The sequence below is a fragment of the Polypterus senegalus genome, chromosome 18 (genome assembly GCF_016835505.1).
Source record: "Polypterus senegalus isolate Bchr_013 chromosome 18, ASM1683550v1, whole genome shotgun sequence".
Taxonomy (NCBI): Eukaryota; Metazoa; Chordata; class Cladistia; order Polypteriformes; family Polypteridae; genus Polypterus; species Polypterus senegalus.
In genome coordinates, this window is record NC_053171.1 from 44,293,503 (window position 1) to 45,327,167 (window position 1,033,665).

The following is a 1,033,665-nucleotide window of genomic DNA, read 5'->3' on the forward strand; positions in this document are numbered from 1 at the left end:
GCTCCGATTCGTTGTTGTCATGTTGTAAATTCATGCGCGTCTCTGTCACTAATTAATCAAAGTAAATACTCCGCGCTGGAAATGCGCAGTGGATGGGTCGTCTTAGATACCGCTGCATGGCAGCTTATTGACCTTTGGAAAATTAAAAATGAAAGACTAGTTACCACTGAGTTTTACACGCGAAACCGTAACTGTATACTGTATAGCCTACTCACCGTCGTATATGGCACTTATGCGTTCATAATGCACATAGTGGCGCAGGCGCTTTACTGAGCCAACGTCTTGGGTACGAATAACGCGCCTGGGGATTCTCCATGTTCTTCCTGTGAGTTTTCCTCCGGATTGCACGAGTTTCTTTCCACATCCTCAAAGATGTAACCGGGATAACGTTACCTTGATGTTTGACTTTACAGATTCAGCAAATTTCTTCTTTTTTATTGGTTTGCTGTGTATGATAGTGAGTGGGCCCCGCTATGGACCGTAGCTGCCATTCCTTGTTTAGTGCCCAGTAATGCCAGGGCCGGGTTGGCGAACTAACGGACCGCTGCACGCACGCGCCAATAAACACACACAGTACATCAGTATCATGGGTTAAAAGCACACATTATTACCTCCTGCATGTATTTCATCCCACCATAGTGGCACACGTAGCATCTCCTAATATAAACGATAAAAAATGACTTTCGCACCTACTCGCTCCTGCACACCGTTACTTTATACCACCACACGGGAACAACAACGTACGCAAAAGTACACTCATTATGTCCGCCCACACACCTTACTTGACTGCACAGTCACCAGCTCACTTCCAGTGAATCAAGCGAACCACACGTGTCACATTATATTATACACATCCATCAATTGCCCAAACCCGCGTATCCTGAGCAGGATCGCGGAGAAGCACAGGGTTCAAGCCAGGAACAATCCCAGGACAGCCGGTGAACACACACACACACCAGTGGCCAATGAAGCACTTCAAATCCATTTAACCAGTATGTTGTTGGACCGTGGGAGGATGCCTGAGTACGCAGAACAACGCTACACGCACACGGGGAGATCATGCACGGAACACGCAGGGGGCAGCAACCTTTCCACTGCACCTTGGCCGTCCCGACGTTATATGCATGACGCACCATTGTTATTGTGATGTATAGAGGCTACGTGGCTCGAGGCGTCGTTTATCTTGGTAGGAATAAAAGAATGTGCGCAAACGTGGAAGATTTACCAAACAGGAAATGACAAAAAATAATAATGAAAGTGGCTTAGCGGTTTACTCTTCCTAAAAGAAGGCGAGGTGAAAAGTTCGAGTTCCTTCGGGGGGCGGGGCCTGCGAGCAGTTGTTCGTGACGTGTCAATGTAGCCTCCCTTTAAAGTATGAATTGGGAGCAAAGAAAAAGCGGCTTTGAAAGCATTTTATAGCTGCTGTAGCAAAGTAACAGCGAATTGTGCTGCGAAAGTCTAATAATAATAATAAAAATAATAATAATAATAGCGACAGAGCCAGTCTCTGAGCGTTGAGGACAGTCTGTTAATAGGATAATGTAGCCTCTTATTTATGACAACCGGTGTTTTTTTCCTCGGAACTTTTGTCGGGAACTATTGAAACTACAGTATTAACGAGAGAACATCAGAAAGTGAAGTTGACTGATCTTATTTCGAGGAAAATGCGACTGCAAGAAGAGTCTTAAGCCATGCAGGATCTATTTAGTCTACAAAGCGGTACGTTGTTTTTTGCATATACCCATGTGTAATGTTCTTATTAGATGGATAGACATGGGCAAACACAAAAGTTCTTTCCCTTTTGTTAAATATCAAATGTGCGGTTCATCACCGGTGTGTATCCCTTTTACAATTCTGACAATTGTTTTTCTTTGTGAAGTCAGAATGTGCTTCTCGAGTTTTCACGAGTTTCACTTCAGGACTTAAAAAAAGCATTACCTTGGACTGACCAAGAATGTGTATACCCTGTGAAACGCTGTGAAGTATTTTACTTTCCATCCAGGTATGGTTCCCGTTTCCCGTCCGTATAAACTCCGTTTTTTCGCGACCCAAACATGAATAACTCGGATTTAAAAAAAATCGAGGTTCAAATGAACCTGCGTTTTCTACTTAAACAGCCCTTGTAGTTGGCTTGTAAAAGACGCATGCATTACAATAAACCGTTGATACGTTAAGATTCCACGCAGTGTACCAAAATGGGAGAGACATGACCGTGAGCTTTATCCGCACACTCTTATGCATTTGATTTTTATGTATGTATGTATGTATGTACGTATGTATGTATGTATATATATATGTCTGCGTGTGTATGTATATACGTTTGATTAAGGATTCTCGGACCTCGCTTTCTCTGTCGATATTATGATCTGCTTTCATAGGTGACACAACTGATCCACGTTTTCTCCCTCGTGGATGCTGCTCTGCCTTTGTCGCGTCTGAAACTCGCTCGGCTGTCGCTGAAAGGCACATACAGTGAACGACCGACGGGGGGGAGACATCGCGGCACTCGTCCCATTGGGATGCACGGTGCATCAGATACAAATGTTAGGTTATACTGTTCTGCTGCTGTGACTACTAATAAAACTGAGATGGAATGGCGCCCCATCCATGTGTGGTTGCTGCCCTTTTTCTGATCCCAAAATTGGGCGGCATGGATTCAGAAAATGAATGGATGGACGCATAATCATCCACAGGATGGAGCTGAATCTTTCCAGTTCATCACTGCAGTTTTATATTGTCAAGTTGTTGTCTTAATTTCCCGTTTTTCTTACTATTTACAACCTTGGTTGTAACTGTAACTTTATTTTTACTGCGCACGTTTGCCATTCTTTATTTTGCATAGCAGTCTTAAGCCAGCGTAGTGTTATTTAGGGTCCCAGGGATTGAAGTCTAGCCAGGTGTACCCTGAACCGGGCGCTAGTCAATGGAAGTCTCATACTTGATCTCTTTATTTCATACTGTAATAATTTTATCCTGTTTGATGTTTTTGATTTTTATCATTATCAATATTATTGAGGTTTTATCCTTTTCCAAATTTTAGGTTTCTAAGAATTCTGTTTAATACTATTTTCAAGTGAATTTAGCGTATTTTTTTGCATGATGTCATGTGATTTTATACTGCTCTTTATTATCAGTAGTGCTGCAATGTTCTGTTTCTCAAAATCAAACAGAAAAAAAACACGCATGACATTGTTATAGTAAGTGATTTGGGGATGTTTCTTTTTGCAATTCCCATTCAAGAGAAGTGTTTTTCTTAAAATAGTCAGACATATCCTGTAAACTGGTTTAGACTGAAAAGGACCCCACTATTGGGAAATGTGCAGTTGTAGTGGGGCTGCCTCTGAGTGGGGGTCATTTGATGGCTTCCAAAGCAGAACTTATGAAATACTAATACATGATTTGTTTTTGAAAACCTCCATGTTTTGGCCATAAAATCTAAGTGTATTTGTTTAATTAAATATGCATTATGCTCCTTATTTACTGCAACAGAAACACAACAACTGGCAACCCCTGACACCGTAATCAAGACAGATCTCATTTGCTTTGCTGCTGCCTTATCACACATGGACAAAGTTAAGTTTTTTCAGACTCTTCTCATATCTGCAGCTGTTCTCTTTCTCCGTTTCCCTTCTACTCAGATATGATTTCACTTTAATGCTGCAGAGCACAAGGATGATTTTCTGCAGCATCTGTTTCAATACTCCTACAGACTTCTTTAGAATCCCAAGGACAAATCTGCATGAAATGTTGCTCAGGTTTTCCCATTAAAGGTACGTTTACTTTCTGATTAAAGGTATATCATAAGAAAGTAAACGATATGCACTGCAGAATAAAATAGCTAATTTATAATTGGCAGTGTATACAAATGCACACACAGAGACACTTATTCATCTTCCACATGCCAAACATATTTCCGTTAGACTGATTGGTTGTCTTTCACTGGACTGGCGTTTCATCCATTTGCAGCCACTGGTGCTGGGATACGTTTTGGCTGCGCTCGACTCTATAATCATACATTTTTATTAAGAAAATGAACAGTTGGATGTACCATACAGTGCATGAAATGTTAATGCCATGTACCAACATGACCCTGAATCAGTACATATGGATAATTTCTCCACCATTTTAAAATTAACAGTCTTTGTTTCCATATAATATTTCTCATAGCACAACGTTAAACCCCCACATCATTGCCAGCAACGCTCCAGTGCTGTTTTGTTGTGAGTGCTTATGTTACTAAATAAATTAAAAAGCCAATTACACATGCTGCCTCATTAAATCACCTGGCAAGCTTCAGCTTTAAGGTGCCACAGATTACAAATCCACAAGGTTCATACATTTAAAAAAGCTTAATGTTTCACTGTGTGTCTATGCAGCCATTATTATAACCTTGAATTGCACAAAACTAGATTGATTTGCCGCTGTCTTTCGCAATCGGCTCTACTGTGTTTGCTGGAGCTCTGCCGCCCTGACAACAGAGGGTCATATTTTAAAGCTAGAGTCATCTTTATTAGTTACAAGCCCTTGTATTAATTAAAAAAAAGAAAGAAAAAAAAAAACCACTAGCTGGAATACCAAACTCCAATGTAGATTTTTCCACTGCAGTGTGAGCCTTTGTGCCTTTTCTCTTGGTACCATCATTGGACACAGTCCTTCGGTGGAGAAAGCAAGAAATTTGTAGTAGGAGATTTTTTCAGTATTAAAAATAACGGCAGAAATGTTCTTCAGAGCAGTGCCATTTTTGTTCCCAAAATACCCATGCACATGAAGATTCCAGAAACAACCTTTATTCATTTAGATCTGTAACCAGCTCCTTCCAGTAATAAACATGAATATATGGTATGAGTATTTGTCATATACCAATGGATTATGATTCTAAAGGGTCTCTTGTTGCATATGTACAATAACACAGGCTAAGTCCAGGTTTTCATAATCTGTTGGTGTCCTGCTAGGTAGCCTACCATACATTAAAGATTTCAGGTGTCTTCAGAATATTAGGACGTTTTTCGAAGCACAAAGAACGAACTTTATAGACAAAGAATTCTTTCCAGAATGAGATGGTTCTTTGTCAAGCAGTAATTCTATGAGGAAGCACGCGACCCAGTAAGGAACCATATAGCGCCATTGGAGAACCGTAATTTTATTTAAGAGTGTGAGATGTTAGAAATGAGTTCCTGCAGAGCTTAGTTCAGAGGCCACTGCCACTCTTTAAAATTTATAAAAAAAGATTTAAACCAGGATATAAAAATCAGGTCTGCTAAAACTGCAGATTAATTTAAATTAGGTGGTTTAGCAGAAAGAGTCCCTGATCTTAACAGAATCCTGACTTGGGCTGATGTGTGGCAAATGACGTTTAATGTAAATGAATGCAAAGTTCGTCATGTTTTAAATGATAATAGTAAAGATGATTACAGATGGGGGTTCTGAAGCTTATTGTAATGTAACAGAGTAAGATACAGAGGGCAGAAAGATATGGAAAAAGTTAAGCTTCTGTGGTGAGCACTAATGGAAGCAACCAAAAGAAGATGAGGAAGAAGAATATAATATAATATAACAACATGTTCCCGGCGTGTGTCTCTGCCTTCCATGCAAAATACATAAGCGTTGAGCTTTCTCAAGGATGCCATTTGCGGGGTTTGCGTTTGTCTTTTGATGCAAGTCAAGCCAGCACAATAGATAATTGCAGCACAGGGGCATAACTAGTCAGCCCCACTGCAAAAAGTATTCTTAAATTCAGATTTCCTTTGGGAAGGTTTCTGAAAATATTCCAACAGGACTAGCAATTTGACATTCAAAAGAGTAGTCATGATGGAAAATCCTCTGCCCTTATCCACATTCATCATCTCGTTCATATTGTAATTAGGCTGACATCTAGCCAGTCAAACCTGGTATGTCCCAGTGTGACGGACCACTCAAAAACTTTATTCTTAGATCGTTTGCCTCACTCATGAGACACACCTGGGATATTGTGTGCAGTTTTGGTCTCCTTATTACTAGAAGGACATCACAGAAGTTTAATCTTTGAAGTCTGAAGAGACAGATTAAATGGTGACTTGACTGAAGTGTGCAGGCATGGCTGTGCAATGGTTAGAGACCAGTATTCAGATCTCTGTTCCGGCTATTGCCAACCATGGATTTTATCCCCATACTTCGGTTTATTTCTGCATTCTAAATATTTACGTACATAGTTAACTGGTGATGTAAAGTAGTCTATGAGTGTGTATGTGTGTGTGAGGCTGTCCTATGATGGATTGTGGCCTCATCCACTGTGGATTGCTATCATACGCCCACTGCTTTGAAGTACACTCGACCTCTTTGCAACCCCGTAAAGTTCAGAAAAATGAATTATTGGCATGAATATTAAAATAATTTTGAAGAATGTTTAAAATGACTGTCAGCTGTTACTTTGAATTAATTTCTTTTGCAAGAACAAATGGGCACAGAAGGAAGTTGGGTTGAGGTAAGTTTCACACAAATCTCTGAAAACTCTTTTTCACACTAACAACTGTAAATACATTCTGCAGAACCAGTTACCTTAGAGATGTAATTAATAGTGGCACCAAATGTCAGTTCAATAGCCAATTTTGGTAAGAGTGACAGACAAAGAGTAAAGCTTGTAATAAGTTCTATAGACTTAAATTTAACATTAGGTAGGCTGACCAGCTTTTAAACTGACAGGGCATTTCATATTGCGGTGAATGTATGAAATTAGATGTATCTGTATATTTAATATGCATGTTGTGTAGGGTGGCATGTTGGCACAGTGCTTGGAGATTACTGCTGCTTCCTACACACACCAGTAGCTGGGGCTGGAATCTCAGGCCTGGTCACTGACTATGTAGTGTGCACATGTTCCATGTTTCTCCTTAATTCCGAAGGTATGTGTGAGGATGATTGGCCTTGTCGGTGTACTCTGCAAGTGAATGTTGGCCTGTGCTAGTTTAATTTCTGCCTAGCAATAGATGCTCTTGGGGTAGATTGATAACAAACTGTATTTAACACTCACTGTTTATCCTCTATATGAAGTGTACATGTTCTCACCATGTCCACATTAGTTTTCTCCAGGCATTCCATTCTCACCACACCAGGGGTAATCAATGACTACGTTTTCCCAGTGTGAGGATGTAGGGTTACACATGATTATGTCATATGATGGACTTTACCCTCATCCACACTTAGTAGAAATGTTTTTGGACCTGATGCTGCCTAAACCGTTTTTTCTTCTCATTACACCAAAGCTCTATTCATGGGTTGTAGTTTGATTATTAACTTTCAAAAGTACTTACTGTCAGAATTCAAAATGTCAGCCTTTCTGTCAGTCACTACTGATGGGTAGCAGGCTGGCCTAAGGGACCAGACCTTCAGTATTCTAAACCAATGAAACCATGTATTTCTTTTTTTGGTCCTAGGGGCCTTGCACTTCAGTTCCAGTCTTTAAAAAGTGCAATGAATATCTGACCTCCTCCAATTGTCCTGTGCTATGAAGAAAGAATTTCCAACAGACAATGTCCAGAGCTTCACTGTAAATAAACCTTTTAATTAACATGTTTGATCTTTTAAAAGTGCTGTGAACCACTGGAGGGACAGAAAATATTTCTTTCCATAATTACACCGCAACATTGACAGGAAATTCTGAACAAATGAAAAGTACAGTAGGAGCTAAAGCAGCATTCGGGGGCTGGAGTTTGCTGCTGACAAACAAGAATTAGCTTTTTCAAGTTTGGCCTTTAACTTTAATATGGCAAAAGATGAATAACTGGAATAGTTTCTGTGCTTCATACCTCTTACATTATCGTGTTAGTAACTCCCAGGATTGCATTTTGTTTCTGCATATCTCTTCACAAGGAGCAAGCAGGTCCTTTGAGAGTGAGAACAAAGCTTAGTGCTAGCTAGAGAACATGCTTCTCTGTTTCTTATGAAATTGTACAAAAGAATCCCAGCAAACGGGAGATCCATTCTTCTTCCAGTTCCTTTACTTAGATGTTTCATAGGTGTGGAAGTGTGGTTATTGGTATATTTAGAAGTGTTATATTATATGCAGTTTTGTCAAAGCTTTAAAATAAATCCTTCAAATTAAGTAAGGTGCATGAACAAATGACTAGGGGCCATCTTAATTATAATTAAAATAAATACAAATTTCAAAATATAATGAGTAATACATAAATCTTTAGTTTTAGTTAAGAGTAAAGTTCTAAGCTGGGATGAACTTTGAGTAAGAATGATATGACATTATTTAGTTAAAATAAATATGGATAGACCTATCTTTTTGTATCGCTTATACTGTTAAGAAACTCCACAGTGAGGAAGACATGCTATGTTGTAACTATCTTATTATTATTGCACCTGCCTCATTATGGGATAGATGCATAGATTGAAACTATATTGCATAGGAAGAGAGAGACAGATTAACTCAATAAACAAATTATAAGGGACACTTCTACACCTGCTTATCAGTGCAATCAGCTAATCACGTGGCTGCAGTGCAATGCATTAAATCAGGCAGATGCAGGTCAGAAGCTTCATTTAACGTTCTTACCAGACACCAGAAAGGAGAAAACTGATCGCATCCTCGTGGCATGATTGTTGGTGCCAGGTGGTTTGGTTTGACTATTTCTGTAACTGCTGATCTCCTGCCATTTACTCTGACTGTTGCAAAAAGCAAAAAAAAAAAACAAAACATTGAGTGAGCAGCAGTTCTATGCACAGAAACACCTGCTTGATAAGAGAGATCAGAGGAGAATGGCCAGACTGGTTTGAGCTGACACAAAGGCTATGGTAACTCAACCACTCAGTACAACTATGGTGAGCAGAAAAGCATCTCAGAATGCACAGTGAATCAAACCTTGAGGCGTATGGGCCACAACAGCAGAAGACCATGTTGGGTTCCACTCCTGTCAGCCAAGAACAGAACTCTGAGGCTACGGTGGGAACAGGTTCACCAAAAGTGAGCAGCTGAAAACTGAAAAACCATAGCCTGGTCAGGTTAATCTTTATTTCTGCTGAGGCACAACGATGGCATGGTCAGAATTTGGCATCACCAGCATGAATCCTCATACCCAATCTGCCTTGTGTAAACAGTCCAGGCTGGTGGTGGAGGTGCAATGGTGTGGGGAATGCTTTCTTGCCACACTTTGGGGCCATTAATACCAATCAATCATTGCCCGAATGCTGCAGCCTATTTGAGTACTGTTGCTGACCATGCATAATCTTCATGGCTACTCTTTACCCATCTTATAATGGCTAGTTTAGCATAACAATGCATCATATCAAAAAGCAAAGTCATCTCAAAGTGGTTACATGAAGATGACAGTTCATTGTATTTCAGTGGCCTCTCCAATCACTGGATCTGAATCCAGTAGAGCACCTTTGGGTTGTGGTAGAACAGGAGATTCACAGCATGACTATGCAGCTGTCAAATCTGCAGAAACTGTGATGCAATCATGTCAACATGGACCAGAATCTCGAAGAAGTGTTGCGGAATCCATGCCACGAAGAGCTGAGGCAGATCTGAGAGCAAAAGAAGACCCAACCCAGAATTGGTATACTTTAGTGTTCCTAAGAATTTACTCAGTGAGTGTATAAAAGAAACTGTATTAGTAGTGAGAGTATTGTCAGGGGTACAGAGTATGTCTGCAAGGGGAGATCCTGTGCTTTCCTTCTCCAATTGTGCTCCTCTGTCTCAAATGGCTTTCCTATTTTGCTCTGGAGGCTTTGCGGTTAGGCCTGGGTTTGCTGGATAAACAAGATGGATAAGAGAACCTATATCTGTTTTATACACATAGCGCACATACATTATTTGAATAATTTCGAAACATAGTCCAGGGAACACTAAACAAAATGTGTTAGAAAAACAAAGCAATTTTTTTCTGGCTTTGCACTCTGAGCACTCTCCTTTGGCCTCCATTCTTGACAATCTGGGGTCATCTGAACTGAACTGGTAATCCTCCCGACAGTGCGATGGCTAGGATTCAGAGGAAGGCACGACATGTTATCGATTTCTGAGTGTTCAGCGTTCTTCCCGGAACTCGAGTACCTCTTAATTATTCACTAAGCAGAAAGCTGAATGGGTTTAAGGAAACAGAAAGTGTAACAGTAAACCACAAATGAATGACAGAAGTGTAGAATTCATTGCAAAGTCATGTACATCTTCTAAGTGCAAGGAAAACTGGTAAACAATAGTGAGTGCAAAACTTGTCAAAAATAATTCTTGGGGTGTGTTACCGTTACAGTTGAGCCTTTGTTGTAACATGGCATCTACTATGGGCTGAGGAATGTTTTGTAAAGTGATAAACATTACGTCTCTATGTGTTAGTTGGACTGTTAATATTTTGTTCTTTTAATAAAGTATCTGGGTCCTGTATGTATGACACTGTAGATTTTAATTAAAATAAAAAATCAGCTCATATATTAGCTTTGGTTAAAGCTTGCAGCTCTTTCCATTTGTCCATAAAGCAAGAGAAAACAATGTAAAGTTAAAAAATGACTCTCTTAGGTTATTAAGTTCATTGTTACTTTATGCGTTAGGCATGAGATCAAATTATTGATAAATTCATTGATGGTATTTGCTTCTCAATTCTAAATAGTAAATTGAAAAAAATGTGTTGCTATTCTGCTCAATTCCAGGCAGCTTTTTACCTTTTGAAACATGCTGGCTATGCACTTGACATCCAGCACACTCTCTTTTAACAGTTTTTTTGTAGGGGTTTAATGTATGACGAATTGTCTGATTAAATATCACCCATCTGTTGTGTCCTTTGAAACATGTCTTTCAGCTCACGGCCAAAATGTTTTTTAAAAACACACTGGACACTTCCATCACTCTTGTTTCTTGCAGTCTGCTGAATTTTCTTTTTCTTCATTGTACAAGCTGGATTTCTGTAATGCTTTCCCCACATGCTCTAATTAATCTTAACGCATATATTAGCTTTGCTTCTTCTTATGAAGTGACGAAATACTGTCACATACAGGTTCCAAGTTCTGTTGGTTGCATTATTTATTTTCACTACTAGGTGAAAGGAGACCACGGTCCTGCATGCAGTGTGCATGTTCTCCCTGTGTCTGTGTGGGTGTCCTCCGGTATCTTCCCACAGTCTAAAGATATCCAGATTAGATGGTTGGTGTTTGTCTGTCTGTGTGTTTGCCCTGTGATGGACTGGCACCCTGTTCTGGGTTTGTTCCTATCTTGTACCCAGTGCTAGCTGGGGTAGGCTTCAGCACTCCCCCCTCCCACAACCCCGTTCAGGACTAAGTGGGATAGAAAATGTCTGACTGACTCTTAGATCAGTTACTTCTTACTAATTTTGTGGTCGGGTCTGGTGGGTCTGCATTAGCTATATACTATTCTGTCTCGAGTCTTTTACACATTTCTTAACAATACAGTATTAATAAATGAACAAGAGAAAGGTGCCATAAACCCAGGAGAAAGAATTGCAAGCCCTCTATACCCGAGAGAACATTTAGTCCTTTTAGGCAACTTCTGTACAGTATGTCACTGCAATTATGGTCTATTATATTTTTAATAATCTTTTGTTCTGTTTTTCCCTCGTTACTCTAGTCACAGTCTGATGCCCTTTCACTGCAGTTTCTGCCTGTTTTGTGTAATGTGAAAAAACTTTGTAAAATATTGAATTTAATGTTCACAGTTGGGCAATCACTTTAAAGGTGCACATTGCAGGTCATTTGTTAGTGGCTAGAAATCAAATTTTATGTCCAAGTAGTGTTACTTTACATACAAATTAACTACGTGGAGGGTATTACATGTGCTGCGATTCCGTAACAGTACAAAAGCAGCTACTCACCTCCTGTAATTACATCGTGAATTGAGCTTTTGTCCTTCCAGAGCCTGATTCACTTATCAGTGGGTAATCAGATGTATTACACGACAAAAGGCACTGGAGGGTCCCAAACTTCAACTGATTTCTTCTTTCTGCGCAGTCCGCAACTCTGAAATGCTAGCACTGAACATTTGTCTCCTTTGCCCCTGATGTTTCATTAAACTTTAAAAATTTAGTTAAGCCTGTTTCTGCTTGAAGGTCTTCTACAGCAGCCCTTGGTAGGTAGTCCTTCATTAGTAGTTAGAATGTAACTGAAAATCACTGTTTACTTTGGCAGCTACTTCAGGAAAAAAAAGAAAAGAAAACGAAAAGGACTTTCTGTATGAGCCCTCTTTCAGGCCAGATCTAAGTGTACATACAGTAAAAAGTGGATGACGTTTTCTGAGTTTTACTTACATACTGATCTTTTGCAGAGTGCTGTGTTCCTTTCTTGTTTTTTTTTTACGTTGTTTCCAGTTTAACCAACCTTGTTGACTGGTGTATGCCACTAGGGGTGGTGGAAGACATTTCACACTAGGACATTTTCAGTCTTCTCCCAGTGTACTGACAGTGACAGTGGGTTGGTAGTGTGCCCCATAAACAAGTCAGCCTTCTTAATCGGCTAGCTGGCACAGTTGGCCACTCTTGAAGTGATGTTACCAGCCCAATGCACCACAGTGTAGAAAAACACACTGGCCGTCACAGGGTTGTAGAACATTTAAAGGATGTCCTAAAAGAAAAGAGCCTGCACGGCCCCATCTTGTATAGTTCCATTGCCTAATAAGACCAGTCTAGCCTATCTTTGATGGGAGCCTTCAAGAACAGAACAATGCACCACCTTCACATCCACCCCTGAATAGTGACCAGGCATGGAGGCTGTTTGGTGCATGGAAAGTCAATAAGCAGTTCCTTGATTTTGCTGATGTTAAGATGGAGTCTTTCTCAATCAAGAAACAAACTTCCCCTCCTGACTCCTATACTCCATCTTACCCCCCTCACCAATACACACCAAAAGATTACAATCATTAAGGGAATTTCTGCAAGTGACGTGACCTGGTGTTATATTTATAGGATGAATGATTGAAATTAAACCAAAATGTCCCGTGGCATCCTGGGCTTGTTTGAAGAAAAACAGCAAAAAAGCAATGTTAACGTCATGCCTGAGGAAATGTGCAATATATGGAGCTGCCAATTATTTGATGTTTTTCCTTGACTTAACTCACAGTTAAACTCATTCTCTGTAGATCTATTATTTGGAAAAGGACTTGTTAGCTAATTATGACTGTGATGACTGGAAAGTGAAGCATCTGTCACAGTGAATGGCACTATATGTAAATTGTATCAATATACAAGGCTTTCCCAATTATCCACTCCCTTGGCTCCTCCAAAGCCTTTACCTCACTTGGCCCGCTGTCTTATGCATTGGTGGGAGGTCCTCACAAAGCCCTCACTAGATCAATGGTTCCCAAACTTGGTCCTGTGGACCCCCTGGGGCTGCAGGTTTTAGTTCCAACCAACTTCTGTTTTTAATTGGACTCCTAGTTTAATTAAGTGAGCCATTATTTTACAGCTTTTGGCTTCAGTGAAGAAATTACAAAAGTAAGTGTGTTAATACATTTTAATAAAAATGAAGCCGTTCTATGTTAATTATTATTTATTTACTGGGGGCTTTGCCCCCTGCTTGCTTCGCTCGCCAACCCCTTTCCCCCCTGCCAGCAACCGCCTCTCCAAAACCCCTCTTAAATGGTGATACAATGGGAAACAAATACATTTAAAAAAAAAGGTGATACAATGGGAAACAAATAATTTTTTTTTAACTCCTCTTTGCTCGAGCAGCAGCTGGTGTCAGAGGTGTAGCTAGGGTTTTCAGCGCCCGGAAACAACTGAAGATTTCACACCCCCTCCTGTTTGCCAGAATGCAGTGTGGAAGGGAAAGAAATTTTTTAAAAATGTATTTAAAATAATAGTATGTTAAGAAAAAAAATTCATATAAGTCTCTGAATATGCTAACACCACCTCGTGTTCTTCAAAATCTAAATCCGTCATTAGTTTTTGTAAGAAAAAAATTTGTTTTCCGCATTTAAAAATGATTTTAAATAAAGTATATAGCAAATTATAAAGCAAAATCATTAAATATTTATAAAAACTGCATCACCTAAAATTTATTCGTACGAAAATATGATGGGGAAACATCTAGACTTTTACATCCATCTACTAGAATACTTCACCACAGCCCAATCAATTTTCTATCAAACACATAAACACAAATCACTTGGCGCACAGAAATGGCGTTTCCAACAACTTAGACAATGATACACTAATGCCTCCTGTCAGTCGCGCGACCTGTTTAATAACGTCAAAAATGTTTCTGGATGGGCGTCAAGCATGTTAGAGCAGTGGAGGGGATAAATTATTATCTGTTGGGTATATAGAACTAATACGTGCTTCGAAATCAGAAAGAGACAAAAAACATAGGAAAAAGATATCCTCATACTGATGGAGTGATGGACTGAGTATGGAAATGTTTTTTATTTACTTTTTAGTGCATTTAAGAATGGAAAACATTTCATTCTAAAATCTCGTAACATCAATTTGGCGCCCCCTGGACGCTGCGCCTGGGGACAGATGTCCCCCCTTGCCCCCTCCTAGCTACGCCAATGGCTGGTTTGCTGCTGCACCCTTCACGTATGATCAGCATTTCACTCGCCTACCCTTTTTTTTTTACAATAGAGAGATTACTTTTTATTTATGTTTGTCCTGGTTCCCATTCAGTCTTTCCATTATTGACTAATCAGAGAGGCAGATGCTGAAGCAGTTGCAGCCTTTCATCATTTCATGTTGTTTGCCTGGGTGTTTGCTTTCCTTGTTTTTAATTGTCACTATTAGGATACAATGAAGGGGGCAGACTCCACAGAATAGGGGAAAAATCATAGGAAAACATCAAAAAGAGTTCAGGATTTAAAGCTCTTGCAAAAAATATAAATATTTCTAAATGTCTTATAATGTAAAAATCACACTGCTGTACTTTTCCGAATGCAGAATATGAGAAAAGACAAAAAAGACCAGCTAACTAAATGAGATCAGTTATTATTAATTATAATCACTTACTGTGAATCTGGTTAGAACAAAAACCTGCAGCCATAGGGGGTCCACAGGACCAAGTTTGGGAACCATTGCACTAGATGATGTTGATGGCTATTATAAGAACCAGTGAGCTCCAAAATCAAGTGTTCTGTGACTCAGAGTGAGAGAGAGCGTGTGTGGTGGTTACCATGACAGTTTGTTTCTGACTTTTTTTACATGTTCTAATGTATTGTACGCGTGGTTGAGAGTGTGTCTATAGTGTATTTCTACAGAAAGGTACTGCAGTATAAAAGTTACCAAGACAGCATCTGCATCAGTCTGTTACTATTCAGGTGCTGAAGAGGATCTCTGTCTGTCTCAGGTACGGGGTTTGGGCAGGTGGTCCTCTGCCGCTGGGCACTGGTGATTTATTATGCGTCTGTCTGTTTTTGAACATGTGTGTGTTACTCTGTCACCGGTAAACACAAGCGCATGTGCCTGTGTGTCTTTTTAAATGTCTGTTTGGCCAGTGTCACAAGAAGCTGGTGAATTTTGCTGAAAAGTCTTCCTTGAACAGTAAAACAGAAAAAATGGTAATTTGCATATTCATTACCTGAAATGAAGTGCTCAGAACATAGTGTTCTCCGAGGAACAGCCAGTAAAGTTGGGAGGAGGTGCAGCCTGGAATGGCACTGAAGAACGAAGCTGTTTGTGAGCTGAGGGTACTGAAGAAAGCAAGACGTGGCTGTGTGGCTATGGGGGAGAGGTGAAACTTTCCTAATTCAACATCCAAGGGTGTGCATTGAGGCAGAGCCTGCGCCTGAAGATGTGGAACCTTAAAGAAGATCGCACTGCTCACATACATACCCACCTAGGACTGACTTTGTGCTCTCTAGGGACCAAGAGCTCTTGCAGCCTTATGCTTTTACTGTATAGCCTCACATTCTTTATAAAGAGAGGGTCAAGTGCCTTTGGCATTTGCTGGATTGCCTGTCTTTCTACATTAAAGAATAGCACATGCTTTACACCCAGGCTGCAGCACTCTGGTATTCCACTCTGTCGCTCAACTGGGGCAGCCAGCACTTATAAAGGGCATCACTCCATATTTTGTAAAATAGCTTAGAAGATAATCATGCCACTAATGGTGCTATGTAGACTGAACAGATACTGAGTGCCACTGCTTTTTCTATACAGACACCTGCTAGTGTTTAACTAAAGCAAAGTACTGGTAATGTGCTGTTGAAGACACTCTAGAAGACCACAGGGAGCCCTGCCTGTGCTGTCCATCCAATAGCTGGTATATGTGGCAGAAGTGCATCTGCATCTGAATATGTTCAACCATGAATGTTCAAATCCAAATCTTCTTTATCCATTACAGCAGGGGTCCCCAACTCCAGTCCTAGAGGGCCGCAGTGGCTGCAGATTTTCATTCTAAGCCTTTTCTTAATTGGTGACAATGTTTTTGCTTCTGATTAACATCTTTTGAATTATTTTTAATTGACTTGCTCTTGAAGACTCAGGTCCCTTAATTGTTTTTGTTCTTTAATTAGCATCCAAACAATAATGAGATACAAAATGATCCAAAACGTGACCACCAAACTGTGAACATCATATAGTCAAGTCAAGTCAAGTCAAGTTGGGGAGCATGCACTGGAACAGGATGTTACCGCACCCACTACATGACGAAACAACTCGAGATCCTGGTTGGGAACTCTCCAGGAAGACACACGGTTCAGTCCCACCCTCCAGAAATGACCCTCTATCTGCCGCAGCCAGGTGTTATGTGGGTGACCCCTTGGCCTGGACCAGCCACTCAGGTCCCTGAACAATGAGGATCTTACGAGCCGGATCACCCTCAGTGAAACACGTCACATGGCCGTAGTGCCATAACTGATACTCCCTAACAATGCAGGTAATGTGCTTCATTCGGAACTCCATGAGCAACCGCTCATTCGACACAAAGTCAAACCAATGGTACCCAAGGATTTTCCGGAGAGGCACAGTACCAAAGGAGTCCAGTCTTTGCCTCAGATCACTGGATAGCATCCATGTCTCGCAACCATATAGCAAGACAGGAAGTCTTGTCTTGTCTTCATGTCTCTGGTGACTCTTTCTATCATACAGTATATGGAAATAAAGAAAGATGAAGGTCTCAGGAATGTTGATCTACTCAGGTACCCAAAACATTTTAATTTTGCTCTTAGAAAAGAGAAAATCAACAATTTCAGAAATGTCTGCTAATGCACAATGAGAGCAGCAACAAGCCATGGAATTAAATAATGGGTTTCATTAACAACAAGAATCAGCGCCTAATTAAACAACTGGTTGGAGTTTGAGGCCCTAACTTAGTCGGCCTTCTGTTGGCTCCCTCACTTCACATTCCATTTCTGTTTGGGTGCTATTTAAGGAAATAAATGAAGCAATTTAGAGGAACGATGAAGAAATTCAGGGGAGCAAATTTTAAAAAACAAGTCAATTAAATGGAATGGAAAAGGGAGTTAATTAGCAAAAAAAAACTGGTCACCAATTAAGAAAAGGGTTGGAATCAAAACCTTCAGCCACTGCAGCCCTCCAGGACTGGCGTTGCATTAAAGGGTCATCTGGAGACAGAGTCTGTCCTGCAAGCTTTAGATGTCTCTGGATAAGACACACGACCTTTGCCTGGCACATTCGCACACACACATACTGTACTCACTTGGCCTATGTTGGAGATTAGGTAACTTGACATTTAGATTTTATTTGCCCTTTGAGAAAACCAAAGTACTTGAGCAAAACTTACAAGTCCATAGATATGTGAGTCCTTATTTAAAATGACTCCAAAGTATACATAAATGTATAAAGCATAAATGGGGGAAAAGGTCTTTTTTTTTTTAATGAGCCCCTGTTGACAAAACTAAATAGTTAATTAAATGGTAATGTAAATGGCTAAAAACCATGCTGAGTGACTTTTCTTTGTGTAAAAAAATTACACTAATTTAAGTGTAAAGTCAAAAACGTTAATTGTAGAGTATGTTCATCCTGTAATGTATGGGTTGAATTTGACTGTGCTGGGAACAGGGCTAGAACTTCCAGCTGCCTTCCAATTTAACATCAATAAGCAGACTCACGCAATGTGTGTGTGCAAGTAATTTATTAACACTGAATATGAAAAAGAGAATGAAAACCCATGGACACTCAGAGTGTGGTGTAATTGCAGAAAGCGCAGACAGGTGGCAGTACTGTGTCACAGAATGTGCGTTTCAGTTGCTGTCGGTTGATGTGCAGATTCCGTCTCCATAGGACATGCTGTTCCCTGCCCTGCTTTAACCCTACTGTGATCTCCCTGTAGAGTAAACTTACTGGAAGAGATGCACTAAATCTAAAACCCTAGCTTCACTGAGCCATTATTTGTCTAGTGTCTGCTGTCATGCAAAGCATTTTACAAGTAGCATGTGTACACTGGCAGATTAAATGACTTACACAGGTGAACACATCTTGTCAGGAGTGGGACTGACATCCTTTTTGTTTTACAGTGAATTCCTGTTGCCACTATGGAACAAGTCAGCCGGCATAACCTTTAAGATGATTTGATCACATTCAGTGTGCTGGTACACAACAGCTCCAGTAAAGCCCATCATCTGGACAATATTGCCATAAACAATGCATTCATTTTGAGTGGGGATGTGGACTAATTAATGATTTATATACTAGTGCAGGGGCCCCAGCCTAACCCTTTTCTTAATTAGTGGCCTGTTTTTGCTGCTAATTGACTTCTTTGGAATTAATTTGAATTGACTTTTTTTAAGATTTGTTCCCCTGAGTTTCTTCATCATTTCTCTGAATTCCATCATTTCTTTCCTTAAATGGCACCCAAAATGAAATGAAATGTGAAGTGAGTGAGCTAATAGAAGACCAACTAAGTCAGGGCCTCAGACTCCAACCACTTTCACTCCAACCAGTTGCTTAATTAAGTGCCAATACTTGTTAATTAAACCCGTTCTTTAATTCCGTGGCTTTTTGCTGCCCTCATTGTGCATTTCTGAAATTTTTGATTTTCTCTTTTCTAAAAGCTCTGTTAAAATGTTTTGGGGACCTGAACAGATTGACATTCCTGAGACCTTCATCTTTCTTTATTTTCAGATACTGTATGACGGTCAGAGTTCGCTGATCATGTGTTGGTTCATTTTGTATCTCATTATTGTTTGGCTGCTGATTAAGGGTAAAGAAACAATTAAGTGGTCTGAGTCTTCAATAGCAAATCAAATAAAATTAATTCAAAAGAAGTTAATTAGGAGCAAAAACAGGTCACCAATTAAGAAAAGGATTAGAATGAAAACCTGCAGCCACTGGGCCCTCCAGGACTGGGGTTGGGGACCCCTGTATGAATACACCTGAAGCCATATATGTATAATCAATTATCTGTGCACGCATTGAGAGCCTGCTTTATAATGTATGTCTGCCCAGTAGCAGCCAAAGTTTGTCAGCAAAGACCTGGTGGGTTGTGTCAAATCCAGTGTGACCCCTCAGTGTTACAGAGCAGCTACTAGTGGATCTCTACTCCAAAGACAAGTAGCTTGTTCCATTAGTGAGGGGGAAGTGTTCTTGGATTCAATTTGTATCTTTCACATTTTTGTGGTATCAACATTACCATATGTAGATGTGTACTTTTACACTAAAGCCAGGTATGGATGCACCTGATTGGCAATAATGTTCAGATTTTTTGCAGCATTGAGTATTTTCTCAGACTAGGGCATGATTTTTTTCAGTCCTCCACTCCAGTGTTCATGTTCTTTATTGCACTGTGCACTGAATGGAATTTGGTTAGGTCATTGGCATCTTTCACTAGATGCGTTGTAGTAATAGTGTATTATTGTTACATATACAGTGTTACCACCAGGGGGCACCTCCATGGACATGGTATATGCCAACATGTTTCTGGGATAAAATAAAAGGCATTTATTTATCCAACACTGTCACAATAAGCCCCATTCAAGATCAGTTCAATTAACAATAAATGAAACCATTTCTTACTCCTTTAAGAGATGCCTGCTGCCTCCCAACTCTGACTCATCCAATGTGAGGTGGTTCAAACCTGATCTGGGAATGCCACACCATGTCTTTGTGGAAGCACTTCCATGCCATATGGAAAGTAGGGAGGTCCACCAAACAGTGCCCTCTATCAGGACCCCGACAGGACTGCACTTCCAAACTTCAACTCCCAAGCATCACTGTAGGTGTCCTGACTAGGCTACTACCAGAGGACCACTGCCACGTGCTGTATGAGGGATAGAACTGCTCCCAACTCCCAGCTTCCACAGGTGGGTACCAAGTTATTGCCAACCCACCTGTCTTTCTGTTTTGGCCTTGTGTCCGTATAAGAAACTGTCCTCTTTCCAAGCCGGGATGCCTGTTCTCCTCCTACAGTAAAGTGAATTTCTTTCATGCTTGTCTGACCAACATATCTCTCTCTCTCTCTCTCTAGTAAGAAGCGAGCAGGGCAAACCAGATTTGCCTTTTCTCCATCCACAGGTCAACCGCTGGTTTTGAGTCAAATGTCTCTGTGGTCTTCTTTGACTGGTGGGTGTGCATTAGAGCCATGAGGCGAGCATGTGACAGACGAGATCTGTGCTTGTTTTTTATAATGTTAAGATTTGAGAATCCCCTGTCACAGGCCACACTGCTCAAAGGCAGTGTAAGAGACAGTTTAACCAATTTAACAATGTTGGAGTAAAAATCTGGATTGCTTGTATTTAATATCTGGACCAAGTCATACACAGAGGATGCTGCCAAGTGTTTCCCTGTTTGCTTTAAGCGCATCCATTCTGTGAATGTTGTGTCTTTGTCAAGACTCAGTGTGGCTTCATACTTCTGAAGAATGGTACAAACTGTTGTGTTGTCAAAACGATGTAAATCTTGTATTTCCTTAGGCCAAGTTGAAGGATCAAATACTAAGAAATGATCACATGACTTGAGAGTCATATCTGATTCCAAACTCCTCAATTAACCCCCTGAGTAAGTTTATCTTGTCCCTGTCAGCATCAGCATTAGAAACAGTATTTGCTCTGTAGTGGCCTTCAGTATCAAGCAAAAGTGAAAACTGTCATATGGCCACCATGAGTTCATCCTTACGTTCTCCAATGCTCAGCTTTTCCTTCTGAAACACAATGGATGTGGTCTTCAAAATCTTCCCAATGTCAAGCACGTTGCCCAGAAAACACTGAAACTGATCTGTGCAGATAAACTGCAAGTCACTGTTATCAATCGTGGCCAGTTGCATTTTAATGGCTGGCAATAATCTTGATATTTTTAGCAGTGTGTCATGCCACCATGCAGACCATATATTATGAAATTAACCCAATTTCACAAAGGAGATCCCGTTCTCTTCACACAACTATATGTGCACAGCCATAATTTTTGCTCCACCTTTTTGTAAATAAAACTGCAGCAGCCAGACCACGGAGCGATTAAAGGTCTCACAGTACGAAACGTTGCGATCCGCTGATTTTCCGCAGTTTTCTAGTGTGTGTGCGGTGCACAGAATGTGCGCAAGGGAGTCGCCTACTGCAGCCAATTGCCGTAGTTTTGGAACAATGCCGTTGTATATACCGACGTTAACAGCAGTCCCGTCTGTGCAGTTGTCCAAGCTTGCTTCCTGGTAAAGTTTAATGAGTCCGTCTGTTACAGCCTGCGCAGATCGATCAGCACCCAGTTCGATTAGGCCAAGGAACTCTGTGGTAAACTGCCCGATGTTGGACACAGACACAATGAAAACGATCTCCTGCTCGGTGTTACTGATGCCTTCCGATCCATCAAAAATCAGTCCCCAAAATTCAACAGATTCCAACTTTGCTTTCAACTCCGCGCTGATAGTACGCGCGATGGTCTGCATTATCCGTGTGGCCGCCTCACGTGAATGATACGCAGTTCCAACGTTTACTCCTGGCCGCTCCAGTAAAGGAATATCTACGGCATAGGAAGATGGGGGACGAGCATGTTTAGTTTTATGAAGGGCAAGGAGAAAAATATTACACAGAGCTTTACGTTGTGCTTAATTTACCTTTGTTCGCCATCTAGCTAGAGGGCGAGTGGAAATTTCTTCCTGACCAGTTTGTTTATTAGAAATAGCTTGTACTACATTCATGTGCTCCTTGCTCTTTTCATGTTTGTCAAATAACGGATGACTGAAATTCTTTGAGCCTGTGTAAAAGGCACTTGTTTTGTCTGCGATATGTGGATACGAGCGGCACAACTTACGCCACATTTCAGTGCACTCATCATTAGCTTCAAGCCACGGCACATCTTGAAGCCACTTTTCAGAAAAAAAAAAAACTTTTTTCTGCTCTGGCTTGGCTTGTTGTTTCTTTGCAAGTGGTGAAACGCCAAAGTAGCTGCTTAATGTCTGTTGAATTTTTAGACATAGTGGCAACACAAGATAATCAAAACCAAAAAGAAAACAACGTATATTAATAACATGAGGTGTCGATGCCCTCTCTGACGTCAGGTACGCACCGGCGCTGTAGGGACACAGATGACGTTCCGCATTTACAATTTTTTCGCGCATGCGTACCAGTTATGTGCACCCATAATGCATCATAAGAGCAGCAAGTTTTGCACCCCTACACACGTAAGCTGACATAATCGAAGAGGTATCAGAGAAGTGTGTGCTTCATGATATGTGTCTCCTTCTGCCTGTCATTTACAGAAGAGGTGTGGGAATTTCGCACAGAATTATAAAAACAAATGACAAATTTGTCAGTAATTAGTCAAATATTGGTGCTGATGGGGATGGTAACAATGTCTTTGCCATTCAATGCGTCCTGTGTTGAACCCCATTAACTGATTTCAGGTTGTCTGTCATATCTTGTATGATTGAGTGCAAGATGTTTCACATGATTCACAAATTCGACAACAAAATGTGCTGTTTTGTAGTAATGATCACTGACTGGGTGAAAATTATATAGCAGGCTCTGTTGTCCAACGTAAAAAAAGAGAACAATAAATGAATCAGCATATAGTAAGTACATGGGGAACAAAATATTGAAGTAGAGCCCAGCAGTTTAGCACTAAGGTTACTTGCAGAGACAGATGAAAACTAGCAAAACGACAGCTGATTGAACGTTGATGCGGTCACTGCAGTTATATTCTTTACTAGCCACGGCACCTATCGAAGACAGGTAACAGAACAATTGAAACATATTTACTTTCACTTGCTGTAGTGTACCTTCCACACCTTTCCTCTGTATTCTCTTGTGTCTGATCAGCTCTTCACTGGTGCTCCCTTCCTCAAGCGCGTTCTCCTAAAGCCTGCTTCTTAGACTTAATCATTATTTCCAAGGCACATTTCTCATGGTTTTTACACTTTAGATCTTTGGAGGCGACTCTCTCAGCATGTGCCTTTACTCCTACTCATGCTTCTCACTGTTGCACTTCTTTTTTCTTCATGTCACCAAAGCCAAACTGACCAATCAGATTGGTCTATCTAAGGGACTAGACACACACACACAGACTTTAGTCTTTTATTATGGAGTAGATAACCAAGGGCATCTTTTTAGGAGCTGCTGTTAGTGACATTCATTGTAGAGCTTCAGTATTCAGGTTCAAGATGTCGTTTTGTAGTCTGCTTAATCCAGACCAGGGTCTCATTTTGGGGGCTGGAGCTTATCTCAGCTAGCATAGGCTGCAAGGCAGGAGCAAACACTGGATAAAGAGCCAGTCCATCACAGGATGAGCTAGAAATGCCTGTATTATTTAGCATATCATAATCAATAGTCAACATCCTTTGATTAATAACCATTAAAAGAATAAATAAGGCAAACATAAATTTGGCAGAAATTGATGCATCATGCACGTAAACCTTATTTTGATGTTAAGTAAAAACGTTACACACTGTCTTCTTTACTCAAAAGTGTTTTGGGCATTTTTGTTTTAAGAATTGGAGTATATTGACTAGTGTATATTGTGTCAGTCAACTGGACTTCCCTGCAAAGGATGACAGCCTCTCAGACAGTTCTAATGTTCCCGATATGATCAGGTAGCCTCTCACCACGCCATTAAATCTGTCAGCGATGGCAACTTGCAGTGTACAAGTTAACTCTACTACCAAGCTATTAGTTGTAAGGTTCGCTGGAACATTTTGTGTTTGTAGTACCACTGGTTTCTATGTTGTGGCACATTTGCTGGTATAATTACTGGTTGTTACAGCAGTCCGAAAGTCAACCGAATGTGCAGGATTATTAGGTGCAGCTAGCCGACTTCAGCTCTTGTGCCTTCTTTCTGAAATGTAAGCATGCTGTAGAAGAAATGTGGTATCCGGGGTCAAGATGATTAATGACCTGCAGAAAGGTCAGTTTAAATACCATACAACCACAAACCACTGCAGCACCATTTTACTCTGCATGATGTATTTGTTTCATGCTACTGCCCAACCGTTATATTCAAATTCACAGACAATATTAATTAATGAAGCCTTGAATAACTTGATTGTTTTACAGCAGAATACTCAAGTCAATACATACATCACTGGACAATAAACAAGAGTAAGAGTTCTGGTTATGAAGTAAGAGTACATAGTATTCCATAGTTAAGTTAAAAATAGAATATGCAACCCTGCTTTGAAATTTCTACTTCAGGTGGGCCCATGTATTTCTGTATCCCAGAGGTTTTGAGCCTGTGTCACACTACATGACCGCAGGAACTTGATGAAAATGCTGTAACTCTTGGTGTCTATTTTGATATTCTTGTAGTGAACTGAAGATCATAAGGATGAGCTCTTGTGTCTGTAAGAGTTAACCTCCAGTGAGCTCAACTAGAAGTACAATACATACAGTGCCAAGAAACAGTGAAGAAGAGAAGAGAAGAGAAGAAAAGCAATAGTTGTGGACTATGCAAACAAACAAAAGGCTTGTTGAAATTTAGAGCTAGGACGGCTGTGTGGTTGATGTTTTGTGTTTAGTTGAACAGACTACAGCAAAGGCAGTGACTGCCTACACCTGCTCCATGTTGTTTGTTTAGTTTTATGCAGAGCTCCTCACCTTATTCTGGTCTGCATCATCTTGAGTGGCTTTCAAACTGAGGCAAGTCTCTGGTACTTTCTTGGTGCAGTCGAAGATCTGGAACAATGATGAACCGTAGTTGGATCTGCCCCATGGGTGAGCACTCACCTGAAGTCTGTCAATCTGGGGATATTTTCCCATCATTGCGTTATTTCCTGACAACCTCACATTCACTTTGGAAACTACTTAGGTCATAGGACCCCTTACAACCCCCTCATGCATGTACAATGATATGTCAAAGAACTGTCCAGTTACCGGTGCAGGTGCTTCTCTTAGAGTAAGGACCTTGTTGGGCCTGTCCTCTGTCATGTATGCTTCTTGGTTCCACTCTTTCCAGCAATTTATTGTAGGTCGGCATCTGCTTACATTATATCTACATTTCTGTACAAAAAAATACACAGTCATAGGGAAAGTATTCTGAAGCCCATACTTTTGTTTAAAATAAATCAGAACATTATTCTCCTCTTAAGTGAGTTTTAAAATTCCAAATAAATCTCCTACTGGTAGATTAAGTGCTTTCATTTTCAAAAGTACAGAAGCACAAATTCTAAAAATTGATAGTAGTGGCAACAACACTAAGTTGTTGTAGAATACAGTTTATTTACTTTACAAATGAAAAAAAAGTTAAATGCATTTTTTCTTTATTGACATCATCAGCTCTGTTTATTTATGATTTAATGTTCTCTTAAGAAATTCAATAACAGTCATAAAAAGACAGCATGAGCTCAAACTATCCCTTGTTTTGGAAAAACAATCTTGACAGTACGAGCACAGTGATGATGGAGTCGGGTTTGATGTTATGTGCTCATCTTGTGTTTTCAAACTATGCTATTAAAAAAAGAATCCTGCAGTGTATGGAGGATGAAACATGACATAGAAGTAAGCAAATTAATAAATAAATATATGCATTTATGGCAGAAACAAAGAAGTAAATTGTTGCAGAAATAAATACTGTACATCCTTACCATTAATAAATCTGTAAAATAAATAGGTTTCTAAACCTATTTTTTTTTCCCAATCAAATGATTTCCAGATTGATTGATTTAATGATTGATTTTTTGATTGATTTCCAGATTTATTTATTCCTGGATTTCTTCATCTCAATGAGGTGGGCAGCCCTAACCTTTTTCTAAAGCACTGTTGGTTGGGCAAACCAGGCGGACGCAACAGTAACTGATTGACTAGTTCTCCGCACTTCTCTCTAGTTGCACAATGATGTCCACAAGGAAACTGCTAGTGAAGGTGTGGGCACCCTGTTGAAGTCCAGCACTGTTGAATCTACATTTGTATCTAACTCTGCATTTAGCTGGGACAGATTATTCATGAATCCCTCCAAGCGAAATTGAACATAATGCTGTGGCGCTACATTTTCAACTTCAGTAGCTAAGGACCTTAGGTCAGGAGTGAGAATTTATAAAGCATTGTTTCAGTAATTGTTTTTTTTTTTTTTTTGTTAACTGTCATTAGCCAACAAAAAAGCCAGCTAGAATTTCTTCTCATCTGATCAAGGCCAAGGTAATGGAGCACAGATCAGTACAATCCACCTGGCCAATAGTGCGTTAGAAAAGGATTAGGGCTGCCCACCTCATTAACATAAAGATGAAGAAATCTGTAAATGAATCAGTCTGGAACTAAATAAATACATAAATTTGGAAATAAATAAGTCAATACATCTTTGGTGTGAATAAATAAATAAATCTTATTTATTTTAGCAATTATACTACAGATCAATGGATTTGTTTTATTTTTGGCAAGGATTTATTTCTTTATTTCTACTAACTATTTATTTCTTTCTTAAATTGTTTATGCCAAAGTTGTAAATATTTATGCATTTGCTTTTAAGTCCTGTTTTGTCCTCCATTACATCATTTTGCTCCAGGGTTTTCTTTCTGGAGGCTAATATGCCAGCATTAGAGGGCTGTTTCTCGTATTGAGGCAGTAAACAGAAGTGCAAAGAAAATGCACCCACTCTTTCAAACATACATTTTACGTGTTTTACAGTTTTTATCTTCAAATCCTCATTTTTTGATTTCAGTTTTGCTAAAGCATTTGCAAAAGAAAATTAAAAAGTCACAATAAGTATTGCATCCATGTTTATTTTAATCTAAGGATCAAATTCTCTTTAACAGTAGCAAGAATGTCAATAAGCCAAGGTTCAAAAGAAGGCTTTGGACTGAGTTTCTCCAGGCTCATTCATCGTTTGGTCCAAATAGCTGTAAACAAGAGAACAGAGCAATTATAAAGATTCGGGGAGTCCACCCTGTATGTTGTCACTACTAGCACACAACAGTAGAGCAATCACAAGAGACTGAGTCATGTATCGACTAATTTGTTGAGTGGTGGGTTTGTTCTTATACTTTCTTGGCAGTGTAAGGCTTCTAAACTGTTTTGGGACTCCCCCCAATGGGATGGCACACCGAAGAGCGTCTTGAAGCGCAATTGCCGCTTCTGTGGAAGACAGCTTATCAGTTGCTGGGGAAACCGCACGCTCCCAACAATGCAGCAGCTTGCTGCGAAAGCAAATCTGAAAAGATCGCAGTCGCATTATGAGCACCTGTCTTCGATGGGTGATGCAAGGAACATTATAAAGGCAGGGAAAACCTGGCCACGACCCTGCCTGACTGCTGTGTCTGTGTTTGGGAGAATGGTAGATCCCGCTACAATAAATAACTGTGCCGTTCCTGTTTCAAGATGAATAAAGTTGGTTTTGCAAAAGTACAGAGACTGAGACTCGTGTTTTGGGGTGCAAGACAGAGACTCACACGTCACAGCAGGAAGAAGCAGGATAGGATGGGAAGTGAGATCAGCAGAAGAGCCTGGTCTCAAACCCAAAGTAGGTGGAGTTTTAAATGGACTTCCTTTCTGAAGATCTAAGAAAGAGGGAGAAAAGTGCTGTTTGTCAACCCCAATCTCTGTTGATTATCTTAAGCTATGCCCTTAGACTGCCTCCCATGTGGATGTGTGTGACATAGTAAATGTTTCATGTTCCACTCCTCTCCTCCCCTGCCTCTCTGTTCTCTAGTGTTTGTGTGTGAAAATAATTCAGCTGTGTTAAAATTAAGAAAGCAAATGTTACCTCCACAAATCAGAACTGCAAATAGTCTGTGCTGAACATGAATCAAAAATGGTGAAAGGTGCAAGCAATAAGGAATTTAAAAGCCTACGAATTATTTTTAAGATTTCAGCTCTTTTAAAGTTGAAAAGTTTTAAAGACAGCAATAGAATCCTTAGGCAAGAAGAAATCAGGTCTTTGTGAATGTCACCTGTTAAGTACAAACATGATTCGGACATTTGTCAGTTAACAATATTAAACATTTCATCTGAAAGCTGATTACTCTGTGGTTTCCTCAATCAATACTGGATATGAATTACAGTGTACTCGTATATGCGTTATATAAGAAATGACCGGTGAGCCAAACACATGTATAGCAGAAGGCTTCTGTAAAAGCTGCTGAAGCAACTACATTGGCATATTAGTACGAGGGATGTTCAAAAAGTTTCCTCACTTTTTTTTAACTGTTTATTAAGAATTTCAAAAAATAGAATTTTTAAAATGCTGAAAGCAGCACAGAGGAGCAAGCATCTGTTCCCAGAGTGCACCAGAGATGCAAAGAGGAGGCGCAACGTCGCAATGACGACAAAGACAAGACCCTCGGGGAGTTTGATTCTGTCAAGTAATGCCGTCCAACATGAGAGCAATGGCACCATTCTGAATGAGTGACTGGACTCCCGACATAAACACATTTGTCTAAAATCTTCAAATCATAAAAAAGAACCTGTAAAGAATTTCAAAAACAAAGTACATCACTTTTCTACATAGTCACCTTCGTTTTTCGATGCAATTTTCCCAGCGTCTTACCAACTTTTTAATGCCCAATTACTACTCTTCCCACCTTCACCGTTTCCAATGAAAATACAAAAGTGCAGAAACTTTTTGAACGTCCCACGTACATTTCTGGGGAAAAATTTTAATTCTTTGCATCACGGCACCCCTTTTTTGAGGTGATGTCTGTATTTTTGAGAACTGACAAAAAACAAAAGAACACTGTGAGGGGCATCACTAGCTTTAGAACTTATGAGGGGCTTAGCCCCATAATCTGGTTGGGGTGGGTAGGCAGGGAGCTTGGTCCTTTATGGAGTATTTGCACAGTCATCTCTGCATGTCAGATTGCAGAATGGAAGGAAGAGTAGCTGGGCTCTCGAAGATCAGGGGCTGGAAGCCTAAGTCTATTGGAATGGGGAATGTGGGGTCTCTCAGAGATCAGGGGCTAGATGCCTGTGATCACTGACAACATCACTGCTCACAACTGAATTCTGCGTATATACGGTGTGTGACTTCAGCAACCTCCTCTTGGTTGCACATGTCACTGCAGTTAGTTTGGTTTAGGCCAAGTATGCTTTCATATACTCGGCATCCCTAATGCTTAATACCGGACTCAAGACAATCTTCCAGTAGTTCATGTAACTGAAAGAGAGTGGATCTGTCACTGGAAGCAAATTTATTTCTTAATAGTGTTCTATTACTGTAAAAAAGAAATACTAAATTCAATTGTTTATATTCTACTTACACTTGAAGCTTTTTGTCAGTTGTCTTTTGACTTCCTGCTTTAGTGTTATCATTTCATTAATCCAATTCTATTAGGTATGAAGTACTTGTTTTGTTATTTAGAATTATAAATGCTTTCCTGTAATTCTGGCCTATACAGCAAGAGTATAAAATGGCACCATGAGAGATGAAAAATAAAGAATTAGCAGTACATGGCTTGTAAGCTACTGAACATGCAGTACAGACTGGTAATGTCCATTAATGCTTTTTACATTAAATCTGCTAAGCACTTCAAACTGTTCATTTCCACAGGAGCTCATTCTCTGAACCTCACTTTCTACAAAGGGACAATTCAGCGTGTACTTTTAATAACCTGAAGTGCAATGTTAAATTTGCTTATTGGCATGAAGGATGAGAACAGCAGAGCAATGCTAAAGCTGGTTTCGTAATTTTCTGATCAAGTGCTGCTGGCTGAATATTCTGCATCTTGCTAACCCCTTCAGCACAGATTACAAAGTCATGTTGAAAAGTAACACTTTTGGGGCCACTCTCTGGACTTTTTCTAGTGTTGCTGTTTTTTTGAAGCCTAGAAACCAAAACTGCACACATTACTCCAGATGAGGCCTCATCAGTGTGTTATAAAGCTTGAGCAGAACCTCCTCAGACTTGTACTGTACACATCAGGGCGCTATATAACCTCACATTTTCTTAGCCTTCTTAATAGCTTCTCAACACTGTCTAGCAGTTGATAAGTCCACTATGACTCCTAAACCCTTCTCATTAGGTTTTGATTTTCAAACCTGCCATTGTGTATTCAAACCTAACATTTTTAATTCCTATGTGTAATACTTTACATTTACTTACATTAAATTTCATCTGCCACAAATCTGCCCATGCCTGTATGCTGTCCAAGTACCATTGTAACAATTCAATGGATTTGAGATTATCTGTCAGTCCAACTAGCTTGGTGTCATCTGCAAACTTAACCAGCTTGTTATTTATACCAGCAGCCCTAGCACTGATGCCTGTGGAACACCACTCTCAACATCAGCCAATTCTGATAAGGTCCCTCACATCATAACCCTCTGCTTCTTGTGTTTGAGCCAATTCTGCACTCATCTACACACAACACCCTGAACTCCCACTTATTTTAGATTGATGCCCAACCTCTCATGTGGCACCTTATCAAATGCTTTCTGAAAGTCAAGGTAAATAATATCATAAGCTCCACTTTGATCATATCCTTTTGTTGCTTCCTCAAAGAATTCCAGCATGTTAGTAAAACACAACGTCCTGCTTCTGAACCCATTGCTGACTGTTCAGAAAAACTCCTACTCTTGCAATGTGTTTCTCAGTCATTTCTTTAATAATTCCTTCCATTGAATTACCTGTGATGCTTGTTAAGCATACTGGCCTATAGTTGCTTGCCTCGTCACCCTTTTTATATATTTATATATATTTTACATTTTCCAAGCCTTCAGAATTTCCCCAGTGTGCAGTGACTTCCTAAAATATGAATCAAAGGTTTATATATGCATTCATTAACCCCCTTACGTGCTCAAAGATAAATATTATCTGGTCCTGGAGATTTGTTTAATTTCAAACTGTTTAATCTGAACAGCACTTCTCCCTCTATAATTTGTAAATCACTCAGTACCTCCTTAGTAGTCTCATTTACCACTGAGAGGTTATCCACTTCTTCACATGCGAAGACCTCAGAAAAATGCAAGTTTAGAACATCTGCTATGTCACTGTCTTGTTTTAAATTCCTCGTTACTATTCCTGATGCACTTCACCTCCACCTTGACTGTTCTTTTACTACTAAAATACTGAATGCATCGCTTAGGGTCATCTTTTGCCTTATCTGCTATATTTGTCTCTAACCTCCTTTAAGCCTCCCTAATATCTTTCTTAATGGTTGCCCTCATGTTCTCATACACTGTTCAATTCACATTGGAGTTAACAGTCTGATATGCCTTTTGCAGCTGTTTTTCCTTTCTTTATTAACATACTGTGGAGATTTAGTGTATGGTAGGCTACCTATCAGGACACTAACAGGTTATGTTAATCTGGACTTAGCCTGTGTTATTGTATGCAATAAGAGACCCATTAAAATTACGACCCACTGGTATTTCAGAAATCTGTTACTATCTGTTCATGGTTATTTACTGTATGGAGCCTGTTGTAGATTATAGATCAAAATAAACAAAGATGTTTTCTGGAACCTTCATGTGGATGGGTTTGTTGGGAACAAAAAATGGTTCCCCTCTGGCATCGCTCTGAAGAACCACTCTGGCACCTTTATTTAAGGGAGTGTGTCTTGCTTCTGTTGTGGCCTGTTTGAATAGCATGAAATAGCAAGAAATCCAACCAGTGAATGTCACTATAAAGCCAGAGCCACCATGCTGTGCTCTGACCACTTTCTCATTTTATGATGCCTAACAAGTAGCAAAAATAATGATACAATTGTTCTATGTATTTGGAATTTGTATTTTTTAATGAAAGCTCTGAATGAAGTAATTATTAATATACAGTCATATGAAAATGTTTGGGAACGCCTTGTAATTCTTTGGATTTTTATTAATCATTGGCTGAGCTTTCAAAGTAGCATCTTCCTTTTAATATATGACATGCCTTATGGAAACAGTAGTAGTTCAGCAGTGACATTATGTTTATTGGATTAACAGAAAATATGCATCATGACAAAATTAGACAAGTGTATAAATTTGGCCACCCCAACAGAGATATTACATCAATACTTAGTTGAGCCTCCTTTTGCAAAAATAGCAACCTCTAGAGACCTCCTACAACCTTTGATGAGTGTCTGGATTCTGGATGGAGGTATTTTTGGCCATTCTTCCATACAAAATCTCTCCAGTTCAGTTAAATTGGATGGCTGCCAAGCATGGACAGCCTGCTTCAAATCATCCCATAGATTATCGATGATATTCATGAACATTTGCCTACAACAAGCGACACTGTTTGTTGGGGTGTGTATAGAAAGGGCTTCTTTCTCATCACCCTGCCATACAGATGTTCTTTGTGAAAATTGCACTGAATTGTAGAATGATGTACAGATACACCATCTACAGCAAGATGTTCTTGCAGGTCTTTGGAGGTGATCTGTGGGTTGTCTGTAATCATTCTCACAATCCTGCGCATATGCCGCTCCTGTATTTTTCTTGGCCTGCCAGACCTGCTGGATTTAACAGCAACTGTGCCTGTGGCCTTCCATTTCCTGATTCCATTCCTTACAGTTGAAACTGACAGTTTAAACCTCTGAGATAGCTTTTTGTAGCCTTCCCCTAAACCAGGATACTGAACAATCTTTGTTTTCAGATCTTTTGACAGTTGCTTTGAGGATCCCATGCTGTCACTCTTCAGAGGAGAGTCAAAGGGAAGCACAACTTGCAACTGACCACCTTAAGTACCTTTTCTCATGATTGGACACACCTGTCTATAAAGTTCAAGGCTTAACAAGCTAATCCAATCAATTTGGTGTTGAAAGTAATCAGCATTGAGCAGTTACATGCATTCAAATAAGCAAAATTACAAGGGGACCCAAATTTTTGCACAGCCAGTTTTTCACATTTGATATAATTTCATACAACTAAATACTGCTTCACTACAAATCTTTGTTCGGTAAACACCCCAGTACTCAGATGTTCCTAGGAAATGAAAGGCATACCACTGTTACCTTTTTTGTTGAAAAAAAAAAACTCTTATTCTATGTTAATTAATGTTGACTTATTTTCTTTTCTTACTGTGTCTCTTATTTTTCTATTCTTCATTATGTAAAGCACTTTGAGCTACATTTTTTTGTATGAAAATGTGCTATATAAATAAATGTTGTTGTTGTTGTAGAGTAAATTATTATGCAGGCTGAGAAGGGTTCCCAAACTTTTTCATATGACTGTATTAATATAATCATGATGTCTTATTTACTCAGAAAAGAAAAATTAATGTAAATCTTTCAATGTTTTCTATGTGTTATGACTGGCAGACTTACACAAACTAAAAGTAGAAATACTGATCTGCACAAACCCAAGTGTCGACTTGCCTGAGAATTCAGCAGTGGCAGGCAGAAAAACCTTCAGAGTTATAAAGTCTCCGAGAAAGTCCATCACAAGCCTGCAAATTAGTCGACTGCAAAGGCCTTCTGGGTAAACTTACAAAGGTTTACATCACAGCTACCAAATGTTACCTTGCTCTTAAAAAGCAAAGAAAAACAAAGCTTGAAAAGGAAGTAAAATCAGATTGGAGCAAAAATATATAAATAGTACAAAAAAGTTCAAGAAGTGTAAATTTGTGACAGGATACTCTAAAAAAGAGCATCAAAACTGAACATGTAGATTGTGCCGCAGACGACTGGGGTCCTTGTCCAGCCGGGATGCCTCTTCACTAAGAGGACAAGGTGGAGCAAGTGTAGCCAGAGTCGGGAGGAAGAAGACGAAGCTTGCCGAAGGGAGAGTGGAGGAGCAAGAAAGAGAAAAGAAGGAAGACTTATTTTATTGTATTGTATTGTGCTGTGCATGTGCTGGACTCTGTTGAGATTGTGGGAACAGGGAAGGTGTTGCTCACAAGATGTAAAAGAAAATAAAAGCTCTGTGTGCTTTGAACTTGTGTCCTACGTCTATCTGTGTCAGGGCTGGCCATTACAATGGTCAAAAAGACAAAACCTGTCAAATCTAAAAAAGAGATCAATATTGATAATCAAGCCATTGTGCAAAGCTACATTTGTAGTGTTAGTCTGAGTGGTGACTAGGGCGCTACATACAGATGCTGGCCTTAGTTTGGTGATTTTTGGGATCTTTTAGGTGACACTCTGGGACAGAATGCATTTGCCTTGGGTTCATATAACATACACGTTATTAAAAATTGAACTTTTAATTAGGGAAGTTTCATTTGGACAATCTTTAGTATAAGAAATATAAGACAAAAAGTCATAAATAATGTCATTATCTGAATTTTCCAATTGTAATGTTTAATACATTTTATTTCCTCTTTGTTCCCACACATAAAGTCTTATTAGTTTTGCTAGTACCTTTTGAATATTTCAAGAAATGATAAAAGTACAGTAGGTTTTTCTTGGACATGGACCCTGTTCCCTTACTTGGCCAGTAGGCCAGAGCAGTGAATATTCAGAGGCAGGACATATGCTATCTTAGCCTGGGCTCACCTTGCCAACATGGATGGACAGGCATTCCAGTGGGATTCAACCAATGATTCTTGTCTGGCTGGGAGGCCAGAATAGTGGATGGACTTGGGGAGGTAGCATACCAAGGCTGCATGCATCTTCAATGCACTGGGTGGCGCCATTGCTGGGTTGGTATGCGCGGATCCACAACTGCAGAGCATACCAGGATTTATAGTGCCGTGGGGCAGTCCTGTAGTTTTCCATGGCGCCACCAAGAGGTGCTGCAGGGAATGGTTCTCCCAACTTTATGAGTCTTCCACCTGACCCAGTAGTGCTTCATACTGTAGGTGCAATGTGGCAGCACCAGGAGTACTCCTGGGTGTGGTGTAAAGGTGACCACCCCGTGGGAGGTAAGAGGCTTAGGCTTGCCTGGAGGACAGGGGAGGAGTTTCATTATTGTGGTTACTCATATGCTGGAAGGAAGAACCTGTGGAAGATTCATTTATGAAATAAAATTTCACATGATTTGAACCCTTGACTTTATACAGTATGTGCACTTGTGTCTGGGACTCTAGGGTACCCCTTTTTGATCAACCCATATTTATGTTAATTATGAATAATAACTAATACTTTATTTAGGTTTCCTTTGCTAGATTTTCTTGTGAGTCAATAATTATTTTCTTCACAATTTTAGTGGATAGAAACAACAGTGATGAGGTGCTGTTTTTTGTTCTGAAACGGGAACAGGAAAAAATCAGCACAGAGCAGACCTCTAGTCTGGAAATTAACTGTACAATAACAACAGCAGCATTCTGATAGAAATAATAGAATAGTCCTCTTATGAAAATCCCCAAAAGGGCCAAATACAAATCTTTGAGTGCTAGAATAGAACTGTTATAGGCATCATAGGAATACCAAATACAAAAATAGAGAAACATGAAATTATATTTAAAAAAAATCCACTCAGATAGCACTATAAGCTTCTGATTGAAGTTTAATTTTGGAAATGTATCCAGCTGCACCTTATACTACACTTTGTAATAAACAATGGCTCTAGAGCATTTTAATTACTTCATTTAATACTGTTTTAATTACTTAGTACTTGTTTCTTACCAAACCGTATGGTGTATGACACACAGCAACAAAGAATAAACACAGTACAAATCTTTAAAAAAAACGTATTGTTTACTAAGCAGCAATTTCAAACTTGTCTTTATCTTTTCTTTTTCCAATTGGAAATGTAAGCTAATGCATTTTAAACATGCTCACTGTCCAAACCCATGCGGTGTCCGTTGTAAAGGACAAAATAAAAAGGTCTGAATTCATTAAAGTAGCTTTTCTTGCCATTTGTTTAGCTGCACAGGCCGACTTCTCCAATCACTTTTTTTTCAATTTATTACTCCACTTTCTTTAATGTAAAAGCTAATATAGCAATCACCTCTTGTTCACTGATAACACAAGACTCTATTTGCTGCTCTTTGTTCACACTGCAGGAAGTTTGCTGCAAAAGGAAACAAAAAAAAAATTAAGCTGTGCGCTGCCTCAACTGACGTTAATTCCTTGTGTAAAGGAGCACTAACTAAATTACCGTAAATTCTAGAAAAGCAGTTTTTGTGATCAGCCATTTTACAGATCGAGTCTTTTTTTAGTGAATATCAGTGGCCGATCGATCAGAGCATCCCTAGCAAGCATATTAACATTTACAGACCTGTCAAAATTGGTTTCAGATATCTTGTATGTCCACACACACGTCTTGACCATACCCATCATTTCTTTTTTCCTGGCGAGTCCGGCATCTCAGTGCTTTTATTGGGTTGTCATTTTGAAGACAGTGGTGGTACTGGCCAATATTTTTTTGTATTTTTGGTGGTGGAGGCACTGGTCTCTAATATACTGTATATATTCACATTGTAGAAGGCAGGCCTCCTCCAGAGACCTTGTCCTCTTCCACCCGACTCTAGTCATTGTATGAAGGGAGGTGGCCCTTTTTATATCCACCCGGATGTGCTCCAGGTGTGTTCTGGCAATCTTCCACCGACACCCCCCAGTGTGCCGGCTGCATCCCCGGGTGTCCCTCCTCCTCTTCCTCCTGGCACTTCCGGGTGTGGCGGAAGTGGTGAGGTCCAGGGCTCCAAAGGCATAGGGGCGCCCCCTGACGGTGACCACGGGCCCATACAGGTTTGAGCTTCAAAGCTCTGTACCTGTGGTCCCCAAAGGTACCAGGGAGGTCGCCCCCACATGGTCTGGGGAAGGCGTGAGCCCTCCTCCGGTCCTCCTGGGTGTCTCGGCCGGGTCGCCCCCCCAACAGTCTCCAACAACATATAAGTTGGGTCTTGAAACTCGAAAAATCTGTCATAAAATCAGACCCCGACTTATGCGCCCGTTCAAAAATGCCTTGCCTCCTTCAATCTCGCATCAGTTCCTCAGGCGCATCGAATTTTGTTGCAGTTACCAATTTCTTTCGCTACTTCAATGACATTTAATTTAAAACCACCTTCATATTTTCTTCTGATCGAACACTCCATCATAGATAAGGGATGCTCTTTTGATAAAAGTGTATGAGGATGTGAGATGCAAAAAACACAAATCAGTGCAAACGTTGCTTCGGAATAGTTTGGGTATTACCATGTGGTCATGTAGGCACAATACATAGGAAAAAAAAGGCAGTGTGCTCCGTGGTTACTCTCTCAGGTGGGCATTAGCATATCATAATCTCTTGGACCAATAGCGTGAGTTTTCCGCATTCGACTTATACGACCAACATTATATAATACCAGAAATTATACATTAAAATCAATTCCCGACTTATCCGGAGGAGAACTTATCCGCGAGTATATACGGTAATCAGGTTTTTGTATTCTTCATCCTCTGAGTATTCTGAGTGTGGATTGGGATGCCCACCATTACCAATAAGCTGGAGAATCCAGCTTCTTGAGTACTGGCACTTCTGGTGTTGTTTTACTCTCATGAGAGAGACAGCCAGTCTGAGTCTGTTGCTCTTTCTAGAGAGTTTGGCAGCTTACATTCTGTGATGTTTGGTATTTTACTGTTGTTGTTTTACATATGAAAACGCTTGTAAGTTCAAAGAATGTTATACAAAAATAAACTAAAGTGAACTGAATTCAGTTACTTTTACAGGGGCCATTTGCAGATTTCTGCATTTTCTCACACACCACACCCAAAACCCGTAATAAAGAACCTTATGACTCGGATCCATTGTTTTTACAGGTAAGTCTGCTGAAAGCCAGTTTAGCACCCTTACTGGTGAGTGTGACTGCTCGGGCAGAGGGCTTGTGGTCTGCTGGCTTCTTCGTCTCAGCACCTGTTATTGGAGAAAGCTTTAGTCCTGTGCTGTTGCCAGAGATTCTGAGGGTTTGTGTCTCTTTTTGGCACAAATATAGAAGTCTGATACCAGACCAGACAGGATGCATTCTGGGGCCACTTCTGCCAGTCTAATGTTGGTTTCTCTTTCTTTCTTTGATAATATCTCACCTTTCGTAGTTGACTCTGTACTTTTTAGAGCACCACTCGTCTCACTATGAAGCGTGTTCCCTAGCTGCCTTGTACAGTACGTGTATGCTTTACTCCTTGACACTTTTGTTATGTTGAGACCCTGAAGTAATCTGGCTAGGTTTGATGGTTCCAGCATGGATGTTAGTGACAGTCTACCTGTACCTTGCTCTTGTCTGTAGGGAACACTTTATTTTCCATAACATTTTTTTCCTTCTTAGTGTGACACTTTAGTACAGCACCTTTTAACCCAGGCAGAAGCAGCAAGCTATACATAGAAACATTTAAAAATAGCAACAAGCTTGTGATGAGAGTAAAAATATCTATTGTCAGGTGGACTAAGGCTGCAGGCCATGTCATAAAAAGGCTCAGCAAAATATATGCGACTCAAAGTTTAAAAATAGGTAAGTTGTATAATGCAAGTGAGAACCAATGGGATCCATTGACATGGCTGACAGCCCACAGACACAGCTCATTCTAGCTGTCTTTTTTTTTTTTTTAAGAACGTCAATGAGACTTGGCACTGGAACAATTCAAGCCAACAGTGGGAGGCCTTAAGTGGGTCGGCCTGACGAGTCATCAAGAGCAAGATGTCTCATTTGTTCATTAGTTTGTTCATTTATTTACTTACTTTGGCTGCTTCTCAATGAGCAGTGGCCAGTGAAGTTTCAAAAGCCGTGCACATGTTGCCAGCGTTCAAAGGACACTCCAGTTTTGCAGTGGCCTCCTGTGTACTAGATAGAAGGGGAGCAGCTGTAGAGTGAAAGCCTGGGTCTGTCTGTATGGAGAGGAGGTGAGTACGAAGCCCCCAGTGTCACCTGCAAGGCATGCCTACAAGGAGTACCCAATGCTTCTGTGTGTTGAGTGCAGCAAATACGGCACCTCTGGTGTGCAGAGCGCTTGGCTTCATTTTTATTTATCTGTGTCTGTCTCTGCTGGCTGAATGCGTGTAATGGAGTTTTGGAAACGTGGCAGGCATCCCATAGTGGATTGAATTAAGGAAGTATCAGCAAATAGTGTAGCGGCGCACTGCAGTAAACAGGCAGGGCTTCTAAGGGTCTTCTGTTATAGTTCCAGGAACAGTTGTTTGACGCTCAACTGATGGAGATGAGTAACACCTGGCAGAGGGGCTTTCTGCTATCTTGGCATAGTCCAGATCAAGCTTGATAAGCAGCAATACTTTAGAACAAAGACCTTTGACCAGTCTGCTGAAGGTATAATTCACAGAACTTGTATTATTTAGAGGGACTGAGCATCCATGTGCTCTCTGCTTCTCATCTGGCAGGTTCTGCTCCATTTGTCCAGAATGCCAACAGCCTCCTCGTTATTCCAAAAACAGTTTTGTGAATTCCAGCCGGAGCAGCACACTACACAGATATCCAGCTTACTGAATGCAAGAGGTGCATGAGAAGGAAGAGCAGCCACCCTCACTGTCTGCTATACGGCAACTTTAATGGTTTCCTTTGCGGTTTATCAGCATCAACAGACTGCTGCAGGGGAGCGAGGTGAGAAAAGTAAGTGGTTGTTTGTATGGTGGAATGAGGGGCCACTAGGTTACTAGGGCAAAGGCAGTCAAAAGGTCAAGGCAGAGTGTGATAGGATTCTGAGTGAGAGACGAAAAAAAAGATGCTTGGCTTTGGAGCTAACCTTCATTGTTAGTCATCAAGTGTATATTTACCAGGTTAAAAGGTAAATAGAGAGAAAATGTGCAGAACTGAAGAGTAAATAGCAAGGAGAAAAATGTGACAATGGAGAAGAAGAACGAAAGAGAAAAATGGTAAAATGGTAGTGAGAAGGGGAAAAGGAGTACAAAACAAGCTGCAAATGAAAAGCAGCAGGAAGAGTAGCAGAGAGACGTAAAAAGGAAAAAATAAAGATGAAAAGAATGCTTTGTTAAAACATGATGAGTAGAGAGGAAGAATTCTAGAAACCAGGTGTCAAGAGGAAAGAAGGAATAAAGGGAGAGTGTAGGAAATAATGAAGTGGGGAGTGCAAAACACTATAAGGAGAATCCTAAAGAACGGCAAGCAAGGATAAGGAGGACAGGAGAAGGTGAATCGAGGTGGAGGGAATCTACAGAGAAAGTGTTAGAAGTATTGACAAGACGAAACAAAAAAGGAAAGAGTGAGTAATAAAAGAGAGAAGGTAGCATGCAGGAGTGGAGAGGGAAACACGAGAATGAGAGAGGAAGGTAAAACAACATTTTGAAACCTGCTTATTCTAATTAAGGGTCACAAAGGTCTGGAGCCTATCCCAGCAGCACTGCTCAAAATGCCGAAAACAGGCACCAGTCCTTCACAGGGCAGATTCATGCTTGCTCTGGAGCCAGTTTGTATTTGCCAGTTAATCTAATCATCTTCAGTTTGATGATATGGAAACCCATGCAGACACAGAGAGATCATGCAGGAGCAGCAGCTAGACATGGCATTCAAAAGCAGAACACTGAATTCATAAATCAGTACTGAGAAAAGAAGAGGAGGTATTGGAAACCAGAATGAAGAAGAAAGTCAGCTGACGAAAGGTGTGGAATGAAATGAGGGGTGGCCATATTCTGTTAAATATATACAGTACTCTGTATATAAAATGCTAAGGGTTGTCTGTCTGTCATGCAATAACTTATGAACCACTGGGCCTTGAACCTTGATCTCAATCTGTTTTTTTATTGTTAATTTTATTTGAAGAACAAAACAATGAAGTTGAACTTATACAACAAATGTCTTCATAGTCAAACTAGAAGTGGCAAGAAGCAAGACCCCCAAACTGGTGGTGCCGGTTGTCTCAGCCACGTAATTGTATTCTGCTTTGTGTGTTGTATTCACCCTATTTTTTGACACTCATTGCACACCCAACCCACCTTGGATTGGCCTTCCCAAGATTTCTTCCATTTTTCCTGCAAGATTTTAGGGAGTTTTTTCTTGCCTTCTTAAACAGTCAAATCAATTAAACAAAGGCTGTTAAAGCCCATTGAGGCTAATTTGATGCTAAATTGATGTTGTAGTTAGGCTTTGGGTCCTTCTCATAGCAAGCTTCAGTTCAGCCTTATGTAATGGCTTACAGGAAAAGTGGTGACATCAGCTGACAATAAATCAACTTGTAGGAGCTGATAACATAACAGGATGAAGAAGAATGACCGTCCTGCCTTCCATGCAACCTGCTGGTACTCACAAACTACTGGGGCTGGATCTACTGAGCATGAGGCAAATTGCAGAATCCATTTACCTGATAGGAAGAAGAGGGATGACAATTCCAACCTCTTTTTCTTAGATCAAGCTGCATAAGCAAAATGATCAAGAAGATGGCGTGGCTGCTGAGCATGAGGCAAATTGCAGAAGCTGATTACATGATAGGAAGAAGAATGACAGCTCCAGCATCCTCTGAACGTCAAGCACATGTGCACGTGTTAGCCTGCTGGCACTCGCACACTAGTGGGGTTGGAACCTTAGACTTGGGAGGACCAGACGTTGGCATGCTTTCTACTGCTCTTTATTCTCCTTCACTAATTCCTAAAAACTGCAAAGTTATTCATGTACAGCAAAATCTGTAAATGTTTAGTAGAATCACTTTAAAAGTGGTCAATATGTGTTCAGAGATGATTCAAACATATAAATCTGTTAAAAACTGGAAGTTGAAATGTTGATCCAGTCACAATTCATTTCTTATCTAATATATTATTATAATGAAGGGTAGTAGCAGTGAGTGGAGAATGAATGTACATGGGAATGAGGCTTAAGAGAAATGAGAGAAGAAAAGTGGTGAAAGGGTGAGGAGCAGCTGTAGGGCTGACAACTGAGAAGGTAAGAGGAAAATATCAGGCACACAGAGGAAAGAAAAGCATGAGCATGAGGAGAATTGTGGGAAAAAATGAACCGTGACAAAGAGTAAAAAAAAGCATAGTAGCAGATTAAAATGAGGAGAGCAGGTGGAGCACATCTTGAAAGAAAAAAGAAATGGTGAAGTATATAACAAAAATATGAAAAGGCAGGAGTGGAGGGGAGGAAGTCCAAAAAGATGAAATGCTAATTTGTAAGGAAAAAAATAAAACAGAGACCGAGGCTTATAGAAGAAATTAAAAGAAAAAGGAGATCTGGTGAGGAGTAAATGAGAGAAAAGATATGAGGAAAAAAGGATTTCGGGTAAGATGTGGGGAAATCAGTAAATTGAGGTGAGTACCGCTACCTGGTCTGTGCTGGGCTATTTTATGCAGGTTTAGAGTACTGTATATTCCAGTTTATGATGGACCCTAGTATGTGATGGTGCACAGGGGTGTGTGTTCGTTTACAATGCTTAATGTATGTATGTATGTAATGTATGTATGTTTTACCTCCTCGTTTATTCCTGTTTACTACATTTGGTGCTTAAGCCAGCTTATTACCTCTTCACAGAAATGTTGTGGCCTTCTGTGTTAAGGCTTTTGTCTTTGTGATGAGACTGAGTGATTGCCCGTCTTCTCTGGTGTTAAGCAAGAGGATTCATCAGATGCCAGCTAAGCTGATCATTTTTAAACCTGAGTCTTGACCAGCTTTTTCTTTTGCCCAACCCAGCTATCTCACTAGCTTTGTAAAAAGGATACATCTCACAACTTGGAATCTGTCCACTGAAATGTGTATTTCTGGTGTATTTTTTCCAGGATTGCATTGACGTCTGCTTTGCCATTATTAAGAGATAAAGATTTTTGAGGTGAATGATACTGTCTTTTAAAGTTTATTTTTAACAGAGGGAATTTAATTCTAGTTTAAGGAAGGCAGACTGCCATGAACCTTAAGCATTTTCATTGTAATTTTAGATTTTAAAATATGATAACTACAGTATGTTTATATATTTGTTCCTTGGGATGTAAAACGTTTCTGAAAGCCAATCACCTGAAAATGCTGTAAGCGTCACTTGTCATTAAATGTTTGTATGGCACAGATCGGGTAGCGCCACAAAATAATGTACTGTATCAAACTGTACTGTATCAAAGTTATGAAAGTGGTGTGCGTGTGCAGTGCAAATCGGGCAGAGGACACAGATTGGGTAGCCACATAGTTTAGTAACAGACATGAAAGTGCTGAATGTGAGCATCTTTAATATTACAGAGTCCTGCACCAAGCTCCCACTAAGTGCCAAACAGTGGCCCTGAACATGAAGCCAAGTCTGGTTTAACATCTATGGCAGAGGACTGAAGATGAGAATGAGAAGTGCAGCAGTGTGTGGGGAGAGAGAGGAGAGAGGGGGAAGGAGGGGATAACGTGAGACCAAGACCACCAGATATTTGGAGGAAGGGCATAACATAAAGAAACTGGGGGCAGTCGGATTCATGGTGGTAGTAGTCTGAGTAAAGTTAATGGGCCGAGTCTTTTCTCATTTATTCCTGTTTGCTACATTTGGTGCTTAAGCCACCTTTCTACGTCTTTGTAGGCATGTTGTGGTCTACTGTGTTAAGACGTTTGTCTTTGAGATGAAACTGAATGTTTAAAATTTGTAGTTTTCCTGTCTTCTCTGATGGTAGGTGAGAGGGTTCCTCAGATGCCAGATAATTTGATCATTTCAAAGCCAAGTCTTGAAAGGCTTTGTCTTATGATTGGTTGCCCAACCCAGCTAACTAACCAACTTTGTGAAAAGGACATCTCCCAGAACTTGAAATCTGTCTGTTTTGGCCATTGGGTTTGTAGCTTTTAACCGGGTGCTATTTTTATGAAATGTGTATTTTAGATGTTAACAGCACAGCACTGTTAGTTTGGTTTTGACAGATCCTGCTAAATCAGGCACTGTCAAGACTGTGCTACTGTCTGGCTCTTCGTTTGACTGAGAGGGTTACATTATTTTAGCGTGCATTTCCAAACTCCAAGGCTCTGAAACCGCAAGTGAAGTCCAATTCAACAGTTCACGGAAGACACTTAAAAGACCCGTGAGACGAAAGAAAATGGCCACGGACCGTCTTGCGGTGACATAGAACATGAGATTCTTGCAAGACATGCCCTACTTGCAACCAATATCAAATAAGACCACAGGCAGCAAAACACTCAGTCGTGTGAGTGTAAGGATTTGAGCACACACAGATCCAGTGCTCTCAGCGCATATAAAGCGTACAAGGACATTACGTTATAAATGAAACGTCGACGACTAAGCAAAGAAGAAAGCAGCGCGGAGAAAAGAGACTCAAAAGCGTTGGAGAGAAAAAAGTTCAAAAAAGAAAAAGAATAATCAAGGTAAGTAAAAGTAATTATCAACCCGGAACAAGTGGAATTGAAAAAAGCATGTCCAATCGGCCTTAGAATTAAAAGACAAAGTAAAACAGAAAGTAGAACTTCATAAAGACGTTCACAAACGTTGGCGCTATACACATGCAGAGCAGGTTGGAGATTATGAAAGCAGTAGAATTCGAAAGGCTCAAAAAAAAAAAATGTTGTGATACACATGTGGAGGAAGTATATGAATATGAAAATAGGAAAATTAAAAAGTATAAAAAAAGAAAGTAAAGATCACAGTAGTGCAAACAAACGGAAATTATTATTCAAAAAAGGGAAAATAATCAGCACAGACCAGGTGTCATTGAAAAAAAAAAGCAGGACAAAGCGAGGTCAGAAATTAAATTACAGAGTACAAAACAAAATAAAACGTCATAAAGAAAACAAGGGGGACAAACACATGCAGAGAATGTTAGAGATAATGAAAACTGGAATTTAAAAGACTTAAAAAAAAACATAGGTGCAAAATACATGCAGAGCACGATACAAAATATGAAAACAGAAAAAAATGACAGTTTCAATCAATCAATCAATCAATCAATCAACATTTATTTATATAGCACACTTTCATACAAAAAAAATGTAGCTCAAAGTGCTTTACAAAATGAAGAATAGAAAAATAGAAGACACAATAAAAAATAAACATATTTTCAGTTTCAAAAAAAAGAAAGTAAACATCGCATTAGCACAAAAAAAAGAGAAATTATTACTCAGAGAAATAACGAAAAGGCGAATAGAGATCGAATATATGGACACAGGTGATATGTCAGAAGTATGTAAATATTGTAAGGCTTTGAAGTTTAAGTCAGAGAATTTCAAAAACGTGGTTTACCTCACATGCATTTATTTACTTTGCAAAAAAAAATTATTAACTGCTGATGATGTCGATCGTTTTGTCTGTGCTAAAATTCCAAACAGAGAAACCTATCCTGAATTATGGCATAAAGTCATTAGGTCTCACTGACCTCATTAAAAAAGATTCAGCATATGGGGACTCCAAAGATTCCAAATATTGTTTTTACAGAAGTTCTGAAACATAAATGAAACTAATGAAATAGCAACAATTGAAAGAAAAAAAAAATCCTAAAAAGTGTGTATCCGGAAAAAGAAACACAGGGGTTGCCGAGTGAAGCCCTCTAGTGATACTAATTAAAGAAAAGAGCTAGCTTGAAAAATCACTCTCATCTAGTTATTTATGATCTTTCTTAGCAGTACCAACAAATGTGTCTAGGCCATTTTAGAATATCTTTGTATCACTTTCTTTAGTTACAATGTTATGAAAGTTAAATTAGAATTTGCTAGAATTAGAATTTTGTTTTAAACAAATGATGGCAGAAGTAGGCCAAGCCTGTCTCTATAGAAGCAGATGTATGTCAATACACGCTCCTAGATGAGATGGCCATCCAGTACACTTTACACTAACTTCTAACTAACAGCGTGAGTGTACAATGCTGAAGTCCCCAGGCAGATATACTCATATCCATGTCTGCTTTGTTCTTCCAAAGTTAATTAATTGTGTGCTTGGTTTCTTATGTTATTACCTGTCCCCAAAATCCTTGTGTCTAGAATGAATGAAATAGTTTCCATCCATCCATTGGTATTGTCTAGTTATTGATCTTAGGGCTGAGGGGTGCTGGAATCTAACCAAGCACTGGGGTGGATACTGTATATGTAAAGCGCAAATTTGTAACAGTTGCCAGTTTACCACAGAACACACACAGTCACAGTGAAAGCAAGTAGGAGATGGCAGTTGATCTCATTGAAGGTCATGGGACTGCAGGAGGAAAAACACTGAACAAAGGGAGAACATTCAAAACCCACACACGCAGGATCTGAACTGCAGTCAGAGTGCTGGGAGGCAGGAACTCTGCCTACTGTGCCAACTGTGAAAAGCAGAAGGTGTCCTTAACACCGCAAGTTTTTTTGTTGCTTTTGCTTTGCACCACAACCAAAACTCCCCTACCAAACCTATCGTCTATGGGGGCAGGAACAAAAGCTTTAGATTCATTAAAAATTTCAGTCTCTGGTTTGTGAAGGATCATGACGTTTTAGAGTCCCTTGATACTGAAAACATTGATATCTCAATGATGGCTGTGTTACTGTCTGCACAGTTTCATGAGGACAGTCTAGAGTTAAAACGACTGGATGGAAAAATACTAAGCTCAAAACTCAAGCCTGTTATAAGATGACAATGTACTGATTAGTTATTGAGCCAAATCGTGCAAGAGAAAGAAGCACTCAAGAGGAACCCTGAAATACTGTCATTTTGTAATTAATTATGAATACTTAATAATAATTCTTTACATAGCACTTTTCTCACTACTCAAAGCGCTCAGCAATTGCAGGTAGGCCCAACAAAGCAGAGTCCCTTTTGGCATTTATGGGATTCAAACCGGCAACCTTCCGATTGCCAGTGCAGATCCTTATCCTCAGAGCCACCACTCCACTTATTGTCAATTGTTATAATAATGACCTATTTTTATGATCAGAAAGATTAGCATCACAGTGGTAAATACTTACTGAAATGCTATATAATAATTCAAGGGTTCCTAGGATGCAAAGCCTACTGACACTTCCATCAAAAATTTTTTTTGTTCCTCACTTAGATACTGAAAGTGCACCTAGCAGTACTAGCTGTTTTTACAAGTCTTATTTCCCAGCTCTTCAATTTTTGACATTTGAACAGGAAAACATGAGAGTTGTAATATTCTTCCAAGCATTCTAAATGGTGCACTCCTCAGACACCATAAATGTTTATCTTGTACTGATTCAAAGTCTAGAGTGCACTTTGATTTCCTGCTATACAGTTGTTTTTTTAATTATTACAGTGTGTGACACAACACTAAAAGAAGTAGGGCAAATGAATGCCATCTTTTCACATGATCTTTAATTTAAACAGTACTGATGTTTAAAAGTGCAATATAAAAGTCAGGACTGAGTAACTGAAGTGTTGCGACTCGACAAAAGGACTTCACATCTTGTCTCTTGTCTTTCTCTCCCAGGATTTTTTTTTATAATAGAGAGATACTGTATGTCTTTAATCGTACAATCAGTCATTCAACCTATTTAAATGGAGAAAAGTAGGCACTCTGCTCTTCTGTATCATTGTGTGTCCCACAGTGAACATGAACCAGATGAAGTAACGGAGAGAGCTGTCAGAGGAGATTAGACTGAAAATTATAAACAAGCATGTTAAAGGCAACGGTTAGAAGACCATCTCCAAGCAGCTTGATGTTCCTGTGCCAACAGGTACAAATATTGTTAAGATGTTTACGGTCCATGGGACTGTAGACATTGTCCCTGCAAGAGGGAAAATCATTCTCAGAATGGGAGGAAGGATAATTAGAATGTCAGACAAGAAGCCAAGGATAACTTCCAAAGAGATGCTAGCTGATTTCCAAGGTCAGGGTCCATTAGTGTCTGATTTGTTGATTCTCAATGGAAAAAGACACAGGGGGAATCCACTGTTAAAAGAAAAATATAAAAAAGTCAGACTGGAATTTGGTAAAGAGTATATTGACAGTCCACAATGCTTATGGGAGAATGACCTTTGGACAGACAAGACAAAACTGGAGTTCTTTTTGGCAAGTCACATCAGCTATATGTCAACAGATGAAAAAAATGAAGTTTTAAAAGAAAAGAACGGGTGCTGTGAAACATGGAGGAGGCTCTGTTATGTTTTGATTCTGCTTTGCTGTGTCTGGCACAAGGTGCCTTGAGTCTGTGCAGGAACAATGAAAACTTAAGACTTTCGAGACATTCTGCAGCTAAATGTAATGCCCAGTGTTAAAAAGCTTTGTCTCAGTCACAGGTCATGGATCCTCCAACAGCACAGTAACCCATAACACACAGCTACACGCACCCAATACTGGCTAAGTATATGGACTGGAAGTATGGACTGTCTTCAAGTGACCATCAATTTGAATCTTATCAAACATCTATGAAAAGATCTGAAACGTGCAGTCTGGAGAAGACCCCTTCAAACTTGACACAGCTGGCGAAGTGTGCTCAGGAAGAGTGGGCCAAACTCCCTGTAGATAGGTGCTCTTTGAAAGCTTCGGGAATTGCTTGTTTGCAGTAATTGCCTCCAAAGGTTGTGGAATAAAAAATAGGTTAAGGGTCCTATCATTTTTGTCCATGCCATTTTCATTTATGTTATTACTAGACATTAAGCCCGTTACAATAACGAGCGCTAGAACAGTAGTGCATAAACATTTGTATGAACAGTCTATATTAAATGGCAAGGGACCTTGTATGTGGCTGTAATATGCGTCACTGTATTGTGTGCCTTTAATTTTCTCTCTCAGTAATACTGATTTGTATTTCCATAAAATGCCTGTAATTTTGTCTGACAGTAATACAGTGGAACCTCAGTTCATGACCATAAATCGTTCCAAAACTCTGGTTGAAACCCGATTTGGTTGTGAACCAAAGTAATTTCCCCAGTAGGATTGTATGCAAATACAATTAATTTGTTCCAGACCGTATGAACTGTATGTAAATATATATTTTTTTAAGTTTTTAAGCACAAATATAGTTAATTATACCATTGAATGCACAGCGTAATAGTAAACTAAATGTAAAAACATTGAATAACACTAAGAAAACCTTGAACAACAGAGAAAACTAACACTGGAAGAGTTTGCGCTATAGCCTTATGACCCACTCGCTAAAAACACTTTTTTTAATGAGTTTTAAGCACAGGGAAAAAAATCAACATTTGAAAAATCCGTAATTTAATAAACAACCAAGAAAAGTAACATTGCAACAATGCAAGCACGCGCCTGTGTGTGTGTGTGTCTCTCTCGCGGGCCTGCGTGTGTGTGTCTGTCTCTCACATGTGTGTGTCTCTCTTAAGCACGCACCTCTGTGCCTGTGTGTGTTGTGTGTCTGTCTGTCTCTCTCTCTCTCTCCGTGTGCGCTCCTGTGTGTGTGTGTGTCTGTCTGTCTGTCTGTCTGTCTCGCGCGCGCCTGTGTGTGTGTCTGTCTGTTTCACGCGCGTGTGTGTGTGTGTGTGTGTGTGTGTGTGTGTGTGTGTCTGTCGCGCGTGCGCCTGTGTGTCTGTCTTTGTGAGTGTGTCTGTCTCGTGCACGCCTGTGTGTGTGTGTCAGGGAATGCACAGGAAGAGACTGAACACATGCTGTGTGGCCCCGCGCATGCGCACTTCACCAGAAGACACACACACGGACACTTGGACGCACACAGGGGTTTTATTAAAAAGGATTTGGCAAAAACAATGATGGGTGCCACTTTCTTTTGTCAATTTTAAGTTCTTCAGAGACAAATGTTGGGTTCATCTTTAAACATTATTCAAAGTTATTGTCTGTTTTTACATGCATTTTTATTACTCTTTAATTTAGTTTTTTGTATCAGTATACTGCTACTGGATTATGTGAATTTCCCCTTGGGATTAATAAAGTATCTACCTACCTACCTACCTACCTACCTACCTACCTACCTACCTACCTATACCTACCTACCTACCTACCTACCTCCCTCCCTCCCACTGTAGATAGAAACATACCTGGATACACACTTAGAGCTTTATTTGTCGGGGTGGGGGAGGTATTTGACATTTTACTGATTGATAGATAGATAGATACTCTCTGCCAACTTGTATTGGAGATAGATAGAAAGAGAGAGAAAGACAGACAGACACATGTACACAGATACACACACTACACACACTGTGGTCTAAACACACCAGAATGACTAAAAAGGAAAACATTAAAAAGAAAGTAAACTTCTGACTTGAGAGTCACAGTGAGGCACTAATACTATATTTTAGAAATACAAATAAACAGCATGTGCATCTTTCAAAACCAGCACTGTTTCATGAAATCGGTTCTTATGCAGTATTGTACTCTTAGATGTCAGGCCTTGAAAATCATATTTTAAAATAGTAAAATGCTAACAAATGTTCAAAGACAGTAAGTAATTTGTCCCAATCTACGCTTGTACCATTTTTCCAGTGGCTTACTTTTTAATCCAGGCCAGGACACCCACACATGAGGAGAAAATTTACAGTGATTGACTCGGCTAACATGTGAGGGAAAATCTGGAGCACCATGGAAAAGGCAATGCAGACAGGGCAGGAGGTAGAAATTTCATTTGTAAAATTAAATTGTATTGTTGACCATGGAAGCTGGTGACTCAGAAGTTGGATGGTACAAATAAACAAGGTTGCTGCTTTAGTCCCCATTATTATGACCCTGAAGGACCTTTAGAACATGTCAAGCACGTGGAAGGACACTACAGAAAGGTGTTATGTAGAACGGAGCCTGACTGGCCACCACCTCATACCTGTTTTCTTATGAAAAGTAGCATAAAATGCTGAAGTTTTGCTGGTGGCCAGACTGATACTAGCAGTCACATGGGGTATTTAGATGTGTCTGATTTAACAGCTCCCACTACTAGAGTAGCCCATGTTGTTTTTGGTGAAGTCTTCAGCCTCGGCCGTCTTGAGTCACCGTCAAAAATGTCTCGCATGTTTAAATTTCATGTGAGTTCTAGTCAGTGTCCTTCAGACATTTTGATTTAATCTCCAAGTACAACGTATTGTTTGGTTGACTGAAATTGCTAAACTGGTTTGGTTTAGATGTAACTTGTGAATGTGATAACTTGGCATGTTCTTTTGCTGTTGCTTGCAATGCTCATGAGAATGTAATAAATACTAATGTAATTAACTTCATAATCAAGAGGCACTATTTGTAATTGTGCTGTGACCAAAGCCATTTTGAATGCAACTTGAAAGAGGGCAATGGTGTATCCTTTAGGAAGACTTTCATTTTCAAGCCCTTCCTATCTGGTGTAGTGATACTGTCCTGTATTCATAACAGATTTTTAATGTTTTCCAAAATCCTGCTGCAATGGCTAAATACCTTTGTATGAGCATATTTAGTTTTACCATGGACTAAAAAGTGTAAAATATAGAAATATTTACTTACATTAAGAAGCTATGTTAAGTATTACAATCCCGAGCAGGCATTGACAAAAAAGTTTTCATGTTTCTACTACTTTCTCTATTGTGAAATTTCCCACTGAAAACAGATATAAAAATAGTTAATTGCTAAGACACGTTCAACACATATACAATAATTGTTATATAAAAGTCATGCGAGCCACGCTGAAATCAGATGTCTACAGAATATAGTCGAGCATCATGGGTTCAAATTTGCAGATTTTCAAACCAAATGTGTGAAGTGAGTTTGAAGACGATGACTTTGGCGGACGCACAACTGCCAAAGCTGACACGTCTCCATAATAGGTGTGCGGTGTACCTGAGGTGTTACCACAGAAGGAAAGCGACAAAAGGGAGAAAAAAGGAAAGAAGCCTGAAGACGAACTTGAAAATATCTCAAGGCTACTTCCAAATATGGCTTTTATGTTTTTTAAAGTTTTCAAGTTACAAAGAGACTGAAAGTTTGAGATGAAATCCAAGTGAATGAAGAAAAAGAAGCGAAGATGCAAGGTATTGCAGGCTAATAGGGGGAGAGGGAAAATGACCAAGATGAGGTGAGTTTGTGGTTAAAGGAAACCAGGAGCCTAGGAGAAATCAGAGAGGGCAAGGAACTCGGCTCACCCTTGGAGAGAATGCCAGATCATCACACATACTGCCATGTCCACTCATAGAAGCTGTCAAACAACAAGGGTAGCAACTGGGGTGGCCTCAAAAAAGTTCTGATAATAGTTTTACCCTTTCACATGTGCATTTATAGTTATGTGCTGCTCAGAGAGCAACAACTATAGCCATATTAATAAAGAGACTGAAGCGTTTATTTTAGAGCAGCAAATGAGCTTGTTAAGCACTTGTCAGTAAAATCATTGGAAAAAAAGTAATAATGTAATTTTACTAAGGAACAGACAGTAGGGATATTCACAGAATCTGATGATCACAAGTAGGCCATAAAGGTATCAAGCCTTCCTTTGTTTGTGAAATCAGTAAGAGTTGGGTCTTCAGAAACTGGAGACCTTGTCAGTTATTCTTAGTGTGATGTTAAGACTGTTCCACATCCTGTCCTGCCAGGGATTTAAAGGGTTGCCGTTTCATGAAGAAAGACTAGCGGCACTGCCGGTGTACCATATACAGTCATAGCCAGGCAAGAGTGAGGTAACCATTGAATGGAGGCCAAGGCTATAGATCAGTGACACTCTGATGTGGTCTAATGCTATGGCCTGGAAGTCACTTGTGAAGGAGCAACAGGGTAAGAAGACTGAGATCTGTCATGACAGTCTTTTTAATTCTATGGGAAAGAAATCTGAAGATGTCTTGCTGAAGTCTTCCTAAAGTTATGTCGTGGACAGAGATAAAAAATTAAGATGGTAACTACAACAGATAGAAGCTGACACAATGCAATATATTCACAGTTGTTTATATGTTGTTCAAACACACACAGTATAGCACTGTGACATTAGTCTAGTTGAAGCCAAGGTCAAATGAACATGGGTTCTCCATTGTTGACCATTGTGCCATAGTGAGATTTCTTTCAGTAGAGAGAGAGAAACCTGTTGAAATTCACCGAAGGATGTTGGCTTATGCTGATCAGAAAGCCATTTGGGTACACAAAGTTTATGATACCCCAAATTATCATGCACTGTGGCACTTGCAAGTCCATAGCTGATATCCAAATGGAAGTGAAAAGATCATGACTCAACGAGAAGTTTATGAATGGTTATAAAGGTTTAAAGCAGGAGGGACAAGTGTAACCAATGAAGCTCAATCTGCTCCACTATCAACATTGTGCACATAAGCCCACCACATTGACATGGCGAATGCCTTCATAAGAGAAGGCTGATGAATTACATTGTCCGCTGTTGCTACACATTAGGATATTAACTGTGAATCTGCACACACCGTAGTGCATGAAGAATCGGGGTGCCGTAAAGTTTGACACCAGTTGTTGCTATGTGTACTTTAGAATCTAAAATCTTCTACAATCACCTCCCCTGATCTGCTGCTTCACCCATAACATCTGTTAACCAAGGTCATTTAAGTACATGCAAATAGGCAACAGTTGTGCTATCTGGAAATACTGAACACCTGTTTAAAAAGAATCCAGCAGGCCAAGTAAACATTTGAATATTTTACGCTTTGCTACTTGTAGTCTGTGTCACGTAAGGTGACTGTAATTTAAGATGGGGATTTTTCGTCTAGTCATTAGTACTCTCAAAACATGCAGCAGCCTGTCTGGTTTACAAACTGACATCATGTTCTTATTAAACTCATCCTAATCAGTTCTTACTGTCTGTCAGAAATTCAAATACTTACCAGTTCTGGGTACTTCCTGACCAGTAAAGAACCAGATGTGCAGTACTGGGCAGCCTCCAAGGAGTAGCAGCCATCAAGTTATGTCCCAATTCTTAGTTATAACACCACAGATTAGAACTATTCAATCCAATTACAGTCTTCCAAAAGTCAGCAAACCACCCAATTAAGACTTTGTGTATCCACTTACCTAATATAATATGGATCTTCTTGTTCTTTGACCCTATTGCAGAATCTATGAATCTCCATTGTAAATTTAACATGTTTTAACCTTCTCTATGATGTTTACTTAAGTTGTGGTCAGCCTTATAAAGTACAATTAAAGCAACAGATAGATGGATCTTAACTCTAGTCCCTGGGACCTACTGAGGCTGCTGGCTTTAAGTTATTATCTTTTTTGAATCAATTATCCAAACATTGGTTAAGAAACACTAAGCCATGACCTGCTCCAAAAGGAGAAAAGCAGGAGTCAAACATTCAATGGAATACTTGTTCACTGCTGGAGGCCCATACATACACACACTTGCATGTTATGGGACACATTAGCAGTGCCGATTAGCCTAAACTGATAAATGAGATACTAGCAGGATCTATAACCGGTGAATTTCCCAAATGAAAGAAACAGAACATAGAAATAGAACAAACAGTTTTCTGATTGACATTTTATTGTAAGTTCTTCCACTGTGGATTCTGTCTGCTGTGGCATTTCAGATGCCCTTGAAATAGACTTTCTTGTGGCATCTGAAGTGGACCTTCCAATTCCACATCTTTTTTTAGGTGGCATGGGTATATTAGCGAAAAGCAGGACAATTATAATGTGTTACATGGTATTACGTAAGGAATAAGCACCACAGTGAGATGAATTTACATTATTTACAATACGTCGGAAAGCGAACAAATAGCACCAGTCAGTCAGAAAGTGCAACACTGAAATTGTACTGTGAGTCGGAAAGTGAGGAAATATCACCATAAATATGGAAAGCCAGTGAGAAAGAATAGCACTAAAACCGTACTGGGAAAAATGGCGGGGAGAGGTGTTCTGTTTCTAAGGAGTGTCTGTGTTGAACCATGCTGCCATCTAATGAACGTTGGCGATGGTAACTACAGAGAGAAGTGACATACAGCCACTGGTGCGTGGGGAAAATGGGGGGTGGAGGATGCTGTCTTTTTAAGGTGAGTCTCTGTTCAAATGTACTGCCATATAACGGACGTTGACGAATGAAATATAGTACTATCAGTGCGGGTGGGTGTGTGATGTGCGGAAACACGGGTTTGTCAGCCGGTCACGCGCACTGGGTCGTTCACGTTTTACATCCATACGGCAGTTCCTGCTCACCCGATCAAAGCAGTCGGCCTTCTCATAGTTGGACACTTCCGCTATCTCTTGGCAATGTAAAGAAACACGGGTAAAGAGTGACGCACAGAGACCAAAGGTGCCGCTAGATGGCACCGCGGTGACCATCTGTTGCAACGTGTGGCCATCTTAGGAACAGGGATGTGTGCCAAACGGTGTGTTGGTGAAAAGGTGCCCTGTGGGTCACCACAAACATTTTTCCCAACCAACCATACCCTATGACCTTCTCCTGGTCACAAAGGAGCTCCATCCCGAGTTTGGTGCCGATCGGACACCCGGTGGTGATTTGTATGGCGGACAAACAAACATACACACATACATTGACTCTGCTTTATATATTAGAGAAGATAAGAGGTAATCTCTCAGTAAAACTGTTATGGACATGGTGGGAATATGTTTCCTCCATATAGACAATGACTGAGCTGAGGTTTGAACTTAGGCTAATGAAACTGTGAGCCAGCAATGCTAACCATGGTGGTGCCCAAATAACATTAATTTAATGTTAAACTTTAGATATGATAATAACCATGCTTCTAATGCCAAATGTGTATTTATTTAGAAATTATTAGAATAACAAATACATTCATTCATTTTAAATCTGATAGAGAATGCAAGAAACTTGGAAATTTCCAAAACTTCTTTGTATTAAAAATACACTATTAAATTAAAAAGTAATACCCTCTATTTGAATAAAAAAATCTTTAAATAGAAAAATACACATTCCTAAATTAATATGAAATTTATCTTCTACTTATAATTTCATTTACATAAAATAAATTTCCAGATCTAACCATGAAATTCTCTGCAGCTTAGCATAATTACACATTTTGATAATACGAACATCAGAAGGTTCAGTGAAATGGTTTACTTTGTGGAATAAAGATCTATCTATCTATCTATCTATCCGAGTCACCCCTCATCGGGCACAAGGCAGGAACTAGCGCTAGTCAGAGTACAAGCCAATCACCTGGTCAACTCACTCAAAACAATTGCCAGGTATCCTAAAACATGCATCTCTGATGATCTAAAAATTTAAAGTATATTTTAGTTACTCATACTTTTGTTACTCATTGTTGCTCATAGCTTTGAAGCATCTATGCAGAATCAATATAAATGTTAACAAATACACTTGAAAGAAGGAAAACAAACAAATGACATTTTGACAGTGGTTATCAAACCTATTTAACCCAATTGTTGATTGGCACGGGGCAGGAACCATTCCTGAATGGTGTGCCAGACCACATCCATCTACACTGACATTTGGACAAATTAAAATTACTGGTTAATTTAACAGGTTTTGATGCAAATGGACGATACATCAGAAAACTGAATTTTGCTCTGAAGACACACACAGTACAATCCCAAAAGACATGTCAAAGATAAAGAAAATCATAAAGACTGGAGAACGCTTCCAGCACTACAGTTGCATTACTAGATTGTTTTATATGAGAGGTTGCCTTATTTTATTTTATTTTTTTAACTGTGTCATTTGTATCAAATGTGAGTGTTCACTTATTGAGGGTGATGTTGAAAGGCACCTGACTGAAATCGCGCAGAACGGCTCCTGCTGCTTCTTGTCCTTATTTCTGTTCTAGCTTTGTTTGCATTTCTATTCTTCAAAATATTCCTTTATTTTTTATGGAGGCTGGTGATCTGTGATAATTATTATTTATTTTATTAATTTTGAAAATTTTTTTTATTGAATAGAATAAGTGCAATACAGAAAGAAACAATGAATGAAATTATGAGGTGATGAGATCAAACACCCCCAAATCACTACCACCACCAGCGAACACCCCAAATGCCAAACCTGAGAAGAACAAAATAAACAAAAAATGGAAAACTGCCTAAAGTGGAGCTGGTGTGGCTACTTCGAAAGGACAGCAATCCACAACCAGCCTGAACAAGAAAGGCGGCAAAAAAGATACACTAAATTCCCATCACCATTAGCCATGAGATATCCTTTCTCCCACAGGCTTGGTGACTAAAAGCCACTTGCTGATGTTAAAGCCAGATGTTCCACTTATCTTCATTGACGAGAGTTCTAGAAGAGTTAGATTATAGAAAGAAGATCTTCATGAATCTATACAGGCAGAACAGGGGGATTTCCATCGAGAGGCCAGTGCAGATATGGCAGTGATGGTACCTAGAAAGAGCAACTTCTGCTGGATTGCCTCTGAGAGAGAGTTTGAATGATGCAGGAGAAGTAAAATATGAGGTGAGAGGGAAATCCAAACTTAGGGCATTAAAGCGTGGGAATTCAAAATGACAAACCTATAGAGAGCAACACTGGGACAGTTCCAAGATATATGGAGGACATTCCTGGGGACATTTAAGGAGCAGAAGTGGAAAACGGGTCAGTTGATAAACCTTTTAGCAAATCAGTTAGGTGGGGTATGGTACAAGCAATGGACAAAATTAAACTGAGTAGGCTGATGATTGGGGATCCTGGAAGACAAATTGATATTCTTTCAGACAGTGCCAGTAACCAGTAATGCTTTACATGATCACATAGGCCAAGTCGGACCAACTTTTAGATCATCTATACCATCTTCAGTTTTGATCAAAGTCAATAATGCTTTCCACTCATTTTGTCTGCAAGCAGTATCCATTTTTGCTTATGCCTAACTATGGTATTTACTGCAGCGCTTAAGTTTATTTTTGCGGGGTTTCAGCTGCTTTAATGAAATGACTGAGTGTCTTTAAAGACCTACTGAACTTGCAATATGAAATGCTCTGATGTCTCTAATTAAAATGCCATGTTGATTTAATGTGAGGTTTATTTCCTGGTATTTACACACTAATCTAGTTCAGTTAGCCAGCAGCTTTTAACTTTTGAAACCAGTAATCTCAGTGGGGACATTCTGTACCGGAGTGACAGAGTGACAACATGACTCTTCATTCATGTCTGTAATTTAAATCTTAGTTTATCTGTTAAGCATCAAGCAGAGTATGCCCAATTTATCTTATATAGGACATACCGGAGGAAATTAAAATATTTCCCATTATTGCACACCATAAGATTTTGACACCTATTTCCATTTCAAGAGTGAAGTTGGTAAGACGTCTGTTTGAATGTCAGTGGACTTTCAATACCTGATGATTTTCATCTGCAGCTAGCAAGCAGGCACTAACCACTTTCTAAAGTTCAAAACAAGCAATTAGAAAGCAAACAGATCACAACAGCAGGAAAACATGGGCACCATAATTCAACCAGATGCACACTGCTGAATGAACACTAAAACATACCAACCAAGAAAGCTGCTAAAGTGTAGTGTTCACTGACTACTTTGATAGAAGGACTTGTTGCAAAGCCATCCTACATTTGCTCCTTGCTGCCTAAAACAATATTGCAGGCTTTATCCCATATTGTATTTGGAGTAAAACTTCACTGTGTACAAAAGATTTAATGCTTTCAAAGAACCCTAGCTTTCATTAAAGGTAGCACGCTGGAGGAGATGCCCAAAAACAGTCAAGTATTATCTTGTCTCTTGTATACTTTATATTATTCATATTGATATAAAAATTGGAAATATTTCAATTCTTGTTAAGAAAATTAAACTGGTGATTTATAATATTGCATCATAAGTCACAATTTTCTCATTGGCAGTGAGGAACCACAAAAACATAACATTTTCAAACTTTGCTGGACAAAGTTTGGTTTGGCGGCCACAGTATTGTCTCATGCACAATTTAGTGGCTTACACTGGAGACAGGGAGCATTATGTTTTCATCGCTCATCACAGACTTCGTCAGATGTGAATCCACATAGCTACACAGCACCACTATTAGCAAATATAACCATCCCACATGGAGTAGAACTTGGAACCAACCAATTGCCTAAACATACCTCATGAGCAGTCAAAGTTAAGCCTTCATTGCCAGAACCTGTTTAACATGAGTGACTATTAAGTAACTGGCGTACTTGGTCACAGTCTCACTCACTTGAGCCCTCCCACTTACGGAGCTCCTTAATAATGGCTCTTTATGTAAGATCCTGACACCTATGAGGTAGGTAGAATGCCATCATGGCTTTGTAACCCATTAGGAACAGGAATTGGATTGACTATGTAGTTGATGCTTTTTTTTGTTCCAAGCTTTGATTTCGTAGGAGTCTGGTAGTATGCACACCATCCTGACTTCAGTTTCTTCATTTGCATAAATATTTCCACTTACGTAAATTGTAGATTCGAAAAACCATTCAAGACTGCAGTGTCGACATGTAAGCACTGAAAATACTAGTGTCCTCTTGTGGATTTTGAACTACAACAGAAGGCAGAAATGTGAAAAATACAGATTTCAACACAGACTGTACAACAGACATTTCTAAACATTTCTGACCAAGGTCTACATGCTAATAATCATTATGCTGTACTTTCATTGGGAAGGACAGCTCTGTAGTTGACCTGTAATGTGTCATACTTAGGGACTGTGAGGACCTGAAAGTGTTTGGGTGGGTGAGTGTCATAAATGGTATGTGGAAGTTGAGACCCTCTTTTGGACACCTCAGAAACCAGGCAGAAGGAAGCTTCATCACAGAAATCTGTATTAATCTTCGAAGAGGGACCCCTTTGTACAGCAGCTTGCACCAAAAGACTCTTCTCTCACTTTGTTTCCTTGCAGTTTATAGAAGTTCCTCTTTACATAGCAAAGCATTGGCATTTAATATGATTGGTTCTGTAATATAGCATTGTACGTGACTATCAGCACATTCACCATCACACAACACAGCTTCCAGCATACTGGGTGTTATTCCTTAGCAGTCGGCCTGTTATCTGTCAACAAGCTTTGGGCAACATCGTACTAAAGAGTAGCTGCAGTTATCAGGAAGTTACCAAGCAGCCTAAAAACTTTAATGGTTTATACTCACAAGTCAGACTCCACAGGCATCAGTGGACAACAAAAAGTAGAAGAAAGTAAAGTATTCTTTTGAGAGGTAATGTAGACTCTTTCCTTGTTTAATTTTTTACTATGAAAATTAATCATCCCACCCCAATTATTATATACAGCAAATAGGCTTTTTTTAACTATATAGTAAACTGACAGATGGGCTGAACCTGTTAGGAAAAAGTAACAAGTAAGAGAAAAAAAGTAAGACAAAAGAAAACCAATAGTAAAAGAAATTTGACGTTTTATTAAAACTAGAATTTCCAAAGCCTACCAAAATACTCGTAATCCCAGTCCACCTTAAATCCTTTCGCACCACTCTGTCAGTGTCTTTTGTTTTATAAATGTGTCGATCTACACAAGCACCAAGCAGCCTGCTATATCATCCTCCCCAGCGCCACCGAATGGGCAGAAAGTTCTCTCAGCTCAAGTCTTTTTAACCTGCATGTGAGTTGCCTGGAGTTGTATAGGGTAAATAATAGATTCTTATTTGGAATTCATGTATTTCATGTGTCTTCCGTGTCTACAACAATCTATGTAAACACATTGTTAAAACAGAAACGTTTTTCATGTTTTAGTAATAATTGACAAAATGTAGACGTGTGTGTGTGTGTGTGCATGCCCTGTGGTGGGCTGGTGCACTGCCCGGGGTTTTTTTCCTGCCTTTCGCCCTGTGTTGGCAGGGATTGGCTCCAGCAGACCCCCGTGACCCTGTAGTTAGGATATAGCAGGTTGGATAATGGATGGATGGATAGACATGAAGTGCATTATGTATGAAGCCTGAAGTCTAAATATCCAACACTTTGACAAAAGGTACAAGTATAACAAAACAAGTGTGCTTTTTTTTTCAAGAATATAACTGCAGAAAAAGAACTCACGTTAGGGTGCAACATTGACACACGTATTTAATACGACCGCTTTGGTGGTGCAGCGGTAAGAACTGCTGACTCATAATCAACATATTCATGGTTCGATCCTGGACACTTCTGTTTTGAGTAACCTTTAACCTTTGATGAACAGACTGGTACAAACAGATAATTATTATTATGATGCACATAAGGAATGTATATTTTAGACACTGTTAAAGAATGGTGATGCAGCTCGGAAATTTTTCTGTTAGTAAGATTCATGCATTTGATGTGATCACTTGGGGGTTTGAAACGGATTGTTGGAACTGTAGATTTGTTGCAGCTATTTCTTGAACATGGAAAGACTGAGTTCATTAAGATGACTTGCCATTGTCTGTGCTACACTTAAGATTGTCTGGCTTCACCTCTCACTGCACATGTAGCATGTTTTCCTACTTGTTTTTATTGTCTTCTAGTCACTAACCACATGTTTTGTTTTTGGGGTTTTTTTACATCTAGAAAGAAGATTGCAAGATGGTATAGTGAATGCATCTCCACAGAGTTCAAGAATGACTTCGACACCCAAGAAAGAGGCTCAGGTTCGGCAGCTTGAGGTCATGAAGCCCCATTCCCCAGGCATGGACATGCAGCTTACCGGTAGTGGGACACTAACTGCTCCCACCATGGAGCCCAAAGCTGTCTGTATTCCTTCACCTTACATGGACAGCACCCATGACTACAATGCGCTGGCTTTCTATAGCCCAGCCATGCTTGGGTACAACAGTAACTCAAGCGGCTTCCCCAACAGTCCAGCAGTGCGCCAGACACTTAGCCCTTCAGTATTTTGGACCCAGCCAAATCACATTTCGTCCTTAGCTATTCACTGCCAACAAGCTTTAATGTATCCAGACTCTGAGAGGAGCCACTGGGGCGAGAGCCGGTCACGAGAGCTGATTCTGGCTGTGAACAGGTAGGACATCTGGGAAAAACTGAGAGTCATTCATAATAATATTATATATTTTATTTACAAACTTTGATACACCTAGTATTTTTTACTAGTGATCACCTTCACAACCTTAACAAGCATATAATACAAAGCATTATTTAAATCACTCAAAAGATATTGTACCAGAACAAAATAATTGTAAATTGCAGTTCTAGAGGTCATAATAGTGACTATGTTCCCTGTTCTCATGATGAACAATGATCAGGTGTGATCAGACACTTTTCTGGGATTTCTGAAATGCAAGCGATCTTCTGCACTTCCATGGGTCCCTTTTGTTGGCAGAGGGATGACTCCAAATCATTTACTTTACCACCTCTCATTTAGAAAGGTGGCATCAGCTTGGTAAGTGAAATGTGATGTCATTTCTCTTCCTTAGTTCTCTGTATAGAAGTCAATATAGGGCATTTTATGACATATTCATATTTGTTCATACATGTGCAAAAATTGTAGTGTATTTGTCTAAGGTCTTCTCCAAGTGCTTTCCCCCTACATTCCAAAACTGTATTACGGTTGGTTAATTTGACGACTGTCATTTGGCGCAAGTGTGTTTCTGCCTAGCACCTCATGCGTCTGGGTTTTTCACTCTGGTTTTTTAAGACCCTGTGAGAAAAAAACAGAAAATAATTTTGGTTTTTGTTTTTGTAATGTTTTTGTTCAGGCTTCTCCTCAAAAGTCTTCTTTATAAACCTCTGTCATTTCAGCAAAGAGAATAAGCAAAGGGAAGAAGAGCCAGGTTTGCTGAAGAGCTTCCATGATTCCAAGCAGGACATGCATTATTGTGCAGTCTGCCATGACTTTGCTTCTGGTTATCACTATGGAGTCTGGTCATGTGAAGGCTGTAAGGCCTTCTTCAAACGCAGCATTCAAGGTACATTTTCCTCATTTCTATAGCATTTTTAACCTTGGTATAATTATTGGCTCATTTGCAAAAGTTTGGCTCATTACTGTCATAACTTTGAGTTTCTACATTTAAAACACTGGTTATCTGATGTATTTTGGGTTCAGTTTCTCAATATGGAACGTTATCCATTCAACTAATTTTAGCCTCTGCCAACAAGCATGTAGAAGTGTGTGTTCCTGTCATTTTCAACCCTGATCTATCACCGTCAGTAACACTCAATCTGCAAATAGCTCTGTAATTCATTTCTTCACAAATTAATAATACCTTAAACTTTTGGGGGAATAGTGTCTTTAAATACATTATGGTAATCAGGTGTAAAGTAGGTGATAAGAGTGGTGCTACTCCAAAAAAACTGCTGAACAAAGTGCCATCTGTTAGTAAAAATTTTAACATAAATGTGCCATATGTTAAAAATGGAAAATAAGGTGAAGTTACCATTAGTGCTGTGTGTTAACAGATGTACAGAACAGCTTTCTAGTCCAAGAGCGCCCCTGGGTTCACACATGAAAAAGGCTGACAGAACACAGTCTTTGTTTTCTTTGTTTTCAATTTGTAGTGTAACTGGTAAAAATGATATTTTTAAGTGTGCCTGTGTGCTGGATGAGGAACCTTGTGAGTAGTCTTGACTTACATCGGCTTCTTTCTTAAGTGTTCAGTAGCACCTGAACAAAATGGAATATACTGCATTTACTGTATATATAATCCACTTTGCACAGTTAGTTCAAAAGTGTTAATTTAGCATTACCACCATTAAGAGAATGAGCCATCACAAAAGGTGTTACAAAGCTAACAAGTATATGTAATTAATTCAAACATTCCTTCACTTTCTGTACACTTTATTGCATTGTACAGTACATTTAATCTTAAGTGGATGTATTTTCCATTTTTGGCAATCAGTCCATTCTCAATCACCCATAAAGTGAAAACATGTTTTCAGAAAGGTTTGCCAATTTATTAAAAATCAAACACTTTATTTATAAAAGTATTCAGATTCTTTGCTCTGGCACTCCAGATTGTCAAGTGTATCCTGCTGGCTTTAATTCTTCTTGAGATGTGTCTTGACCTTCGTAGGAGTTCACATGTGGCAAATTGAATTTATTAGAGTACATCATTTAGAAGGGCACACACCTGTGTATATAAGGTCCCACAATTCACATTGCTTGTTAGGACAAAAACCAAGCCATGAGTCCTAGAAGCTCTCTGCAGACCTCTGTAATAAAACTGTAGTAAGGCATAGATCAGGGCAAGGGGATAAAAACATCTTGAAAGCGTTGAGTGTTCCCAGGAACACAGTTGCCTCATTAATTGTGAAACAAAAAAAGTTTGCAATCAGTAGGACTCTGCCTAGACTCCTAGAAATCAAACTGAATAACTGGGCAAGAAGGGCCTTGGTCAGAGAGGTGATCTAGAATGTAATGGTCACTCTAAAAGAGTTTTAGAAGTCCTCTGCTGAGATGAAGAACCCTAACTTTGTCAGAAGAACAGCCATCTCAGCACACTCCATCCATCAGACAGAAGCCACTCTTGAGTAAAAGGCAAATGACAGTCCACTGGATGTTTGTTAAATGACATTTAAAAGACTTTAATAGCCCAAGAAAAAGGATTATCTGATCTCTTGATTCAAAAATGTAACTCTTTAGGGAGAACTCCATGCTGTATATCTGGTGAAAGCCAGGCACTACTCATTACCTGCCATCCATACAGTGAAGCATGGTTCGTGGCTGCATCATGCTATGGGGGTGCTTCTCATCAGCAGGGACAGGGAGACTGGTCGTAATTGAGAGAAAGATGAAAGCAACTAAATACAGAGAGGTTGTTGAAGACAAACTGCTCAAGAGTGCATGCGACCTCAGACTGGAGCAACAGGGTGAACAAATGGGTAGTCCGGATGTCCTGGAATACCAGTTTTTAATTGTTGACAACCAAAAAACAAACTTGCAAAAGCCCAGTAGACTACAAGATGTTTTTGATCTATGGTCCATGCAGTATTTCTTAATTACAAACAATTTGATAAAAACAGAACACCAAATTCTTTCTGTATGATCTTAGCTTTGGCGAGTCTTTTCAGGACAGTTGCTTTTAGTGTTCCTGACTGCTGTAACCCCCATCTAATGCCTGTGAGGGCAACACAGCAAAAATAATGGTGTCACGGCCTAAGATTTTACTGCACACTGTGTCTGGAATGTTTTCTAACTACATAGTAGTATGGGCACCTTTTTTGGTCTTGTTTGTTTCAGGAGATGGACATCTGAGATGGAATTTTGTTAGCAGCTGTGTTACTTTACTTTTTTTTTTACTATCATCCTGAAGTATCTCATCCTGTATTTAACACAAACTTATACATAGATCACTGGCTATAGTCAACTAAAGGTATACGACACTGTAAAGGATACACTGCACCTCAAAATAGCCCTGAAGGTCAAACTGATGATGTTTTTGACAAAGTAATTGTTGGGGTCTAAATTGGGTCTGTAAACAAAATCTTGAGTATACAATATTATGCAGTATTTCAGTTAATTTCTGATAAAATATTTTAGTGTACATTGGAAAATGACCACACAGCAACATGACACAATCCCTTAAATATCCTCTGTTTGCTAGACTATTGTCTATTGTCCATAATGTCGATTGTGTTTATGTTGTGGCATCAGAGTAGTACACACTTGTGTACAACAAAACTTTACAAATAAACATTGCTGTAAAAACTTGCAGGTCACCCTTCACCTCGTATGTAACGTGGGGCTAGCAGAAAGCATACCTGGAGTACAAGGTTAACAAAGCTGGTAGCTCAGCAGACTCGCATATGCATTCATAATTTGTACACCCCTGCAAGACAATGCTGGAGTGGCTTTGGGAAACGTATCTGAGTGTCCTTGAGTAGTCCAGTCAAAACCCAGTCCTAAACCACATAGAACATTGAGGAGAGACCTGAAGTTAGCAGTTTACAGACACTTTACATCCAATTTAATGGAACCTGAGAGGATCTGCCAGGAAGAGTGGGATAAACTGGCCATATCCAGGTATGCTAAGCTTGTAGGGACTTAACCAGGAAGACTCAAAGCTGGTAGTGCCAAAGCGGCTTCTACAAAGTAATTAATTAAGGGAATATTAAGGAGAGATTTCAGTTTTGAGTTTTAATACATTTGCAAACCTTTCTGAAAATATATTTGTCATTTTGGGTTCTTAAATGTAGATTGATGAGCAAAAAATGGCATACTTATCTGTTTAAAATTAAAACTCCATTAGAATAAAGTGTGCAGAAAGTGAAAGGTTCTGAATGCTTTCTGAATCCACAATATATACTTGTTTTTAAATATGCAAAGTGTATTGGGATGTATTTTATAAATATTGAGTGTATAAACATAAACGTTCATTTTTAACCCACTTGAAGTTAAGAGAAAAGGAGTCCAAGTGGTTTTATCACTTTGGAAAATGGGCTTTGAAAATGGAAGGACAAGTTGATACTGTATATTGAACTGGATTTGTAGTACTAGAACTCCTTGTATTTGCCAGATGTGAAAATGTCAACAGCATATGCATTTAACACATTGAAGCAGAAGGTGATTCTTTAAAACATGTAATACTTTATTTTAATATGAAAGGCTACAATGTAATCAATTGTGCATACTTTACTGAATTTACTGAATAACATGCAAAGAAGAGAAAAGCAGATCTGTCAGCTTTGTTAATAATGTAAATTATAAAGAGTGGAAACATTACAAAGTATAGTACAGTATCTGATTTAAATGATACAGCACCACATCACAGCTGACACAATGCCATTTTGACTGAAATTAAGACTCACTTGGGGGGGTTAATTAAACCTCCTGTGCATTTTTAAAATAGGAAAAGTAAAGAACAAATATAGGATGCAAGCTTCCAATTAAAAAAAATAATGCACACAGTGGGAAACAGAGTTAGAATGTTTTGTAGTTAATTAAAGCTCTGCACATTCCCTTCATAATATGCAATGTTACAGCATGTTCTCCATTAGGCCCCCATCCCTCTTTTGTGATCTAGCGTTATTATGGTGGCATACTCCATCTGGCTAATACTAAAGGGGGCACATCAGTAGTTAATTTAAATAGCAAGTACTTAGTAAACAAACCTTTCACCCATTCAGCTACAGTATTTATTTTAAGCAGGGTTGCAGGGTTGCTGAAACCTTTCAACCATGAATACAAATTATAAATGCACTTTTTATTATATTTATTGTGGATTGCTGGGGCTTTTTCATTGACATCAGGTGCAAAACTGGAACCAAACACAGACTAAACTCCAGTCCATCACAGCAAACCCTCCTGGCAGATTTAACCAATTCACAACTACTAGCAGACCTAATATCAGGTCCTTCAGACGTGGAGAAAAAAATCTGAATCCCCAGAGCCCATTCAAACTAAGAGCGAGTGACCTGGCTACTGTGTCACTGTGAGGCAGCATCCCTACCCACTGTGCCACCCAATATCAGACATTAGCGATGAAATTCACAGTGCATAGTTACAGTTTCACATATGTTTAAGTATAATAATAATAATACCGGTATTACCATAAGAGAATCCTAATGTATAATCAAGCACAGATTTTCCTTAAATCCTGCTTTGTAAATTATAGCTGTCTCTAACTGTGCTGAATGGTTTTCAGATTGTTTAGTTTGTGCTTAGTGGTTTGTGTACTTTAAGGATTTCCACTTTAGTTTTTACTGTTATTGTTGGCTTTGATGTGTGTAATGTGGTGATTGAAGTGTAGTAATAACGGTCATAGCCTTCAGGCCTGGTGTGGTCAAATGCAGGAGGACCACCTCTTATTTCAGTGGAAGAGCTTCATACAGAAAAGGCTGGGAATGCTAGTGCTGGCTTTATGAAAAGTGTTGTGTAGAGAATTTAAAAAAACTAAGGGGCTTCACACCCTCCCGCCTGCGATACGCGCCAACCAGTTTGTGTCTCTGCCACTCGTGTTGTGAAGAGGGGTGCTGAACGCAGGAGCTGCCGTGCGGCATGATCTGCATTTCGCGAAGCGCACTTCTGTCATATCACCTATGTCCATATATTCAATCTCTTTTCGCTTTTACCTTTTCATCAATATTGCATTGAATTTTCATTCCGTGTTTGGTATTACATTGTGACAATGCAACGTCCGTGAGTGAATATTGATTCTTTCTCTCTACAAGAAATGTGTCTGACATAACCACACAGGACTTTTCCAAATCTCTTTGCATACGCTCTTGTTGTCTCGCGGGACATGAAAGTGTCTCTGAGAATATCGCTTCTCGTCTCCTTCCAAGATTTTTTTTTTATAATAGAGAGATATGAAACAGTGTCCAAGTCCTAATTAGTTTCAGGAGAATGTGATCACTCTGCTTATATAAATAAGGCTGACTGGTTTATAGCTCTGCTTACTGTTCCAGGGGTTTCACAGAACCCGGTCCAAGTTAGGCAACAAATGTATGGCATTCTACCAAAAGATCTTGCAGAACTTGTTTGTGCTGTACCACCACTACTTCCTTTGTATTGATGCTTGGATAGTATGTATCATTGTAATACTTACTAAATATTTCTGTATACGGTATATAGGCACACACACACATATTTCTTAAATTGTCATTTTTAGTTAAATATTTAAAATATTAGCCAATAAAGGGTTCAGTTCCATTCTGTTGAATGCATTTGCAGTGATACTGTTCATCATTTAGGAATTGCTTTATTCAACTATGTGTTTAAACCATTCCGTTTCTTTATGTGTGTGCAATTTGGTATTAGAAATTGGTATGGTGTGTTATTGTATTTTAACTGTGAAATGAAACTGAAGTAGCTTGACTGCCAGACGCCAGACTTGATTGTTGATAATGACTAGATAACTTCCTGATTCCAAAGTCTACTGTGTCTGTGTACCTACGGTGCCAGGGGCTTACATGGCAGGGCTAAAAATCAAAGGTGCTTAACAAGGTCAAGGTGTTGTAATAAATAAATAAAGAAACAGCTACTGCCAGGTGCTATACAGTAGGGCGAGACATTCATTAAGTTTGGGAAATTGAAACTGAGCAAATAGTTTACTTGTTAATTTTGAAAATAGAAGGAGGGGTTGAAAACCAGAATAATATGCAGCTTTAATATAAGCTAAAGAGTTTTCCCCTTCTACTTTGTGAATTTTTCTCAATTCCCGATATAACACGTTGAGCATAAAATCATCAGATAAAAATAATTAAAAAGCACATCGCTGAGTGTTTTTAAGACAATGCCTTGCACACTTGTGTTCTTTCTGACAAATATTTAAAATGTAACAGTAATGCATTAACTTGTGGGCTTAATCTTTGTGTTCCTTTACTTCAGTTAAGTTGTTCTTTTTTTTTGTTATTTAACTGACCACTAAAGGCTTGTCCTTCTTGTGGAACAGACATCCAACTGTCGCTCCTGATGTGCATGTTTATGAGTGCACTATAGAGCTGCAAATGTTTTTGAAGTAGTTTTAACTTGGCATCCCTAACATTCAGTGCTCTGCATATGCTGTGATCATAATGTTGTTTAACGATCTCTTGTTTTGAGAGTTGCCTTTGCTTTGCTATGGCAGTTGTCCATCTGGATCAAGCCTAGGACTCCTCAAATTGTGAGGATTACTGTAGCACTTCCAAAGCTGAGACCATTCCAAAAACTAAATCTGAACAGTACATAGTGACAAAAACATAAATACTTGCTGATCAACTGTATATCTTTCAAACTGGCTCCCTCAAAATGTTTTTTTTTTTGGTTACTGCTGAAAGTCTTACTTGTGCTTTAATTTTAAATACAGTATAAACTTGTATCCAGCTTATGCTGAGCTCTGAACTTTTCACTGAAAAATAGTTTAAGAAAAAATGCAAACTCTTGATAAGCAGAATATTTTTTAATCCTCATTTTCACTAAAAGAAACCTGTCTATTTTAAACATGACAAAATGATAAGGCAGCACACACACACCTGGGGCACCAATTTGTGTAAAGCAGAAAACTGAGAAACATCTTTCCAGACGCTAGTCCACCACAAGATTGTTGGCTAGCTGTAGACTTGGCCATTACTGTATATGGGTTCTTTTCCAGAAGGAGAGGGGTTTCGTGTGGAAGTGGGCGGGTCTTCATATACCATCGAGCCTTAGGGCCTCTCTTCTGTGCATAGCTTGAGTGGTATTGCAATCTTTATATAAACCCTGAGACTATTCCCTTACGTGTGTGTAACAACGTGTATGAAAATACACATTTTTTTGAATGGATGGGCTACAGAGTTAACACAGAAAACCCACTATCTTCATTTAGTACCCAACCAACTGCAGGTAGGAAATATGCCTGTTTTATTTATGCTTGTGTTAAGTAACAATCTTTCTTTCTTTCTTTCTTTTTTCTTTCTTCCAATTTAGGACACAATGACTACATTTGCCCTGCCACCAACCAGTGCACAATAGACAAGAATAGAAGGAAGAGCTGCCAGGCTTGCCGTCTGCGGAAGTGCTATGAAGTTGGAATGATGAAATGTGGTAAAGTGCTCTCTTTACAATTGTACGAGTACAGTGGAACCTTGGTTCACGAACGTCTCTGAACACATACAAATCGGGTTACGACCAAAATGTTTGCCAAACTTTTTCATCTGTTCACGACCACACACTCAGTTGACGAACAAGCCAGTTTCCCTTCCGGTTTGACCGCGCCGATGATTTCCGCACATGTTCGGTCTCTTCCTGTGCATTCACTATGAACACTTTGTGCTGTATTTCTTTTCCCTTCTGGTTCGTATGCGCCGAAGATTTCTGCAAGTGTTTAGTCTCTCCCTGTACTATACATTGTTCTCGGTTCATCACGCAGAGGGACTCTCCCTCAAAACTGTAACCTCCTCTCAACCCAGCTTCCTCCTGTGGTATAGCGGGTCCACAGCTTCCGTCAAAAAGGCCAGTTTTAATAAATAATCACCGCACTCACAGCTTAGCGATGGGGCGTGGTGGTGTGTGGCCGAAGCGGTTCCTGAGGAGTTCGTGATGTGGGCGTTTCTTACCTAAGTGCACAGGTGAGAAGTGGTCCACATCCGTAATTGTTCCCAGGAGCTGCTGATTGCCACGACTACCATGCCTCTTCATAAACAGAAGCGCGAGTCGGCTAAAGGGAAAAAGAAGAGAACAAAAAAGAACGGGAGGTTGCAGGAGAAGGCAGGAAGCAGGAGGAGAAAGCCGGTGCTGGAGAAAGCGAGCGAGCGTGAGAGAGAGAGAGCAAGCGTGGGAGCAAGCGCGAGAGAGAGAGAGCGAGAGCACGAGAGAGAGAGCGAGTGAGAGAGAGCGAGCGCACGAGAGAAAGTGAGAGCGAGCACAAGAGCGCGAGAGAGAGAGAGAGCGAGCGAGCGCAGGCCCGCGTGCATCTGAGAGTGAGCGAGCTGCTGAGCAGGGAGCCTGGGTGTTTGTCTTAGTGTTATTCAATATTTTTACATTTAGTTTACTATTCTGTGAATTTCCCCTTGGGATTAATAAAGTATCTATCTATCTATCTATCTATCTATCTATCTATCTATCTATCTATCTATCTATCTACAGTATCTATCTATCTATCTATCTATTTATCTATCTATTACACTGTGCATTCTATGGTATAATTAATTATTTTTTGTGCTTAAAAATCTTTAAAGAAAATATATTTACATACAGTTTGTACGGTCTGGAACGGATTAATTGTATTTACATACAATCCTATGGGAGAAATTACTTTGGGTCTCGACCAAATTGGGTTACGACCAGAGTTTTGGAATGAATTATGCTCGTGACCTGAGGTTCCACTGTACATGTTAAAAACTTGAAGGACCTGGTGAAGAGCTCTCATGTACATCTGTCCCTCCTTTTACTAGTTGGTGGGGTTGTGTTTTCAAACACTGATTACAGTGCAACACTGCATTTGTCAAATATTCATTCCATCCATATTCATAATTGCTTATTTGGTCTTTTTCTTTGATTAACTCTCTTATGTCCTTCAGTATTGAGACAGAGTCAGTAATTTAGGATTTACTCGGAGAAGAAACTTGCAAGTATTCATTTTCAATCGCTTTTAATGCTTTATTCTTTTAATTTTTTAGCAGTTCTATGTTAATTTTATCCAAATAATGAAAATGAACAAAATGTTGGGCATTTTAAAGAGTATCTACCACGTAATTGATACTTATACCCACTTATGTGCTTGTGATCAAGCAAGTGCTTAAATAGCAAAAACATTTCAAAATAAACAAAAGAGTGAAATCTTGACAGTTAAGACAATGAATAGTAATACATCAGTGTGCAAAAGAATTTCCTAAAAGAAACGCAAAGAGACTGTTGGGAATTTCTGGACTGACATGATAAGAAATATCATGAAAATGGAAATATCATGGAAATTACTTGATCTGCTTCCCTCTGTCCACACCATTTCTTTTTCCCTTTGTCACTACTTTCCAGCTTCCTTCTATTAAGGCACCTCTTCATGTATATGCTGTATACATACATTGACAAGGAGCTACCATTTTCTGCACACCTCACTGCTAGGATTTCTTTTGGCCAGGCCTATCCTAGAGTCACTTCTACAGTCCACTATGCCAGAACATTAGAAGAGTCTAGACGGGAACAGGCCATGTCAGCCCAAAAAAGCTTGCCAGGTCCATCCACTTAATTCTTCTAATAAAAACACCAAGTCAGGTTTTGAATGTCCCTAAAGTCTTACTGTCTACCATGCTACTTAGTAACTTATTCCAAGTGTCTGTGGTTCTCTGTGTAAAGAAAAATGTCCTTAACAAATTTCCAACTGTGTCCCTGTGTTCTTAATGAACTCATCTTAAACCACTGTACTAATTCTTTTTTTTAATAATTTTAATTATTTTATTGAAAATCTATGCATAATCTTCTTTTGCTTAAATTAAAATCTTAAATTAAAATTTTAATCTTTCCTCCAAATTAATCCCCTGTAGCTTTGGAATGAGCCTAGTCGATCTTCGCTGGACCTTTTCTAGTGCTGCTATGCCCTTTTCATAGCCCGGAGACCAAAACTGCACACAGTACTCAAGATGAGGCCTCACCAGTGCATTATAAAGGCTCAGCATAACCTCACCTTACATTCTGTTGACAGTTGATAATGTACTTTCAAGTTTCAGACTTCCCATTGTGTATTCAAACTAAACAATTTTACTTCCTGCATGTAATACTTTACATTTACTGACATTAAATTTCATCTGCCACAAATCTGCCCAAGCCTGTATGCTGTCCAAATCCTTCTGTAAAGATTCAACAGATTCAAGATTATCTACCAATCCTCCTTGCTTGGCATCATCTGCAAACCTAACCAGTTTGTTACTTTTATTCCTACCCAGATCATTTATGTATATTAAAAGCGGCACAGTGGCCCTACAACTGAATGTGTTGCAGTGTTTTTTCTTGGCCCCTAGTGGTGCCCATTTAGCTGCATATGTCTTAACTTGTGCCCTTTCCCTGTGTGATTCTAAACATCTGCCAAGTAACTTTTCTATTTCTGTATATAATTGGGCGTAGTAAAATCAAATGACTACAAAGTTTCCCAAAAATGAGGTGTTTATCAAGAAAATGAAAGTCTGGGCACAGAGCCTAATTCCAAGTACCAAAAGACCAAATGCAGTCTCTTCACAAGTCTATCATTCTCTTTGCCAAAGCTATAGCATCCATTCTCCTGTCTTGTTGTAAGCTGTTTGGTTCAGGTGGTTCTTGCACCACCTTTCATGGTTAAAGCATTACTGTGCCCTGGCTGCCCTAGAGTCCTTCTGAGAACAAATGTGGCTTCCCATTTTTAAAAGGCTTTCCCTGTCTTCCTCACTTTCTGTCTTTGGCATCACCATATACAGAGATCCAAAAAGAACTGAACACTTCCAAAATTGTATTACTCAGTAACTTCATCATATGAACATCATTTAGTCTAAACCAATTTGTAAAGAAACTGTAACACTTTTTAAACACATGTACCCCCATGTCACGTGGCACAAATCATTCCACACCATCAGTAGCATTTCACCATCAGTGATCAACAACGTTGCATTCCCTCATTTATTTAAGTACCAAAATATGTACAAAACTAAGGATAACTCTACAATTGATTCAAATTGTATATGTATATTTTATATGTAGTTACTGATCAATCAATTTTTGAAAATGTTCTGTTCTTTTTGCATCACTCTGCATTTATATAAATAAAATTGGGCATTATTAGTTAATGATAAGTAAGCATTTCATTAAATATAAAGCTTATTATTCATATGAAACAGGTACTGGCTGCCTTTTGGTTATATCTGCAGAGAATCCGTCACTTACTGGCGGCTGGTGATACTAGGATCACATAGTAGGATCTGTCATATGAGTGATTTACTTAACTGCCATCTTTGTTTTTGAGATAGTAGAAGAGGGTTTGATAGTGACAGGATGGTATTGAAGCAATTCATGCTGGGTGTAACATTATATTTAGTACTAAGCAGCTGTTTGCAGAAATTAAATTGTGCTGATTTAACGTCTCCAGAAATGGAGTAGAGTGAGTTGATGAAAATAATTTCTCTTTACTCATATTTCTTTGCTGCTTTCAATGCTTGGAGTCCATTTACTCATTTGTTCTAATACTGTAGGCTACTGTTTATTCTTTTAATAGGTACAAGGAGAGAACGCTGCAACTATCGCATTCTACGACACAAACGACTTTCACATGGGCAAGTACATCTTGAAAATAAAGCCTGCCGAATCAGAGAGACCTGCCCAACGTTTTTTAAAATGGCACACTTCACCTGTCAAGGCCCAGAGCAGCTTCTGATGTCAATAAAAGATGCAGAACCTCCCAGTATCCATATAATAGACTACACAACAAAGCCTTTCACTGAAGCAACCATGATGATGTCATTAACACACCTTGCAGACAAGGAACTTGTACACATGATCAACTGGGCCAAAAAGATTCCGGGTAAGTGATTTCTCTATTTTATGGGCTGACATCACATCGCATCTCATTCTTAGTTATCTGTGAGTGTGTGTCTTTGTCTTGGACAAGGTAGTTCATGCACAATGGTGAGAGCCTGCTGTCATGAACATCTTTGTACATGTCATAAAGGTGATAGATAGATAGATAGATAGATAGATAGATAGATAGATAGATAGATAGATAGATAGATAGATAGATAGATAGATAGATAGATAGATAGATAGATAGATAGATAGATAGATAGATAGATAGATAGATAGATAGATAGATAGATACTTTATTAATCCCAAGGGGTAATTCACATAATCCAGCAGCAGTATACTGATACAAAAAACAATATTAAATTAAATAGTAATAAAAATGCATGTAAAAGCAGAAAATAACTGTGAGTAATGTTAGCATTTACTCCCCCGGGTGGAATTGAAGAGTCGCATAGTGTGGGGGAGGAACGATCTCCTCAGTCTGTCACTGGAGCAGGACGGTGACAGCAGTCTGTCACTGAAGCTACTCCTTTGCCTGGAGATGATCCTGTTCAGTGGATGCAGTGGATTCTTCATGATTGACAGGAGTTTGCTCAGCGCCCGTCGCTCTGCTACAGATGTTAAACTGTCCAGCTTTATTACTACAATAGAGCCTGCAGTCTTAACAAGTTTGTCCAGGCGTGAGGCATCCTTCATCTTTATGCTGCCTCCCCAACACACCACCGCGTAGAAGAGGGCACTCGCCACAACCGTCTGGTAGAACATCTGCAGCATCTTATTGCAGATGTTGAAGGACGCCAACCTTCTAAGAAAGTATAGTCGGCTCTGACCTTTCTTACACAGAGCATCAGTATTGGCAGTCCACTCTAATTTGTCATCCAGCTGCACTCCCAGGTGTTTATAGGTCTGTACCCTCTGCACACAGTCTCCTTTGATGATCACGGGGTCCATGAGGGGCCTGGGCCTCCTAAAATCCACCACCAGCTCCTTGGTCTTGCTGGTGTTCAGGTGTAAGTGGTTTGAGTCGCACCATTTAACACTTTGATTAGCTTCCTGTACTCCTCCTCCTGCCCACTCCTGATGCAGCCCACAATAGCAGTGTCATCAGCGAACTTTTGCACATGGCAGGACTCCGAGTCATATTGGAAGTCTGATGTATATAGACTGAACAGGACCGGAGAAAGTACAGTCCCCTACGGTGCTCCTGTGTTGCTGACCACAATGTCAGACCTGCATTTCCCAAGACGCACATAGTGAGGTCTGTCTGTAAGATAGTCCACGATCCATGCCACCAGGTGTGAGTCTACTCCCATCTCAGTCGGCTTGTCCCTAAGGAGCAGAGGTTGGATGGTGTTGAAGGCGCTAGAGAAGTACAAAAACATAATTCTTACAGCACCACTGCCTCTGTCCAAGTGGGAGAGGGATCAGTGTAGCATATAGATGATGGCATCCTCCGCTCCCACGTTCTCCTGGCATGCGAACTGCAGAGGGTTGAGGGCGTGGCAGACCTGTGGCCTCAGATGGTGAAGCAGGAGCTGCTTCATGGTCTTCATCACATGTGACGTCAGAGCAACAGGCCGGAAGTCATTCAGCTCACTAGGACGTGATACCTTTGGGACTGGGGTGATACAAGATGTTTTCCAAAGCCTCGGGACTCTTCACTGTTCCAGGCTCAGTAATCTCCCAGTAGTTCACGTAGTCTGCTGTCATTTTTGTCTGTGTTGTGATGATGTAAGTAAAGGTACATTTGTTAAATTTCCAAGATGCAATGTGTCTCAAGTGAACTATAAGGCTTGTTAAATAACTTTTTGAACCAACTCTGTCCATTGTTAGGCCCAGACTTGACAGAATGTAGCACAAGCAGAGAAATACTCTTCCACACAGACAAGGACTGGATGAAAATAAAATAAAATAAAACCCCGGTCCTTGAAAGTGGTGACCCCTTCATGTACTACTTTCAGACCTATCATCAAGAAATGTTTCCTGGCTGCTTGTTCCAGTATGAGGGAATGTCTCATTTATAGCTGCACACCTTTATGAACCTTCTAGTATTGCTCCCTATTTAAAAAGTACAATTGTTCCCTTGGCATTTGTTTTAAAATCTGTCCCGCCCTGCACAGTCAGTCACCTAATGCAGTATTCTTGGCTGACTTAACATGTCTTTGTTAAAACTAATATACTTTCATAAATTCCCTGTTCCTCATATACAGCCATGACTCTCTCTGCATGCATGCATTGCCTGCCACAGAGAAGAATTTTAGGCCAATACCCAAAGTCATAAATCATCTACGGTATCATCTTCCAGTAGGGCCCCTATCTGTTTATGTTGGTTGTTCTTATTGTCTCACAAAGGATGAAGTTTTGAGATGATACTTGTTAAAAGAGGTAAGGACACTGTTGATTTTCTTGGATACACTCTCTTAAATAACCTAACAAATTTTTTTCTGTGGTGACCGGTATGCAAGTTCTCAATAGGAATAGACCTAAAGTACACATTCTTAGGCAAACTTTCTATAACTGAAGAGTGGAATGTTTAGGTGACAAGTTCAGGGTCACACAGTGAGTTGCATGTAACATTTTAGTACAATGTGTATAATCATACCTACAATGCCATACTTCCTAACTAACTACTGGGGAAACCATCCTAAAATAGAACTTTGCATTGGCTAACAATATGAAGATCAGCCAATAAATGATTCAAAGCCTATAATGCCCACCCAGCAGCCCTGAGGGTATAAAAAGGATGAATTACAGAAAGACACAGTCATGTACCACAGGGCACATCCTTTTCTAAGCCATGTATATTTGAGCTAACTTTGACTGTACAGCTGGATCAGACTAAAAATACCTAAATTTAAATGAAGCTACTTCCATTAGGAGCGGGCAATATACTGGGTGATTTAGTATACTATATGGAATTCGTGATTTTATAAAACCTCCTTTACCAGTATGCCAAAAATTATTGCAAAACATGCAAACACAATTAAACATACACAACAAAATGTCTAAATCTGCATATTCCAAAGGAAATGGGAAATGGGATTTTCCTCTTGGTGTATAAGTATCTTAAATGTAATGTCTGTGTACAGTATAGCATTTATAGCTCAGCCAGACTTCACCCAAAACTGGGACTCAGTTGCTGTTTTTATGTTAATTGTGTTCATTTTTAATATTAATAGTGCTGATTATTTTGTTTCTTTATGTCCTTGTGTATTCTGTTATGTTCCATATGTGTTGTGGGTAGTTCTCGAAGAAGCGGGCCAACCATCCATCACTGCAAGGGGCTGCTGAGGGAATCCCACAGGCCCTTGCAGTTCTTTCTAATTCATTTGGGCATTGGTGAGCGCTACTTATGGTTTTTCTTTGCTTTGGTGATTTATTGAATTTTTTTGACTTCATGCTTTGTTTTTGACTTCACTCTCTGGGTTCTGTTTTGGGACTTATTTGGTTTAGATTACCTATTTTTTTCAGGAGACCCCTTTGCCATTTTTCACTCCATGGAGCTTCTTTTGTACAACAGAGTTTTTGTAACAATAAACCATTTTATTTATAAAGGTTTCTTGTTGGACCCGGGTTCGCTTCCTGGGTCCTCCCTGCGTGGAGTTTGCATGTTCTCCCTGTGTCTGCATGGGTTTCCTCCGAGTGCTCCGGTTTCCTCCCAAGGTCCAAAGACATGCAGGTTAGGTGTATTGGCGATTCTTAATTGTCCCTAGTGTGTGGGTGTGTGTGTGCCCTGTGGTGGATTGGCGAACTGCCCTGGTTTTGTTTCCTGCCTTGCGCTTTGTGTTGGCTGAGATTCGCTCAGCAGACCCCTGTGACCCTGTAGTTAGGATATAGCGGGTTGGATAATGGATGGATGGATGGGTTTCTTGTTGCCTTTTTCGTGAGATGGTTTCCCTCTCTTGTGGGCATTTTGCAGTATTTTGGGAACTCTGTAGTTCACGACAATAGCCTTGTATGTTAGCCGTGGACAATAAGTGAGCCTGCCCTATTAAGTATATTACCCAGAGTGCTTTGATTGATGAGTTTATGCAGACAGGAATTTAGGAGAGGAAGAAACTCACATCTTGTTCTGTGTTTGCTTGGCAGCGGCAGTGTGAGCCCACAAACAAAATCTTTTATTGATTTGGAGAAACCTGTACTTTTATCAGTTTATGACAGACGAGCTCCTTTTTTGAATCTATTTGAGTAGCAGAGTGTTAACAAGTACTTCAAAGGATAAGACATGCACCAATGTGCAAAATGAATTAAAATAACTTTTGTTATTTATTAAAAAAATAGTCTGAAAAGTATATACAAAAATATTATACTGGCTACTTTTAAAATGTTCACTTATACCCTGATTTGAATTTTTGTGCACGTTGTCCTCGCCTAGGTTCCACCAGTGTTTTTTGAATGAATGTGATAGCTGTGGTTTAAGAGATTGTTACTGTCATGTCCTGCACTGCTTTTCATTGTGAGTCGCGAGTTTTTCTGAGCCTCCCTGCCTTTTGTAAGTTTATTGCAGCACACTTAAGGCTTCTATTGTGTATCTTCTAACTAGCCTGTGTTGCATAGCTGAGATGAACTGAAAAAAACAACAGGATAATGGTAGTATAGCAAAAGTGATCTTATTTTTTAATCTGATTGCTTGATTAGCCTTGAAATTTTAACATTTTATGGTTATCAATAGCATCATCACCTCATACACCTATAGGCTGCATGAATCTAAACAACAATCATTACCAGAAGGTAATAGGCAGACAGTTTTTTTTTTTTTTTTTAATAAAAACTAGTTTATAACTTTACTCAGTGTATATAGCAAATGCTGGAGTTGAACTAGTAACAATAACACTGTCCCTAAAGTGAGACGTGGAAAAGACCAGGAACAAAAAAGTGACTTTTGGCCTAAGCAATACAAGCAAATCAAGAACCTGCCAATGACTAGTTAACTATTAAAAGATTGCGGCAATTTACCTGTGTCAGCATCTGCTTTCTGCCTTGTGTTTAAAGGCGTTCGTGTAGGGATGTACTGAGCGCCCTTTACTCTCACTGGTCATGTGAACTATTGGCTGCTTTGAAGCATATTTCAGTATTCTGAATTTATTCATGCAGTTTTAAGTTTAAGGAAATTTACTGCAGCTGAAGAAAATTATTTGAAAAGTATAGACAGAAATGTTACTTTTTATCTGGAAACAGATTACATGATGACCTGAAATTATTCCCTGAAATATGTTTTATTTTAGAAAAATACCACCTTAATCTAGCAGCGATCTTTGCAGCAGGCCATTCCATCCTCTGATTGCCTTTTACAAATGAAAGAGACTTCTTTGCTTCACCGAGTGCCACTCATTTCCAGACCCCGCCAAGCTATTTCTCAGTGATTCCACATTATGCTCTTGAAAGTTTCAGTCACCTATTGGTGACAGTCTGAGATAAGATACCTCATTTTCACTTGGCAATCTCCTTAGCATCAGGTTGTTTTGCCAAAAAAAAAAAATCAGAGTTGGAAGAAATTGCTTCTGCCTCCCTAATCTTTTTTGGTTAGGAGAGTGGTAATTGGCTCCTGCCTTGTCTATTGTAACTGGCAGATTGGCTACCTTCACTTTGTCCTGTGCAGCATTGTTCGGTTAATTTTCATCTTCCTGAGAGTGCCTTTCACTCTGTCAGGTTTAGGAGGAATATTCACCTATTAAGAGGTCTAACAAAAAAAAAAAAGCCATGTTGACAGATTTCACAAAAAAAAGGAAACAAAAGTGGAAAATGTGAGCACTGCACAATTACAGATACTGTAAGTGTATTAAACATCCACTAATGTGCAAAATAGTTTTCATAATGGCATAGGAATGACTAAATATAGTGCCATTTTAGCACTTAACCCAGCACTCAAGAATACTTTCAAAAGCAGTTGCTAGTGAAGTTATAATCACTGTCAGTCCTTGCTATATTTGACTGATGGAGCACTCAATAAGAAGAAACCACCCAGAGCACCAAAAGGAGTTTTGAATGCAAGAAATGGCAGCATGAAACTGAACCTTTCCCCTCACCCCAGTGAACTCCACAATAAATGAATGAAGCAGACTAAATTGAATAAAAGTCTTTTTGGTTCTAATATGTTGGTTAGTTCTAACACATAAACAATAAGTAACAATAAAAATAAGTTGGGAGCATATGCTGATATCGCGTTGCCACACCCACCACAAGACGAACCATCTGGATTGGGTCCCAAGGGCAGCGGGTGACACCTCAGCACCACACTGCAACAGTGTGAGGTTTTTGATGGTGGCTGGAGTGCCAATCCTGCCAGCAATCCCCAAATTTTCTCTATAAGTTGGAGGACCAGCAGGACGAAGCAATTGCAGGTTTAGGGCCTTGCTCAAGGGCCCAATGGAGTAGTCAGTTCTGGCGTTTATTGGATTAAAACTGGCAACCTTCCCCTTGCTGGCACAGATTCCTAGCTTCAGAGCCACCACTCCTCCCTAACAATAAAAACACAACACGTATTAAGTTGTGAACATAAGAAATAATCACAGGAAGGGCCTCTGCTTGTAAAAAAAGATTTTAATTGTTATATTGGGTAAACCAGCAGCAGACTGATATCCTACACCCACTTCAGAACAGCAATTATGCTGTATACCAGGGGTGCCCAATGCGTCGATCACGATCGCAAAGGTAGTGCAGGTCGATTGCGTTGCATTCAAAAAAAATTTTTTTAAATGTTAGTCTATCTTATATCCTCCCTATGTCATTTGCCACTTGATTGACATACAGGGCGGCCAGTCTGAGATCTCTTTTCTTCTAACTCAATGGTCATCCCGCACGCACAATCACACGCGCAAGCTACTGCAAAACTCCGGCTGTGATCTAGTTAGCTTTCCAATTTGTATCGACTAAAGAAGGGATTTAAAAAAAAAATTGTTTTGGGAGGGTATGGGCTGGACGTGGAATTGGAAGAGGATTTTGTTCTCACAATGTCACAATCGTAGTGCGTTTGTCTAACGTCTGAGGTTCGATCCCTGATGAGGGGTGCAGTGGAGTGTGTACGCCTGATGAGCCCAAAATAGGGCGAAATACATGTCGCGTACTCTTTGCATTATTTGACAGTTAACTATGTAACACTCTATGATCTGCTTCTCGCAACTGAGAGGCCACTGGCGGATGTTTGCCGACTTGTAGACCAACCACACGCGTTACCTGGTAGGTAACCACCCATACTATCAGATTGTGACTCAGACTTTGAATGCTATATACATATATATATATATATATATATATATATATATATATATATATATATATATATATATATATATATATATATATATATATATATATATATATATATATATATATATATATACACACACATCATTTTTAATGCAGGTAGATCATTTCCACCTGGCCATTTTAAAAGTAGTTCGCAAGCCAAAAAAGTGTGGGCACCCCTGCTGTATACAGTAATGAACAAGTAAAACCAAATAGAAAGTCTAATGTGAGGAAACCAGATCAGAATGTGAAATATGAATAATGAGCACCAATTTCCATCTGGTATATAAACACTTTTAATAAGCAGAAATAGTTCATTTTTAGAACGGCTGGCCCACCACTTCCAAATTAGTTAAATATGAACGACCTCACCAGGTCTGAGGCATATCCCTCCAAAAATGGCATTGCCAGGTCAGCTGAGTAAACAAAAACAGGATGGTAATCTTGTAGAGCAGAACTTTACTTCATTCTGCCCCAGAAAGGACCCCACCAGCACAGTGTGCACCTGGCACTTCTGCTTCATCCTGTTATCAAAACATCAAAGGACATATGCATGTGAAATACATTTCTCATTGGCCACAGCCAGACAGTGTACAGAAGCAATCAAACGCGTCAACGGGAGGTTTTATGTTTTATGCTGTGTGGAGTACAAGACTTGTTAAGCAAAGATTGAGTTCCCATGCTAGTTTAAACTTCATTGAAAGTATGTATTATTTATTTAAATAAGACAGTAGAGCTTTTTCAGTGGGCTTGGTTTAAATTAAAGCTCAGAATGCCTTTTTTTAATCTTTTATTAAATTTATTTAAAGCATGGAACGTTCCATACAATCAAGTCAAACTTAACAAAACTAAATTTGATTCAACCCTCACCCATGAGAAAGAAAGGACGGCCAACAGCCAGAGTAAAACTTTGAGAGTAGTAAAGAGGGAAAGAAGTCCTTCTCCCCAATAGAAATACATACTCCAAAATGTTATTGATTAGATCCTGCCAGGTTTTAAATAGGTTTTGTACAGATCCTCTAAGTGAGAATTAGATTTTTTCCAATTTCAAATAGTATATAACATCAGTTACCCACTGACTTAAAAGAGGTGAGCTGGGATTCTTTCAGAGTGTGCTTTTTATGATCTGTTTCATTCATCTTCATTACAAGTACTGATAATTCTTGATTTACCTGTGGCTGCATGGTAAAGGTGGCCAAATCAGTGCTGAAATGGATGGTAAGAAATTATGACTGCCTTTTGCAGATCCTTTAAATGAGTCAAAAGGAAATCACTGTGCTCAGCAAAAGAAGCTGTGCTAATCCTAAGCTAGTGTTACAGAAAGAGGTCTGTTATGGTGGTACTGATCAGCTGAGCCACAGAATAAGAAATTGTGCCGATTGCCTTTGCTAATCATGTCTTCTAATTACTTATGCAGGATTTCTGGAGCTAAGCCTATATGATCAGGTGCGCCTACTAGAATGCAGCTGGCTAGAGGTCCTCATGGTGGGTTTGATTTGGAGGTCAATCGATCATCCTGGAAGGCTGAACTTTTCACCAAACTTGATTTTAGACAGGTAATGGTAAATCTCTCTTCTAAAATGTATGGCTTCCAAGATGATGAGCCTCTCCAGCATGACCTGCCATTTGTGCCAAGGCGGCTGTAATACTGGATGGGTACACAACTCTTATATTGTAGCTGTTAAGTACAATGAAAGATGAGAACATGAATAAATAACTTCTGTGTTTACATCAGGAGTGTCCAGTTCCCATCTTGGGTGCTGCCATGGCTGCAGGTTTTCATTTTAACCATTTTCTTAAATAGTGACCAGTTTTTTCTGCTAATTAACTCTTTGCTAACTTTCTTTTTAAGACTCGTGTTCCATTGTTTCTTCTTTTTCTTAACCAAAACAATACTGAGATACAAAATTAGTCAATATATAACAACCTAACCTGTGTCCACCATACAGTATCTTAAAATAAAAATAAAAGAAAGATAAAATAAAGAAAGGTGTGGGCCTTATTAATATTGATTTGCTCAGGTCCACAACACATGTTGATGGTGCTCTTAGAAAAAAAATTAACAGTTTTGGAAATGTCTGCTCTGGTAAAATGAGAGCATTAACAAGCCATGGAATTAAATAACGGGCTTAATTAACAACAAGAATTTTCTTCTAATTAAGAAACTGGTTGGATTTTAAGGCCTCAACTTGCCTGGTTTATCTATTGGCTCACCTCACATCTCATTTTTGCTTGGCAACCATTAAGGTAAAAAATATCAACTCAGAGGACTGAGTCTTTAAAAACACGGCAGTTAAAATGATGGGAAAAGAAGTCAATTAACTGCATGAATTGGTCACAAATAAAGAAGGTGGTAGATGGAAAACTTCCAACCACAGTGGAAAAAGGATTGAATTTATTGTACTTCACTGAATTGTGGTCCACATAAATTCATAAATATTAAAGTACTTCAATGTAATTTATGTTCATTTTGATAGGAACTCCTAAATGAAATAGTTACAGTATGTTTTGAAATATTGTATAGCATCAAGATGCAAACATGTTGGATGGTAAACCAGTCTTTTGTAGGGCACAGTCAGACAGCCAGTCAGTAAAGAGTGTGCTGCATGCAATCCAGTAACAGAAACCTATAAGTAAAGTGTCTGTTTAGTTTTCATCTGGGGAGGCTTGAATCCAATCACTCTGCCTCTGTCCATTAAAATGTCTGTACTAAACTTACTAAACTTTAGCCTGTTTAAAATTAAATTAAATAAATACCTATAACTTTTGTTCAGATCTTGTCACTTGATTAGCTATTTGTGTCCTTAATCTTTCCTGCAATAGCTGTCATTGAACAACCAAAGAGCTCTTGTGCACAACATTCCTGGCAGCAGCAGGCACTATCCTTGCTAAATAATGTGGAAATAAGCTGCTGTATGTTTGGCCTTTTATTGTATTAAAGTTTTTTTTTCTTTTATTATGAAAATATGTGGTTCATTTAGTGTATCATTATGGAAATACAGCGTATCTATTTTTTATTGAAATTTTTCTGATGGAATCAAAAGTTGATTATACTTTCTCATCTGTTTAACTTACTTATTTTTTATAAGTGCACATCAGATATTTAAACATTAAAATATTCTGTGAAAAAGTGCCCAATTAGCAAGAGGTTAGGTACGAGGGTACAAACAAGTTGGTAAAGGGCAATGGAAAATTCTACATCAGTTATTCACTAGGGAGAAAAAGATACATTGGCTGGAACACTACTGTATATGCCATCCCTGAATGGCAAGTGCCACTAGCAGTTAGTAGTCTTCATATACATGATGCCATGTAAGAATGGCGGCTTCATGCAATTGAGGATGTAATGGACAGACAGCCTAGCTGCTGTCAAGCATGCCTGACACTTTACTGATTATTGTGGATTTCATTAATGTTCTTATCCAAAACAACTTACAAAGTTAGGATATTGTATAATCATGTGTTTGTGTGTATATGTAGTCATGCACATGCATGTGGGAAACTCTGGTATTGGTAATTACCATTCAAACCAAGGGTTGGCACTGTGGTCAAGTGCTGTCTCTCTTCCTCCCTCTGCAGAACGGAATTAAACATCCATCCATCCATCCATCCTCTTCTGCTTATCCGAGGTCGGGTCGCAAGGCATTCCCAGGCCAGCCAGGAGGCATAGTCCCTTCAGCGTGTTCTGGGTCTTTCCCGGGGCCTCCTCCCGGTTGGACGTGCCCGGAACACCTCACCAGGGAAGCGTCCAGGAGGTATCCTGATCAGATGCCCGAGCCACCTCATCTGACTCCTCTCGATGCGGAGGAGCAGCGGATCTACTCTGAGCCCCTCCTGGATGACTGAGCTTCTCACCCTATCTTTAAGGGACAGCCCAGACACCCTGCGGAGGAAACTCATTTCAGCTGCTTGTATTCGCAATCTCATTCTTTCGGACACTACCCATAGCTCATGACCATAGGTGAGGGTAGGAACATAGATCGACTGGTAAATTGAGAGCTTTGCCTTACGGCTCAGCTCCTTTTTCACCACGACAGACCGATGCAGAGCCCGCATCACTGTAGACGCCGCACTGATCCGCCTGTCTTGTGAACAAGACCCCGAGATACTTGAACTCCTCCACTTGGGGCAGGATCTCTCCCCCAACGCTGAGAGGGCACTCCACCCTTTTCCGGCTGAGGACCATGGTCTCGGATTTGGAGGTCCTGATTCCCATCCCAGCTGCTTCACACTCTGCTGCGAACCAATTCAGAGAGAGCTGAAGATCACGGCCTGATGAAGCAAACAGGACAACATCATCTGCAAAATGCAGTGACCCAATCCTGAGTCCACCAAACCAGACCCCCTCAACACCCTGGCTGCACCTAGAAATTCTGTCAATCAATCAATCAATCAACATTTATTTATATAGCACATATTCATACAAAAAAATGTAGCTCAAAGTGCTTTACAAAATGAATAGAAAAATAGAAGACACAATAAAAAATAAACATAAGTCAACATTAATTAACATCGAATAAGTAAGGTCCGATGGCCAGGGTGGACAGAAAAAACAAAAAAAACTGGAGAAAAAAAATAAAATCTGTAGGGGTTCCAGACCACGAGACCGCCCAGTCCCCTCTGGGCGCAGGCCGCCACCACAAAGAAACTGGGAAAAGAAACAGAAGAGAGAGTTGGGGTCAGTACAGATTTTAGAGCCACTATGAATAGTTATTGTGATGAATTGAACATAAAAGTTATGAACAGAATCGGTGACAAAGGGCAGCCCTGGTGGAGTCCAACTCTCACTGGAAACGGGCTCGACTTACTGCCGGCAATGAGGACCAAGCTCTGACACCGGTTGTACAGGGACCGAACAGCTCTTATCAGGGGGTCCGGTACCCCATACTCCCGGAGCACTCCTCACAGGATTCCCCGAGAGACATGGTCGAACGCCTTTTCCAAGTCCACAAAACACATGTAGACTGGTTGGGCAAACTCCCATGCACCCTCCAGGATTCTGCTAAGGGTGTAGAGCTGGTCCACTGTTCTGCGACCAGGACGAAAACCACACTGTTCCTCCTGAATTCGAGGTTCGACTGTCCGACGGACCCTCCTCTCCAGAACCCCCGAATAGACTTTTCCAGGGAGGCTGAGGAGTGTGATCCCTCTGTAGTTGGAACACACCCTCCAGTCCCCTTTTTAAAAAAGGGGACCACCACTCCAGTCTGCCAATCCAGAAGCACTGTCCCCAATGTCCATGCGATGTTGCAGAGACATGTCAACCAAGACATCCCCCCACCATCGAAGCCAACTCACCACCAGGTGGTGATCAGTTGACAGCTCCTCCCCTCCCTTCACCCGAGTGTCCAAGACATGTGGCCGCAAGTCCGACGACACGAGCACAAAGTCGATCATCGAACTGAGGCCTAGGGTGTCCTGGTGCCAAGTGCACATATGAACACCCCTATGCTTGAACATGGTGTTCTTTATGGACAATTCATGACAAGCACAGAAGTCCAATAACAAAACACCACTCGGGTTCAGATCGGGGAGGCCATTCCTCCCAATCACGCCCTTCCAGGTCTCACTGTCATTGCCCACGTGAGCATTGAAGTCTCCCAGCAGTACGAGGGTGTCCCCAGAAGGTATGCCCTCTAGCACCCTCTCCGGGGACTCCAAAAAGAATGGGTACTCCAAACTGCTGTTCGGCTCATACGCACAAACAACAGTCAGGACCCGTCCCCCCACCCAAAGGCAGAGGGAGGCTACCCTCTCGTCCACCAAGGTAAACCCCAATGTACAGGCTCCAAGTTGGGGGGCAATAAGTATGCCCACACCTGCTCGGCGCCTCTCACCGGTGGCATCTCCAGAGTGGCAGAGAGTCCAGCCCCTCTCAAGGAGATTGGTTCCAGAGTCCAAGCTGTGCGTTGGGGTGAGCCCAACTATATCTAGCCGGAACCTCTCAACCTCGCACACTAGCTCAGGCTCCTTCCCCTTCAGAGAGGTGACATTCCATGTCCCAAGAGCTAGCTTCTGTAGCTGAGGATCGGACCGCCAAGGTTCCCGCTGTGAACTTTGACCCGGACACAGACAGATGGACATCATATTTTCACCCAACACACCGTTTATTGTACAACTATTTACAAAAGTCACGTGCTCACAAAACCCCAGTGCTTCCAGCACCGATCCCCCAAAGTCCAGGCTCACAGTCCTTTGTGCCTTTCTCCTGGCCGCCTCCAGTCCTCGCTCCAGCTCTGTCTACTACCGCCCGACATCCACTGCTGACTGGAAGGAGGCGGCCCCTTTTATAGGAACCCGGATGGGCTCCAGCTGCTTCCCGGCAATCTCCTGCGGACACACCCCCGTGTGGCAGAAGTGCCGGGCTCCTGGGATAATCAGGCACTGGGGCGCCGCCTGGCGGTGGCCACGGGTCCCTACAGGGCTGGGCTTCCAAGCCCTCTACCCGAGGCCTCCAGTATAACCAGGACGGACGCCCCCTCTCGGTCTGGAGGAGGCATAAGCCCTCCTCTGGTCCTCCTGGGCGTCGCCCGGCTGGGGACCACACGGGATATACCGGCATCGGGGCGCCGCCTGGTGGTGGCCACGGGTCCCTACAGGGCTGGGCTTCCAAGCCCTTTACCGAAGGCCCCCAACATAACCAGGACGGACGCCCCCCTCTCGGTCTGGAGGAGGCACAAGCGCTCCTCTGGTCCTCCTGGGCGTCCCGGCCGGGGACCACACCGCCTTCGGCCACCACCCAACTCACACTGCATCCAACCTCCTTGGCCCCTCCCATAGGTGGTGAGCCCATGAGAAGGGGGACCCATGTTGCCTCTTCGGGCTGTGCCCGGCCGAGTCCCATGGGTTAAACATGGGAATTACACATATTAAGATAAAATACAGTATAGATTCACACACAATAAATCACAAGAAAATAAAACTGAAAATATACTGACAATGAGTTAACAAAACACCAAAATCATGTTTAGCAAAGACACCATATACTGTTAAGTATAAGATATAGAACATGATTTTAGGAGTCATTTTTTAAAATGCAAGAACCGTATCGTTGAAGAATGACTTGAATGTCACCAATGACGGAGCTTCACGAACAGACCTTATTGAGCAAGTTTCAGAGAGCAGAAGAAAGAAAGCTAAATGAGTACTAGCTTAGAATATCCTGGGTTATTGAATAGAGAAAAGGTCCAAAGCAAGGTGACTGCAGGTATCCGGCAGGCTGATATGAGTCAAGCAGTGATGAAAAGAATGCAAAGCTACCTTTACAATGGCTACCATCTTCGATCTGGGGCTCATAAGGGATCCCACCCCCAAAGTAAGAGCTAGTGGACTTTAGTTGCAGTGTAATTTACTGTACTTAGACACAGTTTTAGGCATATTTATACAATCAAATTGAGATAACTGCAATACTGTATATTGGGGAACATAAGCAATTATTTCATTAGAGCTCTCAGTCGATGCCTATTTGGAGTCCCAGGCTGGTTTGACAGATGTCATCCCTCTTTGCCCATAGCAGGTAGTCAGTATTATTAGACTTCAACAAACTGCAGTTCCCCATTGGTGTCCAGGGCGCGTGCCCCTTCAATAGCACGAGCACGTGTCCCTTAGTGAATGGAGTGTGCTCACTTTTACTTTTATAAATGGCATCTAGCAGGTAACTGCACCCACTCAGTATCTTTAGAGTTTGACTCTACAGACACCTAGGTGTCCTCCTCACTGTCTGTAGCACACACTCCTTCAGCAACACTATCTGAGCCATTTTGTATGTACATACTGCAGACATTATTATTATACTTCTACGGTCCTTTCCCCTTGGTGTCTAGATTGCATGCACGGTTAACTTTCATAAATGGCGCCCCTCAGATGATGGCACCCTAAGTGGCCACCTTTGTCACCTCATGAATTGACCTGCTCTGGGGATCTGGTTAATTGTGAAAAGCACTGGTATAGCTTTGCTTGCAGTCTACATTTCTGAGTATAGGAAGCTCCGCTATGGAATTGTGTCAGGCTATGCTTTTGCGAGTGGTTATCCTTCATTTTGTGAACTAGGCCTAAAGTCTCAGTTATTACTTACAACCAGATTTAGCAAATTCCAATAAAACTGAAAATATAAATGAAAATTAAGAGCAGACAGCAGAGTAAATTTAGATGTCATCAAATGGATACTGAAGTGCCCAATAAAATGTAATGTTTCTCATTTTTTATGGCCTGTGGGATTGCCAAGCTTAAAACAGAAAACGTGCATCTCTTCAGCTCCAATCAGCAGGACTCAATAGAGACCCAATTCGGAGTTGGCAGGAGAAGTGTGTTTTTCAGCCAGAAATCTGCTTCTTAAGTAAAAGACAGTAGGGAAAGGGAAGTAAGGGTTTAAAGAGGACAAAAAAGCATGGATATGTAATGGAATATTGTAAAGATCTGCTAAAGCCTTTTATGGAGATTGTAACACAAGAGTGCACAGTTAGTAAGTTTAACTAAAACCTAGCACAATTTAAAATTTGTCATCTCATCCCAAGGTAAAGCAATGAACTGCTGTGGACAAGAGGCTGTCCTCAAAACTAAAATATAGTCCAGGAAGAAAAAGTCTAACAATACAGAGATCTTCATTGAAAATAAATACACAGGAGAGAGGAACATTCCATGTAGATTATATTATAAAACAAAGACAAAAAAGACAAAACCTTAAATACTTAGGCCACCAGTAGCACTAATTTTCTGGCCTCACTCACCTCCTGATTGCAAGCTCACTGAAATTCACCCATGGCGCTAACAGCAAGCAGACAAGTGAACAAGGAACGTATCCTTACCTTGAGAAGATAGTACCAAGAACCTGTGATAAAATGCACATTATTATTATTTCAAGTTTACTTTTGTTGTAACAAGCATGATTCAGAAAGTTGGAAGTTACGTCTTCTTAAATCTAATCCTTTGTTATTTTAAGGTGAATGTATTTGGTAAGTTTTAAGTCTCTTTCCATCCAGGAGTTTTATCATAAAGTGTAAGAGGAGACTACTTCCATCCATCCATCCATAACCCAACCCACTATATACTAACTACAGGGTCATGGGGTTCTGCTGAAACCAATCCCAGCCAACACAGGGCGCAAGACAGGAAACAAACCCAGGGCAGGGCACACACACACACCAAGCACACACTAGGGACAATTTAGGATCGCCAATCCACCTAACCTGCATGTCTTTGGACTGTGGGAGGAAACCGGAGCACCTGGAGGAAACCCACACAGACACGGGGAAAACCTGTAAACTCCACATAGGGAAGACCCGAGAAGCAAACCCGGGTCTCCTAACTGCGAGGCAGCAGCACTACCCTCTGCGCCACTGTGCCGCCCAGGAGACTACTTGGTTTTTTTTTTTATTTATAAGATACGCTTCAATTTAGAAGGCAGTTTTACTGTATGTGGCAAATTAGTACACACCTTGACTGTAAAGAAATAATTTAGATTTGAAAAATACCAAACTTATCCTTTAAGCCCTACATATCTTCCACACTTAGAGTCACCCTCGGAAAATCTTGGGACCTTGTCCCATTTGTCCCCTGACTCTTCCTATGTGTCCTTACAGTCTTGAGCCCCATGACAAACTGGAATAGGCCTGAGCAACACCTGTTGACTTATTAAATATTTCCCACTGCCCTATTTTAGGTCTATTCAAGGACACTCTCTAAAGCCTGTGTTCTACTTTCCTCATCTTTCTTGTATTCTATTGCCTGGAACGTTAGTCCCTTCCTGGCACATCTATAAACTGGATTTTTTTGAAGTCCAGATAAGTACACCTGATTCAGATTTCACTCAGTAGAAAAGTGGAGTGGGGTGTATCCTTGCTATCAAACAGTTTTACACAGGTACACAGTCTTTTGTCCTTCAGTCTGATATCAGTATTTCCCAAAGCCATGCTGCTCATACATTCTTATGTTTTATTTTATGTGTTTATCTAGCAGAATATAAAATTGTTTTGCAAGCAAATTAAAAGCTTACTTCAAAACTTTAAAAGTCTCAATTTCATGTAAGACACAGTAAGCAAGCTCAATTTTCTGTGTACAGCATTCCAAGAGGAATATGTGATCTTTTAAAGTCACATAGTGTTAGCTACATAACATATTTATCATTAAAATACCAGAAATCACCTGACCCCAGCATCCCAACACCAGACACTGTCCTCAGTTACATTTTTTCATCCTTACCAGTTCTAGCTTTAACAGCTTTAGCTTTATGACTGTACTGATAAGGGCAAGAACAAGTCAGATGTAATTAAGTGTGATTAATAAATATTTCATTTGTAACAGTAATTAGATCTAAATTTGTGATTGTGAGCATGACATTGACCTTCAACAATTTAGCAAAACGTTACCAAGTTCAGTAGGTGTGTAAAATATTTCCTAAAGGTGTCTATCCACATCTATGTGCGTATTAAGATTGAAAAGTGGCAGAAGAGGAGGAAAGTAGAGGAGACTGATACTTGTCCAAGTGCACCTGGGCCTTTGACTTTTTTCAGTTTTTGTTAACCTAAACTTTAAATTTAAACCTCCGGCAGTTTACGACTTACCTTTCCACCATTTTAGGTCATTCATTTGATTAAATTTGAAGAAAAACTATAAAAACTGATGTGTTCTAAATCTTTTGATGCGTGGAGTACAAGTCCAAGGAGGTTATGTTGAAGCTATATAACACACTGGTTAGACCTCTGCTGGAGTACTTTGTACAGTTTTGGTCTCCATATTACAAAAAAGACATAGAAGCAGTAAGTCCAGAGAAGAGCAACTAGACTGATTCCAGGACTACAGGGAATGAGTTATGAGGAAAATTTAAAACATCTGGGCCTTTTTAGTTTAAACAAAAAAAATGAAGAGGTAACATGATTGAAATGTTTAAAATCATGAAGGGAAATAGTGCATTGGATCGAGACTGTTAAGTTCAGCAAAAACACGAAGACACAGTTGGAGACTCGGTAAATTTCACACAAGTATTAGGACTTGTTTTTTTACACAGAAAACCATAAACACATGAAATAAGTTACCTAGTAGTAGTACTGGGCGATATGACGATATGTATTGTGGGGACGATAGAAAAGTGTCTATCGTCCTATTTCTCTTCTATCGTTTCTAACCTAATTTTATCAATTACTAAATAAAATATTGCATTAAATAGGCTATGACAAATGTATGATAATGTCTTGTCGCTATGCAATGCATACTCTACCCTTTATATAAGTGATAATCAAGAATAAAAATGAACTTTTTCGCAAAGAAACTCCGTCTTGTGGTTTTGCGACGAGACGCTTTACGTTGTTGCGACATGCTTTACGCTAGTTAACTCGTGAGTGCTTAAAGATGGAGACGCAAGAGTTTAAAGATGAATGCCCGGAGTCGCAACAAACTGAAACTGCTATGCAGGCAGCAGCCCAAGAAGTACTTTTACCGAAACGTGGGGGTACGTCAGTGATTTGGTTGCATTTTGGCTTCAAGAGCTCTGACACGGAGCAGAAGACAGTCATGTGCAAACTCCGCCAAAAGACTGTTTCCGCGCCCGACGCTAACACAACAAACCTCTTTTACCACTTGAAGAAGGTCCACAAAAAAGAATACGGGAGAATCGAAGAAATGCGACGTAAAGAAAGTTGTGAAACAGTCCGGGCAAGTGGCGATAAAAAATATAGCCAGCCTAAAATTAAAGAGTCTTTCATAAAAAGCACACCGTTTGAAAAAACGTCCCAGCGCCATAAAGAAATCACATTTGCCATCTTGCATTACATTTGTAAAGGGATGACCCCCGTGTATGCAGTTGAGAAGGGTAGCTTCGAGACCTCGTCAAAGTCCTTGACCCGAGGTACGTTATGCCCAGTCGTAAGCACTTCAGTAAAGTCGAGTTGCCTCGCTTATATAACGCATGCCGGGCCCAAGTAGAGAAGGATGTTCGCAGTGTGGTCCATTATGCTTTGACAACTGACCTGTGGACGAGCAGAGCCACGCAGCCCTACATGAGCGTAACCATCCATTACATCAGCAAAGACTGGATCCTCTGTGCTCGCTGTTTACAGACTGCGTACTTTCCAGATGACCACACGGGAGCCATGATAGCCCAAGGTGCTACTCGTGCAGTAATTTGTATGAGGTACTTTTAGTTTACTGTACTGTCATTTTACTGTAGTAATTCCGAGAAAGACCCCCTAATAAAGTATTTATCTATCTATAAATTTGACAGAGTCATTTTTTCTACTTTTACAAAGTAGCCTTTTATGTTTGCACTTTTATTCATGGCTAATGCCTTAAACAGTGTTATGTTCAACTCTGATATTTACTTTTGATACTTTATTTTGGTTTGCAAACTTTGCACTACAAGGTTGAAAAATGTTTTGTGTTTATTTTTTATAATTGAGTGCTTTTCTGCTCAGAAACTTGAAAGGGTTGTGCACTTTAATTTTTTTTAATAAAGTTTATTTTCATAATACTATTTAAATAACTATGATGTGGATAAAAAAATGTGAAGGCTACTGTAGCTCTACCTCCACCACATCTGTTGTCAGTTGATACATTTATATTGCTAAACTAAAATGTATTTTTCTCATTTGTGACAGTTCAGTTAAATGTCACTTCAAAATAAAGTTGCAAAAAAAAGTATGCAATGATATTTTTGTCAAACTTTTCAGAGAATAACTGAAAACGTACTTTATTGTGAGTGGTATATCGTGATATATATCGTTATTGTGATATAAAATAATCCATATCGTGATATATGATTTTTCCATATCGCCCAGCACTACCTAGTAGTGTGATAGACAGTGGGACTTCAGGGACCATGAAAACTATGTAGACTTGATGTTATTTTGAAGATTTAAGTGCATAGGACTGGTGAGCTTTGTTGGACTGAATGGCCCGTAATCATCTAGATATAAGAGTTATAATGCTACAATTTTTGCAGAAATCCAGGCCTCTTTCTAGAGCCATCTCCGGTATCTACGCAGGCTAAACACCAGGTCTCTAACTAGCATTGGAAGAAACACAGCCTACTCTAAGCTGAATCCACTCTAGCCAGATACAATTAAATGCTGACATTATTTCTTAGTTTGATGCCCATAGATGCAAAGTTCCTCATCGGTACCTCAGAATGCTTGGGAACTGGAAGGCTTTTCTGTTCTACGTTCTTCATAGTACCTCACTGACTGCCACTGTAAGCAGCTGAGGAATGCAGGTTATTTTTTGTTTTATTGTTTTTTTTTTATTTGTAAATTATACTTCATGAAATACTGTGCGTTTCTGGGGCAAATGAAAGACATGATGTTGACAAAAGAGTTCTAACTTCAAAAATGACAAATTTACCCTTTAACTATTCAACTCTTCCTGTCGGACGCTTAAACTATTTTATTTTTGGGGGAAAAAGCTAAGATAAACATATTCTATGAGAAGAAACATGAAAATATGCCCTAAACAGGCAGACATTTAAAATCAAGTCTACCCTATTCAGACTTAGCTTAAAGTGGCCATGTCCTCTTAATGCTGTACATGCTAGGTGTGCATAATTGATTGGACATTACTGCTGCATGATCCACCCAAGCCAGCTGCCCATTCAGTTCTGCCATCACTGCTGATCAACTCTCAGCTTAAATCACCTCCGTGTACATGTAATCAGTAGCTTGTATGAGTCTGTCGTGGCTCAAACTCCATCTTCCAGCAAGGTTTTACTAACGAATCTTTGTAGTTCTTCGGAAGAACTTCTTCCAGTCTTATTGTAAACCCACTATATCTGTAGACACCCCCTCTGGCAGTGTTTGTGCTCTGTACTTTCTTAAATTTGTAGTGTTTTATTGAATGGCATATGATTCATTCTTTCTGGTGCTTTTCCAGGGATGATGGAAGCTGTGTAGAAGGAATCCTTGAGATATTTGACATGCTCCTTGCCGTTACATCACGCTTTCGACAGCTGAAGCTCCAGCGTGAAGAATATCTGTGTTTGAAAGCCATGATCCTGCTCAATTCAAGTAAGCTTAATGAAATATTGACAAAATAATTATGTCCTGAGTACAATCTTTGTATCCTAAGGTGCTTTATAAAGAAAATTAACAAAATTAGCATGCTGGGTAAAACTATAAGGTTAAAAGCAACCAGGAATCCACACGGTTTATGAAATCAGTAGCATAGCGAAACACCCATCTATTGAAATGTTCTTAATGGTACTGTGGTAAGTCTGTCTGTTTTGATTGCACCACAAATTTACAAACCTAACTTCACCAGAAATGCCTGACATTCCTTTTTCTTTGTGAGCCCTTTTTAATGAGACATTCCAGCCCATAGGTTTCTCTTTCTTTGTGCTTCTTGTTGTTTTTCATTGTTTTTCATTGTTGTTGTTGTTGGACATTTCAGCCCTGTTGTGGACGCCAGATAACATGACACCTGGACACACATGGGATGGTTTACTATTTTACGCCGGAAAATTGCCTTTGTCCATCAGAAGTTCCCGCCTCATTGTGGACACTGGACAGGGTTGTCAGGTCCTTATAAAATGTATAGTCCAAAGACAGCTTAAAAATAGTGAATTTGCCCACATAAACAGCCCAATACCTGAAATAGACAAAATGACACACCAGAAAGCAGAGGGCTGTGTCAGAGCGACAGAGTTAGGTACATACCATCCGACCTCTCCAAAATATTTCAGAGGTGATAGAATGGGTATAGACGTACTACCATCATACAATGGTGTGGGAGTCCCCCTCAGAGATTTTATATACAGGGTGGTCCAGATCTAATTATGCAATTTTCATTACGCTATAACTTATTAAGTTTATTACATAGAGAACTCTCAACTGAATGGAGGATAGGTGGGACATTACCTGGAAGATCAGTGAATTAATTCAATGTAAGTCAATTTTCGTTTATTACAAGATATTCCAAACAATTCTTTTGTCTTGCATTGTTTCCCTGAATTGCATTAAAAGTTGCATAATTAGATTTGGACCACCCTATACAAATGCAAATAGCAGGGAAATGGGTACCAGATGAATGAAAAACATGATAAAAGTGCGGTGGACGGGGTGCTGAAAAATAGCCCAAAATTGTTTCTAACAAGTAGCACAAAAATCTGCAAACTGCCAAGCCCATTTTTCCTCCCACAGATGACAATCAAAAATAATCCAACTGGGCAGAAGAACCATAGACCTGGCAACACTGATGCTGAATATCATTACACCTGAACAAGGGCCTGGATGCCAAACAGATAGACGCCTTATCATTTTATATATTGAGAGATTACTAAGCTGCTATTATTTTAACTACAGGAATATTAAAACAGATATAAAGCTAAATGAAAACCTTGATCTCAGTGTGAATTAAATTGTTTGATATTTTATCAGGGTGATATTTAAACAAAATTCATGACTGCAAATTAAAATTAATATAATGTGAATCTATTAAGATTTTGTGTTGTTTAATAGTCCAGGCATGTCATACATGGCTGTTATTCAATATGGGGATCTTTACAACAAAGCATGAAAATTATGAAAGTAAGGTTTCACTTAAATAATTCATCTGGATGGGTTGGTTTGTCTGGAATTATTGGGGAATGAAGAATGAGCACTTCAGTGGCCTTAGTAGTTGTGCCTCAACTTAAAGATAAAACCAGGAGATGAATGTGACAACACAAGTGAGTGAGCAAGGCAGAGTTTTTTAAATTCTTAACACACAATGGAAGCATCAAGCAATTGTTCATTTTTTCTGTGATATGCTTATGGTGGTTGTTTGTTTTAAACAAGTCTTAGCTAACCTATAGAATATAACTAGGTATGTGATGAAGTTGAGCAGATCAGCAGTCACAGGAGACACTGGAAGAGCAAAATGGTTTACTCCCCTTACTCTAAATACTGATATTTTAATTTGCAATTCCAACTTTGTTTTTACATTGTTAGATTTTTTTGTTCTTAATTTAGATGACCACCTGATGGTCAGAACTTCAGCTTATATAGTACATTGTATTTATACCAATATATTGTAAAAAGAAGAAGGGTGGCATGGTGGCCCAGTGGTAGTGAGGCTGCATCCTCACAGTAAGGAGACCACCATTCATGTCCGAGGTCCTCTCTGCGTGGGTTTGCTCTTCTTTCTTCCCACTGCCTAAAGACATGCAGGTTGGGTAAATTGGCCTGTGTGTGTATCCCCTTTAATGGATTGGTGCCTTATGCTAGCTGGGATAGGCTCCAGTACCTGGATTAAGCTGGTTCAAAAATTATATGACATTTTGGAAGAATTAGCAGACATTTATTTTAGTTATATTTCTTTTTTTTTTCTTTTTTTTACTCATTGGATTTATTATTTATGTCTTGACTCCTTGAGCTTTGCCCTTAAAACATAGGTCAGAATGGCCAAATTCTTATTCCAACTCCCACAATTCAAAGCTTTCAACCATGTATTATTAATTCACTCTTTTTAGCATAATTTCACGAGTGAGGGAAGAATGGAGCGTGAGATCGACAGGCGGATCAGTGCGGCGTCCGCAGTGATGCGGGCTCTCCATTGGTCTGTCATGGTGAAAAAGGAGCTGAGCCATAAGGCAAAGCTCTCAATTTACCAGTCGATCTACGTTCCTACCCTCACCTATGGTCATGAGGTATGGGTAGTGACCGAAAGAACGAGATCGCAAATACAAGCGGCTGAAATGAGTTTCCTCCGCAGGGTGTCTGGGCTTTCCCTTAAAGATAGGGTGAGAAGCTCAGTCATCCAGGAGGTGCTCAGAGTAGAGCCGCTGCTCCTCCGCATGAAGAGGAGTCAGATGAGGTGGCTCAGGCATCTGATCAGGATGCCTCCTGGACGCCTCCCTGGTGAGGTGTTCTGGGCACGTCCAACCGGGAGCTGGCCCCGGGGAAGACCCAGAACACGCTGGAGGGACTATGTCTCCTGGCTGGCCTGGGAACGCCTTGGGATTCTCCCGGAAGAGCTGGAAGAATTGGCCAGGGAGAGGGAACTCTGGGCCTCTCTGCTTAAGCTGCTGCCCCTGCGACCCGACCTCGGATAAGCGGAAGAGGATGGATGGATGGATGGATGGATAGCATAATGTCCACCCTTTTACTTCTCTCAGAAGACTGGTACCCGAGGTGTGCCACTTTATAAATTCCAGACTTTCTTTAAGTGTGACAGGTTTGAAGAATCTGTCATTTATTTAGATTTACTCAGTCTTGTATTAAAGCATTGTTTCTTGAGTTTATTTGGAATATATAACACTTTGTATGTCACAGAGATATTTGCACATACAGACCAGTATGCTTCCTAATTAGCACAAACTGCTTTGCAAAAAGGGAATTTAAGTGCTTTGACAATTGAAAGGTGTGTGCATGCAATTGTAAATTTCAGGTTTGAATTATAATCTACTGTCATCTACAAATGCAATTTTTTCTTTTTATTGTATTCAAACATTGTACTTAAAGAACTTAGTTGGCCTTACACTCTTCAGTTAAGCCCAACATTTCTACAGACACTAGATTTGACATGTTATCATAAAATATATTCTTATGACCAATAAAAAATGTTTTTAAATTTGAAAGATTCCAGTGAAGGCTCTGCCAGAACAGCACAAGTGTGTCTTCTGGTATTAGCTGTTGTGAACAAGCCGCTGTGCAAATACAGAATGAATATGCAACTTCAGATAGCATTTGACCATAATATGATAGCCACTGGTCAGAGTTCCTCAGTGGTGAAGATGTACTTATTGAGACATGGGTGGAAATGAGTGTGTCTGCATCTCTCAGTCTAGAGGTTTACAGTGCTGTATCATGTGAGGCGTGTGGAATGATCAGCCTCGACCCTGACAGACACCAACTCACAATGTCCTTAAAGCACACACTTTAATTTTCTGCTTCTTTTGTACACACAGTGCACCAATCACCAACCACGCTCACAGTCCTTTCTTTAACTCTCTTTTCTTTATATTCTGTCACCTTCACTCCTCTCCCACAAGATCTGTCCTCTGCCTCCTGACTCCAGCTCCCTGAATGGAGTGAGGTGGCCCTTTTTATGGCACACCCGGATGTGCTCCAGGTGTTCGCTGATGATCTTCTTGTAGCACTTCTTGGTGTGGAGGAAATGCTGCATGGACATCCGGAAGCACTCCAGGTGTGGCTGGTTCCTCTCCTGGCAGCACTTCCTGATGTGGTGAAAGTGCTGCCATCCAGTGCTCTAGGATAGTCCAGGCGCCCCCTGGTGGTTGCCACGGACCCCAACAGGGTTGAGCTTCCAAGCTCCAAATCCATGGCCCTGATATAATCCAGGGGTGCTGCCCTCTTCTGCCCCAAGGAAGATATTGCCCCACTCCTGGTCCTTCCCTTCTCCAGCCTCCCAGTGGGGCAAGGTCCCTGGTCATCTGCCACAGGTGTTAAAGGACAACTGTTAAACCACAAACCGTGAAGACGTCAGCTTAGCACATGATAATTACATCCGTTTAGAATTTTGGACTCTTATTTAGCGGCTGATTTCTAAGTTAAGACAGCAGTTAAGATAAATTCTGAAGAAGCCAATTTAATCCAAATCACGTTTGTGCCCCAAACGCTGCATGCAGAACGAGGGGTCATTCAAAAGCACAGGCTTAGTTATTTGGCTGAATGGAGAAATTTTTTCATGTAACTAGCTGTCTTTTTTAAGAAATTAAACGCTTGACTGAGAGCACATTAGCCCTATTAGCACATATTTTGAAAGAAAGGGCACATTTAAAAACAAGCAGCGCCTCAGCATGTTTAGGTGTTTGTTGCCATGGTAGCCCTGTGTCTTAAAATTTAAAGGAAACAGTTGGCAAAGCGCTTTAACTCCATATCAGGGACTCGCACATATTGTAAACTGTGCTCTGTAATGTGATAATTAAGAGCTATCCCACCTCACCACTCATAAAATGCATTTTCTTACTTTATCGATCCATCCATCCATCCATATTTTAGCCTGCTTACCCTGTTCAAGGTCACGGGGAGTCGATGCTTCTCCCACCAGCACTTGTGAGGGCACCAGACCATCACAGAACACAATCACGCACACACCCACACACACACACACAGACTCACTTGTACAGGAGCAATTTAGAGATATTGCTTAACCCAAAACACACGTCGTTGGCATGAGGAGTACGCATGAGAGCAAAACCCACGGATGTATGAAGGAAAGATAGTGCCCAGACCTACTGTATATGTGAGCGCATGAAACATGGCTGCCTTTATTGTAATTTCAGTTATCAAAAATATTCAGCCTGGATGGACCGGTCTTCAGCTGAGCTTCCCACTTTAGAGTCTATGAATTGTATACTTTTGTGTTTTCAAAAACACCTTTCAAGGATCTGATATATGAAAGGTACTACATATCAAAGAATGATTATGAAAAACAGGGCTTTGAATAAGTCAGGACAACGAACAGGGAAGCCATGTAGCCTTGTGTCCATGTGGAGTTATGAGGCATCTAAAAGATTTGAGTGGCACTGCTGGCCTACCTTTTAAATCTGAACTAGTCATGAAAGATAAGAAAACTATTCCAAACCGTGACTTAATTCATTCAGATTCAGCACTTCAGTTCCTATTCGTTTTTATGATATTCCATTCCTTTATATGGCTGCATTCTCCTAACTCCATGTTTTATCTTAATCAATTATGATCACCATGCTTGTAGTTGTTGTAGTGGTAAAAGACTGTGCCATGTTTCAATGATGACTTAAACAGAAACATGGACACTACAGGTTATAAAAAATGAATCACTCACACAAAGGGGGAAACACAGACGAATATCACAAATTAAGGATATTTTACAGAGAGGTTTCTTGTAGCATATATTAGCAAGAACCATTTCAAAGGCATTGTTCTTTTACAGAAATCCTATGATCATGATGCCTTATCTTCGTAGTTGGCCTAAAAAAACACGCATTTGCCATGTTCAAGTTTCATGTGACATTGTGTGACTTATTGCAGTAGGTAGATTAAATACTTAGCTGGTAGACGATTTCAGGTGTTTCTTTAGTCAGTCTACTCCATTCACATTGCCTGCTGGCTTTTTCTACACAGCATGTAAAGTGTTCTGCTTTGCATTTGTGTACTTCCTATATTGATTTGCCTTGATTTGATTGATTTGGCCTTGATTTGCGAGCATAATTTGTTCTGGAAACGTGCTTGTAATCCAAAGCACTCGTACATCAAAGTGTATTTCCCCATAAGAAATAATGGAAACTCAGATGATTTGTTCTACAACCAAAAATATTCATATAAAAATTATTAATACAAAATATAAAGTAAAAATACATAAAACAAATTAACCTGCACTTTACCTTTTAAAAGAATCGTGGCTGGTGTGAGGGAGACGAGGGAGAGGAGAGGAGAGGAGTAGGAGGGTTATTGTATAGGACAACTTTCACCATAACTAATGGAATCACTGCTATCTGTTGGCACACTGGAATCTTTCATTTTTTGTGACTTTAACAAGGAAACCTATCCAATGACAGTTGCTTTACCTGAAGAGTCACTACACTTAGACACAAAATAAAAGAAATGCTTTATGCGCTGTAAGGTTTCTAGACTCTTTTGGAATTCCCCCCAGTGGGACGACACGCGGAAGACCGTCCCAAAGCAGCAGCAGGCTCCCAGCAATGTAGCAGTTCGCCGCAAAAGCGAATCTGAAAAGATTGTGGTCATGCTATAAGCTCCTGTCATTGATGGGTGATGCAAGGAACATTATAAATGTAAGGACACAGTATTACTTGGCCACTAACCTGGCCAGGACCCTGCCTGATTGCTGTGTCTGTGTATAGGAGAGTGGCAGATCCCGCTACAATAAAATAACTGTGCTGTCCCTGTTTCAAGCTAAATGAAAACTGGTTTTGTTGAAGTACTGAGGCTCAGCTTTGTGTTTTGGGGTGCAAGACAGGGACACGCACGTTACAGCACACACACGTGGTCACCATGCTATAGGAAACAGTATACGCTTGTACGGATGTTGACTGTATGAGTGAGGCATGGGAGATGATTACCCACAATCCCGCAGAGAGAGAAGAACCATCGGCTCAGTTGTGCTCACGTGACGCTCGGCAGACAAAGCATATACGTACTACTCGAATTGCAAGACCTCGTTTGTTTATCAAGTTAAAATTTATTAAAAATTTTAGCTTGTCTTGCAAAACACTCGCAGACCAAGTTACTCGCAATCCAAGGTTTTACTGTATATTCAACTATTTATTGTGATAACACTGAAATGAATAACATGATACACTGAATGTTTCAGATGAGACCACAACAACTTCGTTTTTCTCTTTTTCGTGACTGCTGTTAACGTTACCATAACCTTCACTGTTTGGGCCACCCAAACGATAAACCAGTAGGATTCCTGAAATCTCCTCTAACTCTTGGGACACTCTCTTTCTCTGACTATACATCCATCTTTCTCCTTTGTTCTGATCCTTAATCCTACTTACTTATTGGATCTACGGCAATCCTCTCAAGTCTGAAGCTTCACATGAAAACAGCTTCTTTTATCTGTGGACACTGAAATAAGGCTGTCAAGTGTAATGCTGTCTGAATCCCTGCTTGGTCACTGAATTCATGAATTGTATATGTTCTCCCTGTTTTCACTATGAGTTGTAATTTTATTTACTTTCCAAATCCCAAAATTATGCAGATAAACTGGCAGTATAAATGATTGTAGGTATGGCAGTGTGAGATGTCCTAAGGAAGATCTTTCGTTGATCCTGAAGCAGCCCAGAGTGTGTATGATTGTGTGTGTGTGTGTGTTTAGGTGGCACTGGCGTAGTAAAATGTTCTTCAAAATCATTGCGTTACTTAAGTCTATGGCATACCTTTGCTAGCCAGTGGTAACTGAACACACTTATTTACATACAATATTTTTATTCCCACTGTCTTTCAAACTCTAAATGATGCTTAGGCCCTAAAATCTAACCTCAGGCTTAACTGAGGCTGAGTAAACAACACCATTTTTTTCCTCAAAATCGAAAAGCAATAGGCTTTGGCCTACATAGACTATGAAGAGATCAAAGCCAAAAAAACAAACCAAAATTTTCAAAAAATATCAGAAAGCAAATTGAAACCGGAATACCTTTGTCCCACAATAACAAAACAAAGATTCTAATGTTTAAAGAATTTATTTAACTAAAGCAAACAATATCTAAAGAAAAAGGAAAATCAAAAGGGAGGTTGTGCCTAAAAGGGAAACATCAGAGCTAATCTGTCAGCAAAGTGGTAGATAAACATTTTGGGCACGACTGGAAAATGCATGTAGAAAAGCAAAAAATTGTCGAGAACAAAAGGACACTGAATATCAACATCTCAGAAAAGGAGTGGAAGGCAGCCATGCACAGAACTCACTGTAGCTCACAAAGCATACAATTATTCAACTTAAAATCTTTCATCGAGTACAGCTGTCTCATTTAAAACCGTCCAAAATGTTTCCAGGGCAGATCCAACCTGCGAACACTGCGATTAAGCTCCAGCCTCACTTAGGCCATATGCTTTGGGGAAATGCCAAATTAACACCAAAGTCTTTGCATGCCTATCAGACAACGTTGGTGTTACAATCTCTCCTAATCCATTAACAGCTGTGTTTGGTGGACTCCCAGATCTGCTCATGGTGGAGAAGGACACACAAACTGTAATTGCCTTTACTTCACTATTAGCACGTAGACTTGTCTTGCTCAACTGGAAGAATCCTAACTCACCTCTTTTAAGTCAGTGGGTAACTAATGTACTATTTGAAATTGGAAAAAATTCTCACTTAGAGGACCTGTTCAAAGCTTTTTTTAAAACCTAGCAGGATCTAATCAGTAACATTTTAGAATAAGCATTCATATTTCACCCTGCACTTTAACCTTTGTGCACAATTAACACGCTGCTTTCCTCACATGCCCTGATTTACCCCACGTGATCCGTCAGCCTGCCAGATCGTAGTTTCTCTTGACACAGGTTACACTCATTTATCATTTGCTCCATCTCTTAGCTACCGTGTGATAGAAATCTGTCATCTTGGGCAGTGTGGACCAGCACTATGAAATGAAAGTACAGGTATATCAAATTTAATATTGCAGTTTATGGAAACATAATTCATCTCTTGGCATCAACTAGTGCGTTTTGTGCCGTTCTGCATATATTGTTATCATTGTGCATGAATTTTCACTTTTTTTTAAGCATAGATTTGAATGTCTTCATTCAAAGGTCACTCATACAGACTTGTGTTTTTATCCTCTCTATTAATAAGTCAAAATGATGTGACAAACATGTTTTATTTAATGTTAGTAGTATGTCATAGACTTTGCTATATTTTTTATTGTCAAGAACCCTTTTGCTGCAACAACAGCTTTAATTCTGTTGGGGTAAGAATGTTTTGCACACTATTCAGGAGTGCTCTTCCCCATTTTTTCTTAGCAGAGTTTACAGAGATCTCCAAGGCTGGTGGGATGGCACCTGTGGACAACAGTTTTGAAATAGTGCCATAGATTCTCAGTAGGGTTAAGATCAATGCTTCCAAAACATTCACATTTCTGTTTCTGAGCCATTCCAGTGTTACTTTGATCTTATGCTTAGTCTTGTTGTCATACTGGAAGATGGATCTTATCCCGAGCCATAGGTTCATAGCAGACTGGAACAAGTTCTCCTGGTATATTGTGTAGTATTTGTGCTTATCCATTGTCTCTTCAACTCTGACAAGATTCCCAGTCCCAGCACATGAAAAGCATGATACTGCCCTCACCATATTTTACCGTAGGTATGGTGTTTCTTGAGGTACAGACAGTGTTAGTTTTATGCATCACATATCTCTTTGAAGTCTGGCCAAAAAGTTCAATTTTGGTCTCATCTGACCATGAAAATTTCTCCCACAACTTAACTGCACCTTTCTCATGGTTTGTAGCAAATGCCAAACATGCTTTTATATGGGCCTTCTTAAGGAATGGCTACTTGAAATTTTGGACCCTTGCACCTTCAGTCCAGTTTCAGCCAAAGAGCATTGCAGACTTCTGAGAGTCACAGCTGGATTTTTAATAACCCCTCTCACCAGTCGATGTCTAGCTGTGATTTTTAGTTTTGAAGGATGGTCTGCTCTAGTAAGAGTATGGGCACTGTGATGATCCTTTCACTCTCTGATGATGGATCCAACAATGCTTAATAGGACTTTCAAACTTTGATATTTTTTTGTAGTCATTTTCTGCTACCTTGTACATTTCAATGACTTTGCTTCTTACGTTAGCAGAATGTTCCTTTGTCTTCATTTTTCCAGTGATTTTCCAACAAAGACTATGGCCCTTGCTAAGGCTGCTTTTTATATCCAGGGAAATATAAAGGACTCACAAGTAGCACCTAATTATGTTTAGTTATAATCAAGTCACTGTCACTTTTGTGTTGTTTGCTATTAATTTGTCATTTTTGTAAATCTGGAGGTGCACCATTAAGAAGGCTAACAGAATGTTAGGTTATTTTGTGCCCTGATGTGTGGAGTAGAAGTCCAAGGAGGTTATGCTCAAGCTTTATAACACACTGGTAAGGCCTCGTCTCGAGTTCTATGTTGTTTTGGTCTCCAGACTACAGAAAGGACACAACAGCACTGGAAGAAGTCCAGAGAAGAACAACTGGGCTGATTCCAGGGCTGCAGGGGATGAATTCTGAAGAAGCAGTGTGGTAGACAGTAAGACTTTAGGGACTTTCAAAATTATCCTTGATGTTTTTTTCGAAGAAATAGATTGGCTCTGGCAAGCTTTGTTGGGCTGAATGGCCTATTCTCATCGAGATTGTTCTAATGTTGAAACACTTATACAAACACTAACTTCTGAGTTTTTATTCTTCCGTTACATTTCTACAGAAAATGATTTATTTGGAAATACATTGTTATAACATAACAGTTCACATTAAAAACACTGAATGGATAAATATGTGTCTTTTGTCCTGTAGGAAATTATGATTAATTTCAAATGATTGAATACTTTTGCATGGTACTGTATCTGTATAATGAGTGTACCTGCATGGCCTCACTGTAACGGTATGACTGAGTGTCTCCTACTTGAACAAAGAAGTGAAAGACAAAGAGCCTTAATTAAGTAACTAGTCTGAGGTAAAAAGTACTGCAAGTGTAGTAGATATGCCAGGTAGTGTTGGTCCTCAGCACCTGGGCTATCTGAGCTACCACTTAGGGACATTGTGTGCCCTGTTGCTGTGAAAGGTGCCCTTAGTAGTCAAAAGGGAACAGATGGGTGTAGTGGCTTTCTTTGGACAACAAAGGGGCGGTATCCTAACACACAATGGCAGGTATATAGCTCCTTGCTGCCTTGGAGAAAGAAGAGTATATTTAAAGCTGTCCAGAAAATATCAGCATTTTAAAGGGTACCCTGACCCTACAATTGATTCCATGACCTCACCAGATAAGGACCCCCAGTATGAGGTTTAAAGGACACAATAGACAACATGAATTTGGAATAGGAGGCAGAAAACAAAGTTCTCCAGTGACCGAAAGGCACTAATGAACGAAAGAACTGTATTTGACAGGGAGCAAGTGGTCAAAAATGGACAAAGAGAAATTTCAACATCTATTATGGTAGGCTGAAGTTGGGCAGATTGTATTCACTGCGCTATTGTGTTTTTCTTTTTCCATCTGTACACACATCCATAGTTTATTGGTGAAAGGGTATTGGTTTTTGTGGTCTGGCATTGTTTTAGGATATCACAAACATTGTTACTATGGATTCAAAAATATTCAGACTCTATTTAACTAACTATGCTTGTCACGGGCAATTGTATATGTATTAAGGTTTATCAGAGACAACACCACACATCTAATTGACAAAATATGATTGTTAGAGCTTGCTACTTTATGCTTCTTACTTTTAAATCATTTATTCTTAAATAAAAATACAGACAGGAATAAGATTTGCAATATTGTCTGTAATCTAGCATTTAGCTTTTAAAAATGATAGGAGTAAAGGGCGGCACGGTGGCACAGTGGTAGCGCTGCTGCCTTGCAGTTAGGAGACCCAGGTTCGCTTCCCGGGTCCTCCCTGCGTGGAGTTTGCATGTTCTCCCCGTGTCTGTGTGGGTTTCCTCCCACAGTCCAAATACATGCCAGTTAGGTGGATTGGCGATTCTAAATTGGCCGTTTGTGTGTGTCCTGCTGTGGGTTGGCACCCGGCCCAGGATTGATTCCTGCCTTGTGCCCTATGTTGGCTGGGATTGGCTCCAGCAGACCCCCGTGACCCTGTGTTCGGATTCAGTGGGTTGGAAAATGGATGGATGGAAGGAAATTATAGGAGTAGTTTTGCAAGGCACAGTATTCAGTGCATCCTAACATGCACCAGGTACCATGATAGATATGACCGCATAGCATGAGACGTCCTATTTGCCATTGATGCCGTTTTCTTTTTAAATTCTTTTACATGCTCTCTAAAATACTTGATAAATGTGCTTACTATCAATGGTTCTGTATAAAGTAAAAATTGTTTGAAAATACTGGGGTAGCCTTGACAACCGATATCTGTGAACACGATCAACTTGTGTTTACTTTTTTAATATGTTATGTGTCTGTTCCCTTAGATATCTTTCCTGACACCTCAGAGAAGTCAGAAGAGAATGAAAGCAGAAGTAAACTCTTTAAACTACTGGATGCAGTGACTGACTCACTGATTTGGGTAATTGCCAAAAAAGGCTTGACTTTTCAGCAGCAGTCAAACCGCCTGGCAAACCTCTTGACGCTGCTCTCCCATATCCGACACGCTAGGTAAGTGGATGTAAAATGAACTTTTGGTGTTGCGCGTGTTTTCCAGGATGTACAACCTTGCTGAGTGACAGTTTCTTCTATCTCACAACCTTTGCCACTTGGCTGTTCCTTCAAAAGGACACACCCCAGCTCAGGAGGACAAAACATTTGAACATTAGGAGAAACTTACACTTAGGTTGACTTTTAATACTAATTTACTACTGAAAACACAATCTCCTCAAGACAGAGAAAGACAGGGCATTACCAGAACAAAAGTTTCTGGGCCTAGAAGGGAGCAGGCCTATGAGCAGCTTCATCTATTGCCATGTTCTTGGCTCCTTAAAGTTAAGGCTGTGAAGCCTTCAGTAGATTTACGTCTGACTTTCTTTTCTTGCTTAACTGTGGGAATAGCCTTTACCTTTTCTGTTTTTATAAAAAGTGGTTCAATAAATGATTCAGTTACCCAGCATTACCTCTTCACCTTATTTCTTTGCATTCAGAACATTCCACCAAGTTGTTGGTTATATAAAAAACTCCTCACTTGATCTCTATCTTTATCTTGTATTATAGTTTGTCACTGGACATTTACATTTGAAATGGCCCGGTCTTAATGCCTAATAGTGATTATTTACTGGGTGCTTAATGCCTAATAGTGATTATTTACTGGGTGCTTTTAAAAGTATTGTGTGGTCGGGTGCAGGAATGACAGGTCTCCAAAGAAAATTTGGGGCACCAACCGTGTCATCGCATTTAATCAGGAAGAGAACGAGAAGACAATGTCAGTGTTGGTGCCTCCTGTTATCCCAGCAGGTTATTACATAATTCCTAAAGGAGATCCGCTGACACGCATGTGTGTGACAGTATACACATAGCATAAACGACATACAGTAATTTGTGCCTAATCATTTAAAGCATTAACCACTGCAACATCCAAATTCATAATTACATGGACAGCACATAAATTTTATTTTTCTTGTTAACTTTTTGCCCCCATGTTCTATTTTCCCAGCTGCTCCCATATGCTACTTGTTCAGATATTGGCTGTGTTCATGAGTTGTGTTTTAATATTCTACTTGTTATCGTTTGTCAGTTTGATCATGTATCATTTATTCATTTCCTTCTATTTTTTTTACTTGTGTACCTCAAGTTCTTATACTCTGGTTGTCTGTGTATTGCTGCTCTCCCCGTATTGCACTTAATATTTACGACTCAAGGTTGTTTTCATCCCATACCAGATTACTTTATGTACAAGTTTCCTCAGGTTCCTGTTTACGTGTCACTTTTCCTCATATTGCTTATGATTCTTTTCTTTTTTTTACATATCAGCTATCCTTATGTTCTTGTAATTTTACAGCTGTTATCATATTACCTTTATGGATGACTTGACAGTCACCACTACCTCAGTGCCTGGGTGCAGGTGGATTCTTCAGGGCCTGGTTAAGCTCATTTCTTGGACTAGGATGAGCTTCAAGCCAACAAAATCCAGGTCTATGGTACTGAAGAGAGGGAAAGTGGTGGACAAGTTTCGCTTCTCAGTGGATGGCGTAACAATACCATCAATTAATGAGAAACCAGTCACTAGCCTAGGTAAGGTTTTTGACTGTAGCATCAGAGATACTGCATCAGTCCAGACAACGATAAAGAAGCTGGAAGCTTGGTTGTCGGCAGTAGATAAGTCTGGTTTACCTGGCAGATTTAAGGCATGGATATACCAGCATGGCATCTTGCCACGGATTCTTTGGCCGCTGTTGGTGTACGAAGTGTCGATGTCTACAGTAGAGGCCATGGAGAGGAAGATCAGCTGTCATCTTCGAAGATGGCTTGGCCTGCCTCGCAGTCTAACGAGTGTAGCACTATATGGCACGAGTAATAAGCTTCAGCTTCCTATCAGCAGCCTGGAGGAGGAGTTCAGGGTTTCTTGTATAAGAGAGGCCCTATTCTACCAAGGCTCTGGAGATTCTAGAGTAACAGCAGCAGGTATTGAAGTGCGAACAGGAAGGAAGTGGAGAGCACAAGAGGGAATGGAGGTGGCAGAGTCTCGGCTTAGACACAAGGCACTTGTGGGCACAGTGGCAACGGGGCGAGCAGGACTGGGAGCAATCCCAAAGCCACAGTACAACAAGGCTCAGGGCAAGGCGAGACGAGGATTAGTCCCAGAGGAAGTCCGAGCAGGTGTTGAGGAGGTGAGGACCAGCAGGGCGGTGAGCATGCGGCAGCAAGGGGCATGGACGAGGTGGGAAGGAGCACTGGAGAGGAAGATCACCTGGAACGACATCTGGAAGGCAGAGCCACAGCGTATTAAGTTCCTGGTCCAAGCTGTGTACGACATGCTCCCCAGCCCAACGAACCTGCATGTTTGGGGTAAGAGTGAAGTTTCAACGTGTCCACTATGTCCTGGACGAGGATCCCTGGAGCATATTCTAAATAGCTGCCCATCTGCCCTTGGAGAGGGCCGATACCGTTGGCGACACGATCAGGTCCTAAAGTGTATAGCAGAGACCATTTCACATGCAGTGGCCAACAACAAATATGTTGGCAGTCAGAGAAGAATTGCCTTCATAAGGGCTGGTGAGCAGGCGCAAGCAAAGCAAAAATCATTCAGCCTCCTTTCATCTTCAGCAGACTGGGAGCTGCGGGTTGACCTGGGCAGGCAGCTCAAGTTCCCGAAATTTGTATCATTAACCTCATTGAGACCCGATATAGTTTTAACATCTGCATCGTCCAAGCAAGTCCTTTTGTTGGAACTGACAGTCTCATGGGAGGACCGCATGGAGGAGGCAAATGAGCGTAAGCGGCTCAAGTATCAGGAGCTCATTGAGGACTGCCGAAGGAAGGGCTGGAAGGCTTGCTGTGAGCCCATAGAAGTAGGGTGCAGAGGATTTGCCGCTCAATCCCTGTGTAAGATCTTTGCCAGGCTTGGAATCACAGGAGCTGCAAAGAGGAGAGCCATTAAGTCCATCACAGAAGCCGCAGAAAGAGCCTCGAGGTGGATTTGAATCAAGAAGTCCGCAAAGTGGGCCAGTGCTGCTGGGACACAAGTTGGGGCGTGATCAACCCCGGTTGGGTCACCTGAGAGAGGGTGTCTGATGTTGTGAGACCCGAAACACCCGATGATCTCAGGAAACATCACTGATGATGTGTCCCAGCGCATCCAGACATGTATCTAAATACAGTTTTTCTCTTATTCTTGTATATTTCAGTTGTTTTTGTGGGCCCATTTTTTGATGTGACAGGTGTCCTTATTTTCTAGTTGTCTTTGTATAGATCCCTTCAGTTTACGCTGTCCTTGCTTCCTCCTCAAGTGCCATTTTGTGTTAGTTATCCTTATCTTAAATTCCACTTATTATATATACAGTGCATCCAAAAAGTATTCACAGCGCCTCACTTTTTCCACATTTTGTTATGTTACAGTCTTATTCCAAAATGGATTAAATTCATTTTTTTCCTCAGAATTCTACACACAACACCCCATAATGACAACGTGAAAAAAGTTTACTTGAGGTTTTTGCAAATTTATTAAAAATAAAAAAAACTGAGAAATCACATGTACATAAGTATTCACAGCCTTTGCTCAATAATTTGTCGATGCACCTTTGGCAGCAATTACAGCCTCAAGTCTTTTTGAATATGATGCCACAAGCTTGGCACACCTATCCTTGGCCAGTTTCGCCCATTCCTTTTTGCAGCACCTCTCAAGCTCCATCAGGTTGGATGGGAAGCATCGGTGTACAGCCATTTTAAGATCTCTCCAGAGATGTTCAATGGGATTCAAGTCTGGGCCACTCAAGGACATTCACAGAGTTGTCCTGAAGTCACTCCTTTAATATCTTGGCTGTGTGCTTAGGGTCATTGTCCTGTTGAAAGATAAACCGTTGCCCCAGTCTGAGGTCAAGAGCGCTCTGGAGCAGGTTTTCATCCAGGATGTCTCTGTACATTATTGCAGTCATCTTTCCCTTTATCCTGACTAGTCTCCCAGTTCCTGCCGCTGAAAAACATCCCCACAGCATGATGCTGCCACCACCCTGCTTCACTGTAGGGATGGTATTGGCCTGGTGATGAGCGGTGCTTGGTTTCCTCCAAACATGACGCCTGGCATTCACACCAAATAGTTCAATCTTTGTCTCATCAGACCAGATAATTTTGTTTCTCATGGTCTGAGAGTCCTTCAGGTGCCTTTTGGCAAACTCCAGGTGGGCTGCCATGTGCCTTTTACTTAGGAGTGGCTTCCGTCTGGCCACTCTACCATACAGACCTGATTGGTAGATTGCTACAGAGATGGTTGTCCTTCTGGAAGGTTCTCCTCTCTCCACAGAGGACCTCTGGAGCTTTGACAGAGTGACCATCGGGTTCTTGGTCAACTCCCTGACTAAGGCCCTTCTCCCCCGATCGCTCAGTTTAGATGGCCGGCCAGCTGTAGGAAGAGTCCTGGTGGTTTCGAACTTCTTCCACTTATGGATGATGGAGGCCACTGTGCTCATTGGGACCTTCTGTAACCTTCCCCAGATTTGTGCCTCGAGGCAATCCTGTCTCGAAGGTCTACAGACAATTCCTTTGACTTCATGCTTGGTTTGTGCTCTGACATGAACTATCAACTGTGGGACCTTATATAGACAGGTGTATGCCTTTCCAAATCATGTCCAATCAACTGAATTTACCACAGGTGGACTCCAATTAAGCTGCAGAAACATCTCAAGGCTGATCAGGGGAAACAGGATGCACCTGAGCTCAATTTTGAGCTTCATGGCAAAGGCTGTGAATACTTACATACGTGTGATTTCTCAATTTTTTATTTTTAATAAATTTGCAAAAACCTCAAGTAAACTTTTTTCACATTGTCATTATGGGGTGTCGTGTGTACAATACTGAGGAAAAAAATGAATTTAATCCATTTTGGAATAAGGCTGTAACAAAATGTGGAAAAAGTGATGCGCTGAGAATACGTTCCGGATGCACTGTGTATATATATATATACACATATACAGGTAAAATTCCGTTATAACGAATATCTTTATAATGAAATTTTCATTACAATGAAGTATTTTTATGGTCCCAAAAGTTTCCCCATATGACGCGGGTCTATAGAAATCTCGTTACTACGAAGTACATTCAGCAGATACTTTCATTATAACGAAGTGCCCAAAAGACCTTGAAATGCCTGAATGAATCATCCACAGAGCAGTTAGTTCTGTGGCTGCAGCTTAGTTGTGCACAACGATCCCCAAACAGAAACACTGTCATTTTGTTTCTTTCTTCCAACTTTCCTCGTACTGTTTGTTTTTTTTTTTGCCCTTTTTGTTTCCTGTGGTTATCAGTGATACCTTTTGCTTATTGCTCGTCAAACATTTAAAAAACATCCATTGAAATTTAACTCATTGTCACCCTCCTATACAATATAATACAATAACATTTATTTTTGTATAGCCCAAAATAACACAGGAAGTGCCGCAATGGGCTTTAACAGGCCCTGCCTCTTGACAGCCCCCCAGCCTTGACTCTCTAAGAAGACAAGGAAAACTCCCAAAAAAAACCTTGTAGGGAAAAATGGAAGAAACCTCGGGAAAGGCAGTTCAAAGAGAGACCCATTTCCAGGTAGGTTGGGCGTGCAGTGGGTCTCAAAAGAAGGGGGTCAATACAATACAATACACAGAACAGAACAAATCCTCAATACGGTATAAAAATAAAAATTTTAGAAGCATGGAACAGAATTTAACAGTAGATGATATCACATAATAAGATGTGGATATTTTTAGAGTCCTGGAGACCTCATCCATCAAGCTGCCTCCCCCATTTGAGCATTTCACAGCTGAAACAGTGCTGGGCCAGCCAATCCGATGAAAAGTCCCCCTCTTTCCCATGATTCCTGTGATCCTCCATCAGGGATGACTTTACCTTAGGCAGGCAAAACAACTTGGCAGGTGTGCCGTGGCACCAAGTGCCACATTTGAGTACCAAGAAAAGAAACAGAACTGGTGAAGGTTAGTATCAAATTATCAAATTATAACTATCATGTTATTTATGTTTTAGCGCTAATGACTAACAACAGAGATGCAGTCTGTACAGTTAATCAGCAGCTCTAGTCAGGGTATGCTAAACTAAAGTAGTGAGTCTTCAGCCGAGATTTAAAACCTGGGACCGAAGGGGCATCTCTTATAGAAGCAGGCAGACCATTCCACAGTTTAGGAATTAAAGTTAAGACTTCCTGCTCAGTTACATGATTAAAATTATGAAAGTGCTGAATGCAATGTGAGACAGGGTCTGCTAAGCTAGTATTTGGTTTGTACTGTGATGCAGAGATCTGGGATCTTATATTTTTAATTTTCTCATTGAAGAAGTTCATAAAGTCTGTACTGCTAATATCTGTTGGTATTTTGCACTGTTGATCTGAATTCTCATTTGTTAATTTAGCCACTGTTCCAAACAGTGCCCGAGGATTTTTATTATTGCTATCTATTAATGTAGAATAGTATTCTGAGCAAGCTTTAAAGGGAGCTTTTTTATATTTATTAACACTCTCTGTCCATGCAATTTGAAAGACATGTAGCTTTGTTGTTCTCCAATCTGCGCTGCAGTTTTCAGCACTCTAATTTAAGAGCTCGAGTGTTTTCATTAAACCAGGGAGAGTTTCTATGTGCTTTGATCACTTTTGTTTTAAGGGGAGCCACTGTGTCCAGAGCATCTCTCAAGGTCACATTATAATGTGATGTTAGCTGATCTAAATTGTTTTCCACGTTTACATTTGATGTTAACTGATCTAAATGGTTTTCCACAATTACACTCGACTTACTCAAGGTATCTATAAATTTTGAAGCAGAATTACAATCTAGATGTCGCACTGTCTTTGTTTTAATCTGGAGTGTGTTGGCAGGGCAGAACTAAATCAAATGTAATTAAGTAGTGATCGGAAATAACTACATTTAATGGAGTAATATTTAAATTTTGAATTTCAACTTTGTAAGTTATAATTAAATCTAATGTGTGGTTATGATTATGAGTTGGACCTTTGACAATCTGACAAAATCCTACTGAATTTAACAAATAAGTAAAACATTTGCTAAAAGTGTCAGTTTCCACATCAATGTGTACATTAAAATCCCCCATCAGAACTACGTGATCATAATTTATAGCCAAATCAGATAGAAGGTTGCTAAATTCAGTCATGAACAATGAATATGGCCCTGGTGGTCTGTAGACTAGCACTATAATTGTGTTGGAATCTGTTTTAATATTTAAAATGAATGCCTCAAAGGATGTAAAGTTGCCTAAATTTTAGAGTGATTTGCATTTTGTTACAATGAATTATTCCAAGGCCTCCTCCTCGACCAGAATCTCTAGACTTATGAAGGAACGAGTATCCATCTGGTGACGCCTCAGCTAGGGAACAGTGTCACATTTACTAAGCCAGGTTTCAGTGAGAAGACACAGATCAGATTTTGTACTTAATATAATGTAATTTACCAAAACAGCTTTAGTGCCAAGAGAGCGAATGTTCAATAAACAGCATTTAAAACTGCATGGTTCTTTCTGAACTGGTGATATATTTTTTGTTTTAATTTGAAGTAAATTTCTATTACAGATGCCCCTGGTGGAGGTCTGGTTTTATCCCTTGGTCTAATTATACAGCTTATTTTTGGTTATCAATTCATTTAAGGTTTGTATCAAGACTAAATTTACTGGATGCCCCACAACAGGGATTATGGGTAACAGCTTCAGGAAAATAACAGGTGGGATAAACAACAGCCTGTGATTTAAGATCACATGACTGCGGCCTGGATGGTGCTCTAATCAGTCAACCAGGCAGTTTTGCTGCCATATTTTGGGATAATACATAAGATCCCCTCCAGTTAGGATGAAGACCATCTCTTCTGAAAAATCCAGGCCTTTCCCAAAAATCATCCCAATTGTTCACAAACGCTATGCTTTTATTTGCACACCAGGTTTCTAGCCAGCAGTGAAAGGGAATGCAATCTGCTATAAATCACATACCCTCTATATAATCTTGGTAAGGGGCCAGATACAATTAAATTCCGACATTTTCTTTTAGCTTTGGTGCATAGAGAGATGAAGTTCCTCTTTAATACCTCAGATTGCTGTAAATAAATATCATTAGTGCCGACATGCAGCAATAAGGTAGATACTTCATCATCGGCGACATGGTCCAATGCGGCCTCTATGCCAGAAATCTTGGCCCCTGCGAGGCACTTAACATTAACTGCTGGTTTAACATAGTTTGGAATTCTAACATTCCACACTATGGAATCGCCAATTATGAGCACTTTATTATTCTCAGTTTCCACAGGCGCTGCGGAGCTGAGAATCCTGTTCTGGGTCCAATTGGTGACCTGGGTGCTGGGGACTAAATTTTGGATTCTTAGACCCCGTCTTACTGTTACCCACTCGCCCTGTGGCTGAATTGGTGCTGCTGATTTCAGCCGCGCACTGACTACTGTGGGACCTGGAGAGACTGAAGCCGAATCAGAAGTAGCTGAATTGTCTAAACAAACTGAGTCGATCCAATTTTCGGTTTGCCTAATCGTTATCAGATTCCTAACGCAGTCCTCCAATTCGCGTATTTTCCCAACCAACTTTAAATTAACTAAACACTTTTGGCAGGTGAAGCTGTCTACACTGTCGGCTGGAAAACCTGAACTGTACATGCTGTAGGACACACAACATATAAACGGCAGACACGAAAAAACGATAACAGTTCATATTAGAAAAAAAACTTTACATTTTTGCAGCTGTCGAATACGGCAAAAAAAAAAAGGCACTGCCAGTGAATTCGGAATTTCGCCATCGACGCTGTCAACTTTCTTGAAAGACCAAGCAAAATAAGAAAAAAAATCTTGGGTTGCAAACGTATGTGAACTGCTGCATTTGAAGACGTCGAAAAAGCAGTTTTTATGTGGTTCAGAGATGCTCGTTCAAGAAACATTCCTATTAATGCAGCACTCAATCAAGAAAATGTGAGGTTTGTAAACTATCTTGGGACCTCCCCTAACTGGACGACACAGTCCGATCTCCGCGTCTATGGAAAACTGTTTATCTGTTGCCAGGGCAACAGCAGGCTCAAAGCTATGCTGTGTCTCTCCACCAAAGCAAACAGAAAAGATATCGATGGGTGATGCAGCCTGACTGCTGTGTCTGTGTATACCAAAGTGGCAGATCACGCTACAATAAATAAGTGTGTCATTCCTGTTTCAAACTGAATAAAGTTGGTTTTCCTAAAGTACTGAGACTCAGCCTCATGTTTTGGGGTGCAAGACAGGGACTTATAGCGTGACCCTGATCTTTTATGATTTGCTTCTGTGTCTCTTCGCTGCAGCGCTACGAGCCTGTTTTTGCTCTTCCCCGGCAACGGACAAACAATCTTCCACAGACTCTGCAATCGTGCTTCAGGAAAGTGTATTATCACAAGGAAATGCTGAGAAAAATTCTCGTCAGCATAACTTGTAGGCAGGAGGAGATTAAAATTTACACAAAAGAACCTACTGAAATGATTGCAAACGCCTGGGCGCAAGTTAAAGAAAGCACTATAGTAACAAATACAGAATCTCATTACAACGAAATTTTCGTTATAACGAAATATTTTTTAGATCCCTGGGAGTTCGTTGTAATGGAATTTTACCTGTATATAGAGAGAGATCCTAGACAAACAAAGTCCGGAGTAGAGCCAATTGCCAGCCACTCCACAATACTCCATATAGGGATGCTCTTAGGGACTCACAATTCATCGGCACTAACAAACATGCGGTTGTCATTGCAACATAACCGTTTTGGTTATATCCCACTTACCAACCACAACAATGTCTTCATTTTACTGCAGTTGTTCTAATAAATGTGGAGTTACCTCAATAGACTTGATAAACCCTGCTGACAAGAAAGCAGTAACTTCTCACGCTGGGTGACCGTGTTATTATTTCAATCACTCTAGATAGAAGACAAAGTAATAATAATAATAATTCTTTACATTTATATAGTGCTTTTCTCACTACTGCACATAGTGAGTGAGGAGCCACTTCAACCACCACTAATGTACAGCATCCATGATGTCAGCCATTTTACAAAACAGTACACTCACCACACATTAGCTGTTAGGTGGTGAAGGGGTGAGAAAAAATATAAAAGTAACATGGTGTTTTTTTAATGCACAACAATACCAAAAAGAAATAAATATAATATAAAATGAAATAGCAAAGTCTGGAAATCAGCAGTCTTAGAAAAGCTTACTAAAAACCAGAAATGTCAAGGAGTGGATGTTTTTGATTTAGCGATTGGTACTATTCATAGGTTACGTTTTCAACATCCAAATCAGATGGTCTCATATCTCCTAATCTCCGATGTTGTTGCATATGTCTTTTCCCTTCTGTCATCATCTCTTTGATTCCTTGGATGAGCCATATTTATAATTCACATGCGGGATTCCAGGACTTGTGACATTGTACACATTTGATTGGCTCTCTTGTCCTGATGACAAAAAACGTATGAAAGTGTTTGATCTTTTAAGCAACTCCAGACTTCTTCTTTTCTCAAGCTGTAAACTAATTGTGTAATTTCTAGTCCCATGGCGTCCATCTGTTCCCAGGTTATAACCTAATTAAATCATTGCCTTTGGCATCTGTGCTTATTTCCCATTCCCAGGTCATAAACTTATTGAAAAAGAAACTGACTCAAACAGATGCATAAATTACTTGTGCAATACAAAAGGATGCTTGTAATGAAAGTCCTATACATTCAGTTGATCCTGGTTTGTTTGAGCAAAATAGGTTTAACTGAATATAAACAGTTCAAAAACTTCCACTCCATGACACTTTCCTAATTGCCATCTGACCTCATGCTCCATATTCCCTTGTATTCTTGTTCCTGTGGATGGACCTGTTGTTTTAATTTGTCTATATGTTCATATCCCATACAAAAATCTTGCTTATGTATTTTTCTTTAATAAAATCAATGCAAGTAAAGACATTAAACTCGATCCTGTAGTGTGCAAAATACAAAATTGAATTTAGCAGAAGTTAATATGGATGCATATTCTTCCCCTTTAGTAACAAAGGCATGGAGCACCTGTACAATATGAAGTGCCGGAATATCGTGCCACTGTATGATTTGCTGCTCGAGATGCTGGATGCACATACACTAAGCTTCCCAAACTCATCGAAAGCTACCCGAAGCCTTGAGGATCCCAAGGAGCCAGTGACCTGTTGTAGCCGGCCAAACATCCTTTACCACGAAGAAGCTCTTTAAAATGGCTTGGTGTCCTAGAAATGGATGTAAGTAACTTCTGGCAGGAACTTGTTCAATTGGTCAAATCCTATCATGTGAAGCATGAAAATTCAGAGGTTTGATTTAGGAACATGTATGTTAGGTAGAATGCCTGGGGGTTACTGGGTGGCCTTTTGGCTTTGGAACCCCTGCAGATTTTGTGTTTTTTTTTTCTCCAGCCTAACTGGAGTTTTTTTTTTTTTCATTATCCCGGCCATCTGAGCTTACCTTGTTTTATTGTTATTTAGTCTTTAGTATATATTGCCTACTCTTAATTTTTTCCTCTACTTGTAACTTTCTTTTGTCATCTTGTAAAGCACTTTGAGCTACATTGTTGTATGAAAATGTGTTATATTAATAAATGTTGCTGTTGGTCAACAGCTAGTAAATTGCATAGTGGATGGTACACAGACAAGTATCTTCTGCTTCTGCTCATCTTTTTCAATTTATCAGATTTCTTTCAGTTTGATAATATAGCAAACTGTATACTGTATTTAGCAAGGTAGCCAAGTAGGCAAGTGGCTGGGAAAATGGAAAGCAATAAGTACTTTAATAACCAAATAAATAAATACAAGTAACTTTGATGGAACAATAGATAAAACAAGATCCCTAAGCCCTCCTATTGAGTACACAGTCATACAAGAGACAGCAGATCAAAAGTAAATGGTTAAAAGATAGGGACAACCAAGAACACAAGTTCTCCATCACATACCACTAGGCATCTCTTATTGCAGCTGGGTCACTTATTAATCCACAATGTCAATAGTTTGAGAAGCTCCGAGTTGTAAAATCACAAATTCAGTCAATTCACTTCAGGGTCTTTGTGACCAGAGTGCATCTCAACAGCATTAGGTGCCATCCCAGGAATGGGTGTTTGTAGATTGAGAGGCCCACACCTAAACTCATTTACATTTATATGTATTTGCTTGGAAGACGCTTTTATCCAAAGCAACTTACAAAAGAGGTCAACATAATCGAGTAACATTAGGCTAGGGCCTGTTTGTTCAGCAAGTTCATTAGAACAGGTAACAAAAGTTAATTGCCACAAGTGAAAAGTTGTAATAACTAATAATTTACAAATATACATTACAATTGATAAAGCAATTAAAAACTTAAAAACAAATTAACCAACAACATAAAAGATCACAAAGCATAGTTTTTTTTTTCTTCTTCAATCCATTAGACAGATATTCATTAGAGAGACGGGTCTTCAATTTCTTCTTAAATACACTGAGGGTGTCAGCAGTATGGATGGAGGTGGGCAGCTCGTTCCACCAACTAGGAACTACACAGGAAAAGAGTCTGGATTGAGACTTGTTACCACACAGAGGACTGCAGCACCAGATGCTGTTCACTGGCAGACCAGAGTGGGTGAGAAGGAGCATAACACCTCACCAGTCTCTCCATATACTCATGTGCTGACCCATTGACTACTCTGTGGGCAAACATCAGGGATTTGAACTATAAAGCATTTTGCTACAGGGAGCCAATGTAGCAACTTGAAGAGAGGAGTGACATGTGCTCGTCTCGGCTGGTTAAATACAAGATGGGCTGCTGCATTCTGGATCATCTGGCTTGATAGCACACTCACAAAGACTCATGTGGCATCCCAAATAGACCTGTCTCTCATGGTGTTGGGTAAAAAAAACTGGCCGAATATACAAAATGCACACAGACATCAAATGGGCAAAGCCTAGAATAGTGAAGAATCATCAGCAATAACTATACACCACAGTGCTAACAGGTTTTTAAAAACAAACTAAGTAAAACTCTTAAGGAGAGGCAAGTGCTAACATAGCAGCGAAGGTTCAGGGCTGTATTAACACTAAAAATGAGAGAAATACGTAGTGACAGGAGTATCAATGAAGAGGACCAAGAAAAAAAAGTATTACAAACAAAGAAGTCAGTCCAAAGCAAGTGGAAGAATGAGCCAGATGTATTTAAAGAGCAATGGTATGCATACTGTAAGATGTACCACAAACTTTGTGTTCTGTAGTAAACTGTCCCCAAGTGATTTCCTGTTAAGCAGATGAGTAATTTCACTAGTTTAAGTCTCTCGTGTGGGGCTTACGTTTTCTCCACTTGTCAGTTCAGTGATAACTTGTTTTTCTGTCTTCCTCCTCCTTTTAGACATTTCGCCCACGGCCTGGCAAGCAGGTCAAAGAGCCGGTGCACTCTTGCTTGGCCAATATAGCATTCCTTGTTTTGTTGTAATCGACAAGGGTCAAGCCGCTTACTGGGACTGAATGCTACGCGTACCACCTCCCAAGCCACTCATGAACAGTTCTGGTAAAGGAAATCTTCCCTTGAGGTTTACCAAAGCAGCTACTTCAGCATGGAGAAACCAACAGAAAAATTACCTTAATTGGGAGCTTCAGACAGCTGTGTTTTTAACAGCGACTGCTTTTTTTTTTATAATATTAAAACTTATTGAAACGTATTTTTATTTTCTGCAAGTCAATGATCATATAACAAAAAACAAATTTGTTGTGATCTGTTTTACTAATTAATATTTGCCTCTTTTATTATCAGTGTGGTGGGAATGGGAAATAATGGTACCTGACTTGGGGACAAATGATTACATGCTTGTATTCCACAGCAGTGTTTCTCAAAGTCATAGCTGTAAATAAAATAAAAATGATCTCTCTCGGTTAAGCTGTATTTAATATAGTGCCTTTTATAATTGTTTTTATGTTGAAGTGTCGTCATGCAAGCAATTTGTCAAAACAACAACACAACAGCTAAAATCTAATAACTGACTTGCCTTTACATTATATTGCTTTTCATTTAATCAGTCAGTTTAACCAAAGTAACAATATTAGAATTATGTAATTGACAGAGACACTAAATGAATGGCATCTCTCATTAGTGGTTTTGAAGATCAGAGATCACCTATCTGATCAAGTTATGGTCAACAGGCATTATGGGTAGTAATTTATAGCTACTTACCTCACACTTTTTTGAGAGGTTCTGAAATTACAACTAAACAAACTTAAGAAGTCAAATCTGACTGTACTGTAGTATAACTTTTTATGTTTAAGGGTCTCGTAACATTAAAATTTAAAGTGTGATGACCAAGACACAAAGAATAGCATCTTTTCTCAATATATTTATGACATGTCAGCTGTAGCCTATTCATTCATACTTAACTGTCATGATCAATTAGCACTGTGAGCTGCACATTTCAACTGCAGTCATACCCCAAAAAAATAAATATCAGCGCATACTAGAGCACGTTTCATAATGGTGACTATTTGAAAGACAGGAACAGTATTCAAGAGAAATGAACTGTTGTGCTAAAAGAATACACCCTGCCTGAGTACTTCTGTTGTAATCATGATGTATTTACTTATTTCAGATCAATGTGACACCATCATTAGTAACCATCAGGGTCAATAAGAGTAGAAAGCAGTAAATTACTCCAATGCTTCTCATTTGCTTTTCAAAATGTTCTCATTCAAATCTTAACTAAATGCATTGAAAATGTTTGTGTGTGATACTGAGAAGGTCCACGTCTACAATGCAAACAAAACAGTAACATGACAGCTAATGCAAAACTGTAAAAACTTTCCTTTTAATTGATCTCTTCTATTGTAAGGCACTTTAACACAGCTACAGTATTGTTTTAAATGGACTAATTCATACATTTTTAGTGCTGTCTGTTCCTAGCCTATACATTTCCCCTCAATTTATAAGTGATGGCTGCTGAAAGAATTACAATTCTATTTAAAAACTATTCTTTCTGTGTTATGGCACTGGCTCTTGGTTAATAAATTGTTGATCAGCTTCTTTTTTACCTCATGTCCTGTCTGATCTACCTTAAAGCATCTGTAATTAAAATTAGAGCAAGTTTACATTTTGACTCAAGTTTTATCAGATACAGTATACAGTAGTAAAATATAGGAAACTATTTTTCTTAGGAATCAAAATAATTTTAACACCAATGGACATTAAACACAATTCTCTAACATTCTATTACTAACTGTCATTGGTTTCACGCCCTCTGGGACATCCTGAGGGTTCATGGGACCCCTTGAGGTTGCTGCATATCATGGCTGGCCTGTACACTGGTACTGTGAGTGTTGTACAGAGTGGAGGCAGGACCTCTGCGTTTTTCCCAGTTGATTCTTGGGTTCGTCAGGGGTGTGTTCTTGCTCCTACTCTGTTCAATGCTTGTATGGACTGGGTTTTGGGTAAGGTCGTGGGGTCCAGCGGCTGTGGGACATCCATTGGTGAAGAAAGATTCACGGATCTTGACTTTGCTGATGATGCTGTGATCTTCGCAGAGTCAATGGAGGCTCTGATCGGGGGTCTCAAGAAACTGAGGAGTCTGAGTGTCTTGGTTTGTGAGTGTTCTGGATAAAAACCAAGATCCAGGCCTTTAATGACCTCTTGGGCACAGCCATCAGCAGTGTGTCTGTTTGTGGAGAGAGTGTCGACCTTGTCGAGAGGTTTACTTACCTTGGCAGTGACATTCATGTCTCTGGTGACTCTTCCTATGAAATCAGAAGACGTATTGGGAGAGCATGGGGGGTCATGAAGTCGCTGGAAAGGGGTGTGTGGCGCTCCTGATATCTATGCAAAAGGACCAAGGTTCAAGTCTTTAGATTCCTGGTGCTTCCTGTCTTGCTATATGGTTGCGAGACATGGACGCTATCCAGCGACCTGAGACGAAGACGGGACTCCTTTGGTACTCTCTCCGGAAAATCCTTGGGTACCGTTGGTTTGACTTTGTGTTGAATGAGAAGTTGCTCATGGAGTCCCAAATGAGGCACATTACCTGCATTGTGAGGGAGCGTCAGTTACGGCACTACGGCCATGAGGCGCATTTTCTGAGGGTGATCCAGCTCGTAGGATCCTCACTGTTGGGAACCCGAGTGGCTGGACCAGGCCAAGGGGTCGCCCACGCAACACCTGGCTGCGGCAAATAGAGGGTCATTTCCGGAGGGTGGGACTGAATCGCGTGTCTGCCTGGGATTTGCCAACCGGGATCCCGAGTTGTTTCGTCGTGTGGTGGGTGCAGCAATGCGCTGTACCAGTGCCTGCTCCCCAACTTGACTTCATTGGTTTCATGAATTTAAACCATACCATGAAAAAAATGAAATATACATTACACTTTATTCTTTTAAAAATCAAAAAATTAATTATACTTTTAGTTGGTGAGCAATAACAAACTTGAGTTCAAATACAATTAAAATATTTGCACAAGAGGCACTGAGAACAGGCCGAGTTCAACTTTGGATTAGCATTACCTCGAGCAATGTAATGCTATCAACAAACTGAGGTTGATGTAAATGCTCCTGTGGTACGTGGTGCTCACAAGTGGCCCAGATCTCATTTTTAACAAGAGCAGAGCTTCTTCTGCTACAGCCTAAAAGGTTCACACACATTCTGTTGTTTTTGAATCTATTTCTTGAGCACAGGGGACTGGAGCCAATTTCAATGTCAGCAGATTCAAAACAAAAACCATTACTTGTTCAGGAAGACATCCAAAGCAGACTACATTTACAGGTACGGATCAGACTGTGGGATTTCTTATGTAAGTTCCTCAGACTGACAATTTCTAAATGATACCATATCACCTGGGGCAATGCTTCATGTTTCATACCATACTTAACTTAGGGGTGCCCCCCATGGTGCATGGTACTCCATTCTATTCACAATTTCAAACCAGCCTGTACTTATATGAGAGGTTGACCATCAAACTAAAAGAAGTGGGAGTTCAGGGTGTTGAACGTTAATGGGTTCAAAATTGGCTCAGACACAGCAAGTGGAGGGTTATGGTGCCAGGAACTCGATCAGAATTAGCTGATGTTAAGAGTGGTGTCCCATAGAGGTCAGTACTAGGGCTGCTGCTGTTTTAAATATATTTAAATGCTTTAGATAGGAATATACTATAAGTAACAAGTTGGCTAACTTTGCAGATGATGCCAAGATAGGTGGATTGGCAGATAATCTTGAATATGTTGAATCTTTACAGAGGGACAGCATACAGGCCTGGGCAGATTTGTGGCAGATGAAATTCAATGTCAGTAAATGTAAAGTATTACACATAGGAAGTAAAAATGTTAGGTTTGAATACACAATGGGCGGTCGGAAAATCGAGAGTACATCTTATGAGAAGAATCATAGAGTCATAGTGGACTCTAAGCTATCAACTGCCAGAAAGTGTTGAGAAGCCATTAAAAATGCTAACAGAATAGAATGTGAGGTTATATAGCGCCATGATGTGTGGAGTACAAGTCACAGGAGGTTCAGCTCAAGCTTTATAACACACTGGTGAGGCCTCATCTGAAGTACTGTGTGCAGTTTTGGTCTCCAGGCTACAAAAAAGGACATAGCAGTACTAGAAAATGTCCACAGAAGAGCAACTGGGCTGAGCCCAGGGCTACAGGGGATGAAATGAAGAAAGATTAAAAGAGCCAAGCCTTTTCAGTTTAAGCAAAAGAAGATAAAGGGGTGACATGATTGAAGTGTTTAAATTTATAAAGGGAATTAGTACAGTGGATCAAGACTTTTATTTTTAAGTGAGTTCATAAAGAACAAAGGGCACAGTTAGAAACTTGTTAAGGGTAAATTTCACACAAACATTAGGAAATTTTTCTTTACACAGAGAACCACAGACACTTGGAATAAGCAACCAAGTAGCATGGTAGACAGTAGGAATTTAGGGACTTTCAAAACTCGACTTGGTTATTTTAGAAGAATGAATTGGATAGGAACGGCCACTTTGTTGGGCTGAATGGCCTGTTCTCATCTAGACTCCTCTAATATCCTTACATGTACAGAGAATAAAATGTGTGCCCGTTCAACTCTCATAATGACTGTGTTCGAACTTAGTACAGCTTTGGGTCATTTGATGTAAAATATTTGATTAATTCAAGGACTGTGATGCTGCAGAAATTATAGGATTAATTTAAATTAAATAAACTTGAAAACCAGCAAGGCAGGTACTTGAACAGACTATTAACAGTTGTCAGGGATGCCAGGGGCGACGACCCGGCCGGGACACCTTGAGGGACCGGAAGAGGCGTCGCCCATCTTGGATCACGTGGGGGCCGCCACCCCTGGTTGCTTTGGGGGCCACGGGTTGAGGGCATGGAAGCCCAACCCACCAGAGGGCGCCCCGATGCCTTGGAGACCCTGGACCTCAGTACTTCCGCCACACCAGGTTGACGGGTGATTGCCGGGGAGCACCTGGAGCATATCCAGGTGAGGATAAAAGGGGCCGCCTCCCTTCATTCGAGGCTGGAGTCGGGTGGAAGAAGGACTAAGCAGAGGAGAGTGGAGGCGGCCTGAAGAGTGAAGGCATTGTGTGTTGGCCAGGACTTTGGGGGACTTGGGGTTTGTGTGCACTGAGCTTTATTGTAAATAGTATAAATAAACGTGTGGTGGTGAATTTACAACATGTCTGCCTGTCTGTGCCTAGGTAACGTTCACACAATAAGTAAAGTAAGTAAAGCAGAGTTCTTGAAATACAAACCAAGGATCAATGTAAGGAGCAAAATAAAGAACTGAATCCTACAAGGAAACCTGAAACAAATCCTCTCGGCTGTCATCCGCCATAATGATTAGTGTGGAGTGCACAGTACATTAAGTACATACAGTAAGCTCTGAAATGAACAGGAAAACCTAACATGCAGCAAGGACTCTACCGGCGTGGCAGACACTGTGCACAGGAGTGAATGGGTGCTTGTAAACTGCAAAACTGCTGGAAGACCCCACACTACTGCCGATCCTCCAGTTGTAGAGCTATAATGTGCATTTCTGATTTTTAATGAAGGTGTTTGCTAAATAAATGTAAACATGTCTTCCATTGCTTACTGCCATTTGAGAACTTTGCAAGCAAGAAATCATTTCATCCATCAGACCAAATTCCTTCTGCTGAAGGTAGAGAACTCAATCTGATCAAGCCACTGCCAGAAAAGCCACTGCCAGATTTTTTTGTCCAGCAATGATGGTTTACTGTTTTTTGAAGTATTGTGATATTTTGGATCAGGGGTGTCATGTTCAGATCTTAGAGAGCTGCAATGTTTCCATTCTAGTGTCACCTTTGACAAATGTTATAAGAAACTTTAAAACAGCTCATTTTTTGGTCAGCTTGAGTTCATTTTCTTGCCATGGCAACTAATGGATTTGGGAAGCTCTTATTAAAAAAAATGTACACAAACTTCTACTATCTCAATTATCTTCACGTCCATGTTAAATCTGCCTTGCTACATAAATGATTTGTTAAAGATGCGGCTTTCAGAAATAAGATAAAAGCGAGCCTCCTCAGGTCTATGGCATTGGTAAAAAAAAGAGGTGCCCTGAAGACCCAGAGAGAAATGAACACACAAGGACAGGACCTTAGTTTGGCATGGGAGGTTGTGTTCTTAACTAAAGCATTTTGAAGAAAATTAATAAAAACAGAATGCTTGCTCTGGCAGTTCAAAATGGGGTCTTATAGGGAATCTGAGCTAACCTGAAAACAAAAAACACATCCATTTTTCAAGCCAAGAATTTTCTCAGTATCAATTCCTGTCTCAATACTGTACAAGTTTATTTTTCAGAAAAGAATCTATATTTTTGTGAGACTGTGACTTTTTTAAAAGGAGTCTAGCTGTGCTCTTCTCCTTATTGCTGGTTTCTGTACACGACAGGTTTTCTCACCTGAAAGGTGCAATTGTCGCAATGACTACAAGTAGACTAATTACTTCAGAATAATACGTGAGTAAAAACTACATGCAAAAATGGTGCCCAGTGGTGATGATACAGTACCTTATATATATATATATATATACACTAGCTGTACCCCGTGGCTTTGCCCACATAGTAAGAAACTTTAAAAATCAATAGGCGGCGCTGTATCTGATCGTGTTCAGCTCTGACGGGAAAGTGTTCCCCATGTGGGGAGAAAAGCACGTGGCCGGGATATCTCTGGCAATCAGCAGATACCCTCTAAAACACATGGAGCTCTGATCTCTCTCTCTCAAAAACGTCAAACGTTACTTCTTAACAATCTGTAGATGATCATGTCTGTTGAACAAACAGGTTTCACTAGCTAAGCGGAGGCAAGGTGCACTCCAACACATGGCGAGACGTAGACTAACTCGAACAGAGGCTGGCAAGTAAATGAGAAAGGCCCTGTCCCCCTGCTCTCAGCCTACAGCCACTCTGTTGGATTTGCATAAATATATCGGTACCACAAGCGAACTATGGTACTTAGCACAATGAGAGAAGTCACAAAATCAACAGGAAAGTTCAAGGAAATTATAGAAAACCATTAAATAATTCTCTCGTGAAAAGCAGGCAGACATACAGACAGAACGGGCTTGGACCGCGAAATTTTTAAAACTGCTTCTTAGCGAGCACCTATGGGCCAAGGGTAACCTACATTCCTAATTTTAAGTCTCAAGTCGTCATTTTTCAGGAGATTTTGTGACGAGTGAGTTAGTGGTATTTGGCTTTTACATATATATAGATTGTCACACACATGCACATGGGAGGCAGCTAAAGGGCTTGAATGTGGGTAATTCCGGGCCAGACCGGGATGTAGTAGAGTACACAGACTCTTTTTCTCAGTTTCTTCAAATCAAAGAACCCACAGAAAGGTTTGGGCAGCCACCCGTATATTATTCCCTGGCTGCACAAATGGTTTAAAGGTTTGTACTGATGTGTACAGATTGGAGTCCAGAAAAGAACTGAGGGGATAGGGGGAAATGACATCAGTGGGGCCGGAACCGGAAGGGTCTTCATCCATAGGCTCGGACCCAGAAGTGACATCAAATGGATCGGAACCAGAGTTGACGTCATCAGGGCCAGGTGGAATTTCCCATGAAGGGTATGCAGAAAAGCGAGAAAAAGAGCACACTCTACTACATCCCGGTCTGGCTTGGAATATGTATGTTGTGAACGGTCATTTGGCTTTACAGATATATAGCTGCATATCATCAACGTAACAGTGACAATTAATACCACAATGACAAATGATGTCACCAAGGGGGAGTATATAAATGGAAAAAAGCATAAGACCAAGTGTTGATCTCTGGTGTAAACCAAACTTTACTTCAGAAAATTCAGAGATTGTATTATTGTAACTTACGTGTTGAGTTCTTTTTGATAAATAAGAATGAAACAGTGTCAGTAGCAGGATCTGAGTCTTAGGTCAAGGTCTTAACCGCTACACCACACTGCCACATATAGGGTGGAGTGGTGGCTCTGAGACTAAGGATCTACGCTGGTATCCAGAAGGTTGCCGGTTCAAGTCACTGCCAAAAGAGATCCTACTCTGCTGGGCCTTTGACCTTCAATTGCTCCAGGGGTGCTATACAATGGCTGACCCTGCACTCTGACCCCAAGGGGTATGTAAAAACTAACAAATTCCTAATACAAGAAATTGTATTAGGTAAAATAAAGAACAAAAAAAAAACCAAATGACTATTTAATCACTACATTTGTGTCATTTGTTTTATTGAATGCAAAAATTTTCATTAAGTATACACCCTAAAATGTGACAAACGTATTAACCCACATATGTCATATATTTGAATGGCCAAGTTTAACTGCCGACGGATGACCTCAGTCCAGTTAATGTTCTAATTCTGGATTTCTGTCACAGGCTGAGCAATAACAAAGTCTGTTCAGTCATGTGCTGTTTTAAAGTAGCTTAAAACAAAGGCTGCTTGTACAAGAGTTCTAAAATAATAAAGTATTTGAAGATTGATTTCACATAGGGAGTTTAAGATTTTGGATAAAATGTAAAAGAAGCAAGGATATATTTGGACAATTAAAGCGCCAGGAGTTTGTGACATTTGAAATCTTAAAGAATTTGATTCCTCCATTTGATATTAGTCTTTAGTTTGTTTTCAACCAGCTAATGATGTAAGTATAAATTTTACAATACCAAATAATAAAAACCTAACCTGATTTTTTGACAAACCAGCTTTAAAAGCATATTGTTAGAAAAATAGCTTTATAGAGTTTGTTTATATTAAATCCTTAATTACCTTGCAGTTCACTAACTCCAACAGGACAGATAAAATAATGTTTGAATTTTTACTGATTTTAAGCAGTAGTTTTCTAGTTGCTGAGAAGAAAATGTCAGTGAGTAAATTTAAAATGTGCTCAAGGTGAGATAAATCAGCTAGTCTAGGATGATGCCCAGTGCCAGTTGAAGCCCAGTTGGAGCCTTTGGGTAGACTGTGCCTCTTGGTGTCTATAACGAGCAGTCTGTACTATTAGACTTAAACATCTACCCACCCCTTTGGTGTCCCTTCAGCAACAAAAACACAAACCTCTGTGTACATATCATGGAATTTATGAAGCACACACCCTTCGCTTTCATAAACGGCACTCCTCTGTGTACATACTGTGCACATTATGGAGCACAGCTCCTTTAACTGGCTTGGTTTTTCTTTTTTTGTTTTTTTTGGTTCAGGCACTCAGTGCTGCCCCCAACAAGATCCAACCAAGACTGCCTGTAACCAATTCCTAAATCCACCACTGATAATGCCATTCGTTATGTATAAAAAAATATGAAAAATTATCACCAAAACAAATAATAGCATTATACTTGCAAGATTTGATTGTAGGCAAGAAATTATTATCTATAAAGAAATAATCAGTTCTTTAGTAGTAGTGATGTACTGGTGGGAAGAAGGACTATGCTCTTAAGTGTGGATCTAGAAATCTCCATAATTCTGATAAGTTATGATCAGATAAAAACTGTGAGACTATTTTTACAGTATTAGATGTTATCGCCCCTGTAGCTGAAGACCTATTCTGGTCTGAATTTAAAACACCATTAAAGTACCTGTTATTATAATGTTATGAGTGTTCAAGTTAGGAATGGATGAAAATACGTTTTGGATTAAGTCTCTATCATCGATTTTGGGTGTGTAGATATTTATCAAAATCACTTTACAATTAAATAAATTGCCCATCACTGTCACATATTACATCTGATACTGCAAATAAAATAGTTCTATGAATTAAGATTCCCACACCTCTAGTTTTCTTTGTATAGCTGGGGTGGAATATTTGGCAAGTCCAGTCTCTTTGCAACCAAAACTGATCCTTGCTGATTAAGTGAGACTCCTTGGTGTTTAGACCTGTTAGGTGAGAGAATACTTTCTTCCTCTTTAATTCATGATTGAGACCTTTGACATTCCAGCTCATAAAGTTCACTGTTTGGTCATAAAGACATTGCTTCTGAACTTGTGTTTTCATTTTATAGTCTTAAATTAAGGTAGCACAGTACATTATTACGTTTGATTATTACATATGGGGCATAGTGATTTGAGCTCCATGATCGGAAGGTCATGATCAGAGATAACAATAGCAGAATTTCAAAAGATATCTGGACTTTTTCCAATGAATTCTCTATCAAACATTAAATTGGACACCTTCCCTTTAATCATTGCAGATCAGTTTAAATACCATGGGGTAATTATCACAAGTAAATTTAAAGCTCTTTTTCAACAAATTTTGTTGTCTTTTTGGAAAACAAGATGTGATAGATAGTCTACCCTCCATCTTAATTTAACAGGTAGAATTAAAACTATTAAGGTGAATAACCTCCCAAAGCTTCTGTTTCTATTTCAAAACATCCCCATATACATTAACAAATAATTTTTTAAGAAATTCGATTCAATAATAATTTATTTGGAATTCTTTTCAATTTTATTACTGGGCAGTAAATATACAAGCTATAAAAACCTGGACATTTACACAAATAGATGAGCACACAATAGAAATGAAATCTTGCAGTACTTCTTTATATTACTTGCTTTGTACACCAGGAAATAAAAGGTATCGTCAATATACTAACAACCCAATTGTCCTTCATTCACTCAGAATATGAAACCAATGTAACCAAAGTTAGAGCATATTTCATCTGTGGCACCTCTACATGATAACCACCTTTTTCCACCCTCTCAAACTAACACAGTTTTTAATGTTTGGAAAATGTAAGTGATTAAATTATTTAGAGATTTGTATGTAGGTAATGTCTTTGCATCCTACGGACAACTACACTCCAAATTTAGCTTCCCATCTACACAATTTTTCCACTATCTCCAAATTAGAAAATTTTCTAAACTAAATGTGCCCGATTTTCCTCACCTCCCACCTCTTTTTATTCCAGAAGAAATATTCATTAGACTTGAAGACTTGGACAACATTTCTATAATACAACCTCAATTCCAAAAAAGTTGGGATCCTGCATAAAATGTAAATAAAAGCAGAATGCATTGATTTACAAATCTCTCAAACCCATATATTATTCACAATAGAACATAGGAAACATATCAAACGTTGAAAGTGAGACAATTTACTATTTCATGAATAATATGAACTCATTTTGAATTTGATGGCCGCAACACGTCTCAAAAAAGTTGGGACAGGAACAACAAAAGGCTGGAAAAGTAAGTGGCCCTAAAAATACGTAGCTGGAGGAGCATTTTGCAATTAATTAGGTGAAATAGTAACAGGTCAGTAACATGATTGGGTATAAAAAGAACATCTTAGAGAGGTAGAGTCTCTCAGAAGTAAAGATAGGCAGAGGTTCACCAATGTGCAAAAAACTGCATCTACAAATTGTGGAACAATTTCAGAATACTGTAATGTTCCTCAACGTAAAATTGTGAAAACTTTGAATATCTCATCATCTACAGTATGTAATATCATCAAAAGATTCAGAGAATCTGGAAAAATCTCTGTGTGCACAGGACAAGACCGAACATCAATATTGGATGCCCATGATCTTCTTACCCTCAGGCTGCACTGCATTAAAACAGGGTAGGACTGTGTGAAGGAAATCACTGCATGGGCTCAGGAACACTTCCAGAAATCACTGTCTGTGAACACAGTTCACCATACCATCCACAAATGCAGGTTGAAGTTCTGTCATGCAAAGAAGAAGCCATACATGAACATGATCCAGAAACGCCGTTGTTCTCTCTGGGCAAAAGCTCAGTTAAAGTGGACTGAGGGAAAGTGTAAAACAGGTCTGTGGTCAGACGAACCGAAATTCTTTTTGTAAAACTTGGACACCGTGTCCTCTTTACTAAAGAGGAGAGGGACCATCCAGCTTGTTATCGCCGCTCAGTTCAGCCTGCATCTCTGATAGTATAGAGGTGCATTAGTACCTACGGAACTGGCAGCTTACACTTCTGGAAAGGCACCATCAATACTGAAAAGTATATATACACGTTATAGAACAACATATACTGCCATTCTGAAGATGTCCTTTTCAGAGAAGGTCTTGCATATTTCAGCAAGACAATGCTAAAGCGCATACTGCATCTATTACAACAGCATGGCTTTGTAGTAGAAAAGTCTGGTTGTTGAACTGACTTACCTTTCACCAAAACATTTGGTGCATCATAAAATGAAAAATATGACAAAGAAGCCCCAGGACTGTTGAGAAGCTAGAATCCTATATCAGACAAGAATAGGACAACATTCCTCTCCTAAAAGTCAAGCAATTGGTCTCCTCAGTTCCCAGACATTTATGGACTGTTCTGAAAAGAAGAAGAGATGCTACGCAGTGGTAAACATGGCCTTGTCTCAATTTTTGTGAGATGTGTTGCTGTCATCAAATTCAAATTGACCAATTTGTTTTCTTAACATGCCACATTTTCTCACTTTAAACATCTGATATGTTTTCTATGTTATATTGTGAATAAAACATGAGTTTATGAGATTTGCAAATCATTGCATTCAGTTTTTATTTACATTTTACACAGCATCCAAACTTTTTTGGAATTGGGGTTGTATATAAAACCATTTTAAAGTCTGTCACACATGTGCACATGGAAGGCAGTCTAAAGGCTGAGGTGAGCCAGGGGTTGACTAATTACACTAATCCTTTTTCTCCCTCTTCCACAGACCACCAGATGAAAAACCTGCATAGAACTCCTCCCACTTCTGTCACCAGAACCCGCCTCTTCCAACCCTCCACATATATAACCCAACCGTTCCTCTCATTTAGTCAGTCTCTTTTAGAACTCAGTCTTTGATAACTACTTGTTGAAAGGTTTTTATTTTATTTTATTTTTATTAATTTTATTGCAATCCATACAAAGCAATCAAGTGTGACGATGTGGGTTCTGGCTCCACGCTCCCATGGCTGTTTGGAAGCACATGAACCCAACACCGTCGATAATGTAACCGAGTGAGCTAGTCAGTGGAGGCAAATAAACACTTGAGCAAGGGGTGGTGCAAAAATGAGTAGTGCTTTTATTTAAAACCAACAAAAACAGTGTTCAAATAAATAGTGCAGTTCTTTCAAAGAGTCAATAAATAATCCATAAAAAGAACACGTGGAGGTTAAAAATCAATAAACAGAAAAACAAACACATCTTTAAAAACGAGAGGTTAAAATCTTTTAGGAAGCAGTCTTAAAAACCAACAACAAATCCGGTGCTCTTCTGTTAGCGTCTCACCTGCTTATCCCGTTTGGGCCAAGCAGCAGGCAAGACGCTCTCTGCAGCTGCCCTCCTACAACACACCCGAGACTGGAGACCTCCCGATCCCTGGCTTCGGTCTGGCACTCATCCCAGTCCCCGAGACTTGATTACCCCAATAGCCAGGACGCTCACATTGGGGACTCCACCACCAAGCCTCCCGACTTCCGCTGCCTTTCCACGGCCTTCTGCGGCTCGTCGCTTTACTCTAGGCACTCCCGCTACCTGCTCACTCAGCGGGAGCAACCTCAACTCAAACGTCTAGGTGTTGGCCTAACACCCAGCTTCCATACAGCTGCCCACGAGCGCTCGATTGCGCGCTCACCACATGCACGTTCCGCGTGTCTGTCTCTCTCCGGCACCGCCTGCTTTCACACTCGCTCCCTATCACCTCCGTCCTCTCTTTCCTTTCCTTTTTCTCTCCGATCGTTTTTACACCCCCCTAAAACCGACTCGCGCTTCTTTTTAAAATGACGAGGGCCACAGCAGCTGCAGCATTAGCCACGGGACAATCATGAATGTGGGCAGTTCCTCACCTGTGCACTAAGTGAGAAACGCCCACACCCTACGGATCGTCCCGCGGCCCACTATGGCCCAACGTCCCCTCACTAAGCCGCGAGCACATTGATTACTTATTTAAAAAATGGCCTTTACTCAACGAGCTGTGGACCCATAACACCACATCAAGTTTTTACAAAAAGAAAAATTGAGTTAAGAACGGATTGATTCCCACCCCTGAGAGAGAGAGAAAGCCAAACGGCGTAAAATTTAAAGCTTGTAAACATACCAAAATTAATAAATTCTCTGTACTTAATGAACTTATTTTAAAATATTACTGATTAGATCCTGCCATGTTTTGAAAAAAGTCTGTACGGATCCTCTAACTAAGTATTTGATTTTTTCCAATTTCAAATAATATAACACATCGGTTTCCCACTGACTTAAAAGAGGAGAGTTTGGGTTCTTCCAGTTTATCAGAATGAGTCTGCGTGCCAAAAGTGTAGTAAATGCAATCACAATTTGTTTTGTCTTTCTCCACTTTAAGCCCCTCTGGAAGAACCCCAAACACAGCTGTTAATGGGTTAGGAGGGATTGTGAGTCCAAGACTGTCTGAAAGGTAATTAAAAATTTTTGTCCAGATGTTGAAAGTTTTTTTTGTTGCAATATTTCAGTATACAGGGAGGATCCCCCACATCTTTACCTTGTCTTTGTCCCTCTTTTACAAGTTCCCTTCCTTTTAAAGAGCCCAGAATACAGTGGGAAAAGGATCTCTCACACAACCTTTCAGATAAAGAGTGGAAGGCAGCAATGCACAGAATTCACTTGAGCTCCATATGCGCAAAGCATTCAATTATTCAACCTAAAATGTTTTATTAAGCACATTTATCTCATTTAAAATTGTCCAAAAAGATCTAACCTGCGAACGCTACAATTAAGCTCCAACTTCACTAGGCCACATATTTTGGGCCTTCACCAAATTAACATTATTCTGTACACAAATCTTTAAATGCCTATCAGAGAGCCTTGGTGTCACAATCCCTCCTAACCCATTAACAGCTGTGTTTGGTGGACTCTCAGATTGGCTTAAAATGGAGGACAAACAAACTGTGATTGCCTTTACTTCACTATTAGCACGTAGACTTATCTTGCTCAACTGGAAGCATCCTAACTCACCTCTTTTAAGTCAGTGGGTAACTGATGTTATGTATTATTTGAAACTGGAAAAATCAAATTCTCGCTTAGAGTATCTGTTCACAACTTATTTAAAACCTGGCAGGATCTAATCAATAACATTTTAGAATAAACATTTATACTGAGGAGAAGGACTTCTTTTTCTCTTTTCTACTGTCAAAATTTTATTCTGGCTGTTGGCTTTCCATTCTTTCTCATGGGTGAGTTGAATTTAGTTTTTTTAAGTTTGACTTTATTGTATGAAACATTCCAATCTTTTAATAAATTCAATAAAAGAAAATATATAAATATATATATAAAGATAAAGATATATAAAGATCTGGTTGGGAGAATTTGTACAGGTGTCCAAGACATCATTTTCCACTCCCATCACCAAAACACCAAGCATATGAAGCTTTCATCAACAGAACTACATACTGTAGCTCTGGAACTGTAGCTCTGAACTTCGTCAATACCGTTATAAAGGTTTGGCAGCTGTACAGTTTGTTTGCTTGTCACTCCCCCTCTCCTTACGTATTGTATACCACTTCAACTCCATAATGCATAAAATAAAAAAAACTTTTTATGGACCAATTTATTATTTCTCTTGGTGGTAAAACTCTATGCTAAAGCTACATGCATCGAAATTTTAACAGCTACTATATTGCATTGATCACTAATATTTATCCATCTATTGTTAGTTTTATTAATTTAAATCATCCTATCTTTATTGCTCACTTTTTCTGCACTTCCAAATTCTAACTATTCTTTTTTATTTCCATATTGCACTCCTAGAACCTCTGCTCCTTGTTTTAACTAAAATTTTAAGATTCAGTTGTTGAACCCGGAATTTTACAAAAATGTTCTGTGCGCTTCAATATGTTCACTACTCTCCACCATACAGTGATTACAACGTCCACAAAACTTTGGCCTTGAAATGCCATTTTACACAATTTATGCTCTTTCTGTTCTGCTTTTTCCTTTTTTTTTCACCAGAGGTTTAACACCAAACAGACAGTGATCTCCCCTGCTTAGCCTTCTTACTCTATATGAAATTTTATTTTATATTTTATTAACTCCATTTTATTCCAAGCACACCTAAAGTAGGAGCTATTTTAATCTATACTAATAAAAGGCAAAGCCCTCACTCACTCACTCACTCACTCACTCACTCACTCACTCACTCACTCACTCACTCACTGACTCATCACTAATTCTCCAACTTCCCGTGTAGGTAGAAGGCTGAAATTTGGCAGGCTCATTCCTTACAGCTTACTTACAAAAGTTGGGCAGGTTTCATTTCGAAATTCTACGCCTAATGGTCATAACTGGAAGGTATTTTTCTCCATTAACTGTAATGAAGTTGAGCTGGAATGACGTGGGGGAGTTTCGTGTGACATCATCACGCCTCCACGTAATCACGTGAACTGACTGTCAACGCAGTGCGTAGAAAACCAGGAAGACCTCCAAAAAGCGCTTAAGAAAACATGCATTATATAATTGAGAAGGCAGCGAAACAATAAGAAGCGGCGAGTGACATATACTACCATATTCATGAGTGCTGCTACCTGGAAAGAAAGCAAGGTGTAAACCTAAACTTTAAATTAAGTTCATAGACAGGCTACGCTGGCGTTTCACATGCCCACAGGTAATGCGGGATACAAGTTTAATGAGAGGACGCAGGATATAAACGAGAGTTTTGATCACTTTGTAACTAAGTTAAAATTGTAGGTGAAGGGGTGTGCTTATGCAAATTCGAGACTGTGTTTGTGGGGATTGACAGTTAAAGGCGGGTGGGGAGTCACGTCATCATCTCCCTCCCATTCATCTCATTTGCTCTGAGCTGAGCTCTGCGCTAACGCCGTCTTCGAAGCAACCGTCAGACTGCCACCAAATACTCACAGAAAAATCCACAAGTTAATACACACGCTGTCTCTAGAGTTTCTACACACTGAATCCTCCAGGCACTACTTACAAAAGGTCACATTGACAATCGTGTTACGTTATTTTTAAAATCTTTCCTTTTCTTAGCACAAGCACAGCTGAGAAGCTTCATGCATGTGCTCCATAACGTTAAAAATAATGCATTTAATCACACTTTGCATTACAAGCAAAGGGAGCTTTTGTCAATGCATGATTTCCTGGTACACGATTACATTGATCAAGCGCATCCCGATTCATTTTACCCTCGCACCACCTTAGTTTGAGAAGTATGAAAAATATGAGGTTAACACAGAAAAACAGATCACCAATTCAAGCTTTATGAATAATCGATTAAGCCATCAATAATTGTTTTGGTAAAGCCATCCTCCTTCCATTTTATAATTTTTCCGCCACTAGCCATGATTAAATGAGCGGTAAAAAGTAAGAGCAAAGCGAGGGTGACTTATTTAGGCAGGCATATATATGACAGCAACACTCATGACAATGTCAATCATGTTACGTTATTATTAAAATGTTTCCTTTTCTTTTCATTACTTCTTTAACACACTACTTCTCGCTGCGAGCGGGTATTTTGCTATATATATATATGAATGACCTCCAAAGAGCGCTGAGACTTTTGATATCATGAGCGTGTCTGCAAAAACTGGGGTCTCCTGCCCAGCAAAAGTCGAGCAGCCAGCGCGCGTGCATAGCTGTGCCGGCCTTTGAGGCGCTGACTGCGCTTCTGCCTTAAGTCAAAGTGAGCACTTTTAATTTTTTTCATCCTCCCCCTGCGCTATAGCCCAGACAAGTGCAAACACGGGACCCCTTTTCTACACCACGGCAAAATAATATTAAGGCGATTCACACTTTCTTTTGCACGTATACGATTATGAGGTCCTCAGCTCGGATTATGAAGACACGCACAGTGGAGGACTGACAGTGCCATCACAGCCGATTAATGGCGGGGCGTCTCACCAGTCTACACAAGACCCACGCGACTGTCGATCATAACGTCAGCGAACACATCTCTCTATACTATATAAAAGAAAAAGGCAACTTTCCTTTCTTTACACCTTTTTTCCTTTTATCCCAAACCAAAGCCTTTCTCTCTTAACACTGCAGAGGACACAAAACTAATTTTCTTTAAATGCCGGTAAGGCACATTACCAGAGGCACAAATTTCGTTCACATAGAAAATGTAATTTCAATGTACCTGTACTTCTTAAAACGTTAATGTTTTACTGTTTAATAACTTATAGACTATAATTTATTATTTTTCCCTTGCACTCAGTGACCAAACCTATACACACACATATAGACACATACAAACATACACACAAGTATATGTATGTGTATATATATACACACACACACACACACACACATATATAATTTGTGTGTGTGTATGTATGTATGTGTGTGTATATATGATGTAGATAGGTATGTATGTATATATATATATATATGTGTGTATATGTAGATATGTATATAGATATGTAGATATGAAGATATGTATGTGTATATATGTATGTGTGTGTGTGTGTGTGTGTGTGTGTGTGTGTGTGTGTGTGTGTGTGTGTGTGTGTATATATATGACAGCAGCAATCCAAGCTGTGAGAAAACAGTAAAAAGGAGGCGGTCAGGCGTGGTGGTACATTTTCTGATGCAGCTACGAAAACAACTTGGACGCTGCCGCCAAATACACAAAACAATTACTTTGACAATCATGTTACATTATTTTTAAAATGTTACTTTTTCTTATTCATAACTTCTTTAACACATGACATCGCTGCGAAGCGCGGGTATTTTGCTCTGTATATATATCACAGCGACACTCATAACAGTGACAAAACAATTACATTGACAATCATGTTACGTTATTTTCAAAATGTTTCCTTTTCTTTCTCTTTCCTTCTTTAACACACTACTTCTCTGCTGCCAAGCGCGGGTATATATATATATATAGATAGATAGATATATATATATATAGATAGATATGAGAACAACACTCATATCAATGACAAAACAATTACATTAACAACCATGTTACGTTATTTTTAAAATTTTTCCTTTTCTTTGTGGTACCTTCTTTAACACACTACTTCTCCGCTGCGAAGCGCGGGTATTCTGCTAGTTATATGATATTGCTTTTCTACCTGTCTCAGTGATCACAGAATTCGGACTCATTTCCAGCATAACACAAAAGCACACGCTCTTGATCCAGTTTAACCAAATGTCCAATTACATACCCTCTGCCACCCTCCTAGATACAGTCATGCACCGATTTACGGCTGTCCAAGATGAGGCAACTCAGACTTATGTTTGAGAGCCATAAGGAAACAACAGGGTAATAATGTTCTAGAAACTGTCAAAACCAGCCCCAGTAATAAATCTGTCATCATAATCATTATTATTATTTCACACAGGGTCTCGCTTGTATTCTGACTCTTGGGGGGTATTTTCCGTACGTGGATTACTCGTTTAGCCGGATGTAATAGTTGACGATTTGGCCTGATCCTGGATCTGTCGGTTTTTTGAAACTCTTGCTGGATGTGTTGTCATAGCAGCACGTCCAAATCCTCAAACCTGCTCGGAGCAGGTCTGTTATATGTAAACAAGGATTAGCTCACACACTTGATCAGTATTCGTGCGTGGAATTGATTCAGTCGTAGCTTCGCCGTTCATGAATGAGCGACCAATCGGTACGCAAATTATAAGAAGAGAATTTCATATAGAGAGGGTTTTGCGCGATCAGCAAGATCCTTTATTGTTCCTGGAGGAAATTCTTTTAGAAAGATACCGCTTTAGCCGAGGGGGAATATTGTACCTTAAAGATTTATTAGCACCTTATATTCAAAGTCAAACTAAGCGAAGTCGGGCTCTCACAACCACACAGACAGTAGTAGGCTATGCATTGCTTTGAGGTTTTTTGCAAGCGGCACTTTTTTTATATATTGTAGGCGATGCGGAAAATCTGTCTAAAAGTGCGGTTTGCCGGGAAATTCGTAAACTCTGTTTGTCTCTGAAATATTTCCTTCGGGTTTTCATAGTGTTTGCTGGACACCTGCGTGTGCAGACAATAAAAGAGGCGTTTCATGCCATTGCAGATACACAGGCAAAAACACCCACAGCTCCATAAAGAATCTCACAATCAGCGTAACATTATCATTACTCAGGATTTCCAAATGTGATCGGGGCACATGGGACTGATCAGAGTGGAGTTTGATCAAACATTATTTGGAAAATGTACCTCTCCTCCTGATGAATAATCAGACACAGTGTCTTCATCAAATATTTGACCTTCGTCAATATCTCGTTGGTCAGACACAAGTTCTAGGGATATGACATTCACTGCAACTGACCCAACAAAAAAAGAGGGCAATATGGAACATGGCACACATTGAGGACAAATATATGCAGTGACCTTCCTTTACCTGAAATGAAGTGACCACTGCATCCTGCCACTGGTTCTGAGGAGGAGCTTCCCCCTGGAATGCCCTCAGAAACAGGGCGATGGGCATTTTGCTGGAGATCCAACTCTTCCGCAGGGGTTAGGTCTGGACAGCGTGGACTTCCACCTGTTTTTTGCTTCTTATTAGCTTTAAAATTAATGTTTTTTATATTATATATGACTCTTTATGGGTGGCGCAGTGGTAGCGCTGCTGCTTCGCAGTTAGGAGACCCGGGTTCGCGTTCCAGGTCCTCCCTGCGTGGAGTTTGCATGTTCTCCCCGTGTCTGCGTGGGTTTCCTCCGGGCGCTCCGGTTTTCTCCCACAGTCCAAAGACATGCAGGTTAGGTGGATTGGCGATTCTAAATTGGCCCTAGTGTGTGTTTGTGTGTGTCCTGCGGTGGGTTGGCACCCTGCCCAGGATTGGTTCCTGCCTTGTGCCCTGTGTTGGCTGGGATTGGCTCCAGCAGACCCCCGTGACCCTGTGTTCGGATTCAGTGGGTTGGAAGATGGATGGATGATTCTTTATGTCAACAATTCTTCAGTTATATACCAATATTTACCAATTTGAAGTATATTCTTGTACTTCACTTTAACCTGTTCCCATGTTCTCCTTGTGCTCACGTTTGATCTGGAATTATAACATATTAAATAATAATTAATCTGACACATAGGAAATTAAACGCTGCGTTCAGTAAGTACAATGCACACTACAGTATTTGGCGTTTAATTTGTCGGCCACTTTTTGCCAGCCGTCTTTTCTGGTTTGGACTGCTTTTGCAGTGTTACCCCTTGTGCATATTAAATCTTGAAATTTAAAGGTCCTGCTCCGCTTGTGTGAAAATATCTTTCATCGTTTTGTTGCAGCCTATCAAAGACTTGCTGATCATGTTTTCTAGACTCAATATATATGGGCTTTTCAATCAGCGCGGGCGCACCCATTCATCTCGGATGATTAGATTCAGCAACACTAATCTACTACAAGGCTACGTTTGAAAAACCGACTTATCCTGGATGAGTTTCACTGGCATTAACTCGTCCAAGATGAGGCATCTGATCTTAGATGATTTAAGCGACGTACGGAAAATACCCCCTTGGAGGGTCCTTTAATGTTTGTTTACATCAGTGCTGCTCCATGTGGTTAACTCTTGTGAATTTGGCACACACTGCCATTCGTACACCACTGTTTCTCAACTTCTATGCTCCAGTGACCCAGTTTTTCCTTTTTAAATTCATTAACAACCTACAAGCAACAACTACAAACTGTCCCTTTGGTGAAATAAGTGTGATCAGGGGTACCCTTTGCTGAATCGAGCTCATTTAGAAACGTGGAAACCTATCACACACCACTGCCAATTGCTTAGGCGACCCTCAGAGAGCCATCTAATTGTCCCTACTCAGTTTTAAGCAAAATTCACTCGTAGTTGTCTCCAGATGTACATGTTATACGTCATGGCTCAGAGAGACTACTGCCAACATGGCCTTTTTTATGAATGTTAACTGCAATAGACTGGTTACTTATCTCGGGGTTGTTTCCACCTTGTTCCCGTTAATGTATGCTTCAGCCCCTGAATTTAACTAACTGCTATAACTGCTATAATGTCAATTTCATATTCATGCTGAAGCATCTATGAGCTTCAAAAAAGGCAGCCTTGACTGCCACCTTGAAACTGAACTGTGGGTGAAAGAGACAAAGATATCATCCGAGACTGTGTATATGACCTGCACCCGAGGCTGTAGCCCTGTCTGAACGATTCAATTAAATAAGAGAGTAAGGCTGTTATATTTCAGCCGGGGTTGCCCCCCTGGCGGTGATTAAAATTCCTCTTTAATGTCTTTTTGGTTCATTTCTGATGATTCTTCTATGTCAATAATGTTTATTATTTAGTTTCTATATGTCTTTGTTTCTTTTACTATGTTCCATGTATTTTGGGGGTGGTTCCCCAAGAGGCGGGCCCACCTGCCCATCTCTGTCAAGAGATCTGCCCTTAGCCCTAAGAAGGCAGAAGAAAACCTCCAGTACATTGATGTCCATTGAATGTGCTAGCATTTGTGAATTCTCAGGTAATTTATTGCTTTATTTTTAACTAGCCAAATACCCGCGCTTCGCAGCGGAGAAGTAGTGTGTTAAAGAAGTTATGAAAAAGAAAAGGAAACATTTTAATAATAACGTAACATGATTGACATTGTAATTGTTTTGTCATTGTCATGAGTGTTGCTGGCATATATATATATATATATATATATATATATATATATATATATATATATATATATATATATATAAACTGCTCAAAAATTAAAGGAACACTTTGAAAACACATCAGATCTCAATGGGAAAAGAAATCCTCCTGGATATCTATACTGATATAGACTGGGTAATGTGTTAGGAACGAAAGGATGCCACATCGTTTGATGGAAATGAAAATGATCAACCTACAGAGCCCTGAATTCAAAGACGCCCCAAAAATCAGAGTGAAAAATTATGTGGCAGGCTAGTCCATTTTGCCAAAATTTAATTGCAGCAACTGAAAATTATACGCAGCACTTTGTATGGCCCCTGTGTTCTTGTATACATGCCTGACAACATCGGTGCATGCTTCTAATGAGACGACAGATGGTGTTGTGGGGATCTCCTCCCAGATCTGGACCAGGGCATCACTGAGCTCCTGGACAGTCTGAGGTGCAACCTGGTGGCATTGGATGGACCAAAACATAATGTCCCAGAGGTGTTCTATTGGATTTAGGTCAGGAAAGTGTGGTGGCCAGTCAATGGTATCAATTCCTTCATCCTCCAGGAACTGCCTGCATACTCTCACCACATGAGGCCAGGAATTGTCGTGCACCAGGAGCCACTGTACCAGCATAGGGTCTGACAATGGGTCCAAGGATTTCATCCTGATACATAATGGCAGCCAAGGTGCCTTTGTCAAGCCTGTAGCGGTCTGTGTGACCCTCCATGGAAATGCCTCCCCAGACAATCATTAACCCACCACCAAACTGCTCATGCTGAATGATGTTACAGGCAGCATAATGTTCTCCATGGCTTCTCCAGACCTTTTCACTTCTGTCACGTGCTCAGGGTGAACCTGCTCTCATCTGTAAAAAGCACAGGGTACCAGTGGTGCATCTGCCAATTCTGGTATTCTATGGCGAATGCCAATCGAGCTGCATGCTGCTGGGCAGTGAGCTCAGGGCCCATTAGAGGACATGGGGCCCTTGGGTCACCCTCATGAAGTCTTTCTGGTTGTTTGGTCAGAGACATTCACACCAGTGGCATGCTGGAGGTCATTTTGTAGGGCTCTGGCAGTGCTCATCCTGTTCCTCCTTGCCCAAAGGAGCAGATACTGGTCCTGCTGATGGGTTATGGACCTTCTATGGCCCTCTCCAGCTCTCCTAGAGTAACTGCTTGTCTCCTAGAATCTCCTCCATGCCCTTGAGACTGTGCAGGGAGACACAGCAAACCTTCTGGCAATGACACGTATTGATGTGCCATCCTGGAGAAGTTGGACTACCTGTGCAACCTCTGTAGGGTCCAGGTATCGCCTCATGCTACCAGTAGTGACACTGACTGTAGCCAAATGCAAAACTAGTGAAGAAACAGTCAGAAAAGATGAGGAGGGAAAAATGTCAGTGGCCTCCACCTGTTAAACCATTCCTGTTTTGGGGTCATCTCATTGTTGCCCCTCTAGTGCATCTGTTGTTAATTTCATTAACACCACAGCAGCTGAAACTGATTAACAACCCCCTCTGCTACTTAACTGACCAGATTAATATCCCATAAGTTTCATTGACTTTATGCTATACTCTGATTAAAAAGTGTTCCTTTAATTCTGTTGAGCAGTATATATATAGATATATATAGATAGAAAGATATAAGTGTATGTAAATGTGTGTCTGTATATATATATTATATATATATCTATATATATATACTGTATATATATCTATATGTATACAGTATGTCCATCTATCTATATATATATCTATATTTATATATATATCTCCTTTGGGGTGCGAGCAGCTGTTGCTGGGGGTGCCAGAATCCATTGAGGAAGAAAAATTAAAAACATTATTTGTACAAAATCTTAATTTATTTATCCATTCCTAAATAATAAAATGGGCAGGCTATTTCGCATCAGTGCAGTACGCTGCTTGTTAAAACGGATGACTCCCGCTTTTATGTGCAGTCTGCGTGGATATTATGAACTATCGTATTTGTTGAAGTTCTATTTAAATTTTAAATGTAAGTAAATTTATTTCGTCGACAGAAATATGTTTAGTAGAAATGAAAGTTAAATTTAATCATCATTACATAAATTTTTCTTCATAGAAATTTAAAGACTAAGTCCAACTGCCTGATGGGCTCATCAGGCAGTACACACTCACTGCACCCACTCTCGCGAATCGAACCTCAGACGTCAGCGCTAAAGGCGAAGATTCTCATGTTGCGCTAGGGTATGTGGTTCGTTTATTTGACAGTATGTAGATCGGGTGTGTATATATATATATAACGTTTGAGAATGCAACGTATAGTTTTGTCCAGGAGGAAAGCAATGTTGCCTCAAATCAATGGCAACCTTTTGTAGGGTGTGTCCCTGAGACTTATTGTCATCGTGAAGCAGAGCCTTACTGGAAATTGGAGGCATCTGAATTGAAATGGGAGATCAGAGGGTATAACGGTGATGCGAGGAATACATTGAGTGTGGAGAAACTCTAGAGACAGTGTGTGTATTAACTTGTGGATTTTTCTGTGAGTATTTGGTGGCAGTCTGACGAAGTTGCTTCGGAAGACGGCGTTAGCCGTGGAGCTCAGCTCAGAGCGAAATGAGGTGAATGGGAGGGGAGATGATGACGTGACTCCCCCACCCGCCTTAACTGTCAATCCCCCACAAACACAGTCTCTCAGAATTTGCCTAAGCACAGACCTTCACCTGCAATTTTAACTTAGTTACAAAGTGATCAAAACTCTCGTTTATATCCTGCGTCCTCTTATTAAACTTGTATCCCGCATTACCCGTGGGCATGACAAACACCAGCAGCAGCCTGTCTATGAACTTAATTTAAACTTTAGGTTTACACCGTGCTTTGTTTCCGAAGTAGCAGCACTCATGAATATGGTTGTAAATGTCAGTCGCTCGCTTCTTATTGTTTCGCTGCTTTCTCAATTATATAATGCATGTTTTCTTCAGTGCTTTTTGGAGCTCTTCCTGGTTTTGTACGTACTGCGTTGATAGTCAGTTCACGTGATTACGTGGGAGGCGTGATGATGTCACATGAAACTCCGCCCTCCCCACGGCTTTCGAGCTCAACTCCATTATAGTAAATGGAGAAAAATGGCTTCCAGTTATGACCATTACGCATAGAATTTCGAAATGAAACCTGCCCGACTTTTGTAAGTAAGCTGTAAGGAATGAGCCTGCCAAATTTCAGCCTTCTACCTACACGGGAAGTTGGAGAATTAGTGATGAGTCAGTGAGTGAGTGAGTCAGTCAGTCAGTCAGTCAGTGAGGGGTTTGCCTTTTATTAGTATAGATAATTGATTTTCTTGACTTTGACCACTGTGCTCTTTTTTTTTTTTGACAATTTGGGTATTGCAACTAGTTTGCCTGTGGATTTTCTTGTTGTTTCAGTCAACTCCTTTTGCCTTTGTGCTCCTCTGGGCTTGTCTTTGTGCCACAAAGCAGTTTGTGATAATAAGCCTTTGATTTATAAAGATCCTGTTTTTGCCCTTTTAGACTAGCCGGTGGGTTTATGGTTCCGCCTCTAATGGGCATTTTTGTGATATTCAGAGACGTTGTTTGTTTTCTTTAAAGGCCTAACACCATTTTGGCACATCTGAGTACAACAAAAGCACATTCTTTCTTCAAGATGGGAGCACCTAACCTCTACAATAGTGAACTAACACTGAACATCACCTGGGAAACTCAGTATCCTTTCCAGAGCCCAAGACAAGAGAGCACACCAGAGCTGCAGAAATACCACCATGGACAAAAACAAAGAACCACAGAGTCAAACCAGAGTTCAACCACAAGCACATTCTGGAGCACCCACCAAAATGATTAGCTGCAGTCTGGATTAGGGATCAGTCCACAGAATGTCAGACATCTCACTACACTAAAAGCAGTTAATCTGGGGGGCAAATACTGTAGTTCTTAATAGTCAATAAAAATTTCAGACAAAGTATTGCTGTTATTGGACCAGTATAAAAGTGCCCGGTAAAGTTTGAGCTGTAAGAAAGCTTTTGCATTCACAAATTTCTTTCTCACAGCACATTGCTCAATCCGTCTGATGTGTGTTTGAGCAACAAATTGTTTAATGTGTCTTTGATGTCTTGAGGAATACCCAAACCTCAAGAAAGCAGCTGAACTTTACATCTTGATATGAGTCATGCCATGCCTGGGCACATAAAAACATCCTTCTGCTTGTCTGGAAAAATTACAAAACCACCTAAAAGAAATTAGAGCAGCTATTCTGTGTAAAATGCTGAGTTTAAATATAAACCATTAGTCTTAAGTTCAGTGTGGTTTAGTTACTTTGAAGTTACAGTGAAAATGCCAATAAACAGAGAAACAAAAGGCATTAACGTAGTCTTATCAAAAGTCCAGGGATCTCATGTATAAATGTTGCGTACTCCCATTTTCATGCTCAAATCGAGATGTATAAAACCTAAACTTAGTGTAAAGCCATGCACATTTTCATGCTAACTCAAACCCTAGCATACGCAAATTCTCTGCTCGGTTTTGCAAACTGGCAGCACCCAGCGTCAAAGCAGTGTTTTTGTTCCAGTGTGGTTTCCCTTTCTTTTTAGATCCACATCCCTGGCGTGGTTTTATCAAATACACTGAAATTAACCGCATATTCTTTGTTAGTTTAAGGCATCTGCTTGTAATTAACCTGTAACAATATAATGGACCAGGGAATGGCCAAACTATTCTAAATACAATAGCTGCTTTAGCGTTGTTACTCTCACTGCACCTTCTTCTTCTTTCAGCTGCTCCCATTAGGGGTTGCCACAACGGATCATCTTTTTCCATATTACTCTCACTGCACCACTCGGAGTATTTATATAACTGCATCTAAGTGTGCAATCACAGATCTACAGCAGCTGATCGGAAAGAGAATTATTGGTATACAGCATCAAGCACACGCTGCCTCAGCCATGCTGTCTATTTGAACTGCTCTCACACGGCAAATGCTTCAGAGCCTTTCCTGTACTGTTTCATCCCAAAAACTATAAACGCACTCACTCAGTCCATCAAGTGCTCCTAGTAGAACTGTTTGTACTTATAAATACAATTACCTCACTGTAAACTTGCAATACAGTTATAATATTGCACAACCTGCGTCACTTAATAAAATGCGTATTTACATACAGATGACAACATAATTTTTAAAATGAAATGCAGCAAAATATGCTTATTACATTATACAGATAAAATGTTAACATCATTTAAATAATCTGTATTTTTAATAATTAAACATGTGAGGACACGGTGTCGCAGCGCTAGCAAGTAGCTGGCGCTCCGCTCACGGATTGTTCCTGCCTCGTGCTATATTCTTGCTGAGGCTGGCGTGACACTGGAAGGATAGATGGATAGAATAATTAAACACGTACTACGAAGATATTTCAATATTCCTTAAAAGTTTTGTAGAATCGGAGTTCTAAGCTTACAGATGGCTTAACGTCTATAACTGAGCTGATTGTGTGGCAATTGGGTACTTGGAGAAAGAAAAGTAAGGACAGGAACTGTGGGTTAGTACGTTTGAAGGCGACAGTACTGCTGCAATAAATTATTTCTTCGAAGGTCACGCACGGCGCAGCAAGCATCTTGCGTGAGGCAGGAACAATCTCTGGATGGGGAGCCAGTTTGTCACTATCACTGTGCCACCGTGTTCCCATGTTTAAGAACACACTTTAATTGATATGATATGAATAGCAAAATGATATCAAGTATACATCTCAGTATTTAAATTATTCAAAGAAATGTAATATCACGAATGTAATGGATTCTATGTCCTGTTGGAGGAAGAGAAGGCCCGTTTAAGAAGCACGTAGTGATTCACACAAATAGAGCACATAGAAGATCAAATACAAAACAAACATGCTAATTTAGTTATGATGAGATTTGAGAAACTAGTCAATTAAACGATTTTAAGATGAAGTTTATGATGTTCTACTTTAATGACAAAATAAACTACGTGATTAAAGTAGAAATTTCGAGATTAAAGTTGACATTTCAAACTTTTTTTCCCACTGTGTCCCTATTTTTTTTTTTCTCTGTACCCTAATAAGCTTTCATATGACACTCAGACGGTGGGCTACGGCTCGTCTTTTCACTGTGACTTTAATATCTGACAACTTCTTTATTTCGGGCACTGTGCAACTTTGTGAACTTGATCTTTCGAGTTTCTCCGACACTCTATGTCACTCGATCAGCTTCCTTTTGTTGTTTGTACCACTGTTTAAAACAAACAAATAGTAAGTTTTTTTCTTGCCTCCACTTGGTATTTGCTGAAACCCCTTGATTTTGCCATTGCCTTTTCACAGAACGCTGAGCTTAAGGGCTATTTATATTGATTTGTTTATTCAAAGAGGCGTAATTCTGGGAGGAGCTGGGGAGTGGCAGCAGGCGCATGCACGTGCATTACTTTTCACTATGACTGGGGTCTATGGAATGGAAGAACGTGGAAAATGGTGTTCACACGGATTTATGCATCTGGATTTTTGTGTGCGTACGCACATTTCTGCTTTTGTCTATACACTATGTTTTAGTGTGAATTCTACGCACAGCATTAAACATGAGGCCCCAGGTTATTGCTAGTGTGTCAAAAGTGAAGCTAATAGACAAATAGCAAAACTCTACTGCTTTCCAAGCAGTTCCTGTGGTTCTGAGGAGAATAACCCAAAAAAAAAGCAGCCAAAAAATCATACACAACCCAAGGAAATGCTATCCAACGCCCTGGTCATGGAGAGCAGGTTGTAAATGTAGCTAAAATTAGTTTTACATCACCAAAGTGCCCAATGGCCATGACTGTACCAGTAATGACAAAACTACATCCATTTATGTAAGGTTCCTTTAAGTGGAATTGCATCAAGACTTATCATCCACTGCGCCACCATGCTGCCCAAGCTAAGATATAAAAGTGCAAATCAAAGGTTGGAGCTGTACAACCCCAGTACATGTTTAAACTCATACTTGAGGCCCAGGACGGGTCTGCTGATGGCCAACAACTGACTACCAGTAAAATTTCAAAGTCCTCAGTTAGCAGTAGATCAGGACACAGGAGCTGACATAAGGAAAGATCTGAAGGTACATTAACATCATGTTACGGATTTGTGCGCCCCTAAACCCCCAGCTTTCCTCCCAGGTGTGCCCACTGCATGAGTTGAGCCGACACAATGAAGTGATTCTGTGATGGCCACCTCATCTGTCAGTGTGTAATAGTTCCAATGATGAAAGGCAATAAGTGCAGAGAGGAGTTTAGTGTGTTTTGTCATTTAAAGTTCTTCAGACCCTCCGTAAAGTACAATTTAGGAGACTAGTGAGGAAGTGTCTGCAGATAAAAAAGGTGTGTACTGTTTTTTTGAGTGCTTATCCCCTACGCTCTAAGTCGTAACCTTAGATCTTCTAGTGCTGGTCTGCTTTATAATTCCAAGAGCCCATCTTAGCTTAAAAGAAGTGGTGAGGCAGCCTTTGGCTGTTTTGCACCAGAAGTCTGGAATACTTTACTGATAGTATGCCAGACTAATACTGTGGAACATTTTACATAACACTTTTTCTTTGGCTTTTTTGTAACTACATTTTAGCTGTACTTTTAATAGGCTGTATATGCATGGAATTATCATATTCTTCAGGGATTTAGATAGATAGATAGATAGATAGATAGATAGATAGATAGATAGATAGATAGATAGATAGATAGATAGATAGATAGATACTTTATTAATCCCAAGGGGAATTTGCAATCTTTACTAATCTCAACTTTTCTCTGCTTTGTTTTTTTATCCAGTTCTTACGTGGTATTGTTTTGCACCACCACCAACTGACCGAGGCCCTGTGCAACCTCATATGATACTGGAATAAAGATGACTGAGTGCCCCAGCTGCTCTCAAGACTGACTGCATCAAATTCTTTGTGACTAAACCTGGAAACAATGGAGACTGATTTAAGCTCATTTGGGTAGAATGCCCAGTGGTTGCGGGCTGGTCTTTTGACCTAGGGAGCCTTGCAGATTTTGTTTTTTTCTCCAGCTTAACTGGAATTGCTTTTGTTGTTTCTGTCCTTCCAGCCATCTGATCATATTATTTTACTCATCTGTTGAAACTTAGAGTACAATATTCAATATAGGGATGCTATCTCTCTACTAATTATATACTCAGCAAAAAAAGAAACGTTCCTTTTTCCAGGACTGTGTATTTCAACAATAATGTTTTAAAAATCCAAATAACTTTACAGATCTTCATTGTAAAGGGTTTAAACAATGTTTTCCATGCATTTTCAATTAACCATAATCAATTAATTAACATGCACCTGTGGAATGGTCGTTAAGACCTTAACAGCTTACAGAAAGTAGGCATTTAAGGTCACAGTTCTAAAACGCAGGACACTAAAGAGACTTGTCTACCGACTGTGAAAAACACCCTAAGAAAGATGCCCAGGGTCCCTGCTCATCTGCGTGAACGTGCATTAGGCATGCTGCAGGGAGGCATGAGGACTGCTGATGTGGCTAGGGCAATAAATTGCCATGTCCGCACTGTGAGACGCCTAAGACAGCGCTACAGGGAGACAGGAAGGACAGCTGATCATCCTCGCAGTGGAAGACCACGTGTAACAACACCTGCACAGGATCGGTACATCCGAATATCACACCTGCGTGACAGGTATAGGATGGCCACAACAACTGCCTGAGTCACACCAGGTACACACAATCCCTCCATCAGTGCTCAGACTGTCCGCAATAGGCTGAGAGAGGCTGGACTGAGGGCTTGTAGGCCTGTTGTAAGGCAGGACCTTACCAGACATCACCAGCAACAACGCCGCCTATGGGCACAAACCCACCTTCGCTGGACAAGACAGGAGTGGCAAAAAGTGCTCTTCACTGATGAGTCACGGTTTTGTCTCACCAGGGGTGATGGACGGATTTGTGTTTATCGTCGAAGGAATGAGCGTTACACCGAGGCCTGTACCCTGGAGCGGGATCGATTTGGATCGATGGCTAGGGCCATTCCCCCCAGAAATGTCCAGAAACTTGCAGGTGCCTTGGTGGAATAGTGGGGTAACATCTCACAGCAAGAACTGACAAATCTGGTCCAGTCCATGAGGAGGAGATGCACTGCAGTACTTCAAGCAGCTGGTGGCCACACCAGATACTGACTGGTACTTTTGATTTTGAGCCTCCCTTCATTCAGGGACACATTGTGAAACATTTTTAGGTTATGTCTTATGGTGTTGACTCTTTTAGTGTTCATACAAATATTTACACATTAAGTTTACTGAAAGTAAAAACAGTTGAAAGTCAGAGGACGTTTCTTTTTATATATATATATATATTGATGGTTTATAAGGTCTACGGATGGTTACTTATTCATTATTATTCTTACCTAATCTTTTTAGGTTTCTCTTTTCTTTCAACCCTTGTGAAGCACTTTGAGCTACATTCTTTGTATGAAAATTAACCGGAAGTATGAAGTATGAAATATTTGAAGATGACCAGCGGCCCATCTTGTATTTAACCAGCCGAGACGGGCCCATGTCACTCCTCTCTTCAGGTCGCAACACTGGCTCCCTGTAGCAACACACGTTAAGTTCAGATCCCTGATGCTTGCGTACAGAGTAGTCAGTGGGTCAGCACTTGAGTATATGGAGACACTGGTGAGGTGCTCTACTCCTTCTCGTCCATTCAGGTCTGCTTCTGGTAATGCCACCACTGCATGGCATCAAGTCTCACACCAGACTCTTTTCCTTTGTAGCTCCTAGTTGGTGGAACGGGCTGCCCACCTCCATCCACACTGCTGACTCTCTCAACACATTCAAGAAGCAATTGAAAACCCACTAGTTCTGTGGATATCTGTAGAAATGATTGAAGACAAAGAAGAAGAAGAAAAAAACAACTTTACTCATTGACATTTTATTTTGTTGGTTAATTTGTTGTTACATGAAGCCTAATTGCTTTATCAATTGTAAGCTACGATTGTAAACTTATTAGTTACTAGCGACTGGGAGCCTGATCGAATCAGGCTACAAATTCTATGTTTGTGAAATCCATCTTTCTCTGCAAAGAATTATTTGGTTTTTTAAGTCCTGGAAATGATTTTGTTGTCATGGCACTGATTTGTGCTTAAAATAGACCTTTTTGGTCTATTTGTAATGAAGAGCTTCCTGTTTAAACGGGGCTGCGAGACGTGAACTCAGCTCTTTGGCGCACCTCATTTGATTTTTTCCGGTAAACAAATTTTCAAAACAAACCGTATTTTATGACTGTAATCAGAGTCGGAGTAATAATTATGTTGCCGTGGTCATTTTAGATCCGAGATCGGCTAAAATTTAACCAATGACCGTTGTTAATACCCAGCCATCATTACTCAGTTTGCCAATAGATGTCAGAAGGATGGACGCCAAAACCGAACTGTCCAAAGATAGATTTCGACATACTAAGCAAATGGCGATACCTTCTAAATTACTTACGGTTCCGGAGCTGTCGAAGGGTTTAAGTCAGTCGACGATGTTAGTCCTGAAGAGTACGCCCCACCAAACCAACGTTCCAAAAAACAGCCGAACTTACTGTTATCTGTTCGAACCAACACTGACTTACCACCTTACTATACTCGCCCATCCAGCGGTGTCACTGTAGCATTCAAACATTCTTAACCAATCATGCAATACTGTGTCCGCGTTTGCCACGTTATGTTCTAACTACAGAGGCAGAGTCCCATTGCATGGTTCTAACTTGTATTGAGTCGAGGTATTGACGCGAACACCATACATACGGGGTATTGATGTGAACACCATACATACGGAGTATTTATGCGAACACCATACACACGGATAGTATCAAATTATATATAAGGATTACATCTTTTCTCTTGTGGTAATCAACTTTTTGTTACTTGTCCTGTTACACTTGTTGAACAAACAGGCCCAAACCTAATGTTATTCGATTATGTTTTTTGTTAGCTGCTTTGGATAAAAGTATCTGCCAAGCAAATAAATGTAAATGTAAATGTGAACATGTGCTACAAACCAGCAAAAAGTGTGATGTTAAACCTGCATATATGTTGTTCCCTAAATGGATATTAAGCTATCATAGTGCAGCAAACAAGTAACTTCAACAATAAATGCATAAATGACAGCTGAGGTGAAAGAGGCAAAAACTTTTCAAAAATGTTGTTTCTAATAAGCCACACTTTAGTGTTACACTGAGGAAATCAACAAGACCTTACACAGCTAGTGAGGATTACTTTTAATTTTGTTCAGTATTTTTTCCCTAGTTTATAAAGTTGACTTTACTCTCACTGTAATGCTATTATATTAGTTTGTTAAGTGTTAATAATGATTTAAATAACAGTAATGTTAAGAACGACAAATATTACTGCCTATAAACTGTCAATCCACAGGTTAAGTATCCAGAAAAATGGAAAAGATTAAATGGCTCCTCTGAACTTGCTACCCAAACAATCTGCCATTTTTAAACATCCTACTAAAAGCAGCATGACTCCCCATTCAGGACTTGGCCCTGCCTTGAGCCTAGATAGATAGATAGATAGATAGATAGATAGATAGATAGATGGATAGATGGATAGATATATAGATAGATGGATGGATGGATAGATACTTTATTAATCCCAAGGGGTAATTCACATAATCCAGCAGCAGTATACTGATACAAAAAAACAATATTAAATTAATGTGGTTCCTTACGACTCTGTAAAAGAAAACAGGTTCAGAAACATTTGGAGCAGACATGTAAACTCGGAGGGTCATTATTGTCACGCGTACAGAGCACAGTGAAATTCTTACTTGCACATGCTAATCGACTCCTTGGCGACATGAACCATAGGAGAATTTTATTGTTCAAAGGTTGATCTTTGATGGCTCACGAGACTTGATAGAGATTCACATTTATGTTTCATTTAAAAATCAACTCTCCTAAAATTCCTTATGAGTTATAGCTTAAGACAAAAAGAAGACATGAGATACAGCCAAGGTAGAAGGAGTCAAAATTGAGAATTTGGTTGGAAAAGAATGTTAGATTTTTATTTATTATGACTGGTGGCTATATCCAATGTGACTTACCAAAACAGATACAATTTCATATGTTATGCTAATTGGAGCAGAGGCAGGCAAAGTGGCTTTCTCAGAGTCACATGGTGTCAGTAGTGGGATTTGAGCCCACAGCCAGAGGGTTTGAAGGCCAAAGTCTTAGCCACTATGCCGTACTGCCTGCCTTCTCTCCCCAACTAAGTAGGATCTATTTGGAGCACAGCAATATTGAGGACTACAGCTTTGTAATCAGAGTAAAGTGTTTCATTACCACAAATAACTGTCCTGTCCATACCTTTCACCGTATCTTATGGATACACAATGCAGATACTTTCAAACCACAATAATAAAATGTTAAGACACTACTTGGAAGACCTGAGCCCATCATGTGACTTTGATCTCTGCTAGAACTCAAAAAGAGACCCTTGTGAGGGTCTGAGGAGAAACATCAGAGAAGCAGGAGACAAATTAAACTCCATTGTGTTTCTTTGTGATCTTATTGTTGTCTAGGACAAACTAAAAAGATATTAAGGAGATCTCTTTTGAGATTTTTAATGTCTATGGGTAACAAGTACAACTTACCTGGAAACTTTTGTCTCTCTCACCTCCCATCATCAACAAATGTGATTGTCTGACCATTACCTTTACAATCTGAGGATAGAAAGATATTTATCATCCAGGCCGGGGTTAATTTTAATTTTGGGTCATGGGTTGCCATTGTTGGGCGGTGAGTTACTGTTGTATTTAAAATGAATGGGTCTTGGATGGTTCACAAAGTCTGTTGCCAGGGGTTAATCAAGCAATTGATATTGCTCTGAGAATCACCCTCAATTAATCCTCCCAACGATTGTCCATGATTCTCCAAGTGGGGCTTTCCCAGGCATTTAAAAAGGAAAGAGTCCCAAAGATGCTAAAAAGAGCAAGATTGAGTCACAACAAAAGAAAGTTTAATTTTTTAAAACCCACTTAAGTTTCTCTGACATCACCCCTCAATAGAACAATATAAATCATTAAAATAATTTAGGAAAAACTCATCTTCTTAAAGAAAACACTTAAACCTTCAGTGGTTTGAGAAGTGATGATGGCGACTATAACTTTGAGAGTGGGCTAATTCTTGGGGTGCGTTTCACTGGAGCAGCTTCAGTGGTGAAGGATAGCAATTTCCTGCTCCATTGTCACTGAAAGGCTTATTTCATTTTTATTTCTTTAATTAAATGAGTGTAGAAGACTTACTCATTTGTCTGCTTGTGAAACATTTATTATTTCTCTTTTGACATTTTTATTAATGTTGGCTTTTTCCCGAACTGCATTCCATACTCTCTCTTTCATTTCCATTTGTAATGTTTTAATTTTTTTTGTTAACTTTAATTTCTTTTCTTATTCATCATTCTTTTCCTGCCATAGGTTTGCAGTTCGCAAATGATGAAAGACGTGCCTTTCAACTCAAAGCTCAGTGTGCATGCAGCGGCCACTTCATCAGTGCACATTTCTCAGAAACAAATGATCCAGATGTCTTTTTCTCCTTTTCATAGCAGAGATAGAAGGCTGCCAAGTGGTTTCCTTTTTCTTTTTTTTTTCCCTTCATCCTTGTGGTTTTCCTCTCAGTGATTTTAATATGTTACCAAACTAAATACAGTTTTGCTTAACAAACCTTTTCAAATATTAAGCTCATTTTCCCATTTAGTATGAGACATCTTGGACTTTCTGTAATGGTAGACCTTACACTTGCTTTAAAATGCAATATTATACAGTAATACACTAATATTTAACAAATGTGCTTACAAAAAGTAGGAGTTTAACAAATCCATAAGGCATGGGTTTGTTAACTTGAAACATGAATAGTGGTAGCAATGGAGACTCAATTAGATATTCAGTTTTTAGCATCATCAGTCCAGTTCATGTTTACTTTGTATAGACTCTAATTTTGTTTTTCCTGTAACTTTTTATATTTTAAGTTGTATTGTAAGAAATGCACACACAAACATAAAGGGTTGGGGCACCAGTAGGTGATCCCTGTTTAATTCTTGGCCAAAAATACAAAAAGCAACTTGACAAAGAAGCGATAACATGTTTGCAGTCGTTGAGAGCCCAACGATGGTGGTGGAGCCATTTATGGTGCAGGTGAAGCAGAAGAGGTGGTCTTGGGTGACCAGAAACTGGAAGACACACCAGTCGTCATCCCACCATCGATCATTGGATCTGTAGATTGAATAAGAGGAGCAGCACTCAGTGATAGTGCCAACTCTCAATTCACAGTGGAATTACCTTTCGACAGACTCTGAAGTTGTCTCCCCAAGCGCATGTGTGTGACAACATACACAATTTACACAATTGTTGTTAACTTATAATGGTCTAAACCTAAGAACATACACTGCAAAACATATTATGGTTACTTTGGGGTCCATCTTTGTTCTATATAAAATTGTACAAAGCAAATTTGACTACAAAGTCTTTTATAAAGCAAACAATACTGCTAGTAAGGTTTAGATGAACTTGGAGATGTCTCCACCATCTATCTTCTGAAGTCTCTTATTCTATCACTCCATGAAGGAACCAGAGCCTAACTGAACATCAGGCACAACAGTGGAACTAACCCTGGACTGGACACCATTCCGCCACTCACACCAGGCTGCTTTAGGGTTACCAGACAACCTCACTTGAGCATCTTTGGGTATGGGAGAAAACAGGAGTGCCCAGAGAACATCCAAGCTGAAGCCATTTTAAATACACACAAATAAGTAACATTGTGAACAGACAAGCGTTACAAGTAGAACCTGGTCTCCTGCAGCTGTGAGGCTATACCATTAAACACTGAGCCACCTTCCTTACCCGTATAATATAACCTTTAATTGCAGCACATTTCAATTTACTGAGCAGCAGGAGCCTGCAGGGCAGGAGGCTCACTTGAAGTTTCTACTTAGACTTTACCAATGGCTTTGTGTTGCTCCAGATACAACATGCAGAGTAAGTTGGCTTTACATTATATATATATATATATATATATATATATATATATATATATATATATATAGTGACAAGTATAGAGGGTGTAGCAGCCACTCAATCCAACACAGACAGACTCACACTTTATATTTTCTTTCTTCTCTACACGCACAGTGCACCAACCACCACGATAAACTCAGTCCTTTCTCTCCTTCTCTCTCTATTGCCACCTCTACTCCACTCCTCGCAAGCTCCGTCCTCTTCCACCTGACCTGACGGCCCCTGATATAGGTCAACCAGAAGGGCTCCTGGTGCTCGTTGACCTACTTCCAGCAGCACTTCTGGGTGTAGTGGAAGAGCTGATCTCCAAGGATCAGCACCTCCAATCTCAGCTGCAGCACTCCCTGGCGGCGCCCACGGATCCCAACAGGGCAGCACCAAACTCCCATTCCTATGAAGCCCTGCGATATCGGAGGCACCACTGCAACCCATGTGGGCTGCCATCTAGCATTCCAGGGGAGGTAATGTTCTGGTCACACTTGTTATTGTGAAGCCGAGGAACTTACAGCCACCCTAACCTGACACACTTTTATTTTTAAGTGGGGAAGTGCTTTCTTCACTCCCCAGAGCACAGCACAGTACAGAGCACAATTCACTATCCTTCATTTCCAATCCACAGTCCTGCCTTCACTCCAGCCTCGCAAGCTTTGTCCTTCTTCCTCTGGACTCTGGCTCCTCGAATGGAGTGAGGCGGATCCTTTTGTTCAGCTCCTGAGAGTGCACCAGGTGGCTCAAGTTACCTGGAATCACTACCAGGTGTGGTGGAAGTCCACTATAGGGTTCTGCAGCTCCCCCTGGCAGCCCGCACAGAACCCATCAGACCTGTGCCAAACTCCAAGTCCCAGCATGCCCTGCGGGAATCCATGGTGCCACAGCCGCCCAGGAGGGCTTACTTCTAGCGCCCCAGGGGAGGAAGTGCCTTGGAGATGCTCTCTTCCCTGGTCCTTCCATCCTGCTGGCGTTCTGTCTGGGTAATGGCCGAGGCCTCCTGTTACTATATATAGGGGAGGAGAGGTGTGTGGCTTTTATAGGTGGTGTGCATGAAGAGGAGGGTCTGTGAGGGAGGTGGTGGAAGTGAGGTCAGTAGGAGGTTGTGGTCTGGACAGCGATGTGGAAGTTGTTGCCAGTTTAGCTGGGTTTCCCTTCTGATGATCTGTGAAAGAGGTTAGTGCACTTCATCAGCCCCTGACCCAACATCTTATCCTCAGTTAAGCCCCTTGACTGACTCCTATGTGCACGTGTGTGTGTGTCTCTCTCTCTCTCTCTCTCTATATATATATATATATATATATTGTGACGTCCCGTCAAATAAACACACTCAGGAGCCGCTTGTCCGGGGAAGTCTTCCAAATGCCGACTGGCTTTTTATTCAATATGCCGATATAAACGGTGCCCTACAACCGCCCATTGTCTGGGTCACGGGACACCTCCAAAATAACAAAGACTAATCACCTTTGTCCTATCTACCTCTCTTAAAAACAGTTACTTCCCTTCTTTACACCTTATGCTGTTCTCCTCACTTTCTCCAGCCTCTCCAACTCACCCTTCCGGCCACACCAACCCTTTTTATCACGCCCCATTAATTAACCCGGATCCCTGTCACTCATCTCTCTCTAGGGAGGTGCCCTTACAAACACGGTTCCCCCAAGACTCCACCCCAACACTGTTTCCCTTCCCTTCCCTATAGCCCATGCAATGGCAAGACACGTCACAATATATATATATATATATATATATATATATATATATATATATATATATATATATACACACAGTGGAACCTCGGTTCACAACCGAAGCAATTTCCCCCATAGGATTGTATGTAAATACAATTAATCCCTTACAAACTGTATGTAAATATATTATTTTTAAAGATTTTTAAGCACAAATATAGTTAACTATACCATATAATGTACATCGTAATAGTAAACTAAATGTAAAAACATTGAATAACACTGAGAAAACCTTGAACAACAGAGAAAACTAACACTGCAATAGTTTGCGCTATAGCCTTACGACCCGATTGCTGTAAGCCCTTTTTTTAAGCAGAGTTTTAAGCACAGGGAAAGAAAAGGAATATTTGAACAAATCTGAACTACAAGCAACCAAGAAAGTAACATTGCAGGAGTTCACGCTAATAGCCTTACAACCCGATCGCTGTAAGCACTTTTTTTAAATGAGTTTTAAGCACACGGGGAAAAAATGAATATTTGAAAAAAGAGAAAAGTAACATTGCAACAATTCACGCTACGAACTGAAAAATGAACATTTTTTCGGTCAGTAACACAAAAACTAACAATAAACCACCAAGAAACCTAACCTTGCATGAGTCGAGTTCTGGCATGAAGTGAGGAGGAACTGGGTGGAGAGGAGGTTACAGTTTTGAGAGTTTGGCTCCGCAATGGAGGGATGTTTTCCTTCAGGTGTTTTCTCTGTTGTGATTTCTTGGGTTTCTGTTTTTTTTAGCTGTTTAACTGGTGGATCAGACTTGGAGGGTGTGCCGGTGCATTGTCCATTAGAAGAAGGCATTTTTTAGGCAGGTTATTCTCTTCGAGATATCATTTCATGGCGGGAGTGAAAGCAACATGCAGCCATTCCAAAAACAAGGTCCTTGTGGACCCAACCCTTCGTGTTTGCCCTCCACATCACAGGCAGTCTGGCTTTGTTTACATTGTGCTGCTTGAAAGCACGAGGGTTCTCAAATTGGTTAACGAATAGCGGCTTGATTTTTACATCGCACACAGCAAAACGGTTAACCTGTCCTTCATTGGTTTATGACCGGGCATAGCCTTCTCTTCCTGGGTAATGTAGGTCCTCTTTGCCATCCTCTTCCAGAACAATCTGGTCTCGTCGCAGTTGAAGACTTGTTGTGGGGTGTAGCCTTCGTCCTCCACTAATTTTGTGAAATTTTTCACAAATTCTTTCGCAGCTTCAGCGTCAGAACTAGCAGCCTCTCCATGCCTTACCACACTATGAATGCCCCTTCTCTTGCGAAACTTTTCAAACCATCCTGTGCTGGCTTTAAATTCCTTACTTTCACCACTTGTAGAAGGATAGTTTTGCAGCAAATCGCCATGAATCTTCCTGGCTTTCTTGCATAACATCGCCTCTCTTACACTATCTCTGCAAGTTGCTTCTCGTTCAGCCACACTAGCAACAGTTTTTCCACCTCTTCCAGCACTTGAGGCTTCTGCCTGGTTAACGCTGTAACTCCTTTTGCAACATAAGCTGCTTTAATAGATTTTCTGCTTTAGAACAGTCGAAATTGTAGTACTCGGCGGCAAGATCAGTAACACGAACGCCACGCTCATACTTTTTAATACTTTCTTTATTTCGATTTCAATTTTCTTCAAAACTTTCTTCTCACCACTCTTCACTTGCTTAGAAGCCATGGCTAACTGCAAAAGCACACGAAATACTGTAGCGCACAAAGAGTTCACAGGTAAAGTACGCACGTCTGACTGAGAACAATGAACAGGGAGAGGCTGAACACGTGTTTAAATACAGTAATTGGCGTGTACAAACCTGAAGGGAAATGAAATAGAGCACAAAGAGTTCACAGCGAAAGCACGCATGCACGTGCAAGCACGCATGTCTGACCAAGAACAATGCAACACGTGCGGAAATCATCGGAGCGCACAAACCGATGAACTGGCTTGTTCATATACCGAATGTGTGGTCGTGAACCGAGGCAAAAGTTTGGCCAACTTTTTGGTCGTAAACTGAGTTGTACGTGTACCAAGACGTTCGTGAACCGAGTTTCCACTGTGTGTATATATATATATATATATATATATTGCCACGCACCCGTGAGTAGGGGGCCGCGGACAGACCTTAATACGATCGGGAAGACACATGCCAGGAGGGAGTGGCGGGATACTAACCTTTTTCTCTTTGTTTCCCACAGAAGAAAAGACACACCGCCGCCATGACTCTGCCTTCTATAGTTCCCGCACTGCATTACTTCCGCCCTTCCTCCGTTCTTCACCTATGATGTCATCGATCCCATCATCCACCATGGCTCCTTCCCAGCATTCCTCCACTTTCGGCCCCTCCTCCTTAAATACACCTCTGACGCCATTTTCTGTTGTCAGCTGTTTGAGTTTGGTTATCGACTTTGACCTTGGAATTCTGTGTTTAAACTGTGGATTATTTTTCAGTATACGGGGCTGGAAACCCCAAATCTTTATGTTTGTTGGTTCTTTCTTTACAATATATATATATATACAAAAGAATTAAAGGAACACTTTTTAATCAGAGTATAGCATAAAGTCAATGAAACTTATGGGATATTAATCTGGTCAGTTAAGTAGCAGAGGGGGTTGTTAATCAGTTTCAGCTGCTGTGGTGTTACTGAAATTAACAACAGATGCACTAGAGGGGCAACAATGAGATGACCCCCAAAACAGGAATGGTTTAACAGGTGGAGGCCACTGACATTTTTCCCTCCTCATCTTTTCTGACTGTTTCTTCACTAGTTTTGCATTTGGCTACAGTCAGTGTCACTACTGGTACCATGAGGTGATACCTGGACCCTACAGAGGTTGCACAGGTAGTCCAACTTCTCCAGGATGGCACATCAATACGTGTCATTGCCAGATGGTTTGCTGTGTCTCCCTGCACAGTCTCAAGGGCATGGAGGAGATTCTAGGAGACAAGCAGTTACTCTAGGAGAGCTGGAGAGGGCCATAGAAGGTCCATAACCCAACAGCAGGACCAGTATCTGCTCCGTTGGGCAAGAAGGAACAGGATGAGCACTGCCAGAGCCCTACAAAATGACCTCCAGCAGGCCACTGGTGTGAATGTCTCTGACCAAACAACCAGAAAGACTTCTTGAGGGTGACCCAAGGGCCCCATGTCCTCTAATGGGCCCTGAGCTCACTGCCCAGCAGCATGCAGCTCAATTGGCATTCGCCATAGAATACCAGAATTGGCAGATGCACCACTGGTGCCCTGTGCTTTTTCCAGATGAGAGCAGGTTCACCCTGAGCACGTGACAGAAGTGAAAGGGTCTGGAGAAGCCATGGAGAACATTATGCTGCCTGTAACATCATTCAGCATGAGCAGTTTGGTGGTGGGTTAATGATTGTCTGGGGAGGCATATCCATGGAGGGTCACACAGACCGCTACAGGCTTGACAAAGGCACCTTGGCTGCCATTAGGTATCAGGATGAAATCCTTGGACCCATTGTCAGACCCTATGCTGGTACAGTGGCTCCTGGTGCACGACAATTCCTGGCCTCATGTGGTGAGAGTATGCAGGCAGTTCCTGGAGGATGAAGGAATTGATACCATTGGCTGGCCACCACACTTTCCTGACCTAAATCCAATAGAACACCTCTGGGACATTATGTTTTGGTCCATCCAATGCCACCAGGTTGCACCTCAAAGACTGTCCAGGAGCTCAGTGATGCCCTGGTCCAGATCTGGGAGGAGATCCCCCACAACACCATCTGTCATCTCATTAGAAGCATGCACCGATGTTGTCAGGCATGTATACAAGAACACAGGGGCCATACAAAGTGCTGCATACAATTTTGAGTTGCTGCAATTAAATTTTGGCAAAATGGACTAGCCTGCCACATAATTTTTCACTCTGATTTTTGGGGCGTCTTTGAATTCAGGGCTCTGTAGGTTGATCATTTTCATTTCCATCAAACGATGTGGCATCCTTTCGTTCCTAACACATTACCCAGTCTATATCAGTATAGATATCCAGGAGGATTTCTTTTTCCCATTGAGATCTGATGTGTTTTCAAAGTGTTCCTTTAATTGTTTTGAGCATTATATATAATATATATATATAATATACAGTATATATAAGAGAGAGAGAGAGATATTGTAATAAGAATATAAGTTTGATGTTACTGTGCTCTGTACAAAAATTATTTTATAAATCCACACACGTATAGGCCAGGCCAAAGTTAGCACACAGGGGCTCTCAGCATTTAGAACTGCTAGGTAAGCATTTGAAGAGAGAAAGGTACAACTACAAAAATGGGCATTGTTCTATTTCTGTATGTTAGAGATGAAATTGAATCCTCTCCTTCCCGTGTTTGGAACCTAAAGTAAGGACCTGTACATGGAGAAACCAGTATAAAAGACTTGGACAGCAGCCAAACACTTTGAAGCCAACGGACGGATGGAAGATTATGTCATCCGTCCTGAAAATCCTTTCAATGCAGCGCCGAAAAAAACATACTATACACAAAGTGTTGTCATGGCTTCCTCATCTGTTATGCCGCGTACATCGACGTTAAAGAAAGCTAAGTTATTTTCTCTTATGTGATTTTTACCGCCGTATCACTATGGGAGGGATATCGCCTTTTTACATTATCTATATAGTTTTGAGTTACTTAAAACACAGCAATTACAAAAGAACTTATTCCAACTAGGGAGCTAGCTACCCCTATCGGAAAAAGATATATAGATAGTGTGAAAAAGGCGCTTTATAGCGCCCGACCCGGCACAGACCACGCAGAGGCATGTGTTCACACTCAATACTTTTATTTTTATTTTCTTTAGCCGTGGGCACACGTCTTCCCCGTGTCCCATAGGCCCAACACAGTCTAAGCACAAAAAACCCACACTTTCCTTCCTCCACCACTCCTCCCAGGCAACCTCGTCCTCTTCCTCCCGATTCTGGCCTCGATTGCTGGGAAGCAGGCCCTTTTATACCCCACCCAGAAGTGTTCCAGGTGCCTGACCAGCTGGTCTTAATTGCACCTCCAGGTGGGGCTGATAAACCATCCAGTGTGGTGGCTGGTTCTTTGCAGCACCCCATAGCGGCCACCCCATCTCCCAACCGGGCTGCTGTGGTGGACTCCATGTCCCATGGAGCCACGGGGGAGATTGAGGAGGGATCCACGGCCAGGGAGACTGCCCCCAAGCGCCCCGGGGGAGGTACTGCCATGTCCATGATGGCTCCCCCGGGACGTATGCAGCAGAGGCGTCCCGGCCGGGCATGGGACCCGGCTGTCCGTCACATGGCCCCTCCCTCAGATGAGGCTTGTGGGGCTCATCGGCCTGCCCCGCGAGGGCCGGTCTTCTCCAGGACGGGGAGTCGGCATTCCTGGTCCTGTGGCTGCGCCCTGTCAAAACAGAATAAGCAGGTCTGGGGGCGTTGCCCCGACGTTCCTCGGGACAACAACGCCAGACATGGCCACCGCGGCCACAGTTATAACACAGCTGACCCCCTCCAGTACGGCCCCAGTACATGTGGAAGCAGGCAGGAAACGCCTGCCCCTTCGCCCCCTCCGAGTAGGGCTTTTGACGGTTCCGCCCCTCTGCAGTGCAGCCCTTCTTCGGTCCCAAGCCGTCAGGCATACACTGCTCTATATACGGGGTTTCCGGTTTCCTCTTCCGGTTCCTCCTTTTCCTTTGGGACACACTGGCGGTCTGAGTCCCCCTATGAGAAAAGTCCCTTTGGACTGCCGCAAGACCGGCGCTGGCAGTCGGGGCGGGGTTGTTTGGCAGCCGGTTTCCACCTGCTGCCTCCCCGCACGCTAGTCCGCCTTGCTGTCAGTCATCACAGCAGCCTCTCGTGTGGTGGGCAGGTCCGCCTGATAGGCAGTACTGAGCAACTCCGCTGCCGTCGTGTCCCGCCCCCTTTTCTCTGCGGTGCCGGCTTCACTTACCTGCACCGCTCTGTCCTGCCGGTGGGAGGCTGGCCACCCGCCGTCACAAAGCCATTCAGACAGGGCCCCACACGGGATACCGAGCTTCTTCTCTAGCCCCTCCTTCGCTTCCCGCAGGACCTGAAAAACTTGCAAAAGGGACTGAAGGGCGAGGACAACAGATTTCACCACCCCTACAGCCCAGGAAATATTAACAGTGGCGGCCGGCGGTGGATTTGGGCTCTCCGTGTCGCCCTCCGCCGACCGCATCTCGGCCAGACCCTGTGGATCCCCCACGGGCCCCTTCGGGTAGTCTGGAGGAGAGGGAAGAGCGTCCGTCATCCCCGCCTGCCGATCCTCCTCGGCAGGTAATTGACACACGTTCCCCCATTTACCTGTCTCTGGAAGCTGCTCCGGCTCTCCTTGCCGGAACACCACGCTGGGAAGCTCGTCCGGGCTCTCCTCCCCCAGCCGCTGGATCAGGCCGAAAAGGAGACGCTGCTCTGCCTCGCTCTCTCCTGAGCTGGCGGCTCCAGCATGCCAAGGACACACGTCCCCCTGCCCGCATTGGGTGCTTCGCCCCTCGGCGTCCGGAAGGTAGGATGTCCCACATGTGGAATAACACACCCGCGGCCCTTTACCTACCTCCGGCTACAACCCGTGCGGCAGATTAGCGTGGTGGCGCCCGCCACTTGGCCTCTGTGTCTGCCCGGCTTTCTTCTTCCCCATTGCTGCAGTGCCTACAGCAGCTCCTTGGCGGCCTCAGTTGGTGTCTTGCACTGTGCGGCGCGTGCCGGCTGCGGCCCCTGCCGCGATCGCGGCGCTTCGGTGCGCTGTGCTGCTGTCTGTACTGCGTCGGGAGTGCGCTCTCCGCCGCTGCTGAGCCGAACGCGTGCCCCACGCTGTTGCGCTTCGCTATGCCGGGTCTTGCAACAATAATTAAAGCAGGTTCTGACCCAAATGGATGGGCCAGGATCCTGCTGACTACGCCAGTGTGAAAAAGGCGCTTTATATCGCCCGACCCGGCACAGACCACGCAGAGGCACGTGTTCACACTCAATACTTTTATTTTTATTTTCTTCAGCCGTGGGCACATGTCTTCCCCGTGTCCCTCAGGCCCAACACAGTCCAAGCACAAAAAACCCACACTTTCCTTCCTCCACCACTCCTCCCAGGCAACCTCGTCCTCTTCCTCCCGATTCTGGCCCTGATTGCTGGGAGGCGGGCCTTTTTATACCCCACCCAGAAGTGTTCCAGGTGCCAGCTGGTCTTAATTACACCTCCGGGTGGGGCTGATAAACCGTCCAGTGTGGTGGCTGGTTCTTTGCAGCACCCCCTAGCAGCCACCCCATCTCCCAACCGGGCTGCTGTGGTGGACTCCATGTCCCATGGAGCCACGGGGGAGATTGAGGAGGGATCCACGGCCAGGGAGACTGCCCCCAAGTGCCCCGGGGGAGGTACTGCCATGACCATGATGGCTCCCCCGGGACATATGCAGCAGAGGCGTCCCGGCCGGGCATGGGACCCGGCTGTCTGTCACAATAGATAGATATATATACTGCAGTGGTTCTCAACCTGTGGGGCTGGCCCCTAGGGGGGCGCGAAGATGTGAAAAAAAGAAAACAAGAATCAAAAATATGAAAAAAAATCTGTTGAAACCAAAATAAATTAACTTAAACTACATTCTGATACTACTTTGTAGAACAATAAATATAGAGTTAGATAAATGTTGATAAAAGTTAAGTAGGTATAATAAAATATGCATCTACATTTCAAAAAAATGTTGGGGGGCGATTAAAACTGTTATGAAAGCTCGGGTCGCAAATACTTAAAGGTTGAGAAACGCTGATATACTGTATATAAATATATAGATAGATATATATATTGTGGTAGCCGGCCCGGACATAGACAGGCAGACACGTCAATATCACCGAACACACGTTTATTTGCCATATTTACAAGTGCTCACAGTCCACAAGTCCCCAAAAGTCTTGGCCACAACACAACAATGCCTTCTCTCTCTTCAGGCCGCCTCCTGGTCTCCTCCCAGACCTCGTCCGTCTTCCACCTGACTCGTCATTGTATGAAAGGAGTCGGCCCCTTTTATACTCCCCCGGATGTGCTCCAGGTGTGTCTAGGCAATCTTCCACCGACAAGCCCCAGTGTGGCGGAAGTGCCGGCTGCATCCACGGAAGCACTCCGGGTGTCCCTGCTCCTCTTCCCTCCAGCGCTTCCGGGTGTGGCAGAAGTGCTGAGGTCCAGGGCTCCAAAGGCATAGGGGCACCCCTTCAAAGTTCTGTACCCGTGGCCCCCAAAGGTACCAGGGCGGTCGCCCCGACATGGTCTGGGGAAGGTGTAAGCCCTCCTCCGCTCCTCCCGGGTGTCCCAGCCGGGTCGCCTGCCCCCAGCCATCTCTGGCAATATATATATATATATACTAATAAAAGGCAAAGCCCTCACTCACTCACTCACTGACTCACTCACTCACTCACTGACTCATCACTAATTCTCCAAGTTCCCGTGTGGGTGGAAGGCTGAAATTTGGCAGGTTCATTCCTTACAGCTTCCTTACAAAAGTTGGGCAGGTTTTATATCGAAATTCTACGCGTAATGGTCATAACTGGAAGCAGTTTTTCTCCATTTACTGTAATGGAGATGAGCTTCAACGCCGTGGGAGCGGAGTTTCGTGTGACATCATCACGCCTCCAACGTAATCACGCAGTACATAGAAAACCAGGAAGACCTCAAAAAAGCGCTCAAGAAAACATGCATTATATAATTGAGAAGGCAGCGAAACAATAAGAAGCGAGCGAGTGACATATACAACCATATTCATGAGTTCTGCTACTTCGGAAACAAAGCATGATGTAAACCTACACTTTAAATTAAGTTCATAGACAGGCTGCCGCTGGCGTTTGTAATTTAGTGCCTGCCCATATAAGGCCGTCCGTCAGCGGCAATCCAATAGCAAACTGCCACGGGTGAAGGACTGTGCTTATGGAGAGGAAGATGAGATGGTCAGGGTGGTGTTTGACACAAACTCAGCGAAACTACGAGAGAAAGTTTTAAGTGCCAGGACTAAGGTAACATTAAATACAGCCATGGACATAGCACGAGATGGCACCAGCACAGCTGGGAACCTTCGATGCAAGTACACCGAGTGGCTCACGTGAACTGATGCAGTGCACAGATAAAAAGCAACAGTTCCAAAGAGCGCTGAACAAAAACCGAATTACACAATTGAAAAGGCAGCAAAAAATATGAAGCGTCTGACATATAAGCATATTCATAAATCCAGCTACTGTGGAAACAAAGCACACGGTGGAAAAAGTGAATGTCCCGCTAAAGGAAGACAGTGTAAAAAAAACCCGTGCATGCAGTGTGTCAGGTCTCAGATAAAGAAGAAGACGAGCTGTTTATTGATGCAGTAAGAAACGAATCGATGAATGAAACCTGTCATCTTTACAACGATTGACAAACACGGAATGTAACTTGAACACAACACATCCTACAAATACGAACCTGATTGAAAGAAATAATGATAATCAAATCCTTGATGACAGCAACACTCAGTAACACTCACAAAACAAATACTGTATATTGACAGTCATGTTACGTTATTTTTAAAATGTTCCCTTTTCTTTTTCTACCTTTTTTAACACACTACTTCTCCGCTGCGATACGCGGGTACATATATATGTATATATATATATATATATATATATATATCCCGCTCTACATACTCGAATAATGGATACTTTATTCGCCATCAATGATTGTTTTGGTAAAGCCATACTCAGTGTATTCATTAGATGAACGGTAAAAAAGTAAGAGCGAGGGGAGGATGACTCATTGAGGCATGTAGGCTGTAGTGCGCGTCAACTCTATCTGAATTGCGCGATCACATTTGAAAAAATATATCTTTTCAAGTTCTATTTAGTCCATATGTGTCAAACTCAAGGGCAGGGCCACATCCGCCCGGTGTAATTATATCCGCCCGAGATCATTTTATATACTGTATTATTGTTATTAAAGCCCGGGTATATGAAGCGCTGGTAACACAATAAACTACAGATCCCATAATGCAGTGCTTCAGCTGCCTTGCCGAACACTTACCGCTTACTACAGTTATTGCGCACTGAGTTTGCACGGCGCTTTGGTGACTTTGAAGAACAAAAAAAGTCCGTCTACATGCGGCTCGAACCTTGTGCATGTTTGGTAGCACATATCTGTGTGAGAAGCTCTTCTCAGTGATAAATATGGCGTTATTTCAGTGCCACTATTCTGAGCGCACGTAAAAAAATATTGCAAGTGCAAGTGTTGCATTTTGAGGAGAAATTTATTTTGAGCGTACAAAAGCTGAATTTGAGTGAACAAAATTCATTGCTGCGTGCATAAAATGTATTTCAGTGTTTGCACTTATCCATATACACACACACAATAGCACCCCCTCTCGCTCAGTTTTTTCATTTGCTTGCTCGCAATGTGTTGCTTGCTCACAACATTCTCTGCTGCAAGCTCAACTCTCTGTACACCGTTATAAGTGTGCCACAAAACCAACCAATCACAGACTTGGTTTAAAAAATTCTGATTGGCTCTTACGGTCTCCAATCAGCTCGCTAGCTGCTGCATTCCGGAAACAGTCCGAAATGTAGCTAAATCCAGCTAAACTCAATTAAACCCCAATTTGGATAATATCTTTAATTATTTTATTTTAAAATATATTATTTGTTAAGACTATCGTTGGTGTAGTATAATGTAGTTGCATTATACAACCATGCCAACTGACTCTCCAAATTATATTCTGATTGGAGACCGTAAGAGCCAATCAGAATTTTTGAAACCAAGTCTGTGATTGGTTGGTTTTGTGGCACACTTATAACGGTGTACAGAGAGTTGAGCGCTCGCAGCAGAGAATGTTGTGAGCGCAAGCAACACATTGCGAGCAAGCAAATGAAAAAACTGAGCGAGAGGGGTGCTATTGTGTGTGTATATGGATAAGCGCAAACACTGAAATACATTTTTTGCACGCAGCAATGAATTTTGTTCACTCAAATTCATTTTTTATACGCTCAAAATAAATTTCTCTTCAAAATGCAACACTTGCACTTGCAATCTTTTTTTACGTGCGCTCAATATTTTTTTACGTGTGCTCAGAATAGTGGCACTGAAATAACGCCATAGATAAAGACGAACAAAACAGCACACAGGAGTTGCCTCACTGATGAGCACCTGCAATCCATCCTGAGAATCTCCACAACACAGAACCTCACACCAAACAGAAACGAACTTGTGGCCAAAAAAGATGCCAGGCGTCCAGCTCTAAAATGACATATGAGCAAAGACAACTGAATGATTTGATTTGTTATTGCACGTAAGAGCGGAGTCAATCGTTTTAACAAACAGCGTATTGCACTGATACGAAATAGCTGTGTGTGTATATATGTAGATATGTATGTATATGTATATATATGTTTATATATGTGTGTGTGTGTGTATGTATATATATATATATATATGTATTTGTGTGTATATATGTGTGTGTATATATGTAGATATATATGTATGTATATATGTGTATATGTATAGATATGTATATATATATATGTTTATGTGTGTGTGTGTGTAAATATATATATATATATATATATATATGACAACAACACTCATCACTCACAACAGTGACAAAACAATTACTTAGACAATCAGGTTACGTTATTTTCAAAATGTTTTCTTTTCTTTTCATTGCTTCTTTAACACACTACTTCGCCGCTGCGAAGCACGGGTATTTTGCTAGTATATATATATATATATAAAGATAGATACATGCCCAGACTTACAGTAAATGACATAAGTTGCACTATTAGCTAAAAAGAAGAAGGGCTTCAAACTATATGTTTCAACTACATGCGCAATTACAAAGTTAAGATCCAGACTTATTAAAAACTTGTGTCTGCTAAGAACTTACACGGGACGAATGTGTGATTACATTAGGATTCTTTAAAAAGACAGAATTTCAGTAAGGAGTCATTAAACTTTATTCAGGGACAGGTGAATATGTTTCTAAACTTACTACTACAACAGCCCTGGACAAGATATATCAGTCATAGATGAGTCACCAAAAGTATGAGCTTGGCGCCAGTGCTGCAATGCATCATAACATGAGTCTGCTGGACATTTTACCTTGTAAAAAAGCAAATGTCTCCGTTTGAGCCAGAAAAACCGTCAATGCCAAACCGCTGCTTCATTGTAAGGGTCTTAATCTGTTTCCTCAGCTGGTGGATCTCTGCTCTGAGAGAGACATGTTTTCATTAAGCGCTAGGTCGACAACTGCTGGATCCAGTGTTGAAGCACAGTCATGGACCTTGAGGATTTTATCATCCTCCTCCTCCTCCTCTTCGCCTGGTGTGTTCTCATCCGTCGGTTGCTTTCTCCTCTCCAAGACCCCCAGTCTTGAAAGCGTAATGGAAAAATTGTTCCACTCAAACAACGCAGGAGCCTCTCCCTTCTTCAACAGTCTTCACTCTGTCTCAGACCCTGGCTGGTGAAAATCCTTTTTTTTTAAAACGCCGGGTACAAACTTGGGCATGGAGATTAACCATAAAAGTCTCTCTCCAGATAGAGATGATCCGTTTAGATTGGGTTTCTGCATCAGTGAGAAATGTATGAAAACTAAGTACCTTGTTGTACTTACTGGAAGCTTGACATAAAGGAACACAACAATGTTCAGCTGTAGAGCTACTGTATCTGTATGTTGAAACTTAAACTTCTTTTGTCTGACATTCTCGCCACTAAACAAAAATCACAACTTCAGTATGGACAACGGCAGTGACTGAGCTGGCTGAGATTTCACCGGAAGTGTGTCAGCACTGCCTTGTGCATATAAGAAAATAGATCTCCTTGTTTAATTATCTGTCCTTTTTATTTCTTGTCTTATTTTGCATTTAAAAAAGTGCATTAATGTTAGATTTACATTTGTCCATCCATCCATCCAGAGCAGGGTCACAGGGAAGCTGGAGTTTATCCCAGCAAGAATTGGAAGCAACGTAGAAACAATTTCTGTATAGCATGCTGTGTTAGATTTATATTTGTATTTGTATGATGTTTTTCCAAATCTTCAGATGCTCACACTGTCAATTTTCTTTTTAATTGCTTTCTTAGGTGTATCCAAACTTGCCAATGACAAGCATAGCAGGCACCATGTCAAGTAACACTACCTGCTAAAGAATAGCTATTTTAGTGCCTCCCATTTGTGTGCTAATAACCAGAAATTAAAAAGAACATAATGCTAAAAATAATTTTAATGCATTTAAATTCCTACTTCACTGAGCGTATCGTACGTAGCATTGCCAGTTTGTAATTTCTGAACGTAACTTAAGAACCACTGCCTTAGAGAACTGGCCCTTTAAGGACTACTCAGGGCCACTAGAGGGCGCTCCAGTGGATTCACTCAGCAGCCAAAGTCATCCTGGAAGTCGGGGCAGGATGGAGTTTCAAAGGCCACCCATTCCTGAGATAGTTAAGGTCTACAATCAGAAGGAGATTTGGAAACAAAGACCTAAAGGGTAGAACTGTGAGAGAGTTGAGATGAGGTGGAACTCAGGAAGTGGGCAAGGGGGGCAAACCACCACAAACAACAACCCTTAGAACAAAAGTTGTGAAGGAAGGCCCAAAGTGGCAGGAGAACTTCCTTTAATATTTCTTTTGATGAGTTGTGCTCTTTCTTTCTTGCATAATTTATTTAAAAAATAAGCACACTTTTTTTCAATACTATTTTGCATTTATTTTGGATGTGGACAAGCACCAGGTGTGTGCACTGGAAGTATCCAGCAGTGTATTCTGCACTTTTTTTTTCTAAACAGCTAACCGATGCTTAACACTAAACATTTTGAAGGGGTCACTTGATCTCCCATGCACATACTGCTGCTGCTAATGCCACACACTAAGACATCCAAGGGTAGGGTGCGTTGGTACGTGCAGGGGCATCTGCGCTCAGTTTAACATGGTGCTTATTAAAGCATAGCAAAGCAACTGTGGTAGGACGGAAGATAACATGCAGTTCATTGAAAAGTTTTTATACTGAAAAGTTTTTATACAGTAGTTATATAACACAATACTGTGAGGCTAAAGGAGCCACGTGATTTAACATCAAATACCCAAAATGAAATTCTATCCACCCTACCAGTGAACCCAGTTATTCAAAGAGTGTATTGCAGTAGCTTGTTCTGGCAGCATTAGGGGTGGCATTGCCCACATTTGGAAGTTCCTACCCCTGCTCACCAGAAAGGGCATCCCTAAATCACTAGGAGCTCCTCCCTCTGGACTGAGGAAGTCAAGTGTAGCCCCTCATACTAAAGGACCTGCTCAGGTGGTCCCCGACCGGAGGGAAAACCTTGAAAAACAGCATATATATATACAGTGGGATGCAAAAGTTTGGGCAACCTTGTTAATAGTCATTATTTTTCTGTATAAATCGTTGGTTGTTACGATAAAAAATGTCAGTTAAATATATCATATAGGAGACACACACAGTGATACTTGAGAAGTGAAATGAAGTTTATTGGATTTACAGAAAGTGTACAATAATTGTTCAAACAAAATCAGGCAGGTCCATAAATTTGGGCACCGTTGTCATTTTATTGATTCCAAAACTTTTAGAACTAATTATTGGAACTCAAATTGGCTTGGTAAGCTCAGTGACCCCTGACCTACACACACAGGTGAATCCTATAATGAGAAAGAGTATTTATGGGGGTCAGTTGTAAGTTTCCCTCCTCCTTTCATTTTCTCTGAAGAGTAGCAACATGGGGGTTACAAAACAACTCTCAAATGACCTGAAGACAAAGATTGTTCACCATCATGGTTTAGGGAAGGATACAGAAAGCTGTCCCAGAGATTTAAGCTGTCTGTTTCCACAGTTAGGAACATATTGAGGAAATGGAAGACCACAGGCTCAGTTCAAGTTAAGGCTCGAAGTGGCAGACCAAGAAAGATTTCGGATAGACAGAAGCGGCGAATGGTGAGAACAGTCAGAGTCAACCCACAGACCAGCACCAAAGACCTACAACATCATCTTGCAGCAGATGGAGTCACTGTGCATCGTTCAACCATTCGGCGCACTTTACACAAGGAGATGCTGTATGCGAGAGTGATGAAGAGGAAGCCTTTACTCCTCCCACAGTACAGACAGAGCTGCATTTGGACAAGCCAGCTTCATTTTGGAATAAGGTGCTGTGGACTGATGAAACTAAAATTGAGTTATTTGGGCACAACAAGGGGCGTTATGCATGGAGGAAAAAGAACACAGCATTCCAAGAAAAACACCTGCTACCTACAGTAAAATATGGTGGTGGTTCCATCATGCTGTGGGGCTGTGTGGCCAGTGCAGGGACTGGGAATCTTGTCAAAGTTGAGGGCCACATGGATTCCACTCAGTATCAGCAGATTCTGGAGACCAATGTCCAGGAATCAGTGACAAAGCTAAAGCTGCGCTGGGGCTGGATCTTTCAACAAGACAACGACCCGAAACACTGCTCAAAATCCACTAAGGCATTCATGCAGAGGAACAAGTACAACGTTCTGGAATGGCCATCTCAGTCCCCAGACCTGAATATAATTGAAAATCTGTGGTGTGAGTTAAAGAGAGCTGTCCATGCTCGGAAGCCATCAAACCTGAATGAACTAGAGATGTTTTGTAAAGAGGAATGGTCCAAAATACCTTCAACCACAATCCAGACTCTCATTGGAACCTACAGGAAGCGTTTAGAGGCTGTAATTTCTGCAAAAGGCGGATCTACTAAATATTGATTTCATTTCTTTTTTGTGGTGCCCAAATTTATGCACCTGCCTGATTTTGTTTGAACAATTATTGCACACTTTCTGTAAATCCAATAAACTTCATTTCACTTCTCAAGTATCACTGTGTGTGTCTCCTTTATGATATATTCAACTGACATTTTTTATCGTAACAACCAACGATTTATACAGGAAAATAATGACTATTAACAAGGTTGCCCAAACTTTTGCATCCCACTGTATATAGATCCACTAGAGCAGGGGTACTCAATCTCAGTCCTGAAGGACCACAGTGCCTGCAAGTTTTTGCTGCAACCCAATTGCTTAATAAGTAACACTTCTGCTTCACTTTAGTTGTCTCGCTCCTTAAGATATTGAACCCTTATTGCTTATCTTAGTCTTAAATAGCTGTACTCTTGGTTTTTAATTGCTCATTTTTAGCAATAAGATGCAAATGACAAAAGAAGCCAGCATTTCTCCATTTAGCTTGTTACCATTTACACCCGTGTGCATTTATCATGCACTATTGGGTTTAATTAAATACTTTGAAGGAAAGTGAAGAGAAAAAGTGAAGGACTGAGAATTACTCATCCATTTTAGCCTTCAAATCATTTGAATGATATCCTTAGAAAGGGGAAGAAAATCCAAGATATGAGAAGGTCCCGACATAGTAGAGTTAAAGCGCTAACAAGCCATGAAATTAAATATTGGCAAGAATTGCTTTCTAATTAAGCAACCGGGTTACAACAAAAACCTGCACCTCTGCAGCCCTCCAGGAGGGTATTTTCCGTACGTCGCTTAAATCATCTGAGATTAGATGCCTCATTTTAGATGAGTTAATGTCGGTGAAACTCATCCGGTATAAGTCGGCTTTTCAAACTCAGCTGTGTAGTAGATTAGTCTAACTGGGTCTAATCATCCGAGATGATTGCACGCGCCCGCCCATACTGTATATATTGAGTCTAGAAACATGATAGGCTGTAACAAAATGACGAAAGAACGGGCACATTTTTTTCGAATGATATCAAGAATTTCAAGATTTAATATGCACAAGGGGTAACACTGCAAAAGCAGCCCAAACTAGAAAAGACGGCTGGCAAAAAGTGGCTGACAAATTAAACGCTAAGTAGTGTGCATTGTACTTACTGAATGCAGCGTTTCATTTCCTATGTGTCAGATTAATTATTATTTAATATGTCATAATTCCAGATCAAACGTGAGCACAAGGAGAACATAGGAACAGGTTAAAGTGAAGTACAAGAATATACTTCAAACTGGTAAATATTGGTATATAACTATTTAAAGAATTGTTGACATTATGAATCATGTATAATATAAAAATCATTAATTTTAAAGCTAATAAGAGGGCAGACAAGCAAAAAACAGGTGGAGGCCCACACGGTCCAGACCTAACCCTGCATATATTTATCCTCAATGTGTGCCATAGGTATGTTCCATATTGCCCTCTTTTTGTGGGGTCAGTTGCAGTGAATGTCATATCCCTAGAACTTGTCTGACCAACGAGATATTGACGAAGGTCAAGTATTTGATGAAGACACTGTGTCTGATTATTCATCAGGAGGAGAGGTACATTTTCCAAATAATGTTTGATCAAACTCCACTCTGATCAGTCCCATGTGCCCCAATCACATTTGGAAATCCTGAGTAATGAGAATGTTACGCTGATCGTGAGATTCTTTATGGAGCTGTGGGTGTTTTTGCCTGTGTATCTGCAATGGCATGAAACGCCTCTTTTATTGTCTGCACACGCAGGTGTCCAGGAAACACAATGAAAACCCGAAGGAAATATTTCAGAGACAAGCAGAGTTTACAAATTGCCTGGCAAACTGCACTTTTAGACAGATTTTCCGCATCGCCTACAGTATATAAAAAAAGTGCCGCTTGCAAAAAACCTCAAAGCAATGCATACTGTCTGTGTGGTTGTGAGAGCCCGACTTTGTCGAGTTTGACTTTGAATATAAGGTGCTAATAAATCTTTAATGTACAATATTCACCCCCGGCTAAAGCGGTATCTTTCGAAAAGAATTTCCTCCGGAAGCAATAAAGGATCTTGCCGATCGCGCAAACCCCTCTCTACATGAAATTCTCTGCTTATAATTTGCGTACCGAAAACAAATGGTCGCTCATTCATGAACGGCGAAGCTACGACTGAATGAATTCCACGCACGAATACTAATCAAGTGTGTGAGCTAATCCTTGTTTACATATAACAGACCTGCTCCGAGCAGTTTGAGGATTTGGACGTGCTGCTATGACAACACATCCAGCAAGAGTTTCAAAAAACCGACAGATCCAGGATCAGGCCAAATCGTCAACTATTACATCCGGCTAAACGAGTAATCCACGTACGAAAAATACCCCCTCGAATGTGATTGAGGACCCCTAGAGCACAACATTGCACATGGTATGAGATGGATATTTGGCCAAACAACTAAAGCCGATTCCACATTACGTGACTTTGTGATGTGGACTACTGTATTTGCCGATTGTAGTTGCTGCATCACATCAGCCAAATGGGCACCGATTTTCCAGTACAGTCGTACTAGCCCCTTTTTCTGACAGCCAATAGCGTGCCGCCTGATGAAGCCACACATTTTGAATGTTTAATAATAGCTGTGCTGCATTCCGCCACAGTCTCAGCCCTTTTGTACTTTTTCCTATTCTGTTTTAGTACATAAAACACAAGACATCAGACAGACTGATTCTGTTCGAGTTTCAAAAGACATGTGTTCCTTCTTCCTCTTCACTATAGTCTATGCATTATACTGCTAGCTGAACACTCATTGGGGCTCAACTCTTGCACACAAAGAGCCTGCCCCTCCAACCAAAGACCTGTTAGATTTTATCCTAGCCAGTTACAGACTAGTTGGTCTCAGTTATTTGCCGTGCCACATTAAATGACTGCCTCTGACTGGCTACGATTATGTAAATAAAGGCTAAGACTGAAAATTGCTGGAAAAGTTGTGGGCTTAAAAACTAGAATTCACCTACCCCAACCCTGGAAAGGTCCCCAGACTGAAAAAAAAAATTACAGAGCACAGGTAGGTAATCATAAGGCATGGATGATGTGGAATGGATCATACACTTCTAGTGACCCAACCATCCTTCATCATATGGCAGAGAACCACTGGGGAGCTTTTCTACCTCCAAAAATGTACCCAGCCAATGCCTTCGTCAGAAGAAACAACTCCGTCCCAGCCTTCTAAGTATGCATCACGGTAAACCCAACTAGAAGAAGGCAGGGGGCAGGCAGTACTCTATCAGGAATCAGCAAATCTAGATGAGCTAAAGTAAATCCAAAAGGGTCTGTCTAAGAGAGGCAGGGAACTGTTAGGACCTAAGAGCCAGGAGATGAACATGCAGTATAGCTAGCCAGGAGAAAGAAAAAGGAGCAAGGACTGCAGGGATAATAACAGGCCAAGTCAAACCCAACCAACGTGTAAAGACCCTACTAAAACCCGGACCTTAACCAATAGAAACCTAATCCTAATCCTAGCAAAAAATACAAAACCTTTAAAAAAGTATCTAGATGTGCTATTGAGGGCAGCTTAGCTAGTATCTAAACAAACAAGCTTGATGGATTGAATCATTTCCTCTTGTTTGTTATATTTCTTATGTTCTTATCAGGTTTAAGGAAGGTTCCAACAATGGAAAGAATGCCAGTCTGACACAGGGCACACTACATCAAAGATGACCAGTTTAGAGTTGTCAGTTATGTTAAAGTGCACATTATTGTAACATAGGAAGGATACAATGATGTCCAGAGAACACTCTTGTACAGTAGGTATTGATAGAACATGCAAACATCACACAGAATGACCAAGCTGGGATTTAAACAAAGGACACTAGAGCTGTGAAGGGGCAACACAAAATACTCCCCCTCACCATGGTGCCACAAAATGGACGCCAAGTGTGTTTACATGCACTTTAATAACTCGGCTGTTCACAGAAACCTGGTTTCTAAAAAGCCATGTATCCCCTTATTCCAGTGAGAGACACCAACATATTGGTCCCTGATAAACCGGGTTAACACCCATATAGAGCTCTTCACAAGTAACCTGGTGATGTAGCCAGGTAAACCTTTAACTGGGCTGCAGGTAAGGATGTCACAGTCTGTACACGTCCTTGCACTCTGTCAACCTGTGCAAGTCCCACTGGTCTTTTCTTCACACACACACACCCAGTAGACACAGGTTCAAAATGGTGGAAGTGTTCACCAAGATCCATTTCTGGGTGATTGCATTATTCCTTCTCCTGGTTAAAATGATCTGTCTCAAAATTTCAGAAATCGCTATATTTATGTTACACTTATGGAAAAAGATGATCCGCTATGGCAACCCTAACGGGAGTGGCAGAAAGAAGAAGATGAAGTTAAATTTATGTCGTGCTGAACAGACCATCCTAGACTCGGCTACACAGTCTCAAGAGACACAGACTCCATGTCTGTTTTCGGACTCACATCAGCAGTTGAAAATGTTTAATCTTTTTGTTAGCACATCGGAGCCTTTTTCCCAAAGTGGGACTCCATAATAAAAATTTCATTTATTTTTGTATAGCCCAAAATCACACAAGAAATGCTGCAATGGGCTTTAACAGGCCCTGCCACTTGACAGCCCCCCAGCCTTGACTCTCTAGGAAGACAAGAAAAAACTCCCAAAAAAACCCCAGTAGGGAAAAGATAGAAGAAACCTTGGGAAAGACAGTTCAAAGAGAGACACCTTTCCAGGTAGGTTGGGCGTGCAGTGGGTGTCAAAAAAGAAGGGGATCAATATAATACAATACAATACACAGAACAGAACTCAAGTAATATTCAATACAATGTAATAGTAAAATAAAAATATTACAAGTATAGTGCAGAATTTAAAAGTGGATGATATCACATAATATGATTTGGATTTGTTCAGAGTCATGGAGACCCTCAGCCATCAAGCTGCCTTCCCCAATTGACCATTCAACAGCTGAGACTGTGCTGGGCCAGCCAATCCGATAAAAGGACCCTTCCACCTGATGATTCCTGCAATCCACCATCAGAGAAGACTTTACCTTAGGCAGTAGTGCAGAGAGACCAAGTGCCACATTTGAGTACCAAGAAGAGAAACAAAATCGGTGTGGGTTAGTAACAAATTCTAATATCTCATGTTACTTATGTTTTAGTGCTAATGACTAACAACAGAGATGCAGTCTGTACAGTTAATCAGCAGCTCTAGTCAGGGTGTGCTAAACTGAAGTTGTGAGTCTTCAGCCAGGATTTAAAAGCTGAGACTGAAGGGGCATCTCTTATAGTAGCAGGCAGACCATTCCACAGTTTAGGGGCCCTGTAACTAAAAGCTCGACCTCCCACTGCTATTTTATTAATCCTTGGAATCATAAGCAGACCGGCATCTTGAGATCTTAATGTGCGCTCAGGTTTGTAAGCCATGATAAGTTCAGACAAGAAAGCCGGACCTTGGCCATTTAAGACTTTATATTTTAAAATGAGGATTATGAATCTGCTCTAAACTTAACCAGGAGCCAGTGTAAGGATTTAAGAACTGAAGTTATGTATTTGTATTTTCTTGTTCTTGTACTCCATACGTGGGCTTGCACATGAAAACAGGATATTTTAAGAAACCTTACCCCAGTTCTATACCTTATCCCATTTTGTGTGTGCATGTAAACTCAGTGACTGACATGAAAACGGGGTCCACAGGGGGTACTGTAGGAGAATTTATGTTCAAGATATAACACCCTCAGCCTCGAGTCCGAACATCACACATTTGTAAGATTTTTTTTTGGTTTATTAACAAGTAAAAACGTTTACACTGTACATCCCATAAATAGTGTTTGTAAAATATAATCAAATACTGTACAATCCAATTTGTTCTATATGTACCCATGTATTGCATACATTGCAGTCATATGCGATTTAAAATTAATCTAGAATATTAAAATAATTTAAAGAGAAACATCCCCTCCCCACAGCACTGTGCAGGGCAGTGCACTTTTTACACATATTTTACAATTAAATGGAGGCCAGAAGTCAAATGCAGCACATGGCTTATGTGAGCGCAGTGCCGCCTGGGCTTTACAGACATGGCGTCTCACACCCAGACCCTCAAAGAGCGCAACAGAAATGACCACTCAGTAGGACTGGGCATCTATGCCCACACACAATTATCTCTTCTTATTATAATATAAAAAGAAGCCAATGATTAGAAAGAATTACAAACCCTGAAAATTACGTGTCCCACTTGATCAAGAAGTTTTTAAAAATCCTGAGACTAGAGAGTCTTTTTATTCCAAACGGTACTATATTTAATGTATTTAAACTCTTTTGTTCTTTAAAAAAGCAATTCTCGACATACGCTTTGTCTGATTTTCTGTATTTTCTACTGAAATAATGGTATATGAAAATAAAGTTTTTTTCTTTGATGTAGCTTAAATGAAGAAATCAGCAGCTGTCCCCGCTCCTCCCCTACCCTCACCATGAAAGCTATGAAATACCCTCCTCACTGCGGATCGCACACACCCGCTCTTAAATCACAGTATGTACAATGCCGGGTGGCACCCACAACATGAGGTGCCAGTCCCCAGTTGCCAGCGATGGTCCGTTCATGGCCTTTTTTTATCAAGTTGTACAATTCCTAGTTATAGTGCATCAAGGCATCTCCACTGGATCTGCTTTCTGTAGCCCATGCCAGGTTGTTCACGTGGGTGGGGGTCCATTGGTGTATCTGAGCATGGGGTAGAAAGACCGTGCAAAGTTATTAGACATGCTGCAGCTATAGTCCTCTTCTGAAAGTGGCACCAGGCAGGTGAGTATCAGCAGCAGCAAAAAAAGGAGCTGAAGAGGGAAAGCGGCACGGAAGACACGGTAGAAGAAGGAGCGCCTGGGTGGAGAATCGTGCATCTCGGCCCTGTAGAAAAGAAACAGAAAATAATTGAAGAGCCTGAGGAGTCACCAGTAGAACAGAGAAACAGAAGGCATCTATGAGCCTGACCTTTAACATTTAGTCATGGTTACAGTGTATGCCAGCCAACTGGCATCTTAATGAAAGTTAACAAATCTAACACAATTAGAAGAGGTCAACACAGTGTGGGTTCTTCAGTAAAGGCCATGGTATCTTGTCAACAGCATTCAAATCAATTAGATACACTTCTGCAAGTATGAGGCTGGCACGCTCAAAACGAAAAGTTCTCTTTTACGCTCACACTCTGTATGTAGGGAAGAGCTTTTTCAATGTTTCTCCATGACAACACCATAACTCCTTTTCTATCCCAGAATGCATTCTATACTCCTCTGCCAGTCTTTAGGTCTTTGTTAACGTCTAAGAATGAGCATTTCAAATGTGCTGTGTGTTTTTGGCCCAGCCATGGAACTTCATCCTGCGCACCCGTTCTAAGATAAAAATGTAACGATACATTATGCAAAAACAAAAAAAAAAAACTCACCATTATTTTTTATTGTCTATTTTTGATTAATAGACATGTTTTCACATGTTTTCCAAATCAGATTTTTCATTTGTGTGGGAAGCTAGCAGTTGCACAGATGAATGAACCTGGCCAGTCACTGGCTGCCCTTACCTATACTGGACCAATCAACCTAAAATGATACCCACTGAACACAAGTCGTGTGGCACAGTGGCACTGGGTCAAGCTGTCACTGTCTACCTGTATGTTCTCAAGTCGTTTGACTTCATGTCTAAAGACTATCATTACTAAATCAAGCGTGTAAATTAATGGATGTCTGTTAAACACAGCACGGTCAGTGTTCAAAAATCGAGGACCTTGCTGCAGATTTCACTATTTAAAGGCACAACTTTTGACAAAATGCAGTCAAAGTTACGAATGCTTTTACTGTTTATAAAACAAAAACAAGCGTTGTGTAACAAATCCAGTGAGTGAAATCGCCATGAAGACACAAAAGTTAAGAAATTCCATTCAACCCCATCCTTTTTTTTCCCCTATTATACCTGATTCCAGTTGCAGTTGTGGCAGGACGGCTTGATTCCACGCTGGCCTCCTAAATAGAAAAAGAAAGGAAAAGTTCAAGTCAAAATAACTTCAGAGATACAGAGCTTCAGCTATGATTAAAAATTGGGATTCTGGCTACTGTGTACACACCTTGTCAGTTAACTAAGAACGAGTTTAAATACTCGATCGACGGCTTCTGCTTTGAATGCCAAAGAGTCTTTGGAAATGCATTCCATTTTAGCTCACTGCCAGGCATTTTGTGTGTTTTGAAAGGTGCAGTCCATGCACTCGCCTTATGCCACGTGCACTTTAACTGCAAAATGTTAAAGATAAAGAAAGCACCCCCAATTCCCTAGAGCAAATATTGCTTCCTTTAAAATGTAAAGCTTGTTACCCTCACCCTCAGTCCTTTGAACAACAATGTCCTCCCCAATCCGATGCCAGATAATTTTTAAAACATTGCTGGTCGCGTGCTCTGCACCCAGCTAAATAACTTAACTTTAGTGACGGACATTTTGTTTCAATTCACTTGACTGATTCAATTCTCTTAACTACCCACTTAGGTGAATCGATTCATTTGATTCATCAATAAGTTTTGGGTGACAAGCAGCAAAAAAACAGAAAAGCAAACACTCGGAGAACATTCAAACTCCACATGGACAATTACTTGATGCTGGGCTCACACCACCGGGGACACAGGATTTGGCAGGCTACACCGTGTCATTTTTTACATAAATCTCACACAGTAAAACATAACATTTAATTTATCAAATTACTGTATGCCACCAAACTCATAACCAAGAATTTGTATTATGCTCTTTCTTACAGTAAAGATCCATTTTTGAAATACTAACCTTGGCTTGAGATACACCACATTGGTCTGTTTCATCAAGACATACAGAAGAAGAACATTTATCCTGGAAAAAAATGAATTGATAAAACACATCATGATCACTTTAATAAAATCAGCATCTCATCTATAATTAAGACTAAACTACTTGGGTTGTGGAGCTCATGAAAATATGGACCTTTCATCATGTCTGGTCTTACAGTCCAAAGAAACTAAACCGAACAGGCTAAAAAGGACAGGATATATATTTCTGGGCAAAACAGGACTAAAAGTCATAAAAGGAAAATGAAAACATTTACATCAGGTCCAGCTCGCCAGCTGTAATGATCTTAATGAAAGACCAAGCCTATACTATAGATCAAAATGGATTCAAACATAGGCCAAGACTTGCAGAACACATTCGGTTTGTATTACTGCCAAGACAATGGACCATTGACAAAAGCAAAATCATGGCAGATGCCTACCAGTTTCTCCTGAACAGTCTCGAGATCCTGGGAAACCTCCCGCAGCAGCATTTTCAGCTTGGTGGCAATGACGTGGACCTTCTCCTTGGCTTCAGTGTAGTCCTCCTCGTTGGCTTTCTCTAGGAGGTGGCTGGAGATATCCTGCAGAGAGTTCACATTCAACTGCTTCTCCAGAAGTTCACTTTCCAGTTGCTGCAAGAAAGCAACTGATGAGCCAACAGATTTAACGGCACCTTACATGGACCGAGAGAGGATGAACGGTAGGGTTGTACATGTCCAGTACTCTCTGGCCTCCGATACACAGATAATAAGGAAGTCATGCATTTATAACACTACAACATTTGACGAGATATTTAAATGCACCAAAAATCCAAAATATACCTGGATTATTAAAGAAAAAAGTCAAACCTGTTAAAAAAAATAAAGTAACTGGATTCAATGAGCACTTTAAAAGCGGATTGGAAGGGGAATAAAGTCAGAGGGACCAATTGTTTCTTCAATGGTTCCCAGTCTCTTCTTGTGTTAAATACATAATCCCATGGCTGACTTGTACAGCTTTACCTGGCCTGCCATTGGACTACATAAAGAAAATCCTGCATTGCCACACTCCGTTCCTCACATATTGTTCATCGTGTAATGCTTCCTGAGCAATGGAGCCTTCGGCTTTACTGCACCCAGACCTTGGGGTGGCTTCTCTAAAGTTACTGCGCCTGCCGAGTTTATTAACTCCTTTAATAGAGCCATTGGAGTAAGAAGACCCTTAGCACGCACAGACATTTTTACTTTCTCTGTCAGCTGAATCCCTCCAACCAGGTCCTGATGATGTAACTCTGTATTTGGGTCATGTTAATTTTTTTTCTATAATTGTGTCTTTTATTCCTGTTAATAGCTTTCTTGTGCTAATGATAAAGTTAATGGACAGCGATTGTTAATCACTGTGGAACTGCTTTGTCTTACGGTGTGTTTAAACAAACTTGTATCTTTATGCGTACGTGTCAATTAGTAATTTGTAAAGTTTGTAATTGCAGTTTACCTGTGAACTTGTTAGAGCACTTTGAGCCTGCAGTCAGCGAAGAGCACTGCACAAAAATAAACTGAACTCATTTAAATTTGCCATTTAACGTTTCTGTTGTTAGTCCCTATCTATTGCTATTTATTTGGCTTCTATTTTTTTTTGTGCCTTTTTGAGTAAAAGTGAAGGACTTTGAGCAAGAGAAAGGCACTGTATAAATAAACAGTATTAACATTACGAGTTTAAATATTAGCTTCTGCACTTTATGCTTTTTGAAGAGCCCCACGTAATAGAAACAGTCATTATTACCTTTAATGTTGTCTGATGTTTCAGGAGGATGGAGGATTCAATGTTAGGCTCACTGAGGTCCACAGTGAACCTTCTACTCTCAGCATGAGCAAGCCAGAGTAGCAGATTGTGCGTCGTTTCATGGAAATCCTGAAACATGAAGGACACTGTTAGATGCTACCAACTCTTTAAACCAGTGGTCCCAACAACTTCTGTTATTATTTTTCCACCTTGCCTAGTCTTATCATTAAACATATGTGCATAACCTTTGGAAAATGATTAAATATTGACCAAGTTCTGGCTTTCTTGAACTTCTCCCCTGACTGCCACTACCACTGTGGACTTCTCTTTCTTTGTGTGCAGAGTTTTCCTTCCTTATCTCTCTGCATCTCTTTGGAAACTAAGTCTTGCGCCATCGTGGTATGCATTTTATAAATCACGCATCTGGATACATTAAACATTGTGATGGACGGCTGGGGACATTTCCTGGCCAGGAGGCCATCGTAAAGGAAGGACCAGGGGAGCAGATATGCATGGGGCACTGCCTCCCCCCAGTGCACTAGATGGCAGCCCCCGTGGGTTGCAGCTATGCCTCGGATTCCATGGAAGTTGGAATTTAACCCTGTGGGGGCCGCCCGGGGGGGCTGCAGGGCCCTACTTTGTTGGGCCACCTTAGAGAACATTCCAGACCTCGCCAACAAGCCACCTGGAGAACTCACAGGTACAGCATACCTGCCTTCATTCGGGGAGCAGAGTCAAGAGGAAGAGGACGAAGCTTGCTGGAGGAGGAGTGGAGGCAGAAGAACTGAGAGAAAGAAGGCAAAGAAATTGCTGTTTTATTGTGATGTGCTTATTGCTATACTGTGCTTGGTGCAGCTGTGGGAATCGAAAGGAAAGCACTGCCCCATGAAAAAAAACATGTGTTGGTCTTGAACTTGTGTTTGGCGTCTGTCTGCGTCGGGTTTGGGGAGAAGATGTGCCCCCTGGTGGCCATGGCATTCTTCTGCTCTCCACCGACCTCTAAACTCTTTGTTATACTAAGTCAGCGACCTCGGGTGTTACATGCGGATTTAGCTTTAAAGATGGACTTACCTGGCACTGCATGAGCGCCACCTGCAGTCCGTCCTTCCAGTTCTCCAGCTTTTGAGTCACCTGTTTCCACGTCTGGTTTACAGACTTCAGCTGTTCTTGCACCCTGGCACTGTTGTCCTTGTTCAGGTTAATGGAGATTAGAAATGCCTTATAGTTGTCGTAGGCCTTCTGAATGTCCTGTGTTAGACAGCAGATAGAGTTAATGGTCTCGAGCAGAATGTCGGCACTAAAACCTATCTGACAAATAATGGGGACTCCAGATTTTGATGGCATGCGTCCACTTTTCTGTCAGCCTGGGAGTGATCAACTAAAACAAGACTGTAGGTTTAAGGGAGGAAATTAGAAAAACTAGATTGATGTTGGGAGACAAGCACATTCCACTTAGATAAAGTAAAATGTCGTAAATTAGTCAGAAGGTTTTTTGGTTTTAATTTCTGACAGTTCTTTTCAAAGAATAACTAAATTAAAAGTCTTTGTAGCAATGGTATCTTATCGTGGCAATTTGACTTTCAAGTTCAGATCATCCTGGTAAATCAGGATTCAAGTGTCTAGCCAAGTTCTAATAAAGTTGAAGTAAAGAATTTTTGAAACAGCATATGATTTACAACTGCCTATGCACTTCAATTCTACTTAACTGAGAGCCGATTCATATTCAGTTGCTCAGTTCTTGTCGGCCTGGCTTCTTGTTATATTGAATACATATCAGTGACCCACCTTGAGTTTATTGACATTGACCTCAGTGTCTTCAATGCATCTGAGTGAATCTAGCTTTTGCAGCTGGTCCAGCTCTAGGCCGACCTGGGACAGCCAAGAAGAGATTTCTTCCAGGTCACAATTTACTTGCTGCTCCTGCTGAAGATCTTGCTTCATTCTTAGCTCATTGCTGAGCTGTTGGGCTTGAATCAGTTCCCAGCGTTCTATGACTCCTGTAGTGAGATGAAGCGGAGAGATCAGTAAGGCAGTTAAATTAACAGCGGCATCTAGCTATGTGAAGAATCCTGGTGTAGATTATTGTTGAAGGGCTTTCAATGGTCACGACAAAACATCATGGCAGTTGTCAGTCAAGACACGACCCATGGGACTCCATAACAACCCACTTCCTATCCCCATGTACCGTGCTACGACTGGCAGTTTTGCCAGCTGTGTATTGTAAAGTTTAAAAGTCTTTAAGTTTTTATGTATTAATTATTGCAAATGTTTGATCTTTTTTTCAGAATGCCAAATCATTTAAATGACTGCACACGTGTGCATGGGAGGGAGCTAAACGGGTCGAATGAAGGTAATTCCATGCTGGATCAGGGAGTGGCAGAGTGCACTGACCCTTTCTTTCTTTCTTCTGCAGACCAACTATGGGAAATTCTGCCTGGGCCCGATGACATCACTTCCGGTTCCGGGTCCAATGATGTCACTTCCCCTATCTGGCTTTAAAAGCGCAATTTTGTCCATTACAGCTCTGGACTCAGCTCTGTAAAGAGATACTGCTGAATTTTTTCTTTGCTTATGGACAAATCTAAGTATACAGGGTGGCTACCCCAAAGCTTTTTGTTGTATCCTTCGCATTATTTCACACTGCACAATTACTACAGAAGTACAGATGTACAAAATCTACTAAACCTTCAAAATATACTATCAGTCAAATCATAGTTCCAGCAGGCATTGGGGCCAGGATGAATGAATGCTATCAGCCAAAAAAAAATAAAAGGGTAAGCAGAAGGAAAGCATGGTGGGCTCATTGCTGCCAGGAGGAGAATTGGGTTCAGCAGTTAATACAGCCTAAGAAGACTAGGTTAGCATAGGTGACCTGGGAGGACCAAATGAACATGTGGTGCTGCTCTCAGCACATAGTGACATCGAGACAAGTGACAAACTCACACTTGAGTAAACCTGTGATGGGCTCCTAAATAAATACAGTGGGTACGGAAAGTATTCAGACCCCCTTCAATTTTTCACTCTTTGTTATATTGCAGCCATTTGCTAAAATCATTTAAATTAATTTTTTCCCTCATTAATGTACACACAGCACCCCATATTGACAGACAAAAAAAAGAATTTTTGAAATTGTTGCAGATTTATTAAAAAAGAAAAACCGAAATATCACAATGTCCTAAGTATTCAGACCCTGTGCTCAGTATTTAGTAGAAGGACCCTTTTGAGCTAATACAGCAATGAGTCTTCTTGAGAAAGATGCAACAAGTTTTTCACACCTGGATTTGGGGATCCTCTGCCATTCCTCCTTGCAGATCCTCTCCAGTTCTGTCAGGTTGGATGGTAAACGTTGGTGGACAGCCATTTTTAGGTTTCTCCAGAGATGCTCAATTGGGTTTAAGTCAGGGCTCTGGCTGGGCCATTCAAGAACAGTCACAGAGTTGTTGTGAAGCCACTCCTTCGTTATTTTACCTGTGTGCTTAGGGTCATTGTCTTGTTGGAAGGTAAACCTCTGGCCCAGTCTGAGGTCCTTAGCACTCTAGAGAAGGTTTTTGTCCAGGATATCCCTGTACTTGGCCGCATTCGTCTTTCCCTCGATTGCAACCAGTCGTCCTGTCCCTGCGGCTGAAAAACACCCCCGCAACATGATGCTGCCACCGCTGTCCAGGACTGTATTGGACAAGTGATGAGCAGTGCCTGGTTGTCTCCACACATACCGCTTAGAATTAAGGCCAAAAAGTTCTATCTTGGAGTTCGCTAAAAGACACCTGAAGGACTCTGAGATGGTGAGAAATAAGATTCTCTGTTCTGATGAGACCAAGACAGAACTTTTTGGCCTTAATTCTAAGCGGTATGTGTGGAGACAACCAGGCACTGCTCATCACTTGTCCAATACAGTCCCCATAGTGAAGCATGGCGGTGGCAGCATCATGCTGTGGGGGTGTTTTTCAGCTGCAGGGACAGGACGACTGGTTACAATCGAGGGAAAGATGAATGCGGCCAAGTACAGGGATATTCTGGACAAAAACCTTCTCCAGAGTGCTAAGGACCTCAGACTGGGCCGAAGGTTTACCTTCCAACAAGACAATGACCCTAAGCACACAGCTAAAATAACGAAGGAGTGGCTTCACAACAACTCTGTGACTGTTCTTGAATGGCCCAGCCAGAGCCCTGACTTAAACCCAATTGAGCATCTCTGGAGAGACCTATAAATGGCTGTCCACCAACGTTTACCATCCAACCTGACAGAACTGGAGAGGATCTGCAAGAAGGAATGGCAGAGGATCCCCAAATCCAGGTGTGAAAAACTTGTTGCATCTTTCCCAAGAAGACTCATTGCTGAATTAGCTCAAAAGGGTGCTTCTACTAAATACTGAGCAAAGGGTCTAAATACTTAGGACATTGTGATATTTCAGTTTTTCTTTTTTAATAAATCTGCAACAATTTCAAAAATTCTTTTTTTTTGTCTGTTAATATGGGGTGCTGTGTGCACATTAAAGAGGGAAAAAATTAATTTAAATGATTTAGCAAATGGCTGCAATATAACAAAGAGTGAAAAATTGAAGGGGGTCTGAATACTTTCCGTACCCACTGTAAATCCATAGGGGGTATCCTGTTTACAATAAATAGTCATTTTCTAACTTGCTTTGTCCAGAACTGGGTCACAGGGGTCTACTGGAGCCTATCCCTAAGGCAGGCAACAAACCCTGGACGGGGTGCCAGTCCATCACAGGGCACACACACACCACACACACTAGAGCTAATTTAGGATCGCCAATTCACTGAACCAGCATGGCTTTGGATTGTGTGAGGAAACTGGAGTACACTGAGGAAACTCACACAGACATGGGGAGAACATGCAAACACCACAAAAGGAGGCTCTGGAACGTGAACCCTGGTCACCTCACTGCGAGGCAGCAGTGCTACCACTGTGCCACCGTGCTGCCCTACAATAAATAATACCATAACCAAATTTTATTTAGCAAGTGTTGTAGTGGTTAGTCTTACTACCTCTCAGCTCCAGAATCTATGGTTGACATGTCGGCCTAGCTGCTGCCTACATGGAGTTTTGCATGTTCATATAAATTTTTTTCACCATATACCAAAAATATGTAGTTTCAATGGATTGTGGAGTCTAATTTTGTTCAGTGTGTGTGAGTGAGCAGTGCAGTGGACTCATGTCCTGTCCAGCGGTGGTTCCCATCTTGCACATAATGCTGCCAAGATAAACACCAACATCCAGTAATACTAAGCTGGATAAATAGGTTAGAAGGTTTGGAGTTATATTATAAATGAAAATAAATGACAGATGGATGTGCTTAATAATCCATATATTTGTATTTCTCAAACGCAATTATTCCAATACAGGTTCAAAGGGCCCGAGCAAGCTGGCAAAACATACTTTACCAGGGTGCCAAGTCATACATACTGGGGTCAACCACAAATTGCCAGTCCCTACCTTTTGGGGATGTGGGAAGAAAATCTGATTATTCAGGGGGGAAAACACACAACAGACACTTGGAGAAGGTGCAGGCTTCACATGGAAGATTTGGTGCAGGACTCAAACGTAAGATGCTAGATCAGCAAGTGTTCCCGTAACCCTAACCACTACACCGCCCTACTCAAAATATACGGAAGTCTACAAATTGAATTGATACTCGCTCAACATTTTGGCAGATTAACCCTGAGGTAGGAGGCAAGAACCAGAGAGCCATAATGATCTGCAGACAAATGCATTAATCTCAAACCCAGTGAAGAATCCTGCCACAGTAACTGACAAATGTCAGCTCCAAGCTCATCTTGGCAATTTAAACAAGGATCCTGTATCTCCAAAGGCACAAGAAATCTGATCAGCGCTCACCCAAAATAAAAAGCCCCAAGTGAGAGATCAGGTGAACAATAGACGGCCATTAACATTTAAGTAGTCCTGGGGATCAGTTTGAAATTCTCCACACCTGAGAGCACAAGACTAGTGACCGGTTACTAGTTACCTGTTTGTTTGTCAGCAGCTCGGAGTCCAACAAGCCCCTGTTCGTCTGTCTGGGGCTCATCGTTGAGGATTAGCTTAACTCTTTTGACGGTGTCGATGGTGTCACTGCATTCAGACATCAGCTTGGCCTGAAAATGCAATAGAGAATTGTATTTACTCCTTTCCACCAAAGCAGGCTCACCACATTTATACGGATGCAGGTGCTGCAGCCCATAAGTAAAATTGACACAAAAGTAATCACTAGAAAAACTTCTACACCAGGACATAAAGCTCACAAAGAAGCCAAACACACATGTATTGTGGAGTATGTGTGGAGTACAAATCCAGGGAGGTTCTGCTCAACCTTTATAATGCACTGGTGAGGCCTCATCTTGAGTACTGTGTGCAGTTTTGGTCTCCAGGCTACAAAAAGGACATAGCAGTACTAGAAAATGTCCACAGAAGAGCAACTGGGCTGAGTCCAGGGCTACAGGGGTTGAATTATGAGGAAAGATTAAAAGAGCTGAGCCTTTACAGTTTAAGCAAAAGAAGATTAAGAGGTGACATGATTGAAGTGTTTAAAATTATGAAGAGAATTAGTACAGTGGATCGAGACTTGCATTTTAAAATGAGTTCATCAAGAACACGGGGACACAGTTGGAAACTTGTTAAGGGTAAATTTCACACAAACATTAAGAAGTTTTTCTTAACACAAAGAACAATAGACACTTGAAATAAGCTACCAAGTAGTGTAGTAGACAGTAAGACGTTAGGGACTTTCAAAACTCGACTTGATGTTTTCTTGGAAGAAATAAGTAGATAGGACTGGCGAGCTTTGTTGGGCTGAACGGTATGTTCTTGTCTAGATTGTTCTAATGTTTTCATTCATGTTTCAAGTTGCTAGTTGTACTACAGGGATGCCGACAGCTCCTCAGCAACCTTCAGCTCTACAGTAGATGGAGGAGCCAATCACCCATGACAGATCAGTGAAACCACAATAAGAGCAATAAACAACATGCTGTACAAAAACGTGTCTGTCCTTGAGATCACAATGAATCAGGTCATCAAATCTTTATGTCTCCCTAGCAAAACACCTCAGCAGAGGAATGCCGATGGTGTCCCTACTGGACGTAAAGCTGGAGGCTGCATTTCTGCAGAGACAGCAGCAAGTGACATGTCAAACTTCAAAGTATTGTTTGCTGAGCATTTACAGTATGTTGTCAATTTGTCAATCATGAAACTTTTCCTGTACAAAAATGGCTGCCGCTCATTCGGAGAGAGGAATAGGAATGACCCTTAGGCATGAGAACTGGGGTGTATGTGAAGATGCCTCCTTCATATGTGCTGTCAAGATGTTTTGTCAGTTTGCAGTTCCACTCTTGATTAATATTTCGAAACTGCCAAGACAGCACCCCCCACAACTGTCACCAGCAAGACTAGAACAGGGTGTAAAGTGAAGTGACACCCTCACTCCCAATCTTCAAAGGCAGTCATCAAGAGAACCCCAAGAGCATCTTTTCACACAACTGGACCATTCAGCCCACACTTCTAGTTTTAGAGTAACTAATAATTCTAGAGCAGGGCTATTCAATTGCGGCCCGCGGGCCACATGCGGCCCAGAATCAACCTCCGAGTGGCCCAGCCCGTGGTTCCGCCCATAGATAATAAATTAAAATATATTATTCATAAATTGTTATAATATAATATATATTATAATATAATATAATTTAATATATATATATATATTATATTACTATAAATATATAGTATATTAATATAAATATAAAGTATTTATTATGTCTATGGTCCCGCCAAAAACGCGCATTCCTACGTAAATTACGTAGCCTGCAACACGCAAACAATGCAGCGCGTGCCGGTAGTAGCTTAGATTACTATCAATATGTCTTTCTCAACACTGAAACGTAAAATTGCCAATGAAAACCGTAAGCTTAACCCTGCCTGGACTGACAAATACTTGTTTATTTTACCACCACATCCAAACGGCAAACCGATGTGTTTAATTTGTAATGACTGCGTTGGAGTATTTAAAGATTACAATGTGCGGAGGCATCATGTTGAGAAACACCACACTTTTCGCACCAATTTTCCAGAGGGATCTCAAGAGAAGGCTGCAAAAGTGCAGAGTTTGATTGCATCTTACAACCGGAGCAGTACTACCATGGTGCGGTCATTCACAGCCCAAGAGAGAGCTACTGCAGCTAGGGTTGCCACCCGTCCTTTAAAATACGGAATCGTCCCGTATTTGAGAATGAAATTGCGCTTGGCCCCCAAGGGATGTGGCCCCCGCTGCAGTATGCATCCCTTATTTCTTTGCATTAAAAGTGGTAACCCTAACTGCAGCATCCCTTCGTGTTTCCTGGATACTGGCAAAAAAGAAAAGGCCATTCACAGACTCTGAAACCGTGAAGGACTGTGTGCTGGCTGTCGTGGATGAGGTGATAAATGACAATAAAATTAAAATGAGCGTGGTATCTGCTATAAAAAACGTACCCCTGTCAGATACTTCAAACATTCGTAGGGTTGAAATTCTTGCTGCAGATGTGTATGAAACGCTGTTAGGAGACCTGATGAAAGCTGATACTATGTCTATAGCAGTAGATGAGTCCACAGACAAAACTGATACTGCTCAGTTGTGCATATATGTCCGTTTTTGATGGCAAATGCTTCCGAGAGGAGCTGCTCGGCCTACTGCCGTTAGAAGGACACACAACTGGCGATATAGTCTTTGGGAAAAATTTCCGCCTTTTTTAAAGACAGTGGTCTGGATATGAAGCGTGTGTGCATGCTTGTGACAGATGGGGCTCCGTCCATGACAGGGAAAGTGAATGGTTTGGCAGCACGTTGGTCCGCTGTTGCACCTCAGTTGATCTCCTTACACTGCATTGTGCATCAGGCGGTGTTGTGCGCAAAACTAAGCGGGCGCTCAAAACGACAATGGACAGCGTTATGGCTATAATTAATTTTATTCGCTCCACATCAAGCCTCCAACACCGCTTATTCCGCATGCTGCTGTCAGAAATGTCTGCTGAGCACCACGACCTTCTTTTGCACAATGACGTGAGATGGCTGTCCAAAGGCAAAGCACTGGAGTGTTTCTGCGGTCTCAGAGAAGAGATCATAACTTTCCTATGCGGCAGCAAGCAAAAAAAGGCAGAAACGCACTTGATTCGCATACTGGACGACAACTTCATGGCCGATGCCTGCTTTCTGAGCGACATATTCAAACACCTGAACGATCTCAATTTGGGACTACAAGGCAGAGACAAAACTGTCATCGACCTTGTGGAACAGATGCGCGCATTCCAAGTTAAACTGGACCTTTTCGCAAATGATTTGAGCACAGGCTAATGCTGCATTTTCCGACATTCCGCAAAGGCATCTTACCCCCCCGCACAAATCACGGATGTGATGACAGATTTCATTGCGATGTTGAAAAATAACTTTGCTGGTCGATTGGATGGACTTGATCTGCCCACAGAGTTGGCCGTTTTTGTCAGAGACCCGTTCACTGTTGCAATAGAAGGGACTTATCCGCCAGAGCTAAGAAACTGGTCCCTTCCATTGACGAGGGGAAATTCAAACTCGAACTTGTTGACATGCAGTCATCTGTAACCATGGCACAGGAGCTTTCCACTAACGGGCCTGCAATGTTTTGGACTGATGTCAACGCACATCAGTTCCCTAACATTAAGAAAGTAGCGATCGTCATGCTCACTCAGTATGTTTGGATCAACATATATATGTGAGTCAAGTTTTTCACACATGAACTCCATAAAAAGCAACTCGTTGCTCCCTGACTGACCATACTCTCCACCAATGCCTTCAATTGCATTGACAACTTACGAGCCTAAAGTCACTGCTCTCGTTCAAAACAAAAAATGTCACTTCTCCCACTAAGTCAGCAGGGTAACTGTAGCCTACAATACATCAATATAATGTGGGATGCGTAACAGAGGCATGCCTAATCACACATGGTGATTTAAAATATGTTCCCTCAGTGTTGTTATAGTTGTGAATACTGTGCACTTTTTATTTTATGCACTTTGAGATGTTCCTGGGTCAAATGTGTGCAAGTTGTTATTTCTAATAGCCTACTACTGTGCACTATTTTGTTTTATGCACTTTGTGATCAGATAGGTCAGATATGTAGCCTAGGTCAGTTTTTTTTTCTTTTGTAAGTGGAAAAAATAGGAGCTACCTCAGATTCTGTTAATTCAGCTCTTTTTGTATGCACCTTTTGCTCTGCAAACTGACCAAAGTTAAAAGAGAAACAACGAATAAACCTTATGTTTTTCAATAAATTTGTTTGTGTTGGTTTTAAAATGTGTCATTACGAGCTGCTTTGCCGCTAAAATGACTGGCCCAGCTAACCTGCTTGGTTTGACAATCTGGCCCAACTGAATTTGTAATTGAATAGCCCTGTTCTAGAGTATGAAGCACAGAACATGGTGCCTTGTGAGACAGAGTAGGCTATAGGCTAAAACACAAATAGCTTTTCACAGACTAATCATTCCACTTGTCACAAGATGGCAGAAGAAACAAGGAGTTACAGGACTCACATAGCCAGGTTTGAATGGTGTGCTTGTGTCTGGAAGGCTGGATGGGAGGCCTTCAAAGTCTTGGTGAAGCGGACGTTTCCGACCATTCTGATGCTGCGGAGAATGCCAACTGGGAGGCTCTGATCCTGAATTTCAATGAAAATCGGAAACACAAAAGCTTATTAACAAATCTGCAGGTGCAGACAGACAAATTGTTAGCTTATAATAATAATAACAGGTGCAGACATTATTATTAGCTTAAACACACTTTTAACACGGTCTAGGCTGAATTTCGAGAGCCACGACATTTGTGGCTGCACTCTCCCACCATTTCATGGCTTATTAGTGTTTTATTAAACTCATGAATTTTCATTTAAATTAAATGACAGTTCAGAAAGAACCTGTATCTGGGTTGGTGTCTGTAAATTTAAGTACAAGCGTAATCTGGGTAGCTCAAATTGTTATATCACTGTCTGGCTGAATCTAAAAGTGCTGCTGTTACCGATACAAGTCACTTCAAATAAAAGCATCAGCTAAATAAATAAATATACAATGGGATGTAAATGCATGAAAGAGATGTGTTGTTACAAGCTGAGAGGGCCTTACAGTATGAACGGGGTATACAATACATGACGGAATAGAATGTTACTGCGACCCAACCGCCGGGTGATCATGCCTTAGCTCAATGCCTACTGGGTATTTAAAGTTCATTAATTACAGAGACTTTATGTCCTTGGTTTATCAGTTCTTAGCTTTGGCCGGTGTTAAGCCACCTGATTAGTTAGAACTAACCAGGTCCTAGCATAAAGACCACAGCCCGGCTTTGCACTGAACCTCTATGTGTATCTTAATCTTTCTCTCTTTAGTTTATATGGTAAAAACTTGAATATGTCAAGAGACGTTATGCTCAGACTATATAATGCACTATAATGCAAAGCACTTTGAGCTACCATTTGTATGAAAATGTGCTATATAAATAAATGTTGTTGTTGTTGTAGCAGGACTGCATCTGGAGTATTGGGTGCAGTTCTGATCATCACGTTACAAGAAAGACATAGCAGCAATTGAAGCTGTGCAAAGGAGAACAACCAGGTGCATCCCAGGACTTAAGGACATGTCCTAATGTGAGAGACTCCGAGAATTAAACCTGGTTAACCTTGTGTGGGGACAAAATCTAGGTTTTCATATCCTCAAAGGCATTGATAAAGTAGATTTGGCAACATTCTTTTAACTTAATAATGAATCACAAACTTAGACAGCAATGGACATTAAGAGGACTGAAGCAAGGTGGTGCTTCTTTACGCAAAGAGTTTTGGGGATCTGGAACAAACTACCGAGACACCGAGAGTTGAAGACGAAACCTCAACAACCTTTAAGACGTTTCTGGACGAGATATTGGGACAACTTGGCTATCAGCTAAACAAACAACCCTAATGGACTGAATGTTCTCCTCTCATTTGTCAAACATCTTATATTCTCTTCAACATGAATGAAAAGAAAAAAAAAAAAAGAAACACACACTTGGATTTTATTTTGACGGAAGGATTACTCAGGGAAAGAAGCAAATGTATATGAATAAACTGAACAGTTGTATGTTAGTTCTGAGCAGCCGTAATCCGGGAGTTCTGCAGTTTCTCCGGGTTTTCATTCCAGCAAACACCTTAACCACACATCTCCTGCACTTGGTTTAATTAGTTCCTTTTTTCCATACTTTTAATGAGTCTCTAGTATGAAATACAGAAAACAAGGTGGCGTTTTGGTAATGGGTTCACATTTGTTTACTTGATATTCAATATTTTCATATTTTGCAATGCTCACAAGATTTCTTTGTAAATCAGTTTTATAAAGCTCCTACTCTTGGTATACTTTAAGAAAGGTAACATAATATTTTGAATCTCTCTTAATCCAGGAGGGGATTCACAGAGAACCAGAGCTGATCCCTGCAACTAAGGGTAGGGAACAGAATCAAGTCTAGGTGGGGAGCCAATCCACCGCAGGCTCCACTCACATGAGGCCAATTTAGAATATGTAATTTACCAAATTCATACAGTGCATCTTCGAGAATATGAAAAGAAAACCAGAATATCAGAGTAAATGTCACACAGGTACAAAAAACCATGCTGACAACAACGAGGAGCAGGAGTCAAAAACTGGGCATGCGGTCTGTGAAGCGGTAGTGCTTACAACAGCCCCACTGGACCACCGGTTTGACTGGCTGCTTACAATGAGCGGGCACAGATCTGAATACAACTCATTAACATGCTCTTTAACACCACAAGTCAAGACAAAAGCACAGGCTGATGAACTAAAAATTGCACTTTACCAATTTGATTTCAAAGGAAATGCAGGAGGGTATGAATCCAAATCCAAAGGAAAACTATTCTGCTTTAGGCAATCTAGCTGAAGGAAAAAATACACACAGACACCACAGCTGTCAAAGACCAAGGCTACCCATTACTTTGGAGGGTAATGAGAATGTACACTAGGGGGGAATGTGCTGGACAGTGAAAAAGCTGCTGCATGATGGGACATGGGCCGATTAAAATGGGTATATGGATATAGCACAATGAAAATGGTGATTGGAAATATATCCAATTATTATATTATATTATACTATATTATATGATATTATATACCAGTAACAGCACATTGCAGGATAACGTGCAGTGAATAAACTTGACTTGAGCATTCCTAGTTTTCATCCTCTGTCTCTGTACGTTTAGGATTTATTTGCTCAGAGGTTGATGCATTTGCTGCATCCTGAGCAGCTCTTCTTTTCTCCACCCTAGCGGCCCACTTCTTCTCTTCTTTCGTCGGCATCTTTTCACGTTAAAACTGATTAACTCGGTGTTTGTGTTGCAATTACTTAGTATGTTTTCCTTCATTTTTGCCACTTACGCTGGCACTTAAGTCATCAATCTGCCTCAAGAATGATTTAAGATATGAAGAGGTAGGGGAAGTGATGGCGAAGATGGCAGGGATGAGAACTGCGCCGCATGGCCGCCCTGCCGAGAGTTGAGGTCAATCATCACCCCGAAAGCGGATAGTAGACGTCACGTAGTATATAGGTACGAAATTTCGGGTCAATAGGTAAAACGGTTTGCGAGCTACAGCTGATTTAAAATCCTGGACAGACACACGAACAGCCACAGTAGCGTATTACATAGGAAGATTATATTATATTGAGCAGCCAAAAGAAGAAGAAGAAGATATTATATTATAATTCTCTAGGAACAGGACATGAAAGTGTGGGCTGGTCTGCTTGGCCTGCTGCCACAGCAACCTTTACTGGCAAAAGCGAAGAGAGATGTGCTGTAATTTAACAGTGGGCACTGACTAATTATAAATGTGAATAGGAAATGTGTGAAAATAAAGAATCATATTACAAATATAAACTGGAAATCGGAAGTAGAAAATGTACACGTTGGACACCAATGAATGAACATATAGTACACTGTGCAGATGTACTGATAAATAAACAGTACAGTACTTACATGGGGTACCATTTTGTTTAAAAGCATCACAAGCATAAAAAAAATAATCAGGTTATAATGCTAGAATTGTATTATTTAATTCATTTTATATGGAAAGCCAATATGGATATACAGTAACAAATGTGTAAAACACCAATGGCCACAAGGTTTAGTATATGAATGAATATGCACCTAAACTAGGTGTCAAAGGCACACTTTTTAAAGTATGTATTAAAAATTAAAATAAACTAAAACAGACAAATAAAAAGGACAAAAGCAAGTGACACACTTTCACTGCCAAAGCATTCACACCTTCACAAAGACGCACACAAAATGCATGAGAGTCTCCTTCCATCTGCCCATCTTTTTTCTAAGCCCCTTATCCTTTTCTAGGTATATCCTGGCACCATTTGGCACAAGGTGGAAATCACCCCGGATGGTTTAGTCATTTAAATGTGCCAGGTAATAGTATTATAATCCTACATGGACAACCCTCTACTAATAACTGAGCAAAATATGACATACAAGTAGCAACCTTCATCCCTAGAAAGCAACAGCAGCTATTTATTTTAGCACTAATAATAATAATAATAAATCCGACATCCACTTTGACTAGAAATTGTGTAATGTGACATCAGCTTTACAAGGAACCAAAAGTCTATTCTGACCACAATGGGTAGAAAGTGTTAGCAAGTCCTAGATGGGATTTTACTCCATTCCACTATTTCAGGATAATTAAGGAGCAGTCAAGGATTCATATAACATGGGATATAAAGCCCCCATGTGGAAGCATCAGTGAGTTAAAGACATATATATACATTCAAGGAGAGGCTATAATGCTGCCACATAGTTCAATACATACTGACATGGAGACAGAGGAGAACAATATAAACTATGAAAGGAACCCTTGTTAAAGAGAATCTCAAATGATATCCAGTAGATAATCAGATTCTTTAATACAGTAAGTGCAGGAGTAAACTTGGCCTCTTAATATAAGCTTGGCTGTAGTCACTCTGGCCACCAAGCCATCATACAGCTGTATTACCGGGTTTGTGGAATTAAAATAAAACCATTCAACTGTTGAAATGTTTTTTCTCGAAAGAAAAATAAAAATGTTGTAAACGCCAGCCTAAATGATATAAAACCCCCAGTGAAACTGAAATTAGGGTTGACGTCTTTAGGCGTTATGAATGTAAATCAGGTCATCCCTCCAGACCCACTCTTGTTACTGATGCTACCACCACCCTGATATCACACATGTTTCTAATGCACGTACATCTTGGTTCCATTCCCATACAGCCCCACATCAATATTCAGGCAACACTTTTAACATCTGCAGACCAGGGGAGAGTGCAAGTTAAGATTTGTTATCTGTAAAGGCATTAGTAAGAAAAACAGCCAGTAAAGGTCTTGCATAGAAACACCTTGGCCCCCACATTGCAGTGAGAATATTAATTCAAGGGCATGCATTATAAACTGAAAAATATACATCATGGTGAAACAAAAAAATGCAAGGGATGTGTGAGAGGAGGGGAAACACGGCCATGACCAGGTGACAACATGATGACACATGCAGAGGCAAGTGCCTACCAGAGGTGGCGCTCAGAGTTTGGGCAGTCACTTTAACAAAGGACTCGGGGTTTTCTGTGATTTGTACATCTGAAAGAAAAAAGTTTTAGGTGCGCCTTAAATCAGACACTAGACACTTTGAAATTCATGTATCTGGAGAGGGACCCATGTTAGCATACAGGAATGTTGTCATTTCCTCCATACTTGAAACTGCAAGTAGATACAGTAACAAGAAATGGAGAACAGTGGCTTTGCTTTACAAATGTCGTCCTATACCCTCCAATGAATTATGTCATATTTAAACAATAAAATTACCATTTGTGAGAACAAATCAATATTTAAATATAATGCATTAGCACCAACAGGATTCCTGGAAAGAGGCAATGCCTTAACTATTGTTTGCCTTTATGGCAACCGAATGATACTTTTATCGGAAATCAGACTGACCACAAACCATTAAGCAGGGAAAAGGAAGCATCAGTGTGATTCTAATTTGGCATAAAACGTAATAAAAGTCGAGATGAACAAGATCGACTGAGAGAGGTTTAAGGAACTGGCTACCTGAAATAAAAAAAACAACCAAAAACAATTGAACTACCTGTTCTGACAAATACTACAATCGAACAATCTCAAACCTCTCGATCAGGCAAATCACATTTTGATTGGACGGGGCTTCTGTCTGTTAAATCTCACATTTGACAGTCTTAGCCTTATAGGCAGGTTGTGCTAAGAAGCACAAAAACCTTTAAAAAAATGAAACTTTCCAGGCAACCTAGTGATTGGGGCACTTGATACTTTCTTGTCAGTAGACCCAATATCCAAGCAAGCTGAGAAAGGAATGGTGAGCCACCTGGCACACATTCAAATGTCTGGACAAATCCTAACCAGTGAGAATGCAGATGGCGAGGCACCCAATAGACTGAAAAAACCAATCAAGTCAGTTTCTCACCTGACAACGCACTATAGTATGGTGCATCTTCCTCATCTTCATGAGACGAGGATCCTCCCACATCTACAGTGTGGTCCCATTCCAACGGGATGGAATCTATGCTGACAGGCGTCTCTCGGCCTGACCTCTCATGACCCATAGGTGGAGGCATCAGGTGGCACAATGACTGCCTGCCCGGTGACACTTCAGCTCCCATCTTCTCCTGCCAGCCCAGAGTGGCCATGTCCCCTGAATCCTCCAGGTCTGTTTCTCTGTCAGATAGCTCTTTGTCCTCCATGACCTGCAAGAACAGAGAGGTGATCAGGAAAAGTTCTTTCCTTTGAAATGTAAAGAAAAATTAAATAATGACTAAGCAGTAAATACAGAAATGGAATAAAATAGCATGCAAAGCTTAAAGAAGGAAAGCACACCAGGATTATCAGTAAGCTGCTGCCTGGGAGACAATGGTAGAAGGACTGCCAAGGACATACCAAAGCTCAGTCCAAGGAGAAGAGTATATTAGATCAAATTACAGGTAAACATGAGGACTTACAGAACCCTTGTTGATGAGTCTATGATGGAAACGAGCCACCCTTCCAAACACCTCCTGGCAATAACTATGAAGCTCCTCAAGCTCATCTTCAATCAGGACAGCATCCAGGGGCTCGCACTTCTGAATCAAGTTCTCCCCAAAGACAATCAGCTGGTCGATCTTGTTTGTGTTCAGCGTGATCTCCTGCTGGAAACCCTGCAGAGAAGCCTTACACTTAACATTCATCTCAGAAGCCACCATTTTATTCCAATTCAAACAGGGTCACCTTTACATCAGTACTACTTGTCAGGTCTCCAATTCACTTAACCCTGTTCATTCTGAAACCCAAGCATATACTGTAACACCAGCACCTCATCAGATTGTTTCATGGATGCCAACAGCCTCCCTGAAACATGTTGAGAGGTTTGATCTTGTATGTTCAAATGTCTTTCCAAAGCAGAGGAATCAACACACATGTATGCTCACTGTCTTCCATGGGTAGAAGAACCAATTCCATAAGCACTGCCAAGAAGCTGGTGAGCCAATAAATAGAAAAAGAGGCATCTGGATATACAGTAACACTGGCTGCTGCTTGGTTGCTCTGTCTCATGGAAAGAACCTCAATAAAACAGGAGGGATGGTGAATAAGTTAAAACTTGAGTGGATTTCGCTACCTGTGTGACGCATTTACAATATATCACCAGCTCATTCCATCTGAACTTTGAGATTAAACATGAACATTAATAAAGACAATTAAAATGATCTTTTCCTTAATGTATAGTGCATAAAGTGTAACAGAAATTGCAGCCTGGTGGAAAAAAAACTGTTCACCTAAAAACTTCACGAGTAAGCATCATAAACCTGACAATAATCTAAAAATATATAAAAAGCTGAAACACGCCTTGAACTTGTAAACTGTTATTTATCTGCGTCATGCCCAACAACAACAGTTTGCAACATTCAGATTCCACACTATTTAATACCCCAAGCTCACCAACCAATATGACCCCAAATACTCACACAGGGGTAATTCTGAGTCAGTACTCAACCTAACCTACACATCTTTAGGATGTAATGGTGAATGGAAAGATCTAGAATATAAGAACAATATGCAAACTTCATTGAGACAGGTTCAATAATTAAAGCCCACAGAGATGATGGGCAGCCCAGTAGTAAAACTAATGAAATTAAGATTACTGATTGCTTTAGGAAAACAGTGTGGATCTGTCTCCTAGACATTTCCTTCTCTCTTCCAGCATTTGCCTACAACCCTCAACAAGACTTCCATGTGTCTGCAAGCCAACATTCAGTTCAGTCCTTGCAGCAGGCCCTGCCCAGGTCTTCCTCATTAGTTTGTACTTTGTAAACTTCAAATAGGAGACACACAGGAGACACCTTCACTAAAGTCCAAAAACATCTGTTTGTGGAGAAGTAGCACCTCCACTATGAGGACCTTATCCAGGCTCACAGTAGTAACAGATGACACCTATTATTATTATAATCATAATAAAAATAATAATATAGGTAGAAAGATTCTATCATTCTTTTGACCTTACAGATGGATTAAGTGGGCTCTGATGAAGGATGGATGGAGTAATATGTGTATTAGAGGTCTCAGATGTTATAATTATTGATTATTACATGGACTTTTATTGGTTAGCATTACAGTTTAATAGCAACTATTATTCTTTATAGTTATTATGTAGTACTAATAGGCTATGATGGGTCTCCCATAATAGGCTCCATCTGGGCATATAATAAACAAAGAATGAGGCCCTTATTATTATGAGCATTAACAATTATGATTAAAGACATAATTCCTTGTATGCCTTCATTTTATAAAGTTAATGTTACTTGCAGCAACAATAAAATAAAAAACATTATTATTATTATACAAAACAAGCATAGCATGTGTTGGAATCTGAAGAGCTATTTTATACCCTCAATCCATTTTCCCCAGTGTGTTCACTTCATTACAGAATCCATCCCTGTGGCATTTGGCAAAGGCCACAAACCCATCCTGGAGGACATTGTTCATTGATCACACGCACACACACACACACACACACACACACACATATTCACTTGTAAAAGGACAATTTGGAGTAACACATACTCTTCCAGTCAAAAGTTTGGACTCTACCCTTTTGTTAAGAGGCCATTAAATGGATAACAAAAACAGGCAAGACATTACTAGTGTTTCTAATGGCTATTATTGCTTGAAATATCTGGCTTGTGATTTATTACTCACATATGACTGCAAAGCCCCACTTTCAGCAGCTACTCCTTCGCCATCTCCCTTAGCTTATTCTAATTAGCCATGTGTAAATGCTGATTGATTATTAGAGAAGCCTTGCAATGGCATGAGCACAGCTGAAATCTCTTATATTTGTTCACTTAGGTTACAAGTTACTGGCATTCCTAAAGTTCAGTTCTTTGTTCAAAAATGGCCACAATGAAAAAGCTCCCTCAAGATATGTCTCAGTCTAATGCTTTTCTTCTTGAGAATGAAGTTTATTCCATGTGACAGATTATCAAGGCACTGAAGATTTTATACAGAGTTGTCCATTACTGTCTTGAGAGAAGAGGGCAAACTGGATCTGACCAGGATAGAAGAAGAAGGAGAAGGCCCAGACATCACAGTGTGAGGTCTGAGAAACAAAAGGCTTACTGGTCCCCAGCGGGCTTCTTCCTTAAATGTATGTCACATACCAGTGTCATCTCCAACAGTTACACCAGTAATGTCTTGTCTGTACTTTTAAATCAATTTAATGGTATCTTGATGAAAAAAGGTAGCAACTTCTATCAAAAACATGAACATTGTTGAGAGATTCCAAACTTTTGACAAGTACTATAAACATTATTGGAAGGCTGCAGAAAGCAGAGAGAGTGACCGAGTCAAGATGTGAGCCCAAGTCCATTCAGCTCAAAAGCAGCAATACTGCTAATTTCTGCACTGCTTTGATGCTGAGCTATTTTAAAAATAAATATACGTGAATTCTGAGATATTGCTGATTCAGTAAAAGACTAATTAGGAATAATAATGATATTAAAAGTCTAAATGAATAACACAGAACAACTATATAGATGAATATGAAACCGTCAGGGGGAGCAGTTATTCTATAATTTTCTACAAATTCTGAGGGTTTCTGTATGTTTTCTGTAGATTTCCTAACCGTCTTATCCAGTTTTGCTTTAAGTTTTTTATCCCCCTATAAGGAGGATTAAAAAGTACAACATGTAAACTGATTTGTGTTTTCTATAAATGAAAATGAATTTCTGAATTTGAATATTCCTCGTTTAGCCAAGAGTGACATGTTGCATGCTGGTTGCATATGCAAATAAGAATATCACTGTTCTGTGTACACATGACACTGTTAGCTAGTACTACTAACGCAACTACTTCTTCCACATTTGCTTTGTAATGGGTGCTATATAAATAAAATGTATTATTATTATTATTAATGGATAGGCTGACAACTAACTGGTGGACACACGCACATTAAGTTGCCGCATCTTATCTTCAATGTCGCTCTCAGAGAAGTGCTCCACATTGGTCAGCTGCAGGTCCATCTCTGTGAGCCACACAAGAATGTTATCTCTCGTGCCTTCAAACTCTTCCCGTTGAGACGTGAAATGCTGCCAAAGAGATGAGAAGGCATAGTCTGAGGGAATGACCTTACATTACATGTCCTCACTGGGAGACGATCTCTAAGGAGCCGAGCGCTCACCTTCAGCCTTCGCAGGATGGCGGCCACTCTCTTCTGCAAGTTATCCCACCTTTGATTTCCTTCATGCACCATCAGTTTCAGTTTGCTGGCTGAGTCGGTGCGGTTCTCGCGGGCAAGCCTGCGGTACTGCTTATTGACCAGTTCCAACTGGGTCAGCCTCTCGTGAACCTGCCTCTGGAACGCCTGTGTGACAAAGACAACTTTATTTAGACCCAGAGGATGAGACACAGAATGACAGAAGCATCTCTGAAAAGAACAGCAGATAATTATTAGAGTGTGGGACTTAGTATAACACCGTGCACAATAGCGTAGAAAAGTTTGCAACCTACATCTGCTGGCATCTACATCCACTTTCTGCTCTTATTTGCACCATTTTTAGCTATACAGTGTGGTGTATGGCTGGCCGTTCATCCCGGCCAATACCCCCAAGCCACCAGGTGGAGCCCTCCCTGAAGCATGGAGGTGCCCCGCAGACCAGCAGGGCATCATGGACACTGGAGTCTTTATACACAGCCCTGCTGGATACCATGGGGGCCGCTATGAGACAGTGCAGGGAGGAACGACGATTATTTGCTTTACGCCCCGGAAGTACGTCCGAGTCACATGGACAAAGGGAATGACATGCTTCCGGGGTGAAGAAAAGGACTTTTGATCTGACCCGGAAGAGATAGGAATCACATGGACTGGGGATTGGAACACATCTGGGTCAGGGACTATAAAAGGACTGTGGCTGAGTGGAAGGGTGGCAACGCGTCTGGGAGTGGTGGATTGTGATTATTGATTTATTATTGTAGTTATTAATGAGTATCGTGCGTAGACTTTTAATCCTGTAACCGAGCAGGAAGTCTTAACTTTAATTTCTAAAATGAAACCCACTACTTGTTCCCTAGATCCAGTGCCAACAAAACTAGTAAAACGTGCAATGGATGTTCTTGCAGTGCCTATTCTAAACATTATCCATAGTTCATTATTGCATGTCACAGTACCTGATGCACTAAAAGTGTCAGTCATTAAACCATTACTTAAAAAGTCAGACCTAAACCCACACATACTAAATAATTATAGGCCTATTTCAAGTCAAAGTTCAAGGAATGCATGGTCACTTAACCAACAAATATCAAAAGTTTGCAAACATCTGTACTACAGTCAGGTGCACAAGATCATGGCAACCTTAGAAAGATGCTATATGGATTAAAGTTTAACTGTCTGAATATCTTACATCTCAATACGGAGTCTCAACTAACCAGGAAATGCAAATTTGAATCCCCACAGTAAATGTTCTTTCCACCTTGAATAAGTGAGCCCCTACAGTAAGATCAGGTAGCTTGTAATGGAAAAGACCCACCACTTCCCACACCAAAAAAAAAAAACACACAGACAATGAGGTCTCCTTCCTCAAGTCAGGGGCTCCTGATATTTTATATTAATACCATAAACAATCAGTACCTCAAATTTCTTCAGCTCTTCTTTGGCATTAGTATACAAGACCTCCGACGAATTGGGAGCAGCAGCTGTGCGCTCAGCTGTCTTCAGCCAGTCCTCGAAGCGAGAGTAGTCTTCCAGGAACTTACACCAAAGTCGCCAGGTTTCCTCAATCCTGAAAGACAGCAGGACCACAAAAAAAATGGGAATTTTGAAAAGCCACAAAATGATCAGCTGGTAATCTGGGACAGGTGTAGGGTCATCTGATCTAATGTTAAACACTAGTGTGGTAGGTTTACTTACAGACATGGTGAGGTTAAAGGCTGTTGGACTAACATTTATTGAACCTCAGGGACACTTGAAGCTTGTGAGAGTTTTTACGTGAACTATCCATCCATCCATTTTCTAACCCGCTGAATCCGAATACAGGGTCACGGGGGTCTGCTGGAGCCAATCCCAGCCAACACAGGGCACAAGGCAGGAACCAATCCTGGGCAGGGTGCCAACCCACCGCAGGACACACACAAACACACCCACACACCAAGCACACACTAGGGCCAATTTAGAATCGCCAATCCACCTAACCTGCACGTCTTTGGATTGTGGGAGGAAACCGGAGCGCCCGGAGGAAACCCACGCAGACACGGGAGAACATGCAAACTCCACACAGGGAGGACCCGGGAAGCGAACCCGGGTCTCCTAACTGCGAGGCAGCAGCGCTACCACTGCGTGTACGTGAACTAAACCATTTTAAATCCAGGTAGGAATGTGCTTATCTATATGTTCACTGGAATAAACACCTAGTACTGTTTGAGATGAGAACTCCAGCTAAGCTCCGTCTGCTGGGGCCAAGCCAAAATCTTCTGGACCAAATTGGAGCCCCTGCAGAACCTTGCTCCCATGGTGCCATCCCAGCTCTACTTGACATCCATCTCAGCACCTTTTGAACTTGCACAACCAGGAGTCAAAATGGTGATTTTCTGAGGGACGTGGACTTTGCATGTTTTCCCCGTGTCTGCGTGGGTTTCCTCCGGGTGCTCTGGTTTCCTCCCATAGTCCAAAGACATGCAGGTTAGGTTTATTGGTGATTCTAAATTGTCCCTAGTGTGTGCTTGGTGTGTGGGTGTGTGTGTGTGCACACCATGTGGTGGGATGGCGCCCTGCCCGGGGTTTGATTCCTGCCTTGCGCCCTCTGTTGACTCGGATTGGCTCCAGCAGACCCCCATGACCTTGTAGTTAGGATATAGCGGGTTGGATAATGGATGGATGGATAATCTTGCTCCTTCCCAAACAACCCGCTGTTATGGTGTGTTGTAGCTCCTGTCCTAGAGTCTTGTTTTTTGCTGCTTTTCACTTTCTTGTATACAAAGTATTGTAATCGTCCAAAAATTAGATTTCAAGATTTGGATGAATCTCGACGTTTTAGACCTCCCTGAGTTCGAAAAATACGAGTTTTATGTCTGTGTGTATGTGTGTGTGTGCGTGTGTGTAAACACGATAACTTGAGTATGCTTTCACTTTGGCCAACCAAATTTTGCATGCAAGTATTAGGTACAAGACGTAGATTTCTATCAACTTTTTGGGCTATTTCCGCTAAATGTAAGTGGTACCTTTTTATTCATGCAGCTGCAGAGTTTTGATTTATTCAACTTTACTTTTATAATAACTGTTCAATATATTATTGATTTGATTTGATTTGTTGTTGATGGTTCTTTAATGTGCATAATATAAAAATCTAATCGTTGTCTTGCAGTTTACTCCATCCCCATATCGGAGTATACGAGAAAGTCTAGGGGAGACCACTCCGGATTTGTTTCAAATTTTGTGTTTTGCCTTGCTGCTTGTTTTATTTAGGTTGGTTTTTTAAATTGTTTTGAAATTTAAATGATCTTCCTTTGGTTAGTTTAATGTATCCCTTGACTTGTGCATATTTTGATGTTTATTGTATTATCACATTTGATGGTGAACGGCTGAGACCCCTCAACAAGTAAGGGGCGCCACCTGCTTTAAAATTTCTTTTCTGCACCGGGAGGATTACATAAGTTTCTTTCACCCAATGCATCTTTGAACTTTTAAGATTCATTTATTATTTTTTTCATTTTGTATATTTTGACCTTTTACATTTTTCACGTTTTTCTTATTTTAACTCATTTAGTTTCTTTTTGAATTGCTTTACTTGTTTAATACAAATGATCTAATTGTTATCATTTTTATTATGGCTGACATTTTTCATAATTTATCTTTCCTTATCTTCCATCCATTATCCCACCCGCTGTATCCTAACTACAGGTTCACGGGGGTCTGCTGGAGCCAATCCCAGCCAACACAGGGCGCAAGGCAGGAAACAAACCCCGGGCAGGGCGCCAACCCACCGCAGTCCCTTATCTTGTTATCATGATTTATCTTGGATGACATTCACCACAACAGCATTTTGAATTATGGGGAGGTGGGAGGTGTCCACACAAAGCTTGAATATATAGTCGAGAATAGATACAGTGAGATGCATTCACCACATACTTGAGCCTTCTCTCCATGGACAAGGCGCAGATATTCCTCCATCGGCGATCCAGGCTTCTCGTTGTCTGCTGGATGGAGTCGCACTCTGTTTCAGTGGTACAAGCATCCGAGTCGTGCAGGATGACATCACAGAGGTTCAGCACCGATGCTACACCGTCACTGTGCTGCTCGATGTCTCGCTGAAGATCCTGGAAGAGAAAACAAACATACAAAAAGGTTTGAATAGGAGATCAATACTGAAAGCAGTAACCTCATTATATCTGATCAGACCCAGAAGTGAGATACCACCAGTGCCTGAACTCGCCCCAACAAAGAGGATGCATTAATGAGCCAAAGTAGCTGACACAGGATGGAAGGATGGAAAAACAAAAAGCACAGTAGAGAGATTTCAAAGCTTAAGTAATATCTCTGATCCCCAGCTTTCAAATAAATAAGTGGAAGAAGCCAATTTTACCAAGAAAGATTTGCACGACGCTTTATAAAAGCCCTTGTCCATTATTCTTTTTTTTAAACTATAAAAATCAGACCAACTACTTCTCTCTTAATAAAATCCAAAGGCATTCTCTGGGTTGTCCCATTTCATCCACCTCACCGTGCCTAAAACTTTACAGTTTACTTGGCCAAGTCTGAAAATATCTCAACGAGAAAGTGCATCACACATGCGGTCACAGGAAGCTTCTGTTTTGACACATTCAAGTGAGCAGATAACAGCAGAGCTGCATGCAGTGGGTTTCATTCTCCCCATGTAAAGTGACACCTCATTGGCTAATAAGTGGGCTGGTCTAACAGAAATCACCTGGCAACAGCAGGCTCCTCTTTGACCAAGCCTAAAGGGATCATGGATGGACGAAGGAGGAGCTCACAGAACCAAATTCATGGGCTTTCTTCTCATAAATGGGAGTGTGGCTGAGTAGCACTTGCTTTGGGAGTTTCCTAGCTTGAAGAGTCTCTGAACGTAATATTAATATTTCATTATAAAGCTTCTTTCACAGTGAACACCATCCTAATATGCTTTATGAGCACATAGATGCATATAAATCGGCTACTTATTCAATCTGTGCCAGCAAACAGTGTCAACTAAAATGATAGATCATAAATACAGCACCAAGTTACCAATGCAGTTGCATTACAGAATCCCTGGTGACAACTTAAAATTTGAGTATAAAAATGACTTTGCAAGACATGACTGTGTGCAAAGAGCTTAAGAAATCATATGGATGAGGAGACCATTCAGTCCATCAAGTCAGTTTGGTTAGCTAATGGCTAAATTGACCCATTATCTTAAAAGCCATCTGGATCCTGGCTTCACAAGCATGACTAGTTTGTTACAGAGTACCAGGGCTTTGTGGGTTGCGTGTGAATAAGGGCTTTCTTTGCTACCAACTTTTAATTTTAACACATGTATCTGAGAAGGCAAATCACAAAATGTAACATTGTGCATGACTCTCTCCTAGATGCTTTCAAAGTCCTTGACTAGTTCACCATATTGCCATTTCTCATTCAAGACTAAAGAGTTTAAAAGCTCTCAGTATGTCACAACAGGTCATGTCCTTAACTCAGGGGTGTAATTTGTGGGTTTTCTCCAGGCTAATGCAAAAGTTACTATGTTTGTTACTATATGTATTAGGGTGGCCAGAACTTCACCGGAGACTAGAACAGTAAAAAAGAGCTTGGAGTACAATTTGCTACAACAGTGCATGAAATAAAAGCTATTAGTGTTATGCACTAGTAACAAAGCCTGCCAACGCTAATGAGGTTTTAAGTTTCATATATTAAAAAATAAACCACATTTCATAAGTGTGAACACTGGACTCCCACAAGTAACCAACTTTGAAACTTGGCAGCATTAATGACAGACCCTGACAGAGGCTTTGGTTAAATGGCTTGGCTGTCCCTGATCAACACAGTAACAGAAAGTCATGCCTGTGATCATCCCTTTCTGACTATATCAGATATGTTTTATTCTCACATTTGCTCATCTGAAATTTGAAGGGTTTTGAAACACAAACCTCCACCTGATGAGTTGATCAGTGGCTGGATTGTCAAAGGCTAATATATGCATCTTTGATACCCCTGGTAAGGCACACTTAGCCAGAGTCACTTGTGTGTCTCTGTATTTATCTGCACTGAACCCCATGCTGGGCGGCATGGTAGCACAGTAGTAGCGCTACTGCCTTGCAGTAAGGAGACCTGGGTTCGCTTCCTGGGTCTTCCCTGCGTGGAGTTTGCATGTTCTCTGTATGAGTTTCCTCCGGGTGCTCTGGTTTCCTCCCACTCTCCAAAGACGTGCAAGTTAGATGCAGTGGCGAGCCTAAATTGTGCTTGGTGTGTGTGCCCTGCCCGGGGATTTGTTCCTGCCTTGTCCCTGTGCTGGCTGGGATTGGCTCCAGCAAACCCCCATGACCCTGTGTTAGGATATAGTGGATTGGAAAATGACTGACTGACTGAACCCCATTCAGGATTACAGCACGACATTAAACTACATGCCACCCTCTGCGCATCCATTGGTGAATAAAGCAACATGAACTTTCTCGATGGTCTAGAGTCACCCATCTTCCATACCAAGGTGGAAGACTGAATAAAAGAATAGGGCAGGGATAGTAGATCAGAATGGAACAAGGCAAAAGGGAATGTTACAGTTTAGGTCAATGAAAAACAAGCAAGAACAAACCAGGACAAGTTAAGGCGTGGTAGAATGCAAAACATGAGATTACGATTAGAGCAGGACAGGCAATTTTAAGAGATGAAATAGCAGTATTGTGATATGGAATTTTGTATAAAAGTTGAAAAATATTTTGTATGTCTTTCTTTGTAACTTAGACAAAGCAATGTAAAATTAGTGTTACATTATAGATAATAACAGCAACGGTTTGATGATTTAAGAACCCCTTCCCTCCTTTTAGGAATGGGTCTCTTTGTAATTTTACAACAGGGTTGAGGGAAGTGCCTCAGACAAGTTTGGCTAATATCTCTCTGCAGGACTCCCAGTCAACCCCCACAGGAAAGCCAGGCTGCCTAACTGCCAATCATCACGGAGGTAGGTGTAAAGGTGTTCTATTCCCCCATTGGTCTGAAGTATGGCTGTTTGGAACTGGCTTGTATCAAAAGCCTTTAAGTACCATAACGCCCTATTGGCTCCAGGGGTTGGGCAGAAAGCCTATAAATTTGCTTGCTTTACCTCGCTCTCTCTCTCACCAAACTGATGAAAGACCATCTCACACAATGAACTGAAAAGGACAACACAATGAAGAGCACAGCTCAGCAGCCATATTGAGACAGGCATGAGGCCTGTTCTGAAGAAAGCTGACCACAAAATGACGTCTTAACTAGAGACTGAAACTACACATCAACATTTATCAGGTTGTACGGTTGCCATTATTCAAATGTACTTTGCATATTGTTATTATTTATGAATATTATCAATAACAATATTTAAATTGTAACTTAACTCCTGCTTGTCTTTTACTACACCTAATTGCCTGAGGTTATAGATGTGGAAGGGAAGATGGGGAGAAGTTATATACTATAATACCTTATAAACAGTAGTAAGTCTGTGAGGTTTGAAGCATTCTGACAAAGGCTACATATTAATAATACAAAAGGGGAAAGTAGAGCAATATAACACTCTACCAAGACAAAACAGGCGGTACTATGATAGACATGAGCAGTTCAGGTAAGGACATGGACAATCAGCACAGAGAAAAAGGACAAAAACGGATAAGGAAAGGACAGACTAGGACAAAACAAGAGAACATGTTGGGTTAGACAATGCCAGGACAAGACCAGATCATAAATGCCAGATTAAGGCACTTCAAGACAGAAACAGATTAGACTGGGACAGATCATCTCCGATTTCCACAAAAAAGAACAAAGTTGCACATGGTAGATTAGTGAAAGAGAGATCAGGACAACAGAAAACAGGCAAGGGCAATTCAACAGGTCAGGTCAGGTTGGGAAGCATGCACTGGTACAGCATGTTGCCACCCCCACCACACAACAAAACAGTTCGGGATCCTGGTTGACCCCCCCCAGGCAGACATGTGGTCCAGTCCCACCTCGTGGAAATGACCATCAATGTGCCGCAGCCAGGTTGTCATGTGGGTGCTCCCTTGGCCTGAGGATCCTGTTAGCCAGATCACCTTCGGGGAATTGCACCACATGGCTATAGTGCCGTAACTGACGTTACCTCACAATGGAGGTAATGTGCCTCATTCGGGACTCCGTAAGCAACCATTCATTTGACACAAAGTCAAACCAACGGTACCCAAGGATTCTCCAATAAGACACAGTACTAAAGGAGTCTCTAAATACATGGACCTTCATCCTTTTGCAGAGATCTCCGGAATGCCACACTCCCCTTTCCGGTGACCTCATGACCCCCCCATGCTCTCCCAATCCATCTACTGATATCATAGGAAGAGTCACCAGAGACAGGAATGTTGCTACCGAGGTAAGTGAACCTCTCAATGAGGTCGACACTCTCTCCGCAGACAGACACACTGCTGATAGCTGTGCCCAAGAGGTCATTAACAGCCTGGATCTTGGTTTTTATTCAGGACACTCACAAGCCCAGACACTCTGACTCCTCTTGAAAGCCCCAATCAAAGCCTCCATTGACTCCGCGAACACAATATCATTGGTAAAGTCAAGTTCAGTGAATCTTTCTTCACCAATAGATGCCCCACAGCTGTTGGACCCCACAACCTTGCCCAACACCCAGTCCATACATGCATTGAACAGAGTAGGAGCAAGAACACACATCTGACGAACCCCAGAATCAACTGGGAAAAACACAGAGGTTCTAGATCCACTCTGCACAGCACTCACAGTACCAGTGAACAGGCCGGCCATGATATCCAGCAACTTTGGGGAGGACCCCATGAAGTCTCAGTATGTCCCACAGGGCAGCTCGATCAACTGAGTCGAATGCTTTATAAAAACTGGCAAAGGCTGCAAAGAAACTCTGACGATATTTGCATTTGCTCTCTTTAGGAATCCACTGTGCTAGGATGCGGTCAATGGCAGACTTCTTAGGTGTAAAACCTGACTGCTCCGGTCACTAGTAGGTGAGCAAGTGATCATCGATCCTATTGAGGATGACCCCAGCAAGGACTTTACCCGGCCCCGATAGCAGTGTTAGCAGAGCAGTTCAACATTACAATATAACGATTAGTGCAGCGTGAAGAAATATCAGGGCACATGAGGACATTTCTATGATTGAGCACAGTAGATAAGCTAAAGGCAGGACAGACCACAGCAATTAAGCATAGCGGAAGAAAGAATCACTACATGACAGAACACAACGAAGCCAAAGAAAACATGGCTCGTCAGGACAAGATTTGAAAGACTAGATCTGGACAGTACAGGAAATGGAAGATTAGCACACAGAGGAGAGCAGAGCAAGACAGTCACAGAAAAACATCACAACATAAAAAAACAAGCCATAACAAGACAGAACATGCCTGGGCAGCACAGGACGGGGTAGATTAGCACACAGAGGAGAGTGGAGCAGAGCAGAGCAGATCACAACACATCAAGGCATGAAAGAACAGGCCAAGGCAAGACAGAGCATGCCTAGACAGGACAGGACATGGCAGGTTAGCAGAAATGTGGAGCAGTGACCAGCACAAGACAAGAGAAGACAATGCAAAACTAGCCGGGGCATGTTAGTACAAGGAAAGGGAAACTAGGAGATGAACAATTAGAACAACACGGACAAAGTCACCGTATATCAGGACACTTCTAGACCATAGTTCAACAGTTAATTAAGGGACAGATACTGCTGGGTTCGACTTATGTTAATCAGTTTCAAACTACAGTCATGTGCCAATTACAGTAGACAGTGGAGGCAAGTCGCACTTCCGGCCAAGGGCCAAAGGAAAACAATAGGACAGTAATTTTCTAGAAATTACTAAAACCAGACGCATTCACATATGTTTTATGACACTTGGTAGGCATTGTAAGTTTTGGCACCGCTCCATGTGGCTAATTCTTATTTATTTGGCCCACATTGCCTTCCTTCCACCAGTGTTTCTCAAATTTTATGGTCATGCAATCCATTTTTGCCTTTTTAAATTCATTGACAGCTCTCTAGCAGCAATTCTCACGTGCAATGAAAAAACCAAGTACCTGCCATTTTTTTTTCAAAATTGAATTTTTTTTAGTTTTTGAAGTTACTAGGTCTTTCCTGATGTTATAAGGTAGTGGTGACGACCAAATATGTCTTTATTGCATGATGGAGGAAGCTAGAATGTACGCAGTATTTTACATACAGTACTGCAGGACAAAAACCTAGCAAATCCACTGGCCAATGAGGAAAGACCGCCTACCAATGAACACGTCGGATTATGATCACGTGATTCAAATGCTGCGACTGTGCAATTTAAATGGCAGGTGTTGTTGATTCGTGAAAAATACAATATTGTGTACGTGAAGCTCAGGAAAAATGGAATCTAGATATCGTTAATTATAGGAGCGACACAATTTTCTCAATTTGCCAAAAACCTGAAAGATGTGACATACTAGGTTTTTCCATAATTGGTGAGAATTGCAAACCAAACACTGCCTTACACAAACAGGGTGTGTGCGGATACCAAGACTCAAAGACTGGTTTGTGCTACTCTGCACTGCGTACCGGTGACCCACACCAGAGCCGCAGAGCCTCAGTTGCAATGATCTGTACACTGTGGGATTGACATTCGGCCAACTTGACTCAAGGACAAATGGAGCCAAAAGACAATACATGATTGTACTTTGTTTTCCTGCATGCCTGTGTCTTTAATTAACTAGTACTACGGGGCTCAGCCCCCTGCTCATTTCGCTCGCCAACCACTGTGCGGGTCCTACATGCTAGTCATTTCCTGGATCACAAATTGTGCTGTGCTTTTGGATAAACACGAATATCAACTCTGTCTTTGATATCTCCGTCTTTTGAAACTATTATCACTGACAATTCCTCACATGTTGGTTTATTACATATGCGAGCATGATCTTTCGGATTCATATAGAAGAAAACTTTTTTGTCCGTGTTTTTCAGATACATTTCATGTAAAATGCGATACTTTTGGATGTGTGTATTTGTATACATTATTGGCTGTAGAATTTCTAATAAGTCCGATTGTTTAACTCTTTTGATTCTATGTTGCATCGCTTCTCCGTGATCATAAATATAAACCTGACCGAATTGTGGTTTCTTCGAAATGAAACTTATAGTAGCTCTGTCATATCACCTATGTCCATATATTTGATCTCTTTTCGCTGTTCCGATATTTCACAGAGTAATAATTTCTGTTTGTTAGTGCCAATGCAATCTTTACTATCAGTTGTTTGAGACTTTTAAATTTGAGTACTTTCATCATCTCTAACCTGCTCTGTTAGGTTTTCAATTCATCTCTTCACACAAAGTCTCGTCTCGCAGGACGTGAAATTATCTCTCTGAAAATGTCATGTCTCATCTCTATGAAAAAGTCTTGTCCCAAATTTTTTTTTATGTAATAGAGAGATTTGTAAAAATTATACTTGTATTTCATCTGAGAGCTTGTCACTGCATGCATTGAACAGTGTATACAAAAAAGAACGCGAATTTCAGGATAAGTAATTGTAGATTAGCTCAGTTAAAGATAATGCAGAGCAAATTAGCTCAGAGAAGAGGAAAGCAGCACGGATCAGGGCAAGAGAGACCATGATAAGACATTGGAGAACAGGCATGGCCAGCCTAGGAGAGTGAAGGGCGGCGAACAGAGTAGCCACAGCAGTACAGACAGAAGAAAACTGACTCATGGGAAAAACAAGTAACACATTATAATGGGGCAGTATTGTGAATGGTAAACAGCTTATGCCGGGGCAGAGCATATTAAAAATATCAACGTAGCAGACACCAAAAACAGACAGAACTGACTCGGTCAGCCCAAAGACAGTGTAGGGCATAGGCAGAACAAGAAAAGACATTAGAAAGATGAGTACAGCAATACATGACAAGACAAGGCACTGTAATGAAGGACAAATGGAAGAACAGGATAAGGCATAGTAAACGGATTAGAGCAGAGCTGAGAAGATTATGGCGGACAAGTGAGAGAGACATAAGGGTAGGAGCAAATAAGGCAGCACAGATCAAGACAGAACACAACTGATCAAACAATCTCAGAACAAGGCATGTCCAACCAGGCTTGGTCATCTCAGGCCAGATCAGCTCAGGACTGGGGAAGACAAGACAAGATGTGGAAGGTGTCACACACTTGCAATTGGGATGCAGCTAAAGGGCCTGAATAATAGTAGTACCATGACAGACCAGGGGGTGGTGAGCTGCACTGACTTTCTCTCTCAATTCCATGCAGACCATCCACGGGAAATCCTACTTTGTCCCAGGGCCATTGATGACATCACTTTTCCGGTCCTGGCACTATTAATGAAGTCACCCCTGGTCACTATGACATCACTTCTGGTTCCGGGGCCAATGATTTCACTTCCTGTACTGGCCTTTAAAGCCGCCGTATTTTCACCATCAAATCAGTTCTGTTTTGGACTCAAACCTGTGAATATTCCGCAAAATTATCCGTTTGCAGCCTGGCAATATTATACGGGTGGCTGCCCCAAATCTTTTTGATGTCTGGTGATTACTTTTGTGGCACAGGTTACAACAGAAGAGAAAAGACCAGGCCAAGGCAAAGGAGAAACGGCCTACTCAGGGCAGGACAGGAACAATCAGTAAATTAGAAGAGAGCTGTTAAAGATCAGAATAGAAATGACCTGAACATGACCACATATATTAATGAGGAGGAAAATAACAAATGGCAAAAATAAGAAAGGCTGAACAAATCAGAATGAAGATGGATGAAATATGTAGCAGGTCAAGCAAGACCTAGAAGACCGATTAGACAGTGAAAGGCAGGACACAACAGTCCCATGATGGCAGACCAGGACAGTACTGGGGTGGTTAATGAAGACCTTGCACTGGACTTCAACACATCTCTACTTCACTATAACACAAAAGATTTTTCTATGATGATTTAGGGACAAACCCCATCTGTACAGACATAAACAGCCCACAAACCTGCTGCTCGGCCAGCTTCCTCTGGATTTCGTCATTGTCACAGATGTCATAGATGACAGGCTTGGAAAGCTCTGACTCTATGCGGGATAGCCAGGTCCGCAGGTTGCTCATGTTTTTATCTAGCTGATGAACAGTCTGCAGTGTCTCCTTCAGCTTCTTCACCCTGATGGAGAGAGAAAACAGATCAGGTTAGAGTTTGCGAAGGGTGTTTGTCCAGGCTTGAGGTTTAAATCGGTGGATAAGTACAATGGCTGTTCTTCCCAGTGTTGTCAAGAGAAAGCCAAGTGACAGCATGGACTGTGATGTGCAACGAGTCTAAATATTCTGCTGAGAACAAATTATGGCCAAGCACTCCAGCCATGTGATATACCCTGAAGCCTATCCTTACCATTATTAAACACTGCCAAACAATGCCCATATAAAAAGCTCAACACTATGATATCCATCCTTAGTCTAATGCCATATAAGCAGGCAAGTGGCAAAGGGGTTCTAACCTGTGGATGAAGCGCACATTCTCCCCTTAACATGTCTTTGAACTTGCCAAGAACAAGCTGCCAAGGCTAACTAGAGAGACTACATGAGCACTGCCTTGTGTCCACTGTCTGGTCCAGTTGTGTGTGGTGGTGTTAGTTAGGGTCTCAAATACAGAACTGAATAGAAATGCGATGAATAGCCTTTCAAGTCGGCACCCCCACCCCCAAGTAAGACATTATAAACAGAGACTGAATGCGGATAGTAAGAAAGCCAAAGCATCTCCAACCAGAGTGGCCCCTTCTGCCTCCCCTTTTAAGCCTGCGAGCTGCTTTGCTATCAAGGGCAGACAGTCCTCTAGATCAGCGGCGGCATCCTGCGTGTTGTGGCCTGATTCACCACAAAAAACAGCCCACCTCCCTCGCTACCCCAGCACAGGCACTAGCCAGCAATCGTCAGCAAAAGGTTACTCTGTTTTTTCCTGATTCGGCCAGGGTATTGTAATGTCTTGATCCCGGTAGCCATTGCACGCACACAATGAGAATCTAAGCCTGCATCTGCAAAGGCTTTTAGCTAAATGAGGATGAAATTCACCTTCATGCATTACTCAAAATGGTGGATGAAAAAAGGAAAGAATAAATATAATAAGACTGAGAAGAAGAGCATCCCTTACATCCTGCCTCTTCACACAGCGTACATTTCTCTGCATCCTCGCCTGGGCACATGCTGACAAGGCGAATCCCTCCCCCCCTCCTCGGGTGACCCTTATCTAACGCACTCCCTTTCTGTCTGTCACATGTTAGCTGCTTCATATGCCTTTATTGAGCACACACACACACACACACACAAATGGACAGCGCAGGCCATACTCACCTAACGCCAAGCCAGATTCACCCATGCCACACGGAAGAGAAATCTCGTCCCTGACACATGGCTCCTCTAGTCAGCAGCAAAATCCCTCCCAGTGGCCAACACCCCCCCCCTTGTCCCACTCGCACGTCTGCCTATCACAATAGAAAGAGGCCTCCTTTACACACATCACAGAAGGAGGAAAAAAAAAAAAATGGAGGGAAAACATGAGGGTGCCCAAGTTTGAACCGCACAGCTAATTACCTCGCAGAGTGGGTTGTCATGACAACCCCAAAAACCTGCTAGCGAAAATGAGGATAAATCCTAAAGGACGGCTGGCCAATGGAGGCTTCAGAACCAGTCCACTTTCGAAATTGATTCTTGTAAGAATTAAAATCTATTCTGCCACATATAACATATGTTCATAGTGCATTTCACAACAAGGCTATTTTTTAAGGGTATTTTTTTTATCATTATGAAAACGGAACATGCCACAAAAATGAGTTACAAGAGTGTGGAGTTTGACCGTTCTCCCGCTGTTTCACATGCAATTCTTGCTAAACTGTGAATAAAAACATTTGTAACCCGCCTGAGCTCGAACCTGCTTTGAGTCTTTTGAACCATATTAGTTATGAAAAACAGGCGAAATTGTCGTAATCAGACATTGAAACATGAAGTATATGCATTGGATTCCAAAAGTAACCAGACCCCTTCAATTTCTGTACACTTTATTGTGTTGTAGATTTAATTTTAAAATGGGGGAAAAAAATAGTATCTCAATCTGGACAAAGTGAGGACATGTGTCCAGAAAGGTTTGAAAATGTATTAAAACTCAAAAACTGAAATCTCTCATTCATACGAGTATTCAGACCCTTTGCTTTGGCACTCCAAACTGCATTTGTCCTCACAAACATCTGCAGGTATACAGTGGAGTTCATCGTCATTGGCTACATGACATCCTGGTATGGCACCTGCTCGCCTCAAGACCATTAAGGGTGGTGAATATGGCACATAACATTACAGGTACCCAGCTGCCTTCTGTTCAGGACATACACAACACTCACTGCCTTAGAAAGTCAAACAGGATAATTAAAAACGTCAGCCATCCTCCACAGTTGTTTTCTTATTTGTCCCTTTTGGCAAATGGTACAGGACCATTGACACTTGCATCAGTAGAATCAGGGACAGTTGTTTAACAGTCAATCCTAAGAACAACTATTGTAACATAACACACAGGGTGTATATGTACAGTATATACATACATACACTATATACATTGGGAACAGTAGGGGGTGCTCCAGCCCCCAAAACACCCAACAGAAGCAGGCTCAGGATACAAGTTCAAAGCACAAAGTCTTTATTTGTGGCAAACTCTTCCCTATCAGCGTTTCCCACCAAAATCACAGCCACCAGTACAATAAAGCACAATAACACAATAAAAATCACTCTTTGTCTTCTCTCTCTCAGTCACTCACTGCCTCCACTACTCTTCCACCAGACTCTGGCTCATCAATGTCAGGCAGGCAGCTCCTTTTATCTAATCCCCTGGGAGTGCTTCAGGTGATATGATACTGCAGCTCTGAAGCACTTCCGGGTGAAGTTGGAGCTCCACGGAATAGGGATTTTCTAAATCCCGCAAATCCCCTATGCAGGGATCCAAGCTTGGGCTTGCTACCATCTAGCACTCCAGGGAAGATAATGCCCCAAGGACCTTCTCTCCCTAGATCCCCGTCCCACCCATTCCAAGGGTGTACAGGGTGGGCAAGGACCAAGGTCGCCCCTCACAACATGCATACACTGGTTACTCTACTCTGTACAGTTTCTAGTGTTGCCATAACCTTTCGGTGACGTGGTGTCAAGAGATGCACACAGTATTCAACATGCCATCTCACTGGCACATCTTTTGATTTATATTCAGCAGTTTTTATGATATATGCAAACATTTTATTTGTCATTTTTACTGCTTCGGCACACTACCCAGACAACGATGAATGTTCCATCAATATAAACCTCTAAATGTTCTTCAGAGGTTTCCCTCTGTAGGTAACACTATGTGAAATGACAGAATAAATGAGCCATGGGGGTGAGCAGGACACCAGAGTATCTTACATACCTAACAAAACTGAGATCCTTTACCTGTACCATTTTTTGTCGGGGTGCAACTCACTGATGCCAAGGTTAATATCAGGCCCAAACTCAAAGCAGGTCTCAAATAACATCTCATACCATTTCATTTATGGCTGTGGCAAACCATAAGCTATTCATTAATGTGAAAACAGGGAAGCCATACTTCTCTTCTGACAGGTTTCAGCTTGTAGATCTTTACTACCTGCCCCATAAATGTTGCCAAGCAGAAGATAAACACAAAGCAGCCTATAGGGTGACCACAGGGACAAATGGCAGCTAAAGCCCTACTCACTGTCTGGCCACTCACAATTAAGTAAATAATGCCTGGGAGGAAAAAAAAAAAACAACAAATAAAGAAACTCCAACACCATTTCTAAAAGTTCAACCATTTCTGTTTGTCAGTAACATTGTCTGTGTTCATCTACAATGCTGCAGAACTGCATTCCTACAGCAGTCGCAGAGAGACTACTGCTGCTCAGATTACAGAGCTTGGAGTATTAGCCATAACATGAGTGGCTGGGAGGCTAGGAAGTATTCTTCATCTGCCATGTTTTTGAAGATTCAAGGGTGCCATCATGAATGATTACCATCATGGGCATCTCCAGCGCTTCCCTGTTCTGGTTCTCCGATGAGAATGCTCTCCACATATATGAAACTACAGGCGGATTCACCTAATAATATAGCATTGAGGAAAAAAAAAACATCAAAATGCTCGGTGGGTCAAACTGTTTTCCTTCAGGCAACACACAAAAAAATAGGAACCCGACTATGCTTCATATACTTCATCACCATCCCAAGTAGTGCTGGTCTGGAACAGGCAACGTGATTCCAACACCTTTTAATCTTTGATCTGGCCCACAAACTGTTTTTAGAAACATACCACAGATAAAAGCAGTTCATTTTTTAAATATCGCAGTGATCTCTCTACTGGGGGAACGTCAATCATTATACATGAAATAATGCCCGTTCAGACCGATTAAGTTTTGGATAAGCTGCTTACCTGCAAGTCTTTTGGTATTCTAACAGGTGGCGCACAGAACCTGTTGCTTCTGACAGGCCTTGGTGAGATTTGTACATATAAAATATTGGTAGAACTTGTATGTGTACCACTGGGCCGAACTTCTTCACTTCCCATGATACAACGTAAAGTTAGTTGCATGGGTGAAAAGATACCAAGAAAAACCACAGGTTAGGAAAAGCTGCTCTACTATGTGCATATGTGGAGACCCAGCATAACTCCAAATATAAGTAGTGAGTTGCACCCTGCTAATTAACATACTTGGAGAAAAGGAAGTAACTTTATATACGGTAATGCCCTAAAGCAATTACCACATTGAGATACAAAACTGAGTGTTATTAAAAAACAAAAGTCTGCATGAAGCGTATTTCTTTACAAGGACACTATGTTATTGCGTATGTTGATTTATAGTTTTTGGCATAATGACCAGAGTCCTTGTAATAGTTAAGCTTCTCAAAGCACCCACATGACCATTGCAAAGGTTCATAGCACAGCTGTAAGTAGCAGTGAAAAACTCAGAGTACTGTATGAAATATGGCGTCTTGTAGAGTGGTAAATAATAACAAAACAATCTGTCTGTTGTCACAGGAGGCTGGGGGTTGTACCCAGCCGGGACGCCCAGAAGGACCAGAGGAGGTCTTACGCCTCCCCGAGACCACGTGGGGGCGACTGCCCTGGGGACTTTGGAGACCATGGGAACCGAGTTTGGAAGCTCAACCCTATAGGGGCCCGTGGTCACCGCCAGGGGGCGCCCCAATGCATGAGGAGCCCTGGGCCTCAGAGTTTCCGCCACACCCAGAAGTGCTGGGGGGAAGAAGGCCAGGGACACCTGAAGTGCTTCTGGGTGTGCAGCTGGTACTTCCGCCACACTGGTGAGTGCTGGCAGAAGATTATTGGGAGGCACCTGGAGCACGTCCGGGTAGGGGTAAAAGGGGCCGCCTCCCTCCATGTGATGGCTGGAGTCGGGTGGAAGTGGACAGAGCTCGGAGGAGAGGAGTGGAGGCGGACCAGAAGAGAGGCATTGTGTAAGGGCCTGGACTTTGGGGTGATTGGTGCTATGTGTTTCATTTGTACATAACTGTAAATATACGTGTGTGGTGCTATAAAATCATGTCTACCTGTCTGTGTCCGAGCTGTTCCCCACACTGTTAAAATTAACTTCCGCCGTTCATTTTGATTGCTACATCTAAAGCAGACGCCGAGGGTAGAATGAGATTGAACCCACATGATCCCAAATTGGTTTTGCATTGACAGGATCAGCAAAACTCAGTGCACCAGCCGTGCCATCCTGTGCCCATTCCAATAGCAAGACTGACAGGGTGAGGTGGGACGTACAAGGATGGGAGGTGAGATCTGCAAGATCTTGCAGACTGCACAGTCTGATACCCACATCTTCAATTACAGGAGTGAAATTCACAGTTAAACACAGGGTGGAAGACTCTTTATACCCAAGCTTGAGCGTCACTGCTATCTACGTTTTTAATTGGACTTTGGGGAAAACAAGGGAGCATTATCAGGGGTGCAGAACACAAGATGAAGGACCATCAAGAATCCAGCAGTAGGGCGGCCCTCAAGCAAGCTCTCAATGTCTAAATCTTCAGAGGGCAGCCCCTATCTATATCAGGGTGAGGTGAAAGTTGCATATCAAGATTAATTAATAAATCACCCAGCACTGCTATCTCACCATCTCCTCCTTTCCTCAAAGGTCAACAAACATGGACAATGCGATCTAAGAGCGTAGGTGTTAGAGGGTTACATTTGATTTCCATAATTTGATACAGTTTGAGGCTCATGAAGAAACTGTCAAGGCTGTTACACTACATTTAACACAGGAAGCCTGCTTAGCCATTCTAGGAAGTGCGAGGACATTTGCCAACCACTAAATCCTCAGGGGAGTATTCCATGAAGCACCTTTAAGAACCTGAAACTTGGCTCAGTAAACCTAGCTTGAATAAGTCTCATTTCCAATCAAGGCTTAGTCGCTTCAATGAACACAAAATGTTTCTCGTCAACTCAAGAAGGGCTTGGGCAACCCATGATTACGTGCACACTGGTGTGTGAGATTTAAGCAGCCCCAACAACAGATCACTGATAACATCTATCATAGTTTGGAAAGCACAGAGGAGAGGGCGAGATTTGAAAATTGTGTACCGGTGACCTTAAGCGTGAAACTGATGGGATACATGGTGTATTATGGGACAGGTTGGAAAAGTTTATAGAGTTTTAATTGTCATAAAATAGAAGACAAGAAAGCAAAAGGGGCTGCATGGCAATCCATAGTAGAGCGATGTCAGTACATTATGGATCTGAATCTGTACCTTGCACCACTAAATATTAATGGCATTATTTAACTTTTTAAAGTTTCCTTTGAATTGCCTCATTTGATTGTAAATGTACTGGTTAGTGAATAACATACTTAAAACAAGTAAAGTACCCAATAGCAATACAGAGTGCATTTGGCAGCAAATGAAAATTATATACAAGAACATAACTTACTTCACAATTATTACAATAAATTTAGTATATGCAAATGTATATTGCACATTTAGAAACCAAAAAGAAAGCTGCAGCTTCTGCCACTGGTGAGATGTTCCAAAATCACTCCTGCTGTAGGAGGTCAACTTCATCAGAATGTCTGATTGCACAATACGACTGGTCGGTGTCATTTAAAAGGGCACACCTGTGCACGGATACTATGAATCATTTGTATTTTACATACTCAGTCTCTAATGAGCTTGGCGTTGCCATTTATTTGCATAAGAAACATAAAACAATTTGATAAACGAGAGGAGCCCATTCAGTCCATCAAGCCCGTTTGTTTAGCTAATAGCTGAGCTGTCCCAACACCTCATCCAGATCCTTCTTAAAGGCTGTCAAGGCTTCTGCTTCAACTCCATGTCTCAGTAGTTAGTTCCAGATTCCCACAACTCTTTGCAAAAAGAAGTGCTTCCTGGCTTCAGTCCTAAATCTACTTCCACTTAATTTCCACTCATGTCCTCAAGTACATTTGCACACGTGTGTAGCCTATTGCACCTTTGACATTAGGGAAGCCTAATTAAGATTATTTATTGTCACCGATGCGATTTTGAAAACATACATTTTATAGAGACTTGCTTACCACACCTAACACTTTATGCATGGAATGTACCCACAAACACCTGTATGAAAATCACCGTCATGAGTACCAGACCATTCTTGGCTATTTGTATATTGAGCGTTTCTATTTTACTGGCATACCCTTGATTACAAAACATTTAATATTTGATGCACCAACATTGATGGACTGAAAGCCAGAAGTCTACGTGACCATCATCATCAGGTCCTTCCATGAAAACCCTAAATACAAAGAGGACTGTTTGACTAATGTTAGGTAGATTGCCTAGAGGGGACTGGGCGGTCTCGTGTTCTGGAACCCCTACAGATTTTATTTTTTTCTCCAGCCTTTGGAGTTTTTTTTTTGTTTTTTCTGTCCACCCTGGCCATCGGACCTTACTCTTATTCTATGTTAATTAATGTTGACTTATGTTTATTTTTTATTGTGTCTTCTATTTTTCTATTCATTTTGTAAAGCACTTTGAGCTACATTTTTTTTGTATGAATATGTGCTATATAAATAAATGTTGATTGATTGATTGAATGTACATACACATACCATGATGACCTCCACCAAAACTGACGAGGCCCTTTCTCTCTATTTGTTATTTGGCGGATGCTTCATAAGATCTGCGTAGTACGTGCGGTCCGGAGCACACCACAGCTGAAGGTCTTCAAGGGCAGGTTCTTTGTGTATTTTACTACTAGAAATTTCTTTGTATTAGTTTAGTGTTAGAGATTTACTGACTTAGATTTGGTACAATTATATCTGATGATTTTAACATTACAGAACAACGCCTTTTCAACCTTTTTTTATTACTGTATTCTTTCCTTATGTCTCTAGCTTAAAAAAAAGGAGAAATGCGGATTAATGTAATAATAAGTTAAATGTGATATAATTCATTTTTGTTGTTTTTCAGTAAACAGTGTAACTTTCTTGATAGTTTTCAATGAACATCAGATTGATTGTAATGATAGTGTAACTAAGAATGCAGTAACATTAAATAGATTACAAAATCCAGTCACTGAAAAAAAAAAATATCGGGAGTGGTCTCCCCTAAACTTTCTCGTATCCTCGGATATGGGGATGGATATTCGAGGAGTAAATCGCAAGACAATTATTTTATTATTATATTATATACATTAAAGAACCATCAACAACAAATCAAATCACATTAATAATATATTGAACAATTATTATAAAAATAAAGTTGAATAAATCGGACTCTGCAGCTGCATGAATAAAAGGTAAAGTACAACTTCCGGTTAGCAGAAATAATCCAAAGGCTGACAGAAATCTATGCTTTTGGACCTAATACTTGTATGCAAAATGTGGTTGACCTAAGCGAAAGTGTACTCAGGTTATCGTGTTTACACGCACAGACACATAGACATAATTCCAAAAATGGTATTTTCGGACACAGGGAAGTCTAAAACATTGAGATTCAGCAAAATCTCAAAATTGAATTTTTGGAGGATTCCAATACTGTCCCTACACTTCGTATATGAGAAAGTCAGGGAGGTCTAAAACGCCGAGATTCATCAAAATCTCGACATCGAATTTTTGGACGATTACAATACTTTCCCTATACTTCGTATACAAGTAAAAAGACGGTAACTAATGACATTATGTCAGTGTTATTTATTATCAATGGATAGTTTAAGTTTTTGAACTTTACCATTTTGTAATAAATATGTAAGATTAATTGAAATGAGAATTCAGCAGCATTCGAAATGTTAAAATAATCCCTAGAAGCTCTCCCTGAGATTTTGTTTCTCATCGATTGAGAATTTTCAAGATTTTTGTGAATTTCCCCTTGGGATTAATAAAGTATCTATCTATCTATCTAATCCATAACACCCAGCTAAGCTTCATCTTTAGCCTGGAGCGGAGCAGGCTAAGGCATAACGCTTAATTGCCTTGGTTTCCAATTGCGGCTTGCCTTGGCCTTTTTTACTAGAACTGAAACCCAGCTCAGATAAGCCTGGTGGTCTTGATTTAAGGGAAGTGTACTCACTAAATGTGCTCCATGGAATACCCCCACAGGTTTCAAACCTACAAAAACACACCTTAATAGCTAAGCACGTTATTGAATTGGCAGCTGCACCCTTAAATCATTCCTGAACTTGGTGACACCAGTCAAGGGTTTCTACCGGTCTTGTGAATCTCTCTTATCACCCATAGCTGCGGAACATTATACCAGTGTTACTTAAGAAAATTACAACTTAATGTTTGCAACCACAATGAAGGCCATGAAGCTACAAAACTCACCCACGCAGCTCCCGCACTCCCACCTTTATGCTTTTCAGCAGATACACCTGATGTACATCAAACCCTGAAATGTCAAAACTGCAGCCTTCAAACAAAACCTCTCGAGACACTCAAAGCAGTAAAGTGGGAGGGTCAGCCATGCCCCCTGCTGGCAAAGCTGAGCCTTTACAAAATGGGCTCTTTCAGCAGCAGGCCTTTTGGTATACAGTGCCATTCATGTTGAATACATCTGCAGAATTATCATGTAAAATACAAGAGGGGGTCCACTGCTGGCAACAAAAATTTATACATCGCTTCCCAGCAGTTAATCACACCAAATGTGAACACCTGTGTGTAAATGTCTCCTTTATTCTTGCACTCTGTGCAATAATGGAGTTAAATTAGATCAAAATTGGGGTTCAGGGTGGCATAGCAGAGTGGTTTTCAACTCAAGTCCTGGGGACCCCCTGCAGATGCAGGTTTTTGTTCCACCCAGTTTCTCCATCAGTCAGTCATTTTCTTACTAATTAATCTCATTGTTTAATGACTTGGCCTTCTTTTAATCCCCTATTCTGCATTTAGAAAAAAAACAGCCTTGTGTGATTTAGTAATACTTGTATTTTCCAAAGTTTTCAGTCCATTTTTTTTAGCAATATTTGTATTTTACCTTTTTTTTTTTTTTATTTTCCAAATAATCCAACTTTATCTCTGTCGTCTGTTTCCTAATAATGATAATGCATGTAATTGTCACAAGGCAAGTGAATCTAAATGATGAAGGGCTACAGCTGCTTCAGTATCGGGCCCACTAGCATGAGAACTAAGAAATAAAGGCTTAAAAAAAAATCAGAGCACCTAGACAGCGGACCACAAATTATAATGATGAAAACTCTAAACCTACTAAATTATCTCCATGTAACACGCATAAACGCTCTCTAAGTTTCAATAAAATTTTAAACTGTCTGCTGTCCAGAATTTCATCATTCAGTGTCATTTGCCACCATGTCTGCTTCACTTATTGTCACATATTTGGGATATAATTAAGGGTGAAAACTCCATAGGAAAAAAAGGCAATTCAATAAAAAAAACAACAACAAAATAATAATAATAATAATACACAGTATAAAAAAGGTAATTTCTGTGTGCTTTATAATAAAATATAAACCACACAAAAAAATGAAGTCATAATGTGAAAAAATGAATAAATAAATAACCATAATAAATCATTAAAGGCACATTGAACGAGACACATCTTCAGTTCCCATCTAAAACACTCAATGATGGCGCGGCCCATACAGACTCTGGTAGTTTGTTCCATAGATGCGGACCAGCAGAGCACAAGGCTCGTCACCCATTCTAGACAGCTTTGTCTGTGGGACAACCAGAGAATCAGAGCATGCAGACCGGAGAGAGACAGCAGAAGTGCATGAAGGTACGTGGGTGCAGCAGCAGTAAGGTCCTTGTATACGATGAGCAGAATTTTATCCATCTGCTCCACAAGGCTTATGGTCACCTGGACAAAGCTGGCAGTGCTGTGAGGATTATGCTTATTGATTTCTCCAGTGCCTTCAATACCACCCAGCCATCCTTGTTAAGAGGTAAACTTGGAGATATGCAGGTGGATGAGCCTGTGGTGTCCTGGATAATGGACTACTTGTCCAGCTGACCACAGTTTGTCTCTGATGTGGATGTGAGCAACACTGAACACCATGAGGAGCAGTCCCATCTCCTTTTCTCTTTATTCTGTACACCTCCGACTACAAATTTAACACCAGGTCATGTCACCTGCAGAAATTCTGAGATGGTTCTGCACTTACAGGGTGTGTTGATAAAGGGAAGACAAGAGTATGGAGTCAGGTGGAAAGATAATTGTTTGCATCTCAAAAACAAGGAACTGCTTATTGACTTTCACTTCGCCAAAGAGTCTCTATGTCCGATCACTTTTCAAGGAGTGGATGTACAGGTGGTCCATTCCTACAAGTACTTGGGACCCACATTAATGATGGGTTGGACTGGTCTCAGAAAACTGAGGAACTATATAGGAAAGGGCACAACAGGCTCATTTTCCCTGAGAGACTGAATTCCTTTAAAGTGCAAAGTGACATCCTTCCCATCTTCTACAACTCTGTGATGGTCAGTGCGATTTTTCTATGCTGTGGTGTGCTGGGCAGAAAACATCACTTCAAGAGATGCCCACTGAATTAACAAGCTAATTGAAAGGGCAGGCTCAGCTTTGGGATGCAACAAAGGAGAGAATTAAAACAAAACTGAGTGTCATTATGAGCAATTCAGCACATCCTCTCTCTGACACACTAACACTGAGGACTTTCAACCAAACAAACGTTCAGCAGAAGTGTGTGAAGAAACACTACGGGGGCTCCTTTATACCAACAGCAATACGTCTGCACAATGCCTCACTGGGACTGAGACTGCAATTTCTTTTTAATTTTTTTGCTTTATAGTCATTCTGGAATGAGTTCAGACCAAACTGTATGGGTATAGTTAGTTATTTATTTACTGATCTACCTATTTATAAATTGTTTATTTAAAGAGCTTCTGTAAAAAGCCAAGTTTCCCCTTGGGGACAAATAAAGTTCTATCTATCTATCTATGTAAAGAAGAAAAAGCACAGATATAAATATATCTGGAATACTTTAGTGTATTAGTAAGTGTACATGCAGCGCTATTTTGGAAGAGTCTTTTGGGAATACCAACAAGCAGAGTTGCAGTGTTCCTTATGGGATGATATGAAAGCATGGGCCAGCTTCTCAACATCTTGCATCGATAGTGATGACCTAAGCTTAGAGGTGATAGAAAGATGTCTTAGACACAGAGGGACTATGGCTATGGGAAGGAAGAATGGGCACAACAAAATATGTAAGAACATTAAACAATTAAAAAATATGAACATTTTTTATGAATATCAATCTTACACTATTGCTCTTTTGTAAATTACGAATAGGAAAGAAAAAAAAAATGACTCACTGATCATGAAACAGGCTTGAGCAGGGGTCCTCCAGAACTGAACTTTGAAATCTGTGCTTTAGCAGGTTTGCACTCTTCATGTGTTCCTCTTTTAGGTCCAATAGCCACCAGGCAATTCTATTATTATTTGTGGCATTTGCTTTTTTCCCCCTCCTCTTCTGTTGCCTCCCTGTGATCATCCCCAACCACGGTGTTTACTCCCAACAACAATGCAGTTTGCTAGTATGACACGCACATGATCCACGACTTCTGCACACACAATGCCACCTGATGACAACATTCACTGTGTAAGGTGCTATATAGCAAAGGAAGCGAACAGCTTGCCTCATTGTCCTTTCTGAGGTGAGCTTTTCTTCTCCGTTGACAATGTCGGTTAAAAATCTCTGGTGAGGCTGACAGCTCTCAGCACAGCTTTAATTAAAATATCACCCCTTCTTGCTTCTCCTCGGCCCCCAGAAGTCAAATTTAATTGGCTAGGACCCATAGCTCCCTTTTCAGAAGTTTAACTCACATGCGGAGGCTAAGAAGGACAGACAGCGTGCAAACATCTGCTCATTTGCAGCTACAAGCCGCACGCCGACTGAGGGAACTTTGCATTAGAATGGGGAAGCTTTGACCCGGCAGCTGCGGCGCCCAGGGCCAGACTACTTGTGCTCCAAGACAAAGAGGTGTGCTCAACAACCCGAGACACAGTGAGGCAGGCGTTTCAGAAGCTCTTCTTTCAGCCGCAGACTGCTATGGCACGCTTCACGCAAGGGGACAAAAAAAGAATTATATAAATAAACATAAGAGAAGCACTCTGCGGGTTTCAGAAGAGTGTGCAGTTCTCTGGATCACATTCACCCCAACGAAAAAAAGGTAACAAAAACTGGAGGGGCCAGCTGTCAGCAGGTGAAGTCTCCTGAGCACTCTGCATCTTTATAACCCTTGAACACTCGTAGTGCGTATGGCCCATAGAGGCCAAATATAAGGAAAATCAAATGAATTGTTGGGGCTGGCTCAGTCAGCGAGGGGTAGGCAGGTGTGAGGAGTCTGTGCTAAATTGCAGGGGGGGTCGCATCATACCAATCGCAGCACTTCTGCAGTTAGCTATGAGATGATGGTGAGGAGCAAAGTCTCTTTGTTAATGTGGAGTCCCACTGAGGCATAGGGGTGCTGATCAATAAAGAGTGGGAAATGCTAAGATGGCACCTATGGACATGCTGCATTTGAAACATCTAATAAATAGGAAGATGACATGACACGCCAGGTGGTTGTGTCTGAACATTTTCATTAATGTTGGATCTTCTGAGGAATGAAAAGGAACTAGATGCTTTATTGCATTAAAAGACAAAATTGGAAAGAGTGTGGGTGAGGGAAGGTGTATCATGTACCAAGGAGACTGAAAACCAGCAGGCAGTGCAGTCTGATCCCTAAAGTGTTAAAGACTCTAAAACACCATGTCACCCCAAGCCAGCCACTTAAGCTGCCAGTGCTACAAATATGGAAGCAACTGTACTTTACTATACCTGTGAAGTGACTGGAATGGTATCTTCCATTAAAGGCACTATATACCGTCCAATGCAAGTTTGATTTTTTGCAGACAGTGTGATTCACATTGTCTCCCAATGCTGCCGTTCTGAAGCCACAAGGTTTAAACAATCGTACCGTCAATGAAAAGCACACGGAGATGACGCTGCTGCTACAGAACAATCCTCCGTTGCTTGGACATTGGCCCTGTGAAGAACACTCGGAATTGTTTTAACATCCCATCCCACACCCTTTTATTAATATCCTAAATATTTTGCTTGTTTCACATTCCTGCATTGCAGAGTTGTGTTTGGGGCTCCCCCAGTGAGTGAGAAAGGCCCACACGTGCCAGCAATCGTGACCTAATCTTCATTATCTGGTCTGAAAATGCCTCAAGCTTTTTAAAGTGCAAAACGCAGCAAGCTTAGCGTCGGAATACAAATTTCAGGGAGGAAGACGGGTTCCAACACATGAAACTCCACCTTCCACGACAGCCAAACGCAGCCTCAGCTTGAACTTGAAGTTTTAGTTAGGGGGACTTCATATTTTCAAGTATGCTTAGTCCTGCCTAAGGGTGAAAGGTCAAGGCACAATTCATTTGAAGTTCACATCCAGATGGTTTTCGTTTCCAAGTCCCTTCCCCCAACTCACAGTGTGCCAAGGCCGCCCATTCTGGCGACTTTCCAGTCATTCCCGGGCACGCCACCCCCCACCCCAACTCCCCACTTTTTCTACCTCTTCACAGCAGCTGTGGCTGAAGACTAACAAGAGCCAAGTGCTTGCCTGCGATGTTTGGGGTCAGTATGAGCGCTGGCTGGCTGTCTAAGGGCCAGCATTTCCAGATGGGAAACCTCCAGATGGCTTTAATCCCTCAAACAAACAGCAATGACAAAACTGGAACAACCAGCCTGTGTTTGAGAGCAGCCAACGGGCTAAAGATGTAGGGCAAGTTAAAAATGGAAAATAAACACTCCATTTGTGCATAGACGCAGCACAACATCAGACTACTGAAATGCCAAGTGACGTATGGGAGAAAAGAAACTAACCCACGTGCCTGTTTCCACGCCCCAAAACCCGTGATGACCCAATTACCAAAAGACCCAAATAGCGGTCGAAAAACAAGGGCAGCAAAACCACTGTTTCCCTCAGATATCCCAAAACAAAGCGCCACAGAAAAAATCCATTACACCACTCCAATTAACACACACTCCCAAAATGGCTACCTCTCTTATTCAACACCTTAACAGTTCTGCTGCACACCTATAATCTCCTGACGATCCTCTTCTCCCGGGACTCTGGGTCCCACCGACTACACCATTGTAACTACACGGCCCTGAACAACTGGAGAGTATCAGTGAAGATGAAGGGATAATAGAAATAATGCATCCTCCTGCCATCATACAGCCCAGCGAATTGGGCTCTTTAAAGCAGCCTTCAATACACGTTATATATGGCCCATGATGACTATTAGTTTTCTCAAACACCTACTTAAATAAGTGTTCCATATAGGAATTGTATCCATAAACCATTTAATCATTACATTTAATTACATTTCATCTAATTACATTTAATCTTGTGTCTCTAGTGTTTGCTCACGTTTATAATTCTTATGAAAAGAATATGACAAGTAACGCTGCCACAAGGATATTTAGTGTTTTAGGATGATCCCACATATGAGGTACTCAAATGAAGGAAATAGCAGCTTGACTTCACACAAACCACTACTGCCACTCCAGTCACTTTTCAAAGCTGTCCAAGTCTCTGCATGTGCATGAGCTGACACCCCATAAACGCTCAACCCAGAAGAACAATGCATAGAGTGTGGCTAAAAGAATTAGGAATGCAGGCGTTTTGGACCTGACAAACCAAGGAAAGTCTCGTCTGTCTGATGTGCTGTGTACAAAAAATGGGAATGGGAAAAAAAAGGCTTGGGGTTGCAACTGAACTCGCCATATCTGAACAGCCTTCACTGGGCACTGGCTCTGTCATATTATTGATTATCAAAGAAAGGGGCAAGCTCGTGATACTTTGGAAAGGTGAACCAGTAGTGGAAAGTCGTCATGTAGTCATCTAATCTGACATACACTGCAATTTCTAGCCCCGTAATCTGACATGCTGTAGATCACGGGTGTCAAACTCCAGGCCTGGAGGGCCGCAGTGGGTGCAGGTTCTCTTTCTAACCCTTTTCCTAATCAGTGTTCAGTTTTCACTGGTAATTAACTTATTTTCCCTCTATTTTAATAACCCTGTTTTTAAGGATTAAGTCTTCTGAATGGATTCTTTTATTCATTAAGTGACAGCCAAACAGAAATGAGACATGAAACGAGCCAACAGATGACCAGCTAAATTGGGACTACAAACTCCAACCAGTTCCTTAATGAGAAGCTGATTCTTGCTGTTAATTAAACCCGTTATTCAATTCCATGGCCTGTTGTAGCTCTCTTTTTGCCACAGCAGACATTTCCAAAACTGTTGATATTCTTTTTTTTTTTCTAAGAACTCCTAAAATGTTTTGGTAACCTGAGGGATCAACCTTACTGAGGCCTTCATCTTTTATTTTCAGATTTTGTTTGATGGGTACAGGTGAGCTGGTCATGTCCTGCTTGTTTTACGTCTCATTACTGTCCGGCTGCTAATTAAGGAAAAAACAACTAAGGGGCCTGAGTCAAGCTAAGTAAAGCTAAGGCTAAAAAAGTTAATCAGCATCAAAAACTGGACACTAATTAAGAAGATGGTTAGAATGAAAACCTGCAGCCACTGCAACCTTCCAGGACTGGAGTTCGACACCCCTGCTGTAGATGATGTTTTGTATTTTGGCCCCAATTTATGTTAATTACTATGTATACAGTATACTGTATGTTATGTTTATGTATTTAATGTCCACAGTTTTGGTTTTATATCATTTATTGATATTAAGAAGAAGATTTAATTGAAACATTCTCATTTTGTTAAACTAAACTTAACTTAAGGGCTTCCAGAGATGAAGTGAAGATTTTATATTAAGAGCCTGAAACAGAAGTGGAGTGACGGTTAACAAAGTCAGGTGTACTACAGTATATATAGTAACGTAAGCCATGACAGTTGACTTGCTGCATAAAAGAAGGGAAACACTTTGAAAGATTCAATAAAACAAAATTCAGGGACATGGAATGCTTGGTAAATTGTTGGAAATATGCCAAGACAGCATCAAAATATGAAAATCAGAGAGTGATGATGAGCGGTTATAATGTTTTTATTGGTTTCTTTGCATGAACAATAATAAAGTATTTAATGCATTTATGGGTTTTGGAAACCAAGGATGCTGGAAAATACATTTATTTTTTTGTTTCAAGGCATTTTGAAAAAATGTGCATCATTTTGCCATGACACCATCTTCCTTTTGTTATAGGTACCACTATTTCAGAGCAAATAGATGGGAGTTTCCCTGACAACAGTACCCAGAATTCCCGTGGAACATGCAACACATCGGACATCATCAGGGCAATCGTATAAAGATTAAGGATAAATCCCTGTGTTACAAGCAAAAAAATAAAAATAAAAGCTCTTGATCATTTTAGGTTTAGAATTTACCTCAGCTTATAGGCACTTCAATTTTAGATTGGCAACGTAACCCGCATCATTTAAATAGTATACTGTCTCACTCCCAAGTCAGTAAACAGAAGGTATATGAAATTCTAAAGACCAAGGCTGTGATAAAGCACAATGCTCGAGCACAACCTGACGGGTGGGTGTGCTGTACTTTGGTTCTCCAACCTCCCATCACATGATTGCCACACAACTAGTGCTGCCTGGCAATGCAACTGGAGGAGTGGAGTCAGAACATGTGAAAGGCAGAGGTCCTGTCAATAAGGCCATATTTCTCTAGTCCAATCTGCAGTAATGGCAACGTCAATCGATGGGATAACTGAAGCCATTTTTGTGGTTAAACTTACAGCATTCTGACTAAGATGGAGTGCCAGCAGTGAGGTACAGATTTTATCTGGATTGTGACAACGTACTCAATGTACTTTTGTGCTATACCCTTTCACTTTTTACAGATTCTGTATCTGATAGTGTTTTTTGCATTTTATTTTACTCTGTTTAGGTTATTCCATTACCCCAAAGGTATATTCTGAACTTGGTTACTCCACCACTTTACATTTTTAATAATGACTTAATTTGTCAAATGAACCTAAATCAATTTTGCAGTTAATTAAGTTCATTAGTTGTTGCAGCCGTGATCATAAAACAGCATAATTCAGTACAATAATTGTTGGGTTAGACTCCAGCCCCCTGCGACCCTGTGGCCCTGCTCAGGATGAAGCGGACTTAGAAAATAATATAGTGTGGTATAATAACAACTCCAATTATGGTATTTATTGTGAATTGTATAATGCTCAAGTTTAAGGTCAGTCTGAAAGAACAGAATGTTGATTAAAATTCTTTTAAAACTGTCCTGTTATTCTGTAAGCTAACTTACCTTCCTGCTACAAGGGTGACAATTTACGACTTCCCAATCTGTACGTAACAGTTTAGACTTGACATTAACATTGTCACAAGGGTATCACAGGGGTGCAGTCTTTAGCACTGCTGACTCACAGCTCCAGGGGAGCGGGTTCAAATCGCAGATCTGGCTCCCTCGGTGTGGAGTTTGCAGGTTCTTTCTGGTCCATTTTGTCCAGGGGTTGTTTCCTGTCTTGTGCCTGATCTAGTCGAGATATAGCCACTTCTGCCAAAGACTGAATTTGTTCAAAATCATAGGGATCACAAAATGGAGAAATGGTCCTGGGCGACATGTCAGGCTGACATACCCATAACCCCTCATACAGGACAGACGTACGAGCTTTCAGTTAACCCAATGTGCATATTTGAGATATGAGAAAAAATAAAAAAAACACACAGAGAGACCGGGAGAACATGCAAACTCTACAAGGGCAGAAACTCGAATGGAACTCAAACCCTGGACGCTGGTGCAGCTGCCTCAAAGCTCCAACGTGAGCAGAGATATGGGTAGAGAGACCAATGAAATCCTCCAGAGCTGGGAGCTGGACTGGCCATTGCACACACATCACGTCTGATGTCTCATTAAAGATGACAGCAAGGAATGGTCTTTACAAACCAATATTGGGAATTGCCCATAAATTACCATAAAAGCAGCACCAAGTAGCTCAAATTTGTCATGCCCATTAAAAACAAACATCAAAAGCCATAAAAATACGACAAAGCATCTGTCTTAAGAATGAAAGGACCCTTATTTAATGGTCGTCAGTACTGGATAATTTGTGAAATGCAACACAATTACTAATTGGCTTTTACTTCCTTCAATAAATCATTGTGGACGCAGTGGTGAGCTGCCCATTTGACCCAGAGCCCTCCGGAGAGAGTTGAGAAAGACAATTCTCAGTACCCAAGGTGGATAGCAGGACAGTTTTCTTGAAGTACGTTTGAACAGTGCTAAGTAAAACAATTTTTAGAGTTGCTTCAAAAATAAACCAGAATACCTAAGACCAAAGGGCTTTTATTCTGGACTCTCTCATGTACAGCAACTACATTTAAAGAAGCCCACCAGATGATGAGCGGCAGGTGGGAAGGTTGGACATGGACGGGGCAGCGGTGCCATCTGCATTTGCTTTGCCACCTTTAGAACAGAAAAGAAGGTTAACTTCTGTAAAATAACAATACTGTACTGCTAACTTGTTATTCAGTGTAACTTTGGAATTCCACTTTTTATTTTATAGCACACCAATATAAATCAGACTGACTGATTTGAAATGTACTTGTTAAATCAGAAGGTTGCCAGTTCGAATCCCGTAAATGCCAAAAAGGACTGTGCTCTGTTGGGCCCTTGAGCAAGGCACTTAACCTGCAATTGCTGAGTGCTTTGAGTACTGAGAAATGCGCTATATAACTGCAAAGGATTATTATTATTATTAAATACTGTCTACTGTCTTTTGACATCAGGCCCAAACAAGAAACGCGTCCACCAATCATAAAATTCAACTGTGACCGTCAACCTCACGTACTCCACTGGGCCAAGCCATGCTGGTACGCATCACCAGTAAGCTGTAGAGGTGCGCCCCGAGTGCATATCTGCTCGTTGCATAGTAGTTATGAATTTACTGAAAACCTCAGCAGTGTTTTGTACGATGCAGTAGAACCCCCATATCCGTGGATTCAGTTTCTGTATTTTTGGCAATTTATGATTTAGCGTGGCAAGGAAATATTGCATGGAAAATTCTAGAAATAAGCAATTCTTCAGTTTCAAACTGCACAAAATACTGAGCATATGTTTTCATGACTTTGGATACATAATGTCACATCTGTATTACCACATTCCATATGCAGCACATTTGGAAAATCCAGTGCATGGTAGAAGTGTGCGGGGAGCACCTCCATGTCTGATGCCATTTTGGTGCACTGACAAACTCATATATGAGAGAGAGAGAGTACAATGTATTTTATTATTATTTAATCGTGGTAATGTCTTATTGTATGTAATTTATCAATTAAAATTCATCACAAGAATGAATATAAATGAGAAACAACCTACAGTGAGGTCCATAAATATTTGGACCGAGACAACCTTTTTTCTAATTTTGGTTCTGTACATTACCACAATGAATTTTAAATGAACCAACTCAGATGCAGTTGAAGTGCAGACTTTCAGCTTTAATTCAGTGGGTTGAACTAAAAGATTGCATAAAAATGTGAGGCAACTAAAGTATTTTTTAACACAATGTGTGTGTGGGGGGGTCTACTGTATACAGTATAGCAACAGAAAATGACACTCTCTCTTGTGTCTGCATGGCTTTTCTCTGGGTACTCTGGTTTAAGTCTCACATCCCTAAAGACAAGCAGGACAGATTTATCATCAGCCAACTTTCTGGAATTACCCAGTGTCGCATGCGGCTGGGGGTGGAGCTCAGCCGGGATGCCCGAGGGGACTGAAGGAGGGCTGGTGCCTCCTCCCGACCACGAGGGGGCGACCGCCCTGGTTTTGTTGGTGGCCTCGTTTAGGGGGCTTGGAAGCCCAACCCTGTAGGGGCCCATGGCCACCACCAGGCGGCACCCCGGTGCCTGAAGAACCCTGGAGTCCAGCACTTCCGCCACACCCGGAAGTGCTGGGAGGAAGAAGAATGGGGACACCCAGAGGGCTTCCGGGTGCGCAGCCGGCACTTCCACCACACGGGGGTGTGTCCACGGAGGAATACCGGGAAGCAGCTGGAGCTCATCCGGGGTGCTATAAAAGGGCCGCCTCCCAACAGTTGATAGTGGAAGTCGGGTGGAAGAGGACGGAGCTGGAGAGAGGACTGGAGGGGGCCAGAAGAAAGGCATTAGTGACTGTGTGAGAGGCCCGGACTTTGGGGGATCGGTGCTGGAGGCACTGGGTTTGTGCACTGGACTCTGTACATATTGTAAATAGTTTGTGTAAATAAACATGTGCTGGGTGGAACAAACGATGTCCATCTCTCTGTGTCCGAGGCAAGTTCCACACCAGTTTAGCCAGTTACCCCCAGATCTTTTTTCATTCACTCCCTATATGGTCCAGGACATCATCTGGGGAGAGTCCTATTCTATCCCAATGACCTGAAGGTTAGGTGGGTCTGTGATTTTAAACTTGGAGAATTTGCATGAGTAGACCATGCGAAGGACTGATGTCCCATCCAAGGCTGATTCCTACCTTGAACCTCTACCGCCAGGATGGGCTAAGCAACCCTAATTTGGATTAAGCAGGTCTGAGAATGTGTCAGTGCCGCAGGAGATAGACTGAGGTCCCAGAGGGTGATTCCTTACCTGGACAAGACACCATGATAAAAGTAAATGGAGGGATATGAATGTTTACCTGGGAGGGAGGCCAGTGTATTGGGAGAAGCAGGAGAGACACTAGAATCTGGGTACTATGTTCCCTGATGCACTCGAAGGTGCAGTGTCCCTTGGATTTGGGTCTTCTTCAGATACCTACAAGGCATCATGGGAGTTGGAGTTTCAGAATGCAGTCCTCTTGGGTTAAGGGGGTACGGTCCATACTTTGTGGGAGTCCCATCTGAGCCAGAAGTGCTTCCTAAGGACCATGTCCTGGCCCTGGAAGTATTGCCAGGTCAAAGATAAAAGGAAGTCCGTGTTATCTTGACCAGGCAGAGATGGTGAACAGAGCTTGATGGGAGGACTGTAAAGAGACAGGATTGTTTTCTGGGCTGTTTACTTTGGTTGTCTTTATTATACCTGTGAAGATAATGTTTATTAACCAAAGGGACTATATGTGAACTTGTGACTTGTTTGGGTGTGACTATTTCTGGGGTTCTGTGGTGCCCCCTACTGTTTACAATGTATATATGCTTGCAAAATCTGCATGCAAAATAGACTGTTTTCTGCAATCAAAGTAAATAAAAAAGGGAAATTAGTTGACCAGATTTATAGGCATGGTGTGGACAGACAACTCGATATGACAATAGGTTTATAGCTTTATAGTGTCATTAATAACATAAAGCCTTATTTTAATAAAATACTCTACACTACACTAATTGCATTAAAGTATTCCCAACTGTTATTCTGGTCTGGTAAGGTGCAACAGGCGGCAGACACGTGAAGAGCCGCTGCTAATAAAGTTTCAAAGAGTGAGGCCGAGATAATTAGCATTACTGACGGGATCACAGATGGGACGAGCGAATTCCTTCTTACTAAATCATGCCCCCCCTTCCCCCCGTCCCCCATGTTTGCACATCTCATTACTCCAGCCCATCCCCTAAATGCATTTTGACAACAAGCAGCACAGCGGCTCCCACCTTCACAGCCCTGACCAGATGGCAGAGCTGAGGCAAGCATCACCACAAAATCCGCCGCTGATCTCGCCACCCATCTGTCTTTCGGCTCTCGGGATGCTGTGGACGCTGCTTAAACTGCATTTTATCTTTAGCACGTCAAGCTCTACACTGCTTCCTGTGAAGAGGCCTCTGATTAACCCTGATTACCCCTACGCGAGGAATAAGGGCCCCCTCCATTCATCAACCAACAACAGGCGTCACTCTGCAGGCCTATTTGAAAGGGGCAGGCAGCCCTCTGTCCTGTCCCTGGCTCATTTCTAGGTCACTTTAACGAGCAGGACGGCTTCATTCCTTCCATTGTCAGCCTGCACACCGTAAATTACTTATCAGGGTCTAACAGTCTTTTTGGAGTCTCATTCCCACACAAGCAAACATCAAAACCATAGATTCGCTATCCCAGAATTCTGCTTTCTTCCAACAAGCCAGGTAAGCCTCTTCAACAGCAGAGACTCCCCAAAAAACTGTCAGGTCTGCAAATTGACCACTTTGTGCTTCTCACAAGTTCTCTCAGCTCTTTAGGTCCCTTCTCACTTCAGCACTACGTTTGACACCAATCTCCACATGAACATAAAAAAGCAAACAGATATTTCACCAAAAAAGGAGGTTTCTAAGAGGGCTGCATAATGGGAGAAATGACAAAAGTGAAACAGACAAGAAGAGTGAAGGCTACAGGCTAGAAGAAAAACAGCAAACTGGAAGAGTTAATGGGACCCTGACATACTGGGAGAGATGAGGAGAAAGAAAGACTGGGAGAGAAGACCACAGACTGGGAAAGACAGGAGGATATCTGGGACAGAGGGTGAGAGAGACAGAGAAGAGCGGCCTGTGAGGGCCACACACTGGCAAAAAGCACCAAAGACTGAAAGGTGAGAAGGGACGCTCTGATCAGGTTTTCTTTGGGTTGATGCTGGTCACCAATTTCATGTCACAGCTAAATGAAGACTCACACGCATACTGATACACATCATGGAGCCATTATAATATTGTTCAGTGATGTGACAAATATATTATACCTAAACAGTGACTATTATGACGTACAGACTGTGTTTTACTTCCCTTTAAGTTGACCAATGCTGCATATTTGTACTGAAGAACTGCTTTGGTTTCTCGTCAGTTTATATCGGCTACCTAGTGGTCACTCCTCAGGGAACTGGCCGACAGATCAAGGGTATCAGGCCTGCTGCGCTGGAAGTCACTAACCAACCAGTGAGGTGCTACGCCCAGTTTTTGCACAATGTGGTTGTACATACAAAAAAAATGAATGAATAAATAATTTACAGCAGTGTCCATTTTCTCACTTTACTGCACTCATATTTCTATAAGGGCACCTAGTGAGAATGAAGCTGCTTTTGTTAACTGCAAGCTATTTCTTTATATTAACACATAAGTCCCCTGTGATGGCAAGATGTGACTGGAAAACACTGCGTCTCAATGGCCAGGTTTAGCCCGTGATTTATTTATTTTGAGTCACAGTAGCTTTGACAGACAAGAAGGTGCCATACATGATGGCTGACCTATTGCTAAAGTAACTGGCTGACCCCTCTGTTTTTTATATGGCATTTACCATATATCGTTAAAGCAACCATGTCATGATATCTGTCAGGTAACAGCGGCCACCCGCTGAAACACTGGCACATTGCGCCTTTCCCTCACCCCCAGAACGCAGAGGAGAGGTGCTATAATGCTAAGCATGATCTTGCGCTATTAGTTGCAGAGCATAGCCAGATACTCTTGAATGCTGGGGTCTCATTGTAGCTGGTGGGATGCTGTGCTGCCAGCCAACTAAGTTCTGCAGCACATGCATGAGGTTGATTAGCATACTTCACATACGGAGGTTGCAGAGGTGCGTTCACGTACCCACATTTACAAAATGATTGTGACTTTTTAAAGTAAATTGTGTAGAAATATGAGTTTGCCAGGTTTTATATATGAGGGGGAACCCAAAAATAACCAGAATTTTGTTGTTGTTAGGTTGGTACTTGTAGTACATGGTTGGGCCGCTAGGGCGATCTAGTTACACTCCTCACAAGTCAGTCTGCCAAGTGCCATCAGTCTGGAAGGTTGTGCTTGTGTTCAGTGAATTTTGTAAAAGTAGTTTTGTGCAAGCGTCGTTTTTTATACGATGGCTGATTATCGTGAGCAAGGCGCGGCAGTGAAATTTTGTTTTCTTCTTGAAAAAAGTGTTACAGAAACTATTGTTATTGAAACGGTATGACAACCCTGAACCACCCACCCTACTCACCGGATTTAGCTCTGTGTTCCCTCGGATGAAAAAAGACTTGAAAGAAAGGCGTTTTGCTGACGTCGAAGAGGTAAAACAAGAAACGAACAGAGCATTAATGGGCTTTACTTCAGACAAATTTAAAAAATGTTTCGAACAATGGAACAAACGGTTAAATAAGTGTATTTCCGCCAATGGAGAGTACTTTGAAGGAGACTAATTGTAGTTTGTACAGAAAATTAAATTAAACACGTTTTAAAAATATTTCCGGTTATTTTTGGGTCCCCCCTCGTATATGACTGTTTGTTTTTCCTGTACACATATTCCTGCTTTTTTGGAGTGCGCATATTTTTACGCTGGAATCCAAAGTTTAACAAATGAGGCCCCAGGCCTGACAAAGAAGTACCTCTCTGTTGCAGGAGCTCCATTTGGTTGGCAAATACATCTGTCTTCCCAGTGCTCCTAAAATTCCCTTTTCTCAGTTTATCACTCCACTTTCCTTAATGCAAAAGGCAATATTCCAGTCTAACATCTCCCCTAAAGTCAGCCTGGCTGCTTTCGGTTTACATTAAGTTCTGACAGCTAAACTACATGTGTGTTTCATCACAGATAATATGCTGCATAAAGGAGCAATACAACTAAATTACCATAAATCTTAGAAAAGCAGAAGCTAAAAAAATGCCATTTGAGTTCAGCCAATTTACCAATCACAGATTAAGTAATTTGGAATAAAAATTGGGCGATTTAGATCAGCAGCCATTTGATCAGAGTATCACTATGGGAGAGCATTTGGCAAGGAAAGTTTAAGGCTAGAACAGCAACAGACTGGATGTCCAATATACTGGGAAAGAGAGGCACAGTCTGGGAGAAGACTGTGAAAGAAGGTGAAACCAGTTGAGAGGGTAGAAGGCTACCAGGATTGGTAATGCAATAACACTAGAAGAATATGAAGTGGGGTGACTGGGACAGAGTGAGAAAGACCAGGAAGACATCTGTGGACAGGGAGACACTGTGGTACACTGAAAGAGGGGCACAAGACATACGGTGAATGGCAGAAACAGCTGCCAGCTAAAAAATGCCATTAGGCACTATGACTGGTAAAGAGCAGTGTAAACTCTACATGTAAAAAGTCAGAAAACAGCACCTTGCTCCTCAGTAGAGCCTCAAAATGAAAGCACAAACCAGACTGGGAATAAATGGCACTTAACAGAAAGCCCAAGATGCTCTTACCTTGCATCAATGTGGTCAAACAGATGCTGCCAGCGGTCGTTGAGATCCTTGAGTTTCTCGTTGATCTCCACCTCCTTTGTTTTATCGCTGGCCTTGATCAACTGCTCGCCGAGCTGCTTTAGGTGGGTCTTGTTCTCACTGAAAAGATTAATTTCCTCCATGCAGTCCTGCAAATAAAGAGAAAGAGTCCTGAATGCCTGAGCCTATCCCATATTCACCTTGATAGACGCATTGCAAGTCGACACCTGCTCATCTTGCTGTCCCCCACGCAAGCAGAACTGGGCCTGGGGCACCATAGGCCTAAATCCCCTCCATACTCACTGCAGTCTTCTTGAATACTAAATTGTTTGCTCAATGAGCAATGCTTAAATGTTGGATGATCAAAGTTAAATTATAGTGCAATAAAATGCCAGGAAGAGCAGCGGCAGCTACGTCAGGGACAACCTGTACTAGGTAGCCATTGGAAAGAGAGAAGTACAGTAGGATTAGGAGCAGCAGCAACAACAAGAGAGCTAGAATGCTATGGATCACATTATAAATAACTGAAGTGACCTTTTAATGATTAACTTTATGAAATATTGTGTGTACTGCAACCATGGCCATAAAGAAACCAAAACTAGAACAGATGAGGAATAACACAGTTAAAGCACACGTGCCAAGGATGGGCAGGCCACAGAGGCTGCAGACTTCTAAGGCTTACCGTAACTGAAGCCTGGCAGTGAGCATATAATCCAGTGCTGTCCTGTTGCACCACTCAATAGACCACCACACAGATTACAAAGCTGTCAAATTCAAAAGGTGCCAAAATGAATGAAAAATAAATATATACATATAAACAATAATCACATCTGATGAAACTCGGTGGCAGAAAAGCTACACCCTGGCTTGAATACTACCTGGGCAGCACATTCTCCTTGTGCCCATGTGGATTTCCTGTGACATCCTAAACACAACAATGACAAAGCAGCGCAGCTGGCAAATGTTGGCAATGGCTGTGTGTGTGTGTGTGTGTGTGTGTGTGTGTGTATCCATGCCCTGTGATGGACTAGCATTTCATGAGGTTTTGGTAGGCCATCAGAACAGACGCTGGTTCATAAAGTCGATGGATGAATAGTACGACTTCATGGTGTCACACACGTGCACTTGGGAGGCAGTCGAAGGGGTCAAATCAGGGTGTTGATACGCCAGATCAGGGGTTGGCACGGACCACTAATGCCTTTCCTTTTCTTCCTGCAGACCTTCAGAAATAAAAAAACAACTAAACATCACACTTCCACTTGCTCCTGACCCCACTTCTGCCCCTTTCTGATGACCTCACAAGACTTTCTGCACTTTAAACCCACCCTTCCTGATCCTTGCTATAAAAGCAATCAGTCCACTCTTCCAAACTGTCCAGTATTGACCTCTCAATATCTACAATATATGGGGTGGATCCCCAAATCTTTATCTTGTGCTGTGATTTATTTTACAACAGTGTTACAAATTACACAAATATTAAGAGTACACACAATACAAAAATACTGAACTGATCAGAAGACACAACCCAACATGGATTTATTAGTGGCTCTGTCTGAAATGTTTTCTTGCTAATCTGTCTAGTGTTGTGGCTGCAGCAGCGAGATACTAGGGGTCCACCATCAGGCCTCACAGCACAGCACATACAGCATCCATTCAGCTGAAGTAACCCTTTAAGAAAAGGTTGGAAACCTTGTATATAATTTTACATTTTTCAAAAATGTGTTGTTATTTTAGGCTCTTAAAATAGATGAGTAAGTGCTTTCTAAACGCTTGTAAACATACAGTAAATCTGCTGGAAATGGAAAGAACAGAACACAACCATATAATCAAAAATGGTGGAAAAATGGAAAAACTATGTGCAGACAATTTCCAGAACAGCAGATTTTATACCATCACAGTCATTTTTAATACAAAAGCCGAAACAGGAAAAAAAATCAGCCAAGGTAGTAATTCAACACTAGCCAGAAATTAAAAGTCAGTTTAAGCCAAAAAACTGCAGCCACAAGTAAAGAACCAAGCACAAAAAAAAAAAAGGATATGCTACTTGGATGGAGAAAATGCTACTTTTAGATATTTGGCAGTACTGCTACTCTCCATCCATCTTCTGCCACTTATTTGGGTCTGGGTCACAGGGGCAGCAGTCTAAGCAAAGATGCTCAGACACCCTTTTCCCCACCACTTCCTCCAACTCCTTTTGGGTGGGTGGTCCGATATCGAGGCGTTCCCACACCAGCCAGGATGTCATAATCTCTTCAACGTGTCCCGGGTCTGCCCCGTGGTCTCCTCCGGGTTGGACATGCCTAAAACATTTCTTCAGGGTAGTGTCTAGTAGGCATCCTAATCAGATGCTCAAACCACCTCAACTGGCATCTTTCAATGTGGAGGTGCAATCACCCAACTTTGAGCTCCTCACCCAATCCCTAAGGCTGAGCCCCAATACCCTGCAAAGGAAACTCATTTCTGCCACTTGTACCCTTGATCTAGTTCTTTAGGTCACTACTCACAGCTCGTGACCCTAGGTGAGGGTATAAACGTAGATCGACCAGTAAATTGAGGGCTTTGCCCATCGGCTCAGCTCCCTCTTCACCAAGACTGATCGATACAACACCTGCATGACTGTCGACACCACTCTGATCTGCCTGTCGATCTCCTGTTACCTTTTAACCCCACTCATAAACAAGATCCCGAGACACTGTACATAAACTCCTCAGCGTGAAGCACTCCATCCCCAGCCCAGAAAAGGCCCTTCACCTTTTTCTGGCTGAGAACCAACTTCTCAGACTTGGAGGTGCTGATTGACACCCCAGCAAACTTCCCAGAGATGCAATTCTGAGGCCAACGAACTGGACACCCTGCACTCCACTCCTAACACGGCTACTAATATATTTGAATTTTAAGTGAATTTATGTTGGTTTGTATGATGATGGTCCCCCTGCAACAACTGAGCAGCACTGAGCTTTCATCAGAGATTAAAACTCCTTATCAAACTCAAAATAACAGTCTTAGACTTGTGTAATTGTTTTTAGGGCTGCAATGGGCCTGAACCTCTCTGGACAGCAGGGGGCACAAGGCAGCACAAAGTTTGACCACTGTTAAGCTGTTCTTGAAGCTGTTGTGCTGTGAGGTGCCCACCAGGCAAGCTGGTGACCCTCAGAAACTTGGGTTGTGACTTTGGGTCTACCAGATCTCTCTCCAGCAGAGTTTCTTGCAGTTTCCAATTGCCTTTGGATTGTGTAGGACACCACCAGAATCACTGACACTTTGAATGAAAGGCCTACACTTCCAAGGGTAATAATGCTCTGTCTCATTTCATTTGTTAATTGTCATTTTCTTGCCATTATCACCGGAATTTACAACGTTCTACATTGTAATATTGTCCAAGTAATACTTCAGAGGGTGTAGTAACAAAGTCGGTTCCATCTTAGAGATGCAGAGTCTCTCCAAAGTAAAGATGGGCAGAGGTTCACCAATCTGCAAAAAACAGTGTGTAGAAACTGTGGAACAATTTCAGAATAATGTTCCTCAACATAAAATTGTGACTTTGAATATTTCACCATCTACAGTACATACAATCATCAAAAGATTACTAGAATCTGCAGTAAGGCCGAAAAGTAATATTGGATGCCCATGATCTTCAGGCCCTCAGGTGCCACTGCATTAAAAACACGTCTGATTCTGTCATGGAAATCACTGCTTGGACTCAGGATCACTTCCAGAAATCATTGTCTGTGAACACAGTTCACCATGCCATCCACCAATGCAGGTTAAAGCTGTATCATATAAAGAAGAAGCCATATGTGAACATGACCCAGAAATGCCACCATCTTCTCTGGACCAAAGTTCATTTAAAATGGACTGAGGAAAAGTGAAAAACTGTGGTCAGACAAATCGAAATTTGAAATTCCTTTTGGAAATCATGGGTGCCGCATCCTCCAGACTAAAGAGGAGAGGGACCATCTGGCTTGTTATTATCACTCAGTTTAAAAGCCTGCATCTCTGATGGTACAGGGGTACATTAGTGCCTATGGAACTGGCATTTTGCACATCTGGAAAGGCACCATCAATGCTGAAGTTGCATAAAGGTTTTAGAGTAACATATGCTCCCGTCAAGACGACATCATTTTCAGGGAATGTCTTGCATATTTCAGCAACACAATGCTAAACCGCATACTGCATCAATTACAACAGCATTGCTTCGTAATAATAGAGCCTGGGTGCTGAACTGGCCTGTCTGCAGTCCAGACCTTTCACAAACTGAAAACACTTGGCGCATCATGAAACAAGAAAATATGACAAAGAAGACCCAGGACTGTTGAGCAGCTAGAATCCTATATCAGACAAGAATTGGGCAACATTCCTGTTATAAAAGTCCAGCAACTGGTCTCCTCAGCTCCCAGATGTTTATGGACTGCTGTTAACAGAAGAGGGGATGCTACACAGTGGTAAACATGGCCCTGTGCCAACTTTTTGGAGATGTGTTGCTGCCATCAAATTCAAAATGATCTCATTCTTCTCTTAAAATGGTACATTTTCTCAGTTTAAACATTTGATATTTTTTCTGTGTTCTATTGTGAATAAAACATGGGTTTATGAAATTTGCAATTCATTGCATTCCATTTTTATTTACATTTTAAACAGCATCCCAATGTTTTTGGAATTGGGGTTGTACATACATGCTGTACACATCGGCAAACCTCAGCTCTCTGCACTTTAGCGCCAATGTAAGGGATTGTCTAGGACAGTTCACCATCTAGTATGTGATTATCAGCTATATGAACTGTCTATGAATGTATGCCTCATGTAAGAATAAGTTCTTCTGTATTGTTAATTCATTTTATGATTCTTTAATAATAATAATTGTCTAAGAAAGACTGTAAACATTAATTCATTTATTTATTTTTAGAATCAACTTATCCCAATAAAGGGTCACAAGAAGGTCTGAGCCAATTCCAGCAGAATTAAACTCAAGGGGAGAAACCAACCCAGGTAGAGACAGGCCTACCATAAATGCATACATACAATAAACTGATGTTAATTATTTATAGAAAGAAGAAGTCACTCATTCTGTTAAACAGCAAACTTTGTGTCTATAGAGGTGCAGAATGCTGAATTCATAATGCATGCACTCTCCATTGTTATTGCCATCTGTCACCTATCAGAGGTTTTGCTCTAAATTTGGTACGGATGTACTGTATACATCATTCTGTGTATTCAGAAACCAAAGGAATGTAATGGCAACGAACTGCTCTACAGAAAGCACCTCCAGAGAGTTCTGATTAAATCTGCAGCCTCCTCAGGTGGACTACCAAGAAGAGTGAAATATAAAACAAATTGAACTCCGCAAATAGAAGAGGCAGAAGCACAGATCTGTGCTGAACAAAAGTCAAAAGGCAAAGGGGAGGCTGTGTGATTTTAGGCTGGTTCAGGCCGCGTTCCTAGCAGCAGGAACCTATTCTCCATTGTGCCCACAGCCAATGCTCATCATTGAGTTTCAAGCCCTGCCATTAATAGCAGTAGCTAAATTGGGTCTCCTCAGAGCTCCACTGGCACATTTCCAATGTCTTACAGGCACACACTTCATTGAGTAGTTACCACTAAGAGCCCCCTTGTCCCCATCCTACTGAAAAGATGGAGGCCATGTGGAGGGCAGAATTATGCGGTGATCTGATGCTGCACTTGCTGGCTCTTTGTGTCTTCTGGTTGCCTTTCTGTAAATGACAGGCGCACATCTTGCTCACAGTGCACCTCAAGATGGCACGATCCTCTCCAGTGAGATTACGGAATCTTTAAAGCAATTAAACAATTACAACAGCTTCACATTCTGGCAAGCCTGCACTTTGTCACCCGTGACTAGGGCTGGATGGATTAGCAGCTCCCTGAGCTGACTTTACCTTCTTCAGCTTTTCGACCATCTCCTCAATGCTGAGCTCGGAATTCTGTGAAACTTTGTTCTCCATCTGTGCCATCCAATCACAAAGCTCTTTACTCTTCTCATTGAAAATGATCCAGGCATTCAGTCTGTCTGTAATTTCCTGCTTCCGCAAGGATACCTGAGGGGTGAGGAAGAGCAGAGTCAGCGCTTGGCACGGCCTTACACATAGACCGGGTAAGATATTCATACAAAGGCCACACAAGAAAATGATCATCATTTATAATTACTAATTTAGCTGTAGTCTTCACCAAACCTCCAAATCTCACACACACTCAATACAGTTGTGTATCCATTCAGTTTTTGAAGTAACATCATTGTGGCACCACAGACTTTCTATTAGCATACCAATGATGCCAGCATGAGAGACATTACACCAGTGAGCTGCCAACATGGGCACAAATTTAGGTCTTTTAATCGTACTGTTATTAAAGGCTAACAGATATAAATATAGGGTACAAAAATATAATCACCAAAAGCCTGAGACCTGGCACCACATTGACCCAAGTACTGGCTAAGGAGCACAAGCACAGGTTTAAAATCAAAACTATTCAGCCATATGAGACGGTCAGTAGTGCCATCTTCATAACACCGAATGCAAGATGAACATGTAACAAGCAGTAATTAGTCTTTGTATTAATTACAGAACAACATCATCTGCCTAACTTTAATAAACATTATACAGATTATTGAAATTTATAACTTTAGTTACCAGTCCACAATTTTAACTTTTTTTATTTAATTTGTCATTTAAATAAAAAAAAATACTTTTAGCAAAATGAGCATTACAATAGTGCTGAACTCCTTTATGACCAAAATAATTTGGTTACAAAAATTACAAAATCGGACTATCGTGAGGTAATTTGCAATACAGTGTAGTTGGCATACGTGTGGGAATGCCTGCCAAAGTTGACCAGTGGGATTAAAAACGCTGGCAGTGAGTAAATTTTTGGCTTCTACCACCGCGACAGCCAAAATAATCAGTGCAAGGTGCTATTCAGAATATACATAGGTGGGGGTTTGGGTTTAAGGGGGGGCCTGCATTGGTAACAACACTGAACAGAGCTCAGTCTTGGAAATGGTGCCAGTCTAATGCAGCAGTACCATTTGTGGCGGGCGCCTGGAGACGGAAGGACCGGGAAAGGGGCAATATCTCTCCCGGGATGCAAGAGAGCAGCCCCCCCTGGATTACATTGGGGTCACGGGCTTGGAACTTGGAAGCTCAACCTTGTGGGAGCCAGCAGACACCACTCTGGGAGCCGGAGTCAGGCGAGCAGAGGACAGAGCTTGTGGGAGAGGAGTGGAGGCGGTGAAAGAATAGAGAAGAAGAAAGAAAGAAAAAGAAAAGGACTGAGCTGTATTGTGGCTGTTGGTGCACTGTGTCAGGTGCTGTATGAAGAAAAAGCAAATTAAATGTGCGTGTGTTTTTGGGACTTGCGAGTCTGTTTCTATGCCATATTTCTATCATGGCAGACTGGCAGGAGACCTTCATCTTTCTAGTTTATTACCACTAAGCCACGATTTTAAAAACTCTACACAATATAGCATGTTACATAAAAGCTAAGCAAAAAGTATTCAGTTGTTCTAATACACCGGTTTCCATAGTTGTACACTTGGGACAACAGCAGTTAAGTGACTCAAAGTCAATAGGAGGCAGAGATTAAAATGGCAAATGCCCTGGACACTACACTAGGCCATTCTGTATAATACGCTAAAAGGATTGTCTACAAAACATAAAACCAACCAGTTTACAGATTCCTATTACAGACACTTTCATAACAGAATGTTGGAAGACTAGCCCAATAAAACTTCATTATTTTTATCATAGCTGCTCTATTTATTAGCTAATTATTCTTATGATGTTTGTATTAGTGAAACACTCTGAGTTGATCTATCAAGAAATGTGCTATATAAAAGTAAATATAATGAAGGTATATACTGTTGTGGCAGACGACTGAGGAAATTGCCCCACCAGGATGTCTGGAGAAGGGAAGGACCAGGAGAGGGCCAACATCTTCCCCGGGGCACAAGAGGGCAGCCCCTCTGGATTACATCAGGGCCACGGATTGGGAGCTTGGAAGCTCAACCCTGTTGGGGTCTGTGGACTCTGCCAGTGGGAACCTGGATGATCCCGGAGCCCTGGATGGCAGCACTTATGCCACACAAGGAAGTGTTGCAGGAAGTTCATCAGGGCACACCTGGAGCACATCCGGCTGCGACATAAAAGGGGCCGCCTCACTCCATTCAGGGAGCCGGAGTCGGGTGGAAGAGGATGAACTTTGCGAGTGGAGGAGTGAGGGCGGCAAAGAAGAAGGAAAAAAAAGACAATGAGCAATAGTGCTGGTGGGTTGTGCACTGTGTGTGAGGTGCAAAGGACTGTGCAGTGAGAAAATTAAATAAACTGAGTGTGCTTTTAGGACATCTGGCTGTCTCAGTGTCTGTCTGCGTCCAGGCTTCTTTTACACTGTACATATTTGAGGAGACTGATGCCAGTGTGTGTAAGCACTAGACAAAAATAGAAGTTAAACCTAAAAAATGAACAATCAGCCCTTGGTTTGTTTGCCAGAATGAAGTCTGTGTATGCGTTCCGTCAGCGTGGACAGGCCCTGCTATGAACCGGCATCCAGTCCAAAGCGGAGTCATGAATTGCACTTCAGTCCTTATAGTGCAACAGACAGGCTCAGATTCATTCATTGAAAATGGTTCTTATACTTTCCGTCTGAGTTGTTTCATCTTGACAGAGTGATCGGAATTCTCTCAGACCTGCCAAATCCAGTTCAGGGTCATTAAGGGCCTGCGACTATCCTAACAGGCATGGGAGACTCGTGCACACAGCCACGGGGACAATTTGTAATCATCAGTTCACCCCTAATGGATACAGAATGTCTTCACATCACATCACTTCACTTCACTTCACTTTTGCTACACTTTACTATGTTGCAGCCTTGGTGCTAAAATTGTTTAAATTCAATCCTTTTCCATATCAAAGGACACTCAATACCCCAGAATAACAAAGCAGAAATGGGATTTTAGAAATTTTTGCAAATTTATTAAACATAAAAAAACTGAACCATCACATGGACACAAGTATTCAGACCCTTTGCTATGACACTTAATATATGGGTCATGTACAGTACATCCCATTCTATTGATCGTCATTGAAATGTTTGGAGATCACCTGCGGTCAGCTCAATTGATTGGACATGATTAAGAGAAACACACACCTCTCTATAGAAGGTCCCACAGCTGATGTGTATCTGAGCAAAATTCAAGCCATGAGGTCAAAAGAATTGCCTGCAGAGTTTAGAGACAGTACTATGACTACACAAAGACCTGGAGAAGATTACAAAAAACAAAGTCTGCAGCATTGAAGGTTCTCAAGAGCACAGCAGGCTCTGTAATTCTTAAATGGAAGACATTTGGAGCAATCTTGAGGCTTCCTAGAGTTAACCACCTGGCTAAACTGAGCAATCAGGGAAAACAGAGATGACCAAGAACCCAACGGTCACCCTGGCTGATTTGCTGAGAACCTCCGTGAAGATGGAGGAAACTTCCAGAAGGATAACCATCACTGCAACACTCCAACAAACTGGGCTTTATGGAAAGTGGCCAGACAGAAACAGAAACATGGAAGCTTGCAGTTGCAGTTTGCAAAAAGGTACCTAAAGGACTCTCAGAATAGGAGAAACAAGATTCTCTGATCGGACTAAACCAAGATTAGTGTCATGTCTGGAGGAAACCAGACACGGCTCATCATTTGTGCAATACCATTCCAACAGTGACAACATCATGCTATGAGGTTGAGACTGAGAGACTAGACAGGGCTGACAGAAAGCTGAATGGAGAAAAGTAGAGAGATATCCTCAGTGAAAACCTTCTCCAGAATGCCACTCTAGACCAAACGTTCACCCTCCAACAGGACACTGACCCTAAGCACAAAGCAAAGACACATGAGTGGCTTAGGGACAACTCAGGGAATGTCCTTGGGTTGCCCAGCTTCAGCCAAGACTTTAACCCAAATGAAAATCTCTATAGAAACCTGATAATAGCTGTCCACTGATGGTCTCCATCCAACCAGACCAAGCTTAGGAAGATCTGCAGAGAAGAATGGCAGAAAATAACCAATTCATGGTCTGAGAAGCCTGTCGCATTAGACTCAAGAAGATTCCAGGGCTGTAATTGTTGCCAAAGGGGCTTCAACTAAGGACTGAGCAAAGAATCTCAATATTTGCTTCAATGTGATATTTCAGTATTTTTTTTTTTTAATAAATTTGCAGAAATTTCAAAAGTTCTTTTTGCTTTATCATTCTGAGGTATTCAGTGTTACTTGGTGTTTGGGAAAACAAAATAGATTATTTAGCACATGGCTACAGCATAATAAAATGTGAAAAAGTGAAGGGGACTGAACACTTCATAGAATGAAATGCAGCGGTAATGGGTGGGGGGCACTCACACTGACACATGGGGCAAACAAAATTGCCAAATTCTTGGATTAGAGAGACAGCTAGGCAATGCACTGCCTATTTATATTTACCACACTTTTGGTATTTAATACATTTGATATGGTAATTGTAACGATTAGGCTTTACCCAATTGCTTTCAACTATCTACAATCCAACCCCAAGTTCAATTTACACCACAGTTCTTTTAGTAAATCACTGCCTGGTATGCTGATCCCGATTTTCTGTTTTGTAGGACTTGTCATTTTTGTGTGTAGACAAGTTGGTTCTTTGTTTAAAACATCAGCTTTGTGGAAGCATCGTACCGATATGCTGCACTTGCCGGCTTTTTGAGCTATATAAACCTCGGCTTGTTATTTCAAGTCCAGATTTTAAGAAAAATCGCTTTTATAAAAACACAGACAATGAAAATCTCCAATCCCAATTTGGTGCATTAGAGAGTGCGTCATATACAATGGCAATTTAGCGTAGCTATGGCAGACACCATGGGATTTTAAACGAGGGGAGTCGCGGGACTTTTAAAATTGTGCACTCTGACGCAGATGACGCGCCGTGGGCTCAATGATCTTCCTTAAAATACATCAGATTACACATTCATAACACGCCAAATTGATCTTATTTGAACATTTTTGGGGGAGATAAGCGACCCCTTTGCACGTTTTCCTAATTTTGTAGTGCTGTGTCGATCTCCCGAGCACAAAAAGATACAGCGGGCGTTTTTAACCCCATGTCTCATTTGCATATGATCACGCCCCCTTTAAAACGCTCCTGCACGTTGTCCTTGTTTTTCTGTACTTTGCTTCCGCAGAATAAGTAGCCAGCCAAAGAAGTAGCTGGGAGTAAGTGGCTATAACTTCGGCCTCTTGTGGATTTACTCTTTCGGTTCATTCGGAAAGCTAAATCAAATCGATGTACGAATGCACTCTATGACGGACCATGAGTGGTGCACTTATGCCTTACGATCGGATAACCATTTAGAAAATGAATAAAAAATGTAAACACCGTATCATTGAAATCCAAATACAATGGCGGTATCAGCAGACACATTCTGTCGGGATCAACTTTTATAGTTTTGTGCCGATTTTTTAAAAGCGATCACTGCCACGGCAAACCTGGCAGGTCAGTGGGCTGTTTTGCCTGCATTCTACCAGACAGGCAACCAGACCCCCTATCAGGACCATCAGTTTCGAATTCCGACCCCCGCCACTGCTGTACCGAAATCCGCATCCCTCTGCCTTGCGGTGAGGTTCCCAAACAGACACCCCGTTCACATTCCCACAAGCCGCAACGACCACTCATCTCACTGCCTCTGCAGCCCGGCGTGCCCGTATTCACAGCCCAAAGCACCGTCCTCGACGCCCACAACACCCGCAGCGGCCATACTTCTAGGAGAGATCCTGCCGAACGCAGAAGAACTGCTTGTTAAGCACATTTGAGATGCGCAGCCGTCCAAAACCTTACAAGCCTCTCTTCCGATCCCAAGACTTACTTTGTAACACAGGTCCTCCCACAGCGTGTGCAAACCCTCGATCTGCTCGTCCAGCACCAAAGTGTCCTCCGCGATGATGAAGCGGGGCAGCATGCTCTTCATCGCGTCCAGTTCCCAGGCCTCCTGCATGGCAAAAAGAACCAGCCCCCAAAAAATTAGTTCGTGCTCTATCAAATCCAGGGGATTACACGCGGCCTGCCCCTGGCTTGGGGGAGGAGGGACCGAGGGAATAATGCGCAGGGCAGAGCCACATGGACCGAGTAAAAACCCCGGAGCTGGGAGGAGGGGGGTAACAGAGTGTGAGTGTGTGAGAGAGAGAGAGAAAAAAACCAACAATTACTTAATCCCCGTCTAACAAACACATCAGCCATGTAGTTCGGCACCCTGGCAACTTCACCCCATGCTGCCTCGTTTTGTAATGACTTACTGCCCGGTTTGCCTTCCACCTTTTAGCTTAATTACAATTTTTACCCGCATAAATATTTTTGTACTCTGGACAGCAGTTCGTCTTATGTGTGTCTGTTTTACCTCAAGGAAATGTTCCATTTTCTGAAGATCTGTCTGGACTTCACGGGACTGACCCATCATTTCCATCTTGGCATTCTGGAGTTGACAACCACTTTCAGTTATTTTATTTTCACATCTCTTCCAGCTCTGCAAATAACAACAAACATTTGAGTTAAAATATGATAGCATCTCACAGTGTGCTAACATAACAATATAAGACATCTAGGAAGCTATAAGTGGTATGTACTTCTATTTAAAAACTATGAGTATGAATTGACACAAAATCTGTTCTAGTGTAGAAAAAGGTCGCAAATTATATTTATATTAACTCTCACATTTAAATTAAATTGTAGAACTCTAAATTGAGACATGGGCAATGCTGATAAAGAATAAGTTACCCTGAGTTTCTCTTCTGTTCTTAAACAAAATGTTTCGACAAGTCTGACTCCGCATTCTTATATTTAATTTTTATCTAAAGGGCCTTAGAAATCACAAGTACAGAGTGCAACTGTTTATACAATCCTAGAACCTGCAGGATAAACGACTCACCTATGTGTCAGTGGCAGCGACTCGAATGGCGCCTTGCAGTTTCAGTACCATAACTGGAATGTCAGCTACCTGATGTTATGTTACAGCCAGGGGTTCCTTCCTTGGCCGGGGTTCAAAAGCCATTTTTTGTCTATTTAATTCTTTTTAGATGTTTCTTTGTGCTTATGCATCTTTTCTTATGTTCCTTGTTTTGTGGGTGGACCCCTGAGAGGCCGGGCCATGCACCCAACACCACAAGGGACTGCCCTCAGCCCAATGCTGGTAGAGACCACCAGACCCTTGCAGTTCATGCGTATGTGCTTTGGAGTTGGTGAGTGTTTGTGATTTTGCTGTGCTTTTGTGACTTATTCGATTAGATCTTTCTGCTCTTGACCACTCTTTGAATTTCAGATTGGGACTTTGTTCCAGAGTGCTGCTAGCCTACTGCACTTATAGGGGTATAGGGGCATAGCCCCAATTCCCTGATGTCCCTTCCACTTGTCGGTAGCAATCATCAAAATGGTGAATGAGAGAAAACAGGGTTAGCCCATAGGAGGATCAGGGGCTACAGGTAAGTGTTGGGGGCAGCACTCTCAGAAATCGCATCATTACTCGAACCCCATCTATTCACCATATTACTCCGGTCTTGCAACAGATTCATTGGCTCCCAATTAAGTTTCAAATTGATTTTAAAATTCTGCTATTAACATTTAAGGCCATTCATAACCTCGGTCCTCCATATCTATCCAACATTCTTCATGTTGCCATTTCCTCCCGTAACCTTAGATCCTCTTCCTCCATCCATCTGACCGTCCCTCTCACCCATCTAACCACCATGGGCAGCAGAGCATTCAGCTGTTCTGCTCCCAAGCTCTGGAACTCACTAATATCAAATTATTTTCAACCTTCAAATGTAAACTTAAAACCTATCTTTTTAAAATGGCTTTTTCTCTATGATTACTGTGGCTTTGTTTGGTTTTAATTTTTATATTTTCTGATGTTTTAAGTTTTGTTTATAATGTGTTTTTTATTTTATGTTTGTTCGGTGCTTAGAAAGGCACCTTGTATAAATAAATGTATTATCGACCCATCCATTATCCAACCCGCTACATCCTAATTACAGGGTCACAAGGGTCTGCTGGAGCCAATCCCAGCCAACACAGGGCGCAAGGCAGGAAACAAACCCAGGGCAGGGCGCCAGCCCACCACAGATAAATGTATTATTATTATTATAAAGCCCAGTAAGGCCCCTCCAACGATACCACTGCTTTGTTCACCTTGGATCACCGTTGCCTTTTGTGCTTCACAGAGCTTGTTTTTCGTTCACAGCATTTGAGCTACCATGAATGGTGTTTTTCTTGTGTATTTTAGCATAAGGGGGACCAATACTTTTCATTGTATTGGAACACAAAATATAATCGAACCAACATTTCATATTTTGAATGCTTTAGATTTGAGAGCACATGTTCTCATTCTGGTGCAAATTAGGTACTGAAATTCCAACGATTAGGAGAAATTCCAATGTATGATTGGTGGATTCAGATATCGTGTATTAAAATAAAGGACACCACCATAATGTGTGACCAGATGACGTTACCATACAAACATGTATTAAAAAAAAAAACCTAAAAAAATTAATTGTAAGAGTTTGTTTTCAGTATACCATAAAGCTGTTGCTTTACTCGGTTCAAAAAGCAGAAACAGACAGCACCAGAACTGGGGGTGCCGGTCTGGAAATTCCTCCCACCCAACACACATTCCTACCAGTCTTTCCTTTGATTACAAATGAAGTCACTTCCTGTTTGCTTGTGATAAATACCCCAAGCTGGGAGGTTCACAACACACTGAATGAACTCTCTGCACAAGGCGCAGTCCTGTTTGTTTTGTCTACAATGAAGTCATTTGGTTTTCTCAGGCCCCATAGACGCTTGTCACTGTGCAAATTCTGTTACAGTCCAATGCCCGCCATCAATACAGTGCAAGGCAACAGGGCAGTAAAGAGCCATAGCTGACAGTCCAAGAACATGAGTACACCTCAAGAGACTAAATAAATAAAGGTTCTTTCAGGACCCTTCATATCAAAGTGTCTTATCAGAACCAGAAATGGTACCCTTGTGGCACTGCTCTGAAGAATCACTCTGGCACCTTTGTTTTTAAGAGTGCAGATAAGCTACTTTTGAAATATTATTCTTTCATATACTGTACTGTGGATTCAGATCCCTTCACTTTTTTGCATGTTTTGTGCTAAAATCATTTAAATGCTCATCAGGCAACATGTGATTCCCCAGAAGGACAAAGCTTATAGGCGGAGTGGTGGCTCCGAGGCTAGGGATCTGCACTGACAATCGGAAGGTTGCCGGTTTGAATCCCATAAATGTCAAAAGGGACTCTGCTCTGTTGGGCTCTTGAGCAAGGCCCTTAACCTGCAATTGCAGAGCGCTTTGAGTAGTGAGAAAAGCGCTATATAAATGCAAAGAATTATTATTATTAAACATTTTTTGCAAATTTATTAAAAATATAAAAATACTGCAATGTCACTCTGAGACAAGTGTTCAGACCCTTTATTTACTCAGTGCTTTGTTGAAGCTCCTATGGCAGCGATTACAGCCTGGAGTCTTCTTGGGGATGTCATGACAAGCTTCATACACCTGAATTGGAAGATTTTCTGCCTTTCTTCTCTGCTGATCTCAATCAGTGGACAGCTGTGTTCAGGTTTCTCCAGAGATGTTCAATTGGGTTCAATTCTGGATTGGCAACTCAAGGATATTTCCAAAGATGAGCCTAAGCCACTCCTGTGTGGTCTTTGCTTTGTGTTTAGGGTCATTGCCCTGTTGGAAGGTAAACATTTGGCCAGTCTGAGGTCTACAGCACTCTGGAGCAGGTTTTCATTCCTGACATCTCTGTACTTTGCCCTGTTCAGCTGTCCCTTGACCCCCTGTCTAGTCTACCAGTCCCTGCCACGGAATAACAACCCCTCAGCATGATGCTGCCACTACCACACTTTGGGCAGTTTTGCACAGGTGATGAGCCATGCCTGGTTTCCTCTGGACATGAAGCTAATCTTGGATTCATCCGTCCAGAGAATCTTGCTTATCACTGTCTGAGAGTCCTTTAGGTGCCTTCTTGTAAACTCTGTGTTTATTTTACTGAGGACAGGCTTCTCTTTGACTGCTGTGTCATAAAGCTTAGATCGGTGGAGAGTTCCAGTGATGTTGAGTTCCTCCCATACACAACTTCTCTGGAGCTCAGCCAGAGTGACCATCAGGTTCTCAGTCATCTCTCTTACTATTGGCCTCTCCTACAAGTGTTCAGTTTGGCTGAGTTGTTTCCATTTAACAATTATGGAGGCCACTGTGTTCTTGGGGATCACGAGGACTTCACAAATTTTTTATAACCTTCCCAAGATCTGTGCTTTGACACAATCCTTTCACTAAGCTCTGAGGGCAATTCCTTTGATCTAATGCGTTGTTTTTTGCTCTAATACACATTGTGAGCTGTGGAATCCTCTAGAGACTGGTGTGTGCCTTTCCTAATGCTCATCAATTGAAATGACCGCAGGTCGTTTCCAAAGAAGGGCAACTCAATGATGAACAGTAGAATGGGATGTACCCGAACCACATTTCAGGTGTTGCAGCAAAGGGTCTAAAAACTTTTAACACATTTGGTCAGAGTTCTAAAATCCTGTTTTCACTTTGTCCGTCTGAATTATTGAGTGTTGATAGATGAGAGAAAAATAAATTTAAATCAGTTTAGCAGAAGACTGCATCATAACAAAAAGTAAAGTCAAAGGGTCTGAATACTTTCTGAATCCTGTACATACACATACAAACACAGTATTATTTACACTTATTATAATTATGGCACATTGCTTGCCAATCCTTTTTAAATGTTATATTCTGTACATCTAATTATCGTTGTCAGTATTTGTGGGTTATCAGTCTGTCAGAATGTGTTTCTTGGGCTTTGCCAGGGGAAACGCTTAAAATATTCTTTGTTCTCAGAGTATTCTAGCAAAGAGGGGCAGACATTGATGAGTTTATTGTACCGAAACAATACTTTCTTAAAGTTACAGAGCATGACAGCATAGCCTGGCATTTGAGACTACGCAACTGCTCAGCCCTGAGACTTATGAATTACAGCCCACCATAACCCTCCAAAGTTCTGCACTTCAACTAACAGAGAAGGAGACAGTGAACCAATGCGGTTTTTACAGCAGCGACTAGCATGGATTGTAAGCTGAATGATTACAGTGATCCCTCCTCGATTGTGAGGGTTGGATTCCAGAACCCCCCGCGAAAGGTGAAAATCCACGAAGTAAAAACCATATGTTCATATGGTTATTTTTATATATTTTAAGCCCTTATAAACTCTCCCACACTTTTATAAACATTTCCCGCACAGTTATACAGCACAAACCCTTTGTATTCTCTTAGATATTAGGTAAGATTCGTTGAAATTATGTATGTAAACAAACTGTTTATATACAGTAAAACCAAAATATTATTTTAAAGATATCGAGCGTCTCCAATATCACATATGTTACGATAGACAGGCTACCAGCAATAAATACGTACAATGTAAGAAAAATTGTATACAGTAAAATCTGTGTACAGTGACACTAAACGTACGTACATGTACTAAGTACTGAACATAGAACATAGATTTGTCCGATTTTAACTTTGTCCGAGTTTAATTTTACTGCACAACAAAGGAGAGCGTTACATCATTTCTAAGTAGCATCACCGTTGTTCTTCTTCCGGCAGTCTTCAATCCAAATCCCTAAAGCAGATTCCATCCGGACTACCGCCTTATTATATACACTTACAACTCGTTTTGCACCCTGGTTAAAGGACACTGCAGCCGTAGATCTTATATTCTTTTCCTCCTTCTTAAATAAAAAGAATCGTGGACTCATTGATGCTGTAATGGCATCCTACAGCAGTGTAGCTGTTCCCTTCCTTCAACATATCAAAAACTTTTACCTTTTCGGCAATCGTTAACATCTTCCGTTTGCACTTGGGCACGGCCCCGAAGTAGTAGCAGGAGTAGATCGTTTTGGAGCCATAACGAAGGGCTTGACTACGCACAAAGATAAACACAAAAGAGCACAAAAGTTACCTCTTTACACAGTGAAACACGTTGATGCTGAATGAGCGAGATGAGACTTCCAGGTTAACGCAGCGGAATCGAAGTCGACGCTCCGTCGCTGAGCCAATCATCACATAGGAACTTAACTCCGTGCTCTGATTGTGTAGCTTCTCAGCCATCCGCCAATAGCGTCCCTTGTATGAAATCAACTGGGCAAACCAACTGAGGAAGCATGTACAGGAAGTAAAAAGACCCATTGTCCGCAGAACCCGCGAAGCAGCGAAAAATCTGCATTATATATTTAGATATGCTTACATATAAAATCCGCAATAAATTGAAGCCGCGAAAGTCGAAGCGCGATATAGCGAGGGATTACTGTACTTAATACAAGCTAAGTGAAAAGTTCACATTTGTACAGTGATAGTTTCTTGTTTCTATTTTGTCAATGTTGGGGGTATCAGATGGTCCTGTAAGCATTTCCCAACAGTCAACCTGGTTCATTTATGGAACTCCCTGCTGGAAAATTTTGATGACACCATGGTGGCAGGGGAAGGTCTCTTATGTCTAAAAGATAGATATGAGACCAACAATTATGGCAGGAAATGCTGGAAAATGTAGTTTTGTCAGTGAGTAGCAAAGATTTGATAATTAAGCAATATCAGACGTGAAGCCAGTGTAGTCAAGCCAGCCATGGTGTAACGTGAATGCAAGCAGGACTTTGGTGGCCGCTTGCTGTTCTGCTCTATTAATACAATTCTCCAAGAAGATACTGAAAAGAAAATAGCAATAATCCTATCAAGAAGTGACAAAGCACTTTCATATCACAGAAACAGTAAAAGAGTTAGGATTTAGCATGGCTTTATAAGTAATAGAAAGACACTTAGAGAGCAGCCAAGGTACTGGTAGGGAATAAAAACTAGACTGGTGACTGAGGACAAGAGAGTACATCCACTGGAGCTGCCAATCAGCAAGGACTCCCCTGGACAAACGTCACCAAATCAGGCAAATGAGCTGGCCTGTGGTGGAGTACAGACCTCTTTGACATCTAAAATACTATGGCTGTTCATAGAAGACTTGACAAGACTATGCTATCCTTGCTCAGTGAGAAAAAGTTTAGTGGTACTGGAACCCAGCATGAAAAATCACGATATATCCAATCCCCTGACCTTACCAGCCAAACTCATGACACAATAAATAATGTGGGGGCTTCTGTGAAATGACAACATAAAAATCAGAGATGGCAGGCTTAAACAATTTCACACAATCATACACAAAGAAGGTAATTCAGCAGGCATTTGACAGAATAATAAGCCGACACACAGCAGCATCCAGCTGAGAGGGTGGGAAGCAATGGGTTATGGAATTTTCAGAGATGAGACTCCAAGCAGGTAAAGCCGTAAGAAATTGCAGTCTTTCAGAGTTCAGCCTCAAGCTTAGCAATCGGTGTGGCAAGACCACATGGGACACAGGCTTCCGTTCCAGCCAGCCCCTTTATCCATAGGTAAAGTCCTTCCTTAAATGGAGTGACAAGAAAACAGCATTCTGTAAATTCTGTTTCAATATAAAGTGTAAAATCATGAATTACACTTTTTACTTCTATATGAAGTAGGTAATAAACCACAACAGCAATCATTTCCGTATTTCTGAAATGTGGACACTGGCAGATTACAGAGATAAGTGTGTGGGCACTGAACCAACCTTCATTTATTTTGCAGTCCATCACCTGAGCCACTGGGCACACTAGCGATCAGTGCTAATGGCTTCGGTCAGCTAGACCAAGACCAAGCACAAGTTAGGTGTGAACACAACTCTGGTGCCTTTTGACTCCATGAATGGTACCACTGAAAAGCAGGTGACCAAGCAATTTGACAGAAGAAGCCATTGAGAAGGAGATAGAGGTGTATGTGTGATGTCTAATGGATTGCTTGTGATGAAAAACTCCAGCCATTGCATAATTGCATAAGGGAGTAGATTCACACCTGGTGGCATGGATCGGAGACTTTCTTACAGACAGACCTCAGTATGTGCATCTCGGAAACTGCAAGTCTGACATTGTGGTCAGCAACACAGGAGCGCCGCAGGGGTATGTACTTTCTCCGGTCCTGTTCAGCCTATATACATCAGTCTTCCAATACAATTATCCTGCCATGTGCAAAAGTTCGCTGACGACACTGCTATTGTGGGCTGCATCAGGAGTGGGCAGGAGGAGGAGTACAGGAAACTAATCAAAGACTTTGTTAAATGGTGTGACTCAAACCACTTACACCTGAACACCAGCAAGACCAAGGAACTGGTGGTAGATTTTAGTAAGCCCAGGCCCCTCATGGACCCCGTGATCATCAGAGGTGACTGTGTGCAGAGGGTGCAGACCTATAAATACCTGGGAGTGCAGCTGGATGACAAATTGGACTGGACTGCCAATACTGATGCTCTATGTAAGAAAGGTCAGAGCCGACTATACTTCCTTAGAAGGTTGGCATCCTTCAACATCTGCAATAAGATGCTGCAGATGTTCTACCAGACGGTTGTGGTGAGTGCCCTCTTCTACGCGGTGGTGTGCTGTGGAGGCAGCATAGAGAAGAAGGACGTCTCACGTCTGGACAAACTTGTTAGGAAGGCAGGCTCTATTGTAGGAATGAAGCTGGATAGTTTAACATCTGCAGCAGTGACGGGCGCTAAGCAAACTCCTGTCAATCATGAAGAATCCACTGCATCCACTGAACAGGATCATCTCCAGACAGAGGAGCAGCTTCAGCGACAGACTGCTGTCACCGTCCTGCTCCACTGACAGACTGAGGAGATCGGTCCTCCCCCACACTATGTGACTCTTCAGTTCCACCCGAGGGCGTAAATGCTAACATTACTCAAAGTTATTGTCTGCTTTTACATGCATTTTTATTACTCTTTAATTTAATATTGTTTTTTGTATCAGTATACTGCTGTTGGATTATGTGAATTTCCCCTTGGGATTAATAAAGTATCTATCTAATTCTAAGGCTTCAGGCCAGAGTATTTCAGCTATAATTATGCCCTGAGATAGGAAAGGTAAAGGGTCATAATACCTGAGTGAGATAATGCTGGACGTGGACACATACCAGACACAGCAGAAATCTCTAGGCCTCATTCATTTAGCAAAGCTGATTAGTCGTGAGGGGCCTGAGCTAATCCTGGCAATGCCAAGACATCTACCCTGTTTTATGTGTTAGCCAGCATTTTCCATCTGAATTATGTTTGTTTTAGTCATCTGTGATAATTTTTAATTATTATGTTTCATGTGTGCATGGTTTTTAAGTAACTTTTGTTAATTTTGTTTTATTTAAATATTATTTAGCAGTTATGTTTTGCATATTAGTGTTTGTAAGCTACATTGCTTATATTTTGTGGGTGTAACCCAAAAGGCGTGGCCTCTGTGACATCACTACTTCTAGGACTGCCTACATATTCAAGTGAAGAAGTTGGTCTCACAAAGGTTCATTGAGAAGTTGTGGACTGTTTTCCATTGTGTAAGTACGCTTTGAACTTTTTGGGGTTTTGATTATTTTTGGCTTTATCTTTGGACTTGTTACACTTGGATTTCCTTTTAAGAAACCCTTTTGGATCATTTTTTTGCCTTTTTCCTGTTTATTTTTTATGCTTCTTTTTGTTATTTAATTAAATTACTTATTTTATAAAGAGTCTCCGTTTACTTTGTCTCTCGACACCAGAGGTTTGGCAGTTTTCCTCCCTCTTGAGATTTATTTTAAAGCACATTTTTGAACTTTAGAAGCATGTGTCCATATTTATGAAGAGTCTTAGAGTAGGAAGACAGTCCTAACTTGCTCAAACATTTCAGAGTGATGCAAATTTGGTCCTATTCTTAGGTGTAGCAGTAAAAACATTTTATTACTATTAATAAAAGTATTAACTACTGCAAAGTCCACCAGGATTTAGGGGAGCTTGTGAGCTGTCCAAACTCACTAGGAGTTGCCGGCAGATGTGCTCAGGTAGAGATCGGCATGCATTGTGGGAAAGGCATAATGTTTTAGAAATGCTGGACAACAATGAATTAAAAAAAAATATATATTGATCTGACACAGATGGAATAATTTTCGTAACAAATCTTGTATGTCATGTGGTCACACCACCTACATGAAGAAGCCACGTGCTGTCAGCCGAATTGAAAGTGTCGATAGTGTTACGTGTAGAATTCAGTTTTGCCATAGAGATGATCTGGGTATGTCATAACAAACCACTTCTGGAATTTTGCACCAAACTTTGAACGCCCTAACAATGCAGATTTTATAGATTTATTAATTTCCCCAACACTCTACATAGGGTGCCTTCTGTCTAGAGTCTGAATGGCCTCCACCTGGATTTTTTGGACACTCCTGTTTCTCAATATGGTCCAAAGATATGAAGTGACTCTAAATTGCCTGGGTTTGAGAAAGTTTGCCCCGTGCTGAACTGATATCCAGTTGGCGATGGATCCTTTTATCTGGCAGCACGGTGGCGCAGTGGGTAGCACTGCTGCCTCGCAGTTAGGAGACCCTTGTTCGCTTCCCGGGTCCTCCCTGCGTGGAGTTTGCATGTTCTCCCTGTGTCTGCATGGGTTTCCTCCGGGTCCTCTGGTTTCCCTCCCACAGTCCAAAGACATGTCGGTTAGGTGCATTGGCGATTCTAAATTGTCCCTAATGTGTGCTTGGTGTGTCTGTGTGCCCTGCGGTGGGCTGGCGCCCTGCCCAGGGTTTGTTTCCTGCCTTGTGCTCTGTGTTGGCTGGGATTGGCTCCAGCAGACCCCCGTGACACTGTGTTAAGATATAGCGGGTTAGATAATGGATGGATGGATCCTTTTATCCACTGCTATTGATTACATTGAAGCTCCTCACAAACCTGCCCCTTCCCGTGTCTGCGTGGGTTTCCTCCGGGTGCTCCGGTTTCCTCCCACAGTCCAAAGACATGCTGGTATGTACATTGGCGATCCTGAATTGTCCCTAGTGTGTGCTTGGTGTGTGGGGGTGTGTGTGTGTGCCCTGCAGTGGGTTGACGCCCTGCCCGGGGATTTGTTCCTGCATTGCACCCTGTATTGGCTGGGATTGGCTCCAGCAGACCCCTGTGTTAGGATATAGTGGGTTGGAGAATGGCTGACTAACAAACCTGCCCTGAACTAACAAGTTCATGGATGGATTTGTATAAATAATATAGCAACCAACACAAATAACCATTCATTTTCTCTTCTCATCCTGTAACTTCGACTGTTTATCAGAGCAGTACACGTGACGTCCCCTAGCTGGCCCAGACAGTAAGTGCACATGTCACAGCTTTTATTGGCAGTTTGTACTCCAAGCGGTAACAAGCTTTTTGCAATAAACAGCCACCAGCTGCCTGCAGGCAGGCCACTACTATTGCTGAACTGCCTTTAAATGAATTACCCTGTAAACAACACATTTCTTTTTCCGTCTGCTCTTGCTGTGACGTCAAAGCAAATTGGCTGCAGGAAGGCACTCATTTGCCATTGTGCCATGCTGCTGCTGCGCCTCCTTTAAGCGCCCCTAATCCTCTTTTCACAACGCTGCACAACTGCCTTTCTTCATTTTCTATGACAGAGGCGAGCTTAAGCTGACATGCTTACTTTCAGCAGAGCCGAAGAGTACAACCCCACACGTGCCACCTATGGCTCTCCTCTGCTGGCGTGGCTAGAATTTGATTCATTCAGGCCGCCCCATTTGCTGGGTTTAAAATCCTTTCTGCCAGAGATATTCATTAGTTACTTTTAAAAGAAGAAGCACAAACTGAAGGCTTCTAAATTGCACGGGGTCTTCTTTGCATAGGATGACCGGGATCAACATTCTGGCGACATGACACTCTGGAATTTCAGCAGATGTTTTATTTAATGTTTATTATAATGCAATTATAATAATACAAATATAACCCCAAGTCAGATCACTTGAAGAAATTCTCAGATGAGCCTGCACTTATGGGGTATACAGTAATCCCTCGCTATATCGCGCTTTGACTTTCGCGGTTTCACTCTATCGCGGATTTTAAATGTAAGCACATCTAAACATATATCACAGATTTTTCACTGGTTCGCCGCTTTCTGCGGACAATGGGTCTTTTAATTTAGGTTACATGCTTCCTCAGTTTGATTGCCCAGTTGATTTCATACAAGGGACGCTATTGGCGGATGGCTTAGAAGCTACCCAATCAGAGCATGTATTGCATATTAACTAAAACTCCTCAATGCTATAAGATATGCTTCCCGCGTGGCGCTTGTTTGCTTCACTCTATCTTTCTCGCTCTCTCTGCATGACGGAGGGGCTGTGAGCAGAGGGGCTGTTTGCACAGAGGACACTGACGCTCTTCTACAAAATGCCGCTTTATCGTGGTGCTTCTGTATACTTAAAAGCATGTATTGATTTTTTGATTGTTTGCTTTTCTTTGCGAGCGCTCTCTCTGACATTCTCTGCTCCTGACGCGCTCCTTTATGACGGCGCTCCTTTGAAGATAAGATATGTTTGCTTTCTTTTAATTGTGAGAAAGAACTGTCATCCCTGTCTTGTCATGGAGCACAGTTTAAACGTTTGACTAAAGGGTGTTATTTCATGTCTAGAGGGCTCTAATAATGTTAACAGGGTGGGAGAGTTTATAAGGGCTTAAAATATATAAAAATAACCACACAAACATATGGTTTCTACTTCGCGGATTTTCACCTATCGCGGGGGGGTCTGGAACGAGGAGGGATTACTGTATTGATAAAGGGGAAGAGTCAGAGTACAGTATAGGAGTCAGGTGGAGAACTGTGTTGGTGCAAAGAGAATTGTCTGTAACTTAACATTAGCAAAACCAAGGAACTGCTTATTGACTTTCTCCGCACCAAAGAGCCCCTCTGTCCAGTCACTACTCAAGGAGTGGATGTAGAGGTGGTCCACAATAATGAAAGGTTGGACTGGTCTCAGAACACAGAGGAGCTACTGTATATAAGAAAGGGCAGAGCAGGCCCCTTTACTGTGGGAGGTGACATCCTTCACATCTTCTATTACTCTGGGATGACGAGTGTGATTTGCTGTGCTGTGCTGAGCTGGTAACATCACTTCAAGAAAGGCCCACTGAATCAACAAGCTAATTAAAATGGCAGGCTCAGTTATGGGACAAACAAAGGAGAGAATGAACACAAAACTGCATGCCATTATAAGCAATGCTCCACATCCCCTCTCTGACACACTAAACACTGAGGACTTTCAGCCAACGAATTATTCAGCAGAAGTGTTTCAAAAAATGCTACTGGGGCTCCTTCATACCAACAGCAATACGTCTGCACAATGACTCACTGGGACTGGGACTGCCAAGTCAGAAGTTTTCTTTCTTTTTAATTTTCCTGCAGTATATTCATTCTCTGAGGTGGGCTGGCGCCCTGCCCAGGGTTTGTGTCCTGCCTTGCGCCCTGTGTTGGCTGGGATTGGCTCCAGCAGACCCCCGTGACCCTGTAGTTAGGATATAGCAGGTTGGATAATGGATGGATATATTCATTCTGGTGTGTGTTCAGAAAGAAAGAAAGATCAATATAATTAAAATGATTTTCACAAGACACTGTGCTGATTAAAATGGGGCTGAGTGGAATTTTGATCATCAGTCACTGCTGAGGAGGACAACCTTAACAAGGCCAAAGCCTTTCACAAGCTCCTTCCACTTTGTGGTTAAAGAAACCGGCAGTACAGTGCCCCTGTTTCAAAGAGGAGCCCAGTCCTGGTGCTTTGCGTTGGATAGGAAACACCTGACGGCTCAGTGGTTAGCGCACCTACTGGACACAAATCACATAGTCTTATTGTAGGATTTTTTGACAACAGTCTCCCTCTCCAACTCTACATCTTCCTAGTATGAACATGCAGTTACATCTGTGAGTGTGTCCTGAAACAGACAGACCTCATAAAACAGATTTAATAATGACTGACGGAGAACATTGGTGAGAACAACATGCAAAAACATCAGGTGGGCAGGGTTGTCACTGTAATATGAAGACTAATAACACTTCTCATTTTAAAGCACAATGAACTCAGACACTTTTGGTTAAATGTGATATTAATTCAGAATGAGTGCTCATTTGGTAAGTCTACTACAATACGTTTCATCTCGCTACTGTGATGCGTGTTACGCTGCGTCACTCACTCTTTTGAACGCTCATCCTATTTGCAGTACTCACTTCTACTGATTATCATTCGGCACAGCATTCTCATAAACACCTTTATTTCTAGCCTACATTATTCCTTTATTTAACTTTAAATGGAGGTGACTCTTAGTATGAATATATGTCTCTAGTTACCATCGTGTACAAAAAAGGTCAAACACATTTTAGTTTAATTACTTTTTTTACACGCTACACATGCAGCAGGCTGCCTGTGCTGTACTTATTCCTACTTAAACTTGAAATGCCGGACTGAACTGTTAACTTCATAATAACATTTTGTTACATCTTTAAATATATCTTCATTTTGGTATAAAGCACTTTCCTCTACTTTTTTAATTCCCACCACTTAGGTGTTCTTAGTCTGGAACTGGTGTGAGGAGCATTTGCAGGGCAAGATCACACTAAAATGGATCATTTTTAAATTTGGAAGTTATTAATTGTCCCTCCGTTGCACTTCCACCAGACATTACATGCTGCTCACAAAAAATGACTACTGTTAGGTGAAAATCAGCAATGAACACACACACACAATCTCCAAACATGTCCAACAAGGTCTTCAATGTGTCCTTGAACCCTGGTCTATTAAAACTGTCTTTCTCCAAACAGAAGGAGATATTTCTAAGGAAAACATTGGTTCTAGTTTAAGCGAATATATTTTTTGATGGTATGACGGTGCAGTGGTTAGCATAACTGACACACAGCTCCAGAGTAATGGGATCAAATCTTAGCCTTATCCCTAGAGTACGTCTGCAGAGCTTCTCCGTTATTGCTATACTTGTTTGACAGTTTCTTCAGGTATTCCAGTTTTTCTTCATGCATCCCCTAAACATGAGCATCAGGTTGAGCGAGTTTGGGTACGTGTGTACGTGAGTGCCCAGTGCACAGGCTCCCTGTTAGAATTTTGTGTCTGCCTTGTTTGTGATGCTACAGCACTCTGAACTGGATTTTCAAAATGGAGGGAGTTGCCATGTTCTTGATCCTCACATATAGTCCTTTCTGGTGGTTCAGAGTTTACTTTTATGATTCTCAATCACTGTAAGCTGTTAAGTCACTATTAATAAATCCCAAGTGTGAACCCCCCGTTTCCACCTTGGGCAGCCTGCAATTAGGGAGCTGAACTCTCTACAAGGCACAAATCAGGCAAACCTCACATCACAGCAGCTCCTGTAGAACTTGTGTAAAATACAGTCCAAGATTTGCCATCGCAAAACCCGTAGGGACACAAGATTAATGAGTTTGAGAGTGAGGATGAGTGACCAGGGGAAATGGCAGCATTCTTGAAGGAAGCATTTCTCAGATATGACTCTCACATTTGCCGGTGTTCTACTGAATTAGTTAATGGAACCAAAGCTAAAGGTCCTGAGATTTGCATTGGATGTGATGAGGATGGATAGGATTAGAAATGAGGACATTAGAGGGTCAGCTTAAGTTGGATGGTTTGGAGACAAAGTCAGAGAGGCGAGATTGTGTTGGTTTGGACATGTGCAGAGGAGAGATGCTGGGTATAATGGGAGAAGGATGCTAAGAATAGAGCTGCCAGGGAAGAGGAAAAGAGGAAGGCCTAAGAGGAGTTTTATGGATGTGGTGAGAGAGGACATGCAGGTGATGGGTGTAACAGAACAAGATGCAGAGAAGAGAAAGATATGGAAGAAGATAATCTGTTTTGCGACCCCTAATGGGAGCATCTGAAAGAAGAAGAGGCAGCACCCTTTAGGTAAAGAGGTGAGTGTGACTGTCGGAGCAGGGCCAGCAGATAAGCTTATGAAAGACAGGTAGGTCTGTGTTACCACTGTAAACTGCACCACCAAGTTTATGTGAGGTGTTTGGGCTGACATTGATGTTGAAGAACAAAACATACAATTAAGCTCACTTCCTTTACAGACTCCCGTCTGTGTGCACATCTTCTGTCCTTCCTTCAGACACATACCTCAACTGCGGACAGAATACGTCTCTTCTGGTCTGCTGTCAGTGACTCTACTTGTTCCCAGCTGTCCTGTAGCTCACAGAGCTCCTCTTGTAGCAATCTTTCTGTGGGGATGTCTGCCATAGAAAACAGGTGCCTTCCCGTCTCCATAGCCATTTGGTAACCACTACTCCAGCGGTGAAACAGAACTTGTGTGTGCTGCAGAACAGAAGAGTAACGGTAGACATAAATCTGACAGGCGAGCAACAGACCTTCTGATGACTACTGTCTCTTTTTATAAACTTTACAAGTACACACGTGTGTGTGTGTGCGTGTCTCACACACACACACTGAAACACATACAGTACATACCACTGTGTGCTTTTATGTATTCATACTGTACATATTTTTATACTGGCGCCCTCTTCTGGACTCGTCACAAAACAACAGACATAACTTTAGACCACAGAAATTAGCTCCTTGATCTATTCTGCAAATCAATTTGATGGCGGAGGTCTACACAGAGTTCTAGGGACTTCAAGGCTGGGGGGTTTTGGTCTTGACATGCAGTGTGAAATGTGGGACTTCTCAATGATGTCCAACCAATTCAATTTGCCACAGGCAGACTCTGATCAAGTTCTAGAAACATCTCAAGTGAGAATTAAAGCAAGCAGGATGTCTCTGTGCACAATTTGGAGTATCACAGCAAAAGGGTCTGAATACTTAAATAAATAAATGAGAGATTTCAATTTTTGATTTTTAATAAATTTGCAAACTTTCATGAAAACCTGCTTTCTCTTTGCAATTATGGGTTATTGAATGTGGCAAAAATGGCCAATCTATCCATTTAAAATTAAAACAGAATAAAGCATGCAGAAAAGTGAAGGGGGTCTGAATACTTTTTGAATCCACCATATGTGGACCCAAACACCCCCACATAATACTCATTCCTGTCCTCACACACATGCACTGTGTGTAGTATTTGCCTACTTTCAATTGTATTCTCACTTCCTACACCGCTATGTTGTATGTGTAGCTGTACTCCCACATACCTCACACTCCTGCAGTGCCAACACACACACACACATTTACACACACCTATTAGACCTTAGACACCTTCACACAATCCTCCGAACTGTCCTAATACCTCCTCCTTCTCCTGCCCTGTGCTACCCAAAACTGCATTTTCTGCCATTTCATCCTAGTTTCACAATGCCCACTCCCACTGACACATAAGGAGAGAGGAGGCACGCTTACCTTTATATCTTCCAAAGTCTGAAGTGCCTCTTTCATAGCCCAGGCCTCTGTCCCACTAGACGTAGCTGCAATCAGTTCTCTCGTGTCAGTGAGGAAGTTCTTGAGTCGTTTCACCGTGTCCTGGTAGTGGTGCCACTGTCTGACCAAACCATCCACAATGCCCTTCCTTTGGTGAACTCTGAGAATCACCCCACGCCAGCGATCCTTCAGCATGGACAGCTTGAGAAGAAATTCATTGCTATGGCAAGGGAAACACATATTTCTTTTAAAATCTTGTTTCAGAGGAGGTGGCAGCTCTGAACAGGACACTTTATTTTAAAAATCTTTTACTCTGCTCAGTATCTCCCGCAATGTTATAACAGCGTTTTCTGTAAAAAGCCCTCTGTATGATAATGAACAGTGGGGAGTTCTCAAAAGTCTTCCTTCTGCTTCAGCTGGACAGTTAACTTTCTTTGCTTCCAGGATGAATTTGAAATTTCACACAGGTATGAAACAAAGATAAAGAAGTAAAGAACTTTTAAGTCTTTCATGCATTATGGGAATTTTAATTTTATCGCACTAGTAAAAGAGGATTATGCCTGAACACTTGCATAATCTTGGGGCTGCCCAGTTGATAGTCTACAGACAGGCCTTGATCATATCTGACTTTCTGTCCACTGGTAGATGGAAGTATGAACCGGGATCATTCATATTCCCGTTTATGCAGTTCTCTTCAATTTTATGATGGCTTGGTAGAAATAAACTCAAATTCTGTTAACAGTCCTCCTCAGAGTGCTGCCCTCTAGTGGGGACCCAACTAGCTGTACCTAGTAGTAGACCCCAGCAGTTACTTCTTTTCAGCTTACCGGAGTCACGTTCAGAGGTTTCATTATACTGTGGACTACCAAGTCTGCTTCACAAGTGAAGAGGTGTTCTTTCTTCTCTTACATTGTGTGAGCTCTGCTAGCACACAGCTTTCACAGGACTCCGATTTTCTGTGCTGTTGCTAATTGAGACACCTCAGGTTATCACTCTTAGATAAGTCACAGCAGGTCTTTATCACTACAACAAAGCGACAACTAGTATTTCATGAGTAGCAAGGTCCTGTGGGAGTTCTGGTTTCATCTGCTAGGGGACCAGCCTAACCTTTAATTCCTCTTTAAAGTAAAATGTCCCTTCCAGTCAATCTGACATTCAATTCTTCGTATATACGACAGACTTCTATTTAAGAGTAATAAAATGTTGGGCAAAAATATCATGTAATAGGTACATAGAAATATATTCTGCACATTAGATTAAAAAATAGCTAAAAAACATAAGAATGTATCTGTTCATACCACATCAAAGCCACTTAATTCATCTCAAGATCATTAGGAATGAAATCTCAGAATGTCAGTAGCATTGGGTGCAAACCACGATCCATCCCAGTGCCAGTTCCTACTCATGCACCTACTTTCATGCCGTGGCCAGTTAGCCAGATATGCACGTATTTGGGATGTGGGAAGAAAATATAAACGATAAATTCATCTCTTAGTAATATGAGCGCAGTTAGATTGTCAGTATATAAGCCCATCATTGCCTATCGCTGTGGTGGCCTCTTTGTTCATGTGTTGTTTGTCTCTGGAATCAGCCTTCTGACTTGGCAACACCATGCAACAGTCACGTGATGAGTAGGTCAGTGGAAATAAAAAGGGAGTGTTGCATCTAGCAGTCAAGCTCAAAAGCCAAAACCGTCAAGTCCTGCACCTTCTTCAGTCTGAGGTTTATGCTTTATTGATGAAATAATTGATTTACTTCTTGCTTGCTATTTGAATTCTATTTTGTCTTCTGGTTTTGATTCATTTGTTAGTGTTTGCCAAGGTTTATTTAGACCTCCTCTACGTTACTGCTTACGATTCCAAGGATTAATACAATAACAGTGGGAGGTTGAACTTTTATGTACAGGGTCCCTAAACTGTGGAGTGGTCTGCCAGCTACTATAAGTGATGCCCCTTTGGTCTCAGCTTTCAAATCCAGGCTGAAGACTCACTACTTCAGTTTAGCATATCCTGACTAGAGCTGCTGATTAACTGTACAGACTGCATCTCTGTTGTTAGTCATTAGCACTAAAACATAAGTAACATGATAGTTATAATTTGTTACTAACCCTCACTATTCTGTTACTCTTCTCGTTACTCAAATGTGGCACTTGGTGCCACTGCCCTACTGCCAAGTTGTTTTGCCTGCCTAAAGTAAAGTCATCCCTGATGGAGGATCACAGGAATCGTGGGGTAGAGGGGTCCTTTCATTGGATTGGCTGGCCCAGCACTGTTTCAGCTGTGGAATGGCCTGCCTGCTACTATAAGAGATGCCCCTTTGGTCTCAGCTTTCAAATCCTGAAGGCTGAAGACTCACTACTTTAGTTTAGCATATCCTGACAAATGGGAGAGGCAGCTTGATGGCCGAGGTCTCCAGGACTCTAAACAAATCCAAATTGTATTATATGATATCATCTAGTGTTGGATTCTGCCCTGTACTTGTAATATTTCTATTGCACTATTATATTGTATTGAGACTTACTTGTGATCTGTTCTGTGTATTGTATTGTATTGACCCCCTTTTTTTGGCACCCACTGCAAGCCCAACGTACCCGGAAAGGGGTCTCTCTTTGAACTGCCTTTCCCAATGTTTATTCCATTTTTTTCCCTACTAGGGTTTTTTTGAGAGTTTTTCCTTGTCTTCTTAGAGAGTCAAGGCTGGGGGGCTGTCAAAAGGCAGGGCCTGTTAAAGCCCATTGCGGCACTTCTTGTATAATTTTGGGCTATACAAAAATAAATTGTATTGTATTGTATTGTAATTGTAAAATAGATAGATAGATAGATAGATAGATAGATAGATAGATAGATAGATAGATAGATAGATAGATAGATAGATAGGCTAACATTTACAAGCAGGGGGCAACTACAGGGCCATGATAAACAAGGCAATACCACTCCCAAGAGTGGGAGGGCGCTGTCGATAATACGTTCTCCTCTTTTGCCTCCAAGACAGACCAGACTCCACAATTCCGACATCACATCCACCAAAATCGGACTGGAAGTCCCGCCCCTTCGTCCCCAGACAGGAAATATGGAAAAACCATACTGGAAGTTGGATTTCAGCTTAGAATTTTAGAGGGACTGGGGAAGCTTTACTTAAACAGTGCTAAACTGACTGTGGAAGGCTAACAGGAATCTTGCAGAGTCTAAAAGTCATTAAATTCAGGCGAAGAATGAAGAACCACTTCTCCCACTTCCGACGGCTGTGAGTTAACCTCCTCCAATTAAACTGTAACCTCTTTTTAAATGGCTCTCCCTGATTACAATGACTATTTACCTGCAATGGAAGAAGGTGATGGAGAGGTGTGCAATAATGAGAGCCAACATTACCTCTTGCCTCCACGGAAAAACTCCGAGCCAACACAAAGCGGAGCTCATAAGAACACAGGGTTCTCTTAAATGAAAGCATAATTGTGCTGCTGTCTCCCTGATGGCAAGCAGATTCATATTTTTAATACTCTGCACTAATTATAGTACAACTGGAAAGGACAACGTTAAGAGCATAATTACACGTAACATCTGCACAAATAAAAAAAAAAAAAAAGCTCAGCGTGATAAACAATTACGAGTCGAACATGGAGATTTTATCATCTTTATGAAGCAATTTGTGTTTATTTTCAGTACAGGACCAATGCTTGGCATTGTCTCAAAGTAAAATAAATCTGGGTAAAAAGCCCAGATCAGATCCTGGCAGGTCAAAAGACAGACAAAGGTAGGAAGAAACATTAGCATTCAAAAGACAATTTACAAACTAAATCGTAAGGAACACTAGCACATAAATGTGGCAGAAATAAATTAATTTCTTTCCGACGAGAAACTCTCTAAAATAGAAGAGAGTACTGCAATTAAAAAAAATAAATAAATAAATAAAACAAAAGACACCATCATAGCACCTGCCACTTGTAAATGTTAAACTAGGTTAAAAAAATGAAAATGAAGGGATATGGTCTACTTTGGCACCGTAGAGTAATTTCTTAGAGTTGAATAGAGAAGAAGAAAACATCTTTTGACACACATACTTACAGGGATAGGTTTACTGAGGTATAGGTTTAAAATGTACAGTAAAATTCTTATTTGCAAGTGCTGATCAACATGCAGCTCTTATAAGGTATGATCAGAAAGACTGAGCACTTATTTTGAATGTCCAGTGTGTAGCCTTATAACAAAGGTATTGCACTACAGTCTGACTTAGTAACTTATGAATCACCGGCCTGCATGTCTAATTCATTATATTATACAGGGTGATTCAAAGCGATTCAACCGATTTCAAAGTGCCATATTATTACAACCGTGAGGCGCCCAGGAACCAATCACATACCAATTGAAAGAGGGGGTCATAGAGTTTCTGACTGTCACCGGAGAATAGAGAGCCACCTCATCGGTACCAGGGAGTTCGAGCATCTCTCAACAACGAGCTCCTTCATCACTGGATTGGCCGTTAAGGAGCCCACGATTTGGCACTCCGCTACTGGCCCTCAAGATCACCAGATCTCACGCCGTGTGACTTTTATTTTTTTGTGGGAGTACATTATCAAGCGGGGTCATTTTTGCTAAATCGCTTGTAATTTGACCTCACCAAATTAGAATCATTGCTGTTATTGAACTATCTGGAGTATAAACACATGTTTGGTCTCTTTGTAAAGGTAACATTCTCTAGTTTCACCCTTAGTAGTCAGAATCACTGTAGGTGTGACTGATCAAAAGTTATGTACATTAGAACTCAAAGAAAAAAAACAAATTTTTTTGTTCTCACCTAAGTTTTTTTGTGAAAATAAAGGCCTCTATAGCTGCAGTAGGTAGGTGGGGACAGAAACACACTATGTACCAACAGAATAACTTGTTGACTACTCACATTTCAAATTTGAAAAGAATACCTGTAAAAATGACATTTTTTACACCAGTTTTATGTGGGCATGTCCAGTGGCTTTTTAGAGGGACCTATGGTTTATCCATTATCCACATTTTGGAACGTATGGAAAAAGTGTAATAACTTTTGAATGCTTCAACCCACAGATATCAATGAGGGCTCTACTGAAAGCTTACACCTAAAGGAATCTATATCTACACACAGTGTCACTCTATTAGTTATGGAAATTCATATTCCATACTAAAAACAATAAAAAATACACATTTCAATATAAAAATAGTCAAAACAAGTCTTATGGGCCAAAAAAAAATCTATATTTTATTTTTTACTTTTTTTTTAATAAAATGCACACAAACTATATACATTTTTTTACAAACTGTTACAACACAGCTCAATGTTTTTCCATGTGCCACTGATTGTAGCAATCACTAGCAGGCAGAAAGCACAAGGGCGTGTCACATGTCGCTCTCTGCCATTAGACGTCTCCTGGTACGATAGATCACTGTCACGCCGCGTACATGCATCTATTACTTAATCGAGAGTGTATTTACGTATATCTGTACTTGTATCCATATTTAAAATGCGAAAAAACTTGGTGAAATCACAATAAACAACCAAGCACCAAGTCTGCAGACTGGCACAAATGCCAGCTTCGCAGCTCGATCGGTTTTGTTTACAAGTTAGCATGGCAAGTTACATATCAACGTGCTCAGCTGCTCATTGGCTGTAAGTTTGGAGTGTCACTCACAGCATCCAATCAAACTGGTAGATTCTACCAGGGTTTGGAGTTGTGCGTCATCGTTCAGCTGTCTGTGACACTCGTTGGCTATACGAGGTGCCAGTCACCCCCCAGACCCCTCGTAATTGGCCAACTTAGGTGTCAATCAGAAGCTAACACTTCCGTGTAACATGGTTAAGCATGGTTATTGCCGACAGAAACAAATTACGTCTGATATGACCAATAGAAATGAAAAAAAATGTCGGAGCTAGTCTCAAGTTAAGAAACGTTTTCTGGAGTTTTTGTTCCTTTGAGGATCTATCGTGTGTTTTGGACCTAATCGTTTTACTGGATTATATTCCCTGGAGCCTTACGGACAGAATGAGATCAATATTGCTCGGAAATATTGATGTTTGACTTGCAGAGAGCCTTCAAAGGTAGGAAAAGTCAACTCTTAAAAGTATTTTTATTTATTTACCTCTCTGTAAAAAAGGATTTAGTGTCAGTGCTGTGGTTGTTGTGTGTCAGAATGGTTTATATCATCGGAAAGACGAGACTCTGAATTTTCATTTGATGTGTAGTATGTCAAGGTGCATGACAGAGGGGCATGCACACATGGCTGTGACAGGATTGTGACGTCGTCCAATCGTCGTTATGTACCGGGACCGGTACGTGTGCATGTTAAGGGGTTAAGGATTCTGTTTATTTTCCACCACTCCCAACAACACTGGATGATCTCCAAAATCACATTGAAAGAGCTGTGAGTAGTGACACCCGACATGCTCAATCGAGTGTGGGATGAATTTGACTAGCGCGTTGATGTTGTCCATACAGCTGGAGGAGGTCATATTGAGCACTTGGAAAATTACATCATAAACTTTATGCTCACCTAAATCATTTACAATTTACTGCATTGTACTGTAATGATTTGTAAGTGAAATAAATAATTTTGAAACCCGATGAATCGTATTGAATCACCCTTTTATTATTAAATGTCAGAGAGTTAGCACATGAATCACAAGAAGTTCCCTGCAAAGTGCTGTGTTTCAGTTCATAGTAAATGAAGCAAAAAGAGACATTTGTGAGTTTTGTTTCACAAGCTTAATAATTTAGAATTCAACAAAAAACACTCAAAATATTATCACATCCTAGAACAGAGGTGGGCAATATCGGTCCTGGAGAGCTGAGGTGGCTACAGGTTTTCATTCCAACCCTACTGTTTAATTAGAAAGCAATCCTTGCCAGTCTCGCACCTTATTTAATTTTATGGCTTGTTAGTCTGCAATGTAACATTCTTATATCGTAGATTTTTTCCTCTCCAAGGATACCATCCAAATGATTTGAAGCCTAAAACAGATAATTTTCAGTCTGTCACATTTTCTATTACATGTTTTATTAAATCAGACAGTGCATGATGAACACACACAGATGTAAATGAAAACAGACTGGATGGAGAACTGCTGGCTGCTTTGTCATTTACATTTTATTGCTAATAAGGAGCCATTAAAACAGTGAATGCAGCTGTTTAAGATTGAAATAAGCAATCGAGGGTGGGAAACCTTAACAAGCGAGACCACTAAAATGAAGCATCAAAATGTCACCTGAGCAATAATTGACTTCTCATTAAGAAACAGGGTTGGCACAAAAACCTGCAGCCACTGAGGCCCTCAAGGACTGATGTTGCCTACCCCACCCCTGTCCTAAAATAAAGGCACAGCAGTCTGCTTAGATGATGATACCCTAATGAGACAGAATTTCAACTGACCTGTTGTCCACCTCTCCATGTTCCAGCAGTCGTGAGGCTTCAGTAATAACTGAGTGCAGAATCTGTTGACCTAAAGAGGCCTCTGCTTGAAAACACTAAAAAACAAGGTAAAGAACATTTCACGAAATGAAGCACAAGTATCGTCGTCATCAAATATTTACAGTTTACCACAGTCTCACATTATCTTCCTCATAGCTTGAGTTCTAAAGATCCTGCTTTATCATCTTTGACTGTGGGTCCAGCTTTTAACTGTCGTCTTATTGCATCAGCCTTTGTCCACATGTTCTCATTTCCACAAGTTCATCCACTCTGTTCAAAGTCTCTTAGAGGGGAGGATCATTTTGCTTCCCTGTTGCTTTTGTGGACACACACCTTCACAAAGCTGACCGCCTCTCCGCACTCCTCCAGCACATACCATATATGTACATGTATATTCAGAATCCATCTGCCTGTCATTTTGTTTCCCAAATACATTTTTAAAATAAAAGAAAAAAAATGAATGGAGTAATTTCCTATCCAGTGCAAACATATTGTTGAGCGATGTGATTTGTGGTCTTGTACTACGATGCCCACTTTGCCAACTATCCATCAATCGTGGTGACTGCAATCCTAAAGATGCGTCAGAGATACATTGGCGATTTTGGGTACATACATTAGCAGAGGATGTGCACAGAAAGGGCACCACGTTTGGTCACATAAGAGTACACAACATTGCATTGTTGGTTTAAGAAAGTTCACTCCCTTGCTTGCTCGTTCAGCGGTGGGACTTAATGGAGAGAGCTGTGGTCTCAGCAGACAGCGCAGGACTTTCTTCCTGATCAGCACTTCTGTATGTGTGCTTTTATTACAGTGGTGCACTGCATTACATTTTTGGATGCTGTCCGATTTGTACCTTGGATGTGTTTAATTTGTGATGGCAAGCAAAATTTCTTTTTAGTTTAGGATCTTAAAGAGTTTGAGTTTGTATTTATTGAAAAATAAATCTGTCAGATGTTACTCTGGAAACTGAGAACTTTTACGATGCATTGAAAGAGCATGGGGAGAATTTGACACCAGTTTAAGTATTAAGAGGAGCAAATCAAATCACTCCACGTGTCCATGAAGTTTACAATCAAATGCATAGCCAGGGTAACAGTCTGTGGCTCATATCAGGAAGCCCCCTTATATGATGAAGTGCACACCAGCGGTTACGAGAGAATGGCAATTAACTGGCTCTATGTTTGGAGAGTTTTCCTCCTCAACAAAATACACAAATCTGCAGGACAGGTGCATTTTCACATGTCGACTTTAATTTCATTGAAGTACTTTAAACGTAGCTATGTTGCAGAACGGCCCTATTTTAAAAAAAAATAGAGTTAGAGTGGAGTGGACTCTAAGTTAGACAATGTTTGTTTGAAAATTGATGATTTTTTTTTTTTATTAATACAGAGTACATAAAGAATTAAATTACAGATCTCATGTTGAGAAGCTTATTATAATTAATAAGCTGTTGTTATTTGAAATCAGTGGGCATCTGCAAAAGTGAAGCCAATTCCACTACACCTGCGTTTCTGTCTTTTCCTTTTCCGAATTCATTCTCACCTGCTTTTTCCACCCAGCTGACTCACCGCTGATCAGCTGTCTGCTTCTCCCTCCTTTACAGAGAGGTGTTGCAATAAAACCGTTGTTGGCCTCAAAAAATCAGGGATTTTCACTTCAGTTTAATTTTCCAAGTTTATTTAAAAAAGTTGTAAAGCTGTTGCATTCTTTAATTTACTTTCTTCAAAGCTGCTAAAACATTGGTGGAGGGGGTCCCCCCTGACATTAACACTTATTGTAAGTGGGGTGTTACTTTCAAACCTGCATTGTCTTTGTAAAATGATGGTGCAAAAATGAAGCAGCCCACAGACAGACAAAATAAAAGATGCTGGAGGGCCAAGGTGGTATCCGAGTAAGTTGCCTTATCACAGTGAACACTGCCAGCACCCCTTATGCACTCTGTGTGGACTTTAATTATTATTATTATTTATTTTTTGTGGTACACTGTATTAATCACCGAGGGGAAATGATCCTTTCGCAAAACATTTGGACGTTAGAGCACTGCGTCAGCCATTGTATAGCGTCCCTGGATTAAGTTTCAGGTTAAGGGCCCAACAAAGTAGAATCCTCTCTGGCAGTAACAGAATTTTAACCAGCAACCTTCCAGATACTCACACAGATCATTAGCCTCAGAGCCACCATTCTGCCTTAAAAGTCTTAAAAGTTAAAATTCAGAACAAAATAGTGAATGTGTCCCATTATTATCTTTCACTGTTACAATTTTCATAACACTACATTTTTTAGTTATCAGCACTTCAATTTTGATTGAAAATGAACTAACGTCTATCGGTCACTACAATGTTTCCTTTGTGGCGGACAGCCGGGATACCCCTTCGCTATATGTTCAGGGAGAGCAGCATGGACTGTGCAATACCTCTAGCTGGACGCTAGATGGCAGCCCCCCTGGGTTGGAGTGGTGCCTCGGTTTCCTGCAGAGCTCCATGGGAATTGGAGTTGGGTGCACCCCTGTTGGGTCCTGCAGGCTCCGCCAGGGGGTACTGCAGCTGGGACTCCTGAGCCCTTATGGACTATAAAAGGGGCCAGCAGCCATCACTCAACAGCCTGAGTTTGGAGGAGGAGGACTACGCTTGCCAGGAGGAGTGGTGGTGCAAAGGATACTGTGTGTTGGTACTTGTGTGTGCTTTGGGACTGTGTTGTGCCAGTGGGACACGGGGAAGACATGCCCCACAGGTGAAGAAACATAAAAGTTCTTTGTTTTTATACATGCCTCCGGTGTGAGTCTGTGTCAGGTCAGGTGCGTATATAGTGCCTTGCTACACCTTTCTATTATGCCCATTGTGTTAGTCTGGTCAATTCCAGACTCTACTCTGACACTAACCTTTGCAAAGTAACATCAACCTGAGAGGAAGCAGGCTGGTACTCACCTCATGAATCTTCTGCTGATCCCTCAGACCCTCATAGCTGCCGGCCACATCTACTGCTAAACAGTCCTCAGTCATTTTCAAGAACTTCATCCAGTCTTCACACTTCTGCACAAATGTCTGTTTCTGGAGCTCGTTCTCTTGTAACTCACTGAAAAAAAGGAGGCATGATGGGCATTGTTGTCCTCAGTAATAATAATGTGCAATGATTGAGCACTTTAGGATTGCTATCAACAGTCTTGGTGATCCCCATATCAAAAAAGTGGCAAGTTTTTCATGATGGCACCTCATCTTAATATAATATTTTATCCACATCTACAGCATCACCTGTGATAAGCTTTATGAAAGCCGGCATCCTTCAGATACTGGGGATGATAACACAAGGAGAATTATGCTGTTGTGTGAAGGGTGCTAAATAGGGGTCTGTGGCAGAGGGTGCTATCAAAGGAATGGGGGCTACTCACACAGCTCTACAGAAAGCAACAGGAACACACCGAGTGGGTACTGTGTGGGGAAAATGGAGGACTGAATAAGGGGTTCTGATGTGGATGCTGTGTGTGGGATACTAGACTAGGTAAGGGTGTGTTATAAGGATATTATACGGGGCCAAAGGTCAGGAGTGAGGACACTATGAATGGAGGACTAGGTATGGAAAAAGAGCACTAAAAGCATTAGGCACAACAGACAAGGACTAGGACAGTGCAAATGAATATGGACAAAAGGGGGAACTCTCGAAAGATACAGTGTAACGGAAAGCAAGGTTAATGCATTGTTGTGGTTTTGTTTCTGTACTCTGGGTGTAATTCTAATCTATTTTTATGGCATTTAGAATAATTTTACTATTGTAACAATAACATCAGTGTGGTATTATTTTGGATGATCGTCTTCCATGGTTGCTGCTGTTTTTTTTGTAGTAGCAATGATGTTCATAGCTAATCGTGTGTTCAGATGTTGTCACAGCGTTCAACATTATAAAAATATCCCTATTTAAGATGAAGACTAAGTAGCTTTGACCCTGATTGTTAGATTTTGTATTGTGGTTTGGCCGCTCATTTTTCTAGTACTTCTGCCTGTCTAGTGACTATTCTTCATCTCTACCTTGTTTAAAAAAGTTCCTCCATTTCTTATAATGGTTAGATTCCACTTCAGTTCTTCAACATGTAAGAGTAGAGGGCAGAGTTAAGAAGGGGACACTAGGACACTATATGTGGCATTGAAATTATAGATAGATGTAACCTTTAGTGATCTTCTGACTCAAAAATACACAAAATGCAAAATAAGGCCTAAATCTCTGAAACAGTTCCTCGAGCCTTCCCACCTGCACTCTCCAATGCCAAAATGAGGCCTTGCCTCCCAAATATAACAATCTCACTTTATAGGAGTTGTGTTTCCACATGTCTAATTTATGTTTATTATGTTCATTTTATGTTTATATTGTTGTTCATTTAGTTTCTTGTTGTCACAGCATCTTCTGCTATGTTCCTTGTGTTTTGTGAGTGGTCCCCAAGATGAGGGGCCACCTGCTCATCACTGTCAAGGGACTGTCCACAGCCCTATAAAGGCTGACGTAAACCCATAGTTCCTTGCAGTTCATTGAAAGCAATGCGTTGGTCAGTTTTGTTGGTATTTGTAATATGTGTTGAGCTTTTATTATTAATGGATTTTTGACTCCTTTCAGTCTGTTTTTTCAACCATTCTTTGAATTGTGTCCTGTTTGCTTCAAGATCGTTTTTATAGGCAACTGTTTATGCCACTTGTGCTCCTTGGAGATTAACTTTTGATACAAAGCATTTTTTTGTGCAAACAAATCCTTGTATTTATAAAGATTCTCTATTGCCTTCTTTGTGTCTAGCTGGGGTTTGACAATCCAACCAGCCTTCTTCCTAGTGGGCATTTTTGAGACTTTGTGGTTAGGTTCCTAACAATAGGAGCACTCAAAGGGAAGAAAGATTACCTAATTGAGAAGGTAGATGACACAAAGGCAAAAGGAGCACATTGCAGAGGACACACTGTAAGGGAATAAACAGTATCAATAAAGCACTATAAAAAAAAGTGACAAGCATTGTGTGGAGTGTAGGATACTGCCACAGATGACATGAGCACTGCATAGTGTGATTGCTGCACCAGAGAGAGAATGGATACCATGTAGGGACACTAAAACAGGAACATGGACATCACATAGGTGCAGTGCCGGTGCCAGGTTATTTTGTACCCTAGGCCAATCTGTTCGGTAGCTAACCCGTGCGACTGGGGTTTTCCACCTTATGATCTGTGCCCCAGGCGAATGCCTAATTCGTCTTAATAGTAGTAAGTACCAAGAGGAGGTTGGGGCAACAGAAAAGGTATGGAGGCTGCATCGGGGTATGGACACCAGCTCATTACCTGCAGCTTTGCACTGCCTGAGAGCAGATCTGTAGCCACTGCCTGTTCAATGTCTGCACGGCCTTGATCTGTGCGTCTTTCACAGGAGTCTTGTAAATGAGCTCATTTAGACTCTCCAGTTCAGGGGACAAAGAGTTCAGTCTCCGCAAGTGAGCCTGCCAAGAAAATCCAATTAAAATGTTACCGAAAAAAAAAAAAGAAGAATGAAGAATGATGACTCCCACACTGTTCTTCATCAACTTCCTTTAAGAACTGGCAAACTAAAGCAATGTTTTAAATACATTTCAATTACATTGTCAAAAGAAAGCTGAATATTTACAACACCACAAAGAAGCCAGAAAAAACAATACCGCTGTCAACCGGAAAGGTTTCTGAAAGACTAAGCTTTAATGAGAAACTTTTAAAAAATTATACTTTTTTGGAATTAATATTAGCACAAAATCAAGTGATAGCTAACAGCAGGTAGAGTGCAGTACTGTTACTAATATAGTGTCTTGCTGATGACATTACAGGTGACTGTACTACACCCCTGAGAAGTCTTTTAATGAATTTTTTAGGCTTTGTTTAGGAATCAAAGAGACATCAAGTTTAGACATTGCTGACCTTGGCTTCATTCAGACTGCATGGTCCTTCAACACTCTTCATCATGCCTTCGGTCTCTTTCAAGCGATTCTCCAAAGAAGCTAAGAAGGTGCCAAACTGTTCAATCTGGTCAATCTCTCCCTGTGTTAGAATCCAGTATGGATGTTAGATAATTGGTAATACAATTCACTTTCCTGCATGTTGTAACAGCCTACTTGTCCTTTCTTCCTTCCATCCTTCTCATCTAATCCAGAGCTTAGTGTGGGGACAACAGTCCTGCAGCCAAACTATAATATTATGGTTTTTATTGATATTGTGTTGTTTATTAATTGTATTATTATGTTTTATGTTAAGTGTATAGTTAGTGTTTCTTGTTCCTGGCCCTGCCTTTTGCATGTGAAGCTGAAGGAGGCAGCGACGCCTATTTAGGTAGATCGAACACTGGCATTACTTAAGCCAAAGCTGGAGATGGAATAATAGCTTCATTACTGTGCTTTGTGACTTTTGATTACCATTCTTGATTTTGTGCTTCATGCTTAGATTCTCATCCCTGTAATCACTATAAGGTGCTGTCTATTGGTTTCTGACTTGGATTTTGATTGCTTTGAGTTTTGCCTTTTCAGCAAATTCTGTTTTTTTACCTTTTAACTTGACTTAGCTTTTTGTTATTCCTTTTCTGTAAATACTATAAAGGCACCTTGTTTTGCTGTCCTTGTGATCAGAGCCCCCTACTCAGCATTCCTGGACATTTTGAACTTTTGACACCTTAGCCCCATTTTTGTGCCTGTGCAGGCAGGGAAGCTTGCCATTTGAGATTGGGGCTAGGCTGCCTAGGTGTGAGCAGGGCCATCTTAACAGCATTATAGGCCCGTGCGAAAAGCAGTGCACTGGGACCCCTACCTACACAACCACTCAGCAAGTCACAACATACATAGATTAGCATGGGGCCCCCTGGGCAACTGCCCAGCATGCCCATGCTTTAAGATGGCCCTGGGTGTGATGCCTATTTAGTTTAATCAGATCTAACTAAATGGGGGTAAAAATACATGGGAGAATGTTTTCTGAATATTTTGCTTGAGTATACATTTTTCGGCATACTTTCACTTTTACTTCACTACATTTTCAAACACAAATGGTTACTTTTACTCTGAAATATTTCATTAGATGTGTTTGTTGCTGCAATATTAAACGAGAAAACAATTGGGCTATGTAAACACATACAAAGCTTTACTCATTCAATTGTTTAAAATACAGGCTTCCCCTGCTTTATGAAAATTTGTATAACAGAAAAATCTAATCTGATGATCTATGCAGCCATTGCAGCCTCCAGAATGGGGCGGGGCTGGACGTTGGTGATGCGTAATCCCAGTCTCAGTTAATTCGTTCAAACACAGCCCTCACAGTAGCCTGCCAAACGGGTAGGGGCTGATCTGCAGACTACAATGAGGTGCACTTTTGCATTCCTCTGCTGGGGTTCACTCACCTTGTCACATGTGCTGCTCACCTGTCTTTCTGCATTACCTGGGCATTATATCTCCAAAAAAAGATGGAAGTAAAACCGAAAGGAAATTCCGTTAAATGTGAAATTAGAAATGTCCAGGTGAAGCGCATTATTTAATATTTTATAATGAAGGGCAATGCCTTAGTAGGGTTTGTATTGATGACCAATGTTGTTATTAAACTAATTCTGCCAATTTTCAAATAGTTCGGTGTTATTTGAACAAAAATGGGGGGTCATTCTTAGGACCAAACTAACGTATAAAAATGAATTCCATTTAAATTAATTGTATTTGGGTTATGAACATTCACTTTATGAGGGATTTTCAGAAATGGATTAGCTCCTTCTTAAAGTAGGGGAAGCCGCAAGCCTCTCCTATTAGTGGCTTCCTCACACAATCATTAAGATGTCTCCTCATGTTGCAGTCTTATGCTTTGGTGATTGTAATACAACTCACACACAAAGAGATGGCAGTCTGAATTATTTTACGTTTGTAAGAATTTTTTGACTATACTGTATATAAAACAGATAGAGAGAGAGAGAGAGCCCACATTTACGTGCACTTTTGATAGTTAAGTACAGGAGAGTAAAACTTGTACTTGAGTAGTTTGCTCGTGGACAACTTCTACTTTTACTCGAGTCATTTTTCCTCTGCTTTTATGGAAGTATGGCTCTCGGGTCCTTCATATAACACTGCTGGTTCACTTTATCCCCTTCCTGTTTAGGCCATCCCAGCCATTTCTGTTCGCTCTTTGCTCTGTACTCCTTATGGATTCTTTCACTCTTTGTACTATTGTGGTTTCTGCTTATATTATTCCATTTTTTACACCAGTTATTCTCGCTGTTTCAATTTGCACAACTACATCCTATTATTCCTTTCCCACTTATAAAGTGATTATTTTTCACTTTCACAAATGCAGCACTTAATTTATTAATTTTTCTGGATTCTCACATCACCTTCTGATCTCAATGTTATTGTCATGTTACCTGCAGCTCAGACAGCTTCTTTTGTAGGGACTTGTGCAGCAGCGCGACACGCTTAGAGAGATTTGCACTCTCAGATTTAATAAAGGTGTCAGCTTCAGAAGATTCTCTTTGTCTTGTAACGTCTTGCGACAGCTTTAGCTTGCCAGCCATATTGTTCTTCGTATCTTCTGTTCGGCTGAGGAGGTCCTAGAATTAAAAAAAGGCTTTAGGGCTGATGGTCTCCATAATGTCAAGGGCAATTTATAGCACTTTTAAAAATATACTCCTTGAGGAGACTCACACCCACCCGATGCCCCTTTCATGCCATTTGTCTACTGGAGCAGGGTGATGAGGTGAGCTCGTGCAAAGCCCTCTGTTAAGGCTCACTAAACCTATGCATGGCCTCACTGTTAATGGAGGTCCATTGTCTGTGAAGCTCCAAAGTCCACTCAGCCATGTATAGACACATGACCTTATCAAAAGTGACAGGAAAGACATGTTAGGGAGAAAGCTTGGCGCTTACAACTTCTCTTGCCATATATTTCTAGAGTTATGCGACCATATCTTTATCCAGGGAAGAGAAATATTGCGACCATCTGACTACTAAACGGTGATGCCCACCATGAGCTCAAAGGTTTGCTTTAGAAAATTTGCAATAAATTCTTTCTCTTTTTTTGAGTAATTAGTAAAACCCCTGAACTATTTGGCTCCATTTTTAGCACTGGAATGGTTACAGTGATGTGTCCGGTTGGTTAGTGCTGGCGCACTTAATTCTCTTATGGGGGTCTTATTACATGTTTAATCATGATCAGTGATAAAATGAGCCTGAGGAGTGTGGTGGCATGGTGGTAACATTAGTGCCTCACAACTCCTGAAGAATTCAGGCCCAGTCACTGTCTGTACAGAGTTAGCAAGTACTTCCCATGTCTGTGTGGGAATTCATATCTAAAAATGAAACAGACGAAACACTATAATTACCGCATATACTTGCGTTTAAGTTCTTCCATGGATAAGTCAGGCCTTGATTTTACCGTATAATTTCTGGTATTTTATAATGTCGGTCATATAAGTCGAATGCAGAAAATCTATGTATTGTGCCTACATGACCACACGGTAATACCCAAACTATTCCGAAGCGATGTTTGCATTGATTTGTGTTTTTTGTATCTCACACCCTCACACACCTTCACCGTTCAATCAGAAGAAAATATGAAGCTGGTTTTAATTTAAAAATCGTTAAAGTGCAAAAATATTCGATGTGTCTGAGAAACTGGTGTGAGACTGGAGGAAGCAAGAAGATGAATAAAAAAAAATGTTGTATTGTTGAACGGGTGTATAAGTCGGGGTCTGATTTTATGATCGATTTTTCATGTTTCAAGTCATCAACTTATACACAAGTATATATGGTAAATAGAAAAGATAGATTTGGATTATAATTGTAAATATGGTTAAGGAAACACTGTCATTCCTCTGAAGTACCTTTCCAAATCACTTCAATTCTCTGTTGGGTTTCCAAGTTTTGTTGTATTATGTGAGGGATATTTAAAGTGGGTATATAACTAGTTTGTGATAATACTTTGTTTTTACATATGTTGATTGAATTGTGTTTACTACTTTTATTGTAATCCTATGCAAGTGATTTTGAGAAGTTGTTTGCCTTATATATTAAAAAATTACTTTTGCTTTATTAAAAAAATCATATAGTGGAATTGTATACTTTGACAGTTTTTTCTTGTACATTCATTGATTATTCTGTAAATATAAGGTATCTTATTTTGGTTCCTGCTTACTCATTTTTCGGTTCCTTTCCCAGTAACCAGGTTTCATTACACCTTTCATTTTTCTGCTAATGATTGTTCTATTCTGTGTGGGGGTTTCTCCAACAAGTCCAATCCCCCCATCCCACCTTAGCTTTTTAACAAACTGACAGTTAGGGGGATTAACTGGGAACTTTGAATTAGCCAATGTGAGTAAGTGTGGGTATGTGGTGTGCTCAGTGATGGACAAGCACTCCACCCAGGATTGGTTCCTTGCCTTCTCAGTGACGCTGCCAGTGAAGGCTCATCAACCAGGGTTGTCTTAACAGCGCCATAGGCACCCAGGCAAAGTAGTGCTCTCGGGCCACAGTTTTGACAGCAAAACAAAAACATACACAGGCATCAGAAACTACGCTCCTGGGCCCCCCAGGCAGTGCCCATTGGGCCCATACATTAAGATGGCCCTGCCATCAACTCTCAGCTTCCATAAGATAGTTAAAAAATGGATGAATGATTTATTTTTCTGTGAATGAAAGGCACTATAAGCTATAATTTTCATTTAAACTTATCACCTTAACACTTTCCTGGCAATCAACACTGAGCAACAAAACCTCATTGGAAATACAGTACATCGGCAAAGAAAGCATGCCGCATTCACCTTTACGGCCTCAACTTTGCCTTGAAGGTCCAACATGGTGCTGTCCTGGCCAGCCTCAAAAGTCAGCACCTTCTGGCAGTCGTCCTCAAGCCTGCCGAGTTGGGCCTTGTGCTCTGCACACAACTCCTCGCACTTCTGCCTGAGCCGCAGCGACTCCTGAGTTCTGAACATCCGGTCCACAAGGTCATCATTGACTGCTGCCCATCTGGCAAAGGAATGAGAGACAAAGGAAGTTGCCAGTGTATCTGCCCAAAGAGCTTATTCATGTTATTTTAATAATAATAATAATAATAATAATAAGTTACATTTATTGGGTGCCTTTCACAAACCCACGGTTGCTTTACAGAGTAAAAAAAAAAAAAGATGACAAAAGTTCGTAGAAAAGGAAAGTTTTCAGTTGAGATTTAACAGTGTGCAGAAAGAGGAGCAATCTCGGAGAGACTGAGGAAGAGAGTTCCATAGTTTAGGGGCTATAGCACTGAAGACCTGCCTCCCAGGATGGAGAGTCTGGTGCATGGACAGTAAGGAGATTACTGCTCGAGGATCTGAGAGAGTGACAAGGAGTGTATGGAGCTAGGAGCTGAGTGAGGTAGAGAAGGGCAAGATTATGTAGAGCTTTGAAGGTGAGAAGCAGAATCTTGAATTTAATCCTTGATGGAACCGGTAACCAGTGAAGCTGGGAGAGAACAGGGGAGATGTGAACAAAACGCTTTGTGTGGGTGAGGACTCTGGCTGCAGAGTTCTGAATATACTGTAGCTTCTATATAGATTTTGCAGGGAGGCCAACGAAGAGGGAATTACAGTAATCAATACAAGACATTATAAAACAATGAGCTAGAGCTTGAGCATCACTAAAGGACAGAAATGGACGGAGGCTTGGCAGTGTTACAGAGATGATAGAATGAAATGTTGGAAAGAGACCTAATGTGTAGCTCAAAGTTAGGTGACGAATCAAACAAAACACCAAGATTTCTGCGAACAGGAGCAGGTTTGACAAGTGTACCATCAACAGAAACAGAGAAATTGGATGACTTAGAAAGCTGGGATTTTGGACCAACCAGTAACACTTCAGTTTTAGTGGAATAAAGTTTGAGAAAGTTATTTTCCGTCCATAGCTTAAGATCAGTGATGCAGTCAGTGAGTATGCTGGGAGATTTATCTGTAGGGGTGTCTGTACTAAGATATAAATGTATGTTGTCTGCATAACAGTGGAAGTTATGGCCATGCCTGCGAATAATCTGACCCAAAGGAAGGATATAAAGTAGAAAAAGTAATGGTCCAAGGGCTAAACCCTGAGGGACACCACGTGACACAGTAAGGTGGAGGATTTATATTGTCCGAGTGTGATAAACTGTTACCTATTAGAGAGATATGATGGGAGCCATTGAAGGGCTAAGCCAGAGATGCCTACAGCAGAGAGACATGACAGGAGGATTTTAGAATGATAATTAATCAAAATGGCACATGTTTTGGAAATTATCATCTATGGTTGCAGGCTGTGTCTCAGACAGATTGAGAAAAAGTAGAACCAAAGAACCATTTTGACAAGAACAGACTATTCAGCCTAACATAGTTCATCAAGTCTCTGTTCATCTAACTTTAGCAAAATATCACCCAGTCGAGTTTTAGATTATAAGGAAACCAATTTTAAAGTATTCAGACTTGTCACACCAGTAGTACTGGAGGGAAATTAGGGAAGAAATATCTCCTTGTCACTAAGAGACTGGAAACAATGTCTCCCATTCGTGCTCTTGCAGGACCTTGTAGTTTAAACATAAAGAGAAAAGAGGAGGAAATGATTCCTAGTTATACACTATTCAAATCTGCCATATCAGATTTATTAAAATACTGGAAAGAATGTCTCCAAGTAATACCCTGAATGGATTGGTAAGTTCATATATTCTATTCTATTCACTTTTACTCAAGGCAAATTGGCCCTCGCTGATATGGTGGGAAACTGCAGAAGGTGTATTCACCATTTATACTCTGAGGGGGGAAAAAAGTCGCACCCCCACTTCTGTCAAGCTGATCACCTGAGTTACACTGCGAAAATGAAGACAAAACATTTGCTATTCAAACTTCAGCAACAGTGGTGAGATAAACACAGCATAATACAAAATGGGCAGGGGAACCTCTTGGAGAGACTGGGCTGGTCTACCAAAATGTAATGTGAAAGCATATAAGAAACACTGGCCACTCATCTTAAATACACTGAGATCATGCTTTATTCCAACTTCCTTTCATGTTTGTCAGCTGATGATAACTGGAATGTCAGAGAAACAAAAAAAGTTGCAAATGTACCACAACTAACTCGGCTAAGTCAGTGGAACAAAGAAGACGACCAAAAGCCGTACACCATCAAACCAGTCACCTCACATGTACTGTCAAACTGAAATCAAGTGAGTCACTGGGATTGACCCTGAGGTGCTCAAGGAGGTTAGTGAGTGCTTAAATAAAACCTTGACACGTATTTTTCAAAAATCATTGAGAACTGGGGTTTTTGAAAAGCTGGCCAACTCAAGTAACAATGGAGTTTACCATGCATCAGGGGTAAATGGCAATGGAAGGACTTGAGTGCTCCCTTTTTACAAGCTTTGATGAATGCTTTGCTTGCTCTGATGGGTCCCCAGTTTACAGTTCAAGCAGATACTCCAAAATGGCCAAATAAAGGAGACTGACAGCAAACCTATGAGTAACTGCTATCCCATCTAGAGATGATTCTTGACAGTGCCCATTATTTCCAGGGTAGTCTCCAGGGCTGGGTGAACCCTGGGAAATGGAAGGAATTATGAAGGAAAAGATTGAGCAGCACATGTCAATAATTGGGATATCAGTGAGCAGTCAGCAAGGGTTTAGATGGGAGATCTCGTGTTTCACTAATAGGCTGAAATTCTATGAGTACGCAACAAAAGCAGATATTAAAGAGGTGTATATGAAATTATTTCACTTGATTTTCAGAAAGCTTTTGTTAATGTCCCATATGGGAGGCCACTGATCAAACTAAAACAAGTAGGAGTTCAAGTCACATCATGCAAAGGAATGGCAAGAGCACGGGGTTATGGGAAGTGGAACTTTAGATGACAGATAACGTGGTCTTCTACAAGGATCAGTCCTGGGACTTTCTAATCTAATCTATATATATAAAATCCTAAGCCTAAAAATGCAATGGTGATACTATATTTTTATGTCACATTTCTTGTCACGCTTTAAATCGGGCTTATTTTAAAAAACACATATACAGTATATGTTCGGTATCATTCTTTTCAGAATTTATCAAACTTTAATGTGATGTTGTTAGATTTTCCGATTCTTATTCCCTTTTTAAATTGTAAACTAAAAAATATCAAGAACCTACGTCTCACGAGATGGGACTTTAACCACGCCTGGGGCCGGAAATAAAACACAAAGAGTAGAACAGATGCTCTTCAGGCTTTTAAATGTTCGAAGTGCCGTGAGAGATGCAGATCATGCAACACGGCAGCAGCAGCAAGCCAGCAGCTGATCGAACAAAAAGGAGATAAAAAAAAGTATTTGTTTCCCATATTATCACCATTTAAGAGGGGGTTTTGGAGGAGCGACTGTGTCTCCTTGGGGTGCATTCAGCCCCCTTCTTCACAACATAAGTGGCAGAGATGCGAAGTGGCTGGCAAGCAAAGCGAGCAGGGGGGGAACCCCCTAGTATATATAAATTCATTTAATAACATAGACATAAAAAACTGGTTAAGCTGATGCTAAACTAGTTGGAAAGGCAGATAATCTAAAATCAGATTAATCATTATGGAAGGACCTGGACAAATTTGTCAATAAAAAGAGTTAACAATCAGAAGAATGAATATACAATTGGGGTCTTAAACCTGAAAGTACAACTTGTGAGAAGAATCAATGAATCATCATGGATTCGCTGCTATCTACATCCAGACATTGTACCGAAGCGATCAAGAAGGCTAATAGGATGTTAGGTTGTAGAGCACAATGTGTGGAGTGCAAATCAAAGGGGGTTATGCTTAACTTATACATCACACTGGTGAGGCCTCATCTGGAGTACTTTGTATAGTTTTGGTCTTTGGGCTACAAAAAAAAAAACCATAGCAGCAATAGAGAAAGTTCAGAGAAGAGCGACTAGAGATTGAGAAGTTTGAGCTATTAGGAAAGAACGAAGGAACTGAAATTATGAAGGAAATTAGTACAGTGGATCCCATTTGTCAGTTTAAACAAGCTCTTCACAAAATCCTGGAGGCAAAGATAGAAACCCATCAAGGGTAGTTTTCACACAAACATTGTAAAGTTTCTGTTCAAATATAAAACCATACTATGGACAAAAAGTATGTTACCAAGTTTTGTTGCAGACTGTAGCATTTTAGGGGACTTCAAAACTTGACTCAATGTTCTTTTGGAGAAACAGATACAGTATATGCAGCATTGACAAGACCTGATGCGAGGAACAGCCTGTTCTCATCAAAATGTTCTAACCACTCATATTCTACCTAAATTGGTGAGCTTAGATTTACTAAGAAACTCAAGAGAACATGTCACCCATTCATACCCCTGACAGTTCATACATGCAAAAAGAGAAAAAAGTGCCTAACCATATGCTGATTGGACCAGTCATGAAACAAACTCTAGAAAACAGAAGATGAAATATCCACCATTCCTAGTCCATGCGCTAGTTGGCGAGAAGCTGGACAGGCAATGTGTCCTTGATATGAGACTCATCCTAAGTGAATGTTGACCTCCATATCGCACACAATTCACGAGGATGCTTCCTTCATCACTATTGTTGATTCACAAAGGCACAAATCTATTTTTATATTAATTGTAAAAAGTTTATTTTTTAATAGTAAACAAAATCTTCACAACCCCACAGGGTTTGGGGTAGTTAATGTAGCATACAAAATGGGGGAACCCATTCTAGCTTTGGGGGTGGATGTCAATATCTTCTGCAAATTAAGTTCAATTCGGTTTATTTTTGTATAGCACTTGGCTGAGTGTTGTGACAATTTCACAGGTAGGTACAAGTACAAAATTTACAAATTACTGGTTACATAATGAGTACTCATAAAGACACAGATGTGTTTTAACAGAGTCATGGGCACCAAACATGGGTTTGATGTCCTGGCCGGGACGGTTCACGATTCCTTACCTGGTCGGGAGGTCAGCATACTGGAGAGACAAGGAGAAGCAACCTGTATCATCTATTTGCTCTGTCAACACAATAGGTGGCAGCCTCCCTAGGCTAAGTTATCTGCAGGGAAGTCTTGGAATTGAAGTTCCATAGGACAGTCCTTCTGGCACATGGGAGAGCTACAGGAGAATGCTGCCCCTACTTCAAGGGGCTTCTGTTTCATGTGGAAGTGCTTCCGTCAGGCAGTGCTCTGGCACTGGGAACACTTCTGGGTCTAAGATAAAAGAAGATGCCCAACTTGCCTCTCAGAGACGGAGTTGGGAGGAAGGGGGTAACACTCTATAAGGAGGTGTGTAAGGCATCAAGGTTCTATTATTCTCTACAGGTCTGGCTTATAGTATCAGTTAAGGCTGTATTGTGAAATAAAATAACTTTATTTTAATAAGGAACTGTGTCTGTGGGACTTGTGTGAGGTGTTCGGTACCCCCTGGTGGTCACAACATGCAGGAAAACAAACTGTTGGTATTTTGCACCTGATTAACATAAATCGAGTTCAGCAAAATCTGTCCATTAAAGAAATTATGAATTTTTATAAATTTCTGCCCCATTTTATTTCTATAACACTTAACATGCACACGTACCGGTCCCGGTACATAACTACGATTGGACGACGTCACAGCCATGTGTGCATGCCCCTCTGTCATGCACCTCGACATACTACACATCAAATGAAAATTCAGAGTCTCGTCTTTCCGATGATATAAACCATTTTGACACACAACAACCACAGCACTGACACTAAATCCTTTTTTACAGAGAAGTAAATACTTTTAAGAGTTGACTTTTCCTACCTTTGACTACCTTTGAAGTCTCTCTGCAAGTCAAACATCTATATTTCCGAGCAATATTGATCTCATTCTGTCTGTAAGGCTCCAGGGAATATAATTCAGTAAAACGATTAGGTCCAAAACACACGATAGATCCTCAAAGGGACAAAACTCCAGAAAACGTTTCTTAACTTGAGACTAGCTCCGACATTTTTTTTCATTTCTATTGGTCATATCAGACGTAATTTGTTTCTGTCGGCAATAACCATGCTAAAGCATGTTACACGGAAGTGTTAGCTTCTGATTGACACCTAAGTTGGCCAATTACGAGGGTGCTGGGGGGTGACTGGCACCTCGTATAGCCAACGAGTGTCACAGACAGCTGAACGATGACGCACAACTCCAAACCCTGGTAGAATCTACCAGTTTGATTGGACGCTGTGAGTGACACTCCAAACTTACAGCCAATGAGCAGCTGAGCACGCCGATATGTAACTTGCCATGCCAACTTGTAAACAAAACCGATCGGAGCTGCGTGAAGCTGGCATTTGTGCCAGTCTGCAGACTTGGTGCGTGGTTTTTATTGTGATTTCACCTAGTTTTTTCGCATTTTAAATATGGATAAAAGTACAGATATACGTAAATACACTCTCGATTAAGTAATAGAGGCATGTACGCGGCGGAAAGAGATCGTTCGTGCCAGGAGACGTCTAATGGCAGAGAGCGTCATGTGACACGCCCTTGTGCTTTCTGCCTGCTAGTGATTGCTACAATCAGTGGCACATGGAAAAACATTGAGCTGTGTTGTAACAGTTTGTAAAAAAATGTATATAGTTTGTGTTCATTTTATTAAAAAAGTAAAAATAAAATATATATATTTTTTGGCCCATAAGACTTGTTTTGACTATTTTTATATTGAAATGTGTATTTTTTATTGTTTTTAGTATGGAATATGAATTTCCATAACTAATAGTGTGACACTGTGTGTAGATATAGATTCCTTTAGGTGTAAGCTTTCAGTAGAGCCCTCATTGATATCTGTGGGTTGAAGCATTCAAAAGTTATTACACTTTTTCCATACGTTCCAAAATGTGGATAATGGATAAACCATAGGTCCCTCTAAAAAGCACCTGGACATGCCCACATAAAAACTGGTGTAAAAAATGTCATTTTTACAGGTATTCTTTTCAAATTTGAAATGTGAGTAGTCAACAAGTTATTCTGTTGGTACATAGTGTGTTTCTGTCCCCACCTACCTACTGCAGCTATAGAGGCCTTTATTTTCACAAAAAAACTTAGGCGAGAACAAAAAAATTCATTTTTTCTGTGAGTTCTAATGTGCATAACTTTTGATCAGTCACACCTACAGTGATTCTGACTACTAAGGGTGAAACTAGAGAATGTTACCTTTACAAAGAGACCAAACATGTGTTTATACTCCAGATAGTTCAATAACAGCAACGATTCTAATTTGGAGAGGTCAAATTACAAGCGATTTAGCAAAAATGACCCCGCTTGATAAGTTAATAATGAAACTTTAACCTTTTCATGCCACGTTTTGCATCGAAGGGTGCTTCCTTGATGCCTGAGATCACTTTTTACGCATCACCTTATAGCATATTGGAAGAAGCACACTTAAGATCGCAGGCTTTCAGTATAGATTTGTCTCTTCAAAAATAATTACTATGGAAAAAAAAATTGTTTCAGGACTGAAGGATTCAAACTAAGAATTCCAGAAGTATGGTTTTTGCCTTGATCTCCATTAAAAGTTTGCTTGATCGAGTTACCCTTTTCTGCTCTTAAGACTACAATTTCTGCTTAGTGTTTTCGAATGTCTGCCACCCAAGAGACACATAACAAGCCATTCGCTCTTTTCTACTTTTTTAACGACGCTCATGCTGGTCACACGATGATGTGATGAGCTTCTAAAGGTTATGCTAAAACCCAGTGAATTAAGACTAAGTTCACAATATTGAAATGACTTTTTCTGTTAAGTCTTTAATTAAGCTCAATATACACCGTTTTACCTCTATTGAGTATTTCTGAATTTATTACTTTTCTTTGATAATCTTTGTCTCTGGCTGAAGAATGTTATTACTTAAATCTATCTTTATTTTTAGCACAAAACAAAAAAAAAGTAAATGTCATCCAAAGAATGATTCAAAAGGTAAAAGAAACACTAAAATCCAGCAAAGCTTCTGAAATGACAGGCCCTCTGAATTGTTCGAGCAGCAATTGCTCTATTTTTGCCTTGACAGTTACATGACTCTCGTTTAAGATGTCAGAGACAGAGATCGACAACATAATGGAACCCAGAAACTTCAAAACGGGGGAAAAAGTCCAGAAAGTTCTTTTGAGTATTGTAATCAGCATGGAAGAAGTAGTTGAAAGGCCTTCTTACAGCCCCCTGGGGTGTGTATTTGGTGTAATGGACAACCTGAAGAGAGCGGCATCCCAACTGGGACTGAACAAGAACCCTAACCCCACTGGGAGGCCAGTACAATGGAAGGAATGGGGGAGATGAGTACTGATAAATATTTTCTCCACCAATACGCTAGGTGGTAGCCTCCCTGGATTTGGATTTCCACACGGATACCCTCAGGGCATGCTGGGAGCTGTAGTCCCGTGGGACAGTCCTGTTGGGTTTCATAGGGTCTGCCAGGGGGAGCTGATGGGATTCACAACCCATACTTTTTGGGACTTCCAAATGACCCGGAAGTACTTTCTGTGCCCTAACATGGGAAGCACTCCCAGGTCCAAGATAAAAGAGACCACTTGACCTCATCCAGGCGAGTAGTAGAAGGAAAAAGCTCGTCTGGAGGAGTAAAAAAACAGAGATTATGTTGGTTTATGGACTGCCTTTGAACAAGGTACTGTAATTGGTGTGAATAAACATTTAACTTATGCTGGAACTGGTGTTAATGACGTTGTGTCCAAGGTTCGCAGTGCTGCAACACCCCCTAGTGGTCACAGTGGGCACATAGGTCTGAATTATGAGGGTGTGAGCAGACTAAGTGGAAAGACTGATGATCAGATGATTGGGGGACAAGTGACGCCATTGGAAACAGAATGGCATGGAATGTGGGGAGCCAAGGAGCAGAGAATGGAAACACAGCAGAATGGCTAAAACTGGGAACGGAGCCCTAAAAAGTGGGAGAAAGATGAAGCTTGTAGTGGCAGTGAAGCACATATGAGCTTTTACCGTCTGCGTGCCACCTGGAGGTTTTCACTGAGAAGGGCAACTGCTGAAGGTCTGCAGTGGATGCTCAAGCGGGTAAACTGCTCGCTCAGATGGCTCCAGGATTCCTCGCTCTTCTCGGCCTCGGCCTGCAGGGACTGCAAAGAAGAAGGCAGTGAGTGTCAGCAAATGATGGACTGCAAGCAAATCCTTTACTGATCAGGTGAACCAGTTGTCTGTTTTTCCAGTGTGGTTCCTCTTTGATTTTTGGTGATTTATCCAGACCTGCTATTTGAGATTCGCTCAAGTATGACATACAGTATGAAAAAAGTAAAGCAAATGGGAGACATTGTCATGATAAAGTACCTGTAAAAAGAATCATGGAAGTTGGAAGTTTTCACATTTTATTGTTATACAACATGGAATCCCTGTTAATTTATTTTGGTTTTAATGGCACTAATCAACAGATTGGCTTGTTAATGTCAAAGTGAAAAGAGATCTCTGCAAAATGATCCAAATGAATATAAATATAAAATACAAAATAAGAGATCACATAAGTATTCACCCCATCGTGTCAAGTATTCAGTAGCCATGACACCCTTGTGTCTGTGTGCTCGGGTCTCTCTTTATCAGCTTTGTAAACCTGGACCCTGTTCCCCATTCTTCTTGGCAAAGCTGCTCAAGCTCTGTCGGGTTGCATGGGGATTGTGCGTCAATAGTCAATTATAAAGTCCATCCATAGATCTTCAGTTGGATTGAGATCCAGTTAATGTCACTGTTTTGAAGCTATTCCTGTGTAGCTTTTTCTTTCTGCATGGGGTTCTCGTCTTGCTGGAAGGCAAGTCTTCACCCAAGGCACAGGTTTCTTGCTGACCTCATCAGGTTTTCATCCAGGATTTCCCCTCTACTATCACAAGCCTCTCAGAGCCTGCTGCAGAGAAACATCCCCACAGCCTGATGCTGCCACCACCATTCTTCAAGGTGGGGATGGTGTGTTTTTGACATAGTGTAGTGTAATACAGCATTCAGTCTGATGGCCAAAAAGTTCAATTTTGGTCTCATCAGACCATAGAACCTTCTTCCAGTTGACTTCAGAGTTTCCCATGTACCTTCTACCAAATTCAATCTGAGATGTCATGTCTCTGTTTTTTCTCTTTGCAATCCTCCCAAAACGCTGTGACTGAAGAAGTACCTAGACAATAGTTGCTGTGTGAACAATCTCTTCAGTCTGGGCCTCTGTAGCTTGTAGCTCCTTTGGAGTTGTCAAATGACTCCTGGTGGCCTCCCTTACTGGTTTTTTTCTTCTTGGACAGTCGCTTGATGTTTGTGAATGGCCCGCTTTAACAGAATCACAGTTGTGCCACACTCTTTCTATTTTTCATGACTGATTTAACTGAACTCCAAGGGATATTCAGTGACTTGGAGGTTTGCTTGTGTCCAACCCCTGACTTGTGCTTTTCACGGAGTTGCTTGGAGTGTTCTTTTGTCTTCATTGCGTAGGTTAGACCACCATACTGACTGATCACAACTCAGACCTCCCAGATCAGGTGTACAGTATTTATACTTCAATCAATGGAAACTCCAGACCGGTGGTCTTCCACTGAATTAATTCTGTGACTTCTAAAACCAATTCACCACACCACTGATGATTTACGGATGTCATGTTTTATATTTCTAGTTAATTCAGATCACTTTGCAGAGATTTGTTTTCACTTTGACATTAGAAAGTATTTTTCGGTTCATTAGTGTGAAAAAAGCCAAGTGATTCAATGTTTCAAAACAATAAAGAGTGAAAACTTCCAAGGGGGTGAACCCTTTTAATAGGCACTGTAATCCCCATGACATTCAACATCATAGGTGCCTAAGACTCACACAGCCCTGTTGGCATTTGAGAACCCAGTGAACGTGTAGAAGGAGACTGATTAACAATGTTGAGCTCATTAGGGGTGTCTTATTCAGACAGAAAAAGAAGCAAGTCTGGGTGTCCCACATCAGTAAGATCTCCCGGTCTGCATATTTCCACCTGCGTAACGTTAATCGTATTCGCCCCTCCCTCACTCCCTACACCACTACTATCCTTGTTCATAGCCTTATCACCTTTGTTTGGATTATTGCAATTCAACTTTCTTTGGTCTTTCTCACAGATCTCTTTACTGTATAAGCTTCGACCGGTCCAGAATTAAGCTGCCCACGTCATTTCTGGAAACCCCTCTATTCACTATATCAATCCCATCTTTCAGCAGTTTCACTGGCTTCCGGTTAAGTTCCGCATTGACTTCAAAATTCTCCTACTAACTTTTAAGGCTATCCACAACCTCGCCCCTCCATATCTGTCCGACCTCCTCCATGTTTCCATTGCCTCCTGCACCCTTAGGTCCTCTTCATCCATCCACTTGACTGGCCCCTTCGTCCATCTTACCACCATGGGGAGCAAAGCATTCAGTTGCTCTGCTCCCCAGTTTTGAAACTCACCACCATCTGAGCTTAGAAATATTGATTCATTCTCACTTTTCAAGTCTACACTTAAAACTCATCTGTTTAAGAATGCTTTTTCTCTTTGATTCTAATTGCTCTGTCTGATACTAATTTTTGTATTTTTAGTTTTGTTTATAATGTGAGTTTTATCTATTGTTTGGTGTCCTTGAGTGTTTAGAAAGGTGCCTACAAAAAATAAAAAATGCATTATTAACTGTATAATTTAGGACAATACAACCATTAGACGGCTAGCATGAGAATCATATCAGCTAACAAGCTTGGCATCTATGCCAGCATGTAAGGCTAAGTTATGGGGCATTCATAGAGTAAAGGATAGAGGAGCGACTTTCCATCTGTTGATCCATGGATAGCCTCTTGGTTGGATTTTCTCCTAAAATGCACTTTCCTTGCATAGATGTGAGACCTGATTTACCACCCAGAGGATTTGAGACTTCAGGATCAACTTTAATTTCCAGGCCATTGCTAGCCATGGAGACACATAGACTTACAGACCTAGTGACTGCCCAGCTTACCTTTAACCTCTCCGCAGTTTGTTGCAAAGCTGTTCCAGAGACAAAGTCAGATGGAATGTAATCTAGAACGTAGCGCACCCGAATGATGTCCTGCTCAACAGTGTCATACATCTTGTCAAATGCGTCCCACATCTGTGCAGCTGACTGCAGTGAAGTCTTAATCTGGATAATCTGTCAAAAGCATTGAAACATCTGGTCAGAAAGAAACTACTGTTCTAGTGACAGTCATCAGATCCACATGGGAGTTGAACTTACTGCTACATGAATGCTCAGCACAGAGGAGACACAGTGCTACTAGTGAGAGTGGTCATGGGTGTACAATAGTGGGGGAACAGTCTCAGCAATCGGCCATTCTGCTTCTCTAAAGGCAATGTCATAGTAGACTCATTTTTCAGTGATCGTCTGCCATTATTTACATAATCTTAGCCAGTAAGAGACAGTTGTGTCGTGCAGCCATGAAGGCGAGTCATCTAAACTGACATACCCAGCAAGTCACTCCAACTAGTCCATGACTCATCCTGAAGAACTCTGCTTGCATGCATGACAGCTGAAAACCAATGAAAGCCCACCCAAAAGAACAATGCATATAAATACAGTGACAAGGAAAAGAATGTGGCTGTGTTATGGTTCAGACAGGGTTCCTCTCCTGACTGGGCTTCAAATTCCTCTTTTATGTCTGTGAGGTTCATTTTGCATTCTTTTGTTAATGTTATTATTGTTGATCATGTAGTCTCTATGTGTCTATGTATCATTTACTGTATGTAATGTGTTTGAGGGGTGGTTTCTCAAATGACATGGCCACCTGCCCATCACCATCAAGGCACAGCCCCACAATGGCTGAGAAAACCTGCAGTCCCTTGCGGTTCATTGACTGTGCTGGCACTGATGGATGTCATTGTTAATTCTCTTTGAGCTTGTATGAATTACATTTTTTCAGTTTTGACTATTCTTTGGATGTGTGTATTGGAATGTGTTCTCCTCTTTCCTCTTCTTTGCCTTTGTGCTCCTCTGATCTTATTTTGTCACACGGAGCATTTTTATAAAAATAAATCCACTTATTTATAAAGGTTTGATGTTAGACCTTTTTGTGACCAATTAAGGTTTGATGGTTGTATCCCCTCTAGTTGGCATTTTGAGACATTATTGGGACTAATAGTGTTCAGGAACCCCCATTTCCTACGGCTGTTTTGGACTACATAAAGCAGAAGAGAAGCTTGTTTGATTGATGTTACATATTTTACATAACATGACAGAATGGAAAAAAGAAAAAAAAAGGTCTGAGATTATGGCTGAACTTGCTGTATCTGTTTGCAGTTCTGTTTCCTGACACTAATTGTTACTTTTGTATTTTTTCTGTTTGTTCCAGCACTCACTGGTGCTATGTGCCACTTCCCTGGTCTAAGTATACTTCAGCCACCTGAAATACTGGCCTTGAAGAGGACTCCACAAGAGTATCCTGTTAATGGTGACATATTCATGGACTATGCAATGCCAAGGGGGGTCTGGGTGGTCTGTTGACCTTTGGAACCTCACAGGTTCATTTTCTTCAACATCCCAACATCCTCAACTCCAACTGGAGGTTTTATTTTCCTGTCCTCCCTGGCAATCTATCCATAGTTTGTAATTCATCTGGTTATTAAGATTCTCCACTATTATAAAGAACTGTTCTTTACTTTTTACTTTATTTTTGTGACTACACTTAGCTATTGATATTTGGAAGCACTTTCAGCTACTTCCATGTATGAAAATATCCATCCATCCATTATCCAACCCGCTATATCCCAGCTACAGGGTCACGGGGGTGTGCTGGAGCCAATCCCAGCCAACACAGGGTGTAAGGCAGGAAACAAACCCTGGGCAGGGTGCCAGCCCACCGCAGGTATGAAAATATAGTATATAAATAAATGTGTTTGTTACTGCACTTGCTAACCCTTCATACAGCACCAGCTCCATCAGGCAGCACACTATGGCCGTTGTGAAAAGGGGCAATCAGGACTGAGCAGAAAGGCTGGTATCCAGTTGCTAAATTTGACATGGCCAGCAATTTTCAATCATGTAAACAGACATGGTCAGTGATGAGATCAGCAGCAGCGGTCAGTAAGTGTGGAATACCCAACAACTAGAAGTCACATACTGTGACATCAGCTTCAGGATCCCTCGAGGTCAGTTCACTTAGTGGTATATACAGGTCACATTGAGCCTGACCAGGCCATGCTGCCTGCTGAGTCTCACGGCTGGTCAGCTCCTCTGTACACTCATGCTATTGGAACATATTCTGGACATTTTTACAATCTTCTAGGTCTCTTATTATTAGTCTAAAATGCCACTTTTATTTAAATTATCTGATGCCTTTGTGTTATTTTGCATTGTATTCTTAAGTGTTTTGAAGGTTACTTGCTATGAAAGGCACTATGAAAAAAATAAAGCTTAAATGAATGGTTACAATTTTTGTAATTGTGCATGCATAGCTCACCTTTGACCCATAAGCATTGAAGCCAAATTAATATATTCATATTTATATATTTCTAAGACAGTGGCAGGGTTCCCATCCTGGGTCCTACCTGTGTGGAATTTGCATGTTCTCCCTGTGTCTGCGTTTGTTGCCTCTGGGTGCTCTGGTTTCCTTGTACGGTCCAAAGATATTCAGGTTGAATCGGTGATGCTAAATTGGCCCTATTGTGTGATTGGTATGTGTGTCTGTGTGTGCGTGTGTGTGTGTTCACCCTGCAATGGACTGATACCCTGTCCAGGGTTTGATCCTGTCTTGCATCCTACCCTGGGTTAGGCTCCAGTGACCCTGGTCTTGATTAAGTGGGTGAGAAAATAACGTGACGTTTAGAGAACGCTAGTGAGGCCTTACTTCTAGTACAGTGTGCAGTTTTGGTCTCTATATTACAAAAAAAGACATAGCAGCATTACAGAGAATCCATAAGACAGCAACTAGGATGATTATTGGATTAAGAAGTATGAGTGATGAAGGAGTTGAACCTTTTCCGTTTAACCAAATTGAGATTAAGAGGTGACTTGACTGAAGTGTCCGCGGTGGGCTGGCGTCCTGCCCAGGTTTGTTTCCTGCCTTGCACCCTGTGTTGACTAGGATTGGCTCCAGCAGATCCCCGTGACCCTGTGTTTAGGATAATGGATGGATGGATGGATGGATGACTGGTGTCCAAAATTTATGGAGGGAATTAGTACATTTCTGTCTCTGAGGCTAGGGATCTGCGACGACAATCAGAAGGTTACCAGTTTGAATCCTGTAAACACCAGAAGTGACTTCACTCTGTTGGGCCCTTGAGTACGGCCCTTAACCTGCAGTTGCTTCATCATGAGTACGACGTCAATCCACACCCAACCCTGCAAGCAGGTCCACCAACTTACAGGGAAAACCTTGGGGCTGGTGGCAGGATTGGCACTCCAGCCACCATTAAAACTCTTACACTGTTCCAGTGTGGTGCTGAGGAGTCACTGGCTGCAGTCGGGTCCCAATCTGGGTGTTTCATCTTGCGGTGGGTGAGGCAATGCACTGTAATCCGCGCATGCTTCCAACCTCTCTCCTCTAAGTCCAGTGGATCAAGACTGACTTTAAAATGAGTCCAACAAGAACATGGGGACACAGTTGGAAACTTGTTAAGGGTTAATTTCACACAAACTTCAGGAAATTTTTCTTTACACAAAGTACCACAGACACATGAAATAAGGTACCAAGTAGCATGGTAGACAGTAGGAATTTAGGGACTTTCAAGACTCGACTTGATGTTGTTTCAGAAAAATTAAGTGGCTAGGACTGGAGGGCACGGTGGCGCAGTGGGTAGCGCTGCTGCCTCACAGTTAGGAGACCGGGGTTCGCTTCCCGGGTCCTCCCTGCGTGGAGTTTGCATGTCCTCCCCGTGTCTGCGTGGGTTTCCTCCGGGTGCTCCTGTTTCCTCCCACAGTCCAAAGACATGCAGGTTAGGTGGATTGGCGATTCTAAATTGGCCCTAGTGTGTGCTGTTTGTGTGTGTCCTGTGGTGGGTTGGCACCCTGCCCAGGATTGGTTCCTGCCCTGTGTTGACTAGGATTGGCTCCAGCAGACCCCCGTGACCCTGTGTTCGGATTCAGCGGGTTGGAAAATGGATGGAATGGAGGGTGTCGTTGGGCTGTATTGTAGCAATTTTAACCATGGTAAGAATCAAGAGTACAAGATAAGCAAACTCATCGGTATTGTTTATGAAGAATAACAATTATAATAACCCATTATTGAGGTGAGCAACCAAATATTAGCATTTTCATGGTGGCATTGATATCTAATACCCAACTTTGTACCCAACTATGTCAGAGATTTACTAAAAGTAAAAAAAATATGCACAGTGCACACAAGTATGCATATACGCACTGAAATATTTTATGTTTTTGTAAGAAATGAATACCTTTATGTCAAGAAACCAAGACATTACTAGTGTTGCGAATGGCTCTTACAGCTTAAAATGCCTGATTTTTAATTTATTATTCACAGATGAGTGCCATTTTCAGCAGTTACTCCTTCAGTGTCCTAATGGTCATCTTTCTTAGCTTACCGATAGTCATGTATAAATGCAGATTGATTATTAGAGAAACCTTATTTAATTGTATTAGCACCACTGAATTCTGTTATTCTGTTCACTTGGGTTGCAAAGTACTGGTATTCCTAATGTTCATTTCTGGGTACAAAAATGGCCAAAATGAAAGAGCATCCTCAATAAACATGCCAGTCTGTTGTCTTATGTGCAGAATGAAGATTATTCTATGCAGCTGATTGCCAAGACACTGAAGATTTCATCCAAAGGTGTTTTTTTACTGTCTTGAGAGAAAAAGCCAAACTGAATCTAACTAGGATAAAAAAAGATGAGGAAGGCTCAGATGGCAACTGTACAAGAGGACAAGGACATCAGAGTGTGTGGTCTGAGAAACAATCGCCTTACAGGTCCTCAGATGGCTTCTTCCTTAAATTCACACCCATCACAGTGTCACATGCAACACAGAAAAGACAACTCCAGGATGCAGGCCTAAGAAGGAGATATTTTAAACAGCCATATGTGAAAAGGGCAAATAAACATAAATGGTTAAAATTGGGCAAAAGAACAAAGACGCTGGATGGAAAGCGTATCGTGGTCAGCATCCTGGGGTCATCTTTTCTCTGCTGCAGTTACAGTATGTGGTTCTAGTAGATGGATGGTTAAACAAAAATGTGCTTCACATAGTAATGGGAAACAAGAATTTGCACAAAGAACACACCGCTTAGAAGGTTTTCAAATTGTTAAAGACAATAAAATATTAGTCATAATCAGGAGGAAGTAAGCTAGAAATAAGGTACATTTCTTTTTTTTTTCCTTTTTGGTGGATTCGGGTTTCCATAAAAAACAGAACCAATACAATACAGAACATAATTCTATATTTTTTGTCAATTTTAATGAATAAAAGACTTTGAGTTTTTAGCATCCAATTTCTAACTGGCTGGTTTCTATGGTGACATCTGTTCCAATGATTATCGGAAGCAGGATCTGAACATTTCAACGCAGCACTAACCTCAGACACTGCAGGACAGAAACACACCACTGAGGACTTTCATGCTCTGCACCCGTACACTCTGTTTCTGAGTGTGTTTAGGGTACTGCGGCCTATACCTGCAGCGTTGGGGGTAAAAGCAGGAACCCACCCTGGATTGGATGGCAGTCTGCTGTAGAACACACTCAAACCCACACTCACTCATCTCTGGAATGTCGGAGTACCCCAGAAAAACCCACGCAGACACAAAGAGAAACTGCCAACTCCTCAGAGGTAGCGATCAGGCTCACCAGGAGTCAAATGCTGATCCTGGAGAACTTTAAGTTGTAGTGCTGACCACTGCACCAGCATATCACCATCACTGAAGTCTATAAATCATTTCTGTTTAATAGGTGAGCAGAAAGTAGCAATAGTAGGAGGGACATTAAGGTGGCATAAGACAGATGACATGGCATTGCCAAAAGGTGTTGGGCCCTTGAGCAAGGCCCTTAACCTGCAATTGCTGAGCGCTTTGAGTAGTGGGAAAAGCGCTATATAAATGCAAAGAATTATTATTATTATTATTATCATCTGAGATAACGTACTCTAGAGCTAATATGGCTGAGCGGGGACCATCAGGAAGAGCAATGAAGATAAACTGGACCCACAGAGGAGTGTACAGCACCAGCATTATTCGACCAAATGACTAAAGCAGTTCAAAAAATTATGGAGATTTTGCTTCTAATAGGCACCACCGAATTTAGATATGTAACAGCAAAGCAAAACAGACTCTCTTTATGTGGTGCTTATTGTTTCTCCCTGTGATCATCCTTTCCTAATGGTTTCCAGTTTTGGGATTATCTGGCCATTTTGTTTCAGATCAGGGTGGCGCACAGCTTACAATTTGGGACTCCATTCTTCCTTTCTGCTGCATCTGCTCTCAGGCCCCCATCCATTTTCTGTAGTCGTGCTGACCACATAGTGTTAGAGGAGGACACACACCCACCCTCACAGATGAAAGTTTTAGTAGCAACTGAAATTGTGTGAATTTATGGAGCACCCCATTTGAGAAAGGAAATTACTAGCAGATTTCTAAATAGTTTGAAATTTTTGTGAAGAAAAAAGAAAAATGAATTAAGGCTGACTGGGGGGCACAGATGTAATTTGTAGTACTTTCACATAACATATGTCTAACATCTGCTTTTCTCAGAATGTGCCAGTGAGTATCCTGTGCATCACCCTGACAACTCAAAGAAAATTCTCTCTGCCAGTGTGAGGTGAAATAAAGACATTTTAAACCTGCTTCACTAGAATGGCTGCAGTGCCACCAACCGTCCTGTCAGCTAAGCGTTTGTCACAGCCAGCCTAGAAAAGTGACCAACAGTAAATGTAAGATGAAAGGCTAAAGGGGGAAAAAAAAGGAAAATGTCTGTCTTTGTCAGTTTTCTTAGATCCAAGGTGGATAGCTCATCCATTTATCTCATCGGTTTTTGACTCGGTTCACCAGTTCAGGAGCAAACCAGACCAGACCTGGACAGGGTTAGGGTTAGGATTAGATCAGACTGGGCTGTTTTAAGGACCCCAGTTAACACCAGAAGTACACGCCCAATGCCAATTGGTGTTGTGTTTTTAAATCTTTTAATATTTTGCCAGAGTGTGTTTCACACTCCTGTCCCTCCTTAAATTTTCCTAATTTGTGGCACAGCGAACACCCATTTTATTGTAACTCGGAAATTCTGCTCAGAAAAGATTTGTTGATATTTTTCTTTAACACAAATGCCCCCTCCAGTTGGTACCCAGTTGTGAATCGCTGTCTCTCTCCTCACTTCTGCATTTGCATGACTTTTTCACCTAAACTTAACTTAGCCATCTTTATTGAGGTTATTGGATGTTGCTACCAAAATTGCTGTTGATCACTCTTCTCTAGACAACTATACAAAAAAAGGAAAAAATATTCCTTATAATCACTCCTGTTTTTTCAGTACATGTGCTAAAAAAGAGAATTGGCTAAACTGAAAACTATTCATGTGCCAATTATTTCAGTTTGCTTAAAGAAAAAATAATTAAGAAAGGATATAAACTCACCTGAAATTGCATAACAATGTTTGCACAGAACGAGGAATGCAAAGTGCAGTCCCAGAATCAGCTTGACACAGGGAGAGATGAACACACTGAGGATGTAGTGAGCTGCAAGTGAAGCAGCTTGCTTTTGATGTGTTCATAGACACGGCAGACCGTGCGATCATGTACAGTTGCGTTTAGAATAATAGCGAAGTGTATTTAAAAAAGTGAATAAAGCTCAAAATCCTTATCATAGCTTTTATTTCCATACACTGTGTGCACAATTATTAGGCAAGTGAGTATTTTGACCATATCATCATTTTTAATGTGTATATTCCAACTCCAAGCTGTATTAACTTGAATGCTTATTGGATTTAAGCACGTCAGGTGATGTGTATTTGTGTAATGAGGGAGGGTGTGGCCTAAGGAGATCAACACCCTATATCAAGGTGTGCAGAATTATTAGGCAGCTAGTTTTCCTCGGGCAAAATGGGCCAAAAAAGAGATTTAACTGACTCTGAAAAGTCAAAAATTGTAAAAAGTCTTTCAGAGGGATGCAGCACTTTTGGAATTGCTAAGATATTGGTGTGTGATCACAGAACCATCAAACATTTTGTTGCAAATAGTCAACAGGGTCGCAAGAAACGTGTTGAGAACAAAAGACGCAAATTAGCTGCCAAAGATTTGAGAAGAATCAAACGTGAAGCTACCAGGAACCCATTATCCTCCAGTACTTTCATATTCCAGAGCTGCAACCTACCTGGAGTGCCCAGCAGTACAAGGTGTTCAGTGCTCAAAGACATGGCCAAGGTAAGGAGGGCTGAAACCCAACCACCACTGAACAACGTCAAAACTGGGCCAAGAAATATCTGAAGACAGATTTTTTTCAAAGGTTTTATGGACCGATGAGATGAGAGTGACTCTTGATGGACCAGATGGATGGACCTGTGGATCAGTAATGGGCACAGAGCTCCACTCCAACGTGGAGGTGGGGTACTGGTATGAGCTGGTATTTTTAAAGATGAGCTAGTTGGACCTTTTGCATTGAAGATGAACTCAAAATCAACTCCCAAACCTACTGCCAGTTTTTTGAAGACACTTTCTTCAAACAGTGATACAGGAAGAAGACCATGATTTTTATGCAGGCCAATGCTCCATCACTTGCATCGAAGTTCTCACTGCGTGGCCAGCCAGTAAAGGCCTTAAAGATGAAGGAATAATGACATGGCCCCTTCCTCATCTGACCTAAACCCTATCGAGAACTTGTGGGCACTTCTTAAACGCTAGATTTACGGGGGAGAAAAACAATACACCTCTCTGAAGAGTGTCTGGGAGGCTGTAGTCACTGCTCCACAAAAAGCTGATCGTCAACAGATCAAGAAACTGACAGACTCCATGAATGGAAAGGCTTATGACTGTTATTGGAAAGAAGGGTGGCTATATTGGTCATTGATTGATTGATTTATTTTTTTTGAAATGTCAGAGATGTTTATTTGTAAATTTTGAGGTGTTTGTTTATTATTCTCACTATAACAGATGAAAATAAACAAGTGAGATGGGAAAATTTTCATTTTTCCTTTAGTTGCATAATAAATCTGCACACTAATAGTTGCCTAATAATTGTGCACACATATGTATTCCCCTGATGATGTTCACACTCACATTTCCGTTGTGAAACATTCAGGTTTCAGGTTTATTAACATTTTGGATTGACTGATAGCACTGTGTTTGTTCCATATTAAAATTAATCCTCAAAAATACAACTTGCCTAATAATTGTGCACACAGTGTATATGCAAATGCATTGGGAACACTGCACTTTCTATTCCAAATCAAAACATGAAGAAAGATTTATCAAATTTGTGTTATTCCTTTTCAGAAAGTGAAGAAAAGGGAATATTAGGCTGTTCAAACTATAGCAGTGTCTGTATTCTTCTTTACAAACTCAGACATTCACTGTATAAATTGAAAAATGTTTCAAGATTTTGCTTTCCTCTGAATCACTGAACTAATATTTCGTTGTATAACCATTGTTTCTGAGCACTGCTGCACATCTGTGTTACATGGAGTCGACCAACTTCTGGCACCAGGTATTCCAGCCCAGGACAATTGGACTCCTTTCGACAATTCTTCTGCATTTCTTGGTTGTGCTTCAGAAACAGCATTTTTGATGTCACCCACCAAGTTTTCTATTGGATTACGGTCCAGGGATTGGGCTGGCCACTCCATAATGTCAATCTTGTTGGTCTGGAACCAAGATGTTGCTCATTTACTGGTGAGTTTGGTGTCGTCATCTTGTTGACACATCCATTTTAAGAGCATTTCCTCTTTGGCATAAGGCAACGTGACCTCTTCAACTGTTTTGAGGTATTCAGACTGATCCATGATCTCTGGTATGTGATGAACAGGCCCAACACCAAATTATTGAAAAACATCCCCATATCATGATACTTGCTTCACTGTCTTCACAGTGTACTGTGGCTTGAATTCAGTGTTTGGGGGTCATCTGACAAACTGTCTGCGGCCCCTAGACATAAAAAAGAACAATCTTGCTTTCATCAGTCCACAAGATGCTGAGCCATTTCTCTTTAGGCCAGTCAATGTGTTCTTTGGCAAACTGTAACCTCTTCAACACGCGTCAACAATGGGACTTTGCAGGGGCTTCTTGCAGATAGCTTGGCTTCACATAGGTCTCTTCTAATTATAACAGGTACTCACAGGTAACTTTAGACCTTCTTTGATCTTTCTGGAGCTGATCATTGGATGAGTCTGCCATTTTGGCTAGTCTTTGATCCATTCAAATGGTAGTTTTCCATTTTCTTCCACATCTGTCAGGTTTTGGTTGCCATTTTAAAGCATTTGTGATCATCTTAGCTGAGCAGCCTACCATTTTCTGCACTTCTTTATATGTTTTCTCCTCTACAATCACCTTTTTAATCAAAGTTCTTCTGGAGAATGTCTGGAATGACCCATTTTACTCATATTTTCAGAGAGAAATGCACTATAACCAGCATGTACAACATTTGCTGCCTAAATAAGGGACGCAATTGCCACCTGTTTTATTTCACAGAATGAATGACCTCACTAATTGAACTCCACACTGCTATTATTTTGAACAGCCTAATATTTCATTTTCTTCCCTTTCTGTAAAGGAATAACACAAATTTGATGCATTTTTCTTCATGTTTTGATTTGGAATAGAATGTGCAGTTTTCCCATTTGCATGTATGAAAGCTTTATTCACTTTTTTAAAACACACTGCTATTATTCTGAACACAACCGTATGTATGTGATTCAGTACATGTGCCATCATTTCAACATAATGGAACTCATATCTTATATTTGTTTTCTAAAAGGCGCCTCTCATTCATGGCCGAGTACCATATTGCATCGGTCCTTTACTCTTCACAACAAAAGCCTGCTGTTCATTCTCGCATGTGCCTACATCGCCGGGTCTGCCGTGTCTGTGAAATCTCTGAATGCAAGCTGCTTCACCCACAGCTCACTCTGCCCACTTTGCATGCTCTCCGTCCCACACATCAAATCAAAGCTGATGGTGCACTTTGAATTCCTAGTGTGCTAAAACATTGCAATGCAATTTCAATCGATTTGATATGATTTTCGAGGAACACACAGGCTGTGGACAGTTTTATAATTAGTTTCTCTGTCGAAGTCTTCTGTCAAACTTCATGAGTGCAGGGACTTAGAAGAGAAGGGGAAGTAGCAGTAGGGACTGAAGTTGCTGATCTCACCATTTCAGCCTTTCAATTTACACGACTAGCAACCCCAGGGTATGTTAAACAAGATGACTGTGTAATGAATTTTCAGCACAGGTTTACATTTCCAAAGTATTGCAAGCTCATCCCTTTTTTCTGATAGTCAATAATGTGCTGTCTGACAAATCTGGTGCATGTGTCAATCACTGACCATTTTTTCCCATTCAATTATGGAACACAAAACACACAACAAGAGAAAGCTTCTCTTCTGCTTATGAGGTTTAAAACACCTCATTGCTGCATTACTTGCACTCAATGTTGTTAGGTCTCATGCACACAGAGCTCATCCCTACAACTAAACACAAACTGAAACCTTATAATTGGTGCTGTAACTTTTTTCATTTTTGTGTAAAGTATATTGAACTGCAGTCGAGGAGTAAACTGTGCTTTTTTTATTATTATTATTATTATTATTACTGCTGCTACTAATGCTGTGTGTGTAGTTTGTTTTCTCTTATTTCTGAACATTAACTTTTCATTATCATTCTCCACATGTTTCATTTCAATTTTGTTCAATGAGAATCACTGCACCAGTCCGGTACGTGGTGTTGTCCCATTTGCACTTAAAAAGGCAGCAGTGAACAAAACAAAGCATCTGAACGTTACGTTCACGGTACTGGCCGTACTGAAATCAATCAGTGGTGGCACAAGAGTAATAGCTTTGTTACGTCTGAGCTATCTGGACAGTGTGCAGCATAATCCCTAAGCCCCAAATACTCGCACTGTTTCCAGACGATTCCTACAACAGATGCAGTGTCCCTCAGGTCCTACCTGGTGGCTCAAAGCACTCAAGGCGAGAGCCGTGTCCTCCGCTTGAGCTCTGAAGTCTGCATACATGTGGGCACTGTCCTGATCAGCCTGGCATTTCTGCCTGTCCTCTTCAAATTTTGCAGAGCGGATCTTCAGCTTTTCTTCGATGCCCTGTTATATGAGACATTAGAAAGTGTTAGATTTAGAAGTGGCCTATTCCTATGCACTGCTCCCTATGTTGAATTTATGGCTGCCTTCGCTTATTTGCAATGCATCATGGGACTCTAGTAAGATTATGACAGGTGCACTCTTTGGAGGTGACCAGTGCCAAATCCTGAATAGCACCAAGCACACACATGCATTTACCTGGCACTCCTTCAATGCATTTGCCACGGCATTCTGACTAGACAGCTTCTCAAGCTGGGCCAGCCTGGTCCTCTGTGACTCGCACCAGCTGCTAAGGAGCTGGGTCTTCCGTTCATTTTCTCTGCACGTCTCCAGCATGTCTTCCAGGCAACGAATCTGTGGGAAACAGATAATGCTTCAGAATGGCAGAAGATGGGAAATACGATTATACCACTCCAGCTCTTAGGCCTCCTCATCGTTAAAGTCCAGAATTGATTTCAAAATTTTCATTTATCTAAGTTTGGTTCCCTTTTTCCTGATCACATATCATCATAAGACAAGGACAGCTGTCAGAAGTAGCAACCTAAAGGCTCCCAGACCTTTGTTCTCCTAGTAATACTGCAATGTCCAGCATTCCTTCTTCTCACTATCCTAAGATGGCTCTGCTCCTCACGCTCCAAATGTCTTTACCATCAAGAGGCCTTCAACAATGCACTCACCTGAGTGTTCAAAGACCCTTGAAGAGTCTGCCACCGCAAGTTTGTGGCTCCCAGAAGTTCCGCAAAGTCTGTTCTCTCATAGCGACGATTGCAGATGTCGGGGCTGCTGATCTGGAGCACCGACTGGTTGACAAAATCTACTGTCAGCTGGAGGCAGTTCATGTCCACCTTGTATTCCTAAAACCAAAAGGAGTGATGTGTTAAGAGTGCTTGGTAGGAAGCTGGCAGCAGCACTCCCAATTAATATTGAATATTTACAGTGGATTAATTGATTGCGGTGACGCTTTTATCCATGATTGCTTACGGACCCACTAATTTCCATCTTTCTACAAAGGATGCACTAGCCAGTGAAGTAGTCAGTTCAGGGTCCCACAAGGAGTGCAGGCTTATGCTTTACAGACTGAACCACACTGCCAGCAATACAATTTGAGGACGCCTCTTGGATTTCTCCCAGGTAAACAACGTGTCCTGCCCAGCCCTGCACTTGTGCCACAAGCACACTTATTCCCAGTGAATGGTTTGCAGCACTGGCTTAATAAAAGAAGGCCATCCATGTTTTGGTATGACAGCAGCAGCCCTGCCTCCATAAGTCCCTCAAATGTATTACTCCATCCATCACCTTGTATTTGAGCAGACGCTCCTTTATAGCAGCAGCTCCAGACAACGATGTCAATGTCCGTTTATCTTCTGCCAGATGCTCACTAGTGTGGTCTATCCAGGTGTCTAGCTCGCCAATGCCTTGACAGGACGATATTTTTTCTATTTGCTGCTGTAGAAGGAAACACAACATGGGAGTAATAAAGAGATTTATTTAAGATACCCACGATGTTCACGTGTCACACATAGAAATGCATTTATTCAGGTTCTCCCATCATTTAATGTTTTAATGCTAAGCGCTGGTGATCAGAAAATAACATTCAGGTTTTGACATTTGCTATTATTATGGTTGTGACTTTGATGAACAATTAGGTACCTTCAGTGTTGACCACTCACTGCAAGAGACCCACCAGTCTTCCATTTGTTTATCATGGCTTATATCAACTAAGCTTCATCAAGTGGTGACCCAGCTCCTTGGGTATTCCACAGGTACACCCATTGGCATATACCAGGGATGGCCAACTCCAATCCTGGAGAGCCACGGTGGGTACAGGTTTTCATTCTAACCATTTTCTTGATTAGTGACTTGTTTTTGCTACTAATTAACTTCACTTAATTTATCATCTATTTAAGACTCAAACAATTTAAATCAGGGTTCAGCAACATTGGTCCAGGAAGGCTGCAGCGGCTTCAGGTTTTTGATCCAACCCAATTGCTTCATCAAAAAATATTCATTGCTGAAGAAGTACTTATTGCTCAAGTGGCATTTTTCTGCTTCATTTAGTTTAATTGCTTGTTTATGTCTTAAACAGCTGTATTCATTGTTTTAACTGCTCCTTATTAGCAATAAGATACAAATTACAAAGGAACCAGCAGTTCTACATCTAGCTTGTCTCAATTTCCACCTGTGTATTCATCATTCACTATTTGGTTTCATTTAGCACTCAGAAGGAAACTGAAGAAAAAGTAAAGAACTGAAAATTACTATTCTGTTTTAGGCTTCAAATCACATGGATGATACATGTATCATGTATAAAGAAACAAAATCTATGATTTAAGAATGAACTGACATGGTAGAGTTCAAACACTAACAAGCCATGAAATTAAATAAGATCTGTTATTGGTGAAGATTGGCTTCTAATTAAGCAACTGGATTAGAACAAAAATCTTCAGCCACCGCGGCTCTCCAGGATCAGAGTTAGCCATCCCAGCATATACTGTTCAATGACTTTTTACCAATACACACAAACACCGACTTCCCTTTGACTTTATACTTTACCCAAGTCAGCATATCATCTAGTGCCACCAAACAGCCAGTAGCAGACACCACTTGGTGAAACTCTTGTTGGTTTTCATTTCTTTACATGCCAAGGGTGAACATGTGGAAAGATGTTGACCACCCAGGAAAAGTGGCATTACTAGGATTATGAATATATTACAGAGACAGTGTCAAATTTGCCTTTCTTAGGCACACAGGCCTGTGCCCTCCTGGACTCAAAGTATGGAGGCATGACACAAGTTATAGGGGAGCCTATAAAATGGCAATTCAATTCTGCCATAGATTTCATTTTCCTTAAAAAATTGAATCTTTTCATTTTCTTTTCCCAGCCTTGCTGTTTGCAGCTTCAAACCCCAGAACTCTTCTTTTCTTGCGCTAACACAGCTATCCATAACAACCGACAAGAAGACTATTCCTTTGATGGGGGCTCCAACTTTAATCATATTTCCTTTTGTTACAGGCTCCCAGCATGCTTTGAAACAGCTGCTAACAGCTCATGAAGCATCTATTGGTGGAGCCGCAATGCCTTAATATTAGTGTAGGTTTAGGGCAGAACTGTGTATATGCAGGACAGAACCTTTTCACACATGGATAGAAAAGAAAACCTCAAACAGTGACTGCTTACTAAACCCTAACCATATCAGCCCCTAACTTTAATGTCGGTCCTAAAATTGTACTGACATTTTTTCTCGGTAGTTTGTTCGAGACTCCCGCTACTCTTTGTGTAAAGAAATGCTTCCTGGCTTCAGTCCTAAATGCACTTCTCCTTAATATGAATATGTGATTCACTGTTTAGTTCTGCTGGATCTACTTTATCAACGCCTTTGAGAATTTTGAAGAACTACATTATATCCCCCAGGGTTTCCTCTGCTCGAGAATAAGCAGGTTAAATTTTCTAAACCTATCAGAGTGGGACGTTTCCTTAAGGCCTGGAACGCTCCTGGGTGATCTCTTCTGTACAGCTTCAAGTGCTACTATGTTTTTCTTGTAGCGTGGTGACCAGAATTCCACACAGTATTTCAGATGTGGTCTCACTACTGGCATTACAGTGTATAGTCTGAGAATAATGTCCTAAAACTGAAGATCACAGCACTGCTCACACTAAACTCTACATTGTCCAACCCGTACCCTTACCTTAAAACTGTATCGAGCTCATGACGCTGTTACCTTAACCACACCAACCCCTAAATTTAATGTCCATCCTAAAAGTGTACTGATGTTATGTCTCCATAGTTTGTTCCAGACACTTACAACTCTCTGTGTAAAAAAAAGTGCACATTGGCTTCAATTCTAAATGCACATCCGCCTAATTTCACTGTCAAGTTGGATTAATTCTGATGGATTTACTTTATTAAAGCCTTTGAGAAATTTAAAGACCTGGATGAGGTCCCCACACAGTCTCCTCAGCTCGAGACTAAACAGGTTTATTCCTGTGAGTTTGCTGAACCTGAACATGTCCACTGCACATCTTCAAGTGCTGCTATTTCTTTCTTGTAGTATGGTGAGCAGAACTGCATGCAGTATTACAGATGTGGTTTCCCTAGTGCATTATATAGTCTGAGCATAACGTTCTAACGTCCTCATCATACCACTCACACTAAACCCTAACCAGTCCAACCTGAAATCTCACCCTCCATCCTAAAACTATACTGAGCTCAAGGTGTTGTTCCCACTAAATGCTAACCACACCAACCCCTAACTATACTGATGTCAGATGCACTGAGCTCATGGGTTCACACTCAGCCCTATCCAAGCCAACCCCTAACCTTACCTTCTGTCCAAAAACTGCACTGACATTTGGTCCTACCTAAAATCTGCACTGGTGTCATGGTGCTCCAGCACTGCAAATATAAGATACAGGCCAACTGCTCTGCTCAGATCGTGCTGAGGAGTAGATCAGATCTAAAAAAAGAAGTAGATTGAGAGACCTGGTGCAGCTTATCCTGGATTTCTGGAAGATGAGAAAGCAATTCCGCCCAAGCCTGTTCAAACTGGGCCATCTGGGTCTGGAGGCTGGCCGAGTCAGTGTCTTTTAACTGTAGCAGAAGGCTTCCAGAGCAGATCACGGAGGTTTTCAGTGCTGACTGGGCATCCGTCTCCTTCATAAACTCCTGTTATGATGGGAGGAAAAATAGAAACAAAAAAACGGTCATATCTGGGAGTTAGAGCAGATGAGCTCACAGTGAATACAAGTTCAAGAAGAAAAGAGGAGTTCAAAAAGATCACCTCAATGGCCTCAGGATGAAACCCACTACACTCTAGCATAGGATTAGGCAGCAGAGAAGCAGACAGAGGGGAGGAAAGGAGAACAGGAAGGATAGGAACGGGCTATTAGATAGACAGGAGGAGAAAGAGGAGGAGAAGATAAGAGACTGATAAAGAGAGAGAGATGTGCGAGCAGAAAGGGTGCCGTATTTTTATCTTCCATCAGTTGTAATTTATGAAGCAATTGCTTGGGCAAAATTACAGGCAGTTAGTCACGTCAATGATGCACATTCTGAATTTGGAAAAAAAACAACAAGAGGCATGGAGGGAGACAGACACAATTCATATGATTACAGTTTTTTGTACATTCAGCCCATAAAATGTCAGCCATATAATGTTTCATTTCAGCCCAATAAAAAATAACCCAGTTTTACAAACAGTTTGGAAACAAGCAAGCTGAGGGAAAAGATTCAAACGTGTGTGACGCAGAGTAGGTAAACGGAAAGTATGAAACTTATGGGGTTGGAGGTTCATTTCAGTCCGCGTCTGACACATTCACTTTAATTTCACCCTGTCTGTGAACTGAAGCTGTTATTCTTCTTCTCACCATATCCTTCTTAATAGTTTTACTTTCCAGTTTCCTTCATAAACCTTTCATTTTCTTGACTGTACTAGCCAAACAACAGGAAGCAATGACTCAGGGTAAATACTCTCCTCCCAGCCTCTGCTTTCAGAACTTTACGACTTTACTGCAGTTGCCTTGCCCCTCACGTTGCTCTCCTCTAGAGTCTTTCCTTGTGCTCTCAGATTTGGTGACAGTGGGGGGATCCAACTATATACAGTACAAGTAAACATACTGGATATTCATCTAACTGATAGAAAGTTTCCACTGGCACCAGTCAGGACACACACTGGGTCTATCAGATCAGATGTCACTAAATACTGTAAATTGAATTTGATTTGTGCAATTTGAAGACAAAAACTGACATTCTAATGTACATGAGTGATTGTTTGTTTTACCTTGCACTGATTTTGGTAATGTTTACTACAGACACGCTATACAAAATTGCACTTTTTTTGCACATCACTTCAGTTATGCCTGGATGAAACAGGCATGAAAGATTTTGATAAAAGTCTGAATTAGCGTAAGCTGTCCTAACTCAGGTTGTTTTTAAGAAATGTAATAACAACAACAACAACATTTATTTATATAGCACATTTTCATACAAAAAATGTAGCTCAAAGTGCTTTACATAATGAAGAATAGAAAAATAAAAGACAGTAAGAAAATAAAATAAGTCAACATTAATTAACATAGAATAAGAGTAAGGTCCGATGGCCAGGGTGGACAGAAAAAACAAAAAAACTCCAGACGGCTGGAGAAAAAAATAAAACCTGCAGGGATTCCAGACCATGAGATCGCCCAGTCCCCTCTGGGCAAAATGGTTAACTTCTTGATGTCCATTCATCCATTATCTAACTCGCTATATCCTAACTACAGGGTCACAGGGGTTTGCAGGAGCCAATCCCAGCCAACACAGGGCTCTAGGCAGAAAACAAACTCTGGGCAGGACACCAGCCCACCACAGGGCCCTTCATGATGTTAAAAGTCTAAATATTCTCATTTCTTATAGAAGCTTGTCATTTTAACCCTAATGGCTACATCCCTAGTAAAGGATCAAAAATAACATCATATTCATAATCACCGACCTTGAAATACAGTAATCCCTCCTTGATCGCGGGGGTTGCGTTCCAGTATATGTTTATATACAGTAAAACCTAAATATTATTTTAAAGATATCGAGTGTCTCCGATATCACATATGTTACAGCCATTATGATAGACAGGCCACCAGCAATAAATACGTACAACGCAATAAAAATAATATACAGTAAATGTGTGTACAGTGACACTAAACATACGTACATGTACTAAGTACTGTAAGTAGAAAATTAATTATGGTTACTCACCAACAATGACACGATGACTTGTCCCGATAACAATGAGTTTAATTTTACTGCACAACAAAGGAGAGCGTTACAGCTCTTCTAAAGGAGCCTCTTCAGGCAACTGTGTAGCACCACCGTTGTTCATCTAACCAGCAGTCTTCAATCCAAATCCCTAAAGCAGATTCCATCCAGACTACTGCCTTATTACATCCACTTACAACTCGTTTTGCACCCTGGGCCGTAGATCTTATATTCCTTTCCTACTTTTTAAATAAAAAGAATCGTAGCCTTCAACAAATCCAAAACGTTTACCTTTTCGGCAATCGTTAACATCTTCCGTTTGTGCTTGGGAACGGCCCCTGAAGCAGTAGCAGATCGTTTTGGAACCATAATGAAGGGCTTGACTATGCACAAAGATAAACACAAAAGAGCACAACTCTTTACACAGCGAAACACGTTGATGCTGAATGAGCGAGACGAGACTTCCTGGTTAACACTGCATTCAGCACGCAGGAACTTAACTGCGTGCTCTGATTGGTTAGCTTCTCAGTCAGGAGAACTTAACTGTGTGCTCTGATTGGTTAGCTTCTCAGTCATCCGCCAATAGCATCCCTTGTATGAAATCAACTGGGCAAACCAACTGAGGAAGCATGTACAGGAAGTAAAAAGACACATTGTCCAGAACCCGCGAAGCAGCGAAAAATCCGCGTTATATATTTAATTATGCTTTCATATAAAATCCGCGATAGAGTGAAGCCGCGGAAGTCGAAGCGCGATATAGCGAGGGATTACTGTACTCTAAAATGATACCCAACATACTAATGTTTGAAACTTGTCATTTTGAACCTTCTGGGAGTGGCTCTTAGAGGTCTAGGACCACCAGTAAAGAATCAATAATATTATCATATTCATTATCAGCAACCCTGAAATAGCATAAAACAACACTCCACATACTTACATTACCAATCTCCATTTTTCAAAGTTTTGTACAAAAAAAGTCACTTTGACCCCACATATCAAATTGGGGGTGAACCCCTGGGGCAAAGTGTTGAGGCACACACAACTTCAAACCCCTCGATCATTTTAAAGACACCTATTGGTTTGCTTTTTATCATAATTGCATAGTTACAGTCAAAAAATGGTCTAAAATTAGGTTTTTTTTTTTTACTCCAGAGGGCCAACAATAGGGGCAGCCCCAAAAATCTCGATGTCTAGCATCACTCGGCACCAAGATGAGCTGAATGGTATATCATATGCGGGGGGGGTTTCTTGTACTTGTGAGTCAGGAGGAACTGAACAAAAACAAATTAAGAGATTTCAAAGCGTTCAAAATTTTTCTAATGAAAACAAGACATCGAACCATAAACCATAAATGGTCTGAAAGTCAAAAGGATTAAGATGTGAAACCAGTTCAATAAATAAGAATCTCAGTCAAAACGCTACAAGCAGGAAATGTGGGAACTAAAAAGAGCAAAAACAATAGTGTGACAACCTCTTTATTCGCAAAGTTGGATGAAATGGCTGTTGAACTTCCCATAAAGGGTCACATGTGAGACATCCAAGTTCATGACCTCTGAAAACACACCCCCAACAACTGACTTGTGTATATCTAGCAACAGAAACACAAAATTGCGGCAACCCAGAAAAAAATGGATCAGTGATATAAAGAAATGAAAACATTGACAAAAATAAGAAATACAAAATAATAATAAGTAATCTTAGAGCATAATAAAATGTATTTTAAACAAAATTAAAAAAAAATTAAAATCACCCATGCCATAATGACTCCCAGCAGCTCTGTGTTTGTTTCCTGTTGTTTTTTATGGATAATTCGGAAAACTGAGAATGTCAGGAAGGGCTCACACTCACTTACATGTGATATGAACTGCTGGACGTGCGCCGTTTGTCTACTAGAACATCAGATCCAATCACCAGGCTGCCAGCAGTGCTACTATCTAGACACCGGGGAAAGAGAGGAGGAACAGGAGAAGAAGGCCCAGACCATATTGGCCTTCGATTATTATCATGGTCAATGTTAGATTGCTGGTGAAAAAACGGATGAGCTCTCAATGCTGATCAGGAGCCAAAGGTAATGCAAACCGTGAACAGTGTGCTTCACTGAGATGAAACACCAGACTCTGTGGTTGCATTGGATGAATTTAAAACTCATTCTGGATCACAGAGCGAAACTTGAGGTCATGCCGGAAACTGTTGTGGAAAAGAGGATGATGGTAAAATTGGATACCGTCATGAAAAATCCCCTCCAGGAGGTGATCTCTTGGTGCAGTTTTAGCCACAGGCTTATTCTACCATGGTGTGCTAAGAAGGAGGTCTTTTCTGTCCACTGCTATCAGGCAATTCAATTCTAAATTAAATTATATAAGCATATTGTGCAGTTGGCCCCCATTTGTGATTTCAAAAACATGAGATAAAGCAACTGGTTTTGGAAACATGAATTTAGTTTTAAGAATTTTGGATAAAACCAAACAGCTTTATACGATCGGTAAAAGAGCTGATCATCGTTAAAAAGAAGAGATGAGAGGATGAGGAGAGAGAAAGGAAAGGAGAAGAAGGGGGAAGTGAATCTAAGAAAGCTCTGACTTACTGCTAACACTTCAGCCAACACCAGAAATGAGAGGTCTGGACATGCTAAACATCTGCCAGTACCAGGTTGTATGGTGTTCACACTTTATTTTGCTTTTGTTTATGGTACTATCTATTTGGATTATGCTTAAAGATTAAAAATTATTAAAGCCTGCTTTCCTTTTGGCATATTTTCTCTATTTAAACCACCAGGAGCTGAGAGCCAAGTTCCTTTCCCAGCTAGATCAGTTAGGGTGGGAGCGAAAGTCCGCTACAAATATGGAAAACTGAAGTGACAGTCCTACTTGACAGAAGGTAGTCCTGGGTGCAGTGGCACTGAAACCGTGAACCGTATACATCCCTAAAGGTTGGTAAGTATTAAGAACAGGCAAACTAAAGTAGTGACTGACTAAAAAGAACCTGTGCATTTGATAAAGAGGATTTAGATTTTAAGGACAGCTCTTCCCAAAATCTTTCCCATGATAAAACGCCATGGAACTAACCATAGTATTCAGTTCTTGTTCTTTACTTAACATTTTTGTTTTTTTTTAACTTAGTAGTTTCCCAATAAAAAATCAAAGTCAATTTATAGACATTTATGTACATGGCTTTGAATAAAGGGGCTGGGAAATAAATAATGATAATCCAAAAATACAATATAACATTTAGTCTATTTAATTTAAATTGTAAAGCAGGTAAAAGGCTACAGTGCCTAAGTTTATATATAAAGAGAGGACATCTTCTAAGCCTCTAGGAGCAAATAGACATACAGTGTAGTTGGGAGAAAAAGATGAATAACTTCATGTTAATATGTTTGACCAATCACAAGTGAGTTTGTCTCCATACACCACAGACAGAAAGAGACAGGATGCTCGGCTCCATTTCCTCTTCATTTACATTAGACTCCATATTTTGTGAAGGGTTGCTGTATTTTCAAGTGACACATTCTTTACGGCTGCAAATTTCAACTGCATGATTTATGAGTCATATATACTGCACTTTACAAACACACTGAAAGCCAAAAAGCAAAAATATCGGTGATACAATAACCAAAAACAGTACAAACGTATGTGTCCAAGCAGAATTTTTATCTCCACTTTGTTCTGTCTACAAGACAGTTAGGGAATTTTGTTTTGTAAAGGGTCAAGGAAAAACCATAAATCAGAGATGTGAAAACCAGGAATTAAGCAGATGTGTTCATCTGAACAAGGTTGAAACAGAATCGTAATCGAGAATTCAGAAAAATAAGTCTTAAACCAGAAAAGCACTAAAGAAACGATCTAAAGAATCTGAAATATCTTTTTTTTTATGGTCACATCAATGACATCACAAGTGGAGCAACCTGGGACTCATCACCATGGTAACCACCTATACCATTGACAGAATAAGACGACGCCCACAAGAAAAACCAAACAGAGTCATGGAATAAAAGTAACAATAAATAACCTTCTTAGAAGACTTCGATCATAAAACAAATGTCCAAAATGAATTCCTTGGGGGTACTGAAACCCCCTCACCGATACATAAATTGGCCCAAACATTTGAAGGAGGCACTAGAAAAATTTAATAGAAAAACCAATCACTACACTTTTGAGTAGATGCTTATTTTTAATGTGACTAATCTGGCTAATTTCACAGCCCACCCTTTCTGCAGCCTATCAGAGCCCCCCAGGCCAGCTACAAGTGAAGACACAAGCCTCAGTGGCAGATCATGACATGCTACTCTACCTTGGCACACTTGTATTTTCATGCTTGCCTAACTAGAGGTATTCAGTTGCTACAACAGCAAGTCCATTAATAAAAAGATCTCAAGAGAAAAGAGCCGCACACTCAGAACAGTTGCAGCTGGTGGGTGTGTGTGAATAATTTCCAGTCTGTAATTTCCATTTAATTAGGCTTTGTTTCCTATAGCACCTTTCATGATTAGCGTCATCACAACGAGCTCACAAGACTAATAAGCATTAGAGGCACACCATTTTCTAAAAAGCATTTGGCATACTTGAGCCTATAAACCAGCGGCACAAGCTTTTACTCCCCATATAGAAAATTTAACTAAGCAGTTCATTTGGCCAGGTAAGCAGCTCCGAAACCAAAAAGCAGCAATAAGTGAGCTTTAACACAACTTTAAGCAAAATCAATAAAATCACATTTACAGACGACATTTCAACATGAAAGAAAGTGCACAGTGCCCCCTCTCTCCTGCACCATGACAGTTCATTTACTGTACGTACAAGAAACTGGGTGAGGTGCTCCCTGGCTGCATGTAGCTCCTGGGGGACACTCAGAGATTGTTGTTTCCAGCTCCGGATTCGCTCCATCGAAGACATCATCCAGTGGTTCAACAGGACAGAATCTGCACGGAAACTGCAGGAAAGAGCAAAACCACAACTGTGACCTTAAAAGAAGTGGAGGACTTGAGTGTTGAGGGGTGGCTTCATTTTTATGGTTTATCATCAAGGAATGAGTAATGTATCCTCTCTGTGCCTTGTCAGTAGAATATGTACTTGTCTGTAAATTGAATACCATGTGGACTTCTGCTTCATCTTTTCCCACTTCCATGTGGGATGATGTGCCTGATCAACTTTCGCCATACAGGTTGGTCCTGTACCACCTTGCCAGTCAAGCATTTTCCCTTCAGATCTTTTTCTAGTTTATCCATCCACCTCTGCTTTAGTCTCCCCCACTTTCTCTTTCCCAATACTTCAATTCCCATCACTCTTTTGCCCGCATTTTCATTGTTTGTACTCATCACTGGTACACTTTCTTAGATATCTCTCTCACTTTTGTTGTGTCTGTGATTGTCTCATTTTTAATTCTGTCCTTCCTCGTTACTTCCCATATTCATCTCAACGTTCTCAATTCTACCACAACCAGCTTCTTCTCCTTCACTCCTTTTACTGTCCGTGTGTCAGCTTTATACATCATTGCTGGTCTTAACACTGTCTTAAATACCTTGACTTTAACCTTCATCTTAATTCTTCAATCACAAAAATACTCCTGATACCTTCTTCCTTATACCTTCTTCCATACTGCACTTTAATGGGTTTTCTCTGCATCTAGTTTTCCCATCTTGGGCTACCACTGATCCTAGATATTTAAATGTATCCATTTTTCAGTAGTTCTACCTACTGGCTAACTTCTGACTCCTGCTCATCATTAAACCTGAAATATTCCATATCTTTCAAATGTATCTTCAATTCTCTATCCTCCAAAGCCTTTCTCCATTCTTCCAACTTCTTGTCCATTTCCTCCTCTCATGTTACACAACACAATGTCATCAACAAAAAACATTCACCAATGGGGATCAGTCTTTAATACACATCAATAATTAGATCAAAGAGGTAAGGACTTTGTATGTGCCAAGGTGGACAGACTGGCATCACGACCAGAAGTAGGGTGGTCCCTAACATAGACAGGAGGCCATAAATGAAGGTTATGCATGGACTGGCATCCCAGCAACCTTTCCTGGTCAGGATGATATAACAAAAGAGAACAGGGAAGGACTGCCTTTTGGAGACATGTAATCCCCCAGTACAGCAGGTGGCAGCATCCCTCAGGTAGAGCACCCATTTTTACATTTGCAAGGCACTTTGGGAATTGTAGTCCTGATGGACAGCCCTGTCAGGATTCGTGAGTGCTGCCAGAGGGAGCTTTTTAGGAGAGGACTCACACATGGTAAGGAGCTCCAGGCTAAACCGGAGGTGCTTCCAGGGTGTAATCATGTGGTAACAGAAGTACTGCTGGGCCTGGCATCTCTGGTGTAGACCTACTCTAACTAGGATCTCGCCTGTTACCCTGACACTACTGTAACCCGAGTCCTCACTCCTTCATGCATATCCTGGACAGTCGTTACACACTTCTCTGATATTCCTTTCTCTTTTATGCACCTCCATACCTCTTGACATGGCACGCTACCATAAGATTTCTCTAAATCAATAAACACCAAATCTAAATAAACACCATATGCAAACCTTTGTTTTCTTGAGGCTTTCTCTATGCAAAGACTGTATTAGTTGTTTCTCTCACTGGAATAAAACCAAACTGCTCCTCCCCTGTGGTGGTCTCTGTCCAAAGCATGGAAATTAAATACCATGCAGTGCAGATTTTAAAAACCCCTCACTTTTCTGGGTCATCTGCAAGCTTTACTGGATGCCGCAATACTGGCTCTTTTAACTGACTGTTGCTAGGCTGATGTGGAATGATATTGTCAAGACTTCCATTTATATTATTAAATGTCTATACTGCTTGATATAAAGATGTGGTTGTATCCATTAGCTGCTTAAAGATATCTTAAACATCTCCATACAATGATCTTATATCGCTAAACACACGTCTCATTTTGGGGTCGCTCATTTTAGCTATTTGAGTTTTCGCAATGCCTCAGAAGAAAAAGAGACAACTTTTAAGCATAAGACCAGAAAATAAGACATAGCCGAAATACATACAAGGATTGTAACCAGAAAATCAAGAATCATTTTCAACTGAACAAAAAATCAGTAAAAATTGAAATTAAAAAGGTACCAGCACAAGTCATTAACAAAAAGGGGATCAGAAGTTTACTAAACAATAAATAGGCTTAGCAAATATATCTACAAACTCAAACAGAAAATGGCAGAAAAAGCGACCCTTCATAATCAGCTCTGTGAAATGTGTTTGAGAAATGAAAAATGTTAAATAACAAGATGAAGAAAAATTAAAGAATGAAGCAACCTCACAACCTTGGCTTGCAGTTTAAAACGACAACGATAGCCCTTAATGTGAAAGCAGACAGGAAGCCTTTATGGGTGATTCCACTGAACTGACATTTCCATAAATTTTCTCCACTAACTCACTTATTGCCCCCCCATCATGCCATCTTTTCTTTCCTCCATAACTCTGGAGATAGTTTAAAAATCCCATGCGTAGTGTAGCTACAGATCATTCTGTGTCAGCTCCTAATGAGTCACTTCAGGCAGCAGGGACAATTTATGAGCATTACTTGAGGCAGCATCCATTTTTCCACCCCACGTACCCTGCACCCCTGCCTTCCATTAAAATGCTCACCTCGCCCACAGCTTCATAAGCATTTCTAAGCGCCGCTGTTCATCGCCCGTCCTGCTTGTCACCACCACCCATCTGTCCTCCAGCTCCTTGATTTGGGCCTCCAGGTCAAAGCAGTCCACAGCAGACAGTAATTTCCTCCCTTTAGCAAGAGTCTGCTGAAATCCACAGGAATTCTCTTCCAGGTCGGTTTCAATTTGCTGCCAGATGAAAAATGATAATTAGATTTGAGATGAACAGCTTAACCACTGTTGTAGGAGCAATGCCAACACCATAGTAACATCATCTTAACAACTAAACTTTTCAGTTCACCTTGAAGGCCCTGTTGAATGAGCAGTCTAAGAAGACTAGAAATAGTTGTGCACTGTCCACAGATAAACATTACCCCGATTGCTCTGTCCTTAATCTCGTAAAAATCATGGGCTTTCATATTGGTTTCTTATAAGGCTATACAGGGACAGCCACAAGGCCTCAGTTATCTAGGATCTGGTACCAGATAGGTGACTGGGCAGCATAAAGAATAAGTGACTGGCAACCTGGAAAGAGAGACTGCATCTTTGAAGAAATGAGGGTGGGTTATGCAAACTCACCCATACGGTGAGCATTACCTGCTCCCAGAATGGCAGCTACGTAGTTAGGACTTCACCTGAGCTTGATATCATCAGCGGCAATAGCCAAACTGGCATGAAGGGCAAAGATGATCTCAGCAATGATGAGTGTACATGTTCACTGACCCATGTGGGGTGAGACTGATGTTCCAAAAACGTTAGTGGCTCAGCCCATCCTGCTTATGACTTGTGCCAATTACATTTTTTGTTATGCCATTTAAAATCACAGCTGACACTGATTCCTTTATTTGTGTAATGCATTCACTCAAAATAACTTAGGCTGGGTTTATACTGCACGCGATGTGATGCATGCTGCAGCAGACGCTCCTGCTACGCAAGCGTTTTACTGTTTGTACTTGTGCGCATCCTTTACGTAAATCTGGAGGAATCCAGCAGGTGGCAGTGCGAGATATTGTCACAGTGAGAACAGGTTTTCTGTGTTGTGAATTGCCTGGAACACGCATTAAATTCCGATGACACCTTACCACAATATCTCTGAAAAGGATGTTTAATGATTAAATCCATCAATCCAGGGATGTATCCATTCCAGCAAGCATTGGGCACAAGGCTGAAACAATCCCTGGATGGGGCCTCAGATCATCGCAAGGTGAATACAAGCACACACATACACTGGAGTCACCAAATCTGCATATCTTTGGAAGGAAACCAGAGCACAGTGTGGAATCCAAGCATGGAATACCAGCGAAGTGACTCCCTGCAAGACAGCAGTGCTACCGCTCTGCTACCGTGTCACCCCCAAGTGTATAATTATTAACAGCATTCATTATTTAAATGAAATTAACGATTTATCTGTAAAATGTAACATACATAGTTTAATGCATTTCATCATGAAAGTGATATCAAGTATAAATCTAAAGATTCTAAATTTGCTCCTGCGGTGGGTTGGCACCCTGCCCGGGATTGGTTCCTGCCTTGTGCCCTGTGTTGGCTGAGATTGGCTCCAGCAGACACCCGTGACCCTGTGTTCGGATTCAGCGGGTTGGAAAATGGATGGATGGATGGATTCTAAATTTGCAGAGAATTGGAATATCATGCATTTAATGTGTTCTGTGTGGCGATCTATTGCTGCTTGCCGTATCGATTAAAAACTGGGATGACGATTACGACGGTCTGCTTTAATGATAAAGTAAACTATGAGGTTAAAGTGGACATTTTGAGATTAAAGCCAAAATTTCCACTTTAATCACAAAATACACATTTTCACCACGTCCTTAATTTTTTTCTCAGTGGCTCAAATACAGCGCTGTACATTATGTTGCTTTTGTGAAGTTGCAAAAAAAAAAAAAAGACAGCACAAAAGATGGTATGTGAGACTTTTAAAATGTATCGTGTTATTATGATCAGGAATATGCGACACTTGACTATAAATGTACCACGAATGTATCTGTATGTCGGCATTTTGCTTCACCACATTGAACCATTCATCAAACATTGAAGCACGCACATCGATCCCGTTGGATCGGCATAGAGGCTTTCTGTCACATGTATAGGGTGGTCCAGATCTAATTATGCAATTTTCATTACGCTATAACTTATTAAGTTTATTACATTGAAAACCACCCGAAAAATCCTGGACCATCGAGAAGTGTGCGAACTGACGACATGAAAAATCGTCTTTGCGCCGAACTGGAATCGTCCCTGCATAAATCAAAGTCATCCAGATGATCTGGATCTGCATAATTAGATCTGGACCACCCTGATAGTAAACAGAGACTCTGACATCACGTTCCGACTTTTAGCACATTGCGCCCCCCGACTTTTTGCTGGTATTGCAACTTGCGCACACGTCATGTTAATTTCTGAGGACCTGCTCAGAGGACGCGTCAAATGAACGCTGGGAACGCGTGGCAGCCATGATGCGGGCGCGTACATGTTCTGAGGGTGAAGTATAAACTATCCCTAACTCACATGACCACAATACAACTGCAATAATTGGGTTAGCTTCCACCTTGCACCCATTGCTGCTAGGGGAGGTTCTAAACTCAAGTTGCCCTAAACTACATTAGTTGGTTAGAGCATAGAGGGATGGGTGGACAATAAAATTCACTCTGCATTTATAAACTGAAGCCATAAACAGGTTAAATGATTTGCTTAGGGCCACAGCGCAACTCAGTATTTGAGGTAGACTACCAGTCTTGTGCTGTTCAGCTCAACACCTCAGTCACATTGCCTGTGATAGACGAATCTTACTTTAGACGTGTACGGCACTTCTCTGTAGTGCTCAGGAGGCAAGGCACTTTCATATTTATTTAAAAGGGGATCGCAATGGAGGAAGCGCAGTTGGACTACGTGTGGTGAAGCAAGTCTGACGAAGGGTGCTTTATTGTTAATTTATCTAATGGTTTTATTGATCCTAGCATAACCTGTCTGAAGCCGGAGTGAGGCACACAAGTGGAAGCATGAGCTGGTCTAATGAGATTATAACCAATAAAGCAGCAGCACAGCAATCAACAGGTGCCGGCTGGAGATGACTAAGTAATATGAAAGGGAGTGGGTCAGCACAAGAAATGAGGAGAAATGTGAAGCAATCCAATTAGATATCTGCATGTCCTTAAAGGAAGAAACTAACATAATAATGGACCACTTTACAGTTACAGTTTACATCATAGAGCCCAATGCTTATTTAGCATTTTATTAGATGTATTTTTGCTAGACATGATTGCTATGTGAACTTCAGTAAAAATAAAGTTCATTTGAGTGAAGATGTGAGAGGGGAACACTTTGGCACCTGCTGACTTGTTCTGCAAAGAATTCCTGTACAGACAGCTCATGAGAGTTTATCTATGCGGTGGTCGCATAATGTACATGAGTGTGACACAAGTACTAAATACCTCAATGATGACCTGTACTGTATTTGGAATCTTTTAAGAAGTAGCTGATAATTTAAAATGCCCTACTTACAGTTAAAAAAAAGACAAAGCTCTTATGTAACTGCATGGTTGTGATGCTACTGATAACAGGCCAGCAATTAATCACTAACATCAGATTATGGCAAACAAAGTCAATATAATAAGCATTTTTAACGTCTGTTTTCCCTTCCTTTCATGCTGTCTGTCTAATACCTTTCTTTATTTTCACTTAACTTAACTGCTTGGGGTTCAGAACTTTAAGTAGATTCTAATTAATGCCGCTGCACGTATCAAAATGGCAAAAGCCAAAAGCGCAGGAAGTTTTTAAATTTTAATGGTGTCAGAAGTGGGATAAGATATTGTACTTTGTATAATCTCTTGGGAATAGCCACATTTTGCCATGATTGTCTACAGCCCCAAACCTGATAAATGGCGAGTCTCTCCTTCAGTTTTTCATCCGATTCTTCCACCAGGCCTACAGATGGGATCCTGACCTCCAGATCTAGCAGATGCTTCAAGATCACTCCATAATTTTTGTCAAAGAGCTTCCAGGCCTGCAGAGGAAAAATATGGAAATAGATGTCTGTCAGCCACCTGAACCCATCTCTGTGGCCAGAATGCTTAATTATCGAACCTTAAGACGTCAGGACAATTTGAACATAAACACAGTAATGAGATGGTGGGGTGGGAAATTTAAAAAAGATACAAAAAATCATGATTAAAAAACTAAAAAGTGCCAACTAAATTGTATTTTGGCAGTGTATGCATTCTGCATTCAGTACAAGATTTGGGATTTTCTGTTTCAAACAATTAACGGATCGTTATCGTTGTGTGACAAAGCCGTTCATATTAGCTGCACACTGTGACTTGACAGCTGATCACTGACTCACGTAATGTGTGGTCACAAGCTCACCTCCATTTGCCTAATGTAGATGAACGCCCTGTCCAAATCAGGCTCTCCACCTCACTTTTGCCCCTTTGACTAATGTCTGTTGCTTTTATATCACATTTACTCACTGTTAGATCAATTTAATGTATATTCCTTTTGGCATCCTTAGACCCTCACATACACTTTGGACATGGTACATGTGTAAATGTCATACTGAAGTGTATGTGGGCATCTCTAGCTCACTTGTTTGGGAGGATAAAAGACGTTCTGTAAATGTATTTATGACCAGTGAATCCCACAAAGAAATTGTAATTTCAGCTGACATTCATTTCCACTCTTCTAACAATTGTCACATTTCAGAGGTGTTTTACTTGTAGTGCGCCTTGCAGTTGGATCCCATGCTGATGCGACTGCTCCAGGAGAGTGGCAGCATTTTGTGCCAGATCCGTCCAGGACTTTCCATACTTCATGGCCAAGCGTGGAGACACTTTGTGCGTGAAGTTTTCCAGTGTACTAAGGCGGTGACTGAGACTACAGAAGAAGCTCTATGGCAGAAAGAGAGACAGAAGGGGTGTCAAATGCAGCAATGGAAAACGGTCATGTTTAGGACAGGAGAGTCCATTAATTCTCAGACAATTCAAGGGAAGTTGTTCAGCAATGCAATGTCTGCTTTTAGCCCCTTCAGATGAATTATTGGGAAAGAACGAAGGGCAAAAAGCTGGTAATAAAACTGAAAGACATGGAAAATTGGGGCTGGTAGAACTGGGTTCCCAGGCTTCAACCAGTTTCCTTAGCACAAGCCACCCCTAATGACTGTTTTACTTTTGTCTTGAAAACTTTAAAGGTAATGCAGAGAAAGGAATTGCAGAGAAAGGTAAGGACTGAAAGAAGATAAGTAGGTAGGAGAGGAATGACAAAACAAATTCCACCCATTTTCCAAGCTAGTTTAATGCAATGCCATCGTAGCCCAGAATTGTTGGGAATCGACTGGGACTCCACTCCTAGTTTTTGGTTTATTTTATGTCTCTCACCACACTTTTTTGGCTGCCATTTTGCCTTGGCCCCTCCTGTCTTTGGCTGTTGGTGGACATCATCTGTTGTGTAGCAATCACACGACTGGGGGCAAACAATGAGAAGGTGAGAGGAGGAGGACTTCTGACATTTTTCTGCTTCCCTATCATAACTGGGTTGCTAAAAGCAAGGGAAGCAAAATGTGACAGTCATGGCAGACAGATCACACTTCCATTTTGATTTTGCTGCCACAAATAGTAATGGAAAACTCTTTGTGGCTATAAAACAGATTAGAAAAATAAAGAAAAAACTATTTCAAAGGCTGGTTTGAAATGTATATTAGTAAAAGACAATTATAGAACGACACATTGGAAATGTGATGAAAGTGATTCGTCTTTAAAGTACTGCAAACAAGAACAGCTTATATGGGTGTCAAATCTGACCGTTTTTGGCTCGTTGTTCTACTCAGTGTTTCCAAGTCTAGGATAACAATTATGTTAACTGAACAGTGATTTTCAGAGTCATCTAAAATAATTGTTTTCATTTTTACAGTTTTCTAGATCAGTAAAAAAAATTGGCAGGCTTTGTGGATCGTTATTTCCAACCGTAACAAAATGTGTTTACTGCCGAAAGGTAAGAACTGACAGAAATCCAGACTAATGTGAAATAACTGTTTTGTATGTTCTAATGTCTTAAAACAAAAGTGGCAAATTTTGGTACCCTTCAAATTTTTCTACTTTAAACTTTTTAAGTTATCTATTAGAAAAGTTAGAAAGTTTTTCTACATGCAAAAGAACCACAGACACATGAAATAAATTACCAAGAAGTGTGGTAGATAGTAACATTAATCAATGAAATTCGCACAGTAAGTTTGGTGTGTTCGCCGGTGATCTTGTTTGCCAAATATTTTCCTGGAAATTTGCGGCACGGCTGGTTTAGATTAATTTTTTTTAAAAGCATCCTATGATACTTTGCGTGGTCAGAGTGACATCACCAAGCTGTAGTAGTCAATATTGAATGGGACAGCCCCCCCGAGTATATAATGCTGATCCTAGCAGTGGGCTAAAAATGAGTAGAAGTCTTGTGAATACAACACAAAATTAGCATGAAGAAGGAAACTGAAAATCTTAAAGGTAATGTCTTTTTTTTATGGATTTGTATGTTAACTGTATGTACTACGTAAGCCTGCCCCTTTAATAGTACACACATTATCCAGAGTGCTATGTAGCTGATGCAAACATGAAGAAGTGAAGAATCTACAAGCGTTATTGTTGGGCTGCTGTTAGCCATGGCAATGAGTGTGCAAAATCGTCAGTAATTAATAAACTGTACTTTTCAGTTCAAGAGAGGTGAGTGCCTGCTGTCAAGTCTGTGAGGGGCAAGCCTTAGTGAATTCATACTCCCGTCTGTCGCTGTCTGCAAGAACTATTGCTGTTCTGATATTTAATTCTGTTAGTTTGATCTCATTGGCTCCAGCAGACCCCCGTGACCCTGTAGTTTGGATATAGCGGATTGGATAATGGAGGGATGGATGGATGAATGGATAGCTCATGGTGGCAAGATGGTAGCAACTGCTGCCTCACAGCTCAAGTCACATTTTTGGCCACAATAACCGGTCCAGTATGGTTGGCAGATGTTTCCCTAGTCCTAAGAAACACTTAAAAGACCATTATAAGTCATTCAAAACTAGTTCAGTTACTCCTTCTCCATTGATTTTAACTCATTTTCGTAACTTCACTGAGGATCCTGAAAATTTTTTGAACTTGAGGTAAAGCGAACTTAGTAGAAAGAAGGTCTCTAGGGACCTGTAAAATGCGACTTGATGTTATTTTAATAAAATTAGATAGACAGGATTGGAGAGCTTGTTGAGCTGAATGGCCTGTTTGTTTCAAAATTTTTTTGTAAAGTTCTAATATTTTAATCTTGAAAAGCTAATTTAGAGCAATTGGAAGGCCCAGATTCAAATCAAGGATCCCAGCCGGTGGCAAAAATCTTTTAACATGAAAGCTTTGGTATAGCCCTTACAGTTCAAATGTGTTCCGAAAGGGGGCCGGTGTCTTGTACTAATGAAAACACCGCTGACATCTTCCTGAGGAAGGACTGACACCAACTGTTCAGCAAAGATACTGCCTGCTTTTATTGAGAGCCAAGCACAAACAATGCTGGAAATAAACCAGCAGGGCAACTACGTGAGTGTGGTTACTTGCACGAGGACTCTGTCCCTGGCATGGCCGTTCTTATAGGGAAATGTGACTGGACTCGTAAAATTTTTTTAAGGAATACAACTGCCTGTGTTGCAGCAAATAGCTTAAAGTAGGTAGCAGTGGAGTGTATTGGGGATAAAAATTTAGTGTTTTTCAGTTTAATAGATAGTATTGAACTTGTTTTGTTTTAGGATAATTTAGATAAAATGTAGCCTTTTTGGCATAATGATGAGAGAGATGAAGGATATAGGCATCCCACTGGCCCTTGCTAAGGAATTCAAGCTGACATCTATTTAACTGAAATATCTAATACAAATAGAATAATATTCTGCACAAGAACACATTATTAATGGATTATTAAAGAAAAGTAGGAAATCGCTGATAGTAATTGTAACATCTAGTCTACAACCATTTTTCTCAAGGCACCTACACAATAACAAACAGTTTACACTGAAATACACAAATAAAATGTCAGGACAGTATGGAAATGAACAAGCCAAGTAGCAACAAGCTGTTTTACAACAGGGTAAGACTGCAGCAAGCATGGCATGTTATTCATAACATAAAGGGCGAACAATTTGGGAAAATTATACTTATAAGAGAATAAGAAGATGGCCAAGAGGTCTGATACACGCTAGGGTGGCATGGTGGTGCAGTGGGTAACGCTGCTGCCAAGTAGTTAGGAGACCTGGGTTCACTTCCTGGGTCCTCCCTGCGTGGAGTTTGCATGTTCTCCCCGTGTCTGCGTGGGTTTCCTCCGGGTATTCCGGCTTACTCCCACAGTCCAAAGACATGTAGGTTAGGTGCATTGGCGATTCTAGACTGTCCCGAGTGTGTGCTTGGTGTGTGGGTGTGTGTGTGTGTGTGCCCCGTGGTGGGCTGGTGCCCTGCCTGCAGTTTGATTCCTGCCTTGCAGACCCCTGTGACCCTGTAGTTAGAATATAGCGGGTTGGAAAATGGGTGGATGGATGATACACGCTATGTTATGTAAATGTGATTGCTACAAAGCGCATGGATTTCCCACATCCAATACAAATAGGACTCGAGAGCCTCAAGTGAATTGCCCCGACTGCACTGCTGTGTCCAGTAGCACCCCATTGACATTAAAAGAATAAAAATCAATGATTTAAAAGTCAGATGTAATTGTAATAACACAAAAGTTGCAAAGCTTGACTGTTAGAGGAGATGCAAACTTAAATGATAAAATATGCAAACCCTCCAGGAAACAACACTATACACTATACATACAAAAGGTGATAATACTGCTGACATCTTGTTAATTAAGTTGAGAAACAGCAGCAAACAATAAAGAAAAACATCAAACATATAAATCACAATGAGAAAATGTACCAAATTAACTTTTTGACCCTCATGTAATTCTGCTTCATGCATTATTCAGGTATTATGAGAATCTTATACAACAGAAAAAGCTACAAACGCATCCACAAACATGTAAACCACAATAGCAGAAGTACAATTTAATAACGTATGAGTGCTATTTTGGATGGATTGGCAGCCCGACAAGGACGGTGGCAGGTTCCTTTCCATGGCGGGAGGCCATAATGGAAGTATAAGAATGATTGAGTGTCCCAACCAGGATGGCTGCCAGTTCCTTGCCAGGAAAGGGAGGCCTGCTTGGCAGGACAGAAGGTGGCTGCTCTCAGGAGTTACGTTTTACCCCCTGTGCACACAATGGTAGCCTCCCACTGGTTGTACTCCCATATTGATACCCGCAGGACAGGCTGGGATTTGCATTCTCATGAAACAAGCCTGTTGGAGATCTTGGGTGCCACCAGGGGGAGCTGCAAGGAATTGTTATACCCTCTTTGAAGGGCTTCCGCCTGACCCAGAAGTGCTTCCAGCGAGCAATGTACTCCCAGGTCTGCCATAAAAGAAGCCGAGTTTCCTGCATGAGCAGTAAGAGTCGGGAGGAGAGTGGATGAGACTACGTGGGAGGTGTGGAAGTAGACAAGAGAACATATTGTGTTATACTGTTGAGAAGTAGGATTTGTGAAGGTATTGTAAAATAAAAAAATCTTCTATTTGAAACCAGGACGTGTCGTTTAGTGTGTCTTAGCGTTTAAGGACTAAGTGGTGACCCTGCTGGTCATAAACATCATATTGCTTGACAGAAATAGCATTGATTTAGAAGCCAAAATTGGAAAATCCAGCAAAGCTGGAAACTACTGGAAGTACAAAAAAAAAAAGCATCCAATCAGCAGAAGAAAAAGTTACAAACCCAAGCAATATTTAGTGATCGTGAAATTGCCTAACTAATAAATATGACTTGAACTTTGTACAGGTAGGCCGAGAAAGGTGCATTGGTTTGTTGAGCAAAAGAAAAAAACAACTTGATCTCTAGTTTCCTTCTGTTATTTATTATCTTTGTAATAAAACAGTTTTTGTCATTTTGTCCTCCTAGAAAGGATTTGGTTTTGACATCTGCTCTGCTTCTGTCCTGGAGTGTAAGTTGTGAAACAACAGCCAAAGGTTATCTTCTGTTTTTCAACATGGACTGCACTTAACGTTTTTGCTTTTCTTTTTTGCAGATGTGTGCTGATGCTGCCTTTTGCTGACTCCCATTAGGTCAGATACTGTATATAGTGTCATAAATAATGCAGTCTGTCTTCACCAGACGTTCGGTTTTATTGCTGTATTCGTTGATGACATTAGACATTAAATGTGGATGGTATACAACAGTAAACAGACACTGCAAATGAAGATGATTACAATGAGGAATGATTTCTTCATCTGCACACACACCGTACATACACACACATTTTTGCTTGCTGTTTTTATTGTGTGATTCTGTTATTTTATTATTTTCTGATATGATATGCATTTCGCTGACGCTCATACTAAATCTTAACAGGCTAATAAAATTCTTTTCAGGGTTCTGGATGGACAAAATGAACAAGAGAATAAAAATGTACAGAGACAGAGGAAAATACAAAAATGAAAGGCAAAAAGAAAAAACAATAAAGAGAAGATGAAAAGTGAACAAAATATGTAAATGGATGAGCAACACTAATGAAAGAAGGGAGGAGAAAGTAATAAGAGAAAGAAGGGAAGAAAGAAGGAGAGGACCAGAGCCTACCACTTTACCCTAGGGGAGTCATTTCTCACCTTGTGTTTTTTCAAATGGGTCTTCAATGCAGCCTGACTTGGCACTGTTAACCGCTGACTGGGCACCAGCTTGGCACGGCCCACTTCTACTAAGTCAGCCAGACCGTTTAACAGCCTCTCATACTGGTTCTCCACAGCAAGGCTCTCTTTCAGTTCTCCCTTCTTCGCTCTCAAAGTGATACACGTATGGTCCAATGCATCCTAAGCAGGTAAAGCAGACAGAAGGGGTCAAATAGTCAAAAAAATGATGGAGGTGTGCTCCACAGCAGTCTGATTAATGCTAGTTTGGCCAGAAGACATGGCTAATTTTTTTGAGCAAGCATCCTGTATGAGAAAGGCGGAAACACAGTTGTGGACAACAAGTGAGGAAATATGAGTTTGCATTAAAATATATTTGACACCACCACTAGTGCAGTAATGGTGGGAGTGCAGAGATTTGTTAGCAGGAGTAGCAGGCTATAATGGTACCCCGAGCACCATGCTATCTAGATATAATGATAACCAGAGCTGAAGCAGATGATCAAATATGTTCTTTTTTTACTGTGAGCACTGCATAAACACTGAGATGGTAAGGCACATAACAGAACTAACAAAACATGACCAGACAGCTAGTTAAAGTCATCATCAAAACCATTATCATGGTAAAAAGAAACATAGCAAAAACTAAGTTGGATCATTGCCCCTAACTCACACTGATATTTGTCTTTTGACGTTTTGTCTCCAGTTCAGTACTCGATAACAGACTGGTGAAGGGCACCATTTTAAAAAGGCAGAGAGAGGTGACCTCTGTGTCATACGATCAGCAAAAAAGAACAGCAACAGTACACATTATTACCGTGGCAATGCAGTGAATGACACAAATAGCAGTGATCATACCAAATAACATGGCGTTGTCAGAATAATAAAAAACAAAAACAAATGTAGAGAAATTCCAAAAATGGCACAAATCGACTCACAGATGTAGAAAACATGGATTTATAACAATAGCCTGCCATATTATTGTACCCTGTTTAGACCACACAGCAATGGGTTGCACACCTCACCAACTGGCTCTTCCTCGTGTATGGAGTGCCATCTAGTGGCTCCAACACTGAAAACAGACAATCTCTGAACCATATGGCAGAGGCCAATGTGAGACTTACAGAGCATAAGTACATTACCAGGAACCTTGGATGTACTTCCTGCGGAGAGACAGCCACCAAGTGGCCCCAGTGACCAATGAAGGATGTTGAACCTCACACTCCTGGTTCTTTACTTCGGCAGGAAAGTCTTACAATATCCATCACATTAAGTACAAAACATTAAAGACTTACTATTCATGGAGGATGGGAGAGCCTTCTAATGGAGTATAATTAAAAGTAAAGGTCATTTTTGATTTCTACCACTTCAGTATTTCAGAATAGAAATCTTGTGTTCCCAGCACCAAACTGATGGATTCCAGGCTTGCACCCCTAATTAGTGCTTTAGGGTTTTTATCTTTTGGTAGCTGTTTAGCAATTCCCTTGTTAAAATACATTTTTCAGATTTAGCCCTGTTGACCTCACACCAAGACTAAATGGTGCAGAGGCACTTCACTTGGGTGGTGGGTGAGAGACGTCTGGAAGAAGATGCCATGAACCAACATAGTCTAGGACAGGGGTGTCGAACTCCAGGCCTGGAGGGCTGCAGTGGCTGCAGGTTTTCATTCAAACCCTTTTCCTAATCAGTGATCAGTTTTCACTGCTAATTTACTTTTTCCCCATCACTTTAATAGGCCTTTTAGAAGAGTTCAGTCCTCTGAATTGATTCCTTTCTTCATTAAATGACAGCCAAACAGAAATGAGATGTGAAACAAGCCAATAGATGACCAGCTAAACTGGGATTTCAAACTCTGCCCAATCGCTTAATGAGAGGCTGATTCTTGCTGTTAATTAAGTCCGTTATTTAATTCCATGGCTTGTTGCTGCTCTCATTTTGCCTCAGCAGACATTTGCAAAACTGTTGATTTTTCTGTTTTTTCTAAGAACACTGCCAAAATGTGTTGGTGACCTGAAAGATCAACCTTACTGAGACCTTCACCTTTTCTTTATTTTAGGTATTGTGTGAGGGCACAGGTGAGCTGGTCATGTGGCGGCTCATTTTGTATCTCATTATTGTTTGGCTGCTAATTAAGGAAGAAAAGTCAACCAAAGGGCCTGAGTCAAGTTAAATAAAACTGAGGCAAAATAAGTTAATTAGCAGCAAAAACTGGTCACTAATGAAGAAGATGGTTAGAATGAAAACCTGCAGCCACTGCGGCCCTCCAGGACTGGAGTTCGACACCCAAGGTGTCACAGTAAGATGTAAACAAAATATGTCCTTTTAAAATATTCCAGATATACCTCATCTGACCAAATATTTAAAGTCCTTGTAGTCAAAACCCCAGATTTCATATATAGATTGCCAGCTATTTAATAGAAAGACATAAATAATTACTAAAAAAACAGGAACAATAACAATTAAAAGGGAAAAAAAGAAGAAAATGTAGAGACAAGCAGTGCTCAAGCTAAGCCTTGACTATTATGGGGGTTCTCAACTCTTTACTGGTAAAAGCGTGTCACTTATCTTCCTGTAAGCTCCACTGCGACTTGCCACCATGGCACAATGCTGTGCCTGTTCTTCAGAGTTGTGATATTCCATGGCTTCCAAAATTTACAATAAACGAAATGAAGCCTAAACCATGGGTAGAAGTCCAATGCACACACACACATACACACAGATTTTAAAGGAGTATGCTCTGCTACCTCCAAAAGTAAAATTTTGGGGATTCAAAAAGTTGAAGAAGAAGATGGCCACCACAGGGTGAACCCATGACTGCTTCATTACCTCCAGTTTGTAGATCTCATGCATGGCAGACACAGGCAGAAGCTGACTCTCTCCATTCTCTAGCAAGGCCATCACCTGCCTCTCCTGCTGTTCTAATGCAGACTGCAAGTGCTCAACTGCCTGAGGAGAAAGTGATACAAGAGAATGAGACCCTAAAAGAAATAAACAATTTGACACATAGGGTTGAGGGTTGCCGCCGCCCCCCAACACACACACCAGCTCCAAGGGGGTCATGTTAATTACCTCGAGTTGTTCAGCAAGGCCTTGCTCACAGACTTCATTTAGTTTGTGTTGTACAAGCGACTTGCAATCAAACAAGGAAGCATGCACTTGGCTTATCTCACTCTGTGGATGTAAAGTACAAAGCTGAAATTAGATTTCTGACCTTACAGAACGTGCAGCAGGCTTTTCACGTTGAGTATTCTATGTAAACAGAAGCAAATACAGAGCGTGAAGATGGGTGGTGCTGGTGCGGACATTGTTCCAATTATGAGTGTCAGGGTGCTTTATAAACACAGAATATACAACACAACAAGATATGTTAGTGTTGAGTACAAAGTGAACGACACAACCATGTTTTATTGTGGATGAGGAAATACGAGTGTGTATATGTGGACAACAAACAATTAGACTTTGGGATAGACGGCCAGCTGTTCAATCCGGCTGCGACATCCCAGAGCAAGAAGAATGGAGGAAGGCAGGCTTTTCTGGATGCTGCCTCCCCCGGGACACTAGGTGGCAGCTCCCCTGGATGGCAACAGTTCCCCGGATTCCCTCAGGGCATCCTGGGACATGGAGTCCATTTCCTCAGCCCTGCTGGGGGCCGTGGGTGCTGCCAGGGGGAGCTCACAAAGAACCTGGGGATTTATATTATTACTACATGCTGGAAGTAATTCAGGGTCACGAGGATGGAAGCCCGCAGTACTTCCGGGATATTTGAGAAATGAGGATGTGGCATTGACCCGGAAGAAGAGAAGGAGTACTTCCGGGTCATGGACTATTTAAAGAACTGGTCACGACCCAGCAAGGAGAGCCAGAGTTGGGAGGTTGGGTGACTAAGCTGCTGGGAGTGGAGGATTGTTTATTGTATTGTGATTATTGATTATTATTGGAGAATTGTGGAGTGTGCGGTGCTTTGTGCACTAGATTTGAAGAAAAATATTAAAGAAATATTCTTGGTGCTTTTAAACAGATGTCCTGGACGTCTATCTGGTGGGTTTAACGGGGCAACAGCGTCTCTAGAGTCCACAACTTATACAAAGATTGATGTTTACACAATATAAGGAACTGCAGTGTAATGCTGAAACTGAATTCCGTATATACTCGCGTTTAAGTTCTAATCACGCATAAGTCGGGACTTGATTTTACCGTATAATTTCTGGTATTTTATAATGTCGGTCATATAAGTCGAATGCAGAAAACTCACGCTATTGGTCCAAGAGATTATGATATGTTAACGCCCACCTAAGAGAGTAACCACAGAGCACACTGCCTTTTTTTTCTATGTATTGTGCCAACATGACCACACGGTAATACCTGAACTATTCCGAAGCGACAATTGCACTGTTTTGTGTTTTTTGTATCTCACACCTTCATACACCTTTATCTACGATGGAGCGTTCAATTAGAAGAAAATATGAAGCTGGCTTTAAATTAAAAGTCGTTGAAGTGGGAAAATAGCTAGGGAACTGCACTACTGCAACAAAATTCAATTCATAATTCAAGATTGGAGGAGACAAGAAGATGTAAAAAAAAAAAAAAAATGTAAGGGTCGCATTTTTGAACGGGCATAGACCGACCTGACTTATACGTGAGTATGTACGGCATGTGTCTGTGATCAATGTGAATTAAGGTTACATCCTCACTGCTATGTTTTCATTTAAAAACTGCTTTTAATCTAAAACAGCCTTTGTCCACACCATCACATCCTTTTTACAATGGTATCTCCATCCACACTAATGTGACTGAAAATACACCGGGTGTAGACTTTTGTCTACAATGGGCAAACATGCATTAAAAGGGGCTGCCTCTGTCCACTGGGTGGTCAGAGACGGGAGGAGATAATCAAGACAATGTGGGAGGTGTAGAAAGTGAAACTTATTGCTTGTTGTGTGCTCTAGAAGAAAGGAAACTGAAACCTGTGGAGGTATTTTCGGAAATAAATGCCTTTTAATTTAACTCTGGATTGTGTTGTGAAGTTGTGTCTGGGGATTTCGGGTGCTGCAAAGCCCCCTTCAAGTCATAATGTGTACGTCAGTGCTAGAAACAGAATGTCACATGCATTGCCATTTTACTGTGGATGTTAAATTAAAATACATCGCCATATCAATATCAGATTTATAATAATGAGTCAGTGGGGATGATGAACTTAACATACTGTACATAGTTAAAAAGGAAAAGACAGAGGAATGAAAACACGATGCCTAAAATAAAAAAAAAACTTCTAATATACATTAGTGGCAGTCGTGATAACAGAATAAAACATATACTTTAATATAAGTGTGGATAATAACCTCAAATATTTATCTGTATCATTGTACACTAAATGATGAGCTACATAAAAGTCGCTGTGTTTAAGCCACATGCATCCATCCAATTTCTGATTTCGATTATCCAGAGCAAGTTTACGAGCGAACTGAAGCCCATTATGTGCAAGGCAGGAACAATTCCTGGACAGAAAGCCAGACCATCGTAGTGATGTGGGTAACTTATTATGTGACATACTGATAAAATGAAATATAAAAATGGAGTGTACAATACTGTATATATAATCTTGCGAAAGTATGTGACACAATAAACATGTGCAATGTGTGACTGTGGACAACAGACTGAAGTGCCCTTTCGTGTCAGTTTGTTAAATTTAAAACACTGCAGACCCTAATTTGTCAGTTTGGCTTACACAATGAGATGCACAGTTGTGTGTCAGCAAAGGGAACAAAATTAAATATATAAACCCCACTGTGTTAGTGCCCACACCATACCCATACCCTAAAGTGGCAAGTCAAAGTGTGTCATTGTGTTAAATAAATTGCCAGTGCTGACAACAGAAGACAAAATTCCACTTTGTTAGTCCAGAGGGTAAATTCAAATACAGTACTTGCAGCCCAGCTGTGGCCTCCGCACACTCACACACACAAGCAGACACAATTCACCTGGTGCTCTGACATCTGCTGGAGACGTTCCTGTAGCAGCATGTTTCTGGAGGACACGGCAGAACGCAGCAGACTGGTGCACATCTGCAAGGAAGCCACACAGTCCGAGATGAGGGGGCCCAGTTCCTTCATTAGCCCCTCACACTTTACAACAGGATCCCTCAAGTTGTCGAGTTCCTGGTGCATTTCACTTAGATCTGAAGAGAACTTCTACAAAAATTACAAAATTGGATCAGTCGGAGCTTTTGAATTTTCCTCACCCACTGATGCTTTTAGTTAAGGGCCTATAGAATTAGATGAAGAAATTTCAACATTGTCCATCACATCCCCGATTCCTCTACTTTACAAGTCTGTGTAAAATGAGATTTTGAGGTCATGAGATGTTATCCTTACTTGAAAGAGTGAATTGGGAGAATCAATCATCAAGTGCAGCTACATGAATCAAATGCCTTTAAATCAGAAAAGCCCCCTTACACTACGACGTAATCTGTGTTCTCCTGGGTCAGCCGGGTAGCTTTGCACTCACATTCACTACAATACATTGAGATTTGTGAGAGGGGTAAGACAGCATGCAGGCCAAAAAACTGAAATCCCACCCCGGTTGGCATGTCTAGAACATTATGAGACTTGCACCAGGACACAATATGGGGTCTGAATGTAAGCTGTCATTTCAGAAAGCAAATTGACTCAATTATTTTCTGTTTATTATTCCATGCAGGCTATTAATACTAAGCATACATTTGTCAGAGGCACACAGGATTAACTATACAAAAAAAAAAAGAATACAATTTTAAGAGGAGGTCAAGTCCTTTTGTAAGTTCATGGACTAATGTTATAGTGCAGCAGTATATTTTATACCCTGTCAATAATGGACATAAGAATCTGCAGGGTATACAGGTAGATGATTCAGTAGAGCATTTATCCAATCACACAACCTAGATCTACAGTACATTACTTGGTAAGAAGGCTCATTTGGATCTCCATCATGAACATTTCCACTATGGCTCAGTTGACGTCAGTAATGTTACCCTTCAGCTCCACTTTTACCATTGTCAGTATGAGGTGAGAATCCAATTGATATGGATTTCTCTTCACTAGTCTGTTTTATCAGCCATTTGACCGATTGATCAGCCTGCTTTGGGTCACATGTTTTCACTTTCACATTGTATATGCACTGACCCTCCAGTTCTGTTCATCATTCCTCTCCGAAGCCCACACTACCACTATGAAGGGTTAGCTTCAGGTCTCCTGTCTCCCTGCTCCTTTGACATACCTCTAGTTCCCTCAGATGTTGTTCTGCAGCCCCTCTAGACAACTCTGAGGTCCACCATAGCATGTCTTCAGGGCGGCCTAGGCTCAGATGGACCCCTCCTAAGACATGGTGCAGCTTCTGTTCCAGTCTGGTGATGTCTTCTGTCGGAGGGCTTGCCTAAATCAGGACAATGATGAACAGGAGCCATTAGTAAACACAGCATAGAGCATTAACTTTAAAACAGGAGTGGTCCAGAAGTTTGACAGATGTAACAGTACACAACATGGTGGCCCCAGACAGGCAGGCAGAATGCAAGAAAAGGCTGGTAAAGGTGTCCTTTCAAAGAGAAAACCATAAGAGTAAGAGCTCTAAAGAACCTTCTAGACATGGAGAAGGTAAGAAGATGTCCTGAAAACTAGAAGTTGCAATGTGGGACCAGGCCCAGCAGGGACACTGTGCGATTAAAAACTGGGGAGTATTTTTAGACCCTTTTGTGCTCTGCTCTTACCAGGTCACTTTTTTTATGTTAATCAGTAGGTGTGTCCATAGTGGGGCTGACACAAAGTCCACAATGAAACTCGATGCTCTAGCAGAGAGGCAGTTCAGCCTGAGTTTTATGAGAAGAACAGGAGATAACAGATTTCACCAACCAGAGTATTTGCTGTAACCCATTATGGTGATAGTTAGGGGCAGGTGGGACAAATGTGCTCTCACTGGTTTATGTGTGATTTCTACTATTCTTTATAGCATTCTGGCAACAGTTATAGGCAACCTCAGAACTTCAGTGACCATAGTTCTATTTCTAGTTTGGGCACCGGCTGGGTGAAGTCTCCATGTATCTGTATATTATTCTTCGTGCCCTTTCCACATTCCAAAAGCATGCAGGTTAAGCCGATAGGAGGCTGTACGTTTCCCTTTGATCTAAATTTTAAATCACATATTAATCAAATTACTAGGACGTCATTTTTTCACTTAAGAAATATAGCAAAAGTTAGATCTCTTGTAACTTTGCAAGATGCTGAGAAATTAGTTCACGTTTTTGTTTTCAGCAGGCTAGATTACTGAAACGCATTCCTCTCAGGACTACCCAAAAAAGACATCAATCGATTGCAATGAGTGCAGAATGCAGCTGCCAGAATCTTAACTAGGAAAAGAAAATCCAAATACATCGCTCCAGTTTTGATGGCACTACATTGGTTATCTGTGCCATTTAGAATTGACTTTAAAATACTGCTGATGGTTTACAATGCCAATAATCTGCTCCATCCTATATTTCAGAATGCCTTTCACCTCACACTTCAAATCGTAACCTTAGATCTTCAAATGAGTGTCTGCTTATAATTCCAAGAGCTAAACTTAAAAGAAGTGGTGAGGCGGCCTTCTGCTGTTATGCACCTAAAATCTGGAATAGCTTACCGATAGAAATTCTCCAGGCTAATACGGTGGAGCATTTTAAAAAACTGTGAAAAACTCATTATTTTAATATGGCTTTCTCATAGTTTCATTTTAGTTTAATCCTGATACTCTGTATATGAATTTAATTATCATTATCCTTCATGGTGCCTCCACAATCCATACTAACTCCTACTTTCTCGGCTGTTCTTTTTTCGGTTTTCTGTGGTGCTGATCTGCGCCACCACCACCTGACCCAAGCACCGAGCAGTCCCTACATTGACGGACTGAAGGCCAGAGGTCCACATGACTGTTATTATCAAGTTCTTCCATGTGAAGCCTGAAAACCATGAGGACTGACTGAGATCATTTATGTTAGGTAGAATGCCTACAGGGGGCTGGGTGGTCTCACGGCCTGGAACCCCTGCAGATTTGTTTTTTTTTCTCTAGCTGTCTGGAGTTTTGTTTTGTTTTTTCTGTCCTCCCTGGCCATCGGACCTTACTTTTATTCTGTGTTAATTAGTATTTTCTAATTTTATTCTTATATGTTGTCTTTTTTTCTCTTTCTTCATCCTGTAAAGCACTTTGAGCTACATCACTTATATGAAAATGTGCTATAGAAATAAATGTTGTTGTTGTTTGTGAATGCCCATTAGGTGTGCGCCCTGCATTATAATGCCCTCCAGCCCAGGCCTTGTTCCTTCCTTGTGGGGAATGCTGCTGGAGTAAGCTTTCTCTGATAAAAATCCTAAAGTGAAATTATAAACTGAAGAAAATAGACCTAGACATAAGGATGGATGGTCTAGGATCATTTTGAGATACCAGGGCGTGTAACTCTCATAAAATATTCAAGGCATAAAGACACCATCAAACTGTTTGAATCATCCCAGATATAAAAGAAACACATGCCACAATGAGGCCTGCTTCTGTAAGTGCACAGCCTCACCTGTGAGAGGGTGAACGTGACATCCTGACTGGCGCCTCTCAGCTCAGAGACGTGTGTCTGTAAATCAAAGCTGCATGGGCCACTGCTGCAGATGGAAAACCGGTCAGAAATGGGGGAGCTGCTAACTGTGATCAGCACCTGGAAAAGAGGAGAAGTATTTGAGAAAGAAAAACAGTCAATGTGTACAGTCCATGGTGGTGGGCATTACACTAAACCCAACTCCAGACCTACCACACCATTACAATCCATAGATCTCCTTTCTGAAACTGCATATACCAGAGACTATCATGGTAAGACTGGACACAAGACCACTGCCAACCACTGATTGGGTGCCAGCCCATTGCAGAGCACGCTGGACCATTTAATAGGTCAGGTGGGCTTATCCTTGGGATTTGGGAGGAAAACTGGAGTACCAGAAGGAAAAGACAGTGATTGGGCCTGATCAGGCAGTAGTAGCACTGTGCTGTTCTGATCACAGACAAACCCCATTAAATCCACAAAGATTCAGTATTGACCCACAATAAACTGTGAAAACGTCCGAGACATACTGAATACATTTAACGTGACTATACACTAAACACTCCCGACTTGCTGAGGCATATGTGTTAGCCTCACAGATCTAATGTCCTGGGATCAGACCCTGTGCCTGGCCAATTGTTTGATTAATGTTCTTCCTTTGTTTATATGATTTTTTTCCCCCCACATCTCCAAAAATGTGCAAGTTATGTTAATTGATGACTGTTTTTTAATTTGTATTTATTCATCTTGGGCATTTATCCAAAGTAATATAAAAAGTGCATGGGACAGTAGTTTTCATATAATAGCAACAGAAGCACAGGCAGCTCATTTGACTCACTCAGAGTTACACAGTGTGGGGGAATTAAATGAGCCAACTGTGGCCCGTCACCTTTATAATTATTATTTTTCTTAAACATCATCATTATCAAGGTGGCGCACTGATTGTTACTGTTGTCACATAACTCCAGGGTCATGGGATTGAATCAAGCACACAGCCACTGTAGAAGTGCGGTTTGAATGTCCTTTCCATGTCTATCCGGATTTCTCCCGGGGTACCCAGGTTGTCCTCCATAGGTAAACTGATGATTCTAAATTGGTCCGGTGTGAGTGTTTGTGGATTTTTGAATGAGTATGCACTATGACAGAGGGGCACCACTTCCAATGTGGTTGCCCTTCTTGAATCCAGTGCTGCTGGGATGTTGTCCTATCTCCTATTACCTTAAACTGGATTGGGCAGATTGGAAAATAATAAGACATGGCATAGAATAACATTCTCCAAAAAATTCAATCCATTTAGAGTAATGGGGGCTGAAGCTTATCCAAGCACCCTCAAGTGTAATTTTGGAATCAGCTTGATATATGGTGTCAGCCCATCTGAGAGGGCTTGAGAATGTTCCATTATAATAATATTAATAACAATGCTTAACAAAGACTTGTATAAAAGAGGTTCTTAAAAAGGATGGAGGCTAATAGCAACAAAAATAAACACAGTAAATGGAGCATGATGGTAACACCAATTAATAGTGGTAGAAGTGGGACATTCAGAAGGGTGGTGGCTGTCAAGAGATAATCCCGCATGGCTAGGGTTAAGGGAATGGAGAAAGGCAAGTGGTATACATGATCCCTATAATATGGTTTCCTGAACAAAGTGCCAAAGCCGTACCATCAAGTACCCACAAGCCTCGGAACTTCATTGTACAGGCTGACTGCTGCATGAGAAGCAGATTTATGGAAACCTATCTAATCATTTTCTGCACCCAGTTATTTTAGCACAGGTTCATGAGGGGCCAAAGTCTATCCCAGCAGCATTAGACACAATGAAGGCTGCACTGGCCTTGCCATCTAGTGTTGCCAGGGTAGTTTCTGGATGCTTTGGGCTCCAGAGTGAAAACAGAAAGTTTGTTATATAGATGGACAAAGCAAATTAAGATTGTTGTGACAAGGGTCTGCTTTGGTGGAAATCCCCTTTGGCATAAAGGATAGCCAGCCAATCAAAGGTAAAGGCTACCAGGCCAACCAAGGGATCATGGCTGAAGAAATAATGATGGGGCAGGAGAAGCGTTAGGTCAGCAATGTTACACATTTAAGAAATATAAAGCTTCATTATCATCTTGAACTATCATTACAAGATCCCAGAAAATCAGACAAAATAATTAAAGTAAAGTAAAATCTCTGAAAAAGTTTTACTTTTATCAGAACTAAACTCTGACCTGTGACATCAGATCTGCTTGCAAGGTCTCCTCCAGTGTCTTGAGCTTTGAGGACAGCTTACTCTGCAGAAGCTTCCATTTGGCCGAGGTCTGTTCCTGAGTGGTGAGTGCTGCTTCCCGTTCCACTCTGGGGGATTCTGACAGTTCAGCAAAGATGTGCTCAGCACCTCTAAACAGTAAATAAAAATATTAACATTAATCAAATCATCTGGGAATGTAGCATTTGGGTCTTGTATCTTGAATGTTAATCTGATTGATGACCCCATGAAAGAAGTAGTATAAGATGGAACAGGGGCACATCCCACCTGCCCTAAGATGGCCACAGACACACAGTCCAAGATGGGTTAGTACCATTCTTTTTTGTGATGAGCACCCTGGGCATGCTTGGGGGTATCTTTCTTAATGAAATGTGGTATTGGAGAGTGGGTAATGATTTGAAGCAATCAACAGAGACCTGAAAGGCCCAGTGAAGTGAAGTCACTCTTTATGGACAGAAGATAGGCCAGTGTGAACTATGGGCTTCTTTGCAGTTGTTTGGCTTTTAACTTTCCAAACTTAAGCAGACTGACAGCAGAGTTAAATGACTGATACCTCGATGGAAGTCTTGGCCTAGCTGGGTCCTCCATTTGAGTGCTTTGCAGGCTCGCCTTCTCCCCTTGTTCAGCCAGGTATTTTGTCAGGGTCTTTTGTTCGGTCAGCTCCATCTCCAGCTCCTATAAAGCAGACCTTCATTTAATAGCTGTCATTGGTGCTCAGGCAGTAGCATTCTATCTATTTTGAGTGTCAGTTCTACACAAAAGTATCCCTAAACACATTCAGTCAGCATTCTTAGCTTCTGTCACATAACCCTTCTTAGATAGTAGACTTTGTTGGATTCATTCAAAATTTGTCCGGCTACATGGCCCAGGATTATTATAAATACACGGGACTAGCTGGTGGTGGTCTCCCAATGAGCAGCAGTGTAATTCAAAGACCCCATTCCAGTATTTAATAAATGATCTCAAGTTTTGGTTGGGGTTTAAATGCTGCCCATCAGTCTGAGACACCTGGGATCTGTTTCTTAGATTTCATACTCACATTTTGGTCAGCTCCCCATAAACATCTTACCATACCAGACATATGTTCTCCTCCTTACTTTGGAGTAATTAAGTAACATTTTAATTATCAGGAGCATACAGATCACCCTTTGGCTAATTTGAAATTATAGGTAAGGCATTAATCAAGACCTCCATTGTCATGTCCTCAATCTCAACAAGATCTTCCAATGTATTCACAATGATGTTACCATGTCACTCTGTACCTTTTGTTGTTGAAGACTATCCTGCCGCCTTAGAGTGGTCTTGGCTGAAGCCAGCATCTCCTGTACACTTGGTTGGCGCTGTAACTTGTTGTCTGATGGGACCCGAGTGCTGGAATGCTTGAAGTCCTGTAAACAAGACAATGAATTGGAGACTGATCTGAGGCAGACTGGGGCTTCATGACTATATGCAGCCAGGATTAAAGGGAATCATAGACCAGGAAGAAAACCCATGGGTCTCCATGTACAAAAATATGCATCTGCTTTCAGCAAATAGATGTACAGCAATTCTAAACAAGGAATTTAAATAAGCAGACTAACAACATGAAGTCTGAAACAGCAGGATCAGACTCAAAAACACTCAAATCTCTTGATAACTGAAATGAAATTCAGACATTAGACATGCAGAACAGAAACAATTAACAGAGCAAGCCTCCTAGAAGGTAAACGTCAGAGTAATGCTGCAGGATAATAAGATCTGATGGGATCAGTCAACAGGGAGCAACTATGCAGGATACTGTAGTTTGATAAGGAAGATTCCTTGGAAAGTAAAGCTGTGAGAAAAGGACAAGCGACAGGATCGAACTCAAAGCTCTCAAACTCTGAGATCTAACAGAGTTAAACTACAAAAAGGAAGATGCATGTTACTGCGGTCTATCAGGAACATTCACCTACAAGAAATTGAAATATGACTGGATTTGACATAAGGAATGTAAGGCTGTTGAGATCTGACAGGACCAGTCACCAGACTATGGGAAGGGAATGCTGAATAATGGTGGAGTAAAATGAGATGAAACCTAACGAAGTAAAACCAAAAAGACATGGACACTTGACAGGATCTTACTCAACGATGGTAAAGCTGCAGGATCCTGAAATCTTTAAAGTTAAAACTACAGGAAGATGATGCTTCACAATGCTACGCTCTAACCAGAGGAAGGAAGTGTGGAGGTTACAGAGGTATATCAATCTGTGGCTCCAGTGAATATTAAAGCTACAACAAATGGAAATGCAACTCTTGGAGGACTCCGTGGGATGCCAAGACTTAAAAGGAGCACACAATAGAGAAGATAATGCCAGATGATGCTGAGCTCAAACAAGATCCAATCACAGGAAACAAATATGCACATGACAGTGGGCTGGCATCAACCCTCGGTAAAAAGGAGGGCTTTTTTATCCTTGCGACGGTAGCTCAGGTATCACTACATCTACTATAAATAACAACAATAGCTTACTGGGATGTGACAGGGGGTAGAGATTAAAGGATACTTGTATGTGACAATGAGAGGAATTGACTACAGGAAGCAAAGTGAAGGGATACTTGGACAGCAGTGGATCAGACGACTAGAAGGTAATGCTGAGGTGTGACTTCAAAGAATCTACTGGGCTAAAAGTTACAGCAATAATAATAATACAAATCATTTTAAAATTTCGACAATGCCGCACACAGCACATTATTTTACAGAAGTGAATGAGAGTACAAAATCTCCTTCAAATGAAGCTGTTCTCAGATTGTAAAAATTTCTTGACTAAAGTAACATGGATTTCCCAGGGTCAATGGTAGAAGCCACTATGCTGCAGAATACAAAATAAATAAAGCTGTAATATTTTGAGGTCTGATTGATGCATAGCATGAACCTTGACCTAACAGGATCAGGGCCCTGAAATCTTATATCAGGGAGCTACAGAAGTAGACATTATCCTTCTTACATCCTACTTAGACTCAAAGGTGTACCTGCTCTTCAACTCGCTGGTCCTGCAACAGCACCTGGAAACTCAGCAGACTGGACCTGAGCAGCTCCAGCTTAGCAGACAATGCCTCTGCCTCCTCATGAGCGCCATCTGTCTGCTCATCCCGTTGGCTCACATCAGACAGCGACACAACCTTTCGCTCAATCTCCTGGAACATCTTCTGCAAAGGCAACAGACAAAGCAGTCTCACAATAACGCAGCCACCCTTGCTCTCACACTCAGCCGGTTCACACCTAATTTGACTGAATGGAGTTCTACCAGTGAGTGGTGCACCATGAGTTCATTGCTTTTTAACACTTTCTGGAAAGTCCTACAAGTGTCTCCTATCATAAATTACATTATGAAAGTAAAAAAAAAAGTTTTGAAATCAATGCAAAATAGTTATGGAAAAGCATCGATCAGGGGAAGGGTAGAAGAAAATTCTCAAAGCAAATTTAACTGAATTATAATTATAACAAATGGGGGAAATATCACTACACTGTGAATCTGTGAAGAGCAGAGTCTCCTCCATTCCTAAGTATCCTGGAAATTACAAAGGCCACCAAAAGGGCACTGGAGACCTAAAAGGAATGGCAGGCTTCCATAGTTGAGAAATTGAGTATACTTCCTAGTAGGGTGGGAAAACTAAACCTTTGGTGTAACAGGGTCATGGGACCCTCTATGGAAGGCATACGGGAGACTATGAAACCAGGTGGAAGAAGATTCAATGTTATTTACCACATGTAATTTGCAGTGATGGCCAAGAGAAAATTCTAATCATGTTTTAATGCAGAATGAAGATAACAAGGTGTTTTGATGTAATTTAGGTCTACAGTGAACAACACTGGACAACAGTTAATAATAGAAAAATCTAACCTTAGCCTGGTCACATAATTCACACGTTAAGAGATCCAGTCATATGCTCACAATGTCACAAACACATATATCTACCTTAATAAGAGGATAAGCATCTGTGTGTCTATGTACAGTCAAAGTAAAAAGTATATGAACACCTAGGAATTATTTATATTTATGTCTAATTCCCATATAAAACATGGCCGTATCTTCATGTCAGCCACAATAATGAACAAACACAGTCTCCTATAACTAAAGATACACAGATGTTCGGAGAATATTTGACCATATTTAATAAATCATTCAAACTGTGAAACTGAAGGTTGGAAAAAGTAAGTGAACGCTAAGCTAATAACTTTTTTAAAAGCTCATTGCAGTCAGAATTTAGCACACCTGGAGTCCATTTAATGAAAAGAGTTCAGAGGTGTGGCCTAGAATTACTGTGATTGATAAAAAACACTAAAGTTTGACTTTGAGCTTTTGACAAGAAGCATATCCAGATGGGAATCATGCCTCGCACAAAAGAGCTGTCTGAAGAGCTATGATCGAGAATTGTTAATCTACATAAGGCTGGAAAGAGTTACAAAGTCATTTTAGATATTCATCAGTCTACTGTTAGGCAAGTTGTCTATAAATGGAGACAATTTGGTATTGTGGCTTTTCTGCCTAGAAGTGGGCGCCCTGCCAAGATGACCCCAAGAGCACAACACAAAGTCAGCAATGACGTAAAGAAGAACCCTAGAGTGGCAGCAAAGGACCTGAAGAAGTCATTAGAACTGGCTAGCATCTCTGTTCATGAGTCAACTATACGCAAAACATTGAACAAGAAAGGAGTCCATGGCAGAACACCAAGAAGGAAGCCACTACTATCAAAAAAGAACATTGCTGAACGCCTGAAGTTTACGAAAGAGCACTTGGACACTCCACAACGGTACTGGGAAAAAGGTTTGCGGAGTGATGAAACCAAAATTGAACTATTTGGGAGGAACAAGCAGAACTTCATTTGGCGTAAAAAGGGCACTGCATATCAACATCAAAACATCATCCCTACAGTAAAGTATGGTGGAGGGAACATTATGATTTGGGCCTGCTTTGCTGCATCAGCGCCTGGACAGCTTGCCATCATTGAAGGGAAAATGAATTTACAAGTTCATCAACAAATTCTCCAGGATAATGTGGTGGTGTGTGTGTGTCCGTCAGCTTAAGCTCAGAAGAGGCTGGGTGATGCAACAGGACAATGACTCCAAACATCACAGCAAATCTACAGCACAATGGCTTCAGAAGAACAAACTCCACCTTTTAGAGTGGCCCAGTCAGAGCCCACATCTCAATGTAGCCATACACAGAAGACAACCAAAAAATATGGAAGAGTTAAGGCAGTTCTGCAGGGAAGAATAGGTTAAAATCCCCCAACAATGTTCAGGTCTGATCTGCAGTTACAAGAAGCGCCTGGTTGAGGTCATTGCTGCCAAATGAGCCTCAATCAGTTATTAAATTCCAAGGTTCATTTACTTTTTCCACTACCACTGTAAACGTTGAATGCATTTGTAAAATAAAGACATGAAGGAGTAGAATTTTTTGTATGTCATTGGCTTAAGCTCATTGTGTATATCAGTACCTGTGACTTCGATGAAGATCAGACCACTTTTTATGGCCAATTCATGCAGTAAACCAGATAATTCCAAAAGGGTTCACATACTTTTTACTTTGACTGTATCTGAGTGTCCGTCTGATTGTTTTGTCACTGTCATTACAACAGATGGCGCCTCACAAACATTAACACTGCTTTTATGAATCTGGTATCAGACGGAATTAACCAGACACATATGCCTTGCATTTGATATTTTGACAGTATTGCATTTCATTACTAAAAATGTTTTTGATGCACCATTTGTTGGAATGACAAATGCAAATGCATTTTTCAGGTTAAATTACTACATGCAATTCAAAATATGTTCCAATAGATGGTGCACTGCAAACATTAACTCTGAGGTCTAGGTTGAATACTCATATTTCAACCCATCTTAGATAGGTAGCACTGCAGAATTTTACTAAAATATTGTTATAAGCCACTTGCAAAAAATGCTTTCATGAATGTAAATGAAACACGCTCAGTTATGCTCGAGCATTTGAACTGAAGACCCACCTCCCCCTCGTTCATTGGTCCAGCACAGATGCAGCTTATTCATTGGCTAACATTGCTTGTTATGCGATACCAGCATTAAAAAGTGCACTGAGAGATGAGTACAACAAGATAAAAAGTTAAAGAAAAGCAAGTGGAGACATTATCAGGAAGAGAATATACCTCATATATGGTCTTATCTGAAACGCTTCAGCAAGCAGAACGTCAAATCGCCCGTGCAGTTTCACAGAATGCCACTAAATAATCCAGAAATATTCAAGTCGTGGGTATGAATATAAAAATAACAACGGGAGGCCGGTCTCCAATTCAACTCGAATACCATTTTTGTTCACTAGTGTGTTTTCTGGAGGTAATTTATTTGGTAATGATTAAGTAAAAATACGGGTGTTTAGAATGTTGTCAGCATACGGCTGGACAGTTTAACAAGTGGATTATGCAACACAAGTAACGTGAGATTTTTTTTTTTCATGGACTTGTCAATATTGTTTGCTGTTGTCCAGTGCTGAGACATGATCACAGTTAAAGTTTTGGTAGTAAGATATATACGCTTGGCCTTCTTGATGACAGCCAGTAATTATCGGTAATGGACCTAGTCTTTGGCCACAAGGCAGCATGTTGTGCGAGTTCACTTCTCTTTACTATTGTGCTAGAAGCCCTGATGAAACACGTCAGAATGGGTTTACTGTGGGAACTCCTCTATGCAGGTGACCTGGCGCTAGATGCAAAGAGTGAAGCAAAATTAAAAAAGGAAGCTAACCCAGTGGATGCACTGCCTTGAATAAAGAGGCATCAAAGGTAACAAAGCTAAGACCAAAATAATGTGCGACAAGGTTGCCAAAAGGCAGGGTACTGCAAGTATCCCAGTGGAGCGTGTTGAGGAGGTGATGGGGTGAACTCTATTTTATGCACCGGTTGTGACTTGCGGATCCATAGGTGATGTAGTGGTGATGGAAGCTCTTTTGGATAGCTGAACGCACCATTTGTATGCAAGATATGCTTAGGAGAGCTAAGTGACAATACAGCTTTCATTTTTCTTGAGGTCAAAGGCCATATGTTTGAAACATGTGACAATGTGAATTTCCTCTTGGGATTAATAATGTTTATTTAATCTAATCTAATTTCTGCTATCTTGGAGGTAAGATGAGTGCTGAAGGAGGTTTCTCCAGTGCAGTTGTCGCCAGGGTGAGAAGTGCGTGGAATAAGTTTAGGGATCTTTCTGGCAAAGGTGTTTCGTTGCGCATGAAGGGTATTGTGTACAAGTGCTGTGTTAGACCTGCTCTAGTGTATGCGAGTGAAACATGGGCTATGAAAGATGGAGAAATAAGCAGAATTCACCATACTGAGATACGAATGTTGAGATGGATAACTGGAGTGTCTTTACAAGAACGTAGAATTACCAAGGATATTCGCAACATGCTACTGTATGTGTTGAAGATGTTGCAGAGGTTATGTGATTTTGAAGACTCAGATGGTTTGGGCATTATCAGAGAAGAGAGAATGATGCGTGGATTAAAGATAATTCAAATTTTCAATATAAATGGAAAACATCCCAAGAACCAAGAAAACATGGGGTGAAGTTGTGCTCGCCGATATGAAGGTGAAAGGTATGAAAATCGAGGATGTTCAAGACAGAGCCAAGTAGAGGCAACTGATCCATAGTTGAGGCCTACCCCAGTTGACCGGGGAAACAGCCTTTAAATGTGATGAAGATGATGATGTCCAATGTTGAGACACCACAGACTACTGTTATATCATAAAGCTTTTTTCTCTCCACTCCATGTTAAAATGAGATTCGTTTTTTTTACTCGGCCACCCATCACTACAAACTACATGGGGTAAATAACAAATAAAAAAAAAATATATCATTTTTGGATGGAATATTCCTGTCGGCACCTTGGGGTGCAAGAACACCAGGGGCAACTAGAAGGAGCTTCTCTCATCCTGGCTGGGAAAGCCCAGAGCATAGACGGAGCACAATAGGAAGTGAGATAAAAGAGATGTGTGCAGTACAGGGGTCAGAAAAAGGACCATCCACTCCACTTGGTAGACTGGGACATCCAACAAGATGGTGGGGTATTTGTGCCCACCTGTTTGTTTTGCATTTCTATTATTCCTTTTCTTTTTTCATCCCTAAATATAATAAAGACAACCCTTTCCATTCATTTCTTTGACCTACCTGAACTTGGGTTTAAGGGGTGTTATAAAGGTGCCCCCTATCATTCAACCATTATATGATCTGCAGGTCACAAAAATCATGTTTACATTTTCTTATCATTTAAGGTTTTATCACAACCACCTATTTTTATTTTAATGCAATCACCTATTTTTCTCATTTCCATTAGTCAGCCATGCAAGGACCATCTCAGAGTGACATCAGCTGAATTCTCTCTGTGGCGGACCCCACCTTTTCTGCACAGCATCACCACTACACAGTGCAAATCCCAACCCCGTCACAAAGCTGAGCTCGCACCACAAAGCATCTCAATTCAAAGATTTGCACTGGAGTGAACTGCCAGTGGCCAGCCATGAACTTGCAGTGTCTGGCAGCAGGAGCTAAAATGGAGAGCCAGCCATGCAGACACGACTTCTGGGCACTGGGAGCAAAGTGCTTCCTGGTGACACCAGCTGATCTCTCTGTTTTAGCCTCCACCTTTTTTGTGAAACATCCCCACCACATTCCCACATTTTTACCAATAACCAAACAAGGGCTTTACCCCTTGTGTTCGTCTACTTTCTTTATGCCACCCAGAGACATGAATGGGAAGCTGGCACTACAGCTAGTGCTGCTGCTCTGGATCCTCACACCTTGAACTGGAAAGTGTGGTCAAACTGTGCTCCCTATGTAAAAGTTGATAATGTATGTCTTATTAAAAACTGCTCTATATAACAGGGGCTGGATTTTTAATCAGGTTTAATTACAAATGGATGCCACAATGGATTCTGGGATTGACAAGGAGCAGCCTGGTAATCAAACTGCCCAGGGCATCCTCTGGAAACTGCACTCTGCTTTGTAATGTATTTTCATTCCCTATTTTCTGTATGTCTTTATGTCACTCTCTTTTAATAATCCATACAATTATAGCATTACTTTTTGCTTAAAGTGAGAATGGTCGGCACGGCTCTATATATATATATATATATATATAAAGCTCTGGCCTCTTTGCTGACCCAACAAGGTGATGTGAGGACATGTCTGAGTATACCATACCATGTTTGATTTCCTGTAACTAAAACCTGTCTGGCCTGCTGGCTGATCGGATCTCAGTTCCTCCGCAGGAATAAAATCAACTAAATCGTTGGCTTCCAATGAACTCCTGCATTCTCCCAGAGGCAATCTTGTCACCCCACCAAGGTAGGCAGGGTGACAACCTGAGGGTCAAGAGCTCAGCTTAAAAAGCACAAATAAAAATGATGGCTCCCTAACTAAATGACAAATACTGTAAGTCTCTTCATGTTAAAGGATGTCACTTGTTATCAGGCCCTCTTTACATGCAAATCTACAGGTTTATATAAAATTAAAGGTCATTTGAAACATAGTGGTCATGCCAAGCACTCCAGACAGGGTGCGCGATGCACAGTTCCAGAACACCCAACAGACCCCCTGGTCATTTCCTTACAGCCTCACAAATGACTGCAGATTCTTGAGGTCAGAGCAGGAAGCCCTGGATTGATGTGTCACCCTTCCTGTTAGATTTTAACTGGAGTTGTGTCTTAGACCACAGGACCTCATGACAAAGTGAGTGTGAGGAAGGAGACATGGAGTCCTCATCAATTAGGCTGCTGAAGGTTTAATGTTACTCTGCTGCTATAGTTGTTTTTGCTTCTGGCAACAAATTTGCATTACTGAGGATCATTTGCAAAGACGTCCTGACCTACACCTCAACTTGGCAACTAAAACATCAGAGAGAGGAATTCAGTAGCCCCAGATGTCCCGCACAGTGGTCTGGCCTTTTACTAACAAAACCAGTTCTGGAAGGCCCAAATGTTAAAACCTTGACCCCGAGGGAGCTCACCAGGAGCTGGTGACATATTAACTGCCAGCAAACATCTCAATGGGGGTCTGCTTAAAAATTAAACAGGAGCCTTTAAATAATGCAGACACCCAGCAAAGGCCGGCCAGCATGGCTATTCCTGCTCAGCAACTTCACTAAGTTGTTACTTATGTCCTCCTACTTGACAATCTGATTAAACGTGTAGCGGACACACCAGTCTGCAGAGAGGTAAACACACACACACACACACAAGTGTCCAGCCGGGTGGCCAGATGACCTCTGCATTAACTTCTGTCTTCCACTCAGGTCTATCCTCAACCAGACGGCAGCTTCTGTCTTTCTGTGTCACTGATTACCTTTGTGTTTTTTTGTATCTGTGTAACACGCACTACCCAAATGATTGTGTTACACTTAAACAAAACTCCTAGTCAGAGCAAGCAAAACCAGTAAAGACAAGGTGGCAAAACGCCAATGGATACATCGTGTGGGACGGCAACCTTTGTGCATGTCCAAACATTCACACACACCTAGGATCACACAGAGGAGCATGCAAATGTGAGCACCTAACACAACTCACACATATTTACGCACACACATATACTTGATCACACTTTGTCAGACATTCTAGACGTAGGCACATAAATGCACACTCACACACAAAGCCCTGTACAGGTACAGTCACACTCACAAGCTCACTTTCTTCAACACTCCTGTTCACACACGTATAAGCCACATACATACAGTCTCTTTCACACAAATACACACACACACTCACTCTGTCTCTCTCTCCAACTTACCTGCACAAACATGAACAAAAATGCACACACAAAACCACACACATATTCATGTATACACTCATGAGCTCAATTTCTTAACCGCTCCTGTTCTCATACATAAGCACAAAAATGAACTCCCTGTCAGACACAATCACTTGCATGAGCCTGGCACATAAATGTGCACACACACTCCCACTCACACACAAGCAAACACCCCTGAACACACACATCCATGAGCTCAGTTTCTTAAACACTCCTGTTCACACACATTAACACAGAAATGCACTCACTCCCTGTCAGACACTCTCACATGCACAAGCCTGGCACATAAATTCACACTTGCAAACGTACATTCAGGCATACATACATACTTAATCACACTTTCTTCGGACACTCCTGTTTACACACGTATGCACATAAATGTGCTTCCTCTCAGAAACACTCACTTGCACAAGCCTGGCACATACAGTACAAGCACACACACACAAATATGAGCAAATTCTCTCCAACACATCAGGAACATAAATTCACGCCCTCTCACTGTGCACACTTTCTCCACGTATTTATAATGCACTCCCAAAGACACATCCAGTCCCTCTGACCCCTGATCCAGGCCCCCCACTTCTACAGACAGCTGGATATTCATAAGCTGGTAGGCACATCTGCCACATGTGTGCTGTGGTCCATCTGTTATTTGCTTTCTTTATCGCTGGATGGTAAACTTTCCATTTACTTTATCTTTATTTCCAGCTCCACCCCAGGTTTCCACTCACATGAAAAAACCTTTTTGGTTCTTTGGTTAAGGAAACGATACACCATAACCTGAGCCTGGGACGCTTGCCACATTCCCATCCTGATATCTTTGTGCAGACATTTCAGTTCAAACCCCTCCCACCCATTCAAAGTCAGCAGGCACCCGTCGGCTTCCCCGACTCAAGGCCCATGGGGCTTGACCTTTGACCCCTCCCAAAGCTCACCTGACATGTGAGGAGCTGCTGTTCCACGCTCTGCTGCATGGCTGGGTTGTGCATAGTTGCCTGCAGAGTCCGGGCCGCGCTCTCCAGCCAAACTTCGAGCTGTTCTGCCTGCTCCCAGCAGGCATGGAGGATGTGTTGGGGCAACGGCCCATCCGCTAAAGGTTCTGGGTTTTGGGCCTCTGTCTGCTAGACACAGCAAAGAAAAGTAAACAGACGGGCGGGACCTACAGCAGCACACTGAAAACTCGATAATCTACCTCGGTTGGCACCGCCCCCAAAGCCACTTAAAGTGACAATACCTGTGGCTGAGCTCACTCCCCGCCCCTCTGAGCTGAGCGGCTGTGTGCTGGCACTCTCGCCACTATGAAACTCAAACTTGCATGTCAAGTGCTCTGGAAGTGACTGAAATACTTACGAGTTCTTCAGGGCCGAGCTTCATGTGCCTCGGAACAGCCTGCACCTCGAAGACCTCATCAGACTGGGCTTGCCATGGCACAGCTCGCTCCTCAGCCATTTCCTCACCTTCCTGCAGTAAAAAGAAACTGGCAGTGACACGGTGGCAGCAGCTGCACATGACACATTCTAGTGGCCTTGGCTGTCACAAACAGCCATGTAGGAAAGGGAGATCTGAACAGCAGTGGGCATCCCGCTGAGGCCAGTGAGGTGGGCACACTCTCCAAGTACATGAGGCAGAGAGACTGGCTGACTGATCACCATGCAGGAGACCACACAGGGATAGCTCACCACAGAGGGCCTACTGCCTCTACATCCAGGACCCTCAAAGGTAGTCAAGGGAGACTGACGCTGCACACCCTCCACAGAAGGTGTGCGCACTGTGGACATGCACTGCGTAATCCTCAGTAATCCATTTAATCAGTGTTGTTCCAGCAGTAGAAATCCATATGGAAAAGCTGGACCAAAGTGCTCTGCAATGGAGAGATGTTTAAAAAAACAGTTTTTACCTTGGTGTTTGTAGGAACTTTCCCTGTCATGTGGCTGGGAATTGTGGGAGTTGTCTGGCCTCTATGTAGAGCATTTCTTAGCAGGATTAGGGTATTTGTCCTTCCCTGTGACATACAAGTCCATGTCCAGAGAAGATTCTCCAGGCTTCTGAAGGAAAAGTTCTCTGCGGCTGGATGTGTGACCTTAGAACTTTACTAGACAGCACAAGCAAGTTGCCTGCTGTTGACCTCCTAATTGAATGTGCTTCGGTTTATAATATACTGGAAATCACTTTGAGATGATGTCCAACATAAAATGCACTACAGAACTTGTTTCTGTTATTTTTAAATATAACAGTGGTGGAGACTGAGCAAGCAGCTTGGTGTCTGGAGAGTAATGGCTTAGCCACTAGACCATGACTTGATATTTAAAAACCTGAGATTAACCTGTCTAGCAGAAAGTGGTGTTCTTTACCTGCTCAACTCCAGTAGGACCACCTTATCAGTTGGCTCCTGGTTCACTGCCAACAACTCAAAATTCCATGAACTAAAAAGTCACAGGAGGGGCCAAAGGCTGCAATTAACTCCATTAGCTTGCACCACCTAGGAGAACCACTGGCCCATTCAGGTAACACTTCCAGGTGAACAAGGTGTCAGCAATGGGGCAACATCACGCACCGTGTTGAGCCTGTGTATAGGTTCAGGGCAAAGACCCCAAATCCTGCACCTTATATACAAGTCTTCTGTCCCACCAGGATTCCCTTGCATTACTGGGTCCCTCAGCACCCTGCCTTCAGCCCCGTTATGAGGAGCTAATCGCCGGCCATCAGCACAGATGCTTCTGAACAGAACAATGACTTCATGATATCTGGAGGGACAGGAGTTTCTGTAAACCTCATTATTAAGCCAATGGAAGAGCAGAGGGGTTTAACTATATCAACAGTTGAGGAATGGGGGTCTCACCTACTGAGCGTCCCATGGACATGGAGTATAGATAACAGTCGACAAGCTTGTGGTAAGTGACACCTCATCCATGGAAAGGTATTTACATGTGAAAATGCGGGTGCCACAAGTGATGCTGAGCTCAGAAAACTAGGAATTGAATATGGGTTACAAGATTGGGATGTAAATACAGAATTTTAAAGTCATATACAGCTGCCACTGCTACATGGGCGCAGGCCAAAGTGTGAAAAAGTGTTTTAAAAATGGTTTTATAGGTAGAGTCCCCTCTACTGCACCATTATAGTGTAACAACCTTCAAAAACAATTCTCCAAAATGTTCTTGTTTCCTGTCCAAAATATCACCAACCTATCACCCCGACTTCCCAGTACCCTCCACCAGCCGTACCTCCTGGATGCTGCCAGTCAGAGTTTCAGATGAAGAGGACTTGCTGCTGCCTCCATCGTCGGGGTCATCTTCATAGTCACCTTTCGCTGGGAACTGTTTCAGAGGGGCCGTAACATTTTCTAATTAATGGAACTTAATGAACATTTCCAAGTTTGGACTGATAAAATGCACCCATTACCAAAGCCAGATGCCTGCTCTTGCAGCATTTACCTCAGACAATATTTAGTGCCATAATGTGCCAGCCTGAAAGCCACCAGATATTTAGTTTAAGTATCACTTAACCAATAATTTCAGGCCATGGTGCAAGTGTGCAGGGAAGCTTACAAGAAAAGCAGAAAACCAAATGCCCTCTAAACCCAGTGCCCATTTTGAAAATATATCAGACTGAAGCATTAACCTGGTAATATTGACTCTTGCTTAATCCAACTGCTGGTTCTTTATCTTCTTGTGACCCACCCTCCAGTTGGCCAGGTATGTTGTGCGTTTGTGCCACCAAAGCCACCAGAGACTCCCCTAGGCTTGTGAGGAAGTCATCTTCATTGGCATCGAGGCCTCCCATGGATATCTCTTGATAACCACTACCCTGAAATGAGGTAGAGGAACAATTTATGAAAACGGTCAAACTGCAAACCAGGATCTGAATGAAGCCAACCGGCAAGTGAGTTCAGAATTTAAAGAACAAATTCCATTAGGATCAGGTTTAACAAATGTCTCTACCACCACTAGTAGGCCAGACCTAGACACATTCCATAAGGTTATTTAAAAAAAAAAAAACAAGTCACTTATCCTACTTTCAAAAGCTCAGATCTTTCCCTACACATTAAGACAAAAACATCCAAAGCCAAGATCACTTTCTTGTACTGGTTTAATTGGGCTCTGGAAACTGATGGATGGAAGAAGCAACCCCTCTCTGAGTACTTTTTTTGACACCAACCTTCGTTCATTTATTCATTCGTTTCCCATATGTAATTTTGGGGCAGCATCTAGAGAACATAAGGCCAGCCGTGAGCCAGTTCACCACAGGACACACTACTGTCAGTGACACAACTGCACTCTGTCACAGCCAACTAATTTACATGCAGAATATAAACAAGCTGTGCATGACAACAAGCTGGCACTGATTATTGGAAGGAGAAAGATGATACGGGCATCCTCAGATGGCTTTTTATTTTCTCATATCCATACTATAGAGAAAGTATAGGAATCGTGAAAAAATTCGACCTCGAAATTATGTCTGTCTGTGTGTCTGTGTGTAAACACGATAACTCGAAAGTGCTTTGACCTCGGTCAGTGATATTTTATTTTTTTATATCAAAAATAAGGAATCCTATCAACTTTTGGGCCACTTACGGCAACAGGAAAGGCTACTTTAACTGAATACTTTCTCAAATTTTCAAGTAAGCTATGATTATAATAACAGATAGATGATTCAAATTTTGATAAAATGATAAAAAGGAAACTGATATGAAATTTGAGAAACATTACTCAACCGGAAGTATATTTTATTTAACCAAACATGCACACGATATTAAAATATGTACTCTGTATTCTATATAACACATATTCTTTCAACAACTACTATTAATTTTATTTTCATTTATACATCATCAGTTTTAACAATAACGTGTAAACATTGAACATGCCATGTAAATATAAAAATGTAATGGGAACAATGAGCTGCTACATCCCCGTCGTGTTCCGGGTAATACATTTAATTTATATTTTTGTTTATTTCTGCCATCATTATCATAATTAAATGTAGCTAAATGCAGTTTTACCTATTGCAATTTATTGCAACAAACATTATATAATACTAACACTTTTCTACATTTTTAGGTGACTATAACTCTTTTTACTTTGCACGTAATCTAGGTAATGCATATGAAATCATGAAAAATTCCACCACAATTTTTGAACTCCCTAAGGGCGAAAATATTTTAATATAAAGTTTCATTATAAATAGAGATAAATGATTGTGTATCAATATTACCAATTAGTTATGATGAGAAACAAAGAGATATGATATTTGCGAAATACTGCACAACTGGAAGTGGTTCTGATGACCTTTTCCTCTGTCTCAGGTATACGAGAAAGTTGAGGGGAGCGAATTCACGATTTTTTGCTTATATCTTCTACTGTGCAGTCCTGGTACAAATGTCCATTGCAGGACATCCAGTGAGTATGGGGGGCTTGACTTAAGTAGACAGTAGGCATTTTTAGTAATAATCTGAACTGAACTGAACTGAACTCTAATAAGATGACACCAATCAAGGCGGGGAAACCAACAAGAAAAAGGCCCAAGGAAGCCAACAAAAGTGAACACTGACTACAACTACAGGTGGCAGTAGTGAGCTGATCTGTGCTTCACCCTACAGTACAGCTCTTTCATGGATGCCCACCTCTTGGGTGTGAAGTCCATCACTGGAGTCTTCCGACATGTGTTGGCCTGTCCCATCCTTCTGCTGTTTCTGCTGTAATGCCTGTAACGCAGTCTGAAATAAATAAATCATTAATTAAGATTTCATTCATGACACATTGAAGAAGTGTGCTGTTGCTCAACTGGAATAACGGATCTGGTGAAACTGCTTCCATTCAAATTTTCCTCTTTCCTCTCCACCCCAAGTCCCTTTTCCCAGACCTCTTGTTAGCCCACTACATGTCTGTAGATAGTCCTTCTCTGGAAGTTCCACTTCTACCTCTTCCTGCCTGTGAAGGTCACCATCCTATATGTCCCTGCTGTGCTGTTTCACCCATGGTGTCCCACCATTTGTTTCTTCTGATAAACCCCACTTAAATAACCCCATTTTATCTGTTTTTTCTTTAGCACAGGCAACTTGCATTTATTTATTTATTTCTAAGACTACTTTAGGAATTTCTGATGAGGATGCATGACATTTCTTGGTCCTAAAATGCTAACATGCAAATATGATGACAACATTTCTTTGGCAGTGCAATTTCCTCTTTCTCAGACAGGATGTAGGGACAAAATATTAAAATGACACCACTTGCATGCATGACGGTCAAGGACAGTGATCACAAACCTCAAGCAGTGCATTCTGCTGAAAAGTGACCTGCTCCAGGTCCTCCAAGGGCTGCAGGAGCTGCTCAGCCTTCTCAACAAGGTGCAGGGAAGAGACCATGTCTTCAAGCAAAGGCAAACTGGGCTGGAAGCTCTGAATGGCCGCTATGGTTCCCCTCATAGACTGGATATTCTCTAGAATGACCTGAAAGCACATTTCACATAAAACAAGGGGTATGTTATCCATATTTTAATTGGATCATTGAAAGCAGAAGAGATCCCATCTAACTTCTCAATCTATCTCATGAATTCATTCGTCTAATGCCTCGTCCATAACACTCACAAATCATTTCTACATCCCCCTAAATCTTTGAGGCCCATTCCCCTGCACCATTCCATTACAAAAAAACATCTCAGCCCCCCAGTCCATGCAATTCTGTGCCTTATAAGTGCACCTCACTCCAGATATCAGTTTTCCTCTTCCTCCTGTAATCAGACTCTCTGACAGTCAGTCAGCCTATCCCTACACCTTTAATGCATGGGTACATCTAACTCCACATTCTATCCCTTCAAACTGGTGTGTCCTTCTATCCAATTGCATATTTCTGCAGACACAAAATCAATTTTGTTTTGTATGAAAGCATCCCACTTCTGATCTCTGTTTGCTCTGCTCTCATCTACCAAACTCTATCCTGGGAGGTCAAATTATAACAAGCATCTAATTTCATGATAACTTTGCCATTCTGACTCCATATCCCGCTATCCACACCGTCTACTAAACCTATGACAGCATACTGCTGCATCTCTTCCAGTTCCATATGGATGCATCCCTTGTCTAAGTCCTATTTACTTACCCACTCTATCCCAGGAAATCAGCTCATTCCTGGATCTTAATTGAGCTCCATCTAATTCCATATTTCTCTGTCTTGGCCTGTCCTTGCAGCCAACTCCACACCCATGTAGACTGTTCCAAATCATTGCAGTGAAGCCCAAGACTTTACCAACATCTATCCTGACAAGATCCTATATCCAACTCTACTCTGTCCCAGAATATCATTCCATCTATTTCCATAATCCAGAAGTCAAACCCATTGGTCTGATGCCTTACACTCTTACCCCATTCCTCCTCTGTCTCATTAACAAACTGTCTGAGCATGTCACTCTATTCCACTCTGTAGCCCCACACTCCATACTTCACACTCAGTTCTTGTAGGTCAGTTCTGTATTCTACTTTATGTTTACTCCACACCCTGTTTCTCCCTCACCTTTTGAAGACCAGCAGCTCATTGTTTGTGGATTATCTGACTTGATGCAGTAACACCAGTTTCCACACACTGCTGGCAGGGTGTTACTTTTTTCTTTCTTTTGCTTTGCACTATTTCATTTAATCAACAAATACCAACACCCATGCGATTAATATCTACTACATATAAATAATTGTAAGAGTTGTTTAGAATTAGACATCTAGTGCCCTAAATTCAACCACGATGATGGCCAAGAAGAAAGATGAAGAACTGTTGCACTGCTCCATCAATCTGTGAGACAGATGTTACCTGCCGGTTCCTCAAATGCTCCTCTGGGAAGGTCTCACGCATGTTGCCTGATGATAAGATAATGCGAATCTTTTCAATGTTGATTTCTATCCGACTCAGTTCAGTCTCAACACTTTGCACTTCCTAAACACAATAGAAAGAAAAATATTGTGTATATTATAAGAGGTTACCTGGATAGCAAGGGTTTGCCAGGGGCGAAAGAAACAGGGGCAGGTGATGGCAGCTGCCAGTCCAGAGACTGACAGAACTGCACCATGACTGGGTGTTGCCAGGGTGCCTCAGCTGCTAGAGTGAAGTCAAGTGTTTGGAGGTGCAGCCCGCGTAGCCCATGGTGAACATGGGATTGGTGGGCCCAGCTCTTAGTTTGTGTCAGAGTGGCCAGCCCTAGTACCTCAGATTTTGAGCTCTCTGTGACCTGGCACCTCCAAACACACTCCAGGGAACCCAATATCTACATAAGATATTTGTTTTAAAATTTTTATAATGTTTAAATAAACAACTTTTATTACACGGTTTATTTAAACTTCATAAAGGTTGCTTAGTTGACATTATACATATCTGTTTTTTGATTGGCTGATGTGAAAAAGTAAAAAGTGTGGCAAAAACACTGAAAGGCTCACAAATCGACAAAAAAAGTACTGTTAGGTCAGGAAAGTGGCTCTGGCACAGCCGGGATATCTGCTGACATGGAACTTGAGAAATAAAAGGCAAAAGAGCAAAGCAGTGTGGATGAAGAAGCACGAGACAAGGTTGAGGAGAGTGAAATCTCCAAAAAACACTGTTGACAGCATAACAATTTAAGATTACAAGATATTCAAGTGAAATACTAATTAGGCATGTAAATAAATGAGTAAATAGCACCGATGTCACATATTTAGTTAGCAGATGATGCAATTGCTTTAACAGGGCTGTGCTCCAATGCCCAAATTGTTATTGACACCCCTGCATTCTACCCTTGAGCAGTCACCATGAGCTCCAGCACCTCCTCATTTACAAATGAATCACTGTGTAGGCCTCACCATACACACACAATACCACTCTCCCAGCTCTTGCTACCCTACAAGAGAAATTCATAAGAAGATGATGAATGGGTATCAAGTAGAGTCCAGGGACCAAGGTGTTGACCTGGGAGCACAGGGTGAGGGAGCTCTAGTTATTGCATGCCAAGATGAGATGGAGATGGGTGACCTCCACCTCTCATATTAAAGTGGAAAAACTATGCCTGTAATCATTTCTGTCATGCAGCAGCTAAAAACAAGTTTCTCCATATTTTCATCAGTGCTATAATACATTCTGGCGCCCTACCAAAGTTTGGTTTCCACGTTGTGTGGCTGGGAGAGACACTGAACTAGATAAGCTGGATGGGTCAGTGCATGGATGGGTGTAAATACATTTATAGAGAACATGGTAATACAATTCATGTTTTGTGGCCACCATAACTCCACTCTTATAAAAAAAACTGAAGGATTAATCCCACTTCACTCTTGTCAGCTTCAGGTAGTAATAGAACCATAAACCTCCCAACTGGGGTAACTGTCAAAAGAACATCTATTATATATCTGAAGATGCTTAATCCACTTAAGAGTTGACCAACAACACAACTCACTGCGGCCAGTTGCTGTAACTGGTTGAGATTATCCATGAGTGCCTGCTGCTGAGCCGATATGTTCTGTTCAGTTCTCCCCAGCTGCTTCTCAATATCTGTAGTGTCAAAGACCAGTGAGATTTCTCGAAGAAAGGGTGAAAAGCCACGCACTGCCTTCTGTCTCTGAACCGAATCATCCAACTTGACCTGAAGAAGGAAACACAGTACTGAGACACAAGAGCTGGTGGTGGGCTGTGTGGTTAGCATTAGAAACACAGACCAGAATGGCTTTACACATCTGACTCACCCACCTGAAACATATGAAGAACTTTATTCAGGGATTTGACAGAGTCAATTGTGATGGCAGTAGACAGCCAGCCTGACGTTTCCGCAAGCCATGCATTGTTGCTGTTGATCATTTCAGCATAATCTTGGAGCAGGACTGTGATCTGTGAGGGTAAAGAAGTAGGCAGGTTAGGTACCAGTCTAGTCAACTAATGGCTCAAACCTTAAACCCACAAGGTGTTTTCATCAAAGAAGACCAGAATTATAGGTAACCTTAATTCATCCATTAAACCCAGGCAGCTTTTGGGAGTTTACATCCTGAAGGGTGAAGGAATAGGAAGCAGGCCATATGGACAATATGAGGAGCAATCCTCACACTCACACATAGGTCAGGTCAGGTTGGGGAGCATGCACTGGTACTGCGTGTTGCTGCACCCACCAAATGACAATAGAGCTTGGCATCCAGGTTGGCAACCCATCAGGCAGACACGCCATCTAGTGCCACACTCCAGAAATTACCTTCTATCTGCTGCAGCCAGGTGTTACGTGGGCTTTCCCTTGGCTTGTTCCACCTGCTTGGGTCCTCAACAATGAGGATCCTATGAGATGGATCACCTTCAGGGAATTGCGTCACATGGCCGTAGTGCCATAACTGACACTCCGTCACAATGCAGGCAGTGTATCTCATTCGGGACTCCATGAGCAACCGCTCATTCAACACAAAGTCAAACCAGCAGTACCCAAGGGTTCTCCCAAGAGACACAGTACCGAAGGAGTCCAGTCTTCATTTCAAGTCAATGGAGAGCGTCCATGTCTCGCAACCATATAGCAAGACAGGAAGCACCTTCGTCCCTTTTCATAGATATTTGGAACACCACACACCCCTTTCCAGCAACCTTATGACTCCCCATGCTCTCCCAAACTATCTACTGACTTCATAGGAAGAGTCACCAGAGACAGGAATGTCTCTGCAAAGGTAAGTAAACCTCTCAACAAGGTTGACACTCTCTCCTCAGACAGACACACTGCTCATGTTTGTGCCCAAGAGGTCATTACAGGCCAGGATCTTGGTTTTTATGAAGGACACTAACAAGCCCAGACACTTAGACTCCCCACTCAGTCTCTCAAGAGCATCCGTTGACTCAGTGAAGATCACAGCATCATCAGCATAGTCAAGATCAGTTTATCTTTCTTTGCCAACAAATGCCCCACAGCTGATGGACCCCACAACCTTTCCCAACACCCAGTCTATGCAAGCATTGAAAAGAATAGGACCAAGAACACACTCCTGATGAACCCCAGAATCAACTAGGAAAAATGTACAGGTTCTGCCTCCACTCTGCTCAGCACTCACAGTACCAGTGTACAGGCCGGCCATGATATTCAGCAACCACTAGGGGTTCCCGCAAAGTCTCAGGATATCCCACAGGGCAGCTCGATCAACTGAATTGAACGCTTTATTAAAATCAACAAAGGCTACAAAGAAACTCTGCTGATATTGTGCTCCATGAGAACCCTAAGTGCTAGGATGCAGTCGATGGTAGACTTATTAGGTGTAAAACCAGACTGCTTTGGTCACTGGTATGTGAGCAAGTGATCACGGATACTATTGAGGACGACCCTAGCAAGGACCTTACCTGGCACAGAGACCAATGTTATCCTCCTGTAGTTGCTGTAATCCAGGCGATTACCCTTCCCTTTCCAGATAGGGATGACAAGTCCCGCTTTCCACTCAGTTGGGATGATGCCAGTCTCCCACATAGAAGCAAAGATTGCTGGCAAAGCCAGGGGGATAGCCTTACCACCAGCCTGGAGAAGTTCACCCTGAATACCACAGATCCCTGCAGCCTTCCCGACCCTCAGCTGGTTCACCATTTGTGCAATCTCAGTGAGATTTAGTGGTCCACAGCTAATTGGAGGATCAGCCTCAAGAATCTTTGACTTAATACAAGACAACCCTTTAACTACAACATTGAGGCGGCATCCCTCTTACCTTGGTTAAGACAGATGTTTTTTGCTCTGACTGCTTGGCCAACTCCTGATACAGCTTCAATGGCTCCATTAAACTGTCCATTAATGGCTGTGCCTGGTCTGGACTCTCTTCAGCCAAGTCCTGTAGCTCTGCCTCTACAGTAGTCAGCTTGGAGTGCCACATGTCCATGTCGTCCCACAAATACTGGAGGATGAAGGAGATGATCAACACATATAATTAAAAACTGTTTATCTCAATTGCAGCCAGTCATGTCACTCTTAAAACCCTCACTAGGTGGGTAGACAAGAGCTAGATGAGGAAACTTGGGTGAATGTGAAAGCCAGCAGCATCATGACAAACAGGGCTAAGTCAAGCCTAAGAGAATCAGTCTGTATGATTACACCCCACCAGAAGTGAGAAGGCAGCATGGCGCACTTGGGTTAGTGCGGAAGGAGCTTGATTTTGTGTGATGGCTTGCCCCGCTTCAGGCATGAAGTTGGCGCATTGTCTGTATGGCTCCCAGCAACATGTGGATTTGGTAAAATGGCTGCCTAAACTGGCTGGGTGTGGATGTACTGTGTTAGGGACTGAGATGTTGTCCAGGATTTACAGTCTTCATCCTTTTATGATTTTGTAATGAAAATGGATTTAGAAAATAGATGAAAAGGATAATGGGTATATGAATGTTCTAACAAAAGCCGATACTAGATATGTTATTAGAGATCATGGAATGAATATTTAAAATACCTATTCATTGCTTGATGTTACAGGTTAGCAAGCTGAGAGCAGATGTAAAGTACAATCTGCGAATTTGTATCATAACTTTGACAGGGTAACAAAATTAGAAATCAAGTCTGTAGGTATGTATCCAGTGAATGTGACAAGGGATTAAGTCAAGTGCAGTAATTAAACATGTATGTTTGTACCCAAGGCCTAGTTTGATATGATTCTTGTTTGGTTGCTCTGGTTTTGACCCCTGCATTTGTATTAAGGAACTGTCTTTTAAATAAAATTTAATTTTTGCCCCTTTAACTGCTGCCTTGTTTATTTTTTATATTGTTTAAATTAGAAAAAGGTGAAGATAAGAAACGCTTTGGTATATGTTGAATTAGACATTTTACTGTTTCTGTGCTCTATTTTTATGGACATGTTTGAGATTTTTATTATTTTAAAGCCTGAAAACCCCATTTTGGACCTGTGCAGGCAGAAGCCTGCCTTGTGAGTAGGGGTTAGCCTGCCTAAGGTGAGGCCTAATTACTGAGCCCAGACCTGAAAAAAGTGTAGTTTAAATTTACACTTATTCGTTTATCAGTCATTCTTACCATAGGTGACTTAAAAAAGAGGTAAACATAACAGTAAACATCAGTCTAAGGGACTGTTTAGGAGCAAGTGTTACTGGACAAGGTTACAAAATTGATCATCACAAGTGAACAGCTCAGAACAAAACACAAAAAATTACAATTCTTAAATTACAAAACCTAACAGCTAATATTAGATATAAATTCTCCAAACAACAGAGTCTTCAAACACTTCATAAACACATGGAGGGAGTCGACATTTTGAAAGCAAGTGGGTAGCTTGTTCCCCCAGCTTGGAGCTACACATAAAATGAGGCAGGGTCAAGATTTGATACCATGAGAGCTGGTATCACTAGATGTCGCTAACTAGCAGACCTGAGAGGTTGAGAAGGAGAATAGGGCCTTATAAGTAACTCCATGCAGTACATTTAGGTGCTGTCCCATAGAGTATCCTCTGGGCAACCATGAAGGATTTGAACTTAATACATACCACTACAATAAGTGATCCTCAAAAGAAGAGTGACATGTGATCACCTCAGCTGGCTGAACACCAGAAATGCCACTGTTTTTTTAATCATCTGCAGTGGTTTAGTAACACATGCTGGTACTCCTTCCATGGAGATTTGCAGTAGTCCAGATGTGACAAGACTAAAGCATGACCATGAGTTTGTGCTGGTCTGTACGGCAGGCCTGCTCCCCTTTTATGTGCTCCATTGTGGCAGATAGTTATACTCCATGAAGGTAACAGGGCAATGAGTCAAGGAAACATATTTAAGTTTTATAATTACACCAAATGTACCTAACATGACAAGACGGATGGAAGTTTGTTACCTACCATTTGGGACAGGAAAGTGAGCCAAGTTCAAAGAGTCTAGATGTACCTTGCAGAATGAGAGCAGGCAGCAAATGAATTTCAGACCTTTAGGCTTTATGTTTAAGATCAAGTAAATGTGACAGGACCACAACAGCTATGCTTGTTTGATTAAGTGGGGTTGAAAATACATGGAAAGATGGATCTTTCTGCATAGCAACGGTGCTGGGGGTCATGATTTCTACATTCTAAACCCCCAGGAATTTACTTTCACTTGTGATTTTCTTTTATTTAAACTTTCATTTTGATGTTGTGAAAATTATTTTTCATTTTGTGTAGGCTTTTTTAGCTTTTGCTTTAGGTCACACTTGGCATCTTTTTGTATTCTTTTCTACCAGCGATGGTGGATTTTTAAATTTTTTTTTGTGTGAAAAAGACACATCATTACTGTCACATGTTCATGTTAGATTTTGACCATTGCGTTACTGACTGCCTGACTCCATCCTCGGCCTGAACAATAACCGTTCTGTTTGTTTGTGCCCTTTTTGGTTACTCCATTTCCCAGTTCATGATTTTTCATTTGCCTACTCATAACAGCAAAGCATGTCACATTCAGAGAGGACAGATGTATTTTTTAAATTCCATTTAAAGTTAACAGGCAGAGAATAAAGCTCAGGGCTTCAAACAGTATTATTAAATCTAAATAAAGGAAAGAGGATAGCAAGTCAACTTGCAATATTTCGCTTATATATTTTTACTCCACTGACTGTGGTGTTGTTATGTTTCAATAAGGGTTTATTCCCAGGCTTGGGTGTATTTCCTGTTTTATCATTATTTTGGAATTATTTCTCATTTTTATATGTAATTTCTATTACATGATATCACACCCAAAGGACAACTCTTCATCTTTATATTCAGGTGGATGACACAGCTTCCCTCAGGTTGTCACTGAGTGATATTAGGAGTTTTATTGACGTTTTCTTTGATATTCGGTTTTTGTGAATTTTTAAATTCTTCTAGATTGCTTATTGGGACCAGTTAGATCTGTATTACATATTGTACCAATTGTTTCTATTATTGCCTTTTGGCTATTTTATCCTCTTTAATAAAACCCCTGTGTGCGTCCAGGTGTCCGTGTGTGTGAGTCTTCTGCTGAAGTGCACGTGTTCAGTCTCTTCCTGTGCATTCCCTGTGTGTGCAGAGAGAGAGAGCATACACAGGTGCGTGTGCGCGAGAGACAGACAGACACGCAGACCCGCCCGAGAGACAAACAGACAGACAGACAGACAGACACGCACGCACGCACGCACGCAGGCAGGCAGGCCTGCGCGAGAGACAGTCACGCACGCATGCGCACGTGTGCGCGCACACACACAAACGTACGCACGCACGCGCGAGAGAGAGACACACACCCACACACAGACACACACACAGGCAGGCCCGCATTGGGGACAGACACGCACGCACGCACACATGCACTCACGCACACACACACACGCAGGCCCGGGACAGAGTCAGACAAACACACATACACACACACATTGTTGCAATGTTACTTTTCTTGGTTGTTTATTAGATTACGGATTTTTCAAATGTTCATTTTTTTCCCTGTGCTTAAAACTCATTAAAAAAGGTGTTTTTAGCGAGTGGGTCGTAAGGCTATAGCGCAAACTCTTGTTAGTTTTCTCTGTTGTTCAAGGTTTTCTTAGTGTTATTCAATGTTTTTTACATTTAGTTTACTATTACGCTGTGCATTCAATGGTATAATTAACTATATTTGTGCTCAAAATCTTAAAAAAACATATATATTTACATACAGTTCATACGGTCTGGAACGGATTAATTGTATTTACATACAATCCTATGGGGGAAATTACTTCGATTCCACTGAGGTTCCACTGTATTACTGTCCGACAAAATTACAGGCATTTTACGGAAATACAAACCAGTATTACTGAGAGAGAAAATTAAAGGCACACAATACAGTGACGCATATTACAGCCACATACAAGGTCCCTTGCCACTTAATATAGACTGTTCCTATTAATGTTTATACACTACTATTCTAGCGCCCGTTATTGTAACGGGCTTAATGTCTAGTTTGTCAATAAAAAAATAAAAAATAAAAATAAAATCTTAATTCATAAAGATTCTTTATTTAGGTTGTATCAACAAGCCAGAGGTATAAGGTTACCTTCTACCTTGTAAGGCATTTTTGATATATTTTTTGAACATTTAAAGCCTTTTTGAACCTTTCATGAAGCTTCCTATTTTGAGCATGAGCAGGCCAAAGCCTGCATGTATGTAGTAGTTGGGGGCTAGCAGTCTGCTGTGTAATGGAGTGCATACATGGCACAAAGGTGTGCCAGGCCTCCAAAAAACCTGCATGAGTGCAAAAATCTCTACTACCCTGCCCAGAAAAGGCTCACCCAAACACAGACATGACTCAAATGCTACCTGCTGGCTTCAGCAAACATAGGCCCCAGAAAAGGTTTTGAAAGTTCAAAATATAGGGAAGGTTTCCCAATATGAAACACAATAAAGAAAAACTAGGAAACTATGGCTTATATAAAGACAGGTTCCAGATGAATCTTTATAAATAAAGATTTATTAACAAAAAACAGAAGATAAAGCAAAAAATCTCAGCAGCACAAAAAAGGCAAAACTATTTGCTGATAAAAGGCAAACCACAGCGCACAAGCCCCAATGCGTGATCTAGCAACAGTAATCCCAAATCAGAATCAAAAATCCAGAAACCAGAAGAAAAATGACAAGAAATGCAATAATCCCACAAAACTCCAACTGAAATTTAATGTTCCGCTGCTGAGCCTCTCTTTCCTGGCTGAATATAAAACCCAGTAGCAGTGATGTTAGGATGGCCCTGCCTCCTAGACCTTTACACACAAAATACATGGAATAGACATGTATTAATTAAATGACAAACAAATCTAGCCCTGACTGTAAATTAACAATGACCACTTCTGGGGAGGCCTGTGAAGGTCTCTGCCTGCTTTGTGGGTCTTCTTAGAGGCTTCACACCCCTTTTGCTGCGTTTGTGTCTTCAGTTCACAACTGTTGGCCAACGATTGACAATGTAGGGCACTAGATATTTCTTTAAAGTGTGCAGAATGTGACATCACATGAGTTTTTACGTTCATTCACTTCATGTGTCTGTGCTTTATTGAGTGTTAAAAGCTGATTTTAATGTATTTTTTACACATCAGTAAATATGAGGGGGAAGTAAGTCAAGCTCAGAGTTAGATGACTATTACGCCACGGCATTCGAGCAGATGACAAATGAATTTTACAAATTCAGAGAGCGCGACTTTACTCCACTGAATATGAAAGAACAGCGACTCAGCTTTAGAAAATGAGTTTGTGTGTCTGAAGTACTGAATAAAAGGGCTAAAGAGTGGCACATAAAGGAAATTATTATTAGCTTTTGGAGTGATACACAGCATGAAAATGAGAAAAGTACGGAAAAGATCTTAATCTCTTAGTTTGTAGTCGATTAAATGTGTTAATGTGAGTCAAGTTCCAGTTGGAAGAAGCTCTTCAAAGTCTGGCAACCCGGCTGTATGATTTTACCAAATTAAATGTGACAGACTCCTCCTTGAACCGTCACCTTATCGTGGTGGAGGGGTTTGCGTGTCCCAATGATCCTAGGAGCAATGTTGTCCGGGGCTTTATGCCTGGTAGAACCACCAAGGCAAACTGGTCCTAGGTGAGGGATGAGACAAAGAGCGTTCAATAAACCTCAATGAAGAATAAAACTTGGGCGTTTTTCCCTTGCCGGGCGCTGGTCACGGGCCCCTCTGGAGCCAGGCCTGGAGGTGGGGCTCGATGGCGGCGCCTGGTGGCGGGCCTGCACCCATGGGGCTCGGCTGGGCACAGCCCGAAGAGGTAACGTGGGTCCTCCTCCCCATGGGCTCACCACCTATGGGAGGGGCCAAGGAGGTTTGGTGCAGTGTGAGTTGGGTGGTGGCCGAAGGCGGGGACCTTGGCGGTCTGATCCTCGGCTACAGAAACTGGCTCTTGGGGCGTGGAATGTCACCTCTCTGAAGGGAAGGAGCCTGAGCTAGTGCTTGAGGTCGAGAGGTTCGGCTAGATATAGTGGACTCACCTCGACGCACAGCTTGGACTCTGGAACCAATCTCCTTGAGAGGGGCTGGACTCTCTACCACTCTGGAGTTGCCCCCGGTGAGAGGCGCCGAGCAGGTGTGGGCATACTTATTGCCCCGACTGGAGCCTGTGCATTGGGGTTTACCCGGTGGGCAGAGGGTGGCCTCCCTCCGCCGGGTGGGGAAGGGTCCTGACTGTTGTTTGTGCGTATGCAGTTTGGAGTATCCACCCTTTTGGAGTCTCTGGAGGGTTGCTAGAGGGCATACCTTCTGGGGATTCCCTCGTTTTGCTGGGAGACTTCAATGCTCCGTGGGCAATGACAGTGAGACCTGGAAGGCGTGATTGGGAGGAATGGCCCCGATCTGAACCCGGCGGTGTTTTGTTATTGGACTTCTGTGCTCGTCATGGATTGTCCATAACGAACACCATGTTCAAGCATAAGGGTGTTCATATGTGCACTTGGCACCAGGACACCCTAGGCCTCAGGTCGATGATCGACTTTGTGGTGTGTCGCCGGACTTGCGGCCATATGTCTTGGACACTTTCGGGTGAAGAGAGGGGCGAGCTGTCAACTGATCACCACCTGGTGGTGAGTTGGCCGATGGTGGGGAAGATGCGGTCAGACCTGGTAGGCCCAAGCGTGTTGTGAGGGTCTGCTGGGAGCGGCTGGCAGAGTCCCCTGTCAGAAGTAGCTTCAACTCCCACCTCCGGCAGAACTTCAACCCGTCCCGAGGGAGGTGGGGACATTGAGTCGAATGGGCCATGTTCCGTGCCTCTATTGTTGAGGCGGCTGACGGAGCTGTGGCCGCAAGGTGGTGGTGCCTGTCGTGGCGGCAATCCCGAACCCGTTGGTGGACACCGCGTGAGGATGCCGTCAAGCTGAAGAAGGAGTCCTATAGGACTTTTTTGTCCTGTGGGTCTCTGGAGGCAGCTGATAGGTACCGGCAGGCCAAGCGGACAGCGGCTTCGGTTGTTGCTGAGGCAAAACTTCGGGCATGGGAGGAGTTTGGAGAGCCATGGAGAGCGACTTTCGACGGCCGAGGAGATTCTGGTCCACCGTCCGGCGTCTCAGGAGGGAAGCAGTGCAGTGTCAACACCGTATATGGTGGGGATGGTGCGCTGCTGACCTGACTTCGGGCGTTGTGGGTGGTGGGAGGAGTACTTGAAGACCTCCTCAATCCCACTAACATGCCTTCCAATGAGGAAGCAGAGCCTGGGGACTCTGAGGTGGGCTCTCCCATCTCTGGGACTGAAGTCACCGAGGTGGTCAAAAACTCCTTGGTGGCAGGGCCCGGGGTGGATGAGATCGCCGGAGTTCCTTAAGGCTCTGGATGTTGTAGGACTGTCTTGGTTGACCGTCTCTGCAACATCGCATGGACATCGGGACAGTGCCTCTGGATTGGCAGACGGTCCCCTCTTTAAAAGGGGACGGAGGGTGTGTTCCAACTATAGAGGGATCACACTCCTCAGCCTCCCTGGAAAAGTCTATTCGGGGTTCTGGAGAGGAGGGTCCGTGGATAGTGAACCTCGGATTCAGGAGGAACAGTGTGGGTTTTAGTCCTGGTCGCGGAACAGTGGACCAGCTCTTCACCCTTAGCAGAGTCCTGGAGGGTGCATGGGAGTTTGCCCGACCGGTCTACATGTGTTTTGTGGACTTGGAAAGGCATTGACCGTGTCCCTCGGGAATCCTGTGGGGGTGCTCGGGAGTATGGGGTACGGACCCCTGATAAGAGCTGTTGGTCTCTGTACAACGGTGTCAGAGCTTGGTCCGCATTGCGGCAGTAAGTCGAGCCCGTTTCCAGTGAGAGTTGGACTCCGCCAGGGCTGCCCTTTGTCACCGATTCTGTTCATAACTTTTATGGACAGAATTTCTAGGCGCAACCAGGGTGTTGAAGGGGTCGGTTTGGTGGACTCAGGATTGGGTCACTGCTTTTGCAGATGATGTTGTCCTGTTTGCTTCATCAGGCCGTGATCTTCAGCTCTCTCTGGATCGGTTCGCAGCTGAGTGTGAAGCGGCTGGGATGAGAATCAGCACCTCCAAATCCGAGAGCATGGTCCTCAGCGGAAAGGGTGGAGTGCCCTCTCAGGGTTGGGGAGAGATCCTGCCCCAAGTGGAGGAGTTCAAGTATCTCGGGGTCTTGTTCACGAGTGAGGGAAGAATGGAGCGTGAGATCGACAGGCGGATCTGTGCGGCATCCGCAGTGATGCGGGCTCTGCATCGGTCTGTCGTGGTGAAAAAGGAGCTGAGCCGTAAAGCAAAGCTCTCAATTTACCAGTCGATCTACGCTCCTACCCTCACCTATGGTCATGAGCTATGGGTCGTGACGAAAGAGCGAGATCGCGAATACAAGCAGCTGAAATGAGTTTCCTCCGCAGGGTGTCTGGGCTTTCCCTTAAAGATAGGGTGAGAAGCTCAGTCATCCGGGAGGGCTCAAAGTAGAGCCGCTGCTCCTCTGCATCGAGAGGAGTCAGATGAGGTGGCTCGGGCATCTGATCAGGATGCCTCCTGTGCCTGGTTGTTCCGGGCACGTCCAACCGGGAGGAGGCCCCGGGGAAGACCCAGGACAGCTGGAGGGACTATGTCTCCCGGCTGGCCTGGGAGCATGGGATTCTCCGGAAGAGCTGGAAGAAGTGGCGGGGAGAGGGAAGTCTGGGCCTCTCTGCTTAAGCTGCTGCCCCCGCGACCCGACCTCGGATAAGCAGAAGAGGATGGATGGATGGATGGAATAAATGTGACAGAACAGCAAGTCGATTTTAAAGATACTAGTCAAACTAAAAGAAGTGGGAGTTCAGGGTGTTGTGATGTAACATAAGTTTAATATGTTACTGTCCTCTGTACAAGAATATTTTCTAAATCTACTTTTCTTTCCACTCACATGGACAGTGGACACATATTTAGCACACAGTCTCATCATTTAGAACTGCTAGGCAAGCATTAGAAGACAAGACATGGACAACTGCAACATGGGCATTGTATACTGTCAAAGTCAGCATGAAACTGTATCCCCTTTTCCTTGTTTAGAATGGCATGATTCACCAAAGTGGGGGCCTGTACATGAAGAAAGAGTAAAAAGCCTTGGAACATTGCCCGGCACACCTTTACAGCAGACTCTATACATCGGGCCCTCACTCCCGAAGGTCTTGTCATGGCTTCCTTCACCGGTTATATTGCGTAAACCATCATTAAAGAAAGCTAAGTTATTTCTCCTATGTGATTTCTTATCACTGTATCACTAAGGGAGGGGTATCGCCTTATTATATTATATCTATATTGTTTCGGGTTATGTAACATGCCTCAATTACAAAAGAACTTATTCCAACAAGGGAACTAGCGAACCCCTGCTGGATACATGTGAGTAGATGGGTGCAAAATTGATCAGACACAGGAAGCAGAGGTTGATGGTGGGAGAAATCTAATCTGAATTGGCTGATGTTAAGAGTGTTGTTCCACAGGGGTTAGTGCTAGGGCTGCTGCTGTTTTTAATGTATATACAATATATGACTTGGATAGGAATATAAATAACAAGATGGTTACGTTTGCAGATGATACCAAGATAGGTGGATTAGCAGATAATCTGGAATCTGTTAAATCTTTACAGAGGGACTTGGACAGCATACAGGTTTGGGCAGATCTGTGGCAGATGAAGTTTAATGACAGCAAATGTAAAGTATTACACATAGGAACTAAAAATGTTAGGTTGGAATACACAATGGGATGTCTTAAAATTGAAAGTACACCTTATGAGAAGGATTTAGGAGTCATAGTGGACTCTACGCTATCAACTGCCAGACAGTGTACAGAAGCCATTAAGAAGGCTAACAGAATGTCAGGTCATATAGCGCCCTGATGTGTGGAGTACAAGTCCAAGGAAATTATGCTCAACCTTTATTATGCACTGGTGAGGCCTCATCTGGAGTACTGTGTGCAGTTTTGGCCTCCAGGCTCCAAAAGGACATAGCAGCACTACAGAAAGTTCAGAGAAGAGCAACTAGGCTGATTCCAGGGCTACAGGGGATGAATTATGAAGAAAGTTTAAAACAGCTGAGCCTTTTCAGTTGAAGCAAAAGAAGATTAAGAGATTACATGATGGAAGTGTTTAAAATTATGAAGGGAATTATTACGGTGGATTGAGACTGTATTTTAAAATGAGCTCATCAAGAATATGGGGATAAAGCTGGAAACTTGTTTAGGATAAATTTTGCACAAACATTTCAATGATTTTCTTCACACAGAGAACATGAAACACATGGAATAAGTTGACAAACAGTGTGATAGACAGTAGGACTTTAGGAACTTTCAGAACTCAACCTAATGTTATTTTAGAAGAATTAAGTGGATACGACTGGTGAGCTTTGTTGGGCTGAATGACCTGTTCTCATCAAGATTATTCTAATATTCTAACATTTTAAACCATATAGAAAGTGAGCCAGCATCAGATCACTCTAGGATGCTAAGGCGCTATGATTATAGTTAAAACTGATGTGACAAGACAGCACTTCAAGCATCAGTGTTTAGTGTAAATGTTTATGTCCACTTGATCATGGGGGCCAGCAAGCTGGGATCAGACATATTAAACCTCTTGGAGTGAGCTGTCACCAAATCAAACTCAGAGGGCAAAAGGAATACGACAAAATAGCAAATCGATTTGTGATATTCATTTTAGTTGTTTTCTATCTCATTGAACATCCTGGCCAGAGGGTGAGCTCACTGATGCCAGGCATGTTTTTTTATAGCTCACATCTGTTTAATACATTCAGACTTGAACTCAAGATCCATTAAAGGACTACACTTTTGTAATAAATGCTTTTGACTGAGACATCATGGATCAAGATACCTTCTGTGCATCCTTGGCCTCATCGATGGTTTTGCTCTTCTGCCCCAGTACCTCCTGTACTCTCTGAAGGCCGCTTGATATTTCATCAATCTTGCATTGCAGTACATGAGTGGAGCTGCTTTGCTCTGTTGCTCTGTCCACCTTTAAGAGTCAAAAAGAAAAGTGTAGCGAGCTGGCACTGTGAATGTAAACAGCTGGACCTGAAACGGGCATGTTAACACTAAATAAGACAGCAGATAGGGTTGGCATCATGCATTGTATGTAACACATCGGTCTCCTTCTTGTTTATTTTAAGTGGAGATATGATAGCTCTGCTTGGCAAATGGCTTCCTTAATTTCACAATTCGCTGCCTGTTTTGCAATCAATTATGCCAGTCACCTTCAAAAACAATACAGTTCTTTAGAACTGCACAATCAGCTGGATATTATCAAGAGAGTGCCAGCTGCCACTTTCATGTCTTCATCTTTTTATGACTGTTGAGAGGGTGCCAGCTACCAACCATATGCCAATAAAGTGAGTGTTGACATCAAATCATTACATTTGCTCCATTGCAATGCCAGCTGCAATGCTCTATTAAGCATGCTTTTATTTAATGCTGACTGACTTTTGCTGGGCATCAAACCAGTGGGTTCTCCCAGAGCAGGCTTCATGGCCATCTTTTCCTGTTAAAACTGGTTTAGTACACTGGCATCTGGTATTCACAAGTAGGAATGGATCTGTATGGTGCCAGCTGAGATTTATTTAACATTAGATCACTCTGCATTCAATTTGGTACAAGTTAGTACAGACTGGCACAGCTTTGTACCCAAATTATTTGGATCGATTTAGTGTTCTTCAAGTTATAATTCACATTAAGAAACTATGAGTATAGTGCCAGCTAGGATTTACCAGATATCATGCCATTAAGCAGGCATTCTTAAACAAAACCACTAGATTTAGACTTGTTATGGCTTTGCCAGCTGGTGTTCCCAATGTATTAAGCATCTAAAAAGTTCTTTATCAGTGCCAGTGTACTGTCCAAATGAGCAGTACCAACTGTCAATTTCCTGCCATTGAGCTTGTTGAAATCCATTACCAGTCTGAAGGTATCCAACTTTCAGGTTTGCCCCAATTTAATGCTAGCTTGTACAGCATGTGCCACACACATTAACCAGTACATGTCACTAAACCAGTAAATACAGTATGTTAGATGTCCATTACAGTACCCATCAGCAGCATCCTATAAAAAAACTGCTTGGTTGGCACTGGTGTAATGCCTCACTTCCCCAATGGTGGCAACTTACAACATTCAAAAAATAAAATCTAAGCAAGTGAAAAGTATTTCTATCATTACATTAAATCCTGTTAACTTATCGTAAGAATTATTGACTTATCAAAAAATTTGTACTTACAATTATTTAGCTTATTTTAAGAAATGTTGTCAAGTAAATTTTGCTTACCCCATTGGCAGATTTGTTTTGCTAAATAAAAGCAAAGAAAGTTTTTTGTCTAGTTTTTGTATATGCATTTTATGCAGTGCCTTCACCAGTAGGACTACCTTGTGCCAATGGGCATTTGTGAATAATTAAACCCTTAAACTAGCTGAACTGCAGTGCCAGCTAGTGGTCTGCACCCATTAAACCACAAGTTCTGTAACACTGCAGCACCAGAACTGTATCACCTGGGTAGTGCCAATGAACATTTCTCAGACTATTACGCTACATGGTGTAGCGCCAGCTGGCAGTTATCTTCCACGAAAAGTGCAGTAACACCTTGGGCTCACTAGTTTTCAGATACTGTAATTGGGATTTGATCATCCTATAGTGCCAAAGGTGATTTGTTAGGTTCAGACTACTAAGTTGTCCCCAGTGCAGTGCCATCTGGCAGTCTGTGCCCACTAAATCATTAGTATGGTGACAGTGCACCTCAGCACTAAACCTTTACCTTTACTCTAATGGAATGGCAGCTAACAGATTCACAACAAAGCAGCAGGGTGCAACAGCGCAGTGATAGCTTATGTTCACCATTAAGGCTGCACCGTTCTGTGCAAGTGCAGATGGACAATTAGGCTACCGCAGGGCAGTGCCCACTGAACCACTAGTCCAGGAACTGTGCTAACTTTTGCACTGATGCAATGTCAACCTGCTGTCTAAGACCACTGCACATCAGGCAGTGCACATTTGGTATCAAAGCAATATTGTGTAATGCCAGCTAGCAAGGCCCTGCCAACTCATTGTTAGGCTTGCTTGAATGCAGTGGCAAAAAACTGGCAGGAAATAAGTGAAGGTTATTAAAAAATAAGTTCAGGCTTAATTAATGAACATTGTTAGGACAAGGCACCTTGCTGAGTAACAGACACAAAAGCTTTACAAAAGATGGCACAGCCAAAGTAAATGGCAGCAAGTAGTTATAGCACCCCAGCAGTCAAAGCTTCCTAACAGTCTTAGAATAAAGTAGTCTGAATACACACAAACACTCCTAATGCACTCTGCAGCCTGGCCATTGAGAGGTCAAGCTGCCGTAAGAATGGTGCCAGTTACCCTCATTTAGTTACCTCTTTCTGTACTTCCTTCAGGGTCCTACTGACGTCCTGGAGCTGTGTCTCTATCTCAACAGGAACAATGGTGTACATGTCCGAGTACTTGATGCGGAGCTGCTCCATGAGCTTCTTAATAAGTCCCTTCTGGTTGTCCACCTCCTCTTGGATCTCCTGAAGCGAGAGTGCAAATCCGATCACCCACTGCTCTCCATTAAGGCTGGGATTCCAAATGAAAGATAAGCATGTACTTCCTCTCAACAACACAGAAATTTCAGCTCTCCACCTGTGGGTAACCACTTGACCAAATAGTGCGGCCGTTACGCGTGAAGTGCCTGAGCCACAATTTGCTGCTCTGATCTCAAGAGGCTGGGAAGGTAAACTGGCAGAGGGGAATCTGCAACACCACTGTGAAAACAGCTCTTGTTGGCACAGCTTGGGAACGATACCTATTGCTGTGCCTCTCCCAGCGGCACAAAAACAAGAGGCCGGCACCTGGAGTATCCACTTACAGCACATTGTGCACAACAAAGTGGCACAGAGAGATCTGGCTGAGAGTGCCTCAGAAAACACACTGGACAAGGCACTCGGGCAACTGGAGACAATGGCCCTGAAAGGAATCCAGGAGGCCAAATTTAAATAAGAGCGGCACTGGGTTCACCCGCCATGTTTCTATAAACGACAGTACTTGGTACACATCCAAAAGAGGAAGAAAAATAAAAGCAAAATCAAGGAATCTGCACGTGAAGTACTGTGGTCGGCCCTGCCTATGACGGTTTGTGCTGCTGCTGCTGGACAATCGGAGCATTGTCTTCAAGGCAAAGTGGAGCAACTTCATCGCTCATTAATTCAGTATTACTCATGGATCAGCTGCTCCTGTCCGCAGAGCGGGACCGTGTTCCGGCCTAATTGGAATGAGCGAAGGGAGGGTCTGTGTCACAAATTCACATTTGACAAAATATAATAAGAGGCTTAATTTTCCTTCACTGTTATTTACTACTTTTTGTATCTTTCTCAGCTGAGTTCTACGCATCTCTCCAAATTTCTGTTAATTGTATCCTCGTTTGCTCCATAAAGTGTCCTGTGATGGCAAACACGGTTGTTAGTGCTACTTAATCATTCATTCTCTGCACTTATCTGTTCAAAAACAGGAAGCGATAATCTGTTCTAGGAGCTTTGGGTACAAAACAAGACCCAACCCTGAAGAGGATGACAATCCATTCTCAATACACTCACAATCACACAGCAGACCAATTTAGAATTGACAATTAACCTAACATACTGTGTTCTTCTAAGAGGTGGGGGAAGAAATAGGGGAAATGAAAGAAAATTCCAAGAGTTCCAGGAAGCATAGTCCCCACACACAAGGTGAGGCTGAGAGATGAAACGAGAAACCTTAAGTTGTGAGTTGCTAAGACCCTGTGCTGAGCTCCACTCTTCTTGTAACCTCTTCACCATCTGCAGTGAAGTTCAGATGATATTCAACATATCACCTGAGTATTTTACAGGCTTTAAACTCAAATAAATAACATGCTTATGGATTATTACTCTTCAATATATTATAGCGTATGTGTTGTTGCATGTAGAGGGCATAGCAGAGCCCCAAACCCCAGACACAACTAGACCAAAGAAAGTTATGGTTTCAAAAGGCTTGTTCATTTTTAATAAAATGATTTAGTACAGGTTGTGATTAACCACAAGCACAAATTTTCTTCTCCTTCCTTCTTTCCAACCTCCACTCCTTGCTGGGTAAGTGTTATTCTTTTACACTCCCGACTCTAACTCGCCTGAGTAATACAGAGTGGCAGCTTTTATGCTGGACCCAGGAGTCCTACATTTAGAAAGCACTTCTGTGTCAGATGGAATTACACTACAACAAGGCAGTCATCACCTGGTAGTGCCCCCCTGACTGCCAGTGAGGGACCTAACAGGGCTGCCTTGCAAAACTACAGGTCACTTACAGCCCTGCAGAGCCACACCAGGGGTACACCGCCACCTATCAGTCAAGAGGAATGTCTACCCTTGGAAGGCCAACTCCGGGCATTTCTGTTCTCCAACTGAGGGGCGTGGTAGCTCCTACCCTGAACAGGGCACCTATACATCCCTGGTAGCTTCCTTTAACATGGCAACTTGACCGGGCAAGGGAGAATAATATACTTTGGATGGGATATCTGCACATCCATCCATTACTTTCTACTTCCATACCAGGCTCCTGGCTGTGAGGAAGAACACTGGACCCCTGTGCCAGGACCTATTTTCTGCTGTCATTCCTCATTTTTATGTATTTGATCCATTTTCTCTTAATCTATTTCTATATATTGTGATGTATGGCCAGCTGTTCATCCCGGCCAATACCCCCACACCACCAGGTGGAGCCCTCCCTGCAGAATGGAGGTGCCCCGAAGACCAGCAGGGCATTATGGACATTGGAGTCTTTATTCACAGCCCTGCTGGATACCATAGGGGCCGCCAGGGGTCGCTGCAGGGAGGCCCAGAGACTATTTGCCTTACGCCCAGGAAGTACGTCATAGTCACATGGACAAAGGGAACGATGTGCTTCCTGGGTGAAGAAAAAAGGATTTTTTATTTGACCCAGAAGTGTTTCACCCTCTCTGTCCATGTGACCTGGAACACTTCCGGGTTGAGCAGTATAAAGGACTGTGGGAAATCCCAGACGGATGAGCTGAGTTGGGAGGCAGGGTGGCTAAGCGTCTGGGAGTGGAGGATTGGTTTATTGATTATTGTTATTGGTTTATTGGAGAATTGTGGAGAGGAGCGTGCTTTGTGCACTTTATTATTATAATAAATAATTATTTGGACTTTTATCTGGTGTCTGACGTGTGGTCCGAGGGTACAAGGGTGCGAGAAAACCCTAATTCTGTCACAATATATATATATATATATCTATATCTATATATCTATATATATATCTATATATACAGTATATATATCTATCTATATATATATATATCTATATATATATATATATATATATATATATATACACAGTATATATATCTATCTATATATCTAACAGGTGGAGGCCACTGACATTTTTCCCTCCTCATCTTTTCTGACTGTTTCTTCACTAGTTTTGCATTTGGCTACAGTCAGTGTCACTACTGGTAGCATGAGGCTGATACCTGGACCCTACAGAGGTTGCACAGGTAGTCCAACTTCTCCAGGATGGCACATCAATACGTGTCATTGCCAGGTTTGCTGTGTCTCCCTGCACAGTCTCAAGGGCATGGAGGAGATTCTAGGAGACAAGCAGTTACTCTAGGAGAGCTGGAGAGGGCCATAGAAGGTCCATAACCCATCAGCAGGACCAGTATCTGCTCCTTTGGGCAGGAGGAACAGGATGAGCACTGCCAGAGCCCTACAAAATGACCTCCAGCAGGCCACTGGTGTGAATGTCTCTGACCAAACAACCAGAAAGACTTCATGAGGGTGACCCAAGGGCCCCATGTCCTCTAATGGGCCCTGAGCTCACTGCCCAGCAGCATGCAGCTCGATTGGCATTCGCCATAGAATACCAGAATTGGCAGATGCACCACTGGTGCCCTGTGCTTTACAGATGAGAGCAGGTTCACCCTGAGCACGTGACAGAAGTGAAAGGGTCTGGAGAAGCCATGGAGAACATTATGCTGCCTGTAACATCATTCAGCATGAGCAGTTTGGTGGTGGGTTAATGATTGTCTGGGGAGGCATATCCATGGAGGGTCACACAGACCGCTACAGGCTTGACAAAGGCACCTTGGCTGCCATTAGGTATCAGGATGAAATCCTTGGACCCATTGTCAGACCCTATGCTGGTACAGTGGCTCCTGGTGCACGACAATTCCTGGCCTCATGTGGTGAGAGTATGCAGGCAGTTCCTGGAGCATGAAGGAATTGATACCATTGACTGGCTACCACACTTTTCCTGACCTAAATCCAATAGAACACCTCTGGGACATTATGTTTTGGTCCATCCAATGCCACCAGGTTGCACCTCAAAGACTGTCCAGGAGCTCAGTGATGCCCTGGTCCAGATCTGGGAGGAGATCCCCCACAACACCATCTGTCATCTCGTTAGAAGCATCCACCGATGTTGTCAGGCATGTATACAAGAACACAGGGGCCATACAAAGTGCTGCGTACAATTTTGAGTTGCTGCAATTAAATTTTGGCAAAATGGACTAGCCTGCCACATAATCTTTTCACTCTGATTTTTGGGGCGTCTTTGAATTCAGGGCTCTGTAGGTTGATCATTTTCATTTCCATCAAACGATGTGGCATCCTTTTGTTCCTAACACATTACCCAGTCTATATCAGTATAGATATCCAGGAGGATTTCTTTTTCCCATTGAGATCTGATGTGTTTTCAAAGTGTTCCTTTAATTTTTTTGAGCAGTTTATATACCTGTATATATTTCTATCTATATAATCTATTTTCCTAAAATACTTTTTCTCAAAACACTTTTTTTATTTGTAACTTACCCAAATTTTCAGTCTTCACTATTTTTAGTTCTTTATTATTTTTTTAACATAAAATTAGTCTCCATTCGATTCTCACGGAGGGGCCAGAGCCTCAGACCCTATCCTGGAAGTACAGGGTGCAAGGCAGGAACAACCCTGGACAGAGCGCCAGTCTAACCAAAGGGCCACTCACAGACATCAACACTCACATCAAGCCCCTTTAGAACTGCCAATAAATAACCCTACATGTCTGGAGACATGTCAGAGGAAAACCTGAGTATCTGTAAGAAAATGTTGCTTTGTTATGTTACTTTTCTTTTAAAATATATTTTCATTTCATCAGCTCCCCTTGTTATTTTTCTGTTACTATTTATTGCAGTTTTTCTATCACTTTCTAATCAGAACCACGTAATTTTTAATTCAATTGATTCATGTTCTGAGCCCATTTAATCCAGTGCAGTGTCCAGGGGAACCACAACCTCTCCTAGGAGCATCAGGCACAAGGCAGGTCCTACCAGGCCTCATTGGTCGCATATTCTTACATGGTGGCCCTAGAACAAAGGGAGTCCTACCAGGCATCATTGGTCACACATTCTTATATGGTGGATGCGGAACAAGGCAGGTCCTACTGGGTTGAATTGGTTATATGTTCTTATATGGTGGCCCTGGAATAAGGTGGGTCTTACCAGGCCTCATTTGCCACATGTTCTTATATAGTGGCCCTGAAACAAGGTAGGTCCTACCAGGCCTCATTGGTCGCATGTTCCTACATGGTGGCCCTGGAACAAATGGGTTCCTACCAGGTGTCATTGCCCACACATTCTTATATGGTGGACCTGGAACAAGGCGGGTCCTCATTGGTCATATGTTTTCACATAGTGGCCCTGGAACAAGGTGGGCCTTACCAGGCCTCATTAGACACACAATCTTATATGGTGGCCCTAGAACAAAATGGGTCCTAGCAGGTCCTACGGGGCTCATTGGTCATACGTTCTTATATGGTGGCCCTGGAACAAGGTGGGTCTCACCAGGCCTTATTAGACACACGTTCTTATATAATGGCCCTGAAACAAGGCAGGTCCCACCAGGCCTCATTGGCCACATATTATCAACTGTCTATAGTAGCCCTGACACAAGAGCAGTGAAGAGCACTGATGTGCTTGGCACTTGAAGTGGATTGGAGCTGATCGCTCAAATAAATCAACAACCTAATACAATAAACAAGCTAACTGTTAGTATATTGCTTTCATTATAATCACTTTCATAAAGCAACTTAGAATAAAATAATCAGTTTGACCACAAAAACTAATTCCAAACAATATTTCTGTGTGAATAACAATACAGAACTTTCATTAATAGAGAATCCATATTTCGCTCTGGAGCACCAGTAGTAAGGACATGCTCCACACAGCTCACAACCCCCAATTAGAGTCCCTCCAATAGCTTACCCTTAACTGAGTGGCTCTTGGTGTAGGCTTCATCTTCGACAGCAAGGACGAGCATGTCACAAGCCACTCTCGGACTCCCTCTATCTTGGCTTTCACAGCATCCCGCTCCTGCATGTCTGTCTGCAGCACCTGCCGGGCATTTGCCACTTTCTGCTTCAAACTTCCAAGGAATTTAGAACATCAGACAATCAAAATTGTGAACAGAAGCATGAATACAAAATACAGTCCAGCAACTTACACAATAGTACGGAGCTGCTACTCTGTGCGAGACCTCTCAGGAATGCAGCATGCTGTCAACTACCAGCATGTTTGCCAAAACTGACAAAATAATTGGGGTAAAAGACTCACCCATCTGACTGGGCCATGCAAGGAGGGCAGCCAGAGTTCACAGAAAACACCCAAACAACAGTCTGTTATAGCCCAGGACAAGTGTATGATGGGCACTAAAGTCAGGTTATAAGCTGGCACTGAGAATGACTTGCACTAAGCTGAGTTAAGGACAATTCACACTAACAGTTACCAATGAAAACTTTCAATGGCATGAACTTTGTCTTCTACAAGTAAGCCACATGCTAAAGATGAAAAACTGATGGAGTGATTTTAAACCTTTAGGTCAGTAGAGCTGACACCAAAATAAACCCCCAAAGTCTGCATTCACTCTTTCTAGTTCTAAACATTGGTAATATGAGAAAGCCTAAAAAACTCAGACATGGATGGCACTCCTCCAAGATCATCAGAGTGGACATGACTTTGTGCAGCTTTAACACCATAAAAGTGGATATATACTGCAAAAGGTGACGTGTCTGACACTCCTTAAAATCACAAGAGTGGATTAGAGTGGCACAAGTTTAAAAGTGAAAGATGGTTAAAGATGCAGATACTATAAGCCCTAAATACTTTCATGGCTGGCACTTCTTTATAATTCTAAATTTAGATATGATGGCTTCAAATTGCATTTATGCATATGGGCAATCGAAATCCCTAAAGCGTACCTGGCTGGCACCAAGGTTATTATCGTAAACTGAAGACTAAAAATATTAACAAAGAAACAATTTCATAAACTAAAATAAAATAATTAATAAAATCAGGATGAGAAACTAAAACAATAAGAAACTTTTTCAATAGCTGAAAAGATTAACTGAAATAAAACAATAAACTACATAAATGTTTTCAGTTTTTGTGATCTGATCTATAAGAACATGGCAGTATAAATTTTTGCATTTCTTGTAAAATTCGGGGCCTGCCATGTAGGTGGTGAAATTCACGACGAAATGTTTCTCTGACTAAGGCGGCATCTGCGATTAACAAGGCCGGTAGAAAACGTCAAAGTGCTGCATGGGAAATTTTTGGAATATAACAGCTGGCACATTTATATACACACACGTAACCGGGTTAAGAAGAATAGCCCGATTAAGGGTGAAATCTTATTTTTTAATAATCCGCGTTCACATGCACAAGTAATCTTCTTGAGTTCTCCATTGGCAAAGCACTCCAATGTCATTAAACAACAAAAAAAAAGAGTTAAATATCATCATCAGCCACCATGAATCAAAAAATAAGCACAAGGCCTGTGATATTTTTTTTTGTGTGTTTTATACAAATGTTTAAATAAAGTGATCCTTTATTAAGTTTCTTTTACTGGATCGCACGCTGCTGACTCTTTTCTGCTTGGCTGAGTGACTAAGCCCTGCAAAGGACCAAACCTGGTGCTACTGGAATAATAATAATAATAATAATAATAATAATAATAATGCAGGCATTTTTACTTCAGTACAATATGCGCTAGGTTACTCATTGCTTTAAAAAGTAATCAAACTACGTAACGCATGTCACTTTTAACATGTTACCCTACTTCTCTTGAGATTGTGTTGCTGAGTTTAGCATACTGTACGTTCAGTTCGTCAACACAAATTTAGCGAAATTTCCGAAATACTTAGATTATTACAGACAGGAGAAGGAATAATGTGATCACCCAACCATTTACCGCTGGAAATGTGTTTTATCGACACTTCTACGCCTGGCTGCTGGAAGCGTGTGTGAAGTAAATACAGGCGCAGGCTGACAGAGTGCAATGGGCACACGCAGACTACAAAATCCTTAAAAGTCACCTGATGAAGGAGCTGCATGGCCACATAAATGGAGAATTCGTGGAGAAATCGAAGTCTGTTAACCAGGTTTTTCAGAGGCCAATAACCCAAATTCTCTTTCAGATCGCATTTTAGAAATCAGATTTTTGTGAATACTCAGGTTATGAAAGCGGATGTAAGCGCACTATTTGAAAGTGACAGTACTAAATGCATGGTACATGTGTGCTGTGCAGATTAAGGGTAGAAATCCTACAAACCTTAAAGTTCACTTAAATAGCCATTACAAATTAGTCCACAACATCTGGGTAGAGAAACAGAAAAGTAAAAAAAGTGTGAACAAACTGAGCACACATGGAAGTTCAAGTCTGCAAAATGCAAGCCAGCAAACCTTAACGTCATGTTTGTAGACAGCAGCAGGTCGGGAAGCAAACTCAGTAAAACACCAAAAACTTGCAGAGGCCCAAGTAAACATGCGGATTGAAAATTGGAATTTCACATTGCAAATAAATTGGATACAGCAATGCAGCATATTAAAGAAACTACCAAACAAGTGTATACGAATGGAGTAAAAAGGGTCTGACGTTTTTGTTTTTGGGAATTCTCTGTGCGCAGCGTGCTTTGTTACATTTGTGTCAAAATGTCATCTGCATACAGGAGACGATTTGGCAAAGGCCATCGATTGAAGTTTGGATGTATGGGACATACCAAAGGTCAAGGTAATGATAATAGTGACAGAATATGAAGCAAACATAGTACAAGCTGTATACACGTCAGAAAGTACAGAAGTAAGTAGACTATTGTAATTGACAAATGAGATAAATATGTTCAACTGAGATTTAGAAATAGGAGTGAGAAGTGCAGACATCCAGGAGGAGCTCAAAGTAGAGCTGATGACCCTCCGCTTTTAAAGGAGCCAGTTTGGGTATGCTGCCTGGACGTCTCCCTGTAGGTGTTTTAGACGCTTGGAGGAGACCCCGGGGAAGACTCATGGCTTACTGAGAGGATTATATCTCCTAGATGACCTGGAAACACCTTGGGATCCCACAGAGTTGGCAAGTGTGGCTGGGGAAAAGGACGTATGGGCCGCACTACTAAGACTGTTGCCCCTGTGACGTGGCATCAGATAAGTGGTGGAAAATAAATGAATGTTATATTGACTACTTTATAGGTCAATCCTTTATATCACAAAATATGTGTGCATTTTTAATGTAAAATAAAAATAACCTCTGTATATAAAAGAGACGATCCTAATAAATTGCTTTCAAAATTCACATAGGTGTTTGGTTAGATCACGGGTGTTAAACCCCAGGCCTGGAGGGCTGCAGTGGCTGCAGGTTTTCATTCTAACCCTTCTCCTAATCAGTGACCTGTTTTCACTGCGAATTAATTTCTTTTCCCTTAATTTAATAACCCTGATTTTAAGGATTCAGTCCTCTAAATTGATTCCTTTCTTCAGTAAATGACAGCCAAACAGAAGAAACAGACGACAGATGACCAGCTAAATTGGGCCTTCCAATTTCAACCAATTTCACTCCAACCAATCTCTTAACGAGAAGCCAATTATTCTTGCTGTTAATTAAACCTGTTTTTTAATTCCTTGTTGCTGCTCTCATTCTGCCACAGCAGACATTTCCAAAACTGTTGATTTTCTGTTTTTCCTAAGAACACCATCAAAATGTTTTGGTGACCTGATGGATCAACCTTACTGAGACCTTCACCTTTCTTTATTTTCAGATATTGTGTGATGGGCACTGGTGAGCTGCTCATATGGCGACTCGTTTTGTGTCTCATTATTGTTTGGCTACTAATTACGGGGAAAAAAAAAAAAACAACAACTAAGGAGCTTGAGTCAAGTTAACTAAAACAAAGGCAAAAGAAGTTGATTAGAAGATGATTAGAATGAAAAACTGCAGCCACTGTGGCCCTCCAGGACCAAATTTCGACACCCATGGGTTAGATAGAAGAAGGATAGAATGTTCATTTTTCATAATCTATATGGCAAATGGAAGGTTTTATTTTTATTCTCTATAAATTGGCATGCTAATAAAATATTTTGCACACTGTTAAAAATTCTGATGTGTAAGGTACAAAAGTACAGAATCCCGAAATAATTTAAGGGACTTTATGAAGGAAGAGATAAAAACAGAGTGTTTTGCGTGAATTACTCGTTAGCCTGAGATATACTGCAATTACTGTCACTTTGCAAATGGTATAATTCCCGAGATTAAACAGAAAAGGAAGAAATGTACACATACCTGAGCAAATATTTTGTATGAGAAAATTGAAAATTGGAACACGGAGACTAGGTGTTTTTGATAATTTGACATTTTATTTCTAAACTAAATAGGGATTTAATGGGTCCCCTTAGACTGCCTGTGGCCACTTCTCATCTTTAAAGAAGAGTAAATATAGTGGAGAAATTTGTATTGACTGAAGTGGCACAGCACAACCTCACCATAACAGCTCCATAGATTATAGTAGCTTCAGCAAACACCACAGATGTTCACAAATAAAACTTCTTAGCAAAAAAAATAATTAAGCTAAACCAGCCTTGGCCATTTCAAAGTGCTCCAGGTCATTAGGCACAGTGTACAGTTTCAGAAACTGAAACACTTTGACCTTGCTTTAAGAAAGACGAACAATGGGCTGAACTAGCAGCAGGAGGAAGAACATAGTCACAGGGAGATCTTCAAACCATGAGACGTCTAAGTGACAGCATTCCATGAGCACAAGGGATGAGAAGATGATACTATTACACATTGGGTGCTTCGGCCAGCATGGTTCTTGACAGATGCTAAACATTTAGGTTGTATGGTGTGATTGTCATACTCATTTGCTTTGCTTCTGCTTTTGGCATATTAAGTGACATTAAAGTTTATAATGACTATATAAAGTACCTAAACCTGCATCCCTACTTGTTTTGTTGATCGTTAAAATAGGTGCCCCCTTGAGTAAAGAACTTAGAGTAACAGTTGGTGTGACCCGACATTTGCGCGATAGACATATGCGCGCCGACAAAATATCGCTGATTAAAACGTGCCGTCAAAATCGCGAAAGTTTCATTAAATATGAATTACTAGTTTAAAGCATATATAATAATGTTTATTTTAGAAGTCAATATTATGAGACGCGGCATGCCATCAGCACGGCATGCAGATAGTCCTTAAGATCACGCCCTGCATACGTAGAAAGAATTGCAGCAAGGGCGTCCCACTCTCTTGGCCTCTCTCGCGATTTTGTCGTGGCGATTTTGTCACCGCGCATTTGTCGAAAACCAGTTAGCGGGTTTGTCGGCGCTCATTTGTCGGTCGCGGTTTTGTCGGGGCGCATATGTCTATCGCGCTTTTGTCGGTGAACCACAGTTGGACCAAAGTCCCCGGTAGGAGTGCACTGCAACTGCAGGCTGTGACTACAGATAAAAAGGAGGGGGGCAATACTTCCTAGTGAAGGAAGAGTCAGAGTAGCAGTTAACTCTGGGTGAACTCTGACCATAATCCCAGGTGCAGGGGCATTCTGGCTGCAGGCTGTGTCTTCTTTTAAACTGGCAAGTGCAAGAATTGAGCATAGAGGGTGAGGAAGACAATATACAACTGTGGGCCTACTAAACCGAGAGAAGGAATTTTACACTTTCCACAACAAAACACATTGACACTATAGATACATGCCTAACACAAACAGCCTTACTTGGTATAGCGATCTTGCATTTCTTGCAGCTCCTTGAAGAGGCAACTAGATGGCAACTCTGCGCAGTTCTCAGAGATTCCAACAATCCCCTTCACCTGCCATATAAGTGTAGACAGGGCAGCCTGTCCGCTGCTGAGCTGGCTGTCATACTCATTCAGGTATGTGAGTAGGTCTAAGAGACCGGCTGTTGTGGTTTCTCCTGTTGGAGTCCCTGGAAGGTCATGTTGCAATGTGTCCAACAGCACAGAGGCTTTTTCAACCTGCAGAGTGAAAGGTATGGTATTGAACACAGTCTTGTAGACATGCAGACGTACACTGTTCTAACAGTTTGCTTTTTGTTGTATGGTCATGCAAGTCATTTGATCAGAACACAATGCTTGCTTCTGCTGACAGTTACAGTACATTCAAAGCATTGCCTCACTTCTGTTATGCTACACGGTGAACTCATTTATGCATTTTACAAAGGGACTTCCAAATTACTTTCAAATATTTCCATATTTCTTTACTTGGAATCCTTTCACGTCATGCAACTCATTTAGTGATCATTATGTAATGCACTATAAAAAATAAAATTGACTGAAATTTTGCTACTCTGAAGAATGGCAATGCAAATAAAAATGAAGCACACGACAAATACTGCTACATCTCTGATTAAAAAAACTTCCCCCATAAAAACCCTAATGTGTCCTGACAGCTCCCAGTGAGCCCTTTTGTTGGAGCCTCCTTACTGACCTTCTCGTTCACGGCTTTCCAGGCTTCAGTTTGCTCTTCGCAGAGGGCCAGCTGTTCCCTCACAGTCTGACTCAGCTGGATGTGCAAACATGAAAGAGTGCCCAACCCCTGTAAACATTCAGAGACACTCCATTCCTTCTGCAGCCCCTGGGCCAACTCTTTGAGGCACACCAAACCATCTTCAGCTTGGTCCACACTGTCTGACACAGACTTTGAAAACAAAAGAAGAAGGTGTTGAGGGGGGAAGCCTATCTGGGACTCATCCAAGGTTTCCAGCTCTCCACCCTCACATTCCCTACTTGAAGGTTTTCATGTTATCCCTCCCTGCTTCTCTTAATAATTTAAATCTGAGTCTCTGGTGTTCAACTTCAAGTCATTAGATTGGCTGCGCCATGTAAGGGAAATTTCATTACCTTTAGATCTGATGTCTTGCATGATTATGCTTATTGCATAGCCATAGCTGTGGTGTTAATGTACTGTGTGTGCATGGACAGCTGGCCTTTTTAGTGTCACGTATCAGTTTCAGTTATACGTATTTTGAGTTTTATTGTTGTTTTTGTTAATTTTGAATTAGTTCTCATGTCTTTATTTTATTTGTGATGTTATGATTATATTCCATTTCTTTAAATATACAGACATTCCATGTTCTTTGTGGGTGGAGTCCCAGGAGGCGGGGCCAACCTGATATCACCACTCCAGGGCCCTCCCTCAGGCTATTTATACTAAGTGCAAAGGCCTGGGTGTGGCAACTATTGTCATAGTCTAAGGAGTTTGTACGTTTTGTGTTTAATATCTTTGATTTGATATTTTAGTGAAATCAAGCCAAAGGTTGATAGTTACTCTTGCTAGTTCTTCACTTTTGGGCCTGTTCCAGCCGTCACCAACAGGTTGCATTGGGGCCTGAGTGAAGTTGATGTTGCCTCCGCTGGGCACATCAGGTAAGTTTCTGGCTTGCTTACCATCTTACTTTGAAAGCCTAGCACTAATTTTGCTCTGGAGAAAACTTCATGCAAAAAATTTAGAAGGATTACATTTTTTAATACAGGGATTGTCAAATTCGGTTCTGGGGGCCTACTGTGGCTGCAGGTTTTTGTTCCAACCAACTTTTTTTGTTCCAGCCTTTCATGATTCAGTGTTGTTTGCCTGTAAATGTTTCCTGCAGCGAGGTGGCACCACCATTATGATTGGTTGGTTCCTCTAGCTGTCCTGATGTCCTACTAGGATGCCCTTTTTTGTCATTAGCATGTGAACTCTAGTATTACCATTGTTTCATTCTTTGCATGGTATACCAACTCTGCCTGTCAAACCGACTTTTAAAACATGCAAGTTTGATCATGGGAAGCAGCACACAGACTCCCAGACAAGCTCTCAATTTCAGTACCTTTAATTTATCCAGGCATTGGAGGCACTCCTGATAGGACTCTGCTTGTGCAGACAAGGCACCTGCCAGAAGGCTCTGTGCTTCATGAAGCTGGGCAGACAGCTTGTCTTCTCCATGTTTGTACTGCTGGTATTCTTCTGCACACCTTTCCAAAAGCACAAAACAGAATATTAAACTTAAGTCTGTTCTACTTATTGTCCTTTTTCATCATTATTATATATAGATCAAAAATACAGCAGACTTTACAACAAAATAGTGCAGCAGAGATAAAGCGATACCAATACACATTGTAATAAATATGAATAAATATGCAACACTCTCAAAAATTTTACCAACGAAAAGTCATGTGACCCGTCTCTTAGCCAATTATCAACACCAATGGTAATCTTTTTTTTTATCACTAATTTTATTGTAATCATTCCATACAGATCGATCAATTTTTACAAAAAATAGGATTGAGAACAAGTCGACCCCCACCCCTGAGAGAGACAGCATGGCCAATGGGGTAAAGCTTAAGGCTTGTAAGCATACCTAAATTGATGAGTTTGATAGGCCAATAGAGATGAATGCAGAAGATAAAGAAATGTGGAAATAATTGCTTCCTCTGTGCTTTGTCAATGGTAATCTAATCAGTAATAAAACATGGAAGTTGGAAAGGTGGTGTGTGCACTGCACAGATCTGCTTAATTGACCTAGTGATCCTGTCTCTGAAGGACTAATAGCAGCTGCATGACTGGCCACCATTGATCCAAACAAGTCAACGGTCCAGGAGGTCACCAAATGCTTGAACAAACTGAAAAATGGCAAAGCTCCAGGCATTTGCAATACCATCTCTGATGATAATAAAAGCTGATAGCTGCTCAGCTAACTAAAATTTTTAAAAACAGCTAGAAATTGGGAAACATTCAGACATCTACAAGAGACAAGAAAACAGGCAGATGTGCAGGGACTACTGAGTCATCACAATTACCCTGCCCAGGTAAACTGCTGACACGAGTACTACATCCAGGACATTAGTACAACCATTCATTGACCTCAAGGCAGCATTTCATGCAGTGGACTGTGACACTTCAATATGGCTTTTGCTGAAAAGACTTGGGTTTCCAAAGAAAATTGTTGATCTAATGAAAGTTTTGTACCCTGGCATAAATCTGTTTATTCATAGATGCCCAGATATTGAACTGGTTTGAGGTCAAAAGCTGCATTCGAAATGGATGCACAAATGTCCTAAACTTAAGACAATTATTAATCGCTTCTTGAATGCACGGCTTACCCTGGGTGGCCAGGCTTGAAATGAAGACATCAAACCTTTAAAAACTTAGACTATGGAGGAATTCATGGTCAATATGGTGGAAGAGATTCTGATTTTGCTGGACGTTATACAGCATAAACCCAATCCACTGAGCTCAGAAATGAACTGTCCGAAGTTATAATCCAGGCCACAGAAACTAGCATATTCCATATTGTGATCAGAATGTGGAGCAGGTGGCTTTCCAGTGCATCACCTGAGACTACAATTTGTCTCTACACCATGTGGCGTGTCAGTAACTGGGGTCTCAGACGAATCATTTAAATATCATACGCATGACTCATAATGAACAAAGAAGTATGCAAAGGCAATCGACAACCAGAAGTCAGCACCATCATCAGAAACAGACGGCTGTGAACATTAAGGGACAATCCATTAGCTGATCACATATACAGTATTTGAAGACAGCCACAAGAATAAGAGCAGTCACGTAGAAGACCACGACACAAAATGCCACCTCAACATCAATAACTGCCTATGTCAACTTAAATTCAGACTCTTCGTCACCTGGAAAAAAAAGGTCCAGGACCAAAAGACTTGGCACAACTGTTATGTTATAGCCAGGGTGTGTTCCATGGCTTATGTTAATTTTCCTTTTTGGTGCCTTCTTTGTTTATTTTAAAGTATTATTTTTATATGTTTATTGTAATCATGTCATTTCTGTTTGTATTGTTCTGTTTATTTATTATTTACTATATATGCATTATGTGTTCTTCATTGTTCCTTGTGTTTTGTGAGTAGGACTCCAAGAGGTGGAGCCACGTTGATGTCACAGCTGAAGGACCACTCTCACCCAGTATATGTGGAGCAGGTCCTTCAGTGGTTCATTGTACTTGATTATGAGTATTTGGAGAAGGGCATTATCTCATCATTATCATCTTTTTCTGGCTTCTGTGTTGGTTTACTATTATTGAATTTCAGATAAAGATTTGATTGTTGTGGTTTGCATTTTTATGGCTTTTGCCATTTTTATTCTATTTTTTCATTGATTTCAAATAAATACTCTTTCTAGTAAGCATTGTTTCTGGACTAGTTCTTCAAGCCACATGATTTAAAGTTGTTCTTTCTCTTAAGAGGTATTTTTGTATATTTTGGGACATTTCAAGTATTTTGAACTTTATAAGCCTGTTCTCCATTTTTTGAGCCTGGATAGGCTGAAGCCTGCCATTAAAGTTTGAGATCAGGGTGCCTGTGGTGAGGCCTATCTTAAGCAGGCCTGGTTCTGTGAGTCCTTTAGAAGACTCACATCCTTTTGCTATCCTGAGTGCTCTCAATCCTAACAACAGTTTTGTGATATAAACATCTAGGAGGGGCAGCTACAGACAAAATGAGTACCACATTAAAAAATAATTACAGTGTCAAACATGCAGGCATGAGGACTGTTTTACTGGATCTTGTCAAAGGGATGATTGAGGATTTTACACAGTCTGTAACTCCTCTTTTGCAATGGCCTTGAGACTTGAAGAGAATGTCTTCAGGGATATAGGACATCGTTTCCACCCTGCCTCATCAAGATCTACATCAAAATTGATATCATAACATCACTTGAAATCAACTTTCATTGTCGGACCATCTTCCCAGAAGGATGGAACTTCTTTTTTTCAATGCGAAGCTCAGTGTTTGATTACAATATGGTGATTGAACATTATTTCTTTATTCCTTTTCTAACCTTTTCTTTGATCCCTCTGGGATCCCAAAACTTTATTTATTTTTCATCTTGTTTTTAGAACAAGTATAAAAATACAAATTCACCAGCATGACAGGAGCAACGAATAGATCTGTAGTACTTTTACAAGCATGGATGAATAGTACGTGTCCTTTTCTTTGTTTTCCATTCACTCTTAACAATCCAGTTATATAGAAGCACCAGTACTCACAGACATAAGGAGACACCTCAGAACTGCAGTCACACATCACTGTGCTGGTTCTATTCCAAGTTATACCCATTAAATACCAGATTTCTGACAATGATTCACCAAAACCACTAAAAGGCTCATCTCTTTTACGTATGATTATCAGTGATACACGTGAAGATCTGCATGGTTAAGATGCTTGAGGTATGTAGGGAAAGACGAACAATGAAGCATTGGGTGCTCAGAGGTGACACAGTATCCACCCAGCAAGTAGCAAACAGACCCAAGTTACCTTTGAAGAAGCTGCCGTCGGATCTCGAGTTGCCCTCCTAACACCACTTTTCTTGTTAACAGGTCACTGAGCACTTTGGCATGCTGCACCTTTGGGTCTGCGTTTGGCAAGGATTGTAGCAAAGAGGAGAAGTTCTGGATGTCATCAATACGGTGCTCAAAGTCATCTTCACTTGCCACAAGATCGTCCTCGATTTGTTGGAGGAGCTGTTCACAGTTGCCGGGATGAACAGGGGAAGACAGCAGTTTGGCTTCAGTCTCATCCAGCAAGACAAATGCTTCCTTGACAGCAGCATCATAGCGCCTGACCATTTCCTGGGCTTTCATGAGCATTTCCTGAATGAGAGAAACATAGAAAGAGAAAGGTGAAATGGAAATACAAAGCCCATAGACTGTGCTTGTGGTGGTCTTTTAAATGAGGCTATGGAAGAGTCTGGCATTCAGGATTTAACACCAGTCAGGCTTTCAGCCCTGACTAGCAAGTGCGCAAATGGTAAAGGAGCAAAGGAGAAATTCAAATGGAAGATCAAGAGGCGTACAACTCTAGAACCAAATTTGACTGAAATCCAAAAATACAAAGGGTGATGAAGGTACTGAATTCAGAGCCAACTAGATCTCCAGTTCATATGCTTTGCTTGGGGGTAATTGATTGCATTAAACGCAGGTGTCCCATCACACAGGTGCCCAAAGTGGTTGGTATCCTGTTGTTGGACATGCAATCCTTGATCATCCCAGCAGGAGCCACGATAAATGGATGACATAGGAAGTTTGGGTCTAAATTGTGAACAGTGTGCTTTGAAACCCAGAATTTTAAATTATGATTACAAGAAAACAGGGATATAGTGGGTTGGAAAATGACTGACAAAAAAGTATAGCAAGAATGGACCTTTAATCCAACATAACCCCAATACCACATTCACCTACAATGTGCAAGTCATGATTTGAGGGTTTCCAATGCCCTTAATGCACTTTGATCACACTTCTTGGCAAAACTTTTCCATCTACCTATGGTTTTATTATTGAAGAGATATATTCTTAACATTTGTGGACCAATAATCAGCTTTCTGCCCCAATGTTCTTGTTGAAGAACTCATTTTAATGTTAACAGCTGGGATCCACTCTACTAAGTCATTTCACATTTCTTTAAAACATGCATAATGTTTTCCACTCTATATAATCCAGTTCACATTTGTGAGGCTGAAATCCAATATGGAAGCATCGGAGGCAAGACAGGATGCAGCCCTATACAAGGTGCCAATCCAACATAAAGCCCACTTATATAACAGCCATTTAGAATCACCAATTAACTTACACGGCTACAGAAGGCCATGTTTGATTACTGTATGTGTGTCGTTAGCACCTTCATGTTCTGCGTAAGTTTTTCTCCTGTTGCTTTGGTTTCCTAACCAAATCTCAAAGATATGCAGGCTGAAATTCTGAAAGCTTGGTTATACTTTGTGTGTCTGTGTGATGTAAATTTCATCAGCAGTCGGCACATTAGTTACCGTGTGGTTCGCATGTCTGTGTGGTACTGAGCACTCCTGTACATGTCGATTGCACATGTGCTAGACAACAAAATATATGGACATTTTCAAACAAGGCCAGCGTGCATGCATGGAATGATTGTGATTCAACATAGTGTCATGCACACATGATTGTACTATAAACAGAATGGAGTGTGCATCCGCAGCGGTCTGTATCCAGTCAGTTTTAGAAAATATCGAGTGAGAGTGTGTACATGAATGTAGTGCTTGGGCCTAATGCTGTCAGGATAAACTCTGGCCTCTGTGACCCTAAGTTAAATTAGGAAGGTCAAAAAATGGACAGATGGTGGACAATTTTTCATACGCCATCAAACTACAAGTGTCTGATATCTACTGGCTTGAGCATGGGAAAGATGCCATATAAATAAAATATATTCATTTTTCTGCCACATATTAAACTAACTGGTCTGTAGTTACTAGTTCTGGTCTTTTAATCTTTACAGTAAAACAGAAAGACGTTTGCTAGCTTACCATCTTTAGCGATCTCCCTAATATTGTTGTGAACTTAAAAGTCCCAAAGCACATACATTCCAATAAGCTCCAAAAGCACTTCCAAATAATATCCACTAGAGGGGGATATCACCATCAAACCCTGGCTTGCTTTAAGGGCAAACACTGAATCTTTATAAAAATGATTTATGTCTCAAAATGTTTGGAAAATACATCAAGCTCTGTGGAGCACACTAGGCAACTAGGAAGGGCAATTCAAGGCGAACAAGTTCCAACACAGATATTCAAGGCAAAGTCAAAAACAAAGAAAACAGGCTGAAAATCCAGAAGTTCACAAAAGGCACAGAAAAGGGCACAAGAACTCACCAACCTCAGAGTGCATTCACAATGAACTGCCAGGACCTGAGAAACTAATTTATTTATAAAGTTATCCAAAGTTTATGTAAGAACGTTAAAAATAGCAAATACTTCACTGCCATTATCATTTTTTTTAGAAGTCACCATGCTTTTTATATGTTACTGTGTTTTAATATGCAGGGATGTGCAGTGTGAGACATCACCTGCGTGACACTTCAAAAGGTCAGTGTTGTGCACTTCTTGATTATTCCAGTTTGCAGATAAAAGCACAAAAAAAATATCTTCATTAGTGTGTGCTTTTCTAAAAAAAATTCTGATTTCAATCCTAATGCTTTGACTTTTCAACCAAAGGCCATGTCACATTAGATCATTTTTCCAGAGATTTTTAGTTGTAGCCTTCATATCAATAATTTTAGTGAGTTGGAGGCAGTCAGCGGCTCACTCCCGTGAAGCCATTAGCTAACTGTGACATGTCCAGTGACTCACTCAGCTAAACTAAATCAAACAGGTTTGAGTCATAGGGGTGGGCTCTGTGTGCATGAGAGATGACAGCCAGTGAATGCTCATTCCCAAATACAATGTATAGAATGCGGTGACAAGGAATAAGAAACACGGGGTTCTTTGAACTTCACAAACAGAAGAGAAGCTTATGTGTCTGATGCCTTATGTTTTACATACCATGACAGAATGGAAAGAAGAAAAAACAGGCCAAGATTGTGGCTGAACTCACCATTGATGTCAACCCTTTGTACAGCACCGGCGCCATCTGGCAGTGTTAGGGAATCCATTAATCGGGAGCCCAGGATTCCTGGACATTTTTCATTCTGGCATCCCCGGGAATGAGACTGCTGTAATTCCCGGGAAACCGGGAACGGCCAAGCTCGTATATATATAGCGTGTAAAAATGTAAAAATCGATCACGAAATAACAGAGTTATAGTTGAAAATAATTAAGTGGCATGGTTTTTTGGCCCACGGTGTAGTGTGTTGCCAATTAATTCAGTCAACAACAGACCAGCAGCAGTCGTCAGTCTCCTGGTTCCCACTAAAACTGAGCACAGTGGACTGTGAGGATTCTGCACTCTGCAGCTCACGAATGCCGGGACGGGGCAGACTTCATTGATGTCTGTCAGACAACAGCTTTGAACAGCAACTTGAAATTGCAATGCGTCAGTCTGTTGCATCCGCATTATCTGTGCCAAGAAACCTGCCATCACAGAATGATGACAAGAAACTGGATGCATCAGTAAAAGCTGAAATGGCGGTGTTTCAGAGCAACGGCAAGCGCGGGCGTTGTTTAGAACAAGTGTATCAGTATCTGATGACTGTGCCGCCTACTTCAGTGGAGGCAGAGTGTGCTTTCTCAGCGGCTGGCGTACTCTGCATGAATGTGTGCTCTCGCCTGGACGACCGCACACTGGACACGTTGTGCTTTCTACGCTCTTATTACCGCAACTAACTAGATACATGTACTTATATGACAGCATGAACTGCTTGTAGATAAGGTTAGTCTTTTATTGCTGTCAACATATTGCAGTAGTTTTATTAAAAAATAAGTGTCGGTTGTTCTAAAACCGTTCACATGTGAGATGCCAATGCCCTGTGTCATCCCTGGGTGATGCGGGATTCCCAAATTCCCGGGAATGGATAAACCCATCAGGGGATTGATTCCCTAGGCAGCGTGCTCTTAGCTGTCATAAAAAGGAGCGAACACAACTGTGCGGTAGAGTCAGCACATAGTTGGTGAATGTGACATGGGCAGCGATGTTCAGTCGTGCAAACTGATATGGGTCCAGGGGTGAGATCAGCAAGTGAATTTGGTAAATCTGACAAACCCAATAACTAGATGACACATAATGTGACATCATCTTAAGATTTCTGGTTAGTGTTTTGAGTTCAGAAGAAAGATGGGACTGATTTTTTGGTTTAGAACTTTGCCTAGCTATTGACTGCATCTATCTTTGGGACACTACTATTCTATTTAGCTGCCTCCTTAAGATGTTACAACAGTTTGGAAGTTTCAACGCTTTACAGATTTATTACATGAAATGAATACATCATTTTGTTTATTTGGTTCAAGACTGTTTGTGCTCCCTATCTCACTTGTAGTGATTTTGTAGGCCTCTGGACTTTTTGGAATGTTAACCTTAGGATTTCTTTGTATTTTCCAGGCCTTTTTTTTTTTTTGGAGGCCAAAATTCACAACACTCAGGAGCTCTATTAAGGTTCCTATGACATATAAATGATGCTCAAAATTAGCTTTGCATGAAAAAATACCTTAAATGTATCTCATATCACTGGAAAAGCTTTCACATGTGAAAGTATGGTATATCAGCATTTTCCATTCTAATATGGAACTCAACCGTTTCAGTTTTTACAAGTCTACCTGACCAAAACACAGTAAGCTATAATAACTGGATATTAATGGCTCAGCCATTCTTGCTCCTGCCTCCCTGTATGATGAACTGCGTTTGAATCAGAAGTTAACTGTGGCTTCTTGGGATTTTGTTGTCTAGGTCTGCAACACTGCTCAATTGATGACCTACCATGCGTAAGAGGCAGTCTTCCCTAATTTCTTCTTCCAATTCTTCCAGCTCAAAGACATTTTCATCTGGGGATGAGTCAACTTCAGGCCTGCGCTTCTTGATGCTCTGGGCTCTGGCGACGTACCCCAGACTGTCAAGTTGACTCTGTAGAGCTTCACACTTGTGAAGTTGCTGTTCGATCACAGAGGGGTCTAGTGATACACACAAAGGCTGCTGCATTTCCAGTTTCTTTTGCCTCAAGAAGTCCTGTGCCGCTTCCTGCACTTTTGGCACCTCGAGTGGGGTTGATAGCTGTTCTTCAAGCTCGGCGGACTCCTCCTGAAGGACTTGTACGCATCTATTACAGTCGTTCATCAAAGTCTCAAGTTTCATTTCAGTGGTCTTCTTTAAGGATAGGTCCAGCATTGAAGAGATCATCTTGAAATTCTCATTGGCTTGCTCACAGAGAGCCCTGCAGCGAGTGCTGTCTTGGAGGACACGCTGGAACTCGGCCAGCCTGCTTACTGGATCACAGCCTTCTTCTTTCAGAAGCAACATCTGCTCTTCCACACTACCCTGAAGAACTAATAAATTCAGCAGGGAGGCTTCAAAATTTTCATACTTTGTCACCTGCCCAAGTAACTTCTCCAGTTTTGCCTCCAAGTCTTCTAGCTTAGACTGGACTTGGCTGACCTTTACAGGCTGCTCAAAATGGCTCAACTTTAACTGTTCAAGCTGGGATCTCAGTTCTGATACCTTCAATGGCAAAGAACGACTGAGTGAGAGAGTCTGTTGAGTCAAGGTAGCTTCCTCTTCTTCTACAATATGCTGAGTCTTGCTAATGTCATCTTCTAAGCCTTTGAGCTGTGCGGTCATTCTCTGGTGTGCCTCCATTAACTCCTGAATTTTCAGAAGTCTTCTTTTCTGGCCTTGGGTTACACTTCCAATGCCTTTCTGGAGGCTCTTTAATCTTTCACTGAGGTAGTCGTTCTCAGTTACACTCAACTTGTCAGAGATCTCCTGGCTCTCACTTAAAAGAGAAGCCATGACCTTCTGTTTTTCATCTGCCTCTTGCAAGATACAGGTGGTCTCATTGACCTGGCCCTCAAAATCATAAGACATGCTTTCGCTACTAAATTCTTCAACAGGTAGACTCTTTTCACCATGCAAACGCAACCATAAGGCAAGAGACTCAATTCTTTCAAAGAGATCCTCCCGGGCCTTTAAGTCACCCTGCTGCTTCTGCAACTTCTCTGATGTCTTCATTTCAACTGTCTTTATCAAAGTGACAATGGTTTGCAACAAGGAAAGCAAACTGCTAACTTCTGCCTCTCCCATGGTAGCTGCCATTTCGTTTATCCTTAAGGTCACAGTGTCCATGTCAGGATGCATAGCAACAACCTCTGACAGTGTGGTAGATAGCTGCTTTATGGAGCTCCGGAGATCTTCAGGAAACAGAGCAATTTTGCTTTCACATGTGAGGTTGCTGTCCAGTGCCTTCAGCCTTTCAAAGTCTCTCTTCAACTTCTCTGCCATTTCAACAGTCGCAGGGCCTTCTGCTCTGCCAGTGCTCACAGGAACCTTCTCCTGTAGGAGCTCTAACTTTTGCTGTAAATCCATCAAGGAATTCTGACCGTCTTCCTCTCTCAGCGAGCTGTGCAGCAGCTCCTCAGAATGCTTCTTCAAGTGATCAAGTCTCTGACCGGTGGCTGAGACATCAGTGTGCAGTGTCGTACCACTCTCCAACTTATCTGGGGAGCTGCTTGCAAGGCTGCAGGAGTTCTGTAGGCTCTCTTGAAAGCTCTGCAGGTCCTGGCGTTCCTCCAAAACACAGCAAAGTTCCTGAGATCCCAGGGATATCTGCTCATTGGTGCCCTCCGCAATGGCCTCAAGCTGCTCCCACCTCTGCTCCAGCTCTTCAAATCGAACATGTGCAGTCTGTCTGTCAGTCTCAGGAAGCTCCTGCAACCTATTTCGTAACTCTCTCAGGAGAAACTTCTCTTTTTCGATGGTCCTAAGAAAATCTTGGATGTTTTCTGGGTGACCTTTACTGCTCCTGAAGGAACTCCTGGTGGCATAAAAGAAATAAAAGGTCATGAATCAAGAAAAAACTATTAAAATTAACCTTTTTTAAAGCTGTCAGTCATCACTTGTAAGAGTGATTGCCGCCAAAATCCTGGCAGTATTTCATTCCATCACAATGCTTATGATTGCATGGCACCGATCATCTGGGAAACAAGCCATCATTTCATGATTAATACTCCCCTTCAGGGTGATGGGTTTGCCAAGCCTTTGTTAACAGTACTCGTAATCAAGAAGTGGCACAACTGGGCAGAGTCAGTCAGCTAGCTAGACAAGTCATATTGTCTGATCCCCTTTGTCAAGTGTCCTTCTTTAAATGCCAGCAAGTTTAATACTGACAATTAAGTGACATAAAGGCTTACGTCTTTAAGGTCTTCCACTCCTCTGACAGCTCGGCCAGGACTCGCTGGACTGTTTTTTCTTTCTCTTCATACTCTTCAGCTATGACTGAGTTACTGGATGTCTGCATTAGATCACCATCATCCAGTGAAACAATGCAGGGGTCAGTAAAATTCTTTGACTCGAGCAACAGGCTAGTGCCCTAAAAACAAAATTGAGACAAAGGACTTTAGGAACCGCAATAAAAACCTTCAGCTCAATCAGAGAAGTGAAGCTTAGCAAGTTCATTTAGTCTGCCTTCAGATGTACTTACAAGGGGAAGAAAATAAAAACAAGTAAGTAAAATGTTTACCACATGGCAACAAAAGGCATAATTGCATCTTTGGCATGCAAATCTAAAAGAAACTCAGACCATTAAGGCAGGCATTGAAAACGCAATGATGTCAGAGGCATGTTTCCCAGACAAAAACACTTCCGCCCTTCAAGAACAAAGAACAACTTTTTTTTTAGTAACAAAACACTCAGTCAGGTGAGAAAGAAATGGATGTGGTCTCTTTGGACTCTTATTCCTGAAATGTGACTTGAGGGGCAAATGAAGAATCCAGTAGCAACTTGTGGCTTATTGGACTGTATGGTCCTATATTTATTTATTCACTTAGCAGATTTTTTTTTCTAAAGTGACTTACAAAAGAAGTTGACATAATCAAATGAACATCAGTCTGAAGAACTATTTAGGAATGTGTTACAGGACAAAGGTACAAAACTGCTCATCACAAGTGGAGAGCTCAGAATAAAAAACAAGAAAATTAGAATTCCTAAATTACAAAACCTAACAGCTAATATCAGTTGGACGGAAATTCACCAAATGAGTGTCTTCAAATGCTTCTTAAACACATTGAGGAAATCAGGAGTTTGAAAGGAGGGAGCTCATTCCATATGGCATCTGGATTGGGATTTGATACCATGTAGAGGTGACATCACCAGACACCATTCATCATAGACCTCCACATACATAGGTGCTGACTCAATGATCTTAATTTGTGCTGCTACAGGAGGCCAATATAGTAATCTGAAAATAGGAGAGACATGTTTCCCCCCCAGCTTGTTCAACACCAGTCATGCCACTGCATTTTGAATCATCTGCGGAGGCTTGGTAACACACATTGGTACCCCTGCTAGCAGACAGTTCCAGCAGTTCATACATGACAAGACTAAAGCCTGGATCAGGAGGAGTGCTGCATACTCTGTTATGTACGTTCTGATCTTGCAGAAGCTATAGAGAGTGAATCTGCAAGATCGAGAGGCCATTGCAGTAAAGGAGAGATGGTCATCAATCACCACTTCAGGGTGGCAACAGACTTGGTGTTTGTTCGTGATAATGAGCCAAGCTGAACCAAGATGGTGTGCTGAATACACAGTTGAGCTAATATAACAAGAAAGTCCTACTTTTTCAGTTTGAGCTGGAGATGTTGCTCCTTCATCCAAGGTTGCAATATCAATGAGACATGCAGAGATTCTAGCGGATACCGGGTGGTCATCAGCATAACAATGGTAAGAGAAACCATGGGAAGAATGATAGGGCCAAGTGAGGAGATGTATACAGAGAGGACATGACCAAGCACTGATCCTTGGGGAACCCCTGACATCTCTCTTCATCAGGACACACAGTAGGGTCTGCCAAATAGGTAGGACTCAAACCACGGGAGCACAGTCTCTATGATGCCAGGGTTAGCAAGGTGGATCTGGTTGTCTTGGTGGAATGGTCCCTCTTAAAGCCTGACTGATTTGGATCAAGCAGTCTGTTCTTAACATTGGCTGTAGGTTGCTTGCTCTGGTGCCACCATTGTGTGAGATGGCAGCACTCTTGCTTAATGCAGCATTGTAAAGCTCCATAAATTGTATTCTCTACAGAAAGTACAACCAAGTTCATTCATTACCTGAACAGTGATCTTGTAGTTAGTATAGAGAGGTCTGGAAGCCTGCATTTGGGGTCAATCAGGGGTTATACTACAAACAGAAACCCTAAAGAGACATTACCAAACAAGCCATATACTTTAAGCCATGCATTGTAACATTGGTCAATGCTGTGAAGTTGGGACCTTCCTTCAAGTCTACTAGCTCTTCTTTATCCTGATGGTTCCCTTTAGCTCAGCTAGGTAAGGATGTTTTTTCTGACTCAAAGGCCCCGACTTCATGGCCAGCCTCTCCATGTGAAGACGTGAAATAAAGTGGGACAGCGACTGGGCACTAGGGTGAGATTTCTCTCTAGTGATATCTGGTATCCCCTCAAGTCAAGTACCTGTATTGTACATACAGTAGGGCTGCAACTAATGATTATTTTGGTAGTCGACTAATCGTTCCATTTTTTTCCGATTAGTCACGATTATTTCATGCCTGACTATTTTGACCTGTGGTTGCACATCCCGTTCTGGGCTTCAGTGCATGTCTTACCTTATCTGCTCATGTCTGTCCACCTGTGAATGTCACCCTGATGTCTCTGCATTAACACGATTAAAATTAATAATAATCAAGTTAAAATAAAGTTAAAAAATAAAGTTAAAATAACAACCAGTGAAACATACGAATTTGAAAATAATCAGAATTTTTATATTAGTGTGACCATCACAATAAAAAATAAAGACATTTAACAATACAAACTAAAGTGCACATAGTCTTTAAACAAAAAAAAGTGCATTTAAATTAACCAAAAATGGCCACTGGTTTGTCTTAAAAGTCTAAAAATTTAAATAAAACTTCAATTCAAATAAAATAAAACAATAATGTACAGTTTATAAAAGATTCAGTTCATATATTCCTGATTGCAGTGCAAGAACATGAACATTTCGACGTGCTCTGGTGTGAGGCTGGCTCTCTTCTTTGAGACAATGTTCCCAGCTGCTGAGAACAGACACTCAGAGAGAGTAGAGGTAGCAGGAATACATAACAATGATTTTGCAGACAGAGAAAGATGTTTTAATCATCACACTCTGAAAGAAAAGTGTTGTAGTTTATCACATCATGTACTATATTATGCCAAAGTAAAAAAATAACAGACTAAAATACGTAACAAGGTAATTACTGCAAGCACACCGGAGCCGAGTATATTCGGAAAAGTACATTCGTTGAACACTGCAACCAGGCTAGAGTCGGTTTCCAGTGCAATTTGGAAGCACGCCAAAGCCGAGTATATGTGGCAATATATATTCAATAACATACATTCATTGAACTCCGCAACCGGCTAAAGTTGTTTCTCAGTGCAAGTTGCCAGCAAGCTGGAGTCGGGTGTATTCGGCGATGTACATATATTCATTGAATGCTGCAACCGGCTATAGTCGTGTGTCAGTGTAATTTGCCAGCATGCAGGGGGCAAGTATATTCAGCGACGTACATTAATTGAACCTCGCAACCGGCTATAATTGCTTCACAGAGCAATTTGCCAGCACGCCAGAGCTGATCAGTCAGTGGCGTATATTCATTGAGCAGCCAGTACACGACCACTGCCAGCCCCGGCAGCACTGCAGCACCACTATCCCTGGGATTCAGCCGCTGCACTAGACAAGCCTGCAATCATCAGCGTTTACCCCTGTGTGTTTGCATGCAGCCAGTTCAAGCGCAGTTGGCTCGATGATTTACCGAATTTCATCAATGACTTCAGTTGCATATTGAACATATAGTAATAGATTGTTGCAGTAGTTTTTTTTTATAGTTTTTACAGTTCATTTGCAGTGTGTAAAATGATCAGTGTTGCAGTAATTGTGATGCAAAAGTGTTCCATTAAAATTTCACATTTTCTTTGTGAATTGTGATGTTTACTTAAAAAGTGCAGCTGAAAAGTATTTGGTATCCAGGGGTGCATTAACCCCCAAGTATGTGTCGGTTTAAGGTGTTAACTATCATTGTCGAAACCTTGATATACACATTATAGTACAAACATCAATGTTAACACGTGGCACTAACTTTACTCGCTAAAACTTACCTCCCAAGAGTTGCCGGCACCACAGCTCCTGGATGCTTGCGTTGGTAGGACTGTGTGCGTCTTGACAAACAATAACAAACGATACTTCCCCCAGACGTTCATGTAGTGCATTGCAGTTACAAAAACCAATGTGGTTCTTTGTGACTGGAGCCTCTACTGAAGGTTCTGTTTATGATGCGTCGACAATAAAAAATCCGCATCAACGATTTTTTGTAGTCGATTACGTTGACTAATCGTTGCAGCCCTAACATACAGTATGCAGCCTCGGAGCACATCCACAGTCAACTTCCCCAACTGCTTCCCTTTTTTTCAATTTTACACCTTCTATGGCTGTTAATTGCTCTTCTTTTACTCTAATATCATAATAGAGGCCTCTGCATCTATGACTTTGTAGAAAAGCAAGAGGTCAACTTCATCATCAGGTTTATACTTGGCTTCATCAGTGATGATAATGAGGTTGCTTACAGGAAGAAGGTAAAAGACATGACTGTACAGTGCAATGAGAATAAACTCTCCCAGAACATTGACACAACAAAGGAGGTCATTGCTAACATTAGGAAGAACAAAGGCAGTCATGCTCCACTCCACATTAATGGCTCCACTGCACATACAGTTAGCAGCCTCGAGTTCCTGGGTGTCCAGATCACTGAATGTGTGTCAAGGTCTGTCAACATCACTTGTGTCCTCAAAAAAGCTCAGCAAAGGAGGCTAAAGAGATTTGGGGTGGAAACCATAATTCTGATGAACTTCTACTGCTGCAATATTATATGTATCTGGAGGAGTTGCATCATGGTGTAGTTTGGTAACCTGACTGCCCTACCTCTTCTAAAAGCATTATGGCTGACCTACAGCTTCATACCATGTACGCCACCCGATGTCTGATGAGGGCTCAATCCATCATCTCTGATGATAGCCATCCAGCTCATCTGCAGTTTTACTTCTGCCTTATGCTAAAGGCTACTGGATCCTCACAACACACTCCACCTGCTTCAGGGACAGCTTCATCCTCAGGGCATAAAGTTAATGAACTTCTGGTACGTAATCGTACCTGCCCTGTATTGTACCCACCTGCTGATTTATGTGTAATTATGCTGTATGTTACATACAGTATGTACAATGCTGCCTTTTGTCAAAAACTATAGGTCTGCATATTTCTGTTTTCAAGCAGGTGCATTAGACCATACTTTTATTTATTATACTTATTTATTTATATATCATCTTATTTGCCTGTATATACTTCCCTTAACTCCCCACCCCACTACCTCCCTGCAACTGTGGCACAGGAATTTCTCTGTACTCTTTCAGCGTATTTGACAATAAAGGTCTAATCGAATTCAATAGTCACTGTGCTTGTCTTCTCTGCACGAGGGTGCATTGGGTGTCCCAAGTCCCAGGCTGCACATGAATACAGTTTTTTATACATTCACAGCCCTCAGAAACCCTCAGAATGTTTTGCTTCAGGCCCTCGACATCAGAAGACCCAAAGCTCAGTTAAGCCTATGCAGACTTGTTAGAACCATAAATCATCTCCTTCATGACAGCTGCAGTACCTTGCATGTCACCCTGTAAAGTCACCTGCAGTCTGAGCCCTGTCACCACCTCTTCTTCACTTAAAAAAGGGCATCCCTCAGCAGTGTAATGGGCTTTGGGAGGCCACCAGCAAATACAGTCCACTCATGTGGGCAGTTACTCACCTCGGCCTCCAGCTGCTCTTCAGATTTCCACTCTGCCATCTCTAGTGGGGAGTTTCTGCTGGCCTCAAACAGCTCTTTAGACTCCTCAGGCTGCTCAACATGTTGGAGGTTCCTCTTTTCAAATGCCGGGTCAGGTTTCGGCACAGGAAGCCATGGAGATGAAGCGTTGACAAGTTCCTGTTAAAATAGCAGTGGGCTTGTTTCACTCTCGCTGGTTTCAGCACTCCCCCTGCCTCCATAAATAGCTCTTTATCTTTTTTACTACACAATCTTGAAAGCTCTCTGAAATGAAGGGCTACTTTAATTTCATTTCTCGTCATTCACACTGCTGCTTTAGCTTTACCAGAGGCTGATTATGAATCCCTGCTTGGTCACTGTGAGAAACATGCATGTTCTCCCCATGTCTGCAATGGCTTTACACAGGGCACTCTGGTTTACCTCCCACTTCCCAAAAACACCCACAAGACATGACGGTGAGGGTACAGGAGTGACTGAGCCTTGTACCTAATGCTCCTGGGAAAGGTCATTCCATTAATGTGACCCTGAATTGGCAGGACACTCACTGAACATGCAATTGCTTTCTCATGCAATTATCTAATCAGCCAATCATGTGGCAGCAGTGTAACCTTAATGCAATGAAGATACAGGTGAGGAACTTCAGATAATGTTGACGTCAAATACAGAGTGGGGAAAAAATATGAGCACAGTGATTTCGCCCATGGCATGATTGTTGGTTCCAAATGGGCTGCTCTGTGTATTTTTATATCTGCTGATCGCCTGGGATTTTCACACACAACAGTCTCTAGAGTTTAGTCAAAATGGTGCAAAAAAACAAAAAACATCCAGTTAGTGACACTTCTGCGGATGGAATCACTTTGTTGATGGCAGTGGTCAGAGGAGAATGGTCTGACTAGTTTGAGCTGACAGAAAGGCTATGATAACTCAGATATTCACTCTGCGGTTGGCAGAAATGTACCTCAGAATGCAGAACATTTGAAACTTTGAGGAGGATGGGCTACAACAGCAGAAGACCACGTCAGACCCACTTCTGTCAGCCAAGATCTAAAAGCTGAGGCTGCAGTGGACACAAGTTGACCAAAACTGGACAGTTGAAGGCTGGAAAAATGTAGCCTGGTCTGATTAATCTTCATTTGTGCTGAGGCACACAGATGGCAGGGTCACAATTTGACACCAAGAGCATGAATCCATGTACCCAACCTGCCTTGTGTCAACAGTCTAGGATGCTAGTGATGGTGTAATGGTATGGGGAGTGTTTTCTTGTCACACTTTGGGCCCATTAATACTAATCAATCATCACTTGAATGCCACGGCCTGTATGAGTGTTGTTGCTGACCATGTGCATCCATCCATGGCCACAATTTATTCATCAAATTTTCCCCTGGGAACAAATAAAATTAATTTGTTCACTCATTCATTCGTTCGTTCGATAGACACACAAGCAGACAGACAGATCAAACTATCTATCTGTCTTCTAATGGCTACTTCCAGCTTGATAATGCACCTTGTCACAAAGCAAAAGCCGTCTCAGACTGGTGTCATGAACATGACAGGGAGTTCAGTGTTCTTCAGTGGTCTTCTCAGTCACGTGATCTAAATCTAATAGGGCACCTTTAGGAGGTGACAGAACAGGGTATGACAAATCTGCAAGAATTGTGTGATGCAATCATGTCTACATAAGCCAGAATCTCAAAGGAGTGTTTCCAACATCTTGTGGAATCCATGCTATGACGAACTGGGGCAGTTTTGAGAGCAAAAGGTGGTCCTACCCAGTATTAGTATAGTGGTCTTAAGAATTTGCTCAGCGACTACACATGGCATCGATTGGGATTTGAATTCAGTTTTTTAGGACTGTGTAATCACTGCAACATATTTCCTGCCATTTTGGGTTATTACCAAGGTGTGAAATATCGGGATTCCTAGAAAGTCTAGGACACCCTAAATTAACATGCCAAGTTTTGTTAAAATCTGTAGTGATGAGGTCAAAAAGTGTAATGATTTGACATGGCATTACCCAAATAAAAATAGTTTATAAAAACATGTTAGGGTGTTTGTGTTAGTGGCCATTATTGAATATGTGAGAAAATACTGTGGCAGCTGGTACAGACTGGAAAGGGTTGGTGGACTGAGTGGCCGCTGCACATCTGGCCAGGAAGGGGAGAGCATCCTTTAAGTCAGGAGGGTTCAAGAAAGAGGATGAAGAATTCATAGGAAACAAATCGGTGCCCCAAACAGACATCAGTGATGATTAAGAGTGTGACAGCATTGCTGATGCCATGACACCTACAGGAACAGCATGAGGTGAGCGCCATCTTGTTCCCAATGTTTTGGTCACACAGGGTGATCGAGGAGTATTGTGATCACAAAAAAACAGGGAGATGATTAAGTAGCAAAATGCCAAGGTTAAAACAAGCAAGGATCAGATTACTAAGAGACAGAAACAAAGCCTAGCAACTGGGACTTGAAAGGGGAAAATGAAAATTAAAGTCAAATTCAGAGAAAGGTCATAACCAGAACACATATCCCACCACTAGGGATATTTGGTTTACGGCTAACTACCAATAGGAAGATCAAGGTTTTTTTTATCCTTTGAGGGAAAAGGCAGTATATGTTTGCTGCCATATTTATACTGTCAAGTCTGGTAACATCATCAGCTTGATAATGAACATCCAGCTCATTTATTTCACATAAATAATGAAATATTGTATAAGGTGGTATTTGAATGCAACTTTGTGAATTCACTGGATGTAATCAGAATAGAAGTTTAAGTATTTTAAATCTGCTTTTCCTTTCTAATCACATGTACAGCTAAAACAAAGCCAGATTTAGCACATAGGAGTTCACCTTATAAGAACTGCTAGGCAAGCTTTTTAAGACAAGACAAGTTAAGAACAACTGTGAAATGAGCATTGTACTATTTCAGTGTGTCAGAGTCAGCATGACATTGGATCTTCTTTAACTTGTTTGGAATGGCATGATTTAGCTAAGTGGGGGCCTTCACATGGAGAAAGGGTATAAAGCCTTGGAACATTGCCCGGCACACCTTTGAAGCCGACGGACGGATGGGAGATAACGTCATCCGATCCTGAAAATCCTTCCAGCGTAGTGGTGAAAATGGCAAACTCTACAAATCGGGCCCCAACTACCTGAAAGGTCTTGTCATGGCTTCCTACGTCTGTTATGCCGTGTAAACTGTCATAAAAGAAAGTTATTTCTCCTATGTGATTTCTTACCTCCATATTACTAAGGGAGGGGTATTGCTTTTTTATATCATATCTGTATAGTTTCGGGTTATGTAACATGCGGCAATTACAAAAGAACTTACTCCAACCCTGCGCCCCCTGCTGAATACACTGGAGAATATGAAAGAACCTTAGAAATCAAACCCTTACTTGTAAGAAACCAAATAGACCAACATACACATAAAGAATTGACAAAATACCACATAAACCCCCTACAAATGACAAGAACTCCAAATATGAACATCCGAATTGTTCGGAAAGCATTGATGAAGTAAGGCTAAAAGACGAGGAGCATGCACTCTACATCACACATCGGTACCCACAAGTGGTACTCAGGAGCATACTCGTCCACTTTGAAACTCCTTCCAAGAAAACAAAATTATTTGTATCTCAAACTTATGGTGCCCCTCCACCCGATTGGCAGTTTAGGGCACAAGAGGAATGTAGAGGCTTCAGCAGAGATGCATGAAATGAGGGGTATACTGTGAAATGAGCAGGAAAAGCCAGAGGACATGTAATCGGGCCTATAAGACTGATAAGGACAATGTCCTGTGGACTGAGTTTATAGGACAGCACTCTCAGGCAGGGGTCTCAACTCAGGAGCCATGCAAAATAGTATTAACAGTTACTTTTATGTATTTTTAATCAATAGAAAATTAAACTATAGGGTACAGTGATCCCTCGCTATATCGCACTTCGACTATCGCGGCTTTACTCCATCGCGGATTTTAAATGTAAGCATATCTAAATATATATCACAGATTTTTCGCTGGTTCGCGGATTTTTGTGGACAATGGGTCTTTTAATTTATGGCAAATGCTTTCTCAAATTGTTAGCCCAGTTGATTTCATACAAGGGATGCTATTGGCAGATGGCTGAGAAGCTACCCAATCAGAGCACGTATTAAATAAAACTCCTCAATGATATACGATATGCTTCCCGTGTGGTGCTTCGCACACTTCAACGCTCTAACAGCCCATATTGATTTTTGATTGTTTGCTTTTCTCTGCCTCTCTCACTCTCTCTGACACTCTCTGCTCCTGACGGAGGGGGTGTGAGCAGAGGGGCTGTTTGCACAGAGGCTGTTTGCTTAGAAGATACGGACGCTCCTGTAAAAAATGCTGAAAGACTACCTTCACATTGATCCCTTCATTGCGGCCGCTTTATTACGGGTGCTTTCGTATACTTAAAAGCCCAACAGACTTAATGATTTTTGATTGTTTACTTTTCTCTCTCTCTCTGACATTCTCCGCTTCTGACGCGCACTCCTTTGAAGAGGAAGATATGTTTGCATTCTTTTAATTGTGAGAAAGAACTGTCATCTCTGTCTTGTCATGGAGCACAGTTTAAACTTTTGACTAAAAGGTGTTATTTCATGTCTAGAGGGCTCTAATAATGTTAAAAAATGTATTTAGAAGGTCGTAAACAGGTTTTCTATGCTCTAACTGCAAAAATATTAGATTTATAAATAAAGAATACTACTTCGTGGAAATTCATTTATCTGTCTGGAGCGGATTAACCGCGATAAACGAGGGTTTACTGTATAACTGTGCGGGGAATATTTATAAACAGTGTGGGAGAGTTTCTAAGGGCTTAAAATATATAAAAATAACCATACAAACATATGGTTTCTACTTCGCGGATTTTCACCTATCGTGGGGGGTTCTGGAATGCAATCCCCACAATCGAGAAGGGATTACTGTATTATCAATTAATATAAAATGACATTTACACAGTAATATGTAAAATTCAGTTCTTTTATTAAGCATAATGAAACAGATGGCTTGAAGAATAAACTTGCCTCAGGCTGGCTCAGCTTTTTACTTGCTTTCTCAAACAATAACACGCTCAAAAGAAAAGTCAAGGACGCCATTTTGTAAAAAACCAAAAAAAAAACCACGCAGGCCATTGTTTCGGAAATTCAGCTGCTTAAAACTTCAACCTTGAGAGATGTTTGTACATCATGTAACTTTCTTTTCAGGAGCCTCGCATCCCATATATGGGTCTTCCTGGCTTCGGAATTGTGTAATTGACCGATAAATACTTTTTGGTAAAATGATGGGGACCGGGACAGGGTATGAAGTATTGATGGCCAGTTTCGGTCAAGTGATGGACATTAGGAAATAGTGGGAAGAACTGGAAGGAGAAGCATATTTGGCATAGATGATGAGAAACATAACATAAACTGATGCACTTCCTAGTTTAAGCACTTTCACCACATTTGTCAAGTCTCTTTGTTACATTGCTGTGTAATAACATTTTTTTATGGATTTTTAATCTGGACACAGAGACTGCCTTCTTTCAAAAGAAAGACTTTTTCTCCACGACAGTTCCTAAAAGCTACGGATTAAATGCCAACAAGGAAGTTGTCTTTCCCACAATGACGTGCATTTGAATTGAATATCTGCCTCTCCATCTCGTTCACTGGTGACGAAACATGTCTGTCATCCTAATGCAAAAACTGCACATATTTATTTTGCATGATTTGACCATACAAATGGATAGCAGACATGTGAATTATGCAACATGAATTACGTGAGGATCTTTTTTCTTTTTACGTGGGTGTTTTCACTTTGTCTGATACTATCCAGTGTTGATCCCCTATAGATGCTGCTGGGATATTTAATATTTAATTTCTCCACAAAAATATGAGATTAAAAATTTTTCTTACCAACCACTACAAGCAACATGGAGTAAGTAAGATATAAAAAATACCATTTTTGGGTGGAGTCAAATTCAGAAAAAGGTTATTACCAGATCACAAGTCCTAATGCTAGGCCTACTTGGCTTAAAGATAACTACCATTAAGAAGATCAAAGATCAGTATGCAATCAGCGCCATATTGATTCTATTATTTAAAACATCACATGATTGAGAAGATCACATGCATGTCATTGATTGCATAAACGTTGCATAAACAAAAAACAAATAAGACAAGAGATGAAATCAACTTTGTGAATTCACTTTAATCCTTGAATCAAACTTTAGAATTTGAATCCCCAAATTACACACAAACTGTATTATTGACTACACTCAGTGTGTATTTCTTGTTCCTTCTGGCCCATAAAAAAGAGAAATGGAAGTCATCAGCCTGGCTAGGTCCTTAAACCATGAAATTGCTCTGTACTGTTGTTCAATAAGCAAGCCAAGCCAACTTCTTCCTGAAAAATGAAGTCTACAGTGGCAGCACTGGCTGCAGGGCAGGAACCATCTTTGGACTGAGTGCCATGACTTTAGAGGGCATACTCATGAACACACCTATAATACTCCCTAATATCAGCCCAATCATCGGTTAATGTAACCTACACAAAATAGAAAGAGCGAGGAAAACCTGAGGACCGAGAGAAAACCCACAAACTCCACACGCATCGTGTCTGGGTTAGGATTTGACATCGCCACTCGCTTCCATTCTAGTGTTAGGAACAATGGATGCATTTCAGGATGGAAACTAGCTGACATTCATCATTTTAGTTAAACACGCATGCTGTTTTTTGTGGTCCCAGCCTTGCACTCAGTGCTGCCAATCCATGACTTAGTTCTGAATAAGTAAATGTGGAAAATGAATTAGTGAATTTTTGTGCTTTCCATTTATGATCTGACAAAAGTACAGGGAGAGAGACTTCCTCATGAAGCCGTATCCATCTCTTCCTTACCTGCCCCTGTGTGTCTGGCAGCTTATCCCTGGATAATGTTTCTGTCAGTGGCTTGGCTGGATGGAATTCACTTACTTCTTCAAGAGGCTAATGGTGAGAAAGAGAAGGAGGATGATGTGAAAACACCTCAGTTACAAATGCACTTTGGCAAGCAAATCTCTGTGGGAAAGCTAACCTCCATGACAGGAATGCTGCAGAGTGCCTGCATATGCACAGTGCAAAACTGCCCACCCAATCGTCAAGCACAGGACGAAGTTACCTACACACTGCATGGTGGGACAATCCACACAGACAGACAGACATGGCTGTCACACAAGCTAGCCTACTATCACATATGTGAAGGAGAACTTACTGTATACAAGACACATGCCTTCTCCCATCATGCTCCTTCTCAATTAGAATACATTAAAATGTCTTGAAGAAGATGTAATCTTTGTAAAAGACAAAACAAGTTGCATTTTACCTCTGAGATGTAGTCAGTAGGCGGAGGTGCTACAAAACTGAAGTCCATTGAGTCAGGCAGCGGTGGAGACAGGCTCATTTCCCAGGGTAATTCACTATTTTGAGGCTGAACAAGATCATCTGCAAATGAACTATAAGGAAAAATTAAGAAATGTTAACCACACCTTTGGAAGGATCTTAGAAAAATGGAGAACTTCAAAAACAGCAGAAGGAAAAGTCCTAATAAAGGAACCAAGGCAGTCAGCTAAAAAAGATAAGGAGTTTGATTGGTCACTTCCTCGACTTTAAGAATAACTTAGCTTATCAGTGCAAGGAGATGTATTCTCATCTACCTGTAGCCTGCTATGATTGTTTGCACTTACAGAACTCAAATGGCAGGCCTCAATTCTAAAGACTAGATTTGTATTCCCAAATAGTTCACTAAGTAGGCCTCACCAGCACTAAGTAAGCCTGACCCCCAAAACTCAAGAAACAGGCTTGGGGCCTACACAGATAAAAGAGAGGCAAAGCTTATAAATCACAGCATGGAGAGGGAAACCATGTAAAATGCCTGGCTCAAAAACAATAAAAACATTCACTTAAAAAATCAAAATGGCTAACTGTTAAGAAAATGTTGTCTAAAAGCAAATAGAATCAAGACAGATATTCAAAAACAAATACCCAAAGACAAAAGCAAAATTTCAAAAACACAGATGATCAAAAGGAAGGAAATCCAAAGTTGGGAAAGCTAAACAACAAAAGCTTGAAAGTACTGCTTAAGGGTCTTAGTGGACTCATCACTGTCAACCAGCAGACGGTGTTCAGAAGCCATTAAGAAGGCTAACGTGTTGGTTATATAGCGCCCTGATGTTGGAGTACAAGTCTAAGGAGGTTATGCTCAAGCTTTATAACACACTGGCGAGGCCCCATCTGGAGTACTCAGTACTGTGTGCAGTTTTGATCTCCAGGCTACAAAAAGGACACAGCAGCACTAGAAAAGGTCCAGAGAAGAGCGACGAGGCTGATTCCAGGGCTACAGGGGATGAGTTATGAGGAAAGATTAGAAGAGCTGAGCCTTTTTGGTTTGGGCAAAAGGAGATTAAGATGAGACATGATTAAAGTGTTTAAAATTATGAAGGGAATTAGTCCAGTGGATTGAGACTGTTAATTTAAAGTGAGTTAATCAAGGACATGGGGACACAGTTGGAAACTGTTCACATAAACATTAGGAAGTTTTTCTTCACCAAGGGAACTATGGACATATGGAATAAGATACCAAGTAGTATGGTAGATAGTAGGACCGTAACTCGACTTGATGTTATTTTGGAGAAATTAAACAAATAGCCTGTTCTCATCAACATTTTTTATGTTCTAATATGGTGGGCTGAGGCCACTGAGACTTTTATAAAGGCTGAGAATGGACCCCTATATACAAAGGACAGGACTGAGAACCACTTACTGCAAATTAAAAATACAAAAGGACAAAGAGAAGAAAATCACAAGATAGTTGACAAGTTAAACAAAAAATTTGAAAAACCAGTTTCATTATAAACTACATGTAAACAATACACAAACACGAGCAAAAGGAACAAAAAAGTATTTAAAAGACTAAAGCCGGGGATGAAATCATTACAGATGGGTACTGAGAGTCACGTTGGTCCAAACCCAAGGAGCCCAAGCTTAGCCAGGAATCAACATGAGAGCCTGGATGGGAGACCAGGCCATGGCAGAGACCCCCTCACACAAAGGCCAATTTGGTGTTCCCAATCAACCTGGCGTCTCTTTGGACTTTAGGAGAAAGCTTATCTGAACACAGAAAGAACAAGCAAACATCATATAAATACAAAACATGACCAAGACTGCACTCTTGGAAACTGCTCTGCATTCTGAAGTGCTAATGCAATAAATAATTGGGTAAGTTACAACTTTATGATATTCTAAATTAGGCCTCCCAGATTAGTGCTACTGGGGCAGGCTCAGTCTGTTTCTCCATGGATTGGGTTGGTTGGATTAAGCAGGTTCAGAAATGGATGGATATACAGTACTGTAATTGAAAAGCCAGAGTTGGGTGAGGCGCCGCTGAATATACTGCACTTCAGAAACAGAGAGACAGAGATAGACAGAAAGAGCATACTATTTAAAAGTAAAGAATGGCGCTCAGTGAGCCTCAGCCACCAACTAGGCAGCACTGATTAAATCCTGTTAGCAGCCATAATGAGGAGCTGTCCACAGCAGTCTGACAAGAGCACATGGCTTTACCTATTCACATCACTTGACTATTTGAGGAGAGGGAACAAAGAATATAGAGAGGAGGAGAACATTCATCAGCGGTGCTCCTCTTAGAGGTCTGTGTGATCGCTGTTACACTTCCTCCTTTCGGTTCACAATTTGGACTAATGATGCACAGTAATGAGTAACCTTGTGAAAATGTAGGTGACATAAAATCCAATACAGTGACCAAAATGCTACTCAAAAGTGCAATTTGGCATAGAGAAAGTGAGCCAGAGAAACATAAGAATTTTAAACTTCAAGTAAAAGCACAGAAACAACTAAGAGGTTGAAGAAAAAAGTAAACTGTGCCCTACAAAGAACAACAAATGTCTACAAATGTACACAGTTGTCGCACTTCCTTAGTTCCCAGTCAGCCGGGTGCATTGCAGCGCAATGATGAAAAATTACCTGTGTTGCCGCCGGGGGTCTTCTTGAATGTCCAAATTCAACCCAGAACATTTGTGATGAGTGCCGCTGGCATCCGATGTTGACTGAAGATTTTCCACTTGCACGTTTAGATTTTCCAAAGTTCTTCCTTTGTCCTGAAGCCAAATAAAAAAAAACAAAAAACAAGAAATTTGCTTTACTGATACTGTATGTGCAACTACATCTGCTTGAATTTGTCCTTCTAAGAGTCTGCCATCACTGTTATGGGCCATGACGACTGCAAAGCTAGCCGTTTAGCTGCTCAGAAAGGCGTCCACTAACATCAGATGAGTCCTTAAAGGGATACTCCACTTAGAAATGGTATTTTTTATATATGTTACTTACTCTATGCAGTTTGTAGTGGCAGATGAGAGTTTTCATCTCATTTTTTCATGGAAAATGGATCTAACAAAGTTTTTGACTCTACAGAACCCAATGGCGACCAATGCGAAACAACATCAAATAATATCACAAATGTCCATGTGAAAATGTCACATTATTCTTGTTGCATATTCCATATGTCAACAAGACTCTTGACCAATGAATGAAGGGGAGAGGTGGGTCTTCAATTCAAAAGCTCAATCCCATGTGAAGGGGCTTCCTGATTGTTGACAACTATCCTTTTCTGAGATTATTTAATTTAACAATATTTTAGCAAAAAGGACACACATTTTGCACGTTGTGAGCGTACAACTGGATGACTTGACGTGTGAATTTTGCGACACGAGTAACAAAAATTTTTGTTATGGTTAGCTGTTTTGCCACGTTGGTCACCATTGGGTCTATACAATCAGAAACTTTGTTATGTCCATTTACATAAAAACATGAGACTATTTTTTTTCTGCCATCTCTGCAAACTATATGAGTTAAGTAACATATAAAAAAATCATATCATTTTTGGGTAGAGTATTTTTTTACTGATTGACGGTTTATTCCATTTTACACATACTTGAGCTTAACAACAATATATAGATTTAGGTGTTTGGCTGACACTTTTTTTAATCCAAATCATTTTACAATTCCATAGTTTGGGTTAATTCTAAATAACTTTTATTACATTTAGTTACATTTGTGCTTCGAAATATAGGGTTTTTCAGATCATAGAAACCTATCTTTGGCATAAGCTTCCTGACTGAAAATCTTTTTCTAATAGTTATATATTTTTTTAATTCTTTTTCCGATGTCTTCTTTGTTTTTTCAAGCATCTCTATTTTGAGCACCTGTTGCTATGGCATTGCTATGCAACAACCCTCAGAGGTGCGTAGTGCTGATGCATCATTGTGATGGGGTAAATGGTCAACCCAGTGCACTTCCGGGTCATCCAAGTTTGATTCTCCGTGACGACCTTGTGGCTTGTAGTTTTGAGGCCTTTTCTCTCGGTCACCTCAATTATTCTAGAAAACTGCCCTTTCTTTTGGCAGACATACCAACAGATCAGGCGGGTGTAATTTAAGAGTGTATGCACTTTGACAGAACATTATATGACTCTCTTTGAGTGACCAGTGAGTCAGTGTTGAACTCATGCTGTAGCCACACGATTTACAGTTGAGAGAATAAACTTGCTATGCCTAACTTTTTAATCTCCTAGTAAGATGATAGTATTTCAAGTAAGTTGGAATTCTTTTTTAATTTCAAGAACAAGAGTCAGAAAGTCTTCAGGGGCCACAAATGGTCAGAAATAATTGACATGCTGCTCCTAACCTTCACTAAAAGAATTTAAAGGAGAGACAAAAGGAGAGACTATGAAGTTCATAGTCTAGGAGGTACCACGGCAGGGTGGCTGGAACTCCAGGGGCCTTGTCATTAAGTAGGAAAGAAGGCATTGGGATTGGGGAGTCATGGTCTGCCCCAGGAAATGAAGTCCTGAGAAACTAGCAGGGCCCAGGAAAGTTCCAGGGTGGATTGAGGGAATGCCTCTTCCAATGACACCCCTCACTGAGGCACATGAAGACAACAGATCATGAAAGATGGTGGCCCACCTGACCTTGTAACTAAGGTTAAAACTCTGCTTAAAATTATGTCTGTTTAAAGGTATTCCCCACGTACCCTCGTAATGAATAAAGGAACAGTCTTGTCAGACAAAAAGCAAGAAGTGTGACTGTGGTAACATTTGGTCCGCGTCTGTTTGGCATTTTAAATAGATAATCACTGCATTCACATCTTTGTGTAGAGGGCTGTGGTAGCATGGCGAGCGTTTCCTGTTCTCTGCAGTTAGTGCACAGGTGTAGGATCATCTGTGACCCCAATTGATGCCAGGAGCTGCTAATCAACACAGCTGTGGCAAGTCCCCATTTTAAAAGGGGAAGCGCGAGAGAAGGGAGAATCAAGAATCAAGAAAAGACGGAGGTTAAAAGGAGAAAGAAAGAAGGTAGGAGACGGAAGGAGCCGCTGAGGAAGTGAGCGAACTGAGGAGAGCAGGCTTGAGGGAGAGAAAGCAGGCAGCTGGGAAGTGAGCCCGAAGAGGAGTGTGTGGTCCACACTCGGGTGGGGGTGGTTGGAATGAGTCAATCCAGCTGAGCTACAATGAGGAGTGACCGAAGATTAAATGTGTGGAAGAGGGGGAAGGCAGCAGGGTCGAGGAGGCTTGGGAGGAGATCCCCAGTGTGAGCGCCCTGACCATTGGGGACCCAAGCCGAGGTCCAGAGAGGGAGCCTTTTCATAGCCATGGGACAGAAGGGACCCGGAACCTGAGGAAGGTCAGCTGCGTCTGCTGTTAGGGCAACTCCTCTGATGCAAGGCCAGCATGGGATAAGCAGAGGAGCTGCCAGAGAGAAAGAAAGAACTGGGCTTTTAAGTAAAGATAGCTTCCTGGTTTTTAATGGATTTATTGATTGTGATTTTAACCTCCATTGATACACCTTTTTATGGAGTATTTATTTATTATGGATATTGGAGCACTGCACTTTTGAACACTTTTGGATTGTTTTTAATAATAGCACTGAACATTTCTGCACCTTCCCCTTGCTTCATGTGGTGTCCTCATTTGTACAGCTCATCCCAGTCATGATTATCAACGGTGTTGGGTTTGAGAGGCTCTCAAATGAGAAGAAGGAGAATGGAGCCGGACCCACACTATCACAGTGACACATACAGCTATTCCTTAGATTGATAAATGAGAATGGAGGACCTGCTACCAAAAACTGTCTAAGAACCCCTTGTCATTGTTTTTTCAGTGCCTTCACAAGCCATCCCCTCCCTGTGTGCACACTACACCATGGAACCAGCCTCACCATGTGATCATGATCTCTGGCTTCCTTTCTCATTGAGCTGGACCTTTTCTCCTGTTCCTGGCTCATCTGACCAGGGCTTTCAGAAGTGGGCAGCTGGAAGCACAAATCTTCATAACGCTCCCTCAACTCCATGAGCCTGTTTTGGGTGTCTTGGTTCTGAGCATGTAGATTTTCAAGTTCCTGGGTAAGAGCCACACAGCCGGAGGACGTCAGGCGAAGTTTCAGCGAATCCCCCAGGGTGCTTAGCTGAGTGAGTGTTTCTACTTCATGGGGTGCCGACTCTAGGATACCCTGTGGACACAGCAGGTCTCCTCTTAACAAAACTCAGAGCAGGAGCACAGTTATTATTAGATTACATTTTAATAAAGGCTGGAGCATTCGTCTGATTGTAGCTCAACAGCTGTGTGAATACAAAGTTAAGTACAATTATTACAGTATGCACTGTTAGACTGCTTATTAATTATTGACATGCTTGTTCACTTAATATTTTAGGTGTTAATTATATTACTGGAAGCAATCAATCAACCAGTGTTTGTTTTATACAGCACCCTACATCATGACACAGCAGTTTATTAAGCAAACAAGGATGAAATTGAAATGAACATGAAAAACACGAGATTACCAAATACACGGAAGACAAAGGTATGGGAGCTCTCTGAAGGAAATATGAATGACATGAAGAGCAACTGACTTTCCTCTTAGGCCAGGTTTATACTTCACTCGACGTGACGCATGCTGCAGTGGATGCTCCTGCTACGTAAGCATTTTACTGTTTATATTTGTGTGCGTACTTTACGGAAATCTGGAGGAATCCACCAGGTGGCAGTGCGAGATATCATCACTGTGAGAACAGGTTCGGCTTCGCTGTGCTATGAATTGCCTGGAACACCCATTAAATTCCGATGACAAATTACAGCAATATCTCTGAAAAGGATGTTTAATGATTAAATCCATCAATCCAGGGATGTGTCCATTCCAGCAAGCATTGGGCATGAGGCTGAAACAATCCCTGGATGGGCATCAGCTCATCACAAGGTGAATACAAGCACTCACGTACACTGGCATCATTTTAGTGTCACCAAATCTGAATATCTTTGAAAGGAAAACGGAGCACAGTGTGGAATCCCAGCAGGAAAACATGTAAACTCCAGGCAGAGAATACCAGCGACATGACTCCCTGCGAGACAGCAGTGCTACCATTCCGCCACCATGTCACCCACATGTGTGTAATTATTAACAGTATTCATTATTTAAACAAAATTAATGATTTATCTGTAAAATGTAACATACATACTTTAATGTATTTCATCATGAAAGTGATATCAAGTATAAATCTAAGGATTCTAAATGTGCAGAGAGTTGGAATATCATACATTTAATGTGTTCTGTGTGATGATCTATTGCTGTTTGCCGCTGCTGTTAGGTCAGGAGAAAAAAGACGGTGCAAAAGATGGTATGTGAGACTTTTAAAATGTTTCTTGTCATTACGATCAGGAATACGTGACGTTTGAATATAGAAGCACCACGAATGCATCTGTATGTCGGCATTTTGCTTCACCACATCGAACCATTCATCAAACATCGAAGCGCGCACATCGATCTCGTAGGCTCCGCAAAGCGGCTTTCTGTCACATGTAGATAGTGAGCAGGGACTCTGACATCACATTCCAACTTTTAGCACACTGCGCCCCCTGACTTTTTGCTGGTACTGCAACTCGCGCACGCATTGCGTTAATTTCTGAGGACCTGCTCAGAGAACGCGTCAAATGAACGCTGGGATCGCGTGGCAGCCATGATATGGGCGCGTACACGTTCTGAGCGTGAAGTATAAACAAGCCCAAACTGTTATATATAGCAGCCATTATGTTTCTGTTGTTATCCATCCATCTTCTATGGCTGCTGTGTGTTGATATTGTTTATTGTTTTATTTATTTATGTTGCTGTTTTTCGAATAAATTTTTTTATATATTTTGTTTTCATTTTGTCTCATTTGGGGCTGTTTGTCTATGTAACATTAGCATTAATATTTTTGTTGTATATTGATTTCTTTGCTCTTAATAATATATGTCGTAATCTCTTTGTGGAGCCCAAGGAGGCAGGGCCACCTGATGATGCAGCTGCATTTCTAGCTGCAGTTTTTCAGCATTGCATGTTGTAGTCCTTAATTATATTTTCTTGTTTTTGCTTATTGGATTTTCTGGCTTTTGACCCCTGCATTTGACTAAGGTGCTATTTTTTGATTTTGTGATCAAAAGATTTTGTTGCTTTCAGCTATGTCTTCTTATTTTGTAGTCCATTTTACTGCCTTGCAATTTTTGTGCTCTTTTTAAATTAGTTTTTCATTCTTTATAATTATAAAAACTTTTGTTTCATTTGTTCTTTGAACAAAAGGTTAATATTTCCCTATCCTCCATCCTGGACATTTACTGAACATTTTATATTTAAAATCCTTAGCCCCATTTTTGAGCCTGGCTCATTTTGATAAGCTTTGTGAATTTGGTCACCTATAGGTTTACTGTTGTGTGAGTAAGTGCACCAGTAAAAGGAAAAATGACTTTAATCAAGTAGCAATACAAGAAATAAATTAGCCTCTAAGCACTGATCCTAATGCAGCAACTGTCAATGTTCGTGGCAGGGGAAATATAAAAATCACTACCCTTGTGCTATGGTGGTCTTCAAAAACACAAGGGGTATGTCCATCATGAGGATTAGATACTGACATTCTACCCTCTCATGTACAAACAACAAAAAAGATATGATAAGAAAAATGCAGAAAGAAACACACTTCTACTGACCTGCTTGTGTCATTGGACTGTGCATTGGTGGCTGTTTTCAAAACATGTCACATGAAGGACAATACTATATCTGCATCAGTACAGTAGAGGACATCACACATTCCTACTGTATTTTTGTTGTTTTGGTATTTACATATTTCAGTAATATGTAATAATACATACGAGTAATAATATTTTTCCTTGCTAATAAAAATTAAAACTTTTCAACTCATTTTTCTGGGGGTAAATTTAACACTAAAAAGGCTACAAATATATGATATAAACACTAAATGAAACCCAGTTCATACCACCATTTTGTTAGTTTGTTTTTTTATTGTCAGCACCATTACAGATATTCTTAATGTGGATGCTGCCCTGCTGCTAATAATTACGACGCCTGTTGTTGGTCATGTGGGTGTGGCACACAATGTCATCTCACTGCCACTATGAAGTGACAATGCACATCACCATATCCAAATCTTCAGATTTATAATAAGATGTCATTCCTGCCAGGGAAAGGATTATAGACCAGGTTTACATTTGTTTTACTGTTTTAATTTTTTTTAGTTTTTGGACTTCTCATTTTGACACTTGTTTTATTTTATTCCTGCCTGGTGTTACATTCCAACCCTCTGAAAGACCTTTTTTCACTTACATTTTTAAAGAATTGTGTCATAGTCAGCACATGTCAAAACCGCAAAAACAAAAAAGAAATTCCAGCAAAGGTGTATAATAAACCAGGAAAAAATTTAAAAGGAATCCGAATCATACCATAAAGTTGCAGCCAAGATTTGAACCTAGTTTCCAGTGCTGGAACATAATATGTGTATGTAGATAATTGAGAGAATGATAAAAAAAAAAAGACAGAAACCTCATCAAAAACAAAGCAAGGGGTCAAAACTGTGCGAGATTTAAAACTGGAAATGATAACCACGTGGCAAGACAAGAATCAAAAGTCAGTGGCAAAATGAAGTTGTAATGATAAGCACAAACAAGCATGGCGGCCTGTTTGAAAATGAAACTAATGATCACTAAAGAAACGTGTATCCACTGAGGGATAACGCATAATGCAGCCATCGCAAAAATAAAAAAAAAGCAAGACGGATGGATAGATAGATAGATAGATAGATAGATAGATAGATAGATAGATAGATAGATAGATCTTTTTTTAACCAAGTAACAGTGCTAAACTTCTCAATAAGACAAGTAGGACTAAAAGCAGTTTTTTTTTCCCAAAGTAACAAAGCTGATTGATTGCCAATTCCTTTACTGTTTCTATCACAATTGTTCAAAATTATAGAATGATGTACCAGTATGCAGATAAAGACTGATGATGCATCATTTTTTTTAGGACACCCACATGTAAGAAAATAGAACAGGTCATTTTTGAATGTTAAAACTAGAAAATGACCTGAACGTGTGCCAGAGTTGACTATCCATCTGTACCCACTAATGTGCTCCCTGGTCACCGTCAGGTACCCAGCACTCTTGTCAGTAAAACTTGTCCCATTAATTCTGCCCTCTGCTGCTTTACCTTGAGCCTCTCCAGGGCCTCCTCCACTGCTCTCTTGCTGCTCAGGGTGACTTGCAGAGATTGAATCTCTTCGTGGAGGGACAGCTGAGTGGCTTTAGAGTCGGTCAGCAGCTCAAAGAAACCTTGGTGTTGACTAAGACTTCCCTCCAGATCCTCAGCTGTTGCCTGCAAAAAGATTCAATCTCAGTAAACCCTTTGAATAATTGCATAATAGGAGCAATCAAAAATAACATCTGCTTATTCCTAATATTTAAGATTTCATTTTTTTGTTCCAATAGCTTTATTCAGGAGAGCAAATAATGAAGCCACTCATCCATCACCTAGTTTGGTGATAGACCTACAGATGGCCAGGAAGAACCAACCACTACATGGCACATTTGCTCACACTGGGCCCATTTAAAGTCACCAAATCATATAAGTTGCAAGGTATTGGGACGTTGGAAGAATGCAGGAGTACACAGAGGTAAACAAAAACACACACCGGCACAGGGAAAACATGCAAACTCCACACAGATGAGCAATGACCTATGATGTGAATCCTGGTCCCTGAAAATTTAGGCAGCAGTGTTAACTCGCCCCCCAAAAATAAAACCACTTTTTGATTTTTACTCAAACCCCCATACAGTGTAAACCTTTGAGGGAACCGAATTGAAGCTGTCCAACAAATACTAACCTGTAAATGTCTAAGGAGATCCTCATACGACATGTCCACATTTTTAGCAGAATCTTTGTCAGAGGCAGATTCGTCTTCTAGCTGTTGCTTTAGTGTATCCATTGACCCCAGCAGGTTCTTGGCTTCCTCCGATAATGTCTGACACTTGTCCAGAGCAGCCTGCTTGTCTGCAGCTTCTGGCCACTGAAACTTCTGGGGGAGCTCAGCTTTCTGCTGTGAGACCTGCGTTAGTTTTGTGATGACCTGTTCTTTGACTTCTGGATGGCAGGGAAGCCCAGCTTTATCAGAGTGACTAGAAAGGAAAGAGGAAATGAGAGTAAAGTGGACCGAAAAAGAGTATAAAATGGGGTGAGCAACCAAGGTGAGTGTTGATCATTTTAAAAAGTTCCACGCACTCAGATTTGTATGTGTACTATGATTACCTGTAAAAAATGAGGGCAACCTGATTGTCCAAAAAATCGAAACAATGTGGTCTAACACTATGAACAATCCCAACTTACTGATAGCAATGGATTCTATGAACTCTCTTATTAGTAACACAGTTCCTACCGACTGAGCAGCTCGTTTTATTCTGTTATCTGCCTATGATTTACTGGTAGTTTGAATTTTCTGTATGTTTGTATGGAGGTCTAATTTAATCAGAGTGAAAAACTTTGTTCACCATAGGAACTGTGGGAGAAACAGCACAGGCATTTTATATTGTGAAGTTATTCTTGAGTCTCTCTGTTCCTCATACCTGCCTGGTTCTTCTTTGCTTCGTTTCAGTCCGTCAATTTCACTCAGGTTCTCATGGATTTGCTGCTGACTAATATCTTCACAGGGTTTTTCTTTCATTGCCTCTTCTGCTGTGCTTGCTGGGGTCTCCTATATGGAAGATGAAAGGTCTAAGCAGACAGGAAGAAGTGCTTGTGGTTGTGAAGGGTGCAGGAGAGTGGTTCAGTGCTGAACTGGCTTTTTAGAGGTCTTTCAATGGTTGTTGGCAACTTTCCTACCTGGCTGCTCATAACTCCTTGCTCACATGTAGATGAAGCAGGTTTGAGTCCTTCCAGTTCCTTGCTTGCTCTTTCCCATAAGGAGTGAAATCGTCTGATCAGCTCTAAGGACTCCTGCACAGCCAGCTCAGTGGTGAGACCCTGCATCTTCAAAGAGTCAACATGGCCAGTCAGGTCATCAAAAGCCTTCCTGTGAAGCACAAGAAAGAGTGAATGAGAGCCAGGTATTGGGCAACATTTGAACCATATGATGTCTGTCCAATTGATAGTTACCTTTTACTTTCTATCTCCAGCTGAAAGGCAGGGAGCTCCATCACTGGAGGCATCGTCTTCTCCACTGAATCAAGCCATCTACCCAGAAGACTGTTACACTCAACAAGCCTTTGAAGGGAGAGAAAGGAGAAAGAATGGCACATGTGAACAAGCTGCCTGAAAGCACGAGCTGCTGCTCATTGGACCAATGAGGATCCTGAACAGCACTGCCTGCAGACACCTCTCATGACTGGACACCTGTAGGACACCTCCTGCAGTCCTTGGAGTGACACTGTGATGGAAAATAAATGTACATCTCTGGGTGGACCCCACTATCAATAAAGACAAATACTACTAAAATGTCTCCATTAAATAGATTACACCCTGAAAATTCAACAAAGTGGTGATTTCATTTTAAGTAATTAAAACAAGAACTTTCGAATTTCTCTCTGGGATAGAGTTAGAGAAATAGAAATAAAAATAAAGTGAAAATGTGTGATATGAAAGCAACACAGATCAGGTTGTCATTATCAGTAATTCATTAGTGCATGTGTACAGAACGCACTAGGAAGCAGCAATTATACGTGAAAAGAGTATTGGAAGAAGACGTAAAGTCAAAACAACAAGCAAAAAGTCAAACACAAAGATTTGAATTAAATAAATGGAAGCTCAGGACATAAAACAAGGATCAAAATCGGGACACAGCTAAAAGGGACTCGTAACAAACGTCAAATTGAAAAGACATCAATCCATCCATCCATTATCCAACCCGCTATATCCTAATTACAGGGTCACGGGGGTCTGCTGGAGCCAATCCCAGCCAACACAGGGCGCAAGGCAGGAAACAAACCCCGTGCACGGCGCGAACACACACACACACACACCAAGCACACACTAGGGACAATTTAGGATCGCCAATCCACCTAATCTGCATGTCTTTGGACTGTAGGAGGAAACCAGAGCACCCGGAGGAAACCCACGCAGACACGGGGAGAACATGCAAACTCCATGCATGGAGGACCTGGGAAGCGAACCCAGGTCTCTTAACTGCGAGGCAGCAGCGCTACCCACTGCGCCACCGTGCCACTTGAGAAGACATTGTAGTCAAAAAGTAGAAAATATTTTCATAAATGGAATATACTAAAAAGGGTTAGGATTAGAAGATCAGTTGGGTTGATGATGCATTGCATAGTCTTGCCTCGTAATGAATGTATCATCTAAAGGAACTCAACAAAATGGTGGCACTCACAAGAAAACAATTGATCACCATGGAAGGACATAGTTAATTTTCAACATCGTTTAAAACACATTGTAATAGAAAAAAAAAGATGTCATCAATGGAATATTTTTGTCTTCAAAAAAATTTAAAAGACCAAGGAACAGTCATAGAAAATTAAAGTCTTCAGTCAAATCATAATATTGTGCTCACGTCTGTGATCATTTTGCTTGATACTTTATGTTATGATTATGCACTTTTTGCTTAGCACCCTCCCCCACCATAACCTATTGTCTACGGAGAAGGAGCAAAAGCTTTAGATATGACAAAAATTGGATCTTTGGTTTTTGATGGATCTCGACATTTTAGGATCCCCTGAAACTAACAACTTTGATATCTCGATGATGGGTGTGTGTGTCACAGTTTCTTGAGGACAGTCTACAGCTAAAACGGCTGAACAGAAAAATACCAAACTTGAAACTCAAGCCTGTTATGAGATGATGGATGTGCTGATTGGTTTTTGAGCCAAATCATGCAAGAGAATGAGGTACTCTAGAGGAACTCTCAAATACCATAATTCTGCAATTAATTATGAATTCTTCTCATCAATTGTTGACATGTTTTATGATCAGAAAGATTAGCATCAGAGCGGTAAATAATTACTGAAATGTTATAGAATAGTTCAATAACTTGGTTGCTAGGGCGCAAAGCCTACTGACACTCACATCCAAATTTTTAATTTTACTTTTATGCTTTCCTTTTGATAAGGAGTGCAGGGTTTGTGCCCATTCCTGCACTGGGCAGTATTAAGAACCGTTTCTATTATTAATCCTTACCTTTGGTGTAATTTTGAACTAGCTATTTTTTTTCAAGTTTTATTCTTTTTACTAGCAAAATACCCGCGCTTCGCAACGGAAAAGTAGTGTGTTAAATAAGTTATGAAAAAGAAAAGAAAACATTTTAAAAATAACGTAACATGATTGTCAATGTAATTGTTTTGTCACTGTTATGAGTGTTGCTGTCATCAAGGATTTGATTATCATTATTTCTTTCAATCAGGTTTGTATTTGGAGGATGTGTTGTGTTCAAGTTACATTCTGTCTTTGTCAACCGTTGTAAAGATATCAGGTTTCATTCATTGAAGTGTTCTCTACCCAAATCGCTACTCGTGAATCTAAGATGTTTAACAGGCATTCCCGGTATTAAGTTGTGGAATTGCCAGCGAGTATTTAGCAACAGCATGTCTATGAACTTGTGGATTTGTCTGTGAGCATTTAGTGGCAGCGTCTCTATTAACTTGTGGATTTTTCTGCGAGTATTTAGCGACAGTGTCTCTATGAACTTGTGGATTTGCCTGCGAGTATTTAGCAACAGCGTGTCTATTAACTTGTGGATTTTTCTTCACGTATTTGGCAGCAGCCTCACAAAGTTGTTTTCATCTAGCTGCATCAGAAAAATGTAGCACGACATCTGACACGCCTCCTTTTTACTGTTTTCTCACAGCTTGGATTGCTGCTGTCATAATCGGTTTGAGTTTTATGGTTTGTTTCAACTACGTTAGTACTGTATTTGCAGGACTTGTGTTGAAGTGACATTCGGCATCTGTCAAGCGTTGTAAGCATACAACCGGCTTCATCGATAACTTCACATCCAGCTTTTAATAGTTTAAATATTCATAAACATCAAAGTGTCCACTACTCAAATCGTCACCTGTAAATCTAAGATGTTTAAGAGCCATTGGCGGTTCTCCAAAGGTGTAAAATATTTGACCATTTTGGTAGACTTGAAAGCGACAACCGAACAATTCAGTGGCAGCCATCAACTCACATGCAGAACCATAGGTGAAGGGTTGAAGCATTTCACTCTTCTAGTGCTCCTGTGTAGTATAATTATCTCCTGTACCGTCATCAGTCCACACCTTGAACCTGTCCCAGTCATTCAATACATAAGACACAATGTTCCTCCGGATATCAAGATTGATCCTGATATGGCCGTGCAATATGTAACACAGAGAATGTAAAGGGCAGGCGGCATCTCCAGGCATGGAAATCACTCGGTAAGTGACAGTTTTTTGATTGATGGTGATCACCTCGATAGACATCTCACTACCCAAATCGCTACTAGTGACTCTAAGATGTTTAGCAGGCATTCCCGGTATTAACTTGTGGATTTACCTGCAAGTATTTAGCGACAGCATGTCTATTAACTTGTGGATTTTTCTGCGAGTATTTAGCGACAGCGTTTCTATGAACTTGTGGATTTGCCTGCGAGTATTTAGTGACAGTGTGTCTATTAACTTGTGGATTTTATAGAGAGTATTTGGCGGCAATGTCATGAAGTTGTTTTCGTCTAGCTGCATCAGAAAATGTACCACGACATCTGACACACCTCCTTTTTACTGTTTTCTCACAGCTTGGATTGTTGCTGTCATAATCGGTTTGAGTTTCATGGTTTGTTTCAACTACGTTAGTACTGTATTTACAGGACTGGTGTTGAAGTGACATTCGGCATCTGTCAAGCGTTGTAAGCATACAACCGGCTTCATCAATAACTTTGCATCGTAATAAACAAATAATAAAACAGCGGAGAAGCCGTGGATTAAATAAAAAGGCTGCAGTTATCAGCATGGAGACGTGAATACTGTGGCGAAGCAAAGAAGGAAATGAAGAGACGGGAGTGACGGATGGCCTTATATGGGCAGGCAGTCAATTATGTGGGAGGTGTGGGGATGGGGGATGCAACACCGCCTCACACGGTGACCAAGCTGCAGGCTATGGACGTATATATGTACGTAAGTAGGATTCAATTATGACCGTTACACATAGAATTTCGAAATGAAACCTGCTTAACTTTTGTAAGTAACCTGTAAGGAATAAGCCTGCCAAATGTCAGCCTTCTACCTACACGGGAAGTTGGAGAATTAGTGATGAGTGAGTGAGTCAGTCAGTGAGGGCTTTGCCTTTTATTAGTATAGATTAAGAGATGCTATTTTGTGGAAGTTTGCTTACGGTTGCTAGGCTAGTGTCTACTATAGGACCACCAGAAGTACACAAAGCAGGACGTCACCATTGCGATGGTATAAAGGTCAGTTTTGTGCACCTCCAGGTTGTCCAACATTGTGGATATTCTAAAAACATACTTAGTAAGCTTTAATGTTAGTAATCATGCCACATATTTCTCAACTTTATCTACCTGTATAGTCTTTGGATTTATGCACAATACTTTCTTGATTAAGCATGAACTACCGGGAGCTAATTTTGAATACGAGTTTAAGATTTGGTGCACAATTAATTATCCTGGGTTTTGATTTCTTATTTGCTACTTTGATTCCAATCCTATCTCCCAGTCCAGCCCCTTGTCAATTACTTACGTTTATTACCTGAGGTTGCAGGGCCAGGGCTTCATACTAAAGTTGAAAATTTAGGTGCTGCAGTTATTAAGGCCACAGGTACCTGAGAGGACTATGAAAGACTCCTGCTCACCCCAGTTCTTTGCTGTAACTTTAGTTACCTTGGTTCCTGTGATTTTAGCCCTTTTTACTACAGCTCATCTTTTAGAGACATTTTTTCTCTGAATGCTAATGCTATATTCTTTTGAAAAGCTTTCATTGTGTTCCTTTTCCTTGTGTTTTTTAAATTTTTTTTTTCCGACTGTTTTTATAGTGGTTACCATTTCTGTTGAAAGCATTTTGTAATATTTTCTTTTGCCATTTCTCTGAGAGCTTATGTGTTGAACTAATATTTGAACTACATTTTGGCCTTATAAATTTTTTGTTCACATTGCGTTTGCTTATTTGTCTTACATTTTGCCTGACTTTTGTGTTAACTTGAGTTTATTAGTTCTCAATTTATTCTTTCTTCATTTATTGCTTCTTAGTTTTTTGTTATACAGTACTGTACAGATGTTTTGTTTTTTTTTTCTTGTTTGAATAATTGTTTCCTTTAGTAAGTTTTTATAAGCTTTAATTTGATAGTTTGAAGTTTTCGAAGGGTTTATTTAGGGTTTTAGGTTTCTCTTTTAAGGAAATACAGTCCACCTGTGGTGCAAAATCTTACCAGAAGCTCATAAAACAAGAAAGTGTTCCAGAAATGGAGCAGCATATTTATATAAACACACAGTCCCTCAAGAAGATACTATGGACAACATGGACTCATCAACAGTTGGCATTCCAGAGATGTGCAATCAGTGTCTTAATAACACTTTACTGTCAGAACTGGAATGAGAGGAAATCTCATAACTTCTTATTGTAATTATAATTTACAACAGAGGAAACTGAGATTGTCAGTAACTGTGGCTACAATTTCCTAATCTGCATTTTGTGGCCAAAAGGGATGCATCTGCCAGCAAAAGAAGCAGGGCAGAAGCAATCTGCTATAGTGGGACCAAGCAGTAAGCCCAGCTATGTTCACATTCGCTACCAGAGATATCAGAAACACTGCAAAAGCAGGGGTATTCTTAAGCATGTCACCTTTCTAAAGAGTTAATGGTCAGGGATATTTTTGTATACCTTGCAGATGCAAAATGTGTACACTTAGAATAGGAGTAAAAAACATAGAGAGATTTAAATAAAAGGGAGCAGGCAGAGTTGAGCTCAAAAGACAGGAAAACGTTCATAAACAGGAATACATACAATCTGGCGAAAACAACTAGTCATAATGCAAAAGTCGAATACAAAAAAAAAAAATGACTACCCTAACCAAAAGACTATTTGCGTACACAAAGTTCTTTCTGAGAGATTCAAAAGCTTTAATACAGAGTAGAGTGTGTTACTGAGAATGAAATATGATCAGAGAATTAACTTGCAAATTTAAAGTGTCAAATAAATGGATAGTCGGCTGAAGACACAATAAAGAGTCAAAACAAAAGGGCAATTCAAACGTCAAGGGTCAAAGAAAAGAGAGCAAGAAGTCACAAAAGAAACTAATGAGAAGGTCCATAAGAATTCTTTGTCTTTTAAAGAAAGCTTTTTGACATTTGTTTGATCCAGCGATAGGATATTTGATAATGCCATTCCTTTATACTCGCAAATCAGTGGCATCACCAGTATGCTGACAAATTGATCAGTTGACGGCAACCTGGTTGACAACAATCAACCACATGGCTGTGGCCATAAGACAACAAATAAAATGGCATTGCGGCACCAAAAAAAAAAAATTACTTAACTAATGATTAAAAAAAATACTCGCGTATAAGTCCGGTCTTGAAACCCGAAAAATCAGACCCCAACTTATACACCCATTCAAAAATACAACACTTACTTTTATTTTATTTTTTTTTTTACATCCTCTTGCTTCCTCCAATCTTACACCAGTTTCTCAGACACATCTAATTTTGTTGCAGCAGCACGGTTACCAATTTCTTTCGCCACATCAACAACTTTTAATTTAAAACCAGCTTCATATTTTCTTCTGATCGAACGTTCCATTGTAGATAAGGGATGCTCTTACGATAAAGGTGTATGAGGGTGTGAGATACAAAAAACGCAAAACAGTGCAATCGTCTCTTCGGAATAGTTTGAGTATTACTGCGTGGTCATGTAGGCACAATACATAGGGAAAAAAAAAGGCAGTGTGCTCTGTGGTTACTCTCTCAGGTGGGCATTAGCATATCATAATTTCTTGGACCAATAGTGGGAGTTTTCTACATTCGACTTATATGACCGACATTATAAAATACCGGAGATTATACGGCAAAATCAAGTCCCGACTTATTCATGGGGAGAACTTAAATGCGAGTATATATGGTAGTTGTGCAGATAAATAAGCAAAAATCTAGATAGACAAAAAAAAAATAGCAAGATTCACAACACTCGTAAGAAGCCAGTGTACATGAGCAGAGAATGAGCACTAGAGTTTTCAGGAGGCGAATGTCTCCTTGGAAGGAAACCGCAGATTAGGAGATCTCCGTTTGTCCAGCAGTTACTTTATAGGGGCGTTTTCAGCGTTAACGTTTGTGGCACATCATCTACTGGAGTGTATTGTGTAATGCACTGCATTTTCCATTCTGGACTCTGCTGTACCAAATAATGCATAACCGTGGGAAAAGACAAAATGAAACTATAACTTAACAACGTAAAATATAAGCAGAAACAAATATTTATATCTATATACTGTGTGTATAAACCAGTTTCTGTTGTCTGGCAGTTACACTTTGTTGGGCCTATTCAGTATTAGCATTTTAGATGAGTTATATATTGGAATGTACTTTGTAAAGCATGTAGTAATAAAAAATGATTGAATTTTTCTTTCCAACAGATGGCACATTGCAAATATTAACAGTTCTGTTGAGAGTCCTATAGCAAATGATATACATTCATATGAAAAAGTTCGGGGACCTCTCTCAGCCTGCATAATAATTTACTCTACTTTCCACAAAAAAGATAACAGTGGTACGTCTTTCATTTCCTAGGAACATCTGAGTACTGGGGTGTTTTCCGAACAAAGATTTTAGTGAAGCAGTATTTAGTTGTATGAAATTAAATCAAATGTGAAAAACTGACTGTGCAAAAATGTAGGTCCCCTTGTAATTTTGCCGATTTGAATGCATGTAACTGCTCAATACTGATTACTTGCAACACCAAATTGATTGGATTAGCTCGTCAAGCCCTGAACTTCATAGACAGGTGTGTCCAATCATGATAATGGTATTTAAGGTGGTCAATTGTAAGTTGTGTTTCCCTTTGACTCTCCTCTGAAGAGTGACAGCATGGGATCTTCAAAGCAACTCTCAAAAGATCTGAAAACAAAGATTGTTCAGTATCCTGGTTTAGGGGGAAGGCTACTAAAAGCTATCTCAGAGGTTTAAACTGTAAGGAATGGAATCAGGAAATGGAAGGCCACAGGCACAGTTGCTGTTAAACCCAGCAGGTCTGGCAGGCCAAGAAAAATACAGGAGCGGCATATGTGCAGGATTGTGAGAATGGTTACAGACAACCCACAGGTCACCTCCAAAGACCTGCAAGAAAATCTCGCTGCAGATGGTGTATCTGTACATCATTCTACAATTCAGTGCAATTTGCACAAAGAACATCTGTATGGCAGGGTGATGAGAAAGAAGCCCTTTCTGCACTCACACCACAAACAGAGTCACTTGTTGTATGCAAATGCGCATTTAGACAAGCCAAGTCATTTTGGAACAAAGTGCTTTGGATTGATGAGACAAAAATTGAGTTATTTGGTTATAACAAAAAGCGCTTTGCATGGCGGAAGAAGAACACTGCATTCCAAGAAAAACACCTGCTACCTCAAATTTGGTGGAGGTTCCATCATGCTGTGGGGTTGTGTGGTGAGTTCAGGGACTGGAGCCCTTGTTAAAGTCAAGGGTCAGATGAACTCAACCCAATATCAACTAATTCTTTAAGATAATGTTCAAGCATCAGTCACAAAGTTGAAGTTACGCAGAGGTTGGATATTCTAACAAGACGATGACTCAAAACACAGTTCGAAATCTACAAAGGCATTCATGTAGAGGGAGAAGTACAATGTTTTGGAATGGCCGTCTCAGTCCCCTGACTTGAATATCATGGAAAATCTATAGGATGATTTGAAGCAGGCTGTCTGTGCTCGGTAGCCATCAAATTGAACTGAACTGGAGAGATTTTGTATGGAAGAATGGTCAAAAATAACTCCATCCAGAATCCAGACACTCGTCAAAGGCTATAGAAGGCATCTAGAGACTGTTATATTTGCAAAAGGAGGCTCAACTAAGTATTGATGTAATATCTCTGTTGGGGTGCCCAAATTTATGCACCTGTCTAATTTTGTTATGATGCATATTGCATATTTTCTGTTAATCCAATAAACTTAATGTCACTGCTGAAATACTACTGTTTCCATAAGGCATGTCATATATTAAAAGGAAGTTGCTACTTTGAAAGCTCAGCCAATGATAAACAAAAATCGAAAGAATTAAGAGGGGTTCCAAACTTTTTCATATGACTGTATAATTGAAACAACAGACAAACCAACAATATAACTTATTAAATGAAAATTTAAATAGAAAAAATATCAGACATAAAGAGGGAGAAAGAGAGCACTGATCTCATTTGAATCCGTTAAACATTCTGGAGATCTGCCCCCATTAATGTAGTAAAACAAGAGCAGGAATAAATTGTGTAGATAAATAACAAGTTCCACTATGAGCTATTTAAAGGGCTTGCAGGCATCCCAGGACCTGAGTTTGAGACGAGACCCCCACCTTCAGACCATCAGCTGCTTCCCTCTGTGTGACGATCGGATGATTGGATTTATTATATATTTTTATTCACGCCTCCCAGAAGTGATTGGGACAATCTACAAATCATTTCTGGGGGATTTGGCACCCAATGACTTTGATTTTGACATTTGTTTTGATTCACATTCACGTTTTTTGGCAATATTGTTGATGGATATCTTAGTGATGTGTCCCAGAATTCCCAGGGGTTGTGCAGCATTTGACAACATCGACACGACTATATAAAGGTCAAAGCGTGTATTACATTGTTGCCAAGATTTAATAAAAACTGTTATTTCTACTGATTGTTTCTTTGTCGCATTTCTAAATTATTTTCTTGGCTTCGATTCTCATTTAGCCTCTTAGTCTGATGAAAGGCAGGCTTGATTCTTGGATATCAGTCCCCAGCATGTCTCTGGTTTATATGTTTCTCCTGATAATTTACGGAAATAAAAATCTTTACTGTCTGCTAAGACAGAACACAATGGGCTTCAATGGGATTAGTGTTTGTATTGTTTATTAGTCTTTTCTTTCTATTCAAAATCCTTTATTAGGTTCTACTGTTGGTAGTGCAGTATATGCCACCTTTTGAGGTGAAAAATGCAACAAATGTTATTAGTGCTTGTGACAAATGCCTTGGAATGGGCAGGTTAAAAATGCCAAATGACATTGTCGGAATTATGGACTTCAGTTCCATTAGATTTCAATGCTTCTGCACTTAGATTTAAGCATTAGACATACAGGACAGCCAGTGCACAAAACATGCATATACCTGATGTCCCCCATGGCACATATACATACATACAACTCACCGTGTACATTCATGTGCATAGACAATTTATAATCCCTTCTACCTCATACTTATGTGCATATACTGTCTACTCATCTATCAGTGCACAAATGTACACACACACACCTACACCCCCATCTTCATCAGACTTACTCTGTGCATAAACATATCATATCATATCTGTGCATACATACAACTGTTCATCTATACCCCCTCTCTGACACCCATATTCACAAACACACACACACACACCCACGCACACACATCTGAAGCCCATATTGCGCACACATTCAGACATAGAGGTCTTACTTTTCCACCGTCCTCAGACTCTCCTCTAGGCTGGCTTGCTTAAGTTGGCAGTGAGACTTAAAAGTGTTCAGTTCTGTGTTCTGGTCCTCCATCCAGCAACTGATGTGGCACACATATGACTCTGGCAGATATTCTCGAACCCTCTTAAAATGTGTTTCGAAGAGATGCATTTTCATGGTTGCTTCTTCAGAAGCAAGGAAACCCTTTTGAATAAGAAGTAAAAGTATACTTTATCATTTAAATGTACAACAACAACAACATTTATTTATATAGCACATTTTCATACAAACAGTAGCTCAAAGTGCTTTACATATTAAAGAATAGAAAAATGAAAGACATAATTATAAAACAAAATACATCAACATTAACATCGAATAAGAGTAAGGTTCAATGGCCAGGGGGGACAGAAAAACAAAAAAACTCCAGACGGCTGGAGAAAAATAAAATCTGTAGGGATTCCAGACCATGAGACCGCCCAGTCCCCTCTGGGCATTTAAACGTACACAGAATTAACTTTTTCAAAATGAAATACAATGTGAAGAACTGATTATAGTGCCGGAGAGTGGCGATGTGTTGCATGTGGATTAACGCATGCAAGTTACAATTTATACTATACTCTGTAAACATGACAATTTTGACCTCAAAAACCTACACTTGTGAACCCATGCCATTAAAATGCCTAGCACGACAAAGTTCCAAAATGGGTTGATTTAAGGGAGTTTTAACCAACAGATATTCAAAGAATCTGTCAAACTGATTCAAATGAAACTGGGTGGCATTTCCACTCTACCAAAATGGTGTCAATAGCTGATGAAATTTCTTCTATCTTAAAGCCGATGTCATGTTATGAAACTTCTTGTCATTGGGTATGTCACAGATGCCAAATGCAGTTGATAATCTCGTCAATTTTAAGAACTAAAAATCACAGACTATACAGTATCACATTTACTAACTAAGTGCCAAACTTCCAGTTCAGTCGTTCTACCCCCTATTTGTGATAGCCAACAGGACCACCACTGTACATAGGGGAAACAGGAATGACAAGTTTAGCCACAATCTCAGCCTTTTTTTGTTCTTTTTACATTTTGTTGTAGTACGTAAAACAACACACAGTAGACACAGGAACTTCTGTTCTGTTCATTAGATCTTTTTTTTTTTTTGAAATTTTTATTAATTTTATTGCAATCATTCCATACAAATCAATCAATTTTTACAAAAAGTACAATTGAGAACAAGTCGACTCCCACCCCAGAAAGAGAGAGCAAGGCCAACGGAGTAAAATTTAAGGCTTGTAAACATACCTAAATTTAAGTTTGATGAGCCCATAGAGATGAATGCAGAAGAAAAAGAAATACAGAAATAATTGCTTCTTCTGTGCTTTAAGAGCTTATTTTAAAATATTACTGATTAGATCCTGTCATGTTTTGAAAAAAACTGTACAGATCCTCTAACTGAGTATTTGATTTTTTCCAACTTCAAATAGTATAACACATCGGTTTCTCGCTGACTTAAAAGAGAAGAGTTTGGATTTTTCCAGTTTAGCAGAATAAGTCTGCGTGCCAAAAGTGTAGTGAATGCAATCACAGTTTGTTTGTCCTTCTCCACTTTAAGCCCATCTGGAAGAACCCCAAACACAGCTGTTAATGGGTTAGGAGGGATTGTGAGACCAAGGCTGTCTGAAAGGTAATTAAAAATTTTGATCCAGAATGATGTTAATTTGGTGCAGGCCCAGAACATGTGACCCAGTGAGGTTGGGACTTGATTGCAATGTTCGCAGATTGGATCTTGCCCTGGAAACATTCATTAGATCTAAATAGCCAGTGCTCCTTGTTCCTCATTGCTGCATTCTATGCATTGTACTGCCAGGTGAGCATTCATTGGATGTTAGTTCTCATGCTCACAAAGCCCTCCCCTATGACTAAAGATGAAATCCAACCTGTTTGATTTTGTCGGAGGAGGTTGTGGACCAGTTTGAGTGAGTCCTTGAGCATTTCACATAACGTGACTGGCTTCATGGCTCTCAGATTCAGTAATATTATGTAAATGAAGGCTACAACTGAAAATCACTGGAAAGGTTCTCTAGTGTGACATGGCCTTAAGACAGCCAGATAGGCTCATCGGTAACTGGGAGGCATCTTCTCTTCAGAATGACCTAGTCATTGAAGTGACCACACTGTTTAATTCTAACTGGGATGAGTTTGATTCTCTGTTCCCCAGTACAGATAAAACAGTCTGATTGGCTGATGAGTAACTGGGTGGCTTATGTTTTTTGGATTAACATACCCTGCAATGAGCAGATTGTTAAAATTCAAGTAGGAGCACCAGGTTCACAATTCAAAACATACCATGCAGAGTGGAAATACTCCATATGTTAGAAATGGTTAAACTAAGAGCGAACGATGTCATATATGCACATTACAAATCTGCAAAAAAGGTTATCCATTTATCCATCAGTCTTGTGGCATGGGACCCGGCCGGGACACCCCTTCGACATATGTTCCAGGGGAGTAACCATGGGCTGCTCAATACCTCCCCCTGGGACGCTTGGTGGCAGCATCCCTGGCTGACGGTGGTGCCTCAGTTTCCCGCAGGGCTCCATGGGAGATGGAGTTCTCCACAGCCCTGTTGGGATCTGGGGTGGCTGCCAGGATATGCTGCATGGATCCCTGGGCCCGAATGGACGAATCTTCACTCCCACCCGGACGTGCAACCGGAGACAGGCAATCGAGCACCTGGAGCACTTCCGGATGGGCTATAAAAGTGGCCAGCAACCACCACTCAGCGGCCAGAGTCAGGTGGAGGAGGACAAAGCTTGGAGGAGTGGTGGTAGAAGAGAGAAGAGTATTTCGGTGTGTTTGGTGGTGCTTTGGGACTGTGTTGTGGCTGGGGGACACGGGGAAGACGTGCCCTCCAGCTGAAGAAAGTAAAAGTTTATTTATTTTTATACGTGCCTCACAAGTCCAATCTGTGTCAGGTGAGGCACTTATATAGCGCCTAGTTACAGTCTATTTTTTGTACCTGGATCTAGAAATTCAGGGTCTACTCCATTAGCAATGCGTAGAAGGTGCCATGAACAGAAGGTCAATATATCACAGGTTACAATTACACAGGACCATTTAACTTATTTTTCCACCCACCAAACTGTTCCTTTATCATAGAACTATAAGAGGTAAGCCACATAAACATCAGAAAACTCTTCAAACTCCACACTCAACACACTGGAAACTGAGCTGAGATCTGTGGCTGTAGTGGAAAAAAAGAAATGCCTGCTGTTGCAGCATCATCATCCTCTTCTTGCATATATAATGTTGACTTCTTTGGAGACCGGAGGAAGTGAAGATCTCACATAGAGATCCAAAAGCATGCTGATATACATATTTCGCAGAGTGAAGGTGGGGAGTAGAGGTCCACTTTGAAGGTCCAAACGCTTGTTGAAAAGGTGATTCTTTGCCAAAATACATTAACTATCTGTGCTCCTGATGATAGAATGGGGACATGTTGGTACTGAGTATTGTTGAGTACCATCCTACTTTATGCATTGGTTGGGATTTATGAGGCAACAACAATACCCACAACTCCACTCGACGCAGTTTTCTTTGGAAACCTACAGTATGCTGCATTGAACTCCTCTTATCATGTACAGAAGCTAAAGAAGTAAAAGAATTCAAACAAAGAAGAAAACTTGACCTAAAACAGTAGTAGAAATGTCTACCTGTAACTTATGGAGATGGGCCTCAATGTATGCTCTTCCTTCAGGAATTTCAAAGCACTCATTGACAGAGAGCTGCAAATCCTGCATCCAATCTTCATATATTTTCATTTCATCTGTGGGAAGAAAGCAAAGACTTAGCAAGTAGTGTGAGAAGATTGTGAGAGAAGAGGAAGAAGAAGAGAAAGACAAGGAGGAGGAATTGGACAGGTAGCTCACCATTTAACACCTCAAGGAAACTTTGCTCAGCAAGATGTCTCTTTTGAAGCACAGCATTCTGGAGAACCTCAATGTGGTTCCTCTGATTCAGTACTTCCTGGTTTAGCTGGCTTAAGTTAGCGCTGGCAATGCAGGCGACTGAGTGAAGCTCCTCCAGAAGGCACTGACACTGAGAGTCCTGTTGCAAGAGGGTCTCGTCTATGCCCTGTTAAAGACGTGAGATCAAAAGACTGGAAACAAATTGACAACTCCATCCATTATAAGTCTTGCACAGATTTGTGGAGTTCATAACCTTGTTGTCAAGACAATAGCACGCCTTTCTGTTATCTTAAATGCCACACACCAAGTTCTCAGAGTGCTGAACAAAACTGCCCATGTCCCATGATACATTATACCTTTCTCATTCAGCAGCAGTCTGTCCCACTTCAGATAATCCCTTCACCCTCTGATCACCTTCATTACCTTTAAGGCTTCAAATACTCCAAGATGGTCCGACACTGGGAGGTCAAATAGAGCTGCTTCCAAGTCACGCACACTGGATTTCAGCTGATAGGCTTTGTCTTCAAGGGTGTCCCTCAGTGCCGTAGTTTGCTCAAACACCTCTTTGCTGCCCTTGAACAATTCCATTACCTCGGCCATCTTCTTCCTCAACTGAGTTTCAATCACCTGAGGAGCAGTGGAGATAGCCTCACATGCTGTTAGATATCCAGGTACAGCCTAACTGACATCTACCTGCTGCTATCCAGATGAATTCTGGGAGGTGTCACCTTTGAAATTCACACTTGTTTAAATTTCTGGAAACATTTTCCCAGCTGCCATTGGGGCAGGTCTGTACAGCAGGGAAGAGCCTTTCTGTTTATGCAGGGTTTGCCTCTTCCTCTGCTTCCTAGAATCTCACTTATCAGCCATTCTTGCCTGTTCTGGATGTCTGTACCCTGCATCCTGGCCTGGTATGTTGGGGTGGGCATGTGTACCCTATAATAGTGCCCAGTCGGAGGTTGGTTTGCAAATTTGGCAGGACTGACTTCAGCCCCCAGTGGCCCTGCATAGTAATAAGCCAGGAAGAAAAATACACAAATAAAACTTGTTTTCTAAAGCACCTCATGATGGTCCCAAATGAAAGCCACCATATGAAAGAAAGTCTATCTAACAGCATTCAAAAGCGGCACAGTCAAGAGTTGAAAAATATATAACTAAAAGCCAAAGTTCAAGGACAAGAGAAGCTACTAATGAGTGTCTTCAATGGGACTTTTCCAAAATTATACAAATAATAGGATGTAACATTTTTAAACCCACTTCATCCAATCCCACATCATGGGGGGCTAAAACCTGTCCCAGCATGATTGAGGCAAGGCTGACAATATCTGCAGCAGGATGCCAGTTTAAAGCATGGCCTACTCACGCAAACAGGGAACTAATTTGGATTTGCCTGTTACTAAACCTTCATGTCTTTGGGGATGTAGAAGAACCACCAACTTATATTAGGGAAGAACAAGAAAATTCAACACATACAATGACTAGGCATGGAATTAAAACCCAGGATATGCTGGATCCGTGAGTGTAAGTATAATAAAAGGAATGTGGATAAGGAGGCAGTGCAAGAAAATAAATAGAAAGGCTTCATAGAACTGAGGAGGATACCTCAGGAGGCCAACGTCTGAAAGAGGCTTTTGCAAAAGTGGATTCAGAGAAAAGAAGAAATAAAAGGGACGCTCAGCACTGAGGACTTAAGAAATGAGTTAAAGCTATAAAAAACAGATAACAAAGAGGCCCCAGAGTTCAGCAAGGTAGGGCAATGAGGGTCCACAACTGTACAAATAACATATGAGGTTTGTGTGTGTTTTAATGAAATTACTATAAGGGGGCCCATCAGGACCAAACTACTAGAAAGGCAGAGGAGGAGAGACAAATGTAGCTGCACAGACAGAAGCAGGAGTGAATAGAACATGAGACCAAAGAGTCTTAAAGGTCTAAAGATTCACTTCAGAATAAAGGAAAAAGGGTAGGCCTCATGAAGTGATTTCCTGAGCCTCAAAAATCAGAAGCATCCAGATGGAGAGAAGCGCATGATTTGTAGCATGCTCACATAGGGTAGTTAATCAAGGACCCCTGTTAAACACACACACACATACACTGTATAGCAGACATTGATAATCATGCACTAACATTTGCCCGGCCAATTCCCATTGATGTTTTTCATACCTGGAGCTCCAAGGAAGGCTCTGCACTTTGGAGTAGTTTTTGGATGTCTGCGCTTTTTTGATGAAAGTGTTCTATGTTCTTCTCCTGAGTGTGTATTTCATCCTGAATAGGGACGACACATAGAAGCAAAATTCATTCATGGTGAAGGGGCCATCAGAAAATAAGAAAGAAGCTGTAATTTCATCTAAAAGGAAAGCATCCAGCCAAGGCCAGTAAACTCAACATGACAAGAGGCAATCATTCCATTGAGAGAGAGAGAGTTACCGGCCATGCTAATGTCTCTCTAACATAATGACGCAACAAAGATGTTCATGGTCCTGATATGCATTATTCATTCTTTTATTCATTCATTTGTGAGAGGGCTGATATAATTTAGTGTAAATAGTAATTCCACAGTTGTGCCATCATCTCAGCCATACGTACTCAAAGCAAGTAACCCTATCTGAACAAACTTCACAACACTTGAGTAAGGCCATCCAGATCTGCAATATAAGGCTCTTTCACCCAATCAAATTTTCCATCCTTAAGAGCCTACAGCCAATCACAATATGACATATCTGAAAACCGACCACAAAACAGGTGGTACTATACAAGGTACCATACACTGCAAAAATGCATACTGTATACAAAAACTAAACAAAAAACAAAAAAAAAACTTTAAATGGGAGTGGTTTTGCTTTTATTTAGCAAACATATCTGCCAATGGGGTATGCAAAATTCACTTAACATGATTTCTTAAAGTAAGCTTACAAATCGTAAATACAATTTTTTTGTTAAGTCAATAATTTTTACAATAAGGAAAACAAGATTTAATGTCATGATAAAAATACTTTTCACATGCTTAGATTTCATTTTTTGCAGTGTAACTTCTAGCCAGTCCATATTCTTCTTTACAAAAAGAAACACTCAGCAACACTCTCATACGCTCGTATATGAAAGGCCTACCTGATCATGCCTCATCATATACAGTAAGTACTTGCCTGACTATAATAAAAGACACTTGTTTCTTATTAGCCACCATTCTGATTGTGCCTTGTCATACAAGAGCTCTGGCCAACTACACCCTTATAGTCACCAACCAGACCGTGCCATCCTATGAAAGTCCCCCACTGTATTGCATCCTTTCACACGAGAAATCTACCTAATGTACTGTCATATGAAAGCAATCCAATCTTATGATAGACACGTACTTCTCTATGACGCATCTTATTAGAAAAACCCACCCAGCTACACCTAGTCCTGCGAGAAACACACTTGCTCTTTCATGATAGACAATTGGCCGAATCACTGATGTCAAATGAGACCGCCAGATGACTGTGCCCAGATATATGATAGTCTCCAGCCTGACAAGGTCCTCTCAGATGAGACACCCAACTGACCACCCACCATATGACAGATACCCACCTAGCTACAGCCTGTCATGTGAAAAACACAATGCCATACTGGAAACTGTCAAGTGGCCATATCCAGTGCTACAGTGGGATGCAAAAGTTTGGGAAACCTTGTTAATAGTCATTATTTTTCTGTATAAATCGTTGGTTGTTACGATAAAAAATGTCAGTTAAATATATCATATAGGAGACACACACAGTGATATTTGAGAAGTGAAATGAAGTTTATTGGATTTACAGAAAGTGTACAATAATTGTTCAAACAAAATCAGGCAGGTGCATAAATTTGGGCACCGTTGTCATTTTATTGATTCCAAAACTTTTAGAACTAATTATTGGAACTCAAATTGGCTTGGTAAGCTCAGTGACCCCTGACCTACATACACAGGTGAATCCTATAATGAGAAAGAGTATTTAAGGGGTCAATTGTAAGTTTCCCTCCTCCTTTAATTTTCTCTGAAGAGTAGCAACATGGGGGTCACAAAACAACTCTCAAATGACCTGAAGACAAAGATTGTTCACCATCATGGTTTAGGGGAAGGATACAGAAAGCTGTTCCTGAGATTTAAGCTGTCTGTTTCCACAGTTAGGAACATATTGAGGAAATGGAAGACCACAGGCTCAGTTCAAGTTAAGGCTCGAAGTGGCAGACCAAGAAAGATTTCGGATAGACAGAAGCAACGAATGGTGAGAACAGTCAGAGTCAACCCACAGACCAGCACCAAAGACCTACAACATCATCTTGCAGCAGATGGAGTCACTGTGCATCGCTCAACCATTCGCACTTTACACAAGGAGATGCTGTATGCGAGAGTGATGCAGAGGAAGCCTTTTCTCCCCCACAGCACAAACAGAGCCGCTTGAGGTCTGCTCAAGCACATTTGGACAAGCCAGCTTCATTTTGGAATAAGGTGCTGTGGACTGATGAAACTAAAATTGAGTTATTTGGGCATAACAAGGGGTGTTATGCATGGAGGAAAAAGAACACCTGCTACCTACAGTAAAATATGGTGGTGGTTCCATCATGCTGTGGGGCTGTGTGACCAGTGCAGGGACTGGGAATCTTGTCAAAGTTGAGAGACGCATGGATTCCACTCAGTATCAGCAGATTCTGGAGACCAATGTCCAGGAATCAGTGACAAAGCTGAAGCTGCGCCGGGGCTGGATCTTTCAACAAGACAACGACTCAAAACACTGCTCAAAATCCACTAAGGCATTCATGCAGAGGAACAAGTACAACGTTCTGGAATGGCCATCTCAGTCCCCAGACCTGAATATAAATGAAAATCTGTGGTGTGAGTTAAAGAGAGCTGTCCATGCTCGGAAGCCATCAAACCTGAATGAACTAGAGATGTTTTGTAAAGAGGAATGGTCCAAAATACCTTCAACCACAATCCAGACTCTCATTGGAACCTACAGGAAGCGTTTAGAGGCTGTAATTTCTGCAAAAGGCGGATCTACTAAATACTGATTTCATTTCTTTTTTGTGGTGCCCAAATTTATGCACCTGCCTGATTTTGTTTGAACAATTATTGCACACTTTCTGTAAATCCAATAAACTTCATTTCATTTCTCAAATATCACTGTGTGTGTCTCCTATATGATATATTTAACTGACATTTTTTATCGTAACAACCAACGATTTATACAGGAAAATAATGACTATTAACAAGGTTGCCCAAACTTTTACAGCCCACTGTATTAGAGACAACCTCACCTCGTCTTATGAGTATCCTGTCCAAACAGAATCCTCTCTTATCCAAGCAGGCATAAAGTTGCCTATCCCACAGCGCCCTGTGACATAATGGACAACCAGCCAGCTTTAATCTATTTTATGGATTACCTCAACCAAATGTTCATATTTATTGGATATAAGACAATTTTACTTTTCATTTGAAGGACCTTCATCCTATCAAGCTCTTCAATACAGAGACCCTCTGCCCCGTCACACTTTGATATGTATAAGCCCACATCCAAAACACTTCCATTTACAAAATTCCTCAATGTACCCAGAAGCACAGTCAGGGACTCCTTGTCTTTTTTACTCAACACTCTCCACTCCAATCTCAGCCCACCTTGCTCCATCAGACTTGGGACACCTGCACACATGCCTACAGCCACTAAGTTAGACTACTAAAAAGCAGCATTCACCTACACCTGGATGAACGAGGGAGCAGCAGCACACCTTTCCAATGCACAAGTAACTTTCACCGGTAATAAAAAAAAAAAACAGCCAACATGGCGCTTCTTTTCTTTATCCTGGTAAAATGCAGCTGTAACTTTGGGATTCATGTAGAAAACATGTCAGCTTTTTCGTTTTTGCTTTTAGAGCCCGAGGAAAAGTTCAGAATTTCTGCTTCCTTTCTTAAAGATGTTATTAGTTAAAGAAAGAAGAAAAATATGGCTTTTAAACACTCTCTGTGGATTTACTGTATGTTGTTTCCATCAATAATGAGCTCTGTTTATAGCTCTTAATTATTTCTGAGTGTTATTCTCATACAATGTACAAAAGCCAATGAAAACCACAGGATCAGAGCTTGAGGGCTGCCTCCCCATTCTGAGGGAACGTCATGCAGTTCTAATTATCGATGGACATGCGCTCCACACATGAAAGGGCGCTCAAAGAGACGGGTATTAATGCACACCCACACAATGAGTATTTAAGCATAAACGCAAAAGCTCACTCATGAAAAAGCAATGGTTACACATATTCAGGAGGGTAACAGACAGAAGACACACAGAAACACAAGAGCAATTACAAGAGTGCACCCACTGGAACAAAGAAGAGCAAACACAGTGACACAAAGGAGAAAACCATAGAATCACACACAACCCCAAACTCACAGAAATATACAATGGCACACACATCAGGCAATAGAGCACACAATGACAACAATGTACATGTAAGCAAAGGAGAATTTAATTAAACATAGTCTCACTTTACGCACAAGAAGATGTAAATAGAGGTAAACAAACACACAAGAACTTGCCCATAATCCAACACAAACACATACAAGTACACAACCCTCACCTCACCCAAACCCATATGAGCTCCCACATGTGGCTCCCATTTTCTCAGTACTGCTGGCCCTGCTGAGATGTAACATAGGTTCATTGCCTCTATTAGGATGGCGGGGCTGGCCAGTCTGTCTCTAGCAGCGGTTGGTACTGCTACTATTTTCTAGTTCAATTGTGCAGCCAATTTGGCAGAAGTATTGCTTCCCCTGTTTCCATATTATAGCAATGCTGGCCAGTCTGGTTGAATTATTACCAGGACACCCTAAACAACTGTGATGAGAACAGGCCACTCAGCCCAATAAGGTTGTCCATCCTATTCACCAAGATTGTCCAAAGTAACATCAAGTCAAGATCTGAATGCCCTTAAAGTTCTACTCTCCACCCAAGGCCGAATTAAAAATCCCACTGACTCCCTAACAGAAAGTAAATCATAAATTTAACAATGCAGTGAACAGACTCCCGGTCACTTAAAGCAGTGCGTTGATTTCAGCATGGGACTTGATCACTTCACACCTCAAGGTGGGATTGGCCCTCTCTGGCGTTTCGACTTGCGGATATTCAATCTTTTCATTGAGAGCACTTGATCATTTCAGCGCACGGATATTACATTGTTTCATTAAACTGGATTAACAAAAAGAGACACTCTTCATCAGAGGCTTCAGTGCTCTCACCCAGAATATCCTGATGGTAGATCCACCTCTGTGCCCACCTCATTACTTGGTAATCTACCCTTAAAAAGTATCCAACCATGTCTCCATGTTCTTGTTGCAGAATTTACTTTAAAATAACAGAGATGATCCACTGTACTAATTCCTTTCAGAATTCTAAACACTTTAAAAGGTTATTGTCACCTTTAAATCTCCATTTGCTTAAACGGAAAAGGTTCAACTCCTTCCATCTCTCCTTATAGGTGAAACTTCTCAGAATCAGGCCAGTTGCTCCCCTCTAGAGTTTTTCTAACACTCCAAAGTTTTTTTGCAGCCCATAGACCATAGCTGAACACCATACTGCAGAAGAGGTCTCACTAGAAGCTAAAATCATTACCTCTCTTGACTTGTACTTCACCAATCAAGGAGCTTTATAAACGAGCCCCCCAATTAGCTTTCTTGATCACTTCTGTATACTGTATGGATGTAGACAGTGATGAGCCCAATGTGACTCCTAGGTCCTTCTCATTTGCAGATCTCCCATTGTGTATTCAAATCTAACTTCCTATTTGAAATACTTCACATTAAATTTCATCCTACACAAATCTATGCAAGTCCTCCTGTAACAACTTAACTCATCAGTTGTTTGGTTTCATCTGCAAACTTAAGAAGTTTCTTATTTCTACTCCTGTCGAGATTATTTATATATATTAAAAATAAGCAGCGGCCCTATTAATAACTTCTGAAGAACCCTACACTTAACATCGTCCAACTCTGATAAAGTTCCTTGCCCTATAACCCTCTGCTTCCTGTGTTTTAGCAAACTTTTGCACCCATCAACACACCACACCCTGAACTCCCACTTCTCTTAGTTTGATGTCCAACCTCTTATATGAGACCTTACAAATTGTCTTCTGAAAATCAAGATAAATAATATCATCAAATCCTTTTGTTGCTTCCTCACAGAATTCCGGCACATTAGTGAAACATGACCTCCCTCATCTGAACCCATGCTAACTGTTCACTAACATGCATGCTCTAACCATGTAAAGCTGTACCCTGGTGCTCCCATTATTCAGTATGGCTGTACTGAGGATTGTGTCAGGGGTTCCCATTTTCCAGTATATCTGTAGAAGGTAAGGTGTCCTTAGATGGCAATTCCTCTCATGTTCACCAGCACAGCTGGCCAGCCTAGCCCAGTTCTTCTTCACAGATGTTGCTGTTGTCTTTGTTCAGTATAGCTGTGCTGGTTGTTGTAGCAGAGGGGCTGCCACACAGTATATTTTCAAGTAAAGCAGTGGTGGGCAGCCTGGCTGAGAGTTTCCAGGATTGTGCAGTATAGCTGTGCTGGCCAGTGCCTCCCTGGGGTTACTACTGATGGTTTCTAGTACAGCCATGCCAACTATTACTGGGTGTGGTTCTCCCTGCAGGCCCAAAGCCATTAATGTAATGTGTGGCGGCTGTGGTCAGGTAAATGTGTTTTTCATTGCTTGCTCTCATGGAATGAGTCTTCATTTAAAAGCCTGCTGATTAATGTGTGGAGAATGAAGGGAAGAGTGGCAGCAAGCATCAGTAAATCAAAGCTGTGGTCAGGGATCATGCTGTTTGTGTTGTCCTCCGTGGCTTTGAACCAATCCAAGTGTTGTTAGGAGCTCATCCAGAGGGGCCATCACACAGTAGGAAACTGAGCCATGGCACGCTCATCAGCCAGCAAGGCCAGAGTGCAGGAAAGTGGGGCAGGAGAGATGAAATCTCAGTCCTGCTCCCGCTGCCATTGACTAGCAGCTCACTTGTGGCATCAGCTGCTTTCTCAGGTCTCTTTAAACTAGTGCACCCTGTAAAAAAAATTGTGCACCTTTTTGCTGCTCTGTGAATGACAGAACATACTGCCACCCTCTGCCATTTAGGCCAGCATAAAGTATAGGCAGCATAAGATTCATGAGAGCAACATTGAGCTGCAAATCTGGTTTTGAACCCATGAGGATGCAAGTTCAGTCCACACCATTAATTCACTCTGTGACTCTGAAAGAGCCAAGTGGCACCCATACTATAGCCAAATCCAATGTCTTCATCTGAATCAGTTCTCTGTCTATAAAGTTTAAAAGGTTGATAAGTTGAAGACACTAAAAGCTGAATTATATAAACACCACAGATCTTCCATGCATAGAGCTTTGGCACTAACGTATCTCATAACCAGAGGTAAAAGTGCTGGAGAATGGCAAGGTGTTCCATGTTGATTAGTAAGAATTCCATGCGACAGTAATGGCCCTATAAACCTAGTGGTCACTTCTGTGTACTCCAGGGCCATTAAGGAGCCAGTTGATAATCGGTCACATTACTGAGCTGAGGAAAGTCTCATGGCCCACACCTACTTACAACATGGCTATTTCAACAATCACCATGAAAGGCACTATGTAAAGCCCAGGGGCTGCACACTCCCAGAAAGCCTACCCCTCTCTTTAGAGTACTCTAATAAGTGACAGCTTTACCTGTAGGGCTATAATGTCCTGTTCAAAATCAAAATAGGGATGTTCTGCAATCTGCACCAACTTGGAGTCTGTCCAGCCCTCAATGTCCACAGACAGAGCCAGCAGTGCCTCCCACCAGCCCATGGCACGTCTCAGATCATCCAGGTATGCGTCGGCCTTCTCAGTCACCTAGCGCACAGGAAAGAGAATCCAGTCATGGCTTGGCATCATCAATGTGCACTTTCCCTTGTAGCTGCAGAGCATCCAGACCTGACTTTAGCACTAGAAATTCTGGATTTTATTTAGGGTTTTTTTTAAATAAGGGTTACTTTTGATTCTGCTCATTTTTTGAACAGCTTTCATTGCCATTTTAGTTATTTACGGTTAATGCCATTTTTGTCATCCCATTGTTAGGGCAACTCCCCTGTTGTAGGGTGACCACACATTGGTTAAAACAATCTGACCTTTTCTCCATCTAAGTTTTCTAAATCCAAAATCCCTTTTTTATGTTCATTCTTGTGCAAACACATATCTTTTACCTATGTCATTTTTTGCTTTTAACTGATGTCTGGAATTTTGGATTCTCACTTTGGTAACTTTTGGCATCTCTTACAGTTTGACCCCTTTTCTGACTTTGGCAGTGCCTTTTCTGCTAATATCCTTTTAAAAACCTTCCTTGCTAGTACACTGGCAATACACTCATCCACTGGACTCCAAAAAAATGGAAGTGTGGGCAGCAGAGTGTCAAGTCAGAGTCTAAGACCTATAGCGTTACTGGGGTGTGTGGAACAACCAGCATAATGGATCATCTGTGTTTTGCAGTTGCTCTCATCTAAAATGATCAATTGGTGGGATATGTGCCACTGACAGACAGGTAAACACCCACGTCTAACTGAACACACAAGACTTGTGTAATAATGAAGAAGTATGTGAGCCATAATGTCATTGTTGAGATGTGGAATCAAAATTCTGGAACAGACAGTTAGAAAACACAGAGACACAGTCAACGGGGAAAGGCCAGGACAGAGCAAGGGTTGGAAGAGGATATAATGACGGATTTATGAAGTTAAAGCCAAGAATGGCAACATGTCAGGTCAAAAACAAGAGCACAACATAAATAAAGAGTTACCAATCAAGTGCCTCTGAGGTTGTATATGTGTGTGAAACCTGCTTGTGAATATTGAAAATTAATAATAAAGAAAGCCTTGGTTAATGGTGGAGTAATTATTATTGTCAAGCAATGGCAAAAAGGCACCATAGCTAAGAATATGGTTGGATACGAAGCAGGAAGCAGTCTCCTCATGCAAGAGCTCATTAGTTTCAGTAAGGAGTTCAGAAGTCACCTGTGTCATTCTGCTCATGTGTTTTGCTCCTTGATCAAAAAAAGTGACCTGCAGCGAAATGTAATGGTAGAACGGACAGGAATTCAGGCTGCTTGGTAGTGCATTGGGTAACACCGTTACCCTTCAGCACTGGAAGAGTAAGCAGAAATCCTAGCCCTGTGCGTAGTTTGTGCATATTCTTCGTGTCTCTGTGGGTTTTCCACTAGATATTCTGGTTTTACTCCGATGGCTAAATCGCCTGCATATTAGGTCTGACTGAGTTTGGGTAAGCACAGGTGTACGTGGGAATGAAACAGTAAAAAAGGGCTTCAAAAAGGACCATAAAAAAGGCCAGACCAACCCAGATTCAGATCTAAGTGCCAGGAATAGGACTAACCCTAACCCAATCTAACCACTACCCAAATGGCAGGCGTTGGCTGGGAATGATCTTTGAACCATTGCTCTAATGAAGACACTAACGAGTGTTTTGCAGAGCATTTTGGGAACCGTTGCCAGGGAGACAGCATATACAAAAGCTCTAAATGGTGTCACTCTTCGAGAAAACAAAACGGTGACACAGCAAAACGTAAATAAAATGTGAACTTTGCAAATATCCCAGAAACACCATTTATGATCAAATATTCAGAATCCTTCAGTGTTTCACATTTCAGGACTAACAACTGATGCCATTTTAGTTTGGGCTTGCGGAGATAACTGACCAGTCACGGCTCTTAATATTTGATATCAATCAGCAATATTTCTGCTACACTCTGCTGTTCATTGTTTGCAGCCATTGAAAGTTTAAAATAAATGTGGCTTATGTGAGTTTGGTTGTTTACTAGACATCTGTAAAGTGAAATATCAACTGAAACAAATTCATTCTTCAAATCTGTTTAAGGAAGATTGCAAAGTCAGTTGAAAGCATGAAGCCAAGCAACTGATCCTAACAAGCTATGTGTCAGATTAGCCAGCGCTGTGGACAGGGATGTCTCCTGGGACTTGCAGGACTGAGCACAGCACCTCCCTCTGGACTTACATCCAAACAGTGATCCACTAAAGCGTGCTCCTCGGCCTCAAAGCGCAGCTCTTTGTAGTTGGGAATCTTTCTCAGCAGAGCCTGGATTTGTCTGGAGAGGCTCTGCATTTCAGATGTTGTCTCTAAGCAGCCTGCCAAGTCCACCTTGGAGTTCTCAACCTGAAAAACAAATGACACATGATGGAGAAGGGGCATAAGGATGGAAAAAAACATGAAGATACAGAGCCATAGAGAGAGAAACACTTAAGAGACACAGGAGCATATGGACTGGACAGATGGGGCAAATACACAGAACTCCAAGTTAATCAGAAAAGTGAGACAAAATCAGAGTAATGAAAACAAAGAAACAGGAATAGAGAAAAGAGACAAATGATCAAAGGCGCTGCAGACTGATCTATCAAGGCTTTCATAGGCAGACATATAGATAAACAGACAGACAGAAATCAAAAAGATTTTAAAAAATAACATCATAGGGCAGACATGTATTTTTTCTGCCTTGTATTTAGTTTGCTCCTTCACTAATTGAACAAATCAAAGAGGTCATCAGGTCACGAAGGAAAACAACTTTAATTGCATGTTTCCTGCATTCAAAGAAGTTAAATTACCAAATGTACATTTCTGGGAATTTCTCATTCAAAATGTTATTACCATGTCATTAAAGAGCACATCAAAATCCTTCCCAGTGCCGCCGCTCTGCCACTGCAAGCCTGCTTTATTAAAGGGGAAGGTGTGAGTGCCATCTAGTGGCGTACCAGAGTTATCTGTTTCAATTGTATGCTTTAAGACTTGGGGAAGAATTAAAACACGCCCTGCTTTACACACTCTAACATGCAAGGAGGATCTCATGTGTGCTCATCCTTGTGCTGCACAAAGGTGAACTGAACCACACAGAACCTTTGTCTAAGCAAACTACCATGAGGTACTGTCTGACATTCTCAGGTTTGTTTGCCAGGTAGAAGGGGTGCAGGCAGTTGATCCTGTTCAGGAAGTGCCCAAAAAGCGTCAGCAAACTTCATCTGCCCTATAGTGCTGCCCACCAGAGTCTGAGTACAATTCATCACAAGGTGAACATTCTGTTACCACAGTCATTTGGGCCATAGAGTACATCCAGTTATGACACACTGGGAGCCCTTGACCTCCATGTACTGCTGCCTACGGCTTATGGGGTGCATTGGTCAAGAAATACAGCATATGAATGAGTTCAAGTGGCCGAACCTAATAAAAGTTACACTTTATCCAGTAGGCTATGATAAAAGTATGGAGAACACAAAGAGAAATCCAGGAGAGCAACCAGAGGAGTGTAGTAAGTGAGTGAGTGAGTGAAAATAAATGTGCTGTATTTGACTAGCAGAGAATAAATATGAGTATGTGAGTGAATGTGAATGAAATTGAGTGTGAATAAATTATGTGAGTGACTGAATGTCAGTGAAATTTAGTGTGAACAAACTTTGTGAGTGAGTGAGTGAAAATACTTCCGCTGATGAATGTATGTAAGTGAGCTACTAAGTGAAGGTGAATGAATGTGAGTGAATCAGCGTGAATAACTTATGTGAGTGAGTGAGTCAATATGAATAAATGTGAGGAAGTAAGTGAGAATAAAGAACTGTATGTGAGTGACACAGTATAAACATGAATGTGTACGCAAGTGAAAGTGTGTTGAGTGAATGAATGTTACTATAATGGCAGTGTGAATAAATTATGTGAGTGAGTGAAACTGAATATGTGAGTGAGTGAGTGTGGATAAATACTTGTGTTTATGAATGTATGTGAGTGAGCTAGTGAGTGAAAATGAATGAATATGAGTGTGAAACATTGTATGTGAGTGAATGACTTTGAGTGAAATTGAGTATGAATAAATGTAAGTGAGTGAGAATAAATGTACTGTATGTGAGTAGCATAAAATAAGTCTGAGTGAGTAAAAGTGAAAGAATGTAAGTGTGAGTCAATGCATGTAAGTGAAAATGAGTGTGCTAGTGTAATAGTGAGTGTGAAGGAATTTATGGACTGAGAAAAAGTGAATGAATGTGCGTGAGTAAATGGATTAAAGTGAATGAGGTGCCCCTAACCTCACACCATAAGACGAATGCACAGTTTAGGATTGAATTAAAGGTGGGAGTTTTTCAGTGAGTCTCCTCCTTTATTTGACGTACCGGAGAAGCCAGGATAACGTGATTTATGTAAAGAAGCCCCTGAAGAGCAGTCGGAGAAGTAAGTACAACTACAGACAAGTGTACAAAGAAGGAACGGAGAGAGAAGATTGGTGATCAACCCAAGGTGTAAATGTGTGTGACAGCATGTGGGTAATGGCCTCCTATCTGGGACAGGGTGCTGCTCACTCTACACCTAAACATTCATCCATGGTTAAGGGGTTTTACTCACCCAGAAGGTGCCAATTGCTTTCCTTTTCCTTGCACATCAGTTGTAAGGCCTACAGCAGTAAATCAGAACTTTCTGACTTTTTTTTTTTTTTTACTTTGGTCCACCACTCTTGCCATAGGGGATATTGCTCTGCATGGCATTCCAGCCATATTAAAATAATGTGTACCGAGTCTCACTGCTCACTCTCAGATCCCAGCTAGTATCCAAAACTGACTTCTTCCCCAGTGCAAAGTCCTCACCTTGTCTATCAATTTCTGCAGATTCTCCTTGCTCATGTAGGAAGAACGCTCAGAAATGGAACACTCTGCTCTCTGTAGATCACTGGACAGACTGCCACAGAAGTTCTGGAATCTCTTCACCAGCGTCAGTAGCATGTCAGATTGTTCCTGTCTGCAGTTAGAATAACAACACATCGGGGGTATCAAAAGTCCATAGCAGCATCCATGATGATCTTTACATAACAATGATCAGGAGAGTAATGCAATGCCCATATTAAGAAGACTGACATATGGGTGTTCAGCAGTTGGCTAGGTGCCCAATTAATGCCCAAGAGCTGGTGAAGAGTAGCTTCGGACATTCATTGCCAGGAAGTGGAATTAGAACAATTTGATTGTTTGGTAAAAAAAAAATTGGTAATCCAAATTCCCACTGTTAGCTTAAGTCTATATATATAAAAGCCAAATACCACTGACTCACTCATCACGAAATCTCACGAACCATGAGGACTTGGGACTTGAAATTTGGAAGTTTGGAAGTTACCCTTGGCCCTTAGGTACTCGCTAAGAAACGGTTTTAAAAATTTTGTGGTCCAAGCACGTTCTTTCTGTATGTCTGTCCGCTTTATGTCTGTCTGCTTTTCACGAGAGAATTACTTAACAGATTTAGATCTGGTTGTTTTCTATAATTTGCTTGAACTTGCCAGTTGATTTTGTGATTTATCTCATCGCTCTAAATACCATAGTTTGCTTGAGGTACCAATGTATTTATGCAAATCCAACAGAGTGGCTGTGGGCCGAGAGCAGAGGGGCAGGGCCTTCCTCATTCCCTCGCCAACCTCTGTTCAAGTTAGTCTACGTCTCGCATTGTGTTGGAGGGCACCTTGCCTCCGTTTGGCTAGTGATACCTGTTTGTTCTACAGACATTATCATTTACAGATTGTTAAGGACTAACGTTTGACATTTGCTTTTCTCCCCACACAGGGAACGCTTTCCCATCAGAGCTGAATACGATCAGATATAGTGCCAACATCTATTGATTTTTTAATTTTGTCCTGTTTCACTAGTATGTGGGCCAAGCCACAGGGTACAGCTAGTTTATTAATAAACAAGAGAAGCAAGCCCATCAGGTTTCTAATCGCTTCCTGACAGATTTCAAATTTGAGGGGCATCCCCACAACTCACATCGTAAAAAACAAGGAGTTGCTCTTTTCATTTATACTCACATCAGTGCCCACCCTGCTTAACATTAAAATACCAATAACCGTCAACAAGCAGTGCTCTTTAGGGTCCTTTTAAAACACTGAGATGCTATCAGGGCCCCATGGTGGCCCAGTGATTAAAAATAATGGTTCATCTCTCCAGGGGCCTGGGCTTAACTCTTTGCCTGGTTACTACCTGGGTGAAATATAAAAAATCCTTACATGTCTGTGGCACTTGGATCTCCACCATCTTGCATGTTAGATTAACTGGCAGCTCTAAATTGACCCTCTGTGAGTCATGTGAGGGTAAGCCCTGCAATTCTGGGCGTCCCAATGATGTTTATCCCCTGCTGTGTGCTCAGTGCTTCAATCACAGACCGACTCCCCTTGACTATGTAATGAAGATAAAGGAGGGTCACAAAAGCCACAAACATGTGGTCAGGCACTTCATCTACAGCCGGGCAAATGTAACATTGCAGACGGACTGTTTTTTGTATAATTTTTTTTTTCGCAAGTGGAAGGGTCAGGCTATTTTCCAACTATACCCACATAACTTTTGGGAAAGTAATAGAAGACAATGGCATCTTAAGTTCTGCTCTAGTATATGGAGTTAATGAGTGAAGGGACTTCTGTGTACACTTTGGTCACACTTACATGGTCCCTTTCATGGCTGAATTACCACAGTCTTGATTTGTATTTCACAGAAAGAAGCAGCAGTGATGAGAAGTGGAAGAATGTTCCAGTGATCAAACACCCTTATGAAACATGGCATATAAATTGAACTCCCTTTATTCTTCCATTTTCTAACCCACTTATCTAGTAGAAGATATGCGGGCAGCATTAGGCACAACTAACCTTGGAAAGGGTGCCATATTGAATTGAGTATCTTCTGCATGGACCCTGCTGACTTTATCAATCATCCTAACTGGCTGAAAAATCTCAGAGTGACACAAATTTGTTTCTATTCTTAGGAGTAAGAGAAATAGCTATTGGTCAGTTTTTCTAATTTACGAAACTTCTCCTAACTTCACCAGGATTTAGGAGAGACCATGTGCTGTCCTACATCACTAACAATTGCCAGAAGTTGCCGTTCAGGCAGAGATCGGCACGCATATTCCAGGAATGTTTTGGAAACGCTGGACGACACTGAACATGCAAAAAGATATCTCATAAAAACTAGTAGATAACTCGTAAAAAGATTTAACAGAGAAAGATTCAAATTCATAGCATAGCGTGCTGTCAGTGTTGGGAACACTATGTTTTATGGCAACAGGGAAAATGAAGTTTTGCAATAGCAATGATTTGGGAATGTCACAGCCAACCGTTTCTTTGCACCAAACTTTGAGTGCCCTTACGACGTGTGAGGTAATACACAGATTTATACATTTCCCTACCACTCCACATGAGGTAATGTTGAAGCAAGCTGCCTTCGTGCTTATTACTGGTGTGGTCTACGGCTGGCTTGTCATCACGGCCAATACCCCTAGGCCGCCAGATGGAGCTCTCCCTGCAGCATGGAGGTGCCCCGGATGCCAGCAGGGAATCATGGACTATGGAGTTTTCCCTTACAAACCTGCTGGATACCCCAGAGGCCAACAGAGGACGCTGCAGGGAGGCATAGAGAGTCATATGTGCCCTATAACCCGGAAGTGCGTCATATGCAGAGCGACAGAAGAAGTGACGTACTTCCGGGATGAAGAAAAGGACTTTTTATCTGACCCGGAAGTGATAAGGATCACATGAACTGGGGATTGGAACACTTCCAGGTCAGGAACTATAAAAGGACTGTGACAGCTCCCTGACGGCGAGCAGAGCTGGGTGGAAGGGTGGCAACGCATCTGGGAGTTGGAGGATTGTTTATTGCGGTATTGTAATTAATTTAATGAGTATTGTGGAGAGAAGGGTGCTTGGTGCACAGTTGTTAATTAATAAAGTCAACATTTGGACTTTTACTTGGTGTCTGATGTTTGATCGGAGGGTTCAAGGGAGCGATAGTGCCCCCTATCTGTCACACTGGATTTCCAGCTATTTTTGATATGATTGACTCACAAAAAGATCAATGAACCAAGTGTGGATGAGCACACGTATGTGAATCTCAAGCGTATCAACATACCGGTGGTCCTAGATACAAACTGTATTACTCTTGATGTTGCTGCAAAATGCAAATCATTACATGCAGATTAACACAATATCCGACCTTATTATGTTTTCCTTCTTCTTCTCCTCCTACCACTATTATTATCTTTGTGTTGAAGTCTTAACATTAGTATAAAAACAAAACATGATTATGATTTCCAAGGAAAGTACAACATGCCTTCCTATTTTGCAGCTTAGGGTGCCGTCAAATCGTGACATCATTCATCCTCAAACGCTGGGAGTGCGTCTAGGAAGCTTCATACTTCAAACAACCCTTTCATGTCCCACTCTGGGGTAGGCCAAATCCTTATCCTAGTCAGACTTTTAGTGCAATTCCTTAGAGCTAAGGTACTTAAACTATAGGTTGCTACCCATTTTGGGTGACCTGTTGTATGAAAGTGGGTCATGCTGAGTCGTGATTCACAATAGTACTCAACGAGAAAGGGTTTTGTACAGTTTGCGGAGTATCTAGAGATGGGTCATCGCGAGTAGTTTAAGTGAACAGCATGGCTCATCAACGACTTGCGCCAGACATTCTCATCTAAGATGACGGGTGGCAGTGATTATGGGTCTCGAAGACATAAAAAAGGCAAAATTAGGTCACAAGAAAAATAAAGTTTAACAACCACTGCCTTATAGTAATTCGGGAACGATTGAAAAATTCAGACACGGGTGTCTCTCAGTAGTTAGAGAGTTTTCATCCACTCTTTCAAAGACATCCTGTCAGGGTAACTGACTGAGTGTGTGCACGTGTGTGTGATGGTGTGGCAAAGTGAGGTCCGTGGCCGATTGCCTTTTTAAATAAATAATCGCGGCACTCATAACTTTAAGGAGGGGGCATGGTAATGTGGCGGGAGCGGTTGCTGGGTGCGATGTGGCGCGGGCATTTCCAAACTTCAGTGCACAGGTGGGGAGTCACCCGTGTCCGTAATTGATGCCAGGAGCTGTTAATCGCCACACCTGTGCCACGTCCCCATATTAAATAGCAGCTGCAGGAGGGGGAACTCCCCGCTTGCAAAGTTGGGATAATCAGGGGAACCGCCAGTTAAACAAAGAAGGCACTGGGTGTTTAAGAAGAAACCGCTTCCAGCCTGTCGGATTTTAACCTTGTTTTAAAGGATTATTTATTTATTTGTAACCTCCACTTATTGCACCTTATTGTTTTTTTTGATTATTTATTTTTGGATTTCTTGAAGCATTGCACTTTGGACACTGTTTTGTTTCGAGTATTTTAATAAAAGCACTGAACACCTTTTACACCATTCCCTTGCTCAGTGTGATTTCTCCTCATCTGTGAGCTCATCCGGTTACATTATTGATGGTGTCAGGTTCAAGAGGCTCCCAAATGGGACCCGCACCGTTCACAGATGGAAGATGCAGTATCCCAAAGCAGGGCCATTATAGCCTGTGGCACCCTGTAAGCCCAATCAAGAGATGTCTAGGAGGCAAGTTGCCAGCTCTCTGTGTCTGGTAACACTGCAGTGCATTGAAATGCAAGTCCATGTCCTCACGTTCAGTGCGTGTGAGTGTGTGCAAGTGTGAATAGTGAATGGCAACACATCTCTTATCAGTTTGCTGCTGCCGGAGTATGTGAATTTCCTCGTGGGATTAATAAAGTATCTATCTATCTATCTATCTATCTATCTACTGAGGAGCTGCAGGATGCCATGTGGCACATCTCTATAACACCATCAGTACAGAGCTATAAAATACAGTAAATAGCAAATAAACACACCAAAAATGGAAGAATAAAAGAAGTTTAAATTCAAGACATTTAAAGTAAACACTCAGCAAGAACAACATATTTTGGAAATCAAATAAGTTAGGTAGTGTTATTACTTGATACACTCCACAGATCTGGGTTCTGTTACCAGACTGGTCACTTGCCACGTGGAGAGCTGTAGAGTTTCTATTGTCCATCTGCATTTTGTCCGGGTCTTCTGGTTGGATTAATTGGCTTCTTGAAGAGTGAATGTGCTCTGTGTTGGGTGGGTGTCCATTACAGAGTGGATTAACATCTCATGACTTATGTTTTTGAGGAAGGTTTTAGCTCTTCATCAGCCAAAAATTAGTTTAATTTTTAGCTGCAGTTTGATTGCTGGTCACTACCTACAGACAATTTTATATGTTTGCCTGTGTCCTTATGGGGTTTCACTCGGCAATACCATTTTCCTCGATATTTCAAAAATGTCCAAAAACATCATTTGGTATCTAAAAACTGCACCATTTTTGAATGATTATGGAGGCCCTAACAATGGTTTCCAGTATCAACAGTCTTTCAGGACCTGTTGGCCATGGAGTAAATGAGTATTTCAAGTTTTTCTTTTGTGTTAACACTAATAATTTAAAAATACTGGAAAAATAAAAGCTTGTTAGAGTTGAATGCACAGTTCTTGATACAATCATGGAGCTCTTAGGAGGAAAGATCTGGCCATGTCCACATCTTAGAAATCTTACACCATCCACCTCTAGTGGCCTGGGGCCTCATGAATAAACGGTGCATACGCACAGAAATGTTGCGTAAGAACTTTTCCACGTTCAAATCGCGATGTATAAAACCTACACTTGGCGTAAAGCCACGCACTTTTCCACGGTACCTCATGCCTTGTTGTACGCAAGTTCTCCGCTCGGTTTTGCAGACTGGCGGCACCCAGCGTCAAAGCAATGGTACTGTTCCTGTGTGGTTACTCTTTATTTTCCTGACACGGCTTTATAAATACACTGAAACTAACTGCATATTGTTTATTAGTGTAATGCATCTGATTGTAATTAACTTGTAACAATATAATGGTCCAGGGAACAGCCATAGTATTCCAAATACCATAACTGCTTTAGCGTTGTCACTCTCACTTCACCAATCACCCCACTGAAAACTTGCACTACAGTTATAATATTACACAACCTGCGCCACTTTATAAAGCGCGTATTTACATATGATGACGATATCATTTTTAAGGTGAAATGCAGCAAAATATGTTTGTTAAATTATACAGATAAAACTTTAAACTTCATTTAAATAATCTATATTCTTCACTGGGACTGTCGTGAAGGATAGAATAATTAAACATGTACTACGAAGATATTTCAATGTTCCTTAAACGTTTTGAAGAATCGGCGCTAAGCTTACAGATGGCTTAACTTCTATTACAGAGCTGATTGTGTGGCGATCGGTTACTTGGGGAAAGAAAGGCACTCTTGGGGCGGCCACGCCAATATATATTGAATATAAAACAGAAAGAGAAAATAACAACACAGCGCCAAATTTTGTCAAAAGTTAAATGCTTGTGTCATGAGCACGAGGCGGCTATGCAGTGTCTGCAACGGACGAGGCCATCCACCGTGCATAAGCTACATTACTGACATTGGCGGGCGAAGGAGCCACCGATTCTTCCTCTGCCCAGTGCCACCACAAGCCTAGAGTACTGCTGTAATAAATTATTTCATCGAAGTGAAACACATTTTTAATAACGTGCTTTAACTCCTATCATCATGAAAATGACATCACGTATACATCTCAGTATTTTAGCTATTCAGAGAACTGTAATATTACAAATGTAATTGATTCTGTGTCCAGTTGGAGGAAGAGAGCCGGTTTAAGAAGCAAGTAGTGATTCACACACATAGAGCACATAGAAAATCAAATACAAAAAAAAGCATTTAGCGTGCTACTTTAATTACGATGTGATTTGAGAAACTGGTTAATTAAACGATTTTAAGATGAAGTTATGATGTTCTACTTTAATGACAAAATAAACTACGTGATTAAAGTGGAAATGTCGAGATTGAAGTTGACATTTCGTGCTTTTTCCCCACTGTGTGCCTTTTTTTCTCTGTACCCTAATAAGCTTTCATATGACACTCAGACAGCAGGCTACAACTTGGCTTTTTACGGCGACTTTGATATGTGACTTCTTTTTTATTTCCGACACGATTTTGTGAACGTGAGCTTTCAAGTTTCTCCAACACGCTATGTCACTCAATCAACTTCCTTGTGTTATTTCCTTTGCCTCCACTTGGTATTTGCTGAAATTCTTATATTTTCCCCCGTGCTTTTCCCATTGTCTTTTCACAGAAGGCTGAGCTTAAGGGTGATTTATATTGATTTGCATATTCAAAGAGGCGTAATTCTGGGAGGAGTTGGGGCGTTACATAAAGCGCGTGCACGAGCGTTACTTTTCACGCTGATCGGGATTTATGTAGAGGAAGAACGTGGAAGTTGGAGTACGCACAGATTCCTGCATCTGGATTTTTCTGTGCGTAAGCACATTTTGGCTTTTGTGCTTACGCCATGTTATAGTGCGAGTTCTACACACGCCGTTATACATGAGGCCCCTGGTGTATGCACAGCATTCATAACAATGTTATATACAATATGCGAAGTGTATTGAAATATAGCTAAAACTGAATACAAATAAACACTGTTATATAAACTGTTAAATATAAATCAAGGGATGTTATGCTCAAACTATATAAGGCACTATTGAGACCATATCTGGAGAACTGTGTGCAGTTCTGGGCACTACAATACAAGTAAGACATAGCAGCCCTTGAAGCCGTGCAGAGTAAAGCAACCAAGTGCACCCTAGGACTTAAGGAGTATTCTGACAGACTCTGAGAATTAAACCTATTTATCCTTAAGCAGTAAAACCTACATGGGGATCTAATCCAGGTCTTGAATACTCTCAAAGTCAATCATAAAGTAGATCCAGCACAGTTCTTTCAGCTTAAGGGTGAATCACGTACTCGAGGACACCAGTGGAAATTAAAGGGAAGTGCTTTTAGGAATGAAGCCAGGAAGCACTTCTTTACAGGAAGAGTTACGGGATTCTGAAATAAACTATTTAGACACTCAGTTGAAGAAGAAACCTTGACAGCTTTTCAAAAGTATCTGGATGAGACATTGGACATCTCAGCTGTTAGCTAAACAAACAGACTTCATAGACTGAGTGGCCTCCTCTCACTTGTCAAATTTCTTAGGTTCAAGTGTTACATGGCAGATCCTATTTACTTATATCCCAAGCTGAGTTTGTTTAGTATTGAACAGGATGGTGTCAGCGGGAGGGAAACTCTCCCTCATCTCTTCTTACCGGTCACTTAGTGTTCTCTGCATTTCCTCCCATATAGCCTCCAGGTCCTCAAGTTGTCTGATTGGCTCTTTCTTCAGTGCAGCTGGGAGCTGATTTGCTAGCTGAGTAAGGTGATCAATTTCTTTTCTGCATGGCCTCAGTCTTTCCTCAAGTTTCTTCAGGCACCTCAACCTTGAAAGGAATGAATGAACCGATGAGTGGTAGGATGTGCAAGCACAAAATGTCTGATGGAAAACATGCAGGTTAATATTTCAAGTGGCACTTTGGTTTCACAATTTACCTTGTGATCAACAAAGGGTAACAGCGTAAATATAATAGACAATCTTCATGCTTGTATTAATATAATAATAATGATAATAACAGGACAAAATAAATAATGATAAAAATGTGCACAACCAGTGGCCAGTGTCAGGTGTGGAACTAATGTGGCTGCGAAACAGACCTGAATTGAACTGCAAGCTGGGTGGCATCCTCCAGACCTGTACTGTCAACCTCATCTTGTATCTCCTGGAGACTTGAAATGAGTTCCTCCTTCTTCAGACAGAAGGATCTTATGGCTTTCTCCTCTTCCTCCTCCTCCGCCTGGTGGAGTGCTTCTCTGTGCTGGATAAGTGATGTGTCTGTGTGCCCAATTTTAGGCATAACTGAGTCAACCAATTCACTGCAATTAAAGTCCTGGCCAGAGCTCTCATCCTTCAAGCACAAGCTGGCTGTCTTTACTAAACAATTGACCTCCTCTGCTTTCCTGCTGAGGACTTCCAGCTTCTGTTGAAGCATCTTCAACTTTTCAAGACCCTCCAATGACGATGCAGTCTCTAACGCGGCCAGCTCACTTTCTGCACCTTGGACAGACAATAGAAAGTCTTGTAGCTTCTCCAGGGCCTCCTCACTGTGGTGCAGTTGACCACCCAGCTGTTGTAGCTTGAACTTATACTTCAAAGCAAAAGCCTGGATAAAGTCGATATCCTTAGGATTTAGTGCCTCAAGATCAGAGTGTTGCTGATTGGCCAAAACTTCACAAGTGACAAGGTGCTTGTTGATGACAGCATAAAAGTTCTACAAAAGTGCAAAAAGGGGAAAAGAACAATTAATCCAATACTTATCTTAAGTCATGCACACTAAGGTTAAATGCAAAGGACTTTAGATCTAAACCAATCATAGACAGCACTGAAGCAGGCACTTCAATAATGTCACTGAGGCAGCATGTGAGAATGACCATGCAAAGAATCAGGTCTTGGTCCCCAGAGCAGTCAGCCATTGTGTCACAGTTCAGTAGCCAAACTTTCTATTGATGTCATTGGGAAAAAGTGAACTGTGCCTGTAGACCCTTGGGTGTGTGAAGTGAGGCAGGCAAGCAAGCTACAACAGGGCTTACCAGTTCATACTAAGGTCATGTGCCTTCTTTATATTCTGTACTTCTGCTCTAATGTTCAAATCAGGGTGATCTCCTCAGTTTCTTTCCTGAGATGCATACCATATCTGTACCTTACATCCTGAGGCTTAAACCCTGCGTCTTTAAATAATCCTGAGGCTTTAAATACTCTGGTCCAGTGTCTTAGCAGCATCATCAAATGGATACGTAATAACTTCTTTAAACTTAACAAGGAAAAAAATGGAAATTTGAATTATTGGCAGTAAAAAAAAAAAGTGAAGACCTTAGACATAATTTAGGCCATTTGGCTTTACAAATAAGGCCAGAAACAAAGAATCACTGTATCCGTTTAGATTGAAATAGATTCAAATCACACATTAAAGGATGGGTTTGGTATTTTTCAAGTTGAAGTTCTTTCATCACAAAGATGATATATACAGGCAGTCCCTGGGTTACGCATGAGATAGGGACTGTAGGTTTGTACTTAAGTTGAATTTGCATGTAAGTCGGAACAGGTACATTATTTTAATAAATGCTATTGTTGACCGACTGTAACCAAGTGCTCTGTCAATGAATGATGGAGTTTCACCTCTCTCTGACCTTTGCCTGCCTAAGGAAAAGTCATCTCTGATGGAGGAGCAAAATGACAGTAAACATTTTGTTCCACACAGATGGTTTTATTTGGATTTACTTCCATATTTATTTAAGAACTCTCACAAGCAAATTGAAAACGTAACCTTATCTTGAGAAAAGTGGAACCAGGAATGTGTGATAAAATTCATATTTCCAGATCCATTTTGTTCTCACATGTTACAAACAAGGAAACCATGCTTTCTTTTATCAAAAGTCAAACAGGACGTATTCATAAGTTTTAGGCTTTTACTTTCTGGTGCTGCTTCATACCCCATTGTTCCATTATAAAGCACCAGTTCAGGCAAGATATTTTTTTTTAAATTTACAGAAAACTTTGTGTGGCAAATGCATAGATACCATATATGAAGAAATAACTTCAACTTGAAAAACACTGAACTTATCCTTCAAGTAGATTACTAAGACTGCATAATTTCAGTTAAGAAACATTGCACAAGTTAGACCTTTTATATCACTGCTGCACATCTTGCAGTGCTTTTGATTTTAGTCATCTACCAAAAAAATACATCAGATTCACCTGCAATTAGTCCAAAACACAGCAGCAAGAACTTTAACTAAAAAGAGAAAACCTGAGCATACCAGTCATGGCATCATTGTACTGGCTGCCCGTGTCTTTCACGATTGATTTTAAAATACTTGTACTTGTATATAAGGCTCTGAACAATTTGGCACCTTCTTATATTTTGGACAGCTTGTTCTTCTGCATTTCTAATTGTAAAGGCTACAAATTAAGATTGGTGGGGGCTCCTATAAATACATTATATTTTAAGAGCATGTTATGATCGTATAAATCAATTGATGCCCATTACTGGGTTTACATAAGGCAAGTATTGTAGCACCCAGCAGAGAACTCTCCATAGACTTTGTGTTGTTCATGCTAAAACTAAGGAGTGATAGGATGTGTTAGGATTACACTTAGGGTGTAAGAGAGGCCAACCCATACTGAACTTGGCAAGTCACACACAAACCCACAAATAGTACAGGGCTTTACTCCCGTCTCCATATTCTCAATCGCATTGATCCCCAAGGTCACCTGCATAACACAACCAATAAACAACACAGCACATCTGCTCATAAATATTTATTGTGAGTGCTGCAAGAAATCTGTATAGTTCCCTTCTCCAAAGATGTCTTTATGAATATGTGCTACTTGTGACCTAACCACTTCTTAAGTATACTCTTGTATACCGTGACCATTGTTCTCTGATAGTTCTGCCTCATTTACGTCAATACTTTCTCTCCTAAATCAGTGCTTATTAAGTCTTTCTTTTTTTCTTGGAGAAGAGGGAATCACCTTAAGTATTCTTGGAAGCTCCTCTGCGTCCCTCATGGTGACACCATGGACAATCCTCGGCATGGCTCGGAACTCTTCCACTGTTGTTGAGAGTATGGACACCTCGTTGTCCAACGGAGTGAGTATTCCCAAAGACAACTCAATAGATTTCATCCTGCAAAATAGCAAGTCTACTTTAAAACTCATCGCAAAAATAAAAGATTACAACCACATACTTAGAAAAGTAGCTAGTGAGTGTGTTATGAGTCAGTTACTATCCCATAATGACAACAAACAATAAGTACTAGAGTTTTGCTTTCATTTTTTCAGAACTTCTGAGGAGGCTCAGGTGTTCCATGTGAGACCCCACTCTTGTTCTACACCCCATACCGCTCTTGTAGCTGCCCCTTCTGCTCCTTCCACTCTTCACTCAGTCTTCCTACAATTCTCTTCACTCGCGATTTGTCCTTTTGTTTTGAAACTTTCATCCCCTTGGAGGAGCAGACCACAAGTTTGGAGTGGATAGACTCAGTAACCTGCAGGGCAGCCTGGATGGATTAAAAAAAAGAAACGTGAGACATGAGTGTTGGCAAATGGTGCCAAACAAAGCACCCTTGGCATCATAGGAATACATTGGCACACCTCCAGCTCCAGATGACGTGACTGTAGAGAGAACAGGTCTTCTGCAATGTCTGGAAATCCGGTGCTGAGGAGTTGCTTGTTCTTAATGAACTGTGTGTTAAGTTTCTTCTTTTCATCACCATACCTAAAAATAAAACCACAGACACATCCACTACTCTTTATTTCATATAATAAGCACCAGAGCAATTTCTCTGATAGAACATACCAAAATGCTATTCTGGTATTTGTTTCCTTTATTTTGGCCTTGTTATTTGTAACTTATTTTTTAAGCTAAAATATGATGCATATAAAGAAAGTAATTGCAGGAGATAATTTAAAACTTAAGATTGGACACTTTTATCTGGCCTACCCAGATACCAGCTGGCAGATAAGCTGTGCCATCTCTAATCCCATTACAAGGTCACATCTAAACTCAGAGGTGGTCCTTCGATGGCTTCAAGGATGCCAAGCAAGATCTCTCCATGGAGAGCCCCAGCGGTTTTCAGCAACCAATAAAGGACTCGATTACTAAGTCAACTTGCCATTTTCTTAATGAAGTGAGGCAGTCCTATTCTGCTTTGTAAGCCCCTTTGTGCCGCACCCTAGTGACTGAGAAGGGTACTACCTCACGCTAGTCCTATCTTACTTTGCCCTTAACAAGGTGAACCTCACCCAAGACACACTGGCTAGGCACCTTGTATTGAAAACTGAAAGTTCTGGCAGGTCCTTTGTGGGCTTTATCTTTGTCTCTTTACCTAGGAGTGGATCAGGCATCCTCCACGCCTGCTGGCTCATCTACCATCAAAACAGCCCAAGACAGTCTTGTTTCATTAATTCAGAAGAGACAGGGAAAGGATGATACACTTGAGCACTTCCATATTTTACATGTAATGCATCAGTGACAAACTTGGGTGAAGTGCTACATTTTTTTTTTTTAATTTTTGCCTACTTTGTGCCATATCCTGTATATACTATAAGGCCAAACGTATGTGGACACCCCTCCAAATTATCAAGGTCAGATGTTCCAGCTATACTCATTGTTAACAGTTCAAGCACGTAGCCATGCAATCTCCATTGACAAACATTGGCAGTAGAATGGCTCATACTGAGGAGCTCAGTGACTTTGAACGTGGCACTATCATAGGATGCCACACTTTGTCACAAGGCAGTAAATGAAATTTCTGAACAGCTACATCTGGCCCGGTCAACCATAACAGCAATTATTGTGAAGTGGAAATGTCTAAGAACAACACCAGCTCAGCCACAAAGTGGTAGACCACACAAGCTCACAGGTTTTACACGTGTGTAAAAATTGCCTATCCGCTTTTACATCACTCAGAACAGAGTCCTAAACTGCCTCTGAAAGCAACAACTGCACAAGAACTGTGTGTGAAAAGATTGATGAAATGCTTTTCCATGGCCAAGAAGCTGCATACAAGCTTAAGATCATTATGCACAATGCCAAACATTCATTACCTTTGGATGAGGTCCACCTCTGAAAGGTCTTCTTCTTCTTCTTCTTTATGTTCTTGGCCACCTTCCTCAAAATTTTCTTTCATGGCTCTTTGTACAACTGGAAGGTTCTGATGAGTGGTAGGATGTGCAAGCACAAAACGTCTGATGGAAAACATGCAGGTTAATATTTCAAGTGGCACTTTGGTTTCACAATTTACCTTGCGAACAACAAAGGGTAACAGGGTAAATATAATAGAGAATCTTCATGCTTGTATTAATATAATAATAATGATAATAACAGGACAAAATAAATAATGATAAAAATGTGCACAACCAGGGGCCAGTGTCAGGTGTGGAACTAATGTGGCTGCGAAACAGACCTGAATTGAACTCCAAGCTGGGTGGCATCCTCCAGACCTGTACTGTCAACCTCATCTTGTATCTCCTGGAGACTTGAAATGAGTTCCTCCTTCTTCAGACAGAAGGATCTTATGGCTTTCTCCTCTTCCTCCTCCTCCGCCTGGTGGAGTGCTTCTCTGTGCTGGATAAGTGATGTGTCTGTGTGCCCAATTTTAGGCATAACTGAGTCAACCAATTCACTGCAATTAAAGTCCTGGCCAGAGCTCTCATCCTTCAAGCACAAGCCGGCTGTCTTTACTAAACAATTGACCTCCTCTGCTTTGCTGCTGAGGACTTCCAGCTTCTGTTGAATCATCTTCAACTTTTCAAGACCCTCCAATGATGATGCAGTCTCTAACGCGGCCAGCTCACTTTCTGCACCTTGGACAGACAATAGAAAGTCTTGCAGCTTCTCCAGGGCCTCCTCACTGTGGTGCAGTTGACCACCCAGCTGTTGTAGCTTGAACTTATACTTCAAAGCAAAAGCCTGGATAAAGTCGATATCCTTAGGATTTAGTGCCTCAAGATCAGGGTGTTGCTGATTGGCCAAAGCTTCACAAGTGACAAGGTGCTTGTTGATGACAGCATAAAAGTTCTACAAAAGTGCAAAAAGGGGAAAAGAACAATTAATCCAATGCTTATCTTAAGTCATGCACACTAAGGTTAAATGCAAAGGACTTTAGATCTAAACCAATCATAGACAGCACTGAAGCAGGCACTTCAATGATGTCACCGAGGCAGCATGTGAGAATGACCATGCAAAGAATCAGGTCTCGGTCCCCAGAGCAGTCAGCCATTGTGTCACAGTTCAGTAGCCAAACTTTCTATTGATGTCATTGGAAAAAAGTGAACTGTGCCTGTAGACCCTTGGGTGTGTGAAGTGAGGCAGGCAAGCAAGCTACAACAGGGCTTACCAGTTCATACTAAGGTCATGTGCCTTCTTTATATTCTGTACTTCTGCTCTAATGTTCAAATCAGGGTGATCTCCTCAGTTTCTTTCCTGAGATGCATACCATATCTGTACCTTACATCCTGAGGCTTAAACCCTGCGTCTTTAAATAATCCTGAGGCTTTAAATACTCTGGTCCAGTGTCTTAGCAGCATCATCAAATGGATACGTAATAACTTCTTTAAACTTAACAAGGAAAAAAATGGAAATTTGAATTATTGGCAGTAAACAAAAAAGTGAAGACCTTAGACATAAATTAGGCCATTTGGCTTTACAAATAAGGCCAGAAACAAAGAATCACTGCATCCGTTTAGATTGAAATAGATTCAAATCACACATTAAAGGATGGGTTTGGTATTTTTCAAGTTGAAGTTCTTTCATCACAAAGATGATATATACAGGCAGTCCCTGGGTTACGCATGAGATAGGGACTGTAGGTTTGTACTTAAGTTGAATTTGCATGTAAGTCGGAACAGGTACATTATTTTAATAAATGCTATTGTTGACCGACTGTAACCAAGTGCTCTGTCAATGAATGATGGAGTTTCACCTCTCTCTGACCTTTTTATTATTTCTACTTTATTTTCAATGCTAATGGTTTTTCTCTTTACTGTACTATATCACCAGCACTTGCATCAGATTTGTGTTTCAGAGACATTTTTGAAGGGTGAAGACAAAAGGTTAAGATGAGCTCTTCTACACAGCGCTATACAGTACATGCTATCACAGCAGGAAGGCAGCAGTCGTCAACACGTCTGATGTACTGACAAGAGACAACTTCCTGCTATGTGCGTAACAGTACAAGCAGGCTTGCTGTTGAGAATGACTGGGGCGGCGACGGGGGGTTCATCACTCGCCCACCACACAGTCACCTTCACTACAGTATGTTGCCTGAAGCGTCTGCCAACCAAGAACGAACACGGTGTGGCCAAAGGCGGGTAGTGAATCGCCCAACCCCAATTCAACAGGCAGCCATCCAAGGCACACTACAATGCTACCCCCGCTGCCCTGTTCACCCTCAATGGCCTCCGTTCAGCCACAACCGGGTCAGTGCTTGCAGCATTACCAGCCATTTGTGCTGGGCGGGCAGTGAAATGCCCCATCCGCTCCATCCAGCCTGCGTCCAGTCAGGTGCAGTAGCTGCGGTGGCGTGGTGGGCGGACAGCGAACCATCATCCTGCACACGAGCGATAGCTGTGGCCCCGGTGACTATGGACCACGGGTCACCGCTTGCTGCCTGGAGCCGCCCGAAGGACACTACACTGCGCGAGCAGTGAAATCGCCCACCTCGAGCCACCGCTTGCAGCATCCCCTGGCCGAAGATGACGGAGCGGCAGTTACTGAGGTGCATGCGTCGCAGCTGTGGCCTCGTTCGTAAGTCGTAGGTCGAATGTCCATAACCTGGGGACTACCTGTATATACATTTGCCACACGAAGTTGTGCTCCAAAGTCCAGCATTTTCTATAAATTTTAAAAAAGATCTTGCGCTCACTGGCGTTTTACTTTGGAGTTAACGGGTATGGGGATAGTCGGAAAAGAAAAACCTTAAACCTTACCAAATATGTCAATTTTTCAAGCCAAGACGGTTGTCAAATATTGATCCGTGTCTTGCGATTACACACACACACACTGGAAAATAGCTTACACATGTCAGTTTTGAACAAATGAACTCAAATATTATGAGATTCAGCCATTTTAAAAGAAAAACAGCTGTGTGCATTTGTAGTTTTCTGCAATAAACCTTTCACACTCTCAGGTGTAGTTTCCTCTGGAAAGATAAAATACAATACGATATAATTCATTTTTGTGTAGCCCAAAATCACACAAGGAGTGCCGCAATAGGCTTTAACAGGTCCTGCCTCTTGACAGCCCCCCAGCCTTGACTCTCTAAGTCAAGAAATAACTCCCAAAAAATACCCTTGTAGGGAATTTGCTTCATCATATTGGAAAACCCCCAAATTATGATAGTCCTGACATTTCTGTATGTCTCTGGCTAGTACTGGGACTTTTACTGTTTTCAATTTACATGCTTCCACTGGGATCAATCATTAGGAAACATAATGTTACTTTTCACTCATACGCAGATGACACCCAATTATACCTTTCTTTTAGACAAATTGAAGTTTCTGTGATTTTGTCTTTAATTAGTTGTGTTAATGAATTAAAGGAGTGGATGGACTTGCCTTTAGACACAGATAAAACAGAGATGTTAATTAATGGGGGGAATGAGGTACCCTTCAATCTCATCTTTCAAATCCCAGCTGAAGACTCACCACTTCAGCTTAACATACCCTGACTAGAGCTGCTGATTAACTGTGCATACTTCATCTCTGTTGTTAGTCATTAGCACTAAAACATAAGTAGTATGAGAATTATAATTTGTTATTAACCCTCACCTACTCTGTTTCTCTTCTTGGTACTCTAATGTGGCACTTGGTGCCACTGCCCTACTGCCAAGTTGTTTGCCTGCCTAAGGAAAAGTCATCTCTGATGGAGGAGCAAAATGACAGTAAACATTTTGTACCACACAGATGGTTTTATTTGGATTTACTTCCATATTTATTTAAGAACTCTCACAAGCAAATTGAAAACATAACCTTATCTTGAGAAAAGTGGAACCAGGAATGTGTGATAAAATTCATATATTCAGATCCATTTTGTTCTCACATGTTACAAACAAGGAAACCATGCTTTCTTTTATCAAAAGTCAAACAGGACTTATTCGTAAGTTTTAGGCTTTTACTTTCTGGTGCTGCTCCATACCCCATTGTTCCATTGTAAAGCACCAGTTCAGGCAAGATATTTTTTTTTTAAATTTACAGAAAACTTTGTGTGGCAAATGCATAGATACTATATATGAAGAAATAACTTCAACTTGAAAAATACTGAACTTATCCTGCAAGACTGCATAATTTCAGTTAAGAAATATTGCACGAGTTAGACCTTTTATATCACTGCTGCACATCTTGCAGTGCTTTTGATTTTAGTCATCTACCAAAAAATACATCAGATTCAGTGCAATTAGTCCAAAACACAGCAGCAAGAACTTTAACTAAAAAGAGAAAACCTGAGCATACCAGTCATGGCATCATTGTACTGGCTGCCCGTGTCTTTCACGATTGATTTTAAAATACTTGTACTTGTATATAAGGCTCTGAACAATTTGGCACCTTCTTATATTTTGGACAGCTTGTTCTTCTGCATTTCTAATTGTAAAGACTACAAATTAAGATTGGTGGGGGCTCCTATAAATACAGTATATTTTAAGAGCATGTTATTATCGTATAAATCAATTGATGCCCATTACTGGGTTTGCATAAGGCAAGTATTGTAGCACCCAGCAGAGAACTCTCCATAGACTTTGTGCTGTTCATGCTAAAACTGAGGAGTGATAGGATGTGTGTGGATTACACTTAGGGTGTAAGAGAGGCCAACCCATACTGAACTTGGCAAGTCACACACAAACCCACAAATAGTACAGGGCTTTACTCCCGTCTCCATATTCTCAATCGCATTGATCCCCAAGGTCACCTGCATAACACATCCAATAAACTACACAGCACATCTGCTCATAAATATTTATTGTGAGTGCTACAAGAAATCTGTATAGTTCCCTTCTCCAAAGATGTCTTTATGAATATGTGCTACTTGTGACCTAACCACTTCTTAAGTATACTCTTGTATACCGTGACCATTGTTCTCTGATAGTTCTGCCTCATTTTCGTCAATACTTTCTCTCCTAAATCAGTGCTTATTAAGTCTTTCTTTTTTCTTGGAGAAGAGGGAATCACCTTAAGTATCATTGGAAGCTCCTCTGCATCCCTTATAGTGACACCATGGACAATCCTCGGCATGGCTCGGAACTCTTCCACTGTTGTTGAGAGTATGGACACTTCGTTGTCCAATGGAGTGATTATTCCCAAAGACAACTCAATAGATTTCATCCTGTAAAATAGGAAATGTACTTTAAAACTCATCACAAAAATAAAAAATTACAACCACATACTTAGAAAAGTAGCTAGTGAGTGTGTTATGAGTCAGTTACTATCCCATAATGACAACAAACAATAAGTACTAGAGTATTGCTTTCATTTTTTCAGAACTTCTGAGGAGGCTCAGGTGTTCCATGTGAGACCCCACTCTTGTTCTACACCCCATACCGCTCTTGTAGCTGCCCCTTCTGCTCCTTCCACTCTTCACTCAGTCTTCCTACAATTCTCTTCACTCGCGATTTGTCCTTTTGTTTTGAAACTTTCATCCCCTTGGAGGAGCAGACCACAAGTTTGGAGTGGATAGACTCAGTAACCTGCAGGGCAGCCTGGATGGATTAAAAAAAAGAAACGTGAGACATGAGTGTTGGCAAATGGTGCCAAACAAAGCACCCTTGGCATCATAGGAATACATTGGCACACCTCCAGCTCCAGATGACGTGACTGTAGAGAGAACAGGTCTTCTGCAATGTCTGGAAATCCGGTGCTGAGGAGTTGCTTGTTCTTGATGAACTGTACGTTAAGTTTCTTCTTTTCATCACCATACCTAAAAATAAAACCACAGACACATCCACTACTCTTTATTTCATATAATAAGCACCAGAGCAATTTCTCTGATAGAACATACCAAAATGCTATTCTGGTATTTGTTTCCTTTATTTTGGCCTTGTTATTTGTAACTTATTTTTTAAGCTAAAATATGATGCATATAAAGAAAGTAATTGCAGGAGATAATTTAAAACTGAAGACTGGACACTTTTATCTGGCCTACCCAGATACCAGCTGGCAGATAAGCTGTGCCATCTCTAATCCCATTACAAGGTCACATCTAGACTCAGAGGTGGTCCTTCGATGGCTTCAAGGATGCCAAGCAAGATCTCTCCATGGAGAGCCCCAGCAGTTTTCAGCAACCAATAAAGGACTCGATTACTGTCAGCTTGCCATTTTCTTAATGAAGTGAGGCAGTCCTATTCTGCTTTGTAAGCCCCTTTGTGCCGCACCCTAGTGACTGAGAAGGGTACTACCTCACGCTAGTCCTATCTTACTTTGCCCTTACATGGTGAACCTCACCCAAGACACGCTGGCTAGGCACCTTGTATTGAAAACTGAAAGTTCTGGCAGGTCCTTTGTGGGCTTTATCTTTGTCTCTCTCTTTTTAACTAAGAGTGGATCAGGCATCCTCCACGCCTGCTGGCTCATCTACCATCAAAACAGCCCAAGACAGTCTTGTTTCATTAATTCAGAAGAGGCAAGGGAAAGGATAATACACTTGAGCACTTCCATATTTTACATGTAATGCATCAGTGACAAACTTAGGTGAAGTGCTAGATTTTTTTTTTTTAATTTTTGCCTACTTTGTGCCATATCCTGTATATACTATAAGGCCAAACGTATGTGGACACCCCTCCAAATTATCAAGGTCAGATGTTCCAGCTATACTCATTGTTAACAGTTCAAGCACGTAGCCATGCAATCTCCATTGACAAACATTGGCAGTAGAATGGGTCATACTGAGGAGCTCAGTGACTTTGAACGTGGCACTATCATAGGATGCTACACTTTGTCACAAGGCAGTATATGAAATTTCTGAACAGCTACATCTGGCCCGGTAAACCATAAGGGCAATTATTGTGAAGTGGAAATGTCTAGGAACAACACCAGCTCAGCCACAAAGTGGTAGACCACACAAGCTCACAGGTTTTACACGTGTGTAAAAATTGCCTATTCGCTCTTACATCACTCACAACAGAGTCCCAAACTGCTTCTGAAAGCAACAACTGCACAAGAACTGTGTGTGAAAAGATTGATGAAATGCTTTTCCATGGCCGAGAAGCTGCATACAAGCTTAAGATCATTATGCACAATGCCAAACATTCATTACCTTTGGATGAGGTCCACCTCTGAAAGGTCTTCTTCTTCGCCACCTTCCTCAACATTCTCTTTCATGGCTCTTTGCACAACTGGAAGGTTCTGTGCAGTCACAGTTACCTTGAAACACACATAAAAATTTGCCAGGTCATCAGCCACATTCGCCATCAGACTTAAACCGAGCTAGCGGCTCTCTAAACTTTATGGCTAAGCTGCGATGTCAGGGTAGCATTTTCACAAAACTCACTGACTTGACACATTTCTAAAAGTCCTTACCTCATTGGAACCAATGGCTTCACTTTGTACAGTTAGACAGCTATGCTTGCCACCTATTAGGATTTACCTACAGCCCCAAAGTAGAAAGGGGCGGCTTAACATAGTCGGGCAGACACCTTTAGTTTTGTGTCTATTCATAGCAGTGAAAGGTGGCACTATATAAAATGTTTTATATTGTCTTTGATGCCATAGCTTGTCTTGACAACAGCTGAAGTGGCACAATTCGGTGCCTAAAAAGCACAGATTTTTGTAGATCATATTACCTGCCTGCTTAGATCTCAGTATTGAGTAATAACATAAGTGATTTACTTTTTATTATTAGAACCTTTATTTACTTATGAGTAATAACGCAATAAGCATCCTTTTAAATGGAGAGATTTTGAGGACTGTGAGTAGGTAGTCCATGGTGGAGAATAACAGCAGGGTGCACCAATGATGCTGTATATCATATTAATTATTTTAGCCTCTTAACATTACTGCACTGGTGTGTGCCTTTGTGGCAACCAAGTCTCACCCTCCTCCCATGTCAACTTTGAGAATGATAACAAGATAAAGAGTACAAGCACAATACTCACCTGACCAGTTGAAACTGTGATGGGCAGCTCAACAAATGACACTCGGACACAGCTGTCCTGCTCCACTTCTCCCCCTCCTGGAGACTGCCTGAAAGTTCAAACGTAGCCTACTGTAATACAGTAATCCCTCGCCATATCGCGCTTCGACTTTCGCGGCTTCACTCTATTGCGGATTTTATATGTAAGCATATCTAAATATATAACACGGATTTTTCGCTGCTTTGCGGGTTCTGCGGACAATGGGTCTTTTTACTTCCTGTACATGCTTCCTCAGTTGGTTTGCCCAGTTGATTTCATACAAGGGACGCTATTGACAGATGGCTGAGATCAGAGCACGCAGTTAAGTTCCTGTGTGTTGAATGGCTCAGCGACGGAGTGCCGAATTCGATTCCGCTGCGTTAACCAGGAAGTCTCGTCTCGCTCATTCAGCATCAACGTGTTTCGCTGTGTAAAGAGTTAACTTTTGTGCTCTTTTGTGTTTATCTTTGTGCATAGTCAAGCCATTCATTATGGCTCCAAAACGATCTGCTCCTGCTACTGCTTCAGGGGCCGTGCCCAAGCGCCAACGGAAGATGTTAACGATTGCTAAAAAGGTAAACGTTTTGGATATGTTGAAGGAAGGGAAAAGCTACACCACTGTAGGATGCCATTACAGCATCAATGAGGCTACGATTCTTTTTATTTAAAAAGTAGGAAAGGAATATAAAATCTACGGCCGCAGTGTCCTTTTAACCAGTGTGCAAAACGAGTTGTAAGTGGATGTAATAAGGCAGTAGTCTGGATGGAATCTGCTTTAGGGATTTGGATTGAAGAAGAACAACGCCGGTGCTACACAGTCGCCTGAAGAGGCTGCTTTGGAAGAGCTGTAACGCTCTCCTTTGTTGTGCAGTAAAACTAAACTCATCGTAATCGGACAAGTCATCGTGTCATTGTTGGTGAGTAACCATAATTAATTTTCTACTTAAAGTACTTAGTACATGTACGTACGTTTAGTGTCATTGTACACACATTTACTGTATATAATTTTTCAAGCATTGTACATATTTATTGCTGGTGGCCTGTCTATCGTAATGGTTGTAACATGTGATATTGGAGACACTCAATATCTTTAAAATAATATTTTGGTTTTACTGTATATAAACAGTGTGTTTACATACATAATTTCAATGAATCTTACCTAATATCTAAGAGAATAAAAATGGATTATGCTGTATAACTGTGCGGGGAATATTTATAAACAGTGTGGGAGAGTTTATAACGGCTTAAAATATAAAAAATAACCATACAAACATGGTTTCTACTTCGCGGATTTTCACCTATCGCAGGGGGTTCGAGGAGGGATTACTATATTTATTCCTAAGAGCTGCAACATGATTTTTCAGTTTCTTTTTACTAATTAATGTCCCCTTGACTATTGGAATACTGGGAAAAGGACAAAAGTTTAGTGCATAGAGGTAAACCGTCAAACAAATGGAGATGTGGGTGTCACTGACTCGACCTGAAAGCTTAACCTGTGATGAAAAGGAAAGGAGACTTTCTCTGGCCTCACTTTGGCTCAGCACATACCCATGTGACTTTTGTTTTGTTCAATAAAATAACAACCAAGGTAAAATGAACACCTGAGAGGAGCTGGTACCCCAGGTTATCTATTAGAGAGGCATAAATAGCACAACATGCTATGGTGTAAGGCTGGGTTGATAGCCGACATGAGGATGGTGTGATTTGAATTCTTATTTTACATATAATATTATGATAAACAATGTATTTAGAAAAATGTTTTAAAGGATTCCAGGCCAGAACCAGTATTAGATCATAAAAAAAACTTTTCTACTCATTGAAAGTTAAGATCTTGTTGACCAACTCATCCAAGAGCAAAAAAGTAGGGCTGAAGTAGTCCAAGGACTACAGTGAAAATGGATTTGGTAGAAGTTTCAAGTTCAAAAGATATTCCTAAACCAGACTAGTCAAAGGGAATGAGGCCTGAACATGACAGGTCTTATGCTACGACGTCCCATTAGCCCAAGAAGTAAATCAAGGAAGCACAAGACCAGTATAAGTTCAGGCTTATAAAGAAGCCCAGGAGTCTCTTTCTACCCAACCAGAGCCTGGTCCCTACACCCTAACGTCTTATGCCCATCAACCTTGACAGCATGGCTCCCACCTCTCCACAGAAGATCGATGCAGGAGCTCCCAGACTCTCGCTGCTTGGTTTTGAATGTCAGTCTTCCTCTCTTCACACTTGGTGAGCTGTGCACTCATGAGATTGTTGGTTTTCTCACAGGTCAGCATGTCGCACACCTCCTTCATGACTGTTAAGTGCTGCTCTGCACAGCCAAATTTCCCTTCTGGAGAAAACCAAGCCTGGGGAAGAGTGACAGAGAAGTAAAAAAAGTCCATCAAAATATAGAATGGCATCATTTTAGGTAAACTAAAGGGGAAGAAACTTGATTGTGCCTTGAGAGTAGGACTGGCACCTCCGCTATTTATGACCCATATCATGGTCTATAACAAAAAACTGCACTTCCACCCACTGCTTATTTGAATATTAAAAGTTTGGAGAAATGGGAGAAGCATCCAGTAAGGTCACGCCTGACAGCTTGATGTGACCAATCACATTATCCCTCCATTCTGTGGACCTCAGAAATGTAGACTGGTAGTGAATGTCAGATAGATGGGACTATGGGCACATGAGACCTCCCTGTGGAATCACGGCTGGAAGACTGAAGACAATTAGCCTACCTGATAATAACTTGTCCATAACTGGCCCATCCATTGTGACAGAGCAAGGAGGAGATAGGTATAGGGCTGGCACATGGTGAGGATGGGCAGACAACATTCATAAATCAACAGAGAAATCCACATCAATGGAAAGCTCATTCAAGTAATAGTTTGTTTAACCAATTTCTGATGGCACAATGCCCAATTTTTTAAAGGATGCCCCTAAACGTATTACTCTATGAGCACTGAAGTGAGGAAGTGGCTATCAAAGAAGACCATCAAGACTCCTATCTGAAGGCATCATATAAGACAGGTGGGCGTCTGGTGGAGGGAAGGCAGCATGAGAGGTACCAAGATGCCTGGCTCTTTATTTAGAAACAGGAGTTCAGAAGAGCAAGATGCTTTCTTAGATCACTAATGGGGGCCAGGTTGGACAATTCCTGGATTTTTAAGGGCACTTCTCGATCCAAACGTGATCCTGGGTGGGTACAACAGTGGCTCACTTATTAGTAGTTAGGGGGAGGGTTCAACTGGTGCAGAAGGAGTGTTGCCAAGACAGGCTAAGAAAATGGAAGGTGGGAAGGAAAGGGTTTGGTGGCTATGGGGTACACTTCTTGAGGTGGAGAAGTGAACAAGAAAACCAGTTTCATAGCAAGGAAGCAAAGCTTGTGAAATTAAGTCTTGTTTTCTCTTCTGTTTATTTGGTATGTGTTGTTCTCCCTTTGATCTCCCCTCCCTTATATGTTACTTTTCATTAATTATTATATTTCATTAAATATCCTTTTCATTCACACATTCTGACTGTAGGATGGAGTGGTGGCTCTAACGTAGGGATCTGTGGCGGCGGCAATCGTAAGGTTTCTGGTTTTAAACCTGTAAATGCCAGAAGTGACTCTGCTCCGTTGGGCCCTTGAGCAAGGCCCTTAACCCGCAATTGCTTCGTTCTGGGTATGACATTAATCTGTTAACAGCCCTGCAAGCAGGGCTTCCAACTTGCAGTACAGGGAAACCTTGGGGATTGGTGGCAGGATTGGCACTCCAGTCACCATCAAAAGCCTCACATTGTTCCAGTGAGGTGCTAAGGTGTCACCCACTGACCTCAGGTCTCAATCCCGGTGGTTCGTAATGTAGTGGGTGCAGCAATGCACTATCAGCGCATGCTCCCAACCTCTGTCTCTCTCTCTGTCTCTCTCTGACTGTGGCACACTTTATTTTGATGTAGCCCCCTCACATATACAATACATTATTTTAATAACCAGCATTTCTAAAAACTCCTTGCAATTTTCCTGACCCCTTCATGCCCTGCACTACCTGATGCTCCTCGATGAGAACTGCTGAGGCGACTGAGTCTATCTGTTCCAGCTCCTTTTTAAGCTGCAGCTCGCACTCTGTGGCGACATCTTGAAACTTCCCTCTCCGAGTCTCAAATTTCAACTGTTTCAGGTAGAGTGGGATCTCTGAATGAGCAGCCTGTAGATAGAGAGAGAGAAACAAAATGGCGAAAATGACTTCTAAATGAATCAGCCCCCACTTATAACAGCACACTCACTGGTCATCACAAAAAGCCTGCAGTCGCACTACAGTACACATTCACTCCAGAGAAAAGACTTCAGAAGAACCAAACAACCATCCATCCACTACTAAACCTGTTCACTTCTACTGGGTTACATTTTCCAGCAACTAAGAGCACAAGGCAGGGGTCAGTCATGGAAAGGGCGCTCACAAACACACCCATGCTGAATTACTTAAATTAAAAATTACCATCAATTACCGAACAAGTACATTTTTGGGATGATGTCAAAAGCCATACCTTCCAAAAAACTAAGACAGACATGGAGAGAACATACATGCTCCATAATATAGCGTAGCAATGGATTGTGCAGATTGTGCAAAATATAAGGGCCTATGAGCTTGGGGGACCCACTCGGGGCCGTATAGGTTTTTTTTTTTTTTTAAATTTTAATAACTTAGTTAAAACAGCGGTTTTACAGTCTCAATGCAGTGGCTTCAATGTTCAATGTCTTGTTATCATGAACTCTGATCTGAATGGCTGACGACAAATTGTATGCTTCTGCCGATCTTCTAATTGAACACAATAGCACCGACATTTTACTCTCAATTGCTGTCAATTTGTTCATGTTTTCAATCCATTCTGTCAACCAAGTCAACTGTTTTCGAAGTAGCTTAAGTGTCACTGATAGATCACTTTACATTCTTGTCTACTTTCAGCGATGTTTGCACGGCTTACATGTTAGTGCGGACAATACCTGTGACCATTACTGCGTGTGAACGATCGTTCTAGAAGTTAAAACTCCTCAAAAATTACCTCAGAAGCACCATGTAGCAAGTCAAACTTAGTAGCTTGGCTGTACTCTCAATTGAAAACGAGCATGCCAGACAACTTGACGTGTCAAACATTGTTGAGACTTTTGTGCGACAAAACACATGCAAGTGAGTATTTTAAGGTACTAGTGATATTAGAAGTAATGTGACTTGTGACTTGTCAGTCAGTTCCATTTTTGTAAGCTTTAACAGTTTAACAAATCTGTAATGTGTTTTATTGTGTACCTTAATATGGCTTAAGTGCATTAGTGTCACTACTCTGAAGATTTGTGAGCTTTTTGTTGTCCATTTTCTCTGAACTTGTTTAAAACGAGTCGATTGTGTAGTACTAGTATACTGTCAGCTGGTCTTACTGTTTTAATTCATTACATTTTGAAATTGTTTCCTTTAATAGCACAGAACAGTTTCTACTTTCTAGCTTACGTTACATTTTAATCATCTGCCTTCACAAAGTTGTCTTGGAAAAGTAAGCAGGTCCACATTTTACATGTTACATTTTACTACTACTACTACCCACACTTCCCACATTGCATTCCACAATCTATATATATAATTCACTAAGGCAAGACACCCATGGAAAGGCAAGACAACCATAGAAAGCACGCTGGAAGGGGCATGGATTCACTAAGCCGCCGACAAGTAAGACACCTATGGTGCACGCAGGAAGGAGCCACGCCGGAGGTGAATCGCCATATGCAGCGTGTAAAACAGTTTCCGAGGGGTATCCCTTGGGACCTTTAAAACAATCCTTTACAACTGAGGTTAAAACACAATGAAGTAAGCAGTCTTTAAAAACCGAGTTTTCGGTTACAACACACGACCACGTGCACCATAGCAAACTGTTTTACACGCTACATACAGCAATTCGCATCCACGACAAACACCAACGACAAACTTCTTAGATGCTCCTGCAGGAACACGGAAAGTCTACGTGAGTCACAGGTGCATCTGGACTGTGCAAAGACGACAACGACTCAAGTGACGAGTTGGAGGTGGGCGCATGAGCGATGGCGGTCCGCCAGTTTTCAGTCACGGATGATTGTGTGTTGGTTCATTCCGTGCATTGTTACAATGTTGCTTTTCTTGCTGATTTATTACATTACCGATTTTGTAAATGTTAATTTTCTCCCTGTGCTTAAAAATCATTAAAAAACCGGCCTGATTATGCGGCGTATGGTACGCTGCGGGTTGGCTAGTTTATTTTATTTTTGCTAACTTACAGAGGCTGTAATAAAGCAATTAAAAAACGTATTACACATTCCATTTGGAGTGGTGGATTCTTTGTCACCAGCGTGTGTTCTGATAGTGACACAGTCGTGGATGCCACTGCCCAGCTGGCCCCTAGGATCTAGTTGCAAATAAATTACTAACAGATATGCTAGACAGGAGGAACCCACCATAGGGAGCTGCACAGGGGCCTTTAGCAAGCTGGCTACGCCACTGACTTAATACAGTATTTAGAACAGGGGTGCCCACACTTTTTCAGCTTGTGAGCTACTTCTAAAATGACCAGGTCGAAATGATCTACCTACATTAAAAATACAATACATATACTGAGTATACTTTATACATAAAATGTATGTTGTCGTACCTTGCATAACTGAATAATCTTTATAGTACAATCACAATAACAATTCAATACATTTATGGTCACTACAGTACAGTATTTGGATTTAATAATCGCCATGTGGGAAAAGGCTGACTCGCATAAATAAGTAGAGCCGAATAATGCAGTCAAGGAGCTTTTGAATTCAGCCGAGTAAAAAATGACGGCTGTCCGATTAACCGCGATTTTAGTTTCCTCTCCTTTCTCTTTCTCAGATTGCTATTTAGGAAGGACGTCAGTTTCGTAGTTTTTATGAACAGTTCGACAGTGCCTTTCCACATTTTCCTTCTTTAGAATAGCAATGATAGATTGACAGATCAGACAAACGCACTTTGATTGTGACATTGTGAGAAAAAAAATCCTCTTCCAATTCCACATCTAGCCTATACCCTCCCCAAACATTTTTTTTAAAATCCCTTCTTTAGTCGATATAAATTGGAAAGATAACTAGATCACAGCCGGAGTTTTGTAGTAGCTTATGCATTTGATCGTGCGTGCAGGATGACAAGTGTGTTAGAAGAGAAAGAGATCTCAGACTGGCCGCCCTGTATGTCAATCAAGTGGCAAATGCCATAGGGAGGATATATGATAGACTTACGTTTTAAAAAATTTTTTTTTGAATGCAACGTGATTGACCTGCACTACCTTTGCGATCTACCGGTCGATTGCGATCGACGCATTGGGCACCCCTGATTTAGAAGAACCCTCATGGCGCAAGTGAAATTTTATATGCTGCTCTACCTGCCACTTCACTCGAACATCATGGAAAGACTCTTCAATGGTGGTTTTCATCTGCTCTGCAGCTTCCAGAAACTCCTCCAATATTTTTGGGTCACACTTCTGCAGAGTTTCCTAGGTTGGAAAACAACAGTTAGTTTGCGTGCCCATTTAGCCTTGTGCTTTTTGAAGAATGGTTTTATTAGAAGAGAGCAGCCCGTGCCTCATATCTGCTCACACTCTCCTCTGAGCCCTGCTGCTCCTGCAAGAGGTCAAGCACTTTGCTCAGGTAGCTCTGTAGCTTCTCCTTGGAATTTTCAAACTGCCTTTTGATGCCCTCCTCTGATGCGCAGTCTGGCGTCTTCTGATCAGCTGTACTTTCCTGGAAAGACAAGTTCCATAAACCACCTTGTGTACTTTATTTTCATCAAGACTTGAAAAATACCACAATCTCTCTCATGGATAACTGAAGCAAACATGGAGATTAAAAAAGTTATATCCACCATCTATTCATTTTCTGAACCCACTTATTACATTAGTGAAGCGACAATAACCCAGGAATATTGGGTGCAAAAGAGGAAACAACTGATTGCAAAACAACAATCAATTCTGGAAAGGATGCCAGTTCATCACGAGGCACACTTGCACATGCCAGGACAGTTCACCTATCTGCACACCTGGGTTGTGGGAAGTAGAGCTACAAACAAAGTCATGCCTACAAGTGTGGGAATTTTGCAAATTCTTAACAAGCTACGAGGCAGCAGGCACTATCTACTATGCCACTATGCCACCAAATATTAAAAACAATAATAAATGTGTAATAATAAATATAAATGTCCCTGTAATTCATGCACATGACAATACTGATCTTATGAAACAACACATGACAATAATGAGCCATTTTGTGATGCAGTATAGGAGTTAAAAATGTTCTGCTGCTGATTTTCATTTGCACTCAGACTTTGATGCTTCTCCTTTCAGTGTCCAGCATGAATGGATTCCACTTACCCTCATACCACTTTTCCTCATTGCAATATGCCACTGTTGTCACTGACTGCATCACAATTAGTAGGGAACAAGTCCAAGTGTGAATGCAGACAATGAATCTTGAGCGACGTTTGGCACTTCATAGTTTTGTATGCTTGAAGGATGTTGTCTACCAGTTAGATGCAATTTGGTGCTCTGTAGTTGCCAAGAAAATTCTCAACAACATTCTTTAATGGATACACTGTGATTTCCTCTGGTCCCACTAGCAGATCTTCTTCTCATGGATGATATCTCTGCTTTGTAGGCCAACTTGGCAACAGTTATTCATGGAAACATCTGCCTGAAATACCAAAATCCTTCAACTTTCCTGTTTGTCAGTTTTGCAAAATTTTTCATCACTCCAAGTGAGGAGGAGTCACAGATATCTTTGTTGGGTGGACAGGTGGTTCATGTGCCCCCCTTTCCTGCCCCAGACGGAGCGGCCAGTTCTTTTTTAGTGTAATGAGACTCTTTAGCATGGCTGTCCCAGCTGCAGTACTTCGCATTTCTGAGTTTCATTTCCAGTAGCAGTGCTGGTACTTTTAGATCAGATGTTCCAGTTGCAGTTGTTGTGCTGCATATACTGTATGTATACTTAGAGTTTGAGAGGAAAACAAAAAATAAGCATTTGCAATACAACAGTACATGATCTGAAAATTTAAAGGTGATTTTTGCGATCAGCAGGCTAAAGACCATAAAATACACCCAAAATTGTTCAGGAAGTAAAATATTTGTTGTATGGTGTAACTACACAAGCTGTCAATGACATTCAGTGAAGGAATTTTTAAATTACTAATATTTCAACTTCTCTGTGCCAAATTCCTGAATGGCAGACTATTGGACCAAATTTTTAAATTCTTGTAACTGAAATAAAAGTTTTTAAGCATGCCAAAGATGATAGTGTCATTTAAGGCAGCTTGATTTTAACTCTCTTTAGCACAGGATTCTCCACAGTAATATTTATTAAAAAAACAAATGTCACATGTTAGCCGTGCTTCAAAGGCACTTACCTGTGAAGCTACAATGCATGGCTGCACCTCACTTCCTGCTGCCCTCTTCTTGATAGATTCTTCCATCACTTCCTGGCAAATATTAACTGTGTCTGAACACACAGCTCCAGCCTTGAAGACAGACAAGAACACCCTTCATTAAAACAATGCCAAGGCATTCTCAACAAACACCTACCCACACTGTGATCACTTTGTTAAAGGGGTGCCTCGAACATCTGGCAGATAACACTCTACCCTCTTACAGATTTATTGAGTGTGCAGTGCAGCGTCTTGCTGTTAATCGTGCTGCACGTAGGAGAAGGTTTTTACAGCGACAAATGATGTTAAGGGAGGAATTTGCTGCTTTTCTTGCCAACTATAATTCAGGTTCATGTGTAAGGTGAGAATATAAAAATGTTTTTAACTCAAACGGTATTGAATGGAATAAGAATCTCACTATATAACTTGTCGCATCATTGACGTCATGTCTGTTTTCCGTGCTTGGGCACATTTAGCGATCACACCGTTTCCGAATGCTACGGAAACGTGATCGGGCCTACCTCTTCCAAGGTGACGGTACTGTTTGCCCGGCACAGAGCGATCACACTAGTCAAACGAACTAGACTTTACGGGGTTATATGCGGAAAATGTACAAATTGTCAGGTTGAGTACCCACTTAAACAACATCCACATTACTGTATTTTCATTTAAAAAACACAGACATTTGTCTCTGTTTTCTCCTTTTGTATATATTACCACAGCATTTTTCAACGAACAAGAACAAATACTTTTACAAACATTCTTCAGAGCCGGCATGACGTTTTAGTGTGGACAGGCAAAAACAAAGATTTCTGAAAACATTGACTTCATTGTGCTCTGGCTGGTTTGTGCTTAAATAGATAGATAGATAGATAGATAGATAGATAGATAGATAGATAGATAGATAGATAGATAGATAGATAGATAGATAGATAGATAGATAGCGTGGAAGATCAGCCTCGAAACAGACAGGCAGACACCAATGGCGAACTCACCACACATTTATTTACAATATGTACAAGTGCATACAGTCCCGCACACAACCCAGTGCCCCTGCACCAAACGCCTTCAGTTCTGGCCTCTTTATAGTCCTGTCCTTTCTTCACCACCTCTGCTCCTCTCCTCCGAGCTTCGTCCTCTTCTACCCAACTCCAGAGGAGGAATGGAGGGAGGCGACCCCTTTTATGTCCACCTTTATGTGTTCCAGGTGCCTCCTGATGAGCTTCCTGTGGCACTTCCTGGTGTGGTGGAAGTGCCACATGAGCACCCGGAAGCACTCTGGGTGTCCCTGGTATTCCTTCCACCAGCACCTCCGGGTGTGACGGAAGTGCTGACGTCCAGGACTTCACAGGTGTCTGGGCACCCCTTGGCGGTGGCCACGGGCCCCTATAGGGTTGAGTTTCAATGCTCTGCTCCCGTGGCCCCCATACAAACCAGGACAGCTCCCTCTCATGGTCCGGAGGAGGCGTAGTCCCTCTCCCGGTCCTTCTAGGCGTTCTGGCTGGGCACAGCCCCCAGCTGCCTGCCACGATAGATAGATAGATAGATAGATAGATAGATAGATAGATAGATAGATAGATAGATAGATAGATAGATAGATAGATAGATAGATAGATAGAAATAAAACTGTCACTTTCACTTGCCAAAGTTCACAGGGTGGGATCTAGTATATACTGTGTTTTGATTGGTGAGTTGTCTTCTGTAGATTGCTCATGCCTAATTCAGTATGTCAGTGCAGGATGAAATAGTACAAGAATTAATTAGAAAAATGTTTACTAAAACCGATGAAATGGATTCTGCTGAAGTTATCACATATTTTATAGAGAAAATTAAAGATTTATCAGCAGATATTACAATGTTGACAGCCCTTTTAGAGTACGATATCGCTGAAACTATTTTTGAAGCCATCGAAGACCTGGTAAAGCAGACTAGGCTACACACCGGTTCAAGTGACGAAGTTACCTGCCCTGCACTCCCATCCTTTGACATTCCAGCTGAGTCAATAGAACACTTTCTTTTATATGGTTAAAAAGTTCAACAGATTGCAGATCTATATGGTGTTTCAGGGAAGACGATCACAAGGCGAATGTGCCAGTTACAAATTGAAATTGTTTCATTTTATAGCACAGAACAGTTTCTAGTTTACATTACATTTTAATCATCTGCCTTCACAAAGTTGACTTGGAAAAGTAAGCGGGTCTACATTTTACATATATTTATGTACTACTACTACTACCCACACATCCCACATTGTATTCCCACAATTTATTTTATTTTTGCTAACTTACAGAGGCTGTAATAAAGCAATTAAAAAACTTATTACAAATTCCATTTGGAGTGTTGGATTCTTTGTCACCAGCGTGTGATCTGATAGTGACACGGTCATGGATGCTAATTAATTCTAATGCTGTCTCATTTACCTCCATCTTCCGTACTGACATATTGAATTAGGCCAGAGCAATCTAAAGGAGATGATTCACCAATCAAAACACAGTATGTGTTAGAGCCCACCCTCTCAACTTTGACAAGTGAAAGTGACACTTTTATTTCAAGCTGTATTTCATGATGCGTTTGGAAGAATATTACGGACAAAATTAAATAAATAAATAAGCAACAAGAAACATATTATTAACTTTTGATCATATTTCTTGACACATTTATTTATTGATACATTTCATTTCACATTTATTTATTTATGCTCGCATTTCATTGTACTTTTATTTAATTGTGCATTTATTTATCTATTAATTAATTAATTAATTAATTTAATTAATTAATTTTGATTAAAATATTCCTCCATAGATGTAGCCTTTTGGCTGCAGGCTAAATATTTTAGCTGGTGTAGCAATCTCAGCACATTCAAAGGGCCTCCTGTCACAGATGAGTTTAATTCCGGCTAAACTCCATACTTTTTGGGACCAAAACCATTTCTACATGTGGACGTCTTGAGTAAAATGTCTACTCAATTCACATTATGTAAGAGTTTTAAGGAACTCACCTGTGCTCCACCTGCAAAGGCAGTCTGAGCACTGCTGGAGACATCTAAATCTTCCCAGAGGAGCATTGAGGACTCTTCCATTTTATGAGGAATGGTGATTTTTTCAGACATGGATGGACTTCGAGAGGGTGATGAAACATTTTCCTGTGGACAAATAAAAAACCTTTTGTCTCCTTTAAATGGTATAATGGAGATGTAACAGGATCCTTTTATATGATCACAGCACCAAGGGAATATCTTCCCAATGCACATCTGTCAACAATAAGCATTGCCTCTATGTTCCTCCAACTATTAACTTCCTTACCAATCGCACTTCATAACAGGTAATCCACCTGAAGCGGGCCTGACGGGAGACCATCTACAAAAAGCAAAGCTTTGGTTGCTATTGGAAGAGGTGTTGATGAGGCCAACATGGGTGGTTGGATCGGGACGTGGGTTGGGGGCTGGGACTAACCATGTGGTCTGTGTGTGGATTTCAATGCTCCAGTGCAATGACAGTAATACTGGGCTGTAAAAAATGAGTCTGTTCTTTGGATGAGATGAAAAACTGATGCCCTTGCTTTCTGTGGTCATAAAAGACCCCTGAACATCTTTTGAAATGACTACGATGCATCCCAATGTCCTGGATGCTGCATATTGGTGCTGGCTGAAGTGCCTCCCAACACCTTAGCCAAACAATCTCTTCTTCTTCTTCCTGATCCTATATAACTGAATAGAGAATTGTGAGAGAGCTGTGGACTATCCTGTCTATACATGGATGCAATGCAGGAAACAAATCCAATGTAGTTCAATGCATGGCCAAATCAGAGTTTCCATTTCACTAAACATTTCTAGATTTAGAACAAAATGAAGTAGCCATAGAAAGTCCAGGGAAAACATGATAGCTTAACGCAATGAGTGATAAGTGGACATTAGCAGAGGTCCATCATTCTCTGTTAAGGTCAGTTTTATTCAGACTTCAATTCTGAATTACATTCATGAGATTAGCAGAGACCTCAGGACTATTGTGCTCCTCTAAATTTCCTAAATAGCAGTACATTCCACTCAGGATTAACCACTCCAATCTCTATACTTAATTCCATTATCAACAAACCTTAACATCAGGCCATAAGTAGACAAACCATGATCCACCACACACTTCTATTTTGATTCCTGGCCCTGAAGAACATTCTTCTCCAACAGAGCTAAATTTTCACTGTATTAGTATAATACAGGCTCAATCATCTAATCATATATTTGCTTTTAACACCAGCTTATAACAAGGTGACAGTTGAGTGTCATCCTGTACTTCTGGTATAAATTCAACAGGTAAAAATTGTCATTTGCAAAATGGGTCCTTTAGGGGTCTGGAAATTGAATCCCATAAGTCAATAAAGCATTTCTGTTTTAATTTCAAAGTTGTACAATTAATTTTTGGCACCAATTATCAAAAATTTCAAGCTCCTCATTCAAAATCAAAACCACCGAGCCATGATAGAGTAAGTAAGATGTATTACTATCGATGAGCTTGGAATTTTAGAATTTGTTCAACAGGCCAGTCAAACAGGCTTTGGCCACCATAAAGCACCGCCTCATTTCTGGCTTGGTGACGAGAGTTGAAATTAACTGGCAGGTGAAGTATGTCAACAGGTTTGCCATATGCATGGAAGTAGCAGGTTCCTTCTGAATGAATGGCCCAGGAGTGATGTCCAGGTTAGAGTGGTTAGAGACCACATAATAAAGAAAATCTCGATCTATGAGGTGGGTCCCTCCAGGTCAAGTCCACAGAATTCCTGAGTGGGCAGTAAATTTAAGTATCTCACTCAAAATTTCAAGAAAAAGGTTCAAGTGAGCCTTCCTTCTGGAGATAATTGGTATTGTTGTTATCCAGTTCTAAACACGTCCAAGGAGATTGTGGAAGCCTGCCTCACTCTGTTGTTCACCTGCACACAGGTTTAACCCCATTTACCCCGAACGCTATTATTTGTGAATTTCCCCTTGGGATTAATAAAGTATCTATCTATCTATCTATTATGTAAGTCTGCTTGACTCCAGTAAGTATTTGGAGCAACTACTTGACAACTTGTACACAGCAATGGTGTTGGCATATAGTGCCTGTGTCATGTTGACGAGAGAGGCAGAAAGGTAGATATTAAGCAGAGACCATCACACATAGCCAAATTCGAGAACAGGAATGTACCCATGAATCCTTATTCTCTGCTGTATCAATTATATCCAGTCAGGTGCAAATATAGAAACATTTCCTTTGGGAATAATGTTTGATAAGGAAGCCTTAACAGCTGGAAAATTCTGTTGTTTACATTATTTTCATTTTTCTTAGTAAAATTAACATAAAGAAACATATAATTCATTTCAGAATTGTAGGGAACAAATTCAACCCCGATATAAAAAGACACAAGGCAAGAACCAACTTTGGACAGGATGCCAGTACTTTAAAGTGCATCTAATTAATGCAATAATACAATACATTTAATCTATACTAATAAAAGGCAAAGCCCTCACTCACTCACTCAGTCACTCATCACTAATTCTCCAACTTCCCGTGTAAGTAGAAGGCTGAAATTTGGCAGGCTCATTCCTTACAGCTTACTTACAAAAGTTGGGCAGGTTTCATTTCGAAATTCTACACGTAATGGTCATAACTGGAACCTATTTTTCTCCATATACTGTAATGGACTTTAGCTAGATGGCCATGGGGGGACGGAGCTGCAAGTCACATCATCACACCTCTCACGTAATCACGTGAACTGACTGTGACCGCAGTACGTAGAAAAGAAGGAAGAGCTCCCAAAGAGCGCTGAAGAAAACGCCAAATATTTTATTCGCGAGATACAAGTTTAATGAGAAGACACGAGGTATAAACGAGACTTTGGATCACTTTGTAACGGAGTTAAAATTGCTGTAGCGAGAAACATTTATGTGCCGGGTCTTAGCTAACATTAAATAAAGCCGTGGAAATCGCAACATCACACAAGAGAGCAGCTCACGTGAACTGACTGAAAGCAGTACGAGTGATCACTTCCATGCATCAAACCTGTTCAAAAAACACATTACACAATTGACAAGGTAGGAAAAGAATATGCTCCGAGCTGAGCTCCACAGCTAACGCGCTCTTGCGGAAGCAACTTCGTCACGCTGCCACCAAATACTCACAGAAAAATCCACAAGTTAATACACACGCTGTCTCTAGAGTTTCTCCACACTCAATGTATTCCTCGCATCTCCGTTATACCCTCTGATCTCCCATTTCAATTCAGATGCCTCCAATTTCCAGTACGGCTCTGCTTCGCGATGAGAAGTAATAAGTCTCAGGGACAGACCCCACAAAATGTTGCCATTGATTTCAGGCAAGATTGCTTTTCTCCTGGACAACTATACGTTGCATTCTCAAGAGTGAGCTCGCGCAGCTTTGTCATATTACAACCAGGGTGCTGAACTGAAAACGTGATATATAAAGAGAACTATAATAATCGTAATAAATGAACAATAAAACAGCGGAGAACCTGTGGATTAAATAAAAAGGCGGCATCCTTGGTAAAGCAAGGAAAAAGGATGGCTTTATATGTTGTTCGTTTATAAAACAGCGGAGAAGCTGTGTAAAGGCTGCTTCACAAAAAACCAGCAGAGCGCCTTATATGAGCAGGCAGTCAGCTAAAGAAGGGAATCAATAAATATCTATAATCGTAATAAACGAACAAAAAATAACGTACAAGCTGTGGATTAAATAAAGGAAATGGGTACCTGAACAGTAAAGTAAGTCTCGAATAGCTACACAATAACTATAAGAATCATAATAAACAAACAATAAAACAGTACAGAACTGTGAAGCAAGGAGAAACGATGGCCTTATATGGCGTTTGTTTATAAAGCAGTGGAGAAACTGTGTGAAGGCAGCTACACAAAAAAACAGCAGAGCGCCACACTCTGAATGTATTCCTCGCATCATCGTTATACCCTCTGATCTCCCAATTCAATTCAAATGCCTCAAATTTCCAGTAAGGCTTTGCTTCGCGATGACAAGTAATAAGTCTCAGGGACACACCCTACAAAAGGTTGCCATTGATTTGAGGCAACATTGCTTTTCTCCTGGACAAAACTATATGTTGCATCCTCAAGAGTAAACAGCTTGGTCATATTACAACCGGAGTGCTGAACTGACAACGTGGTATACAAAGAGATCCTTAACAGATAGTTATTTGCATATTTTCCCTCAGTTTAAAAAGATTTTCTTTTCTTCTTAAGAAAAATTTAAAAGCAGTTCTTCGTCGCTGCGAAGCACAGGGATTTTGCTATATACAGTATATATATATGTAGATATATATATATGTGTATGTATGTATGTGTATATATATATATATATATATGTAGATATGTATATATATGTGTATATATACTGTATGTGGAAATGTATATATATATACTGTATATATGTGTGTATATATGTAGATCTGTATATATATGTATACATGTGTCTGTGTGTATGTATATATATTGTCACACACGTGCGCATGGGAGGCAGCCAAAGGGCTTGAGTGAAGGCAGTTCGGAGGCATGCCGGGGTGTGGCAGAGTGCACTGACTCTTTTCTCCCTTGCCTGTAGACCATTCCCGGGGGATTTCACCTGGCTCTCCTGACATCACTTCTGGGACTGAGCCAATGGAAGTCGGCCACACCAGCTCCAGTCCCTCTGATGTCACGTCCGGCTATGAACCAATGGCGGAAGACCACGTGCCGGATCCATATGACCTCACTTCCTGTCTTCCCCTTTAAAACCTGCCCCTTTTCCTTTGTTTCCTCAGTCTTGTTTTGGACTCAGTTGAATGCACTTTAGTGCTGATTATTTGTTAAAATGACTTTTGCATATATATATATATATATATATATATATATATATATATATATATATATATATATATATATATATATATATTGTGAACTTGGCCCCGAACACAGACAGACGGACATCGTAAGTTCACCCAACACACTTTTATTTTCAATATTTACACCAAGTTATCGTGCACTCACACCCCAGTGCCTCTTGCACCGATTGCACAAAAGTCCAGGGCTCACAGTCTTTGTGCCTTCCTGGCCGCCTCCCGTCCTCTCTCTCCAGCTCAGTCCTGCTACCTTCCGACGTCCACCAATGACTGGAGGGAGACGGCCCCTTATATAATGCTCTCGGATGAGCCCCAGGTGTTCCCAGTATCCACTCCTTGGCCACGCCCCAGCGTGGCGGAAGTGTCGGCTGTTTTCCTGGTAGCTCTCCGGACGCCACACAAAGTCTTCCCCCCGGCACTTCCTGGTGTGGCGGAAGTGCCGGGCTCCCGGGATAATTAGGCCCTGGGGCGCCGCCTGGCGGTGGCCACGGGTCCCTACAGGGCTGGGCTTCCGTGCCCTTGACCCGTGGTCCCCAACAGAACCAGGACGGACGCCCCTCGCGGTCTGGAGGAGGCACAAGCCCTCCTCTCGCTCCTCCTAGCGCCCCGCCGGGCTCCAGCCCGCCGGGACCACAATATATATACTAGCAAAATACCAAGGCCGCAGCGTGAAGTACTGCATTCAAATTTTTATTAAGAAGAAAATTAAACCTTTTTAAACTGTGGGACAATATGCCAATAATTATTTGTTAAGGATCTCTTTGTATACCATGTTGTCAGTTCGGCCGTCCAGTTGTAACATGACCAAGCTGTGCGCTGAGCTTACTCTTGAGCATGTAACTTACAGTTGGCCATGTGAACAGTAATCTTGTCTCAAATCTCACAGCTTGGATTGCTGCTGTCATAATCGGTTTGAGTTTCATGGTTTGTTTCAATTACGACAGTATTTGCAGGATTTGTTGTGTTGAAGTGACATTCAGCATCTGTCAAGCGTTGTAAGTATACAACCAGTTTCATCGATAAAATCACATCCAGCTTTTGAGAGTTTAAACATTCATAAACATCAAAGTGTCCACTACTGAAATCGTCACCTGTGAATCTAAGATGTTTAAGAGGCATTGGCGGTTGTCGAAAGGTGTAAAATATTTGGCCATTTCAGTACACTTGAAAGCGACAACCGAACAATTCAGCGGCAGCCATCAACTCACATGCAGAACCATAGGTGAAGGGCTTAAGCATTTCACTCTTCTAGTGCTCCTGTGTAGTATAATTATCTCCTGTACCGTCATCAGTCCACACCTTGAACCTGTCCCAGTCATTCAATACATAAGACAGAATGTTCCTCTGGATGTCAAGAGTGAGCCTGATATGGCCGTGCAATATGTAACAAAGAGAATGGAAAAGGTAGGTGGTATCTCCGGGCATGGAAACCACTCGGTAAGTGACAATTCTTTGATCGAAAGAATTTCTTGAAGATGGGCCCATAAGTAACAAAGACTGTTGAAAAGTTCAATATGGCGGCCGATAGTGGCATCATACTACCAAAATAAGTACGTACATTGGTTTCAGTTAGTGGAGGGAAGCCGCCTACCAAATTTCGAGAAGATGGGGCCATAAATAAGAAAGTTCAACATGGCGGACGTTGTTGACCGCTATGACCATTACGCGTAGAATTTCGAAATGAAACCTGCTTAACTTTTGTAAGTAAGCTGTAAGGAATGAGCCTTGCAAATTTCAGCCTTCTACCTATACGGAAGTTGGAGAATTAGTGATGTTGGAAAATTCAATATGGCGGCTGACAGTGGCGCCATACCACCAAATAAGCACGCGTACATTGGTTTCGGTTAGCTCAGGGAAGCCACCTATCAAATTTCGTGAAGATGGGGCCGTAAATAAGAAAGTTCAACATGGCGGACGTTGTTGACCGTTATGACCGTTACGCGTAGAATTTCGAAATGAAACCTGCTTAACTTTTGTAAGTAAGCTGTAAGGAATGAGCCTTGCAAATTTCAGCCTTCTACCTACATGGGAAGTTGGAGAATTAGTGACGTTGAAAGTTCAATATGGCGGCTGACAGTGGCGCCATACCACCGAAATAAGTATGTACATTGGTTTCAGTTAGCGCAGGGAAGCCGCCTACCAAATTTCGTGAAGATAGGGCCATGAATAAGAAAGTTCAATATGGCGGACGTTGTCGACCGTTATGACCGTTACACGTAGAATTTCAAAATGAAACCTGCTTAACTTTTTTAAGTAAGCTGTAAGGAATGGGCCTGCCAAATTTCAGCCTTCTACCTAACGGGCAGTTGGAGAATTAGTGACGTTTGGAAAATTCAATATGGCGGCCGACAATGGCGCCATACCACGAAATAAGTACGCGACATCGGTTTTGGTTAGCGCAGGGAAGCCGCCTACCAAATTTCGTGAAGATGGGGCCATAAATAAGAAAATTCAACATGGCGGACGTTATCGACCATTATCGACCGTTATGACCGTTACGTAGAATTTCAAATGAAACCTGCTTAACTTTTGTAAGTAAGCTGTAAGGAATGAGCCTGCCAAATTTCAGCCTTCTACCTACACGGGAACTTGGAGAATTAGTGATAAGTGAGTCAGTGAGTGAGTGAGTGAGTGAGTCAGTCAGTGAGTCAGTGAGGGCTTTGCCTTTTATTAGTATAGATATATATATTTATACACGTATGTGTATGTGTGTATATATATGTATATTTATCTGTATGTATGTATGTATGTGTATATGTATATGTGTGTGTGTATGTATGTATATATATGTGTATATATATGTTGATATGTGTATATATATGTATATATGTAGATGTGTATATGTTTGTCTGTGTGTGTGTGTGTGTGTGTGTATATATAATATATATATATATATATATATATATATATATATATATATATATATGACAGCAACACTCATAACAGTGACAAAACAATTACATTGACAATCATGTTACGTTATTTTTAAAATGTTTCCTTTTCTTTTTCATAACTTCTTTAACACACTACTTCTCCGCTGTGAAGCGCGGGTATTTTGCTAGTTTTAACTAAATCTGTGTTGGTTTCACAGACGCATTCTAATGCATTCTTATTCTAACATATTGCTACATAGTACAGACAAATTATGAGACAAGACGCTAATCCAGCACCTATCCCACAATGCAGTGCTAAATGGCTTTCACGAAGGTTGCAGACACCTGACCTCTCATGCATCCAGATGCTAACCAAGTAGTCTGGCTAAGTCGGGGCACTGGTCATGTACAAGTATGATATGCATTTTGACTTCCATCACAGGTCATTAGAACATACAAGACCACCATCCTGCATTGCTCTTATTATGATGACAGAGAGGCTCCAGAATCTCAGCATAAAGATTCCAACGTAGCACCGCATGCCCTTCTCCTTACTAACCATGAACAATCATGGCTGACAAAAGTTGGCAAGGCCCAGAACACAGCTGCTTTATATTTTATTTTAAAATTCCCGAAAAGGACTTGTCAACAGCCGTTATTCATCATTCACATCACAACAAATAATGGAGTGTAATAAACCTGCTAGGAACAAAGTAATTTCATTTTATGCTGTTTTCATGTTTATTTTCATACACTGGAGGGAAAATAGCTTCATTATTAAGATGCTTTACTTCATTTTTATTGTTACTTGTCGCCGGAGTGACAGCCTCATTATTAAAGTGTGCTGTTGGGAGGCTGTGTGAATGAGGTACACTTACAGCTCAAGCAGGGCCAGAGGCCATAAAGACAAACACCCTACCGAATGCAACCCTTGGCTTTGTCACTCTGGGAGGTGGACAAGCTCATTAATCCACCAGTCTCCTCCTCAGGGGTTTCAAGCTTTTCTGGGTAGATTCCCTGGATTGCTTCAAGGTTGATTGACCACTGCACTTCCTTTTTATTCCCCTCACAGTAACACTTGGATGAAGATGCTAACTTCACATATGGTGGGTGAATGATATGTCAGGTAGAAAGTGAACTGCTATGAGAAACATCTTATCTGCAACAGCAAAAAAGGAAAGACCATGTGTGTGTTTGTGTGTCTGTGTAGAAAGCAAGGACTTCAATTAGAAATTGAGTGATGTAGCAGCAGTTGTTCTTCAGTGATACATAGAAATGTGAACTAGCTGCAGGCCTGGACACATGGTGACCAATGGCTGACACCTTCATGATCACAGGCAGTATGCATTTCAAATTCCATCCTGTGAGTCCATAAGGCTCCTGCAGAGGTGTTGTTTAGGGTGGAAGAACAAACAGATAATTCAATGGAGGACTTTAAAAGAAGCCATATAGTTAGAGGGTTACCTTCATTTTGAACCACCTCTACATTTCTTATGGCTGCATTATGCTAAAGCTGCAGACAACCATAGAAGATCTAAACCTTTATTATTCTATGAAGTATGAAACCCTCTCCAGGCTGTGCAGGTCAGTGCCTTTTCTGGTGGCATCACTCCTAGAAGGGCTCCTGGTTCATCACAATGCACACTTGCTAATAATATGAAGAAAAACCCAACCTAACACAACTAGAAACTATGAATTTAAATTTAGAGGATGTCAGAAATGAGAGAGAGTATCACAGTGACATCCCAAACAGTTCCAAGAAAACCTTGCTGTGGAAGATGTTCAACTTTGACCAATTTAATTCAATCTTAGTAGGCTCCAACTCCTAAACACCCATAGGCACCCAATGAATGGTGATGTGACCTGTACAAAGTCATTGAATGATGAATGGAAGATCATCGGACTTAAATCTGTTGGGAACATGTGTCATAGATTTTGATGCTGCACTGACTACCAACAAGATAAGTACGAAGCTAGTGTTAGTAGAATAGAAAAATATAGCCAACAGCAAAATGGAGCCACTACAGAAGCCAAAATGAAAACACAATCAACAAGTAAACAGTGCCAGGAGCATCTGAAAGAGAAGTGGAAGTTACATTTCAAGCCAACAAAGAGAAGATGCATTGTATGAAATTATCAGAAAACCTTAAACTAAGTGATGGAGGGCTGGGAGGTTAAAATAGGAATTGCCTAACTGGAGGTCTTGTCTTGCTCTTGGACCAGTAAATGAGGATACAGGCAGGTGCTGTGTGCAAAAGAAGACACTCATCCGAAAGGAACTGTAAAGAAGATGGACCAGAAAATGAAGGTGCCAGAAGAGAGCAAACAAAATACAGGATGCTCATTTAAGCAGGCCATGGGTGAAAACCTGGGAGGTAGAAGAATGAGAAAACAAAGAGGACAAAAATCAGAGGTTGAGAAGTGCTAACTACCCAAATGTCCTTTCTGTAATAGCTATTTCTTGTGATTGTTTCTTTTAAATGTATGCAAACATTTGGACACAAACATGTAACCAGCAATAAACATTGTTGCCACTAATGATGTGGCAGCCACCATGAAACAAATTTCAAAACTGTGCAACAATGATGATATTGGTGAAACATTATATATATATATATATATATATATATATATACAGTATATATATATAGACCTGGGTTCGCTTCCCAGGTCCTCCCTGTGTGGAGTTTGCATGTTCTCCGCGTGTCTGCGTGGGTTTTCTCCGGGCGCTCCGGTCTCCTCCCACAGTCCAAAGACATGCAGGTTAGGTGGATTGGCAATTCTAAATTGGCCCTAGTGTGTGCTTGGTGTGTGGGTGTGTTTGTGTGTGTCCTGCGGTCGGTTGGCACCCTGCCTGGGATTGGTTCCTGCCTTGTGCCCTGTGTTGGCAGGGATTGGCTCCAGCAGACCCCGTGACCCTGTGTTCGGATTCAGTGGGTTGGAAAATGGATGGATGGATATATTGTCGCAGATGGCTGGGGAGGCAACCTGACCAGGATGCTCAGGAGGACCGGAGGAGGGCTAACATCTTCCCCAGACCACATGGGGGTGACCGCCCAGGTGCCTTTGGGTGCCACGGGTACATAGCTTTGAAGCTCAACCCTGTAGGAGCCCGTGGTCACCGCCAGGGGGCGCCCCAATGCCTTTGGAGCCCTGGACCTCAGCACTTCCGCCACACCCGGAAGTGCTGGGGGGGAAGAGGACTGGGGACACCCAGAGTGCTTCCGGTTGCACAGCCGGCACTTCCACCACACTGGGGAGTGCCGACGGAAGATTGTCGGGAGGTACCTGGAGTACATCCAGGTGACGTGTTTCGCTGTGTAGAGTTAACTTTTGTGCTCTTTTGTGTTTATCTTTGTGCATAGTCAAGCCCTTCATTATGGCTCCAAAACGATCTGCTCCTGCTACTGTTTCAGGGGCCGTGCCCAAGCGCCAAAGGAAGATGTTAACGATTGCCGAAAAGGTAAAAGTTTTGTATATGTTGAAGGAAGGGAAAAGCTACACCACTGTAGGACGCCATTACAGCATCAGTGAGGCTGCGATTCTTTTTATTTCAAAAGTAGGAAAGGAATATAAGATCTACGGCCGCAGTGTCCTTTTAACCAGTGTGCAAAACGAGTTGTAAGTGGGTGTAATAAGGCAGTAGTCTGGATGGAATCTGCTTTAGGGATTTGGATTGAAGAAGAACAACGGCGGTGCTACACAATCGCCTGAAGAGGCTCCTTTAGAAGGGCTGTAACGCTCTCCTTTGTTGTGCAGTAAAACTAAACTCATCGTAATCGGACAAGTCATCATGTCATTGTTGGTGAGTAACCATAATTATTTTTCTACTTAACAGTACTTAGTACATGTACGTACGTTTAGTGTCACTGTACACACATTTACTGTATACTATTTTTCTTGTACTGTATGTATTTATTGCTGGTGGCCTGACTGTAACATATGTGATATCGAAGACGCTCGATATCTTTAAAAGAATATTTAGGTTTTACTGTATATAAACAGTGTGTTTATATACATAATTTCAATGAATCTTACCTAATATCTAAGAGAATACAAAGGGTTTATGCTGTATAACTCTGCGGGGAATATTTATAAACAGTGTGGGAGAGTTTATAAGAGATTAAAATATATAAAAATAACCATACAAACATATGGTTTCTACTTCGCGGATTTTTACCTATCGCGGAGATGGTGTGGTCTGCAACGCAACCCCCGCGATCAAGGAGGGATTACTATATATATATAAATAAACAAATAATTTGTTTTAGATAAAACTTCCAACAATGACAAGCTCTCCAGTTGGTCACATATCTCAAACAACTGAACATGACTTCCTTTCCACACACATATACAATTGACATGCAGCCAAGACACACTGATTGCTACACTTAGGATTCAATCATTTGGTCAGACAGAAGAAGATAATTCTTTAAGGAGAGTAAAGTCATCAGGCCACCACCCCAAACTCCCAAAACAGGTCCCTGAGCGGTACTTACAAATCGAGTGTTCTTCATGACGTCACACCACTGCCGGTTTAATCTGCTCAGCTCCTTGGAGACGCGGGCCATCGTTTCCTCATCGCTGACTTCGATTAAAAAGTTACCAACCTCGTTGACCTGGGCATGCAGAGCTTCCCATTCTGTCAGACTTTCTTCCAAAGTGGCCTAAGGATTGGAAAATGACAATTGAACTGAGGTAACACTTGGTGTTGAATACAAGAAGAGGAAAGGCTGGTCCACTGTGTTTAATTTCCCCTCCATTTTTATTATGCATTCTGAAGGAGGGCACAGTGAGTGAGAGATAGTGTAAAGGGGGAGTAGGACACTTCTGCGGCAGTGGCACAGCAAACAAGCACCACGAAAAAGGCAACAGAATTCAGAATCTGGCAGTTGAAAATCATCAGGACTGAAACCTGCCACAGTACATCCCAGCTCAGGGGCACAAGGGGCTACAGCCTATCCTGCTAATCTAACAAGAATGCCTTTGGGTGGAGTGTTTGTTTATTAAGCTGTGTCTTTATTTGTTTAGTTTTGTATATCACAAATCACTTCTTAAAGGCTAGATTAGGTTTGCTTTGCATACACAGGCAGCTGATTGCATACTGAATCACTCCTCTGCCCTTATATTCTTGCGAGAGATCATAAATCAAAATAATTGCTCCATAAAAGAGAGATGTGACACCACCAGTATAAGGATACACACACAGACTGACAATATAAATTATAAGTTAGTAACACAGTAAAAACAGAAAGTTCCTTATTCTCAATCACAACTCACTGGCTATTTCAAACCAACACATACATTAGGATTTTAGAAAAATGAAGCCAAAAGTGTGTTTTAAGTGTTGCAGTAGTCAAAGCCTGTATTGACAGCATTAGTTGCAAGACAAGAACCAACTTTGGACAGAATAACCAGTCCTCCATAGGACACACTCAGGCACGTACACCCTCACTCACTCACTCCTACTGAGCCAGTGCAGGGCTTCCCTCGGAATTAACAAGCATGTATATGAAATGTGGGAAGACCAAGACAAAGCCTCATGTGTAAATAAGGAGAAATAAATTATGGTAATTTAAAATAAGATAATATTTCAACCTTAATAAAAGGATAAGTGACTGTGTGTCTGTCTGTGTGTCTGTCTGGGTGCCCATCTGGTTGCTATGTCTCTGTCATTCCTAATGATGGCACATCGCAAACATTTGCAGTAATAAAATGCATTGCATTTGTCATTCTAACAGATGATGCATAACAAACATTAACACTGCTTATAAATTCCATACTAAATGGCATAGAACAGAGACATGCATTGCATTTTCCATTCTAACAGATGGTGCATCACACTTGATTACTTGGATTTCAACCCGTCTTAGACAAGTAGCACAGGCAGCATTATAGTAAAAGGATAAGTATCTGTGTCTGTCTCTGCGTCCGTCTGGGTTGCTATGTCTCTGTCATTCAAAAGATGGCACATCACAAACATTTTTAGAAATAAATTATTCCAACAGATGGTGCACCACGAATATTAAGACTGCTTTTACAAATCTCATACCAAATGGTATATAACAGCAGCATATGCCTTGCATTTGTCACTTCAATAGGTGTAGTATCAAAATTGATTACTTAGGTTTTGACCCATCTTAGACAGGCAGCACAGCTAGTATAATATTATTATACTAGACATTAAGCCCGTTAAAATAACAGGCGCTAGAACAGTAGTGCATAAACATTTGTATGAAGTCTATATTAAATGGCAAGGGACCTTGTATGTGGCTGTAATATGTGTCACTGTATTGTGTGCCTTTAATTTTCTCTCTCATTTATACTGGTTTGTATTTCCGTAAAATGCCTGTAATTTTGTCTGACAGTAATACAGTGGAACCTCGGTTCACGACCATAATCCCTTCCAGACCGTATGAACTGTATGTAAATATATATTTTTTAAGTTTTTAAGCATAAATATAGTTAACTATACCATAGAAAGCACAGCGTAATAGTAAACTAAATGTAAAAACATTGACTAACACTAAGAAAACCTTGAACAACAGAGAAAACTAACACTGCAAGGATTTGTGCTATAGCCTTATGACCCGCTCGCTAAAAACCCTTTTTTTAATGAGTTTTAAGCACAGGGAAAAAATGAACATTTGAAAAATCTGTAATTTAATAAACAACCAAGAAAAGTAACATTGCAACAATGCACACGCGCGCCTGTGTGTGTGTCTCTCGCGGGCCTGCGTGTGTGTGTCTCTCGCGTGTATGTCTCTTAAGCGCACGCCTCTGTGTGTGTGTGTGTGTCTGTCTGTCGCCTGTCTGTGTGTGTGTCTTGTCTGTCTGTCGCGCTGCCTGTTTGTCTCGCGTGTGTGCGTGACTCGTGTGTGTCTGTGTGTGTGTGTGCGTGACTCATGTGCATGTGTGTGTGTGTGTGTGCGTGACTCATGTGCATGTGTGTGTGCGTGACTCGCACGCACCTGTGTGTGTATCTCTCTGCACAGGGAAAGCACAGGAAGAGACTGAACACGTGCTGTGTGGCCCCGCGCATGCGCACTTCACCAGAAGACACACACACGGACACCTGGACGCACACAGGGGTTTTATTAAAGAGGATGATATTTTATAATATAATACAGAATTCTCCAAGCCACCTAATTGAATTAAAGTAATCTATTTAAGGGTAGTTCTATTCTTCTATTCACTAATCAGGGCACCGGAGACTGGTGATGCAGTGCATGCTACCACATGTTAGTAAGAATTTCACTGTACTCTGTACATATGACAGTAATGACCCTATTAAACTATAATTTATCATTTCTAAGGCTGCAGGGGGACAGAATGCATCCCCTGGAGGCATCATACACAAGGCCAATTCAACAATAAACAGGGTGCCAGTTTGTCGCAAGGGTAAGTCCCACATAACCACACTCATACTTGCACAGGCCCAGTTTGGAGATGCCATTTAACTTAACATGAACATTTTTAAGAGTGTGGGAGGATAACCCATGCAGAATACTTGCACGTCACACATGGGCTGGGTCAGGTCGGGTCAGGTAGCCCAGTGGTTAATGTTGCTGCTCCACAGATCCACAGTTCAAATCCTGTAGCGGACAATTGTCTGTGTTGTCTCCACGTGAGTGTGGATTTTCTTCAGGATACTCCAGTTTTCCTCCTCCATCCTCAAAGTTGTGCAGGTCAGGTTAATTGCCGATTACAAATTAGGGCCTGCATGGGTGTGGGAGTGGACGACGTGATGGATGGGTGTCCTGTCCAGGGCCGTTTTTTACTTTATGACTAGCACTGCCAGGACAGTCTCGAAGCCCCCCACCAGGAACCCTGAATAGTATTAAGTGAGTTTGAGAATGAATAATATACTGTGCAGTATATTGATGATGTATTCAGAGCTCTTTACTTTCTGCACACTTTGTTGTGATGTAGATTTAATTTGAAATGGATGAATTTGCCATTTTTGCAGATTTCAATTTTTGATTTTTAATACCTTTGGAAAACTTTCAAATTCTCTTGTCATTATGAGTTATTGAGTGTAGATAGATGGGCAAAAAGGTCAAATTTATCAATGTAAAATGAAATCCAAACACAATAAAGAGTGCAGAGAGTGAAGGAGTTGGAATACTTTCTGAATCTGCCGTAATGTAACATAGGCAGGCAGCACAATGGCAAGGTGATTAGCTCTGCTGATCTTTGTGTGGGTTTCCTCCCACATCCTAAAGAGAGGCAGGTGAGACGAATGTGCAGCTCTAAATGTGTGTGGCAGAGTGTGTGTCTTGTGATTTACTAGTTGCTTCTTACTTTAGTACTTGCTAATGTAAAAAACATTGATTTTTTTAAACTGTGCTAAATTCACTTCATCAAAGGCATCGGCATGTGTTAGAGCAGCATGGCTCTGCAAATTCGGAGACAAAAGACCTTGTCTGTCATTCTTAGATTGGTGATATGGGAACAAATGCCTTTTTATCACCCTCAATCAGCACTCCTCAGGGAGGAGACGATTGCCTCACCAGTTAGTTTGGTGTGTCAGTAATGAAAAGAGCAATCCAGCGAGGCCTTCTTTGTAAACTGTAATCTGTCCCTTTTAAAATAAATAAATATCATTCATTCCTTCCTTCCTTAATACAGTTTCTTATAGTGATTTTCATTTACATCACAGAATAGGAGTTTCTATTCTACTTAGTACTAGTGACAGGAATCACATGGGCAGCAGAGGGCGCCCATCTTCCACATTTGCCTAATTTGTCTATTCCAGGGTTGCTCCATTTGAACCTTGCATTTGTCTTAATGGCTGTGTAACCAGTGACAGATGAGATCTTTATTTGTTTTGTCACATCACACTCTCTCTATGAACATCGAGGCTGCTCTGCACAGATGAGTGAAACACACTTAAGTTCTCCACTGAAATGTGGACATGACTCCATGTCTCGCTCCTTCTCCCCTCTAAGCACCCAGACTCCAGTGTCCATTCTGTAGTATGCAACACACCTCAGTTTGGCTCTGAGGCCTCCCTACTCCTTCTACTTCTCCTGTCTGGGTGACCATATTTCATTATGTAAAACACTGTTCCAGAAATCCTAAATATTAACAGATCCAGTTTGTACCCTCCTCCCTGTAAGCGCTATCCGATGGGTCTTTAACCAGACCCTCTTTGTCACTTTTGCACTTTGAGTGTCCCAGGCACTTTTCTTCACATGTCCTAGTTCTGCCCTCATGTTTTCTATGTCACTCTATCTATCTATCTATCTGTTGATACTCCACTATTGCCTTCAACTCCAATCCTTTCAGATCTGTCCTCCTTGCAGTTCGCCTCTTACCAGCAGAACCTTAGCAGTTTAGGCCCTCTTGGTGCTAATCTTCTTCTTGCTTCACATTGGAAATCCCCACATATTGTCACTAATGATACACATTGAGTTATCTGCATCTCGTATTAATAAGGGCATCCATAAAAGCTATTGTGGGCCTGCCTATACATGGAAACCCACTTGGAATTTTCAAAAACGCACCTAATGAACTCTTTGACTATGAGAAACAAGATTCTCTGATCTGATCAAACCAAGATTGAATTGTTTGGCCTTAATTCTACACATAATGCCTGGAGGAAAACAGGAATTGCTCATTACTTGTGGAGTAAGAAGAGGCCGTGGAGGGTGGGGGCTATTAATTTATTTTAATGGGTTTTTAACAGAACCTATTGATTTAACTCGCGCTGGTGTGATATGTACACTTAAAAGACAGCGTGATAAATGAGCACCAGTTGTTGACAGATTCAGGAGACTAAAGGGTCAGGTTAATGCAGGTGAGTGAGAGGTCCTGTGATGGGAGAAGTATGAAGTTTTGGTTTGAGAGAAGCAAATGCTTGTCAGAGAGGTGCTTGAGGTAGAGGGAGAGAGAACAGAAAGGGACAGAATGGGCAGAATCAGCCCTGTTCATTAATTAAAAGACAGCAAGACCGAGAGCCGTTGTCCAGGTTCCGTGATGTGGCCGCAATCAAGTCTGCTGAGCAGTGGAGCAAACAAGATGGGGAGAGGCCAAAGGAACTCGTTGGAGGTGGGAGAATCAAGGTGTGGTGGCATCAGAGCAAAGGGTAATTGGAAACCGACTGAGGTGGCGGTTCTGGGAACTGCGGGTTACCGACTGAGGTAGCAGCTCGGGGTAGCGTGGTGGACCGGCATGTGGTGGAATGCATATTTGAGATTCCTGATGTCCTGACATGGAATGAGAGATACAGAAAATGCACAGAGATTACCTCTCAACATTGGTGATTTTAAACATATTCAATGGAATTAATTTATTTACTTGCATCCAATGATAATGTTTGATCATAACGGCACCATTTTAGGAATGTATGTATTGAATGGACTGTTTGTTGGCACTTCTGGACACTTTGATTCTTTGTTTAAATAAAATCTGCACACATTCTGAAATAAAAATCTTGCTGGTCTCCTCGCTCGTGCTGATTCATCTTGGTCGTGACTATCCTAGAAGGCTAGGGGCACGAGAAATCACAAATACCATTCCAACAGTTGGAGCATCGTGCTGTGGAGTTGTTTTATAGCAGTAGGGATGGGGAGAGTTTTCAGGGTTGAGAGAAAGCTAAGCAAATCAAAGTACAGAGATCTCCTTAAATGGAAACCTGATCCAGAGTGTTCTGGATCTCATACTGGGCAAAAGGTTCAAATTCTATCATGACACTGACCCTAAGCACAACGCAGGAGTAGCTAAGGGGCAGCTCTGGGAATGTCCTTGAGCTGCCCACCCAGAGCCCTAATTTGAACCCAAAAGAACATCTCTGGATTTGAAAATAGGTGTCCACCAACAGTCTCCATCCAACCTGATGGAGCTTGAAAGGATCTGGAGAGGAGTTGCATGCTACTTTAATTTTTATCTATTTTTGTACTTTATCAACTGTTCTGAGGAGATGCACAAGTAAGAATTCTTTTGTACTATGTACATTTGACAACAAACTTGACTTGACATGATTACTGGCTGCCATACACTCAAGAAAAAATTAAGAAAAAACAAAAGCACCGGCTTTATGGATTACATGTATCCAAATGAGGGTCTTTGATATTCTGTTAATTATCACCATGTAGACAATTCTGTTTATTTTAATTGTCCAATTAAACTACGTCAGAGGTTCATCCTCCCAGCATGCATTTCACATGCTGCCTCAGCTCTCAAGAGTGACTGATAGGTGATGGGGTGAGCTCAGGAGTGGATTAACAATAGGGAATGAGGTGAATGATGGAGTGCACATTGATGTAGTGGTTTGCTCTGCTGTCACACAGTTCTAGAATTCGGTGTTCAAGATTGTCTGTCAGATTTTTTGTTTTTTTGGAGGGTGTTCTGGGGCTTCATGTATAAATGGTGCGTACGCATAAAAATGTTGCGTACGAACATTTCCACGTTACAAAGCGCTATGTATAAAACCTAAACTTGGCGTAAAGCCACGCACATTTTCATGGTAGCTCCAATCCTGCTGTACATGAGTTCTCCGCTCGGTTTTGCAAACTGGCAGCACCCAGCGTCAAACCAGTGGTACTGTTCCAGTGTGGTTTCCCTTTTTTTTTTAGATCCACATCCCTGACGCGGCTTTATAAATACACTGAAATTAACTGCATATTGTTTATTAGTTTAATGCATCTGATCGTAATGAACCTGTAAACATATAATGGTCCACAGAATGGCCAGACTATTCTAAATACCATAGCTGCTTTAGCGTTGTTACTCTCACTGCACCTTCTTCTTCTTTTAGCTGCTCATGTTAGGGGTTGGCACAGCAGATCATCTTTTTCCATATTACTCTCACTGCACCACTCGGAGAATTTATATCACTGTATCTGAGTGTAGAATCACAGCTGTACAGCAGCTGAAAAAGAGAATTATCAGTATACAGCATCAAACACATGCTGCCTCAGCCATGCTGTCTACTGAACTGCTCTCATAAGGCAAAAGCTTCAGAGCCTTTCCTCGCGGTTCAGAAACAGTTTCATCCCAAGAACTATAAACGCACTGAATCAGTCTATCAATTGCCCCTTGTAGAACGCTTTGCACTTATAAGTACAATTACCTCACAGTAAACTTGCACTACAGTTATAATATTGCACAACCTGAGCCACTTTATAAAGCGCGTATTTACATATGATGACAATATCATTTTTAAGATGAAATGCAGCAAAATATGTTTATTATATTATACAGATAAAACTTTAACTTAATTTAAATAATCTATATTGTTAATAATTAAACATGTAAGGACACGGTGCCACAGCACTAGCGAGGAGCTGGCGCTCCGTTCATGGATTGTTCCTGCCTCGCGCTGTATTTTTGCTGGGGCTGGCGCGACAAGGGAAGGATAGATGGTTGGAATAATTAAACATGTACTATGAAGATATTTCAATGTTCCTTGAAAGTTTTGAAGAATCGGCGTTCTAAGCTTACAGATGGCTTAACATCTATTACAGAGCTGATTGTGTGGCGATTGGTTACTTGGAGAAAGAAAAGGAAGGACAAGAATTGGAGGTTAGTACGTTTGAAAGAGACAGTACTGCTACAATAAATTATTTCATTGAAGGTCGGGAAAGTATACATCTCAGTATTTCAATTATTCAGAGAGCTGTAATATCACAAATGTAATGGATTCTGTGTCCTGTCGGAGGAAGAGAAAGCCAGTTTAAGATGCACATAGTGATTCACACACATAGAGCACATAGAAGATCAAATACAAAACAAAGCATTTAACATGCTACTTTAGTTAAAATGGGATTTGAGAAACTAGTAAATTAAAAGATTTTAAGATGAAATTTATGATGTTCTACTTTAATGACAAAATAAAGTACGTGATTAAAGTGGAAATTTCGAGATTAAAGTTGACATTTCATGCTTTTTTCCCCAACTGTGTGCCTATTTTTTTTTCTCTGTACCCTAATAAGCTTCCATATGACACTCAGACGGAGGGCTACAACTCGCCTTTTCACGGCGACTTTGATATCTTCTTTTTTATTTCGGGCACTGTGTGACTTTATGAAGTTTCCCCGACACGCTATGTCATTCAATCAACTTCCTTTTGTTGTTTATACCACTGTTTAAACCAACAAATAGTACATTTTCCCTTTGCCAACACTTGATATTCACTGAAATTCTTCTATTTTCCCTCGTGCTTTTGCCATTGCCTTTTCACAGAACGCTGAGCTTAAGGACTATTTATATTGATTTGCATATTCAAAGAGGCGTAATTCTGGGAGGAGTTGGGGTGGGGCAGCAGGCGCGTGCACGTGCGTTACTTTTCACGGTGACCGGGATTTATTTAGTGGAAGAACGTGGAAGCTGTCATTTGCACAGATTTATGCATCTGGATTTTTTTTGGGCGTATGAACATTTTCGCTTTTGTCCGTACACCATGTTATAGTGTGAATTCTTCGCATGGCATTATGCCTGAGGCCCCTGGTGTTTATCTCAAATCCCATAGATGTAAGTTAATTGGAAAGTTTAAAGCGGTCCTTTGGGTATGTGTGTTGGTGGGTTTGTTCATGCTTTGCACCTACTGCTGCCAGGATATGGTGAGTCGTCTGTAACATCAATCTAGATTCAGCTGGTAAGTGGGCGTATAGTAAAAGGGGTGTATGACAGCCGAGCACTTGTCAATAGATGGTGTGGGGCATATAACAGATTGTCTCGTAGTTCAGAATATTCACGTCACTGGCTCTCTGAACTCACTCTTTTGAGACAAGCTGACCAAATTAATTCTCTGTTCATTTTTGAACCATTCTCTAATCAGAGATCACCCGGATGGTCGCCTCTCATACCTGTTCTGGGTGCCTCTCCAGCCATGACTGAAGTGACTGAAATGTTTCCATGTAAACGTCCCAGCTTCTGACGACTCGTTCCAACAAGCTTTTCACGCTTTGTGCTGACTCCACTGTTTCCAAGCACTCTGAATCAAGCTGTGCCAGGAACTTCTGGATATGTGCAGAGTCGTTAGCTTTAAAAAAAAAAAAAATTTAAATAACACAGGAGCAATGGAATGAGCAAAGCTGTGAAGGAACGCATCCCAGGCTTGTCAGGCCCACCACACCCACGGCAAACACCCTTACCTAAAGCACTGCGATTTGTGTAACTGCTGCCAATTGACTTGAGCTGCTCGACAGCGGCATGCAGATGCATAATCAGGCTCTGCTCTTCTATAACACCCTTGGAGATAAAAGGAAGAAAAGAGTAAGTGGGGAGGCAAGCCGACACCTGCCTGACTGTTCCATATCTGGAATTCATACCAGGAATTAGTAAACAAAGTGGCAAACACTGGCTCCTGAACATATAGTGGATATACACAGTACACTGCCTCCTCTGCATATTCTTGTATTCATTGCCTTTACTTCTGTTGTTGATATTGTATTAATGTCACCAGGCCAGAGGGCACCAGCAAGTAAGACCTTCATTGTATTATTATACACGTGACAAAAATGTGAACTCTTCCATTCAGTTAACACAGTCAGGCTCTGTCTTGTCTTGCTATCAAAAAGCATTAGAAAAACAAAATGGCTCCCTGGTGTCTTCTTCAAGCTGTTATGAAAGAATGGCTGTTTGTGGAGATTTTTATGGTTTAAATCACTTTTTCTCATTTTCCTGAATCAATAATCTTTTAGATTTAGAATGTATTATTATTTTGCACTCTTTAGTTATTCTGAGTAATTTAAAATTCTATTGATATTATGATGTGTTTATTTTTATGGTGCCATTTTAGTTTTGGTGTTCACCACTATTCTGTGGTTCTGTCATCAGGGATGCATTGTTCAGGTGCACATGACCTTTGAAGTTCAGTAGTCACGTCATCAAAGTTTGTGGATAAAAACACAAAACGTATTTAGTGCCTTAGTTTTTGCTTTTCTTTTTTCTCATGTTTTTTGCTTATGGTTTCTGACCTCTATTCTAGTTTAGTGATATGGTTTGTTGTCTCGATTCATTGATCTCCTGGTTTTGACCTTGGCCTGGGAATTGCTGTGGAATCACACCACAATGCATAAAAGTTTGAAGGTTTGCACTGTGGTAAACTACTGGTGGTCAGTGAACCTGAAATGTCTGGCTCAAAAAAGGACTACCTGCAGCATGAGCTAAAGGAGTAACTGCACTGCACTCCACCCATCCACAATGTACATCCCATCTTCATTACCAAATGAACTGCCATGAACCCACACCACGAAACATCTCATAACAAAGATTTGAGCTGTGGTGAATTACGAGTGGTTAGTCATGAACTTACAACATCTGGCTCAGAAGTGTTTTCTTTATAGTGTGAGCTTGTGACGAGAGAGGTTCATGGCACTGTGCATTTTTAAATTTAATAAGTAATTTGGAGCGTGAAGGCTACAGGCAGGAACAGATGCACATGAAAATGTGCATGTGCTGCTCGAAGAGTGATTGGAGTGTCTGGTTGATTGTGCATTCACGTGCAGATGCAAGTGGGTCAGTCAAGTGTTTTGTTCAGGCCATTGGAGTTGGTGATTGTGGCATCTGTGCTCAGCCACAGTTCAAAAGGGAGAGACAAGGACAACAAAAAGAACAGAAAAGAGTGATGGGAAGTGAAGAGAGAAGAGAGAGGCAGGAATGGGAGAGGCCATGCTGAAAACAGTGGCGTCAGGCGGTCAGGAGAGAGAGCCCATAAGGGTCAATAGTGGGGCCAGAGCTTGTCATATTTAAACAGGTCACTGCTATTGAGCGACACATAGGAGTGGCCTATTGTGCAGTGTCTCCCATAAACACTGAAGGACTGGCAGCAGGAGATGTGTGTGTGGCTCAGTGTGCCACCCTATGGACTCCGAAGGACTGGCAATGTAGACGCGAGTCATGTTTAATGGCCTGTCGGTGGGCATCTGCTCTTGCTGCAAGGGATAAGCAGAGGACACCCCTGATTTAAGAAAGAAGAACTGGGACTCGCAGAGAATATCTACCTTTGATTTTAACCTTTGTTAATTGTTCATTTGACTTTTTAACCTCTACGTTTTCTCTTGCTTTCATTGAATTATTTACAGTATTTATGTATGGATTGAAGGAGCACTCCACTTTTAATTTGGAACACTTTGATGTGAATAAAGCACTTAACACGTTCCACCAACCCTTGCTGACCCTTTGTATCTTCATTTGCATGGTTCATTCTTGTTTATGACTATCAGCCATTTCAGGTTCAACAGCTGCTGAAGGATATGGAGCCAACTTGGACTATTATAGAGCTAAAGAGTGGCGCAATTCCTGGTGATGTCCACTGATCTTTATCCGTATCTGCTCACATATTTTCAGCATGTCATCACCACTACTGTCAGTTTTTAGTTTTTAATTTCATCTTCTGATTTCATGCCTGTTTTCAGATGGGGATAACATTAGTATTTTCTTAGTACTAAAAAGGAGTTGTAATGAGTGTGTTTATTCAAATTTGGATGTGGTAAGGTAGTAAAGGCTAAAATAGAGTAACTGATAGTGCTGGAGCTCCAATGAAGGTCGTCTTTAATCATTTAAACTGAGTGTTAAATTAGGGTGGTCAGGGCTCTGGGTGTTAGCAGGTTAAATGACAGTGCAGGTCAATTGGAAAAACAAAAGTGGGTTAACTGGCAATAATGGAGCACTTTGTGGTGCCCATTCTGGATACAGTGTCAAGCTGAAAGATGTGAGAGGGTCAACTGGAAATAATGGTACTCTGTAGCTAGTTCTGGTTAAAGTATAGATTGGGGGAAAAAAGGAAAAGGAGATGAATGGGTTAACTGGGAACAATATAGATTCACTTTTGGTTATGACATGTGTGGGAATCAATGTCAAGTAAGGGAGAGGTTACCTGAGAAGAACAGAGATCTGAATTAGGTCAATTCTGGTAAGAACGTATTGCTGTAAAGTTAACCACGGGAATTCTACCACTTTGCTAAAGATCTTTTCTAGGTGCATTATTGGTCCTTGCTGAGGAGGGGAATGATTAATGGGAAATGAAGGAGCTCTCCAACAGTTCCCTCTTTAGAATACAATATAGTGTAGAAGGTAAGGTCACAGAGGCAGTGGGTTAACTTAAATAGGCTTAATGAAGTATGAGAACAAGATGATTACTTGAGTCTACTGGAGCTCAGCACCAAACCTGAACTTTATTGCCAGGCAACAAAGTTCTTAGGAATATCTTTTGGTGTTACTTCCATATACATAGAAAGGTAAATACAATTAAACATCACAATGTTCAATACATGACACCATCACAACATTACAGGGTGGTCCAGGTCTAATTATGCAACTTTTAATGCAATGCAGGAAAACAATACAAGACAAAAGAATTGTTCAAAATATCATATTCATTCAATGATTTTTTGTCAACTCACTGATTTTTTTGTGAATTTTTTGTGAATTCTCTATGTAATAAACTTAATAAGTTATAGCGTAATGAAAATTGCATAATTAGATCTGGACCACCCACCCTGTATATGCTGACTGTGGTATTCTGTCACATTAATGACGGATAAACTGCAACTGCAAATTCCACACTTGGAATCAACTCCAGACCTGCTACCTGCTTAATAGGTAATGAAATAATGAGGAACCTGCTCCTATCTGGCTATGGAACAGCTTGTCGGTCAAACGTCCAAATTCTTTTGAGCCCCTGAAAATAGGGTGGACCGGGTATAAAAATGGCTATCATTCCTAAACAGCTCACATGATATTTACATTAAACTCCTTGAATTAAATGTGCAAGTCTACACTTCAATCATGTAATGGTTTCTTCATTTCATAGCCAAAATTATGAAAATTGTGTCACTGTCCAAAATACAAATAGACCTCACTGAAAATCTGCCACGAAGGTCCAAGATGATTTTGCATTAAGTTTAATGTACCTCTTTGAGGAAGAATTCCTTCTACCTCGTAAAACAGAGGCCCTGATTCTGTGTGGGCATTAGAGATCCCTGGGCATCTTTTGAAAAGAGTAGGGTTTATCCCCATGTCTTGGCTAAATTACAAATCATTGCAATCATTTCTGGCCCTCTAATCATCCCCTTTCTCTAACTGGTTATCTATCTATCTCTCTCACCCCTTCACCACCTAATAGCTAATGTGCGGTGAGCATGCTGGTACAAGAATGGCTGCCGTCGCATCATCCAGGTGGGTGCAACACATTGTGGTTCTCCTCTTTCTAAGCACTTTGCGTACAGAGAACAGCACTATATAAATATAATTATTATTCTTTTTAAAGTATATTAAATTTCAATTTATTGACAGTGAGAAGGACGCATTTATTGGAGAACTGTGACCTCCAAGAACACCAGAAAATTAAAAAATTTGAGACAGACTGTAGACATTCAACACAACGTCAGTCGGTAGCATTAAACATTTCAGACTGGACTGTTCAATAAATTTTTCACCAAGATTTATCACCCGTATACAGTGCAACCAGTGCATACATTATCCTCTTTAATAAAACCCCTGTGTGCGTCCAGGTGTCCGTGTGTGTGTCTTTTGGTGAAGTGCGCATGCGCGAGGCTCGGTGTGACACGCACGACCGGCGTCATGGATGCACACACACTGGAAGCTGGACACACAGTGAATGGCGTAGCCGTGGCCGCGCATGATAAGCAAATAAAGGAAAAACATCGCTGGGGAGAGTGCTGATTGGGTAGTCGTGGCCGCGCACATAAAATCCATTGCTGGGGAGACGCCACACATACTGCCCAGTGCATGTTTACTATCTAACTATCTACTAACAACATGCCACCCAAAAAAAAACACACAGACACTCAAATTGTAGATAAGCAACATCTCCTGGAAGAACGGTCAGGCTGAAAGACAAAGAAAAATATGAGCAAATAGATCGAACGAAGAAAAAGAAAATGAGTGTCAGAATATTCCCCATATTAATTTGGCTCTATCCTCTACTAATTTACCCTTTACCATAAGAAGGCGACAATTTCCAGTTACATTAGCCTTTGCCACAACAATTAATAAAGCTCAAGGGCAAACCTTAGAAAAAGTTGCCATTTACTTGCCAGAGCCAATATTCAGCCACGGTCAGTTATATGTTGCATTATCAAGAGTTAGAAGTTTTACAGATGTTGTTGTCAACGTTGTAGATGGTCCTGAACAAGAGTGTTTACAAAAAATGTTGTCTATAATGAAATTTTATTGAAAAATTTCCTGAGGTAAAAAAATAAAAACATTTTCCTAAATATCTTCTTCAGATATTGTGTATTACAGATTGTTATAAAGTTTTACACTAAGGCAATATTAATTATACTTACTGTATTGTCATATATGGGCGGCACGGTGGCGCAGTGGTAGCGCTGCTGCCTCGCAGTTAGGAGACCCGGGTTCGCTTCCCGGGTCCTCCCTGCGTGGAGTTTGCATGTTCTCCCGTGTCTGCGTGGGTTTCCTCCGGGCACTCCGGTTTCCTCCCACAATCCAAAGACATGCAGGTTAGGTGGATTGGCGATTCTAAATTGGCCCTAGTGTGTGCTTGGTGTGTGGGTGTGTGTCCTGCGGTGGGTTGGCACCCTGCCCAGGATTGGTTCCTGCCTTGTGCCCTGTGTTGGCTGGGATTGGCTCCAGCAGACCCCCGTGACCCTGTATTCGGATTCAGCGGGTTAGAAAATGGATGGATGGATGTATTGTCATATACGTTTCTATTTTATTTTTAATATAAACAGAATGAGGTCAAGGTCCCTTGCCATTTAATATAGACTGTTCCTACTAATATTTATGCAATACTGTTCTAGCGCCCGTTATTGTAACGGGCTTAATGTCTAGTTTAAGAATAATTTAGTTATGCCACTCTGCTTTTAAACTCAGGTTATTGAATTCGTAAATGAAAACTAGGATATGTTGAACTGTTTGTAAATTCATTTAGAAAATTGTATTGTTTGGAGATAATTTGAAAAATGTTGTTTTTTAAAAATAATTTTATTTAAGATAAAATACATTTCATCAATTCATTTTTTTTAACTGCGTAAATAGCTGGTGCCACGAGTCAATGACTAAGTTAAGTGACTGTTCTTTCAAAAATGACACTATTCTAGCACTACACTCATTTTAAAGAATTAATTTCTCTCAGCTTGACTAATACACCACAGGAATGATAATTGTTGTTTTATTAACAATATGTTTGCTTTAGTAATATTCATGTGAGGAATATGTTTGAATGGAAACAAAAACATGTATTGTTTTTTATTAAATGGCCGTTGTTATTTGTCTATGTGTGGCTTTGCTGACATTTAAGTAATGATCCTCTTCTTGGGTCCCAGTATGGTAGCGATTTTCTTATTTGGGTACTCAGATCAAAAAGTGTAAGAACCCCAGTTTTAGAGGGTTAGATGACAGTCACAGCCAAGGAGGTGAGCGGGTTAACTTTGAATAATGCCGCTTTGTTTAAGGTCCATTCTGGTGTAAGTGTAGTACCATGGTTACGGCTGGCAAGGCGAGTGGGTTAACAGGGAATAATGGAGCTTTAAAAAGGGTGTGCAATGAAATCAAACATAAAAAGGTGAGTGGGTTAATTAGGAATACCAGAGTTCTTCTACAATTTTGTTCAGCTTGCAACACAATGCTGTTGTTAAAGTTGAGAAAATGGTAATATTAACTGACACTGGGAAGATACCCAGCTGGCAAAGAACTGATGGCACAGACAGGAAGAAGAACAAAAGAGAGGTGCCAGAAACCTCCATTGACAACTGCAGATCAGCTCCTGAGTGTAGTGTGGGAGTCGGTGCTGAGCCAGCAGTGCAAGTGAACACATGATGGACGGTGGGGTAGGAGGGAAGACCGGAGCTCAGCTAACTTTGTTTTCTTGGTTAAGGGGTTGTATTATGGGGTTTGAGAGGGGAATTGGAAACTGCTGAAGTGATTGTTGTAACTGGCATATTGGAGCTCTACTATGCGTCCCCCTTGGTGTGGCGCTCAAGCTTTGAAATGTGGCCCCATTACTAAAGGCAATTATTCAGACAAGTGTTGGTGGTTGTGTTTTTACTTCATTTTTACTTCACACTCCCATAGCAAGATGTTCAGTTTTAAAGAGATGTTCCCCGTGCTAATAATTCTACAAGGTGGGGTACAGACTGCAGAAGGGCCCTTTGCTAATAGCAGAGGCCTAATTATTGATTGTTACTACTTAAATTTTGTTCCCTGCTGGTTCTGCCTCTGTCACTTGTAAGACGCTTCCACTTGAGTTCCAATTTGATTACCAAGATCTTCAGCAGGATTTGAGAAATATGCCTTAATCCGATTCCCCCAACATAGCCGGCCATCTGTGTTGCCACACTTAATCTGTGTTGTCCACTCCTCAGACTGCTGCTGCTGCTGCTGTCCGGCAATAACATATGTCCATGTCTAATAAACTGTAGCAGTGGTAGACTTACGTGCCAGTCGCGGAGCAGCCGTCTGACTGATTCTTGGGAGCCGTATTTTCCCTTCCACTGCTGGACTTTGCAGTTCAGACGATGGAGCAGAGCCAGGGTGGAGTGTTTGCTTTCCAGATACTCTAACTTGATCCCCAGGTACTTGGCATTGATCCTGGCGTTCATCACCCTGTAGCACAAGACAAGCTTAAAACAAATCTTACATTCCTTATAGCGTGCGGGCGCTGTGGGTGAAGTGTGAAACGGTGGGTCAATGGTAAACTTCTAGTGCCTTTTCTAACCCAAAGCAAGTTAAGCATATTATCACTTAAGGTGCCACTAATAAAGAAGCAACTAATGAGGTTTAATGTTATGTAGCACCTTTCTAAAAAGCATGCAGGAATACAATATACATTTCATACATGGCAACAAAGAAGATTATAGTAGAAATTAAACAAGTACATCAGTATTAAGATCACCAGACAATAAATTAGTCACCGGTCAATTAGGAGCTGATAAAAACTTCAGACACCAAGAGAGGACATCCCAGTATGAATGCCATCCTACAAATATCTGTGTTGTGTGCTAAGAGGACTAGTGGGGTGCTGCATGTGTTTGGTCTGAATGGATGAGTAGTAATTTTCTTAAACTAAATAAAGAGAAAACAGAGATTTTAGTGATTGACAAAAATGGATATAATGAGGGTGTTAGAAATAAAAGTCAAGATGGAGGTAAAGAATTTAGGGGTAATTATTGACTCTGACCTAAATTAAAAATCACATATTAATCAGATTACTAGGATAGCATTTTTTCACTTAAGAAACATAGTAAAAGTTAGACCTCTTATAACATTGCAAGATGCTGAGAAATTAGTTTACACTTTTGTTTTTAGCCGACTAGATTACTGTAAGGCACTCCTCTCAGGACTACCCAAAAAAGACATCAATCATTTGCAACAAGTGCAGAATGCAGCTGCCAGAATCTTCACTAGGAAAAGAAAATCCAAGCACATCTCTCCAGTTTTAATGTCACTACACTGGTTACTTGTGTCATTTAGAATTGACTTTAAAACACTGCATATGGTTTACAAAGCCTTAAATAATCTCGCTCAATCTTATATTTCAGAATGTCCGGTCACCTAACAATCCAAATCGTAACCTTAGAAATTCAAATGAGTGTCTACTTAGAATTCCAACAGCTAAACTTAAAAGAAGTGGTGAAGCGGCCTTCTGCTGTTATGCACCTAAAATTTGGAATAGCTTACCGATAGAAATTCACCAGGCTAATAAGGTGGAGCACTTTAAAAAACTGCCAAAACTCATTATTTTAACATGGCTTTCTTATAGCTTTATTCTGTATATGCATTTAATTATCATTATCATTCATGGTGGCTCCGAAATCCATACTAACTCCTACTTTCTCTGCTGTTCTTTTTCCAGTTTCCTGTGGTGGCAATCTGCGCCACCACCACCACCTGATCAAAGGCCGGAAGTCCACATGACCGTCATCATCAAGTTCTTCCATGTGAACCCTGAATACCAGGAGGACTGATTGAGGTCATCTATGTCAGGTGGAATGCCTAGAGGGGGCTGGGTGGTCTCGTGGCCGTGGAACCCCTGCAGATTTAATTTTTTTTCTTCAGCCGTTTGGATTTTTTTTTTCCCCTTTCCTCCCTGGCCATTGGACCTTACTTTTATTCTATGTTAATTAGTATTGCCTAATTTTATTTTTCAATATATTTTGTCTTTTTTCTCTTTCTTCATCATGTAAAACACTTTGAGTTACATAATTTGTATGAAAATGTGCTATATATGAAAATGTGCTATATAAATAAATATTGTCATTGCTGTAGTTCTCACCACAGATGTGAATGACTGGCAAGAATGGGTTATTGCATCGCCCATGCCAAATGGCAAAGTGCACAGGAAGTTGTGGGTGTGTCAAAACGTACTGTGCAACTGGGCTCCCAGCAGTGGTATGCATCGCAGTCGACCATTAATGGTCAGCAGAACCGCAGTTGAAAGACTGTGCTCACAGATAGGGACCATCACTGTGTGTCACAAAATGTGACAGCAAACTGCCACCAGGCATTAACTACTGCAGACAGTCCACGCAGACCCACAACAAGTCATTTCCGAATGACCACTCAGAAGGCAACTACATGACATGGATACCTGGAGCTGAATACCATGGAAGAGACCCTTGCTAACAGCTATTCACAAAGCTGAAAGTTTACAACGGGAGAGAAGTTGCAATCACTGAACTGCTGACACAATCAAACATATTATCTGGTCTGATGAACCTGTTTGTAGTTGAATAATAAACACCGTAAACCACATGAAGCCTCCCATGGGAACTGCATGGAAGGTGCTGTTCAAGCAGGAGGTGACTCTCTGATTTTCTGGAGGGGTTTCATTTACGTGGAAATGAGTCCTTTGGTTGTGGTGATGACAAACTTCAACCAGAAGTGCTACACCGGGCTTCAAGATGACCATGTATTACCTTTTGTGATTCATCTCCAGAGTGAATGCAACCCAGTTTTCCAAGACACAAAGAACATTCTGAAGCATTCTGCAAGTCAACTAACCCACAAAACCAGCAAATTTAAATAAAATGGGAAATCTGTGAGACTATTTGGAGTAGTGAGTAAAATGGCCAGCAAAGCCATTCAACCAATCTGACTAAACTGCAGGGTTTGGTGGTGGAAGTGTGAAAGAAAATACATGTCACCTACATCAACAAACTGGTGACAAACATGTCAGTCTAAACTGCAGCTGTTCTTTGGTCTCACATGAACATTAGAGTTATATGCTAGATTTAGCTAGGGGTGACTAATTTTGTGTCCGATGAGCTTATATCAAATCTGATAAAACTGGCAGCAATGAGCATAAGGCTTGGACCAGGGCTGCATGGGGCAGTGCAGAGTCAGCAAAATAGAAGAACATGAAAACTCCTCATTGAAGGCACCCCAGCTTGACGTCACTATCTATAAGCAGAATTTCACCCTCAAAGGATGCTTATCTAGCACATGGCTACTTTTGTAATCCATATTATCTCTAAATGCACAGATATGATCTAAAAGAACATGCATCATAACTTGCGCTTTACATTTGGCCAAGGGGCACAATAAGAGGGCAGATAGGGCACTCCGTGGTGTTTAAAAGAGGCATTCAAGCAGTCAGAAATGTCATGGCTCTACCACGTGTGGGGAATAACACACAAAACTTGAGTAACAATGACCTTGTGTGTGTCCTTGCCCTCTATTCATATAGCATGTAACTGAAAGTTGATAATGAGCCACTCACATACCTTTTCTTAATATCTTCAGTTTTCTGTGGGGGTACTTGATCAGCACCAGCTTTATCCACTTTTAAAAAATCACGCAGAACTTCCATCTGGCTATCAGCCTCTTCCATTAATTGCTGGAGACAAAGTTAAAGAGAAGCAAAGTGTGAAAGGCAGCTCCCACCATTCTAAGAAACAATGTAATCACTATTCTTCTCTACACTTAGCTATTACATCATTACACAAAAACATTGCAAATAGAAGCTGATGACTCACAGACAGAGCTATCACATACCCTCTGTCCTTCAGGAATTCCTGGAATTCCCCAAACCCATGGAATGAAACTTTACATCCTCAGGAGGTCACTTGTGGAAATCAGCTTTATGTAGCACAATTTCTCCCACTATCCTCAAGCTTGGATTCCACCTCCTCAGCCGTCCTCTTACTTTGCATACATTAATTACAAATCTGCTGAACAAAAACATCTGGTAGCATGCCCCAGTAGCTCTTCAACCTACACCCCAAACAATCCCAACATGTATCCATATAAGAAAATGCTTCCTAAAACACTGATTGGTGGAAAATGAAGGACATCCTCAAAGAAAATGCACACAAGGTAGCCCCCCAGATCATCTGGCCAGATGTCCAGGAGGGCCAAACTATTGCCAATGTAGGGCTGAAAACAGATGGACGACTCCTCCTAATCTCATCACGCAGCACTTGGCCTACATCTTCCATCTCTACAGTGTCTTTACAAATTTTCACCCCCCTTCGAGGTTTATTGTTGTACAACATTGAATCAGTTAATTTGGCTTTTTTGACACAGATCAGCAGAAACAGACACTTTAAAATGAAAGTGAAAACAGCTCTTGGCAAAGTGACCTAAATAAATTATGAATATAAAATACTAAATAATTGATTATGTTAAGTATTCATCCCCTTCAGTATGACACACCTGAATACAGCATATGATATTATATATACTATATAATATGATATAATATAAGCCAATAGTGATCAATTGCTGTACGATGGCAAACAAAAGTCCATTACAATGTTTTTTTTTTTTTAAATCACACATTACTCGTGTTGCATAATGCACATGTCAATTATCCAGTCATGTGCTCCAAACATAATGCAAAACACATGCATTATGGCTAAAATAATAGCTACTTCTAGAAAGATCAGTGCACAGCCTAAACAGTAAACTTAAAGCCTCATGGGAATGACTTCTTGAACTTAAGACCCACCTCTCCTAATCATTCATTGGTCAAGAGTCTTGTCTTCAATTCAAAAAGTCATTTCCATGAGGGTTTAGGTTTAATGTTTACGATGTGTGCTGATGTATTATGATGATTATTCCGGAAGTATCTAGATTGCTACAGGTGGTGGCATATCCGGGTGCTCCGGACTATAGCACACACTATGCAATTAATAGCTGCCAGAAAGAGATCCCTGTAAAAAACATCATCTATTGTACCAGAGAGGGAGTGGGACCAACAACACCAGGAACACAGAGAGTACCAGGGTTGCTCCACACTGGCAAGAACTGGCAAATGAAGATAGATCTGGGAGAGGTTCTGGGAGTTCCCTATGCATATATTTGAGACATATCTTCAATCAGAATCTGCTCTAGTCAGATTTAACAAGGCTCATGGTTATGGTCGAGTTCAAAGTACAATGGGAAGAATAGATGGAAGAGGCTTTGGACATGAAAAAGGAAAATATGAAGACCTCATCAGCAACTGTTGTGCTAAAGGCTGGAAAGCAATGTTTTCATCTGTAGAGGTGGGACGTTGGGTTTTTGCAGAAAAGTCTCTCAACAGGGCCTTTGCTGTACTTGGCATTACAGGAGCAAAGAACAGAAGAGCTATCAGTGCCATCATGAAAACAGCTGAGAAAGCACCACAATGAAGAGAGCAGATCCATGGAATGCTGCTCGTTTCCAGTTCTGGAATTGATTACTCTTGGTTGGGTCACCTGGGACAGGGTGTATGATGTTCAAAAGACCGAAAATCTCCAATAACCCCTAGGTAACATCATTCTTGAGGTATCGTGGTGAAGGATCCGGCAGTGTTTCAAGAACAAAAATAATTTAATATTATTTTAGGAAAAAAGCACGTGCTAAATGTTTGTGCCATTACTGACAATCTGACAATATTACTACCAGTCGGCCATTATCCTCTGCTATCCAGCACTAAGCTTGACTTACTTCCTCCAGTCTAATGCTACCCCTGATCAGCCATAGCCTTCAGTCACTTATCACTAAGCTTCTGCCACTTCCACCAGGCAGCCCTGTGCCAGCCATCACTAAGACTGTGCCATTCGGAATGCTACCATCAGTTGGCTATTGCCCTCTGTCACCATCACTAAACTTGCTCCACCATCTCCACCTGGTCCTCTTCCATTGCCATACCATGCCATACTCACTCCACATTTCTAGAATTCATTTCTGGCATGTGGTGCAAGCACAGTAGGTGTTTCACTTGGATTGGAATAGCACCCACCAGTATCTACTATTTGCTATATACCTTTTAGATATGGTGGCTGTATTGCATCCAACAGATTCTTATCCACTCGAAACCTTTTAAACCTGTGGACTGACCCACCAATCAGACATTAAACATTACTTGGCCAGGCTCTTTCCTGAAGTGCAAACCTTAAGATGGTGCCGCTTCTCCCGCATCATCACTACTGCTGCTTCTGGATCCTCTGGGTTGGTGATCACCTCTTCTAGGATGGGCTCGATGTTTTGCAGCCAGGCGCCAACACCATCCAGTGGTGGGGGCAGGCCATGGTCCAACACGGCCTTGTACTCTCCGATCTGGCAGGAGACAGGACACACAGTATTATGACATCAGGATTAAGAACATTTTACAAAGGGCCTCCTGGAAATTGCAAGAGGGGTACTTTAGGCTCACCCCCCAAAATAGAGAATGATGTTAAAATGACATTTAAGTTTCCGGTGAAGGCACACTTGAGATGGTGTGTTATAATAATTGCTATTATTAATTGCTAGTACTGTAGTACATGTAGGAGAGCAGCTACATGCCAGCTTTTCCAACATCAGATTCATGGAGAGTCCTTGACCAGTCACCATAAGTCCTTTCCCGCTGACCTCTTTACCTTGGACAGCAGCCGATTCCAGGCCAGCCTCAGCTCCACCTGATCAGGGGTCATCTGTGCGGCTCGTTTAAGTGCTGAAAGGAAAGGCATGACAGACCTTTTCTGGTCGTGAAACGAAGTGACAATCGTCTGGAAGACCTGCAAGAGTGGGAGCTTGTCAACCCTAGTGTATCCTACAACGCACAAGTAGCAGAGAAGTGCACACCAAAAAGGGCTGCAAAGCGGGAGAGGGACGTCACTCTCTCTTGCACACTTGTATTTTTCGACACAGGCACGCTCAGATTGAGCATACACATGACACTTTCTACATGGACACTGCAAGCCAAGCAAACAAATTCACATACACACATGCTGTATGCACATACTATTGTGCAGACAAGATCACAAAATGCTCAGTGAAGTCAGGTGGCTTACACAGAACTGATCAGCGTAGCTGTGGCTCTGGGCAGCCATGAAGGCGTCCGTCAACTGTCTCTCAGCACACTGGACCCACAAGATGACATCTTTAATGTTCTGAGCCAGACTGGCCTGTAGAAGCACGGAAACACAGTCACATGCATGCAATTCCTAAATAGGCTTCCAGACACTTTGAGATTGAAATTCAGGATGCTGCCAGTGGAAGGTGCCCTCAGCGTGCCACATCAGGCTCAAGAGTGTTCTTAATGGGATTATGGCCGAGAGGTCAGTTGTCTGCAGCTTCTAAATAAACTTTACAAATAGATTAGGGCTACAAAGTGGGATTCATGTAGTGAGGGGACACCTACACCCAAGTCTGATTAGATGCTGTACTTTGGAAGGAAAACAAGGGCACAGCCCTGGAATGCTTAGGTGACCGATATTCAATTCACAGAACTTGTGTCCATCAGTGTTTTGTGCCTGCCTCGGGCAGTACAATGGACTGGAGAGCTGTTATCTATCCAGGTAGGAATGAGCACAACGTAAGAAGGTGCCAAAGACTGCAGGGCGCAATCACTCATATAATGTTGATTAACTTAACTGCATTATTCAAGTTTTACAAAAGAAGCACACTTGAACATGGGGAGAATAAGCAACAGCCACACAGTGGGCATCCAGCTAGAAATCAGACCTGGGCCCAGGTACTATGAGGTGCCACCATGTTGGTCGAGCTAACTGTATTTACAGAAGACCTGGAAGAGAGCCGTCTGTAAACATAACTAGAGAACAGGATCACTAAGACTTTTACTGAATCAAGGCATGTTGACTCAGGAATCTCCCTGAAGACAAGAAAATGCTTCCGGCTAAATGTTACAGCTCCCAATGAGATAATGACACGAGCAGTAACTCGTTAAACTCAAAATTTTCATATTAGCTCTCATCAGCTATAAAAATCCACTGATAATAACAGCATGTCCAATGATACTTAATTCTCCTCTTCAAAGGCTGGCAATGAACCAGAAGGGCCAATTAATTAATTTCAATGTATTGAGCTGTGCCTGGACTTTCCTCTTCATTGATTCCTGGAAAACATGCAGACTTTGCCAACTCAGTGTTTTCATATTTCAAATCAGTGTAAATGTTAATCGAAAGTGGAATTCTCCTGTTGACTGTTTTGAAACACTCTCAGAATGCCAGACAGTTATTGCTTCATTCTCTTCATGGTGTGCTTGAAGAATCACCTGAACTTTTCCAGCCGTTTTAGCCATAGCACCACCACCACCACCACGATCTGGACTAATTTGACAGTGCATTGTAGAATCCCCCCAAGATGGCCGATGTCCACCAGACCATGACATTTCTAGGAGGTCCACAGGTCTCAGATAATTTTTTTTTTATTTCCAATACACTGGAGTCTCCTATATTGTCAATTAGCAGGTAATACTGTACATCAATATCTACACTCTCAAAACTACAGCCCACTCACAAGGAGATCGTCACCACAATGCAACTGCAAAGGACATCTGATTGGATGGCGAGAAGTCTCGCCTCAAAATAAAAGTCCAACTAAAAGTCAAAGTGAGCTTAATAGATGGACTTCCATGACAGAAATGAGAACTGAGGAGAGAAGAAAGAGAGTAATGTACAGGAACCAGAAAGAAAAAGGAAGATGGAGGAATAGAATCAAAATCATGCATTTGAAACAGAAAACAAGAACCTCTCCAGGACAGGGGGGTTACCTTTCAAGCCTGACCCAGAAACCATAGCTAAACTCAAGGAGAAAAATCCTGAAGAACACAAATGCATAAGTGAAGGCTTGCCTAAAGTCCAAAGCCTTAAACTGAAAAATTGTACACTGCATTCTTTTGATGAAAACTCAATTGACACATTAAATCCTGCACTTCCTAAAGTTAAAATCATTTATGAGTTTCAAGATGTTTAACTCTTCGTTCATTGCACATATTCCAAATAGAATTGTCCTGTAGAATGGCACAGTGATTAACACTACAGTCAGGCACCTTCAAGGATCAGGGTGTGACTCCCAGTTTATTCTGTCTGTGTAGGTGTGTGTGTGGAATTTATATGTTCTTAATTAAAATGCTCTCAGTATTTCCCCAGTTTCCCCATTTCCTCCCACATCCTAAAGAAATTTGCATTATGTAAATCTGACATACTAAACTGGCTTATGTTAGGAAGAGTGTTCTGTGGTGGACTGGTGTCCCATCTAAGATTACAGGTTGTCTTGTCGCTCTCAGTGACCCTGAAATGGAAAGTGAGAGTCTAGAGCAGGGTAAGCAAAGCCAGTCCTGGATGGCTGTAGTAGCTGCAGGTTTTTTCTCCAATCCAATTGCTTAATTAAAAGACAATTCTTGCCAGTAACATATCTTATTTAATTTTATTGCTGCTTGTGTTTGTATTTGGCCATGTCTGGTCATTTGTAGATTTGTTTTTCATTTCCAAGGATATCACCCAAATGATTTCTAGCCTGAAGTAAATGAGTAATTCCCAGCCCTTCACTTTTCTTCTCTTCAGTTTCTTCCACATATTTTAGGGTAAATGGATATATCAAGTCTGCGGTGGGCTGGAGCCCTGCCTGGGGTTTGTTTCCTGCCTTGCGCCCTATGTTGGCTGGGATTGGCTCCAGCAGACCCCCATGACCCTGTAGTTAGGATATAGCGGGTTAGATAATGGATGAATGGATAGATGGATATTTCAGATGTAAATGGAAACAAGCTAGAAGGAGAACTGCAGCTCTCTTTGTCATTTCCATCATATTGCTAATAAGGAGAAATTAAAAGCATTGAATGACAGTTTAAGACTAGAATAAAAAATTAATGGTGGGGAATTTTCACAAGTCAGATCATTTAGATAGATAGATAGATAGATAGATAGATAGATAGATAGATAGATAGATAGATAGATAGATAGATAGTGAAAGGCAATATATTGTATAGATGGATAGATAAGACACTATACTGCATAGATGGCGCTATACTACATACTGTATGTATAGCATAGTATTGTATCTATCTATCTAACTATCTATGTTCCCAGGGGGAAATTGGAAATATGGCTTTGAAGCATAAAACTGAAGCCTTTGCTAGTCAAACAACAACAGTGATAATTGACTTTTCATTGGAACATAACCCTTCAGCCACTACTGCCCTCCAGGTCCAACTTTGCAGACCCCTGATCTAGAGAAAATGGGGGGAAAAAAGAATTCATGGAAAATCCATCGCTTACAACATTAACAGTTTTAATATTTTCCAGTATTTTAGGGACAATAATCTAATACTCAATGGAGTGATCCCATTTTTTAAAATGAAGCATTTAATCGTATCTTTATCAAAAGAAATTGTGTTAGTCCATAAAACCCCCAGTATACATGTGTTTGGACTGTTGTAACTAAACTAAATCTTCTCTCTCCCTAGTTTTTCAACTCTAACGTTTCCCATTGGATTCACACAGTCATGCAATCTTAGATCAGTAAGAAAATCAAATTCCCAAAACACTTATTTTACTGAGCCTGGACAGAGTTTCTGCTATGGAGGTTCTCAACTCAATCTTCTCCTTCCTAATAATCCAAACAGATTTCAACTGTTTCACAAATTCTGAGCAGAATCCTCTTAATCTTGATCAAACAAAATGAATCATAACATTTCTGTTAAACTGAAATGGCTGAACAATTCAAATAATAACATTTAAATATAATCTAAATCTCAGTATTTTAAACAGAACTGTGCTATCCCCAATATCATAATTCTAGGAATTTAAGCCCCTTTATACTTTCTCGTATACGAAGTATAGGGAAAGTACTGGAATCATCCAAAAATTCGATTTCGAGATTTTGATGAATCTCGCCATTTTAGACATCCCGAGTCAAAAAATACCATTTTTGGAATTATGTTTGTCTGTGTGTATGTAAACATGATAACCTGAGTAAGCTTTCACTTAGGTCAACCAAATTTTGCATACAAATGTTAGGTACAAAACATAGATTTCTATCAACTTCTGAGCTATTTCCACTAACTGGAAGAGGTACTTTTTTATTCATGCAGTAGCAGAGTCCAATTTATTCAACTTTACTTTTATAATAATTGTTCAATATATTATTAATTTGATTTGCTTTGTTGTTGATGGTTCTTGAATGTACATATTATAAAAATATAATCATTGTCTTGTGGTTTACTCCTGAAATATCCATCCCCATATCTGAGTATACGAGAAAGTCTAGGGGAGACCACTACTGATTTTATTTGTAAGGTTTCATGTCACCTTCTTTTATTTCCAAAACTGTGAACAGAATCCTGTCAGCTTGAAGAGAAACCTGAAAAAAACCTTTCTCAAGAGGCTATCAGAAATTAATTCAGCAGTTCTATAAAATCAGAATGGAATAATTAAAATTTACTCAAAGTGGAGAATTTGGCAGTACCCAGAGTAGAGAGGAAACAGAAAAACAGAGGAGAAGATGTCTGCAAATCATTAGTGTGAAGAAGACAAGACAATACCTTTGGTGGTTTATAAGGAGAAAGAGATCTCACAAGGCGAGAAGAAGCTGACAGAGAAGCAGATGGAGAAGGCGTAACATAAGTCTGTGCCCAGCAAAGAGAAGAGCAGAAGACACATTACTGAGGGTTAGCCTAAGTTTTGACAGAATTATGGAGGTGTCCATCTACACTGTACAACTGCATACCTGCATTTCTTCTTCTGACGGCGGCAGGTCTCTGGAGTACTGCAGGAACTGTGCCACATATGTCATGATGGATTTCTCATCAGGGTTATTAATATCAACATCTTCACAACAATAAAAAAAAATCCAATAAAACATCAGTGAAGTACAATAACCCGAGCACTTACTTCATGTGAGTAAATCAAAAGGCACAGAATACCTTCAGGTTCCAGAAGCCTTGGTATTCTCAATTCATTGTCGGCGATTCTGAACGCCTCTTCTAAATTTTCCAGGTTTGTTCTGCTTCTCATTTTTTGTAGGTCAATCAAGTCAGGCCTTAGAGAATGCAGAATGGCTAGAAATGCATGTCCACTCCTCCAGGAAGCCTTGAAATCTGTTACAGTAACATCTGAGTCCACCCTAAACAAGAAGTTGTACACCCATGAGCAATACTTATTATCACTTTCAAAAAGTTAAACATTACAATGTCTATAACCAGCAAAATGAACTCTTGGGACATTTAGTCCTTGAGACATGTGAAATTGCACCTGACCTGGCACAATGCTCCTTTGCCCAATGTAACAGGGCCTTTTTGGCTGACATCTTGAATTTCTTGTGCATGGGAGCTCCTCTCTTGGAAGACGAACTGTCCGTTGTAGAGCAGGACTCCACGCTGACCAGGGACTCCAGTGAAGACTGGTGGGAGCTAAAGGTCAAAGTGTTGGCAAGTTCTTCAATCTGCAATGAGATTTGGCTTCCTTGAATTTGATTGCAGTTGAGATTTTAAAAACAGCACATGCACAATCTGAATCTACACTATCCATATCTCTAATCTTCCAATTCGTGGTTTCCCCTGAATTCTCTTGTTTTCAATATTCTAAGAATTAACTTCATCTTAGAATTCTAAATACTCCTCCATTTGACATTCAAACCTGCTGTATTAGCTGTGTTTGTGTAAACATGAGAAGCACAAAATGTCGTCAACATCTCCATCTGCCTGCCTGTCTGTCCACATGAAAACAACTCAGCTTGTAGGGGACCAATTTTGTTAAAATGTAGCACACTTATTCTTCAAGGAAATAATACAGGAAAGCTCCAGCGAGAAAGCAGTTCTTGCATCCACAGACACGCAAAATGAACAGATACATTCCTATTAATTGAGGCTAATCCATACATTCATTAAAATTACAAGAGAATATCCATCCATCAATAATCCAACCCACTATATCCTAACTACAGGGTCAAGGGGGTCTTCTGAAGCCAATCCCAGCCAACACAGGGCGCAAGGCAGGAAACAAACCCTGGGCAGGGTACCAGCCCTCCGCAGGGCACACACATACCCACACACCAAGCACACACTAGGGACAATTTAGAATTGCCAATGCACCTAACCTGCATGTCTTTGAACTGTGGGAGAAAACCGGAGCACCCGGAGGAAACCCACGCAGACATGGGGAGAACATGCAAACTCCACGCAGGGATCATTAATTTAATGTGAATCAAAAAATCCCAAAACAGATTACATGAACAGTTGTATCTACAATGATCTGGCATTAATCCGCAGATTCCTGATAGTTTCAAGAGAACATATTTCATATTGATTTTAAGTTAATATGCAATTTCCTAAATGTATGACATTAAGAGACACATTTCCAAAAATCTGAAATTAATGAACAATTTCACAGTATTTGTATGTAAACACATCTCATGTTAATTTCAAGTGACTTTAACTTACTGAAAGTATGATGTGAACAGACATATTTCTAATAATTTGATGATACTAGATAGATAGATAGATAGATAGATAGATAGATAGATAGATAGATAGATAGATAGATACTTTAATTGTCCTACACATTTACAACTATTTCAAATGAGGATGCAGTATATCATAATAATTTTAAGTAAAGCCATAATGTCATCAAAGTATTCTCCATACGGACAGAACTCAGCAACCAAAGGTGATCCAAATATTCCATTTATTGAAGCAAATGATGTTCCCAAAAGTATGATGTAAACAGACATATTCCCTTAAATGCAAGATATTCATTAAATTCCAAAAATGTAAAGACAATGTCATAATACTCTCTCACTTCTCCTAACAACAGAGAGTGCCTAATGAGCACAATGAAGAAAGTGCAAACACCGATTTCTGTACTTACATGAAAATGCAAAATGATGGTCCATATCAGCCCCAAAACAATGCATGGCTTCCCCTCAATTATATCAGGAACATTTATGTTGACCAGTTTAATCTTAGAAATAAAGGAAATTCAGTTATTGAAAAAGCTGACCAAACCGTTCGCTACACAGATCATTTTAACACTCTCTATTCTCCTTGTCCCTTTCATTATTTTTACAGAGTCACAGTGAACAGCTCAACATGTCAACTTGCACATTTTACTTACCGATTTCCTTTTCAAAAAATTGAGAGCAGTTTCAATGTTGCTTCTCCACTTAAAAATGCCCTGGCCTTTCTCGTGTTTCTGTGAGTGACAAAGAGAGAGGACATGTCAGACGGGAGACCATTCAGAAACGTCAAAGCAGAGGGTGCGGCAGTTAAAGCCCGGCCTGTGCTTATCTGGCTCACAGGGGTGACTAAGTTGTGGAAAAATCCTTGCTGATGTTTATCAATATTTAGTACAAAAATGGGCAGGAAGCTTGGGAGCTCCTACTCATAAGGCAAGAAGCTCTAGCATGAGATAAGGAAAACTATTACAATTATTATGTTGTGTAACTCGTGTTTCTGAGAGAACTCCCCTATTGGTTATGTGTGAGCACCTACCAAGTGGAGAGATGACCCTTCAAAACGCTATTTTACAACAGTCTGCAGTGTTGGCCCCCTCACCGCCTACACTCCCTGGGTGTCAGTGGGTTGAGTCAGGTAAGTGACGTGAAGGCACTGTTTACACATTGAGGAGATCATGTGACGTGCAAAGCTGCACCGTGCAAGTGCTTGACATCCACACATGTCCAGGTGCTTGTTGAAAGTTTATAGCACAGATTTATTTGATTCAGACCACTTCAGGCAATTCATGGGAATGAAGTCTAACCAAAAGTGTGGGGGAAAAGATCTAGGGGAGATAATTCTGAACTCAGACGTCTGTTTATGAAGCAAGTCTTTCACATATTCTGTCCTTTTACAAGTTCTATACATGTGTATTTGATCAGCAGAGATTTATTACTGTCAATATTAAAATGTGTTATATAGACTGTTGAAATCTCTAGCATAACCTGCATCAATAATTTTCTCTCATGAAGTTTGTTTTGTGTTGTGTTCAGTCATTATGGTGATTGTGATAGAGGTTGTTTTGAATAAAACTACATAGAGTTAATTAATTAATTGCATTTATATAGCACTTTAGCACGGTGGCGCAGTGGGTAGCGCTGCTGCCTCGCAGTTAGGAGACCCGGGTTCGCTTCCCGGGTCCTCCCTGCATGGAGTTTGCATGTTCTCCCCGTGTCTGCGTGGGTCTCCCCCGGGAGCTCCGGTTTCCTCCCACAGTCCAAAGACATGCAGGTTAGGTGGATTGGCAATTCTAAATTGGCCCTAGTGGGTGCTTGGTGTGTTTGTGTGTGTCCTGTGGTGGGTTGGCACCCTGCCCAGGATTGTGCCCTGTGACCCCCGTGACCCTGTGTTCAGATTCAGCGGGTTGGAAAATGGATGGATGGATAACCTAAACAAAGTGCTTTACATAGACAGTGGGGATTCACATCGCCAACACCAATATGTAGGATCTACCTGAACGATATGGCGGCAGCCATTCTTGAGCCAGTATGCTCACCACACATTAGCTCTTAGCTGCTGAAGGGGAGAAAGAGACAGGTAATAAGGGAAAGTGGACACTTACAGGGTCAGAATAACCAGGCCGCAGTGGGCAATTTGGCCAGGACAGTGGGATACACCCTACTCTTTATGAAAAATGACTAGGGAACTTTTATACTCACAAAGAGTCAGAGCCTCATTTTTACACCTCATCTAAAGGACAACACCACTTTTTTCAGCACAGTGTCACTATCACTGCACTGGGGCACTGGGATCCACACACAGACCACAGGGTAAGCACGCCCTAATGGCCTCACCAGCACCTCTAACAGCAGTAACCTAAGCTTTTCTCCTAGATGGTGACCAATCCATAACTTTATTCATAACTTATATGGACAGAATTTCTAGGCACAGCCAGGGCATTGAGAGGGTCCGGTTTGGTGGGCTCTGGATTGGGTCACTGCTTTTTGCAGATGATGTTGTCCTGTTTGCTTCATAAGGCCGTGACCTTCAGCTCTCTCTGGATCGGTTCGCAGCCGAATGTGAAGCGGCTGGGATGGGAATCAGCTCCTCCAAATCCGAGTCCAATGTCCTCAGCCGGAAAAGGGTAGAGTGCCCTCTCAGGGCTGGGAGCGAGATCCTGCCCCAAGTGGAGGAATTCAAGTATCTCGGGGTCTTGTTCACGAGTGAGGGAAGAATGGAGCGGATCGGTGCGACATCCGCAGTGATGTGGGCTCTGCATCGGTCTGTCGTTTTGAAAAAGGAGCTGAGCCGTAAGGCAAAGCTCTCAATTTACCAGTCGATCTACGCTCCTCCCCTCACCTATGGTCATGAGCTATGGGTACTGACCGAAAGAACGAGATCGCGAATAGAATCGGCTGAAATGAGTTTCCTGCGCAGGGTGTCTGGGCTTTCCCGTAAAGATAGGATGAGAAGCTCAATCATCCGGGAGGGGCTCAGAGTAGAGCCGCTGCTCCTCCACATCGAGAGGTGGCTCGGGCATCTGATCAGGATGCCACCTGGACGCCTCCCTGGTGAGGTGTTCCGGGCACATCTAACTGGAAGGAGGCCCTGGGGAAGACCCAGGACACGCTGGAGGGACTATGTCTCTTGGCTGTCCTGGGAACGCCTCGGGATTCCGCCGGAAGAGCTGGAAGAAGTGACCGGGGAGAGGGAAGTCTGGGCCTCTCTGCTCAAGCCACTGCCTCCGCGACCTGATCTCAGATAAGCGGAAGAGGATGGATGGATTGATGGCGACCAATCCAATTTGAGACAATCAGAGATACAACAAAAGTGGGAGTATCTAAGAAAGTACAGGAAAGTAGGATGAAGCGGTTTGGACATGGGATGAGGAGAGACAATGAATATGTGGGAGAAAGAGTGATGGGAATGGAAGTACAGAAAAGAGAAAGCAATGGAGGCCAAAGCATTTGTGGAGGGAGAAAATACAAGAAGATCTGAAAGAAAAAAGCTTCACTGGTGAGAAGGTACAGGCCGAGCTGTTTGGAGAAGGTTGATCAGGCATATTGACCCCACACTGAAGTAGGAAAATAGGAAAAGAAAGAGGAAGAATTTGTGCAATTAGGGTTCCTGGATGTAGATGACTTGTCTAAACCTTATTTCATGTGATCTATCAGGATCTATAAATTCATAGTTGAAAATGGTATTATGTTTGCCATCAAGTATTCTGACAAATGAAGCAGAGTGAGTAATTATACATGAATTAATAGGTGCCATACAAAATACTATTAAATAAAAGCTAATCTAAAAATCTAACGTCTGTCTGTCTGCTTTTCACGAGAGAACTGCTTAACAGATTTAGATCAGGTTTTCATCTATAATTTGCTTCAACATTCTGGTTGATTTTGCGACCTCTTACATCGCGCTAAGTATCATAGTTCGCTTGCGGTACCGATTTATTTGCAAGGATCCGAAAGACATGCAGCAGACCGAGGGGCCTTCCTCACTCACTAGTCAGCCTCTGGGCGTATCTTACATCCGCTTACCTAGGGAACAAGAGAACTGCTTAACGGATTTAGATTGGGATTTTTTCTGGAATTTGCTTGAACATTCCAGTTGATTTTGCGACTTCTCCCATCGCGCTATCATAGTTCGCTTGCAGGAGTGATATATTCACACTAATCTGAGACACAGGCGGCGGACCGAGGAGAGGGGGAAGTGTGACCTCAGGAGTGGGGAGCTGGGTGGGCCCCTCCTCACTCACACGCCAGCCTCTGTTAAAAACATATTGTCTCTCGCCACGTTTTGGAGAGGACCTTGCCTCTGCTTAGTTAGCGACACCTGTTTGTTTATTGATTTTTAAAGTTTGTTCTGTTTCACTACTACGGGGGGGTGAAGCCACAGGGATGGCTAATCTTGAATAGGCCTGTCATGTACACTATTAAACATTCTGCATGTCTTATAAAATGACAGCAGTGTCAAGTTACTTTTTGTTTTACTTGTTATAGAGAAACACAACAATATAGCAAAAGAACAGCAAGTATGAGGCTGTTGTACCCCAGAGATTTGAAAATAAAGGAGTGCTGGGAGCTTGTACAATACACTGCAAAAAATAAAATCTAATCAAGTGAATGGTATTTATATCATGAAATTAAATCTTGTTTTCCTTTTTGTAAGAATTATTGTCTTATCAAAAAGTGTGTATTTACGATAATTTAGCTTACTTTAAGAAATCTTGTCAAGTACATTTGGCTTACCCCATTGGCTGATTTTTTTTTGCTAAATAAAAACAACTCCCATTGAAAGTTCTTTTGCCTAGTTTTTGCATATGCATTTTTTGCAGTGTAGAGCCAGCTGGGTCATAATTCAGCCAAGGGCTTCAATAAACTAATGTTGCCTCATCTGCCTGCTCCATGGGCCTAATCAAAGTCCATAAAATATTCAAGGGCATCGATAAAGTTGAGTGGTCAAAATGTGAATATAAGACCGAAGCCAAGGGGAGTCATGGGAATCCGGAGCAAACTACAATTGCATATATCTGAAATGGAAACCCTGTCAACTTTTAAAACGTATCTGCACAAAATACTGCAGCAACTGAACTATTAGCTAAGCATATGAGTTTATGGGACTGAATAGTCCCCTCCTGTTTGAGAAACTTCTTATGTTCTTATGATTGGTTCACCTTAAAGAAGGAATATTTGATCCGGCTCAGAATTTTCAGTGTAAAAATTGACTAAGATACAGACAAGCCAGAATGACCCTTACCAGTGACTCTCCAGAAAGCACTTCCAGCAGATCCAAAAGTCGGTTTCCATTTCTGATGTCACTGAACAGGTCTAACACCACCGTCGGAGTCTTGTGCTGTTAAAGAATCAGAAGACAGAAAGAAATGGAGTGCATTAGAATGTAAGAGCTTCTCTTTTCTGTCACCACAAAAAAGCTCACCTCCTGCAAACATTGGCCTTTGTCAAGTGCTTTAGTCAGAAGCCCTTTAATCGGCCTTATGCTTCTTGAGCTTTGTTCCTGCTTCTTTACAGTTTAATAATTTCCATTTCTGTTGTGTTTTCTATTGCCTACATGAACCACAAGCACTTCAGAATTATTACAGCAGCAAACTGAGAATTTGCCACTAACACTGAATGATTTTTATGGGCAAAATAGCTTTTCTGGATGAAGTGGTAGGAGATGAGAAGTGACATGGGGTTAGTGACTACACTGGTAGATTAGGTGACTTGAGATGGGGTCAAGGGTCGAAATGGTAGTTGAAATGGCTTTTCTGACAGGCACACTGGGAGTCACTGACTGATCTGAGAGATGAGAGAGTTTGGACACATGAATGGTCAGCAATGAAACCAGAAGGTGAGCTCACTTCTCTCATGGGCACAATGAAGGTAAGTGCTTAAACCTGAAGTTGAGGACACATGTGCTAGTGACACACTTGGGGTTCAGTGGCTGAACTGGCAGAAAGGGAACTCTGAGAAATATTTGTCTGAAAGACGAGCTGGGGTTTTAAGTGGAAGGACTGGGAGATGAATTGACTTGTCTTCTGGATGCACTTGCAGTCAGTGGCTGAAGTGGAAGGAACGATGTCTTGTTTCTTGGACAATACTGGGGATCAATGATTGAACACTGAGTTTAAGTGATTAGTTTTATGGATGCAATGAGGATTAGTGGCTAAAAGGCAAGTTAAGGAATTTTTAGGTCAGATACACTAGGGGTCTGGGGCTGAACTTTGAGGTTTAAGGTCAAGATGCCATCACACAAGCTAACAATTTTTGTTGTGGCCTGCTACTCAGCCTTTTGTACATGCTTAGACTATCATATTTGATGAGCTTGGGAGCCATTGTTTACAATAATCGCCTTACATTGTTCATTAACAAGCTGACGTCACCTTCCTCCTCTACAAATTTATGTGCCTGAGAAGCTCACATCTACACGTCTAACTAAATATTCATCCAAACTGATATTCCTTGTGCTAGGAAACAGTTGAACGATACAGAAAAGATCGGGATATGAACAGACCAGGTAAGAGTCTAAAGAGATGACCACTCCGGATTTGCCAAACCTTAACATTAGTTCAGTCCTAACTGGTACATTGAGGGTGCAGTGAGAAGCCCTGCTGCATGACGGATCCATTGTCCTGCATGAAAGTCACCAGGATGCAGCCTCTATGGAGTCTACATGTTCTCCCTGTCTATGTATGGGATTTCCTCCCCACCCAATAGTTTGGAGAATAGATAATTCCAAATTGGCACCAAGGGTCAGAGTGAGTATTAATGTGTGAATGAGTGGGCCGTAAAATAGGTTGGTGCTCTGAACCTTGCACCTAGTGCTGCTGGGATACTTTTTCTGAACTGGATTAGGCATGTTTGAGAAGTGTATGCTAATCTGACAGGACAATGAGTAGCTTGCAGCATTAATTAAAAAAAAAAGAACAAGCTCTTCAAAAATGTTTAAAGGTTGTGCCCTAGAATGCTGTCATGACGCTGCTCCTTCAGCTTGTTTTTTCCTTCTTACACAAAGGCAATGGCCTGCATAAAAATGGCTGAAGGAGGAGACACAGAATTCAGTATTTTATTTAAGGCAATAATCCTTCTTAAACAACAAACTGTAGCCCACCAACCCCAATGTATTGCTCAAAATCCATCTTCTTGTCTTACTGCACTGCGGCTGTGTTCATGTGCAACGGGGGCTAGCTAACAAGGTTAGGGTGACGTCACAATTTGGCAGAATTGGTCAAAAGATTATTTCCAAACTCTTCTAACAGCAGATACAGAATGGAAAGGGCACTGATGTGAGATTTTTCCTCTCCAAGTTGTCAAGTGGGCTTATCAGTTACACTGTTAATGCTGCATAAGAAACATCTCCAGACTCCCAGAAGTTTGTGGAGTCTCATACTCTTAGTGTCTCTTCAATGACTTCGACAAATGAGCCATAATCTCCCAGTAACTGTTGCCTGCACCCAGATATTTCTTTTGCAGATATTTCTGGTCCACTAATCATCAGTGAACTATTTAATTTAAATTTGAGCAGATCTCCAACATCTCAATGCCATACGCAAGTTTTTCACAAGGGGGGACAACACCCTTCTCTCCTCCCAGAAAATCAATCTTTCAAAGTTGGGATATTTGCTTATACTTTCCTAGTGGGCCCCCTAACTCACTCAGGTATGCTGCCTGCCTTGTGCCAATTGCTGCAGGGTTTGGCTCTTATGTCAGCCCAAAACTGGACAAAACAAGTTTGAGATTGTTATGTTAAGGTATACTGGTTGTTTCTTTGTGCACTGCAGTACACACCCCAGAATGCTCCTGCCCACCTTACCACACTAGATATCCCAGAATACTCCCCTGAAGTAATTACCTCAGGCTCTTCTTAGCTCTTTGTGGTGCATCACATCACATCACATACCCCATACTTATTCCAAACTTTCTGCTGCTTCACTGCATTATCTTTCCCAGAATTCTTTACTAGAAGAAATCTTACACACCAGAAGACACCATTTGATCTGTGGAACTCCTTAGTCGGGATTGTTTTAATCATCATAACCTCTTAGAAACTCACTTGCTGACCCTCTCATATAGACAGCCAGGAATCCTCCTGCCTCAGCTGTCACATTATGTATTTGCACCAGCTGTCAGCCTGCATCTTGTGGATGTAAGAATGCAGTGGATGCAGAAAGTACAGAGCTGACCTCACCGTCCCTGCTGCTGCTGCTTACCTTGGCAAGCTGTGCATTTATCCAGTTGGTGAAAGTCCTCTTCTGAACTTGCTCATGCTCCACTGTGTGAAAACAAAAGACATGAAGGAAGATGGGTTAGCATAATGAATACCTGCCATGTCAAATCGACACCATGATATCTCAACCTCAGTCAAAGAACACCATTTCCAGTGATGGAGATTAGCCCCACCAGTTCATCCATTCAACACTCTATGTCTGTAAATGTTATCCCATCACTGCTAACACCTGCCAAGTCAATACACAACCTTGAGGAGATGATCGATGACCAGCATTCCTTCATTGACCATGTTGCAGCTGTATTCATTCACTCTGTATAAGATCAGGCCATATCTGATAGAGTACGCATCACACCGTCTGGTCCAGGCTTTGGACTTATGACTACTGGAACTCCTTACTGGCAGAGGTACCTGCATGTGCTGCCAAGCCACTGCATATGATTCAAAATGCAGTGATAGTGGGTATTGTATTCAACCAGCCAAGATGGGCACATGCTGCTGCTCTTTTCAGGTCACTACACTGGCTTCTTGGTTGCAGGACATACTAAGATCTGCTAGTTATTTACCAACAAAGTAGTCAATGGCTCAGCAAAAAATTTATACGGAGGTGCCAATGAAGTTCTGTGCTCCATCTTAACCACTCAGGTCTGCTAGTGAACAGCACCTGGTGATTCCATCTCCATGTGGTGGCATCAAATCTCAATCCAGACTCTTTTCACATGTAGCTCCTAGCTTGTGGAACGAGCAGCCCACCTCCACTTGAACTCCCTCACTGTGTTTAACAAGCATTTGAAGATGCTCTTGTGTGTGAATATCTTGGTTTTGAATCAATATTTGGAGTAGTTAATAAAAGGGTAACTTCTCTTGTGCCATTCTGTTTGCTTTAGAGTTCTTCACTTGTGATGGCTAATTTTATAACCTTTTCCTAAAGTCCCTTGATTAAATCATAAGAAATATAAGCAATTTGACAAATGACTAGAGGCCATTCAGTCCATCAAACCCATTTGTTTAGCTAATAACTAAGCTGTCCTAATACCTCATTCATTCAGATTCCTCTTTAAGGTTGTCGAGGTTTCTGCTTCAACTCCATGTCTAGGTAGTTTGTTCCAGACTCCCATGACTCTTTGCATAAAGAAGTGCTTCCTGGCTTCTGTCCAGACACTTCTTAAAGGTTGTCAAGGTTTCTGCTTCAACTCCATGTCTCAGTAGCTCTTCCAGAATCCCACAGCTCTTTGTGTATAGATGTGATGCCTGGCTTCAGTTCTAAATGCACTTCTCCTTATTTTCCACTGGTGTTCTCAAATACGTGATTCAGCGTGAAGCCAGAAGAATTCTGCTAGATCTGCTCTGTCAATGCCTTTAAAGATTTTAAATACCTGGATTAAGTCCCCATGCGGGCTCCTCTGCGCGAGACTAAAAAGGTTTACTTTTTTGAGTTTGTCACAGCAGGACATGTCCTTGAGTCCTGGGATTCACTTGGTTGTTCTCCACTGCACAGCTTCAAGTGCTGCTATGTCTTTCTTGTGCTGTGGTGACCATAACTGCACCCGATACTCCAGATGTGGTCTTACTAGTGCATTATATGATCAGAACGTAACGTCCTTAATTCATATTCAACAGTTTCTATGATATAACCAAACATTTTATTTTCCTTTTACATTGCTTCTGCACATTGCTTAGTCGATGAAAATGTTGTGTGAATATATACAGGGGGTCCTCGGGTTACGACACAGTTCCGTTCCTACAACAGTGATGTAACCCGAATTTTGGTGTAAGTCGAAACACACTCTAGCCTAAGTCACTTACCTATCTTAACACATTTGCAAAATCATAATCTAGAACATAAAAAAACAAAATCTGAGCCTGAGAAAAAAGAAAAGGACATAAATATACTTTACTGTACACTGTACTGTAGTAACAGAAAGGATGAGTGTAAAAAATGCTTACCTTTATTCCTTCTCATGTCTCAGTTTTTTAAGTTTTTATGGGAGTGAGTGTTGTAAACTCGAAATGTTGCATGTCGAAATGTTGTAACCCGAGGACCCCCTGTACCCCTAAATCCTCTTCAGAGGTTGCTTCCAGTATAACAGCATTGCCCATCTTGTATTTATTATTGATGCTCCTTTTGCTCACGTGTTGCACTTTGCACTTTTCTAGATTACCCTGCATGTTCATCCAGTTCTGAAGCTTGCCCAGGTCTTTTTGAATTCTTTTTCAAAAGAATGATATTTACTTGATTATGATAACTTCTTTTGTAATTTGATTTGGATAAAACTGTCTGCTGACAGAATAAAGTAAATGTAAATATAAATTTCATTGCAGCGCCTCTACAGTCCCACACAGGCGAGCAGGCACAGTTCCCCAAGGGCAGTGTAACTTCACAATCACAAGCATACAGACAGAGCCGCACACATACATTCATGGCTGGAGCTTCGCCAAACTACTTAGATTTTATTGATGTGAGGAAAAAATCATTGCTAATGTGCTCAATAAAAATCCATACATGAGGAAACTTGCTTGAAATGCTTGGGTTATGAGCCATTACACCTGGTCCTCCTAGCATTTGATATTCAGCCACCAGCTCTCTCATCATGCCAGTGCCGAGTCTAATTCATTTTTAATTGAGCATTATTTTTACCACATATCTGCCTATATAATGTGGTACAGTAAATTGTTGTCCATTTATTTGCCCATTTAATCCAGTGCAGGATTCCAGCAGCATTGGGTGGAAGGCAGTAGCCAACCCTGCATTCCGTGGCACCCTGCTTCACAATGGGCTGAACTATTCTGCACCTCTTTAGGAGCTGGAAAGGAAGCTCAGTAAGCCATATAGGCAGACCTCCTTTGGTCAATGAATACAGTAATGGACAATTCATCCTAGCTGGACTTACACTTATTTGTCAAACAGACAGAAAACTGATCCTCTGTAGCTTGGCAGAGTGCCAAATCAAATTTAACTGTCCAACCAACTCCAGTATGAACAGTGCTATAAAAGACTGAACCAAACTGGGTCTTATCTACATGCCCAAGAGTCTTTACTGAGTCATACCTTGGACTGTTGTTCAACTGCATGATTCTCTGCTTGGAAGCCAGAAATTAAGTAAAGTTTACATATCAGCTTTCATATTGAGGATTAATACAGTGTACCAAATAACAAATATTGCACATATTAAAATAAACACAACAGCAAAAGGAAAGAGAACAATGCCAATGCATCCCATTTCCAACACACTTCTCTAGTTTAGGAAGATAGGGGGCCAGTACCTATCCCAGCAGCACTTGGTACATACAAAGCAGGAAGCAGCATGCCAGTCCATCTCAAGACATAAACACAAGTATGTGATGAAGCAGGGGCAAAAGCACGGAACAACCACAGTTTTAGAAAGAACTAAATCAGGTGAATATATTTAAGAGTAGTGAAATGGACATCACAGTAAAACCAGCCTCACAACAAAGAATATGGGGAACAAAGGGACAAGCAATCTAACATGTAAAAAAAGAAAAGGAGAGATTTTTCTGCATTTGCTCAACCATTACAGAAGCCTAATCCAGCAGCTTTGGGTAGAAGGAAGAAACCAACTCTGGATGGGTCACCAAGCTATCATAGGACAAGTTCAAACAAATATAAAGGTGAATTAGTCGCTTAGACACATTTGGAATGTAAATAGTAAGTGATCCTCGTAGACTGACCTACTGTAAGATGAAGGACATCTCTATATATATAAAATCCAACATCTGTCTGTCTTGTCTGTCTGCTTTTCATAAGAGAACTACTGAACAGATTTAAATCAGGTTTTTTCTATAACTTGCTTTAAAATTCTGGATGATTTTTCAACTTCTCTCATTGCGCAAAGTATCGTAGTTCGCCTGCAGCAGCGATTAATAAGCGTGAGTCGAAGAGCGAGGCGGGGGAGGCAGGACCTCAGGAGTAGGAAGCCAGGCGAGCCATCCTCACTCACGCGCCAGCCTTCGTTCAAGTCGGGTCTGTATGTCTATCCACTTTTCACAAGACAACTACCTAAGAGATGTAGAACAGGTTTTTTTCTTTAATTTGCTTGAACATTCCAGTTGATTTTTGCGACTTCTCTCATCGCACGAAGTTTCATAGTTTGCTTGCAGTAGCGATTTATAAGCGCAAAGCAAAAGACTGTAGGCTGAGGCATAAATGTAACCAATTGGTGCTCAACTTATTTGACATGCTGTCTCAGACATACACGTCAATAAATACAATTTTAGCACACAACAATTCAGTTCATTATCCTACAGAATTTTTAAATTCAATTAATCCTCCTGGTATGCCACCACACAACTTAGCATTGAAAGTAGGAACACCAATTATCCTTTTGAGAAACCTGAGCCCACCCAAACTTTGCAATGGTATCCGTCTCCAGGTCTGTCGGCTTCAGAACAACATCATACAGGCAATAATCATCAGAGGATATGGCACTGGCGAGAGAGTTTTAATCCCTCACATTCCTCTAATCGCGACGGATATGCTCTTTCAATTACAGTCCCCGTGAAGATTTGCTTTGCAATGTAAATTAACAAGGCCCAGGGACAGACATTCAAGTTGGCAGTGGTTGATCTTAGCTCACCATGCTTTTCGCATGGTCAGCTTTACGTTGCTTTCTCCTGGGTTAGTTCCCCAAGAAACCTATATGTCCTCGCCCCGATAACATAATATACATATAATATATATACATATTATATCAAGGGTCCCTTGTTGATAGGACAACCTATCAATATAAATTACATTTTTTTTAATTGATTCTTAAAGTTTGTCCTGTTTCACTACTACACAGGCGGAGCCGCAGGGGACAGCTAGTTGTTGATATTTCTGGACAGAACATTAATCTCACCATCAGCTTGCCACCCCACCACACACGCACGATCTCAGAGAAAGTAAGTCACTCACTGGCATTATACTATATGAACTCTGTGACAAGAGGACCAAAGCTTCCTATTTCCCAGCAGGTCAAGAGAGCAGCCTTGCAGAAAGCGTGGTGTCCTCCAAAGTTGTCACTTCACACAGAAACAGGCAGCAGCCAAGAAGGCCCCTCCACAACACTACTGACTGTGTGATATCTCAGAGTCTCCTGCACTTGCCAACCTGACAAACCTGCATATGATCTGCAGAGTGCATATTCTGAAGGGAACACAGAGAGAGGAGCAAGCATGTCACACTGAGGAAGTCTAGGATCAGGGCAGTGTTGGGTGGAAATTAAAATGGTGATATACTGAGCGGGCAGTTCTGCATTCTGACATTTCCTGAAGAGCATGACAAGTTGCCATGCTTACCTGAATACACGGAGACCCACAGGGATCTCCTCTGAAACCATAACATTAGGATGTAGTAATTGAAGTCATGCTCTAAGAATTAAGTGACAATCTGAGTTAAAGCCTTTCCTAAATCCAAGCAGACTAGAGACCCTTAAGTAATGACTGTCCCAGTGAAGCTATGCTGTGTTTGTCTTCTGAAAGTGACACACAACTCATCTTTCAGTGAAAGATAAATACTGGCAGACAGCAGCATAACACCATATGACCTTTAAAGTGCAGCTTCATTGCTTTTTTGACTGGACAACAGCACATTATGACCTTTAACACCCCTGCCTCCACATTGCAATGCTCACAATCAAACCAGGTGTAGCCACACCGTTCTGCCACCACTACTCCAATCCACCAGTGCGGCTAAATTAAGCAGCACTCACTATAACTATGTGCCCATCAGTTCACACAAAAATACAGTATGTGACCTTCATGTGTCAAGCTTGACAGGAATCCTGTCCCTGGAAAGCACGTGCCCCCAGCTTAAAGCAGGAGTGACCCTTGCAGTGTGGCTCTTGGCCCATGGCTGGCTTTCTCCACGATGTGACATGTCAAGTGCTTTTTATGTGAGATAAATTTCCTCTTGGCTGACCGCCAAAGATGAAATTCAAGGCCTTTCCCCTTTCATCATACTTTGGACTTCCCTCTGAGAACCCCTATTGTTTCACCACTTACTGCACACTTAGATGCGTAACTTGTTGAAGAAAGGTAATAGAATTAATTTAAAAAATGTTTGATATACCTCATGTGTACCTTCAGCATTCATCCTACATCGTTCTTTGATATCTGTGTGCATCTCAAGATGTCTTGCTTGGCACTTCCTTTCTAAATTGTGTTCTGGTAAAGCCTGCTTCTCAGACTTTGTCATTTTGAGGCACCTTACTCACTTCCTGTCTGCTTTTTGACAATTACCAATGGTAGACGTCCCCTATTTCCTGTTGTGGAAGCATCTTTCATATTCTTGTAAATACTTTCCATCTTTGAAGGAGACTCTCAGCATTCCTCCTATTCCTTTCCTCTGTATCCTCCTGTTTTTCAACCCATTTGGCCCAGCACTTCCTTTTTTGATTGAGTTTGACTGAGCAACCAAATCCAAACTGACCAATCAGGCTGATCGAAGGGACCACACATACATACATACATACATACACACACACTTGCATTTTATTACATAACTACACATTAAGCCCGTTACAATAACGGGCGCTAGAACAGTAGTGCATAGACATTTGTATGAACAGTCTATATTAAATGGCAAGGGACCTTGTATGTGGCTGTAATATGCGTCACTGTATTGTGTGCCTTTAATTTTCTCTCTCAATAATACTGGTTTGTATTTCCGTAAAATGCCTGTAATTTTGTCTGACAGTAATACAGTGGAGCCTCAGTTCACGACCATAATTCGTTCCAAAACTCTGGTTGTAACCCGATTTGGTCATGAACTGAAGTAATTTCCCCCATAGGATTGTATGTAAATACAATTAATCCATTCCAGACCGTATGAACTGTATGTAAATATATATTTTATATTAGCACAAATATAGTTAATTATACCATTGAATGCACAGTGTAATAGTAAACTAAATATAAAAACATTGAATAACACTACGAAAACCTTGAACAACAGAGAAAACTAACACTGCAAGAGTTCGTGCTATAGCCTTATGACCCACTCGCTAAAAACACTTTTTATAACGAGTTTTAAGCACAGGGAAAAAATCAACATTTGAAAAATCTGTAATTTAATAAACAACCAAGAAAAGTAACATTGCAACAATACATGCGTGCGCCGGTGTGTGTGTGTGTGTGTGTGTGTGTCTGTCTCTCGTGTGTGTCGCTCTGAAGCGCGCCTCTGTCTGTCTGTCTCTCTCTCGTGTGTGTTTGTGTGTGTGTCTGTCCGATTGTCTGTCTGTCTGTCTCACATGTGTGTGTCTGTCTGTCTTGCGCGTGCCTGTGTGTGTGTGTCTGTCTGTCGCGCACCTGTCTGTGTGTGTGTGTGTGTGTGCGTGTGCGTGTGCGTGTGTCTGTCTGTCGCGCGCCTGTGTGTGTGTGTATCTGTCTCTCTCTCTGCACAGGAAATGCACAGGAAGAGACTGAACACGTGCCGTGTGGCCCCGCACATGCGCACTTCACCAGAAGACACACACACACGGACACCTGGATGCACACAGGGGTTTTATTAAAGAGGATACATAGTAGATTTCCACACTCTTACATGAATTTCCCTATACTTGAATTTTATAATAATTCCAGCAAAAGGCTACTTGTCATTTTTAGGTTTTTTAGTATCTACTTTTGACAAAAAATGTATTCTTTTGTTCAGTATTTTCATTACATTAATCTTGATTGAGCTGACCTAAGTAATTATAGGTTGGCAGGTTTATAATGTATCATGAGCAAATTAATGGAAGCAATTATTAAGGAACAACTGTTCGACACATGTCTACAATAAATATTTTACTGAGCTATTGTCATGGAAAAAAAAAAAACTTTCCTCTATCTTCAAGGAAGGCCATCTCAGAGGCGAGATAAGAATGCAGAATATTTCTTTATTTTATATTCAGTCCATTGAGTATGCATTCATCTGCTTTTACACTTTTTCTAATTTCCATTAGCTCATCTAATACAACACATCATCCGATTTTTAATATGCAGAACTTTATTACCTCCTACAATCAACTAAAGCCACCAGTAGTCTCTGACTCATGTCAATTTTCCCATTATTCTGAACACTGCTTCATTAGCAGGAGTGGTTTGCGGATTGGGGGATGTTTGTTACCCATTGACCTTATTCTGACCTTTGGAAAATTACATTGGTAGCTTCTCTAAGATGAGGCAGAAACTTCATGTGCTTAAGCTTTAAGTTACATTTAGTTAATCCATAAGTTACACTCAATCCTTTACCTTTAATGGTTTTCTGTTGTGGCTTCATATATATAAAGATATAACAGTCCTTTTAAATACCCTGACCCGGAAGCGTTCCAATCCCCAGTCCATGTGACTCTCAATTACTTCCGGGTCAGGTAAAAAGTCCTTTTCTTCACCACGGAAGCACGTCATTCCCCTTGTCCATGTGTGCTTCCGGGGTGTAGGGAAAATACCCGTTGTTCCTCCCTGCAGCGTCTCCTAGTGGCCCCCATGGCATCCAGCAGGGCTGCATATAAAAACTACAATGTCCATGATGCCCTGCTGGTCTTCGGGGGACCTCCATACTGCAAGGAGGGATCCACCTGGCAGTTTGGGGGTATTGGCCGGGATAAACAGCCGGCCATACACCACAATATATATATATATATATATGTATAGGCAGTCCCTGGGTTACGTACGAGATAGGGACTGTAGGTTTGAACTTAAATTGAATTTGTATGTAAGTCGGAACAGGTACATTATTTTAATAAATACTATTGTTGATTGACTGTAACCAAGTGCTCTGCCAATTATTAATGGAGTTTCACCCCTCTCTGACCTTTTTATTATTTCTACTTTATTTTTTAATTTTTATTTTGATGGTTTTTCTCTTCTTTACTGTATCACCAGCACTTACATCAGATTTGTGTTTCAGAGACATTCTTGAAGGGTGAAGACAAAAGGTTAAGATGAGCTCTTCTGCACAGCACTGTACACGTTATCACAGCAGGAAGACACTAGATGTCGACACGTCTGATGTATAGGGTGGTCCAGATCTGATTGTGTAATTTTCATTACGCTATAACTTATTCAGTTTATTGCATTGAAAATCACCTGAAAAATCCCGGACCATCGACAAGTGTGCGAACTGACGACATGTTCGCGCCAAACTGGAATCGTCCCTGCATAAATCAAAGTCATCCAGATGATCTGGATCTGCATAATTGAATCTGGACCACCCTGTACTGACAAGAGACAACTTCCTGCTATGTGCGTAACAGTACAAGCAGGATTGCTACTGAGAATGAATGGTGGTGGCGAGGGGCGGTTCATCACCAGCTCACCTCACAGTCACCTCCACTACAGTATGCTGCCTGCAGTGTTCGCTGCACCACCGCCCCCATTCAACACGCAGCCATCCGAGGCAGACTACAATGCTACCCCTGCCGCCCCATTCACACTCAATGGCCTCCGTTCAGCCACAACCGGGTCACCGCTTGCAGCATTACCAGCCGCCCACCAAGAATGAATGGACAGCTGTGTGTGATGGGCGGGCAGTGAAACTGCTTGCCACCGGGAGCTGGCCGAGGGATGTTACACTGCGTGTGCAGCAAAATCGCCCCCCTCCATCTTCCGTCCAGCCCCCACTTGTTGCGTCCCCAAGCTGAAGATGACGAAGCAGCAGTTAATAAGGTGCATGCATCGCAGCTGCGACCCCTTTCGTATGTCGTAGGTCGGATGTCCGTAACCTGGGGACTACCTGTATACATACGGTGGGCTGGCGCCGTGCCCGGGGCTTGTTTCCTGCCTTGCGCCCTGTGTTGGCTGGGATTGGCTACAGCAGACCCACCGTGACCCTGTAGTTAGGATATAGCGGGTTGGATAATGGATGGATGGATTATATTTTAACTAAAAATTACATACTATCATCATTGGTTAAAATTGGGGAAATTTTGTTTCACTAATATGCTAAGATTTTATGAAAAAGGCATATGATAAGAGAGGTGTATATATAATATTATTTAACTGGATTTGTAGGAAGCTTTAGATAAGGTCCCACAGTAGAGGTTGGAGATTAAACTTAAAGAGGTGAGAAGTAATGGAATGTGTGGAGGAAGAATGAGAGCAGCAACAAAAGTGTGCAGCTAGTAAAAGAGTCACTCTACAATATGTGCAATTTGTAGTGCGATGGGAAAATGTACAAAACAAAACACAAAAAGCAAGGAGAAACACCATGCATAAAATCATACCTTTTTAAGAAAAACCCAGAGGAATGAGTAGTGCCACATTACGTGAAATAGATACGTTTGTAGATGACAGTGCCATAGGTGGAATGACAGACAACCCAGAATCAGTTGAATCATATCATATAGGTGGACCTGAGCAGAATCACACTTGAGCAAATTTGTGGTAATTTATTGTGTAATTTATTACACACAGGAAGTGAAAATGTTAGATCTGAATACACAATGGGATGTTTGAAACTTGAAAGTATGTATGTCTTATGGGTTGGAGCTCGGTGTCCCTTTCTACACCCAGACAGGAGGTTAGGTTATATAGCACGATTTGTGTAGAGTACAAGCCAGAAGAGGTCATGCTCTGGCTTCATAACGCATTGGTGAGGCTTCATCTGGAGTACTGTGTGCAGATTTTGGTTGCCATATTCCAAATAAAAGACAGTGCTAGCGAAAGTCTAGAGAAGGGTGACTAGGCTGAATAGGACAGAGAGGTATGAGCTACAAGGAGACACTAAAGGATCTGAAACTTTTCCGTTTAAGTTAATGGAGATTAAGAAGTGACCTGATTGAAACATTTAAAGTTATAAAGAGACTTAGTACAGTGGATCCCAGCTGTTCAAAATGAGTTCATCCAAAACAATACAGTTTAAGGGTGAAATTCCCACAAATGTTAGACAGTTTTTCTTTACACAGAGCACTACAGACACAAAGAATAAATTACAATGAAGTGTTCTGAATAGTATGACTCTGAGGAATTTTCAAAATTCAGCTTAATGTTATCTTGGAAAAATTAGGTGAACAGGACTGACAAGCTTTGTTGGGCTGAATGACCTGTTCTTGTCAAAAATTGTTCTAATATTTTAAAACAAAAGCCTTTATACTCAACAGAACATGTCACTGGATTATCTTACAAATAACACATCCATTTACACTAACACACCGCCTTTAACCTGATCAGATTACTTAATAGTACACAGTTGAACACAGAAATCTGACAGGATCACACTATGGGAGGTGCATCTGTCTTAGTGAGGAACTGAGATACGGAAGGATCCCATTTACAGGTCATAAATCTCCATGAAGCTAACAGAAGATGAAAGACACTGGTGGAAAATGCACCGGATAATGTGGTCCTATAGTAATAAACCTCTAGGTGTCAAAAGATCTGTCTGGATAGGTTTTACAGCCAGTAAAGTCAGAGAGATAAGAGAAGAAACATGGAGGAATAATACTGTGCTGTGATCAATTCGGCCTCCCAAAAAATAAAAATCCATATCATACATCAAACCCTCAGGCAGTAATGCTAGAGTGGCGGATTTAGGTACGGGCAACATGGGTAGCCGGCCTGCAGAGTGGCAGCATGAGATGCCCAAATCAAAACTAAATTTAGAAAAGTTAAAGAGCATGCACTTCATAGAGTACACAGGCATGCATCATTTATGTTTTTGAACCGCAGCATGCTCCAGACTCTAAGGGGGACTCCACATCCCTCACCTACCATTCATCTAAGTCTACCAGTACAGACTGTCCACTATGGACACCAATAGGTGCTGTCCTCCCTAACCCCACCACTCAGGGCTCCAAATGGGCTTTGACCAGCACTGAATATATTGGCAGGATCAAACAAAGGACAGTAAAGCTGTAAGAAAATGTGATCAAACTGTAAGATATTGAGACGAGAAATTAACATAAACAAAGCAAAAATTGTCAGTTTATTGAGGTCTGTCAGGATCAGACCACAAATAGCTACAGCAAGGTAATGGCATATTAACATCTGTGGGGGTCAGGCTCCTGGGAAGTACTGGTATGAACCATAAACCATAAGACCACTGAGCTAGTCACCATCATTACCATTCTGTGTGACCCTGAGCATTTCCCTAAACCTACCTGGACTCCAACCATACACAGAAACAAATGGAACCAAGGTCTCTGTATCAGATTACATCTGAAGTCTAGTTAACTGCCATTATAATCGAGTTTTCTAAAAAAAAAGGTGCCATATATAATCTTTTTTTTTTTTTTAAGATGTAGAATTCCTGAGATAAAACACAATCAAGCTACCCATAGCTAACATATCAAGGTCACATAGCTTGAAGGTAAAGATGCTTCACATACAGAGTGCTGACAGGATCCAATTCACATGTGGTAGATCTGCAAGACAGCACAAGTTAAAAGGGTCCGACTATATCAAGTAAAGCAGCAGGACACCTTAATCTGACAAGATCAGAGCTCCAATTTATCAAGCGTCTCTAACGAATTGCACTAAAAGTTAGACCAGAGCAGGATATGAGAAGTAGTTAGGAAGCGTCTTACATTTCTTCCCAGTTAGGAGTAGGAGTTCACATCTGAGAAAAAACCACATCATAAATTTATGGCACCCCAAGCCACAGAGTGGTATTCTTCTTCTTCTTTCTCTTCATCTTTTCCCACTTCTTCATGATGAGTTTTTTTTTTTTTGTAGTTTTCTTGGAACTCATGATGACGCTTTGTAGTTTTCTAATACAAATGTTAAGACTTCACTATAAAGATAGTATTTGTAATTTTTATAATAACATGAATATTCATAAAACAAGAATGAAAATATAATATGATTGAATATTGAGCTAAATTGCATATAATTGTTGACACTTCGCAACAGCTTCTGGAATAATACAGTAACCGAGATGAAAAGATTGAGAAACACACACACACACAGAATGAGAGTTTGGGTCAAGAATTGGCACATTCAGATAACAATGAATGATCCAAATCTTTACTTTCAGAAGTATCACCTTCCCACTGTTATGACCACAAGAAATGCCTTGTAAAGCAACAGTTACAGAACATAGCCACAACATTTCGTTCATTCTTCCAGCATTCCCAATCATCTTTCACGGAGGCGTGCGGTGCCTCTGTCCGTAACCCCCTCCCCACCCCTTATCTTCTGTGAGGCTCTATTTATACAATGCCCTGGGAGTCTGTGTCTGCCTTCTTGAACCTTCCCAGCTTTGTAAAGTGTAACAGGAATGTCTGAGGGGTTTGTGAAAAGCAGAGCTCAAGCGTACCCATGTGACATTTCGTTCTCAGTCACCCATCCTGCCCTGCCAATATTGAGGGTAACATGCTGGCTACTACAACACACTTTGCATCCATGACCACCTGTGCTTGTGATTCACATATGTGTGCTCATCCATACTCATGGCAATGATCTTTATGTGCGTGTCCATTTTCACGTATGCAGCTCTTTTTACCTTGCCTCATGTGGAGTGGTGAGAAAAACTAGGAATCTTCTGCGTATTACCTCACGTGTTCAAAGTTTCATGCAGTGTTCTTGAAACGGTTGGTTCGGACATACCCAAGGCATTGTTATTGCTATAGCATGTAACATTACCAACACTTTGATTTGGGTTTTCCACATAGATGGAGCAATCACGTAACTTACAAGATTTGTTACGAATATTATTCCATCTCTGTCGAATCGATCTCTTTATGATTTCATTGTTGTTCAAAATTTCTGAAAACATTCTGATCTTCACAGGATGTGTGTGTCAATCTCTGTCTGAATGCTATCTTCTGGCAGAGCCTAGCAAGTTTAGGACAACTGACAAGCTCTCCTAAATTCTGGTAAAGTTAGCAGTTGGATCCCAAATTAGAAAAAAATGATAAAATGTTTTACTCCTACTTGTAAACGTAGGACCAAACTTGCATGACTTTGAGATTTTTTAGCAAGTTAGGATTGTTTCCTACCCTAAGATGCTTTATAAATATGGTCACCCAATTCTAAAGTGATAAAACAACATGGAATGCAATGATCTCACAGTATCAACTTCACAAACACTGAAGAGACAATAGTCATAGATAGTGTCACACACGTGCACTTATGAGGCAGTCAACAAGCCCTGAGGTGAGTGAAATATCGTGCGACAAGGGGTTAATTTGCAGTACCGACACCTCTCTCTCTTTTTCATCAAACCAAAAGAAGAAAAGTAATGTACCTTCCATACTTCTGGGTTCCCAAGATGGTCACCAAACATTACTTCCTCGTCTGGCTCCCTCTGATCACGTCACTTTTGGCTCCACTGCAATGACGTCACGTCCAGTCTCATGAAGATGACGTCATTTTCACCATAACATCACTTCCATTTCCTTCTGATGATGTCACACTCGTCTGCCAGTCACAACATCATTTCCTGTCACATCATTTATACCCACCATTTTGTTACAGTATAAAAACGCCATCTTTGTAATTCACATTGGTCAAATGCTGTAAAAAAGTATTTGATCCAAGATTTTTGCCTTTTTGCATTCTTTTGTCCATTGGACAATATACGGGGACGGTCCCCAACTCTTTTCTGTTCTGGGAGCTTTCTTATTTCATCACAACAGATATAAGAGAATAACAGACTGCTGAGTTTAAACATACAAGATACGGCACTGACAGATTTAGAAATTCTGAGTATGGTAAAGATTACACATTCAGGCAAAAGCAGCAAGGTATCAGCATCTGACACAATCATACAATGGGAAGGAAAGCTATGGTGAAAACTAAAATGGACGGAATTAGAGGTAAAGCCATACAATACTCAGATAATATTCTTTTGGGAATAAATCTTAAGGACATGGAGGTCAGGTAATGATCAGGTTACTAAGAAGTAAAGCAACAGATTGTAAAATCTGACAGAAGCAGACGCTCAGGACATTAACTTAAATTAAATGGAGATAAGACATAAAGCTGCATTACATAGAGAAGAAAATGGATCAGAATTCTAGAAATAAACAGTGTGGTGGACAGTCGGGGCACATGCCCGGCCGGGACGTCCTTTTGACACTGGGACCGTGGGAGCAGCCTTTGGATGCACACTACATCCCCTGGAAACGCATGGTGGCAGCCCTCCTGGGTTACATCAGGGCCACAGGCGTGGGACTTCAGGGCTCAGGCCTTTTGGGCTTCGTGGCCACCACCCGGAGAAGCTGCACGGCTTACCAAGCCTGTATGGGCTGGAATGCAGCCACACCTGGAAGTGCAGCCTAACTAGGCCAATTACCACTTCTGGGAGGGCTATAAATGGAGCCTGCAGTCACTACTCAGGGCGCCAGAGTCGGGAGGAGGAGGAGGAGGACGATGACGACAAAGCTGCCTGGGAGGAGTGGAGGAAGAGTGTGTTGGTGTTTTCATTTGATGTGTTTTGGGATTGTGCTGTAGCTGAGGGACACAGGTAAAACGTGGTCCCCCAGCGGAAGAAGAATAAAATCTTTTTGTGTATTTTTACATGTGCCTCCGGTGTCAGTCTGTGTCGGGTCGGCACCAACCAAGCACTTTTGCTACAACAGGCAGTGTGGTCTCATGGTTTAAAGCATTGGACTGTAAACCACATTGTCACTATTTGAACCCCATCATTCATAAACTCTACTATCCTTTACACCAATAGGAAAAAAATGGTGGGCACATTTAAATGTCCCGAGATGATATTTACTATAAAAAAGTACGTTAAGTGTCTGGTTACTGAGATAAGGCAGGATACACAATAAAGTGCAGTAAAAATCCGATAAGATCAGATTCCTGGGAGGTAAACATGCAGGATAAAGAGGGCCGAGACAATCATATTCACTGGTGGTAAATATACAAGACTTCGAAATGCTGCAATGTGAAAACCCCAGGATTCTGCAATCTGACAAAACAAGATTGTGTTGGTTTGAGCAGTGAGATTCAAAGATCTGACGATATCATCTTCTTAGGGGATAAGAACATTGAATTGTATCACTGGAGAAAGAGAAAAGGAGAGCGAGAGATGGAGGAGCTGTGGATCTAATACCTGTGGCCTTCCAGGGGTTAATGATGCAGAATTCAACATCTCAGGTGGTAAAGCTGAAATAAATCAGGTCAGACCTACACAATTAAAACTACAGGATACAAATACTTGTCAGGCTCGGTCACCTTTCAGAGAGCAACATGATAAGTTTCCAAGGAGATAAGGTAACAATACTGAGATACGATAGGATAAAGTCCTCAGGAGCTGAATTCATTGGGGAAAAATTCAGTGGGACACTGAGACAGGGTCATAATATGGGAGGGAAAGACACAGGAAACATGGCCCATTCCTAAGAACTAATGATGCAGAGTACAAAGATTTGATGGGATCTCATTCAGGTGAACTGCAGCATACTGCAACCATGAGTTAAAGTTGTAGGATACTCATATCTAACTTGTTCAGATTCCCAAGAAATAAGGCTATAGGTCGGCTAGCTTAATAGGAGCAGGCATGTAGTTTTAAGATACTGGGGAAGGGTACACCAATATCCACAAAGTAGGCAATTGTGAGTGATCTAACATCATTTCATCCATTTATTTTCACAACCTGTAATGCCACAATGGAGTGCCACCACTCAATGAACGTACACATTCAGGACTCCTCAATTGCCAGGGGCCACAGTCTTCATATTTAAAAAAAAATAATTAATATAAAGACATCACTAAACGTCACTTGCAAGTTTTTCATTGCTAATCTATTCAGTCACAAAGTACACTTCACAGATTTAGTCCAGCTACAAAAAAGAGTGGGCACACCATGCAGACGTCTCCTTCTCCTGGAGGACTTAAGAGTTTTCATAACAAATAGTGTTGTTAAGCAACCATTCATGATACCGGATAATACAGGCATCAGATGGCCGTCATTAATCTGATAACCACGTCAGAGTGGCAACGCACAGGTGACCACTCTAAATATAGTGTGCCAGAGTCTCCCGTGATGCAGGCCTTTGTATGAGAACTGGCAGTCAGTAGTAATATTCACTGAAAACCGGCAAGACAAGATCAGCCTGATTTGTTAAATTTCATTAGGTCTAATAGGTATCCACTTATGTGGTACCTTTTAAGATCAGTCTCGCGCACAGTTACCACTTTCAAAGGATAAACAACCTGCTTTCTGAAAGAACTAATGCTTCTTCAAGACAAAATAAGAACATAACAAATCTGAACAACAGAAGGCCATTCCTTCCAACACAGCTCATCATCATCTTGGCCTCCATCCAGTGGGACAAACCTTAGTGAACTTTAGTCTAGCTTGTAGTGAACAAAACAAGAAAATTAACAGAAAAAACAAAAAGCAGACATTGACATTCCTAACTTATTCCATGAGCATACTGTTTTTATCCAAAGCGACTGATAGATGAAAAGCAAAGTTAAATTGTTTCAGGATTCATGAGAAATGCTCAAGGTCACTGGTGGTGGTAATCAAAAATACAACTTTGTATTTTAGTGTTTAATGCTTTAGTCACAAGGAAGGCCACACAGCCTGTCGTCTTTAACTGTAAAAAAAGAAAAACAATCAAATGACATCCAGTTTAGGCAATGTCACATAATGGTGCCAGGAACCTTATCAAAATTGGGTGATATTAACAGTGCTGTTTTAACATATATACAGTATTGTGACCACTATTGGGCATAAAAGCACCCCAAACCCCAGACACAAGTCACAGTATAAAAATAAAAATAAAAAAAGGTTTATTCATACAAAATACCTTCAACAATGGCATAAACCAAATACAACACAATTATTTTCTCTCCTTCCCTCCTTCCACTTCTCCTGGCAAGATTTGTTCTCTTCCACCCACCTCTGACTTGCCTGGGTGAGATCAAGTGGCTTCTTTTATCTATGACTTCTACTTCTAATGCCAGGGCATGGCCAGTTGGAGGCACATCCGGGTCACCCAAAAGTCACTGAAATTAGGCACTACGAATCTCTCCGACAACTCCCATTAAGGCCGAAACATGTGTTGGGTACTCATTGTATTTTTTGGCATTGTATTATATTGTTTGACTCGCTTTGCTCGCCAACCCTCCTGGTCTGCACTATGCGCCAGCCACTTCGCATCTCTGCCACTCGCATTGTGAAGAGGGGGGCTGAACACATTCCAAGGAGACACGGTCGCTCCTACGAAACCCTCTCTTAAACAGTGATACAATGGGAAAAAAATACTGTTTTGTTTTTTTTTTACCTCCTCTTTGCTCGATCAGCTGCTGGCTTGCTGTAGCTGCTGCTGTCGCCGTGCCGCCGCCACCACTGTGCCGTATGATCTGCATCTCACGTGTTACTTCAAACATTTAAAAGCCTGTACAGCAGCTGTCCCATTCTTTGCCTTTTGTTTCTGGCCCAGGGCGTTGTTAAATCTCTTGGCAAAAAGCCTCGTCTCGCGGGACATGAGTTCTAGATATTTTTTAGTTTATAATTTAAAAAAAAGGAATAAGAATCTGAAAATTTAACAATATCACATTAAAGTTTGATAAATTCTGAAAAGAATGATACCAAATATATATATGTAGGTTTTAAAATAAGCCTGATTTAAAGCGTGACTAAAAATGTCATATAATATATATTTTATATATATAAATATATATTTTATATATATATATATATATATATATATATATATTAGCAAAATACCTGCGCATCCCAGCGGAGAAGTAGTGTGTTAAAGAAGTTATGAAAAGAAAAGGAAACATTTTAAAAATAACGTAACATGATTGTCAATGTAATTGTTTTGTCACTGTTATGAGTGTTGCTGTCATATATATATATACACACACACCATATAAACATATATACATATATACATATCTACATATAGACATATATACATCTACGTATATATACATATATATACACATATCAATATATATATATATATATACACATACACACATAAATACATATATATATATATATATATATATATACACACACACACACAGTATATATACATATATATACAGATCTACATATATACACACATACTGTATATATATATATATATACTGTATATACATACATACATATCTATATATATATACAGTATATAAATACATATATACTCAGCAAAAAAAGAAACGTCCCTTTTTCAGGACTGTGTATTTCAACAATAATGTTTTAAAAATCCAAATAACTTTACAGATCTTCATTGTAAAGGGTTTAAATAATGTTTTCCATGCATGTTCAATTAACCATAATCAATTAATTAACATGCACCTGTGGAATGTCGTTAAGACCTTAACAGCTTACAGAAAGTAGGCATTTAAGGTCACAGTTCTAAAAACGCAGGACACTAAAGAGACTTGTCTACCGACTGTGAAAACACCCAAAGAAAGATGCCCAGGGTCCCTGCTCATCTGCGTGAACGTGCATTAGGCATGCTGCAGGGAGGCATGAGGACTGCTGATGTGGCTAGGGCAATAAATTGCCATGTCCGCACTGTGAGATGCCTAAGACAGCGCTACAGGGAGACAAGAAGGACAGCTGATCATCCTCGCAGTGGAAGAGCCCGGATCTCAATCCCATTGAGCACGTCTGGGACCTGTTGGATCGCAGGGTGAGGGCTAGGGCCATTCCCCCCAGAAATGTCCAGGAACTTGCAGGTGCCTTGGTGGAAGAGTGGGGTAACATCTCACAGCAAGAACTGACAAATCTGGTCCAGTCCATGAGGAGGAGATGCACTGCAGTACTTCAAGCAGCTGGTGGCCACACCAGATACTGACTGGTACTTTTGATTTTGAGCCTCCCTTCATTCAGGGACACATTGTGAAACATTTTTAGTTTATGTCTTATGGTGTTGATACAAATATTTACACATTAAGTTTACTGAAAGTAAAAACAGTTGAAAGTGAGAGGACGTTTCTTTTTTGCTGATATATATATATATATATATATATATATATATATATATATATACACATATACAGTATATATATACTGTTTATAGCAAAATCCCTGCGCTTCGCAGCGACGAAGCACTGATTTTAAATTTTTTATTAAGAAGAAAAGAAAACCTTTTTAAACTGAGGGAAAATATACCAATAACTATCTGTCAAGGATCTCTTTGTATACCACGTTGTCATTTCAGCAGTCCGGTTGTAATATGACCAAGTTGTGCACTGAGATTACTTTTGAGAATGCAACGTATAGTTTTGTCCAGGAGGAAAGCAATGTTGCCTCAAATCAATGGCAACCTTTTGTAGGGTGTGTCCCTGAGACTTATTGTCATCGTGAAGCAGAGCCTTACAGGAAATTTGAGGCATTTCAGTTGAAATGGGAGATCAGAGGGTATAACGGTGATGCCAGGAATACATTCAGAGTGTGGCGCTCTGCTGTTTTTTTGTGTAGCTGCCTTCACACAGTTTCTCCGCTGCTTTATAAACGAACGCCATATAAGCCCGTCGTTTCTCCTTGCTTCGCGGTTCTGTACTGTTTATTTTGTTCGTTTATTACGATTCTTATAGTTATTGTGTAGCTATTTGAGACTTACTTTACTATTCAGGTACCCATTTCCTTTATTTAATCCGCGGCTTGTACGCTATTTTTTGTTCGTTTATTACGACTATAGTTATTTATTGATTCCCTTCTTTAGCTGACTGCCTGCTCATATAAGGCACTCCGCTGGTTTTTTGTGAAGCAGCCTTTACACAGCTTCTCAGCTGTTTTATAAATGAATGACATATAAGGCCATCCTTTTTCTTTGCTTCGCCAAGGAAGCTGCCTTTTTATTTAATCTACGGGTTCTCCTCTGTTTTATTGTTTGTTTATTACGATTGTTATAGTTCTCTTTATATAGCATGTTGTCAGTTCAGCACTCCGGTTGTAATATGACGAAGCTGCGCAAGCTCACTCTTGAGAATGTAACGTATAGTTGTCCAGGAGAAAAGCAATCTTGCCTGAAATCAATGGCAACCTTTTGTAGTGTCTGTCCCTGAGACTTATTACTTGTCATCGCGAAGCAGAGCCTTACTGGAAATTGGAGGCATCTGAATTGAAATGGGAGATCAGAGGGTATAAAGGGGATGCGAGGAATACATTGAGTGTGGAGAAACTGTAGAGACAGCGTTTGTATTAACTTGTGGATTTTTCTGTGAGTATTTGGTGGCAGCGTGATGAAGTTGCTATAACAAGACCGCGTTAGCTGTGGAGCTCAACTCGGAGCATATTCTTTTCCTGCCTTGTCAATTTTGTAATGCGTTTTTTTGAACAGGTTTGATGCATCGAAGTGATCACTCGTACTGCGTTCAGTCAGTTCACGTGAACTGCTCTCTTGTGTGATGTTGCGATGTCTACGGCTTTATTTAATGTTAGCTAAGACCCGGCACTTAAAAGTTTCTCGCTACAGCAATTTTAACTCTGTTACAAAGTGATCCAAAGTCTTGTTTATACCTCGTGTCTTCTCATTAAACTTGTATCTCGCGAATAAAGTATTCGATGAAGGCATGACAAACGGCAGCGGTAGCGTGTCTATAAACTTCATTTAAACTGACAGTTTACACCGTGCTTTGTTTCTGCAGTTGCTGCACTTCTGAATAAACTTGTATGCATTTTTCTTCAGGGCTCTTTGGAGCTCTTCCTTGTTTTCTACGTACTGCGGTCACAGTCAGTTCACATGATTATGTGGGAGGCGTGATGATGCGACACCCAACTCCGCCCCCCATGGCCATCGAACTGAAGTCCATTACAGTATATGGAGAAAAATAGGTTCCAGTTATGACCATTACCTGTAGAATTTCGAAATGAAACCTGCCCAACTTTTGTAAGTAAGCTGTAAGGAATGAGCCTGCCAAATTTCAGCCTTCTACCTACACGGGAAGTTCCTTGACTTACTTGGCCAACCAACAACCTGATGGTCAACCTGATAGGTAACCACCCAAATATGAGATTGTGGTCAGACCTATGCATGTAATACTTGCAATACTACACCTTGTCAAATAAGTGAACCAGCTGCCGTGGCGCAACGTCTAAGTCACAGAAAAATACATAATAATGCTGAAGAAGTTCCAAGGAAGAAAGACTAGGCTGATTCCATAATTAAGACATGTGAGCTGGAGTTGGATAGGTACTGAACTTTTGACTTTAGTATTTACACCAGCCTTTGGACCTCAGTACCAGTACCAAAACAGTTCAGAAGCAAGCAACACAACCCTCCCTTTTTATCTTAATCCAGCTACCCTGGACAATTGCATGTCTCCTTTTGTGTGCCTTACTAGGCACACTTCATATTTCCAAATTCATAGCAAAAATTATGTCAAAACAATCCAGGGGTGGAGGGGAGGGTTCGGTGTAAAATCTCAATTGTATCAGAGCACCTACAGAGGTGTGGGTCCCCAGTAAAGTCTCAATTGTGTCCAAGCAACAAGAGGGATGGGAGTCCCCCCTGAAAGGTCAATCACGTCAAAGCCTGTGGTTTCAGGAAGTCTTCCATGTCCAAGCACATTTTCTCACTCTACCCCACAGAGTGTAGAACTGGGAGCAGGCAGGTTGAGTGAAAAGCTGACATTTACTTCTGGTACTGAAAATCACAAATATATGGTACTGTACTATTTTAAAATTAGTTTTTTTCTTTTTATCTGCTGTACTTTTCCAGTACTGTAAAACCTCTTAACTCTAGTAAGCTATGAGGAGAGATTGAAGGAGATGAACCTTTTTGATTTAAGCATACAGAGATTAAGAGGTGACATGACTAAAGTTTTAAAATGAGTTCAAAAAGAACACAAAGACACAGAGGGAAACTTGTTAAGGGCAAATTTCACACAAATGTTAGAAAGTTCTTCTTCATACGGAGAACCATAGACACATGGAATAATATACCAAGTAGTGAGGTATACAGTTGGACATTATGGACCTTCAAAACTCAACATGATGTTATTTGAGGGAATTTAAGTGGATAGGACTGGCTGTGATGGTAAGGGTTGGCTTCACAATGCAATTAGGGGCCTTTTGAACCCACGCCTTCAGATCTTTTATCACAATGGCAAGCTTGGACGGGCTGAATGACCAGATCACATTGAACTTTTTCTAATGTTCTAACATTTTGTTTACAGATTATTTACAATCTGTACCAGACCAACTTAAATCAAATTCAGGATCACATGGAGTCAAAGCCTAAGTGGGCAACAACAACATTTATTTTTTATAGCACATTTTCATACAAAAAAATGTAGCTCAAAGTGCTTTACAAAATGAAGAATAGAAAAATAAAAGACACAGCAAGAAAATAAAATAAGTCAACATTAATTAACATAGAATAAGTAAGGTCCGATGGCCAGGGTGGACAGAAAAAACAAAAAAAAAAAAACTACAGACGGCTGGAGAAAAAAAATAAAATCTGCAGGGATTCCAGACCATGAGACTGCCCAGTCCCCTCTGGGCAACACTGGGTGCAAGGCAGGAAAACCCTTGCAGAGGGTGGTAAGGCCCATATTTGGGAAAATCTAGAGTCACCAGCTTGTCTAATCAGCAGGTCTATGGGGATGTGAGAGGAATACAGATTACATACAAGGATTTCTACACAGGCATGGACAGAAAGAATATGGTAATTTCAGGCAGACAATAACCAGGTTTGAGATTTGAAACCAGAAGCAGGGAGGCAACAGCACTTAACTACTGCACCTCCACTTCAACGGCTGATGTAAATTTAATACCTATATGAATAATTGTAATTCATTTATTCTAAAATTGTATGTCATTTCACATAGAGGTTTCAGTCAAATATTAAATAATAATAATAATAAAAATAATAGAGTGGGCCATGATGTGATACTCCAAAATATCCCACACAGCCCATTTCACCGATGAATGGTGGTCACATCTGATTATCTATGCTGTTAGCTTAATACAAGGTGGCCCACGGAAAAGTAGCCCACCTCCACTGAGATGACTGCATTACATGGTGAAGAGAAAAATGATCAAATTTGGTACTCACTATTACAGAAGATGCTGAAAGTGATCTCCTAGATGAGTTTAAATAATAGGGATCAACAATTCAGAGTAACAGGGATTGTGGAGTTAAGGTGAAAAAGAGAGTGCGTGCAGGGTGGAATGGGTGAGGAAGAGTGTCAGGAGTAATTTGAGACAGACAGGTATCAAGCAAAAAAGGGAAAGTCTACAGGACAGTAGTGAGACCAGCTATGTTATATGGGTTGGAGACGGTGGCACTGACCAGAAAGCAGGAGATGAAGCTGGAGGTGGCAGAGTTAAAGATGCTAAGATTTGCATTGAGTGTGACGAGAATGGACAGGATTAGAAATGAGGACATTAGAAGATCAGCTCAAGTTGGATGGTTGGGTAATATTAAGTTGGTTTGGACATTTACAGAGGAGAGATGTTGGGTATATTGACGATAGAGCTGCCAGGCAATAGGAAAAGAGGAAGGCCTAAGAGAAGGTTTATGGATGTGGTGAGAGAGGACATGCAGGTGGTGGGTGTAACAGAACAAGATGCAGAAGACAAAAAGATATGGAAGAAGATGATCTGCTGTGGCAACCCCTAATGGGAGCAGCCGAAAGAAGAAGAAGAAGCGGAAAGTGATCTCCTTGTGCGTCAATACATCTCTGTGCCCCTTTCAGCATTTTCATGTACACTCTCTGCAATATCATAGGATCGAGTCTCTTTTTTGTGAGCCACCCTGTATTACATATACTGGCATAACATGCAACTTGTTTCAAAAGGTTTTCTTTTCAACTCCCTTATCTCAAACCTTTCTGCATTCTTCCTAAAATGTTGATCCTTTAATTTGTTTAAAAAAAAAATAAAAAAGCTGAGTGAACTTTCAATGGAGTTATACAATAGTGCTTTACTGTAATGGGCATATGTGATATTTATAATATGGGTCTGCAGTCCCTTTAATGGTATAAATTGAAGTAGGGTCTCATTAGGATGACATACCATACATAATTCTGAGGAAAGATTTTCTCAGCACTTGCACAACAGGTGTTCAATGGAAATTTGAATCCATCCATCCACCCATTCATTTTTCAAACTTATCTCTTTCACGGTCAGGATTATGGAAAGCTGGAGTCTATCCAGGAAGTATTAGGCACAAGGTAGGTGACTAGCACTGCCCACTCATGCAGACATTCACGCCTAACAAAACAGGACCCTTACGGTGCCAGCAATCAGTGGCTACACACAATAAGACTGCAGAAAGAATATGTGAACACAAGGAGACCATGATACATCCACATGGAAGGTGCTTCGGGAATCAAAGTGAAGTCCAAGTACAGAGAAGTGACAAATCATCCTCAATGGTAACTTGATTTTTCCTTTCCATTGCCAGACTAATAGAGATGGCCTCCCATTTCTTAATGGTGTATCTGTAAAGGATCAATGCTAGTCGCAACACTGTAGCAGACATCTCAGAGCATTTTCACAAAAGGAGCTATATTGCTTGATTAATGGGTCACTCTATGGGTCTCTTGCCTACTCTTTAAGTCCGCAGTCACATGTTTCCAGGGGCCCCTCGATGGGGATTAAGTTAAATGTTAGACAGCTTTCTTTTTTTTTTTTTTATTTTAGCCGTCAGCCTTGGGAAAACAAAAAGGGAACGTCTTGCCAACTTCTACAGTGTTCCAAATTTATTGTGCTGGAGACCAAAAAGTTGGCAAATAACTTGGCAGATGGGGTAATTGTGAGTTTAAAAAAAAACGAAGGAATGAAAAACAAACCATGCTTTTGGAGGTCATGGGGATAATTAGAGTAATTATTGACAGTGCAGCAGCAGCAGCAAGGTAAATCATAGCAAAGGAGCCTCCATTTTCATGTGGGATGAAGGGTCACTCTAGAGATCAAGCATAATTACTTTTTAACTAAGAGGGAAGTTACCTTTAAACTATTCAGGAAATTCATTTCTATTTTATACAATGAGCCCAGCGGCACGGTGACGCAGTGGTAGCACTGCTGCCTCGCAGTTAGGAGACCTGGGTTCGCTTCCCTGGTCCTCCCTGCGTGGAGTTTGCATGTTCTCTCTGCGTCTGTGTGGGTTTCCTCCAGATGCTCCGGTTTCCTCCCACAGTCCAAAGACATGCAGGTTAGGTTCATTGGAGATCCTAGATTGTCCCTAGTGTATGGGTGTGTGTATGCGCCCTGCTGTGGGTTGGCACCCTGCCCATGGATTTGTTCCTGCCTTGAGCCCTGTGTTGGCTGGGATTGGCTCCAGCAGACCCCCGTGACTCTGTGTTAGGATGTAGCGGGTTGGAAAATGACATTTATTACGAATTAAGGAAGAGGGACATGCTTGTGTAGAGATAAGCAATAGAACCAGAGTTTAATAAATGGCTTGTTCAGCATCCATGTGAAGTTTGCATGCTCCCCTTTGTTCTAATAGGGTTTCTCTTGGTACATCTCACATCTAGGTTTAAAAATAATTCTAAATTGACACTGAATGAGTGTGATGTGATGGGCTGGAGTCCTGATCATGATTGGTACTGTCACATTCATGATGCTGCGAAAACTGGCTATGCCTCTCCAAGACTTTGAGATGGAAAGATCATATTGAGAAAATGGATGGATGGACTTTCCTTTGACACCAATGGCGCTTTCTACTGAAAATAAAGGAAATTTCTATGAATCTTTCAAATGCACTTTCTATAGAGTCCACCACCGGAGGAAATTCTAAAGGTTTCCAAAGGGTTTCCCACAAATTCCCAAATATTTGGTCAATCTAGACCACATCCTGAGGACACCAGATAAAATATCCATGATGAAACAGAAACTTTTCTCTAGCATTGCTCCAAGACTGGGGTGGAGGACGGTCCCTATGACCCCAGAAATGATGCCTATGCTGTCACCAAGTAGACTTTCTAACTATGGGCAGCATAACAGAGGCCAGAGTTTGATATGGACAATAAAGTTTCTTCTTTACCTCCTTTTCAGGACAAATTGAACAGAAGCAGCACAGACTAATGGACCCATGCCGGAACTGTGAAATCAAAATGAAATACAGAAGATACTAAAATACCTAAGACCTTAATCAGTATTTAATAAAACAATTCTTTAATCACTGTTTAATAACCAAGATGGAACAAATTGTAGGCAGCACAGGTAGTTGGGGGAATTTATTCCTTGGCATGTTCCAAAGATTCATGTGGTCAGGGATTCTACTACTGGGTGAGTGTACCCATCATTAAGTGCTTATATATTTTTACTTCCCTCAAAACCAAAACCTATACAAATCAAACACAGGTCATAAACAGGTGTGCCCTCCAGCATAAAGCTGATCTCATGTCTAACTTTCTGATCATCTCGCAACCCCAGGCACACCACTCCCAACTCAGAGCATCGCCCTGTGGCCCTTGGACACAATGACACCTGAAACTTGTTTGTTATCTTCATGTAGTGGACGCCAGTATTCCTACCGGACATGTAAGCATGATTCTGCTGGTTAGCTCCCCCTTTGTCGGTTTAGAGTTACCTCAAACAGGAGGATGAAGATCTCTTAGCCATTTTGCACTCAAAGGTGAGGTGTTCTCTTTGCTCTTTATAATATTTGGACTCGCTTAAGTGGTAAACGGCCACTAATGCTGCTAATACCTGCTGCCCTATAAAAGGCACTGCATAAAACAGTGCACACACTGTACCACCCAGAAACAATAAAACACCTTCACCATTCATGTTTTCAGCTCATACTGTACAATATATTACTTCACATCTCCTTCAGGTTGCAGTGATCTAGCTGATTTGATTTTATTTCCTTAAAAGGTTTTGACTCTACGGTCCCCATCTTGACACATCTTGCACATGTTACAAAGCACTGGACTTCACTATACAGATGCTGCGCTCTGCACAGACCTCATTACAATCAGATCCACAACGCCATCATCCTCGTTCCACAGACCTGTCCAAGTCAATGCATCTCATGGTCTTGAGTTCACATGGTGTGATTAACAACTGGGGTTCTTACCTGACAGGGACACCTTACTGATGGAAGGACCGGGGAAGAGCATGTATGAGACATCGAACAGGGCATCCCCATTGGCTTGTTAGAGTTCCACAGCCTTGGAGCTTGGAAGTTCAGCCCCTCCATGGTCACCACCAGGGGGCAGATAGAGAAGTCCAGAGCCTTTTATTACAGAACTTCCACTACATCTGCAAGGGCTGCTGGAAGGAGTTCATGGGTCACCTTGAGCACTTCTAGGTGCTCTATAAAAGAAGCCATCTCACTCCATTTGGGAAGCTGGAGTCAGAAGGAGGACAAAGCTTACCAGGAGGAATGGAAGAACAGAGAGAAGAACTGGTGTGTGCTGTAAATTTGACTGTGCTTGGCTGGGGAACGAGTGAAAAGCGTTTCCCGCTTTAAGATAAACATGTTGGGCAGAAACTTGTGCCAGGGTGTCTGTTGTGTCGAGTGTTTGGGGAGCTGTTACACCCCCTGGTGGTCACAATGGGTTTCTGAATTATCAAAAATAAGTGTTTCCAATTGGTAACACCCATCTGAATGACACTAAGAGGTAAAATTACAAGCTAAAAATGTGGCATTTGTCACCAAGTTGTGAAATATCACCAGTGTCCTTTAGCTCTACTTCAGTTATGCAAGTGGCCACCCACAAAGTTGGTACTCTTTGACATGGCCGATCGCATTAACCCCTTTTTGTCAATCATTAATGTCTGTTGTGAATCTCTTTTTTCACAGACCAAACCAAACACATGTGGCATACTACTTCTCCTCAACACTCTATGAACCCCACAGCACACAACACAGCTATTTGTAGGATAATATTTATATGGGGGTGTCCTCTATCAGTCTTTGAAGTATGTATCACCTCTAACGAGTATGAAGACTGATTTTTTTATCTAGTGTGCTACCTCAGTCTTCCAAGATGGCAATTGTCAAAGAACATCATGAAGCATTTTCACATCCTGACAGGACCACAAAATCTACTGATTTCAATTCCATAGAAAATCTGTGGGATTATTTGAAGCAACAAGTGAAATGGACGTACTGCGGGATTTGGTGCTGGAAGAGTGCATGAAAATCAGTGTCGTCTACATTCGTAAACTGGTGGCATCGATACCAGACAGAATTGCAGCTGTTCCTCTGCCTCATGGAGGAGTTAAGCACTATTAGATAAAACTGAGCTAGGGTTAGCTAATTTTTTGTCCATTGATCTAAGATAGCATTACAGGGAGTTATGTCTGCACACACTTATTATGTTTCCTTTCCTTTTTCTTCCCACACAAAAACTGATTGAAGCTGAAAGAAATGGCAGATGCTGACTTGCACGTTTAATTTTAGTTTGCAAAGAAATGCACTTCCAGTCTTGCTATTGGAAAATACAAAAGCAGAAGCCAGTGTAGGAGTTAAACCTTGAAACCATGCTAGGGATGGACATCACAGCTCGCTTTACCGATTCATCCATCCAACCATTGTCTTAACCCACTTATCCAGGGCAGGGTTGAGGGGAAAATGGAGTCTATCCCAGTCAGCAACACGCACAGGTCATAAATAATCACTGGAACTTTTCAAACTTCCCCTTTTAATTTAATTCATTTGCTTGATTTGGCAATTGTTTGGAATTAGGGGGGGTCCCTATAACTTTCACAGTGAATGATTTTTTTATATAATGCACATGTAAGGGGGCAATCTATATACAAAAGATCAAAAATGAAGGGTGAACAAACTTCAGTTGAGTTGAATCCAGTGAACAGGTCACGATTCTTCCAAAACTCAAACGAATCAATGAGCAGTACCTGCCAAGTGCAGTCACTGCACCCCAAAAAAGTCTGACTTAGGCTGCATGTGAGCAACGTAAAGGTGAAAACTACACACAACAGTTCAAAATTAGAAGGTTCAGTTTTGAATATGTTGAGTGCACAAACGGACATTAAATGCAATCATATTTACTATTTTGTTTATGTGCAGAAGCCTCTGAAAAATGCACTTTAACATAAACCTTCTCAGAGGATCATGGGAATTGGAAACCAGACGGGCAGCACTTGCACCCACACTTCACACATTACTGCCAGCTAAGCAACAGAACTCCACATGCCTACAGAACTCCAAGTTGTGATGGTTCACCTTCTCACTTCAGTGAATTTTCAGTCGGACTATTTAGAGAAACACAAGGTCACTGTATATTTGTTACTTGGTCAGTTAAAAAATTAACTAAAGATGAACTGTATATTTTTCATGAAAATACAGAGCACATTAAACATATTGAATGTGTATTATTTCACTCCAAGTGCAATTCAACCACAAAAACTGCATTTCTGGCCGGCCAGAATATATTTTTATTTTATACAGTTTACTAAGGTATAAGGCAGGGGTCTCGGTAGCTCACAACCCATTTCCAAGTAGCTCGCCAAAGGGTGAATAAATTTGAAAACTTTATTAGTCAAATTAGGGGTGGGTGATCTTTCCAAAACATCATATCATGATCCTTTTAACACAAAATCACGATCCACAATCTGAATTGCAATCTATCTTTTCAATGTGGCATACACTTAAGAGAATATCTGGACTCAGACTCATCAAGACCTAAGTAACACTTTATTTTAAACATCAAACAAAGTTGAATTCAATTGTTCTCTCGTTCGCTAGCTAAGCGGGGGCAAAGAACATGCCCTGAAGCTGGCGAGCTAGTGAGGAGAGCTCCTCACCCCCACTCCCTTCGGCCCGTTGCGTGGATCTCGGATTCGCACAAATAAATCGGTACCACAAGCAAACTATGATACACAGCAAAGTGACAGAAGTTGCAAAATCAACCGGAATGTTCAAGCAAATTATAGAAAAAAAACCCTGATCTAAATCCGTTAAGTATTTCTCTCGTGAAAAGCGGACAGACATACAACCTTCAAAATAATGTGCAGTTAAAGTCTCAACAGCATTCTCAGCATTTCTGGAGCTTAGTAGAGCCAGATAACTATAAGAATCTTCATCAAGCAGCTCTGAAAATGTCAGCCTTGTTTGGGTCTCTGTGAGTCTGCCTTTTCTGACATGAATGTCATGAAATCAAAGTTCAGAACAAGGCTGACAGATGAACATTTAAATGACTCCTGTCACACACGTGTGAGTAGGGGGACGTTGTATGGACCAAGCAAAGGTAATTCCATGCCAGGCCAGGGGGTGGCGGTGTGCACTAAATCTTCTCCTGTTATCTCTACAGACCAAAAGCGGGAAAACCTATCTGATTCAGTGCTGATGACGCCGGTTCTGGCACCCAGAAGAAGGTCACTTCCGGTTCAAGCACCCAGAAGAACATAGCTTCCGGCGCAAAGGCTCACGTCAGAAGGACATCACTTCCAGTTCCCCTACATCAAGTCCAGTTTGATCCCTTAAAGCCGCCATCTTTTCCAACCTTCGTCAGTTCTGTTTTGGACTCAGTATTGTTAACGGCTCTATGCTACTTTCACAAAACCATTTATAGCCAGGAATATTATACGGGTGGCTGCCCCAAACCTTTTTACGTGTGTCGAGTCTGTTCCTTTTTACACTCCATAGCAGTGAACCAAAGTGGCTACGCTCCACCATACACCTTTCTTGTTGATTCCATGCAGTGCACGATATCTCACTAACTAAAAAACACATCACACATGCAACTGGATATGTGAAAACTCTTGTGAAGTGAAACAGTGACATGTAACAAAATGAATAAGTAATATCTGTGTATTTGAAATTGCATTGTTTTGTTTGACAGTATTCATGTTTTAATTCAGTAGTGTGAGATAAACTCGAAAATGCATACAAACATACAAAATGCACTTGCAGGTGAATTAAATATTTTTTGTGATGTTTTAATGCAAAATGGGAGTTGTGGACACCAACATTTTGTAAATGTTCAGGTAAAACAAGCTTATTCAGTTTGTTTGGGTTGAAATAAGCTATGAGAATAAACGTTAGAAAACATGAGTAGCTCTCGACCATTTTCATTTTGTAAAAGTAGCTCTCCGGAGAAAAAAGGTTGGAGACCCCTGGTATAAGGTCAGTGTTATGTCTAAGGTCACAGGGTGTTCATGTGGAATTTCCGACTTGAAAACTCATATTTACAGTCTGTCTAATAACACGTAAACACACCATCAGCACTGCAGGTATCATCATTTTGGGGCTGCACTCTCACCTAGTCCCATCATGCCCTGCTCCTGCCCTTGATCTAGAACACACCTTGACTCTTCACACAGTCAGTGTTCAGTCTCTCACAATTTGACATTCCACCATGACCCCTCCCACTTTTGCACACCAACCCACAGAAGGAGACACACACTGTGCAAGCAACAGCCTTTCACTTTGTGAACCATACCCTCACAAAGGCACCACCACCTCCTAATCCTGGACTGGGTTGGCAGCCTAACTAGAAGGGCCGCTATTGTCAAATTGTTCTTAAATCTCTAACTTCCTTCTCAATTAACGGGTTTTCATTCTCACCTAATTTAGATCTTTTGTTTTATTTCTCCATTGTGTTGTTTAATATAAATATACATCAAGAACCATAAGGGGCCACAGCAGACTTGTATGCGCCATGTATTTCCTAAAAAAAGTATTGCAGTACAACTACTTCTCCCTGTCTATTCATTCAAAACCTACACAGTCACACTGCCTCAAGGCATTCTGGGTGGAGACTCCCTCATAATCACAGCAGCGATTAGCCCCCCCTCCCCCCAACCCTTCTCCCACAGCTATTGCAGTTTTCCTGTCTGTCTTACCTTGTAGAAGCAGATGTATGTTGTCAATATCCACTGGGATCTGCCCTTCTTCCACCACAAAGTCACCAGGAACACCTTCATCAGCCATCATGGCCACAGCTGGTCAGTACATCCAGCAACACCTGCAAGACAAAAAAAGAGAAAGGCAGGAATGAAAAAAACTTTAAAAGAAATACAACCACCCTCAGGTTACAGCTCTGCTTTCCAAACAGGCCATGTGATCCTCTCCCCACCCCGAGTGAGCACACACCCTTCTAAGTGAGGAGCAGCTTTTAAAAGAGTGGGAGAGTGAAAACAGATAAGTTCATCTCCAGGCTGAAGCTGCCAGCACTCGCAGTCTAACAGATATAATCTGTGTCCGGCCTCTTAACATGGCCGGCACTTTCACTATCACTTTCGTCTGTCCTGGCTTCTGCATAACTGGAATTTCACACACTCTCTCTAGACAAAGAGAAACTATGGATAAGTAATGAAAAAGGGACTTTCCTTTTCACAAATTGTCCTAATAAATACCCCACCACAGCCACAGTCTCATCTCAATTCATCTAATGACCATAAGTTTGTCCCAAAGTGTCCTACCAGCTCAGACACCTCCACCCATTGTGACCCAGAGTCATCTATTTGACTAGACACTAAGTACTCTTGAGCGACTTCTGAGTCGATTACCAATGTGAACATAAGAAATAAGAAATTTAAAAAAGAGAAATGGTTATTCAGTCCATCAAGCTTTTTGTTTAGCTAATAGATATGCTGTCCCAATGTCTCATTCATACACTTCTTAAACGTTATCAAGGTTTCTGCTTCAACTTCATGTCTCAGTAGTTCTTCCAGAGTCAGACAACTGTTTGTGTAAAGAAGCGATGCCTGGCTTCAATCCTAAATGCACTTCTCCTTAATTTCCACTGGTGTCCTTAAGTACATGATTCACCTTTAAGGTGGAAGAATTCTGCTGGATCTGCTTTATTAATGCATTTGTGGACTTTAAAGACCTGGATGAGGACCCCATACAGTCTCCTGTGCTCGAGACTAAACAGGTTAAATTCTCAGAGTCTGTCAGTAGGACATGTCCTTAAGTCCTGAGATGCACTTGGTTGCTCTCCTCTGCACAGCTTCAGGTCCTGTTAGGTTTTTATTGTAGCATGGTGACCAGAACTACATACAAGACTCCAGATGCGGCCCCACTACTGCATTATATGATCTGAGCATAACATCATTTAAACTCCTCCCAGTTCATCCAATAATTACCAGAGTTGATGACTCCCATTATGTTTCCTACTCAATTACTAATTCAGTTACCGCTCATATAAAATTGTGGCTCTTAGTGTGTCAATGACTTACCTTCTGGTTCGGCCAAAACTCCCAGTATATTAGTGATCCTCCTCTTATTTCACTAACATAACTCTTGGTTAGGCTCTCGGCCTATTCACATTCCTACATAAGTATTTTGACAGTGACACAATTTTCATAATTTTGGCTCTACATACCATCACAATAGATTTGAAACAAAGAAATAATAACATGACTAAAGTGTAGGCTTTCAGCATTAATTCAAAGGGATTAACAGAAATATCATATGAGCCATTTAGAAAAGACAGCTATTTTTATACATGGCCCCACATTTTTGGGGGCTCAAAAGTTTTTGGACAAACTAACATAATCATAACTATAATGATCATTTTCAATATTTGATTGAAAATCTGTTGAGAGGGCGGCATGGTGGCGCAGTGGTAGTGCTGCTGCCTCACAGTTAGTGGAGCCGGGTTCGCTTCCCGGGTCCTCCCTGTGTTGAGTTTGCATGTTGTCTACGTGGGTTTCCTCCCACAGTCCAAAGACATGCAGGTTAGGTGCATTGGCGATCCAAAATTGTCCCTAGTGTGTGCTTGGTGTATGGGTGTGCGTGTGTGTCTGTCCTGTGGTGGGCTGGCGCCCTGTCCGGGGTTTGTTTCCTGCTTTGCGCCCTGTGACCCTGTAGTGAAGATATAGCAGATTGGATAATGGGTGGATGGAAATCCGTTGAGGTCATTTACTGCCTGAAGTCTGGAACCCATGGTCTTCTCTAAGTGCTGAGCTTCCATCCTACTGATGCTGTACCAGGTCTTTACTGCAGCTGTCTTCAGGTGTTGCTTGTTTGTTGGACTTTCTGCCTTCAATCTTTGTCTTCATCAAGTGAAATGCATGTCCAGTTGGGATGAGGTCAGTTGATTGACTTGGCCTTTGAAGAATATTTTACTTCTTTGTCTTTAAAAGCACTTGGTTTGCTTTCGCAGTATGCTTTGGCTCACTGTCCGTCTGCACTGTGAAGCGTCATCCTATCAGTTTTGCAGCATTTGTCTAAATCTGAGCAGACAGTATAGCCCTGTACACTTCAGAAATCATCCTGCAACGTTTGTCAGCTGTTACTTTATCAATAAACACCAGTCACCCACAACTATTAGCAGTCACGCATGCTCATGCCATAACACTGCCACCACCATGTTTCACAGAGGATATGGTATGCTACAGATCATGATCTGTCCCTTCTCTTCTCCATACTCTTCTCTGTCCATCATTCTGGTACACATTGATCTTAAGTTCATTTGCCCAAAGAAAACTGTTCCAAAACTGGACCTTGTTTTAATATTTTCTGGCAAAGTCTAATCTGTCCTTCCCATGCTTGATGATTACCAGTGGTTTGCACCTTGTGGAAAACCCTCTGTCTTGCATGGACAGCTCTTTGGACCTCATATTGAGACTTCACAGCTTTCAAAAGTAAATTCCATACTTGGAATCAACTCCAGACCTCCTACCTGCTTACTACTTAACAGAATAATGAGGGAACTGCTCTCACCTTGCTATGGAACAGCTTGTCTGTCAATTGTCCAAATACTTTTGTGCAACTGAAAATGGGAGGACTAGGTATAAAAATGGCTGTCATTCCTAAATGGCTCATACAATGTTTTTGGTCAACCCCTTGAATTAACGCTAAAAGTGTACACTTCAATCACATAATGATTGCTTTATTTCAAATCCATTGTGGTGATGTACAGTATAGACCCAAAATTATGAAAATTGTGACACTGTCTAAATACTTATGGACCTGACTGTATAATGTGATCCTGAAACGTTTATATGTTTTTCCATGCAACTGTTTCCAGTTCATTTGATGATTCTAATAATGTTTCTGACACATTTCCCAATTCAAGCAATTCCCACTGTTCTTACACAAGCCTATTCCCAGTTTGCTCAGTAATTCGGATCATTTTCCTGACCCTAGTTATCCAGTTCAACCACCTTCCAACTAAAACACTGACTCCCACAGTGTCAAAGAGCAACATTACAATTCAACAAATAGTCCCAGTATAACCCAGACTCTCCTTCTGTTACATCTACTGGTTTCCAGTATGCTTCCAAATACTCTCCATTTCCAATAATAGATTCTTAATGCATTCTTGAAACTCTTTCCAGTTTAGCTCCTCACTCCCAGCATGCCTATTCAGTCACCACCCAATGTAAGCCACCGATTCCAGTGTCCTCCAGAAACTCCTTCTAGTTCAGACACCAGTTCCCATTATGCCACAGAGTCACTCGTCCTCACCGCTCATACACTTTACTTCTAAATCTGTCCCCTCCTCACTGACTGACTCCCAAATTATTTCTAACAGTCTTTTCTGATCATAACTTTATCTGACTGGCTCCACTCATGAAGTGTGTCTGCCATGCAAGGCGTCTGATAACATTCTGTTTCTCCAAGACCCCCTTAAAATCCAGAGTCCTGTGAGTGATTTTGAGAGGGTGGTAACTCTGCTCATTGGCCTCTCATTGTCATCCTTCCTGTCTATTGCCACCTGGACATCTCAAGACTAACACTTCTGTGTTGACCTTAATGGTGACAGCTAAGAGGTGATAGTGTGCAGGAATAGGGAACTGCAGTGTGATAAGAACAACAGAGTAAATGTCTGTCATCCACCATGTAGGCAGCTGGGATTGCTGAATGAGTAAAAGGAAAGCCCACTTCTGGATGGCTGGAGGCCTTTGAACTCATGTGTGCCTAGCCTGCTAGTCTATACAACTACATAGTTGCAGTGAAGAGGATGAATCGAAGAAAACTGGACTGTAGTGAACCTGGTGGCAGAAAGAGGGCACTGTGCACATCTTTTTCTCTCACTCTCTGCCTGAGCCTTTGACGTTCCAGTTAGTTTGGTATCTAAGTCATCCATTCCCCCCTCCCACAACTACTCCAATCAGCTGCTTCATAAACTATGGACACAGAGATGACCTCTGCAACTTTCCCAAAGTCAGTTTCATAATGGCAATACAATACTCTGTTGAGAAGAAGATAAAGCAAAAGCAAACATACACTTTATTTAATCTGCATCATCTACCGTCTGTTACCATCAACATTAAAGTTGCTAGTTTTGGGGGCGCACACAAATCTGTGAAGAAGAGGAGGACCTCCACAGAGTATATGACTGACTTCTACTCAGACACATGAGCTTTCAAGATGTGAGGTCACCTCTCTGTGAAAGTCTAACATTCTCAGCATGAGTGATCACCTAGGGCACATGGGGGCATCCAGCTAGCGGTTTACTACTGTGTGTGTCACCTCTCCTGGAAATGATGTGATTTCCTCAATGAATCCAACATTCTAAGCCAAAATGAATTTCTAAGAACAAGAGGAACTTCCAAAGAGCACTGAATTCCACTTGGACACATGAGCTTTCAAGGTGATGTGCGGCCTCCAGTTTGAACCAAACAACCTTCTGGGGCACATGGGGTCCTCTAACATAACCTTCACTGGTACATGAATGTGCATGGTAAATCTCAGTGGTGTGTGGGTGTGGTACAACTCAGACACACATGAACTTGTAAGACACCAGGTAGCCTCCTGTGTGAGTCTACAATTCTGTGCACACTCAGACTCCATTAATGTATGTGGCACTCTCCTGCATGTATGAGCTTCCAGGACATGAGAGGACTTCCTGGGTGAATCTAACATGCTAAACCTATTTAGGCTTTTGTGGCAAATGTGGGCCTCATTGGTGCGTGAATATATGGGAGCATGGGGGCCATCCAAAGTACATCTCCACACACACACACACCATGTGACCGTCCATGTCTAACATTCCGAGTGCACTTCCTACTGGAGTGATACTTCTGTGTGTGCCACCTCTACAGGGCATGAGGTGACTTCCTGGGTAAATCTAGCATGTTAAACCAATTTAAGCTTCTGTAGCAAATGTGGCCCTCACTGGTGAGTGGATGTGTGGGCACATGGGGCCATCAAAGGTCCACCTCACTGGAGTGTGTGGTTTAACACACACACACGTGACCTTCCATGCATTCTGAGCGCACATGGGGACTTACCACGGGTAAAACTACTGTGTGTGCCACCTCTCCAGAGCATGAGGTGACTTCCTGCATCTAACATTCTAAGCCAAAGCCAACATTCTTGAACCCAAAGGTATCTAAAAGGCAGATATCATTAATGTGTCAACAACCTTTAGGGCATAAAGTGACTCCCTATATGAATATAATATTTTCAGTGTAAATATGCTTCTTGAGAATAATGAGGCCCCCCAGGGCAAATTGCACAGGTGTGCACAATGCAACTAAGGCACGCATGAGCTTCTAGAATAATTCTGCCCCACATAAATCACTCAGCTTATACTTGAAGGTCCACTTGTGTGTTACAAACCCATAAGAGTTCAGAATGTTACACTCAAACAGAATATCCTCTTTGTGTCTACTTTCTGTGTAAGTAACACTAGAATCTACATCATGATGTGAATCCTTTTGAATGAACCTAACATACTGCACTAAGAGAGGGGACCACCAAAGTGAACAGAATAATTTAACAAGATAAAGGTGATCTGCTAGGGAAGGCAATAATCTAACCCCCTTATACCTTGGGGTCATAAAGTGACCATGATGCTTTAAGATAGCTGTCAGTCTCACTGATATGTGTGTGTGATGTGACTTAAATGGAACATTTATTGGCGTGTATAGTATTACTTACACAGAAAGAAGCTTTTCCAGACACAAAGATGATATTCTGTGTGAGTGTAACATTCTGAAATCTTAGGGTTTGTAACACACAAGTGGACCGTCAAGTACAGGCTGAGTGACTTACATGGGGCGTCATTCTGATACTCTAGAACAGTGTTTCCCAACCTCAGTCCTGTGCCCCCCCGTGACTGCAGGTTTTTGTTCCAACCAGATTCCTAATCAGTGACAACACCTGATAGCACTGATCTCATTTAATTAGCTGTTATTTTTCTTTTATTCGACATTCAGAAAAGCACAGCAGCATGACTTTTACATTTATAAGACATTTAGAAATATTTCTGCTTTTGCTATACATTTAAAAGCTGAACTCCCTTTTGTTGATTTCATTATATTTTGCCCTTTCTCTGTGAAGTTTTTCTCCTTCATCGTATCTTATTAATGACAATTAAAAACGAGCAGAGCAGACACCCAGGCAAACAACACAGAATCATGAAAGGCTGCAACTACTTTAGCATCAGACCCACTGATTAGTAACTAATGGATTAATTGAACAATTAGAACACCTAGAAAAGTAGAATGAAAGTCAAAATGAAAATATTTTTAAAAAGAAAAATTACATTATTCCCATATAACTGATTTTTTTTTTTTTTACCAAACTTAGTTTTCTAATTTCTATATTGTTCCCAAAGCACAGAACTTGGGAAATAATACATCACTTAATTAGCCCAGGAGTCCAATTAAAAACAGAAGCTGGTGGGAACAAAAACCTGCAGCCACAGTTGACCCACAGGACCGAGGTTGGGAAACACTGCGCTAGAAGGTCTCAGAGAAATGAGAAAGATGTCTGACTAATTGGACCACCCGAGTATTTGAAGTACTGAGGTCCACCAAAAATGTCTAGGATTGTTTGAATACAAACTCACTAAAGAGAATTATACAACTCTGTTGTACATCTGTGACTTTCTGACTTGGCATGACAGTCTAAGGCAAAAAGGACTTCTAGGCTGACCAGACAACCTTACCCGTCTGATGATTTAAACTCACAGAGGAGTCCCACTGGTGTGAGTGGTAACACTGCAGTGTGAGATGACCCCCGGGGTGAACGTAACATTCTAATTTATATGGGTTTCTGAAGCACAGGGTATGTCATAGATCCCAGATTGACTTGACCTGCTAAATATTCTAGTGTGTTTAGATTGGTATTATTATGAAACTGGATGTAGTGCCTATAAAAAGTATTCACCCCTTTGGAAATGTAATTGTATATGACATAAAAACCACAGTGGATTTCATTTGGCTCTTCTGACACTAATCAACAGAAAAATACTCTTTAATGTCAAAGTGAATATAGAACTCTGCAAAGTGGTCTAAATTAATTACAATCATAAAACATAAAATAACATAAGTATTGAATCCTTCAAGTCAGCATTTAGTAGAGGCACCTTTGGCAGCCGTGACAGCCTAGTGTCTGTGTGCACAGCTTTGAACATCTGGACACTGCAGTTTTCCCCATTCTTCTTTGCAAAACTGCTCAAGCTCTGTCATATTGCATGGGGATCAAGGGTGAGCAGCTTTTTTCAAGTCCAGCCACAAACTCTCAGTCGTACCATTCCCTTTTTGGAGTCCTCCACTCCAGGACATTCATATTGTTGTTTTGAAGCCATTCCTGAGTAGCTTTGGCTTGTTGTCTTACTGGAAATGAAACCTTCTCCCAAGGCACATGTTTCTTACAAATTGTATTTTGCTGCATTCATTTTACCCTCACAGGCCTTTTAGAGGCTGCTGCAGAGAAGCATCCCCATAGCTTGATGCTTCCACCACTATGCTTCATGGTTGGGATGGTAATGAATGTGCACAGTGTTTGGCTCATGTTTAGTCTCATGGCCGCAAAGCTCACTTTTGGTCTTATCAGACCATAGAAAGGCCTTCTTGCTGACTCTGGAGCCCCTAAGATGCTTTCTGGCAAACTCAAGCCAAACTCAAGCGAAGATGTTTCCTGCACTTTCTTTTTTTTAGCAGTGGCTTTCTCTTTGCCACTTTCCTATAAAGTTGCAACTGGTAATGTATTAGGGCAGAGAAACTGTCTGCACAATCTCAATAATCTCATCATATCATAGCTTGTGACTCCATCAGAGTTCTAATAGGTTTCTTGGTGGTCCCCTTACTCATTGTCTTCTTGCACATTTAGTTTTTTGTGACTGCAGATTTACTGCTGTGCCATTCCATTACTTCATGATTGATTTAACATGACTTCAGTGGATATTCAGTGAATATTTTCTTGTCTCTATTCCCGGACTAATGTTTTTCATGGAGTTTCTTTTGTCTTCACTGTGTAGGACAGGCTGGACCCTCCAGATTAGATGCATTTATACTTCCATCAACAGAAAGCCTGGGGGTGAACTAAATCTGTGACTTCTAAAACCAACTGGCTGCACCACTGTTGATTTAGGGGTGTCATATTAAAAGTGGTTAAAATGTATGTGATTTATGTGAATTGTTTTATATTTGTAATTAATTTAGGCCACTTTGCAGAGATTTGTTTTCACTTGACAATAAAGGGTGTGATCTTTAGCCGGCTTATCATCCTGGCCAATACCCCCAAGATGGAGACCTCCCTGCAGTATGGAGGTGCCCCGAAGACCAGCAGGGGCCGCAAGAGGGAGCTGCAGGGAGGACCGAAGACTTATGTGTGCCCTATAACCCGGAAGTTCATCAACGGAAGAGCGACGGGCTTCCAGGGTGAGAAGAAAAGGACTTGTACCTGACCCGGAAGTGATTGAGAGTCTCATGGACTGGGGATTGAAACACTTCTGGGTCAGAATTTATAAAAGGACTGTGAGAGCTCCCAGATGGCGAGCTGAGCTGGGTGGAAGGGTGGCAACGCGTCTGGGAGTGGAGGATTGTTTATTATTGTTATTTGTGATTATTTAATGAGTATAGTGGAGGAGAGGGTGCTTTGTAAACTGTGGCAATTTAATAAAGTCAAGTATTGGACTTTTACCTGGTGTCTGGAGTCGTGGACAAGGGTTCAAGGGAGCAAGAGCGCCCCCATCTGTCACAAGGGCCTTTATCTGTTAATCACTGTCAATAAAGCCAAATTAAATTCACACTGATTTAATATTGTATAAAAATAAAATGTGAAAACTTTCAAGAGGGTAGTGAATACTTTTTTATAGGCAGGCTATGAATCTCTAACTAATAAAAGAAAAGTAAGAGCAACATGACCCAAGTTAACTTGGAATTATAAATTACAGAACAGAGGCACAGTAGAAACTCAGTATGGCCAGCGTTGGCTGCCTGACCCTCCACGGCAGACGATCAGATGATTATCACAAGTTCCTCAAACCTCTGTGTGCAGTTAGAAACTAAGGACTAACTTTACAGATAAAACCTTCAAAAGAGCCTGAACTGAAGGGCAAATCTATGCAAAAAATGAAATCTCAAAACAGAAAACTCTAAAGATCCATCTTCTAAGGTCACATGCATTGGGGTCTGTCCGGGGAGTATGTGAAGGAAAGGAGAGTTTGTGCGCCAGTCCACTGCAGAACACACACACTACCCAGGTATACATTGAAAAAGTTTGGATTACTGTATGTCATGTGATTATTAAATATTTTTGGATGCTGCATTCAAAACCAAAAACCGTTTTTCTACATCGTGAAACATTCCTTTACAACACACATTTCTTTGGCTGTCAATTTGTTTTTTGCACTATAAATAATTAAATATTTAATGATAATTTACTTGAATGTAAGATTTGTCTACTATTAAACTCTATGTTTAAAGCAAAACAGTTATTTTATTTAATAATAAGGTCAGATTATAGCTGGCATTGAGCATGGTGATAAGTCATAGCAGTGGGTAGCAGCATGTGAAGCCGTTAGAAGTCCACGCTTCCTCTGTGAGTGGGACAACAAAGCCAAGAGCTGACATTGGGTTCAGAAGGAATGGCCAGCTAGAAAAAAGCTACAGCTTGGTGCCAGAAACATCATCAGACCAAGCTTAGGGGTTCCAGATAAAGTGCTGCTACCATCACTTCATATTTGGCTTGGTTTAATGAAACAGACTGTCAAAGCCCTATGAAAAGATGGAACCTGTCTGATGTATTTGTGCCAAAGGTTTCCAGGTTAACCTGAAGCTAAATTGACAAAGGGCATTTTTGAGGGTCCTGATATTAGAAAAATGATTTTGAAAGCATAGTTTGATGCTGCGATGAACGCCCTTGGGTATCATTCAAATAAGTAATTTATACTTTTTAGGTAACAATTGTAACGAGGCAAGTGATAAGGCAGTGTGAGTCCGAATATAGTTGGGGTGCCATCCGGGCCGACCCCCTTTCAATTTGAACAAATAAAGAAAAAACAACTTAACATGTACATGATGGTGCTACAATAAACGCTCAGCCAAAAGCCTCTTATTGCCCTCTAGTGGCATTCCTAGGTAGGGCTGGTCTGGAGTCATTCCTGACAGTCCGGCTTTCACATCCAAATGAGGCGCCACCTTCTGGGGTCAAGTCACTTTAATATTGGTCAAACCAGAAGGGGCGGGGCTTCAATGGCTCCGTTAACCTCAATGAGTGGTTTCCCAGTGTTGTGAGGGAAACAGGAAACAAGACGTTTAGAGACAGCGCCCCCTCTCATCCTGGAGTGGTACCACATACCTTAGGTGAGCCAGGAAAGCAACCCTCTGACACACATACGGGTCACAGCAATGATCCAAACTCTAAAGAAATTGGGAGTTTAGTTTAGAGAATTGGGTTGCATGAGTCTCAAAGTTCACTTTTTGGATTTACTTTTGGACTTTTTCTCTGAAAATCTTGAAGTGATGAATGAACAGCAGGGTGAAAGATTCCATCAGGATATCAAGGACATGGAACAAAGGTACCAGGGATGCTGGGATGTCAGTGTGATGGTGGAATACTGCATATTAGATGACTCATAGGGGACACAACAGGAAAAATGTACAAACGATGGGCCACCCAATGAAGTCTTGGATCAAAAATATGAAGAAGTGACAAAAATTAGAGTTATAAGTTATATGTAAGTCAATGAATATGTATTGTTGTGGTCTTCACCTATATGTTTAAAAACATTACACTAAATATTTTAATGTTAAATTGACTTTGACCAATATTGTATACATGAATAAATTGTGTAATTTGTTCAATTTTAGTTAAATTTCTTTTCAATTTTTTACTTAAATTTGACCTGACGGAAACATTCTAATTATATTGTTTTAATGTGTTAATGACTGCAAATAATAATAACTATACACAATTAAAAACATTCTTTAGGAGTTTAATTTTTCAGACCAGTGTAATGGACCGATTTAAAGTCTCCAAGTCACATAACCCAACGATGTTTGTGATGTGGTAGGGAAAACTGGATTAGATGTCAGAAAAACTACACAAAGACAAAGAGAACATGCAGACTCAACACAGACCAAGCTAGAGGACCAGACTCAGACAGACCCATAAGAGATGTGCGGCCATAAGGCTAACTGTTGGGTCACCATGTCCAAGGTGCAGTCTAAAAAGTGTAACAGGGTGCAGGAAGTCTAGCCATGTGATAAATAATAGAAATCATCTCACTTGACTGCATTTTCATCAAGTTCGGCATGGCTATAATGAAACTGTATGCAAAACAGATAACAGAGAACTGGGCTAAAAAGGGTCTACACAAGGAATAGTACAACTTAATTCAAGTCTGGAAAAAGGACAAAAGGAGCTTGTTAGGTAAATGGGCACCAAGAGACCCGGGCACATGGAACACATTAGGCAGTTATAGGCCTCCATGGTATAAGTGAATCTTATAAGGACCCCTCAGTATGACAGAAGATCAGAACATTGGCATGCCTGTGTGAATTAAACTCCTCAGACAAACACAATCTCAGTGACATAAGCGATAATCACCTGAACTCTCGGCCACATGTAAATAAACACCTTCCTGGTACACATGGAGTTCTAAAGGAGACCCCTGGTCTCCATGATGTAAGTTGAACTCCTTTGTGCATTGTAGACACATGGGGTACACGCCAGTGAACCACTAACATCTCTGGGTGCTTAGAACCTCTCAAGAACCCACAGTCTCCATAATATAAGTGATACATTTGTGTGTAGATGGAATACTTAAGCACACTCTGCCATCTTAAGACATAATGGCTATCCTTATAGCTATGGCAAATCTTTTTTGATGTCACCATCCTAACAGCCTTATTTTCTTGTTTGAGATCCACCTGTCAGGTAGATACTTTAAATCAATCCGCATGCACACTAACAGATTCAAAAAATAGCTTTTTCCCATCTGCCATGAACTTTCTGAACTCTGAATCTCCTCAGTCTGAGATTATTTTTAATTGAACTAGGGGGCTTTGCCCCCTGCTCGCTTCACTCACCAACCAATCCCCCAGCCTGTGCTACACGCCAGCCACTTTGCGTCTCTGCCGCTCGCGTATGTGGATTTCACTTTCACCAAACAACAAATCTTTTCATTCTCATAGATACACCTCTTCATTGGGAAGAAGCACTACTTTTCCCTGATGGCAACACGAATTAGACAATCTTCAAGCCTCCGACTTAAAGTTTAAATCCGAACAATATCTTCGATGTCTTTTTCGCTGTTCCGTTATTTCACCAAGTTATAATTTCCATTTGTTTGCACTAATATAATCTTTACTATCATTTTTTTTGAGACTTTCGAATTTTCATACTTCCATCATATCTAACTTGCAACGCATTTGTATCACGTCAACGTTTTTGAATTCTTTACGACGTTCTACTTTGTCATCTACTCTTTGTCTTTTATTTCCAGCCCCGGGTGTGGTTAAACCTCTTGGCACATTGATGTTTTCATCTTACGCACTATCACCACCAACTGCTTCAGCATTGTCTATTGATACTCATTTAATCAGTTTGCAGTGTAATTGATCGACAATTTTCGTGTTAATTCGTTTGACTTCATCGTTTCTCACTTCTAGGATTGCCGCGTTCTTCTGTTGATAATCCTTCGGGATAAAATTCTTCAATAAGATTTTTACATAAGTTTTCTTTAATTGGGAGATTTTGAATTTTAAAGTTGCCAATGTGTAGTAGCCTGTTTGCAAAATCATCCAAATTTTGATTTGCTTGCATATTTTTTTGTAATTTGAATTGTTGGAACAAAGACCATAAAGGCCCACTCTTTAGGCATGCATCGTAAATCTGCCTTCTGCCTTATTTCTTGACTACTGGAGCACAGGAAGTGTGTCTGACAAAAGTATTCACACAGCTGAGAGGTTAGATGACCGTGGTCTTGTTTGAACATGGTTGTGAGTAGGGTGTGACATGAAAGAATCTAATAGCAAAAGTCTCTGTCTCGTGGGACTTCATTCCAAAACGTCTCTTCAAAAAGTCAAGTCTCATCCCAAGATTTTTTATTATATTAGAGAGATATGTGCAAAAAGTTATATTGGTAATGTGCAAGGTATTAATATAATACAACATATAATATGCAATATACTATTCATTAATAGGTGCAATAACAATTTATGCTGCTGTACATTGGGCAATAATAATTGGCTCTGATTACTCAATCACTTTACACTATATATGACAAATTTGAAAATATGTGACATATTTTGTATGACTATTCTATTTTTTCCCATTTTTTTAACTTGAATTCTATTTTTAAATTGTTACTTCTATTCTGTCATTTAAATGCACCTTTAGGGTTGTCTAAAAGTATTTTTGTTGTGTTACACAATGACAATAAAGTGCTTGACTTTGAACTTGGTTTTATATTCCACATGCCACCTAGAGGATGCAATCATTAGTATACTCCCCCTTTGTGGCCTGCTGTTCATGGCTAAAGTGTTTGTGAAACCAGCTAGGTGGGGAAGTGGAAGGGTCATGATCCCTCAGAAACTACAGCTTGTCTCTGTACCTATTCCTGTTCTAACACTTCCTTCCAGGAGCTCATTTCATTACTTGAAGGGTCAGCAGAGGGCAACCTAAATGGCTCAAATTGTTGTTACACCAAACAAAAAAATAATAATAATAAAAGAAACAAATCCAGGTACTCAATGTGAAGCTGATGGCATCAAGCCAGCGGGATTCATTAAAAGATTAGCTTGCTTCTGCTTTGCCGTGTTACAGACTTTATTATCCCAGAGTATTAATTAAGCTGCCTGCTGAGGTACAGCACCGCTTATTTCAGAGTTAATTGTTTGTCTACAATTTATCGCTGACAGCCCTCAATTACGTTGTGATTGATTGGGAGCACCAGCACATCAATACCTCTCACCACTTTACCAATTTCTGACAGAAGTAACAACAGTCATGCCGACCTTCCTCCTTTTGTGAGATGACAAAGATTGTGATGTGATACTGTAAATGTGACAAGTTCCATGAGCACTTCTTCATAGATATCGCTCTCTTGGTTCTATTCCAAATTGCAAACTCTGGGTCCTTAACACAAGCAAAACAAACAGCTCTGCCTCCTTGGCCAGCAACAGAAGTAAGCCCAGTTTGGGACATTAAGGTCAGTTTGGGGAGCGTGTTATGTGCCACCACACAGCGGAACAGCTCAGTATCCTGGTTGGCAACCTGCCAGGCAGACACACGGTCCAGTCCCACCCTCTGGAAATGACCCTCTATCTGCTACAGCCAGATGTTATGTGGGCACCCCTTTAGCCTGGTCCAACCACTCTGGTCCCCAACAATGTGTATCTTGCGAGCTGGATCACCCTCGGGAAATTGCGCCACATGTCCGTAGTGCCGTAACTGACGCTCCCTCACAATGCAGGTAACATGCCTCATTTGGGACTCCATGAGCAACCGTTCAATCAATATATAGTCAAACCTAAAGGTACCCAAGGAATTTCCGGAAAGACACAGTACCAAAGGAGTTCAGTTTTCATGTCAGGTCACTGGATAGCATCCATGTCTCACAACCATATAGCAAGATAGGAAGCACCAGGACTTCGTCCTTTTACATAGATATCGAGAGCATCACACACCCCTTTCCAGCGACCTCATGACCCCCCATGCTCTCCCAATCCATCTACTGACTTCATAGGAAGAGTCACCACTGCCATGGTAAGTAAACCTCTCAACAGGGTTGACACTCTCTTCGCAGACAGACACACTGCTGATGGCTGTACCTAAGAGGTCATTAAAGGCCTGGATCTTGGTTTTTACTCAGGACACTCGCAAGCCCAGACATTCAGACTCCTTGCTTAGTTTCTCGAGAGCCCTGATCAAAGCCTCCATTGACTCCGTGAACATCACATAATCCTCAGCAAAGTCAAGATTCGCGAGTCTTTCTCCACCAAAATGCATAGGTTTAGGTCGCAATTAAACTGGGGGTGTTATGTGACACTGGTCAGTCATTTGGGTGCCACTAATGAAGCTTTAAAAACACGGGATTGGGATTTGACTAGCCAAGAGTCTGCATTTGGCAAAAAGGCATCCTAGGTGTGTTGAAGACCAGGAAGTTTTGGGATTGCACCAGTTTCTAATTTCTTAATTTATATTGGTGAAACTTGTGAGCCTTCTGGTAAAGTAATGTCTAGAACTATATTCCTGAGTGCTTTATAAAATGACATTTGATCAGGTCTAGAGTTGCACCAGAATGGCAGATGACAGAAATCCATACTGCAAATGGTAGTACAGTTACAAAAATGCTGCCGGGACTGGCACACCCTGTATAGGCTGCAGGTGTCCTGCATGTGAATTCCTCAAAGGGAACAAGAACTAAGAAATAAACTGTGCGGGACTGGCAAGAAGCCAGTGTACGGCCTCTGGGCTCACATGTGGTAACTTTGAAACAGGTGAGGCCCAACCTTCTAAACAGAGAGAATTCAGCCCTGAAATTGTTTGCTGGCCTGACACCATTTAAAGGTTGCTCAGGATGCACAGTGTAGTTCCTCCAGGAACAGCTACTGTATGTGCCATAGCAAGATGGCCACACAGGAGATGTATACAACAGTGCTTCTGGCTTGGAATTCAAATTATGTTAATGGTGAAGTAAACTTTTTGAGTCATAAGGTATAATGGTTAAAAGCTGACTAATGAGAGAAGCAGAGGTCAGAGTATGTAGACAAAGCAATGGGAGGCAAGAAGGCAGAACGCTTGTGGTGGCAGTGGGAATATGGAACACAGAGCAGACAACCCAACAAGGTTTTTCAGGTCAACAGCCTCCACTTGAAAGCATTATTTTTTTAAAGTTTGTGCTATCTCTGTAATGTTTTCATTTAGAATTTTGGAATTTCAGAAAGAAGCAAGGGGTGTCTCCTTGTTTCAACACTAAACAAAAAGGGTTGGTCACATACAACAGCAACACTTATTTATATAGCACATCTACATACAAACAATGCAGTTTAAAGTAGCTCAAAGTGCTTCACAAGATGAAATAAAAGGGAAGTTATTATATACTGTATAACAAACAAGATTACATATACAGTATGCAACAAAGAAAAAGATAAGGTCAGATGGCCAGGAGGACAAAAGAAACAAACAAAAAATAGTCAGGGGTTCCAAGGCCCAAAGACCACCCAGCCCTCACTGGGGACGTAGACTAATATGTAGACATATTGACTTGAATTAAGACAAAAGCTGTAACCGTCTGGGATCAATCCCCAGGTAGCATTTTGTGAGGAAGAACATGAAGGAAAATGGCTTTGATATGGATTATGGGATTTCGTTTGTTACAGTTGGATAGGGTAGGGTGGCATTGTGGTTAGAACTGCTGTCTTGCAGCCCTGGGACACTGGGTTCAACTGCAGACCAGGCCTGGTCAAAGCGACTTTGTATGTTGTCCCTGTGTTAGGGTGGGCTTTCGTCCCACTTCTGGCATATGGATTGACTGATGTGAGTGTGTGCAGGAGTCTCCCCTGTGATGGACTGGCATTCTGGCCCAAGTTGCCCCTTGCCTTTCATCCTATGCTGCTGGAACAGGCTCTTGCTTCAGGACACGAAAGTTGGATTAAACACATTTAATAAAATGGATAGGTGATTATCATACCAGGAGTTGGGGTGAAAAGAATCATCACTTTTGAAAAAGAACACTCCATGTAGTTTTAAAATGAGTGTTTCATTGTGATAATTCTGTTTATTTATACTTTAACATCTTGTAAAGCATCTTGAGCTACATTGATTGTATGAAAATGTGCTATATCAATAAATGTTGTTGTTCTAGTGTGTTGTCTGTCAGGTTGATGAATCCAGCCACAAGGCAGAAAAGATTCAGCCAATCACAAACATCACCAAAAACAAAGCAGTGAGCCACAACTTCTATAACAGACCAATAAGATAAGACAGGGGGCAGGCTTTAGCATAGCTGTGTTATGTGATTGGCCTGGAGTATGGCAACATGGCAAAGTGGGCAGTCTTGAGATTCATAAAGCAATGAGAAGAGTCTTCTGGTACAGAAATATAAATATGTCCCCACATATAAGAATACACCAAACAGAATCATCAAAATCACTGGATAGCATGAAGGAAAACACAACCAGATTGAAGGACAAAGGAACATGGTAATAGCAGGAAAATCTAAAAGAATACATACTGGAAAAATACAAAATCCTACAACACAACATCTATGTCACCATCTATATGAAAAACTTAAAAATGACAGATAGAAACAGCTGCTAAAACTTATCAAAGTGTGCAACTCCATTTAGAAAGCAAATGTCAAAGTAGAATGCTCCATTGCAAAATGTGAATATAATTGATCAGTAATTAGGAAAATGTTTACAAGGATTAACTCCCAACTCCAGAACACAATGAAGTTAAAACGTATTCAAAAAAAGTATAAATATTACAAGTTAAAATGTTAAAATATACATGAAACGTGAAAACCTCACAATTAATTTCCTTTACAAACTTAAAAGCTTATCCCACCAAAATGAAAGTGACCCTCTGAAAAGTATTACCAACAAATGACAAAAAATGTTTCAACTTTAAAAAGAGAATCCTTCTCAAGTCAAAGAAATGTCATACAGGCATACAGGACTGACTCCCTCACTCCTGGAAAAGTGTACAACAAAGGAATTCAACCCACCATGACCACCTGCATGCAAACTGATAACCCGCTCTGCAAAATAACAACACCCTTAAAAAAACTCTAACAAAGAATTGCCTAACTCCTTCCACAAGAAAAATAAAATAAAATTCTTTCATAAGTGCAAGGAATCTGGGCACATTCATGCACAAATCTGCACTCAGACATCCAGGGCCAAGTTAATCCAAAGTATTTTGGTTCATGATGGAGGAAGACAAATAAAAAAAACACTAATGTGCATATGAGAGAACTGGGATTTGAACCCAAGTCCCCTGAGCTACAGGTACAGAGCCATTATTCTGTCTGTTTAGGGTTCATGGGTTTATTGGGCCATTATTATCAGATACACAGAGTGCATTGAAATTCTTACTTGCATGAGTTAATCGTGTACTCCAGCACCATGATTAGTGAGGAGTCCTGCCTTACCTCAAAACCTCTGTTCACCTTACCTGCAAAATCTCAAGAGAACTATTTTTCTGTCTAACGCACTTAATCTAGATTGGGGTCACATGGGAGGAAAACAAGAACATCTGCATGAATAGCAGTAAGCATATGGATATACCTATGGGTATTTATTTGTATTTCTGCTGAGTTTCATATTAAACATATTATATAGTAGGCATGGACAGTACTCAAGTGAAATGCAATATTCATTCATCCATTTATTGAACCACCTCATCCAATTCCAGATCATGGGAGACTGCAGCCTAAACCCTGTAGCACTGAGCTCAAGGCAGGAACCAAATAACAGAACGCCACTCCATCACAGGGCTTTAGACACGCAAGTCACAAGGAGACAATTTACAGTGACCTGTCGGCCTAGCATGTGAAATCCACATATACATTATCAGCACGCAGTCATCTCCAATTACAGGGCGGGGGGTTCAGAAGTAAACCCTAAAAGGGGTGTTAGTCCTGCAAATTGGGAATAAAGTGCAACTTAATAAAATAAGCTCCTTCCCAGTCCGTCTTGGCAGTGATCTCATCAGACCTGCCTCCACTGCAAAGAATCTTGGTGTCATTTTTGATTCCTCCCTTTCTTATTCCACTCACATAAATCACATTAAGAAACTTTCTTACTTTCCCCTCCATAACATATCCTGTGTTTGCTCCTTCCTCTCCTTTTCTAATGCTGAGAAACTTGTCCATGCTTTTATCACATCCCGCACTGATTATTGTAACTCACTGCTGGTAGGTGCCCCTTCTAATCTTATATCACAGCTCCAGCTTATTCAAAACTCAGCTGCAAGAGTCCTTACTCCAACCAGCAGCTCGAGCACATCACACCCATCCTGCTCCGTCTTCACTGGCTCCCTGTGTCTTACAGAATCGAATATAAAATCCTACTAATAACCTACAAAGCCTTAAATAACCTTGCGCCAAACTACATCAATGACCTTCTCCATCACTATGTGCCTGCCCACCCACTAAGGTCCTCTGATTCTGGCAATCTTGTTGTGCCCCACACTAATCTACACTCCATGGCTGACAAGGCCTTCAACTGTATAGCACCCAGACTCTGGAATGACCTACTGAAATTAATCAGATCAGCTGACCCCATGAATTCTTTTAAAAAACAACTCAAAACTCATCTGTTCAGGAAGGCTTTTAGCTCTGCCTGACTTTATTACCCTTCTCTCAGTTTACCTCTCTGTCAAGATGCTCATGTAATCTGTGTTTGTGTGCTAGACCATCAATTATGTTGTCTGTTAGGCTTTCTCTGAATTCACTATCTTACTCTTCTTTATTTATCTGGTTTAGTACAATGCCATATACTGTATACCCTGCCGTTCTTTCTTAAACTCTGTAAAGTGCCTTGAGCATAGGAAAGGCACTATATAAATAAAATGTATTATTATTATTATTAGTAGTAGTAGTAGTAGTAGTACTGTTAGTCCTGGTGTCTTACAGGATTCAGTATAAAATTCTATGACTAACTCATAAAGCTTTAAATGGCCTGGCACTGGACTACATCAGTAACCTGCTCCATCACTCCTGTCCTCCCATTAAAGTTCATCGATTATGCCAATCTTGTTGTGACCCAAACTAACTTGCGCTCTGTGAGTGACAAAGCCTTCAGCTCCACTGCCCCCAGACTTTGGAACAAACTCCATGCATGAATGAGATCAGTCGACTCAATTCATTCCTTCAAAAAAAACTTAAAACTCATTAGGCCAGGAAGGCATTTAACTTACTCTGATGTTCTGACCCTTCTTTCAGTTTACCCTGCCTCAAGATGATTAGCATTTGTATTACAAATTATGTTATTTCTTCAGAGTTTTATTGTAGCATTGTGTTATTTTATTCTCTTATTCCATTTCAATGCTTTGTATAGCCTGCATTTATCTTTATTTAGTGTTTTATGCAGATATTATTTGTATCCAAAGCAGTTTATGCCCTGTGGTTCTTTCTGAATTTCTATAAAGCACTTTGAGCATGGGAAATGTGCTATATAAATAAAATGTATTACTATTAAGACACACGAACCATTAATATGCATATCTTTGGAGACCCACAAAAACACAGCAAACACATACTCGACGGCGACAGTCTCCTGGATCCCACTGTGCTAATAGGCTGCATCATAAATTAATACTATAAGAATACATTGAATTGAACAAATGAAAACAATAAACAATAGACCTCAGCGCTACAATGCAGGAACCATTTTTATTGCATGCTTTAATAGGATTGAATCTAAAAGCCTGAGCAATTGTTTTGCAAGTGTTACCTCACCTCTGAAGGCCAGTGCTATAATTAGCTTTAAATATGACACTAAGGCGGGAACAGAAATTACATTGTTACCAGAAGGCTCGGTGATAGAGTGAAGCGCAGCACACAAACACACATGCCAACCAGCACTTCTTGTTTGTTGAGATAAACAATGAAAGAGGAGGCTGGTGGAATGCAACCACAAAAGACACATATGCAGGGAATCCTTAGCTAGTTTAGTCTGCACAGGAGAGGTGTCTTGGCTGCAAGGGCATCCAAATTTCCTCTGTGTTCCTGGATTTTTATTGATTATTTTTTAAAATGTTACCTTACAGTAAGACAGTCTGCATGAGCCATGTTATTCAAGTGTCCAAAACAACTTACATCATCTAGGGACAGGAATCCCAAGCAAAATGACCCCTGGACAGCTCTGCTCCAGAGAAGCTCATCAGCTTGTGTTTGTGAAGAGACCCTCCTTTAGCAAGGGCAGGTCAGGCTGTTCCCCCAGTCCAAACCTGCAGGAGCAGTTCTGATAATGATTGGGTGGATAGTCAGATTTATCCATTTTCACTCCAGAGTGACGCATGCGGCTTTTTAAGAAAACAAAAATGAACCGCACCCCACCACCTGAGGAAAATTCAGCTGAAGCTTCTTGAATGAAAATGTTAAGGAGATTTACAATTTTAAGGTGCATTAACCAGCTTTAGTTACCTGCCAAGTTCTGTTATTACCACAGAGGCACTTGTAGATTTTTAAAGAGACACACACACTGGTGTTTGTCTCGTCTTTATTTTATTAAAATGAGCAAACTGTATGATGGACTTTACCTGCTCAAATTCTACATGCCAGTACCAGAAGGTCAATGCGGCTGCCACCCCAGCCATTCTGTATAATCAGTTCTGGTATAACACTACAGCAAGTGCGCACTTTAGGCCAGTGTGGCATTTCTAATGGCCACAATGCCCTCCTGATGTTCGCATAGGTTTTGTTATATTATGGAACTAGATCTCATCAATACAACCATCAACCAGTGGCAACCAATCCTCAACATAATGGTCTACAACTCAGCAATTGTAAATTCAGTCTGTCCCAGACCCTGCAAGCTTTTAGGGCCTTCCCCACCTTCCCTCTTATTCACCAAGATGGCAACACCAGGAATGTGGAAGAGTGTGAGACTGAGCAGTAGAGCGTGTCCAGGAATGGTCCAGCCTTGGAGGCACAATGGAGGGAGAGTCTGTCAAAATCGTCAGGTGTGGTGGGATCCACACATTGCTGATTTCATTATGTTGACATTAATGAGACTAAGCAACTAAACCAACCCCAAGGGCCATCATGGCTGCCACATTTCATTCCAAGCATAAAATGATCTGCCTAAATATCCTGATGTGTTAAACATTTTCTAAGAGCTAATTTGAAAATCCATCCATCCAGCCATCCACCTTCTCATCTGCTTATCCAAGCAAGGTCGCTGGGCAGATGAAGCCTATCCCAGCAAGCCCAGGGTGCAAGGCGGGGGCAATCTTCAGTACTAGTTAATTTAAAAATCACCAATATTAATAAAAAAAATAATGTGCAGCCTAAGGGAATACGACATACTGTATATATCCAATTATTCAAACTACGTGGATCTATTCATCATGTAGAATGTAAAGACAATCAGGAAGATTAATAAACCTCAGTCCCTATACTCCTTATTTACATTTTTAATAACATTTTGTAATAATATATCATAATATTCTCTAACCTGATTAATCTTATTTAAGGCCACAGATAATGCAATATAACATTTACTATATAAAGCTACACGTCCTTTACTGATTCAGTTACTAACTGACAAGAAATTCTTAAGTCATTTGCTGACAATTGAAAGAAAAACAGTTTTCACTAATGGATCAATGTCATGGGCTTAAGGCCTCAAAAATTCCAACTTCACCAGAAAGGTAATTTAATGAGAAAAAAAAACACACACACAATAATGTTTTGCATTTAATTGTTAGAAAGGCTGATATTAGTGCCAGGCTATGGCCATTGCAGAATAGTGCTGATGATAACATGTCCAATTGCCAGCCACTGGCCTGTATCCTTTTTTATGTTCTATCCTGCATTGTTATTTATAAGCTATCATGTCTAACTGACTTCTGCATAATTATTTAGCTGGCAGTTTAAAATTATTATTGTGATTCATACACGGCATTAGCATTCTATAAATTTCTCACTTCCAATAATTCTGCTATTATAATTCTGTTATCCATTCCTTGGGAAAAATGAACTAACTTGAGGAGTGGAAGCTTAATTATTACTAGAATATAAATATATATAAATAAAAACTGCATATACTCACCCAAGCACACTCTCTGAGCAAATTATTAGGAATTCTTGTATACCTGCTTATCCATATAACTATCTAATGAGCCGATCATGAGGCTGCAGCATAATTTATTAAGTCATAGACATACAGGTTTGAAGATTCAGTTAATGTTCATATTAAAACACCAGAATGGGGAAAAATTGGATCTTGGTGATTATGAACATGACATTATTGTTGGTCCCAGACAGGCTCGTTGGAGTATTTCTGTGACTGCTGATCACCTGGGATTTTCCTGCACAACAGTCTCTTGAGTTCACTCAGAATTATATGAAAAAAAAAATCCTGTAAATGGCAGTTCTACGGTCAGAAACACCTTGTTGATGACAGTGGTCAGAGGAGAATGGCCAGAGTGGAAGGCTATGGTCACTCAGCTAACCATACTGTTCCACTGTGGTGAGCAGAAAAGCATCTCAGATTGTACAACACATTAAAAATTGAGGCTGTTGGCTAAAACAGCAGAAGACCATGTTGGGTTCCACTCCTGTCAGCTAGAAAGTAGAAAGCCATTACCAAAAATGAACTTTTGGACAAATTTAATTGAGTCTGATGAATATTGATTTCTGCTGATGCACACAGATGATAAGGCCAGTATTAGGCACCAACTACATTAATCCACAAAGCCAACCTGCCATGTGTCATCAGTCCAGGCTGGTGATGGTGGTGTTATGGTGTGCAAAATGTTTTTCAGTACACTTTGAGCCCATTAATACCAATCAACTATCAATTCAATGCTGAGGCCTATTTGAGGACTGTCGCCAAACAGCAGCATCTCTTCTTAGACACAGTTTACCCATCTTCTAATTGCTACTTCCAACATGATAATGCACCATATCACAAAACGTAAGTCATCTCAAACTACTTTTATAAACATGACAATGAGTTCAGTGTTCTTCAGTGGCATTCAAAGTTCCTGGATCTTATTACAAATCTCTCTATTATAATAAAATAATCCTGGGATGAAACGAGACTTTTTAGCCTGGGACAAGATGTGACTTTTTCAGAGAGATACTTTCAGCGTCCCACAAGACGAGACTTTGTGCCAAGAGATTTAACCACACTCGGGGTCGCAAATAAAAGACAAAGAGTAGCTCACAAAGTAGAACGTCGTAAAGAATGCAGACATGTTGGAGCAATACACATGCAGAGCAGGTTAGAGATAATGAAAGTACTAAAATTCGAAAGTCTCAAAAAAATGATAGTCAAGATCCCACTTGCGCAAACAAATGGAAATTATTACTCGGTGAAATAACGGAACAGTGAAAAGAGATCGAATATATTGTTTGGATTTAAACTTTAAGTCAGAAACTTGTAGATCATCTAATTTGTGTTGTCATCAGGGAAAAGTAGTGTTTCTTCCTAATGAAGAAGCGTATCCACGAGAATTATAAGATGTGTTGTTTGGTGAAAGTGAAATCCACGTACACGAGTGGCAGAGATATGAAGTGGCTGGCGCACAGCACAGGCCGGGGGGTTGGCAAGCGAAGCGAGCGGGGGCAAAGCCCCCTAGTAAATTACACTCTGTAATGTAAAATGCACCCTGTGATGGCCAGACATTTCATCCTGGACTGATTAAGACCCTGAGTCTGACGTTGTCAGGACGAGCTAAGGCCCCATCAGTACTGAGCTACAGTAGATTCAACACAGTTTGTAAAAGAACAAATGGATGTGCTAAAAGCCTTCAAAATGCAAGCCTGCTAATTGGATTGGCCAGTTTTCAGGTCAGGAAGACAAGAGAAAGGCTGACCAACCAAGGGTAAACCGCATCTCAGTAACATTGGTGTGAGAAGTGGGATTCTCCTCCTCAACTGTAGCAATTTAATGAATTAACAGCATTTAACAGGCAAGCCTGTGGTGCAGTGACAGGTGACAACAAAGCCAACTGCCCAAACTTCAGAAGTGCATATGTGGATCAGCTGATCAGGTGGCATGTCCATCTGATGAGCAGTGAGGCCTTAAGCATGAAGGCCTATGCCAGGTGAGGGTAAGTGTTCACCTTTATCAGAGTATGCATAACCTCAGCTACATTAAATAACTTAAACGCAAATTAATATGTCATATTTCCAGGACAAACAATAATAAATCAGTTAATGACAAACATTAAACTAAAACAAACCTCACTAAGCAGAGCAGATATAACCAACTGAAAGTGCCCGCCGGAGAGACATCAGGATTAACCCTTTGGCGGCTTTAAACAGAGTGCCAGCTGCAGAAGCTCAAGTATTGCCTGGTTCTGATCCAACATGAAATGAAAGTGCCATTTCTGTGCTCAAAACCAACACCTTGTGAAAATAAGGTGAGGCAGATAATCACTGCCAGAATGTAGGGGTTAACTCCTTGATTCTCTCAATCTTTGGTTTTCTTTTATAGCTCCATTCTTAGTGGCAGGGTTAACAGTAGTAGCAGCGGTAGTGTCATATGTGCAGAGGATAGAAGTGCACATTTAGTCTTTCTGCTGATAATAAATATGCAGACTTTATATTTAAAGTAAAATAAAGTAGCCACTTTGAGATTTGAATCTTTAGGTGTTAAAGGAAATGGAGCCATAGCATGATTATTACGAACTTGCTTCTTGTGATAGAGAAAATGCAAACAAACTAGACAGCCACTGCTTTTCAATTCATTGAAAGCTGCAGTTAAGCCAAGTTGCCACATTTGATGGGAGCACAAAGGGATAAAGAACAGTAGACATGTGTTTATTTAAAAATGATAGGGTTGTTTTTTTGTGAAGCGTATTCTGAGCACTTCATTCCATCCGAGGCAACTTAACAAGACTGCCATTGATCTTATTACCTAATCAAGAGAACCAATCAGTTTAAAGAAATAATAATAAAGGAGCATAAGTGTATTGAGAACACTTCTGAATGCTAATACAAAAGCAGTATTAGAAGCTGACCAGAGTCAAAGTTCAAATGGGGATTTTTCAGTGACAACACTTTAAATTGTATTGTATTTAGTGCCCTTCTTAGTATTGCAGATGCGCACCATTACACAAACATTAAAACTGACTACTTCTTTCAAAGGTTCTGGGGAAGACAGGTCAAAGGAATTGGTCTGAATCAAAAACTGGGAAAACAACTTCATGATACAAACCCATAGCCACTAAGCCAGCCATCCTGCCTGCCTATTAGTATAGATTGGTGGGATTTGTTTTTTTTTTTTTTGTTTGTTTGTTTATGCAGCATTAATAGTATTAGTAGTAGTAGTAGTAATAGTACCTTCTTTTATTCTGAATTGATTCCTGAATGTTAAACAGTAATAATACTGCAGCTTAAGTATTTAAGACTTAAATTATATATGTTGTTTAAGAAAAACTCAGGGAATACCATTGTGATCTCCTTGATTGCTATCCTTAGTGATACAATGACAACAACATTTTCTTATCTTATCTCATCTTATGAGGGTCTTTCAGGGTGCTTCTTAGAAGATCTTAAATGGATTCATGCTGCTTATATGAGGTTAGTGTCTATCGGTGTCTTTGTACTGGACCTCACTTTAAAATAACAGCTGGCATTCACCTACTGTTTACCTTTATAATCTGAACATGCATGTCATGTCCAAACATAAGATCAAACACAGTCCAAACAGCTATGGAATGATCTGCCTGGTAATATAAGAGATGCCCCTTCAGTCTCAGGTTTTAGTCTCTAGGCTGAAGACTTACTGCTTTAGTCTAGCATACCCTGACTAGAGCTGCTGATTTGCTGCATATACTGCATCTCTGTTTGTTAGTCATTTGTGCAGAAATATAATATTTATAAACCATTATTAACTCTATTCTATTCTATTGTCAATATCTTGATTAAGGCACTTCGTGCCATTGCTCTACTGCCAAGCTGTTCTCTTATGTATGGAAAAGTCATCTCAGATAAAGCAGCACTAAAAACATCGGATGGAAAGATTCTCTCACTGGATTGGATGACCAGCACAGTCTCCATTATAGAAAACCCAAGGAGGGGGTGGATGGCTAGTTGGCCGAGGTCTGCAGTACTGTAACTGTGTCTAACTTTGTCTTTGTCTTTCCCTTTTGCAATTTTAAACTCCTCCATTGTCAACTGGTCAAAGTTCTTTAATTAATTAATGAAAAGATATCATTGGTTTCCATTTATGTTTAATCAAGTTTCTACCTTGTTCTCCATATGTTATTACCAATCTGTATTTTTATGTGTACTGGTTTTGTACAGTCATATGAAAAAGTTTGGGAACCCCTCTCAGCCTGCATAATAATTTACTTTCAACAAAAAAGATAACAGTGGTACATCTTTCATTTCCTAGAAATATCTGAGTACTGGTGTGTTTCCCGAACAAAGATTTTTAGTGAAGCAGTATTTAGTTGTATGAAATTAAATCAAATGTGAAAAACTGGCTGTGCAAAAATGTGGGTCCCCTTGTAATTTTGCTGATTTGAATGCATGTAACTGCTCAATGCTGATTACTTTCAACACCAAATTTGTTGGATTAGCTTGTCAAGCCTTGAACTTCATAGACAGGTGTGTCCAATCATCAAAAAAGGTATTTAAGGTGGTCAATTGCAAGTTGTGCTTCTCTTTGACTCTCCTCTGAAGAGTGACAGCATGGGATCTTCAAAGCAACTCTCAAAGGATCTAAAAACAATGATTGTTCAGTATCCTGGTTTAGGGGAAGGCTACTAAAGGCTATCTCAGAGGTTTAAACTGTCAGTTTCAACTGTAAGGAATGGAATCAGGAAATGGAAGGCCACAGGCACAGTTGCTGTTAAACGCAGGTCTGGCAATCCAATAAAAATACAGGAGTGGCATAGGCGCAGGATTGTGAGAATGGTAACAGACAACCCACAGATCACGTCCAAAGACCTGCAAGAACATCTTGCTGCAGATGGTGTATCTGTACATCGTTCTACAATTCAGCGCAATTTAAACAAAAAACATCTGTATGGCAGGGTGATGAGAAAGAAGCCCTGTTTGCACTCACGCCTCAAACAGAGTCGCTTGTTGTATGCAAATTGTCATTTAGACAACCCAGATTCATTTTGGAGCAAAGTGCTTGGGACTGATGAGACAAAAATTGAGTTATTTATAACAAAAAGCGCTTTGCATGGCGGAAGAAGAACACCGCATTCCAAGAAAAACACCTGCTACCGACTGTCAAATTTGGTGGGGGTCCCATCACGCTGTGGGGCTGTGTGGCTAGTTCAGGGACTGGGGCCCTTGATAAAGTCAAGGGACGGATGAATTCAACCCAATATCAACAAATTCTTCAGGATAATGTTCAAGCATCAGTCACAAAGTTGAATTTACGCAGGGGTTGGATATTCCAACAAGACAATGACCCACAACACTGTTCAAAATCTACAAAGGCATTCAAGCAGAGGGAGAAGTACAATATTCTGGAAAGGCCGTCACAGTCCCCTGACTTGAATATTATCGAAAATCTATGGGATGATTTGAAGCAGGCTGTCCATGCTCGGCAGCCATCAAATTTAACTGAACTGGAGAGATTTAGTATGGAAGAATGGTCAAAAATACCTCCATCCAGAATCCAGACACTCATCAAAGGCTATAGGAGGCGTCTGGAGGCTGTTATATTTGAAAACGAAGGGTCAACAAAGTATTGATGTAATATCTCTGTTGGGGTTCCCAAATTTATGCGCCTGTCTAATTTTGTTATAATGCATATTTTCTGTTAATCCAATAAATTTAATGTCACTGCTGAAATACTACTGTTTCCATAAGGCATGTCATATATTAAAAGGAAGTTGCTACTTTGAAAGCTCAGCCAATGATAAACAAAAATCGAAAGAATTAAGAGGGGTGACTATATTTAGGAATTACTATAATCAATATATGTACTTTAACTGACAATTGTTCAGTGTTCTGCACCTGCACTCAGTGAAGAGCGCTATACAAAAAATAAGTTATAGATAGATAGATAGATACTTTATTGATCCTAAGGGAAATGTAATAACCAGTAGCCAAGAGTTATATCAAGTTAAGCGCACTGGGGTTGTAATCTTACATGCAGTACAGATAATGTAAATGGTGCATACAATAATGCCAGTGCAATGGGAATTGTTCAAATAATATTACTACCAAAGTGACAGGTGGCACATAATAATAAAGTCACATAAGATTAAAGTAAAGATAATAAATAAAGTGACATGACTTATGCAGATAGGATAACATGTTTAAAGTGACACATTATGAAAAAAAGTAGCGATCAAGTAGTAAGATGTAGTGCATAGCTAAAATAGCTAATATAGCTTATGAGCAGTTATAATTGTCCCTTATTAATCAGATTATTTCATTCAAGGGTGGGCAGTGTCAGTCCTGAAAGGCAGCAGTGGCTGCAGGTTTTTGTTCTAACTCTGTTTCTTAATGAAAGTCAGTTATTGCCAATGAAGCACTTATTGTTCAAGTGACATTTTGATGCTTCATTTTAGTGGTCTCGCTTGTTAAGGTTCCTCACCCTTAACTGATTATTTAAATCTTAAACAATTGCATTCACTGTTTTTAATGGATCCTTATTAGCAATAAAATGCAAATAACAAAGAAGCCAGCAGTTCTCCTTCTAACTTGTTTCCATTTGCACCTGTATGGATTCATCATGCACTATTTGGTTTAATAAAACATTTAAGAGAAAAAAAAATGAGACAGACTGAAAATTATCCATTTTAGGCTTCAAATCATTTGGATGATATCCCAGGAAAGTTGACAAATTGGTGATATAAGAACCTAACATTGCGGACTAACAAGCCATAACATTAAATAAGGTCAGAGATTGACAAGGATTAGAGTCTAATTAAGCAATTGGGTTGGAATGAAAACCTGCAGTCACTGTGACCTTCCAGGATCGAATTGCCCACCCCTGATTTAATCCAACGAATGAAATCAATTTGTCTTCATATCCTGAAGTCTGCAATTGAGGTCCACTGGCCACTCTCTGGGCTTTCTCTAGCACGATTATTTACTTTAGAGTCTCGTGAAGCCATAAACTGCACACAATATAGAGTTAAAAACTGGCCTCACTAGAACGTTATGCATTTTAAGAATAACCTATTCATGCCTTGTCAACTACAAGGACTACACAGCCTGACCTGCCACTGCAATAGCCATTTTATATTTATAATAAGACATGTATGTTTGTTTCAATTTAGGCTATGAACTGTCCCGAAGCAAATGAGTGTGGCAATGCACTTAAGTGTGCCCTGTCTAGGTATGGTTCCTTCATTGCATCCTATGCTGTCAGGCTTGGGCATAGCCTGCTCACCCAGATTAAGTAGGTTTGATAATGGATGGATAGATTTTCATTGTAAGACACTTGCAGATGAATTAAGAATACAATGTGTTCATTAATTTCACTTAGGATATATTCATTTTACAACAGCATTTGAGATTTGCGTCTCCATTGGTACACGGAGAGGTACTGTATGTGTCAGAACTGCGCGCACACGTACATATTCTTTGTAAACTGTGTATCAGGTTACGTATCGAGGCGAATCCCGTCGGTACACACGAACAGGTTACTTATGAGAAGTGTCGGTGTCAGCGGGGTCCGGGTTTGCACGTGCTCTTTTCCAAACAAGTCACTTTCTCACGGCGGAATGTGAAGGTCGTCCTCGGTGTGCCTCTGGCTTAACGCTAAAGCCGAGCTGATGCGGTCACCCTGTCATCTCTGAAAATAGACCCTTTAGAAATAGGTGGCACGTGGATAGGGCAGCAGTCACCGTGCTGTTTCCCATTGGAACAGTACAAAGAATTGTTAATTATAGAAATGTCGGCAGCGGCAGTCCCGCGCCGACTTGCCCGCTCCCAACTGCGCTCTTCTGCACGATCGCCTCTTCTTGGCTACTGGAATCTGTGCACAGGTATTACTGAGCAACACGTTTATTTCCAAAGAAAATCCCCAATTTAACTTCTTAACCCACTTTGTTGACTTAAAACGAGACGTACTATTAATACAACATGATAAAAGAACACCATTTTACCCAAGCTCTTGTCCGGAGAGATACAGAGAAATCGGGATTGTTTTACAAGAATCCATCAAGTTTTATGGTCACGTTTCTTCGCGTCGTTAGCTCAGTTGAACTCCACGGCCACTGAGACATGCGAGACCGGGGGAGTATGAAGCTGATTTTACGAAGCAATCAGCCGTCTCGCCATCGCACCCGCTGGAAAGATTACGAAAGAAGGTTATCCCCAGTGCGCACGGCCCACTGACTTACTTACTCGCTTTCTGGGCGCTGCGCCGGCTGCCCTGCTTCTTTGCCGACCGGTCGTGATGACCCAAGACACAATCTCACGCACCCACTATAGTGCTACCGATCGGGGCCAGAAACTGACGGGTGTCTGATCAGTTCGCAGGAGGAAGGGTGCTCGTGTCTCCACCCACAGAGACCTTCAAAACTGCCGTGCTGCACTCCTCTCTTCTCACCTCGGAGGCCAAGCCTCACCAGACATTTCACTCCGTGGGTCAGTGCTCGCCCTGGAAACACACGAACGGACACACACACACACACTATTAGGGGCAGAGTTGAAAGGGGGAAACAGACGCGAGTCTCAGAAGCAGCGCCGCAGCATTTGTACACATAATAATAAATGACAGATCTCTATGGATATGGATAGAGGAAGTCACTGGGAAAGGCGGGTGGAGTTAAGAAATCGGAGGGAGGGGAGCAAAGCTGCCTAGGGCTTCCCGGTCTGATCCTTTTTCCAGTTTTGTTGGTGTTTTTTAAAATAGAATTTAACAATATGAAACATGAGTGCCCATCTGATTTAAAAAAAAAAAAAAGAATATTGTTCATGGGAATGTCTGTGTGAACTGCGTTTAAGAATAAAGACTAAGCTTCTGCATTTTTTATTTAAATGCATGGATTTTTGTGTTAGGTCCTAAACAGAGCAAAGGCTGAGAGAAGTTAAATAAGCTTGTTCATGTCCTTGATACAGATACACTCACTGGGTACATTCTTAGGAGCGCTATACTAATAGTGGGTAGGACCTCCTCTTGCTCTCAGAACGGCCCCGATTCTTCAAGGCATGGATTCCACAGTTCTTTGAGATTCTGATCCATGTTGACAGGATTGCAACACGTTAATTTCTGTGGATTTGCCAGCTGCACAATCATGCTGTGAATCCCCATTCCACCACATCCTAAAAGTGTTCTGTTGAGTTTGAATCCAGTTACTGGAAAGGATACTGAACATATTGTCATGTTCTTGAAACCATTTTGGCAACAAAACTCAGATAGGGCGTGGCATTCAAATGATGATTGATTGGTATTAATGGCAACAAACAGTGCCAAGAAAGCATTCCCCACACCATTATATCACCACCACCACCAGACTGGAATCTTGACACCAGGCAGGTTAGGTGCATGGATTCATGCTGTTGGCACCAAATTCTGTCCCAATCATCTGTTTGCCTCAGCAGAAACTGAGATTCATCAGATCAGGCAAAATTTTTCTAGACTTCAACTGTCCAGTTTTAGTGTCACCTGTGCCCAATGCAGCCTCTGCTTTCTGTTCTTGACTGGCAATTTGGTCTTCTTCTGTTTGTAGCCCATCTGCCACAAGGTTGAACTTGTTATGTATTCTGAGATGCTTTTCTGTTCACCACAGTTATATTAAGTGATTATCTGAGTTACCGTACCTTTTCTGTCATCTCAAACCAGGCTGTTCATTCTCCTGTTACCACACTCATGAACAAGGCGTTTCCATCAAAATAATAAAGATCACATTTTTCCTCCATTCTGGTGTTTGATGTGAACATTAACTGAAGCTCTTGACCTGTATCTGCATGGCTTTATGTATTGCGCTGTAGCCACATGATTGGCTGATTATATAACTGCATGGATAAACAGGTGTACTGGTGTTCCGAATAATTTGCTCAGTGAGTGTATTTCTGGTGTGTTCCCTGAAACAACTTGCAAATGATCAGTCTATTACTCAGTGTTTTATATAGCACCCTCGATCATAAGGTTATCAAACAATGCAAGCCGTCTACTTTCTTCGCTTATATGAAGTTCAGGTCAATTTACACAATGAATATACTTTTAAATATTTTTTAATAGCCAAGACTCCCTGTGTGGTCGTGGTAAAACATAAAGAGATAAGGACATTGTATTTAATGATCTGGAGTAGACACAGAATGGACAGGGAGGGTAAGGTCTGATTACAGAAAACATTGGAGGGTTTGCTTCTGTCTTGGGTGAGGATTCTGTCAACAAGGATATCCTTTGTTGATCAAAAACATTGTATCCTGAGTGCATCAGAATGGAAGTTGGTTTCATCACTGTAGGGGCCGCATAGTCCGAGGGACTGTAAAAACGGAAGACTCATTGTGTTTGTAAAAAGTAGAAATTGTATTTTTTATGAATATAAAAAGAGGAGGCTTATGTTGAGAAGTGATAGTGCGATAGCAGCTTCATTGACAGTGAATTTATGAGATTGCCAGAAACTGACAAAGCTGTTCATAAACACCACGACCTGACTTCTGGAGCAGGAATGGCACCCACATATTCATAGATTTTTCTCTTGTGCAGGTTAGGTACTATTTGTATGCAAGAGGACAGAAATCATCTGCCCAACCTTGATAAATGCTAGCATAGCTGGTTTTAGACAACATGTGTGTGTTCACCCACGAAGACAAATTTAGCAGACCCTCCCAAGTTGACATACAGAGAAAGTGAGCATGCACTCTATGTGCACTTGGTGATTCAAAAATCTGATTATTGAGGGAATATTTAATATAGTACTGAGAAATGGAATTAAATCCTTGCAGTTTCTCACCTTTATATTTAGACAGTGGAATACTGGTGCAGTCCTTCTCAAACTCGTAGACATATCCACCATTTTTTGTCTTAATTTGTGTAGTACACCTATTCTCACAGAATTGTAACTGTTTAGATATATACATATATATCCATAAAGCAACAGTGATTTGATTTCAAAATATTTGCTGGCTTCACTTCATTCTGTATTTGTTGTAATGACCAGTTTTTTGAGTTATTAAATGCCTTTTGGCTAAATCTGTACAAGGCCAGAAGTCCAGCCGAACACAATGGAGTACAACAGCGCCATCTTTAGGCGGTGTAATCTTATGAATTTTGAAAATCTTGAAGAGACAAGACCGCACTTTACTGGAGGGCGTGGAGCTGGCTGCGCGTCCGCGTCAATATTCCATTTCTGCTCAAAGACGTGCTGTGCATTTCATTGGCAACTCCACATCTGTCAGATATGACTGTACAGCAGATTTAGTTGAGATGCCGACCCTTTCGCCTTCTGCATATTTTATGTTTTTGGTTTCATTTTAAATAGATAAATTTGACATTTTTGCCAATCAATCTACACTCAATACAATACCCTGTAATGACAAACACAATGGTTTGAAAATGTAATAAAAATCAAAAACTGAAATGTCTCATTCATTTAAGTATTCGGCTGCTTAATTCAGTACCTCATGGAATCACCTTGTTCAGCAATTACAGTTTCCAGTCTTCTTGGATAAGTCTCTTCAAGCTTTGCATACCTGGATTGGGGCAGTTTATCCCATTCATCCTAACAGGTCCTGTTAAGCTTCATTGAATGCAGGGAAGTGTCTGTAAACTGTCATATTTAGGTTTCTTCACAGATGTTTCACTGGTTTAAGTCTGGTATTTGGCCTCTAGCGTTGTCTTTGCTGCATGATTCATGTCATTGTCCTGCTGAAAGGTTAGCTGCCACCCCATTTTAAGGTTGTGTGCACTTTGGAGCAGTACTCCTTCAAGGACCTCTCTGTATTTGGCATTATTCGTCCTTTCTTCAATTCTGACTGCCTGTCCCTACTATAGAAATGCACCACCATGCTTCATTGTAAGGCTGGCATTAGGAAGATGATAGTGCTTTTTAAATATTTTTTTCCTCCATTTCACCTTCTGTGTCTTTTGAAATAGATTATTTAGAAGGATCAGACTCCTTTTGTTTTTTAATATTTGACCTTTTGTTTTCTCTCACACTACTTGCTGTTCTCATGTAGTGCCTATTCAAGTTTATGAGATGGCTAAATACTGCACTTCTTGAGGTGGCAATTGGGTTTTTTATTTTTTCAGAATCCATTTTGTTATTAAAAATAAAAAACTTTATATTTAAAAAAATATATAGTAATTTAGTATTTCTTTGACACTAAAATCCATCCATCCATTATCCAACTTGCTATATCCTAAATACAAGGTCACGGGGGTCTGCTGGAGCCAATCCCAGCCAACACAGGGCACAAGGCAGGAAACAAACCCTGGGCAGGGTGCCAGCCCGCACACTCATACACACACCCACACACCAAGCACACACTAGGGACAATTTGGAATCGCCAATGCACCTAACCTGCATGTCTTTGGACTGTGGGAGGAAACCGGAGCACCTGGAGGAAACCAATGCAGACACAGGGAGAACATGCAAACTCAACGCAGAGAGGACCTGGGAAGGGAAGCCGGGTCTGACACTAAAATGTATGAGCAAAATCAGACTCACTGTTCATCCTGGTGTGAAGCATTAGACAATTTTTTCTTCTTCTTTAAAATATGTTATGTTTAGGACATTTGAACAATAGACACAGACCTTCCCCAACTAACACATCTACTGAAGACTTTTTTTTCCATCACTTGAATTGGACTCTGATGTCTTTGAAGGCTATCAAGTCTCCGCAAACATACTTGGGCTACTTTCAATTGCTCGATACTTTCAAGTACTGTTAAAAAGCATCTACTTAATGCAGGCTTATTCATGAAACTACATATATGAATATGACTTGTTGCGAAAATATAGTGTACTGTATAATGAATAAAAAGGTGATAATTATAATTTAATGTAGAATGCACCAAGATAACTAAGTCCTCGAACGCAGAATACAGATCCATTCTTATACAGTATATTATAACCTTGCGCACTGTTAGGGCTGATTTCTGTTTTGCGCCTAGATTTTGTCAAATAAAATCCTACGATCCTGGTCACACAGAAATAGATTTAGTACAATCCCAGATTAAGACACCCCCAGGCCCACGGGTGTCTTCACCGTAACACCGAGGTGATCTTGCCGGACACCCGGTGGTTTAACGCAGCGCGCCCTTTCCCCACTCTTGTGCAGAGCGCGCGGATACACGACCATTTCATCGACCGGTAGTGAATGGCTATAAGGGGAGGGGTTACTGTCACTGGCACCAGGGCGCGCACCAAAATAGCACTGATAGTGGATCCGCGCCTGAATAATGTGTGCTCGACACCGGACAAACGAATAAATGGCTAGATGCGGTCTTTATGATCAGGTCGGAGTTTTCGGATGGTTGAAAATGTTATAACTTTTTCATAATTCTCGCCCAAACATAGCCTCATCTTTGGAACTGGAATCTCCTCTTTGTTTTTTAAACCCAGCGTCAGTTTATAGTCTGCTAAAATGGTGCCTTTCTACTAAAATTCGGTTATAGACGAAATAACAGTAAGTAAACTTGCGTCTAAAAGACAAAAAAAACGTATTTAGTGAAAAGACATGAGTTGTAATATAGAAAGTTAATAATAAACCGACTATAGCAGGTTTGTGCAAAGACGGATGGCTGGAAAAACTGGAAAGGCGCAATGTGGCGTCTTTCGCCACAAAGTGCTCGTTTCTGTAAAGTTCTGACTTTTCCCAACGTGAATGAACACGCAGTGCCTTATTGGAGGTGTCTTTTAGTCAACGTTATGGGTAAGGCAATGCTTCATTTAATATCTTATGTTCACTGAAAGTAATGTTTCCGATAATGTAGGGGCAAGCAAATGTTATTTTAGATTCTTTATAAGCTGCCCCTGTTGTATGTTTTAAGTGAAAAGCAAATGCCAAGTGTTTTTAGTAATCGGCATTAACAACTGCGGAATAGGCATTGACAGAGGGCAGCCAGTGTCGCTTCTCCTTTGATATGTTTTCATGTAATGAAATATGAGTCATTTTTGAGATTGCTTACTTGCGAATGATTTTAAAATGCAATAGTAAAGAAAGTTAGAAGTTGGGAGGTTAAAATTTCACTGCTGTTTTGTCATGTCAATGCAAGAACGTAATGTAATATGGCCAAGTTCCAAATGTTATTTAAAAAAGTGAATTTGTTGTACTAGTCACGAATGATTTGTTGAAATCATACCTTGAAGTATTTAATGTGCAAAATTACATTTATTTATAAAGATTATTTGCAATAGAATTTTTTTCTGCCTTTTCACTTTCTGTCTCCTGTCTAACTCCAGATGAGGGTCTTCGTTTGAGATTCCGATACGGAATGGACAAAACGGACTTCTCCAATTATCAGCTGAACATCTGATCTTCTGCTGGGGAATTTCGAGGTGTTCGCTTGCAATCTGAGGGATGTTATGCGTCCAGTGTGTCCTGGGGCGGTCATTGCGTCAAATGGCTGGTCTATATCAGGAGGGCTGCGGCTCTTCTGTCTGGACGGCTGGTTGGTGTAGACGGACGCACACAATGTGGAGAAAAAAAGTATGCTACATTAAACTTATAATTTTCGCAGTAAAAACTGTAATACAGTAAACGGTTTTAAATGATTATTTGGAATAAACAAATACGTGTAACTTTACATTAGTGTTGTACCTGTCATTATCATTTTTTTTCAGTGGGTAAAACTATTTAATGAATAATTGTATTATTGTACAGAATTCTAAATTTCCATAAAGATAGTATATTTGCATAAAGGAACGTCCCCTTTGAAGCAAAGATGCAAATTCTTCCTTATAACCCAAATGTATTTGCAATGTCAAAAACCAAAAAAATAATGCTGGTTATCAAAATAAAAGTTCAGCATGTTCTGAATGTTTTTTGCATTGATTGAAGTGGATTTATGCTGACCTATTTTCAATATGCTTGCGAAATTTGTAGCACACCATATATTACAAAAGCAACGTTTTACTTCTTCACTGGAGAACCTAAATATAATTTGATAAACAATGGATCACATCTGATTGCATAAGGGAGAAAAATGCTCCAATATTGGCCTAGTTCCCCTTTGTTGTTTGTAATGTACTAGGGGGCTTTGCTCACCAAAACCCCCCCCCCCCCCACCCCCAAAACAAGGCCTATGCTAAGCGCCAGTCAGTTCGCATCTCTGACACTCACGTATGTGGATTTCACTTTCACCAAACAACAAATATTTTAATTCTCACGGATTTGCCTCTTCATTGGGAAGAAACACTACTTTTCCCTGATGGCATCATGAATTAGACGATCTACAAGTCTCCGACTTAAAGTTTATATCCGAACAATATATTCGATCTCTTCTCACTGTTCCGTTATTTCAATAGTAATACTTTCAGTTTGTTTGCGCTAATGCAATCTTTACTAACATTTTTTGGAGACTTATAAATTTTATTACTTTCATTATCTCTAACCTGCTCTGCATGTGTATCGCGCCAACGTTTTTGAATTCTTTACAACTATCTACTCTTTGTCTTTTATTTTTGGCCCCAGGTGTGGTTAAATCTCTTGGCACAAAGTCTCGTCTCGCAGGACGTGAAAGTATCTCTCTGAAAAAGTCAATGTATTTAGGGACAGCTTTTCCTTTGCCTCATTATTTACGAGTAAAGGTTAAAGTAATGGTGTCTCATTTTGTGTGTCTCAAATTCTGCTTATGGTTTATAAAGCCTTAAATAATCTCACCCCATCTTATATATCAGAATGTCTGACACCTTATATTCCAAATCGTAACCTCAGATCCTCAAATGAGTATCTCCTTAGAATTCCAAGAATAAAACTTAAAAGTGTGAGGCGGCCTTCTGCTGCTATGCACCTAAAATCTGGAATAGCCTGCCAATGGGAATTAGCCAGGCTAATACAGTGGAGCACTTTAAAGAAATGCTAAAAATACATTATTTTAACATGGCCTTCTCATAACTTCACTGTAATCAAAATCCTGATACTCTGTATATCCAACTCATTATAATAACTGTTCATGGTGTCTCTAAAATCCCTACTAACCTCTACTCTCTCTTCTGTTTCCTTTTCTGGTATCATTTTGCCACCACCATCTACTCAAAGCACCGTGATGTTCCAACAATGATGGATGCATTAAAAGCCAGAAGTCTGTATGACCATCAACATCAAGTGACTCCGTGAGAACCGTAACTACAAAGAGGACTATTTCATTTATGTTAGGTAGAATGCCCAGAGGCGACTGGGCGGTGCTGTGGCCTGGAACCCCTGCAGATTTTATTTTTTTCTCCAGCCGTCTGGAGTTTTTTTTCTGTTTTTTCTGTCCACCCTGGCCATCAGACCTTATTCCTTTTCTATGTTAACTAATGTTGTTTTATTTTAATTTCTTATTTTGTCTTTTATTTTCCTTTTCTTCATTATGTAAAGCACTTTGAGCTACTTTTTGTATGAAAATGTGCTATATAAATAAATGTTGTTGTTGTGTGGGGATGCAGGTATGAGAGGGTACGAATATATGATAATGGCTCGACATGTGGAAAATGGAGGTGGAGATACCATAGACATCCAATTGAATATGGACTGTGCTTTTATGTATCTTTGTGCAAGGCTTTGCATTCAGCCTTTGCACATAAATTCCAATATCTTGTGGCTCTGTGGGTTACATTAGTGATGAGGCCTCTGACAATGTGCTTGAGTTTGATACCAAAGGCAGAGGAGAGACCAGGAGGCTACCAATATGTAGTGAAACTGAAAGGAGAATGTACAGATATTGGCTTTGTGCTGCAAGCAGAAGGACTTGAATAAGGCAGTTAGGTGTACAATAGAGGAGGGGCAGAGTTTGAAAACAAAATTTGAAGTGGGGATAAGGACAGTGGTACAGCCAAAAAAAGACTTGAACTGGATGATAGTATAGGGGGGGCATTATGTGTTAGGGAGAGGATGTTTAGACAAGACCACACTGTTCCCAGGCGGAGACAATTACATACTTGTTTTAGGAGTACAGCTGGACACATGTGCTGATGTGGAAGGATTACTGCAAAAGACAGACAGTCCATTTGTTTTGTCTTATAACTTAATTTTGAGAGGTGAGAGTCTAGCAGAATGGTAATGTTCAAGAGAAGCCTTTTGGATATGGCTTATTATTGGTCTGGGAAAGAATGGGATGTGGGATGCCAGGTGCATTCTAATAAAATGAAGTGTGACCAGAGATGTGCAGTCAGAAAAAAAGAGTTTGGAAAATGAGCTAGAAGGGCTTTAAAATGAAGAGAGAAATTGAGAAGCGGGGATTCACTGCTGCTAAGGAGAGATGGAAGTTGGTTGGTTGTTTGGTTGGCAGCTTGCACTGATACAGCTTGTTACCACACACACCACATGACAGGGTTTGTGGATACTGATAAATTTGAAATGTGGCATTTACTGGGAATTATACTTCAATTTGTTCTTTAAAGATAAATGTATGAAAAATGCACATTGGTACAATATTTTGGAAAGATTATCTTTTATGTTATGAAAAGAAAATATGGGAATATGAATGTTTTTTCAGCAGTAATATTTTTTTTATACTGTATAATGGTTTCACAGAATATCTGGTTTCAGAACATCGGGATCCTTTGCAGTTTGCCTGTAGGTGTGGGGGATTCTCTCATCTACAAGCTCCACAGAGCTTATTTCCACTTGGACAAAGCTGGTACCACCATCAGGATAATGTCCTTTGACTTTTTCAGAGCTTTTAACACCATTCTGCCCCATCGACTGCCTCCACAATCTAGTGGATCATAGACTACCTGACCAACAGACAACAGTTTGTGCGGCAGAGGGACTGTGTACCAGAAATGGTGGTGTGTAATACTGGAGCACCTCAGGGAACTGTCCCCGTCTCCCTTCCTGCTCACCCTCTACAGAACAGATTTCCAGAACAATACCAGCACTTGCCATCTACAGAAATTTTCAGATGACTCGTTCATCATAGGCTGCATTAATAATGGAGACAAGTCAGATTATATAGGAAGGTTGTGGGGGACTATGTCTTGTGGTACAGGGACAACAACTTGTAACTCAACATCAGCAAGACAAAAGAGCTGGTTATGGACTTTAGACATGCCAAGCAGCCTCTGAGACCTGTCACCATCCAGGAGGAGGATGTGGAAGTGGGGTAGAGCTACAGGTATGTAGGGGCCATAGAAACAACAAACTGGACTGGTCTGACAACACAGTGGAACTGTAAAAGAATGGACAGAGCCGACTGCACTTGTTAAGGAGACTCTGGTCTTCTGATGTGTGCAGCAGGCTACTGGAAATGTTCTATCAGTCCATAGTAGCAAGTGTGGTGTTCTATGCTGTAGGGAAGCAAGTTCAGCTCAAAAGAAGTACAATTCCTGAATAATCATATCAGGAAAGCCTGCTCCATCACTGGGTGAACGTTGGACACATTAAGAAGGCATTGTAGAAAAGAGGATGTTGGCAAAATTGGATGTCATCATGAAAGATCCCCTCTATCCCATCCAGGAGGCACATCCTTAGTGTACTTTTAGCCACAGATGCATTGTACCACTTTGAGCTAAGAAGTGCCTATGGGGGTCTTTTCTGTCCATTGCCATCAAGCATTTCAATACTTCCTCCTGGAGCACTTGTTAAATTTATTTTGAAAAACTATTTAGACATATCTGAACAATATACATTTATTTATTTACATATTGACCTATTGATTCTTGTTTTTATGTTTCTGCTGCTATATGCATGAAAGTTTCCCATTGGAATTATTAAAGTTTAATGAACCTAATTTTATCTAATCTAATCTAATCTGATTTGATCTAATATAATAGAAATATATAATGTACTGTAGGGCTCTTCACAGAATACTAACAGATCAAGAAAATCTGAGTTTAGTTTGTGTTGTATATAGTAAGAGTTCTTGTAAAATCAGAGACCCTTTGGCATGTCACAAATCTGTTACAGTATCTATTAATAGTTATTTATATAAACTGTTAAGGGTCTAAATAAATAAATGTTCTTTCCAGGTGGTTCTTTTGGGAAACAAAACTGTTTCACTATGGCATTGCTCTAAAGAAACATTTTGGCACCTTTACTTTTAAGAGTGATGGAGGACTTTGAAGTCAGCCCTAAGTTTAACTGGAAGCCAGCGTAATGACATAAGCACTGGAGTTATGTTGTCGTACATCCTATTTTGTGTAATTATTCTTACAGCAGCATTTTGAATTGACTTAAAGCTGCACATAAAATGGTTTGAAAAGCCAGTAAACAAGATTCTGCAGCAAGTCCGTCTAGAAGTTGTAATCACAATGGGGCACCAGAGAACCCCAAATCACAGACACAGTAAAGCACTACGCATTACATGAATAAAATAAAGGGTTTTTATTCAATACCAGCACCTTTCCAATGATCACATCTCCACATATAAGCCATAAAATACAATAAACAATGCTGCTGGCCGAACAGGGCCATCTTAATGCATGGTCATGCTGGGCAGTTGCAGTTGTGGCATAGGGTCACCATGCTAGTCTATGTATGTTGTGACTTGCTGAGTGGTTCTGTAGGTAGAGGCCCCGGTGCACTGTGTTGCCCCAGGGCCTATAATGCTCTTAAGACGACCCTCTAATAAAACCCAGGGACCCCGACAGGGCTGGACTTCCCAAGCACCCATGTGGGTCTTCCAACTAGAGTGCCATATAAGGTCCACTGCCACCTGTCAGTATAGGGAATGAAAACGTTCCAGAATCTCAGCTTCTGCTGGTCCGTCCATTATTTCCTGTCGCCCAGACACAAAGTTATTTGACTCCCGTCTCAAATGCCGGTTCTCCAAGTAAAAAGTAAATCAATGAATTAATTTCTCACATTTAGGAATTGTCTTAATTTTCCAATATTTCTAAGCATAAAAAATAAAAAAATAAGTTATAGATAATTTTGTAATGTGTGTTATAAGAAGATAAAGCATACGTTGCGTGTTGATTCAGTAATATTAATCTTTAGATAAACAAAGTTAAAAAGGCTTTCCTCACTAAATAAATAACATTTCTGTTTTTTTCTGTATACAAAAATAAGCAGTTATCATCTATCCACTCTTTGATTTACCTGACGCAAGTAACGACGCCACCGGAGAATCATCACTTGATGTAAAAGAACGTCATAGCTTAGTATTGTCAGTCAGTCATTTTCCAACACGCTATATCCTAACACAAGTTCACGGGGGTCTGCTGGAGCCAATCCCAGCCAGCAGAGGGCGCAAGGCAGGAACAAATCCCGGGCAGGGCACACACTCACGGGACAATTTAGGATCACCAGTGCACCTAACCAACATGTCTTTGGACTGTGGGAGGAAACCCACGCAGACACGGGGAGAGCATGCAAACTCCACGCAGGGAGGACCCGGGAAGCGAACCCAGGTGTCTTTACTGCGAAGCAGCAGCACTTCCACTGCACCACCGCTTAGTATTGTCTGCATATTACTTACAAAGATGTCTTCTGTCTCCTAATAATAGTTCCCGATGAACTCATACAACAATGAAATCGGATATGTTTCTTGAAGTAACGGTCATAGAGGACGACACACGGTAGGATTCACTTTACTGTTGGTGGACAGCCACAAAAGTGAAGAGTGGAGTTAATGAATTGTTGCCAGCAGAGATCACTGCATGTCTTTGCGCAGCGGTAGAAAATACAGCCATGTCAGATCCAGAGAAAAGCCCGTGGTACTATAAACGCACAATACTGCTCGAGGTTTTGATGTTATTTAAAAAAAATGTCCATCCCATTTTGCGATTCTCGTTTTCCACGTCACGTTCCACCGAAAACAACTCTTCCCAAATGCCACGTTCGTAAAGTGTGAACTAACCACAGGCGAGATAAAAGACTGTCACAAGAAAATCCCTCTTACACTCATATAGTCGCGGTTCTCCATGTCCTTTTGATCTGAACATCATATCGTCTTTTGCATTTGGATGCTGTTGCCTCACAACACTAATGAAGAGGGTGCGATTGTGACGCCAGTCTTCGACTCGTTATGGCACCGTTTGAGTGTGTTCTGTGATGCTCGATTCTGGAATGCGTTTAACTCTTGAATATCTTGTAATGCATATGTGACCAGATGCCTGTGGAAGCTGAATTTAACATTCTGGCTAACACAGTTACTTATTCTGTCCACAAGGAGGCAGACTTGCGCTGTAAATATTCTATGCGGAAGGACACAGATTGACTCAAACAAACACGTGTTGCTATTATTTCCGTAGGACTGTGCGGGCATTATGGTGGTGCAGTGGGCACAGTTCTAGCACCCAGTGTTTGAATGTCACGCTTTCCTGTTTCCTGCCTTGCTGTCGGTGCTACAGGGTTAAGGCTCCGGCTCTCCGCAGTCCAAAATTGTTGACTGTAGGTTGGGTGATGTTATCTTGACAAATAGGTACCTGTAAATGTGAAGTGCCAGCATTGGTCAGTAATATTGTCTGTAAAGGTCTGAACTCAAAACAACCTTGCAGTGGTACTAGTGAACTACAAAATACACACAAGAGTAGATTCATAATCACAGAACTGAATATAGCCATAACACCGCACAGTCTTTAGAACTTGTAGTAATTTAATCTCTGGAGATTTTTTCTGTCCTCCTGGCCATCGGACCTTACTTTATTTATCCTTTTTTACTTAGTATTGCCTAATTTGAATTATACATTTTTTGTAAAGCACTTTGAACTACATTATTTGTATGAAAACGTGTTATATAAAAATAAATGTTATTAGGGTGTCTACTCTGTGGTGTTTCACGTGGTTTGAACTCGGGACTTTACACTCTTTAAAAAGCACGTTCTAAAATGTCTCGTTTAATGGGTTGTGTGGTTTCTTGTAGAACTAGTGCTTGACGAAGTCCCATCCGTTCTTGGAAAGGTTCTTCGTAAATGAAATGTGTTCTCGGGGCCTGAAAAGGTTACGCAGAAAAACATAAATCTTTAATGTACTGAACAGCTTAGAATACAGGCAGATCAAGAAAACCTGAACTTAGCCCGTGTGATTGTGTGCAGCAAGAGTCCTTTTAAAACCACGAACCCATTGTTATTTCACAAATCTGCTATCATCTGGTTATTTATGGAGCCTGTTACAAATTATAAATAAAAGTTCTTTTTATGACCTTTGTGTAGATGGTTCTTTTGGAACCAAAAATGGCTCCCCTGTCGCATCAGTCCAAAGAACGGGAGCTTTGGCATCTTCAGTTTAGTTTCTTCCCGATTACCTGAACTGACTGCTGACTCCGGTCGCCGGCCGGACTGGCTCATATTCTCCTTAATCCTGTTCTGAAAATGTATGAACACAACTAGTGCATTTTAGTTCCATTAATCAATGTTCATTCTTAATTAGGTTTTAAAGAACTTTGTGGCAGAGATGCAGAATGAACGACTGTTAAAAAAGTACTCCACTACACCGAATACTATGATATAAAATAATTTTAATATTACGACCGATGAAATGACCGCTACCGGTATTAACAAAACACCGGACTTTTACTAATTACAAAAATGAGAAATGTTTATTATTTCTTTCACCCTTTGAAGACTTCCGAAAGAGTTATACAGTACACATATAATAAGAAATATCAGTATTATCATTCACTGAACCACTTTGTCAATTGGAGTATCAAGAAGAAAAAAACATCTCGGACGGAACACCACCAGGCAATTACAGAGTACAGACACGCACAGCTGAAAATAAAACTGAGCAGCCATGAAATGTAACATTAATGTAACATCAAGAGAAACTAAAAAGCCCCCCCAACACACACACACATTCTTTAAAATAAAGGTGCCAGATGGGTTCCTGAACCATGTCATACGAGAACCATTGTGTTGCCGAAAGAACCATCTATGAAGAATTCAGAAAGAGCCTTTTTTTTTTTTTTTAGATTTGTAGCACGTTCCATAGTTGCGACGGTAACAGATTTGTGAAACACCATTAGAGTCTTGATTTTAAAATTGATTTGTATCGATGAGCATGCGGGTGGTTACCCGTTTTATTTATTTATTTTGGTATTTGGATCACTGTATTCATCCCAAGGGGAATTTTAACAGTGAATACTAGACATGTGTCAGTAACACTTCTTGATTAACAAAATAAGTTTAGTCATTCATGTGCAGGGAAGTAAATGGCATCCATCACCTTGTTCTGTCCTCAATCCGGGCCCTAAAAGATTCACGGTATGAACACTATATTAAGCTGTTTCCCAACATATATAGCAAAATAAAAGGATTAAAACTAAATATACGCTTTATTCATAGGTTTCTGTTACAGAACAGTCTGTACAATAGTGTCCTACAAAGTACCTGCCTATCATTCACCACGTTTGGTTCTTTCCTTTCACCCAGTGCTGCTGCGATAATCACTAGATCCCTGTGACCCCAAACTGGGCCGATTAAATTGACCCCTAAGCACATGCAGGATTAAATCCACAGTATGTGTTCCGTTACGCACGCGCTTAACGTTTGCCTCATTAGCGGTCTCTTAATAACGCTATACATTTGCTAAAATAATTATTTTGCGAAAAAACGTAGTAAATTTTGGAGAGGCAGGAATCTATATCCTCCATACTGTTGTACTGTCTGAAGTAAACATAATCCAAGAACAAAGCCTGATTGATACTGTAAATAATCTCACGTGAACAAAATTGCAATAGTATACGATGAAAATATCAGTTTTAGCTTGGATCGTTATTTCCTTTAACTCGTTAACTTATCATTGGGTTGGTTACAAGAATAGCTACACGCCAGTCTAAAACAAATGCCATATCACGCCAGGATATAAGTCACGTTAAACAGTCAAACGTTTATATCCTGAAGTGAAGCCGAGGAAATTCTTTTTTTGATAACCTCATTCAATATCTCCTTCCATGTACCGAAAGCGGCGACCGAGCATGCTGGGATATTTCCACGCTTCAGATTTGTAGAAGCGCGGCTAAGTCACGCAGGGTCCTAGTTGATGGCGAGTACAGTACTTTCCTGAACACCACTAAGAATCCCGTTTCAAACGTTATTTTCGATCTGGTTTCATAAATGGATTTAGTCATTGTTGTAAGGTTTAGTGAGTTTCATCATTCTTCTGGCTCAGCTTCCTTTTGATGCTGGAAGGTAGGTCATTCAGAAACTCGCGCCGTAGCGTGCGCGTCCCGTCGCGCACGCGCTCGCTAGAAGGCATGCGGGCACGCAACATCCCGTGACACCGCCCACCAGGCGCCAGGCGGCTGAGTGAGCCACCGAAATGAGATAGCTGGAAACCGCGGTTGAAGCGTATAGGTACGGGTAAGGAAGGCATTTTGCAGTACTACCTTTTTACCAAAACAGTCCCGGAAGAGGAGCCGCGTTGTCTCCGCCCCGCTGCCGTCTCCTGCTCCTCCTCCTCGTCGGTACCCTGAGCTCAGTCAGAGAGTGTCATCTGTCAAAGAGAGATTTGAAACGAGGAGAAAGTGAGCCGGCGCGGAGAGGGACAGCGGACCGGCTTCTTGGGCTGCAACTCCTGTTCCTTCTGTTAATGCCACAATGGAGTTGGTTTCCCAGCTGGTCCGGCTGCTCCGGGATTTACAAGACCCACACAAAGTGGCCCGCTTCCAGCAGCTTTGCGGAGTGAGAGGATCATTCGCAGGGCAGCCCAGCCTTTCTAATGGGAGCTGCCCCCGCCAGCCCCACCAGGAGCGAACAGACGAAGCCGACGGGCTCCGCGGCAGGATAGTCGAAAGCCACTCGCCCCAGGTGAACGGGACGGATCGAGAAACGTCCGCGATTAGGCAAGAGGACAGCAGCGATCTTGCGAAGCAGAAGCCACGGCGCCGAAACTCGCTGACCGGTGAAGGTGGCCAGGAGTTCGTCATCGACAATGCTTTTCTGTACTATCTGTTCACCTTCGGGACAGAGCTGGGCAATGAGCTCTTCTACATCACTTTCTTTCCGTTCTTCATGTGGAACATCGACGCCTACGTGAGCCGGCGCCTCATTGTCATCTGGGTGTGGGTCATGTACCTGGGACAGTGCACCAAGGACATCATCCGCTGGTCTCGACCGCCGTCTCCGCCAGTGGTCAAGGTGGAAATGTTCTACAACTCTGAATACAGCATGCCATCCACTCACGCCATGTCAGGCACTGCCATCCCATTTTCACTCTTCCTCCTCACGTACGGGAGGTGGCAGGTAATCTAATTTATTCATTCGTTTATTTTTTTTAATGGGAATGGGGATGTGTTGGAGATGGTTAAACCCCCTTGACTTTACTCAGGTTGATTGCCTGCCATCGATATGTATCTGGTTAGAGGAAACACAATTTGACTTCTGTGTCACAAAGTGAAAGATGAAATGCAGGAACCAGCACTAGACAGAATACCAGTCTGATACAAACCACAGTTACGCATACCTCCGTTTTAATCTCTTCAAGTCAATTTAGGGGTTCATAATTGTTAGTGTAAACAAGTGCAAGACTTCTACTGTGTCATGGCCTACACCAGTACATTCTCACCTTCTTGTTATTTCTCCTGCATGGTTGCAGCATGGTTTTGTAAGTCATCATTGGCACCACACTGGTGCACCAATAAGATGTCACTTGATAGGTATAGCCTTCATCCTACAACATCCTCCTCTTTTCATAGCTAGTTAATGTGTGTCTGTTTCTCAAGACCTCCTTCTAATATCCAAAAGGAGTTAATTCATTTGGGGCACTGAAATGTGTATTGGGTCCAGCAAATTTCACTTGCTTCCTATGTTCTCTGTTTTGGAAGCTGGCAGTTCATCAAAGAGTGTTCATGTTTTGCTTTGCATGGTATTCATTATGTACATTTCTCTTCTTTACCATTGCATGAAGCCACATGTATTGTTAGACACCTCGTTTATTGTTATTATAATTGGATACGCTAGCACAACAGATATTTTTTGCCACTCACAGCACTTGGACCCAAATGGGCTGCCACTCTTGTGTAGTTTACATGCTGTTTTGGTGTGTATAAGGGCTCCCTCAGTAGACTCTGCTTTCCTTTTTTAAATCAAAAGCATGCTTACCAATTGATTGTTGACTTCAAATTGGCTGTTTGTGAGCAACTGTAGGTGAGTAGATATGGACAGTGATAAATTAGCATTACTGTATATTCAATGTGTTTTCTGTATTGATTGATACTACTTGGATAGGTTTCAGCTTCCCATATCACTCCACAGAAAAAATCAGAATTCTATTAAATGTATGGATATGTTTCTAATATAATTTATTGATTTCAAGGATTGCATTACAACGAGTAAATAGCACACCATTAAGTTATTCAATGCTACATTTTATTCAAAAGAGATCACCGACAGCCCAAAAATATTTAAATTGTTTGATGGTGGGCATTAAGAAAAAATACTGTGCTCATTCAAAATATATGTTGCCTGTCAATGTACCACTGTAGCACAGTTTATGTAAGTTGCATTACTTTACCCTTTCCAATCTTCTAAGTGGTTTGTGAATTATTAATAGAGGAAGATAAATATAAGAAGAAGGTACCAGTAAATTGCCTAGGATGTCATAACACAGCCCTCAAAGGCCATATAGCTTTGTAGTTTCTGGAAGTTGTTTTCCTATGTTTATCCCCAGTGCTTTGTCATTACCTTTGAGAATTTTGCAGGGTATGCGTCAATTATGTAATTTTGGGCATCTGCAGTTTTTTTTTTAGAATTCAAGAAGTTAGAAATTGGAAGAAACAAGGAGTTTGTGTGTCAGTGTTACACAGCATTGTCATAAGCTAGCGTACCTTACAGTAAAAAATAAACTGCAACACTCTGCCTAAAACAGCCGACAGCAGTTCCAGATATTCATATCAATTGTAAAAGCAGTAAAAATGCATTTGCATTTTTCAGTACACCTCCGAATAGTTGATGGTTGATGTTTCATAGTTCTGTTTGTCCCAGCTTCATGTTTAAATATTTCCCTTAGCCAGAATATAAATATTACTTCTAAATAGGATTTGTTTTGCCAGTACACATGGGCATGAGCCCCACCACACCACTCATTTCAGGTTATCTCTAGGGTTCCATTCAGCCACTTTTAGGTAAACAAACACATAAACCACATCAGTGACTATCAAGTCCCAGCAGAGAAGCCAAAGAGTGGAGTTGTGAATCCCCAGTGTGGAAAATGTTATGCCATTAGGGAAGAGATCTAGGAATTTCTCATCATTATGTTGTTAGACATGTTTTTTCATTAACAAGCTTAGAATGGAAATTAATAATGAAGTCAATCTTCATGGAAGCATGAGTGTTAGCTGAGTAATACAGTTCAAGTCCTGTCTGTATGGAAATTCAGAATTGTCTATGAAAGCATTCATAAAGTAACATTAGCAAATCTGCCATTTGGTGGTTATTAAATATAGTGCCCTTCAATGCTTTAAAAAGGATAATGACTATCCTGGAACTAATATTACTGGGAGAAGCTGAAGCTTCACGTGACCCTGTAATGAAAAGAAAATAATTTCATAAAATAAAATGGGAGAGTAAATCAAAAAAGAACGGAGCAATATTTTGTTTTCAATATAGGGATTATTGTAATGATGCAACTCAGACTACTGTTTATGAAAAAAAGCTTAAGGAAAGAATCTTCTATATCTGTTTAATAATAAGCTGTCCCTTTGCCATTTTATTATTTGCCCGTAATATGTGAGCAGAGGTTTTTTTATTTTAGGCAGCCGTTCTTCATCCTAGCATTGGTCATTTTATAGAGAAACTGTCTCTCTAGTTAATCATACCCGCTGTTTGCAGAGCCTGAGTAAATCTTATCTGTGGGGTTATTATCTGCAGTCCTTTTGACTGGCTTATCTGTTAAGGATTTTCAAGTTTTAGTGATATATAACTTGCCAGCATCCCCTAAATGTCAGCACATTTCTCTGCAAAGTAATTAAATTTGGGCTAGTATACCTAATGCTTTCCCAAAAAGAGTGTTTTTTGTTTCTGCAGGCAGTGGGTAAACAGCTACCACAAGCCACAGTATTCATGTACTTCAGGTGTGGTTCATAAGTGAGAGTATATGTGTTCATGAGGCTGACTAATGCATTGGTGCAGTGGCAGTAGTTTTACAGATGTTAAACTGAACTATGGTGGTGAAGCTGGATCCAAGTTCTTAGACAAACCTTTTGATTCACTATATAATGAGCAAAATGATGAAATGGCAACTGCAAATAGCTGAAATGAGGTTACTGCCCAGGGCTTAATTTTGTGACAGGGTGATGAGTTTAGCAATTCAGGAGGATGTCGGCATAGAACCATTGCTTCTCAGGATTGGGTATGTGGTTAGGGTACTCCCTTTCTATCTGAAATTAGAGATGTACCAAACCCAGCTTATTGGAAAAAAGACTCAGAAGCAGACCCAGAATATGCTAGAGGGTCGACTGATTTCACCAGTGGACAGTTTACTCGATCAGCACACTTCATGACTGTGCACCCTCATTCAGAACTGGTTTCAAAGTGCAGAGTACAGCCATCTTAGCAAGTTACAGTAAATGAAAGAAGAACCCTTTCTGGTGAGCAAACCAAGCTTTTGACTCTGAGGACATCTTCTTTTTGCAGCAGGCTGTCTCCATTTCAGCTGTTCTATAGATGGCTTGGGAGTATCAGGGAAAACTTCAAGAGAAGCTGTAAGCAGTTGCTGTGGATGTAGTAGCCCGGTCATTCTAGGCCAGTATGTTGTTACTGTGAACCCTTATCAGGAAAAATGGAATGAAACTGATGTTTGATAATAAAACTGCTTTTCCTTTGGTTTTATTCCCGTACCCTAAATACATGTAGGGTAGATCAACTGGGAACACTAAATGTATGAGTTAGAGTGGCCAGCTTGTGTTAGTTACTGCTCCTTGCTATTTGATGCCAAGATAGGTTTAAGTCTTTAACAAGCTTATCACTTAATTAATCTGAAAGTGAATAAACTGTTAGTACATTTGGATGCTTTATTTAATTATAAAGTTCCAGTTTGGAACTTTGTGCATCACAGTGGCTCAGTGAGTAACAACACTTGGACCCTATTTTTATTCTGTGCTAGGGTACCCTTTGATAGTAATTTCCTTGTTATTTTGGGTTTCCTGCAGGAACTCTTATTTCTTCCTATTGTCCAAAGATGTGCATGATGGTTGATTGGCACATCTTTTTGTTCCTTTGCACAGCAGTGTGGCTAGTGTTGAATTAACACATTGTGTTAATTTAAGGGTTATTTTATAACTATAAGAGTTCACTTAACAAAGTTTTTTATTGCTGTGTATCTTTTAATAATAAAAAAGTAGGTAAAGTCAAAAGATGCTTAGTCTTGCCAAACTAATATGCTGATGTTAAGAAAAGTGAATACGTGTATTTTTTAAAATAATAATAATAATAAGGTGTCTATTTAATATTAACTGTTTCATAATTTTCAATTGGTATTGAAGGTAGTCATAAATCAAACTACCTTTAGCTCTTGGGACAATATCCTATTAAAAATGTGTAACACAAACTTTGGATTATGAATTGCTTTTGTAAGTTAATTGTGTCTCCAAAATGAAATAATAGATTTAAAAATAAACACAATAGACCTACACACACTAGTGAATTTGTACCTTACTGAAGCAATAGCTTAAGTTAACATAAGTGAGTTGGCTGTATCTGAGTGGTAAACTAGTCTGTCATAGGAAACATTCATCCTTATGCACACACTCTCTCTCACACTGTGCTAATTCAGTTTCACCAGTCAACCAAAAATCAACATTTTCTGGACAGTGACATGAAGCTCCACTCTGACAGTTCTATGCCTTTCATGTTTCAGTTCTCCACCCTGTGCCCACCACTTTTGTGCTTTCTTGGCCTTCCTCTCCTTATCCCCACATATTAAGTATGACCTGCACAGCATGCTGTGCTGCTTTGCTATATTGGCTATGCATTTTCATTATCCACAGTCATTCTTACTTTCACGGGATACTTTCTGTTGATGTTTTTTTTGTCATATGGAGCCCCATATCACACTTGTTGATGCTGAGAAAGCATAAAAAAGAAAGTTCAAAGCAGTAAGCAAATAAATGTAAATTAACTGACCCACCCTGATTAAGCTGGTGTTAGAAGTTCAGCCATAGAAGGGCAACTGTTAGACTATAAATAGCAATACACAGAAAAAAAACTACCGTTACATTAAAGTGTAAAATGAATCACATAGTAGTTATTTATGTTGAAGAGAATTTCACAGAAAATGAAAAGTCAAAAATAAACTAAAGGGGAAAGGTAACTGTGTAGAATATCAGCTTTATTAATAGGCTAGTATCTGGTGTAATTTGTGGATAATTGCCCCATTGAAGCATTTATGAGTGACCACCAAAAATGCTCTTATTTTCTCAAACATCCATCCATCATCCAACCCGCTATATTTAACTACAGGGGTCTGCTGGAGCCAATCCCAGCCATCACAGGGCGCAAGGCAGGAAACAAACCCCGGGCAGGGTGCCAGCCCACTGCAGGGCACACACACACACACCAAGCACCCACTAAGGACAATTTAGGATCGCCAATCCACCTAACCTGCATATCTTTGGACTGTGGGAGGAAACTGGAGCACTCGGAGGAAACCCACGCAGACACAGGGAGGACCCAGGAAGCGAACCCGGGTATCCTAACTGCGAGGCAGCAGCACTACCACTGTGCCACCGTGCCGCCCTTTCTCAAACATGTTCTAACTATATTTTATTGAATGTATTACGTGAGACAGCCATTCACTATTTAATATTTTCATGTTTGTTTTGCTGTTATTGTTCCTGGATTGGTCACTGTCTGAGTGATGAAGTATCCCCTTTTTCCTCATATCTACTCATACTCTTTTGTTTTCTCCGTTAGTTGATTTACTAGCCTCGGCGACAGAGAAATTCTATTATCACGCTTAACCTTAAAGCAACAAGCAATTCTATTAGTAAAATCCCATCAAGAAATGATAGGCCAAAACAAAATGCATAAAACAATAACTTGATGGAATTTTTAGTTTGAGAAATTTTAATGATGTGGCACTGACAGTTGGCAACTCTGAATTGTCCCTCTACCACTGAGAGTGTGTGGACGGGTGGCGAGTGTGTACAGGAAAATTTCCTTCATTGGAACTGGCATTACTACAGCCATGGTTACTTCTCGACTTGCTCCTAGTGTTGCTGGGATGCGCTCTTGCTCTCTTTAGCTCTGTTACGGGCAAAGGGGAAATGGAAGAATAGTTAGTTAACATATGTAGTGTAAACATTATTACTAAATTAACTTATAATTTTATAAACAATAATTAATGAACTGCGGTGGGCTGGCGCCCTGCCTTGTGCCCTGTATTGGCTGGGATTGGCTCCAGCAGACCCCCGTGACCCTGAAGTTAGGATAATGGATGGATGGATAATTAATGAATGTTTAGTACATATTAATGAGGGTGCATCACTGTGGTTATCTCTGCTGCTTCAATGCATCCCGCATCCTTGATTTGAAGCCCACTACCACTGCTATCTTTCAGAGTCTGCATACTCTGATGCTTCAAGAGGATATGGCAGAATACTATATCTTATCAGATGATATGAAACAAAAATACTGAATTTATTTAATGTCTTGCATATTAGTGCTAATTAAAATGCCATAAATGGTAACTGTTGTCACCAAATACATGTACAGAAATGTCTAATGGTGTAGTTCCTGTTGTAAAGTACTGGCAAACCATGAAATGTTGCAGGCTGAGTATAAGAATGCCATAAATAAGAGGATGATCTGTTACTGAGATTGAATATTTGACGTTGTGGTGCTTGATTATAGCCCAGAGTTCCAGAGGGTAGGCACCACACAGCTATCTGACCATATTAGGCTTGTCTGTATTTTAGAGCTAGGCCATACTGTACATAAATTGGCAGAAGTGCCATGGCTGTCTTCTGGCTTATGGCTAAGATACAGCTACACAAATAGTCACCAGCAGCACCCTGCTAGTACATCTTGGTCAAGTGGTATTCTAACCAGGTGAATGATGTAGGCTTCTAATGAATGCAGTGATGTGAGGCTGTAAAGGTTTGGATTTTCACAGACCAGTCTGGAGTTTAACTCATTATTATGTGGTGCTTTGGTATTGCTTTCTGTGTGTTTAGCTTGGTCTCAGTGGTGATAGCCTTTTTCTGACAGCATGTGTTTTAATACCCTTATGCCAAGAGATGGTCTCCTTTTGAGGTGATTGGTTAACTCCGTGATTCTAGTAGATAATTGCCTACCACTAAGAGCAAGGCAAGTATGACGCTGCACCTCTGACAATTCATTGCTCATTAGTCATTATGATGTGCATCATTTGTGTATTCCTGAAAATAAGGTGCTGCTGGGTAGCTCCTTTAAAATGGAAAAAAATGGAGGGTTGTGTTCTGTTGTTCTTTACAAAGAATTAAAGCTTTATGATAGGTGGTCAGTTTGTGCAGTTTCTTTCCAGATTATGGGTTACATGTTTTAGTGAGAAATGGTGCGCTTTTACTGGTTTAAAAATAACCTATCAAGTATGTTTTGACTTAGCTTTTGCACGCTCCCAGCATTTATTAGGTGCAGTGAAAACCAGTACACCTACGCATTTCTCTGGCATTGATGTGACAAGGACGATCAACTAGCAGTATTGCCATTTCATTGCCATCATATTTCTAACTTAATAGGATGAAAGGGGCTATAGTACACCCATAAGTCACAAGAAAGGCTGTTTTTCTGCCCTTGCAAGCTTTGAGAAAGGTCAAAGCCCTGCAGTTGTATGAGACATGATAAGATGCCAGTAAGCCCAGGAGTACTATTTTCTCTAGATTCACTGCTAGTCTTGATTTTTCCATTATAGTGTAATGGTCTGTAGAGAAATAATGTGTGGGAGTTGACCTGTAATACTGCTTCATTTCAAAGTCTTGTATTCACAAAGTAGTAAGCTGCGTGCTAACAGGGCCACTGGATGCTGACTCGACTAAGAATGTGTTACTTGATCTTTTTAGTCTTGATTTAAATAATTTATTTCTAAGCTTATAGATGCATTGTCTTTTGGCTTTGTTTACTGGATCTGCTGAACAGTAATGAAGGGGAATGAAAAATTAAATGAAAATTTAGCATGAACGCAGGGTGAGTAGGGCTGTGTGGGTGCTTATCTGGGGTTGAATATTAATCGGATCACTCTTCTCTTTTTTTCATTTCAGCAAGAGATAAGCATGCTGATCTAGGATAAAATGGCAAGTTATTAACAGTTGCTTTTGCTGGTTCTGTAATTAAAGTCGTCAAATCTTGATTCCCAGCTCTAATTAAATGAGTAAATTAGAAGAGTGCTTCCACCTTCATTCCATTTGTCACAATTTTTTGTGCATTAGTGTATCATTTAAAAAACAGGAAAAGGGAACAGCAAAGGTACACAAGTAGTCAGAGTAAGATTTTCACAGTAACAGGAATCTGAGCTCAATTCTCAGCGTGGGTGCTATCTATGTGTATGGTTTGTACCATCTCATAATGATCACCTTGTTTTCTCCATTTTCTAATCATATGCCAACATGTGTATAATAGATAATAAATGATGTATAAGTGTCTCATGCAAGAGAATGTCATCCTGTCTATAGCCTGTCCAGAACTAAACGTAGATGATATGTCTGTCCAGCAGGGCATATGCACCATTTAATTTAACACTCAATTTTGGGCATCTTGTAGAAAAACCAAAGCAATGTACTTGGGCGAAAAGTTCCACCAGACACAAGGAGAATACGTATACCAATTCTAAGCAGAAAGTGACCTGACTTAGATTTGACTCCAATGTCTTGGAGCTGTGAAGTGGCAGCACTAACCACTATGCCACTGTGCTTCCCTAAAAATTATTTTTAATTTGTTTTCTTTTAATTTCTAATTTGACATTTGGTCAGGGCAATCATTATGTAATATAGTCTATAAACTTCTCCTCATGAAACCTTTTCAAATGCATATTCTGTATATATAATGTTGCATCTGGCATTTTCATTTTCTAGTTACTGTGTGCCTTGTGCACCATAGAAGCTCTTTGTAGTCTTTGCCTGGATTCTGCCTCCAAGAAAAGATCCATAGACTTGTTCTCCACACAGCAGCTAAAACCAGATGTTTTGCATTTGGCTCTTAGGTCATTGATGAGGAGATTAGCTCTGATTTTCATAAAGTTCCATCAGTTCGAGAAGGCAGTTGGCCTTTATTTGGTGTGGCATTTTTCTTTACTGTATTCATGACTAAGAACAAAATTCAAATCCTTCAGTGGAAATTTGAGTGTATTTATTTATGATTATGGAATTTTAACCACCTCACCCCTTAATATAACAATCTGATCTCTATTCTTTAATGTGAGTTATTCACTGGTATGCGACAGAAAACATTACTGAATAGACTTGTGTAATAGAATTTAAATTACTACAACTGGTGCAGCAAATGAAAAATGAATTATTAAAGCTAGTGTGGGTTTTTGTTTGAGTTGGCTGTGTGGGGGGCTGGCTCCCTGTCAAGGGTTGATTCCCAATGCTGCCAGGCCTGGCACCTTCTCCTTGTAACCCTGAAATGGATAAATGGAGTACAAAATGGATGAATGGAATTTTTTTAAATATGTTTATTCTGATGAAGAGCCAAGTACAATAGGTGTGTATCTTACCAGCATTGGATATTGTCAGAGTTGTGCTTTAACCTATGGTCTCATAAGGACATTCACTCTTTAGTATAATACATATTGTGTATAATATATTTATATAGTATAGTATATTTTGGTGTAATTTTTCTTTAAATAACCTGATGACTTTCAGTTAAGGCAAACTCAGTGGCTTAAATGTGTTCAGTTTTTCTTTGCATACATATTTAGATCAGAAGGACAACATTAGGATTTCCATTCATCCATCTAAATCTGCTTTTTAAATACAACATAACAGAGAGCTTGAACCATTGTGTGTAAGTAAGAAAAGAACTGATTTGATTGCTGGTCTTTCACAGGGCACCCTCACACCAGGCCAGTTAAGAACCTCCACCTAATGGCACCTGTTTCGGAGACACTGGCATGTTTTCTATCCCACTTATCCAGTTCAGAATTGCAGAGAGCTGTGGCGTATCCCTGATGCAAGTTGGGAACCTGCCTTGGACAGGACACAAGTCCAACATAGCGCACACACACATTCACTCATAGTAGGCTGATTTAGAAGGGCATATTAAGAGAATATACATGTCATTGGGATGTAGGGGGAAAATTAGGCTGCAGGAGAAAAAAACACACACAGGCATGGGAAGAATGTACAAATTTAACAAAGTGAGTGGACCAAAATTTGAATCCAGAGTTCTGGAGCACTGTGGCATCAGTACTGACAGCTGTGTCGCCACAGTGCCTATGAACAAAATTAAAATCAAATCTGATTGTGTTTATCTCTCCTTTCACTGTCTGCACCTACATTTTTAACACTTTTTGTGAATTAGTTTTAATTATATGCCATTGCAGAGTAGTAGCTGGCATGGTGTCTTACAAAACAGATCCTGTGCTCCCTTCAGTCACATAACTTTCTTCTCACAGTCCAAAGATGCACTGTTTCATCCACTGGAAAACTGAAACCACATTATGTTGTTCAGAAGTGGAATGAGGCAGTTTTCAGTGTGCTTGTTCTGTGTCGATGTATCTAAACCAAGACACCTTGCTGTCATTGCACCATTACTGTGATCTTGAAAAGCAAGTTTTGAATAATGGATGTTTTTTTTACTTATTCTTTCACCTTCTTTTTCCCTTTTCTTTTCTAGTTTGATTTATTTATCTGTTTGTGCTGTATTATGCAAGCATTTCATTGCTTCATCTTGTTCTGAGGCAGTGGGTAGTTTCAGTTCTTGTATGTTTCAAGAGCATCAGAGTTCCTGAATGGTGGTTTATTGAGCTAGTTGCCTAATTAGGTTTCCTGTTTAGCAATTTTTTCTTTTTGGGTACTGGCTAGCTTCCCTCTTTGAAGGCTTATTGTGTTTAGTTCTCTAGTATTTCTGATCAATAGTTTCTCTCTCTGTGATATTCAATAATAGTTGCTACTGAATACTATCATTCTGTCCATTATCACACCCAGTTCATCCATTTCATACTGTAGAAGTAATTGGTGCAAAGCAGAAGCCAGTCCTGGAAAGGAGTCCAGTCAACGTCAGTATACAATTATACAAACATCAAAGTTAAAGTTCCTAATCTAGCATGCATATGTTTGGGGACAATGGGGGTTAAACTCGAGTATCAGGAGGAAACTGCCAAAAGTGAGAGCTTACTTCTGTCTAAAAAGATACAAACAAGCAAACAGCACCAGCGAGAAGAAACAACAATAATCTGTACTTATATTTACTACAGTGATACTTCTCACATTGCCTTCCAAAGCAGAAGTAAATGTTTAACCAATTAAAGAAAGTGGTTCACTTAAAGATGGAAACCAAATGACATGCTAAAAGTTGCCTAATCCACTTCATTGCCATAGCACTGTTATACACAGGAACCAACCCTGATAGTGACTGGTCTATTAAAGGGATTACTCTCTCTCACACATCTACACCCACATTGAACAAAATTACAATTGCAAATTAGCCTAACCTTCTTGTCTTGGAACATGGAGAAAAAATCTCTGTAGACACATGGAGAACATTCAAATTCCACACAGACAATAATCAGACCAGGATTCAATCTCAGATCTGAAATTGTAAGGCAGTGATTCTACTAACTGTGCCTTTGCTCTGCCCTAACTAGACATTTATTTAATAGACTGGCTAAAAATGAAAACTCCAAAGCCTCTAGGTCAGGGGTCCTCAATCACGGTCCTGGAGAGCCGCAGTGGCTGCAGGTTTTTGCTCCAACCCAGTTGCTTAATAAAAAGCACTTATTGCTAAAGTAACACTTCTGCTTCACTTTAGTGATTTTGAGCCCTTATTGCTTAATTTTGTCTTAAACAGCTATTTTAATTGCTCCTTATTATCAATAACATGCAAATGACAAGAGAGAGCAGCATTTCTCCATTTAGCTTATTTACATTTACACCTGTGTGTATTTATCTGCACTATTGGGTTTAATTAAATACTTGGAAGAAAAATGAAGAGAAAAAAGTGAAGGACTGAGAATTACTCGTCCATTTTAGCCTTCAAATCATTTGCATGATAGAAAGGGAAGGAAAATCTAGGATATGAGAATGACCTGACATAGCAGAGTTAATTTAATTTCATAGCTTGTTAGTGCTTTATTGGCAAGAATTGCTTTCTAATTAAGCAACCAGGTCAGAACAAAAACTTGCAGCCACTGCGGCTCTCCAGGACTGGGATTGAGGACCCCTGCTCTAGGTGCTTCCAAGACTAAGGCATCACATGCATATTGTATAATGTAAAGAAACATCTAACTGCAGATCAAAACAAGAATCCAGTACTGGCAGGCACTAGAACGAGCTTGGAAAGTACCTCACATCACTGATGATAACAATGTGTTATGAAAAGAGAGGGATTACATGAACATTCAAAAGCTGCCTCCCAGTAAAGAAATATTAGTTATGGAGAAACAGATCCAGAAAGTAAGAAGCGAGTCTGCAACCTCAGTTTTAATTTTAAAAATGATTGCCCATCGCAAACAGAACAATGGCAGGGGTTTTAGAGTGGAGGAACTACAAAAGTGTAAAGCTTTTCACAGAGTGTTCTGGAGTGAAACTTTGGTATGGCACAAAGTGTGTAATGTAAGACATCTTAGGTTTCCTCCCAGTTTGTGATGATGTTAGTACAGGGTAGGAGATCTAGGGTGATAATCTTACCAGCCTTGCAAGCAGGTAGAAGTGTCTAAAGAAAACCAGCTGATGTGAAATCATTGCATTAGGTCAGTGTCTGGATTTGTTCTAGTCAGGTGATATTTTGTAAAGAAAGAACTTTGAGAAACGAGATTAGCATAATCAGAAAAAGAGGTGATAAAAGCATGACTCGGGATTTTGACGCATGACAAGGAAAATTAGAGGTGAGCCTCCCTAAAATGATCAAGTCTTGTATAGGCAACAGTTGGATGACATGACAGGATCTTGTTTTTTGTGAAAACGAGGTAGATATCTTTAGTTGTGCTCAGAATTCCATTAATTAACACCAATCTGAAGGAAGCTTCCATTCATACAAGCATTGATGATTTTGGTAGGCAATGCACTTATCTACAGCCCCTGTAACAACCTCTCAGAGCAAAGTGTAATCATTGCGTAAGTGGAACATGTGGCCATTTTGGTGAATAAGAGGATCGATTTCATCAGAGGAACATGTCTCAGTTTGGAGTCAAAGATGGAAAGACTGGATTTGGCTGGAGAGGTCAGGCTCCTCCATGTTCACTTGCTTCCAGTTAGTCCTCCATACAATAGCTCACTAGGAGATTCAAAACATTATGGTCAACCATCCTAGTAGCAGCCGTGTCAACTCATGGAGAATGAACATCAGAAGAAGACTAATCACAATGTAAGCAAATACCATTTCTGTACTGTTCTGTGGTCAGAATCCAGACTTAAAATGATAGTTAATTGAAATAAAACTGGAAATTCAGGTGAATGATTTTAAAAATTTGGAGCAATTTTCCTGGAAAAGGATGGTAAAAGTTAGTCTTTTTATGATTTCCAAGCTGTCTATGTTAAAGTAAGTTACTATACTTACTCATAGTTCATTTGTTTCAAATATACAGTACAAGGCAAATACAGGAAATGGAAAATGAAAATTCATTTATGACACGTCACAGTATATGCATGCTATTTTGTCTGTGCTGAAGGCACATTACTTTAGATTAAATGATAAAGAAGTGTGGAATTTGAATTAAGTTCAACTTGTGCTGTGAGTATGGATGTAAATCTGTTTTATTTTACCTACCATTACAGGGCTCACGTTGATGTTTTTTAACATTTTATAATCCATTAATTTCATTTTAAGAATTTTTATTTACCTAGGTAACAAATGATTTGGTTGGTAGAGGTACTGCCTCACAGATTCAGCATCATGGATACAAGTCCCATGCCCACTTGTTGTTGTGTGTGTGGAGTTTATGCATACTACCTGTGACTGTGAGGGGTTTTCCTCCAGGTTCTTTGGTTTTAATCCTACATCCCTGCGAGGGCTCTTTTTGTTTTGTAGAGCCTATAACATGTCCATGTCTCAAATTAATATATTGTCAATTTTAGTATTTCAATAACAAATTACACTAATTTTACATAGTATACAATGTAACATCCTCAAACTCATTTTATCCAGTTCATGGTTGTTGGGCCAGAACATATCTCGACAAAATTTTGGGCAAGAAGAAGTCTACCCTGAAAAAGGGTAACTAGTCCGTTAAACTACTGAAATAATTTATGAGAATTAATTGTGTTGATACTCAGTGTGCATTGAGTATTACAGTCATTAGAAGAAACAGGATTTGTGTCTAAAAGGGATTTAAGATGAGAGGAAAGGGGGATAAAAAAAATTATTAAAACATGTAATCATGAGCTCAAATGTTGAAATATTTAATAACGTGAATTTGGATCCAGTGTCTTCACTCTTGGTCAGTTTTGTTTGCAGTTGGCATTTAGGTTAGAGTAATTGTTATTTTACTTTGGTTCTGAAGTTTTTCAAACAAGATATTAATGTTTAGTCTTCTCTGACATCTTTCTAGGCCTGTCTGTAAGAATCCTCCAATTCTGCACACTTGTCTCTTCTTTTTTTGCTTCCTTGGTTGTGTGTGATGTTCTTGCTGCTTAGAATCTCTGAAGTGTGAAAATATTCAACTTATTCCATTACATCAACTCTGTCTTTGATTTACTCTGTCTTTGAGATCAAGACTTTTTCTGCCATATAGTATAAGCCTCCGCTACAATTGTATCATATTAATAACCTTTTATTAGAACAGTTAGGATGAGAAAGGGCCATTTTGCCCAACACACTTGTTATTTTTTTATCGTGCACAGTAATTTAATTTTTAAAATATTAATATCATATTGCTAGCTGTACTGTATATGTGAATAAGGAGTGGTTTAATCATTTAGTGTGCCTTGTGTCTGATGCCTTTTCGATAGGCGTTATTGGGTGGAAAGCAGCCCCCATAATTCTAAAACTGATTAACAGACTCGTAGAATGAAAGGACAGATGTTTCCTCCAGAATACTAATGATGGGGGGACCTGGCAACTCCAAATTGGCTCTGTGTGTGCATGAGTGGATCCTGTCATCAGCAAAGGTTATTTTCTGCCTTGTGCCTGTTACTGTTAGGATAGGCTCCACCCTCCCTGATTTAGAATTAGATTAAACAGAGTTCAGAACCTTGTCTTAATGGAATAGAGCAGGGTTGAATGAAAACCATAAAACTTAAGCATCTTAAGGTATGGTTTCTCACATTCATAAGCAGAATAAGTCTAAATTATCAAAGAATTATTCATTACTTTAAATTCTAAATACCTAAACAAAGAATTGGGTACATGTACTTGCCTTAGAAACACATCACTGTTATTTTTGCTCACATCCAGCTAGCACCATAGCAGGTGTTGGTTGGTTATGTGTTCACAGGTCTGTTTTGCCATTTTTCAAAGTCAGTTCACCCATCAGTTATATACATGCATTTGATTTATTGATTTTCAGCCTCTGTGTAGTGTCAGTAAAAAGAATCTTTGAACTCACCTCAGTTTCATAAAGAATTTGAAAACCTATACATTTAATGTGTATAAGTAGTCTGTAACTGTATTGCTTCTTCTTCAGAGCTTGCATGTTCTGGACAGAGTGTTTGAGATTCCACAGCCTATCTTAGCTACAGCAGACACAAGGCAAGATACCTGCCCTGCATTGAATTCAGGTCCTTAATTGCAGCACTCTCACCAGGCCAGTTTAGTTAAGCAGTTTGATCAGGTAGCATTAGCTGTGAGGTGAAGTTAAACCACGCTAACACAGAGACAATATGTATAATAGGCCTGTTGTCGAGGATAAAGGCAGTTTATTTGAACCGGTACTATTACCACCTGATTGTTGAAGTATTTGAAATTCGCCAATCAAACTTCATGCTGTGCCACTGCGTTACCCTTATTATCTCATTGTTACATAATTTATAGTATGGTTTGCACATTTCTGCAAACCTCATTTTAGAGAGTCTTGGTGTTATCCACACAAGGAAGGAAGGAATTTGAACTGTACTGTTACATGGCTATTGTAACCAACTTTAATACAGTATTCATTATTCCTGTTGTACACTTATAAAAGTTCCTTGGATATTTACATGTATTTAATATGCATTGTTATCACTGAAGAATAAAGTCAAAGATTATTTATTCATTCATTATGTGATCCTTCCTTGTTCAGTTTATAAATGTTGGGGTCAGAGCATATCCTGGCAGCACTGTGTGCAAGAACCAACTGTGGATGGCGTGCAACTTTGGTATAATTAGTTATCCTAACATGCTCATCCAACTTCTACTGATTCTGTTTTTAAAGGTCTCATGTTTTTTTTTTATTTGCTCTGATGCCTTGACTAAGTGTGTAATTATTTCAAGAACCCCTACGTGATCTACAGTGGAGTTTACATCATAATACAGGCAGTGTCTTAATGGCTCTTGCACACTATACAGTACATATTTGTCTTCTGCTGCTACCAGACACATTTTTCTTTGAGGCAAATACATTTCTTCAGAATTTGCTGAAGTTAGCACCTTGTGTAATATGCGATAGTGTGCATTTCTTCAAGCTGCTTTCAGTTAGGCTGGCTGTTCTGCAGTAAAGTGCTGCAACTGAAGGCTCATATTTTCAGTTGTTTTTTCCACTGAAGTAACAATGATGGAAAAGGATCAAGGGAAACTGCAACAAATGGCATGATTAGAGTGGGAAAAGAGGAACTGACCATCTTCTGGTTCACAACATTGAGTATAGCAATTTCTCTCTGTCATCATCCATCTGATAGTATTGACATCTTTGGATCCATCCATCCACCCAATCCATGTTTTAAGTCACTTATCCAGTTCAGAGTTTGGTGTCCGTTCTGCCAGTATTGGGCACAAGTTAACAGCAATCTCTATACAGGACTGCAGTCTATTGCAAAGCACAACATCCATACTCACTTATACTGAACCAATTTAAATTTGCCAAATGTGCTAATATGAGCAAGTATGGATGTGTCTTATATTAAGCACAACATCCATACTCACTTATACTGAACCAATTTAAATTTGCCAAATGTGCTAATATGAGCAAGTATGGATGTGTCTTATATTTATCTAAATAAAACTTTAAAGTATGTTAGAATTTGGCTGCAGACAGGAGATTTCCAATAGATCGACTGTAGCTCAGAATTATCTGTCCATTTTCTCACCTGATTATTCAGTTCAGGGTCACATAATGTTGGAGCCTATCCTAGCAGCACTGTGTATAAGGTGGGAGCAAATTCTCAGCATTACATAGTCTGTCTTAATGCATCATCACATATACTAGGCCAATTTAGAGTTGCCAGTTAATGTAACATGAGCGTCTTTGGCAGTACTAGGTAGGTATCACATAAACACTGCACAGATAGTTTCTGAGCTGTGATTTGAAATGTTTCTCTTGGATCTTTGTGGAAGGCACTGATAACCATTAAGCCTCGGTGTCACTTTTCAGATATTTGTACTTTGTCTAAACAAACCATTCTATATTTTACTCTTTGAGGTCAAACGTGATGTTTCTAACAGTTTAACTTAATGTACAGTACTTCAGTGTTGAGATCCACGGTCACCTTGAAGTAGCAGGAAGTATAAGTGGTCTCTTCTGATGAAATTTATGGATATATTTTGAGGTGAGTTTTGGGAGGTTTTCCAGCCTGTATCTTTTACGTGTAGGTGTATGTGTACTTACTGTTGAGTATGATGTTCCTGTGATTGCATTTTACATGTCCCAAAGACAAGTAGAAGAGGACTTAATTATCAAAAGTACAGTATTAAGATCATTGGGTGTACAGTATTGAATAATTTGTGAAACATTCTGCCAGTTCTCGCATATAGACATTTTTTTCAAATGAGACGCAAAATTGCACACGTTATTCTTTGTGTAAAGTTTATTTCCATCATGACAATATCATTTGCATAGTATGACCTATGGAGATGAGTCAGATAATGTAGTAAGTCTAAAATTCTTGTCTCTGTGGCATTTTTCTGGAAAAGAAAACTAATCACACTTTGTGCTTATCCCTAACAAGAACTCAAAACACAGAAGATGCTTAGTGTGCTTAAACACTACTAGATGGTGGTCAATTTGTCAACACTTGGTGTACATGTCTTCAGCGTGGATCTTTATGAATTACACAATCTGCAGCAGCAATGTTCAAACTACCAAGAAGAGAGTATTTGCCTTCTTCCAATGTCACCTAAATGTTTTTGATCCTTTGTAATGGGGCATTTGTCCAGTGGGGGCAGTGCGGTCTCGTGGCCTCAGAACCCTTGTTTTTGTTTTTTTCTCCAGCCTTCTGGTGTTTTTTTTTTTTTTCCCCTGTCCTCCTGGCCATCGGACCTTACCTTATTTCTTGTTACTTAGTATAGTACTTAGTATAATCTTATTTTTATATTTTTCTTTTTCCTTTCTTCATCTTATAAAGCACTTTCAGCTGCATAATTTGTATGAAAATGGCTATACAAATAAATGTTGTCGTTGTTGTTATTTGCAGTTGCAGTCTTGTATGTGCGACAAACACCTAGACTGACTATTAGTGTTGACTATTTAAGGTTAGCATTCCTTTCATACTAATATTCATCCATACATTTTAGAAGCTTTTCTATATTCAGAGAGTTGCAGTGACACAGTGCCCACCTGCCAAAATCAGGTGAAAACAGGAACAGAAGCTGGGAAGAATCTCAATCCATTGCATGGTACACTTGCAGAGGGTAAATGTAGAGTTGCAAGTCAAACAGAACACAGGTTTTGGGGATGTGAGCCAAAATTGACATGCACACAGGATGGAATTTTAACTCAGGACTCTTGAGTTGTGAGGCATTTGTAAAGATCTTTGGCACTTTTAAAATGTGTTGTAAAGTAAGATTTTCTGTTTAGGTAGAGGCTGTGCTATTTACATAGGAAAAAAATCTAAGTTAAAAAAAAAAAAAAGTTTAATATGATACTTTTCCTGGTTTATATGAGGGTATGAATGTAAAATATTATACGTGTATTTTTTGAACAACTTTTATATATTACATGTTCTGTATTTTATATACAGTAGTAATTGGCACTGCCTTAAAGTATAATATACAGTATAACCCCTGCTTATAATTCATTGCAAGTTTCTGAGTCATAATTATTTTCCATTGAGTCAAGGAAATAGCATTAATAAAAGATGGCAAGACAGAACAGTATGATGTATGACATGGTCGTGCAGATGTTATCTCTACTGACTCACAACTTCAGGGACCTAGGTTCACTTCCAAACTGGGTCACGATTTATGTGGATAAGGGGTTATTTGTTCTCCCTAAGTCTCTGTCAATTTTATTCTAGAAGTTCCAGCTTCCTCATACATCCCTGTTATATATAGGTTAGTTTAGTTGGTAGCCTGCTATGAAGGAGTGTGACCTTCAATGACTTGGCATTTCATCTAAGTCTGACTCTTTTTTTTTGCTGCCAATAGATTTTATCACTTTGTTACTTTGTAATGCAAATTCTGCTATAGAAAATACAGTTTGTTGAGAGGTAGATTACCTTGAGTAAAGTCTTTTACAGACTCGGGGAAATGTTTAGACAGTGCTAACCACAATGCCATGATACTGTAAAACTGTAAATTCCACACACTGGCAAAAGTTGAATGTAGGCATCCAGGATATTGATATAGCAGCTCTGACCACTGCACTATCATGCCTCATCTATGTATGTGTTATATGAAAGTAAATTAAAATATATTGTTAATAGGAAAACTATGGTGCAACACTAAAACGCAAACCCTTATGTTTGTTAAAATGTTCTTAATGGCATACTGTAGATTAGTGCTGGGCACTACCAAAAAACGTTTTTTATTTTTGTTACGATATGGATTTTTCTTATACTGCAACACCGGTTTAAACAGCCTAAACAACGTTCGGAACTGGGCGCAGCGGGAAGCTATTTAAGGGGGGACCTTTTTCACTGCTGCACCGAAAAACGTGCATGCAACTGAGTACATGCGTTAGTGGAGGTATTGAACGGTGAAAAGGGACAGAGAACATAAACTAAACTGTAGCAGATGATAAAGTTGAACATGATGATACAGAAGAACTTTTGCCGAATGAAGGAGCCGTGTCTGTTGTCTGGAGATGCTTTGGTTTTAAAAGGTCGGATGTGGACCATTATGTTTAAATGTGTGAATAATGCTTCTATACTACTGGCTAATACTGCAAGCCAAGTTGTACTTGTTTTATTTTTTTTCAATAATGTGTAATGTACTTGGGTACTCTGTAATAGTGTGACGACATGTTGAATTTATTCTCGACATTTCTACTTTATTTTTGCCGTTTATGTCAAGATTAAAGTCGACATGTTGACTTTATTCTCGTAATTTGTCATTAAAGTAGAACATCATAAACTAAACTTCATCTTAAAATGAATATTTAATTTACTAGATTTTCTCAAACCCCGTCATAAGTTATGTAGCAAATTAAATGCTTTGTGTTAAGTGTTCCCCGAGCCATATTAATCAGTACGTGCTTTTTAAACTGACTTCCTCTTGCACTAAGAGGAGGCACAAGCAGTGATCACCACACAGAATTCATTCATTTCATGATATTCCTGCCCCCTGAACATTCAGAATGCTAAGATAAATACTTGATATCATTTTCATGATGAAATGCATTAAAGCATGCGTTAATCATGTGGGGGCACAGTGGCGTGGAAGTTGCACAGCTGCCTCTCAGCAAGGGAGTCCCAGGTGTTCCCTGTCTTGAATTTGCATGTTTTTCTCGTGGATTTACTCGGCGTGCTTCAGTTTCCTTTCAAAGTCATGTGGGATGTGGGGTTTTGTTATGCTATGTTGACCCTGCTAGTGTATGTGTTGCTCGTATTCACCCTGCGATGTGCTGGCACCCTGTGCAGGATTTGCTCCTGCCTCACACACAATGCATGCTGGGTTGGGCGCAACCCTGAATGAATGGCATAATTAAACATGTACAGATTTTTTTAAAGTTCTGAGCACTCTGTGGTCTAAGTTTATAACTAGTTTTAATTTCACAAAGACATTTATTGTGTGGTGATTGGTTATGTGGAGAAAGAAAAATGAAGGATGGGAACTCGGGGTTTGGTATGTCAGACAGAGACAGCAGCCATGCAATAAAGAAAGCCCGCTCAGAAGAACATTCATTGAATTCTGTGTTCATGTCTCCAATCACCAGATCATGAACCCAACATTTACACAATATTTAAGTTAAACTTGTGCGATACCCATTCATACATCCAGTTTTTTGGAGCCTCATCACAACTGCCATAAAGTTCTCTACATTGAACATACACCGGGGGACCCCTTACTGTGAGGGAGCAGCACTACCGCCTAACTACTGTGAATGTTTAATACCTGCTTTAGTGCATTTCATTATGAAAATGATATCAAGTATTTATCTTAGCATTCTAAATTTTCAGAGAGCAGGAATATCATGAAGTGAATGTACAGTATTCTGTGGGGCGATCCCTGCCTGCGCCTCCTCTTAGTGCAGAGGAAGTCAGTTTAAGAAGCGCATACTGATTAACAACTCAGTCAGGAAACACTACATTAACTTATGACAGGGTTTGAGAAAATCTAGTAAATCAAAGATTGATTTTAGGATGAAGTTTAGTTTACGACATTCTACTTTAATGACAAAATAAACTATGAGAATAAAGTGGAAATGGCGACTTTATTCTCGACATAGTTTTTTTTTTTTTTTCTCTCCCGTGTCCATATTTTTTTTCTCTTCGCCGTGGCCCTAATAAGCTTCTGTAGGGCTATACCACAAATAGCATTATAAATGCAAGTTTCAGTTTTATTATTTATTCATATAGCTTAGCTTGAAGCAAGGTCCATATTAATGCAGTTTGCCTTAATGATGGTTCAGTTGGTAAAGATGTTATCACCAAGTTGCACTTGTTTTATTTTTATTTGGTGAATACTGTGTAATGTACCTAGGCATGAAGTCTTGAGTTAATTGTATCATTACTGGAAGTTGCACTATTATTTATTTTATTGTTGTATTTATTAATTGAAATATTATGCAGTTTAATGATGGTAAAGTTGTTTAAAAAGTCATTTTAACGTGTCAGTGGACAGAGATTGTTAACATTAACAGAAAGTGTAGTTGGTTTACAAAAATATTTATAATTTATTCCTTTTCTAAGACATGTTCAGTGCAATACTTTTGACAAGCACCTCCGGATATTTTACTAAGTGCAAATGCCTCTTTGGATGGTTGAAAATATGTTGTCAAAATTTTAGTTTAAGTTGTTTGTAAAATTTGTTCAATAAAAAGGCTTTATATTTTGACTGCATCTGTCATGCAATGTGATTCCTTCTCTTCATTTGTGCGACCCCCTTGAAAACTATCACTTTATGGGGCCATGCAAACCTGTATTAATACTTGTGTGCACATCAAAATGTTTTTTTTTTGTACAATGTACAAATTTAATGACAGTGGAATAGGTTATTCTTAGCCAGCCTACTGTAGTAAATGTAGTGGAAAATGTGGTTAACATCCACTCATGCATGGGAAAAAATACCATTGAATACCGTGAAACCTTTAAAATTTTGAAAAATACTGTGATATAGAATTTTGGTCATGCCGCCAGTCATTACTACAGATGCAGCAATGCTGAACTGTAAAGTATTTTTATCTTCTGCAGTAATAAACAGCCACTTGGAAGATGCTTCACAGAGTCTGAGATGCACACTTCGGATTAGGATACCCACTAGGATATAGGATAAGATGCCACACTGCATTTGGCCCTGTACATTCAAATTACCTATTTGGAATACACCGTTAGTCACAGTACATTCAAATGTATTGAGGTGACATAAACCTGTCCTCATTGATGAGACATGGTGGCATGATCATGCTCTGTGTACAGAAGGTATTGTGTGCACACCCTGTTAAAGACTAGTTCCCCACCCAAGGAGTATTCCTGCCAGGATAAGTGGTGCCTTCCGGATGTCTTACGGTCCTGTTCAAGTGTTAACAATGTTTAGATGGAAATCTTTCCTCTAACTTTTTATTAGCACCATTATTCTTTTCTCTTCTTTCCAACAAGATTTAAATGTCTCCTACTTAATAATTTAACACTGACAAGAAGATTCTTGACAACAAGCCTCAGGTGATAATGCTGTTAAAGTCTAAATGTTGCAGTGGTAGTCAAATTCACTTTTCACTCTGAGAGGCAGGAGTCAAGTTTTTTCTTGTCACGGTTGCTCAATTCCTTTAAGCAGTAATACTGTAATAGTAGGGGTATTTTACGTAATCCATACCTTTTAGTCACCTCTGTATGTTTTTGTATCAAGACAGAAATTTACTATGTCATACCTTTCACCTGTCATATGCTTCATTGTCAAGTGTTATGTGATCATTGCAAAAACATATCGCACATATTAAGGTTTTCAATTTTATTTTTGAAAGAATATGAAAACAATTAGTTGGATTGTTATTGTGAGCTGCTTGTATTTTATGAAAACTGTTACCTAGTTGGGATGACAAGATTATAGATCTGGCCTTAAGTTTCTTTTTTAGGCAGTGTTTTCTCTTTGTAGACTTGATATGTTTTGCTGATATACTTGGTAGTATCCTCTCAAAATTCAGAGTGTAGTCTCTCTGTACTGTTCTTGCATTAGTTAATATAGGTTTTTGAAGTTTCATAGTGGGCTGCAGTGACTGGTGCTCACTCGCTCTGTCTCTCTGTCTGTCTGTTTTCAAAACATGCCAACTGAATCCTAACACTGGTATATGATGCAGCATTGGTTGATGTCTAAAAGAGGTGATCTGCAGCTGGTGAGTTTTCAGCCTTTCCTGGTCTTGTCTCCTAACTGCTTGATGCTGTTTGTTATCTTATTTGTTCCTCTTGCCTGCTTTTTTCTTACCATATAATTCACTCTTTGGTTTTCTTTCATTCTTCCATTTTTTCTTTTGATTTATCATAAGTGAAATGTGTCTCCTCTTTGGAACAAGTTAGTATTTGGGCGATCTCTTGCTTTTCAGAACTGGAGGAGTGAAGAAGATCCTTTTGGGTCATTTCATAGGGTGCCCATTAGTTTTTCCCCAGTATGATTAGACTCCAGTATTACTAGGACTATGTGCTGTTTGATTCTTCCTGTCGCTACAAACAAATAAGATGCCAAAGCACACCTTTAATTTTTGTCCCAGCAGAGTCCTGACAGCATGAAAAACTTCAGAGAAGTACAGTACACCCCCAACATTTGCGGGGCTTATGTTCCTGGCGCACCCACGAATTGTGAAAAACCGCAACTTTTGGATGTGCTTAAAAAATGCCTTTTAAATGCCTGTTTTTATAGTTTAAACCCTAAATACAGTATGCCACCAAAGCACTTTAATTTCATTGCAAACTCAGCTTAATACATTAATACATTACCTAAAAAATTACCTTAATACCTTGCCTAAAAACAGAATGTAAAAGTAAACCCATCAGTACAGTACTGTACTGTACTGCTATGTCTCATGTGGTGCTAGAATGTAAAATACTGATGTTACCGCTATACGTACTGTAATTCATGCAAGCGCCAGATCGCTGCTTCGTTCTTCTTTATGTAGCGTGTGGTGCTTTCATTAATGCCATAGTGGCACTCTGCTGCAGCATAACATTTTAGTTCCCGGAGCAAATCCAGTAGTTCAGCCTTCTCCTGGAGTGTTTAAAACTTCTTCTGGCACTTAGGTTCAGTGCCAGAAGCTTTAGAAGGTGCAGGACGATGTGGTGACATCATGTGCATTTAAGAATAACAAAATGAATAAAATAACAAAATGGAAAACACAGGACACTCAGCTGGAGTCGTGCCACAGGGCAGCAATCAATCAGCAGCAAGGAGAAATGAATAACGCTCTCGGATTGGCTACTTTCACCATCCTAAAATGCGTTTCCCTCACCGGTTGCTTCCTGTTCTCTCTAAGGCATAGTATTGCCACGGAAAAAGTCATAAAAAATTGCGGAGGATATTTGTGCTTTCCGCTAACAATTAATAGTTAGGTTCTAAGGAAAAATCCGCGAATGACTGAGTCCGCGAACCATAAACCATGACTTCATGGGGGTCTACTGTACTATCATCCCATCCAGGGTTATTTTTTACTTTGTGCCTTATTCTGATGGAATATGTTTCAAAACCATGTTACCCTTTGCTGGATGAAGCAGATTTAGAAACCAGATAGGTGGACAGTAGGCTTACGTCATAAGGTTTTAAGTCTGATTTATTGGTTGTCAGTCTTATTTTTCTTTGTTTTAACAACTCTTCAGTGGAGGCATCCTCTGAGCACTGTCACATCTAGATTTATTTTTAGAAAGATTTTGTGAAAAATAATTTCATAAAACATTTAACTATGGCTGTGTTCTGGTTTGGTAATGAGCTCCTTGGGAAGGCCTTCAGCTGGGCCTTCCAACAGTGTTTACATGCTTTGCAGGCAATAAAGTGTAAATTTATTACAAACATCTACTGATTAGAAATTATTTATATAAACCACCTTTCACTGTATCAGCCCTGGCATTGGTTGTGCTCTAGGCTTTAGAGATGAGTCGGAGTCAGAGTCAGAAGCAGCTAATGAGTTACTGGCGTTGGTACATTTTTACTGAGTCCCAACTCCAACTCTGACTAAATGTAAATTGTAATATAATGTATTAAAATTTCCAATTTTACATATACTGATTTGATTCACTATTCTTTCTTCTATACTTTTGATACAATATTGCTTCATTTTTAATTTTGTAAGTTTAGTCTTATGTTAAATGTTACTCATTTATGTTTAATATTACATGTTTAATGTTACTCAGTGTTTGTAAGCCATCACAACATTGCTGCAGTCTTTAAGCCTGAAATTCACCAGGTTAGAGTGCTAAAAAGTAGCCTGATGAGTCACGCTGGCAGTGATGAAATGCCTTGCATCTTCTATGCCATGTGCTTTCAATCAACATTGTATATATATGTTAGTCTAATTATGAACAGAGAAGTCAGAGTCTGAGATAGTAGTACCAGAACTTGAGGAGTTGGTGGTACCCTTAACTGAGGAATCGGAGCTGAAGTTGGAGTTTTAAGGTTTTGTGTACCGACTCCACAACCCTGGCTGTGCTGATAATAAGATGTGTGAAATGGAGTCTTCTAGGAGTAGAGTATACTTTCACATATAAAAATATTGCCTTGCACTATTATTCTCTTTTTTCATTTGCCTAGCTGTTTAACAACATATTTTAAAATGCTTATAGATGATACAAACCTGTGTGAGGTTGGCAGCACCTAGCGGTTGTCAGGTCATGATCTGGACTCTGCCCTACCCCTATTTTATTGGCTTGTTGATCCTGGCTCCACCATCTTGTAGCACACACATGATGGTGGGAAGGGATCTGTAATAAAGGAAGCACTAGCTATTATTAAAGCTTGAGCTTTGTGCCTCATTGCCTCTCTTAAAGCACCTGTGTTTTGTTCAAATGTTTTTTGGTATTTTTGCCTGTTTTTTGATGGTACCTTATTTTTTAATAGCTGAAGCCATTTCCTTGTGTTTGTCTGTTGGTGTTTTGAATTCCTGTCCATTGTGGACATAGGAAAAACAATTTTTTAATGCATTTTGTTCCTGCCTTTATCGTAGTTCCTATCCTTACATGGGCCCAATTATGCTGTCAAATTTCACTTGTATACCAATTTGCCTTCCACGTCTCTGCCCAATACAGGTCACATTGTTTGTCATTGTTCTCTCATACAGTTTTGACAGTGGTAACTGATAACACTCCCCTTATTAATGTGTTATCATTTTTACCCAGTGCCCTGAGCCACTGCCACACAATGCTTCTGATCAGTGTGTTTTGGGAAAGCCATGGCAAAGAGGGGCGAGGCTGGGAGTATGCAGCTATGCTAACTTGTTCTTGTTGCCGTTTAATTACTTTCTGTACGTCCTCTGATCAGCAGTGGTGTGATGTAAATGCTCAGGGGTGCACACATATAAGCTTTTATATATATATTTCTTGAAGAACTAATGACTTTTTTATCCTTTTGAAAGTACACCCCAAGGATTATGATACCAGAATCTTATTCATTATTTCTTGTTTAAAGCTGTTGTCTTCATTACTGTTGCGGTTACCAGCAGCAGTATTCTGGATTAATATTCACTGTGGTGTTTGAAAAAATAATACTCGTGCACTGGTGGGCATGTGAAAAGTTTATTAAGGAGTCACTCACCCTGCACCATTTATCTGTCTGTCCATTTTCATACCTTCTTAAACTGACTCAGGGCAATGCGGGCTGGAGGATATCCTTACATTTTTAAAACAAATTCCACCACATACCATGTTTAAAAAATATTCATGGCTGTGGCAAGACTGCTGGTATTTCCCTGCACTCAAAATAAGTATCTAACTTATTCAGACTTATTATCAAAAAGGGGTGTTTGTATTGAACAAAACACACAAGACAGAAATAATCAAGTCTAGAACTAAAAGCAGTAAAGAAACCATATAAAAAAAAACTGTTCTGCACTACCTTGCCTTTGTAAACATGTTATTTTCCTTTGTATCAGGGTGGATGGCTTATGCATTATCCTAACTTCCAGATAACACAAAACATACTCCCTTAACTTTCCTGTCTCTCTATTTCTCTGTAGACTTTGAACATCATCCAACCAGTGATTGTTCACTCCACCTCCCTTACCCACTCCACTTTCATTTTCTATCTTAAATTTCACTTACATAGGAAGATATCTCTATCGCTATAAGGGCCTTGTGTTGGTGTCAAGCTCCTGTGTGCTGCTGAGAAATCCTCAAAGATCATGTTTCTAAGACAACTCTTGGACAACATGCTTTTTAATCTGTCAGTTTGGAAAATGTATATTGTCCGTTTTGGTATGGAGGAAGTGGAAGTGTTCAATATACTAGAGTTTGAAAAAGGATGCTGGTTTGATTCTTATATTCCACTAACTGAGTCAATTACCATTTGAATGAGGAGGAAGAATCTGATATAGATGTAATTTGCATGTTACCAGGGATAAAAGTGCCTGTTAAATAAATTAAAATGTATGTTCTTCCTACTTGTCTATTAAGTATTTATCCTTTTAAATATGTACATCATCTGAAATTGTGAGTTTATCATGTGAGTGCACACACACACAGACATACCAGAGCAGTTCAACATTGTCAGTTAAAATGAAATCTTTACGATGTGGAAGGTAAACCAGAGAAGAACCCACACAGACACTGGGAGAATACACAAACTCCATGTTCAGAATCATCTCCTGGTGTTATAAGACAGCAGTTCTAATCAGTGTGCAGTAAGGGTTTGTTTTGTAAATCTAAAAGTTTAAAAAATAAAATTAAAATTATGGGATTGTCCTCTAAACTCAGGTTTTCTCAATAAAAATAAACTGGATGTCCTAACTTACATTTTCTATATTTTGTATTTTAATTATATTTCTGCTTCAATTACTATGAGAAGCAGCATGATTTGACATTTATATATGTTTTTGAAAAAGATTGCTTCAGTCTGTTATGGCCATGTGTTTACTAAACAGTCACTTGAGGAGTTCAGCCAGACTTATCAAGTAACAGGTGGTGCAAGTGGCTTCAGCAGCTTGGAAAGTATTGTGCAGCTTGTAATGGCCAGTGAATGTGGCCTATAAAGTGTAGGTCCACCCATCTAACTCTTTTCAATCCTGCTTAATCCAATACATGGTCACGGGTCTGGAGCCTGTCCTGGCCTAAGCCTGAATGGAGCCTTTGTCCATCATACAACACAGTTTCACCTACATTCACTCACCCAAGTCTAGATTAGAGTTCCCAATTAGCCTAATGTATATTTTGGATGTTGAGGAAAACCAAACCATATAATGGCAGATGCTGCAGCCACCACACAGGGAGCACTATATCAGTTTGTGCTGCTGTCTCATACCTTCAGGGTTTAAATCTGAGCCTGGTCACAATAAGTGAACATTTTTACTTATTTTAGCATACAGTTGAATGATCTGGCTGATTTTACCTTGCCTAGTAACTTGGTTTTTCATGATAATGATTAACAGGCATCTGGTTAAGTTTACTGTAACCAATGTGCCATAATGGCTTGTTTTGTAAATATAATGTAAAATCTGAACAATAAATATAAAAGTGCTGAATTGTCCTTTCATTTTTCAATAGCTGAACTGCTCTTTTAATGTACATTTTTTCACTTTTGTATTTTTATCATTTTCTGCCGCAATGGCTTTGAGAAGCAGAATGTTTTCATATTTAAAGATGAGCTTTTATAAAAGATTACCTCAGCTTCTTATGGCTGTGTGTTTACTAAACAGGCACTTAAGAAGCTGAGCCTGACTTATCAAAGAAGTGAATCTTGTCCTTGTCAGCAGCAAATCCTGCCCTAGTCAACTAATCCACCCTTGTCACCAGGAACCAAGGTCAAAGCTTCCGTCACTTCCTAGGCTTTTTGTAGGTACATAGGCGTCTGTTCTGTCATCTTCCGGTGGATACAGTCACGCTATATAGCAAGTCATTAAGACGACAGTCTGGTCTCCTGTATTTTCCCTCTTCCCCTTCATTCTTGACTTTTCCCTTTGACGCAAGCAAATAATCTAGCATCTGAATGTTCTTGTGTTTTGCTGGCTTGACTCAAGCTGCGAACATCCGGCACTATAGCAAGGGGAAGCAGGATTGGTATCCTGTTAGCTGCTCTTGCCTTAAATAACACAGAATTGATGATGCTCCGATGGGCTGAATTCATGGTTCTGAATTGAAAGAAGGAGGGCTGAAATGAAGAAATAAACAAAGCCAAATTTTTGTTAAAGAAATAAAGTATGAGCTGCTTAGTGTGTAATGTTAATGTAAATTATGTCTGGTGGTCATGCACACACCATCAGCTATGCAAACAGTGCTATAGTGCCTCATCACTAGAAAAGGCTGAAAGTCACAAGTGGTTTATGCACTTTGGAAAGTATTGTGCAGCTTTAATGTGGCCTAACCACCCAACCATTTTCAATCCTGCTTAATCCAACACATGGTCAAAGGTCTGGAGCTCGTCCTGGCACAAGCAAACTTCACCCACAGTCACTAATGCAGGTTCAGGCTAGAGCTGTCAGTCAACCTAATGTGTTTTTGGGATGTTGAGGAAAAGCAACACATATGATGGCAGAGAATGCAGCAGCCAAACAGACAACTATATATCAGTTAATGTGTCTGTCTTACAGCTCTGGGGTTCACAATTGAGCCTGGTCACAATAAAAGTATATTTTACTCGATTCAGTATGCAGTTGAATGATCTGGCTCATCTTTACCTTGCGTGGTAACCTGGTCATACTTCATAATGATTAACAGGCATCTGGTTAAAGCAGCCATGAAAATGTCAAGTCCATCACTGACCTATGTCATCGCAGTGACAACTTTCCCTGGCAAACTACAAACAAAAGAGAAAAGTGACATGCGCTTATCAGCCCCTGGTGATATCCTTTATTTATTCAGGAATCTGCTGTCATTTGTTTACTAGAACAGCATGGCTTCTTTATTTCCTGCTTCTTTAAAAAGCTTGCAGGAAATTCTTCAGGAGACAGTGTGTGCTGTCGAACAAATTAGTATGTTAAAATTGTTCAATTAAGAGTTTATCTTTTGACTTTGTGTTTGCCGGTTTTACCCATTCACCCATTATTACCACATTTTATGGGAAATAATTTGTTCTAAATTATTTTTTTGGTGGATTTGTATATCATTTTTTTAACATTGGTTGCTGGTTGATTTGTTTGCAGCTTAATTTCCAGTCTACTAATTCTTGCCAAGCCCAGTGTAAAAATTACTCATAAAGTCTCAAGCTACACAAATAAATTAACCTTTATTTATATTGCAGCAATCACAGAGGTCATGCTGCAGTACAAAGTTACAAAATAAAAATCAACATAGGATAATTTTGTACAAGTTTTTTCAATTAAATATTTAAATATTTGTTAACACTGGTGGAAATCTAATGGAAGTGCATTTAAAATGAAAATGAAGAAGAAATTCTTCTTCTGTTTAATCCATGTAGTTGAGGCAGCAACTTTGCAGACTTTCAGCAGGTATATGGATGACATGTTAACGCAACATACTTGTAACTATTTTGTAACCAGAACATGATGTACTGAATGGGGTCCTCTCATTTGTCAACATTGTTTTCTTACATTAGAATACATTCTGGGGTATGCTCTGATCCATTTGACCCTGAACTGTATTTGAAAGTGATAGGTCATAGGTAAATACATTCTGGTGAGATCCTCTGAAAAAACAAACTATGTGTGCAGTAATATCAGCTGAGCAGTCAGTCTTTATTTTATGTAGCACATTTTACAGAGTATATACCATCACCAGGCTATTTAAAAAAATAAACAAAAGTACAGTTCCACAAGATCATTCAAAGCATATAATCAAAATGGTCAGAAGTTTAGACAAAATCCAAAAGCACAGCATTACACAAGGAAACTCACCAAAAACATGGCACATTCCACAGGGACTGTGGAAGAACCGCTGGATTTATAGGCCGTAGGTCATTTCTTTGCGGTGATTGGCAGGTAGCCCTGCCTCTTGGGGGGCCACCCACAAAACACATAGGAGAAAACAAACGCAACTTACATACATAGACAAACTGAAAAATAAAGAAAGACAAACATAATCAATATTATAGAAAGAATCAAGAGACATAAAACATGAATTAGAACTCCAGCCAGGAGAAGATTCCTGGCTGAGATATGACATTGATAAGCAAATAAAATAAAGACTACCAGCTTTTCATAAAGCTTATATTAGAAAAGCAGTGACGAGAACAGGCCATTCGGGTCAATGAGAATATGAATAAGCAGGTGAGAAAATAGATGGGTTGAATAAACTAAGGGATAGTTGACCTAAAATGGAAAAGTACCAAGGCCAGCTTACAGGTATGATTTGAATGTTAACACTTACATACAGACTTAAGGCAAGCATTTCAGAAAGCGTGGATCCCAAAACTTCAAGTGTGCTAATCCGAGTTACACAGTGAGACTTTAGATAGAATGTTAGTACTGAAAGATCATAATCATTCTAATATATTGAGTATTGATGGTAGTTTATCTGAGGCAGGAATGTACTGTTTCATAAGTTTTAGCCTTACCTTTGACATTGATGATTCTTTGTGATGTGTTTGCTGCATTTGACCTGAGATGCATCCATGCTTCCCATTCATCTATTTTCAAGGTCAAGGTTTCTGGAGCCTCTTCTAGCAACACCAGACACAAGCACATACTTACTGAAACATGCAGTACATTTTGCAGTTTCCAGTTAACCTGGAATAAGCAAATGTGGGATGTAGTAAAAATACCTGAGTGCACAAATAAAAACCTACACAAATATGGAGAGAGAGTGCAAGCTCAACACAGAAAGCAACCACGATTTAGATATCAAGTTCATTAGACAGTAGTGTTGAACATGTCATCCTTCTACTGCTTAGAAATAATAGCATTCTTGGGGCAATTCTGTATTATGCGAGATATAGAAAAGCTATTTCTTGTCTGAATTGAGCTGAACCAATTACCATAATGTTTCATTCCATTTCCACACTTTTATTTTTAAGAATTCAGCAGCAATTGTCACATCTACACCTAGAAAGTATGTATAGTTTTTAAGGCTCTTCATTGGCTTTTATTTAAGTTCAGAGGTCAAATTTCTGAGTCATATTAAGTGGGTTTGAGAATGTTTTACATCTAAGCATAAGACATATACATACATAGATACATACATACATATATATAAGTTTAGGTACATTCGCTAGATAAGTAAGGTGGGTGCTAATTTTATCTTTAAAAGTCTCTAATTGTCTGAATGTTCTCTACTCTTTGACAGATATTCCCATTTGACATAGCAGATCTGTCTGAATAAAAAATACAGACAGACACCATTCAATTTTATAAGTAAATTTAGTATTCCTTCTTGAAGGTGGGTTTCCATAAATATAAAAGTATAGCAGTCCTCTACCCTAAACTGCATTGGAAGCCTCAGCCTGAGTTAATCCCGAAAAGTTGTAATGGTCAGTTAGGTTTGCTGTTTAAACGTGCTTGTTGTCTTGAACCACCTACCCTGTTTCTTCTCATATCTGCCTCTGTTTGTGATATGTCCTGTTCTGTCTTGCCAGATTGTTGGTCAACTTTGTGGTCACTTGGTCTGAAGTACTGAAGATATCAGATAAGCCTAAAGAGAAGTCATTGCTTCCTAATCTGAAGTCCAGTAGGGTCTGATTGTTATAAAAATGTATGTGTGAGAGTTCTGAACCCACAGACTAAGATAAAAATCCATCTGTCCCATCAATTTTCTAACCTGTTCATCCAATTCAAATGAAGGGTATTTGTACTGTCAACTCATAAAAAGCATAAAAAAATCAAATTATATAATCTAAAATGATCTTTGATGGACACCATGTATACCCTAAAAAGAGGAATAAGGAAATGCTGTCATCTACTCACTACCCAATTTGAGAAGAATTTGGTAAGAACTATATAAAATAACCAAAATAAAGATCTACGAACAGTATGCCTTGGGCAATCTTGTCTAAAGTTGTGCTAAAGCCTAAACCATAATGATTATGGCATTTTCCACATCAGAGGGTTTTGAGACATTATTAATAATGTAAATTAAGGCAGTTTCTTGCTGACATCAGGAAGAAGGTATGGTTGAAATGTTTTAATAGAATGTTGGTTTTAAGGTAACAGTTGGAAGCAAAAAGGCGTATTTCAAGTTTACATTCAATTAATCAAATAAAGATGTGGCTTCAGCTTTTTTATCAGAACTAGCAACAATACCAGGTAACAAAAAATAATGTATTTATTATAAGTATGGCCACTTACAGGTAAAGTACCTTTATGTATCTTTTGCAAATACACATTGATGCAATCCACTCTAATGTAAAGTATAATTACAGTAAGTCCCCTACATACGAACAAGTTCCTTTGCGAGAGCGCGTTTTGCAAATCCACTTTGTTCGTAAGTCTGGCAAAGTTAGCCTAGGCACCCAATGAACAGAATGCAACCCCCAACCTTCAACTCCAGTACAAAACACGCACATGTACAGCTATTTGTTTGAGTGTGTCAAAATAAAAGCCATCTGTAAGCCTGCTGTACTCCTGATGGGATGCTCATATCTGAAGATCATAAATTAGAGTTGATTAGGGCAAGTCGACAAGAACAAACTGTTAATGACATGCGACTGAAGGTCCCTGTTGTGCCTGCGCTCCACCACACTACTTGGTTTTGTATTGCATATTAATGTGGTTCTCTGAGTGAAGAAGAACTTACCACTAACAGGTTTCTAACTGTGAGCTCCTGTTCTTGTTGAACATGCTTAATTCCGGAAATCATGGGCTTGAAATAAAGTGTGTTAACTCAACCTAAACAGAGATAAAGCCATAAGTGCAACCACTTGTAGAGGACAGAGTGACTGAGAATAGAAACAATAATAGCACTGGTTTTGGGCTCTCTGGCAAGCGAACTAACTTACGCTCTGCTGCGAATTTTGAAGTTATGTGACAATTTTAAATTTTTCACTTATTTAAATCATTTTTAATTTATTGACTATGCAAGTTTGCATGTTTGAAGGTTCATATGTAGTGGACTGACTATTTTAATCAATAAACCATTTTGAAATGCTAAAAAAAATGAAGCACTCAAGATATGCAAAATTATAATTAATGTGAATGAAATTTACCATACAATCAGTCTGAAGAATTTTATATATCTGTAACATGACTGTAAATACAAAGAAATAACTCATATTTTTCATAATACCTTTAAGGCAGTGGTTGGGTGGCATTTTGTCATCATTGTAACATGTCATGTGCTGCAATTGTAATATTATAAATAATTTTTATTGAACTAAGAGTGCATCAGAAAATTATCTTCAGTGTCTTTCCTTACCCTGCTTATGTAGAATTTAAAGGCAAGAATTTTTATTTGTAAATTTACTGTGTGTATATTGGTCTAGGGTATTCCTTTTTTCTTGAGTGCTGTAATTGTTAATAATTAACCTAGTGGCTTAATAATTAAACTTATTAAGACATCTGACCTTTTTTAACTCATGAAAAATATCCATTTTCTACTGTTAATAGTGGTTTAATTTGGCTTGAGTGTGATATTAATGGATGTGTGTTTTTAGTAATGAAAGCAATATTAGCACCTTACAATTCAAAAACTGACATCAACAGCCTAGGGCTGTTTATAGATAAACAAGGCCAAGAAGTAACTATTTTTAAAGAGGACTTGAGCATTAGTCTGTAACCAAACAAACAAACAACACTCACTCAGATGGGGCAATTTAAAGTTGCCAAACCACCTAGAGTAACTTGCATGTCTTTAGGGTGTCTGATTCAAAACAGAATACCTACAGAAAAAACCCACCCAGACAATGAAAGAAAATGAACGCCCCCCACAGAGACCGGACCAGGATTTGAGCTCAATCTCGCATCACTGCTTACCACTCTGTCACATGTAATAAAGTTAATATGAATCAGTTTTTCTGTCGATTTTTATAGTAATAAAATTCTCCTGGAAAATAGGTACTAAGACTAAGTGATTAGCTTTTTATGGGTGTGTGTGTGTGTGCTGCCCATTTTTAATGTCGATTATGTTGTTAATAGGTTGTAAATGCATAACTTGTAAGCTACTGTATAAAAGTATGACTGAGTTGAAATGTCACATTGCTGCATTTATGTAGTAATCCAGCATGCATACATATTTAACCAGTACTTAGATTATTAGAGAGTTGTGCCTTAAAAATGTCTATTAAATGGTATCTTTAGAAATATCTCAAAATAAGTTCAGCTATCCACTATAAGAATTGTGAGCAAAACAATAAGCCAAGTAGTTGACATGAACAGGAACGTGGTGTTGTGCATGGTAGAACTCAAATACAGTACTCATCTTTATATTTTATTCAGTTTAGTGTGTCTCCATACCTGGAGAGAAGCCGGGTTCATAACTTATGTCAAGTTGTCAGGCATCTTTGTGGTAAAATATGTTGGCATCCTGTGAATGTCACATAGTTTCAACATTACATCTCCATCACATGAGAGGGGGATGCAGCTACAACTAACATAGTACTTATGTAAAGAATGCCTTATTACTCAGATATTAATCCTATGATGGCTTCTGAATTATTATTGTGATCATACAGTATGAGAATAAAGGAACATTCTAACATTATTGTAGCATATCCAGACATTAGAGATTGAACACTAAGCTTTTCAGTGGCTTCTGTAGTAAATGTGGTGAGACCATTGTTTTTCATCACAACAGACCCCCCCACAAACCCCACCGAATTGTTTCTTTAGCAATATCCATTTATAGTTGATTATTAACATTTCAGACCTTGCTCATCTTAACACTTCAAACTCTAAATAAAAGCTTGTGTTTCTTGATTGGTACTGTCAACTCAAATGCTTACATCAATTGATTAACTGATGAATCATTTGCATCACTAATATCATGCTCTACCAAATGTTGCCAACTGCATAGTAGTGAATAACTACTGTTTATTGCTGCACATAAATATTGCAAGTAATGTTCTGAAAAATGTTATCCAAGATGCTGGAAAGGTTACAATGGTGGAAGTGTACACTGTATAGCAGACTACAGAGTGAGCTCCAGCAAAAGGAAGGTTTTATTTAGACAGAATTGAGGACCATATACTGGTTCAAAAGGTAGACCAGGCAAAATTTGGGCTGTGTTTGTGTCAGGCAAAATAAGGTATGCATGCAACACCTTATAACAACATTAGAACAATCCAGACAAGAACAGGCCATTCAGCCCAACAAAGCTTGCTAGTCCTATTCACTTAATTCTCTCTATTATATAAAAAAATCGTGAGACGAGACTTTTTAGTCTGGGGTGAGACATGACTTTTTCAGAGATACACTTTCAAGTCCCGCAAGACGAAACTTTGTGCCTAGAGATTTAACCACATCCAGGGCCGGAAATAAAAGACAAAGAGTAGATGACAGAGTAGAATGTCGTAAAGAGGTTCAAATACAATGGCGTGATACACATGCAGTGCAGGTTAGAGATAATGAAAGTACTAAAATTTGAAAGTCTCAAAAAAAAGTCCCCTGCAGCCCTGGAATCAACCTAGTCTTTCTTCCCTGGACTTTGTCTAGTGCCACTATGTCCTTTTTGTAGCCTGGAGACCAAAACTGCACACAGTACTCCAGATGAGGCCTCAGCAGTGCATAATAAAGCTTGAGCATAACCTCCTTGGACCTGTACCCTACACACCTTGCTATATAACCTAATATTCTGTTAGCCTTCTTAATGAATTCTGAACACTGTCTGAAGGTTGATAATGTGGAGTCCACTACTAAATCCTTCTCATAAGGTGTATTCTCGCTTTTAAGCCCTCCCATTGTGTATTCAAACCAAACATTTGTACTTCCTACGTGTAATACTTTACCTTTACTGACATTAAACTTCATCTGCCACAAATCTGCCCAAGCCTATATGCTGTCCAAGTCCCTCTGTAATGATTTAATGGATTCCAGATTATCTGCCAATCCACCTATTTTGGTATCATCTGCAAACTTAACCAGCTTGTTACTAATATTCCTGTCCAAATCATTTATATATATATATATATATATATATATATATATATATATATATATATATATATATGTATATATATATATATATGTATATATATATATATATATATATATATATATATATATATATGTATATATATATATATATATATATATATATATATATATATATATATGTATATGTATATATATGTATGTATATGTATATATATGTATGTATATGTATATATATGTATGTATATGTATATATATATATGTATATATATATATATGTATATATGTATATGTATATGTATATATATATATATATATATATATATATGTATATATATATATATATATATATGTATATATATATATAAAAATATATATATACATATATATATATATATATATTAGAAATAGCAGCGGCCCTAGCAGTGATCCCTGAAATGACGGCATTCTTAACTTTACCCAATTCTGATAAGGGTCCTCACACCATCACCCTTTGCTTTTCTGTATTTTAGCCAGTTCTACAGTCAGTTTTTATGCTCAACCTCTCATGTGGCACTTTATCAAATTATATCATATTAACTAACCATTTTATTGTTCATTTGTCACAAAATCTATGTAACAACACTATTAATATCTATTGATATCAAATTATATTAATTTTTATTAATATCAAATGATGAGAACTCTTTCTAGGAGTAAATATGGTGGCACAATAATCAGCACTGATACCTCTGACTGTGTGTTTCTGTCTGTGTTTGTAGGGTTTACCTCCAAGTGTTGTGGTTTCCTTCTCAATTTCCATAATTGCTAACATTAGATTGGTCTTTTATGATTGGGAGTGTGCATTAATGTGCACTTCGATACGTGGCTTCTCCATCGAGGATTGGTTTATGCCTTGCACCCAGTGTAGCCAGCATAGCCATTGGTTTATAATAACCTTAAAGAGTGAAAGCAGGCTGAAAATGGATAGGTGGATTAATACAAATTTGAGATGGGGATGTTAAGACCTAACTATAGTTCTTGTAGGTTACATTAAGATTTTGACTAAAACAATTTCATTGATTTTACCATTGACTTAAACTTGGTTTACAAAATGTAAGTGCCTTGCTGCATTACAGTTCCTGATATACACCTTGCCTGATGAAGGGGCCTTAGCTGCCTCGAAAGCTTGCATTTGTAATCTATTTAGTTAGCCAAGGTGTGATTTCACCCTACTTTCTCCAGTTCCTGATATAGACTTACTCTGAAACATGCTGTTCATTTATTTAGACAGATAAGGGCATATCTGATCATTTTAAACCAGAAACAGGATAGATGCCTTCAGTGAACATGAAGTGCCCTGAATTCGGAACATTTTGTGCGACAAAGTTTGCTGAAACACTGTGTTGACTTACAAAACAAACACATTCTTCTGCTTACAAACGAACACGCTGTTTGCAAAGTTGAACTGAAGCAATCTACCATATCAGAAGCTCTAGAAAGGAAAAAAATAATGACTTGCTGTCAGAGTTGATCTTATAGAGCAGGCATGGCAAACTCACTACCATTAGTGGGCCGCTTTGACTGCAATACGTGCTTCAGCGGGCCGCACTGTAACAAATGTTCTTATACTATTATACAAAGTTACTGTAGCTTTCTTTCCAATACTGAAAACTTTAAAAAATGTAACACTTAAAAGTTTAAAGTTCAAAGAAAAGCAATTGATTTCCATACGATCTTTGTACAACAACGTACAATTAGAGTCTTAGCCTCTTAGCTAGGTCCTTATATAGGAGTCTTACAGTTTGAGATCTATTTCTTTTGTTCCGACACTTGGCATCTTTTGTTAATAACCAGTTCGTCAATATCAGGCTTGAAATCTTGTGTAGCTGCAACTTTTATGAGGGATGAAAGGTGCTCGACAGTAAGTCTTGAGCAATATGGGGTTTTGGTAGCTTTCATTAATGAAAACAATTGCTCACAAAGGTAAGTGCTTCCGAACATTGACAGTACTCTCTATGCCAACTTACGGATCTGTACATACGAGGGTGGCAGGTAAGCATACAAGCCTGGAACACCAACTTTGTTGTATTTTGCCTTCAGAACAGAATCTGACTGCAGTTCAATCGATTCCATTTGGATATTCTCAGGCGCATTCTGAACGTTGTAAGAGTATGGTGACGTACATACAACAAAGTCCTGTTCGTGTGAACTGAAATCACGAAAACACTCACTGAATTCATTGTTCAGTTATTCAAGTTGGAAAACATCCTCCAAAAATCAAATTTTACTTTACTAAGTTTACTTCAAAGTTTATATTGTAAAATAAGCCGATATGAAAAAAGCCCCCTGACCTACACTAATTTTACAAACTCAAAATCACAACAATTTGTTAATAAACAACTCACCAACTTCTCGCGTCCACTTCAGATCTTCAGCTGTAGTCTGCACTAACTGTTCGTTACAATACTAGCACAAAATTACATAAAACTAGAGCAAAAAAAGTGAAAATATCCATCCATCCATGCATCCTCTTCCGCTTGTCCAAGATCGGGTCGCTGGGGCAGCAGCTTGAGCAGAGATGCCCAAATTTGCCTCTCCCCGGCCACTTCTTCTAGCTCCAACATGTCCTGGGTCTTCCCCGGGGCCTCCTCCCAGTTAGACATGCCCAGAACACCTTACCAGGAGGCATCCTAATCAGATGCCCGAGCCACCTTCATCTGACTCCTCTCAATGCAGAGGAGCAGTGGCTCTACTCTGAGTTCCTCCCGGATGACTGAGCTTCTCACCCTATCTTTAAGGGAAAGCCCAGACACCCTGCGGAGGAAACTCATTTCAGCTCATGACAATAGGTGAGGGTAGGAATGTAGATTGACCGGTAAATTGAGGGCTTTGCCTTACGGTTCAGCTTTTTTTTCACCACGACAGACTGATGCAGAGCCCACATAACTGCGGACGCCACACCGATCCGTCTGCCGATCTCCTGCTCCATTACATGAAAATATGTGAGCTATTACTACTCGTGATGGTCAGTTCTGCCCAGTGGCCAGTCTCAGCAGCCCAGCCAGTAATGTAGCCTGCCAGGCTGCTCCAACCTAGCACTTCAGTTGCGACATGGCGGGTCATTAACTTTGGTCAAGGTCCGGAGGGGTGGGGGGTTGGTCTTAGTGTCATGCCTAGGGTATCAAAGAGCTGACGCCACAACTGCAACTATACTAGCAGATGACGTTTCCGGTACCGTAATGCCATGGGAAAACATGCTTTTGTCAGAAGGCGGAAGTAAGAAAAATCAATAAGTAACGCCAAAGATGCAGAATGATTCAATCACAAACAATAGTAATAATTTTATATACGTTTTGTGCTAACTAGGATCTGTCATGTGGGCAGCACAGATTTCTGTTGCGGGCCACGTGTTTGACATGCCTGTTATAGAGGGTGTGTATAAGGATGGAACAAGACGTGCAACTAGTCAACATGGTTGACAGAAAAGGCTAGAGGCGAGAAGTCAATATATCTTGAGCTAGGTTACCACAAATTCTGTACAGAAACACTGTCACTAGCAATTTACCAAGATGAGAGAATAGCTGATATACTCGGCTAAACACAGCCAGTAATCTTGCTCTTACAAATGTCTTATGGACTTTGCTGTCAAACAGGACATTTATCACTATTAGGTGCCTCTTCATAGATGAAGACTGACATATTAAATTGTTGGTACTACAGAAACAAATTTCTCCAGTGAGTCATATAGCTGATAGCCTGGCCTTAAAGATAGCTACTAAGATAGTTGCAAAGGTCCATGATAACACATAAAACATTGTGACCTGCAAACTCTTGGTAATATATTTTGCTTGTACAATATGCTTCAAAGTTTGAACATTAGAGCAATTGTGACTAGAGCAGGCCATTCAGCCCAACACACTTGCCATTTCTATTCACCATGATTCTCCAAAATAAGTCAAAATCTGAAGGTCCTTAAATTGCCACTGTCCAACACACTGCTTTGTAATTTATACTGTTATATATCTGTTATTCTTAGTGTGAAGAAAAACTTTCTAACATTTGTGCAAAATCCACCCTTAACAAATTTTAAACTATGTCCCTTTTCTTGTTGAAGGATTTATTTTACAGTAACATCTTGGATCAACTGTACAAATGTCCTTCATAATTTTAAACTCTTCAATCACATCACCTCTTAATCTCTAGTTGCTCAAACTGAAAGGTTAATCTCCTTAAATCTTTCCTCATAGCTCATTTCTCCAAGTCCCAGAAACAGCATGGTCGCTCTCCTCTGGATGTTCTATAGTGCAGTTATATGTCTTTTTTGTAATGTGGGGACCACTACTGTACACAATAGTCCAGGTTTGGCCTCAGTAGTGCGTTATTTAGCTTAAACATAACCTCCTGTGACTTGTAGTCCACACCTCGTGTGACACCTAGCACCCTATGTAGATAGTGATGAGTCCACTAAGACTCACTTATCCTTCTCATAAGGTGTACTTTGCAGTCTCAAACCTCATTGTGTGTTCAGATTAAACATTTCTACTTCCTACGTGTTATACTTTACATTTATTTACATAAAATATCACCTGCCACAATTCTGCCCAAGCTGTATGCTGTCCAAGTGCTTCCGTAACAGTTTAGCTAATTCTGCATTTTCTGTCTTTCTATCTATTTTGATATTGTCTACGGACTTAACCAGCTTGTTTTTTATAGTCTTGTATAGATCATTTTGCATATTAAAAAGAGCAGCAGTTCCAGCACTGATCCCAGAGAGACACTGCTTTTAACATCACCTAATTCCGAAAAAGTTCCTCTCACCATAACCCTTTGCTTCCTATGTTTGAGCCAATACTTCCGGTGTTTGAGCCAACTGCTTCCTGTGTTTGAGCCAAGTCAGTGACAGATTTTACTATGTACATTATTTGTGCCAAGTGGATAACGGAGAATGCCTGAGACATGTGTCCTATAAGAGTGGCTATTCTTGGGTTGCCAGACTAACTGCCTTGATATGCTCCTATTTCCTAATCAAAAATGTATACAGTGTTTTTCAGTCATGTAAAGTGACAGTTGGAAAGACATTTTCACTTAGCATTAAAACAAATTCTTACATGTATGCAGCACTAATAAAAGCTTAAAGTGACTTCTATTAAGCAGTGTGTCACTTTTTAACATTAATGGTGTAAAAGAGGAGATACAACAAAGTTAAAGATTTGGGGAGCACCACCTGGTGTAAGGTCCTGTTTTAAGTCACAAAATATTTTGTCTGTTTGTTCATCCCATACCACCATGTTGGGTGCCCGCTTTTTTGTCAAAATAATCAAGGGAGCTGCTCTCTTGGAGAAACAGGGAACAAACTGGCGGTGTTACCCCTCTAAACCCAAGAAAGCTTGGTCCTGCCTCTTGGTTTTCGGACGGGGCCATTTCATGATGGCATCAACTTTGGAATACTGTGTTCAGACCGCATCCCTGCCCACCAGGCAGCCCAAGTATTTAGCCTCTGTTAGTCCAAAAAAAGCACTTCTTAGGGTTTTTACGGATTCCGGAATTACTTGGTAATAAAACCATGGCTCAAACCTGCTGGACGTACTTCTTCCATGTGTCAGAATAGATGACAAAATCATCCAAGTAAGCAGCACTATAGGTGTTGTAAGGACATAGCACTCTGTCAACCAGACAATGGAAGGTCACAGGGAACCCATACAAACCAAATGGAAGGACACAACATCCTACTGGGTTGTTCTTCCACCACCTCATGGACAGACAAGATAGCTGTTGCTAGTTCTTGTCATTGCTTGGCCATCAAATTAGTGCCGAAATTAAAGGATGTTCCCTGAGAAAAGAAAGAACAGGGCTGAGCGGAGTAGGGGTCGGATTCCCTTGCCTTCCACAGATTCAGCATGTTCACATGGTATACCCTTTCAGCTGGAATGTGATTCAGTTGTTTCACCAAATAATCAGCCAGCCCTTTTTTCTCCTTAACTTCATAAGGGCCTCGTCAATGTGCCAAACGTTTCAAATGCTAGGTTCAAATGAGCACCATGTCCCAGTTCCTTCCTTACTGTCTGATCACGTTGCAAAGCATTTGCTTGAACGTGGGTTTGAGCCATCAGTTTGAGGATGGTACAGTGAGGTTTTTAGGTGCTTAATCCAGAATAACTTGGCAACTTCCCTGAACGTCTCCAAAGTGAACAGTGTCCCTTGGTCTATAAAGACTTCTTTAGGGATGCCAACGCACAAAGACCCCTACCAGTTCCAGTGCAATATTTTTGGAATTGGCTAGTCTCAAGGGAATATACTATGGATGTTGAGTAGTGTAATCAACAAGGACTAAAATATATTTGTATCTTATGTGCTCAAATGATCAGTCAATAAGTGGAATAGGGACAAGAGGAGTACAGTCCTTTCGAGGAATCTGCCATAATTGACATTCCAGATAGGAAGCGTAAAAACGTATACCTTGGTTGTAAGAAGTTGTTATTTGAGTTACTGTTGCCTTTCTCTCAGTTTGAACCAGTCTGGCCATTCTCCTTTGACCTCTAGCATCAACAAGGTATTTTCGCCCAGAGAACTGCCGCTCAAAGGATATTTTCCCTTTTTCGGACCATTCTCTGTAAACCCTAGAAATGGTTGCTTGTGAAAATTTATTAACTCTCAATTTAGATTACATTGGAAGATATGAACAATGTGCCAACAGTGTTCTTTCATTCCACTTGAACCTGGATTACTTTTTTTTGAATCACTGTGTTTCTAGAACCAGAAAGTGCACATATTGACTTATATATATACATTTATTTGATTTTGCTTTTTATACAAAAACATTTAAACCTTATTAAGATTTTCTCCATATTTCTACAGTTAGAGCTGGAGCAGGTTAAGTAACATTTTCAGGGTCTCCCTAGGGTGTTATCACAGCTACCTAAACCATAAAACAATGAAAATCTGAATAACAAGCAGCTACATATTAATAGTTTGTGCTTCTGTAAATTCAGGAGTGCCCACTAATTTATTAGTTATTTTTTAGGGCACTTTACTTTTGTGTGAGCTTTATTCTTAATTTAGGTGAGAGAATTTGAAACCTTTTTATAAAAAATTATAATAAGGAAAGAACAGCAGGGGGATTCAAATGCTATGAACACATGAATCCCGTTTTATGAATGTTGTGGGATGCTTTTCATAACACAGCCAATTTGGTTCCATATCACACTTTAATCAACTGAATTACAAAACATGTTCCATATCAGTAAAAGGTTAGTTTGTATACAAGCTTACAGGTGTGTCTTTGAGAAGGATAGTGAAATAATCTGATTAATAAAACCTCATAATATCAGGGCTTGCACAAGCAGCTAGATCAAGTAGTTTAGGAAGAGTTGCAAAATGCAACCAGACTTGCTTCACCGTCTGTAGACAGGTTACCTTCCTCAGATCTGTTTTTTTTTTTTCATACTTTAAATAAGTCTTAACCTCTCTAGCGCATAACACTAAACTGAGCCCCAAATAAACTGTAATGTTTGTTGCTCTTTATCTAAAGAATTTAAATGAATGGCTGTTTTCTTTAATAGCTGTGCCACTATCCATTAAAAATAATCAGTATTGTTTTTGTTCTCCCATGCCTTAACCTTCTCAGCTCTGTTTTTCTTTCACTCTAACCAGTGGGTTTTAAATTCAGTTTTTTTCATTTTGTATTTGATTTATAGACCTATTTCTTCCTCATAATTATTGTACGTTTTTGCACCATTAATCTTGTTTATATTTCATATAACTGAGCTAGCAGATTTTTTTTCCTTTCACTTTGCCTCAGCAATATTGTTGATATAATCACATCATAATATCCCAGGGACTTGATTTTAAGATGTCCTAAAACATTAATACAAGCTACGTTCTAGCAGGATTGGTACAGTAATAGAGCTGCTGCCTTGCAGCAAGGAGACCAAGGTCTGTGTGTTGCGATGCTCCACTGAATGGAGTCTGCATGTGCTCCCTGTGTCTGAGTGGGTTACCTCCAAGTGCTGCAGGTTCCTCCCACTGCCCAAAGGCATGCAGGTTAAGTGAATTGGCGATGTTAAATTGGCCCTAGTGTGTGGTTGTCTGGATTAAGTAGACTTCAAAATGACATGACATGTTCTAGCAGGCTAATCTATACTAATAAAAGGCAAAGCCTTCACTGACTGACTGACTCACTGACTGACTGACTGACTCACTGACTCATCACTAATTCTCCAACTTCCCGTATTGGTAGAAGGCTGGCGTTTGGCAGGCTCATTCCTTACAGCTTCCTTACAAAATTTGGGCAGGTTTCATTTCGAAATTCTACATATAATGGTCATAACTAGAAGCTATTTTTCTCCATTTACTGTAATGGAGTTGAGCGCGAAAGCCATGGGGGGCGGAGTTTCGTGTGACATCATCACGCCTCTCACGTAATCACGCATTACATTGAAAACCAGGAAGAGCTACAAAAAGCGCTGAAGAAAACATGCATTATATAATTAAGAAGGCAGCGAAACAATTAGAAGCGAGCGAGTGACATATAAAACCATATTCAGCGGCTCACTTAAACTGACGCAGTGCGCAGACAAAAAGCAACAGTTCCAAAGAGTGCTGAACAAAAACTGAATTACACTGCTACGCTCAAATAGACAAACCTCATGCCGTGGTGCAATAGTAGAGCCTTCGCCTCTAGCGCCGACATCCGAGGTTCGATTCCCAAGAGGGGATGCACTAAGTATGTACGCGCGCTTCTCGATTCATTTTAGCCTCGCATCCCCTTGGTTTGAGACTTATGAAAAACTATGCGGTTAACGCAGAAAGACAGATCACCAATTGAAGCTTCATGAATAATGGATACTTTATTCGCAATCAATGATTGTTTTGATAAAGCCATACTCAGTGTATTCATTAGATGAACAGTAAAAAAGTAAGAGCGAGGGGAGGGTAACTTATTGAGGCACGCAGGCAAAACCACAATAGCACGCGGGCTCGATGTGTGCGTCAACTCGATCTGAATTGCGCGATCACATTCGAAAAAATATTTCTATTTAGTCCATATGTGTCAAACTCAAGGCCCACGGGCCACATGCGGCCCGGCATGTAATTATATCCGGCCCGCGAGATCATTTTATATACTATATTATTGTTATTAATGGCCCGGGGATATGAAGCGCTGGTAACACAATAAACTACAGATCCCATAATGCAGCACTTCAGCTGCCTTGCCGAACACTTATCGCATTAATCAAGTCTAGCTTATGATGCTGCAAGTTATTGTGAAGCTAGCCCACACGATGCCAAAGAGAAAAGGTGATTCTGAACATAGAGCCTTTAAAAACCGATGGGAGGCTGAGTATATGTTTACTGACCTTGCCGGTAAACCTGTGTGTCTCATTTGTGGAGCTAATGTGGCTGTAATTACAGAATTTAATCTAAGACGGCACTATGAGACAAAACATCAAGATAACCTGAAAGACCTGAATGCAATGCACAAGATACAGAAAGCAGAAGAGTTAAAGAAGAATCTGACACTTCAGCAGACGTTTTTACCTGTGCAAAATCACAAAGTGATTTCAAGTGAAGCTGCTTTTATGGGAGACACAAATGCACCAGTGCAACTTGCCCCACTTTCCCTGTTGACAAGTAATGTTGAACCAAGTCAGCACTACGGTGTTCCCAAATACGCACTTTGCTGATAAACTGAGCGCACTGAGTTCGCACGGCGCTTTGGTGACTTTGAAGAACAAAAAAAGAACTTTGAGTTGTTTCGCAACCCATTTGCCGTCGATGTGGAAACTGCACCTGTGCAGATTCAGATGGAGGTGATTGAGCTGCAGTGTAATGGCACACTGAAGGCAAAGTATGATACTGCACGGCCCGCACAGTTTATTCACTCCATTCCCACACAAATGCTCCAGCTCCGTATAATATATATATACTTTACATATATACTTTGTATAATTTAGACAGGATATATTTTTATGGAGAGCAAAATTTTATAAGTTATTTAAAGTTTGAGTTGATTTATTCCAGAATAATATTTGGTCGACTAAATAAAAATTCCTTCTATTTAAAATTTAAATAGAACTTGAACAGATACGATAGTTCATGATATCCAGGCAGACTTGCACGTAAGAACGGGAGTCATCCGTTTTAACAAACAGCGTATTGCACTGATACGAAATAGCCTGCCCATTTTATTATTTAGGAATGGATAAATAAATTAAGATTTTGTACAAATAATGTTTTTCATTTTTCTTCCTTCATGGATTCTGGCACCCCAGCAACAGTTGCTCGCACCCCAAAGACTGTATATATGTGTGTGTATATATATATATATATATATATATATATATATATATATATATATATTTGTGTTTGTGTATATGTGTATATGTATATATGTAGATATGTATATATGTTTATATATATACAGTATATATGTGTGTATGTATATATATATGTATTTGTGTGTATATATGTGTGTGTATGTATATGTATGTGTGTATATGTAGATATGTATATATACTGCTCAAAAGAATTAAAGGAACACTTTTTAATCAGAGTATAGCATAAAGTCAATGAAACTTATGGGATATTAATCTGGTCAGTTAAGTAGCAGAGGGGGTTGTTAATCAGTTTCAGGTGCTGTGGTGTTAATGAAATTAACAACAGATGCACTAGAGGGGCAACAATGAGATGACCCCCAAAACAGGAATGGTTTAACAGGTGGAGGCCACTGACATTTTTCCCTCCTCATCTTTTCTGACTGTTTCTTCACTAGTTTTGCATTTGGCTACAGTCAGTGTCACTACTGGTAGCATGAGGCGATACCTGGACCCTACAGAGGTTGCACAGGTAGTCCAACTTCTCCAGGATGGCACATCAATACGTGTCATTGCCAGAAGGTTTGCTGTGTCTCCCTGCACAGTCTCAAGGGCATGGAGGAGATTCTAGGAGACAAGCAGTTACTCTAGGAGAGCTGGAGAGGGCCATAGAAGGTTCATAACCCTTCAGCAGGACCAGTATCTGCTCCTTTGGGCAAAGAGGAACAGGATGAGCACTGCCAGAGCCCTACAAAATGACCTCCAGCAGGCCACTGGTGTGAATGTCTCTGACCAAACAACCAGAAAGACTTCATGAGGGTGATCCAAGGGCCCTGAGCTCACTGCCCAGCAGCATGCAGCTCGATTGGCATTCGCCATAGAATACCAGAATTGGCAGATGCACCACTGGTGCCCTGTGCTTTTTACAGATGAGAGCAGGTTCACCCTGAGCACGTGACAGAAGTGAAAGGGTCTGGAGAAGCCATGGAGAACATTATGCTGCCTGTAACATCATTCAGCATGAGCAGTTTGGTGGTGGGTTAATGATTGTCTGGGGAGGCATATCCATGGAGGGTCACACAGACTGCTACAGGCTTGACAAAAGCACCTTGGCTGCCATTAGGAATCAGGATGAAATCCTTGGACCCATTGTCAGACCCTATGCTGGTACAGTGGCTTCTGGTGCACGATCAATTCCTGGCCTCATGTGGTGAGAGTATGCAGGCAGTTCCTGGAGGATGAAGGAATTGATACCATTGACTGGCCACCACACTTTCCTGACCTAAATCCAATAGAACACCTCTGGGACATTATGTTTTGGTCTATCCAATGCCACCAGGTTGCACCTCAGACTGTCCAGGAGCTCAGTGATGCCCTGGTCCAGATCTGGGAGGAGATCCCCCACAACACCATCTGTCATCTCATTAGAAGCATGCACCGATGTTGTCAGGCATGTATACAAGAACACAGGGGCCATAGAAAGTGCTGCGTACAATTTTGAGTTGCTGCAATTAAATTTTGGCAAAATGGACTAGCCCGCCACATAATTTTTTCACTCTGATTTTTGGGGCGTCTTTGAATTCAGGGCTCTGTAGGTTGATCATTTTCATTTCCATCAAACGATGTGGCATCCTTTTGTTCCTAACGAATTACCCAGTCTATATCAGTATAGATATCCAGGAGGATTTCTTTTTCCCATTGAGATCTGATGTGTTTTCAAAGTGTTCCTTTAATTTTTTTGAGCAGTTTATATATATATATGTGGATGTATGTGTATATATGTATGTATATATGTGTGTGTGTATATATATATATATATATATATATATATGTATATGTTTATATGTATATATGTATGGATATGTATATATATATGTTTATATGTGTGTGTATATATATATATATATATATATGACAGAAACACTCATAACAGTGACAAAACAATTACATTGACAATCATGTTACGTTACTTTCAAAATGTTTCCTTTTCTTTTTCATTACTTCTTTAACACACTACTTCTCCGATGCGAAGCGCGGGTATTTTGCTAGTTCATAAATTATAAGGCAAGATACATTTGTAGTAGCACAGCGCAATGGTTAGGTAGTAGTGCTGCTGCCTCACAACTAGGAGATTAGAGTTCAAGTCACAGGCTCTCCCTTGATGGAGTTTACATGTTCTCCTAATATCCACATGGGTTTCCTCTGAGTGCTCTGGTTTCCTCCCACTGTCCAAAGATATGTACAGTAGGTTTGGTGTATTAGTGATGCTAAATTGGCCCCTGATGTATGTACTGTATGTGTGCTTGTTTGTGTGTTTGTTTTCAACTTATGATAGGCTTACTAGTTTGGAAAATGGATAGATGGATGGACATTAGTAGTATTTTAACAACAGCTATATCTGTTAATTTATTTTTGCAGCTGCAGAAACCAAAATGATAGATTTGTAACAAAACAAATACGAATGAAGAAGTGAGAGCAAAATATGCGGAACTACCATACCACTTCACTTTACAGAACTGATTTCTTTCTACATTCGCTCCAAAAGCTCTCTTTCATGAATGTTGCAATCTGATAACCCTCTAAAGAATCTATTCATTTGTTGTATGATACAGGTGATGGAATTTTACTGACTACAAAAAAGAAAAATGTGCAGAAAATTGGTCTTAAAAAATGCGAGTCAGATACAATGTATGCACTCAAAACAAGGTAAATTAGGTTGAAAACCCTAATGGTCTGTCAGGGTATACAGCAAATGTTCAGGCCGGGCTGGCTGCTGTGGCTTAGTGATTAGGGCAAGACTTCTCAGTGGCTGTTAAGTTTTTCTTTAAAAGTCTTAATTAGAACACATTCCTTGCAGTTAATTATTTTTTATTTGATTCTGCTGCTTGTTCATTAAGCTAAAACTTTGTAATTCTCTAGCTTTACCATTTCTGGGAACCTCTTCCACATACAGAACATTTATTCTCAGTCGTTCACATTTTTCTTCCCAAATATTTTAGTAAAACAGATACTTCACAATGAACACATATGCAAACATATGTAAATTGTGAGCCTGAGGGCTGCCACTTCCTTTGTTATTTGCATTGCTTTGTCACCTGCTGACAAAACAGGAACACTGCTATTTAAAAGAGTTAATGAAGCAAAAAATTGAGCTGAAATTTAGCAAGAAAATTAATTAAAATTAGCCCAAAATTAGATTGATTTTAAAGGCACTATATAAGATAGTTAGATGGGATGGGATAGGATCTTCATTTGTACCAGCAGCAGCAAAAAACATTAAGTGCACATAGACAAGTGTAAAACAATAAAATTAGGGTTAGGCTTAGAGTTATGCCCAAATGTATTACTCTGTACACAACATGCACTGTATGCATGCAATGTTAGTGCATTAACTGATTGTGTAGTGTCCTAATGGAAATATTATCTGTGCCAATATGTCTGTTATAACTGGACAGGATGAAGATGAGTAAGATCTGTAGAGGTAATATTTAGTCTTGAGGCTGTAGGTAAATAAAGCCCCTCTAAGCATACCATGGTTTGATTCCCTCTGCTTTGTTTAGACACATAGGTTATGGTGTTGTAGTACAGGCTAGGAGTTAGTAGATCAAATGATTGGAGAAGTGCACTGAGGATGCAGGGAGGACTACTCTGTCTTTGTGTCTTTCTTACTGTCTCACTTACAGTACTGCCCATAGAGAGAATAGCCAACAGAATTGTTCTGATAGTCCCAGTGGCCAGTCTGTGCCTGAATTCAGCTTCAAGTTGAAAGACATGCTGACATTTGCAGACTTACTTTATCAGCTCAGTAGAAGTTGTTATTGTTGTTGTTGTCTATTACTTATTTAGATCCTGTGAAAAATAAAGGAAAATTACAGTCAGAATCAACCAAACTTTTTCTACACCTGTAAAGTCAACGCAAACAGTGGACTTATTCATTAAAACCTGGTCTGGTTAAAGGTTAAGGCTGTTTTCCCCCTTCTAATTTTGGCTTATGGTCAATTCAGACCTTCCCAAACCACCATTTTGCTTTGCGCCCTCACCCACCCTAACCTATACATATATGAAGGAGGAGTGAAAGCTTTAGATTCGTCAAAAATTTTGATCTCCTGTTTTCAACAGATCTCGATGTTTTAGGGTCCCCTGATACCAAAAACGCCGATATTTTGATGAAGGGTGTGTGTGTGTCTGTCTGTGTGTGTGTCTCAGTTTCTTGAGGACAGTTTAGAGCTAAAACAGCTGGACGGAAAAACACCAAACTTGAAACTTAAGCATGTTATGAGATGATGGTATGCTGATTAGCTTTTGAGTCAAATCATGCAAGAGAAAGAGGCACTCTAGGGGAACCCTCAAATACTATAAATCTGCAATTAATTATGAATTCTTCTCATCAATTGTTATCATAATGACCTATTTTATGATCAGAAAGGTCAGCATCAGAGTGGTAAATAATTATGGAAATGTTATAGAATAGTTCGGGTAACTTGGTTCCTAGGGCACAAAGCCTACTGATGCTCACATCCGAATTTTTCTTTTTCCTGACAAGAAGCTTGTACTCAGCAGCAGGCATTGTGTGATGGACAGCTATAAGAATGAAAAAGTTAATTGGAACCGAAAGATAATTGAAAACATAAAGCTGTTAGGCCACCTTGGCATCACTGAGACATGCGAAAGAGCAGTGAACCTCAAAAATAATTGGAAGTGAGAGTTGCACAACTGCTGCTGTTAGACACCTGACAACTAAGAGCTTATCACTTAGTGGTTATGCTTTCGGCCACTCAGTTTGAAAGTAGGAATCATTTTGTTTTTTTTCCCAAATTATTATGAACCCCTAGCCCTCTGGCATTTCCTTACGCCAGAAAGCCTAATCAGCTTTGAAGAGAACAACCAAGACATCTTGACAATTAAGCCGACACTTATGGTGCCCTCAGCATACCTACATTAGGACATGTAGACACATCCCAGGACAGCTGCATGTGTGTCTTGTCCTGTAAAAAATTCACAGCAGGTATGGGTTTGGTTTAATCACTGAGATACTGATTGCTTCTACTTTGGTGGTAAGAAATGTACACTGAGTATACTCATTTATGTTTTAGCTCATTTATTTTATTTACTGGGCAGCACAGTGATTAGCCCTGCCGCCTCATAGCCACAGGGATCTGTTATGAACCCTGCGCCCTGTCTGTTTATAACTGGCATGTTCTCACAGTGTCTGCATGAATTGCTCCCAGCATCCCAGAGATTTGGTTGCTACAGGATAATTAGTAATTCCTAATTCCTATTTTTCCCTATTTTCCTATTTTTTTAGATTCAGGGACCTAATAATTTTGAGTTGGCCTGATCACATAGCATATTAGGGAGGGTGCAACTCATTTTCAAAATCATATGGGGCATAGAAGTAGACTTGAAAAAGTAAGCCCCTCCTGACTTGTCTTTGCAAATGTGCTTTATTTATTTATTTATTTATATTTTTGGAGCAAGCAAGTTTTGCTGCTGAAGGTCTATGGTGGTGGTAGCGGTGCATCTATCTGGATCCTTTTGCTTTCTTGACAAAGTTCTTTTAAACAGAATGTGTGAGTACAGTGTTGCATTGTGACACAATTTTGGTTCACTACAAAAGCTACACTTGCGTTTAAATACCATCCACTGCTATTAAGGACAAAAGAAAATGTTTTGAATAGAAACGGCCACTCAGTCCTGCATAGATCATTGCTTCCTATTGCAGAATACCATTAAGTTGAGATTTTAAAGTCCTCTATCCTTTACACCACCTTCTAACTCATTTCATATATCTGTAGGTCTCCTTAGAAAAGGAAACTTCGTAATATTTATCTACAATTTATTCTCAAGCAGTTTACATCTTTGCAGCCTTGCTTTTGTTAAATAAATAATTTATTTACCTCTCTTCCTTCATAATGTAATGTAAAATGTCAGATGTCAAATAACTTATTAATACATGATGTTGTAGTAAAATTTTGATTTAAATGGCATTCTAACCTTTGGCAGTGATTTTGTAATGCAGACTTAGGGCAACGCGTTGTAGCTTATGTTTTTTGTCCCAGCCACCTTTGTAATCCGTGCCAATCATTCCCTTTCATGATAACCAGTGCTTTGAAAAAGTTTTCTCCCCTTTTCTGAATTATTCATTTAATTGTACATTAAATGGTTGACACTGAATATTTTCAGGTCATCAACCAAAATTTATTATTAGATAATGATCACCTGAGTGAAGAATTACATTTTCTGCTGCTTATTTGAGTTATCTAATGAACAAAGTTATCCCATACCAACTGAAGTTATGGGAAAAGTTTATTGTCCACTAGTTAAATCATCCCTATTAAATGGATAATTAAAGTAGCCTGACTGAAAACATCCAGGCATGAGTACAAGTAGTCCTGCTCAAAATGTACCTGACTCACTATGACCATTACCACTAAAGTCAAATTGCAGACACACGATTCAAAGATAAAAAGAGATTCCTGAAAAGAGTAGAGATAACCTGTTGATATCCATCAACCTAGAAAGGTCTGTAAAGCAATTTCTAATTCTCTGAGACTCCACCAAACCACAATGAGAGCCATTATTTCAATATGGCAACAGTTAAAACAGAAATTATTCTGTCCCTGATTGACCAGTCTGTTCAAATTTACCTAGGAAGTCACAAAGAATCCAGCAAAAATATCCATAGAACTTCATTAGCAAAGATTAGTATTTAAGACTCCACAATCAGAAAGATCCTGAGAAAACTATACTTCATTGAATAATAACAAGGTGGAAAGCACTGCTAACCAAAAACATCAATGCTTTTGTCTCATATTGATCTTCCACTCATTTGAATGAATGTTGGAGGAGGCAAAAGTAGACCTTTCTGGGCAACATGGTTCAATTATGTCTGGCATAGAGCAAACATAGCATTCCACAATAACGACAGTCAAGCATAGTGATTGTAGTGGGATGGTGTGGGGCTGCTCTGCTGTTTTAGAACCTGGATGACTTGCCATAACTGAAGGAACAATGAATTCTGCTCTGTGTCTTTAAATTCTTAAAATTAATATCTAGTGATTGGTCTTGGGGCGGGAGGCACGGTGGCGCAGTGGTAGCGCTGCTGCCTCGCAGTTAGGAGGCCCGGGTTTGCTTCCCAGTCCTCCTTGCGTGGAGTTTGCATTTTCTCCCCATGTCTGCATGGGTTTTCTCCCACAGTCCAAAGACATGTAGGTTAGGTGCATTGGCGTTCCTAAATTGTCCCTAGTGTGAGCTTGGTGTGTGTGTATGTGTGTGCCCTGTGGTGGGCTGGCGCCCTGCCCGAGGTTTGTTTCCTGCCTTGCGCCCTGTTTTGGCTGGGATTGGCTCCAACAGACCCCCGTGACCCTGTAGTTAGGATATAGCGGGTTGGATAATGGATGGATGGATGGTCTTGGAGCTGAATCTAAAGTTTAATGGGGTCACAAAGCAAACCACAAGGGCAATTCCACATCAGAATGTCCAAAAAGAAGCACAATGAAAGTTTTTGAGTAACTTAGTCAAAGTCCAAACCAAAACCTATTAGGGATGCTAATGTTAGGATGTGAAACAGTAACTTCATGCTGGAGAACTAGGCCAGTGTTTCTGAATTAAAGCAGTACAGCAAGGAAGAGTGGGATAAAATTCATCCACAGTGATGTAAAAGACTGATATTCAATTACAGGAAGCATTACAGCTAAGGAATAGGTGTTGGGTAACTTTGATCGTTCAATAAATGATATAAATTAAAAAGTGCAGTATTTTCACACAGTTGGTGTCCTTTCTCAAGTACTAGATGTTGCCAGAAAGCCTGCAAAAACTTACAAAAATAGAGAAAATCAAAAAGGTGCAAATTAGTTTTCACAACAGTGTACAGTAGGTGACTTCTTTCATCTGCCTGTCTCAGATATCCTCATAAATTAAATAATTAAATGTATTTCTTTCATCTTTTTTGATACCTACACCCAGTAGTTATCAGTGAACAAGTACAAGTACGTATGCAAATAAATTTGTATTAAACAAACAGTAGCATAAGTAAGACGGGTGGAAGGTGCCCCAGGAGGCTCAGTCCAGATGACAGTAGTATTAATCATGTATTTTTTATCAGCTGCAACATTTTCAAAGATCAACACATGGAATAAATCAGGAGCTGAAATTACATAAAAGTCACTGTCTGTCTCTGCAGGGCTGACCCTTAGCATACTGTAGATGACATATTTGTTGAGTAAGGATGCCTTGTATTTTAGGCTGATGCCAAACAGTTATATATTTATATAAAAACTTGAAAGATGTGATGAATAGATCTGTCAAAACCACACTCATTTTGACAAAAAGACCCTGTCCCTCCCAGGTCAGAGGCAACATATTCTGAGATTGTGACTATTGACATCAGGGGCAAAAGACCTCCACTATGCCCCAGTAGCCAACAGTTCATTCAGTCGTGTTTGCTAATATGTGTGTTTATCATCCATCTATCCATCATCAAACTTGCTTGATCCATTTGACATTCAGTGGGATTGAAAGCGACCTGTCACTACAAAGCTCAAGGTTGGAACTAGTGTTGAACAAAATCAGAGTTTTGTTTCATGTTTTGTTTCATGTACAGTTTTGTGAATTTGCCTCTAAAATTAGTTTATCATGTGATTTAGCAATTGTGTATTGCAAAACTTACTAAAATTGGATTTGTGGGGGTTTTTAAAGGTTTTTGGTGTTGAAAGCAAAAATGCATAGCCCCCTAAGAATTATTCCTTAGCCAAAACCACATTTTCCTTCTTTGGTTGCAATCTACCTCTGCCCTGGTTTTCCATGGCTCCTTTCATATGGCTTCACATGCTTTCATCTGCCTCATTCCCTGCCTGGCTGCATGTTTGCACTGTTGGTTCTGCTGGTTCTGCCTCACACTGCTAATTTCGGGTCAGAGGTAGCACCAACTGTACTCACTTTCCCCAACTACTTAAAATGATGCGAACCAGGATCCTTGGAGATTTACCGGCAGCCTCATTCTATGGCCAGTGGATTTTAACAGTGGAGAAGCACCTCCAAAGTGCTTCCAGATAACTTCTGTCTAGCTATGCCCACTTTCTATGCTCTGCATTATAATATGTTTTGTCATGAGTTTGTACATTTAAAAAAAGGGTGTAGATGAGATGGAAATATATGTGCTAATGACATACATTTTACCTGTAGTGAAAAGCCATTTGTTACACAGATATTTTTACAATGGGAAAACTCTTAAGTTTCACTGTGAATTTATTTCCTTGCAAATTGTTTTACTGTACCCTTGTTGGAACCAGACATGGACAGGTCATAGGTCCTTTGTGGTGTCCATCTTTAAGTGTGTAATTTAATACAAATTATGGAAAGAAACAAAAGAAAGAAAAATGAAAGGATTGTAATCCACTTATATCTTTAAAACAGACACCTCTTTACAAAACCTCTCATGAAAAAATACAATGTTGCAAATTTTGGCATCTGCAGACCAAGAGCAGACTTGACTTGTACAATACCCTGGTGCTCCATACTATAGGAGGCCTTTTTCCATTACACCTGTCACTGTAACATCTAGTAAACGTTTTGTTTTATTTCTAGATGGACACATTTCTGTTCACATCAAAGCAGTTCCTATTTTTCCCTGGCCTTGTCTTCATTGGTTGGATAGTTGCCCCAAATCACAGGAGCTATTTTTAGTCTGTGAAAAATTAAGTAAAGCTAAGAACCACTGCCTTTAAAAATTGATGTTCGAAATCACAGGGAAGTTTATTACAATATAAGCATAACATTTACATACCTCCTAAATGCAATTTAGGTTCGGGAAAAAGATGAGAACAGACCCTACCCTGGCATCAAAAGGCACAAAGCAGAAACCAACTCTGGACATGGCACCAGGTTCTTTACTTAGTCTACTCAATCACACACCCACTTTATAATTGCCTACTTAACTGAAATAAAGCACAAAATAGCACTCTTCACCAAGATAATCAGTGACCCAAGTTCAGCTGGCAGCATTATTTCATTATTTATGACAAACATGTAAGATAACAGTAAAGAATAGAAGTGAAATCTAGTTCACTGGCTATCTTGGTAATTAGTGCAAGACTCCAGGCTTGTTTTTTTATGTTCAACAAGGTGAGGCCAAATCACTTACTGATAAAAAGTACTGCTAATCTTTTAAGAGGTGCAAGAGATAGTGCCTGAAGAGAAATCTGCTGACATGGGATTTAGGCACAGGAGATTGTCAGGTTAATATTAAAAATCAGCACATCGCCTGTGGACCTATTTAAAAATCATATTAAGGAAATAAAATAGAAAAAAGTGTAAATTATTGGACAAACACACTGTGCCGTGTATTCTGAGTAGTTAACTATCCCGAAATTTACCGTGATTCACTTGTTCACACATACCACTTCTACCTAGTCATTTAGTCATTAGTAATACATACATACATTATTTTTCCTCATGATTTTATGGAAGCTCAAGAAATATAAAAATATTATAAACAACAACCCCAAAATGCAAACAAGATCTTTTGGCTTGGCTAATAATAAGAGAGCTGTTGCTGTCTAATAACAGGCTTGCAGTTTGGAACAAAATGGATCAGATTATAATCAGTTCTAGCCAGTTGTGTCACAGATTTAGATCTATAGAATGTAAAATATGGCCGGCCATTCATCCTGACCAATACCCCCAGGCCGCCAGATGGAGCCCTTCTTCCAGCATAGAGGTGCCCCGAATGCCATCAGGGAATTATGGACAGTGGGATTATAATGTACAGCTCTGCTGGATACCAAGGGGGCCGGCCGCCAGGAGTCGCTGCAGGAAGTATTTCCAAGTCACAGGAACGGAAGAAATAATATACTTCCGGGCTGAAGAAAAAGAGAAGTTTTTACCTGACTCGGAAGTGTTGGATAATCACATGGACTGAGGGCTCAGAAACACTTCGGGTCGAGGACTATAAAGAACTGTGGGAGATCCCAGACAGACGAGCTGAGTTGGGAGGCAGGGTGGCTAAGCGTCTAGGAGTGGAGGAGTGTTTATTTGATTATTGTGATTGGTTTATTTGAGAATTATGGAGAGGAGGGTGCTTTGTGCACATTATTATTATAATAAATCAATTATTTGGACTTTTATCTGGTGTCTGACGTGTGGTTTGAAGGTTCAAGGGAGCGAGGGAGCCCTAATCTGTCATAATTGGCATAGTCTTGGCAGGATTCTCTGGCCGTCAGTTTGGCAGAGGACCTGGAAAAAATTTATTGTGGACAGAGAACCCCAAGAAGACAGCATCAGGACACGCAGAGACAAATCGCTAAACTAAACAGGTAGCGCTGCAATATAGTAAGCCTTATTGTACATCGGTCCGTAATGGGGAAGAAATCCAGGAGAAAGGATGGGAATACCAAAAAGGAGCTGACGGGAAGGGAAGAAGACAGGGCAGCGATTGATGCTGAGAGGACCCGAGCGTTACGACAGCGGGAGGGCTGTCGAACTTCGGACGCACAGGACAACCTCTATGATCTAAGAGGACATAATCGGAGTCCGGAGATATGTGCCGAAAAAACGTCCGATGCGCCGGGACCTTACTTTAATTATCTTTCAGAGGCCTGTCTTCTTGATTCTGACGAGGAGTCGGAAACATACTTCCCACCTGAGCAAGATGGCCGCGACAACGAGGAGTCTAGCCAATCTAGGATTCTGAAATTTGGAAACCTATTCGACGAGAATAGTCATGTGGACTATCCCGGAGCAGGCTGGGGAAACCTAAAGGACTACAAACGAACACATGACCAGGACGGTTTCCTTCCATTTGCCGAAACAGGACACGTGATATCTCCCAAAGGATTTTGGGAAGGAGAAGGTCAACGTTGTCCCTTAGGTGAGGTCGCCGTTTCCCCGACGGAACCGAAGCTCCCTGAAAGGGAAAGCGGAGACAAACGAAGCAGCACTAGCCATAAATAAAAGGTATAGAAGAACGGGATATGACTGAACGGTCCGCCGTTAAATTAGAAAAGGCGGATCGCAGTCAGCCGGTAGTGGCGCCCCGGACTTCTATAGTTCGAGAGTCCAATTCCCAAGAGCCTGTGCGAAACCCGGCAGAGCACGTTCCAGGAGCGGGCGTGCTCATTTGTTCCCGGCCAGTAGGTAGGGCAAATGATGGAGTGAGTTATCTGTCACAAGACATATAACATTTAAATCAAGCAGGTCCAGCTTCTTGTGTTCACAAAATGAACATGGCACATAATGTTTAAAACCACCACCATTCCAGGGGTGGAATGACTCATCATTATAGTGTTGGTAACAGAATGAGCCATTTACATTGCAGAGTCCTTGTTTGCAGAGGGAGGAATATAAACAATAAGCAAGATAATATAACAACCCTCTATGTGGCGACTTGGACGGTTTTCTGATAGTCGATATTTTAATTGTCATTTTTACACCATTGCTCATTTACATCGATTTCCAGGCCTAAAAATGAATGTGCAATTTCTGCAGTTACTGAGTGCAACTTTTTACATGTTGTCTTTTTGTTGCTGTTTTTATTTCAGACAGAAAATGAGAGGCAGCAATTGTCAAGTGCTGATTTTGTTGTGTTTATTATTGCTCACATAGATGAATTTGAGACATAAACATCATTCTGTACTTGAAATTGAAAAACAGCAAAGTTTAATTCAGGGTACCAATGACACAAGCACATACACTGATCAGCCACAACATTAAATCCACTTATCTAATATTGTGTAGATCACCCTCATACCACCAAAACAGCTCAGATCTGTCAAGGCATGGACTTCACAAGACCTGTGAAGGTGTTCTGTGGTATCTGGAACCTGTTGTGAGGTGTGGCTGCCAGGAAATGAACTTGTTTTTCCAACACATCCCACAGATGCTCGATCGGATTAAGATCTATGGAATATGGAGGCCACTGCCATCAGGGAATACCATTGCCTTGATGGGGTCTGTTCATCTGCTGCCTAATGTATCCCACCGTTTGGCAGGTGCCATTGTAATGAGATGATTAATGTTATGTTTGTTAATGTTGTGGCTGATCGGTGTACAGTATGTTATAACACCATAGTTGTCCTGAGTCTGGTTTCCATAAGATATGTACCAAGCATTGCACAGCTTGCACCCTGCAGAATCAGCAATGCTGACCCCAGCACTGATGATAGACACCTTGATAAGTTACACTTAGGGCTGCACAATTTTATCAGCTGGTCTGAGTGCAAAACATGTGTGAGTTTTTTTGTTAATAGTTTTTAACTTATTTTCATATAATCCAGGCTGTTCATTCATTCATTTTCTAAACCTACTACTTTGAATATCTGGTCATGGGCTACTGTAGCCAATTCTGAAAGCATTGGGCACAAGGAAGAAATCTGTCTAGAAGTGGCAACAGTTAATCACAGATCATACTCACTCACTCACTCGTATACTTATCATACAGGGCCACTTTAGAGTCACCAGTCAACCTAACCTACATATTTTTACGATGTGGGACTAGAACTAAATATCAAGAGAACCTGCACACTTCCCACAGACCAGGAACAGGATTGAACCAGGGCCATGTAGTTATAAGGCTGCAGTGCTAACAATTGTTACATTGAGTTGTTTTTATATAATGTAATCAGGAAGTCAATATAGTGTGAAACAAGAAGTTTTGGCATGGGGCCGACATATTGCTGGCCCTCAGCACTGACTCAGCTTACTTTCTAATAAACTGTATGACACACAGAAGACATGTACAGTGTACAATTACTCTGTTTACTCAGGTGAATCATTCCTTAAAGTAAACAATTGTTTCCTATCAGGTTCAGTTTACTCTTACTTAATTTTTATTGTATGGCTGTCAGACAACTAACAGACTTATATCCTACAACTTTCCCATTGTGATACTATCCAATTTCTTATGTCCTTCAACTTTATGCACTCCCCACATTTTTAAAACAGACGCATCACACTGGGACTGCTCTCTTTGATATCTGAAGGCTGAGCAAACATATCCCCTTTGAAAGAGTCATGTCACAATAGAGAGGCAGGCTGTCAGTTCTTCTTTGTCAGAGGTTGCTTTAGTTTGCAATAAATCATGTTGATGAATGTCTAGCAAGCAGGGCTGTATTTCAGTGTTTTAGTGCTGTGACTTTTGCTGTCATCAAGTTAGTGCTACTCCCAAGGGACAGCAGTAGACGCAAGGCAAGGGGATCAGTAGAAAAAGTGAGAAAAGTTTAATTTGCTTTATTGTCCCTCAAAGTACGGAAGAGATTGCTGTGAAAAGTGAACTCAAATGACTCTTCCAAAATAAAACTGAGAACAGACATTATACGTTATTCTTGAAACCTGGTGCTTGTTATTTGGCAGTAATTGCAAAGCTCCCACCTTATCAAGAGAAATTAGGTGGCCCAGCAAGAACATTCTGAGATCAGACTTCAGTTTAGGAATTATTGTCACCCAGACTGCAAGTATTAATATGGCCTTCGTCAGATGATGAGGCCAGACACACTTTGCTTTGCACTTCTTGTAAAGCACATGAAGGGATTTTTTTTTTTATTTCAGAATGAATTATTATCTACATGGATTAGCAAACTCTGTTGAGTAAAACCAGATTAACACTTGAAAAGATGCAAACCACAGGAAGCCATTAAGCAATTGTGTTATCTGAAAGAGGGTGGGGGCTTACAGTCAGGTTGGTTTATCGGAAAAGAAACCCAGTTTGGTAACTGAATGACATTTTTGGAGTTTTGCCAAACTCCTAATTGTGGTGATTTGTAAATACTAATTCTATGGAGATAAACCACATTTTGCCTGCAATGTTGCAACCCACAGCACACGTGGCTCACAAATATAATCTAGGGAGTCCAGATGCTGAAAGATGAATCCAATTTGATTAGTTTTCTCTGGTATGTCTTTTGTTTTCTTTTTGATACAGCATAATTTTATTTTTTACCAGTCTGTACTTCACAAAAACCTATAGACCTTCATCTTTTTCTGATGTCCTTGTTCTTCAATGAGTAGCCTCTCATTGTAGGTCCATCCTTCCATCAGTTTTATGAACTAGCCTATTTCGGTTAAGTCTACTACACTGATGTCTGTTGTAGTCTATATAAATATAAAAAAAAACAAAAACAGCAGAAACAATTTTTCACAAAATTTTACATGTGTGTCACCATTGGTCCATCTTAAAATATAGGCTACATTGTGTATTGTCGTAGAGGTGTTGTAATGTGAGGGGTCAACTCAAAACCTAGTGCTCACATGTAAACTACAGTTGCCTTCATGCAGCCGAAGTGTGCTGCGGCTAATGGGAAGACACTATTATCAGTTTTATACTGGCCAAATTGGGATCTCATCTAAGAGCTAACTTGCATAACAAAGTTATTGTCTTACTGGATTATAGTTTTTGTCTAACAGCACATCGGTTTGTCTCATCATGGGTTATGTTTAGCCATGCTGAATTTCCAAAAGACAGTTTTTTACCTGTTTATTTTCATTTAGACCCTGTTCTGTGAGATACAGTATATGGGTCCGAAAGAGTTTGTACAATATTGCCACTCCCCAAAGGAGCAGTGTTCCTTTCTTTTGACCTTCCAAAAACTTTCATAAATGCAAAGCAACCTTTCTATTGAGTTTCATGTTTCTGATTTAGCATCTGAAACCAGAGAGGAGTGCGTTACAGTAATCTAATCGACTGAAAACAAACGCGTGAACTAATTTCTCAGCATCTTTCAGTGATATAAGAGGTCTAACTTTACTTATGTTTCTTAAGTGAAAAAATGCTGTCCTAATGATCTGATTAATATGCGATTTAAAATTCAGATTACAGTCAACAATCACCCCTAAGCTTTTTACCTCCGTCTTGACTTTTAATCCTAATGTATCCAGTTTATTTCTAATAGCCTCATTGTATCCATTATTGCTAATCACTAAGATTTCAGTTTTCTTTATTTAACTTGAGAAAATTACTATTCATCCATTCTGAGATACAAGTCAGACATTGTGTTAGTGAATCAATAGAATCAGGGTCATCAGGTGCTATTGATAAGTACAGCTGTGTGTCATCAGCATAGCTGTGGTAGCTCACGTTGTGCCCTGAGATAATCTGACCTAACGGAAGCATGTAGATTGAGAATAACAGCGGACCCAGGATAGAGCCTTGTGGAACACCATATTGGATATCATGTGTCTTCGAGTTGTAATTCCCACAACTAACAAAATATTTTCTCCCTGTCAGGTAGGATTCAAACCAATTTAAGACCGTGCCAGAGAGGCCCACCCATTGACTAAGGCGATTTCTAAGAATGTTGTGATCAGTGGTGTCAAATGCAGCACTCAGATCTAAGAGGATGAGAACAGATAAATGGCCTCTGTCTGCATTCACTGCAAATCATTTACTACTTTAACAAGTGCAGTTTCTGTGCTGTGATTTGTTCTAAAACCCGACTGAAATTTATCAAGAATAGCATGTTTATTGAGGTGGTCATTTAACTGCATAATGACTGCCTTCTCTAGAACTTTACTTAAGAAAGGCAGGTTAGAGATGGGTCTAAAATTTTCAAGAGCCAAGGGGTCGAGATTATGTTTCTTAAGTAGGGGTTTAACTACAGCAGTCTTAAGACAGTCTGGGAAGACCCCCGTATCTAATGACAAATTTACTATGTCCAGAACATTATCAATTAGCACGCCTGATACTTCTTTGAAAAACCTTGTTGGTATTGGATCAAGGACGCAGGTGGAGGATTTTAATTGAGAGATTATTTTTGTAAATCAGGTAAATCTATCCTAGTGAAAGAGTTTAATTTGTTTATAACAGGATGCTGGGGTTTAGGAGGATCCTTAGTGTTGGAGGGATATACTATGTTATTTCTAATATCATTAATTTTTTGATTGAAAAATACAGCGACAGCCTCACAGGTTTTACTGGAAGAACTTTGGAGGCATTCCTTTGAGTTACCTGGGTTTAGTAGGCGATCAATTGCAGAAAATAAGACTCTGGGATTACTAGCATTGTTATTTATGATCTTGGAGAAATAACTCTCTCAAGACGGACAGTGTTATTGTATTCTGTTATTTTGACTTTTAATATTTCATGGTGGATAGTAAGTTTAGTCTTCCTCCATTGACGCTCAGCTCTGCGGCATGTTCTCTTTAAATCCGACACTCTTTGGGTCTTCCATGGTATAACAATGCTAGAAGATTGTTTCACTTTTTTTTCAGGTGCAACTCAGTCAACAGCAGCTCTCACTTTAGGATTAAATCTTTCTTCCTTACTATTTACATTATCCTCGCTATTATAGTTGGCACTATAAACGGACTGTCCAATCAGGCCTGTATGGTAGAGTGGCCAGACGGAAGCCACTCCTTAGTAAAAGGCACATGGCAGCCCGCCTGGAGTTTGCCAAAAGGCACCTGAAGGACTCTCAGACCATGAGAAACAAAATTCTCAGGTCTGATGAGACAAAGATTGAACTCTTTGGTGTGAATGCCAGGCGTCACATTTGGAGGAAACCAGGCACCGCTCATCACCAGGCCAATACCATCCCTACAGTGAAGCATGGTGGTGGCAGCATCATGCTGTCGGGATGTTTTTCAGCAGCAGGAACTGGGAGACTAGTCAGGATAAAGGGAAAGATGACTGCAGCAATGTACAGGCCATCCTGGATGAAAACCTGCTTTAGAGTGCTCTTGACCTCAGACTGAGGCGACGGTTCATCTTTCAGCAGGATGACGACCCTAAGCACACAGCCAAGATATCAAAGAAGTGACTTCAGGACAACACTGTGAATGTCTTTGAGTGGCCCAGCCAGAGTCCAGACTTGAATCCGATTGAACATCCATCCATCCAGTTTCTAACCCGCTGAATCCAAATACAGGGTCACAGGGGTCTGCTGGAGCCAATCCCAGCCAACACAGGGCACAAGGCAGGAACCAATTCTGGGCAGGGTGCCAACCCACCGCAGGACACACACAAACACCAAGCACACACTAGGGCCAATTTAGAATCGCCAATCCACCTAACTTGCATGTCTTTGGACTGTGGGAGGAAACCGGAGCACCCGGAGGAAACCCACGCAGACACGGGGAGAACATGCAAACTCCACGCAGGGAGGACCCAGGAAGCGAACCCGGGTCTCCTAACTGTGAGGCAGCAGCGCCACCACTGCGCCACCGTGCCGCCCGATTGAACATCTCTGGAGAGATCTTAAAATGGCTGTGCACCGACTCTTCCCATCCAACATGATGGAGCTGGAGAGGTGTTGCAAAGAGGAATGGGCGAAACTGGCCAAGGATAGGTGTGCCAAGCTTGTGGCATCATATTCAAAAAGACTTGAGGCTGTAATTGCTGCCAAAGGTGCATCGACAAAAGTATTGAGCAAAGGCTGTGAATACTTATGTACATGTGATTTCTTAGTTTTTTTTATTTCTAATAAATTTGCAAAAACCTAAAGTAAACTTTTTTCACGTTGTCATTATGGGGTGTTGTGTGTAGAATTCTGAGGAAAAAAATGAATTTAATCCATTTTGAAATAAGGCTGTAACATAACAAAATGTGGAAAAAGTAATGCGCTGTGAATACTTTCTGGGTGCACTGTATATATATATTTTAAGTTTTGATGCTAATATAGCTTTGCAAATTATAACAATTTAAAATCAGCATGAAATGAATCCGCTTTGAATCATTTTTACAGAGTTATCATATATCACCACTGTTGTCTCCTCTAATAATATGGAGACCTGCAGCGATATCTTAGAACCCCAAAACTCTCACAGCCCCCTGTGATGTAGATGCTTACCATAATCCATGGATTTAACAAGTTCTCCAGTTTATTAATGTAGCATTGAATATCAGGTTATGAAACTGCACTAAACCAGGAAATACATGGAAGCAGTATTAATGGTTCCACTTATAAAGACTTATGTCAATTGTGGAATTCAATCATGCTATACAGAAATAGAACAAATTCTCTACACATGAGGGCAGAGAAATTGATAGAGAAACAATGTAGACAAAAGATGGGACACTAGGATTTCAGACAGCAATGACATAAGGGTTTATATATATATATAAAAAAAACACAAATATTTTCTTTCTTACCTTAACCCTTATGCAGATAAACCCAAGCAATGGTGGGTACTTTGGCTAGCCATTTTATATTTAAGAGGTTTAATCAACAGCTTGAGAAAAGTCTCTGGGAGCAATACTAGATATAGTCAAAAATAACTTGAACTGAGCATGCTACCCAGTAAAGATGGCACTTGTGACCATGACAGTTGTTATTAGGTATGGGGGCTATTGCCCACATTCTTAAATGTCAAGATATAAGAAGTGATTATTGCATTTTGATTTTTCCCCATTATATCAGTTAAATCACTGATACTGCAAGTTTCTGTGATTTTTGCATGCTGCTAGGTATGTGAACCGCACTGCATGTGACATGTGATGTCATAGCAGGTAGCTATGAGATTGTGCCATATGTTAAAGAATGCTTAAGAGTAAAAGAAAGGTTTAGCTTAAGAAATCACTTTATGAAAGCATGCATTTTTTGTATGAATTAATTTATTTTATGAGTTAGAAGTGTGTTTTGCTCCAAGTGCAAGGGCGGTACTTTTTGTCCATAGTTTTTTTTAGTTTGTCCTTAACTTTATGACACGTAGTTCCCATCACTGTGCTGATCTTTTATTTAAAATGATGGTAATAGTCTCAGCAATAAGTGTTTTCCTGACTTTTTGCGTAAAGATTTACATTTATCTGGTGTGACACTTGGGTAACCTGATTTCTGTCATGTTTTTGCTCACAAATTTCCCCTTAAATTGGCTGAAAGTGCTGTTCTGTAAACAGTGGACCCGCGATAGACATATGCGCCCCGACAATACCGCGACGGACAAGTGAGCGCCGACAAACCCGGTAACTGGTTTTCGACAAATGCGCGCTGACAAAATTGCCATGACAAAATCGTGAGAGGGGCCAGGAGAGTGGGACGCGTATGTGCGCATTATGTACACATTATGTGCTAGGTTATAACTGTTATAACTGCTGATGGCATGCCGCGAACAAATAACTCAGTCGAGGGTTGGCATAACGCGTCGTATACAAAGCGGAATTACCAGCAGTCAGGCAGCCAGCAAGTCTAAATACGCTCAACTATCAAGACGTCTTGCTTTCTTCCTACATATGCAGGGCGTGATCTTAAGGACTATCTGTGTGCCGTGCTGATGGCATGCCGCGTCTCATAATATTGACTTCTAAAATAAACATTATTATATATGCTTTAAACTAGTAATTCATATTTAATGAAACTTTCGCGATTTTGTCTGCACGATTTTGACGCCGCGTTTTAATCGCACTATTTTGTCGGCGCTCATATGTCTATCCCGCAAATGTCAGGGTCACACCTTTGTCTGATCAGTTAGATTACAAGGACCCCGAAACAGTTGTACAGCTTTTCCCTGGAACTTCTCAATGCAGTTTTGTAATTTTGTTAAGATTGATAAAAAAAACTGCACACAGTACTCCATGTGAGGCCTCAGTAGTGTGTTGTATAGCCTAAGTATAATCTCCCCGCATTTGTACCCAACACAGTATACCATATGACCAAATAACCAATCAGCATTTTCTGCCTGATTCTATACTCATTGTGAATGTGGACAAACTATAGGAGTCCACTACAACCTGTCAAGGACTTGCTGATAATGTTCATTAGCAGAATGAAACATACTTAGCTGGAAAATGCACCTAGCATCTTATCAATGATTTTGGCCTCATTTCAAATGTGCACAGTCAAGACATTTTTAAGAGCAACAGAAGTAATTTCTTGTCAGTATGGCAGCTACTGGAAGCAACCGTAAATGCTTAAAAACTAATCAGCTCTCGGCATGAGCATAAGAAATAATCTGGTCAAAACAGATGTGAGGTAGCCTGTGCTAAGATTTGAAGCACCTCCAGGGATCTTTTCCACTCGCTTCCATCAGGCAATTCAATGCTTCCTTCCAGCGTCCCAGTCTAAATGCTTATACAGTACTCGTTAAATTAATTTTTCTATTTCTACACATTTATTTGTTTGTTTATTTATCTATCTATCAGTTTATAGTATTATTTGTCCTGTAAGTCTGTATCTTTGTTGTTTTAATGTTTCTGCTGCTGTATGCATCTAAATTTCCCCTTGGGATTAATCAATATATCTATTTTAATCCCTAATCTGATCTGTCTTGGTCGAAAGTCATTGAGGTGAAACTCAAAAAAAACCAACAGGTCTCACCATGATAACTACAGCACAATCACTGCACACTGTTTCAGACTGCTGTTGTGTGATGTAAAAACTGTCTCTGAAAGAAGAGCTGACAGTTTAATTTTCAAAAGTCAGGCAACATCCTTTTTAGCAAATAGTTTATAGCATGGCAGCTCATTTTACAGTACAGAGGCGTGTAGCGAATTACAACCAGGTGGAATGCATTTGCTCATTTCAGGATATAGCATTATTATTCCAAGAAAAATCTGTTTTTCCCAGATAAAATGCTGTTGAATGTCAAACAGATTCTCATTCAAGAGAGCGCTCTCTTTATTCCTTAACTGCTTCTTTTTAATCTTTGTAGAGTGTCGTCTGGCATCTTTCTGCAGTAGATAGAAGCAAAGGTGCATGATTCCTTTGAGTCAGTGCCAGCGTGCCCATGAGTAAATCTGTTTATGAGCAAGGAGAGTGCCAATGCCAGAATTAGCATATAATGATGCCAATGCCTGAAGGAGAATTTATGTAAAAAAACCCAGCTCAAATAAATGTGTTTTATACTGAAAATGGTTCAGTTTGGTGATTAGAAAACAGACAGAAGAGATGAGAAAGTGTTAAAGCATCAGGAGGTGCAATTAACAGATGCTGCTGCTAATGGTACAAAAAGGCAAAGGCAATGAGCACTGTAGCTGTTTTCATTTCCAAATATCTTTTTTAATTTGCAGCTTCATCACTATAGGCTTTACCTATTTGATAAAATGGATGAAACTCTTTAAAGCATTTATAAAGTGGGAGGTAGGGTACAATGAAATTTCTATTAATAGTGAAGAAAAGGCATTCTTTGGTCTTTTTTTAAATTACAGCCTTGTATGCAATTGTCATAGGTGTTCATTTTGATTGTGGATTTAAATTATGCTTTTCTCACTTTATCTTACATCTATCCAACCGTTGTCTAGACCTTCTTTTACAATTAAAGGACCCAGGGAGTCTGAGCCTATCTCTGCAACTCTAAGCACTCTGTCCATATGACACCGTTGTCTAATAGTCTAGTGACTGGCACCATAGACTCAAGTTGAATTCATGCTCAGTTTACCTTAACTGTTCTCCATTAGTTTGTTTTCTTTCATAAAAGAGAGTGATGATGTAACTGGTGAAAGATTTGAACATTAAACATGTGGTTTGTGCTATGCATTTTGTACTCTGCAAATAAAACGTATTTTTATAAAAACAAAGAAAAAATAAAGATCATTTGTGCTGTGAATTGTTTAGCACCCTGTCTAGGTTATGTTCTTCACCTCACATGATTTCACTTGGCATCATCCAAACACTTAAATGAGATAATTACTTGTATACCGGCTGCTTTGTAGGGCTACCTTAATTTAAAAATCAGATTTAATGAATCTTTGGGATATTTGTTTAAGAAAAATTAGTTTGCATCTCCACATTGTGACTAGGTTGAGGTAAAGCATTATGGTGTAATTCCTGTGTTGTTTGTCCAATTTGGAAATTGGATCTTACATACTGTATATTAAAGTTATTCAATATTTAAGTCAGTTGTTGAGTTTGTGTCTTGAAGTCAAAGCTTGGCTACTCTTGACAATTCTGAGTGAAGAACGATTGATGAATGGCCTCGTCCAAAGATAAGAGGAGGAGGAAGGACATTCTAGGGCGTGATAAGATGCTGACGTTAAGAAGGAAGAACTTTGTTTTGATCTAATTTGGTCATCGTTGGGCTCCTCCTTAAAGCAAAGCAGCTTCTGTTTCCTCTGGGTGTTGGGATGTTTTGATTAACATCATCACTGGTTATGTTTAGAATATTGCAGTGTAAAAGAAAGCATTGGCTGTGACCTGGCCTGGCCTGTCCCAGTGAGTTGCCATCCGTTTCTGTTTCCATTACACTGCTGGATATTTGTTATAAGTGGTAAAAGGATTTTGTGCGGTTGTGCATCTGATTGTGAATGACTCTCCTGTTCAGGACTTTATGGTCACATTGGTATTATATTTTACTCTAAATGTATCTGAAGCAGTTTAACATTTTTGTCTTCTACATTTTTTTTATTGAAGGAATGTAATTTCATTTCAGGGTTCACAAAATTGATTTGACTAACTATCCAAGTCAATGTGCCACCATGGGTTACTATTGAAATAATTCCAATTCATCACATGATACACAAGATCCAGCTCTTAGACAGTGGCCATTTAGAGAAACAGTGCCTATTAAAATTATTCATCCCCCTTGGAGGTTTTCATATTTTGTTATTATGCAACATTGAATCACAGTGGATTTACTTTGGCATTTTTGATAGTAATGAACAGAAAAGGTCGCTTTAATGTCAAACTGAAAACAGATCTCTAAAAAGTAGTCTAATTAATCCCATAAGTATTCAACCCCTTCATGTCAGTATTCAATAGATGCACCTATGCCTGCCATGCCAGTCATGAGAGTCTGTGCTTACAGGTCTCTCTCTCTCTGCTAAATTTGCACATCTGAATGCTGCAGTTCTTTCTCTTCCTATTGGCAAAACTACTCAAGCTCAAGGCAACAATTTTTAATCCTGGCCAAAAATTGTCCAATGGGCTGAAATCTGGCCTCAGCCGCTCCAGGTCATTAACAGTGTTGTTTTAAATCCATTCCTGTGTAGTTTTCACTTTATGCTTAGGGATGCTGTCTTGCTTCAAAACAAATCTTCTCCTAAGATTCAGTTGTTTTGCAGACTGCATCAGGTGTCCTTTCTATGATTTCCAAGTATTTGGCTGCATTAATTTTCCCCTCTTCCCTCACAAGCCTACCATGCTGACAACAACAACATGCTTCACAGAGGTGATGGTGTGTGTTTTTGATAATATACAGTGTTCAAATATGGCACTTATTCTGATGGAAATAAGGCTCGGTTTTAATCTCATAATAACATGGAACCTTCTTCCAGCTGACCTCACAGTCTCTCATGAGCATTCTGCCAAACTCTAACTTGTGACATAAAGTTGAGATTGGTTACGCACCTGGGCAGCTTTTGTTGTCTGCACAATCTCTCCAATTTTAACCACTATAGCTTGTGCCTCCTCCAGAGTTCTCACATTGGCTTCCCTCACTCATCGTCTTCTTGCATGATCATTCAATTTTCATGGACGGCCTGCTCTAGGAGCTGTCCAAACTCTTCCCATTTCTTAATGATTGATTTAACTGGATTCAAAGGGATATTGGATATTTTCTTGCCTTCAGCCTTTAACTTGTGAATTTCAATCACCTTTTCACAGAGTTGCTTGGCATGTTCTTTTGTCTTCATTGGATAGGTTAGGCCACCATGCTGATTGACCACAAGTTGGATCTTCCACATAAGGTGTGTTTATACTTCATTCAGCTGAAACCCGTGACTACAGACAATTGATCTCTATTGCACTAATTGTGTGATTTCTAAAACCATTTGGTTATACCAGTGATGATTTAGGGCTGTCATATTAAAGGGTTGAATATTTTCATGATCAGTTATTTTGTATTTTATATTTGTAGTTAAAATAGACCATTTTGCATAGAGCCATTTTTCACTTGGACATTAAAAATACTTTTTTGGTAATCAGTGTCAAAAAGCCAAATTAAATTCACTGTGATATACTGTTGTATAACAATAAAATCTGAAAACTTTTAAAAGAGTAAATACTTTCTATAGGCACTGAATTACCATCCCAGGATCCCATATTTAAAACATTTCTTCAATCCTACCACCCAAATTTACAGACACAGTGCAAGATGCACTTTTCATGCCTTTTCTTCTGCCTGCACAAGTCTTTACAAGCACATTTCAGTCTTCCCAACATACACACCCGGCGTCTGCAGGATAGTACAGGATTTCCTTTCTTGCTTTACTCACATCAGGAAGGTTTGTAGCTGTTGCCCTACTACTGTCTGGTTTTCTCTGCTAAACATTTCTTTCATACAGTTTAATTGACTGGCTGACGTCTAGGCTGGTGACCTGGCCATCGTGCTAAAACAAACCTTTTTCTTATTTATGAAGCTGTAAGCGGCAGCCAAGTTATGCAGACCTGGTTTCCTGAGATGCTGGCGCCCCAGGGATTAACTTTGTTTTCTGTAACACATTCCTATTGCTGGTTTTGCAAATCATTGTTTTTGTTATGGGAATCCCAAGCTGGCATGAAGCTCATCTTTGCTCCACTCTTTATTCTTTCACAGAAGCAGATGTGATTTTCCCAAAGTACACATTGCAAAACAAAATGATAGGCACTGATTGAATGAGATTGATGGTACTGAGTCACACGTCATGACTGATCTTTACCAGTGTTCACTTACGAGTTGGACAGTGAATAACATGAGTTTCAAACTAGAGTTCATGTTCATCTTTTAATATCCCGCCTTCTGAACATCTTTAAATCCTCTCATGACATTGCTTCTTCAAAATACTTCAGGTCGTTACAAAAAAAAAGTGTTCACAAACAGACCTAGGTTGCATTCAAACTTCAGTGGGTCAACATAAGACCTCTTAATAAGAAGACAATGCAAAGCTAAACATCCATCCATTTACTGCACTTCCTGCATTTACTTCTTCCTTGTCAGGGACACATTGAGACAGCACAAAAAAGGACATCATTCTGTTATGGACCACACACACTCACTCACTAACTGATGTTCAATTAGGAGACTTTGAACTTGGTTTGAGGGAGATATTTATCTAAATGATACATCTGTCTATTTTCTGAACATACTTCTTATATTACAAGGTCACAAGGAGCTGGAGAATATCCAATCAGCATTGGTCACAAGGTATAAATTATCCCATGGTGGGAAACAATCCATTACTGGGCACATTTAGCCATACATGCTCATTCTTGTTCGGCTTAGAGTTGCAAGTTATTATTAAAAGCATGTCTTACACATATGAGAAACATACAAACTCTACTGTTGTGACAAGACCAATAATTTAATTCATATTTCTGGGTTTTTGAGGGAGAAGTATGAAATAATGCTGTTTTGTATTTCAGTAATCTAAATCAGTAATCCACTAAATTCATCAGATGACTTATTTGAAGCAGCACAGCTGTGCAGTGGTTTGTGTTGGTGGCTCAAAGCAAACGTGTGGGGCACTGCTTGTGTCAAAGTTGAACTTTATTCTTGTGTTTGCTTTACTCTGGGTAGTGTAGTTTTTCCCACCTATTGCTGCCAGGACACACATCAACTCCCCAAACTGGCTAAGGTGCTGTAAAAACAGATGGGTGGCATATTCAGAACTGAGACAAATACCTGATTTGCAGAAATAAAGCAACTGCTTGTAGTATTATATAGAGCTTCTCGTGAAATAAACCAAAAATAAAAGTGTGTAATGCAGTACTTAAAGAAAAATGTTTCTGAAGTTTGTAGACTTTATTGAATCAGCCGGCTCAAAGGTATCTGGAGCCTCTAACTTAACACCACAACACATGGTGTATTAGCCTGTGTGGCGACATGCTTTGATGAATATTTTACAAAGTTGTTTCACCCAGCCAGAAGGCAAACAAATACAAGCCATTTGTGTAGTAATTTTTCATCCTCCTCTAATGAAGTGTTTTCTGTTGGAGCAGCAGATGTGAACCTAGGACTCTGGAGCTGCGAGGCTGCATTGCTAACCACTGCTCTTCTCTTTATTTTATCATGACTCACTTGAGTATTTTGTATACAGAACACTAATGTGATTGGCTTTGTAGTGCCCATTATTTTGTCTTGAGTCATTTGAGTGTTTTGTACACAAAATAGTAATAATACTGGCTTAGAGATTCCTAATGCAAAGAGAATACAGATGTGTTTTTATATTAATTTACAATGAATGCACAAGACATTACAATGCTATTCATCCACCCATCATTTTAATCTGCTTATCCAAGGCAATCCAATCCATCGCAGGATGAGCACATACACACACACACACACAGGAGGGGCCAATTTGTTAGTAAATAAGATGACAAATTGCTTATTAAGAAGGCATCTGTATTGGAAGATCACACACTATTCACACAAGAGATTGACAGTAGGACTGGGCAATGTGACATTTTGACACAAATGTCACCCTAATATGAACTTGTTTGTGTGTCAGATGTTTGTGTCCTGCAAACAAGACAAATGTATTTGTACAGTGTTACCCCCTGGCTGTCTTGGTGAAGAACAAGTGGAATCGGATTTTCTTATTTGGTTCATAACAAGAATCCCATTGTGCTGTTAGTGACTGTGAGTCATTTTAAATAGTCAGACGACGCAGCTTTGTAAAAGTGCATTAAGGCAGATGCATGCATGTGCACACACTTTGTTAAAACAGGGTTTTATTTAGTGTGCTTGGCTAAACTTTATGTCCAAGTGTCATTATTAGTGTTAAATGTTGTTCACTGGAAGGAAAAATCCATATTTTAATGGGGAAGGATCGACAGTATTAGTCACAGTCGGGAATTCTGATTAGAATCACATTGCATTTTCCAGTTATAAATACAGCAAATATGTACTTCACGCTTGCATAAAATGGCTTTTTGTTAAAGATAGGGGTTTTGGGGAAGTGGAGTTGTGTTTGGGATTTTTAATGCTGTTGCCAATGCTTGGAAGCCTGTTTGATGAAAGAAGAAGGTTGTGCATGTGAACAGACTTTGTCATCAGCTTTTTGGAAATTTATGAAGAAACTCTCCTAGCAATATTGACAATTTGTGGACGTCCTTACATTTAAATGGACTTTTTAAAAATGGATTATAAAAATGTAAGTGAAAGTGCCCCAGGGATTTAGTTAGTGGTCAGTGTTGATCTTTGTGGGCTTGTGTTTGAAGTGGAGAGAGAGAAGAGTCAGAAATAAAAAAAATAAGTGAAAGTGAAGGAAGGTCTCAATATGTATCTGTGTGCATGTGTTTTACAACATATTAAATACATTTATCAGACCTTTTGTCTTTAGAACTTAAATAATTGTGAAGGCTTTTTCAAATTAAATCAAGCTTCATCAAGGTTTTTCTGCTTATACTTAACTTGTCAAACCCCCCAATTCATGCAGCAACAGTGGTTAGAACAGCTGCCAAATCCAACCACTGGTTTGGGTTCAAGTCTCAATGTGTTCACTGTCTGTGCAGTTTTTTGCATATAGTCATTTTCACATGAGTTTATTTAGGTATTCTTATCTCCTTCCACATACCAGAGACATACATGTTATAGATTGGCAGTTGTAAATTTATCCAGTGTGGATTGAATGAGCATGCTCTGTGATGGAGTGGCATATTGTTAGGATAAGCTTTGCCTCCCACTTGGCTTTCTGCTGGACAAACTAAAGTAATTTAGGTAGGTGGGTGGGCAGATGGATGGATGGATGGATGGATAGATGAAGGTCTCTTTTGCAAATGCTTACGTACTGTAGTGTCCTGAACACAATTTACTATACTTAAAATGACAAGTTGACAGACTAAAGCCCCCTGTTGGTGTATTATATGATTATATTTCTGGTTAATTGAAATTCAGAACTCAAGTGGAAGACTCTGATCTTGTCTTGTTGTCTGAGCTTCACAACACAAAGCAGTAGGCTCAGATGCAGCTTCTTATATACAATCTTGATCCCACCAATTATTCCCTGGGATGTACACCACAGAATAATAGGTTAATATCCAGCTGCTGGTTCATTGAACTTTAGGTGTCAATGTGGCTGGTTTATATTCTGTGTCTGATTTCCTGTGTGATTCTCCTCCTGTTGCTGGTTCACTGAACTTCAGACCACAAAGCTGGGGTTTCAAATCAAACTGCTAATTTTCTATGTGATTCTGATTGTAGTGCTGGTTCACTGAACTTCAGACCAAAAACTTGCTCTTTCAAATCCAATGGATGGTTCTCCAGATTTTTTAAATTAGGATAACAGGCTTAAATCCCACTTCTATTTCACTGTGTGGTCCTAATCCCATTACTGGTTCATTGAACATTACACCACAAAACAGCAGTTTTAGATTCCATTGCTGGTTCCTGTTCTATCCTATATTATTATCAGCAGCTTACTTCATCTGCTCGTGCTTCAGTTTATAATATCTGTCCCTTCATTATGTTTGTAATGCTGTTACAATATAAAAGCAGTTTAGTTCTGTAGTGTACATTCTAAAATATTGTGTTTATTTTCTTGCATGGTTACATAGTAACATTGCAAGCAAAACAATATTTAATAAATCTGAAAAGACATAAAACTGAATTTAAGTGTGCATCAAGAATATTGATAATGATAATTTTACTTTATACTGTTTTTAATTTATCTTTAGACTAGAATTATGCCTAAAAGCTTCATTTTCATGAAACTCTAATATCAAGCCCAGCTGGATTTCCAAAGCCTAAAGCAGTCTGGGCTCTTTGCCAGAACTCCAGTATATTTCTAATTTCCTATTGTTTTCTTCACAGTATCCCTTCATTTTTGGACTACTTTTGGCATTGTGCTGGTGCTTCTTGGTCTGTACAAGCCGGATCTACATGGGAATGCACTCTATCCTGGTGAGTATCAGGATGTAGTTTTTGAGCCAAGCAGTGGCTCATCTCCAGATTGTGACTCACATTTCACTTGGTTTATGCTCGCATCTCAGTAGCATTCATATGCTGATGTTGCTTCCATTTAGTGCTACAAAATCAAAATATTTGGACAACCATTGTAGAATGCATCCTAAAAATCATATAATCACTTAAATATGTTAACTATGTGAACATCTGCACAGTTCTTGCTTGACTAACTTATGTACCTACTAAATATTTTTTCTGCCAATGGAATTGCTGCAATACTGTTTAGTTGACAATGTGACCACAGCAAGCTAGGAACATTGCACTTTATGATACTGTTTACATTTGTTTTGTGTGAGACATCATTTTTTTTCTATTCTTCTGATTTTTTACTTGACGATGTGACTGGGATTCTGGGAACACAGCACTTTTAGATGTTCTTTTCATTTTTTTGTTTATGCTTGTGTGACAATATCATTTTTTTTCTACAAACCGGATTCCAAAAAAGTTGTGACACTATACAAATCGTGAATAAAAACTGAATGCAATGATGTGGAGGTGCCAACTTCTAATATTTTATTCAGAATAGAACATAAATCACGGAACAAAAGATTAAACTGAGAAAATGTATCATTTTAAGGGAAAAATATGTTGATTCAGAATTTCATGGTGTCAACAAATCCCAAAAAAGTTGGGACAAGGCCATTTTCACCACTGTGTGGCATCTCCCCTTCTTCTTACAACACTCAACAGACATCTGGGGACCGAGGAGACCAGTTTCTCAAGTTTAGAAATAGGAATGCTCTCCCATTCTTGTCTAAATGTGCCAAATGTTCTCTATAGGTGAAAGATCTGGACTGCAGACTGGCCATTTCAGTACCCGGATCCTTCTCCTATGCAGCCATGATGTTGTGATTGATGCAGAATGTGGTCTGGCATTATCTTGTTGAAAAATGCAGGGTCTTCCCTGAAAGTGATGACGTCTGGATGGGAGCATATGTTGTTCTAGAACCTGAATATATTTTTCTGCATTGATGGTGCCTTTCCAGACATGCAGGCTGCCCATGCCACACGCACTCATGCAACCCCATACCATCAGAGATGCAGGCTTCTGAACTGAGCGTTGATAACAACTTGGGTTGTCCTTGTCCTCTTTGGTCCGGATGACATGGCGTCCCAGATTTCCAAAAAGAACTTCAATCGTGACTCGTCTGACCACAGAACAGTCTTCCATTTTGCCACACTCCATTTTAAATGATCCCTGGCCCAGTGACAACGCCTGAGCTTGTGGATCTTGCTTAGAAATGGCTTCTTCTTTGCACTGTAGAGTTTCAGCTGGCATCGGCGGATGGCACGGTGGACTGTGTTCACTGACAATTGTTTCTGGAAGTATTCCTGAGCCCATTCTGTGATTTCCTTTACAGTAGCATTCCTGTTTGTGGTGCGGTGTCGTTTAAGGGCCCAGAGATCACGGGCATCCAGTATGGTTTTACGGCCTTGACCCTTACGCACAGAGATTGTTCCAGATTCTCTGAATCTTCAGATGATGTTATGCACAGTTGATGATGATAGATGCAAAGTCTTTGCAATTTTTCGCTGGGTAACACCTTTCTGATATTGCTCCACTATCTTTCTGCGCAACATTGTGGGAATTGGTGATCCTCTACCCATCTTGGCTTCTGAGAGACACTGCCACTCTTGAGAAGCTCTTTTTATACCCAATCATGTTGCCAATTGACCTAATTAGTGTTTATTGGTCTTCCAGCTCTTCGTTATGCTCAAATTTACTTTTTCCAGCCTCTTATTGCTACTTGTCCCAACTTTTTTGGGATTTTGAATCAACATATTTTTCCTTTAAAATGATACATTTACTCGGATTAAACGTTTGATCTGTCATCTATGTTCTATTACAAATAAAATATTGACATTTGCCATCTCCACATCATTGCATTCAGTTTTTATTCACAATTTGTTTAGTGTCCCAACTTTTTTGGAATCCGGTTTGTATTCTCAAATCAAAAACATTACACAGAGAAAACAAATAAAAATAATGTAATCTAATGTAGTGAATGACCGTGGGAATGCAGGAAATACTTGTAAAGAATAGGGACAGAATCCAGCAAGGTACTGATGTAAAAACAGAGTAGCAGACACTGGCAGGGCAGATGTTTATTTACTTTACATTTATTTGCTTAGTGAATGCTTTTATCAGGAGCAGATTACAAAAGAGGTCAACATAATCGAATAAATATCAGCCTGCGGGACTGTTTGGGAATAAGTGCTACCGGACAAAGGTACAAAATAATCGGCAGAAGTGAAGAGCTCAGAACCAAATACAAGCTAGTTCCAGTTCCTAGGTTAGAAAACATAATCAGTTAGACAGAAATTCACTAAACAAGAGAATCTTCAAATGCTTGTTAATAACACCACGAGAGTCAGAGTTTCGAATGGAGTCGGGCAACTCATTCCACCAGCCAGAAGCTTCAAATGAAATGAATCTACACCGAAATCACACAGAGGAGGCATCATCTGATGCCTTTCAGCAGCAAACCTCAATAGTTGAAAAGGAGCAGAGGACCTCAGAAGTGTCTTCTTATGTAGTATATAGGCATAGACCCACTGACTTGGATGGAACTTTAAATAGACAAGTAACAGAGTTTCTGTGTTAGGCTGTGGAACGCACAAGGGTTCAGGTGCATGGTGGCTGTGAACTAATCACCCTGACCTTAGAAGTGATTCTGGGACTTGGCAGGAAGAGACCGTGGGATGGAGTTTAAAGCTATCATTTAGGGTCAGTAGACTTGGAAGAAGGGTTTGAGGAAAGCACTTGACTGGAGGGAGGCCAGGGCAAACAAATAGTGTGATAGGAGGTTGGCAGAGATATTTATTATAAATGTGAATGTTAATCTTAATTCATAGTTCTTGATTTAAGAGAAGTTATGTTCTTTGCTAGCCACCTAGGTGAGTACACCACCACATTCATGCTGAATTTCAAATTTATTATCATGTGTACAGACTACAAATGCTGGACATAATATACAGTTGTACTTTCCAAAATGTACAGTAGATCACACTTTTCATACTACATAGTTTTTTCTCACAGACTTGTGCAAACTGTGAACTCAGAGCTGACCTTTATGAACTGCATTTATAAAATCCTTAGTACAGTGCCTTGAGCTATGGAGAGATTGCAGGAAGATTATTGTTAAGTCTGAGGGATGCCCTTGTCACTATAACTGATTGTAGAATTTCATTGCAACATCTCAGGTAGTTCCTTCATTTTTATTAGATTATGTTTCAGTTGAAGTGTTATGATCCTTTTCCAACATTTGTGCCATGATTTATGAACTTAAACAGTTAAGCAACAGCATTCTGTACTTCAGATTCTTGACTTTGATAGCCCAGTATTTTGTTAGTCGCCAGACTTCACAATAACACAATCCAGCTGCATCATACTAGCCTGTTCTCCCTGTCCTATATTTTGGTTTTTCTCAGTAAAGCTTTTTGTTAGCTAAAACGTAAGAAAGGAAAATAAGCGAAAGTCATTCCTTCAACTTGAAAAGCTAGGTAAAGGCAGAATTACACTAAAAAATGTCATTTACCTACAGTGTAACATGAACAAGTCTGATCTATTGATTTTTCCATTTAAAATTGTATAAAGACTCTTTGGGGAAGACTGCTGGTGATATTCTGCTTTGCTTTCAGCTGTCCTGGGTTTTATGAACTTAACAGTTCAATAATAGCATTTATATACTACAAATTATAGCTCATGAAATCCAGTTTTTAGTCAGTTATCTTACTTTATAATCAAGGTGACAAACAGAAGAAGACTGCTGGTTATGTTCTCACTCAGCAGGGGGTGAATGTGATGCATGCTTCCACATTTTTTGGCATCTGGTAGTAGGCACCTAAGCATCTTGGCAGCTGAGTGTAGTGATCGCTCAACAGCTGCTAAATGGCATACAAGCTTCCTAGCACTCCTCAGTTGCTTCTGGCATTGCGTGACTGGAATGAGAGCTGCCTGGACATTTGTCCACCTCAAACTACAGACATCAGACATCATACAATTCAAAGAATACACTTTCCTGTAAAACTGTATTTTGCAGTGACCATCAACAAAAGCCAAGTCAACAGGGAAAGCAGGAACTGATCTCATGCAGGTATAGTATTTTCCTAATGGACAATTGTGTAGAGCATCTGAATAAGTTGCTTCAATGAACTAATAACAATCATTATTACTTATTAGTTGGCATTGGTTACATTTCTTTTGTTTTTCTAGTTGGAGTACAGGCTGATGAAGTGACATGCTCATGTCAACCTTCAGCCTCTAGGTTTGAAGACTAAATCCTGTAGCACACTGCCTACTTATATATAATTCCCCATGGTTTAAAAAAAAATGATGTAGTATGCAAAAAAGGAGTCACTTAGTTACCTAGTACGTCTGATATGCCTGATTAATGGAAGACAATGTAACTGACATTCATTGTCTTACAAAATTTGTAACAAAGCTAGTGTGACAATAAATCTGAGATAAACTGATGTTACTACCTTTTTATCAGTGGGTTTTTTTTTAAAAAAAGCCTACACTGTTCTCCACTTGCATATCCTCATTAAGTTTGCAATACTAATCAGCAATCAGCGAAGTGCTTTTTGAAGTAAAAAAAAAAAAAAAAAGTAATTAACTAACCCCTCAATTGAACAGAACAAAGCCCAATTTTTTCTATAGCTGATGGAGATGCTGTTTTTTACAAAGTGAGGAGAAGAGAACAGGAAGATGTTTTTGAGTGAGTAAAAGTAATTATTAACTTTTTAATTTTTTGGTAGACTTTTATTCAAACCCAGTGTATAATTAGAAGTGTCTTATTTTAAGTTTTGATGCTAATAGAGAGTCAAGTCAGTCTTTAGCTTTGAATGAATCAACTTTAAGTCATTTTAATAGTGATTCTAGTAGAGAGTTCAGCTGCAAGGGCGGTATGGTGGCGCAGTGGTAGCGCTGCTGCCTCGCAGTAAGGAGACCCGGGTTTGCTTCCCATGTCCTCCCTTCGTGGAGTTTGCATGTTCTCCCCGTGTCCGCGTGGGTATCATACGGGTGCTCCAATTTCCTCCCATGGTCCAACGACATGCAGATTAGGTGCATTGGCGATCCTAAATTGGCTTGGTGTGTGTGTGTGTGTGTGGCTGGTGCCCTGCCCAGGATTTGATTGATAGATAGATAGATAGATAGATACTTTATTAATCCCAAGGGGAAATTCACATACTCCAGCAGCAGCATACTGATAAAAACAATATTAAATTAAAGAGTGATAAAAATGCAGGTATAACAGACAGTAACTTTGTATAATGTTAACGTTAACCCTCAGGGTGGAATTGAAGAGTCGCATAGTGTGTCAGTGGAGCAAGATGGTGACAGCAGTCTGTCGCTGAAGCTGCTCCTCTGTCTGGAGATGATACTGTCCAGTGGACGCAGTGGATTCTCCATGATCGACAGGAGCCTGCTCAGCTCCCGTCTCTCTGCCACGGATGTCAAACTGTCCATTTCCATGCCTACAGTAGAGCCTGCCTTCCTCACCAGTTTGTCCAGGCATGAGGCATCCTTCTTCTTTGTTCCTGCCTTGCGCTCTGTGCTGGCTGGGATTGGCTCCAGCAGACCCCCATGACCCTGTGTTAGGATATAGCGGGTTAGAAAATGACTGACTGACTGAGTTCAGCTGTAATCTTTTTCAGTGTGTTCCTACTAATTACCCTTTTGAATTCAAAAGAATATAGTTTCCTGTAAAATTCTGTTTTGACCATCAACAAAAATCAAGTCTGTAAGAAAAACAGAAATGTTTCATTCAAGGAAAATTGCATGTAGCATTTTTAACAGTAAGTAGCTCAAGCAAACTAATAATATTAGTCCCTGGTAAAAAAGAAAATGCAAATATTGTATATAGACAAGCACCTAGTTACTTACATAGTACTTCTGATACATACAATTAACCAATGCACCTATAACTGACGCCCATTATCTTGGAAAATTTTCCAGGCAAAGCTTGGTAACACACCCAAGTAATACAGTATACGTTATTAAGTTCAAAAGATCAGAGTTGTTTTCCTTTGATTATAGCCTTTACATCAACAAAAGCTGAAACTTCAATAAGGGGGTTTAGACAATTTGTATCTACTGTATGTTGGCTTGTAGTGTTTTCAGGCCCAGTCTGAGAGCTTCAGTTTTATTTACTGTTGTGTTTATTTTTGTGCAGTCTTACTGAGGACATACTCTTGTGTGCTGTGTACTGTATAAATTACTGGCAGGTAGGCCCATCCTTCCACCAAATGCCAGTGTTGAGGAGGCTGGGGCACCATGAGAGCTTGTACAGATCCCTTTGAAGGAGTAAAGAAAGCAATAAGAAAGCAGAAAGAAAGATTAAATTAGGCAAGAGATCAAAGCAGACAGCTATAAAAAGATACAGGGCTTCAAAGCATTTGTCTGAATTTTAACTTAAAGTGTAATTAATCTAATTATTCCCTGGAAGTATAAAAACGCAGGCAGGAGGCACAAGAGATAATATTAAAAATATCTTCTGCCTATTCCCAACTGCGTAAACTGATACTCGCATTGAATCACAAAGATGCTATTGTATGTATCTCTGGACCACTGCTGTCGGCAGAAAGAGAGCAGGAGGTTCTTTTTTGATGTCTTTGTAAGAGGGTCATTAGAATTACCCTCCATTGTACCTGCAGTGTTTGTTATGGACCAAAGGAACCACAATTAAAAGTATTTGTATAACACAGTGAATATACAGTGCATCCGGAAAGTATTCACAGCGCATCACTTTTTCCACATTTTGTTACGTTACAGCCTTATTCCAAAATGGATTAAATTCATTTTTTCCCCAGAATTCTACACACAACGCCCCATAATGACAATGTGAGAGAAGTTTTTACTTGAGGTTTTTGCAAATTTATTAAAAATAAAAAAACTGAGAAATCACATGTACATAAGTATTCACAGCCTTTGCTCAATAATTTGTCGATGCACCTTTGGCAGCAATTACAGCCTCAAGTCTTTTTGAATATGATGCCACAAGCTTGGCACACCTATCCTTAGCCAGTTTCGCCCATTCCTCTTTGCAGCACCTCTCAAGCTCCTTCAGGTTGGATGGGAAGAGTCAGTGCACAGCCATTTTAAGATCTCTCCAGAGATGTTCAATTGGATTCAAGTCTGGGCTCTGGTTGGGCCACTCAAAGACATTCACAGTGTTGTCCTGAAGTCACTCCTTTGATATCTTGGCTGTGTGCTTAGGGTCGTTGTCCTGCTGAAAGATGAACCATTGCCCCAGTCTGAGGTCAAGAGTGCTCTGGAGCAGGTTTTCATCCAGGATGTCTCTGTACATTGCTGCAGTCATCTTTCCCTTTATCCTGACTAGTCTCCCAGTTCCTGCCGCTGAAAAACATCCCCACAGCGTGATGCTGCCACCACCATGCTTCACTGTAGGGATGGTATTGGCCTGGTGATGAGCGGTGCCTGGTTTCCTCCAAACGTAACGCCTGGCATTCACACCAAAGAGTTCAATCTTTGTCTCATCAGACCAGAGAATTTTGTTTCTCATGGTCAGAGAGTCCTTCAGGTGCCTTTTGGCAAACTCCAGGCGGGCTGCCATGTGCCTTTTCCTAAGGAGTGGCTTCCGTCTGGCCACTCTACCATACAGGCCTGATTGGCAGATTGCTGCAGAGATGGTTGTCCTTCTGGAAGGTTCTCCTGTCTCCACAGAGGACCTCTGGAGCTCTGACAGAGTGACCATCGGGTTCTTGGTCACCTCCCTGACTAAGGCCCTTCTCCCCCAGTCGCTCAGTTTAGATGACCGGCCAGCTCTAGGAAGAGTCCTGGTGGTTATGAACTTCTTCCACTTACGGATGATGGAGGCCACTGTGCTCACTGGGACCTTCAAAGCAGCAGAAATGTTTCTGTAACCTTCCCCAGATTTGTGTCTTGAGACAATCCTGTCTCGGAAGTCTACAGACAATTCCTTTGACTTCATGCTTGGTTTGTGCTCTGACATGAACTGTCAACTATGGGACCTTATATTGACAGGTGTGTGCCTTTCCAAATCATGTCCAATCAACTGAATTTACCACAGGTGGACTCCAATTAAGCTGCAGAATTTTGAGCTTCATGGCAAAGGCTGTTAATACTTATGTACATGTGATTTCTCAGTTTTTTTTATTTTTAATAAATTTGCAAAAACCTCAAGTAAACTTTTTTCACGTTGTCATTATGGGGTGTTGTGTGTAGAATTCTGAGGGAAAATATTCATTTAATCCATTTTGGAATAATGCTATAACATAACAAAATGTGGAAAAACTGATGTGCTGTGAATACTTTCCGGATGCACTGTAGGAGACACATAAAGATAAAATGAAGAAATGCTAAAATTAGTGGTTTTAGGTGCAGTAGACAGGGTACGAATCTTGGCCCCATCACCATCTTTGAGAAGTTTGCATGTTCTCCCAGTTTTTGCATAGGTTTCCTCCAATTTGTACAAAATCCCAAATATGTATATGCTAGGTTAATCAGAAATGCTGAATCAGATCTGAGTGAGTGAGTTTGTGCAAGTGTGCGTGCGTGCGTGTGTGTGTGTGTGTGTACTTAGTGCTGCTGAGATATCTATCTGGCCCCTATAATCTTAAACTGGATTAAATTAGTTATAGATATAGATTATCAATGGGTATACTGTAGTATAATGAATGGATGGAATGTCAGTCCAAGAAAGATATAACAGCGAGAGACAGATATACACAGTGTATACTACAGTCATGTGAAACAGTAAGTACACTCCATGAAATGTTTTTTTGTTCTTCAACATATGTGGACATACAGTATAGTATGTCAGTTTTGCAGCAATCAGTTCAGGCTTAATTGATGTAACACATTCAATAAAGTCTTAAGTTATTAGAAACAGCTCAACTTTAAAATTCTGAATACAGAATTGTGATATGTTAATTTTTGGAGGCACTATAACAAGAGGTACAGTAATTTTTGTTAACAGTATATAGTGTAAGGCTGTCAGTGCAGTGTTATAAAGCTGAAGAATCCAATTTCTGCTTAAAAAAACAATGCAGCTTTAGCCAAATCTGAAAGGGATAGTGATAGAAACAATCATTAAACAGAAAGCATTGTACAATACTCGTTAAAAGAAATGATTAAAACACATAAAGGGAGTTTTGACAAAAATAGACTATTCAGCTATAGAGCTAATCAGTTCCACCCTAACTGTTGCTTCCAAAATATTGTCTTGTTTTTTGAAAGTCTCAAGTACTGCTTTCAAATTCTTTACTTGTCAACTTGTTTAATGTCATAAATGTCTATTTTTAAGTACATTATTGACTCAATGAGTGTGTCTACACTGTATAAGAGTGGAGTCCCATACAGGGCTGAGTTCCTTCCTGCAAGAGTAGATTCATTGCCCCTGGCCCAGAACCGGACAAAGCAGGTGTAGGAAATGAGTACATGGATGAAAAATATGCCTTGCTTAATTTTGACTTGATAAAAGCTACAGTCCGTCCAGAACATCATTCATGTTAGGAAATTCTGAGTAAAATTAAGTGGAAAGATTCAGACATTTGTGATGGAATACTTAAAAATGAACGGACCTACCCATCCATTTTCTGAATCTTCTTCCTCTTGTACGAAGCCACAAAGAGCAACACCCTATCACAGCAAAAACTAATCCATAGCAACAACAGATATAATTATATACTGTATGAGCATAATACTCCATTAGCTTTTCTATACAGCCTTTCTTTGATGGTGCCTATTCCTGCCATGCAGTTTAGAGTTGCTTCACAGAAACATGTGAAGCTGTTTATGAAATTTGTTCTTTTAACTGAGTAATCCAGGGTTGTGAAATACTCCCACTCTATTGGTAATAGAATGGAGGAAATAAACAATGCAACAAGAGTTGTGACCTTGGGTAGTGCAGTGGTGAGCTGGGGATTTGGAAAACTCAATTTCCGGTCATTAGGAGTCAGAATGTTGCCCTTATTTAATGTGGCCATATGGGCTTGGATGGGTTTGTTTATTTAAAACAGTGATATCAAAGAGGTTCCTGGTGAGCCATGTGCTTTTATTTCAATTGCACTCTTTTAGGAGGAGGCTGTTTCCCACCATTAACTGAACTAAATTAATTTGGCCTCACTGTTTTCTTTTTGCATCACAATATACAGTATTTTGTTTGCCATTTCCAGAGATTCTATAAAAATTCATAATAATAATTCATAACTCATAATTAAGTAAGATGGATGCACATACTGTATGTGTGTATCAATAGTCTAATGCAAAATGTCAGGGTAGAATGTTATTGGCAGAAGTCAAAAACCAGGAATTAAAAAATAAGGATATTATCAATGTGTCATCAAATTATTTTGAAAAGTTCTTTTTTTTTCAGTTATGCATATTAGCCAAGAAGAATCTGATATTAACACTTGTTTCTTCTCTGCAACAAGAGAAACTTTGATGTAGATTATGAGTGCTTACATTAAAGCCAGATTTGGTGACAAACGTACTCTTGAATTGGATCACAGTTTTCAGAATAACTTTATTTGAAGCCTATTGCCTGCCATGGTGAGGTTCAAAGCCAGTTCAGTATGGTTTTTCCCTGTTTTGCACACTTCATTTTGTGTGTTTCTGCTTTTTTCCATTATTTTTGGCTTCCACTGTGGCATTCTTTGCTAAACCTACTAATACTTTCTTATACTTGATTGCTCCAGCATTTAATAACATAAAACAATTTTATGTAAATTAAACCAAAGGAACAGTGGCGAATTGTCAAGATTCCAGGCAATCACAAAAAGATAAGACTATGGTCCTTGTAATAATAATAATAATAATATTACATTTTATGTATACAAGGTTACAGCTTTGTTCTCTTTACTTACTTAATTTTGCACATATATTTTAATTCCTGTTTTTTAAACTCTTTTCTCACTGCCATTTCTTTTGGTTGCAATTTGTGCATCTTTCACGCTGTATTTTTTTAAAGAAGTGGGGTCTTTTTTTATCACCTCTCAGAACCAGGTATTCCAGCAGTTTTATAGGGCTCACTAAGTGATGTGTGTCCTTGTGCTTTCAACATTTTATTTTACAAGATGTTAGAATCTATATGGATAATCACCATGAGACTGACCTTTATTTTGTTTATTTTTATTTTCTACCCATTTCTCTCTTATTATCTTACACTAATCATATTATCTACACCCTTCCTCTGAGTGATGAAAGCCACTTGTTTGTGTTTATTTATTAAAACAGTGATCTAAAATTAAAGTAACAAATTTCTGTTCTGGAAGGCATAGTGGAGCAGTCCATGTTGAGTCTGTGTGGTGTTTGCCAGCTTCTATGTGGGGTTTCCTCCAGATACTTCAGTTTTCCTCCCACATCCAAAAAAGAAATGCAAGTCAGGTTAACTGGCGAATCTAAACTGGCCCCCAATGTGAGCATCAATATGGATATGTGCACAAATGGGCCCTGTGGCAAACTGGCATCCTGTTCTTTATATGTGCTGCCAGAGTAGGTTTGACAATGTTACATTATTTCTGTTCTACCTATCTGTGTTTTGAGCATTTAAACTATAATCCAGTCTGAATTTCATCTGTCCCTCACTCAGAATGTTCAATGTAAATGCATTGTGAGATTATAGTCATTTATTTGTTGATAGTTTTCAAAACAGAAGTGCTTTACAATTGATGATTGTCATGTTTGCAGCTTGCAGCAGCACCACCTTTCCTTTTTATCTCACACTTGCATAAGTAGCTTTTTAAAGAAACAAACTTAAAGGTGAAAGAGGGCTAGAGAGGTACCCGTGTCTCCTTTTATTTCAGAGTAATTTCTATGGATAGTAACCCATTGTTGGGCACTTCACTGCACTTTCACATGGGGCTCCCTTTGAAAGGCTGTAATTACACTGAAGACAAACAGTCCATGCACTTCTCTTCGACTTTTATATTCTCTCCTACAAGTCAAATGGTTATGTCCAGTGGTGATGATAATGGATTGTCAGGGTGTTCCATATAGGAGTTGTCTTTTGAGGTTGTGCGTTCACAGAGGAGAGAGTAGACAGGCTACTAGTATTTCTGACAGGTGACTCCTACAGCTTTCATTTCCCATTAGAAAGTTCTTATGAGCACCACAGTTTGGAGGACCGACAGTGTCACAATGCTCTTTTGTACCTGTTGCCAGATCATGTTCATCATTTCAAAGATAGTTTGTCTCTTTCTATTTTAATGACTGGATTGTTTTATCATCAGTGAAAAGTGTAATATCACATGCATGTAACCTACAGGATGTGGTAGGCAGCCTGGACACAGACAGGCAGACATCGTTTGAATCACCACAACACGTTTATTTACACTATTTACACCATGAATGACACACACAACCCCAAAACTCCCCCAAAGTCCAGGCCTCTATCACAGTGATGCCCGCCTCCTTTTCACTCCTCACGAGCTCCGTCCTTCTCCGCTCCCGACTCAAGCCATCAAATGGAGGGAGGCGGCCCCTTTTACAGTATACACACCTGGATGTGCTCCAGGTGCCTCCCAATAATCTTCCTCCGGCACTCCCCAGTGTAGCGGAAGTACCGGCCATGCACCCGGAAGCACTCCAGGTGTCCCTGGTCATCTTCCCCTCAGCACTTCCGGGTGTGGCAGAAGTGCTGAGGACCAGGGCTCTCCAGGCATCGGGGCGCCCCCTGGCAGTGACCACGGGCCCCTATAGGGTTGAGCTTCCAAGCTCAGTTCCTGTGGTCCCCAAAGCCACGAGGGCGGTCACCCCCTTGTGGTCTGAAGGAGGCGTAAGCCCTCCTCCGGTCCTCCTGGGCGTCCCGGCTGGGTGCTACCCCCAGCCGCTTGCCACACTGGCCTAGAGCAAGCAGAGCATATCATGAATATTTCACTTGTTTCTCTCCACAGAGGGGCATGTGAAACACTCCATTGTTTTCAGTCCTGCACCAGGCCAGAAGAGAAAATGTGGTCTGTGTTAAAATTGCATTGACATGCTCCCAGCTGGCCTTAAGAAATGTGACATACGCAGCTTTAAATCTCAGCTCTGTCCCTCTTTTAAATTGCTAAGTGAAGGGGAAATTGACCTGCTGTGTATACTGAATGCCCAGCTCTCATGATCATACATCCTTATCTTCATTAACCAGACCCCCTTCAAGTGTGCCTTTGGTGCTTTCTGCCCAGCAGTCAGAATAAATGCATCTTTTTGAAAATTCTAGCAGCAGACACATAAGGGTTTAATGACAAAAATAATTTAAATTCTTCCTGTTGCCACTAGTATGTGTTTGCTTTAACAAGCACAAAAAGACACCAAAAAATATGACCTGGGTTTTAAAAATATTTATGAACAATTTTAAGTGGGGACAGCTGCAGTCTCATTCAGTTTCAGATTTTTAATAATGGCATGAACATTGAGCAAGTCGAATTTTTGCTAAAACAGTGATTCTGTGAGATGGCTAACCCCATGCTGTGAATGCCCAGAAGCTCTTATTTAGCATCAACGCTTTGGAGCAAAAACTCTTTTGTTTTAAATGTTGTATGTTGGCTGATGCGGTTTCTCTTGTGGTGTATTATTTGACTTTTTAGTCAGTGATTGCTGATTAAGAATTCTATCCATACATTTGTTAATATTGTTTCTCTAGTCTGAGCATATTCTTGTAGAATCAGATGCAAGGCAAAAGTCTTTGCTGGATAAGACAGTAGCCCATAGCAGGGCCCATTCACACTAAACAGACCCAAACACCTTTAAGATGTGTGAAGAAAATAGTGAATCCAGAGAAAACCCACATGAGCACAAGGGAACATGCAGACTACCAACAGACACAACTGGTAATCAAACCAGCATAAATTAATATTACTAGTGCTTTATGCTTATCACAAAGTAACATAACACAACATTCTCAGATGTGTTTAATTCAATTTAGAGACATTGTCCTGGCAGCACTCTGCACAAGACAGGGACCAGTCTGTGAGGCTGGGTGTGTGCATACCAGAAAATACATTTTGAATATCATGCCCTTCCCCATCCATCCAACCATTACTAAACCTGCTTAATCCCATAAAAAGTCACGTATCTCAGTGCCAGTAGCTAGCACCCTTTTTCCTTCCTCCAACAAGTATATTTTGCCACAGTAAAGCAGCAGAAAGGGAATTTATCTGCAAGTCCTTGAAAAGTCATATGTTATCCTGAAGAAAATAAATAAAGAGGAAATGGACCTTTGACCTGCCCTACACCAGCATTTTTCTAGTGTAATGTTTCTCAATCAAGATAAATTATTCATGTGGCCACCTCAGCAACACTGTGTCCAGAGTACAGGAAACCTGAAGAAGCACAAAGTAATTGGACCTTGACTTAAAGCTCTGCTGCTCAAAGGTTATACTTTTCCAATGTAATTATTGACACATTCACCAAAGCTGAAGAGGTGGCTGTATTTGAGAACCTTGATGAATTTAACTAAGGTGTTTGGTTGATGTCTGTGTGTGTGTGTGAGTGTGAGCGCACGTGTGTGTTTGTGTTGGTAAAATATAACACTGCTTGGCAGAAATAAAGTGTGAGTGTTGCATTGTTAAATGTATGTCTTGCACTTTTGTATATAAGCAACACTCTAAATAAAGAAACCATTTATAGGTCTTAAGACTGTGTTTTTATTTTGCTGGTGGGCATTGTACAACGTGTGATTTTGTGTTTTACCCTGCAGCACATCATCACATCATGGCAGAACAGATAAGCCTGGAATTGCATGAAGGCAATTCTGCTTAAGCTAGCCAGTGAGAAAGGCCCTCATATATATTGTTCCAAGCCTATTGTCTGTGCTTTTTGTGAGGGATGAAAATAAAAATATAACTTTAATAGCACCCTAAACCACATTTAACACCTGGGCACTGACATCACTATTGAGTTTGTTTCTTTTCGTTGTTACCTTGCTGGTATATTTTGGTCATGTGGTTTTCTTCCAATGATGAAAATAATGCATTTTACTGGCAACCTCTTAATTGGCCTTACAAGAGCAGCACAATGTCAGAGCTACTTCTGGACAATAAGACAGAATGATTACAGAAGTGAAATTGGACTAGTGCTGTCCTCTAAAAGACAGGACTGGTAGAATGGCAGGTGTGATCCTCCAGCTCATTAGGAAGAAACACCCATTCCCTGAGTGTCGAGGGAAATGAGTGGTCCTGTGTTGATCTTCTAAATGAAACAACCCACAGGCTTCACACTCTTAAGAGTTACAGAGGTTTCAGTGACATTGCAGCTTGAGAGATGAAGTTGTGTGAAATAGCAGCCCCATCTAGTGCACAGTAATCAGTAGTCTTGTGGGTTGATCCAGATTGGATACAGTGTGTGCTCTTTTTTGTACTTTTGTGTTTTCAATTCATTATCCCTCCCTTCTTTGTTTAGTTGTGAATAAACAACAGGGTTTTTGTACATTCTGCATTTTTGGCCTTGTTGTTGGAGGGTAATGAAAGAGATGGCAGCAAAGATCAGAAACATAATTTAGAATTCAGTTTTTATTTGCTCTACATATCCAGCCCATTAAAATTCCATTTTGTGATTGTTTTGCTTTTAAACACATAAGAGAGAGCGAAGAAGGGGAAAAAAACACAAAGAGCAAAGGCAGCAGACAAATAGCTAAAGCTCTGGGTGTCCTCTCACCCTGATTCCCACCTGGTGGAATGGCCAACCCACTTGCAGTCCCCCATCTCCAGTCTCTTTCTCAATCCTGGCCTCTTTCTCCTAGTAAGCCTTTGCCCCAACTCCTCACCCTACCCTCAAGTCCAGACATGGCATGATGATGCATCCAAGTGCTATTGTATAGACAGTGAATGTGAATTTTCCAGGGGCAATACCTGAAGTAGCTGAGCTGTGACTTCACGTTGATATTTCAGGAAGGGAAGGTGAGACATCAAAAGTAGCAATTCCAAAATTTTAATTGCACATGAACACTGCATAAGACTGCTTTAAACTGCATCTCAAGATTACTTCTGTGACATGCACTTACGCTATAGAACAGCAGGCAAAAACTTTCCTAACAGCCCCTTGTGTTACTGAACACCTGAAGTCACATGACACCCTCATGCATCTGGTTGGGAGTATGCCGGTATTGTGCCAGTCCAGCGTCCCCACCCCTCAAATGGATAACATGGACCAGTTTGGCATGCCAGCTGTCACCTAATGAGTCTTGTGGCTTATTTTCAGCCATCTGTGGCCCCCTCTGTCTTTCTCTGTCTCATAACAAGTACACAGTCAGACTCTCTTTGCATCTGCTGATTCGTTTGCCCTCCACTGTCACAGGAGAATTCTCTTCTAGTTCCACTTAGGCCACGTTTATACTTCACGCGACATGACGCCTGCTCCAGCGGACGCTCCTGCTATGCAAGCATTTTACTGTTTATACTTGCACGCATACTTTACGTAAATCTGGAAGAATCCACCAGGTGGCACTGCAAGATATTATCATGGTGAGAACAGGTTCAGCTTCGATGTGTTGTGAATTGCCTGGAACATCCATTAAATTCTGATGACACCTTACCGCAATATCTCTGAAAAGGATGTGTAATGATAAAATCCACCAATCCAGGGATGTGTCCATTCCAGCTAGCTTTGGGCACAAGGCAGAAACGATCCCTAGATGGGGCATCAGCTCATCACAAGGTGAATACAAGCACTCACATACACTGGCGTCATTTTAGTGTCACCAAATCTGCATATCTAAGGAAGGAACCTGGAGCACACTGTGGAAACCCAGCAGGAAAACATGTAAACTCCAGGCAGGGAATTCTAGCAACATGACTCCCTGCGAGACAGCAGCGCTAACGCTTCGCCACCGTGTCACCCCCATGTGTGTAATTATTAACAGTATTCATTATTTAAATGAAATTAATGATTTATCTGTAAAATGCAACATACATACTTTAATACATTTCATCATGAAAGTGATATCAAGTATAAATCTTAAGGATTCTAAATGTGCAGAGGGTTGGAATATCATACATTTAATGTGTTCTGTGTGGTGGTCTATTGCTGTTTGCTGCTGTCAGCTCAGGAGGAAGCCCTAGAATAAAAAGATGGCGCAAAAGATGGTATGTGAGACTTTTAAAATGTATCGTGTCATTACGATCGGGAATATGTGACTCTTGAATATAAAAGCACCATGAATTCATCTGTATGTTGGCATTTTGCTTCACCACATCAAAACATTCATCAAACATCGAAGCGCGCACATCGATCCCGTAGGATCCGCATAGCGACTTTCTGTCACATGTAGATAGTCAACAGAGACTCTGATGTCACATTACAACTTTTAGCACACTGGGGCCCCTGACTTTTTGCTGGTACTGCAACTCGCGCACACGTCGCGTTAATTTCTGAGGACCTGCTCAGAGGAAGTGTCAAATGAAAGCTGGGATCGCGTGGCAGCCATGATGCATGCGTCTCTGCATTCTGAGTGTGAAGTATAAATGAGCCGTTAAGACTTCCATTCACTTTAATTGCTGTGATGCCTCAGGGTTTTGTTTTGTTTTTTTTTATTTCTGAGGCACCATGCACAATAGGATTTACAACTCTCAGTGGCTGCCATCTTTTCACCATGTCACACAGAGATGTTCTTTAATTGATGGGCTGGGCCCTGTGGAATGTTTCTCTGATCTGTACCATCTTGGTATTGTCATTGGAAGGCATTCCCATTTATGTTTATTTGCTTAGAAGACACTTTTATCCAACGTGACTTACAAAAGAGATCAATATAACTGAGAATTCAAGACCTACTCCAAACCTCACCTCTTTTAAATACTGTATATCTTGATTCTATGAGTTCAGTGCAGGTGGTTAGATATCTTCATCCAGTAGAATATAAAGCTTTAATGGTTTTCACTATGAATCCATTAATGCTTTACCAGATTATGTCCGTCTCTGCATCTCAATAGTTCACTGTTTTGCTTTGCAATATTCAGGGCATCACTTTTTCATATCTAAAGGTATAATAAAAGATTCTAGGAACTGTCATTTCTGTTTTTAGATACAACTTTGTCATGTTTGAGACTTCCATTGTAACATCAGGCAACTGGGAAAAAAGAAAGCGAGAGATAGAGAAGAAACGTGTAGAATATAAACATTTAACAGCTTAACTGAATTTGATGTAGTTTCAGCCCAGTTTCTTAGATGTCATGTTAACTCCTAATTCTGACCCATTATGTGTGAATACAGGTGTATGCTCCTTGTGCAATCCCATCTTCAACTGGTTTCAACGCCACCATTATAGTCTGCAAGCTCCACGACCCTGTAATGGAAAAAGCTGGTTCGGAAAGTGGATAAATGGATAGACTGGTTCTTTGACCGGATGTTGCTCTGGGAGATTGACATTGAGATTAAATTCTTCCACTGTTGACCCATTCACTGTGGTCACCCTCAAGTCTTTCCAGCTGGACATATTTTAAAAAATGCTGTCTCTTGAATGAATCATAGGAAATCATTGCATACACACCAAGATGAAAAATATGCGTGGGCATGATGTGAAACTGACTTGTAAATGACTGAAACATTCATTGCTAGTGTTCTTGTGTTATTGCAGATGTGTAAAAGCCACTAGCTTCATGTGCAACTATAGGAAGGCAGATTCAGTGTTCAGAAAGCAAAGTGCTGTCCACCCTTGAAGGAGCTGCGAACAATGGGATAGACAAGTCGAAAATAAACAGAAATGTTATTGGTGTCATTGGTGCAATGATGTCATGGAATAACAAATAGAAATACAAATATTTGATTTGACTTTATACTGCATTCACATTTAATGATCTGAAAGTGTCCCCCTGTTTAAAACCTGTGTTTATGATGCAGTTTGGCTTAACCTTTTTCCTCAAGCAGCCAAAGTTCTTGGGTAACCGTTGTCATTTATTGATATCATGCCTTTCCTCAGAAAATGCAACATTCTGAAACCCAGTTAATCAATTTTTGATTGATTGATTGAATTTCAAGATCACAAGAGTGCTAGTGTCTATCTTGGCAGCATCTGGTTTAAGTCCTAAAAACCAGTTCTGGATGAGACGCTAATCCATTGTAGGGCTCAATCACTCACACACCCACGCAGCAGTTTAAAATCATCTGTTAAACTAACCTGCTATGTCTTTAGAAAGTAGAGGAAAAACTGGAGTAACTGTAGAAAAATGTGCAGACGCCACACAGACCGTGACTGCACATAGGATCCAAACTCAGGAAGTTGGATTTGTGAGGCAGTCGCTCTAACTAGAACTCAACAGAGGAATTATTATTAGCAGATATTTTCCCATTTGGGATACTTAGTCAGGAATGCTGCTTTAATGCCTATGTCAAACAACAGTGTACACAGTAAGACTCAGTCTGCCGGCTCGGACCCCCTCAGGGTGCTTCGTAGCATCGGGTCTTTTATTTAATAGCATAAAAGGCGCCTAATATTGATGCGTCATTTGGGGTAGTAAAGCATCTGGCATCTTTCCACCATTGTGATGAATCTGAATAAAGCAAAAGCAGCATGTCTGACTGGACTGGGAAGAGGAGATGGCTCCACATGCTTCAAGCCATACAATTTCACTGTAGTTCTATTTTAAACACTATAAATAGTCACTTAAGTGTAAGTGCATTTCAATTTGGTAATGACCTCTTTATGCTTCTTATTCAATATTCAAAAAAGAAGATTAAATGTCATTTGAGAGTGTTTCTAAGAAGGTATGTAAATAATAGAAAGGAATGTACAAATAAAAGTGCAGAATAAGTAAAAGAGACTAATAATCAAGGAGAGATAAGCAGACTGTTTTTTTTAAATGATGAGGTGTTTGAAAAGGTGGGTCTTCATTTGATGGGCAAGACAGGCTTTTAAGGGCGTGACATTTCAAAGTGTGAGATGGCATCCTATACAGGCTGTCAGGTGGGACCAGGGCACTTTAAGAGAGTGAGACATGAAGGGATGAGGTGAGACGAGATGGAGCTGTGCAGATGGGCATATACAGAGTTAAGATTTCGCCTGACTCACAAGATGGTGGATTGGATGTTAAAGAGATTGGTGGCTGAGGACAGGAAGTCTGACGTGACCAAAGAGTGAGAAAACAGAACCTCAAAGTGTGGGATGTCTGGGACTTAGGAGTAACAATATGGGGCTTCATTAAATAAAGGAGGACATTGGGTTTTGTTTTTCTGCTGTTGAGTCAAGTCCTTTTGGAAGTTGTTTGTCATGTCTTTGCAAGCAGAAGCTATGCTGTTTTGCTGTATGCATAAACGAGAGTGTTGATTTTCTTTTCTTTTTTTCTCTGCAGGATGTTATTGCCGGGTTCCTGTATAGCATTCTTATAATGGTGATTTTTCAGCCAGCACTGGAAATCATTGATAACTTCAACTTGACCTGTACCTATGCTCCTCTTATCATTATCAGCCTGCACTTGGCTATGGGGCTTTTCTCATTCACACTGGACACTTGGAGCACATCAAGAGGGGACACTGCAGAAATTTTGGGCACAGGGGCTGGCATTGCTTGCGCTTCCAATCTAAACTACATGCTGGGACTGATGCCTGACCCTCCTGTGTCCCTGCTGCCGTTAGCAGTGCCAGCCATCACTACAGGTCTGGTTGTCAAGTGTGGCACACGTTTTCTACTGGGAGTTGTCATACTTCTGGTCACCAGGGCGATCATGAAGGCCATCACCATTCCACTGGCATGTCGAATCTTCCACATCCCCTGTGATGACATCCGAAAAGCTCGTCAGCGCATGGAAGTAGAACTGCCCTACCGGTATATTACTTATGGCACAGTGGGCTTCACTGCTCTTTTTGTGGTGCCCGTTATCTTCAGGGTTCTAAATTTGTCTTGATGTCTGTGGAGACCCTTTTGTCCCTCATTTCACACTTGAAATGCAGCTGAGACAATTACCTGAGCACTCAGCTGGTGTTTAGTGAACTAAAGCCACTACTAAGGCCTGCAGAATTGATAATTTGGTTTGCTCTTCTTTTTAAGGCAGTATAAGCACCAGCCTAATGAAATATACACAGCATATTGCTTAGAAAGCAGATCTTAAGTTTCCAGCCAGCCTGCTTGCTAACATTTAAAAATTAAGTCTTCGGTTGACACCCGAGACAGGGAATCAATCTGCATCTTGATAAACAGAAGCTGCGTCCGTCAGCTGCTTCATTTTGTGCCTTTTCGTTAGCAACTATTACTGAATTAAAGCCGCCGAGTGTGAGCAGACTATGCTGGGTTTCAGGCAGAAACCCAATTAGCACATCATTTTTTCCTGTTGCAGCATACAGCACCTCTGACAGGCTCCAATGGTACGATTCAGGGTTCACCAAAGACTGATCAGTAAGTAGCCCTCCTCCCAACACCATCTTTTTCCATTTTTGGAGGTTTCTCTGTTTTTAAACTGTGGTTATGACAAAAAAAAAGGCCAAAGTCTTCTGATGTATATAGAGTCATTTAAGCTCGCACTCTGAAAAGCTTTGGTTTTCCCTAAACTACATATGAAAAAAATCAAGGAAATCCATGGTCTTTTTAAACTTTATGGGGCTAATACCGGAATAAATAAAGCCATGGTGAGATGAACAATGGAAGCAATCAATGCAATTCTAAATTTATACTTTGTGTTTTAGCCCTGCATGTAAAAAGCAGGTGAGTAAGACAACACGTTTGATGACTTTCCTTAGTTTCATGGGTTTGTCTGCTGCGAATCCTAATGTCCATCAGGGTCGGCTTACTGTCTGTATATGATGTGCATGGATATCCTGAAATTGAGTTGCCAGGCTCAATGATTCTTCCTGCATCTGGAAGTAAAGCAGGGTCAGAAGCTGGAGCCCAAAATGGATTATATAAAAGCACACTTGCGATGAGATCACCCCTTCAATTATTTATGGAAAAAAAAACATTGTACCCACTGCTGACAACCATCCCTGCATTCTTTCAGCCTTTTTCTGAAGATTAAATTATCTATAGGAGGACCACATACCAGAGACATTTGTTTTGGGGGAGGGGGGGTTTGGGGGGCTTGTTGAAGCTTTACCTGCTTGTAAGAGCTGTACTGTCTAGATTAACCATTAGCAGTCATGCATTGAAACGGTACATACAGTTTGTTTTCAACAGAAAAAAAAAAACTATTTTAATGTGTTAATCTTTCCAGGCACACATAATTGTTTTCTACTTGGAATGTAATAAGTCTTTAACCACTAATGCCGTGGAGGCATCTTCTGTTCTTTGTTTTAATGTATGTTCCATATTATGTACTGTATATGTTGCCATGCACTTAATACTCAGTGCTAACTGATTTCATAAACTGTGGAAAACCTGAAAGAAAAGAATAGAAGCCACAGAAGTGTACCAGATCTCTTACCAAGTGTGTCTTTTGTGTGCTTGTGTTTCAGTGGTGATGCTGTTTGTGTGAGCCAGTCTGACACTGCTGTTCTGCAATACGTATGTCTCACAAATCATCACTCTTGCAATTCTGCTACTAAACTTTAGTGTGCATGTGCATACCCAGCATTCTTTAAACTACCTTGGTGCAGCACAGACAGACAGACACTCACTCACTCATTACCAATTAATGTAATGTTCACTCTTTTATAACTCTTTAAGCAGTCAAAGACATTAGAAACGCAAAGTGTTGTAGTACAATAAATGACCTGTGTTTTTAATGACTGGACCAAAGGGTGGCTTAGGGCAACACAAGTATACTTTTAGTTGAACTGGCAGCTTTCAGTTCCATCTATCTATCTATCTATTGTGGAGCCGACCCGGACACAGACAGGCAGACATGTTCTTAATCACCACCACACGTTTATTTACAAACTATTTACAACAATGAAGTCACACAGACTCAGTCCATTTAGTGCACAATTACCCCAACAATCACAGTCCTGGCCACAAATGCCTTCTTCTCGGGCCGCCTCCACTCTCCTTTCTTGCCTTGTCCACCCGACTCTAGTGCTGAATGAATGGAGACGGCCCCTTTTATACAGTCCCCGGATGAGCACCAGGTGTTCCCGGCATTCCTCGCTTGGCCACGCCCCAGCATGGCGGAAGTGCCGGCTGTCCTCCCAGCAGCTCTCCGGGTGTCTCCCAAAGTCTTCCCCCACACCAGGAAGTGCTGGGGCAACAGGTCCCCAAGGCATTGGGGCGCCTCCTGGCGGTGACCACAGGCCCCTACAGGGTAGGGCTTCCATGCCCTCAACCCGTGGCCCCCAGAGCAACCAGGAAGGCAGCCCCCACGTGATCCAGGGTGGGCTTTGACCCTCTTCCGGTCCCTCACGGCGTCCCAGCCGGGTCGTTGCCCCTGGCATCCCTGACACTATCTATCTATCTATCTATCTATCTATCTATCTATCTATCTATCTACAGTGGTACCTCTGGTCACAACCATAATTCATTCCTAAACTCTGGATGCGACCCGATTTGGTTGCGTCCCGAACGTAATTTCCTCATAAGTTGTTTGTAAATACTGTACGATTGAATCCATTCCAGACTGTACGAACTGTATGTAAAGTTGTTTTTTTTTTAAGATTTTTAAGCATAAAAATAGTTAATTATACCAGAGAATACACAGTGTAATAATAAACTAAATGTAAAAACATTGAATAACACTGAGAAAACCTTGAACAACAGAGAAAACTAACATTGCAAAAGATCATGCTAGACCAAGTTCACGCTAGACCCTTATGAACCACACTTTTTTTATGAGTTTTATGCACAAGGAAAAAAATTAAAGTTTGAAAAATTCTTAATTTATACAAATATTAACCCTAAACAACCAAGAAAACTAGTCTTGCATGAGTCAAGTTCTGGCGGAGAAAATGGGAAACAGAGAATGGGAAATCATTGACGTGTATGAACCGGAAGGGAGACTGGCCACCAGTGTTTTTGTTTGCCACCAGAGCGTGTGGTCATGAGCAGATGCGAAATTTTGCTGAACATTTTGATCGTAACCCCATTTGTGCATGTTCTGAAAGATTCGTGACCAGAGGTTCTACTGTATTTTCATAACCCCCTTATCCAGTTCAGAGTCACAGGGCAACTACAGACTATCTCAGTGTTCATCAGACGCAAGGCAGGAACAACACTCGGACAAGGCACTAACCCATCACAGGGTCACCTAACCTGCAAGTCTCTGAATTGTGAGAGGAAGAGTTCTTGGGAGAACTTGCAAACTCCACACAGGGAGCAACCAGGAGTGATGCTCAGTCTCCTTGTTGTGAGGCAAGAAGGCAACAGCTGCTCCATGGTGACTCCTGTAACTTGGTGGTTTAGAGCTCAATCCTTACCCATTTAGCCACACTGATGCCAATAAAGTGACCTTGTGTGTTTTACTGTAACTCTCATACAAATAGCCAGTAACTGTTATGCGTAGCATACAGAAGGTGTCATAGTATGATAGTGAAGGTACTGACTTTTTCAGTGAAGTTATTTTCCATTTTCAATTTCTGGACCTGCTGATTCCAATATAAAGTCACAATGGACTATAGCAGGGTTGTCCAACTCCAGTCCTGTTGGGCGCAGTGGCAGCAGGTTTACATTCTAATCCTTTTCCTACTCAGTGACCAGTTTTCACTGCTTATTAACTCCTTTCCCTTCATTTTAATAGCCCTGTTTTTAAGGATTCAGTCCTGTGAATTGATTCATTTCTTCATTAAATGGCAACCAAACAGAAATGAGATGTGAAAGGAGCTAACAGATGACCAGCTAAATTGGAACATTAAACTCCAGTCAATTTCACTCCAACCAGTTTCTTAATGAGAAGCCAATTAATTATTAATTAAAACCATTATTGAATATCCTGAATTGTAGCTGCTCTCATTCTGCCACAGCAGACTACTGATTTTCTGTTTTTTCTAAGACCACTTTCAAGATGTTTTGGTGACCTGAGCAAAGCGATATGACAGAGACCTTCACCTTTATTTTCAGGTTAGTTGGTCATGTGGCGGCCGGTTTTGTGTCTCATTATTGTTTGGCTGCTCATTGAGTCTGAGTCATGTCAATTAAAACAAAGGCAAAACAAGTGAGTCAGCAGCAAAACCAGCTCACTTATAAAGAAGATGGTGAGAATAAAAACCTACAGCCACTGCGGCCCTCCAGGACTGGAGTTGGACATCCTTGGACTAGAGCCTATGTCTGCAGTTAGACAAAAACCAACCCTAGATGGAAAATGCGCCTATTTCAGAGTACACAAGCTCGCTGACTCACCCACCCTGGAACAGTCAACTTTTACATGATATAACAGGAAACCAGTCATATGCAGACAAAACCCATTTAATCACTTGGAAAATGGACAAATGTTTGGGCGCGAAATTGAGTGTGGGTCCTTAGAGCTGTCAAGTAGATTTTCTAACCACTACTATGTCACTCTTTGCCAAACCTTAGCAGTATACTTTCAAAAGACAAGACAAGCAGGCAGTGTGCCTACCCAAAGAGGCTACATTTTTGTAGTGGAAAATATATGATTCTGTCCACTTCAGCCAGCAGTTCCCCAGGAAGTCACCTAAAAATGCAAGTGCTCCCAGTGTACAAAAAGACGCAAATTATAACAATGTGATTTCTAAGTCATTTTGGATAGATGCAACAGCTAAATTAATTGTAAGTGATCACTATATGTAAAGAGTATATTCAATAAATAAAGACACAGTTGGTAACTGTTAATTTAGGCATATCTAATTGAGCTATTTTTCTATGTAGTCACCCTTGACATCAGTATGCTGGTTATATTGCCTTACAATATTTTTATATTCTTGTGGCAAGAAGACTTATGTTTCACTCTAAAGTTGCACCACATTCTGTTTTTCACACCATTGTTGCTTGGCGACATAATGTTCCTTCACTTGACGGTGCTTCTTGTTTTTTAACTGTGACACTCACTCTTAAAAATGCATTGTCTTGTTCTTCCATTCTAGCAGAGTGGCAGTTGAGTTACATAGATTAAGGGAATAAGAGATTTGTTACTTATTTGAAGTAACGTCTGGGGACACATATACAGTAGGAATGTGTTCAATAATATGCAAAGGCAAAACTAATTTGATGGGATTAAAACCATAATATATAATTATAATACTGTATGTCCTTTGTTGGTAAAGAGAATGAGCTGCTCTCCTTTTTGTTTAGGAGCGTTGACAGGATTTCTGCATTTCATCAGAATGTATTTCTGCACGCCATGACACATAATGATAAATTCTGCGCAGCCCAGCTCACTCAGTAACACGTTCGTAAAATGTGACACAGGCTGGATCTCAAATCAGTTTCATCAGCTCTCTTCAGACCCAAATATCACTCCTTGACTGTGTCATCGTCGTCATCATCATCATGGACGCAGACGTCAAAGTCACGAGAACCCCTCAAGTGAAGTCATTGTGACGAACTGATCTTTCAAGGTGGTTAGTCACATCTGACATAAAGTCTCACCCCTTTGTGTGCTCATGATTTTACCACGTAATCCACTTGGCCCACACATTGCCATGTGCACTTTTAAGACTACTTGTTTTTCTTTGCTCCCATGCCCACTTCCCTGCAGCCTTGTTGAAAAAAGTTAATTCAGCTGTAAATCTTCAGTCACCTTTGCCCTGCAGTCAGTATCTTTTATCATGTTATATTCGTGCATAGGTGGCCTCAAAGTTTAAGGTCACCTATCATCAGCTACATGGCTTAACCTTTACACCACTAAACTCATCCACATTTTAAAATCTAGTAAATAAAAGTAGTTATAATGTTAATGTTTTACACTTGACAGATTTTTTAAATTATTATTTGGTGTACAGATTTTGACAGTTCTGTCACAGATGCCTTCTGAGAGAAGCTAAATCACTCGTTTTTGCACAACACAACTGTGCCTGAAAGCATCAGGCCTTTACTAGTGCAAATACATTTATTAGCAGGTTGTCATTGCCTTGGAGGCGACACACTCCCAGCAGTTCTGTTGTAAATGTGTTTTTATATGAATTAACCATGTCTTATTCTGTCATGTGTGTTAGAATTAATTTAACAAAGTGGTTCTGGTTTTATGGGGCCACGTACCACCTCCACTTCTAATATGTAAGCCTGCTGTGTTGAAACGTCATACTGCAATTTGTAAGATATGTGAGTACATTTTTACAGTGTATAGTTAGTAAGTAAGTTCTTTAGAACTAAGGGGTTGACATTTCACCTCTACAAATCTGTGAATTTCCCCTTGGGATTAATAAAGTATCTATCTATCTATCTATCTATCTATCTATCTATCTATCTATCTATCTATCTATCTATCTATCTATCTATCTATCTATCTATCTATCTATCTATCTATCTATCTATCTATCTATCTATCTATCTATCTATCTATCTATCTATCTATCTATCTATCTATCTATCTATCTATCTATCTATCTATCTATCTATCTATCTATCAAACCTTATCTCCCAGAAAAACTGAACATAGCTGTTTGCTTACAGGAATAGTGCTGCTATTTGCCCCAAGTAAAGTGCACTAAACCAAGAGCAGGCAAACTTGGAACTATTATACTACAATGGCAACAGGGTTTTGTTTACGGTAAGCTAGAACTTGTGCCTTTTTTAAACTGGGTTTTCATGAGTTGGAAAAGCAAAACAATTGCTTTATCTCTCTGTCTCTCTCTCTCTCTCTCTCTCTCTCTCTATATATATATATATATATATATATACACAGTACAGGCCAAACGTTTGGACACACCTCCTCATTCAATGTGTTTTCTTTATTTTCATGACCATTTTACATTGGTAGATTCTCACTGAAGGCATCAAACCTATGAATTGAACACATGTGGAGTTATGTACTTAACAAAAAAAGGTGAAATAACTGAAAACATGTTTTATATTCTAGTTTCTTCAAAATAGCCACCCTTTGCTCTGATTACTGCTTTGCACACTCTTGGCATTCTCTCGATGAGCTTCAACAGGTAGTCACCTGAAATGGTTTTCACTTCACTGGTGTGCCTTATCAGGGTTATTTAGTGGAATTTCTTGCCTTATCAATGGGGTTGGGACCAGCAGTTGTGTTGTGCAGAAGTCAGGTTAGTTGGATGATCATTTATTTTTCAACAGGACAATGACCCCAAACACACCTCCAGGCTGTGTAAGGGCTATTTGACCAAGAAGGAGAGTGATGGAGTGCTGTAAATGGTCATGAAAATAAAGAAAACGCATTGAATGAGGAGGTGTGTCCAAACGTTTGGCCTGTACTGTATATATATAATATATATCCAGGTTCAATTCCTGGCTAAGAAACTATCACAGTATGTACATATTCCTGAAATGTGTGTGCCCTGCAATGGATTGGTAGCCCATACTAGGCCTCCTCTGCCTGCTGTCCAGTTCTTCCAGATAGAGGTAAACTTGCTGCATCTGGCACAAAAGTTTGGTTTTGATTTCGGCCTTGTATTATATATTCATGCAGCTTTGCCTTATTGATACGGCTACTGCTTTGTCACCTGTCATTGCCACTGGCATCTGTTTAACACAAGTGCTTGGCCAAAAGTGAGATTACTGAAAAAAACACTGATGTGTGCTGAGATTCTGGAGAAAGCCAGAATCACCCACACCTGGTGATGACTAAAGAGGAAGTCAGATGGCACAGCACTTTGTGTCAGGTTATTTTGTATAAACTGTTGAATATAAATCGAGGAAATGTTACCTGTGGACTATGTAATGCAGTAGTGAAACTGCATTTGGAGTACTGTGTGTAGTTCTGGTCACTATGCTACAATAAAGACATAGCAGCACTTGAAGGCTCTGCAGAGGATAACAACCAAGTGCATCTCAGGACTTAAGGACATGTTCTATTCTGACAGACTCAGAAAATTAAACCTCAAGCAGAGGAGATTGTGTAGAGACCTAAACCACATCTTAAATATCTTCAACTTTTAACTAAATGGTGAATCACATATGTGAGCACATCAGTGGAAATTAAGGGAAAGATTATTTAGGGATGAAGCCCGGATTTGGGAAGCTGGAACTATCTACTGAACCATGGCATGGAATCAAAAACTTTGACAACCTTTAAGAAGTATCTGGATGAAATATTGGGACAACTTAGCTATTAGCTAAACAGATGAGCCTGATGGACTGAATGGTGTCCTGTCGTTGGTTATATTTCTTGTTCATGGATCAAACATCCTAGGTTCGATTCCTGCAACTGGTCATTGACCATGTAGAGTGGTTCCGGTTGATTGCCCACTTTAAACTGGCCCCATTGAGTCCAAGTGTGAATGGGTGTTCTGTAAGCACTGGCCTTCTAATGGAATTAAACCATTTTGAGTGCTGGTTCCTGCTCTGCACCCAGGGTTGCCAGAATAGGCTGTGGTCCCCCACCAACCTGAATTGGATTAAGTGGGCATGAGAATGTTATTTTAAAGAAGGAGTAGAGTTAGGCCCTAGTGTCACTAGCAGTCAGTGTCTCTAGCATTTATCGGACTGAATGTAGCACTTCAAATCTATCCAGATTTTGAGTTTACTAGCCCTAAACCATACTGGTGTCCTCACATACCTGGCCTCCCGACATCAGTAGAAGGGAAGTCCTGGGCAGAGTGATGATATCACATCTTCCGTCACATAGGTATGTCATTTCAGTTTGCTTTGCTATGCCTTTTCCCTAGATGTAACATTGGCAGATGCAGGGGTCTGTCGATGACCAATCAGGTTTGTCTCTGCCTCTTGGGGACGTCAGCTCCTGGCCAGCTTTGTAGGCACGAGCAGCATGCGCAAGCAGAACTAATCACTAGCTGATTAGCCCTTCTGAAAGAGATCCCCTTGGCTGTAATCACATTTTATACACTGAGGCACTGCAGTAATTTTTCTGACAAGAATTAATGTTACATCGACTCTGTTTTCACAGAACTGAAGTCTTGGGCCGCTTCAAAATGTTTTTCTGCAGTTCTGTTTTCAATCAACACACTTTCTCAAAATAGTTTTTATCTGTTACAGTTATGAGTGCTTCCTTTCACTATAGCAACACAATCTTCAGACCTCCTATGAGAACACAGTATAACCAAGCACTCTTTATTGTTTATACTGCCTTTTGTGACTATATAGGCAGAACACACTGCAGAGGCTTGCTTTTTCGTAATTCGAGCTTAGGTGGCTTGCTAAACATCACACTGTGATAACAGGCAGTGTGTAACCACGAGGGGTAGAGATTTGCTCTTATTTAAACAGCAATGTGACTATATTGAGATCATAAGGCCTCAACCGTTGTTGGTCACTCTCATCCTTTCTAATTGACTTCTTGTGACAGAAAGAGACATTCATGTGTGCTCAATCCTGGCCTTGATCTCTACCATACATCAAGAGTTTGCTGTGCAATTGATTTGGGAGACTTAAATGTTTGCTCGTATGCATGAACATTTGCACTGACACCATCCTGTCTTGTGCTAGCCAAGGTGAGGGACAGACAATTGTTGACTGGCACCCTTGCTGGGGTGAAGGCTGGTACTGTAGTACATTGGTGGTCTAGTTAGGGTGAAGTCACAACTGCAACACAGATTCTGCTAGATTTTAATTGAGCAGGACGTCTCAGAACGGAATTAAAGGGGAGAATATGAGTCCTGTCGGGTTACCCATCTAACCGGGCTAGTCTTTATCTCAGCCAAGATATCTGTCTTCAGTATTAAAGGACTTCAGCTCAGTCAGTGCACCAGTCCAGATAGACAGGGCTGCAATTACCTAAGCTCCAAGCTACAGAAGAGGACTTCACCTTGGCCAGTGCAGCATTCTTGTAGAGATATGAGTTAATTGTATCTTAGGTACCAGGCAGGAGTGAAACAGGACATCATCAAGGGAAGCATACAATTCTGGGTCTTCATCCAGATCAGAACCCGAATCCACAATGGGCAGGCCTTCACATCAACTAAGGCACCAGTCTGGCACCGGGCAGGTCTTCATCCAGGACAGGATACCATTATGAAATGGGGAGGACATCACATTATGCAAGACGCCACTCGACCCTGGAGACCTGACTTCATATTGGTCAAGGTATCAGTCTGCAACAGGCTAGGTCTTCATTCAGACCAGGAAATCAGTCTGCAAAGGTGCAGGTGTTCATCCTGGACAGGGAGCCCATCTGTAGTGAGTCAACACTTCACATCAGCCAGCACACTGGTCTTTAATAGGATGGACTCCTGCCCCATCCAGACTGGTGGCCTGCTGTGGATGAAACTCTTACTATACAGAAAGGTTGTGGGCATAGTTGTGTAGAAGTGGCACTGACTTCATCTCACTTAGGATTTGCCTGTACACAAACTATTTCAGAATATGTATACCAGTATATATATATATATATATATATATAGTGGACTGGGACCCGGACACAGGCAGACGGACATCTTAAGTTCACCACACACTGTTTATTTACACTACTATTTACACAAATTACGTGCACTCACAACCCCAGTGCCTCCAGCACCGATTCCCCCAATGTCCAGGCCACACTCTTCCAGCCACTGTGCCTCTCTTTCGACCGCCTCCCGTCCTCTCTCCAGTTCTGTCCTCTTCCACCCGACATCCACTGCTGACTGGAGGGAGGCGGCCCCTTAAATGGGAACCCGGATGGGCTCCAGCTGCTTCCCGGCAATCAGTCCTAGCCACACCCCAGTCCGGGTGTCCCCTGTTCTCTTCCCCCTGGCACTTCCTGGTGTGGTGGAAGTGCTGGGCTCCAGGCATTCCTCAGGCACCTGGGTGCCGCCTGGCGGTGGCCACGGGTCCCTACAGGGCTGGGCTTCCAAGCCCCCTGCACCCGAGGCCCCCAACATAACCAGGGTGATCGCCCCCTTGCGGTCTGGAGGAGGCACAAGCCCTCCTCTGGTCCTCCTGGGCGTCCCGGCCGGGCTCCAGCCCCGGCTGGGGACCACAATATATATATATATACCAGTAATGGCACACTGACACTTGACTTGAGCATTCCTAGTTTTCATACTCTTTCTCTGTTTAGCATTCATTTGTTCAGAAGTTGATGCGGTTGCTGCTTCCTGAGCTGCTCTTCTTTTCTCCACCCTAGCGTCCTGCTTCTGCTCTTCCTTCGTCTGCATTTTTTCTCGTTAAAACTGATTAAGTCAGTGTTTGTGTTGCAATTACTTAGTACGTTTTCTTTAATTTTTCACTTAAGCTGGCACTTATGTCTTCAATCTGCCTCAAGAATGATTTAAGATATGAAGAGGTAGGGGAAGTGACGACACCTGTACACATGCGCCACATGGCCGCCCACTGCCGAGAGTTGATTCTACAATAAAATAAAATAAAAATAAAAAGAGGAATAACTTTGGAGGTCAATAATCAACTCGAAAGTGGATAGTAGACGCCACGTAGTATATGGGCACCAAATTTCAGGCCAATAGTTCAAACAGTTTGGGAGCTACAGGTGATTTAAAATCCTGGACAGACAAACGTACAGCCACGGTAGTGTATTATATATAAAGATATATATATATATGTATATGTATATCCTTTTAATGTTTTTTTCATTTCCCTGGTGATTCAGTGACTATAAAGGAGTCGGGTGTGTGCCTTTCAGCCTGCCAAGCTTTATAGACTCAAGCACCCAATGATGATGCCAGCAGGCTGATGACTGGCACTTGAGTTTTGGCTAAAGCTTTTCAAGGAGCTCTGTGGCAGTCTTTTGGGTAAGATTAAATAAAAAGTGATCTGGGCAACGCACTCCTTGTTTTATTCCCCTGACTTTCAAGATGTCGCAAATGCTTTTTCTTAACTTCCCAAACTGAAATTGTTGCCCTCATTCTTTCTGTTTAAAAATTCAGTCAGTGTGAAACTTGTGAGGCCTCTCTACTCTCTATACTGTTTGGTCAATGCTTGTTTTAGCTGCTTCCTTAGCAATGGCCAATTACGCTGACGTTCCTGATTGTCCGGTTCTTCTGGTTTCATCCTGGTTCTTTCATCACCTTGAGTGTCAGTCAACTGCTGAAATTCTCAATAGGTAGCCTTTTTGAGACGTAAAAGGGGAATTCTCTCCCTGAGGCAATCACCATTACATAATGGGCTGACATCTTGTTAGCAGGCTCCATTTTTGGTCATGCTTTAAAATCACCTTAATAAGAAAGTAAAAAATTCTACATATACAGTATGTTTAGTGAAACTGAGATTAAATTGATCACCTGCTAATTTAAATTATTTTTAGATCTTTTTTTATTTTAAATCTGTCCCGCTCAGGACTGATTCCTGGCTTGTACTCTATGCTCTCAGAATAAGCTCCTGTCCCCCACAGCCCTGAAGTGGGTTAAGCGAGTTTGAGATTGCAATGGGATTAAATATTATTTTAGAAGCTTAAGTTGATCAGTTTTATTTTTTGTTGTTTATATTTTATTTATAGCAGGTAAGAACAAAAGACGCTGTTCTGTACAGAGCTTACAAGGGCTCAAACTTGGGTGGCATGATGGAGCAGAGGTTAGCTCTCTACTGGATCTCTGCTTTCCCCCCCACATCCCCATTAATATGCAGGTAAGTGAGTAGGGCCATATGTGAAGATTCGCTGTGTGATGACTATCTCCATCCAGGGTTACATCCTGCCTTGTGCCCAGTGCTGCCAAGATAAACTGCAACCCTAACGTTGGATCAACAGACAAAATTTAAAACTATCGCTAGCTGAACGTATTAAAAATAGGCATTATGGTGGATAAGGAAACATTAAAGACTTACGGTGACATTATGTGTAACAATTCAACGCTTACATTATCTATTGAAATATGCCTAGCAGTGACATTAAGTGTAGCAGTTCTAAGGTATTCATTTTCTACTGCAACATTCCTCTCCATCTCTGGTCAAACAAGTCCATTCAATTGGTTTATTTTTCTTTCAGCACTTTTAACCTCAACTTCCTTCATCAAACATAACAATGTGAGTACAAATTAATAAAGCAATAATAAAAAGTGCAGAAATACCCTGGCGGTTAAAAGATAATCACACCGGATCTGCTCTATTAAACAAAGTGTAAGTAAAAACTTTGCTAGTTACAGAATTACAGCTGGATCATAAGAAAAGCACTATTTGTCACATATGGAGGTGTTACATATTGATGCACTACAATTCAGATTTTTGTCATTTGTGTTCCGTACTCCTGCGACATCTTTCTGTATCACGTTTTAGCATAATTCTTCATCACCACAGTAGGGGTTGTAAATACCGTAGGTGAAATGACACTGAGGTGTCGGAACACATTTTTGTAATAAGGAGTATATTTTAAAAAGCAATATTATTCATGCTACATGTTGAGTGACAACTTTCAGTATATAGTGCCTGGAGTGGGGGTCAATCAGTGAGGCTCCTCATTAAGGCTATGTCACATTGGATGACTTTTCCAGCAACTTTCAGTCATAGCTTTCATTTCCATAGCAAGTAGTCTGCTGTGAAGCCATTCAGATCATGTGACATACCCTCTCCAACTACTCCATAACTTGCTCCGTCAGGCTTGGTTTTCTGTTAAGGCTTTGTGTGCATGACAGATGACAATCAATGAATGCTAATCCAGAAGTACAGTGCATAGAATGCAGCAAAGAGGAATAAGGGTGTTTTGGACCTCACAAACAGAAGAAAAGCTGTTGAAGTCTCATGATTTACATTCTAAAAGCGGATGGGGAAAACGAAACAAAAGGCCAGAGACTATGGCTGAACTTGTCGGCCCTGTTAACCCTTCTTGCAGTGTTGGCTCTGTCAGGCAGCACATGGGCTTTGGACCTCACAAACGAAAGACAGCCATGTTTCCTGTTTTACAAACCAGGGCAGAATGGAAAAACAATAAAAGGAAGGTCGAGTTTGCTGCTGAACTCGTCAAACCAGTTAATCCTTTGTACAGAGTCAGTTCCATCAGGAAGCATGCTATTGGCTGTCAGGAAAAGGGGTGAGCAAGATCAGCAATCAGTCAATAGAGCAGACATACTGTAGGCTGCAATTTTCAGTCTTTTAAATTGGCATGGTCCAGCAACAAGGTTAGTAACTGCAGTCACCAAATCTGACATAGCCCATGACTATAAGTCGCATAATCAAATCATTTAATAGGGAGATGGGCCACCATGTGTCACTATTCATTATAGAGACAACTGTAAATGCCTTGCTGAAGGAAGCAAGATAAATGCACAATTGAATTTAGATCTAATAATGGAGCAGATTATCCCTAAAATCTGGCTGCATGAAATTAAGGTGCAGCATTTAAATATGTAAACACACAAGCTGAGTTAAACACATAATGAAACAGAACTGAATCATTAAGAGGTAATTATCAATGACCTAGCATCTAGTGTAATGGCACATCTATGCCATAGGGCCATTAAGGACCTATAAAAATGGTACATTTCAGCCTGCAGCTTTCTATTGGTGGCTAGGTGTGCAAGAGCACTCATACACCCCTCCACTGTACCTTGTGCCCTTGGCATCACTCTATACAGGGTGTGTGAGTCTCTCTGAATCTAATGGAAGCTTTGTGGGTATTCTACTCTGGTTTGATGTTTTCTGCTCATATGCCAGATATAGTATCTCTCAAAAGTGAGTGCACCCCTCACATTTTTGTAAATATTTTATTATATCTTTTCATGGGACAACACTGAAGATATGACACTTTGATACAAAGTAAAGTAGTCAGTGTTCAGCTTGTGTACCAATGTAAATTTGCTGTCCCCTCAAAATAATTCAACACACAGCCATTAATGTCTAAACCGCTGGCAACAAAAGTGAGTACACCCCTAAGTGAAAAATGTACAAATTGTGCCCAAGTGTCAATATTTTGTGTGGCCACCATTATTTTCCAGCACTACCTTAGCTCTCTTGGGCATGGAGTTCACTAGAGCTTCACAGGTTGCCACTGGAATCCTCTTCCACTCCTCCATGACGACATCACGTTAGCTGGTGGATGTTAAAGACCTTGTGCTCCTCCACCTTCCATTTGAGGATGCCCCACAGATGCTCAATAGGGTTTAGGTCTGGAGACATGCTTGGCCAGTCCAGCACCTTTACCTTCAGTTTCTTTAGCAAGGCAGTGGTCATCTTGGAGGTGTGTTTGGGGTCATTATCATGTTGGAATACTGCCCTGCGGCCCAGTTTCCGAAGGGAGGGGATCATGCTCTGCTTCTGTATGTCACAAGACATGTTGGCATTCGTTGTTACCTCAATGAACTGTATTTCCCCAGTGCCAGCAGCACTCATGCAACCCCAAACCATGACACTCCCACCACCATGCTTGACTGTAGGCAAGACACACTTGTCTTTGTACTTCTCACCTGGTTGCCGCCACACACGCTTGACACCATCTGAACGAAATAAGATTATCTTGGTCTCATCAGACCACAGAACATGGTTCCAGTAATCCATGTCCTTAGTCAGCTTGTCTTCAGCAAACTGTTTGCAGGTTTTATTGTGGATCATCTTTAGAAGAGGCTTCCTTCTGGGACGACTGCCATGCAGACCAATTTGGTGCAGTGTGCACTGACAGGCTGACCCCCCCACCCCTTCAACCTCTGCAGCAATGCTGGCAGCACTCATACGTCTATTTTCAAAAGATGACCTCTGGATATGACGCTGAGCACGTGCCCTCAACCTCTTTGGTCGACCATGGCGAGGCCTGTTCTGAGTGGAATCTGTCCTGTTAAACCGCTGTATGGTCTTGGCCACCGGGCTGCAGTTTAGTTTCAGGGTGTTGCCAATCTTCTTATAGCCTAGGCCATCTTTATGTAGAGTGTGAAATAAGTTTCAACTCACTAAAAGAAGGTATGGTGCAGCCACCCGTATATTGTTCCTAGCTGCAAAAGGATCTTTGAGAGCACAATTGATGTTGCTGGTTTGAGTTCCCAAAATGAACTGACTCGGTTTGGCAATATGGCAGATTTATAGTCCATAACCCGGAAGTGACTTCAGTCTGGGAGCCGGAACCGGAAGTGACATCAGTCTGGCAGCTGGACCCGGAAGTGATGTCAGTCTGGGAGCCGGAACCGGACGCGACGTTGAATCAGGCAGGTTTTCCCGTATTTGATCTGCAGAATTAACAGAAACAGGTTTAGAGCACCCTGCCACCCCCTGGCCCGGCGGGTAATCACCTCCACTTGGTCCATTCAACTCACTCCTAGTCGCACATGTGTGACAAGAACAACAATTCTTTTTTTCAGATCCTCAGAGAGTTCTTTGCCATGAGGTGCCATGTTGAACTTCCAGTGAACAGTATGAGAGAGTGTGAGGGCGATAACACCAAATTTAACACACCTGCTCTCCATTCACACCTGAGACTTTGTAACACTAAGGAGTCACATGACACCGCGGAGGGAAAGTGGCTAATTGGGCACAATTTGGACATTTTTCACTTAGGGGTGTACTCACTTTTGTTGCCATCGGTTTAGACATTAATGGCTGTGTGTTGAGTCATTTTGAGGGGGCAGTAAATTTACACTGGTATACAAGCTGAACACTGACTACTTTACATTGTATCAAAGTGTCATGTCTTTAGTGTTGTCCCATGAAAAGATATCATAAAATATTTACAAAAATGTGAGGGATGTACTCACTTTTGTGAGATACTGTATATCATTGCAGTCGGTTAATATTCATTACACACTTGCTTTCAATTACACTCCACATTAGCACATGGACATCATTTTCATGGAATACTCACTTGAAAACACAGCAGCTCTTTCCTGATGATACACATTTATCCATTGCCACTATTTGTCATTATAGGGTCAACCCCAGCAGTTTTTGGCACACTGTAGAATGCAGGTCAGGGCAAGACACCAATCCATAACAGACGATGCTTACTCATTCTGAGTCAATTTAAATGTGGGAAGAAACACAAACGCAATGAAAACATTTGTAAACTTAGGCAGCAGCTTCACTGTTAACTCCTGCTATCTGGGCAGATTTCTGTCACTTTATTCACAGCCAAGGAAGTAATTCCAGCAACACGGTGCTGACAAATGTCATCACAAAACATTGTGGGAAGTGATGGCAGGAAGGCCTAATTGATTCTATCAGAGGAGGAAACGCTGAAGTGGATCATTTTCTGTTACTCGCTATTTCCACTCGTGACAGTTTGGGAGTATTCAAGAAGAAATGTGGGAGAAAAAGAGTCAAAGGGCAATGGTCAAGTGTGAAAATGGACAAATACGGGCATATCTGGTACTATCAGTGTTTGAAAATACAAAATGTTTGTAATTCAAGCGGGGCGGTGGTTATGTTAAAATAAAGTAGGAATAATGGACATCAGTGCAGGCGATAAGTAAGGATTCTAGCAAGAAAAATAACACAAAGGTTAAGGAAACAATGAATGACTAAAGGAAAGGGAAAATTTACAGGACAACTCTGAAAAACAGTGAAAATAAAATGATACATTTTTTTGTGAGGCACCTAAACCCTCTTGTTCTGTCTACTCTCTAAAAGTAAAATGTCTTCCTCATTCTCCAGATTCCTGGCTTGTTGGCCTCTGTATACCATGACACATTTTTTAACCCATCTGAAAGTCCTTAAATCTAAATGAATGCCCTGTGCCCACTGCACAATAGTGCCTCCTGCAGATATGACTACTTCATTCTTAACTGTCTATAGGAACACATCTGGTCCTGCCATACAATTTAGATCCACGGAAAATAGCTGAAGAGATGGCCAAAGGTTAGAAGCAGCATTTCAGATCTGGTACTTGTAAAGTGATAGACAACGAGATGAAAACAGAGTATGAGAAGATCTGAACGGAGATGGGCAAAGCAAAGAATAAGTCCAGAAAATACAAGTAAAAATCCTATAATAGTACACATGATGAAACACTTGAGCCCAATAGGAGGATGTCACAGTAACAAATGGCAAAAGTCTGAGCACAGCCAGAAGTGTGTACTTTGTTTTCTCCCATCATATGGATGTGGTCAAAAGCAAGTCTCTTGCTAGGGACAGTGTTTAGGATAATACCCAATAGACCATTTAAAGTAAACTAGATGGGAGTTGTAGGACAGGTCACTCCTCAAGATAGTTGTCACCATGCATGAGGCCTTACTTAGGCCAAAGTCTGATGACTATGGACACAGCCAGCAGCTCCTCCATGATCGCTAGTTTCCTCCCATAGTCCCAAAGATGTGCTGTAAAGCTAACTAGTGTGAGTGAGTGTGTGCAGCTTGAACCCACAATGATCTAGCATCCTAATCAATACAGATTCCTGCCTCTCTGCTCTAAATTATGCACCGGGCCAAATTGGTAGAGAAGACAGTATCCAATTTTATTTTGTGAATTTAATTTAACTAAACTTTCTTTATTTCATATAGCACAATTAACATCATGTAACATTACAAGGTGTTTTACAGAGCAGACAAGAGTGAAAACTAGTGTGGCGCGGTATTGCAACAGTTAGTTTTGGTCCCTCACAAGCTTCCCAGCCTGGTTACTGTTTCTGTGGAGTGTTCATATTTTTTTCCCAGAATCTTGTGGAGTTTTCTTCCATATCTCCACTGTCAGCTTCATTGGTGACTCTGTATTGATATGAATGAAAGTTAAAAGTATTTTTACAGCAGTTTGTGTGTCCTCTCTCTGATCTCCATCCTTGGTTAGTCCCTCTTAACTACCAGAAATGCTGGAACTTCATTAATAATATATTCCCATGAATCCTGGACAGCTCAATTCGCACACTTTGACCTTTGTTTGGTTCATATTACAGTATCCACTTTGTTTCCTTCTCTTCTAAATGAAGATGCGTGTACAGAGCTTTTGATTGTGGCTTGCAGACAGAGGGATATTTGGTCCTTGTAACCCTGAGGCTCAGCAGATGTTGTAAGGGTAAGACATAACACACAGTGTTAGCCACTTCCATCAGATTAAATGTGTACATGTGGTCAGTGGCACGGTGTTATACACTTGTTGCATTATTTCACATAGCACCTTTCATTTCTCCTGCATCCCAAAAATTAGAACATTAGACAAATTTTGATGAGAACGGGCCATTTAGTTCAACAAAGCTCAGCAATCCTATCCACCTAATTTCTCCAAAGTAACATCAAGTTAAATTTTGAAAGTCCCTAAGATCCTGAAGTCAGAACATCAATAGGAGTGCATGCTGGGTGTATTGGTTATTCCATATTGGCCCTATGTTTGACCTGTGTTTTGATGCTACAGATAGAGTAGTGTGTTCCTACCTTATGTCCTGTGTTGTAGCAGCACATCTGGGATTAGTTTGGGTTCCTCCATTGTGCCCTTTGCTGCTGGCCCCTGGTTAGAGGTTTAAGAATGTTATCTTAAGCTAATGTTATGTTGCTGTACGTTCCATTTTTTGAGCTATACAAATCAATGTTACACAAAACAAGTCAACTTTTTCTGTTTTCTTTTGCGCTATACTGTACTCTACACTAATGACAGAAATCTGAAACCTTTCACAACATCTAAACTAATATACTAGATGTGCTCACACCTGAGCAGGTAGCAATGATGCCTGAATGCTCTGTTGGACAAACCAAGGTACAATGCATCCAGAAAGTATTCACAGCGCCTCACTTTTTCCACATTTTGTTATGTTACAGCCTTATTCCAAAATGGATTAAATTCATTTTTTTCCCCAGAATTCTTCACATAACACCCCATAATGACAACTTGAAAAAAGTTTACTTGAGGTTTTTGCAAATTTATTAGAAATAAAAAAACTGAGAAATCACATGTACATAAGTATTCACAGCCTTTGCTCAATACTTTGTCGATGCACCTTTGGCAGCAATTACAGCCTCAGGTCTTTTTGAATGTGATGCCACAAGCTTGGCACACCTATCCTTGGCCAGTTTCGTCCATTCCTCTTTGCAGCACCTCTCAAGCTCCATCAGGTTGGATGGGAAGTGTCGGTGCACAGCCATTTTAAGATCTCTCCAGAGATGTTCAATCAGATTCAAGTCTGGGCTCTGGCTGGGCCACTCAAGGACATTCACAGAGTTGTCCTGAAGCCACTCCTTTGATATCTTGGATGTGTGCTTAGGGTCGTTGTCCTGCTGAAAGATGAACTGTCGCCCCAGTCTGAGGTCAAGAGCACTCTAAAGCAGGTTTTCATCCAGGATGTCCTGTACATTGCTGCAGTCATCTTTCCCTTTATCTTGACTAGTCTCCCAGTTCCTGCTGCTGAAAAACATCCCCACAGCATGATGCTGCCACCACCATGCTTCACTGTAGGGATGGTATTGGCCTGGTGATGAGCGGTGCCTGGTTTCCTCCAAACGTGACGCCTGGCATTCACACCAAAGAGTTCAATCTTTGTCTCATCAGACCAGAGAATTTTGTTTCTCATGGTCTGAGAGTCCTTCAGGTGCCTTTTGGCAAACTCCAGGCGGGCTGCCATGTGCCTTTTACTAAGGAGTGGCTTCCGTCTGGCCACTCTACCATACAGGCCTGATTGGTGGATTGCTGCAGAGATGGTTGTCCTTCTGAAAGGTTCTCCTCTCTCCACAGAGGACCTCTGGAGCTCTGACAGAGTGACCATCGGGTTCTTGGTCACCTCCCTGATTAAGGCCCTTCTCCCCCAGTCGCTCAGTTTAGATGGCCGGCCAGCTCTAGGAAGAGTCCTGGTGGTTTCAAACTTCTTCCACTTACGGATAATGGAGGCCACTGTGCTCATTGGGACCTTCAAAGCAGCAGAAAGTTTTCTGTAACCTTCCCCAGATTTGTGCCTCGAGACAATCCTGTCTCGGAGGTCTACAGTCAATTCCTTTGACTTCATGCTTGGTTTGTGCTCTGACATGAACTGTCAACTGTGGGACCTTATATAGACAGGTGTGTGCCTTTCCAAATCATGTCCAATCAACTGAATTTACCACAAGTGGACTCCAATTAAGCTGCAGAAACATCTCAAGGATGATCAGGGAAACAGGATGCACCTGAGCTCAATTTTGAGCTTCATGGCAAAGGCTGTGAATACTTATGTGCATGTGCTTTCTCAGTTATTTTATTTTTAATAAATTTGCAAAAACCTCAAGTAAACTTTTTTCACGTTGTCATTATGGGGTGTTGTGTGTAGAATTCTGAGGAAAAAAATGAATTTAATCCATTTTGGAATAAGGCTGTAACATAAGAAAATGTGGAAAAATTGATGCGCTGTGAATACTTTCCTGATGCACTGTATATCAACAACAACAACAACATTTATTTCTATAGCACATTTTCATACAAACAGTAGCTCAAAGTGCTTTACATATTAAAGAATAGAAAAATGAAAGACATAATTATAAAAAATAAATCAACATTAACATCGAATAAGAGTAAGGTTCAATGGCCAGGGGACAGAAAAACAAAAACTCCAGGCGGCTGGAGAAAAATAAAATCTGTAGGGATTCCAGACCATGAGACCGCCCAGTCCCCTCTGGGCATTCTACCTAACATAAATGAAACAGTCCTCTTTGGATTTAGGATTCTCACGGAAGGGCTTGATGATGATGATGGTCATGTAGACTTCTTCCTTTTAATCCGTCCATCATTGTTGGAGCATCATGAAGCTTTGAGTAGGTGGAGGTGGCGCAGGCCACCACCACAAAGAAACCGGAAAAAGAAACAGAAAAGAGAGTACATGATGGAGTGGCCAAAGCTCTGGGGTTTAAATCACATGGTAGCTGGTTTGGTCTCTACCTCTATAACCCTGAGCACTTCACCTAAGCTTCCTCTGCAATAATTGTGAAGAAAAAAAAAACAAAAGAAAGATTTTTATGTACTGTATGTTTTCTTGGAAAAAGACATCCAGAAAATGAGCAAAAGAAAATACATCCCACTAGCACTACTAATGACCTGGTGATGGCACCCTTTTGGTTCAGGATTAATTTCAACTGGACTGAGAAGAAGAAAATGGAGAGATGGAATAATAGAATATTAGAATAGCCAGCAGGTAGATGGACATGAAAAGGGTTTATACAGGGGGTCCTTGAGTCCAGTCTTGGGGAGCCACAATGGCTTGTAGTTGTTCTGACCCAATATCTTAATTAGAAGCCAATTATAGTTGCTGATGCAGTTATTGCTCAAGTGCCATTTCTGTGCTTCATTTTAACTATCTGGCTTGTTAAGACTGCCAACGGTTTGCTGCCTCTTTTCATCTAAGAAGCTGGATTTGCTGTTTTTAATTGCTTCATATTTTCTTAACCAGTGCCAATTCTTGAGATACAAACGACAAAGGAAATTGCAGCTCATCCTTTAACTCTGCTATACGTCTAAAGTATCTCATTGAATAAAATATTTGGAAAGAAATGGAAGACAAAAAAAAATGAAAGACTGAGAATTACTCCGAGCCACAAATCATTTGAAAAGTAACCTTGGGGAAAGAAAAACGTCAACATTGCAAGAATGATCTGATGTAACAGAATGAGAACACTCTAAAACCATAAGATTAAATAATGATAATAATACATTTTATTTGATGGTGCCTTACATGACACTCAAGATCACCTTAAAAAGTATTAATTTAACTGTAATATAAAATAGTATCACTAAGAATATAAATAATACATAATAAAACAACATTATAGTTTCAACAAGACAAAGTCCATGAGAAGTCCTAAAGAAATTAGTTTTAGCAGCAGGTTTGAATTTGGTAAAGCAATTCAGTGATCTAAACTGAGGAGGAAGTGGATAGTGGCAATAGTGCTAAGGGTTAGATACAAAGTAAACCTGCTGATGAGGATCAGGTGGGGCAGGGCATTAGTCTGCTAGATACATTAAGCAATATTATGAAGAGTTTAAATCTTCTTCTTTCAGCTGCTCCCATTAGGGGTTACCACAGCGGATCATCTTCTTCCATATCTTCCTGTCCTCTGCATCTTGTTCTGTTACACCCATCACCTGCATGTCCTCTCTCACCACATCCATAAACCTTCTCTTAGGCCTTCCTCTTTTCATCTTGCCTGGCAGCTCTATCCTTAGCATCCTTCTCCCAATATACCCAGCATCTCTCCTCTGCACGTGTCCAAACCAACACAGTCTCGCCTCCCTGACGCTGTCTCTCAACAGTCCAACTTGAGCTGACCTTCTAATGTACTCATTTCTAATCCCATCCATCCTCGTCACAGCCATTGCAAATCTTAGCATCTTTAACTCTGCCACCTCCAACTCTGTCTCCTGCTTTCTGGTCAGTGCCAATGTCAATGCTGGTCTCACTACTGTCCTGTAGACCTTCCCTTTCACTCTTGCTGATGCCCGTCTGTCACAAATTACTCCTGACACTCTTCTTCACCCTGCCTGCACTCTCTTTTTCAACGCTCTTCCACAATCCCCATTACTCTGTACTATTCATCCCAAGTATTTAAACTCATCCACCTTCGCCAACTCTACTCCCTGCATCCTCACCATTCCACTGACCTCCCTCTCATTTACGCACATGTATTCTGTTATGAAGTGTTTTAAATGTTAACAGTAAAATTTTAAATTTGTATCTAATGGGACACAGGAGGCCAGTGAAGCTGAAGGAGTAGAGGTGTGACATGTTCGGTGAACTTAGGACATGTAACAAACCATGCTTCAGAGTTTTGGATGAGCTGAAGTTGATAAAGAAGTTTATTGGGAATGCCATCTAAAATTGCATTGCAGCAATCAAGGCATTGACTAGAACTTCTGCACTGTGGTGTGGTAGAGTAGGGTGTAGCCTAGAGATGTTTCACAAATGGAAAAAGGCAGTCCAGGAAGTATTCTTTTTGTGAGCAGTAAAACAAAGAGTATTTTTTAGAATAACATCAAGGCTCTTGGCCTGTGTAGAAAAGGGTATCGTGTATGGAGCCTTGAAAAGACTGAGGTTGCATATATTTACCAGTGTTGATTTAGGCAAATAAGAAGTAGCTTAGTTTTACTGCTGTTAAGTTTGTGGGAGATGTTTATTGTCCATGTATTAACGTTATCGACCCATGCAGTAAGAGCCCTGGGGGAGAGAATGAAAGTGGGTTCAGTGGACATGCACAGCTGCCTATCATCAGCATAACAATAAAAATGACTATTATAGCGACAAAAGATTTTACAATGGGAAATAAATTGTATTATCATCAAGGATTGGCATCTAGTAAATAATTGAGTTGTAACAAAAACCTGAAGTCACTATAGTTCAAAAGGACCGAAACTGAAGACCCTTGGTTTATAATATAGAGTCTCTAAGGAAACACGGATGAATGAAGGCTTCTAACATGACATCCACTGGCTGCACGGCCTGGTGGCCTTCTGGTAGGCGTAACCACTTACTTTGATGCTTATTTCTGTGAAAACAAGGATATCATATTTCCGCAGTGCTACCTCGGAGGGACAGTAGCCATTGCTCCCACCTGACCAGAGACCGCCGCTCAGTTCAAATCCCGATCACCAACAGTGTGGAAGTGGCAGACACTCACCAGAGAGGATTATGGGGTGCGCGACAGAGACAACACAGGTGGCGATCACTTCCCGCGCTTTTAGAAGACTGACAGCTGTCTGTAGTGGCAGCCTGCAAATGCCATTGGGAACGTTTGAGCTAATTTAGGATACTGTGTGTGACACTGGCGTAGAAATGGATTGTGCAGATTGTGCAAAGAACAAGGGCCTACGAGCTTGTGGGACCCACTCCAGGCAGTATAGATTTTTTTAATAATGTTTAATAACTGAACTAAAACAGCGGTTTCACAGTCTCAATGCAGTGGCTTCAACGTTCAATGTCTTGTTATCATCAACTCTGACCTCGATGGCTGACGACGAATTGTATGCTGCAGCCGATCTTCTCGTCGAACGTTATAGCACCGACATTTCACTGGCGTTTTCCACTCAATTGTTGTCAATTCGTGCCTGTTTTACATCAATCCTGTCAACCAACTCGACTGTTTTCGAAGTAGATGAACTGTCGGTGATAGATCACTGTGCATTGTCATCTACTTCCAGTGACGTTTGCACGGCTTGCAAGTTACCGCTGACTATATCATATCCTCAACAACAACCGCAGAAGCACCACGTCGCAAGACAAACGTACTGGGTTGGCTGTACGCTCAATCGAAAATAAGCATGCCAGACAACTTGACATGTCAAACATTGTTGAGACTTTTGTGCGACAAAACGCACGCAAGTGAGTATTTTAAGGTACCCTCTATGGCAACCCTTAACAGGAGCATCCGAAACAAGAAGAAGAAGAAGTGATATTATACGAGGTGTGATCAAAAAGTACGGTGAATGTTGATGCAGAGCAACGTGAAACAATTCAGTGCAGGTTTTAACATAGAGCCTAGTTTGTGACTAGTGTTTGATACTTGTTTGATACCGTCAGTCGTTTGTGAGCCACTGTTGAGTTCAAGTTTTTGTCGTTAATAATGGATATCGAGCAACGCATTAACAAATTTTGTTTCAAACTGCAAAAAGCTCAGATGTTAAAATCGGTTTATGGTGACACTGCACCAACAATTAAGACTGTTTATAAGTGGTTTGATCAATTTCGTAAAGGATCTGACTCGGTTGAAGATGAGAAAAGATCAGGACATCCTTCAATATCAATAATCGAGGAAAAGGGTGAAACTGTTTCATTCTTCATCATGACACCGATCCTTGTCACACATCCCTTCTAGCATGACCATTTCTGTCAAATAAAACATTACGCTATGTCCGCATTCACCTTATTCGCCGGATCTGGCAATGTGTGACTTCTGGCTGTTCCCTACATTGAAAATGACCATGAAAGGCAAATGATTTCAATCCATTGAGGACATCCAGGCAGCCATGACAGCCCAACTAAAGACACTCTCGAAAGAAAACTTCCAGATCTGCTTCACAAAGTGGCAGGAGCATTGGGATAAGTGCACTCAAAGTGGAGGAGAGTATTTTGAGGGTGACTAGTAGTCGTAAATCTTTTACTGCAATAAACATTTCTTTTTTAAAACATTCACCATATTTTTTTTTATCACACCTTGTAATATAATTCGTGACTTGTCAGTCAGTTCAATTTTTGTAAGCTTTAACAGTTTAACAAATCTGTAATCTGTTTTATTGTGTACCTCAGTATAGCGTACTGTGCATTAATGTCACTACTCTGAGGATTTGTGAGCATCACCGCTTTATGATGTCCATTTTCTCAGAACTTGGATAAATCGGGTCGATTATATAGCAGTATCCTTTCAGCCGGTCTTGTCATTTTAATCTGTTACAAATTGAAATGGTTTCATTTTATAGCACAGAACAGTTTCTGCTTTCTAGCTTACGTTACAGTTTAATCACCTTTCTTCACAAAGTTGTCTTAGGAAAGTAAGCGGGTCCACATTTTACATATACTGCTCAAAAAAATTTAAGGAACACTTTTTAATCAGAGTATAGCATCAAGTCAATGAAATTTCTGGGATACTGATCTGGTCAGTTAAGTAGCAGAGGAGGTTGTTAATCAGTTTCAGCTGCTTTGGTGTTAATGAAATTAACAACAGATGCACTAGAGGGGCAACAATGAGATGACCCCCAAAACAGGAATGGTTTAACAGGTGGAGGCCACTGACATTTTTCCCTCCTCATCTTTTCTGACTGTTTCTTCACTAGTTTTGCATTTGGCTACAGTCAGTGTCACTACTGGTAGCATGAGGCGATACCTGGACCCTACAGAGGTTGCACAGGTAGTCCAACTTCTCCAGGATGGCACATCAATACGTGTCATTGCCAGAAAGTTTGCTGTGTCTCCCTGCACAGTCTCAAGGGCATGGAGGAGATTCTAGGAGACAAGCAGTTACTCTAGGAGAGCTGGAGAGGGCCATAGAAGGTTCTTAACCCATTAGCAGGACCAGTATCTGCTCCTTTGGGCAAGGAGGAACAGGATGAGCACTGCCAGAGCCCTACAAAATGACCTCCAGCAGGCCACTGGTGTGAATGTCTCTGACCAAACAACCAGAAAGACTTCATGAGGGTGACCCAAGGGCCCCATGTCCTCTAATGGGCCCTGAGCTCACTGCCCAGCAGCACGCAGCTCGATTGGCATTTGCCATAGAATACCAGAATTGGCAGATGCACCACTGGTGCCCTGTGCTTTTTACAGATGAGAGCAGGTTCACCCTGAGCACGTGACAGAAGTAAAAGGTCTGGAGAAGCCATGGAGAACATTATGCTGCCTGTAACATCATTCAGCATGAGCAGTTTGGTGGTGGGTTAATGATTGTCTGGGGAGGCATATCCATGGAGGGTCACACAGACCGCTACAGGCTTGACAAAGGCACCTTGGCTGCCATTAGGTATCAGGATGAAATCCTTGGACCCATTGTCAGACCCTATGCTGGTACAGTGGCTCCTGGTGCACGACAATTCCTGGCCTCATGTGGTGAGAGTATGCAGGCAGTTCCTGGAGGATGAAGGAATTGATACCATTGACTGGCCACCACACTTTCCTGACCTAAATCCAATAGAACACCTCTGGGACATTATGTTTTGGTCCATCCAATGCCACCAGGTTGCACCTCAGACTGTCCAGGAGCTCAGTGATGCCCTGGTCCAGATCTGGAAGGAGATCCCCCACAACACCATCTGTCATCTCATTAGAAGCATGCACCGATGTTGTCAGGCATGTATACAAGAACACAGGGGCCATACAAAGTGCTGCGTACAATTTTGAGTTGCTGCAATTAAATTTTGGCAAAATGGACTAGCCTGCCACATAATTTTTTCACTCTGATTTTTGGGGCGTCTTTGAATTCAGGGCTCTGTAGGTTGATCATTTTCATTTCCATCAAACGATGTGGCATCCTTTCGTTCCTAACACATTACCCAGTCTATATCAGTATAGATATCCAGGAGGATTTCTATTTCCCATTGAGAGCTGATGTGTTTTCAAAGTGTTCCTTTAATTTTTTTGAGCAGTTTATTATTATGTACTACTACTACTACTACCCACACCTTCCACATCCCATTCTCACAATTTATTTTTTTTTATTACAGTGGCTGTAATAAAGAGATTTAAAAAGTCAATACAAATTTCATTTGGAAAGCTGGTATGTTTGTCACCAGCGTGACACCCACTACCAAATTGGCCCCTAAGATCGAGTTGCAAATAAATTACTAACAGTTATGCTAGACAGGAGGAGCCCACCTCAGGGTGCTGCACAGGCGCCTTCAGCAAGCTGTGTAGTGTGTTAGTAAGAATATGTAAGTGGTAGTTTATTTATACTTATTATTTTAAAATGTGATAATGATATGCATTAGCATGTTCAAAAGGATTAGTTACTAGTCGTTAAGTATTTAGCCTTAGTTGTATATTGCACAGGGCCACTGAGAGAAAATCCGGGCCCCGGTGCAAAGAAGGTTTGTGGGCCCTTATACAAAATTCTACACACATATATGTGTGTATATTATTATTTATTTCTAACAATCGTAGATTATATTTGTTACATTTAGATAACCCCTCCTCCTCATCACTTCCCACTGAACGGGGAATACCCTTGTAGACCACGTGACTTCTCTCCCAGGGCGGCCTACATGAATGTCTCTTACGTCGTAAACCGTTGACTGCTGCTAAGTACCCTGTGACCCACATGCCTTTTTCATTTTTAAACTAAACAGACTTGCAAAATTAAAAAAATGCAACAAAAATTGATTGAATTAAATAAATAAATGTTCAGATTATAATAAAAATTATGGAATGTGTTGGGTTTCATGGGCCCCCTTGAGCTTCATGGGCCCCGGAGCGATGTACCGGCTGCACCCACATGTTTTTCACATGTTGTTATGTTACAGCCTTATTCCAAAATGGTTAAAATTCATTTTTTTCCTCAGAATTCTACACACAACACCCAATAATGACAACATGAAAAAAGTTTACTTGAGGTTTTTGCAAATTTATTAAAAATAAAATAACTGAGAAAGCACATGTACATAAGTATTCACAGCCTTTGCCATGAAGCTCAAAATTAAGCTCAGGTGCATCCTGTTTCCTCTGATCATCCTTGAGATGTTTCTGCAGCTTAATTGGAGTCCACCTGTGGTAAATTCAGTTGATTGGACATGATTTGAAAAGGCACACACCTGTCTATAGAAGGTCCCACAGTTGACAGTTCATGTCAGAGCACAAACCAAGCATGAAGTCAAAGGAATTGTCTGTAGACCTCAGAGACAGGATTGTCTCGAGGCACAAATCTGGGGAAGGTTACAGAAAAATTTCTGCTGCTTTGAAGGTCCCAATGAGCACAGTGGCCTCCACCATCCGTAAGTGGAAGAAGTTCGAAACCACCAGGACTCTTTCTAGAGCTGGCCAGCCATCTAAACTGAGTGATCGGGGGAGAAGCGCCTAAGTCAGGGAGGTGACCAAGAACCCGATGGTCACTCTGTCAGAGCTCCAGAGGTCCTCTGTGGAGAGAGGAGAACCTTCCAGAAGGACAACCATCTCTGCAGCAATCCGCCAATCAGGCCTGTATGGTAGAGTGGCCAGACAGAAGCCACTCCTTAGTAAAAGGCACATGGCAGCCCGCCTGGAGTTTGCCAAAAGGCACCTGAAGGACTCTCAGACCATGAGAAACAAAATTCTCTGGTCTGATGAGACAAAGATTGAACTCTTTGGTGTGAATGCCAGGCGTCACGTTTGGAGGAAACCAGGCACCGCTCATCACCAGGCCAATGCCATCCCTACAGTGAAGCATGGTGGTGGCAGCAACATACTGTGGGGATGTTTCTCAGCGGCAGGAATTGGGAGACTAGTCAGGATAAAGGGAAACATGACTGCAGCAATGAACAGAGACATCCTGAATGAAAACCTGCTCCAGAGCGCTCTTGACCTCAGACTGGGGCGACGGTTCATCTTTCAGCAGGACAACGACCCTAAGCACACAGGGAAGATATCAAAGGAGTGACTTCAGGACAACTCTGTTAATGTCTTTGAGTGGCCCAGACTTGAATCCGATTGAACATCTCTGGAGAGATCTTAAAATGGCTGTGCACCGACGCTTCCCATCCAACCTGATGGAGCTTGAGAGGTGCTGCAAAGAGGAATGGGCGAAACTGGCCAAGGATAGGTGTGCCAAGCTTGTGGCATCACATTCAAAAAGACTTGAGGCTGTAATTGCTGCCAAAGGTGCATCGACAAAGTATTGAGCAAAGGCTGTGTTTACTTGTGTACATGTGATTCCTCAGTTTTTTTATTTTTAATAAATTTGCAAAAACCTCAAGTAAACTTTTTTCAAGTTGTCATTATGAGGTGTTGTGTGTAGAATTCTGAGGAAAAAAATTAACTTAATCCATTTTGGAATAAGGCTGTAACATAACAAAATGTGGAAAAAGTGATGCGCTGTGAATACTTTCCGGATGCACTGTATGTCAAGCAAGAGTAACAAAGTAAGGTGAATAGTCACTTCAGCAGCAGAAATTCTCCAAACTTTGAATTATATTTCTAAGAGAGGTTGCTTTTTTAATCTCTTCCAGGTTACCAGATAGACAAAATTTGTTCTAGTACACATTTTAGCGATTGTTTCCTCTGGCAGGCCCTAGACATCTAACAGGTCTGAATGGTGATTTTAAATGGGGTCAGCCTATGTAAACCTTACACTTTGTAACTTGTTCCAACTCCTGCTGGTTATTTTCTTTTCTGATTCTGAATAGGATTAACTGGAAAAGTAGATAAATGAACAGAAAAAAGCAAATCTTACACTGAGAGTGAATGTAATTGTGGGCTGCATCAGGAGTGGGCAGGAGGAGGAGTACAGGAAGCTAATCAAAGTGTTAAATGGTGCGACTCAAACCACTTACATCTTAACACCAGCAAAACCAAGGAGCTGGTGGTGGATTTTAGGAGGCCCAGGCCCCTCATGGACCCTGTGATCATCAGAGGTGACTGTGTGCAGAGGGTGCAGACCTTTAAATACCTGGGAGTGCAGCTGGATGACAAATTGGACTGGACTGCCAATACTGATGCTCTATGTAAGAAAGGTCAGAGCCGACTATACTTTCTGAGAAGGTTGGCATCCTTCAACATCTGCAGTAAGATGCTGCAGATGTCCTACCAGACGGTTGTGGCGAGTGCCCTCTTCTACGCGGTGGTGTGCTGGGGTGGCAGCATAAAGATGAAAGACGCCTCACGCCTGGACAAACTTGTTAAGAAAGCAGGCTCTATTGTAGGAATAAAGCTGGACAATTTAACATCCGTGGCAGAGCGACGGGCATTAAGCAAACTCCTGTCAATCATGAAGAATCCACTGCATCCACTGAACAGGATCATCTCCAGGCAGAGGAGTAGCTTCAGTGACAGACTGAGGAGATCGTTCCTCCCCCACACTATGCAACTCTTCAATTCAACTCGGGGGAGTAAATGCTAACATTAATTTTATTTTAATTTTTTTCATTTTTATTACTATTTAATATTGTTTCTTGTATCAGTATACTGCTGCTGGATTATGTGAATTTCCCTTTGGGATTAATAAAGTATTTATCTATCTATCTATCTATCTATCTATCTATCTATCTATCTATCTATCTATCTATCTATCTATCTATCTATCTAATCCCTCACAGTACTGTCTGCTGCTTTCATTTGCATTTTTTCACTGTTTGAGTACTGGTGTCGTAGATGCTGGCAGGACAAGTTTAAGCAAGAAAAAGCATGGATAGTTCATTATTTAGTGACCTAGTGTACCTACATTTCCAACCATTCTTTGGATTATACAGGTCATCTATCACATAATACTGTCACAAGACACTTTACAAAGTGGTATAATCCAGCTATATGGTGTTTTAATAGCATTTTGCCACTTCAGTGGACTGTTAAACAAGACATACAGTACTACATGCTCAAATGTGCTTATTCTAATTCTGGGTCAGAGCCTATCCTGGCCACACTTCACTGGAAAGGTTTTGCAAATCCTTCACAGGTCCCATTCACACACGTCTATGGTAAGCAGAACGTGGAAGGAACACATTCTGACACAGGGAGAACAAGTGAAAACAGCATGGACAATAACTAGGTATGAGATTCAAAACTGAGGACACTGGTTTGTGAGGTAGCACGGAATACCAGAGGATCTCTATCCATCCATTTTCCAACCCGCTGAATCCAAACACAGGGTCACGGGGGTCTTCTGGAGCCAATCCCAGCCAATACAGGACGCAAGGCAGGAAACAATTCTGTGCAGGGTGCCAACCCACCGCAGGGCAAAAATTAGGGATTATTTAGAATCGCTAATCCACCTAATCTGCATGTCTTTGGAGGAAACTGGAGCACCAGGAGAAAACCCACGCAAACACGGAGAGAACATGCAAACTCCACACAGGGAGGACCCGGGAAGCGAACCTGGGTTTCTTTATTAAGAGGCAGCAGCGCTACCACTGTGCCACCCGGATCTTTATCGTACTCATTAAATAAAACACTGAAAACAAGTACTAAACTCATCCTTCAATCAGCCTTTGTCTTAATAAGTCTTAATAACAAGAAGGCTATTAACTATGTATTGCCAAAGTCCTACGCGACTTCAAAATGAAAATAAGTCTTATAGTGACCTCTTGTGGCAATTTTAAAATATTACAATTGCGATTCACGATTTCATTTTCGGAACACATTTAGGCCTTCAAAGAAATTCTAGAAAGCTCTCTTCATGAAACAAACCTAGATGGGTTCTCCAGTCCAGTCCAATCCAGTATAGTGACTTGTGAATATCCGCTCAAATTAAGCCAATGTAGAATCAGTAATTTATTTTCTGGTGAAATGTAGCCCTCTTGTAGGCCTGGTTTCTGCCTAAAGTTTGGGGTTGTCAGGAGAGGATTCTGCGTTCCTGTAATGCAAAAAAAAAAAAGAGTTAAAAAGAAAGTATGGACATTTTTGCGATGCTGAAAAATGCCAGAAGTTTGGGAGAATGCCTGTCTGTGAGGTTGCTGTACTGAACACTCTGCTACCCATCTGCTAAAGAAACGATTCTATTTAAAATTACAATTAGAAATAAAAATGCATTTTACCAGGCCCCAGAAAAACAGCATTAAATGTCATTATAAAGGCATCAGAAGTCAGGTGCAGTGGCGTAGCTTCAAGGGGGGACATCTGTCCCCGGGCGTAGCGTCCAGGGGGCGCCAAATTGATGTTACGAAATTTTAGAATGAAATGTTTTTCATTCTTAAATGCACAAAAAATTTAATAAAAAACATTTCCATACTCAGTCCATCACTCCATCAGTATGAGGATATCTTTTTCCTATATTTTTTGTCTCTTTCTGATTTTGAAGCACGTATTAGTTCTATATACCCAACTTGACTCCCACCCAGAAACATTTTTGACGTTATTAATCAGGTCGCGCGACTGACATGAGGCATTAGTGTATCATTGTCTAAGTTGTTGCAAACGCCATTTCTGTGCGCCAAGTGATTTGTGTTTATGTGTTTGATAGAAAATTGATTGGGCTGTGGTGAAGTATTCTAGTAGATGGCTGTAAAAGTCTAGATGTTTCCCCATCATATTTTCGTACGAATAAATTTTAAGTAATGCAGTTTTTATAAATATATAATTATATTGCTTTATAATTTGCTATATACTTTCTTTAAAATCATTTTTAAATGCGGAAAACTAATTTTTTCTTACAAAAACTAATGACGGATTTAAATTTTAAAGAACACGAGGCGGTGTTATTATTTTCAGAGACTTATATGAAATTTTTTTCTTACAATATTATTATTTTAAATACATTTTTTAAAATGTTCTTTCCCTTCCCCATTGCATTTTGGCAAACAGGAGGGGGTGCGAAATCTTCAGTTGTCCCCGGGCGCTGAAAATCCTAGCTAGGCCTCTGCTCAGGTACTGACAGGAAATGCATGTTCAATAAAGCCTGTCCAAAGAAGTTATGCACGATGGACTCCAAAATGTTGAATTCAGGTACTCATAGCCATGAAGGTACATTTACTGCATGCTAGTGTCTCACACCTGGGTTCGCTTCCCAGGTCCTCCCTGCGTGGAGTTTGCATGTTCTCCCCGTGTCTGCGTGGGTTTCCTCCGGGCGCTCCGGTTTCCTCCCACAATCCGAAGACATGCGGGTTAGGTGGATTGGCGATTCTAAATTGGCCCTAGTGTGTGCTTGGTGTGTGGGTGTGTTTGTGTGTGTCCTGTGGTGGGTTGGCACCCTGCCCAGGATTGGTTCCTGCCTTGTGCCCTGTGTTGGCTGGGATTGGCTCCAACAGACCCCTGTGACCCTGTATTCGGATTCAGCGGGTTAGAAAATGGATGGATGGATAGTGTCTCACAGAAAAGTTCCAAACAAGAAGCAGTGAGAACATCTAGGCCTGTATCGTGGAATGGCACAATACCTTTTTTTACATTTTTTTGAGTTTTTAAAAAAAATGCCATTAGAAACTAAAGTCCCAGAATTTTGTCTGTTTTGTGTTATCCACTTCAGAGCTGTCCTTGAACCCTAGACTATCTGAAGTAGGCCTTACTTTGTGAATATTCAAAAACAAGCAAAACTCACCCAGGCTGTGAAGTTAGAGACACAGGTTGCATAAGGGAGGTTGAGAAACAAAATCAGAGAATGAAATAACAGTTATGTAAGAACTGTGGCGAAAAATAATGCCTGTGGTTGGAAATGTCAGTTAGAAAATTAAGTTTGGTTTCTGTTCATTAATTTGACTTACCTCATAACAGGACACCTTAGTGGTTAATGGAACTGTCTCACACCTTCAGAGTCCTTTTTGGCTGCACTTTGCATGTTTTTCCCGTGCCTGTATGGGCTTTCATCCTACATCTCTAAGATGTGAAGAGTGAAGGCTAGCCTAACTGGATGGTTTTGATTGGCCTAGGCTTAGTATGCCGTGTAATGGAATGGCACCCTCTGCAGTACTTTATCCTATCTTGTACCCAGTGCTGCCTGCATGGATTCAGGTTCCTTTGGACACCTAATTGCAATAAGTAAGTCAGATAATAATAGATGGATAAACAGATAAATGTTAAGCATGAAAATTGTTTTTACTTTCTCCATATATCTTGGAACGAAAGAAGGCAGGCAAAATACAGATTTGATCTTTCGAGAGCCTCACAGAGCTGAAGGGTCCAATGCTACTTGGTCCTACAGCCTTTTGACCTTATGGGCAAAGCAAGACTGACCTCACCCTTGGAGGGAGATTGGAGTCGTCTCGGACCAGAACTCGGCTGAATGACAGGCAAGACACTCCACCAGATTCAAGAGCGTATGTAGTGTGGTGCAGACGCAGGAACAGTTGAATTTGTACTTTATGTTCTTCCTTTATTGGGCCCTCCCCTTTGTTTTTAGTTAAACTAAATGCACACAGTTTGGTATTCACTTACAGCATAAAGAGATAACACAAGCATGTTCTCTTTTCTCACAGCTTATTTGGCTATTAAATTGGAACTTTATGGAGTAATTATTTAGATAGGTGGGTTATGTTTCTCAACAGTAAGGCACTTTTGAATTTAAAGTTAAGTACTGCATTACTACATTGGCATAATCCTAGAACTGTTATATCTTGTAAGTTAATTTTTTACTTGCTCATAATATGAAGTTTGGCTCCAGCAGACCCCCGTGACCCTGTAGTTTGGATACTGCGGGTTGGCTAATGGATGGATGGATAATACGAAGTATAGGTAAAGTATTTTAATCATCCAAAGATTCAATGTCGAGATTTTGATGAATCTCGATGTTTTAGACCTCCCTGACGTACTCATTATTCGAAATATAGGGAAAGTATTGGAATCCTCCAAAAATACAATTTCGAGATTTTGATGAATCTCGACATTTTAGACCTCCCCAAATGTGTGAAAATACCATTTTTGGAATTATGTCTGAGTGTGTGTGTGTGTGTGTGTGTAAACACGATAACTTGAGTATGGCTTTCACTTAGGTCAACCAAATCTAGCATACAAGTATTAGATATAAAACATAGATTTCTACAAACTTTTGTGCTATTTCCATTCACCGGAAGTGGTACTTTACCTTTTATTTATATAAAGAGGCCCAACAGTGGTAACCTAATTAGAATTATAATGTGAATACTGATTGATTGAGTAATACTGAATAAACATTTGACTTGTTTTCCAAATAATAATCATTTTAAGAAAACTCATAAGCATGGATATAGCTATGCCAGTTACAATTCTTTGAATTGTTGCTATTTCATCAGTTTCACTTTTATTTCAGAACTTCTGTAAAAACAATATTTGGAATCTTTCGAGTCCCAATGTGCTGAATCTTTTAAAAAAACTTTTTTTTTTGGATCTTTCGAATTCCACTGCTTTCATAATCTCTAACCTGCTCTGTGTATAGCGCCAATGTCCGGATTGGATGTGCTTTTTTTCAATTCCACTTTTTCCGGGCTGATAATTACTTTCCTTATTTTCTGAATTTGCACCTAGATTATTCTTTTTCTTTTTTGTCTCTCCAACGCTTTTGAGTCTCTTTTCTCCACGCTGCTTTCTTCTTTGCTTAGTCGTCTACATTTCATTTATAACGTATTGTCCTTATATGCTTTATATGTGCTCAGAGCCCTGGATCTGTGTGTGCCCAAAGCCAAAACAGGACTGAGTGTGTTGATGCCCGTGCTCTTATTTGATATTGGTTGTAAGTAGGGCGTGTCTTGCAAGAATCTCATGTTCTATGTCCCTGCGAGACAGTCCTGGGTCAATCTCTTGGCACAAAGTCTTATGTTTAAGGTCCCCGCGAGACGCTCTGTGGCCAATCTCTTTAGTCTCACGGGTCTTTTAAGTGTCTTCCGTGATCTTCTCGTCGCCGTAGTGTTTCTCTCCAGGATTTTTTCTTATAGTAGAGAAAAATAAGTGGATAGGACTGGCGAGCTTTGTTGGGCTGAATGGCCTGTTCTTGTCTAGAGTGTTCTAATGTTCTAATAATGGACGTGGCCATGCATTAAAGGGACAGACAACACACATTGGAATTAAGGAGATGCAATCAAAACAGAAAATATTCACAGCCAAAAGGTAAAACGACACAGATACATCAAGTAGGCAAAGGAGTATTAAAATCACAAACACACACGAAGGAAAAATCCAAATATGTCAAGTACAAAAAATATAATTAGGGTGTACATACAAGGAGCTATATATACACACAGCTCCATTTTCAAAAAAACACTCAGTGGAAACTAGGGTCACAACCTACCCTATGAGAAGTAGGCACCCAGCAGGGCATAGTTCATCAGAGAGCAAGCGCACACACCTCCTGATCAATATGACCTGCACATGAACAGATGTGCTAAAAATCAGAAAATCCAAAGAAAAGACTAGAGGAGAAGGTGCAGATATACAGTGGTGTGAAAAACTATTTGCCCCCTTCCTGATTTCTTATTCTTTTGCATGTTTGTCACACAAAATGTTTCTGATCATCAAACACATTTAACCATTAGTCAAATATAACACAAGTAAACACAAAATGCAGTTTTTAAATGATGGTTTTTATTATTTAGGGAGAAAAAATCCAAACCTACATGGCCCTGTGTGAAAAAGTAATTGCCCCCTTGTTAAAAAATCCCCTAACTGTGGTGTATCCCACCTGAATTCAATTTCCGTAGCCACCCCCAGGCCTGATTACTGCCACACCTGTTTCAATCAAGAAATCACTTAAATAGGAGCTGCCTGACACAGAGAAGTAGACCAAAAGCACCTCAAAAGCTGGACATCATGCCAAGATCCAAAGAAATTCAGGAACAAATGAGAACAGAAGTAGTTGAGATCTATCAGTCTGGTAAAGGTTATAAAGCCATTTCTAAAGCTTTGGGACTCCAGCGAACCACAGTGAGAGCCATTATCCACAAATGGCAAAAACATGGAACAGTGGTGAACCTTCCCAGAAGTGGCCGCCAACCAAAATTACCCCAAGAGCGCAGAGACAACTCATCTGAGAGGTCACAAAAGACCCCAGGACAACGTCTAAAGAACTGCAGGCCTCACTTGCCTCAATTAAGGTCAGTGTTCACGACTCCACCATAAGAAAGAGACTGGGCAAAACGGCCTGCATGGCAGATTTCCAAGACGCAAACCACTGTTAAGCAAAAAGAACATTAGGGCTCGTCTCAATTTTGCTAAGAAACATCTCAATGATTGACAAGACTTTTGGGAAAATACCTTGTGGACTGATGAGACAAAAGTTGAACTTTTGGAAGGCAAATGTCCGTTACATCTGGCGTAAAAGGAACACAGCATTTCAGAAAAGAACATCATACCAACAGTAAAATATGGTGGTGGTAGTGTGATGGTCTGGGGTTGATTTGCTGCTTCAGGACCTGGAAGGCTTGCTGTGATAGATGGAACAATGAATTCTACTGTCTACCAAAAATCCTGAAGGAGAATGTCCGGCCATCTGTTCGTCAACTCAAGCTGAAGCGATCTTGTGTGCTGCAACAGGACAATGACCCAAAACACACCAGCAAATCCACCTCTGAATGGCTGAAGAAAAACAAAATGAAGACTTTGGAGTGGCCTAGTCAAAGTCCTGACCTGAATCCAATTGAGATGCTATGGCATGACCTTAAAAAGGCGGTTCATGCTAGAAAACCCTCAAATAAAGCTGAATTACAACAATTCTGCAAAGATGAGTGGGCCAAAATTCCTCCAGAGCGCTGTAAAAGACTCATTGCAAGTTATCGCAAACGCTTGATTGCAGTTATTGCTGCTAAGGGTGGCCCAACCAGTTATTAGGTTCAGGGGGCAATTACTTTTCACACAGGGCCATGTAGGTTTGGATTTTTTTTTCTCCCTAAATAATAAAAACCATCATTTAAAAACTACATTTTGTGTTTACTTGTGTTATATTTGACTAATGGTTAAATGTGTTTGATGATCAGAAACATTTTGTTTGACAAACATGCAAAAGAATAAGAAATCGGGAAGGGGGCAAATAGTTTTTCACACCACTGTAATACAGACAGTCACTGGTCCACAATGCAAAGACAACAAACCTATTAGTTGAAAAGAATCTACTCATAATGAGTAAAAAAGCTCAGAAATACAGACTGTTCAATGACTATTTATGCTACATGACTCCAGCAGGCTCTCATGTAAACTGTATGAGCAGACTTCATCAGAAGAATTTCAAAAGGGGACCTATGGCTATTGATAAAACGTATTTAATAAAAGCACAATATTCTTCAAAGAAAAACAACTCAAAAAGTTCTCAGTCTGGGGGAATGAGAAATTCAAACACACAAGAAAAAAGTGATACAGCAGTGATAAACATTACATTTCCTTTGTCTTACTCATCTTGTGATGACAGGCATGCACGGATCACAACTCACAAACTGTGCAGGCTATTTATAATATTCATATTAAGCAACCCCAAACACTTTAATAATGAAATATCACAAAAAACAAGAAGTGACAAAAAGCATGTGAGGGTCACGGTGCCAATATCTTAACTGCTTACAAATAATTCTTATGTTTTTTCCAAATAAACATAACTCATCCATTCTTCGATTTTCTAATCGGACTCCTCGTTCACAACATCGGTAAAGCAAGCTAAAGTTTAATAATTATCTTCATTTAATGATGATTACTCAATTACAGATACTTATTGTTTTGATTCTTATTTGAATAAATCTAACGTAATAGGATTGAAAATTCCGTTTTTAATGAATATTATGCCACACTGGAAAGACCGTCCACCCAAGCATTCATTACATCGGAATTTGCTTGATAGAGGAAAGCGCACGACTCAATTACAGAGTATTAAAATAAATTCAGTAATGTCATAAAAAAGATTACATGGAAGTTTCAAAGACACCTCATAAAAGAAAAACTATTCCGGCAAACTAAACAACAATTTTAAAACGCGTCTTTTCCTTTTATTGACTTCATATCAAGGCTATTAGACAAATTTGAAAAAGGATCAAATCGCAGTTGGTCCACTTTTATGTCGCGAGAGTATGTACCTCGTGACTTCTTACTCTGTGCATCGCCTACATTCACCCGTCCGGATACACAATTGTGTACAAAGCTATTAAACTAGAAGTAATCAAATTAAACACTAGCATAATGCTGCTTAAGCACGTTCTTTATTAGCATTAATAAAGAACATAAGAAAATCTCGATAACACTATTTAACTGACGACTCAAAATGTTTTGAGTCTGTTAGGAACGCTTAGTGTATCAGTGCGGTTTCTTGACGGTCAATTGATTCGTGTTGCTTAGAGGCGGGTTTAGGCAGCCCAGAGTACCCCCCGTGCACGTTTTGGAGATCTGGTAGGTAAATAAGATTGTGAAGTTATCATTTGTTACATTAAGCAGATGGTTGCTGTACATATTCGAATAAAATAATAATAATTGTGTACTTTTTACAAAGTGATAGCATCATTTTATATTAATAACATCAGATAGTTAGTTATTTTGAAAGTCTGTTCTGGTTGACTTAACAGTTTCAGATTGTTTTAGTTTATTAACGCTTCAGTTCAGTCTTTTGACTTTATAGATAAAATTTTAAAAGGCTAATACGAGATACCACCACATCCATCGATTGAAATTTGTTTATAAACGATTCAATAACAGGTCCATAGCTCTGTGGCTAGCACTGATGTCACTTGATGGGACTTGAAAGAATTTGGGTTCAGCGTCTAACCTGTCTGCTATCTGCGTGGAATTTCGTGTACAGCTGTTGTCACTCTGGCTATTCGGCGTTTCTTCCCACATCTCCAAAACGGGCATATTAGACTGTTTGCTATCTATACCTAACCACTTTGTGGTTATAAAAAGAAACCTGAGTGGGTGGCTAGTCAATTCAGTTAAATTGGATGGATTGATTAACTAAGCGAAATCTATTTATCGCATGCTAGTGACAATAACATTCTAATATAAATCCAGTGTTGTAGCCAAATGACAAAATAAATCACGACCTTCAATTCAGTACACGTAATCCACCGGAAGCCAAGCATGTTTGGACCCAGACAGTACTAAGGCTTGGGCTGCTGTTGGTAAGTCGAGCACGGGGTATTACCCCTGTGGGCTGTGTGTGGATCCCAGTGCCCCAGTACAGTGACGGGGGACAGTTTGCCGTACAGTTTAGGTACGACTCTCTGTGGTCATAAAGGGTTCCTGGGTGTCTTTCAAAAAGAGTAGGGTGTACCCCAGTGTCCTGATTATATTTTAAATACTGCCTGGTCATTCTGGCCTGTACTCATTCCCTGTCTTCATTTGCCTTTCTTTTTCACCTTCACCGCCTAATAGCTAAGAGAATGGCTGCCGTCGAGTCATCCAAATGGATGTTACACATTGATGGTGACTGAAGTGGTTCCCCACTCTCTGTGTAAAGTGATTTGATTAGTTTAGAAAAGCACTATATAAATGTATTATTTTTGTTGCTGTAATTTATTAAACTAACCTTTTCCTGTATAACGCGGTTTTCACATAGTTTGGACAAGCATAGACAGATATTTTTTGTGGTTGAAATACACTTTGCGTTATAACATTTAAAAAAAAAAAAAATTTTTTATTAACTCCAGTATATAAGAGTAGTACCGATTTTAGAATTGTAAATACTGTAAACATACTTGAGGAATATTTCATTTTGTGCTTTAGGTTTATGTGTACATTGCTCAAATCCTTCACTTTGTATAATATGGTGTACATGTGTATGGGTGTTGATTGCAATATTTTCATTTAGGTTTGTGATAATTTTTTTGCACAGTTGGGTACTTTTTCCATGTACTTAGCATTTTCATTTGGCTGTGAGCTTTCTATATTTGTGTTCTACAAAGTATAATAGCCATTGTATGCATTTCTTCAGCTTTGTCTAGTATAGTAAATCCTGTATTTGAAATGTATGTTTATGTGTCGTATTGTATTGTGATTGCAGTGGGAGGCAGATCAGCTCAATTAATTTTACGCTTCTATAGTACATTTCAATGAAGATACCCTTATGATGTGTTATCAGATTAACCAATATAACACACAAGCTAAATAGACAGTAATACAAGAAAGTCATAAATCCATCCATTCTGTAAACCCAATTGTAGATTTGCAGCATTAGGTGCAAGATCCATAAATTGATTAAATATATCAGAATAAACCTAGATAGATAGATTCAACTGGCAAAAGGAATGATCACTTGACAATATCAGAGATGAAAACAAAACTCTAGTTCAGGATTTCTGGAGAAAACAACCCTCTAAAGGATCTGTGGTCCTTTTTTGGGGTGAGGTGGGGATGTGTTTGAAAATCATATTTCATTATTTTCAAAACGTTTAAATCTTGTTTTTTATCGGTACACCCTTTTTTGTATTTTGTGGGTGAAATTGCTTGTAGTTAGCAGTATTTCAGCTGAACAAACACTGTTTCGACTAGTGGTTCAAGTTCAGTCCTTGGTTATCACTGTGTCTGCACGTTTGCATTCCAACCAGTTTTACTGATATGTGGATCAGCCTGACTTTGGACTGATGTAATTGTGTAATTAGCTAGCTGCTGCCTTTTTTCTGCAATCAGAAAAATGTAGCACTCTGATATTTTATATTTAGAAGAAATTCAGAAATGTGTGTTTATGTCATAGCTGAAATTCTTAACTTTCGTTTGCTGTATCCTTGCAGTTTTCTCCCTTGATTGTGTCCAAATGCTGATAGTAAGTGACAAGCAATCTGACGGTGCAGAGAAGCAGCTATTATATGTGCTGTAGGTATACTGTATACTATAATATCATGACGGTTTCACTTTTCAAACACATTTATTCTTGATATACCTTAAATTTGTTGTTAAAATGTAAAATGTATCCCCACTTCTGAAACCATTCTGTAACCCTTAGTGCTTATCTCTCTTCATCCTTTAAATGAGCTCACATCCATGGCATAGTGTTTGCAGTGTCTTTGCACATTGACCAAATTAATGACCTAACTAGCTGAGCTAAAGAGGTTCTCCTTTCTCTGTTAGGTCAATGATGTAAACAGGTTTGAACATTTAATACTGTTACAGTATTGTAATGGAGTCATTCAACATATAATTTGGATGATTTAACACATCAATATGTTTAGCATGCTGGAAACTTAGAGTTCAACTATAGTTTATTGTAAAGACAGACCTGTATTTTTGAGCAGTGAATTACTGTTTCATGGACTGGACTTCACTGGACTTTGGAAATTAGAGGGTTGAAGATAAATTGGAAACAGAAAGAATATTTGATTTTTAATTATTATCAGGCTTTAAACGTTAGCATGCAGGAAGAGACATTGAAAAGAAGAGATGAGATTAAATACCTAGGATCTGAGGTAGCCCAAGTTGGAGAACTGGATGTAGAGATAACCCATAGGGTGCAATGTGGATGGAACAATTGGAAGAAGGCATCAGGAGTGTTATACTATCAAAGAATCAAGATGAGGGTTTAAAGTATGGTTTTTAGGATGGTAGTATGACCAACAGTGATGTATGGAGCTGTAAAGGGAGGATAGGAGAACACATTGGATGTGGCATAAATGAGAATGTTGAGATGGATGTGTGGAGTTACAGTCAAGAACAGAATAAAAATTGAGAGATTCACAGGCATAACAATTGTAGGAGAGATATCGGAGAAAGTACAGCAAAGTAGATTAAAGTGGTATGAACATGTGAGGAGGAGAGACTACGTATTGGGATAAAAGAATCATGATAATGGAAGCATAGGAGGAGAGAAAGCAGGGGAGGCCGAAGCAGAAATGGATGGATAGAGTAAAAGAAGACTTGGAAAAAAAAGGTTCTGATGTTATGACACAGAGTCCCAAAAGCACATTTAGAAATGCCCACAACCCCGACTAGATATAAGATCAAACACAGGATCTTTATAAAATAAAATACTTGTACAGTGGAACCTCGGGTTACGACCATAATTGGTTCCAAAACTCTGGTCGCAACCCAATTTTGTCGTGACCCAAAGTAATTTCCCCCATAGGATTGTATGTAAATACAATTAATCCATTCCGGACCGTATGACATTTATGTAAATATATATTTGTTAAAGATTTTTAAGCACAAAAATAGTTAATTATACCATAGGATTCACAGTGTAATAGTAAACTAAATGTAAAAACATTGAATAACACTGAGTAAACCTTGAACAGAGAACACTAACATTGCAAGAGTTCACGCTACAGCCTTACGAAGCGCTTTTTTTTTTAATGAGTTTTAAGCGCAGGGAAAAAAATGAACGTTTGAAAAATCTGTAATTTATACAAAAACTAACCATAAACCACCAAGAAAAGTAACATTGCAGGAGTCAAGTTCTGGCATGAAGGAAGTGAGGAGGAACTGGGTGGAGAGGAGATTACAGTTTTGAGGTAAAGTCCCTCTGCACGATGCACGCCTGACCGAGAACAATGTACTGTGGAGAGACTGAACACGTGCGTAAATCACCGGCGCGTACAAACCGGAAGAGAAACGAAATAGAGCACAAAGAGTTCACAGCGAATGCACAGGGAGAGACTGAACATGTGCGGAAATCATCGGCGCGTACGAACTGGAAGGGAAACTGGCTCGAGTGTGTGGTCGTGAACAGATGCAAAAGCTTGGCAAACTTTTTAGTCACAACCTGATTTGTACGTGTTCTGAGATGTTCGTGACCCAAGGTTCCACTGGTACCTTCAAAATGCTCTATAACAAAAGGAAACTCTGTAGAGCACAAAAGGCAAAATGAGTTGTCTGTAACAAAGGCAATCCAATAGCAAACAAAGTCTCAATAGACTCATTTAATGGAGAAATTAAAAAACAGAGCACAAGGTCAAAAATGCAGAAAGATCATAAAAAGCACAAAGCACAGCAAAATAGACAAGAATTCCCCAACTCCAGAGCACATTCCCAGAGAACTGCAAGGTACCACGAAATACACTCTGCTTTTATAGTGCTGACGGCATTACCTCGCTGTGATGGGCAGGTGGCCCTGCCTCTTAGAAAACCACCCACAAAACGCATGGAATGAAACACAGACACATATACATAGACAAACTCAATAACAAAGAATACTGCATGTAATACATATTAATATTAACACAAAGAAAAGCATCAATAATGAGCAAAGATGACACAATAAAGCAGTTGAACCCCAGTCAGTGGGAGAGTCTTGACTGAGGAGGAGGTGGTGCAGGATGTTGCAAAACACATTCTGTAATAAATATGAGTGTCATTCTGACCCACAGTATGCAGAAAAAAGATTTTGATGATAGGTTTGTAGTCTGTAAAATAAAATACTTTAGTTTGGAATAGAAAGAACTGTGGCAATTTTTATTTATTTCTTTAGTAGCCAATCAGTGGCTTCCTGATGAATTCTGAATGTGATACATTTAAGGATTTAACCTTTAAAAGATTTCAGATGCAAGAAGTTTAACAAGTATACAGATATTAACAAAAGTTAACAGGCTGACTGCTCCTTTGGTTGTTTTTTTTCATATGTCATCTGTTTTATTTTTATAAGGTAACTGCTTTTGGAGGGACCATCGGCCTGAATAATGGAGGACTTTGAAAAACAATTTGGAACTTTATCAATTGCTAAAAGATCAAAAAGTGCCGAAGATCCTACATACATGTTGCACGTTGACTGCCAGACAACAGCAGTGGAACATGGGAGTCAGGCAGTTGCCGTTGCATGCTCTAATCTTTCCGTGTGTCTGTATAACAAGCAGACATTAAGACAAACTGGACAGTACTTGGGACACTCTGGCCCAATTTGTGGAGTCAGGTTTTCGCAAACCTCTGGTAATCTCCTGTACTCGGCCTCTTCAGATGGTACGATAAGGTGCTGGGATGTACGCACTCCTGGAGCGTCAGCAGTGCACATCTTTAAGAGCCATCCTTCTCATGTGTTCACTAGCTTTGACATAAATTGTGAAGATCAAATAATCTGTGCAGGCACTGATAAAGTGCTTGAGGACAGTTATATGGTATTCTGGGATGTGCGGGCCTCTAGTAAAGAGTGCGCCCCAGGTGGTTCATTGTTAGGTGTTTATTCGGAGTCACATAATGATGATATCACACAGATTTGTTTTCACCCCAGCAATAAAAATTTTCTACTTTCTGGATCCGTTGATGGGCTTGTTAATGTTTTTGACGTTGCAAAAGACACGGAGGACAGTGCTTTGCTGGCTACATGCAACTTGGACTCCTCCGTAAGCTTCACCAACTGGGCTGGAGAGACTTATCAGATCTATTGCTTGTCTCATGATGAAGCATTTGCTTTGTGGGACCTGGCCCAGCTAGACACAGAAGAAACCATAACACTATTGAAAATTGAGGATGCCAGAGAGTCCACCAAAATTCCTGGTAGTCATTTAGATTACCTAATTGGGGGTCTGTACCACGAACAAGCCAAGAAGTTAGTCATTGTGGGTGGAACAAATACAGGAAAGATTCATCTTCTGGAGTGCTGCAAAGATGGCTTAAAACACATGTGCTCTTTGGAAAATGCACACTCTTCTGTTGTACGCTGCCTTCACTGGGATGAACAAGATCATTCTCTCCTGACGGGAGGAGAAGATGCACAGCTGTTTCTCTGGAGGCCAGGAGCTGTGGAGCTTTCAGTATCAAAGAAGGAATCTCTAAAGAGTACCTCTTCAGTCCAACAGAAAACAAGAGTGCACAACAAAATGTTTTGCAAGAAACGGAAATGAAAGGAGCTATATTATGATTAACAACACATTTAAATAAAACAAAATGTCCTTTTTGTAAATCCGAAATGTTTATTTTTCAGTATCAAGCAATAAATATAACTTGAATAAGGGCTTTTGCTATTGGAGATCTGGCAGAGGACTTCAACTTTAAAATATGGCATTTGCTACTTACAGAATATTGACATGAAATTAGAAAATGATGTACTTGCCAATGTAATACTTTGCTTATTTAAAAGTCAAACTGCATTTTCTATACTGTTTTAAGTATGTTTAAAATCATGTACTAATTGGAACCTAAGCTTTTGGTGGTGGTGATGATTACAACAGGCTGTGTTACACAGCTCATTTAGAAAGGATGCCCTTTCAATTTATTTAGGTTCCACTTATCTTGTATGAGTAAATTAGGTAGGCTTTCCCAGAGTGCCTGACTCCAGACAAAGCTGATTGCATCTTTCTAATATCCCTCGAGATAATACACATTTCGTTTGTTTCATATAAACTGTAATTGGTGACTGCATGGCTATGTGTTATAGTCCTTGTGTATGCATTTTTAGTGACTTTCTTTGTTTATATAAATTGAGGTTACTACCTAAGTAGCAGAAATCATGAAGTATATGCACACTGATCACTGTGTTAGAATATGCAGTTTACAACCTGATCTTGGATTTGTATGTACTCTATAATAGTAATATGATAAAGCTTGCTTATTCTTAATCTACTTCTTTCGGCTGCTCCCGTTAGGGGTTGCCACAGCGGATCATCTTCTTCCATAACTTTCTGTCTTCTGCATCTTGTTCTGTTACACCCATCACCTGTATGTCCTCTCTCACCACATCCATAAACCTTCTCTTAGGCCTTCCTCTTTTCCTCTTCCCTGGCAGCTCTATCCTTAGCATCCTTCTCCCAATATACACAGCATCTCTCCTGTGCACATGTCCAAACCAACGCAATCTTGCCTCTCTGACTGTGTATCTGAAGTGTCCAACTTGAGCTAACCCTCTAATGTACTCATTTCTAATTCTATCCATCCTCGTCACAACCAGTGCAAATCTTAGCATAATAACAATAATTCTTTGCATTTATATAGCGCTTTTCTCACTACTCAAAGCGCTCAGCAATTGCAGGTTAAGGGCCTTGCTCAAGAGCCCAACGGAGCAGAGTCCCTTTTGGCATTTATGGGATTTGAACCGGCAACCTTCCGATTGCCAGTGCAGATCCCTAGCCTCAGAGCCACCACTCTGCCTATCTTTAACTCTGCTGCTTCCAGCTCTGTCTCCTGCTTTCTGGTCAGTGCCACTGTCTCCAACCCATATAACATGGCTGGTCTCACTACCATCCTGTAGACCTTTCCTTGCACTCTTGCTGATACCCGTCTGTCACAAATCACCCCTGACACTCTTCTCCACCCATTCCACCCTGCCTGCACTCTCTTCTTCACCTGTCTTCCACAATCCCCATTACTCTGTACTGTTGATCCCAAGTATTTAAACTCATCCACCTTCGCCAACTCTACTTCCTGCATCCTCACCATTCCACTGACTTCCCTCTCATTTACACACATGTATTCTGTCTTGTTCCTACTGACCTTCATTCCTCTCCTCTCACCCCTCCAATTTCCAGTTTCATAATCATTACTCTGCCTGACATTCTTTTCACCTCCAAAACACTCTTGACATACCCAATTTCTCCTCCCATCCACACCATGATAGAACAATTTGAATCCACCTGGCCTTACTCCCCTTCCCTTTAGTCTCTTGCACACACAATATATCAACCTTCCTTCTCTCCATCATAGCTGCTAGCTCTCTCCCCTTACCAGTCATACTGCCAACATTCCAAGTTCCTACCCTCAGTTCCACTCTCTTTACTTTCCTCCTCTCCTCCTGCCTCTTCTCCTTCTTCTTCGGCCAACAGTAGCCCAATTTCCGCCAGCACCCTGTTGGCTAACATTACTGGTGGTGGTCTTTGTTAACCCGGGACTCAACCGATCCGGCATGGAAGTTTGCCAAAATTTTACACCGGATGCCCTTCCTGATGTAACCCTCCCCATTTATCCGGGCTTGGCACTGGCACTGGCACAAAGAAACACACTGGTTTGTGAATCCCCTGTGGCTGGATTATGAAGCTTGCTTATTGGGGAAATTAAAATTATTTTAAAGTAGTCCATTAAAGTATAAGTCACCTACTCATAAATGCATGATACTTTTTATCATTTGTAACTAAAAAAAAAAAAAACTTTCCTCAAAGCTTGAAGCCACTTACAATTTTATCCAAATGTTTTCTATAAAATAATTTTAATCCATATATATATTTAATTTGCGTAGGTTGTGCAATAAGAGACAAGCAGTCATTCAAAGCAATACGAACTCTGTAATAGATACTGTAATTTTATTCTAGATGTTGCAGCACATTTTGTCACATTGATAACAGATACAGTAGCTGCACCCTATTTATGTATTAAATATTTGATCCAAATTGGACTGAATACTGAAGACTTTTTTTTGGAAATATGATCAAAATAGAGACAGATAGTGCTGAAAAAGAAGTACCAATGATGGTAAGGGAAACAAGTTTTGTGGAAACCTGCAATTCCCCTAAAAAGTATTCACCTCCTTTGGAAGATTTCCCATTTTATTATTATAGAACATTGAATCATGGTGGGTTTAATTTTTTTTTTATATTGATAAACAGAAAAAGACTTTAATATCACTGTGAAACCAGATTTCTGGAAAGTGATGTAAATTAGTAATAAATATAAAATACAAAATAATTGCTTGCGTAAGTATTCCTGGCCCTGATGTCAGTATTCAGTAGATGCATCTTTGGCAGCCATGACAAGCTTAAGTCGGCGTGCTCAGGTCTCTCTATCAGCTGTGCACATCTGGACCCTGCCGTATTCCCCATTCTTCTTTGTAAAACTGCTCAAGCTCGGTCAGGTGTTGTGGATAGTCTGAGTCAACAGCCTTTTTCACATCCAGCCACACATTCTCCTTCAGACTGAGTTCTAGACTCTGACTCGTTCACTCCAGGACATTCACATTGTTGTTTTCAGCCATCCCTGTGTAGTTGTGGCCATATTCTTGGAGTTGTTGCCAAGGAAATCATCTCCCAATGTGCAGGTGTCTTGCATACCGCAGGGCCTACTGCAGTGAAGTATGTGCTTTTGAAAATGTGCTCTAATCTAACATGGCATTTAGGCTTCTTGGCCAAAAAAGCTCAATTTTGGCCTCATCAGGCCACAGAACCCATGTGCCATTTGGAAAATTTTAACTGAGAAGTTGTACATATTTTTTTAATATTAGAGATCTCCTTTCTACTTTCCAATAAGCACCCGAGCAACAGTTGTTGTCTGCACAGTCTCTCCAGACTAAGCTAGCGAGTGTAATTTTCACTCCTTTAGAGTTCTTAGGGTTCTTTAGGTGGCCTCCATTACAAGTCTTCTAACATAATCATTCAGTTTTTTTAGATGGTCTTCCTTAGGCAAATTTACAGCTATGCCATACTCCTATTTCTTCATGACTAATTTAACTAGACTCTAAAGGATATTCAGTGACTTGGAGATTTTCTTATGTCCGTCCCGTATTTTGTCTTCATTGTGTATGTTAGGCCATCACGCTGACTTGTCATAAGTTGGTCCTTTCAGATAAGTGGAATCCCCAGATAACCCCATTATTCTTCTTAAAACAATTGGTTGCACCGGTGATTATTGAGGAGTGTCACATTTAAGTGATAATTATTTTGCGTTTTATATTTGTATTTAATTTAGACCACTCTGAACAGATCTGTTTTCATATTGACATTAAAGAGTCTTTTTCTGTTGATTAATGTAAAAAACCTTTAATAAGCACTGTGAATGACAGACAGATAAAGTCAACGTACCTGACCGAAAGGAGTAAGTGCTGTGCAAACCAGTTTGAATACACAGAGCCTATTTATAGGTGTTCTTTTGTTTTCCATTGTGTGTTAGGAGCATGCTTGAAAATAAAAATGGAGTATATGAATGTGCCTACTGACTATGCATTGTTAATACAGTACCAATGTCGACATATTTCCATCTCACTATATAGTTCCATGCAAAGGTTCTAAGAACCCTGGCTAAAATCACATATTTTGACATTTGACATTTAAAGTAAAAATAAATAGTACATACAAATTTGACAGAAAACAAACTAAAATTGTTTTTTTTTATGACAATGTTAACATTCTCGTTCATGTGTTAAATGTGTGATTTCAATATATTGTATTTGTATTGTCATGAGCCGAGTGGAGCTCTTCAAGTTAGTTATGATTGGCCTGCTTTAGCGTAGTACTCTTGCTAAAACAAAAAACAAACCGTGTACACACCCTATCCACCTAAACACAGATTATGACTCCTTAACAACACCTAACACAGGGCTAGTTGAACTTGTTCACTAATAAGAGCACCTTAAATTTGCCAAAATGCACCTGGTTATTCACAGGAGTTCTGGAACAATAACCTGTAAGCAGATAACAGTAGAACTAGATGACCAACACACAGGGCATGTTGTAGTTGTACTGCTTTGCAAGGATCAAGCATGGAGCGCTACTTTCATGGTCTCTGGTTTCTAAAATAATCCCTAAATGACATACCATTACAAATGGCACTGTACATTGTGATCACTAGCAGGAGATTCTTCAGTCAAGTCAGTGGATTTTTCAAGAAAAAAACTGATGTAAATGTTTGGTTCCCTACTTGATCATTGTCAGTGCTTATTTTTGCTTGTATTAATTGCATTTTAGTGTAGTCTGTAATGATATAAAAACATGTCAAAATAAATGCTGTCCATCCATTTTGTTAATGTGTTTTATTCCAGTACAGAATTGCAGAGTGAAAGGTGCAATCATATCCTTGCAGCAATGAGAACAACAGAGGAGCCAGCCCTGAAAGAGGTACCAGCCCATGGCACACTAAAGTAATGTGGCAGCAGTCCTATTTACTGTGCCATTGTGCTGAATGGGAGGATAAATTATTGTAATTATTTTATTCTTCAGATGCATATTAAGTATAATTTGCTTTTCTTGTATTGACTTTTCTTTTTGTCTCATTTGTATGCAATATATAGTATTTATATGCTCCAGGTTAAACACATTTGTAAGTGTTTAATTAAAAATATAAATATCATTTCTTAATTTCTCCAGTTAATCTTTCCTGAATGTGACAAAGTATATTGTTTTATTGAGTTACTATATTGCTCATATTTTAAGTTCACATAGGATGATTTTATGATGACAGATAGCAGGGGTGGACTTGAGAACTGTTGCAGTCTGGAATCTTCTACTGCCCTATGTTCTCAACTAGGCTGCTGTTCCTCTTTTTGTGTTGAGTAACAGGAACCTCTATTATGTCTGTTTCCTTTGATTTCTGGGAGGCAACTTCTATTAGGCATCTTCATCGAACTGAACGATTTTGAATCACACACAAGTTTTAAAATATGTAATTCCAGAGTTTTGGGTACCGAATATTTTGCAGCAGCCTTGCTTCTTGATTAAGTAAACTGCTTATAATGGATAATTGTGTTTATAGTAAATAATCCTTTGAGGACTTCAGTAACAGAAATAAAAGTTAATTCTTGATCTCTTTTTGAACATACCATTTAAAGATCATGGTGTTCTTTCGCAGTTTCTTTCCCAGATAACACTGAATAATTTCTTAAAAAGAAATCCCTGAAAGAATCAGATGGTCAGGTAAAGGTAAGTGTACCACCATTCCAGGTTTTCTTCATGATGCTTCTCTATGTCTTTGTTGTCCAGATGGACCTCTTGCTCTGCTGAAGTCTAATGCTTTTCTCACTACTCACAGTGCTGTCCACGCAGGGAGGACCTGGGACAAGACACCCATGATCTCCTTACTGCGAGGCAGCAGAAGTACCACTTGCACCACAGGTATAGATTTTATTATTATATAATATTTTTATAAGTATGAACTTAAAGTGGTGCCATTAAAATCTTTTCCTCCTTTTGGCTGCTCCCATTTAGGGGTCACCACAGCGGATCATCTGTCTCCTATCCCTGTCTTTTACATTGTTTTGTGCCACACCAACAGTCCTCATGTCCGCCCCCACCACAACCATAAACCTCCTTTCTGGCCTTCCTCTTTTCATCTTGACTGGCAGTTCCATAATATAAAATGCTGTACCATAAAAATAAAGAGCTATAAAAAGAAGTCAATATGGCAAAAAGAGACACACATCTGTCAAAACTGTAAGAACATTTCCATTTCTTCCACACAAATATAAATGAAACTTTCCAAGACATTTAACAATGTTCTTTATTAGGCAAACTTGTCATAGAAGAAATCTCCTGTGTTCAAGTTAGAAACAATGGCAATAAAACAGCTCAGCACACTCTGTTGGTTAAACACACTCCATGATCTCATGTCAACACTAGTTAACTTGATAGTTTACCCACCATGCAGACTGTTAAGTACAAATAAAATGAATTCCAGGTGAACATGTTTCATTGGTAAAAATAGCAAGGAACTATGCTGCACAAGGCTGAGGAAGACTGGCAATTAGCATAAGAGGAGGGCAAAGAGAAGGAGGTAAGTCAAGGAGGCAGAATCTTGTGGTGGACCATGTCATAACCGAACCTAAGAGAAGAGGAAAAAAAAAGAACGAACAATCATATTATGTACTTTTCAAAAGTACTGTATCTCTGAATGAGAAACAGGCAGCAATTACAGCTTCAAGTCATCTAGGGCATGGGTGTTGAACTCCAATCCTAGAGGGTCACAGTGGTGGCAGGTTTTCATTCTAACCATCTTCTTCATTAGTGACCAGTTTTTACTGCTAATTACCTAGTTTTAATTAACTTGACTCAGTTCCCTTTGTTGTTTCTCTTTCCTTAATTATCAGCCAAATGACAATGACACCAAACAAGCCGCCACATGACCAGCTTACCTGTGCCCATCATGCAATATCTGAAACTAAAGAAAGATGAAGGTCTCAGTAAGGTTGATCTCTTAAGTCACTAAAACATCTTCACGGTGTTCTTAGAAGAAGTTTTGGAAATGTCTGCTGTATAAGAATAAGACCAGCAACAAGCCATGGAATTAAGTAATGGGTTTAAATATCAGCAAGAATTGGCTTCTCATTAAGAGACTGGTTGGAGTTTGAAATCCCAGTTTAGCTGGTCATCTGTTGGCTCATTTCATGTCTCTTTTCTGTTTTACTTTCATTTAATCAAGAAACAAAATAATTCAGAGGACTGAATCCTTAAAAACGGGGCTATTACAATGAAGGAGAAAGTAGTTAATTAGCAGTGAAAACTGCTCGGTGATTAGGAAAAGGGTTAGAATGAAAACCTGCGGCCCTCCAGGCCAAAAGTTCAACACACCTGATCTAGGGTAAGCCTGTATAAGCTTTGCCAACCTGAATTTGGGCAGTTTATCCCATTCTTCCTAGCAGATCCTCTCAGCTTCTGTTAGGCTGGATTGGAAGTATCTGTAAACTGACATCTTCAGGTCTCTTCACAAATGTTCTATGGGATTTAAGTCTTTGCTTTGGATGGGCTGCTCAAAAATGGTCACAAATTTGTCCAGAAGCCATTCCATGCTGTATGTTTTGTCATGCTGAAAGGTGAGCCAGTGCCTCACTCTGACGTTGTGTGCACTCTGGAACACTTCAGGAATTTCTCTCTCCGTCCTTCCCTCAATTCAGACCAGTCTCCCTATCTCTGCCACTGATGCACATCACCGTTGCATGATGCTCCCTCCACCATACTTCACCATAGGGATGGTACTAGGCAGGTGAGGAACAGTGCTTGGTCTTGGCCAGATATGGTGCTTAGAGTTCTACCTAGAGGGTCAAGTTTCTGTTTCATCAAACCAGAGGATCTTTTTCCTCATCCTCTCAGAGTTAAAGCAGGCTGGCACAGGCCTTTTACTGAAGGCTTTTGTCTACCCACTACCATTAATGCCAGATTAGAGAGCTGCCGAGATTAAGATTAAGCCAACGAAAGTCATTGCAAAACCTCAAACTCCCATCAGGCTTTCTGACCAAGACTATGGGACTGGACCCTGGACCAGGGACTATGACTTTCCTCTATTACTAGCATGTACTTGAAACTTAAGCTCCACTTCAGCTCTTTTTGCCTCAGGAAGGCGATACGGATATTCTTGGACTACAACCCTGGGCTTTGTTACAATGTCATGCTCAATCAGAGATGTCTTTCTGGGGTTTTCACTCACAACCTCCGGGATGGACAGGATAACTGTTTCCACCTCTCGTCGCTGTCTGGGACTTAAATCCATACCGAAGTTAAGGCTACTCACTTGAGCAAAGAATGAGTGGAAGTGATCGGAGGAGGGATCGGGATCCCTATCCTTCCACGGTTTCAGCAGATTTACATGATAAACCCACTCCCTTGGCCAACAATTGGGTTGTCTCACCAAATAGTCGACGAATCATTTCCTCTCCTTAACTGCGTATGGTATATCGTATAGTAACTTAGAGTGGGAGGTAGGTACTAGGACCATGACCCGATCTCCCGGGTGGAACTCCCGGAGAGACGTGTCACGGTCGTAATATTAGACCTGTGCTGCTTGTGCCTCTTCCATGTGACTTTTAAGGAGGGGCAGAATTTTACCAAATCTATCCCGTAATTGTGTGATACACCAATATATTTGTAAAGGGAAGAGCCTCTTCTTCCCATCCTTCTTTTAAGATATCTAATATGCCCCAGGGTTGTCGCCCAATTCAAAAAGGGAGAATTTGGAATTGAATTGAGAATTTGAATGTCCCAATTCATAGGGGGAGAATCCCGTGGAGGCTTGTGGGACTTCTCGAAAGAAAAAAAGGTTGAGTGGGAGGAGCTGATCCCAGTTCCTTCCACCCTCATTGGCCACCTTACGAAGATCTCTCTAACAAACCTTTGGTTTGAAGATGATATACCGTGGTCTTTTGATGATTTATTTTAACTAACTTGGCAGTCTCCTTGAACGTCTCAGAGGTAAAAGGCGTCCTTTGGTCAGTCAGGACTTCCTTAGGGATACTAACACTTGCAAAGACCCCTACCAATTCCCACGTGATGGCTTTAGAATTAGCTGAGTGCAATGGAACACCTTTGGGGTATTTGGTAGCATAATCCACAAGGACTAAAATGTACTTGTGTCCTCAGGCTGAGGGCTCTAGGGGTCCGACTAAATCGATCCCAATTCTGTGAAAGTGAACATCAATTAGGGGAATAGGAATGAGAGGAGCACGGTCCTTCCTAGGAATTTTTTGCAATTGACACTCCGGGCAGGAAGTGCAAAAGCGACGAACCTCCTCCTTGATTCCCGGCCAATAAAAGTGGAGCTTGATCCGCTCCAGGGTTTTCTCGGTGCTCAAATGGTCACCTAGGAGGCTGGCGTGTGCTAACTCAGACCTGCCGCCGGAAGGTCCGCAGGAATATCAGTAGCCTCCGCTCCTGCCTGTCATGCTCTGCTACACGATATAGTTCATTTTCTAACAGGTCCCTGTGGCATCGGCTGGTGAGTGCGCTGGCCATTGACCAGGACCACTGCATTTTTTGCAAACTTAAGGGAAATGTCATTCCACGGCTCTCTTTTAAAAGAAGCCAGCGTTTCTCTAAATTGAAACTGCAAAAGGGAGAGATGGTCCAGGCCAACCATAAGAGGGCATGGTTGCCACATCACTCAAGGAGGCCGATTCGTCTCTCTCCGCCAGCTGGTTACATGGCGTGGAGACATCTTGGGATGGCTCATCCCCATCTACAACTAGACTTAAGTTAAATCCATGAGTGGTATGTCTTTCACCACTTTCCATTTTAGACCACTCCCGCCCCAGTATCACCGGATGTGGTGGATTTGGGAGGACGGACACGGTTAATTTCAGCACCAATCCTCCGTAACTGATAACACAAGTGGCAGACCTGTACCAGTGGATTTCTCTGTGGACACAGGTTATACTGGTCTTAATCTTTAACCACTGTAGCGGCAGCACAAACCGGTGGGCAACAATGGTAATGTTGCTGCCGGAATCGAACAAGACTGTGGTCTTGTACCCGATGTGAAGGACCGAGGAGACAGCAATAAGGGTTGGGGTTTCCGGCCCCGTATATTGTACAGAAAAGAAAACAGGTCTTTGAAATAAACAAAACAGTTCATAACGCGACGCCGACTCCGGGCGTCGCGGCCATTTTATTGGGGAGGAGCCGGAAGTGGAGGGATGCCGGGAAGGACCGCAAGGGAGGATGGGAAGGATGACGTCAGGGCAAGATGGCGGAGGAAGGGCGGAAGTATCGCACTGCGGTCAATCCAGGCCTATGGTGCAGGAAGGTCTTTCTTTCTACGGGGAAGCAGAGGGAGAAAGTTAATACCCCGCCATTCCCTGGCGGCGAATGGTTTCCCAGGTGCTATCGAATCAATCCGCGGCCTCCTACTCGCGCGTGCGTGACACCGTTTATGATCACTACGCCTGTGTGTGGGACCACCAATGGGTTAGTCAGAGCACACCAACCCTTCCTCCCGCTCAACCTACATTCTTCCTCGCTCCCAAGCGGTTTGTGCACCCACAACTCCATGGACGTTGGCACAAGCTCCAGGTTGTACTTGAGGGACCAAGTTTTAGGACATACTCCGGCTGGACAGTTCTGCTCTCTCAGATTGTGAGGCCGTCCTATGTGTTTCCAGGAGCTCTATGAGCTCTGCCATGTTCTTAAACTGTTTACCTCAGACCGGCTGGGTGAAGCCTCGGGTAGTGCTTTCAGGAGCAGGTAGCAGGCATTATACAGCATTATTTTGATAATGAATGACATAATGACGGACTTACCCACACCTGCCCATGAAATAGCCTTTGAGTCAAATGTCCAATTACTTTTGAGCCCCTGAAATGAAGGGATTGTGTTAAAAAAATACTTTAGTTGCCTCACATTTTTATGCAATCTTTTTGTTCAACCCACTGAATTAAAGCTGAAAGTCTGCACTTCAATTGCATCTGAGTTGTTTCATTTAAAATTCATTGTGGTAATGTACAGAACCAAAATTAGAAAAAAGCTGTCTTTTTCCAAATATTTATGGACCTAACTGTATATAGGTCAGCTAAGGACTACCTTTATTCATTTGCAAATGTTATGCATAACATTTACATTTTTTAATTTTTTTGTAAAGAAGTTTATAATTTCACTTTTTGCAGTAAAAAATACTCCAACGGATACTCGTGTTTACAATGTTTTAATAATTCAATCTTTACACATTTACAAGAGGAAAAAAATAACCTCCTACACTTTCAACTACAAAAAATCTTGTGTACACCCATTTCCACGCTCACTCAGAGATGTATAAAAACTAAACTTGTTGTAAAGCCACCCTCATTTTCATGGCAACCTCAGACCACTCATACGCAAGTTTCTGCTCAGTTTGCAAGCTGGCAGCACCCAACATCAAAGCAGTGGTACTGCTTATGTGTGGTGTCCCTTTCTTTTTCAGATTCGCTTCCATGACACGGGATTTATCAAATACACCGAAATTGCATATTGTTTACAAATATAATTCACTTGACTGTAATCATTCTGTAACAATATTATGGTGCAGAGAATGGCCAAACTATTCCAACTACCATAGCTGAATTAGCGTTGTTAGAAGACATGGAAAATGGAAGAATTAGAAAAGAGTGCATATTTATAGGTGATGATGACTGGCCTTTAAGTTGATTTTGATTTCCAAGAGTTATCCTTTTGGAGCTGTGTGCTGAACTGGCACAGGATTTACAAAGGCCAGCTTTGAGGAATTGTACTCTACCTGCTCCTTTACAAATTCTGTCCACCCTCGGTAGGAACATTTCAATGTGAACTTGCTGATAGATAATGTATTTCACAAACATCACTGAGTCATGTCATGCCAGCTATATAGGATGGCATTATATGCTTGTCATCCAGATATATATTTCTTTACACTGTGGTTGAACTGGTAAATATCAAAGCACAATTTGCAGCAATGTCTGTTTTTCCAAATGTAATTGGAGTGGTCAACCTGCATGCATGTTTCTATTGCAATGGTGTTGGACAAATTACATCAGCCAGGGATGAATCACCAAAAATATAAACTGGCATTACAGCATCTATAACAGGAGAGCCTATAAAATTGGCAGCTCCGCACAGTCACAGGTGTTTTTTCCAACTAGTGTGACCAAAGGCAAGCTATACTTTTAAGGATAGCAAGTCACCTCAAAGAGCCATGTAAAGAGCAGACAATCTATCGATTGTGTGCGCTCGGCACAGACGCTACACTACAAAGGCACGTTCAGAGAATGAATTTGCTTATGTAAATTTAATGCATTTCTACTCAATTAATGTGCTGCTCCATAGTCCACGGAAGGTGTGTGGCATTGTACAAGCATGTAGGTTGCTGCGTAATATGGCACACAATTCATAGCTTGGCTGTATCTGAAACAGATGTGTTATGATGAACCTGACCCACTAAATGATCACCCAAATAAGACAGTAACTTCATCTGAATGTAATTAGCAGAAGGTAATCAGATGCAGCATTTACTTTTTAACCAACTCATTTAATTTGTAATCACATAGTACACACTCTATATTCCATAGTTCACTGGCTACATCTCTTACAGCATTCACTATTTAATTTTGTGACCCCAAGAACTGCATTCGTCAGCAGATGGCTAGATAATCGCCAAGTGGTTTCTGAGGCAGAGGTGTGTATGCAGCTAGCACCCGAAAGATGTGCTGGGCACAGCAGCACCATCACTGCGTGGATTCATGTAATCGGCACAGGGGTCAGCTTTTGTAATGTTGTCTAAAACATAATAGATGGTGTGCTGCGACTCGTCTTTTCATGTCGACTGTGATATCTGACTGCTTTTTACTTATTTCAGGCATTCTGTGACTTTCTAAACTTGAACTTTCTACTGCCTCCGCCACGCTCTATCACTCAATCAATTTCCTTATGTTGCTTATGCCACTGCTTAAGCCAACGAATAGTACGTTTTTCTTTGCATCCACTTCGCATTCACTGAAATTCTTCTTTTTTTCCATGTGCTTTTGCCACTGTCTTTTAAGAAAACACTGAATGGAAGGGGCTCTTTATACTGATTTGCATATTCAAATATGTGAAATTCGGACAGGAGTCAGGGTGGGGCTCTAGGCGCATGCACGTGTGTTAAAATTCATGTTAATTGGGATTTCTAAAGGGAATGTGCATGGAACTTTGCTTATGTACAGTTTTATGCATCTGAATTTTTTTATGCGTACGCACATTTCCAGTCTTGTCCATGTTTTAGCGTGAATGCTTTGCACGGCATTATATATTAGGCCACTTGACACTAATAAGTGGTTTTAAAGCCTATAATTCTTACTCACTGTAATTAAAATGTTTCAAAAAATTCTTCTGGAAAGAACCATTTTAAAGAAGTGGCTAAGGAACTTCCCGCAAACAGAAACATGATAGAAGACGAGGCATGATGAAAGGGAACTCTCCCTTTTTCAGTAACTTTAGTTGAACTAGTCTAGTGGAAAGCCACTCGACAAGATGATATACACCCAGAATTCTTAAAACAGCACACGCCCAATATAATAAAGTGACTAGCAAACTGTTTAATCAATATTTTGAATGAGGGTTATATCCCAAATGACTTTAGGATAACCAAAATAATTGATCTTCTAAAGCCAGATAAACTTGTGAACTGCTTAGAAAATGACTTGCCTGTTGCCCAGCCCAGTTGCTGTTTGAAGCTATTAGAAAAGTAAAATACAACTGGATAGATAAAACAGTGTTGTCCCTTTCTTCCTATAGAGCAGGCCAGCTTTAGACTGGGCATGAGCTGTGAAGACCAGGGGCCTCATGTATAAATGGTGCGTACGCACAAAAATGTTGTGTACAAATGTTTCCATGCTCAAATCGTGATGTATAAAACCTAAACTTAAAGCCACACACATTTTCATGGTAGCTCTAACCCTGGCGTACTCAAGTTCTCCACTCGGTTTTGCAAACTGGTGGCACCCAGCATCAAAGCAGTGCTACTGTTCCTGTGTGGTTATCCTTTCTTTTTTAGATCCACATCCCTGACGCGGCTTTATCATATACACTGAAATTAACTGCATATTGTTTATTAGTTTAAGGCATCTGATTGTAATTAACCTGCAACAATATAATGGTCCAGGGAATAGCCAAAGTATTTTAAATACCATAGCTGCTTTAGCGTTGTTACTCACACTGCACCTTCTACTTTCAGCTGCACCCGTTTGGGGTTGCCATAGTGGATCATCTTTTTCCATATAACTATAACTACACCACTCAGAGTATTAATATCACTGCATCTAAGTCTGGAATCACAAATCTATAGCAGCTGATCGGAAAGAGTATTATTGGTATACAGCATCAAGCACACGCTGCCTCAGCCATGCTGCCTATTTGAACTGCTCTAAAACGGCAAACATTTCAGAGCCTTTCCTGTACTGACCTCGCGGTTCAGAAACAGTTTCATCCTAAGAACTATAAATGCACTCAATCAGTCCATCAAGTGCTCCTAGTAGAACTGTTTGTACTTATTGGTACAATCACCTCACTGTAAACTTGCGATACAGTTATAATATTGCATAACCTGCGCCACTCTCGTATAAAGCGCGTATTTACAGTGGTGTGAAAAACTATTTGCCCCCTTCCTGATTTCTTATTCTTTTGCATGTTTGTCACACAAAATGTTTCTGATCATCAAACACATTTAACCATTAGTCAAATATAACATATGTAAACACAAAATACAGTTTTTAAATGATGGTTTTTATTATTTAGGGAGAAAAAAAATCCAAACCTACATGGCCCTGTGTGAAAAAGTAATTGCCCCTTGTTAAAAATAACCTAACTGTGGTGTATCACACCTGAGTTCAATTTCCGTAGCCACCCCCAGGCCTGATTACTGCCACACCTGTTTCAATCAAGAAATCACTTAAATAGGAGCTGCCTGACACAGAGAAGTAGACCAAAAGCACCTCAAAAGCTAGACATCATGCCAAGATCCAAAGAAATTCAGGAACAAATGAGAACAGAAGTAATTGAGATCTATCAGTCTGGTAAAGGTTATAAAGCCATTTCTAAAGCTTTGGGACTCCAGCGAACCACAGTGAGAGCAATTATCCACAAATGGCAAAAACATGGAACAGTGGTGAACCTTCCCAGGAGTGGCCGGCCGACCAAAATTACCCCAAGAGCGCAGAGACGACTCATCTGAGAGGTCACAAAAGACCCCAGGACAACGTCTAAAGAACTGCAGGCCTCACTTGCCTCAATTAAGGTCATTGTTCACGACTCCACCATAAGAAAGAGACTTGGCAAAAACGGCCTGCATGGCAGATTTCCAAGACGCAAACCACTGTTAAGCAAAAAGAACATTAGGGCTTGTCTCAATTTTGCTGAGAAACATGTCAATGATTGCCAAGACTTTTGGGAAAATACCTTGTGGACTGATGAGACAAAAGTTGAACTTTTTGGAAGGCAAATGTCCCGTTACATCTGGTGTAAAAGGAACACAGCATTTCAGAAAAAGAAAATCATACCAACAGTAAAATATGGTGGTGGTAGTGTGATGGTCTGGGGTTGTTTTGGTAGTGTGATGGTCTGGGGTTGTTTTGCTGCTTCAGGACCTGGAAGGCTTGCTGTGATAGATGGAACCATGAATTCTACTGTCTACCAAAAAATCCTGAAGGAGAATGTCCGGCCATCAGTTCGTCAACTCAAGCTGAAGCGATCTTGGTTGCTGCAACAAGACAATGACCCAAAACACACCAGCAAATCCACCTCTGAATGGCTGAAGAAAAACAAAATGAAGACTTTGGAGTGGCCTAGTCAAAGTCCTGACCTGAATCCAATTGAGATGCTATGGCATGACCTTTAAAAGGCAGTTCATGCTAGAAAACCCTCAAATAAAGCTGAATTACAGCAATTCTGCAAAGATGAGTGGGCCAAAATTCCTCCAGAGCGTTGTAAAAGACTCATTGCAAGTTATCACAAATGCTTGATTGCAGTTATTGCTGCTAAGGGTGGCCCAACCATTTATTAGGTTCAGGGGGCAATTACTTTTTCACACAGGGCCATGTAGGTTTGGATTTTTTTTCTCCCTAAATAATAAAAGCCATCATTTAAAAACTGCATTTTGTGTTTACTTGTGTTATATTTGACTAATGGTTAAATGTGTTTGATGATCAGAAACATTTTGTGTGACAAACATGCAAAAGAATAAGAAATCAGGAAGGGGGCAAATAGTTTTTCACACCACTGTACATATGATGACGATATCATTTTGAAGATGAAATGCAGCAAAATATGTTGATTATATTATACAGATAAAACTTTAACTTCATTTAAATAATCTATATTGTTAATAATTAAACATGTGAGGACATGGTGTTGCTGCGCTAGCAAGGAGCTGGTGCTCCGTTGACGGATTGTTCCTGCCTTGCGCTGTATGCTTGCTGGGGCTGGCGCAACACTGGAAGGATAGAATAATTAAACATGTACTATGAAAATATTTCAATGTTCCTTAAAATTTTGAAGAATCGGCGTTCTAAGCTTACAGATGGCTTGACATCTATTACAGAGCTTGTTGTGTGGCGATTGGGTATTTGGAGAACGAAAAGTAAGGACAGGAATTTGGGGTTAGTATATTTGAAAGAGACAGTACTGCTACAATAAATTATTTCAGTGAAGGTCACGCATGGTGTAGCTAGCATCTTGTGTAAGCCATGAACTATCATTGCGCCACCATGTTCCCATGTTTAATAATATGCTTTAACTCCTATCATCATGAAAACAATATCAAGTATACATCTCAGTATTTTAATTATTCAGAGCGCTGTAATAACACGAACGTAATGGATTCTGTGTCCTGCCGGAAGCACATAGTGATTCACACACATAGAGGATGAAATACAAAACAAAGCATTTAACGTGCTACTTTAGTTACGATGATATTTGAGAAACTAGTACATTGAACAATTTTAAGATGAAGTTTATGATGTTCTGCTTTAATGACAAAATAAACTACTTGATTACAGTGGAAAATTTGAGATTAAAGTTTTTTTTTCTTTTTTCTGTACCCCAATAAGTTTTCATATGACACTCAGACGGTGAGCTACGACTCAATAGAGATGAATGGGGAAGAAAAAGAAATGAGTAGATAATTGCTTCATCGGTGCATTAAGAGCTTATTCTAAAATATTATTGATTAGATCCTGCCAGGTTTTGAAAAAATTCTGTACAGATCCTCTAACTGAGTATTTGACTTTTTCCAATTTCAAATAGTATAAAACATTGGTTTCCCACTGACTTAAAAGAGGAGAATTAGGATTCTTCCAGTTTAGCAAAATAAGTCTGCGTGCCAAAAGTATAGTGAATGCAATCATAGTTTGTTTGTCCTTCTCCACTTTAAACCCATCTGGAAGAACCCCAAACACAGCTATTAATGGGTTAGGAGGGATTGTGACACCAAGGCTGTCTGAAAAGCACTTAAACATTTTGGTACAAAAAGATGTTAATTTGGTACAGGCCTAAAACATGTGACCCAGTGAAGCTGGTACTTGATTGCAGCGTTCACAGGTTGGATTTTGACCTGGAAACATTTTGGACAGTCTTAGGCGAGACAGATGTGCTCGATATATAATTTTGAGTTGAATAATTGTATGCTTTGCGCATATGGAGCTCGAGGGAAGTCTCTGCATTGCTATTTTCCACTCCTTTTTTGATATATTGATTAAGAGATCTTTTTCCCATTGTCCTCGTGAATCTTTAAAAGGGAAGGACTGTAAAATAATTTTATATATTGCAGAGATGTAGTCTGTTGTCTATATAAAGATCTCAAAGCAATTTAATCCCAAATCTTTTCCAGGTATTAAAAACTGCATATGTTTGCAAGGGTTGAAAGAGGTGGTTCTCTTGCAGAGGTGCCACAGATAAAAGATTCTCCATCTTAAAATGCTTTCTACATTGGTTCCATATTTTGAGTGAGTGAAGCACAATTGGGTTATTAACATATTGCCGATAACTTGCATTTATTGGTGCACAAAGCAGGGAATATAAAGAAGTACTGCAGGATTTTACTTCTATTGCAGACCAGGCCAGTGTATGTTCATCTATTTGTGTCCAGGTTTTTATAGCTTGTATGTTTGCTGCCCAGTAATAAAACTGAAAGTTAGGTAGAGCCATGCCACCTTCTGCCTTAGGTCTTTGTAGTGTTGCTCTTTGCATATGTGGATGTTTTGAGTTCCAAATAAATTAGGTTATTATTGAATCTAATTGCTTAAAAAATGTATATTGGAATGTTTTGAAATAAAAAAGAAGCTTAGGAAGAATATTCATCTTAACAAGGTTAATTCTTCCAGCTAGAGTGAGATGAAGGGTTGACCATCTATGCAAGTCTTGCTTAATTTTTTCCATACAGATGGCGAAATTTTGTTGATAAAGAGCTTTGTGTTTACTTGTGATATTTACCCCGAGGTATTTAAAATGATATGCAATGATAAAAGGTAGGGTGTCCAATCTATTATTATATGTTTGAGAATTCACTGGAAAGAGTACACTTTTATTCAAATTAATACGCATATTTTTTGTATAAGCACATTTCACATGCCATGTTATAGTTTGAATTCTATGCACAGCGTCATGCATGAGGCCCCAGGTCCTTGCTTTGACCATGTTCGTGGACACTGATTTTCAAAATAAACTCAAAGCATCAACAGTATTTACTCTTATACATCTTGCAGCAGCATACAATAACATTTAGTGAAAGGGCTTAAGTTATTAAAAGTCATTCCTTGCAAGAAAACCACAAATGTATTAAATTCCTTCCTTAGCTATTGATTATTTACAGTTCATTTGAATGGTTGGAAGAGCAAACAGTTTAAATTAAACAGTGACTTAGCACAATGATATGTATTAGCACTCCTGCAATTTAATTGGCATACAAGTGATTTACCTCCTACCAGCAGCAGGAAATCTGGATATGCCAAACACTGGTGCTGAGTGTCTCAGTAACAGAGGATACTTTTAGAGAAAGACTTGGTAATTTTAGGTGATTATTTAAATAAAAATGGAGATTGTGTCTCATTCTTACACATTGCTTTCATTCAGTAACATTCGAGTTATTAGGAAGAACACAATATATTTGAATGGCAAGTTCCTACTCCTTAACAATAACCCAAGATTTCTGGGGGTGTTACTCGACAGGTCACTAACCTCCCAACAGCACATGACCTGAACAACAGTGAAATTAATGTATGAAACAATATTATACAGATGCTTACAGCTACCTCATGGGGACCTTCCACTCGTGAGTTACACACGGTAGGCATAGGCCTGCTATTTTCCACCGCTGAGTATTGTACTTCAACATAGATTAACATCACACATGGAAAAAAGAATTGTGTTCAATTAAATAGAAAAATGAGGATGATCACTTGCAGGCCAAAATCCAGCTCCTATGCTGGCTACCTTCACTGAGTAACATCACTCCTCTCCATCTCAGAATGCAAAATGCTTTGATAACAGTACCTAATAAAATAACAGATAATGAGCATCTGCCAATTTACACAGATATTAAGAATTCCAAAATCCAACAGCCAAGACTGCTTTCAAGACAAACACCAACATCCAGAAAGCTGATAGAGATGGAACCCAACTTCAAACTTAATCCAAGTTGAATGGTTAGCAAAAGCCATACACCAACCTATGGGATGGTACATAATAAAACAGGAGAAGACTCCAGGAGGCTACAATCTGCCTCGGTGTCTCTGGTATAATTTAAATTGCATTAAAACAAATCACAGGTGATGTGTAAATTCTGCAGTGGAGCAGTCCCAAAAACCATCCACCACATACAGTAGCCTTTGAATGCCCTATCAGACCCTATTATAGAGACGAGAATGATTTTCTTTTTTGTTAATAAGAAGTAAATGCTTTGAAATCACTTCAGTTTTTTTTTTTTTGGTACAGCAACTCCTGACTCACTGGTATGACAAAGCCCTCAGCATATAATACACTGTTTGACTCATCTTGATGTCTATTTATGCAAGACGTCACCCCACCTCCCTCCCCATTTTTGGCATTCTAGACATGAAAAACCCTCTTTTTGGACCATTTTTGGGTCACATTTTTTGCAGGAAATAACACAGTTAAAAGAAAGAATAAACCGATGGAGATCTTCAGCAAAAATAGTCCGATAGACTTGAAGTTGTGTGTGCTACATCAGCCGACCCCATGGGATCACTCCCTAACGGGATGTGATGGGTCAAAGTTACTGCTTTTTACAAGATTTCAAAAAGGTAATATAGGCATGTGGAGGTCACTTTATGCTATTTTGAGGTTGCTGATTTTTGATATTTGATTCTTTACCGGTGGACCTAGCCTTCTAAGAATCACACCCAGAAGGTTCAAAATGACCAATTTCAAACATAAGCATGTGGCTATAGTTTTAGACTATTTTAAAGTCAGTGTTTATGGATATGATGTTATTTTTGAATCTTTATTAAGGATCCAGCCATCTATGCGTCTCTGTGAGTATAAAATGACAAATTTCTAGTAAAATCAAGATATTTTGGCATTGAGCATTTAAATTGAAACACACATTGTAATATTTCAAATATTTGATGCAATTATTGTCATTTAATATGTACTTCAACATCATGAAGTAAATCATTAATCGCTTATGCCAATTCAGACTTGTCGGTCGAACTCCTGAACTAATCAAATGGTTGATACTCCTTGATGTGCAACTTTGGTGAATTAACTGACATATATAGATAGATCTTTATTTTTCTCCAAGGTCAAATGTGTTTACAGAGGCTCATACATACTGTACGTCCACCAGAATGACATAGAAAGAAAATGTCTGATTTGGCAGTCACAGTCTTTGTGAGGCATTATGCATACGTACTGCTGTTTGTATAAAGGAGCCCCTCCCCCCCAACCCAGTGTTTTTCTCGACACACTTCTGATGAATAATTTGTTGGCTGAAAGTTCTGTTCTGTTTGGTGTGTCACAGAGAGGAAGTACAGTATTTTCAGAATGGCACTCAGTTTTGTCTCCTCCTTTACTACCACCAGGCGGGTCAAAAAATGCATCCCATAACTAAGTCTGCTTTTTAAAATTACCTTCCTGATTTGGTGGGCCTCTCTTGGATTGATGTTGCCAGGTCAGCACACCAAAGTGTACAGAGGTGCAGTGACCAACACAGAGTTGTAAAAAAAAAATCACTACCCACGTTAAAGGAATGCAGTCTTCTAAAAAAGAGCCCGCTCTGCCCTTTATTATATGGTTCCTCTGTGTTACAAGGCCAGTCCAGCCTGTCACTGATGTGGTCCACTAAGCAGCTGTAACAATGCACTACCTACACATCCACTCCCTGAATTGTGCCTGGGCATTGAGGCTCTTTGGTGCAGCAAGTCAATAATCAGTTTCTTGATTTTACAGATGCTACATTGCAGACAATTCTTTCTGCACCACGAAACAAAGTTATCCACCTGGCTCTTACACTTGTCTCATCTCCTTTATTAATACACCACATAAGTGCAGAATCACCAGAAAATTTCTGCAAATGACACACAATAAGTTAAACTTTATATATTATATATTTTTATGCTCCTTTTATTGTATGTATGCACTTAATATCCTGTATTGGAAACTCCATTGGCTGAATAAATAACTAAACAAGGATAATATTATGGGTAGTGCCTCTATTTAGCTCTCCATATTCGCACAGCATAGATCGTTACGTTACTTACGGGTTTTTCATCTGAAAAAACATCGAAAAAATACAAACAATTATTCCAAAAAAACTGCAATCCGTCCAACACACTTCATCGAATCAGCGTTTTAAATGTTCACTATTAAACCAGAACGTCACCCAGCCGTCACGTCAGCGTCCTGCTGGGCGGATGAACTCTTATATAGTGGCTCAGGTTTGACTGGGTTGGGTCGGTTTTGGGCGGGGCGAATTACGAGTCCCTGCGCAAGTTGGTGAGAAGAGCCGGTTTAGCCTCATTCCATACGGGTAATTTTCCACCTTAGTCTACTATCCAATCCCGTCCCTTGCGATTCAACGCAACTTACTTATCCATCACGGCAAGAGCGTCTCTAGCCCAGTTGCAAAGAGTTCCTCCGCCCTTAAATGATATGATAGACAGGCGAATTTCACCAATGGAAGGTCGTTATACCTTCAAACTAGCCAATAGCACCGTACAAGGGCGGTGCGACCCTCGGAGCCACTTAGGCTGCGCGTGTGTTATGTGTGCTATGGACTCAGCCCAGTAATATTGACAATAGGGTTGAAGGGAAATTACACCCCCAAAAACCAACAAGACTAACGAAAAACCACCACAAAATAACCACGAGGAGCTGCTCACATTATCAATGCAGGGAATGTGAAACATTTGGAATATATTTCTTTTGGTTTTTAATGGGACTCAGAGGATTATTTCGTTAGAAGGTAAAAGAGACAGAGAAAGGGGGTGCTGCTGGGTTTGGCTATTTGAAAAAGACCAGCGTTTTTTTATTTTTTATTATTTTATTTTATTTTTTTTAAATTTTCATTTAACAAGTCTTTGCTGCTGCCGGCTTTGGGGAGCGTCTTACAAACTTAAAGGATTTACACACAGCGACAAAAAAGCAGCTAGCCCTCACCATAGTACTTGCCGGGGAGCGCGATCCACCATCTCTGCTTCTCCAAAGAAGAGGATCAAGGTAAAAAAAAAAGTCCGGCGCGTTTCATTAACGTCGGCCTTAGCACTGCACGAAGCTCATTTAGACGGCCTTGTACTCGGTCTCGGGCTGGCGTCTCTTCCGCTGCCCCAGCCTCAGGCTATCGCGCGGGTTTCTGTTCTCCACGGCCGCGGGGTGGCGATCGGGCTGCTGCTAACTATGGCATCGGACTAGTTTTTGCTTCTTTAGTCAGCCGTGGGTTTGCTTCTCCTGTGCACGAGAAAGTCCAACTAGTGGTTTATTCCTCGGCCCCGTACAAGCGAGTAGGCTGCACACCGTTGCACTATTCCGCAGCCTGGGGCCTCGGACAGGCTAATGTGGCTTCTCCTGTTGGGGGTATTTGGCTGATGAGTCTTACTGCTTCTCCACTGTCCAGGCCTCAGACGGATGATTCGAAAATGCTAGTCCTCCCGACCCCCGGTTGAGACTAACGCCGATAGCCGCAGAGATACCCTTGGTTCAGTCTTGTCCTTCTCTCGCGAAGTAACACGGAGAGGGTGGCAGAGGCGTGTGTGTATACGGGAGACGCTGGATCAGCGTTTGATACCCAACTCTTTGCAACATTGCCGGGATCAGAAACTCCACGACTGCAATAGAGTTGGCACTAGAACTTTATAAATATTGGGTGTTAAGAAGCCTGCACAAATAAATCGGCCATGTCTGTGACATGTTACACTACAGCATTACAATTCTAGACATGAAGCTGTGTGTTAGAAAGCAGAAAGATACTTTGAATTTTAAAATCAGCCGAATACTGTAAATGTGAAGTTGCAGTGTAAGGTTGTATATTTTGATTTTTTAAGAAGGCTTGAGCTTTATAGTAATTTTAATAAAATTCAGCTCATGGGCGTAATCAAATATTTGAAAGGATCAGCAGAATAAAATCCCATTACTTTATTACCCGTAAAATTGCTAACTAATGGAGAGGTTAACGAGTAACCCACTTTAGTAGTTAAAGCCTATCTATCTTAAGGCACAGTAGAAACCTTTAATTACTTAGAGTAATTTATGTGCTTTATCCAATTTTTAGAAGATATTTTCTTTGATGCAGAAATGAATATTTTCAGATATCCTGTAAATGCTAGGGCGCTTTGAGCATGGGGAAGGTGCTGAAGTTTTGTTTATTAGGTAGGCAGATTTTTTTTTTTCCAGAGGGAAATTAGTTTACAATAGCAGAACTACTAAAAAAAGAGTGTGGAATAGTGGTTAAGGATTTGGACTGCATACACTGAGGTTGAGGGTTTAGATCTCACTGCTGACACTGAGTGACTATGAACAAATCACTTTGTCTTCACCAGTTGGGAGAAAAAGGAAAAAAATCAAACAATTTTGTCTCTCAAATGGTATGTCACCCCAGATAATGCCACCTGTCAAATAATAAGTAATGTTAATAATAATAATAGAACATTGTAACAGATTCAAGAAGTAAGCCAAGAGACAGCATAATCCAACCATTGTTGTGGTCTGTACACACACCAGTAAGACTTCAACAAATAAGAATATTGAACTCTGATAGTTCACGATAATTCAGAATTCAGCAGGATACCTACATCTACTGGAATTGAAAATGCTTATAGCTCCTGGGATTAGAGTTTTTAAAATTGTGCGCTCTTGTTCTTTGGCAGCCTAAATCTACAATCCAAAGGTAACAAATGAAACTTTGGAAACAGAGGAAGGTTACTGTAACAGAATTGTGTTGGCTGTTTTTCTAACTTTGTGATACCGTGCAATGAGGAATGCTGCAAACCAATAATTTTACTACTTATTTTGACAGTGTTGTTTAGACACTTTGCTCTTAAACAGAAAGGTTTCCAACACAATGTAATAAAGTGGATGCAATAATAGAGTTGATAAAAGATTTATATAAAAAAAAAGTGACTTGATGTTGTAGTTTAAAACAATTGATTTTCCATTGAAAGATATCAGTTTTTGTTCCTTAAAGATTTGTTCTGTGTTAAGATCAAAGGTTAGTCTATTATCACTAATTGTTCCTGGGTATTTGTTGTGTTGTTGTATTGCTATGGAGAGGAGAGACTTTTAAAATGTACAGTCATGTCAAAATGCATTTCAGTAATGTTGCTACAAACTTAATATTTTGTGCTCAGTGCTACCAGAATAGGCACTGGCTTCCTGTAATCCTGAGCTGGAAGCGAGTTAGAAAATGGAGGGAGCATTTAAGTAACCATCCCTGTCTCTGTTTTTATGACTAGTAAATCTGTTTCTAGGTTGCTGAAAGCCACATCCCTGGAACCCGATGTGCACGGAAACCGAACAATTGCAGAACACGCAAGAATTCTCATCAAAACTTAGTTGACCTGACAGCATTTTGTTTAGTGGAGGAAACCTAATCAAACTTGGGGATATCAAGCACCATCACAAATGGGGTCGGAGCGCTATATAATAGAAACACAATCCACTCTACAGCTGTAGAAATATAAGCAGTTGAAAAAAAACACACTGAAGAGTGGAAAGGCATTACTTGGCTTTGGTTAGAGGATTTATTGTAGTGCATTCTTTACAAGAGGCTGCATCAGGCTGGGCTTCTAATGGCATTTGAACTTCTGTTCAGTTTCTGCCTGGGCTTCCTTCAGTGCGGATTTTGTTGTTTCCTTTAAAAGTTCAAAAGCATGCTCTTGGATTGATTGGGGGCATCAAATTCAGCTGGTGCAACTGGGTGTGTCCTTCAAAGGAAAGGAATCCTTTCCAAATTTGGTTCCTTTGCTGCCCCATCTTTGGTTTCAAGCCAATAGTATTACAAGGCACAAAGCTAATATTAAAAGTGTTTAAACCTTAGTTTTTTTGTATAATTTATTAGTGAGTGATCTTTTTTCTTTACTCTTTCTCCAAACTAATGTTCAATTTAAAAAGCAGTGTAACATGTTTACATACAGTATGTGGAGTTCAATGTATTATTAATGATGATAAAAAATATGCAATTAAATATTTATCAAGGCTCACGTTTTCACTATATAATGACTGTATCCAGTGTGTCGCACATGAGATGTTAGGCACCATGTCACGCATTTGGAGTCGCTTTCATTTAATTTTCTTTCTTAGATAGAAACATATACATTTTAAACAAAAATCTTAATTAAAATAGTGTTTTCTGTGCCTGTTTTCTGATGCTATAGTGTTCGTCTTAAAACTTATGCTGTTGATTAACTGTGTGTGTTATTAATCACACTGAATAGAGTAGAGGCTACTGTTTAATTTACTTTCAGATTGAAACTGACTACATTCAAATAAAATATGAAAACAGTTTCTTTTTTTCTGAAGTTGCTTTCCATTTGACAAACTCTTAAGTTAATAGACCTGTCATTAATGAGATGTGTAACCTGGTCAGGAACCTTGGAATACTGTCAGTTTGCTTTTGGTCTCTTAAGTAATTGGTAACAAATTTTGGAAGTTGAAACAGGGCTATGTCTCCCAACTTGAGACAGTGTGAAACTGTTTTTTTGGTAGTTGTGACAAAAGAATGGTATGGTAGTACAACATTTTTCTTTGCTACTTTCAACTTCCTATCTCTGGGATTCTTGGTTTCAGTGTTTTCCTTGTGTCTGCATGGATTTTTCTCTGTGTAGTTTGGTTTTCTCCATATATGTTTGATTATGGCACCTCTGCATTGACCTGGTAGAGCATGTGCTCAATCAAGATGGCTCTAGAGTTGTGCCTGACGGTTTTAGGATAGGCCCTACATCCCTATGAAGCTGAGACCAAGTTTACAGTTTCTGAAAATGGTTGAATGATGGGTGGTCAACATATGGTCATTGTGCAATGATACATAACTTGCTTCTGTTGAGCTGTTATGAGCTTAACATGTGAAGAAAAGTGCATTGCACGGTGTCCCCTTTTGCTATGCTTGTGTCAGAATCAAGGCCACAATCTTAATTTTGTGAGGACCTAGTGAGGTAGTAAGCAGTTTTAAAAACATGTATGCTGTTGCATCATGGAATCGGTGGTCTGTTACTGTCCTCATGGTCGGGGTATGTTTTCCGCCATGTCTGTGTGGGTTTTCTACCCACATTCTAAAATTTTGTGTCTAAATTAATTGCCACATGTATGGTGATAAAACCCAATGCTTGGTTTGCAATTCTGAATTTGTTGTAACAGTTTTGTGAATGTTGCTGTTACATATTTTCTATGTCAAATATTGTGTGTTGTATTTATTTTCATGCTCTCCCAGGCTACATGAGAACTTACAACTACTTGGAAGCTTTTTTTTTTATTTTTTGCCTGATGTTGTTGGCTTAAGTTCTGCCCTCCACATGCCACCACCGAGTTGAATTAAGTGGATTTGGGATTGTTATGTATGCATGTTTCAGTGGTGGAACATTTGCTGATTTGCTTAAGGGTCTTGTCAGTGAAGTGTCATTTGTTTTTTGCCAAGTCATGGAGAAATAGAGAATTAACATTTGTGGAAGCAACTGCAATAGCAGTGAATTTTATTGATTTTATTAAAGACTGCTGGATTGAGATCTTCTTGATCCAAGGTTGCACTCCGCTCAGTGTGGCCCAGACCATGTGTAATCTGTTAAAGTGACTGGTCTTGTTTTCTGTAGTTTGGTAGTATTATAAATTTGACTTGCTTACATCAGTTTAAATTACATTATTATTGCTGTATTATATTTATTCCTTTTTTTTGACGACTGGGTTTTGGATGTGGGAATGAGAGAAGTGTTGGATTACTGGTAATATTCTGAATGTACATTTTTATCATCCATGAGTTTGTCTTTTTTTAATTCTGAATTGTCAACTGCCTTTTTCCCCAGCTCACATGTGATTTTAATTATTGGAAGACATGTAAACCAACAGAGATTTACCAGTGTTTAAATAAAATCTTAAAAATAGTATATTGTACCATTGAAACTTTGATTGCTGGAAAAAAGGAAGGTTGCATTGCAGATAACTAAGCAAAAATATATGTTAAATGTTATGTAAATGACCCCTTGGGATTAATAAAGTATCTATCTATCTATCTATCTATAAGAAAAATATTTTTCAACAGTAATCCTTATGCAAACCACATATAGATCTGAGTGCTTATTGAATTGGGATGAATTCACTTTTTCTGACCTAAAATGCTTTTAAAATAGTATAGTAGCAAAGGTCAAAAATATGAATGAAAATGCAACTGTTTAATTTTTCTTCTCATATATACACTCATAAGTATGTACCAATTTTGATGCTTCATTGTGTTAGAAGTAATACTTTCTATAAGAAACTAATGCATGTTGAAGTTAAAGTAACCTCTAGATTAAATGACCAACGTTAAGAGTGAAGGATTTTAAATTATTCATTGGAAATGTGATAAACTTACGCTGGTATTTTTGAGTTATTATTGGAGAGCATCAGCCAAAATGGGTGTGTTGCAGACGCTACACTTCTGTATTCTGTTTATCATCAGATAAAGCAGCCAAAAGAAAATAGTACATTCCAGGTGGATTGTCATTCAGCCATCTTATTTCACACCTTTGGAATTTGAGACGCTTGTCTCGAAGCAGGAATGCATGGCCTCGCCTTGCCTCGCCTCCTTGTCTGCCATTCAGTGTGTACAGACTTCAGGACTGGCAAATTGCAGCAAGAGGACATTTCATGGCACCTATGATTGATTATAAAGTGATGAAGCCAACAAGTGCACACCTTTTATTGTAACTCTTGTGAGGCAAGGCCTTATAAATTAAAATTTACAGCCTAATTTCAAGTAATTCCTCATGACATTCTGTTTACACAGGGCGTCAGGAACATTGTCTGCAAAGTATTCCAATTTTGCCATGAATGAAACTGAAGTATCCAAGAAAACACTGAGAAACAGATTGTTTGGAAAAAAAATAGTATGACGTTCATTGCCATATAATAATTTTGTCTTTCTTGTTTAAACCTGAAAATGTGAACTGGTATTAAATATTTCCCAAACCACTCTGTCAATGTCAGTATTCATTGGCAAAAAATGTAAGATGCCTTTTACTAGAAAACCTGCTGAGGTTTTTTTTGTGTATCAGGTGGCCCTCTTTATCATTGCTGGATTTTCTTTCTTTCTTTCTTTCTTTATGGGTACTGGCTATAGCAACATGGTTTTTATTTTGCCAGTCAAATTTGGGCATTCCTGCAATAGTCTAAACTTAGGATAACAGACTTTCTATAATGGAGGTGTTTTGTCCTTGCATCCTGTAATGAAAACTGGGGGAGAGGGAATTCACAAATTAAAAAATAGCTTATATTTTGAGACCTTTTCTCAAATATGTTTTAATACAGACATTTTTACCAGTAAATTATCTGGCTAAGGGAATGTTTGGACAAAGCCAGGCATGATTCTCTGGGAAACCAGAGCTGGCAGTTTCCTAGGTCAAGACCTGGCATGTTTGCTGGGAATTTACTGCCTCTTCTTTTTTTGATAAAAGCCATCAGGTTGTCTGGTAAAGTAAGCAAAATGTCACAGTAAGTGAACCAATCATAATATGATGACATTTCTGAGACCATGAATAACTTTGATGTTCACAATGAAGCGTGGACATTTTGTTTTATGAAATTCATTTTTTGGAAAATGATGAATAATTGTACTGAATTTCAAATAAAGATGCCATGTTCCATATGAAAAGTCCGGGGAAAAAAAAAAAAAAAACCTGCTAGCCTTTTTTACATTCAGAACACCTGTGCATCATTCTTGTCATGACCATTTTCATCTTAGAAACAGCAGAAACATTTAGCAGTGGGAAAGAGAGAAGGGCACTCGGGTGAGCACTAAGGCCCTAGTGAAATGGAAGGTCTGCTGTGTGATGGAAATAAAAACTTAACCCACTAAAGATGTGGGCATATTGATAATTTGTATCCTACCTCTACTTTTTTTCATTTTATTGTTCAAAATATAGTTTATGCATTGTGCATCTTTAAGATTTGAATATGTTGTGCAAAGTATTTCTTTGAAATATATTATTTGTCAATGAAATGAAGCCCTTAACCATTGCTAATGACCAGCTTTTTCTTGTAGACAAAATTAACTGTGACATTGGACATGTACAAAATGTCTAATTACCCAATCCACCCAGCCTGGATTGTCATTTTAGGACAGTGGCAACGCAATAAAAATTCCAGGTCACCCTAATATATATGAACAGAAAATCCAACTAAACTATGTAGGAGTTTCCCTGAATATTTGTGTAAGAGAAGCAGGCGACTATCAGTAATGTTTTGAATGTACATTTTTATCATCCATGGATTTCTCTTTTTAACCCTGAATTATCAGCTGGTTTTGTTTCATCTCTCATATAAATTAATAATTTGAAGATATGTAAGCTTAATGTGTAGTGCCACTGCTTTTCAATAAAACCTTAAATATTCCTAAAAATATATTGTATCCTTGAGCCTTAGATTACTGGGGGGACGGGGAAAGGAAGGTAGTGTGGCTGTTGAGTCCTCCTATTTTACTTTTGGTAGTTTGTGGTAGATACAGTAGTATAGAAACTGTTTTTCTTTTGTAATCAAGTAGAAGTAGTGTGTTTTCATGTCACTTTTATTCTGTGTTATGAATAAAATAGAGAAGCTACAAGATTCTCATTTTGATCCCATGGTAACAAGATGTAATAGGCAGTATTGTAATAGAAATTATACTGTGGAACTGCAAATATCGGGCAAGAAGGTGGTAGTTAAAAATTGCAGCTTCAGCTTTTTAGACCCAGAGTCCCATTCATAGTTACACATTTGCTATGCCCTCTATCAGACCCTTGTTTTAGTAGGGCATCTGTTTCTCAATCTGTTGACTATAACAAATTTTTCGATTTTAAAATACGTTTTCACATTCTGACTGTCTGAAAATTCACAGTAAAATTATTTAATGTCAACCTAATTTAGGCCTTAAATACTGCAATTAATTAAGAATATAAAATCTTGCCAAAGCTGGATAGCTCACTTTTAATATGGGGTTTGTTGATCTCCTACAAATTGTTGGCTATTACTGGTTTTATGAAAAGATGAATTTTGTTTTAATGCTTAACATTCTGCTGTATTATTATAAATTTCCCAGTCACCTGAACAGTTTAGTTTATCTTTAAACCATATTCCATCAGCTGTCCACTTCACCAATGCTGTTAATATTAAAAATGGAATCAGCTTTCAGGGATGTTCATGTAGTGCACATAGTGCTGGGTTTTTGAAGAGGCATGCATTTTGTAACACAGGAGAGTGAGTGCAATGGACAGTTATTGAGAGGCCAAAATACTGCTCTTGTATCTTAACACAGAAAAGTTTGCAAAACAAGATGGCATGCTGTAATCATTTATGAAATGAAGCATGCAGGATGCTACATTTGTCGAGGCTGCCATTTATTTTCTAGATAGGGGAAATGTAAGTGGAACTGTGTGGTGGTGACTGACTGGACTTTGTCTGGTGGTGGTGGAGCCTTAGTCAAGTTTCATTTGCTTTTGGGGCTTCTTGAAAGATCTTAGATTTTTTTCCTAGGTTGATAGATGATTTCTGTTATTTTACAGGCTGGTGTATTTCTGCAAATGCATACAAAATTATTAATGAACCATACAAATACAAACTATATGACCTAACTGAATAAAGGAAAAGAAGTAAGCTTCCCTGTTCGTATTTAACGTAAATTTGAATGGGGTGAAGGCACACTCTTTTAATTCACGAAAGGTACAAGGACGCTGGGTGACTTTCAAGGCAACAATGTAGCCAACAGCAACATGATATTAGTGTTTTGCAAAGTATAGCATGCACCGTTTGCAGTTGAATTATTAATGAAGGAGCGCTGAAAGCTTTTGATGTCTGTTTTGATCATTGCTTCAAATATTCAATTTTATATTCTTGTTTAATAACAAGTCTATGTGACACTTTCAGTGGTGGAATACCCTGATTTTGGTAAACCTGTTGGTTGACTGTAAAAGAAACAGAAAATCAATCTGGCATTGAAAATCCAGATCTGCAAACTCCACCCAGGAAATTTATTTTCATCTGCATTCCAGAGAGATGTGGTTAATTGTTGCTTCTAATTTGGCATGATTTGCGTGCATGCATGATTGTGCCAAACGTTGTCCATTCTGGTTTGGTTCCTGTTTTGCTTTTGGAGTGCCAGGGATGGTCTCTGACACTTTGTAACCTTGAATTAGGACAAGAAAACAAATGGATGAACGTGCAAGGAGAGTTGCATTTAAAAAATAATTAAATCAATTAATATTCATTCACAGTAGTTAGTTAGATATTCCTACATACTTGTGTCGGGTGATGGGCTCTGCTTATAAAAATACTTAAATAAAATGATGTAACAGTTGCCAAAGTATTACGTTTACTCACAGACACTGGAGAGACATTTTACAAGTAGTTAACAAGGTCACTATAATGCATTTTGTTTTTTTTTGTCTTTGTTAATGGCCAGATGCTTTTCGTATTTCTTTAGCTTTGTTATAGTGCATATCACAATAACTGGTTAAACTTGTAATAAGTAACTAACTCTTAATGACATTTATTGTTGCAGCTTTTTATCAAATTGCTACCATGTTCATTTCTGTTTACTTATTTTGTGTTATGTAATATTTGCAGATTTTTATTTTTTGTATTTACTTATTTTTCTTCCATTCCAGTAGGGATATGTCCTCAGCAGCCACCTCTCCGCCATCAGTTGACAAAGTGGACGGATTTTCCCGGAAGTCCGTCAGAAAGGCGAAGCAGAAGAGGTCACAGAGTTCCTCTCAATTCCGATCTCAGGGAAAACCAATAGAGTTAACCCCTCTGCCTCTTCTGAAAGGTACCTTTCCTACTCTTAGCAGCAGTGCATCTTTTGTAAATCATGAGTCAAATGAGTCAAGTTACAGATATTCAAATTTAACAAAGTCTAGAATTGTAATTCCTAAATGATCCATCATTTAGCATAATTTTGCCTGTTGCTACATATGTAGCTCTTCATACTAATGAATGCTTTTTTTTCCCACAAGATATAAATTGCTGTTCAGTTCTTTAAGTTGGACAAATAATATATGAGTTGACCCTAGTTCTAAACAATGTAAAGGAAACTTTCAGCTGTAAAAGTGACTTGTTAGAAGATGGAATGGAATATCTGAAAAAGGCTGAGGTGGTCAAGCTCAAGAGGAAATGGACATACTGTTTTTTTATGTTTGGATGTGTCGTTTGTTTTTCCTTATGGTGTTGTGATAGTTGATCGCTGACTCTGTGTGACCACGAGCAAATCGGCTATCCTGTTGCTTCTCTGTATTCCATCAGCACCACACTGTTTGTTATTTATTTATTTTTAAATAAAGGAGAATTTTGATTTAGTTAAAATGTTTAGTGGAAGCTTAAATTAGTGTTTTATTGTGTACTGTATTTAGTTTTGTACACTGGAATTTAACTTCTACATGTTTTTGTCTGTATGTTTGAACAATTGAGTGTAACTTATTGGGGGAAAAAAAGTCTTAACACTTCCCTAAGTGAATTTAGAGGTGTTAAAAGTCTTAATCAGTTTGTGCATGGTTCTTCATTTGCTGTTAATATCTTCTGTCCAAGTCTTTCTCTGTTCTCAAAATAAGCCATGCTGAAGCTGCATTGGTTTTTAAATGTCTCCGTGTGTACCTTTGTACTTCAAGTATTATTTGCCTTGCTTGATTTTATTTTGGTATTGAGATTGGCAGAATTGCAGTTTTGGTTACTAGCTCTGCTAGTGGATTTGTTTTTATTTTCAATTTGCTCCCAATATGAGCATTAACAGATCTAAAAAGAACAAGATGATAGAAATCTAAAAGCATGATCAATGAATGTTTTTCTCAGTGTCTGTGATGTTATTTTCGTATAATCTGCAAGTCTTTTAAGAAGTTTTAAAATACTGGATAGTACAGTAGACCAAGTCAAAGCTATTGTTTTAGAAGAATGGCCAAGATCAGAAAAAATGACATAAAAAATTCATTCTGTGACAAAAAACAATTTGTTCTTTGATCTGCATTATCCTAATGGCCTGTCTCAAATAATGAATGTCTGTTGTTTTTAATGAGCAGTTCATTATGTTTGTTTTTATTTAAATTTAATTTTCACTATAATTTTTTTTTTTTTTTTTGCATATTCAATGCTTGCCTTCATCAGAATTCAAATATTTTGAAGTCTCGCTTTTTTGCAAAATGCCCATCTGCATTTTTGTTCTGGAATGCTTTTATATAGACCCCCAAAACAGGGATACTAGGCAGGATCTGGGTGATCTGCCGGGCCATTGCAAGAGAACAGTTGTGTACAAACACCTACCCTCACATTAGCCAAATCAATTTAGCATCTTTGATTAATATCATGTTTTCAACATGAACGAGAAAACCCATATGAATACATGGGGAGTCAGCAAAAACCTCAATCATATCATGGTTCCCTAATATGATTTAAATGTGCCCTTTACAAAAATTAACTGTTTTTCAAAGATGCAGTTTTAAATAGTTGTGTTAAATACTCAAGCTTTTTTGAATATTTAATTGTACTCCATAATATGAAGTAGAGGGTTAAGTTTAGTAGCTGTTCCACTGGCTGCTAGGATCTTGCAGGAGGGGCATCAAGTTTGCATGATTATAGGTAACAGGCGAACATAGGAACACCTTTGCTTTCAGTGATGCTATTGCACTATGACTGTGTCTTATATCGGTAGCAGGTAATTTACAAATACTGTGTAAGCACAAGATGAACTTGAAAATGATTTGGACAGTGATGTTCTTTTTTGATTTTTATGGTGCTGCATTTGAATTCTAGCACATTATATGAATGACACAAGGGCAGTGGTATATGATGAATCACCATCTAAATACTGCTTGATCTTGCTGTTTATTGTTATACTAGCAAAATACCCGCGCTTCGCAGCGGCGAAGTACTGCCTTAAAATTTTTATTAAGAAGAAAATTAAACCTAACTGAGGGAAAATATACCAATAATTATTTGTTAAAGATCTCTTTGTATACCACATTTTGAGTTCAGCCCTCCGGTTGTAATATGACCAAACTGTGCGCTGAGCTTACTCTTGAGCATGCAACGTACCGTTGGCCATGTGAAAAGTAATCTTGTCTCAAATCTCACAGCTTGGATTGCCGCTGTCATAATCAGTTTGAGTTTCATGGTTTGTTTCAATTACGACCGTATTTGCAGGACTTGTGTTGAAGTGACATTCTGCATCTGTCGAGCGTTGTAAGCATACAACCGGTTTCATCGATAACTTCACATCCAGCTTTTCAGAGTTTCTGTGAATCTAAGATGTTTAAGAGGCATTGGCGGTTGTCAAAAGGTGTAAAATATTTGGCCATTTCGGTACACTTGAAAGTGACAACCGAACAAATCAGCGGCAGCCATCAACTCGCATGCAGAACCATAGGTGAAGGGCTTAAGCATTTCTCTCTTATAGTACTACTGTGTAGTATAATTATCTCCTGTACCGTCATCAGTCCACACCTTGAACCTGTCCCAGTCATTCAATACATAAGACCCAATGTTCCTCCAGATATCAAGTGTGAGCCTGATATGGCCGTGCAATATGTAACACAGAGAATGGAAAAGGCAGGTGCCATCTCCGAGCATGGAAACCACTCGGTAAGTGACAGTTCTTTGATCGATGGTGATCACCTCGATAGACATGTTAATGGGGGTACGGTTGGAACGACAAAGGAAATGGGTACCTGAACAATGTAAAGTAAGTCTAAAATACCTACACAATAACTAGAATCGTAATAAACGAACAATAAAACAGCGGAGAAGCCGTGGATTAAATAAAAAGGCTGTAGTTATCAGCAGGGAGACGTGAATCCCGTGGCGAAGCAAGGAAGGGAATGTAGAGACCGGAGCGACGGTCAGCCTTATATAGTCAGGCAGTCAACAACGTGGGAGGTGTTGAGATGGGGGACCCAACGCCGCCTTGCATAGTGACCGAGCTGCAGGCTATAGACATATATATGTACGTAAGTAGGATTCAGTTAGTGTTGGGAACCCGCGGACCAAATTTCTTGAAGATGGTCCCATAAGTAACAAATGCCGTTGGAAAGTTCAATGTGGCGGCCGACAGTGGCATCATACCACCGAAATAAGTATGTACATTGGTTTCGGTTAGCGCTGTGAAGCCGCCTACCAAATTTCGTGAAGATGGGGTCAGCCCTCTACCTACACGGGAAGTTGGAGAATTAGTGACGTTGGAAAGTTCAATATGGCGGCAGACAGTGGCGTCATACCACTGAAATAAGTATGTACATCGATTTCGGTTAGCGCAGGGAAGCCGCCTACCAAATTTCATGAAGATGGGGCCATAAGTAAGAAAGTTCAACATGGCGGATGTTGTCGACCGTTATGACCGTTACATGTAGAATTTCGAAATGAAACCTGCTTAACTTTTGTAAGTAAGCTGTAAGGAATGAGCCTGGCAAATTTCAGCCTTCTACCTACACGGGAAGTTGGAGAATTAGTGCTGAGTGAGTGGTGAGTGAGTCAGTCAGTGAGGGCTTTGCCTTTTATTAGTATAGACTAGCAAAATACCCGCGCTTCGCAGAGGAGAAGTAGTCTGTTGAAGAAGTTATGAAAAAGAAAAGGAAACATTTTAAAATGGCGTAACATGATTGTCAATGTAATTGTTTTGTCTCTGTTATGAGTGTTGTCATATATATATATATATATATATATATATATATATATATATATATATAAATATACATATATATACACACATATATATATATCTATATATATCTATATATATATCTATATATATCTATATATCTATACACATATATATACATATCTATCTATATAATATATATATATATATATATATATATACTGTATATAGCAAAGTCCCCGCGCTTCTCAGCGACGAAGAACTGCTTTTATATTTTTATTAAGAAGAAAAAAAAAACCCTTTTTAAACTGAGGGAAAATATACCAATAACTATCTGTTAAGGATCTCTTTGTATACCACGTTGTCAGTTCAGCAGTCCGGTTGTAATATGACCAAGCTGTGCACTGAGATTACTTTTGAGAATGCAACGTATAGTTTTGTCCAGGAGGAAAGCAATGTTGCCTCAAATCAATGGCAACCTTTTGTAGGATGTGTCCCTGAGACTTATTGTCATCGTGAAGCAGAGCCTTACTGGAAATTTTAGGCATTTCAGTTGAAATGGGAGATCAGAGGGTATAACGGTGATGCCAGGAATACATTCAGAGTGTGGCGCTCTGCTGTTTTTTTGTGTAGCTGCCTTCACACAGTTTCTCCGTTGCTTTATAAACAAGCGCCATATAAGGCCATCGTTTCTCCTTGCTTCACAGTTCTGTACTGTTTTATTGTTAGTTTATTACGATTCTTATAGTTATTGTGTAGCTATTCGAGACTTACTTTACTGTTCAGGTACCCATTTCCTTTATTTAATCCGCGGCTTGTACTTTATTTTTTGTTCATTTATTACGATTATAGATATTTATTGATTCACTTCTTTAGCTGACTGCCTGCTCATATAAGATGCTCTGCTGGTTTTTTGTGAAACAGCCTTTACACAGCTTCTCCGCTGTTTTATAAACGAACAACATATAAAGCCATCACATCGTCAATTGTGTAATGCATTTTTTGAACAGGTTTGATGCATGGAAGTGATCACTCGTACTGCGTTCAGTCAGTTCACGTGAGCTGCTCTCTTGTGTGATGTTGCGATGTCCACGGCTTAATTTAATGTTAGCTAAGACCCGGCACTTAAAAGTTTCTGGCTGCACTCTGGTTGTAATATGACGAAGCTGCGCGAGCTCACTCTTGAGATTGCAATGTATAGTTGTCCAGGAGAAAAGCAATCTTGCCTGAAATCAATGGCATCATTTTGTAGGGTCTGTCCCTGAGACTTATTACTTGTCATCGCGAAGCAGAGCTTTACTGGAAATTGGAGGCATCTGAATTGAAATGGGAGATCAGAGGGTATAAAGGGGATGCGAGGAATACATTGAGTGTGGAGAAACTCTAGAGACAGCATTTGTATTAACTTGTGGATTTTGTCTGTGAGTATTTGGTGGCAGCGTGACGAAGTTGCTTCTGCTTTAGCTGTGGAGCTCAACTCGGAGCATATTCTTTTCCTACCTTGTCAATTGTGTAATGCGTTTTTTTGAACAGGTTTGATGCATGGAAGTGGTCACTCGTACTGCGTTCAGTCAGTTCACGTAAGCTGCTCTCTTGTGTGATGTCGCGATGTCCACGGCTTTATTTAATGTTAGCTAAGACCCGGCACTTAAAAGTTTCTCGCTACAGCAATTTTAACTCTGTTACAAAGTGATCCAAAGTCTCGTTTATACCTCGTGTCTTCTCATTAAACTTGTATCTTGCGAATAAAGTATTCAGCGTTTTTCTTCAGCGCTCTTTGGGAGCTCTTCCTTCTTTTCTACGTACTGCGGTCACAGTCAGTTCACGTGATTACGTGGGAGGTGTGATGATGTCACACGCAGCTCCGCCCCCCCAAGGCCATCGAGCTAACGTCCATTACAGTATATGGAGAAAAATAGGTTCCAGTTATGACCATTACGCGTAGAATTTCGAAATCAAACCTGTCCAACTTTTGTAAGTAAGCTGTAAGGAATGAGCCTGCCAAATTTCAGCCTTCTACCTACACGGGAAGTTGGAGAATTAGTAGTGAGTGAGTGAGTGAGTCAGTGAGGGCTTTGCCTTTTATTAGTATAGATTTAATGCTTTTGTGTATCTGTTAGTAGTGTACGATATGTATCGTCTATGATAATATCTTAATCGTTGTGCCTGCTGAAATGATCAAGTATGTCATTCACTTTGCAAAAAAAACAATCAAACACATGCCTTGAGTGTCCATGCATTCACTGTGTGGACGCAGCCCGGACACAGACAGGCGGACATGTTTGTCATTTGTCACCGCCACACGTTTATTTACACAACCAATATTTACAAATAATGGTCACTCAGACCCAGTCCCATGTGCACAAACCCCAATATTCAGTCCTGGCCACTGAAATGCCTTTCTTCGGGCCGCCTCCACTCTCCTCTCTTGCCTCGTCCTCTTCCACCCGACTCTATCCCTGAATGAAGAGAGACGGCCCCTTTTATACACTCCCCGGATGAGCTCCAGGTGCTTCCGACACACCCCCGTTGGCCACGCCTACGTGTGGCCGAAGTGTCGGCTGCTCTCCCGGCATCTCCCCGGGTGTCCTCTTAATTCTTCCCCCCCAGCACTTCCTGGTGTGGCGGAAGTGCTGAGGTAACAGGTCCCCAAGGCATTGGGGCGCCTCCTGGCGGTGACCACAGGCCCCTACAGGGTGGGGCTTCCATGCTCTCAACCCATGGCCCCCAAAGCAACCAGGAAGGCGGCCCCCACGTGATCCAGGGTGGGCGCAGACCCACATCCGGTCCCTCATGGCGTCCCGGCCGTGTAGTGGCCCCTGGCATCCCTGACAACTGTCTCATCTAACTTAACAGGATAGACTACTGCGCATGCACAAAGTAAGCGCTTAGGTGTGCATGTCGCATGCACCACAAGTTAAACCTAAAAATGAGTGAGCAAACAGTGTCGGGGGATAAAACAGCCTTGTAATCTGGGTTGTTCAATTTAGTTGCAAAACGTGGATCCTCCTCATTCACCTGGAGGTGGTTTGGCTTTGAAAAGACTGATGTTAGTTTTCAGATTGCTGTCTTTTAATTATGTTAAAAATTCGTTTGAATGGATTTTTTTTTTCATTTCTGTATGAAGCATATACCTATCGAGTATGTTTTATTTTGCAGGCTATTTTGGTTGGGGGTCCTCGATTCAGACAGAATGGCCCTAAAGAAAAACATAAAAGTAAAGTCACATTAATAACAATTTTGTATGCAAAATGATGCCAAATGAAATGAACAGCATTTGAATTGGAGTGATATCACAATAGTTTTCATGGCATAATGTTGTCCTGTTTGTTGTTACTCTGAATAATGCTTTTAGAGCAGAGTTTTCCATTTGGGGTGTCATGAAAGTAGTAGTGTCCTGATTTATTTTAAATATTGAATTCCAATTTCTACTTTTCATATATAACAAACAAAGCTGAAGTAGAACTGTCAAATTAGACAAAGTAAGATTTCAATACTCATGTTAATAGTAAGAGTATGTACAGTATATTTAAACATATTCAAATGTAGCTTAAATATGCTGGCTTTATGAATATGTTTGTAATGTATCTGAATTTTAATATTTTTTTTGCTCATTGTTCACCTTCAGTGAATGACATTCTAATGATTCCTGTGTAGTTACTTAGAACAAGAAGGTGAAAACTGTAGCCCTTAAGTGAATGGGATACTTGAAAATATACAAAATACACATTTTCTGTGCACACAACTTGATGTGATTTAATAGTAATTGTAGAAAATAATGAGGAATGGATCTTGTTGTTGGTTCAATTCATTTTCTTTTCTGAAACTCTAATTTAAAGATTCTGTTTCCAACACTGATTTAAGCTATTTAGAGCTGTTTGAGGGCGGAGTGGTGGCTCTGAGGTAGGGATCTGCACTGGTAATCGGAAGGTTGCCGGTTCAAATCCTGTAAACGCCTGAAGTGACTCTACTGTACTTCGTTGGGCCCTTGAGCAAGGCCCTTAATCTGCAATTGCTCCATCCTGGGTATGATGTTAATCTGCATCCAGACCTGCATGTAGGCCCTCCAGCCTGCAGGGAAAAACCTGGGTGTTGGTGGCAGAATTGGCACTCCAGCCACTATAAAAAAACAAAACCAAAAAAAAAAAACTCACACTGTTCCATTCCATCTGAACTAGTGTGGTGCTGAGGTGTCACCCATTGCATGGCTGCACTTGGGTCCTAATCTGGGGATCCTGAGTTGATTTGTCAAGTGGTGGGTGCGTCAATGCGCTGTATCAGTGTGTGCTCCTAACCTCTCTGTTTGAAGCCAGTTGGGTCTGGGAATGCTGTATATCTTATTAATTGCAACTAAATACAGTTTTAAGCATAGGTAGGTATAGGTATGCCGATACAGACTACAACAAGTTTTATTACAAAAAACAGTTTTTGCATTTTTCAACAAAATACTTGTTGTTTGATCTTGAATGGGTTTTGAGGGGCCATTTTAGCATTTATAAAGTGTCGGTTTTCACTCCAAGGGGAACACTTTAAAAAACCAAATGTATTTGTTCCAGTGTGTTTGAAAGTGTAGATATGAAAATCATTCTTTATAAGATTAAATCAGTTCTTCAAGCAAATATAACACTTGTGTAATCATATTTGTTACAATTTATTAAACTTGTAACGTATGGTGTGTGTATATATAGTACAGTATAGCCTAGCTTAATAAACATCAGTTAATTACTGTATCTCTTAACATTAAATGAAGAAATATACACAATTCTAATAGTGTTTGTGTATATACTGTATATATGTGTCTACTGTATGTAATATTATGCGTTATTTGTATGGGTTTACTCCCCAAATATGACCACCTACTTAGCTGGCTACATCAACCCATAGCGTGTGGCAACTACTCACACGCAGTCACTACATAATTTTATTAAATGTTGCTCTTTTCTCAGACATTGCCATCAAAAGCCAAGGAAAAATATAGGCGTGATTGTTCCTGTATACAGTCTCATTCTAGCACAGTGTAATATGGTTTCTTTTTGCTGAATGTGCAAAACATAATGATGTAAGCTTCTGGAAGAGGTTTACCAGGTAAGAGATGCAATCTTTGTTTTCAGGTGTTTCTTAATGTTGCCTAATAGGATTACCCTCTCCAGAATTTAAAGAATTCAATATTTATTTATTTTATTCTTTTTACCCTGTCCTCTTCTGCCCAATAATTCCTGAAGAGCTTTGCATTCATTTTTTGGAACTGTAATTCTCGTCTCTTACAGCTGCCATCTGCACCAGCTGTTTATTGTGGGATGTGTTAATAAGTATTTCACAAAATTAAGCTAGACATTAACCATACTAATTTTCCTCAGGTTTTTTCAACTTTTGTTTGCTTAGTTTACTTAAGTATTTTACTTGCTCCTTTTTTTATCAACCCCACCCCCACCCCAGGTTAACAAACATGTTTTTCAGTGCTTTCTATTCAGAACTAGTATTTCTATAGTCTTCGGTGCAATATTCTGTTAGTGTCTTGTTATCATTCAATGTTCTTGTTTTTATACTGAATGAAATGTACGCGAGGAATCTTCACTTATGGCTGATATCGTAATTGTCCGATTTAGCTCACACTGTTCATGTATCTTATATGAATACACATGACCAGGCAGTTCATGTCCTGTGTTTTCCTTCTTTTCATCCATATTAGTTTAACTGGGATCTGTTTGGGAAGTTGCTGTTTAGGAGTTTGTCATTTTGGAACTGGTGTGTGCTGTGAGGCATTGGAAAATGTATCAGGATTATTAGAATACCGAGCATCTTGAATAATTAAAGGATACTGTAATTTAAAATGTTTTTGTTGGTAGTTTTCTTTATTTAAGCCAATTCTTTTTACATAGGTATACCGTCTCATTAATCTTGGCCATTTGTAGCTTGTAGGTATTGTAATTCTCATTGTTGATACATCACTGTCTCTGTAGTGCTCACCTGTTGATTTTGTGGTATGGCAACTTTTTAGCTCCATCCCAGAAACATAGAGCTACCTATTAACTTAACTTAAATATTCCATGCATTCTTAATAAGAACTGGAGTGTATATTTGAAGTGAGCTAGTGCACTATTCAGGCTTGGCTCAGGGTCCTTGCTCTGCCATTTTTTCAGTCTTTTAGGCCTAATTATTATTATTTCCCCTTTTTTTCCAGGGCTGAATATTTTTCCAAAAAATTCAGTTTTCTGAAAAGCACACAAAGCAATGGTTTCACACATAAATCAACATAAAATACTTATGACGAATGTCACTCTGTTTTATGTTCCATGAACCCCTTTAGTATGTAAGTTCAAATACTTATTACATACCTGTTTGTCTCATCACTCATTAGCTGAAAAGCACTTTCTGGGAGGGGAAACAGCTTGAAGTAGTCAAGTGACTGGTAATTCGTAGTGTTCACAGGATGATGTCATTATTTAAAGTCCAGTTGTCAGATTGCTACAGGTCTATGTCTTTGTAGTCCTCCCAGGGTGAATGTTGCTGTAGGCACATCAGCTACACAAGCGTGTTCAGCACTATGATCAGAGGGGGACTGATCAGCTGATGCAGGTACCTGTCTTTCATTTTCGATTTCCAGATCATTTGCATCAAAATTGGAGTTTGATAAGGGTCTCTGTAGTCCTCTCAGATGAATGTTGCCGTAGGCCATCCACTGACCAATCAGCTGATGAAACAAAATAATTTTGTTTTTGATCTCCAAATTTCTTGCATCAAAATTGGAGTTCAGCAAGTCAGATTCTGATTCAGCAATAATACACAAAAGTAAACAATATGCTTTGTTCATTTGCTTTGCTCTCTGTTGCTTGGTGTCGATGCCATTGTAGACATTGTTTTCTCTGTGCTATTCATGCACACGCAGGGATTCGAGTCTAACAGTCCTCCTAGCAAAGAGGGTCTACCATTAATGTAATGGTGAGTTTTATCTAGTTTAGCAAAAATGCTTCAACAAATTTATAGGGTTCAATAACTGTGCAAAGTACAGCATAAGGGTGATGTACCAAAAATAACCTACTGGAACAATAATCGTGACCTGCTAGAGCATAGGTTTCAAACTCGGGCCCGTCCGCAAAATAATACCAAATGTCTACTAGAGCTGGCCCGCAGGTAGACCGCGCATGCAACGCTAATACTACAAATCCCAGAATGCTCTGCTGGTGCATTGGCACATCAATCAGGGTCCACAAGTGCCCCCTCCTCTCTTGGCATTCATTAGCGACCTCATGCTACCAACCAGTCATATTGGGCCACCTCTCCCATTAATGGCCAAACGAAAGATGGAAAACAAAAGCTTTCTAGAAAAGTGGGAACCAGAATATCTGTTCACAAATGTAAAGGACAGACCTGTTTGTCTTGTGTGTGGAGCCAACATAGCTGTAACCAAAGGGTATAACATATAAGACACTATGAAACGAAACACCAGGACAAGTACAAGGACCTGGACATAGCGCAGAAGCGCCAGAAAGTAGAGGAGATGAAAAAAAGTTTGGTTTCACGACAGACTATGTTCACAAAAGCCAAATCACAAAGTGAGGCAGCTGTAAAGGCTAGTTTTATTGTGGCAGCAGAGATTGCAAAATCAGCCCAGCCCTTTAATGAGGGAGAGTTTATCAAAAAGTGCATGATCAAAGTTTGTGACGTGGTGTGCCCAGATAAAAGGCAAGCATTTTTAAATGTGAGCCTTGGCAGAAACACAGTAGCTGATCGTACATGTGATCTTGCCACAAATCTACATGAACGACTGATGTACAAAGGAAAAGATTTCATTGCATTCTACCTTGCTGTGGATGAGAGCAGCAGCATATCAGATACTGTCCAGCTGTCAGTCTTCATCCGTGGAGTGGACTCAAATCTGTGCATTAGAGGAACTTTTGAGATTAAAAACAATGCATGGCACAAGCACAGCAAAATTAAATCTTTGAAGAGATTTCCAAATGTGTAACTCAAATGAGGCTACCTTGGGATAAACTTCTGGGACTAACGACAGAGGGTGCGCCTGCAATGTGTGATCAAAAGAGTGGATTGGTGGCCAGGATTCGGGAGAAGATGCGGAGAAGGAACTGTTCAGGTGAGCTAACTGTTTATCACTGCATCATACATCAGGAATTGTTGTGTGGCCAAGCCCTGAAGATGGAACATGTTATGAGCACCGTAATACGAGTAGTTAACTTTATAAGATCTAAAGGTTTGAATCACTGCCAGTTTGTCTTTTCTGGCGGAGTGTTGTTTGGAATACGCAGACATGCTGTATCACACAGAGGTGAGATGGTTAAGCAGAGGAAAAGTACTGAACAGATGTTTCGAGCTGCGTGAGGAAATTTGTCAGTTTCTAGAAAGCAAAGGGAAAGACACAGCAGAGCTCCGGGATAAAGAGTTTCTGTCTGAGCTGGCATTTCTCTGTGACATCACGAGCCATCTCGATGTGCTGAACCTGTAGCTTCAGGGGCGGGGCCGTGTCATCACAGACATGTACATCACAGTGAGGGCTTTTAAAACAAAATTGTGCCTGTGGGAGACTTGGATGCTGCGAGGAAACCTGGGCCATTTTCCTTGCTGCCAAACCATAAAAATGTTGAGATCTACCACCGTGTTCCCAAGTGCACAGTTTGCTGAAAAACTTGAATTACTCAGAGCTGAGTTTACCTGGTGATTTGCCGACTATGATGCCCAGAGTTTGAACTGCTTAGTAATCAGTTTGCAGTTGACGTGAAAAGTACACCAACTAACCTCCAAATGGAGCTGATTGAACTCCAGTGTAGTGACATGCTGAAGTCAAAGTATGATGTTGTTGGCGCTGCACAGTTCCCACATTACATCCCTGACAGCTCCGTAACCAAGCTGCTCATATGCTCTCTGTTTGGCAGCACATATCTGTGTGAGCAACTATTCTTCTTGATGAAGATGAACAAAACATCACACAGGAATTGTCTCACTGATGAACACCTTCACTCAATCCTGAGCATTTCCTCAGCGCAGAGCCTTACCCAAAACATATCTTCGTATCTGAATTGGACCAGTGTGCATCAGAGTAGATCAGAGTGTAGCAAACTGAGCTCGAATGAATGAATTCTTTATGCACTTTTCCTTGCTACTCCAAGGCATGAATTTAAATGGTTGAATTTTCATTGAAATTATTATTATTATTATTATTGTTAGCCCGTGAAAAAAGGTTACCATTGAAATTTAACTCAGAAGGCAAATAGAGAAAGAGGCATAGGATCTTTTTGTTTTAATTTTATTAAAGAAACTTGCAGACATGGCGCGCTTCGCTGCACGTTTAACCGGCTAGTTTCGGCAGAGGATCGTGGTTTTTCCAATCTAGATGTCCTGTCTTTTTCAGATTCTTTTAACCGCCTGGTTTCGGCAGCCAGTCGTCCTTTTCCCAATCTAGAAATCCTGTCTTCTTTAGATATTTGTTTAACCGCCTGATTTTGGCAGCAAATCATTTTTTTTCTAACGTAGAAGTCGTTTCTTGTTGAGATTTGTTTAATCTCCTGGTTTTGGCAGCCAAGCGCTTTTTTTCCAACCTAGAAGACCTCTCTTGAGATCCGTTTAATGGCATCGTTGATTGGATGTCTTCCAAGGTAGATTCAATACCCATTTCTTGCACGGAGTCTTCTCCCCTTTTATGAGTGACTGTGTAAGTACCGTGTGTACTAAACAGTAAATTAGTAAAGGAGAAAGGACTAAACACTAAGGGAAAAGAACGGCAAGACCGCGTCAGCTGCGGAGCTCAGCTCGGAGCGAAATGAAGTGAATGAAATGACGTGAATAGGAGGGGAAATGATCACGTGACTACCCCACCCCACTTAACTCTCAATCTCTCCACAAACACAGTCCCTCCGATCCCAACTCTCCTTTATATATATATATATATATATATATATATATATATATAGATATATATAGATATATATAGATATATATATATATATATAGATGAATGCCCCAGATGTGTCTTATTTGACATTTGATTTCACACGTGTTTATAGTATTAAGTTTTGCTTGTTTCAGATTCGATGTTTAAGCAAAACTTAAGTTTGTTTCCATATGAAAAGGTTCATCGTTATATCTGATGAGAAGGAAACCTTCCTCAATTGTAGACATTTTTTCAATAAATATCAGGGTTGGCCCTCGACTTTGACTCAAGTTTTTTATTTTGGCCCACTGTGTATTTGAGTTTGACACCCCTGCACTAGAGGGAATACTGTATATCTCTTGACTGGCCTTGGCGTGTCTGTGAATTTCCCAAAAGGAGGTGGAAAAGGCTCATAGGTGGCCAGATCAATTCAGCACTGTATGTTAGCATCACAGCTCTCACAAGGAAAAGCAGAATGAACATGTAGGCTTACACAGAACCTATAAAGACAGAAAATAAATCAAAAAGTGTGCAGAATAGCATACACAATAGGTAAACACCCATTATAAAAAATAAATCTTGCTCAGACATCATCCATACCCTGCCACTGTATTTCCATCTTACATCATTACAACCTATAAAAATCACAAATGCAGAGTATCACAGTGGACTTTTATTTCTTTTTGGACATATTTTGAAACATTTAGAGCCTGGTGAAATAAACAAATGTAAATTGACAGTCATGTTGTGAAAAATTCTGTTGAAAAAGTAATTGACTTCTTCACATGACACAGTCAATACTTTGTAGCAGCACCCTTTGCAGCAATAACTTCTTGCCATTGTTTTGGATAGCCATCTACAAGCTTAGCACATCTGGATGGAGGCAATTTTTCCCATTCTTTCTTGCAGAACTGCTCCAACTGGGCAAAGTTTGAAGGCTTTTGTTTGTTAACTGCAATTTTGAGATCACGCCACAAATTTTCAGTCATATTCAGATCCGAACTCTGGCTAGGCCATTGCAAAACCTGGATGATCTTTTTGTCAAACTATGCTTTGGTTACTTTTGCACAGTATTTTGGGTCATTGTCCTGCTGAAAGTGGCAACGTCAACAGAGTCCCAATTTCATGGCTGACATTTGAAGGTTTTCTTCCATATCTGGATATACTTCTTACTATCCATTCTTCCTTCAGTGCAGACAAGGGACTTCGTGCCTGCCCTGGAGAAGCAGCCCCAAAGCATGATGCTCCCCCCACCATGCTTGATGGTAGGTATGGTATTTGCTGGATCATTGGCAGTCCTTTCCATCTGCCAGACAAACACTTTTGTGTTGAGACTAAAAAGTTCAATTTTGGTCTCATCAGGCCAAAGTATATGACTCTAGAATGTAGGACTCTTGTCAAGATGTCTGTAAGCAAATTCTAATCGAGCTTTCAGATAACATTTTTTTTTTAGTAGTGGCTTTTTTCTGGCAACTCTTTTTATACAGCCCCTCTCTGTGTAAAACCTTCGATATTGTAGTCTTGTGCACATCCACTCCAGCTTCAGGTACTGAGCTTTGTAGGTCACTGAGAGTTTCCTTAGGATTTGCTCTTACTACTCTGACTAGTTTTCTTGACATTTTCATTGTTATTTCAACAGGGCGACCTGACCTACGCCAGTTTCACTATGCTTCCAGTTGTCTTCCACTTTGCTATGATGGCCTTCACAGTGGACACACTGAGGCTAAGGAGCTTGGCAGTCTTCTTGGCACCACTGCCATCTTTAAACTTCTTAATCACGGTCGTTCTCAAGTCATTGGAAAGTTCCCTTGTCTTCATTTTTGTCATTTTTTGAGGTTTCACTAAATAAGCCACTTGTACTGATTTCTCAGTTGTATTTTCTTAAGAACTGGCCTAAATATTCACTTATAGACCATTCAACAAGCTAGAGGATCGATTGCTTGATTACCCCTGTTTTCATTATCCATATTGCATTGTTAACAGTCATATAGTCTCCAAGCTATTTAGGGGTTGAATACTTATTCAGCAGCAGATTTCACTGATATGTTCTTTATCATTGCAGCATAATTTGATTTTCAGGATTTGTAGTGAAAATTTATTGTCCAAGAGGCTCTCATTTATATGTAACAGTATGAAACAAAAGATGCATTTTCAAAGAAGAATATTGCAGGAAATGTAAAGTTTGTCTACTTTTTCAAATGTGTTAGGAGAGATTTACCTTCAATATTTTACCAATTTCTTTGAAATGGTCAAGTTTTAGGAAGACCAGAATACATTACTCTAACGGAAGTGGAGTAATGAACTGAGAAAAGGAATCTTAGGAGTCATTCTTTATGTAAAGAGTTTACGGCAGCTACTGTATATTTGTTGTCCAGATGTACTTGGAGTGGAAGAGAAGAGAGACTTGTCTGAGGTCGGGAATAAAATAAAAGCTCATTTAACATGTTATTACCTTTAAATTTTGTCCTTTCATTTAAACTAATTGTCTAAGAGTAAATAGTAAGAGAGCTTGTGTTTAGTACACCAGCTTACATTTTTCATTAGAAAAAGAATAGATAGAGAAGAATTTGCTCAAACCTGTAACCAATAGGCTTGTTAGCTTAAAAGCCAAATTTGTACATTTTACCTGTAAATGTATTAAGTTGAACTTTTCTCTATTAAGAGCATTTTATTAAGAATATAGCTTTTAATTGTGACATGCCTTTTATTTTCTTTATTGCCATATGTATGAAGGATAATAGTTTGTGTACATGCTTTATTAGTTAAAGTACATATTTTATGGAGATGTTATTTATTTTAGTATTTTTATGGAACAATAAGCATACAGATTATCAGGTACCACTTGTAGTCTGCAATTTAATTATAGAAATACTATTTTAATATAAAACATACGGCTTTGCACAAAAGTGTTAAAAAATTTACTAGGATAACAAAGTCTATCAGAATTGTCTAATTCGTTGTAACACAGAAATGGCGATTAGTATCAACTGTAAAAAAAAAACAAAAAAAAAAAACATCTCTACTGTTTTGATTAACAATTTATACAGAATCTTTCCATTATTTATTTTATTATTATACCCTGCCTATCTAATTTTACATACGATCATTTGCAAAAACGGATCTTTTAGTCTTTAATGAATTATCCATTATATAGAAGAAATTAATTAAGCAGCATTTGTTTATTGTCTGCGGTGGGTTGGCGCCCTGCCCGGAGTTTGTTTCCTGCCTTGCACACTGTGTTGGCTGGGATTGGCTCCAGCAGACCCCCGTGACCCTGTAGTTAGAATATAGCTGGTTGGATAATGGATGGATGGATGGTTTGTTGTGGACTTTTGCAAATCATTAAAACAAATAAGTATCCACTGCATTTACTTTTTTAATCTTCTAAAAGACCATATAGTTGATTGGTAAATATTTTGGGCAAAGTTTGTAAATTTTGTACAGAAAGTGTATCACTTTTGCTACTTCATATGTCGTAATGCTGTTCAGCATAGATTTTAAGAATGAGGTAGATGGATAGTGCTCTTTTTAAAGTCAAAAGAGTCCTGAGAAAAGAATTTCACTGTCAAAAGTTTACAGTGAGATACTACTATGTCTTTTACAAGCTCCCCACCATTTTTAGCCTTGTAAAAGCTGCATTTTTCAGTAGCAAGCTGCATGCATTTAGATAAAATATGCACATAATTTGAGATTTTCCTCTGTCCTAAACACCTTTATTGTACTACATTTCTGATTGATTGGCCCCCCAAAGGAAAATTCCCATTACGAGACTGCATTAATAATAGTGCAGGCATTTTTACAGAATTTTTATAAGAAGTTGTTGAAAAAATGTTAGCGCCAATTGGCCTTTAAATGTATCAAAAACACTAGTCCAAAAAGAACTATCGGAGCATAAGACTAGTGGACTTCACATACCCCATTGTTCAACCCCCACCCGATGCCCACTTTTTGAACATGTATATTTATTTGAATGTGCTGGAGAGTGGCAGATTATGGAGGTGCGGGCTGGGGGAAAGAAAGGTGAATGGTAGTTTTCAAGCACCTTTTGCACAGTCATGTAAATGCAATCAAAATTCCAGTGTGTGTGTGTGTGTGTATGTATATGTATGAGTGTATATATATATGTGTATATATATATATATATATATATATATATATATATATATATATATATATATATGTATATATGTATATATGTATATGTATATATGTATATATGTATATGTATATATGTATATATATATATATGTATATATATATATGTGTATATATATATATGTGTATATGTGTATGTATATATATATATATGTGTGTATATATATATATATATGTATATATATATGTATATGTATATGTATATATATGTATATGTATATGTATATGTATATATATATATATACATACATACATACATACATACATGTATATGTATATGTGTATATATAGTACACATTGCAATTTTATTTCCACTGTGAACTAAAATTAATTTCACAGTTGACTAAAATGAGTTTTGTTTCTCCTTATTCAGATAACACTGTTTTAAGCAATCAAACCCAACATATAAGAATAGTGCAAGTTTTTTTTTTCCATTTTGCAGTTCTTAGGCATCCCAGGTTAATTGTTAAACTGTAGGCTAAACCCAGTGCTCCCTTGGGGACTGTTAATAATACAGGTCAAGTGAGATATAGTTTTAGTGTTTTTTCTTTATATTTGTTGGTGTTCTTATTTGTATGGAATATCATTTATATAGCTGTGTATTAATTTAAATTTGTGTTTTCCTTTTTGTTTATTGGTGTTAAAATTTATTTAAACCCTCAGACTTTCTGTCCCTTTATCAAGGTAATACCATTGAGAAGAGAAAGCCATACGTTTCTAGAAAGGTTGACATTTGTTTGTTTATAGTCTTCACTTTTTTCCCTTTGGTCTACATTTGAGTAAATAAAACATTTTTCTTTTAAATTCATCCCCTTTTATGTTTCTGCTGTCATGTCACACACTATTTATTGATTAAAATGGTTTATTTACAGCTTCACTTGCTCCATTTCATATGAAAGTATAGTAACTTCATGTGGATACACATCGTATCAATTAGAAAGTAAGCATTCTTTAAAACAAAGGTTTTATAATTAATATTTTAAAAAATCTGTTTAGAAACTAAAATTCTGTATAATGTACAGTATAACAGTGTGTGTATTTGTATAGATACAGTTATTATAATAATGGTAACTGTGTGTCCCATAGGGCTGCAACTAATGATTATTTTGGTAGTCTACTAATCGTTCAATTTATTTTTCAATTAGTTACGATTATTTCATGCCTGACTATTTTGATGCCTGCGACCTGTGGTTGCACATCCTGTTCTGGGCTCCAGTGCATGTCTTACCTCATCTGCTCATGTCTGTCAACCTGTGAATGTCACCCTGATGTGTCTGCATTAACACAATTAAAATGAATAATAAGCCAATTAAAATAACCAGTGGAATGTATGAATTTGAAAATAATCAGTTTTTATATTAGTGTGAAATACATTGAACAATACAAACTAAAGTGCGCGTAGTCTTTAAACAAAAAGTGCATTTAACTTAATCAAAAAATACATCGTTAAAACTGAAATGGTTTTCATAAGTTACAAAATGTAGACTTAAACTGTATAATGTGTAAAGCCTGAAGTGCAAAGATCAAATAAACACTTTCTCAAAAGGGTCAAGGACGATACAATAGCTTCCGTGGTGCAGTGGGAGTCCCCCGGTTCGATCCTGACTGCCTCGTATATATTTACCGTTTTGAGTAGTGAGTTTCTAATATTGTTAATATTATACAATAAACACATACATTTGATTTGCGTCTGTAACAGCGACTGTAAATGTATAGTACTTGTAAAAGTTACCTTTTTTTTTTTTTTTTACTTTTATTCTCTTGGTCACGATCATGATACATACTACCGCATAGGGGATCTGATGCTGTTACTTTTTATCAGAACTGGGAGTAACTGTAAATGTGAGTGGTGTTTTGAGACAATCAGACTGGAAATTCTCTGATCTGGATGGATAAAAGCTGACACACAAATGCTGGCCAATCTGCCTTATTCGTATCTCATTGTCGCTTGATTTTTTTTTATTCAATTTTATTGAGTGTTCCTGCTTACACTGAATTAGTATGCGCCTTATGGCCTGTGATGTCAAAGCCGCACTGACAAAAAAACAGAGACATAGGTATATATGATATTTGGAGTTATTCATTTTATGACCTTATAGTACATTTCGGAAAACATTGTGGCATGGATGCAACATTCATTCGCGTACCTTCGTGCGGTTGTAATCTGTGACCATTTCACCAACCCAAATCTTGCCCAGTCGGCACAGGACTCCAGGACATGCAGAGGAAAGTATGTTCCTCTGCAAGGTGAGCCATGAACGCTCTTCTTTTCTAAGTGGACCCTGTACGTGCCTTGCACAGTACACATGCTTTGATTGCCGCTAGGTCAAGCTTGTTATAGCACAAGCAACCGGCTACCTGCGTGCTCCTGCTAGCACTGAATTAGCAGCACACAGCACTGGAAAAAAAAGAAAGAGACAAATATATGTGATATTTTGAAGAAGTCATCAGAAAACATCATCGCACTAATGCAATATTATTTGAAAATGAACAGATCAGGTGTAAATTTGTTACTTGTTAAAGTTAGCTTTTTTTACTTTTATTTTCTCAGTCTGGTTCATGCTGTCCCTCCCCTCCTGATCTGACCCTAATTAACTAACTAACAGCGGCAACATAAATTCTCAAGAGACGGCGGCATCACATCTCCGGGATGCTTGCGTTTCAGATGCTCATGCATCGCGGTGGTGCTGCCATGAAAAGAAAGCTCCGCTTTGCATAATCTGCATTCAACTTTTTTTCTTTTTTGGTGAAGTGCTCCCTCACTTTAGAAATTTTTTCTCAATTTATTCCCTCCTCTATCCGACTCGCCACTGCAACCACGTTTATTTTCCTCTACATTCTTCTTCTCCTCAGACGTCGTTCTTCGTTGGTAGGACTGTGTGCAGTCTTGACAAACAGTAACAAACAATACTGCTCCCAGATGTTCATGTAGTGCATTCCAGTTACAAAAAAAAATGTGGTTCTTTGTGACTGGAGCCTCTATTCAAGGTTCTGTTTATGACGCATCGACAATAAAAAATCCGCATCAACGATTTTTTGTTGTGATGACGTCGACTAATCGTTGCAGCCCTAGTGTCCTACTTCTGAGTTTTTGCTGAAAACACATTTATGAGTTTCTGTTTTAAAACCATCTAGATCAGCTTTAGGAATTAGTGTAAGCTACATCTTGTTTCTCTAGAGAACACTGGTAGCATGAAAGGGCTCAGCGGTACAATGACCGTCTTTGGTCATTGATAGAACTTGTCCTGCAGCTAACAATTGGTTATTTGATCATTTACTACATTGGTTAACCAGTTAATCAGGGGTTTTAAGACAGTGTTGCATTTATCACTAGAATCCCTGAAGCCTATGAAAACTTGTAATCCCGGGCCACCTTAAATTCCTTCACACCTTTCCATCAGCGTCTTTTGTTTTGTGTGTCTGAGTCCGTCACAAAATTCTTAGAGCTCAAGTCTCTTTATCTGGCAGTGTGGTGCCTGGAGTTGTATTGGGTTAATAATATATCATTATTTGGAATGCATACATTTCATGTGTATTCCGTGTCTACAATGATTTGTGTAAGTGTAGGAACTAGACAGAAAATGTTTCCATGTTATACTAATAATGATGTGAAGTGTATAATGTGTGAAGACTTTTGTCCAAATAAACGTGCGATTTTATTCACGAATATAACCAAAGAAAAAAATAACATTCGATTTTCATGTTGCTGTCAATGAGTTAAAAACCCAAGCTCAAATGTCAATTGACAGGAAGCTGATACATATTCTTCAATGGTGCAGAGGAAAGAATTGCTGCTTTATATCTCAAAGGTTCTGGGTATTAAAAACATACATTTGATTTGAGTCTATAACGCCCTGTGTAATTTTTGGCTACTTGTAAAAGTTAGCGCTTGTTTTTTTATTATTCAGTTTTATGCTCTCAGTGACATTCATGTGGTACAATGAACTTGCCTGTCCCTCTCTGAGTTGATGGCATTTATCTCCATTCTTTTCACAAGAGCAGCGATGAACAAACTTGGTGGTGTGCTTGGTGACTGCTCAGAACTAGATAGATAGATAGACAGACAGATACTTTATTAATCCCAAGGGGAAATTCACATACTCCAGCAGCAGCATACTGATAAAAACAATATTAAATTTAAAGAGTGATAAAAATGCAGGTATAACAGACATTAACTTTTTATAATGTTAACGTTTCCACCCAATAGGGTGGAATTGAAAGTGGTGCATACTGTGGGGGAGGAAAGATCTCCTAAGTCTGTCAATGGAGCAGGACAGTGACAGCAGTCTGTGGCTGAAGCTGCTTCTCTGACTGGAGATGATACTGTTTAGTGGATCCAGTGGATTCTCCATGATTGACAGGAGCCTTCTCAGCGCCCGTCGCTCTGATACGGATGTCAAACTGTCCAGCTCCGTGCCTACAATAGAGCTTGCCTTCCTCCCCATTCCTCAACTATTTGTTGTACTGGCAATCAAACCTATGGTGTCACGTGACTGCTATCAAACTACCATGCAACACCCGTGTAGAACGTGTGAAAACAGATTTGCTGCGATCTTGGACATCTGTCAGCGTTTTGTTGAGTACTGTGTTTTGAGTTACAACTCTGGGCAAAGACTTTCCGAGTGTGTTGTCATAAAGCTTATGGAGCCATTCTGGACAAAGACAGAACCGTAACAGACAGCTTCTTCACAGCACTTTTGCTGGCCAATAGACTGCTGCACTATGACACAGCCGATTTAGTACAGTGGGTAATGTTACAAAATGTACTCTTCACACATCAGACAGACTTGTTACGGACATGAAAAAGTCCTAATATGGCATTAAAAAATGGAAACCTTATTTTATGTTTATATTTGGACTAAAGTTAGCGTGACACTGATTCAAATATATAATAATGTCTCAGTGCAATAGAAAAGTAAAGATCCACATACATTATTTTCTGCCAGAACTTGAACATGACAAATGTACTTCAGGACATTATACAACTGTATTTCAAATAAATAAAATTGGTATACAGGTATATAATAAGCTCAAACATTAATTCAGACCAGTCAAAAGTTTCATGTATTGTAAGGGAACACAAACAAAATGCTCAACTAAACTCTTCGGTCAATTGCAAATAAATAAAATAGATAAAAAATAGTCTCAATTTTGACTAGTCGGAAGCTTTCAGGTTTTACAGAAGAACACACTAAATTTGTTGCTCAACTCCAAATAAATAAAATCTAAAAGTATAATCGTAAAGCTTTCAAAATTTTCAGGTGAACCTAAAAATAGACAAAAAAACATTCTGTATGTATCCTCAGTACAATTCAAGCAGCTTTTTTCTTGTTTTCTTGTGTAAACATGACTAAATAAAGAAACCTTAAGCTTTCAAATGTAAATGAAGGAGAACATAATCAAAATTGACATATTTACTTACTAATTGTTTTCAGCCTATGCTCCAAGGCACAAGAAATAACCGTTAGTGCAGTAAAGTCTGCATTGTGCATGCTCTAAACGATGGCACTGCTTCAGATGATACAAAAGATTAGTGTGATTACCTATCATTGTGGGAACATGCTTTATGCTTTGTGTAGTGCACGCTACTGTGCTTCTTGCCAGACTTTAAATAGCCAAAATATCTCCACCTACTGAATTCCTCAGACCCTTCTTTTCAACAATGTCCTTGCCCGTTGAGCCTTGAGCAATCTCCGTTGGGGCGTCTTTTTCAGTAGCACTGATATTGTTCAAGTTTTTAATATTTTCTGCTGTCATTTTCTCTTTTTATCTCGTTCCCACTCTTGATGCACTGGTGTGCACAGTTGCAATAGCCCAAACATTAGCATGTGTGCTGTTGGCAGCTGCTACTTTTACGTTCAGTGCTGTGTGCGTCAACCTAACCTGACATGGCTGTAACTCTGTTTCAGCCACATGATTGGTTCTGCGCAGTGCTATTTTCATTATCATTGGCTTTTCGTGTTGTCTGTCAAAACAGGGATGGACTGAGCTCCTTCGAAGTTGCATCGACTATGTCTTATATTTCTATCGAGGAAAAGTTATTTCCATTTAACCATTAATCTTTACCAGTGTCTGAAATGGAAACAGAAAAGTGCTGTTACTCTGGTTTTGTCTGCTTCATGGTTCTTCTCCCAATACGTTACAAGTTTTACATAATTTCTTAATCAAGTGCTTGGCCTCCCCTCTAACTTTTGATCAATATGATATGTGAAAGCTTGGTGGTATGAGCAGGCGAAGCTGGCATGCCATGGTGAAAAATTAAATATGGCCATTGCTTACTGTATAGGGATTTCAGGGCCTTTTCATACACTCAAAGTGAATAATAATAATAAAAAAAAAAGAATTGAGCTCTGACCCACGGATTTAAAAACAAAAAAAAGTTACATTTTCATTGACCAGTAACTTACAAAGATCTTTAGAAAAATTCTTTTTTTGAAGTTTTGAATGGGTATGTGAATTATTAGTCTGAAATGTTGCTGCTTTTCTATTTGTGATATCTAGATGTATAATAATGTCTTGAAATGAAGCTGCTACTTAACCTGTGATCATCTCTGAGGGCTAATCTTTGTAGCAAATGTTTATTTTCAATCACACTGGTTATTTTTGTACTTGCCTTCTAAAAAATAGTGGTTCAGGCGGTTTACTGTTAGGGTGCTTTACACTCAGAAATGGAACCTCTCATCCTTAACTCTTGAGTGCTATAAAGATGGGTCTCTCTTAGAAATTATATCATTCTGCTTTCCTCCAAATTCAGAAAACATTTACCCTAGATGGATTTTGTAACTCTCTATGCATTGAAAAAAATCTGAACTTAAATTAAAATAGTGTTTCACTTTGCTGTTTGTGATACTTATTCCAGTGGATCTGGTACAAAGAAGTCTCATGCTAATTTTATGGCGCTTTTCCAAGGCATAGTATGGCACAGCAGGGTTCAGTACAGCTCACCTTGGTTCGGCTCAGTTCGCGTTTCGACTGCAGTTTAGTACCGCTTTAGAGTGGGCGGGATTATTCACGTGTCGTTATAGTTGCGCCGCCTCTACTGCCGTGACACCATGGAACTTTTACAACAACACGCAGACAACGACAACACTTTAGCTCGACGACGTGCAACGGTAAGCATCTAAAAAAAGCACATCACTAGCTAACTTTTATCACTGTTGCAAAGCATAAAATGAACTTAACTGTCAGTGTAACATTAAAATGCTGATTCTGTATATTACAGATCTTCCACATTTTGCAAAAAAGTCGCCGTAACAGACCATCTGTTTGAACATTTAACCGTGCTTCAGAGTGGTGGGATGTGATTGTTCCCGGTTTTACAAACACTCAGTGGCTGGAGAACTTTCAAATGTCTGAAGAAACATTCATCCACTTATGCAACAAACTGCGTCCAGCGATGGAGAGACGGGATACAAACTTCCACGTGTGTGTACCTTTAAAGAAAAGAATAGCCAGTGACGCAGTAATGACGATTTTCTCCGGCCAATCAGTGACCAGCAGAGTTTACACGTCACGTTTTGGTAACGGTTCAGCGCACTTGGAACCTCGGCTGAGGTGGTACTAAAAAAAGGACCAGGTACTGTTTCCAGTGGAGAACCCCCCAAAAGTGAGCTGAACTGAACCGTGTCGTGCCGTACTATGCAGTGGAAAAGCGCCATATGAAGAAGGAATATACTTGTTCTAACTGCATATACTGGAAACTGTGCACTTCAGTAGTGGTTAAATGTTCTAAGTTAACCATAGTATATTTTAGAAATGTTTCTCTCCGCTTCACATCAGTGTTTGAGATTTCTAAAGTATTCTAAGTGTTTTGCACTTATATTATTGAGCAAGTGTGATACTGTATACCTAAGATGTGTTCATGTGGTAGTTTTAAAACATTTTGCATGGTATTTGTTTTATAGTACCCAATAATTGCATTTGCTTTTTCCGTACCCCTGATTATAACAATAAAAGCCAGATTGTGGTAATAAAAATTTTGGTTGCTGTCCTACTTATTAATCAGTGTGCACTTGAGGAATTCCAGACAGCAGGGAATTTCCTAGACGGCAAGAAATCTTTCCTATACCTAAATCTACTATTTGCAAATCTACTTTTCAGACTATTATTCTAGTGCAAAATGACAATGAAAAGCACATCCATGACCACTCGGATATAGCTATTTAGTGATTTTCATTTGTGAATTTGATTGCAGCTTCTGAACTCATTAAGTGAAGTATGCTTTCATGTATTTGTATGCTTTTTTCCTTTCAATCAGTGATCTACAAACAGGAATTTAACTACTTGTATACACTTTCCTATAATTAGTACATACATACCCACTTAAATGACTGAAATGTTAATATATTTGCTTATGAGTTATCTTTAGGTCATCATAACAAATTCACAGAAAATAAAGCATATTTAAAATAGTCTACATTTTGCAATGTTATTTTGTATTGTGTTTATTTAAAAAAAACAACTTTAGGAAATCTTAAAAATAAAAAATTGGTTTGTTCATGTTTCTTGATGGCTTTTTTATTGGCAGTGCATGTAAAGAGGTTAGTGAAGGACTCTGTATAATACAGAAGACAACACAATCAGTATTCTGTAATGCTGTAAAGATAATTACATTTTATTCTAAGCTCCATTAAAATTAATGTGAATCAAAGCTCCATAGAGGCATCAGAACCTAAAAGCAGAATTGCCGCATCATAGATTTGAATAAAAGCTTACTGACAAGAATCAGTAAGAGTTAATATCTACTTTTATTCTCTCAAACACGCTGTCCTCAATCGATGTCTTTCCGTCTACCATATTCTCAACAAGAGTGATTCAGCATGCACAAAAATAAAACTGCTAATTGGCTTATGCAGCTTCATACTTGCTTAGATATTACACAGTGTGGTTTTTTTTTCTTTCTTCCTTTTTTCAACTGAGAATTTTTCTGTTATTGCATGAACATGTCACCCATAATGGTAAATGTTGATTATGCAGTTAGTGGCCACATGCTGGTCGTTGGCAAAATAAAATATCTAAAGTTTTGATTTAGAAATAATGGAACATTGTATAATCAGTTATTTTGGATTTGGACATGTACTAGGGCGCTCAAATCAAACATTATTTCAATGTAATTTGAAGCTTTATGAAAAAAATGTCTATGCGAAAGGAACGCTGACATTGATTGTAAAAGGGCGTTCCTTTGTTTTACCTTGGACTAATTTCTGCATTGTGTTACTCCAGACATTCTCTGCTGCAGTACTTATGTGTTTTGGAAATCACTTACACTATCAGTGTTTTAGTAATTTTAAATTGATACTTTATCATCATTTATAAAATAAATAGATTTTTCTACCATGCATGTTTGTCACACAAAATGTTTCTGATCATCAAACACATTTAACCATTAGTCAAATATAACACAAGTAAACACAAAATGCAGTTTTTAAATGATGGTTTTTATTATTTAGGGAGAAAAAATCCAAACCTACATGGCCCTGTGTGAAAAGTAATTGCCCCCTGAACCTAATAACTGGTTGGGCCACCCTTAGCAGCAATAACTGCAATCAAGCGTTTGCGATAACTTGCAATGAGTCTTTTACAGCGCTCTGGAGGAATTTCGGCCCACTCATCTTTGCAGAATTGTTGTAATTCAGCTTTATTTGAGGGTTTTCTAGTATGAACCGCCTTTTTAAGGTCATGCCATAGCATCTCAATTGGATTCAGGTCAGGACTTTGACTAGGCCACTCCAAAGTCGTCTTTTTGTTTTTCTTCAGCCATTCAGAGGTGGTTTTGCTGGTGTATTTTGGGTCATTGTCCTGTTGCAGCACACAAGATCGCTTCAGCTTGAGTTGACGAACAGATGGCCGGACATTCTCCTTCAGGATTTTTTGGTAGACAGTAGAATTCATGGTTCCATCTATCACAGCAAGCCTTCCAGGTCCTGAAGCAGCAAAACAACCCCAGACCATCACACTACCACCACCATATTTTACTGTTGGTATGATGTTCTTTTTCTGAAATGCTGTGTTCCTTTTACGCCAGATGTAACGGGACATTTGCCTTCCAAAAGTTCAACTTTTGTCTCATCAGTCCACAAGGTATTTTCCCAAAAGTCTTGGCAATCATTGAGATGTTTCTTAGCAAAATTGAGACGAGCCCTAATGTTCTTTTTGCTTAACAGTGGTTTGCGTCTTGGAAATCTGCCATGCAGGCCGTTTTTGCCCAGTCTCTTTCTTATGGTGGAGTCGTGAACACTGACCTTAATTGAGGCAAGTGAGGCCTGTAGTTCTTTAGACGTTGTCCTGGGGTCTTTTGTGACCTCTCGGATGAGTCGTCTCTGCGCTCTTGGGGTAATTTTGGTCGGCCGGCCACTCCTGGGAAGGTTCACCACTGTTCCATGTTTTTGCCATTTGTGGATAATGGCTCTCACTGTGGTTCGCTGGAGTCCCAAAGCTTTAGAAATGGCTTTATAACCTTTACCAGACTGATAGATCTCAATTACTTCTGTTCTCATTTGTTCCTGAATTTCTTTGGATCTTGGCATGATGTCTAGCTTTTGAGGTGCTTTTGGTCTACTTCTCTGTGTCAGGCAGCTCCTATTTAAGTGATTTCTTGATTGAAACATGTGTGGCATTAATCAGGCCTGGGGTGACTACGGAAATTGAACTCAGGTGTGATACACCACAGTTAGGTTATTTTTTAACAAGGGGGCAATTACATTTTCACACAGGGCCATGTAGGTTTGGATTTTTTCTCCTAAATAATAAAACCATCATTTAAAAACTGCATTTTGTGTTTACTTGTGTTATATTTGACTAATGGTTAAATGTGTTTGATGATCAGAAACATTTTGTGTGACAAACATGCAAAAGAATAAGAAATCAGGAAGGGGGCAAATAGTTTTTCACACCACTGTATATCTTAGGGTGACTGACTAAGGAAATAATTCAGCAGTCTTCCTACCAATGTCATTTATTCTTTACTAAACTAGGGGGCTTCGCTCACCTACCCCCATGTTTGGTTTACCGGATATACAATACAATTTATTTCCTGTATAGCTCAAAAATCACACAAGAAGTGCCGCAATGGCCTTTAACAGGCCCTGCCTCCTGACAGCCTCCCAGCCTTGACCCTCTAAGATGACCAAAAAAAACCCTTGTTGGGGAAAAAATCGAAGAAACATTGGGAAAGGCAGTTCAAAGAGAGACCCCTTTCCAGGTAGGTTGGGAGTGCAGTGGGTGTTAAAAAGAAAGGGGTCAATACAATACAATACATATAACAGAATAAATCCTCAATCTATATATATAAAATTCTTTTTGCGCTTGAAACGGAAATCACGTATGACCACGCGAAATGGAAATTATGTATGACAACAGAACATATAATACAGGAACTAATCACTGTTTGTGGATGCCATTTTTATATCGTCTTTATGAATTATTATTTGTGTGAGAGTTACTTTACTGATATTGAAATGAAGTAAACACAAACACACCGACCTATCCCATAGAAGTGCGCCCCGCGTCGCCCTCTCCCAGCCCTCCTCTCTGGATTCCAGTGCTGAGCCGTTCGCCGCCAGCCGCCAGGCGCGTTCTGACAGAGAAGTTTTATTTATTTGTCCACGTGACTGTCGCGGAAACTGCCACATTATAACTTTTTTTTAATTGGCAGTACTTGATAGTAGAAGAGATGAGGAAAACAGCTTTGCGTCTTTCTACTTTTTAACTGTGCCAAGCTCTAAACAATGTGAAGACAACACCGCCTTCAGCAGCAAGGGTTTGTGAGAACAAAGTGGACACTCGGAGGCACGGAATGTCAGACTGCTCTGCCGGGCCGAGAGCCCCGTCAGCTCCTGGGAGAGTGGAAATCATTGCGAATGAGTGTAATCGGCGCCATCGAAGCAAAACTCTCTTTGTAAATTGCGCTTCACGACTACTTACTGTCCCTTAAGGTGAGTTCAGGTCACTAAAGCCCCACAACATTCAAGGTTGCCTTTTTGATAAATTCTTTTAAGAAGATGGAGGGTTTACATCTAAGAAGATGTACCAACCTCTTCATGTTGTTTTGGACTTGGGAATTGTTTGGACCTTCTGCCCGTTAAGCACGGAAGGGCAGCGTCCACATTTCTCAGAATAATTTTTCTCTTAAATCACAGGCACGTAGTGCAAGGTTGTCAGGCAGAAATTTGCGGGATTGCATAGAAAATGTAATTTCTATACCACAGCGGTTGTGTAACACCTTTCACAAGGGATCTGCTACCGAGAGATGATCCAAATACATTTAAGGCGCTGTTAGCGCTACTTACTTGTGTTATAGCGCCTTTAAAATGTACTTTACCCGAAAGCACTCCAGTACTGCTTAATGTATCTTTACTACATGTTAATGTTTTACTGTTTAATAATATATATACTACATTTTATTTTTTCCCCTTGCAATCAGTGAGCGAAGCCACTGGGTAATCAGCTTGTACAGTATAAAAATTCTAGAAGTATGAAGTAGAATTTCACATGAGATATCATCACATAATATGGATTTGTTTTAAGTCCTGAGGGCTGTTCCACGAAGAGAGCTTATAAAATCGAGGATTATTTGTAATAGCCTCGCTTGAGTTAGCCTAACAGTTCACTTCAGGCTCATTGAGTTCCACGAACAAAATTCAGGTGTATTTAATCTCCGCTAATTCAAGCCAAGCTTGATAAGCGAGGCTCGTGCGCGTCCACGCGATATAAAAGGCAGCCTTGTTAATCGATGCTGGATAAGTAAGAATAGAAACTAAGGAAAGAGCTGCGTTTTTTTCGCAGGCGGAGCAAGAATTATTATTACAAGCCTATGAGGACTACAAAGCTATAATAACTAGAAAGGGGAACACGAGCTGTATTATCAAAGCTTGTGAGGCTGCATGGCAGAAAATAGCTGACAAGTTAAATGCGTAAGAACATGATTTAAGTAACTTTTGTGTTAAGGATGTCAAACTATTTAACAACTAAATGAGAACAGTTTCAAGCCTTCAAAATGTATAGTCATTAAAATTTCCTTTTACATATGCATTTAGTTACCAGTTGTAAGGTACTTTGTTATTTTAACACATTGATAAACAGGACAGCATGTTAATTATATGGGTTCATCTTGGATAAAAAGTGATATATAATTGTAATTCCATCCATCCATCCATTTTCCAACCCGCTGAATCCGAATACAGGGTCACGGGGGTCTGCTTGAGCCAATCCCAGCCAACATAGGGCACAAGGCAGGAACCAATCCTGGGTAGGGTGCCAACCCACCGTAGGACACACACAAACACACCCACACACCAAGCACACACTAGGGCCAATTTAGAATCGCCAATCCACCAAACACGCATGTCTTTGGATTGTGGGAGGAAACCGGAGTGCCCGGAGGAAACCCACGCAGACACGGGGAGAACATGCAAACTCCACGCAGGGAGGACCCGGGAAGCGAACCCGGGTCTCCTAACTGCGAGGCAGCAGCGCTACCACTGCGCCACCATGCCGCCCATAATTGTAATTATTAATATAATTATTAATAATGCTTGGTTTCAGGAGCAACATGAGTGGAACGAAAAGGTCCTGGCAGCAAGTGAAGAATGCGTTATTATTGGCATACGCTCCTGCTGCAGTATTGCCACATTATGCAAAACTGCACAGGCTACTACAATGTCCCACGCTCTGTCTGGTGTAACTCTGAGATGCCGCAGGCAGTTAAACCTGGATTTTAACTGTCCAAATGTCATTTCAATGCGTGCCCTTGTCTTACAATGGGCATGGTTGAAATGTCTTTTTGCTTGTGTTGCAGGATCTGTATATGGTGTGAGAAGAAACGGTAGACATGGGTATCCTCTGTCACCAAGCAGCACACCAGGAAAAATTCCTATAATGGAAAGTAGACACATTAGACTGTAGTATAATAAACTATAGTATATTTGTGAATTTTAGTTGACTTGCCTTGTCTGAGGCTTTGAGCCAGTGAAGACTCGCGAAAAATTCTGGCATCATGTACTGATCCTGGCCATTTTGCCACAATATTTGAAATTAGATGTTCAGCAGTGCATACCATCTGAAACATTTTAGGAAATGGTAATGACATACATTGCTAATGTTGGACGACTACACTTTCACCTCTTGTATATAAATGTGAGATATTATCAGTACTTACCTGTACATTAATACTGTGATATGATTTGCGTTTATGTAATCAGGCTCTGTTGGACCTGCTGGAGCCTTTATCCTCACGTGTGTACAGTCAATGGCTCCAATGACGTTAGGAAAGCCTGACAAATTAAATTCAGTTTCTTATCAGGTAATGATTTATGTGCTGTAAATGAGTAGATGTTTAAAGATTAAGCACCATTAATTCCAAAGAAAGTTTCCTTAATGGCAACAATTCCTCGGTGGCCAGGAAAGGTAATGAATATATTTAAAAAGGACTTTAATGCAACGCAAACCTTCCTGATTTCACGGCACACTGTAGCTTTGCTTAAATGTTCAGCATCCCCACACTGTACAGAAATGAACCACTGGCAAAATAACGCAAAGCGATACACAAAGACTGTGTAACCGTAAGGGCTTTAGAGCGACGTGTGTTTTTAGAAATGTAAGGTTCCAATAACTGACACAAATATGCAATACTGTGTCTACTAAATCTATAGCCAGATAAATAATCATCCGCAAAATGCAACGGATCTATCCTGGGCCGAAGTAATTGTGGAACCTGTTGCCTTAAAGCTCTACGAATGAGCCTCGCTCCCTCATCAACTGGATTATGAATAAATGGGCACGCCATGGTTATTCATGTAAAAGCCTTCAATGCACTCCTTGTCATTTTATACTTTCTAAGTAATTAGAATCGCCTGCATGTAATCTGTAATAATTTTATATTGGAGGGTCGATGTGTGCGAAAGAGGGAGTGAACAGCAGCAGAATAATCCCAGCCCCGCAGAATGTCGTGCTGTGACATCACATGGCTTGTCCAATCATATTCATCAAGCTAAGATAAGCTTCACAACTAACCTGCCACGGAGCAGGCTTGTCCAAGAGCATATGTTGGCATAGTAATTAAGCGGAGCTTCAGGTTAGCCTCGTTCGTGGAACTGAATTTCGAGAAATTAAGTCGGGATTATCGAAATAAACCTGGATTTTGAGGTTAGCTCGCTTCGTGGAACAGCCCTCTGGAGACCTCATTCATCAAGCTGCCTCCCCTATTTTGCCATTCCACATCTGATATAGCGCTAATCCGATGGAAGGACCCCTCTTTTCCATGATTACTGCGATCCTCCATCAGGGATGACTTTACCTTAGGCAGGCAATACACAAGTTAAAGACATTGTTATTTTCTTGGGAATTGTTACATATGCATTATTTTCACTTTTACTTTAAAAACAGTGCTTGTCCTTTATTTCCGGCCCCGTGCATGGTTACATCTCTTTCTTGCCAGACGTATAATGCTGCTTGTATTGTGAAAAGGGTAATGGGGGCTTCTGAACGCACGCTAAGAATATGTCTTTGGATCATTTGCTGGCTATTTGCTGCGTCCAAGCTGCCTCTTCTGTTTGTCGTATGTCGTTGTTTTAAGAGCTGGAAGCACATGATGCTTGTCTGGCAAAAGCAATCCAAAAACGGCGAGGTTAGATGTCTATGGACTTGTTTTAAATGATGGCTAACTGCCTGGTCTCGCGTGATGTTATAAAAACAATACTTGTCCCTTAATTCCAGCCCCGGGTGTGGTTAAATTCTTTCTTGCAGGACGTATAATGGGGAGGTGGGTGGGGATTGGCTTAGGGTTGCTGTCACGCCGCCCTTCGATCTTTTTAAAGCCTGTCCAGCTGATGTCCTTTTTGCTACTTTGTGTCTCTACTGGTCGCGTTGTGATCGCTTCTCCATGATCATATATATATATATATATATATATATATATATATATATATATATATATATATACACCTGACTGAATTGTGTTTTCTTTGAAATTAAACTTGTTGCTTTAACTGTTGCGGGTCCTCAGATTGTCATAGCATATGTTCTATTACTGATTTTTTTTTTTTATAATAGAGGGATGAAAAGTTTTGAGAGCAAGGAGTACATGCTTTTGCTTTGCTGCCGTAGAGGGCTTAGGTTTCAGTTTTTAACGTAGGCTAGAGCGCCCCACTCATTTTGCTGACCTGCAGTTAGTGTAGTTCAAATTGTTGTGGAATGGAGTGTGAGCCACACAAGTGTGTCATGTTCTGCCCAGTACAAGGTCTATCTTTTGCACATAACAGTGCACCCTATCTTATTAATATGCATCTGCAACAGAAACGGTATGCAAACATTTAGAAGTGCAGGGCTCATTGACTCTACAAAACATTATACACATACTTTACGCTAGATTTGTCCTATTTAACACAGATTTGTAATCACAGTAATAATTATATACATCATAAAAAAAACAAAACTCCAAAAAAGCAGATAAAACTAGCCAAAATATCTGGCTTTTCTTTAAGCGTTAACCATTAAGAAAGCTTGATAAAACTAATAAAGAAACTCAGAAATACTTTAATTTAAACCAACAATAAAATAGTAAACTTAATTCACAAGCAATAACCCAAGAAAACACCCAAGCTAGATTTAGCTACTTCTTCCATCAAAACCACCGACCAAGACTCTATACAATTAATCGGGGACATTTGGAAAGAAAATGTTAATACTAAAGGGCAAACTTTTCCCAAATAGAAAACAGACTAGAGTGCCATTAGTCCCTCCAGGTAATGATAAGTGTAACTAAAGCCTTGTTTAGTTTACAGATAGAATTGTTATTTCTTATGAGCTGAAATGCTTGAAACGTGAAACAAATATTAAGATATAAACCTATGAATATTTGTCAGCATATTCTCAGGTTGAAAAGAAAGATAAGCATACAGATAGTTCTTTGTTAACTTTTAGTAAAACAGACAAATAGATAATGTTACTGTGTGTGTCTCGAAGCACAAATTAGTTCATGTTCAAAATGGAAAACATACTAAAGTGGCAGAAGGGAGATAAAAAAAATTCAGCATCTGTATGACACAGCATTTTACAGATAGACTAATGACTAAACGTCCTTTTAAAATACACATTTATCAAGTTTGATTTCACCTTTGTACTGAAAATTGCATTACCTTTTAGTTATTACAGCCAATGTCCAGAAATAAAAGGAGTAAAAAAAAAAAATAAAATAAAGATGAAGCATAAAAGAAAAATTATTTTTAACTCTTACACTTATTTTTCGTTGGGAGATGACTATTTTGGCGGAGGACAACTACAATGCCCATTTGGTTTTACCTTCAACCAATTTCTTAATGTAAGGCTGGCCTCTACCATTACCTGAAATTCAAGTTTGATTTGGAAGTACTGTATGCCACAAATCTGTTTTCAGTCTCAGAAACTAGTAATGATGTTGCCTTCACTGGTTTAGAAAATTCAGAAAGATGCTTACTGATTAAATAACTCTTGGTGCACAAATGTAACAAGTGATATACAGTTTGTGTTTCACCGTAGTCAACATACTTGCTAGTATTTAGCTTTTTTTTTTTCTTTTTCAAACTAGCAAATTATTAACAAACTAGCTGAAGCCCACCGTAGAATACGGTGGTGTAAGAATAGGAACGGAAAACGGAGAGAAAGGAATTCAGTATAACAAAGGCTTAGGAAACCACCGTCGCAGTATAACGAAAATAGCAAGGATCAAAACCAATGGCAATGGTCGAGAGAGTACCTTCCTGTAGCAGGCTACGGAAAACAGACATATATACATAGATGCCGCATTCACTGTGTTGCCCAGTCAACATGATAACTCAGCGCGTCCGCACTATTGCGAGTGGTAAAAGTGCCATTTAAACTAATACAGGTAGATGTGGAAACTGAGTTTTCTGATGAAAAAACAATAACATTTTAAACAGTATCGTTTACCTACAACAGATTTTGGCAAATCCTTTACATGCAATTATTTATATCCATTTATACACTAATAATGGCAATTATTAAATAATAATTATTATCAAATAATTCCTCCTGTATAAGTACAATTTCACGGACTAATTTTTCCATCTCCGAAAAATTTCTGGACTTCGTACTGTTCTTACGTAACACAGAACTAAATTATTGGTTAGTGCCCGAGTCAACTCAAGTATAGATTACTATAATGCTATTCTATTTGTCATCCCACAAAAACATATCCATCGCTTACAATTTATTCAAAATTCTGCTGCCAGGATAATAACCTGCTGTTCTAAATCCACTAAACATACTACACCTACTCTCTCAACTTCACTGGCTCCCTGTTAACTACAGAATACAATACTAAATACCGCTCTTAACATTTAAGCTCTCCACAACCTCACTGATCTCCTACAGACTGACACTCCTCTCGCTCACTCAAATTCTCATCTGCAGCTTTACTTTCTGTACCACACATCAAACTCTGTGCTATGGGAGCTCGAGCGTCTCTCATAGTGCTCCTCGACTTGGGAATTCTCTTCTCTCTCATATACATCAGCTCGATTCAATAACACATTTTAAAACTACCCTCAAAACTTATATTTTCAAACTGGCATAACAATTGTGAATTTTGTACTGTTACTACCAGTTATCTTTGTTTGTTTGCTAATTATTGCTGTTTGATTTGGCCTTCCGTTTAGCCTCGAGAGCGACTGTGAACGCAGAAGGTGGATTAGAGATGGCGGGCGGGGCTCTGTCGTGCGTACCGCATAGTCGGGCAACTTGGTCGATTTATATATATATATATATATATATATATATATATATATATATATATATATATATATAGAAAAGCTGCCGGTATCGAAAAGAACAATAAAAAGTCAACGTGGCTCTGAGGTTCATATGGACTGTAGAAGAAACGAAAGAGTGGCTCTCTGTCTTGCGTGCCCTTAGTGAATATATATAGATTTTAAAAAAAACAAGCAGCATCAACACCATTAAACAGCCAGCTGCATATACTGTAATGCCAAGTTAAACATTTTTGCTCATTGTGAAGTAATGTTTTCAAAAATATATAAAATACAATATATAAAAATATTTATATATAAATATTTACATGAGGAAACTTTAGCTTTATTATAAAATAGATAGAACACAAATGGCAATCATTACAGTGACATAGCAAATACAGAATGTATACAACTTGAAGCACCAAATATATATATTAAACATCTCTATTTTGTGCTTTCACATTTTATTTCTAGTTAGAAATGTTTCCTGAAAAGGGGTACAATTTTGCTACTTAAAGCCTTTCAGAGCTCAAATTTAAATAAATTATTGACAAAGTATACCTAAGTACAGTATGTAAACTTAGTAACTGTGTTACTGTAGTCGCAGTACCTAGTAGCAGAGAGGATGCCCTTTTCCACCATATCACCCAGAATTCAATGCAAGAACAAGATAGGTAAATATTTCTTTGAGATTTTGGCCCATGCTGACTCAAAAGCATCCTGTAGTTTATACAGATGTTTTTCAGCCACACTTTTATCCCAAAGGTTGTCTAACTAGAGTGAGATCTGGATTTGCTGGGGACTAAGCAAACCACAGGAAAATACAAAAGTAATTGTCATATCCATGGAAGCATCCATTTGAAAAATAGTAGTGTTTCTATAAAGGGATGATGCACATGGTAAGAAACAGCAGGTGGATATTTTGTGTCACTCAGTCAGCTGGTATTATTACAAGGTTTGAGTGTACCAAAGAAAAAAATCCCAAACCATTAAGTTATCATTATAAGAAAGTGTTATTCACGTACAGTATGGCAGAACAAATAGATTTATGCATACTGTAGCTTCACCTTCTTGTTCCTAGCAGACCTAGTGTTTGCACTGAAAGATTTTGAGTATTTCTGGTATTTGTTAACTTTAGCAGATCTGTCCATTCTTCTCTGACCTTTACCATTAACATGGTTTTTGTTCACAGACCTGCCTCTTAGTGTATTTTTTTTTTTATTTTACTGCACCATTCTTTGAACGCTCTACAGACTACAATGTGTCTGTTTTAATCCCTTAACTTAAACCTAAACACGTCTGCATTCTATACTCCATTTGAGGGGACAATTATTTATATTAATGAACAGATGAACCTAATGGGCTGGCCACTGAGTTTATTTCAATGGAATATTCTTCCATCTTTCTCAGGATATACAGTATATTGAAGATGACTTATGTCTAGAAAAAATGACCAGGGACCATTCATCCTTCTACCCATATTCCAATCCTTCTTTTATTCTTTTGGTGTATACAGAACATACACTGAAACCACTAGAAAAAATGCACATTCATCTAACTATTATGAGTATAACTCAAGAAGTTCTCAAGATAAAGCTTATCCTTTAAGTCTGGTATATTCCAAGTTATTTCTTCATAATCATGGTGTATATCATTTGCCACATTAAATTGTGTTTTATAGTGAAGCATTTTTTAATAATTTTTTTTATGAAGTAACTAGCCTTTGGGTCGGTGCAGGTCGGTGCCACATTACTGGATCAAACAAGTGTCCAAAAAGTGCAGTGCAAAGTTCATAATAAATAACCCATAAAAACAGGTGAGATGTGGAGGTTAAAATGATCACATAAATAAAGAATCCTATAAAACGAGGTTAAAACAACTGACAGGATACAGTCTTCTGTTAAATGCCCAATGTGTTTTCATAAACCGGTGCCTTCTCTGTTTATCCTGGAAGGGATCTTGCAACAGAAGAGATGTCCCACTGGAAAGTGCAGCCAACCATCCACTAGGAGTCCAGCTGAAATTGTACAAGTCCAAATTTGAGAACAAAGCCTTGAAACTTACCAAATACATCCACTTTGAAGCGGCAAAGGATTTAATTGAAAAAAATGTCTTCTGAGGCAGGCTTGTGGCAATAAAAGTAAACTGATATTAAAATGCAGTATTTTCTTGAGGTAAGGATATGCTATTTGCTTCTCTGCTCACTGCGGCTATCATGGGTGGAGTGTGGACATTTTCCACAGGTGCGTTATTAATTAGCACTTGATCTATGCCTTGCTGTAGCTTTAGGCTGCATACTCTTGTCCTTTTGTCTATACAGTTCTGTTTCATCAACAGTTCTGTTTTGCCATTCCCCGTAGCAAATGATGCTCTGTACAAAGTCATGCCAAGAGTCCGATTATAGTGGAAAAAGTGATCTGTATGTCATGAGATCATCTGATTTGAGTACGCACCAGCCATTAAACCAATGTGACCGAGAAGGATTACAAACATGCACAAACCCCAGCCACACAAATGTACTCAAATCATAAAATTTTTATACATTGGTGGGTCTACTTTACGTGGAAACTGTTGCAGACTGCCAAATTAGCCAAAAATAATAAAGTATGTATCTATCTATCTATCTGAAAAGAATGTTTAAATATTCAAATTAAACATAAGTAAATATTTGAATATATTCAAATGTTGTTTATCTCTGGACATTAAATGTTTGCTTGTACATGCTTTTTTATGCTTTATTCTTGCTATGACCGTCTGTGCAGTTGTTACCATAATAATTAACACAAACAGCAAAAATAAATAAATAATCTTTGTGAAACTCAAGCAACTGTTATTTAAATATAAGAGCCATCAAAATTTCAAGCATCTACAACATCATTGTATTTTTAAGTCTAATACAACAGCTGAATGCAAAAGTCCTTCTCAAGATAGAAAGCCATAAACAGGAATGAAAAGGAGCTGAAATCTATAAAATCCACACATGCTGGCACAATTCTTCACTACATTATTATCTTTTCACTTTTTTTTTTTATTTATTTTTTTTATATAAACTCTTACATCAGCAAATCATGAAGCATTTATGACACTGTGGTATGGGTCTTACTTGTAAAACTCAGCTGAAATCCGACAATGCATTTCTACTGTGATGTCTTACTGCTAAACAGACACAAGCAGAACAGTTTCAGATCAGTAACAAGGTGAGAATAGCAAGCAGAGTAAATTTAAAAAATAAAAAAAGCAGAAATGTTTATTATTTTGCAAGAGTCCAACGGCAGTGGCATAGTACCATTTACATTGTAGCATTCAGATTAAGACAGTCAACACCTTTGGACTCGGACAGAAAAACGGGATGGTCACAGTATCAAGTCGGAGTCTGCACAATTGGTCTGCTTTTAATTATTTACAAATGCAACATTATTTTAATAAAGGTGGCCTGAATATTTTCAATTAGACCTCATTGTCTTAGGTATTGTGTGTCAAACCAGCACTCACATAAGACAGAGTTGAATTGTGGGACAATGTGTATAGGGTGATGAGGTTCCTTAAAGTTGGGATTATAAAGCGTTGTAATAAAAGCTAATGAGAATTTTGAAAGTCATTTTCCATTTGCTTTAATTAGACAGTCTTAGCATTAAACTATGGTCAGGAACCTTGGGTTTGAGAGTGAATGAGAGAGAATCGGGTGCAAAACATTACTTTTAGGACATAGAGAAGTGTTTAGAAAAAAAGCACTCCAAGTACACTTATACATCAGAGTACTAAAATTAGAACAAAATGTTGTGAAGCGGTCTGGTTCTAAGTCAGCAGACATGCATACAGAGGTCATGGACAAATTGATTCAAAACCTTTAGCTTGTGGTGTTGCATTTTTGCCGTTTACAATGTTGCACTAAGATGGACTCCAGGTGTGTTTTATTTTTGGCTGGTCATTTTACCTCATAGGGCAGGCAGAAGAAACCGTTTCAAAGCATAGCACTTTTTGAACTATTATAGATATTTCAGTGAGACCTAAAAACAATAGTAATTCAAACTTGATAACCAATACAGAAGAGCCTGCCATGCAGAACAACAGGATTCAATTAAAAATTTAATTTCACAAAAAATGAATACTTCTCTCGGTTTTGTTGTGAATCTTGAGTAAATTGACAATCAGTATTAAGGAAGTAGATTACAAAATGGTAAACATACTGACTGGTGATATCTTATGTAAAGAAGTAACTCTCGAGATTTATCAAAACTAAAGCTTTATTCATTTATTCAGGTTCACATTGCAGGTAGAGATGCACCGATATGGGAATTTTGGGCCGATGCCGATTTCTGATAATGTCTATGTACTTATCCGCCAATGCCAATATACATATTTATAAGATACAGAGAAAAATGAGACTTCATCTGTCTGAACAAGAATTACACACAAAGTGAACATTTATTTGTATACACAATTTTGCACACCACATTCAATCTTTAAAAACAAATGATATCTGCCACATTTGGCTGGCTACCTGTTGGTTATATGGGAAACAGTTTTGCAGGTTGTTGCTTTAACACTAGAATTACCAGAGCCTACGAAAAAACTCGTAATTCCGTCCCACCTTAAACTGCTTCTTAAATCCCTTCACACCTCTCCGCCAGCGCCCTTTGTCTTCTAAATGTGCTGATAAAGAGAAGCCGGCTATTCCATCCCCCCACCAATTTAGAACGTGCACGAACTTCTCTCAGCTCATGCCTTGATTGAGTATCTGGGAGTGAAGTGGAGTTTTAGAGTGGAAATAATAGATCGTTGTTTGGAACACACGCATTTCATGTCTGTTCCGTTTCTACAGTAATCTGTGTCAACACATTGTTAAAACAGAAACTTTTTTATATTCTAGTAGTAGATGACAAAATGTAGGCATAAACTATATAATGTATGAAGCCTGAAGTCCAAATAGCAAAGAAACATTTTCACAAGAATAGCACAATTGCACTTTTATTCAAACATATAACTGCAGAAACAAAAAGCCGCCTTAACATGCGACATTGACACCAGTTTACTATAACTGACTCCGTGGCTCAATAGACTCAGCCCCGCTTGGGAATCAAGGGTCGGGTTCGATCCTGCGCCCTCCGTTTTGAGAAGTAAACTGCTCTTGTCTTACTGTTTTAGAATAAAAACATACATTTGATTTCAGTCTGTAACAGCCGGTGCAGTTTATAATCCTTGTAAAGGTTAGCTTTTTTTTTTTATTCACTTTTCACTCTCTCAGTCGCGTTCAGAATCAATCCATACAACCCCATCTGACACGGCTGTTTTCACTAAAGACGCTATAGCTCTGCAGTGTACCACGATGCATACTAACGCACAATCACCCCCGGTTCTGACACACAAACGCTGGCGAAGCTGCCTTCTTCGTATCTCACCGTCACTTGCTTTTCGTTTTATTGAGTGTTCCTGCCAGTCCCGCATGTTGCTGTATGCTTTTTCTTTGTACTACAGGACATGCAGAGGAAAGAATGGTAAAGACCAGTAACTTCGGCGCTATATGCAATCATCAGACACTCCCCATCTGCCCGTGTCGTTCAAGCACAGGAACATATATTGGTGTAAAAGTATAACAAAAGTGCACTTTTATTCAAGTGCACTTTTTCCATCGCCTTTTCCTGTAAGAAGCAGTGTACACACTTCTCTCTATGCTGTGGTTTCTATTACACACCTGAAAGAAAGAGACAATATATGTGAAAATATAATCGCACTAATGCAATATTATTTGAAAACGAACAGCGTCAGATCGGGTGTGAATTTATGCAGGAACTGGAAATTCTCTGATGGGACCTTCCCCAGGGAAGAAAGTACAGTGTCAGGTGCTCATTCAGTGTAATAGAAACCATAGCACAGAGAGGTGTGTACACTGCAACAAGTACACGTGTCGTAAATGTAGGAAGGACGGTCCTTGGGTGTGTGGGAACTGTTAATATTTGAATGTGATGATTTTATATAGCACGGAATGAAAATCTGCACTTCTTAGCATTGCACCATGCAAGATGTCGTATCAATCGCCTACTGTAACTTGCTTTCTTTTTCTTCGGTTATACAGGTAGTTTTGAATAAAAGTGCACTTGTTTTGTTTGCGAAATGAAGTGTCTGCGTGCACTTTTCGTGGCATTACACGTGTATTTTTGAGCATGCCAGTTTGAGCAGTATAAAAGTATTGAAAAGTATAACAAAACAACGGGCAGATGGGGAGTGTCTGATGATTGCATATAGCGCCGAACTTACTGCTCTTTACTATTCTCTCCTCTGCGTGCCCTGGAGTACAAAAGAAACAGAATACAGACGCGCTATAGCTCTGTGCTGTACCACGATGCATACTAACGCCCCACCGGTTCTGACACACAGGCGCTGGCGAAGCTGCCTTCTTCGTATCTCACCGTCACTTGATTTTCTTTTTATTCAGTTTTATTGAGTGTTCCTGCCAGTCCCGCATGTTGCTGTATGCTGGATAGAGAGAAGTGTGTACACTGCTTCTTACAGGAAAAGGCGATGGAAAAAGTGCACTTGAATAAAAGTGCACTTTTGTTATACTTTACACCAATATATGTTCCTGTGCTTGAACGACACGGGCAGATGGGGAGTGTCTGATGATTGCATATAGCACGAAGTTACTGGTCTTTACCATTCTTTCCCTCTGCATGTCCTGTAGTGCAAAAGAAAAAGCATACAGCAACATGCCGGGACTGGCAGGAACACTCAATAAAACGAAAAGCAAGTGACGGTGAGATACGAAGAAGGCAGCTTCGCCAGCGTTTGTGTGTCAGAACCGGGGTGATTGTGCGTTAGTATGCATCGTGGTACACTGCAGAGCTATAGCGCGTCTTTAGTGAAAACAGGCCTTGTCAGATGGTGTTGTATGGATTGATTCTAAACGCGACTGGGAGAGTGAAAAGTGAATAAAAAAAAGCTAACCTTTACAAGGATCATAAACTGCACCGGCTGTTACAGACTGAAATCAAATGTATGCTTTTATTCTAAAACAGTAAGACAAGAGCAGTTTACTTCTCAAAACGGAGCGGCGCAGGATCGAACCCGCGACCCCTTGATTCCCAAGCGGGGGCTGAGTCTATTGAGCCACGGAGTCAATTATAGTAAACTGATGTCAATGTCGCATGTTAAGGCGGCTTTTTGTTTCTGCAGTTATATGTTTGAATAAAAGTGCAATTGTGCTATTCTTGTGAAAATGTTTCTTTGCTATTTGGACTTCAGGCTTCATACATTATATAGTTTATGCCTACATTTTGTCATCTACTACTAGAATATAAAAAAGTTTCTGTTTTAACAATGTGTTGACACAGATTACTGTAGAAACGGAACAGACATGAAATGCGTGTGTTCCAAACAACGATCTATTATTTCCACTCTAAAACTCCACTTCACTCCCAGATACTCAATCAAGGCATGAGCTGAGAGAAGTTCGTGCACGTTCTAAATTGGTGGGGGGATGGAATAGCGGCTTCTCTTTATCAGCACATTTAGAAGACAAAGGCTGGCGGAGAGGTGTGAAGGGATTTAAGAAGCAGTTTAAGGTGGGACGGAATTACGAGTTTTTTCGTAGGCTCTGGTAATTCTAGTGTTAAATAACACTTTTCTCTTTCTTTTCAATGGAACAAATACAACAAATTCAACAATAATCGAAAAAATGAAAAAATGTACAATGAAATAAGCAATACCACTTAAGAATAACAACTTTTGCAGATTATTTACAATCATTAAAATGGCTTCTGCTCAACCACATTTGGCTGGCTATCTGATCTTTTGTTTTACAGTCTGCAGTATTAAATACCACATAACTTTTTCTTTCTTTTTAATGGAATAAATCTAACCAATCTATAATTTTAAAAAACAGAAAAACATACAACAGTAAATAATTAAATAACTTTTTTTCTGGAGGCTTATTATTCTTTTCTATTTTTTAAGCATGATGGGGAGGTTTTTCTTAACACTAGAATTACCAGAGCCTACGAAAAAACTCGATTCTTAAATCCCTTCACACCTCTCCGCCAGCGCCCTTTGTCTTCTAAATGTGCTGATAAAGAGAAGCCGGCTATTCCATCCCCCCACCAATTTAGAACGTGCACGAACTTCTCTCAGCTCATGCCTTGATTGAGTATCTGGGAGTTAAGTGGAGTTTTAGAGTGAAATAATAGATCGTTGTTTGGAACACACGCATTTCATGTCTGTTCCGTTTCTACAGTAATCTGTGTCAACAGATTGTTAAAACAGAAACTTTTTATATTCTAGTAGTAGATGACAAAATGTAGGCATAAACTATATAATGTATGAAGCCTGAAGTCCAAATAGCAAATAAACATTTTCACAAGAATAACACAATTGCACTTTTATTCAAACATATAACTGCAGAAACAAAAAGCCGCCTTAACATGCGACATTGACACCAGTTTACTATAACTGACTCTGTTGTTCAATAGATTCAGCCCCGCTTGAATCAAGGGGTCACGGTTCGATCCTCGCCCCTCCGTTTTGAGAAGTAAACTGCTCTTAGTCTTACTGTTTTAGAATAAAAACATATATTTGATTTCAGTCTGTAACAGCCGGTGCAATTTATGATCTTTGTAAAGGTTAGCTTTTTTTATTCACTTTTCACTCTCTCACTCGCGTTCAGAATCAATCCATACAACCCCATCTGACACGGCTGTTTTCACTAAAGACGCTATAGCTCTGCAGTGTACCACGATGCATACTAACGCCCCCGGTTCTGACACACAAACGCTGGCAAAGCTGCCTTCTTCAGTATCTCACCGTCACTTGCTTTTCTTTTTATTCAGTTTTATTGAGTGTTCCTGCCAGTCCCCGCATGTTGCTGTATGCTTTTTCTTTTGTACTCCAGGACATGCAGAGGAAAGAATGGTAAAGACCAGTAACTTCGGCGCTATATGCAATCATCAGACACTCCCCATCTGCCCGTGTCGTTCAAACACAGGAACATATGTTGGTGTAAAAGTATAACAAAAGTGCACTTTTATTCAAGTGCACTTTTCCATCGCTTTTCCTGTAAGAAGCAATGTACACACTTCTCTCTATGCTGTGGTTTCTATTACACACCTGAAAGAAAGAGACAATATATGTGAAAATATAATCGCACTAATGCAATATTATTTGAAAACGAACAGCATCAGATCGGGTGTGAATTTATGCAGGAACTGGAAATTCTCTGATGCGGGACCTTGTACAGTGTCAGGTGCTCATTCAGTGTAATAGAAACCATAGCACAGAGAGGTGTGTACACGGCAACAAGTACATGTGTCGTAAATGTAGGAAGGACGGTCCTTGGGTGTGTGGGAACTGTTAATATTTGAATGTGATGATTTTATATAGCACGGAATGAAAATCTGACTGGCAGGAACACTCAATAAAACTGAATAAAAAGAAAATCAAGTGACGGTGAGATACGAAGAAGGCAGCTTCGCCAGCGTCTGTGTGTCAGAACCGGATGGGGGGGCGTTAGTATGCATCGTGGTACAGCACAGAGCTATAGCGCGTCTGTATTCTGTTTCTTTTGTACTCCAGGGCTCGCAGAGGAGAGAATAGTAAAGAGCATTAAGTTCGGCGCTGTATGCAATCATCAGACACTCTCCATCTGCCCGTTGTTTTGTTATACTTTTCAATACCTTTTTTACTGCTCAAACGGGCATGCTCAAAAAATACATGTGTAATGCCACGAAAAGTGCACGCAGACACTTCATTTCGCAAACAAAACAAGTGCACTTTTATTCAAAACTACCTGTATAACCGAAGAAAAAGAAAGCAAGTTACAGTAGGCGATTGATACGACATCTTGCATGGTGCAATGCTAAGAAGTGCAGATTTTCATTCCGTGCTATATAAAATCATCACATTCAAATATTAACAGTTCCCACACACCCAAGGACCATCCTTCCTACATTTACGACACGTGTACTTGTTGCCATGTACACACCTCTCTGTGCTATGGTTTCTATTACACTGAATGAGCACCTGACACTGTACTTTCTTCCCTGGGGGAAGGTCCCGCATCAGAGAATTTCCAGTTCCTGCATAAATTCACACCCGATCTGACGCTGTTCGTTTTCAAATAATATTGCATTAGTGCGATTATATTTTCACATATATTGTCTCTTTCTTTCAGGTGTGTAATAGAAACCACAGCATAGAGAGAAGTGTGTACATTGCTTCTTACAGGAAAAGGCGATGGAAAAAGTGCACTTGAATAAAAGTGCACTTTTGTTATACTTTTACACCAATATATGTTCCTGTGTTTGAACGACACGGGCAGATGGGGAGTGTCTGATGATTGCATATAGCGCCGAAGTTACTGGTCTTTACCATTCTTTCCTCTGCATGTCCTGGAGTACAAAAGAAAAGCATACAGCAACATGCGGGACTGGCAGGAACACTCAATAAAACTGAATAAAAAGAAAAGCAAGTGACGGTGAGATACGAAGAAGGCAGCTTCGCCAGCATTTGTGTGTCAGAACCGGGGTGCGTTAGTATGCATTGTGGTACACTGCAGAGCTATAGCGCGTCTTTAGTGAAAACAGCCGTGTCAGATGGGGTTGTATGGATTGATTCTGAACGCGACTGAGAGAGTGAAAAGTGAATAAAAAAAAAAAAAAGCTAACCTTTACAAAGATCATAAATTGCACCGGCTGTTACAGACTGAAATCAAATGTATGTTTTTATTCTAAAACAGTAAGACTAAGAGCAGTTTACTTCTCAAAACGGAGGGGCGAGGATCGAACCCGTGACCCTTGATTCCCAGCGGGGCTGATCTATTGAACCACGGAGTCAGTTATAGTAAACTGGTGTCAATGTCGCATGTTAAGGCGGCTTTTGTTTCTGCAGTTATATGTTTGAATAAAAGTGCAATTGTGTTATTCTTGTGAAAATGTTTCTTTGCTATTTGGACTTCAGGCTTCATACATTATATAGTTTATGCCTACATTTTGTCATCTACTACTAGAATATAAAAAAAGTTTCTGTTTTAACAATGTGTTGACACAGATTACTGTAGAAACGGAACAGACATGAAATGCGTGTGTTCCTAACAACGATCTATTATTTCCACTCTAAAACTCCACTTCACTCCCAGATACTCAATCAAGGCATGAGCTGAGAGAAGTTCGTGCACGTTCTAAATTGGTGGGGATGGAATAGCCGGCTGCTCCTAGCTTCTCTTTATCAGCACATTTAGAGAACAAAGGACGCTGGCGGAGAGGTGTGAAGGGATTTAAGAAGCAGTTTAAGGTGGGACAGAATTACGAGTTTTTTCGTAGGCTCTGGTAATTCTAGTGTTAAAGAACAAGAGCATTTCTGCCTTGTTGAAGGAAATTCTGTTTCTCTTTTCATTGATCACATTAGAAGCCAAACTGAATAATCTCTCGCTGTCCACGCTAGTACATGGGGCTGACAAGAACTTGTGTACTACTTTGTCAATGGTATGAAACCGACTCCAGTTGTTCCAGTATTTCAGTGGATTTTCATTCCTCGGGATTGGTGCTTTAGAAAGAAATCCCTGCACCTGCCAAGTAGCATGCATACATATTATTATAACCAATACAGAAGAACCTGCCATGCAGAACAGCAGGATTCAAGTAAGAATTTTATTTCACAAAAAATGAATACTTTTAACTCACCTCTGTTGTCATCTGGCTGTTTTCCTGAGGCATCAGTGTGTTTGCTTCAAGAATTTCATTGTACATTTTGAAGAGCGTCAATGCCACCCCGTCATTTTTCTTGGCCCTTTTCTGTCGTGGACCATCTATCTGTGATTCACGCGTTTGCATTTCGTTCGATGTAAGTTCCATCTGGGCTTGCAAAATTTTGAGTGCCAGTGATTTTACATCTGCATCGAAATAGCGGTCTTTGTATCTCGGGTCTACAAAAGTTGCAACACAATACATGGATTCTGTGTAAATCTCAATGAAACGATTGTTTACAGCATCCAAGAGAGCACTTTTACTGGTTTTGACTCCGAAATCAGTATGAGAGCTTTTAGTCAACAGTCGTTTTAAAGCATTAACTGAGGGAATAACGTTAGAAGCCAAGGCTTCAGACTGACAAATTTCTTTTGTCAGTTGTTCAAATGGATCAAGGAGTGTGATTATGTTCTCGATCAAACCCCACTGACTGAGGCGTTGGAGTTGCAGGTAATTCAAAATCATAGGCATAAGCCCCAAGGGCTCTTTTCTGCGACAGCTGTTCCACCTAGTCAAAACATCTTGAAGCATTTTCGGCTGCATACCAAGTTCAGTTTGTATAATTTTGAGACGCGAGTTGGCTAATTGTGAATGCTTAAATTGTGAGTGCTATTTTTCTGCCGATTTCTTTTAAATGCAACAGAGAGTGCAGCACCCGTGTGTGATCCAGAGCATTCTTGGGCGTGCAAGATTGCTTTCTGCAATTCAAACTTGCGGTCGATCCACTGAGCAGTTAAACTAAGCATACTAATAGCACTCATATCAGATGTCCATATATCAGAGGTAAAGCTTATGGCTGTGACATCTTCAGAAAGGAGTTTGTGCACATGACTTTCCACAATCTTATGTAACTCTGGAAGCGCTATGTCAGAAAAATAACGGTGACTGGGTATCTGGTTAACAGGGCACAAGATGCTCAAGCAGCCTTCGAAATCCCATATCTTCTACAACAGAAAATGGCTGATCGTCCAGAGCAATAAATTCCATCACCTTTGCAGTAATTGTTTGAGCTTTAAGGTTATCTTTATCAATTTCTTTGATTTTTCAAGTAATTGATTAACACGTTGAGCAACTGCAGTTTTTGATTTTGTGTGCGGTGGCGCAGGATTCTCCTCTTTTGCTCTGAGGAATTCTGTATATTTGTCAGGATGTCGTGTCTTTAAGTGTGTAATTAAGTTAGTGGTATTAAAATTTCGCACTTTGGTCCCTCCGCGCAAAAAATTAGTCGAACAAGTGTTGCAAATGGCATATTTTATGTCGCTCTCACTCACTTTGAAAAACTTCCACACCACAGACATTTTCGTACAGTAGCCCAGCATTGCCTAAAGGTCTGGCACATCCGGAACACAGTGAATTCGTCATTAATATCGGTTCGAATTATTGGTCCAATTTAGTCATCTGTCCGATGCCGATAAAATTTTAACCCATTATCTGCCGATAGATATAAATCTGATATTATCGTGCATCCGTAATTACCGGTGAAGCAAATGATACATTGGTAGAAACCTCTAATCCTTCAGTTAAATTAGGATGGGAGACAGAGCAAGTGGCCTATTAAGCAGCCAACTCCACCTACCATAAAACGACTTAATGAATTGTTTGTGGTGGGGCTTTAAATTTACCAATTGCTTCCCATTATCCATCCATCCATCCATTTTCTAACCCGCTGAATCCAAATACAGGGTCACGGGGGTCTGCTGGAGCCAATCCCAGCCAACACAGGGCACAAGGCAGGAACCAATCCTGGGCAGGGTGCCAACCCATCGCAGGACACACACAAACACACCAAGCACGGCTAGTGCCAATTTAGAATCGCCAATCCACCTAACCTGCATGTCTTTGGATTGTGGGAGGAAACCGGAGTGCCCGGAGGAAACCCACGCAGACACGGGAGAACATGCAACTCCACGCAGGGAGGACCCAGGAAGCGAACCCGGGTCTCCTAACTGCGAGGCAGCAGCGCTACCACTGCGCCACCGTGCCGCCCGCTTCCCATTATAATACAATTAATTAATCAATACGTACTCATTTTAGTGGTAGATAGTGTCATCTACGCAAAATAACACTTCATGCTGCAGGACTAACATACAGTCCAGTATCTCTTTTTTTCAGAGAACTCCTCCCAAAACTCAAGATCATGGTACCGAACAAGAGTTCAGTGCTTTTTGAAATCAAACCCTCACATTTTCAAATGCATGTTTATCTGATAAGCAAACATCAACTTATGTATCCTTAACTAGTCTGACACTAAAAACACCCTTTATAATGGAAATTTTTTAAGTTATAATAAAAAGAAAATCAGAAATATTGCATTTGTTCACATGATGTTTAACATATACATATATACAATATATACACAATATATATACATATATAAATACAGTACATATACATACACATATATACATATACACACATATATACATATACACATATATATATTACACATATATACACACATATATACATATATACTCAGCAAAAAAAGAAACGTCCCTTTTTCAGGACTGTGTATTTCAACAATAATGTTTTAAAAATTCAAATAACTTTACAGATCTTCATTGTAAAGGGTTTAAACAATGTTTTCCATGCATGTTCAATTAACCATAATCAATTAATTAACATGCACCTGTGGAATGGTCGTTAAGACCTTAACAGCTTACAGAAAGTAGGCATTTAAGGTCACAGTTCTAAAAACGCAGGACACTAAAGAGACTTGTCTACCGACTGTGAAAAACACCCAAAGAAAGATGCCCAGGGTCCCTGCTCATCTGCGTGAACGTGCATTAGGCATGCTGCAGGGAGGCATGAGGACTGCTGATGTGGCTAGGGCAATAAATTGCCATGTCCGCACTGTGAGACGCCTAAGACAGCGCTACAGGGAGACAAGAAGGACAGCTGATCATCCTCACAGTGGAAGACCACGTGTAACAACACCTGCACAGGATCGGTACATCCGAATATCACACCTGCGTGACAGGTACAGGATGGCCACAACAACTGCCTGAGTCACACCAGGTACACACAATCCCTCCATCAGTGCTCAGACTGTCCGCAATAGGCTGAGAGAGGCTGGACTGAGGGCTTGTAAGGCAGGTCCTTACCAGACATCACCAGCAACAACGCTGCCTATGGGCACAAACCCACCTTCGCTGGACCAGACAGGAGTGGCAAAAAGTGCTCTTCACTGATGAGTCACGGTTTTGTCTCACCAGGGGTGATGGGCGGATTCGTGTTTATTGTCGAAGGAATTGAGCACGTCTGGGACCTGTTGGATCGCAGGGTGAGGACTAGGGCCATTCCCCCCAGAAATGTCCACGAATTTGCAGGTGCCTTGGTGGAAGAGTGGGGTAACATCTCACAGCAAGAACTGACAAATCTGGTCCAGTCCATGAGGAGGAGATACACTGCAGTACTTCAAGCAGCTGGTGGCCACACCATATACTGACTGGTACTTTTGATTTTGAGCCTCCCTTCATTCAGGGACACATTGTGAAACATTTTTAGTTTATGTCTTATGGTGTTGACTCTTTTAGTGTTCATACAAATATTTACACATTAAGTTTACTGAAAGTAAAAACAGTTGAAAGTCAGAGGACATTTCTTTTTTTGCTGAGTATATATACACACTAGCAGAATACCCGCGCTTGGCAGCGGAGAAGTAGTGTGTTAAAGAAGGAAAGAGAAACAAAAGGAAACATTTTGAAAATAACGTAACATGATTGTCAATGTAATTGTTTTGTCACTGTTATGAGTGTCGCTGTGATATATATATATATATATATATATATATATATATATATATATATATATATATATATATATATATATATATATATAGCAAAATACCCGCGCTTCCCAGCGATGTTGTGTGTTAAAGAAGTTATGAAAAAGAAAAGGAAACACTTGACAAATAATGTAACATGATTGTGAAAGTAATTGTTTTGGTAATTTGGCGGCAGTGTCACGAAGTTGTTTTCGTCTAGCTGCATTAGAAAATGTACCATGACGTCTGACCGCGTCCTTTTTACTGTTTTCTCACAGCTTGGATTGCTGCTGTCATAATGGGTTTGAGTCTATATATATATATATATATATATATATATATATATATATATAATACACAGACATACATACAAACATACACACAGGTATATATATGTGTATATATATATATATATATATGCATGTGTTTATATGTGTGTGTATAGCTTTGGTCACTGAGTGCAAGGGAAAAATAATAAAATATAGTCTATAAGTTATTAAACAGTAAAACATTAACGTTTTAAGAAGTACAGGTACATTGAGCACTACTGGAGTGGTTGCGGGTAAACTACATTTTAAAGACTGTGTAACAAAACAGGTAAGTAGTACTAACAACAGCTAAAATGTATATGGATCATCTCTCAGTAGTAGATCCATTTTGAAAAGCGCTACACGACGGCTGTGGTATAGAAATTACATTTTCTATGTGAACGTTCAAATTTCTGCCTTATGTGCCTTACCGGTATTACCAGAAATTAAAGAAAATTTGTTTTGTGTCCTCTGCAGTGTTAAGAGAGAAAGGCTTTGGTTTGGGATAAACGGAAAAAAAGTGTAAAGAAAGGAAAGTTGACTTTTTCTTTTATATAGTATAGAGAGATGTGTTTGATGACGTTATGATTGCCTTTTGGGTACAGTCGCGGTGGGTCTTGTGTAGACTGGTGAGACGTCCCTGCCATTAATTGGCTGTGATGGCACTGTCAGTCCTCCACTCGTGTGCGTGTCTTCATAATCCGAGCTGAAGACCTGATAATCGTATACGTGCAAAAGAAAGTGTGAATCGCCTTAATATTATTTTGCCGTGGTGTAGAAAAGGGGTCCCGTCTTTGCACTTGTCTGGGCTATAGCTCAGGGGGTGGATGAAAAAAATTAAAAGTGCTCACTTTGAGTTAAGGCAGAATCGCAGTCAGCGTCTCAAAGGCCGGCACAGCTATGCGCGCGTGCCGGCTGCTCGACTTTTGCTGGGGAGGAGACCCCAGTTTTTGTACACACGTTCCACAAATGAGACACACGGGTTTACCGGCAATGTCAGTAAACATATACTCAGCCTCCCATCGGTTTTTAAAGGCTCTATGTTCAGAATCACCTTTTCTCTTTGGCATCGTGTGGGCTAGCTTGGCAATAACTTGTAGCATCATAAGCTAGACTCGATTAACGTGGTAAGTGTTCGACAAGGCAGCTGAAGCGCTGGATTATGGGATCTGTAGTTTATTGTGTTACCAGCGCTTCATATCCCCGGGCCATTAATAACAATAATACAGTATATAAAATGATCTCGCGGGCCGGATATAATTACAAGCCAGGTCGGATGTGGCCTGTGGGCCTTGAGTTTGACACATATGGACTAAATAGAACTTGAAAAGAAAAAATTTTTGGAATTTGCTCGCGCAAGTCAGATCGAGTTGACGCGCACTACAGTACATCGAGCCCGCGTGCTATTGTGGTTTTGCTTGTGTGCCTCAGTAAGTTACCTTCCCTCGCTCTTACTTTTTTACCGTTCATCTAATGAATACACTGAGTATGGCTTTACCAAAACAATCATTGATCGCGAATAAAGTATCCATTATTCATGAAGCTTCAATAGGTGATCTGTCTTTCTGCGTAAACCGCATGTGTTTCTGAAACTAAGAGGATGCGAGGTTAAAATGAATCGAGAAGCGCGCGTACATATTTAGTGCATCCCCTCTCGCGAATCGAACCTGGGCGCTACAGGCAAAGGCTCTACTATTGCGCCACGGCGTGTAGTTTGTCTATTTGAGCGTAGCAGTGTAATTCGGTTTTTGTTCAGCACTCTTTGGAACTGTCGCTTTTTGTCTGCGCACTGCGTCAGTTCACGTGAGCCGCTGAATATGGTTTTATATGTCACTCGCTCGCTTCTAATTGTTTTGCTGACTTTAATGCATGTTTTCTTCAGCGCGTTTTGTAGCTCTTCCTGGTTTTCTACGTAATGCGTGATTACGTGAGAGGCGTGAAGATGTCACACGAAACTCCGCCCCTCACGGCTTTCCAGCTGATCTCCATTACAGTAAATGGAGAAAAATAGCTTCTAGTTATGACCATTATGCGTAGAATTTCGAAATTAAACCTGCCCAACTTTTGTAAGTAAGCTGTAAGGAGTGAGCCTGCCAAATTTCAGCCTTCTATCCACACGGGAAGTTGGAGAATTAGTGATGAGTCAGTCAGTCAGTCAGTGAGTGAGTCAGTGAGGGCTTTGCCTTTTATTAGTATAGATATATACACATATATACATACATATATACATATATATATCCATACATATACAGTATATATACATACATATATATATATATATATATATATATATATATATATATATATACATACACACACATATATATACAGACACACACACACATATGTATATATATGTATATGTATATATGTGTATATATATGTATATATATATATGTGTATATATGTGTATATATGTGTATGTATATATATGTATATATATATGTATATATGTATGTGTATATATATATATATATGTATATATGTATGTGTATATTTTGTGGATTTTTTTTTTCTCCCTTAATAATAAAAACCATCATTTAAAAACTGCATTTTGTGTTTACTTGTGTTATATTTGACTAATGGTTAAATGTGTTTGATGATCAGAAACATTTTGTGTGACAAACATACAAAAGAATAAGAAATCAGGAAGGGGGCAAATAGTTTTTCACACCACTGTAGTACTTGGATGGGATGGACAAACTGTTAATGCATAAATGAGCCTGCCGGGCTGCTAGCTTTGCAAACCTTGTAGTCTAGGTTTGCATTCTGGTAGCCCACCTTTATGTACGGGGTGGAGGGTTAACTGCAACTTTTTACAGCAGTGCTTGTTTGTGAAGTTTTGCTGTACACAAGTGCATACTGCTCTTCTACCAAAATAATTGTCATTATGGCCGCTAATACTTCTTAAAGACTACATTCTCTTCCTTTATCGGTCACTTGGCTAATTCCTGAACAAGAATCAAAATATTACTGTGGGTGCCGCTGGGCCACCATGATTACCGTCTTTTTCCAATCTTTGGACACACCTGCACATCCATTTTTGGTTCTTTAAATCGTCCCCTGTTTGCTTTACCCAAATGTTTTCTTTACTGCTATTTGCTGCACCTTCCATTCTGTGTGGATTGTCACCTTCATATATGGGAGCCTATATTCTGCATGTGTCCAAAGAGCATCACAGTCTGTGCTTGTGTATTTCCTTCTTGACCATGCATTGCTTTTTACATATCTGATGATTTAATTTTTAAAGTAGTTGCACAGATTAGCCCTCTAATTGTTAGAGGCCCCATCAAAAGACTTAGCTTGTTTAAATCTGATGTGAGCATTTGATGATTCCAGTCATTAAAGCAAAACTGATGGGATTAACATATGAATTATGTGTGTCAGTGGTTTTTAATGATGTGTTAGTTGTTCTCTACAATAATTACTGATGCCCATGCTAAAGATTTATCTTTTCCCACTAGGGACATCCTGTCAGTCAGTCATTTTCCATCCCTCTATATCCTAACGCAGGGTCATGGGTGTCTGCTGGAGCCAATCCCAGCCAACACAGGGCGCAAGGCAGGATCAAACCCCAGGCAGGGCGCCAGCCCACCACAGTAGGGACATCCAGTTAGCCAATAATATTGATTCAAAACTTATTAAAATAATAATTTAATTATCTTCAACTATAGGTTAAAAATTAGTTTACATGATCATTACTATATAATGTACTAGGATAGGGGTGCCCACACTTTTACGGCTTAACGAGCTACTTTTAAAATGACCAGGTCAAAATGATCTACCTACATTAAAAATGCTATATTTAAAATTATATATATATGTACACTTACAGTGCATCTGTAAAGTATTCACAGCGCATCACTTTTTCCACATTTTGTTATGTTACAGCCTTATTCCAAAATGGATTAAATTCATTTTTTTCCTCAGAATTCTACATGCAACACCCCATAATGAAAACGTGAAAAAAGCTTACTTGAGGTTTTTGCAAATTTATTAAAAATAAAAAAACTGAGAAATCACATGTACATAAGTATTCACAGCCTTTGCTCAATACTTTGTCGATGCACCTTTGGCAGCAATTACAGCCTCGTCTTTTTGAATATGATGCCACAAGCTTGGCACACCTATCCTTGGCCAGTTTCACCTGTTCCTCTTTGCAGCACCTCTCAAGCTCCATCAGGTTGGATGGGAAGCGTTGGTGCACAGCCATTTTAAGAACTCTCCAAAGATGTTCAATGGGATTCAAGTCTGGGCTCTGGCTGGGTCTCTCAAGTACATTCACAGAGTTGTCCTGAAGCCACTCCTTTGATATCTTGGCTGTGTGCTTAGGGTCGTTGTCCTGGTGAAATATGAACCTTCGCCCCAGTCTGAGGTCAAGAGCGCTCTGGAGCAGGTTTTCATCCAGGATGTCTCTGTACATTGCTTCAGTCATCATTCCCTTTGTCCTGACTAGTTTCCCAGTTCCTGCCGCTGAAAAACATCCCAACAGCATGATGTTGCCACCACCATGCTTCACTGTAGGGATGGTATTGGCCTGATGATGAGTGGTGCCTGGTTTCCTCCAAACGTGACGCCTGACTTTCATACCAAAGAGTTCAATCTTTGTCTCATCAGACCAGAAAATTTTGTTTCTCATGGTCTGAGAGTCCTTCAGGTGCCAGGCGGGCTGCCATGTGCCTTTTACTAAGGAGTGGCTTCCGTCTGGCCACTCTACCATACAGGCCTGATTGGTGGATTGCTGCAGAGATGGTTGTCCTTCTGGAAGGTTCTCCTCTCTCCACAGAGGACCTCTGGAGCTCTGACAGAGTGACCATCGTGTTCTTGGTCACCTCCCTGACTAAGGCCCTTCTCCCCCGATCGCTCAGTTTAGATGGCCGGCCAACTCTAGGAAGAGTCCTGGTGGTTTCGAACTTCTTCCACTTACGGATGATGGAGGCCACTGTGCTCATTGGGACCTTCAAAGCAGCAGAAATTTTTCTGTAACCTTCCCCAGATTTGTGCCTCGAGAGAATCCTGTCTCTGAGGTCTACAGACAATTCCTTTGACTTCATCCTTGGTTTGTGCTCTGACATGAACTGTCAACTGTGGGACCTTATATAGACAGGTGTGTGCCTTTCCAAATCATGTCCAATCAACTGAATTTACCACAGGTGGACTCCAATCAAGCTGCAGAAACCTCTGTAGGATGATCAGGGGAAACAGGATGCACCTGAGCTCAATTTGGAGCTTCATGGCAAAGGCTGTGAACACTTATGCACATGTGATTTCTCAATTTTTTTATTTTTAATAAATTTGCAAAAATCTCAAGTAAACTTTTTTCACGTTGTTGTTATGGGGGTGTTGTGAAGAATTCTGAAGAAAAAAAATTAATCCATTTTGGAATAAGGCTGTAACATAACATGTGGAAAAAGTGATGCTTTCCAGATGCACTGTGTGTGTGTGTGTGTGTGTGTGTGTATGTATATATATATATATATATATATATATATACATATATATATATATACATATATATACATATATATACATACATACATACATATACACATACACATATATATATATATATATATATATATATATATATATATATATATATATATATATATATATACACTAGTAAAATACCAGCTTCGAGCGAGAAGTAGTGTGTTAAAGAAGCAATGAAAAGAAAAGGAAACATTTTGAAAATAACGTAACATGATTGTCAATGTAATTGTTTTGTCACTGTTGTGAGTGATGAGTGTTGTTGTCATATATATATATATATATATATATATATATATATATATATATATATATACACACACACATAAACATATATATATATACATATCTATACATATACACATATATACATACATATATATCTACATATATACACATACATATACACACACACATAAATCCATACATACACACAAATACATATATATATACATACATACACACACACATATATAAACATATATACATATACATACACACACAGCTATTTCGTATCAGTGCAATACGCTGCATTTGTTAAAACGGATGACTCCCGCTCTTACGCAAGTCTGCGTGTATATTATGAACTATCGTATTTGTTCAAGTTCTATTTAAATTTTAAATAGAAGGAATTTTTATTTAGTCGACAGAAATATCTTTGGTAGGAATGGTAAAACAGACAGGAATATTATTCGTGAATAAATCAACTCAAACCTTAAACAACTTATAATATTTTGCTCTCCATAAAAATATATCCTGTCTAAATTATACAAGTTAGAAATAAAGTAAACGTTAAAAGAACAAACATTCAAATTTCTTTACTCTTATGTAATTTTATATAAAAAATAAACTTAGATTTTAAATATCCCAAAAGATTTTGCTCTCCATAAAAATATATCCTGTCAAAATTATACAAATTCAAATATGAACATGCTGCATAACAAAACCTGGAAATATAAATAAAATGTGTTCCTTTCAGCAATAACAAATCAAATCATTCAGTTGTCTTTGCTCATATGTCATTTTAGAGCTGGACGCCTGGCATCTTTTTGGCCACAAGTTCGTTTCTGTTTGGTGTGAGGTTCTGTGTTGTGGAGATTCTCAGGATGGATTGCAGGTGCTCATCAGTGAGGCGACTCCTGTGTGCTGTTTTGTTAGTCTTTATCACTGAGAAGAGCTTCTCACACAGATATGTGCTACCAAACATGCACAAGGTTCGAGCCGCATGTAGACGGACTTTTTGTTCTTCAAAGTCACCAAAGCGCCGTGCAAACTCAGTGCGCTCAGTTTATCAGCAAAGTGCGATTTGGGAACACCGTAGTGACGACTTGGTTTAACATTACTTGGCAACAGGGAAAGTGGGGCAAGGTGCACTGGTGCATTTGTGTCTCCCATAAAAGCAGCTTCACTTGAAATCACTTTGTGATTGTGCACGGTTAAAACGTCCGCTGAAGTGTCAGATTCTTATTTAATTATGCTGCTTTCTGTATCTTCTGCATTGCATTCAGGTTACCCTGATGTTTTATCTCATAGTGCCGTCTTAGATTAAATTCTGTAATTACAGCCACATTAGCTCCACAAATGAGACACACGGGTTCAGTAAACATATACTCAGCCTCCCATCGGTTTTAAAGGCTCTATTTTCAGAATCAACTTTTCTCTTCAGCATCGTGTGAGCTAGCTTGCAATAACTTGTTCGGCAAGGCGGCTGAAGCGCTGCATTATGGGATCTGTAGTTTATTGTGTTACCAGCGCTTCATATACCCGGCTTTAATAACAATAATACAGTATATAAAATGATCTCGGGCGGATATAATTACACCGGGCGGATGTGGCCCGGCCCTTGAGTTTGACACATATGGACTAAATAGAACTTGAAAAGATATATTTTTTCAAATGTGATCGCGCAATTCAAATAGAGTTGACGCACTACAGCCTGCATCCTCCCTCGCTGTTACTTTTTACCGCTCATCTAATGAATACACTGAGTATGGCTTTACCAAAACAATCATTGATGGTGAATAAAGTATCCATTATTCGAGTATGTAGATCGGCATATATATATATATATATATATATATATATATATATATATATATATATATATATATATACCCGTATCGCAGCGGAAAAGTAGTGTGTTAAAAAGCTAGAAAAGAAAAGGGAACATTTTAAAAATAACGTAACATGACTGTCAATATACAGTATTTGTTTTGTGAGTGTTACTGAGTGTTGCTGTCATCAAGGATTTGATTATCATTATTTCTTTCAATCAGGTTCGTATTTGTAGGATGTGTTGTGTTCAAGTTACATTCCGTGTTTGTCAATCGCTGTAAAGATGACAGGTTTCATTCATCGATTCGTTTCTTACTGCATCAATAAACAGCTCGTCTTCTTCTTTATCTGAGACCTGACACACTGCATGCACGGGTTTTTTACACTGTCTTCCTTTAGCGGGACATTGACTTTTTCCAACGTGTGCTTTGTTTCCGCAGTAGTTGGATTTATGAATATGCTTGTATGTATGAGACGCTTCATATTTTTGCTGCCTTTTCAATTGTGTAATTCGGTTTTGTTCAGCTCTTTGGAACTGTTGCTTTTATCTGTGCACTGCGCCAGTTCACGTGAGCCGCCGTGTACATGCATCGAAGGTTCCCAGCTGTGCTGGTGCCATCTCCTGCTATGTCCATGGCTGTATTTAATGTTACCTTAGTCCTGGCACTTAAAACTTTCTCTTGCAGTTTTGCTGAGTTTGTGTCAAACACCACCCTGACCATCTCATCTTCCTCTCCATAAGCACAGTCCTTCACCCGTGAATATTTAGTGGAGTTTGCTATTGGATTGCCGCTGACGGACGCCCTTATATGGGCAGGCACTAAATTACAAACGCCAGGGCAGCCTGTCTATGAACTTAATTTAAAGTGTAGGTTTACATCGTGCTTTGTTTCAGTAGCAGAACTCATGAATATGGTTGTATATGTCACTCGCTCGCTTCTTATTGTTTCGCTGCCTTCTCAATTATATAATGCATGTTTTCTTCAGCGCTTTTTTGAGGTCTTCCTGGTTTTCTATGTACTGCGTGATTACGTGGGAGGCGTGATGATGTCACACGAAACTCCGCCCCCACGGCGTTGAAGCTCATCTCCATTACAGTAAATGGAGAAAAACAGCTTCTAGTTATGACCATTACGCATAGAATTTCGATATAAAACCTGCCCAACTTTTGTAAGGAAGCTGTAAGGAATGAACCTGCCAAATTTCAGCCTTCCACCCACACGGGAAGTTGGAGAATTAGTGATGAGTGAGTGAGTGAGTGAGGGCTTTGCCTTTTATTAGTATAGATAGTGTGTGTGTATATTATATGTAATAAAAATCATTCGAGGTCTGAATCACAATCTGATTGTATGTGTGGTTGGTCTGCAAGTCGGCACGGGTGCCCTCTCAGTTGCGAGAAGCAGATCTTAGAATGTTACATAGTCAAATAATGCAAAGAGTACACAACACGTGTTTCGCCCTGTTTTGGGCTCATAAGGCTTACACACTCACTGCACCCCTCATCGGGGTTCGACTTTCAGACGTCAGGCAAACGCACTTCAATTGTGACATTGTGAGAAAAAAAATCCTCTTCCAATTCAACATTCAGCCCATACCCTCCCCAAACATTTTTTTTTCTTTTTTAATCCCTTCTTTAGTCTATATAAATTTGAAGGCTAACAAGATCACTTAGATAGCCGTAGTTTTGCAGCAGCTTGAGCGTTTGATCGTGTGTGCAGGATGACCAGTGTGTTAGAAGAAAAGAGATCTCAGACTGGCCGCCCTGTATGTCAATCAAGTGGCAAATGCCATAGGAAGGATATATGATAGACTAACGTGAATATGTAGACTGTTTGGTGATTGCAGCAGTGAGTGAGAGGAATGAAGATGATTGAAAAGAGGTTATAAATTCATCAGAATGCTTTTTTGGATCATCATCTTTTGTGCCTTTATGTATATTAGTATGAGAATAATGCTGTGCAATGTCTGTGCCTTAAGAACAGAATGCTGTACTGTACACCACATAAGAATGGTGCCATGTAGTATTCAAAACAATATGATGCCAAGTGATAATCCCGCACTGATATTTGTAAATGTAAAGATGATACTTTTAACTTTAAAAAATGTATTAAAATAATTATTGCATAAACCCATAATTCGCCACTGTTTATCTTAGTTGGTTGAAGTGAAGAATTGATAATCATTTATTTCTTATAAGTATTAATCTTTTTACAAATATTTTTTCATTTACAAACCAGTTCTACAGTCTTCTTTTGGCCTAAAGCATACATCATCCGTTTCTTGTGTCAACGTTTTCTGCATAAAAGCTGCAGTCTTGAATGGTGTTTTACTGATTCCAATGTTTATTACAATTGCACAAAAAAAATATTTTTAAGTGGTATTTTTCTTTTGCTTTTAATAATCTCCACCAACTAAGAAATCACAAATACTTCTTTAATGCATGAGAAGTTTGCCACTCTATTGGAGACCATTCAGTCCATCTAGCTATGTTTGGGTAGCTAAGTTGTACTAATATCTCATCTGGGTACTTCTCATCAGTTGTCAAGGTTTTTGCTTCATTTGCATGGGTCAATAGTTGTTTCAGAATCCTGTATCTGTTTTTTGTAAGGTATGTATTCTAGATTCTTCCTTAAACACATTTCCCGAAAATGTTTATCTTTGGCCTCATGTTTGTGACTACTATTTAACTAAAAACATTCTTTGAGGATTCACTAATGGAATTCTGCTGAAAACCCCAAAGTTTCAGAATTCATAAAGAATTTATTTAATGTCATTTGTGCACTTTGATAAGTCAGCTTCTTGATAGTGTTTAGCTCTTAGAACCCCTCAACAAAACTCGTAGCCATTTATTATAGTCAGAATTTTTTCATCTTAGCTAAACACTGAATTTCAGCAGCCTCTCATTTGATGAGACATTTATTCATTTTTGTCTTAAGATTGCTTTGTGGTGATTCAGTAATGCAGTGACATTACTAACACACTTACCATATTATGAAGTAAATATTATTATGTTAGCTCTTGGCATGTTTAAATATTTATGGCTCAGAAATGGTATTACTTAAAGACATTATTAGTAGGGATGCACCGATATGGGAATTTTGGGCCAATGCTGATTTCCGATAATGTGTATGTACTTATCTGTCGATGCCCATATACATATTTATAAGATACAGAGAAAAATTAGACTTAATCTGTCTGGACAAAAATTACAGACAAAGTGAAAATTTATTTGTATAACAATTTTGCACACCATATTCAATTTTTAAAATCAAATGATATCTGCCACATTTGGCTGGCTACCTGTTGGTTATATGGGAAGCAGTTTTGCAGGTTGTTGCTTTAAATAACACTTTTCTCTTTCTTTTTGATGGAACAAATACATAAATTCAACAATAATCAAAAAAATGAAAACTGAAAAAATGGTAATGTACAATGAAATAAGCAATACCATTTTGGCTTGCTATCTGATCCTTTATTTTACAGTCTGCAGTATTAAATACTACATAATACTTTTTTATTTCTTTTTGATGGAATAAACCTAACCAATCTTTAATTTTAAAAAATGGAAAAGTGTACAACGGTGAAGAAATAAATAACTTTTTTTCTGAAGGCTTATCGTTCTTTTCTATTTTTTAAGCAAGATGGGGAGGTTTTTCTTAACGAATAAGAGCATCTGTGCCTTGTCGTAGGAAATTCTTTCTCTTTTCGTTGATCATATTAGAAGTCAAACTGAATAATCTCTCACTGTCCACACTAGTACATGGGGCTGACGGGAGCTTGCATACTACTTTGGCAATGGTAGGAAACCGACTCCAGTTGTTCCAGTATTTCAGTGGATTTTCATTCCTCAGGATTGGTGCTTCAGAAAGAAATCCCTGCACCTGCCGAGTAGCATGCATACATATACAGCATTATAATCTGTGTCATCTTTCATATCTAAAAGATAGATCTGCATTTTTGCTTTTACCAGGGCTGTCAGATTAATATTAGAATCCTTACAATAAAAATAAGTATATGGCATTTGAATTGAATACATGTTTGTATTGTATTTGCTTTTCTTTGAAACATTTTATTAATATTTTTGCTTTTCACTGTAGATCATGATCTGCTTGCAAGTTGCTTATTAGTGCCTAAGAGACTCAGGTGAAAACAGTGGCATCCATGAATGTGATTGGCTCTCCCACAAAAAGCAACGTAAAGTGTTTGTTTATGAAACTATTTAGTTAACACGCACCAAACAAAAATATGAAGCAAAGAAGCATAGACCATAGTTGCCTCAGTCGCTTGATGAAATGGAGCAATCTTTAAAATGGGCATGTTTAACACAGAAGATGCCAACTGTTTAGCTAATGACTAATAACAATATGGTTAACAAGGCTGATCCTAAAGTTATGTGCAAATACAGACCTGTAAAATCCCACAATAGTGTCCAGCACGTCTTAAGTAACATGAAGCCAAAGTTAGTGTGAGGTAAAACCAACAACTGCTGTTTTACATTCGATTGCTGTTTTTCTTTCTTACCTTCCAAGATTTTTTTATACATTCGAATTATGTTAGAATAGTGATATTCGATCCGACAGCCCTAGTTATTTACTTAAAATAATGTTGTAAAGATCTTCAGAGGGTTTTTTTTTTTTAAATTCACCTCTGTTGTCTTCTGGCTGTTTTCCTGAGTCAGCAACATGTTCTCTTCAAGAATTTTGTTGTACATTTCGAAGAGCGTCAATGCCACCTCGTCATTTATCTTGGCCCTTTTCTGTTGTGGTCAAAATACAGTATCTGTGATTCACTCGTTTGCATTTCGTTGGATGCAAGTTCCATCTGAGCTTGCAACATTTTGAGTGCCTGTGATTTTACATCTGCATCGAAATAGCGGTCTTTGTATCTTGGATCTATAATAGTGCCAACACAGTACATGGGTTCTGTGTAAATCTCAATGAAATGATTGTTTACAGCCTCCAAGAGAGCTCTTTTGCTGGTTTTGACTCTGAAGTCAGTATGAGTGTTTTTAGTCATCAGTCATTTTAATGCATTAACTGAGGAAATAACGTTAGAAGGCAAGGCTTCAGACTGGCAAATTTCTTTTGTCAGTTGTTCAAATGGATCAAGGAGTGTGATTATGTTCTCGATCAAACCCCACTAATTTGGTGTTAGAGTTGCAGGTAGCTGAAAATCAGAGGCATAAGCCCCAATGGCTCTTTTCTGCGACAGCAAGCTTTGCAGCATATAGAATGTGCTGTTCCATCTAGTCGAAACGTCTTGTTGAAGCATTTTCGGCTACATACCAAGTTCAGTTTGTATAGTTTTGAGACATGAGTTGGCTAATTGTGAATGCTTAAAGTGACTGACTGTTTTTCTGCGGATCGCTATTTTATCAGAGACGCTGTACTGGGATAGTACACCGTTATTCACGGCAAGCTGTAAAGTATGAGCCATACATGGTAAACTTGGGATACCGCATTCTTCCATAGCCTTTCAAACGTTGCGTGCGTTGTCTCGTATTACTTCTTGAACATCCTCTTTGGGTATTTTCCGTGTTTCAAGCATTCTTTTAAATGCCACAGAGAGTGCAGCTCCCGTTTTGTGATCAAGACCATTCTTGGGCATGTAAGTTTGCTTTCTGCAATTCAAACTTGCGGTCGATCCACTGAGCAGTTAAACTAAGCTTGCTAATAACAGTCGTATCAGATGTCCATATATCAGTGGGAAAGCTTATGGCTGTGACATCTTTAGCAAGGAGTTTGCACATGACTTTCCACAATCTTATGTAACTCTGAAAGTGCTATGTCAGAAAAATAACAGCAACTGGGCTCAAGCAGCCTTCGAAATCCCATATCTTCTACAACAGAAAATGGCTGTTGGTCCTAGCAATAAATTCCATCAACTTTTGCAGTAATATTTTCAGCTTTAAGGTTATCTTTAACAAATTTCTTTGAGTTTTAAAGTAACTGATCAACACGTTGAGCAACTCCAGTTTTTGATTTTGTGAGCGGTGTCGCAGGATTCTCCTCTTTTGCTCTGAGGAATTCTGTATATTTGTCAGGATGGCGTGTCTTAAAGTGTGTAATTAAGTTGGTGGTATTGAAATTTCACACTTTTGTCCCTCCGCACAAAACATTAATCAAACAAGTGTTGCAAATGGCATATTTTATGTCACTCTCACTCACTTTAAAAGCTTCCAAACCGCAGACATTTTTGCACAGTAGCCCAGCATTGCCTAAACGTCTTGCACATCCGGGACACAGTGAATGCGTCATCAATATCGGTTCGAATTATCAGTCCAATTTAGTCATCGGTCTGATGCCGATTAAATTATTTTAACCATTATCTGCCGATACAGATATAAATCTGATATTATCATGCATCCCTAATTAGTACTAGTCATTTAAGTCCTGCAGAACTGTTTATTGTAAATTTCTACCGCGTATACCCATAAACCATTCTAAACAAAGTGCTTCCCACCAGGCTTCTGTCTTCTTTTCTTCTCTCACCACTGCTTAATAAATGGGACCAATCAGATTCACATTCTGTTGCTGTATTATATTGACTATAGCTAGACCTGTGGAAGTATTTTTTTGCAAATAGCTTTGGATGTACGGTACAGTAGATGAGATCAAGAAATCTTCCAAAATTGCTTCCTGCTCATTTTCTTTGTTTTCCCACAAACACTTTTAAAATTTCTTTTAAATCTTTTGTTTATTTTTCACCTGCAATTTGTGCTTTCTTATGGGTATTGCTAAATCTAATAACCTTTTGCTTTTCCATGTTCAGTTTGGAAGTGCCAAGATAATAAATGGGACATTTTTAAGGTCTTTTAATCCATTGTCTTCAAGTATTAGACCAATACAGTAAGAATCTATGTAGCAGTATTTATTTTTGTGATGCATCATTTTTTAGAGTTAAACAACATTCCATTTATGCAGTTTAACATATGCCACAATGCAAGCTATCACCGCTGCAGACGTTTACAGTGTCAGTTTAGGTCAAATTTGCATTCATTTTTGGCCTTCACAATTTTGCATAAAGAAAGAATTTAGTATGAAGCTTGCAAGTATTGTTGTATTAAAAATTAAGTGTCCTTGCACATCAGGACAATTTCTTTAACTCCAGCACACAGGACTGCTTATTGGTTTAGTCATACTTAATTGAGAAAAAGAAAGCTCAGTAAGCAATAGAAAAAATGCAAGTGTTCTTGAATATAAGGAAACTAAGTGATGCAAAGTAGCACAGTAATTTTTTCTGTGATTAATGAATACTGGTCTTTTTATCATTACTTAAGCGTTGAATAGTGTTGGGCAAATTTAACATGGATATGATTGTTTAATTATGAGAGAAATGAGATAAATAGTTTACATGAACTTTATAGCAACATGCATAGCCCCAATAATTTAAAATTTGCAGTTTTGTGTATTTAAACAATATTTTAAACATGAGATATTTTAATGTCCGTTATTGACTGACAGTCTTACTAGCAAGGGCTCATCTCATAACAACTCACCCAAGGCTCAGTTTATACAGTGTACCAAATTGTGTGTGTCATGTTTTGTAACTAAATATTCCCTGTCCTACTCTGAAGAATGTGGAGATACTTGAAAACCATATTCACTATTAGAATCATTAAGTGGGATGAGTTAAGGATTCTCTGATTAGGTACAACAGATTGACATTTTTTATCTTTAAGAATACAATTTCAACTTGAGTCAAATAAGGTAACACATTGCATGTATCACAGAATCAAAACATATGTTGCAAAACCTACAAAAAGAGTAGTGTTGTAATAATGTGACACAACTATCACAGTAATATTGTATAATGAAGTATTTTGTTTTTTCAACCCTTAGTAATCGCTCCCTCTGTTTCTCTTGCCAACCTGTTTATGGATTAAATGATAATATTTCCATATTTACTTTTAGCCTTAACCTCAGTCTGAAACATCATAACTTCATTATTTTGCAGTATTTGTGTAGTATGTATCTTTGCACACATTTTTCCAGTGAATCGAGGCCCATATGGATGATTTCTGATTATTCTATTCATCTCATGTGTGATATTCCACTGTGTTTAACAAATAACTGAAGCTTTTATTCCTAAATTGTTTAATACAACGTTCATTGTGGATTGTGTTACTGGTGTAACTTTTTTTTTCTTAGTAATTGCATTAAAACTTTGTTTAATGTTCTAATTTAAGTGCAGGTAACGTACTAAATTTTTTTTCATTACTGTTTGATAATGACTTGCACCTTTGGTGCCAGCTTTTTGCCTATAAAAGGCACACTCATTTCTTTAATATACAAGGCATTTACACTGTATATTGAGTTGAAAGCTGCCCTTAAAGATTATGATCAATTTTTCCATGTTTTCTGGTTTATTTTGATTCTTTCTGTTAAGGATAATTCATTTTCATAATGAAATTGACAATTAAGTAAAAACTGGATTAAAAAAAATATTCATAGTTTATTAGTGTAGTATCAGTACTGCCCAGAGGTGCCTTTATGCTCTCTTGTGCATTGTGATTCATGTTTTACGCATTAAAAGATACATACTCAGCATGACGAAGGTGTGTTCCATTTCCTTCTCATGGCTTTTCCTTCTAGGCATTTTGAAGTGTGGAGGCGTGTTTTTTTGTGCTTAACCCCTTGCCTACTAACTTGTTTTGAATTGCACTTGTGGCATTGTTAGGTTTTCTCAGTTTCATGTGAAGGCTTTTCTTGAGAAAAATCAGTGTTTGCTGTTTGCCAATTATTGCCTGTTGGCATTTACTGTATCTTCTCTGTTAATGTGTGTTGGCTTTCCCTAGCTTGTGGATATTCAAAATAATGAGTGATATTTGTAAACAAAACTTAAAAATATATTAAAAATCTGTTATCCTATCATCATGAAAAAAGTCTTTCTCTCCTGTTCCCCTAAGACAGAGATCACCTTGTACTTTTGAATGTGGACTGCAAAAATGAAACCCCAGTTTTCTTTGTTTCAGTATTTGTTTTTGTTGTTAGGTTTTAATCCTGTAGATAGTATGCCTTATTCATCCAGCATATCCCTTGAAGTCGAATCTACCAAAGGAAGATAGTTTTTCAAAAGATGGTACTTTGATAATACTATGTTTAATGAAATTTGCACGTTAACTAAGTGCCATTTTATCTCTTTTTCAAATCACACTAGTTAACAACTGTAAATTCTTCATACTCCACAGTGGATTGGCTTCACTTTTTGGGAAAACACTTTCCTTGCTGCAGCTGCATCTTAGCACAAGTTCATCTTTCACGTGATCTTAAAGATTGGGTATAGCAGCTCATGACAATGGGCTGATCCTGTGCCCTGACCTCCAAAGGTCACACGAAAAGACAAATTCCTCTCGGAGATTAATAAAGCATACCAAGTAGAGAGATTGAATGGAGCCACTGGATGTTTTTAACACTGTATACTGTATATGTGTTCCGTCATAGCTTTTAAGTTCTTTTTCCTCTCTATAAATTAGTGAATTAGGGTTCAAGTTGCAAGATAGAAGGGAAGCTTGGCTGTGTTAGATAAGAGATGCTCCTTTCCCCTCACTGATGAGAGCTAATTCAGGTGGTTTAGAAGTGAAGTTGTCATCTTGTTGTTTGACATGAATTTTTAACAGGCATAACCCACTGAAAGAAATTCCAGGTGTAGATGAACACATGACTGATGCATTACATCTCTTTATTTGGAGGCTGTTGCTGAGGTTCAGAAAGTCCAGTATAGTCTAACTTTGTCATCCTATTTACATCAAAGACTTTATCAGGAAAAGCAATAGACAATATGTCATGACAACAACTTCACATCTATTCATACTTTCAATAAATAAAAGGACATTAGTTATATAGTATTAATTTCTTTTTTAATATCTTTTATTTACACATATCACATATAGACGGTACAGCATTTACTGCTTCAGATTCCTGCTTCCAAGGTTTCTGTTTCAGATCAGAATGACGTTTATACCTACAGAACCCAATTGCATTTCTCATAATCACCAGATGTGTTTATTCTTATATGGCACTTACAGTATTGTAAAATGCATACTACATCCATAACTCAGATACTGCAAAAGAAAATTTATAGTAATCTGTCGTCATTGATCATGAATGTTTCTAATTATTGTGGCATCTTATTTTAGGTGGTGCAGAAATGTTAATAACTGTCAGTTACAATTGCCACAGGAATAGTTTGGACAGATAACTGCCAGATATTTGTTTTTGTCCTGATCAGCTGTACAACCATCTCAAACATGGCTTCTCTTTGATCAAGTTATGGTTCTTTGGCCTTGACTTAAAAGCTGAGACTGATGCAACATCTTTTAGAGAAGCAAGCAAGTAATACTACTTTTTGGGAGCCTGTTAGTGTTTTTGAAGTTCAGTGTCTGCTAATTGCAATACATTTTCCTTGTATACATAATACATATTAAACAGTCTTGTTAAAATAAAGAAGGAGAAAAGCAATTTACAATATTATATGTTCAAAAAAGGTTTTGAAATGAACCCAAATATAAGTGGTAGCAAATGTTGTGGTAAGTTATGAACAGACAATATATGTGCTCATATTTCTTGCATAAGTTTTAATACCATCTTCACAGCAGTATTTTGATTTAACTATGCATTTTAAATAGAGTAATTAAAATAGATAGATAATAAAGTATCTATCTATTTTAATTACAAATAGAGGTTAACGGTAGCATATTGAAAATATGAGTTAGTGTTGTTTTACCTTGCATAGTGCAAAGAAAGTCTTCATTTTTTCCTTTTTTTAGCTGGAAAAAGCAGGACTTGGTGTGGTAACATGAGAACTAAAAACCAGGTAGTATCAAAATATAACAGCTGAAACGTGTACATGTTGAGCAAACCTTTATTGAAGCTCTTCAATTTGAAATGTATCTTAAGACTGGCTTCAGAATTTCCACTTAGTGATATAACATTTTTTCAATTTAAGTCACTGAAGATTAGAAAGATAAAAACAACTCCGTGCCATCTGTGTAATATGTAGTAGTGGTGGTTATAGTTTTGAAATTTGTTTTTGCTATATTAACCTTAGGACATGGTCCCTGCACTAAACCTGCCTACCTACAGACAATAATACTGCAGGGCTATCATCACATTCCTATGAATATGAAATCCTTCTCAGTGAGAACTAAACTAAACGGAGTGGTGGCTCTGAGGCTAGGGATCTTCACTGGCAATCGGAAGGTTGCCGGTTCAAATCCCGTAAATGCCAAAAGGGATTCTGCTCTGTTGGGCCCTTGAGCAAGGCCCTTAACCTGCAATTGCTGAGCGCTTTGAGTAGTGAGAAAAGCGCTATATAAATGCAAAAAATTATTATTATTAAGCCACATACTGTAAGTAGCTTGTCTCATAGCCATTATAGGTCACAGGCCCATAAATAGAATAATCATATTAATTTTTTTTGTATGTTCATTATATACACACTCCTAAGTATTTTCCAGATATGCTTTAATACTCTTTAAAATTCAGGATTTTTTAAAAAAGGAATCTGAAAATATTAGCAACCATCAGATAGTCTAATACTCCTATATTCAAGTCAGCTTAAAACCTGGGAGATTGACCTGTGAAAATTGTAATTTTGCATGTCTTCCTGTCTGTTAATGGAACATAGATGAGAAATAAACAGCCCCAAAGAATCATTTTATTTTCTCAGGCATAAAAGAGATATAGTCTTTCACCATAATCTAGACAATGTTGATGTTCTTTTTCTAAATGCAGAGGTACAACCTAGTGAGTCCCTTAAAATTTAATGGCATTGTTCTGGCATTTTGGAAACCATATGCTCTTCCTTTGTTTCGGATTCAGAAGAGTTGTGTATTCATTTTGGAAGGTAATACCACACATTTGTTTTTGTTTTATTGCAAAACTAGCAAAATACCCGCGTTTCACAGCGGCGAAATACTACCTTAAAATGTTTATTAAGAAGAAAATTAAATCTTTTTAAACTGAGGGAAAATATACCAATAATTATTTGTTAAGGATCTCTTTGTATACCACATTGTGAGTTCGGCCCTCTGGTTGTAATATGACCAAACTGTGCACTGAGCTTACTCTTAAGCATTCAACGTACAGTTGGCAATGTGAACAGTAATCTTGTTTCAAATCTCACAGCTTGGATTGCTGCTGTCATAATCGGTTTGAGTTTCATGGTTTGTTTCAATTACGACAATATTTGTAGGACTTGTGTTGAAGTGACATTCGGCATCTGTCAAGCTTTGTGTGTATACAACCAGTTTCATTGATAACTTCACATCCAGCTTTTGAGAGTTTAAACATTTATAAACATCAGTGTCCACTGCTGAAATTGTCACCTGTGAATCTAAGATGTTTATTGGCGGTTGTCGAAAGGTGTAAAATATTTTGCTATTTCGGTACACTTGAAAGCGACAACCGAACAATTCAGTGGCAGCCATCAACTCACATGCAGATGCATAGGTGAAGGGCTTAAACATTTCACTCTTCTAGTGCTCCTGTGTAGTATAATTATCTCCTGTACCGTCATCAGTCCACACCTTGAACCTGTCCCAGTCATTCAATACATAAGAGCCTGATATGGCCGTGCAATATGTAACAAAGAAAATGGAAAAGGCAGGTGCCATCTCCGGGGCATGGAAACCACTCGGTGACAGTTCTTTGATCAATGGTGATCACCTCGATAGACATGTTAATGCGGGTATGGTTGGAATGATAAAGGAAATGGGTACCTGAACAATGTAATGTAAGTCTAAAATACCTACACAATAATTATAATCGTAATAAATGAACAATAAAACAGCAGAGAAGCTGTGGATTAAATAAAAAGGCTGTAGTTATCAGCAGGGAGACGTGAATCACGTGGCAAAGCAAGGAAGGGAATGTAGAGACTGGAGCAACAGACGGCTTTATATAGGCAGGCAGCCAACAACGTGGGAGGTGTTGGGATGGGGGACCCAACGCCGCCTCACACGGTGACTGAGCTGCAGGCTATGGATGTATATATGTACGTAAGTAGGATTCAGTTAGCGTTGGGAACCCGCTGCCCAAATTTCTTGAAGATGGGCCCATAAGTAACAAAGACTGTTGAAAAGTTCAATATGGCGGCTGACAGTGGCGTCACACAACCGAAATAAGTACGTACATTGGTTTCGGTTAGCGCAGGGAAGCCGCATACCAGATTTCAACATGTAACATTGCGCATTGCTTGAGCACTTATCTACAACTTGTCTGGGAAGTCCAGTCGTAATTAGTCTTGGTTTTTATGGTGGATTATTTTGAACATTTGCAGTGTAACGTGTTATTAATCAGTCTTTTTAGTATTGCAGAAGTGATTACTTCATATAATTTTACATTTACAGTTCATTATAGTGAGTTAGAACATTTATTAAAACAATATTAAGAGTGGCTTGTTTCCATCACCGTGCACTGATCTGTACATTGTCCAATTCAACTTAAAATAGAACCTTGCACTATCCTTTTTTTTTTTTAAAACCTGGGCCATCCAAAAATGTGTCCATTTCAAGACTTTTAATTGTAAGTGATGATGTCAGTCACACACTTCAGTGGGTCAGTTTTTGGAAATGTGCTGCGCTCCGACCTTTTCGGAAAAACAATCTTTACATATTAATCAGGTTTACATTTTAGAATTATCCTTACTCCTTTATCAGCTCTGTTTTCATTAATGCTCAGTGAAACATTACTGTTTTAATGCATCAAATTACTGCTATCGGTAAATGAATGTTATTTACAGTCCACTGCTAGCACGCCATCTTACCTTACTGATCTAGAAGAGTAGAATCCTAGCCAGTCTACATAAACACAAGGGGAAAATGTCAGCATGTTTAACTTAAAATTAAAAGGAAAAAATAAATTCACCTTAAGAGGATTAATTAAGTAAGTATGTGGAACAATTACTAACATTTTTCAGTATATCAGTATCTTTGAGTGAATATTTCATATAAAATGTTTCTCTGCTGTCTAGATGTATAGGAATTTAAACTGTACTATGTTTCTTCCTGATTTGATTTGTGATTTATTGTGTTGTAATGCAACCTTTAAAATCAATAAAATATAAAAAGGATCCAAATTCAAAATATCACACCCAAGCACTCTTCTCAGATGATTGATTTGTTATACTAAAAAAGTGTTCTATTTAAGGCCATGTCACATTAGGCAATGTTTCTAGCAGTTTTCCATCTTAACCATCATAACCTTAATCTTAGGAAGTTGGAGGCAGTTAGCGGTGTGCTCCTGTGAATCTAGAGTTGTAATGTGACATGCTCAGTGACTCGCTATAATAAAATCAAAAAGGCTTTAATCTTGTCTTTAGTTGTAGGGGCATGCTCTGTCTGCATGAAGCTGACAGAAAATGAATGCCAATCTGGAAGTACGGTACATATAATGCAGCAATTAGGAATAAGGAAGAAGAGTGTTTTGGATCTCACTAACAGTAGTAAAGCTTGTTTGTCTGATGTGTGTTTTACAAATCACGGCAGAATGGAAAAAAGGGCTGAGATTAAGATTGAACTCGCCACACCTGTTAACCCTTTCGCAGCTTGTTACTGGTTATCAAAAAAGGGGTGAGCACAGCTGTGCTTGGAAGGTCAGCATGTAGTAGCTAAATTTGACATAGTAAGCGATTTTTTCAGTCATGTAAATTGACATTATCCAGCAATGAGTTCAGTAACTGCATTTGTCAAGTCAAACATCCCCTCCAACTAGATGCCACATAACATGACATTGCCTTTAGTTGTAGTGTTGGTAGAGGCTGTAGTGTATGTTAGATTACGTTTAATTCTTGTGAATATCATTGTAAAACTTGAAATGTATTCGTACATATACTGCAGTTCTGGTATACTTCATTCACATAATTGCAATAGCATTTGGTGCTCAAAATTAGTGAGATAATGTCAGTTTATGCCAATCTGACTTTCTGCTAGGTGTAACAATTGTGAAGTGAAGCTTCTTGATGATGTATTTATTTTTGAGTGCCTTCAATGGGCTGTGTTTGCTTTATACAATCACCTTTGTATTTAGGCTCAATATGGAATTTATCAAATTTTAACATGCCCTGCCACTTTCTTTGTTGTATACTGTCCCACCCAATGTGAACCTGAGAGGCAATTTCCTATTCATTTGTGTTTTGTATACCATATTTTATTTATGATGTGGCAAATACAATTTCTAACAAAGTGTTTGTTTTCCTTTTAAAGACGTTCCAGCTGCAGAACAGCCAGAACTGTTCCTTAAGAAATTACAGCAGTGCTGCATAGTGTTTGACTTCATGGACACATTATCAGATCTCAAGATGAAAGAGTATAAGCGCTCCACTCTCAATGAGCTTGTTGACTATGTCACAGTGAGCAGAGGCTATTTAACAGAGCAAGCATATCCTGAAGTAGTGAGAACGGTAAGTGACAACATTTTTTGAGATCTTTCTTTCTTTCTTTTATTTCTTTGTTTGTCCCTCTTTTTGCTGACTCATCAGAACATCTGCAGAATTGTTTGTGAAATTGCACACAAATGGAAATATAGTGTATTAATCAATTTATTCACTAGGATATGAAAAAGTACCAAAACTGCTCATCTCTGCAGTTTACAGAATTATGTGTTTCAGGACATAGTTAAAATCCTTTTTCATCATATGTTTAGATATTTGATATTGTGATTTCTGGTTTGGAATATGCTATCATCTTTCCAATCAAAGTTGCTCAAGCTGTATTATTCAGAAAAGTATTTTAGGGATTAAATACTATATTTTATTAGTTTTATCATTCTGTCCAACCTCCCTTTAACTGAATCCGAATAAAAGCGAGAGAGAACCAATCAGCACAAGTTATGCTCATAAGACCAAGATCAACTAAAGAGCTATTTGTAACAATCAGTATATGTTGAAGTATGCAGTGTACATGTTAATAATTCATATGGTGACAAAGGATAACCAGAATGCACATAACTTATAAATGATGCTTTCATTGATAAGCAGATGGCTTACAAAGCACACCAAATATGCATAAAATGTATTTTTACATTTTGCATATATAAATGTGGTAGAAGATTGAGAGGAAAATTGATATAATTTTATTGCACTGCACAATATTGCATAAGAAAAAAGGTGACAATGGACAAGTCCAGGCTATTTTATTTTTTGCCAGTATAGATAATGTCAAAATTACAATATGAACAATATGAGAGTAAAGAAAGTTTTGTATTTTTACTCTTGGAGCAATATTTCCATTACAGTATGTATAAATTTTGCCCTTTACCTTCTGATTTATTACAAAATGTAAAATACTTCATGTGAAAATGTAGTAAATATTGTTGCATTAATTAATATGTACTTACAGAAACTGAAGCTTTCAAAAATTCTTAGACATTACTTTCTGTATTATTCCTAGTGTAAGATTACACACTTATGTCTAATAATAAACAAAAATAGGTTTTAAACTACTGTTGCATTGCACTTTAGTGCAAGTTCACTGTTACCAGTTGAATTTTCTAACGAGATACATTCGGGAAACATTTTAGTACTTGTGAAGCGACTCTATCACAAACTTGCATTACTGTATTAACATTTAGGGCTGATTATGGCAAAAACAATTACAGTTCCTCTTTTTGCCTTTTACCCCTGGACATTTACTCTCCTGACAGCTAGTTGTAGTCATAGTAATTATAAATTAAAAAACAAGTAAAGTAATTAATAAATATGTTCAAGCCTTAAAACCACGCAGTTTCACTTAACGTGCATATCATGAATATTGACTGCAAGCGGAGTTTCTCTGTGTGAAAATTTCCCATCTGTTAGATGTTTTAAAGCCTCCTTATGAATTGTGATCCTATTTTGTTCTTATCTGCCAAATATCTTCAGGTTTCTGAAGAAAGTTCTTTCACAAGTAAATTGTTTCTGTAAAGTTTAATTAACTTCCTGCTAAAGTGACAAAGACCCATGTTGTGGTAGGATGCCAGCAAGCATGCAAAGATGCAGTGCGTCTCTGCTGTTTTAGATAATAGGAATGCAGAACTTTGTTCCCATGCTTTGCAACAACTTGCACACTACAGAATGAGTTGTGTTGCTTTAGCTTATGATAAGAGATTGCTGATGAGACGGTGATTTGCACTTTTTTCACTGGAAACAATATGAGGAAGTCTGAATGCAAGGTTTCACCATTACTTTGTTTAAGAGCCCTTTGGGCACATTCTGTGTATTGTTAATGCAACTGAAATAAGTCAGTGCCCAAAGAGAGAAACAAATCCATTACAGCAATTTCTTAGGCTTTGCATTCAAGGAAACCTGCAACGTGTATTCCAAACATTCAAGTAAACAAATAAAATGCAATGCAAATGATGGCACTGAGACTGACTTCAATTGTTAACATGGAAATGTTAATTTACACCTTATGTTATTTTTCAAATTATATATTCTTTAATGATTTGTGTATTGAATTCCATGCTCCGTTTTTTCTGCATTTAAAATTCCATAAATATGATGAGGCAGAAAGAGAGAGCTAGTACACACTAGAGCACAATGTGAAACAGGACCCCAGCTGTCTAATACAGTAATCTGGTGTAGGGGAGAAATTTTTGGGCTTAGTATGTTGACCTCAGTCTAGTCTGTCATTCTTTAAGTGAAATAAACACATTACATTTTAGTGAGGTTGCAGACTCCTTTACTTTTTAACTGCCAGTGCAAAGAGACTTGCATTTAGATTAATACAGCACTGTAACTAGCAAGAAACATAAAGTGGAAAGCAGGGAGTTTCAAGTTACCTGTGTGGTCAAATATAGTCATATGAAAAAGTTTGGGAACCCCTCTTAGTTCTTTGGATTTTTGTTTATCATTGGCTGAGCTTTCAAAGTAGCAACTTCCTTTTAATATATGACATGTCTTATGGAAACAGTAGTATTTCAGCAGTGACATTAAGTTTATTGGATTAACAGAAAATATGCAATATGCATCATAACAAAATTAGACAGGCGCATAAATTTGGGCACCCCAACAAATCAATACTTAGTTGAGCCTCCTTTTGCAATATAATAGCCTCTAGACGCCTCCTATAGCCTTTGACAAGTGTCTGGATGTATTTTTGACCATTCTTCTATACAAAATCTAACTTCAGTTGACTTTAATGGCTGCCGGGCATGGACAGCCTGCTTAAAATCATCCCATAGATTTTTGATGATATTCAAGTCAGGGGACTGTGATGGCCATTCCAGAATATTGTACTTCACACTCTACATGAATGCCTTTGTAGATTTCAAACTGTGTTTTGGGTCATTGTCTTGTTGGAATATCCAACCCCTGCGTAACTTCAACTTTGTGACTGATGCTTGAACATTATCCTGAAGAATTTGTTGATATTGTGTTGAATTCATCTGACCCTAGACTTTAACCCTAGTCCCTGAACTAGCCGCACAGCATGATGGAACCTCCTTCAAATTTGACAGTACGTAGCAGGTGTTGTTCTTAGAATGTGGTGTTCTTCTGCCATGCAAAGAGCTTTTTGTTATGACCAAATAGCTCAGTTTTTGTCTCATCAGTCCAAAGCATCTTGTTCCAGAATAAATCTGGCTTGTCTAAGTGAGCATTTGCCTACAACAAGCAACTCTGTTTGTTACGCGAGTGCAGAAAGGGCTTCTTTCTCTTCACCCTGCCATACAGATATTCTTTGTGCAAATAGCACTGAATTGTAGAACGATGTACAGATATACCATCTGTAGCAAGATGTTCTTGCAGGTCTTTTGAGGTGATCTGTGGGTTGTCTGTAACCATTCTTACAATTCTGCGCCTATGCCACTCCTGTATTTTTCTTGGCTTGCCAGACCTGCGTTTAACAGCAACTGTGCCTGTGACTTTCCATTTCCTCCTCTGAGAGAGCTTTTAATAGCCTTCCCCTAAACCATCATACTGAACAATCTTTGTTTTCAGATCTTTTGTGAGTTGCTTTGAAGATCCCATGCTGTCAGAGGAGAGTCAAAGGGAAGCACAACTTACAATTGACCACCTTAAATACCTTTTTTTTGATGATTGGACACACCTGTCTATGAAGTTCAAGGCTTGACAAGCTAATCCAACCAATTTGGTGTTGCAAGTAATCAGTATTGAGCAGTTACATGCATTAAAATCTGCAAATTTACAAGGATACCCAAATTTTTGCACAGCCAGTTTTTCACATTTGATTTAATTTCATACAACTAAATACTGCTTCACTAAAATCTTTGTCCGGAAAACACCCCAGTACTCCGATGTTCCTAGGAAATGAAAGACATACCACTGTTATCTTTTTTGTTGAACTTAGAGTAAATTATTATGCAGGCTGAGAGGGGGAACCAAACCTTTTCATATGACTGTATTATAGCACCTGCAAGAGGCAAACAAAGGAGAAAGAAAACATGTTGGATGTTGGAGAGCAAGAGTCAGATCATAAATACACTATTTAAACTAGGCACTTGTATCCAAATTTTATATGGATAGACCATAAACACATTTTTTACATGTTATCCAGTTCTTTCAGATTAAGGAAATTACCAATATGCATGGCAGTGTACTTGGGAAGTGTAAGGTTCCCTCTGATCAGTTTTGTAGGAGACATTCTCTGGTCTCCCAAGATGGAGGTAACTACATGAATTTATAGATGGCTTTGAGAGGAGATAGTGGTTTCCATGTTGTGATGGCAGTGTTGATGGCTCTCATATCCTCATCACTTACTCAAAATTTGACACTGACTGTTGCAACCAAAAGGATACCACTTAATTTTACTCCAGGCTCTAAATGTTGTCATCCTTCTGTATAGGTAATTATAAGTTTTGGGCAAAGTTGAACACTAATTTAAGCAGTCTAGCAAGAAAAATACTCATTCTTTAAAGTGACACTTCGGAGAGTATTTATAAAGCAAAAATACTTTAATGTTTATTCACATAAATAAAATGACACAGCTGTGGTACAATTCTGCCTATTTTCTGTTGGCCTACTTATAATTTGTGCTTTTTCCTAATCCAAAAGCACCCATAATTAACTTTCTGCATATCATGCCTATCACACTTTTACTAGCAACATTGTCTAAACTTATGTATTCGGCTGGGTGAATATGACAATTTGTCATTTGTGAATTTCCGCTGTATAGTCGAGAAATGGCACAAGTCTTATGGCTCACCACCATCATTTGCTTTGAAGCCAAATGTTGTCAGATTGGCAAAAGTGATTTATTTGTAGGCACCTCTTTGCCCATCTGTACTTTTCTGTATTAATCCAGGTAGTTTGCCTTGTTACAGTGCATGGCTTTTAACAATGTGGACACCTTGTGGCCAAATTGAAATTTACAAGAACTGCATCACAGTAGTGTGTTTGCTTGCTGAGAGCCACACCCCCAGCAAAACATTGGCAATTGGTGATGTTCAAGTGGACAATTGATCAACCTGACCCACATTCACCAACCCTAATCTGTACACCATTGAAAATAAAGGCGTCTCACTTTTTAAATATTTTTTTACTTTAGCAAGATTTACAAAATTCCTTTTTCTGAAATTAATGTGAATTAATGTAAATATATGAATTGCTGCTTTGAGTATTTTTTAAATGTAATCTGCAAATGAAATAGTGAATGTCAAATATTAGGTTTGTTTATAAAGCTGGTTTGGATTTGCAGTACGAAAAAAAAAATGAAACCTGTCTCGCTTATAGAATTTTATTTTTTTAATTTAAAATGGCTCAGCACATATTTTCTTTGTAAAGTAGTAGGTGTATTAGTTTTATTTAGTTAATCAAGATAAGATGGCAGACTAGTTGTGATCAATCACAGTAATCTAGCGTAACAACCTTAGATAGGCCAATAACTGCATTTTTTATTAAAAAAATTCTTTGTAAGAAGAAAACCTTAGTGTTTAATCCCCTTTTTGTTGAAACTTTTGTTTTCTTGTGTTGAAATGGTGCAAAGAAAGATTTCATGTTTCTAATTAAAAGATGATGTACAGAGTAGTTTGCTTATAGTAAAATATAGGTGTAATCACATTATAACTAAACTCACGGGATCATAAAAATATTCAGTATAATGGAATTTTCATTATAATGAATAAGGAGAAAATATGTGTAGTATTGTGACCAGGGCTGCAAGTCTGCTGTGTCTAACAGCAGCGGTGCAAGGACAGTTCCGTAGCTGCTCTGCTCCATCTGGTAAACAGTAAACCAAGGGCAAAGAAATTGGTTATCCTCTACAGGATCAGGGTGACCTCATACTGTGCTTGTCGCCCACTGTTTAACATTTTACACTGGGCTTTGATCTGCTGTTCCTCACACTCTCCTGATCTGTCTTCTCCACACCACGTCTGCCACAGTCGTGATTTTGAGCCACTGGTGGTGTTCTAATCTGAAGATGGAGGCTAAAGCAGGACGATTACATGTGCCGCGACTCCTAACAGCTCCTGTTAGGAATGAAGTCTTGAGACTGCACCTGCCTTTTCTATACAGTAATAAAGTACTTGTATTTTCCTCAAAAACCTGGACTCATTTTCCTGTCTGTTCATGCAACTCTGTGTGATCCAAGCTTGGCCATACCTGTATAAAAAAAAAATGGTGCTCTTTAAACTGAAAAAAATATTTTATTTGAAAATGACACGTTAGGGGTAACTTTTTTAATAGAAATACAGGTATGAAAATACAGACTGAAAACAAGGTGTTACATGAAGAGGAAGGTACGATTCCAGAATGTTTTTGCCACATAATTTTTCTTCATTGCAGAATCAAAACTTTTTCCAGTATTGTTAATTTTTCTTTCAGCGTAAACTGATACTGTTTCTCAATTTTTTTTTTATGAAACTTGATATCCGCACACAACACATACATACCCGAACGCCCGGTAGAGTGCAGAATTTAGCTGTGTATATGATGTTGTGCCGAGACTGAAAATTTTGCTACAGACTCTCTCTATCTCATATTAAGACAACCTTTTACAGGGTTTCCGAGTCCCGACGCGATTAACTATTTTTTGCATCGCATTATCATCTTCGGTGGCCATTTTTAGTTGAAAAAACTTTTGTTATATCCTGAGATTTATATTTCATTTAAATGAGATTCATTTAACATGATATTCTATGAACATTTGTCTGGAACCACAAAAAGTATTCATTGTTCTGAAAATTGTTACTTTGGTATTTACTAAAACGGGATTTAACCAGTGTAAGTTTTGTGATTGCATGTTTTTTTATTAACTGTAAGCCTTTCTTTTAATGTCTATTTACATCAATGGCTGAGAAATATCTTTTGTTTTTTTGAAGCACAGTATGCGAGCTGTTGCTTCTTGAATAAGAGAAGTACCAAATGTGTTTTCTGGGTAGCATCAAAAATGCAATCCACAAGCAAATTTTTCTTAAATAATGATTGACTTGTATTTTATGTCTTGTCTTTTTTTTTTTTACTTTTCATATTTAGAATATTTTTAGTTAATGCTGTCTTTTTGTGTTTATTTTTTTCAGTCTTCTGTAATTGTTGTATTTGGTTGTTTGTTTGTTTTTTTTGTTTTGTTTGTTTGTAGTATATATTTTAGAAATAAGTGTTTTATGTTCACATTTTATCCATGCCAGATGATGTTTCAAAAATATTCAGAATATATACTTGTTTGTTCAGTAGTTTATTTGGCTGTGTAGGGCTATATTGACAATAAACTACTAAAACAATCTTAGATATCTAAACAATATATCTGTCCTCATATTTATGGAAGCAATTTTTACTAAGACATTTACTAATTTTTTTTTTTATTTTTTTTTTTTGTTAGGTCTCCTGCAATATTTTCAGAACTCTTCCCCCCAGTGACAGTAATGAGTTTGACCCTGAGGAAGACGAGCCGACCCTTGAAGCATCCTGGCCACATTTACAAGTAGGCATGTTGATATGTTGTCCATGTGTACTTTGAAGAAGTCATTTTCTTTTTAATATAATAGGCATCATCACCAAGGGAGCATTGTGGTTGGATTTATTTGGACATGAAAACCGTTCTGTTGCTCACAAGTTTAAGTATGTGGCTATTCCTGCAAGAAGATTGGTTTCTTCTGTCTAAATAGAGCCATAGAAATGTAATACTGCCTCTTATTACACCGAATCGTGCCGTCAGTTTTTTTCAATAAAGCTTTATTTTCCCAAAGGAAAGCTAAAGAGGACAATTTAAAAAAAGTCTGTTTAGTTTATACATGAAGGATTGTGCAATGTAGCCACTATAATAGTGCATATGCTTGTTTGCATCTCCTAACATATCAAGAAAGCATATATAGAAGAACAAAATAAATGCTTCTTATTGAGAACTGGAAAGTAAGATTTCAACTCGGTTTACTGTCATGCCTTTCAGTATAATGAAGTCAAGCATGTAGTGACAAATCTGCATTCTACAATGAAGTACAGGTGACACAAGTCAACAGTAATGATGAAATTATTCATTAATATAAATATTACAAATGGGATATTAAATAGTAATGTAAATACAGTGTTCTTTAAACAGTGCAAGTATCTGGTATAAATGTGTATGTAGTAAAAAGTATATTAAACTGACCACATAAGTACATGGGTTGCACAAGTTTCAGTAACAGCAAATCCGCAGTATAGGTTACAGAATAGCTGAAACAGGTGCTTATATGTGAATTAGCAGCTTAATAACTTCGAGGTAAAATGTACTTGTGAGTGTTCTGAATTTATGTGTTTGGGTGCAGGGGAGCAAGTATATTGATGTTTAATGTGTGGGATCTAAGATGTTGTGGAGTGCATTCTTCCAGCATCTTTAGTCATAAATGTCTTGTGTGGATGGAATTAGTCCCCGGTTTTGATGTAAACTTCATGCAAAGTTTTCTCCTTAAGTATTAGTGAAATTGTAGGAGATCTGATGTAAGATGTTCATTTTAAACTTTCTTGCTATGGATGCTCTAACCCCAGGCCACAATTTTAGTGTTTTCCCCCCAGTAGTGTGTTGAATTTAGACGTGGTAATTAAAAATACAGTGAAATGTTTAGGCATAATGATTCGGCTAATGTTTTGTTATTAAAGGTTCCATATTAGGTGAGCAGCAGCTTGTAGTGATTACCGAGTTTATTTACGACACCCTGTAGACAGATGTATATACTTGGCGTGTGCTTTTAAAATGGACAGTAGTCCTGGCTTCAAACAAAAACTAAAGAAGCCATCCAGTTATATAAAAGAATTCTATCATATTCTGTGAAGACATTTTTCCATAACTACAAAAATGTAGACCCGCATTTTAATTATTGATGTTTAAATAGTCTAAGACTGACCTAAGGCTTAATATTTTCTACAGATCACGTTTTGGCAAGAAGCATTTAGCTTTGCTGTAACCCTGGCCACTTACCGTGATTCAGCTTGTGTTGTGTCTGCTCCAGCTTGACAGGCCTGGTACCTTTGTGTTTTACCGGTCTGGCTGGCTGAAGGCCTCTCTTCTAATGAAGTTCTTGATAGATTACCTAAAGGATAACTCATTCCTTTGGATTCTGATGTCCTATAGCTTCTGTAATGAGAAATTTGTACTTGAGCATTCAGAGTCTGCTGAGTAAGAATAACAAAAAATAAACTGCACCATTGTGTGAGAGCTAGAACTGTTTTTTTTTTTGTGTGTAAGTGTGCTACCACCTTGTTAATTGTATTTTACTTCACACAGAATATTTACCCCTCTCTGGATAAGGTACATTTGACTCCTTTTAGATTACATTATACTTCCTGCACATAGCTGCACAATCTTATGGCTGAAACAGTATTCCAAAATCATTGTCAAATTGGACCTTTCTTTGTATAATAATGCGGTGTTGTTTATTATAAGTCACCGTTTGTCTAGATTTATAATCATTTGACCAAAAATCACTTAAGATATTAAACAGTACATGTAATATTATCATAGTCCTTCTCAAAACAAATTTTGCTTGTTAGTTTTTGCTGTCTTTACATATAGTATAGGAAAGGGTTTTGCTATGGAGTTAAAATGTTGTTGGCTGTTTCAAAGGATTTTTACATTGTGGCATTCATAGAATTTGAACAAATGAACCAATCCTCATCTGTTTTATCACACGTAATCATATGCTGAAAAGCTATAATGTTAGATTTTAACCAGAATTGGAAAAAATTGCCATGTTTCCAGCAACATGAAAGTATAAAGTTTTACACCAGTCCAAAAATACATGGTCTGGATATGTAAGAGGAAAATCTGGTGAATTCATTTGGAACAGATTAAAGGAAAGGGCACAAGCAAGAAAAGTGTAAAGGGATATCAAAGGTACAGAGTCAAATGCGCACATCCTGTGGGGTGCTTTTGACTGACAGAACTAGTGTAAGTTTTATGTTTACAGCCTTCTTAATGCAGAAGTCTGGAGAAAAATAGAAACGTAACCATTAATGCTGGTTTGTAGCATATTTATCGTGTTCATTCTGCAGGCTAAACTCTTTCATAAAAGCATCTTATTACTGTCAGCATATACTTATTTAACTATTTTCATTTTATTTTTACGTGCAGCTTGTATATGAATTTTTCATAAGGTTTTTGGAGAGTCAAGAGTTCCAGCCCAGTATTGCCAAAAAATATATAGACCAGAAATTTGTATTACAGGTAAGAACCTTTATTTGGCTTTTGATTAATTGCTCAAAATAATCAAAATATTTAGAAGAATGTATAAAGTAGATGTATTATACTAGAAACTGTATACTTTTTCCAGTCTAGTTAAGCATATTGTTAATTAAATTAGTTTTTCCAAAGGGTTTAGTTATTTCTTTTCAGATGCCACAACCTTGATTTGAAATTTGGAATGCTAACAGATAACTTGTGTTAAGACATTAAGTCAAATCTCATAAATTGTACAATTAATTTAAAATTTGTACTGGATATTTTTATTTGCTTTGCTTCTGATAGATTTTTTTTCCAGATGTTGCTCGTTTAAGCTATATGTTATATTATTTTACATATGCAAACAGAATAGATCTCAACAACAAAAAAATACATTTGCACAACATAGCTTGGTTTTTTGACCATTTTTTGCATAATATTGATGAAGTTCACGAAGAATACTAATGTTTTGATGGAAAATAAAAACTGCAAAACAGCACATCTTCAGTGCATTACTGCATATAAAACAATTATACCACTTGCAAGGTTTGTCTGCAGCAACCTACCTCATCGGCAGAGCTAAAAAGGAAAAACACATAATAATGGGAAGTCAGACAAAAGGATGTGTATGTTGATATAACAAGACATATCCCAGCCAACTTTGTCAATGAGAAAGGCTTTAAGCACATACTCCAGTATTTTCAGCCAAAGTACAACACTCAGCCTAGAGGTATAGTTTCTAAGCATACAGAAATATTTTACCAAGAAAACACAACAGCTGAAAACCCAACTATCCACAGTCAGTAAGATCATATTCAAATGACTTTTAGACTGTACTAACATACAAGTAATACATCAGAATAATGTGTCACTATTTGGATGACAAATTACAGATTAAATCAGTGGCACTGGAACATTTTGTGTCTGTAGCAAGATATACAGTAGTCAGCTGTACCAAGAAGCTAACTGCTGCTCTGTGGAGATAGGGGCTCCTGGGCAAAGTGGTTATAGGTGTTTCCTGGTGTGTGAAACATTGTGGCCACCAGTTCATCCACATCTTGAACATGCCTTCGGTAGAATTTTTTGCTCGTATAGTTGCAGCCAGTGACTGATTTAACAAGTATCTTAATTATGGCAAGAGGCTGTCTAACCATGCCCGGAAACTTGGTTGCTATCAGAAAAGCTGCTATTCTTGGCTGCAGGCAGGAAGGCCATTTAGCACTCATGGGAATAGACATTTGTGCATACAGACAAAATGATGTCAACTGCACTTGTCTGGAAGAGCTGTCTACATACTTCCTTTTTTTATTGCTCATATTGACTGCACATGTGATGCAAATAACACTATAGATTCTTTTGAGGAGGAGTAAAAATACACGTGTAATCTCTGTGGCCACTGCTTAAGTATGAAAATACAGTGATCTGATTTAAGCGCATGTGCCTGTACACTTCATGTCTACTGAAGTGTGTGAAAGACCTAATAGTTAAGAGGCCACACATGTGACCGACTCCTGTGCATGTCATAATGCTACTGTCCTTAATCAGAATCAGAATCACTTTATTGCTAGCATGTCAAACATAACAGAACTGACTTGGTTATGTGCAAAAACAAGGAATACAGGAAATTACCAGTTCAAGACAACACAATTTTAGCTCACCATTAACCTCTCATTGTGCAATTAACTATACAAATACAACAGTTTCTTGAACAAAAACATTTACAGACTTCAATAATACCTACAAATAGAAACACTATACAAAATAATATAGGTATTAGGGAATCCATTCCCGGGAATTTGGGAATCCCAGGCTCCTGGGGATGACACAGTGCATGGGCATCTCACATGTGAACGGTTTTAGAACGGCCGACACTTATTTTTAATAAATCTACTGCAATATGTGGACACCAATAAAAGACTAACCGTATCTACAAGCAGTTCATGCTGTCATATAAGTACATGTATCTAGTTAGTTGCGGTAATAAGAGCGTAGAAAGCACAACGTGTCCAGCGTACCGCTGAGAAAGCACGCTCTGCCTCCACTGAAGTAGGCAGCACAGTCATCAGATACTGATACACTTGTTCTAAACAACGCCTGCGCTTGCCGTTGCTCTGAAACACCGCCCTTCCAGCTTTTACTGATGCATCCAGTTTCTTGTCATCATTCTGTGATGGCAAGTTTCTTGGCACAGATAATGCGGATGCAACAGACTGATTCATTGCAATTTCAAGTTGCTGTTCAAAGCTGTTGTCTGACAGACATCAATTAAGTCTGCCCCGTCCCGGCATTCGTGAGCTGCAGAGTGCAGAATCCTCCCAGTCCTCTGTGTTCAGTCTTAGTGGAAGTTGAGAGACTGACTGCTGCTGGTCTGTTGTTGACTGAATTAATCGGCAACACACTACACCGTGGGCCAAAAAGTGGTGAAGATGAAGAAGGTGAATCGGACTTAAATGAAGTGGGGATAGTGACACTGATATACTGTAGATGGCAAAGGGTCAGAGTTCAAGCAGGGTCTCATGTTCTTGTCAAACTGGCAATAAAACACAATTAGCTGAGCCAAAATAGGGGAGAATGAGGCTTGGGAACACTTATGCCTGTAATTTGTAAGTTTTTTTCAGAGAACCCCACAATGCCTGGCAATTACTGCTAAAGTCTTTTTCCAGTTGATCTTTATAATTTGCCTTTGCAGCTTTCAGAGCTTTATTAAAATGCCGCCTTGCAGATCGGTATTCATTCCTATCCCCTGACGTGCATGTCTGGTCCTTAGCAGCTCTGAGAACCCTCAGCTTCTTGGTGAACCATGGCTTGTCATTGTTGTATCTCACAATGGTCTGTTTTGGGAGACACACATCTTCACAGACGAAGATGTAAGATGTCACAATATCAGTGTATTCATCTATGCTGCTACACCAGTCTTCCATGGCTTTCCAATCCATAGAGCCCAAACAGTCCGTCAGCCTTCCATCTTCCTCAGTAGTCCAGCTGGGGCTAATAGACCCGTTAGGCTGTTGACTGTTCCAGCTTCCTTTTTTATAGGTGGGGACAAGCATAATCTTGGCATGGTCAAATTTGCCATGAGCAGCATGGGAGAAATGGCAAAATGCCCCTTTAATGTTGGTGTAAAAGTGATCCAGTGTTCGGCCCTCATGTGTGATGCAGTTGATCAGTTGGTGGTATCTAGGCAGATCATCTTTCATGTTACTTTGGTTAAAATCCCCCATAATGAAAATGACAAAAATGGGAAGTTTATTTTCTAAATTATGAACATTATCAGCCTGCAATTGTTGTTCCAATTGAGCATTCACATCAGGAGGAATCTAAATACCAACCAGTATAACGGAATGAAATTCCCTTGGTAAATAGAATGGCTTGCAATGAACATCAGCAGAGGAAAAACAGAGAATTTCAGACACATCCCTGCACCAGCTGTTGTTTATAAACATACACATGCTACCACCTTGTGATTTGCCCAAAAGACTTCTGTTACGGTCCACTCTGAATAACTGAGATCCTGCCTTTTGAATAACATTGTCTGGTAGATCAGAGCTAGGCCATGTTTCTGTAAAATAGAAGGTACAGTTACATTCAAAATCTTTGTTAGTGTTAATCAGTAACAACAGCTCGTCCATTTTGTTAACAAGCGAGCGAACATTTGAAATGCAGATTGCCAGGAGTGAAGTACGAAAGCCTGTCCAGAGCACTAGCCTGCTTACAGACAGGGAAAACTACTGTGGTAAATTTCCCTCATTTCAAACAAACCGAGAAAATAAATCTGGTGGAACTAAGTCCTGTCTATGAAAAAGATTTTTACTAGTAAAAGTAATTCTTGAAGTCCATAAAAAACACACATTAACCTCTCAAAAATATGTACAGAACGAGAACACCAGAGAACTGTGGCAGTGTGGTTGGCACCAGAGACTACAAAAATGCACAAAGTGTTTTTCAGTAATGTAAAGAGCCAATTTGTGACACATTTTCCTTAACATTTAAATGAATTATTGCACACACAGTGCATAAATCAGAGGGCAGAGTGGTGGGTCTGAGGCTGATGATCTTTGTTGGTATCTGGAGGGTTGCCCCTCTACTGGCAAAAGAGATCCTACTCTGCTGGACCCTTGAGCAAGGTTCTTAACCTGCACTTGCTCTAATGGCTGACCAAGGGATATGTGATAACTAACAAATTCCTAATACAAGAAATTGTACAAGATGAAATAAAGACAGATGAATAAAACTTTTCCTGTGGGGGAAAAAAATGCTTGAATAATTTTTTCTGATATTAAGGGTGATATCCCTTTTTAACAATTAACAGTTAATAATTGATCAAATAAGGATGAGAATTGGTTATAATATTTGATCAAAATTTGCATCTCCTGTTGAAATTTAGTTGCTGTCATCTAGGTGCCAGGGTAGTTTGTACAGTCTATTTAACAATGCACATTATTATCATAATTGTATTTTTGTACTTTGATTGTTTATATAGGCAATAGTAATAATAATTCTTTGTAGAACTTGTGTTGTGAAAGTGTATATTGAATTGATAACATTTAAACTATAGCCATTGTTACATTACGTGACTTCTAGTTGGAGGGGATGCCAACCTTGATGACTGCATCTCTTCACTTGAATATGTCAATTTACATGACTAGAAATTGTCGGACATATCAAATTACCTGATAGCATAATGAACTTTCTGGTAATTTCACACTTTAAAAAAAAAAAAAAATACTTGCTTGCCCCTTTTTCTGACAAAGCCAGTGCTGTAGAAAGGGCTTACAGGTAAGGTGAGTTCAGCTGCAACCTCTGTCGTTCTCTTATTTTTGTCATGGAGTATAAAACACAAGACATCAGACAGACTTTTCTCTCTTCTGTTTGTTAGGTCTAAAACTCCCTTTTACTGTACTCCGCATTGCTGCTCATTGTAATTCTAGGTTGGCGCTCAATGGTTGGTAGCTGTCATGCACACAGAGCCTATCCTTGCTTTTTAACACAAAAACAAACCTTTGTCAGGGCAAATCACTAATAAATGAAGACTACGACTGAAAATTGCTGAAAATGTTGTGTGTTGTGGCCTTAAGCACAATAGTTCTTCAGTTTTTACTTATTTTTCTTTCCTTAGCTATTGGAACTTTTTGACAGTGAAGATCCACGAGAACGAGATTATCTGAAAACGGTCTTGCACAGAATTTATGGAAAGTTCCTTGGTCTTAGAGCTTTTATACGAAAACAGATTAATAATATTTTTCTACGGTAAGCAAGTATTATGTTTTAAGCATTTGTGTTCCGTGTGCTCTCACTTTGATTAACTAAATTGTTTCTCCCTTCTTGTGTGTCTGTAGATTTGTTTATGAAACAGAGCACTTCAATGGTGTAGCAGAACTTTTGGAGATCCTTGGCAGGTACATTATGTCTCTTTATTTACTTTAGACAAAAGAGCCAATACCAAGACCATAAATAGTCACCCTATGGCTTTCATTTTCTTGAAGTTACTCTGGCAGTTTGTGTTTTACTTGGCACCTTGTCACAGTTATGTGTTATGGCTGTTCTTGTAAATCAAAATCACAATTAAGAGTACTGCTGCTTTGCATTAAAGCCACTGCTTAGGTTAGGGGCTACAAGATGTGAGTACAAGGGTAGCATGCTGTTTTTCACTTTACAGATGAACCTTGGTCAGCATTCTTCCCATCTCCTCTTTGTAATTTGACAAATTTGAATTTTGTAGTTTGCTCTTTGATGAGAAAATTGTTACATTTTTGAGCACTGCTATGTGCAGAATCTTCTCTCAATTCAGTTATATTTGTATTTAAACCAGCAGCTTGTCGACTGACCATTTGTTTTTAATACAGTGGTAGATATAAAACACATTCCAATACATTTGTAGGTTACTTATGTATTATATATTAAATTCTTTTAAATGTATTAAATTTTATACATTTTTGCTTAATATTAATTATTTTCCATATTGTTTTGGCATCTACTGGTGTAAATCATTGTATTATGGTTACCGGAGTGTTTTTGCAGAAGACTTAACTATAGATAAAGAATCACTTCCCTTGTAACTCCTATATCTTGTGCTTTTTTCCCCTTCATAAAGATTACTTTTTATGCCGGGAGTTCTGGTTTTCTATGCTGTTTGTTAATGGCGAACTTTGGTTATTTTTAATTTATGGTGATCTCCTCTCCCCATCCCAACATACCCTTACCCACCCCCAAATGTGGCATGCCGTCATTTGCCTCAGACACAGCTTTGTTACGTGAGGCTATACTAGGACAGGAATACAAATGTGAAACAATAGCCTTAAATCTTGCTAAATTTGTCAGACTGAATGTGCTCTAGCATCTCTCTTAAATTAAAAATAAAAAAGTCCTTTTATTCTAAAGTGGAATTTTATAACAGTCAAGCAATCTTGGAAATAATTTTACTGCAGTTTTTTTTTTTCTTTCAAATTTTATTTTTTGGGGGATGGATATTTACAATAAACAACAACAATGTAAATTATATGTGCAGCTGAGCCCAAAGGAAATATTCCATTGTAGGAAACTGTAGGTGTCCAGAGTTTTGAACTGGAAGATGGCTAATAACGCAGGAGACAGTAACAAGTCCCACTCTGTATGGCATAGTCATTTACTCTTATTGGGTGTTATTGGATGTCTCACATATGTACAACAACTCACTACATATTTTCAATTGCCAGTCTCTTCTGTTTTGCCTGTTGTAGCTTGTCTTGGTCAGTGTATTCTGACTCGGGAAAGGCTCAGCAACAAAACCATAAAAAGATAATCAGAAGGAAAAGAACTACTGTTAAAGTGTGTAACTTTACTTCTTAGGAAGTTGGTTAACATTAGCCCACACCCCTGAGTGAGAAAAGTGCATATAGATACTCTAACACTCTCCACTTCAAGTGGATGCTTTCTCCCAGCTTCATTGTCACAATTGATCTGCTGCTATGCAGTTTTTATGTTTAAATAAATATAGATATTAAATTATTAGCTGCATCAGCCAAACCACGTGTCTGGGGAAAATTATAGCATGCCGTGATTGTGAAGAAATAGCCTTAACTTCAGACCACCAGACTATCTCTTTTAATATACTTTTAGATGTTCCACATTGTTATTGCATCACTGTCACTACTCTGATTTGGAATAGTGTGGTATATGTACAGCTGTTCTTTGTTGGCTGGCAATGAAGTTCATAGTTAAAATTATTGATTCTAAATACAATCAGGTCAGGGAAATGCAAAAGTAATTAAAGGAATGGAGCAATTGTGAAACTTGCAAGAGATTCTCTGTACAGGAATGCTTTGGGGTCGTCTTTTGTGATCAGATCTTTTTGTAAATGAAGACTTGTATGGAAAACCCATTACATAATATTGTCCATCCGTTCGTTTTGTTTGTAATATTTGCTATAAAAGGTATTTGCAGCTTTGAGAGAGCATGTTGAGAGCTAATTAGTTTTATCAGTGTGTTTTCATCCTTTCAACTTATATTTGTTACTCTCTGTGCTTATAACTAAAGGTATGCAAATCCAAGGCTGAAATATGTTAAATGTTATTTTTAGTCACCGTTTTCTACATTCTTATTTGATTGGATTTTTGAATGCTTCTGTTTATATTTAAAAGGGTAACACATTACTCTGCCTCACTTTATCATATATTTTAGGTTTTTCCATCTTAATTAACAGATGTAGGCCAGTCATGACTCTGTCATTTTCTATTTGTCTCTCTCTGTAGCATAATCAATGGCTTTGCTTTGCCGCTTAAGGCAGAACACAAGCAATTTCTGGTGAAAGTGTTGATTCCTTTGCACACAGTCAGGAGTTTGTCTCTCTTCCATGCACAGGTTGGTTTCTAGATATTTTTTTGTATTGATTTAATAACCTATTTATTGAAATGAATAATTTTTGAAATTGCTTCAGTGTAGCTGAAGTTTATTTTAGAATGTAAAATATTTGGTAGGTCACATGAATATTCTGTGACTGTCTAACACATAAACCATTTTGGGGAAAAAATGTTATATGTTTCTCTGATATCTTTGGATTTTAAAAAAATTGTAATGCCTTAACAGCAATGTAAGAAGTAATACCAGCTGAATTAAGTGTGCCGTGAAATGTAATTTGTAATATTCTGCACCATATTACTTGCATGAAAAATTCTTTTGCTCAACTGAATGCACTCCAATACTGTCTCTTCTACTAATTGGGAAATTGATATTCTATACTATTGTCTAATCTTTGAAGGGATCTGCTCAGAACTCCTCACTGTAATCCTAAAATAAACGTGTTGAGCCAGTGCTGAGTCTTTTTATTTTTCTTTTTGTTTTATCTTAGACCAAAAAGACAACATTTTAGACGGGGTTCTATAGTCCTAAAACTGTCTTGATGTGGTTGTTGAATGCTAAATTTCTTGGGTTTCTTTTATTGCATATGTTCTAGTTGTTTCTTTGAGTTGTATTCTATTGTGACATTTTGTTTAAAAATTTTTTAAAAATACAACCTTAGATGAAATAGTAAATATTTATTGCTTCTAATCCAGTATTGTCATTGTTGTTGTGTGTCATTTTTATTCTTAATACAAGTTATTGACATAAAGTAGTCAGTTGGCTTTTAAATACCAATATGGAGTTAATTACAGTAGAAGTGTTATTTTTTTAGGTTTGTAAAATGTGAAGCATGTTTACTGTTTACAACAATAAAGGCCAAAATCTCTTGTAACTTTATATATTTTTTTCTGTTTAGTTGGCGTATTGTATTGTACAGTTTCTAGAAAAAGATCCAGCATTGACAGAACCGGTAGGGGATGCTATTGTTTCCTTTGTTGTCTGATTGTTGTTTCACTTTGCAAATGTTTTACTGTAAATTAATTTTCTCTTTTTGTTCTGTAGGTTATCAGGGGCTTGTTAAAGTTCTGGCCGAAAACTTGTAGTCAAAAGGAGGTATGGTGCGATGGTGGTGTTACAGGGGTAGTCCTGATAAATCTGTCATGATCTCAGTAATGCCTGTCGTATTAGCACTAACATTTTGCCAGTAATAAAAAAAAAAAAAATCAGTCATGAATAAATGTAACTAAATCTAAACTATAAAAACACTCAGTATAAACTAGTTATAGATGTAGAAGTGTTACCTTAACTAATACTGACACTTCAGGAGTTGATATTTTAAAAATAGTAATGTAAACGATTGCCTGTTGTTCAGTTACATTACATAAAGAGTTATAAATGAACAGTCCTAACAGTTACATTTGGGTTGAGAAATTTAATTTCTTTCTGTATTAGAGTGATTGATGTAGACTGACTTTGACACTTGATGTTCATTTAAACAAAAACATGAGGGCACCTTTAAACTATCAGATTGTTCTTCATCTGGAAACAGAATTGACACCTTCAGTGAAAATAAAGTGTACATACTGTAATGTAACTTGGTATGGGAGTATTTTGGGCCAAGGCTGACTGAGTTTGCAGATTGTGTGATACCTCACTAAAAGTACAAAATCCGCACATCTCAAATATATTTCCACATGCACAACATGTGATTGACTTTAACAACCACTAGGTGTAGGTGTATGTATACTGTCATCTTTATTACTTCTGCTGTGCTTTTTCTGCCTTAAAATATTAGGAGTAATGTACATGAAACTAGATATATTAAAAAAAAAAAAAGTTGTGGTTCAGAGTAAGCATGCTGTATTTTAGTCCTGTTTTCTGTATCAAATAACGTTAGGTTCATATATTTGTTCCTCTGGTGTATGTGTGAGTGTGCAGTGGATATTTCTGTTACTGTTCAGGTTCTCATCTTGTACTTGACACAATCCCGTTTTAGGTAGTGGATGGATGGATGAATGAAATAGTAAAACAGTTCATAGGCAGGTTACTGATGTTAACTTCCCAGTATAGCTCTTGAGGGATTGAACTTCAAAGCAAAATCTGTTTTTCTCATCTCATACTGTAAATGCACTTTTTAACAGGTTATGTTTCTTGGGGAACTAGAGGAGATCCTTGATGTCATTGAACCATCCCAGTTTATCAAAATTCAAGAACCACTCTTCAAACAGATTTCTAGATGTGTATCCAGTCCACATTTCCAGGTTAGCCATCATTGTAACTCTAAATTTGCTGGAGGATGTCTTATTTTTCATTAACAACATTAACTAAAGTTGCAGTTTTTTGTTTTGCCAACTTTATTACCGTAATTTTTATTTGATTGTATAAATATTTGTAAACAAAATAACTTTATTCAAAACTTGCAGTTTCAAAGATTTAAGGCCAAAGGGAGGATCCATCAGCTGAAATATGTAGAATAAAAACCAGTGCTCTTGAGAGTAATCAGATTTTTAAGTAGTAAGGCTGTAATTTTCATTTTTTTCTCCTCTTGCAGTACTGGTTATGATAGGTCCTGTATTAAAATGTACCTGGGTTTATGATTTATAGCTTTGTATTGAATTAAGTCAAAAATTATTGTATTTTAATTTTGTGTATATGTGTGTGTGTATGTACAGTATGTATATATCTATACTAATAAAAGGCAAAGCCCTGACTGACTGACTCATCACTAATTTTCTAACTTCCCGTGTAGGTAGAAGGCTGAAATTTGGCAGGCTCATTCCTTACAGCTTACTTACAAAAGTTGGGCAGGTTTCATTTTCGAAATTCTACACGTGATGGTCATAACTGGAAGCTATTTTTCTCCATATACTGTAATGGAGTTGAGCTGGATGGCCGTGGGGAGTTTCGTGTGACATCATCACACCTCCCACGTAATCGCGTGAACTGACTATCAACGCAGTACGTAGAAAACCAGGAAGAGCTCAAAAAAGCGCTGAAGAAAACATGCATTATATAATTGAGAAGGCAGCGAAACAATAAGAAGCGAGCGACTGACATATACAACCATATTCATGAGTGCTGCTAATTCGGAAACAAAGCACGGTGTAAACCTAAAGTTTAAGTTAAGTTCATAGACAGGCTGCCGCTGGCATTTGTAATTTAGTGCTTGCCCATATAAGGCCGTCCGTCAGCAGCAATCCAATTGAAACACTGCCGCTAAATATTCACGGGTGAAGGACTGTGCTTATGCAGAGGAAGATGAGATGGTCAGGGTGGTGTTTGGCACAAACTCAGCGAAACTGCGAGAGAAACTTTTAAGTGCCGGGTCTTAGCTAACATTACATACAGCCGTGGAAATCACACGAGATGGCACCAGCACAGCTGGGAACCTTCGATGCATGAACACCAAGCAGCTCACGTGAACTGACGCAGTGCACAGACAAAAAGCAACAGTTCCAAAGAGTGCTGAACAAAACCGATTACACAATTGAGAAGGCAGCAAAAATATGAAGCGTCTGATACATACAAGCATATTCATAAGTGCAGCTACTGCGGAAACAAATCACACAGTGGAAAAAGTCAATGTCCCGCTAAAGGAAGACAGTGTAAAAAAAACCCGTGCATGCAGTGTGTCACATCTCAGATAAAGAGGAAGACGAGCTGTTTATTGATGCAGTAAGAAACAAATCGATGAATGAAACCTCTTATCTTTACAATGAATGACAAACACGGAATGTAACTTGAACACAACACATCGTACAAATACGACCCTGATTGAAAGAAATAATGATAATCAAATCCTTGATTACCGCAAAACTCTTAACATTCACAAAACAATTACTGTATATTGACAATCCTGTTACGTTATTTTTAAAATGTTCCCTTTTCTTTTTCATAACTTCTTTAACACACTACTTCTCCTGCGAATATATATATATATATATATATATATATATATATATATATATATATATATATATATATATATATATATATATATATATACCCCGATCTACATACTCTCAAATAGACGAGCCACACGCCATGGCACAATTGTAGAGGTTTACCTCTAGTGCCGACATCTGAGGTTCGATTCCCGAGAATGGATGCACTGAGTATGTACACACGCTTCCCGATTCATTTTACCCTCACATCTCCTTGGTTTGGGACGTATGAAAAAATATGCGGTTAACGCAGACTCATGTTACATTATTTTTAAAATGTTTCCTTTTCTTAGCACAAGCACAGCTGAGAAGCTTCGATGCATGTACTCCATAACGCGTTAAAAAATAACGCATTTAATCACACTTTCAATTCCAAGCAAAGGGGAACTTTTGTCAATGCATGATTTCCTGGTACATCGATTACACTGATGCACACATCACAGCTACAAAAATGTTAGAGTCGGAATAAAGCGTGTTCCTACGACTGATCGGAGGAAAATTTAATTTCCAAAGACAATGTGCACACTGACAAGCAAGCAAAATTACATGCATTACAGAAAGCAGACTTTGTGGCTCTTACTGGGGATCATTGGACTTCCGTGACCGTTAGTAATTCTAATTACATCTAATTACAAAATTTTCAATGATCACACTGTTTTAGCCTAATGTACAAAATAATTTTGGCTAAGGTTACTCAGAGTTTAAAGATTAAGTTGGTCAAGTTACCTTTTATGTTTTTGACTTATTTTTTTAAGAAGAAAAACTGCACTTTATGTTGAAATTTTGGTTATTATTATTTAAAGACAATACCATTCTGAAAATGTACTTAAAGTACTTAAACTACCACTTTATTTTCTTTATTTTTAAGTCTGCCCAATTTTAACCAGGGATGATATTTTTGTTTCTGTTTTGAATTCAAATGCAGTTTAAAAGCATTTTTTTTTTTTTTCTCAGAAATTAAAAGAGCTTGAGTTTACAATATTCCATGTCTATTATTTGATTCTGTCGCCCACTAAAACCCTTTTAAATTATAAAAAAAAACATTTGCGATTTGGGGCAAATATTCATGAGTGATTACATCCAATTAATCAAGATTAATTATTACACAGCCTCTAATTAATTGGATTAATTTTTTTAATCGAGTCCCACCCCTAATATATATATGTTTATAATATATGTGTGTGTATGTCTGTGTGTATATATACACAGGTTCGTTTCTGTTTGGTGTGAGGTTCTGTGTTGTGGAGATTCTCAGGATGGATTGCAGGTGCTCATCAGTGAGGCGACTCCTGTGTGCTGTTTTGTTAGTCTTTATCACTGAGAAGAGCTTCTCACACAGATATGTGCTACCAAACATGCACAAGGTTCGAGCCGCATGTAGACGGACTTTTTTTGTTCTTCAAAGTCACCAAAGCGCCGTGCAAACTCAGTGCGCTCAGTTTATCAGCAAAGTGCGTATTTGGGAACACCGTAGTGACGACTTGGTTTAACATTACTTGGTAACAGGGAAAGTGGGGCAAGTGGTTGTGTCTCCCATAAAAGCAGCCTCAATTGAAATCACTTTGTGATTGTGCACGGATAAAAACGTCCGCTGAAGTGTCAGATTCTTATTTAATTCTTCTGCTTTCTGTATCTTCTGCATTGCATTCAGGTCTTTCAGGTTACCCTGATGTTTTGTTTTATAGTGCCGTCTTAGATTAAATTCTGTAATTACAGCCACAATAGCTCCACAAATGAGACACACAGGTTCAGTAAACATATACTCAGCCTCCCATCGGTTTTTAAAGGCTCTATTTTCAGAATCAACTTTTCTCTTCAGCATCGTGTGAGCTAGTGTTGCATTATGGGATCTGTAGTTTATTGTGTTACCAGCGCTTCATATACCGGGCTTTAATAACAATAATACAGTATATAAAATGATCTCGGGGCGGATATAATTACACGCCGGGCGGATGTGGCCCGACCCTTGAGTTTGACACATATGGACTAAATAGAACTTGAAAAGATATATTTTTCAAATGTGATCGCAATTCAGATAGAGTTGACGCGCTACAGCCTGCATGCCTCAATAAGTCATCCTCCCCTCGCTCTTACTTTTTACCGTTCATCTAATGAATACACTGAGTATGGCTTTACCAAAACAATCATTGATGGCGAATAAAGTATCCATTATTCGAGTATGTAGATCGGGTTATATATATATACATATATATATATATATATACCCGCGTATCGCAGCGGAGAAGTAGTGTGTTAAAAAGCTAGAAAAGAAAAGGGAACATTTTAAAAATAACGTAACATGACTGTCAATATACAGTATTTGTTTTGTGAGTGTTACTGAGTGTTGCTGTCATCAAGGATTTGATTATCATTATTTCTTTCAATCAGGTTCGTATTTGTAGGATGTGTTGTGTTCAAGTTACATTCCGTGTTTGTCAATCGTTGTAAAGATGACAGGTTTCATTCATCGATTCGTTTCTTACTGCATCAATAAACAGCTCGTCTTCTTCTTTATCTGAGACCTGACACACTGCATGCACGGTTTTTTTTACACTGTCTTCCTTTAGCGGGACATTGACTTTTTCCAACGTGTGCTTTGTTTCCGCAGTAGTTGGATTTATGAATATGCTTGTATGTATGAGACGCTTCATATTTTTGCTGCCTTTTCAATTGTGTAATTCGGTTTTGTTCAGCTCTTTGGAACTGTTGCCTTTTATCTGTGCACTGCGTCCAGTTCACGTGAGCCGCTCGGTGTACATGCATCGAAGGTTCCCAGCTGTGCTGGTGCCATCTCCTGCTATGTCCATGGCTGTATTTAATGTTACCTTAGTCCTGGCACTTAAAACTTTCTCTCGCAGTTTCGCTGAGTTTGTGTCAAACACCACCCTGACCATCTCATCTTCCTCTCCATAAGCACAGTCCTTCACCCGTGAATATTTACCCGTGGCAGTTTGCTATTGGATTGCCGCTGACGGACGGCCTTATATGGGCAGGCACTAAATTACAAACGCAGCGGCAGCCTGTCTATGAACTTAATTTAAAGTGTAGGTTTACATCGTGCTTTGTTTCCGAAGTAGCAGAACTCATGAATATGGTTGTATATGTCACTTTCGCCGCTTCTTATTGTTTCGCTGCCTTCTCAATTATATAATGCATGTTTTCTTCAGCGCTTTTTTGAGGTCTTCCTGGTTTTCTATGTACTGCGTGATTACGTTGGAGGCGTGATGATGTCACACGAAACTCCGCCCCCACGGCGTTGAAGCTCATCTCCATTACAGTAAATGGAGAAAAACTGCTTCCAGTTATGACCATTACGCGTAGAATTTCGATATAAAACCTGCCCAACTTTTGTAAGGAAGCTGTAAGGAATGAACCTGCCAAATTTCAGCCTTCCACCCACACGGGAAGTTGGAGAATTAGTGATAAGTCAGTGAGTGAGTGAGTGAGTGAGGGCTTTGCCTTTTATTAGTATAGATATATATATATATATACATGCAGTGGAACCTCGAGATACGAGTTTAATTCGTTCCAGCACTGAGCTTGTATAGCGAAATTCTCGTATCTAGAACAATTTTCCCCATTGAAATTAATGGAGATCCAGTTATTCCGTTCCGCACCCCCAAAAATATCAACATAAAAATCAATTTTCCTAACAAATAACACTGATAAATAATACAAGTGGAACCTCGGTTTGCAAGTAACTTCATTTACGAGTGTTGTGCAAGACGAGCTAAATTTTTAATTAATTTTGACTTGATAAAACGAGCAAAGTCTTGCAATACAAGTAGTATGGATACACTTTGTCTGCTGAGCGTCATGTGAGCATAACTGAGCTGATGGTTCTCTCTCGTGCGCATCTCTCTCTCCTTATCTCCGCTCGCGCGCGCACGCACCTCTCTCACACTCTCCCTCTCTCTCTCTCTCTCTCTCTCCTCTTGAGGGCAATCGTCTCCTATTCTCTGTCTGCATGACCGCCGTATTTTTGGATACGCTTATACAGCGAACTGCTACAACAAAACAATGAAATCACAAGCGCACAAACGCGTAGATCCTCACGCTATGGGAGAACAAGGAATACTGAGTGAGCTGACGGGCTGTCAGCGTCAGCTTGGGTGAATCCCCGATCGGGAAACGCTTCACGCATAACCACAGCCTGGCTCGTGGCACGTTACGCGAGCCAATGCTCGTATTTAGATCCGCAGAGGAGAAGTAGTGTGTTAAAGAAGTAAAGAAAAGGAAATATTTTGAAAATAACGTGACATGATTGTCAATGTAATTGTTTTGTCACTGTTATGAGTGTTGCTTTCAAATATATATATATATATATATATATATATATATATATATATATATATATATATATATATATATATATATATATATATGTATATATGTATATGTGTGTGTGTAATTTTCATTTTTTTTCTCCTCTTGCAGTACTGGTTATGATAGGTCCTGTATTAAAATGTACCTGGGTTTATGATTTATAGCTTTGTATTGAGTTAAGTCAAAAATTATTGTATTTTAATTTTGTGTATATGTGTGTGTGTGTATGTACAGTATGTATATATCTATACTAATAAAAGGCAAAGCCCTCACTCACTCACTCCTTACTAATTCTCCAACTTCCCGTGTAGGTAGAAGGCTGAAATTTGGCAGGCTTATTTCTTACAGCTTACTTACAAAAGTTAAGCACGTTTTATTTCGAAATTCTACGCATAACGGTCGACAACGTCCGCCATGTTGAACTTTCTTATTTATGGGCCCCATCTTCACAAAATTTGGTAGGCGGCTTCCCTGCGCTAACCAAAACCGATGTCGATACATATTTCGGTGGTATGACGCCACTGTCGGCCGCCATATTGAATTTTCAAAACGTCACTAATTCTCCAACTTCTCATGTAGGTAGAAGGCTGAAATTTGGAAGGCTCATTCCTTACGGCTTACTTACAAAAGTTAAGCAGGTTTAATTTTGAAATTCTACGCATAACGGTCATAACGGTCAACAACGTCCACCATGTTGAACTTTCTTATTTATGGCCCCATCTTCACGAAATTTGGTAGGCGGCTTCCCTGCGCTAACCTGAACCAATGTACGTACTTATTTCGGTGTTATGACGCCACTCTCATCCGCCATATTGAACTTTCCAACATCACTAATTCTTCAAATTCCCGTGTAGGTAGAAGGCTGAAATTTGGTACTTATTTCGGTGGTATGATGCCACTGTCGGCCGCCATATTGAACTTTTCAACAGTCTTTGTTACTTATGGGCACATCTTCAAGAAATCTGGTACGCAGGTTCCCAACGCTAACTGAATCCTACTTACGTACATATATATGTCCATAGCCTGCAGGTCAGTCACCGTGTGAGGCGGCGTTGGGTCCCCCATCCCAATGCCTCCCACGTTGTTGGCTGCCGTCCGTCTGTATATTAGGCCGTCCGTCGCTCCACTCTTCATTTCCTTCCTTGCTTCGCCACGGGATTCATGTCTCCCTGCTGATAACTACAGCCTTTTTATTTAATCCACGGCTTCTCTGCTGTTTTATTGTTCGTTTATTACGATTATAGTTATTGTGTAGGTATTTTAGACTAACTTTACATTGTTCAGGTACCCATTTCCTTTATCATTCCAACCGTACCCACATTAACATGTCTATCGAGGTGATCACCATCGATCAAAGAGCTGTCACTTAGTGAGTGGTTTCCATGCCCGGCGATGGCACCTATCTTTTCTATTCTGTGTGTTACATATTGCACGGCCATATCAGGCTCACTCTTGATATCTGGAGAAACATTGTGTCTTATGTATTGAATGACTGGGACAAGTTCAAGGTGTGGACTGATGACGGTGCAGGAGATAATTATACGCTTAAGCATATTAAATGCTTAAGCCCTTCACCTATGGTTCTACATGTGAGTTGATGGCTGCCGCTGAATTGTTCGGTTGTCGCTTTCAAGTGTGCCGAAGTGGCCAAATATTTTACACCTTTGGACAACCGCCAATGCCTCTTAAACATCTTAGATTCACAGGTGACGATTTCAGTAGTGGACACTTTGATGTTTATGAATGCTTAAACTCTCAAAAGCTGGATGTGAAGTTATCGATGAAGGCGGTTGTATGCTTACAATGCTTGACAGATGCTGAATGTCACTTCAACACAAGTCCTGAAAATACTAACGTAATTGAAACAAACCATGAAACTCAAACCGATTATGACAGCAGCAATCCAAGTTGTGAAAAAACAGTAAAAAGGAGGCGTGTCAGACGTTGTGGTACATTTTCTGATGCAGCTAGACGGAAACAACTTTGTGACACTGCTACCAAATACTTGCAGAAAAATCCACAAGTTAATAGAGACGCTTTCGATAAATACTCGCAGAAAAATCCACAAGTTCATAAAGACGCTGTCGTTAAATAATCGCAGAAAAATCCACAAGTTAATAGACACGCTGTTGCTAAATACTCGCAGCCAATTCCACAAGTTCATAGAGACGCCGTCGCTAAATATTCGCTGGCAAATCCACAAGTTAATACCGGGAATGCCTGTTAAACATCTTAGATTCACAAGTAGCGATTTGGATAATGAACACTTCGATGATTGAAACCTGTTATCTTTACAACGGTTTACAAACACGGAATGTAACTTGAACACAACACATCCCCCAAATATGAACCTGATTGAAAGAAATAATGATTATCAAATCCTTGATGACAGCAACACTCATAACAGTGACAAAACAATTACATTGAATATATATATATACAGTATATATAAAAAAATATATGGTTGAAATAGTTTTACTGCCAAATAATGCAGAGTACGCAACACTAAAATATATATATGTATATATATGTGTATATATATATATATTACACAGTGGAACCTCGGTTCACGAACGTCTCGGTACACGTACAACTCGGTTTACGATCAAAAAGTTCGCCAAACTTTTGCCTCGGCTCAAGACCACAAACTCGGTATACGAACAAGCCAGTTTCCCTTTAGGTTTTGTACATGTTCAGTCTCTCCCTGTGCATTTCCTGTACAGCGAGCAAGATAGAGAGAGAGTGCGTGGCGAGCACACACACATACACAGGCGCTCCAGGCTCGCGAGAGAGGGAAGGCTGGACGCATAAGGTAGAAAATGCTTGTTTTTATTTTCAGTTCCGTTTACAGCGATTGGTTCATAGCGTGCATTGTGGCAATGTTACTTTTCTTGGTGATTTATTAAATTACGGATTTTTCAAATGTTCATTTTTTTCTCTGTGCTTAAAACTCATTAAAAAAAGTGTTTTTAGCGAGCGGTTCCTAGCACTATAGCGCAAACTATTGCAGTGTTAGTTTTCTCTGTTGTTCATGGTTTTCTCAGTGTTATTCAATATTTTTACATTTAGTTTACTATTGCGCTGTGTATTCTATGGTATAATTAACTATATTTGTGCTTAAAAACTAAAAAAATATATACACAAATCCCTCCTCGATTAGGGGTTATGCTTCCAGAACCCCCGATAGACGAAAATCCGCGAAGTAGAAACCATATGTTTGTGTAGTTATTTTTATATATTTTAAGCCCTTCTAAACTCTCCCACACTGTTAACATTATTAGAGCCCTCTAGACATGAAATAACACCCTTTAGTCAAAAGTTTAAACTGTCCTCTATGACAAGACAGAGATGACAGTTCTTTCTCACAATTAAAAAAATGCAAATAGATCTTCTTCTCTTCAGGAGCAGAGAATTTCAGAGGGAGAGAGAGAGAGCTCACAAAGAAAAGCAAACAATTAAAAAATCAATACTTGTGCTTTTAAGTTTGCCGCGGCATTTTTAGAGGAGCGTTAGTATCTTCTAAGCAAACAGCCCCTCTGCAGAGAATGTCAGAGAGGGTGAGAGAGAGGCAGAGACAAGCAAACAATCAAGCTCCGCGCGGGATGCATATCTTATAGCATTGAGGAGTTTTAGTTAATATGTAATATATGCTCTGATTGGGTAGCTTCTAAGCCATCTGCCAGTAGCGTCCCTTGTATGAAATCAACAGGGCAAACAAACTGAGGAAGCGTGTAGCATAAATTAAAAGACCCACTATCTGCAGAAATCTGCGAACCAGCGAAAAATCTGTGATATATATTTAGATGTGCTTACATTTAAAATCCGCGATAGAGTGAAACCGCGAAAGTCAAAGCGCGATATAGCGAGGGATTACTGTATTTACATACAGTTCGTATGGTCTGGAAAGGATTAATTGTATTTACATACAATCTTATGGTGGAAATTGTTTTGGTTCACGACCAAATTGGTTTACAACCTGAGTTTTGAAACGATTTATGGTCTTGAACCGAGGTTCCACTTTGTGTGTGTGTGTGTGTGTGTGTGTATATATATATATTTGTTTTTCAGACTTTTTGTGAAGGGTTTACAGTAGGTTGTCAAAATGCAGTTGTCCTCTGATTCTCCTTCCTCAGATTTGTCGCTAAGCATCGCCCAGTAAGATGTCACCATTTCACTATCAGTCATTGTCAGAAACCTTGGTATCATTGCTTTCATTCATTCACTCCTACTTCAGTCCTTCCATTGGCTTCCTGTTGCTGCAAGGATTCAGTTCAAAACTCAAGTCTTGGCCTACAGTTCTCTGTTCAGTTCTGTTTCTCAGCATCTCTAATCCTTGGTCCTTGTGTCCCTTCAGTAAGCCTTCACTCTGCCTTTGCCTGACCATCCCTCCTCTTGCCAGATCTGCCAAGATCGCACAGTGTTTCTCTGTTCTTGCTCCTAACCAGCGGAATGAACTCTCAAGTTTAAATTACTATTAAATGCAGGTGTTTTTGTTTTTTGAGAGAAAATATATTTGAATGTAAAACGTCTTATTTTAACTTTTATAATTCTTTTTAGGTGGCAGAAAGAGCACTGTATTACTGGAACAATGAGTACATTATGAGCTTGATAGAAGAGAATTCCAATGTCATCTTACCCATCATGTTTGCTAGCCTTTACAGAATCTCCAAGGAGCACTGGAATCCGTAAGTGTCAATTAAATGCCTGTCTGACCTTTTGCTGTGGTAATTTGTAAAGCCAGGATGTAAAATGTTGTAAAGTATTAAATAAATTGACAGTTTAGTTTTTAATTAACAGGTTGGAATTCTTACTTGTACATGGTCAGTTAAAAAAGATAAATAAAACAGAAATAGATGAAGTACGTGTTCCATTTAGCATGCTGTGTAGAAGACGATACAATATTCAGTGATGCTCAATGAAGAAAAGTTTTAACATTTTTAAAAAAGTGTACACAATTGTGTCATGACCAGGCTAATATGATTTTTTGCGCCCATTGGTAATAGTTATAGTCTGTCTCCAAATGACAACAATCAGGCCTAATAAAGCATAGTAAATATGTTTGTGAATCTTTAGTAGTATTACATATTGTATACATTTTTATATGTATTCATATAAATGCACAAATTTGTTTCCTTATTTAGCAGACACATTTATCCAAGACTGCTTACAAAATGAAAACACAGTGCATGCAAATTAAGAGAATGATTACAAGGTGCAAAGTTCACAACAAATACTGAGTAATTTTAAATTAGCTCAGAAGAAACATAAAAGTGCAAATGATAGATGAAAATGATCAGTCCAAGTAATTCACATATGCTTGAGCCCACAACTTGAAACAGTAAGCAGTTTTAAAGGGATGAGTATGTGACCAGATGTGTTTTCACGAGGCACATAAACATCAGGAGAATGGGAGACATTGGGGTTATATTAGAAAGATTATTCTGCATCTTAACTGCCGAATGCTGTCCATTTTTATTCGTCTGGTAAGAGAAGGCACAAATGACAGATAGGCCAAAGCAAAACAGAGACTTGTTTGGGATGGGAGTAGTCTGGAGAAACCCATGGCTGTAGGCATTGAGGAGCAGAGCTGTGCAGAGATCTATACAGTAGGTTGCATGGATAAGGTTCAAAATAAAACAAGATGCTTTTGAGTACTTTGCCATCTTTAGAAACAATTTACTACTGAGGAATGTTTTAAAGAACTATTTCCAAGATCATTACAGTGCACTAGATTCAAAGTAGATTTGCAGGACTTACAGTAGATAGAGCCTGTCCCATCAGGATCAGATGGAGAAGAGCAGAAGTGAATTGAGCATTGAACTCCAGTCCTTTACAGAGCATAATTGTATCTCAAATTGGGTGAATTTAAATTTGCCTATTAAATGACAATGAAATTTGTAAAACCAAATTTGAAGTACTCCATCCCTACCATTAGTCTGTTTAAGGTAGAGATGTTACAATGCAGAATATAAACTGAAATTGACAAAGAAAGTCATGAGTAACTTTGATCGGTAGCCATGAACTGCAGAAGTAGCCCATACACTGACTGACCACTTACCTCTTTCAGCTTACTGTTAGCATGGTGGATCTGCATTTGCTGTAATGGTGTGGAGTTGACAGTATTACAGCTGATTGGGGATTTTAATGTGTTAAACTGAATTCGCTATCATGTTCCTAGAACCTTTCCAGTACTTTTCGTACCTTGTGGTATGGAGCAGTATCCAATTGAAAAAGCCTGTTTGCTGCTGAGATACACAACTGCAATGATGGGACAATCATGACCAGCAACTATAATCTGACATCCTCTGGCATTCAAATGGTACTTTTGTCATATCAAATGAATTGGTGTGTGCCATAAACCCATGTTGCAAGCTATTACACTGCCACCATCATCCTGCTTTTTTGACACAAGGCAGGTTGGAGTCACGGACTTGTGGATTTTTCTCCACATACCTTTTCATCAACATAATCGACAGGAACTGCGCTTCATTAGATCAAGCATTTCCTTTTCAGTCATCCAGTGTTTCTGTCTATTAGCTTACTGACTGTATCATCTTTGATTTTTTCACAGACAGGAATGAAGTTATGTTGGATTGTCTGCAGTATACTAATTTTAAGACATTTTTTGAGAGTGATAACTTTTTTGATAGCTAAATTTAACGTCTTTGGCACTCTGTACAACTTGTATCAGCCTGTATTGTTTACTTTGACCACGGGTTTTTATGTGACCACAATAGTGTGGGTAACTGGGTGTTCTTTTAGGAGGTGGCCCATTCTCTGTGCATCAGAGACACTCTTACAGAAAAATATCAACAGAGATATTTATAACATCTCCGGCACCCACACACCTTTTTAATTTCATGCTTGTTTCAGAACGTTTGAGGCTATCACAGATTAAACGTATATATGCCATACACGTGACAGTACCACTACTGCACGGGTGGGGCACTTGGTGTTTAACACAATTCATATACTATGTAATACATGTAAATTAAAGTTTTTATTATTAATTTTTTTGCTATACGCCCAAATGAAACAAGACACTTAAAAAATTAAGATTATTAGATTAAGTTAAAAGTCTTGAATATAGTAAACAGAACATGTCTTGTGAAATGGTTTTCTTATTTGTATTTTGTAAGAGCATAAAAGCATCACAGAATTCCTCCAACATTTGGAAACTACATTCACAGTTCATTTGAGCCTCTCAGTCATTATCTCTCATGACAATGTAAAGAAAAAATTAACTGAAAAATACTAGGGAGCAATATTTAAAGTAAAATAAAACACAAAATAATCCATCAGTACCGTTAGCAATTGGGATTATGCGCTGTCTTTTGGAGTAAACAGAGTCATATTTTGATAGGCTCAGACCAACAAGCTAACTTCCCCAACCTAAATCTAGTGTGACGTTTTGGTGTTATGGCTGTTCTCTTCAATGCTAAAGGTTCTCAGCCATTCTGAGGTCAGGGTGGCTGTAGTACAAAGTATCACAGCGAAAGGTCCAGGGGATAAAAAGGAGGAAAGGATCACTAATAAATGGTAATGATAGCTGACATCATTTTAAAGGAAATCCAACTACAAGAGTGTTTTTTGCAGTATGAGCAGCCTGATCAGCAGCTCCTATAATTGTAGACCAGCGGTGGCCAACTCTGATCCTGGAGAGCCACAGTGACTGCAGGTTTTTGTTCCAACTCAGTTGCTTAATTAGAAGCCAGTATTCACCAATAACAGATTTAATTTCATGGCTTGGTAGTTTTTTTAACTCAACCATGTCAGTTCATTCTTAAATCTTACATTTTTTCCCTTTCTAGTGATACATGATTGATCCATGTGATTTGAAGCCTAAAACGGATGAGTAATTTTCATTTCTTCTGTTTCTCTTCAGTTTCCTTCTCAGTGCTTAATTAAACCAAATGATGAATACTCATGGGTGGAAACGGAGACAAGTTAGATGTAGAACTGCTGGTTCCTTTGTCCTTATTGCTAATGAAGAGCAGTTAAAACAATAAATACAGCTGTTTAAGACTAAAATAAGTAATTAAGTGTTCAAAGTCAAACATTTGGACGTGAGCTTCAGAAAGCCTTGCACCCTAGGCACCAAGTTACCCGAATTATTCTATAACATTTTATAATAACATAGTTATTTACCTCTCTGAGGTTTTGAGTTTGGTATTTTTCCGTTCAGCTGTTTTAGCTCTAGACCGTCTTCAAGAAGCGGACACAGGGACAGACACACACCCATTACTGAGATACCAGTGTTTTCAGTGTCAGGAGACCCTAAATTGTCAAGATCCATAAAAAAAAACGGAGATCAAAATTTTTGATTAATTTAAAGCGTTTGCCCAATCCATAGACAATAGGTTAAGGTGGGGGAGGGCGCAAAGCAACAAGCAAGACAACTAAAATGAAGCAGAAAAATGTCAGTACTTCATCAGCAATGAATGTTTTCTCATGAAGCAATTGGGTGGGAACAAAGACCTGAAGTCACTGTGGCCATTAAATGGCAAGTAAATTAATTGAAGTTAATTAGTAGAAGAAAAAAAAACTAGTCACTAATTAAGAAAGTGGTTAGAATGAAAACCTGTAGCCACTGTGACTCGCCATGATGGGAGTTGGCCACCCCGGGTGGTAAATGCTGCTACTGATAGTGCATACCTCACACTAGTTGTGTCTGCTGCATCCTAGAGGAGTCTTATTTGTGGTCAGAATTTGTAGAAAAACTGCATTTTGTATTTGCATTCTAAGCTTTGGAATGTATGCATTAACAAGTTTTGCTAAGTGAAAGGGGCCAAAGCCATTTGCAGCTTTATATGTTTTTGTACACTAACTTTGAAATTGTTTTCTGTTGTTAAGATGAGTTCATTTTTGGTCTCTTGTTAGAGGTTTCATTGCTTTGTAAGTATGGGGGGTGTATTTGTTTGCATGTTTAAGATTAAACTGATTCAGACAGTTGACAGTTTTATCTATCGTACCATTCTAAGCAGTCTATTTTCTTTTTAGGGCAATTGTCGCATTAGTCTATAATGTTCTCAAAGCATTTATGGAAATGAACAGTACGTTATTTGATGAGCTGACAGCAACCTACAAGTCTGATCGACAGCGGTAAGAAACATAGAGTTAATAATCCAGTTATTTGAAACTATGTCTCCTAAAGTTCTGTTTATATTTTTGGTACCTGCTTGATCAAAATAGCATGTTAAATAAATTAACACATAACCTAAAGAGCATAAGTGAAATTCAAACATTTGCTCTTCAGTGACTTCACCTGCCTTAATGTTTTATGTTCTGCTTTTTCCTTTACTCCCTTTTTAACCTCCATGAAAGAGGCATTAGTATCTTGTTTAATCCAGTAGGTTTGAACTCTTCTTTGAAAGCTGTGTGAACTTAGTCTTTTGTGTGTACTTTGATGTAGCTTCTGATATGGAGAAGTGTGACCCACACTGAACACAGAGCTGCATTCCTACAATAGCATGAAAATTGAAATTTGTATTTGCTGTACTCTAATTAGTATAGCTCTTAATAAACACCTCATAAATAACTCTGACTTATGAAATATTAATGCATACATACAGACAAATATAGTAACTAATCCTAATAAAAGAACACAAAGGATTGAAATTAAAATTAAGAAGTTAGAAAATGTATGACTGGCATACCCATTCTGGCACTCTCAATGACTTAACTGAGGTGCAATTTGGAGCATTCATTTTTTTTTGGTTAGTTCAAAGGGTCAGTTATCACTTTTTTTTTTTTTTTTGTTTTGTTAACAGTGAGTCATATTCCAAAATAGTAGTGATAACAGAACTTAATTATGTGTTAGTAGACTACATTTTTTAACAGCACTGTACAATATTGTGAAGTTAAAATGTAGCCCAAATATACATCTGGTGCTCAATAAGTTTTATAGATAGCAGAGTCCAAGAATACAGGTGCCAGTCATAAAATTAGAATATCATGACAAAGTTGATTTATTTCAGTAATTCCATTCAAAAAGTGACATTTGTATAATTGATTCATTCATTACACACAGACTGATGTATTTCAAATGTTTATTTCTTTTAATTTTGATGATTATAACTGACAACTAATGAAAGTCCCAAATTCAGTATCTCGGAAAATTGGAATATTGTGAAAAGGTTCAATATTGAAGACACCTGATGCCACACTCTAATCAGCTAATTAACTCAAAACACCTGCAAAAGCCTTTAAATGGTCTCTCAGTCTAGTTCTGTAGGCTACACAATCGTGGGGAAGACTGCTGACTTGACAGTTGTCCAAAAGACGACCATTGACACCTTGCACAAGGAGGGCAAGAAAAAAAAAATCATTGTTAAAGACGCCGGCTGTTCACAGAGCTCTGTGTCCAAGCACATTAATAGAGAGGTGAAGGGAAGGACAAGATGTGGTAGAAAAAAGTGTACAAGCAATAGAGATAACCACACCCTGGAGAGGATTGTGAAACAAAACCCATTCAAAACTGTGGGGGAGATTCACAAAGATTGGACTGCAGCTGGAGTCAGTGCTTCAAGAACCACCACACACAGACGTATGCAAGACATGGGTTTCAGCTGTCGCATTCCTTGTGTCAAGCCACTCTTGAACAAGAGACAGCGTCAGAAGTGTCTCGCCTGGGCTAAACACAAAACTGCTGCTGAGTGGTCCAAAGTTATGTTCTCTGATGAAAATAAATTTTGCATTTCCTTTGGAAATCAAGGTCCAGAGTCTGGAGAAAGAGAGGAGAGGCACAGAATCCACGTTGCTTGAGGTCCAGTGTAAAGTTTCCACAGTCAGTGATAGTTTGGAGTGCCATGTCATCTGCTGGTGTTGGTCCATTGTGTTTTCTGAGGTCCAAGGTCAACACAGATATCTACTAGGAAGTTTTAGAACACTTCATGCTTCCTGCTGCTGACGAACTTTATGGAGATGCAGATTTCATTTTCCAACAGGACCTGGCGCCTGCACAAAGTGCCAAAACTACCAGTACCTGGTTTAAGGACCATGGTATCCTTGTTCTTGATTGGCCAGCAAACTCGCCTGACCTTAACCCCATAGAAAATCTATAGGGTATCATGAAGAGGAAGATGCATTATGCCAGACCCAACAATTCAGAAGAGCTGAAGGCCACTATCAGAGCAACATGGGCTCTCATAACACCTGAGCAGTGCCACAGACTGATCGACTCCATGCCACGCCGCATTGCTGCAGTAATCCAGGCCAAAGGAGCCCCAACTAAATATTTATAAGTGCTGTACATGCTCATACTTTTCATGTTCATACCTTTGAGTTGGCCAACATTTGTAAAAATCCTTTTTTTGCATTGGTCTTAATTGATATTCTAATTTTCTGAGATACTGAATTTGGGACTTTCATTAGTTGTCAGTTATAATCATCAAAATTAAAAGAAAGAAACATTTGAAATACATCAGTCTGTAATGAATGAATGTAATATACAAGTTTCACTTTTTGAATGGAATTACTGAAATAAATCAACTTTGTCATGATATTCTAATTTTATGACCGGCACCTGTAGAATCAAATGATGTCCTGTCGTTAGTTGTTGTTTGTGAAGGTTCTGTGATTAACTGTAGTTCAGATTTCGTAAATATAACTTTTTGAAAGGTGTACTCAAGTAGTACCTCCATTCTGAAGTCTTAAGGTAAAATTGTCTGTTTCAGACCATGATAGAGAGCAGGTCTGGTCTGGAGCTTTGGAGATAATTATGGTGTTGGAAATATTGAATCACTACAATGTGGAAATAATGCAGTAGCAATGGTTGTTTTTTGTATAAATATTGTTTACATTTGTGGCCACTCTGTGCTTACAAAGCATTGCTTATATAATTTCTTTCCTCTAACGTTAATTTCTAAACCAGCAACTTTTTTTTTTTTTTCCATGGTTAACTCCAAATCCCAATCCAAACAGGAGTGGAAGTGATGCGGTGTCCAAGCAAGCTTGTGCACACCTCTCCCAGTGTTTGACTGATTCGTATTTTGTGTGTATATAAAAAAAAATCAGCACAATATAAACATTTACATGGAAATGTAAACCCAGTGTCAAATTATAAGCAGTCCAAATTGTCAAATTTAATATTTGCCTTATTTTTGGTGTATTCGGTTAAGCACTGGAAGGTCAGGCGGATCACACTGTGTCTCTCGGATGTCTGTTAGCAAAATAGAAAGGCTCAGGAATTCTTTCCATGTTTTATGCTTATGTAGGTGGCAGGTGCCTAAACATTGGGAGGTGGGTTTTCAAATGTGCTGCGTGTGTTCCCTGGTTTGCCATTAGCATGACCTTCTCTCTTTCCCATTCTTATTCCCTTGCACTTTTGCGTTGTGTTTCAGCAAATGCAAAGTGGGTTATAAAGTAGCTGAATTTGTCTGTTTCATTTAGCCTGTTTAACATATGGTAAAAGGAAATAAAGTTAAGAGAAATTTGAGCATTGAAGAGTATAAACTGCATTTAACTTGATTAGACCTATTTACATAGTAGAGGGTATAACAGTTATTACTTAACATGCATGTGCACTCGCCTCCCATAAGCAAACGGCAAGAAGTAAGTAACTTGCATAAGGAAGGACTATACTTATACAAATTTGCCTCATTTCTTTGTCAAGGAATTTTACATATCCATAAATGGAGGGCACATCTGCACACCACTAAATGCATTCCCAAGAGCAGTGACTGCAGTCGCTTTGATTCACTAAAATATGAAAGTGTGGATTCAAATAAAAAAAAAAAAAAAAAACACTAAAGTACCAAAACAACACAGCAAATTCTATTGGGCTCCCGTATGTTTATATTTGGAAAGCCGTGCACAGTGAACAGATAGAATATTTGAAGAGGACAAACTTTTTGTTAGTTTTTAAAAATTCCATTTATAACCAAACTTTCTTTTAGAAAAACAACAATGAATTGAACAGCATAACACTCTTGTGAACCTGTAAGCTATAAAAGCTGCCCAGCTGCAAGTAACGCCATTGATGCTTATAATGGTTAAAGCAGCAAGAGCTCACTGTCATTGACAGCTGTGTCGTATGATTAAAGCCACTGCTTATTGTAGTTGCCATATTATGTTCAAATCCAAGAATGTTTTGTCACGTCTTCATGTGTCTATCCTACACACCCTAATATACACTTTTGCTTCCATACCTGTGTTATAAAAGTTGCAACTGCCAGTATAGGAACACTTACTACATTTATTAGTTTTGATCATGCATGAATGAGGACTAGCAAGGAATGGTTCTAAAACCTGTCTCCTCTTCTTCTTCTTTATTAGTTTTATCAAGGAGGCTGTGTTAAAATTTCTGTATATAGTGCACACCGTATTGAGATTGGGGGTAGAGAGAGGAAAGGGTTGGATTTAGTTGCTAACTGTGTTTTAAAATTTCTTAAATGGTTTTTCAACCTCAAACATTTCAACAGTTCTGCTCACGTCTCTAATTTCCACAATTGCTTTTCATTAGCCACAATGTCTCACCGTCTCTAGATTGCTCTTTAAAAGAACCCATTTTTGAGTTCCTTAATCTGTTTTATTTTTTTTTTAATTGACAAGTGTAAAAATGACAGTTTAAAATAATTTTTCATGGCTACCAAAGTTTCACTTTTTTGGCCCTTAAAAACATTTTTTGTTCTCTTAAATATTCCATTCACTCACCCTTGTATTTCTTTGTGCCATAAGCCATGTCTAGTTTAGAGAGATGAAAACTGTTGTGTATTTGGCTTGATTGGCTCTCTGATTTTTCTGCTTTATGTAATGACGTGTGCGATGGTGACTATTCTCTTATATTTTATATACATTATTTATACATTTATACAGCTTAGCAATATTGGTAGTATTTTCACGTGTACGGTGAAACTTTTACTTAACTGTTCAACTAGTAGTGCCATGATAAAGATGTATTGAAATACTGTACAGAACTTCACTGTATTTAATACAAAGCACAAATCCACTTACCAGATGTACTCTCTTCTTGGTTATTGGGAGTCCTAAACACTTGCCATTCTAAATCGGCCTCCACCAGTGGTTTACATGCTAACTCTTGGGTAGAATGGAAGCTCCACACTTTTATCTTTTATTCTAATACATCTCCTCATACTCATTCCTTCGACCTTTCTCTATCAGTTCTCCCACCAATTAAAACCTCGCTTATACTAATCCCCCAAACAATGGTCTCTCTAAGGAGACAGCTGTTTAAAGGAGGAAACGAGGAAGTGACAAAACATTCTTGGATTTGGACATAATATAGCAACTACAATAAGCAGCGGCTATCTCCATCCAGTGTTTAATTTGGGGTTTTGTCTGACGTGCTGTAGCATTTACCAGCAGATTCCACTATTACACTGTGGGCCCTTTCATGCTTAAGACAATTAATAAAATTAATGGAATGCCGAACGTTTGTATAGTTCTGTATATCCATCCACAGTCCAAAGCTAATATCAAGGGGAAAACAAAATTGTCCAGGTGTTGTTTTTCAGTGTAGTATGTGATCGGCGTGGCCATCAGGGTGAAGTCAAGTGTGGAGGAAAACATTTCTTGATGAAAAATAATAATACTTGCCTATCTCTCTTATTGAATGTGCAGTGAGAAGAAAAAGGAAAAGGAACGGGAAGAGCTGTGGAAAAAACTGGAGGATCTGGAGCTGAAGAGAGGCTTAAGAAGTGACGGGATAATTCCAACTTAACAGAAGAAAGCTGCGCTGTTAGCCTATGGATACACATTTATGTAGTATGAGATGGAGCAACAGTTTTCTGTGTTGTGCAACTTACTTTACAGTAGATTCTCACGTCTGTTTCATTATTTCAGCAGCACTGTAAATAACTTTACTTTTCCCTTAAATATAATGCCGAAAGGAAAAATTAAAGAGAAAACTAAGAACTTAGTCCAATGATGGGATGGTAGACAAACTTTAAACAAAGAAAAATAAACTGCTCTGTAAATTTAAAAATTGTTTTAACCCCCCACCCTCCTTCTTCAGCAAACAGTTTTCCCTCCTCCTCCTCCTTCTTGTTTGGGTGCTGCATTAAATGTGTGAAGAAGACTTGCAACCACAGTGATCCATTGTATAGAAAAAGAAGTTCCATATTTATCCTTTGGCAAATAAAGAGAGGAAGCATCTCCAGGAACAGAGGACTGTGCTCAAATTACCCCTCTGAGGAAACTGCTGCAGATAATGTTTGAAGAAAGAAAAAAAGAGAGAAATTTATTTCTTACATTTTTTGAAAAGTTATATTGCTAGTGAAATTTTAAGGGTTGTTTGTAGATGATTTTGAAAAAAAAGGTTAAAAAAAATGAAACCGTTGCACATTTTTTAACAAGATATTGGTGTTCATGAACCTCAAATTGATTGGATCAATAATATTAGAGTCTGATTCGCTGTTTTAAGCAATGCCTGTTGGTGTCAGTCAGGTACTGATACCTGGAATCAGCCATTCCTAATAGGAAAAAAAAATCAAAGTAATCCCCACCATACAGCCCTAGAGTTTCTCAGATCAACAACGTTCAGTAAGTAACTTGTGCAGCTCCTGTATTGTGAAAAGGAACACTACCTGTGTCAGTACTTCACAGTATTACGAATCTGTATAACATTGTTATTAAATACAGTGCATTGATATCTTGTAACATGTAGTTCTTAGCTTCTATTTTCTTAGGGACATTTTGAGTATCAAAAAGAAAGGTTGTATAATGGAGCAAATCTTCCTGGTATTTATGAAGCCACTAAGTATATAAAGAAACAAAAGGTAATCAAGAGTTTCCTGAATGTGTATTAGGAGTTTGGAGAGGTATAAAGGAAATCCTTGAATACTACATATAATTCTGCATTGCCCTTTTGAACATTCAGTGTGCATTAGCAGGACCCAAATGTGGGGGGAAATGGTTGGATTGATCTAAATTGTCTAATTATTTAAAAAAAAATAAAGAAATGTTAAATGAACCCTGTTTTGTGATAGAAGAGGAAAGGGCTGTGTTTTGTGCATTTTAGTGCTTTCAAATGGATGCTGCTGTCGGTATGAAACTGAACCCTTATCATTTCATTTGGTGAGAAGGAAATGAATGCTTTGTGAATATGTCGGGTTCTTCCTTTTGTTATATTTCATTCATCCCCTCTAAGGTGAACTGACACCTCTGTTTTTGTTACTGTTGTGTGGGTAATATGGAGGAATCTGTCCCTCTTCAGGGGTGGCATCTATAAACACTTGGGCAACTACACGACTCAATAAGGAGAGCAGTGGTGTGTCAGTTGAAAACCGCTATGTTGGTCCTGAATATTCACGTAGTCTTCTTCATGACAGACTAACAATTATTTCAAAGTGAAGTTGATCAAAGAAACTCGTTACGCTTGTACAGTGTCCCTCGAGTAACACTCTTTTTCACCAAACCAAGTCTCATGTTAGCCATTATTTGCTGGCATCTTACACATATTGAATGTTTTACTAAGACTCACTGTGGTTATGTGGAATATCCATACCAGAAGTAAATTGCAACTTATAGTTGGTTAGGTTTATAATTACTTGACTGCCTTCTAATCTTAAAACCTTTCCATTCCCGTTTTAACATTCAAGTTGTAGTAGAGTTAGTCGAGGTTGTGTCTTGCAAATCTGCACCATTGTGAGCCGCTCTCCCATTTGTCACTGGTTACAGTATTACTGTATAAATCCGAATGTGATGATGTTCAGATGAAGCTTCATATTTTGCTCTCCTGCTCAGTCCCTTGGCTTTTAGGTCTTTTGGACTTCATTTCTCCAGATTGTGTTACATGCTGTTGTCCACTGGAGGGCACCTCAGACTAATGGATACTTGAAGGCTTTCTCTAGAAGCAGTGAAGCAATGGGGAAGGAGGTTCAGCTTTCTGAAGGAGGTCAAGTTCAGACCTGTGTAGATGCACAGTTTCTTATTTAAACTGCTTTTATTCCTTTTTACAATTTTGTTTAACTTTGTTTTTGTGAGTTTTGCTGTGACAAAACTCAATTACTAATGAAAAGTATCTTTAAAAGCCATCAAACATGTAATCTAGTAATCCCAGTTATAGTTATTCGCTACTTAGATTTTTTTCAAAAGTCTTTTAAATAATGATGGCTTATCAGTCATTGAAGATCTGCATTTATGAGAGGATTTGAAGATTAACTGCAAATTGCTTGTCTTTTTGAAATAGTAAGTCATAGTTTGAATGGTTTGTTATATAGTACATTAGTCCTTGCCCTGTGTGTCATCTTAGTCTAATTTTCTGGTCCATGTGTAATGTTAAAACTATTCTTTGACTTTTATCCTGCATGCATGGAGAAAGTTTAACCCGCAAACCCCCCAGCTTTCAGAACAAGTTGACTATGGCTGCCATAGTTCATGCTAGCCTTTGTCCTGTTCAAGTCTGTCTTGCTTAGGCTGATCATTATTTTATCAATAATGTGGCCCCATTGTTTTATCCAAATGAATTTGTGTAAGAAAATTAGAAATGTCCAATTTGAATTGAATGTTTAACCTTGAATGGGTTTCAGTTAGTTCCTATGTTCACCTTCATCTAGAGTGGCACCACTTGATAAGCTTATCCAAAGCTTTGCTTTTTTGTAACATTAATATGCCCACTTTAGTGACACTCACCATTAAGTGACCCCGCACTGCAGAGAGCATCTAAAGAATACCTGTGAGGACAGGGAAACACACAACCGCCACACCCGGGGTGGCTAGAAAGGATAAGCACCTAAAACCATGTTAGTGGACTCTGTGGGGAGCTCTTTGTGAACACTGAGAGTGGGCAAACTTTTGACTTGATTGAGTAACTTGTCCAGCCCATTAATTTCTTGATTCTTCTGATCTGTTTCAGGGTCACAGTGTTTGACCTTATTTTTGGCAGTGTTGAGAATGAAAAGCCAGCATCCCATGCTAGTTCACTGCATTACATTCTCACTCCTTTTAGGCCAAGTTAGACTTTCTGATAAGCCTGTGACATGTCTGTAGGACGTAGAAGAGGGCAGATGTGAACCTGGTGGTTATTTGCAGTAAACCACTGCACCACAAACCTGCTCAGTCCAATTAGATTTGATGCAAAGCGCAGCTACAAAGTGGGCGCAGCTACAAAGTGGGCGCAGCTACAAAGTGGGCGCAGCTACAAAGTGGGCGCAGCTACAAAGTGGGCGCAGCTGAAAGATCGAGGCCCAAGTGAGCAGAAGCTTTTAGATGGAGTGGCTGTAGTCTTGACTCAATGAAAATGGGAGGTTATTTCAGAGGAGAGGTGTGAAGCACCATCTTGAGCCAAGTTGCCTTACCGCCCCAGAGGGCTTGTGTTGGAATTCTGGCTCAGGTGGTGGTCCTGGTGTCTTGGCCAAGGTTGGTCTTCAGCAGTTAGTCTGTAGAGGCAATAAACACACAGACATGTTAATGGCGCTGCCACGATGACCAATTATCAAAATAGAAACTGGGTTAAAAAATGTGAAGAATGGAATAGGATTTTCTACAAGAAATGTGTCTAAATATGTCTGTATATATTTAGATACATTTGATATTTTAAATGTATATTTGTGTGTGATCATACTGGAATGGAGAGATTCTCCAAGTTGAATTTTCTGTAGTGATTAAGATAATTCAGAATGCAGAGTGTATTAACCCAGTAAGCACCAGTGAATAGTATCATAGTGGGGGAACGAATCATAAATAAAAAAAAAAAATAACAAAGCTGTCAGCATTCATTTCACAAGGGAATATTCGGAGTACAGTAAACTAGTAGGGTAACCTTCTCATGTGGAGACAGTGAGGCAGAATTTAAAGTACTTACTAAAAATGCAAGGGATACCTGAAATATGAAATGCTTGTGTAACTAATGGATCCCCTTGGTAGATGAGCAAGACCATGAGAAGCACAGAGGGGGAAAAATAATTGAATATAAGGTTTATAAAAGCATGGGTACAAGTTGAAATAGAAGCTTAGGTGTATGATGCTGTGAAGTAAAGCAAAAGTCAACGATTAAAGGTTCTTTCACTATTTTAGAGGTAAGAGAGAACACAATAAGTGCAGCCAAAGGGAGGAAAACGTACACTAGCAGAGATTTAATACTGGGGTTTACACAGTCGTCCTCCATTTACAATTCACACAGTGCTAGGAGGGCTCCGGGTGAACATGGTCTGTTTTGAATTGAACTTCATTGCAAAATAGTGTAGTTGTTAAGATCTCCATACATACACGTAACAAAATGACTACAACTAAGAGCGCAAAACATAACAGATTTAGTAGTGAAGGAGAAGAAGAATATATTGAACAAAACACAAACATTTAGTCAGTTTAACAATGCAGGATTGCTCTTATGCCAACAAATATATAATGTAAGCTTTTACATAATAAATCTAAGTTTGAGACCAGGAAGTAAGGGACATGAATCAAAGTCAGTTTTTAACTCTTGACAACTGCAATAGTAAAGCGAGCCTCCATGTGTCCAGTAGTTTGTACTTTTAGTAGCTCCTGACCTCTCCTTGATCTTCATGCCTTTAAAGAGGTGGATACCTGCCACAGTGCATGTGTCCAGGTCCTGTCAGGCCTGCAGTCCTTTCTGCTCTCTGAGTGATACATTACAGCGAGCAGATACAAGATAGTTATGGAGAAAAGGAGGACGCTTTCAGTGACACCTCTGAAACTGAACCAGCACCCATTGGGACAGGTTCCATTCTTTTTTATGTTGGTGGGGGAAAAAATCGTAAACTGCTATTGATTGCTTTTTTTAGTACAAGTAGCCCTTTGTATAATCTGCATTGCGAGCCTGATATTCCTGCCCCGAAGTAGTTACATGTTAATACGAATGGTTTGTCTCCCGTTGAAGATGAACGAAATAATAGCGAATGTGTACACTGCCAGGGCTGGCGACATACTGACAATAGCCGAGGGGCAAGTGAGTCGTCACCAGCTGCTTAACTGCTCACCTGGCCCACTCAAAGTTCAAAGTGGAGGGTTTGTGCGCTTGGTACAGTATTCATGGCAAAGCTTTTATTAACTATAAGACAACTAGTGAGTTGCACATGCAGGTTGGCCTCAGCTAATCTGTGTTCTACTCTGCCATGGTTGTGAAGAAGTGACATTGACTTGAAATGCGCTGCACTTCTCTTTTAATATCGAAAAGCGTTTATCTAGTCGAGAGATTTCAGCAGACTACGCACAAAGGTGGGGAATTGAAGCCAGGTCCCTGGTGCTGTTGTCTCTAGAAGATTGATGGCAATTGCAGCTTTTATGATGAAATATTTGCCTTTTGAGAACAGTCTATAGAATATACAGTAAGGTCGAGATTTGATTTATTTTCTTTGTTTCGGCTTTTTCACAAAGAGTTCCCGAGGCGTGTTTAGGTGTGTTGTGCTGGAAGAGCTGGACTTGATGCAGTATTGTTAGCCATTTAACAACGGTCCTTGCCAAAACGAATGAAGTAACCGACTTCTTTTTATCCTGCCTTTCCATTTACAGACACTTCCTCTCTCCTGATGGCAGGATGTTATAAAGTAATGAGGGATAATCCGGTTGTAGTCATTGGGATTTGTTTCTCAAAATGGAAAATCTGTGTCTGTCATTATTGCAATGGAAGACACTCCCTTGAGTTCAATTCATGCGTAAGCCTGGCTGAACACTTTAAAGGTTTTACTTGAAAGATGGCATTAAAGGGCCCTGCTGGACGTGAAGTAAATGAAGAAGGGCGCTATGTCAGCATCATGTCAGTTTGGTAGCTTTCTGGTGAGCGGGAAGGTGCATGGAGAGAGGAATGGAAAGTCTTAGGGTTAAAGTGGACACTTTTGAGTGTGTGTTGTGACATTTGGCCTGCTGAGCACAAAAGTCACCTTTAAATGTTCTTATTTATTGTTTGTATTTTTGTGACTTCCTCTCGTATGATAAGCATGCATTCACAGCGCAACAACTACAACAGGATCATCTGTGGTGGTCTAAAAGTAATGACACTGCAGCCCAGGAGTGCCAAGTGCTGAGGAGTCTCGTCACATTAAAAGAACTGGCCGCTCCATAAGCATTCATTTCCAAAGCAGACAACTGCGTCTACCCAACAACAGTATTCATGTAAGACTTCGACTGAGGAAAGATTTCATGAAAGGGTTTGAGCGAGGAAGGTGAAGGAGTTTGATATCTGAGGGTATTGGAGGAAGATGTTTCCACAATTAATCAATGCAGAGATTTTTCTGTAGACTTTTTCATGGTCCACAAATCTGAAACATCATCAAGGACAAGAAGCTCTGCTTAGTTGTGTGGAGAAAATCGCATTGCAGGCATTCAAGGATGATGATGAGAATTTTGTTTAATTTAATGTTGGCAATTACAGGGCCCCCTACATCAAATTGGTTGGCAACATGCTGCAAACATAAAAAGAAAAACGTGAAGTGCAACACATCGCTAAAAATGAATTTTCTGCAGTCACACTTGGACTTCTTCTCTGCTCCACTTGGTGCAGTCAGTGACAGACATGAAAGGTTTCACCAGGGCATTGCAAAGATGGAAAAGCAGTATTGGGGCAGGTGGAAACCATCAATGCTGACTGACTATTGTGGGACACTGAAATGAGAAGCATCAGCAGCAAAACATTGAGCTCAATTGGGCTAATGCAATGTGTTGGCATCATTAAGGGAGTAAACACACTTAATTCTATAAAAGTTAATTTGTTTCTCCAGATTTCTACATTATGCAGTTAATCTGAAATTAGATGTACGTTCAGCTAAAAGCAGAAAAATATGTCCAGTGTAATCTGAATCTGGAGAAAAACTGCACAAGGCAGCTTACAGGATACAAGCCACATAAATAGCTAGAATGTTACGGAGTCGTTCAGAAAGGTGTGTAATGGAAGAGGCCAAGCTATTAAAGGAGAACATGGGGGTTTAGTTTGGACGTGAACTGGAGAAGAAGAGAGCAAGAGATTAGTTAGGGGCAAGGACCAGAGAAGCAAGGGTTCGTAAAAATGTGAAGCCAAACTATTAAAAAGAACATCATTCAGAAGATGGGGAGTCAGAAGTTCAAACAAAGGATTAGGTGGAATCGGGGAGATTCCAAAACAGATAATTAGTTACAAACCTTTAAAAAGGATGAAGCTAAGCAAAGATGTGAAAGAAGTAGAAGCAGCCTGGTGAATAGTTTAGAATGTGAAATGGGACGAGTGCAGCAGAAGGTGGGAATTCGGAAGGAAATAAGGAGTTAAGCAAGTAGCTAAGAACTGAAATAGTTGATGAAGCCAAACAAATAGTTGTCTCTGGAGCAGAAAAAGTGGAACTAATAGTTCTGTTCTGGACTGAAGGATGCCCAGTGGATAATTGGGATTTGAACCAGGAGAGGCCAAGCCATGTAGGTTAAGTCAAGCGTGAATGCTTGTGTGGTAGATGCAGTGTGTAGCTTGAGTGATCATAAGAAGCAGGCCAGGAGGTCGTGCATGCAGAAGGTGATCAAAGTCTTGACTTCGGTGATCTCCACTACTCAAGTGCTCATGAAAGAGCAAACAAATGAAAACGAGCAAATGACAATGAAAAGGACAACACATTCCTCTTGTGTTCCTTTTTGCTGCTCTCCATGTGTCCAGTGCTGCTTGCTTCTGCTCTTAGTCCTTTTTTTCTTCACAGGGACTTTCACGTGTGCCTATGCATGTGGGCAGATGTTCTAAACTTCTACCACTTCTTCCATTTTCTACTATATGATGTAACTAGCAAAATACCCGCGCTTCGCAGCGGCAAAGTACTGCCTTGAAATTTTTATTAAGAAGAAAAGAAAACCTTTTTAAACTGAGGGAAAATATTCCAATAATTATTTGTTAAGGATCTCTTTGTATACCACATTGTCAGTTCGGCCCTCTGGTTGTAACATGACCAAGCTGTGCTCTAAATTGACCCTAGTGTGTGTGTCCTGCGGTGGGTTGGCACCCTGCCCAGGATTGGTTCCTGCCTTGTGCCCTGTGTTGGCTGGGATTGGCTCCAGCAGACCACCGTGACCCTGTGTTCAGATTTAGCGGGTTGGAAAATGGATGGATGGATGTGCACTGAGCTTACTCTTGAGCATGCAACGTACAGTTGGCCATGTGAAAAGCAATCTTGCCACAAATCTTACAGCTTGGATTGCTGCTGTCATAATCGGTTTGAGTTTCATGGTTTGTTTCAATGACGACAGTATTTGTAGGACTTGTGTTGAAGTGACATTCGGCATCTGTCAAGCGTTGTAAGCATGCAACCGGTTTCATCGATAACTTCACATCCAGCTTTTGAGAGTTTAAACATTCATAAACATCAAAGTGCCCACTACTGAAATCGTCACCTGTGAATCTAAGATGTTTAAGAGGCATTGGCGGATGTCCAAAGGTGTAAAATATTTGGCCATTTTGGTACACTTGAAAGTGACAACCGAACAATTCAGCGGCAGCCATCAACTCACATGCAGAACCATAGGTGAAGGGCTTAAGCATTTCACTCTTCTAGTGCTCCTGTGTAGTATAATTATCTCCTGTACCGTCATCAGTCCACACCTTGAACCTGTCCCAGTCATTCAATACATGAGACACAATGTTCCTCCAGATATCAAGTGTGAGCCTGATATGACCGTGCAATATGTAACACACAGAATAGAAAAGGCAGGTGCCATCTCAGAGCATGGAAACCACTCACTAAGTGACAGTTCTTTGATCGATGGTGATCACCTCGATAGACATGTTAATGGGGGTACGGTTGGAAGGATAAAGGAAATGGGTACCTGAACAATGTAAAGTAAGTCTAAAATACCTACACAATAACTATAATCGTAATAAATGAACAATAAAACAGCGGAGAAGATGTGGATTAAATAAAAAGGCTGTAATTATCAGCAGGGAGACGTCAATTCTGTGGTGAAGCAAGGAAGGGAATGTAGAGACTGGAGCGACGGACGGCCTTGTATAGGCAGGCAGCCAACAACGTGGGAGGCGTTGAGATGGGGGACCAAACGCCGCCTCACACGATGACCGAGCTGCAGGCTATGGACATATATATGTACGTAAGTAGGATTCAGTTAGCGTTGGGAACCCGCGTACCAAATTTCTTGAAGATGGGTCCATAGGTAACAAAGACCGTTGGAAAGTTCAATATGACAGCCGACAGTGGCATCATACCACCAAAATAAGTACGTACATCGGTTTCGGTTAGCGCAGGAAAGCTGCCTACCAAATTTCGTGAAGATGTCGACCGTTATGACCGTTACGCGTAGAATTTCGAAATGAAACCTGCTTAACTTTTGTAAGTAAGCTGTAAGGAATGAGCCTTGCAAATTTCAGCCTTCTACCTACACCGGTAGTTGGAGAATTAGTGCTAAGTGAGTCAATGAGTCAGTCAGACAGTCAGTGAGGGCTCTGCCTTTTATTATTAGTATAGATTGAGACTTTACTTTCCAGCTGAAGATGGGGTTACACCATTGGCACAGACAGAAAGCAGACATGCACGTTTGTTCTCGACTATCAGTCTTTTGTGTTTTAATCTTCTGTCTGCTTTCTGTTCCTGCCTGGTGACCTCCTCAAGCAGCTCTTCAGACTGGTGCCCAGATCAGTAGGTTTACAAGTGCCAAGTGTGTGAGAGCGAGTGGCACTGGTGCAGGGCACAGCAGGGCCCACACAGCACTGGTCTCTCGGCTGATCTGATTACTCTGCTGCCCCTATCCAAGGACATGGAAGAGAAGTCAATAAACCTCAACAGGCAAACAGAAGGTTGTGTCCGTGTCTTTTTGCGCATGGTGTACATTTTATAATGCCCTGCGTGGGTTTTATTTAGTTACACCGTACAATCCATAGGCATGCCTGTTAAAATAGTGGCCAGTGAGTGGCGTCTGTGGTGAGGAATCGCTCAGTGTCTCGCCCCATCCATACCATGTCATGACATGGAGAGGTTGGCTGTGTACACACAACGTGTGAGAGAACCTGCTGCTGTGCCAGCCAGAAACTCGACTGTGTGTTGGACCAACAGGAAATTCCCTTTAGCAAAGCCAGAAAAGCATCTTCTCTGGAATTGGAGGTCCAGGGGTTTGTAGCCAATAGCTCCCTGCAAGGATGTGAAATGGAGAGGACGAGAACCTGACTAACCACCAGTGCTGCCCACTCACCACAATCCACACAGGGGTTTAGAAAACAGATTGATGGAAGTGAAGTTTATTGTAAAGGAATATCACATGAATGGCGCTACTACTGGATTGACCAGCTCATACTGTAATCACCATTCTACATTTTTGCCACCTCCAGCGAAACACCACCCTGGGTGGCTGCCCATGTCATCCATACCTAATCGATTACTGCATTCTTGTGTACCTTTAAATAACAGGCCTTCTGGAGCTCAATGGCTGATGGGTCCAGTCTTTAAAAAGCATCAGTGCCTAACCTTACTTACAGTCTGAAGTCTTCATCTGCCTGGTGAGCCAAGGGTGCTGATTGATGGTTTAGTGGGCAGCTGTGCCATGCAGGAGCTGGATCTCAGGTTGGGATCCCGGCCGCTACCGCCGCCGCCATTAAAACAGAAGAAGCAGTTTGAATGTTTCTGTTGTCCGACTCTCACAAAGGTCCTTACAAAGTGTAACAGGCTCACTTGTGTGATGGAAGCCTCGTCCGTGATCATGGGGTCAGTTTAGAAGATGGAAATCAATCGTGGAAAAACAGATGACAAACCTCCGCTTCAGTACTTTCAGGGAAAACCAGCCCTGGAGAAAAAGGAGGACCGCAAAGTCAGGTAAGCGTCGAGGAGGTGGCACACCAACTTGGGAGACACTCATTATATTTTCTCAGCTTTTAAAAACCAAGCAAATGGCCTGCATGTAGACGATGCCTTCATTACTTTCACCCTCTCTTTACTTATCTGAGGCATGAGAGATGGCACTTGTGGCACTGAGTGTGGTGATGCCCATCTCTGATCTGTAACTAAGTGGCATGGAATGGAGTTGGCAAGCAGCTCTCCCTTTTATTTTTTATTGTCCTTTAATGAACTAATCCGATAATTAAAGTGAACGTTCATCCCTTTTCATATCATGGATCTCTTCTGCATCAGTCCCACAAATCGTTTTATTTTGGCTTCTTCTGTAAGGTTATTCAAAAATCTTTTAAAGTTATAAACGCCTTACTTAAATATACCCAGCTGTAGTCTGAGCCTGCCATTCTTGTAATGTCGGTGTTGGTACTTTATTTCTTTTTTCTCATCAGTTATTTCAGTACTTTAAAGTTAAATGTCGTACTCTTCTAATTCTAGGAGGTGACTGACCTTCGATGGTGGGCTGCTGCGTGAGCCTCACCGGACTGAGATTTCCATTTTTGACATCTCGTGTCCTGAGCTGAGGGCTGATGGTAAAGGAGCGAACTACAAACGAAAATCACCAAAGACGACGTGACAGACCAACTCTGGCAGGTGGGTTTTCAACTTCTATTCCAACTGTAATGGCAACATGCCATATGATGTTAAGTAGACAGTAACTGAGACTTTTTAGAGCATCTTTTAGGTTATTTGGAAAATGAGTTTTCCAGATTATTAAAAAAATCCAAACAGATTGGGTTTTTAAAGGAGACGTGGTGGTCACAAGAATGGTGGGCTGATGCACTTCACCCCAAAGTAGTTTTAGCCTCCACCTCCACAGTGGCTCACTGGCACGCTGCTATGTGGTCCTCTGAAAGTGCCCAGAAGCCTGCCTGCTGCCCCTTTGGGGTATGCGACGACGCTGTTTAACGTTCCTGAGCCTCTGCAATCTGCTGACCCCATTTGGAGTTCCCTGGCCAGTTACTTCATAAGAGTTTTAATTTCATGCGTCACCTTGGCACTCTTACTGGTTTGACTTTGTGGCCATGACATGGCGTGCAGTTAAGTGCACAAGCTCTTTACAGGCATCTGTGACTGAAGGTTCACGTCAACTCTAAGCTTTGTGAGTTTGACTGTGGAGAGCTTTTACTTTAAGATGGTGTTATTCTTCTAAATCTCCATGCACGTACCTTCAAATCCATTATAGGATAGCATGACCCTGTAGTTAGGATATAGCAGGTTGGATAATGGATGGATGGATGAGCATTGGCACCAACTGCTACGCGCACTTTCAGTCATATGGGGGCCTTGGAATCCTAAATCCACTTAACATGCACCTTTGCTTTGATTTGAACCCAGAGACGGGAGTCCAGGACTTATCCAACCCTTGGATGTTTCCACATTTTATTGTATAACACTGAGTCACCGTGGATTTAATTTTATTTTGATTTTTATGACAGTGATCAACAAAAAAAAAGAGTCTTTAATGTCAAAGTGGTCTAAATCGGGGTCCCCAACTCCAGTCTTGGAGGGCCGCAGTGGCTGCAGGTCTTCATTCTAACCCTTTTCTTAATTGGTGACCCCATCTTTTGAATTCATTTTAATTGACTTGCTCTTGAAGATTCAGACCCAATAATTGTTTCTCTTTCCTTAATTAGCAGCCAAACAATAATGAGATACAAAGTGAGCCAAAACATGACCAGCAAACTGTGACCGTCATACAAGATCTGAAAATAAAAAGGGTGGAGGTTTCAGGAATGTCGATCTGCTCAGGACTCCAAAACACTTTAACAGAGCTCTTAGAAAAGTAAAGAAAAAATCAACAATTTTGAAAATGTCTGCTATTGCACAATGAGAGCAGCAACAAGCCACGTGCAGAAGGAACTCCAAGTCCAGCTGAGGGCGGCGAAGGAGCAGTACAGGAGAAAGTTGGAGCAGAAGCTGCAGAATAAGAGCATGAAGGAAGTATGGGATGGGATGGGATGAAGATCATCACTGGCTGCAGCTTGAAGCGGGGTGCCACCATCGAGAGAGACGTGGAGAGAGCAAACCGGATGAACAACTTCTTTAACAGGTTTGATCACCTTAACCCCTAACCCCTAACCCTCCACCCATCCTTCTGCTGATACCAGCATAGGAGAGACATCCCCACCCACAATTACAGCAGCCCAGGTGAGCAGAGAGCTGAGGAGACTTCATGCCAGCAAAGCAGCGAGTCCAGATGGTGTATCGCCACGACTGCTGAAGGCCTGTGTGTTGGAGCTGGGGAGTCCTCTACAGCACATCTTCAACCTGAGCCTGGAACAGGGGAGAGTCCCAAAGCTTTGGAAAACATCTTGCATCACCCCAGTCCCAAAGGTATCACGTCCTAGTGAGCTGAGTGACTTCTGGCCTGTTGCCCTGACGTCACGTGATGAAGACCACGGAGCGGCTGCTGCTTCACCACCTCCATGCCTTCGACCCTCTGCAGTTCGCATACCAGGAGAAGGTGGGAGTGGAGGATGCCATCATCTATATGCTACACCGATCCCTCTCCCACTTGGACAGAGGCAGTGGTGCTGTAAGAATTATGTTTTTGGACTTCTCTAGCGCCTTCAACACCATCCAACCTCTGCTCCTTAGGGACAAGCTGACTGAGATGGGAGTAGACTCACACCTGGTGGCATAGATCGTGGACTATCTTACAGACAGACCTCACTATGTGCGTCTTGGGAAATGCAGGTCTGACATTGTGGTCAGCAACACAGGAGCGCCGCAGGGGACTGTACTTTCTCTGGTCCTATTCAGCTTATATACATCAGACTTCCAGTACAATTTTGGAGTCCTGCCACGTGCAAAAGTTCGCTGACGACACTGCTATTGTGGCTGCATCAGGAGTGGGCAGAAGGAGGAGTACAGGAACCTAATCAAAGACTTTGTTAAATGGTGCGACTCAAACCACCTACACCTTAACACCAGCAAAACCAAGGAGCTGGTGGTGGATTTTAGGAGACCCAGGCCCCTCCTGGACCCCATGATCATCAGAGGTGACTGTGTGCAGAGGGTGCAGACCTATAAATACCTGGGAGTGCAGCTGGATGATAAATTGGACTGGACTGCCAATACTGATGCTCTGTGTAAGAAAGGTCAGAGCTGACTATACTTCCTTAGAAGGCTGATGTCCTTCAACATCTGCAATAAGATGCTGCAGATGTTCTATCAGACGGTTGTGGTGAGTGCCCTCTTCTACGCGGTGGTATGCTGGGGAGGCAGCATAAAGATGAAGGACGCCTCACGCCTGGACAAACTTGTTAGGAAGGCAGGCTCTATTGTAGGAGTAAAGTTGAACAGTTTGACATCCGTGGCAGAGAGACGGGCACTAAGTAAACTCCTGTCAATCATGAAGAATCCACTGCATCCACTGAACAGTATCATCTCCAGACAGAGAAGTAGCTTCAGTCACAGACTGCTGTCACCATCCTGCTCCACTGACAGACTGAGGAGATCGCTCCTCTCCCACACTATGCGACTCTTCAATTCCACCCGGGGGGGTAAACGTTAACATTATGCAAGATTATAGACTGTTACACCTGCATTTTTATTACTCTTTAATTTAATATTGTTTTTTATCAGTATGCTGCTGCTGGAGTATGTGAATTCCCCTTTGGAGATTAATAAAGTATCTATCTATCTATCTATCTATCTGGTTTCATTAACAACAAGAATTGACACCTAATTAAGCAACTGTTTGGCGTTTGAGGCCCACACTTCATTGCTCTTCTGTTGGCCCGTCACTTCACATTTGGGTGCCATTTAAGGAAAGAAATGAAGAGATTCAGGGAAACAAATAAAAAAAAAACAAGTCAATTCGAAATTAATTCAAAAGAAGTTTAATTAGCAGCAAAAACAGGTCACTAATTAAGAAAAGGGTTGGAATGAAAACCTGCAGCCACTGCGGCCCTCCAGGACTGGAGTTGGGGACCCTGATATAAATTAATGACAAATTTAAAACATGAAATAGTGGCTCACACAAGTGTTCACCTTCTTTCATATGACCTCCCTTAAATCATCAGTGGTGCAGCCAACTGTGTTTAGAAGTCATTGAATTAGTTCAGTGGAGACCACCAGTCCAGGATTTCCAGTGATTGAAGTATAAATGCTTCTGTGATTGATTACTTTGTGTTATACTTGTCGTTCATTTAGACCACTTTACAGAGACCAGTTTCGACTGTGACATTAAAAAGTCTTTTTCTGTTGATCAGTGTCAAAAAAACTCGGATTGAATCCAATGTGACTCAATGTTGTTAAGATCATAAAATGTGAAAACGTCCAAGGTGGAGCATCCTTTTTATAGGCGCTGTAAAACGTAAGAGACAAACGGTGCAGTGCCATTTTGAATTCTCGGTGAGAAATGGGATTTCGCCGTAGCCTTCAGCACGCATAGGCAGCGCCAGCTCCTTCGACTCTTCGGGAAGGTTCTATTTTTCCATTATCACCAGGGCAATCAGCAAAATAGAACTCTGCATAGGATTGTGACGCAGGCCAGAAAAAATGTTTCTTTTTTCCACAGGAATGGCCCCGAACAAAAGGCAGATCTCTTCCCAATTAAGCTAATGTACCATCCCGAGCGGCTAATTGGGCGCCAGTCCCTGAGCTGTCCTGCCCCAGGCAGCTGGGGGATTATTTTCCTGTCGATCAACTGTCACAAAGGGTGCCTGTCCTGATTGGGGTTAAAAAAAAAAAAGACGGTTTCGACAGATTTAATAAAAACATCTTCATCAGCTGCCAATAAGAGGAACAAAGTGTAGGATGGAAATCCAAAGACGAGAATTACTGAGAAAATGGAAAAAGAAAAGAGAGCGAGAGTGCTGATAAGCGGCATGGCGTAAGAACCGGTGATCGTCCGCTGCTAGAAACAATGAACACTGTTTTTAAATCAAATGCCTTCCCTTTGAAGAAGAACTAACAATACACTGGGGCACACCTAAACCACAAATATATAGCACCTTCCAGGTGAGCAGCACTTGAGACCACCCTAACTGAACATGGACCGTATTTTAGAAGCCCATGCATGTTGGCTTACTGCTTAGCAGGCATTGCTGGTGTGCACTCCCAGGCAGGCAAGGGGTGTAAGTGCAAGGTGAGGGCTGGCGACTGCTGCCCAGTCTAGTCGGCCCACCTGGGCACTCGTCTGATTGATCCAGGCTGGTTGTTCCTCAAGAGCAGGCACAGTGACCAATGGAATGGAATGGAACGGCTTATCCAGTTTATAGCCATGGGAGCATCGGGCACGGTGTGGGGCACAAGTTCATCTTGGGGACTCGCTCATTTAACCCTAAAGGACCCTTGTCACAGTATCTCAGGTTCAAAAGTCTATCTGCTGGCTCACCGTTGAGACCACAAGAAGCCACTGACCCTTGTGCAGTGTGTGGAGGCTTTGGAGCCAACTCTTTGGACGTTTCTTTTTACCTATTTAGCTGAAATCTTTACTCGGGTTGACTTCTGAGATACAGTCCATTCCATTTCTTTTGCTTTTCCAAATGGAGCACAGACTGGTGACAAGTGACTTGCTTGTGGTCATACAGTGTCAACAGCAGGATTGGAAGTCCAAAGTCCTTACCATTATGCCACACGGCCTGCCCCTCTATCATTATTAGCTTCAACTAGAAAGGTGCTATATAAGAGAGAAAGGTGGATAAATGAAAACCCAGTTGGCTTTCAAAAAGTGGACTGGCTATTGAAGATAACAAACCTTGTTTTCCAATTTTGATCACATCCAAAACCAATGACACGCCGAATCTGACGAGTGAGTTTACTCACATAATGTGCACTTACACAGTAAACAGGAGGGGGTGCTCTCATGGTGACCTCAAGGAGGCCAAACTGTGCAAATTAAAAATGAATAAATAATGTGAAAGGAGAGGGGCGTGAATACAGAGAATATGCAAAGGACAGAAATAAACGGAACTAAGTAGCAAACCATCTAGCCCCCTTTGTCCTTCTATGGGTCCAAAGTCCTCCTCTGGTAGATGATGGTTTATGTCCTCCTGCTGGCTGAAGCCTGACTCGCCTCCTGACTGTTTAGGCTCATGTTGGCTTCAAAGTGCCCCATGACTGGAGCTGCCTCAGGCAGCCTAAACCCTCCCTTCAAATAGGCCAAGTCTCCAAGGCAGTTTCCTGCTCCTTGATCTCCTTAATAGCACAGCCTTGGCTGTCTTAACCCTATTGGCCTGGTGGTCTTTGATACGCTAGTTTTGGTGGTGACAGTCTACCGTATGTTTTCATACACCATGAAGACACGTGTCATGTATGGCCAAAGGACATTGGCGACTTGTGTTTAAAGTGCTTTTGAAAGGCACCATGATACGCGTCTCAGTAAGAAGGTGTGGAACTGCAGCTGGTGGTGTTTAAGGCTAACGACCAAAAGGGTGACATTCCTTTATGCAAATATAACAGGAAAGGCTTGTCCATGTATGCCAAGGTTACTTCTAAAATAGCTACAAAAACAAAAACGCAGAACAAACCTTGGAAGTTATTTGTCTGTAGTGCAAGGAATACGAAATAAGTTAGTTGGGTGTGCTGTGCTTCAGAGAGACCCCTGGTAGACTCCCCTCTGTCTGCAAAATACAGTGCAGTCCCCCACAAGCAGCACTTTAGTTCTGAAGAGGCTTCAAGCTATTAAGTAGCCATGCTTTCTTCATGGAAGGCCAGGGCACAACAGAAAGTACTGGGGTACCGAGACACTAAAATTGGGGTTGCATGAGGACGTGATAACAACATCGCCCTGAGTCTGCATGTTAGTGCCTCATCTAACTATCTATCATACTGTATAGTGTATTATCTATCTATCTATCTATCTATCATACTGTATAGTGTATCTATCTATTATATAGTGTATCTATTTGTCTATCTATCATGTAGTGTATTATCTATCTATCTATGTTAGTGCCTGATCTATCTATCATAGTGTATAGTGTATCTATCTGTCTATCTATCTATGTTAGTGCCTGATCTATCTAATAGTGTATCTATCTATTATATAGTCTATCTATCTATCTAATAGTGTATTTATCTATCTGTCATATAGTGTATCTATCTGTCTCTCTATGTTCCCTTCCCGTGTTTTGTTTTTCTGCTCCAGTTCCACAGTGAATACTTTCTCCATCATACTGTCATACAAATGCCACCCCTCATCGAGTTGTTTTAATACAGGGGCTTGAGTTTTATCATTTTCTTTTAAGCAGCTTCAAAAAATGCCTCTGATCTGACGAGATTTCATTTGTCACTCCAGATTCATGGCCACATCCTGTACCATGCAGTGTGCTATTTTTAATTGTGAAAAGTTCAACCCTGACACCCAAATGAAACTCTTTGAGGAGGAGGGCAAAAAAAAGGGTCTGGGCAGTCTGTCTCATTTTACGCTACTTTTGCATTGTTTGGATTATTCCTATGAAAAAAATGTGGAATTTCCAGGGTGTTCAAACAGTCCTTGAGTGCCACCATTTCCACTCCAAAGAAATGTTCCTGTTTAGTAATATTTATATAATCCTGTGGCTTGCTGGTGCTCTTATTCTGCTATTTTTCTCTTTTCTGAGATCAGCATCCAAATGTTTTCTGGACCAGAGCAGATCAATATTTCTCAGACCTCCATTTGTTTTCTTTTCAGATATTTTATTGAGATTTTCTTTGCCTGATCATTGAAGATGAACTGAAACAATTAAAATGTAAGTCAATTAAAGTCAAAGCAACCTGAGATGTTCCATCAGCATTAGGAACTGGCTATTAATAGAGAAAGCAACTGGAATGAAAACCTGCTGCCACTGCGGCCCTCCAGGATCTGACCTGGACACATGTCTTATTTAATGTAAAAACGCCTCTTCACTTGCTTAAAGAGCACATCCTCTACAGAACCTCATGTCCGAGCAGCCACCCGTTCCATAACGTGTCCTCCCTTATCACCTCCTGTTTGGAGCCTGAAGATTTGGGCTTTGAGGATGGAAAATGTGACCTATGAAGAGTGGCATCTATGTCTGTGTATGGTGTGAACTGAGGTCTACTGTCACGTCTTGAGCAGCTTGTGTGACCACCACTGATGGAGAACCCAGGATCCTCAGGGGTCATTTGGGGATATACTGGAATCATTAGTGGAAATGAGATGATGAGCTCTAATGGGGAGGTCAGTAGTAAAATGTGGAGGAAACACAAAGACTCAAAGCTGAGAGGTGAAGACCTCCTGGGTTCAGTTCACTTCAGAATTGGGTGGACAAGCTCACCAGGGACCCAAGGAGAGCACCCTCTGGGGTACACTGAAGTGATGATTAAGAAGGGGGACAGCCATCTGCCTCTATGAATCATTGTCTGTCCATCCATTTTCTGATTTGGCTTTTTTCAGCACAGCATTGCAGGGAACTGGAGCCTCCTCCATAAATACTGGGCAGGAGACAAGAATTAACACTGGACGCCAGGAACATTTAGGGCAAGTACTACCAGGCTAATTTACAAATGCCAAATATCCCACCCTTTACATCTTTGTGATGATATTGGGTGGGAGGGGGAACAAAAAACCCCCAGCGTGTACCTTAACCCTGGTGTGTACAGTTCAAGAAGCCGCATAACCACTGTGCCACCAACCTACGCAAAGTTTTATTTTTTAACTCTTGAAGAAATAAGGCAGAAACCTTTAAAGAAAAAAACTAAATCCAGTTGTCTGTACCGTGGATGAAGGAGTAATTAGTTTAATGGGAGGCAGCCCAGCGCAGAGGGTCCTCAGATTTCACGAGGCTGAATCACGTGCCCATGGCAGGATCGGCCCCTTTAGGGCGCTGATTGACAGTGGAGCTCCTTTAAATATTGAAGCCAAGAGCCACATGACAGCCTCTGACAGAAATTTGCTCCAGCGACCCGCGGCGACAACGACGGCACCCCTGGGAGCTCCGTGAAGTCAGGAGACAGCCTCCATAGCGGTGAGTCCTGACTTTAAGATCGGGCTGATGGGTGTAGCGTACCAGAGCCTGCCGCCAAGGTCTGCGTGTGTGCCATTGAAATGAGGAGCTCTGGGGCGAGACCTCTGACAGGCGAGTTCTGCTCGTCTCCAATTCATATTGGAGACCCTAAACTTTTTGAGCTAAGCTGGACAGTGGTCATTTTGATGCTTTGTATGCTGATAAAGAAAAGCACTTCTCTGGTGTGCCAGTTCAGCTTATACTGTAAATGGCAAAGGAGATCCAGGCTAGACCTGGAAGTCCTGTGCCAGGCACACACACCCTGTGCCACCACCTCGGTCACCTGAAACTCAAAAATTTAATGACCTTAGTTGTTAGCATTATTTGAATGTGAGACGACCACGATACCAAAGGGTGCTTTGTCATGCACAGTTTCCATTAAAACAAAAGTAAACCGGACCTCCCCATTCAAAAGCCCCTCAGACTGCCCCGCTCATATGCAGGTCACTTTCGGTGCAAAGCGAGGAGAAGGGAAGATCTGACTTGTATGCAAGTGTCAGTGGAGCCTGCTGGAGTCAAGCAGCAATATTGTGAGTTGGTGAGAAATAATTAGGGAGACTGTAGTAGGATCGGGTTATCTGTGATGGTCAAATCTGCAAAGGGACATGGTAGACCTTAGCCAAGAGAACTGGTGTCTCAGGCAGGGCTGGTTCCTGACGCTCCTTAGGCAGACTCTGACTCCCCAGTAAGCAGGTTCTTGAGCTGGTCACTATCTGAGTAACGTTTACATGTCCTCCCCCAGACTTGTGTTTCTTTTTATTTCTCTGAGTACTCCTATCACCTTCCCAATCCCCTAAATGTACACGTTAGGGTGATTAGCGATGACTGAGGATGTGGACGTGGCCTGAAATGGGCAGATGTCCTTTCCCAGGCTGGTTCCTATCTTGGGGCCATTGCTGCTGGTATGGGGGAAGCCCACTTAACTCCCCCCCCACCCCCAAAACCATGATCTGGATTAAGATGGTCTGTTTATGGATGGATGGATGGGCTGACTAGATGGCAGGATGATCACATCACTGAAGATGGCTGAAGAACTCAACCATTTCAGTGAGAAAGTCTTGTTTCTCCTGGAATTGAACTAAAAACACTCATTTCTGTTTTCCTGATATTCTGACAGGCAATAATGCAAAGTTATCATGAATTTGGATGCATTCATTATATGGAGGTGGAATCCTTAGGGTTCACGACACTCACACGATATAAGTCAGTCAATCTGTGACCCCAGAAGCTGCATGTACAACCTACAACCTGTAGACCACAGGTTAAACTCCAAAACTTGTCCAGTGTCATTCCAGAGACCCCTTTGGGAGATGTTACGGCTGACAGCGTGATCAGGCAGGAGCAGCACCCGAGGACACCAGCATTAACCGTCAAGAGGACAGATGTTTAAGTAGTGCGATGAAGTGGAAAAGCAGATTAAATATGAACAAGGTGTCAAGGTGATATGAAGATCTTTAGGGCTAATTAACAGGAAAAAAAAAAGATTTGAAAAGAAGACAAATAAAATCAGCTAAATAGGGCAACTCCTAGGAAGAGCAGAGTGAGACCGAAGGGACAGGTGGAGAGCATGTAGCGAAAGGAAGAATGCAGGGTCTGCAGAGAAACCTCATTAGCCTTACCTGGACAGAATCTGACCAATCAGGCCAGCATGTCAATCACATCTATTAAGTATGGCCTCTTGGGCTTTGCCTCTATAGTGTCAGACGTGAAGTGACCATCTCCCACTCCAGACAGTAAGATGTGACCCCACCACTGCAGCCCTGAAGACCGTCTGATCTCTGGCTAGTCGGTTTGGGATGCTGATCACTTTGCAGTACAGGGTATATATATTGTGTTTCCACTGCATTTCCAGAAACATGCGGTCAATTGTGCTCCATGTATTCTTAAATGGTATATTCATAAACAATGCTCATAGAAATAACAAATCTAGAGAGAGCTCTTAAAATAAACCTGCACTCCTGAAACCTTCTGGTGCGGGCGTGAGGGTGTGACCCTGTGATTACCTGAAGTGTTCTCCTGAAAGGATTGGAAGAAGGTGAGGATACCGTCAGGACTGTGGCACTGGTGGTCCTCCTTATAGGTTTCATGCACAGACCAGACTCCCACTGGCACTGCTCCAGCATTGTCTGAGTATAATGGCAGCTCAGGTGGGCACAAGTGAAAAAGCACGGAGCAGGATAGTGTCAAGTAGAGGTCATCTGGCTTCAAGGGCCTGGGGGCTTCTCCACATCAAGCTCTCTATTACACTGATTAACTCAATGGGACTCCATTCTTCTAACATCCATTAGAATTGTCACAAGGAGCTGACACCTACTCTTAAACTGCTTTTCACCAAGTCAAAAATGGGCCCATTCATTTAGGCTGTGGGTACGTAACGACACTAACAATTATGTCTCAGGGATTTTTGAACATAACTAAAAAAAAACCAAACTGGACACTGGGAGAACTTGCACTGCCAAGAAAGTAATTGACAGGGCTGTGCATCGACCCCAGCCATCAGGCCGCACTCTGCTAACACCTTCTTCTTTATCTTGCTCTTTCCTAGTGACATGGGTCTCTTTGTAGTCGTGCTGTGCGGCCTCAGCCTTCAAGTGATGATGGGGTGCACTGGAGCCACCAAGTCCTCTCGTGTTAACCTGCGCACTTTCACTGGCTGCGCAGTGCGGGAGTTCACCTTCCTGGCGAAGAAACCAGGCTGCCGAGGGATGCGCATTACTACTGATGCTTGCTGGGGTCGCTGCGAGACATGGGAGGTAAGAGATCCTGCTCTGCGCTGCCACTTTGGTCAAATTGCTGCTTTGATGCTGTTGCTTCGGTTTAAGGACTCGTCAATCAGCACTCTTTTCAAGGGGGTGCTGTCTATATGCGGTTTATTCTAACCGAGGGCTGCCCCACGCAGTAAGGAAATCTTGCAAGGCCTAACTGGATGGACTGCCTGTCAATCGGCGTGATCCGTTCAGAGAGCTGGTAACGTGTGGATGAGTTTACACATTTTAGTTTTTTTCAAATTGCTTTACTCCAAGGTGACCTCCAAGTTAACTGACTGACTCTTTTAAGTGAATTGTGAGGACTGAAACAGGAGCCTTTGTGGTATCAAGTCCAGTACCACTGCCACTAGGCCACACCATGGTTATATCCTATCTGAGACTCAAATGTCTTTTAATATATTAATGCCATAATGGATTCCGTGATGGTGCTGAAATGACTCTGATTTTTAATTACATATTTAAGTGTTTGTGTTCAAATGAGAAAGCAAGAAGCAGTGGAAAGAATGGAGCCCTGAATGATCTGCAAGGACCGCAGAGTCTTTCCTACTTAAACATTTTTAAATTACAGACTGGCGAGAGTCCAGGCGCAGCCTCAGTGTTGACCAGGATAAGCTCCCTGTGTCCCTGAATTGGCATAAATGGACCACAAAACAGATGGATGGGTTAATTGTGCCAGCCTATGTAGATCTTATTGAAAATGGTAAACATGAGGCAGAGTTGGGCACCAAGGTACACTAAAATTCCTGTTTTGGTCTGTGGGTCTCAGCTTTGCTTTCAGGAAATTTCCTGGAGATGCTGCTTTGTGTTCCATGCAGTTGCTTATTTAGCTTTCAGAGACTCACAATTAGATAGCGTTATAGAGGGTTGGAAAGCTTCTAATTAGGGTGTCGCTTTAGAAAGAATCTTATTTTTCATTAGGTATAAAATCCAACTTGAATTTACTGACACGGGCTTGGGCATTCGTCTACCTAGCAGCTTACAACTGTGTGACCAAATGGGGGCTCGTGTGGCAGTCAGTGCACCTTTGTGAAGGTGGGCTGGTATGGCCTGTTTATACTTGGGTGCAGACAAGATCAGGCGTAGTTGATGGGCACACTGGTGTGTTTCTAGTCCAAGCATTCAGCCTGCTACACTGTGTGGTGGCCGATTCCTACAACCTTGCAGCTATTTCCATGTCTGCCTGCACAAACATTCATTTTTCCCCAGGGTCTGGCCAACATCTTGCCATGAAACTGTGCACATTTGGCCATCGCTGTGTGCTTTTAATGTTGGATTATACAGGTGCAAGTAGCAACAAATCACACAAGTGTTCTTTGACTGAGACGATGTTTCCATGTGTAGGGCAGACGTACACAGGACCACGTGGCCACCGACATGAGGGTTTGCACGCTATGACTGCGGACGAAATTTACATCCCAATCACCCTAACGGACCCTCATGAGGACACGGGCACGCCAAGCGTTTCATGCAGAGCCGTTTCCCACCTCACATCCAATGCTATTGTTTTAGGCTCTCAAAATCCTCCAAATACAAAAAGTCATTTCATAAATTGGATGGGCAAATGGAGAGCAGGAAGTATTAATGTCATTTCACATTCCCGGGATGTGCACATGATATGAACTGGCAACACTAAACACGGCATTATGAGTGAGTGTGTCACCCGGGGTGGACTCCTCTTTGCTGATGAGGTAGTGGGTTTGTTTCAGGCATTGCCATTTAAAGCTGTAAGTGGGCCCACTGATTCATTCTCATCACATTTCCCAACTACAATACCTGCTTCCAGACTTTACTTAAACTACTATTTTATTTGAGATAGTGACCACCACAACTTGATGCAATACAATAATGGGCTGTAGTACACTTTCTTCCTCCCTAATTTCTATAAAATAAGCATATTCCAGGTGAGTGACTTGTGGGCATAGTGCGTCTCACAGAGGAGGACTGAACTGGCATCCGTGCGATTTACAGTTCTGCACCTTGGGCAATAGGCCACACTACAAATAAACTTTCATTTCCTGTCAGATTACGTGTTTACCCAAGAGCTGCTCATTTCTAAAAATAGCCCCAGGATTTCACCAAGTAAGCAGACGTCTGACAGTTCAAATGAACCAAAGGTTTACTTGCAGGCATGAAAAGCCACGTTGTGGCTCAAACATTTCATTGCAGCCAGAGGTTTCTCCAGGGCAAAATGGACACTGTGTCTCCTTCAGCTTCTTGCAGTAACTTAATGCTTTTCTCATTTCACAGAAGCCAGTGCTCGACCCGCCCTACATTGACGCCCACCACCAAGTCTGTACCTACAACGAGACGACGCTGGTGACCGTGAAGCTGCCTCACTGTGTCCCAGATGCGGACCCTTACTACACGTACCCGGTGGCACTTCGCTGCGACTGTGGTGTGTGCTCCACCAGCAGCACCGAGTGCGAGACTTTATAAAACTCCACGTGTGGGTGCCAGAATTTCATGGAGGTCTGGCATGCCTTACTGAAATGTCAGGGAAGAAACTTCCTGTTTTTTCATATGTAATGTGTTAATGGGGATTGTGGAAGGGGTAGTATAAAACCCAAGTGACAGCAGATGTTTCCTTTTCATTGCCATCTTTGGAGGGTCGGTGGGGGGACAGGAACATTTCTTGTGGACCCAATGCAACAGTTTATTTTATCAAAGAGGAATTTGTGTAGTCACGTTTGGGATTTTAAAACTACCTACTTACTGAGAATGAAAAGCAGATGGCAGCGTCTTAAAAATATATCTAGCAGTGGGCTTCCTCACGGTTTCTGTCTGACCTGGGTGGGGAAGAGTCAGTCTGGTGATTAGCCCTTACTGTCTGTCCAATGCTACTGGCCGAGCATCACCTCAGTAAATGGCTGTCCACCATTCAGCTGTGTGTGAAGGTAACACTTTAAAACTCTCTACATGATGGCAAATCGACTCGGTCCACGGAGAGCCACAGGTGAATTCATCGCTCAGACGGACTTCTGAGTTTGCGGTTTCACTTGGCTTGAATATGAAAATGTATTATTTGTCTCCAAGTACACAAAAGATCGTTAAAAGAATCTGGGCAAACTCTAACCGGTGTGGATTGTTAATTGAATTAAATCTCCATCACATAAAGTAAAAATCAGTACCTCTGTTGCTGGGCTTTTCCACTATTACCCTATTTTACGGGATGGCCTCATCTGTCAATGTTTTCCTTGAGCTACAGCAGCAAAACATCAAAATCTTGTAAAAATATCCAAGAGCTCTGAGTTCATTCAGTATGGCCCTCCATCAAATGTAATGTGCTTTGCTAGTGCAGTCTTTTGAGAAGACCTAGTAAAACATGAATACAGGTCTACAAATAATGGAACTGTAATGGCCGGAGTAGAGGAGGTGATGACAATACGAGTTAACAATAACATTACCTGAGGGTGCAGCGTTTCCGTATGTTCACCAACTCTTAAAAGACCTACCCAGTCTGGGATCAAAGCTGTGGGGGTCTCACAGCCCCCCTCACAAGACAGGTGATACACTCAAAGGTGGTTTGTAACCTGGTACCTGTTGGGACTCTTGAAAGTGTGGAGCAATTGGGAGTGTTGGGCTTCTCATAAAGATAAAGGAACAGGAAGGAAATGTAAAACAGGCTAACCAAAGAACTAACCTAACCAAATGGCAAAATTAAAACACTAAACCAGTCAGAACAATTCAAAGCAAAGGTCCCAAAACGATCTTGTACTACTTTCTCCTACTGCTGAAATACTTGATCTAATGTAATGTAATTCGGCACGCCGCTGTCTTATGTAGTGTGAGGCAGTGACGAGTGTTACCACCATATATAACACAGCTGCGAACATCAGGACACCCTACAAAACTGCACTCAAATGACATCTTCCTCATAATAGTGAACAAACAGTAAGAAACACACATACAAAAATAAATCAGGTATCAGCACTCCAAGACAAGGCACTGGTTCTTTACTGTACACACATTGAATTCAGTCAGCTGTGCTGAAACTGGAGTGTAAGGCCTAACAGGGAGGTAGAATCCACATTTACTGCTAGATTATGGTCAGTTCTGGAAAGGAGGGGTGGAGGGGAACCTATGGGTGGCACGGTGGTAGCGCTGCTACCTCGCAGTTATTAGACTTGGGTTCGCTTCCCTGGTCCTCCCTGCGTGGAGTTTGCACGTTCTCCCCGTGTCTTCGTGGGTTTCCTCCCACAGTCCAAAGACATGCAGGTTAGGTGCACTGGCAGTTCTGTGTGTGTGCGCGTGCCCTGCGGCAGGCTGGCACCCTGCCCAGGGTTTGTTTCCTGCCTTGCGTCCTGTGTTGGCTGGGATTGGCTCCAGCAGACCCTGTAGTTCGGATATAGCGGGTTGGATAATGGATGGATGGAAAAGAACCTGAGTAAATGGATCTGTTAAACTTCAGCTAACTAAACCATTAGGCAGAAACAGGTAAGGTACAAGTGTACCAAAAATGATATGTAGCAAGAATATGGACACCTGATATTAACTGTGATCAGGCTGGGAAACCAGGAACTTTCAGATAGCAATACCATGCCACCCTTGCCATAAAAATAATACTTGCTACAGTGGATAACTAGTGACAAGATTTGTCAGCGTGAAGAATGTGCTGCAGTTTTAACTGAACTTCCAATATTGGTTCTGTAGCCCAAGCTCTGTGATCAATAGGCAGTCCCATAAACCACTATCACCCATTTTTTATGTTTGTTACTGCCCAATGTGAGTGCTTTGTACCATTTGAATATTTTTAAAAAATATTTCATAGTTTCATGGTTAATCCAAAGTCTAAGGAATCAAAACTGTGAACCGCAATGTGTGCTGCTCAATCTCCAGTTCTAAGTAACTGTGCAGGCAGGACTGAAATACGTAGCCTGACAATGCCCAGTGCGGACGCCAGGGACAAAAAGCTCTTTATGATGGGGTGCTCTATGGGGTAGCTATACTGTGCATAGAGGTTGTCTGTTCAGTTCATGCCACTGACATGCTGACCCCCTGTACTCCAGTTGTAAACTTGACATACTAAGTATACTGTGTGTGTGTGTGTGTGTACAGTATATATATTTATTATACACACACACAGAAAATACTGTACCTATATACACGTATACTGTACATACACATTCACATTCCCAGAGGTCTGATCTGGTTGAGTACTGAAGGATGGATAAAACAAGTCATTTTTCCAACTCACTCTTGTTGTCTTCCCCAAGGCTCAAACAAGACAAATGTGAAGTGGTCCGTGAGCATCCCACATGGTATTAACTTGAATTCTACAAAGCCACATACAGTATATACTGTATGACATAATTAGTTCAATATTGCACTGTATGACTTTGGCAAGCTAATCTTGCATTCAATAATTTTTTTTTGTATCCTAGTTCAGTTTGTTATAGTTTGTTTTAAATTTCATATTTTGTCATATTTAATTCTGCTCTAATTTAAATTTGGAAGCCATATTTAGAAATTGGATATTCTACAGAGCCTTACTTTGGGACCACATCTTTATTTTAAATTGGAATACAAAAAGGGACTGAATGGTAAATTGGTTTGTCATAACTGAGAAGCACTTGTCTTCCAAAGTGGGCATCCAAGTGTCCAGAAGAAGCAGTTGTTTAAGGTAAGCAGGATATTACTGACAGAATTCAATTCAGTTCTGTTTGCTTTTGAATAGAACTCTTCATTGAGCGCAGGCTCGGGGCACTTCAACAAGTCTACAAGCAAAATTCAATTACAACATTTCCAAATGATTAATTACTTAAAGATACAGATTTGCTTAAACACACAATAAGACAAAGCAGTTCCAAACTGGAACCCAACAATATCTGTCCATTGACATTACCATTTAAGCACTGCTCTCTGAATCCATAAGACAAAAAGTAGCAGACACAAATCAAATAATAATAATAATAAAACAACAACTCGAGGAAATAAACTAGGCTCATTTTAAAAACTGCTAATCTGGCTACAGGAGTATAACAGAGATATGAGCTTTGCTTCTTTTTACAAAAAACTTTTCATATTATTCCTTACAAGACGACACTAAACGATTGGACCTGAACATTACAGTGAAAAAAGCCAAAGTTCAAGAAAGGTTTTGCATAACACAAATGAACTCTGCTTTGAAGGTTAATAATTGTGCTTCCTAAATAGTGAACAGAAATGAACTAATATTACAGATCGTCCTAACAGCCTCTCCCCTCACTTAAAACAGGATGACCAATAGTAAAGGCAGCTCTGAAAAGTGCTTGCCGCCACATTCAGTATAGAAAGGTGTCATTTAATAATAAATGGGGGTAATGTGGCCCCCTAGTGGCAGAGACTTGTAATTTTACAAGCTGCCAGTTCATTCCTCACCTTTCCTTTGAAGTGTGACCTAGAACAAGAGCACACATTGCACTAAAATAGTAACAACTATAAAACAATGTAGAAGCAAACAGCCTTGGAATTACATTCACTCTGTCAGGGTCTCAATGGCACCATGCTAAGCTCAACTGACCTGGCTGCCATATAAAATATTCCACAAGTCTTGGAACTGCCAAAATAAAGTTTGCATTACAAAGTGGTTCTGTCACCTGGCCTGCCAGTGTTCCAACTCTAAAAAATGTAAATATGGATGTCGCTGTACCGGCAAGGATAACTGTAATCTACTAAACTGCCAGTTCGAGCCCACCCACCTGCCAGCATTTCAAATGCAGAAATATGAAAACGGCTCCCAAGAATGACAGCCATTTTGAGAAGGTGCTACAACCTCTCCTATACTATACAACATACACATGGAGCCGAGTAGGGATAGAAATAATCAAAAGTCAGTGTTGCTAATTTTCCATTAACTACTGCTTTTCAATTTCAAAATTAAAGGTGACATAGTACAATGAGCCAGTAAATTAGTATATTAAAAATGACAGTTAATGAACTATTTCTTACCTTATGGAGATGAACAGTCTTACTTGTGGCAGGAGTCTTAGAGGTGCACCGTTTTGCAAATGGAGCAGGATCATCAGGAATGTCATCATCTTGTGCAGCTCTGTCACAGCTAACTGGAACAGGACTGCAGCATCATGGCGAGCAGTGTGTAAAGCCTTACAGAATTACACTGTTGCATGTGTGTTTGTTGTTTTATAATTGTTTTGATAAATTGTACTGCTGAAAGTCACATTATTCCTTTTTCGTCGTCATATTGATACTTTTGCTTAAATGATGTACAGATGTACAAAGTACTCTTAATGATCAGCAATAAGTTTGGTTGTCTGGATTCTGCTCTTTAGTTGAGGCAACAATTTTCTCATGGATAGCTAAGCACATGCCTACTGCACTCTACCATTTATTTAACATTACAATTTTCCAAAACAATCTAAGCTACGAAAACACTAAAAGTAATTTAATTTTAACATTGTTTGCTTTAACTACTTTAAAAAAAAAAATCACTTTTCATGTCAGAAATGTTATATTCAAAAGAAATTTGTTCTGTTTTTAAGCATTTCCAGTCAATTTTTAAAGTCAAAATTTCAGTGGAAAAAAGCAAAACATTTTATCAAGTAATCAATGCTGTACACAGAGAAAGCACAGCGTGGTCAGCTGTATTACCACACAGTAGGACACGAAGCGAGCCACGTGATAACTGGAGCATTGACGGGTTAACAATGAAGCACTTGTCAAAGGCACAATATAAAAGTGATTTTTGCTTTACAATGTTTGTTTTTGTCCTTCCACACATACGTCACCACAAAACTTAATTTACCTTTCACTATTGTATAAACCTGAATGAGTCACAAGCAATGTTTTTTAAAAAATATTTATTGATGCATTACCACTAAAAGGCAGAATGGACTTCTTGGCATTACATAAATCCAAGCACAGAATAAGTAAGCAATGTATTTTATTATTAGTGAGAAGGAAAATTTAACCCCAAAAAAAATCCATCCTCTTCTTCAAAGCAATTCATTTCTTTTTTTCTGTTAAAGTCCTGTGTCACAGAACTGGCTCGTACACTTGTGGACGCCGACAAGACCTTGTCAACAGCAGTACTTAAGGTACACTGGTTTGGTGTTTAATCAGTCATGAAGAGACCTTCAGTGCTGTGTGCATCTGTACCCACTACCTAAACTACAAAGTGATGGTCAACAGGACAGACGGGGAGTTGAGGGGTAATATTATATCCTACTCCCTATGAAGGTACACAAGTATTATTCTGCATTATTAAGGCGTCACCGGCAAAATATACAGAGCAGATCATTTAGGCGACTCTCTGTGTAGAATTAGAGAGATTTTTTTTTTTTGTGCAAAAAATAAATGTCACCAAAAGTGTAATTCTTTTCATAGTGATGTTAAAAAATTGTATAAAAATAGATACATGTGGTTCTGTTTTTGTTCTTTTTTTTTTTTTAAATTGTCATATATAAAATATTGTACTGCTCACTGATTAATATATCAAATATTAAAAAAACACACTTTCAGAAGTGGCACTTTCTACCAACCAAAAACACTGACATACTGTATATGCCAGGGCTTCGACTGGCATATTAAAACTTAAAAGGGCAAACCAACCAAACAATATTCAGAGAAGCTCTTCTTTAACAGCTAAGGGCTGCTGTCTGACAACCTAAACCGTACACCAAGATAAGCACAGGCAACATTCAACCATGCCTTGCGTAAAGGAGGGCCCATATTATACATGTGAACCACCAATGTTTTAAATACCAACTTTTAAAATTTCAAGAACAATAAAAATATAAAAAAAAAAGCATTAAAGTATTGCTACAATTGGCCTGTACAGAAAATGAAAATCAAGTTTTTAGCCTCATGGGTATTTAAAGTTTTCGTATGAAACAGAAGCCCATTTCCGCTGAGACGCTATCCATTACATCAGAGAAACACACACTTAGGCCTCAGGCCTGCACAGACTCTCCCATTCCCCCACTATGTGGTATATGGCCACGTTAATACACAATGTAGTGCTGGAATTTGAAAAAGTGGAATGTCCAACCTTTAAGTAAGAGGTTTTTGAAAAATAATGCTAAAAAAGGTAGCTGTCCTGAATACAGTTCACTCTGAAGACTGGTGGATAAGTCAAATGATATCTGTAGAATAGGCTCACTTCAGCTTGAACTTTACTCCAAGGAGGATTTTTCCTTGTTTCATTTGGATAGCACTAAATGCACAATGAACATCTTATGATGCAAAGTAAAGGTGTTTCACTGTGAATTCTCTATTTAGGAACTTTTAATTAATCCCTAAAGGCTTTAAAGGGACTCAAAAGGAACGCTCAGGAAATGCCAGGCTGTCCACTCTGTGTCGATGAAGCCCACAGACAGTGCTACTCATTAGAATACAATAAAATGTCTTAAACTGATTCCTTCATTTTATCCACAGGCAGCTTCACACATACAACAAGGCCACAAATATTAGAAGCAAGAAGGCTGATGGTTGAGCCATAATCTCTTTTAGGCTTCATTGGTGGGGCACCAGGGGTTCTTGTGCATGTAAAAATCTCTTACCAGAAGGAGCATTAAAGAATCAAAGGAGGATTCCTGTGATTTGATTGATTTTGGGAAGTTCTGGTTCCCAGTCCTCAGTTATCCTTCAGTCGTCCCCTTCCAGCACAGCGGTACTCGTACTATAAAATGATGCAAAATCTAAGGCAACACAAGTATTCATACTAGGGTACAACATCTATGGCAACACAAACAGCGCTGCTTCTTTTTCTTAGGGCTAAAAATAGTCAAGATGGCTTCATCAAACACAGTCTTAAGGCCTTTCTGGGTGAGAGCTGAGCACTCCAAATAGCACTGGGCTCCAATCTGAAAAGGAGAGACAGGAAATAAGAGTCATCAGTCGCCAGTCTTTGCAGACATACCAAATTGGAAGAGTACATGCAGGGGTGGACTGAAGGGTTACCAAGTATTGGATATGCTTTCTTCAAATCAAACATCCATCTCCCACCTCCCACTCCGTCCCAGCCCAATTAACAGGTGGAATAACAAAGCTGCATGGCTCATGCTCAGTTATAGCCAGCAAAAAAAAGGGAGAGAAAAATGACTAATGGAGGGAATCCCAAAGGAAACTTGACAGAAGATATTTCTGGATATGGCAATTACTTCATGTTGGACCAATAAAAGGTTCAAAAGTCTTCAAACAGAGTCATCCTCTTCACGACCAGGACAGCAGGTAGAGAGAGAGAAAGAGAGAGAATCAAATTCATTGTTGGCATTCCAGTTCATTATTATGTCTACTTATCAGAAGGAAGCCATTCCTGTTGAAGCTGCACCATTCTGCTTTGGCATTTTCCCCCATCAGGTAATGCAAAAGAATTAAAAAAAAACATGTTGTTTAAGAATACAAATGACAAAAAATACCTGAACTGTCCAGAATGTTTTGAAATTTGTGAGATAAACAATGTCACCAAATGTCAGGATATTTTGTAAAAGGTAACATTGGTCAGCAGCATCACACAAGATGGAAGAGTTGGAGTGCTTTTTCAAATTTAATCTGCTCATCCTCAAATAACATACCCCTTGACTCTTGCAGCTAAAAGCCCTTAAGATGCATGCACCAAAATTAACATGAGAAATGTCTGAAGAAACCTGCTATAGGTGGGAGTTTCCAAAAATTCAAGTGCATCTCTTCAGATATTGTCCGACGGCCTTTACGCATTTCACCAGAACAGACAACCAACAACATTTGGATTTCCAACCATGACATGGCAGCATATCTACGTACAAGGGGAAGCTGCGATTCCTGCATTAACTGAGGTGGTTTGTTTTTTTTAATTGCACTGGGTGTGTTATGTGCTGTGCTAGTAGGATATTTTATACATTTTAAGTCTTTTTTTTGTTTCAGGGATGGTGGGTATTGTACGATATAGGATAGGATACTGCACCCTAACTGAAATGCTGGGCAACTAAAATTAAAAATGAAAGCTCCATGTGGCAGTTTGAAGCAGATTCAATACAAGTCAATTTGGAACCACTTCCTCTTCTGAATGTGGAACAGGTTACTGAGTCATGTCTCAAAACCTGTCAAGACCACGTACAGGGCACTTAACCCACTTAATATACGAGGGCTAACTGAAAACAGCTGAGACTGTCATGTTATTTTTTTTTTCGAGCTTTTTTTTCTTCTGTCCACCCTGGCCATCGGACCTTACTTATTCTATGTTAATGTTGACTTATGTTTATTTTTTATTGTGTCTTCTATTTTTCTATTCATTTTGTAAAGCACTTTGAGCTACACTTTTTTGTATGAATATGTGCTATATAAATAAATGTTGATTGCACCTTCGGGATTGAGGACCCTTCTTTATGGTCTATAAACTCTTAATATTGCTCCAAAAACTTTTGAAACATGTGCCACAGTGAACTTTATGGCAAGATTGTCGTGGAAGTTTTTTTTCTTTCTCATTCTTTGTCAGATGAACATTTCCTTTCTTGCAAAATTCTGAGTCTGAAAAACGCCACCAAGTTTGTCACATAGTTGATGACACGTCACTCACAGTTGCCATGGAAGTTCCAGACACAAACAGAATCTGGTCCCACTGCCTGCCTGCCTTACAGCCCCTGACCCTGACTCCCTCACCACTGTGCACCCACCAAAGTGTAGTTTGTATCAAAACTTACAGTAAGTTCATACTGCCGCCCAAGCAAGATCTATGATGAGCTTGCACATTCTTCCCATGTCTGGGTAAAAAAGTGTGTGTTGGGTGAACTTGCGAATCAGTGACACTGAATTTAGACGGGTGAATTACTGTACTTGGTGAGAGGAAGGTCTACTGCCTCAGATCAGTCTTTGCCTTGCACCAATTCTTCACAAGCCTGAACTAAAAAATGGATGAATGAGTTTTTCTCCCACCATGATAATTATATGTGACCCAATTTGCATAATGAAAAACTGAAACAATTATCTGCAGCCAATAAAATAGAAAAAAATCAATTTTTAACAAAACTATTTTGTTCATTTTATAAGTTTAGGGGTTTTGAAGCCTAAGCCAGCACTGAGCAAAAAAGAGACTACTTATGATCTCAAATCTATCTAGTTAAGTCTAAACCTATTGGTCTTCACTGTGGAACAGAAGAAACGGAGCACTAATGTATAAAATGTTCATCACTGTCAGATAAAACCTCCATACTAGACCACGCACTGCAAAAGATATTCAGCATATCTATTATATATTAAACTAAACATTTCTGAATATTCCTATGTACTCACTGCTCTAACGTTTCTTGTGTTGTAACTATATTAAATCTGTTACATAACAATGATATTGAACCATATTTAGTATTGTTTTACTTAATACATTTCTAAATGCAAAAAACAAAAACATATCAAACTAGAGTTACTAAAATAGTTTGTTCTGGCATTTTATTTCCAAAGACTGCTGTAGCCACAGGAGAGCTCAGGGTGTGTTCCAGGCTGAAATGAGTTTCTGTGGAAAGCAGCTTGAGGGGAAACTGTTTATACTGTGTGCATCAAAGTTTATCTCATTGTACAAGCAACAGATCTAACAATGGCTTGGGCACTGACAGAGGCTCTGGTAAGTTTAACAAAACAGTGAACTTTCCTTTTAACTGCCTCTGCCTGACATGCTGGCACAGGGACAATTGTCAAACAAACTGGTGCTTGTAATCCCTGGCCCAGAAATGTTTAAGATGTTCTCTTTTTTTCCAGAATTGGAGTAGGCTGCTCCAGCTTTTCCTTAAGTTACAATGCCCTCTTGTGGCGATCCATGCATATCAATCTCCAATAGCCTTTTATCATTAAGTTTGCATTTTCAAATTATGCCCAATGTACATAAAATTACATCATCTTGCTTTCCATCTGATAAATGTTAAATGAAATTTACACCAAACCAGAAACAATGCTGCTTAGTCAGTATAAAGTTTGTCAGCTATATCAGAACGTGAAAAAACAGAAAACTGACCTGCTAGATGGTGTGTAGTTGCTGCTTAATTTCATTCTGAGATTCAAAGTCATTTGCTTCTACATGGCACCTTCTACATTTTTTTTGTTTTATATTTCTTTGCATAATCCAGCAAATAAGAATTACAACGCACTGCTTGTCCAGTGCACATAAAACCTCATTATGAAAACAATGAGGTGGGGTTTACCTCCCCTTAAGTACATGAGGTTTGTGACAACACTAAATATAAAACTGCTTTCTTTCTAATTGGAAACCTTTTAGAAAACAGCTGCACCTAAGAGAACAGAAAAGAGCTTGAATGAATACTGCATAAAACTGTCTTCGTAGGCAAATAAATAAACTAACTGTGGGTTCAGAATGTAATACAGTAACAAAGGAGATCTTTTGTTTGCAGCATGGTTTATTTGGCTAATGACGTCCTAGCTCTCAAAATAAAAATGGAGGTGCTCTCAAAGTTTGATGTTTTACTAGCCACGATAAATCATCATCTACTCACGCCTCTCTAAGCATTCTGCTTTCCACGAAGAGTTCAGTAACCATTCCAATCAGCCAGCATGGCTATCGAAACAGTCCATCCTTTTCCATATTACATGGTATTGCAAAAATGTACATCTGAGAGCTAAAAAACATGCACACAAGACTTCAGTCAGACAAAATACTGGAGTTTGAAGCAGAACATTTGACATGACTGACATTTTATTCCAAGTTTTCGTACAGAGGGAGAACTCCAGAAAAAGAGCTTTGCTGAAAATCTCCATGATTATATGCGGCTCTTGTAATTGTGGCACTCTGCTAATAACCATCAACACACTTTGATATGATTTGTTACGACTTAGATTTCCATTCACAAAGGATCAAAGGATCACTTGCTAAAGAAGGGCCCAAGCTGAGGTTGCAATCAAACAGATCACTCACCTCTTTGGCTAGTTTGATTCCCTGCTCATATGTCAAGGGTTTTTCCTTCATATAAAGCAGCCGAGTTAAAGTCTTCGGATCATCTCGCAGATCGATCTATGCACAGTAAAAGAAAAACAAAATGGGATATGTTCTTTATTTGATGAATGAGAAAAAAAAAATCCTTTGATCTAACTTTATTATGCCCTAATTGTTGCTGAAATATGCCATATTAAATCATAATGTTTATTCATCATTACTTGCATTTTATTCCCAAAAGAATTTAATTCATGCCTGCTTTCAGAGTGATAAATATTAATTCAACAGTAATGCATGGTACTAAAAAACTAAGCACTATCCATCTATCTGTTATTCAACTTGGTTACTCCAGGCCAGGCTTACAGGGACCATAGCCTAAATGCAGGAGGCAGCCCTGGACAGGGCACCCAACCCGATCACTGCAAGGCACACTGGCACATTCTTGGCCAATTGACTTAACATGTATGCTTTTGAGATGTGGGAGGAAAACCCGCATAGAGAATTTTCAAACTTCCCACAGACTGTGACTGAGCCAGGACTTAGAATCAAGACTCTGGAGCGGTGAGACCACTGTGCCACCATACAAGCTCCTAAAGACCAGTCAATACAAAATTGAACAGTCTAACATTTCATCAGGTCATGAAACCCACTTGAAAAAGGAAAACTACAGCATGCCTGTCTTTCAGTCTCAGACTTAACAAGAGGTCTGTCATCCTGCTAAAGAGAATGACGGGCACCAGCAACCAGAAGTTGAATGAGAGGATATGCAGCAGGCACAATACCTGAGTTCCAATCAGAATATAAGGCACATGCGGCATGCAGGCCCGCAGCTCAGGGACCCACTCCTCCTGGACATTGTGGTAGGAGGCAGGATTTACCACAGAAAAGCAGATTAGGAACACATCTGTGTTGGGGTAGGAAAGTGGCCTCAGTTGGTTATAGTCTTCCTGTATTAGAAAAAGGATAAAAAAAAGAATTAGGGTTTAACGAAAGGATGCAATGGAATAGAGGTGAGGAGTGAAGTGGGGTAAAATCAGGTGCCACATGTTACCGGAAAGGGATGTTACAGGTTATTTCCTGAAGGAAACTCCAGTGTGGCTCTGTGAGCTTATTTTTTCTTGTTCCTCCTATTGTCTAACAGTATTTCTGAAAATGTGTTCACATTGTATTACTATATGAGTTTTAAGGTCAATTAGGACCTTTATAATGCCAAAAAAAAGCTTTGTGTGGTGAATATGCCTAACAACTTCATACTCTTGCTTAAAGTTTGTATTTTGGTTTTAATTTAGTTGTATTACCTAATTAAATTTCATGTAATTGGCATTAAAATAAGGGTTAATTCATTGACAGGTTTTTTAGAACAATCAACCCACAGTTCTACAAATAGCATGTTTAGATAAGGCATGCATGGGACACAAAGTGATAGAGAGTTTCTCTGATAGACAGTTCCTTGTGTGACAACATTGTAAAATGTGACAGTAACGCTACATTTATTGTTGCTAAAAATGTCTGAGTAGTTAAATATGAGAGGTACGCATGCAGTTGGCAAACTAAGTGGGCTTTCACTGTGTAACGATTACCATTTTACGTGATCTTATGTACACTGTTGATTTCATGCATTAATTTTCAGCTTACTTATTTGTATAGCCTGGTACACAATGGTTACCGCCTAACCTGGACGGCCCGGCACTAGACACAAAACCAACATTCATTACTACTACACACATCCCCACTAAACCTGACAGAGACGTATTTGAGTTACCTGGACAACTTGCAAACTCTACAGTGAACACACCAGGCTTTCAGCTCAGGACTTTTGAACACGATCCTGCCTTGCTGCCTTATTTCACAATTATTTTTAAAAAGAATAATAAGCAACTACATTGCATCACTGCTCCCACGGGTTATAGCTTTTCACTAAATATTGTACAGGTCCATTATTAAAAAGGTATTGACCTTCTCAAGATAGCAATGTCTCTGCTTTTAAAATCTCTGGTTCTCGCCTCCCCATTGTGGATTCACTTTACTTTTGCAGACAGACATGTAAAACCATTAAGACTTGATGTGAGCCACTGCAACCCGCTGACTAGTCTGTACTCTCTCAAGGCTAAGTCTTGGACAACCTTGTTTTATAAAAGTCTACATCCACAAGCAGTGAGATGCATGAACTTAACTTCTTGACCTTAATAAGTATCTACACTAATCTGATACATATGTCAGTTTGTTTGTGTTGGGTGGCTAGTTTGGGGACCATTGCAGAATATGAATTACTGTTGCCCTTTTGGCATGTGTTTGTATCATTCAGTCTAGTATTTCTATGAGCTTCACCAAATCAAGTTCCATGCAATAGAAACTTATGGAAATTCTCTGTTTACACAGAAATCTACTCTTAGAAGAACTACTGTATTGCTGTTTGATTCATTTTACCCTAACACAAAACATACACTTTTAGTTTTTTTCACTTTCTTTTTTTATGTAAAGTGTCATTAACAATGTGCACAACTAAGAAGTATAGCTCCCAGTCACTAGCATTGGACATACTGTTCTACTAAATGGGACTGATGGTCATTGGTATTTCATTAATATGTGAAGGAACTAATAGTTTCATAAAAAGTTTAAAGTTATCTTTCAACATTCTTAATTTAGTCTATTAGCTGCTGTTCTGTGCCACCCCTCTGGTTAAAATGAAAATTCACTTTATTTTTATGTCGCACACTTCCCATTGACAAGGTCTGGGCACTCTACACATTTGCTGATAAAGTACAGTTAGAACACAAAACGTCACATATTGTGAAAATGTATACCATCCACTTTCTAAACCTTTTTTCATTACAATGCTCTAGAGAGCCACACCTGAACCTGACGGTGATACTGTATGTGTAAACACCAGTCCATGGCAGAGCTTACTCACAGACGCACTGACAGCCTGATGTCCCTTGAGAAAACCCTACGTGAACAAAGGATGAAAACAAAAGCTCCACACAGACAGCCACTGGGTCTGAACGTGGGTCCTGGACCTGGGAAGTGTAAAACGGAAATCAGTGCATAGTGCTGTGCTACCATGATGCTCCTCTGTGTACAGAAATTCTCAGATCCAGAATTTTTTTTTTATCATTATTTATTTATTTCCTTCCTAACTTCCTAATACAGTATGCTGTGTGATGGGAGTTATTTGAGCTGCACAGTTATGAAAACAGAAATACATATATACACTCATAATGCTCAAGAAAAGCAGAAATAAATTTAAAATTATGATATACAACAATAAAACAAACACATTGGTTAAAAGAACTACAAGATACAATCAACACACATTAAAAAAATTATACCTGAAAATGACACCACAACAAGCAAAGCAGAATTGAAACAATTCTACAATGTGTGTAAAACTGTAGAAAATCAAATCTCATTTTAACTCCAAAAAAAAACAACAAAATAAAAAAAATTGGATTAAAACCATAGTTAACACACCATCCATACTTAGATGAGAGAGCCATAAGGACCAAAATACAATTTTGAGATACTGTAATTCCCCTTGCACAGCATGTTAAGACATCAAAAGGTAACTGAACAAAAGGCAAAAGATGAGGCCTGGCAGCTTATTTTAGAACAGAATTAATGCATGTTTGACAAATTCAAGTTCACATTTATTGTTATCTGTACATAGTACAAAGGAATTCTGACTTGCATGCTTCCTCAGAATAGTGTCAGTAATACATTATCAACAAAAAGACGCACACAAAAGAACATAAATGGAATGAACCACACACACACACATTATATATATATACATACATACATTACACATATACACACATGCACAATATATAAAAAGAGAGCAGGTACAGACAGTAGTGTTACGACTAGCTGTTCAATAACCTTGCATGCAGAAACATGTTATTATGACTTGGCATTAAGTCATCTTATGACCTGTGAATAGAGACTGTTCCTGAATCTACTCGTGTGAGTGCTAATGTACCTGTACTGTTTGCCTGAGGGGAGGAGTGAGAAATGTGACTGTGCTCTCTGCCATTGCTTGTAAGTTAAGTTTGTATTATTTAAACTAGGAAAAAAATCAACACAAGTTTCCTGTTGACTTAAAGAGGGTTGGTTCCCAACAAGATAACCTGATGCGTGAGCAATGTAGTATAGGAGATTCCAGTGGATTTACAGTGACATTAGTCTTAAGATTAACGCAGCAACTGTACAAAAATATGAAATGAAAAGAAGTTGGAAGTGATCAAGCTTCGGAGCAGCTGTGCTAAAGGCTATGACCCTAAAATTTTACTTAAAAGTTTCTGTAAATTAATTTAATGAGTAATAATACAGGTACAAAAAGTGAAAAACTTAGTAATGCATAAAAATAATCAGCTAAGGAAAGAAAAAAATGTATTGAAAATCATGAGCTCATGGTCCTTTAGAAAAAGGCACATTCAAGTCTGTCTGACTGAAGCCTACGTAAACAAAAATTAAATAAAAAGGCATGGTTTACATTCACTATTTATTAACTACAGCTAAGCTACTTATTTTTCATCAAGTAAATTAAGTGAATTCCACTATGAAAATAAACTATCCATGAAATTTAAAATATTTCAGTTTCTTTTCAAATTTCAGGTTGTATCTGCATCCAAACAGGTGCCCAAAGCTGCTGGAACAGGACGTTTGTATTTTGGAAAAAAAACATTTTGGGGACTTTTTATAGACAGGCAGATTTTGTTTTACATATATTTTTACATGTGACTGTCTTTGATTAGCAATCCAACTATAAAATTACAGGCTTTATTTCTCAAATTTGGGGGAAAAAAAAAAAAAACATATTCACAATAGGCGGCAAAGTGACGCAGTGGTAGTGCTGCTGCCTCGCAGTAAGGAGACCCGGGTTCGCTTCCCAGGTCCTCCCTGCGTGGAATTTGCTTGTTCTCCCTATGTCTGTGTGGGTTTTCTCCGGGAACTCCAGTTTCCTCCCACAGTCCATAGAAATGCAGGTTAGGTGCATTGGCAATTCTAAACTGTCCCTAGTGTGTGCTTGGTGTGTGTTTCTGTGTGTGTGTGTGTGTGTGTGTGTGTGTGTGCATGCCCTGCCCGGGGTTTGTTTCCTGCCTTGCGTCCTGTGTTGGCTGGGATTGGCTCCAGCAGACCCCCATGACCCTGTAGTTAGGATATAGCAGGTTGGATAATAGATGGATGGATATTCACAATATTCTCAATTATTTTTACTTAGCAATTATCAATGTTTCATTGCTATTCCGTTACTGGATTGGACAAAATAAAAAATAAAATGTATTAGGAAATAGAAAGCACTGGTGAGCAATAACAATGTTTAATACTGTGTATTATAAACTGCTGTGAGGGAGTTTGAGCAAAATATCATTCACTCTTTTGCACAATTTTATAGGTGTGGTTAACACTAGCATTATATAAATATTTTTCCACACTGTTTGGAAAATGACTATTATGCTGATGATGATTGTTCATCACCCATTGTAGTTCTAAAAGGTACACTTGAACAATGACATAACAGCAGCAAACATTCAAGACCCTATTTGAATACATACAACCAATCTATCAGAACATAAACATACACATTTCTAGAAGCAGGCATATGTTTGGGCGAATGGCACACAGAGGCTCTTAATTCCAATTCAAAAATCCCTCAATCAGTTGAGTTAACCCACCACTTCTTCCTCAGTGTGTTGTTAATCTGCTTCTTTTCTATTACAGGGTCTCAAGGGGCCACAGCGTATTGAGCAATTCTTAGCTGTGAGGTCAGTACTAACCATGGATGGAACAGCAGTCCATTGCAATGCACACTCACTCTCAGTGGTAAAGAGACAATTCAGAGCCACCTAGTAACCCAACCTGCACATCTTTGGGACATGGGAATAAAACTGGAGTACATGAAGATGAATACATCAGGTCAAGGGCAGAGTCATATGGCCGAGATTTACACCCACCTCCCCAGAGCTGTATGGTGGCAGCACTAACCAAAGTGCCACCTAGTTTCTGCCACTGCTAATTTGTTTATGGAAAGCATTTAAAAATATACCCCCTCCCCCCAACTACGACAGTAGAGTACACATCCACTGGGACAGTACGGCCAAAAATGAAAAAAGAATAGAAAAAAAGGATATTACAGTAGATGGAAACAAACATAAATGGAGGACGCACAAGATATTACATTTACCTTTACTTATTTAGCTGATGCCTTTATTCAAGGCTACTTACAACATTTATGATACAATTGGTTACATTTCTTTTGGTTTTCCAGTTGGAGCACAGACAGGTGAAGGTAACTTGCTCATAGTCACACAGTGTATCGGGATTTGAACCCACAAACACAGGGTTTGAAGTTCAAAGCCTCACACCACTATGCCTGCCTTTTACAGTATAGCATTGGGAAAGAAACATAACAGGAGGAACAAATAAATAAAACGGAGAAATCCGCGAATATTTACTTGCATGCACGTATTTTAATATGCTCATAAACATGAATATACACGAGTGTAAAGCTATGAGAGAACATAAAACAATGGCATTGTGTATATGTGTTTCAACAAAAGTACTTGACACACCAACTGCAGTTTTTCATAAACATCTCAGAGATGTCAAGTAAAGCAAGCAAAAGTTTGACCCATATAAAAGCAGAGGGTTCATCTCTCCTTTTGCATCTTTTGGCTTTGGCCCCAGTAGCACCACGTATCTTGCCATCTCTTCTACACAGGAAGATGCGGACATTCCTAAGCAAATCCTCGTCCCGCCCGGCTCCTCGTCCTTGTAGCCTCACAGATGGGGCAGACCGAATTACAGCAAGAGTGCTGCGTGTGAGTTCCTCGGTTCTTTCTTCCTCTCCCATGGGCGCGTGATCACATGCAAAGGCCATGTGCTTTACCCGGGGGTCTTATTTATGCAAATGAAATCTCCTTCTAGGCTGACATCATTAGTGACATTCAGGGGGCACGCTCGGGCCGTTCTGTAAAGGCGATCGTGTTGATTACAAAGCCCCTGAAGCACCATTTGCACGTAACGGGTGGGTGGCTGCTCACACCACTGCCTATACCCTCTTGACTCAATTCATTACATGATAATCCCCCCCTTTGTTAAATAATGCCCGATATTGTTCTTGGGCTTCAACAGCCACAATACACATGCCTACATCAGTGCTTTCACTGTGCAAGTATGAAGGCTGCGATCAAGAACTGCGTTTTGTTTAGGAAACGTGATTCTGTGTTTGATGAGACTTGTTTTCCTTTAAATTATTCATCCATTTATTTTTCAATCCGCGTAATCCCACTACAAGGTCGCAGGGTGGGAAGTAGGAGTCAACCCCGACAGTATTGACGAGGCTTAAATGAGTTATTGTTTCTTATTCGACCAGACTGGGCATGAATGACTAGTGTGCCCAGTTTATATGTATATAATAGACATGGTCATCCTTTTGCAAATAAAAGTCCTTTAAGAATCAAAAGACGTAAGATACTTTCGAAGCAGCATATCAAGACTGAACACTTGAACTCCCCCCACGTCTCTCATACCTCACAGTTGCACCCATGGGGTCTTAAACGTTTTACTCTTTAGGACCCAAATAAGAAAACCGGTAACATACTAAGACCCAAGAAGAGGTTTACTGCCATAGTTTTTCCTTCTATACAAACATTTCTGACACGAATAAATGAGAAATTGGAAATCAAACACTGTTAATACAACAATACTTATCATTTTAAACAGGGAGATTTCTAGGGTATATTACTCCCTGTGTGAATGCTTTGGGTAAGGCTTATTGAGGCTGAGAGAAGTTACGATGATTTTTCAAAGGGCAGTATTGATGGTCACTTAATAATACATTTTATTTATATAGCGCCTTTTCCATGCTCAAGGAACTTCACAGAGTTTAGGTCACAGAAATGTAGGTCACTGTACTCGTTTCGTCGATTACGGAGTATGTGGTGAGTTAATAAATAATCAACGTCCTTTATTTACCTTGTCGTAAATATCATTTTCATTTTTAAACGAGCGCGGCCTTTAATACGTTCTTCTGAACGAGTTCACAAATTATTGCTTATATCACCGTTTTATTTAACAATTCAATTAAGTGAATACAAAACTTTGCTTCGTGCAGCTAAATTATTCATGGAAAATGTATGCACTATTTGTACTTTTATACTGGTGACAAGATAAATCCTGATGAAAAAATCAGTTAACAGTCAGTATGACGAATGCCTGCTCGTCTAACAGGTTTGATATTCCCTGTCGCTCTTACTGCTCTCGATCGTTCAAACAAACACGTCCTTCAGACTAACGGGAGATTGGAATTTATCAAATCACTTTCAAACGGTGTTAAGAGATGGAATTCGTCCTTGTGCGTTAAATCTTCTTTGCTCCAATACGTTTTACGTGACCACTGAAACTGCATTTAGCATACAACGGTAAGGCGTCACTAAATATACTTTGACCATACAGTTCAACCCGCCCCATTCTTGTGCCCCAGGAGTTCTTTTCGTTTGCACATTTCACCACACCAGCTCGTCTGTCATTCCCCCTCTTCCATTCTTTCTATTGTCTTTAATTGTGAGTCATCTTATTTTGACTGTTTTATAGGTTGGTGTCACGAGAAATTTTAATTCTATTTTCGGACCTTGCAAACGAAACCCCTCCTTGAGGCTTTAACGGCGTTTTTTGGAAGATGCGTATCTGATCGCATACTACCTCAATAAATAGTAGGATGGGGCGGTGTATCACTCGCCATAGAATTCCCGCTTAGCACTTCGCTAATTTTACTACACAATCATCTCAAACATGTTCGTAACCCATATTTTAAGACCTGCTGGTCTTGGTTCCTTCTTCTGCGCACTGAGGTTCAACAACGTCTTTCAATAATTAAACTGTTCAAAGGTGCTAATTAGGTACCTTCTATAAAACGCAGTTTTCTGGCCGATGTGTGGGATGCATATGCTCCACTATTCCATTAGCGCCAACAGTTTTATTATCATTATTGTTAGTATTATTATTAATATTATATACTTGAGGTTCGAGACTCCAAATGTTAAATTTCATACCTTGTTTGCTTCTTGCTCAGTACACCGATGAGAACGGCCGTTCTTGTGACGTCGCTATCACTGATTGGTTGCAGCCCATGGCCTCGGGCAGGTAACAAGCTTTGACTGGAAACATCTGCGCGCCTTTTTTAAACGCACGTTTCTGTCTGCAAGTGCAAGTACTGTACTCGCTTTTATGCAAAATGTAGTAACGCGCATATCGTCGTGTAGAAACACATGCCATCCACAGCTTCCAAATGGACTTGCAAACTCTAATCCAGAATGCTGACAAGTAGCAGGAAGAAGCTTAACTTTGGAAAAACAGCGACCAGAAACAAGAGCAGAAAAATATATTGGCACATCAGGAAATTCTCCCTTATCTACGATCAGTGCAGGATTTACGTATAAGCTACACAAGCTATAGCTTAGGGCCCCCAAAACAAATCATATTTGGCACTTACATAGAATATCTGGACTTATAAAGGGCCCCATGTCTCAAATAGCTTAGGGCCTTATCAAGTCTAAATCCGGCCCTGTCTACGATGTAGGTATGTATTCAGATGTTTGCCACGATACTGTATGTTTGATGTAATCAATGTACATGTACAGCCTTCATTAAGACGGGCACACACTGTACAGTTTTGGCACGATTTTCAGATAGCTTTGCAGTCGCTGATTGATTTTCTGAATCAGCCTGAATTTCAGCAACATCTGCCATAGTTTCACCTGCATTATTAGAGAATTCACGATGCCCGATTGCATCTTACCACTGTGCTATCGTATCATTGGAAGAATTTCTATCATGTCAGAAATTTCATTCAGCTAGCTGGATGTTCTGCGGTGGGCTGGCGCCCCTGCCTGGGGTTTGTTCCTGCCTTACGCCTTGTGTTGGCTGGGATTGGCTCCAGCAGAACCCCGTGACCCTGTGTTAGGATATAGCGGGTTGGATAATGGATGGATGGATAGTTGAATGTTTGTTCTAATTTGTTTTAATTAAGCCTTGCCATGTTTTTTAAAAAAGTTTTGGATACACTATTTTTTCTCCAGCCGTCTGGAGTTTTTTTGTTTTTTCTGTCCCCCCTGGCCATTGAACCTTACTCTTATTCGATGTTAATGTTGATTTATTTTTTATAATTATGTCTTTCATTTTTCTATTCTTTAATATGTAAAGCACTTTGAGCTACTGTTTGTATGAAAATGTGCTATATAAATAAATGTTGTTGTTGTTGTTACACTTTCAAAGCAAGAATTAGATTTTTTTTTCCAACTTCAAATAATATACAACATAAGTTACCCACTGTATTATAAAAGCAAACTAGTTTTGCAATGTGGCCATCTAATTTCCCACAATTCCTTGTGCAGCATCCCGGGTGTGTGTGCACTTGGCAACAATAATCACAATAGACATGACACAGAGAGTATAGTAGCTGGACATTGCACATTGGATATTACCGTTGCCATGCTCATTTTCTCCCTTTTGATTTCAAAAGGCTAACTAAAATACAGCAACACACATACAGCTAGATGGCCAATGACAAAAGTATCTTAGGAAACATTAGACCCAAAATAAACACAGACAGCAGTAAATCACATAGATTATGCCTCCACTTATCTCTGTAAAATAGACAGACCGCATTACCTACGCCGTCTCAATCATCCACGTATCCAGTTACGCCTTTTTCTATTCTTTGTAGTTTCACAGCACAATTCAGCAAGATTCAGCAACTCATCTGTTTTCTTTGTTGACATTTTTAGAAGTCTGTTGCAATGTTGTTTTTGAATGTGTGAAGCTTAATTGTGAAATGTCAATGGGTAAACCTGTCCATCAGGGCCATTTACATGTATGGTCTGAGCACCCACATCTTGGCAAGCCAATTGGACAGTGCTTGTACAGTTTCAGCACATGTATGACCAGCATCTCTCTTGTGTAATGGGAGCAAGTTGCTCGACTACAAGTTTTAAAAATTGCAAAGTGTATGCCATTGTCTTAGAGTTCTTACCTTATCCTGGTGTTAGTGAAAAATTAGCAATACTGTTTTATTTTGCAAATGACTATATATGCTATCTCATTAAGGATGAAAGTTATGTTGAAGCTTAGCACCAGGCCAAATTGAAAAAAGCAGGTGTGCTTCCTATGCTTCATTGTTAAAAAAAGGAGACTGGATTTGGTGTTTGTATTAAATAAATGCTTCAAATAGATTGACAGTCTGTTCAGGTTTGGGTGTACTTGATGTTGCCAGCATAGGCGCGGAGTCACTGTGACTCTACATTGTATTATACACATACAGAATGCAAGTACAAGTACCAGAAACTAGAATTCGTCACAGTGTGGCCAGGCTAACACTCCATGATAGCACGAGAAGCCCAGAAGAGCCTCAAAGTAGAGTTGCTGCTTCTCCTGATCGATTGGAGTAAGTTTAGGTGCTTTCGACATTTTGTAAGGATGTCTTCCCCCTAGAGCTGCTCTTCAAGCATCCCAATGGGCAGAGAACCTGCAGCAGACCCAGGACATGGTGAAAGGAAGACATCACTTCACTGATTGGGAATGTCTGGGAATTCCCCAGGAACAGCAAAAATGTGTAGCTGGGGCCAGGAGAGTGTGGGGTGACCTGCTTGGCCTGCTGCCAACACAACCCTCATGAGGAAAAGTGGATAAGAAATGAGATGAGATTAACAAATGGATGGACTTTGTCAGGAATTCATACACTAAAGTCTCATTTTTATCAAATTTAATTCTTTTGATTTTGTGTAAATTACTAACACACATGTTGAAAAATAACACCTAGACCTACAGTGCTGGCACTATTTTTTGGTTTTGCCAACAACAAAAATGGAGGCCATGGGCCCTGTAAATTTACACTTGTAAGGATTCCAAATAAGGAACAAGCTTCAAGCTAACAAAATATGAAAGGTGGTTTGAGTAAACTGGGGGTTGAAGGGGGAGAGTTTTGGGGGATCAAAATGGAAAGACAACTGTCACTTTCAAAAAAAAAAAAACAAACAACATTGAGGTCCCTATCCCTTTCCACTTCATGGTCTCACATAAAAAGGCCAACATGAACCGTGGGCCTCTCAGTCAGGAGCAGCTGCTTACCCAGCTGAGCTAAAGGGAATTCCCCTCTCCCAAACAAGTAAGTAGGGCTTCTGACTCCTACTGAAACTGTGAGGGTATCTTACTTCACAGTGGCAGGCACTCTTTCTCCTTCCCACCCTCAGTCTCGATGTTCCCTACTACACTTGCCCAGTCCTGTGTTATTCTGGACAAGCTGCCATTAGTGACCGTCAAAAAAATCAGTAAGGTCACAACCATCTCTGTTTCACCTCCTCACACAGCAAGGTTGAATGTGAACCCAGAGCCAGTAAGCAAATAAACAAAAGTCCCCACAGGCAGCCAGTTTTTTAGTTTTCAAAGAGAAAGAACAATCAAATCAATTTTTCAAGATTCAAACTAGCTATTGGCTCCACTTAGTCCACTGACTTCACTACAAAGTCACCTTGCCCCAGGCCTGCTCAGCACATCCCCATTAAAAAGACGCTTGCTTTTACCCTTGTACTTTCTGAAAGACGGCCTGTGGTGTCACTTTTGACTGCTGAGGAGCTCAAAATGTGAGGGTTACCAGTGCAGTTTTCCTACCTGTCCTGCTGTGTCGTAGAGTCCAAGTAAGTGCTGCTTCCCTGAGACTGTCACATTAACTGAAAGGCAAAAAAAAAACAAAAAACAAAAAAAAAAAACAAAGTTTTAATGTAGCGCAATGTACTGGGAGGATGTAAAGCTGAAGCTTAGTGGCTGAGCAAATTTGGAATTTTGGAAGATTGGAAATAGCAGAGGGAAAAGAGTGAGTAAATAATAAGAAGACATAAGGCAACGCGTGGCCAGAATTAAAGAAAAGGTTAAGATCAAGGGATCAAAAAGAACTGAGAAACCAAAATCAAAACACAAAAAGCCATACTTAAAAGTTGTGCAAAGTTCTGACTCCCTAGTTCTAGGTAACTCCATGAAGAGTTTTGTTTAGATTTGAAAGTTTCAGATTCTAGATACAGCATGCCACCATTTTAAATACTCTCCTTAAGATGACATTACATGATACATCTTCAAAGGGTCAAGTGGTGGCAACAGAGCTGCCCTTTTTAACAACAGAGGAGACAAATTGCAGTGACTGCATTAAATGAAAAAATGGTAAGGAAAATAAAAATTAACATTTGAAAATGAAACATATGTCAAAAAATTTCAAATATGAGAACTTTTACAACAGAACTCTGAAAACCATAACACTGGGAGTTTTGTGTCTGGAGTGTACACTTCCCATTTTAACCAAGTTCTTCTCAACAGACACCAAATGAGAATAATGACAGTTCTTATCCTGCTCAGGGTGTTATCGTCTAAATGCAGGACTGCTGTAAGCAGTAGCCATCTATTACCAACACCCTGGCCAGGGAAGAAATGCCCATGGAAAAGCTGGACTGACAAGGCCCCAGGTTCTGTTTCCATCCAGGGTTGAAATATTCAGAGGCGCACATTCTCCTTGGATGTTTCTAAATCTCCACTGGTGGTACAGCATGACATTAGTATTGAGACATCCTGATTGATGGAAGGATACACTGATGGTTTAAAAAAAAAAAAGACTTTTCACATTAGTGACACAGTGGTTAGTGCTGCTGTCTCATAGATCTAAGAACTAGTATTCAAATCCCAGTTCAGTCGTTGCCTGCACTGAGGTTGAATATTCTCCTCTAATCTTCTGTTTTGTCTAGTTACTTTCCTAAAATCTGTGTGATACTCTAAATTAATGTACCCGTGCTGGACTGCTGTCCCATCAAGGATGGAAACTGTGTATTCAAAAAAAGAATGAAAAGGGGATACGTGGGATATTTTCTTTTTAGTCATAAGTAACTCTAGTTACAATGCCAAGTTAACAAAACTGGACAAATGTGTTGCATTGCTGGGTCACACAGTAGAGATGGGATGCAGGTTCAAGTGGTGGTATTCCTCCCTTTAAGATTCTTATGATCCTGCTGTGCTCAGGATGACAGCGCCCAAAAGTTTCCAAATATACACCAGGAACTGGATTTTTAAATCTGTCTAGTTTTCATTTAAATCAGGAAACACCTTTATGTCTATTTCCTGCTGGACTGCACACGGGCTCCTGTTTGTCATGTATGGAGATGAGTTTCAATAGCAGATCCAGCTTACACACACATTCTGTGTATGTTCAAGGTCCAATGACCTTGCCTATTCAGAAGAATAAAAATGAAAGACCTACTTAATTTACACTCACAGATGACTCCCCTAACCACTTTAACAGTCACTCCTGCTCTGGGGGGGGTTTGGACATCCCACCTGAGCCGTATGTCTGTGGCTTTCCGTGTCTGCTGGAACTGTGAGTCACACTCCTATATTACAAGGTGCCCAGTGTAACTGTGCTGGGCACAACACTGCATACAGGGAATGCAAAATAGACGGACTGTAAACAACCCATATTTTGCCTAGTGATTACCTGAAGTATCTGACACATATTTACTGAGAAACATGTCAGCATCACGGAGATGGAAGCAAAGTAGTGCCTTGGCAGGAGTAAACATTGCACTTGTTTGGTGATCGACAGGAGTAAGCCTTGTCAGAGATTTGAGTAAGAGAAAATCCACTGCCCACCATGATAAACAGGTGAGAAAAACGTAATCTATCATTGTGATTCATGCCATCAGAATCAGTGTAGGTACACACAAGTTTGTCCCAAGTTATCAGAGGGCATGACCTAAGCTCATCCAGAGACCAGTAGCTATGCGCTGATGGCAGACAACCCATCACATGTCAACCGTAATGAATCCCCTGAGAGAGTAAACTCATGGTGGGGGACATTCAGAGGGCAATAAGAAGTTACCCATCTATATTAAGTGTAGCCCTGCTGTCCTAGAGGCTACCTAGGATATCAGCACTAAATGTTCTAAAGGACCACTGGAGGGCACTCTTACCTAGGGGCTTAATGACTCTTCAGCTAGGTGAATGCTAAATAGCAGGCAGGAAAGTAGACCAGAGTTAGGGAAAGACAGACCTGATTTGTTGCGAGAAAAATGAGGGTTGTGAACTTACTGGATAACTGGGCAAAAGTCATTCTAGTGAGGCTCATGGAGGTTTCATTAGCTTCCTGTTTATGTAGATAGTTATTGTTTACCTTTTGTTCATCCCTCCTTTATGAATGATATTATTCAATTAAACACACACACAATGGTCTAAAGTCTACATTAGTTCAGATGAAAAGGAGCATCTAAATGGTGCTCTGCTATGACAAACAGTGAACACAGAATAAAACATGGGCAAGGAGAAGACCCAAAATTGACTATCAATCTAAAACAGCACACTTGGACACACAAGAAGAGTTCAGAGCAAAATGTTGCCCTTCATTTGTAAAATCAAGAGAGTTCAAATCGACTATGAGAAGAGTTAAGATGGCCTTGCACTTTTTAGGCTAAGCTGTGCAATAATGTCTTATGACACAGTAAGGAGATTGCCTCTAATATAAGAAAAGGGGAATGCTGTCTTCAGTACATGACATCATGATCTAGTGGCTAAGTTGTTTAATTCAAACACCTAATAATTTGTGGTTTCAATTCTCACATTGGCTTTATTGAAGAAATCTGAGCTTGTCACTAAAAACATGTATGTCATTGTACCACCAGTTCAAGGGGTCTTGTGGGGCAAAAATGGAACAAACCTACGTGCTACTGAATAAGAGTAAGCCTTTCAGGATGAGAAAGAGGGGGGACAGAGATGGTAAACACCACACAGACAATGAGTCTGGAGAAATAGCAAAGTAGGTGGTGAGATAGGAGTGTGGATGGTGAAAAAGTAGAGAATCCACCCCACCACACAACCAGGGACAAAGTCTGTCCTGTAAGGCCCTGTAAGGCTGTAGGTGATTATGTGTTCGTAATTGTCAGTTACTATGCTTTGTTATTCTATGATTTTGCTATAATCTGCATGTGAAAAAGAAAGTACACCTTCCTACAGTTCTATGGTTTTACGTATCAGGACATAAAAAACATCTGGCCCTTACCAGGTTCTAAAATTATTTAAATTTAATCTCAGGTGTTAAGCAACACACAACAGATTCCACTGTGTCATTATTTTACAAAATAATGTGAATAGTGTGAAAAACTAAGTACACCCCATGATTCAATAGCTTGCAGGACCACCTTTAGCAACAATAACTTGTAGTTAATTAATTATTAACTAGAAGTAATTATCTTCTGTATGACTTTATCAGTCTCGCACATCATTGTGGAGGAATTTTGGCCCACTCATATTTACAATGTTCTTTAGTTCATTAAGGTTTGCGGACATTCATATATGCATAGCTCTCTTAGAGTCCTGCCACTGCATTTCAATCGGGTTGAGGTCTGGACTTTGACTGGGCCATTGCAACACCTTGATTATTTTCTTTTTCAGCCATTCTGTTGTAGATTTGCTGGTGTGCTTGGGCACTGCCCTACTGTATGCCCAATTTCGTTTAAACTTTAGCTGTTGGACAGATGGCCTCACATTTAACTCTAGAACACTTTAGTATACTGAGGAGTTCGTGGTCGAGTCAATGACTGCGAGGTGCCCAGGTCCTGTGGCTGTAAAACAAGCCCAAATCACCCCTCCACCACTGTGGCCGACAATTAGTATGAAGTGTTTGCGCTGATATACTGCGTTTGCTTTTCACCAAATGTGGTGTTGTATATTACAGTCAAACATCTCCACTTTGGTCTTGTCTGTTCCAAAAATCTTGTGGTTGGTTCAGATGCAACTTTGCAAACCTAAACCATGCTACCATGTTCTTTTTAGAGAGAAGAGACTTTCTCTTGGCAACGATTCCAAACAAGCCATACTTATTCAGTCCTTTTCTAATTGTACTGTCATGAACTTTAACATTTTACATGCTGTGGCCTGTAGAGTCTGAAATTTGTTTTTTTTTTTTTAACAGTTTCTCTAAGCACTGAATGGTCTGACCTTGCAGTGAATTTATTTTGCCATCCACTCCTGGAAAAATTATGAACTGTCCTGAATGTTTTCCACTTGTGAATAATTTTTCTCACTGTAGAATGATGAACTTCAAATTGTTTGGAAATGGCCTTATAACCCTTCCCAGATTGATGAGCAGCAACATTGGCTTCTCTAAGATCATTGCTGATATCTTTCCTCCTTGTCATTGTGTTAACACACGCATGAATGCCCCAGACCAGCAAACTGTCAAAACATCTGCTTTTATAGAGGTGGTCACACTTGCTGATGATCTGGACATTTGATTACCAGCACCTGGCTGCTACTTACCCTCTTAACTCCTATTGTAGCAGTAAGAGTGTACTTAACTTTTCATAAACTGCTTCAGCATCTTGGCTTAGTTTTTGTTATATAAATAATGGCAAGGTGTAATATCTCATGTGCTTTGAGTAGTGAGAAAAGTGCTATATAAATGCAAAGAATGTATTTTTTTTGTTGTTCATCTGAAATTGAATTTACCTAATTTCAAGAGCTGATAAAATTATTTTTTAATGTCCCTAAAAACCTAAGAATTGAAAGCGGATGTACTTTTTTTTCCAGCATAACTATGTAACTATATATATATATATATATATACACACACATACATATATACACACATACATATATACATACATATATATACATACATATATATATATATCTCCATATACACACATACACACATACATACATATATATATATATATATATATATATATATATATACACACACATACATACATATATATATATATATATATATATATATATACACATACATACATACATATATATATATATACACATACATACATACATATATATATATATACACACATACATACATACATATATATATATAACACATACATACATACATATACATATATATACACACATACATACATACATATATATATATATACACACATACATACATACATATATATATATATATATATACACATACATACATACATATATATATACACATACATACATACATATATATATACACATACATACATACATATATATATATGCTTTCATCAGTGAAGTGATCCCTATTAATGCTTTAAAGAGCCTGGATACCTATGTGTCCCCCTTTTATAACCATTGCTCCATGTATATTGCCTTACTCTTTGGATTGCCACAAAGCAACCTGCGAGATTGGAGGAAGGTTGAGAAGACATCGTGAGAGGAGACGATAGCGTCGTGAAAACAAGATGGACTGTGAAAGGACAGAAGCAGAAATGCTCCCACACCACCACATAATTACAATTCGGACAGTGATTCCAAGTAGGCCGTTCCTATCGAATCAATGTCCAAGGGTTTTCTTTTGTAATTTTGTTTCCCTTATAAAAAATCATAATGCTGTGTGACGAAGGGCCCAGTTCACGACTGGCAGCCGCGTTTAAACAGGGAGCCCTTCACAGACAACTTTAACACGCAACGTAGTTGGGCGCACATGGCTAGTATATATATATATATATATGTGTGTGTAATGCACTATCTGCCAAACAATACACAGAGTATACAATACATGTTTTACCCTTATTGGGGCCCATCAGTCATACACACTTTTTGCCTTTGATATCAGCACCTGTGACGAAGCCTTTGACACTGCGCCACAGCGGGGTGTAGATTGGAGTACAGTATTACATTTTTAGGAATCGCAATCTAATAATTTTAGGTGGTTACCTGGCAGGTAATGTTTGTTGTTGGTTGACCAGTTATCAAACATCCACCACGTCCTCATAGATAAGTGATACAGCATCGCCCAAACAATACCAACAGTACACAACATATTTTTCACCCTTATTGGGGCTTTTCAGGTGTACGCACTTTCTGCATTCCCGTATAGGGATCAAACCTTGTTAAGGGTTCTGTCCATCTGCCATGCAGTTACTCACTGTGGCTAGCACCTTGATCTTGGTCTTGGTCTTAGCCAAAAGCTTGTGATGCAATATGCACTCGTGGAGCAAAAAACCTCAGCAGCAGCAACCTCTACGAAATTATTGGGGTTCACACCTTTCTTACAGCTTCTGTTTAAGTGGTATTTTTCTTATACTGAAAACAGAAGAATGTATGGATAAAATAGAACTGTTCAGTATACTCTATATGAACCACCTTTATTTTACCAGAGGTCTACATATTTCCTAGTACTAATAATAAAATTATTATGTATTTGAAAAAAGTTGTCATCTAGGACAATTTACCATATCAGGATACATTACACATATCTGCAGATTCTATATATTTTATAGATGGGAGCGTAGGGCATGTTAAGTGACTTGCTTAAAATCATAAAGTGAGGCAGAGGTATATAATGAACCAGAAACACTTAAAGTTAATATGTCTAAGACATTACACCACGCTGCCTGCTAATCATCCCTCCCTATTTTAATGACAAATTCATCATTTTGTATATATTTGGACTCATTTGTCATTATTCTGAGTATGCAGTCAGGGGTTGCTCGTCTAGGAGACACTACCTTTAGTTTTGTATAGAAATTCAAATTATACTCATAGTGTGCTATGCAAATATTACGTCTGTCTATATATCTCCTTCAAATTACTTTTCAAAATGTAACGTCTTTTTCACTTGCAGGTCTAATGCCATCCTCATTCTCTCAAGTCTTCAACACAGACACCCAATAAATTACCCAACAGTTTGTACCTTGCATGGCTGCTTGGCTTCTTCATACCTGGAAAGCAAATATCATCTCCTTCATATCTGTCAAAATTGAACAGGATCACACTCTAGCACTCTGATCCCAGGGCACTACATAATGTCTAAGATCTCAGCAACTGCCAGTTCATGTGACAAACCCACAATCACAGGACCCAAGATACACATGACCACTCATCACCTTCAAAGTGAAAACTTTTAGTGCCAGAGTATAGAAAGCCTGAGGCTCTGCTCCACAACAAGTGACCCAGATGCAACTCTTTTCAGCCTTGTCAAGCTCAATTTATACATTTACCCAGTCCTTTGGAAATCCTTTGGAAATATCTGTGGCAGTCTAAACAAAACCAGTAAATGAAATCTACCACAGCGGAAATAGGCCTCTTGGGATGTAGAGAATGGGGTGTTTGCAGCCTCCTTCAGTTTTACAATTTTCACTGTCTGGAATATAAACTGAACACAAAGGCAGGTACATTGTGCTAACTGGAAACTCTAAATTGGCCCTGTAGGAGTATGGCCTATGACAGACTGCCGTGTCCATCCTGCAACTGGATTAAGCAGGTTCAATAAATGGGTGGATGGATGGATGGATAGGATATATGATATGGTGAAAAAGATTCAAATTACACTGAGCGATGAGTTTTCTCGGGGCAACATGCAACATTTCTCCTATTGATGTGGAATAAAACACATACTGTACTTCTGGTGTCACCTTTATTAGACAGTAAATGCACAGCATGAACGGTGAGATGGCAAATTACTTCTCCTAAACTGAAGCCTGAAGGGCTAGCGTTGCCTTTTCTGCTCACAAATATCCATCTATGAAGACTATAATGGGCAGAGTGGGTCACTGAGTAGTTTGTATATAACATTTCATAACATAACTGGCAAGTCTGAATGGTCCAGTGCAACACTAGATAGGCATTAAGCTGCAATGACATTATTTAGTAGACATGCTGTCCCACAGTTGTAAGAGCGTATTACTGAGAAATTGTCTTAACAACAGTTTCATTCACAAACACAAGAATAACTGGCAGCTAGGAACAGCTAAGCTACTAAAAGCCATCATCCAATAGATTGCCCTGCCAACTTGAGATGCCCGCTGTGGGCGTATCACTGAGTAATTGTCTTAACAACAATTTCATTAATAGACATAGTTTAAAATAACTGGCAAGTCTGAAAGACAAAACACAAAAAATACAGCAGCTGTAGATACTAAGTAGTTCTTAAACTAGAATGTCACAAATTGGTACAAGGGTATGTCATCCTGAGATGCCCCCTCTATAAAAATATCAGAGGGACATTGACTTGGATGACTGTAATGCTGTAGAATGCTATGCCAACTTTAGTTGCCTTCAGTAAGCAGAATGAAGCTCTGAGCAACTTTCCTTCAACGGTTTCATTAGCACACATGGAATAGTATTATTGCCAAGCCCTAATGGTAGAGCTTTAAACCAACTGCAGATACCCAAATTACATGGAGTAGAGTACCAAGTAATTGCCTTTGAACAACATGGCATAGCATAACTGGCAAGTCAGAATAACACTGCACTAAGATAAAGCAGACACAAAACAGATACTAACATGCAACGTCATAATGTGTAGAATTCTATGCCAACTGGCAATATATACAGTGCACAGAATGCACGGTTGAGCAATTTTCTTTCATTAACACACATGACTTAACATAACAGGCAAGTTTAAATTGGCACAGCTCAAGATTCAGCACAGATTGGATGCACATTAAATTGGAATGCCAATTGCAGGAGAATTTTATGCCAACTTAAAATGCCTGCAACTAATATCACCAAGCAGCTTTCCTTCACCAATATTTACACAATCCACAAGGCATGTTTTAATGCCAAAGGTTGACTGACTTGGATTCATTAATCCTTCCATCCATCCATCCATTTTCAAAGTTTGTTTAATTTAATTGTATGGTCATGGGGAACTGGAGCCAATTCTGTCATCATCCAGAGCAATGCAGGAGTTGAGACTAGACATTTGGTCTTTTTGTAGTCCCTAATTAGCTTGAAACACAAACAAGTGGATGAGGTCCAGCAAAAATGTTCAGAGACGGATTGCTGTATGCGGACAGCCTTGTGCCTGAACTTGGTGATCATAACAAGTTAAAGAAGACTCCCTTTTCAAAAAGACAAAATGAAACAGATATTCAGCAGCACAAACTCAAAATACTTTTCATCTTAAGTAACTAGCCTTTCTGTATATTGCACTGGCCGAATGTTAAGGCAAGCACCACCATTACTAAAAATTACAATACAATTTATTTTTGTATAGCCCAAAAATCACACAAGGAGTGCCGCAATGGGCTTTAACAGGCCCTGCCTCTTGACAGCCCCCCAGCCTTGACTCTCTAAGAAGACAAGGAAAAACTCCCAAAAAACCCCAGTAGGGAAAAATGGAAGAAACCTTGGGAAAGGCAGTTCAAAGAGAGACCCCTTTCGAGGTAGGTTGGGCGTGCAGTGGGTGTCAAAAAGAAGGGGGTCAATACAATACAATACAATACACAGAACAGAACAAATCCTCAATACAGTATACAAATAAAAAATTTTAGAAGTATGTAGCAGAATTTAACAGTAGATGATATCACATAATACGATTTGGATTTGTTTAGCCCAGCTGCTTTTGCATTAAGAATGGATGGCTAAGGCCTGGTTACAAACAGATCACCACAGGTATCATTCCAGGCCAGGACGGTTTAAACAGTGCAAATCCTGTTATCTTCATGGAGATAAGAAAATACACTTGCCTGGACTGGAAGGTTTGGGTTGCCCCACTGAAAAGGCTCATGAGGACTCATGCTCTGAAATATCTTCATCTCAGGAGTGACACACTCACATACACATTGTGAACAAGTGTTTAAGTTAACAGAAAGGAAAGTAATAAAGATTATTTTCAGGATGGATTCTTAGTTAATTTTTAACTTGTGGTCTGTGACACCTAAAATTATTTTTCTCTTTTAGTGAAGATATACCAGTTGCCATGCATGGTGTCATAGGCAAGCAAGCAAGCCAGTTGTAGGCACTATAAGTTTCATTGAACCTGCATACATAAATAAAGCCTGATGCAGAAAGCATCACAAAAGGTGGAGGCATCCTTTTAATACTGGACATTTCAAAAATTTAAGTCACAGAAAGAAAAGAGCAACTAGCAGAGACTGACAGAGGTGCCGTCCCACTGCATAGTCCCACTGTAGGCCATTCAGATGACTCACCACTTCGAAATGTTGACGTCAGTGAGGCACTCTTACTTTGCAGCTGCTTACTCGCTTCTGGTCCATTTGCTGAAGTGAACTGTGACTCAGGAACAAACACTTGCCCAATCAATTTGAGAAACACACATGCCGTGTTGAATTCCTACATGGCACTTCTGCCAGCCTGCCCAGCTGTATTTACACCAGGAATATTGGAGGAATGCGGCCGTGTGTGCACTGCATACTTTCACTCTGTATTTGCACAAGGCTTGGATTCTTATAAACCTTCCAAACATTCAGCACTCCCCATCAACACATACAGTATGTAGAACTAAAAAATCATTGACATTTAGTGTGTCTCTTGGAAAACAGAGTTCAAGGAAGACAGAAATCAAAACAGGATTTCCCAAATTGCTTCCACTATTCACACGCCATCCATCAACTTTCCATTTCTGCTTAATCAATATCGGGGATAGATGTACAGCAGTCAAAACCATAAAAGCATTCCAGGATGTGATGCCAATCCACTCAAACAGGGATAAAGTTGGCAACTTAAATGTCACATCTGTGAAAAGTGGGAGGAAAATCCACACCAACTTTCACTAGGCTGAGATTCAAACCCAGTCTTCTGGGGCAGTGAAGCAGGATCCTCCACAATTAGCGCACCAATTAAAATACTCAAAATGTAAGAAGTGCAGCAGAGATAGCTACCTGCATAGGGAAACATGACACATAGCCAGCCCTTGTCACACATAAGCAAGTACACATGTGAAGATGATTGTATGACTAGACTTGTGGAGCACTGGATCAACTCACACTTTATTTGAGATGTCCTACCTTGTCAAATTATAAAAAATATAAAATAAACTGAGAAAAAAAATGTAAATGCACAGCTTCTTTTTGGTAGAAGCACAAGCAGAAGCAGAAACAGAGCAGCAGAAGGGTAAATGACCAGTTGGCCGAGATCTCCAGGACTGTGACTTTCTCTTGTAGGATTTTAATCTCCACTATTGTCAACTGGCTATAGTTCACTGATAAATTAATGGACAGATATTGTTGGTTTCCATTTATGTTTAATTAGTTTCCATCTTGCTCTTTGAGTGTTTTAACAAATCTGCATTTATGTGTACCAGTTCGGTATTTAGAAATTTGTATAATCTATACTTGAACTTTAACTGAGAATTGTTCAGAGTACTCTGCATCTGCACTCAGTGAAGAGTGCTATACAAAAAATAAGTTTGTATTGTATTATAAGTCCCACTGACAAAGACAAACCTATGAGGGTTGAATCTAAACTTTTTTTACTCAGAATATTCATTTAGGCTTGTATTGTGAATTTCACCTTCTGTCAGTGCATCCATTTTCTGAATCCACAAAGCCAGCATTGGGTTGTTGGAATTCAAAGCCTAACCTTTCTGCACTGTGGAACAAATGGCCCAAGATGAAGCACCAATGTGAGGTTTTATTAGTTTACTATTATTGATAAGAAAAGAGGTGAGAAGTGTAATAGTGGTTAGTGCTACTGTATGATGGACCCATCATCATGGAGTGAAATCCTGTGCTAGATTGTTGTCTTTGTGGAGTCTGCACACTCAACCTGTGTTCATGTGAACCTTTCTCCAGATATATCCTCCTACAACCCAAACACTTGCATGTACACAGTTCAATGTGAGTGAGTTTTGGTGTGACGCTTGCCCTGTGATGAACTGGTGCCCTTTGCTGCGTTGGTTCTTATTTTTTTTAACCAATGCTACCAGGAAAGGTTTAGCTTCCATGACCCAGACTATCTGGATCTGAGAACACATGTTATATTCCAGAAAGAACATCACAAAGGAAAAACATAAATACAGCACCAAAAGCAAGAACATTTTTAATATTTTACTAGAAGAAATGTGTTAACTGCATTACACTTATGGTAATAACCTGTCACCTCTTTCTGTGTGTGGCCCACCTGTTCTGTTGCTCTCTTAACTCTTGTGCACCACGGTGTACAATTATGAGACAAAGGTGCAAGTGAGGAAACCCTCTCTGTCTTGACTATTCATGTTTTCATTTACTGAACTTTCTTAATTAAATTTTGGGATCAAATGGAGACAAAATATATATTTGCCAATCAAATGTTCAGTTTTCTCTACACTGTATACAAAGGTGGACATGGTCACCTACACTCTACTATGTTAATCAGTAAGGGTCTTGGATCTGTGCAGCATCAGTAGGAGCAACCAAGACTTTAGGACAACTTAATGCTCATTAAAAGCAGCAAAACATTCAAAGGAATTTAAGATGAATATGGTAGCACTTACATGTGTTAGTCTCACACACTGCCATTTTTTTTATTCCTAAATCTATCATAAGGTCTTCTTTACACAAAAAAGGAAAATGTTGGCATTTGATTGATAATTGTTTGTCCCATCTTAAACTGTGGGAAACTGAAAAGTTCAAGATCAGAAGTGTTTTAGGAAATATAATATTAGCAATTTTAAACCCACTTAATCAAATTCAGGGTTTTTGTGGTGGATGACAAAACTAATCTTGGCAGCAATGGGCATAAGGCAGGAATCTTGATGGATGGGGCTGTCAGTCCAACACAGGACCCACTTGTGCGTGCACACACACACACACACTCCAATGCAAAACTGCCAATAACCCTTATCTCTGCGGTTGTTGGAGGAGAACTAGTGTACCCAGAGGAAACCCCATAGACACTGAGAGAACATGCAGACACCACATGGACAGTAACCATGTGCAGGAGTTTGACCGAGGATACTTAATCTGACAGGCAGTGGTACTAACCTGCGTATTACCATGTTGTCCTGCCCCAGAAAACACTCACAGAAAAAGTCTTAAGTTTTAATAAATATCTTTTAGGCTCAACACTGCCAGTGCAGGTCTCAGTGATCATTCTCTCACAATCTGAACATAAGGTGGTCCATACCCACAAGAAACTAAACAAACAACAGAACTTTCACTTTATATATATATAAAAAAAAAAAGACACCAATAATATACCTCTCAATAAAGCTTCAGGCACATGAATGAAGGAGCAAACAGGCAGACTGAAATCACTTTCTTTTTTCCTCAATATCAAAATATAGCAGCTCTGGTCCAGACTCCGATCAAGAGTTATGATTACATGACACCTCTGCTGCAATGGCTAGTATCATTTACAGAATCATCTAGAAAGATCCACTATTAACTTAATATGCTGACAGCACCAATACTTGAGAAGACTTGTTTACACTGCACAGTATCCCAGAGTATAACAGGCGCCAGTTTTCCCACTCTCATATTACATAGCTCTTGGTGAACATTGATTTAGCTTTGTGGCTCCTACCCTCTGGATGTCTCCTCCTAGATGTGTTTGTAAGGCTCCATTTAACTTGAAGCTGAAAACACCATCACACCCTCTTGGACATGGACTCTATGGTGCTTTACTGGGTTAGGGATCCTCTCGTTTAAGTCAACTTTTGTGTGTTTCCCCTATTGAAGCAGTCAAAGCTTTCCAAGACTTTGTTTACTGAATTCTTGTTTTCTTTGTACTTGTGTCTCAAACTCAGAATTGTCAGTTTGATACTGTGTTGTGCTACAAAGTGCCCACCCTGACAATATATGATATTAAAGGTGCGATGAAGATTGATTGATTGCATGTTTAAGAAATTAAGAAATCTTTTATTTCTCTCTCTCTGTTTTGCTTACCTATGCATTGTTCTTGACAAGGGTCAATGAGATATTTATTCATTCCATGAAAGGAAACACAAGAAGGCTGGACAATACCTTAGTCTTCTGCATTACTACACTGTATGTTTTTATTATTGTGCGACTCCATCACCAAAGATATCTTTCGCTCAGTTTTCTCACAAATATCTATTAAACCGACAAGAGGTCGGTTGGTTGGTTTAAGGATTGTACAGCCCCTGACGACAGTTTTTACAAATCACCTACTTAGCTCCATGAATTACTTACAGTCAGACTTTTAGATGAAAGCAACTGTGCCTGCCAAAACAAAGGAACAGCTGCTGCAGGTCTGTGTGATGGAAAGGTGAAACAATCATTTAAAAGGCAGGAAAGTAAGACCAAAATTGAGTAAGTTGTTATAACTACACTTCTAATAAGGAATGACAAAACGCATGTGGACATCATCAGACTGGGCGTTGCAACTAAACTGATAAACTAGAGCAGAGCCATATGGAAATGTGGCAAGTGGCTGCAATCCAGCTTACATTACATAATGAGAATATCAACCTACAGACAAACTTATCTTTAATTTTCCAAGGTACCACTAGTTATTAACACTATATTGTCAAGAATTACATTTTATTTTGCAGAAGCCTCAATTGCCAATGTTGCCTTTGCAATAATGTGTAAAAGATTAGAAAGATTAAACATGTATCAAAGATGTTCATTAAAACAAAGAATCTAAGCAAGGCAAAGTTATTTCAATGTGGTGAAGTATCATTGACTCCTGTCACTGTAATGTGCCTTACACAACCTTTCTGAGCTCTGCTGTTAGCACTGAAGACTGCTTACAGTGAGGGTTAACAAAACAAACTGTGATGCCTTCCTTCCACAATTTTTCCAGCAGTCATTCACATCCCGAAAAATGTCCTCTTCCTCTTGCCTGTTTGTTACAGTACCTTCAGCCATGTCTCAACATAATTTTTCCTTACAGTTTGATCAAGAGCCAGAGACAATCCTGGATGCAATCAATACCAGTTCATCCGTGTTATCCCATTACGACATACCCAAATGCAACAAATTTGTGTGATATCAATGAATACATTCAATCACCAACAACAGAGCAAATGGACATCACCACAAATATTAGGTCAATTTTAAGACATTTGTCTCTGGGATTTGAAAGGAAATCCCAGAGGTCTCAGGCAGAGCATGCACTCTCCAGACAGATAATGACTGGGGCCCAGAAACTGAACTCTGGTCTGTAAAGTTACAACTTTAATCACTTTAACTGTTTATAAGACAGTATGGTGGCAATGTCTTGTAATTCTCAATACATTTTTGAATTTGCAAAATTAACAACCAAAATCATTTCTAGCAAGTACAAATATAGACACTGTCCATCCATCCACACGTTTTCTGGGTCTGCGTCTTCCAGCAGAGTGGCAAAAAAGTCCCACAATTAAAAATCTAAAAGAAGCACTGAAAAATACAGTAGCATTAGAAACCTGTCATATATGCTCTATCTTGGCTTTAATTATATTTTGTTCTATGTACTCAGTCAAAGCTGCAAATGTGAATAATCTGATGTGAGAATGGATTATAATTTACTTGACAGAACGGTATGGTGTAAACGTCTGCACTGCCTGGACATCACATTTTCAAAAAAAAAAAAAAAAGCATCTGAAATATGAGAAAACTCTGCAATTGTTATTGTATTCTGTATTTCACGTTAGAGTCCACATCACATTCTTTCCATATATGGCTGGCCTTGACTGAAATGCTCATTAAAAGAGTAGATTGTTTATTGTACATAAAGGAGGCCAGCACACACTAACTAAAAATATAAAGCACAATAAAATTCAGCTTCTGAAAAGTCATTTGTGCCACAATACTTCCTATACCTGCCACCATGACCCTCAATTTGACTTTTAAGACTGAAAATGGATGGACACCTCATCTACAATTCCACTCGCATAAAATGCTGACATCTTCCTGTGTCTTTACACTTAGTGTTTCTCGTCAATTCTTTACTACTGTGCGATTCCCTAATGGCTCCGATTTTACAAAGAAATATTAGGACTGATAGTTTAGATTGCCTTCTCAGTTCAGCGATTAGCTCGAACCTAGCGTCTGGCGGTATTTACACCCCCATCTCTGTGCACCAGGGACACAAGGTGGGATGAAGTCCCACGTATTATCAGAGCGTAGAGTATAGCCCCGTGTCTCCGTGCTCCCAACCTAATATACAATGTGCCTTCGGGTCACCCACACACGCAACTTCCGCGTCTTCCTGTAGGCACACAAACCTATGACACCCCACCTTGACATCCAGTCATTCACATCAGCAACTTCCCCCAGCTGAGGGAGCCGTACCTGCGTAGTGGTCAAACACCGTGGGCACATACTCCTCCGGGAAGGCGTCGTTAGCGTAGCTCATGAGCAGACAAGTTTTGCCCACCGCACCGTCTCCGACCACCACGCACTTCAGCATTCTCTTGTCCCGAAGTTCCGGAGCTCCGCCGCCGCCACTGCCGCCGTCCTCCCTCCCGCGGCTCATTGTTCGGCCTCTCAGAGTTCAGCCGTTCCTCTCCCGGAGTTTCAGCTCCTCTAGCGCCGCATCCCGTCCTCCGAACGGCTGCGCTCCTGTCTTCCCTCGTCCTGTGTGCTAGGAAGTCATGGGTTTCCTGCCCAGTCCCATCGGGGGAGGGGGGCTAACAATGGGCGCTCTGTGTGTCCGACACAGGAACTACATGCGATTTGAGAGGGGCTGCAGCCTCGAATCGGCGAGGGGACGGCTTCCTTAGGAATGGGGAGTGGGGGTTGGTCAGTCCGCAACCCACAGCTGAGTGGGGGGTGGACTGACCGCGCACTACGAGAACAGGACAACACAGAAAAAAGTAATTCACTATGCGATTCCGACTCTGGCACCCGCTGCCTCATTTGAAAGGGGCGGGACGAGTATTCCAAGGTTCTGCCGTATGCGGCGGACATGGACTCGCGTGAGACAGCCAGCCTTTCCCGAGACGTGCGCGGCTCGCTGACTCCGGCGCTTACACTGCACCAGCGCCCTCTGCTCTTCATCTTGATCATGAGTTGCACATTCAAACCACTAAAAGCCAAATTGCCCGATGCATATATTTTAACACACTCATTTTTTGCCCCTTCTTCCTATCGTAGTTTTAACTCAGCAGCAATCAAAACTAGGCAGAAACTTAAATGGCTTATCTCACGCACACATTTCCACATCACGATCATGTTGGATATATGGGGTTGTGGGTGAGCATTCGAAAATCTAGGTGCACACAGAGAAAAAAGTAAACTCTGTGAGCAAAAGGGATAACCACAGTGTCTCCCACCGAACAACGAATGTATCTTTTACGCCATTTGTAAATGAAGTAACGTAACGTATAAAAAAATCAATAACTTCTCAAAACCTTTTTTGCAATACAGGATTCCCTGGGGCTGGAGCTTCTTTTAACAGCATGTGACCTAAGAAAGGAGTTGACCTGTGATGGGATGCCAGTACATATGTCATACTCACGACTACAACCAAATTCATTCATACAGTGCCAGTTTACTATCACCAGTCAACCTAGCCTGCATGTCTCAGGAAACCATATAAACCAGAGCAAAACCACAAAGGCATAGAGATCTGTGGACTGGGATGTAACCCTAGAATTCCGAAGCTACATCATACGGTGTGATTTCTTTATATTCTTCTCTCAGCTATGGTGACTACTGCCTATCAATTATACATACATTTAATTTGATTATATTTGATAAATGACAGGTAAATGATGTAATGGTGTGAGAATTTCATTACTGTGAATTTGTTTTTGACTGTTACTTTGTAAATGAGATGCAAGGTTGTATTTCGCTGTACTTTTGAACATATGACAATATGCTCTGCTATAGTGTACTATATGAGACTAGATCCCCTGCTTCTGCTGAAAGAGGCAAAATGAAAATAACTATACTATACTATGCTATGCTATGCTATACTATACATCAGAACTACCTATGGGGACAAATAAACTAACCTGAACCTATCCTATCTCATCTTATCACCGTGTTGTGCTATGGTGATTGTTACCTCGTAGGTATGCATACATTTAAGTTGTAAGTCTGACAAATTTAAAAAAATAATGTCATGCTGTATTTTATTACTGTATTGTTTATAATTGTTAGTTGGTATGCACATATATACATTTCATTGCACTGTTGTACATATGATAATACTAGCAAAATACCGTGCTTCGCAGCGGAGAAGTAGTGTGTTAAAGAAGTTATGAAAAAGAAAAGGAAACATTTTAAAAATAACGTAACATGATTGTCAATGTAATTGCTTTGTCACTGTTATGAGTGTTGCTGTCATATATATATATACACACACACACAAACACACGCACACATATAAACATATATACATATAAACATATCTACATATACACATATCTATATATATACAGTATACATATATATATACATACATACATACAGATAAATATACATATATATACACACATACACATACATATATATATACACATACATACACACATATATATATACACAGACACATATATACATATATATACAGATCTATATATATATCTACATATATATATATATATATATACTGTATATAGCAAAATCCCCGCGCTTCGCAGCAACGAAGAACTGCTTTTAAATTTTTATTAAAAAGAAAGGAAAACCTTTTTAAACTGAGGGAAAATATACCAGTAACTATCTGTTAAGGATCTCTTTGTACACCACGTTGTCAGTTCAGCAGTCCGGTTGTAATATGACCAAGCTGTGCACTGAGATTACTTTTGAGAATGCAACGTATAGTTTTGTCCAGGAGGAAAGCAATGTTGCCTCAAATCAATGGCAACCTTTTGTAGGGTGTGTCCCTGAGACTTATTGTCATCGTGAAGCAGAGCCTTACTGGAAATTTGAGGCATTTCAATTACAATGGGAGATCAGAGGGTATAACGATGACACCAGGAATACATTGAGTGTGGCGCTTTGCTGTTTTTTTGTGTAGCTGCCTTCACACAGTTTCTCCGTTGCTTTATAAACGAGCGCCATATAAGGCCATCGTTTCTCCTTGCTTCACAGTTCTGTACTGTTTTATTGTTAGTTTATTACGATTCTTATAGTTATTGTGTAGCTATTCGAGACTTACTTTACTGTTCAGGTACCCATTTCCTTTATTTAATCCACGCTTGTATGTTATTTTTTGTTCGTTTATTACGATTATAGATATTTATTGATTCACTTCTTTAGCTGACTGCCTGCTCATATAAGAAGCTCCGCTGGTTTTTTGTGAAACAGCCTTCACACAGCTTCTCCACTGTTTTATAAACAAACGACATCGTCAATTGTGTAATGCGTTATTTGAACAGGTTTGATGCATGGAAGTGAACACTCGTACTGCGTTCAGTCAGTTCACGTGAGCTGCTCTCTTGTGTGATGTTGCGATGTCCACGACTTTATTTAATGTTAGCTAAGACCCGGCACTTAAACGTTTCTGGCTGCACTCCGGTTGTAATATGACGAAGCTTCGCGAGCTCACTCTTGAGAATGCAACGTATAGTTGTCCAGGAGAAAAGCAATCTTGCCTGAAATCAATGGCATCGTTTTGTAGGGTCTGTCCGTGAGACTTATTACTTGTCATCATGCAGCAGAGCCTTACTGGAAATTGGAGGCATCTGAATTGAAATGGGAGATCAGAGGGTATAAAGGGGATGCGAGGAATACATTGAGTGTGGAGAAACTCTAGAGATAGCGTGTGTATTAACTTGTGGATTTTTCTGTGAGTATTTGGTGGCAGCATGACGAAGTTGCTTCCGCAAGACCGCGTTAGCTGTGGAGCTCAACTCGGAGCATATTCTTTTCCTACCTTGTCAATTGTGTAATGCGTTTTTTGAACAGGTTTGATGCATGGAAGTGATCACTCGTACTGCTTTCAGTCAGTTCAAATGAGCTGCTCTCTTGTGTGATGTTGCGATGTCCACGGCTTTATTTAATGTTAGCTAAGACCCGGCACTTAAAAGTTTCTCGCTACAGCAATTTTAACTCCGTTACAAAGTGATCCAAAGTCTCGTTTATACCTCGTGTCTTCTCATTAAACTTGTATCTCGCGAATAAAGTATTCAGAGTTTTTCTTCAGCACTCTTTGGGAGCTCTTCCTTCTTTTCTACGTACTGCGGTCACAGTCAGTTCACGTGATTACGTGGGAGGTGTGATGATGTCACACGCAGCACCGCCCCCCACAGCCATCGAGCTGACGTCCATTACAGTATATGGAGAAAAATAGGTTCCAGTTATGACCATTATGCGTAGAATTTCAAAATGAAACCTGCCCAACTTTTGTAAGTAAGCTGTAAGGAATGAGCCTGCCAAATTTCAGACTTCTACCTACACGGGAAGTTGGAGAATTAGTGATGAGTGTGTGAGTGAGTGAGTGAGGGCTTTGCCTTTTATTAGTATAGATAACTTGTTATTCTATACAAGTCCGGTGTAAGGTAAATAGGTCCACTACTCTACTATTATACTATGGTTATTATACTCTGCTATACTATACTATGGTATGTTGTGCTGTACTGTACTGTGAATGAATTCCATTTGACATTCCATAGACACTTACAGTACACTCTTTGTGTCATTTAATGGCACTTTACTGGGTTGTATGGTTCTTCAAAGTACCATTTCACTCTGGGAAGGGCTCTTTGCATATTCATTTTGTTCTTTGCACTTTGAAAAGGTTCCTAATATGTGGACAAAACAAATCATTAATGTGCAGTATAGGTTACCTAACAGAATTCAGACAGATCAAGAAAATCTGAACTTCGCCTGTGTTACTGTATGTTGTAAGGGTCCTTTTAAAATCATGAATCCAATGGTCTTTCTCAAATCAGTTATCATCAATTCATGGTTATTTGTGGAACCTGTTATGGACCAAAATGAGGGGTTCTTTCTGAAACCTTAATGTAGACGGTTCTTTTGTGAACAATGTGTCATCGCTCTGAAGAACCTCTCTGGCACCTCTGTTTTTGAGAGTGTAGTTAGGCTGTTTGAAAGTGGCTGGTAAGAGTCAATTTGCTTGTATGATGGCATCTTTATTAGGGCTGGCTCCCATCCTGATCACAATGGCTCCAGTTTCCTGTAGTTCTGTACTGGATAAATAGGTTCAGGTAGTGAACGGATGGACCGAAGGATAGGTGGATCCTAAGAGAAATTTCAGCCACTGAAGAGTGCAATGAAATCACAGAGAATAGACAGTAAAACTATAAGAAAGAAAGGAATGCAAGATTAATGTATAAATATTTTTGTTGGGAAATTGAAACTTAAGACCACAGAATACTATTTTCTTTTTATTATTTGTTAAAATAGAACAGACAAAAGAAAATATGCAATTTTCAAAGGCACATGTTTAGTTTTCTAAAATCATACAATGGATTCCGTTGTGTAAAAGTCCTAGACTTGTTTAACGGTTGGAATCTGTAAAAACTGTGACCATCCACACTTTATTCAAAGCCTCCAGCTGTGTCTTCTGTTATTGTTATAGCTTGACTGTTATTAATACAGTTTCATCTGGGTGAGAATTGCTGAGAAAATCAAAGTTGAAGGAGTGGTAGGTACTCAATGACTTGACAAATAAAGATATCCTTCAAGACCGAATGGCAGGTCAAAACTTTGCTGTCTTTCAGGAAAAAGAAAGGAAGTGATGGGAGAAGATTTGGCAGAAAACTCTGGTGTCAATGTTCATCTATGAAGTTTGTAAAGGTGACCTCCAAAATCAGATGTTTCAAAAAAGAGAGAAAATAAAATAGATTAAAGCTAAACATTAGCAACTGGACAAGCAGAACAATGGCCAAGAAGCCTTATGTGTATCTTGGATGGTAATCTATTAGTTGGGCGTGGAGTTTTGCTCCACAAACAGTGTGCTAGTCATGAGAGTGGGAGTGCAGGCAGGGAATGTGTCTCACTCTAAAATGGCTGAGTTCAACGACAGCACATCATTATAACACAGGACAGAAGGAGGCATGGCTTGGAGAGTTATGGTTGCTTACTTTGCAGCCTCCACTTTATGTGCCAGTAACAGAGTTTCTGTTCCTGTCTCTGCAGCTGCTCCTTACTTTCAAAACTGTGTTTTGCCCTGATTTAAAGTATTTTACAGCAAAGGTTTCTTGCATACACCAAAAGATTGTTAGAAAAAAAGCTTTGCTCTTTCCTGCTAAAAACATTGGCGAACCCACTTTCTGCTGCTCATTCCCCAGTGTCTTCTCTCCCCACAACTCTTTCATCATGCTCCTCCTCTGTAAAGGGGTGCATCACTCACAGCCCCACCCTTCCTATGCTTCTGCCAAAATACACAGCTGGAGTAATTGCAATTATCTGCAAAAGTGGTGGGATGGCCACCTTCAGCACTGCTTGATAAAGAATGCAACAGAACAGTCAGCAGAAACCTAAATAAGCAGTGTGTCCAGGAAAAAGACTCAACCATTATATGACCTGACCACACCATGACCTGAATATCCTTTAGTACAATTTTAATATTTTAAGCATATTTGGTAATATATGCAATTAATAAGACTAGCATCAAGAAATGGGTCGACTAACTATTTCCCTTGTATATAAAATTGCACTGTGTTTAATAGAATTATACTAATTTAATAGGATGCAGTTTGTTTTTACAAAGGTACAATTTTCAAAGCAGCCGTGACAAATCTAAATTGGCCTTATGTGAATAGACGCTGTGATGGGTATGGCTCCCTTTTCTGTGCTAGTTACCAAATGGCACCCAGAGCTACAAGAATGGAAACTTACTTCTACCCCTCAACTGCTTAAGAAGGTTACAAAATGGATGGACAAGTTTCAGTTTTAGGCTTTTTGCATGACATACTTCAGGGATTATTAGCTTGTGCCAGGTGACCGTTATGTGAAGGCATTAGGTGGTATTAGAAAATTACAAAATTTTAATGAGAATAGGCCATTTAGCCCAACAAAGCTCACCAATCCTACCCACTTAATTCTTCAAAGTGATTGCACTTTGTTAAACACAAGACACAAACCTGCATCTAAAACGTTTGCCTTTTCTGATAGTTGTGTGAATCATCTGTTTCCGGGAACCTTGGTTTCGTTCTAGATATTCCAATTTATGGGTGTCTTTCTATGGACAGACAAATGGAAGGTCTGCTTAAAGTTAATGCTTCTTGTTTATTGGGGCACCAGGAATACCTATGGTCACTTTCCATGGATGTTGTGGACTTTATAGTCATTGAGACAAAGGTCTATGATCTAGGCTATATATAAAAAAAAAAAAACATTTTTACTTTTTTTTGAAAAGCAGAACACTTCAATGACATGCTGCTCAATCAAACAAATATCAACATAACAAGCGCAGTTCTTTACTTCAAAATCAAAACACAGAAAACAAAAGAAAAATAGAAACATGAAGGAAAACAAAAAGCAAAACAAGATTCAAGGTCTATAATCTAGGGTATTTTCTTATAAATATATTTTACTGTATGACTCACTTCCTAATTTATATGTCTTTGTAACAGATTTACAGTTGTATGCCTTTCATCTTACTTATCGATGGAGTAGAATGGTTGTAACAACATTAGAGGCTCTAAAGACCACTAGAAATAATAAAGGCCTTGGCTTATCTCAATAGTCATTATGTCAGCTTCTTTCCATCTTGTATTCGAATCATTTGAAGAAAGCAAACATTTACCTTTTTTTGAAGTGCAGAGCAGATCCACTTTGTGTCCTGGGTGGGGATGGGTTTGGGCATTGCATGGGTTTTACTTGCTTCTTTGTTTTTATTATTCTGTCACATTCCTAAACTGTAATAAATATTCAGATGTTGGCACAGTGCTAAATTACCAAGATGAGTATTTTTACAGAAGGTCAAATGGCTTTATTTAAGTATGTCTCTAATTAGTTACTTGCCACATTAGAAATAATTAGATGCAAGACTATGCTGAGACATTCCTTCATCCATTTCTTAGTTGAACACTCACCTTATGTTGTTTGGGTGCTCAGTTTGATTTAGTTTATGTGTAATTAGATCCTTTTGTGGTTATATTCCCAAATGATACATATCTTTTAATTATTAGTGTTTTGTTTATTTCTTTACAGGAAGTGGTCCAATTTGCAAGATCAGCAGTGTGGGAGATGTACATAGACAGCTAAGCAAATGATTAGGTGTGCTTGCCTGTTACTTTCATGGACTATATTACAGGCTCATGTGGCAAAAACATCAAATAGGATTAGTTCATTATGATCTCAAGATGCTCATACCGCTGCTATGGCACACTAAGAATGCCTCAATGTTGCATTCATCTTTTTGTACAAATGGGACTGTGGTACCAGTTGGTCATCACAGATCTTATAACACCATCTGTAGGAATGCTACATACTCTATGCATTGTTAGCTACCATATCAATCCATCTCAGTTAAGGTGGGATTTCACTCATACCCTGTATTATGATGTCTGCCACTGGCTACTCACCATCAGAGATTATTTCTTGACAGGTACTGGGCTCAAATGTTCTGAGATGCTATTGATCTAAATCAGAGCATCTTCACCAAAGACTCCAAACTTGGACATGACAATCATTGGACGCACAAAGTCTACACAGCCTTCTCAAATGGCACTCAGGCAAGGTTATTGGTTGTGGGGTGTGGAGCTGTCTCGGTCTTGGTAGCCAGTGACCGCAGCTACTTGTTAAAGCAGAAGATTGGTTGTGTTGTAATATTTTGGTAAAATCCAATGATCAGGTGGGATGGTTATATTGTACTTCCACAAAATGAGGTCACAAGTTAGTAAGGATGAGACAAATTTCTCTGTTTTTGAAATAGTATGTTTACAACAGTAGGGTGTCATGACTACCTCTCATTACCCACCCACACAGTAAGGCCATAAATCTTAAAACACAACATACATCTTAATTCAAGGAATTGAGACTGAGGTAATGCAATATTAAGATTAATAAAACACATTAACAATAATATCAATCCATCCATCCATCTTTCTAATCTGCTCATCCAGGATACTGTTGAGAGATAGATGGAGCCTATGCAGAAATCACCAGGGGTAATCTCTGGACAGGGTACCCAGTCCATCGCAGTGTGAACACGTTCAAACACACACTCACTCCCAAGAGTCAGTTTAGCATTAGCAATAACCTGCATGTCTTTGGACTGGCAAGGAAACTGGAGCAGATGGAGGAAATCCATGCGGACACTGAAAACCATGCAAAATCCACAGAGCAAGCAACTAGGATGAGAAACCTGGTCTCTTTGTTGTAAGGCAGCAGTGCTACCACTGGGCTGCCATGCCAATCAAACTTTATTTTATAAGACTAGGGGGCTTTGCCCCCTGCTCGCTTTGTCAACAAGAACCCCCCCACCCCCCTCCCGGCCTGCCGCACACATTGTGAAGAGGGGGGCTGAAGCACCCCAAGGAGATGCGGTTGCTTCTCCGAAACTCCCTCTAAACTGTGATACAATAGGAAACAAATACAGTTTTTTTTTTACCTCCTCTTTGCTTTGTCAGCTGCTGGCTTGCTGCTGTTGCCGTGGCGCGTGATCTGCATCTTGCGTGGCGCACTTCTGTCATATCACCTATGTCCATATATTCAATTTCTTTTCGCTTTTACCTTTTCATCAATATCGCATTGAATTTTGATTCCGTGTTTGAAATTACATCATGAAAACGCAACATATAACTGCCCGTGAGTGAATATCATTTCTTTCTCTCTACAAGAAATGTGTCTGACAATAGCATTCACACAAATGAGAATTGAGTTCTCTCGTGGGATTTCACTTTCACCAAACAACAAGTCTTTTAATTTCTGCGGATACGCCTCTTCACTGGGAAGAAAGACTACTTTTTTTTTCACTGATGGCAACATGAATTATATGATCTACAAGTCTCTGACTTAAAGTTTAAATCAATAGTTAAAACAATATATTTAATCTCTTTTCGCTGTTCCATTATTTCACCGAGTAATAATTTCCTTTTGTTTGCTCTAATGCGATCTTTACTATCATTTTTTGAGACTTTCGAATTTTAGTACTTCCATTATCTCTATCCTGCTCTGCATGTGTAGCGTGCCAATGTTTTTTACGTAATTCTTTACGACGTTCTACTTTGTTATCTACTCTTTGTTTTATCAAGGGGCGCGCTTAAATCTCTTGGCACAAAGACTTGTCTCGTGGGACATGAAAATGTCTCTCTGAGAAAATCATGTCTCGTCTCCTTCCAACCTTCCAAGATTTTTTTTTATAATAGAGAGAAATCCTTAAAGAAAAAGAGGAATATTTTTATAATGGTCTCTGATTTTTGTAAAAAAAAAATCATTTTGTCAAGTAAATGTCACTATTTCAATACTAGTTTACATTCAACATACAACATCCAAACATCATTAAATTGCCATTACGCTGCTGTCCTGAGGTCATCCATGTTTATGTGCTAAACCTCTCACAATGCGGTAAACCTCTGCGTGACTGTATGGCAGTGTGCTGCCTGACAAGTCCAAACCACCATCTACCTTTTAATGAACCAATGGTCCATGTGTAGGAGTGCCTTTCATTACACAGGATGTCCACAAAGTCTCTTTACAATTTAAAAATTTTACCCAAAAAAGCAAATGAATACACAAATCTGTGGAAATGATTACAAATTGAGTAGTAGATATTGAAGTTTTTGTTGCCTCGTTTAATACATCTCTATATGGGCACCATTAGTTTCACGAAGCACATAAAGACGTTGGTCGATTTCTTCCTATGTTTTCTGTAGCATAGCATCACCAATGGTGGCAATGGCATCAGTGATCTTTTGCTTCAGGTCATTAATGTCCCATATCTTTGTTCGATAAATGATATCAAATTGGGGTTTTCTGAGCCCCAGATTCTCACATTTTGTATGTTCAGTTTCCCTGAAACATGGAAGGTTGCCTCATCACTAAAACAAACTCATGTGAGGAATGTTACATCCTCAGACATTCATTCAAGCATGTTAACTACAAACTCTTTTCGTCTTTGTTTATCATTTGGCTCGAGTGCCTGTAAGAGTTGCACTTTATAAGCGTACAATCACAAGTTCTTGTGTAGGACCTTGTGCACTGTTGAACGTGGTAGCTGTAACTGTCTGGCAGCAGTACGGATGAATTTTGTAGGAGTACGAGCAAAGGATTGTCTTACACGATCAACGTTTTCCTCCGATATTCTTTGTCGTCTACTCCATTCTTTATCCAATGCTGTCCCTGTCTCCATAAATTTCTTGTGCCATGCATGAATTGACAGATGTGACAATGGATGTTTTCCATACTTAGTCCTGTAGTTTTGCTGAGTCTGCGTATCCGATTTTGTTTCAATAAACCGCGATACACATTGTGCCTTTTCTTGAGGAGTAGCCATTTTTTAGGGGTTTATTCAACAGTCTCTCTTTCATCAACAGGGCACCTGAAATACCCAAATGCAATGTGATTACAAACTTTGATAACAACTGAGAACATAGGACAAATTTGATTAACATATCTCATCAATTGCCTTTTTAGAAATTTTTTGAAATTTTAAAGAGACTTTGTGGATACCCTGTATATTGTCTCTTGTGGTGTTCCAAAAATTGCCTGAATGAAAGATTATGCAGGTTGTCGGTAACATACTAAACTTAACTGCCATCCCATCAATTAGGCTTACTTACCAAAAAGCCAACCATCACACACAGCAGGGCACATTACTGTTTGACAAAATAAAAGAAATTGTGGGTTGAGCCATGCAAGAAAGTTAATCAGACACATTTCAGCTTTACATATTAGTTGTATATTAATTGAAAATAAGTGCTTTCTGTTAACAAACACAAATTCATTATGTGATGGTGCCTTTATTGCAGTTTATTGCAAATTGTGCTGATTGCATTAGAAAAATCAATAATTGCCGCAAATTGCCTTTTGATCTTGGCTTGCTCACCATGACTGGCTATTGCATTTATATGGGTAGCATCTTAAGTATAACATCCCACACAGTTAGCATGACGTAGCTCAGGGTGCCTGTGTGATTCCTAACTGGTCAGCCAGATCATGCTGGAGAGCATCCATAGCCAAATGCTCTGCATTTGTTAAAACCTGTAAGGGAACCAGGGTTGCATTATTTCTGCATGATAGTCTCTGTTAGAGGATAGCCCTAGGACATCTAAATCAGCTCATAATCCAGTCATCATCACAAGCCATAAAATCATTTCAATCCCTTAAAATTTACTTTAGCATATCATTGGTGATATACTCCGAAAGAGCTAATGCTGCCATTGCGAGTTACGTTGTACAATACACAGCACCACCATTTTATAAAAAATAGATAACACATTAAAAGCATTTAATATTATGTGTATGTACAGGGAGATTCACTAGAAAGAGGCCTCAAATATTATATTATAACTAGGATGAAGCTAGGATCTGAACCAAAAAAATATGCTATATACCTTGATGTATGTGTAATCGATTGCATTACATGCAATGCTGGAAGTGGTTTCCATTTTCTGCTAGACACATTTCGACGCGGAGCTCCATGTTCCTGAACGTATCAACAAGTGTCTCGGCGGGGAATAGCAGTAATTTCATGTTGGATGTTTTCGTTCAAATCTTCCACAGTGTGAGGCTTGTTCCAATAGACTTTTCCTTTTAACATACCCCAAAGGAAGAAGTCTGGAAGTGTCAGATCTAGTGACCATGGTGGCCAAAGCCCCTTTGAAATTACCCTGTTGCCGATGAAGGATTCAATTTCTGCCATGCTCCTTGCCGATGTGTGACACATTGCTCCATCTTGCTGAAAGTAACCTTCTGTTAACTTACAATCATCCAGTTGATTCTGACATTGCTTAAACTGGTGACCAAGTAGGTTAGCACCATGAAGATGCACTGCTCAATACTGTACACCACCATCCTGATGAGAAGTCGAGTGACTGAGTGAAGGGGTAGAGGCAGTATGGACCCAGAAGTTGCATATGGAGGAGAAACGTTATGACGGCTGTGCACCACCTACCTCATCGCTCTGATGCAGGAGCATCCTGGCTTGCTTGAAGCTCTATATACTGAGGAGCACATTGCACGTTTATTTCGTTCAGATTGCTTCATCCTAGCGAGAGGTATTACAGAATATTCAGGGCTTCTTTCAAGTGAATCTCCCTATATTAGGCATTATCACCAACACTGAAGACAGCTGTACTGAGAGAACATGTCAGTTAACTGCGATATAATTATTTTAAAAACATTGAAATGGGGGCTGATGTGTCTTTGAAATGTGCAATGAAATTACATTTTCTGTTTACTTCATTGCCTTGCTTCCTGGAGATGCTAAAATGCCAACACTAAAAAAGTCTACATAGGACTGATTTTAATCCAATTTCCATAACAAATTTGTGTTTTATGAATCCATACTTTTGTGTAAGAATTGGCTTACACATGTTTCCAAGTATAAGCAAGTTTTATACATGACGCCCCAAGCGATAAAAGCAAAACGAAAACAGAGCGTGGGTCAAAATCAGAAAAGCTGTATTATATGGGAAAAGAATTATAAGTATAGAATTGTAATGAGAAAGGTAAAAACCAGAATAGTGTTAAAAGCCAAAATGTTAGACTTAAATCATTTTAAAGGAACAGAAACTGTTAAAAACCAGATATTCTTTTAAATACTCAATGATGCCAGGTATTAGGCTGTATTCACAATCATGGAGTGTTCTGTGCTGCCAGCTTTCAAGTTCTTGTGTTGATGATGTTACTCATTGTGACTTCCATGAGATTTGGCTTGGAAACGCATGAAGGGCATCCCTAACTATTGATGCTAGCATAGAAGTGCCCATAACACAACCAAGATAGTGCTGTGGGAGGATGAATTTCATTTTCACAAACCATTAAAGTGCATCATATTCAAAAAATAAGGTAACAACCAAATTCCTTGACCTCTAAAACCCCCAAAAGAATGTCTCAATTATTTTTGGAAGCCAAGAAGAAACTAAAAAACTAAAAATAAAGTTGTGATTTTGCTTCTCTTTTGTTCCTGCCTTGCTTTTTTATTTCCATCCATCTATCATCCAACCCGCTATATCCTAACTACAGGGTCACAGGGGTCTGCTGGAGCCAATCTCAGCCAACACAGGGCGCAAGGCAGGAAACAAACCCCGGGCAGGGCGCCAGCCCACCGCAGGGCACACACACACCAAGCACACACTAGGGACAATTTAGGATCGTCAATGCACCTAACCTGCATGTCTTTGGACTGTGGGAGGAAACCGGAGCACCCGGAGGAAACCCACACAGACACAGGAAGAACATGCAAACTCCATGTAGGGAGGACTCGGGAAACGAACCCATCTCTCCTAAATGCGAGGCAGTAGCGCTTACCCACTGTGCCACACACTTTTTATTTGATTTTTTAAATTCTTTTTGAATAAATATTTACTTGTTAAAAAAATCTTGTTTGCTTTAACTTGGCCAAAGGTTTTTTTTTTCTTTTGCTTAACAATTTTTCCCTTCTCTCCATTTGAAACTTTGAAAGCCTCAGTCCCATTTTGGGCCTGTGCCGTTGGAGTAGTATTAGTATTAAACACCTTTTATGCAAATAGTTTTGTATGTTGTTGTTTTCTGACATGTAGATTTCATTTATGCAGTTTATATTTCATTTAGGCTTAGTCTGAAAGAGTTTAATTTTATTCCCATCTTGATTTTCTTGTTTACGTGATGCCAATTGGACATGTCATGTGACTACATTAATCACACTTGTGATGTCATAAAAATGACATTGTAAATGTAAAATGGCTTTACTTTGTGCTATCCCTCTGTGGGTATTCTACATATTGATTCTCTTTAGTTTAGTTAGCTTATTATTTGGGTAGACCCTAGCATTATTTTTGTTTTCTGGTTTCTGACTGTATTTTGTCTTTGCCTCTTTTTTTTTAATATATATATATTTTATTTTATTAAAATCAAAAAACATACGTACATGCAAGTCAAGTTTGACAAAGCTGGTTTGAAACATACCGACCTCCACCCTCTTTGCCTCTTGAATAACGCCCTGCCCATTTATTTCATTTTGATCTACTTGTTTTGACCCTTTGCTATTCCTGACTATGGCTTTGTCTAATCGAGAATCTCCTCGTCTCATTGATCCTCACAGTAATCTTTAGAACTAATGCAGTAGTGGTCTAACTTTTAATACTTTTGTAGCCACCAACACATTTTTGCCATTTTGGTACTTGTGAATTTATAACAGTGCCATTGCAAAAAAAAAAAAAACACAAAAATGAGGTGCCTAGTTGCTAAATAATTAAATTAATTTAATAAATAATATTTAAAAGTCTTGTGCTAGGAGAGAAGGCATGCCATAAGGGCAAACAGACAGAATCAGGAAAACAGCAGGAGTCAAATGTAGCCTAAGCTCATTCCCAAGAAGCCTAAATATGAGCATCAAAGCCCAAATCAGAACTGAAGAAGTATATCAAAAAACAGAGAGAAGGCTCATAACAATTCAGAAAATATTTATGAGGGAAATTTTGCGGTTTTGTTAGGTTATCCATAAACTTGGATGAGGCAAAGTTCATCTTTTATGTGTAAGCATTCATGGCTTCACACAGTGAGTGGCCTTGAATGTTACTCTATAGCAACCTCTTAGCAATCCAGATGCAAACCCCAAAAAAATGGCAATGTCCACAAAATTCAAAATGGCATTGTTGAAGGATGTAAAAACAATATAACACTGATAAACAGCTAAAGGGATAAAAAAAAAATGAAAAAAAAATAAAATGATTCAGTGACCATGAAAACAGAAATTAAATTAAAAGAAGTGCATAAAAAGTGCCAATCATAACAAAAGGCAAAACTGAGCTACAATGTTCAAAATTTGAGTAAATAAACAAGGTGTATGAAAAAAGTATACTTAACAGGTCAAAATAACTAAACAAATCTCCAAATCATGACACACTGACCTGACCTTAGCAGGATTAGAGTGCCTGTCTACATTAAGTAGCAGCTACAGCGCAAAGAATAAACACCACTGTGCTAAAAAAAACAACAACAACAAAATAATGCAGAAACCAACATGCCAAAAGGGATTAAGGATTAAATGAAGCGACACTAAACTCAAAGTTCAAAATTTGAGGCTTTCCAAAAATCAAACAGAACAAATGGAACCACAGCATATTACTTAATTCGAGGCAGTGGCCCTTTGGTTTGAGTTCCAGCAGGGTCCTGTTTGAGAGGAGTCTGCACCTTCTACCTAATACTTGTGTGGGTTTTGCACTGAATACTGCAGTTCTCCTCCCATGTCCCAATCTCTCTGGCAACTCTAAACTGGCCCACTGAGTGAGTGAGTGTGAATTTCCCCTTGGGAATAATAAAGTAGATAATAAAGTATCTATCTATCTATCTATCTATCTATCTATCTATCTATCTATCTATCTATCTATCTATCTATCTATCTATCTATCTATCTATCTATCTATCTAAGTGATGAACTAATAATTTCTCTTTTACATCAAAAGCATGCACATACATTTCTCTAATGGGACAACAATGGAAATATTACAAGCAAAGTCACTTACTCCCAAAAAATAAGCTACTTGCACGGAATCCTTCAATTTGAATGATAGTACTGAAGAAATTTCCCATTTGGGGGAAAAATAGTTTCTATGTAAAGGATTGTGAGCTTCATTTGTGGAGTTACAGATGGTGCATTGTCTCCTCCGTGATAAAGCCGTGCCTTCTATGCAGACATTTCACAGGCATTGAAAAATCAAAGTGTGATTAACTGCAGTGTCACAAGTGAGATTTAAGAAGACAGTAGACTGCATCTGTTGTGCTCAGAAACTGCATGCATTGATGAGACTGAAACACAGATCATGGCAAATCTACCCACAGGCAGCACAGTGACGCAGTGTTTAGCACAGCTGATAAACAGCTCCAGAGTTCTGGAAGCAAATCAAATTATTCCCATTTCTGTGTGTTTTCTCTGCTTATTCTGCAATTTTTTTGTCCACATCACAAAGATAAGCATATCAGATTAATTTTTGATTTATTGCGAGTCTGAGTATGGGAGTGTGCCCTGTAATAGACTGGCGCCCCTTCCAGGATTAGTTTCTGTCAGATGCTGTCAGGATGGACTCTAAATCTCACCATGTCTCTGAATTAGATTAAATGGATTTGAGAATGTCATATTTTTGACCTATTGACTACAGTTTTGCCTATCTTGGCACCCTTTGCATTTTTGACCACGTCGTTGCCCAGGCCTTTTAGTTTTGTACTCGATTATCTTTCTGACCTTTTCCTATTATGATTATATATCTTCACTCTCCTCTCATTTCAGTTTATTCTTATTTCTCTAGAGACTAGATTCCCCACAGTTACATACTGTACATCTACAAATATAAAACAGGAAAAGAAAATATATAAAACCACATAACAGCTATATAGAGAAGCACTGTTTTATTGTGTTATAAGATGCACCTAACATTAAAGGCACCAACTAACCCCTTATTTTCTTTTCTTAATGTGGGGTTGGAAGAAATGTCAAAACTCCTGTCTCACTGTCCAAATTGTGCCCCAGTTTTTAACCCTAGGGCCCTCCAATTGCAGGCTGTGGTGCTGACTGAGGCTGTTTTTACCTTAAATCCTTTACTTCAACACAGTTTACTACTTATAGAAGAATTCACAAATTGTTCTTCACGCCCTTAAATAACTACAGTTAAGACAAGGAATGACAATCAAGCCAAGTCTACTGGCTTTATTGTCATACTATCCATACACAGTATCGTAGCATACAAGGGCACAAAATAACATTCCCAAAGGCATAGGTAGAGAATATACACAAACAAAGGAAAAGTTCTAAAAAAAAAGTGAAGAACTATGCTACGTTGTATACTATAAATGAATAAATACTGGAAATAAATAAAAAATAAGACAGTATGTCAGTGAAAAGATAATAGTAATAATTTGAAATAGATAGTAACAAAAATACATAATAACAAAAACTAATAATGAAAAACAACAGTAGCAACAACCATAACAAATGCACCGCACATAAACTGTTAGGAGCAGATCTGAGGTCAGGGAAGCAGCACCAAGTTCAGAGTTTGGACAGAGCCTGGCAGAACTGGCTTGAATGCTACAGTAACTTCTACCAGATGGACGTGGGGCAATGAGACTGTGGGAAGAGCGAGAGTGGTCCTTCTCACTGCTCTAGGCTTTGTGAATGCAAAGTTTAATAAAGATGTCTTTAATGGAGGGAGAGGGGTCGGAATGATATTTTCTGAAGTATGCACTATTTGTTGTAGGGCCTTGTGTTCAGAGACACTGCAGTTCCCAAATCAGACAGTGATATAGCTAGATAGAAAAGAATGGATAGCTAGTCCCTACAGATTTTATGTTTTTATTTATTTTTTCTCCAGCCGTCTGGAGTTTTTTTGTTTTTTCTGTCCCCCCTGGCCATTGAACCTTACTCTTATTCGATGTTAATGTTGATTTATTTTTTATAATTATGTCTTTCATTTTTCTATTCTTTAATATGTAAAGCACTTTGAGCTACTGTTTGTATGAAAATGTGCTATATAAATAAATGTTGTTGTTGTTGTTGTAGTTATCAATTAAACAAAGACATTGATTTAAGCTTTCATTAAAAAATTCTATTTGTTTGCAAAATAACCAATAGCAGTAAATGTATATGATATAAAGTATTTTACAACTTGGGTCATGCAGTCTTCAGTTCCAGGTGACCTAGATCCTTATTAACAGATTACATTCCCTTAGTTGAAAAACTAAAAAGAAGGATTTCTTGCAGATAACAGAGATCCTTGGAAAGTGTCCAATTGCTAAGCAGATACTAAGCATCAATTAAATGCCCTTGGCTCCTCCCAAAGTGTCCATGGATTTCTTAACAAAAGTGCCAGAAAGCAACTGAAATAAATACTCTGTTTTTGCAACAAAGCACCAACTGAATTGAACAAAGAAACCTCTTTTTGAAAAAATAAAAAAAGTATAATAAAAGTCAAGCACTCTCTTTCTCCATTCTTGGCCAAATTAAACACACATGCTCTACTGTCTTTTCGCTAGCCAAGCAGACAGTTTCTCATAACACTGAAAATGACACTAATTCATTATCACCAAGCCAAGGTTGATTTTCATGGGAATCAATAACTATTTAAACCTGCAAACAGACTGGCTGTACAAAACTCTATAAGGTCCTGATACACTTTCTAATGATGTAAAATATTCTAAATACTGCCTTCCCAGACTACACTGCACTTCTGCTAAGCATTACAAGATTTTCAGGTTTTGATCTTTAACCTGTCAGCTGAAGAGGTTAAAATATCTCCCATAGAAACATGCAGATCTATATAAATGAGTGCTTGTAGACCTATAAAGATATCTTGACAGTAGTGAAGGTCTGAAGAAGGAGAGAGGGATGCAATTAAGGTGGAGGTACGATTCCGTCAGGGATTGGGTCTGAGTCCTTTATTATTTTCAATGGTGATGGACAGGCTGACAGAGTAGATTAGACTGGAGTCCCTGTGGACTATGATGTCTGCGGATTACATTGTGATCTGTAACAAGAGTATGGAGCAAGTTCAGGAGACACTGAAGAGGTGGAGATATGCTCTAGAGAGTTGAAGAATGAAGACCAAGACTGAATACATGTGTGAATGAGAGGGAGGTCAGAGGAATGGTGAAGATGCAGGGAGTAGAGCTAGCGAAGGTGGATGAGTTTAAATATTTGGGATCAACAGTACAGAGTAATGTGGATTGTGGAAGAGAGGTGAAAAAGAGAGTGCAGACAGGGTGGAGTGGGTAGAGAAGAGTGTCAGGAGTGATTGGTGACAGACGGGTACTCGCAAGAGTGAACGGGAAGGTCTACAACACAGTAGTGAGAGCAGCTATGTTATATGGGTTGGAGAACGTAGCACTGACAAAAAGACAGGGGGCAGAGCTGGAAGTGGCTCAATCAAACAGGATGCTTTTTGGTGTCACAAAAAGTGGTGAGCATAACTGTGCTGGAAGGTCAGCACTCAGCCGATAAGTATAAGCAGTGATTTTCAGTCTTATAAAATTACATGATCTGGTGATGCAATCAGCAACTGTTGTCGGCAGATTTGACATACCACATAATAAGAAGTTACATACTGTAACATTAGCTTTAGAAGTGAATGTCTGGAAAGAAGTGAATACATTTATTGAGTTGGATGGAGCATGGCTTAGCTTAACCACCACCCTCACTTGATACTCCAATTCCGTCTCTTTCTTACTCTCATTCTCTCAGAGTTTAGTTCACACTAGAAGAGTGTTTATCTGGTTGTGGTTCTGCTTGTCATGTGACACTGGTTAATCGGTTGCTTTTGTCTCTCACGTCTCTGCCTGTCTCCATGAAAAAAATTAGAAAATGCTTACACTTTGAGCCTGTTCCTGCAAGCCTAAAAAAGTCAAAACATTCTGCCAGAAAGAAAAAGAAAAACAGAATTATGAAGACAGATATTTATCTAAAGAGAAAAGTTACTTAATGCTAGAATTCATATCTAAAGATTTGTGCTTTATCTTTAGACTGTGTTGCCAGCTGATTTAGAGCAGGAACAATAGAAAGATATTGAGCTGACACTGCAAACTGTTTGTTGTTTTCTTCTATAGCTGGGAGGATTCCAACATGAAGGAGTTTCTCTCAGCTTGCCTTCCCCTCTGATCACCAGTGTATTTTGAGTAGACGAAACAGCAAAATTGCATTAGTATGAACCAGTTAGTGACGGGAGCACACCAGTATGAACAATGTGACACTCTTATCCTTGTTCTCAGTTCAGAGTGGCTTATTAACCAAACCTACATATCACTGGGTTGTGAAAAGGAAATTCTTCTAGACATGGGGACAACATACAAACTCCACATAGACAGTGATCAGGTGCAAGATCCCAGACTTCTTGAATTGTGTGGCAAAGAACTCTCTACAGCTGTGCCATCTGCTTACTACTATAATCATTAAAATAATACTTTATATGCCTTATAACATTCTCAAAATGTAAATAACAAAAGCTGATGTCTATAAGGATTTTCAATAGGTGTTCACTGCAGTGTGTTTCCTGTGTAAGGTAACATAACATTCTCCAAAGCATGAACCGACCCTGGATGAGACACCAGAATGTGATATTCATTAATGCACACACACACAAATGGGGCAATTTTTTGAATTACTAATCAACATAACACATAATATACATCTTTGGATATACAGTATCTGCAGAAAACTAAAGCCCCTGGAGAAAAACACATGCAGACATAGGGTCAATGTTGTAAGAAGGACACAGAGACTATAAAGGTTTGGGACACCTAGGTGATCCTCATATAATTAAAAATTGCGTAGAATAAAAACAAACCAGCAGAAATACAAATACTTCTTTTTAGACATGAGTCAAACCATAGACGGAAGCCATTATGGTGGTGGAGCCAGTTTTCACAATGACAAGATGGAAGAGACAGGTTCAGGAGGGCAGAACTCAGAAGTGACATCATAAGTGGTTTGTCTGTCAATCATCTGTTTTGCAGAGGAAGAAAGATAAAGGGCATTAAGTGCCAAACTCTGGCTTGAAGTGTTATTACCATTAGAAAAGCACTGAAGTTGTCTCCAATGTGCATGTGGAGAGAGAAAAAGGGAGGCTTACTGATTGATTATCAGATCTTATGTGTGCATTTGGAATATGAAGCAAGACAGTCCATGTGACTTCTCCCTTCACGTTTACATGTTGTTAATAAAATGAAAACACAAAATGACTTTTATTTCACAAAATTTGTTATGACTCTCTGTCTCCAATGTGATTGTGTCATTTCCCTCATCAGTTCTTTGTTTTTTTTTCATCAGTCAAGCTCTTTTTGTTTCTCACTTTGTGATTCCCTGCCTGATTCATAGTCCATTCATTTTATTGCCTCAACATAATAAATCATAAACTGTAATGGTAGCACTCTCTACTTAAAGAAAGCAACAAGTTGTGCCAATGTCTGCCTAATGTGGTATCACCAAAAGCAACGTTTCATGGCTAACCCACACTTCTAGGTAAACACCTTGTTTAATTAAAGGCTTATCATCTAATTTCCACTCCCAATGTCCCTGTGCAGCGATGGGGGCACTGTGCTGTAAAAATGGTGCCGTCCTTCGGATGAGACGTAAAACTGAGGTCTTGACTCTCTGTGGTCATAAAAAATCCCTGAGCATCCTTTGTGAAGAGCATGGTGTATCCTGCTTTCCAGGCTAAATTGCACACCATGGCCTAGTAATTCTGGCTCCTAATCATCCCTTGTCTCTGATTAGATATCTCTCTCACCACTTCACCATCTAATAGCTAATATGTGGTGAGCGTACTAGCACAAGAATGACTATCGTTGCATCATCCAGGTGGTTACTACACATTAGTGGTGGTTGTCTACTCACTGAAGCGCTTTGAGTAGTGAGAAAAGAGCTATATAAATATAAAGTAAATGTAATTATTATTAATATTCTTGTTATTATTTCACAGGCTGAGCAGGGAAGGCCATACTTTTCTGTCATTAGCCACAGTATCAACTAAATTATTACAAACAGCTAAATTGTCACAGAAGGATTTTGACAGCATGCTGGCTTGGGCTGATTTGTGGCAGATGAAATTTAACGTAAGTAAATATAAGACATTACATATAAGAAGTAAAAATGTTAGGTGTGGATATGCAATGGCAGGTCTGAAACTTGAAAACATACCTTACGAGAAATATTTGGGAGTTATAGTGGACTCATCACTATCAACTTCCAGACAGTATTCCCATCATGGGAAAGGTGCTATATAAATAAATTGTATTATTATTATTATTATCATCATCCAAATAAGTAAATATAACCAATGTAAGTAAGCCATCAAGAAACCTAATATGATGTTTATGTTATATACCATGATGTGTGGAGTATAAATCAAGGGAAATTATACTTAAGATATAATGAGACCTCACCTTTAATAATATGGACAGTTTTGGTCTCCCATATTAAAAAAAGGACATAGCAGCACTACAGAAAGCCCAGAAAAGAGCAACTGGGAGGTATGAGCGATGAGGAGAAATTGAAGGACTTGAAGCTTTTCAGTTTAAGCAAATTGAGATTAATGGAAAACATGACTGAAATTTTTAAAAGTATAAAAAGAACTAATACTGTGGATCCCAATTGTTACTTTAAAATTAATTCTTCAACAAGAATACATGTGAAAACTTGTTAAGGGCAGATTTCACACATATATTAGAAGGTTTTATGTTGCACAAACAACCTTAGACACATAGAATAAATGACCAAGTTGTGGTTTTGTGTGGGACTTTAGGGACCTTCAGATTTTGACTTGATGTAATTTTGGACAATCTAGATGAATAGGATGGAGAACCTATTGGACTAAATGGCTTGTCTAATCAAAACATTTCTAATGTTTTATTATATCAGGTTCTTCCTAGAGAAATCTCTGCTAACTGAGACTCCTTCTCTGTATTCTAGGTCCAGATATGGATTTAATCCTTTCAGTAGGCTGTACACCTCAATGAAGTGTTACCTGAAACTCATTCTTCAACACAATCAAGTTGATTAATGGCAAATGCTGAATGTTCTAATATTTTTTATTGCTGCTACTTCTTTGTCCTATCTTTGCACAATGTCTTGTCTTGTTTGTGTTTCAATTTTTAATTTTTCAATTTTTCAATTTTAATTCTATTTTTAATTTAATATTTGCACATCATGTTGTTACACTGTGGCCCCTGAGCTTCGCAATTTCATCTATCTGTATACTTGTATATGGTTGAGATGACAAAGTTCACTTTGACTTTGACTTGAAAAAAAAAATCCACAGAACCAGAAAATCCAATACAACATTCAATATTATCTTCTTCACTCCACCAACATCAATGACACTCTCAGGGGACCATCTACTCAACTGACGGTCTCTCAGGAGCAATGTCATAGTGTCCTCACCTTCTGGAGTTCCACCTACAGAGCACAAAAAACATATTTAAATAACTTCAATGCACAAAACCTAAATACTAAAAAATAAATATGTTACAATATTAACAAAAATTACATCAAAAACAAAAAAAAAACACATTAAATAACAATAATAATTGCTTGAAGAAGGGGCCTGATTTTCCTCGAAAGCTGGCATATTGCAATCTTTTTAGTTAGCCAATAAAAGGTGTCATTTTGCTTGGCTTTTCTCTACAATAATAATAATGAACTGGAAAATAAAGATAAGTCATGAAACAAACCCTGGGTAACATAACGCTGTCATAGTTGACATTCATTACCTTTTAGCCGCAGATGCTTGCAACCATTTAAGTAAGCTTTAAAGACCTAGTGTCCTGCTTCATTTAAAAAGAAACCCATTTTACTGTTGGGACAGCATGTTCTGCCATCTAGTGGGCTTGAGGATTATGGCCATCCTCCCAGATCCCTTCTTTTAAAGGCAGCATGGTCCCAGTTCTCCAGACATGATTCTCAAATGAGAATACACAAGTGGAGACAACTTGCTAAAAAGGTTATAGTGAATAGTAGCAAAGCCTGCTGCTTAAAAGGCTCCACTGACAAGGTTTCCTCCTTAAAAACTCACCTCTTATTTCCTCTAGTCAATGCACATTAAATGTTCAGAGTTGCATTTCAGCTAATGTATTAGACAAATACTTAAAAAAAAACTATAGAAACACAGGGAGAGATAAAAAGAAACTGAATAAAAGACGACACTGACAGAAATTAGAATGCTATCATTACTGATATCAATTCAGGAGCTCAGCAGCACACAGTAACTGAAGCTGAATGGCTAATTTGCATGTTGTAATGTACATGGCGACAAATAAGACAGACACACGCACACACACTACTATAGGTACTTGTCCCCATGCGTTTGAGAAGGTTTTCTGCATGCTATAATATCTTTCTGTCATTTTGACTAATACATTACTATATGGCATTACAAGAGCAAGTAAAGTTTAGATAACTATTGAGGTCTATGTTAAAACACTGCAGCTATTTTCTGGAGTGGCATGTTGTTTCCAATTAGACAGTTATGTTAACTTACTTTAGGTATTCACTTAGACATGCATTCAGATTGTGGATGCCATGCAGACTTGTTCATGTTTCTACTAGAGTGGTGTCAATGTCTTTAGGCACATTTATTGCTTTGGGTGTTTTGAGTACCAAAATAAACATCTTCATCATCATCTCTTTTAATGGCAGTCCTTTTTACTTCCTTTTGACGGGGTTTGACACAGGGTTTTGACGATGGTATGCATTGCTTGCTTCATATGCATAATATGCAATTCAATGTTTCAAGAATGTAGCTTTCAGCTCTTTCAGCCTTACACTGACGCAGATGTTATTGTTGTATGTGAACAACAGAGAGCACACAAATCATCACTTTTACCACTGGTCCATCTTCACATGCCTATGTATAATCTGTTTTTACAGAAATTCCCTTGCAGTAAGTTGTGTTACTTTTAACACATGCAGTATGCTCTCCTTGCACCCGGCACACATTTTTATGTTTAATTGAGGTCTGTTTAGGAGACCCTTCAGGTGTAGACAGTTTATCATAATCAGAAGCTTTATCTCTTAAGCCATCCACTCTTAAGCCAAATTTACTCACGGTTGTCTCCAGATTATCCGTCTGGCTCTGTGAGACTACAGTTTTTCTGACATGGAACCAATATCTGAACTTCTGTTTTCCAGGAAATTTTATCCCAACCATTGGTATCCCCCCTTTTATATCTCTCTGTCTCTTTATAATTCTATCTATGAGAAGAGAGTAAACATCTCCTGACTGTTATGAATAGTAGTTTTGAATTGAGGTTCCATTGCTGTGACAAGCTGTCTATGACAAAAATATCGTTTGCTGATCACATGGATAAGTGTTGTTGTTGGGGGTGACTCCATCACACTGATAGTATTTAATACAGGGGTCAAATCGAAAAAAAAAAACAAACTCAAATTCATATAGTTAGTTAATGAAATTAGGGTTGCTGGGAACTTTAATTTGTATTACTGAGTTTAACTTGTATCTAGCAGTTTGAACTTACTGACTGATTTAATAGCTGTATTTGTGCCCTTTAGTATAAATTCCCTTCCTAGTCATTTTAAATCTAATCCCTTTATTTTGGGATGAACATTTCCTATCTGCTCACAACACTTTCGCCCAGTGGAACACATACCCTTTATAGTGTGGAGGGAATCTTTCCAGCATCCTTATAGGATGCCACCCTCTCTTTCCTAAGCTCTGGTATCCTTACTTTGTACCTAATGTCATTTAAAGGGTGCCTACCTAGCCATGCTCTTCTTCCCTCCCTGGCATATGTAGTCGATATCCTTTCATCAGTGCCACCATTTCCTCCTTAGGAAACCTTTGCCAAATGGCCAAAACCTTGACAGAGTAGAAAGGTTTGCATTGACCCTGCTGTAATTTGGTTTTCTTGTGGATTTAAAACTTGTGGAACAATGTAACCCCTAACCTTCTGTTCTTGTGCCCACAAAGGAAATAACACAAAGTGTCACACACGTGTGAATAGCAGGCAGCTGAGGGGCTTGGAGAATAATGGTAACACATCCGCCCAGGGGGTGGCAGGGTGCACTAACGCTCTTTCTAAGTTCCCTGCAGACCTTTCCAAGGAAATCACACCAGGAACCACTGCCTCGACTCTGGACATGCCACTTCTGGCCCTGGCCCTGAGGACGACATCACTTCCAGTCATGGGCCTGAGGATGACATCACTTCCCCCAGACCCCCTATAAAACCTCACTGCCTTCCCCTGGAGGGCAGTTCTGTTTTGGACTCTGTCCTGTAAACATTACTCGCTACCAAACCTTTTACTTTTGCAGCCAGGAACACATAATACAGGTGGCTGCCCCAAACCTTTGCAATGTCTCGAGTCTCTTCTTGTTACACAAGTAAGTTGCCTTGTATTACTGTGTCTGCTAATTAAAGAATATTGATAAGCCACAGTAACTCATCTTTGCTGTGGAGCTCACTGTAGCATGGTTACTCCTTCACTCAGTTATAGTGTTGTTGATACTGTTTAATTTCTCTGTTTTAATCATACAACTTTTGAAGCTTTAGTACATATACAGTTGTGCTTGAAAGTTTGTGAACCCTTTAGAATGTTCTATATTTCTGCATAAATATGACCTAAAATATCATCAGATTTTCACTCAAGTCCTAATAGTAGATAAAGAGAAACCAGTTAAACAAATGAGACAAAAATATTATACTTGGTCATTTACTTATTAAGGAAAATGATCGAATATTACATATTTGTGAGTGGCAAAAGTATGTGAACCTTTGCTTTCAGTATCTGGTGTGCCCCTTTGCAGCAATAACTACAACTAAACGTTTCCGGTAACTTTTGATCATTCCTGCACACTGGCTTGGAGGAATTTTAGCCCATTCCTCCGTACAGAACAGCTTCAGCTCTGGGATGTTGGTGGGTTTCCTCACATTAACTGCTCACTTCAGGTCCTTCCACAACATTTTCATTGGATTAAGGTCAGGACTTTGACTTGGCCATTCCAAAACATTCACTTTATTCTTCTTTAACCATCTTTGGTAGAACGACTTGTGTGCTTAGGGTCGTTGTCCTGCTGCATGACCGACCTTCTCTTGAGATTCAGTTCATGGACAGATGTCCTGACATTTTCTTTTCGAATTCTCTGATATAATTCAGAATTCCTTGTTCCATCAATTAAGGCAAGCCGTCCTGGCCCAAATGCAGCAAAACAGGCCCAAACCATGATACTACCACCACTATGTTTCACAGATGGGATAAAGTTCTTATAATGGAATGCAGTGTTTTCCTTTCTCCAAACATAATGCTTTTCATTTAAACCAAAAGTTCTATTTTGGTCTCATCTGTCCACAAAACATTCTTCCAATAACCTTCTGGTTTGTCCACGTGATCTTTAGCAAACTGCAGACGAGCAGCAATGTTTTTTTGGAGAACAGTGGCTTTCTTCTTGCAACCCTGCCATACACACCATTGTTGTTCAGTGTTCTCCTGATGGTGGACTCATGAACATGAACATTAGCCAATGTGACAGAGGCCTTCAGTTGCTTAGAAGTTACCCTGGGGTCCTTTGTGACCTCACCGACTATTACACGTCTTGCTCTTGGAGTGATCTTTGTTGGTCGACCATTCCTGGGGAGAGTAACAATGGTCTTGAATTTCCTCCATTTGTACACAATCTGTCTGACTGTGGATTGGTGGAGTCCAAACTCTTTAGAGATGGTTTTGTAACCTTTTCCAGCCTGATGAGCATCAACAACTCTTTTTCTGAGGTCCTCAGAAATCTCCTTTGTTAGTGCCATGATACACTTCCACAAGCATGTGTTGTGAAGAGCAGACTTTGATAGATCCCTGTTCTTTAAATAACACAGGGTGCTCATTCACACCTGATTGTCATCCCATTGATTGAAAACAACAGACTCTAATTTCACCTTCAAACTAACTGCTAATCCTAGAGGTTCATATACTTTTGCCACTCACAAATATGTAATATTCGATCATTTTCCTTAATAAATAAATGACCAAGTATAATATTTTTTTCTCATTTTTTTGACTGGTTTCTCTTTATCTACTTTTAGGACTTGAGTGAAAATCTGATGATGTTTTAGGTCATATTTATGCAGAAATATAGAAAATTCTAAAGGGTTCACAGACTTTCAAGCACAACTGTAAAAGGTTTACTTTGTTAAACTTCACAAAGTCTTCCTCACTTTGCCACTGCTTGATGTGTCTGCATTCAACAAAATGTGATTTATATTTATAGAGAAACTGTTACTGTATTTACTGCTGATTTTGTTTATTGAATTAAGCTTTATTGAATCAGCCAGGAAAGCAATCTCATTCTATCTAATCAACAGTTCCAGTGCCATCCTTGTTGACCTTTAGCTTTACGGACTAGAAAATGCATGGAAAAACTCCTTTGAGACGATTCTTTAAAACTGAGGCAGCTTATGAGACTTCTCTTCATTTATACTTTGGCGCAATTGCCATTCACACTTTTTTTGAGGATCCATTTTTTAATGAATTTTTCCTACCACATACCAAATGTGTGTGTTGGGTTAATTAGTAGCTTGGAAGTAGCCCATAAAAGTGAATAAGAGTGTGTGCCTGAGTGGGCTCTGTGATGAACTACCATCTTGATTTACTCCCGGTACTGCTCACTGCATGCTGGAAAATAGATGGAAATGTTTTAATGGCTATGTATAATGTAAAGAGAAAAATAATGATAATAAAATTATTAAAGAAGGATCCTTAACACCAACACCCCACTCTCTGTGACACAGGGGGTGCCAAACTCCTTGTACATACTAATAATGTTTATCTTGTTTAAAGGCCTTTCACAGCTTCTTATTGGTGGCTTTCTAATTTGTTTTTTCACAAGCTCATTTCAATCATCTTTTCTGCCCACAGACAACTCTGTCTTTAAGATGTGCTGCCCAGCAGAAGAGACTAGCAGTTCAGTGTCAATAGAATTGGATGTTTGCATTGACCTCCTAGTTCACTGTCTAACCTTGAGGACACGAAGCTGATCTCTTTACAGCTGTTATTAAGAACCATGTCAACTTATTTCATGCATTGTCTCTCTGGTTCTCTGTTTTATTGTGGAAGGTTTTTGGGAGGGACCCTATCCTAATTTTGTTATGTAGATGCACAGATATGTCCTTCATTCCAACTCTTGTTTTCTTATCCTTGCACTCACATGGCCTAGAAGGTGATACAAAACTGCAGTAACAATGCACTTGCAATTGGGACTAACAGATCCATTCTACACCCAGAAGTTACTGTTACTGTGCTTCACCTTTTATTTTAGTGGGCATCTTCTCTTCATTCATTTATACCCCAGTGGCAAATGTTAAATGCAAGCAAGGAGAGCAGGTAATAAACTTTTTTTTTTTTTAGACAATATAGTCCTTACTGTTCTTAACTAACTCAAATGTGCCAAAAAGCAAAATCAAATAAAAGTACATTGTTGTGGCAAATCAATAATAAAACCTGGTTATTTCAGCAGCTGTCATAGACAATACTGGCCAACACATACAGTACAATGTGTATAGCTTTGAGTTTCTTTAGGTTGCACTAAATGTCTTTGTCTCACTTTATGGAACTTCCTGGTTCTCCTTTCTTCTCCTCCTTCCTGGTTCTTCCCTTCAATAGATCAGGTACTTTCACTTTACACTGATGGCATTTTAAGGCTTGCCAAGGCCATGGTGAACATCTTTAGTCTCTCTCTACACAATGTCATTTTGATAGACCATATCAGTACATGTTCAAAAAGGTATGCATGCATGAAGATAATCAATGGTTTGAGTGCATCGCTTTTTTCATAAGTGGAAAGCCCAAAAAATTGACTATTAGATCCTGACCTGGCTAAAAATAAAATTTTACAAAAGCTGTCTGTCTTACCTTCTGACTGCAGAAAAATCCCCTCTCTGTAATGCTACCTTCTGCCTCTACTGACAGTTCTTCTCCTGGTTAGCTAAACTGTTGCAGAGATCTGAAGTTCAAGTAGAAGAAAAGAGCTTACAGTTTAAACATAAATAAATGCTGTTAATAATCCTTCTTAACACTTTAAATCACAAGAAATATAACACAATAAGATCATATTCCACTACATTTTCTATTCTGAGATTTCAGAATTTCTAACTGTTTCTTTTCATTAAGAGTTTGTGCAAGATTACAAGATTAAAAAATAGTGGTTTGTTTTTGGGCTCTTAGGATAACATACATACAACTTCAATGACAGTCTGTACATTTTTTAAAATTGCTATATAAGCCTCCCCTCTCCCCTCAGGCTTCTAGGACTGTCGCCTTGGTGTGGTGGTAGGCTTCTGAGCCCTAGTGATCTTTAGAGATATAATGTTGAGGGACCTGTGCTTCTGGTAGGGTTATCTTAAGACTAATAGAAATCTAATATAATAACAGTTCAGCCAAAATGTATGATATGATTTCTCTCTTCTGATGCTACTCCTGAGAGTGGTGTTCACTGTAAACCTTTTGACTCACTCACCTAACACTGTTACAATAAGCCCATAGGAACTACATGAAGTAGTCAAGTGAATGGACGATGGGTATCGTGCAATTCCAGCCAGGAGACAGACATGTTTCATGGAGATCCAGGTGGAGTAGATATGGAAAGAATCAATGCTTCTGCAGGAGGTTCAAAAATTCCAATAAATCTTTGGAATTAGAATCTTGCTAAGAAGTGGTCTTTCTCCTTCTACCTCTGTCTGTCTGGCTCAAGATCTGTCTATTGGAAGGAATATTAAGTAGAGGTAGAAATACTCATGAGCCTACAATGGAGTACCATGCAGTTACTACATATCCTAGTGGACAGGTTAATAACCTTTGAGTCGCACAGAGGGAAAGTTTGGTTGTTTCTGTGTAAGACCTTAACAACCATATAGATTGTTTGGCCTTATTGAAGATAGTGAATGAGTACTTGTTACAGTAAGCTTATATTTTTTGCTTTGTAGTCTTTTTCATTTTTTTTGTCTTTTTTGGAATTTAAGCCCATTCCCTTGTTTTCCCTTTATTTACGCTTTTGTGTTTTCAGTGATTTTGACCCAATCCCCTTTTCCCCAACAACTTGTTTAGTGCTCGCAAGTGTTCAACGATTCAACAGTACAATTTATCTGAGTGCCTCATTTAAGTCCATATGCTGTCATAACTAGCTTGCTGTGGCATTATATGGCTTCTAGTAAGTTCCTTGGCTCCCTTTTGTGCCAAGTCTGTGCTTATTTGTGTCTGAAATTCTGAATTTTCTGGCTTCTCAATTTTGGCTGTTGTTTTCAGGTTGTGATTTTGGTTAGCAGACTTTGGAATTATATTTTGTTGGATAGCCTTTTTTCCTTTGTTGCTCTTTTGCAGCATTAGGTTTTATTTTGGATTTTTCTGTATTTAATTTAGTTACTGTTGCATTTAGTTCATACTAAAATTTTGAATGTTTTAATTTTGCTTTGCAATTTATTTAATTTGATAAAATAAACATTTACAGTTTTATGTCTGTATATAGTGTTTTTCAATACTTTGGGCCTTCTAGTCTAGAGATTTATCAAAACAGTAGTGCCTACTAATTACAATTGAAAGATGTCAGTACTCAAATCAGGCATACTAAAGATACCTGGATTGGGAAGCCAGCCCTCATGATCTGAATCATGAGCTATTAATTATTATTTGATTTTTATGGTAGCCACAATTTATCTTTACTGGGATGTTTAGGGACATCTGAAAATCGTGTTTATTCACAAGACTTCATTAAACAGATGTCAGAGGGCCTAAGCCACGGCCATGTGACTGGACAAATTACCAATGATTTTATTTAAGAACCACAAACAAGTAAGTCACTACCATGCCAAGAGGTAAAATAAAATAATACAACCTTTGGATCAGAGAAACCCTTTCCAATAGGGTAAGTGATCCTAATTACACTTTCCTGCAGTCCCATTGCTGGAATACAAAGGTTGCTCATAAGTGTACGTTCTACTAAATAACCTTGGGCTAAAGATCACTTATAGACTTTTAGATGTGCCATTGGATCTGAGACAAAATTTTCTGGACTATTATGAAAAAGATATACTGACTCAAAAGGGACAGTGACTAAGTGAACAAGGACCAGGAGAAAAAATGTGATCAGGCAACATATTAAGAGATCAAACAATTAATTGTCAAAGCCCAAATTGCTAGCCAAGAATCAAAGTCAAAACAAAAACCAGAGTTCAAAGACAATGTAAAAAAGAGAGCTTTATTTGCAATCACTCACAGGATTCTAATCTTGGATAATCTTGAAGAGGCCCTGCATTTGGTCTCATATATGGTTGCTTTGATTATGTCACTTGTTGGAAAGTCATAGGGAATAGAAACAAATGATGCAATTGATGAAAAAAAAATCTGCAGAGCAAAAAAAATGTTTCCAAAGGATTCCTAGAGGTCAAATATCCCAAAATAAACACAACCCTTGTCTAAATCTTACACAAAATATCCACAAAAATGAAAGACTGGCACCCCTTATAACTAAAGGAAGTGTTAACTGATTATTACGTGACAGACCGCTGATATAGATGACAAGGACATAACCTGGGAATGAAACAGGTAGTGAGGAAATGCCTATATGACACTTACCTGTGGAATGAATTCAGCTGTGGGAGAATTGAGGTCAAGGGCATGGAGTATAAATTTACACTGGTCAACAGTGTTTGAAGTAAGAGAGATAAAGAAACCTTGAATTTTTAAGTATAAATGTCCCCATATTTTAAAACGGAAACCTCTGAAAACAAGAGAACCAATCACAAAGGGTATGTCAAACATCCAATAAAGCATACAGAAGTATAATCATATTGAAATAAAGTGATCTAAACTGGTCTGGAGTTGTGCTGTAAATCCATTTCAAATTGCCAGCTGAACTTCAATAGTTTATGCAGAGTGAAAAACAAAACAGATATTTAATAATGTTTTAAGAAATCCTTTTTATTTGCTGTTATCAATTAGTTGCCATAGGAAACTACAATATGAAAAAATTCAGTGATTATATTGAGCCTGTTGATATGACTTCAAAACCCAATATAGCTTGGACTTGCCTTTTATCATGTTTTCTTTCATGGAGAATTGGTGAAGCATTTTTGTGTGCTTTCATAGTTTTTCCACATTTATACCCTGTAGTTAAGATATAGCGGGTTTGATAATGGATGGATGGATATACCATAATAACCACTGACAGAGTGTGATAAGTGATCTCTGGACATATTACTCTGCTTCTTCCACCCTCTTTCATTTTTTCAACCATGGCAGCATATTTTCATATGTGGAAGCTCACAGTATATACATACTAAACAGTCCTATACAGTAAACCACTACCTCATACTAAATTGACCAATGTGAACTCTTCAGGCATTCATGTTATCAAAATCATCCAATCTGTGAATTAAAATCTTACTTAAAAGGTTTTTTTTTCTGACATATCCTCCATGGATTTGGCACAAAAGACAAGGGAACTGCAAAGTGCATGACCAGCAATCAGCACACCATTGAGGGTTAGAAAGTAAGGAATGGCATAATAAGTGAGGGAAGAACACTTAATTAAAATAATAAAAGCACCCAAATGGTATTCCCAACCATTCTCATCTACTCTAAACACTGCTGCTTAATGACTACAAGAAAGTTTGGCTGAAAGGTGGTGTCTTTCATGGCAAAAACCTTACAACCTGTTAGTGGATTCCACCGCCTAAGGAAATATCAGATATGTCATCCAGGTAACAATAACAGGATGGTGTCAGGATGTAACCGAGTATTACAAAGGACAGGGAACATGCAGCCGTAAAGGTAGAGTTTGATTAAAAATAACCATAGAAAGGTCTTCAAGGGATTGTGGCAACCGAACAACATGTTCAGAGTGGACTTTGATGGGAGATATTGCTGAGAGCACTTTGAGGAACACTGAACACTATCCCTTCTTAGAAAAAGCAGATCTGGAAGTGTGGTAGGTTAGGGTCCATTTCTGTAGCAGAATTTGGTGCAGTGGTTAAGAAAGTCTTTGATAGAAATGCTAAGGGTGTGTATGGAATTGGGTTGAATCCATTAAACTTTGGCAGATAACACTGCAAAATTCTAATTTTTACAATCCATTAGACACTTGGAAAGTGTTCACTTTGGGGACCCAGTGGGTCCTGCTGTTTGTAGACAATATGGTTGGCCTGACCTTATCTAACTGTGATCGCAGGCAAGCGTGAAGGACTTTATAGATAAATGATGAGGATCATATCTCCAAATCTAATATCATGGGCTTCTGTTGGAAGGGATACTCTAGGCAGCCAACCTTGTAAGTATCCCAGGGTCTTGTTCACAAATGATGATGTTCCATTTTCTCCAAAGATGAAGACCTTCAGTTAATTGAAAGCTCTACTTTGGTCCAGGATGATGTTATCTTGACTCTCTACAACTCTGTAGCAAACTTAACAGGTTCAGAACATGGATGTATGGGCGGGCAGATGGACTTGTAATCCAACCACAGCCTAAATTGAGGAAGCACACTCAGTTCTTGTAATTCAATGATGTTTCCTTTGTAAGCTGATAAATTTTCAGGAATGCAACTTGCTATTGTGCAATGGAAAGATAAAAAGCTTTGATGCAGCTCTCTGCTGTTCTTACAGAAAATGCGCAAGCACATTGATAATTGTTTCATAAGGTGAGATTAATATTATTTCTTCTATATTATGAATTTCACTGAAGGACAGATGAATAGGCATATAAGCTTTATCCAGAGTAGGATCTTACCTTGCATCCAGTGCTGCTGGGATAGTCATCAGCTTACTGAAACTCCGAACTACAAATGAAGAGTCGAAGATGATTGGATGTTGTAATCATGTGGACTCAGGTGAAATGTGTTCAATGGATGGAGAATATTTAAAGAGTTTGCCATAAGGCCTTTTTGTCTGTCAATTAACCCTGCACTTTGACCAGAACAAGGACATGGACTCCTTAAGATGAGTCCCAAAACTCTGAAAGCTGAATTGATTTGGGGAATATTGTTGCATTTTTATGTTATTCTTATTTGTTTGACAAAGTTATATTCTGGTTAGGAAGTTTCTTTTTCAAATAAAAAATACAGGTAATAAAAGTATAAATTAACCAGTGCAACATATTGAAAATTCAAATGAAAAGCAAAAACTTCAGGTGCCATCTTACATGCATTTGATTGATACAACCTGCATTTGGGTTCTTGCAGTGCGATTCTGTGGTGGTATGTTGTGCAAGATAAATTTCTTCTTTGCTGCAATCTAATGTATCTGCACTCTCGGGCAGGTTTGATGTGAAATAAAAACAATGTGGGGTTTATTTGTATTATAATCATATTTTAGAACCCCTATCCTGTCTCCATGCTGAGTTATGTATGCTTTGTAATTTTCACAGCCTCCTGCATATGGTCCACCGATGTCAGAGAAGTCCTGTTTGCAGTGTATTTTTATTTTCTTATTTAACTTTTATTGTTGTGTGAGGTATGTCAATTGGACTGAAAAAATGTTGGGGCGCCAATCGGGTCAACTCATTTAATATTGATTACTGGAAAACAAAAACAGTGCACAATAACGCAATAATGACACAGAAATGACCAATCGAGGGATCTTTTTAGATTAGGATTGGTTTGGACCTCCTTCTCTCATGAGTGGGGGTCCAGAATGAGATGCCACCTTCTGTGGGTGTCTCAATTTTTTATGACTTTTTGACCAGAAGAGTTGGAGTCATTTGCTCTTACTTGGTGTCTTCTTCTGGCTGCTGGGAGAAAAAGAGATGACATTGTTAGTGACGGCACCTCCCCTCTTGTCCTGGGTTGGGATTACTTGCCCAAGATGAGTCAGGAGGATGATCCACAGCCACACATGCATGACACATTTATATTAATGCTGTTCAAATTCTGATACTTTTCTGCATAATTTCAGATAAGGCTTTTAAATAACATACAGTTTTGAACTCTGCTTTTAAGAAGTCAAACTTGGTATTCAAATTACATCATGTAATGTTTTATATATGTATAAACTATCATGCAGTTTCTCCTAAATATTCAGCTTGTTTTCATATTCTACATGTTAGGTTGACTGTGTACTCCAAACAAATCCAGACAGTGCAAGAGTACTCTGTCATAGACTGGCATCTCATCCAAGGTGTTGTACTAGGCTTGCTCTAAAGGAATATTTTATGATGGTGATCAGGAAAAAATATGAAGTGAAAAGCCAAAATAAAAGACTAAACGGGGAGGCCAATCAACACTGCAACCAAAACTACAACAAAGGACAAAAATTGTAGTCAAAAACTAAGTACAAGTCAAAGCCACAATCATGGAATGAAAAAGAGTGTTCACTTGTCAAAAAGAAGTTTGGAGAAGGGCTTATCCATTAATTCGGATGAGAAAGTGCTCAAAAGACAACCTTTTAACCTGCTGTGTCATTCATTACTAGAGATCACGACCTCTGAAGACACACCCCTAACAATGCAGTTTGCTGTCAGAACGATGGGAGATACAAAAGGCGGTCTCCTGAAAATAACCAAAATGGTGGCAAAAATAGCCCAAAAATCTAACTGCAGAATCCTGGACTGGAAACCCCCACGAAACAAGTGTAGGAACACCTGATTTTAGCACATTTAAGGCATAGGTATTATTAGGTATGATATTTACTAACTGATCCTCCTGTTTAGGTAGCACTCAGGTAGGTGGTAGTTTTACATTCAATGCCTTCAAGCATTTTCAGAGTATACTGTATGTCAGCAGTCAAGAAAATGAGACTATTTTGCAAAATGAAATCTTCTAACCAAACAAGAGGCTAGCCTTAGTTCTCCCCATACCTTAATCACTTTTGAAAACATTTCAGAACTATTAAACTTCGTGTGCAAATAGAATGCTGCATATATTTTAATTAATTGGTTAATTTTATTAACCAATCAAGCGACATAGTGGCGCAGTGGATAGCGCTGCTGCTTTGAAGTTAGGAGACCCGAGTTTGCTTCCCAGGGTCTCCCTGTGTGGAGTTTGCATGTTCTCCCCGTGTCTGTGT

At 40.2% G+C, this 1,033,665-nt stretch overlaps 7 protein-coding genes and 3 long non-coding RNA genes across 30 annotated transcripts; 7 read left to right on the forward strand and 3 right to left on the reverse strand.

Moving 5' to 3' along the window:
• The first annotated feature begins 1,401 nt into the window (after window positions 1-1,401).
• Window positions 1,402-123,518, forward strand: LOC120519109 (estrogen receptor beta-like). Of its 5 annotated transcripts, none has more exons than XM_039742211.1 (11): window positions 1,402-1,719; window positions 39,386-39,614; window positions 61,201-61,651; window positions 62,389-62,555; window positions 69,971-70,087; window positions 74,217-74,522; window positions 83,184-83,322; window positions 95,621-95,754; window positions 108,301-108,484; window positions 119,506-119,730; window positions 121,853-123,518. In XM_039742211.1, the coding sequence occupies exons 2-10, from the start codon at window positions 39,554-39,556 to the stop codon at window positions 119,702-119,704; spliced, it is 1,758 nt and encodes a 585-aa protein (XP_039598145.1). In that variant the 5' UTR covers window positions 1,402-1,719; window positions 39,386-39,553; the 3' UTR covers window positions 119,705-119,730; window positions 121,853-123,518. The 5 variants fall into 5 exon arrangements, with proteins under 5 accessions (XP_039598145.1, XP_039598147.1, XP_039598144.1 ...); XM_039742210.1 differs by lacking the exon at window positions 1,402-1,719 and adding an exon at window positions 38,621-38,893; XM_039742212.1 differs by lacking the exon at window positions 1,402-1,719 and adding an exon at window positions 38,621-38,893 and having other exon boundaries at window positions 39,386-39,605.
• A 59,157-nt stretch (window positions 123,519-182,675) lies between these two features.
• Window positions 182,676-620,542, reverse strand: syne2b (spectrin repeat containing, nuclear envelope 2b). 12 transcript variants are annotated; one of them, XM_039741095.1, is made up of 123 exons: window positions 620,239-620,542; window positions 588,935-589,056; window positions 556,301-556,362; window positions 553,348-553,443; window positions 548,765-548,842; window positions 548,519-548,611; window positions 546,910-547,094; window positions 546,577-546,776; window positions 546,381-546,481; window positions 546,196-546,279; window positions 541,706-541,819; window positions 541,292-541,429; window positions 540,825-540,989; window positions 538,190-538,302; window positions 534,902-535,070; window positions 527,633-527,729; window positions 527,345-527,520; window positions 518,033-518,200; window positions 505,784-505,927; window positions 502,768-502,878; window positions 500,955-501,113; window positions 500,756-500,866; window positions 497,377-497,535; window positions 495,509-495,708; window positions 493,348-493,435; window positions 492,510-492,616; window positions 491,051-491,174; window positions 490,799-490,956; window positions 490,430-490,583; window positions 485,671-486,284; window positions 485,312-485,452; window positions 483,857-483,980; window positions 483,605-483,762; window positions 483,236-483,389; window positions 480,361-480,974; window positions 479,919-480,089; window positions 471,518-471,668; window positions 468,900-469,058; window positions 466,563-466,730; window positions 459,018-459,119; window positions 457,278-457,481; window positions 456,816-457,020; window positions 456,600-456,712; window positions 452,888-453,090; window positions 442,383-442,490; window positions 442,110-442,299; window positions 441,854-441,981; window positions 441,118-441,409; window positions 440,445-440,609; window positions 436,137-436,427; window positions 432,889-433,022; window positions 430,232-430,361; window positions 429,769-429,855; window positions 422,856-423,032; window positions 417,209-417,387; window positions 414,786-416,832; window positions 409,891-410,225; window positions 406,437-406,581; window positions 405,056-405,265; window positions 404,324-404,583; window positions 398,553-398,712; window positions 392,662-392,817; window positions 390,128-390,268; window positions 379,083-379,265; window positions 377,116-377,253; window positions 376,826-377,011; window positions 375,220-375,342; window positions 373,689-373,871; window positions 373,047-373,139; window positions 371,045-371,230; window positions 370,648-370,740; window positions 368,774-368,884; window positions 368,359-368,544; window positions 359,620-359,796; window positions 357,891-358,016; window positions 357,182-357,303; window positions 356,591-356,759; window positions 354,363-354,500; window positions 352,046-352,201; window positions 350,773-350,982; window positions 347,864-347,965; window positions 347,621-347,740; window positions 344,777-344,977; window positions 338,807-338,980; window positions 337,969-338,100; window positions 334,072-334,268; window positions 331,260-331,392; window positions 324,220-324,402; window positions 321,035-321,181; window positions 320,416-320,592; window positions 319,937-320,092; window positions 319,592-319,741; window positions 307,486-307,656; window positions 304,502-304,635; window positions 295,351-295,555; window positions 292,957-293,142; window positions 290,493-290,612; window positions 289,890-290,044; window positions 287,511-287,658; window positions 284,548-284,642; window positions 277,142-277,379; window positions 275,909-276,103; window positions 260,226-260,351; window positions 259,698-259,820; window positions 253,711-253,869; window positions 247,802-247,968; window positions 221,250-221,412; window positions 212,201-212,388; window positions 209,708-209,858; window positions 208,262-208,444; window positions 208,032-208,169; window positions 204,552-204,746; window positions 204,020-204,299; window positions 203,092-203,160; window positions 198,050-198,174; window positions 193,492-193,618; window positions 189,290-189,501; window positions 188,576-188,752; window positions 187,505-187,633; window positions 186,184-186,375; window positions 185,724-185,786; window positions 184,869-184,918; window positions 182,676-183,812 (listed from the first exon to the last, which is right to left on the reverse strand). In XM_039741095.1, the coding sequence occupies exons 2-123, from the start codon at window positions 589,023-589,025 to the stop codon at window positions 183,602-183,604; spliced, it is 21,588 nt and encodes a 7,195-aa protein (XP_039597029.1). In that variant the 5' UTR covers window positions 589,026-589,056; window positions 620,239-620,542; the 3' UTR covers window positions 182,676-183,601. The 12 variants fall into 12 exon arrangements, with proteins under 12 accessions (XP_039597029.1, XP_039597028.1, XP_039597026.1 ...); XM_039741094.1 differs by having other exon boundaries at window positions 321,035-321,184; window positions 368,359-368,541; window positions 620,239-620,541; XM_039741092.1 differs by having other exon boundaries at window positions 321,035-321,184; window positions 620,239-620,541.
• A 4,668-nt stretch (window positions 620,543-625,210) lies between these two features.
• On the forward strand, window positions 625,211-628,087 carry LOC120518715. Its single transcript, XR_005631284.1, has 3 exons — window positions 625,211-625,719; window positions 626,250-626,496; window positions 628,048-628,087. It is a non-coding gene; the product is annotated as an uncharacterized LOC120518715 (long non-coding RNA).
• An 8,047-nt stretch (window positions 628,088-636,134) lies between these two features.
• Window positions 636,135-736,947, forward strand: sgpp1 (sphingosine-1-phosphate phosphatase 1). The gene is made up of 3 exons (XM_039741326.1): window positions 636,135-637,115; window positions 714,492-714,581; window positions 734,895-736,947. Exons 1-3 carry the CDS (start codon window positions 636,471-636,473, stop codon window positions 735,444-735,446), a joined length of 1,287 nt encoding a protein of 428 aa, XP_039597260.1. The 5' UTR covers window positions 636,135-636,470; the 3' UTR covers window positions 735,447-736,947.
• Window positions 736,948-775,418: 38,471 nt separating this feature from the next.
• Window positions 775,419-782,806, forward strand: wdr89 (WD repeat domain 89). 2 transcript variants are annotated; one of them, XM_039742204.1, is made up of 2 exons: window positions 775,419-775,646; window positions 780,823-782,806. In XM_039742204.1, exon 2 carries the CDS (start codon window positions 780,857-780,859, stop codon window positions 782,012-782,014), a length of 1,158 nt encoding a protein of 385 aa, XP_039598138.1. In that variant the 5' UTR covers window positions 775,419-775,646; window positions 780,823-780,856; the 3' UTR covers window positions 782,015-782,806. The 2 variants fall into 2 exon arrangements, with proteins under 2 accessions (XP_039598138.1, XP_039598139.1); XM_039742205.1 differs by lacking the exon at window positions 775,419-775,646 and adding an exon at window positions 775,712-776,371.
• A 4,844-nt stretch (window positions 782,807-787,650) lies between these two features.
• Window positions 787,651-788,245, forward strand: LOC120519106. The gene is made up of 3 exons (XR_005631383.1): window positions 787,651-787,726; window positions 787,836-787,918; window positions 788,012-788,245. It is a non-coding gene; the product is annotated as an uncharacterized LOC120519106 (long non-coding RNA).
• Window positions 788,246-804,235: 15,990 nt separating this feature from the next.
• ppp2r5eb (protein phosphatase 2, regulatory subunit B', epsilon) lies at window positions 804,236-931,197 on the forward strand. 4 transcript variants are annotated; one of them, XM_039742206.1, is made up of 14 exons: window positions 804,237-804,721; window positions 814,321-814,484; window positions 889,629-889,825; window positions 897,180-897,281; window positions 899,907-899,999; window positions 905,110-905,240; window positions 905,330-905,389; window positions 907,721-907,829; window positions 908,725-908,778; window positions 908,871-908,921; window positions 909,950-910,069; window positions 920,636-920,763; window positions 925,079-925,180; window positions 930,659-931,197. In XM_039742206.1, exons 2-14 carry the CDS (start codon window positions 814,328-814,330, stop codon window positions 930,756-930,758), a joined length of 1,404 nt encoding a protein of 467 aa, XP_039598140.1. In that variant the 5' UTR covers window positions 804,237-804,721; window positions 814,321-814,327; the 3' UTR covers window positions 930,759-931,197. The 4 variants fall into 4 exon arrangements, with proteins under 4 accessions (XP_039598143.1, XP_039598140.1, XP_039598141.1 ...); XM_039742207.1 differs by having other exon boundaries at window positions 814,324-814,484; XM_039742208.1 differs by having other exon boundaries at window positions 804,237-804,467.
• Window positions 931,198-942,247: 11,050 nt separating this feature from the next.
• On the forward strand, window positions 942,248-956,197 carry gphb5 (glycoprotein hormone subunit beta 5). Of its 2 annotated transcripts, XM_039741589.1 has the most exons (4): window positions 942,248-942,426; window positions 949,457-949,514; window positions 953,338-953,545; window positions 955,808-956,197. In XM_039741589.1, the coding sequence occupies exons 3-4, from the start codon at window positions 953,342-953,344 to the stop codon at window positions 955,994-955,996; spliced, it is 393 nt and encodes a 130-aa protein (XP_039597523.1). In that variant the 5' UTR covers window positions 942,248-942,426; window positions 949,457-949,514; window positions 953,338-953,341; the 3' UTR covers window positions 955,997-956,197. The 2 variants fall into 2 exon arrangements, with proteins under 2 accessions (XP_039597523.1, XP_039597522.1); XM_039741588.1 differs by lacking the exons at window positions 942,248-942,426; window positions 949,457-949,514 and adding an exon at window positions 950,672-950,753 and having other exon boundaries at window positions 955,808-956,196.
• Window positions 956,198-961,339: 5,142 nt separating this feature from the next.
• rhoj (ras homolog family member J) lies at window positions 961,340-997,031 on the reverse strand. The gene is made up of 5 exons (XM_039741046.1): window positions 996,419-997,031; window positions 980,076-980,134; window positions 968,192-968,356; window positions 967,392-967,487; window positions 961,340-963,360 (listed from the first exon to the last, which is right to left on the reverse strand). The coding sequence occupies exons 1-5, from the start codon at window positions 996,600-996,602 to the stop codon at window positions 963,214-963,216; spliced, it is 651 nt and encodes a 216-aa protein (XP_039596980.1). The 5' UTR covers window positions 996,603-997,031; the 3' UTR covers window positions 961,340-963,213.
• Window positions 997,032-1,017,538: 20,507 nt separating this feature from the next.
• LOC120518797 lies at window positions 1,017,539-1,026,613 on the reverse strand. The gene is made up of 3 exons (XR_005631302.1): window positions 1,026,530-1,026,613; window positions 1,020,057-1,020,071; window positions 1,017,539-1,017,620 (listed from the first exon to the last, which is right to left on the reverse strand). It is a non-coding gene; the product is annotated as an uncharacterized LOC120518797 (long non-coding RNA).
• Between the last annotated feature and the right edge of the window lie 7,052 nt (window positions 1,026,614-1,033,665).

Excerpts from the sequence above, each read along its gene's own strand:
- sgpp1 (XM_039741326.1), top strand. The coding sequence starts at position 636,471 with ATGGAGTTGGTTTCCCAGCTGGTCCGGCTGCTCCGGGATTTACAAGAC. Across the intron at positions 637,116-714,491 it reads TCACGTACGGGAGGTGGCAG|TATCCCTTCATTTTTGGACT; the intron begins GTAATCTAATTT and ends TTTTCTTCACAG. Across the intron at positions 714,582-734,894 it reads TGGGAATGCACTCTATCCTG|GATGTTATTGCCGGGTTCCT; the intron begins GTGAGTATCAGG and ends TTTTCTCTGCAG.
- gphb5 (XM_039741589.1), top strand. The coding sequence starts at position 953,342 with ATGGGTCTCTTTGTAGTCGTGCTGTGCGGCCTCAGCCTTCAAGTGATG. Across the intron at positions 953,546-955,807 it reads GTCGCTGCGAGACATGGGAG|AAGCCAGTGCTCGACCCGCC; the intron begins GTAAGAGATCCT and ends CTCATTTCACAG.
- syne2b (XM_039741092.1), bottom strand. The coding sequence starts at position 589,025 with ATGATGGCTGATGAAGGTGTTCCTGGTGACTTTGTGGTGGAAGAAGGG. Across the intron at positions 485,453-485,670 it reads CAGCTTGGAGTTCAATTCAG|ACGTTTTGTGCTTGCACATC; the intron begins GTCTGTTTCGCA and ends GTTTTCCATCAG. Across the intron at positions 377,012-377,115 it reads AAGTTCTTCATATGTTTCAG|GTCAAGTTGGATGATTCGGT; the intron begins GTGGGTGAGTCA and ends TTCCTTCTTCAG.
- LOC120519109 (XM_039742211.1), top strand. The coding sequence starts at position 39,554 with ATGGTTTCCTTTGCGGTTTATCAGCATCAACAGACTGCTGCAGGGGAG. Across the intron at positions 39,615-61,200 it reads AGGGGAGCGAGGTGAGAAAA|AAAGAAGATTGCAAGATGGT; the intron begins GTAAGTGGTTGT and ends TTTTACATCTAG. Across the intron at positions 70,088-74,216 it reads AGTTGGAATGATGAAATGTG|GTACAAGGAGAGAACGCTGC; the intron begins GTAAAGTGCTCT and ends TTCTTTTAATAG.
- ppp2r5eb (XM_039742206.1), top strand. The coding sequence starts at position 814,328 with ATGTCCTCAGCAGCCACCTCTCCGCCATCAGTTGACAAAGTGGACGGA. Across the intron at positions 814,485-889,628 it reads CCCTCTGCCTCTTCTGAAAG|ACGTTCCAGCTGCAGAACAG; the intron begins GTACCTTTCCTA and ends TTCCTTTTAAAG. Across the intron at positions 920,764-925,078 it reads TCCAAGGAGCACTGGAATCC|GGCAATTGTCGCATTAGTCT; the intron begins GTAAGTGTCAAT and ends TTTTCTTTTTAG.
- rhoj (XM_039741046.1), bottom strand. The coding sequence starts at position 996,602 with ATGAGCCGCGGGAGGGAGGACGGCGGCAGTGGCGGCGGCGGAGCTCCG. Across the intron at positions 980,135-996,418 it reads GGTGTTTGACCACTACGCAG|TTAATGTGACAGTCTCAGGG; the intron begins GTACGGCTCCCT and ends TTTGCCTTTCAG. Across the intron at positions 968,357-980,075 it reads TCTACGACACAGCAGGACAG|GAAGACTATAACCAACTGAG; the intron begins GTAGGAAAACTG and ends TTTCTAATACAG.
- wdr89 (XM_039742204.1), top strand. The coding sequence starts at position 780,857 with ATGGAGGACTTTGAAAAACAATTTGGAACTTTATCAATTGCTAAAAGA.